Raw genomic sequence first — 1,153,433 nt, 5'->3', positions numbered from 1 at the left:
GGAACATGGGTGTTCTCGGAGATTCTTATAACGAATCACTGTACCACATGCCACCCCTCAATTTTAAAGAGTTATGATTTTCAGTAAAACAGAAGGGGGAAATATATTGTCATTAGCTAATAAATAGTGTGATCCTAGGAAGAAGCTATTTCAAGTCTCCTAATGTGGAAGCACTGCATTGCCACGTGTTGCGCGGGCTATTTCTTCCACTTCCTGACTGCAAACACAGGCGCAAGGCTATTCCATGGGAGACGGGATCTGTTCCAAACCTAATTCTCAACATAGTCCATCACCAATGTTTTGTAACTGTTTCCGGACTCAATCCCAGAAAAGGTTTTCAGTAGTGTTAAGCCGGTGATTCTACTGCAGAGTGTTAGAGATGACATTGGAAAACAAGTGTAGGATGTTAACAGGAATCTTTATGGACCAACCTGATGATAATTGCTCTCACTACACTCTAGAAGTCACTGTGTTGGGCCGGTGAAGTCAGGGGTTTTTAAGCTGTCGTCCTCCAATCAGATTGAGGGCCATACAGGACAACGTTTCCATACATTCAATTAACTAAGTTGCAGGAGGCAGGAAGGGAGTTTCCAGAGCCCAAAGTTTCCCTGTGGTTAATTAGTCTAAGTAGCACAGTAGGAGATAAGAGGTCTGGGTACATGGTTCACACTATTAACTTCAATGTAGTAGGGAGAAGAGATAAGAGGGTCAGTGTAGCGGAACCTGTTTCTGAGGTGTCAGTGTTACCAATTAACCCAGCCAGCAGGTGTTAGCTAATCAACCAGCTGCACCTCATGTCAGTTCTCAGCCTTGGCTGGACAGTGGAATCACCTGAGCAAGAAATCCCTTACCCCGAGAATGTGCCCCCTGTAATGTCCAATCATGGTGGAGACCTGTGGCTCTACATAATACATTTCCAGACATGAAGTAACAATGTTCAGAGTTTCCTGCTGGGAAGATTAGTATGCTGTACAAGTTGCCAATTTCATTACCAACCTCAGACACTTTTCCTTTTTTTCATGTTTAATGGCAGCCGGACTGTGGAAAGCTTCAGGCAGGCTTTTGGCCCGGGATTGTTTAAGTTGGCAGTAGGCACACTGGAGTTCTCTGGGGGCACACAGAACAGAGGCCAGAACAGGGGCCATCTTCCCTCAGGTGGAGAGCACAAAGCCAGTCAGAGCAGGGTCAACGCCTTGCTTTCACAGAGCCCTAAATAACCAGGAATTCTACTCTAGCTGGAGTTGGCATCAGATAACAACAACTACTTTCAACTTGAATTACCTATATGGCAAAACAAAACAAACAAACAAAAAACAACTACTTAGTGCCTCAGGTTTTCACAGGGAAGCAAAGGGCAGCAATGGGTGGTTAAGCAATTTTCCCAGGATCATGGCGTGCCCATTGAGCAAAGGCTGGATTTAAACCCAGTCTGACTCCAGTGTCCCATGGTTGTTTGTGTGCCCAGTTCGGCTAGCTAGTCTTTGCTTGTTGAATTTTCTATTGCCTTAACATACTGTTTTTCAAATATGGATTGTGGATAAGCCCTTGAGTACACAAATAATGCAAGAAATTTCCCAATTCATTCCCTAAACATTAAATGAAAGTGTAGAAAAACTCCCATAAAATAGCCTTAAGGCTTTAGATACCTGGTACCCATCGTAAAAAACAAAACAACAACAACAAAAACATCCTACAACACTTGGAACAAGAGAAAAAAGAATGGAGGCAAAAAGAAACAGCAAGCCAGTGCAAGGTGAATAAGGCACACCACTTCCAATGAGTGCAGAGGGCTGGGACTGCTCCCCAGCAGGTGCAGCTGCCAAACTCATGGGACGGCTTCCCAGATCCATACCACAGCTACATTGCTGGAACATCCCATTACAGGGAGAAAAGTGGCTTTCCACAGTGAGCAAAACATACCCCACAGGTATGAAGCAAGTCAGTTTCAGAAAAGGAAGAACGCAGATTCTGATTCCGGGATAGGAGCACATGCACTCTGCGCTATGACAGTAGCACCAACATCAGAGAGCCAATGGGAGCGGCGTGCAGCAACTCAGGTCTCTTCCCTCAGCAAGTGAAACGAGATCACGGCTCTCAAAGGAAACTCTGAATCAGTGCTCACCAGTGCAGTTTTTTGAATGGGGGGGTGTGGTGGGGGGAGAAAGAGAGAGAGAGAGTAACACACTGGGGAGCAACAGAGGGAGACGACTTCCCAGAGCACCAGTCACAGAGAGTGCTCCCATTCACTTCTTTATTCACAAAATGCTGACAAACAGGCAAGACGTGGCCAAGCCAAAGTGGCTGGGAGGCAGTACACTCACTAGGTTTTGCATGTGACTGACAGGGTTCCAACTACTTGAGCCTGCTTCCTTCTGGCAAGCACATTAGCACAAAGTGGGAATCAACAGCCAGAGTGGGGAATTCCAATCCAGGTGCTTTGATGGGAGATGAAAGCCTCTTAACCAGCTGTTTACCACCGGACCATACCACTTGAGCAATACTTTGGCAAGCACATAAAAATAACTTATTAGAAAAAAAGTTATCTTTGAAAAAAATATAAAAAGACAAATATACCATCTTGTTATTTAATGTGCTATATATAAAATGAGTCTGTCAAACTGCTGTCAGGTTCTCTCTAAATTCTAATTTTCAGTGTCTATTGTCAGACTGACAGGAGGGGATTTGTGGAACCACACTGGCCCATGGACAAGACTTTGAGTGACACTTTCTTGAGAAGTGAGTTTGACTTTACCATTCTGGAAAGGTTGAACTTCATTAGCAGATGTAAGGATATTGTTCCTAGCAACATCCACCACTCAGCAGTATCTGGCTGCAACACTCCTTCATTTGTCAAAAATGTTTACTTACAATGTCTCATGTGAGTAAAATGCAAACCACAGCTTTTGAACTTGATTTTCCTTGCTTTAACTTTGATATTTTTTTGAAAATGCCAGGACTGGCTAGCTCCAGAGCCCTCAACCTTCAGTGAAGGCTGAATATCTGAAACAGGAGTAGATACTGAACTATTCTCCCATTTTCTTGCTCAGACCTTTCACTGAGACACTTTTCAATCAGAATCAGACAGACAAGGGGGAGACAAGGGACTCCTCATTCGGGCCATGTGTCTGATCAGACAGCACCCAAGGATTGCGTGTGATTGTGCTGAGTCAGTATAAGGGGAAAGCAATACGAGATGTTGAGATGAAGGAATGCAGATGCAAAGATTGAGAAAGAATACAGAAGTTACTATTTCTCAAAATAGAAGTGTTACTGGAAATTTCAAATAGCATATAATGTGTGTGTTGAGATGGGATACAGTTGATTGATTAGTTAGTACCCGCTTGCCAGGTTAATTGACAGCATGGACAGTGCCAGAAATGGAGATTCCATGCCCTTCCTACCTCTTCTTGCGCCATTCAAGTTAATTGCACAAAACCAATTCTGGAAGCTCCACATGTATGTCCTGCCTCTCCTGCCTCCCCTGCCATTCAGCTTCATTGACAGCTTGAAAATAGCTCCAGAGGTTCATGCACCTGACCCCATTTGCCTGCTACTTTAGATTAATAAACTATAGGGAAACTTTGGGCTTTGGCAGCTCCTTTCCTGCCTCCTGCCAATTAATTAATTAAGTGCATGGAAAGTTTGTTTGTCCTGTTTGGCTCTCAATGTGATTGGAGGATGAGAGCTTAAAAACCCCTGACTTCTGGGCCCAGAATGATAACCTAGTGGCTAAATCCTGGCCTTGATTCTGCCCAGGATTCCATATCAGTGCCAGTTTGTATCCCGGCTGCTCCACTTTCCATCCAGCTCCCTCTTTGTGGCCTGGGAAAGCAATCAAGGATGGCACAAAGCCTTGGCACCCTGCTCGCAGGTGGGAGACCTGGTAGAAGCTCCTGGCTTCTGGCTTCAGGTTGGCCCAGCTCTAACTGTTAAGGCCTTTTGGGTGGTAAACCAGTGGGCCAAGGGCCTCCTCAAGGTCCCCTATGTGAGTTCAAGGGCCCAAGGACTTGGGCCAGTCTCTGTTGCTTTCTCAGACCATAAGCAGGGAGTCAGATTGGAAATGGAGCAGCTGGACACAATCTAGTACCCACTTGGGATGCCTGTACAGTAGGCTGAGGCTTAGTGCACTGTACGACAAAACCAGCCCCAAACCTATAGTTTCAAAACTTGGAACCTCATTCACTGGATATAGAAAAAAATCTAAACATCTTTTATGACATCTGGATTTTATTTCTAAACTTTGTCCTTTATGGAATTTTTCTTCCATTTTTCTTTGTTATCTATCTGTTGTGAGAGTTCTGCATTATTTTATAACCAGAGTCACCATTATGCAAAGCTGACTTTTATGAGGTTCCTTGAAGGATATTTCTATCCTGATGGATGAGGAAACCCATATAATCTCTTAACACTGTTGCTTGATTAAGATATAATTTATTTCACTTTTGTGGGCATCACATTCTCATTTCAAAGTTAGATTTTAAATTATGCCTGCATTACAGGGAAATTCTATTGATTCAGTGAATTAGTATTTCTTCAGTGCTTAGAACAATGCTTGGGACCTAATAAATACTTAATAAACGTTTACTATTGTTTTTAAAATCCTGAATTGATGATTTTGGGGACTATTCTTGTAAGTCTCTTCTTGCTTTGTTCAACCGAGGAACATTAGGGTCCTTCTAGTTACTACTCATCACCCTTTTCTTCTCATATTCCCAATTCTTTATCAGTTCAGTCTTTCAAACACTTACTTATTGAAAGGCATGGTGAAAGCAAGAGATTGAGATTTACTTCTTAACTGCCTGCAACGGTCAGGACTGGACCAACACAAAGCCAGGAGCCAAGAACGCAATTCAGCCATATGGGAGGTAGCTTTCAGTGTTGTTTCCAGGGTTCTATTAGCAGAATGTTGTATCGAGAGTACAGAAATAGTTATCGAATGCCTGTTCTCTGATGGGGATTTGAGTATTCTAGATAACATCCTAGGAATTAGGGCAAAAACCCACTCCCACCATCTTATTCTGTATCTTGCTATTTACCCTCATAACTATAGGTGAATCCATTTGCTTCAGAACACATTGATGAACTCATCGGTTGATCTCTTAAAATTCTTTATTCTAAGCCTATTGTTTCAAGGGCAGTTTGGAACTGATTAGTGTAAACCTGGCTTTCGAACCAGTAACTTAAAAAGAAGATAGATTACTATTGGAGGGGCTTTAAAAAGTCCATGGAGGGGGTAGATTGAGTTCCAGCTTGTGTTTTTCACCCCTGTTGCTGTATGCTGGCAGTGGAGTTGGGGGTCATCACAGGCACGCAGGGGAATAAATACAAAGATGGGAGTGGTTTCTCTCTTTCTCTGGCGCTGTTTTTCTTTGTTCCTCAAACAGACAGTGTATGTGTATGAAAATGGAATTTAAAGATAAAAAAATACAAGCTTTGTTTTTTAATATAAGCTCCGCTGATGCACTTTCATTAGGGATCAAACCAGTCATTTAGTCTTTCCTGGAAGAACTGAGAGTCTTGAGAATTCAATCATGCCAATGCAATCTGTTTTTTTTTCTTTTACATCATTAACTAAAGAAAAAGGAGCATCCTTCAAAGATATTATTAAGGTTAGAGGGAGCAAAAAGAAATTAGTTCTGTAAATAAGGTGTATGCCTAATGATATTCCATTCAGATACTAAGAAATGGCCCTTGTTTCTTGAGCGGGATGAGCAGCAGCATTGCTGTAGTGGAGTTGAATTCCCTGGTGATAACTTTGCTGGTTGTGCTTCTGCTAACACTTTAAATATCTTCCTCATCACACTCTTGTAATATGTAGAAATTATTGCTCCTTTCAGCCTAGAAAGGGAACAAGTAGAATGCCTTAAGCATCCCCTGACCCATACACAATATTACCAAGACCTTTTGTCCTGACCAGCCTGCTTTGGTTCACACTGGGCCACGTCCACCTCCTGTTGGCCATTGCTTCGGTTGTGGTTTTACTTCTGGATGATCCTTGTAAAGCTGTGTTCATCTCCTGTGACAATTCTCAGAAGAAACAAGGCAGGATCTTGCTCTTGCTTGTTCAAACATTCCAACGAAAGCTCTGCTTTTGTTTTCAGCTGCCTTGAGCATAATAGTTTTGGAGGCCATGGAGCTGCAAGTTTGCCCTACTTTAATTTTCAGTTAGAGTTGTTTCAGCTGAGCCATTTGAAATGTTTATGATGTTGGCTGTTGTTTCTGCTGTGAAGCATCAGTCCTCTTTAATTAGGTCATGGGCAAGAGTAATGGTTTTTACCCTTGCAAATCTATGTGGATGGTCTGCTGCTGTAGATTTCATCTTTAACATCATCTTGTCCCTTCTACAATGAGCTATCCATGTGTAAACTGCTAGTCTCCTTGGTGCACTATTCCTATAAACTGTTGGTAAAGTATCAATGACTTTGCCATTCTTCCACGTAGGCCTCACCATAAATTCAGTGTTTGTCCTTGCTTCAATTTTAGCAGAATTCATGTTTCTCTGATAGGGGTTCTTTTCAAACTGATGCCTTAATGATTCCTATGCCTCAAACTACACCCTGATCAGACAAGCTACTTATAATAAGTAAAATACAAATTTATGCTGATATGAAGAAAATTGAAACCAATGTTTTTTAATAATAGACATTTACAGGAATATGCTATTTCTTATGATTCAAAGTAATTGTCAGTGTTACCTTCTGGGTTAAATAATAGGGGTCAGTCTTGACATCAGTTACAACGGAGAATCCTAAACAGGAAGGCATCTTACTCATGTTGACGTCCTCAAAGCCTGGCACAGTTTGTAGCATATAAAAATACACAATAGATGGATGATGAATGGGCAACTCGTTCTTGCTTTGGTGCCACATTTCCATTTGGCAACATAACTAAAGGAAGGAACTTCAGGTGTAATTATTCTTTCAAATGGAACTTTTATTTTCTGGAAATAAGAACTTCCTATCAACCCCAACATCAGGAAGTATTTTTTTTATGACTTAGTTCCCACTTCTGATTCATTTTGTGTCATTTTGTTGTGCTCACTGCTTGGTAGTATCAAATCACTCGAAGGTCTCTGATGCCAGTATACATGTTCACGCATGTTTGTTGCTGACTATCCTCTATGTAATAAAGTGCTTAGCCATTCTCTTCTTTTAAAGGTTCATTTACTTATTTGAAAGAGTCAATAAAGAAAGAGAGAGAACGAGAGAGAGAGAGAGATCTTCCAAGTGCTAGTTCATTTCCCAAATGGTCACAATGGTTGGTGATGATCTGATCTGAAGCTGGAAGCCTGGAGTGTCTTCCAGTTTTCCCATGTGGTCGCAGGTGTCCAAGCACTTGGGCCATCTTCTGCATCTTGTGCCAGGTGTCTGTATCACAGGCAGTGGCTTTATTCACCAAGCCACAAAACTGGCTCTAATACTTGGCCTTTGGCTATGGACCCCGGTCTCTACCTCTTTGTGGGGCTATTTTGTCGGTACTGACTCCATCAAGCAGACCCTGAAGACCACCCCCTCATGTTCAATACACTCCTATATTTCACTGGATCCCCAGACACTGCTTTTTATTACTTTGATGCCAAGCCAGTGTGTGCCACAAAGTAAGCCCAGGTTCTCCAACCAGACAGAAATGGGTCAGTTCCTGGCTCAGCCAAGTTTTACCTGTGTAATGAAGTGCTGTTACTTTTGCTGAAGGATGGGTATGTTTTCAAATAAGAGTAGTATGGTCAACTTCACATGTTGCTGTGAGGACCAAAATAAGTAACACATTTGAAGGTCAAATATATAAAACTGCCCATGAATGAAAAGTGGGTACACCCTCATTAAAATGCGTTCACAGATTGTTTCTGGCAAAAGGGATGATGACATAATAGACTTATGCACATAGGTTTTGCCTTTTCTTTCTTTTATTAAACCAACATGAATTTTGTTTTAAGGCATTAGAGTTCTTAGAATTTAATTTGCTTGGGGATTATAAACATGAAAAGGGAAAAACTTCTAATTTGTTTTGGAATACCACATAGTATTGTTTTTTTAGATTTATTTTATTTACTGAAACAGCATAGTGCCACAGAATGAGAGAGATTTATCCTTCACCCCTTCAGCATATCACTGCCCACTGACCGCAGTAGCCAGGATTGGGCCTGGTTGAGTTGAGCCTCTCACACGGATGCCTGGAGCCTAACCTCCCTAAACTCTTGGGTGGCCGCAGAAGCCAGGACTGGGCCTGGTTGAGTTGAGCCTCTCACACGGATGCCTGGGGCCTAACCTCCCTAAACTCTTGGGTGACCGCAGAAGCCAGGACTGGGCCTGGCTGAGTTGAGCCGGGGCATAGTCTCTTGGGTCATTGTCTGGGCTTTCCCAGGTGCACAAGCAGGAAGCTGCATCAGAAGCAGAGCAAGGCTTCTGATATCGATGCCGATGTCACATGCTTAGTCCTCTGTGCCACAACACTGACCTCACATACTGATGATTTGAATGATCAGCAAGTTATTTGCTTCCTTTCTTCCTAAGCATCTGTCAGGGTCAGATTTCAGAACTATCAGTAGGATAATACAGAGTGCTCCCAAACCTCACAAAAGCAAAGGCTTCCCGAGAAGGCTATTCTTGAAAGACTTAATTTAAGCTTTTCCACTTAGCATTTAATGTGACTTATTTTGTGCAATGACAAAGCTGCAGGTGTTAACAAAATCTAAGAGTTTAAAAATGTGCCTGTGGTATATTTAAAGTGACCAAAATAACTTTTTTTTAAGGTTCAAAAATAAACTGTTGACATAAATCACAGGAGAAAAAACACACTGCTTAAGAAATAAGACTTGTAGCCTTTCATCATTTTGTTCATAATTAAAGATCTCCCACATCTAGTCCCTGATTGCCTTCCAGACTTTTCCAGGGCTCATCCCTCCTCCCAGAACCTCTACACAGACTTTAGCTTAAAGAGAGATTTTTTTCCATTTCTACCTTTAATTTCTCCTTAACTCCTGACATATTTCAGCACATAGACAACATGCCAAGTTCTAGGTTGCTTTTTTTTTTAATTGCAGCCACAGCTGCAGCTCAGGACTGGCAGGTGAATAGATCCTTGGCAAGCACTGGAGAACGCACAGTGGGCAATACAAGGAAAAACCCACGTGGGGCACAGAGAGAGAGCGAGAGAGTGAGCTCATCTCATCCTTGGTGAAATGGACTGAGAGCCCTGTGAGTTGGTGGAGTGGCTAACTGGTCCCTATAGGCTGGATTTCAAAGCATTTGGGCCATCTCCACTGTTTTCCCAGACTAGAAGCAGGGAGCTGGATCAGAATTAGAGAAGCCGAGACTCAAACTGGTGCCCATATGGAATCCTGGATTGCAGATGGAGGTTTGACCGACAATGCCATGATGCCAGCCCCAGCTGTTCCATTTCTGAACCAACCCCCTGTTAATGTACCTAGGAAGGCAGCAGAAGATAGCACCTACCACCACATGGGAGACCATTTTGGAGTTCCTGGCTCCTGGCTTTGGGCTGTTCCAGTCCTGGATTTTATGGTCATTCGGTGAGTAAAGCAGAAGATAAAAGATCTTTTCTCTCATCTCTCTGCTTTTTGATTTTATTTAAAAGGCAGAGTGAACACACACACACATACACACACACGGGGAGAGGGGAGAGAAAGAGAGAGAAAGAGAAAGAGAGAGAGAGAGAGAGAGAAATGAGAAAGTCTTGTGATTCTCCGGTTCACTCCCCCAAATGGCTACAAAAGCCAGGTTTGGGCCAGGCCAAAGCCAGAAGCCAAAAGCCAGGAACTGTATCTGGGTCTCCTACGTGGATGCAGGGGTCTATGTACTTAAGTTACCTTTGCTGCTTTCACAGGCCACTAGCAGGGAGCTGGATCAGATGCAGAGCAGTGGGGACACAAACTGATTCCCATCTCAATATGTTGGCAGCATAGGCTGTAAGGCCACAAGGCCAGCCCCTCCACATCTTTTTTTAAAAATGGTACCTGCTCCCTACCCCACCACTATCACTTTCAGAAAGATGTAGCATCTATCTGAATCATGGCTATAGAAGACTCTATGAAACCAACAATTAAAAAAAATTGTGTCCTAGGGCTGGCACCAAGGCATAGTAAGGCTAAGCTTCCACCTGTAATTCTGGCTTCCCATATAGGCACCAGCTGGAGTGCTGGCTGCTCCACTACTAATCCAGCTCCTTGCTACAAATCTGAGAATGCAGCAGAGGATAGCTCAAGTCCTTGAGACCCTACACCCTCATGGGAGAACGACCTAGAAGCTCCTAGCTCTTGGCTTAGCTCTGACTGTGGCAGCCATTTGGAGTGAACCAGCAAATGTCTCTCTGTGTCTTTCTTTCCGTAAATCTACCTTTCAAATAAAAACAAGTAAACCTTAAAATAATGGTCTTTCTCTGGTCCTTACTTAGTTCCAACTTTGGATCCCCACCCTCTCTTGCAATGACAATCAGGGTTGCTCCAAAGCCCCCCACACCAAACACACACACACACACACACACACACACACACACACACACACACACACACACACACATTAGAATAGATAGGCAGAGAACAAGAACCAGACAGGAAATGGTCAGTGGGACTCACACATACCTCACTAGGTAGGAGTAATTAATACTCCCCACTAAGGTATTGAAGATTTCTCTGCACACCCCTCCTAAAACTGTTCTGCACCTCAACTGTTGACATATGCCTTGTTAGAGTTATAAGCCAGTTTAGACTATCCTAAAATCTGCCAAGTTCAGCAAAATTATGCTTCAACACTATAAACTGCTAAATACTAAAATGAAAATAGACATGAGACAGCTGAATAGTACCCTATAGCCATTTTAAGGTGTATAGCAGCTGGTTCTGTGTATAAACTAAAACTGAAATGTCAATGAAGTAGTCACAGGATGTGGTTAAGAATTTGCATTTTTTTTTAACATATTGGTTACTCAATACCATGTCAATTAATTCCACAATGTTGTCAATTGTTGTTGATGTTATGTTATGGCTTTTTTTTTAAAGATTTATTTTTATTATTTTTTTATTGGAAAGGTGGATATACAGAGAGGAGAGACAGAGAGGGAGATCTTCCGTCCGATGATTCACTCCCCAAGTGAGCGCAACGGGCCGATACTATGCCGATCCGAAGCCAGGAGCCTCTTCCGGGTCTCCCACGCGGGTGCAGGGTCCCAAAGCTTTGGGCCGTCCTCGACTGCTTTCCCAGGCCACAGGCAGGGAGCTGGAAGGGAAGCGGGGCTGCCGGCGCCCATATGGGATCCCGGGCGTGCAAGGCGAGGACCTTAACCACTGTGCCACCGCGTCGGGCCCATGTTGTGGCTTTAAATTGATCGGGATGATATTCTGCCAGCTCTGCCTTCAGACCAGAGATGGTGTCCCCAAGAAACTGTTGAATCTACTTGGACAATAAGATGCTGGACTCTATGCTTTGTATACTCTTGCAATGAAAGAATCTTGACTGAATTTGAAATGTAATACAGCAACAAAGTGGAGGAATGCACCATGGGGGGAGGGTACGGGGAGAGGTTGGGGGATCCCCAGGGCCTATGACACTGTCACATAATGCAATGTAATTAAATTATATATATATATATATATTTAAAAAAATAATGGTCTTCCTAACAGCCCTGTGACCACCAACTGCCTGCAAAGTGGGGCCCACAATATATTATAAGATACAGAAAATGAGTCTGTGTTAATTATGACTACATGAAATACTGTCCCCACTGTCATTAAATACCTCCCATTTATGTCCCATCCTTCCCTGCTCCAGTTTATTAAGCTTTGGTCAGTCCTGTAGCATCACCTTTTATTTTTTAAATTATTTTATGATACAATTCCATAGGCTCTGGAATTTCCTACCCATCTCCTCAAATCCCTTCCCCGCTGCTCTACCCCACAAGTGGTTTTCCCTCTAGTATTTTGATGGGTAGTACTTCATGAATAGTCACAAGTCCATCATTCCACTATTGAAGTGTTTCCGGACAGTGTCAGAGAGTCCAGCATCCTATTGTCAAGAAATATTCGGCAGTTTCCCTGGGAGTCCATCTTTGGTCTGGATGCAGAGAGATATACTGCACTATGTCTCCACATCTGGACATGTCAGTCTCGATTACACTTCTATTATACATACCCTTAAATACAAAGCCAGAAAACACACTCCGTAACAGAGAGACACAAAATTTACATCAACATGAGGTTAAGCAACATGCTACAGAATGACCAATGCATTGCTGAAGTGATGAAAAAAAAATCAAAACCTTTTTGTAGAAAATGCTACTGCATGACCCATGTGGCAGTGAAGAAATGGCAATAAAAACAAGAATCATGTGATGTAGGGTAGCAAAAACCAGTGTTGGAAAGGACATTGATAACAACAGGTGCTTACAATTAAAGTGTCTTATATGAATGATCTATCAATGAGTCACATACCTAAAAAGTTACAAATGAGTAGGAAGTCCAAAAAGGTACAATTTACAGCAAAAAATAACTGGATTTGAAACCAAAAAAACTACACATTGAAGCAAGAAAGAACCATTCCCTAGGATGATGAGCAAACAACCTTTCAGCCTTATTAACAAAAAGCATCACAAGAGAACAACCACTTAAAATTCAAGATGAAAAAGAAGTGGTTCCAACTTTCTGCGCTTCACGTGGGTCATGACACTGTTGGCATAGGCAATAGTAGAAATTCTTTTTGTTGTGTAGGCATGTTTAGAAGCTTCATTGGGAGGTTACCTTTATTCCTTGGTAGAGAAGCATTCTGCTGATTTTCTTTGATTCCTGGTCTCCATTATCTCCTTCCTTTGTAGGGTTACACTTGTGTGTTTATTCACCTTTACTTTTTTGTTTTATATTTTCAATGGAAGTTGTTTTACATTACAGTGAACATATGACATTCATGCTTTTGGAGTTGCCTCATTTCACTCAGCATAATGGTCTCCAATGGAACCTATTTGGATGCAAACACTACAATTTCATTCATTTCAATAGCTGAGTAGTATTTCATACAGTAGATGTGACACAATTTCTTTATCCAGTCCTCTTTCAATTGGTATCTGGGTTGTTTCCATGTTTTTTTTTTAAATTTTTATTTTTATTGCAAAGTCAGATATACAGAGAGGAGGAGAGACAGGGAGGAAGAACTTCCATCCAATGATTTGCTGCCCAAATCACCGCAACAGCTGGAGCTGAGCCAATTCGAAGCCAGGAGCTGGGAGCTCTTCTGGGTCTCCCACACAGGTGCAGGGTCCCAAGGCTTTCGGCCATCCTCAACTGTTTTCCCAGGCCACAAGCAGGGAGCTGGATGGGAAGCGGGGCTGTCAGGATTAGAACCAGCATCCATATGTTTAAGGTGAGGACTTTAGCCGCTAGGCCACCAGGCCAAGCTCTGTTTCCATGTTTTGTGATTGCTGATTGTGCTGCAATGAATACAGGGATGCAAGTTCCTTTCTCATGTGCATGTATCAGATCTTTTGCATTCCCAGGAATGGAATTGCTGGGTCATACGGCAGGTGAATTTTCTGTCTCCCATAGTAGCTGCACCAGCCTGCAATCCTATCCGGAGTGGAGTAGGTTTCCCTTTCCCCCCCACATATTTGCCAGTATATGTTGTTGGTAGTTTTCTGTATGTAGGCCATTTTCGCTGGAGTTAAGTGGAACCTCAGTGTTGTTTTTATTTTAATTTCCCTTATTGCTAAGGAACTTGAGCATTTTTTTTTCACATGTCTGTTAGCCATTTGGATTTGTTCTTTTGAAAAGAGTCTCCTCATTTCCTTTGCCCATTTTTTAACTGGTTTGTTTGTTTTGTTGTTATGTTTTTCTGGAGTTCTTTGCGTATTCTGGATATTAGCCCCCTGTCTGTTGTGTATTGTGCAAAGATTTTCTCCAACTCTGTTGGTTACTTTTTTACTGTGTTTTTTATTTCCTCTGCTGTGCAGAAGCCTCTTAGTTTGATGTAGTCCCATTTGTTTATTTTGGCCTTGGCTGCCTGTGCTTTTGATGATTTTTCTAGGAAGTCTATACCTGTGCCTGTATCTTGTAGATTTTTTCCTATGTTTTCTTCTAATAGTTTGATGGTTTATGGGTATAAGTTTAGGTCATTTATTCATTCATAATTATCTTTGTATATGGTAAAAGGTGGGGGTCTTGTTCCTTACTTTTGCAGGCTACTATCCAATTGTCCAAACAGCATAATTAAAAAAAAAATTTAGTTTCACTGCCAGTGTGCTTACTAAATAACAGTGTAATTTTGCCTACTTAGATCATCTCTAACCTCTGAATTTAGAATAATGTGATCTCAATTTCTATCACATTGTGACAAAGACACATCATGTGAGGAGTTAGTTTTGCATTAAAGACTTAGCCACAAATCTGTTCAGATCTGAGTTGGTCAGTCTTACAGCCACCTTAGAAGCTGGACCCCTGGGAGCTTAGGCCTAGGCAGAAGTTCCCAAGGTCACTTTCAAAAATAAATTTGTGAATACCTGGAAGGAAGTACCCACCACCAACACCATGTGATATCCTGCATCACAGAATAGTATAACGTATGTAGCTGAACAGTATTCAGTGACAAGTGTTAGCTCATAATACTTTTACATGGAGCTCCACACTTTCTGTGAAACTTAGTTTGTCTATTTCTTATTTTAAAATTATTAAATATTCATTGTTGAAATGTTCAAAACCACAAAGATGTCCAAATGAGCAGGAAACAGTCGCTCAAGAATCCTACCACTAAACTGCCATATTCCCTGTTTTTTCCTTTTTGCATACTAAAGACTTTATGATGCATACAATTTTATATTCTGATTTTAAGTTTAATCAAAGTACAAGAGATCTCCCTAGTCATTTAAAACATATAGTCAGTGTAAACTTTAAACTCAAAATGAATATGTCTTTGTTTCTTATTCTCATGATATGAATAATTCATTCTGGTTACAGAAATTCCAAATAATACGTAAATGTATGTAGCAACAGTTATCCACCACACAGAAACAACTCCAGTCAAGTTTAGCATCTATCCTTCCAAATTTTTGCCCATGCATTTAAACATAAACTTGTATGCATATACAGAGATAAATATACACATAAACCAGCAACATTGGGATTGCACATTGTATGCAATTTGCCCATCTGCATTCTCCACTTGATACATCTCGAATATCTTAACAGCCTTTTATTTCTATATTTACTTATTCTTTATTTTTTAAACAGCTGCATGATATTGTATCCTAAAAGGATCTTAATGGTTACATTAAAATTGCATTGAAAGAATGCACTGTAGTGTGGTCAACATTCCCTCTCTGCCCACTGTCACTCCTTCACTGTTGCAGATTTTGTTCATTTCGTAACTCTCAAAATTAAGACCAATTTTAGACTGAAAATAAAACTGTAATAATCAACTCTATCCAAAAACTCCACACGTAAAAATCAACTCCTTGAGTTAAAGCCCTACTGCTTCAATCATTGATTCAAGACGTGAAAAAGCTTAAGACTTTTGATAACTGTTTTTGGTAACTCCTTGTTCTAGTTTTAACATCTCTTCTCTATTCCGTCTTTCACATAAGATTCTTACATCTTCCTTCTCACTACTTTTCAATACAAAAGTATCTTAAAAGTCTTATAAAATTTAAATTTGCAGAGCTCTGATTAATCATGAAGACAGTAGACTTGCTTTCATAAAATTTAGTTTGAGTTTAAGAGAGTTGGGTACACAGCTGGTGCGCTTATAAAGTATAGAGTTGATAGTGATTTCTAATCCAATCATTTTGTCATTTGTCAGGTTCTTTGGGAAAGGTTAGGACACAAAATGGGAGGTAGTATATCCAGACAGAGGAAATTGGTCTCCAGGAATGACATACACTGCTTGCGTTCTTTAGCAATGCCTGATGTTTGTTGAAGTTTTCCATAGGAACCTGTCCGTGTCTGAAGTCTCTTGGAATCTTCCCCAAAATGTGTGCATTTGAAGTTGAAATTTCCTGAGATCTTTGTTCAAGGAATCACTTTCTACCTCAGTTCAGTGTTAATTTAATTTACTTGTAAGCAAACAGAATGTAGCAACACTATTTCTATCCTCAGAACATATGCACGTTGTTCCATTAGTAGTAATATTTTCACCAGAACATTGTTGAACAGTAGTAAGTGATAACATTTGTAGGCAGTGATCAGAGACTTGACAGCTTCCTTCCCTACTAACATTTTTCCTTCTAAGAATCAAGAGACATCGATTGAATAGAAGCTTAGGAAAATGATGCTCACTCCCATACCAAGTTGGAGTTGGGTTATTGGTTTAAAACAAGACAAAGCGATCTTCGGATACTGCTGTATCCTTGGTGGCTCCAGCCTACAAGTGATAGCCATAACAGAGAAGAAAATCAAGTAGAACTATGCAAATTCTCTCATCACAGAGAAAGTAAGAATTTTCATGTGTGAATGTTTTCAGTGCCCTGCTACACTTCTAACACAAGTGCATCCCTTCCATTTTCTTCTTTTTTTTTCTGTGTTGAAAGGAGAATCTTTTTTTGCTGTTTCAAGCTAAGCCCAATGTTCCTATCACAAAGACATGGTAAATGTCTGAGGTGATGGCTATGCTCATTTATCCTGATCTGATCACTACTTATTGTATGCATGTGTTGAAATGTCAATGTACCCTACAAACATGTACAGTTACTGTGAGCAAGGGTTAGCACAGAGGATTGAGCTGATGTTTGAGATGTTCATGTGCCATATCTGAGGGCCAGTTTGAGTCTTGGCTGCTCCACTTCTGTTGCAGCTTCCTGCTAGTGAGCCAGAAAAGCACCAGATGATGCAACAAGCCCTTGAGCCCCTGTCACCCAACAGGAAGATGCAGTTGGAGTTCCCACTCCCTGTCACTGGCCATACCTAACCCTTTGCAGTTCACAGCTATGCCTAATTCCTGCCTCTCTGTATTCATCTGCCAACAGCAGTCCTAAGAAACTGATGGAATGCTCACTCTTTGCCTTCCCATGCCACAGCAACAGATGTACCCTGGGCCCATGCCCTCATTCCCTGGTGTAGTCATATGGTAATTCTATCTAAATCAGTCTTCTGTATTAGCACAATTATTTCTTATGCATTCTCTCCCTCTCATTTAGTCAAACGATAAGAAGTCTCTCGTTTGCTTGATGACTATTTCTGTGAACTAATTACTATTTCAATCCTAATCACCTTTCCAGTCATCCAAATCTCCTTTTAAGGTGATACACAGCCACTTTTATCTCTTTAGTTTTAAAAATATTCATTTTTAATATAGTTGAAAGGCAGAGAAAGGGAGACAGAAAGAGACCTTCCATCCACTGGTTCACTTCTCAAATGCCTGCCATAAGCAGGGTTGCACCAGGCCAAAGCCAGGAGCCTAGAACTCTACCTGGGTTTCCCATCATGGGTGGCAGAAGGCTCAAGCACTGAGTGATGGCCTGCTGGCTCCTAGGTGCATTACCACGAAGGTATGGAGTAGCAGGGACTCTAGCTATCATCTCTTAGATATAGGATGAAGGTGTCTCAAGCAACGCCTTAATCCAATGTACTACCACAACATCCTCTTCAAGTTTCATGTACTTAAATCAGGATCTCCTGGTCATGGCTCATCTGGCCTGATGCCAGATGCCATCCTGGATTCTCTATTTATGGCATCTGGGGATTTTCTTTGAACTGCCCCTGCATTGTCTGCTGTTTCCTATATGCCCTGGAATCCTCTTTCTTGATGTCACCTTGTATTTGAATGTCTGAAAATAATTTGTTCTATTTTTCATTTGTTTGATAGCTTGGCTGCGCATGGAACCCTAAGTTGGTAATAATTTTGTGTCCTAGTTTTTAAGACTTCCGATTTGCATTATTGGATTGAGAAGTGCAAGTCATTCTTGCTCCAGAATCCTTTGTATATGATGACCCCTTGATCCATCCAGGTAACATCTGTTTTTGGCACCTAGTTTTGTATTATTTACTCATTATGCTGGGCATTCAGTGGCCCCTTTAAAATATGGAACTTACTGATTATTTTCCTCTTTCTTTTTCTGTCTCTTCCTGAATATGCTACTCCCCACAGCCAGGTCACTCAAGGGGTTCTCTGATCTTTGCATCTTTTTCATCTGCTAGTTCCATCTTGTTAGCCTGGGAGTCTTTTGGGAAATTTCCTCAATTGTATTTCTCAGGTTTATTATTGAGGTTTTTTTTTCTTAATAGTTATTTTTATTTGAAAGGCACTGTGAGTGGGGATGTGTGGAGGAATTAGAGATAGATCTTTTGCAATACTTCATTCCCTTAATGCTCAAATAACCACAATGTCTAGGACTGGGCCAGTCTGAAGTCAGGCTTCCAGAATTCCAACTGGGTGTCCTCCATGGTTGGCAGAGGCCTGAGCAGTTGTGCCATTTTATGATGCCTTGCCTGGAGCACTGGAAGGGAACTAACTAGATTGGAATTGACTGTTCATGTGGAATGCCAGCATTGTAGGTGATGGCTACACCTGTTGTGCTACAATGCTGGCCCCTATCACTGATTTTTTTTATTTCTGCTAGTGTATTTTTTTAATATCTGAGACATCTTCTTATTTTTAAAATAAACAGCATCTTGTTTTTATTCATGGTTATTCTGCTCACATTCCCCTGCAAATATTAATGAGGCATTTATAAACTTTGTTTTCCTGGAATCATTTTCTATATCACATTTTTTGTTTTATCTTGTGTTATTATTATTTTATTATTATTATATTAGAAAGGACTGGTCTGAGGTGTCTTTTAATCCTGGGTAATCTCACATTCCTAGTAGGTATATAAAGATGCGACTGGAAATTCGAAGGAGATTCATCAACTGCATGGCTTCTTGAGAGGAGTTCAACTCCATAAAAGCCTGCAGATGCAGAATTAGGGTTTTCATCTTTCACTGGTGAAATACATTTAAGAATATTTTCCCAATCACCTTTCCAAGAGCGAAGAACTGACTGCTGGCCTCTAGGACTGCAAGCAACATGAGAGAAGAAAGCTAGGACTCTCAGTATTCACTCCACATTAGTTATTATTGTTATTATAGTTATTATTATTGTTGTTGTTGTTGTTATTGTTAATATTTTCAGAGTGAGGCACTCTCAGCTGAGCTCCCACATCTATGTGTTTTTGTCTGAAAAAACAAATCCTTTCCATGCCATTCTGGTGGGGCTTAAAGAGAAAACAGAAAGAGAGGCTGTGTCTAATCTGTTCTCACAACCCCACAAGTCTGTTCAGTCCTTCATGCCACTAAAATTGCTTTCATCGAAGTTATTGAATCTTTCCTATCGGATACATTGAACCCTGTTGGCCTGTGCAACAACGCATAGATGTGTCCCCATTCAAGTGATCACAGCCCTGCTGTCTGGCTGCCTTCATGTTGCCCATGGCATCATCCTTGGTTCCTCCTCTGGCTTCATTTGAGTCATCCAGTCAATCAGGTTCTGTCATGTCTGTTGTCTAAGTAGTTCATGGATCACTCTTCATCTCTTCCCTCTGATTGCTCTATGATCCGATTTTCCTACATTCTAATATGATTTCACAATTTAGCCAGAAGGATAATATTATATAAATCTGATCATGCCGCTTCTATGTGTAAAACATTTCAGAGTTATTTATCAACATTAAGCCACTGACTAAGAGCCTTCAGCACTTTCTAAGAGGCCCTTTGTTGTCTGGCCTCTATTTTTGTCTCTGGCTTCACTCTTTGGGTTGGCAAACTATGTTCTATTGCCACCGAGCTAAATAATAGTTCTCAGCATATGCCAAATTCTCCTGATCTTTGCCCTTGCTTCCATTGTCTGGAATTCTTCTAATTTCCCATTTCCCCTGACCAACCTCACTGAGCAAGTGTGTTTGTTGGTGATTTTCTGCATTTCTTTACCCAGAAGCTCTTCTCCATGCTGTCTGAATCAGATCAGGAGTCCTCCCAAGCGCTCCAGGACTTCCTGTACTCACTTAGCCAGGCTGTCTTGTTTCTGTGTCCCCAAATTAGCGAGTCTGAGATGTGAATCACACTTGCTTTATTTACGTCTTCTCGAGTTGTCTGTTCGTTCTCTGAGGGCAGTATTGCAATCTGTATGCAATTCATGTTATTCATTGCAACTACAATGCTTGAAACCTAGTAAGAGATGTGCCAGTTACCGTGGTTGTTGCCTTACAGCCATCCCTCTCTCCCTTCAAATTCATCACCCACCTTTTCTGCTTGGTTATGTGCCCAGGAAAATGACTCCACAGATCTCTTGGCTCTGGGCCTTGTGTCTCTTGTGAGTTTGGCCAATTAGAACACAGGAAAGTGGAAAAGTCTGGGTTATTAGTCTCTACCTTCTACTTTCAATCTTTTCCTCCTCCATCCACTGTACAGAACATGCTCTATAACAACCACATCTTTGTGCTTCCTTCACTTTTTGCTTCCAGATAAGCCCAACTAACAGCAATCTCTCTGGTCTTAGAGAGGACTGAGCCTGTTATGCCTATTTCCTTGACCACCTTCCTGGAGCATCACCTTGGGGGAAACAGCTTCTGTTGGTCTTGGCAAATGCTTTCAGTTATGTATTCACCAACACAATCATGACTGTCCTCGCTGTTTCCCAGTTCTCTCATGCTCTCTCTTCATGGTGAATTCTTCTCTTCCACTTAAATTCCTGGTGACTGCTCAGCTGGTTTTACTGCTTAGAATTTGGCATTTTTCAACAAATATTACTTATTATTATTAAATATGTAGCCTTTGAGATCTAACCTGTTTCACATGTCGCATTGCATGAATGTTTATCATTTTATTGGTTTAAGGATATTTGGATTGTTTTCTGTTTAAACTGATTATGAATAAGGCTACCACACACAAGTGTGTACAAGATTTTGTGTCAACTAAGGCATTCATTTCTCTTGAATAAATATTAATATTTTAAGATTATCAATGTACCTGACTTGAGCCTCAAGGTTTTCTGAGTTCTGAATGTGTAATGTTTGCAGTCTGCCTAATGGGGCTCCTGACTGTTAACTACAAATTTATCAAATTGATAAACAGGTTAGCCTAGCTGGGAGACTAGCATAGCTAGGGATCTGAGGCTAAGAGAGAATGCTTCATGCACCAGGAGTAAAAAATGAGACTGAAGAAGGACAAGTAAAATCCAAGAGGCAGGAAGGAATGATAAGAGAGGTGTGTAAGAAGCGACATGATAGGCTCCCATCCTCCTGGCTATTTTTCTCTTTTAACCAGCAGCTTTAAAATAAATCCCAACTCAGGGAATCACACAGCAGTGCCAATATAAACACTCAATAACCTTAGGATTCATTCCCCTCCCGAATGAGAACTTCTTCCTCACTTGTAACTCATGCCCTATGGTCAGCTGCTCTATGGCTCTGCTCTGGCCGGAGCTATCTCCTTTTAGTTTCCAGGGCAACAATGCACTGCTCTGTTTCTGTAATCCCTTGGCAGCTTCTCCTGGACCCAGTCTGCCTTCAGGAGCACTGGTTGCATTGCTGGTTGCGTTGCAGGGCATGTGAGCGGTAGGGCAGTCATCTTGACTTTGAGTACCTGTGGAAACAGCCTGGGGAGTTTGAAGGAGAAACACATGTGTGTATCATAGCCTTGATAACAGCATTCACAGTGCTGATGTTCACTGAACATTTGCTTCCTGTCAGGATCTGTACGAGTACTCTATAGGCAGCAATCCGAGTACTCTATAGGCAGCAATCATTTAATCCCTTCAGTAACTATGACATAAGCACAATTATTGCAGCCTTTTAAAAACATTTTTCATTTTTGTTTTAACATTGTTTACATTGGTGAGAGGGATGCATTACCTGTGTGGGGCTCTGATAAGGGTGAGAAGGTTCAGGCACTGAGAAAGGTAGGTGGAATAGATGTTACAGTTATTTTTTTTCTCCTGTGGTCTTTACTGTCAAGCATCAACATCTGGGGATGGGGGACAGTCATTTGATGACACCTTAAAGACCCTGATGGGGAGGCAAAATGGCAGTATAGGGTGCCAACAGATTTGGGATGATGGACAATCTTTAGGCTTTTTGGAAAAAAAGCTTTGAAACACAAGGAGCAGATTTCAAGAAAAGATAGAGGTCAGGCAGTTGGCAGGGGCATACCTGAAGACTCCCTAGACACAAGGAAGTGGCAGCGATGGCAGAGCAGTGTTGCAGTGGACAGAAAACCCACCAGTAGCTGGTGAGCGGCAATTTGGACACCAGCGATTAGGGCTCCAGTTGCTGTCAGGGATCCAGTAGCAGCCATGGTTCATGTGGCAGCCAGATGGGAGCATGGGTTCATGTAGGGAGCTTGGGAGGTGAATGTAGACAGAGACCAGACCATCCCTCTGAATAGTTTGGCCAAGCAATGAGTGGAGAAAGAGCAGTGAACTCCAGGGGGTGGACCAGTGATAAGGCAAATCTTACAGCATGGAGATTGGGTGCTGTCTTGTGTGAAAGAGAGTGTGGATCTGAGGGCATGACCTAGAATGGGCTCATTTCTGGCTAATTGCACTGAGCTGACCCCATGGGATGGCAGTACCAGCTTCATGTCCTACAGGATCTGCGAGGTCCCCAGATCTGAAAGCAAGCAGCCCTGATTCTCCATCAGTGCCATCTTGTGTAGTGGGGCAGAGAGTGCGAATTTGAAGGGATGCCTTAAAGGGGCTCGTTTCCACCTGACTTCACTGAGCTGAACCCACAGGGAGAGCAGTGCCAGCTTTGCATTCTGTAGGGTCTGTGGCCCCCGGATCTGACGGCCAGCAGTTCCTGATCTCTGTGAGTGCCCCTTTGCGCACTATCTTGCTCAGAGGGCGGGAAGAATAGTGGTAAGCTGCACATGTGCTAAAACAGAAGGATTCAGGTGCCATTTTCACAGGAACAGGCACTGCTAGAATGAAGGGAGTATAGTTGAGCTGCACAAGAGCTAAGCTGGGAACAAAACTGCTTCCAGCTTAGAGCATTGCACAAGACCTTCAGAGAAAACAGTTCTGTCATGGCACTCTACAGACTCCACCTGAAATAACTCCAGGTGGCACTCAGACTTAATGGTCAGCATGTGTTGACAAAATCAGCACTGCCAACAACCCAGGTATTCAAGACAGCTGGCATGCTGGGACACAGAATGAACATAAAAATTGACTTGTAGGCCTGTAGGTAACACACCTTAGAAACCTGCCCTAAGGAGAAGAAGCCACCAAACAGAATTGCAATGACAAAAAGTAAAAGAAGAGAAAGAGGCACTATGAATGTTACTGAAGACTCTACAGCAAAGAAACGAAATTATCTACCACTCTCAGAATTAACTAAGGAAGACATTGAGAAAATGAGAGGCACAGAGTTCAGAAAACTCATTATAAAGCTTCTGATAAAAAATGAGAAGCACATAATACAGCAGTTCAAGGAATTTAAGAACCATGTCAAACAGGAAATGAATCAAATGAAAGCTGATATATCAGAAGTTACGGATATAGTGGAGCAAATTAAAAGTACAATGGAGAGTCTCCAAAACAGAATGAATGAAGCAGAAGAAAGAATCTCAGAATTGGAAGATATTTTTTGTCACCAGGGGGAAGCAAACAAAAAGCTGGAAGCAGAGCTGGGTCAAGCTAAAAAAAGTATCCAAGAATCAAAAGATACAATTGAAAGGCCCAACATGAGTTATTGGAGTTCCAGAAAGTACAGAATGTATTGTGATGGCATAGTAAAGACTACTATATCCAGATGTAAAGATACAATGTAATATGAATTCCTAATTATAAATCAAAGAAGAACTCCCAATGAAACTGTTGGACATCTCTAGACTATGGGAAGCTGGACGGTCTGACATTGTCTGTACCAGCAGTGTTAGAGCATACTTGAACAGAAGACTAATGGAATAATGACTTCTTATGAAGGACTATACTATAGTAATAATATGGGGGAAGTCAGAGAATGGGAACATGGGGGATGGGTGGAATCCCGGACCCTATGGAATTGTACCATAAAATTCAAAATAAAAACAAAACAAAACAAAAAGACCCTTATGTGGGGAAGAGTGGTCTGAGGATGTTACTAAAGTGGTTTTCATAGTTCTGAGAAGTTGTTCACTTCATTGATCCAGAGTTGAGAAACTCTTCCCAAGGTCTTGTCAAAGTCCACCTTAGTGTATCCTTAGACCCAGGAAGATGTTGTAAGGCTTGGTCAGGAGAATTATCCAAACTGTTCTGTTTTCCATCCTTTGATAAGGCAGTTGATGTCCCCTACTGGCCTAGAAGAGCTGGCCATCATGTCCCCCATGGGCATCTGAAAATGGTGTCAACTGCACAGGCATCAGCAACTGAGGAGTCCCAGTCAAATGCATACACCCCAAATATGGATCACGTAGCCTGTGAATTTCCCTGTGGCCAGTGTGTGAGTCCAGTACTTTGAAAGTCCCCCCAAAACTTCCATCTGCAGCAACCTCTGACTTGACTCTTGTGTGTACTAACCAGTACAGGGTTAGGTGGAGTTTCTTACCTGCACCAGTCCATGCATATACCCATGGCTGCAGCTGCCTGGTCCGTTCCACCCCAGCCCAGCCAGCCTCATGCATATTAGAGTCCCTTCACATGTGAGGAAACTCAGGCACAAAGCAGTCGTATAACTTGCTTATTGAATTATAAGGGCTGGAGCCCACATTTGAATCCTGGGAAGGGCACACCTTACTGCACTGCTGCTCAAAGGGAAGAATGGAAGGATTGGTTACAAGTAACACTTTGGACTCCTGCTCTGCTACTGTTAGTAGGCGATAACCCACAGCCAGTGGGTTGTCCAGGTCTATATTCTAACTGTGAACACAAAATATGTAAATTGCTTGGTTCTCATATAAGGAGAATTTACCAGGTAGAAAGAAATGCATAAAATATTTTTTATGAAGGATGAATGAGGATGGGATTAATCCACAGAGGCCTTTGATGGTCCAGCGGAATAATCAGTAGTTGTAACATACTTGCTTTCTGTTACCTCAAATATAGTGTTAAAGCATAAGGAACACAATAAAACCCTTGATAGAAAATATAACAGCATTTCTTCTCTGTCCCTCTGTCTTTCCTTATAAATACAACACTTGTATGTATTTATATATAGTTTTAGACAGTTATAAGAGTGCTTTAAAAATTGTAATTATGGGCTGACTCAACTGGCTCATTCTCCACCTCCAAGTGCCTGAATCCCATATAGGAGTCAGTTCATGTCCTGGCTGCTCTATTTGTGATCTAGCTCCCTGCTCATGGACTGTGACAGCAACGGAGGATGGCCCAGTGCCTTGGAATCCTACACCCATGTGGGAGACCTGAAAAAGGCTGCTGGCTTTGGATCGGAGTTCAGCTCTAACCATTGCAGCTTATTCAAAAGTGAACCAGTGGATGGAAGATCTTTCTGTCTCTCCTTGTCTCTGTGAGTCTGCCTTTCCAATACAATAACTCTTTAAAAAAAATGTTGTAACTAAAGAAAAAGTGATACCTATTTAATATAAAAAGCCCCAGCTAAATAAATGTTTGATCTGAATAAGATACGCTAATGGTAATGAAGTACTTTTTCCTCTTTGAAATTGCAACAGAACCAGGTCTGATACGTGGGCTTAAGGGTCCTGTGTTGAGTCTATAATAAAGAGACCAAGTTGTTTCTACATTGCTTGACAATTAGCTATGTGGAAAAGAGCATTCTTCACTCCCTGAATGCCCTTGAAAATACTGACCTAAAAGAGTTTCAACAGTTTTCACAAAGTTGTGTGACAACGTTCCCATCCCTAACACTTTCTATATAGATGGTGTAAAATGTATCTGGACTTCCTTTGAATCATGACAAAGTCAGCTGCTGGGAGGCACGGATTACAGCGGGTTTATCACCCTCCCACCCTGGCCATTGCTCCTTATTCTAGTCAGAGATGAGAAGGAGAGGAAGGAAACCATTGTGCAATTCTTTTTAGCTGATCACAGTGTGTGGTATCACCAGTGGACACTCACTGCTGATGGGGGAGCAATGATAGGTGTGTGCTGGGAGTGCAGTTCCCAACTCAATTGTTCTGATTGGGGTGATTAAATCGCAAGCCGCGAATGCCACTTCCACAGCAAAGTGCGAAACAACGATTTGGTTTGTAACATTATATATTTTTGATTGTTTTAGAATTTCCATTTTTAGATGAATTTCTCACTTATGTGAATTTATGAAAGGCAAATTATAACTTCCAGTGTTCTTCTCTCAAGCTACTTAGTTTTCCATTCTACCGTCCCTAAATTATTTCGTTCTATTTAGAAATGTTATGTGCAACTCTGGGTTTAGGGAAGGTTTGGGGTTTGGGTTCTATTTCACAAGCATCTCTTCAATTGCCCTTTAAATCATTGTAAAATTATGCTCAGTGGGTTACCTGCCTTATCAGTAAACCCGAGCAAATCAGATGCAAAAAATACTAGAAGTTGAACTGGTCACATGAACTCTTTTATTTGCAGAGGTTTAATTAGAAGGTATGCAGATGGGACATGATAACATCCTCAGAGATCAACATGACATTAATGTTCTCAAATATTTGTGGTGCAAAATTGACTTATTAAATGCATTCATTTAATCAATGCCATCACGTGTCTGTGTGCCAGGTGTGATTTTAAATCAGCACTTAGGGACATGACACCAAACGAAACAAACGTAAAACCTCACGAAGTTCGTTTCTTATGGGGCTAGGGGAAGACATCATATTCTAATCGATTAGCTTAAAAATGGTAAATAAAATGGAAATATGTAAGCACTTACTTCACTGTCACTGAAGTAAGCAGGGAGGGGGATAATGAGTGTCAGATGAGTGGCTTGTTTGCTGTTTTAAATAGGGGACTTGTAAATCAATACTAAACTGTCAGACGAGGTGAGCTGTGCATATTGGGGAGCAGTACATCCTGACAGTGGACTTGGGTAGCAAGCACACGGGGGAACAAAGGTTGCAATCTGAGATGGCATACACACATGGCAGTCCTCCTATGCCATGTGGGAATTAAAGTGACAAGACCGGATGTGTTCACCAGGTCACATTCCCAGTTCCAGAGAACCTGTCTTTTCTCATGGTGATGGCGCAGACAGCTTGATTATAGGAGTCCAGACACGCTAGAAGGGTGTCCGATGACAAGGCTAAGTGTAAGCCATTTTCTTTATTGTTACTCTCCATTCTCATTGTCATCTCGGTATGGCTGGCCAGGACTCTCAGGTGTACCAAGAGAGTGCTCAAATGCCTTTTTTTGTAATTCAAACCAAGGTAGAGCAGAAAACATCCAATTCCAGAATAGACTGATGAATGATGAAGAACTTATTAAAGTCATTATGATTTTACAGATAGGAGCAATCGCAACTCACATTGATAAAATGTATTTCTTGGATCTTTTCCCCAAAGTTCCTTTTGGACTACCAACTGAACACTTCAATTTCTTTCTTCTATACCCTTTATTAACTCTCAGAATCCACTATAGAAAAAAAAAAAACCCAGCTCATTTCTGAATGTAGGCTTTCTTAGCCTCAAACACTCCATAAACAAAACCTCTCCTGACATCGAACCAAATCCATTATTCTCACAAAACAGTTGAGCAAGCTTCTACTGTAACTCACTTGTCCTCTAAGTGACCAGTCACTGACACCAAAGCACTTTTCCAAGTGTCTAACCAGTAGCACAGGTTCCTTCTGACAGGCTATTTGTCACAGCAAGAGTAAAAAAGAGACCGACATGATGAGGGCACTTCCAAATTCACACACACTTGTTCCCGATTCTGCATAAGGACTACATGTGGGCTGAAAAACGTATTATTTTTATTTGGCCATAATTTACATAAAGAGAAATGTAAAATGCCAAGAACATTTTGATATATTTTCATAAGCCTTCTACTCATCTTTACCATCCAATTACTTATTCATGTTAATATAATTATTTTGAACTCTCTTTCCCTACCATATAAAATCGGCATCATTGGATAACTGGCTGTAACTTGTGTCTTTTTTATCTTAACATCTTTCCCTATTCCAGTATCTTCCACTCTTGTGCATACTGTCCTGTGCTGAGCAGATCTGCCCTGGACACAGGGACGTGGCCCTCAGCTGATGGGCAGCATTGTGTTCTGTTGAACACAGCCTCCTTGTCCAACTCCATGCCTACTTCTTTGGGCAGCGTGCACCCCCTTGGTAGAACTCGGGGTAAGAATGGCTGAAACGCCTGCCTGGAGCTTACAGAGCACCTGGAAAGAGCCAGGCCAGCTCCAGAGCTCCAGCGCTCCTGTTCCTTGCTGTCCCTGCACTGCAGCCCAGCTTCTCCACTGACCACTCTGGCAGCTCTCCTCTTGCCTTTTTGGTCCTTGAAATCAGCTTGATAAGGTTTCTGTTGACTAATCTTCACCTCAGAGTGCTCTCTGGTGAGAACGACTATAAAATATGCCAGTGCCACCTCCTCCTAGAAAACTCTAGAATATTCGCAGTTCCTGAGCGGGTCCAACCATCAACTGCTTCTCACATCTTCCACCTCCCTCTGCTGGATAGCATTTCCTGGAATTTTGCAATACCATTTTCTTCCAGCAGGCGCCTCTCTAGAGCACTACGTGTGGGGCAAGTGGCTCCTGTTCCAGTCTATTCCACTGAGTATCACACACCCCAGGCTTCATTCAGCAGGTGTCAGAATTACCAAAGTGGTGCAGATTACTGAAGCTATTACATGCAACCAATGAAGACTGAATTCATAGTACAGGCAGAGAAGCACAAAACATTAAACCTCTCTTTGGAGGCCCTTCATTGATACTATCTGGGTCTGTCTTTAGTCCATGTTTTTTTTTCTAAATTTTTGAATACCCCCCTACCCCATAAAATGATTTGGTTTATTTTCCAAGCATGTACCGTGTACGTCTTTCTATCATAGGACAACCACACCCTCAACACACGTTTTCTTGAATCGTGCCCCTTAGTCTGTCTCAGAATGTATTATGCTAGTTGCTAAAGTCTGGGCATCATTTGGACAATGGAGTATGGCACTTCAAATCAGGCCCTCATGCGATATGATTATCACTGAAATGGGAAGAGCTGTCTCTGCAGTTTCCCCGCTCATTAGTACTGCCTTGTTAAATTGTCTATAAAGATAAATGAAGATTCTCAAATCCAGGATGGCCCAGCCACACCTTTTAAACTAGGAGAGGTCCCTGGGGACCTGAATCGTGTAAGCTCATCCTGGGAGATCCTGCATATTGCACTGTTGCTTCTCCCCTTCCCTGCACTTTATCTTTTTATTGGAAAGGCAGATCCACAGAGAGAAGGAGAGACAGAAAGTTCTTCCATTTACTGGTTCACTCCCCAAGTGGTCACAATGGCTGGAGCTGAGCCACTCCAAAGCCAGGAGCCAGGAACTTCTGGGTCTCCACGTGTGGGTGCAGAATCCGAAGGCCTTGGGCCATCTTCTACTGCTTTTCCAGGCCACAAGCAGGGAGCTGGATGGGAACTGGAGCAGCCGGGACACGAACTGGTGCCCGTTTTGGATCCAAGCACATGCAGTCTGAGGATTTAGCCACTGAGCCATCGAGCCAGCCCCACACCCTCTTCACTTTTAAAAAGCACATTTTCCTCACAATTACTGAGTTATGAGTTGCTGTATCTTCTGTTACAATACATTTTATTCTCCAGCCTCTGAAGCTGGGATGTTTTCTTTTCTTTTATTCTTTTTCTTCTCAAGGGTTTATGCTTTCTGAAAAACTGCCCTTGTTATTTTAATGGGGCTTTATTCGAAACCAAGATAAATACATGTAAAATCCATGGCATTTAACTCAAGGTTCCCAATAAATATTCTCAAACAGTGGGTGTTTTTCTTTATAGATTCTAAGTTTATATTGAACTGTAGAAAAATCATAAATATGAAACACAAGAATTCTCTTCCAAAAGAATTTTGCTGTGGCATCAATATTTTGTTTGCAAAATTGGGGCTAAATCAATTTGAATTAGGAGAAAAGACTATTTCTTATAATTCCATACGAAATGTATTAAAGTAGCATGTTCATGTGAGGATTCATGAAGATGGTCTAACAATCACCCTGTAATTCTCTAGTTCTCTCTGAGGGAGCCAGCTGTTCCATCCTCTAAGTGACACAATCATACAGGAAAGAAATTTTCCCCAGGAAGCTTTTTCTTAGATTGAATTTATGCCTCTGATGTCCTGTTTTTTTTTTTATTCCAGTCTTTGTGAGGCTATAAAGTAACGTATTTTTCTAACTGTGGATGCATTTACTGTTTAAAGATACGCTTTTCTTACTAGCAAGCCAGACAGTTAGGGATGTAGCACTTCCTTCTTGAGTCTTCAATGGGTAGATTTGAGGAATGCACCCAAAGGGAGGTCCATAAACGTGTGCAGGAGCTCTGTTCCAAACGACAAGGCCTTTTGGAAGCACTGGAGCAAGCAACTGGTGTAAGGTAACGTCCCAGAAAGCAGAGCTGCTGAATTCTGTGCAACCTGTCTTTTCAACTGACACTGGAAAGTTGTCCAAGCGAAAGATCAAAGGCTCTTCCTGAGGAGTGTGGAGATGCTGTTGATGGCACCAGAGATTTACAGTTCTCTGGTTTCATCCGGAGAATACTGCTGTAAGGGAAAAGGATTACCAGACGCTCCAGAGGCGCAGTGCTGACACTGCCTTTAGGAAGGAAGCATAAACATCAACAGTGGAGGGAACATACTCAGTTCTGAGCCAACGGAATTAATTCAAACTTTCCCTTACTGCACTCAGAGACTAATTTTCATGTACTGACTCCTGTGTCTTGCCGATTTTGCAGTCATCACAGCCTACTTTTATTTGCTGTATATATATATATTTTTTTTTGCTAGAAAAGCACATTTTCTGTTCCAGTGTCTTATTGTTCTATTTTGAAAGACCATCCTAATGAAATGACTCAATAAGAGATGAACTCAATAGGAGATGACTCAAAAGGAGATAAAAAATCTTACTTAATTTCTTTTGCTTTTTTAAAAAAATATATCCAGTAGTTAGCCTCAGATCTGAGATTTCCTGTCCTTCCATTTCTCCTAACCCTTCATTTTTGTCTTAGATCATCTATCATATTCCGAATTTGCACTTGTGGGAGTACCGAACATCCTCTTCTGAAGACTAACAGGAATATTACAGCTTGAATATGAGGATACATAATAATGCAAAGAATGCCACTCAGTGAAAAATACTTAAAAATGAGTAACACTTTGTCCATAATTCGCATGCTTTATTCGGAGGGTCCACGTGTGTGTCACCTGCTCTCTGTAATGTCATTAACCTCACCCAATGCAGTTATGCACATCCATCCGAAGTGAAAGCAGTCATCCTTTCTCACCTGTGAGGCTGGGGCTTAGGGAGCACAAGAATGTCCAGCTACCTTGGATTAAACTGAAGGGGACAATTCAGTGTTCCTAGGAAACCTTGTCATTCTGGGCTCTGAGGTGCTTCCTCAAGGCAGTTATCCAATCCCACTCTGTTGATGCTAGACGGACAGGGCTGCTCAAGTCAGAGAACCCTGTGTGGATGAGTGATTGAAATCTCCCTCTGATTCCAGGTGAGATTAGGCTGCATTACATCCTGGCAGGAGCACAGATGGCAGACAAAGAGATAAAAGGGTTTGAGCAACTACTTGGAGAAGTGTGGACCGGGCTAAAGGTGTCAGCAAGTAACTTGAGAAGAACCTGTGACTCTGGCTTTGACCACAAGCCCCTCCCAAGCAAGGAGAGGTAGCTCTCAAAGGCCAGGAATCCAATATGAGTTCATTTCCTTGGTCCCCTTGGTCTTGATCCTTGGTCTGTTTCAGTAATTATAATCTGTTTCACATCATCTTTATTGGTCTTCTTGGCCTCAGTCCCTAGGAATGTGTCTCTCTCTCTCTCTATACTATTATGGATATTGCAAGGGATATATAGATTGCTTTTGCAAGTCATCAAGTTTATTGAATATGTGTATTACTAGAACTTGCTGACTTGGTGCTAGTGTCTTATGAGCTTCCTTTGTTTCTCTCATATTTCTCAACATTGCATCTTTTGTCTTCTGCATTCAGTAAACTACAGGATTGTTTTGTGTGTGTGTTGCAACTTCAGCACACTGGTTAGCAACTGAGCCCTGGAGTCAAACTGCCTGTATCTGAATTAGGCTGCATTATTCATTCATTAGCTGTGGGATTTTTAGTGGTAATTAACTTTTCTCTGTCTCAGTTTCCTTTTCTTCAATGACGACAATTATTAGTCCCTAAATTGTAGAGTTATGGTAAAAGTTAAATGGAATAATTTATGTACCAGCATCTAGCTTGGCATCTGGTATCAAAAAATTTTTAATAAATATTATTGTAATATTATCAGCATTTCCTGAGATTTTTTTTCCCATAGGAGGACTATACTTTTCACCTCATTAGGTTAGCGTGGCCAGATGACTTGCTTTGGCCAGTCAAACTGAAGGGGAATTCATGGATGCACCTTTTCAGTGGAACTTTCGGAGCCGGAATACCTGTTCCAATGCAGCTTTGTTCTCTATGCTAGGGGGAAGTCCCTTTAGCACACCTGTGCAAGTATCTGTCAAGGTTCTGGAACAGCAACGTAGAGGTGACGTGCAGAGCCAGTTTCATGGGCATGAAGCATGCAAAATAAAATTTGAATGGGGGGTGCTGAGCAGATATTTGTACATGTTAAAGGAAGCAAATGATCTCTGATCTCTTTGCCATCCAAATTCATTCTCAGGCAGCTACTTGCTTTTTGTCAGTGAATCTACAGACCTTTGTTTATGATTACATTTCAAAGAGAGAAATGTCTCTGGATAAATGCATTTACTTTCATAGTAGAGTTGGCCATTTGTTCAAAGACTTGACCCCCATGCAGTGTAACCCTAAGACAAATCCATGTTACTCTACTGATACCCTGTTCAGAGCAGCATAAAAATTTGTGTTTGTTTTACAATCTCTGTGTTTTACTTTAAAATATTTTCTACCAGGGCCCGGCATGATAGCATAGTGGCTAAAGTCCTCACCTTGCACGCCCCGGGATCCCATATGGGTGCCAGTTCTAATCCTGGCATCCTACTTCCCATCCAGCTCCCTGCTTGTGGCCTGGGAAAGCAGTTGAGTGCTGCCCAAAGCTTTGGGACCCTGTACCCACTAGGGAGAGACCTGGAAGAGCTCCTGGCTCCTGGCTTCAGATTGGCTCAGCTCCGGCCATGGCGGCTGCTTGGGGAGTGACCCTTCGGATGGAAGTTCTTCCTCTCTGTCTCTCCTCCTCTCTGTATATCCTCTTTTCCAATAAAAATAAATCTTTAAAAAAAAATTAAAAATAAACATTTCTACCAATGACACAGATGATTTGAAAGTTGTTCATTGCATTCTTTTGCACAGAATACATAGTACTTACATATTTTATGTTTTAAAAATGATCTATTTGGAAGATAGAGAAGGAAGTGAAAGAGGGAAGAAAAGATGAAAAGAGAGAGAGGGAGAGACAGAGAGAGCTGTCTACTGGTTCGTTCCTCAACTGATGGCAGCAACCAATTGGGCCAAGCTGAAGTAATGAAGTCTAAGCTGCATCCACATGAGTGGCAGGGACCCAAGAATTTGGTCGAGCTCCTGGTGCTGTTCCCAGCCTGTCAACAGAGAGCTGAGCCAGGAGCACAGCAGGCTGCTGGCATTCCAAGGGGGATGTAACCTGCTGTACCACAATGGCAACCCAATCCATCCACTTTACCAGGATTCTGTTGTTTTGTTTTGTGTGCCTGGGTTTGAGTCCTGGCTTCACTTCCAATTCCAGCTTCCTGTTAATGTGCAGAAAGCAGGTGACAACTGAACTATCTGGATTTATACCACCTGTGTTGGAACTCCAATGGTGTCCCTGATGCCTGGCTTCAACCTGGTCCAGGCCTGGCATGTGGGGAGGGAATCAAAGTATGGATGACATCTCTCTCTTTCCTTCTGCTTTTGAAATACAAATATGTGGGGTTCAAGAGTGAATAGGTCATTAAGTCAACAAGACAGCAGCTAATGGTCACTGGGTTACAGGTGGCAAACAAGATGGAGGCCAACTGAAGGGCCCTGGCCATGAACCAGAGAGGGGGTTAAGTTGTTTTAAAGAAAGACTGATTGGCCAGGGCCATTTCACTCACCTGCCCCTGGCCTATGGGAGATGGCTTCCACAGTCATGCTGATGACAATTGGCTCCTAGATCGCCCTTCCTGGAACTGGAATTCCTGGCCTGAGGTCATTCACTGCTCCATATGAGAGTGTGTATTCCCCAAATAACCCAGAACTGCTTAGAAGGAACCCCTGCCGTGTCTGTCTCTTGAGCTCTGGGAGGCTGGGTGGCCGGCAACAAGCCGACTCACCCCTTTCGACAATGGGGTACTAGAGGAATTTGTGAGGGAGACCCCGCATTAATAAATAAATAAAAACTTAAAAAATGATTTTTGTTAATCACTCCAAATTTGAGTTTTAGGATTATCCTCTGGATGTATGCTGTCTCCTGAGGCAGTCACAGAACTACAGAAAAGACCGCGTTTTGTCACAGGCAATTATAATCTTCTTTGGGGAAGGAAGGTACATCTCAGTGTCTCAATGTTCAGAAATAACAACTCCAAAATTAACAGCAGCAGGATTAGAATGGGGACAGCAGCAACGGAGGGTTATAATGTAACCCTTTTTACATCCTAATCAAAACAATACCACATAGAATAGAAAAATCTCTAGCGTGTATTTGGGATTATGGCATCAGAAGACAGATCAAGTTGAAGGAGGATGGAAGGCATACTTCTTTTAAAAATACTTATTCAGTAAACATACAGCGCATGGGGATGGTATTGGGAGACGGGTGCTTGGTTAGATCAGAGTGCACTCCTAGTTCTGAAAGAACTAAGGTTTGGCTATTGTGTTGGGAAGCTTACTAAAAGCTTGGGAAATCTCAGCTTCCACACCTGTAAAAGCAGAGTTGGAGAAAACGCTGCAAAGTGGGAGCAGGTGTTTGGCCTGGGAGCTGAAACACTTGTTCAGACATTCACATTCAGTGTAACAGTGCCTAGGTTTGCTCTCTGGCTCAGGCTCCTACCTCCAGGCTCCTGCTATTGCAGTCCCTAGGAGCCCGTGGGACAGTTCAGGTGGTTGTTCCTGCCAGCCACAGGCGTTTCTGGCTTTAGTCTCAGCCTAGCCTAGCTACTGTGGATATTTGAGTAGTGAACCATATATCTCTGATAAATATATCTATAAAAATTTTAACTAAAACCAAGAAAATGAACTTATGAAACAATAGAATTCTCTCAAAAAAAACCACCAGATTTTTTGAAAAATATTGGATACCACAATATTTTCAGTAGATTCAACTCAATATTTTGAGGGGGATCATCCAGAATAAATACATTTTTGGGGGGAAAGATTTATTTTATTTTTCTTGGAAAGTCAGATATATGGAGAGGAGGAGATACAGAAGAAGATCTTCTGTCTGCTGATTCACTCCCCAAGTGGCTGCAACTGCCAGAGCTGAGATGATCTGAAGGCAGGAGCAAGGCCAGGAACTTCCTCCAGGTCTCCCACGCAGGTGCACCGTCCCAAGGCTTTGGGCATACTCTACTGCTTTCCTAGGCCACAAGCAGGGAGCTAGATGGGAAATGGGGCTGATGGGACATAAACTGGCACCCATATGGGTTCATGGTTCATACAAGGTGGGAATTTAGCCACTAGGCAACCATGCCAGGCCCCTGATAGGGAGTTTAATTCACCACTTACTATTACATGTGTGAGTACAGACATACATATACCCAAATATAAGCTCCAATTTTCAAGTATTATCTTGCAGTGTGAGCTGACCAGCTGTAGAAACGAGAGACACAGATTTCCTAAACTGGAAATATTTAAATAATGGATACAAGCAGCTGTTGTGCTGCGGCAAGCACAGTCGCCGATTGTGAGGCTGCCATTGGTGAAGCTGTCAGTGCTGGTGGGAGTACTGTTGCTTGGTTTCCAACCCAGCTTCCTGCGAAAGTGTCTGGAAAAAATCAGATGAAGACAGTCCAAATATGTGGGTCTTGGCCGCCTGTATGGAGTTCTGGGCTCCTGGAGTCTGCTTCAACCACCCATGGCCACTGTGGCCATTTGGGGAATGCAGCCGCGAGGGCAAGATCCTTCTGTCTTTGTATATGTATCTCTACTTCCCTCGCTCTGCCTATCAGGCAAGTAAGCACATCTTTTTAAAAGTGGATAAGAGATCTTCTTTCACAAGAAGCTCACCTTGAAAGCAGCTATGTATATGCAAAGGCTTTCTAAAAAACTGTTTCATAATTCAAAAAACTGGGTTGATGAGAACAGCTCTCCATATTCAGATGTGACGCACTGGAGTTCAGCGCCTTTCACAAATGAGCAATGAGTTGTGATTAAACCTTACCATAGCCCACACATTTCTGCATATGAAAAGAGTTATTAAAACAGAGGCAGCATATTCATTCTAGTTTCCATTCAAAATTTTAGCAAGGGAGAGAAATCCTTAATGGGCCCTGTTACAACCTCTATTACTGCACGGATCATTTTCTTCAGTGGGAGTTACTGAACAGCACAATATCTGCTGATGCAGACCCAGAAACAGACAAAATTAATTGGAAAAAAAAAAAAGAGAGAGAGCTACTAAACCTCCAGAGGAAGTATCAACAACCACGAGAAAGATCATTTCAAGGAAAGACTTCGAGGACATCATAGTCTCAGTGGAAACGGGAGCATTTCTGGAGAGCGTCTCCATCACATTCGCAGATGTCTCTGCGTATCAGGCAGCTAGTGGGCTGTGGACATGCAGACAGCACCAGTGCACATGGGGCAGTCTGCAGGGCCTGAGCCTCATGCTGCACGCTCTCTGCTCCCTCCAATTACAGACTCACAAGCTCACTCACTGTTGAACCTCCCCGGGGTCCCGGACTTGAGCATACTCCTTGGGAGCTCGGAGGTACTGATCCTCTGCACGTGTTCCTGTGTGACAGTGTTGTCCTTTGGCTTCCTCTTGTCAAACTCTGCTGTTCTGGAAGACCCAGGAAAGAGTCAGATTCGTTGACTCCTGAAGCAGGGATGTATCTAGGACTCCTTTTAAGTAAAAGAATACTGACTTAGGAATACCAAAACTTGGAATGCATCCGTGCAGACAAGGGTCCCCAAAGACTTAGCTACTTTAGCTTCATGGTAGATTGCACTTTAGTAGTTTACAGTGGGAGGAGCATGTCTTCTAGCTTTGCATGAAAAAGCATATTATGAAGGAGCTATATATGGGTTTCAAAACTTTTTGTGCAAATACTGCATTTAAATTATACTTCCTTCTTTAAAAACATGTATTCAACATAAAAGAATTATAGAGAAAGAGAGGGAGGTAGGGAAATAAAGAGAGAGAGTGAGAGAGACAGACAGGTCTTCTATCTAGTGGTTCACTCTCCAAATGGCCACAGTGGAGCTGTGAGCCTGGAGCTTCTTCTGGGTCTCCCACATGGGTGGAGGAGCTCAAGGCCTTGGACCATCCTCTGTTGCTTTCACAGGCTATTAGCACAGAGCTGGATCAGAAATGGAGAAGGTGGCACATTAATCAGCACCCATATGCAATGCCAGCACAGCAGGCAGAGGATAACTATACTATGCCGCCACACCGGCCCCTAAATTTCATTTTCTATGCATGCTGCATGTTTTGAATTACTTTTGCATAATTCCATCTGCATTTATTCATTTGTTTGAAAGGCAGAGAAGAGAGAAGAGGAGAAAAGAGTGTGCTTGCTTTGGCAGCACATATACTAAAAAATTGGAATGATACAGAGAAGATTAGCATGGCCCCTGCGCAAGGATGACAAGGAGAGAAGAGAGAGAGAAAGGGAGAGACAGAGAATAAGATTTTCTTTGGTTTACTCCCCAAATGGCCTCCAAAGACTAGGGCCAGGCTAGGTTGGAGGCAGGTCTATCAGGACTTCTGACAAGGATGATGGGCCCAAGTATTTGTGTCAGCGTTATCTTCCACTGCCATTCCCAGTCACGTTATCCAAACACCAGACTAGGAGCACAGGAACCAGGACCAAATCAGCACCTTAGCAAGTGCAGTTTTACTCATGGCACCGCACCACACCATCAGCCCCTTATTGCTAACTGTTCTACCTTTATTTTTCCAATGGCATCAGCCTAAAGTTCATGTTCAGAGAGCTGGTTTACAGTGTTAGCCACAGTATTCTTCACACAGTGGGTGCCCAATTAATGTGAGTCATAATAAAAGATAGTTCGTTTTTTTTAAAAAAAATTCATACAGAACAATGTTTATTTTTGTACACAAGGGCAAAACATTCTAAAACACAAACAGCTCCTGAAAGACTGCACCCCAAAGGCGCTGGCTGATGAGCATGGAGTCAGGCACAGCAGTTGGTGGTCCAATTTTAGGAACTCGGGAAGGATTTTGTAATCAGACTGGAGAGGTTAAGTGATGTTGTGTTAATAACAATTGCTCAGACCCCGGGTGATTTTTTGCTTGTTTTAATGTCCTTAGTGGCGTGGGGGCGGTTCTGCTCCAGGGTGTCTCTGTCCCTCCAGAAGTGAAGAGTTTTCTCTCATCTGGAAAACTGCTGATTTAGTAGCTGGGGGCAAAGAGGAATGGAGGAACGGGGCGGGGGTGGGCTGGTTGCTGAAGCCTCAGAGAGGCACACAGCATGCTCACTAACATTTTCCGTGGCCTGGGTCAGTCATAACGCTGTGCCAGGTACCAGAGCAATGAGATACATGGCCCCTTCGGGGGTGCCCAGAATTATTTCAGATGATAGCATTCGCATAGTAAGTTCTCCTTAAAGCGAGCCATGAATTTCAAAAAGTTCATGGAAAATGCATCTGATGACAAAGCTACTAAAATGTGTTTTTTTGGTTTTACTTTTCCCTGAACTTTTTGAAATACCTTTGCCTAAAACAATTACCATCACCTATCTGCCTGCCACAGACAAACAGAAAGGAAATGTAGAATGCAGCATGCTTTCTCTGCTACAATACAAAGACTATCATCAGCTTTATTTTTTACAATTAATTGATTTAATTGGCAAAATTAAATATACATATTTCTTGGGTACAATATATTTTCAAATATGCATGTATTATGGAATGGCTATATTGAACTAATTAATATTTAGTATCTAATAGTATTACCATTTTTTGGTGGTGTGAACATTTAAAATTCACTCAGAGATTTTTAATAAATTTACAAACAATAAATCATAATGTTGTAAACTAGACTTCTTGAATTTTATTTTGCTATGTAAAAGAAATACCATATCCTGTGGTCAGCATCTTCCCACTTCCTACTCCATGCCACCCATGGGAAACATCAATCCATTTTCTGCTTCTAGGAGTTCAATTTCGAAAAATTCCTTCTATCTGTGATATTAAGCCAGTAGATGGTATAGTTTTGTAAACTTCCTTTTATACCTTTATCAAACCAATGGATAAAGATGTTGTACTTCTGTCCCCAGCGCCATAGCCTATTGGCTAAAGTCCTCCCCTTGCATGCGCCAGGATCCCATATGGGCACTGGTTCTAATCCTGGTGGTCCCACCTCCCATCCATGCTCCCTGCCTGTGGCCTAGGAAAGCAGCTGAGGACAGCCCAAAGCCTTGGGACCCTATGCCCGCATGAAAGACCCAGAAGAAGCACCTAGCTCCTGGCTTCAGATTGGCTCAGCTCCAACCATTATGGCCACTTGGGGAGTGAATCAACAGACAGAAGATCTTCCTCTCTGTCTCTCCTCCTATCTGTATATTTGACTTTCCAATAAAAATAAATAAATATATTTTTTAAATATTATACTTCTGATCCCAGTGCAATGGCTCAGTAGCTAAATCCTCACTTTACAAGTGCTAGAATCCCATATAGATGCCACTTCATGTCCCAGATGCCGCACTTCTCATCCAGCTCCCTGTTTGTGGCCTGCGATAGCAGTAGAGGACAGCCCAAAGCCTTGGGACCCTGCACTCAAGCAGGAGAACCAGAAGAGGTTCCTGTCTCCTGGCTTCAGATTTGCTCAATTCCAGCAGTTGCAGGCATTTGGAGAGTAAACCAGCAGATGGGAGATCTTTGTCTTTTTCTGTAAATCTGCCTTTGCAATAAAAATGAATAAATCTTGTTTTCACAAAAGAATCTTATACTCCTATAGTTTTAGTGATCTGTGACTAAATTAAAAATGTACTGCATGTGGGTGAAATGGTTGATACCTGGGCCAGTCCCCACAATCCCAGGCTCCAGGGTACCCCATGCCAGTCCTACAGGCCCAGGACCCAGGTTCACCCCCTGTTCCAGGTCAACACAGAATCCATCCTCCAGCAGATTCAAGACTCATGGTACTGAGTGATCGCACAGATAAGACTGCAAACCACTCCCATGACCTTGTAGCTCCAGGTTTTAGACTAGCCCCTGTGGCTCTGGTAACCAGGCCAGCACCTGTGGTTCTAGAATCCAGATGGACCCCAATGGAATCAAGTTTATACCCCAATTCCCATTTGATTCCTTAGGTTCCAAGCTCCATTTTCCTCAGGGCCCATTCTGAATCCAGTAGAACTTGAGGCCAGGCCAACCCTCAAGGAGTAAGGCTCTAGAACGACCTCTGCACACTCAGAATCCAAGTCTAGCTTCCTACTCAGGCTCCAGGCCTCCCTAGATCTGAGTCAATTCCCATGGATTCAGACACCACCCAGGATACAGACACATCTCGGCATCAAACCAGCCACTGCAGCTTCAGGCTTAAGGCCCACCCCCGTGCTGGGTCAGCCCCTGTAGAAGCAAACTTCAGGTGGCAGCCATGAATATAACATTCAGCCATTCACTCACAGGCCCAGGATCCAGGCTAACAATTATATCCGCTGGCATACCCAAGGGCTCAAGGCTCCAAGCCCAGCCACACAAGCTTAGGAACCAAGCCAGCTTACCTGAGAACTCCAGCAATGCACTGGCCTTTGTATCACATCAGTTGGCCTACCAGACCCTCTATTTTAGCTGATTAGTGAAAGGAAAGACTATCCTGAAAAGACTGCAGTAAGACCTTATTTATTCACATGCGTACAAATCAATTCATACACATAAGGCTCAAAAGTAATCCAGGAAATGCATCACTAAAGAAACAAAACAGCAGCAACCTACCCTAATGAATGGAGGAAACCTGAGAGCTGCATGACAAAGAATTCCCAATGATTGCTTTAAGGAAACGTATTAAAACATCAGGAACGATTTAGCGAAATCAGAAAGCCGATAAATCACCACAAATGAGAACTGAAGAGAGATTGAATTTGTTCTCTAAAATCTCATAAATTCTAGAGCTGGAAAACACTATGAATACAAAGAAAAGTGCAACAGAGAGCATCAAAAGCAGAACTGCTGTATACATAGGACAAAGAATCCCAAAACTGGTAGACAGACTATTTCAAAATCAATACAATGTTACCCCTACTGAGAATCTGCATGGAGTATACTCCAAAAACCCAGATTTCTGAAGTTGCAGATAACACTGAACCATACATGTACTATGCATTTTCTATGCATACATACATACCTATTTAAAACTTTAATTTATAAATTTAGTGCAGCATAAGATTAATAATAACAAAATGAAAAAAAATGCAATCCTACAAATGTGAAACACCACACAAATAAAATGAAGGGCAAAATCCGTACAATCATCACAATAGATGAGGAAAAGCATTTCCCAGAATTCAACATTCTTTCATAGTAATAAATCCCCAAAAAAATTGGTATAGACAATTTCATCCACATAGAGTAAATTTTAAAGTTAATTACAGATCATTGAAACTACAAAAGTATACAATTCTTAACCATTGGTTTGAGAAAGGTATAAAACAAAATTTACAAATCTTTATCTACAGTGATACAAATACACACATTTTTCCTTTTTTTGTATGTGTGTTTCTTAAATTTTAGCACCTGTGTATAAGGGAGAACATGCAGTATTTGTGTTTCTGAATCCAACTTATTTCACTCAACATATCTACCAGTTGTGTCCATTTCTTCACATCTCAAACAAAAATCTATTCAGACTAGTTCAATTACTAAAACACAAGACATGAAACTGCAAAACTACAAGAAGGAAGCAAAGGGCCCGGCACAATAGCTCAATGGCTAAATCCTCACCTTGCACACCTGGGTCCCATTGGGTGCTGATTCATATCTCTGTTGCCCAACTTCCCATCCAGCTCCCTGCTTGTGCCCTAGGAAGGCAATAGAGGATGGCCCAGACCCTTGGGACTCTCCCTGCACCACATGAGAGACCGGTACAGGCTCCTGGCTTCAGATTGGCTCAGCCCTTGCCATTGCAGCCATTTGGGGAGGGAAACAGTGGACAAAAGATCTTTTTTTTTCTGTATATCCTTCTTTCTGTAAATCTACCTTTCTAATAAAAATAAATTATTAAAAAAAAAAAGGAAATAGAAGAAAATGTCCTTGCTGTTGATCTGGGTAATCATTCCTTGAATAGAGCCCAAGAACTAGAAGACATAAGCACTCCCTCTAAAAATGGATAACATTAAATCAATCTATAAAGCTACTTCTGTACAGCCAAATAGTAGAAAGCAGATAACCTGTATACTTGGAGAAAATATTTGCAATACATTGATAAGGGCTAATATCCAAAATACAGGAACAATTCAAACAAAGCAGATAACCCAATTAAAAATGGGCAATGGACCTGAACAGAAATTTCTCAAAAAGAAAAATTGGTCAAAGATACATTTTTAAAGTGTTCAAAATTTCTGACTTTTAGAAAAAAATTAAAACCTATTTTTAATATTTATATATGTATTTGAAAGCATCGGGGAGAGAGAGAGAGAGAGAGATGGAGAGACAGAGAGACTAAGAGACATCATCCATTTTCTGGTTTGCTCCCTGGAATGACCACAGAAGCCAGGACTGAGCCAGGCTCAAGCCAAGAGCCAGCAACTTCATCCGGGACTCCTATAGGGGCAGGGGACCAAATACTTAGGCTGTCTTCCACTGCTGTTCTCAGGCCACTCACATAGATGGGGATGAAGAGCAGAGCAACCAGGATACAAACAAGTACTCTTATTGCATACTGACGGCATAAGTGGTGGTTTTACATGCTATGCCACAATGCTGGTCCTGCACATCAAAACCTCAGTAAAGTAACAACCTTACTTAGAATTGCTGTTCTCAAAAACATAGAAGAGTATTATAAACAACAGACAGAAACACTAACAGTGTTGGCAGTAGTTTAAGACAGTCACCTCGGAAATAGCATAAGATGCTCATAAAACTAAAAATAGAGTTACCTTATGATCCACCAATTCCATTACCAGGTGTATACCTAGAGAAAGTGCATTCTGTATTTTGAAGCTGTATAAGCATTCAACAGTCAAGGGATAGAATCAACTCAAGTGTCCATCAGTGGGTGAGTGCATAAGAAAAATGTAATAGCCATACCACTGGAATATGCTTCAACCTTTTCCAAGAAGGATATGCTCTTTGTGTCTTTATGTGCCTGGCTCATCTCATTTAGCCTGAGCTTACCTCTATGAGGGCTTATCTAGACATTCAGCCCAAGAATGCCTGGGTCCCAAGGGCCTGTCCCACACTGAGACCTACTGGGTAACCTGGTGTTGACTTTCTTAGGGAGAGGATTTCTTTAGTCCCATTCTTGCATTCACAAGTGTAAACAGCCTATGAAGTTGAAGGCACTATCCCATCTCAAAAATAACCAACGCACCGCAGTAATGAAAGATGTTAACTACCAGAGAAAATGTGTGTGCAGCAGAGACTATTGGAATTCTTTACTCTATCATCTTGCTTTCTCTGTAAATCTGAAATCGTTCCAATAAAAAAATCCATCTAAAATCTGTTTTAAAAAAACTACAAAAAAAAATGAATGAGTTATCTCTATTTAGAACTCAGTGAAAGAGAGAAAAAAAAACAGAAAAAAGTGATGTCATAAATGCTATGATATTGCTTTGAACTGAAAGTATAGGAACCCCATCAGGACTTTCTAAAATGACATTATAATATTTTCTAGTAAATCACAACTTAAAGCAAAGTCAGCCTTGATACATCTCAGGAGAAAGACAAGGAGGATAGCTGCTTGAGGTGCAGCCTCCTTGGTGTAGGTAAGTATAAATGAAAGCTAACTATTTCCTGTCCCACCTCGCTACAAAGTGGAAGCATGTCTCAGTTCAAATTCTGTCACACACCTCTCCATTATACTAACATCTGTTTTGGATGGTTTGTCCAAACACTTGTGCTTTTGTGGTTTTCACCCACACTCACATGAAAGGTTTACAAGCGAAAGCATTTGCCTATTGAGATTCACTGAGGGCAAGGAAAATCACAAAGAAAAAAACGTAAAGGGTGGACTCTTGACAATTTCAGGACACCGTATGAAAAGGCAAAAGGTGAAAGGTCACTAGATATTTACACATCCGTATACAGGTATAAAATGCTTGCTGTTGGTTCCCGCTTCAGAGCCAGCTGCCGGAGAACACAGAGGCAGAACTTGAAGCATTGACATCCTGACCACTGAAAGGAGGGTGCCTTCCAGATGAGGCCAAAGTCAAGTCCAAGTTCAGGCATCACATTGTTTCAACACACTGTGAATTCCAAAATATTTGAACTGAAGTGACAACCACCCTGCTGCCCTTCCATTCTGGAGTTACATGGCATTAATAATTGGTCTCCACCTGCCTTTTAATCTGATTGGCTGTCACTGTGAGACCTCAGATCAATCCATGATTCCTCTGGGTCCCATTCTTTCTCCAGGCAACCAGAGAACTGGGGTAGATGTCTCCGGTCCTTTCTCCGGGTCATCAGTGAAAGAGGTGTGTCTTAGCTGACCTAGAGGAAGAGCCTAAATATATAGGTGGACATACTAGCATTAATTCCTTTGAGGATCTGAGTATATAGCATGTTCAGGATTATACTAATTTTCATTTCTATATCTTTTGTTACACTTTAAAAAAAGACATTTGAAAGAGTGACACATGTACACAGACCTGCTGGTGGGTCAGAGCCCAGATGGCCACCAGCTGGCCAGAGGCTGTAAGACTCCATCCAGTGGCACAGATCCAAGCACCTGCGCCATCAGGTTCTGCCTCCCAAGCTCATTAGCGGGAGCAGCAGTTGGAGACGGAGCTAGCCCTCAGACAGAAGCTGTTGACCATGTGGGGCCTTAACCTGCTGCTTTTTTACAAAGTACTCAGGATTAGCAATACTGGTATGGGTCTCAGCATGCACTGATACAAACTTTCAAGGAGCACTGAAGGGGCTCATTTCACTAATTCATTTCTCTCCTTCCTCAGAATTATTTCTCAACTTAAGATAGGGAGAGAGAGAGGAGAGAGAGAGAGAGAGAGGACAGTGAGAAAGAATTGTCTTTGCTTTGCTGCCCAAACAGAGGACACAAACAGGGGTCTGGCCTCAAGGAGGACTCCCGTTGTGGTGGCATGGCTTGGCTGGTCACCTGCTCCCTTGAAGGGTGTGTGCACATTAGCAGGAATGTTTTAGTCAGGAGACAGTGCCGGGACTGGGAGCCGGCACTGCGCCCCGGGACGCACACACGCCAGGCAGCAGCTCTACCTGAGGTGCTAAATGGGCGTCCCAGCTTCCTGCTCCGCTGGGCTGTTTGGGCTCGGAGAACGCTCCCCGCCCAGCCTGAGGAAACAGCAACCCCCAGTCACCACATCCCCTCAGGTTTTCCTCAGGTTCCTGAACAAGCCAAACGGAGCATTTTCTTTCCCCAAAGCTCAAGCCCCAAGGCCAAGCGGACACGTTCCGGGGTCCGCCTCACCTGGCGTACCATTCCCCTTCTCCGTCCCTCCCCCGCCGCGCCCCCCAACACCTCAGCTTCACCCCAAGTCCGGGCGCGCGCCACGGGAGCGGCCTGGCGCTGAGGCGCGCACCTGAGCCGCCCAGGACTCCGGGGACCCGGCGGGCGAGGCGGCGGCCACGGGGCTCCGCCTTCGCACCGGCCGCGGCCGCAGCCACCGGCCCAGCGGCCCGCCCATCACCGCGGCCTCGGTGCGCTCCTGCACCCACGGCCCTTCCCCCGGGGAGGCATCGCCATCCCGGCCTCTCTGCCGCGGCCGCGCGCCCAGGTGTCCCCCCTTCACCCTCCTCAGCCTCGAATCCCCACGGCCTGCGCGGCTTCTCCCCCGCTCCGCCGGGGCCTGCCCGCCTTTCCCCACGCGGCCCCGCCCAGCCTCCGCCGCGCAGGGGCTCCGGGCCGGGCCTCTCCGTCTCCCTCCCACCTTCAGTCCCTCACTCCCCTCCCCAAGAAGTGCTATTTTTAGCCAGTGCTCGGCGCGCGCCGCCCCCCGCTCGGCTCGCCGCCGCCCGCGGCCGCCCTCCGAGCTCCCCCCTCCGCGCGGCGGCGGCGGCGGCGGAGGCGCGTCCCGCACCTCGCTCAGCGCGCACCTCGGCCCGCCCCGCCGCGCCCGCCGCGCTCTCCCGCTCCCGCGCCCGGCGCGCCCGGTAAGTCCCTGCTGGACGAGCAGCCGCGGGTCCCTGAGTCAACTTTCATTCTCCCCGTCAGCACCCGCTCCCCCCCCCCCCAACAACCTCTCTTGGCTTCCTACCTCGCCATTCGCCGAGTGTCTTCGTCGGAAGATGGCTGTTTGGAGAAGGGGGAGAAGTTAGGGGTTCGCGGGCGCGGGGCGGCGGCGGCGGCCGAGGTGAGTGGCCCCCGAAGCCCGACCCCGGCGTGCGCATGCCGAAGCCGGTGGCGGGCTGCGGGAAGCTGCGGGGGCCGCGCTGCTGCTGTCCTGCGGATGCGCGGGGCTGCGCGCCGCCCGTCTCGCCAGGTGACAGCATCCCGGGTCGGACCCCGTCGCCGCGCGCCTCTCAGCCCTCCGAGGCCAGGAGCGCGGGGTGCAGGGTGCGGGTGGGCAGTGCGGAGGGAGCCCTGGGTGCAAAGCTGGGGAGGGGGGCTGGGGTGGTTTTGGGGGGGGTGCTTAGGAAGCCAGGAAGAGACCCTGGCGTGGAGGCTGAGCGAGGGGGCGCGGGGCTTGATTGCTTCGCCGGCAGACCCAACGCCCGCGAATCGCGTCGCCCCCGCCGAGCCTGACAGGAAAAGTTTGTTCTGCCAACGTGTTGCTTAAGGGAGGACGGCTTCGTGGGGGAGACCCCGGAGGTTCCTTGGTAGTGGCTCTTGGGGACTTAAGTATCGAGTCTGAATAGTAGGGGACCGGGATTTAGAGAAAAGTTCTGCACGCTACTTCGGGGTGGTGGTGAGTTTTAGCCAGTGCTTTGCCCTGGCCGCGGGACAGAGAGCTGGCGAGGGGTCCCCGGCCCACCGGACGTCCCCCGAAGACGTGTGGCAGCGGGGACGCGGGAACGCTGTGACCCGGGGACGTTCCCGAGCGCCCCGCTGCCAGCGCCCTGGTGGCCCCGCAGCCCATGCTCACTGGCGCGCAAGGAGAGAATCGGGTGGTCAGGGCCGAGTGTGGCCTGCGGGGAGCGCGCAGCCCCGGGTGCAGTTGCTGCGATGTGGACTTAGGAAGCGCTTTGGGCAGTTTCGGGAGATTTGTCGCGTTTGGCTTCCCGGCAGGTGTGTGTCCTCCTGTAAAGGACTTTTCCCCCCCACCCCTCGGACCTACTCCCCGAGTCTGTGGGAAATGGGACAGCTACAGGTATACATTCCACAGGACTGCTCTGTGTGTGTAAAATATTGGGGGGGGGCAGTAAGGAGAGCTTAAAAGTTAAACTTGTACCTGAGGAAAGGTTAATTTTGTTGTCTCCTCCTGCCTCCACTGGAGTCACATGTTTATCCGAATATAAAACCGTGAGATTTCTTATCAAGAGTTAAGATTTGTGAATTGCAAATATAGAGTGTGCAATCGTGTTTTCAAATCTTGCTGGTGTTTTTGAAATCGAGAAAAAGGGCGTAAGCACACCGAAAATCTATATCAAAGAAAAAAAAACCTCAAATCTTTGGAAAGGAAGCCTTTGGACGTTTGGAAAGGTCTGGATGTTGTTTTCTGATGCCCCAGAAATCTTTTGAATCCTGTAATTAGCAACAGTGCAGAATAGGTTGCCGTGAATAAATAGGGACAACTTTTACAAGTCGTGTTTGAAAACCCTGTCGTTTGGTACTTGGAATGTTTATTATGGAAATTATTGTGACTGAAAATTGGTTGATGAATGCATTTGCTTTTGACCACAGATAATTAGTCCTGCTTATTCTCTTCAACAACTGTTTCAGTTTGGACCAATTTAATTGCCCAAACACAAGATCACTGATGGAAGCCATTTGTATTTACAATGCTTAATACGAATATTGTATTTCTGAAAGAGCAGATTATTTTGGCAGTTGTAAAAACCAATCTGTAATTTACCCTCATCTGTTTTGTCTGAGTGGGCAGATCTCCAGATGAACCGCCATTTCTGGGAAGATGTCATTTTCTATGGGGTTGGGGGAGATGCTCATGTGTTTACCTGTGTTAGCTATGAGCAGGTGCCTGTGCCGGGTGGTACTCCCGAATGGGACCTCTGGTGCTTGCCAGCAGGAGGGAGAGAGATGCTTTCCCAGCTGTGCTCTGGGGTTGATGATTTTCACTGACCATGGATGTGATTACAGAAACCAAAACCTGTGCAGAGGCAAGTTATGGGTTTTAAGCTAGATACTGCTTGATGGATTGGAGACAGAGTTTTTTGTTGTTTTGTTCTGTTTTTGTTTCATCCCTTCCTCAATGATGTCTTCCTGATTCGCTTTCTACCTATCCAGCCAGACTTTATTGGGAAGTCTGACCATTCTCTGGCTAGAGATTGCTTGGCATATGAAACTGCAGTTTTCTGTAAAAAATCATGTTGGCTCTTCCGAAATTAATTCTGTATGTGTTATACATGGGTACAGATTTTTATGATTGTTCTGTGGTCACATTAGCCATGGCTTTTATTAGAGTAGAAAGAGTTGTTTGATGACGTTACTGTCACCATATGTACATCGTCACCTTGTGTGTCAGTGATACAGATGAACTTTTATTTGAAGTTTTAAAGAGTTTCCAATCTTAAGGCCAGTTGCTAGATAAAAACCTGTTTAATTAACTACTTTAAGCAATACCTGTATTTCATTTTTTTTTTTTTTTTTAGTTCTATCTGTATCCGGGGACTTGTAGGTTTATGTTTTCATTTCTTTTTATTAGAGTAACTTTTTTGAACTTGATTGTTACAGCATATGAAAATTTACAACTGCTCAGTGGGGAAGGTGTGGTTTAATTTTAAGTAAGAGATGGAGAAAGAGATGGAGAAATAGCTAACAAGGAGAGTCATTTGGTAAACATATGGACATCAGAAAATCCTTCTGTCCATAGCATCTGCACCTTCTCATTAGTGAAATATTGTAGTTATAGACTTTTTTTGTTATCCAAATGTGATTTTTATTTTTGCTTCAGTGGACGTTTTGTTTGTGTGAAAATGTGATTTATATTAATGTTTAAGTTGATGGGGGCTTTGCTTGCCTGCAGCCTCGGTAAAGGCATCATGCCTGGTTTTCCTTGCACACCTCTGCAGATAGGCACATTTGCTTTCTAGCTTGCTGCACGGTAACTCTTTGGATTCCTGAAAACCAGAGGCAGGTAGGCTGACATGATGTTCTCATTTGAGGATAAGGAAGTAGATACACTGATAAACCCAAGATTCCACGTGAGCGGTCAGCGTGAACTGAGGGTAGCTGTCATGTATGCTGCCTCCCAGGCCTAGTGCCAGCTCACTGTGGACAGCTTCATAGTGTGTGTGTACAGAAAGCAAGCTAGCTCTTAATGTTCTTGTTTGTTTGAAAGGTAGAGTGATAGGCATTAGAGAAAGAGGAGGGGAGAGAGAGAGAAATGCTTCCATCATGTAGTTGACTCCTCAAGTGTCTTCAGTCGTCAGGATTGGGCCAGGCTGACACCAGGAGCTTAGACTTGTGGCAGGGTCTCCCCTGGGAGAGGTAGGGATCCACAGCCCCAAGCCATCATTACTGCCTCTCAGCATGTTCATTAAGAAGCTGGAATGAAAGGGGAGCAGGATGGACTTCATGCAGGCACTCTCGGCATGAGCTGTGGCTCAGCTCAGTTTCTGTACATATTTATAGGTGTGAAGTTCAGGTTTTTTTTTTTTTTAAGATTTATTTATATACAGTTAGAGTTACAAAGAAAGGAGAGGCAGAGATCTTATTGGCTCACTCCCCAGGTTGACCAGGCATATGCCAAGCTGAAGCCAGGAGCAGGAGCTTCATCCAGTTTCCCAGGTGAGTAGCAGGGGTCCAAAGTCTCGGGCCATCCTCTCTGCCTCTCGTAGGTCGTAAGCCGGGAGCTGGATTGGAAGTGGAGCAACATGGAGTCAGACAGATGACCATGCAGGAGAGTGTTGCTAGAGGGTGGTGTTGGCATGACAAGTGGCTGGTTTACTCGCTTTGCTACAACACTGGCCATTAAAATCTTTTAAATGAAAAAAGATTATATTTATTTGGAGACAGAGAGAGTGCATGGATGCCAGCCCTGCTGTCATCTACTGGGTTTTTCTCCCAACTTTTGACAGTGATCAGGAGTGGACTGGTCAGAAGCCATGGGCCCAGGAACTCAATAGAGGTCTCCTGGTTGGGTTTCAGGAATGCAGCATTATTTGAGCCATCACCCCTGAGTGCCAGGCATTGGTGAGCTGCTGGAGTCAGGAGTTGTACACAGATATTGAACCAGGTACACTGATCTGGGCTACAGGCTTCCTTACCACTGGGCTAATGACCTTAGATCACATTGTAACTTTCTTTATTTCCACGTGTTCGCTCCCCACATGCCAACAGTGACTTCACCTGAAGCTGGAAGCTGGGAACCCTGTCCAGGTTTCCCACATGAGTGGCAAGGACTCAAAGTCTTGAGCCACCACTTCTTGCCTCGTAGGGTGCACATTAGCAGAAAGCCAGAATTGGGAGTGGAGCTGGGACTTGAACCCAAGCCCCCTGAGGTGGGACACCATCATCATAACTGGTGTTTTACCTGCAAGACCACGTCAGATTTTCAAGCAGGCAGTACAATAGTAGGGGGTGGACCCTACTGCCTGTTGGTGGGAAAGAGCTGCAACTCCCGTATGTAGTGTTCCACATGCACACGCACATACCTCCCCTGCCCCACACCCTCACATCACAGAGTCACCATTCTTGCAGGTAGTCAGTAACCCATGCATTGTTCTGTGCCCTGCCCTCCCCTCACCTTAGCCACCCAGCGTAGTCCTTTTATTGATTTCAGCTGTCCACAAGCTCCCGAGCTTGGTACTCCAGAGACGGAAGGAAGAGCATAGTTTGAGGAAGAGAGTGTTGTTACAGGACAGTGGTGGGGAGTCCACCCCAGAGGCAGCCTGTCCCAGTCGGGGGTCGTGTTCTGGATGCCAGGACCCTCTCTTTGTATTGCTTCCTTTGATCTTTAAGATACCGAAGTAAGCAGAGGCTCTATGGGATCTATGGCCGTTTCTGCCCCCGTGGGGCTCAAAGTGCAGCTATTCTTTTGTCTTTTTTTTCATCACCCCCCTAAATCCCTGCTCTTTCACGTCTCAGCAGAGTGTGACAGGACAAAGTCCCCACAGTCTGGAACAGCCGAGGTGATAGAGTTGCGCTGTTGCAGTGTGAGATTCGGAAGTGGAGTGGAAAGTAGTCTCTGGGATGTGGAAGAAGCCTTGTGCTTTCACGGAAAATGCTGACGTGATCTTAGCGAAGCTCACGTGTAGTTGAGGAAAAGATTTTTAGCATTTCTGAGTGAGCAGACAGCACTAGGAGCTTTTTATTAAGTCAATGCGTGTGCATGTATGGATATATTGTGTTAATATCACTCTCCTTCAATGTCTGGTTTATAGGGACTCCCCCAAATCGCTTTCAGTGCAAAATGCTGATTAAAAATAGGTGTCCCTTCAAGTGTGGTGTGCTGTTGACTACAGTTGAATGCTGTACAGAGTTTTAAAGAGAGGAAGCCTCTTCTTTGTTCTTTGCCGAAGCAGAAGCTGGCATGCTGCTGGTCAGGTGGAGGACAGGTGGGTTTGCTGGAGAGGGGGCCTTCTCCTGTCTACAGAAATCAGGGGAAGGGTGCGCATTGGCCTAGTTCAGTTGCAGGTGTGGTAAGTTCAGTCTGCAACGGCAGCTGAAAGAAGGGTGGGGCTTGCACTGGCTATGGGTCGCTCAGGTGTTTGGAAACCAGTCATGGAGACCAGTCTGTTAACTGAAGCATTCTGGGAAGTTACTAGAGGCTATTGATGACACTGCTGAGGAATGCGCTGCAACAAATGGAGCAACTTGATTGCTATGTTTTTTTTAATGACTTATTATTGTTATTTTTTATTGGAAAGTCAGATTTACAGAGAGAAGGAGATCCAGAGAAAAAGATCTTCCTTCCACTGGTTTCCTTCCCAAGTGGCCGCAACCGCTGGAGCTGAGCTGATCCGAAGCCAGGAACTTCTTCCAGGTCTCCCACATGGGTGCAGGGTCCCAAGGACAGGTTTGGGTCATCTGCAGTTGCTTTCCCAGGCCATGAGCAGGGGCATGGATGGGAAGTGGAGCAGCTGGGACAGAACTGGCAACCGTATGGGATACCCAATGGATGCAAGACAAGGACTTTAGCCTTTAGGCTACCACTGCAGGCCCAAGACTGCTGTGGTTTTATTTGCTTCTGCTCGAGAGACCACACCCGGCTCCCTTGAGTCCTTCAGCCTGTTGGTAAGGTCTCCTCCTTGGCTCAGCTGTGGGAAGTGCTTCCAGGCCCCTGTGATGTCAGCAGAGCATCTCTCCGTGGGATTGTAGGACCAAGGAGACCTATAGAGCCAGAGAACACTCTGAGCTCCTGGAGGCTGTATGTGCTGTGCCTGACAATGGGACAACATGGTGGCTGAGGACGAGTCCCTCTTGCTCTGCTGTGGCAAGACGGAATTGTATATTGCGTAACTGAATCATGGGAGTGACATTGCATTTTGCAGTGACATCATACTATACACCTAGGGAGTGACAGACCATCATTTCACCACATCCTGTGGGTTAGAAACAAGTCATATGTTCTACCTCAGCTTAAATGGGATGGGCCTGAAAAAGGACACAAGTCACTGAACGTCCCTGTAGGATGTGTCCACCTCATTGAGTTGCTTGTAGGATCTCTGGTGGGATGAGTAGACCTGGTTATGAAACCATTTATTTTGGAGCCACTGTTGTAGCATAGTAGATTAAGCCTTCACCTGCAGAGCTGGCATCCCATGTGGACGTTGGTTCAAGTGGCCCTCTCTATTTCTGAACCAGCTCCCTGCTAAGGTACCTGGGAAAGCAGTGCTTGGGCCATTGCACCCATGTGTGAGACCCAACTGAAGCTTCTGGCTGCTGGTTTCAGGTCAGCTCAGCTCTGGCTGTTGAGGCCAGTTGAGGAATGAAACGGTGGATGGGAGCTCTCTGTAAATCTGCCTCCGGAATAATAATAATAATAATAATAATAATAATAATAAGCAAAACATTTTCTAATAGGGCTCAAAGTCATTCTTCTGAACCAATTCTGTGAGATCCTGTTGCTGCTGACATGTCAGCCTCCATAGTGGAACCTGAAAGGGACAATTGTAAACACACATATGAACACATAAACATGCACACACACAAACACACAAACACACACACACATGAACACACAGGATTCATTTACTCATTGTGAAAAGTGAATGGTGATTACCCCTGGAGTGTGGGCATATTTAACCAGTAGAGATCAGAAGGAACTGGAAAGTATCTGGAGACAGGCAGGGCTTGTGGGATTCGGGAGAGTTGCAGGAGTGAGCCCCCAAGTAGAAATGGTGGTGGTGAAAGAGGGGCCAGCACCATGGCATATTAAGCCAATCCTCTGCCTGTGGTGGATGCTGGTTGGAGTTCCAGCTGCTCCTCTTCTGATCCAACACACTGCTAATGTTCCCGGCATACCAGCAGAGGATGTCTCAAGTGCCTGGGCCCCTGCACCCACATGGGATGCCAGTAAGAAGTTCCTGGATCCTGGCTTTGGATTGGCTCAGCTGTGGCCATTGCGGCCATCTGGGGAGAAAACCAGCAGGTAGAATTCTCTGTCTCTCTCCTCTAGCACTAATTCTGACTTTTGAGTAAAAATAAATAATGAAAATAGAAAGGAGTGGAGGTGAAGATGAGTGAGGGCTGTGTGTTAGTTTAGAACATGACAAAGTCTCTGTTTAATTCCATGTGTGAGAAGCTTTCAGTGGCCTGCTCCCACCAACCCTAGCTGGGACCCAGCGCTGAGATTGGGACCCACAAGAGCCTGTTTCCTGGTCTAGGGTGGGAACAGAAGCAAGGCCAACTGCACACCCACTGACCTCTTACTGTGGCCCCAAAGACTGTGGGTGCTGGGGAGAAGTGTGGGAGCCCAGGGACCAGACATTTCATAGGAACTGTTTTATCTAACCTCTGTGCCACCACTGGCAGCCTGGCACCTGTTGACCTCTTTCTCCATTCTTTCCCAGTACTCCCCGGTAAATGAGTCCTTGGATCCTATACCATCATCAGGGGTGACATCAGGGCTGTCCAGATGCTGAAGCCCACGATCCTGTAGCAGACACCCTGTATCATCAGTAAGGTTTGGAGTTTCCAAGGTTGAAGCCTGTTCATCCTTTAAAGTGTGTGCCAGTGCCGTACTGGCTTCTTAGGCTCCATTATCCTTCACCCAGAGAGAACTAGCTACTGGCAGGTGAGGGTTACAGGAGGAATGCGAGTGTGCTGTATCATGCTGCCTTTTATTCCCCCCCCACAGGAAGTACATATGATAGATCTCTCTTAGATCTAAAAGTAAGAATAGGGAGTGGTGGCTAGGCGTTTTTATTTCTACTTATCATTTTGGTTGAAATAAAAAAAAAGCCCACCTCTGCCTCTCCTTTCTCTCCTGTATGTAGATTTCTGCTGCTGAATTGAAGCAGGGAGCCTCTTTGGTCAGAGCGTTCTTTTTGGAGCTTTTTCAGTAGATGCCACTGTTCTGATCCACTTGAAAGATCTATTGAGACATTCTTCCTTTGTTCTATTACTCCATCCCTCTTTCTACTCTGTGGCGCGTCTGCATTCTATTCATAGATATTCTACTTTTTTCCCCTTCTGTTTTATGTACTTAAATCTCTCCTTAAAATGGCTTTGGCTCCATTGATCAGAATCATTGGCCCAGATACCCTTGCCGCTCTCCTGTGAAAGTTCGGGGTGGGACCCAGGCAGTCTCCTAGCGTTTTTGTTAATTTTACTGAGCTGTGGACTCTGCATCTCAGCACAGTGTCTATGGGAGCACCTCTGAAGATTTCCCTGGGTATTTGATTCCCAAGGTATGCGTTTTAAGGTGGATTCCTTAAGGAAGCACTGCGACCAGCCTGCGCGAGCTCAGGTACATACCAGCAGACCCCTTCCTGTTCACAGGTGGACTGTCCTTTCTGGGCCCCATGTCAGCCTCTTCCAAACAGTACCTTTCAAACAGGAAGAAGGAGCCGCCCCCACCCCGTGGGGCTTGAGCACAGCCCAGAACATCCTGGGAAAATATTTTTCTTTATCCAGGCTGTGGATTTGCTGTCCTAGCTTAGGTCACATTTGACTCTAAAAACCCAAACCCCTTCATATGGCACCAGTTCTTTCGCTCTGCACGCAGCGCACCATTATTGCTGTAACCATTGGCCGCTCCTGGGTTTGTACTTAGGAAATCTTCAAGAATGTAAGTGCTAGGCTTAGAGCTTGCAGGTGGCTTATGTTCTAGAGAAATGGCAGGAGCCTGCCGACAGAACAGATCACCATGGAAAGAAAGTCAAGATGGGAGAGAGAGAAAAGAAGTACTGTGTTTCAGTTCCTGAATCCAACCTGTCTTGGGAGCCCAGTTCCATCTCTGATTTGTCTGAGGTTCTGAGATGCAAACAATGAACTATGCATCAATGGTTTCTGCTTCTTGCGATGTTAAGGGTCCCGAATAGCATAGGTGTCTCCCGTCCTGCCCTTCAGGTGCTTCTTCTAAATCTCTGGCCTCCAAGACTGGTTCTGTCAGAGTCAAAATGAGATGTTCCTGCTTCTGGGGTTTTGTTTGGTGAGAGTGCCCATCATGCAGCTGTAACTTCTTTGCTCTGCTTTCCTCCTAGGTCCAGCTTCTGCCCCCTTTGATTCGCGATGCCTCCTCTGGTGACCGCAGCTCCCTGCAATCTTTCTCTTTCGCAGAGTAGTTAGGATGATCACTGCAGTTCCCCCAGGCTAAATCCATGAAGAGATAAAAATTTATAAAACCCAAACCAAATGTAGAAGAAACAGCAGAAGTAATAAAATCAGACCACATTAAGTTGCGTGACAAGTGATTTTGTCTTGTCAAAATTACATGTTGCATGCGTTGGGTTTGAGAGTATAAAGATTTAGTCTCCGATTCTGTTTAATCTTTCCCTCTTTTTAAAATAATACGAATGCAGAAGAATATTTATTAATTTTTTATTGCAAAACAATATATATATATATATATATATATGTATATATATACACACACACATGCAGGAAGAGAGACAGAGAGGAAGATCTTCCGTACGATGACTCACTCCCTAAGTGAACGCAATGGCTGGAGCTGTGCCGATCCGATGTCAGGAGCCAGGAGGTCTTCTGGGTCTCCCACATGGTTGCAGGGTTCCAAGGCTTTGGGCTGTCCTCGACTGCTTTCCCAGGCCACAGGCAGGGAGGGAGCTGGATGGAAGGTGGGGCACCAGGATAAGAGCTGGCATCCATATGGGATCTCAGTGTGTTCAAATTGAAGACTTTAGCCGCTAGGCCACTGTGCTGGGCCCAGAAAAATACTCTTTTAAAATACGTTAGCAGCAAACAAATTGTATTAACTGCAAGGCTTATTCTGCTGGTTCAGAGTAGAAGGACTTCATACATGACCAAATTTCTCCCAGTAGATACACACTCAGATGTCAGCATTTATAAACTATCAATGAGAACTCTAACATGTGTTTCTTTTTCTTTTGAAAATGTGATTAGTGTTGTGAAATTACTGAATTCTCAACCAAATGTGTAAGCTGTATGTAGCAATTGCTGGAATGAAGACAAGGCTATAAAAATGACAAGGAGACAGGTGAGTGCGTGCTGGTGTCAGCCACTGGTGCAGGTGCTTGCGAAGGCTTCCGCTACCGTGTGTGTTGTGCCAGAACCCACTAACTCTATTTGCTTAGCTGACTGTATTATTTGGTCTTCATCTAACACTTGTCTGATCAAACCCCCACCAACAACTGACGGAATTATGACTCCTTATGAAGGACTGTACTATTGTAGCAACGTGGGGAAAACCTGTTTGGGGGTGGGAGGCTTCGGGCGGGGCGGGGGGGGATCCCAAATTAAAAAAAAAAAAACCACCAACAAATTGTGGAGCCGCAATTCAGTGGCAGTATGTGATTCTAAGCTACTGATTCAGAAATTAACTGGAAAGGAGAGCAGTTCCACATCAGACTCCTGCATCTCAAGCATCTCAAGTGTCAGACACACAGGCCCAGCCTTCCAACTAGGGCATTAATAGTAGCACTTTGTGTCTCGCACTGAGTCGTTGGCCAGTTGGGAGGCCCCTCGAGGTCAGAGAGAGCGTGCTTGCTATTCTCTGTTTTCTTAAGGGCATTTTGTACAGTTGGTTCCCAATAACAGCTTGTTAATTGGCCCAATACTTGTATCTTGTTCATTCCTATTGTATTGAGCTCCTTTGACGCAGGGACTGAGAACTGTTTAATTAATGATCTGAGTGAAAGGACAGATGACTGTCTGCTCTGAAATCTCATCGCGCATGTCCAAGGGCCTTCTCATAGTTGCTTAAGTCACTGCTCTCCGAGAGAATTTTCTGGGGTAAGGGAAATATTCCATGTCTGGCTTTGCAGTACCAAAGCCACTAGGCTCATACAGCTTCTGGGCCTTTAAAATGTAGCTGTTGGCACACAGGCCTCAATTTATTCCTTGATTTAGTCTGAATTGTTCAATAGCTTCACATTGCTAACTGACTGAGCACAGGGTCCTACTGCCTCTCTTTGCAGACTCATTTGCTCACCTGTCCAACATGGTGAGTGTGTGTGTGTGTGTGTGTGTGTGTGTGTGTGTGTGTGTGTGTGTGAGGGAGAGAGAGGGAAAGAGAGAGAGAGAGAGGGAGAGAGAAGTGGATGCTGCTATTGGACTTTGTTATGATTGGTTGGTTGAAGACAAGGGCGAAGGGTATTCTATCAAATTTCTTTTGCTCATTTCCCAAAAGAGTAACAGCATAGCTCCGAGATCTCTTCCCGTAACCCAACATCTGAAATGAGGGGTTTTGTTATTTTACAAAGTAAGTTTTACTTTCACTTCAAGAGCCACAGTTTCCTCGTATTCCAGAAAGTATCTCTGTTTTAACCCTAAGATTCTTACTAGAATCGTCATCTTTAGCATCATCACTATGTATGCTATTCTGTTCTGTTGAAACTCGGAACAGATTTGTAATTTATTGTTTTCTTCCGAGCGTCTGCAATGATTCCTTCTGTCCTGGTGATTTATTTGCATGTGTTGCTCTTTTACCCTGTCTGGTATGGAAGAAAAACAGAGGAGCTTCCCGTGCATGTAAGTGTATCCAAACTCAATTCTTACAAGAGGTAGAATCCCATTGTAAGTTTCATAGCTGTTGCCATACTGCCCGAAATTCCCATCACTGGATTAGTTGTATTTTATGCACCATGTGCCTCAATGAGGGCAAGAATTGGATGCTAATTCATCTCCATGTAATGGGCCTTGGTATTGGATGTGTTTGCATGTGTTCTCATTGGAAACTTAGAACACTGAACCTAGTGACAGCACAGGTGTTATAGAGCCCACCATGTATACCCATAGAAATAAACACTGCTGATAATCAGACACTTTATGGAAGCCCCCAGTCATTTCCTGCTTCATGCTTGCGACTTAATAGTAGTCAAAAACGGCAAGCAGATGTTGAATTCTTCTGTTCATTTGATAGGTGAGTAAGAACACTCCTGCTCAGGGTGGTCTACACAGAGAGCGTAGAGCGTGGATGACTTACCCCCTTTCAAAGCGCCTTTGTTTGTACTGGATTTTCATCCTGGAACCTGCCCTTTTCCCACTAAACAAAACTTGGCATCGCCTCCATATTTCTCCCTTTTCATGTTTACCCTCTCGTGACTTCTTGAATGTAACTTGTGATGTGCTTTATTTATTAATTTATTATTATAATTTCATTTTTTGATGCAGTTCCATAGGCTCTGGGATTCTCCCAACCCCTCCCAAAGCCTTGCCCCTTTATTGATTTCCTCCATATTGTTAAGAGTAGTACAGGTCATTAACCAGTCATGATTCCATCATTGCGGGCATGGACCATGCAGAGAGTCTTATTGACCAGATAAATTCAATGGTTTTATTGGGAGACCTTCCTTGATCTGAAAGTAAAGCTGGCAGAATATCATCCCCTGCAATGAAAAGCCACAACACAAACTCAACAACAGGAAGAAACTTGTAAATTTATAATGTCATGAAGTTAATTGGCATGCTACTGAGTGACCATTGTTCTTTTTTCTTTTTTTTAGATTTATTTATTTTTATTACAAAGTCAGATATACAGAGAGGAGGAGAGATAGAAAGGAAGATCTTCCCTCCGATGATTCACTCCCCAAGTGAGCACAACAGCCGGTACTGCGCCGATCCAAAGCCGGGAACCAGGAACCTCTTCTAGGTCTCCCACACGGGTGCAGGGTACCAAAGCTATGGGCCGTCCTCGACTGCTTTCCCAGGGCACAGGCAGGGAGCTGGATGGGAAGTGGAGCTGCCGGCATTAGAACAGGTGCCCATATGGGATCCCGGGGCATTCAAGGTGAGGACTTTAGCCGCTAGGCCACGCCGATGGGCCCGAAAATGCAAATTCTTAACCACATCCTGTAACTACTTCATTGACATCTCAATTTTAGTTTATGCGTAACTGACTGCTATAAACCTTAAAATGGTAATAGGGTACTATTCAGCTGTCACGTGTCTTTTTTTTCATATTTATATTTAGCAGCTTATAGTGTTCAAGCATGATTTTTATTGAACTTGAACAGTTTCACCTAGTAGGGGGAAAACTCAGAAATAATCTATAGAATTTTATACTCAGGACACCCCATTTGTTCTTTGATTTGTTACTGCATTCACCTGTCTCATAAAGGTGAGGTGCCAGAAGTGCTTTGTGCTTTTTTCCCTCTAGCCTTTCTCGATAGTCTTTCTCCTGACATGCCCCAGTGATGCATAGTAAGCTTGGAGCTCTATTTTGGCAAGTTCAGGAAGCAACGAAGGGAACTCTAATATGTGACATGTGCTGTAAATAAACAAATAAATACATTTTTAGTTTCCTTAGCTTTTGGAACAATTTTTTAGAAATCTTGCATTAAAATAACTATGAGTGGTTTCACAGTATTTACTCTTGATTTCAAAGTTTAAACAAAGTTATTTACATTTGAGTTAAGTTGCTGATGTTCAAGAACATCTTTTTGAAGTTACTTATTATTCTTCTCTTTGGAAACCAGTATTACAAATTCAATTTAAATTATGTTTCTGTAAATGAAATGGTAAGAAGTACTTAACCCAAGTGGACAAATCTAGGTTGTATGGAATGGAGTTTCAGGATAATGGCTACAAATTTAACTTTCTAAAATAACAGATGTGAAATATCTCTTTGTAAATTTGTAATTTTTGAAAAATTCTTAAAAACCCATTAAGATTTACTTTGGACCTGGTGCCATATTGCCTATTGCATGCTCAGGATCCCATTTGGGTGCCAGTTCGTGTTCTTGCTGCTCTACTTCCCATCCAGCTCCCTGCCTGTGGCCTAGGAAAGCAGTAGATGATGATCCTGCACCCACGTGGGGGACCTGGAAGAAGCTCCTGGTTTTACACCGACTTAGCTCCAGCTGTACGGCCACTTGGGAAGTGAACCAGTGGATGGAAAATCCCTCTGTCTCTCCCTTCTGTCTGTGGATCTGCCATTCCAAGAAAAATAAGTACTCTATTTCTCGTAATCTACAGTGTTATTTTTGCCAAAGCAATAAGTAGAGGTGGGCTTTTGACGCAGTAAGCATGACATCGCTTGGGGCAGTGGGTTGTATTCCATCATAGTCTTGGGTTCATGTCCCTGTTGTCCTTCTAATTTCTTCTTTCTGTTTCTGAACATCCTAAGAAGTAGCAGATGCTTATGTGTCTCAGTTCTTGGTACCCGTGTGGGTAGCCAGAGACTGTGACTGTGATCCTCCAGGCTGCTGCGGAGTGAACCGATTGATGGGAGACCTCTTTCTGCCATTCTGATAGATTTACAAAATTTTAAAAAGGAACAAATGAACATTTAAAGAGGTTTACATAATTAAAAATACGTAGCTAACTTTGCTGTAGTCCATTCTTTCGTACATACACCTGGAGTTCTGTCATACCATTTTCTGTTTTGGAGGACTCTATTTTTTAAAAAAATATGTATTTATTTATTTTATTTTTTATTGTAAAGTCAGATATATAGAGAGAAGGAGAGACAGAAAGGAAGATCTTCCGTTCGATTTGTTGTGCAAGTGGCTGCTAAAGCTGGAACTGCACCGAACTGAAGCCAGGAGACTGGAGCTTCATCCGGGTCTCCCACGTGGGTGCAGGGTCCCAAGGCTTTGGGCCATCCTAGACTAGTTTCCAAGGCCACAAGCCGGGAGCTGGATGGGAAGCGGGGCTGCCAGGATTAGAACTGGCGCCCATATGGGAATCCGGCATTATCAAAGCGAGGACTTTAGTCACTAGGCCACCGTGCTGGGCCCATGGACTGTATCTTGACATTCTTGTAACACAGGTCTGCTGGTGGTGAATCCTTTCTGATTTTTTATTTCTGCGATTATTTTTTAATATTCTTTTTTGGTGAGATATTTATTGTATATAGAAGTGTAGCTTCACATTGTTTTGCTTTAATGCTTTTCAATTTTTTACTCCGCTGAAATATCTGCTCTCATCTTTATCTTTCTTTGTTCTACGTAATGTGTCCTGTGGCGTTTTCTCTTATGCTTGGTTTTGATCATGTACTTGTAGATTTGTTTAGGTTTCTTGTGTTTCGGGTTCGTTGAGCGTCTCAAGAGCTATATTGAGTATGTAATGCCCCTCAGATTTGAAGACTTTTGGTCATTTCTCCAGGTTTTGGGGGATTCTTTCTCTTCCCTTCAGGGTTTCCATTTGCATGTGTAGTAGGATTGCTGATGCTTTGTTTATTTTTCATTCTCTTTTGTTCTGTGTTTTTGATAGTTCCTGTGTCTAAGATCACCACCAGTAATCACATTTTCTCCTAATCACATTTTATCTCCTAATTTGTATTTTTTTTTCTTTTTTGGCGCTGAAAAGGATAATGTAAGAGAAATTCCCTGTTCCTATTACTTTTTAACATATTGAATAAATGTATAACCCTTAGTAATGGCCTTGTATTAGCTCTACTGATTGTAGCCTTGTTCTCAGTTCGTGGTCTATTATTTTGGTTGACTTTTGTCTTTGCTTTGATTTATACTCTCCTACTGCTTTGCATGCCTGGTAATTTCTGATTGATTGCAAACGTTGTGGATTTTAACCTGTAGGGTGGTAGGTATTTTTATGTCTCAATAAATCTTCTCAATCACTTTTTCTTTTTTCTGGAATGGAGTTAGCTACTTGGAAATACTTTGACCCTTCCTGATTTTTAAGATTCATTTGTGAGTACTTTGTGCAACACTTGTAGACTTTGAGGCTTCTTTTCTCAGCCTCTGTGAATGCTGGCTTAGATCCCCTGCAGCTCTCAGGTGGCTCTGGTCCCCGGCGCTGTCCTCACACACCTGTGCGCATCTGTACCCTGCTGGATAGAGCCTGTGTGTTGTCGGTAGGTCTGTGTAGCTCCCCCTTTCCCCCAGTACTCCATCCTGTGATTTCTGGCTCCCTTGGCATATCTGTTTTCAGACATTCATCTTCTCAGTTCAGTGGTGCTGGGCTCTGCCTGTGTCTTTCCCGGGCGGTGACAAGGCTCATGTAATTGGTTGCCCTTCTCTCACAGATCATTATGTGCTATCTAGTGTCTTGAAAACGTACTGCTGCTCATGTATTTTGTATTTTTCTGTGTATTTTTATCGAGATGGGAGGGCAGTTTTATTTCCTCGTACTCCGTTTTGGTTAAAAATGGGTGTCTCCCATTCTTTGTCTCGTCTGTGTCAAATCTTGGTGGTGGTCAAGGTCATTTTGGTGATTACTCAAGTTGTCTAATACTCAATTTTATATGGGTTATTATGATATTTTAATTTCTAAGTTGCCTGTAGTGAATACTTTGTACAGTAAGCATATTTTTCAGTAAGTCGTTTATTGGAAAGACACAGGAGGGAGATTGATTGGTTGATTTATTGATGGAGGGATCGATAGAGAGGTATTTCATCCACTGGTTCTTTCCCCAAATGCTTGCAGCATTTGGGGCTGCTGTAGTTTGTAGCCAGGGGCAGAAGCTGTATTGTTATGCTTGATGATTTTACTACTGATCTAGCCATTCACCACCATTCTTAAGGACAAGGTAGTCATAAGTAAAGTTAAATTTGTTGAACACGATAATTTACATGCTTTTAAGTGGATAGGAGATGCTACTATAGGGAAGTGTCATGTTTTTTTCAAAAAGGAATGGAAGCCAAGGAGCTTTGAAATGAAATACTCTTGAATCTAGTAGATATGAATGACTGTGAAACAGCTCATAAATTATTGTATTTTAAATTGGAGCATTTTCTCTGGTCTCTTCCTCTTTTATGTTGATTTAGCAGATTCTAAGTTCATGGGTGGGTCTTTAGAATGTTCATATACCAAGCAGTCTTGAACTGTGTGCTCTTAAATTATATTTTTAATCCACTGTTGTGTTTGAATGCTAAAATACAGTACTGAAAAGTAGCATGAGAATATAAAGTGTCAAATTTCAGGAGCACATCTTGCTGTAGTGGGTACATCCTGTGACTTCAAGAGTCTCCTGGCAGTAAGGGCACAACTGACTGCAATAATTTAAAAGAATCTCTGAGGTAGTATAGTTCCATATGCTGTGAGAATGTCAACGAGTTTTTAATTTCGTAATTTGAGTTTTTAATGTAGTCTTTTGAAAGCTGGTTGTTAAGCATGGCAAGAAGACTCGCGTTGCTTTAGAATTCTTAGGAAAATAATTTTGTCAGAACAAATTGAAATTAACTTTAACTCTCTTCTGCACTGTTGTGAATATCAGCCCTGCGAATCCAAAATTGTGGCAGTGTTACACTGCTGTGTTTCCAATATTTAAGTAGAAAGGTTAGGCTCGATTTATATTCTCTTGGAATATTGAACTGAAATGCAAATAATTCATAGACTTTTTAGGAATGAAATTTTAAAAAGATGAACGAGCTGGAAACTGTCAGGTATCTTTCAGTGTCTCTTTCCCTGTCGTGTTCAGACAAAGACGCCCTGCATTTTAGCAGAGGATGAGCCGCGGGAGCATAAAGAGAATGTTTGCTAGCCTCTCTTGCAGCTAGGAATCATACCAGGTGACAAAACGCTGGCTGTAGAATGTGAGCTGGAGGGTTTTACTGGGCTTTGGATGGGTAGCTGGGATGTGGGGCTGTGCTGAGTCCTTGCCCTTCTCACTTGAAGGATGTGGAGTTGAATGGGGGAAGGGGTGGGGAGCATTGCCTGAGACCCTGGAGGCCAGCAGCATAAGCATGGCAGAACAGCAAGATTTTTCAAAGGCTGGGACCATGATATGCTGAATATTCCTAGCAACAGAATCACCAAAACCACTTAGCTATACACACTCTTCTCCCAGTTTTCTGTTGTTGTTGGCTGTAAGATGTATGAATAGCCACCTTTTAAAACCATAAGCCCAAGGGAACCAAGTGGTCATGCTTTGCAGAGACCTAAACTTTGAGGATCTTGTTTTTGTTTATTTTTTTTTTTAAAGACAGTACCATCATCTTAGGAAGACGGTACTGTTCAACCTGCCTGGGTCTTCATTGAGAAATTGTTAATAAACTTGTGCATGCAGTTCCTTCAGGCAACTTTGAACAGATGTGGGGTTTGGGAAGAAATGAAAGGTAAATTACTCAGCTTCTGCTTTGTTCACGTTCCATTTTCCTGCATTTGGAATGTCTTAGTTGTTAGACTGAGAGTCCCCTGTATTGGTTGGCTTACACGGCTGCTCTGGCTGTGGGTGGGATTGTCCCTGGACCCTGAAGCCATGCGCCCTTGGAATCTCCTCTTCTGCTCTTTCTCTATTCTTGTCTCCCAGGTCCCCACTGATCTCCCCCTTGCTGGTGTCACATTCCCATCTTGACTTGCTGTTTCCTGTTTATGGTGGAGGTCACAGGCTGGCAGCTTGTGGACATATTTTTGTTGATAGCACACAGAATTTAAAGAAAGATCAAATTATTGAATTCCTTGGCAATGTTTGAAAATCAGGATATGTAACAAAGTCTAGAATTTGCCTTTTTCTAAAATATTTTTAAACTTACTTTTATTGGAAAGTTTGAGTTACAGAGAGAAGGAGCGACACAGAGAGCAATCTTCTATTTGCTGGTTCACTCCCCAAGTGACTGCAGTGGCTGGGTGGATCCAGAGCCAGGAGCTTCCTCTAGGTAACCGATGTGGGGGCAGGGCCCCAAGGCTTAGGGTCATCCTTGACCACTTTTCCCGTGCTACAGACAGAGAGCTGGATGGGACGTAGGGCTGCTGGGATTAGAACTGGCGCCTGGGGCCTGGCGCGGTGGCGCAAGTGGTTAAGTCCTCGCCTTGCACGCCCGAGATCCCATATGGACGCCGGTTCTAATCCCAGCAGCCCCGCTTCCCTTCCAGCTCCCTGCCTGTGGCCCGGGAAAGCAGTTGAGGATGGCCCATAGCTTTGGGACCCTGCACCCGACCCGGAAGAGACTCCTGGCTTCGGATGGCATAGCATCGGCCGTTGCGCTCACTTGGGGAGTGAATCATTGGACGGAAGATCTTCCTCTCTGTCTCTCCTCTCTGTATATCTACCTTTCCAATTAAAAAAAAAAAAAAGAACTAGCGCCTGTATGGGATCGAGGCACATGCAAAGTGAGGACTTTAACCATTAGGCTCCCACACTGGACCCACATTTTGGCTTTTGTGAAACAAAGCCGCATTCCGACTGCACTGCACATTTAACCTGTAGCATTCGGTGGCTCGAGTTGCGTTGAGCTCTTTTCTGCAGGCAAGTCATGTTGTTTCTTCTTCATCCTTGTACCCACTGCTCCCGTTGCTGATGACTTTCATGTTTTGCATGTTTCTGTTTTTGCCCAATATCTTAGTCATTCAAATGTATGGTAGTTATCATCCTGTATAATTTCAATTTTTACTTGATATTTTCTTAGAGCTGTTTCCTTTTCTTGTTCTCTCCTTCTGAATTCCAACTCATCCTGTCCATCCCCACTACTGCTCTCATAATCGGGCAATCAGGTTGCCTTACCTGAATTCTTTTAAATATTTATTTATTTATTGAAAATTAGAGAGAATAAGAGACAGAGCGAGATCTTCCATCTACTGGTTTTGCTCCCTGAGTGGCTATAATGGCTGGAGCTGTGCTGATCCAAGGCTGGGAGCTAGGAACTTCTTCTGGGTCTTCCACATGGGTGTTGGGACTCAACACCTTGGGCGATTCTTCGCTGCTTTCCTAGGCCATGAGCAGGGAGCAGATCAGAAGTGGAGCAACTGGGACTCAAAGCAGTGCCTACTTGGGATGACAGTGCCAGACGCAAAAGCTGACCCTGCTCTGCCCCATTACCTGGATTTCTTACATTGGGATTCTAATATGTCTCTTTTCTTAAATAGCTTCTCTAGCTTCCACACTGTGTCTAGAATGAGGTTTCTATCTTCTAAAACAAGAAAGGGTAGAGAATGAGAGGGATACACAGAGAGAGGACAGACAGAGAGAAAGGGAAACTGCTGGTTCATCCCTCAGATGCCTTGTGCGAGGCCAGGACTCAGCTCAATCCAGGTGTCCCTTGTGGGTGGTGTGAACCCAGCTGACAGCTGCCTCCCATGCTGTACGTTCGAGGAAGCTGCAGTGAGGAATCAGAGCCTGGAATGGAACCCAGGCTCAGGGGTGTGGGATGCCGGTATTCTAACTGCTTGGCCATGTGTCCATCCTGGAGTGGACTTTCTAAAATGATAAGTTTTAGTATGTTTCTAAGTCAGTGACAAGGTTTGCACAGCTTCTCTGCCTTCTAGATGGTTTCAAACTCTTCAACATTGGTGCGAATGCAAAAACATAGCCGCCTTGAAAAACAGTTTTACCTCAAAAAGTTAATCAGTGTTACTATATACCCAGCAGTTGTAGTTTCACACTAATGTCCAGTGAAGTTCAAAATATGTTTGCAAACACCAATATATTCTGACTTTCACAAGCATTTATAATATTCGCCAAGTAGAAACAACTCAAATTTCTAGCACTCAATCAACAGTCATATATGTGGTATAGCTGCATAGTGGGATATTACCGGCTCCTCAAAAGGAATAAACTGCAGGCCCATGATATGCATCAATGAGCCTTACAGACATCATGTTGAGAGAAAGATCACGCATCTTGTGGTTCCATGCATTTACAAATATCCAGAGTCATGGGGTGGGCTACAGACTGGGCTTGATTCCTGGCACTGCTTTGCTTCTCATTCCAGCTTTCTGCTAATGGATACCCTAGGGACACAGTAAATGATGGCCTAAGTGCTTGGCTCCCTGCCATGCATATGGGAGACCTAGATGGGATTCCTGGTCCATGGCCTTGGCTTGGGTTATTCCTCACAGCTTCAGTCTTTCAGGGGTGACCCATTGGTTGGAAGATTTCTCCCTGTCTCTCTCTGCCTTTCTGACAGATATGACTAAATAGAATAGTTATACAAAGACGGGAAGTACAATAGTGGAGAAGAAATGGGATGTGATAAGTTCTGCATATGGGATTTCTTTTTGGGGTCATAAAAGCTTCCTGGAACCGTGTGGAGCTGATAGCTGTGTGGAAACTGTGGCTGCTTTAGGAATTATTGATCTGCATGGGTTAACAGGGTGAATGTTTAGACATATAAAGTAATACTTGAAGAAAAAATCAGAACAAAGCAGAAGACAAGAGAAAAGCCCCTTCACACCGAAGATCCTTAAGGATCTGGATTTTCTGGTCCCATGGTCTTTGGTTTGCAGTTCAGTCTTCCAATTCCCTCTCCCCAACACTCCCCCACCATCCCTTTGCTAAGATGCTGTTGTCACCTTCCAGCTGTTCCAGGAGTTGACTGTAGCCTATCACTTTTACCTTTCACACAATTCTGCTATAAAAATCCTCCCCATGCTTCCTTCCTGAGACCTGTTTCTTGAATCCCCGAGTTCTTTTTGAGTTCTGCTTGGAGCCCCACCTGTCCTGGAGTGCCCTCTTCCACCCAGGTGTTGGTTTCTTGGGAGGGGATCAGCTCAGTTCTGCAGGGCCAGGTAGGCACACCCTGCAGGATGAGAAGAGATGAATGTAGATGAGCTTATGTGTAAGAGGAAAATCTAGAAAGTGGCTTTCTCATTGTCAGGGTTTATGCAAGTGTCATGAGTTATAGTTTTTCATTTTTTTTATTGTAAATAAACCTTGGCCCGCCAGGTGTGGACAAATATGATATTTTAGAAAAAAAACATGTCAGTGTCTTTGAAGAGTGTTTATGTTTTGTTTATCTGAGAGGCAGTAAAGGGGACAATGAGATAGAGATGTTTTATTTACTGGTTCACTGCACAAATGTGTGCAGCAGCCAGGGAACCAGAAATTAATCCAGATCTCCTTGGACAGTAGGGTTCAGAGTATTTGAGCTGTCATCCACTGCCTGTCAGGGTGCGCCTTAGCAGGAAGCAGTATCTGGAGCAGAAATGGGATGTGAACCCAGGTCTTCCTGTGTGGGATGAGTGTATTTCAAGCCCTGTCTGGACTTCTGTGCTGAACTGTCCCCCACTCTTGCCACATGGGGGTCTTCATTCAGCTCTACAGCCCCCGCCTCTTGCCCTGAGTACAGGAGTTGTGCAACCTAGGGTGTTTGTATTTCCTGAAATCTTCTGGGGAACCTTGTGGTCCTAAATGTTGACCATCTGCTTTTTTTTTTTCTGTCTCCATCCAGAGTGGAGTGTCTTTGAGGGGAGCTCTTGTGCTTTTCATTCTTAAGCATCTGTTGAACTCAGTCCCATTAGTCTTCTGTAGAAAATGTCAGGGATGTTTTGAGTAGTGGAATGGTCCCCCTCAGTGACGTGCTGTGTAGGCGTGTGGGGGACAGACCTTTCTCCCTGTGTGTGTGTCTGTGGATGTGTGTTTCTCTCTCTCTATCCCTCTGTCTTCTTTTCTCTTTTTCTTCTGCCTCTTCCCGCTTTATAAAGGTATTTCAGAAAGAAGAACAAAAGTAGCGTTTTTCACTTTTATCTGTCTAAGCACCTGAGGAAGGTGTTAGAGTGAAGACCCAAAAATGAGTATTACATGACACTTTCTTTGAGAGATTTTTAAAATATTTTCTGGATCTTTAAAGACAGTCTTTTTCTTTCATATGAAGCAATGCCATAAAAATTCATATTCTAACGTTGACTGGCATTTGGGATTTACTCACAATATGGTGGCTGATCAATGTTTTTCATTTGAAAAATGCAATTTTAATTATTTATAAATGATTTCACCATTGGTTTTTGCAACTAGACATTCATTTCTATCCTTTAAAATTAGTTTTATTTCTTTTTAGTTTAGAGAAAGGCACAGAGAGAGCTTGATCTTCCTTCTGCTGTTTCGCTCCCCAGATGTGTGTAAATGCTGGAGGAAGGCTGGACTAAGGCCAGCAGCCAGGAACTGCTGGGTCTCTCACATGGGTGCGGGGGCCCTAGGACTTGGGTCATACTCTGCTGAGCTCCCAGGCTGTAAGCAGGAGCTGTATTGGAAACGGAGCACCCGGGACACAAACTGGCACCCTCGAGGGCTGCTGGCATAACAGGTGACTGGTTCATCCTATCACCCTGTAACCTACGGGGTGTCATAATGCCACCTCCCATTTCTTTTACCTTGCTTTTTTTTGCATTTCCTGTGTTGGTTTCTGAGTATATGTAGGTGATTTAGAAGGCAGAGTCAACATAAGAAAGAGTAGGACAGACAGTAAGTAAAGGACTTGTGTTAAGTCAGTTCCCTCTCTCTTTTTAAAATTTATTTTAGGGGTCGGCATTTTCAATAGTAAATTAAACCTCCATCTGAGTAGCTGGCATCCCATATGAGGACCAGTTTGAGTTCTGGCTGCTCCTCTTCCCAGCTTCCTGCTAATGCACCAGGGAAAGCAGCTGAAAGTGGTCCAAGTGCTTGAGCTCCTGCCAGCCACGTGGGAGACTTGGGAAAAGCTCATGGCTCCTGGGTTCATTGTGATTCGGCATTGGCTGTTGTGGCCATTTGGGGAGTGCACCGGCTAATGGAAAATCCTGCTCTTTACCCTCTACCCTATTCACTCTGTCTTTCAAATAAATAATCCTTAAGAGAAGGAGAGATAGAGAAAGAGACTTTTTATCTGCTGGCTTATTCCCAAATGGATGTGCCAGAACCAAGAGCACCATCCTGGTCTCCCCTGCAGGAGGCAGGTGTCCAAACACTTGGGGAATCTGTTGCTTTTTTTTTTTTTTTAGAATTTCTTTTTAAAGATTTATTTATTTTTATTGAAAAGGCAGATCCAGATCCATAGAGAGAAGGAGAGACAGAGAGAAAGATATTCTGTCCACTGGTTCATTCCCCAAGTGGACACAATGACCGGAGCTGAGCTGATCCAAAACCAGGAGACAGGAGCTTCTTCTGGGCATCGCATGTGGGTACAGGTTCTGAAGGCTTTGGGTCATCCTCTACTGCTTTCCCAGACCATAGGTGAAGAGCTGGATGGGAAGTGGAACAATCGGGCTTTGAAGCAGCGCCCATATGGGATCCCAGCACTTGCAAGGTGAAGATACAGCCATTGAGCTATCACACCAGGCCCTGGTATCTGTAATTTCAAACTACAAGTCCTACAGCCTCAGGATGCACCCAGATTCAAGCAAAGCAAACGTTCTCAATGTATGTGGGACATCGTTTGCATGGTATGTGCATGAAAAATGATAAGGTGTGAACAGAATTTGAGAAACTATCACAGGTGGGCTTTAGGACAAGTCATATTTAGATTTAACAGCTTTGAGGATCTGGGAGTAAATAACCTTTGTTTTCACACATTGTTTAATACTTTTTGTTCGTTTTTTTCTGGTCATTGATTTCTTCTCCCCCCTTAATGCATTACATCTGTTTGCATTGAACACTTTTTGTGAAGTGCTAATTTGAAGAATTTCATGCAATTGACCAAGTATATGACTGGTATATATCAAAGTAATCATATTAAGGACTTAGGAATGTCTTTAAATAATATGAGCATTTTTCACATTGTTTTCAGAGATTCATATTTTAGTCAGAAAGCTGAGTTTTAAGAGTATTCATTAGTCAGCTTACCATATAAATCATTCAATGACCTTTTATGTATACCTTTCCTTATTTTCTAAGGAGAAGTATGTCATTTAAAAATACTTATTTGTTTGAAATGCAGAGTGATACAGGGAGGGAGAGACAAAGTTAGAGGAGCCAGCCAGCCAGACAGACAGATGGACCAACTGACTGACTACCTAGCTTCTTTGATCCACTGACTCACTACCCAAATTGCTGCAAGAACTAAGTCCAGGTCAGATTCAAACCAGAAGTGAGGAACTCCCTCCTGGTCTCCCATAAGGCTGGTGGAAGCTCAAGGTCTTGGGCCTTCGCGTGTGCATTAGTAGAAAGGTAGATTAGACGCAAAGCAGCCAGAATTGGAACTGATGCAGACATGGGGTGCTGATATTCCAAGTGGTGGCTTACTTTGCTGCACTGCAGTGCTGGCCTCAGATCTGTTCAGAATGGTGTATTTTTGGCCTTGCTTCAGGTAATGGAAAGAACATTCCTGAGACAATTTTCAAAGTCAACTTCCAAAAATACTTGGAGTAATGCCACTGTCATTACACTAAGCAGATCCCTTTCAAGGTGAGTCATTTACAGAGGGACAGAGACTCTGCTTAGGCATGGACTTCCTCTGCTGAGTGCTTAGTTTGCTGTTTCGAATACAGGATTCTGAGTTCCTGCTATGTGCTTGTCCCTGTGGCAGTTGTAATTTCCGTGGGCAGACATTGAGAGTCTAGCTCAAAAGGAATCAGCGGTTCTCATCAACCATGACAGCAGGGCCTCCATCAGCTGGGGGAGCTAGCTGAGTGTTGGGACAGTGCAGAGCACACGTCTGCCTCAGTGTCAACAAGAGCTCTGCAGGGTAGAGATGCCTACAAGAACAAGAAAAAGAGTATTCCGTGTTAGAGGTGAAGAGGCATGGGAACAGGAGTGGAAATGGAGACTGGGAACAGGATAGCATACTGACTGTCATGGGCTTTGTTAAGTCTCAGGGCAGAGTCTGGAACTTAGCTTTGAGGTGCTTGGCCTGATAGAGATAATTAAACAGAGAAGTCCACTGTGGTTGTCATGGTTTGAAGAAGTTGGGTTTGTTGCACTGTGCGGTTGGGCTGCGGTAGGAGGAGACATGAGACAAGGTGCTCGGGATATGATTGGCTGTTCCGGACCAGGCTGAGCCTGAGCAGATGTGGTGGGCGTGGTGATGGAAGAACTGATGGATCAGAAAGTTACTGGGGAGATGAGGAACGAGGGGGCTAGAGGGCATCGAGTGCATAGGGGAACTGGGAGGGGAGGGGGTTGTGAGAGCTTGGGATTCTCCTGCAGGAGCAGGGCTGTCTGTTGGTTCCATTCTGAAAGATTAGGAGCTGCAGAACAACAGGCTGTAGAGGCGGTGTCCTGAGTTGGTTTTCCTACATCCAGTGTTCAAAGTGCTTCTTGTTCATCATACCTTTAATTCCTAGAGTAACCACTCTTTGGTATATAGAATATTTGATTCCAAGGTTACAGTGAACAGGATGTTCTGCAAACATGTGGAGCTTACAGTCCAGGGAGAGAGGCAGACATAAATACTTTCTCAACTAATTCCTTAACCCCTAAGTAAGTAAGAGGAATTCTGGCTCCTAAGGGAGCATACTACCCGTAGCACTGGGGGAGGCAAGCGGCTGTTAACTAACCCAAGATTTGGAGTTGGGTCCAGAGCTGCTGATTGAAGGCATGTATGAGACGACCTGGGCTGGTTTTACAAAATGAGCAGGGAAAGAGGATTGAGTTTAGAGTATCATGGACATTTGAGGCAAATGCTAGGTAAATAAGGTCCTAAAAGGAAACTTGAAAAGAATGGCAGAGAAGTTGAAAGACATAGGGAGAAGGTTGGGAATGTTGTCAAGAGATCAAATAAAATAAACATAGAAGGTTCCATGGTTTTGGAAGCACAAGACTGTAGAAAGCGCAGGTGTGGAAGAGGAGTAGGCATAGTGCCGTATTTCATTAGTACACTAGATCTGGCTTACACTGCTTTGTATGAGCTGGATTAAGTTGTGTAAACTGATTGTTGAACAATGTCATTGAAACTGAATTATTCTCCTTAGATACATTATACTAAAACAAATGTAACACACATTAAGAACTCATCCTCCCTGATTATTTTTATTGTGATTTTGTGTGATCTATATGTTTAGGGTTGTTTATGTGTATTTTAATTAGTGATGGATATATCATCATGTTGCACATTGTCAGAATCTTGAGATTAGCCATGATGAGAGTACTTACACCACAGAAATGGTTAAATATTTGCTATGGACAGTTTGGCTGATTGATCTTCCAGGCTTGAGAAATTGTTTAGGAGACAGAAAATGCCTAGGATTATGTTTACAGTAGTTACCTTGCGCATGGCACTGAAGAAGTGTTCTTTTAGTATTTGTAACCTATTACGCAGTTAAGAAAGAAGTTGCTCCTGTTACTGGTGGACGAGGGAACTTCTGATACAGTCATTGTGTTATTTTTGTCTTGCTAATGCAAAAGAGAATCTCAGCCAACATTCAGAATGTATCAGATTTAGTACGATGAGAGCAGTTTGTGAGAAACAGTTGGTTCTATGGAATTTATGGTAAAGAACAGTATCTATTTTATGATTTATAAATTATGTGCTAGTTTATATCACTTTAATTTATAATGAACATATACTCATCAGTTATCATACACACATGTTTCTGCTTTTATGAGGGCCAATTGCTGAAAATTTACCAGCATGTAAAGGCTTTATACAGGAGTACTTTCAACATTTGTGAAAAAATGGAACCAAAAGCTGAGTTTATTTTGGTGCAAAAGAACTTTAAAAATCCATGTGTACTTTTTTCATAATATATATTTTTCATTATCTTTTCGAAGACTCTTTGTGTGAATGGATTTCAGTGTGTTTTGAACCCAAATAATATTACTTCTTCATTACAGTTTCCATGAACTTTTCAGTGTCCTTGCTTGGGAAACACAAGGAAGCAGGTCACATCTGGAGTATCGTAGCGAAGGGACATTTCCTAGATACTTGGTAGGTTGTCAGAAAGCGTTTGTGGATTTGGGGGTGATTGTGTTATAACTTAAAAGGGTTTTTATCCCTTAAGTGAAGAGCCAGTAGAGACTGAGCTGGTCCAGGACAGGGCGAAAGTAAACGGCGGAGGAAGGTGACCAAAGACATCTGAGGTCACTGTTGCAGGAAAGGCAGTGTGAGCACAGGAGGAACCCCATTCCCGTGCAGGTGAGGTGTGTTCACTGAGGTGTGGCGAGGCCAAATTCTTACATAGTGCTGTCACTTAGCTCAGTGAATTACATTGCGGGACTTAGGCCAGATGAGCACAAGGAACTCAGGCGGGTATCGCGATGATTCACCAGTGACTGTTGCAGAGTAAGAGGTGAGCCTTGTGATGGGCCCAGGGCGAGTTTTCGTGGTGATTTCATCTCTGAAATCGTATGTTATATTTTTAGTCTGTTTTTCTAGGTTGAAATATTTCAATAAAAATGACAGTTTAAAGGCGCCTCATGCATTTAAATGCCAAGTATTATTTCTTAAGCTCTGCGATGTAATGCTGCATTTCCATGGACACGGATTGAGTTTCTGTGAGATGATCAGAAATGGTGTATAATTTGAGGTTGACTAAACTGCCTTCATGGTACGGGTGGATAGTTTGAACACAAGGTAAAATGTTATCCAGACTGCTGAAGAAAACAAGTCTTATTTTGGGAACATGACTTTCTTCAGCTTTATAATTTATGACTTTTTCCCTTGGATTCTTGCTTTTTAACACACTCTTTATATATATATAAATAAAAAATATATTATAATATATATATTATAAATTATATATAAATTATAAATTATATATATATGCTTCAGTCAAAAGAACACATAACATTTTGCTTATTCTGCCTCAGCTCAGTCAGTTTTTCACTGTCAAAGTTTATCGCTCTTGTTTTCCTCAACTGAAGGCGTGACTAAGGTACAGAATTTTAGGATATTTGCACAGTCCTTCAATGCTTCAGATCTTTTTAGATCTTTTGTCCCAAATATGTGTTGATATTTTGGTGTTGATGCTTAAATCTATGTGATACTGAATACGCATGTGTCTGTGAGCCTGTCCTTGGTGAACTGGAAGTGTTTCTCTCCCATCCCCTGCAATCATTTAGGTAAAGATCTCAAGACTTTAGAATAATCTTCCGCTCTGTGTGTCTGTTTTTAGGGGCTAGAACACATTCATTATCCCGTGCAGGCAGTTAGTTTGTGTTTGTTGATACTACTACTGGTCCAAACATCATGTTCAAGGCAGAAACAAGCGGGTACAGGGCTGGCCACGTGTGGATCCTGTTTAATCCCGAAAGCAGAAGCTTTAGAGAGAGACTTCCTATTCTTTCTGGCTCCCACTGGCCAGCCTAGCTGTAAGAGACTTTGGGATCTCCAGTAGAAGACAGTCAAGGAACAAATACAGGGAAAAGCTTTCATCAACCAGTTAGTAGGATTTGCCAAAGGAGGTCATTCCAGGTCCTGTCTAGCCCCAGCCTTTGCTGGACACCTATATTTCTGTGGCCAGTCTGAAGGCCTTGTGATGAGTGAAGACTTGACACAATTTCTGCTGGAGAAGAGGATGCGTTGGTGTCTGTGGAGCGGCCTAGCAAGTAAAGCACAGCTTTAGCTTACGTCCGTAATCTGCACCAAGTGTAGCCACTAAGAGCCCCACCAAGAGAAGACAGTCATCCGAGAATGTAACTGCTCACACCCTTCCTATCTGGATGATGTCTTCACGCAGAGCCGCATCCTTTCCTGAGTTGCTTTCTGCTTTGAGTGGGACTAGGAATCAAGCCTTTTTATTTGAAATATGTTAGTCTTTTTGTAGCTAAGAACTAGTAGAGAAGAATGAAGCTGAAGGTAATTGTGAGTACGCGTAACCTTCAGAATAGATCTGACATGAAGAAAGCTAGAAAAATCCATGGGTGGCTTAATCTTTCATTATTCATACTTGCAGAGATATAATACATTGGACCCTCTGGGGCACAGAATAGTTCTTTGTTTTAGGTTTATGAGAATAATTATTACATGACAGAATTTGTAAGTACATGTAAATGAAAAGCCAGTCATTAAACTATTTGCAAAACTAAATTCTACCATGAAGATCTAATGAGATACACATTTTTTCTGAGATCTTAGCAAACCTTAGTGTTGGGCTAAGCAGTTCATATATGTTAGGTTATTGCTAGGTGCTTCAGTAGATATGGCTCTCACATACAGAAAAATACAGAATCCACAAAGTTGTAAGTGAATCTTATTTAGAGGATGGAAACCCAATTCATTTGTATTATTAAGGGTGAGTCATGGGGCCAGTGCTGTGGCTCAGTAGGTTACTTTTCCACCACCAAGCACTGTGCTGGTTTGGGTCCCAACTGATCCACCTCTGATCCAGTGCTTTGCTTGTGGCCTGGGAAAGCAGCAGAGGATGACCCAAGTCCCTAGGATCCTGCATTTGTGTGGGAGACCTCAAAGAAGCTCCTGGGTCCTGGCTTCAGATTGGTTCAGCTCTGGCCAGTATAGCCATTTGCGGAATGAAAAATCTCTGTCAGTCCTTTTCTCTGTAGATCTGCATAATAAAAAATAAATATTTTTTAAAAAAAAAGAGACAGAGAAAAGAAAAAATGAGCCAGGAGAGGTGTTATAGGGCCTTGGTGGCATGCTTTTGCAAGGTAGTTCTTGCAAAAAGGTTGCTTAGAAAGTTGTTTATAAAGTTGGGCCCCACTGCACCTGACACACCTCAGGGTGCTTCCCCTGCTTTCCCTCTGTCAGTGCAATTCCCATGCCCCACCAGCTGCCAAACCAATGACTTTCTAGGGCATTTACCTTTTCTGCCCCTGAGGAGTTCCTATTATTTCTCCTTTGGGGGAATTTCATGCTGAGAGAGATTAAGTTGCTTGTCCCAAGGTTCAATGTCAGGAATCTATGGCAGCTGTCATTTGAAACCAGGCAGTTTGCCAACAGTGGCAGGTGTAAACTTGTGCCCTGAAAAACAGGTAAGCATTATGCCAAAGATTTTATGGTCATTTAATCTACTGCTTACTAAAATCCTAGAAATTGATATCATTATCACATCCTAGTTGTATAGCTGAGAATTGTTAGAGACCAGTTTCTGCCTCAACTTCTTGAAGGCTCCCTGGCCAATCCCTGGCTCAGACCAGGTTATGTGAATCCATACAACAGCCTCATCACCTTGTTGACCTGCAAGGGTGTAGTCAGTCACAAGTCTGACTTGTGTATCAGCAGTTCTTTATAAAATGCAAAGTTGGTTTCTAAGAAGAGTGTATCCTTCACCTTATGAATTCCCAAAAAATCCTCCATGTTTCTCAGTGGTTTTATGCTGAGGCAATTCCCCTCTGGTGGATCTAATTTGGAAGTTACTTTTCTGGTATATGTTAAAAGATTCGATACAAGTTGTTTTATTTCTAGCAGATAATATGGCTGGAGCTTAGATTATTTCCATTTTCAGGTGATTGAATTGAGGTTTCTAGCATTAAAAGTAGCAAAATTTCTGTGGAAAAAATACTGAGATGGGAGAATGTGACAGCAAATTTCATCAACAATGAAAGATTATGCCTCCCTTGGAAAGTTATGATATGTGTTATTTGCTCATGTTTCACATGAGCATAAGAGTATCACATAAGAGTAAAATGAACAGTTGTATTCCTCAACTATCATTTTGCTTAAGGAATATTAATTGGAAGTACCATGTGCCTCCTTTGTAGTGCCACTGTGAATTATGATTAGAAGGGAAATGGGATTGCTGTTCATTCTCAGAACTAATCTACCTCATTTCAGGAAAATTCATGTGAAGTTATAGTTCAATCATGATCAATAGTGCTTTGATTTTGCCTCATACATATCAAACATGATAATAAAAAGCTGTTACATGAAAAAGAGAAAAAGCGCCTCTTTTATTCTAAGCACGTTTTCTGGCCTCTCTTTTACCAAATTCAGTGCTCTATTTTGTAGTGGTTAACTTACAGGGAAAAAAAAAATCTGCGACTTCTATCTTGCTTCATGACCTTGGGGAAAATTGGCTTAAATGTATGAAAGGATATTCCAGGCATTGACTCAGACTAAATAAATGTGCTAAATTTGATACAGTGAGTGGGAAATTTTTCTCGCCACATGGAACCGCTATTGAGCTTGGGAAGTAAACATGGTTAAGTAGGCATAGTTGCCGTTTTGTTGTAATAATTCTGAATGGGCCCATTAGTGTGAACAACATTTCCATGAGCTTCACACTTGTACCTTTAAGCCTGGCAGAAAAAACCAGACCTAACACAGCGAAGTGTATTGTTTCTAGGTTGAAGCGTGTTCTTCCCTGAGATGTATACATGTCCTTCCTAAATGCTACCCCTGCAGGCGTGACCTCATCTGGGAAAAGGGTGTCTGCAGAGGTAATGAAGTTAAGCTGAGGTTATTACTGAAGTGAGGGTGGGCCATTAGTCCAATATCACTAATACGGGGAGGAGAGAGAGAGACGTGAGGGGAGCTGGCCACATGATAGTAGAGACAGAGACTAGAGTGCCAGTTGCCTTCTAAAGCGAGGCTGGGGTAAGAAAGGATTCTACCCAAAATCTCAGAGGGAGCATGGCCCTGCTAATGCCTCAGTCTCTGACCTGCAGCCTCCAGCGCCGGCAAAGAATAAATATCTGTGTTATGAGGTCCCAGTGCAGAAAGGTCAGAGCGGGGAGGCGACAGTTAGCAGCTGAGGTTGTGTTGAGCAGATTTGCTCTTGCTGCTCTACAGTCGGGTCTTACTTACTCCCTCTATATTACTGTCATGGACATTTGGAAGCTGGGTTCTGCTTTCCCTTTCACCCATCACCTTTGCCTCATGGCTTTCTTTCTCTGTGTCTCATTTGTCTCATCCGTGATGTATCTCAAACTCTTTTGTTACAGGAAAAAAAAGGTACTCAGAATTCTCAATGGAGCGGGACTCTGTTTAGATGGTCCCAGTGTGGTTGGCAACATCAGCGGCCACTTGTACACCACGCCTTCTCCCCACCAGTTTTGTTGAGGGTGTTCACATTGGCTACATCACTTTCACCGAATTCTTCACAGCTGGTTTGATCTAGTGCTCATTGGCCTTGACATCCTCAGTAGGCTCCATGGATTGCTGTATTCTGTCTTTTTTGCGGCCCACCTAGTGGAGGAGGAGGTTGACAATGGTCTGGCAGTTGACAGTGGCCTGGAGGGGCATCCTTTTCTGAGGGTTATCTGGGTTGTTCCTCTGAGTGCTGACATGTCTGGGACCACTGAAAATCAGATGACATGCAGAGGCCTCTCCTCCTCATCCATTTGAGGAGAGAACCAGCACATGGAAGACCTCTCTCTATCTCTTCACTCTGTGAAATCTACCTTTAAAATAGGAGCCCAAGGACTTGGTCTATCCTCTGCTGCTTTCCCAGGTGTATTAGGGAACTGGGTTGACAGTGGCACAGCCAGGACTCAAACTGGTGACCATATGAGATGCCAGTGCAGCAGGCAGTGGCTTATCCCACTACACCAAAGCACTGGCTCCCCCACATTTTCTATCTAAAAACTCTCATTAGACTTAAAATTTGCTTTAAAAATTCCTTTAATTCTGATTTTTGAAAGATTTGGTTTTTATTTGAAAGGCAGAGTTATACAAAGAAAGACAGGGATACAGTATATTCTAGGCAAGACATTGTAAACAACAATTGGTGAGATGGGTGGTATTACTATTTTTCATTTTACCATCCAAAGCTTCAGGAAATGGCATGACAAAATTACTAGTCCTCAAATCCAGGGTCTGTTTTCCCTGCAAAGCCATTTTTTGGGTACATTTTTATTAGGCAAAGCCCCACTGCAGTTAGGTGGACTAATTTATGAGATTAATGATCAGTTTGGAAGCTAGGCATTTAGGATCTAAGTAGATACTGGCCAGCACTTGGAGGCTGGTAAATCAGGAGACACCTGAAAAATGATGTGCTGTGTGGAAATAGCCTTGGCTGGAGATGAGGCACAGTCTGTTGACCCTGGGGTGTCAGCATGGCAGGGTCAGACATGGAGCCTGTTTATGGCAATGCGTTTTTTTGTTTTTACTTTAAGTGCTTCTGTAGTTCAATTAATTTTTTTTTTCATCCCCATAATTAAGGCCAAGTTTTTTTGGTTGCCTCTATTTGGTTTCAGAACAGGATAAAATCTTTACTCCGTTACAACACTCAACAGTATACTCTAGGCTGAATAATACATTGAAGAACAAGTTCATCTACCTCACGGTTCTGAAAACTGGAAGTTCAGAATTGGATGGCTCCATCTGTTCAGGCCCTAGTGAGGGCCTTGTGGAGAGTGTCATTACAGGCCGGGAGCATGTGTGGAAGAGATGTGGTGAGCCAGAATGGAAGAGAGAATCAGAAGCCAGACTTGATAACAGCCTACTTGTGTAAGAACTCCCTTAGGTCCTATGTGAACTACATTAACCCCTGCTAGGGTAGAGTCCCTAGTGACATAAAGACCCACAGTTAGAGTCTACCTTTTCACAGGCCTACCACTGCTTATATCTCTACAATGTGGACCACACGTTCAGCATGTGTGCTTTTGGGGAAGCTATTTCAAACAGCATCTGAACCAGAGCACTGTCTACCCCTAACATTGACCTTTCAGTAGATTGTAGATTATAGATATTAAACGAATATGCTCCCTCAACTTGAAATGCATGATATGGCCATTCCATGGTGTTTCCTTGGAAGGCAGAAGATACTCTTACATGACCCTGGCACTGAAAACGCCTCGAAATTATAGCAAGCAGAAGTGTTTGAGTAGGTCTCAGAAGCAGATCTGATTTGACCAAGCAGTGTATGTTGGTTAGGTGAAATATGAAAGGCTGTCTGTTCTCTGTCAGCTGTGATGTTTGCCATAGAAAATGTTTGTTATGGCACCATGGAGAGACTGAAGGTACCGGTTTCTCTCTGGTTAAATCTGTCTTGGTTAAATTTGTCTTCTAGACCCTTGGGAACTGTCAGTCTTCTGAAGACTGGGCAGTAGAGTGAGGGAAACAGGAAGAGAGTTGGAGGAGCTTAGCTAGTTGACCAGAGGGATTAAATGGAAAAACACACTTGGACAATGAACAGACACTGGAAAGTCTTACTGTCTAGTTTGGGTTTTCCCAGTAGACCAGTCATGGTGAAGTGAAATGTCTGTTGGACTCAGAGTAAGCGTGTCAGTGTTTGGGTCACACCCTTTTGACAAGTAAATGTTATGACTGGGAAGTGATGCTTTGTGGCTCCAGCTGTCTTCCTATGTCACGTCTGTTGGTCTTCACCTTCCTTCTAACCCTTCCCAAACTCCTTTTCTATGTACGAGGCCGCAGGTATCCTACTGAGAAGGAATTTCTTCAGCAGCTGATCATTCCTAGGGGGCGTTTGTCATGACATTGTCTTGCTTGTGGCTCATTGAATTTGCTCCTGGAGAACCTTTTCAGCAGGATCTATCTATCTATCTATCTATGTATGTATCTATGTATGTATCTATCTATGTATCTATCTATGTATCTATCTATGTATCTATCTGCAATGCAGGTTGCACATGGCTTTGATCTGGAAGTGGATGTATAGCAGGTGATGGTAGCGAGACTGCCATCTTTTCAGCACGTATTACTGGCCACATGGCTCATTCACTGCAATGCAAGGGTAAGTTTTGCCTCTTTGTACAAGTGGTGGCAATGTGTATAGATATGAAGGCTTATTACCCCAGTGAGGAGATGTGCTGTTCACATCAAGTTAATGAAAGCCAGGGATGTTGCTTTGTGCCCTGAAATTGACCAGCTCCCTATCACACAGAAGCACTGCAGGAGTGTCGGGGTTGAAAAGTTCTGCGTTACAGCTGTCTGCTTGTGGAGCTAATGGATGTGCTGGCCAGAGAAGCAGTTATGTCCATCTTGTAACTAATGCCCAAAGATGAAGGCAGTAATTCAGCAATGACAAATGCCAGCATTCCATCTCCGTCTCTCCATCCCAGCCTTCTTCACTTGAGGGGTAGTCTCCACCACAACTCCTCTTGCATTGAGCTACCCTGGGAGGGCTCCTTCTCCTTAGTTTCATTTTTAACACGGAAGAGTTCCTGTCCTCTACCACAAAATTTAGTAGTATATTTGGGTGGGGGTTAGTCAGTGGGGAGAAAAGATAAGGGGTATGGAGATTTTCAAAAAGTTGAGGTATTATGCTTAAATGTAATATTTTTGGCAAAAATATGTAGTCATAAGCAGTGTGGGTGAAATACAAAATGTATATTTAGACTTCAGTGTTGCTCATACATATGCATTGTTTTTAGATTAAGAATGAGAGCTCTTCATTTTTTTTTTTTTTTACATCTCTTTGTATCTTTCAAAAGCAATTTGATTTGCTCTTCTGCTAGGCATGGTGGTAATTTGTAGAGCTTGCTGGTTGTGGAGAAATTGAGGCCTCTGTGGGTGCTTAGACTGGGAGCTGTTTCCTGGATGATAGTAAGGTGCGCCCGGGAGTTTGGGACTTCAAGCATTAGCACAAGATACAGCGATGTGAGAACGGCCAAACTGCACTTTAGGGAGATATATGTGAGAGCTCTGCTTTATTTACATCTCTGATCACTGATAAATTCTAAATTTGAGATAAAGTCTGACAGAATAAATGCGATTACTGAGGTTTAAAAGGTGGGGAAAATGATTTAAATTATTTCATTTGAAAGCTTGCTTTTTTATGAGTGGAACATGTGGCTTAGGGGAGCTGACAAGACTTCTACCCGTATAATATTTTTTTCTGGAGCTGACTTTTGAATAGTCCATACTGTGACTTGTGTATTGAAGAATTCAGACGGATGCCCTGTATCGGGTTTTAATTGTCGCTACAATTATACTCTTTTTCTTGCACAATTATTATTTATATTTGTTTGTAAGGCAGCGATGCAGGGAAATGGAGATCGCTTGTCTACTGCTTCCGCTCCCAAGATGCCCCAAAACTTTGAAGCCAGGAGCCAGGAAGTCAGTGCCAGTCCCTCCGGATTGGTGAAGCCCTAGGTGCTGTCACCTTGTGTCTTCCGAGGTGCACATCTGTGGTGAGTCAGAAGTCGGGAGTAGACCTGGGACCTGTGGATGTGAGCCACCCTAAGTGAAATCTTCACCCCTAATGTCCCTCTTGTACAGGGAGTCAGGTTTTGTCCTGTTGACTTGTAATCGTGGCTTTGGCTGCTTTGGCATCTTTTTGTTTTCTCCATATTCATTCTGTCGATAGGAGCGCACCAGATGTGTAACTAACAGGGTCGGGTACGGCGAGTAATAAGAATGTGCAGGGAAGGTATGAAGATGTTCTGTAAAGGAGCTGAGAAGCGCTTGAGTCAGCATCTGAAACTCAAGCACTCGGAGGGAGCAGTACACAGGATGCGCTCAGTGTGGCAGTGAAGTCAATGGGAAGAATGAACTGCAGCTATTCAATGATATTTGCAGAGAGTTGAGACCACGGAGTGCCAGCCTTTACCGTTTGATATAAATGACAGTCACCATGATTTTTACTGGCATTTTCTGACCATTGCAATTTATATTTAAGAAGAAAAATATATTGTGTTATTATGAGTGGTCTTGGAATCATACTTAATTAAAAAAAACTGATGAGCCCACTTTGAAGGAAAGAGGAGATCCTCTGTGTCAGATCATGCCTTTGGTTTGAATCGTGATACCTAGCTTACGTTGCTTTTCCTCCCTTTGAGGAGATGAGACTATCTCTGTATTTCTTCAGCATGCAATTCTCCAAAGGCCAGCTTCCAAGTCCATGGTGTCAGAAGAATTTATATATAATTTACAGTAATTACAGTAGGAAAATAGCCCCCATGGCTTTCAGTCAAAATATTTAAGGTAGCGAGAGATAAGTTAATTTATTGTTTTTTTAAGCAGTTGAAACATTATGCTGGAATAGACTTTGTTTAGAGACCATATGCACATCCACTAATGGAATAACTGGTTGTCAGTCCTGCGTGTAGGTGGGTGAATGTAGGCTGGCTATGCTATGGGAGGGCAGTATCCTTGTAGGGGCAGAAGGGAAGGGAAGACAGTGAGGCTTCTGGGCTTCCGGCAGAGTGCTGAGGAATGCTCGGCAGACAAGGGTCACGAGGTCCCTTGGACCGTATGCATCATTTTCACTTGGCCATGATGCAGGACATTAAGACAATCACACTGACGTGGCAGAATAGTTAGTCATCTTCTGCCATACCTTCATGGGACTCTAGTGTCTCTAGAGAGAATAAAAAAAAGGACAGTTTTAGTTGTTGATTCATTGAACCCAGAATTCCAAGGATTTTTATCCATCATTAAATATAAATACTTCTGTAATTTTTTTTGCTAGATTAGATTTTTTTTTTCCTGTGGGAGGAAATTTTTCATGTCTGCAAAACGTTGCTTTGAATCGTTTTCCATGACCTCAAGACCCCATTGACTGCACTGATAAGTTTTTATACAGTTGGTGATTATTTACTCATAAAGAGCCCGATTATGATTTAATTTGTAAGGCGATTCCTCTGACTGCTGGCGCTTTCACATGGAATGCAGCCCGTGATCTCAGTTTTGATTCCACATTGTTGTCTGGGACTGCGAGCGGTCACAGCTCCTTTTATTCCAAGTGTCTTAGCTGAAGTGGTAAAGGTACATCTGTCGATTCAGAGGTACAAGTCCAAGTGTGATTTTTGCAGCTGATAACTCAGTTTCATTTCTTCGTATTTTCATTATAAATAAGTGTACAACCCCTCCATTTAAAATAGGTTGCATTCAAAAGTTCATTTGGAACAGAGTTGTTTGGAGTTTGAAACACTTTTCCATAGAAACAATGTTAGGTTTCCAGGCCAACCCAGAAAAGCCAATTTAAACCATATTGCACTGTTTGCTCTGAAATCATGATGGGGCCCACACAATCTATATAACAATATTTCTACTGGGAAGTGGGAAGACAAATTTGGGCGTTAGTGTGGAGTAGTCCACAACTTAATGGGGTAGGGAGGGGAAAGAATTTGGCATTTTAAAGCCACCTTATCATTTTGGCAATGACCCACCTTCCGCCCACCAATTATATCTATGGTTCCTGTTACCTGGACTGACTGCAACACGCTGAGGACTAAGGTAGGAAATGTCTGCCAGGAGTCGTTGTGCCATTCAGGCTGCAGGCCGGACATGACACTATCCATCTTGGATAAGAAAGTTCATTCTTTCACATCAGTTTTCATCAGGTGTCTCTAGCAGAGAGAGAGAGCTCAGTTAAGTCAGCATTCTGGGCTGTAACGTCATGGTTATGCGATGTGCATGCTAATCACAACTACAGCCTCCTCCAGAAGGTGGGAGAATGAGGAGTAGACTCCCAGAAGACCACCTTCCTAGCAAATTTCCAACAGTGGCCAGAAGTCTGAATCCGAGGCTTACTCTAAACTGATCCCTCCACACAGCATTAGCTTCTCGGCCATACCTTACCCTTTAAGATTCAGGCAAATTCTGGTTCCTCTTCCAGGATGGACAGTTGGTCCATTTCTGCATATGTTTCTTGGCGAATTTGTGGGGTGTCTTGATGAAGAGTTTTCTGTAAGTCAATGTCATCCACATCGTCCACGTTGACTGTCCCCCTGGGTCCTTAGTGGCCTGGGGGAGAAAGGGCAACATCATAAAACCTACATTTTTTATTTTAGATTTTTGAACAAACTTTGTGATCTTGGGAAAAATAATCATGTGAATCCCCTCCTCAGACTTGAGTTTCTGTGCAATAAGGAGTGGGATGGATTTGTTTATTCTTCACTTTCCTCATTTAACAAGTGTTTGTGGAGTGCTTGCCTTGTTGCAAGCAGTGTGTTAGACACGGAGGATGGAGCAGCAAGCCAGCAGTACTCGCAGCTTTCTTGTGCGTCTGCATGATTCCCCGGGGCGGGGGGGGGGTTCCGGTCCTGACATTTCCTGGGGCCTCGAGGAGGGATGTTGTATGTGCCAGGTGTTGGGGGAGTTTCTGCTTGTGGCCAGTTCCTGCCACTTCTTTTCTTCTGAGAATCCAAGATACTGGCATTGATCCTGCCTTATGTCCTGTCTCAAGCGGATGCTTCTGTCAGGGTGTCTATATTTTCTGGAACATTCGACAATCTCACTGCCCTTGCCTCCCCCCAAAATCAGTTGACCTTGATCTTTCCTCAGGTTTCTACAGTCCTGCAGAAAAAAAGAAGTTTCGTTAGCAACAGAGGCAACGGATGGTGATGGCTGGAGATGTGGAAGTGGGGGAGAGCTCTTCTCTTCACCTTGCTTTTTGTCTTTTGTACCTTCAGAGAAAGATTGTGGCACATAGAGGTTGGAGTACCCTTTCCTCTAGTCTGAGGTCTGCCTGTGTTTTTGATAAGCCGACAGCGTGGAGGAAGGAGAACTAGGTTGGAGGAGAATGGGTTCCTGGAACAGGAAGTCACTGTGTCTTCTGCACTTTGTCTCAGACGCATTCATCTCGTAGGGACGTGGCTCTGGACCGGCTGTGGGATGGGTAAGAGCACAGAGCTGGAGTAGAGAAGGACCTGGGAATGCAGCGTCATGGGTGAGGAGTAGCGGAGATGGCACAGAGCTTCTCATCTGGGAGGAGTTTCTGAGCCTTTCCTGAGTGTTTGGTTTTCAAGAGGAAGTATATGCTTATTTTAGATACTGCTATAAGCATAGAAAAAAATATATATGAAATGTTGCAGTGAATGAGTACTGGTTTGTTTCTTAAATGATGACTGTACTTTGGAAGCAGACAGTATAGGATTATAGCTGTGTAATTTTCTGTTCATCTGTCTGTCTGGGGTCAATGTACCATTCATGCTTACTCTGCAAAACGTTGGATACTGTGGGTCTGATGGATGGTTTGTGGCACTTTGGCACTTTGTCTGTTCTTGTAGCAGAAGCATGGCCATGGATAGTGACTAAGCTGTGTGGTTCTGTTCCACTCAGACTTTATCCCTTCGTGGTTCCTAAAGTTTCACGTCATTTGTGTTATGGGATGCAGCCAGTGTTACCCAGCACCCATTGACAGTGGGCAAATGAAATTTGGCTGTGTCCCCTACCCTCTGTCCTGAAGATGGATCCTAACAGCAATGGAATTCCGCCCACAACCACTCGCCCCATGTCCTAATTTAGCCAGGATGTTGAATGCAGATAAGTACAATTAGTCTAGGTGTTTTTTACCTACAGGCCCAGTTCCTGTTCCTGCCCATCTGAAGGAGCACTAATCAACTCCTTAGCCCACAACACTTAGGTATTCGCTCCTGCCCACCTGTGACTCACCTATCAACTGAGAGGGGATGGTATTGCCTGGTTGTGTAACCACTCCCCTCACAAGCCCCTTTACAAGGCCTGTGAAGAGGAGGCTCTCTCTCTCTTTCTGGTCAGGTGCTTCTGTTACTCTGGCACCTCGACTCTTGGCTGACCCAGGACAGGTACTGTGTACTGCTTAGATGGGACAATGGATATAGTAATGTTGTTTCTGATTTGTGTGCTGTCAGGAGTTCCAGGAGAGGTGAAGCCTGGCAGTGATAGAATGTGGGCAGAGAAGCCAGGGAAAGGTGAATGTCTGCAGCTTTGGAAGTGTGTCCAGGTTATTCGTTGCATATCTCTTAGGATAACTTATATTGTTGGGGAAGCTGAGACATAAATCTTCAGCTTAATGGATGGACTGAAAGATAATGACCATTTGTTCCTCTTTGGATTATGTTTGGTTGGGTTATGATTAGTTGGATTGCCATATGGACTTGTGATCAACAAGTTTGGTTAATAAAGACTCCTTTAATAAAACCTTAGATATGTCTGGTGTGATCTCGCTCCCATCCTGCAACAATTTGCATGTGTTGGGTCATAATTTTTTCCCATTTTTTCCAACCATTGAAAAGTGGGGTAGCCTCTGTTTCCATGTGTGGCTGTGTGCAGCCAGAACCATGGGCTGCAGATTATCAGGCCTGAGTCAGTCTGACCAGCCTGTGTCTGTACACATTAGTTTTCCTCCTTGCCTGTTTCATTCTTGAGAAGGGATTTCATTCTATTATGTTCCTTCCAATGGCTGCTTTTTTGATCCATTTAGTTAACTGTTCTAAGCTCTTATGAAAGACATAGAGAAAATAGCTGATTTGTTGGATTTTTATTAGATTCCTGTTTGGTTTCTGTGGTTGAAGTTAAATAAGCTTTAGATATTGTCATTATTTTAAAATATCACATTTGGCATTCTGCTAATTGATACGGAATAATTTCTTTGTGAAATATTGCATCTCATTGTAAATTACCTTGGATCTTGTTGAGACATGAAAGCATCAGGTGGGTGTTAGTCTTGGACCAGACTTTCCCTCCACAGTGAGGCACTTGCTGTTTGCATGTCAGACGGGCGGGACTGGGATGGCTGTGTACTGCCATTTATGAGCCTTATCCTTTACTGCAAATCAAGTGTTTATTCTCCTCCTGAACTTAATTAGCAGCTAAGAGCTCTGCGCTTTGTATTTTAAGGAAGCATGTGATTTGTTCATTAATTCAAAAGCAAATTAATTATTACATCTTTAGTCACCATCTGTAAACACACGTATATTGGGGAGCTCTCTCCTGCTGAGTTACCTTGAAATGCCCTGTGGTGTTTTATTAGCTTTCAATTCTGTGTTTATTACAGTTGGCTGGAGATTTTTCAATTTACTTTATTGGACACAGAAAGTCCAATCTTTATGTGGAAATTACCAATTTCTGAGTGAGTGCGAGCGTGTGTATGTGTGTGTGCGTGTGTAGTGCAGGTTATTAGTTTGCCCTAAATGTTCCCCGGCTGTAAGACTGTGTTTTCTATTGAAATGAAAGATGCTTGCAGTTTGATTGTAAACTAAAGGTTTCAAGTACCCTATGAATTGTTTTGGTTTAAAGGAGGAATAATTGGGATTCAAATGAATAATCCCATAAAAAGTATTGTCCTAGTCCAAATCATGACCAGAAAAAATTCAGTGTAGTTGTGTTAAGAGGATCAAGAGTCGCTATGGAGGTGCATTTTAGTATTCTCTATGTGGAGCCTTGCAGCAGCCCCTTTGGGCTCCCAGTGACTGGGGAATTGGAGAGGTCTGCGTGAAGCCAGCGGTGGAGCTGGGGTGGCGGTCAAAGCCAGTGGACACTCAGGGCCCATGCCGTGTCTCACTGCTGTTGAAATGACCGGCTAGAGGACAGCCAGTCACAGTGCATCATCAAATAACGGTTCAGAGAAGCATGCTCCAAATATTGCATGGGATATATTTACAGTAAAAGCTTTGCAGTTTTTCCGAAGGTTGCATGTATCTGGGCTTTGTATATTATGATGATGAGTATTGTTAGGACTTGCCGTCTTGTCATGTTCCTTCTCTCTTCTCCTTCCTGCCAGACACTTCCATGGCCTGTGTTTATTAGCCCCATTTGCCTCCCTCAACCATGTTTTTAAAAAGATCTACTTTTTTTTATTTGCAAAAGGCGCAGAAAGAGAAGATGAGACAGAGAGAGAAAGAGGGAGAGAGAAATCTATCATTTGCTGATTCACTGCTTAAGTGGCTGAAACAGCCAGAGCAGGCTGTTCTAAAGACAGGAGCTAGGAAGCTTCTTCTGGGTCTCCTGTGTGGGTGCAGGGCTCAGGGACTTGGGCTGTCTTCAGCTGCTTTCTATGGCACATGAACAGGGAGCTGGATGGGAAATGGAGCAGTCAGCACATGAGCCCATAAAGAATGCTGGCACCTCAGACAGAGGCTTAACATGATTTGCTGGGTTTCATGCAAATCAGATTTTATGAATCAACTGTCCATTTAAGAAAAAAAAAATTATAGCCCAATTTGTTTTACAAAATTACCAAAACTATCTTCAAATTTTATGAAGTACATAGAATCAATAAACAAAACACACCTTATGATTAAGATAATCCATTTAAAAATAATAAATTTTAAATGTAGAATGGCTGGAGAGCCAAAATTTCACACCCCATTCGAAGAGAATGAAATTTTTTTTTTTAAAGATTTATTTTTATTATTTTTTTATTGGAAAGGCGGATATACAGAGAGGAGAGACAGAGAGAAGATCTTCCGTCCGATGATTCACTCCCCAAGTGAGCACAACGGCCAATACTATGCCGGTCCGAAGCCAGAAGCCTCTTCCGGGTCTCCCACGCGGGTGCAGGTTCCCAAAGCTTTGGGCCGTCCTCGACTGCTTTCCCGGGCCACAGGCAGGGAGCTGGAAGGGAAGCGGGGCTGCTGGGATTAGAACCGGCGCCCATATGGGATCCCGGGTGTGCAAGGTGAGGACCTTAACCACTTGCGCCACGGTGCCGGGCCCGAGAATGAAATTTTAAAAGTTTTCTTTTGGTTATTCTGTTGATGTGTTTTTCCTTACATGACTGCAGTGTGTGACTGTATCTTTTTAATTTTATTTAAAATTGATTATTTTAATCAAAAGCTTTGTTTATTGATTCTATGTACTTCATAAAATCTGAAGATAGTTTTAGTAATTTTGTAAAATAGATTGGGCTATAAAGTGGCTTTTTTTTAATGGGCAGTTGATTCCTTCCTTCCCCCAAATATAGGAAGGAAAAAAGAGAATGTGCAAATAATCATCTTATCTACTTTCCTCTAGCCCTTGACGCTTCACACCCTAATCAACTACATAAAAATCATAAAAAAAAATCAAATAAAACAAACCAAAATGGGTAGTTGATTGAGATCTCTGAATCCTAAAACTGTGTTTCCACTTTTGGTAAGAGGTTATGCCTTTATGACATTTTTTTAAAATATTGATTTATTTTTATTACAAACTTAGATATACAGAGAGGAGGAGAGACAGAGAGGAAGATCTTCCGTCCAATGATTGACTCCCCAAGAGAGCGCAACGGCCGGTGCTGCGCCGATTCAAAGCCAGGAGCCAGGAACTTCCTCTAGGTCTCCCACACGGGTGTAGGGTCCCAAGGCTTTGGGCCGTCCTCGACTGCTTTCCCAGGCCACAAGCAGGGAGCTGGATGGGAAGTGGAGCTGCTGGGATTAGAACCGGTACCCATATGGGATCCTGGCGCGTTCAGGGCGAGGACTTTAGACACCAGGCCACCACGCAGGACCCATTTATGACTTTTTTAAGAAGCATTCTTTGAGTTCCCACTAGGGTGCTTCAACAGTCGGGGTTGCTGTTGTGGTATATCAGGTGCAGCTGCTTTGGGACCCTTCTTACCCGTATGGGAGACCAGGATGAGCTTCTATGCTGTTGACCTCTGCCTGGCCCAGACTTGGCTGTTGTAGCCCTAGGGAGAGTGAACCAGCAGATGGGAGATGTCTCTCTCTTTTTTTTCTCTCTCCCTTTTTCTTCCCACTCCTCTGTCTTAGTTCTGCTGCTCAAATAAATAACTATATCTTTGAAAAGTATTTGTAGAAAAATTGAATTACATGATGAATTTATTTCAGTACACACATATTTTGAAATCCTTGCACAGTTTTTAAAAAATAATTTCCATTTTCCATGGACTTTGTAAATGCCACTGTGTAGTGGAAGAGATTATTCTTTTCAGCATCCTGTAGTTTAACCGTATACCAAGATGGTAGCAGACCCAAGGCTTACCAGTGAAGTCAATCTAAACCAGAGCCTTCTATCCTCTGCCAAAACTCTAGCAAATTTGTGTCTTTACCAAAAATGTCTCAAAGACTAGACTGGAAAAAGCACTGGTTGTACGTGGAGGTTTATTGTCTAGTTTCCGTGAGGATTTTAACTGGGACCCTAAACTCTGAGCAGGGTTGTTGTGCTATCAGCTATGCTAGGGACCAGCTTATTTCATGTCTGAACTTTGGCTTTCTCCTCTGTAGAACCAAGCAGAATTCGGTTGAATTATCATTTATGATTTTGTTATTGGTTCCAGTTGAGTTGGGAAGCCCTAAGATGTAAGAAGATTTTCCAGAAGTACTTGTCAGGACTCCTGGTAGTTGAGTGGTTCCAAGCACCATTGCAGTGACATTGTAGACCCTTTGGAATAGAAGCAGTAGATCTGGATCGGCTGCCATCCAGTCTCTGCAGTCAGAAGTGCACTTGAGTCTATAGCCACACCACCCTGAATGTGCCCCAGTCTCTTATAATCTTGAAGCTAAGCAGGGTTGGGCCTGTTTAGTTCTTGGCTGGGAGAAATGTACTTAGGTGTGACTGTACGTCAGATGGGACAGTTTGCAAGATGGAATAACTTGTTTTAGCTAAACAATGGGTTTAGGTCTTTACTTGGGCTACTTTCCATCTTCCTTATGATTATTACATCTGAATCATGATTTCCTCATTTGGTTTTCTAGGCAGTTTTCACAAGAGAGAAATCAGCACGAGTCACCGGTTCTTACAAATGTATTGGGGGAGCATTAAGATTGAACACCTATAGCCTCTTCCTGTTTATGATTTTTATGGTTTTCAGAGAAGTCACTGTATACATTTATTTACATAAAATGTTATTTTAATCTCACTAAACTGTTTAACCATGGAAACATTATGGGGAAGCACTTCTTAATCTGGTACCTACTGTATAAATGATCCCTTACGTTCCTCAGTAGATTTTTTTCCCTGTAATTCCAGAGAGCTTATATCATTCTGCTATGTTAGATTTCATCTCGTTGGGAGAAGGGTTTTCTTTATTCATCTTCTTAACCTCATGCGTTAGGCCTATAGAACCCATAAATGAGCAAGCATTTAGCATGTTCCTGTTGTACGAATGTGTCTGAAGGAATACACCTGTAGGCTTGACTGGTTTTTATTTAAATTATGACTATCCACTTTTTAATATTAAAATGTGAGGAAAACACATTATTCAGTTTTCAAATAATCTTCAAAAATTTGAGATGCAGAGAGAAGGGGCATGGGAGACAGGCAGGTAGACACACACAGATCTTCATCCACCGGTTCAGTATCCAAAAGTCTGCACTGTTTGGGCATGAGCTGGCTGAAGCCAGGAGCTGGGAACTGCACCCCGCTATCCAGGCTGGGTGGCAGGGACTCAGCTGCTTGAGCCTTTGTCTTCTGCTTTCTAGGGTACATGGGAGCAGTAATGGGGACCTAGACTTGAAGCTAGGCACTCTGATACAGGATATGGGTGTCTCAATTGGCAGCTTAACAACTAGGCCATATGCTTTCCCTGGAATGTTAACTTTTATTATATTTGATTAAATGTCTTCCTTTTTGTTTTTGCATAACAAAGTTGCTTGTAATTTTTGAAGTCTTGCAAGGCATTGGTTGTAGTGTCTGTTTGTTTATCCAATAAATATTTACTTTCTTCATAAATTACTACATGAATTGTGCTAGACACAAAACAGACATGGCCCCTACCATTGTTAAGTTTATAGTATGTGGAAGAGAAGGAACTAAGAAATTAAACAAAATTGATGTAGACTTAAACATTCAGACAAGTGTTAGAAAGGAAAACATCAGATTTTGAATGAGAATAATGGTGTCACTCATGCTAGGTTGGATGTGTTTAAGACAAACAGACATTCAAACAAACAGAGCTAAACTCTTGGTAACAAATAGTTCTTGCTGACACCAAAGCAAAGAGTGAATAAGTGTAATACATGGTATGAATGTATGTATATACATGTGTGTATATATGTATTTGTGTATATGTATTTGTGTCTGTATGGTATAAGTGGAAATCAGCCATATGAACTCAAGGAACTGAAAACAAACATGAGAACCTGTGTCATGAGAGGATGTGTTATCCTTTGTCCCCAGTTTCCCAAATGTCCTATTCACTTATAAATCAATTTCTTTGCCGTGGGAGGGGTTTGGCACAGTGGTTAATTTATTGGTTGGGACACTCATATTCCATTATGGGGGCTGTAGGTTGGAGTCCTGTCTCTCTTTTAAGATTGATATATTATTACAGAGACCAGAGAGGTGGAAAGAGAAAGGTTCACCTGTTGGAACATTCTTAATCTGTATCAGAGTTGCTGATTCAAGTCCTGACTCTTCTATTTCCAATACAGCTTCTTGCTGATGTCTATGCTGGGAGGTAGCAAGTGATGGGTCCAAAACTTGGATCCCTGTTATTCATGTGGGAGGCTTTAATGGAGTTCCTGGGTCCTGGTTTACCTGGTCTGTTCCTGGCTGTGGTGGGCTTCTGGGGGTGAACCAACAAAGAAAACCTGCACCTCTCTCTCTCTCTGTCTCTGTGTGCTTGTGTCTCCCTGTCACTCCCCCCCCCCCATTTTGCCATTCAGCTAAAATGAAAAGAGATAGATAAGAAGAATAGTAACAGTTTGGTGCTCAGTAGTTCTTAGTATGAAATTAGAGGTATTGACTTTCTGATGGATAGTTAATAACACTATTTGATTGTTGTTTGCATATCCCTAGTTGGCTGAAAATTAGACTGCTGTGATTTGAAAACTAGTGGCACTAATCAGAATCCTTAGTTTTTATGAAATTGGAAGATTGCTTCTTTCCTAATTAGGAAAGGAAATTGAATATTAATCTTCATTTATGTTTGACTAGATAGTTTGCGGGGTGGAATTGGGGATAGAAATCACCTTTGGGAGGCAGAAGGGAAAAGTGAATATCTTTCCTGGGCCGTACTGGTGGCCGTTGTTACTGTGCCAGTTCCCCCCCCTCCCCTGCCACCCCCAAAGGAAAGAAACTCTGGTCCTCCCCCAATAGGGAAAGAAGGTGTGATGTTGGGAGCTAGTGAGGGGTGAGCGCCCGCTTGGCTGCTGCAGGGCTGTGAATAGGCTGTTTTTTTTTTGTCCTCAGAGGTAACATGTACCCCTGCTGTCACATTCGCTTGTCTTTGGTCACTCATCCTTGGTCTTTGGACAAATGAAAGCTAGATGATAGTTGCAATGAAGAATGGTTGGAGTCATGATTGAAGACACTGCTTTCCCACTTTGTTGCAGGCCAGGGGGATGTTGCCATCAAGACTTTAGGAGCTGTTAGTTAAGGCAGAGGAAAGAGAATGGAGAGTCATTGCCTGTTCTCCTGGCCAGGTGGTAATTACCCACATAGCTGAGAGTTGAACACGTTCCATTCTCTAACACCTCACTGCCTCTATTTAGCATTCTCCATTGCCTGTTCATTTGCTTCCCTCCCCTTTGCTCTTAAGTCACAGCAATTAAGGGCTTTATCTTGCCTTCAGCGTGCCAGTGTGTCTCAGTGATGTTCCTTCTCTTTTCTTCCAGCAATTAGTAGCTTCCAAAAGCTGCACCAGTTTCCAAATTACTAACTATAGAAGTGCAGTGGAACTGTATTCAAGGTGTTTAGAAACTCTCACAAAAGATTCTAGTAGTATGAAGAGCAATCGGCAAAATATTTTGTCACACCTAAAGCTATTTAGAACTTGGATTGAAGTTTTCAACATTTTGTGGGGATCAGGAATCTTAATATTTCTGAATTAAGTGGAAGCAGTGAACAGTATTCCAAAATGGCTACATGTTCATTCAAGTAAGGAGAAAATTACATAAAGTCATTAAATGACTTTGGCTGAGTGCCTTGAACCAATGAGTCGTTAGTTTTCTTTTCCTTTCTTTTTTCCTTTTTTAAAAATCTTACTTATTTTTATTTGGAAGGCAGATTTATGGAGGGAAAATGAGGCAGGATTGCTGCCACAGCTAGAGCTGAGCTGATCTGAAGCTGGGAGCCAGAAGTTTTTTCCAGGTCTCCCACATGGGTATTGGGTCCCAAAGACTTGGGCCATCCTCTGTTCCTTTCCTTGGCCATAAGCAGAAACCTGGATTGAAAGTAGAGCATCCAAGACCAAACTGGTGCCCATTTGGGATCCATACCAGCACCACAGCATGGAGGATTAGCTTGCTTGGCCTCAAGGCTTTAGTTCTCTTATCCAAAAAAACGAAACAAAAAAATTAAGAGCTTGGTCTGATTGAGTCATTAGTAACATAAGGCTTGCAATGCTCACAGTGAAAAATGACTTTTCCAGATGATATTATTATCATTATTATTATTAATATCATTTGGTATCACGTTCCCAGTATACGTTCCTTTTGCCTCCAAATACCATAATTTTCTTCTTTACAAGGAGAAAATACATATATTATAAAAAGTGATCGTGCATGGAATTTAAATCTGTTGGTGGGGGGAACCAAAAATAAACTTTAAATTCTGGTTTTGCATGAATTTTTGGAAATACCCTTGTATTTTTGGTTCATTTTTTTTTTTTTTTTGTATAGCTCCATAAGGCCAGTTGTCTTCAGAGCAAGCCTCAGAATTCATTCACGTCTATTCAAGTGGACTTGGCTGTGAATGTTGAGTTGTCTGGATGCTTCTGGGAATGAAGCTGCTCAGCACAGCTCTGATCAGTTCATCCTGAACAGTAGCTATGGGCACATTGACACCTTTCCCTCAACTCTCCATTCTTAACTTTGTCTACACACTGCATTGGGAAATGAAGAACACCGAAGCATAAAGAAATGATTTCAAGTTCAAAACAGATTCCATCAAAATAGCCCATAGCGTGACACAATCTTTGGACATTATCACAACCTCACAGCATATTTAGAGCTATTTCTTCTTCATATCACCCTCTCAAGGAAAAAAAAAATCCGCTGAGCTTCCTGCTAAGTACTGGTGATATTCCACATGACATTTGAGAAGTCTTGTCAAGTAGCCGTGATTTGAAACTAGAAGCAGCAGCTTGACTTCTTGTCACGTTAGGGAGACTTCGGAGCTAAGTCTGGCAGCTTTGGCATCAGCTTATTTTTAGCAGTGTGTGATATCTGTTTTCTTGGTTATTATCTCCGGGCTCAATTTTGCAATTCAAGGCTGCATCATGCAGCGGATCCGGCTGTCCGTGAATACCTTCCCGATGGGCTTGGGTTTTCTTCTACATTTTGCATTGGCACTGGTACTTGAGACAGATGACCAAGAGCATAAAATTACGGAAAAAAAATGATTGTAGGACAAAACAAAAAGGGAAGGCAACATGTCTTTGTAAATGCTTGCGTGTTGGTTACTCAGAAAGAGCTTGTTGTGGGAGAGATGATATGTTTCTGGGGTGACATATCCTACATTCTTGTTTTCTTGCTGGAAGTTACTCATTTACAGAGTATCTATATGTATCTCACCATATCTGTGTTTATGTACTTATATACTTGTGGACATATATGCTTCTTTATACATTCATCCATCTGGGTTATTTTTTTTTTTAATATCCGAGTGCCACTTCTTCAGCAGGCCCAACAGACTAAAACTTTGCGTTAATTATAACATTCCCCCTCCTGGAATTGTTCCATTACAATCATTGTGTGAATAACCTTGTGGAAGTTTCCTGTAAATGTGCTGATCCCTTGGCACTGTCATGTTCTCTGTGTTCATGCTGTGGGACTGCCTTAAAGTTCAAGTCTCCTTAGCAGAAGGCTTGGTATTTTAAAGACTAAATTCTCTGTGGCTGAGTAATACCAACCAGACCTGTTTCGTTCGTAGGTCGGCTGTGTAGGGTATTACTTTTCATTAATGTCACGGTGTATATTAATTAAGAAGTGTTAGGAAAGGACTACAAGGAAAAACCATGAACCTTTGGCTCACTGTATGAATTTATTTTTAATTCTGATAGCTCAAGATCAGGGGAGCTCGTACTTAATTTCCAACATTAGCTGTGTTTGTATTTGGTCATTATCAAAATTCATGGATTGGATGTGGCTTAAAGATGCTCATGCACGACCTTCTCTGAATTAATAGAAATTGCATGTGAATCTCCCGCGGTGTAAATTAGTGACAAGGTCTGTGTACAGCAGGAAAGAGAAGAGGATGCACGGCAGTTGTGAGTGCAGGGACGCTTGCTGCCCATTCCGAAGCAGTGAGAGAGAGTGTGAGTCACATTCAGGTTTCCAGCGCCTACTTCACCAGCCCATCCCTTCCCTCACCTAAAAAATATTAGATTGAAACCAGAGATATTCCTCTCTTTATTTTCTAGGGACTTCAGAGGGAATTCTTTTCATCCAGGGAGAATCTGGCCAGTTTCGAGAAGCTAAAAATACAGCTATGCAAAATTGTTTTCAGAGTGGAATTCATTGGCATTTGTTTTTATGCATGACAAGCCCTGAGAATATAGTATTGAATCAAACTGTGATTCTGTCTTCAACGATTTTTGCCATCAGTTAAGAAGATCGACTGTAGATTCTCTTAGGTGGCTTGTAACTTCAAATCCCGGCCACGTAATGGTACTAGTAATAAAGAAAATGATGGCCATTCACCATATTGAGTTTATGATGTGTGCCAGACTCTGCTGAATTATTTCTCATCATTTTTCTCTTTAGATGCTTATTATTACCTTTCTAAGGGCATACTATGAGCCTCATTTAAAATATAACAAGGTAGAAAACATCTTAGTGGTTTGACAAACATGATAAAAAAAAATCTTAGGAAAAGAATTATGTCTGTCTGATTGTTTTGCTAAGGGTTCTGGGGAGCTCTGAACCCTGATCTGCCTGCATGCCTCCCTCTCTCCTTTCAAGGACCTTCTCTTGTCGCTACAACTGAGAGTTCAGAGTGAGAACTGGATTGAGAACTGATGGTGGAAGGGAAACATTTGAGTTCCTAGGTTTGTCTGACACGGAGAGGGGTAGGCTGGAGATGAAAGCATGGTAAAGATGGGAAGGCAGAGAGCAAGGGGGCACAAAGGCTTTGGGAAAGAGGAGAAAGATGCAGACAGACACTGCATGCTTGGGCTCTTGACCTAAGAGATAAGGTGCTAAAGAGAACCCACTAAGCAGAGGATGGCAGATGCACCCCCTCCAGAAACGGGGAGCAGAAGAGATGAGATTATTCTGGACTTTGCACCAGCATCCGAAGAATGAGGGGCTCCAGTTCATTTCGTTACGAATGCCAGTTAACAAGGAAGCACCAGCGGTTTCTTTTACATCTCACACTAAGAAAATGAGACTTTTGGCTTGACTGAAGTTGCTCACTTGCCTGGGCAAGTACACAGAGTGCTTGATTCTTCACACCTTCCTGGGACCCCACAGTAGTGATTTCTGTCCCGAAACGTAGTTGAGTCCCAACAGAGACCAATTGTGAGCACAGTAATCTTCCACTGGTAGAATTTATGGTCCTGTGTGTTGAAAGTTATTATTTTTTTTTTTGTTAATGATATGCTTCACAGAGTAAAATGTATGTTCAAGAATATTATTTAAGGGGCCGCACAACTGCCTGGATTCCATATGGGAAACTATTCTAATCCTTCACTTCCCATCCCACTCCCTGCTTGTGGCCTGGGAAAGCAGGTGAGGACAGCCCAAAGCTTTGGGATCTTACACTCACGTGGGAGACCTGGAAAGAGACTCCTGACTCCTGGCTTTGGATCAGCTCAGCTCTGGCCATTGTGGCCACTTGGGGAGTGGATCAACGGACGGAAGATATTTATCTGTGTCTCTTCCTTCTCTGTAAATCTACCTTTCCTATAAAAATAAGATAAATCTTAGAAAAAGTGTATTATTTGTGTTATTTTCACCATACCAATACGATCTAGAATTTGCATAACATTTTACTTTCCTCTGACTTGGAGCAAGTATGGAGCGTTTGATGCTTTACTTACAATTTATGCAAATTACATTTTGCTGTTTCTTTGTGTTCTCAGAGTCAGGAAGAACTAAATTGGCAGGAATGGGTTGTATAAGACATCTGGAATAGGCTAAATCATGGCACCTTGTAGAACAACCATATTCTAATCTTCTGAAGCCCGTTGCCTTTTATATCTGAGGAGGGATTTTTTTTTTTAAGATTTATCTGTTTGAAATACAGAATGACAGAGAGACAGGTGCACATATCTGTCATACCTATTATGATTTGTTGCGTTCTCTGGTTAACTCGTCAAAGCGCTGCCATGGCTTGGGGTGGACCAGATTGAAGCTGGCAGTCTGGAATTCCTTCTGGGTCACCCAAATGAAAGCCATTGGAGCCTGGAATTCCTGGATTGCCGTGTGAGAGGCAGGAACCCGAGTTCGTGGACTGTTTCCCAGGCACGTTAGCTGGGAGCTGGGTTACAGGCAGAGAGGTCAGAACTGGTACTAGCACTATGTTTTGGAATGTTACACTGTGATCGTAACTCAAGAGGATTTTTTGCAACTGTGAAATTAAGCACTTCAGATGGGGTGATGGTTCTGCTGACTGGGTGTTTTCTGAAGGGCCCCCGAACAGGATCATGTACGTCCTTAGGAGTGGGAGCGGGGAGGTTGACATACCCACAGAAGACCCTATGACCAAGAGGTGAAGACTGGAGCCACCCTGTCTCTGGAAGCTGGCAGTTGTAGGGAACAGGTTCCCCTTTGGGGTCTCCAGAGGGAGCTTGGCTTTGCTGATGCTTTGATTTGGGGGCCGTTAGGACAGTGACCTGATGTCTGGCCTGCAGAATAGCGGAGATATACATCAGTCCTGTTGCTTGAGTTTACCGAGGTGGCTGTGGAATGGCAGCCACGGGAGCAGAAGCCAACATCTTGTGCACCTGATGTCTGACAGCCAGCCCCTCTTCCCCCTGGAGAAGGAGCCCCTGAGGGTGACACTGGGGCAAGCAGGTCAGGCCCCTCTGTTGGGGATGCTGACAGCAGAATGATGTCTTCTGTTTTCCAGGTAAAGGCAGATTGGGTCTAAAAAAGACATTAAAACATTGATGATTCTATTGAGTTTTTGAAAGCTGTCATACCTGTGGTCTGTGTTATTTTAGAGGGGCTTCCTGTTGAGCCTACCACAATAAGAAAAATAATAAAATTTGTCACCTTCCCCAGAACTTAAAAAAATAATTACTCTTTGATTGAATCTAGATAGCATCCCATTTCTTACTGCTCATTTTATTTCCAACAAACAAATTAGGAAATTGTATCAATGCCTTGTATTATGTAGGAGAAATTGCTAGTAATTATGTTTAGACAGTAGATTGTTCAAGATTCTCTTTTTTATATAGCTGTGCAAGTAATTACATCTATCTAATTATAATAACTCAGATTAGTTTTTTAATTTGAAAGACAGAGAGAGAGAGAGAGGGCAAGCACTGACTGAGTGTGAGCCATGTAAGCCTGTGAGAGTGAGCTGTCTGCTGGTTCATTCCCCCTCGTGCCTGCAGTGTCTCTGGGATGAAGTGCTACAGCCCTGAGCTAGGAGCTCCATCTAGATCTCTCCCATGGGTGGCAGGGACCCAACTCCCTTAGCCATCACCAGTGTCTCTCATGGTTGCTTTAGCAGGAACATGGAATTGCAAGTAGAGCTGAGCATCAAGCCCAGTTACTCTGAAGTGAGCCATGAGCATTTAATTGGATATCGTAGCTACTTCTTAGCCAAATGCCCACTTCCTAGCTTTTCTAAAATGCTATTAGTTGGCATTGAATACCTTGGAAGATGTTCTTTTCTTTTTGATATTAAGGATTGTAACCTATCAAATCTTTGCCATTGAACAGACATACCTTTTTCTTTCTTAAAAGGATTAATAATGAAATGTCATTTTAACATCCAGGCAGTACCAGGAACACAGGATGTAATTTGGAGTTTGCTCATGTTTTGCATGGGAAGTCAGATGGCGAGGTTCTTTGTGACTAGCTACAAATGCATTCGACTTCCTGTCCCCTCCTAAAGCTGAAGTTCTGAATGAGCAGAGTTTTTCTTTGGACCAGGCCAGCCGCTGTGAAAAAGCAGCCTCAGCTGGTGAGTGGTGTGTGCCCTGATTAGCAAGGAGGCCACCCCAGGCTCCCAGCATGGTAAGGCTGAGCTCAGGGCCTTGCTGCCTCACAGTTTGTTTTGTTCCTGATGAGGACTTTGCAGAGTCCTTTCAAAAGTAAACGGCATTGAACCCTTGCTGGCTCCACTTCATCCGAGCGAGGTGATTACAGCTTCTTAGAATGTACTTTCAGAACTGCTGAAAAATGATCTATTTGAAAAAAGATCTCTTCCCCCCCCCCCCCCCAACACACGCTATGTGTGGTGATAAATTTTAAAGCCTTGAATGTTTCTAGAGTGCCCTGGCATGGGAGTTCAGAATGATCTGAGAATCCTCCTGCCTTTAATGCCAGGTACACAGAATCTGAGAGCCCTCTGAGCTGAGCCCCTGTGGGGACAGCAAGACATTTTGCATAGTAAATATTCTAAAACCGTGGTACTCAGAAAGGAATGTCAAATCCAGGGGAGGGCCAACAGCTCTGCATCCATAGGGCAGATTTTCACAAGGCCAAGGTATTTATTGACTGAGGCAGCCTGGTTCATCATGTAAACTGCTGGGGTATTTGGGCTCTCCGAGGGGTGGGAGCAGGGGGTGGGATTGGAATTCATTTGCTGCCTCCTGCCCTGTTCACAGAACCCTTCATGTAGCATTTTATTATTAAGTGGAAAGGACAGTGATGTTGGTTCTAAGATATATTTTATTGGAATATTTGCTCTATGCACGTATCTTAAGGAAATGAGTGCTGCTTTCCTTTGACGTATTTATTTGGCGGTTAGTATGGTAGTACGGAATGCTTCCCCAGAGACTGTAGTGCTATGTGGCAGAAAACCTTATCAGAGATGAGAAAGAGAGCCCAGCAGGAAGTTTCAGTCCTCTGCATGGCTGGCTGTATTTATGCCAAAAAAATGTCTGAAGCTTTGTCTATCTAATACGTTGCACCTGGGTTTGACTTTATTCATGTTGAGGCTCCTAGGTGGGATGTTAATAAACAATAGTAAAGACAGGGTATTGGGAAATTTTGGAAAGAACACTTTCTGAATCTGAATAATATGTGTGCATTTTAGAGAATTTGAGAATCAAAGAAAGTCATCCTGAATATCGGCCCTCAGAGGGAAGCCTGGACATGTTAATGCATTCTGATTCCTTGGTTCCTGGAAAGGGAAGACTTCCCTACTACTAGCTGTTTCTCATTTGTTCATGCACTTATTCGGCATGGAGAAAGGTTGACAACCAGGGAGAGAGAGAAAGAGACATGGAGAGAGTTCTTCCATCCTCTTGTTCATCCGACCCCTTCAGACCTATCCAGTGCCCAGGTCAGGCTGGAACTGAGAGCTGGGAACTCAGTTCAGGTCTCCCGTGTGTTTGGCTGCAACCTTGAGTCATGCCTGCTGCTACCCAGAGCATGCATTAGCAGAATGCTGGAGCCAGGGATGCCACTCAGGATTGCTGCTGGAGTGTCAGAGTCTACTCATTGGCATCTTGTCTGTTAGCTTAAACACCTGCCCTGTTGTTTTTATTCTTACTGGTTTCTGCATTTTGGATCTCTTTCTGACCCACCAAGTCAGGAAGCTTGAGGCCATCATGGACCTTGTATGGTATTATTTATTAGAATATTGACTTGATTAGCTTAGGATAACTGATGTTTTTGATCCAGGGACCACATGATGAGTAGAACATGGGATGTCCTCATTCATTCATGGAGTCATAATTTTTCTATGCAAGTATTTGAGTTCCTAATTCATGGGTTGACCCTAGTTCTTTATTGTCTCAGAACCTTTTGCATTAACCCTCATTGTCTTTGGAGACTGTTGCTTCTACTTTGAATGTCCCTCTGCCCCGTCCCCTATGACCTCAACCCTGTACATAATTCAGTCTCCAGTTGTCTCTTATCTGGGGACCTGTGGCAGTTTCCTATCCAGTCTGCGTTCCTAGGCATATCCCACTCTACTGTATGCACCATCTGGGACCAGCCTTTTCTTTGTTTTCTGAGTGGTATCCCAGTTATGCCACAGTCTTGTTGAAATCCATTCTACATCTCTAACCACCTTTGTTTTCATGGTGTGCCCTGACAGCTTCTCAGCCCCACTCCCACTGGTCCTTTCCCTTCCTCTCCCCAGTCTTCATTTCAGCCACTGGGCCGGCAATTCCTAGACCATCCTCGTATGTCCACAGTGGTTACACATGCTGAACCTTGCAGCTGCAGTACTTCTCAGGCTGTGTCCTGGAATTCTCAAAACTCCCCAGTGCCTACCAGAACAGAGGGCCTCTGTGGCATTGCATTCCTATTAGTACCATGTGTTTCCAGAGGTGGCACCTTTCTTTTCTTCCTCTGGGACTCAGCTCGTTGTCACCAACTCTGGGAATACTTGTTATCCATCAAGACCGAGTTTCACGTGTTTTATCCTTCCACACTAAATGGACAATACTGATGAATTAGGTCAGTACATGATTCTGAATGTTTGTGCTGAGAAGCAATATTTTAGGTGGATTCTCTTTGAAAAGTCAGCAGTATTTTTGGACAGGCTTGTCAGTCCTGTATCAGGCAATGGTCTCTGCTTCCTGTGAGTTAGATATGGAGTTTAGTCTGGTTATAGGAGATGATCAACAGAAAGCAGTGCATAAATATGGTCATTTCACATGGATGGAGCTGAGTAATTTGAGATGCAGAGTGATGTGATAGGATTGGGTGCATTCAGTACGCTTTAGATTAATAGCTGGTAGGGCCAATGTGGTGTGTTGTACATGCCAATGTATTGTCCAGGTATATACTAATCATGTTCTAAGTTAGTGCTGGTTAACATTTTGGGGCTAAGGGTAGTGGGATTCAAGCCTTATTTGAAGAATGGAAGGTGTAAGTATTTGAAGGAGACTAGTACCCAAACAATTGGATGACAGTGTAGCATAATGAGATTCTGAACCAGACTGAAATGGCCGATCAGTAGAAGTTACAGAGACTTTTGAATTCAGTACTGGAGACGATCTTCCAAATGCTTATAATTTAGTCAGCCGTAGAATGGATGTGGTGAATCGTTGAGGGATCTGTGTTCAGGTCCAGGTGGTCTGTCACAGGTGGGTGGGAGTTTCCTCTATAGGAGGGAAAGAGAGCTGTTTCTTTGGAGAAGGGCCACAAGGCAGATAATACAGTCACATGGTTTACCAGTAGAAGATTCCTCCTGCTGATCCTCGGAAGGAAAGAAATGGAAAGGGACAGGTTCTTACTGAGGCGTCTGATCTCTGTCAGGTGACTGTGGAATCATTAAGGCTCTATGTAGACACAGCCGCTCTCCTACAGCACTGTTTCTCATGTGATAGTTCTTAATCATTCACACCTTTGATGCTGTTGCATAATGGGAGAGGCAGCGGATCACGCCTGTAACGACGTGGCAGATTGTCATTGCAATACTCAGAGGTGGTGACTGAGGCCTGGATGGTCAGGAAGACAACATGTTTTCCTCGGAGCGGCTGTTACTGCCTTTCTCCTCCTGGCTGGCATTTTGGTTGAACACGCGTTACATTGTGCGCCACCCAGGACCAAACATAATTAACTTAGTTTTCTTAGGCTGAAAAGAAACCTAGATTTTCTAAGAAATTAAGTAAGCTTTGTTAGACTAGCAATGGATTGTATTAGAGCACTTTGGCTTTGGTTTGTATCCCTGTCAAATGTGTTTATGCTACGCATTATTCTAAGAACATTCTTGTGTTTATTTTTCCTTCTAGAAAAAAAACAAAAGCTTGGTTCCAGTATTTTTAAGTTATTAATGCTTGCTAGAGAAAGAGTTATAAAATTTTCTGGCTCAGAAAGGAAAGTAATCAAAGTGGAAAACCCCTTTATTTTTAACATTTTCCCAAGAAGCAGAACAGTCATTTCCTAATCTTTACAGAATGCCCTGCAGGCAACAGAGATTGCCAGAAAAAAACAAACAAAAAAAAAAGGGAATTTCAGTGCATTTGATGAAATGATAAGTTAAAAAGGGGAAAATGCCCAACTGCAAAAAGCATGTAAGTTTCTCTAAATGTTTGCATATTTTAAATAAATTGTAAAATAAATGAGTTTATTAATTCTTATTTGTACAGAAGTAGACAAGGACACTTAGAATTGTGTTTTGTTTAGATAAAATTTATTTTTACTGTAAAGTATTTATTTAATTTTATTGAAAAGGCAGACATAAAGAGGAGGAGAGACAGAGAGGAAGATCTTCCGTCCCCTGATTCACTCCCCAAGTGAGCACGATGGCCAGTGCTGTGCCGATTGGAAGCCAAGAGCCAGGAACTTCCTCCAGGTCTCCCACGTGGGTGCAGGGTCCCAAGGCTTTGGGCCGTCCTCAACTGCTTTCCCAGGCCACAAGCAGGAAGCTGGATGGGAAGTGGAGCTGCTGGGATTAGAACCAGGATTAGATTCCAGTGTGTTCAAAGCAAGGACTTTAGCCTCTAGGCCACCACGCAGGGCCCCATAAAGCTTATTGAAACACTTGTTTTTCTAGCTGAATCATCTCCATTGTTGTTGTTGCTGTCGTTGGGAAGATGATGATGTATTTGCTGTGGTCCCTCTCAGGAATACTCACTGGCAGACAGGCCTTTTCGCACTCAGGTGTGCATCTTTGAAGAATGCGAAAGAAATCCTCCCGATATGAATTAATTCTTGACTTTTAGACCTTAGGTGAAATTGCTTAGCAGGAAAAATAAAAACCTGTTGGTTTCGGTGTATATTTGGAAGGTTACGAAAATTGAATTAAATATTGATGTTTGCTTTTTGGTATTTTGGTCTTTTTACTGGCAAGTTATCAGGGGCTACTTCTTGGATGAGATCATTTTCTGTGAACCAGTTTACCAGTGGACACATGGAAAATACATCATGTGAGTATATATTGTTTATTTTTAAATATTTGAGTAATACAGAAAAATGTGATTAAAGCTAATGCTCCCTTGGGGGCCCGGTGGCGTGGCCTAGCAGCTAAAGTCCTTGCCTTGAACACACCAGGATCCCATATAGGCGTTGGTTCTAATCCCTGCAGCTCCACGTCCCATCCAGCTCCCTGCTTGTGGCCTGGGAAAGCAGTCGAGGACAGCCCCAAGTTTTGGGACCCTGCACCCGTGTGGGATACCCAGAAAAAGTTCCTGGCTCCTGGCTCCGGATCAGCGCAGTATTGGCCGTTGCGCTCACTTGGGGAGTGAATCATCGGACAGAAGATCTTCCTCTCTATCTCTCCTCCTCTCTGTATATCTGACTTTCCAATGAATAAATAAATCTTAAAAAAAAAAAACAAAAAACTAATGCTCCCCTGTGTGTCATGTGCTGGTGAGAAATCCTTACATTTTATGTTCTTTACCTCATGATTTTTTTTTTTTTGAAATGACAGAAACTATTTAATGTGGAATTCTGGCCTGATAGTTATGATGCCCATGTTCCCACTGGCCTTTCTGGTTTGTATTCCTGGCTCTGGCTCCTGATCTCAGCAGTGTGCTAATGCAGACCCCGAGAAGGTCATTGTTCGCCATATAGGACAACTGGATTGAATTCCTTGTTCCTGGCCGAGGTTGGCTAGGGTTGTCCATTTTATGCACTTGGGAAGTGAACTCTCTGATGGAAATTCTTCTTGTTTGTGTGTTTTTGTTTCTCAGTGACAACAAGAACAATAGCAACAGAAATATATACAAACTTGTGCATACTTGTTTGTAGAAACACACACACACACACTTGATATACTCTTTATAATTCACTTGGTCTGCAGAATTTGCCAGTATTCTGATTGTGTTGTTTCCCATTCCTATTTATTTATTGTTTTAACTATTAATATTTATTCAGTATGTTTTTGAACATATCATAAAGTTCATTATTATTTGATCAATGGACTGTAAGTGTGAGGGATAATTTGTGTTGTTGCATACATTTTTGGGAGCTTTATGTTAGTATTATGTAGTATTCTGTTAATTTCTACAATCTTCACATCCCCATATTCATTTTCCTGTTGGACACTAAATTAGCTTTCAAGGTTTCAGTTCTTTAGAGTCTTGCTGTGACTATTTTTGTGACTTTACTCAGGATGTGTAGGATATTTCCCTAGGGAAGAACTGCTGAGTCACCAATTAATCTGATAAAACAAATCACCCCAGAAGACTTAAAAATGGGACCTGTTTTATTATCTGACAGTTCTACAGATCAGAAGTCTGACACAGTCTTACTGGACCAAAGTTGAGGTGTGGGCCAGTCTTTGTCCTGGAGCCGGCACTGGTGAATCCACTTGCAAGATCCTTGGGTGGAGGTCTTTCTCCTGCAACTTTCAAGTATGTTACTCTATTGTCAGATTCCTCCTAGAGGCTCTTCTGTCTCCTTCTAACTGGATCAGAGTCCTGGGGAATGAATTAAGCAGTCCTGAATGGTCCAGGACAGTCTCCCAGTTTAAAAGTCATCTATAACCTCAGTTCCACTGGCAGCCCTAGTTCCCTTTTGTGGATAAGGGGGCCATTGTTCTGCTTACTCTAGGTCATAGACTACTGTGTATTGTCCATGCATGTCTTGACCAAAAAGTCTTTAATTGCTGTTGTAAATGGTGTGTACGTGTGTACACACACTCCCCTCTCGTAAAGTGATTTTGAGAATTTCCGTTTTCCCATTTGCTTGCTAATAGGATTGTAAACTTTAAAGTGTGATTCGACCTGAAAGGTGCGATTTGATTTCTTATTAATTCTTGGCTACCTGCCTATTGCATTTGTTTTCTTATTTTTAAATTATTTTTGTTTCATTTTCTTGTTTATGGATCTTCAGCTAGTCTTATTACCAATTATTTAGATTGTATCTTTTTTTCTTGGATGGGATTTATCTTTGTCCTTTATAAGGATTTCTTTTGAACACAGATTTTAATTTTGAACTCGTCAAAATCTGTTATTTTTTTTAAAAAATATTTACTTGAAAGTTTGGGTTACAGAGAGAAAGGGAAAGAGAAGGATGATCTTTCATCCACTTGTCTACTCTCCAATTGGCCACAACAGCCAGGGCTGAGCCAGGCTGAAGCCAGGATCCAGGGTCTCATGTGGGTGCAGGGCCTGAGGCCTTGAGCCATGTGCCACTGCTTTTGCCAGTCACATTAGCAGGGAATTGTACCAGAAGTAGAGCAACCAGAACATGAAGTTGTGCCCATTACCTACTGTGCTACAATGCCTGCCACACAATCTGCGGTTTGTAACTTGGTCATAATGATGCCTTTCTTGATTCTTTAAATGTTTGTTTAACAGAACAGATTGTGCATTTTAACAGTTTTCTTTGTCTCTAATATGTTTCCATTTATCTTTTTGAGATGTAGCAGCAGAAAGTTTAATTGTCTCAATTATATGGAGTCTTAGAATTTAAAAATTGTGCGCTCATGAAATACTGTAGCTAGGGATAACTTTATAGCTGGTCGGAAGCTGATACCCAGACTGACAGAAATCCTTGCTCCGGAGGACTGGCTAGAGCCACACTTCATCCTGCTGTCTCTGTGAGCTTTGGAACCTGCCTTGCCTCGGGAAGAGGTTTTATGCTGCTGGCACGTGAGGTAACTCTTGGTAGAAGCAGAATCATGGATACTGTTTGTATCCAAGACGGCAAAACAACATTTCCATGCCAAAAGTTCTCATGAGGAGGCAAAGAATCAGGTTAACTAAGCAGAGGGGAAGGGAGTTTCTACAGCAAGGAGTAGTTTACTGTGCCTGTGATGACAGCTTAACCTTCAGTGTTGAAAGGGCATTTATAAGAATTCAATAAGAATTCATAAGAATTCAATATCAACTTTGTTCATATATTTTGTGTGAAGTGCCTCTGAAGGTCTTTGAAAGTTCCATGCAAAAGTGGGATAAAAATATGTGCTTATTTTACTACATTTAAAAAAACATTGGCATATGAGAGGGTCTGTAAAAGGTTTGTGGAAAAATGCATGCCATGAGAAAACTGTGTGTGGAGGTCTGTTTTTCTGTTTGTTTGTTTGTTTTGTTTTGTTTTTTAAACCACAAAGTAATCTTACCTTTGAATTCCACTGTTTCCTCCTCATTCCTGAAGTAACCTCATATGGACCAAAGCCTTTCTGTGGGTTAGGTCTGTGCAGGAAAAGTCTTTAGAAAGAATTCACATCTTTTCTGTCCCGGTTCCTGTCTAAGCTGCTTCCTGTACTGCACACTGCCTCTTCTCTAACTGCCCCAAACATTTGATTTTCTCAATTTAGTCGATTATCAGACATGGAAACGCAGTGATAAAATTAAGTACATTATTTATGCCCGAAAGAATTGTCTAAAGGTTTTGGTTTGCTATTTTTTTTTTCCCTTAACAGAGTATTGCAGAGGAACTTAAGAGAGAGTGACAGTTGACAGAAGATGTTGTTGCCTGGCAACTGGCAATTTAAGTATCTGGGAGCTGATATGATTTATCAACCTGATAAACAGCAGGGACTTTAATATGATCTAATGGACTGCTGCAGATGTTGCATTGAGCTATTTATAACTGCTGATCTCTCAGTCTATTTTAATACATTCATACACACACACACACACATTTTTTTTCTTTTGCAAACCTAGTATACAGAAAGCAAAGGCTGTGTTGCTTTCTCTATGTGGCATTAATAGAAGTCACCTGAAATAAAATGACTTATTTTAGCTGTTTGTTTTTCTGTAGTTTCTAAGTTTCAAAGGAGGGAAAGAATGTCCTATGGATGCAGTACTGGTTGCACTTTGAATTCAGACATTCTTTGTGTTCTCATTATTACCCTTTAACGGGTTATATTATGTGAAGTTCTGAGAGAGAGAGAGAGAGAGAGAGAGAGAGAGAGAGAGAGAGAGAGAATGAATGTGTGTGTTCCCACCCATCAGTTCACTCTCCATTCATTGCCTGTGGTAATGACAACTGCTAGGCCAAAGTCAGGAATCCAGTCGAGTTTCTGACATGAGGTAGCAGGGCTCAATTACTTGACCCACGGCTGCTGCTCCCAAAGATTTGTGCTGGTGGGAAACTGCAGTCAGTAGCCAGAGCCTGGAGTTGAACCCAGGTACTCCAGTATCAGATTTGTGTGTTTTAACCATTAGGCCAAATGCCCATCACCGTGCTAACTATTTTAACTCTATTGTCATTAATCCCTAGTGACCCTACAAGCAGCTGTTAGATCCAGCAATTTACTGGTAAGGAAACTGCAGGTCAGGATGGTAAAGCAATTTGCCAGTGAAAATATTGCAGGAAAATCAGAGAGGTGGAATTCGTATTGAGGCCAGACTTTTAAATCAGAGCACTTTTCATTGGTACTGCCTCTCTGTGTTTTGCTGTATTGTTTCTTTATTGTTCAGACATTTATGCTGGTTCTGTAGGGGTTTTTCTTGCTTTAGCTCAGTTAAAGTCACCTTGGAACCTTGTTAAAAACTGCTATTTCTTGACCCCTCTTTCAAAGATTCTGACTTAGGAGTTTCTGAGCTTAGCTTTTAGTGTCTGAGTCTGCGTTTTCCTTGGACCACATTCTTGAGAAATCATTGTTATGTTTTTGAAGCAGGAACTTCAGCTCTCTACTGAGCATTGATAGCGAGTACACTAGGAGTGCGTGTTAGAGTCACATGTGGGTGAAGCTGTCACTCTAGTGCTGAATATAGCCTTACAGACTTCCCTGTGAGAACCTGCTTTGGTCTTCATTTGCCGGCAAGTATGTGCAGGTTAGAAAAGTCCATCGCAATTGGTAGGGTCAAGTTCTGATGTATTGACTGTTTTTCAAACATGTCAATATATTGTGGAAACTCTGATGTATTCGTTTCCAAGAAAGTCTGCAAAAAGGAAGGAAGAGTGGGGTCTACAGAAGAACCAGGGGATGGCAATTAATAAAAATCTTAGGCACACAGGGGCTGAGGAGAGGATTAGGCTGAGAGAGGTGAGTGGTGGGTCCTGGAGAAGCCTGTAGCAAACGTAGGTCCAGATGGGAGGATGGGGAGTTGGTGGATTTGTTACTATATTGGGTTATTATTGGGTTATTCTGTTATTCTGTCTTCTTAGTCAGCAGGGGTTATCACACAAAGGAGACTGCTGGGGGTCATTTCCAAAGCTGTGACTTTTTACAATTTGTTTGTTGTTTTGTTTTTGTTATGATTTTTTGTCTTTTAATTTAATTTAATGTTTGATGATGTTTACATAGTTGATTAGGGTGGAAGGGTCAAGGATTAAGGGAAAGTGAGTGAGACTATTGTTTCCAAATTTTATTTTTCTTCTCCCTGTATCTGTGGGAAGGAAAGGGATAAGGGCAGAAGCCGCATCCAGTCTCCCATCCACCTTAGCATCCAGGGTTGGGGAACAACCACCCGATGTCATCCCTGGTTTCCCAGTGTGGAGGATGCTTCGACGGTTCTGCTCAGGTGGTTTAGATAATTCTGAAATGCTGTCAATCTCACCAGGCCAAGGATAAGAAAATCCTTCCAAGGTCCATTGGTTGACATAGTCCATCTTAGAGTCTCCATTCACCCATGTTTGCCGTCATCCCTTGGTTGAAGTAGTTGACCAATTTTTCTGCCCTCCTTCCTTTTACATGGTACCAGATATTCTCTGCAGGCCCCAATGGACTGCCATGTTCTCCTTCTGCTCCTAGGCATGCTTTCCACTGCTCTTTCTAGGCACCGAGTAGACCCAGTTCTCACACATGCATTCCATAGCCAGGTCATAGACGCTACAGTTCTGCCCATGGTTGGAGTGATTCAGTTGGGGGCATCTCCAAAAAAACTTCATCTGAGGTGTTCTCAGACCTGACTCTTGTGTGTGCTTGAGTAAATGGGGTCCATGTTAGACTGTCACCCACATGAGCCTATGTACACATTTGTAGTGTTGCAATTGCTGTGTCTTTTCTTTCTCCAGCCCTGTCCTTTATGTAAACCATTGGGTGCAATGACCTGGTCCAATCCTGCTCACCACACATTCAGTCCTTGTATACAACAGCAGAAACTGCGGCCTAGTTGGAGAGACCCCCAGTAGTCCTTCACCAGGCCTGCCCCCAAGCCTGGTTCCCGTGCTTGCCAGTTTGTACAGCAGACTGTTCCAGTCTGTCCCACATCCCACTCAGCTCTCATTGGCATCAATGGGTGTTAGAGCCTAGTTCAGTCCAACCGTACTAGCTATCCCACATTCATGCTGACCGGTGCCACTGCTTGTTTAGCCAGGCCTGCCCTCAGCCCTGGCTTCCATGCTCACTAGTGGAAGCTGCCACCCATCAGAGAGGTGCCCACAGTTTCCCTACTGGGCCCACTTGCTATCTCAGATCTTGTACTGGTAAGGTGGTTCTCAATCTAGCTTGACAGGATTTACCCCTCAATTGCAGCACTTGCCAACTGATGCTGTGGCAGAACCCAGCCAACCTGCACTTACTCTATCTTATGAATGCAGCAGTGGCAGAACCCAGCCAACCTGCACTTACTCTATCTTATGAATGCAGCAGTGGATACAGTTGGTTAGCCCAGCCTGGCTCTCCCCCCAAGCCAGTTCACATGCAAGCCAACAGGTGTTCTAGCCCTGCCTAGCCTGGTCTGCTCCTAGTTCCAGTTCTCACGCTCACCAATGGGAACAGTGGCCCAGCAGGAGAGCTCCCAAAGCTGTGGCTTCTGAGCAAGAAGAAAGGAATGTCTTTTGTGTAAAGGAAAAATGAATGTGTAGGCAAGGTAACTGTCATTGCAGTTCATAACTCTTGTAGGTACAGGTTAGAGATGCCTTCACACACAATGTACGGTTTGGTAATGAGTCTTCGGTTCCTATGGGGTGCTGTGCTTCATTTAAAAGTGATGCTTTGGGCACTATTTGGCGTATCAATGAAGCACCTTTGAATGCTTTAGAAGGTTTTAGGCTTCTGAAGTGGAGGTGAATCACAGGAAAGACTTTTGGGTTGCTTGGGGATTTAGTAGGGTGACATCTAGGTTAGGGAAGAGTCCCTGGTCGATCACATTTATGGAGTAGCTTCAGTGGCTTGGAGGTCCAGTTCATTTTTCTTCTTGGTTGTTTAGGTAGTCTAATGCTGTTCTTTCTTCCCTTAAGGGTATTGTCTATCCATGCCTGGAGGTTTATCTTGATATGGGATTGAATACACTTGTTGCCAGCGGTGAGGGCAGTGAGTCAAGGATTAGTGAAGTCCTGCCTCTACATAGAAGGAGGATCTTAGAGTTTCCCCGTGTTCCCAAGGTGGTCTGTTCACATGATACAGGAGTTCGTTAGAGCAGCAGCTATGCGATTCTGTAGGAATAGACTTCATGCTTCTTTTCAAATTCCTACAAAATGAAGAATTGCTGCAGACTGTTTCTGGTATTTTAGTGTTTTGCTTTCCAACAACACCCAACTGATTTTTTTTTTAATATGAAAGATTAAAGTAAGTATAGAATATTCAAAAGCACAGCATATTTCTTTCAAGTACACACTTGTCTTTTTAAAAAGATTTATTTTATTTTTATATGACAGGCAAAGACAAAGAGAAAGAGTGCTCTTCTGTCCTCTGGTTCACTCCCTAGATGGTCACAATGGCTAAAGCAGGGTCCATCCAAAGTAAGGCACAAGGAACCAAGGACCCCCTCCCAGTAACCTACCCAGGGTCCAGCGGCCCAAGGACTCGAGCCATCCTCTGCTACTCTCTCAGGCCGTAAGCAGAGGGCTGGATCAGAAGTGAAACAGTTGAGACATGCATTGGTACCCGCATGGGATGCTGGTGCCTCGGGCAGAGGTGTAACTTATTCCGCCATGGCACCAGCCCCCATGCTTACCTTTTAAAAATAGGAAGGGAAATTTTCTAGTAATCAAATCCCGGTTGCATCCATGTCAGGATGGGAAAGGAAGCTGCTGACTCCAAGACTCCGGTCCACAGTATACCTTGGGTCACTATTCTCTAGTGATGGAGTTTGGCCTGAAAAAAAAAAAGAAGTTTCTGCTATAATAATAAAGATATTGCAGCCAGTATTTTTGAGAGCCTTTTCCTTGGGGATTGTCCTTATCTTAGATTCTCCATACCTTGCAAGAACCTGGGGAGTTAAATGATTCCTGTTTAAGCAACTGAGGTCCCAAGAGGTTAATTGACTTCCAGCCCACCCCGTTAGGGAGACATTTTTCAGAAGGCCACTTTGCTGCAAGGTGGTATTATCTCCACCTTTAAGAGGTAGGTTATTGCATTAAAGAAATCACATATATATGTTTTTAATGTATATGTTATTGAAGCTTGAAGAAGGGAGCCCTGCCACTCTAAATTACACTGATGGATAACGGCCTTTTGTGTTTGGCCAGCTGATCAAAAGCCGCACCTGCTCGCTGGGGAGCCCGTAGACAGGAGAGAGCAGGTTTCTTTTAAGCCTGCTTGGCCGGGTACTTTTGTGCAGGGAAGGTTAGAGTGTGAGAGCCACAAAGCCCTCCTGCTGTACAGGTATCAGAGGTTGTCTGTTACAAGTTCCTTCACTTCCACTGTGACTTCCTTTGCGCTATTCTATTTTGGACTTCTGTCCCGTGCGTATTTACTGTAGACAAAGCTTTTTTTTTTCCCCCTCTCTTTTTTAACAGCCCCTTTGGCACCAGTTGAAAAGGAGCCTGCTACTTCCTGCAGTGTCTGGGCATTGTGAGTTTTCTCTTTAAGCTCAAAATTGGCGATAATGGGGACTGTGACTTCCTATTGTCCAAAGAGAGAAGTTGCAGATAGGAGCCTTCCAAGATGATTCACTAAAAATCAATGGAGCAGGGGCTTTTTGATAAATGGTCTTTATTATAGGGAGGTTGTTTGGGATAGGACTTGGGTTACTGGATACCCTGGGCTAAATCCAGTGTTTCAGAAATCAATGCTTACTGCAAAAAGGCCTATTTTTTTTTTTATTACCCAGGTACTATAGTTGGCAGAATTTCTTCTTACAAAATGAAATATCCAGCAGACTATTCCTGATTATGTTATGTATTTTTAGATGTTACCACTGAACTATATTTATAGTATAGACGACTGAATCCTATCTTAAATATGCAAAATAGATGCATAACTAACCTCCCAAGCTACGTTCCCTGCTCCATATTACACCCTACGGGTATAGCCTGTGCTTAAATAAGTTCTTGCTCTTTAGTATCCATGCAGAGAGTGTCTACAAGGTGCATGGCCTACCGAATGACAATGTTCTGCTCCCAGCTCCATGCTGGGGTCTCAGCCGGCCGACCGCTGGTGCTGCAGCCGGGGAGTGAAGGCAAAAGTTTTGCGTAAAGAAATCACCTGACTCAGATGAGCTGAAAGCAGGTGATGTCCCAGCCTTAGCCGGTGTGCTTGGTGTCTGTCGTAGCATGAGGGAAAGTTAGGTCACCATGGGTGTGGCGTTGGCGTGTACCTGGCAATTTCCTGGTCTGTGAGGTCCCAGGATCCTTAACATCCTGCTTCTTAGGGTAACCTAAGTGTGATTAGGAACATAATGAGCACAGTCCTGCTTCTGTCACAGAAGTGAAAGATCAGCAAGGGCTCCTGTGATCTCTGCCTTCAGTTCCCCCATGTCTGGATGCGTAGGGGTTCTGTGAAACTCATAGGGGTTGAGAGAAACTTGAGTTTGCAGAGCTCATCTGCTACCAATACTGATTTCCCTGGGGGGAATTATGAAGCTAGGGACACTGAAAAGGTGAGAAGCAGAACCTTTCGAACTGTTTGAGGCATCATGTCATTTGAAGAGCTTAGGAAGCGACCATTGGACAGTTGTCTGAAGGAGGTGGATGCCTTGAGTTACCTACAATTCTCGAAGGTACCACTCTCTTTCCTGATGTTGGGCCAAACTTGGAAATATTTTTCTTTCTCTCACCCCAGTCAAATATCTGTTTTCCAGTCCTTCAAAATTATCCACTAATAGTTTAGATATAAAGATTCTTGGGCCTTGCACAGTGGCCTAGCGGCTAAAATCCATACCTTGAATGTGTAAAAAATGCTCTTAGTTTGTGTCAAACTAAGTAACAGTTTTGTCCCTAACAGATGTGAATCACCTGCTAACCTGTTGATTTTGTGGCAGAGGGTGGCGATAATATATATTATTATTATATACAATATATATGTAGTGATGCATCCATGAACATCATGTGTACGTGTGTACAGTGGATGGGTTAACACTCACTAAAACATTTAGGAGCACTCCGACAATGTTCTGGTTGTGGTGATAACTTTGGTTTTATATGATTTATTGGAAGTAAAAGTGCAAAAGTGGAAATGAACATTTGGCAGCACAGAAATGCCTGTTACATGTCCTTATAATGTGTTCAGATAACAAAGCTTTCATAAGGTTGGAATGTGTCCTGATTAGGCAGTTACTGAAAGGGTTGAATTGCACGAGAGAGTTGTTTAAATTTTGAAAAAGAGTTGACATTGGGAAGCCAAATTGATATTTCCATCCCAGATATATTTTGTGTCTCATGTTTGGAGCTATGAAGTTAAAACTCAACAATTATATACCTAGCTACAAATCAGCATGCCAGATGGTTGTTATAAATATTGTTTGTAGAAATAAGTGGCAGAGGTTACCACTGTTAAACTGTTAGAAATTATTGGTTACATTGAGTTGTATTTAGAAATAAGCATCAGTTGTATGAAATGACAGAATAGATTAAAAACTTTTTTTTTTTAATAAAAGAAAACCCTAACAAACTGTGCCCTGGGATGGAAGGTACCTTTCGAGCTGTTTCCCTTGCACTCTGTTCCTCTCCCTTGCTGTTTGTGTTTATTTTTTATTGATTATTTTTTATTTATTAGAAAGGGGGAGAGAGAAAGAAAGATCTTCTTTGAGATTTGCTTCTGTAAGTTATTCCGCAGCCAGGGCTGAACTGGGCTGGAGCCAGGTGTTGGAACCCCTTGTGGGTCTTCGTTGTGGCTGGAGAAGCACTTGAGTGACCACCTGCTGGCTCCAGGATGTGCCTTCGTGGGAAGCAGGAATGGAGAGTAGAGCTTGGACTTGAACCCGGGTACTCTGACAGGGGATGTGGGTGTCCTGAGCGGAGGTTTAACTGCCAAACACCCGCCCTTTTTGTTCTTAATTTAAGATGTGACTGTGTCACTGAGAAGCAGGAATGTATCAAGAGCATTTATGACATGTTTCTGGCTACAATGTAAAAAAGTAAAAATGACAAACATCTCAAAGCCCACATTTGTTAATTTAAGAAGTCTATAAATTCAAATCCCAGTGAATTTAATTTCGTATTGAAGCAGATGACATCTTGATTATCTATGTATCAGGTTGGGGGTGGAGGAACCAAGAGTTGCAATTAACTATGCATGGTTCCTGTGAAGGTAATACATAGCATGGTGATATGTCTAAAGTGCTTTGTAACTATAGGGAACTGTGTGAATGGTGTTATTATGATAAATATGACACTGACATTTTCTCACTTAGAGACTCATGTCAGGCTGTCCTTTCCTGATACAAAAATAAACAGTAATAAGCAGTTTTTGCTTTTCATTGTTCTTGTTCTATATGTGGAGTTGTTTTGCTCTCATTGACCTGGAAATTAAGATTCTTTAGGTAATGCTAATAAAACAGACATTTTGCTCTCATTGACCTGGAAATTAAGATTCTTTAGGTAATGCTAATAAAACAGACATTTTGAATGAAAAAGATAGAAAAATTATTGAGCATTTCATATATCCTGAGAAGTAGCCTGCTAAGTCTGGTAATTCTACATAGTTGTTTTAATACTAAGTAGCATATTTCCATTTAGAGACCATTTAAAGTATTATCAGTATTCTTGGTGGGATTATATAGTTCTTCAAAGAAAATATATATTTGTATCTGGCTTTGTGCATTTGAGCAAAAATAGTAATAACACTTCCCAAATAATGATGGGAAAACGAGTCACAATAAATATGTTGGATTCCCAGGATAAAGAGATGTACCATTCTAAGAGCTACAGCATCTGTCTGTAAAGATAGTGCAATTTAGATATACCATTTTGGGGAAAAGCTCACTAAGTATAACTATCAAAGCTGCTTTTCTTCTTCTTTTTTTTTTTTTTAAGTTTGACATTCCAGTAAACTATTAGGAAAATGTCCTTCCAATTCCCTTTCCTCTTGAGTGTCTAGAAGTGGGTGTGCATTCACATTAAAAGCAGAAAGTCCCTTAACATTCCTTTCAAGAAGTCCATCCTGTGGGTGTCACTGCTTAAGAGGGACTGTGCCTATGATTGCTCTTGCTGGAATTAGATTGCAAAAGACTTTAAGAAAACATGGGAATTGCAGGGGGGAGTTTTCCATCACAGAGTTCATGGCCGATTTGTCCCTTTTTTGTAGTCTGAATTTTTCTCATCAACAGGTCCTGTCTCCAGAAGGAAATGTTTAAAACTGATCCTAAAAATGCTATGTAGTCAGATAAGTAGAAAATGATGAAAATTTCTACAATAATCATAAGGACAGGCAAATGATACCCATGATGTGAGGTATTTCTCCCATGTTTTCATTCACTGTTCACAATATCCCTGTGCGTTAAGCCCTTTTTGTGGATGAAGATCTGGAGTCGAGCTCTGCTGTTTGCGTTTCTAGGGTGGCTTGCCCTAGCCTCTGTCTTACACCATGAATTGTGCTTATGTTCTAGGTATCTCGGTGCCAGCCTCCTGTGCCTCCACTGCTGCCTGAACGAAGGCCGTGCGTCTGCAGCCGAGCCCACCGGTCCTTGCAGTTCCCGTCATGAGCTCGCCAGTGCAGCCCGGTCAGTCTGTTTGTTTTTGCTTAACATTGACAGATTCTGTGAGAAAGATAAAGCTTCATGTTGGCTTCCAACCGAGCAGCCTAAATTGCAAAGGCACATTTTTTTTTTCCCTGATGAAGATTGGCTGATGTAATAATAAATACTGAATGTTATTTTCTACAGCTAACACTCGATTATTATCAACCCAGTTTGCTTTCTGGGCAGCTCATTTTATTTGTATTGTTGTATGAACCCTGAGATACAATTCTTGGTTTCTACTGTTAACATTCAGATTGCATTTTATGAAGTGATGAATACTGAATAGGCTTGAGTAGTCTTAATTCACACCCATAGTCCGAGCAGTTCCATGTCTGTGTGCTTTTAAATGATGCTGTGGGATTTGCACGTCAGCTTGTGGATTTACCCCTGCCTCTTTGACCACAGGAAGGATATTTTCCCTCCCCACCCTTCTTTGCTGCCACTCCTGTTTCCTATACACATATTTAGCCATAATCTCAGCACCTGCTTCCTCTACGTCCAGGGTGGCTCACACAGTGCTGGGATCAGCATAGCCAACACCCGTTCCTCTAGAAACAGGGTGTCACCTTTGGAACAAATACAAGTTTTGAGAGCGATAGAGGAGAGCCAGATACTGTGTGCTGATTACAGATTTTAAGAACATTTTCTGCTTGGATTATCACAGGAGATTCTGTACCCTCGGCATCTCCATATCCTTGGTTTTGGAACCTTTCTGGATTGAAGTTCATGTAATAATGCCTTCAAGGCCCAGAAGAGGAGAATGTGTGCCAACACTGTCACTCCCTGGCAGCCTGTGCTCGGATCAGCTGCTCTGGAGTGTCGTGGTCCCGTCAGCTTCCCTGCACGTTTCCAGCAGGTTGCCAACTTGTCTGCTACATTTGGAAGTAGACACTGCTGGAAAGGATCACTGTGTTTATCTGTCCTTAATGATGCAGTGAATGTAGTGCAGACCCCGGTCACAACCGTGATTTGTCATCGATACCACTTCGTCTGACTGAGCAGACGAAGAGTCCCCTAAGCCTCTTATCCATGACACAGGCCAGTGGTCTTCACACTGCTGGATGCAGTAGAGTGACCCGGAGGGTTTATTCAAACATGCCCCTTGCCTACAGTTTTTGAGTTCTGTCTTTTGATGAGTTCCTCTGAAGTGCTGCTGTTACAACTCAGGAACCAGACTTTGGGAAACACAGGTCTGGTCATCTCTGCCCATTCCTTTCCATTTCCCCTCTGTCTCCTGCGGAGAGCCTTGTTAAAAAGGGTGTTCCATGAGCTGAGTTGCATATTACTAGGAAGGCATCATTATTCTTTCAGTTGCAATAAAGTTAAAATAATATCTATGTTATATGTAGATATGTGTGTGATATGTTAATATAGACTCCATGCATTTATTTGTACCTAAATTTAATGTAGCCTTACCATGGTCTAATGTTTGCTAGATGTGGAAATGTTTGGCACTGGAAGTGGGCGTACTGTGTTTCCCCAGGAATATTAGATTTATAGCATGAAAATATCATTTGAAACTGCTATTTTGATGAGGAAGCAATGGTCACAATAGTTTTTCAGATAGGAGAAGTCAAAATGGAGCATATATAGGAACACCATTGAGTGAAGTTCATATAGCATTAGGACTATTATTAACATTTCAGTCTATATTTTCCTTTTTCATATGACCATAGAATTCTCAAACCACTTTGTCAAGTTTGTGTGGATTAAAATGTGAACTTGAGAAATATCCTATTAAAGCAGATGCATAGGAAAATCAGTTTTATTAATCATAAATTGTAAACTGAGATCAAAGACTTGAAATGCACTCTGCATGTATAAAGATAAGTTTGTTTTATTTTTTTTCCAGAAACACAACAACGTTCTGCTTCTGGTAGCTTGTATCTGCTAGTGCCATATAGATACCACATGGGAGGGAAATTGCCTGATTGTTTGACTAAGAAGAAGTGTGTGTGTGTGTTTTTTTTTTCTCTCACAGGTCTTCTTTTCTATTTCTTTGCTATCTGAAAAGAGAATTGACTTGATCTAATACAGTCACTCTCCATTTATTTTGCCTTTGTTCCACAAATGGCTCTAAAGAGTTATTGTGCTCTGGGAAGCAGAATAGTCTCACTTCAGTAGTTCTGGAAATTCTTTCATAGTCAGGGTTTCAGACCGAGCATTTATGTTCATCTTGAAAATTGGTTCTGGGATAGTGTGAGTTCTTATTTTTCCCATGCATCAACCCCATTCTTGGAAAACTTTTCGTTATCCTTATTCAAATAGAGTGGATATTAAGTCTGAAATGTTACCGTGTTGATCATGTTCCCAGTCATACAGTCAGTGCTGATTTTTATCTATAGAGTTCATTCGTGTTTGTTTTCATCTTGCTACCCCAGTTCTGAGTCACAGCATGAGATCTCGTTTAGAATGCTGAGGAGCCTGAATGGAGGGATGGCTTCCTACATGTGGTTGGTGTGGAATGCTGCAACTGAATCATTCTTTCATTCTTTTATGCAAAAATGTACTAAACATCTATTTTGTACCAGCCAGTCTGGTACCTCACAAAGGCACAAAAAATATTAACATGTTATTTCAACCCATATTCAGAGCATCCTTTCATGGGAGAGACAGGAAGGTCAGTAGTTTTGATCTATTCAGTGTAATAAGTAGATTCATGCCTGTGGGACCAGACATTAAGTTCTTGTGTGCAAGTTTGGATGTTATTTCTAATAATTTAGTTTGTGTGGAAGTTGCCAAATCTTACAAGGAAGGATATTCATGCTCATCTGATCTTTTGTTTTCCCAAGCATATCAAATATTAAGATCCACCCAGGGTTATTTTTAAAATTATGAACTCCTGGACTTTGCCCATGAAGAGTCTTATGCTGTAGACCTGGACAAATCTGAAGGAGTTGAGTACCAGATAACGTTAGACACCGTGTTCTTCACTGTGATCTGGCAAAGTACGGAAGTGCTTTGAATCTGCTTAACAGGACTAGTATTTCTCATTCTGAGATGGTAAGAAGCAATTAAAAAAAAAAAAGACATCATTGAGTCCTATCTCAGCGTTAGGATTTGGCTTGTGAGCTAAGGTGATGGTTCAGTTATTTTTCTTTCTGGTACAAAACAAGAAGTAATTTAAAAGAGGTAATAATCTGTGGAGAAAATCCTAGTGGTTTCCAAGTGTTCTCTGTAGTTTAGATCTTTTCATTTTTTAAGGAAGGGCATCAACGAGAGGTTTGTGAACATTCTTTTTCCCTCAAAATATGTTTAAGCCTGTTTTAATCCAGTGCTGATCTTCAGTGTACCTCCATGATTGTAGAAAATATGATTTAATCCTGAATATTGCAAGAGGCAAATAAACTGGGCTGTGTTTCTAAGATAGTTCTAGTATTACTCTTGGCATGGATTCATTGAATTTTTTGTTGTCCTTCTGATGTGGATGATCTGAAGAAATGCTCCAAGGATCGAACACAGGTTTTGGGCTTCTAGGTAAGTTTGCATGAGAGAAGGACCATAATTGTGTTGAAAAGCCGTTTGACGTTAATTCTTTAAAAAGCCTGTTGTATGAAAGTAGTTCTCTTCCCTACTTATTTATCATTGTGTGAATGTCTCCAAAGACTGTTCCTGCATATGAAGTGAAAGCATCAGGCTATTCCTACAAGCCGAATGTCTGAAGAAAAGTTCATGTTCTATTCATTTGCTCATTTGCTGTTCATTTGCTCATTGGCAAATCTTGGGCAAAAATTAGTTAGGAGGTTTCCCTTCATGTCTTCCTTTTGCCTCACAGCTGAATTCTCTTATAGAAATATAGAGTAGATTTAACTAATGATCAAACGGTTCTTTGAAATATAAATTGTTATGGAAATGCTAAATAGTATAAACAATTTGAGGGCAGGCATTAATAAAAGCTTCACTGCAAGCATTTTTGAAGAGAACTAATAAAAGCTTCATGGTTCAATTAATACAGCAGAACATCGGGTGTTCTGGAAGCATATGGGACCCAGAAGGCTTGCCCCTGTTTTTAAAATTTACAAACTCTTTAATGATTCACCACTTTTCCTCCAGTGCATTACCCACTGTGGTGCCATTTAGTCATTAAGTAGAAAACGAAAACCAGGACAAAGCTACAAACAAATATCATGATGTCCAAGTGGGTATTTTTTTGGTTCAGTTTGTTCACAGTATGTTAACATCAAAAATGAACATTACGTGAACAGGATCACAGGACATAATGAGTAGGCTGCCTTCCCCAGATGAGCTGAGTGGGATTAGTTGGCTTTTTAATGAAATACAGGTCAGATCCCATCATAAGATGTACTGTATAACCAAAATGTATTCAGGCTCTTGGCCAATTATCTATTTTAAGGCATATTTGAAAATATATTCCAAGATAAGATAAATTAGTCCCTTGAAGTTAGTTGTAACATAATTTAATCTCAGAGTACGGTTTTAATGAGAAGCACTACATATTACATTTATTAAATATTGTTTTAGATTTTTCCCATTAGTTTAATTTCACAGTTAAGGGATTCATTCTTTTTCTGTTATTTTCTAAACTTTCATTTGTTTACGTTTTTTTGTTTGTTTGCCGAGCAAGAGCCGCAGAAAGGAAGACAAATACAGAGATCTGGTATCCATTGGTTTATTCCCCAGTTCCCACAACAGCTGGGGCTGGCTGGCTCTGCCTTTGGCAAGGTCTCAGGCTCCTCCTGGATTTTGCACATAAGTAGTAGGGACCCGGTCGCTTGAACCATCGTCAGCTGCATCTTGGGGTACTTGTTAGCAGGAAGCTGGATTAAAAGTGAAATATCCAAAACTCGAACTCAAGCCTTCTAATGTGGAATGCAGGCATCCCAGATGGCATCTGGATCACTTTACTGATTATCCACTGTCTTCTTCAGCCGTTTCTAAGTCCAGGTTTCTTAACATGATAGGTTTGGAAGATAAACTAGAAGATGCCTTTTTCTTATTCTTCAGTTCCTAAAGGACAGTGCTTTCATAGCAAGACACCCTTCTTTTCCCAATATATCCAATTTAGGGTTAGTTTTGCATATTCTCAAATGTTCTTTTCCTAGTTAGTTTTGCAGGATAATTCAATTTGTATGCTTCTCCATTGTTTTCATTATTGAAATGGTACATACAAACCCTATAATGTACTTCAAACAGGAAAGAAACTTGTCACTCCTACAAAGACCAAATTAGGGTTTTCCCAAGTGCTGGGTGCTTCTTGCCCGAGTGGCTTCAGAGAGCTTCTAACATTGGCCACACACCACTTCTTCACCTTGTGGCTTCTATGGTCAAGATGCAACTTCACTTGGAGCTGTAGGAAAGAAAATAGAAGAAGAGGATTGCGTGTAGTAAGTCTACATGGACATATCACTTCTGTTTTCATCTCATTGGGTAGCACTTAGTCCTCGGTCCTCTCTACTAGGAAGGAGGCTGGGAAGTAGGTTCCAGGAGTTGGCTGGAAAGAAGAGGAAGCGTATCAGATGCACGTCTGCTCAGTTTCTTCCTTGTTGATTCCTGGGAGTGCAAGGATGACATTACTTACAAGAGGATAAGTGTTTAATAAGGTGCTGTTGACTAAGCCGGTTATTAAGGAGTTAAGTAAGTTTCCTTTAAAGCAAGAAAAAGACTTTAAAATTCGGACAAATCAGTTTGCTCACATTTTCTAGGAGTTACCTGTCTATATCAATGATACTGAATAGATGAGCATTGCCTAGTGGAGCTATTAGAAAACTCCAAGTTCTTCTTAGTAGAAAGACTTCAGAAAATAGGAATAATACATATGGTGTGGAGTATTCTGCATCCTTTGTTAGTGTGTAACAGGCCAGTTTGTATGAAGTCATTGCATATGTACCAAGAAAAAGTCTACTTTAAAGAATATTTGCAATTCTTACATATTAGGGTGCTGTTTTGGAGCACCTTCATAGTCAGATATTATGACAGACATGCAAGCCAGTATTTGATAAATTCTCATTTTACAGTGACCTTTCAGGAAGACAATTATAAAACAGTGCCAGACTACCTTTTGAAGCTCCAAAGCAAGGTCTTTCTCTGCTAAAGGAGTGTGGGCAGTCTTCTGTTGATAGCATTATACAGGGCCTGCAAGAAAGTTAATCCCTGTGGAGCTGGGGATGTGCTGGTGAGAGGACCAAAACGTTTTTTGTGTGTTGCATGTGGTGTGCTTGTCTTGTGTTTTTGTTGCAGCGCTGCGACTACTCTAAGATATTATAGAGGCCAATAGAGTTATGTAATTTGCACTCACATTAAAGAATCCCTCAGTACTTTATTTTCTGTGATATGGGGCAATATTTCTTATTTTTTACCCATCTTCTATTGAGAAGGTTGTTGAACGTAATATTCTCCATTTATAATTTGTTGCCTCCCATTTGTAGTAAGGTCAGAAAGCTAAGAATGATATCAAGTATAATTTAAGATAAGTTCTGCAGAAGCACAGAATCCTCTTTTATGAACAGAGTACATGTGTTCACTTTTCTTCCCCATTGTGATTACATTTTTAACTATATATCTTCTGTTACTTTCTTGGATTTTTTGCTGTTTTGATGAACAGGCTTCTGAGTTTCCAGTGGGTGAAGCATTGGTGCAATTTTGATTTTGATGTACTTGTCCTTGAGAATGATGACTGGTATACTTCATAACGGGTGTCCGTGTGACTTCTGTTGCTTTGGAATTCCACTGTAGTTTGATCTTATTTAATTATTTATTTATTTTTGAAAAGCAAAGAGAGCAAGACAGGAGCTAGAGCACACACACAGTGAGGGGCGAGAGATTCCATTTGCAAGTTCACTTCCCAGATGACTGCACTAAACAACGCTGCTCCAGGGTTGACTGCATCTCACATCAGGTTTGTGCTCACTCTAATATAAGGCAACCTCCTTACACTATACAAGATCAGTAGATATGTAGGTAAGCATGCATGTACCTAGAGGAACTGTATATCCAGATGTGAAGAGACAATGTAGTATGCATCTCTACTTCCAAGTTAAAGATGAACTTTTAATGCCGGAGAGTCCAGCATCCTATTGTCAAGATATATTTAATAGTTTCATTAGGTGTCCATCGATGAGCAGTTAGGAAAACACCTGAGCAAAAGCAAGTGTATCATCATCATATCTGTTGCCTTTGTTTCATCTTATTCACTCACTTGTTGGCTTTCTGTTTTTTTGCCTGTGCTTAATGACAATGTTGGCATATTATTTTACTTCTCCATTTAATGATACTCACAGAATTGTTTTTCTGTTCCTGAGATAGTTGGTTTATTCTGTGAATTGTAGACATCTGTGTCGGGTGGTCACTGTTTCTAAGACCTGGGGCCTACTGAGTTCCTGGAATGTGAAGCTGCCTTCACAGGGCAGTGCAAGGGCAGGCCCACCACCCTTTCTGCTTTCTGCACCTTGGGCTTCTGCTGTTGAAAAGCTTTGGAAGCCATCTCCCTCCCTGTAACAGGCACGCGGTAGTTAGTCAGAACTGTCGAAGAATATTGAATTATGGTTACACAGGAAATTACTTTACATTAGCTGAGAATCCGTCAGTCTGACATTCTTTAAACTTAAAAAAAATTCATGTTCTTTGTGCACACTGTGTTTAGCACTAATTTATACGTTTATGTTGGGTTTTTGAGGCTCTCAGAAAAGCAACTACATTAAAATTTGAGGCTTGAATCTATGTATTTTCAATTCTGCTTATTTAAAATGATGAAGCTATAATCACATTAATATAACAGTTGAAATTTTTATAGAGGTTAAATTAAGTCTTAAACTGCCCGTGAGTCTTCATCAAAGATGTCTTTTGGGCTTCATTGTTTGACAGAGTTATTAGGCAGCTCAAGGTAAGGTGATCCGCTTCTCTGGTCTCTGATGGTCAAATGGATTCCTTTACCATTTGCCTAGGAAACTCATTTTCCAAAAGACAAGGGAAAAAACAGTTGCAGAATAGGCCAGCAATGTGTGCTCTCCCTCACAGCTCTCAGGGGACCCTCCTTGGGTTGGCTTTTGTTTGTCATACACGCACAAGTGCGTCTTCACCCTGAATGATGCAACCGTCCAACCTCCTGTGGGGTGATAGCATCCACTGACAATAACCCCATGCCCATTAGTTGATAGCAGACTCTCTCAATCTGCAGGGACTTGCCCCAGTCCAAATGAATGACTAATTCTTCAACTCAACATAAAGCTCAGGTCCTGCGGGAATTGGGACATGCTCAAGTTAGATTGTTTATTTTGCTTTCAATAACTGCAGGATCATTAAGGAAATGTTTGTATCCTGTTGTGGTTATAGGTTCTCAATATAGGTGAAGAGGTTGTAATCCTTTTGCTTCTGCTACTCATACAAGAACATTTTAACAATTTCATGGAAAAATGGAACTTACAGTTAAGTTTCTTCTGGTAAAAAATTGGAAAGTTTACATAGTTTTTTTCACAGTATGTGTGTTTCTTAAACTTTCGAAGCTCTCTTATAATAATATAAGCTCTTATAATAATAAGCTCTCTTATTCTTGTGAATAAACTTATCTCTTTATTCCATTTTCCATGATTTTTTTTGAAATATTTTCATCTTCCTTACCATTCTCTTCTCCCACTCTAATGACAAAACACACATTCATTGAGTCTAAATAATCCCATATCTCCTTGCTTCGAGCATTTTAGTTATCTACATATTTATTAACAAGGAAGTATGCAGATGCATATCTGAAAGTATAAATAAATTGCCAAGTACTTAAACGCAAGCTTTGGACACATCTGTCCTTTTATTTGATAGTCCCCAAATCTCTCTTTGTCCCAGTTTCCTCATTTGGAAAATATGTCCTGAATTTGTTACATTGGTACATAGGAGGCATTGTAATGAAGTATTCACTTAGAGTTATCACAGATTAGCAGGGCTCTTCCTCTCAGCTAAGACTTGTGATTTCTATGGGGGCTATCACTGTGAACCTGATGTCTTCATCTTGCCCTATGATGATGCAATTGATGCTTCTAGCCGCCATTTTGCAGCTCCGTCACAATTTTCAGTTTTCTCCTTCTATTAAGATCTGCTTACCTTTGAACAAATAGAATTATTCAGTCTTTTTTTCCTGCCAGCCAGTTCCCTGTACTGTCCCGTGTCACAACAGTGAGTGACCTGGTGGTTTCATTTGTCTGTTGGGCTCTTCGACTGTTATTCATGCCAGCATTTCTTATATGTTTCCCTCCACCCAGTACGTGTCTCTGCAGTGTACAACATAGTGAAACAAGAACAACACAGGTAGCAAAGGCCCGGAAATCCCTGTCAGCAACCCAGCTCTGCCCTAACCAGCTTTGGCACCCTGGGCAAATTGCTTTGCCTTTCTGGAGGTTAGTCTTGCCTCTTGCTGCTGTAACATACTTCCCTGAGAAATTTAGTATCTCAGTCTTCAAAGTCAGAAATCCAGAGTTTGGACTGAATCAAAGTGTCAGTAGGGCCATGCTCCCTCCACGTGCCTGGGGGAAGATCTGTGTTCATTGCCTGGGCTGCTTACCCTGTGACTTCACACTTTTGTGGTCATATGGCCCTCTCTTCTGTGTGTTTCTAGTCTCCCTCTGCCTCCATCTTCTCAGGATGCATATGACTGCCTTTAGAGTCCATCTAGATAACCATGATAACTTCCCCATTTCAGAGTCTTGAACATAACCACCAAATCTACAAAGTTCTTTTTTTGTCAGATGAGGGAATACTCACAGGTCACTGGGATAGCAGTGTGACTATCTTTGTGAAAAGTCATTGTTTACCTACCAGGCACCTGACATAATTAATGTGCTCATGGTAATTGTTGTTTCTATTCATGCATTGGCCATTTGTTTTTCACTTACTTGTCAAACTTCCGTTTCATGCCTACCATACTGGGCATGAATTAGGCACTATATTAAGAATAATCTGCTGTGGCTGAATTTTTTTTTATTTGAGATGTAGAGATAGTGAGTGAGGTTGAGATAGGGGATAGAGAGTGCTCCTATGTGCTGGTTTGTGTGCTTGGAGTGGCTGAGTCTAGGGCAGGCTGATGCTGGAAGTCGGGAACTCAGTCCAGGTTTCCATGTGCTGGCAGGAACACACTGACTTGCGTCCTCACTGTTGCCTGCCAGAGGGCACAGTATCAGGAAGCTGGAGTCAGGAGCCAGAGCCAGGACTTGAACCCACACACTGATATGGCATGTTAGTGTCTCGCCTGATATCTTAGCCATTGAATCAGATGCCTAAGTCTGACCATGCCTTTAAGAAAGTTTGTCATGTTCCGGGGAGACTGTCACCCAGAGTAAGGTCTGAGATAAAAGAAAGGGAGTTGACCTGATTGCATTCATTCTTTGTGTGTCTCCTTTCAGTAAATCTTAGAACATAAGATACCACCATGCTTCAGTGCTTGTAACTCATTTAAGTAACTCTAGGGGTTATATGTAGCTGGCAGATCAGAAAGTGTTTTGCAGGAGGAAAGTATAAACAATTTCAATTTGAATGAATATATTGAGCACAAAAGAAGTGTATCGTTTGACTACTCCCCACCCCTACCCCTACTCCCTCAGGTAATTTTAAACAGTGCAACCTTGGATTTGTGTCTTTGTCAACAGCAGAGCTACAAAGATGTCCTTGCCAGTTTCTGTTCTGTATCTTGTACTTGGCTCTGGGTGGAGCCCAAGGGGCTTTCTTTGAGAAGCTCATCGGGAATTCCTTACATGCTGATTGTGACACAGGCAACCTTGGGAAACAACTTCTCGGGTTCTGATAACTGTGGAAGATGGATTGCTCTAAGTACCATTAAGATTCATAGAAACAAAGTACCGTGGACATGCAAGAGGAGGATGAGGTCATACCTGGACCAAGGGAAACTTGGAAAAAGGAGTTTTAGAATGCCATTGATGGATTTCTGATCTGTCAGCAGGTGTTAGCTTGGGGAGAATAGTAGGAAGATGATCAATAGAGGTTTGGCGTTGGGGCAGTGTGCACGGCCAGAGTGTAGACACCAGCTGAGAATTCTTCATTGAAATCCAGCCTTCTGTGTCTTAGGAAGGAATACTGTTTGAAGGTAGGAGGGGAGAACATATTTCAGTTGATGGCTGATAGTTTAATGTACACATTTAAAATTGAGAAGCATGGAGGCCGGTCTTCCATTTGTACTATTGCCGTATGACCTGTGAGATTAGCATCCGGTTTCCATGAGAAAAGTAAAAACAGGGAGGAAGATTTTAGCTAAATGAGGGATAGATGTTGTATAGGGAAGAAGATGCTGCCCAGGACATCCACATCCCTCTAAGGGAGTTCTGGGGTTTCAGTCCTGACTTAATCTTCCTGCTAGTTGCACCCTGGGATTCAGCCCTGTGCGCTTAAGCACTTGGGTCCCAGTAACCCATGTGGGATAGAGTCTGGGTTGAATTCTTTTTCATAAGCCAAGGCTTTTCTACTTTTTCTTCATGCTATTGAATTCTTGTCCTATGCTTTGTGATAGGTAACCATTCTCATGCCTATTTTGCAGGCAGGGAAATGGAGACTTTGGAAGTGTAATTATCTCCCTGAGTCAGGGCTTCACGGTAAGTGGAGCAAAACCTCTGGCACTCTGATTCAGTTGGCCTTATTCTAGAGTGTCTTGTTAACCATGCTCTGCCAGCTACCAGGAGAACAGCTTAGGGGGTGAAGTAGAGGAAGAGAAGTTTGAGAAGAATCAGGAGGTGAAGAGAGGGCAAGGTTGAGAACCAAGATCAGACAGGAAAGAAAGGGGGAAAAGCAGTGGGACAAGGACCAAACCTCATTGAAACACTCAGGACCAATGTGTTACCCTGCTGTACGGCTGCTGTCACTTAATGGGGGATTCATTGACTTGAATATTGAAGATGATGAACTTCTCTCACAGTCCTGATTTTTGCTAGCTTGTGGAAGGGTCTGCATGCTTAATTACAGTTGTCTGAAGGAGACACATTTAAATTTAAATGCTGTTTTCGTTTGGGGTGTGTGTGTGTGTGTGTGTGTGTCTGAGTCTGATTCAGTTTCGCATCCCTTGGACTTCTCGTGCATTCTGTTTTCCAACTTTCTCAAACTCTCGATCCAAGCTCAGCAGGGATGATTTTTGGAAAGGTTATGCTAGCCTAGAGAAGATTGAGAGAACAGATCTCCGTTCTTTTTATTTATACAGTTTGCAAACTAAGATACGAAGGAATGCTTATCTTACCCTCTGCCGTCTGTCGGAGTGTCCTGAAACCAGCTTCAGTCTCTCTGCTGTACCCTGTTCTTCCAAGAACTGTAATTTAATTCCTGTGTATAATGTGGGCTTCCTGCATAATGTTTCCCACCTAACTTTATTAAGAAAATTAACGGAACGGGAATCTCACAAAAGTGTTTGATTACAACCAGACGCAAATAAACTTTCCATAAAGGTCAAGATTAGCTTTTAAAGTACGCAATGTGATGGCCAGAAGTAAAGCTAATTTTACTGGCTGTTTGAAAAATACCTGGAAAGCCTGGATTGAAACTGCTATATCAGTTTACCAAAGAATAATTCAAAATCAGTGGTGTGAGTGAAGTACTTGCCGTGAATGGAAATAGAGTGATTATCGCGGGGATGTTTTCGGCATCTGGGAAGCCTGGTCCCTGTTACATCATGATGTTCGGTCACTTGGTGGGAAGCATTTTTGATCCTAAAGGATCTAATTGCTTTCTGTGTGTGCTTGGGAGCCAGATCTTGCTGATTGGCAGTTCCCAGTTTCTGGATGCTCATTAGTTTCACGTTTAAGTATGCCGAGTGCTTTCATCTGCTATGTCATTTAATCATAGAAAAAAAACCTAGATGGAATAAATGCTGTGTTTAATTGTTGGAGATGAGCCCTGGGTGTGAATCCAGTACCATGTGCAGTCCTCACAAAGCAACCCAACAAGAAGACGGTTTTGCTCTTTAACTGACTGGTCAGTGTTCAAAATGAAAGGTGGTACCTTTTTTCCAGGCAAGCTTTCCAGAGAACAGTTCTGACTTTTCTCAGTGCTACCATGGATCCCTTCAAGGACCAGATGAGCTGCAGTTGTTAGCACTGCAGGTGTCTGCCCTGGACTAGGAAGAGGATGAATAGTCCCTCTACTTTTTGATTCTGATGAGGGACCATGGCTCTTAGAGCTTCCTAAAAACTCTAAAACTGTCTCCCATTCTTCACTTCTAAGCCTTAGGGAAAATTTGGGATGGGGAAGGGAGAGCACCCATCTACATTAACATGGATGGGCTTAGTGAAGCTCAACCAACTTGAAGTACAAAAAACAAAAAAAAACCCAAAAAGACAAACTTCTGTTATATTCCCGATCCTGTCACTCATACCTGAAAAGTCACTCACTTTTTCTAATTCATCATTTGCTCATCTTTAGAATGGATGTGATGGAGGCTGGTGTTGTGTAGCAGGTTAAATTGCTGCATCCTGTGTCGGAGATATGGTGGAGTCCTGGCTGATGTGTCCAGACATCATGGCTATTTGGGGAGTGAACCAACAGATGGAATATCTCCCATTCCCCCCCCCTCTCTCTCTCTCTGTCTCCCCCTCTCTCTGTAGCTCTTTCAAATAAATCTTTTAAAAAAATTATAAGTAAAATAATGGCCCGTAATTGTTCCTGAAAAAAAAAATGCCTGGACTTTTGACTACGACACAAAGCTTTATGCATGCATACAAGTACTTATAGAGCATTGTATAACTGGATGGTGAGAAACTTCTTTTTAAAAAAAAACCTTGATTTACTCACTTAATGTAAGTTACTCAGTAAGATATTTCCAGTGTGACCACCTAAGTGGAATACCAATTCCTTTTTTGCTTTATTCTTCCCTCTTTTCATCCGTCCATGTACCATACATTCATTTATTTCCTACTGAGTAGAATTCTAAGAAACAGGTGCACACTCTGAAGTTTTTGCTGTCACCTTGATATTCACTGGACAACACTGACTTTCTCAAGACTGAAGGAAGTGAAATGAGATCCGTGTCGCTATCTGAGATTGATTTACTTCAACATTAGAATGCCAGTTTCTTTCATATGGATTGGATAATTCATGTACATGTCTAATCTGTTTCTCAGTGTTAGGACAGTTGTCCATTATCGTCATGCTAAGTTGGGCCATGACAGCAGAGTCTCTGTGGCCTCGGGTGGGTGGAAAGCTGTCTTTCTCTGTGTGAGACAGGCAGGGTCAGGATATGACCTCTGAAGTAGTCCTCTGCCCTGCTCCAATGGACCTCATGTAGGCCTTTGTGACCCCCTTACACAAAGAGGGGTTGTCCTGTCTCAGTGCATCACATCTGATGTTGGGATAACTTTCTTTCTTGGTGGCAAGGATAGCAAGAGAGAGGCTGTTGTTGTCCTGGGTGTTGATGATCATTTTCTGTGAGAATGAATCAGTGGAATTGCTTTCCTCACTTCTTCACTGCCAGCTTTTGGGACAAATTGTTGTGAAAAGTTTAGTTTGCCTTCATCACCAGCTAATATTTGCTGAATGCAACTAAGTGATGATATTTTTAGAATTAGTTATGGAAATACTTGACCTTAATTCTTTACCTGTTGGGTTCTGTCCATAAACCTTGCCTTAATGCGAGATTCATCACTTCTGTCTTTGTTTAAGATTCCCAGGACTTTGTGTACTGCTTAATCCACAAGTTCAATGAGGAGCTGTTGAATTTAGTATGCAAACTGATAAATCTGTCTTCGTTTCTTATCATCTCTTGCAGTATCCACTTATCACTCTGTCTACTACCCATACGTGACCCCTGTGGCTTAGAAAAGTAAGCTGAAACAAAAACCTATGACTTGATCAAAAATCCAAAGGAAAGACAATCTTATTTCCACCATGATACTGAGTATGAAAAAGAAGGAGTTCGATGCTAATTTTGCCTCGTATTAGATGTGAAAGAAGAAAAGTTGAACAAGTTGGCCACGTTCAGTTTACCCATCAGATAATCTGTATGCACTTGGTAAGCATGTGGTGGAGCCATGTGATAAAACCAACATGGGGAGGCTTTCTGTGACAAAAACCTAGCAGCTCCGTTTGAATTTGTTGACAGTATTCCTCAATGTCTGAAAGAATGACGTGAAGCCCATCCAGAGAACTCCCTCTGAATATCATTCTTGGTTTCAAATGTATTTCCTTGTGGTAGGAAGAGATAAAAGCACACAACACAGACAGCCGGTGACTGAAGAGGAAGTACGTGGCGTTTGTTTTTCCTCCAGAATTAGTAGTTGAAGAAATAAAAAAAGGATTATCTTGCCAAGTTTGTAAAATTCATAGAATGCCTGGAGTATAGGATTAAAGTGGACCCGTTGTTTAATCTTTGGATCTTTTTGCTGTTTGAGTTGAAGTTCTTTTAAAATTTACAACTTTATGTTTTATACATTGTGATGGTTAAAAATCCTAATGTCAATAACTACATGTAGAATTTATTTCTTTTTTACCCTGAGGACTTAGAACCCTAAGGAAGGTTTAGAGGAAAACATTTGAAGTCATTGACCAGCATGGATGATTCTGTCAGGGTTTCATGTCAGGACTGTGTTGCTTTGGGGCAAACACTGTGGTTTTTAAACTGTGATGGGAAAAAGTAAACAAGGATTTTCCTCAGCTGTGCTAAAAAACATCAAGTGCGATTCTAACGTCTTGTTTGACTCAGACGCCTGCTTAGTGTTCCCCAAGATTCCTGCTTAGCCCTGAAGAAGAGGTGAAATGGTGTGTGTGTGTGTGTGTGTGTGTGTGTGTAGGACAGAGAGATATTCTACTAAAAGACAGTAAATTAAGAGGATTTCCAATAATAATAATAGATGCTATTCTAGAAGGTTGGACTATTTTTATTTGTAAGCACAAACGCTGTAGTTTGGAAGTGACTTCTTCGAAATTACTTTCATTAAAATCTAGAACCATGTGGTTTGCTGCTGCTTGCTGGCGTTGGAGTTGGCTTAGCCATTGCTTGGTGATTTATTAAGATTCAAAGGTACCTTGTTGATAAATGGGCGTTCCTTTGGTGAATGTGTAACTTTTTATTGTGAAACCCTTGTGCCGTCTTCTGTCGGCTTTGGCAGTAGTCCTGTTCCCGGGGAAAATCTCTTTCAAAAGTCTGTAGTGTGTAAAGGATCAGGGTATTTACAGTGGGAAAGAAGGAAAGGGAAGATATTACAAGGTTTTTATCATTTCACTCAGAGATTGCTTTTGCAAAGGGCGTTTGCTAGAGGGGGCTATTTTAAAATAGCCGTTAAGGAAAATCTTGATTCTGTTTGGGGGAGCAGTTTCTTTATTTGAAGGTTAAATTGCAAAGACAGACAGGTCTCCCAGCTGCTGGTTTGTTCTCTGAATGCCTGGAGCAGTCGGGGCTGGGCCAAGCTGAAGCCAGGAACAAGGAACTCCGGCTAGGTCTATCGTGTTATGTTGGCGCTCATTTGCTCCCTCCCAGGATGTGCACTGCCAAGAAGCTAGATCACCAGGGTATCTAGGACTGCAGGTGGCACTCAGTGTGAGATGTGGATGTCCCAGGTAGTGGTTTAACACAGTATGCCACAGTGCCCACCCTATTATTTTTCTCTTCATGAATTGGGAAGAACGAATGTAGTCTAGTGTCTTTTAGAGCGTGTATTGTGAGCTGTTACTGGGTTATGTCGATTAAATAGGTTGAAATAAAAAAAATGCAACAAGGGTATGGAAAAAAATGCAATTGAAAGATAAGATTGTGTTGGAGTAAAAAAAAAAACTTTTGAAATCTAGGCATAGTTTCTTCATGGCATGTGCTTTCCAGTAACTGAAGAACTCTTATATCAAAGTGTTATACATGGCACCATTCTGTACCAGAGTGTGTACATGCACACGCACACACAATGCAAGGCAAGGTGTGTGGCGCCCATGTGTTAGTGTTGTATAGTTAAACCTGCCTCCGTGTAACAGGAAAATTGTTTCCCAGTGCAAGGAGTAGTACTCAGGACTTAAGAGTTACTCACTGAATCTCCCTCCATTTTTTTTTTTAACCCTGAAGACACTGAAAGATCCACTCATTTTGAGTCTCTCTCTTTTTTGGATCTTTGGTCACTCATGCATCTGCTCCAGCTTTTCTCCCCTGTTTATATGATCTGACATTTTTGTGATCAGGAATCAGATCAATCCTCGATTATGGGAGATGAATATCCCTAGTGCTGAGCCCTGTGTTGGCCGGGCAGTTGGTCCCTGCAATACCCGGTAGAAAGGGCAAGAACGCAGTGCTCTTTCATGCCCGCTTTCCTTCTCTCTCTCTCTGTCTCTCTTTCTCTCTCTCTCTTTCTCTCTCTCTCTGTCTCTCTCTCTCTCTCTCTCTCTCCATAAGGTCAGTTATTTCCCAGAGGCAGTAGCAGGTGGGAAATTGGTATAATCTGTATTTCAACAGTAGATACAAGTCATCTTTATTTGCTCCAACCCTTGGTTGCAGCACAGCTCAGCACATGTTCATTGGATCCTCCAAGTCAAGTGCTTTGTCCATCCTTTATGTGAGGAATGAAGAATTTGGATAATACATTAATCCCCCTCTTTGCTTGTGGTATTTGTGGAGGGTTTACTGGAGTGTTGGGCTTGCCAAAGTTTAAAGGAGATGCTGCTGCCTGCTCTCTATTACGTTGCACCTGCTTGGAGTTGTGTTAACATTTTATCTACAGCTGCTCCTGACACCTTGGCTTGAACTCACCCTTGCGCTTGTTAGGAAGTTGTGCAACAATAAAGCTCACCTCAAATGTTTTTGTCTTATCTACTGTCCTAACACATTGATTCATTTTGAACTTTCTCCCCGTTGCTATTTACACAGTGTCGCTGTGCAGCGGGCTGGTGATTTTTTCCTTCCCTTTCTGACAACCTGAGAATCAAGGCAGCAGGAGCAAAGGGGGCCCGTGTCTGGATGCCATCTGGGGCTTTGTCATTCCCACACGGATCCTGCCTCTTGTCTGCCTTTCTGTGTGGCACTTCCTGACGAGGCTGGCCCATTTTTTGCTCTCTCCCTTTTGTTTTTCAAGTACGGGGAGAGCCTGTTAATTCTCTTTTTGGTGTGCTTACAGGCTGAGCCCGGGCTGCCATGCCTAAAGCAGTGACAGACCCCAGGTGGCATCAGGAGCCTGCTCTTTCTGGATGGCTGTCGGGGCAGAACACACCTCTAGGTCCACGCCAGAGGAGGGAGTTGGAGAAACAGAGTCCATTTGTGTCAGTGGGTTTTCTAATTTTTAACTACCAGTCCTTTAAAGCTCTGCTGCTTTGTAGTCAGTTTTACTTGTATTCCTCGTTACTAATGGTTTTGAATATCATTCCATGTCTTAATTGAATTTTCTTCATGCTCTGAATTTCTGTTTGTTTCCTAGGTTCATGTTTCCACCCTTTTGACTGCCCCCATTTTGTTCTTTATTTACAAGATGCTTTTGTGTAGTATTAAAATCAGTTGTTAAAATTGTGGATAGATATTGCCATTTAAACTCTTTTTGAAATGTAGACTTTGTTCCCAGCTGGGGACCCTTTTCTTTCTGCCAAGGGCCATTTAGATAATTATAACATCATCTGTGGGACATATAAAATGGTCAGCTTAAAAATTAGGCTGCCATAGATTTACTGAGTTTCAAGCCCTGCCTGAGGTCACCTTGTAGGGCCAGACTGTATACTTTAGGGGGCCTCATGCAGCACATGGGCCAGAGGCTTCCCATCTCTCCGGTCGTGTGCAGTACATTCATGGTGTTAGGCCAGCAGTACCACGATGGCCTAAAGTCTCCAAACTTTCGCATCACTCCAAGCTAGCAGAGCATGGTCAGGATGCCAAAAAGTGGGAGACAGTCCTTGAGTGCATTTATGTAATGCAGACTCAGTCTTGGGGTGGGGAGGCAGGACCCTCTCTTTCTCACAGAGGTGAGTGCTGGCCTGCCTTCTTTTCATGTAGCAAGTATAAAAGTAGACCCTGTGTACTGCATCCCTCCTGTTGATTCTGTGTGTTCAGAGCTGCCCTGAGGGTATTGCTGCTTCATTTTGAGACATACACTCCTACCTTACAGAAATAGGCAAGCAGCTGCTCCTGTGTAGCCGTCTCACAGAGCCAGTGCTGTGTGGTGGGGTGTTTGCTGTCCCTCCATGTTGTGTTGAATCTCTGACTGTTTGATGTTGTCTTTGCTGGCCAATGTGGTATTTCCAGCTGTGGGTGGAAATTAATTTTCTCTTTGAAAAGGAAACTCCTTACTAGGAGTAATAGACAAGCAGAATATGGCTTTACCTATGGGTGCAAGGTGGGTGTGTGTGTCGAGGGGAGGTCCATCCCTGGTGTTCTGTTTGAAGAGAACGTGATTGACAGTTTTTGTTTTTTACCTAATATTTTTTAAGTAAAATAAACCCTGCCATGGATCAGAACATTGATCAGAAACGGAAAGTCTGTGGCTTCGGAAACGTATCCTCCTCTCATTGATGAAATAATTCCAGCTGGATTTTGCATGGATCCTAAAGCTTGTCTTGAGTAACAGCCTTCTTCGTGTATCTGAGTGTTTCTTTGGAGCCTTGAAATTTAAAGCACACGGAGTCTTATGCAAGGCCTTAAGGTAGATGTGTGATGTGTGTTCTGGCATTGTAAACTTAGGAGATTTTTTAAAAGGTATATATATGGCTTTTTAGGGCCTGGTACGATGGCTCTGTGGCTAAGTCCTTGCTTGAATGCACTGGAATCCCCTATGGGCACCTGTTCATGTCCCTCAGCTACTCTACTTTCCATCCAGTTCCTGCTTCTGGCCAGGGAAAGTAGTAGAGGATGACACAAAGCCTTGGGACCCTGCTCCCACGTAGGAGACCTGGAAGAAGCTCCTGGCTTCCATTTGGCTCAGCTCTGGCCACTAAAGCTGTTTGGAGGGTGAACAAGTGGATCAAAGATCTTTGTCTCTCTCTCTAAATCTGCCTTTGCAATAAAACTAAATAAATTTTAAAAAATAGTATATGTATTGGGCCTTTTTAAAAAGGTGCTTACCCTGCATTACTTGTCAGTATTTGCAAATATGTCTCCTGGGAATTCACAGAGACTAATCCTCAGTGAGAGAAAACTTTGTGTCTGCTTTGGTGAGGTTTTGCTGCTGGAGGTGTTTGATGTGTCATGTCGTGAGTTCTGAACTAGCTTTCGTCCAGTAGGATTTTGACGAAAGGACAAACACCATTTCCCTTCTGCTTTAGAGACAGGTGGGTGAGAGGTGGTGCGCCACCTTGTGTGCCAGTCCTGCCTACTTCTGCTCAACCCTGTTTAGGTGGTACAAGCAATTTCTCATTGTCAGAGACATTTTTGGTTCTTGATTCTCTACGTGTTACCCATCTATTCTCCTGTTGAGTTTGATGCCTTATTTCTGGGCGGCCTTCTGCCTTGGCTCTAATTCTTTGCATCACAGGTTTGTCTCTGTGTGTAAACAGTTTGCCAGACCTTACTCTGTGCTCCATTGTCTCTGGATCCTTGCAGTGATTACTCCCAGCACTTGAAAGCTCTTTTGCTTTTTACGTCCTCTTGCTGAGTTCATCACCTACATTGCCATTCTTCATGCCTTCATATAATGCGTCACTGTTCGTAACCCAGGTCCACGTGGCTTTCTCTCCTTTTGGCCCTCATCAGTCTCCTGGATCAGAATGTCCTGTGTTAGCTGTTGGTTCTCTCCCGTGTTCCCTGTTCCATTCTCTGCACTCCCTTGCAGAATTGTATAGCATACACTGTGTCGCTCTGTGATTATTTGAATATTTATCCATCTCTGCTGTCAAATCATGTCTCGGGAGTAGCACTTCTGTATATCTGTTGCCTTGTGCAAAGTAAATTATAAGTTAGGAGAGTGGTGGAAGGAAAGGGCGAGTACATGTGGGTCGGCTTATGTAGAACAATGCATTTTAAGCAAAAGTATCAGATCTCTTTGAAGTACAATACCATTGCAAAGTTAAGGGAGAGAACAGAAATGATCTGATTGGAAACATGCTCACAACATACTCAGTGATGCCTGACCTAAAGAGTGTTCAGGGGATGGAGGGAGTAGGGGCTGCAGCTGGCTCATGGCTCTTGCAGAAAGCCAGTAGGAAATCCCAGGTGTCTAGACTAACGTTATAGACACAGGAAAAAAGGTGAGGAAGTTCCCATTTATTTACTTTATTATTATAATTCTTAAAATTTAAGACAGAGAGGCTTCCCAGATCTGACAATTGTTATCTTAAGTGCCTTTAATAGCTGGGATTGGACCAACATGAAGCCAAGAATCTGGAAATCAGCCTAGATCTTCCAAGGTATGGCAGGGACCCAAGTATCTGAGCCATCACCTGCTGACCCCCAAGGATGTGCTTTAGCAGGAAGCTGGAATGGGAAGTGGAGTTAGGAGAACTCAGGCACTGTAGCATGGGATGTGGGTGTCCCAAGGAGGTGTCTGTTCTGAATGTGAGAACCTTCTAAGAAGCAAAGACATTATGTAATGGATAATTTTCTCTGTCAAGTTACTGGGTTGTGAATATCCATCAGACTCAATGTTTCTGTTTCTCTGGACTAAAATGTATCTGCTGTTCATTCTGTTTCTGTTGAGAACCCTGGCCAGTGTACAAGAGGTATGGAAATGGATTAGATGTGGGAGCCACAAATGGTGAGGGAGAAAGTAACAGATGAAATTTACATTGGGAGTTCTAGAAGGGCCAATGTTTGCAATGAGATCTGTGAAGGAGAAATACTGTAGCTGTAGGAAAGAGGGAGTTGCAAGGAGGTGGTGATTTTGAAGAAGGATGTATTTAGTTTCTGTTGTATTGACTCAGTGAGGTGGGAGATTGCAGTGATGGTGTTTCCAACTATTGCAGTAAGGTAGGTAGTGGACGTGGTGTCCTGGCATCCTGTGCAGCAGGAAAGGAAGTTGGACCTAGACAGACCCAAGTCCACAAGAGTGAGGGAGTCAAGAAGAACTCAGGATGTGATTGAGGTTCTCCCGTGGGAGTTGTGGTTCTGGAGGACAAAGATGGATCAGTGCTTTCTAAAAATGCTTTGGTGAGTAGACTTCCCCTTAGTACTTGTGGACGGTCAGCCTCCTGGCACTGGAATGTGAGCTCCACGAGGCCACTCGCTCCTTTCTCTTGAATTTCAAGGTTTGACTTCGATAGTAGATGCCTGTAGATATTTTCCTTTATTTTCACTCAGTCAAACCTCTCTTAATGGCTTTCCCAAAAACAAACAAACAAACAAATAATAAAAAGAAAGAAAAAAGAGGGTTCTAGATTAAGAGGTTTTAGGATTGCTTACCACTCAAGAATTTTGAAGACTCTGTTATACTATACTGTAAAAAGCAGCCTTGTATAACTAAATTCAGAAAAAAATTTTGTGCTGAGTCTCCCTTACCTCTTTCTCAAGTCATTATTAATATTACCCAAAATATTTAGGTTAAATAAATCAAAGCTTTTTTGGAAGCAGTTTTGGACTAGTTTCTTTAGTAAATTATTGGAGGTGTGATTTAAAGAAAAACCCTTTACATAGGCCCTGACTTTAGTTTATATAACCTTAAATTAGTATAGCTGTAAAACAGAAATAAAAGTGTTTTTCTTTAAACTTCAACACCATGAACAATTTTAGTTTTTTATGGATGTTATATTTTATTCTAGAGCTTGTATCTATAAAAATCTTCTCAAAGATTCCACAGTGACCAAGTAGCTAAAGTCCTCACCTTGAATGCGCTGGGATCCCAAATGGGCACCGGTTTTAATCCTGGCAGCCCCACTTCCCATCCAGCTCCTTCTTGTGGACTGGGAAAGCAGTTAAGGGCAGCCCAAAGTCTTGGGACCCTGCACCCATGTGGGAGACCTGGAGGAAGTTCCTGGCTCCTGGCTTCGGATTGGCACAGCACCAGCCATTGCAGCTCACTTGGGGAGTGAATCATCGGGCGGAAGATCTTCCTCTATCTGACTTTGTACTAAAAATAAATCGTAAAAAAAAGATTCAACATGTATTTAAAATGAAGAACAAAAGCCCTGGTTAACAAGCCCTACCTGTTTACCATCCTTCACTCGAACTATCTTATCTGCTTAAAAGATTCTGGGTCTCTGTTGCTATCACACAGTCTCATGTGCTTCTAGAAGTCTGAAAGGCAGAGAGACAAAGAGATGGAGATCCAATCCACTGTTTCACTCTCCAAATGTCTACAATGGCTGGTACTGGGCCAGACCAAAGTCGGGAGTCATAAATATGGAAGTGAACCCATGTCACCCAGGAGCAAAGTGGCAACTCCAGGACTTGGGCCAGTCTTACTAAGAGGGTCGCTGTTTGCAGAAAGCCAGAGACAGAAATTGAAACAGAGCACTTGCTTGGAAGTGCTTCCATGGAATGCTGCATGCCTTTCTGACGTATGGAAGAGACTTTGTTCTGAGCAGTGCATCCTCTGGCTATAGCCAGTGTAAATTGGGATTGCTTGACTAGCATGTGATGTTTAAAGGTGGGTGGATGTCTGCAAGCAACAGCTGTTAGATGACTGCTTCCGCTGCTGCCTCCTTTGTCAGAGTCACCGGTTTCAAGTCCTGGCTGTGTCTCTGATCCAGTTACCTGCTTGTGTGCATCAGGACACGGCAGTCGTGGTCTGATGGGACACCCGAATGGAGCTCCCCACCCCTGACTTAAGCCTGTATCATCCCTAGCTGCTGTAGGCATTTGGGATGTGAACCAGGAAATGAAAGAGATTTCTCTCACACTCTGTCTGTGTTTTTCAAATAAGTAAATAAAATGTAATACGTAGTCTCAGTGCTGGTGAAGGATTAACACTCTGGCCTCCAATCTTTCTCATTTTAAACTGAACGTGTCTCCATGTGGCGCGCTTTACACAGGAGCTGTTGGTAGTTGAGGAGTGGATACCGTCAACCTCAGCTCAAAGGCATTAAACCACTAACATCAGAAACCAGCGTTTTCATTCTGGAAGAATGCAGGCACTCTCAGACTCTGCCTACTGCATGGTAGGTGTTGGCATCACAACCATCGGCTTCTAACTTGCAGAGAGGCTAGCATCCTCTCCAGGCCTCCCCTTGCTCAGGGCCCTCTGCACAGTGCACAGCTTCATCCTGAAGTGATGTGCGTGGAACTGCCAAAGTGCTGAGGTTGCTGGTTGTCATTTAATGTCTCTTTTATTTGCTTTGAAGTGCCTTAATTGAGGACAATTAACAGCTAAAAATTCTCTCAGGGAATAGACAGTCACAGCAGCAGTCAGCTTTGTACTTTCTGGATGTAATTCCACCACGCATAAAGTGAAATCTGGAATTTATTTCCAGTAGAGATATTTGAAAAGTATTTACTTTTATTATCTGCAGATCCCCAAATTCTTGTGAAACGGAGTAATTTATCCTTAGATTCACTTTGTTTTTGTGCATATCTGGCTGAAAGGCATGTAACCATTCCTGTTGTTGGTCTGTGGAGGTCGTAGTCCAGGTATTGTGTAGATTTTTATAGATGTGGCGGTCTGCTTTTGCTGTCAACTTTGTCATCCGAGACGTGGGAAAGTTTTTTAAAATTAGGACCTAAGCATTCCAGATCATAAAGCAGTAGTGTAACTTTTGTGACACACTCGTTCCACTTATAAGTCACACTAATGAATGCTTTCCTTCTCAGTAATTCTCCATTTGTAACGTTTTATACCTGGATACACAAATGTAATGCAATTGAACAAGAAAACAATTATCTGTCTGGTGGAAATAATGTACTTATCTCATTGAAACAATTGACTTGTTTAAAAATCCACAGAAGTTTTGGTTCTGCTCACAGTGCAATTATCCGTAATTTGTAATGAATTTCCAGGAAGGATTATCATTCTCTGATGTCCTTTGATCAGCAGCTGAACCCACTCGGCGTGAATGATAAACTGCTGGGCATAATTTCCCTCCGCTACCAACTTCTGTTTGGTGATGTTTTGCAGTGGAGAAGTGGAGAAATTGCTTTCTTTTTATCTTTTTTTTTCTGTAATCTCTGAGTTTTGGGTGGATCTCTGGAAAACTACACTCAAAGGCTCTGTCTTCCAGAGAAAGCTTCATGTTACCTTGTGGGTTCTGTGTTTGGATGAGTGCTCGAATCCGCTGGCCCTGTTGCAGTGCGTCTTGGCATTTTGGCTTGGGGTAGGCCCATCTGTAGAATCACCCTTTGTTCTGTATGAACCATACAAAGCTATTTGGAAGCCAGTTTGGGACTTTGTTGGGGTTTTGTGGTGGACTCACTGACATCCCTGGACTGGCTAACATCCCTTCTAAATTAACATTGCAGGAGAGAGGTGGGCAGGTACTATTCATCATGCTTCTATGACTGTTTGAAAATGCAAAGGATAAGGGTCCAGAAGTTGCATTTTAGCATGTGACCTTTTCAACAGGTTTCGATGTCCTGTTTTAATACTTTATTACAGTTTTCTCCCTTTTTAAGCAGTTTCTGAAGCTTTCTAGAGCAACAGTTTTTTTCCCCCTTCCTTCTTAAAGTGAAGTTGCTCTGCCTCTTGGCTGATTTCCATTTTAGAATGTGGAGCTGGTGTGGGCTTTTATTTTTTTTTTTCACTTTATAGGAGCTACCAAAGCTGGCTACCTTTAGTACAAGCAGTCTAGCATGCTGGAGCCCACAGGTGCCCTGGAAGTTGTTTGGTTCTAGCTACTCCTGGCTTTATTTCCATAGGGAATTTGGTCCTGCTCAGTAGCTCTAAGAATTATGGTACTATTGAGTGGGGACTCAGGTCCACCTTAGCAGGCTGCGTGCCTGCCCCCATTCTGGGTCTCAGGCCTTGTGTCTCTAGGTAGCTTTCCTCTTATGATTTTAATAGAAAGATCCTGATACTCCCTATTAATTAGAGAAATGGCCTGAAAACTTGTTTTATATTTAGGATTTCATTTGACTATATGCCACTCTACTTTCCTCATATTCTAGGGTAAGTGGTTTTAACAGTCATTTAGAAGTACATAAGGATTAGGACCATTGTGGTGGTGCAGTGAGTCAAGCTGCAGTCCACGACCGTCAGCATCCCATATTTCTGGTTTGAGGCTTGGCTATTTCACTTCCAAATCCAGCTCATTGCTAATGTGTCTGGGAAAGCAGCAGGAATGACACAAATGCCTTTGTCCCGTTCACATATGGGAGACCCCAGGTAGAGTTACTGGTTCCTGGCTTCAACCTGCCCCAGCCCTGTCTATTACAGCCATTTGGGGAGGGACCTTGGAGATGGAAGACTTCTCTTGGTCGCTTTCTGTCCTTCCACTGCCAATTCTGCCTTTCAAATAATCTTTTCTTTCTTTTTCTTTCCTAAAGGATGGAGAAAGGGATCAAACTAGCTCCTTCACTGTAAATAATGCCAGATTTTAGAACACACATGGACCCAAGGCTGAAAATGGTGCTGTGTGTCTCCCCCAGCGTCCCGTTGGCTTTAGCTTGCTGGGGAGAGTAGAGCAGTTGCAAGTCCCTGGTCAAACCCCAAGTGTGGGCAGCTTCAGGGAACCGTCAGACTGCCATGTCCGAGCCTGTAGCCTCTGTGACACTCAGGCTGGGAGGCGGCCACCTTTAGCAGCTCACTGTCTGCTTCTCCCTTTTCATTGGTGTGTCGTTCCTGCTTCCCATGAGCCTTCCGAAACCATCCTCCTCTGTGTTTGGCTTCTCTGTGATATGAGTTGTGTTCCTGTGATCCCTGCACAGAATGGGAAAGGCAAAGGCGATGCAAGCAGCCTGGGCAATGGAGTGTTTTCAGTGGAGGAAAATAATGGAGGCCAGGTGGCTGTACCAAGAGAATAGTTGGAATGCACTTGGAATAGTTCACAGACGGGAGACAGAGACCCTTTTTTGGTTACTCCTAACCGGGTGGTTCTCCTAGCACCTTTAAGAAAAGGAGGCTTTAGGTCCCGGCATGGTAGGCTAGTGGCAAAGCCCTTGCTTTGCATGCATTGGGATCTCATATGGGCACCAGCTCATGTCTCGGCCGTTCCACTTTCATTCTGGCTCCCTGCTTGTGGCTTGGGAGAGCAGAAAGGACAGCCCAAAGCATTGGGACCCTGCGCCCGTGTGAAAGTCCCAGAAGAAGCTCCTGGCCCCTGGCTTTGGATCAGCTCAGCTTTAGCTGTTGCCGCCACTTGGGGAGTAAACCAGCAGATGCAGAAAGATCTTTCTCTGTCTCTGCTTCTCTATACAATGTAACTTTCCAATGGAAATAAATAAATCTTTTTTAAAAAGAGGAAGGTGGCAAAGATCTTTTTATTGACTGTCTTTGTTTAAGCTCTCACCTGCTGCTAGCTCCTTACCTTTTATGAACTGCATCCCCAACCTTCTCTAGGCCAATTCAAACAAGCTCAAATGCAAAAGCTTTGCGTTTGTTCTGAGGATGTGGGTTACATAAAGTTTCAGGTCACACGAATGTTCAGAATTTTTTAGTAGACTTTTGTAGATAGATTTCTACTACATATTGTTGTTTCATTTTTTTCTAGATGCTTTGTAATGATTGTCCTGTTTGTTTTCTATTTTCGCTTTCTTCAAGATAGTCTGAGGATTGGTTTTCTTTTTTTAAAATTTTATTTATTTTTATTGGGAAGTCAGATATACAGAGAGGAAGACAGACACAGAGGAAGATCTTCCGTCTGCTGATTCACTCCCCAAATGGCTGCAATGGCTGGAGCTGAGCAGATCTGAAGCCAGAAGCCAGGAGCTTCTTCAGAGTCTCCCACACGGGCACAGGCTCCCAAGGCTTTGGGCTGTCCTTGACTGATTTCCCACGCCACAGGCAGGGAGCTGGATGGGAAGTGCGGGACCACTGGGATTAGAACCGGTGACCATATGGGATCCCGGTGCTTGCAAGTTGAGGACTTTAGCTGCTAGTCTAGGGATTTTCTCCCTCATAGGGATTCTTACCTGTGGGGCATCTGTGGGCAGGCCCTTGTACTTCATCCAGAGGTAAACTGAAAGTAGTTTAAGACTCCACTGCTCTGAATATTGGAAAGGGAGAAAGTTGTTATATTTTTCGTCCCCCGTGGGGGGGAGATGAAAGGGCTCAAGGTTGACACTCTTATGTCAAAATGCAAATTAGTAATAGAAAAATGTGAACGTTTGTTTGACACAAGTTTGATGTGACAGGAGCCTTTGGAAATGAAAAGTTAGGCAATTTGGATGCCTCAGTTCAAGGAAGACTGGGTGGCTGGCATTGTGCCATAGCGGGTTAAACTACCACCTGTAAAATGCCAGCTGTTTTGGGTCTGTTCCACTGGCTGTTCCACTTCAATCCAGCTTCCTGCTAATGACTTGGAAACAAACAAACAAACAAACAAACCATCCCCCCAAAACAGCAGATGATGGCCCACGTCCCTTGGTCCTATACCCATGTGGGTCACCTGCATGGGGTTCCTGGCTTCCGGCTTCTGACTCTTGGTTTTGGCTTAGCCCAGTGCTAGCTGTTGCAGCCATCTGGAGGAGTAAACCAGTGGATGGAAGGTCTCTGTCTCTATTCCCTCTGTAACTCTGACTTTTAAAACGTGTAACTATTTTGCAAAACATGCTTTGAAAGCAAAGTGTGAACTAACAGCAATGGACTGAGATGAAACTCAGAGAGTTCTGTCCCTTTCTTCCTGGTGGATTTCTTTCCTGTCTTGTGTTCTGCATCCTTCTCCTTGGAGAATTTCTTGATGGTAATGGAGCAGGAGAGCAGGAAAGGGTGGGAGGGAGCCCTTCTGCGGACTTCCAAGTCCTTCAGTTCCAAGTCCCCTTGCTTTGCGGGATGGTTTTCTGAGCCCCACGACCCCCACTCTACCTTCACTGTTCTTACACTTATGAAGCTTTGCTGTGCTCAGTAGCCCTGTAGTTGGAGGCCAGTGGGATGAAAAGAGACTGAGTTATTGGTTAGTAAATTTGGATACATATATATATTTAAAAAACAATATTAAATCTGTTCAGATCTAAGATATTCCAGTGTCTTTCTTAGAATTGGAATTATCATTAAGATGAAATGTTTGTGAAGGAGTGGTTTACATACTTGTTGATTTTAAAGAGAATGATGTTGCATTTGCTAGTTCACTCTTCAAATGACTGCAGCAGCCAAGGCTAATGTTGGGAGGACGGCAGGAACTGGAACCTCCACGTAGGTCTCCCTTCTGGGTGGCAGGGCTCCAAACACTTGTGCCTTCGTCTGTTGCCTTTTTGGATTTGCATTAATGGGAAGCTGAAACTGGAAGAGGAGCAAGAACTTGAGCTCTGGGATGCAGGTAGGGGTTGCAAGCATCCCAGGAGGCCCCCTAAGCACTGTTGTCAGAGGCTTGCTTGTGAAGAAGTGATCATGGCTGATTTCTCTTGAGTCACCGTCACTTAGTTTCTTGGGCTTCCCAAGCGTCTGTCACACATGGGAAAGAGCACAGAAATGGCTGCAGGATGCATGGATCGTGTCCTGGTGGGAGAAGAGACCAGTGGAGAGCATGGGCTCCAAAGCTGTGAGGGTGGGTTGAACTCACGTCTGGCCTGGACTGCTTCTGTGTCTGAATAATGGGTACACTCATCAGTAATGGCTGCTTCAGATATTGTTGTGACCAGTAAATGACATATTGTGTGTGAAGCACTTTAAAAGCATTTACGACTATTATGTATACTTTATAAACGTTAGCTATCAAATAGTATAATCGAGGTTTCTCTATTTTTCAAGTCTTTTTCTCAGAATGCTGTTATTGAAGAAACTAGACTAAGGAGGTTTTTTTTGAGGTGTTCCTCACTTGGTACTTTTGAAGTATAACTGTATCAGAAGATTTTAGGTCTGTGTCTGGTGTGATAGCCTAGTGGTTAAATCCTTGCCAGGAATGCTCTGATATCCTGTATGGGCGTTGGTTCATGTCCCAGCTGCTCCACTTCCCATCTAGCTCCCTGCTAATGGCCTGGGAAAGCAGCTGAAGATGGCCCCAAAACTTTGGGACCCTGTGCTTGCATTAAAGACCCAGAAGAGGCTCCTGGCTGCAAGTAGGCTTGGCTCCAGCTGGTGTGGCCACTTGGGCAGTGAACCAGTGGATGGAGAATCTTTCTGTTTTTCCTCACTGAAAATCTGCTTTTCCAATAAAAATAAATAATTAAAAAAAAGATTTTGAGTCTTATTTCTGTATCATCTGATGTTATTTATTTACTCCTTGGTAGGCCATATGAAATAGTGTGAAGATTTCAGATGTGTTGCTTTCACTGTAGGTCTGGATGCAGCGTCTTCATTGTTGGCACAGGCTTTGGCAATGAAAGCATTTGCAGTGTTCAGTTAGAATAGAAATATCAAGAAAGCAGGCTTCTCAGCAAGCACAAATCCTTCATGTTTTTGGAGTGATGCGTAGTAGTCCGTTAGCCAGGGGCATAGCAGCCCACATAGAAAATTCCATGATATAATGTGTCACTGTGTGGTCTTCAGGGATATGAAAGGAAAATTGAAGGAAAAAATTTTAGGAGAACTCGAAAGTTTCACTTTTGTTTGTTTAATAACTAACTTAGCTCCAGAAATACCAGGACAATCATTAGAAAAACAGATTACGTTGAATGCCTGAAGAAATATGTTTGGCAACCCTTCATTTTCTTTTTCTTTTAACATTTATTTTGATTTGAAAGGCAGAGTAAAAGAGAGAAAGAGAAACAAAAAGAGAAAGAGAGATCTTTCTCTCTGCTGATTTATTCCTCAAATGGCTACAGCAGTTGGAGCTGAGCCAATCTAAAGGCAGGAGTCAGGAACTTCGTTTGGCTCTCCCACAGGTGTGCGGAATCCCCATGTTTTGGGCTGTTCTCCAGTGTTTAACCAGGCCATACGTAGGGAGCTGGATCAGAAGTGGAGCAGTCAAAACACCAATGAGCAGATGTAGGCTTAGCTTATTATTCCATAGTGCCAGCTGCAACTTTTAACCCCCCACCACTTTTACAGCCACCCACTACTTCCTGTTTAATCCCGGATATGCCAAATGTGTCTCCACACAGGGTCATGGGAGGAGAGCTGAGAGGACACCTGGGCTCATAGCCTGGCAGAGTTTCTGACTTGGGTTGCGTTTCATAGAAGTGAGAGTAGAAGGAGGAGTGTTGTGTTTTGCAGATGTGGCAGGGGTAGCCTGCCTCCTCTCAGAAACTCCTCATCAGGGTGGTTCTCCCTAAGCTGTGCCCAGAGAATGAATTCAAAGAGAGGATCCAAAGTTCATGCTAGTCCTGTGCTGTTCCCAGATACCAGCAGCTTCCACTCAGCGGACCAGTGGCGAGCAGTGGTTGAAGGGGAAGTGGGAAGAGAGTAATGGGGAAAAGCTGGGCATGCTGATTTTCTGTTTTTCAGCCTTTTTGACAGTGCCATTCATTTGCTGGGTGTTGTCACTTATAAGCAGTCTTTCTTATTGCTCCTTGTGGAGAAAGCATTGTTCTCGGGTTTTTTTGTTTAATGCTTGGACGTGTTTACCTTGCGAAGTTTCCTCATTGATTCTGAGCTTGTAATCTCTTTCCATGGAAGCCCAAATACTACATCCAGAAATGGTAGTTCCTGTTAAGAAGTTTTATCTTGTTTTGTTTTGTTTTCTAGTCATCTGTCATCTTCCCTCATCTGTCATCTTCCCTTGGGTCTGGAATTTTAATAATTACCACTGATAATTTATATAATAAAAGCTAACATAAATTTTCTCAGTCTTTTACTATAGAATAGGCAGTGGAACCACCAAAAAGGAACTGTGTGTCAACATCTCACATTGTGGAACTGGTTTATATTCAGTCTGTACTTGGGTGTTCTAAAACAATTGTTTGACTCCTTAGTGATACTGTAATGGTCCTTTGGAAGTAACTGACAACCCAGTTGAGTAATCATCATTCCTTTGATATTAAAGGTTAAGATTCAAGTTTTACTATCAAATTATTTTGCTAACAACACCTCTACTCTTCTTTCTCTCAGGGATGTTTACTCAGTTTAAACACTTAGCCAGATGCTTTAAAGTGAATGTTGTAACATATCAAAGAGTGTGATTTAAAACAAAAAAATTAGGAATTTTCTTGAAAGGCAGAATTACTGGATAGAGAGGGAAAGACAGAGAAAGAGAGAGATTTTACATCTACTGATGTGCTGCACCAAGTGGCCACCATTTTCAGAGCTGAATCAGCCCAAAGCCAACGGCCACAAGCTTCATCCGGGTCTCCCACTTGAGTGCGGGAGCCACACAGGGGTCATCTGGTGTTGCTCTCTCAGGCGTTTTAGCAGGGTGTTAGACAAGAAGTGGAGCAGTTAGGACTTGAACCTGTGCCCTGATGGGGTGCCTGTGCTATAGGCCACATGTTTACCTGCAATACCTCAATATTATTGAAGTGATATTTGAAGTGCTGTCTTGATTTCCTTTCTAATGTAACTGGCAGCAGGAATGTATGTAATGAAAGTATGTAACACTTTTCAAAAATCTGGTCTGTCTTGAGCAATTTTTTAAAAAAAATTTTTTGGCATTGATGTAATAAACATACTTTAGTGTTTTTAATTTCGTTGATTTAATAAGAAATTATTCATTCTCTTGAGTGCATAATAATTTAACTTCTTTTGAATGCCACTGTTACTGGTTTCTTTTTCCAACTAGTGTTTATGTCTTTATTGTGATATCATTTTTTGTATTTTGTAAATATTGATAAGCATATTCCTGCAGTTTTCCTTACGACATAGGGTGTGTTTTGTTTTCAAGATTGAATTTAGACAAGATTGACATATTTTTGTTTCTTTTTTAAGATCAAGTTGTCATTCCATTGAAAGGCACGTAATTCTCACATTAATTTTTATAAACAGAATTGAAAAACTGTAAATTGTTTTTTATTTATTTCATAGGCATGTCAGAGACAGATTGCTATCTACTGAGTCATTCCCCCAGTGGCTGGGCCTGGTCTGCCCAGTGCAGTGCCCGAGATCTCCCAGGATGTGCGTCAGGATTGGCAGTGGAAGAGCCAGCACTCACATAACGCACTCTATGCTTGGTCATCTCTTTGTCCAGTGGTGGCTTTACTACTTCACCCAACACCTACCTGTAAGCTAATGCTTCAGGAAATGAGCAAGCACACACACAAAGAAGAGATCATTAAAATCACAATATCCGTCTCCCACATAAATTACTAGTGAGTCGTGGTAATGTTGCTCACTAAATAGCTTTCTTTCTCATATTTTGGATTTTTAAATTATATGGCATTCTCATACTTAGATATCTTAATGGCCTTTCTAGTCTTTTCACTTCATCCCTTTCAAATGAGGATTAATGGTATTATTGATATGACTTGAAATCGAATTATCCAGATGCTTTATGATGTGGTTTAAAATCCACTCCTCTTCTATCTAGGAAACTGTGCTTCTACATGTGGTGTAGAAGCAAAATGTACATATAGTAATTAAAATGATCAAGTTTTCCCATTCCTGGTAAATAGAATTTTCCTTGGTAAATGCAAGTATGAAGATGTAATTATACTGTAACATGATAAAAACCGTGAGGTGGGGGTGAACAAAGAACTGTGATGTCACGAAACAAGCAATCTGTTTTCACCTTCTTTCATGTTATATTTTTTAGTTCTCCCAAAAGTTATATGCTCTCTTATTATGTCTGCAAAACATTGAGCAAACATTTTTCTTTCTTTCATATAATTTCCTCGTCGGCATATTGCCTTAGATATCTTTATTTCACAATGAAGTCATAGTTTCCTATAACATGAAATACTTGTTAAAATATTTTCAAGTCAAGTATGTACATGTTAGGAATAGTATTTGAAATTGCAAGTAATTCTAAGTTTACTTTTTTTAAGTTCCCTATTTTGAGGTTTAACGTTCAGAGGGAAGATTGGTGTACAGACTCCGTTAATATTTTTAAATTGAGTATGATGTCTCAAGGTGTTTGTAGATAATATATCTTTGGGAGGTTTGATAAGGTTTCATACACACATACAGAAAACATGAGCAAGTGTCATGAAGTTTATTTTCTGATTGGTATTTTCTAACAACTGAACATTTAACTAGTTAACATTTGAAATCTGTAATAGGCCAATGAAACACATAATGCCAAGAAGAAGGTACACATAAATTGTAATTTATGGGAAACAGCTTTTGTCTTATAGAAACTGCAAGTGATCATTTTTGGTCTGTGGATTTTGTAGTTTTAATCATTGCAGCTGTTTATTGGCAACAAGGAGGGGATAAAATAGATTAAGAAGGAACCCCAGTGCAATGGTTAAGTGGCTAAACCCTAGCCTTGCATACATCTGGATCCCATATGGGCACAAGTTGGTGTCCCAGCTGCTCCACTTCCCATCCAGCTCCCAGCTTGTGGCCTGGGAGGACAGCAGAGGATGGCCCAAAAGCCTTGGGACCCCCTGAACCATCATGGGAGACTTGGAAGCAGATTCTGATTCCTAGCTTTGGATCTGCTCATATCCATTTATGGAGTGAATCAGTGGATGGAAGATTGAAAGATCTTTCTCTCTGTCTCTCCTTCTCTCTGTAAATCTGCCTGTCCAATAAATATAAAATAAAATAAAATAAAATATGTTTTAAAAATGTGTTAAGAAATTTTGGGAAATAAACTGCAATGTCAAGTTAACAGTCATCTTTGGAATTCTTATATTGATATAACACATTTGCAATGCAGAATTAAGTTTGTTCCATTCTTTTAAGTTTCTCTGCTTTTCTATTTAAAAACATTTTTATATTTGCAAATTATGTCAGGAGTAAGTACAACCCCAGGGACATAAATTAAAAAAATCCCAGTGAAAGATTGCCTTTGGACTTTCTCTTTGGTCTAATTCTTTTTATATCCAGAAACATGTCTCTTGGCCAGGAGCCCAATATCACAAAGAAAGGGTGGGGTGGGCAGGGTGTATTCCCTAAGAGGGTCCTTGAATTTCAATCTTTCAGTTACTTGATTATTATTGTGGTTACAGGAGATGAAGGAATAATGAGGAGTTTGTTTCCTATGTGAATCATAAAAAAGTAATAAAAATATGTGCAGGACCATTGGCTGGAATACATGGATGACCTTTGAAAATTTTTTTCTGCTGAGGCTCTCAGTGTTTTCTGAGGATACAAGAAAGTCTTTTAAGTGATCTATTTCCATGTTTTCAGAAGAAGGTCAAGTGCAGGAAGGGCGTGGCGGCAACTTGATCAGAAGTTCAGTTCCAGCATTTATCTTGTTAAGTTCATGTGCTGCCTTGTTCAAAAAAATGCTTTAATAAATCTTCCATAAATGTATTCAAATTGATGAGAACATGCGTGCAGAAGGAGAGATATGTAAAAATTTCATTCAATAGAAAGTCTTAACTAGAAAGGAATAATTTAGCATCTTCCTGGTTTTTGTTGTCGCTGTTGTTATTGTTTTGATTCATGATTTATTTTGATTTTTGTAGCAAGTGTGACATAGATAGGCATAGGTGCCATTTGTCCGTGCTACACACACACACACAGACACACACACAGACACACACACACACACACACAATACTCACCCACACCTCCACACAGACACACACTCACACACAGAGACACACACACACACACACACACACATAAATTTGGTAACATTTTTTAAAATTTATTTTTAGATGTTTGTTATTTTTCTTAAAAAGCAAATTTCATTCTTGTTTCTTAGGAGTAATATGGCCTGTGAACCTCTTAATTTCTGAACTAATTTCCTCATATAGGCAAGACATACCATAAAGTCAGAGCTTGTCCTGTGTCTGTACAATTGTACCGCTAGGTGTTTCAAAGAGCTGCCTTGGGCTGGGTATTGTGGCCCAATGTGATGCTTTCCTTAGGCAGCTTGCCTTACAGATTTGAGTGACTGGTTTGGGTTATGGCTGTTCTGCTTCTGAGCCAGCTTTCTGCTACTGTGTAGCTTACAAAGTAATAGGTGATGGTTCTAGAACTTGAGTCTGTGCCATCCACATGAAGACTGAAACTGAGTTTTTGGCTCCTGACTTTCGTTTGGCTCAAGCCTGGCTGGTGGATGGTTAATTAGTAGGTGAACCTGTGGATGGAAGATCTCTCTGTTTCTTTATCTCTTGTTTCTGGGGCGTGCAAGGTGAGGACCTTAACCACTTGTGCCACCGCGCCGGGCCCAGAAATCGCAAATTTTTAAAAATTTAGATTGATTACAGTTTCTTATGAGAGTGACCAGCTTTGAATATGTGTCAGTTTTGTCCTGGAGAGTGAAATCTCCACACAGATGAGTCTAGGGAGCTGACATCAGCTTGTCCCACACTTTAAACCACTTTTCGAATGTAGTGTGCATTTCACCTTCAGATCCAACAGATGTTGACAGGAGTTCACTGTCATGTAAAGGTCACTTCCCAGGCCTGTTTTAAGGCAGGTGCCTTCTCTTTCTCTGTACTCTGTGGCATGGACGTTTTCAGAATCGGGGAAGTGTTGGTTTTGCTTCTAGGGAGTTGCTGTGCTACGTGAAACCAAAACCAAGCAGATAAGACCAGTGTTTTTCAATTCAAGGTAGTCAAATTGAAATGCTCATCGTTCTCCTTCTAAATATGGTAGCAGACTACTTTCTTGTGTTCTAAAGTGACAACTTTGTTTATAAGGAAGTCATCCTTTCTATTCATAGCCAAGATAATCATTTTAACACTTACTCCTCCATGACAGCCTGGAAGAAAGTAAAACTACTCATTACCATCTGTATTTACCACGGGCAGGTGTTTATTTGTGAGGGGAGTGTCGAAATGATGTCAAGGGTAGGGATGGGATACTCCCTGACGCGTTTATACAGGGTGGCCTCTCCGTTGGTGTCAGGAGGTAAATGTGACCGTAATTACTTAAACCACGTGCATATCGTTACCAGTCAAGATAGGCAGAGTCCCCTGGAGACAGGAAAGCGTGTAATTACAGCTGTGGAAGAGAATGTCTAATAATAAAGGAGGAAGCATCCCTCTTGGCGTTAGGGACCCACTCTTGATGCAGTAGCATTTCATCTGTGCTTCACAGCCATTTCATCAACTACACTTCAGCACCTTCATGTTTATGTAAAGATCACGTCAGAGAATCTCCTTGTTCATCATCTGAGCATGACTCTAAGTTGTTGTAGTGAGCTTCTGATACTGTTTGTTTTGAGACCCAATGACATGGACACTTGAAGTGATGTAGATTTTTGTTCTTGCATGTGAGCTCGTTGAACTCCTATGCAAACACCAGTATCATCACCATTTCCTTGTGCAGTGGCTCTAGTGTGCGATTCTTCTTGAGTAACTTGGCCCTCTGACAGAATGACACAGACATCCGCTGGTGTCTACTTGCTGGGCGGCCCACATGTGTCCTTGTTAAGGTCCTGTTGGTCTTTGTGCAATGCTCAGATTCTGCAGAAGTGTACGAGTAAGATGTAGCCTCTATCCCAACAAGGGATGACCGTGTGGCTGGAGAGATGTAAACAGGTAGCATTGAAGTAGTAGGCACAGAATGGATCTGTGAATGTGAAGGCTGGCCGTGGTGGTCATTTCTGTTGGGTGTGTACACAGCACATTGTGTGAGTTAACAGTGGGAGCGAGGGGGAACCACCCCTGCGAGGAGTGTGGAGACTGTGTCTGAACATGTTGGGTAGGAATGGGGCTAGGAAGGTGTTTTTGGAGGGGAGTGAGAACAGCAGGACATTGAAAGAAGCATAAAGGATGATTGTCATAGGCTGAGAGGGAACAGTACCATGAGGTCTAGGACAAGGTTCAAGGACTCTTTCAGGAGAGGGTTCTGTAGTTCTGGAAAGACTACAGTGTTCACTGGGCTGAGGGACTCATGGACAAAAACTTGAAAAACTAGAAAGCTCGTGCTCATCATAGTCTGAAGGTTCTCTTGGTGGTTTTTAATCCAGCGTCCAAGTTTGCATCCTAATTCAATGATTAAGGTAATGATGAATAAGATGCTGAGGACTAGCATGATAAAGATTTAAACTATGAATATTTCTTTATTATTCCTGATTTTTATTCTTACAAGATATATTGCCAGCGTGCTCTCATATGTTTCTTCCACCAAAATTTGTGGTTACCTCTTTTCTGATTTCATTACATTTTCTAGTAATAACATGAGTTTAAACAACTCTGAATAGTTATAGGGAGTAGAATTCGTCCAGCTGATCAAGATGCTTGCATTCCCATGTCAGAGTACCTGGGTTTGATACCTGCTCCAGCTCCCAACTTTAGCTTCCTTTGATGGAGACCCTGTGAGACAGCAGATGAGAATGAAACAGCTGGATCCCATCCACCCATGGACCAAATCATTGGCTTTTTCCTTGGGCTCCAACCAGCATCTCTTGGAGGCATTTGGGGAGTGAACCAACAGTTAGAAAGTTTCTCTCTGTCATGTCTCTCTCTCTCTCTCTCTCTCTCTCTCTTCCTGTCTGTGTCTTTATCTTTCTTTTGAATAAAAGTTTACTATTAACTTGGTCAGTGGTGAGAGATCCTGGTCTTGTGATTCACAGCTTAAGCTCAGGTGTCAGAAGGCAAGAAGTGTGAGTTCCTGTTGCATTTCTCACTGATTAACATTTAAGATGTTATTTAGCCAAATTAAGTCTTTAGGATAGTTATTGCACCTATTATTCTAGCGTGGGCAAGATGATGTGGTTGAGTTTCTTATTAAGGTATCTTTCTTGGATTATTTCCTAAGAAGAGGCATCTTTCTCTGTGGCCTTCCCTTGGAATATGGAAAGAGATCAGAAGAGGCAAGTTCTACAAATTAGATTTCAGACTGTCCTGTTCCAATTGCAGTCCCTCCTGTCCAACTGGATGCCACCCCAGAGTGTGTCACTTAAACCTCTTCCTAATTGGAGGTGGTCATTCATTTATTAATGTAAATGCCTTGTGCCTTGGATGTGTGAGTCCTAAAAATACATTTGCAGGGATAAAAATAGACCCCTGGGAGTTCTGAGATGCAGCTTAATCAGAACCAGCTGCAAGCTGTCTAGAAAATGCAAGTTATAAGAGCCAGATGGCTTTTGCCCTTTTTGCTTGAGACAGCATGTAATTTGGATAACTACAGCTACAGCAATACATTTTTGCCAGTCACACTGTTTGATAAACATATTTGTTGAGAACAGCCACTTCCAATTAGAGACCCAGTAAAATGTTAATTTATTTTAATAATTTTCTCTCTAGAGTAAGAGGGAAAAAATATTTCTAACAGGTTACAGAAACACTGTTTACGGAAGATGTGCCAGTGGCTAATTTTCTCTTTTTCCTTTTTTTTTAAAGAGTTATTTTTATTTGAAAGGCAGTTTTTCAAAGAGAAGAAGAGAGAGGCAGCAGAGACAGAGAGACAGAGATCTTCCAGTTACTGCCTCACTGCCCAAATGGCCACAATGACTAGAGCTGAAGCAGTCAGAAGCCAGGTGAGAGGAACTAGGCGCTTCTTCTCGGTCTCCCACATACATGAAGGAGTCCCAGGGCTTGAGCCATCCTCAGCTGCTTTGCCAGGCCACCAGCAGGGAACTGGATCGGAAGTGGAGCATATGGAAAACTAACTGGCACCTAAACGGGATGCCAGCTCTGCAGGCAGGAGGATTAGCCTGCTATGGGAGGGACCATGCCAGCCCTGGCATTGGTTAACTTTCTGTTTGGGCACTTAAACAATGAGGGGGAGTATTGAAGACCCCATTCCTTCATTCCTCCTCTTTAAATCTGGTGTATTTATGGGAGCTGTTGTTTTCTGTCGTTATGATTATGTTTGTTTCACTTAAAAAAGGATGGGTCAGTTTTGACTTTCTTCTGCACAGATTTCTTTGCTATAAAAACTGATGATAGTTCCTGAATTATCTTCTACACAAGACCATCATTAGCGGGCTATTTCTGGGGACTTAACTAAACTGACCGTAATGAGAAGGAATTTTTCTTGGCCTGATTGAGGTCATCAGACTGATTTACATTGTCCGAGGACTTGTAAACTTGATTCTTGCTGTTGGCTAAATTCTGGTTTCACCCAAGGCTTTCTCTGTTCTGTTAAAATAGTCGAATGAGATGTTCAAGGTGCACTGTAGGGCCTGACCTCAGTACAGCCTGCTTTTAAGAGACGCAAAGCTGGCAATTCTGTTTTCTCTGGTGGCAGCACTTCTGGGAAAAGTACTTTTCAGGCATGGTCACCCCTAGCCTGTAAAGACATTTTTTTCTTGTGCTTTAGTTCCTGAGACATCTCCGAGGCAGCATGCAGCCGGTTGTGATGGTTCTGAAGGATCTCCTGGGCAGTCATTTTCTGTGGTTCCAAGGTCTTTACCACTTTAGGCTCAGTAACCTACCAGAAGTTGCTTTTTCTGTTTTCCAGTTTTAAAAGGAGATGGCATTTTGCCTGAAGGATGAGTTATGCTAGAACATAAACATCACACGATAGTAGCCACAGGTTTGTTTACTCTTGCTGTGTAATAGACACCGTGATAGTCTGTGCATGTTTTAGTCTGTGCCTCCTCACAACATTACCGAGTGTATGTTTTTCTGTTTTTTTTTTTTTTTTAAGATTTATTTGTTTTTATTGGAAAGGCGGATATACAGAGAGGAGAGACAGAGAGGAAGATCATCCCTCCGATGGTTCACTCCCAAGCGGCTCCCACGGCTGGAGCTGAGCCAATCCGAAGCCAGGAGCCAGGAGCACTTCCACCTCTCCCACATGGGTGCTGGGTCCCAAGGCTTTTTTGGGCTGTCCTTAACTGCTTTCCCAGGCCACAAGCAGAGATGGGAAGCAGGGCTGCCGGAATTAGAACTGGCGCCCATATAGGATCTTCGCGCGTGCAAGGTGAAGGCTTTAACCACTATGCTATCGTGCCGGGCCCTTTTTTACTGTTTTACAGATGAGAATGCCATGTCTCTGAGGTACAATTACTCAACACCACATGGACAGTACCAGAGGCAGACTTTGAAGCTAACATTGCCTCAATGTACCCACTCATGATCTTTTTCTTTTTTTAAAAAAAAAAACCAATTTATTTGAAAGGCCGAGTTACAGAGAGGCAGAAACAGGGAAAGACATCTTTACTCCCCAGAGGCCTTGCTGAAGCAAGGTGCCTGGAACTCCATCAGGATCTCCCATGTGGGTGGCCTGTCCTGCTTCTTTCTCAGACACCTTAGCAGGAAACTAGATCAGAAGTGGAATAGCTGGGACTCTAAGCAGTACCCATCTGGAGTGCCACTGTTGCAGGTGGCAAAGCTTTGTTTGCTATACCACAACACCAGCCACTCACTCATGATCTTCAGTTCTACCTACTAAGCTGAGAAAATTGACAGTGGATTTACTCAGAGCTGATTATCCAGAGGCGAACATGTGGTTTCATTCAACTTTGTGTGCCTCAGGGATATATGCCTTAGATGGATATGGTAAAGGCGCTGATTGGCTCATCCCACCCCATTAGATATATCGTAACTGATATTCTTTAAGAGTAATCCATATCCCTGGTAAAAATCTTGTTCTAGTGTCTTTTCAGTACATGACTAAGAATGACACTGGAAACGGTGGGTTTGATGAGCGGTTGAGACACTTGTTGGAATCCCACAGTGGAGTATCTGTCTGGTTCCTGGCGTGTTCCTGATTCTAGCTTCCTGTGAGTGCAGACACTGGGAGGCAGTGGCGAGGACTCAGCTTGGGCCCCTGCCATGCACATGGCTAATTCAGATGGAGTTCCAGACTCTCAGTGTAGGCCTGGGCCAATCTTGGCTATTTTGGGCTTTTGAGGAGTGAGCTTTTCTATTTGTCTCTGTTTCTATCAAATATACACAAAAGTTAAAAAAAAAAATCAGAAGGCATTACTGCCGATGGATGGTGTTTACAGAATTATATGACATGAAACAGCATAGGAAACTAGTGTATAGAGTTACCAAAGCTAAATCCAATTTTTATGCTGTCAACACTGCAGGTAATAAGCTAGCTAACTTTGTTTATGAATGCCGCAGGTCATCTTTGGATATTGCACCAGAAGTGTCAGGAGATAAAGCAGAGCAGAGTTTATGAATACACATGAGTGAAGATCCTGTCCGTTGATAGGCTTTGGAAAGGCTGTGATTGTTTCTGACTCTTGGAACTGTTGGCATCCTTTTGGTAGGGGAGTATGAAATGCTATGTCTTCAGTACAATGTGAGATAGAAGTGAGTGTCAGCATCACCTATGAGTGTTGGTTCAAGATCCAGCTGCTGCAATTCCCATCCAGCTCCTTACTGTCACCTAGGAAAACAACGGAAGATGACCCAAATGCTGGGTCACCCACTTGGGAGACCAAGATGCAATTTGGGGCTCCAGATTTTGGCCTAGCCAGCCATGGCTGTTGAAGGCATTTGGGGAGTGAACCAGCAAAAGGGAGATCTCTTTCAGTGTCTCTCCCTATATCGATAACTCTTGGGATTCAAATAAATAGATCAGTCATTAAAAAGAAGAAGGCACATTGTAATATCTTTAGCTGAAACATTGTTCATGGCTGGCAGCATCAAGGTCCTAAATGTGGAATTGTTTTGTTTGCAGCATCAAACACACAGTGTACACAAACATACACATGTTTGCATGAAAGGTCTTCAGAATGTTCATGGAAAATACAGATTATGAAAACTACAGGGACTTCATTTTTTCACATTAAAATAAATTTTTTAATTCTTTTTTTTTTTTCACGGCTTTCTTGTCCCCTTGTGTGTTAGGTTTGTTGTTGATGATAACATGTAGGTTTCTGTGGTTTGTTCTAGTCTGAAAAGAAACAACACATGGTAAGTGGTTTTCTCCAGGATTCTCCATGTTTATCCTGATGTGGACGTTGTAGAAAGGAAGAGCTGAGCATCTGAAGAGACCACTGTGTCCGTGTTCTCCAAGAACTTATGGCACCAAACGGAGTGTTGTTCTTGTGTGACTTAAACATGATTCCAGTAGTGTGTGGGAGAGTTAGAGGAGAGTGGCTTCTGAGGAGACAGAGTGGATTGGGGCAGAACCCACTCTATCCATTTCACTAAGGCTTTTCTTGAATGGTCTTGCTGATAAAAAGACAAGTATTGGGTGGGAACTGTTTGTTACATACCTATGGCTCCATTGGCGCATTCCAAGCTGCCATTGTCATTCATGGAAATACGTATTGAAAGAGTTTCTAAAAACACTCTCATTTCTAAACAAGGGGTAAATCACTCATTTGGGTGCAGTGTGTCATTATGCGATGAGTTTATATGGAATTGTGTCATTTCTTTTTATTTTTGTTGGAAAGCCAGTTACAGAGAGAAGGAGAGAGAGAGAATCGAAAGATCTTCCATCCACTGGTTCACTTCCCAAATGGCCATAATAGCCAGAGCTGAGCTGATCTGAAGTCAGGATCCAGGAGTTTCCTTTGGAATGTGTCTCCTTTTTTGAGGGTACATCAGAGAAAGTAGGATTGACAACCTCAGTAGGCCACATCGCACATCCTAGTGGACAAGGGCTTTGAAAGCTGACTCAGACACAGGTAGAAGGGTCTTAGTCCTATTTCCTTCTGTGGCTCAGAGTTTGATGTGTAGAGTGGGATGACCATCTTGTTACACCATTGAATCGCTTCCAACATGGTGACATCTGTTGAAAGTTCATATTGTTCTGCCTTCCCCTTTATCTCCCATCACTTGACAGGTAGGTTCCTTGCCAGAAAAATCAGTGACATGTGTAAAAATGATGTAGGCGACGCTAAGCATATTCTCTGCTCCCAGATTGAAGGCCAATGACCTGCTCTTCCTTTGCTTTGCCAGGTACCATGTCTTTGCCTCTTCTCCAAACTCTACCAGTGGAAACAAAGTTGTTTAATGTTTTGTGACACTTTTTGCTTTGAATATTGAGTTCTTTGTAAAGGGCCCATGCAGGTACTTTGTTGCTTTGTCCTCCACATCAGACCTGTTTTGGGTAAAGAGAAGAGAACTCTCTTTGCCTCTCTGTGCCTGCTTCTCAGATTTTACAAAATCTGTATCCAGGGATACCTTGACAAACAATGTGTGAAGTCATTTTCTTTTCCTAAGAAAGACTTGCTTTATTGGAAAAGCAGAGACAGAGAGAGAAAGGGGAGAGACAGACAAAGATACAGAGAAAGAAACAGATCTTTCTTTCACTCACTGTATGGCCACAATAGCTAGGAATTTGCCAGACTGAATCTACCATTTGAGTGCAGGGACCCAAGTACTTGAACCATTCTCCCCTGCTCTCTCTCTCAGGCACATGAGAAGGGAGCTGGATCGGAAATGAAACAGCTGGGATTCAAATTGGTGGCCCCGTGGAAAACCAGAGTTACAGGTAGTAGTTTAACCCACTGTGTCGCAGCACCAGCTCCAGTGTCATTTCCTGATTTTGAATACAGTATGTGTTATCCACAGACATGTGGGTATATAGAGGAGCATGCTTAGCTGTGTAAGAGTTACCCTAAAATTTAACGAGGTAAAAGGAAAAGCATTTTCTCATGTCGGTTTTGAGAGGTAGGAAACTGGGCGTGGCTTCCTTCTGTTTCCTGATGCAAGAGGCAGGCCGCCCCTGGAGCAGCTTTCATGTGCAGGCTTGAGAGAGGCTTGGGGCACCCCCTCCGGAGATGGCTGTTGCCAGGGTTGTGGCTCAGAGGTCTCCACTATCTGTTGACAGAAGGTCTTGGTTTTTTTCCATGTGTGATTCATCTCTCCCCTAGGCTGCCCGCCTCCTCCAGAGGGTCTGATGCCACTCACCTTTATGAGCTACCTTGAGAAATGTCTTAGGTTGTGTGCTGAGGCACCATGGTAGGCTGCCACCTGCAAAGCTTTCATGCAGTGTGAGCACTGCAAGTCCTGCTGCTCTACTTCCAGTGCATCTCCCTGCCAATATGCCTGGGAAAACAATAATGGGTGGCCCAAGTGTTATGGCCTCTGCTGCCCTAGTGGAAGACCTGGATGGACATCCAGGCTGCTGGCTTCTGCTTGGTTCAGCACTGACCATTGTGGCCATATGGAAATGAACTTGCAGAAGGCTGATTTCTCTTTCTGTCTCTCTCCCCATCTCTCTCTGCAATTCTGTCTTTCATATGTCACTTTTAAGAAGTGACATATTACCCCATCTATTGTGTTCTGTTGACACCCCTTGCAGCATTAATATAGCATGGCAAATAACAACACAGGGGAGAGATTGTGGGATCATTTCAGTGCTGCCTGCCACACATAGGGATGGATAGGAACCCTAGCCGGTTATTGCTGATCTGCCTGGATTTTTTTCTTGGCCATTAGCACATCACAAACATTTTTTGTATTATGCAACGGTGTTCAAAACTCTGGTTTTCGTGTGTTCTTTTAGCCTGCATTGTGTAGGTAGGATAACTTATTTAATCTGTTAGCGTTAACTTATCATTAGGTTGTTTTGAGTGCTTGACTACCATAAATTATTTGCTGTATTTTCTTGCACGTAAACCCTTGAACACATCTTGCCCCATTTACCTAAAATGAGCTTCTAGAGATCTTATTCCTGGAACAAGGCATATAAATATTTTAGGGCTTGAAACACATACTGCTAAAATAGTCCACAGATATTTGTTCCAAATTTGTCTTGCCATTGACGTAAAAGAAGCGTATCCAGGTTCTTATGTGCTTACCAATGCTGTGTGCAATATTTAAAAAGCAGTAATAAAAAACCCAAAAGGAAACATGCTGTCTTATTATAGATTTTTCTTTTGAATACTAATAAAATAGAGAAATGATTTTTCCTGAGTCTATTGTATTTTTCCTTAAAGTCATGTATATTTGCCACAAATACTAGAAAATGTATTTGAAGTCCTCTTAAATATGTTGTTTATTTTTCTTTAAAATGCCTTTCAGTGAACCTTCTCCAGTAAGGCTGTACAGTGGGAATGTTCTGTATTGAACAATAATGGAATGTATGACTTAAGCACTTTGAGATACAAATTAGTGTGATGGTTCCTAAATTTCCCTAACTTGCATTTTATTGATTCAACATTTGCTAGAATAATAGGTTAAAAAGTGAAAAGATGCTTACTTCTAGTTTTGTTGTCAGCCATCTGCCAAAATGTGGTGAGTGTGGGAGAACAGTTGTCGAGGCTAACAGCATAATTCAAAGATATCTAGTCCAAAATAAAAAAAAAAACAAAAAAAAATGAACCAAGAGCACCCTCCGTGGGCCCAGGCAACAGAATGCCTGTTACCACTTGAAAGCTTTTGATGCCCACCCCTCTGCATTCCTGTTTGTTCTCCGTGGTATGTCAAGTAGTTCTCTTGCAGAGTGCTGTTCTAGATCTCAGAAAAATTTCCTTGATTTTGTATGTGTCTGTAGTCTGTAGCAGTTCATGTTAAACGTGAAGTGCCTGTCAGAAGTGTCGAAGTCAGGTGTGGGTAAGAACATGGAGATGCATCCTTGGTGAGGCTGGAGAGGAGGGAGAAAGGAGGTCTGTGATCTCTTGGATTGCAGGTGGTCCTCTTAAAAAGGCAGGTGGCTCAGGGTCCAGCACGGTTGCCTAGTGGCTCAAGTCCTCACCTTGCATTGCTGGGATCCTATTTGGGCACTGGTTTGTGTCCTAGCTGCTCAACTTTCCTTCCAGTTCCCTGCTTGTGGTCTGGGAAGGCAGTCAAGGACAGTCCAAAGCCTTGATCTCCTGAATCACATGGGAGACCTGGAAGAAGCTCCTGGCCCCTGGCTTCGGATCAGCTCAGCTTCAGCCACTGTGGCCAGTTGGGGACAGAACCAGTGGGTGGAAGATCTTTCTCTTTCTGTCTCTCCTTCTGTCTATAAAAATCTGACTTTCCAATAAAAATAAATAAATAATTTGTTTTAAGGGCAGACAGCTCTTTTGGGGAGACTATGTGCCAGTGTCCGCATCTACAATGTCAGAATTCTCCTACTTGAGTAGCAGAATGATGGACTTATGGCTGATTGTGAAGGGGAATTTAGAAAGGGGTGGGAATTTGGGGATGGGGAGAAAGGCATTCCCAGAGCCTATAGAACTGTAACATGGAATAAAAAAGAAATATGTATTTTTAAAAGTGAGTGAAATTCAAATGGGAGTTGACTGTTGCTTACCTTTGACTGACTTCATCTTTTGTGTTTCCAAGGAGGCTAGGAAACACCATGGAAATCAAATGCATAGACTCATACTTTTATCATCACTACGCAGTTTACAGTTTTTCTCTCTTTTTTTTTTTCTGCGTTTGCTGCGAATTATCTTGGCTGTTGACAACCTGGGAAGGAGTTGGTACCCCTGTCGTATGTGAGCGAGTCTCAGCAGCTCATGTCGTCTTCCCACCATCCTAATAATCCATCAGCCGCGTTACACCTGTTGTACAGATGTGCACACTGAGCTTTTGCACAGTTTACACACCAACAGACTGTGCATGTGATGCCACATGTCTTATGGGAGCCTGGGACTCACAGACAGGCGACTCTGGGCAACAGAAATAAGAACAGAGAATATTGAGGTCATTTTTGTTTGTTTGTTGAGCAGCTTGAAGATAGGGAAATCAGTTTCTGTGGAAGGAGTCTAACTCGATCCCTTCCGAGGGAAATGACTTCTAGTTGGGAGGGTGTTCTATGATGGCTGAGGAAGTGAAATTCTTCCCTGGTTTGGGTGGCAACCTTCCATGTTTAAACGCAATCAGAGCTTGTTATAGTAAAAGATACTGAAGACCAGGAATGGTGTAGCATATTTGATCTGAGTAAGATCCCAAGACCCTTCACTGATGCAAAAGAATCCCTTGCTTTGCTTCCACAGTAGTGGTCATAGATTTTTTTTCCCCATGCTTGTAGTTTCTCAAAGAAATGGAGAACCTTGCCACGAATGAAGAGAATGACCTTGATGAAAGGTGTGGGATTTATAAGATGTGGACAATTCTTGGTTTCTAAAATACAAATCCAGCTTGAAAGCCACATTAAATGGGCCTGTTTCCTGTTGTTAATTTTTTTTTTAAATGCCCTGCCTGATATGGCTTGTAATTCTTGTAATAATGGAGATGATACTGTGATTTACAACCTGGCCTGGGAGGTATGCTTGTGAATTCCTTTCTGAGTCGCTCTTTAATTATAGTTCTTTGAGAGAGGGAGCTGATATTTAAGTATGTATTAGTTCTTGACAAGGACCTTATTAAACCTGAGTAGCAACAAAAAAAAAAAGTGTTTAAAAAGGCAGGTAACTGTGAACATTATGTGAGGATCTGAAACTGGGGCGTGAATTATTGTGAGCTTTGAACTCTTTTGTCTAAAATGGAAATGCCTGTATTTTCACATTATGAAAACAGTCGTTTAATGTGAAAAAGTGTTCAAACAATCGCGGACAGTGCGCGTTGAAAAGCGGAAGCCTTGCCTGAGCTCACCCCACCCAGGTGATTGTTGAGAAGAGCTGAGTGTGTCATGCTGAAAAGATCAGAGCGGATACTGTAAACCTGCATTGCAGTCTGCCCATGTTTCTGGTGAGACTGGCTGTACTGCATGTGCTGCTCTTCCATTTGCCTTTCTGAATTGAAAACGGTTTCTGATTTCTTTCCCCATTGGTAATGACTGATCCACTGGGTAGGGTCCTGACTTGTTTTGCTGTTTTAACAGCCAAATTAGGAAAGACCTCTTTTGTATGTTTTTTTGGACACCTCTCTGTTTCCTTAGACTGAATCTATACAAACAGGACCATCAGGGGAAGGTAATGCACATTTAAATTTGTATCTGTCTTCCCGGGATGCTCTTGCAAGGTTTTCCCAATTTATTGTCTCATCAATATTGCCAGGGAGAAAGTCTTATATGCTGTATTATTTTTATTGTTCTTACAGTGGTGTAAATAACAGATTTTACTAGTCAGCAAGAGGAAAGAACAACATTGCTTTGATTATTGAAGTTGAAAACAATGTCATGTGTCTGGCGGAACTTTATGTTACCCCTGGGAAATAGCTTGATAATGACATTTGCTCTATTTCCCTGACTGCTTTTTTTTTTTATATTAAAGAACTTTAGTGTATCCTTTGATGGATATGTTGTAAATATTTACACATTTTCTTTACCTCTATTGTGAGGATGGTTTCATAAAATACCTAATATTTGATATGTGCACATGTGCCATTGTTTTCCTTATGGTTTCTGGCTTTTGTTTGCATGCTAGGAGTAAAAACTCCGGCTTGCCTTTTCTGGTTCTAGAGGCGACTTATGTATATGCTTTTCTTGAATTCTCACAACAGCACTATGAGTAGGACTTGATCATGAACTCGACTTTAGGAGATGAGTGGGTGAGTAAGGTTTCAGTGTTTAATGACAGTGTCACAGTACAAGAACAGGCAGTCAGTCACTCTAAAATTACTAATGCAAATAAACCATGCCACCACTTTTAAAGGTGCTACCACTTTTTGAGTTTACCTTTGTCAATCTGTGCAGTTCGGTTGTTTTGTAATTGACTTAAATGCTCATTTTCGTTTCCCCTTATGCTAAGTGTGTGTGTGTGTTTTCCTCTGTGCATTTTGTTAGACTAACAAATTGCTGGTCTCACATTGTTTACCTTAATCTGGTGTTACAGTAATTTTTTGGAAGAATTTATTTATTTGTTTGAAAGACAGAGTTACACAGAGGGGGGAGAGAGAGACAGAGAGAGAGAGAAAGAGAGAAAGAGAGAGAGAGAGAATCTTCTTTCGGTTGGCTTTCTGCCCAAATGACTACAATGGCTTAGGCTAAACCCAGTAGCCAAGAACTTCATCTAACTCTCTGATGTTTGTGAAGGGCCTAAGTACTTGGGCCATCTTTTGCTGCTTTCTCAGGTGCGTCAGCAAGGATCTGGGTAAGATAAAAATAGCTAGGACTCACGCTGGTGTCCATATGGGATATTGCTGGCTGAAGTGATGGCTGAACCCACTGTGCCACAATGCCAGGTACTAGGGTAATTTTGATTTCAGAGGGAGACTCTTCCTTGTCCTCCTTTGCTGCTTTTCTCCTGCCCTGCTAGCTTCCACAACTAATGGATCAACATTCAGCCTGCAAATTCTCCCCTCAGAATAGTTCGCAACTGCATTAATTGTAATTGCACAATTAGCATCATTAAATATTGGTTTGCAGTTCACTAAGATGACATCTTTTTAAATGAGCATTTTTAGTAAAGTGGTACAGTTGGTCTCCATTTAGGTTTCAGAAATTTGATTCGAACAATACCCATGTCGAGTTCTGATTGTGCCAAATGTTGTCCAAATTTATGACAGTGGACCTCTCTAACAATGAGTTCTCTGTCATGAATATTTATGAGGCTCAATTCTGTTCTTTGCCAATTTTGCCAATTTGTGTCCTGGTCAAAAGTGGCAGTCATTTTGATGTCTTAATGGTCTAAAGTCCTTCTGAACCATGTGTCAGTATCAAAAGTCCTATTCTTTAGATTTCATGCTTCATAATTATTGCTTGTTTGATTCCAAGATTACCATGTGACATTGTATTTGCAACCAGTATGACCAACTAGGAACTGAAATTCTTCAAAATTCAGCTGCAAGTGACAGTGTGCCAGTGACAGAAGAGCAGAATGTCACATTTAAGTTATTCCCACAAACTCACCAACATTAGTGGGTTGGGTGTTTCCTTGTTGGTCGAGTCTTTCGCTGCACAGGTAGGTTATAGAAGGGGCTTGGACTTCCCTTGGGTTGATGCTCACAGTGATGTCATACGCTCACTGTGCACAGAAGTTCTATACTGCACCTGCATTGTGTCTCAGCCAGCCAGGGAAAGGAGCCCTGTCTTCACACGGCTCAACCGCGTGCTACAGCAGTGAGAGTGAGTGAAAGTGAGTCAGAGGGAGCCCTTTGCTTACAAACTATATCATGGAAAATAATAACAAGAAGAGCATGTCAGAAAAAAAGAAAGGGAATCAGAAATGACTTATAAAAGAAGTAGAAGCCTGGGAACTCTTCACTGTCATAGAAAGAAGGTGAGAGAAAGCAGGAGAAAGGAAACAGGAAAGGATGGACATTGAAAAGCAAAAACAAAACCAAACCCCAAACCAGAGAGGCAACTAGCCATTGCAGGAGAAGGGGGGGCGGGGCAGGGCAGTAGGAAATGACAGAGCAAAGTGAGATGATCAGAACTGAGTCAAAGTGACTCATAATTACAGATGTAGTTGGCTTCCTAAAGAAAAGAAACCCAGAACGCCTCACTGACTTGCTCCCTCCAGCTGCTCAGTATCTCCATGAATTGTTGACTCCTCCTCCCCAGTGTTTCAGTAGTGCGTTTTGAAGATTATTTTCACAGAACCTTAGGATATTTTACTACCTGACTGAAAGTGAATAAACAGAAGTGGTGCGTGGCTGCTGTGCACCGCTGTGAAGCTCTTACCCTCTCCTTATATAGGTAAAGAGAGAAGTTAGATGGAGCGTGCCAAAATGGCCACAGGCTTCACACTTGCAGTACCGCTTTTCATGAAGCTAAATTTGGAGTTTTCAAAACCTCCTGTTTAAAAATACATCCCCTAAGACTTCTGCTTATCGCACGTTTTGTTCCTTTCCTGTGTAGCTTAGACTCACATTTATAACTCGATTAGGAATGCTTTTTGCTTTTATTATAAATGCAGAAGAAAACTGTTAACAATCTTTCCCTGTGCTTTATGCAATAGTAGTAAAATTCACAAATTTTGAGAAAGTATGTGTTCTTTCTATAAGTCTAGAAACAGTTTTCACAAGAATCTTGTCATGCTCATGTTTATACATATACTCTTAAATGTAAGTAATGAATGAAAAATAAGATGACATAATTTATATAGATATGCTTCATTTTAAATAACTTATGCTTCAGGTGGAAAAATTACCTGACTTTTTTTCCTATCATTTGGTTTGTTTCTGTTGGACTCACTGGGTTGTTTATTTTACCCAGGGAAACAGTGTTCCTTGACTTCATACTTTTAGAAATTCTCCTTGGTTATCTGAAAGGCTTGGAGGGAAGGAAGAGATGGGGAGAAGGAAGGAAAGAGGGCAAGCCAACAGAGAGAGGAAAAGATGGGGCAGGGAGGGAGAGAGGAGAGAGAGCGAATGCTCCAGCCTGCTGATTCACTTCCCTGATTTGTTCAGTTCCCTAACTTGTAAGAGCTCAAGCTTGGGTCCAGGCTGCACTGGACGCTGCAGTCGCATCTGGGTCTCCCATGTCTGTTGAACCTTCACCTCCTGCCTCCCAGGGTACACAACAGCTGGAATTGAGAACTGAAACTGCAACTTGAACCAGGTAGTCTGATACTGCATGAGGGTTTCCCAAGAGATGTCTTAACCATCCCCCTTAATGCCGAGATTTTGAATACTCATTCGGAATATATCACTCCTTTAAAAATGGATATTTAAACACAAAATAGTAATCTTTTAAAATATGTTATCAGATGTATTATGCTTAAAAATTTTTTTTTGAGAGACCTGGAACAATGGCCTAGTGCTAAATCCTTGCCTTGCACACACTGGGATCCCATATCAGTGCTGGTTTATGTCCCAGCCACTTCCCATCCTGCTCCCTGCGCGTGGCCTTGGAAAGCAGTCGAGGACGGCCCAAAGCCTTGGGACCCTGTACCCACGTGGGAAATGTGGAACAAGCTCTTGGTTTCTGGTTTTGGATCAGCTCCGGCTGTTGTGGTCACTTGGGGAGTGATCTAGCAGGTAGAAGATCCTTGTCTTTCCTCTTTGCAAATCTGCCTTTCAATAAAATAAATAATAAATCTTTTTTTTAAAAGAAGCTTTAGAGATGAGAATATCAGAAACTGTAATATAGTAATTCATTTCTCCTTTTTCTAAATCTGATTAATTAGCCAATTCAGTAATCTACTTTTTGAAATGCTAACTTCTGTCTATCCAGTTACCTATAATCATGTTTCATCATAATGGTGCTACACTTTATGTTTCTGGATAAGATAAAATTAGAATATGTGAAGTTGGTCTTTGAACTGTTTCCAAGTGTGTAATTTTTCTGCAGTGAGCTAATGGAGGAAAATGATCTACAAATTAGTGAATTCCTAATGTGCTACCTCATCTGTTTCCAATTTAGGACTTATTTAAACAACTCATAGTGCCATTAATGAGCGTTTAAATAGCATATCAGATTGATATCCAAAGTCTAAAATATATTGAAATAGAAAATGTTTGATGGCTGACTGTGTTAATTAGCTACAACTGAGCTGATATTAAGAGTGAGAACACCATATATGTTAGAAATATGTAATCTAATTATTTTATACAATCAGTGATGTTTATGAAGTTGTTCCTACTATTGTCTGGGCACTTGGTAGTACAGAGACTATAATATTAAATTAGATGATATACATCTCTCTGCTTTTCAGAGAGCTTATAGGCTATCCCCCAAAGACAGTGAAGAGCTATTATTGGAGACGTTTGAGGTTGACCATTAAAAATTACTCACCGTCCTTAGATGATTTCTGAGCCATCTATGAAATAAGAGACCATAATGTATCAGATGGGAAACACAGTCTTCTCATTTAGAGTTACAGAGCTGCGGTAACATTGTGCTTCCTTATAGAGTTTGTCCCCTGTGCTCCTGGGTCCTCATCCTCAGATGGAAACTGTAGTGGCACTGACATGTGGTGACTTTTTTTTTTGGTAATTATTATTCCCTGCTGTGTGACAACTCCATGCACAGCATATGCATGGTAGTAATTATTACTAAGACATCTAGAACTGGTGTATGTGGGTGTGGCAAGATGGCTTAATTGCCTAATCCTCTCCTTGCAAGTGCTGGGATCCCATATGGCTGCTGGTTCATGTTCCAACTGTTTGCCTTCTGTCCAGCTCCCTGCTTGTAGCCTGGAAAAGCAGTAGCAAATGAACCAAAGCCTTGGGACCCTGCACCCCCGTGGAGACTTGGAAGAAGCTTCTGGCTTTGGATCAGCTCAGCTCTTGGCCGTTCACTCTGGTGGAGTGAACCGAGGGTGGAAGTTCTTTCTCTCTGTCTCTCTTCTTTGTAAATCACGTTTCAATAAAAATACATAATTTTTTTTAAGATACTAGAGTTGGTGTGTGGTATTTGAAGGCTGAGTGTAGGTGAGACTTGGATGCAATGCTGTCGTATGCCAGGGTCTTGAGCATCATGTAAGTAAGTTATGCATAACAGGGGTTTCTGGAACCAATCCATGTATCCCCTGGATATGGAGGGATGACTGCCCTGGATTTCAGCAATAGAGGAATTTACTCATCTCGTTCCAAGAGTGGTGAACAGCCACAGACATCTCAGTGGCTGGTTGTGGGTGGGTGGAGACAGGAACCTGGCTCTAGTGAGATGTATGATAGGACAGGAAGGGCATGTACCCATGTGGAGAAAGAATTGGAGGGAGAGCAACTACGATGTGCATCACACTCTGTAAGTTCATCTAAACACTCACTCCTCATCCGTGAAGGAAACAGCACTGGGTAAGACCAATCTCCCAACGCCAGCTGTACTGGCTCCATCAAGTCTAGACTCTGAAGTGTAAAAAAGAATATACAGAAAGCTATTCAAGCAATGACCTGATACCAAAGAGGATTTTGATTGGGGAGACCAAGAGGTGAGCAGGAGGCTTACAACCAGGGCAATGATAGATGGTGTTTAGGTTGCTTGAGGATGTATTAGCTCATTATTTTTTGCATTATAATGAACTACCTGAGGCAAACTTTATAAAGAAAAGAGGAAAGAGGTTTATCCAATGCACACGGTTTTGGAGATTCCAAGATATGGCATTGCCATCAGCTGTAGTGAGTGCCTTCTTGGCTGCATGACACCATGCAGGATCACATGATTGTCGGAGTCACCAGCCAAGCAGGAAGCCAGAAGAGACTGGTTACCTGCTGAGTGGCTTAGGAACTTTCTGCTAAATTCTACATCTGAAAGGTTTCATGATCTCCCAGCACCACCATCTTAGCAACCAGACTTCGAGCACATGAAACTTTTGGGAACACACTCAAACCAGAGCATAGCAGGAAGGCTATCCTACCTGTTGCCTTGAGGGAAGCCAAACCAAGGAGGAAAGACCTGTGAGTGGCATTTCAGGAAAGATTGACCATGAAGATGTTCGGGAGACAAGTAAGATGTTCGGCTGAAGGTATATAGGAGGATGGTTGGATATACATGCATAGACTTTATTGCATACCTTTTATTTGAAATACTGATCAGTGGATTTCTATTAATCCAGAAGGAAGTTTTGCAGTACTTCTAGTATTTAATTTTCTGATTAATGCAATTCCATTAAATTTATTTTAGTGAAAAATGCTTTTTTGGGTTAGTTTCTGTCTTGCATTAGCTCCTTACATACCATGAATAATCTCCTGGTTTGTTGAGGCAGTCAGTGGACTGGACAGCATTTGTATAATCATGCCTGTCGAAGTGACTGACCATGAACACTGAAGCACCACGCTCGTCCTAAAGAGTGACTTATTTTGCATTCTCATCTACCTAGTAGCATCTCAGGACAGCCAGCATCACCTGCTTTATGTTTGTTCTTCCTCAGCACCACCTTGAAGCCTTGATGTAAGAGTGGACTCCAATTGAATGTTGTAGTTAAAGAAAGTCAATCCATGTGCCAGTTGCTTGCTCGCCAACATCAGTTGGTCAGGAGAAATTCCTCCCTTATTCTTGATCTTAGTCGTTGCATTTCTACTCTGTGTGAAGCTTCAGCTTTCAGTGTGAAGGATTTTAGGAAAACCTGTTGTCTTAGTGGCAATCCTACCACAGATAGCACCAGCCCCTGCTTTAAAAATTTTGAGAAGTGGATGTTCAGCTTTTTGATCAATTGCCCACCTCTCTCTCTGGAATGTCTGGCTCCTGATTTGAGCTTTCTGCCAGTGCAGACCCTGAGAAGCAGTGGTGATTGCTTGAGTAACTGGGTGTCTGCCACATCTGTGGGACACCGAGATTGCTCTACTGAATCCCAGAGGTGGTTCAAGCCTGGCTGGCCATGTATAGGAATGAACCAGCAAATGAGAGCACTCTTTCAGTCTCTCCTGCTCCCCTTGCGCTGATTCCCCAAAAAGCTGTTTTTAAAAGATATTTTTATTTGAAAGCTAGACTTTAGAGAGGAGAAAAGATAGAGGTGGTCTTCCATCCGTTGGTTCACTCCTCAAATGGGCACAATTGCCAGAGGCTGAGCTAATCTGAATCTAGATACTAGGAGCTCTTTTTGGGACCCCATTGGGGTTCAGGCTCCCAAGGACTTGGGTCATCCTCCACTGCTCTCCCAGGCCTTATGCAGGGAGTTGGTTTGGAAGCGGACGAAGTGAACTGGCACTCACATGGGATTCTGGCACCATAGGACTGAGTGCTGTGGTGCCACCATGTCAGCAACATTTTTAAATTTATGAAAGCATATTAAAAACTCATTGCTTACTACCATGATTTATAAGATACTGTTGATAGCTGGTGTTTTGGTTTCTGGGTAAGAACAAAAGAAAATTTCAATTGATTTTTAAAGACATTTCTATTGAAAATAAACTTTTACAATTGCATCAACCCAAAATCATTGTACAGCAAATTCTTCTAAGCTGCTACCCATATGCAACTATTTTAAGACTGTATTAATTTAAAATACAACAAATTTTAAGTCAACATTCTTAGGAACAAATAAGGAGCCTGGAACTATATCTGAAGAGACTCTCCTACATTTGCATGAAAAAATCTTTTGCAAAGATACTCTTGAATTCCTTAGCTAAAAGTCCTTCACTATCACCTAACAACAGAGCTTGCCGCCTGCTGTCATCTTTCCTCTGTTAGAAGTATTATCATATTATTATATTTATGCCTTTTGTGTATTGTTAAAATAGCTTCTAAAGAATTTCTACTAATATTTTGAGAGCCTTTGTTTGCACTCTTAGTTTGAAACAGTGTGATCTGTTAGTCCTTACCAGGTGAGCTATTATGCTTTGAATCTCTCTTTTAAGTGGCTGTGCCAATACATTTTTTATTATTCATTTTCCCTTGTGCTATAATGATTATGTTCAAGTCTCATGGCAACCTTCTTTAGTCTATATCTGCTCAAAAAGATGTATTTGCATTTCTATCCAGAATAAATCAAAATAAATTTTGCTGAAAGTGGCATCATGTGTATTGAGGTTCTTTTTTGCAATCCCTAATCATTGTGTTTTATTTGAGGGAAATGTTAATGTTTGGTAGAAAAAAGAATTGGAAGCAACACAAAACATTACCTTTGGTTATAGGTATTTTCATAGAATAAAGGTGATTGCCTGATAATTTGAGTTTTCAATACATATCCCTATTGGGGTTTTGTTATTTGTATTGTTGCTAAGTGACTTTTTGAAGGGAAAATCTCAGAAATAGTTCCGTTAAGCTAGTGGATTTATTGAAGAGGAGAGTCAAATCTCAAGTTTTGACTTCATATATGCTGCTGTGATTAAAATAATCTTAAACATCTCTATTAGCATGCAACTTCACATATTGTGCAATCTTGTTATTCTGTGCCACTGTTGTAAAGGAAATCGTTCATGAAAGGTAACCTTTGGCATAAACATGATTAAATTATGTTTTTTTTCCTGACTGTCTCTGCCTACCCCCACCATGAAGTTTTCCAGACAGTTTCTGCCAGCTGTGCAGTGGGGCCAACTAGTGAAAGCTTCTGGCCTGAGCAAGTTGCTGTAGTTGAGCGTTTTTTCCTTCCCAGAACACCTTTTCTTCTCTTTGTCTTTCCATTCTCTTTGACTGTAGAGTCAATGCTGCTATCTGTGTGCAGGAGGAAGACTGGTATGAGTAATAGGACTTTGAGCTCAGGAAGAATGTTTAGTTTAAGCAAATGACACCGGACAGGATAAAGGTTGCAACCATGTCAACTGGTCCTACTCTGAACAGGTAGGGGACAATAGAACTCGCATTTCTACAGCATCTGGCAATACATGCGGTCATTCTGGAAGACAGTCAGTTTATCAAGGCTAGTATGGGTGCCCACAAAGGGGAGGGTCCAGGTGCTATGAGTCCTAGACTAAGAAAAAGGAATAAAGTTAGTGAAGATGCTCAGAAGTGGCCATTGGAAGAGCAGGTGCCTGAATGTGAGCTTCAGTAATTCCCTGTAAATTCACCTATAAGCTGGTTTATAAGCCTGCGTTGTCCAATTAAATCTGAATGGATAGCAAAAATAAGTATTTTTAAGGCTTTTTAAAAAAACTTTTTTAAAAAACAGCTTTACAGAGAAAAGAGAGGAGGGAAAGGGAGAAATCTTCCGTTGGCTGCTTCGCGCCCCAAATGGTCACAATGACCAGAGCTGGGTTGCTCCAAAGCCAGGAGCCAGGCGTTTCTTTTAGATCTCCTATGTGGGTACAAGAGTCCAAGTACTTTGGCCATTTGCCACTGCTTTTCCAGGTATGTTAGCAAAGAGTTCGATTGGAAGTGAAACAACCGGGACTCAAAATGGTGCCCACATAGTATGGAGTGGCTTTATCTGCTACACTACAGCATTGGCCCTAAAAATGAGTATTATAAATAATGAATAGGATGTCCCTGAGCCTATCATTGTACTTGGGAAGTCATTGCCATTCCAAATGAAATGGGGGGAGGGTTCACTCTAGTCATGGCTGTTCCAAACATGTTCCAGCAGCATCCCTGTTTCCCTATGTGACGTGCTAGTAGAAGCCTCAAGTGTTATTCCATGCTGGGGCAGTGTTTTTCAGTCACGTGGGCAGCAGCTGCCAAGTTGTGTTTTGGTTGCAGAGCTGCCTCTGGGAAAGATTTTTTTTTTTTACTGTGGACTGGCATTTGTGAAGAATAGGCTTGGCATCCATCCTGCTTGGAGGCAGTGGTCATTAACTGGCCTGAAGGTTAAATAAGCTTCAAAGTATTCTCGGATAATATTTTTTCTTTGTCTTACTTCTTAGAACAAGTCAAGGAGAAAAATCATAAAAAGCATACTTTAAGGATTATATTTCCTTCACTTGGATGAAATCAGTCTCAAAGAAATAAGTGGCTAATAGGTTTTGAGCTGGAGCTCTGTTGACAGATTGTACAACCTTGATGTGTAATGTTACCTAAAAACTGTTGTAATCTCATGTATTATTTTTGGTGAAAGAGGTCTTGAGCTTAAACATAGAAGTAAGGGAAATAATGGTGTTTCATGTCTGTCCAGAATAATTCTGCTATTACTTACAGTTACTCTTTATAAGATTTCAGGTTGCTGGGTGTGGGGCTGAGATTCTGTGTTCCATGGTAGATGTAAAATCTTCGTACAACTCTTGGATAAATTCTTCAAATTGTATACCTGAAAATGCCAGAGGAAGAACACCCTAAAACAAGAAATTTAAGGGCTGAACTAATGATGTGCATCAAGATTGGCTATGTAATTTACAATGTACAGTGTAAAATGAAAGTCTGAATCCTTGTTAAAAATTGTGAATGCTTTAAGATATCAACAACAGAGAATTAAACAAAACATGGGGCTCTGGGGAGGTTGCTGTGCTGTGTGGCTGCCCAGAACAAGTGCTCACTGGCTCTGATAAATGCCTGTGCATGGTGTATGAAGCAGTTTCTTAGGATTATCTTACCTGCTGGACTGCAAAGAAATATTCATGTGATTAATTATTCTTTGATCTCAGCACCAGAATGGTGTTTATCCTAGTAGGTTTCCTTGATTGTGCACTGTGGTGTGAACAACGTTTGGCTCCTAGTTTCATGAAGACATTAGACCCTAAATTCATAAGTTCACAGTACCAAGAGGGTGAAAATAATCCAATGAAGATGATTGGAGCTGGGTCCTTGTGGAAAGTCCTGACTTCCTGGGGACATGCCAACAAAAGGCAGTTATCTTGAGAGGTTTAGTTATGAAAGCCTGCGCCATCAAATCCTTTCTTAGGAATAAGTAAGGACAATGAATACAGAAAACTAACTTCTGAGTGGCTTTTAAAAGTTGATTTTCAAAAACTATCATGAATATAGTAGTAAGAGCTTTATTAATGAAATTAGTATTCTGATGGCACAATTATTTCTTAGAAGTTTTATAGATGCAACAGAAATGATCTGGGAAGCCGAAATATTCCAGATAGGCACAAGTATACAACAAACTTTTAAATAGCTAGACAAATATCTTTGCTTAAAGGTTAAGCAATCAAGATGGTAGGATACCAAGGCTGGGGCTTGGCTTTTATGTGGGAAAGGAAATTCCACTGGGACAAACAAGAGCGGGGACAGACATGCTGACAGCTCTTCACTGGGATGATGTAGGAGGTAGAACTTCAGGAGGCAGAACTTCACATCCCCCTAAAGTCTCCAGCAATCTTAGTGTTCCGGAAGAGTCAGAGAGCTGATCTGGCTTGTAGAGGCCCAGCATTGCATTTACATCCCCAGGTCATCCCAGGAGAACTGCATTGCAAGTCCTTCGAGCAAAGCTGCCATGTTCTGTGGTGCAGAGGCTCTCCCTGCACAGGATCCCTGAAGGATGATGGCAGGCATTGGGATTCTTTCCCACCTGGTGACCACTGGGCCACATATGCCTTCTCATTGGGTTGTGATATTTCTACTTCAAGGGGCACCATCTGGGCAAGCATTGAGGACCACTTAACAGCCTAATTAGTCTTACGGACAGCTAAATTTTCAGAGCTCTCTTCAAAGTAAGAAATGCCTTTCCTTATTGGGAATAGAGGCATTTCCCAGTAGAGAGTGCTAAAAAATCCTTTGAGTGAATTCTTAGGATGAATGAGTGTTAATTAAAGTGGAGCGGTGAGAATAGTCATTCTACATCAGTTTATAGGCCTGTGGGATGTGACGCATCAGAGCCTGCATATGGGAGCTGAGGGCTAGGGACAGGTGACAGGGAAGCAGTGCTTTTTACTACATGGGCATTGATTTAACGTAACTGTTACTTGTGTATGTTTGAGTCTTATGCTTCTGTTTCAGATAAAAGTATCACATTGTTCAGTTCAAAGAAAGCATAAAATCATACATGAACGCATGAAGGGATACACACTGATGAGTTAGATAACATGTTTTTGTGATCACAGCTTGAGGACAGCTCATTCCCACTGAAAGTGAAATGCTAAGAAATGCTGTGTGCATCTGTGGTTTTTGTGTTGTCTGTTCATCAGAGTTGTGAGAGTAGATATCCGATTCTATTTGAAAGACTCAGACTGCACTTTTACCTTGAGAGTGCTGGGGTCTTCTAGGTAGAATTTCACACTTAGGTGTTCTGTGAGGAGTGGTCTTCCTCCAAGGTTCCATTGGGCCAATGTGTTATCAGTGGTGCCAAGCCAAAAAAAAATCTCTAGGGTTGCAGTCTTATTAGTATAGAGCATGATTGAAGCCCCACTCTGTGGACTTTTGGTGGTTGGTTGGTTGGTTGGTTAGGGGAAATTTACATTTCATTCTTAAAAAAAACCCTAGAAAATAATAGGTGTATAGGACACACAATAGATGTGAAAGGTGATGCAGAAAGTTCAAAGGGCATTTATACACAGACAAAATATTTTCATGGTGAGATACATTCTTTCTGCTTTACCTACAGAAGACAGCAGAGATATTTGTAATTTTAAACATGATGAAAATATTAAAAGATGTCAGAATACCGAGAGACACTAAAGCAATTCAGAGCTAGTTTTGTGATGTTATGTACAAACTGTATCCATGCAGTTGTCTGCAGAGTGCAGTATCAGAGAAATCCCAGTGTTTTGTCTCTTTTACACAGTTCAGGACTGAGGAGAGTCAACAGTGTATAGAAGGGGAAACTAAGAATCAGTTGCTGCCTCTGTGAAATGGACATAACTAAAATAAATAAAATAGTTCTTGTGAAGCGTAAGTGAAATTGTAAGGCCCAGCTGGGTCAGGGAGAGGCAGACTGGGAGATAGGCAGATGGGAGGGAGGTATGACTGATGCAATCAGGCCAAGGGACTACTATACCCAGAAGCCCCTACCTGGGTCAGAAGTGATGTATGGGCCCAACCAGGCTCAAGCGAACCTATCAGCACTCGCATTACCATATAAGCAAAAGTTCTGTTCCTTGCTAGGCCCCACCCCACTCCACCTCCTGATTGGGCTTTAGTATGAAAGTATCCATTAGGATCCCTGGGTGCAACTTCCCTGGCCCTCTGCTGTGTGCTGGACCAATGAACCTCACTCAGGAGTTCTCCCAATAAAGCTTGCTTTGAGCCAAATCTTAGTTTCATGTGGATTCTTTTAACCTGGACTTGGATTAGACATTATAGAAATAAATACAGAAAACAAGGCAATGGAACTAGACACATCTGTGGATGGATATAGAGATAAATTACTTTTATTACTTGCTGAAAAGTGAATATTTTAGGAGGAAATTTTGATTACTCTTTGAAATACCAGAATACAAAAGCAGGAAGCCACTTCTCTTGATATATGGGGATTATTTAAAGCTTTTCCTTTTTCCAACTTCTTATTTCCACAGATACTTGCTGGAAATCAATCTAGAACTGTTCCTAAACAAGGTAGTACAGCATAATTGGTCTGAAAGTATTTTAACAAATTTGGTAGAGAAAAGTTGTAAAAAAACTCAAAATATTATTATATAAGGGCTAAGAAGGATAATTTCAAAAAGTTGAAGGAAGTGGACTTAAGCTAAACTTTGGTACAGAATCATAAAGTTCATGTACAGAAAGGGGTGTTTAAAAGGTCATGGAAAATAGAAGATGGGCTTTTGACACAGCAGTGAAACTGCAGCTTAGGATGTCTGCATTCCGTGTTGGAGTGGCTCATTCCCAGGCGTGCTCATTCTGCGTCTGCTATGGCTAGTGACTGTTGCGCACTGTGGGAGGCCAGTGGTGATGGCTCAAGTACTTCGGTTTGCACCAGCTACGTGGCAAACTTGGACTGAGTTCTGACATCCTGGTTCAGCTTGCTCTGCTGTAGACTTGTTTCCCCAGTGTTGACTTAGACCCAAGTACTTCTTTAGACCCAACTTCTAACCATGATCCTAAGCTTCCACATTTTAGGAAATGCTGGACTTTTCTGTGTTGCCATCTTTTCTGTGAGGTAGTCACTAGCTGGAGTTAATCACTTCCTCCTTAATGTTCCCTTCAAGTCTTTTTTTTAGCCTAGTTATCTCTGTTCATGTCTTTATTCTCCACTAGACTTCACAATCCCTGGAGGCAGAGATTTGACCTAATCTCTGTATTTCTATTCCTCATGATATTCACAACATGTATAATTCATCACATTATTTTGGGTTGAAGTAATGGCTTTACAAGATCTGTTGTATTTTTTTTTTCCTGACATTCATTTATTCAAAAGTCAGAGTTGAAGAAGGGGGGGAGGGACAGGTAGAGAAAGAGACTGTTTGAGAGGATCTTCCATCTGCTGATTCAGTCCCCAAATGCCCACAACAGCTGTGGCTGGGAACAGCTCAGCCAAGGAGCTAGAACTCCACTTGATTCTACCACATGAAAGTCAGCGGTTCAAGTTCTTGGGCCATTTTCCACTCACAGCAGAAAGCTAGATTGGAAGCAGAGTAGCAAGGACTTGAACTGGGGATTCATTATTGGTATGCCAGTGTTGTAGGTGGTAGCTTAAATTGTGGCACAACACCAGGTCGCATGGGAAACAGGTTGTTGATTCTATTCTGTGGATCATTCTGCATTCACATCTGTACAGTGAGAAATCCAATACACGTTATCTGATCCCTGAATAAATCCACTATGATTTTCATTTCTGTTACCTTTTTTCCAGTTGGCTCTACATGCAAACCCGTTTCCACGAATCTGTGAGTGTAGATTCATCCTCAAGAGTTTTGTGCTCGGCCTCTCCCAGATACATTGGACATTCCACTACAGTGAAGGAGCAAACGGTTATATTGCTACATACAGCTTTTAAAAGATTGCCACCCCAACAGAGGCTTTTAATTCTGATAGCAATGTGTCTGGAGGTTTCTTATCAGGCTTCCAGACAGCTCTGCAGGCAGTGCCAGCAGTGGGTCTGCGGACCTCAGGGGCTCACCTCTGCCAGGTTTGTCCTCCAGTGTAACAGCAGTGCCTTCTGATTTGAGATGGGCTTTAATTATTTTAATGGGATTATTCTGCTGGTTGGCATATCAAGAAATTGATTTTACACCTTTACTCCTTATTTTCCACTTTTAAGGACTCACATAGAAGCAGCACGGCCCAACCAGAGTCCTGTTTTATCTCTTGCACCATTAATTATGCCGTGGCGGTTCCAGGACTGATGAGACCCTGAGAGAAATGAGTCTTGTCGGGTCGTATGTTGTGTAACGGATTTCACTCTCGATCCTTCAAATAAGTTTCCTTAGAAAGTCATTAATCACTAAACTATGGATTGGTTGGTGGCAATAATGGAAATATAACCAACAACAAATTGTTCATGGTTGGCTTCTCTAAAGGTTTGACAACTAATTTATAAAACAAGTTATTTTTATACAACAGGACTTCTGTGACTAAAGTACAATCGCTTTGGCAAAGCATTCAGTGGTACTCCGTGGCCTGTGATGGAATGGTACAGACACCAGCCTTCATCCTTCTCTCTTGACTCTCTTCCTTTGCTCTACTGCAAGATTTCAGTTTGTTTACCTGTCCAAACTCATTACCAAGACATACCCTGAAATAATCACATTTATGAGGGTAGTGATGGTGAAACCTATTTTATTTTGTCAACCCAGGGTCCCTGTTGGAACACTGTCATGTCATATTTTAAGAAAATTGGCAAGCAGGGAAAATAAAGTTCAGTTTTTTTTCCCCTAGAGTTTGGTTTTGATTTTCTGTAAACATTAGACTTAGAGGTAACAGAGCTCCTGTCTGTTCAATCATTCCCTGAATATCCCCAAGGTCAGGTCTAGGAACAAGTTGCATGTACAGATCTCCTTTAGGGGAGGAAAGAAACCCAGTGAGTTGAGCCATCATGTGCTACCAGCTGGAGATTGCATGGGCAGGAGGCTGGAGTTGGGAGCTGGAGCAGAGAATCCATTCCTATAATTCTGATTGGAACACAAAAGTCTTCTTTGCTCAGCCCGATATGTACCACCTGGTGTTCAGTTTAGAGGATGATCTGCATTAGTTATATTCATCATTCCATATCCCGAATGTTGGCATGGAGTACAACAGAATTCTGTGATCTGGAAGTTTGTTTCTTTGCTGGCCCCTTGGCTTGCCCAAGTGGATGGGAGAATCAAAACTGCGAACACAGTGAGGGTGTTTTCCTCTAGAGTCTTGAGTGCAGTTGGGGAACACACAACTGGAATATTTGAAAGTGTGACTAAGAGCAAAACCTGGATGAATTGTGGAACTGTAGAAGGGAGAATAAATGTTATGAAAATGCAGAAGATAGACTGGTTAAGCAAGTTTTCCCACTTAGAATTTTTTTTTCATTCATTATTCTCCTTCCATTCACTTAACAACTTAAAAAAAAAGGAGCTGGCATTTATTTGGCTGCTCACGCACTGCACATTGGAGGTATCAGTTCCCTTAAGTTGCTGCTGCTATTTTGCAGATTAGAAAATCAAGGAATAGAATTAAATAACTCAGTCTATCAGAAGCTTGATTTTATTAGTAGGATTATTTTGATGGTGTTTACAGGGTGGGAAGGATCAAGGGTCAAGGGAAAGTGGGTGAGACCATTGTTTCCAAGATTTATTTTTCTGCCTATTGCATTTGGCAGAAGCAGGGAAACAAATGGAGAAGCCATGCCCACCCTCCCAACTGCCTTCCTGATGTCAATCCAGGGTTCCCGGTGTGGAGCATGCACCAAAGGATCTGCTTCATTGGTTTTGATGGTTCTGAGATGCTGTCAATCTCGCAAATCCAGTGATAAGGAAATTCTTCCAAGGGCTATTGGTTGACATAGTTCGCCTTAGAGTCACCAGATATTTGCTGTCATCACTTGGATGGTGTGGTTGTCCAATTTGTTCTGCCCTTCTTCCTCTGCTATGACTCCAGCTGTACCCTGCAGATCCCAGTGGGCTGTCATATCCTCCATGTGCATCTGGGCGTGCTGTGCACTGCTCCGTCTTTTCCACTGAGAGGCCCAGGTCTGACATGCACCCCTGCGTTTTTCCTCATGGTTGGAGTTCTGAGTTTAGCGATTCAGTTGGTGGGGAGGTGGGCGGGAAGGATTTTCACAGGGACCTCATCTGAGGTGATCTAAGACCTGACTCTGTGTGTTCTTGCCAGTACGGGGTCTGGCTCAGTCTGTCACCCACATCAGCCCATGCACATACTGATAATTGTAATTGCTGGGTCAGTTCTGTCTCCAGCCTCATCTCACACAAGCCAGTGGAAGCTGCAGCTCAGATCAAACCAGCCCACTACACACTCGGCTCTCACGTATACCAGTGGGGACTGCTTTTTAGAAAGACCCCCAGTAACCCATATTAGTCCTGCCTCCAGCCCTTGTTCCTGTGCTTGCCAGTATGTGTAGAAGATTGCTCCAATCTGTCCCACATCCCATGTAACTCTCATACACATCAGTGGACATTTGAGCCTAGTTTAATCCAACGGACTCCACTGTCCAGCACACACTCATTCTGGCAGATGCCACCACCTATCTAACCAGGCCGTTCCTCAGCCCTGTTTCTCATGTTCTCCAGTGGGAGTTTCAACCCATCAGAGAGGTGCCCACAGTTTCCCTTCTGGGACCACTCCCAGTCCTGGATCTTAATCTCTCCAGGAAACGCAAGCTTAATTATAAGAATGTGCTAAAAAAAAAAAAAAGATAATGTGTGGCTGTACAGCCTGACTCTTAACCAGCATGTGCTTTTTTGGCCTAGAGTTGTTGACTGCTTGCTTGTAAGGCAGGAGATTCTCAAAGAGAGTAAAGCCTGATTGTGCTAGGAATCTCCCACCTTCCAGAGACTGGGCCGTTTGGGAGGCAGAAGCAAGGTGGAAGATGGAGGATTCTGTTTGCTGGAGGATCTGATTTCGAGTCAGGGAATAGTTGAGCTTGTAATCAGGTGGAGGAGGGCTTTGAAAGGCTCACCGTGGAGTTGATAGCTTGATATCTTGATAGCTCCTCATGGTGTGTAGGGCCACTTGTGTTGCAGCACCCCCTTGCCCGTAACGCCCTTTGTGGATCCTTCACTCAGACCTTTTGTCTAGATTCTCAGGGTCCTGCGATTTTTCCTCTTTGGCTTATGCCCCTGTTGATTCTCATCCCATTTTAGGTGGAAAATCACTGCTGTGAAGGAATGCCGTATTTGTTTGTACTTTCACTGATTTTGACTAAATGATAACATTACTGTATGGTCTGAAAAAGTATGTTTACCATTTTATCAAAAACTGACAGTTAGTTGAACTATACCCATGAGAGGCTCAGAGTGTCCGTTAAGCAGTGTTTCACTGATAAAGAAAACAAAGAAGAGCATACAAGGTTTGGTTTGTAGCACCTGTGGATGTTAGGCTGCCAGCCTGACATTACTGTATGTGCGATTGGGAATAAATCAGTTCCCACTGATGATGAGTTTGACCAATGAAGTATGAAAGAGCTGCAGAAAGTTCATAGGTAAAGTACATTGTGAAAGCTGCATGGGGCCTGGCATGATGGTTCAGCGGCTAAATCATCCCCTCGAAAGCACCGGGATCCCATATGGACACTGGTTCGTGTCCCAGCTGCTCCACTTCCCATCCAGCTCTCTGCCTATGTCCTGAGAGGGCAGCAGAGGACAGCCCAAAGCCTTGGAACCCTTCATCCATGTGGGAGAGCTGGAAGAAACTCCTGGCTCCTTGGCTTCAGATCGGCACAGTTCCAGCCTTTACAGCCACTTGGGATTGGAAGATTTTTCTTTCTATCTCTCCTTCTGTCTGTAAATCTGGCTTTCCAATAAAAATAAATCAATCTTTTTAAAAAGAAAAAAGCTACATGGGTTTCAAAGCTTTTTTATTTTTTACACCAAAATAAACTTATCTTCAAAGTTCCATGGGCTTTCTGAAGTATCCTCATATTGCTAATGGTTAGAAGAAAAAATATATATCTCCACATTTTATGATCTTTTAACTACTTAGGCTGATGGGAAATTATATATTTCATGACAGAAATTTTGCCTTAAATTTTCATATCATGTTATTGTACTTTACCTTCAAGTGCTGCAAATATTCTGTAAGACTGCCATGGCAAATATTCTGGAAGTTGCTGTCACATTTATTTTATAGACAGAGCAAGCTGGGAGATGCTCAATCAAGAACTTGTCCAAAGTCAAGTGGCTGTTAAGGGACAAAGTCTACTTGTCTGTGGAACTGGACAAGCCATTTGTCTTGCTGCTATACTGAGTAATTACTACTTGATGAACTGTAAACTGCACGCACAGAGAGCTGTGTCCACGATGCCAAGGCAATGGCACTATGGAGAGACCAGAATACTTTTCATGATATATTTGCTGAGGGGCTCTGCAACTACACTTCTCCTGTGTTTCACTGTGTGACCCATTCCTCAGGTGACACAGGTGGAACACAGACTCACATTACACCATCCCTGGTGCTTGTGTTCTTGCCGCAAACTCAAAGGAAATTCCTAGAACTGAAGTTAATGAGTTCAGGTGACTCAGGAGAGATGTGTAAGCATTGGTCAGTGGCTCTCAAAATCGTGGCCCTTGCGATCAGATTATCTGTGTCATCCAGGAACTTGCTTAAATTGCAGAGTCCATGCAGTGATCCTGTGAGGCTGCTGTGCGTGGTCTATCTGCAAGTCCTACAGGAAATCCTTTTACTTGTCGAAGACTGAGAGGAGTCTTGGGTCTTCTCCTCACATCCAGAAACACTGAGGAGGTTTTTGTGGAATCCACAGAAAGAGACAATCTAGGGGGCTTGTTCCAAGCTGACAGAATTTCAATCAGAAGTAACTAAGTGATCACTAATTTGATTGCTTGTAACTTGAACCGACTCAATTCAGTTGTGTACTGTGTCATTGCAACTGGGAGTGTAAGGCAGAAATTAAGTTCAGTTTAAGGAAATTAAGATAGTTGTACTCCATGGACACCTAGGATTATGGCTTATAAGGGAGAATTTCTCACGTACATGTTTCAGGTATTTGGAAGATTGCCTTGAAATGAATCAAACATACGCGATGAACAGACTGTGAAAGCTCCTTCATGTGGCATTCCTGCACTGAAGAGTGGAGATTCATGAGGTGTGACTGGGGACACAACAGAGGTGAAGAGTTGAAGATGGCAAGCTGCCACAGAAGATGGCCCCTGTACATTTTCCTTGACCTCTGACACAATGGATTGTAGCCTCCTGGTCCTTGGTGTCCAAGTCCTTGGCCCCATTCTGCTTCAGGCTTTTGCTCTTCAATTAAGTGATCTCAACAGGGTAGCCCACACCATCCCAGCTTACTTGGGATTTTTCCAGGCTTACAATTCAGATCCTATCACCCCAGAAATTTTGTCACTCTGTTGCCAACCATTTATTTGAGTGGGAGTTCAGCACACACATGCGCGCGCGCGCACACACACACACACAGATAGAGAGAGAGAGAGAGAGAGAGAGAGAGAGAGAGAGAGAGAACTTCCATCTGCTAGTTTACTCCTAAAACATCCTCAAAGCCCTGAACTGCACTGGGTTAACTAGGATCTTAATCTGGGTCTTGCACATGGATGGCAGCAAGCCTGTTCTGAGCCATCATTGCCACCACCCAGGGTCTGTGTTGGCAGGAAGCTCAAGTCAACAGCCAGAGTTAGGACTCGAACTGGCTGCTCATCTGCTGAGCCAGACGCCTGTCTCAGTCACTTGTTGTTAATCCTCTTGAGACTATTGTTGGCTGTTGCCTTTGCCTCCTCTCTTTGTAAGCCCTGGAGTACTATAGGGCAGCTGGAGAGTTGCCAAGAAACAGTCACTTTGAATTTTTGAAGACAAAAGTAATGTTCATGAAAAGCAAAATTCAAAGCTATTTTAAGACTCTGTCAAGTGTTTCCTACTGATTTGGCAATATCTAGTCATATTTCTGGCACAGCCACATTACTAACTACGGTTAATTAAATCTTGGAAATACCTAACTGTGGAGTGACCGTATGTAATTCAGGATACTCACTTCAGATGGGATTTGAAACCTTGGTGTAGCACTTAATGTGTGAAAGTGGCATCTTAAGAAAATCAGTCCCATTGTATATGGAGTAGAATAGAGGGATGAAGAAGTATGGGGCTCATGACGAAACATATGATAGTCTAGGATTGAGATGATAAAGGCTTCCTAGATAGCTCATGGCCAGAATAAAAAGAAATAATGGTTGTTAGATACAAAAAAGAATAAATGAAGTACAATGCTATGTGTGACTGATGATGCATGTTGATTAAAAAATAGGGAAATCTTAATTTTGAAAAGTTATTATTTGTTCGATAGAGTTAGAGATAATTTCCCACTTGTTGGTTCATTTCCCATGGCTGTAATTGGGCCTGGACCAGGCAAGATCTAAGAGGCTGAACCTCTATCCAGGGCCCAAGAACTTGGGCTATCTTCTGTTGCTTTCCAATGCACATTAGCAGGAGGCTGAATCAGAAGTGAAGGAGCTGAAGACTTGAAATGCTGCTCAAATGGGATATTGACATTATAGGTGGTGGGTTAACCCACTGTGTCAAAAATGCCAGCAGATGAGTCTATGCTTAGAGACCAAAATGACATTGATTTCAGAATGGTGCTAGGAACTGAGATGACTCTGTGCATTAAAATTAAAGCTTGAGTGAAAGCCCAGGAGATGGGTGTGGGGTGTGCATGTCCAACTACATTCTCCTGTCAAAGATACCGTGTCATTGAGTCAGTGTGGAAGGTGACCGTCTGGGCAGGCAACTGAGTTGAATAGTGTCCATGGTCATAAGTCCAATGGCTATTCTTCAGTACATTTAAAGAAAATAGTATGTATGTATTTCTTATGTGTTTTGAGATATTTTCCCATTTATTGATTTGTTCCCCAAATGCTTGTGACAGCCAGATCTGTGCCATGCTGAACCAGCAGGTGCTGCCTCCCAGGTTGCACATTAATAGAAAGCTGGATTGGAAGCAGAGGGACAGGGACTAGGACTAGGCATTTTGAGAGATGGGATTCAGGTGCCCAAAGCTGAAAAGCAAGATACTGTGCCAGATGCACACCCCACTCTGTACATTCTGATGAAATTTAATTACTATGAGGTTATTGCTGTAGTTCCTTCTATTTTACTTTAGCAGTGCAGTTTCAGTAAATCAATTAGAACAATGAACTTGATTGCCCATGTTAATGAAGGAGTTTTTAATTAACTTCTTCATATTAAAAAAAAAACCCAAAAACTTCTGCCTTCTCAAGGGTCGGTTTACTCCCACAATGAAAAAGGAGATTAGAGTTTGAGAATACCGGTGATAGCCAAATCCTTTGATTTCTAAAGCATTTCTGAGTTACAAAGCACCCTTCACTGTCTGAAGCCCTTTGAAATGGGGACTTTCATCCCCAACTTTTGCAGAAGTAGACAGGCTCAACTTGATGGGACTGCTTGAAAAGACATTGGGTAAACAAAGGAAATCAGCTTTTTGGAGTTCTTGACCAGTGCTTGTTGTATGCAACAGGTGGTAGCTGCAGCATTTCTGTACCACTGTGTCAGCTTAAGAACTGTGCCATAGTATGCCTGCATCAGTCTCAGAAGAGACTCTTTGAATGTGGAAGTTACAGAGGGAGAGATGTTTCTGATACCGTTCTACAACTTTAACACCCTAAGATTCAGCTTGAGAATCTTTGAAAAACTCAAGAACGAAATCAGGTTCATGGAGGGCAGCAGAAGGCTGAGACAATTCAAGAAGAACCCTAGGAAGCCTGGATTAAGTTACAGAGATGTAAATGACTGAGCTGATGAAGTCACACCCCACACTGCAAAGCAGCACACTTGGGGTACGGCCAGAGGGTGTCTGTGCACCTGTAGCAGTGGGAGTTAGGCACCGTGGTAATGAAGTGCCTGTAGCTCTCGGGCCTGTTTGGGAGGAGCACATCACGGGCTTGTGACAAGAGCATAGTTACAGGTAGCCACTTCACATTGACAATGCTTACATGTGGTTTCTCCTGGAGTTGCCTGTCCCTAAGCACCATCCCTGTCCAGCCTAATGGGTTTGGAAGTCTATCTTCAAGATTTCCCCCCACCACCACCACGGGCCCCCAACTGGCATTGGGAAGTGCCTAGTTGATGATAACCCATCCAGGTGTCAGATTTGGCACTTGCTTTTGTTTTTTCTGAAAGGTAAAATATGAGGTGAAACAAAAATCTGCCTGCTGAGGAAGACCAAGGTCATGAAAGGCCAGAAGGAAGCTCTAGCTGCCATTAAAAGTAGAAGAAAACCCATTTATCTAGTGGTAGTGAACATGCCTGACTCACAGAAGACGGATGCTAACATGCCACACCTTGTCATCATATGTCCCTATGAGAATATGAGGAGCCTCTTGGCTGCAGGTGCTGGGGAGAGAGCATGGGAAGAGGCTGCTGAGAATGAAAGCTGTCAGTCAATGGGGGACAGATGGTGTGTGTGTGTGTGTGTTTCTTTTTGATGTGCATAAAAGGATAACCAAGGACTTTGTTACAATTTGGAGATGTCTGCCTTGGTTTCTTTCCTTTACCCAGAGATCTGCGTCATTGACAACTCTGTTCTTTTCAAGTGGTAAAAAAGGAGTTAAAAATAAAATTCTATTTTGGGGTACCTTTAATGTCCTTCAAAGCCATCTTGGATGAGAGGAAATAGAGACATGGTGATATATTTCAACTGAGCTCGGGCAGTTTTTCCATAATTTCACCCCGAATTGTGCTCAGCTTAAATTGTCCTAAGAGCATGAGGATGCCTTCTGGGAAGGCAGATTCCCAGAATTTGAACTCCTTTTTTCCTGGTGAAGGGTAATTGCGTAAACTAAGGCAAATAACATTTAAAGGAATGTCACGTGAAAGGCAAGAAGAGGTCTATGGCTAGGTTCCCTAGCCATCTTTGCACGGCCACCTTTCCTGCTAGCCATGCAGCTGATCGCTGGCTCATTTGAACCTTATCCAAGATGCAGATTTCAAGTGCTTCTGAAGTTTGTGGTCACCCTGATATCCTTAGCAATATCAGAATGCTCTCCTAACATGAAAAAAGTAATTGCTAATGTTATTTAAGACGTAAACAGTTGTGTTTGACTCTAAGTGCAAGCATGTTACATTTTTTAAGAAATGTGTTATATAGGTTTAAAACTGTCAGTACTTATTAAAGCTACCAGGTTATTCTTCATGATTCAAGGTCTTTTTTAAAAAAGATTTATTTGTTTTTATTATGAAGTTGGATATACAGAGAGGAGGAAAGACAGAGAGGAAGATCTTCCATCCCATGATTCACTCCCCAAGTGACCGCAATGGCCGGCACTGCACCGATCCAAAACCAGGAGCCAGGAACTTCTTTCAGGTCTCCCACACGGATACAGGGTTCCAAGGCTTTGGTCCATCCTTGACTGTTTTCCCAGGCCAGAAGCAGGGAGCTGGATTGGAAGTGGAGCTGCTGGGATTAGAACCAGCACCCACATGGGATCACAGTGCATTCTAGGTGAGGTCTTTAGCCTCTAGGCCATGCCACCGGGCCCCAATGAGTCAAGGTCTTAAAGGGCATGAGACCTTGGCTATAGTATAATACAGACAATTTCCTTTTTCCTCTCATTTATTTTGTTTTTAAAAATGCTTTTTTAAAGATCTATTTATTTTTATGTTAAAGGCTGATTTACCAAGAGAAGGATAAACAGAGAAAGATCTGTCTGCTGGTTCACTCCCCAAGTGCCCACATTGGCCAGAAGTGAGCCTACCTAGATGTGAGCTTTACTCAGGTCTCCCACATGCATGCAGGGCCCTAAGGCATTGAGCCATCCTCTGCTGCTTTCCAAAACCATAAACAGGGAGCTGGATAAGAAGGGGAGCAGCTGAGATGTGAACCGGTACCCATAGGGGATTCCTGGTGTTTGAAGGTGGAGGATTAGCCAAGACAACCCTTAGATACTCATTTGTAAGGCAGAGTTACAAAAATCTTCGACTTGCTAGTTCATTTTCCAAGGGCCCCCAATAATTGAGCCAGTGTTGAAACCAAGAGCCCATGGTCCCAGCTAAGTCTCCCACATGGGTGTCAGGGACCTAGGCTATCCTTGCTTGCTTTTCAGACATACTAGCAATGAGCTAGATTGTAAGTGGAGCAGGCTGGACTGGAACTGACACTCGTATGGGATCCTGGCATCACAGGCAACAGATTTACCTGTTACGCCCCCATGCTGGGCCTGAATATGGGAACTTCAAAGGAGAGATACTTTGTGCTGGACTTCCACTGTCAGCTATGTTGCTTTGGTGAATGAGTTGGTCAGTTGCTACTTTATAAAACTAAGTACATACTGAAAATATGGAGAGCACATTTATTCTCAAATGAAAATGTGACCAAGCAGTATTCACTCTGGCGACTCCTTTTGGCTAACTGCCAGGCTTCCCATGGAAAGTTTATAGCCTGCTGCTCTGACACTGAACAGAGAAAAAGATGTTTCCCCCTTTCATTATTCGGAGCTCTCTTCTCTGTATTGTGTGTGTTTTATGGCTGTTTCTGAGAACTAAACTGGCCTTTCCTCATGGCTGCCTGTTGGTTGTTTTCAGTCCGTGTAAACCAGAGCACCGTTATAAAACAAGAAAACAAAGAAGTGGTTTCTTTTCTTCTCTTATATTAATGGTTTCAGAGCGCCACATCAGCATTTTAGTATATAATGCAGTTAGGGAGTTTCCATTTACTTGGCTTGTCTGTAGCTTAAAAAAAAAGTAGAACCGTGTCTTTAGAAAAGCATTTTGCTAATTGCACCACATTCATTTACTGAGATAGACTTGCATGCTGCTGTGTTACGTGGACACCATATAGAAAACAATAGCCGATATATGATATGATGTGTTGAAAACAAGTTTTTGTTTTAGCTATTTGCGTAAGAAGAAATGTGAGTGTGTAGTCACCAAAACATTAGTTGATCATTTAAAGAGTTAGTGATGGGGCCTGACGCGGTGGCCTAACAGCTGAAGTCCCCGCCTTGAACATACTGGGTTCCCATGTGGGTGCTGGTTCTAATCCCGTCAGCCCCACTTCCCATCCAGCTCCCTGCTTGTGGCCTGGGAAAGCCGTTGAGGATGGACCAAAGCCTTGGGACCCTGCACCTAAGTAGGAGACCTGGAAGAGGCTCTAGATTCCTGGCTTTGTATCAGCGCAACTACGGCTATTGGGTGTCTAGGGGAGTAAATCAACGGATGGAAGGTATTCCTCTCTGTCTCTCCTCCTCTCTGTATATCTGAATGTAGGTTTCTTAACCCAGCTCCTTCTGTTTCATTCATTCATCTTTTGATGTATATGATCTAAGGGTAACTTTCTGTTGTAGTAGCATTCAGATACCAAGTGGGGAAATAATGATGAAAAAAAAAATTGATGTGGGCCAAAATGCATAATTGTGAACTGTTTGATTTTCCTGTGGATTCTTCCAGAATTTCTTTCCTTTGCTTATGATGATAAAGTCTGCTGCTCATTTTTTAAAATAATCTTTGGAAGGCCTAGATTATTACCCCTCGAGAATGGTCAGTGTTTCATCATTTTGGTTAAGGAGGGAGCCCCGCTTTGACCGTGACCTCGTTATGAGAAGCCCAGTGAAAGGACAGTGACCTTAACCTCTGAGTGAGTTTCCACAGGATGGCTGTGCTTCTTCTCCGCTCCACTCAGTGTGGGGACAACTGCACTGCTGCCTAAGCAGTCCTTGCTCATTAGCATCACATTGAATCCTCATGAAGAAACGACCCACGATAAGATGGGGGAGGAAAACATCGACCGAGGCTGGGATCCACCCCTCCCCACCCGTGCTGCCACCCATACACTGGTTTTGTTTCCTTGAATGAACCATGGCACTATTTTAGATGTCCCATTCTAACACAGTGGTATCAATAAAACACAGCTTAGTTAAAAAATACATATATTTTATCTTTCTATTTGTGATCACATTAAGCTTCTGTGAAAATGGAACACACCGGTTTCACAGCAGGAGAGGATAGATATAGCAAGATTAGAGCGGCAAGATGTTCAGGATTAGAGGGATCTCGTGGCTGAAAGGGAGGTAATGATAATGATTATGCGATAATAGTACTGTTGTGTTGTTTTATGAGGCAGTAATCCAGCTCCCAGGGCAGATAAACCATGGGGGTGATGTCTGAGTTTATCCCATGGAGGGAAATAGATTGTGTTGAATAGCCCAGCACGACAGGAAGGCTCTTCTTTCTTTGAGGCAGGAGCTGAGAAGTACGCTTTTCAAATAAAAATGAGTAACTTCCCAAATATGAGCAAGCAAACAGCTGAGAACGGGTAAAAGACAAGCACATCGTCCTGGAGAGAGGTGGAGATGGACGTTGCTTTTTCAGTGCTGTGGAAACTGGTGTTGTAGTATTGGGTGGGAAAATTTTCAGGACCAAAAGTAAAAGCAAAACCCGGGTAGATTGGCAGCTGAAATGAAGCAAGTATTTCTTTTTTTTTTTTTCCAAAAAAGTATTAAGCTGTTGTGAAATGCAAACATTTCCATTCTTCTCATTTTAATTGACTGTTCATTTGTCTCTTGAAGAGTTGCTGTGTGGGAAGGACGACATTAGCTATAAGAGCAGCTACAAACGATGCATCATTCTGGGCTTCAGCTGAGCCTGTAGATGTGTTGCTTAACAACATGCTGAAAGACCTGAACCTTTGGCTTGTCACATACGCTTGGGAACTCCTCATTCCTCTTTACATCTGTTCGACTGTCCTGAGACCTTGTTGGTTTTAGAAAATGGAGGTTGGATGGATGTTTGGCTCGGTGCTTAGAATGCAGTGTGCTGTGGACATCCCCCATGCTATGCCTATGTGCCAGGGTTTGAGTCCCAGCTCTGCTGCTCACTCCTACTTCCTGCCAATGCAGATCTTGCAAGGCTACACATGATGGCTCCAAAACTAATATCCCTACCTATGTACGCGGGAGACCCAGTTTGAATCCCTGGTCCCTAGCTCCTCCCTGGCCGATATTGGCTGTGGTGGAATGAGTCAGTAGATGACAGATTGGTCTCTCTGCTTTCACAGAAATCAAATTTAAAAAGAAATAGGGAAAATGAAGATGTTGTGTATTGCTTTCTTGAGGCCATACTGACCCCTTCTGCTGGGACCCTCTCTTAGGTGTGTGGGGCCATTGTGATTTGGCTGTCCTCACTGGTAGCTCGTTTCCCTGTGGAGCAGCTGGGGACAATTTTGCTTTATCTCCTAAAACTTTGGTGCTCGGTACTAATTCTTTCTCACAGGCATCCCTTGTGGTACTGTCACCTCACAGGCTGGGCTGGCAAGGGGGCCCTCAGATCCCACTATTGTGGACCCCTGTCTTTTCTGTGCATTTGGAGACTATTACCGCCTCCCTCCCCCGACACAAGGCCACTTTTCACACCGAGACTTTCTCTGCTTCTGCATTTCACACAGAAAAGTTTAAGCAAAGGCTCATTTAGAATTTGTCCTTGGGGGATCCCATGGAGCCACTGCAGACTTCTTTAAATCTCAAAAAGACTGACTTGAAGACCGCTGTTGCTTTCTGTGGCGGGGGCACTCTCAGGGGCTTGTTCTTGTGCACTGCGTTCCCCTTAAACCTGCCGGAGAAGAGTAAGTGTGATGCTGCTTACCATTTGAGGCCCTTGGCACATTGTAGAGACAATATATAGTTGTGAATGCTGTGTGAATGAATCAGGCTTTTAAATGATTACTGGGAGTTACTTACCATGATTCAGTCATTCATCAAAGAACATTTATTCCCAGACAGTGATGGTATGTGCACATGTAGGAGAGAGAGAGAGAAAATCTTCCATTCTCTGGTCCATTGCCAAAGACAGCAGGCAGGAACTTCTTCCAGGTCTCCCACTTAAGAGCAGGAGCCATACACTTGGGCCATCTTCTTCTGCTTTCCCAGCACATGAAGAGGGAATTTAGATCTGAAGTAGAACACTTGGGACTTGAACCTACACCCGTGTGGGATGCTGGCATTGCAGGCAGCAACTTCATCTACTACATCGTATCAACCTCTGCATTCAAGGATTTTAAAGAGTTTAAATGCAGAGAGTGAGAGAGCCAGGGCAAGCCCCAGTTTTAGACATTGGTAGGCCAAGAGGCTCATATGCTGCAAAGCACAGTGAGTAAAGGTGCTTTGTGGTGGGAGCATCAGGGCAGTCATGACGAGCTGAGGTAGAAGCCTTGCAAGTCATGGTAAAGACCAGGTTGACATGGGGAACATTCCAGAGTTTAGAATAGTCTGGGAGAGTGTAGTGATGTGGTTTTGAGATTAGGTGGAAGGTAGGTTGATGGGATGTTAACAATATCATCCAGCCAAGAGGGAATGATGGCTTAGAACAGATTGGTAGAAGTGACAGTGTTTAGAAGGGTTAGATTCTAGAATAGATTGGAATCCAGAACCAACAACATGGTTTGAAGCTGGTTTGAAGATTCGAAGATGCCAGTCAAGAGCTGGAAGTGTGTCTCTTGTTCTAGAAGGAAGACCAGGATCGAGAGAGAAATTGGAAAGTAATTAGCACAAATGTGCCTTGTTAATGGAGAGACCATCAAGGAATTGAGAATAGACCATTAGCTGAGACTGGAGCGTATCCACCCAGTTCTGTGCATGTTCTCATAGGACAATCTCTGTTTTCCTATAAAAAAATTAAATAGATTTGGAAAACTGAAAATTTTAAAGTTGGGGAGCCTATCTAAATAGCTTTTGCTCCTGGTGCTTTGGCAAAACAAGAAGTGATGTGCAGTGCTTATTTTAAGATCTTTACAATGCCTAATTTATTTAGATACATTAAAATGTATTATGTATAACTTAGCTAATAAAGTTGTGTCTGGGATAATTAAATTTTAAAAGTATGGTAGATTAAGAAAGCAATTGCAGATTTACTAATTGAGTTTGCTGTTTGATGTTTTTAATTTTTTAAATCGCAAATGGGTTTTTCAATCTGCTGGAGTAAAATGAGTTTCACGTTTCTTATGTGCTACAGTACTTGAGAAGCAAGCAAACACATACCAACCATCTATACCAGCTTTGTTGATCAGTAGATCAGCCTTAACTGGTTGAATGCTTTTATGACATTAAAAATCTGGGGAGTTTTCTGAAAAGTAGCCTTGTAATAAAGGAGAGAGAATCTTTGCATAAGTTGGAAGTCGTATTTTGACATGGAGATTGCTGAAACAGTTTTCGATATACCTTAAAGGTATTGGCTGTAAAAGGAGATACAGAAGGAGAAATTTAGACCCACAGAGAGAATTCCTTCTCTGGTTCAATCCCCAAATACCATGAAGAGCTGGAATTGGACTGGCCTGCAGTCAGGGGCTGGTAATTCAGTCCAGGTCTCGCAGGTGGGTGCAGGAACTCAGTTCTTTAGCTGTCGCTACTGCCGCTAAGAGTCTGTGTTAGTAGATGGCTGGAGTTAGACCAGAGCCAGGGCTTCGACTCTGGTACCCGATGTGGGACGTGAACATTGAATGGGTGCATTAATGGTTAGACTGATTACCTGCGCTTCATTGCAGTTTTTTGAGCTGTTACCCTCTGTATCTTAAGGAACATTGCTCCATATCCAGTTCCCTCTGGTATGTTACCTTCCTGTTACAATCTCAGTGCTTCCAGATGCAGGTCCACTTTTTCCAAACATTGCGTGAGATGCGTGAGTCTTGGAGGATTGGTTCTGTAGGCATCTTCGCATCAAGATGCTGTAGGGTACATTTCATGTGACATCTGTGCAGCACCTGCTGTGTGCTGAGCTTCGTGTGAGATGCTGTGATGCAGAGAGCTGGGTTCATTCACTGATTTAACCATTCATTGTCACATATACAAAATTCTTTATGTTATTTAAATATCAAACAGTCAGTACTCTGCAGCAGTTGCAGGTGGATGTCAAACGTAGTCTTTATTCACAATTTAGTCAAATATCCTATCATTCTGCTTGCTTGGTTTTTAGTCCTAGACCCAGAGTGTGCGCATCTAGAATCTTACAGATTCAATTGAGGAAAGAGCTGCAATGTTAGCTACCCTCAAGATCACAAGAAACTTCTTTTTTGCTTTTTTTTTTTTTAAATTGGGGGGTTACTTTTTTCATGACGTGATTTTTTAGTACAGGGATTTCTCACCCCCCCACACACACACTTCTTCTTTCTTCCTCCCCATTCTCCCCACAAAATTTTTTTCCTGTATTATTACAATAGTATAGTGCTTCAACAGCAGTCACAGTCCAACATTCTGCTGTTTACATGTATCATGGCATTGTAGGTATGGGCAGTGGTAGAAAGTTCTAGTATAGGATTGTCAAGATATATTTAAAAATTACATTTGGAGTCCTCCCTTTATTCAGAAGAAGAGAAGAAATGATTAGCTAGTTTCCACAATGCAGCTCATCTATGAGACTGTATGTATATACATACTAACCTATGTAGTTATTTTGTACTTTGCATGAATATTGCTGTATATCAGAGAGAAATCCAATTTTTATCATTTGGGGATTGGCTTATTTCACTAAGCATAATGATTTCCACATGGGACCATTTTGTTGCAAATGGTAGAATTTCGTTCTTTTTAATATCTGAGTAGTATTCCATGGAGTAGATGTACCAGTTTCTTTATCCATTCCTGTAAGAAAAACACTTATTTTGTTTTCAGTATTTCATATTCTTTGCATTTCTCTTTTGTATTAGTTCGCTAAGTATCAATGTAAGAAATACAGAGAGGAGCTAGCAACCTAGGAGGAAGGTGGCTTATCTTGTCTCACAGTTGTGGAGGTTCACTGTTTATGGCGAGGTGGCTCCTTGGGTCTTGAATCTGGTAAGGCACTGCTTGGTGGGATGTGTGCAAATGAGAAGCTGATGTGAACCAGGATGCAGAGAGAGAGAAAGAGAGAAACAGGGGTCATACTCTCCCATGTGGCCTCCTCTTGTCCAGCCACCATGATCTGAGAGTTGCGTCCTGGAGTTTTAATCTTATCTAATCATTTTTCAAACGTTTCGTCTTCACGAGGCCTCAACATTATCCGTTAACCATAAGCTAGGACTTTGGTGGCAAAGTTGCCTGCACATTGACCTTGGGGGTGCACTCAGACTCATGGGTAAACTATACCACCTATTTTAGGATACATTTTTTTTATACTGGGAAAAACTTTAATTTTTAGATAGAAGGTAGAATTTTCTCCAAAAAAAAAAACCTTTTAAAAATAATCAAGGGGTAATTTTATTAGGTAAGAGGTTATTTCTAAAATTTCTGCAAGTGGGAAAATCTGTCAGTGATTACTTCTGCTACAGTTACCCACCCTGTCTTCCCTAATTAAATCTTTAAATTAATGAATGAACTTTGCATTTTTCCTGGGAAAACACTAATTAAGTGATTAGGCACCTACTTTCTTGTTCATATCTGCCCTTATTTCTTCTTCTTCCAATGAATAGGTTACAGCCCTTCTGCAGGTAGAAAACAAAGATGTGATGATGTAAGTATTTTTAGAATATGAGTTCAATTCATTATTAATAAGGCTGCTAATTTTAGACAAGATTCTGTCCTAGGGATGAAAGAATTCCAAAGAAAGCGAATGTGTTTTCCCAGCTATGAAGTGAGTAATAATCTAGTGGAACAAAAGAAGGAGCTGCATGTTGTTCAGGGGGAACTGTATTAAAAAGCCCTGCTGGTCCCAGTGAGGCAGAAAGAATGCCAGACTATTGAAGTTGGAACAAAAACCATGCTGTACCAGTAGACTTATGGTTAGTCTAACAAAATATTTGAAACAGGCTATTTGTGAGGGATAGAAGGGTCCCGTAGCTTAGGGTTCTAGAGGTTGAAGTCTAACAGCAGTCTGGGTCTACTGTATTGGTCTCTAGCTCAGATTAAGTGGTACTCAGCAGCACTTGTCAAGAGACAGGGAGTGTAAGTGCCTGTGTTCATATGGCATCTCTTTATCTTCTGGGAGATTTGCATTTATTTAAAAGAGAGAGAGAGAGAGAGAGAGAGTGATTGACCTTCCCCATCAGCTTTTGCTTCCCAGGTGTATTAGCTTTGAGTTGGATCACAGAGCATTCAGGACTGGAAATAACACTTTTATGGAATGATGGCACCCTTGAGGGCAACTTAACCTGCCTCATTGCAAAGAAGGCCCCGATTCAGTTTCTTATAAAGTCATCAGGATCAATTATGGGGGACTCCAGCCTAATGCTCCAGTCTGGCCACCTCCTGAAAGCCACATCATGAAGCACCATAATAGGATGAAGTATGTAGCCACTTAGTATCATTAATATAAGACTCACCCCTGAGTTTGAGGTGAAAATAGTCAAATCACAGCCCATGCCGTGTTTCGGTGTGATCATTTTGTAGACATTGCTTAGACACTTTTGTTTCTCTGTATGACCATGGTATTAAAGTTGGGAGTGTGCCCACGTACATGAGGAACAAAGGAGCTGATGACTAGAAGGAAGTGATGATTTTCCCTGGTATAGAGACTGATACTTTAGTAAGAATATAGTTAATAGGCCACCAGAATTGGACCTTGTGGGTTCTTGCACAACAGTGTGAATCCTCAGTAAAAGGCAGACAGTATTTTCCCCTGAGTAGCCGCCCAGCCTGGAGGTTCTGAATATTCAGCTGCTGTGGCCAGTTAATGACGCTCTTTAGCCATCACCCCCATTGTCTCATCGTAGCTACAGACTGCCCATGGAGCTGTGGGCTTCCTTATTGACCTCATGTTACCAAGAGGTCAAGATAGCAGATGACCTTGAATCCTTAGCACAGAGGCCTGACATGGAGTCGGTGTTCCATAAACATTGTTTTTCGTAAATAAATTTTCACCCAAATACCAAACTCTTTACCATGTAGAAGCTCTAGAGTAGACTTTGGACTAGATTAAGGGCATGGATGTTCAGAGAACACCTTCTTTTAACGTTGTTGAAGCAGATATAGCAACTCTGGAACCCAATTCTTTGACCTTTTTCAAGTAGAGTTTTTAATCTGCAATTTACAGAAAGGATAATGACCTTTTAACTGCTTTGATACTGTCCCCTCCATTCTTAACATTTTCTTTTAATGTATGCTGTTACACTGAGTGGTAGTAGTTGAACGATTGCTCTGTGTGCAAGTGAGGCATCAAAGTTTAACTCTGAGGGCACCTTGCAAAGTCTTTCCTAAGTGAAATGAAAAGGAAGGTTGACTTTGGTGTAAACAGCTTGAACCCATCTATAATTTTTCATAACATGCACTTCCCTTTGATTGTTTGAATATTCCTCCTATTCCCCGGTTCTGCAGCCTATCATGAGTTTAGTATGTTGTCATGGGCTGGGGTATGAATTGAAGGAAGGGAATGAGATGCATCATCCATACTTCTGTTCTTTGAGGCTGCACTTTCCAAAGGATGCATTGCAACTTTTTATTTCCCTGTCGTTGGTCACATTCTCCTACATCAGTTGTTTCACGTGCTGACAGGTTAGTCTTGAAAGCACTCGGAACCCCCAGTCACAGAGCAGCATGAAATAGGTGACAATGAAAATTGCTGTCTGGAGTTGCATTTCAGTAGAGAATTTGGCAGAATATGGACTGTTGAAGGCCAGCAACAGATGAAATGTGTAGTGTTTTTGAAGTCCTGTGAGCTGGCTGGCGTCAGTGTGGTTGCTGATTTTGAGAATGGGCAGAACTGTTGACCGACTATACAGTAGTAGACAGTGTGTCAACCTGGCTCTCACTTTGTGAGTGACATACAGTATTTGATGTCGTTAATGCATTGTTAGCATGAGAGCACATCTTTTTTTAAAAAAAGATTTATTTTTTTATTGTAAAGTCAGATATATAGAGAAGAGGAGAAACAGAAAGTACCTCTGTCAGATGATTCAACTCCCCTCCTCCCCCAAGTGACCACAATGGCCGTAGCTGAGCTGATCCAAAGCCAGGAGCCAGGAGCTCTTCCGGGTCTCCCACATAGGTGCAGGGTCCTCAACTGTCTTCCTGGGCCACAAACAGGGAGCTGGATGGGAAGTGGAGCCGCCAGGATTAGAACTGGCTTCCATATGGGATCCCTGCGAATTCAAGGTGAGGACTTGAGCTGCTAGGCCACGCCGCTGGGCCCAATACATCTTTTTCTTAAGCAGTTAGTGAAGTAGGCAGAGCAATCCTATCTGGGAGAGTTGTCATCCAGCATGCTGTCTTTTTTCGCTGAGTGGCATCACAGTCTCAGAAGGCCCTGGGGTCTCCAGTGAATCCTCTGAGTGTGACTTGGAAACAAGGAAGAGAGACCAGGTGGGCAGGGTTTACTTCAGTCCCCACCTGGAGATGCTGGCAGCCACTCCTTCCCTTGGTCTTAATTTAATCACACAATTCCACTTAATTTCAGGGAGCCTGGGAAATGTAATGTAATCCTTTGCCTGGGAGGAACAGGATTTGGAAGCATGAAACACGGTTTAAAAATGGTGCATTGATTTTAAAATTTCTGGATTCTCCATATCCTTCAGCGTTGTCTAATTTAACAGTGTCAGTGGATCAGATGAAAAAGGAAAGACCAAAACAGAATAAGACATATGAAATGATTTGGCCAATTTGGAAGCATCTATATTTAAAGAAATAGCTGTCCACAGGCAGTTCAAATGGAAATGAAAGAGAATTAATTCAGTGCCTAAAATCTTATGATCCTAAATGGAAGAATACAGAGTTAGATATCTGGGTACTGCCTTTAACTAGCTATGTACCTTTGAGTCATTTACTCAACTTCCCTAGGACTTTATTGCATCCAATGCAGAGTGAAAATGACTCTCATTTTTTTATCCTTGCTGTGAAACCAAATCTGGTGTCTGGAGAGGTTATGAAATATTAATTGCTAAACAGATTTTATTTCAGGCTGGGTTGTATTAAGGAAAAATTACTTCCAAGACTACTTCTGTCATTCACCTATGACTCATGGGTTTTCAGTTGGCATAGAGTAGCACAGAAAGTCTTCCAAATATTGTAAAATTGGGGTTTATCTGAGGTAACCTTTGCTGCTTGTTGAAAGTATGCAGCTGAGTAATAGTTCAAAAATAGCAAGTTATTTTGAGGGAGAGCATATGTTCTTTAACAAATAAAATAAGTGTTCTGAAGAGAAATTTTATAGCATATTTAATCATACATTTAAAATAATTTGAATCATGCAATTTTGAGCACTCCATACTTGGATATGAATTTCAGTGCTTTGCTAAGCGTAGTAGCACCAAGGAAAGTACTGGTATGTGAAGCAGCATTTTATGAGTAACTCTTATCAACCTATGAAAAGCTTGCTGTGAATAACCACAGACAACCATCCCAAACTAAATATTTTGCACATAATTAACATGTTTTGCAAAATTATAAATGCATAATATAAACACACACACATACATGAGCTACTTCAAAAACTTATTGGAAGATGAATTTAAAGTATTATTTTAAAATTCATGTATAGTTTTTTCATGCCATGAGTTTTCTGTGAACTTGTTGATGACCCCTTGTATTTCGATGGAGGGATGAAGTGTGATCCAAGGTTGTCTTGTTTCATAAATAAAGCAAGCCAGAAACTCTCTGTATGCTTTATAATGATCTGCTGAGGCATGGTCCAGGATGTGTTCATTCAGAAGCTTTTGCAAGACCAAGTTGTTGTAGAGAGTAGGTACTCGTGTAGGTGGTTTAGGTGTTAATAAAAAGTGGCCATAATATTCGTTGCAGAACTAGCCAGTTGACATTCTATAAGACAAGTGAAAACTAGTATTTTGTGGGAACTCAGAAAACAGATGGAGCAGTTGTCACAGAATAAGATTCCTGGTATATTGGAGAAGATCAAAATACCAGTATTATGAAGAAGACAATGTTCCTTGATTTTCAAAGGATATATAGAATTTATTGGCATGACATGCATGAATTACACTTCAAGCAGATAGCAAGACAAGTGAATGACAGAGATGACATTTGATATGCCTGGAGAATTAGATACCTTGGAGGTGCTTGGAAAGTTACTCCACTTGGAGATGGCTTGGCAACCACACCTTGGATAACCTTGAAAGCTAGACAGCTCATGGGTGATTCCACTGAGACACTGATGGGTTCTTCACTATGAAATCACAAGAGAACTTAGCAAGTGCAACTGAAACATCTTAATGTCAAAGACGGCTTCATGATTGTCAGCGGCTCTTTCAGAATCCTGAATCCAAGCCCAACTATGTCTTCTCTTCTATAGTGGCTTGAAGGACTAATTTTATGTGCCCAGATTTTAGATTCTTACTTCTCATATCTGTATTGAGTGTCCAAGATGACTGTACCCTGTCACCTGTTGAAGTGCCCGACACAGAGGCAGTCATGCTGCTTTTCAAGAAGTAAAAAGTAATGTTGATTCTGACTGCAAAGAAAGCAAGGGTGCTGGGTGAGTTGTGGGGGCACACATGCACATATAAAAACATGGTGTTAGAGTAGCAAAACATGCGTAGTATTTGAAAGGCAGTCAATAAATCATATACAAAAGAAGTTCTGCAGGAATTCAGGATCATGGTTGCATTTCAGAGGAGCTCAATGGAATTGAAAGGGCTTTTCCTCCTGAATGACATGAGTTCTGAGAAGATCATGCAGTCAAAAGGAACCCTTCTAGCTACTCCAGAAAGCATTTCTTTGGCGTTACTGTAGATTAGTTCATCATCAGCAGCAAGTGTAATGATAGGGTCTTTGGAACCCAAACTCTCTTTACAAATTACCGGTGCCACAAAGCGTACTATACAGGAATGAAGTTGACATACGCTGATTGTGGTTTGTAGCTGTTGTTCTTGTACTTTTGAAGAGCAGTGGTCTTTTCTCTTTATAATTTGTTGAATTTTGTACTTAGTGGAGGACCGACTTGGAAAACTAGCTTGTCTTAAGCCATACAGATAATATTTAACAAATTAAAAACTGAACTCAAGGTTGATGTGATATTAAATGCAGTTTGTATTTTTTTTAAAAAGTACTTTCTTAAAAGATAAAAATAATGAAATTAAGAAAGTGAAAGTATGTCTTAGAAAGATCTGTAGACTTTTCCTTCAACCCTAGTTCATTTGATAGAATAAAAATTTTGAAACATTTCTTACAGCAAGGGCTGTTTTTAGTTAATACAAGCTGAGGTGAATCCTGCTGTTTTCCTCAGGAGGTAATTAAGAGAAATTCAGATTTTGCCAAAACAAAGAGAACATCATGATTGCAATTTCCTCCTTAAATTAAAAAACAAGTTTCTGTTGGTGTATGAGGACAGACTGTTTTTATCCTTGAGTGTAGTGTGAGGTTTGGTAAAATGAAGTATATTCCACCCACTATGCTTTCAGTACATACTTATTAAGATAATTATATGATAATTTCTTTTTATTCTTTCTATTTTATTTGATTAACTGTTTAGTTTGGGAGAGAAGATAAGTAAATATATATGTATGTGTATGTCTCTATATAAAGAAAGTTGGAAATAAAGAGATTCCATCTACTCTTTTCAAACCCAAGTGCCTGGGAAACACAAATTCAGTCTTAGCTTCCCACATGGTTGGTGGAGGCTCAGTTAGCAGGAAGCTACAGTCAGAGCTGCAGCTGGGACTCCAGCTTGGGGAGTCCTCCGGAGAATGCCAGCAAAGTGACATCTCAACCACTGCACCGGATGCCTACCCTAAGCAAATGGACTCAGTATTTGTTCTTGAGATCCCTCTGGGTGCTCCGTTCCGTTGAGTAATGGAAACGTGCTGTTGAAAGAGTGGATTCAGCATAAGAAAACGTTACTGCTGCCTTGAGAACATCTCGCTGATAGAAGCTCTCCATCTCTGAAGTTCTTTTCTGTCAGTGGGACTTGACAACAATTTTCTTCCTATCATACTGATGTATATTTTTATAGTACTCACAGAGTTGAGTTAGGCATGTTTCCTCTGGAGATGGTAAATATCTGAAAGGGGATTGAATTCTGATCACTAGAATAATTATGTTAGACCTGTCTAACCTTTAAATAATTTCCAATAGGCTAACTTTTTAAGGGAATGAAAGAGAGAGAGTGTGCGCACGAGAGATGCATGCATGGTCATACCTGCTGATTTATTCTACACAAATGCCTGTGACAAGTGGGGCAAAACCAGACTGACGTGGGAAACTAGAAATGTAGGTCTTCCAGGGCCCCCAAATATTTGAGCCATCACCTGCGCCCCTCAGGGTCTACACTAGCAGGAAGCTGGAATTGGAAGCGGAGTAGTCATGAAACTCTGACACTCCTGTGTTGAATGTTCACTTAGCCTTTGGCTTGTCTGCTAGGTCTTGGGCTTAGGGCTTGCTTTTAAGTCTGGTCCAAGCCTTGCTAGTTAGGGTTCTCTGCTGCTGCTCTTGATGCTGCTGCTGGTGGTGCTTGTGGTGGTAGTGGTGCTGCTGCTGCTTTATTCTCTGCATAGTCCTCACAGTCCTGCCTTTGAGCAGCTGAGCACGTAGCGCCTGCTGATTCAGTGCCAGGCACAGGTTTTAGAGTTAGAAAAAAATTCACTTGACACAATATTCTTAGCAACTCTGTCTCCACTTAGGACACAGACTCAGGATTTTAAGAGGTTAATAATTGGAGCAAAATGTGGGCATTCATAGGCAGTGAAGCTGGAATTTAGCACCACTTACTGAGCTCAAGAGTAAGTGTCAATGAATAGCTAGAAGTCAGAAATAACCAGGCCCTTTATCCTCAAAAGGTGGCAAAATGTAAAGAAAGCTGACTGCGCCTATTATGCTGCCCCTGGAAATTGACTTGGGTGGAGTATCCAGACTGATACTTGGGAAATCATGAAAAGCTAGTGCAACAGACCAGAACCAAGAATGTTAAGTCATATGTGTTAAGCCAGTGTTAGCACGGGGCTTTATGAATCTTAAAGTACAGGTAGACACATTGGATAACTTTTTAGCTATTTCATGAAGTGTACTAAGTAGAGAACCCAGTTCAGCGTCACTAAAGCCAGCTCTGCAAATCTTTCCTACCCAAGACATACAGGGCAACCATGCCCACTGGGGCAGTGTGTCCTAGTGTTGCACCCATGTTTGGAAGCTCTGGACTAGAGTTCCATGAGAATCCATCTCTGAAACAGGGCTTACCTTCTGGATGGGATGTTAACAGAACACCAACATGAAAGGGTCTTGGTTTATGAAGAAAGTGGGCATGCCTTGACTAGCCAGGGCTATGTGGGCCATCCTCTTACCATGAAAGAGAGAGAGAGATAGTCTTTGTCTGCTAATATTAAGATTTTGCCAGATGTGGAGTAAAACAAAGGCAATCTCCTTAAATGTTTGCTGTGATTGATGAAATAAATGAATGAGGTGACTTAAAGGATTTCAGGTATGCATTGTGGCTATCTGTCCTCAAAATAAAATAGACCACCTATTGAGTAACTTCTTGTGTAATGCATTTAACCTTAGAGATTTACTGTTTATTAAAAGTGTCTGTCAAAAAAAATTAGATCTAGTCAAACAGGTCGACCTATTAAAGATAAAAGTACATCCATCAGTATATTATTTTACTAAGGTGTTATTTTAAGACCAATAGGGTCATTTAAAAATGAGTGTACTAAATACTGTCAGTGACTTTATTCGTTTCCTTTTTAGATGAAACCAGAAACAAAGCAATTAACTTCCAAGGGTAAATTAACCCAACACAAAGGTTACGTATTTAAATATAGACAATAAGGGAAGGTAAAAATAAAATCTCAAAGAAACATTAAACCTTCTGAGTTTCACCTGTGGCATGTTAAACTATACATCCAATAACTTAATCCGGTACATACAAAACTCTGTATAAATTCAAATCTTATTAATCCGAGGACCATAATTTTGTCTTTCTTGGCTTATTTTACTTAAATTTGTTCTTCAATTTGGCTAATGATATCTGCATTTATGGTATTATTTTATTCTGCAAAGAGTTAAAAAAAACGTTGCTATAATGACTTCTGATCATAATTGTGTATCACGTGCTAAGCCAGTTTTTATTCAGAATTAAATCTGCCAGATTTAATAATTAAAAAACAACAAACAAACAAACAAAACATTGTTTTCAGCCATGGTCATCAATCAGCTGGTTTTAAGCAAGATGTTCTTTATTAACTCAGAACATCCACAGCAAAATGACAACATATTAATTTTCATTCAAATAACATGAAATTGAATAACTCACCTCCAAATGCATCCTCATCCTGCAGACAGTTTAATTGGGACACACTTTTACAGTTATATGTGAATTGATTTTGACATGCCAGATTCCACCATTGCCTTCATATGTGATAAGCCATGCCTTATCTAACTATAACTAGGGAAAAATTGAAGATGACAAATTGATGGCAGAAATGCCCTGGCACCCAGTCCTTTCAAAGGATTAGGTGTGTTTGGTGTAGTACTGTATCCCTTCTCTCATCCTCAAAGATAGAGCCCACAAGACGCTCTCCAAGGAAAACACCGCAGGAAATGTGTAATTATTATTTCATGGTAAGACTCAACAAGCCTGTGAAATCAAAGCCTTTGGTTGCAAAAACCCTTCTCTAAATGAATTCTCCTGTGCTGAGATTATGTGAAAACCACAAAGGAAGATGGTCCAGAGGGAGTTGCTGATCTCCACAGCTTTTCATTCAACCATTTAGGTTTCTAATTTGAAGAGACAAGCAGTTAGGCATTTTCTGGACACTGTCCTATCCAATAAATCATTTTATTGAAGTAGGTAACCTTTGCAACATGTTGACTTTTAGTGCTCGGATGGCTGGCTGTGTTTTTAAGTCATCTATAAATTCTGCAGGAAGAACTTTGTTCCGATGAGCATGGACTGTGATGCATCCAAGATGGAGAAATACTAGTTAATGGAAATACACAAGTCCATAATAATTAGATTTTGTGTGATTTAGCAAAAATTCATGTAGAGTGCTTTAGTATTTTGTTTATATAAAGATGGGACTGCCTAGCAGTTAAGATGCCAGATTAGGTCTTGATCCATATTGAAGTACCTGGGCTTGCCAGCTGGGTCCAGCTCCTGAGACAGCTTCCTGCTAACATCGACTCTTGGAGGCAGCGGTCATTACTCAGGTATTGGATTGTTTCCACCCATGTTGGGGTCCTGGATTGAGTTTCTAGTTTGTGTCTTGGCCTGGTTCAGTACTGAAGGCTTTTTGGACATTTGATATGTGAATCAGCAGATGGAATTTACTTATATCTGCCCTTCCTCCTCTGATTCTCAGGTAAAGAAGTTTGACAGAATTTGTAAGTGAATGACAAAGCTGAGCTATGAGATGCTTGCTAGAGTTGAATCTGTGACATCACATGTGCACAGAGCCCCTCTGCAAAAGCGAGGTGGGCTGTTGTTCCCAAACTATTCAAGCAACTTGTCATTGATTATATTATTCACAGGTCTATCTGGGCAGTACCTTCAGTGATTGCACATGACAAATACATACACTAGAAAATTAGTTCATATTTGAAAAAACAAGTTTGAAGACACCCGTGCTTTATTACTTAGAGCCACTCCTTTCAAAAAAAGAAAATTAGTTTAAGGCCTGGTGTTGTGGCATAGTAGCTTAAGTCCTTGCCTTGAATGTGCCAGAATCCCATATGGGCACCAGTTCTAATCCCAGCAGCTCCACTTCCCATCCAGCTTAATGGTTGTGTTCTGGGAAAACAGTCAAGGATGGCTCAAAGCATTAGGACCTTGCACCCCTGTGGGAGACCTGGAGGAAGTTCCTGGCTCCTGGTTTTGGAGCGGTGCAGCATTGGCCGTTGCGGTCACTTGGAGGATGAATCATTGGACATAAGATCTTCCTCTCTGTCTCTGCTCCTCTCTGTATATCTGACTTTGCAATAAAAATAAAACAAATCTTAAAAACAGAAAATTAGTTCAGAAAAGTCCCTAAGCAAGCAGTAGTAGCAGTGGCAAGAATACCAATAGCAAACAGCGCAATTGGAAAATATGGTTCATCTGCATGGGGGAAAAATACAAATAAAAGCTATCCCTGGAGAAACCCAAACATTGGAAATACTAGACCAAGAATTAAGTCAGCTACTATAAATTTACTCAAGAAATTAAAGCAGCCCGTAGTTTAAAAACTAAAGGAAGGTAGGAGGACACACTATCATCCAGTATACAATATTGCTTAATATTCTACACTATAAAAAATAAAACTAAGTAGAAATTTTGAGAGTTGAAAACTGTTTTGGTCAAAATGAAAAATAAAATGATTACATAGACTTAACAAGAGATTTGAGTTCACAAAAGAAAAGCAAGTAGTGAACTTGAAGAAAGTTCAAATGGGTTTGATTAGCCTGAAGAACAGAAAAGTAAAATAATGAGCAGAAACATACAGAGCTGTAAGTACCTGTGGAATATGTTTAAGTGTGTGCAATGTGGGCAAGATGGGATTTCCAGAGAGCAGGAGAGAGAAAGAGGCAGTACTTCAGTATTCTCAGTTTTGATGACAGATAGTAGTTCATCCGGGATGTTCAGAAAGTTCCAGAGATAGTACTAACTCAAATTGATGGAGAAACGCTTCCCCTCCCTCCCAACACACACACACACACACACACACACACACACACACACACACACACACACACACCCAACACACACACTCAACACACACACGCACACACACACACACACACACTTGAAGTAACAAGGAGAGGTTTTCTCTGTAAGACATATTACTAATTTTTCTTCGTAAACCAATGGAAGCCAAGCAAATCTAGCATGCCATCTTCAAAACACTAATTGAAACATTGTCCACCAAAATTTTTATGCCTAGCAGAATTGCTTTAATAATGGAGACACTAAGCACATTCTCAGATAAAATAAAAACGGACAGAAACTTTCACCAAGAAGCCCGTTAGACAAGAAACACTGAAGTCGTATAGACTGAATTAAAAGGATATTAGATCTCAGTTCAAATCCACATGAAAACATAAAGAACTCTGATGTAGGTCAAGATACAGGTAAATATAAAAATATGTTTTGACCCCCTATTTTAAAATACAGCTACATAAACAGTAGCTATGTTGAAGATTACTAGTGCGAAATAATTTGAATGGCAGTATTTTTACTAAGGGCAGGGGAGAAGAGCCATATGGGGGTGAACTATATATACTAATGAGTTTAAGTTGATAATATTACTAAAAATTGAGAAGAAAATTTTAATCAGCAAAATTAAAATAACTGAATATATTAAAATAATGACCGAGATATTAAAACAATATATCATAAAGTAACTAACACAAGAGAAGACAGTACTGGATGAACAGGGGCAAAATGCCGTGACATACGGAAAACAGCTGAATGGAAGACCAAAGCCCTACTTCATCAATAACTGTTTAAATAGACACTCTGATACAAGTAAAAATCCCGGAAGAATGCATCATGAAGCATGATCTTGCTGCATTCAGTGTGTCAGAGACAGTGGTTTCACAGGCGTGATTTAGTGCAAACTAAAAGGATGACCAAAGATTGTTTCCTAAGATAAATCATACATGCCTGTTTTCACAAAACAGATTTAAATCATCATTACGGTCATGGAAAATATATTCTCCAATAGAAGTGAAATGAAAGTATAAATGAAAGCCAGAAAGAAGCTTACATAATCATTTTAAGAATATTTGGGAATGAAACACACTTCTGAATAGTCACTGAGTCGAAGAACAAGTCTGTATAGCGATTTATGTGTAGAAGTGAATGGATTAAACATGTTGTGAGTTCACATAATGATTTCTTAAGTGGTTTTTTTTTCCCCCTTTGGACTGTTGGCTAAGCAAAGTACTGCTTCCACGAAGCTTGCAGAACTTGCCTGTACATAATACTCATTATAGAAAAGGGGGCTAGATGCAGAGGCCATGAGCCATTCTGAAGCATGTGTTTTAGAAAGGGCGATTCCTGCTAACATACTCTCCCTGCTATGTGGATTCAAGCTTTACGGAGATGATGTGATTAACTATCTTACAGCTATCTGTAAGCTTTTGCTTTGATTTTATGCTCCACTTAGACAAAAATGTAAGTTGTAAGAAAAAGCTGCTTATGTAAGTGAAATTAGAAAAAAACCACATTTTTTTTTTGAGAATAATATTGACAATACATTTCAGTGACAGGAAATCATCTTCATTTTATTCCCTTTAGGTTCTCTTGTGGTTTAGTGCCATGAAAAGGAGAACATTTATTTATCCCAAGGATTTTATAACCTAGTGGCCAGGAGTGTCTGTGTTATATCTGCCATGGTAAATTAGGTCCAGAGCACACATACGTTTAGGAATCTTGACACTGGTTGGCAAACAGCAAGGAGTTTTGTTACATGTGGTAGATCTGATTTAGTTTTCATCTTTCAGGTGGTTAAAAATCTTGGTGCTGATAAGTACTAGAGGTATCATGTTTTTTAGAGCAAGGAGGAATCACTGTTAAGGTTTTTTTTTTTTTAAAGCTACTTATTTCTTTGCAAGTCAGAATTTTAGAAAAAAAGGAGAGTTGGTACATACTGATTTGCATCCACTGGTTCATTCAGATAACCACAGTGACTGGGGATGGCCTAGTTAAAAGCCAGCAGCCAGCACTTAGGAGCTTCATCCAGGTCTCCTGGGTGATTCAGGGGCTCCAGCACCGTCTTCTGCTGCTCTCCTAAGCACATCAGCAAGGAGCTGGAAGAGAAATGGAGCAGCCCGTACTTAAACCAGTGCCTCTATAGGATGCCAGCATCACAGGTAGGTGCTGAAGCAACTACGCCACAACTCTGGTCCCCAGTACTGGATGCCTCAATGAAATGATTGCACTTTCATTTGAATGTACATTCATTCATGTACATGAATGTATATCTTAGAGTAATTTCTGCGAATACTGAACTGACATCCAAAGCAAAATGAGAACACATACAATGAAGATGCTGGGAGTAGGGTCCTGTTAGGTTAATTGCTATTTTTCTTTCACAGAACTTCAAGGTTAGAGCTCACACAACTATCGAAAACCAAACAATCATAAAGCACCTAAATACCCACAAAGGAATTATATTGTATTAGTTCACAAGTAATTTTCTTTTCTGGAAGTCCAATTCATAGTAAAACACAGAGATCAGAGTAATATTCAGAGTATGTGCACGGTTTTTTAGTCTGAGAATTTATATTCTTCCTTGACATTTAATTTATTCCTATAAATAGTATTTTGTTGTATGTTTTCTCAAGTAGAAATCATACAGATATTTACTTATTTAAATTAACAGTCTCATTATATGTCAGCATAAAAGATTTTGGTGAAAATAATGTTTTTAAAAATGTACTGAGAGGAATAGGATTGTTTACATTGTTGTAAATTGCTGTAATATTAATGCAATATAAACCAGGTGGGATTTAATATCTGTTTCTCCATTCGGGCTGTAGCAGTATTTGTTTTGGATGGAATATATGCTTTTCATACCAGTATTTTTTTAAAAGATTTATTTATTTATTGGAAAGTCAGATATACAGAGAGGAGCAGAGACAGAGAGGAAAATCTTCCATTCGATGATTCACTCCCTAAGTGACACAATGGCTGATGCTATGCTGATCCGAAGCCAGGATCCAGGAACCTCTTCCGGGTATCCCACACGGGTGCAGGGTCCCAAAGCCTTGGGCCGTCCTTGACTGCTTTCCCAGGCCACAAGCAGGGAGCTGGATGGGAAGTGGAGCTGCTGGGATTAGAACCGGCGCCCATATGGGATCCCAGGGTGTTCAAGGTGAGAACTTTAGCCGCTAGGCAATGCCGCCGGGCCCCCGATATTTTTATTTAAAGGAACAAGTATTTCAAGTACATTTCAAGGTAATTATCTGTATTCCTGACACTACGCCAAAACATGAGCCATTGTGATCTTGTTAGTTGTAAAGTAGAATTTGACGCTCTGTGATATTTTCCCATACCCTGTTAAATTAAAATCTGTTGATCTGTCTTATACTTTCAGTGAGTTTTTTTATCTGTCATGATATTTTAAAATAATGCATTGTTGGGACATATGTTGTGGCATAGCAGTTTAAGCCACTAATTGGGGCACTGACATCGTTTGTCAGAGTGTCCAAGATTGAGTCGTCGCTGCTTTGCTTCCAGTCCAGCTTCCTGTGAATGTGCCTGAGAGGCAGCAAATGCTGACTCAAGAACTGGAGTTCCTGTCACTGCTAGAGGAGACCCAGGTGGAGTTCCTCTCCTTGACGTTAGCCTGGCTTCGGTCAAGCTGCTTGGAGAGTGAGCAGGAGGATGCAAGATTCTGCTTACTCTCATTCTCAATAGACACACACACACACGCACGCACGCATGCACGTGTATGTAAAGATAAATCCACCAGTTGGAGAAAAAAATCACTTTATTACATATCCTCAAGTGCTGAGACACTTCATTGCATGATAGCTACTGATCACTTTCATTAATTACACCATATACCTCATCCGAAAAGTCCTAAGTAATGAGAAGGCAGGAAAGCTAATCCAAATGATCAGAAATGAGAACTTTTGCTGGAATGCTCTGCTTGATGAGCTGTAACAAATAGTCTCACTTCTTTTCCTCACAATGATAGATTCAATTTGGATAAAATATCTATGGAGTAATAAAGTCGGAATACTCTGTCTCAGTTAATTTGATCTTTCACGTAAACGCAGATTTTTTTAAGAGATCTAGCGGCTCATCACTTACTTCCACAAGTACTTGTATAAAAATCTCCATCTCAACAGCAGAATTATTAAAAACGTGTACTCAAAATCTGAGATTTAATAAAATTAGCATCGCTCGAGTCGTCATTTACATGTGGGATTATTGTGTTGGGGAATACAGTCATTGTGAACAGTGTAGTCCTGCTTGATTCTTGAAAAAGCATCATCGCTCATTCATCATTTCTTCCCTTTCATGCAAGAAATGCTCATGTTAATGCAGTGGAAAACCTGAAGATTACATCTTAATCTCAGTGGGAAAGTAGTTGGACTCCCAGCAGTTCACACGTCATGCCTTCTTGAGAAATGGTGCTTTATTTAGAAATACTAATGGTGGACCTATCCAAATGTGGAGAGAATAATTATTGGTTACAAAAATTTTAACAAGAGTTTCCAAATTGAAAATAAGATGATCAGAATTATATCTGGTTTTTTGACTTGTGTTCTGTGCTGCTGAATTATGAAGAAAAAATTCACTAGTGCCAATTCTGAGGATACCAATCTATAGCTTACCTATTGTGCACGTTTAAGTATGATTCATGACTGAAGGACCTGACTTTATCTTGATACGATAGTGTAAAAACTTTGAAAATTTTTGTTAGTTTTAATTTACCAAAATTAGATGCATTCATGTGTACAATTTATTTTTGAAATATATGTATACTGTGTAGCACCTAATTGGAACCAATTAGCTTATGAACGACCTCGTGTGTGAGTGTGTGTGTGTGAGTGTGTGTGTGTGTGTGTGTGTGTGTCTTAAGTCTCCCCTCTCCTGACCTCTACCTCTATTAACTATTGATCTATACACTGTTTCTATGAATTCAGATATTCCAGAGTCTTCCTATAAGTGAAATTGCATGACATTTGCCTCTTTGTGCCTGTTTCATTGCACTTTATGTAATGTTTCTGGGCCCATCCATGCTGATACAAATACAGATTTTTGTTTTAAAGGCTGAATAGTGTTACATTTCTCTCTCCATGGGACCATTGCTGGACAATATGACTGATTCCCTTTCTGGAACATTGTAAATTATGCTGCAATGAACGTGGGCAGGCAGTTGCTCTTTGGATACAGATATTTCATTTCCTTTAGGTGTGTATCAGTGGAGTATTCTGGTTCTGTCTTTTACATAGCTGTGTAATTAGTAGACCATGACTATTAGGAGGACACCTGTATGCTATCCACATTACAATGATAACCTGTGCAGCTGTTCTTCCTGTATGTTTCCAACTTTAACCTCAGTTTGTGTAGTGCTTGGTAGACTACTGGGGACCAAGAATGAACATCAACAATATTCATGGATGTTGATTACACTCATAATTAGAGTAACTTAAAATGTGCATTTCCTGATCAATTACTATTTTTTCTTTTTCCTTGATGCAGTTTTGTAAGTGTAGGGAGTCCCCCCACCCCTCCCTTTTTTCTGTGCCTTTCTTCCCCTCCTGCCATTTGCCTTATATTATTGTAGTACTATAATCCTTTAGTAACAGTTTTAACCTTCTGCTATTTAAGTGCATCATGGTGTTGTAGGTATAGACAAAGGCAGAAAGTGTAGTATACTTTCAAGGTATATTTAACTGTTTCGTTGAAAGTTCTCCTTTTATTTGGGAGTAGAAATGCCTACTGCAGCATTATCCTCAAGTTAGCTTCACTTCCTGTCATGCTGGTCTCCTATTTCCATGGAAACTTGATTATTAGAACTAATAAAAGCATAAAAGAATCAGACCATATATTAAGGAAAAGAGAAAAAAATTAGAAGAATAGTTTTCGAATTCTGAAAGCTGATATAGAGAAAGACAAGAATGAAAGAGAGGGAAGGAGGGACGAGAGAGAGAGAGATCTTCCACGTGTTAGTTCGCTCCCTAAATCACCACAGTGGTCGGCGCTGGAACAGCCACAGCCATGAGCTGGGGCCTGCTGAGCTTTCCACTCAGCTCTTTTCCCAGGTGTATTACCAACGAGCTGGATCAGAAGTGGAGGAGCTGAGGTTTGGGTGATGTCCATATGAGACGTCAGCGTTATGGGTGTTGGCCTATCCTATGAGACCATGATATTGGTTCTGGAATGGAAAGTATTTCATGAAATTCTTTTGAAATCTCAATTTTGTTCTGTATTTCATGGCTATTAAAAAACGTGTTGGCAGTGTCAAGGTTTAATTGATCATACATGCAATTGAAATATAAATTGAGGTCATCTTTTTTATAGCTGTATTATTTTTGTGTACTCATAATGTTTGGCACATAGAATTTGCTTGACAGGAGCACGTTGAATAGGTTGAATTTTATTTTTTTGCTTTGTGAGTATTTCAATTTATGAATTGCATTTTCAACTGAGTTAGATTATTATCAAGTATCTGAGAGGTAGTCAGAACCAGAGTTTAAAAATTAAAAAAAAAAAAAAGAAAAAGCTCAAAATCACATATTAGACTTAAGCTCTCAATTTTCAAATGTAGTTGACTTTAATTAAAGTCTAGAAGGTAAAGATAAGCCATTGGAAAGATACTGAAACTAAATAACCTACTTCTGGTGAATAGCGAGCTTGTGGTTTACATTAATGGTGTTCATTACATTACACTGATTAAAAGCAGTGAGCCATTTTGCCTGTGTTTATTTTCCAAACTGGTGTTTTCAGTAACGGGGAGGCGGCTAGTATTTGATGTTTTCTGTGATGAGGTATTTACTGATGAGTTGTTTTGACTTTTCCACTTAAGTTGATAATCACTTAAACAGAATTGATCAAACAGGAGAATGGTCCCTAGAGCTGGACCATTTATTCGAAATTCAGACAGTAAGAGAACCATCGGATAGCTTTTTATCAGCACCAGCTGTGCTATGGTACTGAACAAATGGAAGACTGAAATAATTGTACAATCTCATTATGTACAGCGTTGCACAAGATCAGGATTGTTTGTTTAATGCCTGCTGCATGTGGCATTGAAGAACTTGCCATTGTCGGAGTTGCTGTTAACCGTGATTGTTCACGGCTTGTTGATGTCCCCCGTGGCTCCATCAGAATCATCTTCTAGAACTTCAGTGTGTTCTGTGGCAAGCTCATGATTATTTTTCTTGCGGGTTTATGTTTGTGTATGTGCCTGTACTTATCTGGGTGTGTGTACGATGATCCGTACATGCCTAGAATCTACCAATACGATCAACTGTCTGAACTGTTAAAGTTTACATTTCCTCATCTAGGCATTCCAGTGATTTATATCAGTTGGCTACTCTGGAGCTTTTGGGGGAAAAAAAATGTTTAAATGTTTTAAGAGGTAATTTTCCAAGCAATTGAGCAGGTAGTTAAAAATATCTTGTTTTCCTTTTCCTTCCTGTGAACATCCTAACATCTGAAGGTTTGAAACAAAGTAGAAGAAATGACATTCAATAGAGCTTGATGAATGCTCTCTGGAAAATCAAACTTCCACGCTCGCAATTTTCTGAGGTTTACTAATTAGCGCAGGAGCCGTTGTGTGTGAAACATGAGCACAGAAACTTGGATGACCTCTTTCTCTGGAGGCCGTTCTGTTGACCTTAATGTGTAGTCGCATGTCTGCTTGCTGGTACACCTGTTGACTCTTACATCTTATTTAATGTTATAATTCAGATGAAAAGATGTCTGGATATTTGTCAGAGGTAGACCAGCCGCAGCCAAGGGCTAGCCGGTGGTTTACAGAATATGTGATGAATGGATACATGCCTGAGGGAAGAATGACTTGTGGCCCCAGTCTGTCGAGGGGGTACAGCGTGAGCGGCATTAGCATCAGTTCTCAAATAGTATTGACTAGCACAACTTGTGTGTACATTAGGCAGTCTGCAGAAAATATAACTGACAGGCAAGTTTACTTTGGCACCAAAAAAATTTAGAATCCATGCATAGATTTTTTTTCTCACTATGTACTTTCTGTGGATTTTTGAAAATTCCTGTTTTGCCTACGTTCACAATTTTTTTTTGTACCGAAAAAAATTTGATTCGTTTTTCCAAAAACTGTTTGAATTATCTTCCTGTTTATGGGAGATGACATAATATCAAATGCTCAGCTTTTCTTTCACCACCATTTCAGATATCCTCAACTGTTGAATTTTGCAAATGTAAATTTTCATGCCTTAATAAATTCATGAAGAAAAGTAGTATTCTGAGTATTTTTTTCAATTTCATTTCTTTTCCCTTTTCATTTTGCTTTTTCATTTTCCTCTTCCTTCTGCAGGATGTGTCCTAAACAGCTGTAGTATTTGTATTTACCACGGGCATTTTCCATGTAAAAGAAAATGGCAAGTAGTAAACTGGGCAGTCTTTTGACTTTTAACCCTGCACAGAGAATTCTGCATTGTTAGGGATACAGTTAAACCTCTTTTTAAAGTAAGATATTGTAGCAAAAAGAGGCTGGGTAGCAAGAAGGAGGCTGTGGTGTGCAGTGATTTGTTTTATTATAATAAATGTTTCCAGTGTTTATTATTAATCTTATTTTTAAACATGTTTTGAGAATTGTATTTATTTTTAGCTTTCTCTTCTTATTTTTGCCTGTGGAACTGCCTTCTGAAGATACAGCCTCTCTTTTTCACGCTGCTTCCTTTGAAATGGAACTCTAGATTGTGTGAATTCTTCTTGCCTGTATTTTCCTTATGTTGTCATCTTATCTCAATTGACAATAAGATAATACCAACTAGGATGTTTGTAGTTCACCATCATTATTTAATTTTATTTCCTATTTACATGTCACAACATTTCATGGAGAAAGGAATTAGTCAGTTTGCCGTTCATTTATTCATCATCAGTATGTATATAAGGAGCACAGAATGTATAATGAGATGTGTATAAAAGGAATCAAGAAGATATATTTCTATAGCGAGCAAAAGAGGATCTCTCTAACACTAAGCCCCAAAATAACAGGAACCTAGGAATAAGTCTAATAAAAGACACAGAAAGTCTTCATGTACAAAAAGGATCCTTATGGGAGTCATCTGAGAAGATTAAAAATAAATGGAGACAGATAACATTTTCATGAATTGGAGTAGTTCATGCTATAAATTTATCATTTCACTTCAGATTGAGCTGTGGATTCACCAAAATCCTAACCAAGAATCTAGCATACTTTATGGAATGTGACGTGTCAGTTCTCAGGTTGATGTGGGCAAATAAAGGGATTCAGGGAGAAAAGATAAATTTGAAGGAAAGGTCAAGTGTGAGGTGTGGGTGTATATTCTTAGTGGTCCCATGCCAGTTGAGTTGCTTGCATCTCAGTGGATGCACATCACATCACATCACATCACATCACAGCACATCACAGTGCTTTGTTCCAATTCTAGCTACTCTGCTTTTAGCCGACCTTCTCGCTAGTGTGTACACAGGCAGGTGGCAAAAGGTGATGATATTCTAGGCAGTTGGCTGCAGCCTGACCCAGTCCTGCTTGCTGTAGGCCTCCGAAGACCTGTGAGGGATGAGGTAGCAGAAGAATAAAAGTTTTAAATCAAGAAAGATAAGGTGGGAAGAATGACTTACGAAGCCATAGTGCTGTGTGTTGTGGATATCAAGGTAGGCCAGGCTGGAAAGTCTAGCAGAGGGCAATTTTTGCTTGGAGACCAGACACGGCACAAGTGACATTGTTTATCAGTTGGAAGGGATGAGTTATTTCCATGGGTGGTACTGGGACAAAATGTTGCAATTGAATTTTTTTTGTCATTAAAGAATTACTTTAGAGAATTACTTTAGAGTAATTCCAGATGAATTAAGGATTAAAATTGGAAACACAAAGTGGAAAATATATTATGATAGAGAGGAGGGTATTTTTAAAACAAGATTTTTCAAAGTACTAATCCCAAAAAAAGGAATTGATAATTATGGATGAAGGTTATATGCTTTAATTATAGCATAAAATTAGCATTCTGGGTAACACACAAGATTGGAAATAATGGGCCTGGCATGGTAGCCTAGCAGCTGAAGTCCTCGCCTTGAATGCGCCAGGATCCCATGAACCGGTTCTAATCCCAGCAGCCCCACTTCCCATCCAGCTCACTGCTTTGTGGCCTGGGAAAGCAGTCGAGGACGGCCCAAAACCTTGGGACCCTGCACCTGTGTAGGAGACCTGGAAGAGGCTCTAGGTTCCTGGCTTTGGATCAGCGCAGCTATGGCCATTGCGCTCACTTGGGAGTAGATTAATGGATGGAAGACCTTCCTCTGTCTCTCCTCTTCTCTGTATATCTGAGTTTACAATTACAAAAAAGAAAAGATTGGAAATAACCCAATGGAAAGGAGGACAGATAAGAAAAGTCAATTTTGGGTCCAGTGCAATTGCTCAGTGGCTTAATCCTTACCTTGAAGAGACTGGGTTTCCATAACTGGGTTGCCAGTTTGTGTCCTGGCTTCTCCACTTCCTGTCTAGCTCACTATTTGTGGCCTAAGAAAGCTGTACACGTACATGGCTTTAAAAAATCTTTTGTACCCAAATAAGGTTATCTTTCAGTTAGATTTCCCATACATTCTTAAAGTGTTTTCACGCTTTTAAACTTGAATTTTCCTCATCATTCATCATGGCTGACAGTCAAGTGTTTGTATTCTTCCATGGTAGACTAGAAGCTCTGTGTTAGGGATTCATGTTTACCTTATTCACAGGTGTGTCCTCAGCACCCTGGAGATTATTATAAATATCTATGGATTATATGACTGAATGAACACATGATTATCATGCAGTACTGTCAGTCTGCAATGTAATAATTTATAGAAAGATATCTAGTTGGGAAAGAAATATGCTTAATTGATAGACACTGAAAATAACTTCAGAGTGGATAGTTATGTAAGTTTCGTATATATATTTTAGTACAAAAGAATGACTCCATTTAAAAAATATATGAGAAAGAGAGAGAAGTTGGGACTTCAGTTCAGGCGTTGTCCTTGCATGGGAGAAAGCCATTAGCTTTATCCATCAATGCAATAGCAAGAAGCCAGCATCAGAACCAGAGCTGGGGTTCTGGGGCATTCTCACATGGACTGCAGTGTTTTCATCAGTGCCTTTGCTGGTAGACTAAATGCTCACCCCTTGATTTCATTTATTCTAAAAGGAGAGAACTACCTTAACCTGTTAGTTCTTTATCCAAATACTGCCAATGATCAGGAGTGACCCAGGGCAAAGGGAGGAGCCCAAAACTCTCTGGGTCTCCAAGCACTTGACCCATCCTTTGTTACCTTTTCCAGGCACAGGAAGCTGTATTGGGAGGAGAGTATCCAGGACATAAACTGGGGCACTGATAAAACACTCACATGGAAATTCTTGTTTTCTACTAAGGCACTTTTGAATTCTTTTACTAGAGCAGTCAGCTTATGTCAGGTTCTTGGTATTGTTTTAATACATCTTTCTGTGGTTGTTCTTGAAGTGTGACACTTGAGTTTTCAGGAATATTCTGAGCTGCGATTGATTACCCTTCATGCAGTTTGAATTGGGACATCTGTCTCTGTTGTGACTTACAGATATGCTGTGTATCTGCTTGACAGAGCACTTCTGGAGGGCATAGATTTAAATAAGAGACTGATTTTTTTTCCTTCCATAGCAAATGAGGGGTGTTACATTTTCTAATGGAATAATGAATAGTTAGAAGGGCAGCATATCCAATTTGCTTTTCCTGAAATAATGCTCACTCACTTTAGCCTTCCTGATATCCAAGTAACATCTTAGTAGATTATTTACTAAAGAAGCTTGCTTATAGTCACAGATGACAGTAACAAACTGACTTGCTTTTTCCCTCCTACATTTTTCTTCTGTGTCCTCAACTGTTTATATCCTTAACTCATCTAGCATACTGTTCTTTGAGTAAGTTTGCCTCCTGTTTAAAAACTTTCTTTAAAAAATTAAAGATCTTTTTTTCTTGGAAAACCACATGTACAGGGGGAGAGAGAGAGAGAGAGAGAGAGAGAGAGAGAGAGAGAATCTGTCTGCTGGTTCACTCCCCAAGTGGCCACAATAGCCAGAGCTGAGCCAATCCAAAGCCATGAGCTTCTTCTGGGTCTCCCACGTGGGTACAGAGTCCCAAAGCTTTGGGCCATCCTCAACTGCTTTCCCAGACCACAAACAGGATGGGAAGTGGAGCAGCCAGGACATGAACCAGAGCCCATATGGGATGCCTGCGTGTGAAAGGTGAGGCATTAGCCACTGGTCCCAAGCATGTAGTTTTTTTCAGTATTAATAATTTCCGACTTATTTTGATGTTTCCAGTTGTTTGGTAGTCACACTAACATGCTAAAAATAAAAATGGTGATTCAAAGATGAATGAATTGTTTTTATGTGGAATGTGGCCTGCTAAGAAGCCCCAGGAGGGGTGGGAAGGGGGCCAAAGGTCCCCTTGCTAATGACCCACGAGTGGACTTAGACAGAAGCAGGAATGGGGGCCTGTGGTGCTGAAGGAGCAAGTCTTGGAAGAAGACACAGGGTAACCAACTGAGTTGGCACCAAGGATGACTCACCCAAGTGAGAAGGGGTGTGTGAGCTCATCAGCAAAGAAGAAAGGGCCATGGGGCAGAGAGGTGGAGCGTGAAGTGCACCTGTGTGCCAGAATGAAGCATCTGGTCCTGCTGGGGAGAGATGAGGAATTACATCTGGAGTATTAGGCATGTAGCAAATGATGAATGTGAAAAAGCTGTGTTTTTATTTATCCCATAACATTGATATCCATTCTGTTACTTTTTATTATTTTTACCTGGCCATCTTCCACATCTTGGTTTGTACACTGTTCCCCACCCAGACATTCCTAGTCATCGAAAAAAAGACTTGTTGGTAATCCTTTTTCCTAACTCATTTGTTTCATGTTTCCTAACAGATTTTCTTTTTAAAAAATGTATCTTGATTAATTAATTTCCAAATACAGGAGTTAATTTCAGTGACAAGGTTGTGAAGATTTTATGAAAAAGTCTCGTTGGTCCAAGCAAGTGGCTAGCTGGGTAACTGACATGTAGGAAATTTAAGTCAAATTGATGAACTCCTTCCTAGACTTGATTGATCTGTCATGGAGAAGTACTAAAGAAATTTTTCAATTCAGGACTTCAGACAGCTAGTAAGCTAGTCCCTCTGCATGTCCCTGTCATTGCACTTGGTTCTGTAAGGTGACATCGAAACTTTGACCTGGCTTGCAGTGTTGCATGACTAACAAGGGGACACCATTTTTGAACTTTGCTAGAAATCTCTTCCTCTTCGAAGAGTTTTGCATGTTACTTAACTGTTTCCCACTGCTGGATATCTTGGTCCATTTTCTGGACACTTAGCGATCCTATACCACTCTGTTCAGCTGCGGGAAATTGTCCTTTCGCTTTCAAATCAAAACCCATTATGTAAAATGGGTATTTCGTTAAGTAACTTTTGAGTAACCTTTACGAGGTTAGCCTCTTGTCTGGTATCTGCCTAAACAGTTGAATGTAATTTTTTTTTTTCACATTTAGCAATGATTTAAAAAAAAACCCTTTGAATGGACTGCTTTATTGAAATAATGGAAAGACATGGTAGAGGAAGAACTCCCTGGAAAGAGGTTAAATAATATAAATAGCTCTGCTGAGAGTGCAACAAAGTTCTTTATTGTGCTGTTGCCACAGCAGCACCAATAATTCAAAACAAGGAAATGGAGTTTCATGTTTAATATAATACAGACTTTTCCCTAGAACGTCTGTGGTCTAGGGTTTTTGGGGGATCGGCATGTTTATCTACATATGTCTAAATTTAGACATGCCTTTTATGTAACATGGTAAAAGAGAAGTACTTAAAATTCTATAAGATGTAGTTATTTCTTAAGCAATTTTTTTTTCAGTTTTAAATTGACTTTTAAAACATCAGGAATTTTCCATGCTGAAATGAATGCCCCCAGGACATTGTGAATATGTGCCTGAGAGGGGAGGCATAATCTTTTATGAAATTCACATTTGATTTTAAAAGGTCACTTTGAAAGGTATGAAGAGGTGTTTAGTCATTCAAAAGGAAAAATGATTTTTTTCCCCCACCAATTGAATATTTAACCCCATAGCAAGAGGTGTATGTGCTATGGGAGTCATGAAACTCAGATTCTGGAAACTCAGAAACATGTATGTGGAAGTTTGGGGGCTGTAAAGTGTTCTGCATGACATTCAAATAGGGAGTCTGAAAGGCATTGAACTGCAGTCCCAGGCACGCATGAGATTCAGTTCCTTATTCTGTAATGCACAGCTAAACTTCCCCCCAACCCCAGCAATCCAATGAGCAATAGAAGCTTATTTACAGAGATGGGGTTGATTGTAGCCTGCTAGTGTTTGTTAAGGATACTTGATACTGCGCAGTCCAGATACAGATCTCATTACCTGCCTAGATTTTACACCACTAATCCACCCATGATCTTACTAAAGAGTAAATATGTGATTGGATAAGAATTTTCCTATTCTAATTTCTTTCCGCCCAGTGAAAATGAAGTGGATGTTCAAGAGGATGGTGAAGGGAAAGCAAAAAGCTTATCAAACAGGTCCTCAGGATCTCGAGTCTGTACTTTTGATAAGGACAGATGTTGCCTGGAAACTAATTTTACAAAGGCCTGATTTATGCACTATGTGTAAATTGGCCAAATATTATTTCTTGCATGAAAATTTTATTAAGGTATTATGAGATCATTTTTCACTTATCTCCTCTCTAGTGTTGAAAGGGGAATTCTGAGTGTTGAAAGGGGAATTCTTAGAGCTTTAAGAAAATAGCTCTGAGTTAGCCTTAAAAATAACAGAAAACCTTAAAGGAAAATGAAAACATATTTGTTAAGGAGCTACCTTTGTCAGGTTTCTTGGCACTGAGATTAAGAATTGAAAAGGACAGGATAAACACTTGAAACTTTTTTATAGTGAGTATTTAAAGAGAGTATGTGGCTCTCGTGAACAATCTCGTGAAATCTTATCCTTCCTTTAGTTGTTTATAAAAGATCATTTAATTAGGAGCACACCGACGTTTTTATCAAGGGCTGTTATCTACCTGTCTTCACTCAGTATTTTTCCCCATCTCGTAGAAGGAATAATGTAAAACTTCAAGGAGCCTCAGAGACTCTTTGAAGAGTGTCAAGATTACACAATCCGAACCTTTGTGTTATTCCGTCTTCTTGATGCTTGGCACCTGGTGGGCACGGAGTGAGAGCTCTAAAGAGGCACAGGGTCTAGTGTGTGTCTTTTGAAAAGTAGGGTCAGGCAGTGCGGTTTGCTTCCTGGAGGATCATAAGCACTTGGTTTGGCTTTGTTGTATTTGCTGCTGCCGAGACTCAAGACTCCTCTTTGGGCTCACATTCATAGTCTTTTTGCAAGGTAAGAAAAATATCGCTAGGGCTTTATCGTCAGCCAGCCTGTTCAGGCTTCTGTGCTTCTTGCAGCAGGATTTAAGGGTACTCGGCCATTGAAATTGAGAGCAGTTGCAGAAGGATTGCATATCTTGTCTTCAGCTGATCAAAATTGGGAAACTGGCAAAGGGTTTGCAGCATCCATATTCTTAATTGATTTTTTTTTCCCAAGTAAAAGGTGATTCAGAGAAGAATAGCCTTAAATTGGGCTCCAGAGCTTCAGCATGAGGAATTCTTCTACCTAAAGTCTGTGGCTAAAGCTCAGTTACCTTCGTTTCTCTTGAGCCACCTTCCATACACCTTCCATTGTAACCATTACCTTGTGCGGAAGGCTGTATTTTTAGCCTTTAAGCAGAGCTCAAGCACTGTATTTAGACATCTGACTTGAAGACTAAAATTTGCTCAGTGAGCAGAACAAATGTTCAGAAAATAACATTTCAAGGTTAGCGTTAGTGTCCTGAATAAAGTCCCCTTTCTTCCTCTTTTCCCTATTGAATGTAACATAAATAATGTACCTTGACTGGCTTTCAAGATTAAAAATCAGAGAATAACCGTGAGCTGCAGAAGAAAGAAGGAGTAATTAAACATTGAGGGGCTTCTGTAGAACAATGGTTTGCCTGGAACTAAGTGTGCATTTTATTCCTGATTCAATAGAATTCGGGATCTTAAAAGGATTTTTGAAAGCTACATAGAAAAAGCTTTGAGGGAAAGGAACAAAAATGAGTATATAGCTACCGTTGAAGATACTACAAGAAACACACAGTCATCGTACATTGTACTCCTAGAGTTAAGAGGAGAAAATAGTTTGAATATTGTTTATCATGTATTACAGCATTTGCACATACCCTTGCTTATTTACAGTGTCCTGGACACCAAGCAAAGGCTGTTTGTACTGGCAGCCTTACTGATTCAACGTTCAGAGCGAGTCTGTGGAATAGGAATTATAAACCTCACTTGATCAATGGTGAAATTGTGAGCATAAATTTCTCCTGTTCCTACATCTATGTAGTTAGTGAACGTGTATGATGGGTATTTCTCAAGGAAGTACCCAAATGGTGCTGAACTCAGTTTTTGCCAATTTTTTTATTGTTTAATTTTAACATTGTATTATTTCCATAATAATTTAAACCTTTCCCTTTCAAGTCATTAAAATGGGGCTATTGTTGGGGCATGCCACATTCAATAGCTGTGGCATCCTGTAGGAATTGCAGACCTCTGTCATCCATGTGAGAGATCAGCATTGACTTCCAGGCTCCTGGTTTTCATCTTATTTGGCCCATGCCCAGCCATTGTGGCCATATGGGAATGGGGATAGAAGTTCTGCCTATATCCATCTCTCCTTACGACTCTGCATTTCAAATAAATGCACTTTCAATAACATTAATGAAGGTAACTAATAATCTTTTTGTTATAGAAGATGCCTATGGTGCATGTTTAAACACATACAGATGTGGAAGGGTACTCCAAAGATTTGTGGAAGGCAGGTGTGGGACCTTCTTGTCCCACTTCAGAATACCTATGTTCTCTGGATTTTGGCTGCAGCTCCTCACTTCAGCTCCCTGCCAATGCAAACCCGGGGAAGCAGCAATGGCTCATGTTAGTGTGTCCCTGCCATCTGTGTAGCATTTGAATTCCCTTTTTCTGGCCTCGGTCCTGGCCAGTGGCCGCTTTGTGGGCCATTTGGTGAATGAACCAGTGGTTAGATTTCTTGTCCGCCCCGCCCCCCTTTTTCTCCCTGTGCCTCTCAAGCAAATAAATATCCTAAAACATTCCAAGAGGGGGCCAATAGTGGTGGCACCATCTGTGAAACTGCTGCCTACAGTGCTGGCCTTTCATATGGGTACCAGTTAATGTCCTGGCATCTCTGCTTCCTGTCAGTCTCCCTGCTGATGTTCTTAGGAAAGCAGTAGAGGGTGCCCCAAGTTCTGCCCCCACCTTCCATCTACATGGGAGTCTTATTAGTTCCTGGCTCCTGGTTCTTGGCTCCTGGCTTCCACCTGGACCAGTCCCTGCTGTTGCTACCATTTGGGGAGTGAACCAACAGATGGAAAAATCCCCTTTTTGTCTCTCCCTCTTTCTCTGTAATTAGAAAATAACAATAATAGTAATAATAATAAAATGTTCCTTGAAAAATCTTTGCAGTTTTTTTATGGTATGGGTTTTTTTTTCTGTACTTTTTGAAGATATGTACATGACTTTTAAAGCTTCTTGACCAAAATAAACTGATCACTTTTAAGGCTGTTTAAAAAGTTCCCTGCACACTCTGTCTCTCCTTCTCTTATTCTCACTCTCTCATTTTGCACACAACCTGTTTCTTCCCCCATTAAACACTGGACATATGGTGATGCCATGAAATCCGAGGCTTCTTTCCTTTGTTATGTTCAGATCTTATGTCCTAATTTTTGTTTCAGAACACATGGGCTTTGTTGTGTATTTGTCTTGTTTTCATCTTTCATCACTATAACTACAGAAACAAATTATACTGTAATTCTTAATGTCATTTATTTCACGATCCTTGAAGATTTTAAACTTTCACTGATTTGAAGACCACCAGAGGTGAACTCTCTTGATTCCAAAAACAATGTCTTTGTGTGGTGTTAAATACTGATTTTGTCATTAGCATCAAGTGCAACAAGTGCAACTAATTCCAGGTTTTAATTTGGCAAGTATGACACATTGGATCATCTATCTGATCTTTGGGTAAGTTAATCTCCAGCACTGAAAATATATGTAAGAAAGCTTAACCTAGTGATAATAAATTGAGTTCAACTTTGTCAAGTATCTGATGTTATGGGGACTATATAAAAGTAAATTTATTTTTCCCTTATTCCTTAGCTTGGTAAGGAGCTCATTGTTACTATTGCTTTAGGCCAATAATTTTTCTTACTCGTTTTGCAATATACTGGAAAGAGTTTTTAATTCTTGGTTTTGAACTTGATCAAATTTTTAGCTGAATGACTAAAATGATGACCAGTTGATAGTTGTTTTCATATTAGCATGAGGTTGACTTCAACTTAAATCTGGCTTGCCAGGGAGGGTTCATTTTATGAACGAGTAGAAATCCTGATCCAGCACAATGGCTCCATTGGCTAATCCTCCGGTCTCTAAGAGTCGGAATTCTGTATGGGTGCTGGTTTGTATCCCAGCTGCTCCACTTCCCATCCAGCTCTCTGCTTATGGCCTGGGAAAGCAACAGAGGCTGGCCCAAAAAATCTTGGGATGCTGTACCTGTGTGGGAGAGCCAGAAGTAGTCCTTGGTGTCTGGCTTTGGATCGCTCCACTCTGGCTATTGTGGCTGCTTGGGGAATAAGCCAGAGAATGGAAGGTCTTGCCCCGTCTCCCTCTCTGTCACTTTGATCTGCCTTAAAATCTTAAAAGAAAGAAAGAATAAAAATGCAGAATGCGAAATTGAAAAATAAAATGAAATTCTGCACCAAAGGACAGCAGAGAACATGTTTTTGCATACTGGCTGTTTCTTTTGATACATTCTCAATGGAATGTGTGGGAAAATTCAGTGTGTAAAGTATGTGAGGGTGTGAATGGCATGTGCAAATTTTCCCAAATTTCCATCAAAATATATTGGACATTGTGGTACGTTGTTTTCCTTAATGTTGCCTCATGAGCATTTTTTTTCCAGTATTGTGATTTATAGAACTGTATGTTATAGCCCTTCATAGGTCATCATTTACTTGGGCAAAACAGACTATTCCCAGTTGTTCAGTGGCATTTTGAAGTAATTATGTGATGGACCTTCATTTGCATAAATCATCATGCTCATTTTCAATTTCTTTTTCCTTCCTAAATGATTCCTGGAAACACACCCTGAGAGTGTGAACTCTTTAGAGGATTGTTGATTTTCTCTGACCACTCCCCTGCTTCCCCAGGAAAATTGTTCCAAGTTGCACTCCTACCACAAGTGCTTTTCTCATCAGATGCTTGTCATTCTGTGCTGCTAGCATCAACTGATAGGTACAAATGTTAATATAGCATCATTTGCATTTATGTAACTAGCAGAGAAGTTGAAGATTATGCATTATATTTTACTATGGAACATTGTACTCATATACAGGAATGTTCTTTCAGTAATTGGAAATTTCATGTTGCAGTGGGAAGTTTTCCGGTTTATGTGAATATCTGTCAATAATAATAATAGTAATAATAATAACATTCTGATCTTAAAATCACCTTAGCTGTAAGTTTGGTGAAACAACTGAAAACATTACGTTTGGGATGCTTTCCTCTGGAAGATGTGCTACCATGATACTAAGGCTTCTGCGATTCTCATATCCCCTTTTATGCTGGGAAACTGATCATTAGGTTACCTCAGGTTCCCCAGCAAGGTCGAAGGGACACATTTCCAAAGGGCCAACATCTGCTTTTGTAATCACAATTCAGACACAACTGCAAGGAAGGAAGGATTGGGCTCACAAACTAATTAGTTTGTACAGAATTGAAATGAATAAACATGAAAGAGTATTTAGAACTCGGGCTTCAATTATCCTATAATTTGAGACAGGAAAAGAGTGAATTTCCTCTCGACTAAGCACCAGGCATGTCTGCATTTCTTATAAAGACAGGAAAAAAAAATAAGAAAGCAGTGGTTTCTCACTTCCATGCGCATTGTCATGACTCTAAAAAGTTCTTTTCCATACATTCTGGTGGCACATTGCGGTGAATCAGTTGTCGTCGCTGAATTCTTGGTGTGTTGTAGTTATACTGTGAGTATCCTTCCTGTGTATATTTGTGTGATTCTGCAAAATGAAAGCTTGTTTTTCAGGACATCATTTTTGGCACTGAGGACAGCCAGCTTTGAAACATTTCTAATTAAATCTTTCTATTTGGGTGGGGGGTGGTGAGAATCATTTACAGGAATAAAATATGATTTAAGTCTTCATTAGCATTCAGGATAAAGCTGGGATTATAAGAAGAGAGGTTTTATGAAGTGTTTTTAAGCTGTGGAGGAAGTTAATAAAGTTATTTTATGGAATTCAAACATGACTCAGCTTCTAATATTAATTTGGTAAATAGGAAAAGGGTAATTACTTAAGCACCTTAATTTTAAAGGTTAACTTTATTACTATTATTATTTAGCTCATAGGGAATTTTTGACCATTATTCTTTGGAAGCCCTGGTCTTTTTCATTGATGCACAATTTTTTGAGTGTTTACTGTGACTTGCGCTCAGCTTTTGTTCCTGGCCCAAGGAAGTGAATCCTGTTACTTGGACACATCCCTCTTCTGATTTTTAACTATTTTAAGATTTATTTTGTCTTTATTTGAAAGAGTTACAAAGTGAAGGAGAGACAGAGAGGTTTTACATCAGCTGATTCACTCCCCAAATGGCTGAAATGACCAGACAGGAAACTGAGGAAGCCAGGAGCCAGGAGCTTCTTCCAGGTCCCCCACAGCGGCCCAAGGACTTTCTTTATCCTCCACTGCTCTCTCAGACCATAAACAGGGCGTGGGATCAGAAGTAGAACTGTTGCAATCAATAATCGCTAAAACATGGATGCAACCTAAATGCCCGTGGTTCATCTACTCTGTGAAATACTATTCAGCTATGCTAAAAAATGAAGTATAGCTGTTTGTGGTCAGATGGGCTAAACTGGAGACCATTATGTTAAGGGAAATGAGTTAATTCCAAAAGGTCAGATATCATATCTTTGCTGTAATATAAGATAATATGATGTTGAATCTATGGATTTTACCTTATTATAGCTCCTAGTTATTTGTATCTTTCGTAATAAAGTCCTGTGACGTAATCCATTCATCAGTCATCCATAAGAGACTGATTACTTGCCATCACCTGAGATGCCAATGTCCCCTTTATCAGTGTTATTGCTCCTGCCCATACGTGACGATGATCTGGTCCTTGCTGTACCTGCGTTAGTGCCATACGGGACACACGCTGGCATGTACTTCCACATGGAGATATCGGACACTCTTTTTCACAATGATATCTTTGTTACATGTTCGTTAACTTCATGGGGTGAAGGTTGACTATTTTTCCTCCCCATGGTAGACTGCACCCAAGTGGCTACATAATGGAAGTGTAGCGGTATTAATATGTTCACAGGTGGAAACAGAGAAGTATGTCCCCATGCATGTAGTACAAGGATGGACTCACAGCGATACGGCTAATAATCTCCTACATTGTTGGGAGACACCCCAGTGGCAGCATGATGGACTTGTGAAAATTCACCAAAGACGCCCATTGTGAGACTGGAGGGGAGAACAGTGAGGAGAGGAGGGAACTTGAGGAAGGAAAAGGGGAGACCCCCATGCCTATTAAAGTGAGTCAGTAAAAAAAAAAATGGAACTGCTGGGACATGAACCTGTGCCCAAATGGGATGTCAGCACTACAGAAAGCAGCTTAGCTTACTACCCTATGGTGCTGCACCTCCTCAACTTTAACTTTTACTTCTGGTATTTAGTGCTCGAGATAGAGCAGAAATGAAAATTTGGAATGAATTTAATATGCCTGTCCATTTTAACTGTTGCCCAAACCTGAATGGGTCCCAAGAGTGTTCCTAAGTTAATGTGCGTAATCTAAAACTTGCCACCACGAATTTCTAGCTGTATAATATGGTAAAAATCATTTTAGAAAACTTAAACTATGTCAGAAATAAAAAGAAATGCAAAGAAAATGACATTTTCAAAGAAAGTTCCTGAAAATGCATGAGTAGGTCCTTTAGAGATGATTGTATAGAATTTATAAGTAGTTGTTTAAAAAAAATGGGATCAGCATGCTTGGTGTTTTTGCTTTTTACTCTAAATACTACATATTTGAAACTGCGTATTTTGCTAATCGCATTACAAAGTGTTTCATTGAGCAATTAGTATCCGGAGCAGAAGATTTTCAACCCAAAGGTTTTGTATTTCTGAAGGATGTTTGGCAGTCTTTTAAAACTGTTGATTTTAGGGGCCTGTATGATGAAAAAGCAGCTGAAGCTGCTACTGGCAACATCCCACATCTGAGTGCCAGTTCAAGTACTGGCTGCTCCGCTTGTGATCTAGTGTCCTACCAGTGCACGTAGAAAAACAGCAGATGATGGTCCAAGTATTTGGGTCCCTGCAACTCATGTGAAAGACCCAGATCTAATGCTTGGCTTCTGGTATCACCCTGGTCTGCTGGTCAACCCTCCAGTCTTTTCATTTTTCCACTTTCAGCATAGAACCGAACTCTTTGCAGATTCATTCACAAGTGGCAGGGTGAATCTCGAAGGCCTGGTCTGTGCTCATGTCTGGAAGCACTTGCTTGGTTTATAGATGTGTGCAGTATCGAGTTGATGAATCTGTGAGTTTCATTTTAGACTGATGAAGCAGGTGTTACATACAAAAACTTGTTTCAAAAGCAAGTCTTTGCAGGAAAGGCATTAAGATGCTCACACTGCGTATCTGAATGCTTGGGTTCAGTTCTGGCCCTGCTCCCCCTGTGATTCTAGTTTCCTTTTCAAACGAATCTTCTAAGGTAGCTCAAGTACTCGTGTTCCTGAACCCATGTGGGAGACCTGAATTGAGTTCCTGGCTTCAGCTGAGCCAGCCATGTTGCTGCTGATTGAGGAGTTAATCAATGGAAGGTGTCTGTGTATCTTTTTGCTTATATACCTGTCAAAAAACAAACAAATAGGCTGTAAACTCAGTCTCAATGCAAACAGCCTTTGCTTGGTTTCTGCCATTGCAGATGACCAAATGGTTGGAAAGAGAAGAAATATCTAAAGGGCAGATTACAAGGATGATGAAATGTGCTCTATTGTTGCAGGAAGGGACGAAAGGATCGATTTGAATAGGGGAGTGAGGCTTCTGGAAGGAGAGGAGCAGGTGCCTCTGACCTTAGAGGCCCAAAGTTCTTGAAAAGTTCTTTCAGGGATGGGAGCACAGAAGGCATCTGTCTTGCTCATTTTTCGCTTCCTTTTTGTTTTACTAGAATTCTGTCTTTTCCTCTTCTTTCACAAAAGCTGCAGAAGTGAGGGGGCCTACAGGCACAGGGCTGTGCTTGTAAAATGTTGATGTATTTTTTCTCTTTGTAAACTCAGATCAGTGTAGAGAATCATGCACCTGTTGCTCTTCAGGAGCTTGTGTTTCAGTTCAGTAGTGTGTACCTCGAGAGCTAGTGGGACAGCTGACTTCTGGATGCGGAGAAGAAATGCAGTGACTCTCCAAAGTGTTTTCTTTCTGTATGTTATTACGTAAGTAGTCTTGAACTGAGGAGCGGGGTTACTAAGCAGGGTAACTAACACAGGATTAGTAGTCACCTCAGGTTTGCAAAGTGATTTTGTGAAACCATCCCCTCCTGTGAATGAAGACTAACTCTTCAGACATTTTTGTTTTTATTGCCAGTCTTTAGGTATGGTAGGATATGTACATCTGAGTGGATATTTCAGATTTAATTCAAATGCTTAGAAGATTGCATGATCTGAGGAGACAGGGTTTTATATGTGGTAATATTTAGAGTTCGATAGCAACCCCAGAAGCATGTGTTCCATTGAAATCTATCTACATTTTCTTCTCATTCATCAGAATGCTTTACACCCAAGAAACAGGTCACAGCTTCCTCAGAGGATGTTGATTTTTTTTTTTCTCTCATCCAGAGGCACACATATTTTCTGCTTTGTCTTGTGTTTTAATCACTAAGTTCCAGGGAAACAGAGTCATGCAAGCCAGGGCCCCACGTCGTGGAAATTTCTATATCCAGTAACCTGGCTCCATTCCAGGGCAGAATAATTTATCAACAGATGAAGTGCCAGCCACTTCCCACTCATCCTCTGATTGCATTAAAACACTCCCCTTCCCACCCAAAACTGAGCTGCGTGGAGCTGACAGACACTGCCTGTCTCCCTCCCCCTCATTTCGTTGAAACACTGATTTCTGTAGGCTCTTCCGCTTCTTATTAATAGTCATAAAGCTCTTCATTCCTTAAGTGTCTCCTGCTACAAACTAGGCACTATGGCTCTCCTCTCTGAGTTATGCTGTTGTTATACCCTCGTGCAATAGCAGGGAAATGAGCTGGAAAAGTGATTTTGCCTCTGTAGCATCAGGTACTATTTAACCAGTGGGAGGGACTGATAAAATTAGCAAGTTGACTAACCACTTCCCTTCCTTGTGGCTCTTTAATATTATAACGGATACAGAAAAGTTCAGAAGAACTGGGCTAGTTTTCGAAACCACAGCACGCTTTGGCCAAGGGGGAATGCATAACAGAACGGGTAAGTTTCTTTCTTTTACTCTTTTAAGAAAAGGATCTTGGGGTGAAAGTTTTGCTGTCGGCCTCTGCAGATGGTCCTAAGGAGTTTGTAGGCTGTGGAACACTAGACTTGTTACCAGGAGGAGAGCGAAAAGCTTCCCAACCGTAACAGCAGAGGCAGAAAATGCAACTCCAGGAATGCCTTTCTTGTGCCAGACACAGAAGATGAAGATACGAGGGGGGAAGGCGGGGGTGAGGAGGTTCTAGAATGAGTAAGCATTTTGAGAAGCACATTCCTGGATCTTCTGATCTGAATATTCAGACTGGAACTGCTTGCTCACAGAGGTGTATCCCTCTGCATTCGGGGGCAGCTTGAGGTCTTCAGCTGTCTTCCTTAGAATTGAGTGTTTTCTCACTTGTAAATGGGATGTGAAAAATATCAAACACAAGCACAAGCAGAGTGAGGGGTACGGGGGTTCCCGACCCAGCAGGGACACAGCTTCACGTGAGCTCTGCGCCCTGCCTGGATGTTATTTACACCTCTGTGCCATGTGCTGTTCTTCACTCACACTGAATTGCAGTAGTTTGAAATGTGCCCATTGTGAGCCTTAATTGGAAGAGGTCGGAGATTGCCTAAAGGTTCATACCAGCTCAGTAATTTAAGTTTCAGAGAAATATTATTGCAGAAAATTGAATTATGAGCTATAGAAAGCAAGGCTGTGTTTCCAGTAATACTTGTACCAGTGGGAACAAGGATAGGGGACAGCGGTAAATATCGTGGGCTCCAAAACTAGGCTGTCCGGTGCCATTTATTGGTTCTGTTGCAATGCAGTCTCTCTGGGGGAAGTTCTTTATGCGTTTCATACCTCACATGAGCATGTGTGTGAGAATTGTGGAAACTCAGGGAACATAGTGAGCACTTGCGGGCATGACCCCCACCGCCATGGAATGGTAGTAAGGTTGGGACTTGAGAACCATGTCTGGTGTCTGAATGCACTTGATTGTCTTCTAACACTGCCTCCCTCCTGATGATTCGGTGGCACAAGACCAGAGAGAATCTCCGTGGAGATCTCTTGAAAAAGAGGTCTGAAAAACACCCGTGTCAGACCCTGTCCTGGGGTCTGCCTCAGGATGAGGGAGTAGAGATTGGGCTGTGTGCTCTGAACGTGTGTAAGGGAAGAGTCTCGTGTTTGGTTTCCTAATCCTTGCGAGGAGCTTGTGGTTTCATGTCGGCAGCTCTTCTAGACCTGGAGGGCTCCAACCATGCCCCCCTGAGAGGTCTCGAGGCATGCCTACACTTTTCTTCCAGAACTTGAAACTTCCAGATACTCTTTTTGTTACTTGTGAGAATGGTGAAATCCCAAGGTTTCCAACAAAAGAAGAAGAGAGGCTCTCTCTTATTCCTTCTCTATGTTATTACTCAAGTAGTTTTAACTGCCACTGACCGGGGCATTTAGTGTGTGCCTGGCACTGTGCTAGGTGGTTTTCCCATTTTATCTCCCCAAGTGTCCGTACGGGACACTTATTAATATCTTCACTTTACAGAAAAGGAAACTGAGGAGGCATAAAGAGGCTTGCCTTTGATTTCCACAGCTAACGAGACAACCCAGGTTTTGTTCTAAGTCTGTTTGCGTTAGCCACCACTTAGAGCATTTGTATTTGAGACAGGTTTTATGCAAACCTATTTATGCAGTCAAAAACACATCCTTGGTTTTGCTCTTGGCCTTCCTAAAGGAGAAAGCCATTACTGTTTCTTTAAAGCACATCAAATGGGGAAGCTTTTGTCTAGTGATAGTTTTCCCACAGTGAATTTTCATAATGCCTAATTACAAGCTGGAAATTTGTCATAAATCTTGACAAATCCAGAGGCGGGTGGGGGTGGAGTTACCACTGTAATCAAGTAAATATTGAGCTGAGAGGGTAAAAAAAGAAATGCTGTTTTAGTAAATTAACCATGCCTCGGTGGTGGATTTTGTTTTTAAGGCCATTTGTCTCTCTTGAGCTTTTGTAGAGGATGGGTGAAATTTGTCTACGTCAATTTTCGAGAACATGCAGTGCTGTTGTAAAACAAATGATAAACACTGATGTGCTGCAGAAATAAAAATTGGCTGAATCGTCTGGGAGGTACTGAAGAGAACTGGGACATGCACAGTCAGACGTTTTAGAAACCTGCAGTTGGTTTTCAGTGCTTTTTTCCTTTAGATTCTGCTGCAGCTACAAAGATAGAACCAAATGTGTGAATGAAGAGAAAGGTTAATCGCACAACTTAGCAGATTTTTCCCTCTGTCCAATAGAACAATGGTGCTCTAAAATTTTTCCTTTTATTGAAGGGAACACTCTGCAATTTGGAGCTAAAAATGCAAACAGTCCTGAAATGACTGTGTTGTATTTTATCAGGCAATCTGATGCACACACAATCTGCAGTCTTCATTTTTGCTTTATTTTCCATTCATTGGCTACAGTATTTCCATTATCTTGACAGTCAACCAAGTTTTACCTGGAGCAACATCGGAAGGGATTTGCAAGTGTGTATTCGGTTTGTAGAGAAGGAAAGGGGCTAATGGAGTTTGAAGTCTTATAGGTGATGGAGAGCTTTTGATAGGGTCATTGCTAGAGTGTCCTTGGAGCCTAATGCCTTGGGGAAAGCCAAGAGACACTGTGGTACTGCCAACAGTTTCCCCAAACGATTCCATCATCGTCCCATGCACCTCCCAACATATTTATCCACAAAAGAATGTTATCATTCATGACTCAGAAACTAAGGATTCCATGTGTTACCTTTGTACCTTTGTCTGTGGTTACCAACAAGTTCAAAAAAGCCCTGTAGCTTATTGATGTCCATTCTTTGGGCAGTTATGTAATATTTGATGGACTTGGTCAACCTCTAGAGTACTGAGCACCACCATTTTCGTATTATCACATCTTCTAGCCTAATTCTTTGTTAATGTCTTCTTGACACTGTTGTTGGAAAATATTATTACGGATAATATTTACTAAACTAAAAATACACAATGGCCTCTTTGAGTTAAGAGGTTGAAACTTGTAAGTGGGTGGAGGGCTACTCAGAAGTACTGGCATGATTCAGATAGCACAGAGCTAGCAGGTCATGGGAGGGTGCTGTGCTCTGTTCAAGTACAATTGAAAGTGGTCTAAAGGCTTATGCAGCAGGTTGTATGACCCAAATAGTGTTAAGTTTTTGGAATTCCCATAGGTCATAGTGGAATGAAACCCCATATGAGCCATTTGCTCGCTTTTGTTTTAAAATTCAATACCTGTTTATTTCTGTTCTTGCACTTTCTTTGCCTGAGATTATTGATGGAACTTGGAACAAGGTTTTAGTCCTGATGCAAAAGAGCTCAATTCTCTAAAGAGCTTCAAGTGGCATCATTGCCTGTACAAGTGGGACGTGAGCCAACATCTTTTCTAGGGCCGCCACTCTGTCATCTACCCCTCCCATTCTGTATGCCCTCATCCGCAAATCAAGAAGGTGGTCCAGGAAATGTGGAAAATCATGGAGGGGAGTCCCAGAACTCCCTTACCTGCTTGTGAAAGCCAGCACCTGAGAGGCTTCACTCTGCTTTTTCTTCTTCACATTCAGATTTACAATGTTACCAAGCTGGTTATGTTTTTCAGGGTTCTGCTAGGTGCTCATGCTAATGTCTGAAGTTTGCATAATTAGCAGCACTTACAATATGTTGTTATTGGCCTAATGTGTTCTTTTTGAGATGATGTTTTTGCTGCCTAAAGGGCTACCATGGCAAGTGTAAGGCAGATGTAAAGGAACAGGATGATCTGAATATTGTCCTTTTCTGAACCATGTTTTTCTAATGCTTATCAACAGAATCTTAGAAATGTTAAAATCTGTAGTTCTACATTTTTCTTATTCGAGATGATTTTCACAAGAAGTTTTTACTTCAAAGCAATTTGATGATGTCTTAAGGTTTATGTGTCATTTTGGACACTCTGGTCAAATGCTACAGCTGCCACTTATTTTAACACTTCCACAGGAAATATTATAAAAATAAACACTAAACCCATTATACATTTAAAATTAAAAATTGAAAGTTATCTTTTTATATGTCTATTAGTCATTTGAATCTGTTCTTTTGAAAAATATCTTCATTTTTTTTTTGCCCATTTCTTCACAGGGTTTTTTTTTTAATTTCTAATTTTTAATTTCAATGGTCCAATTTCATATAGTCTGGGAAGAGTTTCTCTTAGTTAAAACTTTTTCAGTTTCAGCTTTTCTAGAGTTGGTTACCAAATGAATAAAGATATTTGTATAATAAAAATTCAGTTATTGCAAATTAAGTTAAGGTGACAGTGAGAGAACGCCTTAGGAGTGTGACACTGCGTTTTTAAAGTAGTGTGTTTAATGTTTATGCAAAATAGCATGATTTTTAAAAATGATGAAAAAATGATTAGCACCTTAGATATGTAGCTCCTGTGACTGTCTTTTGGTCACACTGCATAAAATATGAAGCCGTTTTTGCTTCAGGAGTTGACCTACCCAGAGAAGTTCTGACAATTTCAGTGTGACATATTTTCTCCGTTTTGTGAGCAACTTTGGGGAATGTGTTGCAAAGTCAGGTAACCTCCTCAAGCATCATCATGGAACCTGTCACATTTCAAAACGCATGGATTTTTTTCCCCCACTACTCCTGCTTCAGATTTAGTCCTGTGTTTAACAGCACCCCACTCTACTGGTAAGGGCATTTTTCCAGCAGCATAACTCTTCTTTAGATTGTGTACTTGTTCTGGTTGTCATTGCACCTCTTTTCCTTGAAATGTGGTGATGTGATTTGATTTTTATAGTCAGACAGAAAAGTTCATGTACATCTAGAACAGTTTGAGAAAGAAAAGTCATCAACTTGCATGGCTTGATAGCCTTACAGGACAGATTGGTGCTACCTGAGGTGTGTTTGCTCTGGTGATTGGAACTTCTCCAGGCCAGTGGGTTTGGGGCTCTAACAGATTGTATTAAGAATGACAAGGTTTATCTTGTTTGTGCTTTCTGGAAATTGCATGATATGTGGGAGATGAAGGTGGTTTTATATATACTTCAAAATATTCTTAACAGCAATGAAATTCTTTTCTAAGTGATTAGAAAACAGCAACTAAAAACAATAATACAATAAGTACAATGAAGAAGACCTCTTACCATCTTTGATAAACTACTCTAATCATTTCAATAGATGCAGAGAAGGCAGGCATTTGATAAAATGCAACACCACTTCATGCTAAAAACCCTTAGCAAGATAGGCATAGAAGGAACATTCTACAGCACAATCAAATCAATATACCAAAGAACCTAATAATGGAACATCATATTAAATGGGGAAAGACTGGAAGCTTTTCCACTAAGATCTGAAACTAGACAGGGATGTCCACTCTCCCCACTGCCCTTCAATACAGTATTAGAAGTCTTTGCCAGAGCTTTTAGGCAAGAAAAAGAAAATAAAGGAATTTAAATTGGAAACGAGAAATTAAAATTATTCCTGTTTGTAGAAAACATGGTTCTCTACGTAGGAGAGCCAAAAGATTCCATCAAAAGACTGTTGGAATCTGTAAGAGAATTTGGCAGGGTAGCAGGATACAAAATTAATGACCATAAATCGATGGCACTAATATACACAAATAACTCCATGACTGAGAAGGAAATTGTAAATATAATCCCTTTTAAAATAGCAGAGAAGTATGTTAAAAACTTTGGAATTAACCTAATCAAAGATGTGGAAGACCTCTATGATGAAACTATAAAACATTAAAAAAAAGTAGAAGAAGATATAAAAAGGTGGAGAAACTACCATGTTCCTGAATCAGCAAGATCAAGATGACCAAAACGTCCACAGTATCAAAAGTAATATACAGATTCAGTACAATCCCAGTCAAAATCAGGGGAAACAGATTTTTAAGGGAATCTCAAAATATATAGACAGTCTAGATGAAAACACCTTTTTTTTCCAATGAAGTTTTCTAAATAAAATGATTATTCATGTGCATTTTGATAACCTGCTCAGACTCATTTTACGTGAAATAACCTAAAAGAATATTCTCAAGTTAACTTATTCAATTGGAACTTCCCTGCTTTTCAATGGAAACACAGGATTCTATTTTAAGGTTGTAGTATGTTGAGCTGTTGTAGAAGTTATTTGAGGGCCTGGTGCAGTGGCGCAAGTGGTTGAGGTCCTCACCTTGCACACCTGGGATCCCATATGGGCGCCGGTTCTAATCCCAGCAGCCCTGCTTCCCTTCCAGCTCCCTGCCTGTGGCCCGGGAGAGCAGTCGAGGACGGCCCAAAGCTTTGGGACCCTGCACCCGCGTGGGAGACCCGGAAGAGGCTCCTGGCTTCGGATCAGCATAGCATTGGCTGTTGTGCTCACTTGGGGAGTGAGTCATCGGACGGAAGATCTTCCTCTCTGTCTCTCCTCTCTGTATATCTGCCTTTCCAATAAAAAAAATAATAAAAATAAATCTTTAAAAAAAGAAGTTATTTGAAGATAGAATATATTCTCAGATGGAATGAATTAATTTACAAATGGTAGTTGAAGTTGTATTTTACAGTAGAGCATGAAGTTGCTGTCTTTTTGCTAACCTTTCACTGAAAGTCATTATAGCAAAAAGCAGTGTGGCCACTGTATAGATTACTTTTTTTCTTGCATAAAATGATTTAATCCTTTATTTCCTACTAGAGTTATTTACATTTCACTTAGTATCCCACTGGGATAATAACTTAAAACTTTCTTTCCTATTTGTAGCTCCGTCTTTAAGTGGAGAAATGGAGATTGAAACTTTGAATCCTATTGTATTAGAATTTCTATGAATTTATATAGAGAGAAATGCATGACAATTAACACAGTTATGAGAAAAATGATCCTTTTTGTAATTCATGCTACGGAGAATAAAGGATCCCAATATGGTGTGTCTTTAAGTGAAAAAGGCAACTCTCTTCTCCATGAGCCAGACACTTAGGCTTAATAATGAGAGTAAATGAAGGGTGCAGTGTCTTTGTTAAATAACAAAGTCTCATCACCCATGTGTTCTGGTCCTTCTCATTCATCAAGGAGTTCAGCATTTCAGGAACGGGATTCTTGTGTGCATCTTTGAACTTGGTCTTTACTGTGCATGTCCATTTGACTGTCATTCATTTAAATATTTAAGGAGTGTCCAGCTTTCAAAGCCACATGATCAGTTCTCTAAAATCTAAAATGCTTAAGATACTAAGAATCACGTGAGTAGGTGATTGTGAATCGCGACATTTGAAGTTAAGAGTGTAAGTTACTTAGCAATTAAGCAGAAAAGTTACAGGAGATTAATAATACTCCCCAGTCTGCTTGTTTGCTTGCGTTTGTGGTTCAGTGTTGCTGATTTCATGTAGTTAATTGGCACTTGTGACGCATGCCCATATGCATGGTTTTCTAATTGCGGTTCCAATGGGAACTCTCTTGGCAAATGTATTTTTGATGCGTCACTTCAGCTACAAAATGAGAGGAAAATATCATGAATATGTGAGGTGTGGTTATATCTCAAGGTGGGGACTTAACAGAAAGAGTATTGGCCTTGCAACCAGCATGATTGGGCTTTATGTAAAAGCAGCCTTGCAATGTTTACAAACTGACTTTACTTTTATATCTAAGTGTCTTCATCTCTGATGTCTACTTTGTAAGATAATAGTGGGAAGTTATGGAGTGTTTATACCTACCTTCCTAGCAAACAAGTTCACTTTACTTTCATGAGTCTCAGCGTCTTCATCTCTCCTGTCTGACATAATGCAAGGAGCTATCTTTCTAGGAAGTATAGAGTATCCACTCTCCCTTGCACTTGGAGGAGGAATGAGCGCTTACTCGTAATTTATTTGGACTAGTAAAAGCACTGGAAGTATTGGTGGTATACACCTTTGGTTCCATGTTCCTCTTTTTCTGTGGTTCTCTATCTAGTTGACTTAGCAGCTACCAGGATTTAAAACTTCAGTTAAAAAACCTTGTTTTCTAGTTCCTAATTTGCCACATAGATAATGTCAAGAGTGATTTTGTCAATTGCCCTTTTCATACCCTTTCCAGAAAGCACAGTTTTGACTGGATAAAGTAACATAAAGAAGCCATTAAGAGATCGATAGCTTTTCATAGAAAAGCCAGTATACAGATTATTGTAATTATCAAGCTTGTGATAAATGAATCCCCAGAATAAAATGGAAATATAGCTGGAGTTGAACATAGGGCTGACCAGTTTGGGGTGTTGTAAATTCCAGCTTCCATTCAAGAGAGGTGTGGCTAAATGACTTTGCTCTTTTCGGTAGCATGTAAGCTATACAGTGTCAGCAGTGTGGCTCAGCAGTTGAGCAATGGCATCCCATGCTATAGCACTGGTTCAAGTTCTTCCTGCTGTTTTTAGTCTGTCTCCCTGCTAATGTGTCTGGAGAGGCAGTGGAATGTGGTCCAAGTACTTGGACACCTTCCATCCGTGTGGAAGATGTGGATCAAGTTCCAGTCCCCTGGTTCACCTGACTCCAGCCCTGGCTGTTGCAGCTATATCGGAAGTGAATGAGTAGATGGAGGATCAGTCTCTCTCTCTCTCTCTCTCTCTCTGTGTATCTGTCTGTCTCTGTGTGTGTGTGTGTGTGTGTGTGTGTGTGTGTGTGTGTGTGTCCCCATCTCCCTCTTTCCCTTGTCTGTGTGTCTCTCTCCATCTCCCTCCTTCCCTGCTTCCCTTTCTCTCTCTGGTTACCCTGTTACCCCACATTTGAAGCAAAATAAATACATCTTACAAGATGTAATTTGAGCAATGAGTGTCGCTTCTGTATCTGTAGTTTAAGAGGTCTCTTTAGCCTACTAGCTTGAGCCTCATGTGGTTTTGACCTTGCTCCAACCATATGTTGATAAGTGTCTTCTGGGAAATATTAGAGCAGCAGGGTGAAAGGGACCTTGGTTACTAATGAACTTTCCAACCTAGAAGCTGGTGAAAGAAGAAATGCCTTCATTGGTTAAAGTACTGCATTTCTTGGCATTTTTGTTGCTGGAGCTGAACATAAACCATGCTTTGTATGGAAACTTGTTGGGCTTGGCTCATCTGGGCTGTGCCATCATTAGCAAATAAAAGATTCAGTTTGAATCCTCTAGCCTCAATATCCTTATGTTTCACATGGTACTACTGTGGAATGATGTAAGAGTTTGAAAGCCTAGCAGGTGTTGTATGTTTCATGCACTGTCATTGTATTCCTGTGTCCAGGTTGTGAGTTAGGAGTGAGCATTTGTGCTTCATGAAGGGAAACTTTGTGGAATCATGTCTACAAATCTCCTTTCGAAGGTCCACAGCTAGTTGATAGAGCTAGGTCTTCAGCCCAGACCATCTAACTCGGAGGTTCAAACTCTTTAGCAATACCAACTGCACTTGTTAGCACAATACTTGGGAAATATTAACCATTCCATAAATGCTGCTAGCGTCATTAATTCTTGAACGAATTTTAAAGACGTATCTGTTACAAGTATGATACGTCTTGGGAACGTGAGGATGCCGAGGCTGTCTATAAGAGGACAGAGATAAAAAAAAAAATCAAAAGAGTATAAATATTGCTTGGAAATAAAGTTGCTTCGGTATGACCAAAGAGGAACAGGGACATATGAATCCTAGAAATTGTCTCCTCCCATCTACCACTTTCTTCCTGTTTGCATTAAGTCAAGGCACACGCACAGTATCACAGAGGGCAGGGTAGGAAAGCTATTTTTGTCTTTCTGAGAGGGAGCCATGCGGTTTCTCTGTGAGAAATTCTCCGACAATATGGGGCTAGGACCCTGAGTTGGAGAGAGGTAGGAGGCTGAGGCGTGATATCCTGGAAACCCATATTTAGCCCTGCTCTGTGCTGTGAAACCTTGCTAACAGGGCAGGTTGCCCCAGCTCTCACTTTGATCGGAGCAAGGTAATAGCATAAGAAATCGGTGTGCTGCTTAAGTGGTCATCCTTTGCTGGTGGAGAGAAGACTGTCCATAACCAGCCTCCTCTGGGAAGCCCCTTCCTTCCTGGTGATCTTCATTTCCAAAAGTCTCGGATTTTCCTTCACAGCCCAGTTTTCTTGTAGTTTGAATGTTGCTTATTTCCGTGCACCTGTCTTCTTTGGAAACTACACCTGGCCATAAACGTTGCATCAGAACAAACTTCTACCTTTCCTAACCCTGGACAATGCATTTAGATCTGCTAGACCAGTGCCTGATGCCCAATAGGTGCTCCATGAATGGCTGCTGAATAAGAAAACATATGAATAATGTGAGTTTTGAGTTAGACAGTGGTAAATTTTATTAATGCCTTCTGTGTTTTCAAGTAATATTGACCAAAAAAAAATAGAGAATGGGGTCCTTTGCCAACCCCTAGATTTCCAAAGAGCCCCCATTGAAGCACTGAACTGACTGAGATGTGACTCTATACCCTTTCTTGTATGCTGTAGGAGATGGGAATTAATGGCTATTTGACACAGATTTCTTCTCTGTCCTCGTGGAAGATATAGGGAAGCCAAGTTTCTGAACCTCATTTTGGGAATCACTACTTTCCGAACTTTAAAATTCTTATCTTTCAAAAAAGTAGAAGAAAAATATTTCTGAGACCCACAAATATATATGTATGTGGAAATGATACAGTGCAAAAGTATGCATTGTTTATGTGAAGTACAGGGTTTTGCATTTTGCCTCGGTTTTTGTGAAATCCCCCAATTAAACATTCTAATGGTGTCAGTAACTGACATTGAATGTTGGGAACTTTTTTATCTGATTAATGAACTTGGTTCTAGCCATCTAGCTGAACATGATTGCTCTGGAAATGTGCTAAACCAACCCTACAGAGGATGTTTTTAAACATCAAAGGAGAAATGTTTCTCATTATTTTGATGTTTTGTTTTGTAGTTATATTTCCATACATTTATTTAACCATGTGCAAGAAAATAATTTTTTCTGTGAGGAAACAGTGAAACCTAATCACTGATCCATGAATATTTCAGCTTTGGGACATTCATTGCCTGATCATCACTTATTCTAAACATATCATTTTAGGGCCAATACTGTGACTTAGCAGATGAAACTGCTGCCTAAAGTGCAGGCATACAATAAGGGTACCGGGTTGTATCCCAGCTGCTCTACTATTAATAGTCTGGGAAAAGCAGTGGAAGATAATCCAAGTATTGGTCAGCTAGTATTAGGGGCATACCATGTAAAAGACCACCGAAGCCAATTTAGAATTTGCGGAGTCTTTATTGGCTAGCTGGTGACTGCCCCCACTCAGAACACGTCTGAAGGAAATAACCCTGAGCTGTTGGGCCAGTGAATTTTTAAAGGAAAACAAAACCCACATCCTGGTGGCTTTGATGCTGGCAAGCAAGCAAGGGCATAGAAGCTACATAAGTAGGTTAGAACTAAGACGAACTATTCCACAGTTAGACTTACAGTTTAGCTTCTTGGAAATTGGTTCCACTTTTCATGGAGCCCAGTTCCCAGGACCTGGCTCCTCCTTGGGGGAGTGAGGTTAATCTAACCCGACTGGTTACTCTTGGATGCATCCACTCTAATTTTCACCCTGTCACACTACCTCCCATGTGGAAGAAGCTCTTGGCTCCTGACTCCCACCTGGCCCAGCCCCCAATCGTTTGAGGCATCTGAGCCGTCTGGTGGACTGAGTCAGTGAATGGAAGATCTCTCTCACTCTCCCCATCTCTCTGTAACTATGACTTTAAAAAAAATCTTTACAGCATGCACATACACACACATACATATCATTTTGTCTCCTAAAGTGACAGTTAATTTGCCTTTAATACACTTGGTTTAAAATATTTTAAAGACGTATAAATTTTGGCATCCTTTGTAGATGATTGGAGATGTACTACTTTGCTGAGAAAATGTTAGATGGGTCTGAGCAGTTAATCCTTTACTTCTGTCAGACTTGCAACACATAAAAGTGAAACGTCTTCACCCTTTGTTTTTCATTTATTACTGCATCCTGATCTAAACTTGAAGATGAATTTTTGTGAATGAATAAGAAGGCAAGAGAACATGGCCCACTCAGAGTCTTCTCCCCCATCTTCAGGTACGCATTCTAAGCAGGCTCACCTGCCTGTGTAGGTGTAGAGACTGATGTCCAGCGACACCAGGAAGTGTACACAGAGTAACATGGCTGCTGAGGGGTAAGTTAGCTTCACCCCTGAATCTCGAGTTCCCCCATGGACTGATGGAGGTCCATGCATCGTTATCACCCACGTTTCACTGAACAGTTCCAGCGATTGAAGCTAAGCTTGTTTTATGGCATTAGAACAGAAATGAAATATGTCATTTCAAGGACAAGGAAATATTTCGCCTTTTATGTGGTACTCATTTTCTTTCCCTTGATGTACAGTGATCCTCTGGTTGGAAAACCTGTTCGTTTCAAGGTCTCTCTAATGAGACCTTGCTGATCCCCCACTCTGCCCGCCCCCTCCCCCCAAATACCCGGGGTCAGTGACAGCTTATTCACCTTACTTATATAGTTCGAGGAACTGCTTGCTTAAATTTAGATACTGTCTCTAATGAAATGTTTTGACAAAGTAATACCAGCTTGATACTATTTAAAATATTTTGACAGATGGGAAAATTGTTTCAGACTGAGTTGAGCAATTCTTTATTGCATTATTTTGCGAGTTAGGGAAAAAATGGTAAAGGTAGCCTCACAGTTTCCAACAATAGCACCCTTCCATTCTTCCCAAGAAGAGCAAGGCATGCATTCCGTCATAGATTACAATATGTGTGCTGTGTATGTTAAGAACTCATGCAACTTAAACAAGAGTGAACATTTGGAGATTATTTCCAAACAGGGAACATTGATTATGCTGTAAGCAAACATAACCTCAAGAACTTTCTGGAGCATTTGTTGGAATAGCATGCTGTCTTAGCCCTCTTCGTTAACAAAGGATGTCATTGGGAAAGCAGTTCTCCAATATCATTACTTCAATATCTAGGTTTTTTCAAGTATATTTTTGTAGTAAGAATAATAAAAATAGTAATAATAATAAAGTTTAAAACTTTGTCATCATTTGCAAAGGGAGGAAATGATGCTAGCCAGGTGGATTAAAGAAATGTGTAGTTCCCAGACCAGTTTTATCAGCTCCTGGAAGATGATTCAAGTACTGGAGCACTTTCAGCCATATGGGAGACCCAGCTGGGGTTCCTGGCTCCTGGCTTCATCCTGGCATGGCCTGGACATTATGGCCCTTTAGAACAAACCAATGGATAGAAGATTCTCCAGCTCTGCTTTTTAAATAAATAAATCATCTTTTAAAAATTAATGAAATAGGGCCCAGCAAAATGGCTCAGTGGCTAAATCCTTACCTTGCATGCCCAGGATCCCTTATGGGCACCCGTTCATGTCCTGGCTGTTCCACTTCCAGCCCAGCTCCTTGCTTGGGGCCTGGAAAAGCAGTAGAGGGGAGAGCCCAAGGTTCAGCTCCAGCTGTTGTGGCCGCTTTGACAGTGAACCAGCAAATGGAAGACCTTTCTCTCTGTCTCTCCTTTCCGTACATCTGATCTGCCTTTCCAATAAAATAAATAAATCTTTAAAACATAATTAATAGAATAAATTCTCATCAAGCTTTCTGAAGCTGGCTGTGTTGGAGCCTGGCCAGCTGTGTCTTAGCAAGTGTCCATATCATGATTCTGGCACATACTACTGGCACTTTGCAACCACCCCACAGCGCTCCTTCAAAGTTGGCCCTGGAAGGAGGGGAACAGTGCAGGAAAATTGATGAGAGTGGTCGCTAGGTTACCCCATGGCTGTTTCTGTTTCTTTGAATTATAAGTTTGGCATTAGTTTTGAGACCAAAGTTAGTTTTGAGAATTACTGGAAAATATCTTTCATTGTGGGAGGATGTATGATGGTCCAGAACATCTTTAGGCAACCACAGCATCGCTTACTGAGTATCCAGGCATGACCTACAGCTGGGTGTAGTCAGTTAGTCATTGCTCTATATGTCAGAGACATTCTTGCTTTACACATATACAGATTAGAAAGGCCAGCTCTGTATTTCTAATTACAATGACCGCAAAGATTATGCATATCCTTAGATTTAATTCCTGATCTTTTCCTTGCATAAAAGGTGACAGTTAAGACTTGGAGGAATCCACTATGGGGGGAGAGGCATGGGAGGGGTGGGGAGAATCCCCAGTGCCTATAAAACTGTATCACACAATACAATGTTAATAACAATAAAAAAACAAAATTAAAAAAAAAAAGACTTGGAGATATTTGAACAGTCTTTGCCCAGTCACCATTTCGGGCACCATCTTCAGCATTTGACTGCAAGTAAGATTAAGAATGTATATACAATGATTACTTGACAAATGTTTCTCTAGGTTTTTATAATCTTTAAATCGCCCCCCAGTGAGGTGCACCCATGCATTCTCATTTACCAGATGGCTGAGCACCTGCACATTCAATGTTTTCCTGACTTCTTTCTTGTTGCTTAAGTTTTCTATAAGGTCTATTTCTAATTCATACTTTTAAGAAATGCTCCAAGCAAATCACTCATAGTTGGAACATATTTTAATAATTTTCCTGAAATTTCAGCAAGATCAGTATTTAGTATAAAAATAATTTACTTACTTGAAAGTCAGAGAGAGAACGCACTTCCATATGGTGGCTCACTCAACAGTGTCCCCGGCTCAGGCACTGGTCCGGAACAAAGCCAGGAGCCAGGAACTGCATCCTTGACTCCCATGTGGAGAGTCCCAAGTGCTTGGGCCATCCCGTCTGCTTCGCAAGCACATTAGCAGGAAGCTGGACTGAAAGTGGAACAGCCAGGATTAGAACCTGTGAATGTATGTCATTGTGCCACCATGCTATCCCTTTATCACTTCTTGCTGTTACCTGTTCATATTGATTTATGTTTAGTTCTCACTTCTGCAGAGATGATGATGACAAAATAGATCATTATTACTGTAATAAGGATTGTGTAGTTAACATGTACAGGACCGCCTTGGTTCCAGGCCTTTCTGGACATGAGGATTTAAAAAAAAATAGGAAAGAGTAGAGTGGAAATGTAGTCTGCATTTTCTGTGAAATTTTTGAAGCTCTCTTGTCTAGATGCCCTGCATCTCAGGAGACAGTGATATTCTGATAAACTCATTGGAGGTTGAAAAACACCAGGATAAGTCCAAAACACATCATGGGCAATCCCTGATCAACACACTGTGCAAAACTGATTGTGTCCTTGAAGACCCTGGGGCTAACTGAGGGCTGTGGCCACTGCCACTGCCCAGCCTCCCCAGCACAGGAGGCTAAGAAAAGATGAGCAGATCAGACCCAAATGAAGGTTTCTGCTGAACCCGTATCACCTTTCCACCACTGTCAAATGGAAGAATCACAGGGCAGACCGTTGGAGTCGGGGATCATCTGCACTTCATGCTTGCTCGTAGTTTTTATCTCCACAGTCTATAATGTAGGCTTTTGTTCTTTTAAATGAGACCTTTGACAAAAACTTGAAATTAAGTACATGTGCTTCCACTGTGTACATGTTACAGTGGAACAAAAAATGATGAGTCAACCTTTTTAGGAATTATTTTATTTGTAAGGAGGAAGGGGAGAGAGAAAGAGTGCTTGCATCCACTTGTTCACTCTCCAAATGCCAGGACTGGGCCAGGCTGAAACCAAGAGTTTGGAACTCTGGATCCCCCACACTGGATCCCCCACATGGGTATCAGAGACTCACATACTTGAGTTATCATTTACCACCTTCCAGCAAGTTTGTTTGGAAGCTGAATCTTTCATGAAAAGTAAGACTGCACCCAGCACTCTCACTGACATAGGGTCCCTGTGTCCTAGGCAGCCTGTTAACTGTCTCACCCATTGTGCACTTCATACATCAAACAATACGTAATATTCTCCTAGGGGAACCTATTAGCTTCTATCATGTTTCACTCCATTAAAGAACACCAGTTGACATTCAGCAGGCAGATTTCATTGTTAACACCAGTGGGATAGCTGATAATGTTGTTTAACCACATTTACAGGTGAGGAAATAGATGATGTGAATTGTGCAGATTTGTCATGGGTCTGACTCAGCCTTGCTTTCTCCGAAACCCTCACTCCTCCCACTGTGAACTGTCTTGCCTCCATAGTCCCTTTGGACTACGGTACTGTGAGGTCAGCATAGAGGCAGGCCAAGTTTCTCACGGGTGGAACAGGGAGGTGAGTGGCTGTGAGGAAGGCTGTCCATTGCAGGCATTTTTTTTTTTCCTGAAAGAGAAAGTGTTTGGGGATCCTTTTGTAGAAATGCTGATAGAACTTCATAAGGAGAAGAAATGGCTTTTACTACCAAGCCCCACTCTGGGCACCAACACAGGAAATTTGTTTTAAACATTGCCAGGTGGGAACCCCTGGTTGCCCTTGGGGAGTGTCCCGGTGAGGAGAGCGTGATGTGATTCAGTAGGATGTGTCCTGATTCCTGGTACATCCAGAGATGTGAGCCGCTGAATTGGCTGTGTGGTTTTGAACACAAGCATGACTCATTCCCAAGTGCTTTTGGTTTAAAATGGGCATTAGGTGAGCTGGTACAGGAACCGAAGATCAGAGAACTGTGGAGCAAGCTTTTCGTGTTTATCCTATTTTTCCTTCATTTTCTCTGCATGCTGAAATAGTCCCTCTGGCCTTTTTGTCGGGTGGCCTTCTAGCATGTTGGTTCCAGGGTGTGTATGTGCAGTTGATAGAAACATTTTGTCACACAGTTCCTGTGCCTGGTTTCAATTCCTATTGCAGTATTTCTCAGGATTTGTCCCACATGTGGAAATGCTTCCTCCTTCTTTCCTTCTCACAGCCACCTAGCATTTCATCTTAACGATTTTTTTTTTTCAACAATGAATCATGTGTTTTATTTGAGAGAGACACTTAGTCTTGAGCCTAGTGGTTTTCTCTCCAAATGTCTGGGAACCAGGATCTCAATCCAGGTTTCCTGTATGGGTGGAAGGGACCCAACTTATCTCATAAGGTGCACATAAGCAGGCAGCTGGGACTGGAAGCAGGACTAGAACTTGAACCCAAGCACTCTGAGAGGAGTTGTGGGCGTCACTAGCAATGTCTTAATGCTGCCAGTGCCGTCTGCTAGCCCCTGAATTTTCTGAAATTAAGTTAGCGGGTCCTCTGTCAGTTGACGTTGGATCCATTCTCAGATGTTTTAAAGTCTGATGGAGTGTCAGTTGCCCCAAGGGTTCTGAGTCCTCTGTGTGGCCTGTTTTCCTGGCAGCAGGTTCCTAACCGTCCAGCCTTCAGCAGGGAAGGATATGTTAATGACCAGATTGCTGAATTAGGTCAGGTGCTTGTCAGGAAGTGGCCTCATCTCAATTTTCTCAGATGGCTATTTTTAGCTTCTGTACAATCATGGTAAGTAATCTTTCTATCGTATCCTAGAAAAATCTCCTCTTGGAAGATGAAAAGGGAACTCTTTTTAAAGGGTTCAAGGGATTCAGTTTGCTAACAGTTATATGGGTGAATTAGAAACATTAAGAGTTTATTTCTAGAAAGAGAAAAATTTTGTGCTCTGGAAGTTGTGTCTACTCAGTTGTTAAAAACTTCTCCAAGTTGCTTCCCTGTAATTCCTGGAGCTATACCAGGCCTGTATTTCTTTAAATGCTTAGTTCCCTGTCTGCTCTGTTCTTTGAAGACAATCCTGGGTGGTTCCATTTACTTTTACCAAACCCCCCCCCCCCAAAAAAAAACATGGCATCACCATGTAAGTTCTCTGTCATCCATGCGATTTGAGATGCTTGTAGCCCATTTTAGGAAAAAGCATAGTCAACATTGGTGAGTGATAATTGCATAAGAAACAAACCAGAAAGGGTGGTAGAAGTATGTGGCAGATCTTTCACTATGTGTGTTTCTTACTGGATTGTAGCCACACAGTGTCAAATATAAGAAACGTGATGCTGTGTCACCTGTCTTGCTCTACCTCCTCCTACCCCCCAAAAAACCTTGAAAGGCAACAAGAAATAATGCAGATTCTTTGAGAAATGCAGTGTTGTTCCTGTCAGGAGATTTATGACCTGACGCTGAGAATTATTAAGGCACAGATCCAAATGCTCTGCCTGTTTCCTCTTGCTCAGCAGAGGAGACACGGTGGCTAGCCGAATATCAGCTAGTCAGGCTCAGGATGCAACACTTGATATCCCTGTCACCATGGGCAAACTTTAGAATGTTTGGATTGTAATATATGCAAATGCTTTTATAATGTGCAATGTGTTAGGTGAAAACTGATTACACATGCCAACAATTTAATTTAAAATGCGACTCTTGAATATTTTATAAACCACTGGAATAATAACATACCCTCAATGAATATTAGGATGTTGCTCCTTGCTTTGTGTGCTAAATCGTGCAGCCCACCTTGTACTTAACACACTGCCTCAATTTATCCTTTTCTACTTGGAGCTTTATGTTTAGATAGAAAATAAATAAAGAGTCAGGCTGAACTGTGATCACATTCACTTGGGAAATTTCACTTAGAGACATTTCCTACAGTCTTGGAGGGATGTCAGGGATCTGCATTGGCTAATTTGAATCTGTGATTTGGTTATATTTAAAATTAAAGTTAATCTAAGTGGACAGAATCAATCCTGTTCTGAATTTAATTAGATGGCCGGCATCCAAGTGGGAGATTATTCTTTTTACTCCCCTTCTATCCTCTTTCCTTACAGGGTGAAATTAATTCCTTTGCCAAAGCATGTTGGACAGTTCCCTAGTGACAAGTTCTATAGAAGCTCATAGCTGCACTGTTAGAAGTAAGAGACAGAGGGGAGAGAATGTGGGTGAGGAGGGCATTGTGTTCTAGAGATAACACAAACGCCATATCTCCATATCACAGCCCAACCTAGGGGACTGCGTCTCATTGGTAGTGGATCTGTCATGACTGTTTCTGAATGAAACTCATAAAACAGAGCAGTTCTTCTTTCAGGCTGGAAAGTTCCAGCACAGAAAGACAGGAAAAGTAGGGAGATAAATTATAAATTGAACTGGACCTGCAGCTGGAGGATCCTGCTATTTATAGTCAGGTTTGATATGATATGCTTGGAAATGTGGTAATAAATTGAAGCTGAGGGTTTATTTCAAGCAATAACTCTCTTTTTGACTCTGTGGGAACATGAATAAGACAACATAAAGGAGGAATTTTAGAAGGGTTGTCTTTTTGTTGGGGACCTGAACAGGGCATGAGTTAGGAGTGACCTGTTCCTGCATTTAAGATGGTGACCTGACAGTCGGTCTGCAAGACAGCTGGGCTGACTTATTATCATTGATACTGCAGGGTGGAAGCGATTTGAAGAGAAATCCATGTTTTTTAAACGGGAAACCTAAATATTGTACTATTTCTGGAGCTGTCCTTTCAGATGAATGAAGTCTTAAATGTGTGTTTTGTACTTCAGATTCTTATTCTTTCCCTTGTGTTCTCAAAGACAAATAATGTGCAAGGCAGTTAGTCAGAGGGAGCACCAGTGGAAGAAGGGCTGCCGGGAAACCCAAGAAAAATTCTGTTTTCCATGGTTCTCGGGGTTATGTTTGATAGAACCTAATGAAAGCACTGGAATAGTTAATAACAACTACAAAGACAAAAAGAGCCTTCATCTGCTGACTCACTTCCCCAAACCTGTACCAGTGCCAAGCTGGGGGGCAGGGGATGCCATCACCATATACCCCAAAATCTGCATGGGCAGGATGCTGGACATGCTAGTCAGATCCGAGAATCAAAGCCAGATGTGGGGTGTAGCCATCCTAACAGGTGCTGCTAGGTCAAATACCCACCTGGGGGATTTTTTTTAATATACATATATAAGACCAATGAAAACAAAGAAGTTCATGGTTCGTGTTCTGTTCCAATACCTGTTGAAAAATTAAGAGTCAGACACTCTTCTACGTGATCAACACCTGTGTATTCCATCTTTAATGTCTTGTGAAGTGTGTTTTTCTTAGACTTCTCCACTTGAAACAAGCAGGGTCTGAGGCACAGCGCCATTCCTGCGTTGCCAGGGGTCCCAGAGCCCCTCAGTGCTGAATCTCAGCTGGGAATGTGGGCAGCAGGACTTCTTTAACACGCAAGTTTATTTTCCTTCTCTTGTTTCTTAATAGTTAACACTTCTCTGCTGTAAACTAAATACACTTTCAGGTTGCCTGGGTAAAATGAAGGCGTTAAGCTAAGATCACTGACTTGAAATTTATTTCTGCTGAAAATGCTGAGACATTATTTTGATGCATATATGCACCGCACTACATAATTTAGGTGATTAAATCGGTCCCCTTTGCGGGTGGTTTCCAGGGGGATGACGCCCTACTTTTGGAAGCTGAAAGCTGTGTGCTCATAATGTGTGCTTCCTCTGCCTTCTTGCTCCAGCGTTAGCTCTATTACGATGGCACCTGTCACAGATCAGCAGACATTCAGTCTCAGCCTTGGGTGTCCACACTGCAGAGCTCTAGGCATGCCAGGGAAGGTGTGCTTTTTTTAAAAGATGTTTTTATTGGAAAGCCAGATATATAGAGAGGAGGAGAGACAGAGAGGAAGATCTTCTGTCTGTTGATTCACTCCCCAAGTGACTGCAATTGCTGGAGCTGACCTGATCTGAAGCCAGGAGCCCCTTCCAGGTCTCCCACATGGGTAGAAGGTCCCAAGGCTCTGGACCATCCTTGACTGCTTTCCCAGATCAGAATCAAGGGGCTGGATGGGAAGTGGGGTCCCTGGGATTAGAACCTCTGCCTATATAGGATCCTGGTATGTTCAAGGCGAGGACTTTAGCCACTAGGCTACCGTGCCAGCCCCTTAGGTTCATCAGATTTCAGGGCTGGTTCTTACTTCATGTCATTAGCTCCCACAGGTTCCATGCATCGCAGTCAGCTGGAGGGCTTGGAAGATCACGTGGGCTTCCAGTGCCAACTCCAGAGGTAATGGACAGCAAGTTTGGGAGGAGGGGGTCTTGTGTGCTGGCTTTTCTGAACAGTTTCCACCGAAGTGGATGCTGCTGGTCTGGGGCTCTCAATTTGAGAGCCACTAGTTCCCTGTGTAACATGTAACTAGAAGGAAATTAGATCCCCTCTGCTTTCTTTGTGATCTAGCAACTTAATTCTTTAAATGCCCATTCTTTGATTCATGAAACTTGTGAAATCTGATGAATAGATTTCTGGGACACTGGAAGAATTCCAGTAAGACTTACTATAATGTATAAAGATTAGAAATGTAAATTGATTTCATTTTATTTTTGAATTTATTTAAATGAGAAAGAGAAAGATCTGTCTGTCTAATCTGTCTTCTGGGTTACTCTCAAACACCTGCAATAGTAAGAACTGGAGCAGGTTGAAGCCTGGAGCCAGGAACTCCACCGCTACCGTCCATGTGTGTGGCAGGGGATTGAGGACGTGGATCATCACTGCTGCCCCCTATGGGACACATTAACAGGAAAATGGAATTGTGAACGAAGCCAGAATTCATCCCTGGGTGCTAGGGTCTGGTCTGTGGGCATCTCAAGGGGAGTTTAACCATTGGGTCAAATGTCCAGCTTAGTTGACTCCAAGTATTGATCTACTGCTTATACAAGAACTTTTCAGAAAAGGGAAAAATGTGAATTTTGCAAAGAAAATTGCATGTTTTTTCAAAATTATTTGACGTGAAACTAAATTTGTCCATTTTTACAGACATTGTGAACTGCCACATGCCATCTCAGTAAAACAATGAATATAGAGATCCTGTCTAATTTTTTCTTAAATAGCTTTCTCCAGATCGCTGATAATGGTGAGAGCTAGTATTAACACTCAACTGTAGATGGTGGTTAGACTCTAGCAGTTTTGCTCTTGATGTCCATGTTTTAAGACCTATTGAGATGAGCTCAATTTCGGTTAGCACTGGGATGTCATTGTAATGTCCTTCTTGTGTAATTCTTTTGTGAAGGCTGGCAAACTTGTGAAGGTCCTTAGGGAAGAGAAATTACATGACCACAGATTTTAAAAGGGAATAAGTAAATATCAGTTGATGATTAGCGTGTGACTTTCATTTGTAGAGATCTTCCTCAAGTTTCAGGGTTAAAAATATTAATGCCGAGAAAAATTTTGTAGGGGGTGTTGTTGGGGAGCGTCAAAGTTAAACCATTGCTTACAATGCCAGTATCCTATATCTGCATGCCAACTTGAGTCCTGACTGTTCTGTTTCCATCTCCTTGCTAATATACCTGTGAAAACAAAGGAAGGTGGCCCAAGTACTTGGGGACCCTGTTACCCACATGGAGATCTAAGTAGAGTTTCCGGCTCTTAGCTTTGGACTAGGCTAAACCTAGTCATTTTGGTCATTTGGGTAGTGAAGCAGTAAATGGAGGAGCAATCTCTCTCTCTCTCTTTCTCTTCTGCCCTCTCCCTCCAACCCCTTTTCAAATAGATTAAAAAAAGCACCCAGTACTTGTGGATATGAAAGCATTCAAAATGATTATCAATGAATGAAGTAACCAGATGTATTTATCTTGGTGTAGAATATCTTGAAACTCATATCTTTTTTTAAAAAAATATATTAATTTTCTAAGAACTTTTTGAAGATGCCTTATACAAGAGGATTATGGTAGAGGCCAAAGAATTAACTGAAAGAAATGTGTGTGTGTGTGTGTGTGTGTGTTTCAGTTCATTAAAAAATGGTAAGTAAATGTATGTATTTTTTGAAAGATGAGATCTTGTCTGTCAAACCCACATGCTTGCTCAGCCAGCGTCACATTTGGCTGTTTTCAGTAACATCTGGAATGCAGGGAGTGTTTATTGCAGTAAATTTGTCTACTTAGACAGCCTAACAAATGAGTCACCTGTGAATCAACCTGTGGTGATTTTGAAAATATTTAGAATTCTCAACTCCTGTCACATTCCTGGGGAAAGAAATATACCGAGATGGAGTCCTAAATGTTCAGAGTTTAAACCACTGTCTTGTTGATTTGAATCAGTTCATCCTGAGCTAGGAGGTTGCTATTTGGTCACAGTAACTACTAATAAGGACAGATTCTTCTCTTGCAAGATGATTAAATTGAAATGAACCACTTTTGTCTTTTTTGGTTCTCTGTTTACTCGTTGTAGGAAACTTCTTTTCTTGTGTTGCCTTGTGTGATTGGTGGACATAATACCGCCTATATTTTGGGATGTAAAAAAGGTTGTGCTTTTTAGAGATGGAGAGAGATTTTGTATGTGCTGATTCATTTCCCAGACACCTGTCAGTAGACAAAATGAAGGCAGGACCCTGGAATCTAATCCAGTTCTCCCAGTGTTGTGGGTAGGAATGCAGTTTTTCAAGCCACGTGGCTGCTTCCCAAAGTGTACCTTAGGAGGAAGCCATATGGACAAAGGAGCAGCCGGGACTGGAACCAAGCACCTGTGAAGATGTGCTGGGATCCTAAGTACCCATCATCAGAAGAATGGGTAATGAAAATGTGATACAAAAAGACAACGGACTGTTATTCAGCTAAAAAAAAAAGGTGAAATTCTACCTTTTGCAATAAAATGGACTGTCTATGTGTATCAGTAATTATGTAGACATGGTTATGTAAAACTTCGTTTTATCCCCTTGTCATAGCCAGTGATTAAGAATGATCTGCTGCTGTAGTTTTAATGATCTGTGACTACTTTAAAACTTTCTGAATGTGGGTGGAATGGCTATTTTCATTGTCTGTATTCCCAAAGAGCTAAGGTATTTTTGCCCTTTTTGTTGTTGTTGAATTTCTTATTTAGTGAGGCATTAAGCCTTTGGACTGTAATGTAAGTTTTAAATATGTTATCTCCAAAACTAAAAGTAAATAAAAAGAAGAAGGAAGGAGAAAAGAAGATGGGGAAGGGAATAAGGAAATATTATTGTGTATATAATAAGAATTATTGTGTTCTTAGAATTATTATATACACATTACGTTGAATCTGTTTAAACCTGAACATTAAAATTTTTAAAAAATTAGAAGACTTGATAATTGAAACAAAAGCATTCTATGGTGCTTACTTTTTAGAAGTTTCTTTCTCTAGTCCTTACTGTTCCCTGCTGGTAAAGATCAGTTTGCACTTGGTAAAAGTTTCAAAGTAGCATCTCAGACTTTAGTATCTGCTCTGTCTTTTTATGTTTGTGCATGTAAATGTCAACTAGAAAGCCAAAGAAGCAGTGAGAGTAGCATAATGTATCTACAAATAAAGGCTCATCAAGCAACCAGTGAAGTGGAAACTTGTGAATGTTTTAAGCAAATTTCCAGCCAGATTAAAAAAACATCAGATCAAATGAAATATTTGGAAACCATGCTGTTTGTTGATGCCTATAAATTTAAAAATAAGTCAAACAAATCTGCTATTCTTGCACGGCCTAAATTGTATGATTTCCCTCTCATTATTAGAATGAGAGATTGCTATGAATGTCATATTTAATTTTTTTTTTGTAAAACAAATGTCATTTAGTTTTGCAAAAAAAAAAAAATGGAAAAGGTTTAATTCAAGAGACTTCTCTTAAGTTACTCCAAAGGGGTTTTAGCCATGCAACTTTGAGTGGAAAATAAAGATGTGTTTCTCATCTAAAGCTGGTGCAGTTACAGCAGCCGATTATAACATGCACCCAACATTTTGATTTTTTTTTTCCTTTGGAACACAAACTGAGAAGAGCAATTTTATTTTCACAAACAGAATCTATTTTAGTTAGCGGGACAGGTTGTTGTTGTTGACCAGTTTTCAGTTCCACAATTTAACCTTAGCAACTCGTGATAGCAGTAACAAAAGATTTTTCTCTCACTTTGGTTGCCCAAGTTTTCTCAGCTCAAGCTTACAGAGGCAGCCTGGCTTTTCACAGGCTCATCAGCAAGTCCTCAGAATAGGCGTCTTGAGGAAATTCTACTGCAGCCCAGTGACCATCAGAGAAAGTTCTAGGAACAGCCCATTCAGCTGCTTTTATGAGATTGACCTGGGTGAATCACACACCTCACTGTATCTTTATCTTCTTCCTTCTGAATGCTCCATGGTTGGTGGCTCAGTCTGCTAAAGACACATATGCAAGGTATCAAACCTTTCCAGCTTTACCGTGAATGACAGGGGTCTCTTCTCTCTAGAACTGTAATATGACTAGAGGCGAGTGCCCATGGGCCGATGACCCTGTCCCACCTGGCCAGAGGGAGTACTGTAGGACCTGTGGCTTTTGTAAGGATCCCTGCTGTCCATCACTCTGACTGATCACTGGCAGAGACCTCTTGAACTTGGCGAACTTGGGATTAAAAAAAATGCCATTAACTTGTGGAACTTGAAGGAACTGTCATTCTTTCTGCTGACTCCTATTTGTTTGTTTGTTTGTGAATCTGTCATTGCTCATGATGAGGAAGGGAACTCTTTGTAGATGCAATTTCAGCCTTTTCGCTGAAATTCTCAGTGTCCAGATCACTGAAGTCGGCTCTTTCTCCCACTTGGTTTCTCTCCCTGAACTCTTCTTCTCCCTACCAGCTCAGGTCAGCTGCCACAGTGGTGCTGTGGAGGAAGCACTTTGCCTGGGAAGAACCTTAACCGCCCGTCCCTGTTCCATCCGTGGCTGGCTGTATGATCTCAAGCCATCCTGTGAGCTCTCAGGGGAATTTGTCAGCATACGTAGCTCACCAATCTCTGGAAGGAGGAGAGGGGGGAGATAGTTAAGGGGTCCACCAGTCCAGACTATAAAGGTTGCAAGCACAACTTTTGTAGGTCAATCCAGTTTGTATACATTCTATGCACACGTAGGAACCTAAAGACCCTAGTAGATCTATAGCAAGTTCTGTGGGTAACAGAGGTTTTCCTACTCACATCCCAGGTGGCTTGGATCCCAACAGTGGAGCAGATGGAAATTGTTCTTAGTCTTTCTAACACTTCTTGTCCTAACCCTTCACTTTGATTTTAGTTTTTCTCTGCCTTGGTTAAAAGCTCCAGACCTTCAGAACCCCCCTGTTCTTCATTGTCAGTTCATCTACCTCATCTGTTCCCATACCAATCTGTCGAATGTTTTCTAACCCTGACCCTAACTCTTATTCCCTGGGAGAAGTTACATGTGGAGATGGAAAATGGTGGTAAACTCTAGAACAAGGCATTGTAAGTAGTGACATTCGGCCTTCCTGTTGCTAGAGGCATTCCACTCTGGGGCTTTCACTGCGGTGTGGAGGTCACACTGCCCCCTGCGGCTCCAAAATCATTTGCTGCTTCTAGTTTCAGTTGCTCTGCGTCTGCCCTAGCTTCCTGCTCATGTGACTGGGAAGGCAGTGGAGGATGGTCCAAGAAATTCGGGCCCTACCACTGACGTCAAAGACCTGGGTGGAATTCCTCGTGCTTGGCTTTGTCATGGCTTAGACCCAGCTGTTGTGGCCATTGGGAAATCAACCAACAGATGGAAGGTCTCTCTTTCTCCATCTGTCTTCAACACTCTTCCTTTCAAATGAAAAAATATTTACATCAAATTTGTCAAATTTGGTATTTACAAAAATATTTTAGCCACAAAACATTTTGTAAACGTTAAGAACAATTATGTGATTGTGTGATTCCAGGAATCAGAAAATTAAATAGGAAAGTGGTTGCTTGATTTATTTCAGCAATGCTATATAGTGCTAACTCCTAGAAAGATTATTTCTTTGAGCCCTGTGCCTTTTCAAAGGCTTGGATTCCTATCTGATTGCAGGTAGCACATGAATAATTGCCTTATTAACTTTACTTCACTTTCCTGAGCAAGCCAAGTTCCAGTCACACTGTGTAGTGAAACATGGATAAAATGTGCACTGGTGTACAATAGACCCAGGTTAATGTTGATTTCTGTTTCTTTTATGTTGGAGAGCTGTGACTTTTTTTTGTAGTTTTAATATTTCAAGTAAAGTTTCTATTAAAAGTAGGGCAGAAATGGGAATGTTTAAGTATTAATTTCATTTTCTTTTTTTTAATTTAGGTTTATTTTATTTCTTGAATGTCAAAGCTTCAGAGAGAGGGAGAAACAGAGAGAAATCTTCCATCTGCTGGTTCACTCTGCAAATGGCCTCAATGGTTGGTGCTGGGCTGTTCCGAGCCTGGTCCTCTTCTGGGAATTCCATATGGTGCAGCGGCCCAGGCATTTGGGCCATTTTCTGCCGCTTTCCAGGCATATTAGCAGGGAACTGTATCAGAAGTAGCACAGCCAGGACTCAAACCAGAACCCCTGATAAATGCTAACACTGCTGGCAGTAGCTTTATGTGTTATGTTGCAGTGCTGGCTTTCAGCCTCATTTTCAAAGTGGTATTTAACATTGCAGGTTAAATTTATTTGACTCTTCTTTGATATTATAGTTCCTTTAGGACTTCTGGAGTGAGAAATGCACAGCTTCTATAGTATTCAATCTCCCAAAATTCTTCCTGTCTTGTCTGAATAAACTCTGACAGTAACATGCAGAAGCAATCGGAAAGCTGATATTCGCATCATTTTTTTTTATTTTCAGATTTTGTACCATTGAATGGTGTGTACCTGAAAGGTTGAGGGGTAATTAGAAATTTATTTTCTCTGATTCATTACTTCAGGATTTGAATATGAGCATCATGATTTGGATTACTCAGCTGGTATTTTTCATAATCACAGATTGCATGGAGGAGAAAGGTGGTTTCAGATATTGAAGATGGGATATTAAATGCAAGCTTCCTGGTCATCAGCTCTCACAGGATAACTGATGTGGGGGGCTCACTAGGATTACTACGTTAGTTATCACAGTTTAGTGAGATGCATCTTTGGCTTGTTTGTGAAAATGAGTTTTAGCAGTTAGCTAATGGAAATGGATTATTTGGGGCATAATCCAGCTCTCACCTCCTACCTGGCAAGAAATTGCTTTGATATTGAAATGGCGTAACAGACAGAGGTAGATTTCCTTGTCCGTTGTTCTCATGGATTGTGTGTTGGGAGTGGGTTTTGCTGATTGCTGTTTTCCTGGTGCGTTCAGGGTGTTGGTTTAGTCTGGAGTACACAAAGAAAAACCACATAGCATAGTTATTAGTGAGCAGGGTTTTAAATAACAGAGCATATCTGAAAGACAGAGAGAGAGAAAGAGAGAGAGATCCTTCTGTCTACTGGTCCACTTGCCAGATGTCTGCAATAACCAAGGCTTGCCATGTTAAATCCAAGAACCAGGAATTCTGTGTAGGGTTCCGGTGTGGTAGGGACCCATATGCTCTGACCATCATCTGCTTGTCCCAGGATAAACATTTGTAAGAATGCTGGTTGGAAGCAGAGCTGGGACTTCAACCAGGCATTCTGATACACATGCCAAGTAGTGGCTTAACAGGCTGAGACACAAAACCCACACAAGCAAATGGGTATTTGAAAATAGGACTGCAGGGGCCCGGCGCGGTGGCGCAAGTGGTTGAGTCCTCGCCTTGCAACCCCGGGATCCCATACGGGCGCCGGTTCTAATCCCGGCGGCCCCGCTTCCCTTCCAGCTCCCTGCTTGTGGCCTGGGAAAGCAGTCGAGGACGGCCCAAAGCTTTGGGAACCTGCACCCGTGCGGGAGGCCCGGAGGAGGCTCCTGGCTTCGGATCGGCATAGTATCGGCCCGTTGCGCTCACTTGGGGAGTGAATCATCGGACGGAAGATCTTCCTCTCTCTCTCTCCTCTCTCTGTATATCCGCCTTTCCAATGAAAAAATAATAAAAATAAATCTTTAAAAAAAAAAAAAAAAAAAAAAAAAAGAAAATAGGACTGCAGGCAAAGTCTGAGGCTAGCACAAGAAACAGCATGGGAGCCTTCTTGAGAGAAGGGGAGATCCTATAAACGTAGAGAAGGACTTTGGGAAGAGCCGAGAAGTTGGATTAGGGAAGAGGATGTACAAGGAAGGGGAGAAGATGGCTGGGAAGGAACTGTATAACCAAAGGCAGGGACTGCATTTTAAAACACTCTGACAGTGTGCACGAATGGTGCTCTGTTGGAATGAGTGATGCCACACATTTTCCTGTGTTTTAACCCTTCTGTGGTCTTCTTCCTCCTAGAAAGAAGCAAGCAAGCATTCTAGTCATAGGGTCCCAAAGCTGGATGGGATCTTTGATCCTTTCTGGTCTCCAAGGCCTGATATCTGATCCAAGTCATTTGTTCCTGGCTCTCGTTTGAAAGCTATACCAAGACCTTGACCATTGCTTCAAACCTCCACATCTGTAGCCCTTAGCCATCAAAACCGTTGTTCTCTCTTAGCCAGATTATGATGGTGCTTCTGACTTGCTTGGTCCTTGTCACTGTGAACTATAACGAGCCAGAATTAGGGGGATCAAATTAGGAACCAGAATTAGGGATCCTGTGGAAGCCCCTTTCATCTGATGAAAGCTCAAACAGTCATGATATGCTTGGATGTTCGATGTCAGGAAATCTCACCCCTGGTAGCTCACCAAGAGTCTTCTGGAAAGATTTGAAACCATGTTGGTGCTTGGGCTGCAAACCAAACCAGGCAGGTGTGAATCCTTGGTGGTTGAGCCTTAGCAAAGCGTTCTTTAAACTTTTTCCCTTCCCTTCCCTTCCCTTCCCTCCTTCCCTTCCCTTCCCTTCCCTTCCCTTCCCTTCCCTTCCCTTCCCTTCCCTTCCCTTCCCTTCCCTTCCCTTCCCTTCCCTTCCCTTCCCTTCCCTTCTCTCTTGATTGCCCATCCACAAATATCTCATAGCCTGGGTCAGACAGAAGCCAGGAGCCAGGAACTCAACCTCTGGTATGATCCTGTTTCTTTGCAGAGTATATATCAGCAGGGGGGCTGAAATGGGGAGCCGAGCTATGACTCAAATTCCCGCACTCCAAAATGGTGGATGGATGGGCGTCTTAACTTTCAGGCCACACATTCACCCAGGTTTAGCTTTCAAAGCCCGCAGGTTTTGCATATTAGCTATCATCAATGTATATGTTTCAGTTCCAATTCTTGATTTTTTGCCCCTTGGTCACAAAGAACAGGGAATGCACTCACAGATAAGTGCAATGCTCTGTAGCAAATGCCGTGCTAACTGGATGAGTGGATTGCTACGGGAAGCTCAAAGGAAAGCAGGTGTCTGTCTGCCTGGTGTCCCATAACAGAAGTCTTATTGCCTGGGTGGATTCCGCAAGGAACCCTCCTTTCTCCTGATTCTGGATTTTGGGAGGTCCGAGGTTCAGTCCTTTGTGACAGCGGCTATCTGGCTCATAGATGCTATCTTTTCTCCAATATCCTCCCACAAGGAAAGAGTGCAGGAAACTCTCTGAGTCTTCCATAAGAGCCCTGATCCCATTTTCATGGTCTCACCTTTTTGACCTGCCACTTACCAAAGGCCCACTGTCACATGGAATGAGCCCTCATCAAAGAAGCTTTTGGGGTACATGGATACTAAGCTTCCCACACCAAGAAATTACAGGGTCATCCAAGTGCAGGGTCATCCAAGAAGGGGTTTCCTGTTGGGACTTACAGGTTGAGGAAAGTTTTCCCAGAGACTGAAGTGGAGAACGTGCCTTCAAAATGTCTTCATCCATTGACCATGGCAGTGGAAAGGAAATGTGATGGTGTGATTATGAGCTGAGCCTTTGGGACCAGGCAAGCTTGGGTTCCCTTACCTAGGAAAATGACTTCACCTTGAAGGGCCCCTGAGGCCATGACTGTGACAGGGTGACAGTGCTAACACTGTATTCATTGAGAGAGGAGAGTTGCTTGCTGGGCTTGCATGCTTTCTGAAATCCATATAAAGGTAGCTTTTGATGACAGCTGATGAGGGCTTTTTCGAAAGACAGCTGAAATAGCATTGCATGCCCATGGCTTTTGTTGGGCGCTGGGTACCCTTTGCTACACATGGTGCATCTCGGACAGGAAGCTCCACCTAACTTGCATTGGTGAGGATTTCAGTGCTCCTCACCCCACTGCAGAGCTACTGAGTCAAACTTGCATTTCTCACCGGATGTCCAGAGATTAATGGTGCATGAAGTTAGAAGAGTGGGGAATGCAGGAAGAGCTGTTGCCTGAGTGTGGCTTGGAGGTCCTTCAAAACAATGTTTCTCTTTTCTAGAAGTAATTACAACACAGGATTTAATGTGATAAGTGACATGACACGTCCTCACCAAATGCTAAAATACAGCAGATTGTTTGAAGCTCAAATTGAAAATAGTAGAAAGTTCTTTTTCTGACTGATAAAGTCTGAATGTTCTTACAATGCACACTTTCCCTTTTCTGCCAGCCTTCCAAATGCTGTCGATGGCAGAGCTTATCATAGATCTAAGTGTGGAGCTAAGTTTGTTCATGCACATTAGGAACAACTGACCCCACAAGAAGGAGTTGAATCCAAGATCTGAAAGAAAAAAAGAACAGAAAGTACCAGAAAGTTCTACAAGTGACCTGCTTATTATCGGTCTGTGAGATAAAACCGACTGTCCAGGGAAAGGTCATGGTTATGACAAGCATGTGAATGAAAATAAGGCAATTATCTGAAAAAGATTAATTTTTTTTAATTTCAAAAAAGTGTTTCTTTGAGAGTTCCCTGTAGCGAGAGACAGAAAGCCCATCTTCCTGTTTGTTCCGTATACATGCCATGGCCAGGGGCTGGAGCTTGGAGCCAGGAAAACAACCGAGATCTTCCACCTGTGCAGTGTAACGCAGCGGCTTGAGCTGTCACTGTGTCCCACACTCTGTGTCAGCAGGCACTTGGAGTCAGGAGCTAGCGGTCCAACGAAGGCCACTCCGCTGTGGTGCAATGGCGTCCTTGCCAGCATCTTAACTGCGAGGCCAGGCACCCTCCCCAGAAAACCAAAAAGAACCTTCAGTTTCTCTGCCAACATTCTAAACAAAACATGGGTTCATTCATTATTCTCCTTTTAATGGTGCTAGCTTCATCTTGTCAGGTTTCCTGCCTCAACGTATCCTAAGAGCTTAAAGTGATTTTAGGAGAAAATAATTTCCGCCTGATCATTGCAGTGGACTTTATAGTTTTTGAAATTCATTTTGCTTGCAAAAACAACAACAACAAAATGAGCCTACCAGATTTGGGGATTTGGGGATATTTTGCTTCAATTTTTGGTTAAAAACCAAATTACCTAGTGTAGTAAAATCATATACAATAATTAGACGCGGATATTTGCGTTTTTCACTTGCTGTGATCAATAATGTTTAACCACACTGAGTAAGTTCACTTGGGATTCTATTTTTGACTCACTGCTGTAAATACGAGAGAATTTTTCAGATCATGCGTTGCACCGATATGATTTTGATAGAAAATTTTGGAAATGATTCGTTGTTAATTGTTGTTGATTTTTTTAAAGATTTATTTTTATTTTCATTACAAAGTCAGATATACAGAGAGGAGGAGAGATACAGAGGAAGATCTTCTGTCCCATTGATTCACTCCTCAAGTGAGCACAACGGCAGGTGCTGCGCCGATGTGAAGCCAGGAGCCAGGAGCTCTTTTAGGTCTCCCACGCGGGTGAGGGTCCCAAGGCTTTGGGCTGTCCTCGACTGCTTTCCCAGGCCACAAGCAGGGAGCTGGATGGGAACTGGAGCTGCTGTGATTAGAACCGGCGCCCATAAGGGATCCCGGGACGTTCAAGGCGAGGGCTTTAGCCGCTAGGCCATGGTGCCAGGCCGTGTTGATTTTTTAAATTGTTGTTGATGAATGTAAAGACCTGTTATTATTTTATTTCAAGTTACCTTTTTGCCAGCTAAGATTTTGGTTTTTATTTCTCACAATTTTCTTCAAATTGAAATCTCCTAATTCCTTTTTTTATCCCCCAAATATTGTATAATTGCCTAAACGAACACATTTACCTCAGAAAGGGGCATGTTAGGAGTTTAACAAATTGAGAGAAGGGAAACCTGAGAGATGTGTACACTGTATAACAGATAGTGTAAAGTATTAGTATTGTGTTTTGGTTAGTGTGTGATGATGTAGTGAATGACTCACTTTCATTTTAGCAGTGAGCAGTTTTCAGTTCTTCTTCGCCATGACCATGTTGCCGATTTTGTTCGAATGGCAGGATTTACTGGCATGTTTTCGGTGTCTGGTGCAAAGAATTTGATTAGAAAGAGGAGGCGAGTTAGTATATGATGTGCTCTGTGTATCAGCAGAGCTTGTGAGTAATTTGGATTAGTCATCATATTTCTGTTGTTTTTAGAGTTGCAGAAACTCTAAGAAAAGGGCTTAAGTGGCTGCCTTCTTTGTGATGTTTGTTCATTTCTCTTTCTAGTTATTCCTTTTTGCATTCGGCAGAAAACCTTGCAGAAATCTTCATGGGAGAGCTGATGTGTGATAGCCAATTGAAATCAAGCCATGCAGGTCATTCTTCAAGGACCTTTCCCTTTGGCACCCCATTTTTCAGCATTGTTCTATGTTCTTATAATGTGGGATGTTTCAAGCCATCTACATGACAGGGATGGAGTAGGAAGACTTAGTTTCTCAGTTCCCAACTGATGATGACTGGACAGCATAATAGAGATTATTGTATCCAGATGTGAAGATACAATGCAGCATACTTCTCTACTTCCGAATCAAAGATGGACTCCCAGTGAAACTGTTGGATGTGTCTAGACAATAGGATGCTGGACTGCCTGACATTGCCTGTACCAGCAATGTCAGGGCACACTTAAATAACAGACTGATGGACATATGACTGCTTACGAAGAACTATACTGTCATAATAAGATGGGGAAATCAGTCAGGGGGTGGGAATTTAGGAAGGGAAATTCCAGACTATAAAATTCAAGATTAAAAAATAATAATAAAAATAAAAATAAATTACAGGTACATGATATCTATAAATGAATTCTTATGTTGAATTTTATGTGATCTGGTTTTACATTTGACTTGTCATTTTAAAGTTTCATTTGATAGACATCATTTCCATTTTTAACTAGTACGCTAAGGGTTTATATGATTACCGATAGTTGATATAGGAGAATCATTTCCTCTGACATACAGAGTTACTTACCATTCTTACCATAGAACAAAAATGTTATTATTTTAGTTTACGTGAGAAGCTAGGTAGTAATGGTCAGAACATATAATGCTGTAGCATAAATGATGTGTTTTGTTTTTTTTTTTTCATTAAGCTTGAACTGTAAGAAATTGCTATTTAACCATTTCTTACCTATAGATGTGACATGTGAGTATGGATCTACCACATACTTAAAGCCAAAATATGGAATGTTACACTCATTAAAACATAAAACAGGGCCTGGCACAGTAGCCTAGCAGCTAAAGTCCTCGCCTTGAACGGTATCCCACATGGGTGCCGGTTTGTGTCCCAGGGGCTGCTCTTGCCATCCAGCTCCCAGCCCGTGGCCTGGGAAAGCAGCCAAGGACAGTCCAAGGAGTGTGAGAGACCCAGAGGAGACTCCTGGCTCCTGTCCTTGGATCCACTCAGCCCTGGCCGTTGGAGCCTCTTGGGGAGTGAATCAGTGGACAAAAGATCTTCCTGTCTGTCTCTCCTCTGCTCTGTATGTCTGACATTCTAATCAAAATAAAATAAAACAAAAATCTTTTTAAAAAGCATAAAACACAGAGTGGGTAACACCTTCTCTTGGGTGCAAATTTTTATGCTTAAAAAAGAACAGGAAAAAGCAAAGGAAAAAACGCATACTCCTGAGGAAATTGTTGTTTTTGTCCCATCGCATAAATGTGAAAAAGCTAATTAAAACTATTAATAACCAGAAAATTTGAGATAAAATTGAGGAACTTCTACACCTAGAATTGGATACAACACAGAAAACGGGGGGTCTTTCAAAAGAAGTTTTCTGTTTTGCAGCAATTATGAAACCATCCAACTTCCTGATTTTAATTAGTGGAGGACAACTTCTGGGCTATTGTAATCTGCTTTTGGTACTTATTGCCTTTTTTATTTTTATAGAACTAAATAAAATAGTAACAGCAGTTTTTTTGCAAAGAGGGGGAAAAAAGGAGGTTGCATGAAAAGTGTTCTGAGGGACCCGCCAATAAATAGGAGAAACCTAACATGGCTGAAGCAATATTTATTTAATAAATGGTCATGACTGGAGACATCAGAATGGAAATGAAGTACGGTTTAAAACTCTCCTCGCTTCAGCTCGTTTTTTGGTGAGTTCATTGAAATAAAATGGGATTGTAAAAACGTAAACTAGGACTCTTTTTCTCTTGCAATTCTCATTCCTGTTGGAAGAGGAAAACTACACAGCAACTTCATGTGGGGAACAGTGGAGGAGAATGAGTGTCCTGAGGGCTGTCTCTGGTTGCCTTGGCCTTGGCAGCATCCTGGATACAAGTGTGCCTGTTCTGTGCTGGGGCTGCACCCACAGCTTCCAGAGATGGATTTCATAAGCCCAGATCCTGAGACGTCGTTGTCAGAGACGTCCTTGGTGAATATGTTGAAACCAGAGCTAGGTTCCCAGACATGCGTGAATAATGTCAAGGCAGATGTCTTGGTTTGCAATGAGGATTCTTTGCTCCAGATTGTTGAGAGTACACATGTAAAGGGACCAGGGCTGACTCCATGAAGGTTCCTCTCTCAGAAAGCCATCTACAATGACAAGTTTGCTGGACAAGTGTAGGCCACAGTGAATGGAGTAAATTGTGTCAGTGTTTGATGATCTTCCCTGCTATTCTGATGCCTCTGTTTCCACAAAAGTCATGCACCTGCCAGTGAGATCAGTTTATGTAGATCTGTGGGCCTGCACATGTTTCCTGTGGACAGTGCTTGCTTTCCCTGCAGCTTAGGGTTTTTTTGTTTTTTTAAGATTTGTCTATTTATTTGAAAGACAGACACACAGAGAAGAGATGCAAAGATATTTTTAGCCGCTGGTTCACTCTCCAGATGGTTGCAATGGTCAAGGCCAGGCTGTCAAGAGTTATGAAGAACATTGAGATCTCTTCATGGGTGGCAGGGACAGAAATACAATGGGCCATCTCCTGCTACATTTCCAGGAATGTAAGCAGAAATTTGAATGGGAAGCTCTGATAGAAGATGCCAGTGTGGCAGGCAGCAGCCTGGCCTACTGTGCCATAGTGCCAGCTCCTGCCTTGTTGATTTAGCTAAGATTCTTAGTCCAGCTCAGTCTAGCTCAGTGCTTGGTCCCAGAAGCACTCAAGAATTGTTTCATGAGTTAACACGGCCATTTACCTGCTTTTAACTTATGTTACCATTTTGCAAAACGGGTTTGATTGTTTTATTGTGGTACGAGAACATTTTCAGAGCATGTTTCTTTGAGACATCTTTAAAAGGCTCATGAAGATGTGCCTTATGAAAACACTGGGGACAGTTCTCAGAACTCTGTCGAAGTCACTGTACCACTGAGTTCTGTTCTTTCATTGATAGGTAGAGGTATCTGTTTGCTATTATCCTTACTTTTCTCATCAGACGTAGGGAGATGCTTTGGATTGTTTAATGATTTCCTTTCTGAGACTGTATATGCTTGTGTGTTCTCACTTTTGTGAGTATACTGATTCCTTTTCCCTTGATTGGGAAGATAAAAAGCTTTCTGATTGTTATATTAGTGAAAGTTGGGCATTTGCTTATCCATGCTTTCCAGTTGTCAGATAAAGATTTAGATTTGGGGGGACCAGTACAATGACTCAATTGATTACTCCTCTGCCTGCAGGTACTGCATCCCTTTGGGCTGCAGGTTTGTGTCCTGACTGCTCTATTTCCAACTCAGATCCTTGCCTGTGGCCTGGGAAAGCAGTGGCTGATGGCTCAAGGCGTTGGGCCCCTGCATCCTTATGAGTGCTCCTGCATCCTTGTGGGTGCTCCTGCATGCTTGAGTTCAGGTGGGCTCAGTTCAGCTTCAGCTATTGTGACTGGGGAAGCAAATGGAAGATATTTCTCTGCATCTCCGTCTTTCCATAAATCTGCCTTTCCAGTAAAAAGAAACTTGTAAAATAAAGAAGGTATAGATTTGGAAGGTTCTTTTCAAAGATCAACCTTCAAAATGAAATGAAGCTCAGAGTGTCCCTAATTCTCAGTGCTTTTCGATGCCCACAAGCACGTGTTCAGCACCTGCAGCCTGCCCCTTCAGCGTGTGGTGGTCCTGTTTCAGATGCCTCTGCCTTTACGAGGAATCTCAAACTTGCTGTTTCTGGTCTGATTTTCACTAAGAGCATTATTTTTTTCCTGCTGAAACTTCTGTTCAACTATGAAAAATAGCCAATACACAAAATACCCTGTCTGCAAATAGAATAGATGATTTTAATATTTGCCACAATACCCTATGGCATTAGTCTGGAATGTGGACTAATGGCCTGAAAAAGATATTAACTTCAGAAACTCTAGGAAAGACTAATCTCTCCAAATACTTCTGCAACCACCAACTTCTGTTTTTTATTTTATATTTCTATACCTCCAGAAAACAAAATAACACACACAGCCAAAAATTATTTCCCCTCCGTCCTCTTCTCCTTTCCTAAAAATAAATTCACTTTTGGTTTGTTACCCTAAAACACATGCCAAAATTCAGCCCAGAGTGAATTTTTGTTACCGATTTAGAACCCCAGAATAGAAACTGCTGACAGTTCCTTAAATGCAGTAACACTGGCAGGTGCCCTGGTAATAAATTCACAGGCTCTGAATCCACAGAACAATGAAGTCATGCAAATTGGAGCATGGAGGAAGGATAATCAGAAACAAATGGCAGAGCAGTAGGTTGTGCACCGTGGTTTTAAGAACATGAAGCAAGTAACGCCAAGAGATGCTGGAAAGTTGGAGATTTAAAAGGGCTGCACAGGCTTAACTCCTGATAGCAGTGTGAGCTGACCAATGGGTTGATTTCTCATTTCCACAACCATCACGTTGCAGTGGAAACTGAGTATAGATCTTACATGTTGTGTGTAGCTCCTAAGAGGTCAATGGAAAATGGAGACTTGAACTGCCTGAGCTTTCAGAGTTGCTTTAGCACCGTTCCCATCAGTCATCCTTGGGTTTGTTGTTAGATCTGAGTCAGTCTATAAGGCCATACGTTAATGGGTTCTCTGATTTTTAAATACACCTACTGATTGTCTTTTACTTTTGTTGCTAATCTCAGATATCATTGATATAATGTATTTTTTTTAAGATTTATTTATTTATTGAAAAGTCAGATATACAGAGAGGAGGAGAGACAGAGAGGAAGATCTTCCATCCAATGATTCACTCCCCAAGTGAACACAACGGCTGATGCTATGCCGATTCAAAGCCAGGATCCAGGAACCTCTTCCGGGTCTCCCACGCGGGTGCGGGGTCCCAAAGCTTTGGGTCATCCTCGACTGCTTTCCCAGGCCACAAGCAGGGAGGTGGGTGGGAAGTGGAGCTGCTGGGATTAGAACCGGTGCCCATATGGGATCCTGGCGCCTTCAAGGCGAGGACTTTAGCTGCTAGGCCACGCAGAAATTTCACTCAGCTGTGTGTGTATTGCCCAAACTCACAGAAGGTCCCGAGAATCCTCTGATGAGAAATGCGTTGAGCCAGATTCTTGTCTTTTGTTAAATTTGGTAGCCTTTCCGTAGCCTCACGTGCCATGCATTGAACCTATAAACTTGTTTTAAAGCGGTGCTATTGATTTTTCTTTGGCATTCTAATTAACGTCTTTCTCAGTTCGAGTTCATATAGATCTTGGTAATTTTCATGGAGTCATTTCCTATTTACACATTTCGAAGTCACAACCACAATAAGATGGGTCAGTAAACATAAAATGGTCTGTGTGGCCAAATCCTCCTGAGAATTCTCATTCTACCTCGCTTTTCTTAATGTCTTTGAATTCTGGCTGAGCTTACGCACGTGTGTGTGTGTGTGTGTGTGTGTGTGTGTGTGTGTGTGTGTGTGTGTGTAATATTCTAAACAAATGAACAGCAATTTCCAGTTACATTTCTTCTGAGATAAAGCTTTTCTAATGCAATCAATAGAAGATAGTTATAGATAATGAATGACATGATTGAAACAACAACAGGAGGGACCACATTGAAAGCAGACAATAGTGTCAATATCCAAACTTAGTAAAGAAAAAAGTGAAAAGCATGCCTTTAGCTTTGCTGTACTAGACATAGGATTGAAAATAAGAAATTGAGATTCTGCGGCTTTCACGTGATGTATCAACAGTAAGAGAATTACAAAAGTCAAGATTGTGCTGATTTACAGGGTTAGACACTTTAATCCGACCTTTTTTGCTAAAGCTAAAGGAAGTTACTCATTTTTATGTTTATTTGATTGTGCAATAATTACTTTTGGTAAAATCTGAGAATGTGCCTTACAACGTTCAGATGATAGAGACCTGCTATAATATCAGAAGCAGGTGCAAAAACTGACTCCTAAAAAACAATTATTAAAAACGTCAGGTGTTGTCACTTTTAGAAATACCAATAAATGGAAATTGTTTAGAAGAGTTAGAAGGCAGACTATGAGCCTTGAGCTGCAAACACTGGGTAGGATGGCAATGTTCTGTGTTTGAAAACCTGCCAGTGATTTCCAGCCTGCCCTAACTCCAGCAGACTGGGAGGCAGTGGTAATAGTCCTGTGACTGCGTTCTTGCATCCCATGCGAAAGACCTGGAGGTTTGGCCATGAGGGCGTTGGAGGGGTGAGCCGCAAACAAGAGCTGTAGCTCTGTCTTTCTCCATTTGTCTAGCAAATAGATCGAAGTTTAAAAATGAGTACAGAAGCTGAAATGAGGTATAATGTTAATTAAAAATTAGATACACGTTTAAACATGGTTGGAATTAAAAATGTCAATGAGTATAATTTGAAACCAGAAAATTATATTTGAAATGAAAGAAACTGAAAAAAATTATTTAAATCTTACTACTCAAAGTGTTTTTTTAACCAGTAAGCTTTCCAAATTTTCAATAAACCCATATTTTCATGAATAGAAATCAGTAGAAATTATTTCCATTAATGTTTTTGAAAGTAAGATAATTCTGACTCTAAAGCCTGCCCATATCTTTTTATAAGATATACCTATAGGCCAATCTCTTTTTAAATATGTAGGCAGAATTCTAATTATAAATTTAGCAAATTAAATTTCTTAGTAACTGAAAATAATTCACCTAAACCAGGGATGGCTTAGAGAAAGGAATTCATTAGTGATTAATCAAAGGAATAGATCAAAGGAAAAATACTGCATCAGAGATGGATAAAATGTATGAAATTTAAATTACCACCAATTCCTTGGGGGAATATTAATAAACTAGAAAGATATAGCTCTCTCCTATACTTGTTCATGTAAATGTAACCCATTCAATATCCCAATTAGGTGTGCAATGCCACAGGCATTGCTGCTGGATGCAAAATATGTTTCACATTTAAGAGCTTAGTAAAGATGCTTGGGGATGTTTGTGTCTTAAAAATATCAGAGGATTAGGGCACGGCGGCGTGGTGGTCTAGTGGCTAAAATCCTCTCCTTGAACATGCCAGGATCCCATATGGGCGCCGGTTCTAGCCCCAGCAGCCCTGCTTCCCATCCAGCTCCCTGCTTGTGGCCTGAGAAAGCAGCAGAGGATGGCCCAAAGGCTAGGGACCCTCACCCGAGCTTCTGGCTCCTGGCTTCAGATCGAATCAGCTCTGGCCATTGCGGTCAGTGGGGAGTGAATCATCGGATGGAAGATCTTCCTCTCTGTCTCTCTTCCTCTCTGTATATCTGACTTTCCAATTAAAATTAAGTAAATCTTAAAAAAAATTCAAAGGATTATACTTGCTAGACACTGCACAGTGAGAGTAGAGATTTAAAGTAATCCCACAAAAGATGACAAATGAGAGGTAAATGGGCCTGGCGCAGTAGCCTAATGGCTGGAGTCCTCACCTTGCACGCTGGGATCCCATGTGGGCACCAGTTTGTGTCCCAGCAGCCCTGCTTCCCATCCAGCTCCCTGCTTGTGGCCTGGGAGGGCAGTTGAGTATGGCCTGAGGCTTTGGGACCCTGTACCCTTGTGGGGGACCTGTGAGAAGCTCCTGGTTACTGGCTTCAGATCGACTCAGCTTAGGCTGTTGCAGCCACTTGGGGCATGGGCTGGCGAATGGAAGACCTTCCTCTCTGTCTCTTCTCCTCTGTATATATCTGAGTTTCCAATGAAAACAAATAAATACATCTTTTTAAAAAAATGATAAAAAAAATAGGTCTAGAGAAGCCATCTCAACAAATTTTGGACGATGTGAGTAAGGTTGGTTTCAGTAGCAGAAATTCAAACTCAATATTTGTAGGTGAGTGAATCTCGTTGCCCTTACCTGCAACGGGTGCAGGAGTTACAGGTGTGGGCGAACATATAACCGATTGAAAGTTCTGTTCTAATTACTACTCAGCCACTCCGTTGCTTCTCTTTTCCCTTTGCTTAACCACCCCGCTCACTAGGAGACCACTCTTCTGAGCAGTAGGGTTCCAGAATCTGATTATTTCCAGAAATTAAGCCACCAAATTATGAGAATTGGAGAAAATGGGCTGACAGGGAGCTGGGAATAAGTTGATAAACAGGAGATTAAAGTGTACAAACTAAGTATGAGAAATGTCTCTGTGTTTTTATTGCCTGACAGCCATCTTTTAGAACTTCCGAACTTGCAACCCTAAAGAGAGAAAAGAATACGTTGAAAACAGGAAGAACATAAAAAGGAGGAACTCAGGAAATGCATTTAATGTGGGAAATGAAAGAGTTTGTTACACAATCCGACAGTAGCTTTAATTGGACAAGAGATGCCACTTTGGTTTGGAGGTGTCTTTCCTCGGTTACATTTGTCCCTTTTGCTTCCATTCTTCTGCTGGCTGTTTTATCCATTTCTGGTCCTGTATATTAAGAAGAGTGTTTCAAAAGTTCACGAAACAGGGACACATTGGGAAACCTATGCATGACTTCATACTTTTTTTTTTTCTCAGCACCAAACTTACCTTTTAATTCCATTTTTCTAAGGTATTGTCGAAGTCCCTTCCTGTGCCACCAATAATCCTATGTTCCAGTTCCCTGGTTTATACAGCAGGCAGGTTGGTAGTGAAGCTCTCCCGTCCTCCCTCGTGGATTACTCAGAATCACATTCCAGGATTAGACTAAGCCAGCATAGTCTTGATATTGATGGATATGTCACTAACCGTGGTGCAACAACAACAGGAAGGTTATATTGTTGTTTGTTGTTTTTTCATTGCCTTAAAATTTCAAGCTTCTGTTGGGGCCAGGGAGAAGGAGATGGGTTAGAATGAGGTATCTCTAATATTAAAAAAAGAAGACAGGAAGAGAACTGTAGACAAGACTAACAAAGGAAAGGTAGATTCATTAAATAATGAGTGGGCATAACGGCTAAAAACTACTCTTTATCTATCTAAGAAAGCTTCCATTTCTCTATCACAGAAGGAAGTAGAAGGAACTGTGACCCGTGCTGTACACAGGATGGTACCCAAGGGTCGCTTTCCATCTCTGTCTGATGAATGGGCGAGGGAGGATGGCAGGTGCAATGGCGAAAGAAAAGATTTTTGCACTTTAGACACTAATGCCATCTGCATTTGGTAGCTAGCAGCATGTTTTACTTGTTTATCTTACTGTTGATAAATCTGTATTGAAAGCATAGATTATACAGCAAAGGAATCTTTAATGCAAAACAGTGTACAGTTTTTTGATGAAGATAGTTAGAAATTCAGCCTCTGCAATCAGAATGGAAGGGATCAAACTTTCCCTCAACTGCTTGCTGTGGAGAGGGCCCTGGGAAATTAGTACAGCTTCATGGATTTTAGTTGTGCCATCTCTAAATGAGAAACAGCAATAGCACATAGAACTTCTGTATAAGGTCAAATAGCTGTGATTGTTACCACTGTTATTGTAAGCATTTGGTCTAGCCTCATTTCAACTACCCTGTGCGATGCTGCCAAGCTCTGATCATTCTTGTTTATTTCTATGTTTTCATATTTTCACAAACACGGATCCAATTTTAGTCTGTGTATAAACCACAGATAAGCAAACAAAGCACTGTGCCGAGGATTCTGTAGAGAGACCTGTGGATACACTCCCCTGTGTATTGTGAATCATGTATTTACTGCAAGTAGGTATTTCTCAATTGAGTACATGCAGATCTTTGTGTTAAAGGCTATATAGGGCTGGTAGATGGGACAAGGTGGAGCCAGCGGTGCAGACACCTACAAATGCCACGGTGCAGTGCCTGATGCAGCTTCCAGCTCTTGCGGTTTCAGCGGTGGCAGGTGAGGGCCCAGGCAGGTGGTTCTTGCTCCCAGCATCCCGTTGCTTGGATGGGAATCCTGGCTCCTTGGCTTCTGGCATTGGCCCTGAGCAGTGAGTGTTGCAGGTGTTTGATGGGATCTCCCTCTACACTCTCTCACACACAAATAAGTAAAAATGTTCAAAAAAAAAATAATCCAGTGTGAATTTGGCTTCAGTTCTAGTTGTGATTCAGTTATTATTGATAATTCAGTCTCATGTTTGACATCTCTGGAAATTTGCTCTCCAAGAATCTTTTATTCTTTTAATTCTCTGTTTTGTAAAATGGCAAACTATTGACATTGCTTGTTCTTCTATTTTCTTTTGAGGAAGCCAACTGAACATTAAGTTCTCTGTGAAAAGCGATGGTACCACATACCACATACTGCCAGTATCTAAAAACTGCCATTCTGATGGAGTGTCCGAAAAAGGGTGGCTGCGTGAGACTCACATGCTGAAGTTTATAACTGAGACAGATTTGGTCATGGACTATTTCATAATTACCAAATTAAAGAACTGAATAAGGCAAACTGAGCTGTACCTGTGTCTAGAAACATAATCTGTTGGTATTTTTGTTAGTTTCTCCCCAGGGACGTTAATCTGTTATATAGGTAAATAATTTATTTCAGCAATAATGACAAAGTAAGGCTGTTCCCTAAAGATTGGTTATCATTTGGAGAAATTCACGAACTGCTTGCTATCTGAGATATTTTTAAACTAATTTAGTGACTTTTAAAAGAGGAACAGCAAGTCAGCCAGCTTTCAAATGCTCTCCCGCCTCATACTTCTCTATTTTATTTATAGTAGAGGAAAACCTTTCTTCATTCCTTCCTGTCAGCTGTGCAGAGGCAGTTCTACTAAAATTGGGTAGAAGCGGCTCCAAAATACACTGCAGCACTCCAAGTTAGCCTCTGTTAAATAATTTGAGGATGAGGATTATTTTTCTAGCTAAACTGACTTCACGGTTCTCTGATATAGGTCTTTATTTTAAAAAGCAGCTCATTTTTAAACTCTCCTGTGTAAGGCTTGAATTATTCAACCAGGAGAATTTCACTTTGAAGAGCAGTTTGGAACAAAAAGTATAATGAATATTTCTTAGGCTTTGGAGTCTTCTGTTAAAATAATGTGAATTGTTAAGTTCCATATGGAAGATTCCTCCCTAAGGATCTTTCTGGTCCTTTAACAAGGTGAGATTTGCTGGGTGTGTATGTTATCCAGCGGGCTTCACTACCCTTGAGCCCAAAGCCTTGTGGTCAGGTTACAAGGCTCTCATGATCAAATGCTCTTGGAGGGGCATGTCTGGCAAATAGCTGTGCACATACCACCAGTTCAAGAAAGATGATTCATGTTGACGAAGCTGTCTTTGAAACGTGAAGGAGATGGTAAGCTTCTGTGTCTGAGTGGACATTCAACAGCTGTAGATGAGGACTAAATCACTTCACTTGCCTTGATCTCAGTTTCTCATCTGTAAAGATACCGTCACAGTGAGCTTAAAGACATGGGATCCTAAGACAGCATGAAAATACTGTGAAAAATATGAAGTATGATGTAAAGATAAGCCATTCTGACTTTTCACTTTTGTTTTCTTACCTACAACACAGCAGAAATAAGTTTGTTTGGTTTTTTTTTCCTGATAAACAAGAAGGAAAGTTTAAAATTCTGGTGTTTAAGGTAATTCACATTCAAGAAGTAGAAATACAGTGTGCACTGGCCTGTGATGACACGAAGGTCGGTTGAATATAATTAACTGAATATGCAATAAAACCTTGTAAGTTAGTAAATTAAAAGTAAGTGGTGAGGGCTAGGGGTTTGAGGAGGTGTGGGAAATCCCAGGGTCTATAGAACTATATCATTAAAAAAAAATAAAAATGTGCCATTGTTATTCAATGGAAGATGGGAATGGAGGAAGCTAAACGAAGATGATGTTGATATGATAATGACTGTTAAACACACACTGAGTCTCCTTGGAATTCAAGTTTCTGGCTTTCTTTTCACAAGTTAACTTATATAACATTTGTACTTGTTTCCAACAAGAGTATCAAGAATCCATTTGGCATTTTTCTGCTTCTGTTAAAATGTCCTGTGATTTTTCTTATCTATTCTATTAATATAATGACTTTTATTAGCTGACTTTCAGAGGATAAGCCATTCTGACATTACTGGAATAAATCCTGCTTGGTCGAAGTATGTCATTCTTTTCATATAATTCTGGATTCTGTTTGAAGAGTATTGTTGTAGAGTTTTTGCTTCTTATAATATGAATCACAGTAATGCCATTTTTCTTTAATGAATTTGGAAATATCCAGCTTCTGTTTTCTGGAAATTTACAAATAACTGGTATAATTCTTTTTCCTCTTTAGTTCTTGAAAAAAAAAGTGAATAGTTTATATCTTGTGGGACTGAAGATATTTTTATGGAGAAATTTTAAATTGCAAATCTGTACACTTTGAGATAGTGTTGTTTATGGTGACTGGTTCTTCTTTAATTTGGTAGTTTGCCTTTTTTGAGAAATTTTTGCATTTTTTCTAAGGAATATACAGGCATAAAGTTGTCAATGATGTTTTCCTAAGTCTCTGGTATCTGTAGTGAGACCATGGCTTCCATTGCTAGTGTTGGTAATTAGTGTCGTCTTTGATCGGTTTGGTAAGCCATTGCTATTATTGTTATTAAGACAGAATGAGAGGGAGAAATGAGAGGGAAGAGTGAGAAAGTGAGGATGTGCTGGTCTACCCCACACACCACGGGGACTGAGGTCCAAAGCGAGAAGCCAGAAACTCCATTCTGGGCTTCCAGGAGTATGGCCAGGACCCCACTGCTGGAGCCATCCTTCCTGCCTCCCACGGTACACAGAAGCAGGAAAGTGGAATCAGCTGGAGTCAGAATGTGGCCCCAGGCGCTCCTGTGTGGGATGCAGGCTTCCGAGCTGATTTCCCAACCCCTCTGTGCAAAGCCTGCTGCTCCATCAGTCTCACGGATTCCTTCAGTGCTCGATTGTGTTTCTGCTTTTCTTTTTCTGTTCTGTGGATTATTCTGAGCTTACTTACTGCCTTATTCAGTTTGTCCTTGACTTTATTTTTTTCCCTAAGGTGGAAGCAGAAGTAATTGACTTGAAAACCTTCTCCTTTTACAATAAAGGCAGGCATTTGATGTTACAAAATTTCACCTGAGTACAACGCTTGCGGTGTTTTACAGATATTGCTACGTCATTTTCTCATTTTCATTCAGTTAAAAGTATTTTTGAATGAAAAAGCAGCTGTTTGAGGTGATATGTTAATTTGCTTAATAGCAGTGGTCACTCTGAGGTGTACATTCAGAATTTTGTCTGGTTCACCTTAAATTTCTATAATAAAAAACAAAGATTAAAAAATGAAAGCTATCTTCACCTTTGGTTTTTTGATCTATTATTGATTAATCCCCAATTATTGTATAAGTTTGGGTTTTTTTAGTTTTGTTCTTTGTTTTTAGTTTTTTGGAGGGGCAGATTTACAGAGAGGAGGCGAGAGAGAATGAGAGATCTTCCATCCTCTGGTTCACTCAACAAATGGCTGTCATGTCCTGAGCTGAGCTAATCTGAAGCCAGCAGCTAGGAACTTCCTCTTGGTCTCCTGTGTGAGTGCAGGGATGTGAGGACTTGAGCCATCCTCTGTGGCCTCCCCAGGCTGTAGGCAGGGAGCTGGATCAGACATGAAGCCCCCAGGACTAGAACTGTGCCCATATGGTTTGCCACCACCCCTGGTGGTATGAGCCACCACATCAGTTCCAGCCGATTTTATTTCTTCAAGCATCTCCCACCCTTCAAGGATTTCAAATACACATGTTTTGGGCCACTTGATATGATCCCACATATTGACAATGTTCTGTTCTTTAAAATGAACTATTTGTTTTTCTAGTCTTTTTTTTTTTTTACCAATAACTTCTGTTACTGTGCCCTTAAGTCCACTTATTTATTTTTTTGTAATGTTTGGTTGTTAGAGCTACACAGGTCATTTTTGTTTTGTTTTGTGTTTTATGTCAAACACTGCCGTTTCCATCTTTGGAGCACCGATTTTTCCCCTACTGTTTTCTATGTCCCTCCTTCAGGTTTTGAATATGTGGGATGCAGTTCCCTAAGTGTTCCAATGTACGTTTTTTTCCCCATTATGTCTAGTATCTCTGTCAGTTTGGAACTTATTTTGATTGTTTTTATACTGTTCATTATGTGCCATCACTCTACTTGTCTGAATGCCTGGTCATTTTTGTTATATGCCAAATACTGCACATTTTACCTTTTTTGGTGTGTGTGCACTGATTTTATGTATGTGTGCTCCAATACTGCTCAACCTTATTCATGAAGATACTATTATTTGAAAATTGTTTTAACACTTTTGCTTCAAATTAGGCATCCTTAACATCTTGGGTAATTATTGGTGGGAAACTCCTTCACTTTGCCATTCCTAATGTCCCTGATTCCTGGGGTTTTCCTTTCCCGTTGGTGGAAACACGTGCTGTTTCTGACTTCTTGTGCCCGTCAGGCTCTTTGATCTCTGTGAGTGTTGTGTGCCTGATTTCAGTTAGCTCCCTGCTCTCTGGGTGCTGCTGCTGATGTACTCCAAGCATTATGCCAGGGAAGGTTTTCTCTACAGGTCCCTGCTGCTTTTGGTCTTGCCAGTGGTGCCCTCTCTGGTGGACACGTGGTTTGGTCTTGCTAGTGGTGCCCTCTCTCGTGGACACGTGGGTGTGCTGACACTTTGACCTTCATGATGTGCCCACGTGCTTGCTGGGTTTCTTTTTGCTCTACCAACAGAGACATCTTCCCCAGACCTGCAAATGAAACCGTCTTTGGGTTCATGCTGGGGGGTATGATCAGCTCTGACAGGACTCACCTTGTTGCTTGATGTGCAGGCTTCTTAAAAGTTGTAATTCGAGTGCTTTGTCATTGTCTTGAAAGTCCAAGATCCTGACTCCTTATCATCTTTTAAATGTTGAGTTTCCTCCTTTTTACCATCAGGGGAACCCGTTTCAAGTCAGTACTTCAAGTGCCTTATCTAGTTAGACGTGTTCTCGTACTTCCTTTTTTTTTTTTTAAAGATTTATTTATATTTATTGCCAAGTCAGATGTACAGAGAGAAAGAGAGACAGAGGGAAACATTTCTGTCCATTGATTCACTCTCCAAGCAGCCACAATGGCCGGAGCTGTGCTGATCCAAAGCTAGGAGCCAGGAGCTTCTTCCGGATCTCCTACGTGGGATCCTCTGCTGCTTTCTCAGGCCACAAGCAGGGAGCTAGATGAGAAGCGGGGCTGCCAGGGTGAGAAGCGGGGCTGCCAGGGTGAGAACCGGTGCTCGTGAGGACTTTAGCCACTAGTCCACCACTCCGGGCCCAGTGGTGCCTGCTTTAAGGCTCGTTGAGGGATTTAAGCAAGATGCCATGCTGAAGCATTTGAATAAGCACATGCAAGACTCCTATCAGTTACTAGTTTTGTTATTTGAGTCATGTGACCCTTCTCCCTCTTACACGCATGTATATTTAGATTAAAATTCAATTTCCACTTTTGTGAAATAGTTTCAATATGGGAAAGTTTAAATTTGCAAGTGAAGGGTTAAGTGGATCTACTGAGTGCGAGGAAAGAATCCTGTGGCTTCCAAGGCAGTCAGGTGGTAATCATTAACTTTCAGTTTGGAAGTTTCTTGGGAGAAATTTTGCTAAGAACCCTTGATGCTCAGGATGTTCTCGCGAGAATGGATGTCCCTGTTCAGACAAAATCCCAGCAGCAGTTTCCCCAACTCATTTATTTGTCATTTGGATCCTCTTTGTGCCCACTGGCATAAAATTTCCCCCAGTAAAGGAAAATGCACATTTAGTCCCATCTCTCTAATAGAAACTGGGCTGTTTAACCAAACAAACTTGGCAGCATGGGACTTTAACATATCTCTACGGTATCTTACTCATCAGTTTTTAAATGCTTAGGTCACCAAAGTACACCACGAGAACGGTTTCAGCATTCCCTAAGGTGAAATAAAGAAGCTACTTACAAATAAATACTTCATGTCTTAAGAACTTTTGGCAAGGGAGGTAATTAGTAACTTGCTATTTAAAACCTCCAAGGGAATTCATGGTATATAAATTCTCAGCATACAGTTGCAATGCATTAGCCATGATTTCATGGCAACAGTATCAGACAAACCTGAAGTGACCAGAGTACTCAGATATCTACTGAAAATTTGTCTCTTTGTGTCATTATGTAATGTTGACAGTGAGAAGGAAACATCGCTTACATTGATATTAAAACTAGAATTCACATTCAAATCTGGGAAGGCACAGACTGAGATTCAAATATATCCCTTTATGGAAGAGCAAAGTATAAAACATGGGAATTAATTTCTACCTTGATCTTCAATGCAAAGCTCTTCTGCCCCTCCTACTTTTATGGATTGCAATAAAAAAAAAATGCCTCCCTTCCCATTTTACCATAGACTTGGTCTATAGCTACACACAGTTTTGCACCAAGAAAAAAGCCATTTCCTTAGTAAATTCACCTTTGCTTATGTATTTATTTCTACCACAAAGACTCATAGTACACCCCCCCCCCCGCAAAAAGATAATAACAGATGATATTTGCTATAGGGCATATATCAAATGGAGTGATATAATTCAGAAAAATTTGGGACATTTTTTTCAATAATTCCACTGTGCTGAGTCATGACCAAGTTATACCTGTCTTCCAAAGTGAAGAGAAGTTAAAATATTTTGGTAAGACATATGAGAAATTATTCCAAGAAATGGTATATTAGAAAACAGCTAGTTAAAAGTGAGTAGAGTTCTCATTATAAATAATGTCCCAAACCAGGACATTCAGGTTAAAAATAAAATGGAATAAAAAGGAAATTTCCTCTGAAAATCTTTTTTTTTTTTTCCTTTGGCAAATGCCACACTTAGCATCTTGAATCAAATATGTCCAAGTAGTGTTCCGTGATGAGGATGTCACTCATTGAGTACTTAACTGTGTAGTAGGGGTTAGGTTAAGTAGGGGAGAGACGCAACTTGAGTGACTTTTCCCAGCAAGTCTGTGAGGCATTAGTATTTGTGTCTAATGCACTTTGAGAAGTTAAGGATATTTATTGGTACGGTAGCCAGAAAAGAACTGAGATCAAATTGCCCAATTGCTGAGACAGACTGATAATATTTCCGAGCATTGTGTTGATTTTTTTAGCCTCCAGAAATAGTTCAGATAGTGTTAAAATAGCAAAGCAAATCACTCTGTTGATCTTAAAAACATTTTTCTTTGCATCCAGAATTATCATTGCAAAGTTGTCAGGGAAGATAGGAACCACATATTTTGAGCCTTTGTTTTGGCATAAAAAAATAGAAGTTAAAAATCTACAGTTTGTTCCAAGTGCATCTATGCGGTGGCATTTGGGCATGATTCCAGGGGCACAGATTTAACTTGGAGTTTTTGTGGCTGTTACTGGGAATGTACTGTTTATCAGATTCAGTGTGAACTGCACAGTTGAAGATTTTCTAGCAAAACTTTCTCTTTTTAGCACTTGAAAAAATTTCTTTCACCAACTTTTAACAGTTGATAAGTGAAATGCATCTCTGATGAGCAAATCTATTAAAGCGTTATGAGTGAGGTCATTCCACAGGCTTGGGAAAATCTGACCTAACTGCTGAAATCTCCTGGCCTGCTGTCTTAAGAAATAGAAGCGGAAGATGTGTGCAGTCTTTCATTGCCACGAAATCCACAGCCTATGGATATCCTGCTAGATGGATACATGCGTTCCTGTGAGCTGTACCAGGTAGTGTGCGAGACAGGTGCATTGGACAGCTGCACATCCTGAAAAGGGTTACTGCATTTCCAACGGCCAGAAGTTCCTTTCTCCGGATACCTCTGTGTCTTTCTATATAAATACTTTCAAATGAAACATGAACAGGGGGTGTATTTTAGCATATAGTTGAAAATATTTCCCGTCTGGCTTCTCCCTTGCTTTCAGAAATTTCTCTTTTCTTTATGCTTCACAGTTGTTAATTCGTGCAGATCATGTTCAAAGCATCATTCCTTCTCCCGCTGCAAACGTCAGATGAAGAGCTCATTGACTACAGAAATCATGACTCCTAGCCTACCGCAGCAGAGTCCCAGAATGCGTTGATGTAATGCTTTTTTATTTGGTGGAAGGGTGTGACGTCTTGCAATCAGGTTTTTTTTTTTAATCCATCAACAGAAAATGAAAAGAAAATGATGGCTCTTTGTGTAATGTACTCAGGACTAAAGAGGGGGTGCTCAATTAGCTTATTTCCCCCTCCCCCGGACCTTGTGTGCCTTTGTTTTCCACAGTGGATGATTATCCGTTCGGCATCTCCCTGGGACCTCTGATGATTGCCTGTGCTTCTCTTGGGTGACTGGTTCTCTTTTCTTCCCAGTTGGTGCCCGCTATTTTCTTCATTCAGCAATTTATTTTTTCTTTTATCTGTATTTTGGGGATTTTACTCCCCCTGCTGGCCCCTGGCATGTATCAAAGTTGAGTCTTTTCCAAGAGTTCTCGATGGTTTCTGTTTGGTTTTGAAAAGGCTCATGTATGTTTCATTCCAAGTACAGCAGGCAGTTGCATGTGTTTAAAGGTGGATATGTTAAGTGCTCAGGAATTAATTTTTCTCGCTTTTTGTTCCCTCCCGAAAGAGACTGGAGTAGGTCAGTGTTATATTAGAACACAGACACACACACACACACACACAAAAGATAGCTAAGTTTTTGAATGCTAAATGTATTTGTTTTAATTACAAATCATTTGCTAAAGAGAAGTTGTATTGTGGACCATCATAAAGAAAGTTTCCCTGTTCTGATTTAGCAGTAATTGTGCTACAAAATGAATTCGTTTCTCTGGAGTTCATAAACTCTTGATTTCTTAGGGAGGCTTGATGTTGCAAATAACCAAGTGAGAACTTTTCGAAGTACATTTCATTCGCCGTGCTGTGAGTAGAGGCGTATCCATTGTCATAACATTTTTCATGCCTACTTCTTAAGGAGGGAACTTGCTAGTTTAAATCTCAAAAATTGTCACATACCATTTTGGCTTTTGCAGTTTGGCATTCATTTGCTGCTTCCGCACACCCATGACACAGCTGCCTCATTTTCCTTTTGTTTCCCTTGAGCTACAAGATCAATGTGAAGATTTCTCAAAAAACCACTTGTTCTAGCCCAGAGGCTTGCAGTTTTCATATCATTTAAAGCTAAAGATCATATGACTTGGAAATAAACCTGTTAGTAAAAATTTGGTCCAAAACATACTTAGTCTGTGAACATTTTTTAGGCTTTTGTTTTTTTGGACAGCAGTGGAACTGAAGGGTGCTTTTCCTTCCATGTCTGTGGTACACGATGCTGTATTTTTTTTTGTCAACTCTTGTAGGTTAATATTATCTGATATTTCAAAGCAGCCTTGGGACTTGGGCATGAACCATCAGAACATTATCTGAGGAGAGTGGAATGGGCTCTCTGTCCCCTAGTCTGGGTGTGTCAAGTTCTTCACCATGTTTTCTCATTCAAGGCAGGAGCCATCCTGGAGTGTCTGCAGCCCCAGGCTAATGTGAAACCTGACTGGTCTGTCTCTTCTCATGACATCATGAGTTCAGAGTTAAAAAAATAATAATAAAGTGCTGTCCTCTCTACACTGAACCGACGCTTTCTAGGATTCCTCTGTGGGACACAGAGCTGTGTGGGAAGTTTGTTACTTGACTGTGTTCATATGACTGTGTGCTCAGTTCCAGCCACCAGCACTGCAAAGTGTATACCACTCAGTAACCAGCACAGGAAACTGCCGTGTTGTTTTTAAAGCATGTGAAGAATTTTCCCGAAGGTCCGGGACATAAGTGCTTTGTCGGCAAGCTCATGCTACCAAGAAATAAAATCGGAAGTTTCTAGATATTATAAGAATTTGATCACTCCCGGAGGATAGTTAGGAAGAAGTGCTTTAGATTAAGTCTACATAGAGACTTCCAGTACTGGTACATCCTTCTTTGGACATTTGCTTGGATTCATAGCCAGGAAGAGAAAAACAAAAACTAAAAAAAATACTCACATGCAAATTGTGTTTATTCTCATTCACTTGGATTAAATGAAAGAATCTTGGGCTAAGTGGGCACCAGACAATATTTTTTAAATCTTCCTTTTGGCCCTTTTTCTCTTTGTAAAATGGGGCAGAAAGTGTTGATGCAAGGTTCAAAGAGTCATGCTTTCTTTTTTTTTTTTTAGATTTATTTTTATTATTATTATTTTTTTTAATTGGAAAGGCAGATATACAGAGAGGAGAGACAGAGAGGAAGATCTTCCGTCCGATGATTCACTCCCCAAGTGAGTGCAACGTGCCGATGCTATGCCGATCCGAAGCCAGGAACCTCTTCCGGGTCTCCCACGCGGGTGCAGGGTCCCAAAGCTTTGGGCTGTCCTCGACTGCTTTCCCAGGCCACAGGCAGGGAGCTGGAAGGGAAGCGGGGCTGCCGGGATTAGAACCGGTGCCCATATGGGATCCCGGGCGTTCAAGGCGAGGACCTTTAACCACTTGCACCACCGCGCCGGGCCCGAGTCATGCTTTCTTGCTGGATCTTCCTGAAGGAAAGAAGCGCTCGGTAGCAGGTATAGAGCCGAGAGGGTCATTGATGCCCTAACCGTTGAGTGTTTCTCAACATTCTCTCATCGGAGCTGTCTCCAGGATCTCTGGTTCAAAGCATCAGTTTCTAGGTTGCTGCCCTAGAGGTAGTTTTGTCCTGTGGTGGAACATGGACAAGCATAAGCACCTCAGATACCTGTGGTCAGGAGAGTTTGGGAAGGCTTCATCTGATTTAAAGAGTGTGTGTGTGTGGGGCGGTGGTAATTAAGACGTGAGAATCTGGACAGATGGCTGTTGTCATTCAGGAGCTGCTGTTTTACTACACTCGCTCAGCAGTGCCTCTGAACCAGAGTTGGGCACCTTTGCCAGATGTGTGATTTTCAGATGTGTCTTCCACCCTCTCTGACGCTGAGTTTCTCATTTTAAAAACGACTTGAATACCTCATCCATAGTTTTCCTGGAGGATTCAGTAACTTATACCTTCGTCTCCTCCCCAGAATGGTTGACTTTTGCTAAGCCATACCTGTTTTTCACTCATTGGTCACAGAGTGGCAGTGGTCATCTGAGTATTCGTGTTGTAAACCAAGTTCTCATGATGAAATCACACATGTATAGATAAGCCCTGCAGCTGCCCCCTCACCCTGCTGCTTAATGCTGACACCTCAGCAGGTGGCCTGATGTACAAGAGCATCTCCTTAGGTACCCACAGCCTCTGCCCCTTGTCCCTATGCTTTATTTTATACTGTTGTAATGATAACAGCTAGCCTCCTGTGTGGTTTTTCCCTAGGATAATGAAAGTGCTTAAGAAGAGTGACTTTGTTCATGGTCACTGCTATAATGTCACAGTCTAGCACATAGCAGGAGCTCAGTAAATATTTGAGCAGTGAACACTGAATTGGGAGGTCAAGCCTGGTGTTCTTTATGCTAATACAGAGTAGATTGATATTTATTAACATTAATATTGAACAAAATATTACTATCAAATGAATTGCTTTTATAGTAGTATAATATGTCATCTAATGCTATATACTTTATGTGCCTATACATTTACAAGCATGCATTATATGTTGCATACAATGTTATATACTTACATATTATACTTAATATACTTGTGTACTTACACATTATACATAAATGTAATGTCATATAATACATATAATACCAACATATTATAGTAATAACATTGTAATAGTATGGAAAATTCACATGTGACATCTTGGTAATTACCCTAATACTTTCTGTGTACTTCTCATAACAAAATATCTATCTTGAATTTCAGTTTGTGTATTAATAGGAGTATCACTGTGCAGAAGTTAAATATCTTTCTACAGAAAAGGTTTATAATTTTTAAAGATCTTTTTATTTGAAAGGCAGCATTGTGGAGAGAGATGAAGAGACAGAGAGATCGATCTTCCATAGATAGGTCTACTTTGTAAATGACTATTGGCTGGGTCAGACGGAAGACAGGGAGTCTGGAACATCTTGCTCTCCCATGTGGATGCAGGGGTCCAAGTATGGGGCCATGTCTTTCTGCTTGTACAGGCACATCATCAAGGAGATGGATCAGAATAAGTAGGATCCATTACTCAGAGTTGTCCATTCAGTATGAACACTCAGGAGCTGCTTTGTACCATTTTTGTGGTGGTCGTTGTTAAGGTAGCCTGAGCCATGGTAGACAGGTGAGTCAGCTGCCTTAGTTAATTCAGTGTTAGGAGGATCTGTCCTTGCTGATAGAGCGTGATCTATGTGCCAGCTCTGATTCTCATTCATCATTACTGTTATGAGTGTTATCACGTAAGTTTATGAATGCTAATCCAACAGTTTTCCAAGTTATTCTTCTGTTATTATATGTTAATATGCAGTTTCCTGTAATGGAAAGTTGGACTTATAAGTATCTAGAATTATTGCATGTTTATAACTCAATAATTTTAGAACTTGGCCACTTTGTTTTTTATCTTAGAAAATTTAAATTCTGACAACGTCATTTCATTGATTTCAAGTCATGTTAATGCTCAGTATTGAAAAGCAAAAGTTTTTGGTGGCAAGCTTAAGTATTTAGATTTCATGAAAAAAAATCAGTATAAAAGCCATCCTGCACCAGCTTTCCTGGGATGCTTTTCCTGGATGCAAAACAGCTCTTAGAGACTGTCAGGGACAAAGTCCAACCTATTTCTCTTTGTCACCTGGTGTCAGTGATAACTTCATCAGTGCCAACATTCTAATTCCCTCCTTGAGGCATCTTTCTTTCTGTGCCCGCCCTGGGCACTCACTCTTTGTCGTAGTTGGGAGAGCTGTATGCAACAGCAGTAAACCAGGGATGCTTACGATGCTCAGGCCTTTGGAAATGAGGAGGTGGGTGTTTACACATGTGTTCCGTGGTGGGGTTTGCTAAGGCTGTCCCACTGGGGGAAGGTTACTGCATTCCACCACTCTAAGAGAAAAATCCAAATTTCCCAGAAATAAAGGTCAGGAGACACAGAACAACTTTTTTTTTTATTATTTGCTTTCCAAACAGAGGGGGTATGATTTATGTCGGATATAAGCTTATGTCATAGCTGTGCAGGTGCAGCCGTGAAGTGTGACCCCGGTCTAATCCCCATGGCGATGCTGGCCATTGAGCACATTTGCTTTGTACTCACCGAGCCGCTTTCCCAGGGCCAGCTGGTGTCTGAGCCGAGCCGCTGGGTGGGTCACTGGCTGGGCCTGCGGAGAGAATGCTGTTTTCCGAGGGCAACCTGAAGTACATTCTGTAATCACTGAGTTAATTGTAGGTTGCCAGTGGTGCCTCTGCAAATGAATCTAGAAGTCTCCAGTAATTCCATTCTTTCTCTTTACTAGCTATGTTTCAATAATAGCTTTTCGCATTGCTTTCTCTCTCTTTCTCTTTTATTGCAGGAATCATAATCCACATTTTTTCCAAATAATAGACAGCTGCATGATATTTAAAAGACAAAAGGTAGGTTTTCAATATAGACTGATAAGGCAACTGGTGATTCATTTTTGTTAATGGAGGGAAATGACTAACATTGTCTTCCAGATGATTTCAAGGTTTTTTGTTTATTTTTCCCCAGAGATGAATGACTTAGGAATTGTCTTCATGTCATTCCCCAAATAGTATTTTACGATTTGATTCTTTCTTGTAGTGTTTCAATCAAGCAGGATTTACATGTTTAAAGCTTTCTATGTGCTATGGATTGTGGGGCAAAAACTACCTTAGAAGTAGTAACGTTGTCTTCTTCTTAATGCTTTTAATGTAGGGGGAATGTCTGTATTTCCTGGAATTCAGGATTCTGAAGCTCAACTCTTTGCTTTGAACCATTACTCCCTTTCAGCCTAGCTCTGTAGTTTTGGTTTAACTTTTCTTCATCTGATCTGTAAGAAGGGTGGAATTAAACACTTTGTGTGGCTGGTTCTTCAGCCATTCACACAGGTACATAGGTTCTGACCCGTGTGTCAGTTACTAGTCTTCAACATTTCAAACCGACAGTGAAGAAACCAAAAGTGACAGTCCCTGAAACTCAGCCACTTCAAGTGGCATTTGGGAGCGAAGAAGTAGATGACAAGTCGTGGAGGACAACAGCTCAAGATGAAAAAGGGTTCAAAAAAAGTCCGTAGTTTTTTTTTTTTCAAACTAGCTGTGGGCACCCTTCAAGCTGGGTTCAGTGATGACAGCATAATTAGACAGCAAACCATTCCCTCTCTGAGCTGCTCCTTTGTGTGGCCTTAAGTCATCTTGCAAGATTCTCAGTTTTTGGAAGCTTTCCTTAGGCTAGCTAGTTAGTTGGGCTTCTCTAAAAAATGTACATGAATAAATAGGCCCTCCAAGCAACAGCACATTAATATTTATCATTTAGCAAAAGCTGCAGCAAGTATTGCTTTTGAAATGAAGAGACATACATTGTAATATGCGGCGGGGGTGGATGGGGGAAGCTGTAAGTTGGCTGTGACTTTGAGGTGCACGTTTGAGTGGACGATTTGAGATGCAAACGGCTGTACAAGCAGGCACGTGTAGAGCAGCTGCGTTTCTGGTCCTGCTGTCAGGAATGGATTGGAAGTCAAGCCAGGGAGTCCCCTCTGGAGGGCAGTACAGTCCCACGTTTGTTGTGGGAATTTCCCAGATACTTTTTAACTTTGCAGTTGTTGTTGAGGCTTTCTGGCCTTGTAACAAGCTGAATCCTTCCCTGATTTAAATACTCAGAAGAGAGGTCAACACGAAATCTTTTTTTTTTTTTTTTTGTTAAGATGGCCGCCTCATCTTCATCTCTTTTCCCTCTTGGGTTTTGGAATGTGCATCCCTTAGCTTTAGGACCTTTGTTTTGGTCTTAGCCTTGTTCTGAAATGCCAGGCTGCATCCCTCAAGAATACCTGTTGACAGCTGCTCTCTATAGGGTCTTGCCCGGGTCAGTCCTGCAGCCTCCTCGTACCTTAACAAATCAGCTAACTATTTTAAGAAACGCTGTGCTTTCATGAACAAGAACCTTGATAGTTATTGGATTTGTCATAGCATCTAAGGTTTCTCTCATATCCATACAGACCTTCACGTGCTATTATATTACAAAACCAACTCTTTGTGTCATCAGACCGAAGGAGGAACGCTCAGTTAGCTATCCATGACCCTGCTTGCTGATACCGCCGTACAAATGTTCTTCCTTCGACGTGAACTGTTGTGCAATAAAACTTCTATTTACAGTAAAACGTGGAATATGTGATGTCTCCAGAAACAAGGTGAGGTTGGGAGGTTTCTCTCTCTCTCTCTCTCTCTCTCTCTCTCTCTCTCTCTCTCTCTCATGATTGAAGACTTTGAGCAAAGGGCTGGGCATTCTAATAGCTTGTAATTCAGAGTGTCCCAAAAATGTTTTCAGAGACTTTTTTCATGAGCCAAGCAGCTACACACTTCAATCACACAATCTTACAGTGCCACACACACACACACACACACACACACACACACACACACACACACACAATTAAAGAGCGTGAAGTAAATGGCATTGCCTCTCCTCCCTCCATGCCCCTGCGGTTAGTTATAAATGCCGATGCCTGCTGCTTAGCAATCCGAAAGCTACTGTCACAACCTTTTTAATCACTGAGTGCAAATGAATCACTTATGAGGTTGTAGGAAGTAATTGATTCCATCATGTACTGTATTTTGTCCATCAACAGCAGAGCAATGAAAACAGCACGTAAGGGCCGACCTGTGCAATCACACGGCCCAACTCGGTGCAATTAGAAGACTTGCAGTTCTGTCGCTGTCTGTTTAGATCCTGCCCTTTTTGTTTCACGGTGAGGTAGCAGGTATACCAATTTTTCAAAACTGACAAATTCTTCACATTAACCTTCCAGCATCTGGCTCAAGGGTTCCATTTCGTAGAAGCGCAGAGGGCTCGGACTCTCGTGTTTCTCCTTTGTATTTCAATGTTATCTTCACAATCTGAACCCTGATCGGATTATGCACATTATTTTATTGTTAATACTAGGATGTGCACATTCATTTTCTGTTTCTGTCATGTGTTTTAAGGGCGAGGGGAAGTACCAGAAAAAGTTTTTGCTGTAATACAAGGTAGAGATGAATAGTTTAAAGGAAAACCTATTTATAATCATCTCTACTGCATGAACTATAGCAAAAGAGACTTAATTTACTTAGCTGGGGAAAAGTCATCTTAACCATGGCCATTCGTTGCGTTTCTCCCCTTTTGGTACATTTGTCACTTTGTTGTGACCTTCCTGTGACCTTGTCGTTTATGGGGTAAAGGTAACCATTATGCAATCATGAAAATATGCAGACCCTACTCACCACCTAGAAAGAACTGGTTTCTTATATTTTGTTTAAATTAACACTCTTTGCTGTTTATAAAACTCTGCTGCATGGCACTTAAAGAGGAGAGAAGCATAATTGTTATTAATGTGCAGGTTTGGGCTTTTCAAGCCTGTGTTTTGGGGAGGCGAGTCAGCAGGCTGGATTAATTACAGTGATTTGATTCTCCACCGGTTTTGAATCACAGAGATACACTCTGTTCCTGAGGTAATAATGCTTTAAAGCCTAAATTGCTTAGAGAAACAAAAAAGAGAAACCTAAACATCAGACTATTACTGTTCACCTTGGTTGTCTTGTGTGGTTTTGTCTTAATTTTCCTTCTCCAGGTCTGAATTTATTCAGTGTCCCCTTGCCAGGATCTCATGATCTGTTCTTACCATTTGGACACGGTGAGGGAATTTTCTCTTTAAAAAAATTATTGTAAGATTTATCTTATTTTTATTGGAAAGGCAGATGTTGCAGAGATAAGGAGAGACGAGGAGAAGATCTTCCATTGGTTGGTTCACTCCCCAAGTTGCCACAAGAGTCAGTGCTGAGCTGATCAGAAGACAGGAACCCTTTTCTGGGTTTTCCATGTGGGTGCAGGATCACAAGTTTTTGGGCCATTCTCTGCTGCTTTCCCAGGCCATAAGCAGGGAGCTGGATATGAAGTGGGACAGCCAGGATGCAAACTGGTGCCTACGTGGGATCCCAGTGCTTGCAAGGGGAAGATTAGCCAGTTGAGCCATTGTGCTCGCGTGAGAAAATTGTCTTTAGAAGGCTACAAACTGGGTCATGAAATATAGCACCAGCAGGCAGTACAGCTGTCCCTGTTGTCTCAGAGGCCAGTGTTTCAATTCCTCCTGGCTTGGTCCGTGGGCTTGGAAATGAAACTGTAGCTGGCAGTGAAGAAGGATTTGCATGACTGGCCCTTCCACACACGTGTTCACAGTGCTTATAAACGATGGATTAGAAATCCTATCCTTTATTTCCACTCAGTTTTCTGCTACCAGGCACAGATCCACCCTTTATTCTCAAGCCGTGTATTCTTTTCTGGAGAAATACCTTGCAGATCATGTTAACGGCAGCCATTTTAGGACCTGTCTCCAAAGCCTGTTTCTTAGCACTTTTACACCTGAAATACAGACTCTTATTAACTCCATTGCACGGCAGCAGGGACGCATTCTGTCCAGAGGAGCCCAGAGCATTCCAGAGCCAATTCCCACCTTAAAGGAATAGCTTACGTCCTGTGCTCTTAGCTTCCCGAAGACCCAGGTTCTCCAGGGAGTCTTCACTTTCAGCACAGGTTCATTGTCACTCTGCTGGGAATAAACTATTCCTGACATGTCCCAAATCCAGGTATTTAAAGGCTCGTTTTTTAAGAAGTAAGTAATTAAAAGTATTAAAAATGTTAGTTAGGAATGAGTTGCTTATGAACAATGAAGGCCAATGTGAAGACCGCAAATCGTGTATGAAACATTTGCATGTGAACCTGTGTTTTGAAAGAGAGCATTGACCCGTATGTCGTCTGTCCCCAGTGAAGGCCGACTTACCATCACCCTCCAGTCTGTATGAGGTTTCCATAGGCCGGTGTGAGGCGTTGGGAATCAGGCATTCCATGGATTTCCTCTGAAAGTTTGATTGGGTCATGGATGTAGCTCGTATTTCATGATCGTGGCCATTGGTCGTGGCAGGACACTTGCATGCAAAGCAGGGCAAAAAGGGGCAGTTGTTTTGTTAGTTACAGAGTGTTGATTTCCAGACTCCCATATTTCAGAAATGAAGTAACAGATGAATTTACAGCGATTCTGAAATTAGTCCATGGCTTCTAGGGGTTGGGGCCTGGAAATGGGAATTGGTTGTAAAGTGGAAGGAAGGATTTTACTGGAGTGATTGGAATGTTCTGGAACTGGATTATGGTGATGGTCTTGCAGCCTGGTTGAAACGAAGCTTAAAAACAAATTTCTAAGAATGGCTTGAACTGTATCCTTGCAGTGGCTAATTTTATTTGCTTCATAGACACTAGTGAAGTTGTTGAAAAAGTACGTGTAAGAAGATAAACATGATAAAAATGAGACCCAGAATTGTATTTTCAGACAGAATTATTATTGGCAACCAATTGAGGATTTCCTCCCTGCAGTGATTAATTTGAAGTCTTGCACCAGAAGTAATAGAAAACAGCACAAGCTGAGTCTGGAGTCATTATTTCCTTTTGCCTCTAGGGGGCAGCATGTATGTTTTCATTCAAAAAATCAAAAACACTTTCTCAAGGAACTTTTCCCAGAGCAGCAAACTTTGGGATGACCGGGAATGCCAACTGAAGTCAGCTGAACCTTGTGAATTCAGGGGTCCCTCAGAGGAGCTGAGCAGCTGAGGGCTGCCCTCTGGCAGCTCCTACGAAGAAATCCTCCATTCTTCCCTGTCAGCTGCTCCATGCCACCTCTGGGTAATCAGTGGTGTTCTGGGAATATCTTTGACTCCACTCCTCTGGGGATGATGTGTCAAGACTTTCACATTCTTTTCCCTTTAGAAAGCTAGGATTTTCAGTAAAAGCAACAATTGGCACTTGCACAGGGGAACAGGTGAGAGCCAGCAGAGTATAATGAAAGTCCGAGTCCTCTGAGTTTGTGTGATTACATTGGGAGTGAATAACTGAATAATCAAGAGTTCAGGACTTTGAAATCTATAAGAAAATTCTTAATGCCAAAACACCCTTACTTAGCTGTTTATATATCATCTTATACACAGTTCAAGTCAGTAAGTCATGGTTAGACGGCATTAACTTGCATTAAATTATGTCACTGGAGGTCAATTTAAGAAATGGCTGCCTGTTCACCTCCCCACAATGAATTTTCATTATGATCGCTTGATCTCTCAAGCTAACACTGTTCTGAGATCTCCTGGGACCTTGCAGACTCTAGAGAAGTTGGCTTTGGTGTTGGGATCTGAAGCAGTTTCAGACCTCCTCCTTCTGATTTCACTTGTATATCCAGTTCAGTGGATAGCATCTGAAGAATAAGTGAATAATGAGTGAATGAACAGATGTGAAATCATCCTAGCAGCCTTCACGGCCCAGATACACATCGTGCAGGGCGGCCCTCAGCGTTGCCTTTTTCCTTCCTGCTTGTTTTCCCTCTCCTCTCGTGTTTCCCCTCTGTGTCTGCGACGTGGGTATATTGCGCTTGACCTGTTGCAGTGGGATGAAGGCGAGCAGAGCATCAGTCCTGGGGAATCATAACCAGTGTAGGACGCAAAGGGAAAAAAATGCCAACAAGAAGGCATAGGTCAGTGTGGATCAAAAGCAACTTGAAAACAAAGAAAGGGACAGGGCTGATAATTCTTGGGCTGGTGTAGAGGGGCAGTGAAGACAAGTTGTGATGACTTTAGGTGGCCCCAGTACTAAAGGATTGAGCAACGGGGTCTCTCAATGGGGAGACAGAGTAGAAGAGGGCTGCAGGTTTGGAGGGAGTTGGCCTTCTGTAGGAACAGAGCAGGTGTCTGGGGTCTCATGGTGGACCAGGAGGCAGGCCCAGCTGTCCCTGCAGAGTTGGGGGTCAGGACCCACATGTCTTTGTGGAGAGTTTGGGTCTCCTGTGTGTGGTGATAACTCTCTAAGGAAAAGGAAAAGTGTGACTTCTTTATCTGATTCTGCAATTTTAATAAATTACTTTTCGTTTTGTTTGAAAGGGAGAGAGAGAAAAGAGAGAGGTTCTAGCTCCAGGGCATTCCCCAGCAGCCTACAAGAGGCAAGCCAAAGCCAGTAACTCCTCCCAGGTCTCCTGCAGGGGTGGCAGGGACAGGTACCTGGCTGACCATCTGCTGAGCTTCCTTGGAGAGCACACTCGCAGGAATCTGCGATAGGGTGTGGAGGTGGACCTCAGCCCAGACCCAGCAGTGTGAGGTAGTGACATCCGCAGTAGCATCTCAGCTACTGTGCCAAATGCCCGCCCTGACTGAGTTTTTGAAAAACATCTTTTTGGTTGAAGAATGGTGTGAAGAAAGTTGAAGGGAATGGAGGAGGGAAGCCGTTAGGAGCTGTTTGCAATCTAGACAAAAATGTTCGGCACTAAATTTCACCTGTGTTTCAACAGTGGGGAATAGCATTTGCAGAGACATGGATACAGTCAGCAGAAGAAAAAGCTCTTTAAAAAAAGAAAGATATAAATAGCTTCCTGCTTATTAAATGCAGTTGATGATTGGCAGGATGTTTAGAGTTTGGGGGAACCATCGCTGTCACGTGTTTCTTGTTTTGTGCCAACTGACATTGCCTGTGAGAGCTACAGCAATCCAGACTGCCCTGAATGAGTTTCCCTCTTTGACGGCTGGAATTTGCAAACATTCTGATGAAACAGAGCAAGGAGAACTTGATAACTGTATTTACATATCTCCTAAAACCACTTTATCAGGAACTTCTCTATGAATCACATACAGGAATTGATTGCTGAGACTTAAAATGTCAAAAAAAAAAAAAAAACTACTGTGAATAACATTAAAATGTCCAAGAAAACTTTGTAAGCATTTAATGACAAACACACTCTCATTAGGATTCATGAATGACTACAACATTTCAGCAAAGAACAAATAGAATTTGTGTGCTGTTACATTGTGAATATGCATTGTTCTTTTTAAAAATGTATTTATTTGGACAGAGAAAAGGATCTTTTTTTTTTAAAAAAAAAAGATTGATTTGAATTGGGAAGGCAAATTTGGAGAGGGGAGAGAGAGAGAGAATCTTCTATCTGTTGGTTCACTCCCCAAATGGCCGCAGTGGTCGGAGCTGAGCTGATCCAGTGCCTGGAGCCAGGAGCCTCCTCTGCATCTCCCACATGGGTGCACGGTTTCAATGCTTTATGCCATCCTCCGCTGCTTTCCTAAGCCACAAGCAGGGAGCTGAATGGGAAGTGGAACTGGTGCCCATATGGAATGTGGCTCTAGGAGGTGGAAAATTAGCCAGTTGTGCCAGTGTGCCGGCCCCAGAGAGAAAAGGGTCTTCCATCTGTTTGTTTTCCCTACATGACCAAAGTGGCCAGAGCTGGGCCAGCCTGAAGCCAGGAGCCTGGAACTTGATCATGGTCTCTCAAGTGGGTGACAGGGGCACAGGTTCTGAACCTTCATTTGCTGCTTTCTCAGGCATGTTAACAGGGTGCTGGATCATAAGTGGAGCAGCCAGAACTCGGACCAGCACCCATATGAGATCCCCTGACTGCACACTATTGTTCTTGGTAGAAGCAAAAGGGATAGAGAAATAACCTTTGGGATATCTCATAACGTTCCCCTAAGATTCCTTCTTGCCAAGGTAATTACCTGGCAAAGCTCACATAAAAGGATAGCAAATCCTGCCACATCAACAACCCCTCCTGCTGTCCCTGTCATTCAGTACCGTGGCACCTGAAGGACTCAGATGTTCCGCCCTGCAGGTGAGCTCTGTGGATCCAGATGGCTCTGTGGCCAATTAGCCTTATGACTTTATGACCTTCTCTGTCTCAATTTTCCCTTCTGTTCAATGGGGTTCATAAAAGTGACTACTCTCAACAGCTCTCAGAATGATTAATAGAGTCATTAGATGGAAAGCACTTAGATTAGCAACTGGCCCTTTTCCAGGCCAGTGTTGGTTGCGTGCCGAGTAACATCAGTCACTCAGTGCTATTTGTGAAGCCAGATACAGTGCAACATATCCCTCAGGAGGTGCATGGCAACTTCTTGGGGAACTCAGAATTTACTGTTTTAAGCACCACCATTTTCTATTGCCAAAAATGAAATTAATAGCATGCCTCTCATTATCTTTCCACTAGGTTAGAAGGTGGTACAGAGGCTATTGCCCAGTCTAAAGGGCTGGCATCTTTTGTGTGCCTTTTATTACAGTTTTTTCCCCACTCTTGGAAAATTGAATATCTATGCACATAGACCCACCATTTGAATGGCAGCTACTGACCCATGTTGTACAGTAGCTAGGAGCTGTTCTTGTAGCCCATCTCATAGCTGGGATGGCTTGCCAGCTACCTAAATTCACAGATCCTCTATGGGATCTTGCAGGCAGTGGCCTCCAAGTCTGAGACTGCTGTTAAGTAAGAGGCGCAGAAGCAGAGATCTGGCAGGCATGCATGTGTGTGTGGTCCTTGGCTCATGGAGCCAGCACAGTTTGGTGAAGCATGTTGTACAATCAGGTTTTCCTCTGCTGTGTCAGCCAGCAGCTGAGAACACAGTGTTTACGTCAACAGATCCAGGTTTGATTCCCGGCTTTATGTTTAATATCCATGTTCCTGCCACGATCTCCCTGAACTAGCAGACGGCAATAAAACAATGCTGTGTTGCTAAAATTAAATGAAATAATGCATGGCAAGCCCTTGTCACACAGTCAGAATCCAAGGAATTCCAGATTAAGTGAATTTTCCAGGAATAAGAGCGAGTGCGTGGCGGGACCCATGCTTGAATCTACAAGATCTTGTGCTGAAACCTGTGCTGTTGAGTTGGTTCCCTGTACTGCTTCATACTGCGGTGATGTGAAGGTGGAGGGCAAGATCTCTGCCTGCTGTTATGCTGGACGATCTCTTCTCCCACACACTCGAGTTTCCTCAGCTCCCCTTCACATCTGTGGCTTCATTGGGCAGTCCTGCTCCTCAGCCCTTGCTGGTCAGGCGTAAGCCTGTTCTGCTATCCTTGCTGAATCTCATGCCTGGCCTCGGTACTGCCTTCATCCATGCGCTTCAGTGGCTCCCTTCTCTGTCCTCCAGTCTCCTCTTCCTTCTTGGTCATCCACTCTCCGCCTTCCAGGTTGTTTTATGAAAAGTTCTCAGACGTTCTTGGATTCAGACATGATTTCTATTTAGAGAATCGCCAATGCTAACTTCTGAACATCTATGCAGTCTTCTATTTTCAGTCCTTTGAGAACATCTCTGGAGACTCTCATCTTGTCTCTTGGGAAGCCAGTTTCCTTCCTGCCATCATTTTCATGTTCACCCAAATGGTGCTTGACAATTTAGTCTACTTCTGTATTCAGCTGTTTACTCTCAGCTTTCCTTGATGTTATTAAGCATTTCCCCTTTATTTTCTCTGCTCTAAGAGCACTTGTCTATGTCATGACTTAACCCTTTAAAGCTTTCTCCTACAACTCCCAAGATAACTCTTGAACCCAAGGTTTCCAGAGTCTCCCTGTTTGCCTTGGAGACAAAGAAAATGTAAAAAAATCATCCTTTGTCCTTCTTTGGAACCTGTCATGTCATTGTCGTTTTAACCTGATCAACTCTTGACCTCTTCCAAGAACCATTTCACCTTCATCTCCTTTCTGGAGGTTTGCATGCTCTTCCCTCAAAGGATAATTTCTTCTTTCTCTGTAATTACTGCAGCGGTCTTGCTTTTAATCATTTCAAAGTTACTGTATTGCTGACAATTTTTTTATTCATCTTGCTATACCCAAAGAAGTGTTTACTTTTATTCCACATTAATGCTTTATACAGATACATTTATACTCCGTGCTACATGTTTTCTTTGCCTCTGATTCTTGGTGGATAATTAACTCTCTTTCTAGAAAAGTGGCACAAGAATGATTCTTGTCCATTAGTGGTATTTTGTTGCTTACCCCAGGAGGATGCCCGGTTCCCACGGTTGGATGCTGGTTCTCTTCTACCAGCAGCTAAGAGAGTGTTGTAGTTCTAAGTTTGGGTTGACTTATCTTCTAGCTGGTTCTTTTTCCCTCTTTCTTCTCACTGCTATCAATAGTATATGTTTTAGAAAATACTAATACTTCTCAAAACAAGGGTGGGGGTGGGCATTCATTCTTTTTCTGGCCAAGTGCCCCCAAGGGAATCAGCTTTTCCAACTGTATCCACATAGATTCGATAGAAGGGACGAGAGCACACAGCCTTTCTCCTGAAGTTACCCAAACTGGGGCTACTCTTTAAAAGAATTGAATCGATTATATATGATTTCTTGTTTGGGTAGAATTTTTTTTTTTTTGCCTCAGGAAGAACTTGAAACCTTTAAATCAAATTTCAATTCAAACATTCTCATTCTGTGTATTTTGTAAATAATTACATTCCTTTATATTACACTAGGGAAACCAAAAAAAAAAAAAAACCCATTCATTTCTCTTATTTTAGAAACATTTTAACGGACATAATAGGCATAAAATTTTACTGAGGGTTAGATTTCTGTTGGATATATGGTTAATACTACTTCTGTTTAAGGAAGAAAGACCTTAGCTTTAATTCAAACAGTGATGCTCTTACAAATGTGTAATTTTCCAAATTGTCCATAGTCCACAAAACACTTTAATGTACTGTTTCCTTTATTGTAGAGAGAGAGGAGAAAGGAAAACCATTTGGGCAGAAAGCCAGTTTATTACTGAGATGCTCGAGGGACCCACTGCCCGCCCAGGAGCCACTGTTTTGCTCCAAGTCCTCCTACCTCTTGCCTTCTCTTGCCAGCTCCCCACCCTTGTGGAATTCCTTGGTTCAAGGGCAAGTGCTGACTCGGCATGGACCACTGTCTTGGGCTAAGTCAGTGCTTCCACTGCTTGAGGGGAGCAAATGGAGAACCAGCACATTCCCGAATCCTCTTAGGAGCTGTTAGCTCTCCTCCCTGATTATGGATTGTTTCTGGGAGAACAGAATGAGCTGTGAGGCTGCAAATGACCTCATGTTTGTACCTGACCATGTAGACTTTCTGCATTCATCACCTTCCTGTTCTACTTTCGACGTTTGACTACAGCATTGGAGACACTGAAAGCTCCTGTGGATCACAGAATACAAATCCATGCTGCTTTCGTGTTGCCCACCTGTTTTTCTCCATGTACCTGTGAGATGTGTTTTTATTAAGCATGAGAGGAACTTTGGCTTCTAACAAAAACGTCATGGTTGGGAACTTGGATGACCATGTCAGCAAATCCAGTGTAGAAGTTGAAAAACTGGAGAATTTGGAGATTTATGGTCAATAAAGGCAAGAAAAAACATTAAATAAATACAGAATATGCAGATATTTTGGCATTACATGGAAAACAACAAGTGTGTAAGCAGTAATTTTTCTTTCAGCAAGAGTAAAAATTGGACTACAACGGATGAGATTTTTGTCTTCATAGACCCTCTTTTTTCCATTGTAAGTGAACATAGCACACTGCTGACTTTTAAATTTCACATCCTGGCTTTCATATGGCATTTGTGTTCATAAGAGTTGCTGCTGAATAGTGAGAGGTCTAGCTTTTAATAAGCAGTCAGGAAATATGCTTTGTTACATTTAACTTGTATCTTATTTTCTTTTGAAAATCCTCAGTAATTATCAAAGTGTTACATTTATGAAGACAAAAGGAAATTGATCCCAAATTAATTCAAGTGCATACTTAAGGTGCCAGTTTTAGACATGTGTTGATACAGCATATTAAAATAATATGCTCGCTAATAAGCATTTTCCATTTTGGATTGATTAAAGAATGTTTATGTCAAGAAAAGCACATTATGACAGTAATTACCACCATTAATTATAATTAATTCTATTTATCTCTTTTAAGGAAGGATAGGATTTAATAAAGTGGTTTTTCATAAAGCTTTAATCTGTTGCTTTTATTTTAGCCACAGTAGATATTTATATCATTTCCTTTTTCACTTTTTCTTAATGTCAGATGAGGTATATATCTTTTGTAACTTCCTGATCTCTGATCTCAGATACTTCTAAAGTTCATTGTGAGGATTAATGGACAAAACTAGTATTAATTTTGTGTTTTAGAAGAAACAGACATGCATTCATCCTACAGGAAAAAAATGGCATTTTTTTGTTCATTTTGCAGAATTTTTGAACAGATTACTTTAAAAAGCATTTTGGGAGCTTCAGGTGGTTCATTCTCCTAATGAGGCAAACATTTTGGAGTTTATGTCTGGTGCTGTGCTGTGTAGATAAATCAGATCTAAGAGCGGCTTGATTTTGAAGTTCACTTACTGATTGTCTGAGGGCCACTCAGGCACTCCATCTGTTTTCTATTTACAAAATGCGATGTTTTCTGCTTCTAATTTGCTCCCTCAGACGTGCAGTGGTATAAGGATTAATTAGAGAAGGCCAATGGACTGCGTATTGTGGAGGACATGAAAAAAGACGAAAAGGGACTTTACCCGATTTGTCTCCCTTTTTTGTGTGCACATGATCTCCCTTCTGAGATTCTGTCTTTGGTAATTTAAACAGGGGCTTAAGGGTCTTCCCTTTCATTCAGTGACTTGCATTGTAAGGATTTGAACTCTCCCAGAGAGTATTTGATGTTCTGATGAAATGCCTTACTGCAAACATTTGCTTCAAAGTGCAGCTTTGCCTAAAGATCTTTAGATTCAAGAATTTGACTCTCAATGAATTTTGGGGTTCCAGTTCTTGTGCAATCGCGATCCATGTGGTCGTCCATGCTGTGTACCACATTTATTACAAGAGTGCACAGTTCTCTCCGTAACTCCTGTCCTTACCCTGTCTTTGTCACACCTTTGTCTACTCTGTACGTTTGCAAGGTTGACATCACCAGCTCACCCGTGGCTGCTTGGACCAGCACTGAGGTAAGGCAGGATTGTCAGGGTCGAAATCCAAGCTTTCCAGTCTTTGGAGGCTGAATTCCTGCTGCCAAGTGGCTGTGCGGTGTGAGGAGTGACTGAGACATTCACCCCCAAGATTGATAAGACTCATGCAGTTTTAGACCTGCCCCATTTTAGATACCTAAACCTTGTAGCTCTTGTCTCCAGCAATCCGCTGTGACCTTGCTGCCCCATACCCTACAGCCCTATCCACCAATCCCTCGTGGTCTCATACTCCTGATAGTTGCCTTCTTGCTGTACAAACACACTCCCTCCTACCTCCCCCCTCTATGTTCTCTCACTCTCTTTGTCATTTCTTCTTGCGGGAATCAAGGCCTTCCAGTGGGACTCTGAATCCGGTAAGTGGTGATAATTCCTGAATGCAGTGTTGGTGATGATACTGTGATTTTGCCATCTCCAAAATTAGAATCAGTCTGAAACCTGCAGCATAGTAACATAAATGTTCAAAGTAATGCTATGCTGTGTATTAATATTGGGAAAATTTTGAAAGTTTAAGGCATAAGGATGAAGAACTGAGTCAACTAGGAAATTTGGAAACAGCAATCTGAAAATGGGGCAAACTATATTAAAATTTTGGTTATATACAATAAAATAATAAAGGACAAGACAGTGATTTCTTTTTTTTTAATTAATTAATTTATTTATTTTTGTTACAAAGTCAGATATACAGAGAGGAGGAGAGACAGAGAAGAAGATCTTCCGTCCGATGATTCACTCCCCAAGTGACCGCCACAGCCGGTGCTGCGCCGAACCGAACCCAGGACCTCTTCTGGGTCTCCCATGCGGGTGCAGGGTCCTAACGCTTTGAGCTGTCCTCGACTGCTTTCCCAGGCCACAAGCAGTGAGCTAGGTGGGAAGTGGAGCTGCTGTGATTAGAACTGGCGCCCATATGGGATCCCGGTGTATTCAAGGCAAGGACATTAGCCACTAGACCATGCATCGGGCCCAAGACAGTGATTTTGAAAGACTGATATATTTTTAAAGATTTATTTTGCATATTTTTATATATAACATATATTATATATTTATGTATTTTACATAGTATATGTGTTTTATATATTTGAAAGGCAAAAAAGAGAGACAGAGAGAGTGATCTTCCGTTTCTGATTCCTTCCAGCTGGCTACCATGTTCACCTAGACTGAAGCTAGAGTCAGGGGTTTGGTCAGGCTCTCTCCTGAGGGAGGCAGGTGGACCTCCTCTGCTGTTTTCCCAGGTCCACTATCAGGTGGTTCGATTAAAATGGAGTATCTGGTACTTGAACTAATGCTCATATGTGATTCTGGCATTGTAGGTTCTGGCTTTACTGACAACATCACAGTGCCAACCCCATCATATGTAATTTTCCTATTCAGGATGTGGGCCCTGAACCAACAGCATGGGCATTCCCTGGAAGCTTGCTAGAAATTCAAATTCTGAGATCTCAAAAAGCTCCTGGGACTCTGAAACTATACTTTAAACAATACCTCCATGGAATTCACTTTAAACTTTGAGACAGCCTGGTCTGCGCTGTCAGATGCAACTGAGTTCATAAAAATAAAAGTAAGGGACCGGTGCAGTGGCGCAAGTGGTTAAGTCCTCGCCTTGCATGCCCGGGATCCCATATGGGCGCCGGTTCTATCCCGGCAGCCCCGCTTCCCTTCCAGCTCCCTGCCTGTGGCCCAGGAAAGCAGTCAAGGACGGTCCAAGGCTTTGGGACCCTGCACCCGCGTGGGAGACCTGGAAGAGGCTCCTGGCTCAGGATCGGCATAGCACCTGCCGTTGTGCTCACTTGGGGAGTGAATCATCGGACGGAAGATCTTCCTCTCTGTCTGTCCTCTCTGTATATCCGCCTTTCCAAAAAAAAAAATAATAATAATAATAAAATAAATCTTTAAAAAAAAATAAAAGTAAGACCAAACTAACCATTGAAATTTTGCCTGTTAGACTTTAAGCAAGAAATCAGAAGTCATGCAGAGAAAGAGAAACACATTGGTAGTTATGAAATTTGTTGTTAACTGAATTTTTGATAGGTTTGAAACTAATATGATGAGTGAGATAGGACTTGAGTCGTAAATAGTGGTTGTTGTGTGGCATCTAATTGGTGTTGGAGTAGTATATTCAGAAGGGTTCTGAGGCTAACATAATATAACCATAAAAGAAAGCTATGCTTGATGAGCAGTTTCTGACATTAGTAACGAGGGAAATCAGGGTGTGTACTCCTTGTGTTCTTCTCCCTGTGTATAAAGGGTTCCCTGGGCACTACATGAAATCATGGAGAGTAAAGAAGTCACTGCACTGGGAATTCGTGTTAAATCATCTTTGTGCAGAATTATTTGATCTTTGTCCAGCATTACTCAGCCTGGGCATAGGAGATATAGTCAAAGGAATGGCCAGCATTAAGTTTATTTTTGAAATGCCTGGCTGGGAGGTCTGCTTTCCAGGCAGAAGCTAATGTAGCCTGAATGTGATTAATCCCATATTCTTCCAAGTGTGGCTAATGGGAAGGACACAGAGTATGGGAGTTCGAACACCAGATCTGCCATCTCTAAGTCACTGGGCAAATCTAAGAGTGAAAAACTCTAATTTCTCATTTCTGGTATAGGGATAATATTAATAGATTCCAAACAGCATTAAAGAATAAAAGAATGTAACTTAAAAGCTGGTATAGTGATTCCTTTCCCCTGTATTACTGTTTTCAGCCTTTTACTTTTATTTCTCTTCCATTTTTGAGAATGTTTGTTCTCTGCAGCCAAAGCAATCAGAAATCATGGATTTAGGGTTGAGAAATGAAAATAGACTTGTGTTATAGCCCTGATTTTCCACTACTGTAATTTAATTCTTATTCCTAATCTCCTTAAATTGCTATTTTCTCTGTGTGTTCTATATGGAGATGAGCTTGAGGGAAATCAATCATGGGGTGTTGTTGCTTTGCAGAGTCATTTTTAGCAAGGCCTATTTAGAAACTGACACATCCTTTACCAAGTGACTCATGGAAGTGGAAGTCTTTCATAAACAGGAGCAGTTATTAGCTGGCAGGACCCTGTGTGTGTGAGAAAATAACAGGCTGACATAGCTCAAGCCCTTGGGAATAAGGGATCCTGGAGCACAGAGACTGGTCTCAGACGCAAGAGCTAGAATTTGCACCAGTTCAGCTCTTTGCCACAACATAATTTGCCGCCATGCTAATCAAGACTTGTGCCTGCTGTTCCGTGGATTTTGGCCTTCTGGTCGCTCTTGATGTAGAACCTTCTTGGCCAACGACTTTTCCCTGAATACACTCTGAGCAACAAAGGTGCAGTGTACATTTGCGTACCTACCCTTTTCCTCTTTTCTTCCAGGAAATTTAAGAATATATGATACTGACAGATGATGACTTTTTTTGTGGTGGGGCAGGGTTTCTTAGGGTCTCACTATAAAGCAGCTTTCCATCTTTGTAGTTTTCTTGGTTTCCAGAAGCAATGGTTCCATGGATTGACTTTCCTGTTTTATGTGTGTGTGTGTGTGTATCAATTAATGGATTCATTTAAATGGCCACACCATCTGTATCTTATGTATTTTAGCCTAATAAAGCACGAACACTGAAAACATTTTGGGGTGATTATGTTTATTAAATTCTCCCTAAATTTGGATAGTTTAATTAATATGCGATTTCTAACATGGAACATGTGTTACCATGCTGAATAACTTGCTTCTCCTTATCTTTTCATCTGTAGGATGTGTCTTCATTTTCTTTTGGGACATCCATCAGAATACTGCTTTTGGTTAGTTTTCATAAGCAATAGGTATTCATTGCAAAAGAATGGAAAGCAAAGATAAGGCAATAGAAGAAATAGTCTTATTTAATTCTATTATTCTAACAGACATTCTTTTTATTTGAGTTTACTTTTTTTTATTTGAAAGACAGATTTACAGAAAGGAGACACAAAAAGAGAGGAATTTTTCATCTGCTGGTTCACTCTCACCAAATGGCTAAAATGGCCAGAGATGAATCATTCTGAAATCAGGAACTCCTTCTGGGTCTTCCTTGCGGGTTCAGAGGTCCAAGGGCTTGAGGCATCCTCCACTGCTTCCCGAGGTCATTAGCATGGAGCTGGATTGGAAGGTAAACAGGTGGGCCATGAACCCACATGCATATGGGATATCAGCACTGAAGTTGCCATAATCCCTCACTCCAAGAGCCATGGTTAATTCCAGTGATTTCTAAGGGGTGACACACTCAGATCCTTAAAAAGACTAAGGTGAGCTACAATGAATGGTTTCAGTAGGGCATGAGACCAAAGAGAGAACAGCTTTTACTTAGCTCTGCCAATTTGGACCCTGTGTAAAAATGTAGACTTAAAGACACCAGGTGTTCCTATTTTCCAAGAGAATAAAGGTACAAGGTATTTTTTTTTAATAATGTATTCAAAAGTGAAATTTGAGTGGTAAAAGTTAGTGAAGACCCCATAGAAACAAAAATAAAACAAGTTTTAGAAAAATGCGGACATTTTTCTTGCTTTTATGTATGTGAAATGCTTCATTAGAAATTGTAATTTTGTAGTTTTTGATGTCTGGTTATAATACAAGTTTCCTTTGTCATGGAATTTTTTTCACTGAACTGGTTCGAATCTCTATATTACTTCACATTTAGTGCTTTTATCTGTTGTTTGAACATCCTTTCCCATGAAAGATCATCAAGATACCCCTCTCATGTTGTAGTCTGACGTTAATGTGCCTGTCATATTTTAGCTCTTAGTTGAGATTCCTTTCCATGGGGCATGCGGTAGGGATCCAGCTTCGGGTTGTTTCCCTCATGGTTACTGCAATGCTCTCCCTTCAGCAGGCATGTACACTGCTACGATCGCCACAGGCATTTGTCCTGTGTCGAATACACTGGCGTTGATGGAGTGCATTGGGCCCTGCTAGTCAGAGTCTGACTTCTCACGTGTGCACTTTGTTATAAAAGCATATTTTTTTTAATTCAACCGTGCTTTCGATTTTGCAGACAAAAATGCTTCCTTGTGTAATTAAAAAAAAAAAGGTGTTAGTTTGACTCTCACCTTTGCTCTCCCGTCCCCTCTGTGTTGATTGTGAGAATTCCCTGGTTCACTGAGCTTCGTGGGTCCACTGCAGCTACCTTGGCGAAGAAAGGACATCTGCAGGTTTCAGACACACACTCAGGCTAGAAAAAAATTCAAATTCCGAAATTCTTGTGTAACAAGTGGCCGTGACAAAGAGGCAGCTGTGTCTCTGTGATGGATGAATTCACTGTAGTGATGGAAAGTGTTGCTACTTAACATGTTTAGAAGTAGTTGGACACAGTGGTCATCTGTTATCCCTTGTTATGTTTGTAGGGGTTGTTTTATTTATTTACTTGTACTTGGAAGGCAGAGGGAGAGAGACCAATGCGAGGACAGAAATAGAAGGGTAGATGAGAGTTACATGCATACACACGTACACAGGTGGGGATCTTCCATCTGCTGGGTCAATTCCCAAATGCCCTGAACAATCAGGCCTGGACCAAGCTAAAACCAGAAGCCCAGAAATCATCTGGGATCCCAATCTGTGTTCTAGTTACCCAGACACTTGAGCCATCATCCACTGCCTCGCAGTGCACTTGCTGGCAGCCTTATTGAAAGCGATGAATCTAGGACTTGAACCAGGACGCCGATACGGATTGTGGTTGTCCCAAGTAGCAGCTTAACCCAGTGTGTCACACCTGTTAATTATCCTTTTAGCCCCTGTGCTATTAGTTTAAAATTTCTTCAACCTATTTTTTCTACCACATGGTTGAGTGTTTTCGCACTGCTTGTACAAAGAGAACTTAGAACTTTTTAAAAAGTCTTCTCTTCTTCGTCTACTTTGATATTCTTTCTGTGCCTAACATAGTCCCACATTTCCCTTATCTCGGACATCTTAAAAAACATCAGCTGGCTCATGGTGTGTCTCCTATTTTTCTGAATCAGAATTGAAATACAGTCCCGGTTTTTGCAAATGAACTGTTTCCGTTCTGCATGATCCCAGGATAATAGCAGATCAGGAAAGTGCTTGTGTACACAACTTTTCATACTTCAATAATTTTTAGTGGCATCAACGTCAAGAAAAACAGTGACTGCTTTTGTTTTCTGTAACACTATGCAGAGTATTGTCTTAATATACTTAACGTGCTTTTTCAAAGTGGGCTAGGAAGTTCACATTAAAGGAGGTTTAATTCTTGTGTAACAAGAATTGATAAACTGTGTTTGCAATTACCTACCCACTCCTTTCCCTTCCATTCTCCCTCCCTCCCACCACCATTTTCCTTCTCTCTTTAGGTTAGTGTCTTTATGTGAGATCTTAAGACTATTTTGAGGTCCACATCTGATTTTAAGTCATTTAGTTACACCATCAGTGAGATTTCTGTATGTGAAACCAGTTTTTCCCAAATGCTGCGGACCCAGCAGTAAAGGTGTATGCAAGGCTGTCAGCAGGGTTGTCTGGAACAAGCCTCTTAGAACGGAGCTAAGGAAGTCAGGAAAAGTGTTTCGTGGTTGATCAAAGAGAGGCAGTGTGCAGCTCTATGCGTCTCTTCGTGTCAGAGTTCCCAAATGGGATTCTTTGCATCAGTGTAACTGCCACTCTCAAGGGGGGAAAACGAGTTTACTGAGAATCTTTAAATCATTGTAGGGTAGAAAGGAATTATAAGGTCAGCTTTCCTGCCACCTGCCAATGCAGCAGTTTTTTTTTTTTAAGTCAGTTCAAAGCATGTTCAAGAAGAGGTTTTTTTTTTTTTTTCTAAGAATGTTGAGCCTTGCTTTTGTTTTCATCCCGTTACCCTCCCCCTTTTTTCTTGGTGGGGGGAGTGGGTAGGTAATTGCAAACACAGTTTATCAATGAAGAGTATGATCATACAAAGAAAAAAGGGGTATGGATTTTCATATTCTGGAGCACAGGTTATTAAGACACTAAATTTATTCTTGTAAAACATTCTGCTTGTATTTCTACAGGTTCCCCACCCCCAAGTGGTTACCTTCTTCCTGTATTCAATGACAAGCTAGCCAGTGTGGTTCTAGTTAGAGTCCCATAAATCTGTAATGTAATTAATTGCATTTCCTTTCAAGCCAGCAGTGAAAGGAGTAACATTGGCCAGGATTTTGATGTTTTGCTATATTCTAAAATCAACATGATGGTATATGACACTGCTGAAAACATTAATTTAGAGGGTGGTTGCAAATTGCTGAAAATATTGAAATCCATCTAGTGAACCCAAACAGTCTCATTTTTTTTCCTCCTGTATCAGAGAAATCCATGTAGTTAAAACTTCAGCCCTAATCTAATTCTGTTTCAAATACATGTATGCATGCAGCCATATATATATGTATATATATATATTTATATATTTATATATACTTTTTGGTTTAGCAAGCTGAACACTGCTTCTTGTAATGTAAGTCTGTAAATCATAAGGGGAGAGCAATTGGATCATTGTATTCTGTAAGAAGTGAAGTCCACCAGAGCCAGTTTATTTTCTGACTTTTATCTAGCCCTTGATGGCAATAGGCTGGGTCTTGGTGGCTGCCTTCTGCATGATGGTTCTGTTTGGTCCATAATGGTTTGCCTAATGAGCTATTTCTCCTCTTGTAGTTGGTGTGCAGTTTCTTCTAACCTGTAATGAGATGTTAGGTGAATTGCCCCGATTGCCATTGATGCATAGACTTGTTGAAATATTGCATAGTTTCCTGTGGGGGCCTGGATGAGAATGGCTGTGTCGAGGTTTGGGGCTCCTACGCGTTGAAACTGTAATGACATAAACAGAACCACTTCTGCAGGTCTGAGGTGTCATTGTGAGTTTTCTGGCTAATCCATCCATTCATCTCTGGGGTGCAGAGCTCGCGCTTCGTGCCACTCTTTGCCTTTGTTCTGCACTTTGATCTTTCAAAATATCTGTCAGGTGAAAAGTGTTTTTATTGAATTATGTGTGGAAAGGGGTAGGGTGCTTACTTCAGAAGGCTGGCATGAAATTTGCTAAACAAACCTTGCCAGTTGTACTGCTGCAGTCGTTAAGGTATAGATTTCAGCTTAACAGCGCGTCGGTGCGCGTGTCTCCCCCTGGAAAGCGACTTTCATGTGGAAGTTTAGGTGTGAGAGATTTTATTTTCCTCCTTAGATTGTGCCCTCAACCTTTATGATTCACTTTTATAATTGATGCTAAAAAGGAAACAACCTAATTCAATTTCTTTTGCTAAAAAGCATTAATGAAAGGCAACTAAAAGAGTGCTATGATAAAGTATCTTGCTAGGCCTGTTTGTCCTACCTCACTGACTCAAGGATTCTAGGAGACAGAAAGTCTGTTTTGGGTACTATAATATCTACTGAAGTACATGTGTTAAAAACCATTAGGGATTCCAAAGCAAAACTTTAAAACAGAGGACCAAGCACACAGAAAGTCCTAAACGGACACAATAGGAAAAAAAAAAAAAAACAACTAGTGAATACTTAATTTCTGCCTGTTCTCCCACTGGTCCATTCTGTTATTTCTCTTTTCTTTTTAATATTACTAAAACCAGTTTTTGCTTATTTTCTCCACTGAGTTCATCAAATTAAGTAAGAATGCTGACTCAGTTCCCACAGGCATTGATGCTGTGGGCAAGAAGAAATATGACTTCTTTCTGTTTTTCAGATAAGCTGGTAACAGGCAAAATTCAGTGGGTTTTGACTTTATGCTCCTATGACTTTCCTTTATTTGGAGGTTGAGGTATTGGTGCTGTGTGTTGCTGTGCCCTGAGAGCTAAGTGCAGCTTCCAAGCGCTTGTGGACCCTCGGAATTGAAATCGAATTGAGTCCTGTGGTGACACCAATGATCTTCATTAGTCTGACATGCTCATGAAAATAAGGCATTCTGGAAATCCGGTGAAGTCAGCTCACCCTGTCAGGAAACTCACACCGAACCTACTCTGGTCTTCCCTGAGACACAGAGGTGAGGATTAAAGTTTTTGAGCTGATTTCCGGGATCCAAGTGAAGCCGAAAGCTGCCTGGCTACCGAGGTTGAACATAGCGCTGGCACCAATTGAAGCATATCTTACTTGCAAGACGGAATGCGTTGTGTGGATCTCAGGGAGTCATTGCAGGTCCATTCATCCTCATTCATTTACCCTGCTGGTCTCTGAGGATCCTCCATTCTGGAACGAGGACAGCATGACAAGTCTGTGGTTGAGGAGCTTGGGATGCAGACGTAGCCTCCTTTCCAGATGCATATTCCTTCTTAGGTCAGGATTCCTCAGATGGCAACTAGAGATTTTTATTCCTTTAAAAGTTTTGACTCGCTTAATATGGGGTCTCTTCAAAAAGTACACGGAACAATGACATGTAAAATGTATTTTGCTGCAAAAAGCTTTTTTTGACGTCCGTGTAAATATCCATGCATCCAAGTTTTTGCACCAAAATAAATTTTTATGATTGTATCTTTCATGAACTTTTTGGCATGCCTTGTGCTTCTCTCCCCGCCCCCCATTCTGAGTTATTTTTGAACAGTTGGAAACATTTTATTTCCTGTAAAATTCTAAACACAAGACTAACCTGAGTCCAGACCAAAGCTAGTTTTACACTAGCCTACCAGAGAGGTCAGGAAATTGCTTTCTTGGCCAGCTGAAGCACTCTGGCAGGCCTGGGTCCGTGGTGATGCTGTGACAGTGGCTAGCAGTAAGATGCACAAGGCATTTTGTAGAGGCACGTAGGTGTAAGCCACATAGCTAATCTCTCTGTCATAGCAGTGGGTTTTAATAAGCTGGAAGCTGCATGTTTTCATACTCATTGGTTCAAAACAAAGGAGTTGGAGTCAAATGACTTTTGTATCTGTAGTCATGGTTCTCTCTGGCTGAGCTCTGGCAGGCATATTGACTTTGCATAACAAAATGAGAGAAAGGTAATGTTTATATGAGCTGGATTTAATTTCATAAAATGTTTAATGAAGATACGTGGTGTATTTTACCTGCAAAAAAAAAAGATTATTTAAAATGTCCTCTTTGAATTAGTTTACCAACTTGCAAAGTGGAGAATAATCGCAGTGCTTATCTTCTGCAGTTATTATGATGAAAAATCAATCTATTTGGAGGGTTTAAACAAGAATCTCAAACATCTTCTCGTGTTTGGAACTTGCTGTGCAACTATTTCAGAAATGATGAAGAGCTTGTTTTGTTTAAATAATGAATGACTTTTATTCTTTAATAGGATTTCCTAGTAGGTTAGCAGTTCCATTCCAGGAAATGAGCTGTAAATGCCACATTTGCAAGGCTACTTTGCTTGATATCAGGTGAAACTGAAAGAGCTTTGAACAGATCACATTCAAAAGTTGGACTTTTTCGTGACCCCCTGTTTACCAATCACTGGCATTTTCAGTTTACCCTAAAATTGTATTTGTTTTGGGGAGAAATTCGTAAGGTATTTTTTCTGGCCTTGCAGAAATCCTAACTTTTAAAGAGAACTGGTAGATTCTTACTTGTGATTCTTTTTTTTTTTTTTGTGGTTGACATTTGATATTTTTAGAACTATGACACATACTCTATAATCAGATATTTAACCTGAACAATTCTAAAAATAATGTTGCTGATATTAATTTGCTGATACTATTTTTTAGAATGTAGTGAATATGAAACTGAGTTGTTAAAATCACACAATGAAATTAAAATACTGGTAATTTCCTCTCAAATATGCTTCTGTTACTTTTAATTAGTGTTTATTCACTGAACCACACCACACATACACGTGTGTGTGTTTAATTATATTCTATTATATGTATATAATACATATAGACATACAGACACACACATGTACATATAGGGATACTTCAGAAATATTACCAAAATAAAATGAAATGCTAAGCATTCTGGTGCAGAAAGTTTTTCAAATCCTTGCAAACAACTTCATAAAATGCATATGATGGAAACACTATGCATAAATTTCAATTTTTGCATGAAAATACACTTTAAATTTTATTTTTCCATGAATATTTTGAAGTAGTGTGATTTAGATGTAGATAGATATATGGTATGGTTTAGTGAATGCCTTTTATATTCCCTGTCCCGTCCTAACTTGTAGCAAACATAGGAGGAAGCAGTAGTGTGCCAAATAGACAATAAGGATCAAAATCAGAAAGGAATGGGGCTGGCGCTGTGGCATAGCAGATTGAGCTGGGTTGCTGGCTGCCCCACTTCCGGTTCAGCTCCCTGATTATGCACCTGAGAAGGAAGATTAGATTGTCCAAGAACTTGGGACCCTAGCCGCCCATGGGAGATCCAGGCTAAGCTCCTGGCTTTGGCCTGACCCATCCCTGGCTGATGCAAGCATTTGGAGACTAAACCAGCAGGTGGAAAAATTCTTTCCTCTCTATCTTTATCTCTCCCTCTCTGTAACTCCTTGTTTCAAATAAATTAATTAATCTTTTTTGAGATTTTTAAACGCTGTTTATTAGCTATATATCCTTGAATAAGGTCACTTAAATTCCCCTTTCTCTATTAATGACATGACCTGGTTGGTAAAGGGTTTTTTTTTTTTTTTTTTTTTAAGATTGATTTATTTTCATTGCAAAGTCAGATATACAGAGAAGAGGAGAGACAGAGAGGAAGATCGTGGCCACAGTGGCCGGTGCTGTGCCGATCCAAAGCCAGGAGCCAGGAACTTCTTCCAGGTCTCCCACGTGGGTGCAGGGTCCAAGGCTTTGGGCCATCCTCGACTGCTTTCCCAGGCCACAAGCGGGGAGCTGGATGGGAAGTAGAGCTACTAGGATTAGAACCAGTGCCCATATGGGATCCCGGCACGTTCCAGGTGAGGATTTTAGCCATTAGGCCACCACGCCGGGCCCGGTAAAATTGTTTTAAAGAATAAATGGAAAGATGTGTGGATGATGGCTGCTATACAGAAGACATAGAGTCAAAGTTGGCCTGTTTCTTTTCCCTGGGTGGGCCACAGCCAGGCAGTACAGATGGCACTGTACACATTGGCACCTGGCTGAGTTTGGGTGGTTGCTTGGCATCTGCCTGCCCTCCTGTCGATCATTGTCCAGCCAGGTGTAGCACTGGGTTCTCGCTAGCCCAGAATGCTGACAGTCGTTCCCCTTTCCAGCCCGAAGATGAAAATCTGAAGCCTGAGTCCTGGCTGAGCCTACCTAGCCACGTAGCCCTAATCATGTTCATGAATACCTTGGCACCCATTCTCTCCAATCCTCGAAAGGCCTGCCGTGTGTCCTCTGCAGCTGATCCTGATGTTATTTAAGGGAAATTAGATGAAGCACTGACTGCGAAAGAATTATAAAGGTGAAGTGCTTGCTAAGTTCTGGCGTCATGGTTTCTTTTTTTTAAGTGCATTATAGGCAAGATCGTAAAATGTTTGGTTATCCTATTGAGAGTTAGTGTTTAGCTGGTGGCTGATCGTGAAGAAGAGCTCAGAAGATCTTTGTGATTCTACTGAAGCAGATCTGTGCGTAAAGGGAGAATGACTGGGAATGATCCCAAGGAGACAGTGACCGAAGAAATAAGGCCCTGGATGGAGAGAGCTAGGAGAGGCCGCTGGGCAGAGCTGTGAGGCTGCTGTGGGCAAGAGAGACTCAAGGGAGGGAATAGGTACTCTGATCAGTTATGAAACTTATCAAAATCAATGCAAAGTAGAAATAGAAGTATCTTTCCTTGGGCCCAGTGCGATAGCATAGCGGCCTTGAACACACTGGGATTCCATATAGTCACTGGTTCTAATCCTGGCTGACCTGGTTCCCATCCAGCTCCCTGACTGTGGCCTGGGAAAGCAGTCAAGGACAGCCCAAAGCCTTGGGACCCTGCACCCACGTGGGAGACCCAGAAGAAGCTCCTGGCTCCTGACTTCGGATTGGGTCAGCAGCTGTTGTGGCCGCTTGGGGAGTGAACCAGCAGATGGAACATCTTCCTCTCTGTCTCTCCTCCTCTCTGTATATCTGCCTTTCCAATAAAAAATAAGTAAATCTTTAAAAAAAAAAAAGTACCTTTCCTTCTAAGATTTGAAATGTGTACCTTTATAATAGATATGTGTCCAAGAAATAACTATTATTAAACATTGCTAAATTTACCCATGATTTTGAACATATACTGTCTCATGTATCCCATGCAGAATGCTTTGATTCATTCTCTTTGATGATTTGGGATTATTGACACCTTCCACTGATGTGTATTTCCATTTTTCATATTGAATTAATTATTGTTAATTTCCCTTGCCTTGAGAGGCTGGCGTTCATGAAGCAATTCTAGCGTCATGTTGACTTTGGCACCCTACGTCTCCTATGATGCTCCCATCCTCTTGCTTGAATTAAGGAGTTATGAGAGATGCTGTGACTCAGCCAAAGCAGCTGCTGGTAGCTTAGGGTGAAGAGTCCCGAATCCCTTGGCTTGATTCTCGCCCTCTGTCGGGCTGCTCAGTCAAGTTGCTGCTGATATGCACCCTTGGAGGTTTGGGTGATGCCTTTGATACCTGGAGATGGTGCCCTAAATAATTAAACCATCTTCATGGAATCTCCGAATGGTTTCCTGGCCCCCGGCTTTGATCCTAGCCAGTCCCACCCTTTGTGAGTGTTTGGAGAGTGAACTCATTGATGGGAGATATCTTTCTGCTTTTCTCCCTTTTTGCCTAACAAATAGGCAGATAAAAGTTGAACATAGAAAGCCTGGAATATTTGGGTCTATAGTTTTCCTTTAGGCTAGAGTTTTTTAGTTTATGGTCCTTATTCTATCAGTATTTGTAGAATCTTTACTTTTTTTTTAAGGTTTATTTATTTATTTATTTACTTTTGAAAAGTCAGATATACAGACAGGAAGATCTTCCATCTGCTGTTTCACTCTCCAGGTGGCCACAATGGCTGGAGCTGGACCGATCCTGAGCCAGGAGTCAGGAATTTCCTCCAGGTCTCTCACACAGGCGCAGGGTCCCAAAGCTTTGGGCCGTCCTGGACTACCTTCCCAGGCCACAAACAGGGAGCAGGATGGGAACCGGGGCTGCGCTGATTAGAACTGGCGCACATATGGGATCCCAGTGCATTCAAGACAAGGACTTTAGCTGCTAGGCTACCATGCTGGGCCCAGGGCCTTTACATGTAAGTAAAATGTAGCCACAACTTAGTTCAAGTAGCCATAATAAAATACCACCAGCCAGTTCATTCACAAACAACAGAAGCCTTTCACAGTTCTGGAAGCTGGAAGTCAAAGATGGTTGGATTCTGGTAGGGACCTGCTTCCATGTTCATCAAAGGCTGCCTTTTTAACTGTGTTCTCACGTGGCATACAAGTCCACTTACCTGCCAAGGGCCCCATTTCCTAATCATGTCACTTCGGGAGTTGGGTTTCAACATATCAGTTCAGAAGGGATGCAAACATTCAATTTCTAGTGATTGGAAATTTACTTTTCTACAGGCTTCCTTTTAAGATGAACATAATTTTTTTTTTACAAATATTATAGATATTTTGCCAGCTAGCATTCATTACCATATTATATTAACTATTTATATATTTAGAAAACTTCAATTTATTTTCTCCTTTAAGAATGGGAAATGTACTTCGTGTCTATCAATGTGTATGGCATTCAATTTTTGAATCTAAGGTAAAAATAATAATTTCACTGCAGCTCTACAGTTCTCCTTAACATAGTGGATGTGGCACTATGTTGAGTGTGATTTGAAATTTAAATATCAATCTCAAGAATTCAAACATATTTACTTTTCCAAAGATCTGGCATACTACAAACCTATAGTGAGCAGCTCTTCTGATTTCTATCCTGTGTTTTGTCCTCCCAAGATAATTATCCCATAATGATTTATTACAAATGTGAATCCATGTATACCTTTGAAAAATGTATTTGTGCATATGAAAAGGATTTTTTTTAATATTTCCTTTAATTCTTCAAATTAAAGGTAGGAACTTAATCTTTTAAACAAACAGGGAAGCACATACATGGTTCAGTTTAATGCCTTGAAAAATACTATAGGAGATTTCAGATTCCATAGCGGGTGTAACACGTCTGGTAAATCTGGAGACACATGTTCTTGAGAATCATTTGTCACAAAAATGCAATACTTGGGGCTGCAATGGGGCCGAGTGGGTACAGCCACAGCGCCAGAGGGCCTCTCATTTAGGCGTGGGTTGCAGTCCTGGCAGTCCCACACCCACTTCTCTGCTATTGGCTTGGAAAAAACAGTGGAAGATGGTCCAGGTGCTTGGGTCCCTGTTACCCACCAGGGGGACGGGAAGAAACACCCAGCTGGCTTTGCCCTGACTCAGGCTCACTCATAGTAGCCATCTGGGGAATAAATTAGTGGGTGGAGGATCTCTCCAACTCTCCCATTCTGTCTATGCCTTTTACTTTCAAATAAACGAGTGTTTTTAAAAGTAGAGTCCTTGAATTTTTAAAAATCATTTTAGAAGGAAGACTGATGATATGAGAGAAAGAGGGAGAAAGAAAGTAATTGTGAGGTTACAGATCAAAATAGTTTTAAAAGCAGATACTTTTTTTTAGCATAAACTAATGCCACAGCCAAATTTCTGAGAGGGCAAATGACTGGTATATATTTAGACATATGTTTATAATTTGTTTATATATATTTAAGAAACTGCTTATGTTAATATTTAGAAAATCTTTGGTTTTATTTAATTACTGATCATATTAAAACAGTTTATTCATGTCATGCCAGTCAAAAATATCTCAGAATGTGTCAAATTCTCAGTAAGAATAGTTCAAGGGAAAAACAGTCCATCACAGAAAGTCATAGTGTAGTAATCTAATTTCTTACTGTACATATTTATCAGAAGTAAACGAAAGTATACACATACAAATATAACTATAGGCCTATATTTATGTATAAGTTATATTTACATGAAATAAATGTGTTTATTTTTAGGCATAACATCTATTTTAGAGCAAGCGCAATTTCATGAAAACATAGCTTATGTTAAAACAAAACCAGGTATTTTCTCTTCAATGGGTGAGTGTGATTACAGTGATAATGTGGATTGTAAAGGGAACTCATTTTTATTCAGTGACATTCCTGTTGTTTTCAGCAGAATTGAATGTGCAAAATCTTTCATTTTTTTCCCCGAGGCTATTCATTAGTTTGTTTGCTGAATAGACACGTGAGTTTTATTCAGATAGCTCAAACACTTGCAAAGTAAGACTAAAGGCTGGGTTGTTTATTTTTTTTAAGATTTATTTATTTTTATTGGAAAGTCAGATATGCACAGATATACAGATAGGAGGACAGACAGAGAGAAAGACGATTTACTCCCCAAGTAACTGCAATGGCCGGTGCTGAGCAAATCCAAAGCCAGGAGTCAGGAGCCTCTTCCAGGTCTCCCACGTGGGTGCAGGGTTCCAAGGCTTTGGCCCATCCTTCACTGCTTTCCCAGGCCATGAGCAGAGAGCTGGATGGGAAGTGGAGCAGCCAGGACAAGACTCCATATGGGATCCTGGAGTTTGCAAGAGGACGATTAGCCAATTAATCCATTGTACCTGGCTCATAATTCATTTTTATGGTTGAATTCTATTTTGTTGTCCATATATGCCACATTTTCTTTTTCCATTCATTCATTGATGGGCAGCTTTGCCTGTTTGAACAGTTGCACTAATAAACAGTGCTACAGGTATCTTTCAATCATGGTGTTCAAGAGTGTCACGTAAGAAGATTGCTGGACGCCGTGATGAACATATTTTAGTTTTGTAAGAAATCGCTACATGGACATGGATTTGCACACTCACCAGCAGTGTGTGCAGTGTTGCTTTGCTAGCACATCCTCCCCAGCATTTGTTACTCTCCCGTGTTTCGGATTTTAGCCATCCCGACAGGGTAAGATGCTACTGTGCGTTTGGTGTTCATTTCTGTCATGGATAGTGATGTTGAACATTTGTTGAAGTCATTTACCTGTTTCTCAGCTGGATTGTTTTTTGTTATTGAAGGGTTTTTTTTTGAGTGTAGATTAAGTTTCTTCTAAATTTTCTAATGAAATGCAAAGCAACAGAATATGAAAAATAAGAGTGAAAGTTTAAGCTGGTTCTTCAAGGAGAGTACATCCCACGAGTATGACTGAAAACTGTTAGCACCACTTCTTATTAAGAAAAATATTGATTCATATATACACATATATGAATTACATACATATAAAGATTTGATTTTTCCCTTGATACGGATTTGCATGCATAGGAGGCCATCCCACCTGCATTCCCTCCCTGCCTGTAGACCTTTCTTACTGCTTGTCTCCTGGGGAGGGCCTCTGTTCTCACTTGGCCATCTCCCCCTGGGTGTGTCTGTGCCTCAAACGCACATCTGTTTTTCTCTCCTAAGCACGTTTGATGTTGGATTTAGGACCAGCCTCCCTAAATGTCCAGGAGGAGCTTGACATCTTTCACTTTACCATAGGAAATAAAAACAGGGGCCAGCATGGGGGTTCAATGTGCTAATCCTTCGTCCGCAGTGCCAGCATCCCATGTGGGCACCATCTCAAGTCTCACAGCTCCACTTCCGATCCAGCTCCCAGCTTGTCCCCTGGGGAAGCAGCAGAGGGTGGCTCAGGTCCTTACAAGGCCTAGAAGCTCCTGACTCCTGGCTTCAAATCAGCTAAGCTGTACTCATTGTGGACGTTTGGGGAGTAAACCAGTATATATAGATCTTTCTGTCTTTCCTTCTCTCTTTGAATCTGTCTTTGAGAGAAAATTAAATAAAATCATTTTTAAAAAGTTAAATAAACGGGCCCGGCGCGGTGGCACAGTGGTTAAGGTCCTTGCCTAGCACGCCTGGGATCCCATATGGGCGCCGGTTCTAATTCTGGCAGCCCCGCTTCCCATCCAGCTCCCTGCCTGTGGCCCAGGAAGGACAGCCCAAGGCTTTGGGACCCTGCACCCGCGTGGGAGACCCGGAAGAGGCTCCTGGCTCAGGATTGGCACAGCACCGGCCGTTGTGCTCACTTGGGGAGTGAATCATCGGAGGGAAGATCTTCCCCTCTGTCTCTCCTCTCTGTATATCTGCCTTTCCAATAAAAATAAAATAAATCTTTAAAAAAAAAGTTAAACAAACAAAAAAGTAAATAAATGATTAGAGAAACTACTTCCTTAACAGTAGCAAGCTATTCCTAAACATCTAGGCATCTATCATATGCGATAAAGAGCTATTCTTAACATTGTCAGAGTAAAACAAAGAGGCTAGGAAAAATGTCCATCTGTGACAGTATTCCTGGGGTTCTAGTGAATATACTAGTCATGTAATAATGTTTTGAACTGTAATTTAGCAATCAGGGAGAGGGGGCAGTGTTGTGGCATGTGGGTGAAACTCCCAGTTGTGACTCCAGCTGATTTTAGCCCAACTGCTCCTGGAACAGCCCTGGCTTATGAGCCAGCAGAAGGCCGATCTCTCTGAATGACTCTCTTTCTCTCTCTCTCTCTCTCTCTCTCTCTCTCTGATTCTACCTTTCAAATATCAGTAATGTGAAAAATATATGACATTGCCACTAATTTTTTTAAGTATTTTTTTTTCCAGCAAGAGAATTATTCACCAAATATTTGGGCAAGCATGTACCATGTGGCCAGTGCTGTTGTGTACATGTGGGACCAACTGTGCACAGCACGAATGAGGCCCTCCTGCCTGAGTGGAGGAAGACCAAGAACAGACAAACAAGTGAGCATGAAGGTTTCAGACAGTGACCTGGTCACACACAGAGTGACGCTGTCTCCCTAGAAGACTCAACTTCACCAGCAGGAAAATTGTTAGGAATGATTCGAAGCAATAATAGGCTAAGAGGATGTGAAATACCCTTGGGAGTAGTACTTTATTAAAATCTTGTACAAAATATAGTAGAGAAATAAAGCAACAAATAAAATCTATTGAGGCAGACACAACAAGGAAGTGTTTAACATTTAATGGAAACTGTGTGGATATATACATATCAATATATACACATACACAATTCTTTTTTTTAAATGGAGAGAATGTATGACTAAATGGAGCAACCTATGTTTATGGCTAGAAAGACTGATTGTTGCAAAAGGTGTGAAATAATAAGCATTAGAGAAGGGCCGTGAATAATTTAAGAAGAGAAATAAAAGGGCACCTGGCCTATAAAATATATCCTGGATGGCTCTAATGGAATGAGCTGGAAAACCCAGGCACCAGCTAACTGGTATAGGCATGTGGGTGTCCATCATCATCATCTCCCTTCTTGTCCCCATGCAGACATTCATTGGTAACTGGTGTTGGCCCATGTCCCCACTGGGCCTGGACGTTCTGGCAGAATGCTCCAACCAGCACTCATAGGCGCTCAGCATTGGCTCGTGAGTTAGAACATTTTGGAGCCTTTAGCAGGTATATGATGAAAGTGGCATTTACATTAGGAAAGAAAGAAAGGATTATTTCAGAAATGATTCTGGAAAAAAAAACTGGCTAAGTCTTTGGAAAAAATGGAGTTAGTCCTATACTTCATATTATAAACTAAAATAAATTCCAGATGGATCAAAGGATTGAGTGTAAAAATGGAAAGCAGGAAAGAGAGTGAAGATAATATAGATATTTATCTAATATCAAAGTCAAGTCAGCCTTTCTAACATGAAGCCAAAGGAAGAAATCAATAAAAAAGGATTGATGTAGGAAATTATTGTAGTATCTTAAATGTCTTCAAGTCTTGAAAGTAAAAGCTATGAATTTTTAGGCATGTCTTACATGCACATGCGTACTAAATAGTTGGATAACACACTAAAATGTTTTCAGTCACTCAGAAAAGAGATTATGGAAAGTTTTGGTTTTTATTTTCTGCGATAAATATGGTACTCTAATGTATCCGGGTTATGAACGGAAAGGTGAGAAACTAATATTCTTCAGTATCTAACATTCAGCATTTTAATTATCATTTTTAAATCTCCTCAAAGTTTGTTGAAATATATAATCATCTCCTGCTTTTAGGTAATGAGGCAATGAGATTAAATAAATGCCTGGACGTCCCTCAGGTTGAAGGAGGTGGTGGAGCTCATTTGGAAGCTGGCAGCTGTGTGAGCTAGCAGATCCTTAGCCAGGGACAGAGTTGTGGGTCTCTGTCCTGCTTGATGGCAAAATTAATTTAAAACCAGGTTTGGCAAATCAGCAGCAAAAGGAGGCTGGTTTTATCCTTTCTGTCCAGTCCACTTTCTTCCACGTACCACCCATGCTGGACCTCGAGGGGGTGATGAGACCAGTTCTGTGTCTTGGGTAAATGGTGCCAGGCTTTTGAGAAGAGCCCTAAGTCTGGTAAAAGCTGAATTCCTGCTATTTCTGTTTGCTTTTGAAAACCCAAACTTGTGCTTGGAGACAACCCTTTGATCCTTCCTCTCCTGGCTCACAACTTGTGCAAGTTCTTGTGGTTGGTGAGAGTGAGTGCTTTGTTCCCTATTGCAGACTTTCTGGAGCCCTTCATACTATGGTGTTGTAGGCATCTTGCTGCAAAAGAGACAGAGGGATGGCATCAAATGGGTGCATTTCAGCCCCAGGTCAGAAATAAGTACAAGGGCAGATGTGTGTTGAGACCGAATTCCATCAGCTAATTGTATATTCAATAGCTCCTTCTCTTAGGGAGTGTACTTGCTTCCCAGAGCCCATCGTTCACTTTTGAATCATGGCATCGTATGTGAAACGAATGCATTTCTATTAGCTCGCAGTACCAGTAACTAGTTTTCAGTTTGGGTCTGGGCTCCTTGGTTTTTATCCTCTGAAAGAAAATTTGGGTATGTTTGGAAAGATGTATTGCTACTAATGAGTTGTGCTGTTTCCAGGACCTTCCCTGCTTCATCTGTGTGCAGGAGAATGCTGTTTGGGAACTTCTAACTAGATGTAAGAGAGTTCACATCACTTATTGTAAGGGCTACAGTTTGCTTTTATCAATTAGTTTTAGAAAACATCTCTAGAAGCTGTGAGAGCCAACACTTTGTTGCACAAACACAAACAAAATCCACTGAAGACTCTGATACTTCAAAAAGCTTAATCTATTTTAAGGATTTTTAGTATTTACTTAAGAAAGAAAAGAGAGGGTTGGAGGGCAGAGTGTGTGAGGAGAAGCCTCATCTGCTGTTCCACTCCCTAAATAGCCCACAAAGGCAGCTGGGGTGGGCCAAGGCCAGGGACGGGGCACACAGCATCCGATTCTGCCTCTTGAATGGTAGGGACGCAGGTACTTAGGCAATTGTGACTGCCTCTGAGGTCTGCATCTTCATAAGAAGATGGAGGCCTGGACAGGGCACTCTCATGTGGGATAGGGGTGTCTTTACCACGAGGCCAGATGCCCCTTAACTTTTCTGGCTTTGTTTGTTTGCTTTGTTTTGTTTTGAAATGCAAAGTTACAGAAGGACACACACACACACACACACACACACACGGAGCTTTCATCTGCTGGCTTACTCCCCAAATGCCCATGAAGGCTGCAGCTGAGCCAATCCAAAAGGAGGAATCAGGAGCTTCTGATCTCCCTTGTCGATGCAGGGGGCCCCCGAGGACTTGAGCCATTCTGTGCTTCTTTCCCAGGCCATAAGCAGGGAGCTGGATCGAAAGTGGAGCAACAGGGCCTAGAACCAGCTCTTATATGAAGCTTAGCCTAGATGCCGGAGCCAGCTGGATAAGGTGTAGCGTGCTTAGCCTCAGGAACACTTTTTCCTTCTGTCAGTTCTTCTGCAGCTTCCCCATTGTTGTCCCATTAAAAAAAAAATCTCACAGCCCTTGTGGTACAAGTGTGCCTTTCAAGCCCTTTGATTATTTGCCTGTATTGTTGGTCTGAGTAAATCATAGCATGTGCTATTCCGAGGAGGACACCTAGCCGTTTTCTGCCTCCTTTAATCATCTTGTTTTTTTGTTTCCTGATATATCTTTCTCCTCCATCCCTCCCAGGTGAAATCCGCCTGGCTGCGTGGCCTGCTTTGCTCACCAATGAGATCTTGCCTCCTCTCTGACTCTGGCTTTCAGAGCCTGCCTGTTTCTCCTGCACCTTGCTGCAATCCTCTTAGGATGTCTCATGTGTGCCATGCCAGGCACCTGGCCCCCTACATCATAGACTATACTCTTCTCATTTCTCGATGTCATGAACTTAGACCCTGCTCCCGCCACCCCACCTCACTTGGCTTTTGTTTTGCTTGACCTCTGGTTCTATGCCTTGAAATCACTCTCATCTGGCATGGTTTGATTTGCAGTAACCTCTCCAGACCAAGTCTTTTGACTCTGTGCGTGTCAGTTCGAGCCTTCTGCTGCCAAACCCCAAGCGAGGGATTCAGGTTGCTGTTGTTGAACCTGCACACCTGCCAGAGAAGAATGACAACACACAGAGAAGTGACATCTGCCATCGCCTTGTGTGCAGTGCTTTCCCTCAGTACCTTTTGTGCTTCAGGCAGTCCGTTCCTGCTCCTGTCTGCCTTTAGGGTGAAGACCAAGTCTGTGGGCTCGGCCTTCCCACTTGTGTTTCCCAGTCCCACTCATGGAATGTTGCCCTGGGGTCTTCAGGCCACACAGCCGGTGTGCTGTTGGCAGGGGCTCCCTCATGGTTCTCCCCTCCACCAGTAAAGCAGCTCCCAGGCCTTTTTTATATCCCTGGGTGCTGCTGGTCATTGTTGGTCTCAGCCTTTCACTCGAAAGGATGAGCTCCGACTTCTGATCATGAAAGACCCCAAACACCATTTCTAAATCATTTCCCCTGAGCGAGTTGCCGGTTTGCTTTAACCAGAGCTTCTCTGGAAAAGTGGATTATGGTGTCGGCCCACACAAGATCTGCTGTGAATATTCGCTTGTTCCAACTTCTGAACATGGAAGACCCCAAAGGTTGGGGTCCCGTGCTCAAAAGAGCACTCGGCTGTGTATTAGCTTTCAAAAGCTCCCTTTCAGGAGTAGGCATTTGACTTTGGAGTTAAGATGCCCCCATCTTCCACTGGAGTGCTTTTTTGGTTTGGTATCTGGCTCTTGAATCTATTCCCAGCTTCTTACTAATGTATACCCTGGGAGTTCGAGGCGTTGGCACCCTGCCATCCACTCAGGACACCTGGGTTGAGTTTCTGGCTTCAGGCCTTGGCCCCAGCTCAGCTCTTAGCCCAGCTGCTGCTGTGGTAGATGTTTGTGGAGTGAGTTAGCAGGTGGGAGCTCGCCATCAATCTGCCCCTCAAGTAAATAATGAAAAATTTAAGTGAAACTCCGTTAACAATAACCTGAACCTTTTCTGTGTTGCAGAATGGACTGAGTCAAATCGGGGAGCGGGTGGGGGAAGCTACTCTCCCATCTTTTCAGTTCATAATTAGTCTTGCTGTATTCATGTCGGTGTTGTCAGCCAGTGTAACATATTGGCACTCAGGGCGGAGTTTTGCATATAGAAGGTGCTCCATTAAATGTGGTATTTATAATTCTACCCCACCCACTTTTCCATTCCCAGATCTTATTCTTTTCTGCTGTTATAGAATCTGAGTACAATTAGCGCTTTTTCCAAATTGCCTGGGTTGTAGTTCTCAGTCGGAAGCTCGCACAGAATATTTTAAACAGGTGTCGTGTGGGCTTCTCCCGAAATGCCATGTCACTCCCAAAGTGATACTCTGCTATTTTGACTACTCATAGAAAATGAGGAAGGAGGTAGGCTGAGCAGAGAGAAATTCCAACTGAAATAGTATCTGCAGCCAAACCAGTGGTAGAGAAACATGGCTTATCTTTAGAATTTTAGAAATAACTAAAGCAGTGTGAACTTTTAAAACTCCTTCCTCTCAGTGGCAAAATAAATGATTAAACAATAACTGTAGTTGGCGTAGGAATCAACTGTTGAATAAAACATCTCCTTTGTCGACACGATTATCTGCCTTGTCCTTGTTGGGCACTATGGATATGGGAGTACAGCCACAAATTACATTATCTAACATTTGAAAGGACCCCTGGCTTTTTTTTTTTGCATGTCTTAGAGTAGATTACTGAGGACAAAATATCCTATGGACAAAGAAACAAAACTTACATTAAATTAGAATAATTTAATGACCTACGCTTTAAAGGGTTCCTGAAATTTTAGTTTGAAATTCTAATAGTAATATTTTACATTATACTTAGGATGTATGGGTTCATCTTGGGCAGAGGATTCTATCTGACTTAGTCCTATGGGCATAATTTATACAAGCAGTGTAAGTATTTGCAAAAGCTCAGCATGCTTGAGCCCTCTGGGAAGGTTTCTGCTCACCCTGGTCCTTTGTGAAGGCATCTGCAGTGGGCAGAGGAGCATGTGTCTGATTGGAGAGTTGGTAGTGGTCAGAGGCCCTTCCTCTTGAGATAGACCTGGAGCCCAGGCCTGGTTCATTCAGTCTCTGGGGATGGAAGAGGAATGAAGGAAGACGAGTGTCTGAGGACTGACTTGAGATTGCCTCTGGGGGCTTCTGACAGGAGGCTGCTCCCCCTACTGTCACCAAGTTAGTTTCAAGTCCCTCAGAAACGCAGAGGGTTCTAGGGCTGCCATGGGGCATGGTAAGCTAAGCCAGTATTAGTGATGCTGGATTCTCATATTGGAGTGTTGGCTTAAGTCTGGCTGTTCTGCTTTCCATCTAGCTCCCTGCTGACGTGTCTTCGAAGGCAGCAGAAGATGGCCCAAGGACTTAGGCCCCAGTCTCTTTGGGAGTTTCTGCATGGAGACCATGGCTTCTGGCTTCAGCCTGGCCTACTCCTGGATATTGAAGTCATTTAGGAAGTGAACCAGTGGATAAAAATCTCTTTCTGTTTTTCTCTCTCTCTGCCTTGTTTTATCTCCCTCTCTCTGTCACTTCGACTTTTAAGTGAATAAAAAAAGAAATAAATAACTATTTTTAAAATGATATTCAATTCCTGGAACTTGCATCTTTTATAAAAAATGATTTAGTAGTAACATGCCAGGAAACACACCCAAAATTTTGCTTAACATAGTTCTTAACCTTACTCTTTTTCTGTCCTTTTTCTCGTGTTTTTTTTTTTCCCCCTCATTTAGCATAGCTGCCTGGAGTCCATCTGAAAAAAATCCACCAGGAGAAGTGATTAGGGAGGCATAGGCCACATATCCCTTCGGGGACACAGCTAAGCCTTTTTTGGGAAAATGGAAAATGCAAATGGATAGTTGTTGTTCAGAGCCCTTTGCTGCTGTACTTGTTTACTCTTTGGGATCAGACACGGTTTGTTTTTTCAGTCTGAGAAATCCCCAAATGTCAGGACTTTGATGTCTTTTGCTTGTACCTACAAACCAACTTTTGTCTGAACTACTCTTTTTCTCATCTCCCTGTAAGCAATGCAGGAGCAAAAAGACACAAGGATGTCAGGGTCTTGAGAATCTTCCTCTGGCGCTCAGCTTTCGTAGGTGCTGGGACTGCCTTCTGAGTGATTACAGGCTACAGTTTCTGGAAATGTTTTTTGGTGAGGAGTTGTCAGCAGTCCACCGTGTTATGTCTGTTTTCTTGCTATCTGATTCACTCAGCCCATGTTCAAGTTTCGGGCCTTTAGTTCCTTGGTCCCATTCCAGTTGAAACTGTCAATTCAGTTTCTCTGTTAAGCTATGTTAGTGTGGTAACATGGAGACCATGAAATAACCAAGTGGGTTCCACAACAGAATTGTGTTTCTCATGTATAAAAGAGAGAACCTTTTCTTGGCTAGTCAGTGGTTTCTACCGCAAGATGGCGAGAAGCAATTTATGGTGGGGAAGGATGTGTGGGACGAAATGAGCACCTTAAATGCAACTGGAGCTGGTGCAGAAATGGTAAGGGACCAGAAGCTGAGGCGGGGATTGGGAATTGATCGTTAATATTACAGGATAGTCTGGAAGATTTAACTTTTTTTTTTAATGTAGCAGAGGGACACGGGGTTAAAAGTTGACCTCTGTGGTTATGTTCTTTAAAGAGTGTGTGACTTCCTGAGAATAGGGCTTTTTAAAAATTTATTTTGGCATTTTGTGAAGATGACGAACATGTCCTCTGTACACATCAATTAGCACAGTTGTTTTGAAAAAATGAGGTATTTTTAGATTTCGTTTGTGCTTGCCTCTAAAGAAAAGACAAAACATTCTCTCTCACACACACATATATACACACTCTCTCTCTCTGTCTCTCTCTCTCTCACTCCACAAGTAGATAAAAAATTTTTGGTTTTTGCTGAGAAAAGAGACAGTGGGGATGAAGGAGGAGTTGAGAACTGAGATTTGTTTAGCTGTTCTAGTGTAATTTCCTTTTGTTGGGAAAAATCTGCTACAGTTGTGATGCTCAGGTCATGAGGAACCCAATTCAGTGGTGCTGTCTGCATCTTGACTACCAAGTCCTCGCTGGAAGAAGCTGGCTGAGCTGTAGGGAAGCTTCCAGGCCAGCTCTCAGGCCCCTGCCGAGTTAGGATCGTGGTTCTCATGGGTCAGCACACTTTGTCTCTCCCAGAACCTTATCAGCACTCATGGCCTGCTTTTGTCTTCGGTGTTTAATTTTATTCTTGCTTCTTGCCGTCTTCTCACCCAGGCCACTTGGTTTAAAAATGGCAGATTTGGCCCTGGTACAGTAGCCTAGCAGCAAAAATCCTTGAAAATGCCAGGAACCCATGTGAGTGACTGTTCTAATCCTAGCGCCCCCTACTTCCATCCAGCTCTCTGCTTGTGGCCCAGGAAAGCCATTGAGGATGGCCCAAAGTTTTGGGACCCTGCACCTGCATGGGAGACCCGCAAGACGCTCCTGGTTCTTGTCTTAAAATATAAATAAAATAAATGTTAAAGAAAAGGAAATGGCAGAATTTCTGCAGTACCATGTTGCTAAGGTCTTGCCCTGCTCACTCCTACTTGTCCTGGGCATTGTGCATACGATACATTACTGGAATGTTGACCATCTGTACCTTGACCAAGCCAGACATCTTCAGTTCTGGCCAGAGATAGAGAAGTTCCTTAAAATCTGTGAGAGCCAATAAGTGTTCACCGGACAAAGACAAGTAGAGAACATTGTGCCCAAGATCCTTGTCTCAGGGATATAATATCATGTGATGATGTATTTTACAGATTGAAAAGTGCTGCCACATGGTGTCCTGTTCACCTGGGGCTGGCTCTGCATGTTCTCCACTGCTGGCTGTCATGTCCTTTTATGAACACAGCAGATTCACATTCCAAGCAAATAGTGTTCCCCCCGAGGAGAGACGGAGAACCAAAATGGACGTTTTAAGGCTCTTTGCCTTGTGTCTCCACTTTTTGCTCGTGATCACTGAGAATGTCAGCTGTGGCATAAGACGTGTGTTACACCAACAGCCTCGTGAAAAAAACTGCCACCAGTTTCTCAGGTTTGTCTTCATTCAAGGTGCAGCAGGATTTTTGACCTTTTTGTTTTCACGGTTGCAATCACACAGGGTTAGTGTTCAGCGCATCATCTGGCGTGAGGTGAACCCTACATCAATGTGGCCCGTGACCAGTGGTCCCCACCCCTCTTTGAGTCCTTTTCTGTCCCCCATACTTTACCCATATTCATCTCCCTTCTACAGAAAATGACTCCCATTCTCATAGCACAGCTAACATCTTTTTGAATGAGGCAAGCAAGGTAACAATGGGAAAAGTGGGTCTTGTGGATCACATGCGTGTATGCCTTCTCAGCCCCAAACGCCGTTTACAAATCATGTCACCTGAGCGAGTCACCGGTTTGCTTTAACCAGAGGTTCTCTGGAAAACTGGGTTATGGTGTCAGCCCACACAAGATCTGCTGTGAATATTCACTTGTGTCTTTCTTCCTTTTAAGCAAGAGATTGTGGGAAAATGAGGTAAAAGATCATCAGTTTATCTAAACATTTCTGAAGTCTCTATGCATCTTCCGTGGTTTTTTTAAATGCCTCTCATATTGTCCCATGTGGGTGCTGTTGATCTCAGTTACTAGCATGCCAAGGTATTTGATAAATGGAAAGTGTTACTATGATTATAATTATACTGTTCTCTTAAATCCTATTCTCATATTGTCACTTTCTCTGACAGCAGAAGACCAAATCATGTAATTTTCCCAGAAGTGTAAGTGCTTGATCTCTACATGTTAATCATCACATCACTTTATTATTGACTCTCTGCATAGTTTGCCTGATTATCAAGCAGGTCTTTGGCATTGCTTTGTTATGTTCATAGAGGGTATGGTCCTTTGCTTTTCACCTGAGCCATGCTCAGTTGGATACAGTTTGGTCTAAAGCAAGCTGGAGGAGAGCCAAGACGTGTCCTTGGAAGCTGCTGCTGCTCATTTGCTGAGTTGGACATTTCCGATTTCCCAGTTGACCACAAAGTTTCAAAGACATGAAGGGTGGGAAGTTCTGAATATAGACTTGGACATGATTGAGAGACTAGAATTGAAAAGAGTAATAAAATGGTCAAACACTCATCAAAGTTTCTATAGTAAGCCTGGAGGTACATATTAACATTATTGCAAATGAATTTGGACATAACATGCTTTAATAGGGATATGAAAAATTGTGGTATGATGATTCTAAACCTCAGAGTGAAAGAACTTTTTTTTAAAATTTAAAAACACAAATCTACTCAAGACAAAAATAGGAAATCTGAGAGCGCAAAAGAAAAGCTGCTTGGGCTGTGCAGCCAAGTGAATTGGGCCAAAAAAGGTCATCAGAGCCATTCTGGACGGCTCCTTGTGTACAAGTAGAAGGAGAAAGATAAATTTGAGAGGCAAGAGGACCCTGGCTCAGCAGAATTGTAGAGTTTTGTCCAAATGGTTAAGTCCTAGATGGTGAAGGAGAAGCAGGGACAAAGGAAAACCAAGAAACATACCAGAACATTAATCTGTGGGAGATCAGAGATGTACCCCTTTATTTTTGCTACCTGTGCTAATACTGTTTTTAAGAGAATGGATGAAGACAGGTGGGGCTGGGACAGATGGAGTGGAGGGCCAAATTCCTCACCTGGAACTGGCTTCGTCTTGGAAGGGGGTGGTGGCACACACTGTGAGTCCCAGTGCCCCAGTGTGCCCCAGAACTTCCCATTTCCCATTCCTCCCACTCTGACAAACCTACATTGACCTCCCTGGGTGAGGGAAGCTTAGGCAGTTTTGGATTTAGTTTCATGTTTTCAGTGAAACTGCTTTGGCCTTCGTTTTCTTGGCTGTGGGAAATTGTTTCAGAGAAAATTTCCTGCAGGCCGCTTTAACAGCGACGCCTGAACAATGGGCCTTGTGGCAAGTGACATGCATGTGGGGAAGTACTTAGAGTAATTGTGAGTTATTTTTATTTCCATTCATAGATATGTCTTGGTGAAGTTCAAATTATCCATTGGACAGTAGAAGGCAGTTTGTTAATTTAAAGCTTGCCTTTTTTTCCCCCCATAAAGCCACATTTAGGATTGATTCCAGAAGCAAAATAAACAACAGTCTGCCTTCCCATTAAAAATGAGTGTGTCAGATTTCTGTGTATGTAAGTGTTTAAATAATCTCCACTTAGCCTTTCCACAAGTGACCCTGCATATTTAGGAAGAGGTTGTCCTTTTGAGTTTTGTGTGGCCTTTGTGAAAGCGGCACTTATGGACAGGGCTGTTTTAATCTTCTTATTGCAATTCTTATTGGTTTTCACCAACTAAAAAGTGGTGCTCACTGGGAGTGGTGGGGCTGTGCAGTAGTGAGAGTGAGCCATGGCCGTGACACTTAGAGATATTGCTCATCAGACTCCCTCTGTCATACCATCAAGTGACATTGAGTCATTGTTAGGGGACACAGATGCCATACATTACGGTAGCCATTCTGAATCCTAACTGTTCATCAAAATCCCCTATGGGTCTCATGAAGCAGAAATGTAAGGTCTTGTTTTGAAAACTCTGGGTCTCAGCTATCTAGTGCCCATAGGACCTGAATCTGTAGGGTTGTGTGTATGTGTGTGTGTGTGTGTTGATGTGTGTAACTGTGTGTGGAAAACTTCACAGATTATCCTAAATCAGATCCAAAGATTGAGGATGGCCACACTGAAATTCTTTATAGAGGTCTGTGCTGGGAGAACCACATTCTTCAAATGTCCTGCATCTCCAGCGATAGCGGGGTAAAGTTTCAGTAGGCCTGTTCTATGTGTGTGTGTGTGTATGTGTGCACACGCGCACATGTATGTTTATGTCAAAGGGCTCTTTGTAAACCAGTTAATATATAGCAAAATATTTAGTTTTTCGACTTTTATTTTACATACGTTAACAAGATCAAGTACAATTTCCTCTACCTTAGATTCACAAATGATAGGACATAGTGTGCTGTTTAGCATGGTGACTAATATGATTTGCAGAAAAATGTTGGTCCAAATAATAGTCCTTTTCCAGTGTGAATTTAGAATTACACTATGCTTGCCATCCTACTGCAAGATGAGTAGTTTTTCTGTTTATCAGACACTGGTATAGGGAGGCATTTATGGTAAAGCTGGCCAGAATGTGAAGATTAGCACTGAGTTTAAGCTTAGGATCCTGGTTCTACCACTTGCTGTGTGACCTGGCGGGTAGCTTGACCTTCAATAAGATTGGTCTTATGAACAAAGTTGTTTCAAAAATTTGAAGAGATAATGTGTGAAAATGCCTCACAAACATGGAGCAGTCCATGTTGACAATGGAGGCATGTTGTGCTTTCTGTTAGAAATGGTGCTCCTGGTGGTAGCTGCCTGTAGACCTTAGGAGTGCAGAGGACTTGAATTGTGACAGATGTTGCACATTTATATCTTTAGCAACCTCAGCCTCCGAAAGGAAACGACCAAGAATCTTGGTACTTTGGTGGGGCGGGGTGGGTAAGGAGAGCATTGTTTATTAGAACATTTTTCAGGTGTGATTATTTCCCTTCAAAACCAGATTTCCTCATTATTAATTATAAATGTATCAAAGGTGTGATTAGTTGGCTGTTGGAATCTGGACATTTGCTAGCATTCTGGATTAGGGGTTGGAGCCTGGACTGGTTGGGTTCATCTCTCAGCTAGGTTTTAGCCACCCGTCCAAGCATAAACCCCCTGAAATCTATTCTATGTTAGATTCTGTCTTCTTGCATAACACATTATATTTTCAAATTTTTATTTGAAAATTTTTATTTTATTTTATTAGGAAGAATGTAGGGACAAGACAGTCTTTGTAGGGGAGCCAGCATTGTGGTATATAATGGGTTAAGCTAACTGCTTGAAGTACAGGCATCTGATGTGTGTTCCAGTTCCTGTCCTGGCTGCTACACCTCCGAACCAACTTTCTACTGATGTGGTCCGGGAAGGTGATGGGAGATGGCCTGGTGTTTGGGTCCTGCGTCCATTTTGGATATCTGGATGAACTTGTGGCTCTTGGCTTTGGCCTGGTCCAGGCCTAGCCATTATGGGTATTTAGGGAGTGAGCCAGTGAATGAAAGATCTCTCTCTCTGGCTCTCCTTTTCTTTCTCTGTAACTCTGCCTTTCAAGATTGTCTTGCTTGTGGCTCTCAAATGGTCATCTTCCACATTCTTCTCCCTTCTCTTCTGTTGAGAGAGACAATGAGCAGGTTAAAAATATGTATAAAATGGCTGTATAAATGCTGGGAGCTTTAGAAATCAGCAGATGCTATTGTAGTGGAAACAAGTGGTATTATAGTTGGACTCATCACATACCATCAAGGATGTACACATGGGTTATTGATTATATGGTTAGTTTTTTGACTTTACAGTTAGGTTTTTGATTTTTACGGTGTGCTATTGATTATGCAGTTGCGTGATGAATTGTATAGTTGAGTCAATAACTGTGTAGTCAGGTTATTGGTATCTCCACAACTTGGAAACCATCAAAGCTGCTTGCCACCCAGGCCTGCACATCCTCCTTTGATCCTTGGTGGGAGAGCCCTTGGAGAACTGGAGCTACTCCATTTGAGCCTGATTCTGTTGCCACTGTAAATTGTTTTAAAAGAGAAAAGTTAAGCCATTCTTATTTACCTATGAATAACATCTGTAAGAGATGGTTCTCCTAGGTTTCAACTTTGTTTATGGAGATCAGCGTAAACAAGCAAACATTAAATCAAACAAACAAAAAATATCCAGGTGTGTGATTAGTGGTAATCATTGTATTTTGCCAATTTTTGAAAGATTGCTAAATCCTGGAAATTTTACTTGAGAAGTGTGCTTTAGTTGGCATGGTCACAGTGCTTTATTCATACATTTTGCCTACTTGGGTGGGTGAGCTTCCTTGGACCACTGATTATAATCTTACTCTAAAACAAATGTCTTCATTTCTTTGTCAGTTATTTTTTGTCTTATTTCAGCTTTCCCTCTTACACCTAGATGCCCCTAACCCCTTGAGTCAGTGTTCAGAGTCAGAAAAAAATCAATCCTTTGTTGAAACTGTTTCCTGTCTTTAAGCAGAATGAGCAGGGAGTTGAGACTAGATTTAGGAGGCATGAGAGCAGATAAGAACAGGACATGATGGGTGTGGAAGCAGACACGTTTTAAATGGGTGAGCATGTGTGAGAAAGAACAGGGGGTAGAGGAAAGTGCTGTGAGTCAGTGTTAATAGAATTTGTGTTTTCCACAAAAAGAAAAAGGATACTGACATTGCAACACTAAATTAATTAAGAAATGTGTTTATCAGAATGCCAGTGCATTTTCAGTTTGGACTGCACAAGGAGCCAGTGACGCCTGTTTGCCGCAGAAACGGGTGACAGAGTCTGCAAGTGGTGATCTGAAGTCAATCAGGCCCTTCATCACAGGGATCACAGGGTGACTTCCTAGGCAGACTTTCAGCAGGTAGAGTATGTACTTGAGTCGTTCTTTTGGAAAATCTGAAGCAGGACCAGCCTCTCCTGCGGAGACGTATGGTTCTTCCCTCCTCCCGTGGTAGTGGGAGTCTTTCTCATAAGGCAGAATTCTGTTCCTGGTAGCCTAAGGCACGCATCATTCAGAAATGCAATCTGTTTTGCTATCTGGCACACTTGAAATGTAAGTGGTCTTTAAACATTACGTCCATATGGAGACACATTTTCCATGGCATCCTTCTTCTATGAGCCGCTAACAAGAAGCCGGTTGTCATGAGATATATATCGGAGTTCAAAAGGCAAGTGCCCATGTGCACAACTACTAACTCCTCCTGGAGTGCTGAACCAAGAGGGCCAGAGAAGGAACTTTCTTGAGTATGATTTTCATAACGCCATGAAGTAGAAGCCTCCTCCTTGTCCCATGCCCTGGATTTTCTGTGCATCTTGTTAGTTAGACGAATCCCTGCAGAGGATCTGGGCTGTCAGGAAGTCAGCACCATTGATTGCCAGGTGAGGAATCCAGAAGCCTCTGGGGTCAGGTGATTTTTTTTTCAAGGTTGCCATAAGCAATATTAAATTCCAACCTTATTCCAAAGTGAATTTCTATTCCAGGATGACGTAAGTTATTTCTTAGCCCTAATCCTAGAAGATATCCCAATAATTTCAACGTTGTATAGCTGCTCAGCGGAGCTGTTCTTCAACATGTAGTTTTTGGAGAAAGTGAAACCAACCAAAAGTAATCCTCCAAAAAGAGACTGTCACCCATTAGGATGGTTTAATAGAGAGTGCCATTGGTTTGTTGTATTAATTCAGTGTTACTTTCAATCTTGTCTCTGATGTTTCCTTAAGAAAAACAAGACACTTTCCATATCAGCTTTGGTGAAACAAGGATTTTGTTCCTGGAAAGCTTTTTGACTTTAAAGCTAAGCTTCTTTTGTTTTCAGATTTTCTTTCTTGTTACCTTGTTTGACCGTTCCTTCCACCTTTGCCAGGTTTTCTGCCTGGGCGTGTTATAGAGGACTTGGTAGGTCCTCAGACTGGACGAGTGGAAACATGGAGGATTATAGCTTTGAGTCTCGGCTTAACCTAGTGGTTGAACTGCGTTAGCCAATTGAGCTCTTTAGGACACATTTCCATCATAATTTTATCATTTAAATATGACTAAACTGAGTTTAGGCAATCCTGATATATATAAAATATATATATATATGTATATATATATGTATATATATATATTAAAGAATGCGGTGCTGAGCTAAGAGTCTCTACGCCGTATTTCAGCCCAAGCAGATTTTTATGACAAAGTAATAAACCCCTGGAAACAGGTTTATAATGGAAAATGCAACTTGACCTTAGCAAGAGGGGCCCAAATGCACCTTAGAGAAAGGCTCATTTTTGAAACCTACAACGAAATCCCTTTCTCCCAGGAGTGGTGTCACAGGAGAAAGGTGTATAATAATAGTTGTATTTACCATAAATACCTGACATATTTTATGATGATTTGATTGTATTAAAAAATTTCACCTTATAGATTTTAATAAAGCTGCCTATGGGTAGGGTTATTGCAGATGGATTTCTTTTCCTTTGCCCTACTAGCCTCGGTGGAAAGAAGCAAGCAACCCTTATAAAAGGCTTTAGTTTTTAGTGCCTGGTTAATAAAAAATAATTTCCTCTCCTTTGGACTTGTTCATGAAGCTGAAAAATGACTCCACGGGTCAGTGGTGTGTGGCAAAGCTAATTTCAGTAAGCTTTTTATCAGGTGGGACTGAGTCAAACAATATGGGGAAACTGAACATGCCTGCCTTCTGCACTAGATTTCAACAGTCCCAGTGTCACAAAAAGGGGAGAAAAATGACACCTGCTTTGCTTCCAGACTTCTAGCATCACACCAAAAATTTCCGAATTATGAAAGCAACAGGGGAGAAAGTAAAGCATGGGGGAAATTTTATGCTAAATTGAGATGGCAAAATCTGACAGCAGTGATGCTCATTGCTGCAAAGAGAAACTCCCAGTGTCACTGGTTCTGTGGACAAGGGGACCTCGCAGCGTTGGCATGCGTGAAGTGATGCAGGTCAGAGTGCCCTGGAAAGGTTTTGCCACCGAGACAGATTACACTGCTCTGCAAGACGCTGCTTCCCCGAGCACCAGGACTTGTCAGAGGGACATGCTGACCAGAAAAAGGCTGACCTCCCCAGTGGGTTTTCCTTGTGCCCTGCAGAGCCTGGCAGAGGAGTATGGATACCTCCAGCCCTCCAGGAAGAGGAACGGGCACCTTACAAAGTTGACAGGGAGCTGGGAGCAGGTTTGGAGTCCTCTCAAGCCTTTGCTCCCAGGAAGCTGAAGGTCCCATTTTCTTTTCTCTTGCTCCAGACTGGGCTGCTGCAATGAAGCCTAGCAATGTGTATTTCCCATTACATTCTTATACTGGTCTGTTCTTCTTAGAACACAAGGAAGAAAACAGAAATCACAGGAATTTGGAAGGGTGGCCACTGAATCTGTCTTTGATTAGCTTTGTGTCAGCATCTCGCAAGGAAACAGTTTGCAGGCCACATAAGAGAGCAAATGTGGTGTGCTCCTTGTAGCTGTGGCAAATGTAGGACCTTTGGAGGATATCACCAAAGGACTGTTCCTTTGTAAATTCAGTTCAACAGGACAGATAAATATGAAGTGTATAGATGTGTGAGAGAGTGTTGCATCATCAGGGTACATAAAAAGTTGAATACAACACTGGCCACTGGCTGCCATTGATTGGGATTTTGACTGCCAGGAAGAAAGAATGTAGGGAAACTAACAATAAAGATGGGTGTGGCTTTAGACAAGGGTGCTGTAGGAACTGGCAATGACAGCATTCTCTGCCATCAAATGACTTTTCAAATTCCTGGGACATTAAAGCTGTATTATTTCACTGGGAGTTTCTGGGAGATTTGAACTTAAGAAAGAGATAGAAAGGAGTTGTGTAGGCAGTTCCAAGCGTGGGAAGGATGCTGACAGTGGCATGTAAGGAAGTTCAGAGCTCTGATTCTTATTGTGCCTGAACCTGTATATACGTGGAGGAAGGTGAAGATGGGTCAGGGCTCTGCTTGGTAGGTGAGGCAGGAGAATGGGAGGGGTGACTGGGGAAAATGATCCTGAGCCTGGAAAAGGAATGGGATCCTTCAGGGACTGAATCCAGGAGACCAGAGCTCCGTTCACACGGGTGACAGCAACGCAAGCCCTTACGTGTCTTCCTACTTCTTGTCCACTTTTGTATCCTCTGCATTTACCACATCAAAGATTTACTATCTTTGTGGGATGTTATTAATAGGTAATGCGATACAGCTTTGAAATCGAAGGTTTCCTTGGTTACGGAGGTGGATGGAGTTTGCATCCGACAGACATATCACTCGGACAGGATCTGAAACAGCCGGAATAGATCCAGCAGGTCACCAGGGCAGCAGAGGCTTGAGAGACCAATGATTACCCAGATGGGCACTTCTTTTCCTCGTAAGGACCATGGCGGCACCTGCGCCGGCTTCCACATCAGAAGGGACATAAAAACCTCCCGCACGTCTTTTTTAAAGCGCCTTTGTGGTCCAGACTCTTCGTGTCTGCAACTCCCTGCTTTCTCTCTGCCTCTCCCTTGCACGGAGAAAAGGTCCGAAAACGGACTTCCCTCCAATAATGGCTTCTTGTCAACAGTCGGGCAGAAGCTTTTTACTTGTCTTGGTGGTCGGCGAACCTAACAGAAATTCCAGGCTGATAGGGAAACAAAGCATGGGTCTTTGCCAGGACTCCGTGAAATGAGGGTATGCTCAAGGAACCCCTAATTTTGTTACGCCCAGATCCTGATGCCCCGCCATTGCATAGACGTTCACTGTTCTCCCCCTTTCCACCTTGGAACTGCTGCAGTTGTCCTGTCTTGAAGTTGGCATTAGGGAGAAGAAGAATCAGGTTGGGAGGAGGTTGTGTGAACTTGGGAAATTACAGATCTTCAAATTTAGCGCTTAAACAGATCACTAAAATTTTGTTGGACTTTGGCTCTACAAAAGTAGGATCTAGGTTAAATTCAGTACCATGTTCCTAGTGTCCGTTGCCAGAGCAGCTTATAATGCAATTTGTTAACCTGGAGGCTGTCGGGTGATGGTTCCTCATGGGAACCCACAGGAGTTTCTGACTGCTGGCTTCAACCCCACTGGACCAAGATGGGCGTTCGGAAAATGAACCAGCAGAAGGAATTTCAGTTTCTGCCTCACTCTCTCTTGCTCTTTCTTCCCTCCAAGTAATAATAAACAAATAAACCTTATGCATAAATGCATATTATTTAAAATTATTCACTTGACATAAGTTTCCAAAAATAATAATCTCTGAGTCTTCTCAGATGATAAAAAAGAAACACCTTGATTATCTGGAAAATGATCGTATGCTATATAATAACTGTGCTCATATCTGTAAGCAGTTAAGGATGTATCATCAAATATAGGACTCAGCTGGGCTGGTCTTTTTTACTGAAATCTTCATCTCCATTTATAGGGCTTGTTTGTTGTAACAAACATCAAATGCAAAATTTGGTTCTTTTTTCCTTTATTTTACTTGCCTCTCCGTCTTTCCCAATCTTTGGATTGGGTTCCTCACTCACTTTCTAGAAGACAAACCTCTAAGTTTTATTTGATCACATCTTTTCTCAGCCCAACAGCCACTTCTCTGCCAAAGGAACGTGTGCTTTACTCATACTGTGTAGTAGAAATCACTTGTTCCCCAGGAAGGAAGCAAGCTGTGCGTTGAAGTTTTGCCTCCTTGAGAGAGACTATTCTGTGATCTCAAGCAACAAATCCAAAATAGTGCGAATGGTCAAGAGGAAAAGACGTGCCCAGGCAGTGAACCAGTCCCACAGGTGGTTCACACCCTTCACAGCCCTGTAATGTCAGTGTTACATCCTGTGGAGCATCAGGAAACCTGCACTGCTGTTCTTCGATCACAGTTGTGCCCTGGAGACTGGTAAGGTAAAAGATGCTCTTCTCCCCACGTGTCCAAGCACACCTGCTGGAAAGGCCTGCCCGCAGGTGTAAGATCTCTAAGACTGGATTCCAAAGGGTGATTGTTTTCAGAGAAAAAGCATGACATTATCAGAAGTGTTTTAAAATTGAATATGGTGGATTTGAGTTCCATCCACGTTCAGTTACTTGTTGATGGGCAAATTTATTCAGCCAACTGTCAGGAGGAGTAACGGGTGTGATGTGTGCAAGATGTTTTGAAAGCATAGTTGATGCAAAATTTCTACTCGACAAATTAAATATTATTATTGTGCAAATTTGTTCCATAAGAGAATGAGTTTTTTAAAAATCAGCAAATAGTGTCGGACAAGCCCAGTTGCTTTTCTCCACAAGATGGTCAGATACAGGATGGCGAGAATGTGTTATCTGTGGTATCGTTGTGTCGACAGTTCCTGTTCTATAGAGTGTAGTCACTAAAATGGTACAGAATAACAGCTGACTATGAGTGCACAATAATAAATTTTACAAGGGGGAGTGAATGAACGAATGAACTCCTAGCTTGTATCTTTTGGCCCTTGAAGATGTGGATATTCTCTCAGCTGCAGAGACATCTGTCATCACACAGCACACCTGCCTGCTTTCTGCTATAAATCTTTTTATTTTCCTCCCGGGACGCTCGTTTGCATAAACAAAACTCTAGAAAAGGAAAACAGCTCTGCCTGGCACTATAAGTTCAGAAAAATAACCAATTTTTGAATATAGGAATAATTCTTGGTGTGAAAGCTGGGCTGGGAATGGGACCCAGGACCTTGACAAATGGCTCATTTTGAGATCCAGGCAGCCTGAAGTCACCCCTGCAGAATGACCTGAGCAGCCTTTTCCATCATGGCAGATGAGAAGCAGGGGGAATTTTCCTTTTTTGCTATAATGACTTTAGATTTCCATATATCATGGCTCTCACCTATGGGGTCAGGACTTGGGTGCCAATAGCAAATAATCCTGATAATCATGTAGCAATTTCTAATGTAGACTTGTTAGAAAGAACAAAACAAGGCATGCATGTTTATTACAGCACACCAGCCCCGGAGAAGGCGCAGGTTGAATTGGAAACAGAGCTACTGAATCCAAATAAAATTCTTCAGGTAGCAACTTGTTGGAGATAAATGCCTCTTTAGACTAGCACAATTTCACTGACTTTATGTCCTCTATAGGATATGAATTTTTCATTTGCATTTGTCTGCTTTACTTCTTGGTGATGTTGGTTTAGGAAAAAAAATAGCCCTGGATTATGGTGGCCTTGCAAAAAAAAAATCAAGGAAACATTTTCTAGCTTTTGCTGACTTTGCCTTGGAAGCGAATGAGTTACAGCTCAGGGCTGGAACTCTACCCACTTGTTAATTGGCAGGTTAAACTTTTATGAGTTTCTGGTACCCTGGCGATACATGACTATTAAAATTTGCAGGTGGTTCAAGGGGAGAGAGATGTGAGTTTCTGTGCTAGTAATATATCATAAAAGTGTGCATTTCATGTGCCTGTTGTGAAAATGGAGACTTTAATGCGCTTTCACAATATAAGCTGATTAAGGAATCTTTATGGATCTCATTACCTATGGGCCCTTTTTTCATAGGAACGAGGAAAGCGTAATGCTTACAGGCAGAAGCAGAGGAGAAAATAATTAGCCCAGTGGTACCTCTTTGAGACCACAAGTTTAGCGTCACGCTTGCACGTTCACCCTCCAGCCCTGGAAACTACCCTTGTGGAAGTGGCTTCCACCACATGAAATGCTATAAATCTGACAGTTTTCTCTTTCCCTTTAGAAGACAGCGTTTGCTTAATTATGCCTATATATTACATTTTAATGTCGGCACCGTTCCTTTCTGGAGCCTACATTTTGATTAGCAAATGACAAGGCATGTATTGTGGCTGAGTGATGTGATTCTACAAAACTTACTGAATCGGAAAATGTATTATATGATTACACTTCGTGGGAAGCTGTATTTTCTCATGTGGATTTATATGTGGATGTAGGGTGCAAATTAATCATTTCCTTCCCAAATCTAGAAGCAGCTCTGTATAATTAGGAATATGATTTGTTTTAATATAGAGAAAAAGTAAAATGAGTCAGTTTTAGTTAAGCAAAGGGTGAAAAGAGAACAATAAAAAGTGCTTTACTTTGAATTTTCTGTTTAATATTTTCCTTGGCCAATATTGTTTGAGGATGGGATTTCTGTTCATCCTAGTGATAAACCATCATTTAAAAAAATCATTTGAAATAGTTGTCTTAGGAAGTTAGATTATAGCTTAGTTTTTCACTCTTTCGGTAAATGTTTTTATTTAAAGGGGCTATATGTCTTTCCACTTGTTGCTGTGAAAGAAAAATAGAATCTTTCTTTTAAGTCATATAAATATCTATATATATAGACTATATAGATATTATATAGATATAGATATAGATATAGATATAGATATAGATATAGATATAGATATATAATTGTTTTTGAAATGGGTTTGCCTGTGGTCATGGTATAGCCAGACAGGGACAGAAGTCACGGTCAGAAGCTGAGACCCATGAGAGCAGTGGGCCCTGGTTACCATGGACTACGGATAAATGGCCTTGTGATGGAAGCAGTAGCCTCGGGCTTGTGGTTCTGGCTTCAGTTACAAGAACTTGCTGTCTAAAAGTCTGCCTGCCAAGACTAATTTATTTTGACAAAGAATGGTTTCTGATCGTGACATTATATATCTATATGTATATAGATATAGATACACATATATAATCACATGTGATGTACATACAAACACTATATACTATATATATATACCATATACATATACATACTATACACATACGCTCCAACAAGTGTGTGGCAAATAGTATGAAAAATGTCCACTTTGGTGCCAAACCTTCTGAAATCATGCATTGTTTTCATAGATAATTCTCCCATTTGTCTTGTGAAGACCTCTGTATGCATGCATTTCAAAGGTTTTTGTGTGAACATATTACTTATCTTTTAATCCCATTTTTCTATGGACTAGTAAAGTACCCCTGTACATAGTGTTGTTCATGAATACTCTAAAATACTATATTCTTGTAAGAGCCCATGAATCAATTTTATGACTTTCTTTAAATTGGGTTAGTTTTCAGAATCTCATTATTAAATGTGAAACAGTAGGCCATATAATAAAGTTGACAGGAATATGGCCCTTTAAATATTTGTTTCTCTTGCCATACTTTTTTGCAGGTTTTTTTGTTGTTTTGTTTTTAAAGAAGACAAAGGAAGTACTTTGCTTTAGGAACAATGAATGACATCTTGTCCTTTAGCTTCATGAACTACAAAAGAGTAGGAATCGAAGTAGTCACCCAGCATTTATGCCAAAATATATACTGTTTACATTGTAGAAGTACTATAAATGATATTTTCACTGAGCAAATAGTCCTAGAAAAAGCTGGCGCATTTCATGTTTTACAAAAACAAAAACAAAAACTCCTCTGTTTGTGTGATGTCTTTGGGAAGCTTAATTTTGTAGGAAATATCACCCCCACCATTGCCACCAAAGAGGGAAAAGGGTAGTTTCAAGAGAATATAGTCCCCCGGGGCGATCTGTGTGAACCAAAGCCTGGGTTTGGAAAATCCATGTCTTGCCAAGTGAGAAGGTGCAAAGCCTCCCAGCAGGGGGTCGTTGGCGGCAGTGCCTTGTCTGTCAGTGCTTGGGAGGTGCTAAGAAGCCAATAAGCAGGGAGTCCCAGCTTGAGGATGTGGTGGATCCCCGCAGTGCTGGTGCACAGCTCACCCTGGCAAAGGATGCACAAGGGTCCCGGAATTCACTGGGGCCCCTCTTTCTGTCTGTATGTCTTTTACGAAGTTCCTTGCTGGAAGAAGCAGATAACCGAGGTATGTCCTCTCCGAGCAACTAGGAAACATCAAATCTGGAATAAAGATGGAGTTTATCAGAGTGGAAGGCAGAGGTAAGGGTTGAAGAGAGGCAGGCTCACCACAGCACTGCAAACTGCCTTGCTGACTGGCTGTGTGCCAAGTGCCGACAGTTAGCCTGGTAAGAACCCTGTGATGGAGACCCCTCTCCTGGTAGAAGAGGATTCTGTGGTTCAGAGCAGTGAAAATAACTTGCAGAGGCCCACCACCACTGGGGTCGATCAACAACTGAAGCCTGAGCTCTAGACAGTGGAAATAAAGTGACCATTCTTGAGAGTAGAATGTGTGTACCCCATGCAGTGGGGACTCACATCTTTAACTTTAGACAGAAATCATTACATGCAAATTAGAATGAAAGTGGTAGCCATGTGGTCTACGGGATCAGATGTCTGCAGCTGACATCAGCATGTCTGGGTTGCATCCAGTGTTCCACCTCTTGACTCCAGCTTCCTGCTATTGCAAGTCCTGGGAAGCATGCAAGCGAAGGCTGGAGTGCTTCAGTTCTCGCCTCTTCTGTGAGAGACCTGGATTGAACTTCAAGTCCCAGCCCGAGCCATCAGTCATTTTGGAGAGAGAACTAATGATGAGAGCTCCCTCCCTCACTACCCTGTGTATCTCTAATGCTTAAATTAAGAAAAAAAATTCTTAAAAAATTGAAAGATGTTATGACTCACAAAGACTCTCCATCTGGTAGAACCTTGAAAAACTTTAAAGGAAAAAAAACAAATTTTCCATTTTATAACAATATTATTTTTAACTTTTTCAAATTCTCATTAGATGGGGAATCAATAATAATATTGAAATAATATTGAATTTAAATACTTAGGGAAATAATATTGAATTTAAATACTTAGTTTGAGAGTGTTTTGTAAAAGAACTTTAGAAATAAACATGAAACAGATCAGTGGCCAATGTCAATTCGAAGTTTTAACATGTCTGCCTTTCGATTAACTGACTTAAAATCTGATTTAGATTGGGAAGCAAATTGTAACAATTTTCAGTCAATAATATCTGTTGAGTATGTCTCCTTTTGAATGCATTTACTGGTTTTTAATGACAAACTAACTAGGAAACGTATCACTAGAATTGGATATACTTGTCAAAGAATAGCCATTAGTTTCCTTAGAAATATTTTGCTTACGATTTGGTGTTTGATGCAACGGCATCACAGAAAGAAGACAGACCAAGAAAAATGTCTTAACATGGTAAATGCAATATTATACTGATTTCCTAATTTCAATTAAAACGTTATAAGGATATAGAGCAAAATCTTTGGAACTTGATTCTGACTTGGAAGTCTGTCTCTTGATACATGATCTACCAGAAAACTATGCCTTCTTTTACATTTTAAATTCCTAATGTTAATACATTTACTCCCAGTAAACCTATACTGGGCATAAAGTAGTTGAGCAGTTTCACTTTTTGATTACATTAGTAGCATGCTAACATAAGCTCATGTTAGTATCAGCATTGCTGATTGGTTAACACCTTGTATTCAGTTATTTTAATCAGTCTGGTAAGGTATCTGAAGTCCTATTACTGCTTACTTGATATAATTGGGGAGGTAGACAGAAATCTTTGAAAATAAAAAGGTGAAATAAAGTGCTAGGTGGTATAAAGAAAAGGCTGAAAAATTATTGCTTTGTATGTTTCAACCTCTAAGTCAGTACAACATTATGAAATACCTCAGTACAAAGCTAAAGCTAAAGTTTATGCTGCATCCAAGTCAAATATTTGACATTTGAATTATTAGTTAATAAGATTGACTCTGTGGTGGGTACCGTGTCTTTTCGCTGGGCTAAAAATACTTTCATATTCAGTACTTCCCTTTAAATATTTGTATAAACTAATTATGATAAGAGATTTCAGTGAAAGTGCCGATAAACTTACCATAGACCAAGACCACACAGGTAAAATTTCAATTCCAAAGGAAATTAGCAGGCCAGAGGGAAGAAATTACAAGTAAATGAACAATGTTTAAAGCTGACGTGCTCTACATAAAATGCTGCTACTAAGATAATTAAAGTACTTAAGACTTTTTCAAGGTATAGCTGTTAGGCATCTAACTTTTCAAATCCATAAAGCGAAAATTACTTGAACTAAGCATAACTTCCAGATCGATTTTATTAAATATCACATTTTGTAAAAGATAACTGTGATGATATTAGCCGCCACATCAGTGATGTCCATTAAGAGACAAAAGCAGGAAAAAAGAGCAACTTTCTTAGGAAAGAATGGAGGCTGTGTGTCTTTTTGTCTTCAGACTTGACATTTTTCCTTGGCCTAGAGAATCCTAAATTGGGTGTTAAGCTCATGTAAACATTGTATCAGTCTGGGTCTAAAGGCATCCTTTTCACTACATATTTTATTTGTATTTTAAATAACTCAGTAATGTATGTGGTTATACATAGTTCCTTAAATCCTTCTTACATAGTTATAATAAATTATGATCGAGGAAGTGGCTCCTGATATGCAAATTTTCACATCTTTCTGTTTCTAGGCCATTTTCAGCAAATTAACAGTCATGTTGATAAAATATTAGAATATCACCATCTGCACTTTTATGTACAGAGAAACATTAGAACGATAGGTATGTACGTGTTTCTTTTCAGAAACCAAGAAAAATATAACTTCTATCAGTAAGAGAAACTATTCGTTGTTTTTGGAGATTATCCTGGTGGAGTTTATGGAGAATGGGAAAATAGCAGCTGACACCGACATTTTGGTTTCCAAGGTTTTATTCCCTCCCCACTCTCAACCCAAAGAATCCTTGCCAGGGTTTGTGTTCGGCCCTCACCTCATTCCACACTCTCCTGCTTTCTTCCTTGCCACTTGATTCTCTTGACCCGTCTGCCTTACCATCCTTTCATGGGCTAGATTCTCATCCTTCTTCTCTTTGGATCAGAGATCCTTCCTTTAACTCTGCAGCTGACAAAGTGAATTCTGGGAGGCAGTTTGTGCAGGACTGACCAGTGAGAACCTGGCCTTTCCCAAGCTTCTGATGCAGTTAGTTCGTAGAAGGTGCTGCCAACAGGCCATGGGGGTAGTTCTCAGTGGCTTCATATGTGTAAACTGAAATGAACAAATGATTGATTCCTTTAGTTTATACTGATGTGATGGGGCCAGCTTTAAAAGTTGACAGTATTTCCAGCCTGGCCATCAAGTAGGCCCTTGTTTCTTGTTGTGCCTCCTTCTACAGTCAGTACATCACTTGGGATCCCCTTCTACCCACTGTCAGTCAGAGTGGGCATTAAACTACCAACAGTTGGACTGAAATGATTAGTGAAATGTTCAGGTTTTGATACAGACATGCTCTCTAAGACATGCATCTTTTTTTGTTTGATCCATCACCATAATAATGGTGAAAGACCTGTGATGATGAAGTGAACTGAAAATGTCACTGTAAAAATGCAAAACAATTAATAATAAGGAATGAGGCAGGATGAGAGCATGGGTATGATCTGAAATATTGCTATATTCATAACTGTTATCAAACATATTCTTCATGTAAATAATAAAAAGGAAAAAATAATGAGTCAAGAAAAAATATTCCCTGAAAGAATGCAGCTTGAAAGTTTTGGGTATAAGTACTGTCTGAGAACAATATTCAGGTTATTAGACAGTATCTGATATCAACATGATAGTTTTTCAAAGGTTTTTTTTTTTTTTTTAGAGACCACAAAAAATATTAGTTATAAAATAACTTGGGCTTTCTGTATCTACTTGAAAATTTTGAGTGTGGAAATATTGTTTTTATAAATCTAGTGTGTCCTTACTTTGTTTTTAAATGGACTGATTTGAAGAATTACAGTGTTGATTTTCAAATGTTAAGTCATCCATAATATTTGACATTATGTCCTACTTATCATGATATATTAGCTTTTTTATTTATTATTGTATCTGTGTTGCTGACTTTTTATTTAGCATTCTTTGGACTGCGCTTTTGAAAGATGGATTTTGGCTTTCTTGTAACATCATTGTTGTTATTTGTTATCAAAATAGCATGTTTCAGTGGACTTGAAGACCATTGCCTTGTCTTCATTTTATTTTGCTGTTGGCTGTGTAGAATTGATGTTATTTTCACCAACTAGTTGACAAAATTTTCAAAGTGGAGTTATCTGGGTCTGGAGTTTTAATCAGCTATTCAGTGTCTAAAATTGAGAGTGGAGGTGATCAACTTATTTATATCTTCTTCAATGAATTTGTCCATTTCTTTTTTAACTTGCCAATTTATATGAAAAGATTATACTTGGAGTATTTTCTTCCTGTGTTTGTGATAGTTGCAGAATCTGTAATGCTGCCACCTTTGTATCTTTCCAATATTTAGAATTAAAGTCGGTCTTTATGTATCTTCCATGTATCTTTCTACTATCTGTGCATATTGTTTATTTGCAAATACCTGCTGTTATTCTTATTTTATTCTTCTGAAAAGTATGTATGTTTTAACTCTGAATTTGTTAATAAGAAGCCCTCCTCTTTTTACTTACTTTGGAAATTTTATCATATTTTTATGTAACTTTCTTTATATTCCTTGCGCTTGCTGTTCACCAGTCTTGGATTTGTAGATTTATAGAGATCATTGTTTTTAGATTATTTCATTAGTCTTTCTTTTCCCCACTCCTACATCCTTTGAGGGCTCCATTACAACAAATCTTTAAGTTTTTCTGGTGGTATTATTCCTTTTCGCACTGTGTTTTGGGCAATTTTTACTGGTATGTTTCCTAATTTACCAATTTTCTCTTCTACATTGTCAGTGTATTTCTTACCTCACCTTGTACTTTAAATTTGCCAATGTGGAGTTCCCTTTTTTAAAAATAAAATTATTCATTTTTATTGCAATGTCAGAGTTTTACAGAGAGTAACATCTTCCATCCGATGATTAAGTGACTGCAACGGCCGGTGCTGTGCTGATCCAAAGCTAGGAGCAAGGAGCTTCTTCCAGGTCTCCCAAGTGGGTGCAGGGTCCTAAGGCTTTGGGCTGTGTCCTCGACTGCTTTCCCAGGCCACAGGCAAGGATCTGGATGGGAAGTGGAGCTGCCAGGATTAGAACCGGCGACTATATGGGATCCTGGAGTGTGCAAAGCGAGGACTATAGCCGCTGGGCTACCGTACTGGGCTCCACTATGGTGTTTCTATTGTTTTGGAATTTTCCTTATTTCATCTTGGCTTTTAAAATAAATGCTACAGTCTCATTCTTAGCATTCTTAACTGTCACGTCTGTCTCATTGCTGGATCATTTTCTATTTGACTGTTTTTTTTCTATTTCCCATGAGCTTTAGTTTTCTGCTTCCTTGAGTGCCTGATAATTTTGGATTGGAAGTCAGTCACTGTGAATTGTCGTTTGTTGGGTCCTAGGTACTTTTGTACTCCCATGCATCTCAGTTTGTTGCAAGGTGCCATTTAGTGACTGATCAACAATTTCGAGTTTTATTCTCTAGAGTGTTGCTGCTATGACTTGTTTGTAAGAGCCAAAGCAGCATTTAGCTCTGGACAACACTGTTTTGACTACTCCAACCAATGCTGTAGAAGTCAGAACTCATCTTGGTTTGTGTGAGTACTGGTGACTGTTACGAGTCTTTGGGTGATTCTTTTGTCTCTTCATTAGTTCCTTCACATCTATGCATTTCCAATCTGCTGAATAATTAGTAGAGTACCTTTATAGATTTGGGAATTCTTTCTCTGTTTAATGCTCCTCTTTATCTACTCTCTATCCAGAAAACTCTAACTGCTGTATTCTCCTTTGGAACTTGAGCTCTGTAAGCTCAAGTCTGAGAGTCCAACAGGCTCCTCTTGGCCTTTCCTCCGCAGCGCCATCACTGGAGCTCTTCTCAGGGCTGCAAACCTGGCTAGTCATAGGGCTGACCTGCTTTGTCTTTGATCTGTCACGATTATCACCCTTTCTTGCCTCAAATCCAGGAATTTGAAAACCATTGTTTTGGGCTCCAGTTCCTACTTCTTCATGTAGGTTGAAAACAGGTATTTCTTGACATTTGTGGAACTTTGATACCAGATTCCGATAAGTAGCTGAGCCTCATAGAATAAGCTCAGCGGAATAAATGTACTATTTTGGCACTAAATACAGCTTTATGCTTAATTCTTTTTTCTAATGGTACAAGCCAAAAAATTACAGCCACACAAGATTGTGAAATATTCTTCAATAAATTAATAAAATACTTGTACGCAAGATTGTGTAGCTGATCCTCGCTGTCATGTCCCTTTATGAATGCTTATCTGTAAGGGAGACTCTGCCAGCCCCAGAACATTAAAAAGAATATATGGAGCTTTTAGCAGAACCAAACTATTTCTATTTAAAATAATTTGTTTACTTTTGATTATGTTTTCCTACAACCTTAGTGAGATGATTTTATGGTTTGTTGAGTTCATTTTGATAGATGTTAGGCGATCTGGGCTATTGTCATCAATATTTTCTAAGTCATACCTGACAAAAGGTACCAGGCTATCCTGGGTTAATTCAACGTAAAATATTTGGCTTGACCCTATGTACTGTAATAGTCAGGGAACAGCTGTTTAACTATGATCAAATACTCATTTTTAATTCACAGATTGATTACTGGAAGACTTTATGTAAGTAAGTAAATATTGTTTCCTTCCTTGGAGAATCCTTGTTTTAGGGATTGTGTGTTGTACCCTGTACAACTCAGAGAATCTGTGGATCATAGATACATCTGTATGGTCAGCTTCATTCATCCTTATGTTTCCACCCTCTTTTTACTCCCTAAGACATATAGTTGGGAGAACGAGTTTTGATTTTTGTGTTCTCCCAATGTTGTTTCTCTCAGTTGTCTTACCAGAAAGCAGGCATTGGTCCCCTCCCTCTTTGTCTTGGGCATATAGCAGAACACTTCCTTCTCAAACACTTGCGTCACTTACTGGTGTTCTCAGAAATATTCATTGACTGATCATTGTCCTGGGGAGTGACCAGCATTATTCCTGTTTCAAGCTTGAAGAAGTAGAGTCTTCAGAGTTAAGCTCAGGAGTTCTGTAGGACACCCATTTTCTCCGTGCTTGGCTGCCTTCATGTGAAAGGTGAATCTTAGCATCCTGCAAATGGTAGCCATGTTCCTCTCAAGACACTGTTCCCATTCTGCAGGGAGGACTCCATTCTACATACTATTTATTGCTGTTGTATGATTTAAAAAAAAGAGAGAGAGAGAGAAGAGAAAGATAAATTATACTCTTGTTGAAATAAGCCTTTTAGGCCTGTGAAAAGGATTAGAAACCAAAGAAAGCAGACATTCCAAAAGAAGCATGATCTTTTTTTCTTTAATAAATCTTTTTTTAAAATACATTTTTTGTTTGATTTTTGGATTATGTGGTACAATTTTGTATAGGTTGGGATTCCCCCCTAAACTCCCACCTCCTGTTAGATTTTTTCCCATTTTGTTACAATAGTGTAGTCCTTCATAAGGAATCATAATTCCATCAGTCTCTTATTTAAGTGTACCCTGACATTGTGGTACAGACAATGTCAGACAGTCCAGCATCCCGTTGTTTGCACATGTCCAACAGTCTTTTCTTTCGTGGAGATATCCTAAAAATATTTCCATTTTTATAAAAGCCTTCTGGGTTTCTTTGTGAAAATAGCTGTGAGGATATGTCATTGGATAGATTCATTAAAAAATTACAAGTGCACACCGTTACTGGGGAAAGTTTCTGTACTTCAGGGGGGTCCAGCCCTCCAGTGATGGCTGCCTAGGAATCCGGGAGGCTGCACCTGCATGTTGTAGCCTCAGGCACTGGCACAGTGAAAATAGCCTCCCGTTGTGTCCAAACCAAAAGCTTTGCTGTTCTACAGAAATGTTTGGTGTGGAGAGATGGACCTCAGTGAGATAAACAAAACTCCCAAACCACCGAGATTAGATAAATGGCTAGCGTTGTTTGGAAGGCCGGGAAGGAACAAACATTCTCTTCCTAAATGTAGTTTTCCCCCTGCACTTGGGACAAGCACACTATCTGATTACTCAGGAGGATTTATTTATCTTTCTAGACTGTTGACATGAAGTCTGAATTTCAGGCCCAGGAATAGGTGGACTTCCTGAAGTTGCTGTGTTTGCAGAAACCGTTGACTTCTCTCCTACGACTTTTTGTGATTGCTGGAGTTAGCCAGCTCAGAGTTACTGTAAAATCTCAGTAAATCACTGTGGGTTTGAAATCTCAGTCCTGGCATCATCATGTAAAAGTCAACAGAGCACCTGTACTTTTCAGGGTTCTAGCTACAGCCTTCCATCAGCAATGATTCAGTTTGTCTTAATCATGACTTTTCATATTAACCACACATAAATTTTATGCTTCAGCACAGCTAAACTCATCTGATGACATTAATTCATCTGTTTATTGACGGAATCCACAAGTGTGTATTGAATATCTCTTATCTCCTAGACATTCTTCTTGGATCAGTGACTAACTGATGCAAACAGAATTCCAATCCCTGTTCTTAGACAGTTCATATTTTAGTTGGGGGCTTGCCTGAAAGGAGAAACAGACAAACTTAACATTTTAAGTAGTGACAGGGCTCAGAGAAAAGTCAAAAACAACATAGGAAACAGCGTGCTGGCATTGATGCCTTCAGGCACATGGCCTACAATGTGGGCATCCCGTATGGGCTCCTGTTCCAGTCTCAGCTGCTTCACTTCTGATGCAGCTCCTTGCTAATGTGCTTGGGAAAAGCAGTGGAAGAAAGAACAAGTGCTTGGGCCCTTGCCCCTTATGTGGGAGAACCAGATGAAGCTCTTAATTCTTGGCTTTGGTGTGGCCCAGCCCCAGGCATGGGTGACAATCTGGGCAGTGGACAAGCTGTTGGAAGATCTCTGTCTCTCTCTCTCTCCTTATGTATATACATATATATATAACTGCCTTTCCAGTAAATAAGTAGAAAAAAATTGAACAGTGTGGAGTTGTCTGTGTGTCTTGAATGCCGCTCCCTGTTAGATGGTACAGGACAGCAAGTGCAGGATGGTGGCCTGTGTGTTGATTGTCAAGGCAGAAATTGGCTGCACTCACAGATGGGATGGAAGAGCCTGTGCGTGGCAACTCATGGCCAGAAGCGGCATTGATGAATACCTGTCTGGATGCGTGGCCATCACCTTCAGTAAGACTTGGTTTTGATCCTGTTACTGTCCAGAAATGTTCTCAACTCTAGACTTGACTTCTTTCCCCCTTCAGATCTTTTTGTTCTCAATAAGAAACTATATTGTCATTTGGCTGCTGAATATTATTATTTTAGACCATCGAATCTTTAGTTTTGGGAAAGTTATTTCATATTTTGAATATTCTTAAAAAATAATTTGGCATGAAGGCCATTATTTATGAAACAGGTGAATTTAAAAACCCACTGCAGGTTTTCATGTAAAACCTGCATTAAAATGAGAAAATACAGCATCTTTTAAAAAATAAAGAGACAAGAAGAAAGCAGTGTAAAAAGAAAGAAAAAAAAGGAAAGAAAATAAATTTTATTTATGTCTGGCAAGATATAGGGAGCGTTTTCCCCAGTGAGGTAACTGTGGAGTTGGGAGAGAGATTCCCATGTTCATAAAGTGAAACTCGTAGGGCGTCATTTCCCAAATTGTTTCTTTCACTGCCCTCTTGGCAGCCCGGTGTCACGGATGAGTGCGTTTACCTCACAAGTAAGCATTTAGCTCCCTGAGAACAGACACTTGGACTTGGCTTGCCACGTGATTAGAGTCAGGGTGAGTGCACAAGATTAATGAGGGCCCTAAATAAAAACAGTGTGCTTTAAGGACAGCACTAAATCTTGAAAGGGTGCCTGTTATTGTTTGTGCAGGCCGAGCCCTGGGCCAGTCCTGGATCAGGCGACTGCCAAGGCGTACGGCCTTGGTTCCGTTGCGCTCTACGGCATTAGGCTGCTCTGAGCTGGAATCCATTTTCGGGAATCAGTGCCTATCTTTGTGTTTTCTCACCCCTTCTGGTTGCAGATCTTACTGTACTCCTTTCATTCCACTTGGTTCCCCAGATAGTGGACAGAAGACATGTTCTCACATCTGGAAGTTAATGTTTTGACTCTGCTGGATTCTCCCTTCAGGTCCACAAACGATTTTTCCTTATCTTGGTGGTGAACATCTTATGGACACTACGATGATAGGGGAAAAAAAAAAAGGCCCTTGAATGCTTCGCACTCTCTTGACTTTATTCTACTAAGTTCTTTTTCTTTTCCTTTTTGTGTTTTCCCAGTCCTGTCCTGAAAAAAAACATCACATAGGATGACGATCTTTACAAAGAAGTGAAGCTCAGCCATACACTAGCAATTGAGATTTAATATCACAGGCGAGCTAGGCCAGTTAGAGAATGCATATACAAATCATAAACAAATAAAGCTAAACACACACATGAATCTACTGAATCTGAATCTACTCCTTTCTGCCCAGTTTCCATCAGTGGAGCACTCGTGGTGGTCTCCCAAGAGTACTGTGTAGTAGGCCAGCATGAGACACTGATTTTATAAAACAGCACCTTCAAAGCACAGAGAAGCTGGGCCTGCAGGGAAGGAAAGCAGAAGTCTGGCAATAGGTCATGGGAAAGGAAGGAATCACTGTGGGGATTGGACTTGGAGAGAGAAGGAAGTAGCAGCAGGCTGCAGCCCAACCTGTCATTAGCTTAGCACACACACACACACACACACACACACACACACACACACACACACACACACACACACACACACACAGAGGAGAGACAGAGAGAGGGTGAGAGAATATTTTTCACCTCTCCAGGCTCATTTCCTAGTTTAAGTATATATTAATAATTTCACTGCTTCTTGACATTCTTGCATTTGGGGATACAGTGGTTAGGTCTTAAAACTTTCCGTCTAATAGTCCTGCGTTGCCCCTGAAGTGTTAAGGGTTCTGTGGTACTAATAGCTACAAATACGACATTTTTTTTCTATCAAAACTCATTTTATAGCTGACTGGTATTGGGTAATTGAGATGCACTTTACTAAAAGTATAACAGGTTTAATCTAGTGGATTTTACTAACATTTATTTTTGGTTTTACAGTCCAGTTACTTGGCACACTACACTTCATTCAGAATAGTTACTTTTGTTTTTTATTTCAAAAAGCACATTGATTATATTTCCAGATATTTAAAAATTAACAGCTTAGAATGCTTTTGCAGAGTGAGAATTTCAACACATCTTGATTTTTTAAATTTCTTTTTTGGGTGTATATATGTTGTACCATAGATATATTTTATTGGGGGCATCTCCCAAGAGTTTTAGAACATAAATAATCCTGATTTATTTGTCTTAGACATACATAAGAGATTTGGGTTTCCAATTAATAGATTTTCCAGTAAGAGAGAAGGTTTTATTCATAAAATATCACAAGGTGCTTAAAGCAGTGACGTAACAAAACCGTTTTCATTAGCCACGCATTTTACATTTCCGTGACTTTGTAAAATATGAATAGTTGGCCAATTATTTGCTTGTGACTTTGTGTTGTGGACAGTGCTGGGCAGAATGGTTGTGTCTGCTCCTGTCCATGACATGAGCTGAGCCCAGGGATGGCAAGTGCCTGCTCCTTATTCCCAGCCTTTCTCTGCATGACCCCTTCTTACACAGGCACGGAGCCTCGTGGAATTCAAATACACGGTGTCAAGCCTCTTGGAGCCCGGATCTGTTTCCCTGCTTACCAAGGACAAGGCACCACTTACACACTGCTGTTAGCCAAGATACCTAGGTCAGCACAGAATCCAAAAGAGCGAGAATGCGCTCTGCATCATCCCCCTTCCTGTAACAGGGAGAAGGGCAGTGTTTGTCTCCACTGTAGCAGACCAGAGCACACCCTCTACACAGAATAGGAAAACTCATCAATTGCACAACCGTGTAACCTATAAACAGCATTCGGGAACCTTGTCGTCAGTCTTGGTCACACCGTTGGAGCCTGCGTGCCCTTGGTCTGCAGTGGACTTATCACATTCCTGATCACTGACCAGAAGGATCTGCATTTCTCATGCAAACCAGAGAGTTGCCTAGTGTGGTTTGCACTTGTTCCAGAGGGTGCAGACAATCAACAGATTATTTTCAAAGACCCTCCGTTCTCCGTGGTCTAGCGAAAGGAATCTGAAGACAGGCGGATCGAGGTTCATGCACAGGCTGAGTCTTTTCTTAGCTGTGGATATTTGAGTGAGTTAATTTACAGCTTATGTTTCATTTTCCTCGTTTCTATAATAAGAATAGTTGTAATCACTTCATCAGGTTAGTGTGAAGATTAAGTAGAATAAAGGTGTGTCACTTAATAAAATTCTGGATACTAACCTGAGAAGCCAGAGCTGTCCCCTGATAGAATACAAAATGCTGGGGGTATGTAGCCCTCCTCAGTTTGGGTTTAGTTTTTTTTAATAATGAAAGTAATAATGATTACTTGTTATCACAAGTAACATATTTGAAATACTTATAATAATATAATGATGAAATACTTGTAATCAAATAAAAATAAAGTGCTTGTAGTAAAATAATAATATTTGGCAATAGCAAAAGTAATTATGGTACTCTGCCCTTACCTAAACAAGAAAATACTACTAAGATTGATAAGATCGGGTTATAGTTTTTCTGAGAATTCTTTATTGTTTGTTTATTTGTTTATTTATACATGAAAGATGGGATTTTCAAGAGAGGCTTTCCATATGCTAATCAACTCCTCAGATGACTGCAGCAGCCAGGCCAGCTTGGGCTGAAGCCAGGCGCCAAGGTAGCAGAGACCCATTTTAGTTTTTAAGGTTTATTTATTTTTATAGGAAAGGCAGATTTACAGAGAGAAGGAAACACAGGGAGAAACATCTTCCATCCACTGGTTCACTCCCCAAGTGGCTATAACAGTGGACCTGAACTGATCTGAAGCCAGGACCTAGGAGCCTCTTCTGGATCGCCCACATGGGTGCAAAGTCCCAACGCTTTGTTTACTGCTTTCCAAGGTCGCAAGCAGGGAGCTGAAAGACAAGTGGTAAAGCTGGGATTTGAACCAGTGCCCATATGGGATTCCGGAGCTTGGGGGTGGAGGATTAGCTGGTTGACCTCAAGACCCAAGTGGTTGAGCCGCTAGTACTGTCTTGCAGGGTGTGCACCAGCAGAAAAACTCAACCAGGCATGGCTGTGGGACTCATCAGACCCTGGGAGATTGGATCTGGGTGTTCTGTGGCAACGTAGCCCTCTGCGTGACAATTCTTACCATTCAACTGAATTGTTATGTTCATTAACACATTGTTTATATGGAGGCCTCACTTTCAGAATTCTTTTTCTTCCTGCTCTAGAAAGGATAATTTTCCACTAAAGTTGAAGTTAAATCATATTATTTTTATTTTTTCTTTATAGTTATCACCGGATCGTGTGACTCTTATGACAAGCTCATCAAAAAAGTCTAATGATCTTCCCCCAACTAGTGTTTAATAGTTAAGAAAAGTAATATAAATGATAATACATTTCATGATTAATTCAGACTGTCTTGTTATTGCTTATTCGGATTACATAGTCCTTTGACGTTTGTGACAAGAATATTTGTGCATCATCTAGGAGAGATTTATGAAATATTTCAACTATGAATTTAACCTGTGGTATGAATGATTTATTCCTTGTCATAAAATAGCCTTCAGAAACTGTGAGCTTGCCTTTCAATGAAATTGCTTATATAGGAATTTTAGACTTTTGCAGAATCTTATCACAATTGAAAAATATGAAATCTTTATTTAACAAAATTTCTATAGCAATTTTCTTCAAATCAATGCAAAATGTGGTAGCCAAAGGCAAGTTTATATTTCCAAAAGTGTATAGCAAGGCTCTAGTTTGAAACTATGATAAAGGAGCAAGTATTGGTGTATAGTAGATTCAGCTACCCTTAGGTCCCTGGCATGATGGCTCAGTGGTGAAATACTTGCCTTGCAGCCACCAGTATTCCATATGGACACCAGTTCATATCCCAGGTGCTCCATTTCCCATCCAGCTCCCTGCTATTTGCCCGAGAAAGCAGAAGAGGATGGCCCAAAGCCTTGGGACCCTGCACCTGTGTAGGAGACCCAGAAGAAGCTCCGGTCTCCTGGCTTTGGATTGGCTGAGCTTCGGCCATTGCAGCCTCTGGGGAATGAACCAGCAGATGAAGGATCTTTCTGTCTGTCTCTCCTCCTCCTCTGTATATCTGCCTTTCCAGTAAAAATAAATAAATCTTTAAAAACATAAAAATAAGTTACCCTTGGGCCTCCTACATCCGTATGTGAGCACCTAGTTAAAGTTCCAGCTACTCCACCTCTGATATAGCTCTCTGTGAGTGCATCCTGGGAAGCAACAGTTGATGGCTCCTGTGCTTGGGCTCCTGACACCTGCATAGGAGGCCCAGCCGGAGTTCCTGGCTCCTGGCCTTACCAGGCCAAACCACAACTCTAACAGGCATCTTAGGAGTGAGCCAGCATATGGAAGTGGGTCTTTCCCTTTTTTGTTATGCCTTTCAAGTAAACCGCTCTGCCCCAGTCATTTGTCATTCTTTCTTTCTAAGTGCCCGTTTCCCACGTGACTTTTCATACAAGTGGCAGCGTAGACACATAAAGCTACCACAATCTTGGACTCTTATGAGAGGCAGAGAACCTGAACACCTTCCTGGAGTACACTGAGAATGGCACTGAGTATAACTAAGTGCAACTTTTATCAGCGAATACCAGTGCAATCTATAATTGAATGGGCACAGGTTATTGACAGACATCAAAGGCATATTAAATTGTGCTTTTATCTAACATATGAACACATGGAAAGAAAATGCGAAATTTTCATTCAACTCTTTTCAAAGACCAGAAAATGACTGCCTCAGGAATGCACTAGCCACACTCTTAGTCACATCCATATCCATAACCTTGCACTTCTTGTTTACCACTCTCTTCCTTACTTCAAGTCTAGTTGTATACTTTATGAATCCACAAATGATCGCCTTTATTGAAAGGTTTGTGTTATTCAAGATGACTTGTAAAGTTTACTCAATCATCCCTAGCAAGGGAAACAGGAAATTCCAGAGAACGCTAGACTCAGCAAACCTATAAAATCTGAGAAAGCAGACCATTATTTCTGGAGACATTTCACATAACACTTTGGAAAGCAATGACTAATTAGTTTTTGGTCTTAACAATAGCACTTTCAGAAGCTGTATTTCTCGCTTTTATGGCTTTCATATTAGGGAAAGAAGGAAAGTCGCTCTGATGATGAAATATTGGCAATGCATGCACTTGCTTCTCGGTAGGAGCCCAGCTCTTTGATCCTCGGTACAATTACCGTCATTGCCTGGCTTGTATTTACCAGCTGGAGAGTAACAACCAATTGTTGCAGCCATGACAGCGTCCTAGCCTGCTTTACCTCTAGTGGCAGGCTGAATATTTCCAATATTTTCCCTGTTTTCCTGATGCCTAAGTTCCAGTGGTAGTAAGTTAAGGTCCTTCCAGAAGTGTATGTGTTTGCTCACACCTACAGCCACATCTTTTCCATGGAAGCACCTTTCCTTCATTCCGGTCTCCCCAGACCTTCACTGCTTAGTCATTAGCAAAGGTAGGAATCCTTAAGTTCTCTAAAACTAGCATTTGCAAGCTAGGTCTCCTTGTGTATATTTACTACTTTCTTACTCATTTATTTTTGAATTTCACATTATAGGCATGTCTTAACCCAGACAGCCTTCCAAAAGTCGTGCTTCCTCTTCTATGCTACAACCAACCTATTATCAGATTCTGTCTGGTCCACCTCTGCTGTGATCCTCCTGATCCTGACCTGTATGTGGCTCCTGCATTAGTACAGTAGCCTTATGATCGTTCTCCTAGCATTTGTCCTAGGTCCGTATTCCCTTTGCCCTATCCCATGCTTACAGTTTCTTTTTAAAATTTCCTTAGTTGTGATGACAGCATTTAGCATGGTATCTTCTGCTCAGCATTTTTTTTTTTCAACCTAAGACACACTCAATTCCAATTTTAAAAAATCGTTGGAGGATTTGTTTATTTTTATTTGAAAGGTAGAGTTAAAGAGAGGAGAGACCCACCAAAAGAGAGAGATCTTCCATCCTCTGGTTCCCTCCCCAAATGGCTGTAGCAGCCAGAGCTGGGTCAGTCTGAGGCCAAGATTAAGGAACTTCTTTCAAGTCTCCCACATGGGTTACAGGTTCCCAAACTTTGATTCTTTTTTTTTTTTCTGCCTACCAGGCCATTGGAAGGGAGCTGGCGCTGAAGTGGTGCAGGTGGGGCTCAAACTGCCATCCACATGGATGCCAGCACTGGAGATGGAAGCTTCACTTTCTGTGACACAATGCTGGCCCCAAGGTTTTATGTTGAAAATAACTAGCATTAACATAAATCCAGATGCCCTTGCAATAGTTTATTGAGTTTTATGAAGGAGAAAACTGCACTCCACTACCACCCAGAACCATTGAAGAATCACCACTGCTTCTGAGGGCGTGATTGCAGCATGTGGCTTGTGTCTCTGAAACACAGGGCAAGAAAGAAGGCAATTTAAGGGTAAATGGTAAATGGGCTGTGTTGCAAGTCCCTCTTCTCCCTCCAAGTGCTCTTAGTTTGCCTTTGAGAATTAATAGAATCAGCAGGTTATTTTGCAAAGAATTTAAATATCAAAGGCCACATTCAAATGTCTGAAATAGATTGGAGTTCAGGGCTAAAGGGAGGTCAGTGAGGATACAATAGTTTGTGTCCCCGGAAGCCAGCTCTTATTTGATTGCAGTCACTGAATCTATCTATAGACTGTATAGTCTATGAAAACTAGAGTTAAATACACAATATTTTTCTATACAAATAGGAATAAAAATACTGTGGTATTTTCTTGTAGATGATATATGAGAAAAGTAGTTTTATAAAATCTGTTACTAGTGAAGTCACAAGTGGTACCGCTCAATTAGAATTTGAATGACAGTTTTGACATTTCTACTTTGCAAAACATTGCACAGAGACCATTCTTTGGTCTCTTGTCTCAAAGATTTAGTCAGTATTCTTAGTGGAAAAAAACCTTGCAGACATTGAAAGTGGATATAATCCCATTCAAGATTCTTGTGAGCAATGGTAAGATAAATGGGAAGCAATTCTTCAATTTCATTTATCATAAAAGGAAAATCCATATGTGGTTGTTTTGTCTTCACACTGATTTCTGATAGACTCATCTTTGGCGAGGCCATCTGTCTTAATGATTTCCAATTGTAGAATTGTCACAAGAGCCTTTGCTACATATACACAATAAACATTTAACTTTATTGCAAAGGAAAGGCTGTAAAATGTTTAGCATCTGCTTTGATGGTTACACCTTGTGAATTGTAAATTCAGTAGATTATGTTTTCATAAAACTTTGTCTAAAGGAATCTTGATTTTAATACACAATTTATAGTCCAGTCATCCGTGTCTGGAAGACTGAAATGCAGAATGAAATGTATGCAGTGGTTGGCATTGTTTATTTAGCGAGAGAAGAAGTGATGGATAAGGGAAAGATTTGATATGATAGATATGTAGGATTGGCTGGTCCTGTAATTCAAGCCTGATTGTATGCCATATACTGATGAATACATCTTACTGTACTAATATTGATCACAAACATTAAGGAAAGATGCTCTTTGGGGTAAATGAGAAGTGGGAGAAGGATTTCAAGGACTGGAGCTTTCATATATGACTTAAAACTATAAATATCATAGCACTGGCCATTCAGTATCAGGTTTTCTGAGCTGATTTTAATTAAGCTTGATTTTTGAGCTCAATTTCACTTCACTCTAAGCTAAAATGGTCTGTGGAAAAAAAGTCTCTTACATATATTAGGGTAAAAGGAGAAATTTTAAAGAGTGAATGTATATGTGTGCATGTGGCATGTGTGTGTATGTGTTTATATATGTGTAATATATTCAAGAACACTAACGTAAAGCCAGCCAGCCAAAAATATCATATGGCCTTTTTGTTATTGAGGTTTGCTTGAGCTCTTGCCAAGGAACTGGAGCCAACTCAGCTTAGACCGCTGGATCACTTATGTCTGCCTCTGTGTGACCCTGGAAAGCCCATATTGAGCCTCTGCGTCCCAGCGCTCCTCTGCCATCTGTTTGTTAAAAAGTGCTACCATCAAAATACATACTTGAGAATCCACAAAGAAGAAGAATGCAAATTTGACATGTTGAAGATGTAACATATGTATTAGATGTTGGTGACTATGTAAATATATGTTATAACCGTATAAATAATATATGAGGAGTTCCCAGAAATCACAAAACTCAATATAAACATGGAAAAAGGATATATAAACACAGTCACTGAAAGAAGAAATTCAAGTGGCCCATAAACAAGTGATAAATGCTTGTGTTAGTTAGTTATCGAGAATGCGGTGGTGTTTGGTATAGTAGTTAAGCGGCTGCTTGCTTTGCCTGCATCCCGTATTAAAGTGCCTAGGTTCCAATCCTGGCTCCACCCCTGATTGGAGCTTCTTGGTGTGGGATGTATCAGGTGATGATTCAATTACTTGAGTCTTTGCCACCCTCGGAGGAACTTAGACTGAGCTGCATACTCTTAAACTCTGCCCAACTATCTAGCTGGTTGAAGCAGGCATTTGGGGAGTGGAACAGTGAATGCAAAATAACTTCATGTCTGCCACTCTTCCTTTCAAATAAATAAGTAGTTTTGAACAAATACAGAATATGTTTATTCATGAAGACTGGTAAGCATTTTTAAAGGTGCTATTTAGTGTTGGTGATAGCATGGGGAGCTGGAGATTCTAATAAGCTACTAGAATTATTCTGGTGGCAAAACTTTTTGTGTAAAATGTTTTCAGTATACTTTGCCAGTAATGTGACTTTTGAGAGTCTATGTATACCAGAGAATTATTTATGTGTCTCATGCGAGCTCATGCATATTGGCTTTTATTTGCCATCACAGAGTGGTTCGAGAAAGGGTGAATCGTGATAGTACTATGTAGTAGAATGGAATAAACGTGATGTTTAGGCACCAAAGATGTCCAGGAGTGAGAAGATAAAATCTTGTGCTGTACTACCATGTGTAATATGATGGATTAGTGTTTGTGTGCTGAATGTGTATAAATACCTTGAGGAAGGGGTCTGGGGGAAGATTCCACAGCAAACTTGCATGCTTGTCAATCCTAGGAACGACGGTCTCTCCTTTTTATTTTCTAAGCTTATACATTGCTATAATTTTACAGAATTAAATGTTTAGGAATGTTTTAAAGCACAGTAAAAGTTCAAATTTATCTTCGTCTGTGTCAGAATGATCATAGTAGATCATAACAGCATCATTCAAGTGGATGATTTTTGAACACCGACTATACAGAGATGTAAGTGCACATCCTAGTCTGATGTGGCCCTTGGTGTGTGAACTTACTGAGAGTGTACATCTCAGGTAGGCCTGCATGTGTTTGGATAGCCACCAGTTAAGGACAGCTAGTGTATCCTGCATAACTCATTGTTCATCGGATTTGGCAAGTGATGCTAAATATTTCCCTACTGGGCATGGCAGAGAATCAGACCAGGAAGGTTTTCGAATGTAGGAGTTTTGAATGAGTTTTTCATTCTCTCTGTTTCTCTAAGGCACAGTTTGTTTCTTTCTGCCTTTTTCTCATTCCCTCATATTCTAAGAATAATTTCATCTAAGTCCTAGAAGCAAAGTGTACTTTGACTTGTTAATAGCAGTGTTAAGTTTAGGAGTGGTAAAGCCAGGGCAGACGAGGCTTTGTCTGGCTGGCAGTCTTACTGTGGTCTCTATCCATCGCACACACATTCTAGCTCTTTTCCCCGTCTCATTTCCACTGTATCAGGACATTAGAGGCCTCTGCATCAGTGATACTAATGTGTCCCCCTTGCCTTTACCCTCGTGACCCCAAAGAGCCCTGGAGACTTGTGCAACAATGTCAGAGGTCCTAACACTTGTGACTGCTGTCTTTTCACTGACAGAAGGACTCAGTTATAGTTTGGTAAACCAGTATAGTGGATTACTGTATGATTTAAGAATCATTGGAGAATTTAATTGGAAGGAACTGCTTTGAAGAGATGAAACTTACAAAAACAAAAACGTCAACATCCATGAGATAGAGTTTCCACTGATTTTTTTTTTCTGAAATGGTCTCCTGTAGGCAACAAATAGATGGGTTTTGATTTTTAATTCGGTCTACTAATCTGTGAAGTTTGATTGAGCTTAAGCCATTTACATTCAGGGTTAATACATATGGGTGGTAATTTGGTCCTGTCATTTTAGGATTGGGTTGCTCATTGGTTTCGTCTTCTGTTGTCATTTTACTGGGATGTTCTTCCCATTTGCCTTTGGTTTTGTTGGATGCTATTCCTCTTCTCTCTCAAGAGAACATCTTTAAATATTGTTTGTAGGGCAGGTTTGAAAGAGGCATATTCTTTTAACTTTTCTTTACTGTGCAAGAATTTTATTTCATTTTCAAAGGCAAAAGAAAGCTTTGCTGGATATGTTATCCTGGGCCGACAGTTTTTTTTTTTTTCTTTTGGGATCTGGAATATGTCACTCCATTCTCTTTTTGCCTGTAGAGTTTCCTGTGAGAGGTCTCCTGTGAGTTTAATTGGCATTCCTTAATATGTCAATTGGTTTTTTTCACATGCATATTGAGGGATCTTTTCCCTGTGTTCAATTGAAGAGAGCTTGATGATCATGTGTGTTGGTTAAGATTGCTTTTGATCAAGGCTGTTGGGAGTTCTGTGCCCCTCCTGGATCTTGTTTCCCAATTCATTCTCTAGGTTAGGGAAAATTTCCCTTATTATGTCATTAAATATATTTGTAAAAGCAGTTTCTCTTTCTGCACCTTCTAGGACGCCCATAACTCTTATATTTGGCCTCTTAATAGTGTCTTTCCATTCTTGAATACTTTTATTGGCCTGATCCAGCTCTGCTTCCAGCTTTTTGTTTGCTTCCCCCTGGTGACAGGAAATATCTTCCAATCCTGAGATTCCTTCTTCTGCTTGCTTCATTCTACTTTGGAGACTCTCCACTGTAATTTTAATTTGCTCTACTGTGTTCTTAATTTCCGATATATCAGCCTTGATTTGCTTTGTTGCTGCTACTTTCTGTTTAACATATTCCTTAAATTTGTTGAACTCTTGTATGTGCTTCTCATTGTTGGTCAGAAGCTTTATAATGAGTTTTCTGAATTCTGTGTCCCCCGTTTTCTCGATGTCTTCCTCAGTGAACTCTGAGGTTGGCATAGCGTTTTGCTCCTTTACCGGGTAGTCTTCAGTCATATTCATTGTGCTTGTGTGTTTTCTTTTGCTGTTGATAATTGTACTTCTGGTTATCAGAATCTTCTCGTTGGGGCAGATTTTGTAGGAGAAAACACCTCTTCTTGCTTTCCAATGTAAATTTCCACAGTCTTAAGATGTTGCGTGCTAGTATCAATTTTGTGATTATGGCAGAATGATCAAGGAAAATTATGTTATGGATTAATATTGAACCGCAGAAGATGAACCAGTCAAAACCTTTCTTGTTATAAATGTCAGATTGGAAATGATTGTTTGCAAGAGGGAACCTCGCATGTACACTTAGTAGAAGGAGCTAACACTAAGTAAATAGAAAGTAAGCACCGGTTAGACCATTGAACAGGCAATTTGTTTTTAAAGTTGGTTTTTCAGGTGTTAGGGTCTATTCTTTTTATTTTTTATTTTTAGATTTATTTATTTTTACTGGAAATTCAGATTTACAGAGAGGAGGAGAGACAGAAAGCTCTTCCATCCATTGGTTCACTCCCCAAGTGACTGCAACAGTCGGGGCTGAGCTGATTTGAAGCCAGGAGCTAGGAGTCAGGAGCTTCTTCCGGGTCTCCCACATGGATGTAGGGTCCCAGGATGGTAGGCCATCCTCTACTGCTTTCCCAGGCCAAAGTAGGGAGCTGGAAGAAAAGTGTATCTGCTGGGATACGAACCGGTGCCCATATGAGATCCTGGGCATGCAAGGCAAGAACTTTAGTCACTAGACCACCATGCCTGGCCCTAGGGTCTGTTCTGAAAACATGTTTTGCTCTTATAATTATAGTATTGAAGGTGAATATCAATGAAATTTTCAAGACAGCTTATATTTATATATTTGACTTAAAACCAAATGTTGAGCTCCGGGTGATAACTACCAAAGGAAGCAACACCTTTCTTTCAGAAAACAGGGGTCAAGAGATCATGGACAGGTGTAAGGTGTAGAAATGAAGACAGTGTTGGGACACTGGCATTCCACATTAGAAAGCTTGGGTTCAAGTCATGGCTCTGTTTAGGATCCCAGTTTCCTATTAATGTGCACCGTGGGAGACAGTTCGTGATGAACCAAGCACTGAATGTGTCACCCACGTGGGAGACTAAGGATTACTTCCGGCTCCTGGTTCAGCTGTAGCTGTAGTGAGTATTATGGAATGAACCTGTGGATGAAAGATCTCTATTTCTCTCTCTGCCTTTCTAATAAAAGAAGTGTAAATAAATATGAAGTATAAAATAAGAGGTTAAATATATTTTGAGTGTCAGGAGAGCCTTGTTTGACTTTGTATGCATATACACACATTCAAGTATTACGCTTTGTGTGTGCTTTTGTATTTTATAGATCTAGAAAAATAAACATGGTTATAGATGCCTCTAGGCATATTTCTGCATAGTCACTACTAATTAAGATGATGATTGACTATCAGCAGTGGTAATGAACTTTGAGTAGAATTCTTAGTGTGTATTTTTGAAATACTCAGAAGTATATCTTATAGATAGAAGGGAAGGGTAGCTACTGTATGTTATTCTTCAAACATTGTATATCCCATGCTAATCTTAGTATTTAAATTGTTATCTCCAAATATATTCACTTTTAAACATATGGGAGGAGATGATGGTATCCTAGATACACAGAAATCTGTTAATTTCACGTTGTTAGAACTTTTTCCCCCTTGTGGGTTTATAGCTCTTTATACCATGCCGTGCCCAGGAGGAACTAATATGCAAATAAAATAATGGCAATTGTGGTGTCAGATACATTCTTGGTATCAAGATAAAAATGTTTGTAATTGTTCTCAGAGTAGGGTTGTGCTAACTGCTCTTCTTGCTCATTATCATCAAATCCTATTTATAATTTTTGTCACAATGTGACTTCCATCCATTTAATTTGTGTATACTAAGAATAGAAATAGTATGTTTCTCTCTTTTTTTCTTCAATGACTAAACTCTCATAGTATATGCATACATCTGATAAAAGACTCAAGACTGGGAGCATTAGCTGTATGTTGATATTCCCTAATTTCTTGAAGGTCTTAATAATCATTTTGTGGCGAGAGACTGTCCCACTAGTAGCATGTGTATACACTGTAGAAATACAAGAGGTTACCTTCACTCTATTACACAAGAAGTCACAGCTTCAGAAAAATGAATTATACATAGTCTTAAAACAGTAATCACAGAGCAACAAATTAATCAGTTGTAATCAGTTTTCACTAATCATGAAAGTAAAATTAGTTCTATTAGCTCAATTTACAGCCGTCTTTAAGTAGAAATGTAAATCCAATTACACTGTTATTTTAACTTCTTTTAATGAGTATCTCTTTGTTTTCCACCATAGGCTGTTTTTAAAGGAGCTGTACAATTTGTTTATATGTTTTTGTTTTTTTTCTATATGATGGTGTTAACCACCTTCAAATACGGAGAGGTTGGTCATTTTCTGCTCAGTAAATTATGTCTCTGCGTTGTCATAGTGCAGGGGGTAATGCTGAAGTACTTGTGTTGTGGCTCTATCTCTGAGTCTTGAGAGGAGAAAGTACCTGTGAGAATATGTTACTGTTCCAGAACTTTCAGAGCCACTTTGCAGAAAATTTCAATGCAGTACCGTTTATCAGTACCATACCTTATTTCCTGTGCATGATAACCAAGAGTAACTGGTTATTGCACATGCGCAGAGGCAGAGCTGTTGTCAGGTAGCAAGGAAGGCACAATGTTGAGTCTTCAATTTGCCTGAATCAAATGCCTTGTGTGCCTGGTCAGTTACATTGATTAAAGATTGAGTTGACAGCAGTAGTTGCAGAAATCCTGAAAATGGTTTGACCTTTTCATTAGGTGTTGGGAATAAAGGCACTTTAACCTTTCAAAACAAAAACCTACCTGTAAGTCAAACACCTTGTGTCTGTTGATGACTAGGATAGCGCACTCCTTAAAGAACTGAATTTGAGCACAAAGAAGAAAAAAACGCTCCCCTGGAACAAGGAAGCTGATTTTAAGACCTGTGAGTCTCTCTGTATGGGGGTGGAGGGTTGGTGAAGCCTCTGTCCTCTGGCCAGCCAAGAGGAAAAGACGCAGTCATTTAAATGCAGTGGGGGCACATGCTGTCCTTTGCTGGGTGACACACTCATGGACTCACACACAGAGCTTGCACTAACGTTGTAGAATTGCTTGGAACGCAGAAGATGGCCCCCAATCATTGAGTGTCACAGAATCTGCTCACAGTGTAAAGATTGGTGTGTGACTTTGCTGCATTTGACAAATTACCCCTTCTCCCCCCAAAAAGGATTGGATGTGTTTGAAATCACATCTTCTCCCCTTTACACTGTCCTTACTTATGATGCAAAGTACATTGAACTCTTGCCGATTTTTAATCGTAAAAATAGGTATTATTTAAAATATGATGAGCAGGTTATATAAAATAGTTTAATACCTATGTCTTTCTTTTTTTTTATTTCTCTTGGGAAAGCCTTTTTTGTTTTTTTCCAAACATTTTGCTATATATTCACAAAGTTCACATTTCTATGTATGCATTTGCACATATCAGTGAAAAGAATCTTCGTAAAGTTCATGCCAAATGTGTATTTTCGAAAAAAATCATTCGTAGCCATCAGATTTTTTCTGCACTTAAGTAAACTTGTGATTTAATTTGCTATGAACTTTTACAGACACTTCTGTATGTGTGTATATGCTGAAATACTTCAGTTTTAAAAATTCAGTGAAACATCAAAGGAGCCCTGAAGGTTAGCAGCTATAAATGTTCTCAGAGTGTTTTATCACTTGAATATTATCTACAATGTGGCTGTAATATGATTAGCCTTCTTCCTAATGTTGAATATTTCATTCTGTCTGCACCTTTGCTCCATTAAAAAAAGTTGCAGAGAATAATTGTGCATTTATTAATCAGCAAGTTCTCCTAACTATGTGAACATTGCATTCAAAGGGATCTGAGTATTTGGGTAAATGCTAAATTCTAATGTTCAAATATTCTTACTTTTAACCCTACAAGAGAATATAGGATTACTGGTGTCTTTGAAATCATTGAAATATGTATCAGTCCTAGTCTGTGATATCTTTGAAATAACTCAAATTTAGATGTTAGTCAGTGCGATGAAAATAAAAATAAGAGTGAATTTAAAATGATTTATGGTGAAATAAATTGACACCTAAAATAAACTGGATGTGAAGAAATGCTTCACACTGTTAATTTGAATAACATTCCTATATTTCACAGAAGCATTTTAAATGTCCCCTGCCAAAAATGAGGTCTCTCTCTCTCTCTTTTTTTTTTATTTCAGACAAAAAAAAATAAGTACTGATAATGTTGTGCTACTTATAAAACAGAAGAGATTAGGATTTATGTGATTCAACCATCATTGTAGAAGCATTTATCATATGCATTTAAGAAATGCAGCTAAGTCCCTCACTTTTTAATTCTTGTGTAGGCTAGATTTTGAAACACATGGGAATAAACATCAAAGTAATGATCTTAGTTGTGCCCATTTATGTGCTACACTTAATATTATTGTCATGAATATTGGGAAAAAGGACATTTGCACCTCTGACCGACTCTTCTTTAATTTCTATATGGAATAGTGTTGCCAGAACTTAAAAATTAGCTGTCAGATACATCTCAACATGGTGGCCTCAATGCCAGGAAATGCACATATCTGGTTGTATAAAAATTGCACTGGCTCCTGTGGTGTGCATGTTCCTATTTGGTTATGTGTTGGGAAAGATACAACCAGAAATGAGTGTAGAAGAGCAGCCAAACTCTGACAGTTCTGATGTCACAGGAAGAGAGGGTGGAGGAGAGCTTGGCATTTGGCACAGGGACCCACGGCTTGGGACTGTCATATCCGATATCAATGCCTGCGCTTGGGTTCTGGCTTTGCCTCAGATTCTGGCTTCCTGTAAATGCACACTCTAAGAGGCAACAGGGGGTGGCTCAAGTAATTGGGTACCTGCCATCTGCATAGGGAACCCAGACTGAGTTCTGGTTCTTGGTTTCAGCCTGGTTTAACCCTGGCTACTGCAGGCCTGTTGGGTAGAAGATTATCTGCTTTTCAAATGAGATGAAAATAAATAATATTTAAGGGAATATTGTATGAGGATTTGGGGGTTATTTATCCTACAGAGACAATACCACCATCACTTACAAAATCTTTCAAGAACTCTAGGAAACAAGTCAAATTTAGGCTATATAGCTATACAATGAAAAACTAAGACCAAAATTTATATATTTCAAGGGAAGCAGTTTGCTTTTAACTAAGTCCTTATTCTGCTTATACAAATAATGAATATATGTGGTACAAATTTAAGTATGAAAGTAAGAAAAATCACCTTTGATCCTACCACCAAGACTAAAGTAGTTTGGGATGTCTTTTTGCTGTGTTTAATATGTATGCAAATGTATTCCAGGAGGTTCAATATGCAGTTTTAGATCCATAATTGAGTTAGGCTGCATAAGAAAAGAGTGATCATACTGAACACTATTTATTTTAAAAATGTATTTATTTTTTAAAATTTTGATGCTGATTATATGGCTGATCAGGGTGAGAATGATTGAGAGTTAGGGAAAAGTGGGTGAAATCATTGTTTCCAAACTCTCCATTTCTTCTTGTCTCTGGGAGAAGGGCAGAGAAAAAGAGGAAAGCCACACCTAGCATCCCAAATGTACCCAGAGATGGGGAACTGGCACCCAGTATTAACCCGGGGCCCCGATGTGGTGCATGTTCCCAGGGTTCTGACCAAGTGGTTTGGATAGTTCTGAAATGCTTTTGATTTCACTGATCAAGGGTGAGGCACCCTCCCAATGTCTATTGGTTTATGTAGTTGACCTCAAGTCTCCATTCTCCCAGATTTTTGCTGTCATCGTTTGCTGGGGTAGTTATCCAACTTGCTCTGTTCTCCTTCCTCTGCTATAGTACCAAATGGGCTGCCATAGTCTCCATGCGCATCAAGATCTGTGTACACTGCTCTGCAGTTTTGACTTCCAGGCAGGTCCAAGGACCAGGGCCATGCAACCCAAGCCCCACCGGATCCCCACCCCTGGGACTCACAAAACTGGTACACCCCTTATCAGAGGGCTCCAGGACCTGGGCCAGCCAACCCGAGCCTCGCCAGATCCCCTGTTCCCAGTGCTCATGAACCTGGTAACCACCTCACATGTGGGCCTATTGACCAATGACAGGTGACACAAGTCCCATTGGATCCCCATCTCTGGGGCTCACAAATCCAGCACCCACCTTGCAGGTGGGCCCCAGGACCTGGGCCAGGTGATCTGAGCCCCACTGGATCCCCCACTGCTTACAAACCCAGCACCTATCATACAAGTGGATCCCTGGGCCCTTGCCAGGTGACCCGAGCCCTGCCAAATCCCCCATCCCTGGGGCTCCTGAAGCACCCACTGCACAGGCAGGACCTAGGACTCAAGTCTGGCAACAGAGCCTTGCCAGATCTTCTCACACACCTCCCCATCCCAGGGTTCATGATCCTGGTACCCACTGACCGCATGTTGGCATGGCTCACCTCACCTCAGAATCCATAATCCATTGTGCAGCCTGACTCAGTCCGGTTCCAGCTCCTGCTGCTGTGTGCTGCAGCCTAACCCAGTATAGCCCCAGCATGAACTGGCTGGTTGTTGCAGGCTGACTTGGCTCTTCCTGAACCTCATGCTGCTTCTCAGATCTGCCAGTGGATTTCTGAACTGGCCAAGTCTGGTCTGTTCCTAGACCTGTTTTACATGTTCCACATACTGGCAGGTACTGTCACTAGGCGTGGTCTGGGTTGCTTCCTGCCTTGGTTCTTGTGCTCACCTGCAGGGACTGCATCCCTATGAAGGATTTTTCCAAAACTCTGCTGTCAGGTTTCTTCCCAGTTTGCAAGTCTCACGCACAACAGTGGATCTTTGGCCCAGGTTGGCTTTGTCCACCTCTTGTCCTGGCAGGAACAGTGACCTTCCTCAACCAGCCGCATCTTATCTGGTACCTGCTATTGGGTGTTATAGCCCAGCCAGACCTGGTCTGTGCCAAGACACAGTTTTCCTGTGGTTCAGCAGGAGTCAAGACCTACCCCAGCTTGTTCTGCACCCACCCTGGTGCTCATGAGTACCAGTGGGTGCTGGCATGTAGCCCCATCTATCGTTCCCCAGATCCAGTCCACACCTGCTCTAAAGGAGGCTGCGGCCATGTCCAACCCAGCCTGCTGTTCTCAGTCTCGTTCTCATGCTCACCAGTGGGAATCCCAGCCCAGCTGGGGTGTCTCCTTACCTCCCCAGCCAGGCTCTTCCCATCTACAATTCATGGGCGTGCCAACAGCAATTGCAGTTCTGCAATGTTAACCCCAAATATCTCCCACAGATTCTGCAACCAGACCCAATTCTCTCACATGCTAGTTATTATCATGGCCCATCCTAAATTCACCCTTTCCCTGTTCTGGCTCTCACTGGTGGGTAGTGTAATCCTGCTCTTTCTGCTAAGTCCCAGCCTTGGCTTTAGTGTGTGCCAGTGAGTCATGGTCGGTGATGGTCAGTGTTAACCACCACAGCTCAGGTAACCTGTGTGTGCTGGTACTTCACATTGAATCGTCTTCGCATTGTCCCCTCCAAACTACTCGGACTCAGCATCCTTGCTTACCTGAAAGCACAGTGGCCTTGTCCATTGATGTCCCTCAGTAGTCTTTCCTCTCCTGGACATGAACCCTGAGGTCCCCAATCAGCCTAACTTGGGCCATAGCCCATACCCCATGTAAGCCCACATGCCCAAGTCCCTGGAGCATGTTGCCTCAGGGTGGCCCGAGGGCTTCATCCAGTGCCATTAGAGCCCAGGACACCCAATCTGGAGTCACCTCTGCCACCGCCAGCTGGGCAGGGATAAGAGGACCCCAATAGGCCCCTGAAGTCGCCTGCTGCTCCAGTGGAGTAAGCAGGATCAAGGTGACTGCTGACAGGCTCAATTTGGAGTCACCTGTGCCACCGCCAGCTGGGCAGGAGCTTAACTATCTCATAATAAATAGAATATATACAATTTGCTTCAATTAGAATTTTTCCGCCTTCCTAATACAACTGTTTTTAACTGACCTCTCACTTTTTCATCTTGGTCAACCTGTACTGATTTCTAGATAGAATCAAAAGAGAAAATTCTCTCTTTCTTTTTTTTTTAAGATTTATTTACTTATTTACTTATTTGAAAGGCAGATGTACAGGGAGAAGGAGGTACAGAGAGATTTTCTATCTGCTGATTCACTCCCCAAGTGGCTACAGTGGCCAGAGATGAGCCCATTGAAGCCAGGAGCCAGGAGCTTCCTCTAGGTCTCCCACTTGAGGACAGGCTCCGAAGGCTTTGCGCCATCCTTGGATGCTTTCCCAGGCCACAGGCAGGGAGCTGGATGGGAAGTGGAGCAGCTGGGATTAGAATCAGTGCTTATAGGGTTTCCTCGCATGTGCAAGGCAAGGGCTTTAGCTACTAGGCTACCGTGCCTGACGCCAAAAGAGATCATTCTACAAAACGTATTGCACATATGGTATGAACTAATTTGTAACATCAAATTTCTCTTTTGAGGGAGGAGGAGAGAACAGAATTTTTGTCAACTTGTTGAAAGGACATTGGAAAACAATTTGAATGTAAATTACTGTCTGTAATTCTAATTGAAATTATATTGTTGATAGTTCAGTAAGAAAGACCTACAAGATTGGTAGCATGGAAGAGCCTTTAAAAATTGATAGGAAAAAACAGCTAAAGCAGATCCTTTGCATGTCAAAGGAGTAAGAAAATTGGGAAAATTGATAAAACCCTAGCATATATTTGGCAATACCGAAGTCTGTGTTATGAGGACTTGCCTTATTTCTTTAGTTTTTCCTGGTAAGATTCTGAAGTATGCTTATTCTAAGATTCATCATATACCTTTATACACATACTCACTGGAAATGTCAACACAGAATGTGTTTAGCAAAACTACATTCACAGCTCCTAAAGAGGAAACAACCCTCGAAGTTAGAATGGAGAAACACAGGATTATGTATTTCTGAGTGGAACGTCATATAGCATTGCAAAGGAACAAGCTACCATTACTTAGAAAAAATACTGATTAAACTTACAAAGGGATGAAAGATGGCATAGCCAGGAGTGGACCAGTGTATGGTGTCATTTCTGGAAACAGGCCACACAGGTGTGGGCAAGTTTTTCAGTTGCTTTGAGGAAGTTGTTGACCGAGCGAGTCTGAGAGCAGCTGCTGTTGGGCTAAGAGCATTCTTCACCGGTGATTACGGGTTCAATTCCAACACTTCCTTATGGACCTGCCAATCTTGCCATTGTTTCACAGACAAGAAGTGCAATCTTATTAAGATTGATGGGAGCCTTTGGTTTTTGGCAATTAGTACAAAAAGCTTTTGCCAAGCCTGTCTTTAGGTCAGTGATATAAAATTCCTCCAATCTTTTCCACTTGCCCGAGGTTCTCTAGTATCTCTTCACTTAATAGCTACTGTCATCTTTCGTGGGTGACACTCGTGTTCGGGAAGTCATCAGTGATCCCATCCTTATTGATAGTGTACTGCTTTTAAGCATGAGTGGATGCATTTGGTGAAAGTTTTTTTTTTTAAGATTTATTTTTTGCTATTTTTTTTATTGGAAAGGCGGATATACAGAGAGGAGAGACAGAGAGGAAGATCTTCCCTCCGATGATTCACTCCCCAAGTGAGCACAACGTGCCGATGCTATGCTAATCCGAAGCCAGGAGCCTCTTCCGGGTCTCCCACGCGGGTGCAGGGTCCCAAAGCTTTGGGCGGTCCTCGACTGCCTCCCCAGGCCACAGGCAGGGAGCTGGAAGGGAAGCGGAGCTGCCGGGATAGAACCGGCGCCCATATGGGATCCCGGGTGTGCAAGGAGAGGACTTTAACCACTTGCGCCACCGCGCCGGGCCCTGATGAAAGTTTTAAGATACAAATGCTTCCCTATTTCAGGAGGGCTGCTCTTCTGTATTACTTACACCCTGTTCTTTGTTTCCTCACATTTACCTCATCACTGATATTTTAATAGCACATTTTTAAATTTGAAAGTTTATGTTTTTCAGAGGGAAATAAGCTCTAGGTACTATGTTCAGATTGGTTAGTTTTTTTAGTCAGATGGAAAGCAGATGGATTAATCAGATGGATTTGGGGTGGAAACAGCTCACATCTACTTTCGGAGTACAACAAGACAAAAAAGAACAGAGGAAGGGTAGTCAGCATTCAGCATGCTAGGCGTTATTGTATGGTGATCTGAGAAATCTACAAGAAGTGTATGGAAAATGCATATTATGAGAAAATTGCTTAATGGTTTGTTTTGGACAGCAAAAATATTTTTTCTTTAATTCCGTTCCCATGAACATTTTCAATTTTTTGTATATTTTAATTTTTCTTGGAAAGTCAGATTCACAGAGAGAAGGAGAGACAGAGGATCTTGTATCTGCTGGTTTACTCCTCGGGTAGCCACAATAGCCAGAGCTGAGCAGGTCTGAAGCCAAAGCCAGGAGCCTCTTCCAGGTCTCCCACATGGGTGCAGGGTCTCAAGGCTTTGAACCATCCTCGACTGTTTTCCCAGGCAACAAGCAGGGAGCTGGAGAAATCAGTACAAGAATTGGCCCCGTATGGGATCCTGGCGTATGCCAGGCAAGGACATTAACCACCAGGCTAGCGTGCTGGCCCCCTCAATCCTCATCCTATGAACTGTTGAAGTGCCTCATTGGGGCACAGTTAGTTGACTGATCCATGGTGTCAGTGTATTGACATGAGCTTACATATATAATACTGTATTAACTGCGAAGCCCTCAGGAGACTCATGAGTGTGTTATCCTTGCTTTTCAATGCAAATAGGCTCTACTTCACTTTTTCCCTTTTCTGTGATGCAAAATAAGTTAGCAAGTACTCATGGAATTAATTGATATCTTCTAAGTAGAATTTTCTTTAGGGAATTCCCTGAATCCTACAGTCAGGGTAAAAATTGCATTTTGCACGTTTGTGGATGAAGAAGATTGACATGTGCCCTGTAGCTTTTAACTTTGCGGGTTGCCACCTGCATCTTCAGCTTGTTACACTGGGTTTTTTCTGGTAATAGTTACCCATTTCTAGGTTTAATGATCAATACACAAAAACCAGCATGATTAAAAAAGGGAGTGTGTTCCGTCTAGAGTTAGTAGGAAGAGTATGTACCGAAAGAGCACTGCGTGCTTGCGATGGTCTCACACAGAAGCAGAGAAATATTTCTCTGTTTGGATGTTCCATGCACAGTATCGGCAGTGGCTGCCTGGAGTACTAGCTTCAGCAAGAAGCTGAGGTTTGGCAAAAGGGAATCGGCCATGCTGTTCTTGGAGGACTGAACCAGTGGCGACGAAGTTGCGGTTGGATATGTGCCACCTGTTTGCCAGTGCTAGTCTAAAAAGTTTTTCTTCGCTGTTGAAGTTAACTGGTTCACAGTCGTTCTAACTCCTGATTGGTTTTGTGTTTTACAGTCTATAATTTGTATATATTACAGTTTATTTCAGATAAGAAAATGTCAATTAGCGTGTGTGGATCTCTGGGATTAAATTTTAGTATTTGTGTGCAAGGTATAGTTCAAACAATATGGTTGCTCAATCTACAGATGGAGGCCGGAGTCCCATTTAAAATTGCCTGCGAGAAAAGGGAGGGGATTCATACATTTTGAATAAATTGGAAAATTGTTCCTGTTCAGTTGCAGAAATATTTGTTTCATGTGTGATATTCTCAGAATTAGATTATGTACTGAAAGTCTCGTGAGCCAATATGAAAATAGACAGATTATTCAGAAAGTATAATTCTCTAAATTAGTACTTATAGGATTGCTAACAATTTTCTGAAGTGTTAATTATGGAATTATTAAAAGCCACTTTAGACATCATAAAAAACCTATGATGAATACATTTATTACAGAAATGCTGAAGATTTATAAAATTAGTTACTTTTACTTTTGAGGCTGAAACATCTTTGAATTAATAATTTCATGAGTTGCTATTTTTGTTCAGCAGTGTTATTAACCTCATTTTAAATAGGCCTCTCCAATTTGGGGATTAAAACTATAGAAAATTTTATAATAGCAGTTTTCTAATTGAACAACAGTTTGGAATATGTAATGTTTTCCAGTACTTTGGATCCATTTTCCATGTCAGGGTACTGTAAATCAGAAATTTTAGTCAGTTATTAAAGTTTGCAAAGCCAGTGGAGTTGGATTATTGCTTCCAAATCCTTTCTTTAAGTTACATTAAGTCCCACTGACTACATTCTTGAAAACAGCTTAAAATGTAAATCATTATAAATAAAAATACCATCTTGGTTACTTTCCTAAAGTAAATGCGCACTGAAGTAAAACTTGGAATATAGCAGGAAACTTGCTTTATTAAAAAAGTAAATTAAGCAAAAGTGTCTTCTATCTTATTAAGCAGCTGTTATTTTCAACTAGTAACCTGGAAAAGGCAGGATTTGCTAATTAAATAATTATGCAAGTTGTATTGAAGAGTTCTATATGCCCATTATCTGTTTTCTGTCACTGGGTAGACTATCATAAATTAATTTTTCTTATGGAGATTGTTTCTTATTGAAAATAAGTAATCCAAATGAAATTCTCTTCTGCGTTAAAGAATTTACTTGTTCTCCGCTCATGTCTAATTCCTTGCCCATGAGCACAGATCATATATAATTTGCAGCTGTTTGCTGTCTGCGATTTTTTCTTTCCTGGTTCTTTATTTTTTTTTTCTGCCTCCAACAAATAAACAAACACAAACAAAAACCCTTGCATGCTTGTTTGCTTCAGAGTTCAAAAGTTTTAGATAATCAAACAGAGCCAGGGATATAGAAGTTAGATGGGATCAGAAAGTCTAGCTCTGTCCTGGTTTGTTCTAAGAAACTGGATATCCTGTAGCTTAAGTATAATCAGAATTTTTAAAAGATAAAAATTATTCTTTCTTTAACTTTGAGGCAATATTTAAAATAACTGTAAAATGTCTGTGTCATTTTTTTTAAGACTTGAGCTAGTCACAAAATTATATAGACTATGTTGGACTTATTTTTCCATTTTAAATAGATTTTAGCTATGACACTGATAAAAAACATCTAAAGGAAGTACAAAAGCAAGGATTTAATATTGGTCTTTATCTCTTCTCTTCCAAACTCAGCAGGAAATACCCTCTTTGCGAGAATGTTGCATGCAGATCTGTTTGTGTAATAATCAGAAATTTAAAATATGTCATAAACAAGTGCTTCTCTTTACTCTTTTTCCCAAAACATGGATCAAGCACAAAATCTATCACACATCCCTAAGAGAATGCAAGGGGAATGGGCTGGGTTGGGGGGCAGCCAACCATCTGATTACACAAATAGATTCACAGCACAGTTGGGTCACAAATTATGTTTCTAAACTTAGAAAATGTAGCTCCATCATAAATTATTGAAAAGCACTGTATGGTACTCCTCCCTACATTTCCTGCAAATTAGATTACCAAGAGCTGTAAACCATCTTTTGAAAGTGTTTTCCTTGCTGTTTTAAAATTTTCTTTTATCACCAATTAGTGCCAAATTTAAAAGCATAGCTGTAATTGGAAAACGTTGAAAGAGTGAAATAAAGAAACAAGGGAATTATTTCTACAAGAATGTAGAAGCAGACTTTTTAACCTGTTGTGACTACTTAATTTATCAGTAATATGTTCGTTGGATTTTATGTCCCAGCTCTCCTTGGTATGTAAATGTGATAACATGCCACATAAATATTGTCCCCACACAAGTCATGTTGATATCAGTTGTTTGTGAGATAGTGATGGTTGAACTTGAGTAAGGTTTGAGAAGATAATTTTATTTTACCATGATTTATCCACTTGCATTACTGGTCCACATTTGGATTTTGAGTATATGAATATGTCATATATATGCACATGTATGTGTTTAGATATATATACATTTCACTTTTACTCATAAAACTCATGAAGTTGATAAACAGTTGATGGGACAAGTTGTTATGAATAAAGACTGCGCTGACTTAAAAAGTTTGGCTCCCTCACTTAGCTTGGGATGTCCTCTGTATCATCTTTCATTGACTCTGTAAAATGGGCAAACCACTCCTCTTGTTTGCCTGTCATTTGTATAATCTATTTGTGTAAGTAGACAGCTACATCCATTCGCCTGTCTTCTGGGGATTCACTAGATTCTTGTTCTCAGATCCATCTTCCTGAAAATTAGGAGATAAAATAATCAAATAAGCTTTTGATCAGCAAGGGATATTTGAAAATTGCTGCATAGGTCCTAAAGCAGATACAGAACAGCATGCCATTGAGAACTCCATGGTTCCGAGTTAAAAAGTGTCCAACTCAACCTGATTAAAGTCGAAAGGACACACAAATGAAGGTCCTGTGGGGCTGACATAGCTGCATTCAGTTGCTAACTGTTGTGTCCCTCTTGGGTTTTAGCTGCTTACTCCTTTGACTTCCAACTCAAGTTTTATGCTACATGATGTCAGTGCAGCTGAAGTACTTGCAAGTTCTGAAATCTTACCCTAGTAGGAAATGAAAAGTACCTTTTCCCGGGATTTTCTCTGAGCACCTGCTGTATATCAGAGGCTCTGATGAGTTCAGAAATCCTTTGCTTGACTTTGCCTGTAGTGCTGAACCAGAAGTGATTACCCTCTTTACAGGTCCCCCAAAATATGTGAGGAACTTCCTTCCGTTTTTCACACAGCATTTTGAATGAACTCCGGGTCCATTTTATCCATTTGTGCTGACCTTCTCTTTAAGTTTAGAATTGTATGGGAAGATTTATCAACTAAAAGGGGGAGTGCTTATAGTGAAAATATGAGTGAGGAAATAAAACTTATGACACCTTATGGAGGTATTTGCTTTGGGTTCTCATTTAACATTTAAAAATCACAAAATATGATTTTTCAAAGGAATGAACACATTATCTTGGAAATTTTGTTTCTGATGAGTTACTACCCATCTCTGTGCGGATGACCTGTCCTATTTACAACTTATTTGATTTCTACATAGGAGCTTTGGTAGTGTTATAATTATATATTATAAAAACCTGCTTTAGCTTTCATTCATATAAACTTAACTTTACATTTATATTCAGGGAGTGGTGAGTTTTTTTTTTCTTTTTAGGTAGTTAAGTTCAAATAGGGTTTCATTTGTTGACTGATCAAAAGTATTGTCAAATGGGCTTGGTTGTATTTCATCCAACATTGTTTGTGATTGTGCTCATTTTTACACTGATTCTTCTCTGCCCCTGCCAGGTACAAATTAGATTCCTGCCACTGGAAGAGATCATGCAGGTGTAGTTTAATTTAGGATGCATGTTCATGCAAAGATGCATACTGACAGTGAGGAACATGAGCGCTGTGTTTTTTCCATGTCCATGTTCAGGTTGTGAATGAATATGGCTGAATCAACTGGGGTCAGTTTCTGTGAAGATATGAGTGCTGACTTGCATTTGTTGTATAACATTTGCTGTCTCACCATCAAAGATAAGGTGTTATGGTGCACCCCACACTTTGATATTTTAAACCATGGAAGTACTGTGTTATACAAAAACAAAATATTGTGTTCTGTGTTATTCTGTTAGTGCCAGTATGCTGGAAATTAGAATGTGGGCAAGGAGCACAATTCATAGAAGAAAATGATCGAAGAAATGTATTGAAAAAGAAAAACCTCAGTGAGGCAGAATTATCTCAAGTAAGCAGGACATTGTTTCCTTGGTCTTGGTAACTTAGATGAGTAAATAAGAAATATGGCTAATGTTTCTGAATTAAAAAAAATTACTAGGAAACTTTGAAATGTCTGCTAATTATGTGGTCTTCAAGGTATACCAGATACAGAATTCAGATTACTTTGTGCTAAAACCAGTATCAAATAACCTATTAATGTTTTTCGTGTCTTTGTGGTTTGAAGTTTGGGTGCCCATTCACCAAGACTGGATTTACTGAAAAGCTCATGACCATTGCAGCTCAGATTTAGTAGTTGAATGTTTTCCATTGCTGTCTTTGATTTCATGAATGAAATTTACGCAAGAGTATATCTATTGGAAACCTTTTTGCTGTTTGACCCAAGATTGTAAGCTTATAAATGTCCCTCAGCTCCACCCAGAACAGTAGCAGGGAAGCTGGCGGTGTGGTGTTGTGGTCCCTAATTGTCACTCCTACCTCCCAGGGAGAGTCTTTCCCTGCACCTTACTGTTGTACCATAACACACCTTATGTGGACCCTTGCCCTGGAGAGATAGAGTCCTGATCTTATTTCTTTGCTTTTGCATTGCATGTGGATGCATGACTTGGTTTCCTAGGCTGTTGGTCAACACAAGCATTGTCCAAGACGTGCTTGACCAGTACTGCCGTGGGCTACTGGCCCGGATTCAGAGAGATACAGGTGGCAGGTGGCAGGAGTCTGGGAAGCAGAAAGGACAGCCGGTCAAATTCGAAGTAAATGTATCTCTCAGGTTTTGTTTGTTTGTTAATTTGATTGCTCTCTATTCTTTTATTTTTTAAGATTTATTTAATTTTTATTGGAAAGTTAGATTTACAGGAAGAGACAGAGAGAAAGATTTCCCTTCCACTGGTTCACTCCCCAAGTAGTTGCAATGGTCGGCGCTGAGCTGATCTGAAGCCAGGAGCTTCTTCCCACATGGGTGTAGGATCCTAAGGGATTGGGCCGTCATTACTGCTTTCCCAGGCAACAAGCAGGGAGCTGTATGGAAAGAGGGGCAGCGGGAACATGAACTAGTGTTCATATGGGATCCCAGGCATGCAAGGAGAGGACTTTAGCTGCTAGGCTACTGCACCTGGCCCTATCTCTTCCTATTGTTTATTAACCTCTTATCTTGGGCCCCTCAATCCCTTATTCTCCTTAGCCCCAAGAGCATGAAATATGTTACTCCTTCATCAATTTCAGCAGGTAAATCAGATATGGGTTAGCATATTAAGAACTCTTCTACTCTTTCCAGAAAATTTGGTTTATCAAAAATACTATAGTGGGAAAATAATTGGACAGGGAAGCATAAAATTACATTAAGTAAAGGGGGAAAAAAAACTTTATGAAAATGATGAGTAAATAAATCAGACAGCATTTTGGTAATGTACTTGTTCAGTGGGGTTATTTTTCCGGTCTGTCTTAAGGGAAGGCATTTTTTTTTTAAGCAGATTAGATAAGCTTCATTTTTCTGACTATATTTGACTAAGGGCACCATAGAAAATAGCCCTTAGCTTCTAATTTTCGCTTGATTGCCAGTGAATTGGCCTGGCTAGGGTGAGGTTGTGATTTTCATGGTATTCAAATTACAAATTAGTGTTTGCGGGTGTTGGTTTGGGGCATTTTGCTGAAGCCAGCTAGAATCCTCTGAGGATGCTGTGTCTCCCTGCGCTACATCATGTCACTTCCTTATTAAGTGAAAGGAAATTGCATTTTGATTTCTGCACAGCACTTCTGCCAGCCTTTATATTCGCCTCTCCTGTGGAATCTTCAAACTCCTAGATTTATCTGTGTCAAAATATTGCAGACATTCCCTTTTTCACACTGTTTATGGATGATGTTGAAGTGATTGGGAAAGTCGATGGAATGTTTGGGTCTAATAATTGCAGTTTATGACTATAATGTATAATTCTAGCTCACAACCATATGGATGAGAAATTAGTGTATAGCTTGTGTTTGTCATTTAGCCATTATGGAATTATAGGGAGGAAACAAAGCTTTTGACGGGGATATACTTGGTCTCAGGGAAGGATAAACAGTAGTTTTTCAGTAACAGAATTTGTGGAGTTGTGATATATACAGCTACATTTCGGGAGGGGCAGAGTTCCCATTTCTTTATTTCATGATTTTCCGAGTTCATTTTGTGATAAAAAGAGTATATTTTCCTGAATCCATACAGAAAACTATTTGGAGGGAAAGACTACAGTGTTTTCCTGTAACATATATTGAAGAGGGAAATGATGAGAAACAACCTAATGTTCTACTGTGTCTAACATTTGCAATTCAGCCTGTTTTAATGGAGTCTGCAAAATAAACAGCGATTCCTAGGTAAGAGTGAACAAGCAAGAAAGAGAAAATTAAATTAGTGCCACTGTTTCTGTGGGGAAATCTATGAACCATGGAAAAGAATAACAAGCTCAAACAAATGAAGTCTACCCCAAAAGTCACGTGTGTGTGCATGTGTACATGCATGTGCATGTAAATATTCCCCCCAACATACTTTGGAATTAGAAGGTGACTGGGAGTCCTAAGTATTTTGTAAAGATCTGGAAACTGGTAGCAAATTGGGAGGTAGAATGGGCTTTTTTTTTCAAAACATAGATTGATTATTGTAAAATTATGGAATTCATTAGTATCCTATAGCCATTTTAAGGTAGATAGAAGCCAGTTGTATACAAACTATAATTGAAATGTTGATGAAGTAGTCACAGGATGTAGTTAAGAATCCACATTTTCTAACATATCAGTCACTTAATACATTGTCAACTAACCTCATAATGTTGGAAACTGTTGTTGATGTTAAGTTATGGCTTTTAATTGGTCGGAACGATATTCTGCCAGCTATGCCTTCAGACCAGAACTGGTCTCCCCAGGAAACTGTTGAATGGAGCTGAACAATAAGATGCTGGACTCTATGCATGGCACATGCTTGCAATGAAAGAAACAAGACTGAATTTGATCTGTAATACTGCAATAAGGTAGAGCAAACCATCATGGGGGGAGGGCATGGGGAAGGGATGGGGGAATATCAGAGCCTATGAAACGATGTTATAAAATGAAATGCAATAAAAATTATGGAATTCATGGAATTTAAAATAAGATATGTTGTACAATACTAAGGCAGAAATTTGGTCTTTTTGTGTGTGCGGGGCGGAAAGCATTTTTATTAAAGACAAAGATGGACATAGAGAACAAATGAGGTTCCTTTCTTCTGCTGGTTCATTCACCAAATGCTGGGTCATTCCAAAACTCGGAGCCTGGAATTGAATCCACATGCCCATTGTAGATGGTAGAGGACCCAAACACTCGAGCCACTGTTGATGCGTCCTACTGTGTACATCAGGCTGAATTTGAGCTGAGGGGTGAGCCTTAAGTGACCACCTGTGATACTGTCATCCCCCATGAGTACCAAATTAAAATCCTGAGTTATGGATGCTTCACTTTTAATCCAGGCTCCTGCTAATATGCATGAGAAGGCAACAGAAGATGGCCCAAGTGCATGGGCCCCTGCTAATCACATGAAGTGACCTGGACAGAGTTCCAGGCTCCTTGACTTCAACCTGATCCAGGCCTAGCCATTGAGTCCATTTGGGGAGAAAACCAATAGGGGGAATCTCTCTCTCTCTTTTTCTGTTTTTCAAATGAAAACATTTTTTTTAACAGATTTATTTATTTTTATTGGAAAGGCAGGTTTTGCGGAGAGCAGAGACAAAGACCCTCTGACCCTTGGTTTAATACTAAACAGCCAGAGTTGAGCTGATCAAAAGCCAGGAGCCAGGAGCTTTGTCTGGTTTTCCCACCCAAGTACAGGGTCCCAAGGCTTTGGGCCATCCTCTGTTGCTTTCCTAGGCCACAAGCAGCGAGCTGGATGGCAACTGGAGCAACCAGGATATGCACTGCCACCAATATGGGATCCTGGCACTTGCCACTAGGTTACCACACTGGGACCAGAAAGAAATCTCTGGTTTCTTTTTTAAAGACTTAATTATTTTTATTGGAAAGTCATATATACAAAGAGGAGAAGACACGGAGAGGAAGATCTTCCATCCACTGATTCACGCCCTAAGTGGCTGCAATGGCCACAGCTGAGCTGATCCAAACTAGGAGCCCAGAGTTTCTTCCAGGTTTACTGCGCGGGTGCAAGGTCCCAAGGCTTTGGGCCATCCTTGGCTGCTTTTTCAGGCCACAATCAGGAAGCTGGATGGGAAGTGAGGTCACCAGGATTAGAACTGGCACCCATATGGGATCCTGGCACACGCTACTGCCCCTGGCCCAGAAATCTCTTTAAAAAAATAAAATAAGAGCTGACCTGGGCCTCAAACCCAGGCACTTTGACATAGACCAAGGGCTTTCTAAAAGGCACCTTAACCCTAAATTAAATGCCTCTTTTGCCAGATTCAGATAAATTTAGGTTCAAACTGAAGTGATTTTAAAAAGTGGGGGTGGGGAGGAATTTTGGGCCTGGCTGATGGCTCAGGGGATAAATCTTCGCCATACAATCTCCAGGATCCCATATGGGTGCCAGTTTGTTTCCTGTCTGCTCCACTTTCCTATTGAGCTCCCTTTCAGTGGCCTGGAAAAGCAGCCAAGGATGGCCCAGAACTTGGGACCCTTCACTCATATAGACGAACTGGAAGAAGCTCCTGGCTCCTGGCTTCAGATCGGCTCAACACCAGTTGTTGTGGCCACTTGGGGAGTGAACTAGCAAATGAAAGATCTTTGTTTCTCTCCGTGAATCTGATCTGCCTTCCAATAAAAATAAATAACTTTAAATAAAAAGGGGATTTTTAACTAAATTGGGTCTCTTTAATATTTAAGTAATTTTAAATGTGTTTCTTGCCATTTTTAAAAGGCCAAAGTTTCAGAAAGGTTTCAGTAATTATAATATTTCTTAAAGTGTTAATAGAATTATAATCTAGTTGGATGATTTACTATAATATGTTATCTGCTGATCATGAATTATTATTAAATTATAACTAGGCAATTTATCTTATTGCTTGTATTTGGCCTAGTGCTTAAGACTTAGTTAAGACGCTTCTGCTCCAGGCACACAATGGCATATGCTGGCACAAGTAGTTGAGCGACTGAATCCTGTGTGGGCAACCTGGATTGCCTTCTTGACTCACATCAGCCTCTGGTTCAAACCAGCCAACAGAAGCCCTTCTCTCTTTCCGACTTCTCAAGGAGATGCTAAATTAACATTTTGTGGTTGGACTGCAAATGTCATTCTGTTAAGAGTTGCATAATCTACTTATAACATCAGGGGAACATTACATCAGGAATTCAGCTGATTATTTTAAGAATAGTTTCATTGCTTAATTATTACAAATTTTTTTACCTGCTTTTATAGGAAATATGTTTTCTTGTTTGATTTTTAAAATAAATACTAAGATGAACTTCTGTGTAATTTTTGTTTATTTTATTGTGGGTAACTTATTACTATTTCAAACATGGAGTAGAATTTAAAGAATCCTAGCAGGAGTAGTCTTGTAGTAGTGGTTTTCTTCCCCATTCATCATTTATAAAGTGCAAGTCTGGGCTGGTACCAGGTTTATACAACTGTGGTTTGGATGTAGGGAACTATTTTCTCTTGTTTAGCCAGAAGTAATGCTTGTTGCATAATATCACTCAAGTATGTTTGTAGTAATATGATGTAAGTTAGATTTTGATGATGATATAAGATTACATGTAAGGAATGTGCCCATGCAGTAGGTCATGTGTTAAATGTGTTGACACAGCAGATCTCATTTAGTCCTCCTTAGTATCAAGTTAGGGAAACTGAACACAGTAAAGTTACTGGTCTGTGGTCACTGCACTTGTAAATGGTTGTTTGACTAAGTACTTCTTATTGTTTAATTCTATATAATTCCTGTAATTAATAATACACCACAGAGTTGAAAGCTTCTGGTTCTTCCCAGTCTAATAGGGGTTGGGAAGTACAGGTGAACGAAGTGATTGGGCTAGAATCAATGTCAATTGAATCTCTAGAGACCTCGGTTTCTTCCTGTTGTGTGTGTTGGAAAGCCCAAGTTGGAGGATTCTCACACAGCAGTGCAGAGCCACAGAATATGCCTGGAGAATTTCCATTTGGATCCAACTCCTACCATCTGAATTTGAGGTTTTTGTGATGGTGCCCAGCAGCTTTGAAGGTGAAGACAGGTGGTGGGTCAGGGGGAAGTAAAGTGGAGGACTGAAGCCTGGTGGGAAAAGGGGACCAAATGCGAAGGTGAGAAGTGGGAGAGGAGGGTAGTTCTGCCTCTGGGTATGGAAGACCCTAGGCAAAAATTTTTGAAGACTCGTTTTCTATATAAACACTTTGATTAAAAATACACAGCAAATATAAATCAGGTATAGTGATTACTATTTGCGTTTAAACAATATAGATTTTTTGTGCCATTTCTTTACTTCAAAATAAAAAAAAAAAACAGCTTTGGACTTGTGTCTAATATGAGTAACATCCGCAGCCAACATCACTGAGTCGTTTTAGAGGTCTAATTTCTGGTGATGCCAAGAAAATCCTGTCTTAGCCAAATGAATCTACCAGGTTGGCTGCTATCTTGAAACCAGATCCACAGAAACCCAGGACAACCAGTTTATGACTTTTTTTCTTCTAACATGCCGTAACGATTACCATGGTTTTAGTCAACATACAAATTCTATAGTTCCCTTAGGAGAGAACTGGCATTTGAGGCAGTGTTCCCAAGATGGATATTTCAAGAAAATGCAACTAACTAAGCTATCTAACTGGATCCGTGGCCCTCTGCTCTGAGATCCTCTCATGCAGAAAAGGAAAAATAAAACACAGAAAACCAAAAAGTAAGCATTCCTCAATGTCAATTTACTGATCTTTACCATGGAAAGATTTATTTACTCAGGTTCATTTCACTAGAGATCTGTACATTTTAAAAATAAGAATGAAATCATAACCGCTTTCAGAATTATATTTTTAAAATACCATTTTCCCATTTCCTCTCCTGCCTATGCAGAACGTAGTGGCTCTTGATTTGTAGGCTTTTCGCTGAGTTTCATGTTGGGGTCTTCAGGAAGGTCCTGTGGAAACTGACTGCCAGGCTGAAATTCCAGTATTAGATTTTTTCCCCCCTCTTTTTGAGAAGGAAGGAGGCTAATCCTCGTTGCCTTCTCAAAGGCAGCACTTAGCTGTGCAATATCCTTCACTGGGAGCTAAGCAGACTTTTCTGTGTGATGCCAAGGTGTTCCCCACAGGGCGAATATTTCTTTTTTCTTTTTTTTTTTAAGGTTTATTTATTTTTACTGGAAAGACGGATATACAGAGGATGAGAGATAGAGAGGAAGATCTTCTTTTGGATGGTTCACTTCCTAAGCGACGCAATGGGTGGAGCTGAGCCAATCCAAAGCCAGGAACCAGGAGCCAGGAACTTCTTCCAGGCCTCCTCTCGGGGTCCCTTGACCAGCAAGTCAAACGCAGACACTCGTTGTCTTTGTAGAACCTTTATTGTAGAGATGACACAGCAAAACCTGCACACGGCGAGGCGCACAGCAGCTACATCATGGCGAGGCGCTCTCTCCTTCTCTCCCCCTCTCCCATTTCTCTGGCTCCCTTATATTGGGTAACTCGGCCAACCAGCATAAAGGTCACCTCTGCACGCAGCGGGCAGGCCAATCCTCACACAGATCACGCGTTGTCCAGGAGCCATCCATGCATCCCTGGGCCAATCACGGCCGACTTCCTGAAACTTGTTTTTCTACACAGCAGGAAGCAGCAGTTTGGTGCCCATCCATCTAGGGTGTGGCCTGCAGGCTCCCTACAGCTCCCCACAGCCTCCCATATGGGTGCACGGTCCCAAAGCCTTGGGCCAACCTCAGCTGCACTCCCAGGCCACAGGCAGGGAGCTGGATGGCAAGTGGAGCTGCTGGGATTAGAACGAGTGCCCATATGGGATCCTAGCACGTTCAAAGCGAGGACTTTAACCACTAGGCTATGCTATCACGCCAGGGTCGGGTATCTCTTAAGGGAGAAGAGCTTACATGCTTTGTTATCCAGTCGCAAAGGGGCTTGCTCCCCTGACAGTATCGGGGTTTGATAGCTACATTTCCCTGGTGATAATCTCTCTCCTCCCACCCTAGATGGCATTTCCTTCCAATGAAATCTGCAGGTTCATGGTGATGCAGGGCACTTCTGAATTTTATAAGAACTTGATTTTCTAACAGTGACTTCTGTAACCTGTGTGGAGGTGGACTTCACTGCTGGGCAGAGTCAGAGTTCTCTGATTCAAGGAAGAAGCAGAACAGTAAGGAAGTAAAGGTTTAAAACTCAAACTGCTCATAAACCATTTACTTAGGGACCAAGTAGCCACTGTGTGAAATGCCTTGCTTGTGTTTTGTTTGTTTGTTTGTTTGTTTGTTTGTTTTTTGCCCCTTGCATCAGTTGATGGAGAAAGCATGTTAAGTAGCATGGCCCTGGGCTGTTTCAAAGTGTTAGAGTAGAATCATGTCCAACTCTTGTGACATGATGCACTTAAGTTAACACTGATGGGTCACTAGAGTAATAATCTTACACTATCAGATAAGGGAAGGACAGAACCTTGAAGAGGATTTTAACCTTTCTGTTGTATTCCTTCTTAGCTTCTCTGGCTCAAAAGTAAGTAAAAATAAATTAAAAAAATAAATAATGTATTTAGAAATTTAAGTAAAACGACCTAGTATGGTAGTCTCATGGCTAAAGTCCTTGCCTTGCGTGTGCCAGGATCCCATATGGGCACCGGTTCTCATCCAAGCAACACTGTTTCCCATCCAGCTCCCTACTGGTGGCCTGGGAAAGCAGTGGAGGATGGCCCAAAGCCTTGGGACCTTGCACCTGCATAGGAGACCCAGAAGAAAAAGCTCCTGGCTTCAGATTAGCTCAGCTGCGGCTGGCAGCTTGGGGAGTGAATCAATGAATGGAAGATCTTCCTCTCTGTCTCTCCTCCTCTTTGTATATCTGACTTTCTTAAAATTTTTTCTTTTTTCTTTTTGTTTTTTTTTTTTTAGAAAAATCCCTTGTGATCCTTAAGATTTTAAAGAGACCCCAACTGTAGACACCTGTGTAGGTTGCCTTCCCCCTAGGCAAAGGTCACACTGCTGGGAGGAAATGCAACCCTTAGCTGGCAGGTGTTCTGGACCTGGTTAATGCCAAACTTGTGTTAGCTGTACCAGTCTGCAAGCACAGTTACTGCTGCCTTTCATTGTTATTATTATTTTTAAGCTATGTGGGGAAAATGGAGAGTGGCAGGCTGGGATCTGCCACCCAGGCCCACAGGTTGGGGAGTTGCAGATTGCTGGAGAAGAGGGTCTGTGGAAATGTTGGAGAGTGGAAGCATCTGAAGGCATGTATAACGAAGAGGAATGTTTTCTAGGGCTTTCCAGGGTCACTGCACTTGGCAGGCAGGCGAGGAAACTGAGAAAGTTTGGCTGGGGAAACTTTAGTTTGTCTGGGTCAAGCCAATGCACCAGCCCAAGTGGGAGACCTGGGCTGGGTTTTAAAAGCATTGCCTTCTACCTGCCGATGCACACAAAAGCTAGGGCTTGGTGCAGCACGCTTGGCTAGGCTAGATTGAAGTAGTCAGAGCAGGTAGGTAGGCTAAGTAGTGTTGGGCTGCAACACTGTCCAGAAAAAGAGATAAAAAGCTATAGAGGCAAATTCTGTAGGGGAATTTGGGGCTCTTTTCTGTGTTCCTGCAGCACCTGCTGGCTTACACGAAGAAATGGGATAATGATGGGCCACTCCAGGCTGGATCAGAGAAGTGAGCTGAAAGGAACCCACTTGACGCTTGTGGGTGCTGGAGCTGGGAGAAGGCTTGGTGATGCCAGGCTGCAGTATCTACCAGCACCTGCCAGCACTGCAAAGGCCGGGATTGAGGGCTGATCATGCCAAGCAAGGCCGTAGCACCTATTGGCTTGCTGAGATATAGGGTTGGGGTGGAATTGACCAGGCAGCTGCATCTACAGGTCCACAGGTATGTGCACAGAACAAATCTGACCCTGCACTGGCTAGTACACGTACGAGTCAAGTCTGGGGTTATCCTACATGAGGTTTTTTGGGAGATCCCCAACTAAACTGCTGGACTCAGACACCGGCCACAGGATGTGTGGTCTGGTCTAAGTACACATGCATTGGGGCTGGGCCTTCTCAGTTAGTGATGCCTGTGCAGTAGACAGCATGCCCAGATGCACACGAAGGATGTGTCAGCTCTTCCAGGCCAGCAGGTGTTGACCACTGCCTGGGTGCTGATGTAGTTTACAGCAGGGAGTGCCCCCCACCCCTTCTCCCCTGGGGACACAGGAGAAAATAAAAAGAAACAATTGTCCCAAAAGCCTTCCTCCATCCCTGACTCTCCCCATCCTAATTTCAGGTCCACATGTGCATGTAGCCTTCTCAAATATGTAAACAATATTAAAAAGAATATTAAAACTTAAAAAAAAGATTTTAAAAGAGATGGGTTGGAAGTTACAAATCTGTCCTATGAAAGTGTGTCAGTCTTTTAAATACAGATGTGATAGCAAGTTTTTGGTGCCTACCAGTGTTTAATCTTTGATGAATGGATCGTTGTTTGTTAAACCTCCTATTTTTCTTTCTTGTGTGTAGGCTTCTTGTTCTCATTTACTTTTTAAAAAATTTTTGTAAAATCTATTTTTTGAGATAGGCAGAGAGAAGGAAGGAAAGTGGTAGAGGGAAAAGGGAGAGAGAGTGAGTTTTCAAGTTCCAGTCTGCAAGTTCAGAGCTCGAATGCCCATGGAGGGAGGAGTCGGGACTCAACCCCGGTATCCCAGGCAGGTGGCAGGGACCCGATGAATTGAATTACTGCCTCACGCGGTCTGCATTAGCAAGAAGCCAAATTTAGAATCTGAACTGGTGCTTGGTATAGAACCAGGCACTCTCTTATGGTTCACAGGTGTCTTAGCCAGAGCTCTAACTGCTAGGCTGTACACCTCCTCTTTATCTGTGATTTATAAAACTGTGTTGTAGTATCATATTATCATTCTCTTACATTAAAAAAAAATCAGTTAAAGAGGACTGGCACCATAGCATAGTAAGTTAAACCTCTGCCTGCAGCATCGGAATCCCATGTGAACACCTGTTCAGGTCCTGGCTGCTCCACTTCTGATCCAGCTCCCTGCTTATGGCCTGGCAAAGCAGCAGAGGATGGCCTCGGTCTGTGGGCCTGAGCACCCATGTGGGAGTTCAGAGTATCATGTCTGGCTTGTGGGACAGGCTTTCAGAGCAGCAGTTCAACTATCCTGTAATTGTGGTCCTGGGTGTGGTTCTCACCTGCAGCTCCTGACAGTAGCTTTCTGTCAAGGCATACCCTGGAAAACAGCATTGTTGGTTCAAGTAATTGGCTTCCTGACACCTGTGTGGGAAACCTGAACTGCGTTTCCATGTTTTAATTTTGGTGTCTTATCTGAAGAGTGAACAAGCAGATGAGAGCTGTATCTATGTATGTATCTATCTATCTATCATCTAGTCTTTTTCTTTATTTCTCTGCCACATAAATAAATAAGGGTGGGCATTGTGGCACTGTGAGTTAAGCTTGGAATACCCACACACTAATTCTGAGTTCTTGGTTTGAATCTCAGCTCTGCTCTACATTTCTTGCTAAAGCTCCTTGGAGAGAGCAGATGAGGGCCCCTGGATTTGGGTTCCTGCCACCCTCGTAGGAAATCTGGCTCCTGGCGTGGGCCTGGTCCAGCAATGGCATTTGAAGCGTGAACCCAGAGATGGAAGTTTTCTCTCAACCTGTCTTTCCCTTTCTGTAATTCTGCTTATCAAACATGCAGTCATTCAGGAGTTGTCTTCAATTTCTTGACACCTGGTTAGTTTTCACTTGCTCTGATCCTACACAGTATCTTAGATGAAGATTAGAAGGTTCAGAATTAAGCCTAAAAAGACTAGTGTTTGTATGGCCAAACTTATGTGGCAGAGCATGAATTTTTTTTTTCTTTTAAAAAATAATATATGTATTTTGATAAAAAGAGAACAAACTTCATAGAGCTCATAGTTTTAGTTCTACCTGGTTTGTACTTCTTAGCTGTCTGGTACTTCCAGCGAGTCTGTGATCACATCCATAGATTCAGTCAGACTTCAGCATGATTAATGTGATTTTTGTGATTGTCAATCAAAAGCCAGCAGGTGTCTGACATTCCACCAGTGGCCTCTTCGGCTGATGTGACAATCCAAACACAAGGGGGAGGGTGAGAAGTTGTGGAGTGTGTGTGCATCTATGTAACATATATGGGATTCTTTTTTTTGGCTTTGTGCTGAATGAGGAATTGTGTGAGTTTATGCATAATATTCTGCCACTGCCTCTTTGAGGACCAGTAGTACATGTTCATGTTCATATGTGAGAACTTCTCACTATTATTCACCACCGTGATAGTACAGATCTCAGGAATCAAAGAGCAGTATTAAGTGTCATATTGGTATATGCCATTTCTGGGAAACACTGAATTTAGTGTTATTTGGGGAAATGGTATGAGTTGACCTTTCAAAGTTTACATTAATTATTAATAATAATAATAATAAGCATATATTAGATGATGACACCTACAATAGAGAGCTTCTAAGAGCAAGGCAAAATGTGTAGGTGTTTATTCAGCAGTAAATATTCCAGTTTCTAAAACAGCTGTATATGTCTTTAAAAGTAAGAAGTAGCAACCACGAACCAAAATGGCATCTTGTCTTAAACTACTCCAATTTGCAAGAATAGCTTCCCTGTTTTCTGGTATTTGATGTGCTTCAGCCAGTTGTCAGATTCCCTTTTTCTTACTATTAAATTGTTACTCTTTTAAATCCGTCAACACCAAAGATGAAAACAGCTTTTACTGTGCCTTTAGACAAGCTGTGTGTGACTTGCTTCCGGCAGGGTAAGTGGCCACAGAGGGAATATTTCTCTTCATCTGGGGCTATCTGATCTCTATCACTGTGACTCACCTCTTTTGTTTAGCAGAAATACTTTGCATGATACGTAAATGAATGGGTGTGGCTATTTTCCAATAGTGTTTTATTTGAAAAAAAAAACAGCTTGGGAATTGAATTGGCCATAAGTTTGCTCAAACTATGACTTAAGGCTTTTATTAAAAATGCAAAGACCAAGTTCTTACACTTCCCTAAGCCAGATTTCAGTAAGATAAGCCCTTTTAATCTTTATAGTTTAATTGGGTTTTTATTAATATTAGAGTACTATGTTAATATTAATATTATGACTTTCATTTGAGTTTGAGGACTTTCATCTCATTTACTTATTGGGATAGCTGCCTGCTATAGACTTTTTAGTGAGATTTATTTATTTATTTGTTTACTTGAAATACAGATCAAAAAAGAAGGAAAGGCAGAGAGAGACAGACAGGAGAGAGAGAGAGCACCTCTAGCCACTGATTTATTCCCAGTATGGCATAACAGCCACATTTGGATCATACTGAAGCCAAGAGCTATGAACTCCAAGTTGCCAGGGATCAAGCACTTGGACCGTCTTCTGCTGCTCTTCCAGGTGCGTTAGTGTGGCGCTGGAAGGCACGTGAAACAGCCAGGACTGCAACTGGCACGTTGATACATGATGCTGCTGTCGTGAGTTGTGGCACCTGAGGGATTTGCATTTTGCTTGAACACTTACAGAGAAGTTTGTGGTTTACCACCTTGTTAGATGGAACCTCTATTTCGAATAACTGGCCAAGAAAATTTGGAGAACATTTCTGATGAGTAAAAACCCCCAAATCAAAACTCAGAATGCAAGGACCATTCTGTCTCCATTTGTTATGAATGCCTGAAAGTGTGCCAGACTCAGGGAGGGGAGAGGCTTTGAGAAGTGCAGTGTCATGAGCATCCTTGTACGTTTCCTTACCATCAACATACAAGGATGCCCTAAATCCAAGTGCCCTGATATATCCCAGTAACCCAGGCATAGTGCAATTGTTGAGAATAATTTTTATACACTCTGCCATCTCTTTTGAGTCCCCTTGAAATAGTGAATCTGTACTTCCATGTGTGGTTCCAGCATTCACAATTCTGAAATGACCTCTGTACTCTTTATGACTGTATTCACTAAGGATCCATTTATTAGATCGGTAGAGATCAATACTCCCAACCTTAACACGGTAGATACCTGTTAGTAAAATCCACTGGGTGAGACTCATTTGTCTGCTGTCTGCAATACCACCCGTCGTCACTGTGCCTCTCACTGTTTCATGCCTCCAGGCTTTTGTGTTGTGTTGTGCACAGCTTTAATTCCTGGAGAGAGACTGAGATGGCCCCAGCTGAGGTTCCATCCTGTTGTTTGGCTTAATTACTTGGCCAGTGGGTTAGGGGTACCATTATATAACCGGCCTTGTGGGGAGAAAATGAGAGACTATTTACTAGAAGGATGTGGGAGAAAAATGCTGGGAAGACTCGGCTAGTTTAGACATGTTGATCTTTGGTGCCCCTTTTGTTTGTTTTCAGCCTGGAAATGGCTGTTTACACTCTGGTTTTCCAAACTCCATTCCCACATTTTAAATTCTGCTGTTAATGCAAACCAGGCTTGAGGCATCGAAGAGTCCCCTGCAGATAACTTCAGCCCTTACTGTGAGCAGGACTGGGCTGTAATTGTCACAGACTTCCTCTGAACCTGAAAATTTGATTTGGAGCCTCGTGTTAGCTGCTTTTAGCTGGAATATTTGATTCTGAATTTCTGCTTTTGCTTTTAGATTATATTGATTTATAATATCAACTCCTGTCTACTTCTAAGAAACAATGGCTGCTGGCAGGCTTCAAATTAAATTCCACAGAAAGACATGGCACAGGTACCATCCAGACTCTGCTCACCTCCTGTTCTCTGCTTAACTGCCACCGAGATAAGCAATGCCCTAGCTTGATCCTGAACTCAGTTTACGGGCTCCTTAGAATAAAGTTCTTTCCCAATGATGGCCTCATCAACAGAATTCTGAGCCAATCCTTCTTGAGACCTCCAGCTCGTATGTTACACATATGTATGTATGATTGTATGGATGTCTGTATGCGTTTAAGGGGTAGAGACACAACGATAGTCTCTGCTGATTCACGCCCCCACATCTGTGTAGCAGCTGGACCCAGCCAGTTCTAAGTCAGAAGCCTGGAACCCAATCCAGATCTTTCTTGTGGGTGACCTGGACCCAAGTACGTGGTTCATCATCTGTTGCCTCCCAGGGTGCACATATGCAGGAAGCTGGGATGGGAAGGGGAGCTGGAACTGGATCCAGACTGTAGCATATAATGCAGCCATTCAAGTAAAGACTATACTGCTGTGCCAAACACCTGACATTCTGTATTCTACTTATAGTCAAGAGCTGGCTAGTTCGGATTGCTTGTCCTCGAAAAATAACTGCTGTGTTTCCCCTGACTCAATCTGTGGTGCAGTCTCACCAGCTTGCTTGCTGTTGCAGATGGAAAGAGCACTGTTTTCTCTGCCTGCAGTGGCTCTTCCCCATGTGTCTACAAGGCTGGTCTCTGATTCAGATATCAGCTCATATGTTGCTGATCCTTTCTAAGTAGGTCATGCCTTACACTTAACTCTGTGCATGATTACCCTGTTGGGTATTACTGTTGCATTATTCACCACCTAGAACCTCACTGGTTTGTATGCTTGTTGGCTTCCCCCAGTGGAATGGAAGCCTCAGAGCAGCGTGGCTTTTGTTTGTGATTTTCCCACAGAATGTAGAACAATGCCTGGTAGACTAGGTACTCAACTGTAGAGTGAATGAATGAAGTTCACTTGGGAGTTTCTAAATTGTCTTTGATGCACAGTTGTCCATCTGTGTAGGGATTCGCATAGAACTAACTCACTGCAGTAGGTCAGAGCAAGGGAGAGCATTCCCACCAATCAGGACTTCTGACTGTGGACAGATGAAATCACTGGGCTCTGAATCTCTAGGCCCAGAATAAATGAGACAGGGATTGCCTGCGTTACTTAACACCCATTTGAGGAAAGGTGTTGGGCATCTGCAGCAACATTTATACCCATGCTCTTGGGTTGCCCTTCTCAGGAGCTGTGCCAGCATGTTTATAGGGCTCAGCAGAGAACTTTGCCAGGCTGGGAAGCAATACCATGTGGAAGGTGTGATGGAACCTTCGTACATGGCATGCCTTGACCTTGAACTCAGGGCGCTTATTTCTGCTTTGTTCTTGTATAAGACCCAGCATTTTTGTCTTCTGTTAAATCAAGTGTACCTAAACACACAATAGCCTCCCGGGTCTTTGAGACTTTTTTTTGCCGCTTATCTGTGGAAATCCATGTAATATGGTCGATCTGTGACCAAAATTCCCTTGTTCATGCATATGTTGACCAAAATTTGCATTTGTAAGTTGTGCTGGCAGAAGCCAAGCTGCAGCATGAGTCACTAAAATGATTTATGACAACGTAAGAAATAATTAGTTGTTGAAAATTTGAAGGCAATGTAGAAGACAATTGATATATTGAGTTAGTCTTTTTTAAGAATTTTATTTATTCATTTATTTAAAAGGTTGAAGGACAGAGAAGAAGAGACAGAGAATGATTTTCTATCTGCTGATTCATTCTCTTGAATGCTTGCAGCAACGAGGCTGGGCAAAGCTGAAGTGCAGAATCAGGAACATTCCATGTGGATGGCAGAAAGTGAAGCAGGTGGCGCATAGCCGCCTCCCAGATGCATTGGCAAGAAACTGTTTTGGAAGCAGAGGCACGACTCCATCCTAGGCAGTCTGATACTGGATACGGTCCCAAGTAGAAGTTTTACTCTATGTAACAGCACCTATCTTGGAGTTGTCTTTTTTCAGATTTAGTTATTTTTATTGGAAAGACAGATATATAGAGAAAAGGAATGACAGAGAGAAAGATCTTCCATCCTGTAGTTGACTCCCCAAATGGCCACAATGGCCAGAGTAGAGCTGATCCAAAGCCAGGAGCCCCAAGCATCTTCCAGGTCTCCCATGCAGCTGCAAAGTTCCAAGGGTTTGGACCATATTCTGTTGCTTTCCCAGGCCACAGAAAGGATGCTGGATGTGAAATGGAGCAACCAGGACACGAACTGGCACGCATATAGAACCCTGGCATGCGCAAGGTGAAGACTTTAGCCACCTTGCTACTGCGCTGAGCCCACATCTCCCTCACTAACTTGTGTTTTTTAGCAGTGATCTAAAGCGAGATGGAGGGGGAGATGGTGTTTCTTGGGCTAATACTCAGCCCAAGGCTGGTTTCAAACCCCAGAAACCTCATGCAGTTTTTCTGTGTATCTAACCATGTATGCATTGGAGGAAAGTTTCATTAACTCAGACTTAGAAACAGCAATATTTATAGGGCACAATGTTAAAAAAAAAAAGGCTTGCAATAGTGTATAGGGCAAATGAGCGCCTCTGTGCTATTCTTATACCTCTTTTGCAAATCCTATATCCTTGAAACATGTGTTACAAAAAAGCAGTAACACTGAACGGCATCAGACTTGGGCTTTTGAGGCTTGGGTATCTGGGCTGGTTCCCTCCAGATGAGTTTTGTGACAGGCGGGGATACTCACCACTATACTAACGAGGAGAACAACTACCAGATGAGTTTTGTACCAACTATTTCAAAAATTGGCTTGCTGAGCTGATGAAATGAGAGATGTAGTGACATAAGGTTTCATGAAATAACGCTTGCATCCATTTTTTAAAATGAATTGAAGGAAGCACCATTTTAAAACCAACGATTTCTAATACATCCCTTTATTTGAATGCCTTTCATTATTTTTGAACTACATGTTTTTCCCTTTGCATGGTAAGGCATATTCATTACCAAATTTTAACACTCTTTACATTCTCAGCTAGTTTAAATGTGTGTGCTTGAAAGAGATAATGATTATTTTATACATTTGTCTTGAGCCAAAATTCGTATGCTCTGGTTTCAGATTATTAGAGGATTACTTCTGAATAAGTAACTTCTAGCACTGCTAGAAATCTGACATTCACAGACACAAATATGGGACCTCAAAATATTCTAGCAAGAACATGGACTTCCTAGAGGGATAAAAGTGAGTGAAAAAGCCACTGTGACAAGAAGGGAGGGAGGGGAAGATATGAGAGGGGAAGGAAAAGCAAAGGAGAAGAGAGAGAGAGGAAGGGAGAGAATTGGAGGGAAAGGAGGACAGAAAAGGTGGGCCAAAGGAAGAAAAGAAGGAAAGAAGAAAGGAAGGAAGGGAATTAGAGAGGGCAGAGGAGGAGAGAGGGGACAATGGGAAAGGAGACTATCTCAACACACTGAGTTGATCTTGCTGTCTTTACTTCCTTTGAAGTGTATAATGGAATTGAAATGCAATCCTGTGACACTGAGATCGCAGTATCCCTTGGGGTTGCAGAGGTTCCAGTTGCAGAAGGCCTGGTGTGGTGCTGGGATCTGGTCCATTTCTGTGCCCAGCAAGGCTAGATGGCCAGATCTGATCCACCCAGGCAAGCAAACTGTGGCATTAGTAGCTAGCAGCTCTCTGAGAATGGAGTGGAAACTGTTGGTTCTTCTTGCCATCACCTTGAACTTGTATAAACTGCCACGCACAAACCTTCTTGTCCTTAAACTAGTGTCCAGTTGTTTTATCTATAGGAATGGATGAACTGCATTTTACTTTTTTTCTAGGAGTGGAGGAGTTAGTTTTACAGATGGTATCAAGTTTCTGAGAGGCAAGATCTACATGCTATTCTTCATTACTGTTCCCCTCTGTCACCTTAAGATATTTCACTATCATGATCATAAATGCATTTGATTATTGTGGTAAAAGGGTTTGTTCTGTCACCCCTCTGATGGCCAAAGGAATGGCTGGACAACAACTCACTGCTGTAACTGTTACTAACACTCCAGCCAGTCACGATGCCTCCCCAGTCCTTGCAGCTGCATAATTACACATTGGAGCTCCAAAATGAATTAGTTTATTTTTAAAACAGCTAATTGCCTTAGTGGAGTCATGTTTTACCAGAAGCACAAAAGGGTTTTGTTCATTGTGGGAAATTTTCTTCTAAAATGACTGTGCTGGTTACAGCTTCCATGAGTGTTATGCAAAAACAGCTAAATAACAGCGCAGCCCGCTCAGATGCCTGCTGCTGCACAGCATCCTTCTGTAGCTTGTGCATTCCATGCCAGCCTTAGATGAGGGCTATGTACGCAGGGATGGCTCCATGCTTAGGGGCAAGGATCCAGTCCACAGTCTCCTCCTGTAGTCTACGTTAGATCCTGTCTCTTACAATACAGCTGTATGCATCTGTAAGCCAGAATTCTCATTGCATGTTTAATCTCCTTGATGAATAATAATGCATTCTGGGAAGGAAGGACTTCCTTTGTTAATCCAAAACCTGAACTTTTAAATTTGTTCCTTGGATGCCATTTGTCTGAGTCTGTTCTTTGCTGGGGCAATTGGGAATTCTACGGAATGGCTAATGTGTGAACAAGACATGCCTGTTTCGTTTGTGGTTCTGAGGTTGGGAAGTTCAAGAGCATGCCACTGCCTTCTCCAGTGGGAGGGCAACCCAGGAAGCTACATCTGTGATAACAACGTTAATCCACTTAGAAGGGCAAAACTATTGATTCCTAATGGTCTCTTCAAGGCCCTGTCTCTTCTATAACTACAATGACAGTTTCTACCTGAATCTGGGAGGGGATTTAAATAGAAGTAGCAGGTGCAATGTTTATTGTGTCACCTGATTTAAGGATGATTGCAGTAAGTCTCCACAAGGTGGTGTGACCTTGGCCAGTTTACACCAGCCATGTCCACAAAGGCTAATGGATTCAGCCCTGCGATCAAGTGGGTACTCACACCAAAGAGGCTTACTCCAAGGGCTGGTGGTGTCCTTATGGCCTCTGACTAGCACATTCTGTGAAGTGTGCCTCTAGGGTGACGTAATGTGGTGAGACCATCCCAAATAGCCTCCGATCTGGCCTCACACCTAACGTGAAGAAGTTTCTGGATTTGCTTGCATTCCTCAAGACAAACTTTAACTCCTTAAACTTTAAAGCTTCAAGTATCAGAGGTTGTTGATGTTTTACTTGGGGACAAGGGTGAGAGGGAGGGAGGGAGAGAGAAAGAGAGCGAAAAAAGCAAGCAGTTTGCCAAATGTTGGCTCACTCCCCAAGTGCCCACAACAGCTGGGGAACCTCAGAGATCAGGGAGCCAGGAACTCGTCCAGGTCTCCCGATGGGTGGCAGAAACAAGACGGCTTGAACCATCACTTGCTGCTCCCAGAATGAGCTCAAGCTGAAAGCTGGAATTGAGAGTGGAGCCAGGACTCAAAGTGAGGAATTTTGACTGGTGTTGTGGATGCTGAGCATCCTTGCCTCCAGGCTAAACACTTGGCCCTTCCTAATGATGTGAACCTACTGTCATGGATGAAATAGCTGAATGATTACTTCATTGTAAAACTGATTTTAAAATACTCCTAAAATGCCTTGTTCCTGCCCCTAAAATCCATTCCTGGCATTTAATGACTTTGCCACTCTCGTTCTCTCTCTCTTTCATTTTCTGCTCACAATGCTCCTTACAAAATATATTGTGCAAAATATATTGTCTTGAACAATTAAGCCATGGCCCCACTTTTGTATTGCCACCCAGGAAAACAAAGCCCGCAGTTAGCACAGCACGTTCTATTGTTTTTTGATTTTTGCTTTTGAAATTTGTCCTCTGAGAGTTCACCTTTCATGCCAAGTGGGTTTCCAGAGAATTCACCTAACAATTGTTAGGAAATCATTCTCCTGCTGAGAAAAATCATACTTTTCTCCTCATAATGATAGGTGCTCACCTGCTCTGGGACTGAATACCTCTCCCCAGACCAGCACTAAGGTGGGCATTGAGTTTTTCAGCTTGTGCCACATTTGCCCTGCTTCCGAAGCCAGCTCACATCCCTTCTGGTGGCTCAGGCCATTCCTGGAGTGAATTACCTTGCTTTTGATTGTAATATGAAGTCTATTGAGTCTTTTCTAATTCTTGCTTGCTCCCCAAGAGCTTGAATACAGGGAGGTAATGATAGCTCTGAGGCCTGACTTGACCCTTCTGAGCTGACAGTTTAATAATTGATAGGAGATATAAATAAAGTCATGGGGAGACCTCTTGAGAAAAAAATAATAATTGATAAGAGATGACAAGTAGGAGACCAAGACTGACAGAGAAGGTGGCCAGTTTACATACTTGGGGATTCCAAAATGCTCCTAATATGCTGGGGGTTTGGTGTATTCATGAAGAAGTTGGGTGGGAGTGCATGGGTTTGAATTCTGGCTCTGTTTCTTTTCTCAGCTTCCTGTTAGGAGACAACAAGTAATAACTCAAGCATTTGGGTTCCTACCCTCTGTGTGGGGCACCCAGATGGAATTTAGGGCTACTAATGAAATCCTGGCCCTCAATTATGGGAATTTAGGAAGTGGCGCATCACATGGAAAATGGATCCCTCTGACTGTGCCTTTCAAGAGATTGTAAAATGGGGGAAAGAAAATGTGTGGAGAATGAAATTAAGAGACAGTGTCTTTCAATGATTAGTTTTTCTAAGCTACATGTTTTCATGATCTCCCATATGTATGGATTTCAGAATTTTTTGCATGAAAAATCATCTTTTCATTTTCCTTGAGTTATTTAAGGTACTCTTGTATACATAAAATTGAAAACAAATATACACATATGTGTTTATTTCAGGAACTGTGCTTACAAAATGCAGTTGAGATGGGAACTATTTATTAAATTAAGGCCAGAATGTGTTCATTTGGAGAAAATGCTTTGGTACTAATGAAATATATGTATTTAAGAGTTCTAAGATGATCTCAAAATTCTTTATTTTTATTCTCATTCCTTTCTATTGAAACGTAAAATTTGTGAGGAGCAAAATATCCAGTACTTAATGTTATGTTTATTGTTAAAATCTGCCATCAGTCACAAATTATATTTATCACAGTGTTTATGAAAACCAAGAAAACCTTAGAGGACTTATAAATGGTATTTGATCTAATAATATTCTTTCTCAGGTTGTAACTACCTCCTGCCCTTTCTGTCTATGGTATTAGTTTATTGAGATATTTTAATCGTGTGTGTGGTGGTTTACATTTTTAGTTTAAAAATGCACCAGCTTGTCATAACTGTATCTGCATTTTTAGAAGTCTTCCACTTGATATGCTAAAACAAAGATCTGTCAATACTTTAATTACCAAAGGGTTACCAACAGACTTGAAGCATTAAGAGCAGTATTCATTTTTAGAAAAGAAAGTGTCCTTTTAAGTGCAATTTGTGCATTTACTAATTCTGTGCTTCACTTTCAGGATGACGGGCTGCTCATTAGCTCTTTCCTTTTATGTTGCGTTACTTAATTTGAAAATCAACTTTTATTTCAGGTGCCAGAGTCATTTCTCATTGTTGATAGCAGAATTTTAATGAGAAAATCTTGAAAAGAATACATTTAGCTTAAATTAAGCTGAAAAAAAAAAGAGAGAAAGATAGAATTAACTAAGATCCCATTTAGGATTTTTTTTTTCCCAGAAAATTTAGTTTACCTTGCAAAATACAAACTGTTGCTACTTCAAGTGGACATTTCTTGAGAAAAATCTGACCTTGGTGAAATAAGATGTTTGTAACAAAGTCAGCTTTCATTCTCAGTGCATGAAAGCTCTTATTACTCAATATTCTTACCTAAACTCATTACTGGTACACTCAGTTTTCCCCTGTCCACCGAGTTTAAAATGCATCTCCTTGTCACTTACATTTTCATTAGCTGAAGACTGGTGTGCTTGAACCTGTTTTCTGCATGAGCTGGATGCTAGAGTTGTTGTTTTTTTTCTCTTTTCTGTGAATTATCTGTGTATTTTGCTTTCATTATTATTTGGTTGTATATTTTCTAGTACTTGTCAGTATTGCTGCTATGATCTGTGTAGTAATCAGTAGATGAAATATACTACAAATATTTTTCTTCTTTTTTCAAAAGATGTATTTATTGGGATCAATACCTTAGCGATTAAGTTAAGCCTTGGCCTTCAGTACCAGCATCCCATGACACAGGTTTGAGTCCCAGCTGCTTCATTTCTGAAGCAATCTTTTCTAATACATCTGGAAAAGCAGTGAAAACACAGTGCAAGTCCATGGGACCCTGCAGCTACATGTGAAACCCGGAAGAAGCTCCAACCTCTTGGCTACAGACCAGCAATTATTTGACTATAGCAGCCCATTTGGAGAGTAAACCAGTAGATGAAGATATTTTGGCCCAGCTCTGGCTGTAGCGGCCATTTGGGGAGTGAGCCAGCAGATGAAGCGTTCTCTCTCTCTCTCTCTCTCTCTCTCTCTCTCTTTCTGTCTTTGACTTTGTGTATGTATGTGTATGTGCATGCGTGTGTGTGTGTTCCCTTTTCTCTATATAAATCTGCCTTTCAAATAAAAATAAAAATGTCAAAAATACATGTATTTATTTGCTTGAAAGGCAGAATGAAAGAGAGTTAGTTACAAAGAGAGAGAAAGAGAGAGAGACTAAGCAAGCATCCATCCCTGGTTTTCTTCCCATTTAGCCTCAACAATTAGGGCTGCACCAAGCCCGTGCCAGGAGGCTGGAACTCTGTTGTGTTTCCTGTATGGATGGGAACACACGCATGTGGGCCATCTTCTGCTGCCTTTACCGACCATTATTAGCAGGAGGCTGGATCAGAAGTGGAACAGCCAGGACACAAACTGACGCCCACAAGGGATGGTGGGAACTCGGGTGGCAGCTTGCTCAGATATGCCACATCGCCAGTCTCCATCAGTGACTTCTTAAATGAAAAGTGCTTGGTTTAAGCTTCTCTGAGGATTATCTTCATGGACATTATTTAATATATAAAAACACAATGGTGGTTTATTAGTATGTGATATTAAGGTGTGGAAGTAGACTTGTGTGTGCCAATTTTCGATTATTTCAGATTGTGAGTCTTGGGGAGATCTGAAATTCACTAATTTTAGCTCGTCTTCCTTTTTCTTTATTTTGTGAACTCATGTATGATTTTTTCCCCCCATTGTAATATTGCGTCTTTCTGGACGTACCCTTTTCTCCTTCCTGTTTGTTTAAGTACTAATCTATTGCCGACAGATTCTTTAGAATTCTGTCAGTGATGTTAGTTAATTGATTTAGGATTTAGTTTTAAAACACAGGCGTTAATTAGCTACTTAGAGCCTGACTTACAATGGCTTGATTGAAGGATTTTCCCACTGTATGACGATGTCAAAGCCGTAAGCCTTCAATAGGAACCCGTATTGTAATTTGGGACATGGGCGGAGTGTCACGTGGTCTAGTTCTCTTTCCTGCTGTTGAACAGTGGCAGCAAATGCAGTTCCCAGCCAGCCCTATGGTCGTGAGGTGGGTATTGAAACTGTGCCCTGCTCTGTGTTGCTGAGCCAGAAGCCTTGATGAGTTAAAAGTACTCAGTGCTTCTTTGAGTTAAGATACTTGTGAATGTGCTGAGTTTATTGGGCTCTAACCCCACTGTAGATCAAGGAGCGTCTGTGCTTACTATTCAGACACCATGTATAGGCATTTGTGTTCAGCATTCCATGTCTTCACAGCAACACCAGTGCTAGGATGTCTGGTCATAGCTAATGTATGGATAAAACTTAGGATGAGCCGCCCGAGGTCATGAAGGTGGGTATCTCTGAGGTGGGTATCAGCTGATGTCTCGGCTTTGTTTCTGACCTGGTCCTGCTGCTGGGACATCACAAGATGTGCACGTGGACGCCTAGGCAGAGTCATAGTGATGCTGACGAGGCAGCAGTGTCTTCTTCTGTCATCTGGTCGCAGAACTCGATTTGAGAGGCTTCCCGGGAGGATGAGTGGAGAGGCAGGACAGCTAGAAGCACCTGGAGCTGGAGGGAATCCTCAGAGGGAGCACCGGTGTCTCACAGCAGTGTGCTTGAGGACAGGGGGTCAAGGCAGTTTCAGGAGATTCAGTCTTTTCTGCTACAACATGAATTAACTCGAAGGCAGCTGACGAACAGGAGAGACAAGGCTAGGGAGTGATGCTGATTCACTGTGTGTGTGTGTGTGTGTGTGTGTGTGTGTGTGTGTGTGTGTGTGTAGACCTGAGGAAACAGAAGAGTTGAGATGCAATCGTAGCTTTCGCTATGAAGCAGTGGGGAAAAGCCATCAACGGGCCTGCTGTGCTGCCTGCAGGAGCCTAGTTGGGCATTTAAGAAATGAACAATCAGTATGAGCTGCCAGCAAGTGCTGCTGCACCGATGCCCGTGCCCAGCTCTGGTGACTGTAAGCTAGTGGCAGCGGGCACTTTGTGCCAGCCCACCTGACTACTGTCCCCTGCCATGGATCTCCACTTCTTGATCCCCACAGCTGCTCTGAAGGGGACCCAGTTTCTGGCCAAGAGGAGCTGCTGAGTTTGGGGCAGGACAGGGAGATTCAACTTATTTTTCATAATAATTAAATTAACAACAAGAAGTTATGACAATGGTGACAGATATAGCAGTACAGACACAAAATAACTTAGGTTTTGGATGGCTTGCTGATAATCCCATCACATCAACTACATGTAATTTAGGATATAAATTTTCTCTTGAATGAACTCACTGTGTTATAGCTACATAATGTAGCACAGGCCTGCTTCCTTCACAGTGTTTAGGAATTATACATGAAGGAGTTGACTTATAGACGTTACTTTGGGGTTTCTCAAACAAGTATCAGTTAACTTCAGCACTGCCGAATGTCAACTGCCGAATGTCGTGGGATTGTTTTATAGAAGTTGTGCTTGTTTCTGTTTACCAAGAGCACTGGTGTTACTGCCTTCCATCATCAAATTGTGTCACCCCAATGTCATTACAAAGCCTAAAAAGTTTGGGGTCTGGTGCAGTAGCATAGTGGTTAAAGTCCTCTCCTTGAACATGCTGGGATACCATATGCTCGCCAGTTCTAATCCCGGCGGTCCTGCTTCCCATTCAGCTCCCTGCTTGTGACCTGGGAAAGCAGTTGAGGATGGCCCAAGGCTTTGGGACCCTGTAACCACATGGGAGACCCAAAAGAGCTCCTGGCTCCTGGCTTCGGATTGGCTCAGCTTCAGCCGTTGTGGTCACTTGGGGAGTAAACCATCGGACGGAAGATCTTTCTCTTTGGCTCTCCTCCTCTCTGTATATCTGCCTTTCCTCCTCTCTGTTTATCTGCCTTTCCAATAAAAATAAATAAATCTTTTTTTTAAAAAAAAAAACAAGGCCTAAAAAGTTTGAACTGATAGCACTGGAAAGATGAAAAGGAAATTTAATATGGGTTGATAAGCTGTGCAGTTGCTCATTGTCCTGCCTAGGTAAAGTAAACTGAATTATATTTGACAAGTGATGAGCCTGATATGAAATTTGCCCGTCTGGGTTGACTCACACTGTGGCATGATGCTTCTTAGCTGGTCATTATTTCATTGTGTCCAGATCCTTGTTATCTGCAAATGCCAGCGTCTCGTTCCACATGCTAGCCCACCATCAGTAGCGTTTGCCAAAGGTTTTTGTTTTTTTTCCCCTCAATACGATCATTAGCTGCTTGTTGGAAGCCACGTATCCTGAGACGTGATCTCTCAGCCAGGAGCTGGGATAACTCCGAGTGAGCTTTGTATTTTCTTGACGATGCTGTGGCCACAGGAAAGATCAGATTCAACTCTTTTGGTCCAGAGAAGAGATTCGGGCTGAACTTGAGGAGAGCTGGGTATCCCCAACTTGCAACTTGTCCAGATGCATTCTCAAAACATCTCCCTGGCTGCCTCACCTCCGGGATTTCTTTTTAATTCTTTTCCCCTATGTGGATATTGTCTGCATTTGCATCTGAATCTCAGCTATCTTTCATAATAAATGCTTGCAATGTTTTTGCATTAATCAAATGGGAATTGAATACAACATAAGGCTGAAAATATTCTGAAAGGATTAAAGACCTGGATTATGAAGGACACGTCACTAAGCTGTGCTTCTGTTGATTTCCTTTTCTGGACCAAGATGGCTCATTCTCAAAAGCACAGCTTTAGGGACCGACAAGCATGATGTCTTCGTGCCCACAGCGTTAGGCATGCCTGGCAGATCGTGGGCACCCTGTGTGCGTCCAGTGACACACAACCCCCATGGTCCTGCTTGCTTGGTTGCTGTGAACACCTGAGTCCTTTCTTCCCAGCAGCCTTTGAAACAACTACCATTTGTCACTGCAAATAGTATTTTCTGTCTAAAATATAGTAACCCTTTACACAAGAATGGACCAGCAGCTCAGGGATCGTTCCAGGAGCCAGATTTTCCTAGGTACTGGTCAGAAGCATTACTTTTGCCACAGCTGCAATTTTTCCAGTAAGAAAATTAGACACCGAATGATGTGTTTGATCTACTCTGCAAAGAAAGATGAAAGGAGAAAGCAGCCTGTGTCTAAGAGTTTAGAAATATGTGGTTAGATTTACAGCAGGAAGAAAGTCGACTTCTGATGTCTGTGTGAGAAAACAAAGGTGTCAGGTGGTAGCATGTGAGTGAATGATGTTGAGAAGCAGACGATTGTTGCTGGAATAAGAGAGATCATTTTAAGTCATGAGGCATGGTATCTTCAGGGCTTAGACGTGAAAATGCTGCTTGAGGTGCCTGCATCCCATCTCTGGTGCCCAGGCTTCAGTTTTCACTCTGCTCCCTGACCCATCTTCCTGCTAGTATGGCAGGAAGGTAACACTCAGGTAGCTTTGTTCTTGCTGCCTCCTTGAGATCCCTGGATTGAATGCTCAGCTCCAGGCCCCACACCCTCCCTGACTCCAGGGCCATGGTCAGAAGCAGTAGAGGAGAGCTCATGTGCTCTCAAATAAATAAATGACTATGTTAAAGTCTTTTAAAGTCTATTTTTTAAAAAAACAGATGGAATACAGAGATTGAGACATGATAAAAATGAGGGCTAGGTTAAAAAATAACAGCAATAATGAAGGAACAAGCATTGTCTAAGTTCCAGTGGTAATCATGTCTTCGGTAGAGCACGTATTCTGACAATTTCTAGTTGAACTTGTCAGCAGACGTCACTGTTGTCAGAATCATCGAAGATTTGGGGAAGTGTGTGCAGAAACCAGGAGCAGGTCCGTGTGGTACAATGTGTCTTTCTATTCAGCTCACCCCAGAAATTGAATTCTGGGATATATTTGGATGCACATGGCAAAATCAGGGGAAATTTATTTTCCTCTAGAGAATGGTCATCATTAGAAATAAATTTGTTCTTTTTGATGTCAAATTTCTAAAATCAATGCTATGTTGGTGATTCTGTTAAAAGTTAGCACATTATCAGAGAAGGTGATCAGGCAGCAGTGGCAGCCTACATATGTTGTCTTCATGGCATAGCTTAAAAATTCGGAGTCTCGTCTTAATCTGTTTTCAGTGAATTGTTTTGAATCCCATAGATTTGAAATCCTGAATGTTATAGTGGATGATTCAGCCATTCTTGGGATGTCTGGCAATCCATGATTCCGTGGGAAAGAGAGGAGGGAGGACTTAGGTTTAACCTAGTCTGGATATTGAAAAATAAACCTTGAAACCTTGAAATACAAAGAAAAAACTCCTACAATCAGAACTCATATCTGATCCTCATGTTGTTTTAATTTTTCATTTTTGTGCATAACCTATATGGTTGAGTTAAATGCATTTTTAAGGGAAAGAAATATTTTAACAATGTATTTCTTAGCAGTGTTTTCTGTCTAGTTTATGAAGAGAGTAGCATTAACTCATATTTGTGCTAGATTCCTGTCAAGTAGTCTTCAGACCACTAGGGTTCAGTTTCTTCAAATCAATACATATTTCCTTTTTTCTTTTCTTTTCTTTTTTTTTGCAATTCAAATGATGAAAATGTAGTAAAGTTTCACTCGTGTAGCAACTAGAATTTAAAAATAACAGGATTTGGCTTGCAAGGCATCCATTCTGCTAGTAGCAAGGCCCATTCAGAATTCCCTGCAGATGGAGCGAACACAAGATGACAGCAACAGCCTTACTTCATTGCAGAAAATAGGTTGTCACAACCTCAGGTGAAATAACTCATGTGAGTGTATAGGTTTTCATCGTCGACTGGCCCTCTATTTTGAAAGATAACATTAGCTGGGAGTCAGCCTGGTGTTTTGAAGATCTTTCTGGGCTGTGACTCCATCACAAATGCAGCCACCGCCGTGTGCCCAGTGAAGGTCCCTGTTCCCTGTGGATGTTGATACCACTCTCTCGTCCTCCTCCTGAAACATCCGATATCTTACAGAGACTATAGCAGAGTCCATCACACACCAGCCCCCTTTGGTTCTTTCCTAGCCTTCCTTATTTTACAGTTATTTGGTAGCTGGGAGAGGGATACTTATGTGATGAGAACTGCATTCTAATTTTTCTGATCTAACACACATGCACACTTTTAAGAAACAGGGGAAACTGATGAGCTTCCTGTTCCCTTTTACGATATTTATATAGTGATTGTGAGAAATAGCAGTTGCCTTAGTTCACAAGATGGCAGATGTTCATGTTCCCATTTGTAAGGGGGGTGAACAGTGTGACTGAGGAAAGTATTGGGGCAGAACTTGTGGTACAGTATGTTAAGCTGTAGCTTGGGTCGCTGGCATCCTGTGTTGGAATACCTGTTCAGGTTCCAGCTGCTCTGTTTCTTCTCTGTTTCCCTGCTTACACACCGGGGCATCCAGTGGAATATGACCCTAGTGCCTGGGTTCTTGCCACTTATGTGGGAGTCTCAAGTGGAGTTATGATGGCCTGGCAGTTATGGTCATTTGAGAAATAAACAGCAAATGGAAGATCTCATGCATGTACTTCTCTCTCTCATTCTGCCTTTCAAAAAATTACATACAGGTAAATCTATCTAAAGAAATAGTGAGGTTCGATAATTTACCCATGTCATACAGTTCATAACTGGCCAGTACGTATCAGAGGCAGGGTTCACATAAATCTTGTCTCCTCCTTCTATAGCCTCCTCTCCACTAATGAACCACATTCTTGTGAATGTTGTGTCATTGTCCTCCATCTAAGAGAGATTCCATGATTCACATGAAGCAAGTCTAGGTTGATACTGAAAGTTGAAGCTTTCCTTTCCCGAGTATCTCCCTTGTATCTCAGACATACTGGCATCCCATGTGGGAACACCTGCTCAAGAAGCAACTGCTCTGCTTCTGATCCAGTTCCCTGTGAAGGTACTAGGACAACCAGTGGAGGCTGGCCCACGTACTTGCATCCTTCAGTGAAGACCATAGGTGGAGTGTCCTTATGTAGGAACTTCAGTGTTATCTGCAGAGTACTATTAGTGTATGTCATCAGGAAACTGCCAGAACGAGCCAGTGTGCCAAGGAATGAGCAGGGAGAGATTGCTGACAAAAGAACACAGAATCAGTTATTAAATTTCCCCAAATCCTTTCTTTTAAGCATCATTTCTAATAGAAGAGATTTAAGTAATACTGACATATTGAATTTCTATTTTCTTTAATTTGTGTATTTCTATTTTCTTTATTTTGTGTTTATTGTGTATATATAATACATTATAACAATAATTATGTTATATATATGTTTTTTTTTCAATGCCAAAGGCAGAGGAGGAAAATATTTTATTTTCTGGTTCACTCCTCTAATGCTTCATAGTGGCCTGGCTGGCGCAAGCAGAAGTTAGGAGTCTGGGACTCTACCTGGTACACCCACATGGTGGTAAGGTCCTTCCTAAGTATTTGAGCTGTTAATGGGTGCCTGTCAGGCTACCTCTTAAAGGATATCAGAAGTAGAGCCAGGATTTGAACCCAGGACCTATTAGCATTCCATTGGACTTCTTGACTACTGTACCAAGCATCCAGCCCATTGTAAACTACTTTGAAAAGCAAAAAGAACCACACACATTGAAATGCACAGAGATAGACAGACATCTCTCGTTTGCTAGGCCATGTCAAAGCTAAGAGGTGGGAATTCAATTCAGTTCTTCCATTACCCACTACCTCTCTGGGCACTCATTAGTAGAAGCTGAAATAAGGAGTGGAGCTGGGACTCAAGCCCAGGCATGCTGATAAGGAGTATCATTGTCCCAGTCAACTTCTTAACCATGGCTCCAAAGCTGTCATTTCTTGTATTTTGGCCTATGAATGTAAAGCAAATCTAATGTATAATTCCCCAGTTTTGTACTGAGGGCACACGATTAAGTATCATTACGATGTCTTAGAAATTAATGTCTAAAATATATGTTATACCTCTGACCACTGTGATGGTGATGTAGAGTGGAAGGTGAGTATTTCTGAAAAAGGAAAATTAGTCTAAAGACAAGATTTGTGGGACGCTGGTAGATGGGAAAGGGAGAGATGAAGAAGATGGTAGAAACCACGTGCTTGGCACTGATCTATTTAAAAAGTGCAATGGAAGCATACCAATGTCATATGAGTCATTTACGTTAATGTAGATTTTAAATAGTCCTATAGCTATTCAGCCAGCACATGTCGAGTGCTTTTCTTCCCCATGTAGTGTGGAGAAGGAATGTAGGTGAGGGGCAGTTTTCTATTCCTTACTTGCTGAGGTCTAGTGCAGAAAACAAATGTGTCACAAAATTGTTCAAATGCCAAGTGAATTATGTTTTCGTAGAAGAATGGATTGGGTCTTCTCTTTCATGATTACCTTTCATACGTGGCTTTAACATCTATTTGTGTTTGCTTTCAAAGGAAGCATCCAGATATAGAAATGATTGTGTACCCGTGAGATATATAATAAACTCGAGGATATGGCCAATCGCAAATGTTTGTATTGGAGTTATCTGCCATTGCTATAAATATTTCTAATCTGTCAAAAATAATTATGTTTTAGGGGCTTGCTGCTTCTTAAATTTGTTAGTTGGCATCCAACTCGATTGGATTATGAAGTCAGAATTTAATTGCAACATCAAAACATGGTGTTGCTGTTTTCAGAAGCAAGCATTCTAGAATTATTTTGATGGAACTCGGTGATAGATAATGGTGTGGTTTGGTGACTTTCAACTTGAAGTTACAGCAAGAAATGATGTGAACACTTGTGTAGATTTTTGATATATGCTACACTTATGTCAGCATGCAAAAAATTAGTCTTATCACAGCTTTCAAATGTGATATTTATTCACATGCTACACATGACTGAATTAATTTTTGGTGTTCAGAATCTCATTTATTTCCAAGTTAGTAAATATTAATGGCACAGTTACCTAAAAAGGAGACTTATTCTGCAGAATTCTATAAAATTAAACATTTGATTCATACCAAGCAGCAAAGATCCGAATATTAATACTACGTAACTTGCTGGGTAGAATTTATATTTTCACATCCCTGTCGTCAAATATTGTGCATTATCTGGAAACAGAGATCTCTTCAGAGCTTGTGAACTCATGAACAGCTTGTACATGTATAAGTTCCATCAACACAGGATAAGGTGGTCTAGTTCAATTGCTTTTTCATAGTAGATGCTGTTAAATAAGGAAAGCAATGCTTCATTTTTCCATGGGAACCATTATATGCTATTTATAGCACAAGCAAGAATTCTTGGTTGATATGTGCTGACACATTTAGGCATATGTAGTACATGCTCGAGAGCAAAATGGTGTTAACTTGCTTAGTTTTCATATGTGAAATACTGGGTTTAGAGTTACACATATAGTATCTGTTAAAATGGAAAAAAAAATTGTGTTATAAGTTTATCAGGTGATCTGTGGAAGCAGAGACGTGTGTCTCAGTTGTCTCTGTACCACTCAGAATTTTCAAAGTATCTGTTCATTTATTTACCTTAGCAGCAGAGAGAGATAAAGAACTACCATCTATTAGTTCACTCACCAAACGCCCATAGCAGCCGGGGCTGGGCTAGGCTGAAGCCAGGAGCCTGATACTGAGTTTGGATTTCCTACATGCATAAGAGTGACCCAAGCCCTTGAGCCATCAGCACTGCCTCCCAGGGTGTGTTTTAGCAACAAGTTGGAATGGGGAGTAGAGCTGAGTACTCCTCTATCAGGTGCTGGCCTCCCCACGTAGCAGCTTAACCACAAGGTCAAATGTCTGCCCCTCTTCCCTGTTTTTGAGTGTAATTTGCCAGTTGAAGATACTATGTGGACGTTAGTTAAGTACGGCCTGTGTCCTGACCTATATAGGAAATCTGACATTGCTATAGTTACTTAGATCCGTGGTAAAGTGAAGCTACAGATGTTCTTAAGTCTTAATTTTGCTAACTTTTAAATACCTCAAAAGAATTATATCCAGAAATATTGAACAAATATATTGTTCACTCACATTGTGCTAATGATGATGATCATATGAAGAGGCCCAAGTAAGATCATTTCTGCTGCTATGGCCTGCACTTTTTTTTAAGTTATTGCTATGTTGTGGGATAACAACAAGGTGAGAGAAATGCAGAAAAGTGAAGCTGTAATTAAACTAAACTTGGCTTCAATGCAACATATTTCTTCAGTTATGTAGTTACTTCTTTTAATTTTTTTTTTTCGGAGATAGATGTACGACAAAGATTGGGAGTTCCCATCCAATGTCAGACTTCCTGGCCAACAGCTGGGAGGCCAAAGTTGGCAGTCAGTAACCCAGTACAGGGACCCACTTTTGGTGGCAGTAACCCAGACCGGTGCTTCTCCAGGTCTGTGTTAGCAGGAAGCTAGAGTCAGTAGCTAGAGCTGGGAATTTTGCTTGGCTGTTCCAATGTGGGTCATAAGTGTTACAACGGTCAACTAAACTGGGAGACTGGACACCTGCCTTGTGTTTAACTTTTTACTTATTCTTAAAGTAATGTTTTAGCAAGGGTATTTTTAAACAATAGGCGATTGTGATAATAACAAAAAACCAGAAATATTAGAGTGAATCATGTATTAATGATTTACTCCAGATCAACAGGTGCCTATTAGAATCTACTGGAGAGGAAATAATTTATTCCTTGTGGAAGTCTTTATTGAGGGACATATGGTGTACCAAAGATTATGCTTCTGTCTAGTGATACAATAGGGAACAAAATAAAATAGACTACCCATTCAGATTGCTAGCTGAAGCCCTTGTATGTGTGAGGAATTCAATATTTAATTCAATATTTATGGCTTTCTTTATAATGTATCCAGCTCTTTAAGAAAACAGATTGGTACCAGAATTTCAGATATTTAATCAGCCTGGATGAAAGGTTTTTCAAAGGAATTTCTGTTGTTAGCAATTAGTGTAATAATAACTACCATTCAGTGGACTCATTTTTTTCCAGGTGTGATATGATTGTCTGTATTTCTCATGACCAGGCTGTAAGGTTTATTGTTTTCAATGAATGGTTATATGTTAAAATATAAATAAATAAACAAATAAATATAAATATATAATGAATATAAATACATAAAATACAAAATAATAAAAATAAGGAAGATGTAAATAAAATTCAAAGTTACAGAGATCCCGATCAAACCATAAACTAGCAAGCATCTCAGCAGTGCTTCTTCTAAAATTGAAAATTCCATGGGAATAGAGACCCACACCCTGGTATTATTTGTAAGTTCAGGGCTTGCACTGTGACTGAGAAATGGTCAGTCTACAAATGACTGATTTTCAAAGAAAAAGAAAAATCCCTTGGTGCTTGAAAAAGACCGTTAAATTTTGTCCCTCTAATTATAGAAATGTGCGTGACCAGAGTGATTGGGCCTCCGGCACTGGCTTGTTTGAGCTCTGCATAGACAGGCTCATAAGCAACGGGCAAGCTCTCGAGATGGTGACATTCAGAGCAGAGTATCCCAGAAGGAGACACTGGTGCTTCCATGTCCATCACCTTGCCTACACCGGGCTGGGTGGGTTTGCAAGCTACAGAATCTCTTTCCTTCCTTAAGCTTTGCATTTCTTGAGTATTAATGATTTTGTTCTTCTGTCTCTTACCTAGTTTAATTATTTTCATTAAAAAAATGTTCTTTAATAATACTGGCTAATTTCAAATTGCACTAAAAAATACTTTATCCATTTATATTTTTAGCTGACTAATTACTGCCTTGCAAAGAATGAGCTAATTGTGTCACTTTCAAACTTCATTGTGCCTCAGAATCACTGGGAGGGCTCTTTAAAATGCAGATTCCTTCTGGAGGCTCCAATGTAGTATTGCTGAGTAGGGCCGGAGGAATCAGAATTGTCCAGGTGCCTTCGATCCTCTGTGATTCCCTAAAAAGAGAAGAAATCGTAAGCCAAAAAAGGGAAAGGGTGAAGTTTTGGGCAGTGACTGTTTTTTGTTTGTTTGTTTGTTTGTTTGTTTTTGTTTTTTCCATCAAAGTAGAGCCGAGTGATTCTACAGGTTTTGTTGCTGTTGTTGATTGGTTTTGTTTTCATATATACTCTTCCTGGAATTTCATCAAAGATCTATTTTCTCAAACACTTTACCTGCTGATGGAGTCATGCAAGGTTTTCTTGTTTAAAGAGGAACAGAAAAGGTATAGAAAGTCACAGAGGGCTCTCATCTGAGAGGGCCCACTCCCTCAAATGCTTGCAATAGCTGGAGCCTGGAGCCAGGAACTCAATCCAGGTTTCCAACATAACTGGCTTGAGCTGTCACAATGGCCTCCCAGGATCTGCATTAGCAAGAAGCTGGTTTCCAGAGTCAGAGTCCAGCAATGGAGTCCAGGCTCTAATATGGGGCAATTGAAATAGCCTGGCCAAATGCCTGTTCCTGCTTGGATTTATTTCGATAGGGAGAAATCATTTGCAAATCGGGTATCTTGGAGTTGGTCAGAATGGATGTTCTTGCTCTGAGACAGTGTTCAAATAAATGAGCTACTGAAAGCTAGAAGTTGCACACTACACATTACCCCTCCGTCTTCGTGCCCATCTGAGGGAACCTGGCCTCTTGCCTGCGAACCTGTGCGCTTTTCTTGCTGTGACAGTGGGAAGTGTGGGGTTGGAGGAGAGTACTCATGAGTGAGTAGGGGAGCGCTATTTACCTGTTTTTTTTATTTTTTTAAGATCTATTTATTTTCATTGGAAAGACAGATACACAGAGAGGAGGACAGCCAGAGAGGAAGGTCTTCAGTCTGATGGTTCACACCCCAACAGGCCCCGACAGCCAGAGCTGAGCTAATCCAAAGCCAGAAGCCTCTTCTAGGTCTCCCATGCAGGTGCAGGGTCCCAAGGCTTTGGGCTGTCCTCCACTGCTTTCCCAGGCCATAAGCCGGGAGCTGGATGGGAAGCAGAGTCGACTTGATTATAACTAGTGCCCCTATGGGATCCTGGCATGTTCAAGGCAAGGACTTTAACCTCAAGGCTATTGTGCTGGGCCAGAGCATTATTTACTTGTTACTAAGTGGTTTGTAGCATGCTTCTGAGGCACCATTCAATATATCAGGGAAACAAGTTGTATATTTCACATGATGGAATCATAGCATTTAGTACTTCAGGAAGAGTGTCTGTGTGATTGCAGCTGAGTACAAGAAGCATTTTGTGATAGAATAAACTGGGTTTCACCATCCGCCTTGCTCCTTTCCATGGGGCTTCAGCTATCAACTGTGAGGCTACTTCAAAAAGATGAAAAGGTTTATTGTGGCTCAAGGGCTCTTTAAAATTCACATTTCCCCCCATAATATGCATTTCCCTGAACTTTTTGAATACAGATTTGAGAAGTGGTCATTGTGGGCTGGAGGTCTGAAAATGCTTCTGGAGAAGGCCTTTTATACATTTCTTGTTTTGTTTTATGAGAGTACTTCAGAACGTTTGTGGGAAAAACTAGTTGAAAGATATGTTTGTTTTGAAGAAACAAAATTGGAAATGTATGCATAGTGTCTTATAATATGAATTTTCCCACTAACTTTTTGAAGTCTGTATATTTACTTGCATAAAAAGGATTAATAATGATTATCATAAATTTGAATGAGATATTCATAATGTTGTTTCCTCTATCATTTTCTTTTAAGTTAGCTGCTCTTTTTTGCCCTTACTTTTTCACTTTAGGTGTGTGAATGAAAGATATGATAATTAAAACAATTTTGAAAATGCTTATTCAATTGCATTAGAATTTATTATATTGAGGGCCTGCACAGTAGCCTAGTGACTAAAGCCCTTGTCTTACACGATCCAGGATCTCATATGGGCACTGCTTCATCTCCTGGTGGCCCCAATTCCCATCCAGCTCTCTGCCTGTGGCCTGGGAAAGCAGTCCAGGACGGCCCAAAGTCTTGGGACCCTGCACTTGTGTGGGAGACCCAGAAGAAGCTCCTCGCTCCTGGCTTATGATCAGCTAAGCTGCGGTCATTGTAGCCATTTAGGGAGTTAATCAGAGGATGGATGTCTATTTTTTAAAGCTTATTTATTTATTTGGGAGGCAGAGTTACATAGAGAAGGAGAGTCATCTTCCATCTTCTGTCAAAGTCGGGAGCCAGGAAATTGTTATCTCTCATTTGAGGGGCAGGGGCCCAAGAACTTAACCCATCTCTATTTCCACTGCTTTTCTTGACTCCTCAGAAGGGAAGTAGAGACCCTGAGTCTCATAGCAAGTGTCATCTTAACCTGCTATATCATATTGCTATCCTGTTTAAAAAAAAAGTTCTGTTTATTTACCTGGAAGAGAAATAAAGGGCAGGAGGGAGAAAGAGAAAGAAAAAGGAGAGTAGATCTGTCTAGAGAAATCTTCCATGTACTGGTTTTCTCCTCAAATGACTGCAACAGCCAGGGCTGGTCTCCCACATGGGTACCAGGGACTGAACACTTAGGCCATCCTAAGCTGCTTTCCCACGCACGTTAGAAAGGAGCTGGATCCAAAGTGGAGTACCTGGGACTAGAGCAGGCCCTAGAACCAGCATCACGGGATGCTGGGGCCACAAGCAGCAACTTAACCTCCTGCACCAACATGCTGGTCCCAAGATACATTCTGTTCACTGTTTTATGTAGAATTCCCTTTCTTGGAAACTCAGAAAACAGATGATAACTGACACTGTTTTCTGGATTTTTATTTATTTATTTTTACTGCTTTTTATTATGGAAGCATAGAGACCCTTTTTGTCAATTGTGGTTTGAATGTGCTATTTGAACTTAAAGATATATATGCATGTCGCTTTTAGTCTAGTTACCCTGTTTGTCATCATTTTTGTATATTCTGTTAAGACTATGCTAAAAATAAGGATAGCAGTTCATACTAAAATTTATTCCAAATACTTCACAGAATTTTCTGGATGATTTTAAAACAGTACATGAAAACAGGACTGGGGAACATGAATGGCAAATCTGCATGTTAATTAAACAAATCTCTTAGGCCTGCCTCCTTAGTGAGAGCTTTTGTCATCTTCATAACCTGAATTTTTCTCATTTATAAAGTAAAGAGCTGGTTCGGATTATATGAGTGGATTTCCTTTACATTTTTCTTAATAGAATAGATCAGATGGCTTAACGTGTTTCTTCCTTTCCACATGAGTCCTGCGTTCCCTTCTTCCTGAACCACACTGTCTAGTGGAGCAGAATCTTTGCCTCAGCTCTAGAATCCTTGCAACAAGTGCCTTGTCCTTTGCCTTCTCTGTTGCCACGATGCCCTAAGAATTAGATTGTTCTTGCTGATCCAGCTTAGAAAAAGGAGATTCTGTGACCCTTCGGGGATCATTCTTGGTAGTGCAAAAATGCTAGATCCTCTCTGAGGGTGCATGACTTGTTTTTCACACAGGCATCAACTTATAAATGCACAGCAAAGACCCATGGAACTTTAATGCTGTCTACCATAGTTTGTTTATTGGTGAATGTCCCATTGTGCACGGGGCTAGGAACCTCTTAACTAATAGAAAAACCATCTGAGTGGAAACATGAAGTGTATATTTTAGGCAGCTGGTACAGATGGACACGGGACATGGAGAGCTGGATACGGGTCTTATTTTTTCATTGGTCGATGGGGTGCATAGTATTCAGTAATTCTGCATCTGTAGGAAAGACAGTCCTGCAAGAAGAGACTGGCATGATCTTTTGTTTTTTCTTTAAATATTATTTTGTCTTGCAGGTAAATTGTATTCAGCCTGAGAGGCTGAAAGTGGGGAAGGAGGTTTAGGTGTAACCCCCTCACCCTTTTTGAGTCAGAGGAGCCACTGACTGCTATGCAATTTCTAGCTGGTGCAGAGGGCACACTAGGATTTGCGAAATGGACAGTTGGCTTGCTGAAATGGCCAGTGAGAAATCAAGCCAGTCCTTCCTACAGATTTTTATCCCAGGGTGTGCTTGTTTTCTGAAACTACCTCTGCTCAATCTCCTGTCAGTGCTGAAACTAGAAGGCAGAAAAGCTGCTCGAGCCCCAGCCAACTGCAGTGTAGCCAGAGAAACAGGCAACAAAAATAGAACACCAGGATTGCTGTGCGTGGGTGAGGCAGAACCCACATCATGAGCAAAAGCTTCCAGTATTATTTTAGAACCAATACAGAGCTCTGCACTTCTCTCCTCTTCCAAAAACACACACTACAAAAATAAAATGAAATGAAATCTATGTGCATTTGCCCTCTTAGAATTATGATTCTTAATTTTTTTTTTCCTTTTCCTCCCTTGCTTCAGGAGTGGGTTGCCGGGAATGGAAATACAGTGTGCAGAGCCAGCCTGGGGGGGGGGAGGCAGGAAAGAGTTAATAGCTGTTAAGGCCTTGCAATAGAGAATTATGGTTTGAAAGATAGAGGCTGGACAGCTGGGTTTGCTGGGGTATTTTTAAATGCATTAATGCAGGCTCCAATCACTCGGCCATGCTTGACCTATTTTTGGCTCAGGCCGACCATTGTTCTATTTCTGTGCCTGTGGGCCATGCTGTTGTTGATTCATATGCAAATGGATTATCACTAGCTTTCGCCAACTTGAGCTGAGCCAGACTGAGAACAGGGGAAGAGAGCGAGCCACCAGCGGCTAGGAGAAGGGCAAGGCTGGAGCCCCTTGCAGGGCTGCCGACTCCTGCTTGAGGAACTCCAAGCCAGGTTTAATCGGTTTCTTTTTCTTGTGGGGAGAGTTCATATATATATATATTTTTGTGTGTGTGTGCCTCTTCTGACAAAGAAATCACTCTGAAGCACATTCCTACTTCCCACCTGCTTTTCGTTTCCGGGATAACCTTAAGGTCCCGAAAGCTATCACACCCACCCCGTCCTTTCTGCTTTGCACACAAGTTGGTAAGGCAGGCGGGGGTGGGGAGAGCACGGGGGGGGGGGTGAGGGAAGTGTCCAGATCTTTGTCAAAGTGTGTGTCCATTTCAGCAGAAAAGAAATCGTAGTCCAAGTTGAACCTCTTGCTGCTCTGCCTCGCTCAGGAGAGGAGGGAGGACCAGCCAGGGGAGCTCCCGGGGCCGGTGCGCAGAGCTGTGATGAATCTTGCATGCAGCTCAAGTGAGAGTGTTGGAATATGCTGCAGACAATTTACGAGCGTGACTCTTGTTTTTCCTCAGATGGGGTGGCTGGACGAGAGCAGCTCTTGGCTCAGCAGAGAATGCACAGCATGATCAGCTCAGGTAAGATCCCTCTTTCCTCACCGACAAGGTTTATGTTGCAAGGTTTAGGCTTGCCTTTCCCGAGGCAGCTAAACAGAGCACCTCTTTTAGTACCTCTTTTAAGGAATTGCTTTTTTTTTTCTTTCTTTCTTTTTTTTTTCTGCCCGTATTGATGTTGCTGTTTTCTTGGTGCGTCCATGGGATTTAGCTTAGAGCCCCACCATGGCTTATTGCTGTGCATATTCAGAGTCTGTTTCTGAATGAAGCTGCTAACTATTACTTCTGATGAAAGATGAGACTGGGAGAAGTAAAGATGTAGTTGGGGGTGTTGTTGCCTTGCTCTGCAACTGGGGAAGGGAGGTCTCGGCTGACTGTGAGTGCGCTGACGGTGGAACTTACTCCACCAGGACTTTAACCCTCAGGTAAGTTTACGTGGGGGCTTGGGTTTTAATTGCAGCCTGGTGGTTTTATATTTACAGTTTGCATACAGACACACATCTATTTATAGAACTGTCTTCTGCAATGGGTGTTTGCGGCAGAGTTGTAAAGGTAGTTTTACTCTCGCCACCATGTGCCTTTGGCTCGGGAGCCCAAAACGAAACTGTTGGGACTGCAGTGAAATGTATTATTAGCAGATGCTTCTTTTCCTTTTTTTTTTTCAACACCACTTGGGAAGCCTTGCATTGTCAGGCAGATGCGATGGCATCACACAGAGAAATGTGTTAAAAGCAGGTGCAGCCTCTTAAGGGATAATGGGAAGAAATTCCAGTTCCCACTTTCTCTGTGTGTGTACCTGCAGAGAGATGGGCTGTGGATGGAAGAGGGGACTTGTCAGCCTTATCGATTTGTTTGTTCACTGAGCTTCCTTTTCAGGCAGTGTCACGGCCAGCAGTGACTGCTTTTCATATTTATTTTCTATACAGCCAGTCCTCAATGCTTTGGGGACTCTTTATTCCTGTCCGCTTTTATGAATGCTTCCACCTAAATTGGCTTCAGGTTCTCACTCAGATCCTCCGAATTCCCATGTGGGCTGACTTGTCGTTTTAGAGGACTGTGCATATTTCCATGTGAGGAATGCTCAGGAGAGCTTACTGAGAGAAATATTCCACAGGTTGGCTGGCTCTGTTGGTGCCTATGCACCTTCCCATCTGTGGGTCTGTGCTTGAGGCCAGCTGGCTTTACACCTGTCATCTTCACGGTGATCTTGAGGTACTTTTGTTCCATCAGGATCAACAATAATTTTCTATAGGTTAGGGCTTATTAATTAATGAGCAGTGTGGGACTCACTGAAGTGAACTTAGTGGAACTTCAGTGTGTCCTCAGGGAAGGACTGGCAGGGACATCTCTGAAGGGACCGGTGACTGCACTTAGCAATTTTTCCCTTATAAATAAGGATGAAGGCATTGACAATAGCAGTGGCCCTTCCAGCCTGTGCCTGTGAACTACAGGTTGGTTCTTTCTTGTCACTGTGGAAGCACACACATGGCCTCCCTGAGGCTAGCATCTGCTGACCCAGGACCTGGCCACAGGTGTTTCCAGGTCTGGCCCTTCCCCATGGCTTGGATCATCACACACAACTTTCTTCTTGTTTCAGTGGAAATGGACATTTCATTGATTTTTGGTTTATCTTTAATGATCTGTATGCAAAGGAATACAGTTTTCAAAATGAGAGGTTCTTCAGTCTGCGTTGCTGTTTCTGACACTTAAGGCCTGGCTATTCAATGAGACGCTGTGTAGGTTCACACCAGCTCTCTAACCTGCCTGCTATGAAGGAAATTCAAAGTTCTGTTTATTTACAAAATCAGACACATTTTTTTAAGTGCATTTTTCTATCATATATGTAGTAACTGATTTTGTTTCCTATAATATGCCCTCAAATTATTTTAAAAAGATTTATTTATTTGAAAATCAGAGTTGAAACGATAGGGGGAAAGATAGCTAGACAAGAGCTAGTTGTAGAGAGAGTGACTGAGAAAGGGTGAGAGAACTTCCGTCCTCTGGTTCACTCCCCAGTGGGTGTCACAGCCAGCACTGAGCCAGGCTTAAGCCAGCAGCCAGGTCTCTTATGTGAGTGAGGGGCCCAGACACTTGGGCCGTCCTCCACTGCTTCCAGGGCCATTAGCAGGGAGTCAGCCTTTGAGTGTATTAGTTGGTACATGAAGAGGCACCTAAACAAGATGCTGGCAACACAGGCTGAGGCTTTACCCTGATATTCCACATTGTTAACTCCTCAAATTATTTTTAAGAAATAGTTATTTATGAGAGCGCAAGAGAACACGAGAGTGCTCCCGCATCTGCTGGTTTCCATGTGGGAAGCCTTCCACGTGGGTGGGATAAAGTCAGAGCCTACGCATCACCACATCCTAGGGTCCACATTCTAAGGAAGCTGGAGTCAGGTGCTACAGTGGGATGTGAAATACAGGTACTCGCAGGCGGGATGGATGCTAGCATCTGAACCTCCATCCTAATTGTTGGGCCCAAATCTGCCCCAGTGTGTCCTTAAGTTTACTTCACCCAGTTTATATTTTGTGCTGCTCAATTCTCAAGCCTGAAATCTTGAGGGATGTTTTACAAAATACATTACTTGGCTATTGCCCTGAGAGTTTGTGTTTCAACTGATAGGCAGACATCATGGATATGGGGGTTTTTAAATCTCCCCATCAGCTGTAACCTTCGATCAACCGAGGAACACTTTTGTACGGTATGGAGTGGAGGGTGTGCTGGGGAAGCGTCAGCAGGATGAGCTGTGTTGAGGGTGTGTTTGCCTTCATTTAGCCACGGATCTTGTTCAGCTCATCTTCTTGGCCTTCATGAGACTGCTAGGGTGAACAGCTGGTGAGATCTTGGGGTCTCCAAAGGGGAAAAGAAGTGTGGCAGCTGCCGTGGAGTGCTGGGAGAAATGCCTGAGCCCTGGGTTCCAGGAGCCCTGCTGTTGACTGCTGAGCACTTGTTTTGCTCAAGCCAGGGGGTGATTGTGCCCGACATTGTGCTTCGAGGATATCCACGTGTCTTGCTCTTCTGCATGACTGTTGTTGCTGTCATTTTCGGTGAGCCCACAGCTCTACTCCACAGTGCCCGATGACTCGGAGTGTAGGTCCCCTGGGGAAATGATTTTTGTTGTTGTTGTTTTGATAATGTTTTTTTCTTTTGTTATCTTATATACCGGCTATGTGTTTGGCTATCTTGATCTGGTAAGAAGTCAGTCCTTAGGACAGCTATTGGACCTAGCCGTGAAGACATTGGCTAAGATATCTACCTCTTGTATTGGAGTGCCTGCGTTCCAGTTCTGGCTGTGTTCCTGTTTTTTGCTTCATGCTAAGGTGTGTCTGGCAGTCAGTAGTGATGCCTCAGCTGACTGGATTTCTGCCTCCTACAAAGAGTTATGTGGGTCCTGGCTTTATGCTATGCCATTCCTCGCTATTGTGGGTTCTGGGAAGTAAAGCAATAGATGAGGGTTCCGGGGCCCAGTGTGGTGGCCTAATGGCTAAAGTCCTCACCTTGAATGTGCCAGGATCCCATAGGAGTGCTGGTTCTAATCCTGGTAGCTCCACTTCCCATCCAGCTCCCTGCTTGTGGCCTGGGAAAGCAGTCGAGGATGGTCCAAAGCCTTGGGACCCTGCACCCACATGGGAGACCTGGAGGAAGTTTCTGGCTCTTGGCTTTGGATCGGCACAGCACCGGTCATTGCAGTCACTTGGGGAGTGATTCATTGGATGGAAGGTCTTCCTCTCTGTCTCTCCTCCTCTCTGTATATCTTTTCAATGAAATTGAATAAATCTTTAAAAAAAAAATAGATGAGGGTTCTCATGCTCAGACTCTCATTCTCTGTATCTCTCTGGCTCTCAAATCAGTCTATTGATAATTCAATGAAATATTTAGTCCTCCGTGAATCTTAAAACAAACTCCTTTCCTTACACAAACTGCAGTACTTCAAGGTATGTGTGTATTTATGTACAATGAAACATCTGATTGTAGAATAGATGCATAGATGTTACAGAGTATATGGTTGTGGCAAAACCCACCAGGACATTTCTTGAGGTAGGCTGGTCTGAAGCCAGGAGCCGGGAGCTTCTTCCAGGTCTCCCATGTGAGAACAGGGACCCAAACAGTTGAACCATCTTCCACTGCATTTCCAGGGCTTTAGCAGGGAACTGGATGGGAAATGAAGCAGCCGGAACTCAAACCAATACCGCAGGTGGAAGTTTAACTAGGTAGCACTGGCACCAAGATGAATTATATTTTTAAAATTTGACTTTTGTTTTATATTATATGTTAATGATTAGTAATTTTTTAAGCATGTGTTGTAGTGATATTGAATATTGGGCTGTTGTTCAGAGCACATTAGGTACTAATGGATTATAAGTGTTTATTAGACAATTCTATGTTTCCTTCATATTGACCTATCCAGATAGACATTTTTGGTCGATGTAGATTCTAGAATGTTGTCTGCTATTATCTTTTTAGTTTATAAAATTCCGTAATTTTAGCTGTTGGAATTCAGTGTGAGTGACGTATTTTGCCAAGTTCATCCTCACTTTTGTGGTTTGTGTGGGCCAGAGTAAGCGATAAGTGTAGCAGAAAGCAAAGCATATCCAAATATTGACTCTGGTCACACAGCAGGAGCTGGCAGAAGTAGGAGGGCCCTCTGGTTGCCAGGCACACAGCTCAACATGTTGGCCAGCAGAGCTCTTCCAGGCAGCATTGGGACAATTATTATGAGGGAATTTCCTGGAGTTTGTACAGAACTAATGTACAGCGCATTTATAACAAGGGAACCATAAAAAAAAATCTAAATCTAAATTCTGAATTGCTCTTATGTAAAACTATCTCCACCCTTTCTGAGTCTTTTTGTTCCTTTCGGGGCGATGTTGAGAGAGAGAGAGCGGGTGCATTTCCTTTCAGCCTTCACTTATGTCTACTTGAAAAGCAGGATCTAATTATGAAAATATACATCTCACAGATGTTCCTGTCACGTTGAGACTCACTTCTAGTATTTCGCCATAATTACTGTTTTGCCATTTTCTAAGTCAGGTTATCTTCACTTGCAAGTCTTTTACCCATCAGGATCGTTGATAGGTATCAATCAAAAAGCTGCTGATGAGTGGGTTCATTGAGAACAGAAATGCAGATGAGCATGCCCTAGTCCTGAGGGCGACACGGATGACGTTATTACTTGTTTTGTCCTTTGAGTTACAAGATTCGGTGAACCTCCTCAGATGACTGAAGGCAACTGGAATTCTGAATGGAAAAAATGGCTTTCAGTGGTGGTTTTGAGTTTGGAGGTTAGAAATTTGAAAATGGGCCACATCGTGTCTTAGATAATCAGATGAGCTCCAAAGAGCCAGCAAATGAAACCCCTGCCTGCTCCCACAGCTCCAATATCCCACAGTGACGGGGTGGAAGCAGAGTGATGCAGCCCAGTGCCAATGGCCTCGGAAGCAAAGTTAAGCAAGGAAAGGACATAAAAGCAAGAGAGTTGTTTAATCAGAGTGGGGTACATCCTCCTGTTCCGCCTGGGAATTTTATTGGCCAGTAGACTACTTCCTGAGAGTCAGGACACTCCTGAATGCAAGGATGAGCCAGCCAGTTGGATGTCCTCAGCATTTCGGTCTGTTCATCTTTTCCTTGATGACTGAAGAAGCTTGTAGAAAGACCAGGCTAGAAAACAGTGAGAGGGAGGAAACAACAGGTTCTGCCCTTGGGCAAATGGCCTGGAGCTTCTTTGAGTGAAATGCCCAACCACAGCTGGTCTTAAAGACTTAAAGAAGAAAAACCTCAATTACTGGAGCCCTGGGTGTGTAACTGCCTCCGGCAAAGGGAGTAACTTAAGAAGAACAAAAGGTGAGATGACAAAACAATGGGGTGATAATTGTAGAGCCCAAGCTATCCATTAGAAACAGCAGGGTTGGGCTCAGCACAGTGGCCTAACTCTAAAGTCCTCACCTTGAACACACCAGGATCCTGTATGGGCACCAGTTCTAATCCCCTGCAGCCCAGCTTCCCATCCAGCTCCCTATTGGTGGCTTGGGAAAGCATTTGAGGACGGCTCAAAGCCTTGGGCTCCTGGCTATGGATCAGCATATCACTGGCCATTACAGTCACTTGGGGAGTGAATCATCAGATGGAAGATCTTCCTCTCTGTCTCACCTCCTCTGTGTATGTCTGACTTTTCAACAAAAATAAAATAAATCTTAAAAAAATCAAAGGGGCCCGGTGGCGTGGCCTAGTGGCTAAAGTCCTCACCTTGAACACCAGGGATCCCATATGGGTGCTGGTTCTAATCCCGACAGCTCCACTTCCCATCCAGCTCCCTGCTTATGGCCTGGGAAAGCAGTTGAGGATGGCCCAATGCTTTGGGACCCTGCACCAGTGTGGCAGACCCTGAAGAGGTTCCTGGTTCCTGGCTTCAGACCGGCACAGCACCGGCCATTGCGGTCACTTGGGGAGTGAATCATCGGACGGAAGATCTTTCTCTCTATCTCTCCTCCTCTCTGTGTATCCGACTTTGTAATAAAAATAAATAAATCTTTAAAAAGAAAGAAAGAATTAGCAGGACTCAGAGTCCAGCATTGTGGCACAGTAAGTTATGCCTTTGTGAGATGCTGGCAACCCATATGAGTGCCAGTTTGTGTCCCAGCTGCTCCACTTCCCAACCAGATCCTTACTAATGATCCTGTGACAGAGGAGGAAAATGGCTCCAGTAGGGGGATCCCTGCCACTCACATGGGAAACCCAGAGCAAGCTCTGGCTCCTGGATTTGGCCTCGCCTGGCCCAACCATTGTGGTCATTTGAAAAGTAAACTGTGGAATGGAACATCTCTCTCTCTCTCTCCCTGCCCCCCTTTCTCTGTCTCTGTAACTCTTTGAAAGGAGTATATCTTTAAAGAAATAGCAGGATTCAGAATAGACTCTGGTGAAAAGCTTTATCAACCAAGGTCGAAGACTTTAAATAATTGGTGTGAATGAAAACAGAAAATGGGTTAATGAAATTTCAAGGAAGCTAGCCTTGAAAGGCAAAGGGAAATGAACAAACCCCAAAAAAGTAAGACAAATTAATTATTGTGAAACTGAAGAATGATAATTTCACTGAAAAACAAAAATCTGAGACTCAAAGAGCTCCCCCATGTTTTAGAAGACTTTGATACAAATTCCCTGCTTGGTCATGTGCTTAGAAGGTCTCCAGAGAAGCAAAGTTATTCAGGGCCTCAGGCAGGTATGGAGGACCCCAGGAGGGCAGGGTTGGCATGGAAGCCATGAAATGGGACTCAGGCGGGCTCCTGGGATTCACCCAAGTATTAAGGCCAGAAGACAGTGAAGAAGGACTTGCTTTACCATGATGATTGTAAAACCCAGAGTAAAGAATTAGACAAGCTACAAGTTCTCAATCATGAAAGTGAATGGTGGACAATGAATGACACTAAATTACAAGGGAGAAAAAACAGTAAAGTTAATAGAAAGGGCATTGAATCCACAGACTATGGAGTTGTGGCTATTAGGCAGAAAGAAAATGCTAGAGTGGGGTAATAAAATATTAAGTAATATAAATCTATGAAAGTAGAAACGGGGGCAGGAACAATGTTGACAGTGTGAGCCAGTCTTAGGTATTGAAGGAAGGTGACATGAAGAATGCGAGAAAGTGCCACCATCCTTCCCTTTCTAAGCAGGGACAGACTTCCTGCTGCTTAAAATAGAAGCACATAGCTTTAAAAAAACAAATTCCAAACAGATTATTTTTAAAGCAATAGTTTATTTAACCTTTAACCTTTGATCTTTGTGGCTATAGCATCGCTTATGGTGGGGAAAACACTTAGTACTTTGAGAGTCCCATTGCAGTTTTAAATCTGCTTGATTTGGTTGAATTTAAATTTGGTTTCCTAAAATAAAAAAAGAACATCGATGATATGATCTTATTTTTGTAAAAGTATTTTTAAAAGCTTTGCTTCCATATCTCCCCAAAATTTGTATCTTAGCTTCAAGAAGTTCATGGAAAAATACAAATTATGGAAAAAATATGCATGGATTTCTAAATGTTTTGCACTAAAATCAACTTATCATTTGATTCTGGTTTTCCATGAGCTTCTGGAAAAATCCTCCAGGGTAAATAGAAATTGCTCATATGTTGGCGCTTGTGTTTGTATGTAGCAAAGTGAAAAGGGCTTTTGCTTTTATCATTATGCCTTCCAGCATGGTAAGAAATTTTATAATAGGCATATATGTGTTCTAGCTTATTCTTTTTTGTTTTTATACATTTACACACAAAGTTGTTATTCTAGAATACTAACAACAACAAATTGAAAATAGTAGATGTGAAAGTATGCTGGTCCCCATGGCAGGCAAAAGAAAACTTCAGTGAGAATGACTAATGAGAGAGTTATCTATCATTCAGTGAAAGAGCTGGATGGTCAGGTGCTCGTGATGTCATCAGCATGCAGATTATTCTTGGGACCCCACTCTGCCATCCTGAGCCTTGGGTTGTATAATAGTAGCTTGGTCCCTACAGTGGTCACAAGTTGACTGTTGCATTTCCAGACATTATAGCTATTCATGCATGACAAATTCCAGACAGAGAAGGGAAATTTTGCTTCGTTGCTTTTTAAAGAAAAAAAAAGTGTTACCAGAACTTCCTGGTCAAATCATCCTTCACCTGCCTGTGCTTCAGCCAGTTGCTGTAAGGAGTAGAGACCCTTGGCTCAGCCAGGGAAGGCAGACACGTGAGCCTAACAAGTTTTTGTTGGGAAGTATAAAGAGAAAAAGGGAATCATTGTTAGCTAGACACCAACGATGTTTTCTGCTGTATGAATGTTTGCAGTTTTCTTTAGTTTTTGTTTTTGGAAACTATATAGTTAAGTCAAATAAAATTATGCCATTGTATTCATGAAAATAGTATGAAACATCTTCAAAAACTTCACAGAAAATCTGTGTGATGAAAAAAATGTGGATTTCAAGTAAGCGTCTTTTATGGTTTTTTCTGAAGTTCCTCTTGTTTCTGCTTAAATACTGTCATAACTTTTTACTAATATTGCCTTTCTAAATGTTGGTTGTTAGAAGTGCCCCTTCCCCGCTCCTCCTCTCCCCCTCTGCAGTGAAAAAGACTCAAGTAATTGTGGAGGAAAACTGGTTGTCAAGGTTATAAGTCTTTTTTGTTGTTGTTTTTAGAGAAGAGGAAAGTAAACTCTGAGTAACTGTGTTGCATGGTAAGTCTTTATTGTGAGCTTGCGTAGACTATTCCTTCAATGTTGGCTTTGAGGGATACAGAAAACTTTTAGAGAAATTTAATACTGTGTGAATTGTTTTCCATAGATGAGAAGAGGGTTGTCTTTAAAATATTCAGAGCACGATGTTTTCTCCAGTAGGTTGTCATAGTTATTGCATTTTAAGAATAGGGAACCATTTTTGCAATATGGAATGATAACTCTATTTTAACTTTTTTTTTTCTGAATTGGAATACTTTGCAAACAGTTTAATTGAAATAAAAGCTTGTGAAAATGTCTTTAAAATGCATTTTCAGGATAAAATTCAAAGAGATGTTGGCATGTGCTTCTGATCATAGTGGCTTTGAATCAGCCCAGTTTAGGCTTGAGAGGAAGTTGGATGCCAGTGGTCAGCTTGGGATGCCTGCTGTCCTTGCTGTTGGCAGTTTTCCCCCTTCTTAGTCCCAGGAGGCTGGCAACGAGGAGGTGGAAGGATGAGAAAATACTTTGTGCTCCTAGTTCCCTTCTTAACTAAGCCAGCTGCACAAAACACATTTAATTTAAACAACATTTGTACAATAAGAAATGACCTACATGTAAGTGGTATCAGAGAGCATCAGAGAGCATTATGCTCAAGATTACTGTAACCTGCTATGGTTCATGAAAACTAAGTCATTCTTATGTTTTTGTAAGAATATTTTTCCACTCATTATCATAATGTTAACTTTCCCAGTATAATAAGTGATGTGCCTTTTATGCGTAGTGCTTTTAAAATACCCAGTAATTAAATCCAATGAAAACCACTTTTAAGGAAGAAAGAAATCTACCAAACCACAAAGTGTAACTAGTCATTTACTTATGATTGAACTCTTTGCATGCTGATAAGATTGGAAATACCCACAACTTTATTTTCCTATTTCTCCTCATAGCCTACCACTTACATTAGAAACTTAAAATTCATAATTTATGTTCATTGCTAAACCAATTGCCAGCATGTGGATGTTATTTCCAGTTAGATGAAGGTAGAATTTTGGTGAGTGTTTAAGGCGTGACTTATCCAGACCATGTTCAAATAAGAGAATGTCATGAAATCGCTCCAAAATTTGAAGTTCAAAATAAAAAGCAAATAGGGAAAGTACATTTGTTAGCCACCACTAACAAAAAAAATCACAATAAAGTTTTACATTTTGTATGCTTCCTTTAAATGACTTTGTAGCTTGAGACTTAGTACAATAGTAAAAATTTGCTTACCCAGAAATTTTCAGGAAAGCCTATGGGGGAAGAACCAGGAGACATTCTTGATGTGTTGAATGTTGTGTTAACTTTATTCCTCTTTAAAACAAACAAATACACACACACACACACACACACACACACACACACTCCCTGTTTGTGGCCTGGGGAAGCAGTGGAGGATGGCCCAAGCCTGCACCTTTGTGGGAGATCCAGAAGAAGCTTGTGGCTTTGAATTGGCTCAGCTCACACTGATGTGATCACTTTGGAAGTGAACCAGCTGATGGAAAATCTTTCTGTCTCTTTTTCTCCCCATAAATCTGGTTTGCCTTTCCAATGAAAAGAAATACTAAAAAAAAAAAAATATGACATTGGATAAATAGCATTTTCTGTAGGTGACTTAAGCGTACCATTCACTAATTAATAATAATATAGTTCTGCAAGAACTAATCCTTTGATTTAAATTTAAAAAGTTTTCTAATCTTACTTGCTATGGATCATCTTAGGCCATCCTTTTAAATCAATACATTTAATGCATTATTGGTTATCATACTAATAGCCCACATGATTTATTGTCTGACCAGGAGAGTCCATGAAATGAATTTAACCTGTAAATGGTCACGTTTGCACCTCTCCAGCAGGCTGACTGCTTCGGCTCAGTTCTTTGTCTTGGTATTTCTATCTTATGGCATTGCAGGTCTAAGATTAGTTTGCTAGGCGTTATCATGCCATCTGAGTTACCTCCTAATATAACTCTACTCTGGAATGATTATTTATAGAAAGAGCATTCTGTCATTTTTGGGTTATTTCTAGTAGTTTAAATAAAGAAGAATAACATTCAAGTGAAACCACAGATTCCTTCCTGCTGCCAAAACAACATGATAACTGTCTGCTTAGGGGGCAAGAACGTTGTTTAAAGGAATGTGAGCTGTGCTTACAGGATCTCTTTCTCCTTGCCACCTGGAGAGAAAAGGGAGGCTTTTGGGTGGTGCTTGTGGGAAGGCAGAGAGGCTGCCTTGATGCTTTCTGTCTTGGAGCACACAGGACTTGGGTTGACGATGACAACAAGAGACACACAGCGTTTATTTTTAGAAACAGCCATTGCTAAGCTTTCTCTTTGGTGCTTCAGCAGGAGCCCTCCTGCTCTTGAGGGTGGTATAACACAATATAGTTTTCCATTTGATTATATTTGATTATATATTTGATTATATTTGATTATATTATTGTAAGATCTATTTTGCTTTTAAATTAAGAAATCTGGATTTTACTGAGTTCCTCTGATAGATTTTCTTTAATTTCATGAAGATTAGGTTCAACTGAAGTTTCATAAAAAGCAAGTGCCTACTACTTTGTCACTATAATGAATATATCTGTTGACCCCAAGAGGTAGAATCAAAATGAATGTATGCCATAAATGACTTTCAGTAGTAAATTCTGTATCTGATAAAAATGATATCAAATATGCTTCCATTTTTACTGTTACAACATTTAAAATATAGCTATAAAATGTCATGATTACAGTGCATTACTGTAAGCTGTTGGTTTAAATAGATTAGATTAAAAAAAAAGCTAGAATTGCCTCTGTTGGCTGATAGCTCATTCCTGCTGGACCCAGCAATTCCCAAACATGATAAGCTGCTCAGTCTTACACTGGGTGAACGTTTCTTTTGTTTTCCTCAACTGTGTGCTTTATTCAGACTTTAATTATGAGCAGTTTTCTCTAAAATCAGAATTGTGATTTTTTTGGGGGGTACCCAATATTTTTTTTATTTAATTAATTACATATTGCATTATGTGACATAGTTTTATAGGCACTGGGTTTCCCCCCACCCCTCCCCTAACCCTCCTCCCATGGTGGATTCCTCCACCTTGTTGCATAACCACAGTGCAAGTTCAGTTGAAATTCCTTCATTGTAAGCATCTACCAATGCTGGATTCTATACTTGGCAGAACTGTGATTTTTTTTTAAACCGTTAAATTTGCATTTTTAATTTGTTGATTATTAACTCATTTTTGCTGAAAATGTTAAAGCAGTATATTAATATCTTTCATTGTGCATATGGGCCATGGTGTCTGAGAGCTGGTCATTTATAGATATCTTTAGGAATATTCATAATTTTATCATTAATTTCATACTAAATCATATTACTTACTAAAATGCCAGGTTCTTTTTTTTTTAAGAGAAAGGTTTTTGTATTTCTCATAGGTGTAAGGAACGTATTGACCATTAGGGATTTGCAAAATGAGAGATAACAAGAGAAAACACACAGTAATGGAAAGGAATCTTAAAAAGAAGTCTGTTTTTGCAAATATTCAAAGGTGGAAGTGGAGGCCATTGTAGGATAGTGTAGCAGGCTGTAGCCTGACCATTCTTGTAATAGCAGGTTGAACACATGTTAGAAGTATCTGAACTTCATTGCAGTGTTGGGATCTTTGGTGAAATGGTCATTCATTTGCTTTTTTTTTTTTTTTTTTTTTTTGCTTACACGTATTTGAGAGCCAGTATATCGCTGTAGACATGGAGGTTACAACTGTGAAACACGACGGGAAGCACATGACTAAGTTGCTAATTGAATGATGAGTGGGTAAGGCTACCTCAGAGAGTCACTAACACTGGGAAAAAATAAAATACAACAGTGGTTTGAAAGTGACTAATGGGTGCATGGACTAGGACTGCATGTCTCAAGAGGCTGAGCCATGAGGGGAACACATTTCCAGAAAAATTACATTGTCCCTCAACAGCGCACCAGATCTAGGCCGTGTAGGTTGAAAGCACAATTGAAATGAAACTAGAGGTGCCATGTGCAGTTGTACCTGCTTTATGATACAGGTGGGACTCTCCATCACAGGCAGGTAGGCCAAGGAGCCAGAGAAAGGCTGTTGGCCACACTTGTCTCTGCAACCTGGTGGCTGCCCTTTAATATTCATCTTTGTGATGGAGGTAAAGGCCTCCATGACAAAGGTTAGAACTTTCTAACCTTCATTCTTCCCACATGCTCATTATTGTTTTCATTTCAACTTCAATCACATGTATGCCATAACTTTTTTTTTAAGATTTTTTTTTTTAATTGGAAAGGCAGATTTACAGAGAGAAGCAGCAACAGAGAGAAAGATCTCCGGTCTGTTTACCCACTCCCCAGGTGGGCCCAATAGAGGAACCAAGCAGAAACCACGATCTCCTTCAGGTTTTCCATGTGTGTGCAAGGTCCCATTCTCCACTGCTTTCCCAGGCCACAAGTGGGGAGCTGTATGGGAAGGACAGCCCACGTGGGATCCCAGCAGTTGCGTGGCAAGGGTTTAGCCATTGAGCTGTTGCACTGGGCCAACTGTAACTTTTCCTTTTTTTTTTTAAACACAAATGCGTTGAGCCATTGTGAGATGTTCGATGAAGCAAGCAGTCCCTCTTTCCTAGGGTGCCACAGAGCAGAAGGGCCGTGGAAATCAGAAGAAAAGTCGAGCATTTGCTCAGGAAAACAATGATGACACCCTTTAAAAAATGTGTAATGCACAATTATGTATTACACAAGTATTTATTGCATACCGACAGTGAGCCTTGCATTTAACTGTGGTAACTCATGGGTCTTACAGCACCTGTGTTAGTTGGCTGGAGGACTGCTTTTTTAAAGCAGATATTCAGAGTACAGTCCTTGCTGTGTTGGCCAGTGGCTAGTTTTGTGACAAATTAGTACAATAATTAAGGAAGTTTATCATGAAGGTGACAAATCTATTTTTGAAAAAGGAGAAATAGCAGTGTGTGCTAAGAGCTGCTTTCCCCTGCACAGGTTAGGCTCTCGCGTGGATAGGCTATCGTGATGGACACGCCCCAAGATTGGTCTGACATCTCACACGCTTGGCACCTTATGGGGAATTCCCCTCAACATTCCAGTTCATCTGGGTCAAATGGCGTGGAAGTATAGAAGAGAGCAGGAACTGTGTCGGAGCTGTTTCCATCTCCCCCGACTTGTACCCTGTGGGGAGGTTAGGGAAGCCGTGAGCAGCAAGTCACTGTTGCTTCCTGCAGCTTTCAGAAGCCTGGGCCTGTCCCAGCTCCTGGCAGGTGTGCTGTGTGGCTTCAGAGTAGCTTGAGGAAAATAGAGCATCTTAATCTTCCCCACCAACACTGAGCTCATTTAATCCATCTGTCCTGAGTACTGGACAGCTGTGTTTTAAGTTTGGCTTCTATTACTTTGTTATTGTTGTCTCTCTCAATGTGTGTGTTTGTGAACCAATAATCAGGTGTTTCTTCCTTTTTTTAAAAAAAATTCTTTTCTACTCTCTGCTTAGTGTTCTGCCCTGGGATAATCCTTGATTCTTGCACCTCTGTGTGCACTGTTCCCCAAAGCCATTATCCTCATTGGTTTTTACTTATTTCTGTAACATTCGCCCAGCAATATGTATTCTTTCTCTCTCCTCTCAATCCTGTAGTCCTTTAGACTCTGAGACCATTTCCATCTTCTGTCTTCCACTGCAGTTATTTATGTACATGCGAGTCCCCTCCCCCACCCATTAGGTATATTATGAGTTCCAAGAGGAAGAGGATCATGTTTTTCTTCTATTTTTATTCCCTACAGTGCCTAACACGTAATGGGTCCCTGAGACAATTTTTAGATGAGTGAATGAGTGATTAAAGAGTACAGTGTTTTTGCACAAAGTCTGTTTTTATAAATTGTGTGTTTATATATATATGAATGTATATATTTAGAAATGATGTATTAATCTTTGTGTAAAATAGCTCCCTAGTTCCTCTGTAGATTTGAAGAATGGAGTCATTTGGGGGATGTTAGTGTCTTTTATTCAACAACCACAACTCTTTGTGGAATGAAGTCAGGAAGCACCCTCAGTGGTTGGCCTTTGGATGTGACCCTTAAAATGTTCAACTATTCTTAACAAAGGGAATTTGGGAGTGTTCATATTTGGTGTGATTTTTTTCAATGAATAATGCCAGTAGAAATTTCATAAGATACGTGACTGATTTCACAATGTGAAGTGTGAAATGGCTAATTTAAGACTGCCTGAATATAAATGCATACTTTTTTTAATCCAAGAAGCAGAATAAGTTTAGTTGTGAAAATGACTACAGGTATACATACTTTTATGTTATTCAAATACCACTTCATATTTAACACTGTGTTTCTCTTCTGTGATTGTTTTGCACAGAAACAGCTTTCTTAGATAAAGGAAAAAAAATGGATTTTTTTTCTGTTAGCAATTATATAGTTTTAGAAATAATTCTGCCCTGGGATTGTTATTTAAAACTCATCTGCACCTATTCAGGTGACATTTACTTGGCCATATTTTAAAAAAAGAGGCAAGAAGAGATTTTTTTTGATAAATAATTTTGTAAGCGAATTTTGAATGCCAATGATACCACTAATTTTCAAAATTTATCTAAAGTAAAATGTCATACCCGGGAATTCACATAGTGAGATATTAAGGAGCGGCAGATGGAAGGGGTGAATCAGTCTTCATAACAGCTATTCAAAGAAAATAGTGAAATAAATAGATTGATGTCTAAGTGACAGAGACATGGTGAAGGGAATAAATGGAATTAGAGTAAGGAAAGACACAGGTTTTTCAGTGCAGTCTTTTTGCTCTGTCTTAGCTGTAAAACTCAGTGTACACTAGAATAAGGCCGTTAAAATTCATGAAATTGAGTTAGTTGACAATATAAGCAGAATTCAAGAAAGGAATTGTATAATGAAAACAAATTTTATAACGCAGATGTTGAACCCAGCTTGGTCCAGGATGCTGGCTGACTGAGTGCCAGTGCTCCATCAGCAGCTTGGTTAGCGTTACAGCTGTGCTTTCTCATTGTGTTAGGGCCAAGGTGAGTTCCCAACAGGCATAACAGTTGTGTGGAGATAGAATCGAGTGTGATTTGCCCTGGGATGCAGAAGTGTTCCAGGGCCTTCTCACCTCTGGACTTAGAAGCCGGATTCATGGGAAGAACTCATTTGTTTTCTTTTCTGAAAGGTGAATGTAAAAGCATTAGAAAAATATTATCTGATATCAATTTTAATTTTTATATGATCAGAAGGAGCATAAACCTCAAACAGCTGATGAGTCAGTGTAATAAGAAACATCACTTTTAACCTAATATGTGTTTATTAAGTGGAAATTCTCCCATGTCATTGACCTTAAAAAAAAACTCAACAGTCTTGTTCCTTTTCACCAAATCACTCAAAACTTGAGTCCAAAAATCATTCTGCAAACTGTGCTGTCAGTTCCTTTCTGGGGGATTAGAAAATCTCTTTAACTTTTTGGAAGATGTGGGAGATAGCGTTTTTATATTTCTTTATCTTCTGTCCAGTCAACTTCCTTGGGCACAGAACCAACATGGGATAGAGATTATCTTTATACTTCACTAGTCGTAGGTGCGAGATTCATTTTCTCCTCATCTCTGCCAACATTGGAGATTATCAGGCTTTAAAAACTTTGGCCAAAGTAAGAGATGAAAAATTGTAAAGCAGTACATTTTTTTTATGAATTCCCTTGACTTGTGCTGGGATTATTAGCCATTTGAGTTTTCTTTTATGGAGAGAAAATTCCAAGAATGTGACTGCGGCTAAAGGGAAAAGGCTGTCAATGGGTGTCATTCTGGTGTTCAACTAAGGGACAAAAAAATACGTTGATGAACTCATTAGAAAAACATTTTATAAAATTCAATACCCTTTGAGGGTAGAAACCCTTATAAAGCCAACATTAGGAAAAGAGAAAGTAACTGTTGGTGACCAGAAAACTACCTGAATCTTTAAATTAGTAACAATTTTAAAATATGTTGTCTTGGGAATGGTGCCATGGGGTAGCTGGCTAAGCCTCTACCAGTGGCGTCTGTATCCCATGTGTGTTCCAGTTTGAATTCTGACTATTCCAGTTCTGATCCAGCTCTTCACGTATGGCCTGAAAACCAGCAGAGGTTGGTCGGAATGCTTGGGCTCCTGCACCTGTTTTGGAAGCACGAAGGAAGCTCTTGGCTCCCAGATTCAGGCTAGCTCAGCTCTGGCCATTGTAACCAGGATGGAAGACTTCACTCTGTCTCTCCTTCTCTCTCTGTATCATTCTTTCAAGTGAAAAAACAAATAAAAAAAAAATTCTCTTTGAGGTAGAAACTTTTGAATATTTTTTGTCAGTGATGTAAGATACATTACATAGTCAAAAAGGCATTCATAGTCTTCTAAAAAGTTCATGGAAAATGGGTATTTTTGGAGAAAGTATGCATGGATTTCAAAACAGTTTTGCGGTAAACATTATGTTCTATGTTTAATCGTGAAATTTTTAAAGATAGGAATTTCAAAGGGAAACAAACTATTTGAACTAATAAAAATTTCAGTTATTCAAGACCAGGTAAGTATATTTAGAAATTGAAAAGATTGCTTCATGTCAGAAGTTGCTAAATATAAAATGTAATTTAAACAGATGCTATTTATAATAGTGACTAATGTTTCTGAAGAATTTATGAAATTACTGAAATATGTATGTGTAAATTTGATCAGACTTGAGATACTCTGAATTCAATGAATAGGAAGATTCACTTTAAAATCCCCACACTAAGTTATTCATGTCTTCACTCTTACAAAATTTTCATTTAAAATATGCATACCCGGTGCATTATAATGTAGCAATCGAACACGTTTAATGCTATAGTATAAAGTAAATTTCATTTGTACTTCCATTCTAGTAGCTGTCAATTTCCTACCTCACAGATAGCCTAACAGCAGATTTTTCTGTACTTTACTCATGCATCATGTGTCAGAATAGTATCGCTTAAAATTGTGATGGTGGGGCCTAGCACAGTATCCTGGTGTCTAAATCCTCACCTTGCACACACCTGGATCCCATATGGGCACCAGTTCCTGTCCCGGCTGTTCCAGTTTCATTCAGCTCTCTGCTTGTGGCCTGTTAAAGCAGTGGAGGACAGCTCAAACTTTGGAACTCTGCACCTGTGTGGAAGACCCGGAAGAAGCTCTTGGTTCTTGCCTTCGAATTGGCTTGGGTTCAGCTGTTGCAGCCACTTGGGGAGTGAGCCAGTGGACGGGATATCTTTCTGTTTCTCCCTCTCTCTGTAAATCTGTCTTTCCAATAAATATAAAAACGAATAAATCTTTAGAAATAAGATGGTCGAGGAGAGAGGGTCTTTTTTTTAATTGTTATTAACATTGTATTATGTTATACAGTTTTATAGGCACTGGGGATTCCCCCCACCCCTCCCACACCCATCTCCCCATAGTGGATTCCTCCACCTTGCTGCATAACCACAGTTCAAGTTCAGTTGAGATTCCTTCATTGCAAGCATCTACCTAGCATAAAGTCCAGCATCTTATTGTCCAGAGGAGAGAGGGTTTTTAGCTTTGTGGTTGAAATGCCTGTTGGCATGCCTTTGCCCCATGTCTGAGTGTTTGGGTTTTAGACTCAACTCTGGCTTTGTGCTGCAGCAGCTAGCGCAGGCCATGGGAGGATGCAAATGATAGGTCAAGTAATTGGATTTCTTGAACCCGCCTTGGAGACCTGCATTGAGTTCCAAGCCCTCGACTTCAGCCCGCTCCAATCCTGCCCATTGTGGGCATTTGGGGACTGAGTCAATGGATGACAGCTTTCTGTCATTGTTCCCCTTAAATAAAAATGCCCAAATTTGTATATCTCAGCAGGACCTGTCAGAAAACAAGGCATACTCTTTTCTAAAATTCAAATGGAAGATTAGGTGTGCACAAATAATGATTGTGTGCAAGAATAAGAAGGGATGACTAGAAATCTTGTCATATAAATCTGTATTATTGATGATTGGCTTGAGCAAAGACATGGTGAAACAGATCACAAGAAACAGGATATGTATGTGTATTTTTTGATAGCCTTTGCGAGTTTGTATCAGAAATCAACGGAAAGAGGATAAACGGTGTTTTGATAACAATATATCCAGTTTATAAAATCACAGCCAAATAATGTACTCATATGTTTCCTTTTTCTTCTGTTCCTTCTCCTCGTCCTTCTTTCTCTTCCTCCTCCCCCCGTTCTTCTCTCCTCCTCCTTCTCTAGGAGAGAGAGACAGACATGTAGAGGAAGAGATGGAGAGTGAGAGAGTGAAAGAAAAGGAGCTTCTGTCTACTTGCTCATATCCTGGATGGATCTGGTTGGGAATGGTGGGGAGCCTGAAGCCAGGAACTGGAAACAATGCCAGGCCTCCTACACTGGTGGAGGAAACAGGTCACCCGGCCATCACTGCTGCCTCCCACGATCCACATTAGCAGGAAGCTACTGTCAGGAACTGAGCTGGATCTGAACCCAGTGTTCCTAGGTGGGGTGACAGCAGTATAACTGGTATCTGACCTGCTAGGTCAAATATGCTCCCCAAATATCCATTGCTGTTACCAGTTGGGTGGGTTAGTATTTAAGCTGCAAAGCTAGTATATTTTGGCTCTTACAATTTTGCAGTACTGGAAGGAAATTTCCAGTTAAGTGGACCTAAGCTAAGAAACATGCAATAATTTTTTTAACTGCCTGAGTGATAATTTGAACATAAGTAAAATGTAAGAGTATCATTGAGTGGAATGGAAAAGTGTTAATGCAGTCAAGGATGAATGGGAAATTGGTTCCTCAAATAAATATTAACAGGCGAATAGTACCTGCAAATATCATTGAGGAAGTGGCTTTTTGCTGAGACCTAGAAGACTATCTGTGCAAGATGTAAGGAAAAATAGACTTAGGCAGAGGAAAAAGCCATTGGCTGGACCACCCAGTTCAATCAATATTTGCCTTTAAAAAAAAAGATTTATTTATTTTTATTGGAAAGTTAGATATACAGAGAGGAAGAGAGACACAGAGGAAGATCTTTCATCCAATGATTCAATCCCCAAGTGGGTCTAATGGCTGGAATTGGTCTCCCACCTGAGTGCAGGTTTCTAGGGCTTTAGGTGGTCCTCAGCTGCTTTCCCAGCCACAAGCAGGAAGCTGGATGGGAAGCATAGCTGCCCGGATTAGAACCTGTGCCCATATGGGATCCCAGCTCATTCAGGGTGAGGACTTTAGAGTCTACTAGGCTACTGTGCTGGGCCCAATATTTGTCTTTATTTTCAGAATGAAAGCCAAGATGGCCACCAGATTATGAACCAATCAGACAGAGCTTTCAGAAAAGGTTTAGCCTGGAATTTTCCACTGAATATAAAGCATAGTTGCCTTTTCCTGGCATTTGTAGATGATGATTACCCAGATCACCCTTAGGGTCATAGACATGTGGTTGCAAGGCTGTCTCTTCATCACACACTGGAAGTAATTTGGGCCAACAGGCAAACAAGTCTAATAATACAATAATACATATGATATTATACATTTTAGACATAGAAACTCGTTCATCTCTAGCCTGCTTGAACTATGTTCCTTGTTCTGAGGTCTGAGTGCTGTGCCTAACTTTGATTTTGACATTTCATCTTTTCTTAAAATTGCGGTCCGAGCTCTTTACAAGGGATTGTTCAGGTGGCCTGAGTTGTGGTACTGCAGGTTAAGCTGCTGCCTGTATTCAACTCCTCACTGCTCTGCTTCTGATCTAGCCCTTTGCCAAGGCACCTGGAAAAGCAGAGAGAGATGGTCCAAGGGCTTTTTCTTCTACCAGCCACTGGGAGACCTGGGTGGAGTACCAGGATCTTGGCTTTGGCCAGTTGGAGCGTATAAAACAGCCAATGGAGAATCTCTGTCTCTCTTTTTCTGCTAACTCTGCTTTTCAAATAAATGAATAAATAAATATATAATTTTTAAAGCACTATAACAGAAATTACTAATAAAGAAGCAGAAATTTCAGTCACATGCCTAAGTGAATATTGAGGTGTTCATTGAGTCATAAAATAACTCAGTTTCTTTAATATAATGTTTCAGGCCAGTTGCTTAATAGATAAGAAATTATCTTAAGCTTTTTTTTTTCTTCCAATGTATTTTAATCATAATTTGCTGAATAGAAGCAGTGTTTTGGAATAAGTTCTACACAATCCCTAGGAAAATTTTTATTCATAAGTTTTTGTAACATTTATAGTTTATCTGGTTAAAATTTAAAAAGAGAGAAGGAGATTATATTGGTGGCTGGTTGTAAAGTCATATTTTATTGGGTTTTACACCTACTGTGGGTGATATTTAAATGATGCCAAAGCTACATGTTGCAATCCAGATAACAAGAGTATTTTTTCCCTCTTTCTTCTTCCAATCTTTTGAAATGTGATGCATGGAAATTTTTCTTTCATATGTTAAGTGTATCTCATTGCTGAATTTAGTGTGCTTCACTGAAGTGCTCACTTCTTTGCCAAAAACACATCAGTCATTCACAAATATTCAGTATTCTGAGAATGAAAATTTTTTTTTTTTTTTTAGCTACTGGGTAGATGGTGAAAGCCAGTTTGCAAAGATTTCTAACTCTCCTAGTGATGCATGGATTATGTGGAATAGAAGGCTAAGAATTAGCTCCAGGCGTGTTGGGTGGAGGCCTAGATGCAGAACTGGGCATGCTATGATACGGCTACAAGTCTTAGAGCCGGGTAACAGACTTTTGGTCACTTCCTTCCCTTTTGTCAGCAAAGCCAAAAAAACATTACAAGCTTGGAAAATAAAATTCATTTCATCCCTGAACACTTTCATTAACATTTAAAGGAAATGGTTATAAAAACAACATCCCAGTAGTTGTGATTTTAAACGCTTTATCATGCTTGCTTCTTCCTGGTGGTCCACTTTCTGTAACCTGAATATTCAACATGTAGTATAGGTACAAAATAAGAAATCAAATGATCCAGTTTTTCACTTTAGCTTCAAATTTATTACTTTGGCTTCTAAACTATGAGGCCTGTCGGAAGTATTTCTTTTAGGAAAGATATAATTTCCTTCCCTGTGAATAAAGACACATCTGGAAAGGACATCAAATGCTTAAGGGCACTGGAGCCTTCTCATTGGTTCCCTCTGCATGGTGGCACCATCGTACTGCTTATCACCTGTTTATGCAAGTGGCAGAAGTTCATGGAAGGTATAATGCAAGGGCCCGGCACAGTAGCCTGGTGCCTAAAGTCCTCACCTTGTACACCCCAGGTTCCCATATGGGTGCCAGTTCATATTCTGGCTGCTCTACTTCCCATCCAGCTCCCTGCTTGTGGCCTGGGAAAACAGTAGAGGATGGCCCAAAACCTTGGATCCCTGCACCTGCATGGGAGACCCAGAAGGAAGAAGCTCTTGGCTTCATAATGGCTTAGCTTTGGCCCTCTGGATTGCTTGGGGAGTGAACCAGTGGATGGATCTTTCTCTCTGTCGCTCCTTCTCACTGTATATCTGACTTTCCAATAAAAATAAAATACATCTTTTTTTAAGACGGTATGATGGCTGATGAAAATGTGTCCCGAGGACATATCCTTCACCTGCTGCTTCCAGGTTCCAATGGGGTGTGTGGTCCCTTGAATGTGGTTAGACTCCTGTATGTTGGTTAGGAATGGACAAGCCGAAGAATCAGCTAGTGAGTTCCCTGGGTTGAGTTGAGTCCCTTCCTCCCTTGCTTGCTTCCCTCTGGCATGTTCACACGATAGCGTAGCCACTGGCATCACTGTACAGATTGGAAGTAAAGAATGAGATGTTTGCTGTTCCACATGCTGGACCACTTGTGCTGTTCTGTTTTCAGCCAGGCTGATGAGACCATTTGTTTTCGGATGAGACCTTGTAGAGGAAGACAAGGAAAGCCAGGCCACCTGAATTCCAGAAGTGGGACGTTTTACTTCTTTGCTTCTATTGTCACTGCTCCGTTTTTGGCAGGATTGTGATAGTAGGAATGAAAATGGGCTTAACTGCAGATAAGAAACAGGAATCTGAATACAAGAATCTGCTGGGAGCGTTTTTAGTTTTGAATGATAGAGTGACAGAAAGAGGGGAGGGGGATATCTCCTGTTTGCTCATTCACTCCCCAGGTGACAGATGTGCTCCGGCTTGCAGCCAGGAGCCTGGTCCTCCATCTGCATTTTCCCTGTTGGCGGCAAGGGCCCAAGCACTTGGCTCTGCTGATTTCCTAAGTGTATGAGCCGGAAGCTGGAACAGAAATGGAGCATCTGGGTCTACCACCAGTGCCTCGATATGGGATGTTGGTGTCACAAGTGGTGGCTTAATTCACAACACTGACCCTGTTAAGGATACTTGGCTGTATTTATCTAGTAGTGAGTAGAATGACAGCTGTTTGTGAATTTTAAGATTTGTTGAATTTTTTTTTAAAAAAATTAAAAATACCAATTTTCTTTTTCATTTAAAAAATATTTCTGTATGAACAGATTTCTTTGTTTATTTGAAAGGTAGAGTTACACAGAGAGAGGGAGACATACACACATACACACACAGAGAAAGAGTCTTCCATCCGCTGAGTCACTCCCCTAATGACTGCAGCATCAAGGACCAGGCCAGACCAAGCAATGCAATACAATCTGTGTCTCTCTCCATCATGGGTGGCAGCCTTCATCTGCCATTTCCCTGTCAGTGGAGCCCAGATTCAAACTCAGGTACTCAACTGTGGGATACAAGTGAGATTCTAAGTGGTGTCCTTAGCACTGTGCCATATGCCTGCCTTGCCCTTTCATTTTTTTTCCCCCATTCCTGAACTCACATCCTCATACTTGCAACATTATATTATGCTTATATATCGATTTGTCATTATTTTCCCATTTGCAATGACATTTCATGAAAGTTTTCATTACAGAAACACAATGGGGTATTCCATGTATTATAATTGAGCACTTCTTAGCTAGAGTGGCATTCACTGATTTACTAGCTCCCAGAGAGTTTGATTGATATATGCTGTTTTTTTCTCTAACTACACTAACTTCTACTAATGACCCAGTCATCTAGAAACTCTTCCAGGAGCAGAACCACCAGTTTGAAGGAAGCCAGAAGGACACTTGGAAAGTTCTAGAATCCGATGAAATTATACCCTAATAATATATGCATGGACTTTTTCCTTGGAATGTCCCTAACATGTCTGATTCTCAAAGAAAAATTTAAGTCAAGTAAATGTAAGTGTTCATTTTTAGAGTGATGATAAATCTCACCAGTTGAGCTCTCAAATCCGGGATTAGAGAGTGCAGATGAAAATTAGAGGAGGACGCTGCTAGAGTGCCCAATAGCAAGCAAGGAGCCCCTGCCAGAAATTGAAAAAAGCTGAGATACAACTAAAAGAAGCAAAGAAGGTCTACCTAATTCTGTAAGAACTCTCCCTTGTGATTAAATGAGTTGAAGGATTAAATGAGTTGTAGCATTGTGTTGCAGCCAATAGGTCTAGAAATGGTTCTAGCTCTACCACGTTGGTGAACATCTTTAAAAGCAAGAAATGTGTTTCGTATGTTTTGGAAGGGTTCCTTAAAAATAGTAAAATGAAATTTTTTTTTGGAGTCTGGCACAGTGGTTCAGTGGCTAAATCCTTGCTTGCATGTGCTGGGATCCTGTATGGTTGCCAATTTGTGCACTGGCTGCTGCACTTCTAATCCAGCTCCCTGCTATGGCCTGGGAAAGCTGTAGAGGATAACCCAAAGCCTTGGCAGCTCACACCTGCTAGGGAGAGCCAGCAGAAGCTCCTGGCTTCTGGATTCAGATTGGTTCAGCTCCGGTCGTTGTGGCCACTTTGAGGAGTGAGCCAGTGGAGAGAAGATTTTTCTTTTTCTCTCCTTCTTTTTTAAATATTCCTTTTCAATAAAAAAATTTTGAAAACTATTTTGATATTTTAAGAGAGAAGCTTCAGATATTTGAAATCCTTATATTGTACAGTCATACCTCTTGAAATTAAACATGAATCCAAGATGGGAAGTGTTACATGTAAATTTGCATTGTGACAAAAAGTTGAACTTTTATATCCCAAAGTCCTGTGCATGTGCCATTAGTTTTGCAAGCATCTTTAGAGTTTTAATTAGTGTAGAATTATCCGAAAGCTTGGTTTCAAAGCCATATTTCACATACCAATGTGAAAAAAGATGCTAGCAGAAAATATAGATTACATACTATGCTTTGGGAAAAATTTATTTATATTAATGAGCTTAAGAGTGAGAGCATCCCAATTCATTCTAGGGAAGATTTAGGTCACTGTAATCCTAGTCAGAGAAAGTTTAAAAGGAAGGATACTAACTTGGCATTCTACGTCTGAAACAAATGACAGCTTGAGCCACTGTTTTTCATTACATGGCAAACAGTGGTTAACACAGGTTGAATTCACTAGAATAATATCTGTAAAACATAATACATTGTACAACCCAATAATAAATACCCATAATTCAGTTAAAAAAATTAGTGAAAGTCAACTGAGAACACATTGAAAGAAAAAAAAAAAAAAGAAAGAAAAACCAAAAAAGGTTAATACATCTATGAGAACAGAATCACCTTTTCGTGCTGAAAGTCAGTGAGGTGGTATTTTTGTTTTTATTGTAGTAATAAAATGTGAGACAAAGCAATACTTCAGTGTTGTTGAAACTAGGGAAGGAATGGTTATCCTCAGGCACTGGGGAAGGGCACACTGAGGGAGCATAAACTGGGAGTTCTAACAACATTAAAACTTGTACACCCTGCAATCCAGGAATTCCATGGAATTGCTGACCACGATAAAATAAGATTTTTTAAATCCACTCACAAAATGTATTTGCATAGACATTTGAGTACCAGGACATTTCTCTTAAGAAAGTGATGCTTTTTGAACAGACTTACTTATTTATTTTTTTGAAAGAGAATTGCAGAGACAGAGGAAAAGGCTGAGATCTTGTATTTACTAGTACCTTCCCCAGATGACTGCGGGAACCAGGGAGTTGTCACAGACAGGAACCTGGAGCTCCTTCCTGCTCCCCTTTATTGGTAAAAGGGGTCCAAGCATTTGGACTATCCTCTGCTGCTTTCCCAGGCACATTAGTAGGGAACTGGATGGAAGTGGAATAGCTGGCACTTACATGGAATGGCATCTTACTGGCAGTAGTTTAATTTAGTGAACCACAGTGATAGCTCCTAGGATAGTTCTGTACAACTACTAATACTAAGTTGAAGGCAGTTTAGTTACCCATCAACAAACACAAATAAGTTGTCATAATCCTTTTATTTGAAATGTCATATAGACACTACCATTAATAAGCAGTGTCTGAATCTACTAACATAGAAAAAGGGGCAAGATATCTTACAGGGTGAAAAACGTGGGACTATGTAGTCATTCCAACGAACAGATTAGTGCTTATTGTGGTAGAAATAGTAAAAAAAGTAAGTAAATAAAATTATGTTAACCCAAAGAAAAATGATAGAATGAGAAGACAGTTGAAGAGAATGTTTCAAAAATGATGATGTACAAATTTGAAGCAGAAAAGTGTTTCTATAGCAGTTTTTTTTTAAAAAAGTATTGGTATATTTACCTTAGTCATAGATCTCACATATCTATTCACGTTTTACATACAGATTGAAATTCTTTCCTTTTGAAGGTCACCTCTTGCCTTCATAAACTTTTATGTACTTTGTTCTAATGTTTTATTCTCTTGTTTTACTTTCCATATAGTTCACAGTTATAGAAGAAGTGGGTCACCTGTTAACTTACAGAAATGTCACTCACTATTAATATCACTTTGCAGCACAGAAAATTTTTCAGCATAATTAGAGGCAACCAGCCTGCTTAGAGTTAGTTAATTGAGTTATAAAATTCTAAAGGAGTATGGTGAACTAAGTAGACATATGTATTCAGAGCTTTCTGTTCTGCTTTTTCATCAAATGCTTCTGGCACCTGGGTTTTCTCAACTGTCCTTCTGTTTAAGATGGTTTCTGAATTGATGTCAAGAGGAGTCGCATGCTGTGGACCAGTGAGCACTTCATTTATAGAATAGGATATGCTAGCCTATGTTGACCAAATACACAGGCCCAGCACCTTCGGCGTCTTGGAAGGAGTGATCTGACATCCAGCATGCAGAGTCCAAGTGCTCTGGGTCTTGGTCTGACACCGCGCAGGAGACTTTGTGAAAGCAGATAGCCCAGGAAGCTAGAGCCCCGCTCTGCTGTGTCGACACGTCTAGAGCTCAGAATAAAACTGAGCTTCCTGCTTTAGCCATAGCTGGGTCTTAAAATAACCTGAAGAAATTATAGTTCTGATTACATAGAAAGTGAAGGACTTAGAACATTCTCCTAATAAAGCCATGGGGGTGACACAAAGCTTAGTCATCGGCAGTCCTTCTCTAACGGGAATTTTAGAGAGAAAAATAGAGCTTTGAAATTGGATAATTTGTGAAATCTTGCCTAATTATTTTAAGAATGCAGAAAAATCTTTCTTTTTGGCCAAAAAGAAATGATCTGGAATTCAGTTATGAAAGAACAGGCTTTTAAAATGTTTGATATCTCCAGTAATGAAGAAAAATCGTGTCTTAAATTTCATTCTGCTGGAAGTCTCATTCTTGGATGTCTTGCTTCTTGCATTTTGAATGGACGAATTTAATGTGATTTCCTTTTGGAAAAGTTATGAGATGTTTAATTCTGTGTTGGATTCTATCTACCAGGCTACAGATTTTAAGAACAAAAACACTTCTTGATTCATTTTAATTCCCCAAGAGAGATATGGGACTTAACCAGATGCCTCGAGATTGTCACAATACAGATCATTTACACGGAATCAGTGCCCGGTCATCTTTCTTCAATCTGCTTAGCACACCGTAAATAAAATAAGCAAAGGAATAGAGTCTCTAATAACCTCAATTTAAAATATTGTTATGCTCTATTGCATCTCACCCATTCTATGCTATCACAGACATATTTTATTGTCCCACCAATTGTCATGCGTATTTGTTTGTAACTACCCCAGATGGTGTTAGTTCATGTCATATTTGCATTGCAGCCATGTTAGGGATATGACCAGTCATAAATGATAAACTAGAGTTTCCAATTCTTAGGAAAAAATCATAACACAGCAAGTTAAAATGAGTCTTTCCTAATGTATTTACCTTTCACTTCTATATTTTTTAAAAAGATTTATTTATTTTTATTGTAAAGTCAGAGATACAGAGGAGGAGAGACTCCCCAAGTGGGCGCAATGGCCGCAGCTGAGCAAGTCGATCTGAAGCCAGGAGCTTCTTCCAGGTGTCCCACACAGGTGCAGGGTCCCAAGGCTTTCCCAGGCCACAAGCAGGGAGCTGGATGGAACATGAACTGGTGTCCATATGAGATCCATGCACGTGCAAGGCAAGGACTTTAGCCACTAGGCTACCGTGCCGGGTTCTACTTCAATTTTTGAAAAAACATTCAATTAATAAAATTTCCATAGATAGCTTGAAATGATTTCAGTTATTGTTACTGTTAAGTCAGTTGGAGCTTCACAATTTTTTTTTTCTGATATTTCTGCCTGAGATTTAGCACAGTGCCTTGCAGCAGGAGGTTGAATGAACATTTGTTGAAAGGAAAAAATCAGTTATTGAAATATTTTGTCTTCTGTTATCATCCTTGAGAAATGGTGGTGAGACAACTTGTAGAAGTGACTAACAACTACATGCACACAGAAGACAGGATGCAAGTCTCCAAGGTAATCAAGACCATCAGGAGGATGTTAGACCAAAATTAACACCGCGAAAAATGTGTTATGCATATATTACAGCCCACGTGTGGAAATCTGTTCATTTATAGAGATTGCCTCTCTGTGAATGGCTAAGTTGGCTCTGCCAAGTACAAAAAAAAAATATTACTTAGGGCCATTCAGAAGTAGCGACCACACACTGCAAGAGATTTTTAAATCAATAGACACTTGATTAATACATACCTATTTAAATATGAGGATGGAAGTTTTTAACAAAGAAAGAATACAGATGTAGAGGGCCTCAGGGTTGAAACTCTAGCCATGCATATCCTAACGAGGCAGAATCCTCTAGAAATATATTCATGTTTCACCTCCAGCTCTCTCTGGCCACATTTTTACTTCTCTGGATCCTGAGGATTAATCCTCAAGTCCTTCAGGTTTCTTCCTAAACCTATAGCTGGGCAAGGCTTAGTGTTTTAGCTTCTATTCAGCTGTATCACAAAGTCCACTTACTAATGCTGAAAAGAAAATAGGAATGTTTTATATACATATATATATATAACATTCCTTTTTTCTTACATATAAGATTATATATATATAGTTGTGTGTATATATATATTTATATAAAAATCAACAAATGAACAAAACCTGCCTCCATTATTTCTCATTCCCCCTAAAACGTTTAGTTATCTAGGTCATCAGGCAATTGAAATGGGTAAAGGGTATGTCTCAGAAAGGAATCTATAATGTCTTGAACATCTTTTAAGTGTCCTGAGCTTCCATTGCATGTTTATTTCATTCATCTGCCCCCAAAGTCCTCCTTGTTGTGCCAAGGTGATTTACCAGTTGAGGAACCTGAGCTCTGAGAGACGGAAAAACTTCTAATTAGCAAGGATTCATGGATATCCACTATGTTTAGACCAAAGTGAATGATGTAGTGTCTTGCTTCCAGAAACACACTGTCTAGAGTGGAGGAAAAAAGGTGGAGCAGACGTCCACAACTAGAAGAGGCAAGAGTGAGCACAACTGGGACACTTTCCAAAGGAGAGAAATGAGGGCAGTTATTCAGTGTGCTTGAAGGTGCTTGCAGGACACAGCCAGGGATGTTGCCATGGCGGAAGCTGTAAAGAAGGCAAAGGCAGAGGAAGAATGACCCTTTGTTTCTGTGCAAACACGTGACTGTGAACCTCTAAAGCATTTGAAGCAGGCCACCTATGTGGTCAGAAATACTCTATGGATATATGACTTTGGCTATTGAGTAGAGCAGGGGACACTCCTTAATTTTAAGTTTATATCCTTGTCGTTTAACCATTAACTGTTACCTGTCAGTGCCCAGGCAGAAACAGTGAGAGGCTAGTTAAGAGCAAGTGAAAAGAGAGAGATGGAGAAAACAGGAATGAATGCTGAAGGAAATGAGGTACATCCAGAGTGGCTCTGTGGCCATATTTTTTCATTCAACATGTCTTTTTAAAGAAATGTTTTGTTTAAATTGAGAGGCAAAGAGACAGAAAGAGCTCTCATCTAGTGGTTTATTCCCTGAAAGCCCACAAGGACTAAAGATGGGCTAGGCTGCCAGGAATTCAGCCAGGTCTCCTATGTCAAGGGCAGGCAGTTAAGCACTTGGCCACTCTCCTGCTGCCCCCCGGGGTGTGCATTAGCAGGGAACTGGAATCAAGCGTGGAGCCAGGACTCCAGTAGAGGCAATTCAGTGTAGGATGTGAATGTCCCGTTTGGCATTGTAACTGGCAAACCAAATGCCCACTTTTCCACAGGTGTATTTTAAGTGTCTCTGTGTCAGATATAGTCTAGTTGTTTACATAGATAAGGGAACAAAATAAACAATTTTGTGTAAGTGACTTTATGGTATTGAACTCTATGCGCTAACTGGGAGAGGCATATATAATACATGAGTATTTCAGAAAGTTTTTGGAAAGTTGAATTAAAAGATAGGATTATTTTGGTGCAAGCAATTTGAAATCCATGGATGTAAGGGTCTCCTCAAACCTCATGGAAAATACCCATTGTGATTTTACATAGGTTTCGAAAGTTTCTCTTGGAGAAAAACTTATCTTTGAATCTTCTTTTCCATGTTCTTTTAAAAGTGCTCTTGAATATATGTGTTAGGACACAGATGATAAAGGAAAGGTTTTAATAAATTCTATTGTTGTCCAGAAAGTCGTAAGTTCTTTTAAGTAAGGAATAATAAGTAGGCCAGTGAAAGCCAGTTCATAGTGTAAGAGTTAGGCGTGTGTGACGGTGTGACTTTGAGTGATGAACAAAGGTGTGTGTGTGTGTGTGTGTGTGTGTGTGTGTGTGTGTGTGTGTGTGAAGTTCAGGCTTTCTCTAAAGGCTTCAAGGAGGAGTTTCTAGATGAGGAAATACAGAAGAAATAGAATGAGTGCTTTCCACATTCTAAGTATTTTTCTTCATATTGCCTGCACTGGCAGGGGTGCATATGGAGCTTGGAGGATACCGCTGAGTAATTGTTACAAAATGATGAGAGTAGCAAACAATACAAAAGTTTTGAAATTTATTTATTTATTTGAATGTCAGAGTCACACACACAGAGAAAGAGAGAGAGAAAGGGATTTTCCATCCACTGGATAGCTCCTCAGGTTGTCGCAATGACTGGTGCTGCGCCAGTTGAAAGCCAGGAGCCAGCAGCTTCATCTGGGTGTCCCACGTGGGTCCCAAGCATTTGAACCTTCATCCACTGTTTTCCCCAGGCCATTAGTAGGTAGCTGGATCAGAAGTGGGGCAGCTGGGACTTAAACCAACACCCACATGGAATGCTAGGCTGGCAGGCCATGACTTGAACCACTATGCCACAGTGCCAACCACAAATGTAGAAATATATTCAGCAATGAAAAATAGAGGGAAAAAAGCCCTTGGCTTTCTCATGGCCTAGTTAGTTGCAGGATAGATGCCCAAGTACATCGGTCCTTGGTGTACTTGCAGGTACTTCTCTACGCATATACCAGTGTTGTTGCAGCTGATGAAGATGAGCATGATCAAATGCTGAGCATTTCTGAAGGCTGAAAGGTGTGCCTGACAACTCCAACCACGATGTCAAACAAGAATAGGATTTTAAACTCAGAATTATTAGTGAGTTGGCAACCTGAGATACCGTTGGTGTTTTTCTCATGTAGGAGCCTGAGATCCTTCAGCCATCCATGTTCCCAAAAAGCCTGCTCACCAAACCAGGGTTGAGAGGGCCTTGTCCTGATGTTGTTAGTCTCCAGGTAAAGGCAGGCAAGAAACATGGGCAACCCTGTGGTGAGGTGCGGTGGCTTCATGCGTGTAAACCTCAGATGAGTTGTTCAACGTGTTTTGAATAAGTCAATGAAAACTGAAGTCCACTCTTGGGGAAGAAAGAAGATTAGGAGTTTGTGGATATATATTTGTCTCTTTTGGTGACCGAAACAAATTAAGAGTGAATCAGAGGAAATGGATTTGAATTCTAACAATGTTTAATAGAATATCGTTATCCCAAGACTAGAGTGTGGAGAGGTTGATGTAAAATATTGGGTAGAAGGAGAACTAGATGGTAATAAAACATAATAACTGAGGTAAATAAGAACTAAATATGTGTATATAAAGGGAAAAGAGATCAAGGGCGTTTTAAAATGGTTCATGGGAAATTGAATTAGAAGATGGGTTTATTTTGGTGTAAGCCGTTTTGAAACCCATGCTTATGAAGGATCTTCAGAAACTTCATGGAACTGTGTACGACAACCCTGTGCATTAGATTTTAACATGATTTTGTTCCAGAATGAACTTAGTCTTCAGTTCCATTGCCCCCTAAAGTTTTGGAAGAAATAGTGTGTGTACACAGAAGAAAGTTGCTTTTCTAGAAATAATGGCTTCAGTGCGCTACCAAAAAAAAAGATAAAGACTCTAAAGTTACGTCTCAATTTAATGGTATCAAGACCTGCAATTCTTGCAAGCTCCTTGCAAACTGAAAAAAGCTTAATGCAGAGTGACATTTAGCTTAGTGGCCGATATGGCTCCATCCCACGTTGGAATTCCTGGACTCGTTTCCTGGCTTCAGCAGTTGACTTCAGCTTTCTGCTAATGCTTCCCTGGAGGGAGTGACACTGCATCTTTGTCACCCTCCTTAGAGAACTGGATTATGATCCAGTTTCCAGGCTCACCCCTGATCAACTGTTCCCTCCAGGAATACCATTGCCACATTTGGAGGGTGATCAGTGGGTGAGAGCCGATTCCTTCCATCTACTTGTACTTCTCTCTGCCAATAAAAAAGACCAATAAATTGACTGGAATCAGTAAACTCTCCTGGAGTTGCATGTTATCCTGTGCTGCTTCTACTGTTTCTACAATGGTAAAAAAAAAAAAATCTGCTAATTACTTGATAAATTTAATTTCAGAGCAAATGTGCTGACAGCTGAAAAAGAAATGTAATGATTTGGATGGAGGCCAGATTCAACACTAGAACAAATAATGTTGGTAGCTTCTAAAAAAAAAAAAAAAAGCAACTAATGAAAAAGATCTCATAGCATTCAATATTTTAAAGTGACTAAAAATACCAAATGTTGTTTCTTGATTCCATTTCCTACTCAACATTTCTTAATAGCTTTGATGATCATACAGGACTAATTTTTAAAATTGCTGAGAGAATTCCAAAAATAAACCTTAATTCTCCCCGTTAATCTATATTCCTTTAATTTATCTATAAACATTGGTAAGATATTTCTGCATATATTAAATAATGTTTGATCTAAATTATTTCTGCTTAATTTTTAGTTTTGTAAGCAGAGTTGCCTTACTTTTCAGGTATATATTTGGTTATTATTTGAAAGGCAGAGAGAATGAAAGCTGCTGCCCAATTTACCCCTAGATGTCTATGGGCCAAGATGGGACAGGAGCTATAGCAGCTGGGAACTCAGCCCAGGTATCCCACCATGACAAAGTATTCAGGCCAACTCTGCTGCCTCCAAGAGTCTCTGTTAACAGGAAGCTGAAGTTGGGAGCTGAAACAAGGAATGACTGTAATGAGTGGTATGGGCAACTCGACTGCTAGGTCCTTCCATCTGTTCTGAACTACAGATGTTATATATGCCCCATTTTTTTCAATGTAGAATGGAAGGTATCATTTAAAATTTTAAAATTCTGTGGAATCATAGAATATAGTAATGGCTTGTTGAAAGTAGGGCCACTGTTTGAGGACAGGACCGCTGTTTGCTGTAAAATAAGACTGGTTTTACTTACAGCATAATATACACAGTCCACTCTGTTTTCCAGAAGTTGGGAGCCTTTGTGTCCCATTTCATGTGAAGAAATGATGCCTTCTGTTTTTCCAGTGTATTTCTTGTACTTTCCATGTGTGATTTCTTGCTCAGCGAACTCAAGTCCTGTGCTCAGCCCTGATTTCTGGGATAGTCTCAGCTCTATGGTCGTGCCCTGAGACACCATGCTCTGTAAGTCAGCAGTTACTAGTGACAGAAAGGCTTTGCTTTTGTGTTCTGTTGCTCTAGTGCTTGGAGAATCAATTCCCCTAAGAACCCCACCTGTGAAAGAGTCACCTAACAGTGCTGATGTAATTTAATAAGGTTATGGAGTAGACTGTCGCCTAAACTTGGTCACATGTAGTGTTTTGCTGAAATGGTGTTGCAGTATTGTTAAGTCACAACTATTTGCAGATTTTTGTTCTCAATCTCTTTTCTCCTAGATTCATGTATAAATCCTGCCATTAACCACCCCAGCATCATGTTGTAGATCATTGCATGGTAGGTAATTAGAACTTAGTGGCCATTGAATATGAAGGTTTTTAAAACATTGAAGGGAAGGTACTATGTAAATGGTAGAAAAATCTGAGTTAGACAATTCACTTGCTACCAAAGAATGAAATGCTGGAAATGATAAAATCCACTTCTCGCCAGTGTGTCCGCTAACACCTTATCAAAGTCAATCTCCTCAGAGGAAATTAAGGCTGTTCTTGGCTGCCTGCTGCAAGAGCTGACCGAACTACTTCAGGAGCTGACTCTGTACAGCAGCAGGAAGTCTTCCGTTGGTGGCACCTGTTCTATTTGTAGTACAAAGGATCTGTGGGTTAGCATAGCTCTGAGGACTTAAAAAGAAACAAACTCCACTGAATCTTAGCAGTATCCTGAAGTCCAGCCCAAGAGGAAAGGATATACAGGATCAGCAGACAACATGGGGGATGGGAACAGATTCAAAACTGAAGGGGTTTGAGGTGGAATGTTAAAGAATGCTCTGTGGTGTCAATGTGAAGTTCAGGTCAAGCTCCTTTTGAAAGAAGAGGCACACCAGAAGCTTGAAGGATGATGTTCAACCTTTGAGAGTTTCTGTCAATGAAAGTTAGCAATGTAGAATGCTTTGGAAGAGAAAAAGATGAATGTTTAAAAGAATAAGGAATAGAAAAGAGTTCTTGAGGTTATTAAGTGAGAATAGTTTTAATAGTGAAAGGTGATTTTTATGTGATCCTGGGCTGGTCCTGTTTGGGGGCTGTAATTAAGGGTGAGAAAATGGAGGGACTTCAAGACAAGGAATTAGGGAACTTCAGTGACTTTTTTGTATCCATTGAAACTATACCTTATACTGTTTTCTGAGAAAACTTTGTTATAGAGTGAAACTGGCATGTCTTTTGCATGGCTTTAGTTAAATGATCTAAATTTCACTCTTTTTTATTCATCCCACTTGCCTTATTCTCCTCCTGCTGCACCTAATTAGACTTATCAATGTTGCTGAGAAAATTTTAAGCATTGAAAAAATTTTGGGGACTCTCTGGGGAATCTCATGAGGTTTGAAAGCCACTGAGAGAAATACTGTGGCTCAATGAGGAAGCTGTTAGATTTGTAAAGATGTTACAAAAAAAAAATCCCTCCAGATTTTTCCCTAATTTAACATTTACAATACAAAAATCATTGTAAGAAATTTAATTGGGATAAAACACTGGGTATTTTGTATAGAATTTAGTACATTTTATTGAGTAAATTTACAGAAAATGGCCAGATTAAACTTTTCAGTAATCAGCCAGTGAATTTCCCTCATGAATGTGTTTATGTGGGATTTAAAAGATGAACATGTTTAATGTGTTACTCTTTGGAATTCTAAATCACTTAAAATGTTTATCCTGCATATGAGGGTACATTTTGGGAAAAAGAATTAAAAGCTAGATTTATTCTGGTGTATATAATGTTGAAATCCATGCCTACAAAAGGCCTGCAAAAGACTCATGGAACATTGATTTCATGAAAAAGCCATGTGTACATTTCAACATTTTTCACACCAGCTACATTTATCCTTTAATTCATTTTTTTCCATGAACATTTTCAAGTGCCTCATTTGTCTCTATGGATATGTTCATAAAAATGATTTTAACTTGAAAAATATTCTTAACTTCTTGGAAAGTGTTTTCTCTAAAGGGTATAGTTTAAGTGTCTTCTAAAATGCTTTAGAAGTCAAAATTAACTTATTTTTCAGGAAGTGCATTTTGAAGCTCATTAAAAGAATGATAAGTGCTGATGTAGCATTTAAGGAGAAGTAGTATGTTTATGTAAGTGGAAGCGGAGGAAGTGATTAAGATAAACCCATATATTCATAGGCCCAGTTAAGGATATGGAGTCGTCAGTCCAGACAAACCTTCTTATCCTTTACTTAAAAAAAATGTGAAGTATCACATATTTGCCTTTTTACTTATTTTGACAGTTTTTAATACAGCACCAGAAATTATTTAACAAATTCCTAACCATATACTAGGAATGTTAACCTTAGTAAAAATTTTATTCTAGGAAGTTATTTCTGCATGTGGTAAAATTTTACCAGTTAGTGCTATTTTCATTATTAACTATAATCAAAAATAATATATTCATCAGTAATGATGCTATTATCCATGGTAGTTGTGCATTGCCTAGCAGTGAAGGATACACAAGAAGGTAGAATCAAGCACAAGACTGAGGTAGCATCCCGATGACTGTTTCAGTATGCTCCTTGCTCTGCTCTGTTCACTTCAGCAATTTCCTGCCCTCTCTAGAGGGTGGATGTTTGCAATCCTACCTGTTTACAGAAGAGTCACATAAGTAAAAATCCAGGCTAACGTAGCTAGCACAGTCATTAGGTTTTCCTAGGGTGCTTGGATTGCACTTCTGTTTCCTTCCTTCCTCTCTTTGCTTTTCCCTGTGAATCTTTGGATTCCCAAACAATTGACCGAGTGTGAAACCTTTCTCCTACTATGAGTCAACAGAAGACGGCTTCAGACAGCTAAGCAAAAGACTGGAATGGGGAATCTCTGGGGCCAAGAAGAAACTTAGACAGCAAATAACTAGAGAGACAGAGGTTGCTGGGTTTTTTTTTTTCACCTAATATAAAATCTTTTTTAAAAGGGGGAAAAAAAACAAATGAACTTTTGATGAGAAGTTTCTGAAAGAGTATGAAGTTGCATATCTGATACTCATTACCTTTTTATTTTATTCAAAGTTCAGAGATAGGTTATATGTCATGCCTTGTGAACTCACGATCTGGCTCCATGCAGCGTCCTGAGGGATTTCCCCTAGTGTTACCCACTTCTGATTTATTTCATGCTTTTGAAAGTGTAGGTTGCTTCATTGGTACATAAAACATATGTGCTTCATTTTATATGAAATATATTTTGTGTGTAGATATGCAGATGTAATACTATGAAAAGCATTGAACCTTAAAAATAGACAACTAGTTTTAAAAATCCAAGTGTTTAGAAAGACCCATGATGAAAAGAGATGATCTTCCATCTCGCTTATACTTACTCCCAAACCTTGCTTCCTAGACTAGCCTCATTGTAACAATTTCTTGCTTTTTTAAAAACGATTTATTTATTTTTATTGGAAAGTCCGATTTACAGAATGAAGGGGAGACAGAGAGAAAGATTTCCACTCACTGTTCTACTGCCCAGGTAGCCTCAGCAGCCAGAACCAAGCCGATCCAAAGCCAGGAGCCTAGAGCTTCTTCCAGGTCTCCCATGAGGGTGCAGGGTTCCAAGGCTTTTAGCCATCCTCGACTGCTTTCCCAGGCCACCAGCAGGGAGCTGGATGGGAGGTGGAGCAGCTGGAATATGAACTGGTATCCTTCTGGGATCCTGGCGTGTGCAAGGTGAGGACTTTAGCCAATGGCTACTGTGCTGGGCCCCCATTTCTTGCTCCTATACCTCTGTCAAATTCAGTATCTCTGTCATATTCTGTATTTACTCACTCTTGCTCCTCTCCCATGTCATAAGATAGTTATGTTTAATATTGGTAGTTTAATGAATATTTTTCATTTTTATTGTTGTTCGGTCAACCCAGCAATAACTGTAAATTTATATAAATGTTTCTGATTAAGTAGAGAGGCGATACTTTAATTACTGCTTGAGTTAAGAAAATATAAATGTAAACCTTTTGACATAATCTGCAAGAAAATGTTGAGTGATTTTCAGCCTTTTACTTTTTTCAGAACCTTTCCTCTGTTGTGCTAACACGTGTGTGATTAAGAACCGAATAAGAAAGGACTCTTGAAGAACACTTTAAACTGTACAAGTGGCCTTTTTCTCAGACTGAAAAATAAAAATATCAAGCAATCCCAGAGCAAATGTTTGACCTACAGGTTGTCTTTTGTCAGTCCTTGATAGACAAAATGATGGATTTCCTATAAACAAGAAAACGGGAGGAAATAAAGCTGTCTGTTCCCTTTCCACGAGTCTTCCTGATTCATCAACTATACAAACGTAATTTAACCTTTATGTGTCTGTGTCAGCAAAGCTCAATACTGCTAGTCTCCCAGAACCATACTCCTGCTGTCTGAATTATATAGAACTCAATTTCCATACAAATAAGTAAAGAGAATGTGTAAAGAGTCGACGTGCAATGAAAAAGGAACTCTGTTTTTCAAAAATTTTGATGATTCTGGAAAAAAAAATCATAAATTGGATTGAAATACTAGCTCTCCAGAGACACTATTTGTTACAGTGTGATCACAGACTCTCGAAATGTAGACATTTCGAATGCTAGATTGAAATATTTGATTATTTCCCACTTCAGGAATGGGAGGAGAATTCCGAAATTCATTTGTACTTCCTTAGTCTTTATAAACCTCATAAACATTCTTATTATACAAAGCCCTTGTTTCTCATTTCCATATTGATAGTTCGAGCATTCAGTGCCGATTGCACAAGTTTGAATTCTCTGTAAAGTGGTAAATGAAAGTGTCAGAGAGTCATGTATTAGTCCGCATTTGTTCTTTGTGAGACTAAAGCACGCGTTCAGTCAGATACTCGCAGAGGAAGTGACAGCCGTCGTGTTCCCTTTGTCCCTCTGCAAGCCCAGCTCCCTGTGCCAGCCTTTGCTTTCTTACCGATTTTCTCTGTCTTGAGGTTTTCCATACTGGTGCTCATACAGAAAATTCTTAGTTTATACATTTGGAATATTCTGATTTGTTTCCCATGCCCTAGGTGTGAAGAGGCTGCTCTCAATACGCATAGGAAGTGGAATTAAAAGGTGTAAACATTTTTGGAGTCCATGTATAATTTATCCTAATTTGCAGTTACTGTGACTGTGGGGGAAGAGTCCTGGTTATATGTCTATTGTGTATGTACATGCACAGGGTGGTATACTGAAGTATCTGCACACACACCTACTCCTATATTTTCCCTCTACCTGCAAGCCACTAATTAGATCAGATCAGCTTTAACTTTACCATCAATGTTAACTTCACCATTGTTTTCTATTTTAACTTTTATTTATTTGAAAGGCAAAGAGGTAGAGCTCTTCGATCCACTGCTTCATTTCCTGGTTGCCCACCAAAGCCAGGACTGGGCTCAATCTCCTGCATGGGTGGCAAGACCTGATTATTTGGGTCATGTCTGCTGCCTCCTAGAGCATGCAGGACACTGGGCTTTAAAGGGAAGGCAGGGCTGAGACCTCTGCAGTCCACTAGAAGATGCATGCATTAACTGTTGTGCCAGATGCCTGTTTGTGATTTTCTTTGCTTTGCAATCTCTACTACGTGCTTGTAGAGTAGTTTTCATACATGCAACATTTCCACTCTGTTTTCCCCTGAAATTTTCTTGTTTTTTTTCTTTCTTCTTTTTTTTAATTACTCACTTACTTGAAAGGCAGAATGAGAGGGGAAGATAGAAAGAAAGAAAGAGAGAGAGAGAGAAATGGAGAGACAGGTCTTTGTTTTGCTGGCTCACTCTACAAATGGCCATAACTGTTATAGCTGGACTGATCCAAAGCCTGGAATGTGTGTGGATGTAGGGGCCCAAGCTGCTGGGCCATGCCTCACTGCACTCCTAGGCCATTAGCGGATAGCTTAATCAGAAGTGGAACAGCTGGGACTCAAACTGGTGCTCATAAGGGATATTGGCACCACAGGCAGAGGTTTAACTTGCTATGTCACAGCACAAGCCATGGTAGTGTATTGTTTCTCAGATATTTCCTAAAACAGACTATCGAAGGAGCCATTATTGCCGTAGACCTGATATTTTTATATCTCTGATATTTTTGAGGCTCTTGTTGGATTCATGGCACTGATGCATGTTGTATTGATAGTCACATGATGCATTCTAGAAAAACAACAAAAAAACCCTCTTCTACTGAGAACTCAGCTATGCAGCAGTATCATATTATTTGCAACAAATACCAGAACAAAAACAACATCAGAACTGGTTTTGGAACATATTTGTCTTGCATCTACAAATGTTTCTCTAGGGATAGTCTGTAAGGACACAGAGCAAAAAAAGCACTTAACTTCTCTTTCCTAACCAATTACACTGGCTTTTGGAATTTACATTCCAAACTGTCAAAAGTTAAAAAAAAATACAACAGAGAAAAATACAAGAAGCCTCCCAGCAAGCAAGTGATCATCACCGAGACACCCGGCATGGAAGAGGAAGAGAGGGCAGCTGGAAATAAACAACGGGACGCAAGTTCCAATGAGGAGCTTGTGGCAGAAACTCTAGGTGAAGTCCACATGTCTACCAAGATTCTTTCAGTGTTATGTCCCCGGCCTGGCTCTTGCCATCAGTTATTTCATTTTGCGTAGAAGTTAAGTCCATGTTGAAGGCCTAGTCCAGGTGCATGACAGGTGTGAACGAGCCCTAGAAATACTACCACCCAGAGTTAGGCTGCAGCCGAAGACTGTCAGGAAGTGTTGTATAAATATCGCTACTTCCTTGCCCCTTGGTTAAGTCTAAACTACGTGTTGTGCACTGGAGACCACAGGTCCTTGGTGGTAGGAAGCTCCAAGTCTCCACCTAGGCTATTGGTTTGCTAAGTTTGTGGTTGCCTATCTCCACTATTCCATGCCTTTATCCTGCCCCTGGTGCTCTTGCAAACCAACCACATGCACTGACATTCTTGCTGTAGTTTAGGAGAATAGAACATTTGCCTAGTTGTTGAGATGCCTGAGTTGCACGTTGGGGTACCCAAATTGATTGCTGGAGGATCTGGTTGGCGCTATTTTGCAGAAATCTGCTCAGCTGATAAATTAGAGAGTACGTGTGTATCCAAGAAGGTAAGGCACCTGCGTTGCCTTTCCTCGGACTGCTGAGTGCAAATCCCTGCCGAGACAGACCTGGGGATTAGACAGTGATGGATCAAATAATTGGATTCCTCCCTGTTGCCTGGGAGATCTGGAAGTTCCCAGACCTGCTCCCAGCATAGTGGAGGACTTTGGGAAGTCAACCGGGAGATGGAAGTGCCCTTTCCATCTTAAATAAAACAAATAAATAAAACGAGTAGGTAGTAGCTGGGCTTTCTATATTCTAGATTCTGCCCCTGAGGATTCAACCTAGGGTTCCAACAACTACTAATTGCAGGTACTTTTTCAGAATCTGCATCTGCACTGAGCAAGTACAGATTTCTTCCTGTCATCTATTAAGTAATGTGTTGTAATGTCTATTTTTATAACATTGACATCTTATTAGGTATTATAAGCAATAGAAAGATGATTTGAAGCAGGAGGGCTGATGTGAGAAGGTTCTGTGCAAATGCTACACCATTTTATGGAAGGTACCTGACTGAGTATCCTTAGGGTCTTCAATTCCTTTGGATTTAGCTGGGAAGACCTGAAGTCCATTCCTGTAGAAAGATACTAAGAAACAACTCTATTCAGAATTGGTGGGTAGTTTTATGTTCCTCAAGAGGGTGTTAGTATATGTATAGCATGGAAAATATTCAATTTTCAGGAAGATCCAATGGGTGGAAATATTCAGTTACATGCAAAACATTTTTTCAGGGCATGAGCATTGTGTATATGTTTAAGGAGGGTTTTTTTCGCTTAAAATAGCTAATAGAATACAGTTCCAGTGTTTGACCTGCACTTATATGGAAATTTAAAACACGCTAAAAATGAGTCATCCAACTAAAATTCTTCATAAGAAGATAATGTTGTGGAGATGAAGGGAAAAAGAGGTTTTATTAAAGAAGTAAGATGTTGTTAACTCAAAAGTGCTCAATGGAAATCTTCCCAAGCCCCTGTAGATTCATGGAGATGAACTAGAGCAGGAAGTAATGAAGTTAGCTTCCATTGTAGGGCATTATGGCTCTTCAAAGGTTTAACGCTTGACACATGTATGAACTAGGTATTTACATGTGTGTGCAAGCTTTTCTCAGCTTCTGGAAGTTGGTTCCCCAAGATCCTGTTATTTCTGACATACTTCCACGATTTCCTAACTCTTTTGGGATTACCTGAAATATGGGACAAAGTTGCTTTCACTTTAAAATAGCCATTTAGTTAACAGGAGTGATTGTGGGGCACATATTTTAACTGTAACCTGAATAAAAAATTCATGCTTCTCCTTCCTGCTTTCTCACATTCTGATGAAAAGGAGAGGAAAAGAGTAAGGGATGAATTTGGGACAAGTGTGGGAGAGAGTCAAGTTCCTCTGCCAGCAGAACAGAGGACATTGGTTTGTTATAGTTGTACCTGGAGGAATGGAACGGGATAGAAGAATTGGAAAAATAGTAAGAGGAGGAACCAGTAGGCTTAAAAATAGATTCATCTTGTTGCTATTTTAGAGTGTTTTGTGCTGTATTCTTCACCCTTAATTGCACAAAACAATCAATACCCAAAAAAGGTCTGTGTGAGTGGGTTTACTTAGAGGGCTCACAGAAACTAGCTTCCTCCCTTCCTTCTTTCCTTCCTCCCTTCTTCTTCCCTCCCTCCCTTCCTTCTTCCCTTCCTTCCTCCCTTCCTTCCGCCCTCCCTTCCTCCCTCCATCCCTTCATCCTTCTTTCCTTCTATCCTTCTTCCCTCCCTGTCTCCTTCTGCCCCTCCCTCCTTCTCTCCCTTACTCCCCATCCCTCTCTTCCCTTTCCCTTCCATTTTGTTTCATTCTCTCCCTCTTTCCCTCTCTTCCTCCTTCTTCCTTACCTTTGCTTCCCTCCCACAATAGGGTAATTTCTGTTAGCAGCAGGTTCAGTGCCAAGGCCTGGATGGTGGTGGAAATGCAGTGCATGAGTTCAGTGGAGAGGAGCGACTATAAGGCTGTAAAGCCCTGGGAATTCCCATACACATGATGAAAACCATTAGATTTCACGTGTTCAGGGGAGTTCAATCTGACTTGAAAGTTCCAGGGAAAGTAGCTAACAGCAGAGTAGATGAGCATTGTATGTGTGGGTGCCTGTGGACATTTGTAGCTCATGAAAATGCCCAAATTATGATATTGAGAGCCTGAGTTCTGGCCCAAGGACAGAGATGTGGCCCAGCTTCTTCCTGTGACCCCCACTGCCAAGCCCTCTGGCAATAACTCCTGTTGGGGGGTGCTGTTTCTGCACTTGACACTGCCACTGCTCTGGGTTGTCAAGGCCTTGCTTTGCAGTGGGCCACCCGGGCCTCCGTGGCATTGATTTTGTTCTTAGAGAATAACTACATTCATTGTTTTCCCTCACAATCATCGCTGTGTATTGTTCACTTCCCTGGTGTTACCCTCTGAATTGCTCTTCTGGTCATGCTTTCACTTTTATTCTGCCACAGCTTCCCACTTTGCAGTCCCCTTCCCTGACTCAGCAATGTGCATTTGTGTTGTCTCCTGTCCCCACCAAAGAAAGAACCTGCTGATTAGCAACTCGGTGTAGCCGCAGCCTTGGAAGGGAGGCAATCTTGTTGAGTGTATTGGTGTGTTAAGGAGTAAAGGCAAAATACAGGAGAAGCAGTTATAAGAATGTATTGCTTTGCTTTCTTGACATTTATTTGGAGGGAGGTGGAAGGATAGTCTGGCAGGAAGAAAGCATATATTTGAAAACCACAAATTCATGGGCAAGAATTCCCCTTCTGTTTGTTAATAGCTAACAGCCTTTCAGCTCCCCTGAGCCCCAACTCCTTTGGAAGTCCATGGTGGTATTATTAGTCTTTTGTGCAACAATAAGTGCATGGAAATCACCTCTGGCACAGTGACTTTAATATGCTAGTGATGTGCATCAGTTATGATTACCTTAGTGTGGTCGATAATGCTGCTTTAATGTTAGTTACTCCTTTTCCCTGCGTGGAGTACAAGGAGGGAAGAAGCATGGAGGAACCTGGCAGTGGTCTCCACCACACAGCGATGGAAGGGACCGTCCCCAGGGATCCCACATGTGCGTCTGCTGTGATGAGATGATCCTTTCATCTCCTGACTTCCGTCCCCCAGATCCACATTCTCAGTTTAAAACAACAGAAAAACCTCCAATTCAGAAATCTTTTGTTCTACTGATTTCAAAATAGTTATTTATATTCATTTGAAAGGCACAGAGAGAACTCAATAACAACAACAACAACAACAATGAAAAGATAAAGGGTGATCTTCCGCTGTGCTGGTTCACACACACTCCAGCCACCGGAAGCTATCAAAAGCCAGAGCTGGGCAAGGTGGAAGCCCAGAGCCCAAAGGCAAACCAGGCCTCCCAGGTGGGTGGCAGCAGTGGCTGGCATGTAGCTGCTGGACCATCACCTGCTACCTGTCTGAATGCACATGGGGAAGAAGTAGTAGCAGAGCCATGATTCAAACCCAGACCTTCCTATGTAGGCATAGTGGCAGTGGAGACTTCATCCTGTGCCAAAAGCTTGCCCCAGGGAAGGCTTTAGCAAACACATGAGTAGTAATATCCAAGAAGTCACAGTTCAGAGGAGACATGCCAAATGCATGCAGCCTGGGACACTGGATTGGGTCTTGGAACAGTGGAAAGGCTGTTAGTGGAAACTGGTGACTTCTAAATAAAATCTGCATTTCGTAAATAGTATTGTACTCATGGTAATTTCTTAGTTTTGACAAATGTCTTATGATTATGTATGATGGTATTTCAAAAAGTTCATCGAAAAATAGAATTAAAAGATACGTTTATTTTGGTACAAAAAAGTTTTTGAAATCCTTGCATTTTTTTTTCAGTGTATGCATGTCCATGAACATTTTGAATTACCCCTTTCAGATGTTAAGATTAGGTGAAAGCAGGTGAAATGTATGTAGGAATTTAATTTACTGTCTTGGCAATTTTTCTCTAAATCTGAAACTAGTCTAAAGCAGAAAAAGAAAAACTTTCTTTTAAACTGAGAATGTGTGTTTGTGTGAATGTATGAAAGAAAGAGAACGAGACATATTCCATATATACATCTTTCACGTATGTTTATATACACACATACACACAATCTTCCATGTACATACACATACAACATACATGCATGTGTATTTACTTATACACATATATGTGCACATACGTAAAGACACATGCATACGTATGCTCAGTATCTGGCCTGGTTCATGGAGCCGATAAACATTCATCTGGACTACTACTGAATGATGATCAATAGCTAAAATTGATTATCAGCATCAGACTTTTTAGGACTGTGTGTCACATCGACACAATGGAGGAGGGTTTGAGGCATTTACATCTCAACAGCAACTGGGAGTTGACTTGAGACCATGGGAGTTCCTGCACCACCACTTGTGATCCGTGATCTAAACCTGAGGATGAGGGAGTTCGTGGTTTGTGCATTTCCGTGTCAAACCAAGACTGCAAACAGCCATGGCTCCACACTGGTAAGGCATCCCAGTGTCCCCTTTTAATCAGTTATCTTCCTATAGATTTAATCAGTTGTCCTTCTGCACACATGCAGTGGTAGAGAACAGATCAGTGATTGATTGTTAGTGTTGGGGCTGGTTCTTGTCTGCTTTTGAGTATGATTTTAGTTACATGACTTTATGTATTAAGTGCATACACCTACATAGCAAAAAAAAAAGATCCAGTTTTATTGTATGTTAATTTAAAACTAAAGCAACAATATAAAGAAAAAAATGTGAACAGGAGGAGTAAAATAGCGTTGTAACCAATGTAGCGAAAAGAAAAAGGTGACACCTTCCGACTTGTAGCACTGTCACCATCAAACTGACAAAACCTTGTCAAGTGTGTTTCATCCTTTTAGTTAAGAAAGGTCTATGGCTTGGAGATAGTTTGTGCATCTCCCCAAGGCTTCATTTGTTCCGATCGAATCCTGTTGTGAGATTATAAGGGAATGGAAACAATCTGACTGTGGTGTTTCTAGCCATGCTTCTGGGAGTTAGGCGGATAGAGTTAGATGGTTAGATGAGGTCATTAAGGTGGATCCCCTCCCCCAGTTGATTCCTGTTGGCTTTATAAGCAGACAGAGAGAAAGAGTGAGACAGAGAGAGAGAGAGAGAGAGAGAGACAGAGAGAAAGAGAAAGAGAGGAGAGAGAGAGAGAGGTTGAAAACATATAGAGTTGCATTAATCCTTTCTCTTGCCTTGTGCTGCCCTGGGATTCTGCCAGCATAAAGGCCTTCACCAGATGAGGCCCTTGGACCTCCAAAACCATGAATCAAAATAAACATCTTTATCCCCCATAAAGTAACCTACCAAAGGTATTTCATTGTAGAAACAAAAAATGGGCTAAAACACAGCTATTCATTGATTCCCCATGTCCAACACCTGGCGGTGGACAAGACGTTGCTATGTCCTGGATGTTGAAGGAAACTGCTTCAAGACAGGCCACACATTGACCATAGAGAGAGTCCTTGTGAGAAGTCAGGCCATGGACATGAACATTAAACAGTAGTGAAAGATTTACAGACTTTCCAGGTACAGTCAGTATGGCATTGAGCTGAGTGAACGAGAATGGCTTAAACTTTGAAGATGTAAGACCTCCAAAGATGAACTGGAGATTTCCCTAAAGAGGGTGCAGAGAACCTGAGAAATCTTCTTTCTTTGTGATGCCAAACTCTTTTATTTCAGAAACAAAGGGTCTATATAAACAGTTTGGTGTTTTTATTTCAAAATTGAGATATTATTATAAGGATATTATGTGAGATTCTTGCAAGAGCTCCAGAGATACACACTAGATGGAAACTTCACTTTCACATCTTCTCAAGAAGAAGAAAGGCATCAGCATGTAATGTTGCTATAATTTCATGTGATTAGCAGTTGAAGAGCACCAGCTAGGAATCCAGGTATCAAACTCGACCCAGCTCACTACATGATTTCTAAACTAATGATTACTGAACTGTCCCAACTGGAACTAAACATAGAATGTTTCAAATACCCAAGAAACTCTATTTTTTCCCCTGAAAAAGTCTTAAAATACAAATGTTTATAACACTCCACTTCTTTTTTTTTCTGCCAGGAAATAGCCTTGTCCATGCCTGCCAGTTGGCACCCTGCCCCTTGCTAATGTGCAGAGATGGTGTCTTTTACTTTGCTGCCTGCCAGCTGAACGTGACCTTGGCAGCCTTATGTGCCAACCAAAATTCCAGAAGAGCAAAAGTAGCACTTGACTTCCTGAAGCAACCCTTTGAACCACCAAGAATGCCTTGCCATGTCTCGCCACGTGGCAATAGTCCTTTTACCAGGTGGCTCATAATCTAACTACAAGAGGAGCTTAATTATTTGTGAGTGTGCTTCAAACTCTAGAATCCTGATATAGTTACTTAATTTTGTGCTTTTCTCTGTTGTTGGACTGGCCTGACTTGTCTAAAATTCTCTGTTCTGGCCTACTTTTAAGACTTCATTTGCTTGCAAGTCTCTTTGTAACAAACATGATAATTAATTGTATGGGGTTTTGTTTTGAAATATTTTTGTTGGAAGAAGAACAGGAATTCTAATTTTTTCCAAATAATTACTAAGAAACAACGGTCCTCTATAAATGAATTATATGTCTGAATTTTCCGATTTTGTAGTCTATTTAATTCTGACAAGCTTAATAATATATTTAATAGCAAGCTGCCAGTGAGTGGAGTTAGATAACAACATATGTTCACTGTGTTCAAAATGTTAATAGCATCATGTCTGCGAAAATTTGATCTAAATGGATATATCTATATGGAGCTTGGAACTCAGAAAAGTAGTATAGGCCAGAGAGAAAAATTTGGTGTAAACAAGATGAAGTTATATCATAAAGGATTGTATTTTCTGGGACTGTCCGATTTCTTGTTGCGAGAGCTGTGTACTGTACAGTAGGCTCTTCAGCATCAGCCCTGACTTTTCCTGGTGGGACAGAGGATGCAATACCAGCCCCTCTGGAGGAGTGCCCATTATCCCTTGCAGCTTTTGTGCCTGGCTGCAGCTCATACCTCCAGCTTCCTGCCAGTATAGACCCTGGGAGCAGCAGGTGATGGCTCAAGGAGTTGGGTTTGTGCCACCTGGATGGAGTTTGCAACTTCAGCCTGACCCAACCCCTGTTTCTGCCCACCTTTGGGAATAAGTCGTGGGTGTGAATGCTCTCTTTGTGTCTCTCAGATAACTACTTAAGCTTTTAAAGAGAGAGATGTCTCTGGAAATGGTCTGTAGATCAAACATTGCAAGCTGAAAACTACTGGTTAACTTGTTCTGTAGGATTATGAAAAACATTTACAAAATTAAATCCATTTTCCTCCAGCCCTTCTCATTCAAGGAGGTCAAGAGAAGGTGTGAAGCAACGTCTGTCACTTTTTTTTCTTGGAAGATGTGGAATTTGGATAGATGACTAACTTTTTCCATTCCCCATTTTCCTCATCCATATAATAAATAGGTTAATAATCAAACCTCTTTAACAGATGTGTTGTTTTGAATGAACTAATATAATGGAAAACATTGAAAACAGTTCCTGGCTTATAGTCTGCTTCAGTTAATAAATGTTTATAATAATTAACCAGTAAAACTAACTGTCAGCAATACTCACACCATATTGGAAAACGTGCAGACTGGTTTTTTCCAAAGCCTGTGTGTAGACAATTTGAAAGGGGCGGGGGGATGAAGAAGTAACAATGCATACCTTAAAAGGGTTTCAGCATCACCAGAAGCCAAAAAAATCTAACAACAAATGAGGTACTATTTAAATCTATGAAATTTGAAATGACTTTAAAATTTTCAGCATCTGCGAGAATGTGGCAAAAGGTCTCAATATACTGCTGATGGGAGAATACATGGGTGTACTTTTTCTGTCTGGGGTTTCATTGAGCAGTGTACATCACAACTATAAACCTTATCTGTTCATAGAGGAAATCTAGTTACACAAATGTAGCCTAAGGGAGTAATATGCTCAAAAATTCATGAATAGATTTTAATGATAGCTCTCCATTATTTCTAATGGGAATGTCAGAAGCATCCTGGGATTTCCGTAATCATTTGTGGACCACTTGGCTCTACCATACAGAGGTATCACATTTTCAAGAAATATTTAACCCTAGGGCAGATACTCTCGTAGTATCTGCCTTTGGTTCAAGATGTCCCTGTCCCTTCTCATATGAAAAAAAACTTCAGGTGTTCAGGAACATGTGTACCCACCCACACACTTTAAAAGGTTATTTTTTGACAAACACTGTCCATGTGTCATCAGTGTTTCCTTTCTAGGTTCCTTTTTAACTTGGCCTAATTGATATCCTAGGAGATTCTGATACACTTCCAATCGAGGGATGATCGTTGGTACTTGATGAGCTCATGGTAGTGCCTCTGAGGTGTATGTCAATGGTGAACTTGCATGGCATAGAGGCTAAGAGGCTGAGGACTGCTGCCCAGTGACTCATTTCTGCTCACGTGCTTAGAATTTCTGGAACAAATCTTGTCTCCTTGGAGGCAAGACAGAGGGTGGAGGGGAAGAGAATCCTTCAAGATAAATCCTGAGGTTTGAGGCCTAAATAGTTGAGTGGATTTTGGATTTGTTCATGGAGAACTCTGTGAGTGATGGGCATGTTTGAGAATGGAAATATTCATGCATTTTGGCTTTGTTAGGTGAAACACGGCATTGGATTCAACAGGGAGATGTTGAGGGGTAGTGATAAAGAGAAAGGCCAGCCCAGAGACATATGGGTTTACGTAGTCAGTTAATTATCTTCTATTAAACTGAATTTCCCATATTGTGCATAAGGGTAGCACTGTGATTATACTCTGCAGGAATATTTGTGAAGGGACAATTTGAATATCTCCTGCATTTTTGGCTCCTGCTCATTGCCCCTTTTGCCAAGCAATGCATGCCCTTGCCTAATGATTGCATAGCTCTTGGAAAGAGGCTTTCTCCTTAGATTTAGTCACTGTACTTTGTTTTAAGTATAGAAAGAACTCTTTCAGTATAAAAATTTGGTTTCACAGGATAAACTCAAAGAAACATTCTAGGCACAACAGGACAAAGGTAGCTTTGGAGAAGGGTTGAGGCAGCCGCGATGCAACACTGTGGGCAAGATGTTCTTTGGCTGTTCAAGTTGTCACCTATAAATACGGAATAAAAACTCTCAGCGTTGTCGTGCAGATTAGTCCAATGAGCTGATATCAGGTGTAATATCTGGTCTGGTACCAATCACCAAAGGAGGGATATTGTAACATGTGACTTTTCTACTTCAACGTGATTCAACCTGATGTCTTCCTTCTCCTGTGTCTCCTTCTCATAGTCTTTCAGCTGACTTTAACAGATGAGCTGAATGAAGCCTGCAAAGCATGCTTCTGCTTTTGAATGGCCTGGGCTTCAGTTTTGTTCCTTTAGGTGGTGGTATAGTGGTATTTCTTTTTTTCTTTAAGATGTACAGCAACAGTTCACTGAGAGATGTAAACCAAGCTGTGGACAGATTCCCAGCAGAGACAGAACTGGAGAGGGAACCCAGTGAGTCACAGACCATATTTCAGTCTTTCCCACCAGGCAGTACTTGCAGTGCGACATCTGCCCCTTGTGTATTCCACCACCTTTCTCAGTTGTTACTCTCGATCCTGAAGAATTTGAGATCCTTGTGGATAATCACATTCCAACATAATCAGTAGAACTGAATACCTGTATATTCCTGACTTGTCCTGTTTCAGTGCGGTTCCTTGGAGGGTTGCAGTCCTCCTGGGCATGCTGGTTGATGGCCTTCTCAGTTCCATTTCTGTGGTCTAGACCTGATCATAATTGTTGAGCACTTTGAGCTTGACCTGTTCTGCCCTTTTTTTCGCAGGGGCTGATACCAGCAGAACTCAGTTTCTTGGTTTCTTTGCCAACTGTTTCTGTCTCCATGGGTGGTGCAGGGTGGAGGCTGAGACTTATATGGCTTTATAAATAGGCTCCATCACCCTCCTCATAGCTGCATTTTTGTTGTTTGAATGAACAGAACTCATCTGTTGGTTTTCTGCCCCAGATGACTGCAATAGGAATAACAGGGCTGGGCTGAATTCAATAGTTCAGAATGCAATCCTGATCTCTCTTGTAGGTGAACCAGCTGCTTGACCTGCTACTTCTGGTCTGTATTAGCTAGCTGGAATTGTGAATGGGAGTTGGAAATCGAATTCAGGTACTCCCATGTTGGATGAGAGCAAAAAGCTCTATGTTGATGTTTTCATTATAAGCTTTTTCTGAGGAAGCATAGAAACTTCTGAGGGATAACATGAGGACTGATAAAAATGTCATTCATTTCAGGTAGTTGTGTGTGTTGGATAATGGGCTGTTGGGAACTCTCTGTCTCTCTCTTCTGTTTCTCCTCTCCTTCCCTCCCTCCACTCATTCCTCCCTCCCTCCACTCATCCCTCCCTCCCTCCACTCATCCCTCCCTCCGTCATTCCTTTTCCCCCTCCCTCCCTTCCTACCATTCTCTCTCTTTCCCTTTCTATCTCGCAATGTGATATAGAAATAGCAATCAGTACTCATCAGCAAAAGAACAGAACAGGATGATAAGAAAATTCACAGAAACTTTAGGAAACATTTTATTGAGAAGGAGATATGAGTAGCACATGAGCACTTAAAAAATCATCAGGGGCCCAGCATGATGGCTCAGTGGCTAAATCCTTGTCTTGAAATGTGCCAGGATCCTATATGGGCACCAGTTCATGTCCTGGATGCTCCACTTTGCAAACCACCTCCCTGCTGGTAGCCTGAGAATGTAGCCCAGGAAAGCCCAAATACTTGGGATCCTGCATTCATGTGCAAGACCTGATAAAAGCACCTGATCAGCTCAGATCTGGACGTCATTTGGGGAGTAAACCCAGTGGATGGAAGATCTTTCTCTCTGTCTCTCCTTCTCTCTGTAAATCTGAGTTTCCAATAAAAATAAAATGAATCTTGTTTTTGAATCATCCATATGGTAAATGATATTAAAATCATGGAGGGGTATCAATATATACCTATTAGGACAGCTAGAGTAAAAACCAAATGCTGAGAAAGACACAGCAAAATAGGATTACTCATACATTGCTATTGGGAGTGTAAAATGATCCTGTCATTTTGAAATACAGTTCAAATATGTCTTAAGAATATAAAAACATACTTGCCATGTAACCACTGAGTACACTGCTGGAAATTCAGCCTACAGAAGTGGAAACCATTATCTTTATAAAAAGTTGTACAGTTTGTTCTTTTTAGCTTTCTTTTCTGTAGTGCCAAACAGCAAATATCCACAACATTCTTGACAGGTGAATTGCTGAATTCTGTGGACCACCCCTCCTCTGGAATGCTACACAACAAAAAATGAATGAACCATCTATACAGACAACAGCTGGGATGCCTACGAAGGTCATTATATGGTGTGGGGAATCCCACTTGACAAGTTCACATACTTTATAGTTCCATTTTTATTTTATACTGTATAAATGATAATTTCTGGGGTCAGTATGGCACAGTAAGTTAAACTACTTTCCTTGAAGCTGGCCTTACATATGGGAGTACTAGTTGGAGGCTCTGCTGTACCACGTGAATCCAGCTCCATGTTCCTAGGGAGGCAGCAGAAGACGGCATAGGTGCTTGGGCCCTACCACTCATGTGGGAAACCTTTAAGGAGTTCCTGGCTATTGATTTCAGCCTGCTGTTGTGCTTTCATGCACGCACTCTGTCTCTCTCTCTCACACACATATACACACAGATTTTTTTCCAATAAATAAATAAATAGATACATCTTCCTGGTATTCATATTGTACTATCATCGTTGTGTAAGATACAACAATTGGGGAAACTAGGTGAAGAATGCACAAGGATCTTGTCTCTTAACTTTTCCAGCTGTATAAATCTGTAATTGCTTCAAAATAAAAAAGGAGTTCTAAAGAAGGAACACTTTATTTATACACACACACACACACACACACACAGAGTGAGCTATTTTCCGTTTTTGGAAAAGGCTGTTTTGGATTAAATTGAGAATGTAGCCAGTCCAGTGATTCTTGATAATAATAATCTTTGTCTCTTTTGGTGCAGTTCGACCCCCGCCCCCTCACACACATACTGGAAAGGGCAGTGCATAAGACTTTGAGATCGCTTACCCTTGTCCTTTAAGAATATGCTGCTTTGTTTTTTGAAAGACAGTATTCTTGCTCCATTACCAAGTCTATGGTGGCTGATTAATTTTCTGTGATTGTAGTTTGATATAAACATCTTTGAAAAATGCAAAGCAGAGCTTTCCACAGCTATCTCATTGCTCTGTAGCTGAACCTCCTTTCATTTGTACCCATTCCTTTTCCTGTTTTATATTAGTTAGGATCACTGCCGGAGTCTCTCCTCTGTATTATTCCTTTCTTTTCATTCCACTCTGTGATTTTCCCAAACCATGTCTGTCCCATTCATTATGTTCTATTCCGTTGTACTCAATAAATCTTGCTGTGGGTTTGGTACATGCCAGGTATTTTTCTGTATGGCTTGGCACATTCCAGTGAACACAAGAGACAAAAATGGATATCTGTATTTTTTTAAAGATTACATTCCAAGAGTGGGAGGCAGAATTAAATATAGTACATAAGTAAATTGTATAATGCGTTAGAAGTTAGTAGGTGCTATTGAAAAAAAGGAAAAAGTTAAGCAGATGGGATGTAATGAGTAGGGATGGAACCATGTGGGAAAGTATGAGAAACTGTAAGGAATTTCATGATGAGTTATCAGAGATTATCCATGCCACAGGCACCAGGATGTGCCATACTGGGATGACAGGAGACAAGCGGAGCTGGAGCTGAGCCTGGGAGGGGAGTGGCTGGAGGTGAGGTCAGCCAGGGGAAAGGCATGTGATATAGGACTGTGAGGGTCTAGGCTTTCACTCTGAGCCAGCTTGTCAGCTGTGGCAAGGTCTCCAGCAGAGGATCACACCGTCTGCCTTACACTTTAGGACATCAGTAGTCACGTGGAGAAAGAAATTGGCCAACACTGTAATGTTCATAGTACGGGTCAAAAGAAGTGGTTGTATTACGAACAGCAACAATATTCAGGCTATTTTGAAATTGGAGCCGAAGAGATTTCCTCATGAATTTAATGTAGATTGTGCAGTAATAGAAGGGATAAAAGATGATTGTAAAGGGTTAGCCCAGAACGGCTGGAAGGGCAGAGCTGCCAAAAACCAGGAGGGAGAAAGACTCCATATGGAGCAGTTTGGGGATGGGAAAGTTGTGCGTGTGATAGCATTGACGTCGACATTTAGACCCACACGTGGGCATTGCTTATGGGAAGATGGAAGTCTGACTATGGAGTTCAGGAGAGAGGTCTAGATTAGAGACATGTATGAGAGTTGCCAGGACGGAGTGACATTTATGAGATTAGATGAGATCACCAAGGCAGTGACTATTAATGGAGAATAGCACTAAACAGGAAAACTCCAGAGTTACAAGGTCAGGGAGGGGAGAGAGGAATCCAGAAAATGGACAAAACAACAACAACAACAAACAAGTGCAAAACAAACAAACAAAAAACCTAGCAGTTCCTCCGAGGACCCCCTAGGAGTCTAGCTTCCTCTGAAACCAGTGAAGAACCATTATTAAAAGTGATCCAGTTACTAAAATGTGTCTCTTGCCATCAGTACAGGTGGGTGTGATATGATTCACTGTTTTGCTGCACCCTTGATCTTATTTTTATTCTATTTTTGCTAAGAAACAAGGTTACCTTTTATTTGGAATCTAGGCTGTAAGAGAAAAAAAAATAGTTTCTTTGGTTGCTCATTTTCATCAGAAAACTTGACATTGTTTTAAGAATCAGGTTTGGGCTCAATGTTGTTCCTGCGATTCTTTACCTGACCTGTTGCTTACAGTAGATGGTGGTGTGATGTTACACCAATTACAAGGAGCTAAATTGGAATGTATTTATGTTGACATCGGAAAAACAAAGTTTCTTTATTATCATTATCCTTGTGATTAGCAGCTTTTATAAATAATATTTAAAATTTTTCAAAGATCTATTTTATTTTCATAAAAGCTTTATTTACTTTTTATTGGATAGGCAGATTTACAGAGTGCAGAGACAGAGAGAAAGATCTTCCATGCTCTGATTAGTTCACCCCAGAACGGCTGCAGTGGCCAGAGCTGAGCAGATCCGAAGCCGGGAGCTTCAGCTCTTCCACACGGGTGCAGGGTCCCAATGCTTTGGGGCCATCCTCCTTTCTTTTCTTCTTCTTCTTTTTTAAAATTATTTATTTTCATTGGAAAGTCAGATTATAGAGACAAGGAAAGTTAGAGAGATAGATCTGCCATCTGCTGGTTGACTCCCCAATGGCCACCACAGCCAGAACAGAGCCCGGATGGAGCCAGGAGCCAGGAGCCAGGAGCTTCCTCTGGGTCTGCCACACAGGTGCAGGGGCCCAATGCTTTGGTTTCCTGGACCACAAGCAGGGAGATGGAAGGAAAGTGGAACATCCAGGACACAAACTGGTGACCAGATGGGATACTGGGAATGCAAGGCGATGACTTTAGCTAATAGGCTACCGTGTCAGGCCCTATCCTCCTTTTCTTTCTCAGGTCATAAACGGGAAGTTGGCTGGGAAGTGGCACAACTGGGACAGGATGCAGATGCTTCTAGGTAGACGGTTAGCCAACTAAACTATTGCACTCGCCTCAAGATTTATTTTTACGTGAAGCTCACAGTTACAAAGAGAAAGGGAGAGACATGGAGAGGGAGGGATGGAATAAGAGAGAGAGAGAGAGAGAGAGAGAGAGAGAGAATTTTATCTGCTGGTTTACTCCCCCAAATGGTCACAGTGGTCAGAGCTTGTCGGAATCCAGGGAGCCAGACCTTCTTCCAGGTCTGCCATGTGCATGCAGGAACCCAAGACCTTATGCCATTTGCTGCTGCTCTCCCAGGCCACAAATAGGGGGCTAGATTGGAAGCAGTACTGTGGGGACTTGAACCAGTACCCCATGGTTGAGGGTTAATGTGCTAAACCTCTGTGCTGGCCACCAAAATAACATTTTTTGACTATGTTCTCTAGATTGTAGATTTTCAAAGATTAAGCATTCAATATGGAATTTTCAAGTAATCCTTTTTGCAATAACTATGATTAAATGTACACAGAAATTGATTTGGGGCTGTGATTGGTTTCAGAAAGTTGCTACTGAAGAACTCCTTACAGAAGTCTATTTTTGAAAAGATGTCAAGGATTTATATTCCTAGTTCAAGTTGTTTGGTAGACAATCATATTGGTTTTTTTAAAATGTAAGCTTCTGAGTCCACAGACCATTTGGGAACCTATACGCAAGCGTGTGTATGTCCTTTGCCCATATTTTTAAGTGCAGGTTTGCAAGCTTCCACTAATTGATCCAGTTTTGCAGAACACACAGATCACTCCCACAAACAAACTAAATAAACACAAATAAATGAACAGAATAATATCAGCACAAAGCTAATGGGCTGAACTGCTGAGAACAGTGGAGAACAGAGCTAAATAAACACAGGCTTCTTTTTCTGCATGAAGTTCCAAAGTAAGCCAGAGCTGCTATTTTATTCCAGGCAAGAAAAAAAATAATGGCCCGGTTTGCTTTATTTTTCTGGGAGCAGTTTAACTGTTGCCTGTATTTGGCATCGTCTTCCACATCTTTTGTTGGAAGGGAATGTGGCTGTATGTGTAGGTGTGGCGTCCTCAAGCACCACGTCTGTTTTCCTGCGAGATGTTGCTTAGAAAACCATTGTCTGGATAGAAATCGGACAGAAACACTGCAACACGTTGCACACATTTTGGAGTGTGTCTGTGTGTCAGTAGCAAGCTGATGGAAGGGAGGCGACTTTTTTTCTTTCGTATGGCGATACCTTACCAGAAACTGCTCATGAACACATGCTTGAAAACCCTGTCTGATCCAGGAGTACTGGCTGGGAATTGTTCCCAAAAGTGGTTGCCTTTTAATTCTTTGAAGCTTTTTTTATTTCCTATTTCTGAAGTGGGCTTGTTGAAAGAGAAATAGCCATCGCGGACAGGTCTTCGTGGTCGTGCCAGTGTTATGCGTGTGTCCCTCTGCGTGTGTTTGGGATCTGTGGGAGCCATTGTGTGTTTTGGCACAGCCCGCAGCAGCAGGAAGGCTCTGCAATCCAGGCTGCTTTCATCCTCCATTCCACCCTCACAACCTTCCTGTTTTACGATAATCCTGAAACTTAATGCTCTTGCTACTTTTAACTCAGAGCTATGTTTATTTCCCCATGGCCTGTTTTATTGTAAAATAATAATAATAATAATAATAATAATAATAATAAAAATCTTAAGATCCTTGCGTTCTTAGGGTGCTTCTTCCTAGCCCAAGAAGAGCACGGCTGTCTTAAAGCCACAATGACTGTGTTTTAATCATGTGTAAAAATATAGTATTAAAAAATAATCATGGAACTTTGTTTTGAAAAGAAATGTTTAAAGGTAATGCATGGTGCAGACTTCCAAGATGCCATCCAGGCAATTGCTTACAAACTGCGGGAGATGGCCTTGGCATTTCAGTCTGCACTTCTGGTGACATGATGAAGCTCAAGCTGTGACCAATGGGGCTTGATGTCCAGGTGACCCTTGGCGGGGGATTTGGACCAAGATTTTCGAAAACTCAATTTTATCAATCTTGGGTGACTCCGGGCATGTTTTGCCTCCATGGCAAGTGGTTGAGGAACTCTTAGCTGACCGGATTCCTCCACTATTCCTCATCGTGAATCATTAGATACGTGGCCACCGTTGAATTTATTTCACTTACTGGCAGCACCCATCTTTCTTATTTTCATGTAAGACCCTTCAGGTTGATGGTCCATGATGAGTGCTGGAATAAAAGCCAGGAGAGCTGGTGATGTGCTCTCAATATTGTACTGACTTTGAAATGTTACTGATTTCAATTTTAATTCTATCAGGAGGTATTCAGTGTACATCTAGTTCACATGAATTCGTTGGGATAAGGATAACAGATTTGTAAAATATCATCTTTTTCTAGGGAACCTCACAGCTTGGCTCATTGCTTCTCGAAAGACGAGAGACTGTCGGCATTGTAGCTGGGGATTTTTTTAAACTTTGCTAATTTTTAAAATTTTTGAAAATGTTAAATGCTTTATTTTGTCAGGTTAGTATGACCTCAACACAAAGACTACAGATTCAATGCAGTCCTTACATGCAATTCTAAAAATATCATAAAACTCTGTTTTTCCCTCCCTCCCCTCCTCTCTCTCTCACTCTTTATTTGTTTGTTTTAGAAGTTTTGACAAATTTATTTTACATTTTTGCCTAACCAATGATTAAAAGTGTTGCACTGCTATGATTATTTAAGATTTACCATGTGTGAGTGAAATGGTCATCTTTTCTTTAGATTATTATGATGGCCTTTGCCTACCTCCCCACTGAACTAGGCAGGGTGTTGGCTTGCTTTGTTTTTTGCATTCACATTTTACTTGTTGAACTCCTTATGTGCTGGGGCAATTAGCTTTTGATTAGAGGTAAATTAAAAATAAGTATCATCTCAGAGATGACTTTTAAATTTTATTGTTTTTAATTTTGAAAGAGTCACAGAGAAAAGGAGAGTGAGAGATCTCCCTGCTGATCTACTCCCCTGATGGCGGCAGTGGCTAGTGCAGGACCAGGACAAAGCCAGGAGCCAGAAGTTTCAGCCAGAAGCTTCCCTTTGACAGTGTAGGGGTGCAAGCATACCGGCTGTCTTCCACTCCTTTCTCATATTCATTAGCAGTAAGCTGGATCGCAAGTAGAGCATCCTGGACTTGAACAAGTGTCTTTATGGGATGCTGCTTTTACCTTCGACACCACGATACTGGCTCTGGGTCTATTCCAGGAAGTAAGGTTTCCCTGTTCCCGTGACTGTTTTGTAGCATCATTTATTATATATGTGTGCTTTTTCAAGTTCCTCCGACATGGCTTTTGCCACAATCCTTCCTTCACAGCAGAGTTGGAAGTTCTGAAGTGTCTACTCCGTGGATCAATGTGACTTAGGACTAAATGTTGGAAAGTACATTGAACAAATGATACACAGCAACAGCCCCAGGAGAGACAGGGAACTGAAAAGCTTGGCAGCTGCCCGGCGTGCTGTGCTGTAGCCAGATCACTTTGAAAGCTCTTGCTCATCTTTCCTGCTGTCACTTTCTTCTTCTGTTTTCCTCTTATTTTTTTTTCTTTCCTGGATAAAAAAAAAATGCTGCTTAATTATCCCACCAGAAGCTCTTTGGAATGCTCTCTCTTCTCAGATGGGGTTGGATGACTCTGACCTAGTTCATTTAAATGCTTGGGTGTAACTCCCTCATTGTCACCCAGGATTGTGTATTGTGTGTTTTATTGTGGACAGGAACTTTGCTATACATCTTTCCTACCTAGTTATAATCAGTGTTTTTACTGCATGTGCATTGAACTGATCCAGATGGCACAGGTAGATATGGAACGTGCATAACATTGTGTGGTTTGGCTGTTTCTTGAAAACGCATTAAAGTGGCCTTCAGAAGTTTCCTTTAATGCGACTTTGCTTGTGTGTGTGTGTGTGAGAGAGAGAGAGAGAGACCTTGCTTTTTCTAAAACCATTCTCATGCTGTAGTATTGGAAATAGGATTTGGTGCAATGCTTTTGGGAAGACATTTGGCCATAGGTATCAAGAGCTTTACAAGTTGGTAGCATTTGATTCATTAATTCTGTTTCTGGGAACCTCTCCTACGGAAACTATTCTAATCATGCAAAAGGCTTTATACACAGAAGTCACATTTCAGCACTTTGCTAATAGCAGATAATTGGGAAATATTAAACGAATTGAGGAAATAAAAATGGGAGATTTCCTAATCATTGACAAGCCAAATTTATAAATTATTTCCACTCTGTTTTAGGCATTGTGTAGTAGTACGATCTTTTAGATCAAATTATCTTGAAATGGGAAGATAAAGAATGTTGACCCCTAATATAGTTAGCAGATGATGTTTTGTCCCATTTAGTATACATACAGACACAAACATACCCATAAAGATGTATGTATACAGAATGATTTGAAAAGGAAAAATGGGAATAAATAATTAACAGCTGCAACCTCTGTGTGTTGCGATTGATGTTTGTTTTTTTCTGGTTTTTATTCATATTTCCTAATTTTTCACTGAACTCACCACACTTGTAATCACAAAGAATATGTTAAAACATAAGGAAGCAAAAATAATCTAAATATCTCTCATATACAAATTAATTAAAATGAGTCTTTTTTCTGGCTTTTTACATATAAAGATAGCATTTATGACAATGTTTCCTATCATAAGGAAACATTGTAACATCTCTTGTAACATCTAATGCAAACAACAAGATAAAAGCATGTTTTAAAATAAAGATGCATTTATTTTTATTGGGAAGGAAGAACTACAGAGAAAAGCAGATGCAGAGAGAAGGATCTTCCATTCACTGGTTCACTCCCCAATGCTGCAGTAACCTGAGCTAAGCTGATCCGAAGCCAGGCGCTTCTTCCAGATCTCCCATTTATCAGGGGGTTCTACCGTCTCAGCACACACATACTGATAAATGGGTCCTCATGAAAGTGGATTGGGTCATGAGGTACTACGTATTCAAGGCATGAAGGCCTTTTTGGGAGCTGGACAGGTTCCCATGAGGATGAGGTTCGATACAGTGAAGCCATCCTCCATGTCAAGCTGCTCCCTGCTGACATCCAAAGTCAGGCCATGTGGTTCCACCTGCTCTGTTAAAGACACATCATGGGACCTGCACCAGATGTGGCTGCCAGAGCTTGAACTTTTCAGACTTCAAGAGCAAGCTCCTGATATAAACTTCCTTGCTTTGCAAATTAACTGGCTTTGGATATTTTGTTATAGCAGCACAAGATGGATGAAGATGGGTGGGTTCATGACTTTTCATGAAATCATGCGCTTTGTGCTTGTGTTTGTCTGCCCTTCATTGCTTCCACTGCGATATCAGAGAGGAGGGAGGGAGGTTTGCTCCAGCCTCCATTTTGGAGGTCCCCATTTTGCAATAAGACACCTCTGCTGGTTCATGCGACTGACTGGTGAGGCCATAGACGCCAGGGACCAAGACTTAAATACATGGGACTTTGGGAGGACATGCAACTTATTTTCCGAATCACAGCACCCATGGATTCCACAGTTATCTATTGAGCATGGTCTTCTGTGCTAGACATTTAGAATGAGAAATATAAGAACAAATAGCCCTAAAGGCCTTTCTCTTACCTAGTGGGCCTAGTTGAAAGTCTCTTACGATGCAATGTTATATGTGATATCAGGTCCAAAGCATATTTTCTATCTAGGTATTTACTGAATACTGAATTTCCAGATGTTTTCTCACCTGATTTCTGTGTCATTTCCAGTGCTGAAATAAGCAACCAAATGTTACATATGGAAAAATGTTCCTCTGGAAGTAAATTAAATATTTTAAAAATTTACTGCCGTTGATCGTAATACTTAACTCCACAAAGCTTCTGTTGCTCAGTGCTTCTCCACACATTTTATGTGTGCGTTAAATTGCTGTTAATGCTGTATAATTCCACAGAAAATGAAATGGATTCTTCATCAATCAGAATGGTCTTAGGGATAATATGACAAATCATTTCTTGGAATAATCAAGCAAATCCAGGAACAACTGTTTGGTATGTTACTGGTTTTACAACAATTTTTATTTTCTCCCAGGGTATCTGACTATCTGTCAGCAAGAAAATATCCCTGCTTCAAAGTTCACTAGGAAGTCTGTGATGTTTGGGAAGAATTTAAAAAGGATTTCAGTAACATTTTAATCTTTGAGCAAGATGGCTCTTCAGTGAAATTCACAGCTACTTTAAAAAATGTATGATTGTGGTTATTTTTCATGCCAAAAGAAGCTATTTTGGAGTCCTGTTATTTCAACAGTTTAGATCCATTTGCCCTGTGATATTGACTTAAAATTCTAAAAGCAGATGTAGGTCAAAAGAGATTTTGTAAACAGTTTTGGTGTTTTATCCTGGGACTCTGACAACTTGGAAGCGATAACACGTTTTTCATTGCATTTGTTCTAAGCTCCTCTGGTATACCCAATTTTCTTTATGACACCTGTAAATTAAAATGTAACGCATATGCCTGTTTTTAATTTTGATATTGAAATCTCTTTGTCCATAATACACAGGGATAAATGTAGGAAAATACAGAAGCCTATCATAGGAGTGGCAGTGGAAGGAGAGGAGTGAGAATGGGCATGTGGGCCTTCCACTTGATCTCTTGCAACACTGAACTGCTTTGAGCATACTCTGACTTTAAATTGAAAAACAAAATAAATATATTTTTACTTATTTCCATACAAAGTACAGGTTCTATTTGGCCTATTACACACTAACAAATAATAAATACTTACTTGATTTTTGCATTTATTTCTATTTACAAGTAAGCCTACCAACTGTTCAACATCTAGCAGTTAGATGCTTTTAACAGTATTTGAGACTTGTAATGTTAAGGAAATTAAATGTCTTAAAAATATGTTTAAAGACTGTTTTGATGTTTGTTCAGGACTTTAGCCCCTTTGCTTCATTTACAAAAGGGCCTCCAAACAGGAAAAAAAAGTAATTAAAAATTTATTGGATAAAACTTTTTTCACAGTTTCATGTAATGCCTCTTCTAGCCACATTTGATGTATTTCATTTTCAGAATCCTCAGAAAACAGCCATGACTTTGCCTACTAAAAATAAAAAGTATACTTTATTCCTAAATGTAGCATCTTTGCAGTTACTGACATCATAACTAAAAAGACAAGGAATTGCAAAAACCAACCAAACAAACAAACAAAAAAACGAAAACAAAAAAATAGGGGGTAAGACATCATTCTGTCCTTGAGGCCTGGGTCATGAGGAAGCCGTATAAACGATGTCCCGGGCTCTGTAGAAGCCATGTAGCTGATACCCTGACTCTGTGTTGTATGTGGCCTGTAGCAGAATTCATTACAATACCACATTCAGGACCAATCCTTGCATCTGCACACTGCCTTCCGCAGGTAAGGAATGAAGGCTGTGCTGTTGTTAAACTAGTGTTCTCACATTGCCAAGATGATACATGGACTGAGTCCCTCTGTGCTAACTCATGCCTCACAACTACTGTAATTTCTGTGTTAAATATTTGGGTTTTAGAGCATGTCAATAGCAAACCGACTTTTGTCTTTGTCTTCCGTCCGTTCAAACTAGCACTGCAGGAGAAGGCTGCACTTACCCCCAGGGATGAGCTGTAGCCCCTATGACTTTCAAAGTCAGGTTTAGATGATTCAAAGTCCTCAGAGTCCTTTGGTCTTCACTGATTTCAGTTCAATAATAGGCCATCAGTCAAACTTCAATGTTTTTGCTGTATTGCAGTTTAGAGCCATTGCATGGAGGAGATTGCAATAGGATATGAAGGTGTTTTGTTGCTTTCTCTCCTAGCTTGGTAAAGTGATAAGTGGGGAAGCTGGAAAGGACAGATCAGAAGGCAGAGAAGGGCCTTGTGAGCTGACATCTTCACCGTGGGAGTGCATGTGGTTGTCTTCAGGGTTCACTCACCCACAGATCCCTGATCAAGTGAAATACCCATGATGGGCCAATTGTAGCTCCCTTCTTCCCACATTGGCATTAGCCTATAGATTTTTAGAATATTCTTACTGAGGTTTCTTCCCCCAACCAGGGGTTTCTTTGTGAGCAGGTTCTAACAAACTCCTAGGTCACGGATGTTTTTCTGTCCTAGATATGGTCAACACAAAACACGAACACACCTAAGATGCACTGAGTAGGTGGGAGATGATTTCTTAGTGTGTAAGGTGACTTCTCTTCCTTAGAAACTGCTTCAGCCACACCCCCGCCCCCCAAACTGCAGTAAGTCAGAACTTCTCTATCTTCTTGGAAGTCCTCACTAATCTCGCAGTAAGGAACAAGCAAGTCTCACTTTACACAAACGGGGGTAGCAATGGAACAGACTGAAGGCTCTTGCATAGATTTCTCACTCTCTTTTCTCTGCTTCTTGGCAGTTTTACCATAGCTCTTTCATCCAGTTGAGCAGTGAAGCTCAGGGTCTCCATAATGGATTCCAGTTCCTCCTTTTTGATCCTGTATTGGTGGCCTGGGATATGGGAAGTTACTGACACCAACTTACTCAGGGTCTCAGCCAAAATGAGAAACAACTATTTAGTCACAATTTTGGAAATACAACTTTTCTTCCCTTAATGTAGTCTAGGAGATTTTTTTTTTACACTCAAATATCACTTTATAAATTCTGTTTTTTCCTTATATTTGTGTGTCAGAAGCAGTAATGCTGGCTACACAACCTAAAGATAAGTTTAGATTCGAAAGAGGAGCCAAGTTGACCCAAATCTTCAAGTTTCCCTGTGTTTGTTTTGATTGATTATTCATTCATTTGAATGGATAATACATAATATGGTATGAAATCTAAAATATGCCCAAGAATATATAATGACAAGCATGTCTTCCTTCTGCTCTGGTATCAGGCACTCTGTTCCCTTTCCAAGGGGGAAAATGTTTCATTTGTTATTTTTAGGATTCTTTTTTTTTTTTTGAAACATTTCTAGAAATCTCAGCATTCACGTGGATAAGTGGTAAAAACTGATTTCCTAATGGATTCAGGCAGACCTGACTTCCCTGGACGTATGTGTTATCTATTAGCCCAAAATTGGCAAGAGTGGCAAGAGCCTCTGCTTACCTTTGTGGAGATCCCATCTGCAAAGTTGACGTGTAATACAAATCAAGACATGGGACGTGGGGAAAGCCACTGGACATGTTTACCTGGAGTCAGAGAGGGATGCTTCGTTGGAGTGAGGAGAAAGCCAGAGACCCAAGTCCAAGAAGCCAATGCAGAAGGCAGTGGCACTCAGATTATACATCTGGTTGATAACGCTTGAGCCTCTCCCACAGGCATTGGAGGGCAGCTGTTTGGTTAATACACTAGAGCCCTTGAACCCAGCATGCAGTGTCTGTTAACCTCATGAAACTTAAGTGTCAAGCCATGAAAGAAATGAGAAAGTGAATCTTTTCTCACTTAAAAGATCTGTTGCCTTGGTTAAAGGGTAAGAGTCAGTTACTTGTGGCATTTTAAGTCGAGTGAGTTTGTGTATGCTTTTAACAAGTTTAGAATAGGTATCTGACTAAATATATGACCATGGTGTTTGGTCTGGAGCTGGGCACTGCTTAGGGCACCTTTATCCACCAAAGGGTCTGTGTTCTATCTTCTCTCCAGCTGCTGAACTGCCCCTACATGGCAGTGAGCATGGCTCAGGCGTGGGTTCCTGACCCATGGGGCTCTGGGTTCCCAGCTTCAGGTTTGGGCCTTCTGGGAGCCTTCAGGGAATTGCCCAACAGATGAGAGCCTACACTGTCTTTCTCTGTGTGTCTCTGTTTCTCAAATAGTAAATTTTTTTAAAAAATGAAATTAAAAGTATGACCTGCTCAGCTGTAATGAGAACACGAATAAGTCAGTAACAACTTTCAGTGAACATACTCTAAAATTTCTTGGGAAAAATCTAATAGTTTCCAAGTTATTATCCTTAATATTTCTGAAATGAAGCATTTTGTTTTACATATTATGAAGCCTCTTGCTACTCCTAGATCTCAATTCATTTAAGCAATTCAAATTATTTTAATTTTAATATGTTTTAGTATATACACATGGTTGTACAACCATCAGCCCAGTCTAATGATAGAATAAATTTGTTCCCACTGCAAGAAAGCTCATCTCATTAGCACCTAATTCTTGTTCTCCCTTTTCTTTTTGGTTTATAAGCAGTCACGAATGTACTTATCTGTATCTACGTACATTTTCCTTTTTTAAACATTCTAAAATAAATGAACTCACGAGGTCTGTGACCCCTTGAAACTATTTTCCAGCAGTAGGCACTATTTTCTTGGTTAATCCATATGTGTCAGTATTTTGCTTACTTTTAGTATTGTCAAATGATGTTCTATTGTTAGATACACCACATGGCATCTATTCAGTCATCAATTGTTAGCTCTTTGAATAGTTTTTTTTTATGCTGCTGTCATTTTTTAAGCTTTAGTTTTTCTTTATAGAAAATACCAAGTTAGAGAAAGAGATGCTCCCACTGGCTGATTGTCTCTGCAAATGGTCACAGCATCTGTGGCTGGGCTAGGCCAAGGGCAAGAGCGAGAACTTCATCCCCATCTCCCTCGGAGGTATAGAGGTGCAAGGACTTGGGCCATCTTCCACTGCTATCCTAAGCACATTAGCACGTAGCTAGGTTTGAAGTGGAGCAGCTGGGGTTCGTCTTCATGTCCTGCCATCTGCTTGTACTTCATGACTCTCTCACAGTGGTCCTGTGTCTGTCTGCTCAGGTGTTCACTGTTTGTCTTCTTGTTGTTTTCCTTCGTTTGTGCTGTTCTTAGCTTATCCACGATGTTTCTGTGTCATCCAGCCTCTACTGTCTTGTGTACTTCAGAGCTTCTTTCATAATCTGTATTTTTGTGATTTCTATATGTGTTGTGTGTAAGATGCCTTGCACAGTATCCTTTATGGACAAGAGTTCGAAAAGAAAAATGTTGTTTATGCATTTTAAATTGTTGGTGGAGCTTTGTCATATCCTGGGTCTTGGTTATCTTGCAACCAGATTGTAAATGTTCTGTGAGCAATTAGTGTCTGTTCTTGTCTTTGCGATTTCTGAGCCTACGAATTGCAGAAGCAAGGAAACTGAAGTGACTTACAACACTCCAATTAAAAAAAAATGCTGGGCATGATTAGAAATTAACCTGTCTAATTTTACATCTGTCAGTTAATGACGAATACCAAATGGTGACAATTTCATTGAAAAGTAAATCAGAAATTGGAATTTTTTTCAAGTTTGAAGTAGTCCTGTCATTAGTCTGCTTCTGTTAAGCTCCTGAAATCTTTTTTAAGGAATATTGTGTTTCCAGCTTTATTTTAAATTTTGATTTCATCTGTTCCATCTACTTGCATACAGAGTGGAAGCTGGCATATTATAATCCAAGTTAAGCGAAGAATAAGTGTGTGTTCTAATATACAATGCAGGATAGAAAATGTCAAATATTTTTCATGCTGTACAAAATTATATTTAGGTTTTTCCCCAATATTTTTTGACACATGCTTATTATAATGATCATTGCAACTCTGTTCTAATTTCTTTTGGTGAAAAAAAACTTATCCAATATTATACTGATATGACTTAGTGAAATATTATTCAGAGTAATTATTATTCAATTTTTAAAAATTGACTTATTTTATATTAGAAATGCAGATTGTCAGAGAGAAGGAGAGACAGAGAGAAAGATCTTCCACCTGCTGCTTTACTCCTCAAGTGGCTGCAACAGCCAGAGCTGAGCCAACCCTGGTGCAGGGTCCCATAGTTTTGGGCCATCTTCCACTGCTTTCTCAGGCCCCAAGCAGGGAGCTATATGGGAAGTGGAGCAGCTGGGACATGAACTAGTGCCTGCATGGGATCCCAGTGCTTACAAGGTGAGGATTTAGCCATTGAGCTATTGCATTGGGCCTTGTTGTTCAGTTTTATCTCCCCTACCCCCCTTTTTTTTCCTGCAAGACTAAGCAAGTATCCTTCTGCAGAAGATTAAGTTCACCCTTGGGCTCCTTTTCTCTCTAATTCTAATCATTCCTCAATATAAAATCTGAGTGTAACTACCGTGTCACAGTTTTCAATGTATCTGAAAGGTTTGAGCCTGCATTTATTACATTTCATTTTAAAAGCTTCCCATGGCTTGTTTTTCATATCGTTTAAAGTCAAGATTCTGAATCCTTTTTTTCAATGTTAGGGACATTTCTGAGAGTCGTATGTTCTGAGTTCCTTAATAACGCAACTCCACTTGCACACAAGATGACTTAATCAGCACCATATCAGAAGACAGCTTGCTGTGTTTACCATTGTGAGTTGGGCCAGCATATGTCCAAAACAGTTGGGATGAAAAAAACTGCCTTGACTTGAAGCCAAATTCGAGGAGGAAGGAGGAAGGGTTCTCTGGCTGTGTAGCAGGAATAAGTGCTTTGGACAGCAAAGAGAATGTCTGCAGAAAAAGAAGATGGTTGGTAGAGATCCTTCCAGCCTCAAGGAAATAGAAGGAATGGTCAGAAGTGTTTCACTACCTCGTCAGCATGGCTGGTCTTGTTGCTTTCGCTTGTGTATGTAAGCCTTTGTAACAGATGCAGTGTTTCTGTGTTAATCAAAAAGGGGGTTCTAAGTTATTTATTGTGTAGATTCTTTTCCTTCTTCCCAACTTCAGCTTCCTGATAGCTGTTTAGTTGTTAAGCATCGTGGCATACTTTTCCTATACATAAGATTTCGTAGAATCAGAGGACTAGTCTGATTTCTCTCAAACTGAATATTTTATTGTTTAACAGCACGGGTGGGCAGTGTCCAGCCCCCTGGCCGTGGAAAGCCTGTGAGGTCATTGGGTCTGGCACTGCCAAGGCAACTGCAGCTTGGTCTCAAAATTAGTAACTATAGCTGGCACATTTTTTTAAGTTGATAATCATGTATGTCCAATGATTGTTGTAAGTATTGAGAAAAACATAAATGAAGACAGTACCTTTTATTTTCACAAAAAATGATTTTTTTTTGAGGAGCAACTTTTGTAGTAAAAGTTGTTTTTGTAAAAACTGAACATGAAAAGTATTGTTTGCCATTTAAAGTGACATGTTCAAGAAGTCTTGAAGCACCACAATCGAGAAGCAAAGCAATTCTAAACCTAAATGAGGTTTATATCTAAGGCAGTCCTGCCCTAGTGTTAATTTTAATCAGGTCAAGATTTGTCTTCCATGGCTCCTACTCTTTTCTTGGTGGGGACTCCTCTCTTCCCTCTCAGCACTCTCCCTTTATCTATAATCATCACTTTTTTTTTTTAACTTGGCTTGAATTTCCCTAAAAAAGGTCCGTGGAGATCAAGGATTACCTTTCTCTCCTTCCTGATGGAGACTGAAACAATTAAATTAAGCTTACACACACACACACACACACACACACACACACACACACACACTCACGCACACACACACACGCATTGTATAATTATTTTGCAACTGGCAGGCAATGGTTCTGGCACCAGGGAGGGCGTAGAAATCTCAGCTTTTTTTCACCTTTGTTTTAAAATAATCCATGAAGTTTTAAGAAACTATGACCTATGGAATGGTGTGGTCAGGATTAACCCTAGGACCTCAGAATTCTTTCTGCCACACTTCGCTTCTAACCTTTGGCCAAGCCATTTGGGTTTGTGTGAGCCATCTTGAGAAGACTGGTGACAGGTTCACAGATTCATCAGTGCTCTAAGATAGCTGTATCTTGTGCTTGTGGGTGCCAAGCAGGATGGAGATCTGTTGAAAGCAATGTGGATATATTTGGTGAAAGCATTTGCAGAGAAGCCTCCCAGGTGAGAAGTAGGTTTGTAGCCAGAGCTGAAGTAAGCATGCCGAGAGCCTGAATGCATGAAGCGTGGAGTCAGACCTGAGTCTGGGCTCTCAGCTCACTGGCACCAAGCATGGAGTCAGACCTCAGTCTGGGCTCTCAGCTCACTGGCACCAAGCATGGAGTCAGACCTGAGTCTGGGCTCTCGGCTCACTGGATCAGGCTTGGCTTCCTCTTGGCTGAAGGTGAATGTTTCTGAGAAAGGGTTGTCATTTGTACCAATGGACATGTTCTGGGCCAGGCCCACCTGCTCTCCAGACATATCCAGAAACTTCTGACATTGATTTGGCCTGTGCCCTGGGTTGGCCTGTGCCAGAATGACCGTTTGGATAATAAACCCAGGGGAACTGCCTAGATAAGGTTAAGGGAAATGGTGCCAATGTTTGAATTTCCTTGCTGGATTAAGGAATCACATGGAGTTCAACTGTCATTCCTCTGCTCTAGCTCGGTGCTTGAACCTGAATATTCCTCACACCGGTGTATTTCTCATAGAAGCAAGAAAAACTGCATCAGATTTTTAAAAATGTATTTTAATGAACCCTACTAAAATGTATTTCCTTGTATTTTCATGGATTGCAAATTTTAAGCTATTTGTTTCAAGGATTATAAAAAGATTAAAACAAATTTTTATGGAATAGCGCATTTTCAAGCTGTTGAATGTTCTACTGGTCTGATCTAAATCATATTAAGTTAACATGATGAACTCTGGAAAATAAATAAAGTCATTGGCTTCAGAATGGCTTTGGTAAGCTCTATGGTTAGCAATGTATTTCTTATGATCTTGGGTTACATTAATTTAAAATTATATTAATATCTGGGAGAACATTTGGGTAACTGTTCCTCTCCATATGCTTTTTCCTTTCAATACTCAACAACCAGGATTATTTTGTTGGAGGCACCACTTTTTTTTAAGTGGTTTGGCTACAGATCTATCATTGGAGTGTAATAGCCAACCTTGTATTTTTATTATTCAGCTTGGAGGTACATATGATGGTTCCTTAAAACCTCAGCGTTTTAAGATATTCGGTATAAACAAAATCAGCCCACACGTTATTAATAAAATTTAAACGTCAAATAAACTCAATGTCCTTTAATATCCAAGCATTCCTCTGGTAAATTCATTCAAATGTTGTTTTCTCTAAGATATAGGGTAATGGATCACATATTTATTTGTAAGCTTGGGAGTTACATAGCAATTCTACATAGATTTGAACAGTCTGTCTTTTGCTGTGTTTTGCTAACACCTTTCAGTTGGACAGTAGTTGTTGTACACCTTGCTTTTTATAGGTGTGTTATCTCTGCCTCATGCCGAAAAGATCATTTAGGAGGGGGAATGCACCTGAAATTTTTTAAACGGAGTATTACACGACGTCTTTCAATGAACTTCTTTTTAATTGTAGCTTAACATTTTACCTTTAAGATAACATTTTTCATTTACATGGTAGTCAAAGGTTAGTTCTACTAACAACAGTATTCGATCAATAGAAAAGCAAAAGACCGTAGTCCACGAGGCAGTTACGCAGGGGCTTTAAACAGTCATCAAATGAAAAGATGTTCAGCTTTACTCTTACAGATTTAACGGTGTTCAAAAAGCACTGAAACTATAGACATGTCTCATTCCTGGAAATTTGTTGGACAAAGATGTTAAGCAAGTGAACACTTTCCAAGTGTTTAAGCAATATGCGGAAGAGACACTTAAACAATGTTATATGCCAGACCTTGGCAAAGTTATGAAGGCTTGTCCAGCTCTCATTACCCTCATCGGCTCCCTGCCATGAGAAATCCATGCAAAAATCAGAGCTAGTGCAGCACACCCTGCTCATTAAAGAAGGGCATTGTTCTTTCCGTGTTTGTCATCTCATTGACTGCCTCGAGTGAAGGCCAGAGTGCCAAGGCCCTCCGTGCTGCTTCCCTATGGGTAGTTCGTTGTCAGCGATTTCTGTTTTGTACTTATTTTTGATGAAATCAGCTTTCATAAATGTTCCCATTTTCACATTAAACCAGTAATATAGAGAGGAAGGCTGAAAATTAGATCATCACAGGGCTGTGGTGAGAGTAGAAGTTGGACGCGCATCTGGGCAGCTGTGTGGGCCAGCATTTCTGCTGGGGCAGATGGGAAAGGTTTTTGACTTCCAGGCCTTGCTTTCAGGATGGCACTGAGCTCTGTCTTGGAGGGCAAGACCAGCTGCAGGAGGATAACACAAAGAGGAATCCGAGTGGCTGTGTCCCAGTCGCACTCCCCTCGTGAGCAGGGACATTGGGATTCCTGGACCTTTCATGTGCCGTGGCATATTTTTCTATTACAAATTTTCCCCCATCCACTTGAATGGCCCTCAGGTTGCAGGCAACAGCCATATACTTCATTCTAGCCATAGATTGCTGACATTATCCTACAGAATTCTGGTCATTCTTATTCCTTTTGCTAGTTTCTATAGTTTATTGCTTTGGTAATTTTTGCTTTTGCTGAGCGGGCCACTTGAAATTGCAGACTGATTCTGTCCAAGTCGTGCTCAAAAAAGTGAAACCTGTTTTATAATGCTGACAGTTCTCTCAATGCAAGCTGGTTCTGTAAACAGATGCTATGTGTTCAGCCAGAAATAAAAATTTAATGAGTCTAATTAAAAAGAAACTGCAGAGAAAAAATTATTGCGTTTTCTTATAAGAAATTATGGGTGTCTAATTAATGCACATTTATTTATTTATGCAAAATTAGACTTTGTTCTGACATGTTCAGGCACTTCTTTGAGAAGACTCTTATATATCTAGTGAGTTATTTCTGAATAGCCAGAGATTTTTTTTTTCTCTCAGAATGTGCAGTGAATCATGGTGTAAATAAAGCAGTGAATTAAGAAAAAAAAAATAAACCACAAAATTCGATCATCCTGTCAAATCTTTTCTCACACTGTCAAAAAACAGCTGCCTCTTATTTTTGTTACTACTTCCTTCAATTAAAAGACAATCTACAAATTTATGAACAGCCCACTCAAACCTCATTAACATTGTTTACATGTAATTATGATCCAGTATGCCTACTTCTGATCTACTCACATGCGATTATTGAGCCTAATCAGCTGCAATGACAATTTCATTAGTAGGACACTTTCTTGTGAATCAGCCCATCTCAGGTAAGAGAGTCAGGACAGGGTGAATTGAAGGGAACAGAAGCAAAGGAAAAGCAAAGTGTGTAGATGCAACACGGTTCGATTGTATCGCTAAGAGAAAATGAGGAAACACCAAATTGGATTTTCTACCTATGAAATTGTGTAAAGACCATTTGAATACATGTGCAGGGGAAGGTGCTTATACTCACCTGAAAATATGTGGGCATGTATTCAGTTCCATATCTCTCTATGCAATAAATAGCCAATTAACGCATACATGGGTTTCTTCACCATGAAAAGGAAAACTCTGTAACGTTATGTTATCAAAAACTTTTACAGGCTCAGTTCTACCAAGTCGTATTCAGCAGGGAATTATGTGTGCTGGTTTGTGGAACTTCCACGGGGACAGAATGGAAACCGTGGTTCAGATCCTGGACTCGGCTGTGCTCTCCTCGTTGCTGCATCAGTCGGTGGCTGTGGGATGCTGACCCAGGGCCCCGTGGCCTTCGTTTTCCTCATCCTCACATGAGACTTGCTTTGTTCTTCCATAGGTGGCAGGCAGTGCACACTCCCAGTGGTTTACACAGAACAAACGAATTCTCATTTACGTTATAAAGCATTCCGCGTGTGGATGCTTAAGGTCTGAAAACTCACTGTTTTAGGATTCTCATAACCGAAGTGCCTCCTGGCAAAGGGTAGTTGGTACTTGTAAGAGCAAACAGGGTGCCACCATGTGGCAGTAACTGAAACGTATCTGCCAGTCCACTGGATGTGTCTTAAAACGATGCGACGTTAGATGAATTTCTGTTTGAACATTTGCTTTTAGCCCAAGTTATATACGGAGTGGAACTTAGTTTTCTCGAGCTGAGAGTCCTTAAATTCTCACAGTTCCAATGTTTGTAAAATTAGAAAGCTCTCTCTTTTTTTCACTGGAAGAGCAGTAAGGAGGTTTGCACCTGTTGAATCTATCAGAATAAATGAAAAAAATTATCGCCTTAGAATAGAGATTTTCAAACCAAATTCCATGGAGCCTAGATTCGAGTGTATGCTTTTTTTGGGGGCGGGGGTGGGATTAGTTCCTCTTCTCGCCTCCCCTCCTCACAAACACATTTTTTCCTGGTTTTATATGTGAGAACTGTTCAAAGATTTTATTTGGAGAAAGTGTCTAGCAAGCCATTTAAAGAAAAAAAAAATTAAAATACAAGCTAGTGCAATCCTACATAGAGGTTTTGAATAAGATGATGATATTATTATTATTATTATTATTATTATTATTATTGGTAATAGAGTTCCTGAGAACATGCAAGGCAGCTGAGTTCTGTTTTCATCCTGAAGGAGTGAAAGCTAAGAGAGGTGAAGGGTAAAAGGTGTTAGAATCCAAGGGCCCAGCGCTGTAGCCTAGGGGCTTAAGTCCTCGCCTTGAATGCACCAGGATTCCATATGGACACCAGTTCTAATCCCGGCGGCCCCGCTTCCCATCCAGCTCTCTGCCTGTGGCCTGGGAAAGCAGTTGAGGACGGCCCAAAGCCTTGGAAACCAAAGCCTTGGGAATCTGCACCTGCATGGGAGAACTGGAAGTTGTTCCGGGCTCCTGGCTTCAGATCAGCACAGCTCTGACTGTTGCAGCCGCTTGGGGAGTGAATCGGTGCATGGAAGATCTTCCTCTTTGTGGTTCCTCTTCTTTGTATATCTGCCTTTCAAATAAAAATAAATAAATCTTTTAAAAAGATGTTTGAATCCAAGTGTAAAAGGAGGCATCACACGTGTCTTTTCTGCTCTTTCTCTATTTGTCGTGCATATTATAGTGTATGAAGGCACTTTTTTTTTTTTCCATTGGAAAGGCAGATATACGGAGAGGAGAGACAGAGAGGAAGATCTTCCGTCCGATGATTCACTCCCCAAGTGAGCGCAACGGGCCGATACTATGCCGGTCCGAAGCCAGGAGCCTCTTCCAGGTCTCCCACGCGGGTGCAGGTTCCCAAAGCTTTGGGCCATCCTTGACTGCTTTCCCGGGCCACAGGCAGGGAGCTGGAAGGGAAGCGGGGCTTCAGGGATTAGAACCGGCGCCCATATGGGATCCCGGGCGTGCAAGGCGAGGACCTTTAACCACTTGCGCCACCGCGCCGGGCCCTATGAAGGCACTTTTAACAGTTTTTTGGGAAACAGCATTAAAAGATAAATTTATGTGGTGCAAAAAATTTTGAGTAGTTTTTTTCATAATATACATTATACACACACATTTACTTATTTATTTATTCCTAAATTTTGGATTCCCCAAATTGTAGAAATTTTAGAAGGACCTCTTTTTTTTTTTTTTTAAAGTTTTTATTTGAGATGTAGGTGCCACTCTGGCATTGGGGCATAGCTGAAGTTAGAAGCTGCAACCCAACCCAGGTCTCCCATGCTGGTGATAGGCCTGAGAGCCGGGTGGTACCCCAAGAGCCCCCACCGTGCTTGCCTGTGCTCTCCTGCACTGCTAGGCAGTAGAGCTGGGAGCTGCAGGTGGGGGTCAAGCTTAAGCCTTGAAAGGTGCTCCCCTAGTGTCTTCAGCAGCTCCCTTAACCCTTTAATTCCATCTTTCGAAAACTGTTTCAAGCGCTCTTGTATATTGTCAATGATACGAAGCAGTAAGGCTTTCAGAAGATCTTGAGGTGTTTTTTTTGCAGTTGGTTGAGGATGAATTGTTTCTTGTTGACAGCAGGTAAGGATGATACACAAAACAAAATAAAACTTCTTTTTCTCGCGGAGAAGCACACAGTTCTGTGATTTCTGGCAAAAGTGTTGGACGACACTGTGAAAAAGGCTTAATCTGCTGAGGAAAGAGGTGGCATGTGTTCACAAAGAGGGTTTGTCCGGGAGAACTGTCTCCTGGTGAGCAAAAAGTCAACTGGGATTTATTGAGCTCACATGACCTGCTAGGTTACCCTGTCCCCCAAGGGTCCCACTGGTGTAGACACTAGATCTTCAGGAGAGGGAAGCTTTGCCAGCCATCCTCACGTGGTAATAATGGAGTTAGTTTTGACTATCGGTTTAGAAAAAAAAACATGGAAAGGGGCAGTAGGTCTGTCCATCTTCACTGCAGGTTCTTTGAAAGTCAGTTGACTTGAGGTGCCAGTGAGCAGAGTTTATGTGGCTAAACTGATGACTCTCTGAAGTTATACCTGTACTTCCTATTTTAAGACACTAAAGTTTCTCATCTGTTCAAGGTTTTAGTTTCAGATACCTTTCTATCAGATGAAATTTTTTATCTTAAATTACAAAACTAAGTAAATTAGTCATTTAACTCCTATTCCCTCCAAGTTCCACGACTTGATTTTACTTCCATAATGCCCAGAGTTCAATAACGCTTTCGGTCGATGCTCAAAGGAGCGAGAGCTAGCAAACATGGCAGTGTGTATTACAAATCGGTTGGCAATTCATGTTTGTGTTATGGTTTGTTATGACTGCTTAATTCAAAAGCATATTTGCAGAGAGAGAGTTTGAATTAAGTAAATCAAAATAGTAAAGACTTTGATTAAAAGTTAGCTCGCTTTAACTTAAATGTTGATATTTCAAGGCCTGCTGATATGTTAGTCATTTGTGGTTATTTTTGTTTCCTATTCAGACCCCTGGGAAATAAGAGAATGGAAATTCAAAGACCAGATCGCTTTCTGCATTTATTTTCTTTTCATTTATGCCGTGTATCAGTGCACTTTAAGCCACTACAGACATGTAACTTGAACAGAATTACTTCGAGGGTGAATTATATATTTGAACTAATCACATTAAAAGTTCTTGCTCTTGCAATTATTCTTTCCATATTTGACTATGTACTCCTTTTTTTTCCATGATGATTCTATCATAGACAGTAACAGGAAAATCAGTTAAGAATATTTCTGCTACTAACATGAAATTTCGGCAGGATTATTATTAAACTGAGACCATAGTCTCTGTTTTGCCATTTTTGATGTTAGGCATATTCCAGTTTTGAATTATTGTCCAGAAAAAAAGTGTGACTTCTACAACATCATAGTTTAATGAAATTCCTTTACTAGGAAGGATTGTAGGGTTTTACAGCTGTTGGTTTTTGTTGACAAAATGTCAAATAACTTTGATTGAATAACTTTAGGAGGATTTGTCGTTTATGATTACGTTTATTAGTTTAATTCTTCGTCTTTCAAATTGGAGATGTGAAGAATGAGTTTTCACCAGCGGACATGAGGTGCTTATTTATGTACTAAGCGCTATTGTTTAGATAATCCAAGAGGTGACCGCAGTGACGCCTAATGAGGCATGCAGCCCAGACTTGTTAGACTGATTTTCCTCTCTGGCTTCGTCTCCAGCTGAGATGGTTGTCATCTCAGCACTTTGAGTTTTAAGAGATACGGTAGAGCCTAGCAAAAATGACACTTGAGTGGAAAAACTTGTGGGATTTTTCACATACACTTCACTATTGTGAGAAACTTAAGTCATGTGTCAAATTTAGTTTAAGGCATTAATGTTGCAGTATATGTGTCTGCATTCCACGTGGTCAAAAATCCCAATCAAAGTTGCTTTAGATTTTTAACCGGAGATAGGTATACTTGTATAGAACTTTGTACTTCAAAAATGTGCATGGGTTCTTTGGATTTTGTTCCCATCGTGTTCTTGTGGCTATTAGCCGTCTACGTGGTCACTCAGTCATTCATCCCAGGCTCCCACTATGTTGTGGTGTTACGGTAGGCACTGAAGTCGCAGTCTCTACCCCAATGGAATTCAGAATAGAAACAAAGGTGGGCAATCAAAAATGGTAAATTTATGGGAAATTAATGGGCCAACTCAATGGACTCAGGAAGGCATCAAGTCATGCTTTAGCTAAAATATGAATGATAAGTAAAAATCAGCCTAGAAAAACAGGCTGGTGACAGGTTGAGAAAATACTGAGAGAATACCCCAAATTTGAAGAGTATGGCATGTTTACAGAGCCAGACATTGGTCAGTGTGGCTTTAGTGAGGGGAGGAGATGTTGTGGTGATGCTAGAAGCAGACATTAGAAAGGAAGCAGGAGCAAGCCAGACACGTGGAAGATGAGCCTCTGCTGACCTTCTGTGAGCCAGGAATTTCAGAAAACCAAGTTTGTAAAGCGGGCAGTGCTGATGTGGAGACTTGATGTCCTCCAAAAACAGTTTAATGTAGAAAAGTTTACTTCTGTCATCTGGGTCTAGATAATAAAAGGGAGAAAGTGAAGAGTGCAATGTCACCGGTTGGAAACAAGTGGTGATGGGATGAGAGCTGCATGTGCCAGGCAAAGGAGGATGACAACTGTTGTCTTACACGTGGGTCACATGGTTAGCAGTAGTCATGTCGAGTGTCTAGAATTAAGACAGATTTAGAGCAAATGCTATAGTGGAAATGGACTACCATCGGAGTTCTAGAGAAGATGAAGCAGGCCAGGTGGGCTTCCAGAATTACCAGAGGCAGTGTCATCATCCATGCATGCTTCTTTTCTGTATTATTTTATTTATTTGTTTGTTTTTTATTGGAAAGTCAGATTTGCAGACAGAAGGAGAGACAAAGATCTCCCATCCATTGGTTCACTCCTCAAGTGGCCGCAACGGCTAGAGCTGAACTGTTGCAAAGCCAGAAGCCAGGAGCTTCCTCCAGGTCTCCCACATGGGTGCAGTGTCCTGTCCTCGACTGCTGTCTCAGGCCTCAAGCAGGGAGCTGGATGGGAAGTGGAGCAGCTGAGACATAAACAGGTTCCTATATGGGATCCCGGCACCTGCAAGGCAAGGACTAGCCATTGGGCTACTGCTCTGGGCCTCTAGGTGCTTTGCTTTGACTTCTTGGCCAAACACCTTATCAGTATTTAATTGGGCTTTATACATATTTGCTGAATTCAAGAATGGGTGAAAAATGTTGAGTGTAGCTCCAGTCAAGTATGAAATAGCGCCTTCAGTGTTGTTTTAGATGCACAGCTCCCTGTACACTGTCTGGTGTATGCTTTAGATAGGGGAATAGAATGCCCAGGATTTGAGACTGCAGTGCCACAAAGGACCAGAGGGGCAGGATATACTCAGGTCCCAAGCATGGGCCCCTCTGCAGTCAGCCTACGTGACAGTACAGCCACAGAATGTGAAGGAGAAAATATGTATCAAAATAACACGATTGTATTTGATTTTGAAACTGTTGTTACAAAGGACAGGACCGGGAAGTTGTCACAGGATTTCAAGGTGGTCTCAATGGATTTTAGTTAAAGAGAATGAGAAGGTGCTAAAAGCAAGAGATACTTCCCTCTTCTGGCCACTTTGGTTTAAAGTTATTAGTCTTAACGGAACAGTTGGAAACACAGAGAGACTGGGAGCAGGAAAGGAGAGGGAAGGGCAGAGAGGGGATGGGTGATGGGGTTTAGGGAGGGCAAAGGAGGAGAGGGAGAGGTTTCAAGACAGTTAGTCCATTTCTCTCTTTAGCTTCTCTGTCCTGTCACACTTCCCACCCCCACCAGACAGAAGCCTTCCTTCATACTTTGCCTCTACCTTAACATATCTGGTGTTAGATGGTGCTCACAAAACAAGATCATGGAATCTTATTTTAATGTTTTAGTCTCCTTGAACTCCTAAGAAGAGTTGGCTAGTTTTTTTTTTTAAGAGTAAATTTGGCTCTCCATGGCTCCCCTCAGAGGTTCCACCATACTTCATGCTTTGTAGAGTAGTGAATTATTCTGCCTACCTTTCTGACTTTTTATACCACCCATCCAAACAGGATCTCATCTTGTCAAGCCAGTTGCAGTATTATTTTTTTCCTTTTCCAAAAAGGATTTACTTTGTGTGTATTAAAAGCAGATTGATATTGATATGGAGAAAAAGGGATAGGGTTAGAAAGAGAGAGAGCGAGAGAGCGCTAGAGAGCATCTGTCTACCCTCTGCTGGTTTGTCTGTGAATGACTGCAGAGGTCCTAACTGGACCAAGCTGAAGCTAGGGGCCAGGTCTCCCGTGTGGGTGGCAGTAGACCAGGTACTTGCATCCTCATTCATTGCCTGCTTGGACATAATATCTGGAAACTGAATCAGAAGCAGAGCAGCTGGGACAAGAACTTGTATTCACTCTGGGATCCCAGCATCATAGGATCATAGGTGGTAGTTAACTCCCTGAGGCACATCTACTGCTCCTGGTTTTTTTTGTTTGTTTGTTTGTTTTGTATTTGTTTTTCACATACTGTTCTTTCATCCTGAGTTCACCTTTTTTTGCCTTTTATTGACATAGGGAACATCAAGCATGTGTATTAAACCTATAAAGTCTTTCCTGACTCTTCCTGAAATAATATATGCCCCCTCTCTTTGAAATTCTTCTTGTAAAAAAAAATAGCGTGGTAGGTTATTTTGCAGTAAGTGCCTCTAATCCTCAGCACTTGATCACCTGCTCACTAACTGTGGTGGATGCTGAACTGTGTGAGCGCTTGGCGAGCAGGTATCAGACCATGCTGCTCACCTTTATGTCCATGAAAGCTAGCATAGTGTTAGCTTACATTTTAAAAGGTTTCTTCAGTTATATAGATGAGGAATGAAGACATGGACGAGAGAATTAGTGTAAATTGTGTCTTAGAAATTGGTTTCGAGAAGAAGCGGATGATATGCCTGGATGGTGTGGTGACTGTGATGCATTTTGTTGGACAAATAGTATTTTAGGAAATTTAGTGTATAGTACTTAATGTAGATTGAAAGATGGAGAATGTAGAGGGACTTAGATAATTTGGGTAGACTTTTGGCACAGCAGTAGATGTCAGAATGTGTGGGTTTGTGTCCTGGCTTCATTTCTTATTCCAGCAGCCCCTGGGAGGCTCAAGTAGTGGTCTGCAAGCTAGATTGAGTTCCTGCTTTGTTCTGATGCAGACAAGCCCCTGGCTGTTGTAAGCATTTAAGAAGTGAGTCAGTTCAGGGGAGATCTCTGTTTGCCTGTGTATCTCTCGCTGTGTGTGTCTCTTACATTCAGGTGTGCCAGCAGCAAGCTGCAATTGGGAGCAGAATCAGGACCTGGACCCAGGGTCTTCGGTATGAGATGAGGAAGTCACAGCGACAACTTAAGCACTAGGCCAAATTCTTCCCCAGTCAGAACCAAAATTATTTGCTTGTACTTCATTGGAACGATAGAAAGAGAGAGAAAGTGATTATGCTCAAATGGACTCAAGCTCCAAATATCCATGACACTTGAGGCTGAAGCCAGCAGCCTGGATCACAGTCTTGGTAGTCCATGGCAGTTAGGAAGCCAGGCATTGTTTGGGTGCTCCCAGGCACTGCATTAGAGAAAGGTGGAATTGGAAGCAGAGCTGGCGCCAGACCCAAGCACCCTAACATGGGATGCCAGCATCCCGAACGCCATCTTCATGCGGCACTAATTGCCCAGCCCCAAATCACTTTGATCATGCTTGCAGATAGCCTACTGAACTTCATCTTCACCTCGCTTGCTTGTTCTCATACACTGATCTTTGCAGTGAGAACCCGTCAAACTCCCCTCCCAGAACTCTGTGTGGGGAAGGAGGGGCTCCCAGGGCTGTGGCATCCTAAAGAACGAGATAGCAACTTCTGAAACATGAGAGCGCAATGACAGGCTCTTCTTGACAATGTCACAGCCCATGTCCACCACTGTCCCTCTTGGCCAAGAGCCTTGACCAGGTGTCTGACCCCTTCCCATGTGGCAGCCCCCTGTGATCTGTCTTAGCACAAAGAACAAATTGGCTCCCAGGCCAAAATCATCGTTGGAAGGAAGGAGAAGTCATGAAGGTGAAGCCCGGGTCCAACAGGGACTTCACCAAGCCATGAATGAAAGCAATAGCAATGAAAGCTGAATGGAAGAATCCTGCAAACAGGGGCATTTTGGCTTGAGCACTCTGGAAGAGCCTTCCAGAGGGTGATGAATCTAAAACAGGTGGGATGGTTACACAAAGGCAACACTGTGCTACCCACAGGTTAGCCTTCAGCCAGTCCTCCAGAAAGTAACGGTGTCCGTTGCAGAAGGCCTATGGAGATGAACACCTTCGGATATTCTGGCTAGAGGAGAAACAGTTGCATGTGTGCCTGTAAAGAGTTTGATTTATGAAAACTTGAAACTGTATAACTTCCTCATCGGGACCAGATGCCACTGTCAGTTCTTACAAATATTGGTTTGGTCAAAAAAGTACTGAAACAGCAGGACCAGCAACTCAAGCTGCAGAAGAGGAAGCTTTCTTGCTGGCACTACCTGGTGAGCTAACATCAGTGCCTATCCTGGTACTGATCAGAGTTTCAGAGATGACATGAGAGCAGCAAGACACATGTTGTTGTGTTTCATAGGACCAGCCTGCCAAGTTAAAGAGCAAATCCTGCAGCTAAGCAACATAAATATGAGCCAATTAGTAACAGAGAAGATGTCTACGCCTTCTGTGGAATTTGCCATGTGCTTATACCACCCTTGTGTGTCATCCTCTGAGGATGTTCTGAGTTCACCTATTCCATCGTCAGTTCTGGACCCAGAGCTACCAGTGGTAGCTGTGTTTTGATTGGATGATACTGAAGCAGGCGGCCTTTTCAGTGTGCACAGTCAGCAGGCCCACACTCTCACAGGTCTCCACCTATGATAGGAGTGGCAGAAGAAGCACAGTAGATGAAGAGCAACGTATATGTCTCCCCCTATCTACACATTTTACTGCCTCTGTTACTTTACTGATACACATGCTAGTATAGCCATGCCGTTGGTGTGAAGAACTCAAGCATAATTTGGCTCTGGGCAGCAGAATGACATGTATTAAGAATAGTTACAGAATTATAATTGTATTTGCGATCTCAGATATATAGGGTGAGTCCAAATGAAACTAACTGTATCCAGTTCTGTTCTCAGGTGTGCTGTGAGGTTTTGAGACAAGCAACCATGATTACCACTAACTGTAGCACTCTTACTTGTTGCTGTCAACTTCCTTCTAACTCATGTGTCACTGGCCACCTGTTCTAAGTAATTTGTGAGGAATTTGCATGTTCCCAGATAAGAGATGTTGTGAGCAGAGATTCATCACTGTTCATCCAGGAAGCTATTTTTTTTTTTGTAAGTGGGTTATTTCTGATTATAATAGAGCAACTATGGACAGTACGTTTCTTTCACAATCTGTGATAGCAGAGGGACTGTAACTTGTGGAATCCCAACCCTGGCATTATGTTACTATTATTGCTTTGGAAACGCTTATTAGCCTGTCACCAAAGATGTAAGAAAAATCCACCATTCCTTTTGGAAAATGATGAGCCTTTGTCACCCACTGTGTAATTAATGTTAAAGATGGAAAGAATGGCTATGATACAGTTATGATTAGGCAGAAATGAGCTATTGTCCAAGCAACAGGGACCAGATCCAGCAGGCCATAGATGACCTGCACAGACCAGCAGCTTGCTGATTGCCGTTGCTCTGTGAGTTTGATGAAATATTCATGCCCGTGCTCCCCTCCCTGGGAGCACTATTGATTTCTTGTATAAACGCTGCTATATTTAGTCTAGACAAATGGAATGTGGATTGCTGCTGAATAAATTGGATGAAAGACTGGGATCTTGCCTGCCGCTTTCTCTCAGTCTTGGGCAATTATTTATAATCAGGAGCAGTTTTTGTAAGTTGAGGGTGATTTTTCACAATTTAGTGATTAGTGCCTGAACAAAGGCAACAGTTAGACACAATCATTTCTGTTGGGATAGCAGGTTAAGAAGTCAAATTACCCTCTGAGGTTTGCAAGAACTGTTTCAGAGGCTGGTTGGGGCACCACCCCCAGAACCTCCAAAAAAACTTTGAGATTATGCTTCCCCAACACACACACACACACACACACACACACACACACACACACACACTTATCTTTTTTTGAACATTTTTTAGTGGTTTCATGCTAGTAGTTTATGAATAATGCGAGAGCTGGCGAGAACAAACCCCAGGGACTTTTGATTTTCTATATTTTGTCTTCATGCGGTTAAAGTCTGACCTTTGTTTATGAAGATTTCCCTGTAAAGATTGAAGGCTCTCATTTGCCTTTGTAATGTAAAAAGAAATAAATCATTAAGAAGCGCTGCTTTTACTTGGAGTTATGCCAGCCCTTTCAGGTGACATGTTCTGAGTCTCATGTTACTCTGCTGCTTTGGCTCCAAGTTCTGTCCTGGGCCCTGTACTCTACAAGTCCTGTGGATCTTCATTACTTCAAAATATGTCACAATTACTTTATTTCACAATCATCACTCACCAGAAGGCATTGGTCACCACAATCTGGTTTATTAATAAATCGTTTCCCATTTTCATTAAAGTGACATAAGTGAACCACAGTAAACTTTTGATCAATACTTTGAAAAATAGCCAGGGTTAAGCCACCCAAGATTGATACCAATCTATATACATGAACATATGCACACATTGTGCGATTCAGATAGCAAGCAAGGGCATATCATGCTTTACTATTTAAAGCTGTAACATCTAGGCTAGCATTGTAGTGCAGTAGGTAAGCCTGTTACCTGATTCTGCCTGACCGGCCCTCACCATTGCAGACGGTAGGGGGCGTAAATCGCTGGATGGAAGATCTTTTTCTCTGTTTTTGACTTTCTAACTCTTCCTTTTAGTAAATAAATCGCTCTTTTTAAGTCTCTTTTAAAGGTTTATTTATATTTATTGGAAAGGCTTATTTATAGAGAAAAAGAGAGACAAACTCACCAAATGGCTGCAACTGCTGGCGGTGACCCAATCCAGAGCCAGGAGACAGGAGCCCCTGCTGGGTCTCCCACACAGGTGCAGGGTCCCGAGGCATTGAGCTGTCCTCAACTGCCTTCCCAGGCTACAAGCAGGGAGCTGGATGGGAAGAGGAGCAGCTGGGATTAGAACTGGCATAAATATAGGATGTCAGCACTTGGAGGATTAGCCAGTAGAGCCATAATATATAGAAAAAATTGAAGTCAGGATTCCTTAATTCATAGACAGTAGACTTATAATCCATCTGAATACTATCTTTGGAGTTCCCCAACCTGTAGTCTTGAAAGTCTAAGTTACTTACCTAATTTTTAAACAAGATTTATGTATATATGTATGCATGCAAGTATGTATTTGAAAGGCCAAGTGACATACAGAAAGGGAGACAGAGAAAAGATGTTTCATTCACTTGTTTATTCCCTGATTGGCTGCAACAATGAGCCCCAGGCCAGGCCAAAGCCACGAGCCTGGTTCACCAATCCAATCTCCCATGGAGGAGGCAGGGACACAGGCACTTAGGTTATCTTCTGCTGCTTTCCCAAGCGAATAAACAGGAAACTGGGTTATAAGTAGAAAAACTGAGACTGGAATGGGTATTCCTATGGGATGTCACAGTCACAGATGGCAGCTTTATCCTCCATGACACAGTGGCAACCCCTGAGTTAGTTACTGGAACTAGATGTCATTTGGAAAAATAGAAGAGAGAGTGTTTTGTATTCCCATCCAAAGTGCAACCACTTTACAGTTCTGTGACACAGCTTTTATTATAAGAACTTGATGACCAACACAATTAAAAATTTCAATATAGGCTCATGGGGTGGGGGCAGAATGGGCAGAGGTGTTGGAATTCCTATCATTTCAAAAACATTTTAAATATTTTGAAGCCAAGCAACTAGAATGAAACCTGGACCTTTAAAGAGGTCCATAAATATATATAGCCTCAAAAATTTTTATGGATTTTTAAAAATCTTTTTGAGGAATTTATTAATATGCTAAATTCTTGAGGTCACTGTAAATGCAGGATAATTACTACATGCATGCAGATGCATGGTAATTACTATAACACAATGATCAATTTTCATGTTAATATGATGTTAATGCAAACAACGCAGATTCAGTACAGTTCATAGATAGAATCCTGATAATACAATGATACCTTCCCCTGCCAACTCTCTTCCTCCCAAGGCAGAGAGGCAGAGTTGTCTCATCCACTGATTGGCTCCCCCCAAACCCATGACATCTGGGGCTGGGCCAAGCAAGCTGAAGCCAGGAGCTAAAGCTTCATCCAGGTCTTCCCAAGTTGTGCCAGGGACCCAACTACCTAAGCTATCACTGCAGCCTCCTGGGATGCACCTTAGTAGGAAGCTAGAATTGGGAATGAAGTTCAGACATTCCAATATGGGATGCAAGCATTCCAAGCAGTGTTTTAACTACAGTGACAAATATTTAAATACAGTGCCCCTTATTTAGGCAGTTTAATTAGTTATCATGGTCTCTATGTTAAGCTTATTCCTGTTTCTTAATGTAGCAGCATTTTCAATGTATTATTTATTTAACTTATTGTAGTGATTTGTGTATTTTTCTAACAAATGGATGGAATTGGTTTTATTGGTTTTTTTTTTTGCTATTTTGATTATAAGACTACTCCAGTAATCAATATGATATTAAATGTTTTTTCTTTGTCAGCATTATTCCCTTGCTGTAAATGTCTGGGATTGGCACGCTGGAATCAACGGTAGAAATACTCAGGGGCTGGTGTTATGATGCTCTGGGCTCATTAACGGTGCTCCATTTTTATGGCTAACTTACATTTGTTTTTGTTTGCAAAGGTGATTTTTGGTTGCATTCTTTTTTGTTGCCCATTCTATGAAGATGTTAGTGCTTCTATTTTCTAATATTTACTAGAAATTGTAAACCATCTTATTTTCATATTCGTCCCTAGTTTCTTTTGTCTTATTAATCACTCCCTATTGAAGATTTACATCATTACGAAGTTTCCATTTTTGGGTCATTTCAGCAAAAGAAAAGCAGTTGTTGATGGCTGTGCTGTATGCCATTTAAATGCTTTGGGTATGTGACCTCATTCATTCCATGCTGTAATTATCCCCAATGAACACAAGAGGGAACTGAGACCTTGGGAAGTTTACAGCTTCCTCAGACACACAGGCCAACAGGAGGATGGGGACAGCCACGCAAATGTTCAGGCAGAGATGGAAAACTGGCAAACCCGGATGTCAAACTCCATTTACAGGAGTCTGAATTGCTACTGTGGTTTCCAGAGCTGGAATCTTCCAAGTAACTTTATTTTTTTCTCAGTTACAACTTGGGTTACTTCTTTGTTGTCTGTTTTCTTTCCTTTTCATATCCCACTTACACTTTTGGGTGACTCTCAGGAGTGGGTGTTCTCTTCCAAGAAACCAGGCAGTCCCACTTGCTGTGGACTCTCCTTCCACGTCCCGATTCTCTTGAGCCCACCCTTCTCTTCCTTAGCTACACAACATTGCTCATCCCTATTGAGGAAGGGTCAGCCTAAAAACACTCAGCGACCATTTTGGCATAGACAATCTTCAGTCACAGCAGACGCCACTCATAAAGAAAGGGTCATCTGGATTCTCCCCTATCTGAGGTTTTCCCGATCAAACAACTTCATTCGGAACCATCCATTTTTATTTGCTAGGATAGCGCTAGGAATATTAGGCACACAGTATCTGGCTTAATGTTTGCAAATGTTAAAGTTTACCTTCAGTTGTGATTCTCAGAATGGCCCATCTTGTTGACATACTTGGCTTAGTGTTTTTTTTTTTTTTCACTAAATCCTTAAGTTCCCTGACATCCTTCCTCTGTTTATTTTAGGAATGAGGTAAAGGAGAGACACACGAATTGAAACCCAGCACTTAGACACTTGGCTACTTTCGCGCCTTCCCTTTGGTCTGGTGCCCTTACTGCGGTTTATTCTCCTCTACTACATTAAAATGCAGATTCTATTCCTCCTTTGCTGGTCCAATAACCCTGTAGCTGTTGTGCAAGCTTTACTGTTCAAAGCAGATCACATCTTCCAACTGCAATTTAAGTGGCTCAAATTCAGTTGTGATGAAATTTTTTTTCTTCAAATATGGCAGCATTCAATAACAGTTACCCTATTTTGGTTTTTATAAGAAGACCGGTAAAAGATATTGTTCCGAATGTCTTTGATACCACTGAGAAATGGCAGTTGTCTCTTCGGGAAATGGAAATGCAAAGATTCCACGGGTGAGCACTGCTATGTGAACTTTCACATCTGGCTCCTTCACCATAACCGGTGCACGGAAGACCTTTCAGGATCATTGTCAGGAAATGTCCAGAGTTGTGCACGTGAAGGTGGTTGTATGGGGTGCATGGCCTTCTAGGTTGTTCTGGAACTACTGTGCTCCGGTCCTAACCCTGCCCCCCTCCCTTTCTCTTTTTCTTGGCTCTGCAGTGGATGTGAAGTCAGAGGTTCCTGTGGGGCTGGAGCCCATCTCGCCCTTGGACCTGAGGACGGACCTCAGGATGATGATGCCTGTGGTGGACCCTGTGGTCCGGGAGAAGCAGCTGCAGCAGGAGCTGCTGCTCATCCAGCAGCAGCAGCAGATCCAGAAGCAGCTCCTGATTGCTGAGTTTCAGAAGCAGCATGAGAACCTGACGCGGCAGCACCAGGCTCAGCTTCAGGAGCACATCAAGGTAGCAGATGTTTCTTTGTCTGTGTCCTTCCCACTCAGGTGTCTGCACCATGACACTGGCAGAAAGTGCCCCTGCACAGGCAACGGGGTTGGGGAGAGGTTTAAGATCCTGAAGTACACTGCTAATGAGGAAATGTTGATTGTATTAGTGAAAACTTCCGGTAAGTATCTGCTAAGCACCTGCTTGCCTGTTTAGCAGGGCTGCCGTTATTTGTTTTAAGATGACAACAAAATGCCATAGGTTGGATTGCTTATAAAGTGACCTGCCTGGTCCATGATTCTGGGCCTGGAGAGATCAAGCAGGATGACATCAATGTTCTGGTCAAGGACCTCCCTTCTCTTGGAAGTATCACAACTTGGGTGAGAATCTGAGAGGACAAGGCCAGGTGATGAAGGGAGAGATGGCAGGATGAGAAGTTGAGGCTTTGAGCAGCACTCCTGTTCTCTCTTGGTCTCTCGGGGGAACCAATCTCCTCCCACCAGACGAGACCCGATGCCCCATGTACAATGTAAATGCATTTCCGAGAATGGGGTCCCCAGGACCTACTGACCTTTCAGGAGACTTAGCGGCTTGACACCTCAACACTACCCAAGTGCCTGGGCATGTGCGTCTAGAAGACACCCTCAGGCCACGTGGCAGCCACGGCAGGACCTCTGCTGCTCCTTTGTCCAAAGGAGAGAGAGTAACTCCTGCCTTCATTTGGAATCCTGCCCTCCACGATTCTGCTTTGTGTCTCATGTTTTCTCCAAAAGGCACATACATTTGTTTAAAGAATGCGCATATACCATTGACTGAGAAGGATGAATTAGTGCCTTTTGTGAATATAGAATTTTTTTTTTCCTTTCAACTTGGTCTATATGTTGACATTCTAAACATGACCTTATTTTCCCAGAAGAAAAAAATTGTAATATATATAGTCAAGGTAATAACATAATAAAAAGAGCTCAAGGAATTACTGTGTAGGAAAACTGCCACAAATATTTCCAATATTTTTATAGGCTATAGAAAGGAATTTATTGGAAGAATTTCGGGAGGATTTGGCAATTTTAGACTTAAGTTCTTTAAACCGTTCCTGATAAAATATATCCATATCCAAACTTTTTTATGATGACCTGTGTTATTATCAGATTATTTTAGACGTTTCTAGTTATATTTGTCTATTTATTTGTTATCTTTGGAGATAGATATTCCTTGGCTTTAAATGTATGATGTCTTTCAACCTTTTAAAAATGTCATCTGAAAAGAAGACTTCTAATATGTTTAAATATATTTAACTGGGTACTCTGATAGTGATTTGGAAGTAGTAAATATTTAAAAGCTTTCATTTTTCTTTGCAGCTCCTTCAAAATTGTATTCAGCGTAAGCTAACTTACTAGTGCAAGCTGTTACATTTCTATCGTTTGGCAAGGGTTTCACTGTTTCATGCATATTAAGCACGTTGACACTAATGTGGGGACACACCGTTGACTAGTCTAGGTGAACAGTATGTCATTTAGCTGCTTTAATACCGTAATGTTTGAGAAGGTAAAGATGCTGTCTTCTCCCCTATGTTCATTCCCAGCTCTACAAGATATTTCCTCAACCTAGCATATCTGTATTATTTTCCAAAATACATGATGCAAATAGGTAAATTTCTCTTTCACTAGTGAACTTAAGAACCCTTAAATGTTAATCATCTAAACTATATCTTGGAAATAAGAGTGAAAGTTTTCTTTTGGGTCCTCTGTGGGATGTGTAGTGTATAGCTCTGTTTTGAAGTATTGGGTACCCTTCCTTGAGTTTATAGACTTGTTTTTGAATGAATGCTGAAATGCTATTGCAGCTTGACCTTTGAAACGATCATGGGAATATTGATGTCTAGATCTCTTTCTTCAGTCTGTCCTGGTACAGTGGGATGGCAGTGATGAATGAGTCAAATTACATTGCTCCCCATACATTAAGATCTAAGGATCTCTGGAGTTTATTTTGCTGCTGTGTGTGAGTCATATCGCTCTGGGTATAGGGCAGTGCTCCTAAGGTACTCCTTCCTTTATGTTGGGTGCATTCTGGAGTTAATTTTTTTTTGAGATTGTATTAGTTTTTACTCAAAAGTTAATTGTGATAAATACACACTTATCATACCTTTGGCCCAAGCACAATTATTCATTAGGTGTATTGATACCTGGAAAATATTGGGAAAGAGGAATAAATGATTTTGAGATAGCTTAAAGGAAATGTTAGCTTTTGATATAGTTTCCTAAAGTAATAGATGGTTTATGCAGAAGCTAAAAACATACTTAATTTTTCTTTTAAGATGCTTAAGTTTTTGTTTCAATTCATTAAGGTTCTGTTTGTTAGTTGCTTAGGGATAAGGCTTGATGCTGAAAAGAATGTTTATCATTCTTCAACACTTTATTTGTACAAGATACATAAAAGTGAATTAGCTTTTTGAATCTTTGGCTTCTGGAATAATCAACCTCTGTTGCATTACATTTAAGCATCTCATTTTTCTACCTGGCAAACTTTTCTTCAAGGTAGACAACCAGTAAGGGTTGCCTCCAAGATTTACCCCACGTGTTGCCCTGTCTGTCCTCAAACTTCCGAAGTCACCCTGCCACTCCCAAGATCAGAACATTTGGAAATGGAGGAGTAAACTTTTTCCTATTGTTAAAATGTCATTTCTTCATTTTTTGGTAATGCATAGTAAACATGATCCTTGTAAGCATTTTAGACCCCTTAAGGCATGAAATTTCAGTTCCATGGAGCTCTGGGTGAAGGACAAATCGGTTTGATAAGGTAGAGTTTAATAGGTTAGGTGTTGTCTGCTACGGTGTAACACCTAGTCATTCACTAAGGAACTGCAGTACCAAGGCCCAAACTGCAAACTCTGTGGTCACAGGAGCAGTCAGAAATGCTTCTAATCGTGTCCTCCCGGGAGCGATGGGGCTTTCCTGGTTGATAGAGTGTCGATTTTCTGTTAGTAGAGAGCGACTCTGATGCTGTTCCTTAGAAAGTGTTTATATTGTTCTGTTATTTTTCAGTGGAAAACTCAGAGTTTTATGTACCCTACCAAAGCCAAAACCAATTTCTTCATGAATGTTGCTAGAATCTGTTGTTAAAGTTGGTAAGAATAATTAGTGTGCTACACGCTTAAATATCATGTATCGTAGGACGTGGATGTGCGCGGCAGACTTTCCTCTAAACGGAGGAGGTGCAAGTCCAGTTCTGAACAGGTTAGCACGTTAGCAGGCCTGTAGGTGTTAGTGACATTAGAGCCCCATAGGCATCAGAATCTTCAGTTAGCCTCCCATGGGCACAGCTATGTCATAGGAAACCGACAGCTCCAGACGGCTGCTAAGAATGCTCCGTTGTTCATCTTATTTGTTGCTTGGCAGGGAATTCAACCATTTCGGAGAATCAAACAATAGGATATTAAAGTGCTATTTGATGAAAGCAATACTTCCCTGACTGCGGAAGCTTCTTCTGTCCTGGTGAAAAGAATAACTATTTTTTGCTAGAGAAGAACCCGCTATAGATATATTGATATATAGAGATATATAGATATATTGATTCCATTAGTGTCTTGAGAACTTGCATGTTTTTAAAACATCTTTAACAATTGTTCTATTTGTTTCATGCCATGTTCTTTTAAAGATGCATTTAACAGAAATTTAGCAAAAATGTTTATTATTTGTATATTGAGCAACTCATATGAGGACAGGAGTTAGACTTCCTTCAGATGAACTCATATTGGACCATTTTTGTTCACTTCGATGACTTCCATGCCATTTCTCAACGGAAGGTTTCCATTCTTTGTTCATCATGAAGGAACTTTGTAAAAATTGAGTTTTGGGCGTTGTCTTTCAGGTCATTTTTGTGCACAAAGCAAAACAAGTAAAGTTTCTAAATAGTCGATAGAAATAAAATGACCTTGGTGAATTGAATGGTTAATTTTAATGTGGGAGTGCAGGTGAATGGAGAAAACTTGCTTGTTGTCGTGTTAAAAGACCATTGTGGCCCTAGTTGCTTGTGTACTGTTGGCTAATTTGTAGAAAAGCGTGTAAGAATGTGAACGGAAGCACAGAGGTTCCACTGGCTCGTCATTTTGAGTCACTACTAACAATGAAACCTAAAGAAATTGCACACTCTCATGTCTTTCTCTTCTCGTAAGTTGCAACAGGAACTCCTAGCCATAAAACAACAGCAAGAACTCCTAGAAAAAGAGCAGAAACTGGAGCAGCAGAGGCAAGAACAGGAAGTAGAGAGGCATCGCAGAGAACAGCAACTTCCTCCTCTCAGAAGCAAAGACAGAGGACGAGAAAGTAAGAGGCGCCAGGGTAACAGGTGGACTCTCCCCTCATCTCTAGCCGCTCGTCGTTCGGAAGGAATCTGATAGAGTGCAATCCAAAGGGCCCAGTTTCTGTCTGTAATTCAGAGAAGGAGTCGTACACCCGTGGCCCCCTTTATTTAATCTGCAAGAGCATCTCATAAAGTCAACATAGCGTTGTGTTGGCAGAGGTGCTGGTTTCTGTCCAGGAAAAGCTGCTGGGCTTAAGAATCATCCTTAGGTCCACATCTGCTCATCATGCTTTCCTTCCCCATGCCTAAGCAGTAACTGCTCTGGAAGGCAAGGCTTGGCTGCCCGGAGTGTCTGCTTGCTCAGACGCTTTGCGGAAAGAATTCTCCACCAGAGGGAGACATAACCAAATAAGTCCTGTGTAGGAGGTCAGTTCAAAATCAGGTCGAGGAGAGCCTTAAAATGTGATGACTTGGCCTGGAATTGTCAGCAATATTTATTTGGTTAACTCTCAGAGGGGTTTAAAGAAAAGTTAATTTTTTTTTCAAACCAGCCTCTCGGATCATTTTAATGTATTTAAGGGACATGGTACATTCCCCCAAATTCTTGATTCGAGAACCATTTTGGACGTCAGCAGTATTTTGAAAAACACATTAATTCTGGGAATTCCCTTTCTGCAAAAGCAATTAAATAAGTCATTGATGGTCTCTTGAAAACTGGCAGTTGAAACAGTGGTTACAAAGCATCCCTGTGCCGTTTGTTCCAGCCTGGCGAGGCACTGCTTTCTTCCCTCGGTAGGAAACTTTCTGTGCTGTGAGCAGCGATACTGCTCTTTGGTTCTTGTGAAATGTGTCCAAGCCTGCGAGGCCCCGACTCACGATGGCCCTCTGTTTCCGTGTCCCTATGTGTGTTGCAGGGGCAGTGGCGAGCACAGAAGTGAAACAGAAGCTTCAAGAATTCCTGTTGAGTAAATCAGCAACAAAAGACACTCCAGCTAATGGCAAAAATCATTCCGTGAGCCGCCATCCCAAGCTCTGGTACACGTACGTGCGGTGTTGGGTAGTTTTCACGTGTGGGAGCGGGGGGGTGGGGAACCTGTCGGGGAGGTGTTGAGAACTTGGACAGCGTGTTCACAGACATTGGGGTGGCCATCGCCCCGTGGTCCTGAGGCAGTTTCTTGAGTTCTCTAAGGATGAGTCACCTTGTCTGTCAAATGAGACTATCAGAATTGCCCTCCAGAGGCAGTGTTGTCAAGGCTGTCACAGACAGTATGTATGCTAGGGATTCCAGAAAGTTCGTAGAAAATATTATAGAAAAGCTGTGCATGAGTTCTGCTTTTTTTTTTTTTCATCAAAATAAGCTTCACTTTTCATCATTTTTCTTGAGACTTTTCTAGAGTCTTTCGCTAGGTTCTTTTCTGAGTATCTGACATGCGGGATCAGGCATAGAGATTCATTGTTCTTCTGTCCTCAGATGTGATATGCATAAAATAATTGTCAAAGATTCAGCAGACTCTGATTCTATTTCACTTAGATAGAAAATGGAGGTCAGAGCTATTTTATACTCGTTGTTTGTTTCTCTTTTTGGAAAAGCAGAGCAACAGTAGGTGGTGCTGGGGGTAGTGAGCTGTGAAAGCCCATGTGCTGGTTCACTCCTCCAAATGCCCACAGGTGTGCTAGCTTGGGCTGGCTGGAGCCAACAGCTGGGACCACATCCACGTGTCTCACATGGCACTGCAGACAGCAGCCGGTGTCTGCTGCCTCCAGGAGTGCATCTCAACAAGAAGCTAGATGGGCAGCAGGGGCAGAACTTAATTCCTAGCTCTGAGTTGGGGTGCAGGCCTCCCATGTGCAGAGCTTACCCACTGTACCACACTGTCTGTCCTGGTAGAAGCTATATATATATATGTTTTTTTTTTAATCCACAAGATTTTTGACTCAATTTGAAAAGGCAGAAAGGAAGAAAGATGAAGGATGATAGGAAGGAAGGAGAGCAGGTAGCTAAATAATATACCTGTGTCTGAAACAGCTGGTTTACCTGTACCCTCACCAGCTCATTTCTTCCCATGCAGTAACATAGTCACTCAAAGACTCATGCGGATACACTGTGGTATTACAGTAAGTGTGGCACCCGATTTCTTCAAGTTTTGTGGCAAGATAATGTGTGGTACTCTTTAAGAGTATTAAAAAAAAAAGTGTGACAGGGGCCTGTTTTTTTTTTTATGTTATTTGGGTAATAGACTACTTGATAACATTTCAATTTCTCTCATAAATGAATTTGTTACCGAAGAATTGGATTTTATAATTACACACTTTTAAAATCCACTGGTGACATAACCTACTCTAGCAAGTAGATAACTAATTTGGTTGTGTTGAAATTGTCAGCGTCATGGGAGTTCTAGTGCAAGAGTTACTATACTTACAAGCCTGTTTTGGACATGTCTTTCCTTCTTTCCATTCAAAGCTTTATAACAGAACAGTCCTGGGTGTTTTATAAGTACTTAATAACTTACCTACTTGATTTCTACTATGTAGTTTGGTTCATTTGAGACACCAGTCTTCAAGGGAAATGTTGAAACATTCAATTAGCATCGCAAAATATTTTGACAGGAATACCATTTTGTTATCTCACATTTATAGCTCATAACTGATTCATAATTCCTTCAAAAGTAAAGTCTGTTTTAAGAAAGATGATGCCATTTTATAATGGGAAGCATCTCCTTGCAGTTTGCTAGCTGAAAACTCTTTAGCTCTTTTGCTGAATATATGAAAATACTTTTAGAAAGTTCATTAACAATGGAATTGATGGATACATTTATTTTGTGAAAAAAATTCTGAAATTGATGTGCAATTGGGTTTTTTTTAAAAAGTTTCTTAAAGTGCTTATTATGAAAAAAGTATGTATGAATTTCAAAAATATTTAGCACCAAAATAAATTTGTGTTTTGATTCAGTTTTTTTTCACAAATTTCTGAATTAGCTTTCTATCACAAATGACCTTAGCCTAGGGCCCCGAAGCGATTATCTCCCTATCACAGATGGTTCTCGCATGTTGACTGCAGTCCTTGGATTAAACTTGAGAAATTGGGATACTCCAGAAAAGCATGAACCACTGATTATGGAATCTGAGTTGGATACAATGTTTGCTAGTCATAGTTAGATAAGCTATAACCAGTTAAAGATTGAGAAGGCTTGACTCTGGTGAGTAATACTGCTGCAGTAACCATTGCCGTGCTGACACCATGCTGTGTTCATTGTTTTTGTCTTATAAATTAGTTGTAGGTGTTTACTGACCCTGAATAGTCTAAATTCACACCTATAACATATGCTGTGGTAACACTACTACAGCATTTACTGTATTCATCCAAGAAAGAGAGAAAATGGTTGTGAATCCCACCTTGATATTGGAGAACAATGATGTGATGTGTGTGTCTTCAGAACAGCTGTCCGAGGCAGGGGATTTGAGGATTTCTTGGCACAGTACTGCCTCCTCAGTGAGAAAGCCACCCTCATGTTCTTGTATGTGCTTCCTAGCAGCTCTTCAAAAGCCAAGTCCTGGGATGTCTATACTTGGACCTTGTTAGTTCTACATTGTTGGTTAAAGGTCACGATGACAACTTTTCACTAGTGTGACTTAAGGAAACTTAATCCAATAGTCTCAGATTATCGAAAGCTCAGAGTGTGGGTAAGTTCTGTTAGTGAGCAAACACATGTGCCTATGGGAGTGCATGGCCAGTCCAGGATGGGCATTCCTTGGAATCTTGTGTCATTCCGTCATATCCTGCACTGCAGCAAACGTGGTTGCGTGAGGCTGTGGTTTGTGTACACTGAGAAGAAAGAACATAAACACAGCTGAGACGCGTGTCCAGCATGTGCAAGTGATTACTGCTGACCAACTTGCCATCAAACTCCACAATCAACGGGGGCCCTTCTTTGTCTCTTGCAGGGCTGCTCACCACACCTCATTGGATCAAAGCTCTCCACCCCTTAGCGGGACATCTCCATCCTACAAATACACGTTACCAGGGGCGCAGGGGAGCAAGGACGATTTCCCTCTTCGCAAAACTGGTAAGAGGCTTTCAACAAGAACCCTGCTTGCTCTTGTGTGTCATACATCTAGTTTCATGTTACGGCTTTATTAGAAAATCAGAGGGTTCAAATCATGCATGTTTTACCTCCCCTGGCTCCTACATAAACGTTCCCTAGAGCATGTAGCCTGCGCGTGCACACACACGTACACACACATCCCCACTTAGATTTCTGTATCAGTTGACTTACAGTATAATCAAAGTCTCCTTTTCAAGGAATTTAAGTTTATCTTATTTGGAGTTGAGACAAATTGCTTTCTCATTAGCAATACAGAGTAGAATAAAGAAGATCAGAATTTTGATTTAAAAAAATTACTCATTTCTGTTAGTGAGGCCCTCTATAATCTCATCCTCCAGTTTTTTCTTTTTTTTGCTGAGTCATAAACCATTACTATAAAATTGGAAATAATAACTTTTTCTTTCCTGATAAGTTTCTGAAAGCCCTATATTGTAATTGGGGACAACAGGTAAGACCCAGCCTACCTCTGAGGAAGTGACTTGCCTAACGTCTCATAGGTTCTGCAGAACTCAGAGTGAAGATTGCTACTAAGACCCATGCAGTTTTGTTAAGACGTGATGAGTAGAACTGGTCCAGCTTAGTCAACAGTGCTGGGCCGGATCAGCTTTGGTCTTGTTTTCCCATCAGAGCTGTCTGATATATACGTGTCTGATGTTAGATGCGCCATTGCAGCAGACAGAGAGAAACGTAGATATGCTGTAGTTATTCAATATCCTTTGTGGACATTCTGTTCTAAATGTTACAGTGTTTGCCAAATATGGTTAGAGACAGTTGTAAATTAGAGAGCATTTGTAATCCCTGCTGATCTGAAGAAAATATTTGTGCAAGATGGATCCATGTGTTTAACTCAGATCTTCTTGAAAATTTGGTCTATATAATTTATATATGAAAGGTACAGAGCAAAATTATTTCAATAATTATGCTTCTTTTCCCAAGCAATTTGAAGTAATTAAAATTGTAAAAACACATATTGAAGGGATTTCCTGTCATATAATTAACCTTGCAGCACCATAAAAGTTTAAATATAAAATCAATCATGAGTAAAAATATCTCACCTACCAGCTAGCTAATATTACATCAGGCACTGAGAAAGGATACTTTAATATTGCTAAATAACCTGTGCCATTTTTTTGTATAGTAGCCTAAGGGTTTTTTTTTGCATTTCTATTCTAAAATGATAGTTGTAATAAAATACTTCAAGGGTAACCTTTGCAAAGGTAAGGATTGAGTTTTATGGATTGCATCGGAATGTCACACTCTGATCTACATGTCAGATTGCCTTTCTTATAAATAAACTTCTCTGGGATAAAAGGAAGAAAGCAGAGTGGGTCTCTTTCCATTTTCTAAAACATGGAATAAAGTTTATGAAAACTGAGCTCCAAAGGACATGCATTTTAGAAAGTGGGACTTTGATCTGTCATCCTGACACTGGCTTGTACCCGTGGCATGTGCAGGAGCTGCTGCAGGGAGTCTGTGAGTGTTGCCCCAGGCCTCAGGGCAGTGGCTGGCATGCAAGAACCCGAGGCATCATTGAAAGGAAAGAATATCCTGGGTCTCCTTCTGGCAGGAGGTTGCTGATGAGCGATTCAGTGACATGCACAGAGCAGACTTCCACCCTGCCGAGCACGAAAAAATATATCCTTGCCACTGGGAGATGGAAAGCTGACTACAGAGCTGATGCTCGCTTTCAAAAGGAGTGGCATTTGGGAGCAGTTAACTTCCAGAAAGCAAATCTCATCTTTCCCAGTACTTAAGGACAAATACTAAAGCCCCCCCACATGTGTGTCCTGTTGTTTCTGTGAGAATAGCTGAGTTTTTCCTTGACTGGAAGGGGATAACAAGCTGCTAAAGGGGATGCTCAGGCTGCAACCCGATTCAAAGAGAAAATCCTGCCCTTGTTACAAGTTTCAAGCCTTTATTCCAATTATACAAACATCAGATATTTTCTGTGTTTATGTAATATCTGTCTCTATGTAGTGAACTATGATGAAACATAAATATATATGCATATATGTTGCAAAAAGCCTTCGTCTTTGCCAGTAGAATACTTTCCATATTTGTCCATTATTTCAAGTATCTTTCTTTTTATGCTAAAAACCTGATATTTAGAAAGTGTCAGGCTGCTGATCTGTAAAACCAAACATTTTCAAGCATTGTAGTGATAAAGTTCATGAACAGCCGTTAATACTTTAATATCTCTACAGGGGTTTCAAAATATTCCTTAATTCAATTCCCATTGTCTGTTTAACAAAAGTCTAATATAATTAAATGCAGATGTTTTCTACACACGATCTGAAATATTTCGAAATCCTCTTCATTAATTTCAAGTAGGTGAAAGTCTTCCAATTTAGGGAAATACAATCTGGTGGATTTTCAGTAACATTGTGACAAAATTTAGACATGTATTTACCTCATTAAATAGAAGAATATTGATAGGTTATCCAATAATAAGTTTTGCTCCTGTTTTTTTTCTAACTCAACAAATCAAAAGTTATTACAAGCAAAGAAAACAAAACAAAAAAATCACCACTATAAAAATATGCGATGGTTGTGTTCACTGTTTAAGATGGCTATTGTCTAAGGCTGCATCATATTAAATAAAATCTACAGTATCATTGATCAAGTACCACATTAAATAAAACCTAAAGTAGTGTCGTTGATCACAGAGCAGAAATACTAGGACAGCTGTGAGAGTCATCCTTTTTTGATTGAAGCCAGATTTTCAAACCTCTGTTTTTAACTTGCATTTCATAGAACTCAATCACAGATTTAAATGAGTGGATTATATCTTTTGATCTGCCTGTAATACTAAACACATTTAATTTCTTTTATATATGGATCCATACTGAATTGCTAATATGTATGCAGCCAGATTGAAGAAAGGAAAACTGGAACCAGGGTAAGAACCGGTCCTAAGGATCTTAAATTGATTAAGGTAGCCCCAGGGGCACCCCTTAAGCAGGGAGCCCAATTTGGAACCTGTGTTGACCTTTCAAGACCTGGCAAGACAGTGCCTGCCTAGGAGCAGTCAACCACTGAAGACCCCTTTGCCTGCAGAGCGCTGACCTTTGTCTGCAGGGTGGACCTTTATTTCCCGTCCCTTGGGAGACCTCAGTTGCTCTCAGAATGTGGGCATTTTAGAAACATGAGAATAATACTTCCATTGGCTCCATCATGAGTATTTTTAATACATTGTCCTTTTAGAAGCATACGTTGAGGGTCTTTTTGCCCCTTCTCGAAAAGTCTTCGTGTCATGGTTCTTGAAGTTGAGAATAACCTAATTGTGTGTAAGTTTTCTATCATGATCCACGCTGAAATTACCACTTCCTTCACAAGGATATGTTGATGTGGAAATTTGGAATATTTTACTTAATTTCATGCTTTGGTTGAAAAGACTATCCTGCCTAGAGTAGGTGATTTTTTCCCCCCTTGTATAGTGCAGCGTGGCCTGATAATAAACTATAGAGAGAGAGGAAGCTGCTGGGTCAAGCACCTTTGAAATAACACACATTTCTCACAGAGCTATTGCTCATGCGGTGACTTTGAACTGACCTTAAAAATTGTTTGAGTTGGATTCTGTTCAAGTGAGTGTGTGTATGTGTTTCATAAAACGGTGTGACAGAATTTTCTAGAGGTTTTATGCTTCTTTATATTGTTGAGGTCTTACCCAGTGAACTTGGCCTTTCTTTCAATGTTACAATCTTTTCCACTTAAATACTCCTGAACATTGCGAGTTGGCGGGCTAGATGAACCTCCTAAAATGCACAAACTACATAAAGCATGGCTGGGCTGATGAGGCTGCTCCAGCCCCACTGAATCGTTCATTTTAATGGTCAAGCAACACTGGAATAAGACATGGAAAGGGTCCAGAATTCAGTTAAGGGTTTGGACGGCCAATGCCATTTTCCACATTGAGTCCATCGGAAAGAAGGCAGAGCTGAGCGGGATAGTCCTGTCTCTCCCCGGGGAATTGCAGTTTTGTTGTGGTGTCTTGGTGACCTGTTAAGCTTACTAAAATCCAAAATCAGTACAAGGAGGTTTAAAAAATAACGAAGTCTCCCTCCTTTTTCCTGTCTCGCCTTTTCCAGCTTCTCTGGGTCTTTGGTATGTTACTCATGTGCACACACGAGTGTGCATACATTTCTGTAAAGACAGAAGGAAGATAACACTCAGGTTTATATAAATGCTTGCTAGAAGTCTTATTCCACGGGTAAGGGCTTGGCTCCGGGATTTAGTTGCTACCTTGAGGCACCCACATCCCATATCTGACCGCCTAGGTTTGAGTCTCATCTGTAATCCCTATTCCACCTTCCTCCATATGTGTACCCCAGGAAACAGCATGGAATGTCTTATGTAGCTAGGTCTTTGCCATTTACATGGGCTATCCAAACTGAGTTCTTGGCTCCTGGCTATGGTCTGTCCCAGCCCCACTCAAGTGCTGTGGGCATTTGGGAAAGTGAACCAGTGAATCAAAGAACTTTATCTCTTGCTCTGTGTCTGCTATTTAAACAGAATAGCACTAAATGAAAAAAAATTAACTAATAAAGCTTACTCCAAATTGGTAAGCACTAGAGCATTCTAAGATATGTTTGAATTCTATCTTAACCACACAGTCATGACTGATCTTGCTTGGAATAGTAGATTTATTTGCCTCACCATAAATTTGACACAAATAAATTTAACAGTCTCCCAAGTGCTCTCTCAGAGCTCAGAGGTAGTGTGGCACTGTCATATAGGCTTTTGATTCACACACATTCATGTGAAACCCAGGCCTTCCATCTTGGGTAATTAATTTAACTTCTTCAGAGCACAATCCCGCATCTGTATAAACGAGCATGAGAGCTGTGCTTGATGCACATTTATGTGGAGGATTCAGTTGAGTAAAGCCTTCAGAGCATGGACGAGGGGTACATCTTTAACCATAAAGTCCTTAATATTTTTTTTTGAAAAGCAGACTTACAAAGAGAAGGAGAAAAATAGAAATTTTCATTCACTTGTTCATGCCTCAAGATGGCTGAAATTAGCAGCCCCATGTCCTATCTGGGTCTTCCGCCTGGTTCAGGAGCCCGGGCACTTGGGGTTGTCTTCTACTGCTATCCAATGCCATCAGGAGGGAGCTGGATCAGCAGTGGAGTAGGTGGGACGTGAACCAGTGCTGTCATCATATGCCAGTGTCACTCACAGGCAGCCCGACCCACTGTGCCATGACTTTGTTGTAGTTGCTTATCAGCGAAGTCTCATTCATTTTCCTAAGGTTCAGTCCAAATCCCTTTGCTTGTGCGAACTCTTTTCAAGATCTTGCAGTCCCCTGCCTTTACTGACAGCATTAAACTGAGGAGAAGGCAACATTTTCTTTTTAAGTCATGTGCAACTCCCAAGGCTGACGTCAGAATAAGAATGAGGGTGTCAGTTCACTTTGGGCCTTCTCCGGCATTGCAAAGCCCATTGTGGTGCCCAGATGTAATGCAGACTGCTCTGCCCTTTAGCATGGGGTGAGCTCTATTTGGTGCTCTGCTGCAACTAGGCCCAAGCTAAGTTCTACTATGGATTTTAGTTGTGAAGGAGCAGAAGTAACTTTTACAACAGTGTAAGATTTATTTTTTATTAAAAAAAAAAAAAGGCAGGCAGTACCATATTGACACTCCCACCACCCCTCAGTTTTTTACTTTTAAACTTTTGTTTACTTTTATTGAATTGAAAGGCCAAGTGACAAAGAAAACACCCAATGACCAGTTCACTACCCCCCAAATCCCAGAACAGCTGGGGCCTGTGGGTGGTGGAGAGCGTCACCTGGTGCCTCGTCCGGTGTGTGTAAACAGGAAGGTGAATCCAAATTAGGGCACCAGCTGCCCAGGTGTAAGATGCTGAGTCTGATGCCCATGACAGGTGTTTGTAGTTAGTCTTGCCTCACTCTGTTGCAGTTGTTGGAGTTTCTATACTGCTGTTGATGCACTGTTGTCAACACAGCCCGTGGCTTACTTCATGGTTTAATAAGTACGTAATGTCAAGTCTTGCTTGTACCATTGGCTCCTACCGCAGCCTTGTTTCACTGTTTTCAGAAGTCCCTGTGTTTCTGCTTTCCATCCCTTGTCCCACCCAATCTCTGATAGCCATCAGCTTGTCCCTGGGTCTTACCTTCTGCAGAATGTCATGTAACCGGGATCATACAGCATGCCACCTTTCCATACTGATATGTTTCACTCAGCAGTATGCATTATATATTTCATCGTGTCTTTTTGTAATTTCAAGCTCAGTTTTATTGTTGAATGGTGCTCTTTTCATGGATTGTTTAAAAAATCAGTTCTCCTATTAATGCATATTTTGGTTGTTTTCAACTTCTGGTGCTTATGAATAAAGCTGCTGTAGATACCCAGGTATACGTAGTCAGGTGAATAAGTACCTGTGGATTCTGGAGCTTAAAGAGTGTGCTTAGCTTTGTAGGAAGTGGCCAAACTGTCTTTCCAAGCACCTGTACACTTTGCATGCCCACCAGTCACAGATCAGTTCTTTTTGCTCCACATACAAGCCAGCATTTGCAATTTCAGTTTTAATTTTTTTCAAGCCACATATTAAATAATTAGTTGCTTCTCATAATAGACTAAATTTATAATTTCTTAATAACGTGTGGTGCTGAGCATCTTTTCATATAACCATTTGTTTTCTATATATTTTCTTTGGTGAGGTGTTTATGTATTTTACACATTTTCATTGTGCTATTTGTTTAGTTACTGCTGAATTTTAGCAGTTCTTTGTTTATTTTGGGTACAAGTTATTTACTAAATATAGAGTTTGCAAACATTTCCCACCCAGGATGGATGATTTGTCCTTCATTTATCTGTGTGTTTTTAAGTTAATTAATTTATTTGAACGGCAGCGTTATATATAGAGAGATTTTCCAATGACTGGAGCTGGGCCAAGCTGAAGCTAGGAGCTGCTCCGCTGTGTTTCATATGGCTCACAGTCACTCAGGTACTTGAGCCATCTTCCAGTGCTTTCTCTGGCACATCACAGGGAGCTGATTTGGAATGGAGCTGCCAGGACTGGAACCAGTGCCATCTGGGATTCCAGTGTCATAAGTGGCTGGCCCCTTATCAGTGTTTTTAAAAAAGCATCCAGATTTAAATTTAATAAAATTCAGCTTATCATTATTGTTCCTATGAATCATGCATTCCTAACTTCATCTCCAAGGGTGCATTGCATAATATATGATCATGTTAATGTTATTCTATTATTTTCTAGAAATTTTATAGTTTTAGGTTTTACATGTAGTTCTGTTCTCCACTTTGACTTAATTCTAGTGAAATAAGCTTTTCATCTAGATTCATTACTTTGTATTGGGATGCCTGTGAATTTTGACAAGATTGTCATCATCTTCCAGGGCCTAACTCTTTTCTTGTGTTGAAGGTCAGCTCCCTGTATTTGTATGTCTGTTCTGGGGTCCATTTTCTGTTCTTTTGTTACTTCCATGCTATGTAGTAATGTTCAAGTCAGGTAGTATCTGTCTTCCAACTCTTCTTCAGTAACTTGCTGGCTGATATGAATATTTTGCCTTTTCATATCAGTTGGACATAGGCCTTGATATCTAGCAAAGAAATTATGGGGGATTTGACTTAAACTATGTTGCATCTGTGTTTTGAAACAAATGATTTTTTAATTTATTTAAAAAGCAAAATTATATATAGAGAGAGACCAGCACAAATCTTTCATTTGCTGTTTCACGTTTCTGGATGGTTGCAGTGGCCAAGGCTGGGCCAGATGGAAGCCAGCAGGAACCAGCAGCATCCAGGGCTGGGCCAAGTGGAAGCTCGCAGTTTTTTCCAGGCTTCTCATGTGGTTTCAGGGGTCACGGAGCCTGACCTGTCTTCCACTGCTTTCCCATTAGCAGAGAGCTGGATTGGATGTGGAGCAGCTGGGATTCAAACCTGTGCCCATATGGGGGGCTGGCCCTGACAGGTGGCACCTTACCCCACTATATTAGAACCCTTGACCCTCTTCCATGTGTTGATCAAATTTAGGAGAATTTTTTTTTATCTAAGCTCTGTTATTCTGTCCATGAACATGACATGAATAATTAATATTTTAAAATTTAGATCTTTTATTTTGTTCACAGAGTTTTACGGGTTACCTTCAATAGATTCTGTCTAGAATCCTTGAAGTTAATACTTGATTTATTTTTTGGTGTTAATTTTAATATTGTCTTTATGGTTTCACATTGCAGCACTTCGTTGCTGATAATAAAGAAACAGTTGGCTCCCCTATATTAATCCTAGGTCTTGTAAATTTTCAGTTGAACAAGAGAACATTTTTCTCTGATCCTCACTTAGAGAACCTGCTTGGGTTCCTGGAAGTAAAAGCCATGCAAGTGTACGGTCCCCTTGAAATCTGTCCCTAGAGATGTCAATGTTTAAGCTAATCCATCCTCAGCCTCCAGCAACTTGTGACACCAAAACTCAACCACAATAATGGTTGCAGTGTTCTTGCCTGTTCCTGACTCTGTGGCTTTTTATCTTAGCGGTGGCTTTTGATGGGATTTTCCTAGATCTCCAGTTTCACCGTGTGCTGAGTTTGTAATTCTCTAAGAGATTTAAGAAACTCCATTTGATTTTTAGCTAGCTCAACTTTTTACTTACGCTGAGGCTGGAAGTGCAGATTATTATGCTGTCTTTATATAAATTAGAGGTGAAAAAAAGAAATATGATGCTGACTTTTAAACAAGAAGCACAATGAAATAGATGTTTAAAAACCTGACTCTTCAGGTCTTTTACATGATATCTTTATATTTTGAGATATACATGGTGATAATTTTACAAAGAGTGAACTTCCATGATCCAGATTGTCTCTACTCACCGTAAACATGATTAATAAGTCCCTGGATTCAGAATGGACGTGCAGGGAACCGTGTCGGGGTGCAGCAGGTTGAGCCTCTGTTTGGAATACACATACCCAAAATGGGAGCACTGATTCAAGTCCTGGCTCCTCTACTTCTGATCCAGCTTCCTCCCTGTGCGTCCTTGGAGCCAGTGGATGATGACTCCAACACTGGCTGGGGTCTCTGCCGGCGTGTAGAAGACGAGGATGGAGATGTGGCTTCAGCCTTTCCCACAACTGTGTGTTGGGGCTATTTCAGGAGCAAGCTAAATGGTAGAAGATTCCTGGTCTCTCTTCCTGTTCATGCTATCCCCAACTTACTTCTCTCCATCATGGTCTGCCTTTCAAATATATAAATAAATAATTTTTAAAAAATAACTAAGGAGACTGAAATAATATTGTTTCATGTTTTGGAAGAAATGCCACATTTTATGCTAAAATATAATGCAGAATGCTTGAGCCCATGATTTTCTTTTTTTAAATTCTGTCTTCTTTTTTTTTCTTTAAGATTTATTTATTTTTATTGGAAAGGCAGATATACAGAGAAGAGGAGAGAGAGGAAGACTTTCCATCTGATGGTTCACTCCCCAAGCCGCTGCAATGGCTGGAGCTGAGCCAATTTGAAGCCAGGAGCCTCTTCCAGGTCTCGCAGGCCGGTGCAGGGTCCCAAAGCTTTGGGCCGTCCTCGACTGCTTTCCCAGGGCACAAGCAGGGAGCTAGATGGGAAGCAGGGCCGCTGGGATTAGAACTGATGTCCATATGGGATCCTGGCATGTTCAAGGGGGTGAGGGGAATTTAACCGCTAGGCTATCGTGCCTAGCCCGCTTGTCTTCTTTTATCTGTGATGTTATTATTCAGTACAGTGATCTCTGTTATTTTGAAGATAGTTTGATAAGATTTGGAGTCAGAAGAATAAACAATACCAGTAACAAGACTTTGGAATTGTAAAGGCTTTTTGTTTATATTTTCTTATTTTTCTTGTAATATCAAACCAGAGATTTGATAAGTACAGCAAAAACAAATCAGTCTTTGACCATCTGAAATTAGATACGTCGCCTTCTTTAAAATTGGATGTAGGAGGCATGAATTGGGTAAGTGGTTAAGGTACTATTGGGCGTGTGTGCATCCCGTAGCACGATGCCTGGCTTCTAGCACAGCTTGCCAATTCTACCTTCCTGCTAAGGCACATGCAGGAGGTGGTAGAAATTAGCTCAAGTAGCTCGGGTCTTGAGACCTGCCCAGGAGGTCTGGAATGAGCTCCTGACTTCCGGTGTCAGCATGGCTCAGCCTCACGTCTGGAGGGCATTTGGTGGATGGAGCTCTGATGGAAATAGATCAATATCTCCTCCCTTCCTCCTCTTCCTCTCAAATCCAAGCCGCATCAATGTAGATAGGAGTTCTTTATTTAAAATAGGTGATTTACTTCCTAAACAGACTTTTTCGAGTGGGGCATTCAGGTTATGAACACCGAGCAATTTAAAATCCCTTTCATTTTAAGATGCTCGCTTTTTGAACAAAGTTTCAATAGGCCTAATGGTTCATATATATAGTTTAATAATCCTTTTTGGTTTTGTTTTGCTTGTAATGGTGTGCACGATAATTCTGCAAGTCCCAGTTGGTTTAATTCCATTTCTGATTTAACTCCTTTTCTTGTATTATCTTTAATTCCTTTTCTGACTTAATTCCTATTCTGCATAATGAGATTTGTTATGACAGTAAAACTTATAATGTTTATTTGTCATATTAAAATCTTCAAAAACATATTAGGAATTAGAGTTCATGGGAATTTTTTGACTCAGACATTAAATATGATGTGGTTAGAATAAATAAAACATTTAAGTACCACAGTTGAAGAGTGAGAAGCTGGGTGCTTGGATTGCATGTACAACTTGCATGAAAAGTCATTGGAGCTAAGACCTAGTGTAAGCGGAGAAAGATGTGATAATCCCCTTTCTTGTAGTCACTTGAGGGTCTAATTCAAATCCTTTGTTTAGGGGGGGAAACTAGTGTAGAAAACGTTGTGTGATCTGGAAAGACAATGTGTAGAAATTGGTCTGCTGGCTAGGTCTTGGATGGTAAGTGAGAATTTCCGCTGGACACAGTCACTTGGAGCTGGGTGGCCTTTACACAACGCAGGACTTCTCTGAGCCTTGGGTTTCCCAAGCATCAGGCGTGGAAAATATTCGTCTTCAATGTTTCTAGGCACTCAAGAAAATCCTCCAGCACAGAGCAGGGCATAGGGCAGTCTCAGTACCCATCAGCAGGATGCATTATTGGTGTCAGTGGTTTAGATTGTTAGTCGTGACCACATAAATAAGTTATTAAAGAACTGAAGTGGCAAAAAGAGGCTTGAGTTCTTAATCCCGTCTGTCATCCTTTGCTAACTGATAAGCTCCAGCTCATGATGCTTTCTGATGTCAGATTTCCCAAGTCAGTGGAAATTGACCATATTTAACTTCTGATTGTATATAACTAAGAAATATGTCATCCATCCACTTCCATAAAATATGTAATGAAATATTAATGATTTTAAGCCTACAAAGGAAGGTCTATGCTTTTGCATATTACATCTCAGGTCATCGTAACTGTTAACTAGCACCTTCTGAAGAACAGAGGTTTTGCTCCCCATCAAATGCCCAATTAGAAACAGGCAGGGCAGCTTAGATAAGATGGGACTGAGAATTTGGCAAAAAGTAATAGTTAAGACTTCAAAAGAATTTAGCTATCTGTTGTATAGCTGTGAGGACAATTGGAGAATGAGTTTTCATTTGTAACGTTCACACTGACTGAAATTGAAGCAGTGGGGACATAGTCCGTGTAAACATGTTCACTTAAATGTCTGCAGTCATAAATGGTGGAGGAGAAGTCGAGGTAACTGATTAATCATTTGCAATTCGATTTTTGTCCACTCAGTAGGAAATGAAAGTGTCCTGTATGGCACAGAGATGGGGTGTGTGTGTGTGTGTGTGTGTGCACGCGCGCTCGTGTGTGTTGGGCCTGCTAACTGCCATCTGCTTCCTCACATTCTCACTTAAGGCAGCATATAATAACAGGTTAGTGCACATGTAAGTTTGATCATCAAGTGCCCTTATCTTTGTCTGTGTCACCAAGCTCCTCTTTCATGAAGCTGCTTTAGTTTTATTTCAGCATTCATATTGGCTCTTGCATTCTTTGCCACCTGTTTAGGTCGAAGAAGCGTTCAGAACTCACCTTTAATAAAGCTATTTTTAATCTTTCCCTATTTGGGTCATTGTGACTGTTACCATTAAATCAGATGTCCGTGGTCAGGTACTAAACTTCTTAGTGTTATTCTCTGTCATCCCAGTCAGAGATGGTGAAATGTCTATGAAAAGAATGCCTTTAAGGTCTTTTTCAAAAAGTTTTTATTTATTTATTGGAAAGTTAGATATACAGAATGGAAGAGAGGCAGGAAGATCTTCCATCTGCTGATACACTCCCTAAATTGCCGCAACAGCTGGAGCTGAACTGATCTGAAACCAGGAACCAGGAGTTTCTTCCAGGTCTCCCACATGGGTGCAGGGTCCCAAGACCCCGAGCCATCCTCAACTGGTTTCCCAGGCCACAAGCAGGGAGCTGAACATGAAGCAGTGCCCATATGAGGTTCTGGTGCATGCAAGGCGAGGACTTTAGCCACTAGGCTACCGTGCCAGACCCAAGGTCTTAATTCCGTATTTTGAGAACCACATGTCGTGTAGGGCCTCTTACTGAATGTTAAATACATTGATGTAAGTAAAAGAAGTTTTTCAACTTTAAAGAGTTCACAGTTTTGTAGTGAGACAAACATAGTACGTTCCTGACAGGTTATTTGAAAATTAGTTTAAGGTAACATTTGAACCACCCTATTTCTTAATATCCTCCTGTTTCACATTTCCAGGTTATATATTATATTGAATAAAAACAAAGGCTCTAACCACTTGAAGAACATAGCTAACAAAAAGAAAATGATTAAAACATTTTACAGTTTGAGTTTTCAGTTCCTTATTCTGAAATACCTATCTTAATCTTACTTGTATTTTATATAGTGATTTTTTTTGTGTGCCATCGGAGACAAAAAGGCAGAGAGAAACAAATGGACCTCCCACCTGTTGATTCATTCCTCAAATTCTTAGAAGCCAGAAACTCAACCCAAGTCTCTCACGAGGGGTGGCAGACACCCGGTGTTAGTGGAGAGTATCTGGAGCCATCCTCTGCCTCCTTCAAAGGTCTGCCTTCGCAGAAAGCCGGAACTGTGCCTGGACACTCTGATACCGGAGGAGGGCATCCGTTAACTGCTGTGCTGAGTGCCAAGCCCGCCCCACATGTGACAGAATCACGATACAGTCTCAGAGTGCATTCATCTGCCAGAGCTGTGTGTCACTGATCATTGTGCGCACACTGGAACTTCCCAGTAGGATTTTCCATGGTGTAGGAGAAATTCCCAACTCAGCAGCCCTTTGTTTCGTGGGATCCCTTGCAACTGAACTCCCGAAATGTGGCTAGTGTGACTTGGAGACTAAATAGTTCTGGGGTAACTTGGATTGGTTTGAATCTAGAAACGGGTGGGTGCATGTGACTTGAATGTCCTGTGGCGTTGCACAGATCCAAGGCAGTGTGAGCCTTGTTGCCAAAACCTTGCCGAGTCGAGGACTGGCTTCCCTTGGCCCGTGACGTGGCCCTGGACGTGGTCTTAGAATGCGGTAGGTGATTGCTGTCAGACACCCCACGCTGAGAGGGAGACCCTGAACCACCTTCTTTTCGAAGGGCTGCTCTGGTTCAGCTCCTTATCCTGTCGAGGAGCTTGCAGCGGCTTTCCCCTTTGCCTGGGCCTCCCCTCCTTGGGCCCTTCACCTCTGAACCTCCTGTGCACCTGCGCAAGCAGCCTAAGCCCTGCATCAGGAAGGGAGCTTTCCCGGCCTGGAGCCTCCCTTGCTCTGGAGTGGAGAACTTGTGTGCAGTCTTTCACAGCTCAGCCACAGTTGCGTGGTATTGCTGCCTGTGCTTCCCAGCCTGGGGACACTGTTGCTCCATACCCGTGACACTCCCTCAGAGGCAGGGTGAGTGGCCTCAGCACTGGGGACCACATTATGTTTTTATTTGCTATATCCGTGTCTTTTTCTTTTTTCTTTTTTTTTTTTTTTGACCATGGCCGATGATTATACAACACAGAATAGATAAGCATGTCTAAGAAACAAAACACAAAACTCTTACTGTGGATGCTATTTTTCCTGTTGTAGTCTCACATTTAATTTTTTAAGGACTTTATTTATTTTTATTGGAAAGTCAGATTTACAGAGTAAAGGGAAGATAGAGAGAAAGAGCTTCCATCCGCTCGTTCATTCCCCAAGTGGCCGCAACAGCCACATCTGAAGAGATCCAAAACCAGGAGCCAGGAGCTTCTTCTGGGTCTCCATGCGGGTGCAGGATCCCAAGGACCTGGGCCATCCTCAACTGCTTTCCCAAGCAACAAGCAGGGAGCAGGATGGGAACCGCAGCCCATATGGGATCCTGATGCATATGAAAGGCGAGGATTTAACCACCAGGCTACCATGCTGGAGCTCTTAGTTATTTTGGCTGAGTTGCTGTGGTGGGACTGACTAGCCAGCGTTGTTTACTCGTGTAACTGACATCATTCTGCCTTCTTCTTGGCTGTGCTGAAATCCTGGCACTCCATCTCATTGTGTTGCCAGTTTTACAGAGAAGCTTAACAGCTCTCCTCGGTGCCATTTGGTTGTCCCACTACTATAGATGCTGTACGTACACGTTATGGATAATGGCAGGTTGTTGAAGCTAAACGTTTTGTGTCAGAACCTGGCCTTATATGCTCTGTGCGGAAACTAGTGGTGCTTAGTATCATTGAGACAGTTTCCCTAGGTGAAAGCCCACATTGTAGCCGTGCTAATAAAAGTATTGAGTTATAACCATGTAGTCGTAGATTTGCAAGTCAGCTTCAGTCCGTTGATGAATGGGCTTCAAACTTGCTAAGAAAAAACACATGCATTTAGGCTGTTCTTTCCAAGGCCAACTCTGACCGATCTTTTCCCTTGAAAGCGAATTATTTTAAGCCACAAATTGATATATTCTTCCTACATCTAAATATTTAATCTTTGCTCTGAAAATAAAATATCCTCATGTTGAGTTTCCCAATTATATTTGCCACAAGCAAATAGAAGGGCTAATTTGTTCGCTAGTGACACAAGTATGAAAAACCGTCCATGTAAAACTGTGCCAAAATATGCCGTTTCACAGTTTCTATCCACAACAAAATGCTGTTTTATAAATCGGCTAGATTTCTTTAGGGGAATAAGTAAATTATGGAATATAGCTACTAGGTATTAATCTTATGTGTAATTAATTAACTAATAGCATAAGAAAGCCATTTTTATGTATTTCATTTTTGCTTATAGTGTACATGAAGAATTTTTCCCAGTTTTATTTTTTATTTTATTTTTTTAAGACACATTCATTATGTTTCCAATTGTCTCTACGCAAATAACTTGTCTTGAGATTTGCCACTAAGGTGATATTTGTCTTGTTTCTTATTTGTTGCACTTGCTATCAGAAGAGACGGGGAAGAGAGAAAAGCCACGGAAGCATGGGGCAAGAGGGGGATGTGCGTATGAGATCGGGAACACTCTAGGCTCCCCACAGAAGGCGAGGAGAGACAGGATTCCATGGAGAGGGAGTCGGCTGCAGACGACAGAAACAGACAGTAGTATTGGCTATATTTTTTAATGTAGATTTAATGGTCTATTGGAGAGGCATAAGGAAGGCGTGAGAGCAGGGCAGACATTATTTTTGAGCTGCTGGTTTGCTTCCCAAATGGCCCAGAGAGGTCTTGGGCCAGGTAGAAGCCAGGAGCCAGGAACCATATACTCTTCTATGACAATACACTTGCACCATTTTCCAGTACTTTCCCATCTGGGTCATCAGGGACCTGGGTCAGAAGTGGAGCAGTTGGGGATGTTGGTGTGGCTGATTGCAGCTTAATGCACTGGGTCGCAAGCCTCATCCCAGGGATGCAGATTCTGAGGAACATAAACAAAAACAAGGACATTTGTACCTCCAGTAAAATTCTGATGGTAATTTCAGGATGTTAAAAGACTGATCCTTTAGGCTGATTAGAAGGAGATGTTTGAGTCTGACCAGTAGAGATCATAGTATCCAATCTAAGATACAGCGTACTTTATTCAGATGGAAATCCAAGGTGACACGGGCCAAGGATGACAGGTCCTCATTGCAGCATCTTCCCCTGACACCAGGTGAAGTCTGCCTGGCTGCTTCTGCACAGAATGAAGGTCCAATGGGGCTGAAAACACTGCTCAACCCACCCTAGCCTTTGTCGCTCCCACCACAGAGCTGTCTGTCTTCTAAAATTGGTTGTTCCTAAGAGAGGTCTGCTGAATGAAATGGGGGGTGGGGGAAGGAAAGGAGAGAAGCAGTGGTCCCAGTGAGGCTATGGGGCTGAGGATCAGATGGTCTGTGCTTTTCGGGAAACTCAGAGCCTGAGGCTCAGGTGTGTTGCTCGCTTACCACACTGAGGCAGCACTGCCTGTCTTCCAAGTGGCATGCTCTTTCTATCACTTGCAGAAAGGTGAAATCCATCCTTCTTGTGAAAAAGCAAAAATGCTTAAAAAGAGAGAGAGAGCTATATGTTATGGTGAGTTTTTCTTCAACTTTTCATTGTCCAACTGTGCCTGTTCTGCCCTCCCACATGTGATTGAGTTCAGAATGGTATTTGCTGAGCAACTAGTGCAAAATAGGTATTACGCTGGGTGATGATGTTACAGAAATGTGTCACCTTTGTTCTTTTTTGACTTTTTAATTATTTATTTTATGATACAGTTCCATAGGCTCTGGGATTTCCCATCCCCAAACCCTCTCACCTCATGGATTTTCCCTATGTTATTGCAATATTATAGCCCTTCAAGAACAATCATAAGCCCTTCGTTCTGCTATTTAAGTGTATCCTGGCATTTAGGAATGGACAGTGGAAGAGAGTCCAGTATCCCATTGTCAAGATATATTTAAGGATTTCATTGGGAGTCCATCTTTGATTTGGAAGTAGAGATGCACACCTCAATATGATAGTCTCTATTATACAGTTCCTCTAGAAGGCTATATGTACACACATGTCTGCCTGCAGATCTATTGATCTTGTATTTTACATGAAGGTTGCTTTATATGAGAGAGAACATATGATATGATACCAAGTAGAAACCATTATGCTCAGTGAAAGAAGCTAATCCCAAAAGGACAAATATCATGTGACTTTGTTCTTTTCTCTCTTCTAAGTATTGTCAAAGGACACCAGTGACTCCCAAATGTCAAAGTCATTTGGTTTTCTCAGGCTTTTTTTTTTTTCTGTATTGCTGTGGCTTTGACCGCTGTGACAGACTGACAACTGAATATAAACCATGTAATTTTTGCTACTATGTTTCAATTGACTGACTCATCCCCAATAATTTTGGCTAATGATTTCTTCATATCTGAAGTAAGTGAAATATGAGATGTCCAAAATGCCTTTGTCAGAGCACACACACTGCAGTGCAGGGAACTAAGCACCTGCTTGGACCAGATCCCATCCCATCCCATCCATCCTGGTAGGCAGATATGATGACTCCTGTGCTGGGACATCTTCCACTGACATGATAGACTTGGGTGGATTTCTCGGCTTCTGGATTCGTCCTGGCCCATCCCTTGGTTGTGGTGAGCCTTTGAGGAATGAATCAGCTGAAGGAAGAGCTCTCTCAGTATGTGTGTTTGTGTCTCTGTTCCTGTGCCTTTCAAGTAGATGAAAAACACACCACCGAGGAGGTGTAAGCAACTCAGTGTCCTCTTCTTCCATGGTCTCAACTTCCACGTGCTGTGGCTGTTGTCACCACGTCAAAGTCTTCAATGCTCCTTCTCCTTTTTTTAAAAATATTTATTTATTTTTATTGGAAAGTCAGATATACAGAGAGAAGGAGAGACAAGGAGAAGGATTTTCCATCCACTGGCCCACTCCTCAAGTGGCTGCAACAGCCAGAACTGAGCCAATCCGAAGCCAGGAGCCAGGGTCCCAAGGCCTTGGGCTGTCCTCTACTGGTTTTCCAGGCCACAAACAGGAAGCTGGATGGGAAGTGAGGCATGTGGGACATGAACTGGCACCCATATGGGATCCTGGTGCATTGTAGACAAGGGCTATAGTCATTAGGCTATCTTGCCGGGTTCATTCGATGCTCCTTATTACTGTGTCTTTTTCAGCCTGTGACAGTAGGGTTTGACCAAGCATTCTCATAGAAAAATATGAAGACTGATCGAGGACATTTCATTTTCCCTTCTCCAGTTCTGTTGTTCAAAGTCTAATTCCACGTCTGTGAATCTCAACCCTGCTTCTTGCTCCTTCTGATTCCTCATTCTGCCAGTGCCATCCTCTCCTCCTCTCTCTCCCAGGCGTGCAAACTGGAGTCATGGGTTCTATTCTGGCTCCATCATCTTTGCTTTTGTCTAATGTAACATCAAGATAACACCTTATACTCTGTCCATTTTCTTTTAAGTAGGAATCATCATTTGATTTATATTATTTTGCTTCTATAAAACCTAGTCTAAGGTTACATAGAATGAGTGCTCGGTAAATATTTGTTGGAAGGAATATCTCATTTTTCTTTTTTTGCCTGATGCTTAGTACTCGTTAAGAAATGGTAAATCATAATTAAAGCCAACACAATAAGAATCAGAACAGCATTTTCTTTTCTGCACTCATAGCTCAAGTACAGCATTTAAACCACCTGAAATAGAATCAACTGGTTAGAAAATGTTGTTCTCTGAGCCCCTACAGAACATAAATTCAGTGAAAATCTGTTCAAACCACAACTCTAATTAAAGGTTTTAGCTGCCAAATAATATGTTCTGGTTAAAGCCAAGTTAGTATTATGGAGTGTTTCATGAATAACAGCACAAGCTTTGTACTTTGCTGTTGATTTTCTCATGGGAAACTCATGGGAAGGAGACTGATACCTCCCTGTTGACTTTAACTCTGAGAAAGGCAATGCATGCTGAAATTGTGCATAATTCTCTTCTAAAGAAAAGGAAATCACATTTCAATGGTTTTCCTCAGTGTCTTATTGAGTTATGGTGGGTCACAATTATGTCTGTTAAATTGATTTACCAGATGGAAGGGTACATTTTATATTTAGCTGATTAAGTTGTAGGAGGCTGGAATTATATTTTGTACCATAAAGATCATGTATAAAAGCAAAAATATTTTAATTAGCTGAATTTCAAAACTAATTAGAGGTTTGAACTTGCTCTCCAACCTCTTTTAGATACCCTGAACTGAAAAGAGAATTTTTTCTAGAAATAGAACTTATCATAGAATATTTGAATTTAATGACTGAATATATAAAATTGAATTTCTAAAAAATGATTAAAAAATCGCTTAAGTTTTGAAATTGCTTGTTTATCATGGTTCTGTGTTATATAGAGTGTCCTTAGCATTTTGGAGTTAAAGTAAAGGCTAATTAACACACATACCCTTATAGAAATTCTCAACTGGAAGATTTAAATGCACAGTTTCAATTTTTGCTTTTTTTCTCTTTTAACTCTTCTTACAAATCAGCACTTGTAAATAAGTTAATAACTTATGTAAAATTAAATCTGATAAAATGATAAACAGTAATCTTAAGTAAATTATTTTTCTGGTAATTTGGGTAAGAGATAGACATATATTTAATAGTTCTCTCTAATATTCTTCCATCATGCACAAAACCAGTGCCATGGGGGGTACAGCAGGGCTTAATCTAATTGCAGTCAACACATCATGGTACTAGACGTCCAGTAAGCTACCAAACTCACAGTCCCTTAGGTTGCTGTGTTGTCTTCCTGCGGCTAGTTGCAAACTGTCATCAACTTGGTAGTTTTAAAGAACACCTGTGTGCTGTCACACAGTCCTAGAAATTGAGGATGGAGCTCCCTGGGATAACATCAGGGTGTCTGCTGAGCTGTCTTCCTATCTGGAGATGCTAGTGGTGACCACATTTCCCTTCCATTTTCTGCTTCTGCTTGCACCTGTGTTCTCTGACTGTCGGTGCCTCTCTACTCCCGAGCCAGCAATGATCGGGCTAGGCTTTCTCCCACTGCCTCATCATCGGGCACCAGTGGCCTTTCCCCTCCTCTGTGCAAAGGACTTGAGATCATATTCCATGTGTGCTCATGTGCATGATCTCCCTATCTTTGTAGTGGCGTATCAACAATCTGTACCTCTACCTGTAACTGTAATAGCTCTTAATCGTGGGCAGCAGCACACAGTCCACCCTCCAGGACCATGGATTCCACCACTTTCTGAGATTCAACAGGTGCAGGGACAGATGCTTTTTAAAAGAGTGCCTCTGGGACCCGGTGTGGTAGCCTAGCGATGAAAAGTCCTCACCTCGTACACACCAGGATCCCATATGGGCACCGGTTCTAATCCCGGCAGCCACGTTTCCCATCCAGCTCCCTGCTTGTGGCCTGGGAAGCAGTTGAGGACAGCCCAGAGTCTTGGGACCCTGCACCCGCGGGAGACCTGCAAGAAGCTCCTGGCTGTTGGCTTCGGATCATCTCAGCTCTGGCCGTTGCGGCTGTTTGGGGAGTGAATCAGTGGACGGAAACTCTTCCTCTCTGTCTCTCCTGCTCTCTCTCTCTCTATATATATATCTGACTTTATAACAAAAATAAGTAAATTAAAAAAAAAGATTGCCTGTGTGGATCATGCGATCATGTGGAGACTTTTTCCTTTCTCATTATCCTCTAAATGATATAGGGTAAGAACTATTTGTATGAAGTGTGCACTGTGTGTGGCCTCACAGATAAGTGAGAGCTGGTCACATACAGTACTGTGCTGTTGTATTCATGGATAAGATACTTGAGTCCTTGCAACTTGGTGTACCTACCCGAAGAGGGTGCAGGGCTCCTAGAACCAATCACTTAACAAGTTCTGAGGATGGAACGTGGACACTTCTCAAGGGTGGGAGGGGATTTTTTCTGCCTAATATGCTTGCTGAAGAGTTTTCCTTAGGGTGATACTTTTCTGTAGTTCCCTTTAATTCCCCATCTCCCCAAAATTTTCCTTGACTTTTTGTTTAGGGTTTTTTTGGGAGCGGGGGTTGTTTGTTTCTTTGTTGTTAATCCAGTCATCTGGGGAAAGTAGAATAAATACAGGATATTAAACTTAAGGTCTGGCAGAGAATCTCTGGGGAGTTGGAATTTTTGCCTTTATATACCACTGAATTGGCTAATAGGTGATTCCATATAAATTTCTACTGTAAGGAAAATTTATGATAGAAATAATACAGCTTTGCAACAGATGAGACTGGGAAAGGATTGAAGGAACAAGAATATTCTAAAACTGCAAAATTTACATAATGATTGCAAGATCAAAACCGGCAAAGGAAAGCATGTGGTAATTGTAGTCCAAATGGCTTGGCAGGCTTCGAATCAGGATAAGAAGTGGCATTTGAACTGGGTGAAGAACTAGGTGCTCTTTGACATGGGTGTGCTCAGCCATGGTATTTGTCTCTGAGGAGCTTTTGAACCTAGTTGGTTGTACCTGGCAGCTGAAAGTTGTGAGAAAAAACAGTTCTAAGCAGCTGTAACTGGACCTTTGGAAATGTATGTACACTGTAAGATTGGATAGAAACCACTTAAAATGAGCAAAATAATGGGATTCGTGGAAAAAAATCATCTTCTATATAGTGAGCCCATCCAGAAATCTGAGAGTCACACTGACTCCCAGCTCTCCTTCAATATTAATTAAAAAAAATGTTTATTTTTATTGAAAGTCACATTTACAAAGAGGAGGAGAGACAGAAAGATCTTCCATCTGCTCGTTTGCTTCCCAAGTGGCCGCAATAGCAGGAGCTGAGCTGTTCTGTAGCCCGGGGTTCTACACCCAGGCAGGTGTAGAGTCCCAAGGCTTTGGGCTGTCTTCAGATGCTTTCCTTGGCCATAAACAAGGAGCTGGAAGGCAAGTGGAGCATCGGGGTTACAAACCAGTGCCCATATGGGATCCCAGGCGCATGCCACTAAGCTACCGTGCTGGGCCCCAATATTTACCCTTAGTATCTTTTGCTCTGAAGCTTGCTGTCAATATTATGATGCCTGTTGTTCCAGCTGTTCCAACTAGTGATCAAGTTGTTGATACAGTGAGTCAAGTTGTTGCCATCAGCATCTCGCAGCAAAGTGCAGGTCTAAATCCTGGCTGTACCACTTCTAACTCAGCTGCTTGCTGGTGTTCCTGGGGAGGCAGCAGACAATCGCATGAGTCCTTGGCCTCTGCAGCTCGCAGGAGAGAACAGGAGGAAGTTCTTGGCTGCTGGCTTCGTCCTGGCCCAGACCTTTTGGTTGTAGTCCTGTGTGAGAGAACCACAGGTTGGAATCTTTCTCTCTCTTGTCTTTCTGCTGCTGTTTCAAATAAATAAATGTTTAATTTAAAAAAATCCGTACCAATAGAGGACTTTGATTTGACCTGGAAGCATTTGAGCCTGTAGAGATGCTGAGACGGGAGTTGTAAGGTACAGATTGAATAACCTCTGCAAGGGTTTTGTAACTACTCTGCATTTTGCTTCATATTCATTTTTATTCTATAGCTATTTAATACATTTAACTGAGAATGGAACCAACTAAATATGTTAAAATGTAAACTAGCAATGAAAAAGACTAAATATTTCATTACTTTAAAAAATGCGTATTTATTTGAAAGACAGAGTGACAGATTCTCCATCTGGTGGACCGCAGCAGCCAGTGCTGAGCTAGACCAGAGCCAGGAGCCAGAACCTCCATCCTGGGCTTCCATGTGGGTGGCAGGTGCTCCACCACTTGGACTGTCTTCCACTGCCTTATGAGGTGCGTTTGCAGGGAGCTGGATTAGAGCAACTGCTGAGACTCGGACTGACATGCAGCAGTGGGATGATGGCATCACAGGCAGTGTGAGAGCTGATTTCACAAATTGTAATTTTTCTCTATCAGGATCACATTGTTTGAAGTGTCTTTCTCTTGGAAGTAGCATTTTGCACCTAAAAATAAGAAAATTGTTTTTTCTGTTTGTTTTAGTGCCAGAAAAGAAGTATGTAATAATTTGTGCATTCATTTATTCACTCAGCAAACTTACTGAAGCACCTGTTAAACTCTAGAAGGAAATACTCGTAGATACAGAAACAGACTTACAGGCATTGATGCATGTCACACTGCAACATCAAGGTTATCATGTGTTTCAATGAAGTCAGTTTACGTGTAAATGTGGGTGTAGAGTAGAAGGTAGAGCCCAACAGAATGTTTTTAAAAGAACATATAATTGCTTGGGAAAAGATGAATGATAAATTTCTAAATGAAAAATCAGTGAAATTATTTTATAGATTATTACATATAATTACCTAAAAAGGACTCATAATGAATTATTAAGTGAACGGATGGTATGCAGTCATATTTACTAATCCTCAATACCAAATAATTTTATGTATAAACACAAAAAATATTTTAGCACGATGTACACAATTGCCCTATTCTTAAATTTCTCAAATATATGTACCTTACATAATCGAAAGAAAGCAATTAATGTATCATTACAGTGTAAATAAGTTTCACTTGAGTGATAATTATTACAGCTTTTTTGAGAAAGTAATTTCTCCAGCAAATAGACATAGCTGGCATATTTGCAACAGCACAGAGCTATTTTCAATAAATGCCTTTCAAAGAAAAATAATACAGTGTTTTCATGAAATTGCATTGATCTGTTACATAGCTTGTTATTAGAAGCTAATATTCTTCCCAGAATAATTTTTATGAAATGTTTGTTTGTAACTTATATACTATCAGTTATAATTAGAGATAAGCAATTTTGCTACTTTGCATCAAAATACATGAAATCTGGCTTACAGTGTTGAATTGTGATATCATCCAAGCCAATAAAATATGGCGGAACTTTTAATAGTAATTTGTCTTTGAATAAACCAGATTTAGAGAATATACTGTGTCCCCAACATGTTTCTCATGATAGCAAAGGTGCTTTGAGCAGCTCACCCACCATATAAATTTCTGCTGTGTCAGCCTTAGCGAGAAAAGTAAGGAGCAGATGGCACCTAAGCAAGGCTCATCTTCCTGAAGGACTTAAGGAACAGGGTGGGTCTGGTTTTAAGGTTCAGTTCCAAGTGACCGAGCACTGGAATATGGAGCTCCTAACAGAGACCCTGTGAGTGACAGAAAGCAGGAGAAACCCGAAAGAGTGTGGAGAATTCAACAAGTCACCCCATGGGTCAGGGAGCAATAGGCAAATGAGGTTGGTGATGAAGGCTTAACTTTTACCTGTCAACGGAAAGCTCAACAGGCACTGCAGGAGGAATTCTTCCAAGTATTCACTAGAGTAAAGAAGCATTTATTAATCTAGTGCTGCCAGGAAGGGTTGGCGTTGACATTCTGGTCTGGTGAACCCATGCTTCTACAAAAGGTGACTTGTCTGTATGTTTCCATACATGTACAACAGGGACATCCCATAGGCACACCAACGTTTTAGCTGGATGACAACTCTAAGCCTTCCTGTGGCTCCGAATCCTAACTTGAAAATCTCTGCATCGCTTTTCAACATTAATATTCTTTCCCCAGTTTTTGTGCTTCTTGTTGTTGTTTTCATCCTCTATTACCCTGTTTAGTCTACATCAGGGAAATCATGTGAGAATAGAGCTTTGAAATACTTTTAGCTCGTGAAGTAGTTTCCAAATGTGTTCTATTTTCTTTTGTTCCATATTATTTTGAGTAAAAAGATTAAAAAAGTTTTTGATCTGTCCTGTTTATCTTAATATGGGTATTTTTCATTTCAATGATGACAGTCAATTTTTATGCAGAGTTTTCATCTCAGCAGACAAATGCATTCAGATGGGTGCACACATTGAAAAGCTCACCTTCTGTTTCTGTGATTAATTGAGATGTAGAGAGTGATGGGTGTGGAGTAAAAATAGAAAGGCAATTAGTGCAACTAGGCATGAAATACATTCACATACAAGCAGCAATTCTCCCCAGCTAGTGGTGTTTTTCTAGGCTCTGAGGATTCGCATCCCATTAGCAAGTCACTGGCATGGAAATCTTCAGCCTTTGGGGAGATCAGAGCATTAAAAATGGAATTAACTTTAACTGCAAACTGAGCCAACAACACGAGGTCATTAGTTCTACTGTATGGATACGTATCATGCTGGGCTTTGGTGTTTGGCTTCTGAAGTTAGCGGTGAATTTATAGAGCATTACAAAGACTGAATGTGATGGGAACTTATCCTCCCATCCCTAACTCTCATGATACTCATTTCTCATATTAATTACGCTAAACAAGCATTGAAGTATAAACACAAGCTTTTACTAGATCCATAGGAAAGGGGCCTTTCCTCAGAGAAGATACACGTTGTGTGTTTTATAAAGATAAAGAGATACTGTGCCAGGATCCCTGAGTTTTTAAGAACCTATGTCCTTAGCTGAGGAAGCTAAGATCACAATGCCTCCAGTGTTATCTTTCCTGAAACTGAAAATTTTGTTTTTATGGATATCTCCAAAACAGCCAATAATCAGAAAGTTTTTAGGAATTTTAGTGGTCAATAATTTTCAGGTACAAAATTAATGGAAGTGTCTAATGTGTTCCAATTGCATAATGCATTGTCTAATTTCAGATAATCTCCCTACTTTCCTATTTTTCCTTCCTCTCTCATAGCCTCTTTGAGACTGATGGGTTTTATTTCTAATGATTCCAAAGTAGCATAGTTATGAATAGCTTCTGTTTACTTTTGCTTACTCATGGGTTTCTCACGCTTGTTACTATTAACATGTAGATTAAGAACATTCCTTGTTGAGAAGGTGGTCCTGTGCATTGAAAGATGTTTGGTAACATCTCTTGCCTCCACTCATTCGATGTCCGTAACAGCTAACTATGCTGACTGCTAAAAATGGCTCCAGATATCGCCACCATGTCTCCTGGGTCCAACCTCTTCATGGTTGAGAACTGATGACACAGTTTTGTTTGATTCTAAAAGAACTGCAAGGGAAGTTGGACCATAATCACTCAGGGTTCTGGTCGGCGGCATTCCTAAGTTGCCAGAATCGTGGGCTTATACGAAAGAATTATGCTTAAAGAAACTACTTAGGCAGGCAGTAACACCAAGAAAAAAGCAACAGTGCACAGCCATTCCCGCTCCCTAGAAGAGGGTGTTCTTGGGTTAGAGGAGCCAGAGCAAGGGACCGAAGACAGGAGACATTGCCATGATGCAGCTCTGTTTGCCCAAAAGTGAGACAGCTCGAAGTGTGGAGCATTTAGATGCACACTTGCTTGATGGCAAGCACTACAGGGTGTTGTGTCAGTTGATTGGCATGAATGAACTGATGGTCAGCTTACTGCCAGGGGTTAAAGGTCACTAACTTTAGGAGGTGGTAGGTCTAAGTCTAGAACCCATTTCTCATTCCTGACCTATTCTTTGTTTTCCTGTGTTGACCAACCCAGAAGATTTAAGAGTTGTCTATCCAACCCATTCTGCGATAGACAAACACAGGAGTGAAAATCTTTTTTTCTGAATAGCTTGTGAAATTTTAGGATTTCGGGCAGCGTATTTCAATGGCATATGCTGTTTTTCCAAGCTGCCGGCATATTTCCATCTTGAATGCAGATCCTCAGCCCATAGCTAGGACTGTATGTCAAGAGTGGGCAGGGAAAAGAGGATCAGGAGAGATGAGTCCCCATCCTAGCAGACCATTCCTGGCTGTGAAAGCATCAGCAATAATACCAGCAGCAGCAGCACAAGCACTGCAAACTTTTCCTTCTTTCATGTTGACCCAAAACATCTCAGTACTTCTTTGGGCTGTAATAGGATAACTGCAACTTGTGGTATTGAGGCACTGGCAGACCTTTGGTTTTACAATAAAGAACTAACTTTCTTTTTTTTTTTTTTATTGTTGCTTACATTGTATTATGTAGTACAGTTTTATAGGCGCTGGGGATTCCCCCCACCCCTCCCATACCCCTCCCCCCATGGTGGATTCCTCCACCTTGTTGCATAACCATAGTTCAAGTTCAGTTGAGATTCATTGCTTGCAAACACATGCCTAGCATAAAGTTCAGCGTCTTATTGTCCAGATAAGTTCAGTGGCCTCTTGGGGAGACCTTCTATGGTCTGAAGATAGGTCTAACAGAGTAAAGATCCGGTCAGTTAAAAGCCCCAACAAGGCCTCAGTATCAATATACAACATTATGGAATTAATTGACATAGTATTGGGTAAACAATATGTTAAAAATAATGCAAGTTCCATTCTTCGAAACATCTGGGTTGAGACAGTATCAATGACAGGTTCAAAAAATAACAAACAACCATAAGCCTTTCATCACCAAGTTGTGGTGCCTCAGAGAATCAGCTCCATGTCCTCTCATTGAAAATACACTGCTCATTCTACTACATCCACTGCTATTTTGGGGGGAAAGTTATTTATGTATTTGAAAGGCAGAAAGACGGAGAGGGTGGAAGATGTGCTGTTGGTTCTCATCTGCTGGTTGACACCTTAAATGTTTGCAGCAGCCAGGGATGGGCCAGACCAAAACTAGAAGCTGGAAAGTCAATCTAAGATCCATCAAGGTTCACAGGCACTCAGTTGCCTGAGGTGTGACTGCTATGTCAGGGTCTGCCCTCAAAGGAAGCTGGTGTCCGGGGCTGGAGCAGGAGCCTCATGCTCTCTCTGGGCCTGTGGCATTTACTCCCTCAGGCAGGACTTCATGGCAAGACCTGTCTCCCATCTAACTCTACATCTGGGAAAGGTACAGAAGATGCAAATATACCTTGCACCTTGAGAGTCCTAATGCCTTTTTTTGATTTAGATTATTAGATGAATGTTTTTATTACTTACAACATTCAGGGACACGACTGAATTTGTAATGGAATCTTGAAGTAAATATAGATAGGGAATCATTAATGCAATCTCCTTTTGTCCCTTTACTACTGAGTAATTTTGGTGCTATTGAGAGCCAGGTTTCTCCAATAAGGCAAATTGGATGCATACCTGGAAGGTTTGCCAAGTACCTTGGGATTTTACCAAACTGCCCACCCCTTCTTTGCTGCAAGGCAAGAGGCCGAGCAAGGCCTACATTTCAAGTCTCTCATCATTTTGAAGTTTCTCCTCTCATCTTTGATGTGTCTTTAAGCACTGGATTTTTGAAAAACTTTTTTTTCTGTATGTTGAAGAATAGAATTAGACACATAACACAAAGAAATAATTGGTGATTTTTTAGTTTTTGTATTTGAACTTAATCTTTGTCTTAAGCTCCAGTTTCACCTAATCATTCTAAGGGACACATGTACTGATGTTGAAGTCTGAAACCAAAAAGGAAATATCTTGAGTTCCCCTTTTTGATAACGTTTGTACTCCAACAAAAAATTCAGATCCCTTGAACGAAACCATCCCTGCTGGTCAAAAGATCTCGCTAGCATTCTGCCTGTGTGGATATCCCCTAGTGCTTTTGGAGCCATGATTTCATAGTCTTTATTGTAAGAATATATAAAGAAAGATGGAGCAGTGCTATTTTCAGTACTTGGACAGGTCTGAGTCAGATCACCTGGGGACAAATGCTGGCTTGATCCGTTTTTAGTTCTGTAGCCTTGGGCAAGTCACTTTCTCTTCTGTATTTAGTGTCCTCACCAACACAAGACAATTTTAAATAGTGTCCATGCCACATAGATGTTTTCATACTTACACAAAATAATAATGACAAAATTCTTAGACCATCCCCGGAAGGCACAAGACATTATAGAAATGTTAGTTGTTGTCAGAAATATGCCTTATTCTGTCCTTATCATCATCATCACTATCATAACTGTTATTCTGTTTTACAGAACCCAATGTAGTTTTTCTCTTCCCACAAATTGTGATTATTTGAGAACTTAATACATAATGATGGAGCCTCGCTATTTAACATAATGTAAACCAAGACACAGTAGCATCAGCATGACTAATTTGCCTTTATGTTTTGGACCACATGCCTTAATTCAGGCTCTCTGTTCTAGAACCTCGCTGCCCTTGCTTTCTGGCTGACAGTGTGTGAAATGTCCAGAAAAGGTTTTCACAGTGAATCTGTGTGCTTGGTGTGATTACGCTGTGTTTTCCCAGGGTCTTAGGTTAGACTCTACTGAGCAGGAAGGATCCCAGGAGTCCGAATTAGACATAAATTATATGCTACTAGGTATCTTCACATTACCAGACGTCAGGTCAGGGACTCTTACAGCCACACTAAGTTACTGCTTTGCTGGTTATTGAGTTTCTCCCTGGAGAGAATTATGAGAACTGACAGTGAACTGTAATAAATCTTACTCTGACCCAGAGGTAATTACCGATCACACTTCCCGCTAACAATCCCAGTTCTGATAGAGAAGATGAATTGAAAGTTGATTTTTGTTCCTTTTTCACATTTCATATTTAGGGAAGTAGAAACATCATTTCACGCATTTCATAAAAAGAATTACTCTATTTGTGTGTCTCATGAATTTAGTCTATGCCTTATGTACATGTTTGAATTTTGAATTTAAGGGTAAGAAGAAACAAGAAAAGGGTGCAACTTTTTTTTTTTTTTTTAGTGAACACAGGAGCAGCTGGCTCTCTATTTTTTAATTTTTATCTATTTTCTTTGTCTCGCTCCCCAGCCTCTGAGCCCAACTTGAAGGTGCGGTCCAGGTTAAAACAGAAAGTGGCAGAGAGGAGAAGCAGCCCCTTACTCAGGCGGAAGGATGGAAATGTTGTCACTTCATTCAAGAAGCGAATGTTTGAGGTGACAGGTAATTGAGGACTGGGCAGTTCTAACGCTGACAAATGTGGGTCGTAGGGATGGAAAAACAAAACTAGTTCAGAGTTAACATACGTGTGGGCATAAAAATGGATTTTCAGGAGGACGATATCTTGAAAGGAAATCATATTAAAACACACAAATAGTTCATTATACCTGGCTGTGCCTCCACCTACCGGGGTTAAACAGGAAAGGAAAGAAAAATCAAAGTTCCATGTCACTCAAGGCTAAGGAACACCAACACTGCCCGTACCCTCAGGAACTGGCAGTCCGTCCTGGGTTTGCCAGCCAGTATAACTGTGAATGAAATTTGATCAGAAATGAGCAGGGGCAGGTCGGAGAAGAGCACTTCTCACACTCAAACACAAATGTACAAAATACATTGGGGAAAATTAAACTACATGCACCAGCAAAACCTTGACTTTTCAACAAATTTGCAGGACTCATAAATGACTGTGTGTGTTTACTAGTGAGCTGGGACTTACAGCAGGAGGGGGAATAGATTGCTTTGTATGAAGGGGAAGAAACTGTCATTTGCACTAGTCTCAAATGGTCGAGTTCTTTTTTTTTTTTAGCTGCCTGGTTAGTAGTGGGGTGAACAGGTTAGGAAATTCAACCTGATGTCTTACAACACCCCTCAGTCCCAGTTGAGCCTGGTTTGAAATTAGAGCAGACCTAATGATAGACAAACCAAAAAGACCAGCCAACATGGTAGACCACTGTTTATTGAAGACCTCTTTAAGGCCATGTCAGGCACCTGATCATTCCCTTGGGCTACATGAAGAGATGAAAATTTGCAACCGTGTTTCTCTCTTCTCAAAGACAATTTCCTTATACTGGTGTCACTAGTTGATCTTTAGTGCTCTATGCTTGTATATTATCCTTTGTAGTTTCTTTTCAAAAAAATTGCTTTCTCTGTTTTGGTCATCACAATTCCTGGTGAAGAAAGGAGATAAAGAGAAGGCTTTGGAAGTGGAGATGGACATTTTGTGCATGATTTAGTGGGAAATGCATAATTTCCTATGCCATCTTATAGGCTGATAGGGTCATATAAACATATTAGTATAATATGTGATTTTTTTTCCTTGAGGATTAAGAAATATTAAAGAAAATAAAGGTCTTTCATTAGAGTGTATCTGTTTTTCAATGACAGTGATATCACTAATTTGATCCATTGAATTCTGAGTCGTAGACTTTTTTTTTCAAGAAATGTTTTGTGAAAGAAAGTAAAGATCTCATTTTCCCAAGAGGTTCTTCAAAGGAAATAGAGGGCTTGGAAGGACTCTGTCTTGAAAAATGTGAGATAATTAAATGTATTAATTATCTTGTGTAAATAGGATAGGTTTTCTTTCCTCAAAGTGGAAAAAGTAGGCTCCCTTTAACTGCAGCTTGAAGAATACCGTGTAGATATCAGTAACATTTTACTACTTGATAATCTTAAATCAAGGGTCATATTTATTTATATTGATGAGTGTTTTATTTTCCTGTCTCTCTTTTTGGTCATGGTTTTTACAAGTCTTTCTTTAAATATTTACCGAACTGCAGTGGGATGCAACCCATTTGCGATCTGTTGTCATTTGTAAGGATCTTGATTTGCTCAAGTTTTGCTTGCATTTCTTTCCATTTAAAATACGCTTGCCTTAATGTTGTGAGATATGGACTCCCAAGTTTTGTCTTAGGAAATGATGTGTATGCATATGGAGATTTATGGTTCATCAGATATTGATTTCTGGGCCGTGGGCTGGGACTGTCAGCTGCCTTGGTGGATAGTGGTTGGATCCGGTGTGCTGCAGTCATTTCTCAGTGCCTTCCTAGACCCTGAACCACCTGCACTCAGTTGTCTTCACCTGTGCTTTCTCTTCTTTCTGCCAACTTTCATTTCCCCTGGATGAGCTCTTTGCAGATCATTACACTAAGGATGCCTTTCTGGATTTATAGCATGTAGCTAGAGACTCTCAAGTGTCAAAGCAGTTATGTGGCTTTGCTGTTACCCTCCTCCCTGCCTTTTCTCTGTTTTGCATTTCATAAGTTCAAGTGTACACTCTTTTTCAACCCAGGCCATCCGCTCTTACCAATGGTTGCCTTGGGAACAGTTTGCCACCTACCTCTTTTTCAAAGTCAAATATTTCCTGCCCCTTTCTCCTCTGAAAACCTGACATTGACCCATGTCTGTGCCTGTGAAGTCTTCTTCCTACCCTCCCCTTCTCCATTGCCCTCATTTCATGAACTACTTTTTATCAAACCACAGTTCCATGATCATTTCTCCTCTGAGCATCTCACTGTTCCATGAAGACCCTTACTGTCTCCTTCCAGATCCTGTCCAGCCTGACACCTCCTGGTTCTGTCACAGTGGCTTCTGCCTTGAATCTTGTGTGATATTGTGGTGACTCCTACTTCAGTATGAATATGACATAAAGTAATATAATGTAAAATGGGTAAGACAGAATGCTTGAGAAAATGTTTTTTTTTTTAAGTGTGGAAATGGAAATGATATGGAAATGAGACATTAACAAGAAATCGGTACTAAATCATACTGAAAAAAACAAGAATTAGAAATATGGATAAAGAGATTCTAGAAGAACAGAAGAGAGATGTGTTTTCTTTGTTGAAGAGAGGCACAAAATATTAAAAAAACAAAGCAGTTAAAAGTAAGCATTGAATGAACAAGTAAGTGACACGGGCAAGAAAGGTGGACAGAAAGGCAGTAGAGACTTGTTTCAACCCCACAGGGAGTAAGTGCTGCAGTCAGAGTCCTATGGCAGTCTCACCTTTTCTATGGTGTCGCTACACAGCTGAGTAGAGAAATCTTTCTTGAACAAATTATGGATGTTGTAAAAGAAGGGGAAGAAAAGACTATTGAAAGTGGAAGTTCCTGTATCCAGGAGTCAGAGCCTTGGTGAGGCAGGTGTTGAGGCTACAAGTGGCATTGTATCTGCAGCGAGGTAGGAAAAAAAAGGAGGGGAGAAAGCATGATTGTTACTGGTGAGAGTCAGTGAGTTGAGGGTGAGTGTCAAAAAGGCAATGGGAGGAAATGATGCTGGCTTCATTGTGGAGCAGAGGGACAAGCCAAAGTGGCCAACTCTGTGGAGGAATTGTGGAAGAGCATCTGGAGATACTAGGTCTGTGAGCGACTAATGGGTGTGTCAACTGAAGTGATTGTAGTCAAAGATGAGAGAGAACGTCAGAACAAAGGTAAGGGTGGACTTTATGCTGCAGCGGTTAAACTGCCACTGGGGATGCCCATAGCCCATCTTGGAGTCCTGGTTCAAGTTCTGGCTACTCCACCCTTCTAATCAAGCTTCACTAGTTCACCTGAGTAGGCAGCAGATGATATGGCCAAAGTACTTGGGTTCCTGCTATTCATGTGTGAGACCTGGATAGAATTCCTGGCACCTGATGTCTGCCTGGCCCAGCCCTGGTAGTTGTGAACCAATAGATAGAAAATTTTTCTCTTTCTCTTTCTCTTCGCTCTCCCTCCTGATCTCTGTCACTCTGCCATTCAAATAAATTTTTAAAATATTTTTTTAAAAAAATTGGAATGTTTGTTAACTTATTAAAGTGAGAGTGAACAAAATACCAAGGATGATGACAAAAAAGAGAAATCAGCAGGAAACTGGTATTATTAGAAGGTGTTGTGTTTGGCACATGAGTGAGGGGAGATTAACAGTGTTCAACTGTTCAGAGGAACTTTGAGACTGATGAGTGCTAAAAACAAAAATTTAATTTTAAGAGAATATCTTTCCTAAAAGTGACATTTGAATTCAGAATACTGCGTGACTTTGACAAAGGGAAGAAAATGGTCCAAGGAGACACACTTAGGGAACTGTTGTATGTAGCAGCTGGCAAAAGGAGGAAATGTGAGAGATGTGGCGGTTAGTGTCAAAGGGATCGTTTTGCCAAAAATCTTTGGGTTGGGTGGCTTCTAAGAGTAGAGTTTTGGGTGACAGACAGCGAGTGAGCCTTTCTTTGAGGGCTTGAAGGGCTCAATAGGTGCTGGGAGGGATACTGCTTCTCAGGAAATGCTACCACAGTGTCAGGCTCCAGAGGCAATGCCTTCTTCAAGAAGAGAGGGCCTGAAGAGTCCAGGCAGCCAATGAGAGGACGTCCTGAAATAGTGTGCAGGATGGGGTAGAGGGAGGAGTAACTGTGCGCTCAATGCAACAGGACACAACAAGCAATGCAGTGTCTTTGAAATGAGGAAGAAGAGGGAGAATGAAACAATGCTGGCAGAAATTCTAGCAGAAGCCTTTGATTCTTGAAAACTCTGAAGCCAGATAGTTTCTGCAGAGTTAGTCTAACAAGATGTACAAATGAGGCAACTAGGAAAAATTTGAAATAACTGAGCAAGAGGCGGTTGGAATTAGAATTCCATTACTAAATGCCATACTAAATGTCTTCTCCAGCTATATTTTTATGAATTAGAAATTTGGATATTTAATTTGGTTACTTCATCAGTATCTTCATTTCTTTATAAGCTGAAGTGTATAAACCATGTAGGTTTTATATGTGAAGAGAAAATATGTGAATTAAGTAACCAGCATCATGCCCATCTAATTTTTGTTCAAAGGAAATTTCTTCTTGTGTTAGAGCATAAATGTTATATAGCACATATGCTGTTTCTCACTGATGGAAAAAATATTGAGTAATATCAAGATCAGATGACATTGTACAAGACTGTACATCAATGCTGAGATTTTACATTCAATTTACTTTGTACAACTATGGTGGCCAAAAACTATGCTCTTAGTATATCCAATAAAAAGCAGTTTATAGAGCAGCATTTAAGCAGTGTTTTTTTTCAGATACAACAGGAGTAATGCTGTAGACCTCATGTGTGGGTGACATGTTTTTAATGCAGGTACAGGTTTATTGTTTCTGTCAGTGGTTACAATAGAACAAGAACAGGTGAGAAAAGATTCCTTTCTTTGATTGATTCCTCATCCAAAGCTCCCAGGACCCTCATAACCTTGTGGCTTTACTTCACTAAAAACCAATTGATAATGTCTTGTCGATTCTGCCATGGAAGCAAAGTGGGCACAAGTTATAGGAAAATTCAGACATGAGCAAAATATTTTTTTAGCTCATCATTCATATGCGGCAACAAAAAAAAATGTCGGTGTTGCGTGTGACTTTGCAGTAACTGAAGTTCATCTGGGTATGTTTTTCACAAACATTTTATATTTCACAATATTTTTCAGAATCTTCCATCAGTAGCAGCTCTCCCGGATCCGGTCCCAGTTCGCCAAACAATGGGCCAACTGGAACTGTTACTGAAAATGAGACATCAGCTCTGCCACCGACTACTCATGCTGAGGTAGGGCCCTTCTCATTTGGATTCTTCTAGGAGCTAAATTGGGTGTCTTGAGTTTTTGCTACCTAACGTATATTTCTGAATTGAAATGCGGCATCCAAGTGGTATTTCTGAATTTAAAAAATATTTAGTCCTACACATTATAGCTGTATGCAAAAATAACTGGTATTTACCAACTAATGTACATGCTATCCACTTCAAAGTGAAATAACTGATGATAAATAAATTGTTCATGTAGAATATGTATTTATTTCATAGGATTAAGTGAATTCAGTCTTGTGTTAAGGTCACCAGAGAAGTTTGCATAGCAGTCTGGGTTGGAACATATGGAAATACAATCCTTGAAGATGTTCTTGGTAATCCTGGGAGAATATTGCCCAAAAGTTGTGGAACTTACTGGCCACTCTGCTGGATATTCTAAAAGGAATAGAGCCACTGCTAAGGGGAACAACTTATGAGCACTTGACAGAACAACTGAGGCAGGCAAATTTGATCCATGTTCCCTGAGGAGTAATAACCAAGTATGGTAAAAGAAGGACTTAGAGCCCTCCCTGAGCAAACCTTTGTGGAAAATCTGTCAAGTGACAGCCATTTTGCCTGGCAAGGGGGCTCTAAAGACTGTTACAGTTAGAGGAAATTAATGTACCACATGATGTCTTGTAACCAAGAATAACAGACCAAGAAGATGAGAAGTGGGGAACTCTGTGTTGTTTCTGGGTTAGGATAAGCAAAGCAGCACTCTGCACAGAGATGCTCGTGAAATCAGCTATTTTGACACCAGTGTCGATTGATTGTCTTACCTCTTCTTTTCTGTCACATTAATAGCTGCTGCACTATGCTTTGCCCTACACTGGGGCAGGTGACGTGGTCACTGCTCTTGTACAACTCATGTCCCCAGCTTCTTCCTTTATGTTTGATGGAGTTGCAGATGTTTGTTCCCTGCTCTGATTCTAGGGTTTCCTCTGTAGCTTTCCTGCCATGCAAGTAGCCTCCCCTGGAACATTCTTGCCTACAGGGGTTCCCTTGGCTGTCCCCTGTGGATGCCCAGTTTACTCTCAATAGTGATCTTGGCCCACCAAAATATTTCTTCTATGCATGGTGTCAAAATACCTGTTGCTTTGAGAGAAACTGAGAGGAAGAGATCAGAAGGGGGGGGGGAGAGAGAGAGAGAGAGAGAGAGAGAGAGAGAGAGAGAGACCTATACCCACACATTCACTCTCCAAATAGCTGAAAGAGCCAGGGCTCAGTGAGGCTGAAGCCAAGAACAAGTAACTCCCAACTGAGTCTTCCATCAGTGACCTGGGCTGTCATCTGCTAGTTTCCCTGGTGTATAAACAAGGAGCTGGATCAGAAGCAGAGAAGGCAAAACTTGGTCCCTTATGCTAAGATGGGATGTTTGCATCTTATATAACAGTTTCACTGGCTGCGACGCAGCGTCAGCCCATAAATGGCCGTTTCATTGTGCTGCTGGGTTGCATTTGATAGGACTTTTGTACCTAAATTCATCAGGATTATTGACCTCAAGTTTTCATTTCTTCTTGTTTCTAAATCAAGAAATTGGAAACTTAATCTTCTGTTGTGGGACATCACTTAAGAATTGATACTAACTCTGAATGTTCCGTTGAATTCAGCACTGGAGCTGGGCTCATTGTTGGGAGACTTTTCGCACTGATTTCAGTCTTTCTGCTTGTTATTGATCTATAAGTTTGCTATTTGTTCGCAATTCAGTTTTGCTAAGGTGACCTAGAATTTGTCCATACCTTCCCGATTGTCCATTCTCTTGCTGTACAAATGATCATTATCCCAACATTTTGCATTGATGTCACATCAATTGTACAACTTCCCTGATTTTTAAAAAATCTTTTCTCTTATTAGTGCAACCTTGACTTATTCAACTTTGTTTGTCTTTCAAGGTACCCACTCTTCACTGGTCTTTTTGTGTAAATCTTTAGCCTCCATTTCTTTTCTTTCTCTGGGTTTTATGTTTTCCATTTTCTTCTTCTAGTTTTGATTTGAATTGTTCTAAATCATTAAAGTTGTAGTGATAATTTCATTTTTTAAAAAATTTGAAAGTCTCTCCTTTTTTATGTAAACTTCCTCTCTTAAGGCTGTTTTTGCTGTGTCCTACAGATTTTATTGTGTCCTGTTTCTATTTTCATTCAATGTAAGAAGTGTTTAAGTTTCCATCCTAAATTCTTGATCCACTGGTATGTTTGAAATAGAAGTCATATCAAGTACCTTTTCTGACCATAAGGCAAAGCTAGGATTCAGTGATGAGAACAAACTTTGGAAACTACAGAAACACATAGGAAATAAGCAGATGACTGGCAAGCATCCAATTGGTTAAATAAGAGTATATTTTTCAAAGACAAAAACACTGAGAGTAACAGAACTAAAACAATGTTACGTTTTCAGGAGGGAAGAAGGGGTGAAATACTATTCAATTCTCATTAATGGAGACAAAATATTATTAAATTATAAATGTATACACATACTGATGGGTCTGTCATATTTAATGCAACGTGAAGAACAACTAATGACATCCTGGTGAGATTAGAAATAAATGGAACATGTCATAGTTGCTCTTTACCACAAGGCTTTTGTGACCTGTCCTATTAAATGAAATGGAATGGAGTGTCCCAGATTGTGTGGCTCTGCTTTTAAATTTTCTAAAACCATGTATTTGTGTGTATGTATGTGTAAAATTTAAGGGGTTTGCTTATACTACCTTAACCTTATTTGTATTTCTAAAATTATTACTGGCACAAAAGATCTGTTTAGATACCCTAGCTGGTGAGCTAACTGTAGAGCCTATTTCTCTCCCTACAAAGCTTTCCTTCCACCCCCACTATTTGAAAAAGAAAAACAAAACAAAACAGAAGGAAATGTGATTTAATGGAGTTTAAAAGGGTAGAGGTATTTCTTCAGGTCAGTGACAGGACATTCACCTCCAAAGCTGGAAAGGCGAGTTCAAAAGCAGGCAGCGACATAGCCCATAATGAATTAATTGTGTGCCTGAACCATGATCCACAAGGCCAGGTGGACAGACCTTTCTGCACTCATGGGCAGCCTCTCTGTGGCCCGGAACAAAAAATGCAACCCTGATGGCTACCATGTGGTTTTCTGCCGCCTTGCATTTGCACAGCCCGGTAGCGTAATTCATGCTGGGTAGCTGAAGGGACAGCAGAATTCGGCCCACAAGTGAAAGCAAATGAATATCCTGGGTTTGTCGCGCTGTGTGCTTCTTCTCCCTAAACCGGAGAAAAGAGTGGAAAAGTATTCTCAGTCATACTTGATTAAATCACATTTAGAATTCAGAATGATTTTTACAGATGCCTTTTAAGATTAATAATAGTGTTGGTGAGACAAATCTTTGGGGCTTAATAATCATTTGCATCATTATTCTCAAAAACTGAGCCATGTATTTCATCATTCTACTGCCTTCGCCTAAGGAACATGAGTGAGCTTCCATCATAAAGCAATACAATAATGAATTCGCTTCTTTTTTGTATGCCCAGTAAGTAGAAAAGCTGGTTGCCTAATTCAGAGTTCTTGTCAATGAATGCGATTCCATGCATCAAGATCGTAGGCTTTAGACAAAGCAAACTAAAACTGTGTCAGGTGACCATGATCAGCACATAAGAAGAAAATGTGTATCTTAGCATCCTATTGTCTGGACAACTTTAGAGAAAGGAGAGAAGTAGGAGGAGGACTGAATCCTAAGGCAGGGTGCTGGAAGCCGCCGTGTATATGGGTGCCCCCTCAGAAGACTCAGTGCAAACCGACCGCAAACCTCTCTGTGATGGCCAAGCTGCCAAACACTCCCTAACCCTCGGGCTCATAACTTAATAAAAGGTGGTGAGATGCACCACCACCAATTTGTTGTCAGGAATCCACATTTGGAAGGCAGGTGGTAAATGGTGAAATTTGAAACAAGTTTGTTCTGTGTTATGATCAATGCCGACTCCTGCTAGGGAAAAGGCATTAACTTGTTTGTCTCCAAGCCAGCAGCTCTCATGTGAGCATGAGTCTCCATCTGCTCTGACCACTGCTGTTCCACTTCTATTTCTTATACATGCTCCGTCCCAGAACTCAGAGTGCTTGAGCTCCTTGCTTTCCTCATTTGTAAACTTGGTTGGGGAGCCGAAACCTCAGGGGTTTCTATTTCCAACTCCAGTCAGAAACATCTTTACCTATCTAGTTACTTTATTGCTAATATCGTGAGTCTGTGGGTTCAGATATGTTTCCATGGATATTAGCTCCGTTACTTTAAAGTCAGTAAATTTATTTGATAGCTATTTCAACAGTGGCCAAGCTGCTGGTTTATTTCTAGTTGAACATTAGTGGCTGTCTTTACTCTGCCATTTCTAAAATAATTTTTTTTCCCCCCAGAAGATACAAATGATTTTCTAAAAGGATTCTAATAATAAGGTTAAGGACTCTACCGTCATCTGAAATGTCACTTGTTTTGCCATTGTCTCACATGACTCATCTGCCTTTTGTTTCATTATACTTGTTGTGACTTTTGCTGGAAATGTCATGCTCCCTTGTGCGTGGGTGCAGAGCTATGGTTTTCGATGGCAACAAGTAAAACATGTCCTTCCCCTCCACGTTAGAGAGGCGAGGTTGTTATGACAAAAGAATAATTTACTAGGAATTAAAATGAATCAAGATTGTAAAGCCAAAGGAATCCAATAAACTTAACGATAAATACAAGGTTTTGCAAAAAAAAAAAAAGGTTAAATGCACAGAAATATCTATTTTCTGCCCTAATAATCATTTTATATTAGTATATTGTAAATATCCAATAAATATGAAAGTTAGAGATTCTTACCAATTAAACAATTTTCCATTTATTTATATAAAGAATTAATTTTTACTAGCTTTCCAAAAGAGACAATAATTATGATATTGAGAAAGACTGTAAAACTCGTAGGCAAACATGAAATGGTTAAGAGACTTATTTTTTTTAATGGGACTGTCTTCTAACGGTCTAGATTTGGGGACGTGTGAGCTTTTTGTTGTTGTTGTTGTTAAAGATTTTTTTATTATTATTATTGGAAAGACAAATTTACAGAGAGGAGATACAGAAAGAAAGATCTTCAATTTGCTGGTTCACTCCCCAAGTGGCCACAAATGGCCAGGAACCAGGAGCTTCTTTCAGGCCCCCCATGAGGATGCAGGGTTCCAACATTTTGGGCCATTCTCTACTGCTTTCCAGGTCGCAAGCATGGGAAATGGAGCAACCGGGACATGAACCTAGGCTACCACGCCAGGCCCCTGACATGAGCTTTTATAGTCAAGGGTGATTCAGACTTAAGAGCATGTCTTCTTATGTCCCATTCAATTAGACATGAATATTCCTGATATGAAGCCAACTGAAGCCCAGGGAAGGGCCGTGGGAGCTGGTGTCCACAGCATGTCATTGCAGACCTCAGGATAATGTACTTGAGAACAAATCTCTGTTCATCCCTGTAGACCACTTCTCACAAAACTCCGTGTATCTGCCTTTGCCGTGAAATTCTGGCAAAGTAGTTGACGTGCTTAGTATGCCAGCAAGCGTCATCAGCTGATGCCTTTGTCGCCTCAAGAATGAGAAAGGCGTTTCTTGATCTCCCTGCGACCTTCTGTTTCTCCGGATTTCTTCATCCGCCACTTGCGTTTTCCTTACCTGCAAGAGCAGAGAGTACCTCTGCGTTTCCGTCTCCGTTGGCGCTTATACTCCATGCGCTTCCAGCTTTGTTCTGATGCACGATAGTGGTTGTATGAGTAATGATGCCCCCTTGTCTCCCTCATTCCGTTTCTTACTTTTCCACAAAGCATGTCTAGTCGTAAAAATGGTTAGTTTCCCAACCCCTTAAAACTCCATGGTGTGCTCTATTTTACCTACTCTATGTATTTATTGTGTATTGGTACTTGCTCTGCAGGTCTCTCCCCCACAAGGATCAGTTTGTGCCCTAGACGCCATGCCTGTGGCTTATTGACAAGTTTCCTTGAAATGACCATTCCAAGCACAAGGATCATTGGAATGTGTAGTATTACTACGTCGGTTTTTAGTGCTGAATCAGTCACTGACAATTCTGTACCCATCTACTGTCACACCAAGGTGTGGGGCGTGTCGATTTTCCAGGTCTTCATAACATTTGATGATGTCTATTTCTATAGTTTCTTCATTTTAAAAGAGATTCTGGGTCTTATTTCAAACTGGTAGCTTCTGAGTTTCAATAAATAATAGATGTATAATATACAATCTGCAATCTCTATTGATCTCAAGTGCAGATGTTATCTGTAAGAAATGTTTTTAATTGAAATGGTAATAAGCAACAAAAAGAAATAAAAATTGGAAGGACTTTACTAAAATATAACTAGGCCTCCCCTGAAACTAGCTCCACTCATACTGCTCTTCCTAACCGAATACTCTACCTCATGAAGTGCCAGTTACCTATGCGACTCCTGGTCTAAAATTGGTACCCTGTTCTGTGCACCTGAGCAGCCTGCATTTTGTGGGATTTGGGACATCTTTGTACACCCAGCACCTGACAGCATTAATCTAAACAGAGGAGTCACCAATTCATTGCTTCGTATAGGCTGAACAATAGCCACTCCTATGCCTAATGCTCTCATTTTAATCTAACTCTTTAATCAAAGTTTCTGGTTCTGAAAAGATTTCCGATTAAAACCATCTTGTGCATGTTGCCAGCTGTGAAATGTTGGCATCTTAGCAACATAGCACTGTTTTAAGTAAGGGCTGGATGACTTTCAAAACTCTTTCCTGGAAAAACCCTGGCTATGTCTTCAAGTCTGTGTGAGCTCAGCACACTGCTGAGGTGGCATGGTCTTCCAGCCTCTCAGAATACCACCTTCGCTGTCTCTGTGGAGTGATCCCCCACCAGCGGCTGGCTTGGCTGTGGTTAATGTCTGCACTTGACAGTGTACGGCCATGGTGCCAGGCTTGATTTAGTAGCATATGTAAGCCTGGTACGTATGGATTGCCCGTGTCAGTAAGCCAAGGTGAGGAAATATATCCTTAAGGAAGACAGTTCAGGAAAAGTTGGGTTTGAGGTCTGGAAAGTCTTTTTCTAGTGGTGAGCGTGGAAGTTGGCTTCCACTCAGTGCTGGTTCCCTGCTCGGTATAGAATCTCTGAAGGTCTGTTACATCCATTGGTCTCTGGGGAAAACCAGAGGCCTCTCTTGGACATGGGGGAGTGCAGAACTGGCCTGGCTGTTGAGGAACTGTCTCCATGATATGGACATCTAGGACACAGGCATGGCTCTCTTCCCAGAGCTGGTCAGCTGGTTCCCAGTTGTACTCCTCACTGCCTTCCCATAAACACCTGGGTCTGCATTTACCTCCTCTTCTTGACAGCTGTTTTATTCTCCCTTCTCCCCCGATTCTTGGGTTCCAATCCTCTAGTTATCATATATGCCAGCTGTGGCAGCAGCAGCACTGGCACGCATCCCGTGACCTCAATCACTTGTACAAGCTTCCTGGATCGCCTCCCTGGGCAACAGAATTGGGCAAAACACTGCTCATCTGCAACATACACATAGTGATAGCTTCACCGTGCCTGTGAGGAGTCAATAGACTTTCAGACAATTTCTGGCACAAGCTTTGGCACCCAGCACATGCAGAAAATCAGTGTGCCCTCACGGGAGATGAAGCTGACCACGTTTTCTCTGAAGCTGTAGGACTGTGCTGTAGCTCCAGTCCCCAACATTCACCACCATTGTTACGTGGAGAGAAAGCAGTCTTAATTCTCACTCCCTGCAAATCTGCTGCCCGTGATGAGAGGTGTCACAGAGATTCGCCAGGAAACAAAGAAACGTCTTGTGGGAGGTGTCTGGTTCTTCTTGGAGGTGTTCCCACCTTCCACCCCACATCCTAGTACTGTGCGAGGCAGATTCAACCTCGAATAGACATTATTGGAACAGCTTCTATTTCCTTATTTCTCTTCTGTGAATACAGAGAAGTCAATAGAATAGCCTTTCATTTTCAATGACTGTCGGTCACCACTAAGATCATTAAAATATTTTTCTTCATAAATTCCCTTGGATCTTATTCAGGCATACATGTGTATTCCAAACTCGAAATTTACACTAAAAATGTATTTGTATAATCACAGTAACGTCTGATGGATAGCTCCTGAAATAAAATTAGTCTCATAGCTTGTAATTTTGTGATCTTTTCCAACAAGCTTTGTGTTGTGGGGCTACTTGAATCTTGGGAAGGAGTGAGTGCATCTATAGCTAACATTGTGAATTTCCATGCACAATATTCTGATTATTTTTTTTTTTTTGAGGAAAAAATCCAAGTTAGCTTGTAATTCAAAGCTGCAGTGAGAGAACTCTCTATTTAGCCTTCAGCTCTTATTATGTTAAGGCTGGGACTCATCTGCAAACAAATGTATGATTGAGATGATGTTTTGCAATAACATCCTGTGTTTTGGTGGTGCATCACTCTTTGGTGACATTCTGAGGTTGCATTGTATGAGCACATGATATTTTTTTTTCCCAGTTAATTGATATCCCAGGTTTGTCCAGAGGAAAATCTACGGCTCCCCCAAACATGCTTGACAAGTTATTATATTTACTTTAGTCAAAACCCGTGTGTGCAATATCCCTCTTGGAGGTGGTCTATTATTGGAGTCCCATATGCTTTTTGTTTGGGAAGAAAGCAGTCACTGTGTCATTCTGTTACATGGAGTATTCTTTTTCAGGGATGTTGTTCCCTTGGGGACCATATCAGGCCAGAGTTCCTTGGTCTAATAAGACCTTTGTAACTCTTCGTTGTATAAAGGTTCTGGGAGGGAAGCAAGAGTTAAACAGAAAATGTAATTCAAGCAACCGTATTAGGCCACATGTGGGAAAACATGACTCTTAATATTGGATTAAAAAAAAGAGGTATTTGTTGTAAAAAAGACTATGATGCCAGAATGTTCGAGGTCTTTCAGCTGAAATGAAGGCGATTTTTGGTGCTGGGAACTCAAAACACTTACTTTAGTTTCTGAATATGAGTGATCCAAAGACTGCTACATAAGGTATTCATAAAATTTTGCATTGAAAAAGAAGTGATTCCTGTGGAAGCCCAATATGCTGGCCTGTATGTTGTGTCACCTTCCTCATTAGCAAAATGGCATCCTGACTGAGATGGTTAATGACCAGCACAGCACTGAGTACATATGTTTTCCCATTTAGTAATACAGAAGAGGAATGTACACAGTCATCAGAATTACCAAATTCAATTATTGTACTGCACCAGTGGATGTAACTGGAACTTTTGAAGAAGAGTTTTGCAATGTGAACAAAAAAGTTTTTCAAACTTTCTAGCTGTGTCTGAGGGGAGAGAGATGCTTATTTCATCTTGACATGGCAACTGTTGGATATAAACAGTATAAAATAAGTGCTTGATATATTTGTTGTTTGGAATAATAAATCCTCTTTTTGAAGTACGAACATTTTACAATGTTTTTGGCATTTTGAGACTCTTCCTGAATTTTTTTTTTAACAGCAGATTGTTTCACAGCAACGCATCTTAATTCATGAAGATTCCATGAACCTGCTAAGTCTTTATACCTCTCCTTCTCTGCCCAACATCACCCTCGGGCTTCCGGCAGTGTCGTCCCAGCTCAATGTAAGTCAGTGGACAGCTTCAGCTTCAGCCACCGCTCTAACCCACTCTCTGTATCCAACGAGGAAGTCCCTGCTGGAAGACGCATGTTATACAACATTTGTGTGTGGATTTCCACTTTTTTTTCTTCTTTTGGTTTTTGCACCCAAATATATTTTGAAATTTCATTTTGTCCCAGATTGTTGAAGCTCCCTCAAATTCAGAGTTCGGAGTAAAACTTTGGCCCTATCAGTCTCTCTTTTACTATTTGCTACATGGTGTAAGGGTGTTTGGTTTAGACTGAAGTCCTAGATTCTGCTTGTTCACAAAGTACTGTATGAAAACCATAGCTAAGATTTTTTTTATAAAAAGGTTTGTAGCTTTTTTTTTCTTTGAAAAAATCCTTCATACAGATGAATAGTAGTGCCACCATCCTGTGCATTAAGATTCCAGTTCCCGTTTTCACAGAGGCAGCTGGATTTTGCAGAGGTTGAAAGCCCCCCAGCTCAGAGCTGATCTGGTGCAGACCTTCGGTCCAACCCATGCTGAGTGGTGTTGCTTCCAAGCAGTGGCACATGCTGATGCGAATCCTTTTGTGAATGAGTTTGTTTTGGGAATGTAAGTCACTGACTCTGTCACTGCAGAAAAGCACTCTAAGAACAATATTAAACCGCTCCCGGGAGATTCAGCAGGAAATAGTCAGTATACAAGTTCTGGCAACTGAACTAGGTAGGATCTTTTGGAGATAATTGTCCTGCTAATAGAAGATTGCAAAAATTATTGTGTGCCTGTTTCTTAAAATAACATCAGTGTGACTTATTCTGAAGACTTGTGAAGCTTCTTCAGAATAATTAATCACTGATTTGTTAGTAAACTAAATTATACACACAGAGGCCATAGCACAAAGTTACTTGAAAGAATTGTCTCCAACCCTTACCACCAATTTGATCAATCCTTGAGAGCAAGTCCAGTCAAATTAGCAAGTGTGTTCAACACATAAAGTAAAATTATTCTAACACTGTGTTATCATATCTGGGACTTTTAAAGGATTGCCTTGTTTTTTTTTTTTTTTTATATGAACCCGGGATCTCACCCTGGTGAGGAGAAAGCAAAACCTAAACACTGCTTTGTATCGATGTGTTAAAGAATAATAATGTAAATCCATCAGTTCAGTTAAGCCCCTCTAATTACACATGAAGTATTTGCTAATAATTGGCTACAGTGAAGACAAAAAAAAAGGATTAACAATGAAACTAAACATGTACATTCATGATTATAAAACTGCATTTTCCTATTGTCCTCTTTTTCCCATCATTTCTAATGAAAAGCAAATACTAACTCAAACACTTCAAGATACGTGATAGGCATTTTAATTCCAGCACTCTGGCATGTTTGAAGTCCGTTTTCCCTGGTAATGCACACACGCATCACTTTTCATGTGGTCAGAGAACATTTTTTCCCAAGGGCCAAGCACTAAAGCTAGACCATTTAATGTTTCATTGGTAATACAATTTGGTGCCATTGGATGAATAAACCAGTGTGGTTTGGATTAGAGTTGCATTTTTCTTTGCTTCCATTTTGGTGTGGATAAGGCCATCACAATTAATTTTTCAAGCTCAGCATTGCTTTGGCAGAGGGATCTCTAATATTCCGTCTCCTCCTGAATAGTGGGCTCATAAAAAAAAGGTCAGGACAAGGAATCATTGTAAAATTAAACATTGCATTGACTTGCTCTGTGAGTCAGACAAACCATTTACCTCTTTGTCCTTCAATTTCTCCATCACTGAAAATTGCTTTGCTTCCCTGGTGTGCAGCAATTTTGAAAGATGAAACACAAGTTTTGAAAAGAAACATGCCTCATAATTTTGGGGTATTAGACTTCTGCTTTTGTAATACCAAAATGACCACCATTCATTAAATTCTTTGAATAGGATAATTCATTATTGCTATTGATGATATAATTATTATTGCCTTATTACTGTGTTATCATACATTTCAAGTTCTTAATAGCATTTTGATTTGATATCTAATTTCACTCATACTTTATTATACAATAGTATGCAGTGTCATTTTCAATATTTAGAGATTTGGAGATCTGTTATGAGTTAATATAAAATGCACATTTAAGTCAAATTCCTGCATGTTTTGGCCTCTTTTTATTGAGTCATTCTAAGAATTTCATTTTAAAAATTGTATATTGGAAACCTACAGTTCAGTGAACCTCCTAGACAATGTGTTACGGAGGGGGACTTGTTCCTTTTTATGGAAACTCCAGTTACTCACTATTTATCTGCAGTTTCTTGAGACCTTGAGATAGTCTATTGCCCAGTTATTTGACTAAATTTCCTTTTACTTAGGCAACATAGTTTTAAATCTTTTAGAAGGAAGCATCCCACTGCTTACAACTGAATGAGATTTAGGAAGTTGATACACAGAAATGAAATATATTAATGGCTTATAGCATGATGTGCTGATATATGCATTGGAAAATGGCTTAATCAAGCATATATATATATATATATATATATATATATATATATATCTTATTTTGTGGCAGGAATACTTAAAATCAACTCTCGTGAGCAATTTTTTTAAACTGATCATTATATTTTTTTAATGACAGTCAACACATTCCTCAAGAGATCTTTCCAAATTATTCTGCCTTGTGAGACAGAATGTAGCATCCTTTTTAATATTTTTAAGAAGCCATTTAAGTTGCTTCAACCCTATATTCATGTGCCCTTGTTAATTTAGTTAGCTTAAAAGATATGCCATAATCCCAGTTCAGCCGGTAGAGAAGATGGGTTGGTTTTGTTTTGAGAAATTATGGCATTTGAAACTGGTCTAATGAGGTGGAGCCCTTATGACCCAACACGGATGGAAAAGGATTAACATCTGTATTATTTCTTTGCACAGGCTTCAAATTCACTCAAAGAGAAACAGAAGTGTGAGACCCAGACGCTCAGGCAAGGCGTGGCGCTACCAGGACAGTACGGGGGCAGCCTGGCGGCGGCATCCAACCATCCCCACACTGCATTGGAGGGAAAACCAAACAGCAGCCACCAAGCTCTCCTGCAGCATTTGTTACTGAAAGAACAAATGCGACAGCAAAAGCTCCTTGTGACCGGTAATTACCATAGGCAGACGCTCTGATGGCTTTTCTTTTATTGGAGATCTAGCGGAGGACCTCTCTAGCTTCTGGCCCTGCCTGAGATGGATGGTGCCATGCAGAGATCTGACACCTGAAGCTGTGGGAATGCTCGCTAACCTTCTCTGTCCCTCCAGCTCCGCAGCATGTGCAGGCAAGAGATGCTCAACACAGACATACTTGACTGCACCAAGTGATGATGGATCCCATGGTCAGGCAGACCTGCCCTGTGCATGCAGCCTAGCCTTCTTTGCATGCTTGCCTAGTAGTGTCATCGCTTCCCACTTAATGTATACCATGCATCTGCTCTTAGGGCCTTCATGTTCTGGTCTTAAAATTAGATACACACAGAGAGAGAGAGAGAGAGAGAGAGAGAGAGAGAGCAAAACAAATGTATTTGTCTTTCAGGTGGCGTCGCCTTACACCCTCAGTCACCCCTGGCCACAAAGGAGAGAATCTCACCTGGCATCAGAGGTTCCCACAAGCTGCCCCGGCACAGACCCCTGAACCGAACCCAGTCGGCTCCTTTGCCGCAGAGCACGCTGGCTCAGTTGGTCATTCAGCAGCAACACCAGCAGTTCCTGGAGAAGCAGAAGCAGTATCAGCAGCAGATCCACATGAACAAAGTAAGCTTCCCCACCGGGTTGGAGTGCTGGTAACACAAGGGTGGTCATGGGGGAGCTCTGCACTGAGAGGGGGGCCAGGTACCAAGCAGGGGGGCATCGGGGCTCTTGTCATTCCCATCTCTGCTCTCTGGGCTCTAAGACACATTTATAACAGCAGCGGTTTCACCATGATTGCGTTCTTGGGACCTTTGTAACAACCTTGAGATTATGGATGAACAAATTCATTTTAGACCAAAGATTGATAGATTGATATTGCCTCGTTGTGAAAGGCAAGGATGGGAAAGATGAAGATAGCTTACAAACATTGATCACTCCTGAATTGCCAGCACTGGCCTAGACTGTTGGGGCCAGAGTAAGGAGCTAGTAATCCAGTTTGGTCTCTAAGAGACCCAACTACTTGGAATATTATACCTGCTACTTCCCCAGATCTGTCCTGATGGGAAACCCAAGCAGGTGTCTTAATGGATGGGTCAGACATCCAACATCTGAGAATTCAGGGAAATCTATCAGCTCCCATAAACACAGTGCGTTTGGACCCTCGTTCTTTTGGATTATGGAAAGGTTCCAGGTAAAGTTGAATGTGTATGTATCAACGTTCGTGCGCAAGGTGACAGGACAAAGTTAGCTTATAAGGTGTTACTCACAAGCAGAGAAGTTTTGATTATTTCTCAGCATACCCTCTCCCCAGCTTCATTTCTAAAAGTATTTACAACAGTTTCTCAGAAACGTGTGACCATTTTTGGCAGCCGAATTGTGGCTGCCATGCGTGGGGAATGTCTGTATCATACCATGTTCTTGGGAGACCTCTCCTGCTGGGGCAACCACAGGCAGTGACTACCATGCAATGCTATCAGCCAAGCCAGGCCAGGAAAACATTTTCTGCAGATGTGTGAGCAAGATGACATTCAGGAGCTGGGGGTGGGCAGCTTTTTCACTATTCTCTCTTGTGATTGGCTCATGCTAGTGGATCTTCCCACCCTGTTCCTAGGAAATATTAAAAGCAAGAATCTGTCCCCTGTCCTTGTTACCATACCTCTTACTGGTGTGTTCCAGAGGTTCAGGAGGCCTGCTACTGAGAATCTTTGCCCAGTGTGCTAATGAATAGCCAAAATGTTGGCTTACTATGAAATATTCTATTGCATCGCTGTATTAAAAGCAAACAAAATAAACCCACATAAGCAAAGATCTAACCCTCTTTGTCATGTGCTGAGCTTATCACAAATATCACTGGAGTTTTTATCTCTTTGAACTCTGTCATTATGAGAATGGAGCCTTCAGGGATCATAGAGGGAAGACCACACCACTCATCCAAAATGTTTCTGACCCAGCCCTTTGCTGTTCCCTGAGTGTGTGCCTGTAGTGTTAGGTTAGGGGTGCTGGCAGTGCCAAGTGTCCCTCCCAACCCGTTTTACAAGGATCACAGGTTCTGTTGGATTGCAGGTTACGCCAGTGTAAATGCTTCAGCATTTCTCTTAACATTGTCTGTCTTAACATTGAACGTTCGCTTAACATTGTATTGTCCGTCAAGTCCATCTCATTTGAATAAAACCAACTTCCCGCTCTGCTAGTTGACATGAATGTGAGTGCAAGTTTTGGCTGTGTTGGTGTTGAACTGGATTTGTTGGTTATGTTTTTGTTTGTGATCACTCCGAACATGTTAAATTAGTAGGAATTCTTGAAAAGTTATCCAGTTTCCAGTATTAGAAATGTATATGAACGGAATGAGAGTTTGGGAATTTTATTAAGGATTTGATCTGGAATTAGGTTTGTTTGTAAATATCCAGTTGTAAATATGTTTTCCTGCCACTCTTGATACTTTTTCCTAGAAACAGGTAGGTTTGTGTAGTCTATGAATAAATTAGATAAACTGGCCCTTTACATTCATAGCCTATGAACAGTTTTTACAAACGCTTTTAAGAATATTTTCAAATACAGCTCTTTCACAATCCATTGTTGCCACTGTTTCAAACCCAGATGGCTTCCTAACATCAGGATCTTTCTTTCTAGCATCACCCTCTGGATTTTGACAGGCGGATACTAACCTCAGTCTCATGGGTAAAAATAAGATGAAAAGCAGGTATTTGCATTTTAGCGATGAAAAAAGCAAATCTTATCAGAAACCTTTCTTCCCATGTGGAGCTGATTCCTTGGAATCTGTTCAGAATTCTTTCCAAAATTAGAAACAAACCTACACTTTTAGGTACATGTTTGTACAGTGGTTTGATTATTAAATCTTGTCTTAATTAGGCAAAATGAAGACCAGAAAACTTCAAAGTCCAAAGTTGATCTCTCTATGTTAACCCCTCTCAGCTTGGGTGTTTAGATCACTCACACAGGTCATCAGTTGGCTTTTCCCCAAGTATGTATTCCATATGTTTAATCAAATGGGCATAGGCACATTGGCTATTCTCCAGACTTTGTAAATATTTTTTACCTGCCCTCAATTGTCTACGGGAATAATTGTCTACAGGAACAAAGACGAATCTTATTAAAGAAAACATGGAACATAAGTCTTGCTCTGCACAATTCACATCCAGAAGTGAATTTGCTACTATGCGCCCTGTGTTGGAGGTGATGAGGACGTTTATCCCCCACTGGATCAGGGCCATAGCTTAGATGCCAAAAGCGAACACGTTTCTGTGTAATATGTGTGTGCCCCTGTCTCTAACCAGTTAGGATAGCCATTAGATATGTCCACAGAACCTCTGTGTCATTATCTCCCACTGCCACTCATGACACTTTATTAAAATCCATTCAAACTGCTGACAAACAGTTGACATCATACAAACATGCCCCTTTCTCCAGGGACACATGCTTAGAAAGCAGAAGAGCATACGAAGATGTAGACATGTAAACAGCACATTTAGAATGTCTTTTCAATCCATCTCCTCGAGTTCCTAAAGGACTTGTTTTTTAAAAGGAGTTTAAGGAAGCAAAACATGAGGTGGAAAGAAAAAGATAAGTCGGCTTAGTAGGTTTATGTCTAAACCTACATGAGATTAATTTCCTGGCTGCCATTAGAGTGACATGTTTGAACTGCTAATTATCTTTTGAACAAATGGAAATGAACTTATGCTTGCAGGAATACAACTGATATGATGATTGACTTATTAAATTTTGACATAAGCTCATAGCTCGCTGAAGTTTTAAAATATTTATAAAAGCACCCATTTCTCTCCACTGTAAGTATACAATGGCGATGATGTTACCAAATACCAAATAACTTGTAGAGAAGTTAGTGCATCCTCAGATTTTTCGCCTTTATCATTATGGTGAAGGGCCTCGAGGGCATAGCAGAGGTATCTCTGGGTTGTTTATACAGTTTTGTTTTGTTTTTATTTTTCTTGTTACATCTTCCGGAAAATAGTGGGGAAAGTACAAGGAAATACTAAGTTGCAGATGAAACTGCCAGAAATGATTTATCTCTGATGAGGAGTCTGAATATTCATAGGAAAGCCATGGCATACAACATTCTTTTTTTTTTTTTTGCATGTGGGTTTTTTTTTGAGACTCTCCTAAATTTATAAAATCAGAAATAAGTCCTATTCTCAATCTATGATTTGTTTGTGCTATTGCTTTTTGTAGGCGTCTTAGAAAACCATCAGTTTCCTTATACCAGTGTCCACAGACGGCTGTTGCTTTCGCCAGCACGTTTTGTTTTTCCTCTTAGAAGAAAAGAGTTTCTGAAACACAATTTTTCCCAAAATACAAAATCGCAGACAAAAAGTAATAAGGTATTGGTAATTTTCTCCTGAGTTGATTTCAAGTTTAAATAATAATCTTATTTTTTTTCTCACAAAATTAAAACAAAAGACACAACAGTTACTTAAACAAATTGATGGTTTTAAGCCACTGCACAAGCAATAAAACAGCAACCCCCTGTCCTGTGAATTTGGGGCTTTTTCTAATGATACATAACAATTTTCTGAAATCTCTTCAGCCATTTTTCTTAGAGAAGCTTTCACAAAGCTGTCAGCCACATGCATCCCCTGCCAACATTATTCTTTCAATCATTTCTATGGTATAGAATGAATAAAGTAGCACTGATTTGTGCTTAAGAGATTCTGTTTACTGTGAGGTCTCATCTTTTCTAATGCTCCATGTCTTGCATATTTATTCTACCAAGTTCTTCTGAGTACAAATTCTAAGAAAATCCTTCCTTTGTGTATGATTGATTTGTCTGAAATAGTGATCCTTGTCACAAATCACTGGTTGCACCCTTGCTGTGTGCAGACTCAGTGTTAGGAAGTAGGCAAACGATGTGCTCCGTACCCCCATAGAGGTTTTAGCGGGGGCTGCAGCTGCGGGAGAAGTCGACTATTAAATAGTGAACTATTGACAAATGATACAAGAAAGGACATTGATTTCTATGAGGAAATTGCAGTTGATTCTTACTTTTGTATTTCTCTGGGTTGACTTTCCCATATTGCATCTTTGCATATTTTTATTCTCTCAGCATCTCTCTCTCTCTCTCTCCCTCCCTCCATCCTTCCTTCTTTTTTTCTCTCCCTCCACTGCTTTTTTTTTTTAATACATTTTGTGATAAATATCTTACGCATTCCTATGACTGGATGTCAGCCAACACTTCTTTAAAAACGCATGTAAATCATGAGATGATATCATATATATGTCATGGTGTGGTCAAGATATAAGTATTTATTATATATTTATTGCTGTGAAACTTAGGTATTTTGACACGAGTGCTATTTCATCATAATAAAAATGTATCTATGACAAGATGAGTAAATGGAAGGTCAAGCAGATGTCCTGTGTGGCTGTTGTTAAAACAGGTAGTTGCCTGGCCTGGTCAGAGAGACCTGAGTGAAATTACACTGAAGAGCTGGGTCCGAGTAACTAAGGAGCTTTCATTTGGTTTTTTGGAGGATTTTTTTTCTGCTTCATTTTAGAAGCCTCTTTTATATTCCTTTCTTCTGCTGGAATAATTTTCTAACATTAGCTTCATGTTTGTCCTTTCTCATGGGTCAGGATCATCACCTATGCCTCCTACAGACACAGTTCTGTATACGTGTGCTTATGCTTTGTAAAGTGTCTCTGAAGCCAGTTGTATTATAGAACTATTTCATGTGCCAAGACAAAAAGCCAGTATTTTTGTCTAGGGTGGACTAAATTCAAGAGCAATTCTATATGTATGTATATCCTAAACAACTTACATTTTTTAACTCTGTAAACAGCAGGCGTACATCCATACACACAGCTGTATCCATGGCTTTCATAGGAGCCGTTTACAATTGTAAGCATAATTAGATAAGGACCATGTACTAAGCACTGCTCCTTTGTGGCACCTAGTTCTTGTCTACCTCCACTCACCTTCTTTGTTGCTCTCTGTATCTCCCCAGAATATTCTCTGAAAAGGAACCTTGAGCATGCCTGCCTTGGCATTGAAATAACAGCAACTCCCTTTTAGAAGCAGACTTTTGGGTTGAAGTCTATACATGTATTCTACAGTATTTTAATATTAGCAACTCAGATTTTTTTTTTTTGCCTCCAGAGCTGGAATTCTCTTAGAGATCATGTGATGCAAGCATCTGCGCTAAACTCCTTTTTACTTGTCGTGTCAGGTTTGCTTTTACCATCAAGCAGAAGACAAGCTTTTCCTTGTGCTTGCTTTTATTCCCAAGTACAGAAGTCAGTTTTCAAAGCAAGGGAAACAAATGCATTGAAAGGAGAGTTGTCTCGTTGTATGTACATACATACATGCACACACGGGCCAATGTGTTGGCTTGAATTCTCAAGAATAAAGAAACCCCACGTCCAGTCATGCTTTCCAACTTTCCATGCAATGCTCCGTCTAGCTACTTACCTGGCAGTCTTTACGTGTGGACCTGCGGCTGGGACATTCTGCTACCCTGTTGGATTATGAGGTTTTCCCGATGGTGCGATGTGAAGGCAGCCCAGAGCCAACAGCAGCCAGGCCACATTTCATTCTTTCCCCTCATGTCGTCACGTTGCTGTATTTTTTAGTTGGGGCAACTGGCTTCTCAGGAGCACTGAACAAGCTGAAGCTGGAAGTCAACTGATTTCATCAGTTTCAACCCAAAGGCAGATGTTGGCATCTCGTCTCATGGGTGGTTGGAAAATGCCTTGTGTTACATTTTGAAAAATGGATGAGTAGCAACTTGAACTAGGCATTCATTTAGGAAAAAAGGCATTACTGTTGTCAGTTTTAATTTCTCTCCATCCACTTGACAGCTTGTTTCCATGCTGAGTCTTTTAATCACCAATTTAGGATTACATTTTACCCATTAGATGGGTAACATATTCAAAAAACCTTAGCAAGCGCTGAAAGGCAGCCTTAATTTTACAACCTTAAAAAATCTCCTAGATTATTTATCTATCTAGAGGTTTCCAGAAGAAACCTTGCCTTTGCCTTGAGGTAGATGCCATCCTTCAGTGTATATAGATTGTTAATGGCATAGAATGAGCCTCCAACACTCCCTGGTGCTACAGGACCTGCCTGCCTCATCAGGGAAAATGGGTATAGAAGCATGTATTTCACTATGTGACTGTAATTACAAGTTGGCGGTTTATGATATGCAGAAAATGCCTTGTTGCATTATTATTAGCAGTGATGAAATCATGTTTTTGAGAAGAAATTGACTATTTCAGTGAAGTAATGTGGAGGAGCCTTGATCAATAACCCCAGTGCTGCTTTCTTAATGTGAGGTGCACTCTGCACCGTGCACATAGTTGGAGGTGCTTTTACCAAGTGAGAAAAACAATGGCTAGTCAGGGCTGTGAGGTCAGAAAATAGAAGAAAGAAAAATACCTGGGAAATTAAACCCTGTGAGTAGTTTGATGGATCTTGATTCCAGGCAGTTCAAAGGTAGATGGAAGTGGAACAATTTAATTGTTTCCAAACCTTGACAAATAGTGTCATTTGACCAAATGAAATAACCAAATCTTGCTAGGGAATATTTAACACAGCTGAGTGATTTGTGAACATAGATGTCAGTGTATATTTAGCAGTCTGTGATGATTTGTAGTAACTTGTAAGTTTCTGAGTTTTAATGCCTCTTTTTTTCTGTATCTTTTGGGTCCTTCTCCAGATGCTTAATGAAATCCGAGCAGCCCCAGTGACCCTGAAATAACTGGTCGAGAGTATTCCCATTGCTCTAGGTGAATGCCATGCCTCAACTGCACAGTGATTGTGTAACAGTGAACTCAGTTCTATCCACCAGCAAGGAGAGTTTGCACAAAATCGATTTCTGGCATGGAGTAACTGAGGATATTCCATGGAGATTTATCTGTTGGCAAAAAACTTGGTGAAAAAGCAAAAGGAGCTCTTTTCTCCCTTGAACTGCTAATTCTCATCAAATACACTTATGCAATATATAATTACTATGACTGACAAAATTGGGAATGCTCAATAGCCTTTTCCAAGAGACATTGCTGATCTATTAACACAAACTGTTTTTTAAAATTTTGCAGTTTTGGCTAAGGTATTCAACTTTGTAATCCAGTAAACAGTCTTTCATTGGCAAATGTTTAAACCATGGGCTCCCTGACAGGATGTCGCGAGGAGTGCCTTGTAAGCCTGGGGAAACACATACATAATCCAACACAGTATAGTTATCCTTGTGTACTGGGAAGGGTTTGTTCTTCTTATTTTGCTCATAAATGAACGTCTGGAACCTCCTGAATATTTCCAAGACACGCACTTCTCACTTGTTGCAATAGTGCATCAAGCTGTCTTGTTGGAAACCAAACCACCCATATTTTTCCAGGTTCTTCTGCATGTCTGAATCCACCGTGAAGCACACTTTGTTTTGTCTTTGGAACTGTGCGGCAGCTATGATTGCATTTTGTTTTGGAGTTTAAATTACACAGATCAGCATGGGGTTTTGTGTGTATGTGTAGTTTAAAATGCGTTTGATAGATGCATGCAGTCCTATGATTGCACAGTCAAGACACTTCCAAGCCCCCCTGGTGCTGCTCCTTGGACACACACCTCAACTGCTGACCAACGAGGAAGCAGAAATCACACATCCTTATGATAGTATACTAAGGACACATGGACATCAGACCTAAATTATCTAAAGCACAGAACATTCAAACCAGAGCAACATAAGGGATTACTGGTACAGGTCATATCCCATAGTCTAGGAATGAACTCACTCTGTAAGACCGTTGTCTCTGGCCTGAGATCTTGGAAAGTGGTTGAATTCTTGGTATTATATAGAAATATTTCTGTTGAAACTCTACTTTCTAACATTCTTTAAAAGATGGAAAGTCTGGACACTTCTGGGTCCACATTTCTTTGTGATGACTATGAGCTGGGATTGGTTCATGGTCACTCACTTGCTTTATAAGTAGTGTGTGTTGAGAAAGACAACTACATAGGGAGAGCTATTTCACTTCCTTCTCTTCCAGCCAAATGACCTTGGTGACCGGGACTGAGCCAGTCAATCCTGGAAGCTGAGAACTCAGTCCAGGTCACTTTCATGGCCAAGGAGGACCCAAGGACTTGAGTTATCGTCTGACACCTCCTGGGGTGTGCTTCATTCAAAAATCAGAACCAGGAGCGCACCTGGCTTTTAAACCAAAATGGATCATGGGGGACTTAATTGGCATTTTAACTGCTTAGGCTGAACACCTGCCCTTGCTCCTTCCTTTTAAGTGGTGTTTGCCTTGCTCTGAGTTTACTGAAGGAAAGGTTGGTTCAACAGAGATACTTGTGATTCCAAGATCGTTGTTTCTGCAAGCTTTTTCAGTCTGTGACCCACACTAACACCATGAATGGTTAGCAAATAAAAAAAAATACATATATATATAAGGGCATAATTGCTTATTTTGCCTCTTTTTTCCTCCACTAAAAAAGTGAATGGGGAAGAATATATGCATATTATATATATATTATATGTACATACATACATAATATTTTTTCTCTATAATATAAAGTAATAGTTTTATTTTAAAAAAGAAAGAAAGAACCAGTTCTTGCTCTAGCAGTAGACGAAGAATTCTTGCTAGACTCTCTTGTTGAGGATTTTATGTCCTGAAAGGACCGGTCTTCCTATTTCTACTTTTGCCTGCCTGAATCCAATCTTGTAATAACAGCCAGAAGGATCATTTAGAAATGCAAATCAAAGCATGTATCAGTATCACTTAAAACGCTCCAGTCGCTCTTAACGTTTGTCGTTTAAAAACCCAGACACCTGCACACAGCCTGCAAGGCTGTCAGGGTTGTGTCCTGGCCCCTGTCCTCCGCTCCTTTGCCCCCAGCTCCTACTCCTCACCCCTCCTCTCTGAGCTCCAGCCTGCTCTCCCACCGGTGTGGATTGCCAGGCCTTCTCATGACTCAGTCACATCCTTGAGGTTCACCTTCACCTCTTCATGGAGTCTGTGTTACTCATGCATACCTAAGTGGACAGAGACACCCACTTCTTCCCCTGCCATTGCATGACACTAAGTTAAATATCTCTAACTGTCTCTCTCTCCCCCTCTCTCTTTCTCTGTAACTCCTTCAAGTAAATTAATACATCTTTCAAAAAATTGTTAAAAGAAATATGCAGGAGAAGAAACATTGTGTTTTCCTCTACAGAGGGCAATAGTTTCCTAAGCTCCTGAAATACGAGAAAATTTTGGACATCAGAAAAGGGATATTTAAATTGCAGGCCTTGTTTCAAGTAATCATTTAGAGTAAAAAAAAAATAAAGGAGTATTTATTAAGCATTTTGTTAGTCCTCTTTAAAACTGGTAAGAGAGGATGCTTCTGTTTTGATGTTTCATTATGTCAGTCCTGAACCTGTGTTTAGGAAAGCATTTCTGCTACTCAGTATTGAGTTTTTTGAGTGTTTCTCTAAGATGCACAGAAGTGAACTGACATAGAATTTTGGCTCAAAGCTGGACTGCCAAAGTAGACCTCTGCATTTGAAAGCTCTCCAAGCTTGGCTTGTTGTTTATGGAACAGTTGGTACATACCTATCTGTGAGTTGAGACAGAATTTTATCATTATTTTTAAATCTAGTTTCCTTGGAGCTGAGGAGAGAGAGGTTTTATTTTCTAACAGAGGAATATTGCATTCAAAAAAAAAGAAAAAGAAGAACCAATGCTATGCCCGGTGTCAGATGTGTTTTAAGTCTCAGGCAGAAATCAGCAAGTGATGAGTTGTTTTGGAATTTATTTTGCATAGTTTAATTATCTCGTTCCAACATGTATGGTTCATGGTTATTCAGTGTTAGAAGTCAAATTTACTTCTGTGCTGATTGCCATTGCATGTTTCAAATCTGAAGATATTTTTCAGGGACATGAAAGATTTCTGAGAGAAAATTAAAACGATAGAATTAATATTCACTTGTCAGTGTATATCAAATGATGTAACTTAAAGTGCAGTGCCCTGCATGTACTGATGCACAGATCAACAACGTGATATTGAAACATTATTTAAGGGATTTATATCACATTTCTAGAGCTTAAATCTCGTCTCACAAGCACTAAAATCACTGAAATTGTGTGTCTCTGGAAGGATCACGACCGCAGCAGGAATCAACAACCAGGAAAAGGCTCGGCCATGCTACCTGAAGGCAGGCGGAATTGGGCCCAACTCCCAAGCTGTCTGCCCTGTTGTGTGTCTGTGTGAGTGTGTGGCAGTGCATGTGTGTGACAGACGCCCAGCATCCATGGGCTGCCTGTAGCCTGGCCTAACACCCTGTCCAGTGGCCGTCCAGGAGTGTGTAGAAAGCAGAGCTGCTCTGACACTTGAACAAGAGGACAGATGAGAGCGGAGGGACAGGCTCGCAGCAGCTGCCTGCTTCATCTCAGCTGGGTCCCGGCTGGAGGAGCTCACCTGGTGCCGGACAAGCGGCATGCGGAGTGCATTACAGATGGGGCCTCCAGCGAGATTGACACAGGCCTGCCCACTGATCTGTCACACAGATGTTTTGCCTTCTGGTTTCTGGCCAGTGAGGCAACTGCTCTGCCTTGCAGGGGGATCACCTCCAGATGTTCAGCTCAAGAGAGAGCGCCCGATACCCCACTGAGAACAGACAGACATAGTGCTGCAGCCTGGGCCACTCCGCAGCAGTACGGACTGGTACAGGGTTTGCCCTGTCATCTTGCTTGTTGACGGTCAGATCTGTGGTTCAAAAAGATAGGGATGACAGCATAATCCAGATGCTGACAAAGAGCACCTAGTAACCCTTTCTTTTCAGAACTTTGAAATAAGCTGAGCCTGGGAGGCAGGATTTCTCTCTGACATTTGCTTGTTGAATTTCCTCACTGATGTTAACTGGCCATTTCCACTCTGGCAAACTGGACTATTTCAACAAAAACAGCTTGAGTCAAATGCCTTGAATAAATATAAGAAGTGTCGGTTAACTGCACCCCTCCTCTTTGCTTTTTTTTGGCAAAACCAAAACTAGGACAGTCCCGTTCATTTCATTTGTATTTTGTGAATTGTCATGAGAGCACATTTTATTCCAGAGTAGACGTAGAAGTGGGAGCTTTTGATTTTGCTAATGTTGATGTGGCTTCAAAATGGAGGAAGAGACGTTTCAAGGCGCTGTTGCTAAACATATCCTAGATTTTCAGACACTGTAAGTTCCACCTTGGCAGCAGATGATGCATTAGATACCATGAATAGGATAATGGAAGGGCCTGGCCTTCCATGCTCCAGGATTCCATTTGGGTGCTGGTTCTAATCCCAGTGGCCCCACTTCCCATCCAGCTCCCTGCTTGTGGCCTGGGAAAGCAGTGGAGGGCGGCCCGAAGCCTTGGAATCCTGCACCCACATGTGGGAGACCTGGAGGAAGCTCCTGGCTCCCGGCTTTGGATCAGCTCAGCCCTGGCCATTGTGGCCACTTGGGGAATGAATCATTGGACAGAAGATCTTTCTCTCTGTCTTTCCTCCTCCCTGTATACCCAATAAAAATTAATAAATCTTTAAAAAATAATGGAAACGCAAAGCCCACGCCCTCAAGGACTCTCTATAGTATTGATGGAGATCAACAACAGTAGCAACAATGCCAGGCAGTCTATAGAGAAAACATTCATGAGATAGTAGCAGAGGTAAAAACCATGAAGGGTACTCGTCAGGCATGTGAGGGTTTCAGGAAATGGCTGCACTTGGTTGAATAGATTGAATAGAAAAATTGAGTGAGAGAGAAGACAGGATAAATTCTAGATCTGGGGCTCATATGATTGGATAATGTGTTTGACCCAATGAGAAAGACTGGGTGATGAATATATTAAAGTGTGATGAGCTGAAGATTATCCTTGAGCTGCTTAAGCTTGTCGCATTTCTTACCTGTTCTGAGTGCTGCACAGATTCAACAGCACCTGAGCGTGCAAGTGCAGAGCTCCCAGGACAGGTTAGAATTCTCTGTAGTCATCCAGTTATTTGCAGGTGATTCCTGTTTCAAGGAGGAATGCCCCCATGGAAGAACTTTCTCAGTTTCTACCCTTTCTGAAAAAATCACAAGTTCATATTTTGTGATCTCAGAAATCACTTCTTTTGGGCATGGGATTCCGTCTTTCTAAATTCATGGTTTTGAAATAATTATTAGATATTTTTCAGCCGTCCACCATTCTGTAACTATATGGTTTCCACTTGCAAATGTTTGTCTTACGAACCATGAGGAAATCCTATTCTTGGAAAAAGGGCATTTTGCCATTGCTTATCCAGTCTGGCTTTTCTCTCACACCTTTAGTATTTTTCAGAAGGTGGAGGGGAGGCCGGGAAGCTGATGGGAGCAGCTGGCCCGGGTTCTGGACACTGAAGGTCATCAGGCTTGACGTCCCGTATGCATTTGTGTCAGCACGGTTGATTTACAGGCTAAATGAGGTGATCTCTGGATACGTCCATAATCTCAGAAAAACATTAACATGTCAGGTTTCTATTCAAGTGTATGTGTACACACACACACACACACACACACACACACACACACACACACAGAGTGAGCTTGGAAGGGTCTCCCAGTATTGGAGATTTTGTTTGACTTGCTTCCTATCTCTGAGAGATCATGCGCTAGTAAACTAATCCTCATTTTTTTCTTTCTGTTTGGTTTTTTTGGGTCGCACTAGCAAAAAAACTACTTTCTGGCTTTCCAAGGTGCTCTAATGTTTGGGCTTATTTCCCTTTCTTAAATAACATGGCATCAGGCCCAGCACAGCAGTCTGGCAGATAAAGTCTTTACCTTGCATGTGCTGGGATCCAATATGGGTGTTGGTTCATGTCCTGGTGGCCCCACTTCCCATCCAGCCCCATGCTTCTGGCCTGGAAAAGCTGTCTAGGATGGCCCTAAACTTTGGGATCCTGCACCCACGTTGGAGACGCAGAAGAAGCCCCTGGCTCCTGGCTTCTGATTGGCTCAGCTCTGGCTACTATGGCTACTTGGGAGGTGAACCAGTGGATGGAAGATCTTTTTCTCTGTCTTTCCTTCTCTCTGTATATCTGACTTTCCAGTAAAAATAAATATTTAAAACAAAAAGTAACATGACCCCATTGACACCTATTATTATCTTGTTTTTCAAAAACATTTATATTTTATTTGAAACACAGATTTACGGAGAGAGACGGGGGGGGGGGAGAGAAAGAGAGAGGATCCATTTGCTATCGCAAATGTTTGCAATGACTGAAGCCAGGAGCCAAGAATTTCATTCTAGTTTTCCATGTGGATGCAGGGCCCCAAAGTCTTGGGCCATCTTTTGCTGCTTTCCTAAGCCCATTAACAGGAAGTTGGATTTGAGGTGGAGTAGCTGGAACTCAAACCTGCACCCATATGGAATGCCAGCTGTGGCTAGAGGCATAACCTACTACACCATGGCACTGGTCCAGTATGTTCTTTAAATGACCATTCATTTGGCAAGTGTGCCACCATTGCTAACTTGAACACAGGGAGTCCAATGGTGTGGACAGTGGCCTATTTGACATGGATTCCAGAGAGGATAGGGAAAGAGGAGTGACAGTGAGGGGAAAGAACTCCAGGTGTTATACGTGGGAGGGGCATACTCACATGGTGGAAGGGAGAAGGAGGCTTTGGTGAAGAAGGATGATTCTAAGCAAACATAGACCAGTTAGATACTCCAACAGCGAGGGAAAATACGTGATGGGTATAGCGTGGACCATTGCACGATGGGTGGGATCCAGGGCATAAGATAAGTGTCTGAATGAGAACTGCAGGTGTTTGCTCATTGTTACAGTGGAGAGAGTGAATAGGACAGGATGGTCAATAGGGTGATGACCTGTTGCCGTGTCTCTTTTCTGATACACCTGTTTTCCCAATGAGAGAAGAAGCAGTGTGTCATCGGGGGAAAAAGTAAAGGCAACAGGTGTTAGAGGCTTGGGAAGAAGTAAGAAGTTGGTGGTTATCATAGAAACAGCCAGAGTAAACTGACTAAACAAAACAGGTAGAATTCCTACAAGCACTGAAGACCCACTGGAGGCTTATTGCTGTGAGTTTTAAGAGAGACACTCAGCTCAAATGTTAATTGCCTAAATTGTATTGTAGTGCACTTGGCTGCTTGAGTGTGGCAGAGGTGTAGTGTTAACCACACTGGAAAGTCTTTCTTCCCCAGGAATATTCATAGTGAAGCTGACGAAGGGATCGAAGATGATACAGGTGCAGCCCATTCTAACCAGAAGGGACAGGGATGGCGTGGAGGACCCAGGGGAAGCGAGGGATGGTTGGGCACAGAGAACCCTGCAAAGACAAAAATGACACCAGAGGAGGAGAGCTGGGGATGTGTCCAGTTGCTGATAAAGACCAGGCATAAGGTGATGTCATAATGCCAGGAGCTGAGGAAGGAGTGGAGTGAATGACAAGACAGGCAGTCAGGCTGCATGGCAGCCGGGACCAGGCTGCAGGGGAGAAAAACCACGGAAAAGTTCTTCTTTGAGTGTGGGGTTTATAACTTCTTCATGATTATTGTCAAACTCCCAAAAGCTCAGTCTTGGAGTCAATCCCTGCCCCAAGTAACACCAAGTAACAGGGACTACTTTATATTATTTTAAAATTTTATATGAGAGTCACAGAACCACAGGCAGTCAGGGATCACACACACTATTTCACTCGCCCAAATCCTACATACGCCAGGACTGGGCCAAGTCCAAGCCAGGAGCCAGGGTGTCAATTCAGGTCTTTCCTGTCGATGTCAAAGACTCTGTCACTTGAGCCATCACCACCGCCTACTCTGCAGAGTAAGCAGAGACTCTGGACACAGCCCTTTGTGGGCACAGACTGTACATTTCCTGGCTGACCTTCCATGTGGCGCCCTCAGTTCCTGCCCTGTGACTGCATATTTTGTTATGGTCAAATAGTCATACTGGAGGATCTTGGGAACATCCCTCTGAGGCACCTGCTTGGCCCACAGTTGTCCTTGGGATCCCGTTATTGGGTAATTGAAATTTGGGCCTTTTTCTCCAATCTCTAAGCAGTTGGCCACATATTAGATATTTAAGATTAGAAGAGCTGTTCAGTGTCAAGAATTAGGATGAAAGTCCTGTATATGGCTTTGTAAGAAGTACTTATGGGCATGTAAAGCGAGGCAAGATAAATATTCCCTTTATGCTAAACACTCAAGACATTTCAGACATAAAGCTTGTAAACACAAAGGAAATTCATAATTAAGTTGACTTTCTTCATTTTGATGTTGTTTTTATTTACTTGAAAGATGGAATTAGAGAGGGGAGGAGAGAAAGAAATCTTTCATCTGCTGGCCTCGATGACCAGGCTGGCCAGGCAGAAGCCAGGAGCCAGGAGCCAGGAGCCAGGAGCATCTTCCAGGTCTTCCATGTGGGTAACAGGGACCAGATCTTCCTGCTATTCCCAGGCCATTAATAGGGAGCTGGATCATAAATTAAGTGTCTGGAACATGAACCAGTGTACACATGGGATGCCAGCATTGCAAGCAGTGGCCTTGCCTGATATTCCACACCAGCATCCTTGATATAGGTTTTGATGGTTATGAGTTCTTGTAGCTTGATCATGTCTGACTTCGTATTGGGTGATTTTTAGCATCACATGCAATTTATAGATTCTGACTCCCCATCCCACAAGATCATACATTCTATGATTCTCTCTGGCTTCATTCTTTGGCATTTTCCGCTGGTCCTCAAACTCCATCAGCCTTTCAGTTCTACAGATATATTTGGCTCTTGGTCCATTGCAGGATGTCAGTCACTTTACTTTCTGCCATTCATGCTACCCTCCCCCAACACCAGTTTCCACCCTAACATCCACCTGGCCTTTGCATCTGGCATCCTTCTTCCCTCACCTCGAACTTGAGCCTTCCCCACGGATCCTTCCCTGCCATTTCCCATTTCCCTTCTCTTGGGTTGACAAATATGTACTGCCATTGCGCTCTGTGGTTCTTTCCTTAAAGCCTTTATGATATCTGAAAATAAGAGTGCATCTATCGGTTTAATGAGTTTCAATACACTAAACTAGGAGGGCAGCAAAGTAGTTATTTATTGTATGCTTAGTGTAGTGTCTTCTACATAGTAGATGCATTTGCTGAATGAGTGAATGAAAACTTGAATAAACCTACCCACAGTGAGATAAACAGGCGATTTGAGGTTCAGGAGATTGGCGTATACAGAACTCTAAAGGAACTGCTGTTCAAAGTCTGAGTGCATGTGTAACAAAATGTTGAAACCCGGGCTTAGTGTTTTTTTTTAAAAAACCTAGCTATGTGTGAGTGGGAGGTAAACTTGCATTTTTATGTGAAAAAGTCTCATTCATGGTTTTCATGTTGGTCTTGTGAGTGTGCTGCTAATTGTGATAATAGGCATGTTGCTTACACAGGCCTTGACTTAGCAGAGCTCTCTAACCGTGCTTGAAGACATAGTTCATGATGTGCAGCTGACCACTCAATAGGGCCATTGTGAAGGGAAACCAAAGGCCTGTGTGGGCTGAAATCTTCTTGAGACAGTTTCCCTATTTCTAAGCTGCGATGCTATAGTGTTTTATAAGTTAGGTATGTTAACAAATTATCCTTTCAAAAACCATCACACAGTGAGGGAATAAGCTTAACACTTAAGGACTAGCATATTACATAGATTTTCTTAAAAAATGTTTCTATGAAAATTTTTAAATTTCGCATTATTTGCCTTCAGTTTGACTGTAAAATAGTTTTGTATTTGCAAAACATTTTTAATTCTACAGATTTTAAAGTTCAGAATTTTAAAATAGATATCTCTTTGTTTTAGAAATACATGTAGGAAAGTGTTTCATCATTTTGACTGTAATTTGACCTTACCTGGGAAAGAAAGAGAGGTAGAAAGGAAGTTTTGCGTTTGTGTTACTGGCTTTAATAGTTCTTAGTGTTTATTGAAAACGTTAATTGGGGAACTTCTTTATTTTTTTTTTCTTTTTTTTTTTTTATTGTTGCTTACATTGTATTATGTAGTACAGTTTTATAGGCGCTGGGGATTCCCCCCACCCCTCCCATACCCCTCCCCCCATGGTGGATTCCTCCACCTTGTTGCATAACCATAGTTCAAGTTCAGTTGAGATTCATTGCTTGCAAACACATGCCTAGCATAAAGTTCAGCGTCTTATTGTCCAGATAAGTTCAGTGGCCTCTTGGGGAGACCTTCTATGGTCTGAAGATAGGTCTAACAGAGTAAAGATCCGGTCAGTTAAAAGCCCCAACAAGGCCTCAGTATCAATATACAACATTATGGAATTAATTGACATAAGCAATAGCAGTTGAGAACAGAATAAACAAATGGGACCTCATCAAACTAAGAAGCTTCTGTACAGCAAGGGAAACAATCAACAAAGTAAAAAAGCAACCCACAGAGTGGGAGAAGATCTTTGCACACGATATAGGCGATAGGGGGCTAATTTCCAGGATATACAAAGAACTTCAAAACAACCAAAAAACCAAAACGAACAAGCCACTCAAGAAATGGGCACGGGAAATGGGCAAACATTTCACAAAGGAACAAGTCCAAATGGCAAACAAACATATGAAAAAATGTTCCAGCTCCCTAGCAATAAGGGAAATCCAAATTAAAACATCGATGAGGTACCACCTAACACCAGCAAGATTGGCCCACATAAACAAGAACACCAACGACGCTTGCTGGCGAGGATGCGGGGAAAAGGGAACCCTACTCCACTGCTGGTGGAGCTGCAAATTGGTACAGCCTCTATGGGGAACTTCTTTATTACACCCTTTCCACTTTTGAGAAAAGAATCCTTCCAAATTTTATTTTGGATTACATTGATTCAGCAAAACCTTTCTTGTGGACATTTCACAGTTTCCACAGACAAAATTTCTTGACTTTTCCCCCATTGTCTTTCTGTGTGCATTTGAGAGTAACCCGTGCACAAAGCAAGCCCTGGCTGGCCTCATGCCCTGCCTACCCTGTCTGCCTTGCCAACATGCAGGGGATGAGGCCAACCGGGACCCTCGGTGCCTGCAGCTGCATTCTGAAACCGCCAATCAGGGCTGGGAGACCAAGGTGTTCTGCAATGGAGTGGTTAGGAACCAAAAGTGTAATTTGCTTTGCTGTTGCCATCCAGACCTATTGAATTTTGAACCCCTGAACACTCTCTTCTAGCTGCTTTCGAAATCTATTGAACAACTGAAGGCACCAGGTGGCAGTCACCTTGAAGAAGCCGAGGAAGAGCTTCAGGGGGACCAGGCGATGCAGGAAGACAGAGCACCCTCTAGTGGCAACAGCGCTAGGAGCGACAGCAGTGCTTGTGTGGATGACACACTGGGACAAGTTGGGGCTGTGAAGGTCAAGGAGGAACCAGTGGACAGTGACGAAGATGCTCAGATCCAGGAAATGGAATCTGGGGAGCAGGCTGCTTTTATGCAACAGGTAATAGGCAAAGATTTAGCTCCAGGATTTGTCATTAAAGTCATTATCTGAACGTGAAATGCACTGTAACATTTTGGTCAATGGATATCATTTCTTCTCAGTTTCTGTCTCTGGGTGATTCTCTTTTCTAACTCACGCAGGTAAATGTGTATCTCTCTAGAGATCTCTTCATAGACTGACCTCTGTGTAGACAGCAAGGGTTCTCTGAAACTCCTCTGATAAAGAATTACCTGTTACATTCAAATTGTGCTACGCCATCGCCAGACCACAAATAGGCTTTCCGTTCATCTCCAAGCGATCTCTATCAGTGAGCGCTAAGCTGTCATTACCTTCACTGCTGTCTTGAGTTCATCTGTTGAGGTCGATGACTACTGGAGAGTGTCTCCCAGGCTCACTGGTGAAGCATTCTGTGGGGTTTTGCGTTTTTCCAAACATGTAGATTTCAGCATTCACATCACTGTACAGAATGCATCATAGTGCAGTCCAAAACGCTGTCCAAGGCAGTCTGCACCTTTCTCCCCAACCCCACCTCACCTCCACCTGTCTCTCTTTTTTTTTTTTCTGTTGTTGTTAGAAATGTTCTGCTCACCGTGCCAGCCGTCCGCGGTTATTGTGTAGATTGCAGCTGAAAACATTAGGAATACAGCTGGTTTGATCTATGTAGATGCATACTGCAGCACTATTTTAAATAGTTCATGCTGTCTCACGTGGCACCGCTCATTTGACTTAGCATTGTGTATTTTCGTTCCCTGTCTACTGAGAGAAAACGATCAGACGAAGCGGCTGCAAGCTTAGGGTCCAATGAGCTGCTGCGTCACAGCCACCATTGCAGAAAACAGAGCGATGGTTTGATTATTATCTGACGTCAAGTTCCATTGGGAAAGAAGGTGTGTAACAGTTTGATAGTCATTATGGCTAGACTCTATGACATATGATTCCATAATGATCTGATATGAACATCCCCTGCTGACAACGAATGAGGCACGGGGGGTTTCCCTAAAGCGTTTGCTTGTACAGCACGCACCTTCCGGAGGATAATGTGCTCCGAGGCCACTGCCTCCGCACACCTTTAAAGGCCGCACAAGACAGAGTTGACTTTCGTCAGGGCTTGGTCAGCTTCCTGCTGGTCTCCCACAGAAAACCGGGTCTGTGAGGCTGCACCGGAAATGCCTTGTGGAAACAGGAAGTTCAAGTGATTCATGTACTGAGGAATGTAGGGGAGGGGGGGGAAGCCAAGGATAGTGTTTTCCTCTTTCTGTTTTTAAAGGGCAGTCTATGAATTGATTTATTGTCTAAGAAAATAACACCCCAAGTAGGGAAATTGTTGCGGAAGCTTTTCACTGGAATGTTTCCTTCATATTCCCTTTTGATATGTTTACCTTGTTTTATACGTTTACTTTTGTTAAGCTAGTTAAAGGTTCCTTGTATTAAGAGCCCCTTAATATGGATAATCCAAATCGACCTAGAATCTTTGTGAGGTTTTTTTTTCTATTAAAATATTTATATTTCTAAATCTGAGGTATTTAAAGGTATAGTATCCTGTTTCAAAGGAGATATAGCAGTTTTGCCAAATGTAGACCTTGTTCCACTGTATGTTATCGGCTCGTGTTGTTTACATTTTGCTGTGATATTTAAAAGTATCTCTTTAAAAATGTGACTGCGGAAGATACATTATCCTTTTTTAAAAAAAAGTCTCCATTCAAATTAAAATAACTAGAATTTAGAAAGTTTAAAACTTTTCCACACAATGAAAGTCCTTCTGATAATTTGCCAAGTAGCTGGAACAGCCAACTTGCCCAATCACCATTAATATTTTAATATTTTCCTTCCTATTAAAATGTCTTCTTGTCAGTGGTTTTGCATTAAAAACATGGCATGCCTGAGATAAAATTGTATATTTTCTCCATCTCATAAATATTCATTTTCTCTGAAGTCTTTTTTTCAATCTCATAAAAAAGGGATAGTGCATCTTTTAAAATACATTTTATTTGGGGAGGAACATGTTGCTGAGCAGACTTTTGTATCATATTACTTCAAAGATATGTAATCACAAACAAGAACAACCTATTTTTTATAATGTCATTTGAGAGAGCTTCATCAGTTGAATTGGTGGACGTTAATTGTTTGAATTTGACAGACTTTGAATTTAATCAAGAAACTGCCTGGAGCCAGTGTAAAGGAAAGCTGGGCTTGACGAATCTTAGAACTAATTGATTAATGTATCTTTTCAGATCTACTGTATTTATTATAATTTACACCCTCGATGGTGATCTCTTGTTCTGTGTTGTAAATATATTGTTTGTATGTTTCCCTTCTTGACTTCTGTTATAAGTCTCTTCCTTTCTCAAATAAAGTTTTTTTTAAAAGATCCCCTTTCATATATTTGGCTTTGTGTAAATAAACGTGAAACATTTAATCGAATTTTAAGCATGTGCAATAGGTCTCACACACAAAAGGGTATTGCCATTCTTTGTTGAAATGAGAAAATAAAGTTCTTTTGAGAAGTTCCTTCTAATAACATTAAAATAATAAGTCCTACAAGCTAAACTGTTTATGTCAGCCATTAGCAAATAGCAAGCACACGTAAAATTTGATTTTCCTTTTATCTAGTGTGACCTTTTCCATGACATGTTATCATCCTTGGTATTATTAAAAATGTTAAATTCTAAAAATAAAACTTGATATAAATAGTTTCAGTCCCTAGTTTTGCTCAGTTATTTTTTCTAAAAATAATTAGACCAATCCCTTAAATATAACAAGCACTCAATATGTGTTAAAATGAATAATTTTCCAAGAGTCGTAATAATTATGTCTATGACGATGTAATCTGGAGCAACATGGAGAAAGTGGCAGTGTATAAATTAAAAGAGCAAGTAGCAGTTAAATGCTTGCCCCTCTATGGTAATGTTTTGTAATACTAGTCAGAAGAATAAGGAGGCTAAGTCGGGCACAGATAGGGCCCCATTCTTGTCACATGAGCCCTTAATACTTGGTTCCTCTCCTCATCTCTTGCTACCAAAATGTACCAGTCAGAATTTCATAATGGGTTACTTGATATTCAGTTCAGGAGGTTAATGCAATTTTTAAAAAACTATAATTAGTTTGGCATAATCACTAATAATATCATAAAAGTTGATTATTCTAAGGCATGAAAGTATTGCATTGCATCATTATTGACCATGCCAAATGAGCTTTCTTTCCATGGTGCCATAAATGTGGTAAATTCGACCAGAATTCTGGTAATTGCTTTCATTCTAGTAAGAATTCCAAAGTTTGGGCTGTAACAACTACAAGATTAACTCACTACTAGATCCTAAAGTAAAAAATTAAAGGCAGCAGTTGAATAAAGGTTTTATAGTATATATCTAACGTCTGAATTGTTAATATTAATAATAATAACAACCTTCAGTTAAGGTTAGAAACCCTTTTTTGGAAAAGTAGCTTCTGCCAGGGCTTAGAATAGGTAGCTATTGGATTTCTGAAACTGTAGCCAGGAATTGAACTCAGGCACTCTGAAGTGGGATGTGGACTATTTTAACATGGTGTTTCTTTGTGGACTATGTAGTAACTGACACGTTTTATAGTAAATACTACAGCAGCTATGAGTCTGTGGGGATACAATTGAGTACTTGCAATAGTGATTTAATTGAATTCTAAGTCATAACCAGTCAAAATCAAGGTTGGAGGTGAAAGAGAAGGAGTTAGAACTATCATTCACTTAATTTTTTAAAAATATGATTACTCTATGTCGGTTTCGTGGGGAGCATATAAGGGGACAAAGAATCTAGGCAAATATAAAGGATATTGGGATGTGACTTTTCAGTCCAGGTAAGAATGAGTGAATTTAGTCTTCAAAAGGTTTGTATGCTCATCACTACATCTTTTCTAGTAGCTTCTTTGAAGTTTACACACTTTTAAACAATGCAGATCATTTTAATTTGCAGAAAGGTGTTCAAGTAGGACAAATGTTCAGTGCACCAGGTTGGGTTGCAAGCACTCCTTATCCGTGAACTCATTTAGTCCCCACAGCAAACATATGGGATTCAGTATATTGCTATTTTGTTGTAGACATGACTGCATTGGAGCAACAAGGGGTTCATGTCAAGGCCCCCCAGTTGGTATTAGTCTAACTGTAGCAGAACCCAGACATGCTGGCCCCAGACCCCTGGTTCTCAGTCCTTACCAACCAAACCTTACTGGGTGTGGACAAAGATTGTGTCTACATGCAGATAGATTTCCTTCTGTGCAGTTCATCCACTTCTGCCACTGCTTGCTCCCATTTCCTCCACCTTCCCATCATTTTCACTCTCTCCCACAACATGTGGGAGATTGCTAATTTCTTTTGATAAATCTCAAGATGTAGGATCTTTTTTTCCCTGATCCGTAGATAAGGGTTCAAATTCTTGAATACACTATACTCAAACGTTTTTAATCATGAGTATGTATGAGTTTCTTATTTCTGTTTGCAGCAAGTCTTAGGATGGAGATGAACATTCCCCCTGTGGGGAATGATTTTGGGGGGGAGGAATGTGGCTGGATTTAAAGAGATAGCAGCTACTCCTTGCCTTTTTTCTTATCTTATTCCTCCATCAAGGCAGAACATCCAGTTTCTAAACATGCAGGATTCTATCTGTTCAGAATTTTTTCAACCCAGGATAATCTGCTCGATAGTCATTCTGAAATCAGTCTATTCAAAATGTTGCAACAGGAAACACAGTGACAGGCCTTGAGTTCAAGACTTCCTGGATGGTTTTGCAAGGTTCATGAACATCCTCCTGAGGAAAAGTCTAGATAGTCGCAAAGATTCTGGGTTGGTGGTTCTCCCAGAACCTCAGGAATCTACATGCTCTCAAGTGCTTTGGGCGGCTCTGGTTCAGAAATAGGGCTTTGTATCATATTTCCTATTTCTGAGAAGAATGTTCTTGGGGATCACATTGAATCTGTGTATTACTTTTGGTATATGGAGATCTTGATGCTGTTGATTCTGCTGATCCAGGAACATGGTAAGTTTCTCTTCTTCTTCTAATCCTTTTTTTTTTTTTTTGTGACTTTCATCATAGAGATCTTCCACGATTATGTTTAGGTTAGTTCCAAGTTAGTTTCTTCTCTGCTATTTTAAAGGGGATTGTACTTATGATTCCTTTCTCAACCATGGAGTCATTTGTGTGTAGTAGGGCCATTGGTTCATGTTCATTAGATTTTTATCCTGCTACTCTGCCAAATTCTCTTATGAGTTCCAAAAGTCTTTTGATTGGATCTTTTGGTTCTGTGTAGTAATTGCATCATCTGCAAACAGGTATAATTTTAATTACTCAGTTCCTGTTTGAATTCTTGTAATTTGTTTTTCTTGTCTTCAATAACTCTGGCAAGAACTCCAAACACTATATTGAATATCAGTGGTGAAAGCAGACATCCTTGTCTAGTTCCGAATCTTAGTGGAAAAGCTTCCAGTCTTTCCCCATTTAATATGATGCTGGTGTTGGTGTTTTTCATATATTGCTTTGATTGTGTTACAGAATGTTCTTTTTATGCTTATTTTACTCAAGGCTTTTTGCAAGAAATGGTGTTGGATTTTATCAAAAGCCTGCTCTACATCTATTGAGATGATCATATGGTTTTCATTTTTCAATTTGTTGATGTAGTGAATCACATATATTGTGTTGCAAATGTTATACTGTCTCTGCATTCCAGGGGTGAATCCCACCTGGACTGAGGATCTTTGAGTTGAGGATCTTTGCATGTTTGTTCATTAAGGATATCATTCTGTAGTTCTCTTTTTCTGCTGTGTCTCTATCTGTCTTTGGTGTGAAGATGATATTGGCTTCTTAGAAGAGTTTGGAAGGATTTCTTCCTTGTCTATGGTTTGAAATAGCTCCTGGAGGATTGGGATAAGTTCTTGAAATATTAGGTAGAATTCTGCAGTGAAGCCATCTGGTCCAGGGCTTTTCTTGGTTGGGAGGCCTTGATTACCAGTTTGATCTTAGTCCTTGTTATAGGTCTGTTTAGAATATTAACTGCCTCATGATTCAACTTTGGTAGATTGTATGTGCCCAAAAATCTATTCATCTCTTCTAGGTCTTCTGATTTGTTGGCATGTAGTTAAATGTAATAGTTCCTAATACTTATATTTGTGTCTGAGTATCTGTTGTTACATTTCCTTTCTCATCTCTGATGCTATTGATTCATATTCTCTCCCTCCTTTTTTGATTAGTTGGGCAAGTGGGGAATATATTATGTTGTATTTTATGTTGATTTTCTCAAAGAACCAGCTCTTTGATTCATTGATCTTAAGTATTGTTCTTTTGGTCTCTATGTGGTTTATTTCCTCACTTATTTTGGTTATTTCTTTTTTCCTACTAATCTTGGGATTGCTTTGCTGTTGTTTTTCCAACTCCTTCAAATGAACAGTTAGCTTGCTTGCTTATTTATTTATTTGTTTGTTTATTTATTTTCATTTTTTCAGTGACACATTGGTCATTCAGTAACATGTCATTTAACCTCATGTTGTAAATACTCTGTTTTTATTCCTGTTGTTGATTTTGTTTTATGGCTTTTCATTTAAGGGGATATTTAGTAACTGTAATAGACAATATCATGTCCAGATGTGAAGATAAAATGCAGTATGAATCTCTACTTCCAAGTCAAAGGTGGACACCTAATGATGCTGTTAAATATATCTTCACAATAGGATACTGGATTCTTTGCCATTGTCCATACCTATAATGTCAGGATACACTTAAATAGCAGAATGATGGACTTATGACTACTTATGAAGAGCTATACTATTGAAATAATAATATACAGGAAATCAGTAGGGAGAGGAGACTTGGGGAGGAGGTAAGGGAAATCCCATATCCTGTGGAACTTTATCATAAAATAATAAAACAAAGGAGAGAGAGAGAGAGAGAGAAGAGGAAAAAAAAAAAAAAGAAAAGAAACAGGGCCGTGGAGATGCACTGAGGTCCTGAACCACTTTTTGAAATCCTAACGTTTAACCACTTTTCGCTAAGATCCTCAGCTCTCTGATTTGTAGCATTTGACGTAGACTGCCTTGTGTCTTGTATATTTTCAGTTTCTCCTGCATTTGCACTTTGTGCTATTCACTTATACCTTCTGTTGTTATTCACATTGATGTTCGTCACTTTTGCTTATGTTTTTCTTCTAATGTGAATCATTTTTACCTTTTCGTCATAGCATTAATGGAGAAAGACTTGTATTTTTTTTTTCATAGATTCTGTGGTGTTTATTCGATTTCTTTAAATGAAATAAAATCCAGAAATACTGCATCAGTGAAACTTGGACTCATCATTTCTTATTTCTTTTAACCACTAGTAAACACTGGTCTACGTTATGTCACCAGATCTGCCTTTTTGTAGTCATTTCATGTAAATGGCATTACATATCATGTGGACTTTTGTCTCTAAATTCTGTCCTTTTTGTAATGTTTTCATTACATCATAGTGTAGCTTGTATCGATGCTTCGTTCTTTAAAGAATCCCATCATGATAATGTGCTACATTTTGTTTATCATGTAAATGTGCTACGTTTTGTGTGTTTGTTGGTTGGTGGAAATGCGGTGTGTTGACTGCGAGTTTTGACCATTATGACTGATGCTAGTTTGAGCAACTTGTAGTGTCAATGCATGTCTTTATTTCTCTTGAGTATATCTAAGAGCATGAGGGCTGAGACATAGGGCTCCCCTAATTTATGGAGAAACTACCTGTTTTCTCTGTGTCTGAGTTCTTTAGCTTTCACATTAGCACTGTTTAGAGCATCGCAGTTCCCCTGTGTGCTCTCAGCACTCTGCCTTCCCTTTCCTTTAGTAGCCATCCTAGCAGGTGCAATGTACCATTGTTGTTGCTTTGATTTCTTTCACTAATGACAAATGATGTTGAGCATCTTTGCAATTGCTTTTTGCCCATTTTTTCTATCTTTGAAAAAATATCTATTCAGGCCTTTGTTATTTAGCTGGCTTATCTGTTCTTTTGCCACTGAACATAAATACTAAGTCATTTATCAGATAAACACATTAGGAATGTTTCTTCCACTCCATGGTTTGTCTTTTCATGTTCTATTTAGTGTTTTCTTTAATGAACCAATATTTTTAAACTTTGCTGATATCCAATTTATGGATTTTTTTTCTTTTGTTACTTGTACTTTTGGTGTCATATTTTGAAACCATTCCCTAAAACAAGGACTCAAGAGGTTTTTTTTGTGTGTGTGTGATTTAGCCCTTACCTAAAATTAGATTTGTAATCAATTTAATGTTTGCTCTTTAAATAATATTGTGCTGTGAATGTTAGCTTTTTTTTTTAAAAGAGATAAGAACTTTGTTGCTTGGGTTTTTCCTATTACTAGCTCCTTGATTTCTCTCTCCAAAGAAACATTTGTTACAATTTTGATGTTATAGCTTACATAGGCTAACTGAAAAAAAAATTAAGTCTGTTTTCTTTTCTTCTGTTTTTCTTTCAAATTGTGATTTTTTTTCATGTTTGTGCTTTCAAAATTCTACCCTGGTTACTTGTGTCTCCTTTGTAGTTAGAATTTATGTTGAACAAATGTTCATTTCTTTTCATGAACTTGGTGCTTCTGTTGATGGAACTTCTGGGAAGACCCCTAGATTTGCACTAGCAACACTGGAAATAATGTGTAGCCACTGAATGTTTAAAGTATGTCTGGTAAAAATTCAGATATGTCCTAAGTGCTAATTATACGCCCAATTTTAAAAACATGGCAGAGAAAATATTTTAATATCTGTTAAAGAATCATGTCTGTAATTTATATACTAAAATGATAATTGATCAAATATATTCAATCATATAGCATTACTAGAGTTAAAATTACCTTTTTCCTTTTATTGTTTTTAATGTGTATATCAGAAAGCTTAAGATTATATGTGTGGCTTTCTTTTGAACCACAGTGAATTTTTTGTCTATGCATTAATATTTATGCTTTCAATCATCTTCCGCTAGTTTGCTGTTTCGTTAATTGACAAATCTCATCACATCATTGAAAAACCTGAACAAAAGAGGATCAGCTCTTGTCAGTAACTTCCTATTGCTTTTCCCAGGTTTGAAATTCATCTATGAATTAAATTCATCTATTCATTAAATTCATCTAATGTTGGTGTGAAGAGAGATTTGAGGCATCTTAAGGATTCAAAGTTTCTTTTCCTTTATCTTAACATCTCAAAGCCTATAAAATGTTAACATTAATTAAAAGGTCAGGTCGCTAAGTTTTCTGCCCACATCTCAAAGATATTAGGTTCATCATTTGTAGAATGTGTTAATTCCTACCCTTCCATTTCTGACAATGGAACCAACATTTAGACATAGAGACAGATTATCATGAAGTCACCATTGGTTGTCTTTCTAACTTGTCTCATATAAGCAATTTTTAAATCATTTTCCATGTTACAGTTTTGTAGGTATATGGCTTCCTGCCTCCACTTCCCCATTCTCCTTTCCGCTCTTCCCTTCTGCCATTCCCCCCATATTATCACCATAGTTTAGTCCGTTAGTAATAGTTGCAACGTTAAGTTTCTGCTATTTAAGTATACCATGCACTTTGGGTATACATAAAGGTAGAAAATCTAAGCTATCAATTCTCTATCTCTTTGAAAAGTAATCCACTTAAAAGGAAGAGAGAAAATGTGAGAGAGAGACAACTTCCATCTTCTGATTCATTCTCTAATTGCCTGCAACAGTCTGGGCTGCATTAGGACTGGTCCACATGGGTAGAAGGAACCCATGTGCTTCAACCATCTTCTGCTGGTTCCCAGGCTACTTTTACCAGAAGCTGGATGGAAGCATGCGACCTGCAACTATAATCAAGCACTCCCCTAAGGGGTAAGGGTGTATTAAAAAGTTGCTTAGCCCACTCCACTGCTGGCCTATACACCATGTATTCTGTGTCTCTTCATTTTCCTCTTTAGTTCTACTTTCCTTATTCTCCACCTGAAAGTAGTACTAATACAAATACAGACTTTGTTCATTGCGGTACTCTGCTCCCATGTTCCCATGATGCTTAAACCAACCCAGTTACCTTGGTGTAAATACCATTTTCCCAATCACTTTAAAGGTTTCCTGGGAGTGATATCCTCACAGTACAAACTTTATACTCTTACCAGGCACATACCCTTCTCAACTGAATTTATGCACTTAAGCTGCAAGGCAAATTTCCAATATGGAACTCCAGTTGGCAGACACGTCATTAAGCGTTCATCCCTATCCTGAAAAAGACTTTTTTTTTTTTGGTGAGGCTATTCAGTTGTTTATTCAAGTGTAGTTTGCTGATCTAAAGGAATAGTGCAGGAGGTAACAACCCCGTGTGTGTGCCGTCAAGTGCCTGAAAAAGACTAAGTTTTTCGAGAACCTACTCTGCTTTCCCTCTCGGCTGTCTGATTTTTGCAGCTCATCAGAGATCTCACTTTCCCCTGGAATGAGTTCCATGCAACTTACCAGGAAGTCCTTCTATACTCATCACTTGGGTAGCACCAACTTTGTTGTTCCAGAAACCAGACAGATGGACTGTCCTGTGTCCATCAGCTTCCGGAGCAGAACCCAGGGAACCTGAGGAGAGCTCAGTAAACTCCACTCCAAAAATATTTGCTTTTCATTTCTCTTTATTGGACATGAATGTGACGGACTTTATGTGATGACATAAAGTGTGTGTAAAGATCTTGCTGGGATATTTCTCGTGCTGAATGTTCTCATTCGTAATATTGTTCAACTGACTTTAGTAAAATTAGTTAATATTTAATTTCTATTCTTGGCTGGTGGTCATCGAAGGAGTTTTTTCCTCTTGGTGGCTTCATTGTTTGTATTACTCAAACCAAATTGTTCAGTCATGATTTATAATCACATATGAACATTTGGTTATTACTACTATTTCATATCTGGCACATAATTTTGGATAGAAAATAGTATCTCCAGTAACATTCATAATCTTCATACTATTAATTTTTCTGTTTTCATGCAGACCGTTGATCATTTTTGGAAATTAGAGCTTGCAAGGAAGACGAAGTCATTCATATAAATATTCCTCTAGGAATAAATCAACCTTATCCTTACTCATGTTTAAATGAAAACACTGTTGGATGTGTAAATGGATGTGCTGTTTTGACAAGGAACACATCAAACCTTGAAGTGTGGAGTTCAAGTTCCACCTTTGTACTGCCCACTGAGTATAGTCTTTGCTTGCTTATGATCTGGTTCTAAAGGTGCCTGTGGAGTTCCGACTCAACTTTTGTTGCTTCTTCGCAACTCTGGTGTAACATTCCACCAAGTTTGTTAAGCATCATCAACATTTTAAAGTTTTCATTAGGGTGTTGTGAGACTAAAATGGGTTAACCTGCGCAAGCGCCAGCCTAATGGCTGTGTGGTGAAAACGAGCAACTGCTAACAATTTTGTTAATAACATTTGTAAGATTGTCTTGAAAGTTTAGTTTTATGTCCTGGATAGGAACCTACCTTGAACTTGTTTTTGCTTTTTAGTCAAAGCTTTTCTTTTACAGTAAATAAAAACTCCAAAAATGGGTTTCTCAGTCTTTTTTCTTGTCCTAGCACATAGACACAGTGGCTGAGATGAAAATTGGAGGGGGCTTGCATCGTTCCTCGCTACTCCGAGATTCAGAGTAGCAGTGGGCCTCTGGCAAGCGGTGCTCACATCCCATCGGAGTACCTGAGTTGGAGCCTTGGCCCAGCCAGGTCCCTTTGATCTACGTGGATCCAGATCAAGCTCCAAGCTACTGGCTTCAGACTGGCTCAGAAATGAATCAGTGAATGCAAGAATCTCCTTCCATTCCCATCTCTCATTCAGCCCCTTTCTCTCAGTTTTTTTTTTCTTCTCTCTCAGTCTTTTTCTCTTCATTCTGCCTCACCACTCTATACATTTAAAATAAGAGATATAATGTATGCATATATTATATATACATATGTATGTATTCTATTCTATACACACACACAGTTTAGAATTGATTCATCCTCCCCCCTTTCTGGACTCAAGGGGAGATGCTCTAATTGGAAAGTGCTTGAGGAGACCTGAGAATATGAAGTGCTTGTTTTGCAACTCCCCTGCCTTGCCTTTCCTTTCACTTCCCATAAAAAGAACTCTGTGTTGCATGAGACTTAAATTGAAGCCAAGTCTGAGCACAGCGATCACTGGGATCATTTCCATTGATCAAGGAAGCTCTTTGTGTGGGCTCGGTCTATCCCCAGGTCTTCTCTTTCATCCTGGCTTCATTATCAGAAACCTAACCATCAACAAACAAGTGAAACCTAGGAAATCAGTCTTGCCTAGTAGCTTACATGAGATTCCTGTCGTGTTTGCCTTTGGTCCCAGCCTTTCTTAGTGATCAGCTTGGCATTGATGATGCTGATGTTACTTATACTTTTTGAACAGCTATTCCTGTTCATGTATGTGACACGGAAACCTAATAGAAATGCCTTTGTTATCTCTCTTACTCTTCCAATGGCCACACCAACCATGGGTTTGGAGAGTTGGAACTACAACTGGACAAGAACTCAACTAGAGGAGCTCCTGTGGCTGTTTTCCAGCATCTGCATGAGCAGGCAGCTGGAGTCAGGACTGAGAACCTGAAATCCAACCCAAGGACTCTAAAATGGGACTTGGACGGCTTAAGTCTTAACCACTAGGGCACACCCCCCTGTGTCTGCTTGACAGCAAGTGCTCTTAGGATCTGCTTTCTTTTGCTTTTCTTCTTTTTTCTTTTTTCTCTTTTTCTGTCTCCTGTTTGATGAATGCTAACACAGCTTAGAATGGAGAATACTGCAGTGATGTCTTGATCTTAAAAAACTGGAGTCTCTGCTTTTTGAATAAACATTGAGTCAGTATTTATGATCTTCATTTAGCATGATTAAGAATAAATGTACTTTCCAGTATTTTTTTTTAGCATCTGAGCTGTGTTCTGATTATGATGGTTATTTTCTCAATCCATCTTTTCCAATTTATACTTTGCAATTCAATCACATGTAATTGTTTTCTCAAGAGACATATGAGTCGTTTGATTTTTGCTTTATTATCTGAATTGTCAACCCTAACTTACGTGAAAATATGTGAGCTGACTCTTTAGTTTTATTCTGTCTGTGCTCTCTGAGTCTTCACTATCTCCACATAGTTAGACCTTCATACAGACATAATGGTTAGTTATATCTCAATAGAACAGCCTTCTGGATAAAGAAGCAGATAACCTTGTTCTCCTAGCGAGTCTTGCAGGAATACACAAATATCCAATTTTTAATGCCCTAGGTTTTGTTCCATAACATTTTGGGTTAAATTTTTAAAGATTTTTTTTAAAAAAAAACTTTTTGGAAAGTCAGATTTACAGAGAGAAGAGGAGACACGGAGAAAGATTTTTCGTCCGTGCACTCACTCCCCAGGCGGTTGTAAGGGTGTATTCCTGGCTCATGCAAAGCAAGGACATTAACCACTAGGCTACCATGCAAGGCCCTGGGTTAAATTTTTAAAAAGAGAATATGGAACTTACCGAATTTTTGTAAAGTATACTTATATTAAGACATGTTAAGTCTTACATATTTTCTCAATCTGCTTTTTTGAAGTGTGCTTTAAATACAACATCTATTGATAGATGTAGAAATTGATGGATTGTGACAAATTGTGTACACCACAGTCTAAATACAGACTTTTTATCTCACTTCAAAAAGTAACCCTGACACCACATCACAGCCAGTCTCAGACTACTCACCTCCTTTCTTCCATTATACATTAGTTTTGATTTCTCCATCATTACATCCAAAAAATCTTATAGAAAAGAATCTGTGATACATCCAGCATGTGTTTTTATCAAGAGATGCTTTATGAGCCATCCTTGTATGCATCGGCGATACAGTCATTTCTATTGCTGAATAATTTTCTGGTGTGTGCGTTCAGCTATGGGTTTAGGTTACTTCCAGGTGTGCATAAATATGGCTGAAACGTCTGTACTCACTATCGACAGATTATTGCAGGCGTTCGCTTTTGTTTTGAGTGATCACCCAGTAGTGCAATTATTGACTTATATCTTCTGCGTATGTTCAACATTGTAAGAAGCCATGATGCCAGTTTTCACTAGCTGTCGTTTTACATCCCTATCAATACTGTATGAGACTTTCTACTTCTCAGGATCTTCATCAGTGCATGGTACGAATAGATTTTTTTTAACGTTATACATGCTAAAGAATATTAGTGCGATCTCACTGTGCGTTAAGTTTGACGTTCTCAGATGTCCCCTGACGTTGAGCATCTACTCGGGGGTTCAGTGGCCATGTGTGTATCTTCTGCAATAATGCCGATTACACCTGTTCAATTGGAGTGTTGTTGAGGTTAGGTTTAGCATATACGTGGGGTGTTTCCCATTTCTACATATACATGGTGTGAATATTTTCACCAGACCCATAGCTTGCCTTATGTTTTGAAGAGAAAATATTTCAATTTTGATGTGTCTCATTTTGTAATTTTTTTTCTTCATTGGTTATTTCTTTAGTGTTCTCCCAAATAATACCTGATTTTTTATGATTTGTTTTTCTTAGTTATGACATTGACGATTAATATCTCCTTGAGTTGATTTTACAAATGATAAGAAACCAAGGTCCTCACCCCTGAGGATATCAGATTTTTTCAGGATTCCTACACTTGCTCTTTTGAATTCTTTTCATGCCTTTGCTAGACTCAGTTGAGCAAATATGAATGCAGGTTGTTGATCTCCTTATTGTGTTACTTTGATTTCTGTGCCTAACTTTATACCAAAGCTGAAGAATTAAGATTTTTGGTACTCTCTCGTACGTCTGTTCTTGAAAGAGTCTCTTGTTTTCAGCAACACACAGTTGTGATATGCCTAAATAAAGTTTTCTTGGTGCAATAGTCTTCCTTGTTTCACTGGCATTCTCAAATCTATGGGCTTGTACTTTTGGAAATGTTGGGAAGTTTCAGGCTTATTTCTAGCATTTTCTTGCTCTGACTGCCTGCCCTCGCCACCCCTCTTTGGGGCTGCTGAGCACACACAGGGTAGACTTGCTGATTCTGCCTCACTAGTATCTTTTTTCTGATTCTTTTTCTTTTTTATATGCTTTCTCTTATGACACACGTCTTTTCTTCTTAGTAGATCAATTTCTGTCAGTTTCATGCATTTTTAAGTTAATAGCTTGTAGTTTTCATATGTAGGCATCTCTTTTGACTGTTTTGTAAGAGTACGCATTTTAATAGTTTTTTAAAAAACCCTTGAACATATTTAATATTTAAAGTTCATTTTGTGTTAATTCTGTCTCTGCTTTGCAAATCTGCAACTAGTGCTTAATTTCCCTCTTGAACATGGTTATTCTTCTTTAAACATTTAGAAAACTTAGCTGTCAGACAATTTAAATTTGTTGCATCTTTTTTTTCAAGAAAACACCTCCTCTCTGAAATTTTCAAGACTTAAAAAAAAAAAAAAGAGCTTTCCGGAGGCATGTCTTTTCTGTCTATTCTGAGCAGCATCGACTGGGTGTCCCGGATGTTGACAGGGTTGAAAGCTCAGGGAAGTAGCCATCTCTGCTTGGCCTTCGGGAGCATCTGCAGGTCCAAGGGAGGGGAGGGGAGGGGAGAGGAAGAAAGAGAAAAGGAGAGGAAGGGAGGGGAAAGGGCGGAGGGAGGGGTTCTCACCAGTTTAGAAGCTGGTTATGTGCTATATCCTACCAGTTTAATCCTTGGCTGTATCTTGGCAGTTTTCTCCTAGTCAGTGAACTCAGATGTTTCATCATTTGTACATTTGCATTCCATTTACCAAGGAACACATGGGAGAATATGCATCAATATGTGTATACAGAAAAACCAGCAGATTGCCTGGGCATTAACTCGTGTTTCAAATGAACTTTTACCATCCTACAATTATGTGTATAAACCAAATGAAAACAATATTACCACTAGTTTTCAAAAACCTTTGAATTTCAATTTAACAAATTAAACTGACTTTTTTTTTGTTCTTCATTCTTTTCTTCCCTTCCCTTGCCTTTAAAACATTGAACTTTCATGAACTGAATGTATTTTTTAGTTTTGAGATGATGAGCTGTGAATTCAGCCAGCTGTTTATGACAGTAACAAATAGCCTCATGAAGATGTTTAAGACCAGTGTGAAAGCATAAAGAAGGAAATATTTATAATATCTGACTATTGCCTATCATAAAAATGATTTTACCTAAAATTTGAGTGATATTTACATTCCATAGATAGCAGTGTAATTTCAGTATTTCAGATATCTTTATTGAGGCAGAATTTACACCACAGAATCAAAATATTTAAAGTGAAATCCAGCAGTTTCTAGTATTATCACTGAGCTGTACAACCACTGTAACCAGTTTTGCAACACCTACTATCACATCAAAAGAAAAAACCCTCCATCTTCCTTGGCTTTCCTTGCTCATTTCCCTGTGGCCCTTGGCAGCCACTGGACTTTCCATTTTTGCCTTTTCTTAACATAGCTCATCTTATATATTCTTCCTGCCTGGCTGCTCTTATATCCCTTCCCATCACTGTCTGCCCTTCCCCTTCTGCCTCAACCACTCAGGCCTCTGGTATCCACCATGAAGCTTTGTAATACTGTGAGATTAACGTTTATAGAAGGCACATATGGAAGCTATAGTCAGCAAAACAACATAATAGTACATAAAAATAGGCAAACCGATCAATGGAGCAGAACAGAGAGCCCAGAAGTAAATCCACCCATTTAGTTCCATCTGCTTTTCCAGAAGGGTTCAAATAACACACACGGGGGAAAGCAGAGTCTTCTCAATAAATGATGTTGAGAAACAGGGTATTCACATGAGAATGAAATGGTACTCATATCTCCCATTATACACGAAGACCAATTCAGAATGTATTGAAGAGTTAAATGGAAAGGCTTAACGCTGTAAAACCTCTAGAATGAGACAGAGAGAGAGGTTCACAGCATAACTCTTAGCAATGATCTTCATTTTGTTTCTTTCGGGGCGGGAGATATGACTTCATAAACAAAAGTAGGCAGATGGGATTGCACGGGGTGGCGGGGCAAAGAACTAATATACAACATGAGAGAAAACTATATCCAATAAGGGGTTAGTCTATACATTTGTTGAAAGAAATCACACAACTAGAAAACAAAGAACACTATATAAAAATCAATGACATACCTCAGTGGGCGTTTCTCAGGAGGCATGCAGATGGCTGATATGTACATGAGGGGAAAAAAAAAACACTTAACATTGCTAACCATGGAAACATACATTAAAATTGCAGTGAAGTGTCATTTCATGCCTTTCAGAATGATTATTACCAAAAAAAAAGACCCACAAAAGATAACAAATGTTGATGATAATGTGGAGAAAATGGAAAAACTATACACTGCAGAATAGTGGTGCTGGGATTGTAAGTAATACAGGTGTCATGGAAAACAGAATGGAGCTTTATCAAAAAATTCAAAATGCAGCCTGCATCCAACAGCTACTTGTTCATTGTACAGCTTCAGCTCTAGGAGTATTTCCATGGAGAATGAGACAGGACATTCCGAGCTAGCGGAATTCTCATGTTTCCTATTCAGGATAGGCAAGGCTTGGAGTCAGCCTAAGTGGACACATACATGCTCGAGAACTATTCGGTCATGAAGAGGAGTGAAAGCTTGCCATCTGAGTCAACAGGAGCAACTGTATGTGACTGTCCTCATTTGTGCCAATGAACAAAGAGAGTCTTATCTGTCATGTGTCAAATAGACAAGCTGTGGTTGGACATGACTGTTACATTCTCTAGGTTAAAGTGACTTGGCAATCCTTTAATTGAGAGTCTCAAAGCTGGCTCATTCCCTTTTTTATATTTTAAAGATTAATTTTTTTTTATTAGAAAGCCAGATTTATGGAGAAAAGGAGACATTCCCACCACATGTTCAGGCACTAATGCCTTCCTCTGGTATTCCAATTACTACTTCATCATTCCCGTTCTTTAAATTGGAAAGTAATACCAAGAAAACCATGATCGATAAGAGTGAGTGGCACCCACCAACTTAGGGATCTCTTCCAGAAACATGAAATTACAGATACATTTAAAATAATACCATCTTTGAAAAAAACCGAGTCTCTTAATGGCAAACAGAAAATTATTCTGTTGAGTGAGAAATTGTGGGAATTTTGTGGAGGAGCATTTTCTCAAAAGCCTCTAAAGTCATTTGTTTCCTTAAAACAAAAGATTTCCTAACTTCAGTTGGATAACAGAGAAGGGAGTATATGTGAGCACTGGAAAATAAACAATGGAATTTATTCAATGTTTGATTCATCAGTATTGAGGTTCTGATTTTCTTTGATGTAGAAGTATGCTCTTCAGCAGTCAGGATGTTGGCTTCTGTTACAATGTTGAGGAACCTTCAGGAAATTCGCTTTTTCAATCTCCTGAGTTCTGCTGGCCTTTTGCATGGCTCTTGGAAGTGAACTAGGAGTTTGGAGACATTTGGCATTCTAACCTAGGCCCAGGGACATGCTCTGAGATATACAAATTCTGACTCTTAGCCGGTGGGTTGATACTGTAGATTGTTTTTAATGCTTATACTCTTCTTAGCCTGGTATAAAAGATTTACTGTTACAGTTTGTGTGTGGCCAGGTTTGGCATATGGAAAAGCTGTTTCCTGCTATTTAATTTAATTAGCCCAATCACGTGCCAGCCTTCGGGCATGTCACTCCGGACCTCTGAGGGTCTTTGTCTGTCAAAGAGATGGACAATATCTTGGCTTTGTTTAGTTGCTCAGGATGCTGCCGATAAAAAAACCACTGAGATTCTGACTGTTTGTGTAACCAAATCTGCATTTTTAGCATTTGGCTTTGATTTTGTTTTACAAAAAAAGATGACATTTTGGCCTTGGGGAAGCGGATCAGAAATACTGAGGGTATGAAGACGAGCTGTTGCTCTCTGTGGCATAATAGAATGTTGAGAATACCTCATTTCATCAGAAATTCCTAGGAAGTTTGCTATTGCGTTATGTTTAGAAACTTGAGACCATTATTATTGCTTCATTTTAAGCTTAACTTAGATGATGGTCATTTTAGTTCAAACTCCCTTTTTGGTTCATAGATATATCTTAGTGATTTTCTTCAGCTTGGCACAATAACAAAATCTTTCAGTGACCACATAGTTGAAGAAGAATTCATTTTTTAAAAAATTTTTCCAGACGAGAATACTCATGTGCCCTTTTGTATGTAATACATTGATGAACCCAGTTGGTCATGTAACCTAAAAGGTCAAGGGTATTTTGAATTTCATTTGTTTATAATCACTATACTCATAATTTAAAAATTGTGCTTAGTTATATTTAGCTTATTTTCTGCTAGTTCTTAAGTTTTAAGATTTGTCAAGAACATCAGAAAGGAAGCGGATTAAAACTTGATACTTCAGTGTAGGAATGCGAATCTCATTGAAGGCCTTGATTTAAATTTCCAGCCAAATTAACAGCAGCTTCTTGGAGGTAATGATAAAAATTGTTTGAATATTCAGATTGTCCAACTATGTCTACTGGATTAGAACTCTTAAAAAGAGACACATACATGTGTTAGCATTTCAAGAGTAATTGCCCAGGTTCTTAATTGTGCACCAGGGAAGTTAAGTTTCATCAAATGACACCTAGCCAGAGGGTGAACCATCGTGCTGGGGACCAGCACCCAGAGTTGTTGTCGTCACCTTCCCCTTAGAACAACCAGTGGGACCTAAGTAAATAGATGACAGCCAATGTACAGCTAATCTTCATTATTTATAGCAGATTAAGATTCTTTCTGAGTGAATTACTGAAGGATTTCATTTTGGTAAAACAAGTGCGACCCTCGCTTCTGATTGCTTTTTCTAATTTAGAACGGAGGGTATATAGTTACAGCAAACACATTACAACCTAAAGTTGTAAAGTTAAATTCATTATACATTTTCTAGTGATCTTGTCACTGAACTGTCCTATGTAACATGTGTTATTAACAGTCCTGAAGTCTGCCTTGGGTTTTCCACTTGAATAATTGCAATTATATATTCAACAACCATGTTCACATTGCATTCTTTTTAATATTTTATCATGGGTTCTTCAGTGCAGCACACTTAAAACTACAATTATTATATCTATTCTGAGATTTGCTGCACTTAATGGTTCTTTAAATATGATTAAATTAGCCTTTTTTATTTTTCCTTGTATATACAATTTGAGTTTGGTATTTTCCAAGGGTGTCACACACACTACCACCGTGTTTCAGTTTTATAATAAAGCAGATTGCATTTAAGAAAATTCATTTTGCTGCTGACATTTTAAGTATCAATAGGCATTTGACCTTCAGGAATGCCTATCTCCTCTGAAGTAAGTGCTTTATGATTCAAACACAGTCCTTTCTGCTGCAGGTTTAGCTTTCAGTCTTAAAATATTGAGTTGAGAATGTTATACAATATGGCCTGATTGCCATTGAAATGAAACTGATAACAAAGTAGTAATTTAAGGAAATTATTCCACATAGTTAACTTAAATCGGGATTTTAGAATTTAACAAAATGGTGCAACCTGTTTCTTCTATAAAATGTAGCGCTTAGTGACAGTAATTATATAATTCCACAAAAATATCTAGAACTGACAAGCTATGCCTAAGAGTCAATGCGATGAGTCTTAAGAATTAATTTGATTTGCGAAAAACTGAAAACCCGATTTTCTCAGCATTTCATCCTAAACTCTTATTTTCATTTGTGAGTAGAAGACTTGTGCCCAAGTGGACCAGCTGCTGTTCAATGTTAGGTCAGGCCAAATTCACAGGTAACACTGAACCTGGGTCTTGTACCAGGGACTACCATGTAGAACCACACACAAATAATGAGGGAGCCACATGGGCATCCAAATTAACTGCATCTCCCAGACAGCCTAGTAAATAAATGATGTATATGCCGTGTCTCTGGTGTCACCATGTTCAAAATGTTTCCACTCTTGATGCAGATTCTGCAGCTTGTGAGTTGCTGGATGGTGATGCAAATCCACGGCAGGTGTCTGCTCTTCATGAGAAGCACCACTCACTCTGATGCGAACCCAGATCTCTGTGTGTGTGTATGTACAGGTGAAGATACTTTACAAAGCTCATGGATACAGGATGAAGAGTTCATTTTGATTCAAAACAGCTTCGAAAGTCCACACATCACTTCTTTGTAGCACACAGTTCCTGCAAACTTTCTGAACATCTTCCCGGTAGGATCCCAGAGAAGCCCATCTTCTCCCCTGCCATCTTTCTCTTCAGTTTGGATAGAAATGAGGTCCTGTGTTCATAAGAACACTCTATTCAGTTTAGTGTGGTTTTCTTTTCCTAGTTGCTTCTCGTTCTCAAAACACTCCCCCCCCCTTTTTTTTTTCTGTCAGATGAAATACGATTGACTCTCCCTTCAAAGATAGTTCATGCAGAAAAGGCTGTCCTCCGCTTTCACTGTGACTCCCCACAGCCTCCAGCAAGGTGGATTGGAATACGTGAAACAAAAAGATACCAGTGCAAAGCTGTTCCCCAGCTCACAAACCTTACTGGTGTTTGTCTGGAAAGCTCATTACATGAAATGTCAGAATGCTGTGCTGTGCCCTCAATATGTCTTGCCATGGCTTTCACCCCCATACCCAAAGGAAGCCGTCTCTGCCATCAGACTGACTCCTGCGATGGAAAAGCTAGGACTCAGTGAGCCAGCCTTAATCTTTATCCCTTAGAGGCTCAGTGGGTGATGTGTGAACTGGCTGCTGACCTTCTTCAGAAGGCCACGCTTTGCTCACCTACTGTGACAGGAAAAGAGGTGACAGTCCACAGCTTCTTGACATCTATCAGGTAGAAACCCCAAAAGCCAATGACCTCTTTAGTTTGAAAATTTCTCTCTTCTTTTCCATTTATGCTCATATGGTTTCTTTCAGGGTTCTAGCCGAATTTTTAGAAGCCTGTTGAATGTTTTTTAAAATGTCGAGTGAATGCTAACTTACTATTTTGGAACGAGAATTGGCAAAGTGATTTCCTCCTAAAGGGTGGGGATGGGAGAAATACAGTCTATGCTGACAGAGTTTTTGATGTTGCTCAGGAGTGAAAATAGCTCAACTAAACTGGTCATAAAATGTATGCAGAAATGGGCAGTGTTTGCCTGTGTTTAATGTTTCAGCCCTGGGGTGGACACTTGTCATAGAAATTAGAACACCTGCATCCCTTATCAGGGTAATTGAGTTTAGTACCTGGTTCTGGCTCCTGACTCAAGCTTCTTGCTAATGTTTACCCTGGGAGCCAGTGACAAGGATGCAGTGAGGGGTTCCTGCCATCCACATGGGAAACTAGACTGAGAACCCAGCCCCTGGCTGCAGACCTGGCCCAGATTCACCCACTGTGGGCATAAGCAGAATGAACAAGCTGATTGAAGAGCTCTTTCTCTCTGTCTCTGAAATGAAATAATTTAGTGTTTATCACCAGAGAGGTGTTAAATAATAACAGCAATAACAATAACAGGTGGTACATATTGAGAGCTAAACAACTGGCGAACATCAACTTTACTGATCATCTCTTATTTACAAGTAAAGAAATGTAGGTCTTGAAATGGCAAAACAGTTGCCTGAAACAAACACATGAAAAATCAGATTCTAATGCCTTTTAGCTTTACATTATATTTTAAACTGTTATTTGAAAGGAAGAGTTACAAAGAGAAGGAGGAACAGAATTAAGCCGAGCTGATCCAAAGCAAAGGGAAGGGATTTCTTCTGGGTCTCCTGTGGGAGTGCAGGGGCCCAGGGACTTGAAACATCCTCTGCTACTTTCCACAAGCAAGGAGCTGCATTAGAAATGGAGCATCTGGGAAAGGAACCGGTGCCTTTATGAGATGCCAGCATCACAGGTGGAAGTTAAGCATACTATGCTATGGCACCCACCCCCTAACTCCCCATCTTAATACAGGAGGTTGAGAGATTGGCGTAACATCTCCTAGCCACATCCTAGAGATGCTGTAACAGAGACTCTGGTCTAACTCACAAATTGTGACTCAATCAAAATCCAGTTCTTTCGACTTCAAACTCAAACTCCATTCACAACAGCGCACCCCATTTGCCTCACTCTCCCTGGTTATTCCAGTGAGAATGTGCTAGAACATGTAGAAAGCAAAGGCAAAAGCGAGCAACAAAACTCAGGACAGACAGAAAGTCAGTCTATGGGTGATTGCCCAGTTGCATTGCTGCTATTCATGCCAAATACCTTCGTAAATATTTGCAGCTATTCTGCTGAACATACATCTTGCACTACAGTCATGGCTTAGAGGACTGAAGCTATCATTTATGGAATCCCTAATGTCTCAAAGCTCCCTTTCCATATTTGCTGTGGCATTTACTTTATGTATTGAATTTTAAAAATGTAAATATATGTTAATTCCCTTAGCCTCTTCATATATATATATATATATATATATATATAACACCGTTTTAAGTACGTCACTTGGCATACATTCTTCACAGTTGACTGACGTCTCCTGAACCTTCCCAGAGGATTTGGCGGTTTTAACTCTGTATATCAACATTTACACAAAAGCTTCTCCTCTTTCTGTCCATACTTACAATAAAAACACCACGTGGGAAAGAATGGTGGAATCCTCTCTCCTTTGCTTGTGCATATCCTCATAAAATAATTCAACTAAGCCAAGGGAAATCACTTCTTCACGCGATGGCATAGCCGCTGTGAATCGCAAGAATTTTGAATGTTGGAACACAATCTCACGTGGCATGAATAAACTCACTAACTAGTAGGAGGAAGTTGACATAGATGCAGAAGTTAATGCTAGAGAAAACGAACTCAGTGCCACACAGCTGTGTGGCACAACTGTGGTAATACTTTGAGATTTCATAATTTTCATAACTCTGAAACGTTGAATTTTCCGAATGCCATATGATTCAATATGAATATAGCTGGTTAAGAAATGTTAATGCTTTGCCACACTATCAAAATTTTTAATGTGCCTTGTTGCTGTTATTTCAATATCACCCCATTTCCTTGGGCAATATCATTTCTAATGTAAGAAATAGGCTATTGAGTGGATAAAGTAGTAAGTCACAAAACTGATTCAAGGAGATAACTTGCAAACAAACTTTCAGTTCAGCTCATTCATTCTTTGCACCTGCACTACTCAAAATGACTGTAGTGAATTTTGCACTCTTCCATTTTTTCACAACCCCAGACATTACAGTAAATAAAATACAGAATGATTTTGGCAATACAGTACATGTCAGGTATCTTTGCTATTTACTATGGAATAAATCTTTGCGGTGTGCAGTGAGCAAATCCAAGGAGGTGACCCCAGGGACCTGAGGGTTAATGAATAGCCTAGGAAAGCCTGACTCAAAATGAGCAGGAATTTAGGAAGAGTTTGGGACTGCTTGGACGGATGTGTTTTATTGTGTTTGCTCACCAGGGAGTCATTTTCTTTCATTGTTTGTTGAGTTACGGCTCTGTCTAATAAAGATCATTTTAGCCTTTACCCAATAAATTTTCCTCTTTATTTAGTATCAAGTCTGGCTGGACCCCTTCGTACTTTATAGAGCTTTTCCATAATGTAATGTGAGCAGCACTGAGGTAGCATCAGCCTTGCCCTCAGAAACCAAGCAAACACACTGAAATCCCACTGGCAGTGTGTGTTACTGGAAAGCACAATGAAAAGGACAATGTCTCTGGATGCTTTTGTGGAGGGCACAGGTTTTTTTTTTCTGATTTTGATATTAATTCTTTTCGTGCTCAACGAGGGGATAACAAATACCATTTGAAAGCAGCAGCATAAAGTTTCAGTCTCAGAAGGCTAAATAGGTCAAAGCTGTGTATAAAGCTATGATTTCGTTCAGTCTCGTCTCAGCTTGACAAGTGACCCAAGGATGCCTTGTTTCCAATATGTTTATATTCAGATTTATTGAATAATATGGAAATGCACAAAAGATGACAGCCTTACCTCCAATTATACTTACACTTAAAATGTTTGGCTTCAGCAGGATTCATGAAAGATTTCCTGTTAACAAGAGCCGTAACTTGGGGCTTACATAGAGTTTGTACAACATACTGTCTCCCTCTTGTTTATTTATTTCTAATCTTCCCTCTTCTAATTCACGGCTGTCGCTCCACATGTCCTTTAAGAGGGCAGAAAGTGCAAATGATTAGACAGCTCTATTCCACTGCTTCCATCCAAAAACCTGAAAACACATCCTACCAGCACACACTCAGGCAAACGCCTTTGGTTTTTCTTTAAATAGGAGCGGGGCAGAGGTCACTAGCTGAAAGGAAGTTGACATGACAAGGACTCTAATGATTGTTAGGAAAGGTTAGGACAAGACAACCTCTTTGAGACACTAGTACTGTTGATAGCTTCATCAGAAAAGCCATTTCCCACTGCAATAAGCTAAAATATCACAGACTTTGACAAAGTCAAGACATGGTAGTATACCTTCATGAAATTTCCAATGACATTTTACTCTAAAAATGTTTTTATTGCATTGCTTTTAAACTTCTTTCTCCCATCTACATGAAACCCAGTCATTAAAAACAGCTCAGTTATGCACACTTCCATACATGGAAAACTTACCTTCTAAAATAACTTAATAGCAAGAACAGCTATAGTACACAATAGTTGCTTGCTAAGTGGCTGGTCTGAGGGAACTAGTCTTTAGTCTGCATGTTTGAGAAGTTTATTTTCCAAGCATTTTAGCAAGGTCCAAATGGATGCGTGCACTCCTCTCATCAGGGGCTAAATCATGAGTCTAAAGGTGTGAGAGCTGGAGACTTCAGGTGCCTTGAGTGCCCTCACAGTTGCCAATGCTCCACGAGGTCCATGGGCTCTTTCAGTAGGGTGTGTCCTAGAAGCTGTTATGAGAACCAGTGGTAACTGCTGCAGAAGTTTTATTTTTTAATTTTTTTAAGATTTATTATTTTCTATTACAAAGTCAGATATACAGAGAGGAGGAGAGATAGAGAGGAAGATTTTCCTTCAATGAATCTACTCCCCAAGTGAGCGCAACAGCCAGTGCTTTGCTGATCCAGAGCCAGGAGCCAGGAGCTTCCTCCCGGTCTCCCACACGGGTGCAGGATCCCAAAGCACTAAGTCATCCTCGACTGCTTTCCCAGACCACAAGAAGAGAGCTGGATGGGAAGTAGAGATGCCGGGATTCGAACCGGCGCCCATATGGGATCCCAGTGCATTCAAGGCGAGGACTTTAGCCACTAGGCTACACCGCTGGGCCCTGTTGCAGAAGTTTTAAATGATCCAAGTGGAGCAACTCAAAAGCAGAAGAAAATGAATGATCATAAAGTGATTTGATCAGGATCATTAAAAACGCTATTGAAAGTTCTCTTAATTAGAAAAGTCTTTTAACAAAAACCTGCCTGCTGTTCTGGGAGATTTCCACACTCAGAGAAAAGGTTCTGTTGGTTGAAGTCTCAGCAGCATTGTGGATTCTAGCCAGTGTTGTGCAGCCAAAGTAAGAACAAGAACTAGTGGTCAGCATGAGACGATTTATGGTCCTTGTACTTGTGGTCATCAGGGTCATGGGCAGCCTAGTTTTGTTTTGATTTACAGAAGATGTCATTGATTTGTGGGGGCTGTCATACTCTTTTCTTGTAGCTATTGTTGGCTGCATGAAGCATTTTTTAGAGTGATTGTAATGCCACTTAAGAGTTCACTGGTCAGAGTGCCTAGGTCTGTGTCTTGTTTGCTCCCAGTACATCATCTTGCTAAAGCACATCCTGGGAGCAGATGAGTCTTCAAGTCCTTGGTACCCTGTCACCCACATGGGAGACTTGGCTTGAGTTCTGGACCCCTGGCTTTGCCTGGGCCAAGCCTAACTATTGCATGCATTTAGGTAGTAAAGCAGCTGATAAAATATTTGTGTGTGTGTGTGTGTGTGTCTTTCAAATCAATAGTTATTTTAAAAAGAATAAGCATTTTTGAGGTAGTAGCCAATAGCTACCCAGGGCGAGGGAATAACCCCAATTGCCCAAATTTTATTGAAGACTCACATTCTTGTACAGACTATCTAAAATATGATACAAGTCCCATTGCATTGTTACAAGCATGCTTATATGGGTAGCTGTAGACCTGAAGTTAAGATTTATTGACATCAAAGAGTAGTATTTCATCCAATAGGCTGAACCCCCTGGACCTGGAGACAGTGAGTATGCAACGAATGAGACTGCATGTCCAGGGAGCAGTCTTGCAGGTTCTGTTCCAGACAGCACATCATGCCTGCTTCTCATCCTTGTCTCCAACAGCCCATTAATCTCATGCTAACCAAGGAGATTGTCATCCATACTTCATCTTCCTGAATGCTAGCTGGGAGCTGAAGTGCATTCTGGCCTTTGAGTAGACACGGTGAAGAGGCATTGCTGGTATTCATATCCTGAAATACATAACAATTTGCATTTCTAAAACCCAAACATTTGAAAATGTTTACTTATTTTTAATTATTTTGAGGGAGAGAGAGATTGATTTTCCATTTATTATTTCAGTCACCAAATTCCTGCCACAGCCAGAGCTGAACTAGTGTGGAACAGGAATTCCAACTGAGTCTCCCATATGGGTGGAGGGACACGAGTATTTGAGCCATTAAGTCTTGAGCCTCCTAGGGTGCACATTCACGTGAAGATGGATTTGAAATGGAGGCAGGACTGGATCTCAGACATTATGTCTTGGGGTGTGAGCATCCCAAGTGGTGACTTAACTTGCTGCAGCACAAGGTGGAACCTATCCCACAACTATTTGTAGAATGTGTACGCAGACAGGACCAAGGTGCTTGGTGTTTGTTTGAGGCAGGATCCAGCTTTGCTTTGCAGAGTGATTCCGGAAAAGTGTACATCACAATTCCTTTCAGATATTTGCATGATGTTTGGAGGGGAATGTGTCCAAGTTCCTGTTTGAACTTACAACGTGTGTGTGTGTTTGTGTGTATGCATGCACGCTTCTAAGGCTTAGTTTATATATTTGAAAAGCAGAGAGGGAGAAACAAAAAAGAGGGAAATCTCCCATCCCCTGGTTTATTTCCCAATGGCCACAACAACCAGAGCTGGGCCACAACAAAACCTGACACCAGGAGCAGCTACAGGGGTCTCAGCATCGGTGCAGAGGCACAAGCGCGTAGGCCATAGTTGATGCTTTCCCAGGAGCACTAGCAGGTTCTGGATCAGAAATGGAGCAGCCTCCTCATATTGGCAGCCACGTGGGATGCCAGCATTGCAGGCAGCAGCTTTACTCGCTAGGACTCAATATGATCCCAATGGGTATTCTTTGTATATCTCAACTCCTTTCTGAAAAAGAGAGGGAACTCCCTTTGTATTTACCTTGGCCAAATCTGAAAAAAAAAATCATTCCTTTAAAAGTCATATGGCTGTGCTACTGTACCTTCCTGTCTTCCTAGCGAAGAGATTATTATAATTACTTAGGAAGAAGCTTCTCTCTAATGTTGATTGAAGATTGAGTGAAATAACTAATTTTGAAAAGAAAACATGTAATTTATAGCTGATTTGTTTCAGCAGTCTGCCTTTTTTTTTTCTGACGAAAGATACACTGTTAAGGATAATAGAGATATTTATTATCCTTTAGGGGTTAACCTGAAACACTATCTTTTTCTAGGTGTTTTTACTCCATGTGATTATAATTTTTTATGAAAGAAGTATAGGCAATCCAGAAAGATCAGTGCTATTACGAGGTTCGATTAATGCACGCTTATTTCTGAATGAACTGTTGTCCTGCAGAACTTTTATCAAAATGCTGACTTTGTTTGATCTGCAATGCTTCCATATGCATAGTAGGCCTCCTCTTAACTTTGAAATGGACTTGTAGAACTATAGTCTCAGGAGATACAGTGTGTCTAAAATATCTGGGCTGGGTCTGTGCATTCAAACTTGTTTCTGCCTGAAAAGGGTTTACTTCCCGACAGAAAGAAACTTATCTGTAGGTTAATATGTCTCAACTAATGTTAACAAAGATGATCCAGAAGAGGAACATTCGATTTGCCAAAATTTTCTAATACGTTTGTGAGTCATTTCTCATTGCTGGTTTTGATCCAACATTCATTTTGGTACTTTGAGAAGAGCCATTTTGGTGAGCCGGGTAAAACTAAATGATATGTTGACTTTTCCATGGGCTTATTAGTATCTTGTTACTGTGAGACTGTAAAGGTTGCTTTGCAGATTCGGGTGTGGTAGCATTCAGTATGCAGGTTAAGTGGAAGAAAACAGAGACCACCTAAAACTTGAATGTTGACCTCCAACTGTTCCTGAAGATCTATTCCTTTTGGCTATTCTGTTTTATCTCTGTTTAAATTTTTATCTTAAAAGCAGAATTACAGATAAATAGAGACACACAGGTAGAAAGAGGGAGAGAAGGGAGAGAGAGAGATTTTCTATCCACCCATTCACTCTGTAAAAAGCTGTAAGAGCCCGGTTGATGTCAAGAATCAGGAATTCCATCTCCGTCTTCCACATGGTGGGCAGGATCTCAAGCATCCAAGTTAGCTTCTGCTGCTTTTCCCAAGCTGTTGGCAGGGAGCTGGATCCGAATTAGAGCAATCAGGACACAAAACAGTGCTCGCATCACATGCCTGAGCCATAGACAGAAGCTTCACTCGCTGTGTCACAACACTGGGTCCCAGTCATGTAACTTTTCTGGACCAGATATGATCTGAGCTAGTTTAGTTGCAACAGGCAGAGGTCCAAAGCATCAGAACTATACATGTGTGGCAAGAAATGTTGATCCCAGGTAGATGAGATGATCTAGACGTATGCAGGAAACCACTACCAGGTCTTCCTGAGAGCCGTTTGTATGTCACAGTGCGGGGTCAAGAGGTGGTGTAGCTCGTGGTTGGGTCCTAGCTTTGCCCTGTGTAGTTATCCTGAGGCCTCATAAGCTCTGAGAATGTCAGCTGTGTCATCTTCGCATACTGGATTAAAAACTGCTGTTTCCCAGGGTCGTTGGGAAGGGAGCTACAGAGAAGACAGCATACTTACGTCCACGCACAGACACAGTGCTCCATGTGGCAATTCAGCCTGGAGAGGAATGAAATATCACTTTCCTTCAGAGCACCTGGAAGGAGAAAGCAAGATGATGGAAGAGAATTTTCCAAACTCTGTGTTTTGGAATATTACTCCAGAGAAATATTCTCTGGAAACAGCATACTTTGTAAGCCTCGCTTAGACCTCCGAGGTACTGTAGCAAATTAATAGCTCTCAGAATCTGCATCAACACTACTGATGTGCATCATTTAACTTGACTTAAAAAGAATGACTCTGGTGTTTTTGAAATGTTACCATTCTGTAGACCAAGCTTTTTGAAATAGGATAGCTTTCATAAGCAATTAACTCCTCACATCTTAGTCTGTAGGGAACTACAATGAGGTATAAGCTCTAACCAACCCTCTCATGTAACTTTGGGCGAAGCACCAATATGGGAGGAGGAAGACGTTGGGCCTTAGTCTGTTTATCTTCCATCAAGTTTGACATTGCTCCTTAATCCCTCCCTTAAAGGACAACACACTGGTGGATATTTGGCTCCTGTCTAACACTTTCTCGGCACGCTGTGACTCAGTGTGGCTGTCTGCCGTTCTCATCTTGTATGACTAAGGGCACTCAGAGCACCTGGAGCTTAAAATCTAGTGTCTTCCTCCAGCATTTTGTGAACGTGTTTACTTGTACTTTATATTAAATACTGATAAAGGATGATTTTTTTTCCCCATCATTTTTTGGATGGGGAAAAAATCCTACTTTATAGTCCTACTTTATACGTATTGCCTTTCAGTCACAGTCGTGGCTTGCTGGTAGATGTGTTTGCCATTTGATATTCTATGTTCTGTAATATTTTGTAGATCAGGCCTCTTTTACTGCTGTTATTTTTTTTATTGTGATACTAATTACATAACACAAAATCTAATATATTATTAAATAGTAGATAAGAAAGCCAACTCAGACTGCTTAGGTAGGTAATATTACAGCACTGAGCCCAAAAGGAATAATCCATCAAGGTGAAGTTTTATCTGACACTAATTTGTGAAAAGGTGAAATGATCAAACTCAGCCAAAACAAACAAACAAAAAAATCTGTTTTTCTTCAGTGTAATCTACTATAACTTTATGTCAAATATTATTATTAAATTCCTAGCTAATACCAAACATATTCTTTAATTATCACATCCTGGAATGAGAGAAGAGATGATATTTAAGACTTTTAATTGAATTATGGAATATTTTAGTTTTTTGCTATTTTATGAAAGCTGCGGGTTGCAAGTGGTAAGAATCTGTCAAATAACTATTTGGTATTAGGGGAAAGTGGCCATTTATTTGTGGGTTTTTTTTTTAAAGATTTGTTTGTTTTATTGGAAAGGCAGATACACAGAGAGGAGGAGAGACAGAGAGGAAAATCTTCACTCCGATGATTCACCCCCACAAGTGATCGATCTGAAGCCAGGAGCCAGGAACTTCATTCAGGGTCTCCCACATGGGTGCAGGGTCCCAAGGCCCCGGGCCATTCTCGACTGCTTTCCCAGGTCACAAGCAGGGAGCTGGATGGGAAGTGAAGCTGCCAGGATTAGAACCGGCACCTATATGGGATCCTGGTGTGTTCAAGGCAAAGCCCTCACTGCAACCTGGAGGTGAGAGGAGAACGCATGGATGCTGCTGATCTCACAGCACAGGTTGAGCAACAGTCCGGTAGGGGCTGCTCATACAGCAGGGAGCCTGACAGTCCTTGCTACATTTCAGGACTCCAAGGAGGCTGGGATTTCAAGGCCATTCAAGTGTCTTTCATTGAAATTACCTCTTCATGGACTCCAGAAGTGGCCCAGGATCTGCTATCAGGTCTAATAACATAGTGTGTGTAAAATTAAAACGGAATTCCAGAAGCCACTTACCACGTGTCATCTGCCTCAATGTGAATTTTGCAAGCAAGATTTAATAGGTTGCTGTGCATTGGCGAGAGGGGCCATGTGACTGCTTTTCCAAACAGAGTGAAAGTGTAGCTAAATTGTTTTTAAACACCGATTTAGAGAATGAAATTGAGGGTGGTAAACTAGTTGCCAACTAAAGCAAAGCAGGCTGGAATGTTGCTAACCGTTGGTACATGCAGAATCCAAGCAAAACATCTTGGATTGCTAGTACCGTAATAAATTATAGTTTTCACATTTGTATTTTCCAAGTGCAAACAGCAGTAAGTCAAGCTTGTGAAATAAAGACCAAACGATGACATTTTTAATTCACCCGTACCTATTCTGACCCGGCACACTGACTGTGTCATGAAACAAATTGGAGAACCAAGGCTAAGAAAGCAGTGGTTCCTGCACAGGTGTTACATGACCAAAACTACAAGCGCAGATGGGCGAGAAAGGCTGAGGGAACCAAGGGGTTAATGGCCACAGAGGATCTGGGGACTGTAACAATTTCTCTTCCTTAGTCCCTTTGTCTTCACACGAAGACCCATGGCACATTCGGCTGACACCCAAGGGGTTAGCTCATGTTCTTCAGGGTTAATTTTCTCTCTCGAACATAATGAGATAAATGACTGTGTGGCGATGGTGTCCCGGGAACGTTCAGAGGGCAAGAAATGTCAAGAACTGGTTTATCTCCAGACTGCATTCGTCTGACGCAGGTCACCCGAGTTATCTTAAAGGATGAGGGACTTGTGAGGGATGGAGGCAGCCCTTACACGCATGGAGCTGGCCCCTCTGCTTCTAGAGGGAGTTCTCCCAGGCCACTCCGCCGCGGCAGGACTCCCCTGGGTGGAGGGGATGGGCTAATTTATTTCTCCATGGTGTCCTGGAGTGTATCTGCCCTGATGGACTCTCTTGATCTTGACATCAGTCACTTTGGAGTCCAGATAATGAAAACTACATGAAAGAGGCCCCTCCAGTGTATGCAGATGGAACTTTATCTTCAAAGGGGCAATACCCTTCGGAGAGTGTCTTTGCTGTTTAAAAGTATTAGTAAAAGAAAATGTGTGTGACATTTCCTCCCTTCCTCTCCTTGTTTCCTCTGGCTCACCTAGGCATCAGGGTGATGTTTTGCCACTCTATTTTATTAAAAATCTAAGTTTTCCTTGATGTTTCATTGGAGAAAGTCAGATTGAATTTAACTCTGAGGTCACTACTGCCTGGAATGTGAAGGGACTTAAGTGCTACTCAAGTGGTATTCTAAACAAGTGAAGTCATACACTTTAGGACTCCTTGGCACCGGGGTCTCTTAAACCAACATGAGCAGAGGAAACTCAGTCTCATAAATGTTGCTTAGGATGATGGTACAGAAACAGCGGCCCGAGTAACCATCGTATCTGGGAAGTACTTCTGGCTACCACTCGAATTGGAAAAAAGGATTGTGATATTGACATGGACTCTTTGGGGACGAAACAAGAAGGGGTGTCCACTTAGGAAATCCTGGAATGTAAATGTTCTGCTGTCTCTTCTGCTATGCCATTGATTTAAAAATGACATCATAAAATTATCAACAAGAGGTGGTGAAGATTGCGTGTAGTTGGCACAGTGCATGATGACTCCACTTTTTGCTGGATGGATTGGACAAAGTGGAAAGAATCTTCTAATGTTGCCTACCACAGCAACACTTGGCACCAGTGACGTCGATGGGGCTGATGAGATTCATGAGAGAAGGAGCAGACAGCTTGCGCTTGATTATGCTGCCAACATCAGAGATACAGGAATGATTTTGACCTTGGTCTCAGGTTTGCATTCCTTGCTAGTCCAGAGTCACAATGAATAGCTAGTTTATGCCTGTCAACAGGAACTTAGCCTCACCTGAACTTTTGTTAACAACAAATCAAGGGTAAAAAAAAAAAAAAGCATAACTTCAGGGACTGTTCCTTTTTTTTTTTTTTCCTATACATAAGGAATGTCTGCCTTTTTTATAGTTTTCTCTCACATTTCTTATTTGTGTGCTGGCATTTTGAATATTGTGGGCCTAGACGGGAAGCTGCTAACTGAAAATATTCCACGTACCAGTGTGCATGCCTGTGATTGTATTTGCAACTTAAGTTTTGCAATGGCTTTTGTCATAATGACACATTGCATCTGAGAAAGCGTTCAAGTGGGAAGGAACCTTTTGCTTTTATTACTATTTTTTCTTTCCCTTAATATTTTAGTAATGCTATTTAGAAATGTTATTTCTTTAGTATTTTCTCTTCCCTAGTATTTTCCCATCAAATAGTGACTCTTCAGTACATATGTTTACACTGGGGTTCAAAATGATGACTTCTTAGAACCGGAGTTTTACTGTAAGTTAATCGCTGAAACAAGTTGGCTGAGAAATCTGATAATGTTTCCAAATGTGAAGCTGTATCATTGTACAATTATACAGCTATATATTGTGACGTTTTGCATAGTTATATAACTATGTATGTCATAGATATATTTCAGTGTCATAGAAAACATTATGCATTACATAGTAATAGTTATGTCAAGATAAAAATGATTCGTATGAGGTCGTTTTTTAAATTTAAGATTGATTGATTTACTTGTTTGAAAGTCAGAATGACAAGTGAGAGAGACTTCCACCCACTAGTTAACCCTTAAATGGCTGCAACTGCTAGGCGTAGGCCAGGCCACAGACAGGAGCCAGGAACTCCTTGCTGGTCATGCACGAGGGGTGGCAGGAATGCCCACACTGCGCGTGTCATCCCCTGCGATTGTAGCTGCCCTGGGTTGAGCAGCTGAAATTTGATCTGGCCCTGTGCTGGGCCCCAACGTTAATACCGGAGTGGTTCTTCTTGATCCCCAAATGAGAAATGTCATGACAGTTCAGTTTCAGGTGGCCTCTGGCAGAGATCCAATAGAGTAGAACTAGGGGCTCAGCTGTGGGCAGGAGAGACGACCCCAATGATGCCTGCTGGGGCACAAACAAGCTTAGGGAACGTTTGAGGAGAGATGAGCAGAAGTATCCAAAGGGCTTCCTTGAGAGAAGTCTGCAGAAGCTTCCCTTCAGCAGAGAGGCAGTCCCCTGGCAGCTCCTCAGGGATTATGTCTAGCAGAGGTGCCAGACAAGGCCTGGCCTGTGGGGTGCAAGTTCAAATCTTCACACTTCTCAAAGGCCTTGCCCTCCTTTGTGCTCTTGCAGTCAGAGATAGTGCATAATCATTCAGAAGATTTGGCAAAGACAGACAGCCTAGAGACAGGGAAAAATCACCCATAATACTCAAACAGTGTGAACACTATTCCGGAATCTTCCTTCCCGCTCCCCCTTTCTCTTTCTTTCTTCTAAAAATTATCTTGCTATTTTGCAAAAAAAAAAAAAAAAAAAAAAAGAATAGTGTTTCTTCTCTTGGATAACTTCTGAAACTTTCCAGGTAATGTTGTCTTGCTTGATCACCTTTCACCTGTAATGCCACCTGCACTGGGACTATAGGATGGTTTTTCTTTGAGCAGTGGAATTCCTGATGGGATCAGATGACTAGGATCTGTCCCTGGAGTACCCGTAGGAGACCTCAGTCTTTGTAGAACCGGTGAGGGAAGCCCTGTTGGCAGTCTCGTTCCGAGCCGAGCTCAGAGTTGAAGCCCCTTTTTCTCCAGCTCCTGATCTCTCCCCAGCAGAAGTAAACAGAATCTTGTTCCGCTCACAGGAGCCAGCGTTTCCATTTTAGGGTTTGGATATCACATGGCACGGATGGCCAACCTTAAAGTCATGTCACGAAGGGAGCGATTTTGAGAGGACTTATGGCACTCTCGGGTGAATGCTAAACTTACCTCCTTGTGAAACTGTATGGTAAAATCAAAACTCGCCCCTGAACCAAGAATGGCATAAACAGTCCTGAGCAGACCCGTTAGGAAAGGAAGACACGTGCGATTTTGAAGGCCTAGGAGCAAGCAGGAATCTTGATAGTTTTCTAATTTTTTTTTCTGGATTTAATATTTAATGCTTAACATTATGCTACACTTATTTCCTAGGAGACTTATACATATATTATTATATTATTATAATATATATTATTTTATCTTGAAATCTCAAGCACAAAATTCACGACAATGTTCATAACATGAGAGGGAAAAAAAAGGTACACTGTCACCTATATTTCACCAAACACATTAAACATACTTTTTGATCGCCCTAAACTCCATCAGTCGCTGCTGTGAGCCTGTGCTGCTACTCCCCCGTCTGCCCAATACCTAAATAAACTTTATCTTGCAGGTTGAAAGAACCTTTCTAAAATTCCTCATTCTTAATGCTTTAAAACGCCCGGGCTCAGAAAATTAAATTACGCCATTTTTTATCTGTTGCGATCTGTTTCCTCCTAGGCTTTGTGTTTGCTTTCCTGCAGTAGCTGACATCAAAATGTTTTCTGGAATGCTGGGACTAAATAAGTTATGCTTAACTCAATATCTAATGCAAATAGCCCTTGGGCATCTTTAGCGACACAATCATAAAGGCTATAGTTTCTTTTAATAGCTTGCCACACTTTGCTGATATAGTATTTCTCTAATCACCAATCTTTACGTGCCTTCCTGACCTTGGAGCTCTCTGCCCAAATGGCTTTGTGCTATCAAAGGCCCAAGTCACTGCAAGAGTGAATGGCTTTCATTTTTCCCCCTGGAAACTTCCGGTTCCTGGCATCTGTAAAGAATTACCGTGGGGGGTGTTTTGCTGCCTAGCGGCCACTGCTCTGTCCAATGGAAGTGACTTTTCCCAGAAAGGTCATGGTGGTCAGCCATAGGTGGATCCTGCTTGCAGGGAAGGGGCAGCTCTGACTTTTGTATCCTTAAAAATCTCAGTTGCCACATTAATTCATCTTGTTAAAAAGCCGAGTCACATTTTGCCTGTGACAGATTTCAGCCAGTCGTGGCATACTGTGTCATGTCATAAGGCCGAAAGGTTAGCAGGGAGCTCCGTGAAGTCCTCGTATTTGCTAGGGAAAAAGCAAGTCTCCATTTACAACTTCTGCAGGGGGTTGCTTTTTGGCAGTGCACACAAATCCATCTTCAGAACCAGTTACAACACCTCCTAAACATACCCAGGAGTGTTGCTGGGCTCTGGTGGCCGGCTATGCACGTGGGCTTCCCATTCAGGCCTTATTCCCTGGCGTGGCCAGATGTCTTGGCAACAGGTAGCATTTCCAAGCATGCCCGTGATTCAATGAGTTGTTACTTCTTAGCTTCTCTGTGCTTTTGGCTCTTAAAAGGCAGAGACGAGCAGGGATGTGTATTTGTACAGAAATAACATTGAAAATCAGCCAGACTCATGAGGCAGGAGAGTGTTGCTAATGAGAAATTCTTGCTGAACGTAAGTTGGCATTTAAAAAAAAAAAAACTAGTGCAGAGGAATAAAATTCAGAAACACTTGTATGTCACATAACTTCATCCATGGATCTATTTATAGGAATTCTGATAATCTTTTACTGGAGTGATGAATACCCACATCCTTGTAACAACAGTCACCATCTATAACTTATAGATCAAATTGATCTAAATGTCTTAAGTTTTTAAAAGGAGAATATAATTTTATATATTAAGCTATCTCCTATTAAATCACGTACTGTTGATGTATTTTGTATAGTTTTTAATTCTACTGAGAATTACATCTATTAAGATAGAAGTCTCCTGTAATTTTATAAAATCTATGATTTTGTTAACTGTCCTTTATAATCTTTACTTCTTTCTCTTATTTCACATATAAAACATATAAAATCTTTACAGCATCGAGTTCCAATTATATATGCATTCTTGTGAATAATTTTTTTCTCTATACGTTTTAGCAATTTTCTTCATCATGATATATGAATATGATTTATAGCCATGTGTTAAGTATGTGTGTGTGTGTGTATATAGCCCAGTATAATTTAAGGAAATCTGTATGTAGGAAAATAAATCTTGGGTGATGTCCTGATACTGGAAGGTACATGAAGAAGAAAAAAACCCTTTGCTATGGAGATGTATAATTTTGAAAATTCTGAGGTCTGAGAACAGTTAGTGTATTTGGATAATTTCTCCATGTATGATTGTGTGTGTGAGAGAGAGAGAGAGAGACTGAGAGAGAGAAAGGAGAAAGGCTGGGTGTTTCTGAAGGTTTTGGATTCCTGGGAAACACACTGGCATCCGGTGAATGGGCTCCCTTGTTTTGAATGCCCTAATGTGACAACCCCTCACCGCCTGCCCCGACCCCTGCAGCCTCTCCCTTCAGGACTGGTGCCAGGTTGGTGACCACTCCGGAATTAAGTTTCCTGAAAGAATTATGGCAACTCATTTGCTCATCAAGACAGTCTGGGAGTGGGGTGCCTGCTGCCCTGTGCGTTAAGAACAGGCATCGTCCTACATCTCTGCTGAATTTAGACTGAGTTTGGGAAGATCAGTGTGTGGAGTTTTGTCCACTAACCAACAGCCTGAGAATCAGTGGCTGGAGACCATGGACACCCACTGTGTCTCAGGAATGTGCAGACAACCAGCAGGTCTTCTAGGACAAGCCAGAGTAGAATAGGTGGCTTTCCAGAAGCCTTCAAGGAGGGGTTAGGCTTGGGATTGCTGGGGTCTCAGCCTACACAGTAACTCATCCTGCAGGAGGCTGCCCGGTTGGGCTCACAGGGCATACATACCCCATAGGATTCCAGACCCCAGCAGGAGCACTCTGCATTGGCAAGCACTTTCTGAGCATCTGTTGCCTTCTCTCTTGGTCTTATTTTCTTGGTTCAGAGCACATCCCATGGTCCACCGGAGAGTCATGAGGGGTAGGTCTCATGTAAGGACAGGTTCCCTGAGGATGGCACTGTCTCACACTGCCTGCCACCTTGCCCCTGACTTCTGAGATCCATGGCAAACACATAGAAGGAAGCGCTTTAATGTCCATTACTCTGATATTTCTGCAAAATTCCCGTGTCACTGCTAGAATGAATAAACCTAAATATCTGGACACTTCCTCATGACAAGAGTCATGCCAGAGAGATTTAATTTTCATCTTTAAGCAAAAGCAAAACAAAACAAAACAACCAGGAGAACGTTCTGTCAATTAAATTTTCTCCCAGTTCTGTTGGCACATCATTCTAATCATTTGAGATATTTAAGAGAATAATGAATGCATGTGTTTCCCGAAGCTGTGATGGGGTGTGCCAAAAAGACACTGTAAGATTCTTGCACTGATCACACACATTTATCCTGTTATGTCATCTGTTTAAAACAAAAACAACTCCCCTACGCCTAGCACATAAGAACTGGTCGATCAGGGTTTACATGTGTGTGTTGATGACGGCAGTATCTTATGGGTTGGTCATGTTTGTCAGGATATTTGTCATCATGTCTTACACACACTTGTGCCTTGTGCTCATACAAGCTCTATGCTTTCTCCATTAGAAGAGGTACTAGGTTCCAAAACTCTAATTTTTAATTTCACTCAACATTGATTACAAGTGGTCATTTCATTGTGGGAAGACAGAACTCTGGGTAATTTGTGGCCAAAGATACCCGTCAGTACCTCCCCTGCCACTCCATATGGGAACCCTTCCTCGTTACTTCATATATGGAACAGTCAATCCCCAATATTAACCCCTAAATATGACCTTTGTGTGCTATTCTGCACAGATAAACAGACCTGAATCCAGCAGCGCAATGGAGAGGAAATGGCATGAGCTGAAATGCTGGTTGTTAATTACTGCCTCTGTAGGAGCAAAATCCTCCAGGTTTCTGGGATTCCCTGGGATGATGTGTTCTGCATGAGGCTGTAGACAGCCTCGAAGCATGCCAGTTCTTCGCCCTCTCACTGTCTGCCACTGAGTGACAATGGAGAACAGGCAGGCATCATTTGGGAACAGGGAACCCGAGGATTTGGACTGAGCTGACAGTTGGGGACCATGACCAGGACAAGCACGCTGCACCAGGAACGCAGTTTCCTCCTCTCACCCATTCTCCCACATCTGCTTTTTCTGGGGCCTCTGCATTTTGTCGCCTCCTGACAACCAGGGTGCCCTGCCTCTTGGCGTGTGTTCTTCCTTCCAGCAAGGGGCACTCTGGGGCCGGGATGAATTCTTTAATCACACCCTCAGAACTGTGGGTGGATTTACTGAGACAACGGTGCTTGCAGCCCCTCCAGAAAGTGGACATAGGGTGCAGAATGAAAAGGGGCAGGAATAGCAACTGCCTAGGCCGGCTGATTCTGGGATGCGGCCGGTCGTTTGCCTTCATCATTGGATGGCTTAAATTGTCCAAGGGTCGGCATCTCAAAAGCTTCAGGATGAGCATAAGGTTCTCCCTGAGAGAACCCAGGGCCAAGCTAATTAGGAATAAAGAGGTGACAGGGAGAGGGGAGAGTGGGTCTGGGTAACTTCACAGGGTGAGAAGCTGGCATGGCAGGGAGATGTGGGGGTATCTGGGAAGTAACAAAAATGTCACAGGGCAGTTAGAATGAGCATTCCCCTCTGCCCACCTTGGACACTTTGCAATCCAAACTGAGGCTTTGTGCTGCGGGACCTTGGGGACTGGCCACAATCATCCCAGTGTGGAGTGCCACTGCCTGCTGCAGGAGAAAAGTTCTTTCTTCTGAATTTGCACATCCCTTCGGGCGCTTAGATTTTCCCCCTGAATGTTAGTGACCATTTTGAACGCAGACACACACACACACACTGTAAGAATCTTAAAGCTACTCTGTGCTGATGACAGAACACACGGAGTCAACGAAATTTTAAATGTTTTGTGGTAACTAGCATTTTGAATCGACTCTTCTTCGAAATCTGCTTGATTATATCTTTCTTAAAGCTCTCAAAGACAATTCAAAACTTAGATATTCTGAGTATGATATTTGTTTTCTGAAAAGAAACGTAATTCTAATTTTTGTGAAAAAGGAAGTGTTTCTTATCTGAAACAGAATGAAAGCTTGAAATTGAACAAAATGAATCAAAAAAGCAATATTAGTGCTGTGCTGATCGTGTATGCTAGCAGGCCTTTAAGAAGACATAGATTAGAGTCAGTTTTGTTTGCAATTTCTCTTCCTGACTGTTCCACACAGTCCAGTAGGTGTGCAGTTGCACGTTCCACTGTTGAATACTCCCCATTCCTCCTGCAATGCCAGTGTGAGTCAGGTTTGCCCCTCCACGCACAACACAAACACACAGTCAGTCTCTGGCTAATTTTAGCCACTTCCTTTTGCATGTCCCCACCATCAGGTCCTAGGCCAAGCCCTGACCTTGTGCTGCCTTGACTAATGTGGCATCTCCCACCACTTCTGGAATGAGGAGGAAGAGGGAGGCTTGGAGAAAAAGAGAAACAAAACAAAACAAACACCCTCTTCCAGATGAAGAACATACTGGGATTCCCAGAACAGACCTAACATCTGTTAGGTCTCCTGGAGGGAACTCAGTGGCCTTGGCACTGTCATTTGCAGGTAGGCACCCTGCGTGGGCACTGAGCTTTGGCAGGTTCTGCTGGTCTCCCACAGAAGAGTCTTTCACAGTCACTGCTCGTGTCTGACCCCTGTTTTGTTCATGGACTTCTACCATGCTTTGTTGACTTTGGAGAATTCTGGACTTCGATTCAAATTACTAGAAATACTGTGAGTGTTGTTGTCGTTGTTGCTACTTTGGTGAACTTCAAATTTCAACATTCCTCCCTGTACTACACAAAGTGTTTTTAACTGCAACTCATTTTTCTTCCAAAACTTTTTGGAAGTAATTCTAACTATTCAACTGAATTTATACATCTGGGACTTTCTGAGGTGGACACAGGTCCATGGAGAGCCCCATCCTGGGGTAGTAAGTGAGCATCCTTATTTACTTTGACCCTGGGATTCTCTTCCTGTTGGTACTTCAAAATGAAGTTGGTACTTCGAAATACACACACACACACACACACACACACACACACACAATTTGGAGCAAGAGAAAGGAAAAAACAACTAATTTATAGTCAGGATTCATGATACGGCATCATCCAGTAATTAAAGATGTTAGATTATTATTAATCTTATTATTCTAGACTTTCTTTTTAATTTTTAAAGGTTTTTTGGCACCATTTTTTTTATTTTGAATTTTTTGAATTATGTGGTGCAATTTTGTATAGACTGGGATTCCCCCACAAAGTCCCACTCCCACCCCAACAAATTTCCCCCACTTTACTACAATGGTGTAGTCCTTCATAAGGAATCGCAATTCCATCAGTCTCTTATTTAAGTGTATCCCGACAGTGCTGTTACAGACAATGTCAGACAGTCCAGCATACATCAAAAATGTTTTTACGTTTCTTTTTTATTGGAAAAGCAGATTTACAGAGAGAAGGAGAGACAGTGAGAAAGAGCTTATAAGTACTGATTCACTTCCCCAAGTGGCTGCAGTGGCTGGAGCTGAGCTGAGCTGAGCTGAAGCCTGGAGCCAGGAGCTTCTTCCATGTCTCCTACATAGGTGTAGTGTTCCGAGATTTTGGGCCATCCTCCGCTACTTTACCAGGCCTCAAGGAGGGAATTGGAGAGGAACTGGAGCCATCAGGACAGCAACTGAACTGGCACCCATATGGGATCCTGGTGCGTGCTAGGCAAGAATGTAACCACTAGGCTACTAAGCCAGGCCCGCTTTTTAAAATTTTTAAGATTAATTTTTGAAAGGCAAGGAGAAAGAGAGAGAGAGAGAGAAAGAGAGAGAGATTTCATTCCCAAAATGCTCACAACAGCCAGGCACCAAAAACTTCACCTGGATCTTCCTGTTGGTGGCAGGTTCTCAAGTACTGGGCCAAACTCTGCTGCGTCTCTAGTGCACTAGCAGGAAGCTGGCCTGGAGACCAGAGCAGGAATCCATCCCAGGTCGCCTGTCTGATGTGAGATATGGGTTTCCCAGGCTGTGGCGGAATCCATTATGCCCCTGTGCCCTCTCCTCAGGACCAACCCGCGCTAGTGTTGAAACAAACATGTGTGTCCCTCAAGACCAGATGCTGATCTGTGTACTTGAACCTTTTCTGCAGTCTTTCCCACATGACCGCAAAAATGTTCCAAACTGCTTGCATTTGTGCTAAGTCTATTGTTCATAAATGACAAAATATCTATCTCTTTTGAAAGTGTTTCCCCTTTATTTTTTTCTTATTTTTTTTGTTTTTGCTCTCTCTGAGCAGCAATACAATTTTCAGATTCCCGCTGCAAATCCAAACATTTCAGTTGTGTAATTAAGTCTGCATGTGCTTGCCATTGGCTCAGGGTAGATTGCCTAGAGAGGTGTTGGGAAGGGACCTAGAAGGGTAGGAAAACAGGGAATGGACTAGAAGGCCAGAGAGGAAGCTGGATGCAATTGGGAGCATCTCCAAGTGTGTCAAGCATGCAGGAACACTGAGATAAACGCAGGAAAGTAGCTTTGACCTTGGGAAAGAAGTCACTGTTCACTTTAACGACAAAAAAATCTACATTGACGGGAGTCTTAAAATGGAAGGAAGAGGGTGTTTTTCCAAGGAGAAAAATAGTATGGTTGTGTCTTCAGGGAGAGAACTGATAATTGCAGAAGAGAACCTGAGGGCAGCGCATGAGTCATGGACAGAAGACAGGAAGGAATTTCAGAATGTTCATGGGAACATGAAATGAATGCCTGTTTGAATGCAGCATGGTTTCTCTTAATACATTATCCGCGTCCATTTTTATGAAGACCCCCATCCCTTAGGCAAGGATTTTAACACTTGGCTGCCCCAAATTAAATTTGTCTTTTCATTCTATTTCCTATGAATGTTTTGAAATACTGTTGTGTGATGAAACAGTATACAGCCCATAAAATCTATGTATTTATAGACTTGTTAAGGCTGAGGAAAGTGCTACAAATGAATAAAAACAAAACAAAAACAAGACGTCAAGCATCATACAGTGCGTGTTGATGTACAGGCTTTCCAGAGGCAGACGGAAATATTTAAATAATCCAAAATACGAAATAATAATTGTCAACCCTACAATGTGGAGGTTAGAGGTAATTGTATTGCTCTTTGAAACACGATGTCTTAATGTTTTGAATACATATGTCTTCCAAACATATAGGAATACTGTTTTTCCAAAACCCACTGCTTGACTGAGACAGAACAGAGAAAATTGTGGGCAGAACTTGAGGAGAACATGAGGTTGGGGGGAGAGGTAAGTGTGTGTGTGTGTGTGTGTGTGTGTGTGTGTGTGTGTGTGTGTGTGTGTGTGTGTCTGGTTACCTGTGTGTGTTTGAGTTGGAAGCTATCAGAACTTTTTTTGTGTGTGCCTGGAGAGGAGGCAGCCAGTGCACTGGGGAAGGCTAAAGATACAGGAGCATGGATGATTGATGGAGCCCATCTTGGAAGCAGCAGGAAGGGATGGAATCCAGATCACAGGTGCTGGGATTAGCTTTAGCTAAGAGGAGCGACTTCTCTTGAGCTGAGAGATGGGGAAAAGAGGGAAGGATGGATGTGGGTGCTGATAAGAGCGTAGAGGACGGGGGAGGAAGCTGAGGGAGTTGCTGTCTGCTGGCTAGTGTTTCCTGTGTGATGGAGAAGGTGAGGTCATTTGCTGAGTGGGGTCAAGGGTTTACGGAGAATGATGGGGAATTGGAAGAGTTGACAGGGAAGAAAGGGAGGGAAGGGACTGGGGACATGTAGATAGGCAGGCCAGCTGCAGTAGGGGAATGAGTGAACGAACGGGTACCAACCTGTGTATCTACATGACTTTCTCTAACAGCCCACTGCAACCACGGGTTTAAATGTAGACAAAGCACGTGGTGAGGCTGGTCGTAGGCTGCAGACTTGGCAGAGACAGACAAGCAGGGCCGTAAAGGCCTTGTGCATACAGCACAGAAACAAAGCCAGCAAAGGGCTGAAACAATGGGAGCCATAGGAAGTGTACAGGTGGGAGTTTTGGGGTTCAGGGAACGGGAGAAGATTAATCATGTGGAAGGATTAGGTTCCAGTGGGGACGTTGGAAGGTAATATTTTGAGGAATGAAGGAATGCTAGACAGAGATTGGAGCTGTGGGTCAGCGGCTTTCAACATGGACTGTGGCCACTGGACGTGCATAATCCATATGAACAGGAAAATAAGCAGAAGGTCTATCGGCATGGATCAAATCACTCTCTTCATCAGTTTATACACACATTCAGAAACACACACATGCCTGTGTATGCACCCTATGTATATACAGGCAGCCCTCCTTGTACACACTTCATCTACGAATTCAATACACCATGGATCAAAAATATTCCACAACAGCAAAAGCAAAATGTGATTGTAAAATATAAGTTGCCTATTCTATCCACTAATGCCTAACCAATGTAGTGTAGCATTTATTTACACAGCACTTAGAACACACCAGAAAATGTGTGAGGTTATACAAGGAGTCTTCCAGAAGTTAACGGAAAATGGGCGTTAACCTTTAATTCCACAACCCTTTTGAGGCTCTCTCACATGCAAATATAATTTTATTTTAATAAAGAATTGAGCATCTGCAGACGGTTTTAGCCATGGTGGTCCTGGAACTAACTCCTCAAGCTTATCAAGGGATTACTATAAACTAATATATACGATGGGAAATATTGTTCCAAAAATAGTATTCATATCAAATAAACTCTGCATGAAGTAAAAAGAACATTGGATCTTGTTTCAACTCCAGATACTTAATTGCTCTAGATATCTACAAGTAATTTTTTTGGTAGAAAGTGGGTGAGGTTTTATTTATTTAGCAAGAGCATGCTAAAAACTAGATTAAAGTTTAAAAAAAGTTCAAGGTACTTTGAAAACCTCAGATTTAAACGTAATCCACTCATTCAACATATATTGGTTGTTCACAATATGCTAGTAATGTGGCTGGGAATAAGATTATGAATACACACACTCCTCTCTCTTGTGGGTTTAGAAAGAAATGGGGGAATTGTGAGATGATGCATTGGGTCCTCTTCTGTCCCTTGGTTCTATTCTTTTCCCATTCCAAAACTTAAGTAAGAACAGAGTTCTCCTTGGCCCAACCTAAATAAGTTAATGTCTCCTGAGAAATGTTGGGGAATGACTTATTCATTTTTATTGGAAAGGCTGATTTACAGAGAGGCGAGACAGAAAGATCATCAACTGCTGGTTCCTCTTCATGTGGCATCAACGGCTGGAGCTGAGCCAATCCAAAGCCAGGTGCTTCTTCCAGGTCTCCCACGTGGGTGCAGGCTCCCAAGGCTTTGGGCCATCCTCGACTGCTTTCCCAGGCCACAAGCAGGGAGCTGGATGGGAAGCAGAGCAGCCGGGACACAAACAATGACCATATGGGATCTTAGTGCATGCAAGGGGAGAATTTAGCCAGTGAGCCATTGCATCAGGTCCTGGGGAAAGATTTTGAATGCTCTGAATATAATTTGTTAATATCTAATCTTATGTAGCTTTCATATCTGTTTAGTTGTTTGAAATCTTGAATGCCTATTTATACTTTTATTTCCAAAATGCTGTTTTGCATACGTACACCATATGCATAATAGATATATGTCCCCTCCCTGTGCATACATATGTAATACACCCATACAGACATATTCTTATAAAAATATAATGATACAAAAAATATTCACACCTAATAAAAGCCAAAGTAGCTAGATTATGTTAGAATTAAAAAAAAAATCAACAGCAACAAGAAGAAATGGGTGAGAATATGACTAGATGTCCAAAGAAGACTAACAAATGGCCAAAAAATATATATGAAAAAAAAAGAGAGAAAAAGCTCAATTAAGCTGTCTTTTGGAATGCCTGCCTGCATAGGAGAGGACCTGACTCAGGTGTCAGCTACTCCACTTCTGATCCTACTTTCTGCTAATGTCAGCCTTGCAGCCAGAAGACAATATCGCAAGTGCATAGATAATATTTACTCCGTGGGACACCAGGATTAAGATTCTCAGCGAGGAAGGTGATCTTTCCCGTTTGGTGTGAAGTACCAGGCTGCTGTTGACATGTAGAGTGAAAAAGTAGTGTGTGTTTTCTCTCTCTCAGTCACAATTTCAAATAAAATGGAAATAAATAAAAGTTCTTTTGAAATGCTCAACATGACTAGCCATCAGGAAAGTGCAAATCAGGGCCGCCATGAAATATCAGCTCACTCCTATGAAAATGCATTTGAGCAAAACTAACAAATCCTGCAAAATATGTGGAAAAAATAGAACAGTTAGCTTCTCCTGGTGAGTACGTGAATTAGTATAGCCACTACAAAAGCAGTATAGAAAAAAAAAACTAACTAAAGCTAAAATTTCCATATAAGATACCAATTCCACCAGTAAGTAAATATTAGAGACATAAAATTATCTTACCAGAGGTGTATCAAGTCAAAATGATTATTTTAGTACCATTCATAATAGCCTATTTATGAAATCAATCAAGGTGTCCATTTGCAGATAAATAATAAAGAAACTTCGAGATAAAAAATTATATGTGTGTATATATGCAGTAACAATGGAATATTATTCAGCAATAAAAAAATTTCCTGTTACTGGCAACAAAACGGAAGACTAAAGGTTATAACATTAACTAAAACAAGGCAGTCACAGAAAACCAACTATCCTATACCATCCCGTATATTTTGAAAATTAAAAAAACCTCAATTTGTGTGGAAAATGTCAACTACTTGAGACTGGAGATTACTAGTTTCTGATGCAGATGCAGAGACAGAGACTTGGAATAGCTTGTCTCTCACCAATGTCTGCTCTGGGAGAAAGTGTAAAACGAGATCAAGTCCAACTTTTTTTTGAAATTTGAATGTTTGGTAATTTGTACACAAATACTTGCCTGGGACAGCAGTGATTCTCCTTATACTGGGCTAGACTCTCCTACAATGCACATGGGTGGTTCTCCTTATACTGGGCTAGGCTCTCCCACTATGCACATGGGCGGTTCTCCTTATACTGGGCTAGGCTCTCCCACTATGCACATGGGTGGTAGGTTTAGTGCAATGAGATGTTTTCTTACATGGAGAGAGTGCAAAATCTCTACAACAGTTCTTCAACATCAGTTCTGATCCTATTCTCCTGACTTAATGTGTAATATATTATGGATTTAAACAATTTATTCATGACATGGTATCGAAGTCAAAATCAGTATACTAACAAAGAACCTAAAAATTCTAATCGATGTGATTTTTTTCTTATGGCCACTTACTCCATATTTTTTTTTCTTAATTTTGTGCTTCATAATGTTAAGTTTTAGATTAATGGCCTGCCTGGGAAAGCTATTGCAATGTGTCTTCAGAAAAATTCACAGATGCGCATTCTTTGTGTGATCTTGCATAAAGTTTCAGGAGTTTTAAATCCACTGGAGTTCTCCCACAGATCCTTGACTGAGACCATCTATTCAAAACAAACCCATCTTATTCCTGTGTCTTACACACCCATGATTTATAAGGTCTGTCATCTCTCTCATTGTGATTTATTTTATATCTGGACTCTAATTATCAGAGGGGAGGAATAAAGGGAAAGCTCAAGAGATTCATCATATTCAAACGAAACCTCTTCCTCCTTTTTATCTTCAGGCTATTTTTCCTAGACTGGAGTGCCATTGTTCTGCCTGTAATGTCACTGGCTACCAACCAGATGGAGGATGGTAGTCCAGGCCATGGTACAATTTCAACTACCTCTGGGCTGTTATGTAGTTAAAAATAATTGTAATCTGCTGTCTTGATTGCTTCTTTTTTTCTACGGGCAATTGTAAAATCATAAAAGCTAACAAGCAAATGAAGGAACAAACTATAACTTCTTAAAGAAGTCACTATTGTGCAATAAATTACTCATTGTAGACCAGTTATTTATTTCATTTCACATTTTGAATGTGGTTTCTTTTGTCTTCACAAACAGGGCAAATTTTTCATTGGATTAAAAAGGTTATTTTCTACGAGCACTGCAAAGTAGCTGGACGTAGGCATTCCTAAAGTAGCCACGCTTTCATGGCAATAAATGTGCGATGCACCAAATGATGATTTTCGGCAGCGCTTCTCTCTGAGGATATATATACCTACAACAGTAACAGAAACCTGCTTGCCTTCTCTCTGTACGTGTAGTTCACTTTGATCAATATTCTAATCAGCTGAAGAAAAATGCTTTCTAACAGGTTCAACTTCCAAGCTGATCAAAGGTAGCATTGCACTCAAGTCCTAAAGAAATTGCTGGATCGTACAGTAACAATATGCTAAATCTCTTGAAAAGTCACCAGTTATTTTCCAAAGCAGCTGCATTGGACCACTGGACCAGCGATGTGTGAAACCTGCAGCTTCTGATATTCTCTTGCTTTTTTTTCTAAGAAACCACTCTTAGTATGAGTTAGATCTCATTATACGACACTCTAGTGTTGATTTACCTATTTTTGGTTGCCTTTATGTTTTTCTTATTTGGTTGCCTTTGTATCGATTATTGAATTATACAAATTCTTAGTATATTCCTTATGTACATTTCTTATGTAGTATATGATTCACAAGCATTTTCTCTGATTTGTGGGCTATCTTTTACTTTTTGATGGTATCTTTTGAAGCAAAAGCTTTTGAACTTCAGTGAAATTGAATCTTTTTGTCACCTGTCCCTTTGTTCTTACCTCTGCATTCCTTCTGAGAGTTTTATAGCTTTTATCTTATATTTAGTTCCAAAACCCATTTGGAATGAATTTGGGGAACTGTTAGAATGAAAGGATTCAGTTTTATTCTTTTGAGAAAAGAAACAGTGATTTCTTAGTTGTACCAGTTCCAGGTGTTGAAAAAACTTTAATGGGAGAGAAATGTTTAAAATACTGCATTCTCTTGGCATGTTTGTTGGAAATCAACTTATCGTGAGAATAAAGGCTTATTACTTGAATCTCAACTTAATTCCATTGATGTGCATGCCTGTCTGAATTTATGCAAAGACCACACTCTTGATTACTGTATTAATGCAGTAAGTTTTGAAATTATTGTTCTATCCCTGCCTTAAGTTATTTTCATGTAGCACATATTGTTTGTGTCATATTTCCTTTGATTCAGGAACTAAGTGTAAGTGGCTATGTCTCTCCATTTGCCAAATACTGGTAAGTTTATTTGCTTGCTTCTACTTTTACCTAAGAATTAAATGCAAGTATAAGTTCTTGCGTATTTTTAGGACCTCAGCACATTGTTGTGTACCATTTTGTAGTATTTGTATTATTTTCTTAAGTTTCCACATTTTCAATTGCTGTTTTTTTCTTCTGATCTAAATCCACGTTTTAGGTAACCAGTTTATATCATTCCACTCTAATTTCTTAAGATTTACTTTTTCATTTAGTTGGAAAGGCAGGGTGATGAACAGAGGAGGGGAGTAAGGGAGAGGAAGAGAATCCTCCAGTTGCTGGTCCACCCCCAAATGACCATAACATACACAGTGGGGTCAGGGAGAAGTCAGGAACCAGGAGCTTCTGTCTGGTTTCCTAAGAGTTGACAGGACTCATTTTTGGGCCATCTCTTGCTGCTTGCCCAAGCACATTAGCAGGGAGCCAGAATAGAAATAGAGAAGCTGGGATCGAACCGGTGTCCACGTGGAGTTCTGGCCTCACAGGCAGAGACGTAACGTGTTTTGTCACACTGCTGGAACTCTGCCTTGATTTCCTCTCTTCAGTGTCATCAATTGTTTCTTCAGTGACATGAATCCAGTGATAATACTGAAACCCTGAGGATAAAACATATTGCATTGCACATGTATTGTAATCCTTGGTCTATCACTGAAGTCATTGTACACACAATTGATATAAATTAATGGGTATGTTATGAATATGAAGACATGCAATGGGTTAGCATACCTCAACTTAATAAAAAAAAGAGCATTTGCCTCATTATTTCCTTTTTCCCTTCTTGTTTGTTTTACATTTTCTCCACTTAATACTTCATTTCTCATTTCTTTTTGCTTTTCCCAACACAATTGTTTAATGTGGTCTTACTGATAAAACTAATTTTTGTATAGTCAATTTCATTTGAAAGATAGAGACAAAGAAAAGTTTTATTTGCTAGTTCACTCCCCAAATGACCACAACACCTGGAACTGGGTCAGGTCAAGGTCAACAGCCCAGAAAGATGACAACATTGAACCTATAACATCCAGCTTAAGAAATAAAGCTTGTGACTGCAAGGAGAATTTTCTGGATATTTTGCTCTTTTTGTATGTCTCTCAAATCCATTCTGTTCTGAATCTACTGTCTTTTTCACATATTTCATGATATCTTATTCATATTTTTCTCACATGTTTATTTTACTTTACTTCAAAGCCAGAGCAACAGAAAAGAGAGAGAGAAAGAGAGAGAGAGAGAGAGAGAGAGAGAGAGAGAGAGAGAGAGAGAACCTTCCATCCATTCCTAAATTCCTACAACAGCCAATGCTGTAACACACTAAAATCAGGATCCTAGAACTCGATCTGGTTCTCTTGCATGACTGGCAGGGGCCCACATATTTGAACTAGCATGGCTCAGAGGACACATTAGCAGGAATCCACATTGTAAGTGGTGAGGTTTGGACTTAAACTCGCTCTGGAGTATGGTACTCAGGCACCCTGAGGAGCTGTTTAACCATCTCAGTCATAGTACTTGCTCATTATTTGTATTTTATTATATTTGTTCACTTACATAATTAATATGTAATATTAGTTTGCTTAATTAACAAGGACTGTCATATATGTATAACTTTTGCTTTACCCTTACCAACTTGTACTATGATTTACGGTTCATTTTCATTTTAATTAAATGTTGGTGAAATGTTCTTCCAAATGGTTAAAATAATTTACTTTCCCATAAACAATTTATGTCCCTTTCTCATTGTTTTTCAGTCATGATCAGTATTAAGCAATTTGTAAATATCTTATCACTGTGATAAGACTAAGATGGTATTTCAGGGTAGTTTTAATTTGTATTTCCCTAATTACCAGCACAATTTTGCAATCTGTACTTATTTGTTGGTTTATTGTGATATGATTGTCTAGGACATCACAAGTATTTGTCCATTTTTCTGTTCCAATTTACTTTTAGGATCTATGCTTTTATTACGGACAATAAATACTACTTTTTGTCATGTTGTGCATTTATTCATCTCCAGCCTCTGGCTTTAGTGTTGCCAACTTTTAATAATTAAGAGTCTAACTTTTTTTTTTCTTTGCTAAGTATAGAATGCTAATTTTTATTGGAAAGTCAGATATACAGAGAGGAGGAGAGACAGAAGAAAGATCTTCCGTCTGATTCATTTCCCAAGCGGTTGCAATGGCCAGAGTTGCGCCAATTCAAAGCCAGGAGCCAGGAGCCTCTTCCAGGTCTCCCACGTAGGTGCAGAGTCCCGAGGGTTTGGGCTGGCCTTGATTGCCCTCTCAGACCACAAGTAGGGAGCTGGATGGGAAGCAGGGCTGCCGGGATTAGAACCGGTGCCCAGCATGTGCAAGGTGAGGACTTGAGCCGCTAGGCTACTGAACTGGGCCATGTTTCTTCTATTTTATATGGCAGCATAAAATTATTGCTTTTTTAAATTGTGTTAATATTTCACAGGTTTTATTAATAAACATTTTAACTTGCTCTGCCAAGGAATATAGCCTTTAACACCTTCAGTTCACCTTGACTGCCTGCATCATTTACTTGATACATTGGATAATTGCTATTAACTGTGCTTAGACATGAAAGGACTTTTGCCTCCTGTATTTTATTCTTGTTCAGTTCTTTCAATGCTTTAGGTTTTTCTTCATTTATTTTTAGATGGACTGTTGTTTGGTTTTCTTCTTTTTAGCAGTTTCTGTCACTTTAGAGTTATGCATATTATTTCTAATTATTTAATAGCTATTCTTAAATTATTAACATGCATGTTTAGTTTCTCAAAGTCTAAAATTAACCAATATTTCTACATCCTTCTTGAGTACTGCAAGGACTTTAAATATGTTAATCCCCATCAGCCTCTGGCATCTTGCAAGATAACCTCTAGGGATATATATAGAATTCCTTTTCTTTTTCTTTTTTTTTTTTTGTTTGTTTTTTGCTTTTTATTGGCAGGATGCTGTGAACCAAAAAGAAAATTTAATTTACTCAAACAAGGAGACATATATTCTTTAAGGAAATGGCTGTGGAATAGAATTTGCAAAGTAAATTTAGGATTAAATTTTAAAACTGTTTTGCTTTTAGTTTTGGTTTTTATCTTTCATTAAACCAGTTTAAATAATTCTAATTATTTCCCAGAATAACTATGATGTTTGCTCTTTGCTAAAGCTGCCTGATGCTCTTGATTATAGCTGATGAGGTTCCACCCACATGTCTGGGAACAAATGGAATCTTCTAGAACAAAATGGAAACCCAGATGCCATGAAATAGAAGCATTTAGTCTTGTCAAAGTGTCTGAGTTTGGTGTCTGGCTGTACTCCTGACTGAGACTTCTTGCTGTTACGCCCTGGGAGGCAATAAGCAATGGTTCTAGTGGTTAAGTCCCTGCCACCCACTTGGGGGATATGAATAACATTCAGGTCCATGTATCTGCCAGCACGGTTTCTGCCACTGAGGGCACTGGAGGAAAAGCCAGCTGCTAAGACCTCTCGCTCTCTCGCTCTTTCTCTACTCAAATAAACCAATAAAACAAAAGGCAGAAATCATGATTATTAAAAAATGCAGAACTTAATGTTTCCTTCACCCCATGGTTTATCATGCTGCAAGGCCCGTTTGGCATACTGTCATCAAGTCATGACTCCATTCTAAGCGAGACTACCTTAGCTTACCCCTACCTCTACTGACCCTTTTCCAACAAATGATAGTATCTACATCCCACGACCTAGAAAGGCACAGACCATGATGGCATTGATGTCATCTGGGCGCTATTGGAAATTCATAAAACAGGTGCCTGGTAACTCGTCTGTTAAAGTAATTTAGCAGTTTTCGCCTGTGGGAGGTGACAGGTGGTGTGCAGCCACAGCAGCCTTGGAACACACCGCAGGAGGAAAATTCAGCTACACACTGTGGAGAATTTCCGTGAATGGCACTCTGGAGATGTAACTTGTCAAATCAAAGTCCCTGGCGAGGTCACGGGAGAAAAGAAAGGCTCATGAGTTCATAAGAAATAGAGTGTATTCGAAAGATGTTTTCATTAGAAATGTTTGGGGACAAGCGTGTTTCTATGTCACCCAACAGGCAGGCCGCGTTTTCCAGTAGTACAAACCGTATGTTGATTTGGGTTTTCTTATTATTTTTAATAACAGTAGGTTCTAAAGTGTTTAACCGTTAAATTTTATGACAATTCAGGAAAGGAACTTTCATACTTAAACAACTATCAGGCATTTATCGCTTATTAAATTTACTGACAGAAAAATAAAGATAATATTAAACCTTTTGATCAATTTCAGCTAAAACAGATGAATATATCTCAATTTTCAATAACAAAAAGATGCTTTGAATTCCACTATTTTTTCTTAAAAGTTGTTTGTTGAGGGCAGCCCTTTTACCCTAACAGTTGTGCTTTTTGAAGGACAGCTCTTTCACCCTAAGGTGCTCGCAAGAGCTGGGCCACGCTGAAGCTGGGAGTCAGCACTTCAGGCTCAGTATGCCCTGTGGCTGAGAGTCTCCACCACCCGAGGCATCACCTTGTGCCTCCCATGGTGCACATAATAGGAATCAGGGATTGGCTGTAGAGCTGCCACTTTGCTAAGAATGCTGGTGTAACAAGGGTGAATTTTATGGGTAAAGGATACACTCCTGAAACGAAAGGACCCTAACCTTTGCTGATGGCTTGATGTCTGGCCCCAATCACGTGTGGTTTACTGCTCGCTACATCTCTCTCTGTGCATACACATTGCTTCCAGTCCACTCCTTTTTGAAAGTGAACATGCATTTTTGCTTGCTTGTTTGTCTTACCTTTCACAACCCCATAATGGAAGAAGGCTCGGAAATACTTGATTCGTGTTGGCTGTGAGGCCCAGTGGTTATGAAGCTACTGTTAACACTGTTGGACAATTTGACTATTTTAAGTGACATTTGCCATTTTTCTTAATGTTTTAATGTAGGAGATACATGGAAAACTTGAAAACATAAAGGTATAAAAAAAATTCCCCAATGTGCTGGAACTTTCCCCTATGTAGTTCTTGACTCCAGTATTAGCTCATTTCAGGTTATTGTGCTTTAGAAGTTCTTCTGAGTGATCTTTATTAATGATTTCCTGCTAAGAGTATTGATAAAATACTTCTTTGTTTTATCTTATGCTTTTTTGTGAAATCATAAGGATGAATCTATGTCTCATGTTTAACACTGCACGGGAACACACAAGGGTAACAGGTAAAGCTCAGATCCTCATGGACCTTAAAAACTAGGAATCAGTTGGTGCGTAAACTCTGGAGTTACTCAGGACGGTCAGGTGCTCATTTCATTCACTTTTCTGTCTGTGCAGCCCAGCACCATTGCCTTCGCTTAGGTGGCAGACCACAGGTGAATGTTTGTGTATAATGAACATAGGATTACTATTAGACATAATAGTACTATTAGACGTAAGTGCTTGTCCCTGAGCTATATAGTCATATCTGTAATGACAGATGCTGGCTAAGGAGGATATACGTTGGAAGATTATGACGTTAAGTTTTAATGCAATGTTCATATCCTGCATATAATTTAATCAATTCACTTCATTATCTTACAGGGTTTCTGTAAAATCTCAGGAAAGGAAGAAATATGCCATATATTTTTTTAAAGATGACAGTGTGATACATGTAGAGTCCTTAGAGTATTGATCAATTTGTTAAGACATAAAACTTTGAGTAACCCAGTTATCTACAGCATGCTTATATTGTTGAAAAGGATACCATACCTTTTAACTTTTATATAGCTCTTATTTGTTGTTGCCTAGCTGGTTATTTACCTTCTGGAAAGTATATGAAAATATAATTAAAATAAAGCAAAGAGTAAATTCACAGATGAATTATGTCTAGTTTCTGGTTCACAGAATTTTCAATGTTCTATGGAAAGAGATCATCAGACACATAGACACGCATGCGCACCTCTACACACGAGTGTATAGTTTGCTTGAACTCTTCCATTGGCTGAAGTTCAGTTTATCTTTCATGTTTCAAACTATCACTTTGTTGGCTGGAATTCTGTGCTTCCATCTCAAACAAGAGTTGTTGCATGTACTAATACTGATATATTAAAAACAATCAGGCACAGCAGTCAAGCACCACTTGGGGCACCGACATTGCCTCTGGGCATGCCGCAGTCAACTTCCAGAACTGTTCCTTCCAGTCCAGTGTTCTGAGAATGTACACCCTTTGAGACTGCTGGTGATGCCTTAATGGACTTTGGTTCCTGACACCCACTGGGGTGATAAGGCCATGATTACTTTCTGTTCTCCTAGCTGGGACCTGACCCAACCCTGGCTCTTGGAGGCATTTTGGGGTGAGAAGCAGTGTATGGAAACTGTTTCTGTATCTCTCTTTGCTTTTCAACTGAAGTAAACATGAATTTCAACAAGGGTTGCAAGACTAAGGCAGGGAAAAGGAGAGAGGAACGAGAATGGCAGGAATCCTGCAGGAGGGGGACCACACGTGATGTGGTTGCTCACCTAGGCTCTCTGTGGATCTGGAAGAACACCTCAGAGGGCACGTATGAATGATGGATGTGAAGCTGTGCGGGTACCCGTAGAGGAGAGACATTCACATGTTGATAAGGAGGAGCAGGGACAATTAGGGTCAACATAAGTTAGGTAAAGTAGATGGAGTGGCTGGAGCCCATGGCACTATTAGAGACTCACACCTTTAAACTTTGGTTTCTTCATGACAAGAAAGGAAAAATGTATCACCATTAATATACAATGATAAATCCAATAAATGAAAATGTAGGCGTAAGATGTAATTTTAACCTTTCTTTCCAGGAGGGGACACCTTCAGGTCAAAGTGCCCGTGGCTCGTAGACATTCTCATGGAGCACTGGAATTGATGTTTGTTGTGTATAATACACAGGGTTTCCGCTTGAGTCCAGGAAATGACATGAAGACTTGAGGCTGAAGATGAAGGGTGACTGCATTCCAGAGAAAGTTGCCTTGATGGCTTGAGGAGACCTGTCTATCACCATGGTCATCATAAAACCCATTTGTCTCAACTTCTTTTATATGGCAGAGTTTAGGGAGAGAACTCTTGCAGACAGTAACAGGATGGTTGATGCCAGTAACTGATCATTTGAGGAACATCTGCACTGGTTTAAGTACGGGTTAAGGAGACCACAAAAGAGAGAAAGATGGATGGTAATCAGAAACAATGAGGTAGATATTTGTTCATGTATTTTTGATCATGTACAGAGATACTTCATTTTGCTAGTGGAAGACCTCCCCAAGTCTTCATGACAAACTCGTGTTCCCATAATCTTTACAAACCCTATGGAAGGAAGGACCATGCCCATCTAAAGTGCAGTATCCTCAGGGAGTTGAACATGGAGATAGAAGCATAAACAGGAGAGGTGTGTAGACTCTGTTAAACTCACTTCAACTAGAGCTAGATCCCAATAAGTCATCCTGATCCTCAGACCGTATGCACAAAGCCTCAAGGATGTGACAAATGCTCTCCAATCCATAGAGCTGGATTATTATTATTAGGCACAACAAAATGGAAGAGCACCAGAAATGTTCATTACAATTTATTTCAAAGTTTTAAATGATTCCTACTTGGTTTTCAAATTGGGAACTCTCTGCCCATAGTCTATGACGAAGTTAATTTGCATGTTCAAAATGTATGTATTTTCATGGAGCATTAACTTACATCATAAACAGAAACTTACAACAACATGAAGTTGCTTATAGCTTCTTGAGAAGAGCTATGCTGCATATAGACCTGTTAACATTGTCACTACAGGAGCCAATTATACAGTACCAGTAAGGGATGTACCAACCCTTAAACATGAAAAAAGTGTGGCAAACAGTGAACATACATTTGTTGCTAGGAGAGCTGGTAATCCAACATGAACTTGGACTTCACAAACGAGTGGTGATGTTTGCATTAAGTATTGAAAGAGTAAATGCTAGTCAGGTATATCAAAGCAGAAGAATATGTTTATTATTAAAATTATCGGTGTTAGGGGGTCAAATTAGAAGACTAACCCCATTTATAGCACCTATGGATATGTGATAAACATATTTTGTGATATTGGTCAACTGTTTCCCACATGGGCTAGGCAAGACACAAGAATATTTTGTGGAAAAAGGTATTTAAAAGATGTTTGTTTTGCAACCAAAATTTCCCAGATACTGAATGAGTTTTTCATACTATGTATTTCCACAAACCTATTGTCATGCACAAAATCAGGATAAATGTTGTGAAGAACTTGATGTTGAAGAAAGGAAATATTTGCCATGCAGTTTTGATGATTAAATTAATTGTGTTTTTGGAGATGGAGATCACCTTTTTAGAGAGTAGAATAGGTCCATCAAGAAAATCTTGCAAATTTTCAAACACTGATTCTTTGATTCAATAACTTGAGAAGTATGAAGGATAATAATCTGTAAAAATCACTGAGGAGATATTTAATTCTCTGTGAAAGAAGCAACATGATTTTAAAATATTGAGATGAGACTGTACAAACTCTGAGAAATCACAGTCCTATGGCGACTGTCAGCACATCCCGTTTGATTGACAAGGCTTAGAGGCAGCCACAATGTCATGACAATGTTACACATTCAGGTTAGCATCTTGAGACCTGAGCCCCTTGGCAGTTGGAAAGCAACAGGAGTGCGCTCCTGTCTTGTCTGGCAGCTTTGGTGGGCGGGCGAGGTTAGGGGGAGCAGGTGCGTATCCAGAACCTTGGGGTGAAGGTAGAAATGGGCCCAAGATGATGTTACTCTCCAGGTGAAAGGTTTGTTCCTTTCACTCAGTTCCAACTGACAGGCTTCCTGCCACCACCTCCTCCTTCGCCTACCCGTCAGTGTGAAAACATCTGTTGAATGGATTTATTGACTGGATCTTGTTTTTCTTTTCTCCCCCCTTACTCTATTTTTTTCCCCTTTCTGCTTCACACCGTTTATTATGTCCCTGACCTGATGAACTTAATTTGCTGACATGTCGCTCTCAGTGTCTCCCTTCATCCTGGTCTCATGTTTCTTTCCACTGTGCTCTTTTCTTGGCAACAGCCCTTCCTGGAGGCCCAGCACACACGTGCACTCTCGATGCGCCAAGCTCAGCTGGCTGTGGTTGGCATGGATGGATTAGAGAAACACCGTCTCGTCTCCAGGGCACATTCCTCCCCAGCCGCCTCCAATGTGCCTCACCCAGCAATGGACCGCCCTCTCCGGCCTGGCTCTGCAACTGGTAGGAATCCCTAAAGACCTTCTAATAGGCAGACAAAATGCACCATTCTTGTAGGATTAACCGATTTAAATGCTCTGAATAACTCTGATAGGAGAATGCTTCATTTTAACCCAGCACAGCCCCCAATTTTATGAGGTTATATTGGCCATAAGACAAACAGCACATCTGATAAATCTTGGGCTTAGTATTAATAGCCTCATAAATTGTTATCATTCAAGGGCCTGGAAAATGCATCAACAGGTGCATGGGTCCCTACTGGAAATAAAAATCCCCACAGCATTCTTTAACAGTGTTTCTCCAATCTGTGGCCTGGCCACTAGCAAATTTATGGGGCTTGGCTTCCTCGTTGCACTCTCAAGACGCCCTCTATCCCAGTTTGTTTTTGTGTGGTTTTATTTCACTGTTGTCTTCTGACTCCCCACGCAAATGACAGGAAAGTCAAACAGTGCCAAAGCTACCCTGGCTTGATTCTACACATAAGGGATCTTCAACAAGTTGTTAGAAATGTGTGTCATGAAAATGTTGTGCCTTGATTTGAGTAAAGAAAATGTGTGCGTCCAAATAGACCTACCTGGATTCCATTTTTCCACGGACTTTGTGAAGTACCCTTGTGTTTGATGCTCATTTCCATTTACGCTGGGACCTCTGGGTGGGCTGTATGACTGACCTCTCCCTTTTCCTGCAGCTGCGTTTGATATTTCAGAACCTGGCCACAGAACAAAACGAGCTCGGGGAGGGTCAAGTCAGGAATGAGTACAAGAAGGGAAGGATGCCGTAGCCTCAGCAAAGCACTGTCAACTTATGTGTGAGCCATTAGTCCCATTTGTCTACTGTACCCTCTCCCTGTTGGGCAACCGTGGTTGATGAAATGAAAAATATCCTAGCCCCCAAAATAACAGAACTTGGAGGCAATGTGGGAGAGTTTGTCTGTACCTGCCCAGAGGGCTATCTGATTTATTTTTGAATCAATTTTCATGATTCAGGGAGTATGCTTTTGTGGCTTCCGTGACCTCATGCCAACTTTTGTTGGTTAGAAAAGTTAAAATACCTCTGTGGAAATCCTGTTCCCATGCCCCGCGATAATTTCTTTTAATCAATGCACTCAATAGCCAAGTTCTTTACGAAGAATGCATAGGACCTGTTCCTTTCCAAGGCGTTGCCCTGCAAGGTGGCATTCCACACTGGCACTGCAACCTGGTGGGTTGTTTTCACTGCGTTAGCACTGCCTTTGATATGTTTACTGCCTAGAGCTAACCAGATCCGCCTGGGCAAACTCATACTGCTGCCTGGCATCCTTAGAAGCCGTTTGTCGTGGCCAGGTCTACCTCTCTGTGTTCAAAGAGGTTTTCCAGAACAAGAGACATAAGCAGGAATCTAGAACAATCCTAACTTAAGTTTTTGAATCCTTTGTTTCTCCATTCTTTTGTTTTAAGAACTGTTTTATTCAGCCTTAACATTTTATAAAACACGAAATAGCAGCTATCCTATTGTTATGCATTTCCTGTGACTAAAGCAGTCATTCCTAATTAAAAAGTGAACTTAATTATAGAGTTTTGTGTTACTGTTACCATGCAGGCTGTAGTCTGTTGTTAGGAACCTGCGGAAGACATAACATAGTTCCCTCGTTGACAAGGGATAGCTTGTTTCTGATACTGGGTTCCTCTACTTTTCACACCTTCCTTCCACATGAAGGAGGTAAGGTCTCAGAAATTTTGATAACACATTGTCAAGTCCAAGTACAGTGGAGTGCCATGGCATCATGGTATTTATCCCCAAACCTTCGAGTCCTCTCATACTTAATGTATCTGATGAGGAAATTATCCAAATGAGAGATTACACACATATATATTTGAACATACACAAGTGTGTCCACACACAAACACATACACTCCCTATGGGATTTTTATCAACTTGTAGTTACAATCAATAAATAATAATTGTATTCTTTCACTAGCTAGCAATAAATAATAATTTATTAGTTAAGATTTGAACTCTCTGGATTTGAATAACATTCTAATTATAGTCCTATTAGAGAAAGGCTAGATCACTTGCTTCTTTTAAAGATCTGTTTATTTGAAAGATAGAGAGACTGAAGCAAAGAGCCAGGAATTCTTTTGGATCTTCCACACAGGTGCAGGGCTCCAAGTGATTGCACCATCCTTTGCTGTTTACCCAGGCCATTAGCCCGAAGCTGGTTGGGAAGTGGAGCAAGTGAAATTGAACCTGTGTCCAAGCAGGGGCTAATGTTGCAGGCATCATCTACCCAGAAACCATGACGTGGGCCCCAGTGATATAGTTCTTTATGAAGCTATTTTAAAAAGTTTGTGGAAAATAAAATTATGATTAACTTTTTTTAGTGTCACACAAGTTTGAAATTCATGAAGTTTTTTCATGAATCTGCTTATTACTTTATTTGAACTTGAAATCTGCTACAACTTTACGCTTAAAAACAGAAGAAAAAGATACAGGGAATTTTTTGAAATTGCACAAAGTATGTAATTTATGATAATGACCTCTCAACTGACATTGGGATTAGAATATGTATTGATTTGTAAATTACATTTAGTTCTATTCCAAATCCAAAGGATATCAATTGCACTATTTTCTGTATATTCTTCTAGATATTGGTCTGGCTTTGATCCAAACTTAAATTTCTCCCATAACCTGCATACTCTTAGAAATCTCGTGGTATCAAAAAACACTTCGTGTTTCTAATATAATCATGCTGTCTACTATGAGTGCCTACAGCTTCCATTAGCATGGTAGACAATGACTTGTTTGTGAACGTCAAACCCCTTTATTTTAAAGCCATGCCATTCAAATCTTCATTCTCCTGATAGACACTTCGCAACCTAGAGGATGCAACACACGACTCTTGTAAAGGACAAAACAGTCGTCTGCAGGAGGGTGTGTTATCTTAGTTGTGGATAGTCTCCACTCCATTTCCTGGAGGATACAAATGGACCCCAAGCAAGAACTTGACAGATCCGGCGCCTGGCAGACCTAGGGAGAGCCTTGATGAAACTCTCTAGGCAGATCAGTGGAGCCTGATTCTTCCTGCTGCTTTGCTGCTCATGAGGATGTGTTGTGTTTATCTTCCCTGGCAGTCATCTCTGATACTCAGCTATTCCCAACAGAGATGTGGTTGGCCAGGTGCACAAGAAAGCATCCCACTGATGATAAAACCAAGCTAGTTGATACCAAATATTATTTACTGAAACACTAATGCAATTGACAGGAGATTTGATATGCTTTATTTTCCCTATCACCAATCATAACTTATGATCTTTTCCTAACACTGGATTACATTCCATAAGCTGTGTGAGAAAATTATGCCCTTGAAAACAAAATCACCTTAGTGAAATCTAATGTAGAATAGTTATACTGCTGAAACTCAACCAATACTTATAAAACTTATTAAAATAAATGTAATGAAAATGATTTTTAACTTTGTGTGCTGTGAGGGGAAGGTATATCATGACAAAGTGAAAAATACTCGGATAGTTCACGGTGGAAACAACAATATTGATCCTTTAAAAAAAAAGATACTTTTCCAATTCAGGGTTATCGACAGCTTATCCAAGTTTTTCTAAATTTCAATTTTGTATTTATTTCCTTCAGAAAGTCTTGCTTGGTTGTTTGAACCCAGGTTAAATCCACTATGGTCTTTAGATCTTTCTGTCAGAAATCATGATTATTTGTTAGGGGAATTGAGTTCCCGTGAATTTTCCATGGTTGAAGAGACCATCACCCTGATCTTTGGGGCCATGGGGGTTAAAGGCAAGATGTTCACTGTATATATTTATGGTATTGTGAACAAATGAACCAGCCAACATGCTAATGGATGATAGTGACTAGATATGAATTGGGTAAAATTGTCCAAAAAGGATCATTAATATAGTGTGTGAATTTTGGGTAGTATTTTTGTTATTTGTACAAAAATTGATACAAAAACTATGAAAGATAATCACTCATTTTTCTACCATTCAGAGATTAGCACAATTAAATTCTTACGTTTTCTAGAGCTTTGTGGTACTCTTTTGAATCCCTTTTTGACAGAATAACAGTGTTTTGTGCAGACAGCTATGTGTGTGTGTTAGTGTGCCTGTATTTGTGAGTATGTGTGTATAAGTCTGCAATAAGCTTTTGTGTATTTGTAATTGTCTTTATGTAAATGTATCTACTTGTGCTTCTATTTGTACTACTTGTATCTACTACATATATGTGTGTATCTGTCAGTGTGTCAGTATTTGTGAGAATATATGTATAAATGATGTGTGCCTATATATTTATGTATTTATGTGTGTATATATAGTGTATAGGTCAGTGTGTGTACCTGTGCACTTATTTGAGTATATTTATGTGGATCTATGAATATTTGTGCATGTGTTTGTACGTGTGCATATGATCTTACAAGCAACTACTGTTACTACCCACATCAGAATGGAGACATTCATTTTCAGATGTTATTATTTATTATTATTTATTCAGTTTTCTGACAAGTCTTATGTTCAGCTTTCTTTTTACTAATTCCATTGTGTTCTTAGTTAAGTTTAATCTGTTTAGCTTTGGGCTCCATTTTTCCATTGCTTCTTAATATTTGAGGATGCTAAAACATTTTCTAAAATCTTATGTTAGTTTCTGTGGTAACTCATGTTCACCATCCTAAGTAGTATACACGCTATTTCCTTTGTAGTTTCTTGTAGTATACTCTCACAGCCCCTCCCTTTTCCCACTGCTTGCTCATTCTTGAATGTGGAAAAATCCAGAGATTTCCCCAGGAAAAGTGCAGTGGATCTTTGGCTATACATTTTGCCGACGTATGTGCTGGTTGGCTCTCTCTCCTGGCACTACGACTGTGATATCTACCCCAGTTCCTAGGCTTTCATAGAGTGGTAGTAAGTCCACGCTGGGAACTTCTGTTGCACCTTGCCTGTTTTTTGACAGCTTCATGAAGTGATTTACATGACAAGCAAAACAAAAGCCTGTAAGTCTTGGGAATTGTTCCTTATCTAGTGAGAAGCATATGTTGCCATTTTAAAAAGAATCATTTGCAGTATACACTGCAATTCACACAATATGCAAAATTGTCTCCTTTGGTACCTTTATTTCTGTGAAAAAATGTTTCTAACATTATAGGTAGTAGAATGGAAAGGGTGTGATAAGAAAAGGGTAAACAAGGTCATGACAGACTTGACAAGAAGCAGTAACAACAACAGCCATGGACACGATCAGTGGTGTTAAGTGACTGTAGTTCTTTCTATCCGTTGTGGTAATTCTGTAAGTCCTAAGTCCATTTGTTGATTAAGGGATTTTTTAAAACACATCTCTGGACTCCTATGATTCCCATGATTTCCTATCCCCTTTATTAAACAGATTTTTTGAAAGTGAATATATGCACTACATTGGCACATCATACTTTTACTGCTGGGTCATTAATCTAACATGATCGTGTGAGGCTGCTGGCATTGGGAACAGGGTGAGCATCAGGTAAATGAGTCTTGTGGAAAAAGTGCCATGGCATGCACAAGGTCTAAGCCTGGACTCTAGGAACATTTTAATAGGTGATATTTCACAAATATCTTTGGAAGTTGTGAAACTTCACACAGTTAGCAGAAAGGTAGCATGAAGGTGAATGTCAGAAAGTAGGAGGAAGGATCAGGAGTTTTGAAGCTCAAGATTCTAGGTTCAAGTTTCCTGGTAGACTGAGTCGGGCTTACTGGAGTGAGTATAAATCTGAAGACGTAAATGAGTTCTATGATTAACACTTGGCTTAATTCTATGAAATGAATAAACAAAGACACTGCACTACAAACTTCATCTGCATTATCTCATTTAATAACATAGAAACAGTAAGAAATCCAAGTTTATCTAAAAAAATTATTGAGGTTTTTTTTTTTTAAAAAAAAAAACAAATTACTAAGGTTTAAAATGTGGTAAAGATTTTAAGACTTTGTTGTGCATTGGAAAAGTCCTGTTTTTAAACTTCTGCCCTACTGGTCAAGAGAAACATTACTCCGTTGACTTGGGTTTTAAGTGGAAACCAGTGGGACAGAGAAAGACAAGGTCAAACAAAAGTAAAATTCCATATGAATACCAGAGAGAACAGAAGGGTTATTAATACTTGTTTCTTAGAAATAATAGGACAGGAGAGAGAGGGAAAGAGAGAGATGGTAGGGGAAGGGATGAGGAAGAGAGAGAGAGAGATGGAGTGATGGAGAGAGGAGATGAAATTTGAGGTTGAAGTTTCACCATGCAGTCTACCTGTTAACACTTCATTGATATGTCATTAATGTGAGTCAGGAGAGGCCTGGGGTTCCAAGTTTTATTTATTTCCCTTTAAATTCAAATATGTTTCCAAAAGTTGCTGGACTTTGTATTATAATCTCCACATAACCGGTAATAAATTCTAGCTACCTTATCTTGTTTCACAATTTTCGTTTTCTTGGCAATGGATTGTGGGGAAAATGTTACTACAAGGGGGGGAATTATTCTGCAGGTGAGTTTGGATCTGTCATGACGTGGAATAGAGAAGGTTAAGCAGCGTAGTGAATAAAATCACTGCTCTTAAGCAATGTATTTCAACAAGATAATATTCTATTTGTTTTCATATCGCCAGTAATTTCTTTCATTTTATGTGGTAGTGAAACCGTATTTGAAAACAGATAAAGCCATTCCTGATACGTAATGTCGACTCAAGGGATGATCCTCAATTGTGAGGACACACACACACACATCTGTGTATTTTGAGTGACATTCTTCCTCCCATCAGCCTGCTTTGTTCTCTGCCTTCCTGCATTACTTAAAAAATTATTCATGTTGCACCTGTCCATAAGGAAAAAAGAAGACTGTGCAAAATGCCATGCAGAAATAGAAGGTAGAGTAAAATAAATTCTTGTATTATTGTGGGAAATAAGGCATAAAGTCAAATGAGAATACTAAAGAGGTAACACCATGAGATTACTGGAGTTGAAGGGGATCCACCAACTGATTCATCAAGAAAGGCTCTATCATGGAGACATCTGGCGTAATCTAGAATTTATTCATTTACTTTTCTTTCTTTTCATTAAGACATACTTCTTTTTTTTTAAGTTTTTTCCTTCTATTTTAGTTTTAATTTTATGGTACAATTCCATAGGTTCTGGGATTTCCCTTACCCCTCCCCATTTTCTCTCCCCACAACTGATTTCCCTTTTATTATTATAATAGAATAGTCTTTCATAAGTAATCTAGATAGTCCCGCACCTTATTGTCAAGATATATTCAACAGTTTCATTGGAAGTCCATCTTTGATTTGGAAGTAGAGATGTATATTGCATTGTATCTTCATATCTGGATATGATAGTCTCTATTACACAGTTACTATACATTCCCTTAAATGAGAAGCCATAAAACAACCTCAATGACAGGAATAAAGTTGAAAAAAATTACAGCACAGTGGAATTAAATAACATGCTATGAATAACCAATGGGTTGATGAAGAAATGACAAAGAAAACAGAAAAGCCTTGTTGGAGAAAATTATGCTACTGTGTGATCTAGTAGTTAGTGAAGAATTCAATAAGAGAAAAACTATTTTGAAGAAATGAAAATAAAAACAATCAAACCCATGGGTTTCAGCAAAAAACAATATTAAAGGGGTTATGATCTTACGATTTCATGAAGGTAGCCTTATATCAGATAAAACATATGGTGTTGTTCTTTCGGGGATTGACTTGTTTCACTGAGCACAATAGTCTCTAGTTGGGACATACTTTTAATGAGCCCCTTTCTTCCAAACATTCTTTTTTTTTTGAGATTGAGAGTTCAAAAGCAAATAATACAACTAATAAACTTCTATTTCATAGGTCTTCCCATCTAGTGAGGGAAATGTGCAATTGACAAATTACCCAACAGCTACGTAATGCTGATAAATGTTCCAGAGAAAGCCTAGGGGTTGTTGTGAGGGCGTGCGGGGAATTGACATTGCTGGTGAGCCTGAAGGAGTTGGAGACACGCACGGATGAGGATTGCAACGTGAGAGTCAGGGAAAAGCAATGGATGCAGGAAGCACATACAAGCGCACATACAGAGTCAAAGACTGGTAAAACGTTGGTCTTTTTAAGGCATGGAAGGGAGCGCTTTGAAGGAACAGTAGAGATAAGAGAAAGGAGGGTTAAGAAATGAAGCTGGAGTGATGGTGAAGGGAGACGTTTCAATCCTTTCAGTGCAATTACTAACCAGTTTAAGCGAGACTTACTGTGTTGTGTAGCAGGTGGAACACAGTGTAGCCCATTACGAGGCTGTCTCCGGGGACCAGACACCTTGGGTTGGGTATGGTTTTGGTAGTGGAGTAAACACGAGTGATTCAAGATCGGATTTGGTAGGAAAATTGGTGCCCGCACCTCAAGGTTCATGGAGAGGAGTTGTTCCGCGGGCACTCGGATTACTCACAGAAGCAAAGGGCGAAGTTTAGAGTCTTTGGGAAAAAATGAACAGCACTGTGTTTGATTGGAACGCGTGAATTTAAATTCAGGAGCATTGGCACACCAAGAAAACCGAGAGACATCCGAAGGGAGGTTTGCGGTGGGCGGTGGCATAGGCAGGTGCATGTGTGTGCTGCTCACAGCGGAGGTCAGGGCTGGGGATGAAAGAACAGAAGACATGGACCAAGGGGTGGGGCTTTTGAAGCCGTTTGAGTCTTAAGAATGGATATTATTTGGCCCAGTAAATGGTATTTTTTTTCTGAGAGATAATTTTTACCATATGGTTTTCAAATACATATGTCATTCTTCTGCATGATTTTAGTACACTCAAGGGAAAATATTCTCCCTCTCTTGGGTAACATTCCTCTAACACAATAATGTAAGTCAAAGGGAGAATGAAGTGTATTTAATTAAATGCACTTTGCAATGTAAAATACTGGTACTTATCTGTTCTTTGAAAAGATTTGGGCAGTTTTCTCATTTCTTATCTTGGAAACTCTTTCCCCCCACCTGACAGAAAATGCCTGTAGATGGTCATTTATTGGCAGGGATCTGATGGGTTAAATGATTTCTTATGGCAGGAAATTTTGTAAGTAACATGTTTTCCCCCGAGGAATCAGGGTTAAGGGTGGAAATCTTTTTTTAAAGGAGCCAGAGTTATAATTAGCATCTAATTTGTTGCTTTAAAAAGTCCTATTTTATATGCCCCTAATAATTCATTTCATCAAAATTTTATAAGATCTTTCCCATCATACTGTTTAACTGAAACATGAACTGTCTTGACTCCCAGCAATTGAGAAGCATTCTATTCATTGTGTATCTATGTAGTTTCTACCAAACGTATTATAACTGACAGTCATTTTTAAAAGCAAAGACTTCAATGGTCCCTAAGATTTACAGTATCTATGCTGTCTAGCCAAAGACATAGATTATGAGAAAAACGCAGGTAAACAAAGAAGAAAGTCTGTGCAACACGGAAAAAAGTGCTAAACCAAATAGATGAGATACAAATGACAAAGATACAGTCCTAATCTGCAGTAAGGCTGAATACTAACTCATGACGGGAATTCAGATGTAAAGGGCAGCTCATCTTATGGCTCTGGAGAAGAGTAAAAGCTTAACTGAATGATTCAACAAAGCTAGGTAAAAATATGTTGGTGATATTACAGTATTTTTGTTTTAACTGGAGGGTTTTCGTTGTTGATGTTTTGATTTTGTTTCTGAGATGCCACCATCTTCATCACATAACAGGTGCACTAAACTAGGATGTGAATCCTGGTTGGTCCAAGGACTGATGCTTGTATGTTCCTTTGCAAAAGCCTGAGACGACAAGGTCTGAGTTGCTCCTGAGAATGAGTCGATGCGTTAATTCTTTCCTTGTAAACGTCTACTTTTAATAGAAGAATAGCTTGTTTGAAGCGGCTTGTTCAATGTGCATCACCCCCCTGTGCTCTTCCTTACCCTTGTGCTGTGTTTTCTTTGTCCTGAAGGAATTGCCTATGACCCCCTGATGCTGAAACACCAGTGCGTTTGTGGCAATTCAACCACCCACCCTGAGCACGCTGGGCGGATCCAGAGCATCTGGTCACGGCTGCAAGAAACTGGGCTGCTTAACAAATGTGAGGTAATCCCGAATTGGCCACACTCTCTCACTTAAATAAATCATGCAAAGAGGCCCATCTTCATTTGGCCAGGACTAGAAAAATGTTAACCATGTAACACAAACACTGTGATGGATGAGCCATAGTAGACGCAAATAGCGTGGAACCTGCCACCTGCCACTGGGCTGGGCACATAGTAGGGACTCAGTCAGTGCTGATGGACAGAGCAGCTGCCTGATGTGTGTTCTGTTGAGGAGGCATTGTGTACACACGGCAGTATCTACTGAGTTAATCTGAGAGACTCCCAAGTGCTAAGTAATTTTTTTCTTGTTGTTTTGATTTTCGTTATAAGCTGCACCTTGAACTCAGATAAATGCCACTTTGACCTCATGGAAGTAAATGGAATTTAATGATCAATTGTTTTTTAACCTGGAAAAACTACTGTTAATTATGGAGGTGTCTGATATTTCTATAATTTTAGGTAGATTTTGAAATAGTCTCCAATTTATCATGTTTCTGCAGTCACTTTTCTAGATATTCCTGACAAGCTCCAATCTCCTTAGGGAAAATCTATTCCTTTAGTGTTTCCAAAAGTTGAAACTGAAAGTAGCAGCAAGTTAGGAAGGCTCATTTTCAAATTTATTGAAAGTGGAATGGCTGAGGGGTTTGATTCAGCTGCCGTTAACTGCCCCTTGTCTCCCCATTTCAGCAAATGTGTGCATTTGACTCTAAAACATTTCTCATATATTGCCTCCTATTGTTTCGAATCTTTTTAATGACCATTTTTGAAGGAGGCTATTTTAAATTCAAGATACTTTCCAGACATTGGAATTTCAAAACGTCACCTAACAGATGTGGTCTCTGTTCTCATGAATCCACATTTCAGCATGTTGCTCTTTGAGCCTACTGTCCCTTTTCACAGAACACAGAGCTTTTAGATGCTCAGAAAAAAATTCAATGGATAATACTTTGACTGTAACTATGCCGTAAGAAATCCAATACATCGAGATCATATTAATTTCACTATCCTTCAACAAAATAAGAAAAACCTTTTGTCAGTGCTTTTCAGTGCTGTTTGCAAACTACTCATGATTATTTGCATATATACATTCTAAGGTCAGGCTTTTAAAAATGACCATTGAATAATTGTTTATGCAGTGGGTCTGAATTGACAACTTGTCTTTTTAAAATTTGTAAGAGTACATTATTTTTAGCAACCCCAAGTGTAGTCAATAAAACTCACATTCAAATTCCATTCAGTGCAAAATAAACTGGTAAAATGTATTGGCTGAAATAGAAATGCCGAAGCAGACAGAACCCTCAAGTTTGAATGCATTGCCTATTTTAGGTGGAAATACAGCAAGCTGGTCTCTTATCTTTGCAAGTTAGTAAATACAATTGATCCGAGAAGATGAAAATTTTCTAAGGATAATTTCCTCTATGCTTTTTCTCGTTAAAAGGTAAATGTTGTATTCCATTGTTCGGTGGACCAAACTTGGCTATTTATTTTTATATAAAATCACTGGTGATATGGTTGTTGAATCTTTTCACAATGGAGATAGGGAAGGAATATGGAGAGAGAGGGGTGTGGATTTGGACTCAGGGTTTGTTCTATGCGTATGATAAAATTATCAAGCGTGTTTTATACTTAAAGCTCTGCTTTTCATTAAATGTGCTCTTTGCTAAAAATCCACAAAGCAAAGCAAAATGAGCTAGATTTATTTCTCTGTGTTTTTTTTTTCCTGAGAGAAAGTCTATTATTCATCTTTTTGCCAATGGCATCCATATTCTATGGCAGAAGGTTTTCATATACTTTGGTTAATTTTAGAGTTATCTTCCAGGCTTTCATGTTTTTGATAATGCAATTTGGAGGCCAAATCATTCTGTTTTATACACAGCCCCATATGGAGCACATGGAGTAGACCAGCAAGGAGAATTATTTGTCAAAGGCGGATCTTCATGGGCGCTTATTCATGTGAACATTCTTGTCTCACCTGTGTCTCTGATGTAGATGCTCTCCTGGTGGCCACTTGCTCTAGGCTCTTTTCACCCTTCTACTTGCATTTTTCCACATGAAGCTTTTTCTAGCAAATGGCCTGGTCTCAACTGTTAGAACTAACAATAACAGATCAGAGCCTTTAAAACCATTGTTGGACAGTGGTATCCTTATGGTCTATGCTGTGAAGAACTCATTGTGACAGCAGCAGAGTGTAGAAATAAATGGAATATGGTAGGGTTTCACACTGTTTATAAACCTCTAAGGTCTTTCATCTTCCTTTTCTACTCAACCTTCTTTTTTTTTTTAAGATTTATTTATTCTTATTACAAAGTCAGATATACAGAGAGGAGGAGAGAGAGAGGAAGGTCTTTTGTCCGATGATTCACTCCCCAAGGGACCACGACGGCCGGTGCTGCGCCGATCTGAAGCCGGGTACCAGAAACTTCTTCCAGGGTCTCCCACCCAGGTGCAGGGTCCCAAAGCTTTGGGCCATCCTCCACTGCTTTCCCAGGCCACAAGCAGGGAGCTGGATGGGAAGTGGAGCTGCCGGGATTAGAACCGGCGCCCATATGGAATCCTGGTGCGTTCAAGGCGAGGACTTTAGCCGCTAGACCGCCGGGCCCATCAACCTCCTTTTTCAAACCCTTATACATGACATCATTTTGTCCCTGTGTTATTGGAAAACACACAGTTTATTTATCTAACACATTTAATTGATAGTGAACACACGATGAAATGTTAGCGACAGCATGGAACTAAAGCAAATGAGGGAGGGTAGACCCAACTCAGTATTATAGAGTCTTCCGGTAACATTGCTGCACGATATTAGAAAATAATACACTTGAGGTCCAGACTGGCAGATTTGCATGATAGCATAACAGAACCCAATTCTGTGTTGTAGCTGGCAGCTGACCAGGTGGTTGCTTAAGTGAAGAGCTTGTTGTCAGGTGCAATGGTTTACTTCTGCATTTTCAAAGCTTCTGCATCATGAAAGATATTGCACTGCTCTTACAGATTCCTCTCACTTTTTGAGGTGTTAACATGAACCAAAACCAGAGATGGGATTTCTAAAACCTTAAAAAATCTGTGCTCAACAAGGCATCTATGAATTGATTGTCCTTCTGGCTTCTGTGTGTAAATGCGCAAAATTAAATTTTAGAAATCAAGAACTAATCACAATCCAAAGTGAAAGAATGCTTTCCTGACTTTTTTTGTGTGTGTATATATTAGGTTTTTCCAGAAGAGGGAAGAGGAAATAAAAAGGTAACAGTGAGATCAGTTTATGTCAGCCTCACCCACTCGGAAGCAGTAGAAAGGATATTACTATTTGCTGTCATCTTAACCCCATCCCATTACTTAACACAACTGAGGCGATGGATACATGTTCTTTGTGAATAAACTTTGAAAATTTTAATTTGAGATGAGAAGTTTGTAGACAAAGCTCGAATATATTATTAAACGCTGTTGTCAGGGTGAGCATCCTTATGTCTCATGCCAAATTATCTTGAGAATTTCGATGTTGTAAACAAAAATCTCATGAAAATCAGTGTTGTTAAGCATCACGAGACACACCCTGAGATGTGTGATCTAGTGGGGCTACTCGTTGGTTTAGGTGGTCGGCACTTTGGTGAGTTGAAAGGGCAAGACCGGTCCTACCCCCAAACACTTCCTGATTAGAGATGCTGAGACTTCTAAAGACATCAAGGCCTATGACACTTTGCACCTATGGGGAATTCACTGACTCACTCCAAGAGAGGAAACTGAATGCTCGCATGGGTGTGAATGCTTTATTTACTAATATACCCCAAGCTCTTAAATCACCAGGATCGCTCTTTCTAAATTGGTAGGAGAAGTGTTAGGAGTTGAGTTGAAACTCCCTTGCCTCACGGTGGTTAATGCATGTAAACACGAGGAAGGCTCCACCTACCAGCTGGGGTATCAGCAACTTGAATACCAGGCCTGTTGTCTAGGCTCAGCTGCAGGGACTATTTTTGTTTGTTTTCTCAGTGGAGAGAAATAAAGACTCTATGCAATTGCTTCCGATGCAAGACATTTTCACAGTTTCACAGAAAAGGCAGTACTCCACTCATTTTGGACACCAATTTCCCCCTGGTCGGGGTAGCCATCCATGATTACAGGTCTCGTTGTGCTTCCAGAGATAAACCTTTCCAAAGTTAGTGCACATCCTGACTGGATGCACAATCAGAGAGTACTGAGATCCAACCCTACAGTCTCTAATTAGATAAATCTAAACCGAGATTCAAAATCTTGTATTGCTAGCATGTGTACAGGTGATGTGATAGGCTGTAGGTGTGGATACCGCACCTTGTGAGCCCGCATCTATCAGTTCAGTGGTATGGATCAGTAATGTCAACTTCCCAGGCACCTCTGCTAAGACATACGGAACCAAGCAGAATGTTGCAAGGGGGCTACTTGAGTGGTCTTAGTTGTTCTGGGAGGTTGTCATCTTTGCTTTACCAGAGATATGAAATTCTTTCTAAAGCCTATTGGCTGTCCTTGTCAACCTCAATGTACCAGTAGATTTAGGTGCTTGTTGTAGAGCCTGGCCTGGGAGGTTATTCAAACTGTCCATTCTTTCTTCTGATGAGGTTCTTGAAATCCTCTGTTGGGCCAAATGAGTTGGCTGTCACATCTTTTGTGCTCATCTGGGCATGTTCTACACTCTTGCTCGAGGGTTTGTGACCGAGGTGGCCCAGTCCCACAATACCTGCTCTGTGATTTGACCTGAGTCTGTGGGATTTTCCTTCAGGTCAGGCATTAAGCACACTGAGCTGGTAGGGAAGCTCCCAAGAAGCCTTACCTGCAAGGTAAAACGTAAACATTCTCAGCCTCACCCTTCTAATCAGAATTGAGATCTGTAACTCCCACACCTTTGTATTTAGAATGAAATAGTAAAAGAAAGAAATAAAAAAGACAGGAAAATGTGTACTAAGTAGAAAAGATGCATCCCCTGTTTTCAAGGCATTAAATACTTTCGGCATTAGCAGATATTAGTTGCATAATCAATCAAATAAGTATGTGATTACAGTCCCAAGGGGGTTTGAGTCCCTAATTATACATTGCTTTGATTTTGAAGACCTTTCATAATTGGGCTTAGGGAAGACATACAATGAGAAAATGAGAAAGACCCTCAGCACGCACCTTTAGATCCTGCGTGTGGTGGAGGAGCGCTGTGAGATCCAGGGGAGCTAATGCTACACGTCAGAGGGCAGAGGGGCAGGTGTCTCAGATGTCACATCCGTGACTTGCTTCCCCTTGTCTTCACCTATGTCCTTTGATGCAGTGACATTATGATTCTTTGGGACACAGGATAAGGAATCTCCTCTTCGCTAGAAAACAGAAAAGACGGCCTTCCTCCTTCAACAGAGCAGCTGGTTTTACAACAAATGACGTAGATTGAAATCATAGAAAAGATGGCACTAAAAAATGTTTAAACTGACAGAAAAAGCAAACTTGGCATTGTATGTGTTTCTCCAGCACCACAGCAAATGCATGTAAAATGGATTTCTTCAGAGATGGGTTCTTCTACTTTAGCTTCTTGCTCATCTTGCTATTCATTATCTGTGTCCTTTTGTCAAGCCATTTGACACTGCTGCTCTTTGGGTTCCCCAGGTCTAGATAAAGGGCTGGTGAAGAGTATTTTCCAGGGGTTTTCCAGCTCTAGCACTGTAGCAAAGAAGAATGGCTATGGAGTTCATTTGAAACATAGTGTTCTCTTGGGTTAAGTATGAACTAAATGTTTAGGATGCTTTAATAAATGCCTTGCGTTTAGTCTGTAAAATATACAAAAGAAATAGTCACCTTCACATATCATAAGAGTAAATTCACTGTGCTTTTGTGTCCTGATGAGCAGCCAGAACAAACATCTCTCCTTGGTCTGTTAGATTACAGCGGCTATGTGGGTAGACTTCTTTTGGCATGGTGTGGCATCATTGTTAAAAGCTGAGGCGCTTAAGCAGTCCTTCATGCCAGTGCCACTCTATTTCTCCCCCGTATTGAAATGTTCCTGCTTAGTTTAACGATTCTGCTGAGAGGAAGAAAGCAAAACTAGCAACTTTCTTGTCACCATGAGAAATGGATCTAACGAGGGCACCGGGTACTCTGACAGGAGCCCTGAGAACAGGTTGTCGCAGGGTCTGTGAAGTGTGTCTGCCCGTGGGCACTCTGAGGGTTAACAGAGATTGACCCATCATCTGTTGTTTTTCCAGAAGTGCTCCTACTCCCAGCCCCACCAAGCCACCCACAGACATTTGTTTGCTCTCACATTTGTTTTGAGAATAATAGCATTTTCTAATGCTTTTGTTGGATTGCACATTATGTGGAATTTGCATTGCCTCTTTGTGACTAATTTTGAATAACTTTGCTTCGCTCAATTCATGAGTAAAAACACTAAGCAACACACTGTGCTGAAATGTTTAACTCTTTTATTCACGTGCCAACATAAAGTAATTGCAAAACAATCCTGGGACAGGAGACCAAGCTACTGTGGCTCCTTCTGGGGTTTCACATCAATCCCACCGAGAAAAGTGGAGAGCAAGTTCAAGTGTGAGACCCGCAGATTCCCAGGAATTCTGGGACGGCTTTTCCTGCATACTTTCCTGCACATGCAGGTGACTTAAAATATCTTTCGAGAAAACTAATTCAGGAAGGGCATCACTTTGCAGAGGAACACTGAGAACACTCAGGTTTTCTCACATCAAGACTGCAAAGCACTGAGCACTGCAAGTTAATGGCAATTCCATTGAACATTTGCTTTAGGGAGTAGCCTAACTAGATGGCAGCACATAACAGCTCACTGTTATGTTTAAAAAATGAAATTTATGGGTTTGTGTCTGAGATTCTAAGTACAAAATAGTTAGGAAACTCAAAACACGGAGCCCTGGGAATTGTCCCTAAAGGTTATATTAGAATGCAGTGCTAATGATGCAGACATGATGGTCTAGGTGGGTGGGGAACATTGCCATGATAAGCACTTGCATGCTGCAGTGGACTGGACCCAGGCAAGTGCGTACCTCCAAAAGCTAAGTCTGTAGTTTATAAAGGGAATTAAAATGATTTGGAATTATATATCTCCCAAAGGGGAAAACTGAATGGGGAAACAGACAGCAGAAGAAAAGAAAGTAAGATTGCCAAAATGGGAAAAAGAAGTTTTGAAACAGCAGCATGAACATTGGCTAATAAAGATGAGTTGCTATGTATTTTCTCAGCCCTGTGAGAATGGCATTGCCTGAGTGATATAAACTATTTATTAAGAGAAACTTGTTTCCTGCTGATTGCTATCAAAAGGGATTTCTTGGTAACATACCCTTTCCGCTGCCTACAATCTTGAAAATTACACTGCAAGAGGTTCACTTGCATAAAAATAAATGGCCCAGGTGTTTGGCCCTCTGCACTCATGTGGGAGACCCAGATGAAAATCATGACTCCCAGCTTTGGTTTGAGCCAATCTTGGTCATTGCAGTCATTTGAGGAGTGAACCAGCAGATGAAAGATTCTCTCTCTCACACACACACACACCCTTCTCTGTAACTTTGCCTTTAAAGTCAATAAATAAATCTTCGTAAAAAGATTTCTTACACATGTATTCTACCATCCCAGAGATTTAGTACTGAATAAGACTTGTATAAAGTGTATAAGAAATTGCTTTATGTCCTGAAATATTTAAAAACCACAGTAAGAGCTGAATCATACAGCATCCAGATAAAATGAAAGGCATTGGATATTTGAAGAGAAAACAGACTTTTTAATTTATCAATGCGTTTTAACTATTGTATAGACCCAAAATATTTGTCAATACAGTGTCATTATCTATATTATTATTATTATTACAGAGAGGAAGCATGGGCAGCCCCTCTAATACGTGATTCTTGGCCTATGTTGTCCATTAGAAACCACTGTGTGGTTCTAAGGTATCTGGGTGCCCAGGCTGCTCCCAGAACAAGTAAGTCAGTGGCTCTGGAACTAGCCCCATGACATCAACACCTCTTGTAAACCTGCTGGCTAATTCCAAGCTGCAGCTGAGGTTAAGGACTTTTGTCACTAGCCCTGAACTTCTCAACATGAAGTTCAAGAGGTAGAGACCAATGGGCAAACAGATAAAATAATTGGAGATGCGAGAGTAACAGAAGCATGCATTGGCCTAAGAAAAAAAAGCAGCATGAAGTCAGATGGACCACATGTGAAAAAAAAAATTAAGAGCTGGGGAGAAGTGTTCATCATAGGATGGAATGTGAGCTCTGAAAAGAACTCTTATTTTTCAGTTATAATTCAATTTCTAAGAAAGGGACTTTAAGGGATAGTTCTGCAGCTTGTGATAAATTTCATGGTTAGGTTTTTTCTTTGCCTCAGCCATGGTCATTTATCATTAAAATTATTTTATTTCCTTGCCTAAGAAGACCCACCAAATGAAAGCATACTTTGTTGAATTTTTATTGTGTGTTAGATTGCTTTGCCTAGAATCTTATCATTTTAGAATGAAAGAGGACATCAAAATACTGCAAGCCATCTTCATTAGTTTTATCCAAGGAAGGAAGGTCTGGCTGGCTCTGATCAGCTAAGGATACCTCAGTTCAATAGGCCAGGCATCAGGACCCCCACGTTGCAATTTACTGTCTTTGTTTGGGCCACGTGAGGCCTGCTAGTCTGCCTGCTTGCCTGCCTCTTAAAATTCCCCTTTGTTTGCGAGAAAATATCTGAACAGAACAGGAGGGCTATCTAGAAAATAATTGTACAGTTGTGTGGGGCAAGGCTGTTAAAAACCATCTTTTATGTGACATTCAGGGAAGCCATTGGTTACAACATTTGAGACTGTAGGATATATGTTTGGCTAGGAGACCACTATGAAACCACATTTTTATTTTTGTTTTTAAGAGCTTTAAGTATGTCAAACATTATCTACAGACTGACTCATTAAATTATATTTGTGGGAGAGAATAATTTTAACGCTGAATATCTCATTTATGATTTAGTTCAGAAACTCTGAAAGTTTGCAACCCTGTGAGTCTTTGAGGGAAAAAAAAAAAAACTATTCTTATATTTAGGGACAATGGATAAAACATTTCCAGAAAACGAGCTATTTCAGTAGACATTCTTGCCTAGTATGTCACCACTTTGAACATGATTAAAGAAAATAGAGTCTCTCCCAGCACAGCCAGGTACTTTGACTTGTCAAATTGAAGTTGGACATTTTCTCTTGGTCTGGAACTGCCACAGAACGCGCCCTTTCATGTCCTCAGTAATACCCAACCAATGCACTGCATCTGTTCTGCTAAATTATTTCTAGTTCCCTAACCAAAGGCACTGCTTTTTCATGCATTTTATCATGATTTTATGCCCTTTATTATATTTTACAAAAGGTTTTGATTCCTCCAGGGCCAATGAGAACTGATTAGGACGCTGGCTTCGATCCAGGCTTTGAACATAGGAGGGCGGGAATAAAACTGTTTCCTTTTTTCCTTGCTCTTTGGCAAGGAAAAAAAAAATATATATATATATATATATATGAATCTATACCGTGTGTGTGCTCTGTGTGTGGGTGGGTGTGGGTAGACTACATTTTATCCTGTCACAGTATGACTTTATAGATTGTGTTCAGGACATTCCTTCAGTAATTGAGTTGAAGTAATGGCCTTTCTTTCGAAAAGACTCAGAAAGAATTGTTGTGCATTGTAGGACTCAATGAGGCCATCGTTTTCAGTGAGCCAAGCTTTCTACCCAAGTGTGGAGCGTTGAGGGCTCTGATCTACCGAGGTTCAGACCAGAAACATCCCCAAGGAGCAGAAGCTCTTCTGGAAAGATCGCGATTGGCTGCATGTCACAATGAATGCAGCTCTACAACCCAGTGTTTTCTTTGAGATTATGAAAGCGTAATGACAGGCTGGCTTTCCTATGGCCTACATTAGGTAGTTATGACCTGTTTGAGTTCCAACCAAGAAACCCTCCAAGTCTGCACCATCCCTCGTGTGTGAAGTGGGTTGTCCCCGTATCTCAAAAATCCTAGGTCGAATATCCTAGACAGTTTTATACCGACATCCTGCAAGCCAGTTATCCCTGAGAACAGAAATCTGTGTCTCCCTGATCATGAGTGTCAGAGCTGTATATGCAATTCTGTGACTCAGTACAATCGTGACCTTTCTGGCATGAGAGTATCTTGTGAGATAAATTAAGTGATAGAGGGCACACAGAAAGCTGAACATATGGGACAGGGTTACATGAGAGTATCTCATCTGAAGCATAAACAAACAGAATCCAAATGACCAATGGGAACAGTTGGAGATGCTGCTGTAAAAGAGAAGGTTACATGTAACAAATGTAAGGCATCCTCTGAACAGAACTGCCAGAGACCTTCTAGGTTGAAAAAAACTGAGAAGATCATTGCTGTTTCGGCATTTTCCCTTTGCCAATCACTAGGTCCCCAGAGCAGGCTCTGTGTGGTATGTGCATCTCATGCTGTGGCAAGCAGTGTCCCCCAGGGAGAGACCTTGCCCTCACTGCATTGGTTTCAGGTGCAATTCTCTGCTGAATGGGCACTGGGGCACTGTGATAGCGGGATTTTCTGGCAGGTGGATGTGTGTGCCTCCTTGTATTTAGTGCAATTATCTCTTAACAGAATAATATTTATTACAGTAATAAAAAAAGCTAATTTAAAGTACTTGTTGAAAGTCAAAAGGAAGTAGAAAGAGGAGGAGGAGGGAAAAATCAAAGTGAACATTTGCACCATCAGTAATAGTTTTAATAGCAAGAATGAGAACTGGATTATGAATTTGAAGGCAACACCCAGAGTGAGTAAATGCCAGATGGACAGGGCCAGATGCTCTGGCCTTACTGTCAGTGGAATGATGTCTCGTCAGGGGATGACTGAAACTCAGGAGGAGTCACCAGCACTTGAGCCACTGTCAACTATAGTGACACTAGTTAAACATTATTCTTCAAATGTGCTATGGAGTATTGAGTTGGAGGGCTGGTGAGACTGGAGATTGAGAAAAGGGAGTTGTGACAGGCATAAAGGGCAGGCAACGTAAATTTATCTGACTAGTGTAAAAATTACAGACTATTTTCTCCCCTTAATGGTATTGAATGTTATAGCAGGGGAAAAAATTCAATTTAGAGCTTAAAAAAAAAAAAACAACAACTTGAGAGAGAAAGAAGACAAAATTGATGGAGATCTGTGGTGATCATCAGAATGTGGGTCTGCTGGTTGGCAGCAGTCCTGACATTGTCTGTAACTTTGACGTCTGAGTGCCTCTGCAGCTCTGATGTCAGTGGCAATGGACTTCAGAGCTCTAGAGAGAGGCGAGCTGTGAGGCCTGCTATTTCATGGTCTTTGTTCTTGCTTCAGACTGGGACCGCTTGTCAGAATCTATTTTCCAGGGCTGAGCTCGTTCTTGTTTTCGATGCTTCAAACCATGGAGTTACCACCACTTAACAGGGGGTGTTTCCACCCGCTCAAATCTCACCAACTGTTTCCCTTTAGTATTGACTTTGAATTTTTCTCTTGCTCATTTTTGCTCTTTGTCATTGCACCTCTTCTGTTGGTCTGATTTCCATAAATGTTCCAAGGGTTGGAATGTATTGATAAGTCACCTATTTCAGTAAGATGCTTACTGCTTGAAATGATAGCAGATCAGGGGCTGTCATGGTTTGCCTTAGTCTTTAACATTAGAATTCTCATCTTACTTATCCAGGAATAAACTTGCCAAAGTATATTTTAATTGTTCTAGACATGTAAACTGTGCTATATGATGCTGAACAATTGGTTGAAAACGAGTAACTGCAGTGCTATGGTGCTGAAGATAATGCCAGAGGAGTATTTTGGCTTACAAGGCTAGATTTGCCTTCTGTCATTTCCTTCCTGTTACCCCAGAAGCTCTCCAGCAATCTTCTCTCACCGCAAACTGTTTACTTTCAGTGACAAGCCCAGCTCTGTCTTCTGGGTCCATAAGTCCCATGTCCCCAGCCTGCACTGTCATGACCCTCACATCAGCATTTCAGAGCTTGGAAGTGTTTGCAGCCCCTGACATGAGGGAGGTTGACTGTGGGATAGTCCTGGTCCAGAGAGAGCAGCTGGCGTCACCTGCCATTTCTGAGTCAGCTGATGCTTCTTTGGTGTGCAAGATGGGAGAACACATTCTCTGTTCAGATTCTCTGTAATTCCATTGCATGTCTGCCTTACCACTGTTTCTCCGGTAGTGTTTAAGTGGCGTGTGAATGCTGTCTATAATTTTAGGGAGCACAGCAATTACTGATGGTGAAAGTGATTGAACTTTGTTCCCTAGCCTGATGTTTATCAGGCCAGCTGAGAAGACTAGCCAGTAGCCAACTCTACCTATTTGGCTAATTGAGGTTTAACTGAATACGCATTGGCTAAAGGACCATGCTGTGTCAGGTGAAGCAAGTCCCTACTCAGCCTGAGTGTGAACCATTCTCTGAGTGTGAACCACTGAGTGCGAACCATTCCCAGTAAGACATCCACAGCAGTTTGGTGTCTGTGTCATTTCCAACCTCGCCTTGATGGATGCTTTCACAAACCTGTTAATAGGAAACACTGAAGAACAGTGAACACCTACAAGACTGCATTAGATTCAGAAGATATGAAAACACTCTTCAGTTGTCACAAACATTTCTAAATACTTATTTTTTTCTGTGCTTACCCTCATCACGAGCCATTGGCCATGAACAGTTACCCATCCCGTGGTATAATCTCAGAGCAATGTTGGTCTACATTAATATTACAGTGAGGTATACACAGATTAAAAGATTAACTCACATGTCTGTTTAATAATCAAATATGTTAAAGATAATAGCATTTCCTTACATTCTTTGAGATATTCCAAGAACTTCAGGCGGATGTAATAGAAGATGGGAACAAATGAACTTCTTATCTGGATGGTAGCCTTTTTTTCATTTTTAATTTTTAAGTGGACACTTTTGCAAATAGACAAACAAAAACCAAAGCTCTCTGTATTTGTGACAGATTTCCCTTTGGTTCCCAAGCAGCGTATGCTTGAGGTCAAGTGTCTGTTCAGGTTCCAGAATCTACTGGGATCTTGCATATGGTCCTTTTTCAATCCATACGTTGGTCCAGTACTCAGCAGATCAGTGTCCTGTTTATGTCTGGCGAAGCTCAGCCCCCGACCCATCGATCATGTGAAATGTCATGTGAAATGTTTCCTTCTGACTGTTGTTCATGGAGTGCTGCTAGCTTCTGTTGTTCTCTTTCAGCGCATTCAAGGTCGGAAAGCCAGCTTGGAGGAAATACAGCTTGTGCATTCGGAGCACCACTCACTGTTGTATGGCACCAACCCCCTGGATGGCCAGAAGCTGGACCCCAGGATCCTGCTAGGTCTGTACACTCCAGCACTGTCATGATTCCAGGGCTGGTGTCAGCTCAGCAGAGTGGCAGAGGGTCGCTCTGGACCATGAGCCTTGCTGTGGAAGTCAATGCAGAGGAGACACCTGCATGGGAAAAGGACAATGCCTATCTCCTCATAAGTCCTTCCTCATTTGAATGCCCTTTAAGTAATGTGTTTTTACCTATAGGAAATATACACTGTGTGATCTCTTACTTAGGATTTGATGTGAAAAGCAAAAGAAGCTTTAACATTCTTTATTTTTTCATCACGTTTTCTGTTTGTTTTGTGTGTTTTAATTCTTTTGTTTTATGTCCTTTGTTTATGTCCTATATTCTTTGTTTTATGTAACAACTTACTTTGTATGAAAACCCTTAAAGCTGTGCCTACTAGCACACTGCATTTATTAAAAGATGGCATTTAAATTCTGAATGCAATTTTGTTGATTCCCTACCTGTGGAATTAAACTGGACAGTAAAAAAGTAGCAAAGTAATGAAGATAATTTGTGTAATGAAAAAAGTAGTGAATATACTACAAATGAATATTATATTTAATGTTTTTGGAACTTAGCTTCAGATTTTTAAATGAAATTTTATGTTGCAGAGCTTTAAATAAGCTTTAGATGCACCAGATTTGTGGAGAAAAATAGTAGCTAAGCCTCATTTCAGTTGCAGCAATTATCTTATTGATAACTTTTTATAATTAAATAACTATAGATCACATGGCAGTATCTGCTGAATTGATCCTGTTTGAAACTAAAAAGGCACATTAGGACTTTGTAGAAAGTCCCCTGTTTTCAAGTAAACCTTGAGTCAGTTCCAAATTATTTGACTCTTTCCCCTAGTTCACATTTCAAAATATCAGCTGGTCCTAAAGAATTCAGAAGCTAGTATGTGACATAAAGGAGATAACAATCATGGAAAGGAATTGGAAGAAGAAAGGAGCAAATATTGTTTATTACCCTTATGATCTTACAATGAGTGGTTAACATCCAAAAGTTTTTGAAATGAAGACATTTGGATATTTGTGTACGCTTTGTGCTTTTGCGTGAATAACATAGAGAGGGGCCAACACCGTGGCCCAGCTGTGTGGTCATCTACCTGCAGCAACAGCATTCCAGGAGGGTGCCATTTGTGTCCCACCTGCTGCACCTCCCTCCAGCTCCCTTCTCGTGGCCTGGAAAAGTTGCAGCAGAGGTCAGCTCAGCTCCTTGGGCCCCTGCACCCACGGGGAGGACGCGGGGAGGCTCCTAGCTCCTGGCTTCAGATCAACTCAGATATTGCTCTGTCTCTCTTGCCTCTTCCTCTTTGTGGAAATCTACCTCTCATATAAAAATAAATTTTAAAAAATTAGAATAGACAATGGCAACTTGTGAAGAAGTAGGTAGAAATGGGAATGCATATGCTAAAATCCAGAAGAGATACTGTTAAAATTTAGTGATGGAAAAATAATATTTACTATTATATAATATAGATGTGTAATATATAATAGAATTAAAGCTATATGTCCATAGAATTACAAATGAGTCAATCTGAACAGGTGTGCTATGAATGCGTTTTCTAGTTCCACGGGAGGAACCAGTCTCCATACATATAGATACTTTATATGAAGTCTTTTTGCTGTGGATACTGGAAAATAAATCTTACTTTAATATAAATTCATCATCTTACACAAACAACCACAAGGATGAAGCAAACCAGACATTGTAATTTTCATGGTGTTATGAGTTCAAAATAATCCCATGGACACAGTTTAATTATTTTTAGATTTACTTAAGAGAAATCAAGTAGAAACAGTACCCCCACACATTTCTTTTTGCATTTTATTAAGACCCCAAAGCATAAATCAACTTAGTTGTAGCACAAGTACTCATGGACTTCATGAGAACTGCGTAAATTTGCTCATATGTAGAATATCAACCATGCAATTTGTTGGAGAGGTGTTTGTAAACAATTCTGACTCTACATTTTTAAAGACATATTTGTGAAAGAAATGAGGTCTAAAATTTGGCAACATCACTCTTTTATTTCTGAAATGTGTCAATATCATTGTTGATTTGTTTTTATTGAAAAGTCAGATATACAGAGAGGAGGAGAGACAGAAAGGAAGATCTTCTGTCCACTGATTCATTCCCCAAGTGGCAGCAAAGGCTTGAACTGAGCCAATCTGAAGCTAAGAGCCTGAAGCTTCTTCCAGGTCTGCCACACAGATGCAGGGTCCCAACGCCTCAAGCTGCCTTCTACTGCTACCCCAGGCCACAAGCAAGGAGCTGGATGGGAAGTGGGGCTGCCGGTGCCCTAATGGGATCCCAGCATATGCAAGGCAAGGACTTTAGCTGCTAGTCTACTGCACTGGGCCCAATATCATTGTTGATTTTTTAACCTCACAGTTTTTCTTTAAGCTTGACAACCCACTGTCTTCCACAGACTGATACACATGGGTATCCCTGTTCTTTTTGGTTTTGCTTTTTCTGTTCTCTTTGTGTTCAAAGTTCTATTACCCAAATGTAAAAAAGAACTCATGGTATTTGTCTTTATGTTTCCAGCTTATTTCATTCAACATATTGTCCTTCAGTTGCTTTTGAAAACACCCCTTTTTTTTTCTCAAAACACTCAAAACGTATTTCATCTTAAACATCAATGATTTAGAAATTATCTTAATATACAGCTCAGAACAAGGACAAAGAACCTTCTCATATAGGTACATGATGAAAGTACCTGTGTCAGTAATTAACTTGGCAATGTTTCAAAAATGTTGAAATTTTTTTTTTATGTGAGAGAGTACCTGCCCAGTGGTTCACTCCCCCAGACAGCTGCAATGGAGACCCAAGCTGGGAGCTGGAAACACAGTTCCTTTTCCCGTGTTGGTGGCAAAAATCTAGTTATTTGAGCCGTCTTAGTTGCCTGCCAGGGTCTGCATTAGCAGAGAGCCAGTATCAGCAACTGCAATCAAATATCCAACCGAGGACTCTGGACTAGGGTGCAGGTGTCTCAACTACCAGGCTAACTACTCGCTTCCAGTTTGAAGATTAGTTGAAAGGAGTCACCCATTGACCTCACCGACTTTGAATGTTTGGTGGGAATTCATGTCCCTCGTGAGCGCAGTAGCTTTAGCATCGTGTGTGAGCATGGATACTTGGATGATGTGCAGTCAGGCTCCGGTGTCCAGCACACAATTCAACTTTGATAACATTTCTGAGCTGTTTCATTCGCTCGATAAATACAGAAAGTTAGCTGATTTCCACCAATATTGATTCTAAGTGAACAATTCCTTTCTTTTTCAAAGCTTAATTTTTCATCTATTTTGTCATTGTCCTTTGTACAGTTTGTATCTTTGTGGCTTTTTTTTTTTTAACACACTTTGAAGACCAGGTTTAAGCTGCTAGGTATGAATGTATAGAAATACAAAGTTATCATGATATTTCCTTCCATTCACGCTCTTACATCCTACTGCTTCCCCAAACACCACAAACCACAGATGGAGTATTTTTTTTTTTCCTAACTTAAATGGACAGTTGCTCTTGATGGCTGCATAGTGAATCTTCAGTGTGACCATCTGTCTGCCTTTGTATCTTCAAAGACACTGCAGATTATAAAATCATTACATCTGAAAGTCTGCCGTAGCATTAATACTCCTGTTTTTCTTGATTTGAAAGGCAGAATAATGGAAAGAAGAGAGAGAGAGAGATCTTTCATGTACTGATTCACTCCTCAAATGAGACAAAAGTGTATACTGGGATGGCCAAAGTCAGGAGTCAGGAACTCCTTCTGTATCTCCCAACTGAACAACAGGGACTCAAAGTGGTTGCAAGTTCATCCACTATTTCCCAGGCACAGGAACAGGAATCTTGCTAGGTGGTAGCTGGCACTCCAACCAGTACAGGATGTGATGTCACAAGTCATGCCACAAGGGCTGCATTTCCGGTTCTCATCATTTTATACTTGGAATTCAGTCCATTAAAAAGGCAACATAATGGAATGCAAAAATAAATCCAGTTAATTCAGTGAATTAAAAATTTCTTATACACCTCTAAACTTAAATTAGCCATTGTTTTCCCATTTTGTATTATATAAACATTAGTAACAAGCATCTTAAATGATATTTTGCTGGTTTCTTCAATTGGGATTTAATAGTTTTTGAATTTTTCGTTGCCACATAACATTTTTTTTCCTTTCTCTGTAAACAATGAGTTCACACATTGAGGATATGCATACACATTTTAATTTTAATATGAATGCAATCTTTAAAAATATTCAACAATGCAGACATATCCATATCAGAAGCAACAAAGAAAATATAGCTTTCTCCATGCTTTCCAGATATCATTTTTTAAGATTTTATTTTATTCTTATTGGAAAGTCAGATATACAGAGAGGGAGAGAGACAGAGAGGAGATATTCTGTCCATTCATTCAATCCCCAAGTGGCTGCAGCTGGAGCTGAGCTGATCTGAAGCCAGGAGCCAGGAGCCTCTTCCAGGTCTTCCATGCAGCTCAAGCATCCCAAGTCTTTGGGCCATCCTCATCTGCTTTCCCAGGCCACAAGCAAGGAACTGGACGGGAAGTGGGGCTGCTGGGGACATAAATCAGTGCCCATATGGGATCCCGGAGCTTGCAAAGCAAGGAATTTAACTGCTAGGCTACTGTACTGGGCCCTCCAACAATTTTAATGTATTTATTTATCTGTGTTTCAGTATCCCAGTTTAATAATGTGTTTTTTTCTATTGACTCCTCTTTCTAAATGAAGATGCCTCTCACTAGATATCATTTTGTTGGTGCACTCATATTTCTTTATCATTTTCCATCTATTAGTAAGTGCATTTGAAGAATTATCATATACTCTTATTTCTTACAAAATAAATTTGATCCAGTGACAGTAAAGCCTATTTAGACATAACTGACATTTGAATTCTACCGCAACCCTGTTCTCCATCTTAATTGTTTACTTCACTGGTGTTCAGGGGAGCCAATGGATGGGACAGATACATTGGAGGCCCTGCAGCTGGTCTACCCAGTGACCCGCAGGACTCACTTCAGAGTCACCTGTGTGAGAGGCAGAGATGCTCATAACGGTCCAAGAGGCAATCATATTGGAGGTTTTTTGAAATACATTTTTAAAGAAGAGATTTTATATTGATATTGATGCATCTCCACGTGGGGATTGTATTTGATTTTTTTTTTAAAGGTATGAATGTTGGAGAGGTCTTTTGGGCTACTTGACTTAGCGATATCTTAACTAGGCATGCTCAGCTATGTCTGAAGTATAAAGTAAAAATAGGCCTGTCTATTTGAGAAGATAGCTTAATTGTGTCCAACATGACAGGCTGTGCTTTCAGGAATTTTGTGTTTCAAAACGTATCAAAGGAGGAATTACTTTCAGCAAACAGCTGAGTTAGCATAAATTATATATAAATGTCATAATCCATTGTATGAGCGTATAAACCAACAAAAATTTTATGACCGATATTATAACCGTGCAGGCTCTCTATATAATAATATTTGTATTTATTTGATTTGGAATTCTGTGGGTTTTTTTTTTTTAAGATATATTCATTTATATTGGAAAGGCAGAATCTCAGAGAGAGGAGATAAAGAGAAAGATCTTTCATTTGCTGATTCGCTCCCCAAGTGGCTGCATTGCCTGAGCTGAGCTGATCTAAAGCCAGGAACCAGGAGCTTCTTCCAGGTCTCTCATGCAGGCACAGGTTGCCAAGGACTTGGGCTACGCTGTGCTGCTTTTCCAGGCCACAAGCAGGGAGCTGGATGGGAAGTAGAGCAACTGGGATATCAACTGGTGTCCCTATGGGATGCTGGTGCTTGCAAAGGGAAGATTAGCTAGTTGAGTGATCACGACAGACCCTTAATTTGAGGAATTAACTGTTTGTAAATACATAACACATTGGCACTCAGAAAATTGATTTTATGGAATAATTGTTTTGAAACTTCATTAATTTCCTTGTGTGGCACATGATAAATACCCTGTGAATAATATTATATATTAGCAAACATTAAAAATTTTAATGTATTTATATTCCCAACTTACATTTCTTTTTCATGTCTTTTTTTACTGTGTAGGTGACGACTCTCAGAAGTTTTTTTCTTCCTTACCTTGCGGTGGTCTTGGAGTAAGTATAAATGGGCTTGCTATTCTCAACTAACACACAGTTACTCACAAAATCTGTGTTTGTGTGTTGGTTCGGTTGTGTTGAAGGCTTCGGTAAAGACTGTGTCAGATTGAGTCCTGGCCCCGTTGTGGGTAGAGCTGGGGGCCAAGGCAAAACATGGGACCCTGTGTTGGCAGAAGATATGGGATGTTGAGCCAAGAATGGGGTGCTTCTCTTTGTGAGTTACTGTGTGTTACGACACAGGCCTCTAGACCGCTGTGTTACTGTGGAAAGACAAGTGGAGTTGATTCAGAATTCAATTTGTGACAGAATCAGATGGGCTGGACACATTTCATTCCTGGGGAAAGTGACATAAAGGGCACGCAACGCTTTGCATTACGGGGCATTTTGCTTTTGTATCCGTAGGGGCTGTTTTTACCTTCCATAATTAAAGAAAGTCGTTGACCCAAGATATTTACACCACATTTCAAGAACAAATTTGTTTAAATCCAAAGAAGAAAGTGGGCTACATTTCTGTGGGTAATTAGAACGCACTGTCTAACCTGCAACTGATTTAAAGTTAACCCTTGCCAGGAACAAGCCGTATCCTGCGGCCTAAGTGCTGAGTCATGTTAGGACAAGGTACTTTGGCATCAGGCTCCTAAGCACGAAAGTATCTAAATCAATTGGATTTCTTGGATATTGAAGGGGAAGGAGGAAAAAAAAAACAAGCTGGACTGTATCGCATGCTTGATACTGTGTGTGTGTGAGAGAGAGAGAGAAAGAGAGGGAGAGAATACATAGAATACTGCTTGTTAATACTCAAGGCAGTCTTATTTCTCAGGAAACATTGTGCTTTTAGCCACCCTTAGGTCTTTGATTTCGATGCAAATCCTAGGAGTCACTCTCGGTCTTTTGGCTATCATTTAATTTTCACCTTTGTGACAATCATGATATATTCACATAGAGAACAAGGCCTGGGAATGAGCTTGGGGTGATTGTACTTGGCAACATGGGGGCACCGGGAAAGCCGGGGACCCGCTGACCTTGCTTTTGTCTTCAAGTGCATTTTTGGTTCGAATGATCTAAGATGGACCTATTAGTTTCGCTTCCCACAAAGTTCACCAAGCCTAACTATGTAACTATAACTCGCTGTTGCTTGAGATTTTTAAGTTTCTTCCAGTTGGGTTTAACATCCACCTCTTTGCATGGACCTTTAGGGACACTACGTGTGGCAGTAGAAGGCCAGAAAACCGCTGGATGTTAATAAAGAAACCCCGACATGTGTATGTGGTCATGAGAGTGCTGGCCAAGCAGTGTCATGGGCAAACGGTATCTAAGGTGCTTGTAATTACCTTCTCCCGAGTGCCCTGCGTGCCTCGATCCCTACGTGTGTGCATGCCTTTGTGTTTGCTCTGGTTACTGCACTGTGCCTCATTTGGGATCCCCTGTGATCGCACTACAGGAAAATGCTCCAGTTGCAAAAAGGATGTTTGACCCACTCCTAGGCCTTGATTGCTGTGTAGAGAAGTAGATCATTCTGGAACTCTGGAAACCAAAGCCAGGGCAAGGCTGCTTTTTGTTCTCACTCCTCAGGGTACCTCCCTGTGCACACTGATCGTTTTCTTGGCCAGCTGACCTGCTGCTGTGTGAAGAAATCTTGAAGTCATTTCTGCCTTCCTTCCCCCCCACCCCCCCATTCACTTGATAGGCCACAAGAAAACCCACAAAGGCAGGGACGAGCAGGCTTTTATGATAATGTCGTCATCAGCTCCCAGCTTCAAACGCTTCTGCGGCTTTTGAGTTGTCATTTATAACTTGGAACTGCATCGACCCAGAATTCCCCCGATACACTTAGAGAAATTGATAACAGGCCCCGAGCTGCTTTTATGGTGCGGGGGAGGCGACTGCGATCACATCACTATTGGCAGGCAATATTATTCTTTGACATGGTTGTAAAAGTATAAAGGGGCTTATGGCATTTGTTTAGATGAGGAACGGGCTCTCAAGCTGTGCTGGGGTTTACGGGACCAGATTAGTAAGAAGCAAAGGGAATATGATGTTTGCAAACAGGATATGATTTTATATAAGTTTGGGTTTCATGCCCATACCCTGGGGAAATCCCTGCAGACAGCAGAGAATTCCACTTTTATCCTACAACAGATGAGCTCCCGGTGCCAAAAGGCAGAAGGAAAAAAAAAAAAAAAACAGAAGAAGAAAAGAAAAAAGAAAAAAAAAACCTGGGGGGATCAGTGGGCACTGGGAGACTGCAGGAATGGAGTCAGCACGAGGGTGTGTGCATGGCAGAGCAGTTCGCCCCCAGGAATGTGGAAGCCTGGAGTCGGGGTGCAGCTGGGACCTGCTGCACTGGCCCAAGCTGTCCCCACCACGAAGCTCTGTGTGGTTTCCCAAGGCCCCATGTGCTACAGCCACCCTGGGAATCTCTGGACACGAAGCCACCTTCTGATGACCAACTTGACACTGTTTTGTCCCTGCTCCATTTAATCCCACTTAGATTTAACTCATTCACAAGGGTTATAGTTGTCCTTCTGTGGTTGGGGGAGGGCAAAGAGGAGGAGGAGTAGGGGGGAGAGAGAGAGTGTGTAGGTGGTTAATCTAAAGTTCCTTTCCGTTACTCTGAGGTTTCCTCGTGACGTCATACTTATCATCCTCACTTACTCCACAGACAGCTGATGGGCATGAAATGTTTGAAGTTCTCTCTCATCCTGTCAAAATGCAAATGTGAGCTCCCACTTTGATAAAAGTGTGCACGCATGTGTGTCCGCACACAGTAAACGCGCATATGTTGCCATGCACGTGTTGTTACATATAGACCAGTGCAGAAGGAAACTGTGATAGTTGGTCCACATTTATATCTCTGTCTTGCTTTTCTATGTATTGTAGAATGTTCATTCATCTAGAAAAGTAAACAGCTTCTAAGGGAAGGCTTCGCAAAAAGGTGCTTTGGTTTTTTTTCCTGTTATTTGTGATGTCAGGAAACTGGCATTTACCTTATGACCCACTCCACGGACACAGGGTTAAATTCAAATTCTTAAGCCATCACCTGCCCCTTCCAATTCTGCCTTTGTAGGAAGCCAGAATCAGGGCGGAGATGGATATTAAGCACAGGCACTTTTCTGGCCAATATTTTAGAAGGTGTAGGTCATGTCATCTGATGATGAACCAAGAGCAGAAGCTGTGTTGCCAGTGATCAAGGAAGCTGCGGGAATGCGAAGGTAATGAGAGGAGACCACTCTTTTTGGTTGCTCAGGGCCTACCCGTTGCACTGGTTTGGATGAAAATTGCACTATGGGATCCCAGAGGAAGTGCTTCCAGTTGAGTAAAGAAAGAAGAGGGACTCACTTGAGTCCTCAGGAAGAATCAAGAATGGATGTGCTTGTGTGAGTTGTGTGTTAAGGGCTGGGAGAGGCTACTGAGAGTGCAGGGTCAGGGAAGTAAGGGGAGCATGAACTGTTTAGGCCTGAGTGAAACACTGCGTTTTGGACAATGGTACCATGCTGTTGCCAATCAGTAGATGCACTTTTTCCTTTTTAGAAAAGAACAGGTGGAGATGTTTGTGCCAAAGCCTTGCATGCTCTTGAGGTCTGAACGTGGACTCTGGAGCTTCTTTTATCCTCTGTGTATTTCATCCTGGGTTATTGCCATCCGGTTACCCTGAGCGGGCACAGTGCCTTTGGTGACATCAGCAGAAGGAGGCAGGGGGGCATCTGCTGTTCACATGCAATAATCAGGACAACGCTGATTTCCTCGTATTAGTGCTCGGGCAGTCCTGGCTTGCAATCAGTGCTTCATTTCCTCCCTTTGCTATCACCAAGAGATCCCAGTCCTCTTCCCTCCAGCACTGCACGAGGATCCTCCCTGATTGGGCATCTCTTCTTCCCCACCTCCCCATCCTAATTGTATTTGGATTTTCATTAGCTTTCAACTTGATGCAAATGATACCAGCAGGAATCCCCTAGGGCACCTGGAAAAAAAGTAAAACTGATAAGCTGCCTTTAATGAAATTGTTTGAGAATTTTCATTTCATGTTGCGGATTCCACAAAAAGATCATATTGCCCCAGATTTGGAAAACACTCCACAATATTATTCAAGCAAGAGCATGCCTTCCAAATAACAAAGGCAGTTCCAGTACTGCCTAGATTATGTTAATTGTGTATACTCCTTAATGGTCTCAGGGAGGCAGTCAATCTGCCTGCAGAGATAAACACGCACACATTACTCTGTGTTTACTACACGATGTGAACTTTTATAGAATCAATGAGCATCTTATGTCCACTGCAGGAAAGAGGGAAATTAGAAAGGAAACCCTAACTTCCTCCTTTAATTCACTTAGTTGTAGCATCCCATCTGCAATCCAGTTCTTTCAATTGCTTTGACGTTATGGTTAAACACAACAGGATGCATTTTGAAATAAGAATACTCCATTTTCTTCCTCAACGTAAATACGACTATCACAAAGCTATTAAAATTCTTCCTGTTGTGTTATCAGCATGAGAGTCCTAAAAACACTGCCATCAAAAGTTTACACATGTGTCTTTGGCATTCCAGGGGCCATGATGCTTATTGGGGGCAGACACACACAGTTTCACAAAGTTTGCTGAAAACTGAGATGAAAAGAGAAAAGTAAGGCTGAAGGGTGAGCACTGGCCCTGGCAGTTAGGATGCCCACTAAGATGCCCAGGTTTCACATCAACTACCGGGGGTAACCCAGGCTCCTGACTACAGCATCCTGGCATTGCATACCCTAGAAAGGGCAGTGATACCTCCCTGGTTGGGTTGCGGACCCCCATATGGGAGCCCTGGATCGAATTCCCAGCTGCTGGCTTTGGCTCCAGCCCAGCCTCAACCATGGTGGGTCTTGCACAGCTAGCACACATACACACATGCACAGTCTCCACTGGTCTCAAGAAATTAAGGATCAAAGTAAAAACAAATAAAAAAAAATTGTTAAAATTTTGCTTTTTTTCACTTCATCTTCAACATTCTCTCACTCCTTTAAACGAGTTATGTGTTTGTAAACTGTGGCTTTCTTTGGTGCTTTGTCCCCATAAACTTCTCATAAGGCATTAGTGATATTGATATTTTCCCACCCAAGGTCACCATTTTTTGATGTTTGTTGTTACTTCAATTTGAGCAGAATTAAAGTTGCTCTAATAGGGTTTTTCATACTGTTGTCTTACCTCAGTGTCTCAAAGCCAGTGCCTTGATCTTTTTCAGGCATATTATTTCAAAGTAGTTCTAGGTTATTTTAGTCCAATGAAATTTGAGATCCAGGCATAGAGTTTTCATAAGGTGCAGTGCGCGTGCACTCATTGAAGATGCTTCTTCTAGTTGTTGTTATCTAAATGCAGCTTAGTTCATCGAAGTCATGTCAAATGTAAGGAGGAAGAAACAACCTTCCTGGGATTTCTTTCTGTATGATTTTCTCTATAATAATTTTGTCTACTTGCCCTATTTGCCTTGATTAAAACATTGGCATAAGAGGAGAACTAAATCTGGAGACTTTGTGGTTGCTGAGCTTGATGAACATTAAGCTTTTATCTGAGGTAGAGGTTCCGTTGATCTACAAAATGGAAACTAAGCAATTAAAACAAGACAGAATAATTTGGACAGGCAGTCTTCTTTTATCAGTCACTAGTGATTGCTAATAAAAATATAAGGCTTTTGCTCAGTGAAAATTTATTTATTTTTTAAAAATATTTATTTTTTATTACCAAGTCAGATATACAGAGAGGAGAAGAGATAGAGAGGAAGATCTTCCATCCAATGATTCACTTCCCAAGTGAGTGAAGTGCTGTGCCTATCCGAAGCCAGGAACCAGGAACTTCTTCCGGGTCTCCCACGTGGGTGCAGGGTCCCAAGGCTTTGGGCCATCCTCAACTGCTTTCCCAGGCCACAAGCAGGGAGCTGGATGGAAAGTGGAGCTGCTGGGATTAGAACCGGCACCCATATGGGATCCGGGTGCGTTCAAGGTGAGGACTTTAGTCTGTAGGCCATGCTGCCGGGTCCTCAGTGAAAATTTAGAGTGATCAAATGAGATTGCTTATAATTATGTGACTTCTTGAAATGTACATAAATATAAGCCCGAATTTTTGATGCCCAAAATACGGATTTTTTTTCCTTTCTTGTATTCCTACCTGAGTATTTTCAGATCCAGATAGCCACCCTGATCATAAAGTAGAAGTCAATAAATAACACTGACATGGCATCATTAGCTTGTATTCTACCTAAAGCTTAGTAAAGCATAGCTATGAAATTTCTTTGGCTATAAACAATATGCCGATTTTCTTTTCAAATCTAAAACTGAAATAAATTAACTCACTGTTTGGGCTCTGTGCATGTATTCAGAACAGATTTCCCAGAATTTAATATCATAGCTCAAAGCAAATTATAGCCCTGACTCCTAAATCAGAATGTCACTATTATTGCATAAGGCCTTATTTTAACATAAAAATAATATGTAAATTAATGGAGTTGAATGACCAAATGATGATTCAGTTATCAACAAAGCATGCATTAAATTCTTGTTTTTATGAAGACTTAACAACATTGTTAATGTTTCAGAAGTTTATGCATCAACATACTTTGATAAATTTATCCTCTTATAGTCTAAAAATGTGATTTACATGGCGTGTACCTGGTTTTTACTGTAGCTAACTTATGTATTAGTTATTAATATGGCCAAGTAAGGACTTCTTAAAATGCTGCCTACTGTTTTCAAATGTGACCTTCCAAAGAAATTTAAAAATCACAAATACCTATAAGTAGCAAATTTTTTGTGCAGCTCAGTATTCTTCCACTTAGCCATTTTAAAGACAATTTTCCATCCCTTCATTCATTATTAAGTAAACACATGTTGAGGGTCCTCTATGTGTGATGCATGGAGCAGCATTTAAGCTCATGTTTTCCCTTTCATTTTTTCACTTTTTATTCCCTGCTTAATACCCACACGTCTCCTTTCAAGTACTTGACACTTGGTGCCAATGTTGATCTTCTGTTTTCACTCAATGAGTTTGATTGGAGTGATATGGAAGCTCACGAAGATGTGGATAGAAGGTAATAAGCATGTGTAAACAAAGCTCAAAGTAGTTTGCTAAAGACATGTCAACAGAATAGTTTTTCTATTCCATCTTTCTGGTGGTGATGTCAAACCCGCATCCTCAGAGCTGTGAAGTATGCACACAGTGTTAGTTCCTGATTCCATTAACAGCAGACATGAAAGAAGTCAGAGTCCTGTAGTAACTGCTGTACAGTTCTTTGTGCTTTTGGTGGTTGAATTAGAATCAGCAGGATCCATTCACTTGCTTATTTTTCACACACACAAACACACTCCGAATACTTACTCAGTACTAATGTGTGAGGAGATGCGGGTATAGATAGCGCTGAACAAAACAGGAAGAAACAATATCTCTATGGATATTTACATCCAAATTGGGGAGACAGATCAGTAAGAGTGCATGGGAGAGAATTATACACACGTGTGTGTGAACACGTATGATAAATGTTAAAGAACAATGGAGGCAAGGTAGTGGTTGTAGAATCTACACTGTTAAGGCCTGGAACGGGTGGTTAATGCTGGAATATAGGATGGATCAGTGAGGGGTGGAAAAGAAGTTCTCGTATTTTACATTATTTGATTTAAGAGGAATTCGGAGACTAAAGAAATCCTTGCCAAGGGTCTAAAGCTGAGGTGTATGGGGAAGCAAAAGAAGTTAAGGTTGTGGAGTGAGGCTCAACAAGAAAGCTCAGAGATTTGGGATCCTGTCAATTGCTCTCACCTGTGGAGAACTGCCCCCCACCCCCCGCCGGTTTGTTCTACAGATTCCACAATGCACCTGGCTTCCCTTTTGACCCCTGGGACTGAGGGTTGAGGAGACAAATTAGATTTACAGACACAATCCAAAATGCTGAATCTTCTCTGTACATCTGATTATTTAGCAAGTTGGGGGTCAATCAAACTTACCAGTGCACTAACAGATCTGGGCCTTAACAGTAGGTGCAGGGCTATGAGGTAACAGTCCAAATGGCTCCAGTTCTAACCAGCATTATAAGCTTAGGAGTTCTCAGCCCCTGGGGTGTTGCATGTCCATATTTTCCTATTTAAATTACGCTGCCTCATGTTAGGCACCATACTTCAGTACCTACCAATTTTCAAATCTAATGAAAACATTCTGACATTTGCATGACCTTTTCCAGTCCCTTTTGCAAAACATTTCGAGGCTCCTTGGATGACACTGTTATCTGTGGCCTTAGTTGCCTTGGGCTGTTTTCTTCCTGACTTATATCTGAACTGTAAGATCTAGCATAGCGTATTTGTTGATCCTAGTTATTTGATGCACGTGCCAGAGGATGATGATTCTAAGTTTCCATGTGCCCAGTTTTGGGTTGCATGTGCATTGTGCAGAAACAGACTTTGTGGTTCAAGTCCTGGCTGCTCCATTTTCTATCCACCTTCCTGTTGATAGCTTGGGGAAGCATCAGCAGATGGTTCAAGTCCTTAAAGTTCAAGTTACAGGGATTCCTTTGACTAATACCCATTTGTTTTGATCCTCAGGAAACTCGATGACAAATGGGATTAGTTGGCAAAACAAGGTTGGCTCTTCTACAAGACTGTGCTCACGTGATTTTGAACCTCTTAGATCCCTAGAATTGACTTAACGGCTGGATTGCCCATTGGATAAAGGGTTGAGTAAGATACCATGGAGTAGGCTGGGCCATAGAGAATCCTTAAAAAATATCTTGTTGGAGAACTAGGCTGATTCGTGAATAGCCATGCTCTACACAAAGCTGCTAATCACTGCCCTGTTCAAGGTTTTAAATCCTCACAATAATCACAGGGGTCTTAATACTCAAAATGTAACTGAGATGTTTCTGTTTCACAGAAAGGGAACATTAGCTCAAAGAGGTGTGGAACTTGCTCAAATCACGCAATTAGCAGTGTGTGATAGGGGAGAGACGGCATGATTCCAATTCTTTTAACCACAATACCATGCATGCAGAACTCACCGTAATTTCCATCTCATAGGATTGTCAACACTCCTTTCCCAAATGACACCAGCCCTCATCATAGGAAAGCACACCTACTTCTCTTGCCAAAAGCATTCTCTTTTTTATTGAAATTCTTATGAAGTATTAAATCCATGCACTCAAATATCATCAGTCTGAAATAGAAAAAAAACTACACAGCTGTACAGAATATCTTAGCCCTAGCTGGAATATTAAAATACTTTCTGCCCTAGGATAACACCATTGAGGCATGAATGAGAGGAATCTCATGTTATACAACTCCTGAGTTACAGTTCATTTTGTTAAACTACTCTTCCTCAGAAAAGGACTCTACTGTGCACTATTTACTGAATGAAGGCATTGGCGTGTTATGAAGTCCTGTTAACAGGGAGTGCACATTAAATTAAATGAAGAAGCAGTGAAACTGTGAAAATGGTATCCCTTGGCTCTAACTCTATTTGGTAGATCTGACCAGCTATTCCCTGAAACTGAATAGCAATGACAGAGAACATTAAATCCATGACTGGCCATGGAACCCACAAGAATCCACATATTACTTGACAATTCTGGGAGCCCACTAGTATCTTCCATGAGGGTCTTGAGAGTCCCTAGATGTAGCGTTTTTGCCAGAACAAACATACCCTCTACCCTTTCTTGTTCTGAGTAAGCTATTAGCAAAGGAATTTTTTTTTTATCTGTAGATGAAGAGTAGCGAGAAATTGCGCACACAAGGTCAGTGGAGCTGCCAGCATGCAGTCAATCATACTTGGAGATGGTTTGTGGCACAGTTGTAATGCACACGGCATGGCCCTGGACTCTCCAGCTGCCGCACTAATAGTTCACGCCTTCTTTCCATATGGAATATCAGTCACAGTATTCATTCATCATATCCATGGCCTTGCTTGGAATCCAAAGGTCTTCCCTGAGCTTCTCTGTTTCTGTTTCATCTCACCATGACTAAAGAACCTAAGGTGTGTGCATTATAACCTACAAGTGGTCCCAAGGGAAGGAACTGTCATTCATGTCTCCCTCTTGGTGCTGAACAAAGGAGAAAAAGCATGCGAATTCACCCACCCATTGTCATCACAAATCCATCCCAGCTCCATTTCAAGGGTCTCAGTGTTTCAGCAGAACATCCAACGTGAAATGAATAAATACGTTCAAGTTGCTGGCATGTTGCAGCGCTCCGGGATGTGAGACTGCCATTGCTGCAGACTGCAGAGATGAATGAAAAATACGCTTGAGAACATCAAAGTGAAGATGCTCAGGACCAGAACTATGACTCAGAGTATTATCATGCAGCAAGAAAACAATAAACTATCACCCCACATTATAAAGGGCCTTTGAGAAGTTTTGAAGCTGCTGATGCTGAAGTAACCATAGACCTAAACCATGAATAGTTTTATAGTTTTAGAGGGTAATGTCTTTCCATCTAATGCCAGCCTGAGAAACCAGCAATTATTTAGCTCTATTAATTATTATTTAATTTCTCAAGGTCTCCATCTCAACTATGAATAGAACGAAATACATTTTCATCTTTACAATATTATGGAGATACAGTGTAGTGATATAGGGTGTAAATTGTGGAAATGGCTACTGATCTGTAACTTAACAAGTTAGCCCTGAGTAGCCTGTGTTCTGTACAGAGTCTGCCACAGACTGCATGATCTCTAACTCCTTGCAACCCTGAGTTCTTAATCGATTTGCCTACTCAACATCTGGTCTACCATTTCAGTTACAACAGGATCAAAGTCATGCCAGGTGGGCTGATGTGGTGTGTGAATGTTCTAGGATTGAAGCATTTGGGCACAAAATCACGGTTTAGGGATTCCAAATTCTGGATTCAAATCTTCACATTTCAGTACTTCCAAAATGCTCTTCCAGCTCCAAAGTGCAGGGTCCACTGCAAGAGACCTGAGTGGGACCTGGTATTCTCTGTTTCTCACAAGAACATCAGGTGATGTCGAGGTTGCATTTTCATGCTCTGCACTTGAGAGTCAAGATTCTGTAAGACCACGATAGGGCCAATTGGTTAATGGAGCTCTGGGTCTTTGCCTAAGCAGTAAAGTGATAAATGAAATGTGATTGATCACCCTCTCTGGAGATGAAACATGGCACAGCTGGGTAGTAATACTTTGTCCAAATCTGAAACAGCTTCTTAAAAATTGTATTTTTTGAAACATCAGATAGCCAGCCCCGATTAGCTTGTCAGTGGGAATCTGATTGACCAAGTCTTAGGCAGGCTGTCTTTCTGTGGTTAATAAACATATTACTGAGCAGAGAAGTTTCGAGGGAAGGCATGGAGGATCCATGACCACAGCGAAGGCTGCAGTTGGTGGTGAAGAATGATCACCGCAGGGTGATATACAAAGCAGGCCAAGAAGGCTGGCTAGAGGTGGAGATCTGCACATAGCACTAACCAAAGAATTTGGATAGGCACTGACTCCTATTGTAGTACTAGATGGGGAAGGGATTCTGGTACCGTACTTTACATGTTCACAGCCCTAGAGTATATGAGAGAGAGAGAGAGAGAGAGAGAGAGAGAGAGAGAGCATGTTTATTTGCAAGGTAGAAGGACAGATCCTCAGAAAGCTCCCATCCACTGACTCACATCACAGTTGACCAGCAATGCTGTGATTGCACCAAGCTCAGGCCAGGATCCAGAAACGCCAGGTTTCTCACATGGATGGCAGTAGCACAATTTCTTGAATCATCACTGTTGTTCTGTAGGGTATGAATAGAGACTAGAGTCTGAGTTGGAACCAGGCATTGAACGTAGATACTCCAGGAGGAGGCCTGGGCATTCTAACTGGCATCGTAACTTGTGCGATAAATGCCTGAGCCCTCTTATCCATATTTATTAAACATCTGTTATTTGTCTAACCCTGAAGGCAGAGTGATAAAAACATCCAAATCCCTGCACTTCTGGTACTTACATTAGTTCTCATGGTATGCCTTTGGGAAGAGAGCTGTATAACCAACAATACGGATGATCTTTTTTAAAAATCCAAACCAGTCTGCCTAGGGATGCCATGACAAAATAGCAAGTATGAACCAGATTAAACCACAGAAATTCACTTTCTCCTAGTCTTCGTGACTAGAAGTTCAAGAGCAAGGTGTTAGAAGATTTGGTTTTTCCTAAAATTATTTTGCTGGATTTCTAGATGGATGTTTTATGACGTCACATAATCATTTCTTTGTGCATGTTCAGCCCTAGTAGCTCTGTCTTGTCTTGTAAGAAACATAGGCAATATTTAGGACCCACCCTTATGATTTCATTTAATCAGAATGAGATCTTCAAAGGCCCTAGCTCTAACAAGAGTCCCAGTAGGGGTTTAAGACTTTCACATAAGATTTTGGGAAATCCAAAATCTTTATCCACTATTTAATTCTGATCAAGTTACTGAACTTCTTTGCCAGTTCCTTCTGTTATAAAAAGTGACTAGTAACACCTTTACTAGTCTAGCAGGAGGACTACAATAAGTAAGATCTGTAAGATGCTTAATGGCATCCAATATCTAGTAGGATTCCCAACCTCATTCCTCACATTGTTCTTTAGATGCTGAATCATGGTAGTTATCTTTTGCCATTTGTGAGTAACAAGTTTGGCTGTATTACCAATAAATAACATTTTCCTGTCTCCTAAATTCACTGCTCCCACCAGTTTAATCATCATGACCAAAAGTTTAATATGTACTGTACATTTTAGTTTTAAGAATAGAGAATTTAGAATAGCACAATTTTAAACTTTAAAGATTTCTTACACATGAGAAAAAGTAGATATTCTATTTCCCAAAACATGGAAATCAGAAAGTTGGCCTGAAATTTTCATTTTATATATGTAAAATAGTATAATCTACTGAAATAAAACTAAAATGTCTTAAAAATTAAATGAAGCCACAATATTAATTTTAATTATTTTAGATCATTTTAAGTTATCAAGATGCTGTTTGCTGATGTTTCTTTTTTAAAAAAATCATTTTAAATGATAGAATGCACAAGTTTAAGAAGTTACTTGCTTTTCTTTCACAGTTTAGCTTTTACGCAGCATGCCTCAAATGGCACAAGCATTCTATTATGATAGAAAATCTCTTGATTAAGTCTGGTGGTTTCTAGTGTCAGTAGGTTTCTAAGATCATTTGATTATTATTTAAACTTAAACTCGATTATTCAGATATTCCTTGGGTTTCTAGCAGCATCTTTGGGTAGCAGCACAAGCAAACTAAACTCTGCAGGATTGGATGGGGCACATTTACTTTCCCAACATTTACGGTGAAATGTTCAAGGCATTTGAGGAAGAATCATGTAGCATATCCACTATGCACAGTGCATATGAAACACATTTTGTTAATGGGCACGTTAGTTTTATATTTAACTCTGGGAATGTTTCCGAAAGGAATCAACAAGCTGTTTTTAGATTCTACAAAGGAGACTGCCTAAATTCCTTTTCTTCTAAGTCATTGCCTTTCCATTTGAAATACCTCCACAACCTCTTGCAGGACAGGTAGCTTAATCTCTCTCATGTGCGGCTTCTCGGAGTATTAGCTTTGTTTCCAGTGCCAGTGATTGAACTATGCTGAATGTGCTTGGAAAAGCCTGCAAAGGCCGGCATTCATTCAGGAAACTCCAGTTGAACTAGATCCATATGTCGCTCAAAAAAAAAAGTGTAGTTTTCTGATTGGAGATCGTTTCTGACTCCCAGCATTATCACAGATGATTTTTGTTCTTTGATGTGCTACTAAATAAAAAGTAATGCTAAGTACTAAAACTGAGGGGTTTTTTTCTCAGTTAATTTTTCTTTCTTTTTTTTTGAGAATATACTATTTCTAGCATTGCACTGCACTTAAGCACTTTACACATATGGAAAAATTTAATGCTAATACGGGAGGGTGGTGTTATCTCCATTTTCTTAGGGTTTGGGTCGGTTAATGAACTATTCTGTTTCATTAGTTTGCAACTAGAAGTACAAGTTTTCAAGGTCTCTAATGCTCCAGTCAGCAAGATAAATGCATAATTAACCTTCTCATCACCAAATGTCCTTGGCAATGATGCCACCCAAAAGAATGGGGAAAGGTAGAGGAAAATTTTCTCCAAACATTCTTTCTCATATCTATTAGCATGCACTTTAGAAGCCCAGTAATGTCTCCAAAATCTGAAGTTATGGAAGTTTGAATGTGAAAACTGTTGGTGAATTCCTAGAAGGGTTATCAGCAGATAACTTGGTGGACTCCAAGAAAAGTTATCAGAACACATCACATCGATAAGACCAGCACATTTCCAATCTCATTTCCAGATGCACCTTTTTTAAACTTCTTTTACTCAAAGTTTTTTTATATTTTTTTGGAAGGGAAATCTTTCTCTATGAAATCAATGCTTCTCCACTTATCGTGTGCTAAAGGACAGACTTCTGCTTGTTATTATTTCATGTCACAGGGCCATAATTTAAAAAATACAAACCATAAAAATCAGATACAAGCGACTTTCAAGATAAAAACTCCAGTTACGTTTCACTAGCATCACCACCCCATGTTCTAACACTGTCTTTGGGCATGGTCTGGAATCCTCTCTACACACACTTCCTTGTGTTGCAGTGGTTGCCGTCCTCAGACTCCCTGCCCTGAGAAGTCTCAGGTTAAACATCAATGAGTGCCATAAAGGAAGCAGCCCAACTACTTCCTTTGAGAGGCTTTGGCTTTTTCTGCCTTCAAGTTTTCAAACTTTGTGTAAAAATAAATCACCCAGGACAGCAGAAGTCATGCACTGGCAGACCAGGCACTGTATTTATTTTTTTAAAAAACCATGACTAGGGATATTTTTCAGATGAATTCTTGTCAGTAGTTATAGTTGTAAAATTGCACCTAAGAATCCAATATCTAGCACTGCCAGCGAAATTTCATGCCATCATTCCCTTATGACAAAATGGGTTAGAACTCTGTAACTTTTACTCTTTTAGACAAAAACGCAGGCACTCCCGGTGAGCCACAGTCCCACCCAGGATACTCCTCCCCCACTAACAGGCTGCGACATGCGTCTGAACTCAGGACTCATGTGAACGTGTGGGCTGCAACTTCACTCCATCTTCATGACTTCTACATGCAACCATCCCCAGACTCCTTTTTCTGCTTTTGCCTTATCCTTGACTATGGACTCCGGTTGACTCCAATAGGTAGATATTGACCGACCAATCTCTCTAACACAAAGAAAAGTTATGAAATTCTAATTAACATATAATTTCTTCTTGTTCCAGATATAAGGAAATACTATAGGGGGAATGTTATTTTTATAATTGTTCTCTGGAAAGTCTAAAATACTTGACTATGTATAACACCTATGTATTTATGGCTGATTAACTTACTTAAATTCCAATTGTTTTGTGCAGCGCCAATAACTTTTTTCTTATTCTGATGATTACTTTTATGTGATCAATCTCAGAGTGAACAAGAAAAGAACAACAACAACAACAAAAGGAAAGACGTTAGGTGCTTGCTCAACAAAGGCTGACAGAACTACAAAGACCACTGAATCAAGGGGAAACTCAGGAAGCAGCTTCACAATTAAAAGATCCTAAATTAAAATGGTAAAACTCAAGATCCGATGGCAGTAAATCAAAGGAGAAAAAGAGATGCTGCCTAAAAACCAAGTGCTTTGCCGGGGTCTTGCTCCCAAACAACAGCTGGCGCCACAGACAGCAGTGCAGAACGGGAGCCCCCGGGAAGTGGAGATTCAGGGGAGGCTGGCTTGGTGCCGGCAAAAGAAGCAAATGGGAAATGTCCTCAGATTGCGATTGCTTTTAATGAACAGAGACTAACTCTGCATTCTTGTCCGGAAGATGAAGCTAAGTAGTTGTCTGTGTATATATATATATATATATATATCATATATACACACGTATATATAAAATCTGAGTCTTGCATTTTGATTTACTAGCATGAAGAAATAACTACATTCTAAGGAAAATAAAGTTCGATATGTTGTTTTGAAAATAATATTGAGGGAGTTGTGATTTTTCTTTTTTTTTTTTTTGCATCAGTAGCACTGGTTACTTCTAACAACTTTTTAAAAAAGCTTTCTGCCATTGCTTCCTTTATCTGCAAACAGCTGCTGCCTTTTTCTAAACATTGTTCTCAGTGTCAGAAGCTGATTCTCATGCCCAAAGACCATTTTGGGTGGTTGTGTGTGTGTGCAGCATAATTTTATAACTGATTTTTCTTTCTTTTTAAATTTCATCAAAAGACAAACCATTGAAAGACTCTGTTGTTGAAATGTCATCCTGAGCAATCTAAGATATAAATCCCTTCAAATTAAACTATAAAAATTGTCATGAAGCCAGAGCTGTTGGAATAATGTAAGTCACTCGGACAGATTAGATAGTTGAGGAGAAGCCATATCAGAATCTCTCTGGATCGACAGTTGTAAAAGCCATGGCTCATACAATCTTTATTGTTACTGATTAGTCTCCCTATTCAGGTGAGAAAGGGAGACCCCCTGCTGTCCTGTAAAGGATGAAGATAAATGAATATCGGACAATTTCTTTTGGCAAGCCATTACTTTGAGAAAGTCAAAATCTATGTGCTATTTTTGACTAAAATGAATTTCTAAGACTTGATTTAGAGACTCTGCCAATTTAGGATCTGCTGTCGCACTGGATGATTGGGCTATCACAATCTAAATCACCGACCTGCATGCTTTGTGTTTGTCTCGTTTCTTACATGGAGGCTCAACCTGCACTGCTTGGGTTACTAGTTCAACAGATGCTAGGAAAAAAAACAGTAATTGTTGTATCAGAATGTTGTCCAACTCTATTGTTCACTTTGTTGTAAATACTGGTGACCAGTTGTCAATAAATAGTTTTATTTATAGTGGCATTAATGGGTTAAACAGACACCTGCAATACACACATTCCATACAGGCATCCAAGTCCATTGTAACCTGCAGCCACAAGAATGATCTTGAATAAGCTCCTGGCTCATGGTTTTAGCCTGGCACAGTCCCATGGATGTAACCATTTGGGGAGTGAACCAATAGATGCAAGATCATTCTCTCTCTCTCTCTTTCTCTCTCTCTCCCTCTCTCGCAACTCTGCCTTGCAAATAAATAGAAATAAATTATAATAATAAAATCTGTTGCAGCATAATTCTGTTACATAGAATTATTGGGATAGAGTCAGGAAAAGGACAATTTTGATAAAAGTTATTCTAAATAAAAGCAAGAACTGACGCACAACTTTGGGAACATAATGAGGAGAGTACCGAGTGTTTTCTCCCTCGTTGCCTCGGTCTCCTCTCTCTCACCATCTCTAGCCCTCTTGGGTACATTCTCTGTCTCTCTTTCCTTATTTTGCTTTTTTTTTTCTACCCAATTTAGTAAAAGAGTTAAGATGGTTTTCAAAGCAAACAGCCGTAAGCAGGGTGTCGGGTTTTCTCTCAAGTAGGTGCGGTGATGGCCTCCAAAGTGAAAATGCAGGGGTGATGAGATTTATGTGCTGTGGTCACTGGGACTTTTAGTCAAACAGGACCGCAAATTTGCCTTTGAAATTTCTGGCAACATCTTCAGGAAGGAAGTGGTGCTATTGGTATGTTTCTCACTATTTCAAGGGCAGAATTTCTCAACCTAGGCATAACTGACATTGGAACCAAAAAGTTCTCACTTCCCATCCACTTCCCAAGGCTGGGCTTGGGAAGATTGGGCTGTGGAACCCACGTGATTCTGGGTGCAGGCATTGTGTAGTGTTCAGTGAAGTGGGTATGGGGATGTGTGGGAGGGAGGGCCACTGAATGCCTGGATCATAACAAGCATTCCACAATAGTAGGATGAAGACGGTTATTACTACTTTTATTTTCTTCTAAACAGTAGAGAATTTTGTAGAGTAAGGGGATGCATAGTAAGAGTGAAAAAGTGTGAATTAGTAGATCTTAGTTTTTATCCCTTTCTTTGAAGGCCCCTACACGGGCTTCTGCTGTACAGTGGAGTGAGTGTAGTCTCCTTACATTCACATCAGTGTTTACTTCCATGCTGCTCCTTGCTACTGTCTCTACTTCTGTGTGAGATTGCAGCAGGTTCTTGCACACGTGGCTAGTACTTGGCAGGACTAAGGGTTGGTAACTTGATGTATCCCTGTTAGCTTTCCAGCCCTTTACTCTTTCTGCATTAACAGTTCTTCCATAGAGAATGCATCCTTCTAATTATTTCGGTAACTTTGGGTTGTAACTAATAGGAATACTGCCATATACATCTGACCATAAAATGTTTGACCATCTCCTGTTTGATTTCTCTCTTCTCTCCCTCCTTTATACCTTTCTTTGCTTTCCCCACTTCCTCCTTTACTGTTGCTTTCCCTTCTTCCTAAGAGCCCTGCTGGCCTCTTGTAATGTAGGCTATCGTCATCTGAGATCTTCACATTGCAACTCTCCTGGATTCCATAGTCACTGCATTCACTTCCTGTTTTACGGTGATTATTTTCAGATTGATACAAAAGTGTTCATTTGCATTTAAAAACGTGTTTCTCTACTTATTCATTTAAGATAAAGTAAGATAGGGCGGGGTAAACCGGAGGTTGAGACAGGTTGACATACAGAGAGTGTGCTCCCATCCACTGGTTTACTTTCCAAATGCCCACGATAGCTGGGATTAGGCCAGAGGGAAGCCAAGAGCAATGAACTCAGTGACTGGCAAGGATCCAGCTATTTGAGCCAACATCTCAGCTTCTCAGGGTTGACTTTAGTGGAAAGTGAGAGTCAGGAGCCAGACCTGGGAACCAAACCCAGGAACTAGAGTGTGGAATGTGGCATCCTCATGGGTCAAGCTCTTCTGACACTGACCCTAAATCACCCTAAAGTCACTCACCCTAAACCGCTGTTCCACCCCGCTGTCTCACCCAATATTTTCTAATGGAATTCTCTTACTCATTCACTCGCCAAGTGGTTGCAGTAGCCAGGGCTGTGTCAGGCTGAAGTCAGAAACATAAAATTCCATACAGATCTTCCTCCTAGGTGACAGGGATCCAGGAATTTGGGCCGTTTTCCATTGTTTTCTCAGGAACATTGCTAGGGAGCTAGTTCCTGATTAGAGCAGAGAGGGCTCAAACTGAAGTTCTGATACATTCAATTGTGCTGGAATTGCAAGATGTGGCTTAACATGCTGTGTCACAGTGCTGGCCTCAGATTTTGTGTTTGTTTAGAAGTCAATGAGGTAATGATGAATCCTACACATTGCTAAAGACGAAAACTTGTTGAATATGGGTCAAAGCCTCAAGTATCTTTGAGAGAAATAACCTTATATTTATTATAAAAATAGCTCCTAAGTAGGACTCACATATACACTCAATGAATATTAGCTGAATTGAAACAAAACTTTTTTGACCAGTAGACGATTATACATCAAGTGCATGGCACAGACAAAGTATTCCTGCAAGAATGCTTTAGGAAGAGGGACAAGCAGGTGGGTTTCAACAAAGATTTTTCTGTCTATCTAATGCACCTTGAGATGTTTTTCTTGGCTTCTGGGATATTTTTGTAATAAAATAGAGCGTTTTTAACTTTTGGAAGGAAATTTGCCACAGGTTTAAGACATGAAGAAGGAATTAAAGCATACAGTGTATTCCAATGTCAAAGAAAAAAGGGTTAGGAATTCTATGGTTTTGAATCATCAACTCAGTGTCCGGGGCTTCCATGATTTGTTCTATCTTTATTTGCCTTGCTGATAATTTAGAATCTGATCAATGTAGAGTTTTCCTTGGCACTAATGGCTATGTAATAGTGAAAACTGATTAGAAACCACACGATTTAATGAAAACATTGGCTTTTTTGCTTTTCAGTGTACAACCTGAAGCTCAAATGACTACTTCTATTGACTCACCAAAAATAAAAGAGAAAAACACAACAGTTTCAATGCAGAGGTCATATGATTAGTTTGCAGGGTGCACGCCAGTGCTTCCTCCTCTCTTCAGAAGATGTGTTTGTTGACTAGGATGGTGTTTGCTCTGGTACAACTGAGGGCCCTGCAAAAGCATGGGATCTTCAGAAGTGGCGGAAAGGCAGCATGGTGGGCTTAAAGGTCAGGTGAGGTTCTATGAAGTGGTAGAAAGGCAGTAGAGGACTTGCAAGCGTTCTATGACCAGCTGAATAGCCTGACATTGTGCTCACTGACTTCTTAGCTCTTTCTTATGTGCCAGATATCACAAAGTGGGTGTAATAGTAACCAAAACAGATGTAGCCATTTGATTGTCACTTGCTGATCTCACATTGAAAAAAGAATGGTCTATGGTTGTTATTGTTCACAGGTAAGGAAACCAAGGCTCAAAAAGAGTCCATGAAACTGTCCAGTGTCATTCAAGTTTTAGTGATTAAAGCTGAGGTTTCACCCCAACAACAACCATGGTATTGTCTAGAGAATCTTAATTTGTATTATGCATTCATTGTCATCTATTATTCATTAGTTATCATAATTCTCAGTCATTTATTCATTGTTCTTGATAGCATATGAATTGGAGCTCAGAAAATGGGGCATGTATGCATTAGTATTATTTACTGTTTGTTTCTTGGGATTAGGCACTTGCATTTAGTTTTTTCTTTATAAAAAATGCTTCTGTGCAGTATTCTTTTCTTTGATTCATTTGGGAAATTGTGACATTTATCCAATCACAATCTTTTGATTTTAATTCCTTTTGATTGAAACAATGCATGTGTCCTAAGATGACAAGTTTCTGATATAGTCAGTTTTGATATGGCAAAATATTTAAATTGTGCACCATAGATGATAATTATAACTCACTATTGTGTATTTTCTCTCATTATAACTATATACATGAATTTTAAATACTCCAAAGCAAAATATTTGTATTCCAAATTCCACATTTGGAAACACCCTAGCATATGTTCTCTTAATACACATGAACGCAAGAAGCATTTTATTAATAGAAAGAAGTCCAGCATATTGGTACACATTTTGTTTTGATGATAATGTCTGTAGTTGAGCACCAATCATATGCTTTACCAGCCCATCCAGATTTAACAATGCTGGCACCAGCTGCGAGACTTCACTAGGTGTTAGAAATTCTAAGTTTGCACCTTGAAAGCCCAGGTACTCTCTACACTTTGCTGTTGCTCACCATGTTTGGAGACCATGCACTCCTTTCATTCCACCGGAGAGGCCGTCCTGCGGCTGCTTCAACTCCCCACTCCCGGCTACTGCTACCTGCCCCATAATTGTCTTTGGCTCCCTGGAAGCCTGCAGTCAGAAAAGTATTTGCATTCCCCCCTCGCCCCCACTCCCTCTAGCAATTGCAAATCCAACTTTTATGTATAACTAAGTGCTCTTGGTTTTTACTCTATCTACTGCTGGGGCCTGGTTTCTAACAGGCCTGTACCGGAGCCAGATCCAGTCTATGTAATGCTGTTTGTAATGAGAAATCTAAACAGGGAATGGCAGTGAGGCATGGCAGGAATGTGTTTCCATTGGAGGAGAAGCTGCAGAGAAAATGTATAAGCAAAGCCATGTCCAGAAGGCCTTTTCTGCGGGCCAAAACGGAAGACTGATGTTATTCTGCATAGGCGGTTCCCCTGCCAGCCCTTCCTCACAGATTTGCTTTCTCTCCCCGCTCTCCTCCCCTTGACACCCCTGCCCCTTCCGTCTTTCCCTCTCTCTTTCTCTCTGTCTCTCGCTCGTTCGCTTTCTTCTCCTCCCTGCCGACTGTTTGCTCAGGTGGACAGTGACACCGTTTGGAATGAACTTCACTCGTCCGGCGCGGCGCGCATGGCTGTTGGCTGTGTCATGGAGCTGGCTTCCAAAGTGGCCTCAGGAGAGCTGAAGGTGAGGTCTGGATTGCGTGAAGTGTGGGAAAGCCAGGGAAGAGGTCGAAACTGAGATGTTGTTGGTTGGGAATTTCAGAGAGGGCGGGATGGTCATCTACGGAGGAGGAGGAAAGAGAGGTGCTGGGTGGACGCGGAGGTGTGAGCATCACTCCTCTGCAGGTAGGGACCAGCTCTGAGAGTCTCCTTCTTCCCAAAGAATATCTTGCGGTCAGGGCTCACTGTGTGTTTAAGACCATGGAAGTGGGGAGCCCAGCCATGGTCCGAGCTAAAAATACTCTTAGTATATACAGACCTGTCATGCCATGCTGGCATCTCCTTTGAAGCGATTTTTAAAATATGATGACTGAATAGAATATATAAGCTCTGAATACCACCCAGGGAGAAGGGAGTGGGTGGGGGAGAAAGGTAAATACCAGAAGGGAAGCCTTGGGAGGAAGGAGGAAATTGTTGATTAGGAGGGTAATGAGCCAAAGTATGTTTTTCCATGAAAGAGCTTCAAAAATGAGCGATGCTTTATTGTTCTTGTTCCTTTTTATGGTCTCTTCTTTTCTACATCGCAAGAGAAGAACAATGTCCAGCCCCCAACCTTGCCTAGTCTAAACAATTTATAAAAGCCAGAGGCCTGACAGACGTTGACACTTTATTTGGTATTTTAACGGTGCAATTTAAAGGTATGCCATGTGAGTCTTGAAGGCAGTTACCCCCAATAAAGGTTGTTGGTGCTAACACACCTTTTAATGCACTGCTTCGCACACTTCATAATGCAATCTGGGTGGTGATGGATTTGGTATTTTTAGCAACTTGTGGGTCTAATGGGAAATACATTAGCGGCAATGTAGGCACTGTGAGTTTTGTTAATCTAAAATAAATCTGATTAGGGTTATTTTTCTTTAAAACTAATGAATTTTTATTCAATTACACCTGACTGTTCCACTGTGATTAAAATGTAGAGAGGAATATGCCCCTCATAGTGCATTATGTGTCATGGGAAGTTTGGTTCTGGCTTTTCATCTCTCAACCTACAGGCAAAAATTTTGATACGTTCACCATCAGGACCTTCATTGCTTGTTTGGGGGAGTGCGGAGGTCATTAGAGTGGTGCCTCATCTTACTTTTGGTAAGGAACAATTTTTTAAAAATGGAAAGGAAGCAGCCCCATGGAGAGATGTTGGCCATCTGTCAGTAGTGTTTTATGAATAATTCTTCCTGTTGGAGTAGCTTCCTTTGTAGTGTTGCAATGGACTGGCATTTATAAAAGAATCCTTTAGGAGTGTGTGACACCGAGGGCTGCGCTGCTGTTTGGGCCACCTGCAGCCTGTATCCCAGTGTGTGATTCCACTTCGCATCAGGTTCCTGCTAATGCACACCCTGGAAAAGAGCGGGTGTTGGCGCACGCACTGGGGACTTGCTACTCTTAGAAGAAGCAGCAATCTGGTTCCTGGGTCCTGCCTATCCTTGACTCGACTCTGGCTGTTGTGAACGTTAGGGAAGTGAACTAGTGGGTGAATGGGATTCTCTTTGACACACATACTCTCCTCTCTCTATTCCTCATTCTGCCTTTCAAATACATTTTTTAAAAAAATTAATGAATATTCATTTTCAAAAGGAGAGTATTTGGTGGTGGTGAGGTCTCTAGCTTTCAGAAGAATTCAAGTGAAAGACATCATCCATGCCACATATTATAACTTTTAAGATGATTCATATGGCTCCAGAGAACAAAGAAAATGAACTATACAAGTATTCACAAATCCTCATTGTTTTAAAGTCTGTGGAGTTACAATCCCTCATTCAGAAGATGCCCCAGTAGCATGCTCACGCATGACTTATGCACATCACAATCATCATCTTCATTAGTCTCCCTGTGGGTAGAGTTGATAAACATGTACAAAGAGAGTTGAAGCAAAGCCTAATTCCATTTTCAGAAGCTGGCTATTTCAGGTAGCCAATTACGGGCAAAATGTCAACAAAATATGGCACGGCCATGAGGCCCCAGCTGTGCTAACATTGGCTGTTGATGCTGAGAGCAAGAATTCAGGCAAACGTTTTCTCTCTTCCTGGTAAAGCAAGCAGCAGACAGAGTTAAAGAAGAATGGAGGAAAAAAAAGTGCCAGGCAGCCTAACACCAAGAGAACTTGGTGCTGAGACTGCTGTTCATGTCCTGTGATGTTAGTCGCAGCTTCTCGGCGACGCCACACTTTCCTGATCTGATCATGTGCTAGTTTGTCCACAGACCTGACATCTCATTGCTCTACAGACACGAAGTGCAGCTGAGCCTCAGTGCTGCATGCTGTAATACACCCAGTAGCAGGCATTCCATCATAATTTCAACTCAACTGGGTGAATGTTCCAGATTTGGGAGATGGTTTACCTTTCTGACTGTCAAGTCCCAAGGAAAAGAGTTTGACAGGTAGAACCAGAGATGTACTGGTGCCGTGTCGGCAAGTATAAGTTGGCAGGTGAGTCCTTTGGCTTGTAAAAATTGAAGCAGGACTGCAGGAATGCCTCATGGGAAAGGTAGGGATGACAGCGAAAGGCCAACAGCTGTGTTAGACAGCTGGTTAGGGACACTTCCTCAGCTTAGACCTTGAAAGCACAGGAATGTGGAAGCTACTGACAGGATGGTTAGTACTCCTGTCTGCTGCATTCACTCGGAGAAAGAAAAAAAAAAGCAAATTCTGTGAGAATGCTGCTTAGTAACTCTTATAAGAAATTCAAATGCAAATATGAAGAAAAGCAGCCCTGGGCGTTGCTCATTTTCTGAACTTTTACTGAGTTCTCACATGTTCTGTCCCATTCTCCCAACGATCAGTCAGTACTTATGAAACAACAGTAGCACAGCGGAGGGCCCGTGGTGTAGCAGTCGGGATGCCTGTATCACAGAGCAAAGTACTTGACCTAGAATCCTAAGTTCTTCTCATTCCAGTTACCTGCTAATGTGGTTCTTGGGAGTACTTTGATCTCCTCTATGCACATTGTGTTCTAGGCTCCTGACTTTGGTCTAGCTAGCCCTAGCTCTTTTGGGCACCTGTGGACTGAACTAACAGATAGAAGATCGCTTTCTTTCTAAAATAATGTATTTTTAAAAACTGAAACATTATAGTATTTTATTTTGTGAGACTATACTAATTGCTCTTGGGAAATAGAAAACAATTAAGAATTTGGTTTATTTCTTTGAAAGGGAGAGAGAGAGAGAGATGTTTCATCTATGGTTCACATCCCAAAGGCCCTGACAGCTAGGGCTGGGCCAAGCCAAAGGCAGGAACCAGAAACTCCAACTGGTTTCCCATGTGGCTGTCAAGATGGAAGTGGCTTGAGACATCATATGCTGCCACCCATGCGCATGAACAGGAAGCTGGATCAGAAGTTGGAAGTAGCCAGCACTCCAGCAAGGCATGGAATGCAGTCATCCCATACAGTAGCATAACCCAGCCGCAAGATACTCATTTCAGATAAGGTGGGATAGACACAGTGCTGAACTGGGAAATGAGAAGTGACTGGAAGGAGTTCATTGAGCTCATAAGGGACTGGATCCTGGCAGATGATAAAAATATACAAGACAGAAAATGTTGAAGTCAAGATTAGCTATTCTACAGCTTTCAAGTATACACTGGGTCTTACTACAGCCACCTTAATAATTCGGAAAAGGTTTGTCCTTTCTTTATTCATCTGACTGAGGGGCTGAAAGGATCAGAATGGTCCATTCAGAGAGTGTGAGTTTTATATAATGACTGAATACAACATGTGCAGCCATGTATAATAATGCTTTTAGTGCATGGTGACACCATCAATGGAGCTCAGGGGAAAATAGAGGGACTTGCAAATTTTCCAAGTTTCAGACAAGCTGTGCATGTGCACACACACAAACGGGAATTTCTCAAAACTACACATGCCAAAATTGCTTAGTTCTGAAGATGCTGATGTGTTTGGCATATTGGAAAACATACTCAGAAGAAGGGTGATTTCAAAAGCATATGTAATCTTACAGCACGTTTTAGAAAGTGTGTCTGGGTTGTAGAGATATCTTTGGGATTGTTTCAGCTTGTAGATGAAAAAGATGGTCCAACACTTGCAATTCATTGTAATGACTCAATTTGACAATACTCTGGTGTCTCCATTAAAAAAAAAAAAGCTTACGTTTTAAAACACACCATTGCGTTATCTGAGTATTGGGTGGAATTCTGTATGTTTCGGTGGCTATTATAATGTCATGCTGCTTTTCTACCATTCACACAGCACCTGCTGTCAACCAGGCAGTTCAAATGTCACCCGCCATTGTTCTCATAATGTCGCCTTGTGGTGGTTGCCCACAGGGTGTTATGTAACCTCCATGCACAGGTTAACACATCGCAACGTCTACAAATCTCACAGGGATTCCGTCCCGCTCAATTGTTCCATCAAAATTACTTCTACAGGTAGTACAAGTTTATGAAAGAAAAAAAAAAGGTTGGAACCATTGAACTTCAGTATTCTCTACCCTCTCTTTTACAATGTCATAAAATATTTGCTAGATCTCAGAAGATTAAAATGTGCATCCTTATCTCAGTAAAATAAGTATTCTTGGACCCTGGATCCAACTTCAGAACTGAGCTTTTTTCGTTGTTACTGTTCCCTCCCTTCCCATCTTTCAGAACCAGGGACACACATTACACTGCTCTATGGTAAAATCATCCATTTCCATTTCTTCAATAGCTCTAAATGTGTTTTATCTTGTATAAAAATTGAATGTTATTCAATGTACTCTTTTTCAGCTTTGGCTTATGTTCAAATGACCTGCGATTCATTGCAATTCATTCATAATCATCTCTTGTGTGCAACATTTTGTTTATTATTTCAGCTACTGGGCATTTTTGTTGTGTCCAGGACTTTGCTCCCTTGAGCTATGCTGGATGAACCCTCTGACTCATGTCTCCTCTCTCATTAGAGCAAAACTAAGACTTAAATAACCACTGCTAAGTCAGCCACTTAACAAACTTCAGTTGAGGATTCCAAATGGGATTCCAGGTCATTTTGCCACAATTATATTAGCAAAAACTATGAGCTTTAACTTCCAAACATTCTTTCTGCCATAAAAACATAGCAAAATGGCAGTATTATCAAAATAATTTTTTTTTCAATATTCTGAAATTAACTGATGGCTTATAACAACTCAAGATCCATGTTAAAAGGACAAGCTGCCTGAGACCTCATAAGAACTGTGAGCTTTGTGCCCTTGCTCGCTCTGGGCGGTGGGAGGGTAGCCTTAATCAGTACTAGCCTGTGCACTTCATGAAAGCCGGCAGCTTGGCAGTCCGCAATATGGGCATTAATGCATATTGGGACTATAATTTCTTTTTAAGACTCACTCCCAGAAAAATTGTTATTATTTGGCTGGCATTGTGCTTTTAGGTAAAACCCGTGCTGTAAGGCTGTCTTTATGTAGTCATATTCACACAATGTGGAGGCCATTTTCCCTGAAGCTTTCATTGAAAAATAAAGGCAATTGATGGACTTTACAGCTGCCTGAGATGGTGGATCGTGGTGGAGGAATACAACAGGCTAAGAAAAAGCGTCAGAGAAGAAACTGGGCAGTGTGATGTGCGTAAGAGCAAGGGAGAGACCCTCAGAGTCCTAAAAATCTAGAAGGCTGCAGGCACAATGGGAATGTGTAGACAGGGCTATTCACATGCTGGGGAAAGATGGGAGAAGGCCCTAATCCCTCAGCTCAAGTTGAAGTTGATGTTCTGCTCCAATAAGAAGTAAAGGCAAAGGTGGAATATGAGCTGACTGTATATCCAAATAGTCTCTAATGCAGATATAGGCCTTAACCAAAGCCAGGGGATGAAACACTGACACACACGGAAACTTAGCAAATGCTGGGTCACGATTGCTCTGTTGATTAGACCCCTAATAGAGTCCAATGCGAAAGAGAGACAGAGATCTGTGCTACACAGCATCCTCAAGCCAGAAGAATTCCCAAATAAATAAATTCTGAAATGTATCAAATTACTTATAAGGGAATCTTGATTAGACTAACTCAAAGAAATTTTACAGTCTACGAGTGAACTGGATGATATAATTAAAGCACTAGGAAACCTTGACAAAAATATCCCACCAAAGTTATCCTTCAGAAATGAAGGAGAAATAACGCTCTCAAACAGAAACTTACAGAATTCATCGCCACCAGACTGGCCTTATAAGAAAAGCCCAAGGGACACCAAAGGACAGCCATCATGGAAACACAGACAGTACAACATTCATTAATATTGCTAATAGATTAAAAATAAAGGAAATAAACCTTATTACAGAAATTGAAAATCACACAGACTCATGAAAGGGAAAAAAAGAAAAGAATGACAAACAAACAGTCAGGAAATACCTCACTAAATACAACTGTGCCTTGATTTACCAAATAATACCTTGAATGTTAATGTAATATTAACTACTATAAAAATGAAAATATTTAGAATAGCTGAGTAAATAGGAACGTAAGACCTAATGATATGCCGCCAACAAAAATTAACATTAACCCTGTAGAAATGCATAGAGCAAAAATGGAGCGCAGAAAAAGATATACTACACAAAGACCAGAAACAAACACTGGCTGCATTTATATAGTAAAATAATATATGTATGAAAGGAGACAGTGACCCAATATGATAATGCTGAGCTGCTCACGCAATTTTATCACTCAGTAAGCAATCAACAGAGAACCATCACAATTAAATTATGAATTAGACTAAGGGACCCTAAGTGACACTGACAGAACTATGTCCTTAATATTACAGAAGTTTACTGATGTAGCCTCTTCATTCTCACTTTGTTTCTTCTCTTTGCTCAGTTTTGTCAGAAATTTGTCAGTCCAAATTCTCATATGACAAATTTTTAGCCCTTTTAGATGTAACTTATATTTATAAATTTCCATGCTTTCTTTCTTTTACCTGAGAGGGCTTCTTGAACATTTCTTTAAATTACCAAATGCATCTAGTAATTTATTTCAAAATTATTAATTTTATTTAGTAAATATTTACTCAACTCATTATGTTTCACGCTTCAGCTTTTTGTAATTCGATCAGGTAGTATCTAACAAAAAGGATACATTCTGAGGAATTCATCAGTAGGCAATTCCTTTGTCATATGGATGCCAACGAATGTACATACGTAGATTTAGATGAGATGGGTCAATCTCCTGCGCAGGCGTGGACAAGAGGCTATGGCAGCCTGTGACAGTACACTGTTTTATAGTTAACTTTTTATGTGACTAGGAATGCAGTCTAAGCCAGTGATAATGATATGGTGCATTATAATAGATAGATGAACCAACAAGTCATTTTTACCATTATCAAATGTTTTTACCTTATATGCAGTATTTTTTTGTGAGCAGCAGCACGTTAGATTTGCATGCCCACAAATAGATGCATAAAGCTTTTAAGTACAATGTCATGGCGGCTACGACATCACTAGGTGATGGGGATTTTCCAGCTGCATTAAAGTTATGTGGGACTGGGATTGATGCACTGAAACGGACAGGTTGTCATGACTGAACACTGGTATGTGGTATATGAATGGGTATGCATTAAAGCAATGTTTCCTTTAAGTAATGTGCTATATATATATATTTTTTTTAACTTGATAGTTTGTTTTGAAAGGTCTTATTTTTATTATTTTCTGTACCACATATATGTTGCAATATGTTTGTTATAAAAATGTTTGAGGGCCCAGCACAATAGGTTAATTAATGACTACATCCTTTGCATGATCTGGGCTCACAGTTGGACGCCAGTTCATTTCCGGGCTGCTCCATTTCCTTACCAGCTCCTTGCTTCTTGGCCTGGCAAAGCAATAGAGGACAGCCCAAAGCCTCGAGATGCTGCACCTGCGTGGGAGACCCCCAGGATGTTCTTGGCTCCTGGCTCCTTTTAGATCAGCTCAGCTCCAGCATCTGTAGCCACTTGGAGTGAACCAGTGGACAGAAGGTCTTTCTCTCTGTATCTCCTTCTCTCTGTATATCTGTCTTTCTAGTAAAAATAAATAAATCTTAAAAAAAAAAAAACCCTGTTTTTGAGAAAGAGATACTGAGAGACATACAGAGAGATTGACAGAAAGTACTCATCTGTTGGCTCGTGTCTACAAAGTCTGGGAGTGGGCTAGGAGCCCCTGGGAGGAAGGAACTCTGTAGGTCTGTCCTGTGAATGGTAAGATACCAACTACTTACACCATGACCTGGTACTTATAGGAGCCTGCATTGGCAGGAATCTGTAAACACCACTTGAGCTACGGCCTAAATGCAAACACTCTGATATGCTTGACAATCTCCAAATTTATGCGTGGGTTTAAATTTTTGATTTTACTTTATGTATTCGAGAGAGGAGAGAGAGAGAGAAACAGGGAGAAAAATCTCCCATCTGCCAGTTCACTGCTCAGAAGTTACCACAGCCAAGGCTGAGCTAGCCCAGAGCCAGGAGCTGAGAATTTAATCTATGTCATTGGTGTGGGTAGCAGCAAGCCAGGTGCTTGACACTTTACCTGCTGTCTCCAGGGTGCAGTGCAGCAGGAAGCCTAAATCGGAAGCAGAGCCTAGGCTTACATTCATGCTCTCCAATATGAAATGGAGGTGATCCAGGAGGAGCTGTAACTGCTGCACCAAACATGTGTCCCTCAAGCAAATTTTGCTAAGGTTTTTTTCTACTCTTGTGTAAAATGACATTGGTGTTTTGGCAGGAATTGTATTGAATGTATAAGCTGTTTTGGTTGTATGGATGTTTCAAATTTTTTATAAAGAACAGATTTGTATTTATTGCAAAGATAAAAATTCTAAGATGAAAACCCTACTTCTTTCGTTCTCCCCTTCTCTCTCTCAATCTTCTTCCTTATTTTCTCTTTTCTCCTTTATTTTTTTTTTTGCAGAAGCATAATTTCAGTCCACATGATTGTCAGAGGCTTAATGCACCACTCATTATAATATTCAACAAGTAAAATGTACACAGTGCATGGGAGTATAAGCAAGGGCTCAAAATATCACTTAAGTTAGAAGATGTCCATTTAGTTCTTATGCATTTTTGTGTGCTCTCTATGAAGTAATACATGTCAGGGAAAACATATGACTTCTGTATTTTGGGGACTAGTTTACTTCACTAACCATAGATTTAGGTCATTGATCCACTGGGAGCTGAATTTTGTATAACATGTAAGGCAGGGATCTTCCTTTGTATTCTCGCATGAGTAAATCCAATCTTCCCAACACCAAATTTGAAGAGACTGACCTTTCTCCAGGCACTCATTTCAGCTCATTTGTTAAAGATTTGTTGGTTGTAGCTGCATGGATTAATTTCTAATGTTTCTATTTTGTTTCCTTGGTCGACATGTCTATTTTTATGCCAGTACCAGGTTGTTTTGATTATAACTGCCCTGTAGTACGTCTTGGAATCTGGTGTTGTGATGCCTCTGGCTTTGTTTTTGTTTAAGATTGCTTTAACTATTTGAGGCTTCTCATGTTTCCATATGAATTTTAGCTTTTATTTTTTTAGATCTGAGAAATGTTCTTGTTATTTTGATTTGGATTGTATGGAATCTGTACATTGCTTTGGGTAGTATGTGTACTTTGATATTAATTCATCCAATCCTTGAACATGAGTCTTCCACGTTTTTTGTCTTCTCTTTTGAATGTTTAGTAATTTTTACTGCAGACATTATTCACACCCTTGATTAAACTGATTCTAACTTATTTATGATTTTGTAGCTATTGGATGATATTGATCTTAGAATTTCTTTATCAGCCACAATGTTTTCATGTATACAAATACTAACCAGCTTTGCCTGTTGATTTTATATCGGAATACTTTGGCCAAACTGTCCTCTGAGATCCAATGACTCCTACTGCAGTCGTGTGGTTCCTCTCTTTCTATAGGATTGTGCCATCTGCAAATAAAGATAATTTTGCTTCCTCCTTTCTGATTTGTTTCACTTTAATTTCTTTTTCTTTCCCAATGGCTCTGGTGAAATTTCCAGAGCTCTGTTTACTAACAATACTGGAAGTTGGCATCTTCATCTAATTCCATATCTTAGTGGAATGCTTCCAACATTTTTCTTCATTCAGTATGGTGTTGTGCACTGCCTCTTGCCTGTGGCTTTGTCATATATTGCCTTGATCATGCTCAGGACTGTTTCTTGTGGTACACAATTTGCTTAAGGTTTTTCATTATTATTACCGTTGAGGCTGTAATTTATCAACTGCTTTCTCTGCACCTGTTGAGGCAGTAATATGGCTTTTATTTTTCAGTTTGTGATGTGATGTTTCACCGTTACTGATTTGCAAATGTTGAGCCATCCCTGCATACCTGGGGTAAATCCCATTTGGTCTAGGTGGATAATGTATGCATCTTTTAATGAGCTTGACTCTGCCAATGTATGAACATGGGAGGACTTCTACTTCTTTGTTTTCTCATCAGTAATTTACAGTTTTATTTGCAGATATCTTCTTCTTAGATTAAGTTTGTTTCTAGGTATTTTTTAAGGTTATGGGAATAGATTACTTTTATGGATCTTTTTTAAGAGAACTCACTCTTGGCGTTTTGCAATGCTACTGGTTTTCTCGCATTGCTTTCTTGTCCTGTAGCTTTGGAGGGTGCTTAGGCAGAACAGCTCTTTCTTGCAGTTGTGATGTCACCATACGCAAATCATGTCAGCTTGACAACTGACTTCCTGCATCCAACGTGGATTCCCTTCATAATTTTTCTTGCCTAAAATCTTTGCCTAGAACTCCTCAGTATTAATAATATCATTAATAGTAATAATAATAATATGAATGCAGGCATCCTCATCTTGTTCCAGATCTTAGAGGGAAAACAGAGCTTTATGGTTTCTGCATTCAATTTTATGTCTCTTGTCGGCTTGTTTTATATGACCTTGGTTGTGTTGAGTTACATTCTTTCATACTTTATCTGCTCGTAGTATTTGCCATGACAAATGTCTTTGAAGAAAAGACAAGCATATAAACTTATCATTGTTTTCATTCTTTGATAAGGTGTGTAAAATTTATTGATTTGCACATCATTGAACTTTCCTTGCAATATGGAGATGAATTTCACTTGATTATGGTGAGTGGTCTTTCCAATATGCTATTGGATTTTATTTTGAAAACATATGCATGCATTTTCATCAAGGATATTGGCTAGTAGTTTCTATTTTTTGTAGAATGCTAACTTTAGTATTAAGTCAATGCATGTCTCATAGAATGAATTTGGAAAAGCTTCTTTTTTGGAAGATAATTAAAAATGATTGGTATTTATCCTTTTTTAATGGTTTGTTAGAACTCAGCATTAAAGACGTCTGGTCCTGAACATTTCTATTATGGTAGAATTTTAATTACCGATTTAATTTCACTATTCTTTACTGAGCTGTTTAGATGCTGTGTTCCATCATAACTCAATCTAGGTAAAATGTATGAGTCCAGAAATTTTCTCACTTCATCTAAGTTACCAAATATGTTGTCAGATCATTGCCTGCTTTAGTAGTTTCTTGCAATTTTTTGGATTCCTGCTGTGTTATTGTAATACCTCTCCTTTCAACCACTATTCTGTGCATTTGGATCTGCTCACTTTTTCCTTAATGTACTCAAAAGTTTATCAATTGTTTCAAAGAACCAAGTGTTAATTTAATTAATCTTGTACATTAATGAATCAGTCTCCATATCTTTTATTTGTTCTCAGAGCTTTTCTTGTTCCTTTCCCTTTGCTAGCTCTAGGTTGAATTGATCTTTCCAGTTCTTGGAGGCGCAATGATAAGCTTTTCACGTGGGATCTTTCTGCTTTTCCTTATACATGAAGATTGTTATGCTATTCTCTATTAGCATTTCTTTAAGTCCTATAGTTTTGCTGATGTTGCATTAATATTTTGATTCATTTTATGAAATTGAAAAATTTATTTATTTCTTCCTTGATTTGTTGTTTATTCAGGAGTATTTTTAAATTTGTTGTTGAAAAGAGTGTGTATTATTGCAGCTGTTAGATGAAATATTCTCTACCTGTCTGGTCCAATGTATGGACATTTTATTTCTGCTATTTCTTTGTTGATTTTCTATCTGGGTGTTCTGTCATCATTGACTGTGAGATGCTAAAATCTCCTACTATTATTGTGTTGGAGTCTCTGTCTTTATGGTTAGTAATATTTATTTTGTGTGCTTGCGTGTTTTTATATTGGATATATATGGATATATATATATTGGATATATATGAATGAAATATACTGTATATATATAGCTATTTCCTCTTGATGGATAATCTCTTTATCATTACATAATGATAGTCCTTGCCTCTTACCAGTTTTGGATCTAGTTGTGGACATTTAGCCTGTGCATGGTGGTGTAATTCCTGTGCCTCCTATCAGAAAGTATGAGTTTGGTATTTGTCTGTGAATCCTGACTCCTACTTTCTGTTCATGTAGACCCTGGGGGGCAACAGTCATGACCCCTGCAACGAGTCCCTGCAACCTGTGCTGGAGCCCTGGATTGAGTTCTTGGCTTCTGACCTTGATTAAATCCTGGCCTTTGTAGGAAGTTGTAAGAATTTAGGGATTCTCTCTCTCTCTCTCTCTCTCTCTCTCTTTCTCAAAAAAAATATATATAATCTATTTCATCTGATTTAACAATGACTATTCTTATTTTCTTCTGGGTTTTATTTGTGTTGAATTATTCCATCCTTTATTTTAGTCTATTCTTACAGATACAATGAGCTGCTTGTCAGAAATAAGAGTTGTGTCTCTTTCAACCCACCACTCTACATTTTTAAATTGGGTGATCTAATCTTTTTACATTTATGGTGATTATGGATAGGTTAAGTCTGATTGCAGCATTTAAATACCTGTTTCTTACTTCTACCTTATATTGTTATACAGCAAGAGGCTTATATTCTAGCTTCTTACTTTCCCTGCTACTACGTCAACATGTGACTAGGTGATTTTTTTTTTTTAATGACTGCATTTTGATTCCTTGTTTACTTTTAGTATGGCTATTATGATTTTGTTTTGTAAAATTACAATAACATACACAAAATGATCATTTGATCCTAATAAGCTGTTTTTGGATAATAACAATTTAACATGAGTATATGGATAGGAAAAGGGGTAAAATGATAAACAAAATAATTAAAAATGTTAATAAAGAGCTCTGATGTCTGCTCATGTGTTAACGTAGTTACTATGTTCAATATGACTTAGTTTTTTAAAGATACTCTACCCCAGCAAGAATAAATATTCACCTGATTTTTTTATTTAAAACCTATTGTTTTTCCTGGCTTAGTGTTTCATATTTATGGCAGGTACAGTGCCTGGTGCTTTTTGCCTTAAGAAAATATCTAAGTGATTCATCCATGTCATTGACTATATCAGTATTTTGTTAACATTTATTGCTCAGTCTAATTTGTATAATGACTGTGCAGTGTGTTGCTTCATTTAGGTTTTGGACGATTATGAATACTGATGATATAAAAGCATATTTCCAATCTGGTTTTGGATATATGCAGATATTTATACTCCATTTGAGCAAATGCCTATGAACAAAATGACTGCATATTACATTAACTGTGTGTCTGTCTCTATAAGAAAAATAAACTATTTCTAAAGTAATTGCCATGTCATCCATAGAATTTGCAGTAATGTCAATTCTAATTTCTGATAGAGTTAACTTATATGCTCCATTTATGATTATTTTGGCTAAAGGTTTTAAAATTTTTTGTGTGTGATTAGCAAATTTAATACAGTTCATAGATAGAGTTCTGAGAACATTTTCCCTTTCTCCATCTTTTTCTCCAAAGCTTTATCAGTGTTTTGACACAATTAGGTATGATCTTGTGAATAATCTTTTTTTTTCTATTTCACGGATTTGAAATTTGTCCTTTTCTTGCTTATGTTGAGATCCATTTGTTATCTTTTAGACTCATGTCTTTTTAATATCTTTCAATACCAGTATCTTCATGCTATAAGGTTTTTTTTAATGCTACTTTAAATGAATCTACGTATTTGCAAATGTTGTATTTTAGTTTTCATTAAATTCAGAGTACTTTCAAATTTCTTCTTCGATTCCTATGTAACACAGGAATTATTTTAACATATATTGTGCTGTGTGTCTGCATTCTTTCCAGACATTATTCTGTATCAATTAATTCCTCTAGAATATGTAATTTATTTTGGACGGTTCGAAACTTTTTTGTACTACTTTAAACTTTTATCTACTACTAATATACCATCATGAGAATTCTTACCTCCTTATACCCTTTCTGGTTTTTATCATATATTTTATTTTTGTATATTTTAGAGATCTTCACACTAAATTAGCATTCTTTTAAACAGGAGAAAAGTTTTAAACAGATTCAAGGTGTGTCTGTTGATAGGTGTTTGTGTGTAAGTATAACGGAGCATGTACAAGTACAACATAAAAATAACATACATTTTATGCTATCCCACGTAAGGAATATACCCGGTACTCTGCAATCTTCCGGACAGATTTCCATCTGGTATCATTTCCGTTCAATCTGAAGAATTTCCTTCAACATTCCTTTTATTGCCGTTCTCCTGTCCACAAATTTTCTTATCTTTTGTTTCTACAAAAATGTGTTTCTAGTCACTCAATCTTTGAGTAGAATTAGCATTTTATTTATAATTCTGTGGTGATAATTAATTCACACTCCAAAGATATCTTTCCAGCATACGTGTTTTTCCCCTTTTCTTGATGATGAGAAAGTATGATAAAACCATCATTTTGTCTTGTAATATTTATTATGAGCTAAGCAATGTGTTTAAAGAAAGGACAGGTTAGCAATGGCTGGTTTCTTTGGAGCTTAATTCTAAAAATGATTCTTTTTTTTTTATCACAGGTTCTTCAAAGGCTTTACAAAGCCTACATTTTTGCTGACTTATTGATTGTTGTTACTTTGGCAAGAATGTAGATTTTGTACATCCTTAGTCCTCTTTTTTTTTTTTAAAGATTTATTTTTATTATTTTTTAATCGGATATACAGAGAGGAGAGACAGAGAGGAAGATCTTCTGTCCGATGATTCACTCCCCAAGTGAGCACAACGGGCCACCTCTTCCGGGTCTCCCACGTGGGTGCAGGTTCCCAAAGCTTTGGGCCGTCCTCGACTGCTTTCCCAGGCCACAGGCAGGGAGCTGGAAGGGAAGCGGGGCTGCCGGGATTAGAACCGGAGCCCATATGGGATCCTGGGCGTGCAAGGCGAGGACCTTTAACCACTTGCGCCACCGCGCCGGGCCCCATCCTTAGTCCTCTTAATCAATTGTAGAGTTTGAAATCCAAGTTTAAAAGAATGGCAAAGTTCTCTTTCAAAATTTATCTCACACAGGAAAAAGACAAATGTCAGTGATTAGGACTGTGGCATCTGATAGTTATTCTACTTAATTCTTCAACTTCACTGAGGAACAGATGTATATATTGATAATACAAGTATATTCACTGCTATCTAACATCTGGGAAAGGGAACAACCTCGACAATTATCTGTTTATTCTTGCAGAAAGCTTTCTTCACTTACAGTATCTGACTTCTTATTGTACAGGTGTCCTAACTCTTTTTTGAAAACTCTTAAGTCAATCAGTTGTGATGTTACAGTTCTGAAAATTGAGAAGTCAGAAAACACCAGCTCTTGTGTGATTAAAAGCTGAGTCTATTCGGGGTCTGGCGTGGTGGTCTAGCGGCTAAAGTCTTCACCTTACATGCTCTGAGATCCCATATGGGCGCCAGTTCTGATCCCGGTGGCCCCGCTTCCCATCCAGTTCCTTGCTGGTATCCTGGGAAAGAAGTAGAGGATGGCCCAAAGCCTTGGGACCTTGCACCTGCATGGGAGACCCGGAAGAAGACCCTGGCTCCTGGTTTTGGATCAGCACAGCTCTAGCTGCTGTGGCTGATTGAGGAGAGAGTCAATGTACAGGAGATCTTCCTTTCTGTCCCCCTCTCTGTGTATGTATATATATATATATGTATATGTATATATATATGACTTCCCAATAAAAATAAAATAAATCTTTTTTAAAAAGCTGAGTCTATTCAGTATTCAGAATCCTGATGGAAGACCTGACACCCACTTGACCTGCCTGTGGTGCTCCTATGGGAGTCTTGATTTTTTTTTTTTTAATCTGTCCATCTGCTGCCTTGGTGTCTATTATTTAAACTTGTAGTTTTCTGTGAACTGCCTAGTCCATGGTAGCTGAGTAGATCCATTTCTGGCTTCTTCATTTGTGACTGGTCTTGAACTCTTAGGATTTCTTAACGTGTGTGTGTTTAGCTCATCCTGACTAACCCGTTCTGTGTCTTACTTAACACTCTAACTAGCTATGTTGCGAATCCTCCCAAATCTTGCTGTATCTTCCTTAGCTACAGTTACTTACTTTTCACTTTGAATCAAAGTCTTACTAATGTAAGTTGGTAAAAACTCTTTCTGGAATAAACATTTGTCTCAAATTTAGCACTGACGTTTTTTTCTATTGCTTTTGAAACTCAGTATTTCAAATACGCACCAAACAATGTAAGATGAAAATATCTTCCAAGAATTTTTATATTTGTATTTGGTGGTACTAAATTTGATATCCACAAGTCCATATCTATAGAACTTCATATATATTTCTTTTTTTTGTTTGTTTGTTTCAATCTTTGCAAAGCTCACTATTTTATCTTTTTTGATGGTATTTTCCAAATGCAATTATTATACATACTTGGAGAATGAAAAGGCTTTAGACCTTCTAATATTATATGGAAATAAATTTCATACATATAGTCACAGACATACATAAATGTTGTAAAGTCAAAAACTGGTCAATTGAATTGATATACTTTTAACATGATGCTATAATACTACCTCTTCTAATTTCTTTGTTTGAAATTTTTATTTTATTGCTTTGTTTTGACTCAGTTGATCAAATTTATTTCTTGGCATTTATCCTTTTTTTAAAAGTGCATGGTCATGGACAATTAAAATTTGGTGTGAGAGGAACATTCATATTCAGAATAAGAAAAAATGATCAAGGTTAATATTAGGTATTTAAAGAATCTGAAAATAACAGTTATATAAAATACTTGAAGAATCCATTCTAAATAATTTTGAATTTTCCAAATCTAATTCAAAATATCTGATTCTAGAAAATTTATTATCATACTTTCTTTTTGCTGTAGTTTATTTTTTCTGAAACTTTTCATACTGAGGATCCATTTATGTGATTTTTAAAAAACCTGATTTTTTTTTTAATCAATATGGTCCAAAAACTAGTTATATATCCAAACATTCAGCCAATGGAGTTGTTGGACCTTGTCTATGATGAAACCACTAGCTGTAAACTGAATAGATTTCTGAGTAGCTCTTTTCTTACCAGTATCCACATCCTGACGATTTCCCCCCTTGGACAAGGCTGTTTCCCAGTGAATCCATTGTTGTTCTTTTCACCATTGGCTCCACTGAAATGACCTACAATGTAAGCAGCATCACGTGCTCTGTCTCTCCAACAAGGAGCCTGATTTGTCGTGAATGCCTTTAGTCCAGTCTGTAGCCACAGGTTTGCCAGGGTATAGACATTGTGGGCCACAAATGCCAGGTTTCCTAAACACTGTTTTCCAGTCCTGTCATCACGCTCCTTCTTTCTGGACTCCTCAGGGAGCCGAGCCGGCAGCTGTGCACACACTTTGAGGTCTACCCTTCGGTTAACTGCTGATGCTGGGCTCCTGTTTTCTTGGCTCCCTTGAGCTTTCTCAAAGAGGCAGAATTGTATTCCCATATGTCCCGTATTGTTTTCTTGGCAGATCTCCCTCCTTCCCCTAACTTCTCAGATTCTAGCATTCTTGGGACAAACTTTGTGAGACATTTTCCCCTTGGAGACTATAGATTAATAGCACTGATTTTAAAGCAACCTTGTTTTTATAGAAAGTTCTTTCAAAGGCTGAAGTTAGCTGATTTTAGGGGTTATATTAGTATGTTCCAAAATATCATGTATATTGGTGAACTACAGCCAGAGGCAACACAGAAGACTGACCTTAATTTACCAGATTGAATGTCAAATTTTACAAATTATTCAGATATCCTAAGGACATTTCTGTTAACCGAGTGGTCCTTTTTCTCATAAAAACTTAAATGTTAAAATAAGCCCACGAAGTACAATCTTCTAAGTAAGGCTTGATTCTGACATTGAAGCTGGGAAAGGAAGCATTCTGCTTTCGCATTACTGTTGCTGCAATATCAATCATATGCAGTTATTTTTCATCACAGAGACTTGTGTAGCTCTGGAGGAAGAATTTAGGATATTTCAGGGATCTGCACTTGCGCTTGCATGGGAGATGGAATGAGAGCTGGTATCAGGTAGGTGAAATAAAGAACTGTATCTTATTCATGATGGTGAACCTGAGATCGCAGGTTGTTTATTAATTAACAAGGCTGCCACTCCTGAGCTATTCTGGTAAAATAGAATCAGTCACAACTATTGCACCAGTTCTTACAAGGGGCATAGAAGTGGGGAAGGGGAGACAGCAGAGGGATGGTTTAACCTTTTTACTCCTGAGTTGCTTGATATTATTCATCCACCTTACTATTTAGTGTTGTCAACCAGGTTACTGTGTTTGGTATCCGTTGAGCAATCTTAAGTTTCTTTCAGCAAAATAATGGAAGCTTGTATCATTGTGTTGAGCTTAACAGCCTCCCTTTGGGTGGAAAGGTAGAATTGAACCAAGTTCAGATGTGTTACTGTGTTTTTGCCTTATCCACTTTACCTGAGTGGAAAGGGAAAATATCCTTGTAAATGAAATATTTATGTTAGCAAGATTAACAGTGTTTTTATAGTTCTATTAGCACCAAGTATTTTAATACCTATCAACCCCAAAAGCAACAACAACAACAAAAAGCCCCGGTAGGATCAAATAGCAGCAATAAATAAATAAATAAATAAATGGAATTTTAGCCTTTGGAACCCAAGGCTTAGGAATACCCAGTTCAGTATTTCAAAATTACTGTGTCATTGTCCTGTTATGGATTTCTTGACCTCTATGCAGAATTTTCTAGAGAATCAGTTTATTTCTATGAGTTTGGAATTTCAAAGTGTTCAAAGACAACTACTGCCTCTTGTTTTTATTAATTTCTTTGTTCTGTCACCAGGAAGGAGAGTTTCTACATGGATGGCCAGTAAGTTTGTTGCGAGGTCAGAGAAGCGACCTATGAACAGACCTTGTTTTGATGAAAACAATAAACCAAAGTGTGCTATTCTTGCCCCGTCACACAAGTGGCTGGTTGCGGCTGCTCTCAGCACAGAAATAGCCTATGCTCAGATATATTTGATCCTTGTAGTTATTGAATAACCAGAAGGTTAAAATGTCCTCACCTATTCTTCTTTAAAGAATACAAGCCTTGACCTCAGAGTAGGTAAAAATGATTTTTTAAAAAACTTTAGTAACACATAAGTATGAATCTTTTTGGCATAATCTTGCTTTGGGTTTCAAGTTAAATTGTTCGAGCACGTAAAGTATTATCTGTGAATTTCAAATTTAGCAAAATGTTTTGGAAATAAAATTAGTATTGAAAGTAAAAATTCAGCCGTTACATCTTTACTTGCAGATTCATGCTCTAGAATTTTCCATGTTCTGCTGGATTTTGATACATACCACATCACTGAGCATTGATACTTCAGTACATTTAGAAAAATGTTAAGGGTGATGCTTTCATAAAGGGAGGTAGTTACTGAACTCTAAATTAGTGGTACACTTACGGGGGAATTTTAAAACACAAATTCAGCGAGCTGATCTGACATGCTCAATTGGTCTTTGTTTAGGAGACATTTATTGTAGAGAAAACATTGTTTTCACAAGATGGACTTCTTCCAATTTATTCTAATACTTTCCTAAAATAGTTATATTTTAAAATTATGCTAAAATAAAAAAGTTTATAAACTACTTATAAAAGAGAAGCACAACAGTCTAATTTTTATTATTTATGAATATCAGACTTGTGGTTATTCAATTATTCAGAACAAATAAATTAATATTGGTAAGTGATTAATCATACTACTCGATATTATGAATAGGTGTTGTTATTGGTATAACACAGTGCTTAGTATTGCTTAATATCTGTGTAAATGATCTGTGCTATGCTGGTTCAGACCATGCAGTTAATGGGTGATTCCAGACCATGATGCATTCGTGGTATATCATTGCTGTCAGAGATGGTTGATCCTTGTATTCTGTGAGTTTCAAATCCACATTACTCTTGCTAAAAGAAAAACTGAGACTAGTAGAAAAAAAGTTTCTGGGACAGGGCAATCCTTCAGACCAAGGATGGGGCAGTAAGAGAGTGTACCATGGCTTTACTTGTGTTGGCTGTATTTATAACACTTCTCAAGAAGTGATGGGAATGACCTGGCTGGCAACAGATGGCCTTAACCTCCTGCGGGCATGTTCTCATCAACTGGAAATCCGTGATGGGCTGACGTTCAGCTGCTGGGATTGGTTGAGATTGTTTCCTGGTAACAGGGTTTATGGTCATGTTGGGTTACAGTTTGTTTCCACACACACCTAAGGTATAACTTACTACGAGACTTGCTTGAGTTAAACTATTTCACCTAAGATTTCTGCCAAACTTATTTCAGTTGAGGCTTCTGTGTATATTAGAACAAATAGTGGTTGTTAATCATCCACGGGTCACCTCTTGGCCACGGGTTGTTCGAAACATGAAAACACAGATTTCCGCTGTCTCTGTAACAGTATTATTGAGTACAAAAAGAGTAATGATCAAATTATTCCGTACTTTCTGTATTTTTGGTATCCATCATCGCCATAGCAGGAGACTTGGTTTATGTGGAATCAAAAGAAAAGTTTAAATTGGCGGTAGTGATCTTTTTCTGCCTGCCTTTTATTTGCCAAGGAAAAGTTTCACTCTGTATGTAAGTAATAGAAAAATAAAACGTTTTATATGTTCATTCAAAAATGTGAACATCATCTGTTATAAAAATCAATCAATTTAAACATTTTAAGTGGTTTTTTTTCTCTAGTATGTTTTATACTTGTAGACAATGGCAAAGATATTTCTGGATGCAGCAGAACTATCTATGTCAAGCAAATATTCTGTCCTCATCTGATGACATCAAATTAGTTTGTCTCCTGGAGAACCAGAGAGAAACATGTATTACCCTAATTTAAACAACTTAAAAATGCAGGCATATCCACTCATTCAGTACTTGACTTATTTTTATTCAGGTGATACTGCAATATTTCCAAACTTCTATAATTAATCATGCTTACGACTGGAAAGAATTATTTAAAACCAAATCACTCGTGATAGGCAGTGTAGTACAGTGGGGTCTGCCTCTGTTTGAGACATCCGTATCCTTCCTCTGTTGCTGATCCAAATGCCTGCATTAGCACTAGCTAATAACAACTGCATTAGCATTAGCACTCCGTGGGAAACTGCAGATGATGGGTCAAGTACTTGGGCTCCTGCCATCCATGTTGGAGATATGGCATCACTCTGGCCTAGCCCCAGCTTTCGCACTGGTCTGGGGTGTGAACGTGCAGATGGAAGCTATCTCTCTCTGTCTCTGTGTCTCCCCTCCCACTTGTGTGATGCTCAAAGGAAGGTTTATCTCAGAACCAGAAATCTGTCAATTGCCTGTTGACAGCTGATGGCTGAGTGCATAAGAGCAGTAGCAGCATTGCCTAGGAAGTGTGAAAAGGAGGGCGGGGAAGCCCAGGCCTTGGCTCTGAGAAGCTTCAACATTTGATGATCAAGATTCTGGTTAGGAAGTTAAAAGAGAGATAACAAAGTCAGAGTTTGAAGCCACACAGTAGCCTAAGAGAGCATCTTGTGTAATGGAGTAGAAGCAGAGGGTAGAGGACTAGGCCATTACTTGAGGGGCTCATATTTCTAATCCAAGTACTGGTTTGCATTTTGACTGCTCTCTCTCTCCTCCCTCCCTCCCTCCCTCCCTCCCTCCCTCCCTTCCTCCCTTCCTTCCTTCCTTCCTTCCTTCTTTCCTTCCTTCTTTCCTTCCTTCCTTCCTTGGTTTTCTTTGCTCTCTCTCTCTCCCTTTCTTTTGCTTTCTTTCTCTCTCTCTCTTTCTTTTTTTGAGACTTATTTGTTTTTTTTTTTTTTTTTTTACTGGAAAGGCAGAGTAACTGAGAGAGAGGAAAAGACAGAGAGAGATCACCCGTCCACTGGTTCACTCTGCAACTGGCAACAATAGCTGAAACCAGGCTGGTCTGAAGTCAGAAATCAGGAGCTTCTTCTGGGTCTCCCACAGGGTTATAGGGTCCCAAAGACTTGGGTCATCTCCCATTTTTTTTTCCCTTGGCCATTGAGGGGGAGTTGGGTGAGAAGTGGAACAGACAAGACTACAACCGATGCCCTTAGGGAATGTCGGTGCTGCACATGGCGGGTTAGTGCACCAAAGGACTACACCAGCCTGGGCTGCTCTGATTCTAACCCAGCTCTGCTAACGCAACTGGAAAATGGCAGATGATGAGTCAAGTACTTGGGTCCCTGCCCAAGGAAGACTCGGTTGGAATTCCTTGCTCCTGGATTTGATCTGGCCCAGCTCACTCTTCAGCAGCCATCTGAGGAGCAAATAAGCAGTTGGAAGGTTTGTTTCTATCTCTTAGTCACTCTACCTTTCAAATACATGAATATTTCAACAAAATGAAGATGTGGGCAAGGGTGTGGGATATTCATGAGGAGTCAGTAGGCGAGGGAATAAACATATCGTTGGATTCAGTGGCCTTTCACTGGTGACCTTCATAAGAGAGTGTCGAGTGGATCAAGAGAGTTTCAAGAGAAATCAGAGGTTGATGTGCAAGGACGAGGTGAGGAAATGGAGAAAGCGGGTTAGACTGCCTTCTCAAAAAGCTTGGCTTTTGAAAGGGAAGCCAAGTGTGGCAGGCGGAGGGATTGAGCATAGATTATTTTGTGTGAGATGTCTTCAAAAAGTTCTTGGAACATGTTTATGGTGAAAAGTGTAGGGCCAGTGCACTGGTGTAACATGCTAATCCTCTGCCTGCCAGTGCTGGTATCCTATTTTGGCATTGCTTTGATTCTGACTACTCTTGCTCCCAATCCAGCTCCCTGCTTGTGGCCTGGGAAAGCAGCAGATGATGGTCCAGGCAAATCCTTTGGTCTCTGCACCCACATGGGAGACCCACATGGGGTTCCTGAGTTCGCAATCAGCTCAACTCTGGTCATTGCAGCCATTTGGAAAGATCATTCTGTCTCTCCCTCCCTCTATAACTCTGATTTTCCAAGTAAAAAAAAAAAATAAATCTTTTTTAAAAAGAAATATGTACTTACTTACATCAAATTTATTTACACCAATGTCTAGCTCATTTTTTTTTCCAAGTTAATAAATATGTACTTTAGAGGCAGAGAAACAGAGAAACAAAGAGAGCTCTCTTCCTTGACCTGCAATGGTGCAGCTGGGCCAGGACCAAAACTGGCAGCTGGAAAGTCAACCTAGGTTTCCCTGTGGGTGGCATGGTCCGGTGATTCAAGCCATGGCAACTGCCTCCCAGCATCAGCTCTTATCAGGAGACTGGAGTCAAGGGGCCAGAGCCCACAGTCACTCCCAGGTGCTGCATTTAGGAAGTTGGCTGTCCACTGAGGAGCTCTCTGACCTTTGGCAAACTTGTAGGAACGAATATGCAGAATTACCTCCCCACCTGCTTCCATTAATTCACTCATGGGAGCAATGCTAGTATGATTTAATTGTCTGTTAAGTTCCTAACTGTTGAGATGAAATTTTATTGGAGATGAAATTTTCAGTAAGCGCAATTAATTTAGAGGGACAAATTCAAACTACCAAAACTTCTGCTACGCTTTTTTTAAGATTTTCATTTTATATAGTAACTAAAATATATAGCAAATTAACATATCCAGCGTTAACTACTGTGATGTTTTGGGAAAGAAAAATCTATGTGTGTTTAAAGACCAAGGAAATAGATCTGTTTTTATCAATGCCATTATGTTTACATTGAAAGATTTGGAGGAGAAACAAACAGATCCAAAAATGCGTGGGCTGCATTGCAAAGATTTCAGAAGCTTCAGCATTAAAGAAACATTCTCTTTGGAACATGTTATTTGAATCATAGTTAAGTGAAAGTTGGTGTGGACCACGTGACAAGTGATCATTTCTCACATCAGACAATTCAACGTTGCTGAGCGTGCTGGTTTTGCAAGGATTTATAGCACTCGACCTTGGTGCTGGAGTTACTTCAGCTTTCCATGATGCATTCCAAGGAACCGGGAGGTTAAGGCATGCCTTGATCATGGATAGATCCGTTGTTACTCAGCCCTGGAATTCCTTCTAGAATTCCAGGATGAGGACTAAAAATTGACTTAGAGAATCCAATAAAGTTACAGGTCTTGGCAGGCATTCAAGACTGGAAGACATATGCTCTGCATTGTTCGCTTTTTCACCTTTGTGACTTTCTTTTTGGGTCCGTGTGAGCGTGTGTGTGTAAATTTATCATTGTGCTGACACTAGAGTGGAAATCACTGTTGAGGAGATCCAGCTAAGGAATTTTCACTTTGGATCTTTGCTAGGCTTTCTGAACTTTGACCAGAACCTGCACTAAGAGCGAATTTTTCCTCTCTTTGTAGGATGCTGATGTCATAAATTGAGACGTTGTTCTTGAAAATGAATCATGCTAGTTATAACAGCTCATGTGCCTGTTTGCCAGCTAGGTACAATTCCCCAGTCTCCGTTCATCCCCTGGCTCTGTGGGGCTTTCCTTTTTGAGACAGGATCTGAGAAAATGGGAAGATATTTATTGTGTTTGTTCCATCTATGGCATGCTATTGAGGGCAGGCAGACAAACTCAGAAGTGTCTAGAAGACTTGGGTATTGTTTGTGTACATCTGATGCCCTGTGGAGCGTAAGAAGGCAAGCAGTCCCCCTGAATCTGACCAGGGAACCCTTGTATTGTTGTTACAGAATGGCTTTGCTGTTGTGAGGCCCCCAGGCCATCATGCTGAAGAATCCACGGCCATGTAAGTACCAGGGACTATTGCCCATCCACGGTTCCTGGCGGTCACCTGCCCTGTGCTTGTTTGCGAAGTCTCTCTAATTGTTAGCAGATGGACTGAAAAATCTTGCGAGGTAATCCCAGAAGCAGATTTATGGCTTCAGAGATCATATAGCATTTTTTTTTAAAAATGCTCTGAACATTATTTATAATGGTTTTCCTGGATGATTTGCTTTTTTATTTCTCTGTTCTTCTCTATTCCACAGGGGATTCTGCTTTTTTAATTCGGTTGCAATTACTGCCAAATACTTGAGAGACCAACTCAATCTAAACAAGATATTGATTGTAGATCTGGTATGTATTGCTGACCAGAGCTGCCTTTTCAGTGACTTCAGATAAAAGGGAGTGAATGGATTTGCATTTCTCTGTTAGGTTGTGTTGCATTTTAGCACTTGCAAACAACTCCAGGATGTGTTTCCTTTGAATGTGGAAACTCATTAAATTCAAGATTGTAGTTCTGAAACCATAAACATTCACGTTTCACTTTCATGGTGTTAACTGCAATTTAATGAGAAGAAGGTGCAGATCAGGGCAACTTTTATGATCCTTAAATGAATTGATACTTCCACAGTTAAAATAACCCAACAGAACCTGAGTTTACTTTTCCCTGCAGAATATAGACTTTAACTAGTCAGATGTGCTGGAAAGAATGCTGTTGCTTTGGTAACCAATTGGCCACTTCCCCTGGTTAGCAGTCACGCTGCTTGTTGTGCAACAGTGGTGTTATTAAAGCAAGTTGGCGTGTCACTCTTTCTGAACACACCTCAGCTCTCAGATGCCAATTCGGGATGACTCCCTGCAGGAACTCCGGGTGATTAAAAGTCTGGGGCATCAGATTAGCCTTGTGTTTTCACATGATGCATTCTTACACAGTGGACTTATAATTTGTTTAACAAATGGCCTGTTTAAATACAGATGACACTTGGCATGTTGTCTGTGTACATTCATGAATAATGAACTGGAGATCTGCCCTGGACAAAAAGGACCAACCCAAGAAAAGACAAAAGAGAGCTGAATGGTGATTTATGAGGTCCGTTTGCAGTTTGCCTCCAGTTCAGGAGGAGGTGTAATAGGTTGTCTGACAAAGCATAGACAGGAAATGAACCCTGGCATCCAAGCCGAACCTGCTACATCTGCACTTAATTAATTTTTGCAGGTGATAAAAGATTTAAAGGCGAAATACGTTAAAGGTTTTTTTTTTGAAGTGCAAGGCTTAATAGTCTAAATCTTACACATATCTGCACTCATAATTAAATCTTATTGGAAGTCGTGGCCTCACCCTCCAGCCCTCTGATTGGGCTAGGCAGGCACACCAATGGGTACAACAAAGACATGTGAAGAAACAGTTAAGTTTAAGTGAAGAAGAAAAGAATGGATAACCATTTCTGGTGTCTGGAATGAATGTTTTTTTGCATACTGTCTTGTAACCTTCCTACAAGCTTTTGGTGCAAGCAATACTGCAATTGAAATGTGCATTCATTTTTCAAGCATGATAAGCTTCAGGGAAGTCATAGTTCACCATTAGAGAACTGTGTTGAAGGCCTGCATCTGCTACAGCAGCAAAATCTCAGAATTTTACAAAAATGAGACCAAATGCTTAATCAATGATATTTTCAGTAATTAATAATTATGGGTTTGTGTGGTTTAAAAGACATACATTTTAAGAAAGAATTTAGTAGGCTCCTACTTCTATAAATTTTGTGTCTGAAAGATAAACCCCAAACTGGAATTAGCAGATGGTGAGGAAAATTTTCTTGAATCTTTTTGAATATGACAGTATTGGAAACTGATTGGTAATCTGTTTGTCCTATTCTGTTTGAAAGAGTACCTATTCATTCCTTTATCTACTCATTGATTTGAAAGTCAGTATAACAGAGAGACAGGGCTAGACAGAAAGAGAGGGAGAATTTTCATCCAACAGTTCATTCTGGAGACATCCATAATATCCAGGACTGGGTCACACCAAAGGTAGGAGCCAGGAGCTCTGTTCTGATCGCCCACGTGGGTGGCAGTAACGAAGTACAAGGGTCATCTTCCAATGCCTCCCAGGGGCGTTAGCCATAAACTGGAGTGGAAATGAGGTAGCCAGGACTTCAATTCACACTCTGATATAGGATGCTGCTGTCTTGAGTGGCAGCTTGACTTGCTGGACCACACAATGCCTGCCTCTGTGCCTCCTGTTTATAATCATCTTATGGAAGAAACTCCTTTGTTACTTTATGATAGTTCTTTAAGGATAATCAATAGCCGTGAAAAAGCCCCCTTTGAAGTCACATTTGTATATTCAAATACAGATTGAATGGTTGAATCAATCTGAAAGTTAAACTGTCCAGTTCATAATAGATGCATAATTGTTGCTTCACAAAATTCACATGGAACACTCTGCTTTTGTGCACTTACAGTCAGGAGAAAAAAAAAAAAAACCCCGCTGGAGACAATCTTATACAGTTTATAAAATGAGTGGCTTGGTAGCTCCAGGAGTTTCCTGTGAGATTACTGGCCTTTGATTATGCATTTGCTCTATTATCCAATCACAAAGGGTACTGATTTCCCAACAGGCCATGGCAGATGAATAGTTTTTGTTTCAAATTCTCCTAATGTATGAAGTTCTGTCCAGAGGGTTGCCTCTGAGATCACCACCAGCCCACAGATTCTTACTTCCAAGTCTTCCAAAGTCTGCAGCTGCAGGACTACTTGGAGGAAATACACATCTCTTCCAGCTGCTGAGCAGGAAGTTTGAAAGTGCCGCGTGGTGCTGAGGTATGCCTCCTCCCTGGTTGACAAGTCAGTTCGGCAGGTTTCCTAAAGAGAAGAGCACAAAGCAAAGGCCCTTCCTTCCCACACGTCCGACGTCCTACACACTCGGAGCTGCCAGACATTAGAGAATGCCCCGATTTCTAGAATCAGCAGAAGGCAAACCTCCTTCATTGTATCACAGTCGGTCTTGGCCCTTTTATATGCCTGGTAAACGCAGAGGCAGAATTGCAGTTCATCTCGTCCCTGCGGCCGTAGCCCCATGTAGAGGCACTGGGTGACTCGGGCAGAAGCGATTCGGGTTGCTGTGGGGGCAGCTCATTCCTTCACAATCAGATTGGTGTGGAGAAGAAACAAACCGGCAGTTGTGTTCAGGACAGGACGCTTGGACGATCTGTCTGCTTGGCAGGTAGCTCTTAGGTGCTGTGACTTGTAGGAGACAATAGTATTAATTTATTTTCATTCAAAAGGCAGAAAGACAGAGGGAAATCTTCTATGGAGCAGCAATGGGGGCATATATTCCGAGAGCCCTGTAGAGCCCACAAAATCCCTGGCTCTGATCTTGCCAAGAGAACTTCAGGCAGGATTTCAAGGTCAATAAATTTAACGCAAGCTCATTCTCTAAGCTGATAATTTCAGATGGCCTATGAATGATGTTATGAACATCCAAGTGGTTTTGGCCAGCGGAAGAGTTCCTCACTCCTGGACAGATCCATCCCCTGGATCCCCACAAAATCTGGGTTGGACCAGGCCAAAGGAAACCAAACAAAACCTTTAGAACTCCATCCAGGGCTCTCCCAAGGGCAACAGTGACACAAGTACCTAAGCCGACACCTGCTACGTCTCAGGGTGTGCGTTAGCAGGGAGACGGACCTGCTCGTGCGGCACAGGCTTAATCCAGGCGCTCTAACAGGGCATCTCAGTGTCAAACACTCAGCAAATTGACCTTGAGATTTTCTTTGTATACAAGAAGATACTTTAAATGTGTTTAGATTTGGAGAAATTCTTTCGTTTCTCAAGTCCATTTAGGTCTTCGTAACCAATCTCTACACTGAATAATGATATAATCACGAAATCTGGTGGACAATAGGAATATGATTTATTCAAACTGTTATGTCATGATAATGAAAATATTGGATGTAAGGCCTTGTATTGAACCAATTTTTAATATACACATGTTAACCAGTAACATTTCAAAATGATTTTATTAGGATCTCTAAGCATTTCTTAAATGCGATGCGTATTCACAGCTTCTAATTATCCAGTTGAGCTCATTCCCATAACTTCTCAAAATAACCAATAATTCTCTTATCTTATTCTATGTGTTTGCTGTCTGAAGAAAGAATATATAGATCACTATGAATCATGAATAACTTTGATGTATTACAGCAAGTGAGACAGAAAAATATATTCTGACGGCTGTACAGTAAAGTATTGCTTCAAAGAAAAGGCACACGTGGCTTGAAGCCTAATCTCTAAATACTTGATGAATGGGAGTAGACACGAACTCAGGATTCCCCAAGCATTACAATGGAACTATTTGTTTTAGTGAATAATGTCTGAGGGAAAGAAAATCTACAATCAATAGGCAAAACTCAATTTTTTTTGTTTGGGGATTTATGAACTAACAAGGATCCAACACATTATGGAAGAACAAGTGCATGATTTTATATGTGAGACATACTGTTATCTTTCCTTTGACCTTCTGAACTAAATATGTATAATGCCCCTAGAGAAGCAAAGGCAACAAGGCAATACTTTTCTACGTTTCAAATTTTGACAGCATTTATGCTTAGAGCAAACTTTTTCTCCCACTCCTAACTAAAATTATTCATACACAGGGAAAATGGCATCAGGCTTCACTGTTGCTTGTCATGGTATTTTGTTTGTCCATTTTCTAGGTATCTCATACACAAAAGACATTTTAGCTTTGATTGTTTCATTTTCGTTTATATGGAGAAAAGTAGCTTTATTATCTACTCCTTCCTTTCCTTGAATATTCAAAAAAATGCAGGAATTTATATTTTCAATTGGATTTTTTCCTGTGTGTATGTCTTTAGAACAAATTTCTAGTATCTGCTGAGATGTCATAATTCTCCTATTCATTGTGTGTGTGTGTGTGTGTGTGTGTGTGTGTGTGTGTTTACTATAAAAATTGAAACAGAGTTACTGCCGTGGCACTGTGCAGGGCCTGCATAGGGCAGTATGCCAGAACTCACTGAGAGAAGGCACCATCCCGGGGTAGTGTCCACTGAAGGACTCCTGGGCTGGTGCCTGGAGTGGAATCCGCTTACAGAAACCTCAGCCAGCACGGTCATGGCCAACTCAACTTTTGGGTTTACCAAAAGAATCAGAGAGTTCACAAGTGTAGGTTTAAGTTAACAGAGTAAGAACTAAGAGCTTAGCTCTTAGAGTAAGAAATAAACTCAGGACCTTTCAACTTATTCCCTAGATGATCTCTGAAACTTAATTAATTTGTTTTATAAATTAGGAAAAAGATCACACACTCCCTACAAGCTTATGAACAAATGAAATTAAAAAAAAAACCTTTTTCTGATACAAATATGCTGAAATGCTTGAAGATTTTCAGAATATATATTTTCCACAAAGTTTTTGAAAACAGTTCATATAGTTATTAAATAAGCCATACGACGTATTTAGTGGACTGCCTAACTAAAATTGGATGAATCATTATGGAAAATTGTATAATCCTTACTGATATGAAATAGAAGACACTGGAAGTATGTAGTTAAAAGTTATAAAAACTTGTTTGTATGATATTTTTGTCTGACTATTTTAAAATTTGTTATTGATTGGACAGAGAGTTAGAACTTGAGACAGACACAGTGGCATGCCTTCCACTGCTTGTTTCTCTTTCCAAATGCCTACAACAGGTGGGGCTAGGGCAGGCTGGTGCTAGAAGCCTTCAGCTCAGTCTGGACCTCCCCCAACGGTTACAAGACCCAACTACTTGGATGATCACCTGCTACCTGCCAGGATGTCCATCAGTAGGGAACTGGAGGCAGAGCTGGTTACCTGAACCCAGGTACTCTGGCCTGGAATGCAAGCATCCCAAGCAGCATATGAACAACTGCCAAATGCTCACACCTTAAATCTTTTCTAAAAGAGACCAGAAATTATACAATGACAGGTGTATCAGTCACACCCGACTGAGTAAAAACATGCTTGTCATTAATATCTAGCTCGTTTTATTTTGTTCCGTAGATATTAGCAAGCATACTCATTGAGATCCTTACCATCTGATTTCTTTCCATGAACATATTTTTTTAAAAACAATCATTTTTCTCTTTTTCCCATTTCTTAGAACAATTCCACTATGTCTGTATCCGAAAACAGTAAAAATCAATTAAAATTTAAATGATCATATACAGATGCCCTAGGAATATATTATTTAAATGTTTAATGGTAGACACTTAATTTTTTTTTTCTAAGTGGGAAGGAAGATAGGTAAAAGGAAGGGAAAAAAAAAATAGTAAACAAGGATCCTGGGAGGCAAGCCATGATGTAATATTAAATTTAGGAAAGTTGGACAAGATTGTATAACGCCCACTGCTGTCTTTCTGCTTTTGCCCGAATGATTTAGGAGCTCATGAACTCGAGCTCCTATCTCTTCTACTCCTACTGTCATGAGTTTACCAAAATGAAGTATGAAGCCCTTTTTTCATCTGGCATCCTTTTGAAGTGATTCCTCACTGCTGAGGGATTGCTAACGAACTGAAAGTTTCAAGAAAGCCAATTTATTCAGCTGGTTGCAAAACCTTTGACCTTCACGGTGGAACTTGGCAATCCAACACACACACGTATGCTTAGCGTTCTGTCATGAATTCTAAAAATGCTGTGTAAGCCATGGGCCTTTTGCAAAATGCTAGTTTGTAGTTTAAACATTAGTCTATTCGCCGAGGCCAATGAGGCTAGTTAATTAAGCCTGAGGGGTTATGAACTGTTGGCAGTTAATAAGTCATAAAATTTCCTCATAAAGCAGGATGCGAGATTCCATCACTGAAGCTAAGAGTACACAGAGCCGGTGTATAAATATCTAATTGTGCCGAAGCACTGGGCTTTCTCAACAACTGCTCATCTGGAGTCTCCAGGGCATGCTCGCTGTGGTTTCCTGATTTTTAGAAGCCAGTTTTAAAAATGAGTGCATTAAAGGGTAATTTGCCTGAAAGTTCAGGAAGTGCGGGGGGTGGGGAGGAGGTGTGGGGGTGTGGAAGCAGGCTGAATGGGAGAAAGAAAGGGAAGACAGTTGAGAAGACAGAAATGCAGGAGAGTGGCTGCGCTGGAAAGACAAGAACCCAGAAATCAGAGGAGATGCCTCCACGAAGAGTTAGGCATGGCTGTGTTGGTCATCTGTGTGTTTTTCCCTGTAGGATGTGCACCATGGAAACGGGACCCAGCAAGCCTTTTATGCTGACCCCAGCATCCTGTACATCTCACTCCATCGCTATGATGAAGGCAACTTCTTTCCTGGCAGCGGAGCCCCAGATGAGGTTCAGTTTATTTCTTTAGAGCCCCACTTTTATTTGTATCTCTCAGGTAATTGCATTGCATGATTACCCCTCATTTTCTTGTCCTTGGCTGGTGTTTTAAATTACACCAGATTACCACATTGTCCCATAGGACCGGGAACCCGCACAGAACAAGTGCCTGACCCAGAGCACCGGCTGTCAAGAGAGGCTGAACTGATCTGACACAGTGTTTGATGTTGATTTCAAGAGCTCCCATGTGTTTGTTTTCTTCTGCTTGAGCATGCTTCCCTTCGCCCTGCTCTCCACCCACAGTGGGCTATCTTTCTCTTCTCAGGTTGGAACCGGCCTTGGAGAAGGGTACACTATAAACATTGCCTGGACAGGTGGTCTGGATCCCCCCATGGGAGATGTTGAGTACCTCGAAGCATTCAGGTTAGAACCACTTTCTCTCAGGATGGGGAAGATGAAACAATGAGTCTGTATAGAAACAACATCCGATGTGAAAGATCAATGCGAATTTTATAAGGTAAAACAGAAGTCCTGCCCCACCCACCTGCTCAACCTGGCGCAGCAGGCATTTCTCAAGCTTCATTGCAGCATAGAATCCTTGCCCTTTTTCATTTTTAAGATTTATTTTATTTGTGTGAAATGCAGCATGGCAGAGACAGAGAGAGAGAGAAAGAGAAAGAGAGAGAGTTTGGTATATTGGTTCACTCCCCAAATGGATGCCATGGCCAGAGCTGGGCCAGACCAAAGCCAGGAGCCTACAGTTCCATCAGGGGGGTCTCCCAAGCGGATGCAGGGGCCCAGGTACTTAAGCCTTCTTCTGCTGCTTTCCTCAGGCACATTAGCAGGGACCTGGATCAGAAGTAGAGCAGCCAGGACTTGAACCAATGCTCCCACACAAGATGCTAGTATTCATAGGCATTGACTTAACTTGCTATGCCACATGCCGTGATACCATTTAGTATTTCCATTCTGAGATGTCTGTTCATTCTAAGAACATTGTCACGAGCTGCCTTATTTAAGAATAAAGTAAATGGTGCCCGGCACAGTGGCGCAGTGGTTAAGGTCCTCGCCTTGCACGCCCAGGATCCCATATGGGTGCCGGTTCTATCCCGGCAGCCCCGCTTCCCATCCAGCTCCCTGCCTGTGGCCTGGGAAAGCAGTCGAGGACAGTCCAAAGCTTTGGGACCCTGCACCCGCGTGGGAGACCCAGAAGAGGCTCCTGGCTTCGGATCGGCATAGCATCGACCGTTGCGCTCACTTGGGGAGTGAATCATCGGACGGAAGATCTTCCTCTCTGTCTCTCCTCTCTGTATATCCGCCTTTCCAACAAAAAAATAATAAAAATAAATCTTAAAAAAAAGAATAGAGTAAATGACTTATAGCTGCTGACTCTCACATCCAAATATCACCTAATTAATACATGGTTTACACTCTGATATATTTTTTTTTCTAAAGAGAAACTTAGCAAATAATTTTGGGTGTGGTGTTTGGCTTAGTGGTTTAATTGCCAGTTGGGATATATTCATGTTTCTTATCAGAGCTGCCTATCTGGCTTCCCATCCACATACACTCTGGGAGGCAGCCTGTGATTGCTCATGGTCATGGATCCTTCACTCATTTGGCACTTCTGGACTGAATTTCATTCTCTGAACTTCAGCCTGACCACGGCCTGGATGTTGTGATCATTTGGTTTGGTTCGGTTTGGTTTTAAACAATTTAGTTATTTTTATTGGGAAGGCAAATTTCCAGAGCAAAGGAGAGACAGAGAGAAGCATCTTCCATCCACTTCCGTTCACTCCCCAAGTAGCCACAATAGTCAGACTTGAGCAATCTGAAGTCAGGAGCCAGGAGCTTCTCCTGGGTCTCCCATACCAGTTCTGGGTCCCAGAGCTTTAGGGCTTCCTCTACTGCTTTTCCAGGGTCACAAGCAGGGAGCCTGAAGAGGAGTGGAGCAGCTGGGACATGAACCCGTGCCCATATGGGATCTCGGTGCTTGAAGTGAGAGCATTAGCCAATTGAGCCATTGTACTGGGCTCCGTAATGAGCATTTGGGAAGTGAACCTGTGAATGAAGTGTTGCTCTCTGTCTTTCTGCCTCTCAGATAAAACAAAAACAGAAATGAATTAACGGCTCTTTTGAAGATGGAATTTATTTTTTGTTTTATTATTATTATTATTTTTAAAATTTTGTTCACTTTCTTTGAAGTGTGATCTTATTTGAGAAAGAGATGAAGCTTCCATCTGCTGGTTTGTGCCTTAAATGGTTACAATAGTCAGTGTTGGGTCAGGACAAAGCCAGAAGCCTGGAACTCCACTCAGGTCTTCCACGAGTGTGGCGGGGGCCCAACCTCCTGGGCTGTTTCAGGCTGTTTTCCCGAATGCATTAGCAGGGAATTGAATGGGTTCTGGAACAGTCGGGAATCAAACTATTGCCAATGGTGGCTTTACCCACTTACTATACTGGCCACATGGAGATGGAATTTTAAAATTGGATTTTTTTTTTTTGTATTTTAAGAAACACTTTTAGAAAGCTCTCTTAATGAAGGAGAATGATCAGATTTTATCAATATTTGCTTCAATTGCAAGATGCTACATGAACATGTTGCTTGTTATTGTAAAATTTCTCGGACACTTATCTTAGTTAAAAGCCAAAGAAAACAACTGTATGAAAAGAATCATAGAGGTAGTCAGAGTTTTGGATTTGAGTCTTTATAAGAAACATTATTTTCAGATACTTTCAAATATTTCGAAGAAAAATATTTTCAAAAATGTAAACAAATAATGAAGTTTTTCAATATGTGAAATTTTGGTGAATTTCTGCTTTACAAACAGAGTCCAGGAAAAATAATAAAGAAGAATACTAATTTTTCTGGAACTGGCATGGTGGCAACCAGACTAATCCTCTGGTTGCAATAACTGGCATGGCATATGGGTGTAGGTTCTTGTCCTGGCTGCTCCACTTCTGATCCAGCTTCCTGCAAATGACCTGGGAAAGCAACAAAAGTTGATCCAAGGCCTTGGGCCCCGGCACGCGTGTGAGAAAGCTGGAAGAAGCTCCTGGTTCCCAGCTTTGGACTGGTACAGCTCTAGTCATTGCAGCCAGTTGAGGTCTGAGCCATCTCCCTCTCCATCTGCCCCTCAACCCTGTGTAACTGACTTTCAAGCAAAATAAATGATTTTAAAATAATAATTATTATTCAAAAACTGCATGTTAAATCAGGAAATAGCCTGACTTGGGATTCAAGATATGAAGGAAATTTTTACCCAAGTTTCAGCTGTGTATCCTGGGGAAAACTCACATGGACATACTTACAATATTTATAGAAAGATACTGAAATTTATTTATTATAAAATCGAGTCACATATAAAAATATTTTACCTTTATTATTTTTTTGAATTGTCTGAAGAGACTACAGAAGTTTCAGGGTTTCAAATTTTCTTTGCCTACATTTGCAACTTCACAAACATTGTTAGCATTATAAGTAACCGTAATGAGATAATAATTTTCGTATTTTATCACAGTGAACAGACTGCTTAGAAAGCTAACCTGGTGCATGAAATTCTCAACATTACTACTGCGTGTTGTCATAGCCATGGTTTATCATACAGAGTTTTTAGATGTGTAACTATGCTAATACTTCCTATGATACAATAGCCTTGCATAGAAATGAGTCAGGTGCATCTAGGATGGTTTCTGTTCTATCATCACAAGGTGAGTAGAAGATAAGCTAGTCTTTCAAAGAACTGCCTCGAAGACAGCCATTCTAAATAATGTGGAAACATGTGAAGGGGATGATACTGTTGTGTGATAGAAGTGGGGCTATAGTGGGTGACTGTCATGAATGGCACTTTCCTTGTCTGAAGAGTGAATGCTGTATTAGCAAATCCTGGTAAATTGTTATGGGCACCCTTAAATCGAGAAGTGCCACTATTCGCTTATACAACAATAGTTTAGTTTTGTGGCTTTTAATGTTCTTAGTTATTTAAGAACCAAGCTCAAACTATAATACCCCTGTTAATTTTGAACTAGACCCTTGTTTGCTATTCAACGCTTCTTCCTAGAAACAGTTTTCCATGTTAAGGATGAGTCAAGAAGGTAATCCTTTATGCAAAAAAAATACTTGTTGGAGATATAACCTGTGCCAGGCACTGTGGCAATCACTTAGGATGTCTTGGCTCTCAGAATCTACATAGAAGTGATACTGCATTAGAGAATGGAGGCGGACACGGAGAGAGTGGAGAGATGAGTTCTTCCTGAGGTTTCAGAAAAGACCTCTTCAAGTGCTGTTCAAACTGTAATTTCAGAATGCTAATCATTTTCACAGTGAAAGTGTGTGTGCTGAGGGGTGGTTCATAGTAGGAAAAGCAACTAGACGGAAAGTAGAGAGAATAGAAGGGTATTTCTTGGCTCAGGGGCCTGAGAGTGGTGTTAGTGGAAGGAAATGGACAAAGCTGATAAAGCACTTGCAAGCAAGGAATTGTCCATCTTTATCTACCATCTATCATTGTGACTGCTTATGTATCTATTTACATACATATCCATCATCATCTTATATATATATATAATTTATATTCCATCTATCCTAATCTGTCATCATAAATCATCTTTATCATCTATTTATATCTAATCTGTTCCTCTGATTTTTCCCTCTCATTTGGTGGGAGAATGGATCAATCTTAAAGCCTTTAAAGACTAAATTTATCCACCTTGTGTGTATATGTATCTTTGTGTGTGCATATGTGTACATGGGCATATGTGTGGGTGTATGTAGGTACGTGTGTGTATGTATGCATACGTGTGTATTTGGTGTGAATATTTGTGTAGGTGTGAATGTGTGTATGTGTGTATCTACTTATCATGTTTCCATCATCTGTCTAACCCCTCTCTGTGTATTTGTCATTTTTTGTATATTAGTCCATGGATACCCAAGTAATTTTTTAATGTAGTATTATTTTCATCCACTTATCCTTCTCCATGCAACCCTTGAGGTGAGGGTCTTCCTGCATGAGCTTGTGGGAAGCCCCTCTCTGTGGTGTTTCAATTGGAGTGGGTCTAAGATGCCTGCTTCTTTTCTAGCCAAAATATGCCTGCTCGTGTGGCTCCTGTTGTGTGCTTTCTCTATCCCAGGAAGGAAGTGTAATAAATCTGTGCATCCCCACGCTTGCTACCAGCTTTCATGATCATTAAAAGGCGTGCTAGGATAGTTCAGGAGTGATTTCTTCTAAGTAGTTCTCATTCATCCTTGAAATAACTGAAGAGCACACTTACGATATTTCATAAATTTTGAAAGTAATCAGTGATATCAGTATCTTTTATGTCCAATGAAAGCATATCTCCAAGATTGTCATGTTATAAAACAATTAATGCTCTTTTATTGAATGCTTGGGTACCAGAGCCTAGATTAGAAATGTTATAGACATTATAGTTAACAGCAAATGCTTTGTGTAAATTACAGAACTACTGACAGGACAGGCCATGGTGTGAACTTGGTTTAGTATGCTAAAAATCTGTACTCCTTTTGCCCACCAAAATTCTACTATCTTTTAATGTTGATTACTAAATGAGTGATGAAACACAGTGAACTTCTAGCAGTAGGTAAGAGCTCATGCCCCCACTATTTCTCACAGTTCACAAAGGCCTTAGTGCGCAGCGTGGTTGGGAGCTGCTCAATAATGTTGGAAGACTAAGGGATTGATCAAAAGCATGAGTCTGAGATGAAGTGGACGTAGTGGCTTTGGAAAGCTCTGATACTCAATATACCTAACAACAGAGTTGATATCTCAAGGAGTGATATCTTTTTTTTTTTTTAAGACTCGTTTGTTTTTTATTTGAAAGTCAGATATACAGAGAGGAGGAGAGACAGAGAGAAAAATTTTCCTGTCCATTGATTCACTCCCCCAAATGGCCAAAGTGGCCAGAACTGCACCAATCCAAAGCCAGGTGTCAGGAGCCTCTTCTGGGTCTCCTACGCAGGTGCGAGGTCCAAAGGTCTTGGGCCGTCCTCTACTGCTTTCCCAGACCACAAACAGGGAGCTGGATGGGAAGGGAGCAGGCAGGATTAGAACCAGCACCCATATGGGATCCCGGCACATGCAAGGTGAGGATTTTAGTCACTAGGCTATGACACTGGGCTCAACAAGTGGTGTCTTATAAGGAACTGTGAGCATCCGCTCATTCGATTTTAAGGTGGTTGAATATCTTCTAATGCAACAAATGCTTTGCCGAATGCCTACTAAGTGATTTCTTTTCCAATTATTACAGAGACTTTCTAATGTTTCTCTGTTCTTAGTATGCCTTGGTTTTTCTAAAGAATTTCTATGAGCCGTGGAATCTTACAATGATTCTTTATTAATGTAAGATCATTGACATGGTTTGTTTACAGTGGACAGGAGGCAGTGGGTATCTCGTGCTTGTAGTTAAATCTAATGAAGAAAACAGCTGCAAGTGTTTGAAACATAAGCAGCATTTTCCAGCGTGAGAGATATTAGTAGTCCATTAATTTTGCCTTTTTCTTTGAACAAATGAATAAGCAAGTGAGCCAGTAACAGTCTCTGCGTAGCCTTTTCATTTCCAAAGAGAAGTGCAGGCAGCTTTCTGTGTCTAAGGAGTCTCGCTCTGTGGATTCAACCAGTTTGAAACCTAAAATAACTTAGCAAAAAAAGAAAAATCTGTGCTAATAATGTGGATTTTTGTCTTGCAATTTTTTTAAACAATACAGTATAATGGCTATTTATATAGCATTTACATTTTGGTAGGTATTATTAATGATCTACAGGAAGATACGCATAGATTGCATGTAAACATTACCTTGTCATATACATGTACATACATACAAGAACATAAAGCACAGCACTGAAAACACTTCACTGCAAGAGTTATAGTGTAGACAGCAAAGTTATTTAGACTAGCTGTGGGAAATCCCTGAGCCCAAATGTTGGCTTTAGTGAGGTTCTCAGTATGCCAACTGAAATTGGTTTGGAGAGTGCTGTCTAGTGGAGGAAATATTTCATCAACCTTTGTGCTGTTATGATAGACAATCTACTTTTTCTCTCATGGACTTAAGGCATCTCTCCTTTTTCAAAATAGGATGTGGTAGTCATTGAAGGCTTTGCTAAAATTCTTTGATCGTGTAACCAAATAGAAGCTTAGAATGTTATACGTTTTTTGCTGTGGAGCTGAGATTGTTGAACCTTTTGAGCATTCACAACCACCTGCCACTCCTCCTTCCCCTGCTGTGTATTTGATACATACCTGTTTATTTGTAAAACATAAGGGGAGCTATAAGCCATCAATACGGAAAATGTGATTTGAACAGGACTGGATATCTTGTCTAACTTAATCAGCAAAGCTAAATCCCTGCCTGACCCAGGGCCTTTCAGCTAGGCCCGCAGCTTTCCATGCCTTCACCCCTGCCTGCAGCAAAAACAGAAAAGGTATGTTTGTGAATAGGATAGAACAGAGATTTTTGCTGTCATAGTTACACAATAGGTTCTTCTCAAACATCTGATCAGTTACCGGTGGCCTACAATTCCCTTATGGAGTTGTTGTGTTTTCCATGGAGTGATGGTTGATCATTTAGAGCATGAGGTATAAATAAACATTACGTCTCATTTTCTCTCATGTTATTTTATCAAATGGTTAATTTTAGAATATTCTATTCGTGTGCCTGAACTGAAAAGGAAGTTACTATATTCTGACTCAGAAAGAAAATAAGACTGTAAGTATTTGTGTCCTTTCCTTTAGTAATGACAAATAAGTAAAAATATGCTTATCTTCATTATATTTTAATATAATTTCAAGCCACTGGAGTGAAAAGTCATTGTAGAAAGAGTAACATATTAGTGCATATAAATGAAACTTACTTGAACAACAGGAACAATAATGTTGATATAGGCAACTTGCTAATAGGGGATATTCATTGAAGACTTAAATCTTAACGTGTTGTTGAGTCAAGTGCTATCACTTTGCAGATCACATGCCTTTGAGTCTCAGGAGGTTTTCTGGTGTCACTGAAATGATCATCATTTCCAGGGATTTGGTGGCAATAAGTGTGGCTAGAAACACTCTCCTTGGACTCCACTGACACTGTCAAGAGGAGCGAGTGACAAAACCAGAGTAGCGTGGACACTCCTTACAAAGGCAGTGTGTTCTACACTGCATTTCTGTTGGAAATCTAAAGACTAATCCAATGATTTTTTGCTACCTGCATAGTTTGTCTAAAACATTTATCTTTTACTCACCTTGACATAGAGACTCTATTGAAGTTTTGCAACTCTTCTTTTAAAGTTTTTTATGTATTTGTTTCAAAATCAGACCTGTAGATAGGGAGGTTTGAAGGAGAGAAAGAAAATCTTCCATCCACTTGTTCATTCCCCAGATGACTGTAAGAGCTGCGTGAGGAATCTGGAGTCAGAGCTTCTTCCAAGGTCTCCCATGTGCCTAACAGGAGCCCACACAATTGGGCCATCTTCCACTGCTTTTCCTGGGATGTTAGCAGGGAGTGGATTGGAAGTGGAGCAGCCAAGACATGACCTCACTCTTACATAGGATTTTAGGCATTGCAGGCTCTAGCTCTATTTGCTGTGTCACAATGCCAGACCCTCCCCCCGCTTTTTTTTTCCCATTTAAATAGCCAGTTTCGTTTTCCTTTAATCTTAAAAGATAGATGTTTTTTGTATTACTATTTGTTAAGGATTTTTATTTCATCTTCACCTTTGCTTATATGTAAAGGGTTGGTTTCTTTAAGATTTATTTATTTTACTTAAAAGTCAGAGTTAAGGGGTAGGAGGTGGATCGTCCATCCAATGATTCCCTCTCCAAATGGCTACAATATCCAGAGTCAAATCGATCTGAAGTTGGACCTGGAAGCCAAGAGCTTCTTTGGGTCTCCTGCATAAATGTAGGATTTGGGCCATTCTTCACTGCTCTCCCAGGCCATAAGCAAGAAGCTGAGTTGGAATTAAAGCAGCCTGCTATATAGAACTGCTGCCCATAAGGGATGCCTACACTGCAAGCAGAGGATTAGCTTGATAGACTACCATGCCAGCCGCATGTATACTTGGTGTTAAAATGGGATATAATTGAACTTGAATAATACCAGTTTAAATTTTAATGGGACATAGAGTGATAAATATTTAGATGCAGTTTTGAAAATTAAAATGAGGTGTTGTCATCAAAAAATCATCTTTGATATTATGAAATGATTTGGTGTCTTATTTGTCTATGAGAGCTGTGGTTGATGCTTCCCAGTCTTGCAATGAATTCTCAATTGCTAGTGACAAGCAAATAAATTATTCTCGTGATAGTATGTATTTTCCCAAGGATGCCGAGGACATTTTGGGGAAAAGGGTAGAATTTCTTGAAACAATTTGCCAATATGAAATACTGTACATATCAAATTGGCCCTACTACCATCCTTCCCACAGCATTTATCATAGCTCACAAATCAAGCCCACATTTTCGCTTTCTGAAAGATTTGGTTAATAAATAAGATGTGGGCTTCAGATCCAAACATGTCAATCAATCCTGGAAACAAAGTAGTAATGATTTTCATCTATTAATATTTTATTTCCACAAGGAGCAAGGCACATGGATCTGCAGTTCGTGTGAGCTACAAGTTCCCTCATTGTTCAGCTTGTATTTCTCTGTGTTCAGCTAGTTGAGCTGTTTCAAGAAGTTTTTTAAAAAGCAGGCGACAAGAAAAAGATCCACGGGGAGAAATGTTAGATGGCGGTTGGCTTTATCTTCTCTGTAGTTTCAGAAATGAACCTAGTTTAAGAACACTTCCCTCCCCCCTCATCTGTACAACATATTGTACCAATTTTCATCAAAAAATTACAATTTCTCTAGGTGAGTGTCTCTAGATACCCTTAGAATTCCTGCTCTTTGACCCTGGGAGTAAAGTGATCTTAAACACACCTGTCTTTCTCGAGAAACTTGCAAAGTTGATTTTTGAGCTGAGCATCAAAGAGATATGACGTTATTAGACAGTACAGAGCTCAGGTAAAAAGTCCAGGAAGTGCCTGGAAGTGCTTGAAGTTTTAAAAGGCGAATGATGTCGTCCGCGAAGAACCCTGTCGAATGCTGCAACTAATTTACTATTACTGTTATTATTATTACTATTTTAATAAGTCAAATCAACTTTTAAATTCCAGACAATACTATTGGCCCTGCCTCACAGCATACTAAACTAAAAAAATGTCTAGGAGTCCATGTAAAAATTTAGCAGTCTTCCAGATCATAAAGTCTAATTACAGAAAGTGACTGACTTTTGTCCTGAGTAGAGCTCTGTTAGAAAGTAATTGGTTTCTAAAAATGATGCTTTTATTTTCACTATTTAAATTGAGATCTAAAATCTTTGGCTTGCAAAAATCTGCTGCGTGTGTGTAATACTGTGCAATATCAGGAAATAATTTTGAACCAGAAGCAAAGGACCCTTGTGTTATCTAGCAGCTCAAATCACTTCATGAACTTAAATAGCATCATCTAAAAATGCAATTGTTTTGTACCTAATAGCAAGAAAGATGATACAATGAACCGATTATGCAGCTGCATAGTTTTCAGATTTCCAGTTGATGTTTAAACATTCTGCTTCATTTACTAGTAAAGTAGACTCCTGGCTCATTTATTTTCTACCTTTTATACCGAACAATTGGGCAGCTGCTTAGTAACTACATTTGAACGTGTTTGACTTGCAGAGTGGATGTTTTCTTGAAATTCAAACTTGCCCCCTCTTTCCATGATTTTACATTTGAAGATTATGGTAACTAGGTTTGTTAGATGACCAAAATTTTAAAAAGAAATTGTTTTTGTTTAGAGATGCTTTAACTTCAAACTTCTAATTCCTTTTTTCTTGAGAGCTAGAAAAATATAATGGTTTACTAATATGAAATTATATCTATGAATAAATAGATAAAGAAATGATTCTCATTCAAACCCAAATCTTTACGAAAGTACACTGGAGGTGCAGGATTGAAGCCTGCAGTTCACACCGTTTTCTGCTGGGCAGGACCAGTCGATCAAATCTTTGCATGACAACGAACATCTGGCTGATAGACTCAGTTTTCCATATTTCATCCCAATGATTTGATGTCATGTCAATGGAACTTCTAAATCAACATCTGTTCTCGTTTATGCAGACATTCAAACTGCTTTGGCACTCATCTGAAAGGGTGATTGCTTCTCCTTGTATCTGCTAAGAATATACCCATCTTTCTTGTGGGTACTGCGATACTGGGTACTTGTTGTCTAAACATCTTCTGTGCCAAAGGGCAGCTCTGATAGCATGAAGCCATATGGGGGACAGTGAGCTGTGTAACTTCTGGTGGGAAAGACGTAGCAAAAGAACGTTCCAGCTATGATAGTTCATATTTCACAGTTTTGAAAGTGGGTGGGAAGGAGGAGGGGGAAATGAGGGAGTTACACTTCCAGCTCAGATTTTAAAATCTATCCACATATCACTATGAGTATATTCTGAAATAATGTTTACGTATCCCCTTTCCCATTATAGAAACAGTGTACTGCAATGCAAAGCGAAACAGTGATTCCAACAGAATGTGTATCTTCATTGGTTCATAACTTCTGGAAATTAAGGCAGTATTGAAGTTCATGAAGTGAATTAAATTTGAGAATCCAATAAGCATACACACACACACACACACACACACACACACACACACACACACACACACACACACTGGAATGGTAGCCAAAGGTGAAGAGATGAAAAGCAATTTATTCCAAAGAGCAAAAAAAAACCGTGAGTGTAGAATCGTTATTTAAAAGTTTTATAGCCGGACGAGGGCTCGCGCTCTCTTTCCTTTGTGCATTTCACTTCGAGAAAATTCTCTCAGCTGTTAGAGTTGTCTCACTGGCTTTGGTTTTGCTCTGTGTGTATACTAAGTTGTTGCTCTTGTACAAGTTTTGACATAGTTCTTTCCTTCTGTGTCCCGAGAGTTCAAAAGGAAAAGACGATGCAGAAGGGCTGCAGAGATCCCTCGCACCCTGAGGCATGTAATCACACCACTAGCAAGTGCCATCGCAGGTGGAAAATGCAGAAACAGAACAGCAATATGTGCTGTGTGCCCTAGTTCATTGACTTGGTGTAACTCGATTGATGAAGTTATAAATTACTCAGAGACCAGGAGCCAGCCGAAAGTTCAAGCTATTCCACTTACAGTGTGAATATGCAACAGTTGGTGAAAGTCAAATGACTCCCTCTAAAATTCAGACGCAGGTTTTTAATTAGCACAAAGGCAGGCTAATTTGTTAATTTGGTAGCAATGATATTAAAAAAAATTAATAGATATGTTCTCTATTTTTACCAATGAGGCAGACAACAGATCTTTGAAAATGTACAATAAAAAAAACTGGGTGCTTCCTTTTTGCTGATACCAGAGATATGTTTATGTTTTAGTTTTACTTTTGCAGAAACTTGCTGAAATACACTCAAGCAAGATTTGGTACAATACTCTAAATAGGCTTTAGAAGAAGAACTGAAACCGTAAAGATGCTGTCCCACTGTCAGGTTTGAGCATAAAATCCCACACCCAGTTTGAAACTCTTACATGACCCAATTTAAAATTTTCTTGTTTCATAATGACATGGGAGAAGTGTATTGCTCCTTGTAAAATACCCACAAGCTCTCCTTTGGATTGGCTCCGCGCCGTAAATGAGCCACACAGCTGCCTCCTTGTGTTTTATGTATTGTTTAATTGTCTGCCTAAGGTGGATGTTCTTAGTAAAAGCCTGGTAGTTAGGATAAGACCCAAGTGTCGTTCTAAGAACAACAGAAGCAGACTTGTTCAGTATCATAGTTCATTTTCATAGGTGTGTTCATGAACATTTGGATCTAGCTAATGACCTTGCTGCAAATGTTTCTTGTCATACTGAAAAAAAGAGCATCAACAACAGCAAGCAAAATGCTAGATTTTTCTTTTTCTCCAATAAAGCAAGGTGAGATAAGCCAGAGGAGCCGTGAGGCCATATGACTGTGTGCGGGGCAGGCAGAAGCATCTGGCTGTGTGTCCACTCCGGGCTGTTTTGTTTCGAGGAGGAGGTTGGTATGAAGCCGGAGGAAGCTGAGAGGCTGGAGTTCTCTGGCCTTCCGGGTCCTTGAACAGCCCGTGCAAATGGTAGTGTAAATCAGAATTATGAAGAAAGGTCTTCATGCCTCCCCTCTCTCCACAATCCAATCGCAAGGTAGCTATTGTAGCTTAAATCAGCCTGAAAACAAATTAGATCTGGCCAAAGCCTGCAGTTCAGTTTTATTGGCGTTCCGTGTCTTTTTTCTCATTGGATGTTTTCTGCAGTGGCATCACCAAATCAATGATTTCTCAGAATCCGGCAAAAAAAAAATCACCATGTTTTCTCACACAAGTCTTCAATACAAACAGCAGGCCAGGGTTCCATAACTCCTCCTCTTCCCAAGCTGTTCTTGGGGATGGTGACACAATCTCATACAATTTTTAGGACGTAACAGATCTCATTAAATTTGGACTCTCGTTATCATGTCGATGTTTGAGGAAATATGATTATTGACAAAAAATGTATGCCTGTTATACACTATTTCACTTCAAAAGGAGAAAGACCATTAGGACATAATTGCATCAGAAACAGTATACACATTTGGCTAGTTTATAAACTGTCACTTTCCAAAGCACTAAGACGTATAAAAGTTTCCAAAGGTTCCATTATGACCCTATTTCCAACAGTATTCTCTGACAAACTAAATAAATTACTGCATGTATTGGACCTTTGAGGCTTGGGGCAAAGAATGGAAAAATTATTTACAAAAGCTTGAAAATATTTAATCACTAGAGGTGGGGAGGTGGGGGCAACTGTGTTTTAATTAGCAGGTCCTCAGGCCATTGGCCGAGTGCAGGCTTTCTCAAACAACCACACAAATGCACTGAGTCCTGTTTGCCAGCCTTAGGGTCAGGCCTGAGATGAAACAGATAAGATAATTGGCTCTAATGAAATCCAGAAGGCCTTGGCTTTCTTGTTTGAGCTTGGATTTGAAAAGTGCGTGTGGAAGTGAGGCTTAATTCAAACCAGAACTGAGCTAGGACCGTTTCTCAGTGACTTTGATATTGTTTGAAGTTCTGAAAGTGTTCGCCACACCACTAGCCTGCTGGGCTGAACCTCCTGGTACCCTTAATTACTAAGCTTTATTGCTGACTTTACTACACAGGAAAGGGGCCATTATATGTTCCATCAACATCAGCTCTTCTCAGATTGGAGGAAAGGGCAGGGTTAAAGGCCACTGTAGGAAGGCAAAAACTTCACTTTGAGGTAGTCAGATCATTTACCAGTGTTGAATTTCACCGTTGTGCACATACATTCCTTACAAAACAGAAGCCCAATTTCCATTTTTTAAACAAGTGATTACTTTTCCAAACATTTTTGTTTGTGCCTCTCTTTCGCAGAGAGAACATTTGTTTTTACGGCCTGAAAGGATTGCATATGATGCACTGAATTTAAAAAAACAACAACAAAAACACAGCACTATGACACCTCCCAATTAATCATCGCACCAGCAGAGTCTGGTTGGGTTCTGTAATAATGAGGATTATTATGAATGCCCCTTTGAAGTGGAAACAAGTTGAGGAACCCTCCTGTGGAGTGAGAGCTGTCCTGACACCCTGAGGAATGAGGAACCTTAGGCAGGCCCTGTGCAGTTAGATCTGAGCCTCTGGAGTTGCTTACAAAGACACTGCACCGGAGTGCTCCCCACACAGTTCCCAGCTAAGCACAGACGTGAGGAAGTCTCCCTCTGAGCTCGGCAGTGCTGTCTCCCGGGATGCCCTCCTTTTCCACCTTGCTGCTGCTCTGCTTTAGGACCAGCTGCTAAAGATGGATGTTGCATCGGAGTCAATTAATAGTTACTCAACCTCTCACCCTCTCAGAGGAGATCTGCTCATGCTAGGAAAGCCGAGGGACATGGAGTCTGGGCCCATTTCCTGTCCTATATATCACCTTAGGGTAGGAAAGTCATGAGTGATACCATCACATTTGGCGTCTCATGAAAGAAAGGAGTAAAACATTTCTGCATTCTTTAAGTCCACTTAACATGAATGTGCTCTGATTTCATGCATAAACCTACTGCTCATTCATGCTATTTTCTGAGTATTCTACTGCACAGGATGACTTGGGTGCTAGTTCCCTAGTAGACTGATACAGTCTTGGGTTTAAGTAATCATATCCAGAACCCAAAGAATTGGAAAATATTGAAAATACAGAAACTATGTCGCCATCCCCATTGGCCAATGGCTGCTAAGAGGAATTAAGGAAGCTATTGACAGACCCGTGTCCATGATGGATGAACATATTAGCAGCCTCAGGATATTCACTGTGAATCTTTTTGTTTTTCCATTAGGCACAATTATGGACTGGATGCTTGGTTTCTTCCAAAATTACATGTTGACATTCAATGTGGTATTCAGTATTCAACACTGATATTCAAGGTGATAATTGGAGATGGGGCTTTGGGTGGTAATTAGAATGAAATGTGTTCTTGTGGCTGGGCTTTGCACTGATGGGAGTAGTGTTCCTGTGTGAATTTACATTAGAGCGACCAGGCACATGTACTAAGGAAAGGTCATGTGAGAACAAGGCAAGATGGTGACCGCCTGGCAGCCAGGAGGGGCCTCACCAGAATCTGACCCTCTCAGGAGGCTGGCTGCAGACTGGCTGTGGGCTGGTTCCAGAAGTGACAGCATAGATTTCTGTTGTTTAAACCCTCAGTCAATACTGTCTAGAGATCAAACAGCCCATGAATGGCAGTAAAGCATTTTAAAGTTGTATCGTGCTAAACTCTAGATATCAAGAATGAGAATAAGGTTTTTTCAATGATAAAGATATTCCATGGTGAAAATCCTCCCCTTAGAAATGTATTAAATATAAAAGTATGTTCAACTAAGGATTCCAAGAGTGATTATACATTAGATGATGTCTGATCTCCTTATATTGTATGAAGATGGGACATCCAACTCCCTTGATGCTTGGAAATATCACAGAAACTAACATTCTACAGAGCACAAATAGAAAGGATAAAAGTAAGTAGCACACATCTTCCCCGAGGCATCTCGTGGTCAGTATAAGAAAGACATAAGAACATGATGTCACATGGTAGACTACTCCGAGCACTTGAGTTGTCTGTTTGCCGTTGGTTTCAGCTCAGTGGTCCTTAGGTAACACGAACTCATAAAGCCAAAAAAAGGGGAGAAGGAGAAACAGAACCAACAGTGGGAAAAGGCAAGGAGTGTTGTTTCCTCTGATGTCACAGCTAAATCATCCAGTGAGTTTTCCTAGTGTAGTTACTGCCATTCACAATTATAGCCCATTAGTGATATTTTACAGCCACTGGGTATATTTTGATTCAGTTTAAATATGGACACATATCATCCGCATTTATTTTATATCAGATGTGACACATTAAAAACATAGATTTTAAAAACCTGAAATAATTAGCAGCTATTGCAGTGTGAACATAAAACTGGTTTTATGCATAAATCCATTTGCGGGCTGGCTATTTTTTTTTAATGATTTCATTTTGCTTAGGGAAATAAAGGAGGAAATGATTTGGGTATCTCCACATCAGTAAGAGTAGAGTATCTATGATATGAATACTCTCCAATGAGTAAGCACTCTGCAAAACAACGCAGTCAAAATTAATGTTATAACTTTTCCTGGCTGAAAAAGAGTTTGAGTTTGGGAGAAGATCCTTCAAGTATTGGGGTATGGCGATGGCATTTTGCTTCCGAAGCTAACATTTCTAGCTATTCCTGTGTTTTGAATATTATTAAACCACAATTAAGGTGATCACATACTATTCAGAAGATATGACAACCTTTAAAACTGTAAGTCAAATCTTTAGTCATTTGCTTAAATACTTTGTGACCCTACTGCATATGCAAGCATTCCACCCATGTCTTTAAAGTGTCTATACTGATTGAATTCTGAAAGTCCAGGTACAAACATGCATCAGTAAGCAAACTCAAAGCATTATTCAGCATTCCAAGTGGTTCTTTATGATATTTATAAACTCTTGAGGATGAGTGCAGCTTTGCTCTTCTATATGGGCTCTGCTACCCCCAGCCCACCTGTGGGGTCTCCTTGGGAACTTATGACACAGACTCTTGTCCTTGTTCAGGGGAAAGCAGGGCTGGGCTGGGACAGTCCTCTTCCTAACAGGACAGATTCCTCCCTGGAATCGTCTTGCAGATCATTCATGGGTTCTCCGTCTCCCCACTTCCTGGGCAAGTATCTCTCCAAATCTCAAAGCTCTGAGGCCATGTTGATGTTGTGATCATGTGATATTATGTCTTTGAACGTTTTTCTGGACTAGACAACATGCTTTCAGGACAGTCCAGCAAACTAATGGCATGGTCCCCAACTCTCTCACCATGGATCCAGAGTGGGAAGCTGAGTGACTTCCCACCCTGGATCAACAGGGACACTACATCAAACAGACCAGAATGACCAACCAGCAACAGAAATTTATGACTTATCGCATGGAAGCTTAGGAGTCCAACATCAAGTTGTTGGTAGATGGCTTTCTGGCCATCCAGCTGAGTCCTCCATGCTCAGGAAGACAAAGAAACAACACCCTAGTGTGGCTTTTTGAAGAAGATGAATCCCAATCTGGGGTGCTTTGTTCAAATGACCTAGCCACTCCCTCAGCATCTCACCTACTGATACTACTCCCGTAGGGTTAGAATTTCAAGTCATGCCTTTGGGGGACAGTCTGTCAGACCAAAGCAAACTCCAGGGCAAACATGGATGGACCAGGGAGTATTGGAGATGGACTTCCCTGGGTCAGCTTTTCCCCATCAGCTTCTGACGTTCAGTGTCTGCCTGCTTGGCTTTTAAGGCCACTTGGCTTTACAATAACCTCTTTTTAATGATCATCCAACCTTTGCCTTCCCACGAAAGCGTATTTTTAATTTTCAAGGAATATACTCGAAAGGTCAAAACCTAAATTTACATGATGTCATTCTTCCAAAATGTTCCTTGGTGTGGTGATTTATGTGACATCATTTAGGCGGCCTGCTCAAATTCTGCTCATATCAAATGTCTGTAATTTCTTGCTCGACTAAAAATAAGCTTTTTAAAGTAAACCACTTTGTATTTTCCTTTATTTTATGGCAGCATCCGTTCACAGTTGGCTTCCTGAACATATATATGTGTGGGGGTGTGTGCAAACACCAGACTTCCTTTTACAAGGCCTAAGACTAGTCACTCAGCAAAGCTATCAACCTTGTCCCCTGCACATCTGTGCCTGTGCAGTTTATTGTTGACCTTCACCTGCAGAGGGCGCTCTCCTGACGTGTCTGCTGAGGGCTGTTGCACCAGCTCTGCTCTGTTCTGGCTGCTTGGCCCGTGTCTCCCTGTAGCTTTTGGTGCCTTCTGAGAGCATTTATGAATATGAATGTGCATCGAGGTGCCTTAGAAACAGCCGACCTTCTTTCTTCTTTGTGCTTTACTATGAGCTAGTTACTGTGTAGGGAACTGAGGAAGTTCCCTGGTTGGGACTGGAAGTTACTAAGGGGCCACATACCTGGGATGTGTGTAGGAGCACACACACACAGGAAGAGGAAGAGATACTGATCCAAGCCTTATGAAAGCAGCCGTTCTTCCGCAGGCATACACAGGAGCCTGGGACATGAACGGTCAGGCAAGAACGATGGCAAATAGTACAGCTGTGTTATTCTGCCTTCTTGGGCAGACACTGGTTTGGGAGTCTCCATCTTGCACAATTCTAGGAACTCTCAAAGACAGAACACAAAGGCAAGTGTTTAAGAATAGATCGATGGAGTCCACGGCGTAAGTGAGGGAATCTGAAAACTGAGCGGCATTTACTCCATGGTCAGCATACTTTGGTTTGTGTAAACAACGATGCTTTAGAGGACTGTTGGCTGGGATGGGAACAATGCACACGACACTGGTAATGAGTCACAGGAAAACAGTACCTCTGCTAAGTAGGGAAGGAACACAGAGACTCCATCAGTGCGGGCACTGAGAAGGCACGATGTTGACATACAGCTTTCACTGAGATACATTTTTCATGTAAGGGAACATGCTGAGAACATCAAAATAAATGAGTTCTCCGGCAGTGTACGGCAATAGAGATCAAACAAACAAGCAGGAACCGTGGACTGAAAATGATGAATTCAATCACAGTAATGCAACAGATCAAAATAGGCAGAGAAATCAATGTTTAGGTGGGGAGCACACACTTCCTGCTGTTGGGTGTGAAGAGCCTTCACCTGTGTATGAAACTGCTCAAATCTGGACTGAGGCTGCCCTCCAAGTTGGCCAGGTTAGCTTTCCTCCTAAGGGGCAGAGTCACTCTAATGCAGTTCACATGCAGGATGTTTCATCTTAACCAGGGTGATTTATGTTAATGAAATGAAACAGAGAAAATACCCTTGACATCCTAGCCTCCTTTTAAAAAATATGAAAGAAATATGCCCAGGACTTTTGTATGGTTATATTTATTAAAACAAATGGAAGATGTCAATACAAACCAGAATAGATTTGTAGGTGACCCCATGAAAGGTTAAAGCCATTAGGAAAAAAATGGGCTTTGAGGTTTTTCTTACCAATTTTGAGAACTCTAAACAGCCAGTAAGAACAGGACTAGATGGCTCTGATATGGAGCATCAATTCTGGAGTAATCTCTTTTGTGATTTAGAGTATTCCTAACTGGCCACTAAGAATAGGATCCTCAAATAGAGATTCACAATCTACATTCAGAACAACTTTATAGAACTAATACTGGTCCTCCTTACTGACTTTTTCAGGATTAAGCTTTTGCCTTCTTTGCCTTTATGATATTCCTTTGCAATAATTTAAGAGTCTGAGTTCTAGTATTTGATTGTTTTCTCCCTTCTAACAGAACAAAAGTGGGCATGTTCATAGAAGTTACAAACATCAGAAAGCCTCTGTTCAACTCGCAGATTTTATTAGTGCTCATTTGCCCATGCCTACACAACATGATTATGTAATTAGATTTCATGGAAATTCAATTAGTCAAATGAATACACTTTTCAAAAGTAAGTTGATTGGCATTTTTTTTCTCAGAAGCTACCTCCTGGATGGAAAACATTAGATAAAAGAATAATTCACATGTCTGGTTATCTTAACTGCTGATTCAATTGCAATTTATTCAACTGATTGTGACATTTAGTCAAACCAGAATTAGCCCAGAAAGGAAAAAAAAAAAAGAAAAAGAAGTTTGGGAACATATTGACATAATCTTAATTCTTCTAGTATGAGTAAATAGTAATCTATTTTTGGAAGACTTTTGAAGTCAAGATTAAGGAAGTAAAACAATAATGCTTGCATTATATTAGAGATTTTTTTTCCCATTGCTTTGTGGGCATATTTCATCAGAAATTTACTGAATGTGATGTAGCTGTAATTGATAGGCATGCCAGTATGCATGACAATTGCATACCTGCCAACGTGCATGACAAAAATTAAGAGGAAAAGGAACACTTGCAACATATTTCCAAGAAATGCTTAAGTCCATGTGTGGGTAGACCTATTTCTCATTACCATTGTACATTGGAAGCAGGAATTTAAACATTCTTTTGATCACTTGGATTTTCCTATGAAGCAAATGAGTTTTTGATAGACTCATGATAGTGACTGCAGTTGTGGTGATGTGGTTTGATCATTTCTTAAGTACCAAGGCTGTGTCACTATGTTCTGGAATGCAGAAACCAAATCTGTGATTATGCAATAACATTATCAATCAGAGGAAGGGCTAGTGCAAAGGAAAAGAAGATACAAACATGGCTGTAAGAGAAAGAGACAAAGAGAGATGAGGGCAGAGTACAAAGACTTGCGTATGGAACCCTAAAAGAAAAAAAAAATCAATAGAGAGCAGCATAGAGGGGAACAGAAGAGTAAATAACCAAATTACGAGTAATATTTTTGTGTTCTTTTCCTATCATCTACCTGTCATCTCTTTTATGAAGCAGAGAAAGATCGCATCTACTGGTCTTACTCTTTTAATGTTTGCATTGGTTGAACCCAGGCTGGAAACCAGGTCTACTGTGAGTGTGGCCAGGGCCCAGTTAGTTAAGCCATTGCTGCTGCATCCCTGAAGTTGCATGGGCAGGATGTCGGAGACAGGAATCAGTGTAAAGGAGTGAACCTGGGCATTTGCTTATAGGATGCAGGTGACCCCACAGGCATCTTACTCAGTAGACTAAACATCAGGACCCTGTGGGGCTACTTAATTAAAAATGGATCAGAGTCATGACAGCAGCAACGTCATAATAGAAAATCATTAATGTCACCATTTTCAGTTACTGGTATTGTATCATAGTTATTGACATGGTAGCTCTTTTGATCCAAATATTTTGATGACTTACTTAAGCTCTCAAGAGAGGCAGTGTGATTGGTGCTTCTAAAAATTGGTGAAGTCTTGGGCTGTTATTGTTAAGCCTTTGGAATATCACCAAGGTTGAAAAGGGACTTTTACTTAATGGGAAAACAGGTGAAATTCGTTGCCATATGATTCATGTCAAATTTCGGAGGTAGAAGAAATTAGTGAGAAGGGATTCTTCAATCCCTAACTTCTACTCTCCAAAGCCAAGATCGGAAGCCAACACAGTCAAAGGACGTTGCTAAGTCAGTACATGGCAGAGCGTGATTTTAAGCTCAGGATTTACTCTAAACTAGCTTACATGCAGAGAATTTTCTAAATACATATCCCCTCAATTCTGTCTCACCCTAGGGTTGTGCTGTTATTTTGGATTTTTAGAGATGTGTTTTACTTTTACTTGAAAGGCAGAATCACAGAGAGAAGGAGAGACAGAGAAAGAAGGTCTTGCATGCATTGATTCACTCTCCAACTGGCTCTAACGGCTGTAGCTGGAGCAATCAGAGTAAATCCAAGAGCCAGGAGCTTCTTCTGGGTCTCCCATGTGAGTACAGGGCCCTAAGGACTTGAGCCATACTCTGTTGCTTTCTCATGTATGTGGGGTGAGTGGAAAGACAGGCTGAAGACAGGTACTAGCATCGGACTCTGGGTTTCCAACATGCATGACAGGAACCCAACTACTTGAGCCATCACCTGCTGCCTCCCAGGGAGCTTTCCCAGTTCAAAGCTCAAATTGGGAGTGGTACTTGAAAGCAAACCCAGCCACTCTGATGTAGGATTTGGGTCATTGGAAGCAGTGTCTTCAGCACTGCCCCAAATGCCTCTTCCACATTGTATCATTATAGGTAAGGGAGGTGGAAGCTTGACCGATTAGTGGCCATTCTTTGTGAACCTAAGTGCATGTTTTCTCTGTTTGGGGAAGATAGTTTTACTTACTGTTTTCTACCTGCACTCCTGTCAGTAGCTCAGTTCCCCTTCTTGTTGTTGCAAGATGTCCTTGCCTTTTACATCTTCAGCAGGAACTCTGCTTTCCTGCTCACCTTCTGCAGTCATTGTTCATGATTCACGGCACCCACTGTGTTTAAATGCAAGAACATTCTGAACTGGATCCCTTCTTGCAGCTGCCTGTGGTCTCACCACTTCAGAATAGGTTACATGTAATTTGATTGTGGTTGCTAGCCCTTAACCTTTGTGCTTACAACTCTGTCGGTTAATGTTTCCCCTGGCATAGGTCAGACAGTAGAGAGGGAAGAAGAGAGGACTCCTTAGCTGACTAACCAAATGGTAGCAGATTCTTCGATTCACTTGGCCCCTGTTTGCCGCTCCTTGGGACCAAGAGACTTTTGTAGGAATGGAAACATTTCTTCTTTTGATTCATGTGCACCTTCGTCTTCCTCGATATTGTGCAGAGAATCCAGAGTAGGCAGAAAAATGGTAAGCATTACAGCCCTTCATGCCAATGACCTTGATTCTGTGCTGCGAAGAATGTCTAATTACAAAGAATTCTGCACAGACCACATGAGTAAGGCTGATATTTGCTTTGCACACAGACGCAACATCTGTTGTATCTCTGGAGTCAGGTTTTGGTTGTGGGAGCTAAACCCTGCTGTTCTCTTAAAATGCATGTTTTGAAAAGAAGAAGGTTCTTACAAGATTTTAGCCCTGAGAGAGATCACACACAGGTTTACACTAATGCTTCTCAGCCCTCACGAGAAACTAGGAGTAGCAGGCTAGATTTTGGATTGTGGCTCAAATCCCTCAAATGGCTTTGGAAGTCAGAATCTATTTTGCTGTTTTGGTCATTATGATGAGCAGAGGAACGTGGGCCATGTGGCCATCTCTGCATCCCTCATGCTACTGCAGAGAAATGGTCCCCAAGGGTGTCCATGTGACTGATGTCTGAAACTCTACACGTACAACCTCTAGTTTCCTGATTTTGAACTTAAATTACACAAAAAAGAAGACTACTTTCTATAAATACATTTATGTCTTCTCTAATTTGAGTGTATTGGTTTCTGACATAAATAACAGGAAAGAAAGAATTTCATATGCACTAATCTTTTGGAAATAACACTGAGATTTAATCCATGTATTCTATTAACCTTTTCAGAGGGGGCAAGTAGTGATGGTGAACAATACCATCACATGCAATATTTATTCGGATAGAAACTATATCTGCTTGGGACACGTGTTTTCTCGTTTGCCACAGGATAATGCAATAGTCATGACCTACATTGAAAGGAGTCTGACTTCAGGAATTTGTGATCTTAAACATCAGTTTAAGATCAGGAAGATTCCACTTGCTGCCCACTTGACTTTGGGCAAGTTGCTTAACACTTCGGAGACTCAATTTTTCACACCTGCAACATGGGAGAGATGATCAAATATATTTTTCCAATATATTATGTGGAATCATTGATTTTATCCATGTCAAGTACAAACAATAGGGGCTGGCAGGTGGTAAATGTCATATTCTTGGCATTGTTATTATCACAATTTTCATAGAGACTTGCTAAGTGGTAAAGCTCTTCCAGGGACAGTATGTAGCTAGGGAACAATTTAGATTGTCTTTCTAGTTTGTACTGTGCTTCCATAGCACTTCTCATTTTTAATACTAAAGAGTATTCGTAGCCATGATGTCACCAACTAAATGCTTTTCTTCCAGAGAGGAACTGCTTTTGGCTTTTAATCATCACACTCACCAAGTAGAGATTGTATGTTCCCTTCGCAACTTTTAAATGTTTTATTCCTAACGCAAAGACTATGCTAATTGATTGAGGATTTTATAATTAATCTCAGTAGAAATAACCATAAATGCTATCATGAAAGTTACATTTGTATATTAAATTACATAAATGAGGGGGCCTTCCAAACATTTGTGAAAATTCACATTATGACTGTGCTTGGATTTTTAAATCCTTTTGTGCCAAAGTAAACACCTTGCATTCCATCTTCCATAAACTTTTTGAAATACCTTGTATATGCTAAAGCTTACACAACTAAGGCAACACAGTTCTCAGCAACACAAAAGGTAAATATTTGTGGGAATAAGGGAACAAAGAACAGTATGCTAATCTGAGTCTTCCAAAAAGACAGAGATAGTGGGCCTGGTCATCAAGACATCACGTGGGGATGGCTCCATCCCATTACCAGAGAGGGCTGGAGTTGTTGATCTGCTCCCTACCTCAGCTTCTGCCCATGTGTGTCCTAGAAGGCAGCAGCTGGACCCTCACATGTTTGGGTTTCTCCCACCGACGTGAGAGATCTAGGTTGAGTTCTAAGCTCCTGACTTCAACCTGGGCCAGTTATGTCTTCTATTGACATTTGGGGAGTCAGCTCATGGAAGAGTGTGTTCCCTGTGTGCGTCTGTGCTCACGTGCACGCGAGCATGCCTGTCCCTCTGCCTTTCAAATAAATATAAACGTAAAGAACGGACTGCCTCAAATCCTCACTGCTAAGGCGTTTGCATTCTATACATAGTGCTTAAGCAGGTGCTTACGCAGTTCCAGTGTCCTGCTCATGTGCCCTCCAGGATGTATCAGATGATGGATCAGGTCGTTGAGTTCCTACCACCCATTTGAAAGACACGGATCAAGTTTCTGATCCCTGGCCCAAATCGGTGAAGTATGGAGAAGTGAACTGGCAGACAGAAGCTGTCTGTCTCTCTTGAATGATACCTGCACCCACATATGCACATTTACACGCACACATATATGATACAGACATAAGTTCATTAAGAAATTGCCTACATGAGGCTGTACCCAAAAGTTTCTCTTTTTCAGGACATGTACCTGTTCTGATACTGGCGCTATGGAGCTGGAGATGTGCTTCCGTGGCTTTATTGGAAGCCACTGGTATGCAAACAAACAAGTGGAATAATTGCAGTCTGTGTATAGGTGTCTTACCTATTGCCCATGTATCCATATTTCCACCGCAAAAGCTTCCATTTCTTTAATAAGCTATTCATTGGATCAGCACCTATCCATCAAATCCAAACCCCAAAGGTCTCACTGGAGCCTGCCATGGCCTTCTTCAGTTGCATTGTCACTTGAGACTTTATCTATGTCTTTGAATTTTGCTCCTTCCTGACCTGGCCAGTACTAAGGGCTCCTGGATCTCTCCTGGGAATGTGAAGGGCCCGTTCTCTTGTGGTTTTTTTCTTACAGGAGCTCCTCTGGCGGGGGTGCACTTGTGGGACGCACTGGTTCTAGTCCGAAGGTACCGGTTCGGTTAGAAATCTGATGCACATTTAAAACAGAAAGGCTTCCATTGGTAATCTGGGCTTTAAAAGATTATGTCAGGAAATAGTTGGAAAATACAAATACAAAAAAGTGTATCACACAGAATGCTGTTGGTGAAAGACAATATAATGACTTCATTATTAGTATAATCCTTTCTTGGTATGTAACAGTGTAATCCTAATATTAGTAAATAGTATAACTTAATTTAAATTATGTTTCCATTAGAAAATTAGCTTGTAGAAATCTTGTAAGCTGCTTCTAATTTTGACAGCTGATTCAGGTTGCAGATGCTAAGTAGAGACTTCTTGTTGTCACAAAACTCAAAACTATTTGACTATATCAATTCAATGAAATAATTGCAGAATGTAGGTGTCATTTTCTGAGAAATACACAGTTTTAAGAATATAATTTTTTTAAAAAGAAAATAAAACAAACAAACAAAAAGAATATAATTTTTTAACCTCATTTAATCCTTGAACTCTAGGAAGTATTTCTGCATATCCACTCAGTGGCTGTGAAACAAAACTTCAGAAATACTGTGCTGATTAATAAATGCTGATTATAATTTTATCTATAAGTACTACTGGTATTTTTATTATATCTTATCATGAAATGGTGTTTTAATTACCAAAAACATGAAAAATAAAACATAAAAGGTAATTACTTATAATTATAAATCTTGATATAGCCTTGAATAATTTTGCATATTAATTTATATGTACTTTGACTCCCAACTATTATTTTATGTGTTTTTGGATAGTATATGACACTCATGCATTTGTACTTCTGACCTCCTTGTACACTGTATTCACAGTTCTATTCAAAGTGGTAGTTTTTCTGTGTTACCTACTTGATATTACTCTACTCTATTTTATTTTCTCTCTTTCTCTGGTTAACTTACCTGCCACTCCTTATTAAATATGTTCTGAAATATGTCTGAGGTTACCAATTATTAAGTTATGGTTGCATATGTGTTTTGACCTACCAGAATTGGGATCTAAATACTAATTCTAAAGACCTGACTTTGTTGTTTGTAAAATCAGCAGTAGGTTCATTTCCTCATGTCCTTATTTAAGTTTTAAAACACTCTTAAACCCAACATATTATTTTAGTCAAATTACAATGTATTTTCTAATGGCTTCTCAATATTTAATCAGTCCCATAATGGTGAACTTTGAAGGTATTCCTGTTATTTTAAATATTGAGTAGACTTAAGTTCTACTCAATTTTATCTTCTTCTTTGAATGATTAATTCTCGTAGTTGAATTAGTTGTCAACAGATGTGTTAATACTTTAAGTTTCTTGTTACAAACTGCCCAACCTGATTTCCAGAATGGTCACAGAAATTTACAGTTCCATTGATAACATAAATGGGCATTAGTTTCAATTCACTTTTGAAAGGGAAAATTGTTAACGTTTTGGGAAAAAAAAAATCTTTGTAATTTGATAAGTGAAGATGGCACACTCATTTTGGTTAATATATATTTTGGGAAAATCTTTTAAACATTTATATATTTAAATATTTATATGTTTAAATATTTATATATTTTATATATTTAATTATATATTATATATTTAAATATATATTTAAATATTTAACTAAAATATTTAATGGAGGTCCATATCAATGTATTATATGTTCACTTGTAATGATAGTTTAAAGAATTGGGTTTTTGAGACTCTTCAGTTGTGTTTGTGCTTTGTGAATGGCTGCAATTTTGCAAAAGGAAACAACTGATATTTTTACTGGCTTTGCACTTCATCATCTTGTGTGATTCTAGTTCTAATGACTCGTGTGCTGCAATGGCCACTGTTTGAACTTGTCTCCCTTCTGAGGAACATGTCTTGAAAAGCACCTTACTCTCTCCACTACTGTAGCCTGCTTGGCTGAGGTCTTCATATAGCCTCTACCCATGTTTCCATGGGTTCCTGTCTTCCTCTGCATTTGCTTCTCTCCCTGGAGACAGGGAAGCCTGGCCTTTCCTACCTGCGTGGTCTCTGCTGGCCACTGGTGCCATAGCATTAAGTTTCTCTGAAGGAAACCATAGTTCATAAATGCACAGCTGCTCCTCCGTCTGTGTACTCCTCAGCCTGATCTTTCCTTTTCCCTCTGTGTTCCTTGAATCTCTTGAGCAGCTCCAGTCCAGTTTTCAAATCTTCATGCTCCTGGATATAAGGGGTCATACGCCACCCACTAGTTTTTATTTTTTTCAATATGTCATAGCATTGGTGATTCCTTTACCTGGAAATTTTTTCCTAATAGTTTTTTTCTTTTTTTAAAGTAGTCGTTTTTTCAAATGTGAGCTGTTTCTCCTTAGAAGATATAAAGTCAGTTAATGGATCAAGACTTGCATTTATAGTAGAATGTGTTAGAAAATATGAGAGTGTAATTATTATGCATACAATACATTTTAGTTGTTTGCATATGTATTGTGTATGCGTATGTATACTGGTTCATGAGGTGAAATGTATTTTTGGTGTTAATTATACTTTGAGAATTTTGCAACCCATTAAACTATCATTTAATACTCTGATATTGTTCCATCTATAAAATTTTTTCTTCATGTTTTAGAACACTGAGTTATTTCTATATCTACATGAGCCACTATTTTTAGGAGAAATGTCATTTGGAACTGGAAGAAAAATGTGCACCTGGATTAGACAATGTAGCCCTTTGAAAGGGGCAGATTTGTTCACAGATTTATTTCACACATGAATCAATCCTGACAGTATGAAATCTGACATGTGACATCTTGGCATTGAGTTTCTGTGTAGACACTCAGTAAATGAAAGGGAGAGGGACGAAGGGATGAACAAATGAACACATCTTAGAATAAGACAAGCTTGGCAAGATCACCTGCAGCTATTTTGTTTCCAAATTAGAATATGGCAAATGCAAGCCAAGTTGAGTATAGAATCTGCCATATCTGCTTCTTGGAAAGGTTTTTAATAGCTGCTAAAACCTTGTCCATGTGAGATTGTGACATTATTGTGCCCATAACTGCAGACTGAGTGCAAAGCACCTATAGATGCCCAGGAGAAAATCCTCTTGAAATCTCAGATTCTACACGTGTGCACATCTCTTTGGCATGCCCCGGTACCGCAATAGCGATGTCAATGGTGTTGCCCCACCAAATACTGGCCTGGCTTTGGCATTGAGCTCCACTCTGCACTCTGGAACTCCATTTAGGGCCAAGCTCTTTCTTCTTAGCTCCTTTCTGGCAATGCCTCAGGGAACAAGGATTTGGGTTACTAAATGAGTTTGCCTTGTCTTGTTCATCTCACGTTGTTATTCAATTAAAAAAAAATCTTGGTTCTGCCGCCTCCCTCAGAAAGGCCACATCAAAAGGTAGAGTTCACCAAAAATAATACACACTTTTTCCAAAGACACAAACAGTTCCTTGAAAAGGATGTCATGCTGTAATTTGTTTTGTGAATTGTATAAACCACAGAACATTTACTTACAGTAAAGTTGGACTTTTCTTTTTCCTTCTTTTTATGCTTACAAAACTCCATCTTCTTTTCTTTTTGAAAAAAAAAGGTAACACACACACACACACATATATATATATATAATTTTATTGTAATATTGAGTTTAATTGTTCACCAGAGTCTATTGGCCTTCATGCAATAATATTTGATGGAATGCAATCACTTGTGCAAAGACCAAAGAGAGGCCCATTTGAAACGTTACAAAAAGAGTGTTCTGTGCTGCTCCAAGCATGATGGGAAATGCAATATGTGTACTAAGCTCTCCATTGCACCATACCGAAAGCAGAGAAAGCCCTATGACTGATTTGATGGTAGTAACATCTCTTTAGGGATTTTTTTGGATCAAGAAAGTAATAACAACAAATGGGCACATAATTAAGTTTCCAAAGTGCACGTGTCACAAGCATCTTATTGTCCCTCCAGAGGGGGAATTTCTTATTGACTTGGGCAGAGCTTTCTCCTACTACAAGCCCATTAAAAAACTCAGCCTTCTCAAGTTCACCAAACCATTCTCTGCTATTTGCTTTGCAAGAACATTTCACTGCCATTTATGCTCCATTTTCTACTCATTACAGCAATGTTTTACTACCATCAGGTTGCTGTGGAGATGAAAATAAACAAAGATCTGGAAAAGTACATGTTACAGGAGTTTGCTCTGCCTTTCTTGCGATTACAGCTATTATGTCCTTTTTTGATTTGACTTTCTTTTCTCCCTTGGTTATTCAGTTGGTCTTCACTGTAAAGCACCAAGATTAAAGCATTTTCATTTGTGTAAAGCCTGTGCCAAACTTTTCATAAATTCTTTTCATGTTCTTTATGAATAAAATAAGCTGAAATGATTAAAAAGAAAGAGGAAATAATGGAACATTGAAGAAGGAACAAAGGAGGAAAAGAAGGAGTGATGTACGCAGGCATGAGCAGACATGGAAGCAGAAAATTACCAATGGAGCTAGCATCTCTTCATCCATGGGAACCCAAAGGGGAATTGTTTCTACCTGGGTGACTGTGACTTTCTTAGCAAGGAGTTAAGAAAGAATCCACAGTTCCTATGGATTATACTGAAGCCCTGAGTGCTGGTTTTCTAGCATTCATTCTTTGGTTAATTGGATGGCAATAGAGGGGTGGGCTACTGTTCTTTCCAGCTCTAGGCTTAGAGTTTTGGAAGACCTAACAGTAATACTTATGCAACTAAAGACGTAAGATCTTGTGTAAGTTACTGGATCCACATTTGGAATCATAATAAAATATTTCTGGAGAACTGACATTGCAAAATTATGACCACATTTTGGCATATTAAAATCTATGATATTTATATACTTCCACACAGTAATGACTGGGAAGCAACATATGTAAACATGTCCAGAGTGCTTTGTGTATTCCTCAGAAAAACAATGTTTATTTCAACAAAACTTTAATAGTAATTCCTAAATGATTTTAAATAACACCAAACTTAACACCTTTCAGAATTCCCTCATTCGAGACAAGATTTCAGTACAGAATTCAGCCAAAGCAAAATCTGTTAATTCTATTTCCATGGTGTTTATATATGGTAACTAGATAAGAATTACTTTATCCATTGTGGTAGACCAGCAATCCTACAATTCTGCCCAGTTTGCTATGCTTTATTGTAGAGTTTTTGCCTAGGGAGGCAGGCAGTATCACTGCACGTTCAAGGAACAGCAAATATAAACACTTTATTGTCTTGAACTCACCCACTAAATCGACATGTCAGGAGGAGATACTGTAGAGAAATTCTTATCTCCCTGCTTTTAGCTCATAGACACATTGAGTAATAATATCCCTAAATTAGTCAAAATATTACTGGCTACATGACACATGTTACGCACAAAAAAACACCTTACTTTTCCAAGAATTCATTCGTTTTTATTTAAAAAAAAAATTCTGTTTCTGAATCTTTGTGGTTGAATTATGAAGCTTATTCGTTTTATGTAAATGGAAAAATAATTATTGTTGAAAAATGGGACTTTTAAAAGTACCAGTGGCAGTTTAAGTTATGAAAGCAGTATAAATGTTCATATTTAAACTTTAGTTAAGGGGCATGGTGGGTAAAGCCATCACCTAAAATACTGGCAGCCCATATGGGAACCAGCTCATTTCTCAGTTGTTCCCTTCCAGTCCAGCTCTCTGCTGCTGCTGGTTTGGGAGAAGAATTGAAGATGATCCAAGTGCTTTGGCCTGATAACCACATGGGAAAATTCAAAGAAGCTCCTGACTGCTGGATTCTATCTGGCCCGGGCCTGTTTGCTAAAGCCAACTGGAGAGTAATCCAGCCAATGAAAGATTTCTGTCTTTCTCTCTCTCTCTCTCCCTCTATAACTCTGACTTTATAAATAGTGTGTGTGTGTGTGTGTGTGTGTGTAGTCTTCCTTGGTTGTTCAGTTGATCTTCACTTAAAATAACAAGATTAAAACGTTCTCGTTTGTGTGAAATTCATTCCACTCTGTCTCTCCCGTGGCTGAACTGTTTCCTATCCATAATCTGAATGCTGCATTCTGGGTGAAGCAGCTCAAGTGCTCAAGTCCCTGCCATATGGGAGACCTATCCAGATTCCTGGGATACCCCGGCTCCTGACTTTCGCCTAGTCTAACCTCAACCATTGTTGACATTTGGGGACAGCAAATGAAAGGTGTGTGTGTGTGTGTCCCACTGCTGTTGGAGTAGATAAAAACAAATAAATAACACTTATTTATACAAAGTATTATAATTTACACTTGTACTGTATTATAGTAACTAATATAAAATTCACTGAATGTAATTAAGGCTCTAATCATGTTAGAAATGCTAATTTTCATAGAATGCAGCTCTTATAAATGTGATCGTCGGTGTGAAGTGGCGTACTCCATGCTTTCGCATTAAAGTCATCAAAGATCCATCAGAATATTTGAAAGGGAAGCAGGCCTTTGGCAATGTGGAAAAGTTGGCTCTTGAGACACCAGTATCCCTTACAGAATTGTCTGTGCCCGACTCCAAGCTACTTTGCCTCTGGTCCAGCTTCTGGATGAAGAACCAAGGTCATGGGTCCCTACCACCATTTGGGAGATGCAAACAGAATTCTAGGTGTCTGTATTTGATCTGATCCAACAACCATGTCTATTGCAGGTGCTTGGGAGAGAAGCAGCAGATGGGAGATTTCTCCCTCTCTCTCCCCATACTTTTAAGCAGTGAGAAAAAGAATGGAAGGAAGGAAGGAAACGTGAAGGAAGGAAGGAAGGAAAGAAAGAAGGAAGGAAGGAAGGAAGGATGAAGGAAGGAAGAAAGAAATCTGCTGGAAAGGATTACAGTAAATCAAGAGAGCTTTCAATGTAAAAGGATGTTCAAATTTAGCAATAGTTTTTTATTCTATTATAAAATATTTTAAAATAGGACCTGGCATGGTGGCCTAGCGGCTAAAGGCCTTGTCTTGAACGAGCCGGAACCCCATATGGGTGCTGGTCCTAATCCTGGCGTCTCTGGATCCAATCCAGCTCCCTGCTTATAGGACACCACTCCTTGAGTATGGTACTATATATAGCCTAGTGACTAAAATCCTTACCTTGCATGCACCAGGATGCCATATGGGTGCTGGTTCTAATCCTGGCTGCTTCCTTCCCATCCAACTCCCTTCTTGTGACATGGGAAAGCAGTTGAGGATGGCCCAAAGCTTTAGGACCCTGTACCTGCGTGGAAGACCTGGAGGAAGTTCTGGCTCCTGGCTCCTGGCTTTGGATAGGCATAGTGCCGGCCGTTGAAACCACTTGGGGAGTGAATCAGTGGACAGAAGATCTTCCTGTCTTTTCTCCTCTCTCTACATCTGACTTTGCAATAAAAACAAATAAATCTTTAAAAAATTTTTAAATAGGGCCCGGCAGCGTGGCCTAGCGGCTAAAGTCCTCACCTTGAACGCCCCGGGATCGCATATGGGTGCTGGATCTAATCCCGGCAGCTCCACTTCCCATCCAACTCCCTGCTTGTGGCCTGGGAAAGCAGTCGAGGACGGCCCAAAGCCGTGGACCCTGCACCCGTGCGGGATACCCGGAAGAAGTTCCTGGATGTTGGCTTCGGATCGGCATAGCATCGGCCATTGCACTCTCTTGGAGAGTGAATCAACGGATGGAAGATCTTCCTCTCTGTCTCTCCTCTCTGTATATCTGATTTTCCAATAAATAAATAAATCTTTAAAAAAATTATAAATAAATTTTGGCTTTGATACATAATATTGGAACTCATTTATGGATGACAGAGTTATTCAGTGCGTGCATACAAGTATTATTTTAAAGATTTATTTATTTTTGTCACAAAGTCAGATATACAGAGAGAAGGAGAGACAGAGAGAAAGATCTTTCTGTTCGTTGAATCATTTCCTATGTAGCCACAATAGCCAGAGCTGAGCTGATCCAAAGCCAGGAGCTTGGAGCCTCTTCTTGGTCTCCCATGTGGGTGCAGTGCCCCAAGTCTTTTGGTCATCCTCTACTGCTTTCCCAGGCCACAAGCAGGGAGCTGCATAGGAAGCAGGACCACCAGCATTAGAACCAGTCCCCACATGGGATCATGGACCTTGCAAGCTGAGGATCTTAGCTGCTAGGCTACCAAGCTGGGCCCAGTATTCTTTTTTCTTTTTTTTTTTTTTTTTAAGATTTTATTTTGATTTGAAAGGCAGAGTTACCAAGAGAACGAAAGACAGAGGGTGAGAATCTTCTAGTTCATTTCCCAAATGGCTGCAATGGCCAGAACTGGGCTCTTCTGGGTTTCCACTTGAGGGCAGGGTCCCAAGGATTTGAGTCATCTTCTGCTGTGGTCCAAGGCCATAAACAGGGAGCTGGATTGGAAATGGAGCAGCAGGGACTTGAACAGGGCCCACATGGAATTATGGCACCACAGGGAGAGGCTTCTTAGCTGTAACAGTTCTCTTCATCCTTTTGTTTCCCCTTGGTTTCCCTCATTATATTATTAGAATGGTATCTATGAACTACATCAGGTCACATCCACAGGAAACAATAAAATAAAAAATGAGTTAGGCATTTGCGATACATCTGTGACAGGTGCAAAGGCTGTGGAGGAGTGAGTGACCACAAAACATAAGCTGAGGACGTGAAAACCCAGAAGGTATCATTTGAGCTTCCGTTCATCAACTGGTGCTTGAGTGTTCCCCATGGGCCAGGCACTCTTCTAGATCTCCAAGTCAGTTACCATAGGAAGCAGGAGAATTCCAGAGAAGCGGGGAAATACGCTCACAATGACGGTAATAGATTAATCCTATGACACTTTGGAAGAATCTGAGTGTAGTGCGGTGAGGGGGAAAGAATCAGAACCAAAGAATTAGGAGTCTTCTTGGTGAGGGGAGATATGGAGAAGGTTACTGGTGACAGGTCTTAAACTGAGAATAGAATCTAAGAGTGTCAGTTTGCATGAGACCAGGAATGGAGTTTGTTGTCTGGGGAAAATGGCCAGCGTCCATCCCCACATCACTTGGCATGATGCTGAAATAAAGGCAGGAATGCCAAGATCTCTCAGACCTTCCAAGTTACCCTCTTTTGGATAATTATGCTTGGATGGTGTCTTCTGGTACTTCCAAGTTTGTTGCAATGCAGTGTGCATCCCTACTTCTAGATCAAAGATGAACTCTCAAAGAAACACTTAACTATATTTTGATAATAGGATGTTGGACTCTCTGCTATTGTCCAGGCATGCAATGATAGACATATGATTGTGTGTGGAGAACTATACTATAGTAACAATATAGTGGAACTCAGTAGGAGGGGAGGGAATTTGGGGAGGGGTAAGGGAAATAACCAGGGCCTGTGGGACTATGTCTTAAAATGATAACAATAATATAAAAGAAGTAAGAAAAAAAAAAGAAATAAGCTACATGACTGTGAATTGATGCAAGAACAAAGTCAGAGACACACAATGGAATGTTATTCAGCTTAAACAAAGAAAAAACCCTTGCTGCATATGATAACATAGAAGAATCTGGAGAACTCTGGGCTGTATGAAGGTATACAGTCACAAAAGGGTGAATACACCATGGTTTCTCTTATGTAAAGCATTTGCAATGGGCAATGGAACAAAAGTAGAGTACAATGGCAATTTCCAGGGTCTGGGGCAGGGGGAGGGAAATGAACCTTTGTTCAGTCTGCGAAGTTTAAAGCTAGGTAAGATAGTAAATTGCAGATGACTGCTTCCCCACATCCTGCTTAAGAACAGCAATACTATGTTGTATGTACACTTACTTCCTTAAGAGTGTCCTAAGAATGGAACTGGAAGCTCAGAGGACTATTGCTAATTAAGTGACAAGTTGTCATGCTTACTTTCTCCCTGATTCAACCGTTGTATTCATAGAGGCAGAAGTTGGCACTTCAGTTTAGGAAGTTGAGTAAGTTCTGGAGCGGGATGGTGGTGATGGTTGCACAATGGTGAGTGTACTTAATGCCACGAAGTTTCACACTTGAAAAATGGCTAAAATGTTTACCACAATTCAAACATTTTAACGGTAAAATAAGTCCCTTTGGCAGGAGTGAGTCAGGCACAGCTCTGAGTAGAGACCAGAAAGTGGGTGGCAAGATATGAAGCGAGTAAGGTGCTGGGCAGCTGCCCTGACCAGTGACACGAGGGTCATTGAGAATGAAACTTGGCTTTCATGTTACAAGGTGCGGTGGGGGTCTGATCCACAGATCCACCTGACTGGCTGCTGGATTGCAAACAGGGTAGACAGTAAAGGTAAGAGTATGGGTACCAGCACACAGAACTGCTGGCGCAAGCCAAGGTGATAGCAGTGCAAATGTTGAGATGTAGTGGGTTTCTGGATCTAATTTGAAAGTGTAGACAACAGGATGTCTTGATGGATTGGTTATGGGTGAATGAGAGAGAAAAGGGAGAGGAAAGAGATGAGAAATTGAGGCAATAAATGAAAAGAGGAGTGGGGGATGAGACCGTGTGTGTGAATGTGTGTATGCGTAGGCTTCAAAGCAGTCTTCTTCGCAAGCTCACATCCTAATGTGTGCCACTTGCAGGACTGCCTGTGTCACATACTTTTCCCATGCTTACTGCATGGCTTCCTGGTTTTGTTGTGAAAAGTGAAGGTTAGGGAAGAACAGGCTTTCCTCAGGCTTGAGCCAGGGGAGCAGCTGACTCACCTACCCTTGGTGGGCTTGAAGCTACCAGTCCTGACCTCCATGCCCTAGTGTCCAGGGCAATGCTCATGCGTGCAAGGTTTCTGCCCAGGCCTCAGCCCCATCCAGTGGCGCAGCAGGACATCAGGAAGCAGCCGGAGCCCAGCAGCTGCCCGGAATGTGTTGAGTTGCTGCCTTTGTCAGCGATCCAGGCGTGGACTGTCACGGAGAGTTTTCCCTGGGAGTATCTTTCCCTTGTCCTTTAGGCACAAACATAAGCCAATGGATGGAAAAATGTGCGTACTGTAATTTGTGCTTTTGTTTTTGGAAAGGGAAGCCTAAAAAGAACAAGAGTCCTTCTACCAGTTGGAAATGTGTAATTTTATAATCTGATGCTTTTAGGCCGTGACCTGCAATTAGACTATAAAGAAAAATGTTGGCTTGGCTGTTCACCTCTAATTCACATGTGCATGATTATAATATACCGTTATAAATTACGCAGGGAGTCTGAATGTGCTGTCTCAGAGGTGACATAAATCAGAGCATGACACTGTCTACCCCAGGGTCTTAGCTTTCCCTTCTTGTTCAGAATGAAATCCCAAGGCCTTAAGGTGACTTCCAAGGCTTGACATGAGCTGGCCTTGGGCCACGCTTCTGACTCCATTTCCAGTCATCTCTGCTTTCATTCACTCAGGTCAGGCACAGGGGATGCCCTGAATACTTTCCCACCTCAAGGCCTCTTTGAACCCTCGGACAGCTGCTCTTGTTCCTAATTCCTCCTGAGCTGCCTCACTGGGTGCAGTGCAGTTCTGGGTTCCACTATCACCTTCTTGGAACAGCTAGATGCACTCATCTCTATGCTTCTACCACCCATGGCTCTGCACAGCTTGCTTCCTCACATCATGTTTGCTTGTCTGTCTATGCATGCTCTCCAAGACCAGAAACTCAGGACCCTTGTTGCTTTCAAACTTGGTTTGGTATGGTGCTTGGTGTATGATAGGTGGTTGGTATAATGATTGTTGAGTGGAGAAATGGAATGAATTGAACTTTACGCAGTTGTGCAATTGCATTTAGTCAGTATGTACTCTCCTGTTCTTATAACACTCACCACCACCCCTAATCTCTTCTTCCACCCTTCCTGATACTAAGCTGTGCTGGTTCTATGTGGGGAATGGAATTTGGCCACCTCTGCAATTGCTGGCCCACATGCATCACTTGCTTCTTGTAGAAAACTGTTTGTCACCTCCCCCATGCTCTTTCAGATCGCCTTGACTTTGCCCTCACAACCCATCTGCCTGAACAACCTTCCCTCCTTGTCTTCTGACAACCTTCTACTCTAACTCCAAAGTCACTTTTCATGTATCCACTTGTATTCCTGGTGGGTGCTCTCTCTCTCCCATTTGTTCTTTGGCATGTGTGTGTGCCTGGCATTGCACTATGTCATTCTTCAAAGTCAGGTTGTTTCTTGTCTTTCCTCCTAGTCTGTGGTCTACTTGAGGGAAAAGCTACAAGTTATTTTTTTTTATTTTTGAAGCTATTGTTCTATCTCACTTCTTTCCCCAGAGCAAGGTCTGCGTAACAACTGCTGATACTGTTGACAAACTATACAGGATGAAAGATGTTGGTATGTTTTAATGCTTGAGTTTACAATTGGTCTCCCTTAAATCCAGAGTCGTTTTTCTAGTCTGCTCTCTTACAAGTGAACAAGTCAAGTGACTGGGTAGCGTCTTGTGCTGCTCACTCAGCACATGCTCGAGTGAGTCATGGGAAATTACTGGTGTGGTTCAGCTTGAGGACAGTATTTCACTCAACATCAGTGCATCCCATGGTTTGGCCATTGACTTGAGGTGAAATAGTTCCAGGGATCTGATTCTAACTCAGGACATTTGAAATATGAAAAAAGAGCTCCAAAAGTCATGTGAAAACTGCAGAATTGGATTCTTTCCTTCTTACTCTATTTAAAACTTGGTCACACAAGCTATGCCTACTGTAATAGTCTTGGTATTATATAGTTATGTGTTTTTTTTTTTTTAATTTTTAAGAGGTCACTGTACTCTCCCAGAATGAGTCCAGCCAGGGTGAGCAAGACATGCTGGTAAGAAGGAAAAAGTTGTCCTTCAAGTGCAGCATACCCTAATCACCAGTGATAGGGAAAGTAAAAATAATGGAAGCTATGACTGCAGTCACTTAATTTCTAGTGATGAAATATGTGTACCTATCATCATTGAACTCTATGCACTCTATTATTGGCATACCAACTAATCCAATCTTGTACTCCTCAATTGCTTTGGTTTGCTGATTTGTTGTCTTGGCTTGAAGCAATATGTCATCAAGTCAATGTTTCAGAAATAGTGCATTGGAAATACATTTCTGTACTGTTACATTTCTTAAAGTTGCATACTTGAGTAAGAGCATGGAATGTCTGAAAGCAAACTTTCCTGTGATAGTAAGGATTTGCATTTGCATGTTACAAAACAGGACTTTATGGTCAGATCAGCTTGTTCTTTTGAGATTACTCTTTCTTAAGGATGTCTGTGTGCCTGAGGATTCATCTAAGTGCGTCCTTTTTTCTTTTTTTTAATGCATAGAACTTCACAGGACTTAGAAATTTGCAACTGAATGCTTACCAGTTTCTGAAATTTGTCTTCTGTTGTTGATAGCTTTGTCTGCTCTCTTTTCTGGACCCTCTCAGGAGCACATTCTGTCCAGAACCCGGACTAACAATAATGATTTATGCTCCATGTTTTTTTTTTCATTAATTTTATGTTTTATTTGCTTACTCTTCCGAGGAATTATTTCAATTTTGTATTTTCAGAACTTATGTTATTCAAATATTACAGTTGACATTTTAAAAGTTCATTTTTATCTGAAAGTTTTGTTAACATGATCTTTATAAATATTCATGGCATTAGAGTATAATATCTTGAAACAAACACATAGCATAAGTCAGTGAAATCAGAAAAAAAATGAACTTTCATTTTCTTATCTTTATTTTGTGTTGGAACCTACCAGCTGCTGTCTTCTAGTTCTTGGTAATGTATTCAATATTTTAGGTGAGTGATATACTTCATTGTGCCATGGGACACTGAAAGTTACTATTTTCTGCTATCTGTTCTGCAAATCCCCTCCCCTAGTTCCCCCACAGTCTCTTCATCTATCATGAACGGACATTGAGGTAGACTCCATATCTTTACAATACGGAAGAGTGCGACAATGAACATGGAAGTGCATTTATCTCCTTCACAGGCCTGTTCATTTCCTTCACAACACACTGAAAAGTAAAGAGCTGGATCAAACGGTGAACTATGTTCAGTGTTTGCAAGAGAACTGTGATGCGCTCACATTAATTCCCTCTGGCAGAGTAGAAGTGTTCACTGTACTTCGTAACTTTCCCCAAATTTATTATTTGTAATTTTGAGCATAGATATTCTAGCTAGAACGTAGCAGTATATCAGTGTCATTTGGGTTTGTACTTCATTGGTGGATAGTAGTATTGCATATTTTTTTCATTTATTTATGGGTCATCTGTAATTCTTTTCAAAAATGTCTGTTCAGGTTTTTTGCGCATTTCTCAGCTGAAAATTTTTCTTGCTGTGCTTGGGTTCCTTACATATCATTCATTAGTCCTTTGTTGAATGAATGGCTTGCAAATAATTTTTCTTCACTATGCTTCCTTGTTATGAAGATTTGGGGTAATCCCATCTGCCAACATGTGACTTTTTGCTTTTATTGTCTGGACTTCCAGAATCTTAACCGCCCCCCCCAAAAAAAATCTTGAGGGTGTCAGTGTTTTGAATTATTTTTCCCTATATGCCTTTCTAGTATCTTGACATGTGGCAGTCTTACCATGCACATTTTGATCAATAAGAGTTGATTTTTACAAAGGGTTGAGAGATGAGATGGAGGTGTATTGCAAACTTGCAAGCTTCAGCTCTCTCTCTCCATATATGTTGTTGCTGTTGTACTTCTTTTCAAAAACGTCTGTTCAGGTTTTTTTGTTGTTCAATTTTTTTTACTAGTATTGGATTAAGTTTAATAATGTCCATTTTGTGAAATTGGATGGTCTGGCACTAGAGGCATATCCATTTAGCATCTCTCTGTTGACTTGATCCCTTGATTATAACATAGTGATTTTTCATCTCTTCCTTAAATATCTCGTGTACCTTAAATGTACACGAGAGGTGAGTATAGCCACTCCTGCTCACTTTTGGCTTCTGTTTGCATGGAAAACATTTGCCCATAATTTCCCTTTCAGTCTGTGTTTGTCTTTACTAGTTACTGAAGTTGGTTGCAGGTGCTATATCATTGACTTTTTAGAAAACTATGCAGTAATTCTATGTAGGGAGTTTAGTTTATTTACATAAAGCATGATTAATACGTAATGGGTTAATCTTGTCCCTGAAAATTGCTTCTATTTGTTTTGAATATACAAAATTACTTTTCTAATCAGCGTCATTCTTTAACATTTTCCTTTTCTGTCTGTAGGCTACCTCAAAAAACTTTCTGTTAGGTCATGCTGATGGTAATGGATTACTTTAATGTTTGTCATGAAAAGTTGCTGTTATTTATTCCTTTTGGAAAGATCCTTCTTCTGGGTGAAGTATTCTTGGCTGGAATTTTTCTTTTCTTCTAGGACTTGGAATATGTGATTATCTTGTGTCCTGCTATGTTAGGTTTCTGTTGAAAAGTCTGCTGTTATTCTAGTGGGGGTTTCTGTAACAGTCAGGCTGTGCTCTTCCTCTGTGGATTTTAGGATTTTTGCATTATACTTTCTGGAGCTGAACTAGAATGTGTTGAGGTAAGTATTTTGGCTTGACATGTGTATTTTTGGGTGGTGGAGGCCTTCTATATCTCAGTATTTGTGCTATTCTAAAATTTTCAGCTATTACTTCATTGAATATGTTTCTGTGCCTTCACTCTGGTTTTCTCCATCACAAACTTTCATCATTCAAGTATTAATCATTTAAAACTCTCTCAAAGTCATGGAAGCTGTTTCATTTTTGCTTCCTTTCTTCCTTTCCATTATTATTGTTGTTGTTACTATTATTATAACGATAATGATGATGATCTAGGCATCCAAAAGATCTCCCTTCATTTTCAGATATTCATTTTTCCATTTGACATCATGTTTCCTTGAGGGTTTCAATTCTTACTTGACTTACTGAGCTCTTCATGTCTAAGACTCTCATTTGATTCTTTTTTCAAGATCTCTTTGCTATACCTTGTTTGTAACAAACCTTACTGTTCTAATTTCTTTTAACTACATGTGGCATTCTCTTTTATCTCTTTGGGTATCCTATCATTATTCTACTGCGTCAGCAGTCATTTTGTTAGTCTGGTTTTTTGGTGCTTGATATCAAAGAACAATTCTATTCCTTTATGAGCATGATATTGACTTGATTCTTCATACCTCCTGCATCCTTGTGTCTTTTACTAGTGAGTGGATCAGCTGTCTCTCTTGCACTGAAGAAGTGGTTTTGTGTATTGAGTGCCTTTTCCTGGAGGTTTGTCATCAAGTGTTGTTTTGGCAGCTTACATTTGGCTTTGGTTCCAGGAGGGTGAAAAAATGGAGTCCCCTGTCTTCCACCATTACTGACAGTAATGATGTGACAGCTCCTGTTACTTCCACCTTGGGGGTGTGTGGGTGGATTTGGAGGTGAATGGAGTCAGGGTGATGCTAGACCTACTTTCTGGGTGTGTGTACAGAGCTACCTTTGCCCGTTGAGCCAGGGAAGATCTGTGAAGGGAATTCTGCAAGTCCTGGTCTGGGTCCTGGGCATGGTTTTGGACTGCCTGTATTTTCCAAGATGGGGTGGGCTCTGGAAGGAAGTCATGGTGGAACCAGCATTCGGAATATTCACCAAAGCTGTGTTGGACAAGGACACAGGCGCAGGAAGGACTGGGGCTGGCCCATGTCCATGGCAAGTATGTGTTGCCCTAGGGCACAGGGCCGAAGAGAGTCAATGGCTCTGGGTCTCAAGAGGCCTGACCTTCCAACTCCCTGATGTGACAACCACCCTGCAGCACTGGACACTGCTAGGGCTGAGCTAGGGGGATCACTGTGGCTGCTGGGAGTGGTTGCCTTGGTGCAGCTGTGGTCATGTGTGCTAGTGTGATGGGATGTCTGTGGAGTCTTGGTGATGGTGATGTTCGGGGAATTCTGTCCTCAGGAGCAGTGTAGATTCTCACAGTGAGCTCCTGACCAGGCATCACCCTGCTGCACTCTGTGCTGGGGGAAGATGTGAGTTCCTTCTCTGAAGCCAAGTTACTTTGTGTGTCCTGGGTAGCTCACCTCACTGGCTCCACTGGCACTGTAACAGCTCTGCATTTCCAGTGTGGCTAAGACTGCCCACATCCAGCATTCCTGGGTATGAGCTCTGCTGGGCTCTCTTTTACACTTTGTCCCCAGGGTGTGGTGCTAGCGACATGTTGCTGGTTCGCTTTGTTCCACTCTTCATGCTGCCATCCCAGGTGTCTGTCCTGTGGGAATCCCCTGGCTTCTTGCTGAGTTCTGGAGTTCTCCCTTAGCTACCGATCTAAAATCATTTTCATAATATACCTTTTGGTTTTCCTCTATAGAGGAGAAAATGAATATTAGGTTTCTCTCCTCAAGCCTTTTTGTGTATAGTACTACAATCAAAGTTGTTATTCTTTCAATTAAAATCCCTTGTTCTTTTATTATCCCTTTTCTTATAACAGTGTGCCATTGTGCTAAAGCCAAAATATTTTCTTCTATCATTTCAAAAGTACTGTTTCTGCTGCTCAAACTGCCTCTGCTTTCTTCAGAGTCACATATTTATGTTTTAATCTGTTACTGTTTTTCATACCATTGGATTGCCTCATATGCCAGGAACCCCCTGCTCTTCTACTGCTGTTTCAGAAAGTACAGCTGCACAACTGCTGTTAGTTTTCCCTGAGGCTATGTCAATGGACATTGAGCATCCTATTGGCTGGTATGAAGGAAAGTGCATGGATCACCAAACCTATTTTAAGGTTTAACATTCCTGAAGATGGCTCATGGTCTCTGAATTTTCTTAAGTTAAAAGAAGTAAGGATCATACTTCGGTATATGAATACTCATATTCAAACACTTACCTTTGCCACACATGTCTTTGCTTTAACAAAGAGGCATTCTGGGTCCAGCACCGGGTATAGGTCAGAGATCTTAAAGTTTGTCAGCAGCTCTGCTTCGCTGTGTTTGCAGCTTCGTCTCCCTTTCCCTTCATTCTCTACCTTGCCATCTTTCATCAGCAACCACCATTTTTCAAAGAAAACTTTAAAGGAGCTTTTCTAAGGATTTGTTCTCAGAGAAATATTGTCAGTTTTTCCCAAACAGTACTGTTAAATATTGTTCCTGTTTGTTCATACACCACCTTAGTTCATTTTGGGTTGCACGAACAGAATACTGAACTTGGGAAATTTATAAAGAAGAGAAATTGTTTTGGCTCACAGCTTTGGTGTCTAGATTGTGGTGCTGGAATTGGGTTTTGTTTTGCATAATAATTTAGTAGGAGGGCATATGAACATGAGCTAAACAGAGGGAAAAATTACGCCAAACCTATGTCCTGCTTCAGCCACCAATTTCTGTGATAACGGCATTGGCCCATTTCTCAAAGACTCTGCCTCTGACCACTGTCACAAGGGCAGTTCAGTTCTCACATGAGGGAAAGTATGAACCACAGTTGAAGCTGTAGATCTTTTGAATAAAACCAGTCTACCCTGGCATAAATAGAAGAGTGCATTGCTTCTGAGGGTATTTCTAAAATAGTGGCTAAAATAATTATTTTAGAAGTCTGAGGAACCTGAGCCTCACAAGCTTGCATCAGAGGTAAACAATGGAGCATTCAGTGTCAACAATCTGAAAATATTCAAAAATGATCACACCATTAGACCAAAACAGTGTCCAAAACACAGCAGACACTCAATACACCCTTGTTGAAGTGAACGAAGCAACCAGACCAGTATCTCAGCGTTACCATGTGTGCCATGTGGTTCTTCAGTTTGATAGGAGATACACAAGGTATATTACAGCAATATATCCCACATCTGTGTTCTGCCACACATCACAAATTGGTCCAGCAAACACCATTCTGACACAATTTCAGGCATGTGTATTTCTCAGTCGAAGGAGTCTATCAGGTGATATAAGATTCTTTTCCACCTTTTTGTGTTTTTGGAATTAATTAAAATCTATAAAATTGGTTTTGTGAGACAGAGTGTTTTTAAACTTGCTTGAAATTATGAAAACCTGTATGTTTGTGAATTCAGGAATCATTCCTATAACCAATGTGCTGTGTCTTGAGAAATCAGCGGATTCCGTGTATTTGGAGATAACTGATAAACGTATTTCTCTGGAAAGAGGGAAAGATATGCTTATGAACAGATTATTTGCAATGGCATGAAAACCTGCTCCGTTTCACGACCAATTTCCAGTAAACGGGCAAATTGCCACTATCTGTTCTGAAGTTAGGAAACATTATTTTAAATCTTATGAAATAATAGAACTTTTCGAAAACCACATGCAATAAATGACTGGTTCTCTTAAGTGAAACATAAGGAAATAAGGGAATTAAATCTATGTGCTATTTTTTTTAGAAAAACTGCAACATAAGAGTTGGTTTCATTGAGAAAGGGAAAAAAAGTGTATTTCTGCCTTATTCCCCAAAATATAGCTGTTGTAAAGATTCTTAACTGATTGAAAACACAATGAAAAATACATAACAAATGAAAGTGAGTATCATGCAGCTTCAATGGTGGGACATTTCTGCATATGTAGCTTCCCCGTTCTTGAGAGGATGACTCTGGATGGTGCTTGCCTGAACTTGAAGGTCGAAACTTGAAAGACACCAGCAGAGTTACAACAGAAATTTGACACATTTTATGAGTTTAGTAACTCCTTGTACATGACATACAGTTGATATTTTAAAATGAAGTTAGCAGGTGACCATTGCAGAAAATCTGAAAGACTTATACACCAATAAAATAAAAGAAAATAAACTAATGATACTGACACTCAAGAATCGCTGTTTTGATATTTAGGTATAGCCCCCAAGCACAATGCTGATTTGCTAGTTTTTAGGTTCACTGTGGTGTGCAGTTTCCATCTTTCATTCAGTAACTGTTGACATTTGAATTTTTATCATGAGATTCTAGTCTGGAAGCTGACACCCCACTAGAAAGGGGTGAAGGAGTCCTGAGAAGGCTGAAGAGCGAAAGTGCCGACGTGTGGGCGTGAGGCCAGCCGGGCTGCTTTGTGGATGAGGCTGCCACATTCCTGGTGTTTCTGACCTTGGACTCGCTGAACATGATAGTCTGGGTTCTATTAAGGGGAATTTCGTGATTTTTCCTTTGCAAGAGTCACCCCCTACCACAGCAAATATTTAAAAATGTTGAAACAAAAAAAAGTCAAGTTGGGAAAGCAAACTTTTTTCTTAAAGAAATTTATAGTTCAAATTTACACTGAGTTCTCCCCAACTGGAGCAAGCCAGGTTTTCATAAAGTTTTGACTTACCTCTGTAAAAGATTAGTCACTCCCTTGGAAATTTTTTTTTCTTTTTTATATAGGTAGGGGAATAAAACATGCACAGATGTGCATGTAATATGATGGCCTCTAGGATGTACCTGCAAAGTATGTGTTGTTGTTTTTTTTTCGATCTGGAGAAAAAAAGGTGAAAGAAAAAAGTCCTGAGTTTGGATGCTAAAATAACAGGAAGTCGGAATAAAGAAAATGATCCATGCTTTGATCCTGTTAAGCAGTTTTCTCTTTCCTTCTTCTTCTTTTTTCTAAATTCCTGGGAAGTTCTTAATGTTGTGCAAACCCATTTTGAATGAACAATTTTTAAAGATATCTGTTCCTCTGTGTTTGATGCATTGCCTTTTTGACTGTACAGGACTGTTGTGATGCCGGTGGCCAAAGAATTCCATCCTGATATGGTCCTCGTTTCTGCTGGATTTGATGCATTAGAAGGCCATACTCCTCCTCTGGGTGGCTACAAAGTAACGGCAAAATGTAAGTGCTCTTCTAGATGATGTGACACGCATGGCATCCTGACGCTGCCCAGGTCTATCAGATGGACCTGACCTGGCATGCAGGTCTATGAAATTTTTATTAAGTCATGTGAAGATGATTGGATGGTGTTTACTGTACTGTCAGACTGACGTCTGCTTAGAAATGGACTTTTTGAAAGGGTCAGGTTAAAGAACTGGAGTCCATGGGGCACACCAGAACATTTATAGTTTTCAGGTTTTCCAAAGGTTGCTTTGAAAAGGAGGAATAACTGAGAATCGTGTGTGCAACATACAGCTCATTGGCATGAGAAACCAGGAGCCAAGCAAACTCACTGGTCTGCTGGCAAGGAGTGGAAGTCACTACCTTGATTTCCTTGTATACTTGGAGTGAAAACTATGAGGGCACCGTGAATAGGTTGTGGGGGCCGTGGCAAGCTTCATTTGTTGCAGAAAAAAATTTAAACCCACGAAAGACTTTTTCATAAAACGGTATTTTCATTCACATTCTGACCATCTCTCATAGCTGTTTCAGTAATGTTCTATTGTTCCAGCTTTGAATACACAAGTGTTTTCCTTGCTTGGAAACCCTACATGTCTGTGAATATACCTCATTTTCTCCTGGTCTTCTATGAGCTTTTGGACTGGTCTCCTTAGTAGTCTGTCATCAAATGAAGAAAAGAGTTCTGTCTTGTAGTATATTTGAATAACATGAGTTAATACATTGGGGTTAGAAAGAAGTATTCTTGAATAACTTCATTGCTTTCTGAGAGTGAAAGTAAGACATGTCCAGGATCCATGCGTGCAGATGTGAGCTGGCTTTGTGAATATCTGCCAGAAAAAAAAAAGACGAAAAACTAAGATTACACCAAGACTAGGATCCACTATTGCATATTTTAGGTGCAGTCAAAAAGTAAACACTAGACAAACTGTCCCAACGGTTTTCAGTGGGAGGGATGAGTCTGGAACAAGTGTGCTGCATAAATTAATTTGGAAAGAACCAAAGAAACAGCATCATGCCAAACTCCGTTTTTAGTTGGCTTCTCATGTGAGACTTTTCTTAACTCTAATTATTTCAGTAACATTATTAGGTAGTGGCTATTTTTAGCATCTATAATTTCCCCAGGATTCTTGGTGCCTTGTTGTCTATTGAAAACATATTAAAACGGGCAACTCTACAAAGACAAACAAAGCATAATCATTCACATTTTGGAAGAGAATGGGAGAGAGAGGAGTTTGCATGTATCAAATGTCTTTATGATTATTTTTGTTTGTGTGTTTGTTTCTTCACGAAACTATTTTCAGTGGAAGTCACTGTTTCCACTGCAGGTAAGACTGGTGAATAATTTAGTTTAACTAAAGAAAAATAAGTTTGTACCCAAAGTTGACATAAGCCCAAATAATACAAAACGCATGGAGAGCAAAGACACAAATCCAGAAAAAAAAAAATATTTCTTGCCATTACATCGAAAAATTTTCTTCAGGAGAGGGGAATGCCTCTCCTTAGATCTTTCTCATTGCCTAAGAGGTACATTGTGACATGTTCTTTCCTCAAAATAATGTGGGTGAGACTAACCTTTTTCTTCTTTAGGTTGTTGGTTTTGGGTCAACCCAAGTTCAAATGTCGTCTTGGAATGTAGACTAGACAGACTTTTTACTCAAAAGTATATAAACTTTCTTGCAAGGTAACTGCTTCCTAAGCAAAGTGACCTAAGGTTTAAATGATACAAGAATTGACCTTTGGAAAAGATATACAATGAAAGGAGAACATCTTGGCTTCCATACTGTATTCAAAGTTGCCTGAATTAGTTTACTCATCTCACAGAGGAGGAAGACAATTTCTTTTATCCTCTGAAATAACTAGGCTCAAAACCTGATGTGCTTGTCCTGAATGTGCACTGGGGTAAAGTTGTGTGAGGCCTTTACTGTGTGTTTTTCCCTTAAAAAGAAAATCGTAAGATGTATGAATAATAGAGAATGCATATGCATCCTCTGGAGAAGCAGTCTGGTGCCCCACAGCCCTTGGATACACAGGCACTGTGTGAATTGGACAAGGAGTAGTCCCAGAACACTGGTATGAGAACCAACAGCACCTGTCCCCACATCAGCTCACCTTGGCTCCTTCTCTGGAGGTGCTGCCATGGTAACTGGGGTAGAAGCTGGGATCACCAGGCAGCTGTGATGCCATTCTCAGTGGCTCTACTCGTGATCAGCACTTGGTACTTTTTGCTTTCTACTTCCGGACAGGTGCATTTCTACCATTTTGATATAAATGGTCCAGATGGGTATTTAACATGGGCTCGTACTGTCCCCTGCCAGCAGACATCCTCTCTCTGGGGAAAGATCCTAAACAAAGACAGAAATGAACTGTTTAAAGAAAAGCTTTGTAGGATATATTAAAACAAATTCTACTCCTAATGGTTTGCAAAATTCTGCCAAAATACAGCTTACTGCAAGTAGAACATTGGATTATTTTAAGTTTTGGTTTGCAAGATGCTCTCCTGTCAGAGTTGCTAAGATTGGGTATCTCAAATGCCATTGAATCAACCTTTTAACATAGATGCTCTATCTGATATCTCTAAAAGGAAAAGAGGAATCAAGCCAAAACATTTGGGGCTTTTGTTTGTTTTTATATATCTTACTGATTGGTTTTTAAAAAATGGTTGGTACTATAATTAAAGTCTTAAATGTTGAACGATTTAAAGTTAATTCTAGCCATTACTATTTTTCTTCCTTGTTTCTTTAAATACTGTGTTCTCTGCTATGGAGCTATAACAAAAATATTGAATTGGTCTTTGTGAAACTTTTATTTACATTTAAGAATATTTATGTATGCATCCAAATAGCAGAGTCACAGAGGGGGAGGGAGAGAAGGAGTGAGAGAAAAAGAGAGAAAAGAGATCTGTTCTTTCATAATCCTTATGTGACCCCAGTGGCCAGGTCAGTCCCAGGAGCCTTAGCCATGTCTCTCATGTGGGTGCGGGGACCTGGGCACTTGGACGGTCGTCTGCTGCCTTTCCAAACCATTAGCAGCGGAAGAAATTGCAAGTGGAGCTGCTGGGACACAAACAGATGCCAGTGTGAATACTGTTGCTGCCAACAGTGGCTTAGCTTGGTATGTTAAATAAGTTATCTGATTTATTTATTTAGATCCCATGTGATTCTCTCAGTTAAGTACTAGAGTTAAATGTCATTCCTGAAAGACATTAAATAGTTCTGTGTCCTGCCCCAAATCAACAGAAAAGTTGACCTTGGAGTTGTCAGTTTATCTTTTGTAATTCTCATATTCAGACACCATTGTCTATAGGTTACAGCTTAAGAAGACTGTTGTGACTAAGTAGTATGATAGAGCCATAGCACAGCATCCCATAGGTGTGTGTAGTATTGCCAATAGTAGGAAAGTTTGTTTAGTAAATTCATTTTACTCAGAATTTATCTTTTTTTTCCCCTGCTCAACACCCATACTCTTCTGTATTTTCACTGATGCCATATAATGAATTCATTTCTACCAGCTACGTTTAACATGTGAAAAAAAAAAAACTATGTCTTTGGACTAATCTAAAATTCCTGCGAAAAGCTAGCTCCACTTGATAAAAACTCTGGATTCATATATTCACTTCAGAAACATATAAAATATGTTCCTTAAGTCAACATTTTTATGGTCCTTGAGGTCCAAATCATGTCCCTCACCAAATATCTGTGTGACTTTTGACAAGTCATCGTTGCTGGAAAAACTCCAGCAACACTCAGCATCTTCACAGACTCTCTCCTCCTTGGTGGAAAATTTTACTCTCCTTTGGCAATCTTCTCATTCCTTTCTTTCCCCCTGTGAATGTCTACAGGACAGGGAAGAGCATTCTTTGGGGTCAGATACTTGTAAAAATGTATTTCTATGTAATTGTGAGTTATCCTTGGGGCAGTACAAAGATTCCTTGATTAGTCAATCCTGCAAAACCAGGACTTCACTCATCTGCTAGCCTAACCAATAATAAGTGGCAAGAAGTAAACTGTATTATTCGGGGAAGTCTTACACGCTGATACTGTATTATCATTATGCTTCATCCTCTTTGTCAACACAACAATATTTTTAAAAGTTCATGAAAGTCATAGTGTGAAAAATTACGTGTGGGTTTCAAAATGGCTTGTGCCAAAATAAACCAACCTTTTAATTCCATATCCCAGAAACTTTTTGAAAGACCCTAAGACAGTTAGCAATGCCATCCAACTGTTGATTAGATTTCTCTATATTGTTGAATATAGACTGGATCAAAACTTCATTGTTATCCCCTCACCATTGTCACTTAGTTCTGTGTAGATCACACTTCTATATTTCATGTATTTTAAGTACCATAAATTTATGATTCTAAAATGTGTTTCTAACAATGGTCTTTGCCTTAATATTTTCATTTAATAAGTGAAAGAATATTAAAAATAGTTTTAAAAATATATGTGGAGGTTATGACTTCTTCATGATGGTAGCCTTTGAGCAAAATGCTGAGACCCAACTGTTAACATCTATTAGAATATAACTAATGAGGTAAAAATCATTTAGTTTCTACTCAGAAAAGCAGTCAGTGGAGGCTGGTGACATTATTTGAATAATCCAAGCTCAATCCTCAAAATGTGTGCCTCACTAACTTTGCAATTGAGTATGTTTCCTAGCGAGAAACAGAACAATGCAAGGGGAAGCATTTCAATATTCAATATAAGGAATATTAACAGATTAATTCAATGCAAGGGATACGTTAATACATTTCTTCAGTGAAAGAAATAAATGACTAATTATTGTGATTTGATAATCTCTGGATTTACATTGTTGATTTTACTTCAAAAATCTAGTCAATTAAAAGCATGTAAGTAGAAAATTATTTGACTGCTTTGAAAAAACGATAGTGTATTGAAACATATAGTAACAGCACAAAACTAGCAACATGAGACTAATTCTGCTCTCGGAGCTGGACTGGGCTGTGAAATCCACTCTGTTCCCACACCACCTGTGTGGGATCTGCCACTCTGTCTCTGTGCCTGGTCGAATCAAACAGACCAGCAGGACAAGCAGGATGGGCAGTTCTTTGCCTGGGTTCACCTCTGGAGCTCCTGGCAAACGTCCCTTCTCACCTTGTTGCTGGTGCCGTTTTGCCTGCAGGTGGAGTTTAGATCACTGCTCACTGAATGCTGCTGGGGTATCAGTCACTGCAGTACCTCATCACTGTTTCCACTGCTCTCCTGCTCTGTCAGTCTCTGGGTAGCCCTCTGCTGTTGTTCTGTCCTCTGCTATTTCCTGGAATGTGCCCTCTCTGCTTCACACAGGCTAATAATTCTCCATCTGTTTAAATGTGTCCTTACTCTATTCTGCCATCTTGATTCTCCCATTACGTGTGGGTTTCAAAATGGACTCTGAAAATAAGGCAAGAACACTATCTCATTTATATTACTCAAAAGAACAAATCTTTCATTACAAATTTAAGCAAGAAGGTGAAAGATCTGAATCCTGAAAAGCTCAAAGTAATGTGAAAAATTGATACAGATACAAGGAAATGAAGCCATATACCATGATCATGGATTGGGGAACACATGACATTGTTTTTTAAAAAAAAAACTTACTAACCAAAGCAATGTTTATAAAGCAATCTCTACCAAATTTTTGCATGCCTTTTGCACCCAAGCAGCAAAAGCCGTGCTAAAATGTGTGTAGAACTATAAAAGACCCTAGGTAGTCACAGCTTTCTTGAACAAAAACCACACTATCTGCTTTAAGAAAATACTGCGAAACAGTAGTATCCACACAACATGGGATTCACACAAGAACAAACACAGCCTCAGGGAAGAAAGAAACAAATGGAGATCCTGAAATAAATGCAAATGCTCTGAGATTAAAAGGTTACAGGTAAGACCTAAAATTGTAAAACTACAAGGAAACCTAGCCTGTGCCTAGGTTTGTATATAGGCATTGTAAAAGACCATGCGACAAAAATAAAACTGGAGATTTCATCTGTAGTGCAATCTGGGGATTCACAATACACATCATATAGTAACATTTTAATGAACTTAGTTCCAATTTACTATCAATGTTAAAGAAAAGAGAATTGAAGTATTGTTCTAGAACTGCAGTTCATGAAAGCTGATTTTTTTTTGCTTTAATATCTTGGCTTTAATATGTGCCCATGAATAATTATATATTCTTTGAATTCCTATACAGTGGTCCATTAGACACATCTGTACTGGAATAGTATATGTGCTCTCCCATTAATAGGGTGTTAAGTTGGATGCAGATTTTCACTGGAATTATGAACATTGACATGTCCTTTTTTTTCCTATCAAATTTAGTGCCACCATTACTATTTTAGTTGCTTTAATAACTCTTTCCTTTCAGCTTTTGGTACATAAAACCATGGAGACGGGTCTTACGGTAGATCTTATTTCAGACATCTGAGAATTCTCCTACTGTCTCCCCAAATGGTTTTAAACTAGCCCACATTCCCACCAATAATTGGGAATCTTTTTCCTCACATCCTGTTGGTCATAGGGAAATAAAAGTCTTGTCTTTTGCATTTAAATGGACCCAACTGGAAACCAATTTGCTTAGTGAAAGGAGACGATCCAAAATGACACCTATCATATACTTTACCTTATCTGTGGTTTTGGTTAATACACCGAGTACTGAGTGTTTCCTGCTGCTTTCCTGGGCGTACATTGACAGGAAGCTGAAATCAAAAATGAAGCTTAGATTCAAACCCTGGTACTTCAATATGGGAAGCGGGCATCCCAAGCAGCATTTTATCTGTTGTGCCAGATACTTGTCTCGGGTTATTTATTGCAATCATGAAAATGAAAGAGATTTTGGTCCTGGCACAATTACTAGTGGGTAAGTCTTCACCTTGCATGTGCTGGCATCCCATATGGATGCCAATTCATGTCCTGGCTACTCCACTTCCTATCCACTTCTCTGCTAATGACCTGGGAAAGCAGTGGAGGGTGCCCCAAAGCCTTGGTACCCTGCATCCATGTGAGAGACCCATGTGAGAATTTTTTTGCTCCTAGCTTTAATCTTTAAAATCTTTAATCTTTAAAATCTTTAAAAAAACCACAAACAACAGAGATCTCTAGAATTAAGAATGTGAAGTTGCTAAATCTGCTTTAATTGCTGTGTGTGGTTTTTTAATGGTGGAACTTTTTCTGTGAATGGCCTGAGATCAAGGTTATGTACAATATTGCCATTTTTCCTTCATCTTTTGCTCCTTTTTCTACTGTGGTAACACTCTTACCACCTGGAAAACAATTATTTCAGAAATTACCTTACCACACCATTGAGCATCTATGCCATCACTGTTTTCTGCCACGTATAAAGCACTCTTCTTACCTTATAAACCGTCTCTCTACACTCCACCCTCTGTTCCCCCTGCCCTCCCCTGCTCATCCAAGCAAACCATCCCATTGTGTCAGCAGACGTGATTATGTCAGGATCTCTCTACATGGGGAGATGCTTGGGTTTGGAACCCTCTCTCCCTCAGGGAATTAACTGTTTTCTCAATTCTTTTATTGTCTTCCCAGCCCATCTTTCATGACCAATGCACTCTCTGTCCTTACTCCTGTCATGGTGCATAATGTCATTATTAAAGCTGTAGCACTCTGTGTTGGTAACTACCGAGTATATGCCCGGGACCAGCACATCACCTAGCTGTTTGACCAGGTTCCAAGTTTACCAGCTTTCTTTGATTGAATCATTGCTCCATTGGGGGGTAGGGAGATGGAAACTGGGGCAAACATGAGACTTCATACCTACGATGCTTGTGTTCAACACCGTAATATCTGGGTTTGAGTTCTGATTTGGGCTCTCGACTTAAGCTTCCTGCTAATGGAGACTTTGGGAAGCAGACATTAGCTGAGTCCCTGGCACCTGCAGAGGAGATTTGTACTGTGTTCTTGGCTTCTGCTTTCCAGTTTGGACCTGATCCTGCCACAGCCAGTGTTGACATTTGGGAAGTGAATTAAGAAATGGATGATCTCTTAGTACTTCTCTCTCTGTGTTTCTCTGCCTCTTCAATAAGTAAAAATGATTTAAAAAAAAAAAAGAAATCATATCCTTCATTCAAAATGAGGACATTTACTTCAGAGTTTTGGTGTACACATATGTATTTTCAAAATCTTTTCATAACAAGCATCCATGGTGCACCTAGCCTTTGTTATTAGAAAAAAAGAAGAGTTTGTGAGCTTGCCAAAATGTGATATATAATGGTTCAGAGCAGTGGACTCTGCAATTCAGCTTCTAAGACCCACAGGTGATTTTGCAACTTTTCTAATTGTGAGACTTTGGGCAACTGATTTAACCTTTTAGTGGGCCTGAATGCAAGCGAGACTGCCTCTTTTATACATTTGGGAGGATTCAGTAAGCGCCTATTTTAAATGTTTCAGCCTAAAGACTGGTGCCTAGAACACACTCTCCCAGTGGGAGAGGGTCCCGGATTATTCTCACGTTTTAGAAGTATTCTGGCTTTCAAAAAGTTTAACATATGCATGGCATGTTACTGTCCCATACTGGAGTTCTTCTAAATCTGTGTTTTTATAACAGCACAAAGAGCTACAAAACTTTCACCTGTCTCATCTATTTTTAAACTTTTATGAACTGCTTTAGATTAAAATGCACCGTCTAGGACTTTTTGTTCAAAATGTATTTTTTGTTCATTTGTTTCTGAGACAGAGGCAGACAGTAAGACAGGGAAGGACAGAGAAGGAAGGATGGAGAGGAGAGAGAGAGAAGAAGAGAGAGAGCATGCATCTTCACTGAGTCACTACCCAAGCACCACAATGACTCCAGACTGGCCTGGGCTGAAGGTTTGGCAACATGGCACCTCAATCCAGTTCACCCATATAGGAGGGAGGATCCTAACTAACTGACCAGTTGCATTGTTTACTTTGCCAGGAGGCTGGACTAAGGATGCAGAGCTGGTGTTGAGCCCAGGTGTTCTGATGTGGCACCTAGATCTCCTAACCAGCATTGTAAAGGTTAAGCCAAAAGCCCTTCTTAACTGTCTGGCTTTTAAGTGCATGAAGTTGACATTCAGATAAACACTGGAATCATGAACAACTGCTGGAAGCTTGGAAGATCGTGTCTGTCTGCAGGATGTATACCTCATACCTCTATGAGACGCGTCAGCCTAGCTGGCCAAGCTCATAATGCTATGTGGGACCCAAGGCAACTTCATTCGCTCAACGGTTCCATAAACATATCAAAGACTTCCCTCTCTCTACGTAGAAAACCACTTGCTCAAGATAGAAACAAGAGATAAAACCAAGGGAATGTTTCAACTGGAGATCAGGATTAAAACTCATACATTGCCACTGCTTGCTGTTTTCTGAAACAGATCTTTTTTTAGACTATAAAATCGGGAAATATTCTGCATTATACACTTGTGAGCCTTAACATAGGAATTTATCTTGGATAGAATAATGATATAAGCTTCAAATAAAGATAGGAAAATAGACCGATAAAAGACGAGGTGGAGCTTGTGATGAAAAGGCAGAGGAAAGCCCCAAGATACCAGCTTTCAGGCTGAGGTAGTGTGCTCGGGATTTAATAGAGTTGGCCGACCCTTCCTTCACTCTAGTCATGTAGGTTATTTTGGCGAGTCTCTCTGAGCAGGGTTTTGTAGCACATATTTGTGAGCTCTATAAAATCCAGCCATCTCATTTAGAATCACTTATCTCAGATTCAAAATGAGTTGCCAGCTCTGTTCATTTATTTGCAGTTTTCTGGATCTGCTATAAACAGTTTTCTAGGATGTTGTTATTTTTAGTCAAAGGTTTCTTCCCCACAGCACTGTCCTTATCCATCATATTTCCTTCCTCTTTGAGGGTAATCATCTACATAATGCACAACGGAGTCCCTCCAATCACTCTATTACCCGAGTAGCCAGCAGAGGGAATCATTCATTAAATGGAGTTAATTTCAGTAACTGACAGGCGTATGAAGTGACTACAGAGAGCAGCAGTGTCAGGCTCCTTGGGATAGTTCCAGGAAGGTTGTCTACTTTAAGAGCTGCATTTTATTAAAGCTCCTGATGGTTCTTGGAACTTTTCCTGTTTTCCTCAGTGGTCTCCAGGGGACTATTTGGCACTAGGGTGCAAAATGAGATCAGCAATTAGGGAACGACACCACTGCAGGCACTTGAAGAGTAAATCATGGAGTGCCAGACTTCATAGCTAATAGGTACCAGGCCAGAGCTACAGCCTAAGGAGGCTGGTGAATCTGGCTATTCTTTCCAATCTGCCTGGGGTCCTGCCTCCTTGTGTGACTGCCCACAGAGGTGGTGTTTGGGTATTCTGCAGGAGGAAGGATGATTGTAATTATAAACCTCTGCATTGTCCATAGCCATCTATCTTGGGGCAGCCCCGGAGCCACTTTCCACAGCGACAGTGACCCTGCTGTCTCAACTGCCTCCAAGTTCTCCAGGGGAATGAAACAACCCCCTCTGAGGTTAGTAGAGTACTTGCTGCTGAAAACTCTTGACAAACAGAAAAAGAACTTCTTATTTGAAAGGCCAGATTTCCTTTTCTTTCTGTCATTTCTATTTTTTTTTTAAAGATTGAAAATAAATCTAGCACTTCAGGCTGTGCTAAAGAGATGGACACACATACACATACAGAGGGAGAGAGATATTTTCCATTCACTGGTTCACCCCCAAATGGCTGTAGTGGTAGAGCTGGGTCAGATCTAAGCCAGGGGCTTAGAACTGCATTAGGGTATCATACAGGGATGGCAGCAGACCAAAAGCTTGGACCATCTTCTGTTGCTTTCCCAGATGCAATAGCCGGGAGGTAGTTCCGAGCCGACACTTGAACCAGCATTCACATTGGGTGCCACTGTGCTACAATGTCAGCACCCAAAGCCACACCTTGTACCTCCAGTTCTCCACGTTCTGAGTACTTCTCTTACTTCGAGGTAACAATCAAAACAAGAATGGAGCGGAGTCAGGGGAAACAGTGAGCGTTTAAGTTAGTGGAAGAAACATTAAGTAGGAAGTAGAAGACCTGTGTTCTAGTCCTCATTCAGAGACTAAGGATCTTTAGAAGGAATAGCTACATGTAGTTATCACTTAGAAAATGGTATATTTTGAACAAATAAAAACAGGGGTTTGAGATTCTCTAGAATAGATGAAGGGCTGCAAACATCTAATAAGTGATTCTAATAAACAGTAATCATTTATACTTTCTCTAACAATGTTGTAAGGTAAGTCTAACCTCTATGATTCTCATTTTCCAAATATTGAAAATAAAGCATTAAAAGCTAAACAAAAACAGCCACATTTATGAAAATGTTGGAACCAGGAATCCCAGGAGGCCTGGCTTAAGAGCTAGTAGCATGTATTTTTAACCTAGGTTTATAAGAGAAATTGACCTTAAAAACAGGCATATAATACTGCCTTTGCCTAGCTCTGCCATTTCCGCTGTTTTCTCTTCTTTTCAGTGAGGTTGTGTGAATGGAGACCACGCCTCTGCCATGAAGGATTTGGGCCCTTGCCTTGTAACACAGAAATATGTAAACTTAAGCACTTAATCAAGGGACAGTACAAATTTTAAACAGAATGATTATACAAAAATAAATTCAGAAGGGTCAGGGAGATGTACTTGATTTTGTCCCAACACCGTTAAATCTTCCCTCTGTTAAACTGATAAAACTTTTCTTTCTTACTAGAAAATTAAAATATATATTCCGAGGATAATTATCATGGAGTTTCAGCAATCATGTCAAATCTTTTTTTTTTTAATCTCAGACATTTACTTGTTGCTTCTCATCTCTTTCTTCTGAAAGCCTACACAGATTCGAATTGAAGTTCAAATCAAATATACAAACATATATTTGATGGGAAGTTGATATCCTATCCATAAGATGGAAGTAGGAAGAGATTTCAATTTTATGATAAGACAACTGAGATTTTCAAGTTTTAAAAGGTTGATCATCATTGATGTTACTTTCAAATGACATTTGCAAGAAGATCCAAAGGTGCTGAAGGAGGCAGCAGTGAGACCACCAAAGGGAAGAGCATTCCAGGCGAAGGCAAGAGCCAGAGCAGCATGTAATTTAGGACTGCACCAGGAGATCTTAAGGAACAAAGCAACCAGCACTAGGAAAAGTGGGGGCTGTAATTGGTAAGAAGTATCTATATTTATAAAGATGGGTGAAATGGATCCACTGACAAACTGGATCTGGACTGAGAGAGCTTGGTGGGGAGTGATGGAATAAAGGATGTCTCTGGGCTTTGGGATCTGGACACTAGAGAGGAAAAAGCTGCTGTTTCTGAGATGGTGGTGTAGAAGGAGGTTCTTGTTGACCTTCAGGTACTCAGCGATGTACTTGTTAGATTTAAAATCTTTCCCAGGTATCGAAGTGGAGCCACCAAGAAGGTAATTAGAAACACACACTTGGAGTTCAGGATTGAAGTCAGAACTACAAATATCAACGCAGTTGTGAGCTACCTGTAGCTGGTATTTCTAGCCTTAAGCCCAGGTCGGATTATGAAGGGAACCAGTGCAGGTAGAGAATTCTGCAGAAGGAGATTTGCGACATGCCAGCAGTAGCAGAAAGGAGTCATGAGGAGGACCCACAGGAAGCATGGCTCTCTTCAGCAGCGTGGGCTGACCTAGGACCCACCTGAGCTAAGTGGTCCAAATAGAAGCATAGTTGGAATGTGTCAAAACTTGTCAACAGGTCAAGTAAAACAGGGTAGGCACTGATTATTGCATGCAGTAGCGTGGAAGCCAGTGATGACACTGGCAATGAAGCGAATGCAAAGCCTTGTTAGAAGAGGAATGGTACACTGCACATACTGTCTCCATCCACATACACATGCCAGGCATATGCCTGATGACATTGTAGGTGCTGGAGTTACATCAATGTGAAACCCGGAATAGGTAACCTCACCATTAAGGAAACAAATAAATGGATCATGTAGTAGAAGGAAGAGCTCAATTAATCTTTAAAAGCTAATACTAGAATTACAACATATTTCTGTGAAGATGATAGTGAACTACAAAAAAATTGACACTGCTACAGACAGAGGAGAGGATTGCTGTAGACATGCCCTAGAGTGTGAGAAGGGAATGAGCATTAACATGCAATTAAAGGTATGAGGTTTGATCTTAGGTGTAGTAAGTTATCCCTAGTGAAGGTATGGATCTGGTTGCGAAAGAGCACCAGGTTGCAAAGCAGCCGTGTGAGATACATGAAGGGTGTATCTGATCAACTTCTTTTGTCAAATTGGAATCGAGGTGATTGCTGAGAATTAGAATGGGGAGAAAACTTCGGAGGTTCCAAAGCAGGAGAGATGATAGGACATGATACTTTTGCATGGTGGCAAAGGGAATCTACAGAATGAAATGGCTTGAAATAAGCCAAAGGGCCCACGGAAGCTGCACCTTAAAGGGAGACCTGTCAACATAGCCTGTCACACTCATCAGCCAGATTCAGCATAGTTGAATGTTTACACGAGTTTAATTAAGGTAAAAGAGGCAAGGAAGTGATTGGGGGTAGATAGCTGGCTTACTTGTTAAGATCTCCAAGTCCCATGTCAGAGTGCTTGGGTTTGATGTCTGGATCAGGCTCCACGCACCGGCTTCCTCCTTCCGCAGAAGCTGGGAGCCAAGGATGATGGATCAGGTAGTTATGTTTCTGTCACTCTCATGAGATATGTGGAGTGAGACCCCAGCTCCTGGATTCGGCTTGACCCAGATCCACCTTTTGTGGTCGTTAGGGGAATGAATGAGTAAATGGAAGATCTCGGACACTCTCTCTCCCTCAAACCCACGTAAAATATAGATTCTGAAAAAAGAATGACGGGAACGATGACTGTATTTCAGATTTATTGCAGTTGTAGCAGAAAAGGGAGTATACTGAAAAGCTAATAAGGAGCAGTAAGAGGAGGATGGTTGGACTAGATGTTAGCGAGGGATTTAAGCAACTAATGATGAAACACATGAACAGATCTTCAGAAGGAGTCACTAGTCTCATTCTCAATGTCACTACATGAAGGCAGTAATTTAGCATATCTGTTTGGACTTCTATGGTGAGACCAGATAGTTCCCATTTGACCTGAGGCTTAGTCTTACTCTTCTTTCTCTCTTTTCTTTCTCTCTTTCTCTCTCTCTCTTTCTTTCTTCTTTTCTTTCTTCCTTCCCTCCTTCCCTCCTTCCTTTCTTCCTGCCTTCCTTCCTTCCCTCTTCCCTCCTTCCTTCCTTTCTTTCTTTCTTCCTTCCTTTCTTCCTTTCTTCCTTTCTTTCTTTCTTTCCCAAGTACTATGAGTTGTCTGTTCTTAGAAACTTCAGATATAACCGTGGTATCAATAGTGTACTCTATTTAATTTTGCTTAAACATCTGCATACATACTCCAATGGAAGAATGACAGTGTGATTATAGATTCTATAACCACAACAAAACAATCTGTTTATTTTAGAATAGTGGAAGCTTCAAAAGGGAAAAAATTTAGGTTTCCATGATGCAAAAGCAAACAAATGAGTGAATACTTTTCCAGACATATAGGAAATTCTAGCTCTTATCTGTGAAAGAACATGTTTGATAAAATACAGCTGATGCTGAAACTTATGTGTTATACCCTGTAGAGTCTTAGGTTTCCAGAATAGATAGACAAGAAATGTTGCTATTTGTTCTTGAGACACAAAGGAGGGAAAATTTTCTGCTTATTGATTTGAGGATTCATTGACATTTAACCATTAAAAATAAGAAAGGGAAAATGGCTTCTTTTGAAGAAATTTTGTATCTATTTCCCTAGCTCTAAAATGACTTTGCTAAAAATGCTCAATTTGGTCAGGCAGGACTCATTCACCATTATCTTTAAAAGCCCAAAGTAGAAACTTATCTTCATTAAGTGCCACTGAATGTCTGGCACCACATAACTAACCAGAGAATTCAGTAGCTTAGGGTCCAAGGGATGCCTCAAGTTCAAAGGAACAGAGACATCCTGTTTGGTGTTGTATTTCACTCATGCTGTTCAAAGTGCCCAGACGCTCTTAAGTGTTTTCTTTCTCGTTTTGAGCATGATCTTCTTTGTCTTGAATAACACAGGGCATAATAAAACCCAATGTCAGACCAAGTCATTTTCACAATGTGTCATGAGATTTTATTTTTAGGTATAAAGGTCTTCCTTTGTGTAGAAAAGTCAGTTAATGATGGCGAAAGCAGGTCATAAGCCATCCCCAAGGACCTGTGGCTTGTTAGAGAAGTAAAGAACATTGCTTCAGACCAAATTCCTTCCAAGTGCAAATTCTGTTTGTGAAAATTTTACTACAAAGGATGTCTATAGAAAAACAATGAAGATAGAAAATGAGCTCTAACTTGCCCAATGAGGAAAATGCATTTCGAGTTCTCAAGCCTATAAACATGGACCGAGTTCAACTAAGTGTTTTAAAATACCTCTCCATGGGGGACATCTCAAAAACTGAGCTGCATGTAATGGGTCATTCAGGTCACAAGATGCACAGACTTATTCTTTTTCTCAGGTTTGAAGCCATGCCCTAAGACTTTGCTGAATTTCCAAAAGCTAGTTTCTACTACTATTGATTTTCCTTATGGGGAAAAAAATGGGGCCCAGCATGGTAATCTAGTGGCAAAGCCCTTGCCTTGTGCACCAGGATCCCATATGTGCACCGGTTCATGTCCTGGCAACCCTGCTTTCCATCCTGCTCCCTGCTTGTGGCCTGGGAAAGCAGTTGTGGACGGCCTAAAGCCTTGGGACCCTGCACCCACATGGGAGACCTACAAGAAATTCCTGGCTCCTGGCTTCAGGTTGGCTCAGCTCCAGCCATTGCAACCACCTTGGGAGTGGATCAGCAGGCAGAAGATCTTCCTCTCTGTTTCTACTCCTCTCTGTATATCTGGCTTTGAGATAAAAATAAATAAATCTCTTTAAAATTGAATTTATGGAAACACATCTGCAGACCAACCTATGGCCTAACTGAATTATTTTTCAGAAATGGCTTTAATGCTAATTTTAATGCTAATTCATCTCTAATAATTTTCATTAGTATATTTGAATAATATAAGTCCTGTATAATCTTATGTAAGGAGAAATCTGAGTATCATTAAGGAAAAGATAGTGATTCCACCAAATGATCATTTTCTGAGTAATCTCTGTGCATTGAAGCAATCTTTAAATTAGGGGGATACTCCATGTTTTTTGAAATACCTTTTCCTTTATTCAGTTAGAATTGAGCTGCAAGATAATAAATGCAACGAGAACTCCTATAAACCACTGGTGGAATTTAGTACAAATTGCTTAAAGGATGCTGTGGGCACTCCCACTTCTTACTGTTTAGCTTGCTACCTTTATTACAAATTGTCAAATAAATCTTACAGGTCGCCTACAATTCGACCATGTTCTACTGGGTGGGGTCTGGTTGACTTGCTTGGTTTGGCAACTCAAAATGAGGAAAGAGGGGATCTAATTTGCCATATAATATTTTTAGAAATAGTCTCCTTTTAAAACTTTTATTTGCTGCTCATTACATGTGTTAAATGGGTATAATCAAATTTTAGAAGTGGGTTATAAAACAAATGTTATGTTTCTCCATCCCAATGCTCTTTTAAAATTTGGTAATTTTTCACATTGGTCATTCACTCCAGTGAATTTTCTTTGCCATGAAGGAACCATGCACAAACCTCATGCCTTTTAAGACAGTCCGTGTGTGATCCTTTTAGTCAGGTTTTAAAAAACTAGCATTTACAGTGTAATTTATGAATCCATTCATCTATGAAATAAGGAACAAGGAATAGTAACATACATGTTTTGGGTAGGTATATAAAGTATTTAAGCACATTCTATGCGTTCCTTAAATTGTTTCTTCTAGATTCATGCCTCCTTTTCTCTCCCTTTCTGTTCCTCTCTCTCTCTTTTTTTCTTGAGAGAAATTCCATCTGCCGGCTCACCCTCTTGACAGCTGCCACATCTGGGACTGCGCCAATGCAAATCCAGGAACCAAGAGCTTCATCAGGGTCGTTCACATGCGTGCAGAAAACCAAACACTTAGGCCATCTGGCTGCTTTTCCAAGCTCATCAGCAGGGAGCTGGACCATAAGTGGAACAGCCTGCACAAATGGGATGTGGAAACAGTGCACAAATGGGATGCCAGCATTGCAAGTGGTGGCCTCAGTAGCTACAATGCTGGTCCTACCCTGGTGCTCTTACAGAGTAGTCTTTTAAACAGTTGTCAGCAGAACTGGTCCTTAGGTATTGAATCATCTATTCATTCATCTATTCCATTTAAAACATGTGTTGAGTCACATGACAAATATGTGAACATTCATGGCAAGATAGATGAAAACTTCCTGTAATAACCTGCGGAAACATACATGAAGAAGTAGATCTGGCTGAGGAAGGGTATAACCAGCAATGTCATCCTTGGCCAATTTGAACAGACAGTTTAGGAGATTTCACAGAAGTGAAAAGAATCAAAAGTACATAGCATTTTCAAAGAAACTAGTGAGTGGGCCCTTGTGAACAGTGTTTGGGCTCATGAAGAATGATTATGAACAAGTATCCTTTTCTCAGGGGGTTTCTGAGCACAAAACAAAGTGAATTTTAGTTTAAAAAAAATGGAAGGATGCAAATCCCTCTTTTATCTAAGTTATAGACTCTCAGGAGGATTGGACAGCCCAGGTCTGCGTATGTGTGTGAGTGGGTGTTTATTTAGTTCTACCTATGGCACCTGTCACCTATCTTACCTGTGTCTCTCTCTGTCCATCCACCTGTTATCAATCTACTCACATTGGAATTCACATTGACAGCCTCTGAATGGAACAGATCACTAAGACATTTTCCTTGTAGAAACGTAAGTCTAGTTAGATGTTTAGTGTGACCAAGAGGACAGGTATCACCAATTTCATTTTATGGTGAGCAGTGGAATTGATTCTGTGAAACTGAGGATATTTTTTTCATTATACAAAGTGGTTAAAAGGACATCTTAAAGATATTCACTGACAGAAGCATGCAGTATCCCTATAAAATATTAACAGATATAACAGAAGGCACAGGGCTTTTTTTTTCTAGTGCTGTTAGGTTTATGCTACCAAACCCTGTGAAGATTGCTGAGTTAGGAAGTTATTGCATAGGGAAAGTTTCCAAGGAATGGCTTAAGTTTTGGAGTCTCCACGAAGCAAACTGTTATTAATGAAAAAGCATGTTTTAATCTTAGGATAGATTTGCTATGGTTTCACTGATTGAAAGCATAACTTTTGGATGAGGCAGAGATTGCTCTCTCCAAATCCAAATGTTAATTGGCTGTTGCATCTACAGAGGGTGCTGAGCAGTGCTCGTGCTGCGCTGAGCTCATGGTGGTGAATAACAGCCAGTTTGCCTCAAGTCATTACCTGGTGCACTACGGTGGACACCAATTTCTCTGCAAGTTGCTCACACTCTCCTCATACATGACCATGAGCTTGGTTTCTTGGATTTTAATTTTTTTTTATGTCTTAGGCACAGAGATTCTCCCTTCCACCTTCCCATCTTTCTTTCTTTCCCCATATTATTATAATAGTATAGTCTTTAAGCAAGTCACAGGTCCATAATTCTAATTAAGTATATCATGGAATCTTAGGTATAGACAATGATAGAAAATGAAGTATCCTATTGTCAAGGTATACTTAACAGCTTCATTGGGAATGCTCCTTTTATGCCGGAGATAGTGTTTTTTGTTTTTTGGTTTTTTTAATCTTTAGTGAGATTCATGAAGAATCCAATAGCCTTGGCTAGAGTATGTTAAAAATAGTGATGGACATTGTCAATTAGCATCAAGTTTTAACTAAACTTAAATAAACTAAATAAATGAACCCTTTAAAAATAAGGACTCCACGGGCCTGGCGCAGTGGCGCAATGCTTAAGGTCCTCACCTTGCACGCCCAGGATCCCATATGGGCGCCGGTTCTATCCCGGCAGCCCTGCTTCCCTTCCAGCTCCCTGCCTGTGGCCCGAGAAAGCAGTCGAGGACAGCCCAAAGCTTTAGGACCCTGCACCCGAGTGGCAGACCCGGAAGAGGCTCCTGGCTTCGGATCAGCACAGCATTGGCCGTTGTGCTCACTTGGGGAGTGAGTCATCGGAGGGAAGATCTTCCTCTCTGTCTCTCCTCTCTGTATATCCGCCTTTCCAATAAAAAAATAATAAAAATAAATCTTTAAAAAAATAAGGACTCCACAAGAAAAAAGTTTGAGTCCATTGGTTTGGTTGAATTAAAATTAATCTGATTTTAATTATTTCTTTTGAAATCATAATGACTAGGCTAAAGAAATAATATCACTACCATGGATCGATGTTCTTTATAATTGATGTCTGGTTTTCGAGTTCTTCAATGTAATTTGTCAAATAATGAGAGGTGTGGATGAGGAAAGGTGAAAAGATGCTTTATCATAGCTGACATTTAATGAACCACACATGCTTCATGACCTGCAGACAGAACTGATTTCATTCAGCACACAAAACTGATATTAGCAAGAAAACTTAACGTTTCTGGTCCACATTTCCAGATCTCAAAAACTGGCAATGTATTGTTTTTTGAGATGTAGAAATCTTTGAGAAAGTTGTTACTGCATGCTTTACTATTTAAGGGGTGACCAAAAGGAGTTTCTCTAAGTTTTACAATTTGAATTAAAATATACCAAAGAATCCAACTAGTCCAGGACCCCAGAGGGTTCTCTCACTTCCAAGGATGTGTGGATGTATCCTGAGCTTTGCTTTAGCTGGAACAGTCTTATTTCAAGTCTAAAAAAAAAAAAGCTTCCATCCCCCCAACACACACAGACACTCCATATTACAATGCATGCTTGTCTTTGCCTGATCACACACTATCATCATTTTAGAGATCAAAGGTAACTATGTTTGAAACCTATATCCTGAAGGTTGGGGAAGTTCTACATTGCTGACATTGGTAAGAAAGCTGCTGGGATGGTGTGAAAATGATGAGTTAGCAGACTCGGGGACAGATGACCCCTAATTACCCCATGGGGCTAAACACACAAATGCCCACCTCAGAGACGCCATACCTCTGCCTTGTCTCTCCCCGCCAGGCTGGCTCTGTTATATTAAGGGTTATTGCCTTTTTCGCCCTCCCTGCCATCTGCTTTTGAAGTCCATGGCCAAGAAGGCAGTGAGAGAATACCGTTACGAGAGAGGTGTTTGCTTAAAGACATGGTCGGGACAAGATCCCTGGGACGCCTTGATGATCCAGCAGGGAACCACAAATTCCAGCCAGAATCTTCTAATCTTGGAGCATTCAAAACTGCCCATCATAAAAACCTAATGGGCTGTCCATCTGAGAAGCCTGGAGATAACATCGGAGAGTTACAGTCTGGGTGGAAGACTGGTGACATGAAGCAGTAGCCCTGGAAAAACCCACGTGGACCGCCCACCATATAGATATCCCTGGGTGTTGCTCTTTCATGCTAACAAGAGCCACAATTTTCCCAACCTTTTTTCTATTAACTAAATGAAATAGACTTGGGAAGAAATGGGTGAAACCCATCCTTTCCTCTGCTCGCATGCATGGGACTGTTTTTGAAGTTTGGGACCATGTTAGGAAATATTCCCACTGGCACAATCAAGTGAATTTTTGTGGCACATTTTGACTTCTTTTCAAAGATTGCTAAAGTTCTGTGACATTAATCACAATTGTCTAATAAAACGGTGCAGAAATTCTCAACAAGATGCTCTATTCCCAGGGCTCTAATACTGTGGGAGATCTAAGCCTCTGTGTGTGTGTGTGTGTGTGTGTGTGTGTGTGTGTGTGTGTGTGTGAAATGTGTATGTAAAAATATGTTTCATCCTGTGATTCTTTTTGACTCTGCTTGGACAGAATTAAAAGGGGGGGAGAAAAATCCTTCATTTCCAAATGTGTGCTACTTTGTCTGCACTTCTAACATTAGAGAAAGAAAAACTCAGTTTGATATTTCAGCTGCCGGTTGAATACATAATATAGTAGATGCTTACCGCTGTTTGTTTCCAGTGAGCCTATGCGCCATCATCAGTGAACTGGGAAAATCAAATGCCTAGAGGGGACTCTTTTCCCCTCTCTCCCCTGCAACACAGCTCCCAAATAATGGGCCTCTGGAAGTAGGGATAGTGGTCAAATTAACCACCTAATTGCTTGACTTCATTGGACAGCATGGACATTTTAGCATGTGTAAGTATGGCCATGAACCAACTCTGTTTAACTACCTTGGTTCATTTTATCCATTTCCTGAACGTTCCATAGGACTGTTTATATAACCAATCCTATTTAATCACAAAAGTAGATTCCATATGCCAGTCCAATATTTTTCATTCAATCTTTTTCTAAATTTTCAGATATGCATAGATGTGCTTCTAATCCACTGTATTTAACAAGAAGCCTTCTTTTTCATTTCTCCCAGGGGTTGGTCATATGATTCAATGCCAGATTCAATGGAGTCATGAGATTTGCCTGGGCTTACCGACTTTATTTTCTACCCTTTCAATAACCCTGTAAAGTGGCAGGGGAAATATTACCTGCAAAATGGCTCTGAAACGGAAGAAACAGCCCCCATCACAGCCCTGCTGAGCCGTGCAATCAAGCTGCCCCAAGGGCCACTTGCTGCTGTGGGCCGAGGCTCCTGGACCCCCACCCCCCGCAACCCCCACCGCCCAAACCCTGACAGAGCTGGCCCTGTGTGGGAGCCAGCCTGACATGCAAACTTGCTCCTCTCCTTCCTAACTTGAACACGTTTTTATGGGCTTTCAGAATTTGTTTAATCAGGTCTGAGGGCTGGCCCTTCTGACTGCTGGGGCTGTTCAGTAAAAGCCCGGCCACGTGTCCTTCGGAGAGTGACCGTGTTGAGACACACTGAGACATGGATTTCTTCAGCCAAAACGAGGGAGAAATGCGAGGCTTTGGCAGGGAAAACTCCCTGCGTTTGAAACAAATGCATGTCAGGAAAAGAGATTTCCCCAAAGATTCGTTTGGAATAGAATCTTCAGGATAATGAAGATAAAGCACTTTTTTAGAACTCCTCCTAACAATATTTCATTCCTCAGAGACGTGCCTGTGAGCAACTGAAGCCATCGACAAGGGCAGGGAGGGTAATGGAACGCACTGAGTTGCTGAAAATCAAAATACGCTTGCCCCACCTAGATAGCTTCTTGGATTTTTAAAATATAAACACTATGCTAAGTTATCACGTTCCCCCATGAACAAATGAATCACGCTTTTTTGACTTGAGGATTTGAGGCAGATGAGTGCTGAGAAAAAGAGACGTGTCTTTTCTCCAAACGTAGAAACTTCCAATTCCAGGACCCTCACCAGTCTTGTTCCTTCGAGAATTTTCTAGCAAGCATAGTCAACTACACCAGGGTCAGGAGATTTATTTACATATGGTGTTACACAAACGGGTGAAATGGAATACATTTTTTAGGAGAGGTCAGGCTGATATAATAAAACATGATACAGGCAAATATAAACAGCCATAACCAGCAATTTTCTGGCATGAGCTATTTGTGCATAATTTGCATGTTCAGGCCAGAGAATCAATGTGATCATCGGAGTGGGGCAAAAGGGAATGCACCAATAGCTAATGGGATTTTAGCTTAGGCAACAGGACCAAGCAGCCCTGCATTTGGTTCCCGGTTGGGCTTCATAGGGAGGATGTGATTTGCCACAATTTGTGATTTGTCCTTAAATTCGGTTTTCTCATTTGTGAAACAGCGCTAACACCGGCACACAATACAAGCTTATGCTTGTAAACTTCCCTAAGCAGTGTAAGATCAAAAGTAGTTCATCAGTAATAATTCTTTCAAGTTCTAATCCATTTTCATCTTCCCTCACCTTTTTATGACATCCTTCCTCCTTCCAGTCTTTCCAATAGACGCCAGTGGAATTTCCTTTCATCTGCTTTCTGAGAATGTCCTGAGCATTTCTGTTGTTAGTGTCTTTGATTCTCTTTTTTACCATTATCTCGTTGGCAGGCAGCATTTGACCATGAATGCGGTGAGGTTTCCTGAAGGAGATGTTAGCAGCGTGCATGTGCTTTTTTTTCTTGCCTGTTATTTTCTCTCATGTTATTCAGTTATCTTTCTGCCAGACACCAATTTTTCTTTTCACTAACATCCCAAAATAAGCCCAGATAAAATGAAGCATCTCTTCCATTCCTAAAATCCTTTCTCTTTTTGTTGTCAGTCACCATGAGCCGAGAGCGCACCGTTTGGCTCACTCTGGCTCAGCATCTTTGTAGTCAAGAATGCTGTTTCTCCCCCACCCCCCAACTCTATTTTATCAATCTGGACTCGCTTTAATGTTCCAAAAGGAATTGGAGCCAGATACCTCATATGTTTTTTACCTCCATGTGACCTTTATACAACTGGCAAAGGATGGAGATTCCGAATAATGCTGGCTCCGACTGGGAGCAAAGGTTCTGCTGAGTGTAGTTTCAAGAGTCATCATCGCAATAGGCACAACTCCTGCCTTTCTCAAGGCACTCAACAATGGGAACATGCTGCAGGTTTGAAAATATTACAGATAAAAATAGTTATTTCTCTACTTTTTTCAGTAGATGAAGTTTACTTTCTACTTTCTTGAAAGGTAGGAACATTGCTGGCGTGTCCTGGTTTTCTACGTCGCACTCTTATACAAATGGGAAGACATACTCTTCTTTGCACCGCTGATACAGCTTCAAAAGAATGAAGGGCCACAGGAGTTAGCAAGTGAAGGAACACGTGGAGGAAAGGGCAGGTGTCTGGAGCCATGGTTAAGATGCTCCTTGGGATCCAAACATTCCATGTCCCCAGATCCCTTCCTGATTCCGCCCTCCTGTTAAGGCACAACCGTAGAGCATCACGTGATGGCTTATGCTCTTGAGACCCTGACACCCACATGGAAGATTTGAATTGAGTTTTGTGGTCCTAGATTTGGCTTATCCCAGTCCTGGCTGTTACAGACATGTGGGGAGTAAGCCACTAGGTGGAAGATCCCTTTCTGTGTATCTCTTGCTGTCCAAATAAAATAAATATTAAAACCAGATGAATCAAGTAACATGCAGAGTGAGATATTATGTTAAGGCTGTTAAAAACAATGTTTTAACAGCAATTCAATGTAGTTGTGATGGTCAGACCACTGTGTTTTCAATGTGGTGAGAAAGAGTAAGTCCTCTAAGGCATGATCTTAGCACTCAGGGAGGTTAAAACCCATTAGGAAGAATAAGCAATATGTAGAAGGACTGGATTCACTCCACAACTCTGTTTGTTCTCTGCAAGGTTAGGAACATGTCTAGGGTCAAGACGGTGGAGACAGTGTGACTGTTATGATTTGACTTTAGTGTTGTGCATCTATTTCTTACTAGTAAGCTTATGTTAAGGGCAATTGTCTCATCTAGCTATTGTCAATGTTGCCGTGTGTAGTACTACACTTAGCGTGTAGCTAAACCCCTTTCCAAAATGTTCACAAACAGGTAAATCTGAAAGTTGCTATGTGGATAAGCTTTCCTCATAGGCAAAGAAGTTGAAATGATTTCCACTGCACAGCAGATAAAATGGTGATGTGGTAATTTCCTGGAGTATTTCAGCCACCTTTTCACTTAAAGATGCCATCTTTTGAAATGTATCTAACCCAGAGGTCCCACTCATTTCTCGTCTTTTTCTTTCCCCGTTTATAACTAGAGTTGTTTTCCTGTGTGGAATTATTGAGCCATTTCCTCTTCTTCCTCCTGCATCTGCTCTGCTCCATCACCTTGTAGTCTCTGGAGCCAATTCTTGCCTCTCCAAGAACTTGCGCACCATATGTTTGTAAACTACACAGCTCTTTGGTAATGAACACTTGGAGTCATTAGGAGAGTACAGTTTTCTACACAGCTACACATGTGTGAAATACGAAGCAGAGGCTTAGAGCATCTTGAAGATTACATAGCATTTACTTCTAGTTGGAAAGGGGGGGGGTGGGGAGAGCAGGCAGGATGGGAGTGACCGAGGAAGTCTCTCTCTTTGCTCCTTCACAGCACCCAAACACGTGCAAGGATGATCCTAAAGGTGTTGCCAAAGGGCCTCCTCCTGAACTACTGGGCTTAGATTGGAATAACTAGAGCAATCTTGCATAAAACTCAAATTTGCCATCTTGGCAACCAGAAAATTGCAATCTGCCAGCTTTTTGCTCAACATTAACCATAAACTGTGAAGGCCACTAAGAGAGGAATGCTATGATAATAGTCAATAAGACCACAACCACACTACACTTTTCTTAAAAATTGTAGTCCCTTGAGGGACTTAATGTGGATCAGAAACTCATGGCCTAGAGATAAGACAACTTCAGTGTAATTTCAGAAAAAGAAAGAATGCAAGATAAGAAGAAAAGCTTTTTTTCCTTTCACAACATTGAGGCACCTAGTAAGAAACCAGCTGTGTGTGTGCAAGTGCTGAGAAACCACCAGGAGGCGCTATGCAAGAAATTGTCATTAAAACTTACCCAGAAGCTGGGGCAAGAGGGGAAATCTATCCTACGGGATATTAAGGGTCAGGGTTCTTTGTTGTTGTGGCTCTAATTTTTGTTTGATCATGAAAAAACAAAACAAAAAAAAGCTGATTTTGAGGTAGAGGTGGAGGAAGAGTCTCAAAAAAAAATCACTAGAACACTGTGATGTGGCCAAAGATTTTTCACGCAAAAGAAAATAATTCCCAGAATAACTCTTCAACACACTTATTATTCAGTGAGCTACAATAAATGTTTCAGCAACTTAAAAATTAAAAGTTTTCTAAAGATGGGGGTACAAGAGCTCTTTAAATTTAAAGACACCAAAAATGAAAATTGAGTCGTTTTTACACAGATACTTCCCTTCCTAAGGAATTTCAATGATATGGATTTAAGTAAATGTGAAATGTTGTGTCTTCATGGGGACTCAATAATTACTATCACTATAGCAGATTCACTCATCAAACTGACTTGAAAAACAAACAAACAAACAAACAAGAAGGATTATTTACTTAGCCTGGCTGAGATCTGTAAGCATAATGTCCTAGCGACAAACAGCAATGTACAACTAAAGAGATTTCAGAGGATGTTGCTGTGCAGGTAAGCAGAAGTGAATATTGTCCCTTGAGTATGAGGGGAATCTAGCATTCTTCAGGACTAGACCAAAGGCTGGATAAGTGAATATAAATAATGCAATCTTTTCAACACGTGGCTAATTTCCATAATCAGACTTTCTCCAGTTCTTATCCAAATCTCTTCCACATCCCTTCTGGAGCCAGAGATCTTTATTTTTTATGTCTGAAATCTGTTTGTATTCAACACAGTCACTCATGTCAGAGTAATATAATTTAAGTTACTTGACATAGAAATGTTTTCCGTTTGCAGATAGAGGTTGTCAAAGTAGGGTGAGATGAAGTTTGGCCACGCATTTGATGATTATTTCATACTTAAGGGATTAGGCTACTTGATATACTGGACACCTCCCATCCAGACCCTGACAGATCCAAATTCTAAGAGAATGACACTACAGTATAGTTTACCACCATGCCTTTTTGAAAAAGTACATATAGTTTTATTCCTGTTCAGTTTGGACCACATGTACTTGATTCTGTCCCAGAAAATCAAAGAACTCCCACCCCCAGGTTCTTAACTTACAGTATGTGCGTGTTTGTCAAAGATGTGACAGGTGACTCGGTGGTTGTGAAGGTTCCACTTGGCTCCTGGTAAAAGAGAAAGCAAAAAATCCTGAAGATGGAAATAGAAAAGGAAGATCAATGCACTAGTACTCAAGGAAGGAATTGACCATATCATGAATTTAAGGAAATCAAAGTACTTTCAACTGTCAGGAAAATAATTGTAATTCCATATATCTTAGTTTTTTAAATTATTATTATTGCAAAGTCAGATATACAGAGAAGAGGATTGATGGAGAGGAAGATCTTCCATCCACTGGTTCATTACCCAAATGGCCGCAATGGCCAGTCCCAAGGCTTCAGGCTGTCCTCGACTGCTTTCCCAGGCCACAAGCAGGGAGCTGGATGGGAAGCAGGCTACCAGGAGTAGAGCCAGTGCCCATATTGTATTCTGGCATGTGCAAGGTGAGGACTTTAGCCACTAGGCTATTGTGCTGGGCCTGGTTCCATATATCTTAATTCTAGTTTCCAATTTTTACTTGAAACTCCCAAGACAAAATAGAGTTAAAATGACCGCCAGAAATAGTGAATTAATTCTTTTGACTAATCAGGAAGAGAACAATTGGTAAATTCAGTACCCTGCAGGTGAATGTTTAGAAAGTAGCACTAGTAGCAACAGAAAACATAAAAAAAAATTTCCCTGTTCCATAATCTGAATGTTTGTACTCCCAAATTAGTATGTTGAAACCAGTTACCAATGATAAAATAAGGGTTGCAGGACACGTAAGAATGAGAGGAGTGTGGGCCCGGCGCGGTGGTGCAATGCTTAAGGTCCTCACCTTGCACGCCCAGGATCCCATATGGGCGCCGGTTCTATCCCGGCAGCCCCGCTTCCCTTCCAGCAACCTGCCTGTGGCCCGGGAAAGCAGTCTAGGACGGCCCAAAGCCTTGGGACCCTGCACCCGCGTGGGAGACCCGGAAGAGGCTCCTGGCTTCGGATTGGCATAGCATCAGCTGGCCGTTGCGCTCACTTGGGGAGTGAATCATCGGACGGAAGATCTTCCTCCCTGTCTCTCCTCTCTGTATATCTGCCTTTCCAATAAAAAAATAATAAAAATAAATCTTTAATAAAAAGAATGAGAGGAGTGCCCTCCTAAGAGGGTTGCCCTCTCAGAGACCAGCTTTGCTCTCTGCCCATGTAAGTGCACAGCGAGAAACCAGATGGAATCAGCCACATGGAAATCAGAAACTGAACCCTCACCAGACACAGAATCCATTGCCTCTTGATCATCCACGTGTCAACTACCAGAACTGTGGGAAACAAATCCTTATGTCTCTAGGTTGCTCAGTTTGTAACATTTGGCATAATAGTCCAGAAACGATAGCAGCCATTTTGCCTATCTCAGATCTGTGTGGAAGTCATTAGGACTGTTCCAGAAGAGAGGGGTAGTCAGACAATGTTTTCTACCGCATGGACACAAAAATTAAAGCAAGCTCTAAATCCTCCTAAGTAGCAGTCCTGTGGGAAATGGATTTATTAATTCAGGCTTTTGTCTTTCATGGATAAGAATACCAGGTGGAGACTGGTATTATGTGAAAATAAGAAATTAAAAGTGACAATGAGGAGATAAATCCCTTCATGTGTGAGCATGAGTTACCCCACACAGAGAAACGTGCCCCGAGAATAGGTCAAAGAATTGCCCATAAACTCAAAGAAGGGAAATCAGAAGCCATAGCTGTGAATGGGGAGGTCTCGGAGTCAGAATAGGGGAGAGTGGAAGCATGCCATCCCAGCAGCAAGGACGGAGTCAACGCCATAGCTACACGTGAGGTCCAGGACAGAGGGAGGATGCTCTTTGACTCCCACTCTTTTTTTCTCCTCTGTGATGTGGGTCCTGGGTGTAACAGTTCCATCATGGGAAGGTAGATACTTTCGGTTGCCCAGTAGGGGGTATGGAGGTTGGTAACCTATGACCTCTGGCTCCACGCAGGGCTAGTTGTAGGCCAGTTCCTGGTTCAGCAGACCCGTTTAGTTGTCTGCCTACCTATCCCATATCAGCAGCAGATTAGGTAAAATAAATAGGAAGTCTTAAGCTTGACGTATCTGATGCCTTTGTTTTTCTGCATAATTTTAAGTTGTGAATGTATGTAGTCTAGCATTTACTAATGGTATACCAACCTGACAACGCCCTTCTTTGTTGTCATCAGCTGCCATGAGTCAGCGTGAGCTCTCCACAGCACCCACTGACTGAGGCACTTACTTCCTATTTCTTGACATAATAAGGAGTCACTATGGGCAAATGGAAGGTCAAGATCTAGGATGGGGCCCAGCACGGTGGCGCAAGTGGTTGAAGGTCCTCGCCTTGCACGCCCGGGATCCCATATGGGCGCCGGTTCTAATCCCAGCAGCCCCACTTTCCTTCCAGCTCCCTGCCTGTGGCCTGGGAAAGCAGTCGAGGACGGCCCAAAGCTTTGGGAACCTGCACCCGCGTGGGAGACCCGGAAGAGGCTCCTGGCTTCGGATGGGCAGAGTATCGGCCCGTTGTGCTCACTTGGGGAGTGAATCATCGGAGGGAAGATCTTCCTCTCTGTCTCTCCTCTCTGTATATCCGCCTTTCCAATGAAAAAATAATAAAAATAAATCTTAAAAAAAAAAAGATCTAGGATGAAAAGTATGATTAAAATGTTTCTGATCATTAGTGATATAGCAGAGAAGAAACTATGGAAAAGAAATTTTACTTCTGAAGATGGAAACAGAATAAATTGTACCAGTCCCTTCAAAAAATTTTTACTATTGGACTACTCGCTGTGATAAGACCAAGTAGAGATGATAGGAATTTGTAGATTGTGCAAGATGGTTTGGGCTAAGAGCTTTTAAAAAAAGGTTGTTGGGTTACAAAGTTCCCGTGTGCCTGCTTCAAAGAAATCCTCGTATCTGTTGACTGACAACATTAAACCCATTTGTTTATGTACGTGTTGGTGTGTTTGAGGAAGGGTGTATGCATTTTCAAATATGGCAACTGTCAGGACAAATTTGAAAATCAGTTTTATTAAGAATTCTTCAAATCTTTTGTAAAGATCTTTTGTAAAGCGAGCATGGAAGCCAAGTAGATTTTTTTTTTTGGACTGCCTGAAAATTTAAGGTGTCTTTTTTTTTTTTTTGTCTTCTTGCCAAGAGACTTGGGTAGTTTAAGAGCTCAACCCTATATAACTAGGGCTTTTATCAAAAAAGATGCCATTTAGTATATTGTGTTGGATTTCCCCATTCCTTTCTTGTCTTCAGAAAACCACACTAAACTATTTCTTAGTTGAATAAAATAAAAGTAGAATGCCTTCCTTTGGAGAAGAAATGAATAGCTGAAGATTGGGCTGAAAGGGGGAAACATTACAAAAAGTTGTGTGCTACAATGAAGCATTGAAAATGAAGCCTAAAAAAGAAATGAAAGAATGACAATTTGTAAATCAGGGGTCCAGAACTTCTGTTCTATGATTATGCTGTAGTTTAATTTCTTTATATCTGTCTGCCATTATTAAAAAAAAAAAAGAAAGAAAGAAAGAAAGAAAAAGGAAAAAAAAAAACTTCAAAGGGCCCCGCATGTGTTCCAAATCAGGGCTTCAGCGCTGATGTCTGACAGCCCAGAAATTAAAACGAAATAAATGTGCTGTTTAACCTCACCCCCCCTTTCTTCCCCAATAGCAACAACAGCAACAAAATCACTTTTGTATTTAGCAGATTATTATTTTTTTGTTTGTTTTGTTTTGGTTTGTCTTTGTTACGTTAAAACTCCTGTCTCCTGAGATACTTTTTCATTTGCCAATTATGGGTTTAGACCTGCAAAGTGGAGGTCTCCCAGAGACTTCTGAGCGCATTTCAGACCCCGAGAGTAGATGCCAAGTCTTCAGAATGCCCGCTTCTGGGACATTTCCTGTACATTAAAACAGATTTCAGCCTCCCCCAGAGGAAGCAGGGAAAAGAAGTGGGGCTCGGTCAGGAGTGGAGGAGAAAGAAAGGAAGACAAAGAACCCTCGTTGCTAGGCTGGACCCAAACACCTGCGTTAGACTGTGCTTGCATTTTCTTTGGGGGATGGAGAAAGACACCTTGGAAGAACAAAGACAGACGTGGGGATGGTTTGTGTTTGAAAGTGCACGAGCGTGAATATGAAACGTCAGTCACTGGCCAGAAATTTGGCAGCCATTTGTTGGTGCGTCCAAGAGAATAATTAGACGGTGACCCATGAGTTCTGTTGGGGTAGAGGGTGGGAGAAGGGGAGGGGTGTGGGTGAAGATGGGTGCTGGACTGGAGAGAATGTCTGCAGGCTGAGGGACTTGGATGCCATCTGCCCTGATTTCTTGGTCTGATAAACAAGGAAGAGAAGATATGGCATCTCTGCGGGACCACAGCACAATACCAGGGGTTGGGAAGTGTTGCTGACTCCTCTGCTGCAGCGGATGAGGTGAACTGACCTCCAGGCCCAGAGTGACAGACACGCAAATGCTTTGGGGTCCAGGCAACTTTCTCCCTGCCTCTCGGGGCCATTCCTTTCTATCTTACCCCTCTGCCCTTCTCTGTTAGTGGAGATGAAGAAAGAAGCAAAACATGTGGACAAGTAGCAACCGGGAGAAAAGGACTTCTTGTCTTTATGAAAGCAGAGTGGAGAAAAGCAAACCGCTCTGGGAATATGCTACGTTTACTGGGCTTGAGTTCACTCTCTTCTCTCTTACGATGCCACCTCTCACAGGCTGCACATCTGGCCCGCAGAGCACCCCCAAAGGCTTGTTCCTGGACCCAGAGAGAGACTGTCCTGAGGCTGGCTGGGCTAGAGTCCATGCTTTGTTCATATGAGCTTACATTCTGAGTAGACCATGCCCAGATGGTCAGGATACATATGGGTTAGTTTTTTGTTTTCTCCTGGAGTTCTCTGATGGTATGTGTTGGATGGAACTAGCGAGCTGTGTGAGCTGCGATGCTTCCTTAAATGTGAAATCTTGACCCAGTCCTTCAGAAAGAGCCAAGGGAATGCAAACCCTGATCTCCACGCTCCCACACCAGCACCACAGACACAATCAGGCATGGGTAAAACTCAGGTCCAAGTACGTATACTGTATCATCTCTGTGTCCATCGGGTGTGTTGGGAGGAAAACTGGCTGTGGCATTTTTCAGTAAATGTGACTGGATTGGTTTCCTGACTCATGCACCAAAAAGTGGGGAGGTTGGGCTACCTTTTAAGTGTATCTCAATTAAACTGAAAAACAAGGAAAGTTGTATTTGTGAGAAAAGATGGTCTCTGATTACCCGAATTTGTTAAGCCACCTGTGTAGCAATCAGAGAGTTTTCTCTGAGTGTAGTGGTCACAGCAGAACCAGTTGTTGTGTGATGCTATGCATGGATGGGAGAAGAAGGGACGCCGGATACAAAGAATGATGCAAACAGATGCCTCTCGTTTGGCAAACCATTTGCTGGCCCTCTCTGAGCTCTTCCATGGTCCCCAGTAAATAGGTATATTTCTCCATGTATTCAACCTTAGGTGTTGATATTCCCAATTTACAGAAGAAAAGATAAGGACTTGGGGATATGAAAAAGCATATCTGAGATGACACTAGCAAGAGTGAGAGAGAGCATGATACAAACTCCAAAATCTATAGCATGTGCCAGCAGAAAAAAACTATTCAGAAATATCAACTGGATAGTACCAGCCTTGGCTACCATGACAAATGATTTGGGTCCTTTTCTGCTTGTTCGTCATTTTCACTGGTACATGCTAAGGTTCCAGAACCTAGATGCTCTAAGTGGTTCAAAATCCGAACATCAGAAGGATGGAGTGAGGAAAGGCTGGTAATGTCTGTATATTGGACAGATTTAATTAGCATTAGTGGATGTGCCCAGAAAAACCACCGTTGGCAATCTCTGATTGAAGATTAGAGTTAGAAAAAGAAGTAAGGGTTGCTGAAAATATCTGCAGGTGGGCAGTCCTTGAATCAGGAGAGTGAAGGGCTGAGGACAGAACCCTGTGGGTAGCCATGTTGCTCGCTGTGGTGCATGTAGAGGAGCCAGCATCCAGGCACGGAAGGGAAGGAGAGAGGAGGAAACCTAAGAATGTGATAACCTAAGCCCAGTGGAGAAAATTAGTTATAAAACAAGAGAGACAAAAACGTTGAGAGTCAAGAGAATTAAGAAGTATGCTAGGTCTTAAAATATCTGTTGTAGTATTCCTTGTCTCCGTTCAAATGAAGCCTTACCCTTTTAAGTAGCATATAGCAATGAAATGAATGGAGCACAGAAACCCTTCTTCCAAGAGCAGTCCTGATTGAAAAAAAGGCCTACTGTGAAGAAACCACAATATGCTTAGAGGAGAACTCATGATTTTTAGTAATGTAAAAAGCAGAGGACAATTTACATGACATTTTACAAATTATTGTTTTCCAGGGAACCTTTCTGATACACTAATCTATTTATTTATCGATGGACATCATGTTAACATCTTATTTAAAACTCATCAAAAGACTAACCCAACATTGATAACCAGGGCTGGTCTTAATGGAAGCCAACAGTTCCCTTTAAGTCTTTACGTTCTGAGAAGCAGGATGTGGTTTCATTCGAGAATTCTTCCAAATAGGAGCAAAAGCCTTTTATTATTCCAGAAGGAACACAGATCCATAATTATTAAGATGCTTCAGCCAGTTTCCTCTGAGTTTAACAAACCCTACCATTCAAATGCTGAGATGAAATCCTACAATCTAAGGCTACCTTGGAAAGACAGCAATTGGTGTAAGTGCACTGTGTCCGAGCCCTTCTGGAATCACGAACTCGTGGGCCTCGGCAGGAAGAGAAAGACAGGGAGGTTCATGTTGTAATACCACCTCCACATACCAGGGAGTACATCCTATTATTTTTATTTCTATGTCTATTTAACTCGTTAGGAAACAAAAGAGAATCTTAATTTCTTGGTTTTTATTCCTTGGCACACTAAAATTTTCACCTGCTATCAACCCGAGTGGCAAGTTTGGAGGATTATTTTGAGATTTTGTAATTAGTTGGTTCTGAGTCATCGATGCAGTTAGATGGACCTCGATAGACTCAAACCTCAGTGGGAGAGACATCCATTTATTTCAAAGGTAGAGGCTAGATTCACTCAGTCACTTAAATTGAAAATGGGCTGGGATGAGGCTCAGAAATCTGTGCTATGAGAAATACCAGTGAGCATCAGATTAGCCAGGGGTTAGTTTCACTGCTGTAGTCCAACAACTGTATTTGGCCCTCAGTGAAACAAAATCCTAGAGACGGGAATTGGTTGACTCAATTATCCAGTAGAACACAAAACTGGACTAGAATTTGGATAATAAGACACCTGTAACTGCTGGATGATGTTCTGCAAAATTGGAATCAGTAGTGCTACCTTGCTGTGACCGTGGATGCATTGTGAAGGCAGACTGGATCGTCTTTGCTAACATGTTTTAAGCATTGAGAACTGACGAATGCTTTAGAAGAATTTAAGCAGCTGGAGGAGAACATCTGGGTGTCTTTTATGAGAAGTCATTTCTCTCTAATGAATTTGTCTGAGGATGAAAACGATGATGATGAGTTACACAACTCTTCTGAGACACAGCGGTTATGATAAAAGCCATACTCCTTGCACAGTCACTTTGAATTTCTTGTGTCATCTATGATTAATTAGATGATTCTGAGTACTCCGCTAAAATGTTTTGTGAAGCTGTTGGGGCGATAAAAATGTGGATGGTCATATCTTAGTCAGATTGTCAAGCTTTTTCATTTCTCAGGTCTATCCATCGATATCCAAAATTCGAGATTATAGCCAGTTTTAGAAAAATCTGAACTGACACTCCAAAGAGGAAGCCACGGACTGGACAGCTGCGGGTCCCTCGTGAATTCCAGTTTGACTCACCGCCTAGGGCATCTGCGAGCACATCTTTACTCTGAGAATCAGTTGCCTAATCTCATCACAGAGCCTTGTTGAAAGATGTGCATGACCTCTTAGTTCTAACGACTCTAGATGGGCCAGCAGAGTGTGCCTCCCCATTTGGTCTAGAACATACCCAGCCAGCCCTAACAGTCCTGATAATCACGTTCTTCTTTGAGCTACTCACTCTGACTCTACACCCTGCTGGCTTCTCTATGTTCAATCCCAGTCTTATCATCTTCCATATCTTCCAAGTTATTGAAGTATCTGCCCTCAAATGTCCTTACCCTCCATGAAATTCCCTGTTCCCACCGGTAGGAAGTTGGGCTGGTATTTTATGTAAAGGAAGGATTGGTTGGCACTATGGTCTTATTCACAAAAAGGAAAGACTGACTCCCTTTTCATAACAAATAACTCCAATTTATGGGAAAAAAAATAAATAAGCCAAATAAAAGATACCTGCCAGATAAAAATCATGGTGCAATGTACTCTGACATATTTAATCTTATTTCCTATAGGATGAGATTTCTAATGAATATATTAGGGATCTCTACTTGAGTCTGCCTTAATGTGTATTCACATTAGTTTTAATGGCAGGTACAAATAATCTTAAACAGAACAAAACCACATCAATAATTATAATGTGAAGAGTAACCTCTACCTCATCTATATTGATAGATTGGGTGGACATTGTGTTGGATCCTGACCCTGTTGCCCTGTTGGTTTTCTGCCAAGATATTAGAGATTGGATTGCCTTTTTATTTTCACAACTACTCTGCTTTGCATATAGATTCTCATGAGGTTTGCTAAATGTGGTGATTTCCTTCGCAAATGTTCTTTAAGGATTTCCATTAAAGAGTGATTTATTTTAAAAATCAGAAATAACAAATTGGTAATGGAAGCCTATGTATTACAGAATTCTTAATCGTTACCAAATACATTTAGAGCCATTTTGTATTTATTTAACATACAATTGCTGTCTAATTTAATCTAAATTAAATGGTTGTTTGAAACCTACAATTTGGAGGGTTCCTGAACCTCTTTTTATGGCAGGAAAAATAAGAATTCATCAGTTTTACCCAGAGGGTAGATACTTATCTTTTAAAATCAGGTATTTGAGTCTTGAAATCAAAAACCTAGGTCACTTGTGTAAGCAATTCCAAGGAATGTTGTTGGCAATGAGGCATATGTCCCCATTTTTCTTACACGGGAATAATTTGTTTTTCTACCACTCAACAAACCTTTATAATTTGGCTGATACTTACCCAGAATGCATCAGATACTGTACTAGCAGAAAATATAAATTTTTTAAAAAAAATAAATAGGCATTGCTTCTCTCCCTTTTGGCTAAGATTAAGTGTAGTGTCTGTTCTCATCAGCTTATTAGAAATTAGGAATGGCTGTTAGGTAACTATGAAAATGAAAGGAACACACTACTGGTAAGCTTTTTAGGCAGTGATCAGTTCTATCTGTTGCCTTGATCATTATCATCTGTGCCGAATTTGGACAGCGTTGCCCTGAATTAAATCCCTGCTGATGTTGAAATCCAAGCTTAGATCCAAGGATTAGGTTGGAAGGGAATTGAGTGGCTTTTTGTGAGAGAAAAGGGAGCAGTGTGCTTTCTTGTCACATTGGAAAATATTGGAAGAATCAAAGTGAGTTATCTCTGTAAAAATCATTTTTTGTTCATATAAGTTAGTGCTATAGTAAGAAGACTGGGTTTTAGTCATTAACAATGGAGTATTATAATTCAGATGAAATTGACACAGAGATGTTCACACTAACACCATGTCAGTAAAACTGCTGTGGAGGTTTCATTTGAAATCAACCTGCCCGTAGCTGTGCCATTAACTGACTTTATTGCTTGGGCAAGTTCATTTCCTTAATACGCCTTTTCCCAGTTGGGTAGTTGGCTAAGATTGTGATAAGGTGGCTAAGGTGATAATGCATGCCAAACACTTTACATGGTGCCTGGTTATAATAACACTCATTGGCCTTTCTCTAGAAATGGCATGAAGGTAGAAGACACCTTTGCTTTGCTCTCAACTACATCTTCATTGGGCAATATTATTCTTTGGTCACCTTAGGACTCTCTCAATAAATGTTTTTTAGATGTATGAACTTGCTGCTGTAATGTTTTTTGGGCCCATTTGAAGATGTTTCTCTTTCTTACACAGAAACCAGCAGAACTCCCCATAATTTCTGCACGGCTGCAAAGGGAGGAATCTGTGACTAATAGGACGTAACTTTTCTCTGTATTTATCTGGAGTTGATCCTTTTTCCCAGACATTCCTCTCCTGCTCCAGCCTGACATTGAGTCTTTGAAAAGAATTTTATCTTTCAGTTGGCCACTGACCCTTTTGTTTCTTAAAAAAAAAAAAAAGAAAGAAAGAAAAATGAACAGTATAACAGCATACCCTTGTAAGTATGATTTTCTCCTCAAATTGCTCTTTTACAACTATGGGCCCTGAATTTTAAAAGGTGAGCATTGTGGTTAAGAACATTGGCTTCAGAAGGAGAGATTTAAAATGCCATCTTTGCTGATTTACTTCGGGCAATGTACTTTACTTCTTTGCGATTGTTGTTTCATCTTTAGGGAGAGAATTGTAGTGAAACCTTGTTCCTACCATTTGAGAGTTAAGTAAGTTGTACAATGCTTAGAACAGAACTTACTGTATAGTAAGCTCCATGTATAAAACTAAACTCTTTTCACATAGCCAGCCAGGTCCACATGATCTACACCCCCCTTCTCAACAGCTTATACATCAGTAATTCAATTCATGTATGTTGAGAATACTAGCCCTGTGTGTTACTTGGCATAAAAAGTCAGGTAAGATGAAGTCCCTATTCTGTAGCATGCTACAGCCTACTAGAGTGAATGGACATATGAAGAACTGTAGAGTACAGAGTGGGGGTGATTGGGGTACATCAGAAAACACCTGCATTGTGTAGGACATCATGAATGCTGCTTCCACTGAATTTAGAGGAAGAGTAAGGCATAAGCAGTTGGGACAGTAGTTGAGGTTTGAGTTAAGATGCACATATTCCTATTTCAGTCGGCCTTAGTTTGATTCCAGGCTCTGGTTTCCATAATCACTTTCCTGCTATACAAACCCTAGTTGGATGATGACTTAATGGATTTCAGCATTTCCATGAGAGATTTGAGTTATTTTCTGACTCTTGGCTTTCCTGGACCAGCCCAAGCCATGGCAAACATCCTGGGAGTGAATCAGTAGATGGTAGTACTCTCTCTCTCTCAACAGAAGTTTAATCCCAAAAGGTATGAGAAACAATGGAGCTTCTTGCCAGCTTTTTTCTTACAAAATATACAGGTTTAAAAGGTCTTGGAGTGTCCACACTGCTGTGGCAAGTGCTGTCCTTTTAACAGAGCCCTGGAACTCTGGCAGAGCTCACAGCTCCGTGAGTCTTACACTTAAAGAAAGTCGTTCTGTCTACATGAGCCTTTGAATCTCATGACCCACAAATTTTCCCTCCTGGGTCATGGAGAAACTAAAAGCACTGACTATATTCCTAGTCTTTTATCACAACTAGAAACTCATCATAATCTTGATTTCTTCCCTAGATCTAACAGACGCTCTGGCTTTGCCAATGTGCCTGTCTTGCATTTAATAATATTTATTTATTTATTTATTTATTTGGGGAGAGAGAGAGATTTCCTCATTCTGTTGGTTCACTGTCCAAGTGTCTGCAAGGCTGAAGCTGAGAGCTGGAAAATCATCCGAGTCTTTCACATGGGTGCAAGGTGGCAGGGTCCCAACTGCCTGAGCCCTCACCTGCTGCCCCCCAGGGTGTACATCCTCAAGGTGCTGGAGTCATGACTAGACACCTGCTGCCTCCTGGGCTGTACATCCTTAGGGTGCTGGAGTCATGACTGGACACCTGCTGCCTCCCAGGCTGTACATCCTCAGGGTGCTGGAGTCATGACTGGAGCTGTCTTAAATTCAGGTATTTTGATATGGGCTGTAAGGATCCTAAGTGGTAGCTTAACCACAACGTCGTGATCCCTCATGATCTTAATTTGTTGCATGAAATGAAACAAAGCTACTAATGTTTCTTAGGCCCATAATACAAGGTAGTTTTGAAACGCTTGTATCTAATCGGGATTAGAATATAATGTATATTTGCCAATAAGATTTTGAGGTACCTTGTTAGATTTAGAAGCTTACAACTTCATTAATTTATTACCTGGTGGTTCTCTGGATCACAAGTCTATTTGCACTCTCAACTTCAGGCTGAATGTTTTGTCTGATGGCTCTGGGGACACATTCTCTTCCAGCCCATTCAGGTTGTTGACGGAAATTCAGATCTTGTGCTTGTCAAAATGAGGTTCTCAGATAAGTCTTTTTTTGTTTTCAAACCAAGATGGTAGCATCAGAAGCCACAAGCTAAAGCTTGAAATTTCTATTGCTTCTTCTTTTCTAACTGGCTGGAATAAGCTTTATCTTTATCTATTTATTTTTAAAGATTTATTTATTTATATTGGAAAGGCAGATTTACAGAGAGAAGGACAAACCATTCACTCTTCAAATGGCCGCAAATCCCGGATCTTAGCTGATCCAAAGCCAGGAGCTTTACCTGTAAAGCACTTGCGTGATTGGAGTTCCCCCTCTCCAAACTCATCACTGCCCCAATTGCCCTTGTGATTTACTCATTGAAAATCATATCCAAATATTTTGGCCACAGCTCAAAATAGAGGTGATGAGGGGACAGTTGGTTCATTCTATAGCTAAGACACTCACATCCCACTCCATATTCTGGCTCCACTTCTGGTCCCCTTTTCCTGCTGTGGTGCACCCCGGATGTAACAGGTGGTAGCTGAGGTCCTTCAGTACCTGCCACCCACCTGGAAAACACAGGTTGAACTTCCAGCTCCTAGCTTTAGCCTGCTCCACTCCTGACTGTTTTGACTATTTGGGGAGGGACCAGCAGGTGGGAACACTCTCTGTCATTCTGCCTTTCAAACAAATAAAATTAATAACAAAAAAACACACAAGGTGGACCGTTGCAATACACCCTGGGTCACTGGGAGTCCTTCTGAGAGTACTGCTTCCCACAATATATAATTGAAATGGAATCAAGTGAACTTGACTTAAATAAGCTAACTTGAAATTTGCTAATTATTTCAATGAACATGTGTAAGCATTTACTGTACCCAGTCCTATATTTGAAAGTAATAAGTCTTGCAATTTTTCCTTGTGAAAATGAAGTTTAAAAAGTAGAACTAAGCTGTCTATAAACATAGCTTCCTATTCACCAATCTTTTTTATTCTATACTTTGTTCATTTTCGAAATCCAAATTCTGTGATCTTATGCCGACATAATCAAACAATCCTAGAGTGGTTTACTAATAGAAAAGCTAAGTAAATGAAAACAATGATACTTACTCACTTGTGCTTTGAAATGAAGAATAGGGCCGATGGGCTGGGATGAATGCAGTGGAGATATCCTATTGCATGTGAACTAACTAGCAGTATTCTTCCTGTGTCAGAATTGGAAAGCCAAGGCCACAGTCTGCAAATGGATAACCCTGCAAGTATTTAAACGTATGTCTTTGATTCTCTTCAGGGTCTCCTCTAATCAGATGGAAGTCCTCCACCTGCTAAGCTTATACCACTTCACATAAAACAACTTTCTCTTTGTTAAATCACACTTACCCAAGTACATGCCCCTTTCATTTTAGCTCCCTGGAAGTCAGAGTCATGAGTAAATTATTCTTGCATGTAGCTACCATTGGAGTATGTGCTCAGTAAATGCTGGATGGATCTGAGCAGGAGAAACCACTGCAAGGAGACCCTCATTGCTTAGTCTGAGCCCGACCTGCTCATTCCATCATCCGTGCCCAATTATGCAGGATCATCCATGAGAGAATAGATCCCATGTGTCCGACGCATTATTGAAAACAGCAGTCAAAACCAATGATTCACAAACCAAGCTGCAGTTGGGGTTTGGCATAAAATGATTTTTGTGGAGGGGTGGGAAGGGATAGCCCTGGGAGTCTAAAGCATTTTCTAGGGATTTTTCTTTTTCCTCATTGGTTTTATACTTGTGTATTTTAAGGGAAATTTAATTCATAGGCTGATGGCTTGTTTACACGTAGCGCATTAAAGCAATGATTTGGAAAAATCATTCGGTGTCTAGGAACTCTTTTGTAAAGTAATTCTTTTTGAATTGGAGATCCTATCTGAAAATATAGCCAGTGTTGGTATCTGGGTTGGCAGTGGTAAACTGTGGGAAATGTACTCAGAATAATTTTGCTTCTTGCTTTAGTCTCGTTGTGTATTTGCCTCTGTAACTCAACTCTCTTGATCCAAGCTTCCTCATCCTTTAAAATCCTTAATTGATTTATAAAGTCATTCTTGAAACTCAGTTCTAGATGTAAGGTTCCAGGAGTGAAGACTTTATTAAAAATACAAATGCCCAGCACCTGCTCTGTGTTAGGCCATGTCCAATAAATGAGATATTAGCTTTAAATGTGTGAGGCAGAGTAAATATTGTTCATATTTATAGGTTTGAGAACCAAGGTTCAAATAGAATGAGCTTACCACGTATCTATCTGAAGTAACATATTTACGTAGTACCTGTGTAGTAAGTAATGATTAGCGGTTGCATTACAGATGGGTAGGCTGATGGATGGTCATGATAGCAATCAGCTTTTCTTGCCATTTTTATTCTCTGGAATTCCTAAGGATAAGCTCTCTTTTACTGGATTAAAGGCACCGAGCGTGTCCATTGTCTCAGATTTTGTTTAGAATATTTATTTGCTTTCCAAAGGTGCTGAGAATATAAAGCCACTTCCTGAAGTGTTACTGACTGGAAAAGGGCTTTTTATTGCAGTTGAAAGTACCGTCTTTAAAACATATGCAGTATTGATGGGGCCTGCTTGGAGCACGCCAGCTGAAAGATTTAATTATAATAATCTCCATATTTCTTCCAAAATTGATTTCCGGTTTCAATGAATTTGGAAAGCGTCCTGGGACATCAAATAAGTAAAGAACTTAACATGGAATGGATCTTCAGAATATGTTCATAAATTTACATTCTAAACATGACCAGAAAATCTAGATCTTTGCCCATTATTAAGGTGATACTTTAATGAAAAATTTTCATTTGCATGAAATAAACCTTTTGGCTACAGATGAAAGGATTTTATGGTAGCGACAATGGTTTTGTGAGTGCAATGATCCCACCATCATCAGGAACGAATCACAAGTGCCTACCATATGAATTACAGCTCTCTGAGTCTTACAGAGGTATTTTTGTGGAAAGCATTTCGCCCATCTGCAACAATCAGGTTCAGCTTTGAAGTCCCGGCTGGAGAGGCTCAGGATCCGGAGAGCGCCACATGCTGCCACCTCAACGGCTCCCCCTGCTTGATTTTGACTGCCTTTATTCTAAGCAGTAATAACATGGTGACTTAACGACAAGGGGTTTCGGGAGGGAAGACTAAGGTTTTTGTCATTAGACCTCACTGTACCTGCATTCTTCAGTAATCCCTTCTGGATGTAGTGATTGTGGATGTGCACAATTAAAGTTAACGTTAAAAAGGACAAAGAGGCATGACTCCTTTGATCTCGACTCTATTGGATCAATGGAGTCTTCATGAACCATTGAGGCCTAAGTGAAACTAACCTGTCAATAAGTAAGGGCATTGATACTGAGACTTTCCAATCAGAGAAGAAAGGATTAGAAAAGCAGTACACATCATCTTATGATATTAGATACTTCGTGAGATGTCACTGCTACTGCTCTTCAGCAAACAGCAGCAGAAGATGGTGATTTTACAATATTATTTTTTTTATTTTTTAAGGCTTCCTTTACAAGATGCAAGAACAATAGGGGAAGGCCTGCAGGGAAAGGAAGTGTGACGTCAGTAAAGCCGGGAAATTCATGACAGTCACGATGCATCAAGACCCAGCCACCTTCCCCTGACAGCTGGCACCTGGCGCTGGAGTCTGATCCAGTCTGTTGCAGGTCACTGTGTTGTAGGGTGGAGAAAGCTTCCTTCTCCAACTGCAGCGGAGTGCCTTGTGTCTGGTTTCCACGGCAACTGTCAATACTGTGACAATGTCACGAGAAACACCTTGTCAGTCTGTAGACCTACACTTCAAAGATCCAGCTAAACTCATGTGGTTTATGAGGGAAGTGTAGAAAGCGCCGACTGTCCTTCGTCCCTCTTTCTTTTTTACATGCTTTCTATTGATGTTCTAGTCGTACTTTGCTTACTAAGAAAGAGAATTGAACACCGAAAAGAACTTCTCACTCTTAAATAACATATAATAACACAAGACTCAGGTAAATACTTGCATCATTTTGATCACACGCACAGAGATATTGTTTGCCACCTTACATATAAAACTGAAAACCTGAGAGCATTTAGAGTTCTAAAAACAGAGTGTTGCTTCATACATTAATGTGTTTATAATGATAGTGGAAGTGAAAAATGTTCCCATCAAGTTGCCATTTTTAAATGTAAGGTAAAAATTTACATGGATATTTTTCACTGGTAAGAAACATGTATGCCCTACACAAAAGGAGGAATTGGCTGTTTCCAATTGATAAATTTTGAATTAATCATTATAAATAATTATATGATTATGTGCTTATAGAAGAATTAATATACATGTTATTCAAGTGCTTTCAAAAGGGTCCATGGAAAACATATACTGTGAAGAAAAATCTATGCATGTACCAAAATAAGCATATCTTCCGGTTCCAATTTTCTACAAAGATTAAAAATAACCCTTGTATGTTGTATTTACTTTTATTCAGTTTTCTCTAGCATACATTTTCCAACTTTCTGGGACAAATGTGCAAATTTTGATTTCTAATGCTTTTTAAGGAAAATTAAAATGAAGTTGATTAGGGCATGTTTTCTCTTTGACTCTGCTAGTTCATTTAGTTCTCTGGGAACTCAGAACTATGAACCAGAAGCATCTCAAACTCCATGGAAAAGGATGAGTTTAGTATCTGAAGAGGTAGTTGCTCAACGCATAACTAAAATTTAACCTTAGAGTTTTAGCACAGCATTTGGGTCTCAGGTAATGTTTCTGAAATAGTAAAAATGCTGACATAATCATAACTTTTTAGGCAGAAGCAAACCCCACGGAGCATCAGGAAATCAACTTAAAATTCATAACCTGAAATTGCTCCCATACTCACAGCTTATTTTGTACTCCCTTTCAGAAGCACCAAAATTGAATTTGTTTCTAATAAATTAATGAAACCAGCAGATTGCAAGCTAAAAATATGTTGCCAGGCCCTTCCCTCAACAGTATCTTGGTGTTGGTAGACACCAGTTCAGCTGTGTTTAGTTATGGAGAGAAATGATGTGATAAAGTAGCTTCCTTCTCATGCTTACGACTTAATGCTGAGCAGACTCTTTTTTAAAACAACCAGTCTGCGGGTAGGATTCTTTCTCAGTGGGAGAAAACCTGGTAATGACTGGATTTTATTCATGTCTACTTCTAGAAATATCCAGAAGAAAAAAAAAAAACTAAAGGCACTATATCTTTATGAACAAAAGTATTTTTGAAGATTTACTTGTTTAATTGAAAGGCAGAGTTTTAGAAAGAGAGAAAGAGATCGATCTTCCATCCATTGGTTTACTCCCCAAATGGCTACAACACCCCAGGGTGGGCTAGACTGAAATCTGGAGCAAGCAATTTCATTAGGGTCTCCTGAGTGGATGGCAGGGCCCTCAGAACTTGAGCCATCATCCTGAAAATTGGAGCACTGACATTGGGAGCTGACTTTACAGATGTTTCTGATATGTACAATGGCAATGGGCACAACAGAACTTGGTGTAATAAAACTAATAATTGTTCCGAAATCCCTTATTTGGAATGGAAAGAGGACATATGCCCTGTATAATTTCATTTTTTTTGTGTGTGTGTGTCCCGTGAATGTTTCGTGCATGCGATGACTACACTGAGATTGAATTCAGCGTCCCAGTCTCTGACTCCAGAGATCACATGGGAAACATGTGAATGGAAATAAACCCTGTAGGTAAAAGAAAAAGGAATTTGGACGGAGATCAAAGATAAGCTTCATTCTGCTCTTTCCTTCCACTTTTTACTATCCCATCTAAATTTGGTATTTTATGAGACCGTTCTTTTCATTCCCAGAGGAAGGAGTGAATTTAAATCAGATTTGGGGCTTTCTCTTTCTCTCTTCTTTTTGTAATCCATGTGATTTGATTTGCTCAGTAGTAACTTTAGATTATTGAATTCTCTATTTCTAGGACTTTTCAGTATTAAATTTATAGTGTACTGAACTTGATTTAATTTTATGTCTTTAAAAATTGTCACTGTAGTCCTGGCTTAACTTACAGAAAATGCTGTCCAAAATATTTAAGTGTAATAAGCAGAGATGGGTACCTGCTTATGAGTATTTTTTTTAAAAAAATAAAGTGAAACTAATTGCTGTGTGCTATTAATTCTGACTTAGACAAAGAACATCTCTAAGCATTGAAGTTCCAAATATTGATCACATATTTTCTGAATGCTCATACTTCTTTTTATGGTCGTCTGATAAATAAGACAGAGTTTAGTGTTGTCAGCCTCATTCCTAGGTTGTCTGGGTAAAAGATTCTTATTGGCATCATTACAAGGCACTTAGGAAGTGAAAGATAAGAACTTCTTGAAAGCAGTTTTTAGCATAATGTTAAAATTCGTTTTAGGAAGTACTTTCTCAATTACTTAAGACCATAGGATAATTATAAAGTGATTGCTTTTGTTTCCACTCAAACAATAGCTAAGTGGTTCAAATCAACATTTTACTGTGCTTAAAGATATGGGGAACTTGATTCATCCTGTTCATGACTCATTTTGAATGGCGGATTAGAATCGGACATCTGGGCCATTGTTGCTCCTGGGTGAATATCCGAATGTGTTCCAAGGATTAAGATAATAATATTTCATTGATCCAAAATGGAATCAACTCTGCTGAATTTGGAACTCTTCTTGTTGGACAATTTTATAGGCTTGCATTTAGTTATGCCAACTATGTTCCAAGGATTTCTTTCCTGAGCAAACAAGATACTGTGACTCTTTGAGAGAAGAACAGAGGCAGGCTTCAAAGCAGTCTAGTGAAGTCATGATATTTCTAAGCTGTGGGCTCTTGAGTTTTGACTCTCATTTGTCAAGTACAAGATAGTAACAGGACTCACTCATTAAAATTACCATGAGCATTAAATGAGTTATAGCATGTCACAGTTCAGAGAAACCTCTTGTGTAGAAGAAATGCTCAGTCACTATTGCATTCTCACAATACCCTTGAGTTAATAAATTGAAATCTTTTGCTTGTGTTATGATAGGCTTTGGCCATCTGACCAAACAGCTGATGACACTGGCTGATGGACGCGTAGTGTTGGCTCTGGAAGGAGGACACGACCTCACAGCAATCTGTGATGCATCGGAAGCCTGTGTCAACGCCCTTCTAGGAAATGAGGTAAAAAAGCAAAAACACAAAAGACCAGGAGTAAAGGGGCAAGGATGCATGCATGCAAATTATCACCATCTGTTTTTTTTAATGTCATGGCTTCAGCAAGTTCTCGGTTGCTCCCTAAGAAAGCAGACAGCCATGAAGTTTACAGGTTCATTCACATGATCTGCTAGAATGTTGCCCCAGGAATAGACTCCACATGGCATTGCCTTCTTCAGGTCATTCACACAACTCAAAAGTGAGGAAAAGTAACCAGGAAGAGAATGCTTGGTCTGCAGACCTAACTAATGAATACTGAAACCTTTCATAAGGAGTAAAACTGAAAATAATTATCTTTTGAAATTACCTATTGGATGACTTGGTTTGGGTTGGGAGGGGAGAGATGCAGAACTGTTTGGTGGTTTTTGTAAGTAAAGTTTTCCACTGTTTAAAGCCTCTCAATGGTAAACGTTAGATATTGTTTACATTTTATAAGTAGTGAAAGTGAGTCCCCAAAAGAGTGAGACATCCTACGAAGACACGGAGCCCCAAGGCCACAGATCTTGAGTCAAATGGCCAGTGGCCATGCTTGTACTACGGTGTCACATAGCCAAATTTCAGCATATTTTTTTCTGACCACTTTGCACACTTGAGGTTCAACTGCTCTTGAGATCAAATTCCAGGTCATTGCAAATCTGGGGGAAAATTAATTGTAATTCAGTGAGTATTTGCAAAACTGTATGTATTCATTAATATTATCAACTCACTGATTTTTTGCTTAATACATGGTATTACATGACTATTATATATATAACATATATATATTCCTAAAATATCACTTTGCTTATAAAATAAGTATGTATCAAGTATTTTTTTAAATTTATCTTTCATTTCTACTGTAACAGTAACAGATATTATTGCCTGTAGTATTTAAGGGGGAAAAAGCCTTTCCTTCTTTACATTGAACATATCTGTATAACTCTTACTGTTACCATTATTTTGCAGACCAAAAGTACTTCAACATGTTTGTTTTGTCATATTTATTGAAAAAAATGGAACATTTTTAATTTCAAGGAAAAACTTGTAAGAGAAAACTTAAGGACTGCTTAAGTCCTGTGCTCCCCTGTGTAATTTTACACAACACAATAACCCAAAGGATGCAATTTAACTTATAGTTTGTATCAACCATAGACTGCTGTTTCATATCATGCGTGATTCAAGGTCACTATGATTTTCTAAGATATTAGAGTCTTTCTGACATTCTTGCGAGCCAATAAGGTCAAACTACACGCTGTGTGTGTGTGTGTGTGTGTGTGTGTGTGTGTGAGTGTGTGTGTGTGTGGTGTGTGACAACCTAGGGGTGAAAAAACAAATGTTATTTCTATTCTTCTTCAGTAACTGTGGAACTACACGGTTTGCCTCCAGATGTTTTCAGTCACCTACGCTTTCAGATTGTACTTTTGATTTTATAAATATGATTTATTTGTTTTTATTAGTTAGAAAGGGGAGAGTGAATCAATAGAGAGAAGGTGATCTTTCATCTGCTGGTTTATTCCTGAACAGCCAGAGCTCCACCAGGCCAGTGCCAGGAACCCAGTACTCAATCCGGGTGCTGCATGTAGGTGACAGTAAGCCACCTGCTGGCTCCTAGGACGACCATGAGCAGGACATGAGAATCAGAGTCAAGCCAGAACTTTTGCCCAAGCGCTCATGTCTGAGATGTGAGCGTCCCCCAAAGGCGTCTTCGGCACTTCGGTCAACACCTGCTCTATCTTACTTGATTAGAAGCATAGAAACCTTTTTGCAAAGGCAGAATGGTTTTCATATTTGCACTAAAAAGGTCCACACCAGATGTGCAGGGAGTCGGAGTAGATTCTGATTGACCTGTGTGGAGAGGAATGTTAGCTGACTGCAAAAGCCAGCGATTTTTTTTTTTTTTACTCTGTAGAAGAAAATGGCTGATTTGCGCACCGTACAGGTGATATTCTGTGTTTGTGCTCTTGTCATCTAAATTGGGAACCAGCTCCCCCAGCAGAGCTTTTCTGATGAGGAGGGAGTCCTGTACCTCACTGTCGTTTTCTTTGAGACAAGACACAGTCGTGGTTCAGATAGTATTGACTTGTTCAAGGTTCCATGGTTTCATCATTTATCTCAAAGTCACTAAAAAGGCAGATGGGTGTGTTTTGCATCCTCCTTTCCCTAGATGTCCAGATGTCCCTTGAACTGGGAAATCTATGATCATTTTAGCACATGTGCCTTTCCTGTAAATAAAATACACTATGGCCATTAGAGAAACTACAGACACTAACCGGATGCCACTCGATTTAAAGTTTGAGAACTCTGCTTTTTCTCTGTGTTTTTAGAAAGCTCAGCCCCGAGATGGAAAAGGAAATGAACGTTCAGTTCTACCAGTAGTGCTCAAAAATGAGCTACACACAGAGACAGAGAATGATGGTCGTCAGTATGAAAGAATGTGAAGGCTGAGTGTCTCCTCGTAACAGTACTCGGGAAATCTAGGGCAGACAATGGGAACATGACAGGACCCAATCGTCTCTTCTCATTAATAGCTTCCAAAGTGAATGCTCTAAACTCTGCAACCGCAAGACATAAATTGGCAACATCAATTAAGAAACAGGATCCATCTATTTATTGCTTTCAAAAAACACACCTTACCAACAAAGAAACACGCAGGAAGTCAAGGATGTAAAAATGTGTTCCACAAAAAGAGCAGAATGATCATCCTGGCATCAGACAAAACAGACTTTTTTTGTGAAAAGTTTAATTATTATCATTACTTTGACTCACCAGTGACCTTCCATATGTTGACCCAAATGCTCAGTGACATGCAAGAGCCTGGAATTCCATCCAGGTCTCCTATGTGGGCGACAGGACCCCAATTACCTGAGCCACAACAGCTGACTCCCGAAGTGCAAACTAGCTTGAAGTTGGAGCCAGAGGCTGCAGATGGGTTTTGAGCCCAGAAACTGATTTAGTTGTAGGACTTTTAATCACTGGCTAAAACACCTGAATAAGCTTTGATTGAACTTAAATCTTCCCACATGAGAGTAGAGTATGCGAAAAAGCATTGAAACGAGTGGTTTTTTAATACATTTTTAATGAACTGATGTTAACTGAATCCCTTATGATTATTTTTGCTGAACAACTTAAATAGCATTTGTCCCACTTCCATGGCTATCTTCAACAGCATAAGCACAATCTAAACTTTATTTATCACCAATTAAAGGAAAGGAAACCTGAATAGTCTGTGTTTTTCTGTTTTTTTTTTCCCAAGCAAGATTGCTTAGGATCTCAAACGCAAATACAGTTTTTGCTCAAGATAATTCAAAGATGTAATAGATGAACTTGGCATACTACTCATAGTAAAGTAACGTTTGTAATATGAGGTATTAAAGCACATAGCAAAACAAAGCTAAAGGAAAGAATGGTTTTCAAAGTGAAAAATGCAAGGAAAACACTGGCGTGCTGTACATTATAACTCATTTGGAAAAAGGAAATGAAAAGGGAATTCTTGAAACAACCCAAGAAACAAAGAGTTCTTCTCACTTTCATTGACAATATAATTTATAATCCAGGGCCTGGCTTTCTATAATTTTTTCTAGGTCAAAGGTCATTGTGTCCACATTGAAGTTTTAAATTTCATTCCTTTTGAAAAAAATAACATAGAAGGCATACCGCATTTACCTCCACCATTTAAAAAAAAAAAGTGCCTATGTGCACTTTTCACAGGAATTTTGTGCGGTGAGTTCTAGGTAAGAAAAGTCAAAAGGGATGTCTTTCAGATACCAATTATTGAAATTTCAAAACCCAATTTCCCCCAGCCCTCTTTTCATGTGATTAATAGAGCAATTATAACTCATTATCTGGGATTTCACTTTGCAAATAACAAAATGCTGTAAAACTTGAGCGAGAAACACTGGCAGCACCGACTTTGGCTTCTCAACACTGAACATGCAATTGAACTCCAATTAGAAAGGTCAAGAAGGGCCTTTTGGGGGGACTCTGCACTTTGTCAGATGTATTTATCCATGTGTAGAGGATTAGAATTCATAAACATTTTGCCGGTTTTTTGAATGCTATTTCGTTTCCATGTTGTTCTTGGCCAAGCCATGTCAATACAGCAGAATGCCGCTGCTTATGGCTTATTATCAGTAAAATAATATGCATTACACAACCCAAAGGAATTGTAAAATCAGCAGGAACCACTGGCCCTGTGTCTCGGTGTAGACACGTCAAGGATACCGGAAACCTTGCTTCTTAAAAAATTTTTTTAAAAAAATAAGTTATTGGAGCATTGCACTGTAAACCAGCATTTTCTGCTTTTCAAGATACTTTTTGTTTTATCATGAATGTTATCTATTTAGCAAAACATCCCTTAAATATTCTTTTAGAAATATGTACAAGAACAGTCAAAACAATATACTCTTGAATTAAAACTAATTTAAGCATGGTACAGGAAATTCCTAGAGGCAACTGATTTTGAAGATGTACCAGAAGTCCATTTTTAAAATTTTTCTTGGCAAAGTTTAGAACTTATCAGTTCAATCAGTGTCTGATGAATATTTTTGAACTTCACTGAAGCAGTTAGACATAGCAACTTGGGGCTTGAAAGTCATTCACATGAATGACTTTGAATCATGGAGTTGCTTGGGAAGGCAGCTGAGCTTCCTCTGTGAACAGCCACATCATTTGTGGAACCAGTAATAGAGACCTCGGTAGGATACCCAAGGAAATCTAATTTTTGGTAATCTGTATTTGAGCCAGTTGGCAAACAGTTTCACAGTTGCTTTAGCACCAAATTTGCCTACTATTATGCAAAGCCAATTAGTGGCACCCTAGGTTGCCTCCTCTGAAAGGATTTCTCCCAAGAGGTGAGAAAAGCTTTAAGCCCTTGCCATTCCTGCAGAATCCAAATGAAAACATTGAAAACCTTCAAGTAAACCAAGGAGAGGACAGACATGAGTTGAGAACATGGCCATTACAGACCACCTGTCAAAACAGAATGCATAGCATAATAGCAATTCCGATTGGATCTGTATACATTGTATGCATTTGTTGAGATATCATTGTGTACCCCATTGAGAAACATAAAGTCTGAAACTTAAAAAAAAAAAAAGCTTCAGATCTGGAAATGTTAGTCAACTTGATTTACTCATGGTCCGGTAGGCCATACATGTGTACCATTAAAATAATAATAAACACAATAAATAGCAATATTAAGCTTGTTGGAGAAAAGCATGTTGCTCAAGACACTATAGCCAAACAAGTTTTCCTAGACCACAGTACTGAAAATTCAATGCTTGGAATGCGTAGCAAACTTTTCCTCACTGTCTTTCATTTGGTTTTTGATTTCTTTTTCCTTTCTTTCCTTTCTCCATCTCAGTATGTCTCTCCCTGTGTCTCTATCCCTCTTTCTCTCTTTTCCTCTCTCTCCCACTTTGCTTTTTACTAGCTGCTGCTGTCTCCCATTCGAGATGGCTCCCTGCTTTCATTTGACTTGGATTTCACAAACAGTGGCCAAACTTGGTGACTGTGTTTGTGGATAATCTTTTTAAGATGACTTCTTGCTCCAACGCTGTGGAAAAACTCTCCTGAACTGATTCGAGTAAGTGTTGACAACCACCCCTGAGGTGAACTTTCCAGATTGTGCTCTCCCAGTTGCTCATCGGGGGTTTGTTTGCCTTGGACTTGGACTTAGGAAGGTTGTTTTGCCATCTTTTTCATTCTCTAGATTATGTATGCTGAGGTTGGGTCCTTTGGGAAATGGGTGTGAATCTGGGAAAGCTTACAAGCTGCTAAGTAATTGCAATTCATGAAGAGAAGAAGGGACAACTGAAGATTGGTGCTTTTCCAGGGTCTTCGCTTCAGCCTTGCCATACTAAAAGGGAATGTGTGGACAATCTAAAGAGAGAAAAAAAAAGCGTCCTCACAAAATTTTGTTTGGAGATGCATCCAGGTGCAGATAGGGCCTAGCATGTTGCATTTCTTATAGTCAGCAAGTCTTAAGAGAAATGAGTCTCCAAAATGATTGTGGATGCTGAAAATTTTGTTTTCAGTAAGTGCATCATGATGTGGAAGTTATCCAGATCATGTGAAACTGCTGACACACATCTTCTGTGAGGTTTCTCACTACATTCATTTTTCAGGGAATTGTACAAGGAATGTGGGTTGGGACTCTGGGTAACTAATAGGCTATTGATTTCTTCCACCACCAAGGAGCAAATGTGTTACAACTCTAGTTTGTCCACCCCTTAAATAACTTTTCACTGGGCATTGATTCTGCTTCCTAAAGCAGTAATACAGTAAAATAAAAGTGCCATGCTTTAGAAATGCATCATAGGACTGTATTTTGTGGAAGTCGGGAGCTGAATCTTGAACCCAGGTCTCTCACATGGGTGGCAGGAACCCAGCCACCTGCCTAATCAACGTTGCCTCCCAGGGGACTCTATCAGGAAGCTGGAATCAGAGTCGGAGCGTGGCATTGAACCATATGAGATTCAGGCATCGTAAGTGATGCCTTCATTTGTGGGTTAGTTGTCTGTATCAGGATGACTCGCTTCTAATTATTGGGCTGGAGAAAAATTGAATAGGAGAAGTGACATTTGAATTATGTCTTAAGAAAATGAGACTGATCAGTTAGGTTCTAGGCAAAGATTTGTAACATTGTAGAAACATCAAGACATGAGATCTTGGGAATTATAGATGACTATCTATGAGTTTGCCTTGTCATGAGTAGAAGAGAAACTATTTGGTGGGATAAAAGTAGATAGTAATACTGGATCCATGCAGAGTAATTTCATAAGGATTCAGAATGCCAGTTTTAAAAAATGTCAGCTTAAAAAATGGCTTCTTCATTTGACTAAAACAGCAAGCAGGACATCATGAAAAAAAAAAAACAGAACAGTGCATAATTTCATGTTAAGTTCAAGTGAGAACTTAATATCACTAGAAACCACTTTCTCCATTGATTAATAAATGAAATTGTAATCTATTGATGATATAATGGAGCTGGCTGTTTATGGCTTGTGAAACTGGATTTTGTATATCCCTTCGAACCTGACTTCAGCACGTCACAATGGGAGCTTTAAAGGAACTATGATGGAAGAATTAATACTATGAACATCACCATGGCCTATAAATCAGGATTTTTTTTGACAGTTAGCTGTTGAACACTTACCAGTGCTCCACTGCTATGCAATGTGACAAAAGGTCCTATACCGGGAGACTCAAAATTTGGAAAAAATTGTGATTCAAAATAGATTTATTTAAAACATAAGGAAAAGGTTTGAAAACATAAAATAAGCATATGAAAGAGAGAAATAAGTACAACAAGGAACAGAACATCATGAATCAAAGTAAATGAAACAGGAAGCTTTAGCAAGTATAACTGTCAAATTTAAACTTACTTGCAAAAGCAAGAGGAGACAACACTTTCTGTACAGAGCAATTAATGTCCAAATTAGGGGTGAAACAAAACATCATAAAAACTTACATTCAGGGTTATTGAAACTTTAAGTTTATATATATTTATGTATCTATCTACATATAATTTTATCTATCTATCTATCTACCTATTTATCTATCTATCTATAGTTTTCAACATACATAGTGTTTCTGCAACTCCAAGGTGTAATGTAAACTTTTCTCAGTATTTTCAACAAGCATATCTCAAAAAATTAGTAAAATATGGATTGAAATGATGATTGTTTTGGGCCCCCCCAATCCACATAGAGGTTCTTTTTTTATTTCAAAATTTGTATTCTTAATGATGCTTTGAGAACCTCTTGAGTGTGCATAATCTTATTTAATAACTAAACTCGTACATGACAGTTATGCAATGAGTTGCCTTCATGGGCAGATGTTCTCATTCAACAGGTTCAGCCACCACTTAAGTTGCCCTCATCCCATATCTGAGTGCTGGTTCAAGTCCCAACTTGCTACTAATGGACACCTTGGGAGGTCCTAAGTGATGGCCCAAGTTGTTACCCGTGTGATAGACCTTGATGGAGTTCTTGGCTCCTGGCTTCAGTGTGGCCTCAGCTGCAGTGAGTGTACTAGCAGGGTGATGAGCTTTGTATAGGCTCTTTCTATTCCTCTACCCTCTGTCACTTTGTCTTAGATAAATAAAGGAATCTCTCAAATAAAACAAATTGCATTCATTATCCTCTCTTGATAGACACTTGATTTTATTTATTTTCAGTCGTAAACAAACATCTTGATGTCATGGATAATTCAGTGCAACCACATAAAATAAAACATTACAATTTCTATTTCTGATTTGATTTCTTTTTTCCTTAGCTGATTTTTATCATCGTTGTTTGAATATGCCCTGCCGTGCAAGCTCTTCATAGTTGCTTGTCTTAGAAACTATTTGGAATTGCTAAGGAACAGGCATCGCCTTGTAGTCTTCCTATTTCAAATCATCAGTCTATATATTGAGTAAGCGACACTTCTCCAAGCCATTAATGCTCTTGATATCAAATGATAAGCATAGCAATAGTGCTATTCCCTGTCTCTCATTTATGGGCTGCTTTCATCGTCATTTGCCTCTTGATCCTCTTGTTACTCTTGCAGACGTTCGAGCTTTGTCTGACTCATGCTCATTAGAGTCATTTCACTCATACCATGATGTCACCCTCCATCATCCACGTGCAGCCAGGATGCAGGAAGATCCAACCTGAATTATCACAACTGTCTGTCCTGATAGTGACTCACACACTCTGATTTTCCTTGTCTTGCTCTAGGCGCCATGGTCAGGGATTTTTGTGACTTCAAACAAAGAAAACAGGGTACTTTGAGAATGACTCATGAATCACAATATGGATAAAATTGTAACCAGATTTGCTTATGAACTCAAATTGAACATATACAACTAATTGCAGACATCTTGGAGATAATTATTTAAATGAGAACTGAATTTTAACCACCAATCCCTCCTCACTGGGGAATTGATCATCGTCCCTCCCTGTGCAGGCTCAGATCTTCATCACCATCTTGTCTGCTTGGTCTCCATCATCACAATTTTCCAAAGATGTACAACATCTTTGATCTTTTTGAGTGAGTTCGTTGCATGTTCTGGAACTTCCTTTGAAGTGAATTTGTGGCCTGTGTCTAAGAATGTTGTTCTTGTTTCAAACATGAAACTTCATCTCGTTTCTCAGATGCAACATGGGATGGAAAGAACATGGACTGAAGACCAGACCTTATTTCCTGTTCTCTTACATCATTTTGTTACTTTGAAATTGTCTGTGTTCCCAGCCTGGGAGGCAGCAGGTGATGGCTTAAGTAGCTGTGTGGCTGTCATCCCGTGTTAGTACCAGAATAGGTTTCAGATCCCTGGGTTGGTCTGGTCTAGCTCTGGTTGTTGTGGGCATTTGAGCATTGTATCAAAAGAGTGAAGATTTGCTTCTCTGTCTCTGCTTTTCAAGCAAAAATGTAAATAGCATTTTATAATGTTTAGGGGAAATGGAATTTTAAAGAATTAGTGCAAAAAATTTGAGTCACTTTCAAGAAGTTGAAACACATTGCAGCTTATTCAAAAAATGGCATGGGTTTCAAAACTGTTTGCACCAAAGAAAAATAAGTCATTCCATGCCCATTTCAAAAAAGAAAATTTGAAGTTTTATTTCCTTTCGTATGTGATACAGAAAAAAATGCACAAAACATGAATGACTAACTCAATGAAAAGTCACAGTGAAATCTGAGTCACCATCTGGATCAAGGAAAATATTAATCATTTCCCTTTCTCCATTTTCAGTCAATATTCCCTTTTATTCCTTAAAACAACCAATTTTATAACTTAGAACTCTGAAATTGCTAATTATTAAAGCTTATATATATATATCTGTCAGGTGTGATGAATCAATAGCTAGATGTTCACCTTGCTGGCACACGAACCCCATATGAGTGCCAATGTGTGTCCTGGTTGCTCTGTATCCCATTCAGCTCCCTGCTTGTGGTTTGGCAAAGAGGTAGAGCATGGTCCCAAGCCTTGGGACTCTTCACCCATGGGATATGTGGAAAAAGTTCCACAGGTTCTTGGCTTTGATTTGGCTCAGCCATTGAGGAATGAAACAGCTGATGGAAGACCTTTCTGTCTGTCTCTCCTCTCCATAAGATCTGCCTTTCCAATAAAAATAAATGTCTTTAAAAAGTTAGAGATGTGAAATTATAGAGCACGCATCCCTTTGCTCAGGATTGTTTGAGAGATTCCTACTTACTCCATTAGCTGTATTTTGTTTATGTCCATTGATATATCAGATTTCACTCGATAGAAAAGGGTCTAAAAAAAATACTACCTTTTATTTAGCCATTCCACTTTTCATTAGCATGGGAAGATTTTTTCCAGTTTGGGATATTAAATGTACAATACTGGGATGAGCGGTATACACATTTCTTAGTATATTTATACCTGCATTTCTATTGAGTAAGTGTCTGGAAGTGGCATGCATGTATTCAATCTATCAGGATCAACAGACTTTTATGATTGCTACAGTTTATTTTTCTTCCAGCATCATATGACTGCTGTCATTAATTCATATACTTCCCACGCTGAGGAATGTCAGATTTTTAAAATTTCCACCATTTTCTTGGATGTGAGATGGTATTTCATCACAATTTTTGTGATAATGTTAATAACGTGAAGAAGTTCAGCAGGTCATTTTGATAGACATTTGTGTGGTGCCTGTTTATTCTTTTCTCCACTTCTAAACTGTTATTTTCTTTTCTGCTTTCTGATTTGAGCAGTTCGGTGTAGGTTGTTGAGGAACCATTCGTGGTTTTAGATGTTGGAATACTAATTCTTTTCAGACTTATACTGGTGATATTTGGTAAATAAAATAACTTTTTAATGAAGTATAATAGTTTCTGATAGTTTTGTTTTCCTCTGAATTCCTAATGTCATGAAGCAATCTTCTTAAATCTTTTTTAATCTTTTAAAACATTTTACTTTTGATTTTAGATGCCTGATTCACTCAGAGTGTGCCATTCTATGTAGGATATGAGGTGGAGTTCAGCTTTGTCTTGCCATCAATCTGGAGACATAGTTATCCAGTATCACTTACTGAAGAGATCATCCATTTATTGAATGATCACCCATTATTTTCCATCAATACTCTACTCCCATTTCTCTGTTGTGTGGATCTTGTTTCCTGCTCTTGTGACATTAGTGAACTATCATGCAGGACAGTTCAGTATCTTGCAGAATGTCTTCTAATTTATTTTTCTTCTTCTAGGCAGGCTTGATTGTATTTAGTCTCTGCATGTAAAATTTTAGAATCAACTTGGAATATACTTATAAAGAAAGCATGCTTGTAAAAACTGAAAAAAAATTATCTGTCTCAAGTAAATTTAGATTAATATCAAATAAATTTGCATTTAAGTAAAAAAAAGGAATAAGATAGCAAGAGAAATACTTGGTAATGAAAAGATAGTTCATTTACTCAGAAAGTACAACATTCACAAATTGTGGATCCAGTGCAATTGCATGATTGGCTAATCTTCTGCCTTACAAGTGCCAGTATCCCATGCAGTGCATGTTTGTGACCTGGCTTCCCCACTACCCATCCAGCTCCCTGCTTACGGCCTGGGAAGACAGTGGAGGATGGCCCAAAACCTTGGGAACCCTACATGCATTTAAAATACCCAGAAGCAGTTCCTGGCTTTTGGCTTCAAATTGATTCAGCTCCGACCATTGCAGCCATTTGAGGAAATCATTCTGTCTCCTTCTCTCTGGAAGTCTGATCTGCCTTTCCAATAACAATAAACTTTTTTTTTCAAAAAAAAATCACAAATCATGTATGCAACCTTACTTCAAAACTGTATCAAGAAATAATTGGAAAATGCAAATGGAAAAAATAAGCGAAGCTATGACAGTTAACATATTTTAACATGCTTTTCTCAGGAGCTGATATTTTTTAAGAAAATGTTGCTTAATAAATGGATGAAATGTTTTACAAGTGATATGGGATACTAATTGGCTATGAGGGAGACTGAAGCCCTGTTTGTTACAGCATTTGTAGTCCTTGAGTACATTCTATTAAGTGAAAATTATCTGTGCACAAATTTCACCCTATGTGGAATTTTAAAACAGTTGATCTCATATTAGTAAAAAAAAAAAAAAGTGTTTTCCAAATGCTTGAATGTGTACGAACACATGGGGACATGTTAGCCAAAGGTTATATAACTGCTAGGAGGAATATTTCTTAAAATGTATAGAAAAGACAAATATAGAAAGTAGACAAGCGATTGCCAGTGATTTGGAGATGGGGAAGGGTAATGATCAGTGGACATAATGTTTCTTGTTCTTTTTTTTTTTTCAGTAATGATACTGTCCTAAAATTGTAATAGCTGTATAACTTTGAACAAACTAAAATTACTGGACTGTATACTTTTTTTTTTTAAGTTAAGCAAAGGAATTTATTTCTTTCAATTTATAAATGGTTTTACTTTGTAGACACAATTTCAAAATATATTTTCTATTTTGAATATACAGTATAAATTAAAATAAGATGGAAAAAGACAGTATTTGCAACAATGTCTTGTGACATCACTATAGCTCTGCTACTCCTTTCTGTAATTCTCAAACGCAAGAATTCTGAGTCCTGAACACTTCTGCCATTCTTTCAATGGGAATTAATTGGGTCGCAATATCTTCCTGAAATGATGAATTGTTATTTCAGTTAATGTGAGTATTCATGTTTTGCTTGATTAGTTTGAGGGTGTTACCGCAGACCATGATGAAAATATTATATGCACTTTTTTGGCATTTAAATTATTTCCATGCTTTTTATTTTGCCATTAACAACATGTTACACCTTGTTTTTTTTCTATTTTTTTGAAGTTTCTTTTTTTAATGTAGACATTTTTAATTAATTACATTGTATTATGTGACACAGTTTCATAGGCTCTGGGGATCCCCCAACCCCTCCCCATACCCTCCCCCCATGGTGGATTCCTCCACCTTGTTGCTGTATTACATTTCAAATTCAGTCAAGATTCTTTCATTGCAAGAGTATACCAAGCATAGAGTCCAGCATCTTATTGTCCACGTAATAGCTCTGCCTTCAGACCAGAGATGGTCTCCCCAAGAAACTGTTGAATTTACCTGGACTGTATACTTTAAATGGGTGAATTATGTCATACCTGAGTTACATGGCAATAAAGTTGACTTAAAGATAGATGGGTCATAAAGATTTAAACACTTTAATAAACTTTCCTTAATTCAAACATAAAAGAGACCATACATTAATATTGAGTAATATTCTTTTCAAGGACATTTCTAATATTTTGGAAAGTAGACTATTATTGGGGACAAAATAAGATTCAATAAATTTCAATTAATGGAAACCATACAGTACTTAAACTCTTACCATGGTCAAATTAACCTAAAATCAATAGTAATAAATAACTATAAGGTCTCATATATTTTAAGATACCTACTACACTGTAATTATTGCATCAAAGAAAAAGTCACAGTGCAAATTTACAATGTTTTGAATTAAATGACTATGAAAATATAAAAACACTGATATACAGAGTTGAATTTATGTAAACAGTTTTAAATATATATGTGAGGAGAAAGATTGAAGATAAAAGCTGTATTTCAACAAATTGGGGAACCGAAGATGCAAAGGAAATTTAAAAAGAAGAAAATAATAGAATAGAAACCAAACATGCAACATCTAAGATGTAAGCAGTTGAAGGTTAACCCTTTGAAATGGGCAATGACATTGGTAAAACTCTAGCGAGAATGAAAATAAAATGATGAAAAGAAATCAAGGAGATTTCACTATAAATTTGAAAGGCATTATAAGAATTCTAAGAGGATATTGAAAAGCTTTAAGTAAGTCTTTATAAAAATACAACATGACAAAACTGAATAAAGACAGAGCAATTGAATGAGCCTATCAACATTAACAGCACTGAATAGAGTTTTTAAGAAGCAGAGAGATAGAAAGGAAGAAAAGGGAAAAGACCCATAAGAACAGTACCTGTGTGCTGACCAACCCCACAGGTGTGTACCGCCCCAAGCCTGGGCCGGCTTGCAGTCCACAGACAGAGGCTTAACCCTTAAGGATAACACTGACTTGAGTTGTCGCTAGCGGCTTGCAGGATCTGTGTTGGAAGGAAGCAAGAGCCAAGCTCTGGAGAACTTGAACTCAGGCACCCCGATGCAAGGCATTGCATGCTAACTGGAATCCTAATCTAAGTACTTGTCCTCATATTGAGTCTTTAATACTAACACAAGAGACCCATGTAGTTTCCCATGTGAATTATACTAGTAAGAAAAAAATATTAACGGGTAAGAGGAGAGGGAAGTACATTTACCAGTGAATATTTTCAAGCCTTTATAAAACTCATAGCAGAATTTCCAAATAGTATAAGAAAGGAATATTAAAGGAAATATCATTCATTAATATAAGAGCCAAAGTCCAAAATAATAGTTATCTAATACCTTAAGTACCTATTGCTAAATTGATTTTATCCTACTAATGTAACATATGAGCATCCCAAAATGTCATTGTGATTTACCACATTAGGAGAATAATAAAGAAATGAGATATATAATCATTTCAATGAGTATTTTTAAAGAATCTGATAAACAATCATAATGAAAACATTTCTTCAGGTAAAAGGAAAATCAATTTTCTAAAGTGTATCTACCATATATTCTATAGGAAAGATGGTATTTAAAGATAAAATATGGAGGTCCTGGCACAATGGCTTAATTGGCTACATCCTCACCTTGTAAGCACCGGGATCTCATACTGGCATTGTCCGCTCCACTTCCCATCTAGCTTCCTGTTTATGGCCTGGGGAAGTGGTAGAAGATAGTTCAAAGCCTTGGCACATCCATGTGGGAGACTCAGAAGAATTCCTGGCTCCTAGCTTCAGATAGGCTCAGCTCTGGCCTTTGCATCCATTTGGAGAGTGAACCAGCAGATGGAAGATCCTTCTCTCTTTCTCTCCTTCTCTGCCTTCCCAATAAAAGTAAATATATTTTAAAATTTTAAAACATAAAATATGGAAAGTTTTCTTTGAAATAAATAAAATTAAGAGATAGTTATTACTTCAACATATCACTGCAAATTCTAGACCATGTAGAGGAGATAAGAAAGTAAATGAAAAGTGTCTAGATTGGCAAGGAATAGACGGTATGTAATTATATACATGGAGAATTCTACAAAAATATTTTCATTTTGAAACTGGCATTATGGCATAGTAGATAAAGCTGTGGCTGCCACATGGGCATCCCATACAGTAGCCTTACTTCCTGTCCAACTCCTTGCTAATGCACCTGTAAAAGCAGAAAATGGTGATCTCCATTGCTTAGTCTCCTGCTATCCATGTGGGAGTCCTGGAAGACGCTCCTGGTTCCTGGCACCTGACTTCTACCTGGCCATTTAAGACATTTGGGTGATAAACCAGTGGATGGAACATCACTTTCTTTCTCTCCTTCACTCTGTAACTCTGACTTTTGAAATGAAAGACTAGATATTATAAAGGTCTCTGTTCTCTTATTGGACAAGATTCATTTCAATCGTTTTTGAAATCTCATTCTACTTTATCTTCGTGTTAATGTTTTTTCCTTGTGTTCTATTGGGAGTGGGTTTTCTCTCTCCAGTTCTTTCTTGCGGTTCTTTCCCATGTATTGGCATTTCTGACTTATGGAAAGACCTGCCTATATGCCAGTCAACTCATCAGTGTGTATAAAAGAGTAACTGGCTGGGAGCTTCTCAGAGGTATTTCAGGTACAAGCAAGTTGCTCTATCAGAGAATTGGATAGGCAGGCAGTGTTTGTGTCAGTGCTTGAAAGAATGATGTGGTTTCACCCAAAGAAGGGTAGAGAGAAGTCAGAAGGAAGGTGTAGATATAGCTACAAATGGAAACACTTGCATAAACAGGGAAACGTTGAAACTTACATGAAGGCTAACAAGAGTATGAAGTAGATGGGGTGCATGCTCTTTTTCATGTTCCACCTTTATTGTCCTGTACCTGCTTGCTCTGTTTAGCTTCTTTTGTGTTCTGTTCTGAATCAGGAAAAGAACAGCTAGCTGATTTTTTGTGTCTCATGAATACGGAATGAGTTCTGAAACTCTTAATCAAGGGTTTCTCCAAGGATTTCCCTTGACTGTTTGCGTTGATGGATCTTGGCCAACTGAACTGATTTTTGATGATGCAAATAATCTGATTCCAAACAACCTGGAGATTACCCCTTCTTAAGATAATAAGGACCACAATTTTTTGTGGCGTTTTAAAATGGTGATAATGCCTATAAACTCCATGTTATATTCAGTTTAACCGACATCTGAATTGTGTCAATACGATAAGGTAACTTCTTGTCAAAGATTTCAAACAATACATTTCCCTGTTGCTGAGCCTGAAAACTGGTATGAAGCGTGACTGCAAGCAATGCTTGCGATTAAGCCATAGATAGGACAAAACTTCATGTGCCTGAAGACTGTGAAAATTATGTAATATATCTTCTAACTCTATGATAATCAGTACTTATGTAGTGTATCTTATAACTCCTTGATAATGAAGGATATTTAAAATTTCTCCTAACATTCCTTATATCCTCAGCTGCCTTATCTCTTGTAATGTTTTGCAGGCAAAGAGGTTTTGCAAAGATTATTTCCTTATTTATTGTTTAATAACTCTAACTAAAGTGATTAATCTCAGTAGTCAGTGTTTTTGCTCCATCATATCATTCACACTAAACCTAACTTATTTAATATGATATCATGACTCAGTTATTAGATTATAAATAATGACCAATACTCATAAATATTTATCAAGTGGATTCTTCAATCAGCTGATTTCTAGTGCTTATAATGGTGAATGATTAAGTCAACAAGCCTCTCTCCCTCCCCCAAAACACAACTTAATCTGTGGTCCCTACATACAAAATTTTCATTTTAGGAAAATTGACTCTCTGGGCTGTCTGCTTCCCAACTGGGAGAGCGTTAGCCACCGCCATCTGTGCAGAGCTCCCAAAGGACAGATCAGTCTGAATCCAGCTCTGTCTGAGTGGACACACTCAGAATGAAACAAATTGGGGCAATTTACTGAAGGCTAAATCCTCTAAATGACACTCACCTAAAACACTCTGGGAAATGGTTTGGGAGGCTTAAATGGTCAACTTCATTGCCTTAATTCTCTGGGTACCTTTTACAAGTAGACACATGAAGATTCCAAATTGAAGATACAAGTTTGCTTGTGCTTTTTCTCCCAACACCATGAATCATTTAACCTAGTTCCTAAAACAGTTCAGACACCTTAATATGGGAGGGTTCCAAAAGTTATGCTTTTACATCCCTGATCTGCCTGTAGATTTCTTCTTTAGAAAAATGCATCTTTCAGGGGAACTTTTGGGAGCATTAAATATACTGACGTCACTCGCGTGCTTTTGTTCTCAACATTTGAACATACTGTGACATTTCAAAACATATTATCAGTAAAGTTTACTGGATTTCTGTTGAAAATGATTTTCTCAAAGCTCTGGGAAGGGAATGAGAAGCAAGTTCTGGAGGAAAGCGTCTCCCCGGACCCTGTCTATTCCTTGACTACAGGGTTTCCAAGGAATCTTTATTTTGTGATTCAGTGGCCCTTCTAGTTAAGAGAGTATTACTAAGTTAAGAGACTCTTCAAGGTAGGATCCGACATATCAGATTTTAAAAAGAAATCATTTCAGCAAATTTAAGAGTTTGAGATTTCAGGAATGTTCACTGACCCCAAGAGGTGGTAGTGTTTTTTTTTTTTTCCTCTCATCCATCTGTATTGCAAATAAACCTTTTGATGTTTTAAAGGTTTTTCTTTGGCAGCTAAGAAAAACACTCTGGAAAGTTCTATTTAGTGAATTTGCCGGTGTATAAATATCCCAGAGCTAGTCTGTTATCCCCTGGCATCTGGAAGAAAGGTGCTATTGTTTTAGATTCCGTGATTGAAGTACAGAATAATCAACTCAGAGAGAGCCTGGGGGGAAGATCCACTCGCACGTGCCCTGGACACCAGCAATCCAGGGGTTTCCGCAGTCTTGCCTACAGATGGAGAGACATAGAAGAGTCCAAGTTTTGTTACATCTAGGGACGTGTCCATGCCACAACACAAAGGTTTTCAAACACTCATGAGAAAATGTAAAATTACAAGTTGAGCTTGTTTTAGTGCAAAAAATATATATATTTGAAATGCATACATAGTGTTTCTTGTTTGTTTCACAATACACATTTCCCATGAATGCTTTGAAGATTCCACATATGTCTGGATTTCCAAATGTTTTGCACCAAAATAAACTTAACCTTTAGATTTCATGTTCCACAAATCTTTTGAACAGTCCTCCCGTAACCTGACTGCCAATTTTAATTGAAATCTTTAAACATTGTGAAGCAATGACGTTTGATGGATCCTTTTGTTTCTGCTAGTTTCTTTGCTTGCTAGATAACAATAGCAGGACTCTGCAAGACCTGAGCCATATAGTTTAGGCTGCAAATCGCCAAGTTTATCATCAAGGCCTTCCAGGGTTGCATCCTCAGACTTAATTCTGACAAATATGTGTCTTACATTATTTGAAGTTCCTCTCCTTTCCAGGCAAAGCAAGGTTTGCAATCTTATCCATGAAAAATCAGTGTAATTCCAGAAGACCATGATGGGTTTGCCAGAAAGGAATTTATCCTTGCTTGCACGCAGTCTGTATCCTAGTTATGAGTAGCGTTGAAGTCAAATGAAATAATTGCTTTACCTTTGATTTTACGTGGATGTTTTCTCTACTTTGGTGGCAGTTGAACAATAGCAACTGTCTTGAGGCTTTCCCCTACGAAGTGTTTGAATGGACATGCGCTCAAATGTAAAAGCACCACAAAAGGGGTCAGGTGCTGCCTGTTCTGTCTAGAGCAGCATGCTAAGGTTTCATTTGTAGAATGCAGCTGCATTGAAAGACAGGATAGAATTTGCTTTTTGGTGAACCTACAAAAATGACACGAATAACTCAGATATTTAATGAATAATATGCAGACATGCACCTGCTTCAGGGTTCATAGATTAATCTTGTGACAAATAGTCAAATCCCTTGGAATTTAATTACATGGATGCCAAACAGGCAATAAAACTGGCTACACTTTCGAAACGGGTATCTGTAGAATGCTAACTAGTTCTTGGAGCAAGCTTCCCATGAGGACTGGGTTGGTTCCCTTTGCTTTGCCCTTGTGAGATTCAGTGCCAAGTCGCAATGTTCCGCTCATGTTCTTGTCTGTTGTTCCTGCAGCTGGGGCCCCTTGCCGAAGATGTGCTTCATCAAACACCGAACATGAATGCTGTTGTTTCTTTACAGAAGATCATTGAAATTCAAAGTATGTCTGCCAAATTTTTTAAATAAATTTTCTACTCAGGTAAAACTGAAGTTTTGTTTTGAACTGGAGCACAAAGAATCATGCTCAAGATAATGCTAATTGGCGCATATGCTCTTACCTAAATGTCTTATTGCATTGTTCTTTTGTCTAGTGTTATCATACTCAGAGATTCAATTTTTTACAATCTATTTTTCTCATATTTTACAAGTACTGGGATTTTTTCCATAACTGTACTAAGCATTTATGCAAAGCAATGGAGTAAACATAAAAATCATGATTATGTAGATCGGTCTTAACTCGAGGCAATTTATTTTCTAAGGATGTTGGTGTTCAGGAATCAGTTACTGGTTTTAGGTTGTCCAAGAAGAGAAAAAGTAATGAGAAAGTCCAACAACCAAAACAATATAAATCAGATATTTAAACTATTTAATTTAGTTTCTTTCCTTTTATTTATTCAAAAGGCGACAGAGAGAAAAATAGAGATACAAAGAGTGTGAAGAGAGGGAGTTCTTCCCTCCATTATCTCACTGTCCGTAACAGCCAGGGCTAAGCCCGGCTGACACCAGGAGCCTGCTGCTCTGTCCAGGACTTTCACATGGGTGTCAGGGACCCTTGAGCCATCATCTGCTTCCTTCCAGGTTGTACATTACCAGAAAGCAGCATCAGCAGCCCAGTAGCCAGGACTGGAACCAGGCTCTCCAATATAGGATGAAGGCTTTACTGTTATACCGTAACATCTATCCCAAATGTGATACTGTTATCCTTTTTACTATGCATTTCCATCACACATAAACACAGAGAGAGAGAGGAAACCAAGTACACATTAACTGGGAAGTTAGCATTAAGATAAAAGTCAGTGTTCTGCAGCAATGCTTGGGGCTGACTGAAGAAGCCCCAGCCAACTGCTCTGTCACCGTGAGACTGCAGTTATAGGTTGACACATTTTTTTTTCAAAATCCATGCAGTTTTTTTAAATAATATATGCTTTCCATGAACTTTGTGAGTAACCCTTTAGATGTACCCGATAACAGTTTAGCGTCATAACAGACACAAACTATCCATTTTCAGATAACATAGAAACAAATGTTTAAATGCTTGAGCAACATTTCTGAGATAATATCCCAGGTGAAAGGACTGACAGAGATGAGGGAACACCTGGAGGTGATTTCAAAAAGAGTGGCAAAATGTACTGTCCTAACCTGGTTTTCCGCTCCGGATAGATTGAGCAGGTTCATGACCTGTCACTCCAGATCTCAAGCCCAGAGCCCAGAAGCGATCCTTGGCAGCCTTCTCTTCCTCTTCATCCCTATGTCTCCTTTCAGATCACTGACATATAAAATGAGCTTGCTCAATCATCGTCTTGCCTTTTATTCTGAGCTCCTTTTGCTATTACAGAGTGTGTGAAAGTATTTTTCCTGTGTATTCTAGAACATCACTGTAGCAAATACTTTTGAATTTACTCCTTGAATATTGATGGTTCAAGGAGTCTACAGCCTATGAGATATGAGACAACAAAGTTGATGGTTCCGATAGTACCAACATATAGAGCCCTAATCATAAGAAGGGAAAATCTCCTCCATCAGTCCCTCTCAACTAGGCACAAAAAGTGCTGAAAAAGAGAAAACTTCTGGAAAGTCTTCATGGCAATGATAGCACCTCTGCTCGCTCTTACAGCCTGGACTGAAATTGGGGACACTGAATAACGAGCAAGCTCAGCCTCCACCTGTGGCACTGACATCCCGTGTGGGTGCTTGTTCTCATCCTGGCTGCTCCACTTCTGAACCAGCTCCCTGTTGGATCTGGGAAAGCAGCGGTGCATGTCTCAGGTGTTGGGGCTCTGTCCCCACATGAGAGACCCAGAGGAAGTTCCTGACGCCTGGCTTCAGCCTGGTCAGCTTCTGGCTGTTGTTGCAGCCATTTGGGAAGGGAATTTGTGGATGGAATCTCTCTCTCTCTCTCTCTCTCTCTCTCTCTCTCTCTCTCTCTCTCTCTCTGTCTGTCTTTCTCTCTGTAACTCCACCTTTCAAAAAAATAATAAAAATGAATATTTTAAAAATAAACCTTTCAAACTTCATAAAGCATGGGAAAGTTAAACCAAGAGCTCTTGGCTTAGCAAGCAATGCCTGATTTCCTTACAAAATATCAAATTGGGCTTGCTTCTTCTTTGAGCTAATTTATACCCCGCTCTTCCATTGCAAGTGCCTGGACTAGACCCTGGACTAGTATTGCCAGTTCCACATGGCGAAGAATGTAGTCAATCTGGCCACCTCATTTGAAGGATCTAAGGGAGAAGGAGCACGTGTGCATGTGTGATCCCTTCCTTGTTAAAAATCTCATGAGTGATGTTGAGAAGCTGAGAGCAAAGCAGAGTAGCACAGGCAGCCTTTGCGACCGCAGGGTCCTCGGCACCTGTGCAGGGCACCTCTTTGAAGCCGGCCCTGAAGGCAGTCTTTGTTGCACAGAAGCGTGTGTGTGGCACAGTCACCCAGGTACCTGCTTTTGAACTGGGGAAGTGTTCAGGTCATCTTCCACTCCAGGTTCTGATGAATTCTTTTGTGCTGCCCTGGGGATTACAATCTCGGGGAAAACGTGTCCATGTGGGAGAGGGAGCCTTGCAGCATGTGGAAAACATTCAGGAAAGTTCCTAGATAGTCTCATCCCCAGGCACATGGCAAGGTGCTGACAGGCTTCGGTGCATGTCTCTTTGAGGGCTGAACCCCCCAGCTGAGGCAATGCAGGTGCTGGAGCCAGTGATTAGCATTGGCCTCTTGCCTGGCCACATGGAGGGGAGGATTTTGCAGCAGGATCATCCCTGTTGTCCTGGGATTTTGTATGCTTCAGCCTGTGCTGAGGAGAGTACAGCAAAGTAGGCTTTCCCCTGGTGGATGAAGACCCTCCCACGCCCCCATTGTTGCCCCTCCATAAGTCAAGGACTGGCTGTATCTCAAGATGATGAATGATAACTGAAGGTCAACTGTCATGGTGAGGGGGTGGCAAAAGGGATGAAGAGTTAAAAAATATAAAGTTTGAACTGCCACAAGATTTAGATTCCATTTCTGGGTCTCAGTCTCAAAGAATTAAAAGCAGCATTGGTTCTTGAAGCAGTCCCCTGTTCACAGCAACACCGGTCACATTAGTCACAGGATGGGAGCAGTGTGCATGTTCATCAGTTCACGAACAGAGAAAGAAAATGTGGTCTCAGTATATGCACAATGGAATGTGGATTGTTTTTTCTCAAAGACGAGAGACCTAGGGCCAGCATTGGTAAAGCTGCCATCTGCAAAGCTGGCAGCAGAAATGGATACCAGTTCAGGTCTTGGTTGCTCTATTTCCCATTCAACTCCCTGCTCATGTTCCTGGGAAAGCAAGCAGTAGAAAATGATGCAGGTGTTTGGGCCCCTAAAAATGTTCTTGGCTGACCCAGCCCTGGCCACTGAAGCCATTTAGAGAGTGAGCCAATGGATATCAGATCGCTCCTCCCTTTGTCTTTCTCCTTCCCTCTGTAACAATGCCTTTGTATAAATAAGCACGATTGCATTAAAAAGTTCATGAAGACTATGTAGTATGAGAAAAAGTGCATGAATTTAAGATTTATTTTCATTGGAAAGGCGTATTTACAGAAAGCAAGAGAGACAGAAATGAAGAGCTTCCATCTGCTGACCTTTGCCTACATGGCTGCAACAGCTGGAGCTGAGCCCATCCAAAGCCAGGAACAAGTACCTTCTTCTGGTCTCCCACACAGGTTCAAGGCCCCATGGCTTTGAACCATCCTCTGCTTTCTTAGAATGTAAGCAGGGAGCTGGATAGGAAGGAATTAGAGCAGCCGGGATAGGAACTGGCACCCATATGGTATGCCGGCATTTGGAGGTGGAGGATTAGCCAGTTGAGCCATTATCCAAATCCCTGAATTTCTTCCAAAGAGCTGGGACCTGCAATATTGACGACTTAGCATAATAGTCATTGATGCTCCAGTTTGTTTGTACCAATGTTCCTGTTTATTTGCTTGCTTGATTCTAAAGCATGAGAAGTGAAGTTGCTATTCTCTGAATATATCCTCCTTTTTGAGTAAAATTGGAAAAGAGATACCATTTGGGGGTTGCTGGAGAATGTTACAAAACACTATTGAACTGACTAAAGGGTCCGTTATCCTCAGGGTGCCAAGTGTCCACAATACTCAGCGTACTCTTGAACTCTCTACAAAAGTAAGCAGCAAATCAGATTTGCCCTGGAAGAACTGTTTGCCACCTGCTGCTAGTCAGGGCTGTGCCACATTGATGCGTTCTGTATGCACTCCTGGCTGAATGGTTTCTCTCCTCTTCCTTATCATGGCTATTTTTCATTCCTATTCTTCCTGTTTCCTCTACTTCCTTTTATTCCCCCCGCCCCGCTTCCTTTTTTTCTTCTTGTACTTGCAGCTCAACAAACGAGCCATAAAAATAACATTAGATGTTAGGGAAGAAGGCAGGATGCTAACTGTAATCATTTTACTCTTAAGCTTTTTCCAACAGGGAAAAAAAAAACTAGTTTGTGGAAATAAATGTCCAATAAAAACTCTTAATGTACTAGCATGGATAGTTTAAGTATGTGCTGCTGAATTCTCTTGGCGATTAAGAGATCTGGATACTAATTAATGAAAAAAAAAAGTGAGTAAGATAAGGCTTGCTCCTAAGGTAATAGTCACGTCCTCCTTTATCTGAAATGCCATTTCCCAGCATTCCTCCTGTGGTTTCAATGCAGCCCACCTACCCATCCTCCAGGGAGAAAGGGCATTTACATCAGACAATCCAGGAGAAAATCCAGATTGTTTCTAAGCTGAAAGGAATTTGTATACATCTCATGTTGTGGGGGAAGTTGTCCAATATTTGAGCCTCACGGGGCCGTGCACACATTTGAAAGGGTTGTCTCCCTAGATTGCAACATGTGCCGCATAAATCATCTCAGTGCCTTTGCTAGCTTCTTGACTCCACACCCAAAGGCTAACCCTAACTCAAAATCCCCTCCCTCTGCTTGTCCCTTCCTGTTTCGTGGGGATTTTTCCATCTTTTTTTTTTTTTTTTGGTAATCCCTCATCTCTTCTCTCTCGTTTCTCTCTCCTAGAGATCCAACGGAGATGGGCATGAAATTATTCACCATATTTAAACTTAGAGGGATTTGAGGTTTTTGTCACAGACAGGGAGGGAGCAATTCGGATCGCTATGTCTGTTCTAAAAATAGGAACCTTCTCAGGGATTATCGTCAGAATCGAGAGGTTTGATTCAGAGGTAGAATTGCCATAAGACAGGAATTCACTGGCATGGATCAGATGAGTACTTGGTAAATTTCCCGGCTTGAAAAACTCAGAAGGTGGTGATCATTAATTCCTACAACTGGAAATCTTTGGGGAAGAAAGAGTTGGAAGCAGAGAAGAATTTGAGTTAGGATCAAGAAACTTTGCTGATGGAGAGTCTTAAAATCCAGGGGAAAGGTCACAGCATCTGAAGGAACATCAGTTTTTTGCTACCCCGAGGTAGTGATGTGGCACTGGCTAAAGACTTGTGCCAACCGTGCAAACTGTTATCAGTGAACCAATCGATGACTCTTATGTACTTATATGCATGCTGGGCACTGTTCTAAACACTTCCATTGCCATACGTTAGCTCATTATTGAATCTTCTCGACAAGTTGAAGGCATAGGTATTCTTTTCATTTGCATTTTTACAAGCCGAGCAGAATGAGGTACACCAAGATTAATTGACTTACTTGAGGAGAAGCACAACTGCTAAAATATTCTCCTTCCAGAGCATTCCCTCTTAGGCTTCTATATTACACCATATCAATCATTCATCCTTCTTGAAATGTTCATTTTTTTTCCTATTTGCTGCAACAGTAACATTTTCATCCAAAAAAAAAAAATAGCTTAAAATTCAGTATTTGAAAATTTCTGTTGGATTTAGGTTTAGTCATAGTCAGTTCTGGAAGTTTAGTGCCAAATGACAAGAAATCAAGAAGCTATGAATCCACTTTGGAGCCACTTGTAAACTTGCAAAGTACATCTAATCAGAAAAAAAAATGCAGGGATTGGCAGGATTTCAAATCCCTGCCCTGTTGAGTTTAAAGCTCTGACTGCTGTCAGGTGTGAGCTGCTATTTGTCATATATTCTTTGACTTTCGACAGAGGCCTTGATGTTGGAGCCCAGGGCCAGGCAGTGCTTCATTGAAGAAAAGCAGCATTAAGCATTTTCCCACTATTAACCCTGCTGACCCTCGCTTGCATCAGAGCCAGGTCAAACTTGTGCACATGGCTTTTGGAAGGTAGAGTGTGGACTTGTAATTAACTGTTCTCTTGAAATGTTGAAACTCTGGTTATTGTGCAGTAGAGGCCTAATACCAGAATAGAAATGGAAACATGTGTCATCTGGTTAGAGACTCAACTTTCTTGGTCATTTCTCTTTATTCCAATTGCATCTGCAATATAAGGGATTTTTGTTTTGTTTTGTTTGCTGTTGTTCTTTTGTTTTTCAGTCACATTTCTACTAAGGCAAAACTAATCAAACCAAGAGAATAAATGAAATGAGGAATGATTCTGTGTCTGCACAGACTCTTTAAGAAAGGCAGTGCACCGCGATTATGTTGTCAGCTCTTGGCAGTGCTGCATACACACACACACACACACACACACACACACACACTACTACTGCTCATGGAAGCAAGGTGCCTAGAAAATCAAGTTTAAGAGAAGATCTTTCTACGAGTATTTGCTAAGATGCTATCTAGTCCTTACACAAGCCTGCATTGCATAATTAATTTCCTCATGAGTAAACTGTGAGTTAACATGGTGAAGTAGCTCATTGAAGCGCTTCTCACCGGTACCCAATAAAATCAAGATGTTTCTCCTTTTCTGGCTGTAATGTAAGAACACTTTCTTCTAATAAATCATCCATGTGGTGCTGGATGCTCTGGTGCAGCAGGCGAAGTTGCCAGTTGGTGTGTTTGTACCCCATTTCACAGTGTCCCTTTGAGTCCTCACCACACTGATTCAGCTCCCTGCTGGCATGCCGGGAAAGGCAATAGAAGATGACCCAAGTGCTTGACCCATGACACCCCTGTGGGAGACCTAGGTGGTATTCTTGGTTCCTAGGTTTTTCCTGGAGAAGTTTCCTACCACTGTAGTCATTTAAGGAGCAAACCAGCAGATGGAACTCTCTGTGTGCCTTTCAAATAAAGAAATAAAACTTCAATAAATAACACACCAAAAACCAACATAGCTAACAAAGCATCTGTGTAACTTCCCTATTCCTAACCCTATTGGAAAAAAACAAAATGTGCTCTTCTAAGCTCCCTTGTCTCTAGTACAGTAGCACAGAAGCAATCATGCCTTTTCTGAGAGTCGGTGTGCTCATCAGGATACTGGGTACACCTGCGGTTGTTGAGGAAGAAACTACTGCCTCATTACACAATCCTGATTTTCCCCCCTAATTTATGAACCCTGCCCGCTTTCCTCTTATTTCTAATGTGCAACACTAAGAGTCACCTGACTCTTTTCACTGCTGACTCTGTTTTAGTGGCTAGCTGTACGGGCTTGGAAGAAACGTGTGGAATCATGTGTCTATCCTAAACTTTGAACTAGCTCGTTGATCCCCCGAAGTCCCCTGTGCTACTGCTGCAGTCATTCCAAACTCAGTGGTAACCACTGAGTCATTTTTCGCTTCCTCCTTTTTTTTAATATCATACACTTCAACTCCATCCATATATTTTTTGAATATATCAATACTCATTTCTTTTAACTGAAGGGCAGTGCCTTATGCATGAACATGCCATTGTTTGCTTTTTTACTGATCTATTGAAAGGCCTAGTAGTTAGAATTACCTTTGGATAACAGTGATTTAAAAAGAAGCTGCTATAAATATTCACACACATTTTAGTGTAATGATGAAATATCATTTACCTCGAGTAAACACTCAGGAGTTAAGATTGCTGGGTCATATGAAATATTTGTTATAAACTTAAGAAACTATACCTCCCACCCACAGGAGAAATCTGAACTGCCTTCCCAGCTTCTCTGTTACCAGACTGGGCAGGGACAGAGACAAAGACAGAAAAATTCCCTATCGGCAGATGCCTCCAAAGACCCCTCGCTGCCACTTGAATTAATTTTTAAAGTATGTATTACAAAGAGGTTATGGAGCATCCATAACCCCAGATTCCACTCAGAATCTACCAGGCTTGGTGGTTTTGCAAATGCCAGGTATACTACTGAGTGTGAAAAGAATAGAATGAGACTCTGTTAAGGCCAATGTCTTTTCTTATGAGATCATCTTGTGTAATGATAAAAACGTGGCATCATTCAAATAGCTACAACATAGGGGAAAAAATCTGAAAGGGAGTGGTTCTAAGCCTCCCAAAATGATGGAGGCAAAGGTTTCTGGGGTCGGTAGGTTTTCAAAGTGATGTAAGTCTTTGACCTGAAAATCCTGGCATAGAGGAGCTGTTTCGAAGCCAGGCCTACATAGCTCACCAACCACAGTTCATCCTACCTGTAAGATACTTCTCGTGGCTCCAATGGCTCTCCCCTCCACTTCTTGACTGCTTACATTCCACGATCTGCTTTTGACCTTGTTTTGTACATTTGTCCTGTGTCTCACCTTTGCCAGATAAAACAAAAATGCAGAATCATGAAGGCTGAATGGTCCTAAAAATAAAGAGTGTTGAAAAGTGAGATGATTCACAATCCAAGAAAAGGGGGAAAAAAATGACTTTAAGGGTGTGTGCACCTCCAGTTTCAGTGGAAAATTCTCTGTTGCCAGCTTTATTGCCAGAGAAGGGAGATTCTGCTGTGACTGGCTACTAATATTTTACATTATGAATAGAAGCTCCTGAAACTCTGTAAGAAGACTTTGGGTCATTTTTCGTATGTGCTAGTGGAGGTTTTATTCCCACACCAAGGGATATGATTTTGTTGCACATCTGTTTCTGAAAGCAAAAAAGACAAGCCCTGCTTATCACATGGAAATACAACCTACACACCGTGGGGTTTGCAGCACATGGTAGAGTCTGTGCCATGCTTACTTCCACTTTAATTATTCTCCTTTATAAATAGAGACAGTGGTCTACAGTGCATTATTAATGTACGATTTGCACTTGTTTTTACACACTTTGCCAGGGGCCATATTGCATTTGAAGTTCTGAGTCGTGTCTGAGCCAGGAGCCTCCTACATTTGTATAGAAGCCAAACTTTTCGTATTTAATCTTTACTTTGCAGGATATTTTATTCACATCATGTTTCATCCAAAAAGGTCTCAACTGTTTAAATTATTTCCAATAACTCACATGTACATAGGTCAGATTTAAAGAGCCATTGTCACTTGTGCCGCTTAAGGCTTGTTATTAATGACTCATACTTCCTGCCCTGACTGTGTTTGGGGAATAAAGATATTTGTTTTGTTTGTGGCCAAGATCTCTCTTCTCTTGGAAAAAAAGGAAATGATCCTTGGTTGCTCTAGAAGTGATTTATTATCTTGAAGTAAATGTTTTTTGGTCCATCCAAGGATTCGTAGGTTCATAGAAAATCAGCCATTCTGCCGCATCAAATTTTATTGTCATATCCAAGAGTGACACGCAGCATGAGAACCGAAGTTCCAAAATCATCGGGTTTAAAGTGGAAATAAGCTTCATCATCAACATGCCACTACTACGCTTTTTTATATGTTTGGATTATGTCCCGAATGATCTGGTATGTGGTGTGCCACCGGCACGCATCTCCAATCTGGAAATCTTGACTTTTAGGCCAGAGCAGGCATCTTTCCATACACTTCAATGAATACTTGCCTCCATCTTTTGACACTTTTGAAAATGACTTGTCTAGTAAACGGACACTTGCAATAGTATAAGATTGTGTAAAAATGAACATTGGACGTAACTAGTTTCAATGCAGTTGTCTCACTTTGTGCAATAAACCCACACCATAAAATCAATAAAACATGGGTCAATGGAGTCAGAAACCTGAGCAACAAGTACTTTGTTATTATCAAATATTATTTCATTGACTATTTTTGTATTTGAGGGAGCAGGGATGGAGGAGGCTAAGTAAAGGAGGACTGCAGGATACAGGTGAAGAGAAATTTTGAAACTGGGAGGTTCGGAAAAAGATTTCAGCTCCTTTGCTTACTAGACATATGAATTCAAAAACCAGTCCCTAAAAGGGCTTACACAGTGGTGTTGTTTAGATGAAATGACAAAGAAGTGTGACAACACCTAGAATGTTCTAGGTACTCAATAATGCCATAATTTGCCCCATAGTGTACAAGCCACACGTAATATGCTTACCAAAGCTCCTAGGTTGTGGCGTTATGGGCTAAGCTGCTCCTGCCTGCATCTCATAGGAGCTTGGGTTCAGATTCCTGCTGCTTCGCTTGTTATTCAGCTCCCTGCTAATGCACTAAGAAAGCTGTTGAGCACTGCCCAGTATTTGGATCTCTACACACTTGTGCGAGACTGGAAAGAAGTTCCTGGCTTCACCCTGGCCCAACCCTGAACGTTACAGTCATTGGGAGAGTGAAGAGTGAATGAAAGACCTCTCTCTCTTCCTCCTCCCACCCCTTAACTCTGCTTTCTAGTAAACAAACTAAACACTTTTTTTAAAAAAAAATTGGCCCATTATTGGTCACTCTGGGGAACAAAGGGAGGATGCTCATGTGTTTCAATCATTTTGTGACCACGGGATCCCATGAAGCTTATCACAGCTGTATTCAAGCATAGGCGGATAATGGCAATTCCAACTATGTTAAGGTTATAATGACATTCTGATTTAAGGAAATCAGGGACTTAAAATGGATCTGTCAATTCAGGAACAATCTAAAAGGTTAGATATGTGTAGAACACTGAAAAAAAATAGGGTTACATTTCTGATGTCTGTTTCTTAAACCTCTCTTAGTACATCCTCACTCCTACTCTATTGCTTCCTTTAAGCACAGGTATCGTTGTTTCAACCTGGGTGTGAATTTGCTCTTCCTGTCACTGCTCTCCTCACTGCCTAATAATCATCAGAGGGACCTTTCCTAAGCCTAACCTGGAGCTTAGAGTGCCTGTATCCCGTACTGAAGTCCATGGGTATGACAGCCATCTCCTGTTTCCTGTTGCTGCAGGCTCTGGGAGACAGCACATGAAGGCTCAAGTATTGGTGTTCCTGCCATCAGGTGGGAACATGGATGCTTTTCTTGGCTCTCAGTTTTGACCCAGGCCCAGTCCACTGTGGGCATTTAATAAATAAAACAATACATGGAACCTTGCTCACTTGCTCACTCTCTCTCTCCCTCTGCCTTCCCCCTTCTCTCTCTCTCTGTCTCTCAAAAACAAAGATTGCATTTTAATTAGATCTTGCCTGCCGTAGTAGCCATACCCATCATCCTTCAGACCTCTCCTGATCTCCAGGTGCACCTAGCTGTTGCCCTTCCTACAGTAAACTGCAGACTCTAATCGCTGTAGCTGTATACGTACTATTTCCTCATCATCACCACCATGTTCCTCTAGTTTCATTACACTGACTTCTGCAGGTCTTTCCTGTACTTGCACAGTTGTGAAATTTTCCTGCAAATCTTTCCTTGCTTTTATAACATGTAAGTGTACATTCTGCTTATTCCTTCCCAAGAATCACATGGGTCCTTAACATACAAATTGTCCCTACCAACTAATAGGCCTATCTCGCTATTTGTTGCTGTAGGGAAAGCATCTTCAGCTCTAAACACCAGGAACAGCCTTAGCTTTCAAAAAAAAAAATTAGGCTTCTGACTCACTGACAGAATTGCTATGATATTGTTAAAAATTAAAAGTGTTGTGATTCTCAGAAACAGGTCAAAATAGGCGGTCATAGCATGGGTAGCAGGGGAGGGAAGTTTGGCCGAAATGTCTTAATGGCATGAACGGAGAGATGGGAAGTCTGAGTCTCCATGGTAACATGACATCCATTCTTAGTGAAGCCCTGAGATATAAAGAAAGGCCAATCTGGAAATGTTGAATCTGGAAAGGATCTCAATCAATGCTTCTGTTTCAAGCAGCAAAAATAAAGACCTGGGAAGCATTGCTTCATGAAGGCAATGACCACCCGCAGAACTGGGTCCAACTCCACGTTCATCTGTCTACCTTTGGCACTTGTATTATTTTTCCCCGTTGCAAAATCTGTGAGCCAAGTTGACACGTAATTGGTCATGCTTCAAAGATAGCTCTAACCCAGGGACACATCAGCACGTAGGGCAGTTTCTCCTGTTGTGATTGGAGGATGGTCCACACCTCGAAAAAGCTTAGCGGTTGCAGGAAGATCGATGTCTGCTCTACCTGATTCATTCCACTGGCAGGTTCTCATGACTTGATCTTCTGTCTTCCTCTCTTCGCCCTCTGGCTCAACAAAAGGAATGTCAATACGACCTATGGCTGGGTTCCAACACCAGCAAGTGCATATATTAAAGTTTTAAATCAATTATTGTTCTAGTACACACCCTGAGGTTGAGAGAGAAAGAACATCCAGGACTAACAAACTTGATTGTTCTGGCAAAGTTGTTATTCAATTCATGTTGGCATGGTGGGGCTTTTCTAATTTTTTTTCTCTTAGATTCGAAGTTCATTTAAAAAAAAAAAAAGCTAACGGTTAAAGAACCATTTCTAACATTACTATTCCATTCATTTTCTCCTTGCAACTTCTAACTCCCAGCTCTCTGTGGATTTCCCAGAGGGTCAATAAGCCCAGAACCTGCTCACATCTTTGCAGAGATACCTGGCAGTCTGGCATGGAATACATGAGACTATGACCTGGTTATCCTATCTCTTATTACTCTCTAAGCAAGGGAGAGTTTGGGCAAAGGCGAAAAAAAACAACCCCCCACGACTTGGCATTCTTAGATCAAGAAAAAGACTTAACTGTAACAGTTAGGAAACCAAATTACCACTGTGTATAACACGAAGAATTTTAACTTAATGACTGCCCTGCCTTGGGCTTATAGGAGTGTGGTGGTGACTGCTGCCGTTACTGAAATTCCTATAAAATACGATGGTGTTTTTTCTAGGCAAGTACTGGAAGTCTGTAAGGATGTCGGCCGTGCCAAGGGGCTGTACTCTGGCTGGCGCTCAGCTGCAGGAGGAGACAGACACGGTCTCGGCCTTGGCCTCCTTGACGGTGGATGTGGAACAGCCCTTTGCTCAGGAAGAAAGCAGGTATGAATGTGGGGGAAATCATTCCATGCTAAGACTTTGGGGTTCGTCCCTGTCAATTTCTAGCTTACCCCTGGCCTTCCTTCACCTGTCTATTCCACTTACAGACTCTGTGTCTGTCTGCTGCACTGCCAAACACTGTCTTCCCTAAAGCAGCAGGTGCCCCAGCACTTGCTCTCTACTCCATCAGATGATCAACTCTTGAGAAATGTGTTTGCCTTCCACAAGGAAGTAGAGGGAATGAGAGAGAGGATGAGAAAAAGCACTCCTTGTAGGATGTGTTACTGTAGATCATCTTGAAAAGAGCTGCTGTGGACTTCTAGTGACCACTGTTTTTTTTTTAGATGTTCTTTTTTTAAATTTTTAAAATTTTTATGGGAAAGTCAGATATACAGAGAGGAGGAGAGACAGAGAGGAAGACCTTCCGTCCATTGATTCACTCTCCAAGCAACAGCAACGGCCAGAGCCGAGCTGATCCAAAACCAGGAGCCCAGAACTCATTCCAGGTCTCTCACTTGGGTACAGCGTCTCAAGGCTTTGGGTCATCCTCTACTGCTTTCCCAGGCCACAGGCAGGCAGCTGGATGGGAAGCGGGGCTGCCGGGATTAGAACCAGCATCAGTATGGGATCCCAGTGTGTGCAAGGTGAGGATTTTAGCCACTAAACTACCACGCTGGGCCCTTAGATGTTCTCTTTTCATTCCTTTCATCATTTTGAAATCCTAGATTGGCTAAAAATAAAAGAGGAGAGCAGAAGCTAGAAGTGGTTGTGCTAGTCGGGGTGGCAGCCACAGTGCATACAAACTCTTTACAGGGTGGGACTCCAAAGCCAACAGCAGGATAGGGATGGGAAGTGTTTACAAATGGGACAAGACTGTGTATAAGGGACTACGTGTATGTGGGTCTAATTTCATATTATCTTTTGTAAATTTCATCTGAATGTAGCTTTTGGGGGGAAAACAGACTGGGGGTGCTGGTTCTCTTTGGAAGCACTAGTGAGTTGGCCCATCTTAAAGCTTCTTCTCATCCTATTCTATGGACAGTGATACATTCCGGATGTCTTTCAAGTCCACATCACAGTTCTGCATTCACATTGCTGTGTTCTCTAGTCGATTCCAAGGTCCTACTTCCTCTGATGAAAAAGCAATCAGGTGAGACTTGGCTGAAGCTCAGCCAGCTCACCCTTTTAAATTGCTTCTGAGGGGGAAATCGGACTCCCTCTGTCAATAACATCACCATTAATTACACAGATCCCGCTACTAGTGCATAGGTTGGCAATTTTCCCAAGAATGCACGAATTTGAACAGTTCTTGCTCTTGTGCTTTTACAGGATACTTCGAGCTTAATGGATTTAACATCTTGTTTTGGCCAAGAGCAGCAGATAAACTGAATAAGAGATTTCATATTTAAGTCATTATTTTCTGCTGCTCTAAATGCCGAAAGGGCAGATTACCAGTAGTCGGAACAGTTAAATATGACTTAACCAAAAGAGTATCTTTCTATTGAGATCCGGAACATAAGGGAAAACTTATTTTACATCTTTGATAATATGAACTAGCTCCCTGCTGTTCCCAGCTAAGAAGCGGACCAAGTTCATAATCCAAAGGTGTTGCACTTATTCCCAAGGCCAAAAACAGTTAGTTGTCTGTCATTGGAGGGCTATAAAAGTGAGGCAAGTAACATCTGTTCGCGTTGGCTATAAAAGGAACAGAACTATTCTTTAGAATTCATTTAATAAAGAAAAACAAAGTGACATTCCAACCTGGGTGAACTGAAACGCAGGCAGTTTTACTCATTAACTTGCAAAGCTTAAAATAATTAACAATAATAAGTGATGGTATGAGCTCCAAGAAATATAAAAAGCTCAGCACTTTGGCAGGACATTGGCTCTATATACTCACATGGTTATCCTGAGAATCTACACAGTTTAGCCTCAGCTTCAGTTCACTATGATCTCTAAGCTTCAGCCGATGAGAAAGAAAGCCTGTAGCTTGGGTTCATGCGTCTTGATCAGTTTTAGACCAACTCTATCTACTGTGATTAATTTTTCTCGTTGGAAGGAAAATGACATTGCTTAAAATATGTCCTGTGACTTTGAATTCTTTTTTCAATAAAAGAAAAAAAAATCTTTGAGAATTAGAGTTTGCATTTCGGTGTCACACGCAGGAGTTTCTGCTGAGAGTGAGAGACCCTTGGAAGTCCTAGAGAACACTCGGGGGAGATTGCCTCACAATTGTCCCCAATTCACTACAGGAAAGATGACTGTCAGAACAAGCCAATCAGAGCTATCCTTGTGCCTTTGTTGTGAATGCGAAGTTATAGGCACACAGGAAATTGAAAAAATTAGAAAAATCAGAGAGCTAAAAGGATGGAAAAGAGTGAAGGCAAGATTCTTTTTATAGGAAATTCTTGCCAATGATTTTGGAGGGTATATTGGTGTTTGGACTAAGATGACTCACTTCATACTAAGATTTTGGGTAAAGCAGCTCTTTTCCTGGCCAACTCCTATCTGACTCATCTAGCACTGGTGGATAAGGGATAAAATGCTCCTGGCTAGGAACCATTGTAAGTATTTTTTGTTCATTTTTCTTGGATGGGGGTTGGTGACAACACAGTGAAAATAGTCATTTCATTTTTATAACTGAATTGATGGATCTTAAAAGGGGAAAAAAATGTGTTAGGCAAAAACCTAACATGTGAGGATTCATTTGGAGGGTAGTTGGCTGATGTACCATGCTCAAGCATAATTTTCAGGTGACAAAGCACCTGAGCAAGAAAGAAATGATTGATGGCTTGCCAAAACACAAAAATCTTGATTGTCTCAAGGTGCATATTTAAAGATGACATAGATAGAGCTGGGCGCATGTAACGCATCACTCAGAGGAAAAATGGTGACGTTCAAGTTTTTTTTTCTGGTTGCTAGGCAAATGCCATTTCAAATTGGTGCTTTGCCCTTGAAAATACATTTTCAGTGCTTTTACTTTGGACAGGTACAAGAAGTACTAAAATTTATTCTTGTACACCAGCTCAGGCCTTGCTGCAGATTAAGCAGACGTATTCTCCGAAAATCAAGATTTCAGGATGACCAATTCTTAAGTTAAAAAAAAAAAATTTTTTTTTAAGTTTTATTATTTTGAAAAGCAGAGACAAAAAGAGAACTTCCATGTGATGAAAGCTGCAACAAACGGGGCTACATTTGGCCAAAGCTAAGAGCCAGAAACTCAGTTCCAATCTCCTGTGGGTGGCAGAGATCCGGTACATCAGCCATCACTTGCTGCCTTCAGGAAACTGGAATCGGGTCTCCAATCGCAGCTCAAACCCAGCCATTCCAACGTTGGACCAGGGCACCCCTGAGTGGTGTCTTCACCGCTAAGCCAAACATCACTCAGAACTCTGAAGTCTTTAAGAGCAGATTACACTCTAGATTTCCTGATTTTCTTTTAAAATGCTTGAACTCAAAACCAAAAAGTAAAAACAGAAAGATTTTTCAAATGTCATTTTGAGCTGTTGAGAATGCGACTCATGTTTGATTTTTAAAATAGGATGTGGTGTGATTGTTATTTAATCATTCAATTTTTGACTTTGGCAATCTTTCTCATAAAATAGACAGTTTAATGTTATTACATAATACAGAGAGACATGAGTAAACCTATGATTCTGAGTCTATTTTTGATTTTTTTTTAAAGATTTATTTTTATTATTTTTTCATTGGAAAGGCGGATATACAGAGAGGAGAGACAGAGAGGAAGATCTTCCATCCGATGATTCACTCCCCAAGTGAGCGCAACAGGCTGATACTATGCCCATCCGAAGCCAGGAGCCTCTTCCGGGTCTCCCACGCGGGTGCAGGGTCCCAAAGCTTTGGGCCGTCCTCGACTGCTTTCCCAGGCCACAGGCAGGGAGCTGGAAGGGAAGCGGGGCTGCCGGGATTAGAACCGGTGCCCATATGGGATCCCGGGCGTGCAAGGCGAGGACTCAACCACTTGCGCCACCGCGCCGGGCCCTATTTTTGATTTTTGAATAACTATCTTGTGGGTGAGTATAAAAGCATAGGAATCTGACAACTTCTTTCTAAAGCATCTAGTAAAACAGCTAAAGATAGCCCAAGAGCTTGGGCCCCTGTCATCCACAGGGGAGATCAAGTTGGAGACCCAAGCTGCTAGCTTTGACTCAGTCCCAGCCATTTTGGGGAGTAAATTAAAGGGTGAAGCATCTCTCTCTTGCTCTCTGTGTCTCTTGTTCACTCTCTGTTACTCTACCTTAAAAATTAATGAATAAATATTTTAAAAACAAAAGAGATATGGATCACTGCTTTTAAGGGATTATTTGATTGATTGATTCGAAAAGTGGAGCAACGAAAGAAAAAAAGAAAATATAAAAGAAGAAAAAAACAGAAAGAAAAGAAAAGCAGATGTTCAGAGAGGGAGGCAGCTCTTCCATCCACTGGTTAATTACCAAAATGGATACTATGGTTAGGGCAAGTGGGTCTCCCACATGGTACAGCGGCCCAAGAATTTGGACCATTTTCTGCTGCTTTCCCAGGCATATTGGCAGGGAGCTGGATAGAAGCAGGGCGTCTGGGACATGGATCAGCATCCAGATGGGATGCTAGTATGTCAGGTAGTGGCTTTACACATTGCATTACAATGCCAGTCCCTGGGTCACAGTTAAGCACATCTTCATGTATACTATACTGAGGAGTATGTGTTTATTCAACAATAGCATCCATTGGGATTGTGTCTCCTAGAAGCTAAATATTGCACACATTATACATATATTTTTATTTTTCCATTTAATAGCATTATTTTGATCACTTGTTTATCAAAGCAAACATTTCAATATAAATTCAATTTTTAATTTTCATTCAGTTTCAACAAAGTCTTACCTGGAAAAAATGGGCTGAGATAGAAAAGTTCATGGTGACAATATGGACAGCTGGTCCTCTCCTGTCTCCACTTTCTTCCTCTGGTGGAAGCCAGCATTACAGTCCTATTTCCAGTGCCTAGTAAGGCAGGGGGCACATACAAAGCCTAGCTTTGTATGCAAGGAAGGTCTGTTTATATATTCTAGGTTTCATTTCTGTTCTGTGTTCTTTATAAGATAGCACTTAATTGGAAAGTAAAAGAAGCAAAACGGAGTAGAAGCCTAAGTAAAAGGACATGCATGAATGGGTTTAGCTCCTGTTCCTACACTCATCTCCACTCCCTCTAACTACACAGAAAGAGTGTTACCTCACTCCTCAGTTAGCTTGCCCGGTTCTCCAAGCCTAGCTGAGAACCCAGTCTCCTTGAATTTTAATTTTATTATCTTAACAATAAATAGATAGATAGATAACAGAAGAAAGTTTGTGAGAATGAAATGTGAGACTACATCCCAGAAATGTAACACAAGTTAAACACAGTAAATACCAATAAGTGTTGGTTTTGAATTGCATCCATCATTGTTCTCTGTAGAATTACCATTTGCTCATAATCCAGTGATATATGACCTAATACTACAGAGGCTATACATGGGAATACATATGTTTAACTGCTCTTACTAACTACTTGGTCATTGAAAACAATAAATTGGTCCATTTAACTATGCTGATCAAACTCAAAAGTATTCATCATGTGAAATACATTGTGGGTACTAAACAACTATGCATCTAGAACTAAAATTCACTGAAAGGTAAACCTTTGCTAAAATGTTAGCAACATTTTATAATAGTATCCCAGTTCTACTTGTCTATTTACTGCATCTTTTGAAGGAATGTGTGTTCCTGTATTTTGATAAGATTCTTCAAAATGCATATAACATTAATTGACAGTGTTCCTGTTCAGAATGTGTAGGCTAACTATAATCCATGACACCCTTACATCATAAGTATGGGATGGCTGAGGACACAGAAGGGGACGAGGTGCTCAAAATATTTGTTAGAATGAAGAACAGCATTGAATTTCACCATGGAGAGAGTATGACCATGGCTGGTGTTAGATTACAGGCCTGCATTCTGAACAGTATAAAAAAAAGGCACTTGTGAGTGTATTGAGTTCACCTGCGCCTTAAGCATATTTGGTTATTTCTATCTGCCAAAGTGCTTGGAGCCAGAGTCACAGAGTGATCTTGAGTCCTGAACAAAACGTACAGGGGACTATCATGGCTTTCTATTGCGGACACAGACCTTGATGGGGAAGCTCATGTCTTCAAACAACACAAAGTCTCCGTGGGTCGGCAATCCGGCTCAGGTTTCACCAAGTTGAGAGCAGAGTGTTGGCAAGATTATACTCTCTCCTGGAGACCCTAAGGGAAGAGCTAGCTTTCTGGCCTTCCCCAGCGTCTGAGTCTGCCTGCTTTCTGGGGCCCAGGGCTCCCTCCCTCCATTGGCAAAAGCAGCAATGTTATATCCCTCTTGTCTTGTGTCAGGGCAGCCAAGAGGTTTCTGGATTTGGACTTGAAGAATTCATATACTGAGATTGCATTTACCAGGATAATTTAGAAAATTTCCCTACTGCAAGGTCCATTTTTAGTTTTATCTGCAGAGTCAGATTTGCATTATAGGATAAGACTCCCAAGTCCCAGTACTAGGAAGTGAACATCTTTGGGGGAAGGAGTGTTTTCTTTCTATCACAGGATCTAACATGGACAAGCAATTACATTCAGCATTTTTTCTTTTCATAAGATTGAAGTAAGACCATCCAGAATGAAGGAGGAGTCAACATATAGCAAGAATTGGGGAATAAATCATATGAAGGGTCAAATTAGCAATATTGGGAGAAGTTAGTTGAGAATAAAGGCATTCAAGATCAAGACAGTAACTGGAACGCACTGTCTACCTTTTATGGCTTTTACTGCTGGTGGTCAATCCAAACTTCGGGTCTCTCCAAACTCTTATTGTGCATTATTTATAGTTCCATTTTCACCTTAACCTTCTCTCTACTCCATTTTCCGCACGGGAGGATATAAATCAAAACAGGTGGAAAGCAAATTTTGTGATCCCTCTTGCTTGAAACCCTTCCTGCCTTTTGATTTGCACTGACAAAAACCCTAACAGAACCCTTAAGCACTTCCAGATTGGTCCCATGCCCATTTTACACCTTATTTCTCACAAGTCTCTTTTTTGAATTCATAGGACTTTCAGATAATAATGTACACAAATCCTTAGATTTTTGCCCATATCAGATCTTAGGACCCAGGCAGATCAAACACATCTTCATCTCCCCAAAATTTTACTTATGCCTCTTTCCAGTCAGTTCCACTCCTTCCAAAAGCAACTGTTGGAAAATTATTTTAACACCACAGAGTAGTTTTGTCATTCTTTAATTTCACTTAAACGCAATCAAGCATTTCTATCCTGCTTCTTAAAAAAAAAACAAAAAACAAGAGTTTATATTGAACATCAAAATTACAGAGATAGAGAGATACCAAAGAGAGAAAAAGAGAGAGAGAGAGAGAGAGAGAGAGAGAGAGAGAGAGATCCTTTCATCTTTCATGTGCTGGTTTCCTTCATAGAGAGCTGGAGTGGTCTGGGCTGGATTAGAACAAAGCCAGGAACTAGAAATTTCCTTCAGGTCACCCAGTGGGAGGCATGGCCTGAAGCACTTGGGTTGCCTTCTGCTGCTTTTCACAAGGCTTGTTCATTGGAAATGGAACATCGAGGAGAGACGTGAACTGGCACTCATGGTTTGCCAGCATTGATTGCAGGGGACTGCTTAACCCACCATGCTGCAAAACAGGCCATTTTTCGCTCCTCTAACTATGAAGTTTTTGAGAACTACCAGCACCATGGACATTCAATAATCATTTATTTATTGCTGTTCATTTTACCAGTGTCTTAACATATCATAATCTGCTTGTCCGTGCACTCATGGATGGGTGTTTGCCTTGTGTCTTGATTTGGGGAAATTATAGTTTTCTGTTTCTGAAAGCATGATGACTTTAAATACTTCATGGAAGTAAAAAATGTACCATGCTTATTGTTTTGTTACTGACATACATCACTAAACACTATCTCCTATAAGACTATCTATGTTATAGCATGTGACAAAATTCTCTCCTTTTCAAAGTTGAATGCTATACTATTGTGCACATACCATGTTTTCTGTACTATTCAGCCAACCATGGGCAATTTTACATTGGTTTTACTCCTTGACCATTGTGAGCATTGCTGCAGTGCACAGAGATGTGCAAATGTCCGCTCAAGATTGTACTTCACATTCTTTAGGATATAAATAGCCAGAAGTGGGGTTTCTAGTTCATACAACAATTTTTTAAAAATTTTTTGAGGAACTCAAACCTCTATGAAATTTTCATTAAAAATTGTTTTGTTAGAGGGCACAATCACTCATTTGCTTGGATATACTGCTAAGAGTGGAATTACTGAATTTCAGAGAAGGTGTCTGCTTTGCTTCCTAAACAATTGTCAGATGGTTTTTCCAAATGATTTTTTTAATTTTTCCCCTCACTGCCTGAGAACCAGTGACAGCTCTTACTGCTATAGATTATGCTGTATCCATACCTATACTTTGCATAATCCATCTTTATCATTTGAGCTTTTCTAATGTGCATAGAATAACCTCTCAGTGTGGGTTCAATTTTGTTTCATTGAAAAAAATCGCGTTCACTGAGTGATTTATCTGCAGCCTCTTTCCTTCTTCTACGTTTGTTCTCCCACTGTTCGTTGGCTCTGTGACCGTAATTCACACAGTCATTCCTGGACTGCTTTGAAGCAGTATCCTATTGACAATCCCATCAGGGTTTCTTTGGAACATGCCCTCCTCACCATCTGAAACATTCTTTTGGTCCTCTTCCTCCTCCCATTGACTTGTATGTCTGTCCCACCATGGTTCATTTTTCCTTTAGCTCTCACATCAGCAGATGAGCACCCCCCAATCAATATTGTTCCTACTGCATACCTTCTCATGTCTCACCAGTTTTACTGTTACAATTCTGTATGGCATACATAATAGAAAATGTATCAGTGAGTTTAGTTGATCAGCTTATGTTTCCTCTTATGTGCTCTTTGGAACAGAAGCTATTCATTCAGTGGCTTATTATTTCTGCAGCACAAGAATAGTGTCTGATACCTACTAGATCCTCAAATATTGGTCTGTTAGTAGCAGAGGACCAAAGCTCAGAGACACCAATGAGTACCTGACTACAATCTCTTGAGAGTCCCCAGGCAACAGGGTAGAAAGGGATGAGTGTGGTGATTTGGAGAAGGAGTTTAAATATTATTGTAGAAATTTGGGTGGCACCCTGTTCTTAGCAATGAGCTATTCAAGCAAGAGAACCTAGGTTTGTGTTTTTTAAATGATGGAGAAGGGGCCAATATACTACTAAAGAGAAATCCAAAAAATCTTGTGTGGGTTATGGTCATAAATCCAACTAACAGCAATAAAAGAAATGTAGGAAAAAGGAGCGGACTATGAAAAACTTGCTGTGGAATCATTCATACGTGCTTGGCACTGAAACGTGGATGTGAGAGTGAAGACCTCAGCGTCTGTGTGATGAGACTGATCACTGAAAGGGGTGAAGAGAAATGGAGCTAAAACGATTCCTTAATTGTAGCCACAAGTGATAAAAATGGGAAGGAGTTAAGTAATAAGACAAGCTGGAATTGGCAATGGGCACTCTTGGAAAATCTATCAGGGGGTGGATGTTTTGGCATAGTAAGCCACCTCTAGGGAGACTTACATCCATATCAGAGTACTGCTTGAGTCCCAGCTACTCTGTGTCCCTGACCTAGCTTCTTGTTAATGCATCTGGGAACGCAGCAGAATTCGGCATCAGTGCTGGGGTCCCTGCTGTCCACGTAGAAGACCCGGATCGAATTCCTCGCTCTTGCTTATACCTGACCTAGCTCTGGGTGTCCTGTGCATCTCGCGTTTTCTCTCCCTCTCACGTTCTCTAGGCCTGCATTTTAAATCAACTATGTGTTTAAAAACAAACAAAAAAGGCAAGTCTATGAGAGCTTCCCCTAAAAGCATACAATCAGTTGTGTGTTCCAGCAGGCTTTTGTGTGTGTTTGCTTTTGTTTGCTTTTTTCCCTACACAACCATCTGATATAAGTGAAAACATTTTTGATCATACATGAGGTGTGGAACTACAGCACCAGTAGTTTAGTCTGAGAGTATTTATGGACGTTTTTACTCTATTATTACACATTCTTGCTTTCTTCTTCATTTAGATTACTTCTAAACAGTATGAAATCATCCAAACATATTTCTTAAAGCATTTCAGAAATCATGCATGAAATCTACTCTTTAAAAAGCAAAATGCTATGAAATTGAGGCAGGAGGACAACAAAAGAAAAGTGAATGAAGACATGAGGGAAAGATCATCAAATAAAATTAATAAAACACATGAAGACAAAGCAACACAGTATCAAGTGAGTTCATGAATACTGGAAAGGACATGGCAAACAAAAGCAGTGAACTAAGCAGGCTTGGTAAGGAAGCACTCTTATGAAAGTCCTTGGATTTTCTCTGTGTGTGGTTCAAAGAAACAAAGCCTTCAAGATTTGCATAAACTCATTTATCATCAAAGAAATGCAAATCTAAACAAGACATTGATATATAAAATGATTGCAACCTGTCAGTTAAAATGCAAGGTCAATGCAGTATGTGAATTCCATGTGGTCAGAGATTTGGGGTTGCTTTGTTCATAGCTTTGCTCCCAGTGGCTAGGACAGAAACAAAGCACAGAGCAGATACTTGGTAACTAATACAGGAATCAAAGACTAAACCAGAAACTCGAGTGGTGCCCACCAGGACAGAGACTTGAGGCCTTGGAAGCCTCACAGCTTTGGGCAGGTTAAACTATGGCAATCCTTGTAAGAATGCAACCTCAGTAGGCACAAGACACATGCCCTCCTAATCCCACCTCTGGGGATAGCTGACGAAGACATTGTCACTTAGGTTCAGTAGAATGCAAGTGGTAGACACCTCCCTGCATTGTGGGAAGAGAGTTAGTGTCCACGGTTGGTGTCCCTTCTTAAGAATGAATAGTGAAATCGTGGTGAATGCAAAGCCTGCGGCTGTTACCTAGATGCAGTAAACACAATCACATGAGTAGGTCTAACAAATGCATTACTGAGTGAGAAAATTAAGAATTAGGAATGGCATATAAAGATATTTATGTGTGTGGAAAAATTAAATCTATATAAACTTAAAATACCTGCTTACAGTAATAAATAGCTTTACAGAATCCCTTACAGACAAAATAATGTCCACAACAAGTATTTGATTTCTTACCTCTGGGAAAGAATAGGGATGGCAGGAATTTATAAGGCTTAAATTAGATCATTAGCACAGCAGAAATTAGATCTATATTACAGAAGAGAATGTGTCTCCTTAAATAGTGATCTTACCTCTAAGTTAACAAGTATCATGTAAAATATAGTAAGAAAAAAAATATCACTCTGAAGGAAAATAAGCATTCGATTCTGTATCTTAACTCCAGTGAAATTCTTTTCTTTCTGGTTTCCATTTTGTAAAACTATCTTACACTCTGATTCCTGGAATGAGTTGATCCTTTATATATGGAATGTTTGCTTTTCGTTAGGGGACTGTGAGGTTTCTATTATCATAGAAATGTATGTCTTTCAAAAAAATGTGGAAGTATACTAACAGTCACCTTTGGTGGGTTCATTTTCTCCTTACTTCTTAAGGACTGTCTCTACCTCCCTGCCTGCAAGTAGAATTAAATTTACACAAGCAAATGCTGCATGTCTCTCCTTTTTTTTCCCCACAACTATGGGATTGTGACTCAAAGTGCGTTAGGTGTGCGCTAGAGATAGATGAATCCTCAGAACACTGCTTCTCACTCCTTCCCCTCCAGCCATTAAATGGTTATTACCTGTTCACTTCCTGAGTGAGCCGTAATGGTGACATCCTTATGATGTTGTCTTGATACAAATGTATACACGCAAAATAGTCATTTAGGACAGGATTGAAAGCTAGGACCACCTTCACTGGGTGGTGTGAGGAGCAAGACTGTACAGATAAACCCAGATCAACTGCAAATCACTCAATCAGTTAACGCTTTACACTTCGTACAACGCATAGTCTTACACTAACTTATTCAATTCTCACAAACCCAGGGCTGGTCAAGAACAGGAGACTCCACAGTTATTGACTTGCTCAAAGTGAAATTTTAGAAAGTTTCAGAAAATCAGGATATTTCTAACTTGCTGATTTCTCTGATGCAGACAGAGAGAATTTCAGTGTGTTGGGGGCGGGGTGGCGTGGGGAAGAGAAAGAGAAAAAGAGAGAGAGGGGGAGAGAGAAGAAGAGATTCAGGAAAAGATGGGCAACAGGTGACGGACTATTTCCAGAATAGGGGCTATTAGTATGAAATAAGAAGGAAAAAAGCATGTGATAAACAACTTTATATAGTATCCTCACGGCTCTTTGTTGCAAGAGAAGAGACCCAGTTTTTGGCCAATGACTGTGTTTTGGTATAGTCTATCCTCACAAGGCCAAGGTTGAAAGGTATAGAATGCATAGACCCTCCACCAAAGGGCAAGCTGTGTGCTTCGTATCTGTGGTCCATCACTGTGGTCAGCATCCCAGGAGCTCCTGGTGTTGCAGGGAGAACATCCGCTGGTGGTTTCAGATTAGAGATAGAAATCATTGGTCCTCAGTAGAAGTCACAGCATGAATTTTCTGTAACTGTGTTCTCTGCTTGTGCTTAGATAGATAAGTTTTGATGCAAACATGTTATTTGACCAATTTGAATGTTTAAAATTTTTTTCTTCTTGCAATACTGAGAGATTTGCAGAGACGAGATTTTAATTAGCAACTTCTCTCTTATAAATGCTGATTATTTATCCATATCCTCCTTATCCTGCAAATTCCTGGATGGGCTACAGCTGCCTATGAAATTGTTGTTTTTGTTTTTTATTATTCCACGTGGACCCTTTTAGAACATTCTTTTTTCGGTAACATACAATAATAAACGTCAATGCTTATTCTGCATTTTTTTAAAGGCAAAATGAGTTTTAGACCTTTGTGATTAGCATCCTGTGGATAAAATCTTTCAAATGTTTTGCATTTATTATAAGAATGTTAAGCTCACACGCTGACTGCTTTGATTAAAGATCGCACTGAGCTTTTGACTCTTTGTCCTTGTAAATCTGAACAATACCATGGCAAAAGCATCGTCTTCAGAAACAGCTGAGTTTTAAACAAAGCATCGTTTTCCTCTAATGTGAAAGCAGTTCATTACGGAATTCTGGGAAAGAGATAAATAGCAGGAAGAAGGATATGAAAACTACCTAGCTCTGATTCCACTGTCAGGAGGAACCCACACGGCAGATGCTTCGGTTCTGAACAGGAGCACAGTTTACTGTTCTACACAGTATTACAGCGTTGGTGGATGACCAAGAGACAAAATGGAGGCAATAAGTAACTGGGGTGTCGTCGCATTCGTTATGGGGCCCTTCTCTTTTTCTTACCGTTCTGTGAGAAACACGCTTATTTCTCTCTCATGGTTTACACCTGGAACGGCTAGCTTCCCAGTAGTGCAGTCACAACACGGGCAGAACCGAAGCCCTCTAAGTGTGTAAGCCGGCAGCTCTGATCCCAATCATGTTTCCACGACAATTTGTCTCATCTATCTGCATTCCTGCTACAGTCGGTGTTTCTGACTAAATTTAAAATCCTCCTAGAAGTTTGCCTTGAAAAAGCCTCAGAGTGCTACCGAATTAAGGTGAAATCGCTAGTATAGATTTTCCAGCAATGAGTTTTGGTTTTCCCGGAGCAGAGCACTCCGTGGGAGATGCTGGAGGAATCTATTTAAACACAGCCATAGTACACTTCTTGTAACAGGGGGTTGGGGGGTGGGGGGGCAGAGAAAGAACTTGAGCTCGTAGCAGCGATTTGCTAATCAATTTCAGAATCTGATTTGAAATACCCCCGGCAGGCAGCCAACCCCACTAGGAAAGGACAAGCGAAAACCGGAGTCCTGGAAAGTCTCCTTGCAGAAGCTGTTGGGGTTCCTTGCTCTCCTTAGTCAACTGGTTCCATAGGAAATCATTACAAATGCTCCGCACATGAAATATCATAGCTAATTATTTCAATAAATGATTGGACTTCGTGCTAGACACAAAACATGTACGTTTTGGGAATCTAGAGTTATAAAATATTCTGACATGTTTTAATATAAACAGGAACATTTCCAATCATTGCTTGGATCTAAACTGTTTTTCCACTTGACATTTGTTTATACTTCCTAGGAAAGAAACTCTATTTATGGATAACTGAATAACACAAATAAACATCAGAGAGAGCTGAAAAATCAGCTTTGATTATGCATGAAAATCTACAATGTCATTGTGTACTCTTATGCCGTTTTCTGATTGCCTGTTTATTTTTACAGAGCTGCTGGTGAGCCCATGGAACAGGAACCAGCCTTGTGAAGTGCCAAGTCTTCCCCCACCCCAACTCCCATATTTCCTGTGTGTGACATCACTTGCCCCCACCCCCATCCCTGCACCCTCAGACAAGTCTGGTCTGCTGCCTGGGTGGCACCGATTCCATGCAACATAAACACCGGGCACAAAATCCCGAACAGCAGCTTCACTTGTTCTCTGGATGGACTTGAAAGGACATTAAAGATTCCTTAAACGTAACCGCTGTGATTCTAAAGTTACAGTAAACCACGATGGGAAGAAACTGCTTCCAGCGTGCGTTCATTAGTCGGAGTGACCCTCTCCCAGACACAGAGCAGGAGCTAGAGGCATCCAGTGCAGCACTTAGCTGTCGTTCCGTTCAGAAGCTGCGACAGCCAGGGAGATTTAGAGCAAAACCTGAAACTTCGTTCTTGACATGCTGGTCGGCTTTTATTGGGTTTGTTCTTCCTTGGTCAGTCTTTGATTGTTTACAGGATTTGCTTTCAACTATGAGCGGATAGCAATCCCACGCAGATTGCAATGGGCTTTTCTGGCTTTGTTTTTCTGCTGTTGTTGCAACACGGAATTCAACTCTTCCTGGTAAGAGTTCAAAATGTAGGGACAAGGATGGGGTTTTTTCAGTGGAGTTAAAACACGCTGGATCTCCAAGGTGAATGCCAAAGGACCCTCCCACATGGACGCAGGGGTGTAATCATGTTTTGTTTTGTTTGTTTTTTCTTGAGAAAACTCATTCTGCTTCCCTGGTATCCTTCTCATGTTCTCCTCACACATGGGCGGAACAGCGAGGTTGGAGGATGGTGCATCCTTTCCCCACAGAACAGCCCTCATCTGGATGACACAAGTTCTGAGTACATGTTCCACCAACGACTTTCAGTGTCTTTAAGAACTTTTCAAAGATGGTCTCAGTGTGTTCCAAAACTATCAAAAACTTACTCTCTCACTTATTGTTATTGTTATTACCCCTCCATTACTTCCTTTCTCCTTTCATTTTTTTCTTCCTGTTGAAAAACTGAAATTTATCTATAATCTCCCCTATTACTTTGGGGCTTTGAGTATTTCTTTGTTTACTTTCTGAGTTAAAGTGTTGATTCGTCAGATTGCATTCTATTACCTGTGAAATCATTGAGGCAAATACAGCTTAAGCATTGTGGCTGAATTTTTTAGATCTTGGAAATGTGTCTATGAAGGTGCTGCCTGCTTGAAGTCAGTCTGAATTAACCTAGACATTGTGCCTTCATGTGAAAACAAACAAAACTTAACCTTTACACATGTTGCCTTAATGTCAGAGGTTTAAAATAAAGGCCATTCATACTGGTTTTTTTTTTTTAATTCCACCTACTAAATCTAAGTAGGCTATCCCCTACCTCTAAAAATTCTATTTCGATCTTAACTCCAACAGCTGAAGACATTGAGGTACCATACCTCACAGTATTTAATATCTGACAATGCTTTTGAAAGAGTCGATTTTTTCCCCCTAGCTCAAAGGATATATTAAAGCCATAAGTGAAGATTGTCATGCTTTTATTCAGAAATCTGAAAGGAACCTTAATTAAAACAAGGTTTTAGGGCAGGCATGATATGAAAGATAGGAAACAATATGGTTTTAGTTAGCGAGGACTCAAACCTGTAAATCAAAGATGAAAGATTTCACTCAAGTAGAATTATAGAACTCCCTTTTGTTAGACAGTCAAACCATATTTTTCATGCACTTGATTTTTTTTTTAGGATTACCATTTTAATTTTAAAGACTTTTATTACATATACAAAAATGGCTCAATACTTGGTTTAACATCTTGGAAATCTGAGACACCCTTTGAAATAGGACATTTGAAATGGAATGTAACTGAGTATTAGGTAAAAATTGCTTTCATTGCGTAAGGGTTAGGTCACTTTTTATTTATAATCATAATGAATTGTTTGTAAATTTTAGTTTCTTGATATTTTCAAAGGAATATGTGCCAATCATAAATGCATGAGGAAATCAAATACTTAAGCAAATCATATAGTGCATACAAAATAAAAAAAAATTTTTTTAAAGAAGTTCCCCTCTTCTTAAAAAGGAAAGTTATATTTATTTAAAAACATGATTGTAACATTTTTAAACCACTTCATCATCTTATCTGTTACTACCCATCAATCTTCGCTAATAATTTTAAGATGTTGAATAAGAAAATAAAGAGGTATTGTGCAGATGAACTTAATGGAGTTTTCGGCAACAATTTAGCTACATGTTTACGTTGTGCACCACTCTGATAAAGCCAGATCACCAGGATGTCCTCATGGTGCTTATTTTATGGTTACTTGAACAATTTAACTCCACCCCCTTCCCTATGACGCTGGCCCTAGTGGGTTGCAGGGAAGAGCCACCAGGGTACCTGGCAAAGCAGACGAAGCGTAGAGAAGATGCAGCAGAAGATACAGCACAGCTGAGTGCAGTGGTAACAACGGATTGCTGGTGTTTTCCACTGTTCTGTTACAGGATGGAGCAGAAGCCTGAGGACAGAGTAGGGGCTTTGGAGAATATCAGCACTGCTTTTGAAACAGATCAGTCCTTTTTGAACCTGAAGTTAGTTTTCCTCACAGAAACATTTTTTATTTTATTTCTCAAAGTAATTGCCTATGGGAAACTGGCAGTACCCTCAAGAATGAATCTTTTTCTGACCTTTAAGTTGAAGGAAAATCACAGGTTGTCTGTCTTAAGACAGCCCACACATGGTGAATAAGAGTCATGAAATGTGCAAGCAAACATGCTAGGAATCTAATAAGATTTCAAAATAGGTTTTAAAAACACATAAAATTAATGTGCCTAACTCTACAGTAAAATTTGAGAGTTAAATATTAAATTTTAAAAATATATACTTTCATTTGACAAGTAAGCAAAATGTACCTTAAATGAAAACACAGGCTATATTATTATTACTTAGTAAATGGGAGGATATTTAGAGACAAAATATTTTTAAAAATTTTAACAAATTTATAGTATCAGCAGTAGAAATGCAAGCCAACTTTTGGAGAAAAGAGGTATTTGCGAACAACTACTCAAAGTCACATTTCCACTTCCACGGATGAAATCCCCCCTTCAGTTTTGACTGCACATGACACTCTTGCACCTGTTTCAGTAAAACTTGGTTACCTTGAAAACGGGTCGTCCTCTCATAGCTAATGCAGAAATCACGAGACGGGTCTTCTCACTGATCAGTAGTACTTCATTGCCCGAGATCAATCATAAAACCATGCAGGATTATTGGGTTTCTTTTTACAGACCCTGTGTGGAAATGAAATACAATGATCCAAGATAAAGTCTCCCTGGAGAGAAGTTCTCTTAAATAGGTCTCTTCATGCTGATTTTTTACTTTAGTATTTTGTACAAGTTATTTAAACCTTTCTTGCTACCTACCCAAGGAAAGTTTGCTCTCAATTCATCACCATCAAAGGTGTATTAAAATGCTAACAGACACCTAAGAAGTACAGCAAACTTGTTCACTCCATGAATCTCCCTCCGTCATCACTCGTAGTAACATCCACCTTAACACCCTTCTCCTGCGTTAGCAAAGGAGCCAAGGGTCCTGCTGAGACTAATTAAACACAAGGAAAATGCATCCTTTCACCTTTTTTTCCCCACAAGAAGACATTTTTCACAGTCACATGAAGTGACAGTCAGGTGAAAACACTTCTCTGTTGTCTTCAGAACTGGCCTTCAACATGGTCATGATCAAGTTTTTTTGTGTTCCCAAAGGTCGCCCTTCCACCTGGCCTCTGGCAGTAGGTTGTGATGTTCACTGCCTTTTGAACACAAGACTCCAAAATATCACTATCATCAACACCATCACTAGAAGATGCAAGGACATGTGGGTGGCAACCATGCTGGGGCATATGTACAGTGGAAGTCACTACCTGTACATCTTACTAGAATGCTTGGTCTCCAGAAGACACATCACAAAGTGAACCAGGAAGATCAGGTTCCTGAGCATTTAACAGTCAAGAATGGGATGAACCCACACAGCGCTTTACAATTAGCTTCCTCCAGGTCAATCACAATTTGTTTCACCCACAGTATTCCTTGTTGGTTTTATGGGTACATTAGGCAGTGGGAGTTTTTTATTTGTAGACAGTTAAACCTTAAAGTATTGATCTGGGTCTGTTAGAACTCAGTCTAAAAGGTAGTAGATGTGCAACAATTTCTCAGATCATTGTAACTCATAGACTGGCGCATTTAGCAAATGTATGGTGAATTCACTGCTTAGTGCTATCTTTCTAATTAATACTTTTAATACAGTGTTCCCTACCTTCCCTGCTTGTTAGCCAATGACAAATTCCTAGAGCTAAACAATCCAGAATAATCTGGAACCTTTGTTTCCCACGGAGAAATAACCTTGACAACTTACTTGCTAGAACACAGTTGGGCATATGTCCTTTAGTCTGCTTTATATAAAGTTCTCCTGGATACACTTAATCTTCATATTTAATCTCTCCCTTATAAGAATCATTCTTATTCTTTTTTTGTGTGTGTGTGCTATTCTCATTTTAAAGGAGCAAGTAGAATATTGTGGGTTTTTTTTTTTTTGCTCTAGATCTCTTGATTTGGCACATTGTTATTATTAATATGGAAATTTTTCTTTGTGTTTCTAATGGTTTTCTACCCTTCTTTCCACTACCTAATTCAGCTGTGCTAGTTGTTGCCTAGAAAAGATTGGCACTTTGAAAATGTCTTCTGGAGATAAACCTCCATGCATAGTCAACCACCTGAGGAGGAAAAAAAAGGCAAATGATATAGTTTAACTCAATATATTTTTTAAAGTAAGATATTTCAGAATAAATCAAAGCACATTGGAGCTCTTTCATTTTCTTGTTTTGGTTTCAGGCACATTAGCAGCAAGTTGCAACATCAGATATAAAAGAGAAGGTCACATATTTTCTGGGATGCTGTGTACTCTACCCTTTAGCCTCCGTTTTAGTTCTCTTGCATGGGAGTTGGCATTCTGTAACAGTTGATGGAGTTATTGAGAGCTAACTGGCTATTAAATCTGTTGCAGTCAAATTGAGCAGAAAGTAGGCAATAAAAATCTGAACATTTGAAAAAATTTTGCCATCTAAGCAGAGATGATTGCTCCTTCTTGAATATGCAAAGCTTATTTTCATATTTAGAAAGTCTTCATTTGTTCTTAAGTTACAAGATTCTCAAACACTTTTTGGCTATACAGGGTTTGTGTCTAGCTCGGGAATATTCAGGTTTGGAGCCATTTTTCTTTCAGTGGCTGCTGGACATGGCAACTTAATGTTAAAATGAGCAGCCATTTTGTGGCTTAGAGTGGTGGAGTTTCTGTCATTTGCAAGCGAACATCCTGCTATTTTAAATAGGTGGGCATGGCAGACAGGAAACAGCGTTTCTTACTGTTCTGATTAAACACTTTAGACCGGTCTTGATGATGTGGATGCCAATAACCCAAAGTTTCTGGCTCCACGTAAAGCTAACATGTCTTTTCTACTGTGATCTGATAGTTGTTGCTGTAATAAGATCAGCTTGTTGCTCTCTGTGCATCAGTGGTTTTGCCCTGGATTTTCTTGGCCGGCATTCACCAAATCTGTCATCCAGAGCCGCTCAGAGAAACACACGTTGCCAAATGTCTTTTAAAACTGTGCCAGAAGTGAAGAATAATTACTTAATAAAGGATTGACACCTAGTGACAATACCGTTGTTGAATGTGCTCATGAAATGCTCACCTTCTTTCAAATTCCTGTTCCGTGTTTGGTAGCATAACGTTGTGTTCCAGATGACTGTTGATGTTGATGCTGTCATGACTCTCCTTCAAAGAGATTAAAAGTTTCCCTTTGGTCTTTGTGCTTTCTACTGAATTAGGTTCTTTTCCAGGCCTAGGTGAATAGAAGCTATCGGAAATAAAAGTGTTCTTACTTTTCCACATCCTGGATTTACCATCCGGCTTTGTTTATCTGATATCTGACAAATCTGTGTTACAGAAATAAAATATTCTTATTTATGAATCACTGTGACATACACTGTTCTAGTTTTTAAAAAGTGAGATTTACTTATTACGATGAATGAAGAATTCACCAGAATGAAATGGGGTTGGTTGGGATAAAGAATAACAATAATCATATCAATTAAGCATGTGCTGGTCTCTCTCTAGAGAGCATTGTACCATAACTGTATGTCTTCATGTGTGTGACAACTCTTGATTAGAGATGAGAGCATCAAACATGGACAAAAGTAACCTTCCTCATGTTAGCAGTAGTAGACAGTGTTTATGTCTGTCTATCTAGTTGTATCATCTCTCCTCTTTCCAAATGGCAAAAATGATGTGTCAAAGAAAGCAAATTAAAGGTATGCACTAGCTGAAATCTGTGCTTAATCATCACAATACTCTATAATCAATCACCGGTAACCTTAAGAGTTTATTAAATTAAATAGAGCTTGTGATTGTATCTTTTTCTAAAATGATTAAGGATTTATGAGTATTTGTTCTTAAGATGAAAGGCACTATATTCATATATAATGAGATCATGTCTCTTAACAAGCATAATTTGGGGCTGGTGTTTTGGGATAGCAGGCTAAGCCACAGCTGGCAAGTCTGGCATCGTGTGTGAATTTGCTGCTAATATAGCTGGGAAAGCCAGAGAAGATGGCCCAAGTCCTTGGGTCCGGTCACCCATGCAAGAGACAGGATGGAGTTCCTAGCTCCAGGCTGGAACTGGCCCAGTTGGACTATCCAGTTAACCAGCAAGTGGAAGATCTTTGTCTTTTCATCTTTCTGCTCCTCTTTCTGTACTTCTGCCTTTTAAATATATAAGTGAATCTTTCAAACACTCTGTAATTCCTGTCCCAATCCCTGATCATCAGATCCTGCAATGACCATTCATATTGCTCTTTAATAACACATATTTCCCAATCTTTTAATCCTTTGGGGGAAAATATTAATACTAGTGACATTTAACACTTTTTTCCCAGTGCTTTTGTATAAATCTCACTAAAGTTCTGAGCAGTGACTCAATAGATGAGCCCATGAGAGCTTAAAGGCCAAGAGAAAGCTGACCATTAATGTATTCAATAAAATTTCAGGCACTGAGTGCCTAAAATATGTAACAAGTGGGACTGGCATCATTGTGTAGCTGGTAGAGTCTCGGCCTGCAGCATCAGCATTTTACATGGGTGCCAATTTGAAGCCCAGCTGCTTCACTTTGCATCCTGCTTTCTGCTAATGATCTGGGGGAAATCAGCGGAAGATGGCCCAACTGCTTGAGTCCCTTCCATCCATGTGGAAGACCCAGATGAAGCTCCTGAATCCTGGTTGTGGGCCTGGCCCATCCCCAGGCCCAGTGGTTGAACTGGTAGATGTAAGACAACTCTCTGCCCCATCCCTCTCTCCACCTTTCTCTGTAAAACTCTCATTTTAAAATAAATAAACAAAGTATATACATATCACATGTATCTAGCACTTGTTCTCAGGATGGAAAATGGCAAGAACATTGGTGGAATGAGTTTGTACAATTGATACAAGTTTCATTAGTACGCTTCTGATTTAACAAGAAAACAAATAATGCACAATAGCATCTGTTTGGGAACTGTGTGAGGCTAAGCCTTTAAAGAAAGTGTGCTTTGGGTTCATTCTCCCAGGAGGCCAAGATACAAGACATTCAAGGAGTGCAGTTTTTGTCTTAATGACATGTCATCATATTTTCAACTGAAATGAGCAGACCTCACCAAGAGAGTAAATACAACTTGGTGAGTCTATAAATGTCTGTCCCTGTCTAAGTCTACCAGAATCACATTCAGCTAAAAGCATCTGATATTAAGAGGAAGGAAGTTGATCTGGTTGACAATCTGAAACACCTCTTTAGACTTTACGTCCTTAGTTCTAGACTTGTGTGTGTCTCCCACTATTTCTCTGTGAAGAAATCAGCTTTCTGTAATTTCATCTGTGATGATCAAATCCCGTAACAATCAATTGTGCCTCATTCATATTACCGATACAAAGCCAGGAGCCAGGAGCTTCTTCTGAGTCTCAAGGCTTTGGGCCATCCTCGACTGCTTTCCCAGGCCACAAGCAGGGAGCTGGATGGGCACCCGTGTGGGATCCTGGCATGTTCAAGGTGAGGACTTTGGCCACTGGGTTACCATACTGGGCCCCTTAATAGTTATTTTTAATAAACATAAACAGATAAGGCTCACTCTGCACTTCTTATCTATAATAGTTTTTTTTATTTCCTCTTGCCTTTATGCTGTTTTGACTAATTTCTTCTAATTTTTCAGATTTTATTTTACTAATCTGTATCCTATAAATCTTAACTTTCACAGGCTACACTATTCATTCTTAGGAGATGTAACATTTCTCTATTAATATTCCAATGTTTTCATGTCCCTTTCAATTTCCTTCCTTTATGTTTCTTTTATATAATATTCATTGTATATATTCAGTTTATGGTGTGTATCTGAGTATCCTACAAACTCAAATACTCCAGTATTTGCTAGTACTGCTGTTCACCCCACTGAGAGTGCTTCACGGACAGCTCAGGTTTTGTGTCATGTTTATGTGCAGGTTTTCTTTGTTCTCTAAATTGGAGACAAACCCCTCGTTGGCGGTTTTGCCCATCCTTCCAGTGTGTGTTCCCTTTTACAAAATTACCAAATCTTTAACCATGTAGCTCATACAAATTTAAGATGAAAATGTATGCCCATGATCAACCTTTCTCAGGAGAATGTTCTCTGCTCAGCATTCACAAATAGTTCCCTCCTTATAAATTTTGTTTCTTTTGTGTTTACCACTTCGGAGCTAGCCTTTATCTGAATACACTGTGAACATACTTGATGAGATGTCTCTGTTCCGGTTCTCAAGAAATCCCAACGTTTGTCTCTACATGGAAAGGGACATGAGCCCTTTGGCTACCTCCATCAAGAATAACCCTCAACCCAATTCCAAGCTACTGGAAACATCAGTTCTTCCTCTTACTACTCCAATTTCCAGCGTATTTTCCCTACCTCATAAGCTTTCTTCAATAGAACCACAACCCATTTGGGTACCAGTTCAAGTTCTGGCTGTTCTACTTCTGATCCAACTCCCTGATAAAGCAGCAGAGGATGGCCCCAGTTCCTGGGTACTGGACCTATGGTTGAGATTTGGAAAAAGTTCCTTGTTCCTGGCTTTGAAATAAGCCGGCTCCAGCCATTGTGGCATTGGGGAGTGAACCAGCAGACAGAAGATCTCTCTCTCTCTCTCTCTCTCTCTCTCTCTCTCTCTCTCTCTCTCTTTCTCTGTCTCCGCTTACCTCTCTGTAACTCCGCCTTTCAAATAAAAAAAAATAAATCTAAAAAAAAAAAAAAGCAAACCCAGAATTGTTACGTTTTACCTGGCCCTTCATTTACATAACATTGGGCCCCAGGGTCTTTCTATGAAATGAGAGGATTAAAAACTTGATTGCAGAGCTGGCTTTGCGGCTTTGTGGGTTAAGCCTCTAAATGCAATGCAATGCAATGCTCATATCTCATATTAGAACACCAGTACAAGTTCTAACTGCTCTACCTCTGTTCCAGCTCCCTGTTAACGGGTTTTGGAAGACAATGGGTGATGGCCCAAGTGCTTGGTTCCCTGACACTCATGTGGGAGTGGCCATTTGAGGAGTGAATCAGTAGATGGAAGATCTCTCTCTATTCCTGCATCTTTCTCTCTGTCACTCTGCCTTTCAAATAAAGAAACAAGCTTATTTAAAAAAAAAACCTGATATCCTTGGGTTCCCTTAGCTCTGATAGTCTGAATTCTTCATATACATGGAATTTAAACTTTTATTTGATGCTTATTTCACCTCTGTGACAGTAGGGCGCTGGTAGCAGTTCCTTCTCCCTGTGTGTGTATGTGTGAGTATGTGTACTTGCTGAATCATATGGCTGACAACAAATGAAAAAGAGAAAGGACTAAGAATGAGGGCTTCTTGTCTTAACCTTGAAAATGAAGAGGGGATTGCACAGGGAGAATTTTGTTCCTCCCAGAACATGGCAGGAAAACACACAGCCGTTCCATGCTGCAGAGTGAGAGATGTGGGCTAAGCGTTGGCAGGGACAGACTTAGCTAACATCTGATTTCTTCAGTTTTGCAGTACACTCTGTGGCCATGTTAAAGTTCAGGCTCTGCATTCCTTTCTGGTGAAAAAGAGATTTAGTGAATTTGCTGCATGCTCTTTTAGCTGTGAAATGTTACACATCTTCCTCTTCTTTTGGCTAACCTTTACAGAATACCTTGAATTTGTGGTACAGATTTATCTTTCAGCCTAACAAGCATTCATTGAGAAAGAAGAGGAGCCATCATCGTGGGATGAACTCAGTTTCCCTCAAAAAAGAATGAGCAAGCACATACACACACACACACAAAGATGTGGGATTTTTATGAATCATATCCTGTAATTTTTCATTTTTTCCAGCTACCTCCTCTCAGAACAGAATCCAAGAAAACCAAAGAAAACTATTTGTGCTGTGTGCAAAAATTTTGCCAAATTGAATTATACAATTCATCCAGCCGATTTGATGAGTTGCTGGATGCAATTTGCAAATTTGTATATGGGCAAAAGGAAATAATGTATTTGTTATATATGAGAAGCATAGCATTTATCACAAAAGCATGTTCTGCAAGCGTTCAGGGATACCACTGTATACGAGGGCTCCTCAAACGTTTGATGGAAATCTGCATCATGAAATTGCTATGCATACATTTCAAGTTATTTTTATATCGAAATAAACATTGCTAATTGTTTTTTCTTCATGAGACTTTTGAAGTATCTCAACTATGTGTCATGTCCATGCAGACATGAAACTTGGCTACTTACGGTATACAATGCAGAATTTTGGAGAGCAAACATAGTGAACTGTAGAATGATATTCACAAACAGTATAAACTGAATAGTTTTGCAAAATTATATTAAAATGTTAGGAGCAGGCATTGTGGCTCAGCAGGTTGAGCTTGCCATATTTGATGCCTGCATCTCATAGAGGAATGCTGGTTCAAGTCCTGCCTACTTGATTTCAGACCAAGTTCCTTGTTACTAGAGCTGGAAGGCAGTAGTAGTTCCTGTTACCCACGTGAGTGAGCCAGATAAAATGCTTCGCCCAACTCCAACTGTTTTTGCCATTTGTAGAAAGAACCAGCAGATGGAAAATCTCTCTCTCTCTCTCTCACACAAACACACACATACACACTACCTTTCAAATATATAAGTAGATTTATTCTTTAAAAAATAAAAGATTATAGGGCTTGTCTTGTGCAGGAGATTGAGTCCCCACCTGTGATGCCAGCATCCCATTTGAGCACTGGTTCCAGGTCAGATCCCCGCTAAGGCACCTGGGAAAGCAGCAGAAGAGGGTACAAGTGCTTGCTGAGAGATCCGGATGGAGATCAGGGTTCCTGCTTTCATCCTGGCACAGACCTGGCTGTTTCACCCATTTGGGTGGTGAACCCATGGAGAGAAGAGTCTGTTTCCCCGTGTCTGTAAATCTGCCTTTCAAATGAGTAAATATTTTTCAAAAATAAAATATTAGGTATGGATATTGACTGCTTGATGAACTTTCAAAATTTCTTTGTGGAATTATACTCACACAAACATTCCACACTTGGATTCTGTATAACTATCCTTTATTTTTCAACATCAACATTCAAAGTGTAGGAGGAAATCACATCAGCAAGATAGCGAAAGAGGATAACCCAGGACCTTGTTCATTCACAGAAATGATTTCTAAAAAGTGCTCAAAGTAACTTTCAAGAGCTCTAGAAACCCAGTGAATCAATATAGAGGCCAAGTTTGGAGAGATAATGTTGCAAAGTGAAGTGCTAATTACCTCTGTGGACACAGTGAATGCTGTTAAAGAAATGGGTTCTAAAGTGAGAACTACCGTCCAAAATGATGGAATCAAATGGAAAGTTTTCACAAAAGGGTCAGAGACATAATACAAATATCTAGTCACTGTTTGTGAAGGTGACATCTCTATTGTAATGTCACTCAGGCTTGAGTTTCCTCTGTTCTAGTTCCTATCTAGCCTCTTGGTTGCTAATATACCTGGGGAAGCAATAAAAGACTGTTCAAGTTCTTGGGTCCCTGTAACCCAGGTGGGAGATCATGCATGATGTCCAGCTTCAGTGTTGCCAAACCCTAGCTGCTGTGGCCACTTGGGGGAAACAGAAGACAGAAACGGACTCTCTCTCTCTCCTCTTTTCAAATAAACACATCTCTTAACAATCTTATATCAAAATGACATATATTTTAAATCTAAGCACAAATACAGGTTAAGAGTGTAAAAATGGAAAAGTTGAAAATAGTAAAGAAAAGAGAACAGGATAGTAAAGGTTTTATCTAAAAAAAGATAGCTTTTCAGTAGAAAACAGCCAAAGGAGACCAAGAAATATGCAGTGACATGAAGGTCAGTTCAACACAAACACACAATAATCATAAATATGTACCCAACCAACTGACAACATTAAAGAGAGAAACAGAAGTCATAGCAGGAGTGTTTGGCATTCTGCCTCTGCATTAGGTATAACAGCCGGATAGAAAACTAACACAGAAATTTTGGTCTTACATAAAATTATGTATCAAATGAATCTTACAGACATAAAATTTCACCAATAGCAGCAGGTTACACATTCAACTCAAGTACGCATGGGAAATTCTATAGGACGGATCACGTTTTAGGTCATAAAGTAAATCTTAACAAATACAAAAAAAGTTGAACCATATCAAACATGTTTCCTATCTATAATGGAATGGATGTATAAATTAATAACACAAGGAACGCTGGGAATTTCACAAATGTATGCAAATCAAATCAAATACTCTTAGCCACCAACTCAAAGAAGAATTTGCAAACTGATAAAAAATATACCTTGAGATCGATTAAAGTGAAAACAGAACAAAACTCATGGGTTGTGATGAAGGTAGTGCAAGGAGGGAAATTTATTACTAAACTTTTTTAACAAGGAATAAAAAATGATCCCAAGTCATCAACTTAATTTTATAAGTCTAATTATGAATATACCTATATTACAAAATAGTGAACTCTATTGTTGAGTTATACCTACAAAGTCATGTCACATATAAAAAGCAGAACGCTGGAGTCAAGACTACACTAAAGCACTATAGCATTGTAAAACACTGGGACAATACGGAGGGGAGAAGAGGGAAAAAAGGAAAGAGAGGGAGGGGGGAAGGCCTATACCTACAAAATTCTAAAATTAAAAAAAAAAAACCAAGGAATTAAAAAAAAACTAATTAAAAAGCCAGAAATAGAACAAAGCAGGTTTGGGCGCTTAGCGATTTTAAGACACCTGTTACAATAACTGCAAGTCATATTGGAATACATGAGTTCAGTTCCTGCTCCCACCATTTCTTGCTAATGTAGACACTAGGAAGCAGTGGTAATCACTCATGTTATTGGGCTCCTGCCACCCATGAGGAACACCCAGACTGCATGATCTCTGCTCCTGTTTGATGTGACCCAATTCTGACCATTGTGGGCCTTCCAACTGAATGACTACTATATAAAGATAAAGCTGAAAATACATGTTAAAACTGGTGGGGAAGTGTTGCAAGTCTTGGGCCAGGATTGATGGAAATGAAAAATGGTGCAGACTCTGCGAGTATTCCTGAAAAATATGGAATTTCACATGAACTAGCAATTCCATCGTTGGGTGGGTGAGCCCAAAGGATGAAAAGAATGATTGCCAAGTGATACTTACACACAAATGTTCAGAGCAGCATTACTGAAAACAGCTAAAATGTGGAAGTGGCCCAAGTGTCCATCTGCATCTGGATAAACAGAATGTTACACTTGTATATGTGATGGACTCTAATTTGGCCTTAAAAGGAGATTCAATTTTGATAAAACTACACATGGGTAAACCTTAAAGACATGAGATGTTGAATGAAATAAGCCAATCACAGGATGCCAAATATATATGGAAAAAAAGTTTCCTTGTTGTAGCCAGATTCATAGAGACAGAAAGAAATGTTGTCAGAGGCTAGAACAAGAAGGGAGTAATTGTTCAATGAATGTGTGTAGCATTTCAGTTGGTGCAAATAAGTTCTCTAGATTGAAGGAATATGTGAATTATTTAATGCTATTGAACTATATATGTAAATTACCATAATGCAACACATTATGTTATTCATACTTTACAATTCAAGTGTAACTTTTGGTTTAAAGGAAGTGGGAAAAATTCAAATTTGAAAAAACTCTTAAAGTAAAGGAGGAACTTTGGATGGACACACTTGAAAAATAATACAGGTGTCAATATTTTCTCCTTCACTTTCAAGTGAGTTGAATGTTCTGTTGAAAGATGCTAAACTGGGCTCAGAAGATGGTAATGCACATATATGACTTCCAGTATTCATGAGTTCTTTCAGTGTAGTTGTGTGTTGTTTTACGCCTTGTAGGTGACTTCTATAGATAAAAGCATAAGAATAAGTGAGTCATAATTTCTTATCAAAGTGGCTGTCATGTCTGGTGGCAGATAGCATAAGAAATATGATTCCTGTTTTCCTTACAGTATCGTATTTTAAATGATTTTTGTTTTGCCATAGTTTTTCTCTGTGGGCAATTTCCACAGTGGAAGTGAGAGATGTTTCAGCACTCTCCTGCTTCCTGTCCATGTAGGAAAGAAAAAAATCTACATGTGACTGGCTTACTCCATTCAAAACCTGCCACACTGAACGCATTAATGTTGTTTCCCAAGGCTGTGAGAGGTGGTGGAAGGTGTGCAGATGAATATACAGCAGACATCCCACCCCAGTGCGTATTATCTTTGAGTTTGTCAAGAAAGAGCTTCTGCCCTTGGCAGTTGTTACAGTAGGCTTTTCCTGTCATTCGAAGGAAATGCTGTCTGGAATGTTAACTTGATAACTGCAATTGCTGCCAGCCAAATCTTAGCGAGGGGCAATTTACCAGAGCTGCTGCCTTGGAAGCCAACTGTAAAAGGTACTAGAATATCACTAGGAAAAAATGGCCCCTGCTAACTCAGGTGTTCCTGTGGGATTTCTTATAGAACCATTAGCTGGTCCTGAATTCTCTGAAACAGATCACAGCCCAGAGTGGAGACGCAGGCTCCCCAGTTCCGCACCAGCCAGGCTTTATGGGACAAGTCTGTTCTGGACACCTGTAGGTGCCTGGTGCCTCTGCCTGTCAGGATCCGTGGAATCAGAGGGGCCAAAGCCACTTGCAGTCAGCAGTCATGGATCAGAGGGACAGAATGTGTGTCGTCTGCTTCTATCTACAATTGGAAACTGCTTTCCTGGTCTTCAGAGAAGTTCCTAGGCTCATAAATATTACCAAAGAAAACCGGACAGCAAAACAATAGGAAATAGGGTTGTCTATCTGAAATCCAGGGATGGAACGAGGCATGAGTGATATGAGACAGAATTTCACACATTCAGTTCATAGTGAGCCTGAGGGGTGGGTGCTGGAATGAGTAAGGTCAAATCCAGGAAGCAAAACCAATTCTGCACCATTTGAAATGTATCCCATTGACGTAGCACATTCCAAACGATGCAGCCAAAAATCATTAAAAGAAAATTAGCTTACTTTAAAATTTGCTGAAAATATTTTAAGTCAGAATAACAAATAAACCAATGGTACTAAACAAAATTTAAAATTTAACTATTTAGAATGAATTTGAAGCGACTCTCTACACTCTGTTTAGAATTCTTACAGTGTCAAGCTAGTTCTGGTTTTGAGAATGAATGCTACAAAACATCTCCAGTGAATGTATGCTGTATTAATGCAGGACTAGGATAGGAGCTGAGAGGAGTTAAAATTTGACTAGGCAACAGAGAAGTCAAGTACTTAGGTATACCGACCTTCCTAATTTTCTTTAGAGATTTTCCAGGTGGGATTGTAACTTTTGCCCATCAACCAATTTCTTATCCTACTGTTGTTTCAATACTAAATGATTTCCAAAACATCCAGCACATTGTTAATTTGTGCTCAGGCTATGACAAATAAAAGGCATATAAAATATCACTTGGTAGGGACCATTCATTTGCCTTGTTGGCTGATGGAAAAAAGAAAATCAATGTTAATATGAAAAGCATTTCCAACCTCTGCCCCTTAGGCCCACAAATACTCAAACATATCAGCTGTTATTAACCCTTACCAGAAATAAATGCAGTGTTGCAGGGCATTAAGAGATGGATTGAGAGAAACCATAGTGATCGCAGGCAAAGCCACCAGAGTGGTTTACCTCCTCAGGGCTCTATGGGATTCAGGAAATTACTGCTGGCTATAGAAGAGATTAGAAAACCAACTCTGGACTACAGTCAGCTCAAGTAGTCGGCACTCTGCCCTAAAAGGATTTACAAACTTTGGATTTATACAGGACAAGTTTGGAGAGATGATGTCACAGAGTGAAGTGGTAATTACCTCTGTGGACACAACGAATGCTGTTAAAGAACTGGGTTCTGAGAATGGAAGACAGACAGGAAGAGAAGAGAAGGAAGGGAAGACGTACAGGGATATTGTACAACTCTCAATGCTTGAAATAAGACACAAGATAGCAGAACTGGAATCTAAACTCAGTGATGATAATGAAGATGAGAAGTTGTGGCACAAAAAAGGAATCTTTAAATACATTACTTAAGCAGCTAGAAAAACAAAAAAGGAGTCTTGAAAATCAAGTCAAAGTCTATGCGTTTAGACTGGAGCAAGAATCAAAGGCTTACCACAGGACTAACAATGAACGCCGTACCTATCTTGCTGAGATGTCTCAGGCTTCAGGTTCCCATCAGATTCCAAAAAGGCAACAACACATGGAACAACTGCCAAAAATGAAGGAGAATCTAGTGAAAATGGGAAGATTTAATCTAGTCCACCAGAAGACAGCAAATGCCAAGAAAGTACCAGTCAAAAGAGTTACAAGATCAAACCATCTTCCTAAACTCAATCCATGATTCCAGAATCTGGAAGATTTCCATTTCTTCTCCCCCTACTTGTTTTTTCTTTACCATCTAGCATACTCAACTTGAGAAGCTAAGGTTCAGCACATTTTTTTTTTCCCCATGGAATGAAATAAGACAGAACTGTTATGCTTCTCTTTAGCTTTCCATTCAGAAATGTTGTTCCTTTGTTTGCATGAAATTGCTTCTGTGACCTTAAAATAGCCAAAATACTTGGGATGTAAGAAGTATCCTAGGAAGTGTGCAGGTTAACCTCATCTCACTTGCTTTTCATAACAAATCTGTTGTCTGCTGTGATATTAACATTGTTATTCTCTTTGGCCACTAGCTAAAATGTGAGTTTAAGAAACGTTATGCTACTATAAACTATCATGCTTGGTATTCAAATCCTGGATTTTAAACAATCTGCAAATGCATTTAGAAATTTCATTCAGAATATCATGATATTATAGTAATAACTTTTATATTGCAATACTATGTTTTCTACCTTTGCCTCTACTTAACCATATCATCCTATATTTAAATTTGTTTGTTTTCTTTTTTTATTTTTGACAACCTTTACATATTTTAAATACCCACATATATTTAAATTTTATTAGAAATTAAACTTGTAACTTATACTGAGGGACTATGCTACTGTGATAGCATGGAGGAAGGGGACAATGGGGAAGGAAGAAAGGGAGGGAGGGAGAGTGGGGAACCATTTACCTAAAGAACTGTATTGTGGAGAGGCTCCTTTAGACTAACTCCACTGTTTAAGTAAGCAACTGCTTTAGACCAGTTTATTCCTATTAAGCACAGATTTTTCTCCCTGTTACTTCTTCAAGACCAAAAGCAAAAGGATCATTCTTTTTAAACTATTGGCACCAGTGTAATGACTCAACTGGCTAATCCTCAGCCTGGATGTGCTGGCATCCTATGTAGGCACTGATTTGTGTCTCAGCTTTCCTACTTCCTACTCAGCCTCCTGCTTGTGGCTTAGGAAAGTAGCAGAGGATAACTCAAAGCTTTGGAATCCTGCACCCACATGGAACTCCTGGAAGAGTCTCTTGGCTCCTGGTTTCTGGCTTTAGGTTGGCTCAGCTCCAACCATTGCAACCATTTGGGGAGTAAACCAGCAGATGGAAGAACTGTCTTTCTTTCTCTCTGTAAATCTACCTTTCCAATAAAAATAAATACATCTTTAAAGCAAAAAAAAAAAAAAAAAAAAAAAAAAAGAACTGGGTTCTAAGGTGAGAACTCCCTCCAGAATGATTGAATCAAATGGAAAGTTTTCACAAAAGGGTCAGAGACATAATACAAATATTGCAACAAGCAAGAAGAGGAACATAGCTTATATACCTGCATATATTCTTGTGAGTAATGAACATAATAAGCCCTGTCATACTAGAAAGTTCCAATAAGCTGTCTTCGACCCTTGGGATGGTTCTGGGCTCCCCCTTCAGGCTCCTTTGATGGAATTGAATGGAATTCCCCACGGTAGTAAAATATGCATAGCTGGGAGGATCCTCTTGTCATATTTGCAGAATGGGCTGAGAGACCCCAGAAAAGTCGACACAGGTCATCCAATTTACATCAGCATGAGGCTCGTTGGTTCTCTGTACTTCAAATGCAATTCTACGTGTTGTTAAAAACACTCACTTATCTCACATCCCTGGTGAGTTCACACCGTCTGCATATATGATGGGATCAACAGTGTTAATTTCTGCAAAATAAAGTTTGAGGTGATGTTACTTGGTGGCTTATTTTTTTTAGTGTATGGGTGTACATACGATTAATAGAGTAACCTTAAACATGTAAGTTATAAGAGCGCACAGCATAAACTGCCACTTCTATCAGCAGAATCCCATATAGAACTGCCAAAAATTTGTGAACTAGCATCCTCTATTTGAGTGCCTGGATCAGAGTCCTGCATCAACTTCTGATTCCAGCTCATTGCTAGGTGATGGCTCAAGTGTTTGATCCTAGGTTGAAGGCTCCTGACATTGGTTTGGGCTACTTTGGGCTGCTGTAACCATTTGAAAGGTGAATTCGAAGACAGAAAACTCTGTTCCTCTGTTTCTCTCTCCATCTCCCTCTCTCTCTCCTCCATCTCTTTCTCTTTCTCTCTCTCAAATGTAAATAATAACAAATAATATTTAAAATATTACAACTCTGTGTTTAAAGGTGATAATTCATAGTCTGAGCTACATGAACTTGCTTATTTCTTTGTAGGAGTTTGGTTTCACATTCAATTTTTTCACAATAAAATATCAGTGTAGTTACATTACAATTGCCTTGATGACATATCCAAGAAGAATCCACTCCCCCCTAGTCTTCCAAAAGTTTCTGAATGAATCCTCAGTTTGGGGGAAAGATTTAAGCTTTCATGCCAAGGCTTTCAATTATGTGATAGATACATGAGAAGAAATTGTATATAATTTTAAAGGCTCAGATCTTATACCCGCTAAGGCCAAGAGTTTTTCACTTGACCTACTCTCCCTTCTGCTTCCACCTTATACACTACACAGAGGACCATAATTCAAAGTCATTGTAGTTCTTCAGTGAGTCCTGTGCATGGCATAATAATAATAATGAACAATCCCAATTGCAAACATTTATTGGACACTTATAAAATGTCAAACTCTGCGCTCAGCTCTTAAAGCTTGTGATCTCCAAGAAATAGGAGCGGGGAAAGACCTCTTAGAAAAGATGCCAAAGCACAGGCAGTCAAAGACAAAATGAACTAATAGAATTACATCAAACTAAAAAGCTTCTGTACAGCAAAGGAAACAATTAACAAAATGAAGAAGCAACCAACGGAATGGGAGAAAATTTTTGCACATTACACAAGTGATAAAGGAATAATTTTCAGGATTTACAAAGAGCTTCAGAAACCCAGGGACAGTAAACAAAAACCAAAACGAAACAATCCTGTGAAAAAATGGGCAGAAGAATTGAACAGAGATTTTTCAAAAGAAAAAGAACAGATTCAAATGACTAGCTAATATATGGAAAGATGTTCAGGCTCGCTAATGGTAGGGAGGTACACATGGAAACCACGTTGAGCTACTACCTAACTCCAGTGACACAGGCCTACACTCAGAACTCTACTAACAACACCTGGTGGTGTGACTGTGGGGAGAAAGTTACTCTCCTTCACTACTGATGAGAGTGTATGCCAGTACAACCACTATGGAAACCAGTACGGAGAGTGCTTAGAAAATTGCAAATAAACCTGCCATATGACCTAGCTATCCTGCTCCTAGGAATACACCCAAAAGAAATAAAAACTGCATATGAAAGTGGATCTGTAATCCTATAGTAACAGCACCACAATCTACAATAACAAAGACATGAAAGCAGTCCAGATGCCCATCCAAATGGGAGTGGTTAAAGAAATGGTGGTACGTCTAATCCATGGAATATTACTCAGCCATTTAAAAGAATGAAATTATACGATTTGCAACTAGAAGGTTCCAGCTAGATGCCATTATGCTCAGTGAACTAAATCAATCCCAAAAGAAACAATAGCATATGCTCTAATATAAAAAAATTACGCAAATTAGGCTTTTGTTTTTCCCTTTTGTTACCCATGGATCGGTTATTTGGTGGCACATTTTTTCAATTCCATGGTGCTGTAATTGTTGTTGCTGTTGTTGTTTTAACTTCATACCTGTTGTTGACCTTATTTCATAGCTTTTCAGTTAGGAGAATATATAGTGATAGAGTGATAGAGATTACCATATCCAGATGTGAAGATACAATGCAACATACATCCTTACTTCCAAAGGCTCCCAATGAAACTGTTGAACATATCTGGACAATGGGATCCTGGACTGTCTGATAGTGTCTGTACCAGCAATGTCGGGGCACACTTAAATAACTGATGGAATTATAACTCCTTATGAAGGACTACAGTATTGTAACAATATGAGGAAAATCAGTCGGGGGTGGGAATTTGGAGGTGGTGGAAATCCCAGACTCTATGGAATTGTACCATAAAATTAAAAATTCAAAACAAGAAGCACACTATGGTATATGCAGCCTCGATAAATGACAGAATTTCTAATTTACACAGCGAACTTTCACTCACATGCCTCAGAGTCCCACAGCTAGTGAATGCCAGAACTGAGAACGAGCGCCAAGGTCTTGGCTTATTCTGAAGACTGAAGGACTGAGGCTTAAGCAAGCTATTTTTAAGTCTGTGCTTTTCATGCCTAACATCTGGGCTGCAAATGAAGGGCAAATTCAAAATATTTTCTCAGCTAACCATCACTGTCCTTTCTACTTTGGCTCTAGATGCTATTTCCTGACGCTAATGATTTAATCTGAAGACTATTGAAGCGAAATCGTGGATATGAAAGAGCAGTCCACAGCCTGTACGACAGCCATCCGCCTTTCTCTGTTGTTGCGAATTCCCCAGGGGATACATGCAACCCCATGAGCTCAGGCACTGACCCATCAGACTGACCTGCTTTGCTGTGATCAGTTAGGGGTCTGCATGTAGCCGTGGAGTTTACTTTAGTCCAAGAGGATGAAAAAGAAATTCTGCTGGACTCAGCGTCCAGTAAAACTTTTCTTTCTCAATAAAAACCGAAGATATGTGAGGGTAATTCAGAAAGTCTGTGGGATAATATGATTAAAAGGTTAGCTTATTCCGGTGCAAAAATTTTAAAATTCATTTTTTCCATCCTGTGAATTTTTCAAGCACTTCTAAAAAGTAATTGTTTAAATTTGGAAGACAGACAAACACATAGGGTTTCCATCTGCTGGTAGGTGGCAGAAACTCAACTACTTGAAACCTCACCCGATGTCTGGCATGGTGTGCGTTAACAGGAAGCTGGAACGAGGAGTCAGAGCCAGGATTCAAATCCAGGGACTCTGAGGCCATATTCTGGTTATCTCAAATGCCAGGCCAAATGCAAACCTGCCTTTAACTTTCTAAAGATGCCTCGTGAGCATGAATGTCAGTGTAACTCTTATTTTCATTTTCTGCGATCTTTTTGAATTGCCATAATCGTGTTTTGCCGCTATCCTTTTCTTCTTTTCTAGAATGTGCCCACAACATCTGTTGGAACAAAAAACACACTGTGACCAAGACATGGCAGGAAAGGAGAAGGCATCAGGTGAAGCATCTTAAGACAGAAAGAGCTTGAATAGCTAATAGCATGTCAGAACATCTGCCGTGGGCAACCTACCACAGACATTCCTGATACAAGTGGAAAACACAAAACTCCTTAACTGTGGAAGCTATTCAATATAGGTTTTCACTTACCTATAGCAAAATGGACTGTTAACTGACATAATTGAAAACTATGAGCCACAGCACATTTCTTGCAAAATAGCTCATCACACTGAAAACCACCAACTCCCACAGCACCTCTCTCTCTTGACCCTACCACTGGGGACGAGCAAGCCCTTTCCCATCCAAATGGAGGCTCACATTGGACTCAGTGGATTTAGAGGATAGAAAGGCCACAGCAGTGACTAACAACTCAGGAGTATCTGTTTAGGTCATGAAACATTTTGTAGACTTCAGGATAGCTGATGGATTTAACATTTTATGGGACACTTTAGAGCAATAAAGACCCAGAATGTTGAAATAAGTCCCGGGTAACATTGGCAGAAAGGACTGTGAGTAATTAAAAAAAAAATAGATACTGAACTGATAGAATTCTGTAAATATAGGACTTATTGAAGTGAGGTCTCATGCCGATTCTAAATTATTCACGTTAGATTAACAGCTAACATTAGTGGGGGCATTCACAACTTCAATGTCCTCAGCACAAAATGTTTTCTTTTTTTTTTAAAGATTTATTTTTATTATTTTTTTTTATTGGAAAGGAGGATATACAGAGAGGAGAGACAGAGAGGAAGATCTTCTGTCCAATGATTCACTCCCCAAGTGAGCGCAACGGGCCGATGCTATGCCGATCCGAAGCCAGGAGCCTCTTCCGGGTCTCCCACGCGGGTACAGGGTCCCAAAGCTTTGGGCTGTCCTCGACTGCTTTCCCGGGCCACGGGCAGGGAGCTGGAAGGGAAGAGGGGCTGCCGGGATGGAACCGGCGCCCATATGGGATCCCGGGCGTGCAAGGTGAGGACCTTAACCACTTGCGCCACCGCGCCGGGCCCAGCACAAAATGTTTTCAAATTTTGTCCCGATGTGCAGCCTGATTGGATGAACTCCTCTGATGAACAGCCAGATTAGATGAATCCTTCTATACTTCAGAATTTATTTATTTGAAATATTTCCCCACTGTGGATATAATAAACCAAGGAAATAGTAATTTGGGGTTCCTCTGTATTTAGATAAGTTCATAAAGTACAATTCTGAGAACATATTTAAGATTCCTAGGAAGCCTTTGATATTTGATTCAATTTCTAATGAGGAAATAAGGATAAAGCACATTTTCAGAGATTTATCTTTTTAAAAATACTAATTTATTGATTTATCTGAAAGACGAAGTTAAAAAGAGAGTGAGAGAGAGAGAATCTTCCATCCACTGGCTGACTCCCCTGAGGTTTGAAGCTTGCATGAGTCAGAAGTTTCATCTAGGTCTCCCTTGTGGGCAGCTATGAACTCAAACACTTAGACGTCCTTCTTTCCACTTTTCCCATGCTGCCAGTAAGGCGCTGGATTAACAGCTGGAATTTGGACAAACACCCATTTGAGATGCCAGGGTCACAGGGCGTAGCTTTATGTGCTATGCCACAAAGATAGCCCTAAGATTTATCTCTTTAAAAGAGCTTTTCTCTCAAGGTTAGAGCTGTGCAGCTTGTGGTGCCAGGGTCTCATATGGGTGCCAGTTTGAGTCCCAGCTGCTCCACTTCTGATCCAGCTTCCTGACAATGACCTGGGAGAGCAGTGGGGTGGAGTGGGGTTGGTGTCCTAATGGTTGGGGCCCTGCACCTGCATGGAAGACACAAGAAGTTCTTGACTCCTAAGTCTTGGCTTTGGGCCAGCCTACCTCTGGCTGTTGCAGCCATTTCAGAAGTGAACCAACGTATGGAAGATCTCTGTCTCTTCTCTGTACTTTGGCCTTTCAAATAAAAACAAAACAAAACAAAAAGACCTTTTACTCATTTTCTCTGATATACTTTTGTGTAAAGGTTGTGGTTGCTAAAAAAAAATCTTACTGTTTCACCATAAAAATTATTATTAAAATGCTTAAAAATTTCAAAGTTTTATTGGCTTTCTCAGCAAGAGAAAAGACAATGGTGTGATGACACAAGCAAAGTTTAGGCAGTGAACTTGACTTCTTTATCTGACCATTTGTAGCAAGACACATGTAATTATTTAAGTGGATGTGATTCAATGTTTGGGCATCCCTCAAATTACAATGTGAAAATGATTTTAATCTATACTTTTGTTAGGGAGTTCAGGAGAGGCCAGTTAGGGGTAATTTGAAGCACATTGCAAAGAAAAGTCATTTCTGTGGTACAGACTATCTTACTGCTATCTGATTAAAAAACAGTTATGCAAATACATTATTTCCTTGATGATATTTTTTAGTGTGTGTGAAATTTGCTAATTCTTTCTGTTTCAAATGACAGGCTTTCCATCAGGTCATACTATGGAGACATTTGAAGGCTGAGGATAAAAATTCCATGAGGTATTCGGAGGGCCCCAAAACTAAGCAAATTAAAGTAATTGCTTTAGACCATCCGAAGAGATTGTTAAAATAGATTGTTTTCAGGAAAGATATTGTTAAAATAGAGCATGCTTCTTCGGTGTGTGTGAATGTACGTATGTAAATATTCACACACACACACACACGCTTCCTTGTAGCAGCTAGTAAGCTAACTTATCTACAAAATTAGCTTCCTAGTTCACACAAGCGTAGCTCATGGCAAAGTCACCAATGAAGTAACAGAAAATAACTAAAAAATTTCTAATCCTAACGTTCTCATTTATGAAGCAGTCTCGAACACTTCTCAGCTGCTTTCCTAGATCCTCAACTAGCGAACATTTTTTGTTTACGGAAGCTTATTTTTTCTTTCCAAATAGAGTCTTATGAACTGAGAATTGTTGCCCTCACTTTGCCATTGACTTTTCAGTTAATTCAAAGAGTAAATCCCTGTAATGGGGTAAGTGTGCCAAGTTATTTCTACTTCTGATGATGCCTGGCTCATAGTAAGATAAAATACTCCGTCTTTTCTTTCGTTTATTCAATTAACATGTGGTCATTGAGCTTTTGTATTTGCCAGATACTTGTACCTTAGAATATATCAGCAAACTAAAAAATATCATTGCTCTAGTAAATTTTATGCTCTAGCGTGTAGAGGTAGCCAATAAATAAGGAAGACAATCAATAAATACATTTAAACAGTAAGGTATTGATGGTGGAAAGGGAAGGGAGAAAAAGCAAAGTAGGGTGAAGCTCACTGAAAGGTATAGTGCTAGAATATGAAAATGGCACTTTTGGGGGAGTAGTTAGGGTATTCTTTATTTCCTGTGCTGCTAAATGCCGCCATTATTATTCATTCCAAAGCACCAAAGTGTTCAAAAATAATAGCAAACTATCTTTTTGTAGAAATTTTTGAATGTATTTTATCACTCCACAATGCGGTTCCATAGGCTCCAAGATTTCCCTGTCCCCCTCCCCAACTCCTCCCAGACTAATTTCTCCCATGTCATTACAATAGTGTAGTTCTTCATAATCAGTCATAAGCCCCTCATTCTGCTATGTAAGTGTGTCCTGACATTGTAGGCATGAACATGGGCAAAGAGCCCAGCATCCTATTGTCAAGACACATTCATCAGTTTCATTGGGAGTCCATCTTTGATTTGGAAGTAGAGACGCACACTGCATTGTATCTTTACATCTGTATGCGAGTCCCTACTACACAGTTAGTATACATCCGATTCAATGAAAAGCCATGAAATAAGATCAACAACAGAGAGAAAAATAGTCAATTTCCAACAATGTAAAGTTAAATAGCATGCTATTAAATGACCAATGTGTTGCCGAAGAAATGAAAAAGAAAATCAAAGACCTTCCTAAAGCAAATGATGATATTATGTGATCTGTGAATCAGTGAGGAAATTCATATGAGAAACAAAAACTGTTTTTGAAAGAATGAAAACAACAAAAATATGAAACCCCAGAAACAACATCGAAAGGGTTATTGATTTTGTGTGTTGCATGAAGTTTGCCTTGTATCGAGTCAACATACGGCATTTTGGGAAGGAGGAGACTGACTTCTTCCCCTAGTTTGGAATGTTTGGTTGTAAATGGTAGAATTTCATTCTTTTCAATGGCTAAGTAGTGTTCCACGGTGTAGATATACCACAGCTTCTTTATCCAGCTAACCCACTTCTGGGAATATATCTAAAGGAAATGAAATATGCATATTATAAAGGTATCTGCAATCCTAGATTCACAGCAGTGAAATCTACAATAGCAAAGACATGGAAACAACCCACAAAGCCATCCAAAGAGGAGTGAGTAGCAATATTTCTGAATACTTTACCAGTGTCTCTCATGGTCAAAGTGGGCTGAAGTACAAAATTTGAGCAAGGACTTGAAGAGGTGTCATTTGTGAAAATGTATTTTATGCATTGTTTAAGGATGCTAATTTGGGGTGGTTTTTTTTTGTAATTTCCGTTACTAATTTTTTGTTTTTATTATTTCTAAAATCTAATCTGACTTTTCTAGTATCTTAATCTTTTTGTGAGGTACTTTGTTTCCTTTTGTATATTTTTGTCTTGTTTTTACGATTCTTCTCTTCTCTGCAATGAGCTCCTATTCATGGGTATACATCCGTGAAAATGTGTTGAAACCTGGTGGCGGGTTTTTCCTGAAAGTGTATATGTCTGCTCTTGACATATGAGGCTTTGCAATCAGGAAACAATTAAAATTAAACACTATATCAGAGATTATCAAAACCCTGTTGATAAATACAATTAAACAATGTTAGTTTTGGTATAAACCATTTTAAAAGCTTATGCATAGCTTTCTTTCATCAGGTGCTTTTTCAGCAATTGATAGACCCCTCATAAGTACAGATTTTCAACTCGTTCAAGGAATACAAATTCATTTTGCAAGCTTGGTGAGAGTTAGGTTCAGTTGCAAATCCTTGGAGGAATTTTTTTCTTTGCCACAAACCAAGGCAGAGATTAACCATGTATTTTGCCACCTTCTTAACATCAGTGTGAATCAAGGATTAGATTCACAATCAGCCTAAATTTTCATTATTTATATAAGGTGAATAAATTTCACGTGTCCCATGATACATATTAAGGAGACACCTATCACTCCTTCCTATCTTATCTCCCCCTTTTTTCCACCTAATTTTACAATGGCAATTTTTTTTTCATTTCTCTATCACCAGGCTTAAATGCCAATAGGTAAGGATATCAACACATGGCAAGTAGCAGTGGGAAAAAAATACTGTTCTTCACCAGGACAAGAGGTGCAAATAATCATTAAATAGTAGGATGTTAATCTCACTCTAAATGATTTTTTTATACTCTAAGTATGAGTTATCACAGATCAGGGAACCATACAATTTCTGTCTTTTTGGAACTGGCATATTTCACTAAGCATAATGGTTTCCAGTTGGATTCATTTTATTGCAAAAAAGATTTCATGACCTTTTTCCTGGCTGAATAGTACTTTATGTGGTACAAATATACAACATTTTTTTTCTCAATGACTATCAGGGTTGATTCCATATCGTGGCTATTTTTAATTAAGCTGCTATAAACACAGGAGTACAGATAACTCTCTTGTGCTGATTTCATTTTGTTTGGGTAAGTTCCCAAGAGTGGAATGCCTGACTCATATGGTGGATCTATTTTCAGACATCTGACAACTTGATTTTTTTCTAAGGTATAGCCTTGGGGTTTCTAAATGTATCTTCTTACCTTACAATCTTACCATATATATCAAAAATCAGTGAAGGGAGGATATTTGGGAAGGAAGAAGGGGAAATCACAGAGCCTATGGAATAATATCATTGAAAAAATAAAGATGCCTTAAATGGGACCTTTTATCCACCAGGTAAAAAGTGAGAGCAACACACAAAATGAACAAACATGGGGGTTTATTTCTAGATTTTTACTCTACATTTTCCCCAGATTCATAGAGAGGCTGGAGTGGATTTATTAACATTAATAATATCAAGATTTGGAAGAGAAGATATGGTTTAGTGCAAGCAATTTATTTCTAGGACTTTAAAATATTGAATGTAAGCCTGCTCAGTTTCATTCCTCAATGTGCAGCTAAATAATTCTCTCTTTAAGACAAGAGTGGCAGTGTGGGTAATATCGCATACACAGCTGCAAAAGTCTTACATAATGCACAGTTGATAATAGCATCCCAGACTCCAAAAAAAGGTCTGATCGTAAAGCACGTGACTCAGAAGGAAGAGCTAATGTTGTCAGTTACTTAGAAGTACTAACAGAGTCCATGAGTGGGAAGATCTGCAAGCCCACCTGTGCTATACTTGTAGAAAGGTTCCCTGGGTTCTCTGGAAGCAGGATTAACAGATACACAAAGGTAGAGAAGGAAGCAAAAATAACTTGTATGGGTACGATCCCTACCAAGTATCAGCCAAGTCCACTGTGAGTCTACAATTAGAACAGTTCTCAGATGGACAAGCATTTGTGATCCTATCTGGACCAATCGTTGGATGTTGGCCCCTGGGAAAGTGAGATGTCAGACCAGATGTTCCTTAGTAGCTGAAACGAGTGCTTAAGGGTCTGAGAGCATCAGGGCCTTTTGAGCATCAGAGGGAGTGTGTTGCACCAGGGTCTAGCAAACAAACTCCATCGCCCTAACGTCTGGAGACAGTTTGGATCTAAATACTCTGATTTCTCTAAAAACAGATTCTTCATTATGGAACCAAATGACACATCAAATGATAGTTCTCAAATGAAAATGATAATCAATGAACAAAAATTATAGACAAAAGATAGGTTTTAAAAACTCTAGCACAGAATGGGAGTAATGAGCAAACTACTGTGTATCCATCAAAAATGGTACAAATGGTCTAGGTTACTCTCTGCAGTTGAATGGGTCTAGACTTACTGTGAAGCTATCAGCAAAGAAATGAAGGACCTTTTCTGTTCCAGCATAGATCCCAATGGTCGCTACCTTTTTGGACCAAATTTGAGTAAGATCACAGCGAAACATTTCTCAAAATCAGTTCAAAAGGCACTGGTTATCTCTTACAAGTATACCAGCTCAGCTTCCAGACATCAAGCACGTGAGGAAATGAGTCCACTATCAAATTTACATCTCCACAGAGTGATTCATGAAGCCAACAATCAGCTACTTACAAGGTGACTATGACCCGCCACTCAGCTCAATCACACCCTGTGTTACAGAAACACAATGGGATTCATCCTGTCGCTGTGTGCTCATGTTTAACTAAAACACCTGTCTATTTAGTTGCGTGAGTATGCTTACAAGGCAAACACACAACCCACACATCATTCATGCACTCACATCACCAATGCACACAAATGAACATGAATCATACATGCACACGAGTGCATGCCACAATCATCACTATTAAACCACCAGTTTGTTTAGACACACAAGGATCCTAACAGGGCAATCACACTCTCCCAGGAACTGAGGTCTGCACAGCACGTTTCCCTGCCCTCCACAGGGCCTCTGTGTGATTCTTGACACCACGTGAGGTTCTGTGAGGGGTGCATGAGTCCTACTGTTGGGAGCCCAGCCTAAGTCAGAGGGTGGATATTTTATTGTTGCTTCAATCTTTCACATCCTTGAGGCTTCCTAGTAAGCCACCCATGAAGACATCATGGGTGCCAAGATTCAGCTTAATCCAGATGATAGACACCCCAGTTTCTCAAAAAAGCTGTGCAGTGCAGTGTGTTCCAGAAACCCTTGCAATGCTATTGTTTATTCAGGATTTCCTTATCAAACGTGTGCATGTGTGTATGCTAATAAGGAAACAATGCACCAATAATCTTCATCGCTTAGTTACTTGAAAAAATAACTATTTCTCTGAAAATTTGCATGCAATTTTTGAGAAAAGAATCTGATAGATTATACGAAGTATTGCCTAAAGCCTGTTATGGGTATGCCCAACCATATTGTGGAAATGAAGCAAAGAAGAGGAGTGAACTTGAAGGGGTGAGGAGTAGATTCATAATAAATGAATGGTTACTTTTTTTAAAAGTGTCAGTGACATCTTTCATTCCTGGTTGTATGCTCATATTTTAATGATGCCAACATCTTGTGATTTGCCAGAATATTTGGCAAGATTACATTCATACTGTTCTCAGAAAAAGTTCTTGTACTTTCTTGTGTGTACCCTGAAGAAACTCAACTATTACTAAGAGAGAAGCAAAAATAGCAAGTTTCATTTTCTAAAGACTTTTCTTTCAAACCTTGTTCTCCAAAATGCTCTAATCTTTTAGCCAAAAAAAAAAAAAAAAAGTTGAGCATAGCACAGGTTGCAAAGAGCAAGATATGGGTTGATTTCTGTGGCATCATCCCAGACAATCAGCATTAAAGGAAGTCTGGTGCAAAGCCAATGCTGGGTCTTTTTGTATGTCCAAAATTTTTATTTCCAGTGTTTGCAACCTAGAAATTTTGTGCACCTTGTCTTAGGTTTCCAGTGACTGAAGAGTCAATTCTTACAGACATATGTGGCAGTGTTAGCTATCAAGGACTGTTCAGGAGCATATACTGCACAGCCAAAGAGGATGCTCCAATGTCTTCATATTTACTACTTCAATGAAATGTCTTTGTACTGTAGATAATGTGTCTATTTAAAACTCCTCATTCTTCTAGGGAGTGCCATTTCTTGCCTCAGGAATTTATTATTGCAACCTTTGCTTTCCCTACATCTTTTCTAATTTGTTGATTTTACAACTTAGTTGAGAAAGGGAACTACATTTGGTCATATTAAATATGGAAGGTTAACCACTGTTAGATTTTGACTCTTTCAATGGCATTATTTGCTCTATTTATACATAGTTTTGCTTCAAAGAGTACAGCACACTTTGACTCAGAATACAGTATCTTGGCTCCTTTGCAGCCAGGATGACAAAACCCATGGCAGTCACTGCATACTTGCCCAATTTGACTTAATGGAGTGTCAACTGAGATGTGCAATTTCAACCTTGTAGTGATTGGACACTCCTCTAGGGGGGGAGGAAGTGATACCCATTAACCTGTGGGACACACTTAATTGGGAGAACTGTCTAATGGAGACATCTTCCAGATACTCCGTGTTTAAACATAATGACGCATAATGGTGGTAACTACCTCTGAATTAGGAGAGCAATTCTACTACATCACAAAATAATCAAGCAGCGAAAGGTGTCGCTTTCTCACAACTTCAGAACCTTCTTTCTACTTCTCTAAAGTCTTACTTTCTCGGATGCTGAGGCTTTCTCAGTGCTTTAGCCCCAGTGCCATCCTGAAATTCTGTTTCATAGCACTTGGTTAATTCAATTAGGGATATTTTTACCTAGAATTTTTTAGAAAATGAGTGAGAAAAAAGTGAACATTATTGTCAAAGGTCCCTCTGTGTCAGGAGCCCATGTCTGAAGCATGGGTTTAAGCATGTGCAACCTCCTATGAGCCTCACAATCTATTACTGCTCTGATTTTGTATGTGGAGAAAGGGGAACTCAAACATTCTACGTAAAATCCTCGAGTTGCACTTCAAACAAGCAAAGCAAATTAATCCCACTACTTACTCATAAATCGTAAGATCAATCTGTTACTTCCTAAACATCAGGAATTATCACTTATCAATTTGCAGTTTTAAAAATAATAACATAAGAAATAGAACATTGAAAACAAATCCAACTGCACTTCAAGTCTTCATCTATTTGATTCTTTTCTTGTAGCTCCAGATTCCTTGAGCTTTAACACACATTAATGGGCTGTTGACGTTCAGCTGCATTTCAAAATGATCCGCACTGAATCAGAGGCATTGCTACTTCTGCATCTTCTCACTCACTAGCACGAGTTCCTTTGATAAGTCATTTACCTGCTGAAACAATGCATAGTTTCCCACAAGCCATTGAAATCCAAGAGCTCAAAACTAAATCACAGGAAAATGACAAGTCAGAAATTATCTTACCAACAACACTGAGAATATACTCTAACAGAGAAAAAGATTTAGGTTTTGCTGGACTCAACCTCCTTTCTTTCGGCCTAACTCTCTGGACCAGTCATCATATTCTATCTTATATCTGCAAACCCTCCCAGAAAATGCTGCCTTTTGCCAGCATTGAGGGAAACACCCCCGTCTCCATACCCACTCTACACTCAGTTATCTCAAAGAAGTAACGGTGACAAAACATTGGTGCATCATCAGAATTAAGAACAGCGAGTGGAGACAATTTCCCAAATTAAACATCAAAAGATTTGTTCAGGAAAACAGAATCAACCGATCTGTGCACATTGCTCGAATTCTCCCAGACGCGCTGGGTCCTGAGCGTTGAGAACAAGGCCAAGAAAAAAAAAGCATACTTCCCAGACTGACTGCACATTTTCGGAAGCTGAGTCAACATGCTTTTCTGTGAAATTACATAGAAGAAATGACACAAATTGGCCCAAATTATTAATTATCAATGATTCCAAATCACAGGTAACTATTTCAGTTAGTTTCTTATTGGTCGGGTGATCATTGCTTCACATTTCTGTTTGGTTAAATACAGAAAGCAGTGCCCGTGAGTGTGCAGAGTTTATGAAACCCAAGGCTGAGCACGGAGGGAGACAGGTGTGTGTACATACGGAGGACCACGACTGTTAGTGCGTATCTGAGGGTAACACAGTAACTAACTACATTCACACATTCGAGATCAATCGGCTTACTGCATGGAAACACATACAAGACAGTTTTTTCTGTTCCAGTCTCTGGATGAGATAATTTTATTATTATTATTACATTATTTTTACTGCAAAGTCAGATATACAGAGAGGAGGAGACACAGAGAGGAAGATCTTCCATCCGATGATTCACTCCCCAAGTGACCGCAACGGCTGGAGCTGCGCTGATCCAAAGCCAGGATTCCTACAGGTCTCCCATGCAGGTGCGGGGTCCAAAAGCATTGGGCCGTCCTCGACTGCTTTCCCAGGGCACAAGCAGGGAGCTGGATGGGAAGTGGAGCTGCATGAGATACACAATAGATCTCAAAGAAACATTTGGAAAAGTTAATTGATATGGTTTCAAATTCCAAATTCAAAATAAGATTTTTTTAAGCTTAAACAATTGAGCTTTGGTGTCGTATCAGAGAAGACATTGACAATTGTCTTAATAGGTTTGTAAAATAGTCCTTCTTTATCCAATTTCATATTTAATGAAGCCAGAATTTTTCAGTAAATAACAATTAAAAAAAAGTTGAATGCAAAAGCATGGTCTAGCTGTGTTTCTCTCTCTCTCTCTCTCTCTCTCTCTCTCTCTCTCTTTATTATTTATTTGACAGGCAGAAAAAGGCCCTCATTTGCGGGTTCATTCCTCAAATTCCTGTCTTTGGGCTAGACCAAAGACTTCAGTCAGAAACTCCTTTGGTTTCTAACTTTGGTTTCTGGATGAGATAATTTTTATTATTATTATTATTATTATTACTGCAAAGTAAAGGAGAAGAGGAGACTCAGAGAGGAAGGTCATGGTTGGCAAAAGCTCCCGGTACTTGCCCCATCATATGCACCTGCCAGGTGACTAGGAGAACGCTAGGATGAAGAGGAGGTAGGATGCATTGTCACGCGCTGCTGTATAACTTGTGAGAGTCCCAAGCATTGGCTTCCCCCATTGAACCACATCACCCACCCCCACTTTTATTTTCTCAAATCGGATGTTTAAGAGATTTTCAAAATCATACCCCAGTATCACATTTTCAATCAAATTTCTTAGTCTTCTAATGGCTGGGTAGTCTTTGCAAGACTCCTGGTATCAAAAAACTTTATTAATGCCATTACAACACAGCTTTGCACTTTTATGTTATGTTCAAGATTCTAACTTGGAAGTCTCAAGCTAGGAACTCTGTGATTACAACACTGGATATTGTGAATCCCCAGAAAACATCGATTTCAAACAATGTATTTCACAAACGAAGAAAAAAAAAGCATTATTTAATCATCTGAAAGAGTGACTGAGAGAGAGGTAGAGACAGAAAGATCTTTCAGATTCCGAGTCACTCTCCCAAAAGTTCACAATATCAAGAGTTAAGTGCTAGTGCCGTCATCTCTTGCATCCCAGATATAACACCAAGAAGCTGGATGAGGACCATGGACTAGGGGAGACTCGCACGAAGCACTTACAGAGTGCTTTGTCCCAAGCAGTGACTTCACTCACTGAGCCGTAATCCCAACCCCAAAACCAAACTCCTGAGTGACAAAGTGATTTGCCCATCCTAGCACTGCTACCCTGGTCACTTGCCTTAAATAAACAGTTTCTATGAATATAAACAACCTGGAAATCTTAAAGATGTTATCCCAGAGAGATCAAGAGACTCATTTCATTCTAAAGGCTCACACAGCTCTGACCAATGTGAATGTCCTATAATCTGGGTGAATTCACAGGGTGATTCAAAGCTAGATGATCCAAAACAGACTGGCTCTCCCGTAAGACCCATCTTAAAGAGGCATGTCAAATATTTGCAATGTACAGCATAAATCCTATTTTGTTCATTCCATCTGGCACTATCCTCACTTCTTCCTACGTAGTACGTCACATGTTCTCCCTTAAGTTTACTGCATCCTGGGTTTATGATGTGGATAACTCCTTTGAATCTTACCGCCTGGGTCCATTTCTGTGCTGCAATGAACAAGTGGGTCAAGATAATGATACGATATCCAATCCAGAAAACTCTTCATGTTCCACATTAAAGCAAGGAATAGGGTGTGGATGACTCAAAATTATGACTAATTCAGAAGACATTTACATTTGTAATGTGTTTTGTGCTAACACTAAACGTGGACATAACTACGTTTCAAATGTTCTCTTCAAACAGATGAACTCACCCTCCAAAGGCCTCCTGTCTCCTTGTTTCTGTTACTAAATTATCCATTCCTTACTGCACACCCTCGCTTTGATACACTGCAGAGTATTGTCCAGAGGAACGCTTCTGCCAGAATTCTAAAACTGACAAATAATATATCTGACAATAGCAAATACTTACTTCGTATGTGGCTTATTTTTAGGAAAAAATTCTCATTGTTCCTGGCTGTCTCAATTCTTCATCAACATCCTTCTCTCATAGCAATGTTGAGCTGAAACAAAATTCAAACCTATTTGACACAATCCTATCCAACTTTCCCTACAATTCTCATTCCTTTTCTGAAAAAGCAAAACTGTTTACCTACGCAGCTGAGTCTGGAATGCAAAACTCCTCATTTTAAATTTGCTAGGATTTGTAGAATCCTAGTGTCTCGCTTTATGAAGATGTATTGCCGTATGCATCTCAGCTCCCGAATTAAAAAAAAAAAAAAACTTACAGTGAAACAACTAAACATACCTTGACAATTTGCACCAGATTTTCTACCCTGTCTGTATCTATAAGCCATGATGCAGTTAAATAGCAGAAGGATAACCTTTCAACTGTCACTGAAGGACTACTGTGATAATATAGGGAAAATGTTGGGAAGGGAGAAAGGGAAGGGGGAAGGGATTCCAAATATCTACAAAAATTACCATGAATAACTCCTAAAATCTCACTGTAGATTTAGTGTGAGTTAACTGAGTAAATTCATTTAATATGACTTTTTAGAGTATGTGTAATGTAATTGTTGGATGTTGAATTTATAGAAACATTTGATTCTTTAAACTTACAGAGCCAATGATCTGTTATCCTTTGTTATCATTCATCTTAAGCAATGACTAATGTTTCCATCAATTCATATTTTCAAAGAATATTACAGTCTAATTTCTTCTTCTAAGTTTTTGTTCACACAACATATTTTAATAATGACAAACTCAGTCATCACTCCAATATATCCAGGACGGTTCTCCCTGTGGCCTGGCATGGCTGTAGTTCTTCTTGGGTGGTTTTCAAGAATACAGCCAGAATGTACTGGGAAGACAACATCCTGAGATGGGTCTGTTGCAGTTTCAGCATCCCCAGACCAGTCTTCAATGCTGTCAGCTGGCAAAGTATGTCACTTTGGGCTACAAAACCCAGGGAAGTCTGGGTTTTTAGGTTCCTCAACTGTGTCTCCCACCAGCTTCCCCGGGCCTTAGGGTGGGGCTGACTGTGATCCTAGTCTTTGATTGTCTGGTGCTGCTTTCTGTAAGTAATAACTTAGGCATAGAAGTTTTCTGGAGACTGTCATTGTGGCATAGCAAGTAAAGTCACTGCCTGGAATGCCTGCATCCCAAATGAGTGCTGGTGGGTGTCCTGACTGCCCCACTTTTGGTCCACTTAGCTGTTAAGTAGCCTGGGAAAGCAGCAGAAGAGGCCCAAGAAAGATCCTGTTGAGGCTCCTGACTCCTAGCCTGGCCCAGTGCTAGACATCACCATGTGGGGGATGAATCAGTGCATGGAACATCTTTCTCACTCTTTATATCCCCCTGTCTCTGTAACTCTGTTTTACAAAGAAAGAAAAAGAAGAGAAAGAAGAAAATAAAGAAGGAAAGAAGGAAGGGAGAGAGGGAGGGATGGAAGAAAGAGAAAGAGATACCAAGCATCAAGATTTCTGTCTTACAGACCTGGGACAAGTTGGTAAGCTGTGGACACATCTGCTTTAGGGTATACATCTAACAGATTTATAGCTGGGTGTAGTAGAAAATGTCTAAATGTTCCTCCATGTCTGTTTGTTCTTTCTCCTGGGCACACAGTCAGTCTCATACCACCTACTGTGTCAGTCCACTAATGGAAGCTTGGTGCAAAATGTAGATCCGCAAACTGCTTCTTTCATCCATAGAGCTCCTTTGGAAGTCCGCTGTGGCCTAAGTGACACTGCTGATTTAAACCCAGGGCAAGTCCTTTATCTGTTTAATAATCAGCAACACATAGTTATAGACAGGCAGACAGCTGGGGGACCACAATCTGAGTGCCATTAACCCTGTAGACTCCCTTGCAGTGATTCTAACCAAGGAAATACCGGAGGAAATGGGCCTTGCCACTTCGAGAGCTGTTCAGGAACTGCCCCCCATGACAGGTTTCATACTACCCTCCATTATGCAGTGACTTCAGCTTTCATATGGCCAAAGACAGCAGGGTGCTAAATCCCATATTTGTCCTGCAGACACGCCTGTAATTGGCTTTACATGCACAAATATAAGCTTTCTATAGCATGTACTCTGTTGCAACAACCTGGTGTCATGCTAACTATTGGATCGCATAATCCCTCTTCAAATCAGGCTCATCTATTTCACACGTCACTTGGCTCTCTTTTCCAATGATTATCTAATTTCAGAAAAAGAAAATGGACAGGCTTTCAGGAAGTTAAAAATGTAACCATTTTTTTAACACATGAAGAATGTATTTTTTCCTTAACATTTTCAAAACCCAAGGTGAACTTCTCACTTCTCTCAAGCAGGACTGGATTGTCAGCAGGCAGCTGGGACAAGCCAGTGACAAGTGCATGTAAGTCCCTTGGACATTCTGAGGACACTTTGACCTGGAAGTAGTCTGTCTTTATGATCTAGGATCGATGAGGCTCTGCAAAACGGGCTATTGAATTAATGGGGACACGAAAGCTGTCCTTCTTCACACCCTTCCACGCTGAGAAAGTGCGGCTCAAGATACTTATCATTGCTTTTCATGTGGAGAGCTGCATTTGTATTTATGTCTCTTTATTTTACGTAATGCACATCTTGTCTTAATATTAGCAGTCCCCACAGAGGCAAGGAAGGCCTTACTCATTCTGTAAATCGTGTCAGTGACTCCTATAGAGGCAATAATGACAGTCAGAATTTACTGTGTGTCACATGCTGAGCTGGATGCTTCCAGCCTAATGTCACTAATCCTTATAAATCCTCTACAGGAGCGTGAGGAGGCTCAACAGGAGGGAACTAAAGGTGGCTGCGGTCACTCCTACACATTTACCATATAAACAAAGAAAAGCTGTGATTTGTATCCTACAACCCTTGATTTTTCTACCACCTCTTGCTTTTGGACAATGTAACTTGTTTGCTTCTGTATCTTTCCAGTACCGTGGTTGCTAACTTACATTATATCTGATGGTCTCATTATTTATGATAGTAGAATTCTACTATCAAATAACTAAAAGGTTATTTTTTGGTATCTTTGCCCTAAATTAAATGTTTCCCAATGATCCTTGCATGCAATTGTGATAAATATTTCTTGTTCGCCATGAGAATTCAATCTCTTGTAAAAATTCAATATACAGATCCTATTTGTGGACCAGGTTACCATACTAACATGACAGAAAGAACCAATAATTCTATGTTAGGTCCAACATCTGGTACAACATACAGTGCAGCAATTTTAGCTTACTTCCCAATCTCTTCATTCAGAATCATGTTTAGCCAAGCAGTCTCTGAAGTAAGACAGACTTGAATGTAAGACAGACTCAGATGTTCCATTTACTGCTCACATGACCTTGAGTTATGTCCATAATTGTCATGGGCATCAATTTCCTCATGGTCTCTATTAAGGAAATAAATATATGTAAACCAGTGAACCCTGTGACAGAAAAATGGCAAGTGAACATCAGTGAAAAGCTCCATGTTGACTTTGAAAAACAATAGTGGCAGATGGTGTCATAAAACTTTCAAATGTTGGGGCCGGCATGATTGTTGCACCTGCAAGCACCGGTATCCCTTATGCATACCAGGTCATGTACCAGTGGCTCCACTTCCCATACAACTCCCTATTATAAACTGGGAAAGCAGAATAGGAGCCCCAGGTCCTTGGGACCCTACACCCATGTAGGAGACCTGAAGAAGCTCCTGGTTCCTGTCTTTGTGTCAGCTCAACTCCAGCTATTGCAATCATTTGGGAAGTGAACAAGCAGATGGAAGATCTTTCTCCCTGTTTCTCCTTCTTTCTGTTAAGTCTGCCTATCCAATAAATAATAAATAAAAACTCTTAAAGAAAACTTTCACATGCTGTACATTCTCTATTCCAAATGTTTTTTGTAAATTACAAATTTAATCTTACATCATTCTTGCTAATGACATATTATAAAACATTTTCCAAATGCCTCAAATCCGTGCAATGGCATAAAATCTAAAATTGCTTTCCAAACTGACTTTGCAATGACAAATTTCAAACACAACGAGGGACAATGCAATGTTATAAATTGACATTTGATGATGTCTGGTGTGTTTAAACAGTATCCACCCAGTGAAATATTTTGCAAAAAAAAAAAAAACATACTTAGAACAATGAATTTTGTCATCTTGAAAAGATAATTCCAAAGAGTTTCCTGTGTCCTCCACACTGTAGGACTTTGTGTTCTGAAGTGTAGGAGGAGGAGTAAAACAGAAATTTTAATAAGCTTGTCTAAATACAAACCAATTTTTTAAAGTAACAAGAAAAATAATTGAAATTCTTCAGCTAACCAGATATTTAACACATTCATGAAGTTCATCTTTTTGCAAACCCCAAACAAAGCGATTTCTCTATGTAAAACATTTAAAATATTTTTATAGTTTGCTAATTCTAAATTTGATGGCCAAACAAAAAGTTTTAAATAGAACATGGTTTACATAGCTCTAACAAAATTGTTATAAAAATAAGATACTGGAATGCAAAAGAATACCTTGAGAGCAACACTAAAAGATGAAGAAATTAGTCCTCACTTTCACATTTATATGCATTTCCACTCATCTCTCTTTGTATACTTTAATTGCTCACAGTTAAAATTACGTAACTACATAATTTTGCATCTCATTTTTGACACATTGCAACTATTTTTAGTATCGATAACTACTACCTAGTCGTTACTAGTCATATTAGACAGTCTCTTCCCTCTCTGGACTCTGTTACCACCATTTTACTCTTACTTTAAGTGAGATCGACAAAAAATAAAAAAATAAAAATAACAAACAACTTCACATGTAGCTGAGATGACTTGGTATTTGTCTTTCTGCACATGTCTGATTTCCCCCAGCACAGTGGCCAGTGCTTCCATTCATGCTATTGTGTTTGATGAGACTCCATCCTTTTTCTGGCTGCACAGTATTTCACAACGCAAGGGCTGTTTTCTTTTTTTTTTTTAAGATTTATTTTTTTTATTATTTTTTTTATTGGAAAGGTGGATATACAGAGAGGAGAGACAGAGAGGAAGATCTTCTGTCTGATGATTCACTCCCCAAGTGAGCGCAACGGCCGATGCTATGCCAATCCGAAGCCAGGAGCCTCTTCCGGGTCTCCCACGCGGGTGCAGGGTCCCAAAGCTTTGGGCCATCCTCTGCTGCTTTCCCGGGCCACAGGCAGGGAGCTGGAAGGGAAGTGGAGCTGCCGGGATTAGAACCGGCGCCCATATGGGATCCCGGGTGTGCAAGGTGAGGACCTTAACCACTTGCGCCACCGGGCTGGGACCAAGGGCTGTTTTCTTTATGCATTCATTAGTGGATGGATGACTGGGTTGTTTCCATGTCTTCGCTACTGTGAATAGCAAGGCAATAGACCAAGGAGTGTGGCTATCCTATGCACCAAGTATCTCCCTTGGAACTCCACGTAGTACGATTGTTGTTATAGGTTTGGGGTTTTTGTGGAGCTTCCTTGCTGTTTTCCATGAAGGTTGAATTGACATTCCTGCCAATAGCATCCAAGGACTCCTGTGCTCCAGTTCCTCGTGGCACTTGTTATCTGCCCAGGAAAGAAAAAGAGAAAGAAAAAATTGGGGAATTTTACCAAGATAAAGAACTTCTGCTCCCCATCAATGGGTGCTAGTGGTAACATGTAAGACTGAAGCAAAGTAGTAACGAAAACAATCACCCTGAAAATAATTATTCTTAAAAAGGGGCAGCAAGTTGTAACAGACTTTTATGAAAGGACGACATATAGATGGCCAACAAATAATATCATTAATAACCATGGAATTGCACCCAGTCCAATTATATTACCTATTAGCAAAGAGATGAAAATGTTTTAAAGAAAAACAATAGTCAGATATTTACAGTATAGACTCAGGTGCACATTTTTGGTATGCATTTCTCACTGCTTGTATTTCTTAAAGGTTTATGTTATTTTTATCACAAAGTCAGATATACAGAGAGGAGGAGAGACAGAGAGGAAGATCTTCTGTCCAATGATTCACTCCCCAGGTGGCCGCCAGGGAGCAGTAACTTCTTCCAGGTCTTCCACACGGGTGCAGGATCCCAAGGCTTTGGGCCATCCTTGATTGCCTTCCCAGGCCAGGAGCAGGGCTGCCGGGATTAGAACCAGGACCCATATGGAATCCCGGCGCTTTCAAGGAGAGGACATTAGCACCGCTAGGCCAACGTGCCGAGCCTCATGTCTTATATTTTACTGTCACTCATGGTTTTTAAATTTCAGATATGGACATTTTTATGGACTGATGTTTGTTGGTGTAACCCCAAGTGGTTATTTCCATGTATTTAAGCTGCATTCTCACAGTTCTGAGAAATATATGAGCTCTTTTTCTTTCCTCCTTTTAAGCAGTTATTTATTTCCTTAATCTGAAATGCATTCTTATTAGGATTCTAGGTAGGCTAATTTTGTTCAGTACCTTTCCATTTCCCAGATATTATATGTTGAGGAGCCACTTTATTGTTGTTGTTTTCACTAAATCAGAAATCCAAATTTAAATCTAAATCAGCATAGGGGATTTAAATATAGTTATAAAGATATATACTTGTATTTTAATTGTCTATTCCAGTAATGCAACTTACTACGGTTCTCTGTCTGCCCTTACTATTTAAGCAACTGCCTCAATCTTTCCATAACTCCGTACTTCTATTTGTCTCAATTTTCCAAGTTGTGAACCTCACCAAAACTAAGTATAACATGTGAAAATGGTTAATATTTTCATCTCATTCCTCTTGACTTCAGTTATTACTCATTTTTTTCAGATATTGTTATTTAATGATACATTTTATAATGGAGAAAATAATGTGAATAACTAAACTAGCCATGTGATGAGAATTTTGCCCCCACCCTTCAAGAAAATGCACTCGTTCAATCCTTTGGGACAGAAGCTTTAGCAGGTCCTGGGCCAGAAAGAGATCATAGTGTCACAGAGCCAACTGAATGCAGCAGTGACAGTAACCTCAGCAACTTCATCCAGGTGGCACTTAGTAGCATATGGAATAGGTGTCCCAGTGCCGCAGGTGTGAATCTAGGATTTTATGTCAGGGTTCTTGCCTCTGCAATTTCAAAAATCTCTGTGTATACCCTCTTTTCCACCAAGGCCATGCACAACAGGCATGGATGGGGGCCAACATAAGTGGGATTCATTCCCCAATCCCACCCGCACTCTCTTCCTGAGTCTGTCCTAGCTCTGGGAGCCTGATTGCCCAAGCACACCCACACGGGCTGTGTAGCTCCCTTGTCCAGCAGCTTTCAGGTTTAATGTGAGCACCAGAACCCAGCATTGCTGCAACCCCAGTTACCTCAGCTTTGGCAGGTGTATCTGGTCATGCTCACCTTCGTGGCTGCCAAATGGAAACTTAATTTCCATCAGTGCTTCTGACTTTAGCACCAGTTCAGCTTAGTAAGTAAGCATTGACTTTCATGAGTGTGTTTATTCACACTTTACGGAACACAGGTGACGGATCGCACTTGCTGCATTTGGACGTGGGACTTTCACGACCCTCAACATCACCACATGGCTATTATCCAAAAGACAAAAAATAATAAATACCGGAAAGGATGTGGAGCAAAAGGGAATACTTACACTCTTTGATGCGAATGTAAGTTAATACAGCCACTATGGAGAACAATAGTTCCTCCCTAAGTTAAAATTCTATTTAATCATGGATCCAGGCTATCAGCCATGTAGGTATATAGCATAACATAACAAAGTGAGCACTTGGACAGTGCACCTGTGGTCCCCTATTCAATTCTACAGTGGTCAAGATATGGAATCAAAGTAGGAATCCATCAGTGAATGCGTGGACGAATAAGTGTGCTATAGGATATTAGTGTACATTCAAAACAAGGAAATCTTGATATTTGAAGCAATGTGGATGAGACTGGCACTCATTAAGTTAATGAGTCAGACACAGTAAGACAGATGCCATATGTTTCCTCACACATGTGGAAGTTAAAATAATAGCAGTGTGTGTGGCAGAGGATGTGTATTCAATCCAAATTTGAAATCATGGTTACTAGAAGATGAAAACGGGAGATGGGGCTGGAGGAAAGTTTAATAATGGATACCAAAAGACACATTCAGGCGGACATGACAAATCCTAGTGTTTCAGAGGAAGAGTGGGCTCACGCCAATGTGTAACATATCATATAAAGAACTGGAGAAAAGAATATGGTTGGCTGCATACACAAAGGAAAGATGAGGAAATAGAAAGGCTGGTCTTTTGGTATAATTGGTTTAAGCTATGAATCAGTATTGCAAAGTTGCATTGTACTACTTAAAACTGTGAAACATGCTCACCTACAATTTAAAAGTAAATTTTTGAAAAAGCAAGCAAAAAGTCTAAACATTTGAGATGAATACAAATGAAGATGTAATGTATCAAAATTTAAGAGACAAAGCTAATTCAGCGCTTCCATGGAAGTCTATATTTGCAAATGACCATATTATAGAAGGAAAGAGGACATCGAATTAGAACAAAAGAAGGAGAAAGGGGGTGGTAAACATTGTCATGGAAGCACAATGGGCAGAGAAGAGAGACACGATGGAAAAGAGTTCGTGAAACAAAAGTTAATTCAAGTGATCAACAAAATTGACAAACCTTTAGCTAGACTGACAAGGAAAATTTGATGACGCAAATTAATGGAATCAGAAATTAAAGAGGGAATATCTGCTGACCTTTCAGAAAGCAAAATAACTGCAAAGAAATGTTACAAATAATTATATACTGATATACTATTAACACACAAAAATGGGCAAACTGCTGAAAGATACGAACTATGGACTGTCTGTGGTATGTCTAGTTCTATTGCACTGTAGCAAGTGAGGATTAGAAATGCTGATGGAAAACTTAACTATAATGTAAAACGAGAGCCAAGATGATTTCGTTCTTCAAACACTAAAAGTACCAATTTTTTTCTCAAACTTTTTTTAAATAAGGGAAAAACAGAATATTTATCGACTCAGTATAAAGTTGATATAGTTCCAACCTCAAAACTGAAGACTGTGCAAAAAAATCTGTGAATAGGAGGCAAAATTCTTCAAGAAAACACAAAACATCTGAATGTAACAATGTATTATATATACTATATATGAATACATACATATATATGTAATTTTAAACATGAAAGTATATATAGTCATAATAAAGAGAGATTTATCCCAGGAATGCAAGGTTGGTTAGGTAACTGAAAACTAATCACTATAATTTATCATAGAGATGGAGTATAAAACAAAGGTACAATTTTGTCCTAATAGACTCAGAGAAATATTTGACGTAATCTGCTATTTCAAGATAAAAGCATTCAGTCCACTAGGAATGGAAAAGAATCTTCTTGACCTGATAAAGAGCATCTGCACAAATCCCCACCGTTCACATCAATACTTCACAGTGTAGCACTGGCTTCTTTCTTACAACTGAAAGATCTAGCCATGGCAATTCATTAACATTCAGAAACAGCAGGAGCGAGGGCTCACATATTGTAAATTCCAAACTAAATTCCCTTTCAAAATACAACAGAAGCGCAACTGAGCTCAGTACGTTTGTAGTACCAATACGCAATAATCAGTAACATACAATAATTGACATGCCATTTGGAATATGCACAGCCCATATACGGGTGACTGGGTTGGCTATGGCTCTGATTCTGACTTCAGGTTTCTGCAACACACCTTCTAAGAGGCAGCAGGTGGTAGCTGAGATGCTTTGATTTTCTGCCACTATGTGGAAGACCCAGATTGAGTTACAGAAGGCTCAGACTGAGTTTGGGAAGGCCCAGATTGAGTTCTAGATTCCTTGGTGTGGTTCATCTCCAGTTGCTGTGGGTACTTGGGGAATGAAGCAAGGAGATAGAATATTTCTCTCATTTTGTCCATCTTGTTCTCTTCATCTCTTTGCCTCTCAAATACATGATTTTTAAATACATTATCTTTTTAAAACACCAGTATTTCTGCATAGTTGCAATGAAAAATTTAAAATGAAATTAAGAAAAATTCAATTTACATTAATACTAAAAATAATAGCTTCATGCTCTGAAAACTGCAACATTGTCAGAGGAAATGAAGGATTATTCATATTAATTGAAAACAAACTCATGCTTAAAGATTTGAAAACTTAATATTTTAAGATGACAATACTACACAATTAACATAGACATTTCATTGCGTTTTGTATTAGAATCTCAACTGACTTCTTGGTAGAAATTGAAAAGCTGATTTTAAAGTATATGCGGAAATTCAAGAGACCAGAATAGATGAGGAAAAAAAAAATCTTGGAGAAGGATCAAAGTAAGAGGAATCCCATTTCTCAGTTCAAAACTTACTACAAAGCAACATTAATCAAGACAGTATGGTGTTGGCATAAGAATAGACATATGGATTAAAAATAGAATTGAGAGCCCATAAATAAACTCATGTGTTCAAAGTGAACCAACTTTCCATAATGGGTCTTAGATCATTCAGTGGGAAAGTAATAATTGCTTTGATAATCCATGCTGGCACAACTTGATAGCCAGACGTTAAAGAAGGATATTGGGTCCTTACCTCACACCATATACATATAAAAATTAACTCAGAACCGATTAAATATCTCATGTAGGTGTTAAAACTATAACTCCTTAAAGAAACTTAAAGACAATTCCTATGACCTTGGATGTGATGGTACGTTTTTAGATATGACAGCAAAATCATGTACAACAACAGAAAAAGTAAATTGAGTGTCCTTAAAATTAAAAAAAAAAAAGGACTGTTTGCTTCAAGTAATGTTATCAGGAAAGAAAAAAAAATCCACAAAATGGATGGAAATATATGCAACATATACAAAAAAATCTCTAAAACATATAAAAAACACATCATCCAAGTCGATAACAGAAAAACAAATAGCCCCCTTTGACAAGGGGCAAAGATTTTGAACATACAGCTTTCCAAAGAAGATATATAAATGACCTATTAACATATTAAAGTGTAACATTATTAACCACTAGAAAAATGCTAACAAACTATATGAATCGACATTATACACACTAAATGGCTGGACTCAAAGAGCCAGCTACCAATTGTAAGTGTGAGAAACTGATATCCTCATACAAATATAAAATGGTCCAGTGACTTTGGAAAAAACTAAGGCAGTTCCTGAAATTTTAAACATATATGACTTCTATTCCCAGCTATATACGAAAGAGAAAGGGAAATATATCCAAATGAAAAATATGTACATAATTGCATGATTAGAGTCCTTATTCACATAATGACATATGTTTACAAATAGTAAAGTAACAGCATATTTAAAAAACATAAAAATATGTATTTATAAATGATACCTGGTATTATTTATAACAGAAAGGTAGAGTCTATTCTATCAACTGATTAATATTTGAAAAATACATATCATGATTATGACAAATGAACTGTTGATTGATACTACGGTATTGACTAACTTTAAAGACACCATGCTAAGTGAAAGACACCAGTCACTAAAAGACCACAGGTTATCTGATCCCATTCATATTGTTACGAAATATCTAACATAGGCAAAGTGATTAAAACAAGAAGTACATCAATAATTGCTGGGATTAGAGGCGGGTTAGGGGCAAAAAGCAGCTGCATTGGTCAGGGTTCTCCCAATAGAATCCACAGGCTACACGAGGAGTCTTTAGGAAGAACCTGGAATGTGTACCACATTGTAATCCTTTTTTTCTATGAACTACTTTGAAGTTCTCTTAATTAGAGACAGATACTGGGAAGGGGGTTGTTTGCCACGTGACTAAGGAAGACTAGCCCGGCAAGAGGGGCTGTCTTCATCCCGGAGAACCAGAAAGGCTGGCAGCACGCCTCTGCCCGGGTCTGAAGTTCTCCGAATCATCGAAGCCAGGCAAGTAACCCTCAGCCCAAGGGGGAAGGCCTGAGAAAGCAAGTCCCAGGCTCCAAAGACAGAGAGCTAGGGCTGTGGTGTGGACGCACAGGAGAAGCGTGGAGTCCCGGCTCCAGCAGGGCCTGGGTGCGCCCTCTTCTGCCTTGTTGCTGTGTCAGGGCCTTCAGCGGAGTAATGGTGCCCACCCACACCAAGCGCAGGCTGTGAGCCCACCGTCGGCAAGCCGACCTCAAACCCCTCCGCTGGACGCCCTGTTGCATGCACACCGAAGGGGAAGTCTCCTGGGAGATTACAGTCAGGGACTTCTTTCTAGGGTGATGAGAAGGTTCGCAAGATGAGAACGGTCCTCTTGGTCGTAATGTAGTGAAAACGGCTGACTTGTCCAATGTAGATAGGCAAACTCGATGGTATGTAAACCATGATTCAAAAAAGCTGGAAAGATCTACTTTTCAACATATCAGTCGTAGAGTTGAACGATTTGTAGAAATCCAAAAATGCAGGGACCTGTTTTTTTTGTTTTTTCCTTTGAAGGCTGGTGTTAATTATGCCTGCGTTTCTGATTCATTTACATGCAGTTCATCAGCGTGGTTTCTAAGCAGGCATGTGATGACTAAGGGGGCTGATAAACTTTTTATTGGGTGAACCTTGGCTGGCTGTCTGCCTTTGTTCCCCTGAACCGTGATGCTGCGCTTGACAGCATGCGTTTTAACTCAGTTCTGGGAAGGTTCATTTCCAGTTCCAAGCGCAGAGCTCAGGAATTGCCAGGGACTCCTACATTTTGTTAAAAAAAAAAAAAAAATGCAGAACGCATGATTTCCTTATAACTGAGTGATGAAAGCGATTATATGTGACACTGATGAGCCAGATAGCAAGTTCAAATGCCAGGCGTTTTTAACCGGATGGAAAGGAATACACAGTCCCCCTAACAGGCCTGGCCCCAGTCCTCCTTCCCACGGCTGGAGCAAGGGGGAGAGGGTGACCACAGGGAAAGTGGCCAAGGAACTGGCCCCAGGAGGGCTTCTACTGACACTCTTTTGTGGTGACACCAACTAACCCCCTTAGACAAGTCACGTGGGGATGTCGTGGAGAATAATGAAACAACATAGGCTGTGGAGGAGGCTAGTGGAAAAAAGAAAGATGAGTATGGTGGAATTCAAGTGCTGTTTCCGTTTCCCAAGACTGGCAACACTGAAGGTGTCATGTGAGACAATTCCACGTACCTTGCTCTCCTAGCCACCTCTTGGAGTAGCAAAGCCTGGTGTTCACGGAGTGTGAAGAAAGCTTAAAAGTGATGACTTCCCTCAATCTTTAAGGTCTGTCATGTTTTCTCTGTTTCTCTGCTTTACTGAAACACCAAAAGAAGTAGCAGTATCACTTGCAAAGAGTCACATGCAAGGGATCATTCATTCTTAATGGCACTAATTCCAAAATTCTTTGAAAAGAAATCTACCAATATGGTTCTTTTTTTTATTTTGAAAGATTTGTTTATTTTTTATTTGAAAGGCAGGTATACAGAGAGGAGGAGAGACGGAGAGGAAGATCTTCCATCTGACGATTCACCCGCCAAGTGACCTCAAGAGCCTGAGCTGAGCCAACCTGAAGCCAGAAGCCGGAAGCTTATTCTGGGTCTCACACATGGTTGCAGGGTCCCAAGGCTTTGGGCTGTCCTCAAGTGCTTTCCCTGGCCACAAGCAGGAAGCAGGATGGGAAGTGGAACCACTGGGATTAGAATCAGTGCCCATATGGAATCCCAACGCATTCAAAGCAAGGACTTGAGCTGCTAGGTCACCGCACCAGGCCTTATGGTTCTTTCTTAAAGCAGATCATACATTAACTTGATATGTAGAGTCAGTATCTGAAAAAGTAGAAGTTTCCATTTTTGGAAGCCTGATTAATATCAAGAAAAAAAGATTAAGAAGAAAATTGAAAATAATATATTGTGCACACCCACACATGCACACACGCACACAAGCTAAGGCTTGGCCCTTGATTTCAAGGAGGTGGTCGAGCTCAGCTCCTCCTCTGACCTAATAGACATCTTCCTGCTATTATAATTCCAGAAACAGCTTGACAACCCTTCCCACAGCTGGGAAAGAGCCACCCTGACTCCAGCTTTACTTACAGTAAAGCCAGCAAGAAATCCAGATTCACGAAGGGACAGAAGGAGGTGAAGGGGGAATGCACTGATCTCAGAGAACTGATATTACTTGGAAGTCCAGCCTACTCCCCCACATCACCATACACACACACACACACACACACACCCTGGCACAGTACGAATGGGAGAGGATCTCAAGTGTGGGGCAGGCTCATAAGAAATTCCAGCACTGGTATACTGGCTGCACTGTCACCACGCAAGCCTGAAACAGGAAGTTGAGGAATTCTCAGTTCCCAATACACATAGCACTGGAAAAGAGGTGAAAAGTCCACAGATATAGTTATTCTTTTCCACAAAAATTCCTGCGCTGTTTTGGGGATGATGATAATAGCTACAGTATTAACAAGGGTGAGTAGCAGTTAGAGACTAGGATGTGCCAGATCCTGGTCTGGAGCCCTCACATTGATAACCCCATTTGACCTGCTCCTACTCCAGGAAATATTATCATAATGATCTCACTTGGCAAGCACGCAGCACTGTAGGAAGACTGGGCCCCTTGTGCAACATTGCATTCTGAGATGGCATGAGGGAGGTCTGAATCAGAGACAGGCCTTGGAGGCCAAGGGTGTCACTCCTACGTGGCAGTGAAAGGCAGGTCAGAGGCAGATGGATAAGACTTGGGGCCTGACCACTAGTTCAGTGGTCCAGTAAACTCAGCGACAACTCTCTGTATACAGTGAAAATGATGAGCTCCAAATATCTTTTTTCCTCCCCTTCATTAAAAGCTAATCACTATGGGCCAAGCGCGGTGGCGCAAGTGGTTAAGGTCCTCGCCTTGCACGCCCAGGATCCCATATGGGCGCCGGTTCTAGTCCCGGCAGCCCCGCTTCCCTTCCAGCTCCCTGCCTGTGGCCCGGGAAAGCAGTCGAGGACGGCCCAAAGCTTTGGGACCCTGCACCGGTGTGGGAGACCTAGAAGAGGCTCCTGGCTTCGGATCGGCATAGTATCAGCCGTTGTGCTCACTTGGGGGGTGAATCATCGGACGGAAGATCTTCCTCTCTGTCTCTCCTCTCTGTATATCCGCCTTTCCAATGAAAACATAATAAAAATAAATCTTTAAAAAAAAAAAGCTAATCACTAGCATTAAATATGGAGGGACAAGAAAATTTGCTGAACTTAGAACATACTATACTTGTGGCTGGATCTAAAGAAGTCTTTCAGCCATCTAGACAATATTCAATTCCTATTTTTAAAAATCCGGTGGGAGGCGGATTGAGCATCAGGAGAAACTATACGAATACAACTAAAGGGACCTATATAAAGTACTGTAAAGTTAAAAGAAAACATGTCTCCCGGCTTAAAGAGTTATAGCTGAGTTTCTCCCTAAAAATAGATCAATCACATAATTTAAAGAATTCCTCTGGAGGGAAAGGGAGGGGACATGAAGAAACAGGAATATTTAAAATATTAAAAATCCTCCTAGAGTCTTGAGAACAAACACGGCCTTTAACAATGCGGGCAGTGAGCCCAAACTGCCAAGTTGCCTTTGGGGATAGAGACATTTCACTGCGTTCCTGAATGTCTGTCCAGCAACACAGCCTGCTGCTCCCCGCCTCTCCCACCTCCCCTGCAGTAAGCCATCCAAGTCGCCCCATGTGAAAAAAAGTGAGTTGGGGCTCTGAGGCCACATGCTGACACTGAACATCTGAAACGGGCTGACTCACGGGCCTCGTGAATCTTCTCTTCATTGTCCTGATGAATAAGGTTAGTTCAAGTCAAGTTCTGAGAAAAACCAGTTGAGAAAGAATAGATGAAGTTTTTTTTTTTTTTCTTTTCCGTCTTCCTTCTCAGAAAATACCACCCAGCTTTCTTCACTGCACATGCTGCTCTGACAACAATACTTGCCAGCGAGTAGAATAGCATCTTAATGGATTGTTCTGGTGGGGGTTAGTCAGATATTTTTAGGTTTCCCTCCTCATCTATGGTCCCAGTGGCCATTTTGACTGAAAGCAAGCTGAGGCTACAAGGGAAGTCATGCAGTGTTTTAGATGTGACAGGCTTGAAGGGGGCACTTTGACTCTGTCAGCTAATGTCAATGGAATGCTAGATGAGTCACAGGAACCTTCTTTATTTGTAAACCAGGGGATACGTGCATGACTAGTTTGAGTCCCTCTAGCTTGGAGATAATGTAGGTAAACTAGTTCCCAGTTCATTATAAGGATGCAGAATTACACATATCTGCAAAAGAACCCCAACAACACCCTGTGACCAAATGTGCGTCATTTCTATCCTAACCTCCTGAAATGGGTTGTCTTTTCCTCTGGGCAAAGGTATCAGCCTAGGAGTTGACCTCTACATTTCTTCTTGATGAAATAGCATGATTGTTTCTACTGTGAAATACCCAAGATACAGGCAGAGTCATCTAAAAAAGGAGGAAGAAAGAAAGAAAGAAAAAGAAAGAAAGAAAGCCAACCGCACTGCACTGAGCTTAGTAGAGTTTGAACAAAGGTCTACTTTTCAGTGACTTTTGCACTCGGCCATCTTTGCCTCTCCCCTGCCTCCTCTTTGCTGCACCATCCCACAAAAGGGAGGTGAACTGGGTAGCAGGTTACTAAAGGATGCCTGCCAGCAGGAAATGATCTGGGATGGTATCAGTTAGTTCTTTCTCATTCAGAATTTGTAGTTAGCAGAAAGTCAGAATGCTGGACCAGCGCATCAGGAAATTCTTTACACTGCCCACCCCCCTCTTTCCACATCTGTTGCCTCTTTCAGAATCCATCTGCTGAAGTTCAACAGAGTCCCCAAGTTTCCTCCATTAATTTGTCAGTTGGCTATTCTTTGTTAGTAACCCTCTATTTGGGGGAGATAAAAGCCCCCCCCAAAGACTTTTTAGAATGATTAAAAAATGTTTGCATAGGTAAGAAAAAAAATGTTAGCAGAGACAGGGACAGTATGCACAGACTTTTTACCACCTGCAAATCCAGGCAGTTACTAACATAGCCCGTTTTGGTTTCCAAGCTTTATTTCTGTTTCAGAAAGAAGGCGGGTTTCTTTTTCCAGGTTAGGCTATGGTGAAAGAGGGGAGGACCAGGGCCAGAGTTGTTAACTGAGTCATCCAACATATAGGTTCAGTCTTCAGCCTCCTATTTAGTGCCTTCCCTTCCTTGCAAGTGTACAAAACCTGAGCTTAGGTGTGCACATTTGTCCTTCTTTGAGAATTTTATTATATCAGCTATTTTTAACAATGGTAACAGTTGGGTTGCAATTAGTGATCCATCCAGGGCAAAGAGTTACTTGTGTTGTACATGTAACCCGTTGCCTTAGGGGCTGTGGTATATGGGACACAGGTGTGCTCTGTTAAGTCAGTGGGATTCAGGGCAATTAATGTTCTTTTCTCCTGTCGCCTATTTAGCACACAGCAAGGCTGGCCTGCTCAGAAATCCTCATGTGATTCTTGATTGCATTACAAAATATGATCAAAAGACTCTACCTCAATGGGCATGATTGTGCTGCTTGCTGAAACTCAATGGCAATTTATTTAAATATGATACTCCGCAGGAGGACTCCTTCAAAGAAAAGGCACAACAGGCAGTTTATCATTTCCATGCCAGGCATTTGCAGTCACTGCCTCCTGAAAGCACTGGGGGGAAGCCGGGATGACAAGAGTTAAAATGTGATGGGTGCACAGTCTCACTTTCTAGGCACAATGAGAGTTATGTCCTGGAGTTCATAACTTGGTGGTCCCTCCTTAACACAAATCAGCCTTCCCACCAGGGGAAAGGGATGGGCGTGGGTGGTAAGGAAATTAGTAGCGTGGATTCTAGACAACAATGTATCTGAGACAGTCGGGTGATGCAAGCGCATCAGTATTCAGTGTGTGGCAGAGTGCCGCTAATTCACTAAAAAGCTAACTCAGGCAAATATAAATTAAAGCATGTGCAGGATTGAATTGCCAAATAAATAAATAAATAAATAAATAAAGAGCAATTAGCACTGCAGTATGTGCACATGTGCAATGATCCTGTTTGATGCATCTTCTACTCATTTACTTTGTTGGAAGGGAAAAAGAAAAATCAGGTCCACACAAGGAAATGCACAGCTTCTGGCCACTACAAAAGCATTTCCAAACACTGACTACGCTTGCTATGTACATGTGTCGTCAAGGGTTCTTCAAGCTCACGGCCTCTGACTTGCAAAGCTGTGAGTTTTTAACTCTCAAAGTTTAAGTTTTAGCAATGTGTTATTGATGACTTGTATTCATGTGTCCCTAATTCTCCCTGGTAACCAGACTGCCCTATTTTGATGGGGAAACTGAAGATAAAAAGTAGGTTTAATGATTTCGATTATTTACTCACAAAAACATAACCCAAGGAAAATCATGATGTCGGATATGTTATGTGGGAAATTATGATTTTGCTCTTGAATCTGGAAATGTTGCATCACGTAATATTTACTCAATCACATTTTAAGCTTAACTTTTATGGTGTTACACAGAAAGCAATGTGCTCTAAATTAATATAGGAAGATTACACGAGGGCCAAAAGTATTTGTAGCATGCCATGATTAATCCTTTCTAAACTATAAAAATCATTCAATTCCCAGTTTAAGAGATGCTTACAAATTTCTCATTAAACACTTAGTAATTTATTAGTAGTCTTCTGAAATCGTTAGTACAGACAGGAAAACTACCAACTTTCAATACATTGAGTTGTATGCTAAGCAGCAGATGTTTCTTAAATATATCATCCATTATGTCTAATTTTCACAAATTGTGTTAAAAAGAGATATGAGTACTTCCAACACAAGCAAGGAAACAGAAACACAATAATGTCTATGGGGAGGCAGAGTCTGTCTCAAAATAAAACTCATTTTTTTCCTCTTAATTTGCAAGCTCTCTATGCTTTACAATTCATGTAAATGTATCATTATCTTTCTCATTCCAAACATGACTACATGAAAAACTGATACATTTGGATATTACTACCTCTTTTTCTCATTTACAAATAGAAGAAATAATGTCATTATATTTAAAACAATGCATCGTTAATCAGTTAATTTTCATTGATTAATTTCTTTAACAAAAGTCTAACTCAACAGAAATATCCACTATTTATTATTTATCATTTTATTATTACAACATATTGTTTTCAACCAAAAAAAACCAAAATGCCATTATTCTTTTTAAAATGTGCACTTTGAATAACATAATCTGGTTTTATAGACTTAAAGCATGCAAGAATTGTACTCAATCCAGGGAGATATTTTGATATCCATTATACTTAATCACTAGAGTGAATTTTAAATCGGTTTCTTCTAAAATAAAACCCTTTAAATAAAAACTTTCTCATTAAAAATTCAAGAAACACTTTGCATATTGAATAATAGCAAAAATATTAAAGCAGAAACTGCAGATCTTCAGGACAAATTTTCTGTGATTTACATAATTGCAGCATCCAACAGCAAATCAGAACGAGGATTTGCATCTACAGAAATGTGTTTCCTTGAATGATGTGTGGATTTCAATTTTTCTATATGAGCGTTGGTAAGGAAATGCTTGACACATAATACTGAATTTTTGCCTCATGTGTTATGTACATAAAGAGACCTAATCTTGGTGAGCAGCCCAAAGCTGTGGTTCTTTCAGCAACATCACAAGTTTACAAGCCCTGTAATATCCCTCACACACTGCATGCCCAGAGAGTGCAACTAGAGACTGCTTCAAAAAACTCCTTCGAGAATAGCATTGTGACAAAACCTGGACTGTTCAGTACAGATCAAAGTCTACAGGAGTGTGTGATGAGTTTTCAGTTTGTCATTTCCATCCACGTCAAGCCAAGATTAGACAAGGACTGGTGTTGATGACGAGTATTGTTTTATATTAAAGCAAAAGTGAATATTATGGTCTCAGATAAACTGCACTGACCACGGCTGATTCCTACCATGTCCAACATCATCCTTGTCCCTGTTCTTGTTGTCACGTGTATGTCTGTGTGCGCTGGGTACGACCTGTCTCATTCTCAAGTCCTAAGGTCCCCAGGACTCAGAAGGAGATCACAGCTTCTGTGTTAACTCTTCACTTCCTGGCCTTTGGAGGACTTCGGCAAACCCATACCATTTTTTCAATACTGGTTTTTTTTTTAAAATTTATTTCTTTTTTCTTTTTTGGTGTGTGGTTTAATATTTCTAAAAGCAGTAAATTATTTCCAGAGAATGTAAGAAAGACAAATTTCTCTGTGGTTAGTGACCACAAAACAAAACAAGAAACAGAAATACTCCAGCGCATGATTCTAAGAAACGTTGCAAATTTTAAACTCTGACTTTGATATCCTATGTGAGATAGGAAATTTGGATGAGAAACTGGGAGCGGGTGTTTTAAAGGAGACTCCGGACCAACACGCATTCCTGTATCTATCATTTTCACGATTGCTGAGTGTGCAGTTGTTCTGGAAGCAAGTTCACTCACTCTATCTCATACGCATCTAACAGCCAGGGCCTGTTCATTAACATTGATACTGGCTGATCAAGATATTTTATGAATGATTTGAGACTGACTTGAACCTTCAATCCAAGGGTTTCACAGCAACAGCTTATACGGAATATAAACAACATAAAGAATAGCAAAGTGAAACCATGGACATATGAGATTTCCTAACTAGAGGTAGAGTTATGTCCCTGTTTTCCAAACTCAAGTCTTTTTTTTTTTAAGTATATCACTGTAACAAGGCTCAGCAAGAATTTTGCAATTTTTAAAATGATGCTTCATTTTGTAACCTTCCAGTTCCAATCTCAGGAAACAGCATTTTGATTAATCCAAGAGATTCACAATTTGGTCTCCTACAAATAAAACAAAACAAGCAAAAAAAAAAAAAAACACCTTGAAGATTCCATTAGAAACAGTAATTCTGAATTTTATTATATTGGGGTATCATCATCGACGTTAGATCATGGGATAATAGACTGATAATGGGAGTAATTGCACAAGCCGTACCCCGCCCCCTCTACAGGAGCACTGGTCAGCTAATTGAGTAACACAGCTAATATCACAGTGGAGGTGAAATGCCTCTTTTTACCTAAAAATGCCCAAATTGTCTCACTTACATGTCAGGAGTGGTATTTTCATTTAGAACCAAATGAATAATGCATAAAGGTCTTATAACCACAAAAGGGAGACATAGGAGCCAGTATATAGGGAGACACTAACGGTTGGGTGATGCAGGGAGAAGCAGCGCCAACACTGTACGTAGGCCATTCAACAAAGTCAGAAACACTGTCAAGCATCTTTAATTATGTCCTCCTGCCTAATCTTTTATTTTAATCCAGTTTGACCTCATCTAGAGAGCTGGCTCTATGCACATGTGAGTTTGCACACAAGAGAAACCAGTAAGGACAAAACTCAGTACAGATTCCAGACCCTCAGATTCAGGCACAGTAAGATAATCAAGCTTTCAAACTATTTTTTTTAATCATTACTTTCTTGTTTATGCATATTTCTTGTGTAGCAGATCAAAACTAAGCCAGGAACCCAGATGGCATGCACAGATAAAGAACCTGGGCATATCAAGTCAAGATTTTTATCCCCAACAGGGCAAAACCAATGTCCTAAACAGGACAGAATGTCTAAATTCTCTTGCATCTGAGACTCAAAGCTTTATTCAGAAAATGCATATTCAAGATGATTCTTTAAATAAATAATTATAATTAGGACAAAGTAATGACAACCTCTGTATGTGCAACATTAGAATCACCCAGAACATTATTTTTTTTCCTGGTGTTATATGAGGGAAAACAAACAGAAATAACATTTTGTTTCATAGACAGTTTTTGTTTCAAATGTGTAATGATTTTCAGATGAAAACTAGTCCCCTTTATTACGAAATTCTATTATATACATTTCCCTTCAATTAGTTCCTCTCACTGGGATAAAACCCTACATTTGTGTCCATCCAAAAACTAGGCGGGAGTCCCTGCCCCAAACTTGACAATGAGTCTTAAAGTGAAAGATAGATGGTGTTAGTGTGTCTCACAAGGACCTGGAAACACAGACATGAAGAGGAATAGCACAGACCTGCCCACCATGGTTTACTATTCAAACAGCTGGTAGTGAATCCTATGACAGTACCATGGGGAAAATCAGCTAGGATTCAGAGCTTTTCAATCTAACAAATATGATTTCAAACAAGTGATTAAGTCTAGAGAGAGGAGGCAAAATAAAATTCCAAAAAGAAAATGAAGACTATTTGATTAAAGTTTTGTCAAGCTTGAAATAATGAGGATAACTTGAAGAATATGTTTTTCAATGAGTGTGTGTGTGTGTATACATATGAATTTGTGAGTGTCTATGCCACATTACCATTCAAGATAGCCCAAGGCCTTTGCTCCCTGGCTGAAATCATCTGGTGCTTTCTGAAAAAGGGAATGGAACTTTTTTTAAAATGCCCTTCTGCTGTCAATGGGCAAGTGTATTCTTTCTCTAGTCCCATTGAGACACTTATCTTGGTCTTCTGCATTGCCAACGCGGTTGCTCTTTTCTGCTTTGCTATGGCACCTCTGACTGATGTGCACAAGCGTGCCTTTTCATAGAGACCTTTGTTCTGAACGGAGGAGGAGCAGATAGGTGGAAGGTCCAGGAAGCAGCCACACGAATGGCCTGGTCCGTGGGCTTCCATTTCCAGCAGCAACAAAGACTCCTCTGTGCACCCTCAGGTGCTTCGCTTAACCTTGCTGTTGTCACAACCACTCCACCTGCAGGTTCCATAATCACCTCTGCCACCCATCTTCCTCTCTGAGTTGTTTTGAGAGTGTCACAACTGCTCACATCCCTGCTCCATTCAAGAAGCCAGCAATGCCCTTGGCCCTCCGAATGTGCATACCCAAGTGCAAACCCAGTTATGCAACCATGTCCAACCAAGAGCAGCATTTCCTTACTCAAAGAGACAAACGGCAGCCCATTGAAGAATGCCGGACTCAAACAGCATCCTGAAGGCCTTGGAGATTCCCAGATGAAAGGCTTGCTATAAACACAGAGTTTTGCTATTACCTAGGCAAGGAAGAATGCACGCATTTTCTGTCAGCAATCGAGAGCCAAGTATGGTGGTGTCCTCTGCTACCCTTTGATATTTCGTTTGCATTGAGTTTGATGACAGTAGAGATAAATCCTCTATTTGGTGCTGTTGGATCAGGGCTTACATTTCAGTTGTGTGGAAAATGACGAAATGAAAGAGAAAAGCCTTTGAAAGAAAGTGAAAATAAATGTGATAGCCAAAAGCCAGATAATAGAGTATACTTAAAGGCTATTAAGGAGCTGCAGTCAGGATATCAAATGCACACTCTCTCATCCTCTGTGGTCAGCTTACTATGTGGACCACCTGCCTTAAATTACACAAGTTCACCACATCCCTGGAGTGAGGGGTGGGGAGATGAAGAAGGAGAAATGTGGGGGTGGAGAAGCAGCTTTCCCCATTCATACTAATCATACCATGTTAGAATCTGTTCCGAATGCCTCTTTTCAATTCGCAGCTATATGTCAGTCTGATGCGGTCACTGTGTGCCTGTAATAACGTGTGCCTATAAGCGCCCTGCAGTTCCAGTTTTTCAGCAGATGTGGGTGGACAGATACCCTTCAGTTCTCAGCCGTTGTGCTGTGACAGGTGACAGAACAAGGTGGGGCTGTTTACAGCATAGCAGCATCAGACAATGGAGCTCTCACTGGCCGGATGGGGAAAAGAGATAGATAGTCCAGGATAAGCTGCCCCAGTTCGCTCAAGAAGACCAGAGTCCACCTGGAACTTCTGGAGACATCAAGTGGAACCAGTTTCACACACAGTAAGATGCACTGGTAAGAGTGAGTAACATTTCCCATTCAACTTACTACCTCTTGCTAATGGAGTACCAAGACTATCACACACTCTTAGAGGGATGTTCAGTGACTAAATCCAGAAATAGCCCCTACTATGCAAGGTAATCCATAATCCCTAATATAAGGGAGTCCCATCTTCAAATTAATAGTCCCATAGGCAGCTGCAACTATGAGCTTTAGAGCTATCTGCATTCTAAAAAGCTTAGTGAAATTAAATATTGGATTCATGTTTTAATCAGTGTCTCCCTTTCTGCATTTCATTCCACATACCGACTTTACAGATAAGAATATGAGCCGTCCCACCATGACAGAATGGGGCTGTCAATACTTCCATTTTCCAGCTCTGTTGGTTGGAGCGCCTGCCCTCTCTGCCTCAGTTTTACCTGTAATGGTGCCGTTAGTTCAAGTGAACCAAAACACCACATGGCACATGTTTAAGCAAGATGCTGAGATTATATTAGAGACTTGGAGAGACACCTGTATATAAAAAGCAGACAGGTGAATACCTGATTATTAACCTCCAAGATGCTGCTATAAGTTGATGCGGAGTGAGGGGGAAGGAAGGAGTGCAAATACAAAAACACAATGCTCTCAGATTCGCTTCTATTCAGTGCACTCTCAGAGCACTGAATGTAGAAAAATTTTCTTTTATTGTCTGTTCCTATTCTTGCACAGCTAATGCTCCCTAATTTGCAGAATATCAAGAAAAAATGGAATCAAGCAACCATTGCAGGGTCTCCAGGGCACAGGAAGCCAAATATTCACAGCTGAGAGCAAGGGTCTGTGAGAAGAGGTGACTTCCTTCACGGTCATGGGCACAACATGGCCCCTGACACCTGTTGCAGCACGTTCCAAAAATGATTCAAAAAACAAAAAAACAAAAACAAACAAAAACGCTGGTAAGACATCCTACCACATGTGATCATCCCAATTGTGTGTGCACAGTTGAAGAACTGAGTAGTTCTTGTGCTGGAATAACTACTGTGGCTGTTCAAACAAGCCCAGCCGCCTCTTTACTTGAGCTATTTTTTCTGAATTCAGCTACTTACAGCCTGATGACAAATTATTGTCTGCATTAGAGATGCATGCAAATCCAGCAGGAGAGCGTGTCAGGTGTCATAGTGGTGTCTCGGGACACAGGTGAAATAGGCCTCTGGGGTCACTTGCAGAGTAAGAAAAATCACTTAGGCTCTCCCTTTCTTGGTTCTGCCTCTTTCTAGAATCACCCCATGGGGGTCAAGCATTGCTGCTGGATTGGCTGTCCAATGAAGCGTTTCTGCACATGCTACTTGAATTGGTCTTCTTTCTCCATCACCCTTAAATTCATAAAAGTATTCTAAGCAGTAATCATCTTTATGAAAAGTCAAAAGTTGGGCCCAGTGTGGTACCTAGTACCTAGTACCTTAAGTTCTTGCCTTGCATGCACCAGGATCCCATATGGGCATTGGTTCATATCCCGGCTGATCTACTTCTCATTCAGTTCCTTGCTTGTGGCCTGGGAAAGCAGTTGAGGATGGCCCAGGGTCTTGAGATCCTGTATGCATGTGGGAAATCCGAAAGAAGCTCATGGCTCCTGGATTTGGATCAGCTCAGCTCTAGCTGTATGCGCCATTTGAGGAGTGAACCAATGGAGAAAAGGTCTTTCTCTAACATTCTCTTTCTGTAAATCTGTCTTTCCAATAAAAGATGAATAAATATTTAAAAACAAAAGGCAAAATCATGGTCTTGTGGCCTTTTTCCGCAAACAAGAGTTTGTCAGAAATGGTGAAACATAAAATAAGATAAAAAAAAAAAAGTGGGGAGAGTACACTGAAAATTCCTTGTGCTCAAAGTGTTTTAATTTCAGTAAACATACTTATCTTCATCCTTGTTTGAATATCCTAGCCTTCCCACTGTGCCAGGTATTACATCTATCTCTTCTTAGTCCTAGTCTTAGCTGATTATTGGGAAGCAGCTGGTCTACCACAAGGGACTGGCTAGATCGGGTACTCAGTCGATTTCTGGATCCTGCTTAAAATCAAAAAGCACGTCTTCAAGGAGAAAAAAAGAATGCTGGGCAAGCCTAGATTAGTCTTGGGCAAATGTCTCAATCATGTTGAAAACCCAGTTCTTAACGTAAATAAAAGTCCTGAATCAGGTGAATCCAAACACTGAGAGAAATGTAGAAGGCCAATTGATCAACAAGGAAGGTATGTCAACCACTGTGAAAGCAATGCTGACACTGGGGGCTGCTTCTTCTTGGAGACAGCCAGCCACCCAAGACAGCGGCTGAAGCTGTCAGGAAGAAAAGCTCAGGGCAATTGGAAATAAAGAGAATGAACCCAGCCATGTGTCAGGGCTTATGAAAGCTGTCAACCAGAGGGCTAACTTGCAACTTACATATTGGTTCTTTGAGTCTTGAGAAAGCTACAAGACAAGAGAAAGTGGAAGAAGCAACAACCAGCACATACATATTTTGGATATTGTTCCAATTCACACACGAGTCTTGCTCATCAAGGCCAACTATAGGCTCAATGCCACCAGGTCACTTTCCCATATCTCTACATCTCTTAGCCTGGCAAAATTAAAGACCAGGAAGAAGGTTTGGATGAGCTATGTTGGAAGGCAATTTTTGGTTGTTAACAACAAAATGGCCACATGAAAGTACACTACTCCCTCATTCCACACTGAAAGAAACTATGTGCTATCATTGATGGAACAGCTTTCCACAGAAAACAAGCCAGACACAGGAGAGTTGAGCACCAGCCCCATCTTGCACACAAGGCTTCTTTGATCACCAACCTGTGTTTCATGCCAGTTGCAGAACAGAAATTTCTGTGATTTGTGCCACCTTCAGAGGGCTATAAAGCTTTGATCAGCAAATACGAATGTATATTGTAAGATTTCCTCTGGGTATCAGTACACACTATCCCATTTTGGTTTTGAAGAGTGCTCTGACATGTTTCAGAATTAATTAAAAATTTTTTTAAAAAAATTGACATTTGCACCTGCTACCTAAGGAGGTATATAGCCTTCAGGTAGTGAACCTCGGATAGGTTTGAAATTGGGAGAGTTTTGCAATGTCATATCCATAGGCGCTTGAATAGATGGAGTGACCAAACTGTATGACGGAGGTGACTTCACTGGAGAGACAGGAGGGAACAGGACATGACAAGATGCACCCTATCAGATTAGGACGCTTTCCCTATGAACCGATCCACTTGGATCTGCCTCCTCCATCTGTAACTTTAGCAAGGAGGGGGGCATTGCAAGGGAAAACAAGTTTGTTTAAACACCCTTTCACCCAGGAAATCGGGGTGACTTTTTAGCAGGGGAAGACAAGCCGCTGAGCGCCAAGAGATTAACCTCCAAGCGACTTGCAGGAAAGGATGCTCACCTACCCCCTGAGTCAGATAAGGTTCCCCCAAACAACCACAGAATCTCCTGCCTTTGTAAGGCTGAAAGCTCCGTCTTCCGCTGCCAGGACAAACTAACTGCTCCCCTTCACTGCAGAGCTCCGAGAGCCTGCGCCGCTAATCCGACGAAAACAAATCCTCCCCCGCCCACCCCGTCCTCACCCCCACCACCCCCGCCCTTATCCACCCTCCCCCCACCAGTGCCCAATCCGTTACATTTCGCAGCAGAAGAAATAGCCGAAGAGTCTGGGCGCCTTCGGAAACAGCGTCCGCGGGCAGCGACTGTAGGCAAGGGCCCAAGCCTGGCCACCCACCACCGGCGGACCAATGCTCCAAGGCGCGCTCTCGCTCCGTCCGCTCTAGGGGGTCCCCTGGGCTCGCGTCCCAGGCCGCCGCCTACGACCTGCGTCCCAGCCGAGGCGCGCAGTTCAGCTTTTCAGCTTCACCGAGCTGGAGCTCGCGGTAATTGAGTCGGGAGGGTTTTATTTTCTTTGCCTCACCCGGCTGTCCCGAACCTGCAGGGAACTTTCGGGGCGGGGGATATATATGTATTTACATCCCTTCCTACGCCCATCTCCACCCTCATCTTCTGATCGTCGCCTGCGCTTCGGCTCCCGCAAGATCCAGCAAGGCGATCCACTGAGCCGGGGTCCCAACGGAGGGGTTATCGCCGTCCCGCTCCACATTTGGGGGGTCAAATCTCATTAGCGCCAAACCACCAACTGGGCAGCAGAGCAGGTGGCTAATTGTATAAACCCGAGTCGCTGGGACAGTCTTAACCCAGCAGGCGGGTGACTTGGTTTCCGCTCCCGCAACTTTGCCATCCCGAAAAGCTGGGCCGTGGTGGGTTCGCGCCTGCTCTGGGGGTGGGGGAGCGACTAGTGCTTACTGCCCTGCGTGTGCTCGGCTCTTCCCATCCCTCCCTGGAGGAGAAGAGCTCTGGCATGTGGACGTGTCAGAAATTAGCTTTTTGCAGTAAATCGCCCTAAGAAGCATTCAAATCAAACCAGCGTCTAGAGAACCCTTACAGAGTCCACCTCCAGAATCCCAAATCAAAGTGCAGCTCCTGGAACCATAAACACCTATTCTAGGCGAAATCCCACTTCCCTGGCGTTCGCTAAGACTGCAAGGAAAGGAAAGAGTTGGGGGCCATAGTGGCTGCAAAGTTCCCGCATGGGTTCAGGAACTGAGTCCTAATGTGGTCAGCTGCATACTCGGAGACAGCGCACTGTGCGCTTCCGCGCCAATCAGGGCGCCTTTTCTGAGGGTCTTTTTAGCCTACAGGACCCGGGGTCGTCGCGGCCCCTGGATTTCTCCACCGCAAGAAGCAGGTGCCAGAGCGCCCGGGGCGTGGCACGGGGTTGCAGTGCCAAGAACTGAAGGTGTTCAACTCAAGTTATACCCAAGGACACGCTAGGCGCAGTTCCCCCAGCAACGCAGAGCTCGGCTGTTGGGACAGAACACTTCCAGTTGTCCCTAACCTCTCTCCGCTCCCAGGCTCCCTCCACGGGGGACTGGAAGTCCTTGGTGGGAAGCTCAGCATCCCAGGAGGCTATATGTACCCAGCTGTCTGCTTGGTCAACCCAGAGTGTAATGATTGTACGGAAACTCCTCAAAAATCCGCAAGAAACTGGGATGGCCAGGCCGGGATCTGAGCCTAAGGCCAGGGCAAGGGGACAGCAAAGGCTAGCAAGGGCACCCCCTTCCCCGCCGCCCTAGGCTGTAGAGGGGCTCCTAGCCTGGAGAGGGGCTTTGGCTTTGAGCCCTCAGAGGGAGGGCGTGCTCGAGAAGGCGAGGGCGGCATGGGGGCTTGGGGATGGGGTGGGGGTAGATTACTCGCCACGTGTCCTTGACTCCTCAAATCCATTCCTTAAGGGGTGATTTATGATCAAGGCTCTTTGATCAAGGACGGTTAATCTGTCCCACCTCTCAGAGGGCAGATGGGGCTGCCTAAAAATGGCCTGACTGCTCAAGGCCTCAAAGGATGTCTCTCCCCTGACCCCAAACTACGTCTTTTTCGGGGAGATCTTTCTGCCCCACCCCATAACCCCCAGCTGCCCATCCCCCCCCCCCATTTCTTAGCTTTCCCCCTCCACCCCGATTCCGTTTGCTGGGTAAGCTGCAGCCACCTCGGGCTGATGAAGTCAATAGTGCAGCTCTGAGCAGGGGCAGCAAGCAGGGAGTCCAGTGGGGGACTCCAGCGTGGCATGTGCCTGATCTTCAGAAAACCTCCAGCCTGGGGCCGAGAGAGCTGGCTTCCCAAGGCGCGGGTTTTAGGATTGGATAGGCAACCCACCCCCCTCCACCCCATCCTTCTCAGCTTCTGGTTTGGTCAAAGGAAGGCAAGTGTTGGGGCTGAGTTCAGGCTCCAAGGGCTGCCAGGGTTCCTCTGAACAACCTGAACTGGAGAGGGAAGGAGGCAGCAGGAACTCAGAGCATGAGGGGATCAAGTTACCGATCTCCTGGTCCCCAATAGGTAAAGGAAAAGCGGAATCTCAGAAGCCGTTATTACTAGTAGGCATTGTGTGTGTGTGTGTGTGTGTGTGTGTGTGTGTGTTTGTAGTGTTTCATTAAAACCATATCCTGAAACAAAGACTGGTTCTTTCATGTTTCTTTGCTTTGTTATTGCTCTATCCGGAGTTTTTAAAAAAAAAAAAAACACAAAAAGACAAACAAAAAAATTTAAAAGGGACGTTTTTCAAAATCAAAGGGTCCCTGGAGTTGTCTGCCCCCACCCCCTTTTCTCCAGCCCTCTGACCCTGGTATCATGATCGCCTTGTGGATTCTCTCTGATACTCCTGCTTCAGCTGGATGATATTTAATAGTCGACTGGATTAAATATTGCAGGCTCCAGCCTAGACCATGTGAACAGTCCGGGTCGTGGACTGTAGCCTCCACATCAGAGGGGGAAAGCTGATCTATGAGATGTGTTTTAAGTTTCAGTGGATGGGGGCCCGGGGGCGGGGAGGGGAGGAAAAGGGAGAAAGATTCTCCAGCTTTCTTTTATATGTGACCCAGACCGACGTTTTAAAAGGTGTGTATTGATGGGGTAGCGGGAGCAGCCTGGGTGGGATGAGAGGAGTGGTGACCTGCACCAGGGGGATACCAGAAAGGTCCTGGTGTCCTCTCGTGAAAACGGGATTTGCACAGGAACTGTTTTACAGAATAGAGTCCTGGAAGGTAGGCTCTGCCTTGGGGACCCCCCGGGGAACAAGGCACTGAGTCCATGAGGGGGTGCTTTGCACAGAACTGAGGACACATTCCCAGGACAGCTGCAAGCTCACAGTTAGGAACAGCCACAATGCCCTGATTGTTGCTAAGTTTCGGCAACAAAGGGAGAGAAGACATGCAAACTGTTGCCCAGTACTGTGCGTGCTTAGTGGACTGTCTGAAAGTCCCAGGAGAAAGCTGAAGGCAGCTGAGCCTGAAGTGCTAGAGCTGAGCTGGGTTGGGCAAACCCCCAAGGAGATGCATCTGAGGACTTCTCAAAGTCCAGCATGCTGAGGGGAAGGGGGGGGGGAGGCGCATCAGCAGGTACTGTGAAATTCACTCCAAGGCCATACAGCAAGCTTGGGGATGGCTACACCCTGTCTGGGTTATCTAGTCTTGAGCATAGAAAAAAAAAAGTTGTCAACCCTTAGGGGTGATGTGATTATTTTGAATCGCTTCCAATCCTGACCACACTTGTAGGAAACCCAAGAGAAGAAGATGCACTGTGACAGTTAAATTGGATTGAATATTGGGGAAGCCTATACCCTTGCCTTTTAAAGTTTGTTTAGAGAGCTGTATGGGTGGCTATGCAGTACCATACACCAGGCACGGATGTCAATGACTGGGGTTGGGGGGTGGGGAGTGGCCATGGTGTTACAGTTAAAACAAGAGCCACGGCACACAGCTCATTTCCAAGGAAGTCTTCATCTACATGCAGCATGTCTTTGAATCCATTCTACGTACAGGGACTCAGGCCCCTCCAGTGCCACATGTCCCCACAGGGGAAGTGCTCAGACTGCTCATTTATTTCAGTTCTGATGAAAAGCTGAACGTGCCTCTCCCTGAGAAAGCAAAGTCTCCTATGTAGAGAATTCTTGTTGTAGAAGAGGGAAAGAAGGAAGGAAGGAAGGAAGGAAGGAAGGAAGGAAGGAAGGAAGGAAGGAAAGAAAGAAAAAGAAAGAAAGAAAGAAAGAAAGAAAGAAAGAAAGAAAGAAAGAAAGAAAGAAAGAAAGAGAACGAAAGAGAGAGAGAAGAAACAAGGAAAGAATTTAAAAACCTTTTCCTTTAAGCTGGTCCCTGAGCTGCAGCAGAAAACCCACCCTACCCTGGGTTCAGAGATGCAGCGGGAGGGAGGCAGCCGCGCTCATCTGTCAGCTCATCCCAGCATCTTGCCAATTCAGGGTCTGTCAGGCCTGGCATTCCTCTGCTCTTATCACTCTCTACCCCTTCAAAAAAAAAGGCAATTGATTAGTTTCAGCTTTTCCCAGCCGAGATCGGATCCGTTTCCCAGGATCAAACGTCTGGGGAAGCCGACAGAGAAATGCAGGGGGGGGTGGGGAAGGCAAAGAAGCAAAACAGGAGGGCGGGTTATGCGCCCTCCCTCCCCCTCCTTCTGTTCTGGGGCCTGGAGAGAAGGGGGCATCTCTTCCCTTTAAGGTAAACATTGAAGGGCAGAAAAAAAATAGATATTTAGGAAAGGAGGTGGATGATTTACGCCTGGATTTTCCTGGGAGCATTGGCCTGTCTTTACAGGCGTGGCCCCACTTGCGACCTGCGCATCTGTTCTCTTCCATGTGACGGTTCATGAAAGCCCTCACATCTGGGCGAGATCAACTGCCTTCAGGTACCTGCCTCACTTTGCACTTGTCACGCTCTTGCCACCACCGCCCTCCCCCCGCCCCCAACCCTCATTCCCAAGCCCTGGAGTCCTGCGCCCCTGGCTCCTTCCTGCCCGTCTCAGTGGTCCTGAAGGCCAGCCCATCTGGTCCCTCATGCTTCTGCAGGCAAGGGGAAGTCTCTCGCCGACCCCATACTTCCTCCTCCTGCCCATGGCCTTGGGCTTTGATTTGCAGACAGGCTAGCAGGAGCAGCCCTGCGCCAAGCCCAGAAAGAAAGTCTCATTTCGATCTGGGTTACCAGACCTCCCAGTTCCAACCCAAGGCAACCCAACCGACCACCTCCTGCCTTGTTCGCCAGAGTCCTATAGGCCCTCTCCCCTCCCCCCGCCCAGGGGGAGTAGGGCAGGATGCCGTCTTACACACCTATCCCTTCCCCCAGTGCTGGCGGGCACCCGGTCTGGTTGAACCTAATCTCTGGGAGCTGCTGAAACTACAGAAACTTCAGCTTCACTTGGGCGCCGTCTGCCCTCCTACAAGACGGCTTGCCTACTGCAGTGATTGCAGTAAACATCGCGTTACTGTTTCCTAAACTACGTTTTTTTTCCCCCCTTTTGGAAATTTCTGCCGGCCGGCAGCACACTTGTAGGCCTGCCTTTAGCTTACACCAAGGACAACTGAGACCTCAGAGGTTTTGGAAAGCAAAGGAAAAGACGGGGTAAAACCATCCACGTAAATAAACATGGAGCAGGGCCCTCCAGGCGCTTCCCGGCGGCCGCAGCATGCGCCCCGCAGGGCGCACCAGAAATCCCGGCTTCCCTGTGCCTGAGGTTTGCGGCCCCAGCTCCGGCTGCGCACACCCGAGACGCTGAGAATCAGGCGTGATCTCGACCCAACTTCCCCACCAGGCAGTCTGAGGACCCTGGGGTCTTGTCTCCGAATCCGGAGAATCTGGAGAAGGGAAGGTGCGTACCAGCGGTTTTCATCCGTTCCACCTTCCCGTGACCTGCCACACTGCGTCGGCCCACTTTATAGCCATCTGGGAATTCCACACATGCCTTAAACGCCAATTACACACCTTCTTCAAAGGATACGTGCTTTGATTCGCTAAGAACATTAAGTGGGCCCGCGTCCTGGGGGCCTTTCCTTTCCGCAGCCTCAAGACTGACGCGAATGGGAAATGGATTCCAAGCGCCCCACCCGCACCCCATGCCACCTCTGGGTTCCATTTCGACTCTATCCCTGTTCTCTGCCAGTGCTGTCAGGACAGATCGATAATCCTCCTGCTGGAGTTTCTTAAGATTTAGGCAGCTATAGAACAAATAACCAAGTGAGACTTCTGCGGGATAAACTCGAGGGGGTGGCCATTAGGAAGGGACCCATTTCTGACTTGAGCTTTGCGCGCGCACTGTATTTCCACTTTTCACCGGTGTTTGGGCCACACGCTGGTTGACAATAGGGCAGAAAAACTCTGGAAACCTGTTCCCTCCGCCTCCCCACCCCCACCGCACCTGCGGGAGGATGAGAGGGGTTACTCCAGTCCCTCGAGTTCTGCGTGTCGCGTAGGGGGAGCCTGTATCTGCAACTGGCGTCCCGGAGCCTCGCTCTGCCTGACTCCGCAGCAGCGGCTCCTCTTGCTACCCTAGCTACTGCTGACACTTGGCACCGCGGACTCCAGAGCAGCAGCCAGATCTGGGTCTCCCACGCCTTCCAAGGTGTCCGAGGACGTCCCGGGACTTTAGCCCTGTCCTTGTGCCCGCCAGCCTAACCCGGCCCAGCTCACCACCCACGCAGCGAGGTCTGGCCCGCGCCCAACACAGGTGAAACCCTGGTTCTCCGTGGACTGGTATGTGGGTTTCTATGGCGTTTGTTCTGTTCCCCACCCCTGCCCCACTACACCCCCCCCCCCAAGCAGGTTTGTTTGTTTTTCTTCAAATTACAGATGCAGGGAAAACCGCCTGACATCATGAGAGCGGGATGGGGCCCTCACTCTGAAGGATTCCTGGGCAGGACTTCAAGTGAAATCATATGCCTGCGAACTTGATACCGGTCTACAGAAAATAACCAGCTCTGACTTGGCCAAACCGTGGAATGTGCAAAATGCTCCACTTACAAAAAAAAAAAAAATTTTCATGCAAGAATCTGACTGTCCCTTAAAAACCTGCCTTTCGACCAGGGGCCTGAAGACTGAAGGGACAGGCAACGCTTGGACCTTTGTAGACCTCGGCGACAAATCGCTTAGCAAACTCTATTTTGCATTAATTACCCGCGCCACCTGGTATACCTGTCCTTGCGTCAGCAGCGCGCGTGTTTGCCTCTGTTCATACAAACAGGGGAATGTGGACACACCAGAGCCGAATGAATCGCCTTCCCCTCACTATTCAGTAGAAGACAAAGTGACTGCACCATCCGGGAAGCCAAGTGTTTTAGTAAAATAGGTTCCTTTAGTCCAGGCGCCCTGGCTGAGGGGTTGTGAGCGCGCCCAGCCACGGGACAGATGGAAAGCTGCAACTTGCCGCTTCTGAATCCTGATCCCGGTAACCTCACTCTGTGTGCTGGTTCTGTAAGGGCAGGAGGTGAAATCAAAGAACTGTAGGGAAAGGACAGACACCTCCTTGCTAGCTGAAAGAAGTGCTACCTGTTAGCCGTCCGGGTGAAACCTTGGGGTTGTATTCTGGCAGTTTCTGTTTTGCCGGGAACTCTTGCCATTTAAAGTACAACTCTTTCCCTCACCTTGTAATGATTCATTTGTGTATTTCTCTGTAATTGTCGGGAAAAATATTGCCCTTGATTTAGTACTTCATATCACGTGATTTGCCTTTTTTCTTCCCCGCTTTCTTCCTAAGTGTTCCCTCTTACAAAAAATAAGAGGTGCTTGTGGGGTAACAGGGTAAAACACCAAAAAAAAAAAAAAAAAAAAAAAAAAAGAGGCAAATAGACTTTGAAACGTCTAGTTGCTGCTGTTATTAATATTAAATGCAGAGTTAAGATAGCATTTACCTTCTCTGTAATGATGGTCATCTCCATCCTGGTGTTCCTGCAGAAATCTGAAATATCAAATAGTTAGACCAAACTGGTGAACAGGGACCTGCCCCAGGAGCGATTCGGAAATTGAAGGCGGATGATATTCTTACAGGAGAATTAACATCCTGGTCCTCTCATCTGCCCAGGACACTCTTCAAACATGTCTACCCTATACACACATGTACGCCATAAACCCACCCACAGATCCCGGAAATACGCTCACCCATAATCACCCTCCGTTTTCTTATTTGGTAAAGGATTATTTTAAAAATCCCACCAAGATCCCAGTAATCTTTGAGCGTAAGTAAATGTTACCGACTCCTTGCTGAAACATATGGTCTAAAGTATGCTTCATAATAAATTCACAACATTGGAATGTCAGCATTCTATGGGGCCCTGTACAATGGAAATAAAAAACCTTCTAGTAAGAAAACAACCTCTATTTGAGGCATGCAAACAGCATCTGTTTAGACTCATGCATTTGTCAAAGTCATCATCCTGTGAGTTGAGACACCAACATGATTGTCCAGTATGGAACTCCCCTAACTGCACCTGTGTACAGTAAGCTGGATGTGAAAGTAAGGAAACTGGTGATGAAAATCCCTGTTGGTAGTGACCTTAACCATAAAAGCCAGTATGTTTTTGGCCCAGAATAATCAGAAGGAAATAAAAATCAAGCACCGTTTGCCCGTTGTATTTATTTGGTTTCATCTCTGTGTTTAAAGAGGGAAAGTTCTGTGTAACTTTTGGGCATAGATACATTTGTTCATGACCTAACTAGAAACAATAAGTTGCAATTTTAAAATTGTAAATTACTTCAACAGTTACCAAGAAAGTTCAGGTTCACTGTTTGTTTTTTTTTTTTGTTTTTGTTTTTTTTTTTTTTGTCTTTTCCTAAAATCTTTACAGGGAGCGCTGAAAATAGATAACATACTAAGTGCTATTTCTTTTTAGTGGATAGAACACTCCAAAATGTGATATTTATCCGTACAGTCAGAGGTAAGTAAACAGCGTTCCTCCCGCCTAATTAATCAAAAGGAACGTTATTCTTTTGCATGCACTTGCTATTCGCGTATGTGTATACAGACCATTACTGTCAACATTTTCCACTTTCAGGAAAACGAACCTACTATTAACGAACCCTCGAATCCTCGCAATGGAGTGGCCAAGACGAAACTACACAGCAACAATAGAAAAGAATTCCGCTTCCATCCCGCGTGTCTGACAGTGTTATATGGCGGCTACCACCTCCAAATGTTAGTGAGCAAATCTGTGAAAATATGGCTATCTGGGCCTTGACAAGGGCTCGAAGAGATGCTGGTGAGCCCACTAAACGGCAAGCTGGAATAATAAGAAAGCTATCTTTTGAAATAGCACGCCTGTGCCTGTCAGTAGCTGGTTTATTTGAGTTTTCCACTGCTTTGTTTATATTAGTGCTCAATCCCTCCTGGGTGCCTCTTACAGTTCAACAAGCAGGTATTCACCACCCAACTGACTCCTGTGCTAAAAAAAATATAGACCAAACTCTAAAGTTCTTAAAATTTTCAATCATATTTATTTATTGCAGAAAAATAATATACAAAGATTATTTACAAAAACAATCATAAAAATATGAATGCATTTAGACATCGGATCTATCTGCATTTTTTTTACCATGGGTCCTCAATAAATAAATAGAATGTTGTTTTTTGTATTTTAAGGTTTTTTTTTTTCCCTCAGAGGAAGAACAAAAAAAAAAAAAAGTGGAATTCACTGACTATGATCTCCGCAGGCCAGTTTGATCCCAGTATATATTTATAGATATTTAAATTCCTAACGATGCTCTGAGAATTCCTCTGACGGTGACCTTTTTAAAATGGAGGAAAGTCCGTGGTGAACCCCTTTCTTCCAGTGGCTGATGGGCACGACCTCTCGATAATGCATGCATGAAAAAAAAAAATAAAAAACATTCTTCGTCAAAAAATAAAAAAAAATTAAAAAAAAATCCAAAACACACAAAGGAACACAAATAACGGTTCAGACTTCTATCAGAATGTGGAGGATGGTGCCGCGGCCCTTGTGGCCATCGCTGTCCACCGGCCTGTCTCAAGCTTTCTTTTTTAAGAGTGCGCCCCACGCCCTGCTGCTTTGATTTTGGGATCTCGGCTCTTCTAATGTCCAAGAGAATCTTTGGCCTGACACAGTTAAGTGTTAGTTATCCAGCTCCAGAGTCTCTAGACTGTCCATCCTGTCCTCCTCTGGAAGCAAGGACATCTGCAAAAACCCAGAGAGGAGATGGGTAAGGGGGTGGGGGGAGTCCATTATCGCCGAGTTCTCTGCGGCCGCAGCCTCAGTCCGGCGCGCACCGCCACCGAGCACTGCGCCGCGCAACCTGGAAGGATTTCAGCCCCGGGGCAAGAGGAAGTGGGTGGGCGGAAAGGAGGGAGGAGGTGGAATTTGGAAACGTTTGTTTTCGGGAGAAGAACGAAATTTGCAAGGCGAAAACTTAAGACAGGCGCTGGCACCGCAGGGGCTGTCCCGCGACTCTCCCGGCCTTTTCGCGGTCTCTCCGCTCGCGCACACCCACGCACGTGTACATCCCCTGGGGGTACCCTCTCCCCCTCCCCCACAATAACGCATTTCCCCAGCTCTCCAGCCGGGGTCCAAAGGCTCCCTCCAAGGGTGGACAAGGGGAGGGGAGGCTGCGAGGAGAGCAGGAGTCCGGCGCTCGGCGAGACGGACAGGGGACAGCGGCCAGCCGCGAGGCGCAGAGGCGCAGGTCCTTACCTAGGTCTCCGGCCCTGCCGCGGGGGTGGGGAGCTCCGCCTGCTAGTGGGACGCGGACATGGACCAGGCCCCCTCCATCCTCCAGACAGAGAAGGCGTAGCTGAGTCGCTCGTGGGCCACGTAGCTGCAGCTTGCCATCTTGGAGTCCAGCTCGTCGCTCTGCAGGACCTGGTAGAGGAAGTCGATGTACCTGGCGGCCAGCTTGAGGGTTTGGATCTTGCTCAGCTTGTCCGAGGGCAGCGTGGGGATGATCTTGCGCAGCGCTGCGAACGCCTCGTTCAGCGACTGCGTGCGCTGGCGCTCCCGCACGTTGGCCATGACCCGCTGCGTTTGCAGCTCTTCGTAAGACTGCGGGCTCCCGCCGCCGCTGCTGCTGCCGCCGCCGCCTCCCGAGCCGCCGCCGCCGCCACCGCAACCCGCAGACTTCTTGCCTCGCTTGCCCTGGGCCGGGCTGCCGGGCTCATCGCCGCCTCCGACGCCCCCGCCCGCGGCCCCGCCGGGCCCCGCGCCGCCGCCCGCGCTGCGCCGGCTGCTGCGCCGCTTGCGCCCCCCGCGCTTGCCGCTCGGCGGCTGCTGCCGGTCCGGCTCCTCCTCGCTGTTGCTCAGGCTGTCGTCGGCCGGCGAGACGGGCGAGCTGGACACGTCCTGCATCATCTCTCGGGCGGCGACGCGCGGCCTCGCGCGCCCGGGGCACACAGGGTGGGAGGCGGTCCGGAGGAGAGGAGCAGAGCGGGGCGCTTCAGCCCGCCAGCTTCCCCAGCGCGCGGCGCCGGCCCCGGGCGGTGCGGCCCGGCGAGAAGCGAGCGGGAGGAGCGAGCGGGAGGACCTCCGCGGGGAGGACGCGCGCGCGCGCGGGGGCGGGCGGGCGGGGGAGGAGGCGGGCAAGAGGCGGGCGAAGGTGGGGGGGAGGGGACGGTGTGGATGGCCCCGAGGTCCAAAAAAGACGGCGCCCCAGCGGCCGCCCGCACAGCCGGCTTGGCCTCCTGGAAACCCGGCCGGTGCTGGCGAACCCGCGAGGTGTCTGAGAAGTTGGGCGAAAGCTGCAAACTTGGCGGCTCTTATACCTCCGCACAGGCGGAAAGTTTGGGGGCAGCAGTGTCATTGGCCTGACGTTGGGGAGGAGGGACTTTTCCAAGTTTTATAGGAAAGTTTCCGCTTTCCAGCCCCCTCCTCCAGCCCTGCCCCCTACCCACCCCCCACCCCCCCATTCCTTCGGGTCTAACAATTCGTCCTCCCGAACCATTCAAAAACGCCCCGGCCCCCGACCGCCGGCCGCTGCGCCCGCCTCCTCGCCGCCCGCCCCCTTCCCTCTCTGCCGGCCGCGGGGCGGTTTCCTTCCGCGCGGAGACGCGTGGGTGGCGCGCCCCGCAAACCCCGATCGCCGCACTGGGAAGCGGCCGAGGGGGCTCGGTCCCGTCTGCCAACGGACGGTTGGCTGTGACAGCGATGGTGGCAGCGGCTTCCACTCAGTGGGTGATACCTCATCTGGCCTCGTAGCCCGTTAGGTCCTCGGGGACCCGAGGCGGATTGTCGCGGCGGTGGGTGGGGGTGGGGAGTGACCCGAGAGACTGTCACCCGCTTAGCCCCCCCCCCGTGTAGTTAGGTACACGGACCCTCCAGCTCTGGACATACACGCCCCTCGAACCGGGTCCTAGGGCCAAGCCTTGGCGGGCGCGTCGCAGGAATCGTGGGCGTTTTCTTTGGAGACGTGGCCGAGCCGCCGAGGCTGCGGACGGCAGCGCCCCGGCCTGCATCGCCACCCCACCCCTACCCCAGCAGCGTTCTTTTCAGGTCCCCAACCTGAACGCTGCCCCGGTCTCAAAGGACTGCGCCCCGGAAGCGGACAGAAATTGTTCCTCCCACGCCGAGGGACGCCCTCCCCGTGGGGACGGGAACGGGGCCGGTGCAGTGCCTTGGCCGCGCGCGAGGCCTTGATCGCCGCCAGCCCAAGGTGGAGCGTGATCCTGTAGCCACTGCTTCACCACCACCCTGCCCTCGAGTTTGATTCCGCACGGTGAAGGATCGTGAGGTGGGGGTGGGAGCGAGGGGAGGCGGGATTCGCCAGCGCCTGGGCACCCGGCCCTGCGCGCCCCCAGGGCCTCGCTGCCCAGCCCCCTTCCTTGGAGGTTCTGCGGGCAGTGTTGGGTCCCACGGCCCACATGCACGGCCGAAACTTGGGACAACTTTGCGTTCAAAGTTTGCCCCAACTCTAAGAAGTTAGAATAGGAGCTCCCCCTCCCCCCGAGAGATGTTAAGGCAGACCCGGGGACCTCGGAAGCCCCAAGAGTTTGTGGGCGGGAAGAGAAACGGTGGTGGGGGGTGAAGCCCACCCTGGTCTCACTGTGCGGGTCTCTTTTCTTTTGGAGCGAATCAGGAGCAATAACCGTTTGGTGTCCTTAGAACCACAAGTCAACCACAGGTCATCTGGTAGTCAGGGTTCGGGGGCGTATTGTTTTAAGGAGTGGGGTTGTGGGTGTGTGCCCGGAGCCCAGAGCGGGGGCGGGAGAAAACCCCTTCCCTGGGGCTGAGGTCGGCGCTCGGAGCTCCCCTCACCAGACGGCTCTCTGGCTGCAGGCGAGCCCTGGGCACGCACCCCTTTCCCGGCTGCAGCGAGGGTCGCGGCCGCGGATGTCCAGGCGGAGGAGGCGGGAGTCGCGGCGACGCGCGGGCGGGCCACGTGGCTGTGCCCCGCTGCGGCGGCGCTGCGCCTGCGAGTCCGAAACTTAGGGGTCTGCAGCGGCGGCTTGAACCCCAGCTTTTTGTGTTTTTCTTTAGTGGGGAAGCATGGGGGAAAGGAAGTGGAGAGTCGGAGCTGTGTGTCTCCTGCCTGGGGTAGGCGCTCCCTGTTCTAGAGGAGGGAGACCTGCATTACCAACACCCTGAAGAACAATGCCCTGTGCGTCGGACCGGCCTGCAGCCTGAGCCCCCACCCACTCCCGCCCCCGATGCCAGATTTTTTTTTTTTTTAACCTAGTGATGCTTTCCCTGGCGCTTGAGAGCAGATTTCACTTGACCTGCACTTGATTTCCACGCGGCTTCCCACGGTTCTCCCAACGGAGTCACCCTTGGGCGGTTGCCCTGCCGCCTTGCGAGCCTCCTCGGTGGGGGAAGCGGTTCCAGAATCTGGCCCAGATCCTGCTTCCCTTGGTAGCAAGCGTGGTTCTTTTTTTTTTTTTTTTTTTTTGTCTGCGAATTGGCGGAACATCCTTCGGTGCTTCATCAGGTGACTGAGCAAGCCGAAAAGCATCCACGTTGGCGACCTGGATGCTGTGGTTGTTGTTTAAAGATCAACCCTTAAGGCTTATTTTGTTTGTTTCGTTTTGCTATTCTTGTTTTTATATCACCCCACACTCCTCTTTTAGCTGTTTTCTCAAAACTAAAGAGCTCCAGACTGTGCTCGGTGGCAGCGGGTGTACTACCAGAGAACCGTGGGCACCGAGTAAGGGGAGGCTACCTGAGTGGGGCGAACTGGAGAAGCGGAGGAGGTGGGAGAAGCAGAGGGGAAACCCAGGCCACAGGCGCGCGGCAGCCGCAACCGGGGGTCATTAGCCAGCCCGACTTGCAAAGTCATCAATCTCCAAGACTAGTTCTTAAACAAGTCGGCCTGGCCCTTCTCCAGCCCTAACCTTCTGTGGGGATCAAGAGCTCCTGGCCACTGGGTACAGGACCTTTCCCCGGCTGAGAGAGTTCTTAGAAGAGAGTTTGAAAATGAGTGCCCTAAAACCGGAACCATCCTGGCCACTGAGTCTCCCGGGGGTCAAGACTAACGATCTGAGTTTGTAGGAGAAATTCCCTTTGGATACTTTGGAGGCGTGCAAGAGAAGACTCCTTTTAGAAGTGGGGATTGGATATCTTTGATTAGCAGGAGGCAGCTTGCGCGATGAATGAGGGCTTGGGAAGGTGTGAGGGTTTACACACCCCCAGCGTTTAAACAGCAGCTCCAGGACTCACCCTGGCCCAGGGTCTGCTCTGCTCACGTTCAGCTGCCTCCCACCTTGCATCTTAATGAACAGCTTTCCCTTGCATTGTGTGCTGGGGAAAGATGGAGATTTCATACTGTTCGGATTAAGATAAGAAAGCACACTTCATTCTAAAAAACAAAACCAAACAACCCCCCCCATCCCAATTTCAAAAGTCTCAGAAAGTCTTTTTGAACTCAGCCTACATAGGAAACTGTCAATGGAGGGCCTACCTTCTATGGGAATGCTAGATTAATTGGGATACCACCCTTTTTGTTGTTGTTGTTGTTGACTTCTAAAATAAAATACCTGGAAAAAGTTTTAGTTTAAACTTTTATTTTTCCTCTGGACTTGAATCATTATCCAAGACAAACTTTGTTTACAAACTATGAACTTGGCGTGTTTACAGTGTTTCCTGGGGAGATGTGTGTTCTGCTATTTAAAAAAAAAAAAACAACAGGGGGGAAATATTGTTGGAAGTGGCAGAAATCGCTAGCACATTCAGGGTGAGTATGACTGGAATCAGACACTGGCATTCTGCTTGCGGCCACCAGTTACACATGGCGTAGTCATAGTCAGGAAGCCGCTAGTTTGGGGAGTTGAAGTTTGCGCAGGAAGAAGGTGGTAGTGTGTGTGCCTGTCTCAGCCGTGCACGGAGCTACCTGCCGCGTATGTTTTAGTGCTGTGAAACCAGCTCTCCGAACCGCGCCGATGAAGCAGGGGCCTCTTCGCCCAGAAGAGGGCGCAGTTTGGAGCCTGCCGCTGAATGGGTCTCAGAGATTGAAATCACTGCATCTTGCTCCGGACACTCCCCCAGAAACTGCCCGGTTTGCTAAAGACAAGAGAGGAGGTACTTGCTGTGGAATATGAAGCCTGTGTCAGCGCGGGGGACTTCCACAACCTTGGAAAAGCAGATTCGACTGTGATCCAGCTCACCTCCGAGATGTCTGTGAAACACTGGGCTCTGAAATAAGACTTCACTTTCTTCTCTGAATAATGCTTTAACTCAGGAGTTTTAACTGATGCTGCTTTCTCTTTCTGGATTTCTTTAAGAATAAAAGATATGAAATGCGAAGATTTTAACCCAGAAGAAAACGGGAAACAACAACAACAGCAACAACAACAACAACAAAAAAAAAAAAACCAAAAAAACCCAGAAATTGGAGCACTTCAAGTGAGCCAAAACAGATCAGAAACAGGAGAAGTTCAAGTGAGCAGATAACATTTTCAAGTAAATACTGATTTTTAAAATATCTCACATTCAGGATTCAAAATGAGGATGGGATAAGGAAAGAATGGTCTAGCCTAAGGAAAGGCTGCCTCAGGATCTCGGACAACATAGGATCTTGAACCTTCTTACGCAAATGGCAGTGCAACCTAGGGAGCTGCTGGGTAAGCTTGTAGAAAGACTTGTGGGCCCAGCACTGTAGCCTACTGGCTAAGGTCCTCGCCTTCCTTGCCCTGGATCCCATGCAGGCTTCAGTTCATGTCCCAGTTCTTCACTTCCCATCCAGCTCCTTGCAGCCACTTGGGGAGTGAACCAGTTGAGGGAAGATCTTTCTTTCTGACGTTCTTTGTCTCTGTATCGGCCTTTCCAATAAAAATAAGTCTTGAAAAAAAATAGACTCACTTATTTCAGAGCCTTGCTGAAGTAACGATGAAATAAAGCGAGAAATACACAGTTACTCTTAAGGTTCTATCATGCGCATAATCATACTGCGAGGTAACTCTACTTTTTTGTAATCATCTGGTGGTAGACAACTCAAATGTGAATTGAACAAGTTTAGATTCTCTGTTATTTCAATTACATTTGGCTTTCTAATTACTCATAACTTTCACCTTTCTTCACTTTGTGGGGTTTTTTTTCTATTTTTTTTTTTTTTTCTTCACAAATGACTTTTCCTGAAGCCCTGAACTCCTGTTTCCATTGTTTGGTTTGCTTTTTTCTGCAGCAAACATGTTGTTTTTGCCAGTGACCACAAGAGGACACAATTTCCCAGAGAACTTTGCTTAAAAAGACGTTGATGGAAGAAGAAAACTAACAAAACAGAAAATGCAAAGCAATTAAGGAAAGCCACTTTGAGAGATGTGCATTTGATTTTGACCATTTAAAAAAATTTTTAAAACAGGAACAGGAGCTGAATCTCAAGCTTTCTATCTTTTGAAATTTTACTTCTTATTATAGGAACTGAAAAGTCTGCATTTATGGAAACACACCAAAGCCCCATTAATGTAGTTGAGAAAAATTTATTGTACACAAGCAGAACTTTGTAAAAAAAAATCTTGATGCCTTGATATTATATTTACTTAGAATTTTACATTTTTAAAATTAGTTGACAATTAAAAACATTTAAAAATATGTATGAGAATTTCAAAATGACTTTTTAGTTTGGCAGTTGGGGTGTATTTACATGGAAAATAATCTGGAAACTGTTTTATACTTTGCTAATTACATTGAAGTGCAAATTACACACTTGTAGCTGAAATACCTTAAGGTCTTCTTTCTCAGTACTTCTCTTGAATTACTAAACACAATCATGGATTTCATTGACTGTGTCCTTCCTTGATAACTTTCAGAAAGTTTTCAGAACATTTGACTCCTTGACAAAGTGAATTATGACTTGATGCTTTTCTGGAAGCAGTGTGTCAGTCTGGTGCGTTTCTATGACAACCAGGATGGGAAATGCTCCCTCTGTTGGAACTCACACCTTTGCTATAGATTTGGGTCTTCAGGGAGCTATGGGCACATCACCAGTCACATCCTTTGGGAGCCTGGCTGCGGGGACTAAGGAATGGACCACAGATGCATGAGGGCATAAAGTCAAAAAGCCAAAAGGAAAGGAAGTAAGAGAAAGGAGAGATGGAGAAGGATTTGGAGAGCGATTGAGAATGTTGAGGAAGGAGGCAAAAAGCCCTGAGCGAGAGGAAGAAGTCAGAGTTTCAGTCCTCAGGGTGCAGACAGCCTCTTACCCTGTCTGGTGGCTCGTGTTTGTTCCTGCTCAGAAGAGTACCTGCAAGTAGTTTAGTAGTTTCTTGTCTCTGAGTGTGGACATTTAGCTGTAAAAATCTTCGTCATTTTTGCTGACTCCACAAGAGAAAGGAAAGATGGCCAATCTCTGCTAATATTGTGGCAGGTCGTTCTCCACAGAAGAAAATTGGATTCTGAGCAAGGCCGGTACTTCCCACCCCTGAGAATGGTGGAGGGGATTGAACCAGCAAACCTGTGCCCAGTGTCTGCAAGTCCAGCAGTGCACTGTTTTTAATTACCTGTCAAGTACTGCTGCGTCTACCTTTTTTTCTTTTCTTGCTTCTTTCCTCCCTCCCTCCCTTCCTTCTTTCCTTCCTTCCTTTCTTCCTCTTGTATTTTTTTAAAAAAATATTTATTTATTTATTTTAAGGAGTTGCAGAGAGGCAGGGAGAGAGAGAATGGGAGAGCGAGTCTTCATCTGCTGCTTCACTCCCCAGATGGCTTCAAAAATCCAGGCTCGGTCATCCTGTCTCTCATGTGGAAGGCAGGGACCCAAACATTTGGACTATCTCCTCTGCTTTTCCCGTGTCATCAATGAGGAGCTAGATCAGAGGTGTCCATACAATCCCAGGTGTGGTAGGTCGTGGCTTCTGCAGGCCTGAAACTTTTAGCTAAGCTGATGCTTATCTGTCTAATGGAGGCGTCGTCTGCTGCTAAGGATGATGATGAGCATATTGCTGATGCTGGATCTCAGGGTGGACCTCACTTGAGGTGTAATATTAATATTCATGAGAAATGATATGTACGGAGAATATCAAAAATCCTATATAGCTGCTTCTACTCCTGGCTCGTTAGGGATTTTCCACTGGACCTGTATGAGGCAGGTCATGCTGTGTTTTTCCTCCGGGGATCAGTAAGGAGCACTGTTTCTGCACGCTTTAGCTCAGACGCCTTACAAGAAGGCTACGTTGTAAATTCTGTCTTTTTCCCACTCACCCCTCTCAAGACTTTGGTTCTGGTTTCCTTAATGATACATTCAGGAGACCTGGTTTCAAATAGTAGTACTACACATCGATGTGTTTATCCTTCTGCATTTTTGTATGTATTTGTTCAATTTTGTTTGAAGAGAGAGAGATTGAGTTCCATCTGCTGGTTCATTCCTGCCAAAGCGGGAAGCCTGAAGCTCAGTGACAGAGATCCAAGCACATGGTCCGTCACCTGCTGCTTTTGATAGCACGCATTAGTAGAAATAGCAGAAGGGTGAAATCACAGGGAAAGCTGGAACTGAAAGCCAGGTATGCTGTACCACGTGCGGCTGAAGTGACTGGTCATGCCAAACGCTGTCCCGATTCTCTTGTGCTTTTCAAAGATTTGTTTATTTTCACTTGCAAGTTGGAGTTTCAGAGAGATGAGAGAGACAGAGAGACAGAAAGAGGAGGAAACACAGATTTGGCCATCTTCTGGTTCACTCTTCAAATGGCTGCAGTGGCCAGAGCTGAGCCAAGTGGAAGCCAGGAGACAGGAGCTTTTCCTGGATTTCCCAGGTGGGTGCAGAGCTCAAGGTTTTGGACCATCTTTTGGTGTTTTCTTGAGCTACAAGCAGAAAGCTGGATCAGAAGAGGCGCTGCCAGAAACAGAAGGAGCACCCACATGGGAAGCCGGCAGCACAGGCAGGGGATTGATCTAGTAGATTGTCACACCGGCTCCTGATTCTTTCGTATAACAAAATATATGTGAATACCTCTGGATGCTCAGATTTAGTTCCCAAGACCAAGGATTCATAGGAATCAAAATAACTTATACCCTAGAGATTTAAATGATGTGACATATGTTTACCAAGAAAGGACACTAACCTTCGCCTAAGTTGATAAGGCTTGGGAAGTCACCTTGGTGTAATGGTGGCCTCCAAACATACTTCTGGGAAGGCTGTCCCAGATGCAAAGGCAAAGATTCACAGACCAAGGTAAACTGCCTGGGGTATAACTAAGACGCACTTGCTTGTCTGGTTCCTTGAAAACACACAACGGGAAAGCGAATCTGTGTCTTAGCTGACTCTAATCAGATTTATTTGATCAAGCAGGAAAGATCATCCTGCCCAGACCCTGTGAGGATGTTACTGTGTCCTGGGTTTTTTCTTCTATCTCTGTATCAACCTTTCCTGCTAGCACAATGCTTATCAGGCTCACTTAGCTAGACTCCCTAGCAAAGTAGGTTAAGCCCCTACTTGGATATGCACATCCCATATCAGAATGCTGATGAGAAGCCTGACTGTTTTGCTCCTGATTTATCTTCAGTGCATGAGGGCATAAAATGGTGGCCCTGTCACCCACATGGGAGTCCCTAATAGAGTTCCTCCCTGGTTGCTGTGGACATTCGGAGAGTGAATCAGCCAATGGAAGCAAGCTTCTCTCTCTCCCTACTCTCACTCTGCCTTCTATATAGATAAAAATAAGCAAACAAAAAGTTTCTAAGTTAAGAATAAGCAATAGTGGAGGAGGGTGCACGGGGATAACACACACTGGCTCTGTTAGGGAGTTCCAGTGCAGATTCTCACATCCACTGCAAGGGCTGCACGCTATGTGTGTGAGCTTATCTTTTGTGTAGACCAGAGGATGAATGAGTCAGATCTTATGTCGAAAACAGAAAGCCAGGTCAGCGCAGTAACCTAGCAGCTAAAATCCTCACCTTGCACACCCGGAATCCCATATGAGCGCCAATTCGTGTCCCTGCAGCCTGGCTTCCCATCCAGCTCTCTGCTTGTGGCCTGGGAAAGTTGTAGAGGATGGTTAAAAGCCTTGGGACCCCGTACCTGTGTGGGAGACCTGGAAGAAGTTCCTGGCTCCTGGCTTTGGGTCAGATCAGCTTCAGTCATTGTGGCCACTTGGGGAATGAATCAGTGGATGAAAGATCTTCCTTTTTGTCTCTCCCCTCTGTATATCTGACTTTTCAATTAAAAAAAAATCTTTAAAAAAATCCAGAATGCTGATTTAAGACACAGTGGCTCTGGATTTCCTACGAGTTTCTTGACTCTGATTCTTCTGTACCCTCCCATTTCATCTTTTTACCATGATGTCTGTCTAGCTACTTGTTTCTGTATTTAATTTCATTCAGCCCTTTTCTGATTTCCGTTATTTCCTTCATCAGAAATGGATATTTACAAATAATATGACATGCAAATATTGCTGTTTTCTTTTTTAAAAAAGATTCATTTAAAGAGAGCCAAGTGTTAGGTACTGGCAACAGCTGGGGCGAGAGCAAGGAGGCACGTGGAGGTGTGGCTCTGCCTCGGACACGTTTGCTACAGAGGTGGAAGGAGTGCAGGAGCAGCTGGAAATGGTAGAAAGCCTCAGTCGTCTTTGCTGTAAGGTGAATTGTATATGCCATTTGAAAAATTAAAAGGCACACTTACTTAGAAATTATTGCAGCGTAATTTAATCCTGTGAAGTTTTTCTGTACAACCTGCTTATAACTCTATGATGCAGTGAGTCCTGGAATCTGAAAGCAGTTTCCCAACAGAAGAGAATGAATTTTCTCCTTGTCGTGGAAACTGCATATGACCAGTGGTGGGACTTTAACCTTAGTGACAGAATTGAGGGAAACAGACAATCAGGTGGTTTGAATGGGGACAGAAGGGATGGCCTCCCAAAGCTAACTCATACTGTCCATGGCCATGCTTTAAATCCCTCAGAAGTCATTCACGGTGACATAGTGGCATTGTGTTTTGCAGGCTCCTCTTTTAAATGGCCAAGTCAGCAAGGGGTGGTGTACCTTGTGTCACCTCATCCTCATTAGATTGTATTGTGTTTTTCTCAAGACAGGTACAACTCAGGAAGCCTAAAGAAGGTGAGAAGTTTCAGCACAGTGAGATGCTGGGAAGAAAGACAGGACACATCTGGAGGAAAGCACAGGGTGTGATACTCGGACCTTTAGAACTTCTTCCAGCCTGAGTCTTGGTTGAACACCCTGCCTGTCATTTAGTGTGGCTGATACTGTCCAGTTCTCATTTTGTATTCAATTCCAAGCAGATAGGGTACAAGGAGGTAGTGAGGAAGTCAGAATCTACTAATTGTCTCTACCCCTGCAGATGCATGTATTAGGACCTCAACATGTGTCTTTGACACGAGATCAGTCAGATATAAGCCAAGAGCATTTAGATATCACCGTGATCAATAGTAGAAATGTTTTCAGGGGAGATGAAGTGTAGCCAATGTTGATCATAAAATTGAAAATATTTAGTAATGGTCGTCGGCATCCTTCATGGTGATTTCAACTTCACAGCCAAGTCTTTTGGACTGGAAAGAAATATTTCCCATTAAATAGATCTTCAAGGAAAGAATAAAGATGTTACTTTCAAAGCTCACGAACAGACCAGGAATCTCTAAGGGGGCAGATACATAGATGATGTATACACTTCTTTTTTTTTACAGAATTAGACTGGTTTCCCTTGAACATCACAAAAAGGGAAGAAGCCTGGATATTGAAAGAGAACTAGCAGATTGTTTATAAGTAGTGAATCAGACAGGCCTGATTCCTGACTCCAACCTGGTTCTGAGGTTGAAATTTCCTTCTTGTGAGCTAGTCACAGACTGCCTGTTGAGTAGATGATCTCTCCACTGCCGTTTCTTCCCAACAGCCTTGATGTCAAACATCTAAATATCAAATAACATAGAATATATATATATATACATATATTGCTTTTATTCCATCCGATAGCTCACGTGATTGATGGGCTGACATATTCCCATCTAGCATCTGTAGAAGTTGTCTAAGTAAAGTCCTGCCTTTTACTTCAAGCTCTTTTTAGTGAAGATTCTTAACCAATCTAGAAAACTCTGTTGTGAGCAGAGCCAAATGCATAGCATACATGCAATAACTATTTGATAGATTTTTGTTAAATTGGTAATGAAAGTGAACACAAGAATTGGATGCACAACAGAGCAAGAAAACTCAATCTGATCCAACCCAATTTAAATGTAAACGGAGCCCACATCCTTGCTCCTTTCCACTGTCTGCTCAAAATGACATTTATGTGCTTGTTTAGTTTAGAGCTGTAGGGAAGAATGACCGTGAACATCTGACTTGGGAAAGGGGAGTCAGGAAATTGTTCACCTTCTTGATCATTTTGTCAACTCCTCCTTCCCAGAGGAGGCATTTATACAGTCCAATAACTTGCTTAAACTGAAATAAAATATAAGCTTCATGGCTCCTTTTCGTATACTTTGGGTAGAAAACATGTAATTTGCATGCATTGTTACAGAAAGATGTCCTGAGGAGAAACTTGAGTTTTATACGCTAGCGGAAGAAATATGATTGATGAATCCAAAGGCTGTGTCAAAAGCCATAAAGGCTGTGAGTGTGAGAAGGTGCGGGAAGGAAGATGGGAGGATGGAAATGAAGGACAAAGAAGAGAGTAAGCACAATAGCTCTATGGTTTCTACATTTTCGTTATACGTGATCACTTACCTCAGTGCCGTAAATCACAAGGGAAAAACAAGTAGGATGGTAATACAGCTCAATATATTTAAAGCCAATCAGTAGGTGTTCTAGGAGCACGAAAAAAAACAACTGCAGTAAGACTTCACCAGGTCCCCAGCGTACAAAGGGGAAAGCTGTTGATGAAAGAGCCAAGTTCTCCCGGACCTTCACAAAGCAGAGATGTAATCACAGCGTTATACCTTGATGAAGAAAATGGCATAAATCACATTTTCTGACTTGGAAATTCTCCAAAATGTATAGAATTTTGTTTCAAGAGAACCTCTATTCCTGAATTAAATGTCATAAATCTGAGAAATGTATTCACTTTTGTCACATGGTCCATTTGGTAGTAAATTTCTTGAGCGCCCCAGTGAAAAGTGTCCAGGGTTCCTCAGACTTGGGCTTCCTCTCCTGTTAAGAGAGCCCTTCGGTTTGCCCACACCACCCTCTTGATCACTGCTCTTTGAATGTCTCGCTTCAGTCTTGCTGTTGTTGATCTGGGTTCCTTCATCATGACAGAGCAATGAAGCAAATTATTTCATAGATTACCTTTGCGTAAGGACATTGTATAAGGACCCATGGTATTTAACCAAGAAGTTGCATTTCTTCGTTGTGGTTGTGGTTAAATAAACATGGTTATGATTTCAAATGTTCAAATCTTGCATTTACAAGTTCATTCGAGATGTGCATTGTGGCACCGCATCTGAAGTTGCTGCTTGGAGGGCCCAGCACAGTGGCTCAACTGGTTAATCCTCCCCCTTCAAGCGTCTCCATCCCATATGGATGCTGGTTCTTGTCCTGGTTGCTGCGCTTCCCATCCACCTCTCTGTTTATGGCCTGGGAAGGCAGCAGTGGCAGGCCTAAAGCCTTAGCACCCTACATTCACACAGGAAACCTGGGACAAACTCTGGCTTCGGATGGACCCACCTCTAGCCATTGTGGCTACTTAGGGATTGAATTAGTGAATGGAAGATCTTTTCTCTGTCTTTCCTTCTTTCTGTAAATTTGCCTTTCCAATAAAAAGAAATAAACATTTTTAAAAGTTGTTGCTCAGATAGATTACCACCTCCGCTTCCAACTAATCCTTCTCATGTACTCAGGAAGTAGTGGTTTGCATATGTGGTTCCTGACACCCTTGTAGGAGACCTGGATGGAGTTTTGGCTTCCTGGTTTTGGCTTTACTAAGATCCTGCTAGGGAAGGTTTTTAGGGGATTGAAACAGCAGAAATGTCTCTTTATCCCTCTGCTTTTTAAATGAATATTTATTCATTAGAATAATGAATCTTTAAAAAAAATTTGTTATCAGTTTAACCTTGTTTTAAAGGACAGGACAAAACAATAGGGAAAAAAGAGAGAGAGAACATCTGCAGCACAAAAATTTTTGTATCAGTTTTGACAAAAGTCAGTGAGCCCTGTGGCAAATCACAGAATAGGTTTATCTAAAGGTCATGTATTCCTCACCCCTCTTCTCCCTTCTAAGCATCGTTGATGTGATGAATATCCTATAAAGCTGCCTTTAGTTGAGAGCATACTTTATGGTTAATTGTGAAGCAGAGAAGCTAATGAAACATAGCACCTGAAGGAAATACCGAGGGTTATGTGATCTTGCAGTAGTGGCCTTGGTACCAAACAGCAGGATACCACCTACGTATAACACATGCACACAGGCACACACACACACACGTATGCACAGACAGGGAGGGCAGGAGATCATGGGAAAATATCAAACAAGAGTAGAACAACATCAAACAAAGGACGTAAAGTAGAAATGATCCCGTAACACTATTTGAAAGATATTAGCTGAAATCATAGGAACTGAGAGAGCTTAGGGCCTGGGGTGACAGCTAAGTGCCTAAATCCTCACCTCCATGTACCAGCATCCCATATAAGTGCCCTTTCCTGTCCTGGCTGCTCTGCTGCTTATGCAACTCCCTGCTTGTGGCCTGAGAAGGCAGTGCAGGATGGCTCAAAGCCTTGGGACTCTGCACCTGTGTAGGAGACCTGGAAAAAGCTCCTGGCTCCAGACTTTGGGGCTCAGCTCCAGCTGTTGCAGCAATTCTCGGTTCTGGCCATTGTACCCATTTAGGGAGTGAAATAGCAGCAGTAACAGTATTATCTTTGTCTCACTTTATCTCCCTAAATCTGATCTGCCTTTCCAACAAAAATAAATGAATCTTAAAAAAAAAAAAAGAAGTGTTCAGTTCATGTTTGTGCCACATCACCCTGTACATTCAAATAATGCCAGCCCTGCTTTGAAAGCATGATATGCAAATGTAGGCCTCATTAGTATTAGCAGGGACCTACCATAAAGCAGCATGAGTCAAGACTACTGGTAGGGTTGGAGATCTTGGGCTAAAACACCCAGTTCTACCAACGAGAGAAAGATCCTCCATCTACTGGCTCACTCCACAAGCGGCCCCAAGCAGCTCTAACGCCTGGAGCTGAGCTGTTCCAAAGCCAGGAGCCAAGAGCCTCCTCTGGGTCTCCCATGCAGGCGGAGGGCCCCAATGCCTTGGACTATCCGTTACAGCCTGCTTATGGATGTAGAGGAGCCGGGACATGAATTGGCATCCATATGGGATCCTGGTGTGCAAGATGAAGATTTTAACCCCTAGGCTACTGTGCTGGCCTGCTAGAGAGGCTTTAAATACTGAGCTGAACCTGTTTCCTGATCTGTAATGTGGGTACATTACTCTTCATCCTAGGAAATCTTTAGAGAGGTCTGAATGGTACAACCCAGAAAGACCAGTGTAACCTAGTGCTTCAGTAAATCATCTGCTAAGACCATGGGGCTTTGAGGGTCTCATCTCTGTATTGGTTGTTGTTGGTGGTGGGGGGTTGTCAAATTCAGAAAAAGAATCTGCGGAACGGGCCCGGTGCGGTGGCGCAAGTGGTTAAAGGTCCTCGCCTTGCACGCCCGGGATCCCATATGGGCGCCGGTTCTAATCCCGGCAGCCCCGCTTCCCTTCCAGCTCCCTGCCTGTGGCCTGGGAAAGCAGTTGAGGACAGCCCAAAGCTTTGGGAACCTGCACCCGCGTGGGAGACCCAGAAGAGGCTCCTGGCTTCGGATCGGCATAGTATCGGCCCGTTGCGCTCACTTGGGGAGTGAATCATCGGACGGAAGATCTTCCTCTCTGTCTCTCCTCTCTGTATATCCGCCTTTCCAATAAAAAAAAAAAAAATCTTTAAAAAAGAATCTGCGGAAGAAAGGGTGCCTATAAAAGAAGCCCTCCCCCCCCAAAAAAAATTTAAAAAGTAGGTTACTGAGGCCCGGTGTGATAACCCATGAGCTTAAGTCCTCGCCTTGCATGTGCCAGGATCCTTTATGGCTGCCGGTTCTAATCCCAGCAGCCCCACTTCCCCTCCAGCTCTCTGCTTGTGGTCTGGGAAAGCAGTGAAGGACGGCCCAAAGCTTTGGGACCCTGCACTCCCGTGGGAGACCCCAAAGAGGCTCCAGGTTCCTGGCTTCGGATTGGCTCAGCTCGGTCTATTGTGGTCTCTTGGGCAGTGAATCAGTGGACAGAAGATCTTCCTCTCTGTCTCTCCTCTGTATATCTGATTGTCCAATAAAAATAAATCTTTTAAAGAAATTTAAAGATTAGGCTTACGACTTATACATTTTGGATTTACCTTTTATTTCCTTAATCAGCAATGAAGGCAATAGTTGGAAAATAGTGAGTGGGTGTCAGTGTCTCCGTTTACCTTTTCTTTCTAGAGTCCACTCACATTTTCATAATCTCAAGAATTGATTAGCTTTTGGCAATCAAACATAAAAAAGAAGAACTAAAAACCTGGTGTGAGCTGCATAAATCAATGGGCAGGGTTTTGTTTGGTTTGAATTAGTTCTCTCTGGAGCCAAAAGTGCCATATTTTATGTATTAATTTAGCCTAAGTGGCTCCCACTTAGCTGTTTGGGTTTCTATGGCGACTTATGCTCTGGTTTACTGGCATATCACTGTTTCCTCACCTTTTCATTTCCTGAAATAGCACCAAGTACAGTATCTACATTTCGACTAATATAAATCAAAGCACATGGTTCCTTTCAGTAGAGTCCTCTATTTCAACACGTGTGCAAGAATTTTCCTTTTAAATGCATTAGACATCTGTTATTGCTAATGGGTATGCAATGTCACATGTTAAAAACAATAAAAGTTATTACAAGCAGCACAAGTTTTAAAGATTTTGAAATTATATTAGAAAAAGTGGCTGTTTTTTCTTTGGTACTATGGTAAAGTTTCTAAAGCATGAATATGGACAATATGTGAAACTGAATTTGTATTTGAACATGAAACATTAATATGTAAAGCTTTTTCAGGTCATAATTACTGGCCCTAATGAATATATTTTTTTTATAAAGTAAATGTTACATGTTTCACAGTGACTGTGTAACTATACACACAGACACACACACCACACACCACTTTATACATTATAATTCCCTTGGGGCTAAGTCGGAAACAAAACTGTAGCACTTATTAATTGCCAAAAATTCTGGAATTTCATTAGAAATGTTACATTTATCCTGGATGGTTAATAAATGCCTTAAAATTAGTGTAGATCACGGTTGGCTAGCTTTAACAGGAGTGTGTGTGTGTGTGTGTGTGTGTGTGTGTGTGTGTGTGTGTACATCAATTATGGTTGAATTCAGCTGCATTTGAAAATGTGCAGTTTCACCAAATTTTCCATTTCAGTTTCAGTGGAATTAAAATGTATACTTTCCAAGTGCTTTTGCTTGAATGGTTTAAATACTGTTTGTTTTGTGATCAATTTAATCCTTTCTCAGTTCCACTTTGTCTTTTAAGGGAGGACTGTGAACTATGTGCTTATTTGAGGACAGACTGATACACGGAAATCAATCTTTCTGTACAACCCAATGTTTCATGTGAAACAATAGAAAACCCTGGAAGCCATGCCAGGCCGTCAGGAGGTGCACTGCTGGCGTTCCCTTGGTAGGCACACAGAGGCGGCCTTCAGGGAGTCCCTAGGGTGCCCACAAGCTTTAGCTCTTTCGTATTCAATGAAAAAAGTTAGAGAACATCACCTCTAACCCGGTTAAAGACCCAGTCTCAATGTTGTGGATTTAGAAAGGCAAGAGTTCTCAACCAAGTCGCAGGGTCAAGCCCTTCAGCCTAGAGGGGAGCACTGCACTGTATTGTTATTCTTGGTTTAAAAATTGTGTTATTTTTCTTTAAAAAAAATTAAGCAAACCCAGGAAACAGCAGCAAACAGAATACCAGTTCTAAACAAAAAATGAACATGTATACCCAGAAAAATACATACGCATTTACTAGACCATATAAAATTGCAAATAAAACCATGCCTTCCATATTGTTTTAAAACATACTTTTTTTTCTTCTCAGTTATTGGAATAATCTTTTGGAAACCCCAACTATTCCTGTCTGTTTGATTCTTAACTGTTGCATCGTTCCAAATAAGGGGTCGCATTTTTACACAGCTAAGCTCTGTTCCATATTTTGCTCTGATAAGCCTTACCAAGCTGCATAGTCTTGATGGCTTTCTTAGACAAAGCTCCTACAGGTGAATTTATATAGGCAAGTTAAAGGAAAGCACAGGATGTTATATAAGAAATGGTTTAGATCTTCACACTCAGCCAAGATTTGAAGAGTGTTCCTGAGTCCTTGGAACGCCTTTCTTGATATGGTCAATTACCTGGACTTCAAACACTCTTGAGTCTCCCCAAGAGGAAGCAGCTCTGCTCCCAGGGAAAATTCTGTTTTTCTCATTAAACTGGTGACCCTCATCTAATCAATGAGTGTTCTGTAGGCCTCCCGAATGGCAATTCCAGACACTTTTTTCCACCCCTGTCTGGCTGTTGGTCGCAGTAACTGTGCTTAGGCCTGGTACACTTACATAGGAACAGTACTCGGGGAGACACCAGAGCCATTTCTGGAATTGTTTTCAGTGTCTATTAGACACTATTACTCATTTCAATACCTATGGAGGTTTTATTTATTTATTTTTTTTTAGTGTTTTTCCTTAGGTTTGTTAAGCTGTAATTGACCAATAAAAATTACATGTGGTATCTTGATATTTGTCCTTAATGCATCTCTTATTCCACATACTTTGGTAATGGGACGTTGGGATTCTGATTAGTGATTTTCCAGGATATGCTGTGTATTGGATCTCCAGCACTCACACATTCTGCCTGGAAGTCTATGCCAGTCCTTTGACATCTTCTCACGCCAAAGCTCTTAATGATGTTATAAGTGATTATTTTCATTCAATTGCATTTCTAAGTATCACTGCTATCTCCGTATAGCCTAAATACTGAACTTAGGATAATTTCTGTGTTTTAACACTTCTAGTTTATACTTTACATGGACATGTAATTCTCACTAATTTTGAAGAGGTACGATGCAAATTTTCAATGCATAATCATAGCTTACAGCAACTTTTCTGGGTAACCAGGCTATCATTTTTCTTTGTGTTTGATCTTCTGGTCTCTTTTTCTGATTCTTTTTTCAGGATATTATGATTCATCTTAATGAATCATAGTCACTGTTATACACCACATTCTGTTACAGCCACCCAATTCAGCTTTATTTAGTCCTCCCTATTCAGTCTCCCTCCATTGTATTTTCCTCTACCTGTCTCAACTTCCAGTGATCACTAGTAAATATATCTTTGGTGACAGAGAGGGAGACTTTCAAAAGTCATTATTATTATGACATAAGAAGCATATAAGAAAAAATATTCATATGAGTGTATAAAAGTGAAAAAACCAAAAGGGGAAATGATACACAATTCCTTTCTGAGGTTTGAAGTAGGAGTAAAAATAAAATTACATATGCAACAATCCATCCTAAAACACATGTGAAGGTATTCTGATGGAAATGACTGTGTGTGTGCATGCTTGCATGCACATGAGTCATGCAGTAAGGGGAAGGGGTTGAATTGAAGTTCTGAGCGTGTATAGCACAAGACCCTGAGGCTTGGCCAGAGCTATGGTACATATTTTCATGTGGATGTAATTTGGGAATGTTGTGTTGTGTTTTGTTGTGTAATGCTTTGAGTTTGGGGCATTTTCAACCTGTTTCATGTTAACTTTAGAAGCAGTTGATTGCATTTGATGAAATGTAGTATACTAATAAGGGGTATGAAGTTTAATTTGTGGTTCTGTCATCTTGAAGTGAAGTGGCATGCAATATATATATTTTCTAACTGAGCTCATCTGCTCTATTTTAATGGGCTTTGGCGAGATTGGGCCAATGGATGGTGATGAAAGAAATGGTATGGCATGTTCAATAAGATATGCAATTAACAAGACCACCACTTGTCAAATGCATGTTAACTATAGTCACTTTGTATTTTTGGCTGAAAACAAGAACCCTTGGTTAGAAGACTTCAAATTGGGTATGTTTTCCAAGTTGGAAAAAATTTAGTAAATTTCAGGAAGCCCTTTACCAACAACCCTCAAATGAGATACTTGATGTTTAATCAAAGCTTTGAAGGGGAACAGGATAGTTAGAAATTCTCTCAACTTACTAGACAGTGGGAAAAATTATGCATAAAATACTACACAAAAAAATGTTACTCTTTTTAAATGCTGAGAGATTGTGTGCAAGTTAAAGCTAATCTTTTCAAATATTGTTTTGTAGTTTGCACATAGGCCTAGGTCAGAGGCCACAAAGCTATGCCGCTAACAGGGCATAAATCTATCAGAATCAGGGTGTGAAACAACCTACATAATGAAGAGACTATAGTCAGGAATCAAAGTTGTGAAGACTCAGTATAAATAGCAGATGTAACCCAGGACATGCAACGGCACGCTCTGGATGTCTTCTGTGGCTCTCGGGAGAGAGAGCCCTTTCTCGTTTCCTTCCAAATCCCAATCCTCTGTGGGTGGCAGATTGTGCCTACCACCAATGGGGGAGACCTGGATGGAGTTCCTGTTTCCTGCCTTTGGCCTGCCCCAGCCTGGCAGTTGTAGTTGTTTCAAGAGTGAACTAACATTCTCTTTATCTCTTTCTCCTGCTCTGTTCTTTTCAGATGAATAATGTAAATCTTTAAGAACAGACTCTGATTTTATTTGTAAGAAGCAGGGCATGCTGTTGAATATTGCTTTTGTATGTGTTTGCAAGAGCCCCTCTAAAAGACTGAATCATTCTTTTGTTCTGCATACACACCCATCATTGGAATACCAGGAGCAACCATAGCATCACTGGCTAATGTTTGCTGTGTGAGGTACTGTACTAAACCCTTTGTAGTACCTCTTTCTTATGTAACCGTATATTGATGATTTGTACATTACAGAGGAGAGCTGAAGCAGGAAGTGGGTTACTAAGTGGGTTACTAAGTCTCAGCAACAGGATAAACATATGCTGTAACTCTGTATAGGAGAATATATCCAGCCAAGAATATTGGTGTAGTCCAAGAGACCCATAATCAGACCCTCAACCCTTTTGGGTCAAGGTCGGAGTTGAAAGGTGAAGCTGGATTTTAATTTTAGGATTCATGTAATTGTATGCACAGAATGTTGGTTTCACTTTCATGAAAATATTTGAGGAAGACCTGTGCAAGTCATGCATCAAGTGATTATCAATGGCTTCTTAAAAATAATAATTGGGTCAGGTGCGGTAGCCTAGTGGCTAAAGTTCTCGCCCTGCAAGTGCCAGGATCCCATATGGGTGCCAGTTCAAATCCCAGCGGCTCTACTTCCCATCCAGCTCCCTGCTTGTGGCCTGGGAAAACAGTCGAGGATGGCCCAAGGCCTTGGGACGCTGCACCCACATGGGAGACCTGGAAGAGGCTCCAGGCTCCTGGCTTCAGATTGGCTCAGCTCTGGCCATTGTGGCTTCTTGGGGGAGTGAATCAACATATGGAAGATCTACCTCTCTGTCTCTCCTCCTTTCTGCATATCTAACTTTGCAATAAAAATAAATCTTTAAAAATAATGATAATTTACACTTGTACAGGCCTTGTAGGTTCAAATGGCTGTCATAATATTTATCTACATTTTTCATTTTAAAATTTTGAAGTTGCTATAGATTCACAAGATAATGGCAAGATGAAGAATAGCTATTAGTTTTTTACAACACTGCTTCTAATGAATTATCTCAGAATCATTTAAATATAGCCTTAGTGTCTCAGAGTTTTGTCCTTGGAACCTTTGATTCAGTAAAAAAAAAAATAAAAATTTTTTTCTTCATTGTTTTGTGGATCATTGAACTCTGGAAAAATAACATTTTTCTATTCCCTTGTGTCCTTGTCAGCACAGAAATCGCAGTATGTTCTGTGTCCTGAAATTGTGATTTGAAAAGATTTTGCATTTGCATTGTGTCATATGCGAACAATGCAATACATACATTTATAGAGGTCTGACTTATCATGTACATTATCCTATCATCTAGACCTGACAACACAAGGGTTTATTGGCTTTTCTTGAGGCCATTTTTAGTTTCTGCAACACTGTGTTACAGAGGAGATTCAATACTCGGTTAAAAATCTGACCAGCAGCAAATATAGATTGGTATTTTACTCTATTTTTAAGAAATCACGAAGTTATCTTTAGGAAAAGAATAATGAAATCATACACCCAACCATATTTACACGACTGGGTTGCCTCCTCTCCTACACCAACTGCTTCATCTGTTTCCATATTCTCACAGACATGTTCTTTCCTTTTGAAGAATGGAAATCATAAACACTGTCTCTACCGGCTGCTTTGAGGTCATCTACATTGGCTGGCTGCAGGTGCAAATCTCCTTCACAGAGCCCTAAATAGAAAGTTGTAAAAAATTTGGCCTTCGAGGGAGCCATACCAAACCAGACTTTTGTAAATTTATCATCCGCAAAATGTGTTAAGGTGCTTTTGATCTCTGAAGGCAGCATCTTTTCAAGGATGTGGTGCTTTATGTGATCATCTGTCCCTGTTAGGAACCTCGGGATCATGCTGGTCTCCATGAGGAATGAGGGAAGTTTTTAGGATGTGCACTGATAATTTAGTTCACAGTGTTCTTCCTTGTTGAAATCCGATTATGAAGATCAAATGAAAGAAGACAGGTGAGTAGTGTCTGGAAAGCAATAAAGTACCAAGCAAACATAAAGCATTCTTATTAAAGTGGTTTCTTTTTGTCCCATCTGCCAAATTCTTAATGTGGCCGAATTAAGTGTGGTGTTCTCATCAAATGCTAGCCGCTGCATGGGTGTCTCAAAGTGCAGTCACATTTTCTGTGCATTTCCTTGTGCTTTTTTAAGGGATAGGCTTTAGGAACAGAGCTACATAGTTGGTGTAATAAAGAAAGCTGTGGATTTTTATAGCTGTTGGTTTTCAGAGGCTTGGAGAAGTTTTTTTTCCATCTTTCTGGTATTTCATTTCTGTCAGTTTGCATTGCCGCTTGTCTTTCCTTCTCCTCCTCCATGAGGTTTGGTTTTGAGCTTTGGATTCAAAGAAACCCCAAAGTCAAAACAAAATGGTCGGAACTGCTGACTCTTGTTTTGTAACCTTTTTTTTTTTTTTTAATTCCACACTCACAGGAAGAGAGAGGGTGTTGGCCAGAAATGGGGTCCAGAATCACCCAAAATATTGGCAAAGTTCAGTAACCTTTGAGTGTACTTGGGCCAAGTTGTAGATATATAGCAAAACTACATCATTTAATTTAATTGTGTAAAATTAAGTGATTATAAAATCATTTAACATACAATACCACCTAAAAAAAGAGTGCAGTTAGTCCTAACTTCTCTTTTTTTGACGTAAAATAATAACAGAGTTTATATTTTGCCTTAAATGGGTGCTTGGGAAAATGTTAATTTTAAAAAGATTATTTATTTTGAAAGACAAAGTGATAGAAAGGAAAAGACAGATCTTTCATCTGTTGATTCACTCCCCAGTGTGTGCAGCAACCAGGAATGATTGAGACTGAAGCCAACAGCCAGAAACTCTGCCAAGGCCTCCGACACGGCTGGCAGGGGCTCCAGCACTTACTCTCTTCTGCTTTCCTGGCCCATTAGCTGGGGGATGCCTTGGATACAGAACAGCCAAGACTTGAACCAGCATGGAATATGGCATACTGGAGTACTAAGACGTGGCTTAACCCATTACTCAACAGTACTGACCCCACTAAATGAATTCTTCCTTTTATAAAAATTACAGGAAGTACACATGTAGACGGTTTGTGTGGCTTTATTACTCCTGGAGATTTATAATTAAGAAAAAATATATATAGCTTAGCATGCTCGAGATCAAGTTTCATTTCAGAATTAGGATAGCTATATGTGCTGACAAGCAATTCAAGTACCTCAATCATATGTGAATTCAGGCAACATCATGCCAGCTGGATTTTTGTTTTTGCCATAATCTCCTTCTGCACTGGACAACAGACCAGTGATAATTGTCCTGAACAGTTCCTGCGCACTGGGAAAAGTTTTCCATTATTTTTATTTTCTTTGGAAAGATCTTTTTATTTTACCTATCTGAATAGGAACAATAGTCTGATCATTATGGGCAACTTAGTTTGTGCCCAAAAGATAGTTCTCATTGTGGAAGAACATACAAATAAACTTGTCTTTATGCAACGTCTAAAATGGCATGTTTCTTCTGAATTCCTAAATAACTTTAAGATTGCCAGAACTAGTTGGTACAGTTTTCCATGAATACCATTAGATATTTTAAAAATTAAAAGTTATTGAAAAGCCCATGTTTGCTGATTTTTAAAGTCAGTTTTAGTCTTTAAGAGAAAGAGTTAAGGCAATTTTAACATATTGTATATTGTATTTTTTAAGAGCCTGTATTAAAAAGTACAGTGATTCTTGTGGACCTGCTCTGGGAAAATCCTATACTAAAGCGTATTGCTTAGAAAAGTTGAGTTTCCAGATATGGACCTGCTCTGAATTTAAGTTTGGGACATGAGTTTGTTGTTGTTTTTTTTTTTTTTTTTTTTTCTTATCCCTGTTGGATGATTTGGTGAATGAAACAAGTCAATTACTTTCTTTGCATTTCCTATTTGTTTCTAAATTGTTCTATGGTATAATGCTTATGAGAATGCTTTAAGGGGCCACATTGCAGAATACTTTCTAAATGTGTAAAAACTTCAAAGACTGAAGCATCTCTAACCTGTAATGGTTTTAAGAATGCTGTTATACACCTAGTAATGATGGGAAAATAGCATTGTTTTTCACAATTCTTGAGGTATTATTTACAGTGCTAAAGGTTGTTCATCACAAAAGCATCACGAGCTTAAGGATGTAACGGCATTGGACAGGGTATGAGTGACGGGACTAAGAATAACGGATAGCAAACATTCGCTGTTGAAGACGTGATGTGGAGGGCACCTAGCTTACGCAGCCACATATTACTTCAGGTTTCCAAAGTTAGTTCTTATAATAAAACACTAAGGACCCTGAGATTCGCAACACCTTTTTTCTCTGACTTAGTCAACACTTGCTGACATTGTTTTTGAACTCAAATGGTTGACTTCTAGGTGATGTGGAAAAAGGGAGATTCCACAAAGTCTGAACTTGGAACTCACCAGGATCTGGTGTTGCTAAACAGGAGGGACTGACTGAATTGCTTAACACCTCCTAAGAAGATTGGGAATGCAATAGTATTTTTTAAATTGCATTTCGTTTTATAACATAGTTTCACAGGCTCTGATGTTCCCCCAACCCCTCCCCGTGTTCTCACCCCGAATGCAATAGTATTTTATGATGAACTAAGAGATAGCTTTTTCTGTCTACATATTAAAATGGATAAGTTAAAATTTATCATCAAAACAGACATGCTATTCTAAATCAACAAACCATTCTCTAGGAAAAGAAGAAAAAGGAGATAATGTGCAGTTTTACTTAACAAAACTGATGCGCATTTCTGTGCTCAAATCTCAGTTTATTTTAGCAAAAATGTTAGGAAAAATGGCATGCACTGGTCTTACAGTTCTTTGGTCTTCATCCACAATTTTTCTGCCCCTTACCTGTTTTGAAAGGCAGAAACAAGCAAAAAATCCCACAGAGATGGGAAGGGTCAATTCAGAACTGACTCAGTTCCTATGGAATGGAGAACTGGGTACAGTTTCAATTGTCAGAAGCATAGATGAAAGCCTTGGGAGGCAAGTCCCTGTAAGGACAATGGGAAGAAATGTGACCTGGCAGAACCCACAGGAAAGAAATCTGGTTGCTGGTTACTGTAAACTATCCAGAAATCTCATCTCCAGGGATCTACAATTAGGCAATCATAGCAGACAGAAAAAACTCTTAGGGAAATATTATTTGCACCATCATTTATTTATTTATGAAAGTTAACAGCTATCCACCTGTAAAGGATTGAGACTATTTCCATGCAAACCCTGGAGTACTTAACCGAAATAACATCTGAACAGAGCTCTTTCTGTAATGTGGAGTGCAAGCAATATCAACTGTCAAACGTATCATGGATGTGTTGAATGCATTGACTTGGTAACTGCATGGAGGAAAAAAAAAAGGCTAGAAGGAAATTGATGAAAACGGTGTTGGTATGATAATGGACAAGACCTACTTTTTGTTGTCTGAAGTGTTTCGGTATTTCCAGGATGAGCAAATGTTGCTTTTTAAGACAATGAAAATTCTAACAGTGTGTAAGTGGGATGGGTAGTGCGGCATGCATGAGCCGGCATAATAAAGACTGGGAACACTCCTGTGGGAGGGCTTCCTTCTTAGGACTTGTACATTAGGTGGGTTGTATCCACTCTCTCCTTCTGACAGTCCCCATTCTGCTGTTCCTTAAATTGCCGCTTGGTGGAATGGCACAAGAGCCGAGTTGCACCAACCTGCTGGAAGGTTATCACCGCCTGGTGCAGGCTTTTGGCAAAAGCGTCGGAGTGCATTTCCATCTTGGACTTTTTCCAACTTCCGTTGTCCCTAAGGGAATTTAGGAAGCAAGCTACCTTTGTCTACCTACAGCAAATAATGCAGAAACACGCGCCAGGAAAGACCTGGGCCCTTTTTGTTGGTGAACAGCATAGACTCAGGGGCGCCTGAGGTCCCTAACATGATCTGTACTAAGGGCCCCGCGGGCTAGGGCTGCCTCTAGCTCCTCTCGGCGGCTCCAGGCGTGGAAGGCCCAGTAGAGCACTGTGAACTGAAGGAGTCCAGCCCTGTGACTCGGGCCAGGCGGCACCGTCCCTCTGAGACAGCTTGGTGTCGTGCTCTCCAGTCCCCAGGTTCCTGTTCTGGAAACCAGCTGGAAACAGTGGTGGCGGGTGCGCGGAGGGGAGAGGGAGAAGATGGAAGGACAGATAGAAAGCGAGGGAGAGAGAGAGAGCGCGCAAAAACGCTAGCGAGAGACTTATCACCCTCTATCCAAGGTGACCTTTTGGTTAACTGGTCCCCTGGAGTGCTCTCTTTCCCCTCCCTGCATCTTCTCTTTGTTCCTGTACAAGCCTGGGGGCACTGGCTGAGTGGGGGTGGGGCGCCCTTTCGCCTATCCGAAAAGCTAGCTCCTGATTTCAGCTTTGCAGGCTCCCTCTCTCTCTAGGCGTGGATGCAAGGGTTGCGCAGGATGGAATTATTGAGGCTTAAAACAAAGTAGGTTCTCTCTCTCTCTCTCTCTCTCTCCCTCCCTTCCTCCCTTCCTTCCTCCCTCCCTCCCTCTCTCCTCTCTGGTTTATCACTCCTAATAATAAAAAAGGCAACAGGGAGAGAGTTGCAAAGTCAGCCATTGGCAGGAGGGCCGGGGTTGCAAGCCTGTAAGTACGAGGCGCAAGGACCCTTCCCCAGGCTCTCTAAGCTCCGCCGGGCATGCGGAGGGGACCACTCTGGCAACAGCTTTTCCCAAGAAGACCGAGCTAAGCTCCAGAGGGAGCCCCCCCACCCCCACGTCCAGCCTCGGGGCTCCTTCCTCGCCTTCCCATTGCACCCACCCGGGAGGCCCCTGAAATGTGCAGCGGCGTGCAAGCGCCCTGCAGTGTACCCTGCATGGGGAACTGGCACCCCAGCCCCAGGCCGGCTCAGCTGGTGGGATGCTGATCACAGCGCTCCAAGAGCTCAGTCATGAAGGAGATGTAGACGATGGCCAGGCGCAGTGTTTCGATGCGGGACAGCCTTTTTTCGTATGCGAAGGTGGGCACCTTTCTCCGCAGCTGGTCGAAGGCCTCGTTGAGGTTGAACATTCGCTTTCTCTCTCGGATGTTGGCAGCCTGACGCTGGGCGTAGGTGATCACCCTTTTCCTCCGGGGGCGGCCCAGCAGCGAGGCACCTCTTCCGCGCTCTTCTTCTTCTTCCTCCTCCTCTTCTTCCTCTTCCCCCTCGTCTACATCCCCTTCCTCAAACCGCACCAGTGCCCTCGGCCTTCCGTCTGTAAGTACGAGGGCTGGATCCCCGAAGTGCGCTCCGGGCGAGAAGTCGCGGAAGCCAGGGCGTCTCGGGGACGCCAAGGACAGGTCTGCGACGAAGTCCAACACAGCGGCGTCCACGCAGCTCACCCGAGAGGCCGCCATGGCTGCGGCGCGACCCTGCGGCTCTTGGAGGTCTCTCCTGGAGGATGAGGATGTGGTTACCTACCAGGCCCGAGTCTGAGCCCGCATCCGCGCGCGCAAGTGGCCAGCGGACATCCCTTTTTTTAAGGAAGCTGGTTAAAGGATTAGTCGCACTCCCGCGACGATTCTGGCCAAACCCCTATCCTTGGAGTTGGTGGAGGCAGGCAAGCTTGCGGGCCCTTGGATAAATGCAAGGTGCAGGCCTAAGGACCTGGGCAGGTCTGCGCAGCGACCCCGAAACGCTTTATTCTTGACCATAAATCCTCAGGTCTTACCTGCCAGGCCTTTTGCGACTGTCTTCACTCCTAGGGCCAAAGAATGCGTCCCACACTACAAGTCTCCCGCGGTTCTCTAATTCCCTCCTGGGTTTTCAAAGCCAGGATGTTTTCCACCGTGGTGGCTTCTCCTAGACTTCAGGGTAGGAGACCTGAATCTTGCCACCTTCTCTCCAATGGAGTAGAGCAAGTGCACGCGTATTTAATGATGTCCTGAACAGGGGCCCAACCCGGTCAGGGGCTCTAGGAAAGTATTTGTTCCGTATCCCAGCGCAGCGGCAGCTGAAAGGCAAGCTCTTCCATTAGCTTAAGTAAGCAAAGCTGGGGGGCAGGCACGCATTCCCCAGGGTCGCTCTTGGAACCCGCAAGACTCTTTATTCCCTCCAGCACAAGTTAAACACCCCCTGCCTTGCCACTGAGCCTGGATTCTCAAGTCTGTTTGGATGTCATCAGCCTAACAATGGGGATACTTAACTTGCCGTACCCTCCTCAGTTACTCCTGTAAAGTGGAGAATTTTATTCCCAGGGGAAAAAGTTACGGAGGCAATTAAGTGGGAGAGGGAAAGTCAGCGCCCTGTCGCCTCGAGGTACTTTTACTGTAACACGGCCAGGTTACCAGACAAAAAGCAAACCCTCTTCCAAGCCGAAGAACTCCAGTCTGCTTTCAAACACGCCACCGATTCTTGATGAAATAGCCGACCAAGTGTGTGTTTGCACAGAAACATCCTGAGACTTCCGTCTGTCCTAGTTTCCTCCCTGGCTCATATCTTCCAACAAAATTTAAGAGCCGATGCCACAAGTCATCGACTAGTACTGCCAGGAGATAGTTTTGGTGTTGTTAGATCGTTTTGGAAGCAGAATAGATTCTAAAGTTTATGTCATGAAAATGAAATTGTCCTGATTTTATGTTAAGATATTTCTGCATTTATTTGTTGAGAGGAGAGAGAGCGAGCAAGGGAGCTCCCATCCATGCTTTGCTTCCTGGGAGCCAAGAAGGGAATCCTATTTGAGTGACAAAGATCTACCCACTTAAACTCATCTCCTGCTGACTCCCCAAAACTGCGTGGGAAGCCAAGGTGAAACCTGTATCCAGGCAATCTGATAAGAGGACAAAGTTGTCTTAGGATGGTTCTTACCTGCCAACGCACACACCTACCTCCTTCCCTAATATGTTTACAAAAAAAAAAAAAAAGAAAGAAAAAGAAAGTTCTTTTTTCCTTTTTGTTAATAGCTACTTGTATATTACTCTAAGTGTTGGGACAAAGTGAGTTGATAGAAAATAAATGTAATTGTGATTAGAAGACAGAGCCTGACAATGGGAATTCGGATGCATTGGGTGTAGTGAGAAAGGCTAGGGACCTCCATCCCAGCGAAGTGGTGTTTGAGCTGTGCGGGTTCCCTCAGCACATTGGACAGCTCCCAGAACCACTAATTTATAACAGGTAAGCATCCTTCCCCACCTTCTCCCTAAGTCTCTGATTAGATTCTATGCAATACAATCTTACACGATCAATATTAACCCGTTTATAGCTGAGCTCTCCCTTGAACTTTTGGTGCCTTCATTGATTTCTCTCTTCTTTTGCTTCTGTTTACACTTTACTCTCCAAATGGTATTGATAACGCAGGCCAAGAACGTTTGAAATTAGTAATTTATGTACCCAAAAGATGTCAGTCAGGGCAAGAAATATGTTAAATGCTTCTCAGCAACTTTATTTTCTACAACCTGTAAATCTAGATGCAGGTGGATTAAGTACCTTTTTTTTTTTAAAAGAGAGAATTAAGTTTCATGATGAAATGTGTTGACAAAGAAGGGAGATAGATACAAGTGAGTTATAAAAGAATAATTATGTAAGATCATGCTGTTTTGATATTCAAATTACAAATAAAGAGTCAGAAAAACTCATGAGACATAATTATGACATATACTGTAGAACAAGAAAACTGAAGATCCAAGGCTCGAAACCTTTTCCATCTGTTTGATTATAAATAAAATTTATCATAATTATTAATGATTAAAAATAATTATAATTATTAATTTCTAGAATTCATTACAGGGCTAACTGGGAATTATTTTTCCCTGCTAATTGTGAAGCATCAGTATTATTCTAAAAAGACAATGTGGAGGGCCTGTACAGTTGTGTAGCAAGTTATTCCTCTGCCTGTAGTGCCTGACTCTATATGGGCACTGGTGTGTGTTCAGGCTACTTCATTTCTGATTCAACTCCCTGCTTATGGCCTGGGATAGTGTCCGTGTGGGAGACCCAGAAGAAGCTCCTGGCCCCTGGCTTCGGTCAGGTTTAGCTCAGGCTGTTGGAACCATTTGGGGAGTGAACTCAGGCAATGGAAGATCTTTTTCTGTCTCTCCTTCTTTCTGTAAATTTGCCTTTCTAATAAAAACAAATAAGTCTTTAGAAAGTCTTTGTCGGCATTTGATTCCACAACATTTATATATGTATATTTATATATATACACACACATACACACATATATATACATTTACATATATATAAATATAGGCAACCAGTAAATTTATCAAGTATTTTAAAACATTCATCCTATCAGAAGGAACCATAAGTTTCCTTTCTAGATTTGAAAGCTAGATCATGAACATTGTGATAAAACTCATTTAAAGTATGAAGAAGTTAAACCCAATCTTGTTCCTCTGGGTTCTAGACCTATAGTTTGTAGTTATTCAGTCACTTACGTGGAGGATCACTTTTTTTCCTTCATTTTAAAAGATGTTTATATGTGTGTATGAGAGAGAGGAGAGAGAGTGACAGCAAGGGAGGTAAGGAGGAGAAGAGAGGAGAAGAGAAGAGAAGAGACGAGGATAACAGCAACATCAACAACTCTGGTTTACTTCCCAGGAACTAGGAACTCAATCAAGATCTCCCACATGGGTGGCCAGAACTGAATACTTCATCCATCACTGCTGTTTCCTGGGGTGCAGATTGCCAGACAACTGGAGTCAGTGGCCAAAGCCCGGGATAGAACCCAGGTACTCCTGATGTGAGGCCCTGGACTTCTAACTGGTGTCTTTATCTTAAAGCCAGACCTGGAAGTATTCTTAGTTGGTTCAATTTTTCATGAATTTTGCTGAAAACATGTTAGCAAATTACTGTGAAATGATAGTTTTGCATACCTGGATATATACCTTGTCACCAGCATTAAGCACTTCCCATATACTTTACACCAGAATAAAATGCGAAAGGGCTTTCAATTTTCTTTTTTTTAAAAAAAGATTTATTTATTTATTGGAAAGCCAGATATACAGAGAGGAGGAGAGACAGAGAGGAAGATCTTCCGTCCGCTGATTTACTCCCCAAGTGGCCGCAGGCTGACCCGCAGCTGAACCTCTTGTGCCACAATGGAACCCAGATACACTGTTTTTCTATTACTTAGTGACCTTATGTCATATTTAAGAACTCTTAGCCTATTCTGATGTTATGGGGGTTTTCTTTCATGCTTTCATCTAAAAGCTTTACCCTAGCCCCCCAGATTTAGAAATGTGAGCAACATAGAAATACCCTTTGTATGATTTGACTGAAGGGGGAGTGGTCAAAATTATTTTGTTTTCAGTTAATAATCAAATTGACATGTCAATTTTTGTTGGAAATATCATCTTTCCTTATTAACCTTAATCATTTTTTATTAGAATATTTCTAAACTGAATGAATGCTGGAGACCAGCTCCAGCTAAAGGGGGGTGTGTGAATCAGCGGGAAAGAAGAAGAGAAGAGATGTGGACCAAAATGGCATGATTTCACAATGGACAACTCAAAAAAACTGCCTCATTATTTATGCAGAAATCACACAAGATTTTGCACAATATCCAATTGTTTCATTTTTACTTCATGGTTAAAAGAATGATTACAAAACAATCCTAAAATACATTATTAATATTTTACTTCAAAGTAAAAATTTTCAGCAAACCATTACCCATTCAAACCTGTAGTCACCTGGCCAAAGCCAGGAACTCACAGTTGGCAGTACATGTAGTTACAGTGACAGGTGTTTTCCTTATATCCAAAATCAAGTTTCAGTAAACCTATTACTTAAAATATCAAGAGTATAGAATTAAAAAGAAAACTCACAAGCAAAAGGAACTTATGAAGGCATATATCATAGATTCTTTATTAAATCTTACAATCAGTCATACACTAATTAGCACTTTCACCTAGTACTGATTCAATTGTTTTTTGTTCTTTTGTTAAAGGGCAGTGAAAGGGATCAGGGCAACTCAGCCTTTGTATGTACAGAGGGCCTTTATGAAAACTTCTTTTTATCTTTTAAACTGTTTTCTTTCCCTAAATATAAGTGCCAATATAAGGAAGAAGTTTTAAACCATTTTGGGGGGGAGTAATTCACATTTGTCTCCCTTTACAAGATGCTTTCTGCTTTCTGTGGTAAGAAACCAAAATGCATTATTTCATTGTTCTAACAGTTCAAGGCTGTACAATAAACAAACTCTTTGTACCTCATTGATTGCCATTTGTTCCAAGATATTATCAAGCCATTTCTTAAGGAAAACATTGCTTATATTAAGGCAAGCTCCAGGACAAAGGTGGGCACTTAACAGGATGTTTGGGGACAATGTGGGCTCAATTGTACTATTGAATGCTTTAGCTGTGTGTCATTGCCTTACGTTGCTGAAGATGCTTTTACCATAACACGATTGATCAGTTTGAAGTGTTATACCAGATACAGGAATTATTTCACATTTGCAGAGAAACACCACCCTCAGGAGAATTCTATGAAGTATCAGAGAGGTGATCAGGTGTCCATACAATGGGGTGAGACAACTGAGGTGATTAGAGACATTCTGCCGGACCTTGCCACACAGCTAAACGCCTCGTAGCCTTGCTAACTGAGGAGCTGTGCTCATCACACCCTCACTACTTCTGCCCCAACTGCATGGCTTCCTGCAAATGAGCATTTTATTCAGCCCTTAGAAGGTCTAATGAAAAGTTTGGTAATTGTAAAAAGAAATCAGTTCTACGTTTGACTTTACTTATAAGTGTAATTGAGCAATTCTTGCTTGTATGGAACTTAATTGCTTGTACTCACATTCATATTCTAATTATGAATTTAAATGAAGCCAAGTGCTCCTTAGGATGCTGCAGTTCTGAGATTAGAAAACTCTTTAGTGGTTGAAACAGTAACTTACAAGGTCCTGGAGCTCAGTCTGTTTTGCTACCTGTCAGCTCTGCTTTGCACAGGCAGTGTGCACAACGAGCAGCGTGAGTGTTCTCCTGGGTTGAGCTGACCTCTGCCCTATTTAATAAGCCTTTCTCCATATTCCTTAGCATACTGGACATAGACACTTATGAAAAGTACACAAAAATAGAAATGAATTTGGAATGTTTGAATATGCTTCCTTATCTGGAAATGGCAGAGGTGGCAGGGAGTGAATAGAGAGTGTACAAATACTCCTGAGGTAATTCACTTTGAAGCTTCTGCCTTTGGAGTTACATGCAAAGGTGACAGAGATGATCAGAAAGCAGTTCTGCCCAGGAGATGTGCAAGTATAAATGTGCTGATTTACTCTTCCAAATGTTAGTTTGCCAGGTGCGTTACTAGAAACTAGGTGTAAGGAAGGAAGAGGCAAAGTACCAGAGGGAGCTGTCTTTTGCTTTGTGAAGTGGTGCTCATGATCCAAAAGCTCCCAGTCTAATTGGCTGCATTCAGTGGGGTAGAAGCCGCTTCACAAGACTCATGCTTTACACCTCCGCTGGTTTCTCAATCCTGTAAGAGACACTCCTTGTTCTCCCGTGTCTACTTCCTCTGTCTTCCTTTCAGTAGGAGACACACATTGAAAACGTAAACACCTGTCTATCTTCATGTCAATGGGAGAACAAGCACAAGCAACCTGTGCAACCTTAGTTGGTCTTTTGGCAAGGACATTGCTTGCCCTATGCTGTCTTGGTTTTTGACCTCTTCCTCTTTTTTTTTTTTTAGATTTATTTATTTTTATTGGAAAGTCACATATGCAGAGAGGATGAGAGACAGAGAGGAACATTTTCCATTCGTTGATTCACTCCCCAAGCGGCTGCAATGGCCAAAGCTACACCAATCCAAAGCCAGGAGTCTTTTCTGGATCTCCCATGCAGGTACAGGGTCCCTTGGCATTGGGCTGTCCATCACTGCTTTCCCAGGGTATAAGCAGAGAGCTTGGAAGGGAAGTGGGGCCGTCAACATTAGCACCAGAACCCGATGTGGAATCCAGTGCGTGCAAGGTGAGGACTTTAGCTGCGAGGCTACCATAATGGACCCCTTTTGATCTCTTTTATTGCATGGATTGTTGTTGGTGGTGAGCTAAAATTAGCTATGTGACAAGCCATCACTCCATGGCAGTGTTTGGAAAACTTCTTTTGTAAGGGACAAAGAGTATATGTGAGGTTTTGAAGGCTTTGTGGTCTCTGTCACAGCTCCTCAAAGTATGCTATTGTAGTGTGGGAACAGTCACAAAGAGTCCATACACAGGCAGATTGGGGACCAGGCTTGTTGCCTGACACCTGCTCGAGGGGTGAACAGTGAGAAACAGGCGCTTGAGATGATTTTACAAAAGAAGCTGCACCTCTCAAATACGTGTTAGCAGGTGGAAATCATTGTGCTTCCAGGGTATCTCATACAGTGACTGAAATAGTGTGTTTTCTGCTAGCACCTGGTCAACCGCAAGACGATTTGAAAAATTAAACAGATAGTTAAGAACTTAAAATACCACTCAAAATATCATTTATAAAATTCTCTTAAAATCAGTGATGACATTTTTGGCCTCAGGTTTTTCTTTCTTATATGAAAGAATTTTGTTTCAGTTAGCCTTCAGGATAAACCCATTTTCCAAATTTTCTATTCCTATTAGTTCTTAACGCTAGTTGTTGTTTGAACCCTCTCCAAATTCTTCACTTCTTTCTGAAAACATGTGGAAAATTGGAGAAGTGCATAGGAAAAAAAATATCCCTCAGGATACTATAAACTAAGAGCCACCAATAAGCTTTTCTTTCTCATTTCCTATACTATGTACTTGTACGTTATGCTTAACAGTGCTTTATTTTTTAATAAATGTTATGGGTCTTACATTAATTCTTATAATCCATAAATTTTTTTGTATATTTGGGGATTAAATGCTACATGTGTGATTTTACAGTTTAGTCATTGTTGAAAGCTTTTGCTGCTATTCTGATTATTATTTGTGCAGGGGGAAACTATTATATTAAATTGAAACACACAAAATTGAGTCCGTTGCATGAAAAAGACATACAAAACTGAGAAAATCAAGCCACCTTAATCACAAAATGCACATTTTAAATATACTACTTGTATTAATACATAGCAGATTGAGGTAATAAGTCTTACTATTGTACATTAGATCTATTTCACAGCAAATATATACATATATATATATTTCAAAAGACTCTCATTAATTACAATGCACTTGCTTCCAATGAGATTGCTGTAGGAGTTTGATAGAAAGCAGCAGACAAGCACGATTTAAAAAAATGTGTTGGGGTGGATAGGTGTCACGAAGCAAATTATTCAGTTCTAAGTGTGGCAATTCACTACTTTCAGTGAGGTCATCATGCAAACGTATGATTTTTGAGTAAACACTTCGAAGCAGGAGAACTTTAGTTAAGTTTCCATGGAGACAGAACTGATATTTCAAAGATGATAGCATTAAACGATGGCTGGAATGTTGGAGAGACATCTAGGAGGTTTCCATGACAGAATAAAGTGAGAGAGCTAAGGAGTTTTGCTGGGCAAGATATGCTCCTTTGGAACTTTGTGAAGGTTTACTTTGAAAGAATTAATCAAGCTCACATGTTGAGAATAAACATGATGGGAGACAAAGAAGAGACAGGAAAGCCTGTTGGGTATATGCATATGCAGCTACTAAGTTGGCAGTGGTCCCTTCGGTGTAGAGTGGTGTGTTCTGGATATATTTTGAAGACGATTCAATAGTATTTACTGGTGAATTGTTTGCAGTGTGAAAGGGAAAGAAAGGGGTCCAGGATGGTAGCAAGGTTTTCACCTGGGGAGAAAGAATTGAGATCAACTTACACAAGAAAGATGTAGGGAGAGAAGATTAGAGGCAAGGTGAAGATCTGGAGGTCAGCCTCAAATGTCATACTTGATACATTTATTTAACAGTTGGGTGGAGACCCCCAGGTGACCTTTCGTCTCTCTCAGGTCAAAGCCATGGTCATGTCTTACAAAGGGCTACATGATACATAATCAAGAATTCTCTTCACTATTGATTCTCTTTCATTACTCCTTAGTCATGCTTTTTAAAAAAAGTTACTCAGACATTGTCTCCCTCAGTGTGCTTGAATTTATTCTGTCTTGAACTGTTTCTCAGATATTAATGAACTCCGTTTCTTGGGAAATTATATCAGAGATGCATTCTGTAGTATGCAGCATGGCTGTTCCTTATCATCCTGTGCAGATTTCTCTCCGCTCTTAGATTCCTTAAAACGACTACTTTGGCTTCATCTTCTCCATAGCACAGTTATCTTCCTCCCTGCTCCAGCACATAATGTACTCACCATTTGTTTATTTTCAGTTTCCTTGCCGACAATAGGAGTTATTGCTAGCCATGCAGATACACTGCTTTACTTGGCTTCAATGAGTCAGGTTGTTATGCCATGCTTTACCGAACTAATGCAGCGTTCCGGCCTAGAGCTTGCCCTTTTTGAACAGTGCAGCAGAAAGCAAATGTTCAATTGGACATTTCCACTCGTGGTGGACTTCTATCTGATGATATTATTTCATGGCTGTCCATTGCCTCTGCTGAGATTTTCTCCTTTAGTTTGTGCCATAATCTGAAGTGTTTCCTCCTCCAGGTCTTGATTCTTCTCATCCTTTCTTAGCTATAACATCGTTATCAAAGCCTCAAACTTTTTCCAATTTACTGCTGTTTCTTTCCCTTTTGTGTTACACAGGAGTTGCTATCTCCTCTGCTCCCCCTTCAGTTTCTCTAGCATTCTTAACTTGGCCTTATGTCCTGGTACTTTTCCTTTTTTATGGAGAATCCGAAGGAACGTGGTGATTTCTGGTAGTCTTCCGAGTGGTGAAACAGGATTTGGGGAGTAAGTGACCATTTACGTGGTTAACAATGAGGATCTCGTCCTGGGTGGCAGGTGGGAGATAGACAGTCCCTGACATGCAGTGATGGTTCATTTGTTAAACATTTCATTGGGGATGAGTGGAGAGTATGTTCCAGTGGAAGGGATTATTCTGACTTGTGTAATAATCAGAGTTTGAAAAACCATGGGGGATACAAAGGACAATGGAACTGATGAGCCGTTAATAAATTACAGTGATGTTCTTTTGAGGAATAATGAAAGTTGCAATCATAATGATTTGAAAAGAAATGCCAAGTCAGGAATTCTTACCTCCTGTGATGAGGGAGTGTGAGAAGCTGAAAATTAAACTCAGAACTTGATATTTGAGTTTCAAAGATATGGAAATGCTTTTCCAAGACAGCAAAGTTATTGTTGAATTACTGAACAAAGGGTGCTATGTGGACACTCTGGTCTTTTTTTCCTCAGGAGCCAGTTGCTGGGAACAGATGATAAAGAATAAGGGCAGAGGTTTTTTTTTTTTTTTAAGACTCATTTATTTTTATTGGAAAGTCAGATATACAGAGAGGAGGAGAGACAGAGAGTAAGATCTTCTGTCTGCTGATTCACTCCCCAAGTAGCCACAATGGCTGGAGCTATGCCAAGAGCCAGGAACTTCCTCCATGTCTCCCACGTAGGTGCAGGGTTCCAAGGCTCTGGGCCGACCTCTACTGCTTTCCCAGGCCACAAGCATGGATCTGGATGGGAAGTGGGGCTGCCAGGATTAGAACAGGCGTCCATGTGGGATCCTGGTGTTTGCAAGGCGAGGACTTTAGTCGCTAGGCCACCATGCTGGGACCAGGGCAGATATTACCTGGAACTTCTAACTGCGTGGAAGTCCAGTAAGCCACTGTGGTCCTTCCTTGGTCCTAATGCCTGGGAGGAGTGTTACTCTAGACTCAAACTTCTCAGGAAACAGAATACAAACTATATTGCAAGTTCAGTTTTCAAGACTAGAAGAGATAATTATAAAGTAGTTGTCTTCTAAGACCAGCAGTAATGATTCTGAAATTTAGAATGAAGAGAGTGAGTGGAAGACTAGGTATTCCAGTTGCAACTTAAAAAACAAAACAAAACAAAACAAAAATCAAAAACCAAAACTACAACCAATGGCAGTATAGTTGGTTCCACTAACTTCTGTTTTCTACTTTTTCTCAGCAAGAAAGACCAACAGACTCTTAAAGGAATGCTTTGTGTGTGTGTGCGCGTGTGCTGAGATAAGTCACATGGCACAAAAATGAATTCAGGCACCGTTACAAGAGCATCATTCACAGCCCCCTTGTAGAAAGAACTCATTGAACACTGAGGAGTACAATTGGCCGGCCGCCTTAGATCAACAGAATCCACTGTATCTTTCGCAACATAATTTTACTGAGCAGTCTTCACCCAATGACGGAGGATAGTAAAGGTAATAAAACCTAGCCATGCTTTGTCCAATGTGGGACTCCTCTAAATAGAAAACCATGTGCTGTTTGCTAGCACGCAGTGACTTTTGCAGCAGTCTAATGTATTCTTCTCTCTACTGCCTTGTCTCTGTCCATTCACAAGATCTAGAGTTCGTATCACAGAAAATTTCCTTGCTCGAGTCTGTTTCCTCCTTGTGTATTTCACAGCCATTGTCCTTCCCACAAGACACGGTAACCGCTGCCTCTTCAAACTAGGCTCAGCAAGAAGGCTGCATTTCATTTGACTCGTGCTTAGTTCAATTCCCAGTACCATGAGCAGCATCCTTCAAGAGGTACACATTAAATCGATTTTAGGGGTTCATAGTGCGAAACACGCTTGTTAATGATCTCCTGTCCTTTTAGTCATTTGACCATGGACTCTTCCTAGGACCAGTATTATCATAACAATAATCAAAAATGATATAATTATCATTTAAGTGATATGATCAGAAATGCTGGCCATGTTGGAAGTAACAACTTGAAAAATTTTCCATAACTCTTTTCCTGCTGTTTGACTCAACAACCCTTGCACTGGGTTTTACAGCTCTCTTGCCACTGTCTTTAGCCTCTTTGTGGCTTTTCCTAACTATCATTTGAGGATTACAAATGGAAGAGGAAAATCATTACTGTGGTGGAAACCATTTTTGCCTTTATCTTTGTGGGTCCAGGAAGAGTGTGATCTTAAGGAGAACTGTCATATATCCTGTCCTAGTCTGAGGGAAAACTTTAACTTTCAAAACAAATTTCCTCTTAGTCCAGCCAGGCTCACTAGTGCACCATTCATTTTATTTGATATAAAATATTTGATATAAAAATAAAATATAACATAAAATAAATAAAAATATTTGCTATAATCGTATTTCTTCCTAGAGGGAGATTCTTTTAATGTATAAGGTCTAAGATCCAATGTTGACGTTAGTTATTTCTTTTAGAACCCACTGACTTGGCACCTCGTTAGCCCAAAGGCTCTTCATTTGCTTTAAAACTTTTAAGATTTATCTATTTATTTTTTTGGAAAGGCAGATTTACCTAGAGAAGGAGATCTTCCATCCACTGCTTCACTCCCCAAATGGCTGCAATCGATAGAGCTGAGCTGATTGGAAGCCAGGTGCCAGGAACTTCCTCCAGGTTTCCCACATGGGCACAGGGACCCAAGGCTTTGGGTCATCCTCTACTGCTTTCCCAGGCAATAAGCACGGAGCTGGGTTGGTAGTGGAGAATCCAGGACAAAACCTGTACGTATATGGTATGTTGGTGCTGGCAAGCAGAAGATTAGCCTGTTGAGCCAATGTGCTGTTCTCCCAAAAAATCTTTCTAAAGCAAGGTGCTCTTAGCCAACATTGACTGGATTCATACTGCTCTTTTGGAGCCTTCTGCTTACTCCTGTTCTTTTAAGTTTGTTTGTTCAAGCCTATTTAAGAAAGAGAGAAATTGTGCTTGATTTTGCTGGTTTGCTTATTGCATGCCTGCAATACTTGGGTCTAGCCTGGAATAAAAATTAGGAGTTGGGAACTTCATGCACTTTTCCAGGTGTGACAGGAATCTGATGACCTATGCTATCCCTGCTGCTTTTCAGAGTTCGCCTTAGTAGGAAGCTGGAGTCACCAGCAGAGCTGGTGTTGATAAGGGGCACAGGTTTTTAACCATTAAGGTATTTGTCTTATCTCTGCTTCCTTTTTTTTTCTCCCATGTAGGAATGGAGTCTTAATCCCTCTTTCTGTTTTCCAAGGCTTCAGACATTGTGAAGTGGTGGAGTTAATCTGTTTCTCTCCGTAACAAACCAACTTTGAAGTAGCCATTGAGACCATTATCATGAGATGGATTATCTTCAGACGATATTTCCACTTGAAGTCCTACTTTACAAAATTCTACCTTGGAGGGAGAGAAGACCTTCTCTCTTAATGCATTAGGTTTTATACAGTCAAGTTATTTCAGTTTCTTACAAGGTATAGTGATAATATATGGTAGCTACATGGGGAAGGATGAGGACCATTAGTCACTATACTGGAATGTCTAAGTTTCTAGAGAAACAGATGGTCAAATTGTTTTAAAGCTCAAAAAATTAGGTGCATTTTAAAAAAGACTTATTTATTATTATTTTCTATTGGAAAGGTGGACTTATGGAGAGGAGAGACAAAGATCTTCCATCTACTGATTCACTCCCTAAGTGGCCGCAATGGTGGGAGCTGAGTTGATTCGAAGCGGGGAACCAGGAGCTTCTTCTGGGTCTACCATGTGGATGCAGGGTCCCAAGGCTTTGGGCTGTCCTTGGCTGCTTTCCCAGACTACAAGTAGGGAGCTGGTTAGGAAGTGGAGCAGCTGGGATACAAACTGGCACCCAAATGGGATCCCAGCACATGCAAGACGAGAACTTTAGCAACTGGGCTACTGTGTCAGGCCATGTATGTATGTTATAGGTAAAACAAGGCCTGGAAGATTTGTTTTGTTTGAATTAAGCTTCACAGTCTAGTGACTTTGATCTTGCTTGAATACCATGTGTTATAGAAAGCAAAAACTGTAATACAACTGTGAGTTGGTTTTGGTGTTGCCTTAGGAATGGGTAAACTAACAACACCGAAAATAATACCGTAAGAATTGACAAGCTAAAAACATTGGAAGTAGCACAATAATTTTTAACCTTTTTCAATTTGTTTTCCTGTCTGAGAATATACATCTCAAACACATGATATTAGCAGGGAATAGGCCCCTGGGACTGTAGAATTTCCAAAGTTTCTATGTTATAGCTTTCTGATTACTCATTTTTGTCATCCTCTTATATTTTTTTAAAAAGATTAAATATTTTTATTGCAGATATACAGAGAGAGGAGAGACAGAGAGGAAGATCTTCTGTCTGTTGATTCATTCCGCAAGAGCCTGTAATGGCTGGAGCTGAGCGAATCTGAAGCCAGGAGCCTCTTCCAGGTTTCCCATGTAGATGCAAGGTCCTAAAGCTTTGGGCCGTCCTCAACTGCTTTCCCAGGGCACAAGCATGGAGCTGGATGAGAAGTGAGGCCACCAGCCGGGATTTGAACTGATGCCTCCATGGGATCTTGGTGCATGTAAGGCGAGGACTACTGCACAGGGCCCCCAGAATTGACCTTTTGAAAAAAACAACAGATAGGAGTTTCCATTTGGGGGCCAGTTGAATTTACCCTGCAACCTGAAACAAACAGAAAATAGACAAAATATTCCAAGAGAAAAAAAAATTCTCAGATGATAATATTTTCTATTGCCCTGCTCTGCTTGTAACATCTAATTGGCAGGTGTATATTCTATTACAATACAATACAATATTATGTAACCATAATATTATGTAAATAGAGAGCAAATAAAATTTTCCTCAACATGGATCACAGTCCTTGTAGTTCTAAATCACACATTTTTAAAAAATTATAGAAAATATTGTGTTATATAAGTATCCAACAACACCTGCTAAAATTAAAAACTGATAATTGGGATTTCATTGAAATTAAAGCTTTTGCTATTCAACCAGAAAAGGTATACCATAGATTAGGGGAAATGATTCCAAGTTATATGTCTGCATTTTTAGGAAGTGTATTTAAAGTATATTTTAAAATACTTTGAAACTTAATTGAAACCCAAAATAATGCTGGAAAATTCCTTTTATGAACACATGCAAAAAGAAAATATATTTGTGATAATAAACATATTAAAAGTGGTACAGTAACATTGATCAGTAGAGCCAGATAATTAAGCTTCAATGGCATGCCATATCACACCTATAAGAATGAATATATTAAAAAGCACCGGCCATATTAAAAATTTCTTCCCAATGACTCTGTAGCTGCCTTTAATTAATAAGGTGCAATTGCTCAGTATATATAGAATGCATCCAAGATTCACTATTGTAGCATAAAGGCTTGGAGATTGGGGCTTCTGGTGACTTGAGGATGAATCCGCATTTCTGATTCTGCCTAATTTTAAAGTTTTTATCAATTTAAAATTTTGGTTCCAGTCCTGGACGCTCCATTCCCTATCCAGTTTCCAGCTAAAGTGCCTAGAAAAGAAGCTCCAGGTGACACAGGTGCCTGGGTTGCCACCATCTGTGAAAGACGCAGAGGGACTTCTGGACTCCTGACTTTGTCCTGGCCAAGTTCTGGTTCTTGTGACCAACTGGTCAGTGAAACAGTAAATGGAAGGTCTCTTTGTCTCCTTCTCTTTGCCATGCCACCTTTCACATGATTATGTAACAAAATAAAACTCTAGTCCATTACTTAATTATCCATTTCGTTAATCAGTTTCCTGTTTTGGCATCATCTGAAGTTTACTGATGCTGTTGTCTGCATTATGCACATGAGAATTTACGTAAGCACAATTTGGTGGCATCCAGTGTATCATTGCTTTGGTTGATTTTTGGTGACTACGGAAAAAGCTTTCATGTAATAAATCTGCTTTAGTGGATCTCACATAATGAGCACACTTTTAAAAATGTTTTGATTACATTTGTCATCACTGTGTAATCTATTGTAATTCTCATCCTGAACTTCAATGGAATTGAATATAATTCTATTATGTCAAAGCTTGGAAAAGTCTCTCTTTGTGGTGAACAAGTAAAGTGTAGGACCAATGGTTTTAGTAAATAGACTAAAAAATATGAAAACCACATAACCGAAGTAGTTATGTAATACTAAACAAACTTTTCTGAAACATATTTTTGAGGCTATATTCAGTCCAGAATCCTTGGAATCAGCAGTTTCCCATGGATTATTTTTTTTGATGGCTAAATATTCTGGCCCTCTCATGACTGAAATTATAGTTGAAATGGACTGGAATTTGTGTGGCAATAAATTTCTCTGATTTGCGTCTTCATTGAGTATTGTGGTTGACATTGAGTATTGTGTGTTTTTTTTTAATCTTCGTAATATTAGAAAGAAGATTTAGTTCTAAAGTTAAAAAAGTAAACAAATAATTGCATTCTTTAGTCTCATGTAGAAAAGTTATTTAGGATTATGTAGAATATGAAAAAATTATAGACATGTTTCACTTCAAACATGAAACGAATATTTTTGCAACCATACTCAAACAGACATTATTAGGTGTTACCTTCTTAAGATTCAATAATGAGATTCTATGTAATTCTTTAAAACAAGATTTATTGATTGGTTGATTAATTGATTGGATGATTGATAGGAAAGGCGGATACAGACAGGAGGAGAGACAGAGAGGAATAATTTCTGTTCCTTGATTCACTCCCCCAAGAGGCCAAAATGGCCAGAACTGAGCTGAATCGAATCCAGGAGCCAGGAGCCTCTTCTGGTTCTCCCATGGGGGTGCAGGGTCCCAAGGCTTTGGGCCATCCTCAACTGCTTTCCCAGGACACAAGCAAGGAGCTGGATGGGAACTGGGGTTGATACTGCACCAAGCCCAAGTCTATGTAACTCTTAACTTGGTGGAGACCACACATGACAGTTAATAATGATGAACATTTTTTTTGGAGCATGAAGATCTGTAAGTAGCCATTTAGGTGTACTTGAATAACATTGTTTACCTAAATTCAAACTGCAGCGTTAAAATATGGTTTTATTTTGGAGGTTAGTTTGTGCTCATTTATTTGATTTGCAGTCAGGACTAGTAGTTTGTCAGCAGTAAACACGTGGATCGTCTTTTCAAATATTATTCTGACATTTATTTAATCGTACAAATCAGTGTTCCCTTAATTGCACTTCACCAAATATATCTATGTTGTCAGAAAAGTGATATTTGTGATATTGTGTCCATTTTTTTGATCATACCTTTTTGTTCCTTCCTGTTCTTTTCTACAGATGTTAGTTGAGACTTAAAATTACCATTCTTGCAGTAAAAGTTTGGACATCTCAGGACTTGTAGACTTTCTCTAATGATATTTTGTGGTATCAGGAAAAGTCATATCTTAGCATCTTTTCGCGGTGCCAAATCAAAGAGTTCATCTGTTTCTTACGATTTGAATTGATAACCCATACTTAATTTTCCTGCCATTAGGAAGGAGCAGTGTTGGCTCATGTAACTGGTCCCTGCTGTATTTGTGGGAGACTTGGATATCAGAGGCTGGGTCCTTGGCATAGAGCTTACATGGTAGTGTGGGAGCTAGGACCTAGCACAGTTTGTTCTACACATACCCTGGCTCTCATGAGTGCCAGTGGGTACTGGAGTCTAGTCCAGTCTGGTGCTTCCCTTACCCATTCTACTCCCATGCCAAGGGAGACTACACCATGTCCAGCCCAGATTGCTGCCTGTATTCTGGCTCTCGTGTTTACCAGTAGGAACCCCAGGCCAGCCTGGGTGTCTCCTTAGCTCCCCAACCAGGCCTGTTTCCAGCCATAGCTCTTGTGCATGCCAGTGGATATTGCATCTTCATAGGGATGAACCCACATATAACCTCCTTCCCCCAAATTCTGCTCCCAGATGTGATTCTCTCATGTGCTGGTTAGTGTCATGGTTTAGCCTAACGTTAGTGGGTCCTGTGATCTAACCCCACCAGGTAAGCCCCCTGCCCTATTTTTAGTGTGTGCCAGTGGGTGGTATTCGATGATGACAGATGCTAACGACCCAGCCCAGTTCTCCCATGTGTCCTGGGGCTTTGGTCTGACCATTAAAGGTCCTGCTGGTTGCCTCTTCAAACTGCTTAGTCTCAGCCCCCTTGCTTACCTGCAAATGCAGTGCCATGTCTGTGGAAGTTCCTCAGTAGTAATTCCTCATCACCTGGACATAAACCTTGAGATCCCAGCTTGGGCCAACCTGTACTACCTGGGACTCCTCTCCCCTGGGGAGTTACATTGCCTGGCTGCCCACACTCATGCTGAAGCAAAAGGCACCTCGGCCAGGGAGGTAGAATCTCGTTGGGCCTCCTCTCCCCCAGGGAGTTACATGCACATTATATAGTTTTAAAAGCTACAAGGGAGGGTTTCGAATGCATTTAACTCTGAGGAAATCACAAAGGATTAATCTTGAGCCTGATTTGAACATTATACAACTTATAAATGTACTGAATGGTATCTTTTCCATCTGTGCAGGATTTATATCCTCTAAAGAAAAGAGCATCCAGTCTATTAACATAGAACAGACACTGAAGGGTAGCATTGGAGCTCAGCGCAAAAAAGAGACACATTATAAAAAAGTAAAGTGATTCAGGTAAGAATTTTTAATAAAGATTTATTTTTTTATTGGAAATTCAGATACATAGACAGGAGGAGAGAAGCAGAGAAAGAGCTTCCTGATTTACTCACCAAGTGGCCACAACAGCCAGAACTGAGCTGATTCATCTTTTTTAGTGGAATTGATAGGGCTTTAATGTAAAAACATCTGAGTTTCAAAATTGTGTCTGTCCTAGTTAAGGTAAATTCATAAACTCTTATGCTGATTACTTATTAGTGACTTTGAATACAAATGTGGATTGAAAAGTTGAAAAACAATGCTATGGGCCTGGTGCAATGGCCTAGTTCCTAAATCCTCACCTTGCACATGCCAGATCCCATGTGGCTGTTGGTTCGTGCTCCACTTCCCATCCTACTCCCTGTTTGTGTCCTGGGAAAGTAGAGAATGGGTCAAAGCCTTGGGACCCTCAGCAGTGTGAAAGACCCACAAGAAGCTCATAGTTCCTGGTTTTGGATTGGCTTGGTTCTAACTGTTGTGGCTACCTAGGAAGTGAGCCAGTGAGTGGAAGATCTTTCTCTCTGTCTCTCCTTCTCTCTGTAAATTTGCTGTATAGTAAAAATTTTTTTAAAAAATCTTAAAAAAAAGAGAATCAATGCTATGAGGAATTCCATGGTGTCACATAGAATGTTCTACAAAGAGGATATTTGAGGTCCTGCTATGTTTCCACCAGATGATTGGAATTATTTGTTAGGTGAATGAGCCTGGTAGATGCCTGAACCCTGGCTAAGCAATCCCAGCTTAATGTCTGTGAAACAGAGAACAAGTTGTCTTGTCTGGGACCTCCTCCAAATGTTAGCTCTGTAGCTTCACCTACTAAATATTGAAGAAGTTGGCTAAACTATCCAACCCCGATGCAATATTGTGTACATTTTTTTCTGGTTGTATGTCTCCCATGCAAAGCTACATGTGCTCTCTGTGTGTAACTTCAGCTCTTGTCTCAGGAGGTGCCTCCCAAACGCCTCTTTGAGGATCCTTTGCAGCTCACCTACAAGGAAAGTAGAGAGCCTCCAAATGTTGACTCCAGAGGGTTCCTTAGAGTGCACACACACATTTCACTCGAGGTTATGCTATTCCTCAAGTAGCCCTCATTTGGTGGTAGAGTGAGGAGGGCCTGCTTGCCTGATCTAGTGATGGGTAGTCCAACGACTAGCGAGGGATCACTAAAATTCACTAATATTACTACAGAACTTCCAGCCTGGGTGGCCAAGGCTTGGCTGGACCTCTGTCTCCATGACTTCTTCCTTCATCCAACCTTGCTTTCTCTTTCTTCTCTTGACAATTGTTGGGCCTCAAAAACTATTTTCAACCCTTGACTCTACCCCTACACCTACTTTCATAAAACTCAAACTACAAGAATTCTTATGTGTCTTCTAAACTATTTGAGGGCACTGGATGCACACCAAGTTTAAGACTGATCCTTAGCTTTTTGAGGAGAAGAAGGAGAGATGGGAGTAGGAGAGGAACATGTGGAGTTTTACCTTCAACTTGGTTCTCATACATGTGAAGCAAAGATGACATGTCTAATATTTTCCAGGTATATGGATTTTGATTTCACTGTTATTTGCACTTTGTAAAAATTTCACCGACAGTTACTTTGATATAAGTTTACTTAGTTTTTAGACTTGGTTACCGTCAATGATGTTTTTAAAGACCTAGGTGTGTTGCTGTTTTATATTCATTTAATATTTCCCTGTGGCTTTCTGGTACTTTGCATTGGCATGCACATATTTTTGTCTGTATTCAGAGATCTGCGGTAGAATTACACATCTCCGGCATCTCATCATTGCAAACTATCGGTATACAAATTCACTCATCAGGACCACGTACTTTATTGAACATGAAACGAGCCTGTTAATGCTATATTTGGAGTAGTTCTATTTTCATACCTCTGAGTTTAAAAACTCATCCTTTTTTCCCTCTCCGTGGGAATTTAAATTGAAGTCCATAGGAAGAAACTTTTTAATCTCAAATTAAGGGGCCACTGATTTTCCCATAGACTTACTAATGAAGTGAATCAAGCCATTCTGGTGTAGTTGAAGTTTTGTGTGAATATCAAGCACTGTTTAACTATCCATTAAAAAATACTTAGGAAAGAAAAATTCTCTTGTGGAAATGTAAGAAAATTGTTGCTATCATTATAAAGTCATTTGAAAATAGCATGTTATTTGCTATGCACTCTGTCATGACTTTTACTTCAAAAAATAATGTAAGTACTGTGAAAGAATTGCCATTTTGTCTGCCCTGTAATCATGAATCTTGGCATCTGTGAAAATTCATCTGGGCTGAGTTGAAGTTATGATCCATAAATAACACCATCCATCAAATTTTCAGTATAGTGGCTATCAGGAACAACAAGCAAATCTGGACGCTGGTCAACATTATGTACTACTCATGCAGTCATTGAAATGTACATTTCTAACAGCTTATAAATCACGTTCCTAACAATTAATGATTATGGCTATTCAATTATATTACTTTTTTCTTTAATCTTTCAGAAATCTGGAATGTAAAACATTGTGTTTTCAGGATAGAAAATAACTTATTTAAGTGCTAAGCGTGGTAGATTGAAGATGTCCACAGAAAACTGGACATTCTTCCTATGGTTACGCAGTCTTCTAGAGCTTGAGTGAGTTTCTGACTTCTTTGACCAATGGGATATAATGGTGTAAACATTTTGTTTGTTCCCCATGCTCATCCTCCAAGAATTCAGCTGTTTGCTATGCTATGCTCTTAGAATGTTCCTTCTGGGGTCAGCCAGTTTCTGTACAAGAAGTTTGATCCTGCGTTGAGGGCCATGCTGGGTTCCATCCGAGGCAGTGACATGAGAGCCACTTGGAGAAAGATGTCTGGTTAGCCCTTGTTGTTTGTCGATTTCAGCAGAATCACTGGACATGTGAATGGAGAAACGTTTAGATGACCCCAGTCCCAGCACTATGTGACTGTGATCAAATGAAATTCCAAACATGAAGCAGTCAAGTGAGCTCACACAACCCAAAGAACCATGTGCAATAATAATAGTCATTTTTGCTATTACGTTTTGTGGTGAATGACATGCAATATGAGGATAGGAACACTAGATCTCCAAGTTGTTGTTAGAATTATAGGGTGTGATGGTAATTACTTTAAACTAAAATGCATCTTTGACACCATGAACAAGCTGTTTACTAGCACTGTATGTTTTAGTCTGTGATAACCGGAACGAAAGACTTGAGAAAGCAGAAGGGGTTTTGGGTTTCATCGGAAACTTGCTATTCTCATGAAGTATTGACAAAAGATGACCAGAAGGAAGAGGTCACATATGTGGTTGCAACATTCACAAACTGTGAATGTGAAAGTTATTCAGTTTTTATAAGTGTTTGAAGTCTATTTCTGCAGAATTCTTTCACCGTTTCTGAAAAACAATTTAACATTTCTTTGATTTCTTTGAGGAAGAGACCAGATCTAGGACATTTTTTATTTATTGTGAACTAAATCTTTGTGTATTTTTTTTGGTGCTCTGCTTATGCTGTCAGAGTATGAGTGTGTGACAGATTATTGATTTATTTATTTTTATTGGGAAAGCAGATCAGGTTTACAGAGAGAAGGACAGACAGAAAGCTCTTCCATCTGCTGGCTCACTCCCAAAAAGACGACAATGGCAGGAGCTGAACAGAGCCAAAGCCAGGAGCTAGGAGATTCTTCTGGGCCTCTCACACAGGTGCAGTTTCCCAAGGCTTTGGGCCATACTTTATTGCCTTACCAGGCCACCAGCAGAGGCTGGAAGGGAAATGGAGCAGCCTGGACATGACTGTTGCTCATATGGATCCTGGTGCTTGCAAGGTGAGGGCTTAGCCCTTGGGGGATCAGGTCAGACCTGAAATCACTCTTTTTTCTGCCATCATTACTCATCTCCTTCTTCTTCTCTGAAGCTTCAGGTGCACTTGTCTAGTTTCAAAGTTGAGATCATTTGAGGGAATTGGCTTGTATCCAGCATGTTCCACCTTCGCAAGGTTTCTGTGGCCATTTCAATTCTGTTCAGTCTAAAGCCATTCAGTATAATGAACAAAAATAGCATACCTGCTTGTCTCTTCTAATAGATTGTGTTTCATTTTCATTAATATCTACTTTGCTGTACAGAAGAGACTCAATAAGTATTTGTTGAAATAAAGAGTTAAGAGCGTCTGACACTGGAGAATCAACTCCACCAAACTTCCTGGAGGAGAAAGAGCAGCTGCCTTGGGCATTGACCAGTTCTCCCGTTTAATTTTCTTTGAAACCTGTGGAACTTTATAGTGATTTGTTTCTTCTTTATTATTATTTGAGGTTTTTTGTGTGTTTTCATGTGACTTTGGATTGGATATCAGAATAGATGTTGAATGCCCTGGTGATCCAAGGGTTAAAGTGTGGTTGCCAGGATGGTAATGTTGGAAGAAAAGGAACTTTCAGGAGACGAGGAATGAGCCACTGGGGGCTTATACTAGAGGGTAGAACTTGCAAGAGTATTATTGTGACAGCCGCGCTCTGTGTTTCCTGGATTGGCATGTCATGCTCCCATTGCTTGGATTCTGTGAGGCTGCATCAAAGCTTCTATCACACGCACTGTTATGAGCTAACGTAGCCTCTTTTTCCATCGCAGGTAGCTTGTCTCAAGCATTGCGCTGTAGTAAAATAGCAACAATAGAACTATTTCCCCTATCTGTCTGCACTATCACATGTCATTCAAAGGCGTGGGTCGCATTGTTGTGCTGTAAAATACTGACCTGTTTTCAATTATTATTATTAATTATTATTATTGTCGTTTAGAAAATTGACTTTGTGTTTGCAGGAATAGCCATGCTAATTTTTGTTACAAATGTGGATATTTCCTTAAGACAAATTACTGCCATGTCATATTCTTACGCTACTCCCAAAAGGACGGTGAATTGTTTTCAAAGACGGGGAATAGCTTTAACAACAAAGGATGTGAACACTTCGTGAAAAACAAATTCTCAAGTCATGTGACTGACTTGTGGCTAAACATTTCAGCAGGATCAACCTTTGTTCCTTTGATCTTCAGGTTTTTGCTTTTGAATGTCCACACCTGGCATCTGTAGTAAAATACAGAGCATCTGGATTACAGAATACAAATAACATCCACTCGGGCAAATCTTTAAGGATAATTGCTTGGAAGTGAATAGATTTAGACTGCAGGAGGAACTTGCTATGATTTGGGGGAACAGAGGTCAACCTTAATATTATTTGAGGGGTTGCCAAAGAATACTTCCCTTTCTGGCAAATAGAATCTTACTAGTCAATCTATCTCAACACTAAGCATTATTAACCTATTACATTTAGTAAGACTCATTTGCCTCTTGAAATATCTGGTGATGTTTCTCTTCATACAGACTTATAAATCTCTTCTGAGGGTAAATCATTAGTGGGATAAATATTTCCCCTATGCTTTCCGTTGTGTGCAAGCTTTACGTACCTTGGAGAAATATAAACATTCAGTAAAAGACAAACTTCTTTTTCCCCAAAACCTTTATGGAAATCTGATTAGCAAATGTATAGGAATATTGTGTGTGTGTGTGAGAGAGAGAGAAAGAGAGAGAGAGAGAGAATCTTTGTTTCTAGAGGGCAACACTTCTGTCTCAACAGGTTTTAGGTTAAACAAAGAAACGTGTGGCAGGGCTGATGCAGGACAATTTGTACATTTGTCTCTATTTAAATGGATTGTACTTTTAGTTGCAAAAGTGATTCTAAATTACTCAAGCAATTTATAACATATTGATAATTTCACTTACTCTTTCTGAGATCTATTTGATTTTCACGTATTTTTGAATAACAATGAAGCTATTAATTTCTATTTCTACTAAAACTTGGTTAGTGCTTAAAGAAGCCTACTGAAATGTATTCAGAGTGGGTACAATTATTTACAATTAAACATCTTTTCATTCAGAAAATGTTGAGTCCCTGTTGATTTTCCCCTACCTTTATTCATCTAAATATCCAGATGTTTGATGTTACATGCGATTGTATAAAAGCTCTGATCTGAAATCCTATGGCTTACTGGATTGCCCTTTACCCACATGGTTTAAATTAATAATAATAAAAAAAAATGAACCAGGGCAATCCTGCAACAAAAGAACAAGACTTTATTGTGTAACAGCATGGCAGATGTGGAAAGGTGCTCCTAATGCAGACAGAATATTTCTGTTTCATAGAGCATCTGGAATGCCACAGGATCACTGAGTTATCAGGAGCTAATGTTAGACAGCCATGGCTTGGGATTAATTTAATATTCAGAGAAACTTTTTTTTAAAAAAAGCCTTGTGCCATTCATCATCATAATGTCATTTTGCAATCCCAAAATGATTTACAAAGTCAACTTTCCCTCCCAGATTTCTAAAACAATATTAAGACATCAAAAAGTTTCGGCTACACACTTCAAAGGGCAGCCAAATCAGAGATTTCTGGACTAAGACAGTTTAGATCGCTTAATATCCTCTGGTTTTCCAAGGACTAAATGACAGCCTATAGAATTCTTGGAATCTGGCTCAGGAAGTATTATATAATGTAGCCTAGTAATTTGGAGGAGATGGCAAGGGCTACATGAGCAAGGAGGTGCCTGCCGTCTTTTCAATTGATCAACCTTTCAGTGGGTGCCTGCGAAACATTAGAGGAATGAGACTAGCCGCATGTCCCAAGTTGACACATCCAGAGGGCTCTGAGTGTAATCTTCCATTGACACTCATTTGGAGACTCTTTCTTACTTTTTCTTTGTTTCTTTTCCCCCCTCACATTGCTGTGGAGAATGGATTCCTGGCGTGAAATGAGAGTTGGGGTGAGAAAGAACCAGGAGTTCTTTTCTGGCACACACACACACAGACAACGCTTCCAGCCATTGTGGTTTTCTAGGGACAGTGATGACTTCTACTTTGCTTTCCCAGCGCCATGATGTGGCATCTGAGAATCTCAACCACACATCATTCTAGCTGGATGAGCAACCTGTGTGTTATCACCAAGATGCTCTCAGGGAATTTAGCATTCTCTGAAAGAACCACATTCAGCAGAGAAGGTCTGGGAAACAAATGTTAGCATTCTGACTCATCCAAGGTATAAGTGATTACAGGAAATGACCTGTTACAGAGGTCTTTCCACCCAGAGCACACACATCCTGTCTAAAAGTTGAGCATGTTATGGATAGTGATGTGCATAAAAGCAGCCAGTATCAATCTCAGTCATATGTGTGTGCGTATAATGTATACATATATATATACATAACACATAGGATGTTGGTGATGCAAATTTACACTATTGATCTGACAATGAAGTTTGTTTTTACACAAAGCCTTAAATTGGCAGCAATTCACACAAGCAAAATCCACAAGCAAAAATATCGTGATCTATAGATATAACAAGAAGATTATTAAAAACAACTTTAGGTAAACATTTAAACATTAGCGTCTTCTGTCTGTGAGTAAAGGCATCAGTTAACTTAAGCCGAAAGATGATGATTTAAAGTGATTAGCATATTAAATTTGCTGAAATATCCAATACATCTAATCTGTAATGTTAGGCATCCAGAGTTAACTTATAGATGCATTTCAATTTGGTGTGATAAATTGATCTTAGCCTTCATTATTTCAAACTGATTTTTATACTGTTTCTAAATAAATTGATTTTCCTAGTTTGTTTTCACTTCATACTTAAATTCAGATACAGTATTCCATCAGATTGTAGCTACCCTTCATTGATTTTTAAAAATTGTGATCTTAACTTCCTTTTGTTTTAGAATAAATTCTCGCATAAATGATCTCCATCATATTTTAAAATTTATTTTCTTTCCTGGATGCATCCACAGCTAGAATTTCTCTGTATACGAAATTTCTGAAAGAAAAGAAAGCAAAAGAACACATACAATGTTGCAATAGGTTTCACTGCTATGTCAAAATACCCTTTTAGACCTGTGTGTGCAGTGTTTTTGTCTGTCTTCCTTTTAAAAACAGATGAATGTGACCAAACAATGAAAAGTCCAAACAAGATAGAATTAGGGAGAACAATATTTTCAAAATGGACTTTAAATCACTTTTAGGGCAACTTCAGCTAGAGTTGGAAGTAGACTGAATACTTTGTGTGAAACTATTCAAATAGTGATGAAGCAACACTCAAGGATAGAGAAGAATGGAAATCAAGTCAAGCATGACTCCAGAGAGCTTGGTAACTCATTATCCCTTTCTGTATATCTGCCAGCATCCAGAGTACATTATTTTCTGTAAAAAATTATTTTATCTCTCCCTTAGGTCACATACTCTATTAACCCTCTTTTTCATTATTTTAATTAAAATTCCCAAGAGGAGCTTCTTGGAAAAAAGGTTTATTTCAGCTTACGAGTCACAGGTTTCCAGTTCAGGATCAGGTGCAGTGAGTGCTAAAGTACCACTGTGTGGAACGCCAGGAAGGAGCAAGGTAAGAACCAGGGCTGAATTTGAACTCAGGTGATGCATCCTCTTTTGATAACCACCTTCCCATGACATGTCCCCATGACCTAAGCACCTGCTAGCCTTGTGTCTTAACCACCACAGTCGGGTCATCTCCATCCTTCTTCCATCGGTCATTAACATGACAATATTACAGTAGAAAATGCTTCATGAGTTACATGGGTAGAAGGAATCCCAGGATAGATCTTACTCAACCATTAACACCTACTAATGCTTGCCGAGGTCTGAGCAGGTAGTACAAAAGGTAATGCTGACACACAGGGAATTAGGATCAAATGGGAATATACGTTCTTTACCAACGATGCAACTGGTCACTCCAACTCTATCCCCTTGGTGCTATGAGGAAGCTGAGCTCTGTGTGACTACAGCTGACTCCTTCACATATCAGCAATAAACTCAGACTCTTATCTACCACTATCTAAATGATATAGTAGAGAATGTCAAAAGTAAACATAAAACCAAAGTAATTCATTCCAGATATCTTTCGAGTTAAGGGAAAAGCCCACTTAAACACATGGAAATCATACTTGTATGCATGTGTATAACAGAGACTATATCGCAGGATACACATTCCTTTTTCTGCAAGTCAAAAACCAGGGGAGGATGTGGAATAATATAAAGACTGAGTTTCCGGAGAAAGTTGTAATTTTATGATTTTACCAATTCTAACTTTGTGCATTCTCTCTCTTCATATTTGCTGCATGTACACCTGAAGGGCATTAGAATATAATTTACACACAAAATGTTATGCCTTTCATAATCTTCTGACTCCTTCAGAAAAGTCTTGTCTGTATTACTAACGTCAAAGAGTGTCAACTCCAGACAATGTCAAGGTGGGGTTTATGGGTCCTCTGAATTCACACAGGCTTTCCCTCAGAAATGTCATTAATCTCCTGGATTCCGTCCAGACTGTGCATCCCATAACTAAGTGTTCACTGACAGGAGCATGCATGCTCTATGCTAATATTTGATTATTACGATTTTCAAAGATTTTCTGTGTCTATTACAGATTATTACAGACTCACTACTTGTGAGATAGCTGGGGGGCAGATCTTTTGAACGTTAGATAGGTGGCTCTTGGGTATTTATGTGGAGTCATTCAAACTGCAAATCCAATGGCCTCTAATGTAGAAAATTTTTACTTTGTTTTAAGTTAGAATGCTTTTGTAGACGAGGAAAAGATGATGACATTAAATGTGGAAAGAACACAGAATTGTCTTTCAAACCATATATATCACACCTTATCTAAAAAACATCTATGAAGAAATACATGTTATCACATATTAATGCATAAAATAATGTGGTATATAACATTTTAAAAAGCAGAATGACAAGGAAAGAGTGTGACAGAAAGAGGGGGGAATAGAGACATATAGGTAGAGAATTTTCCATCTGTTGCTTCACTCTGTAAATATCTTAAATAGCCAATATTGGTTTAGGCAAAAGCCAGAAGCCAGGAGCTTTATTTGGGTCTGCAGTGCAGGTGATAGGGACTCAAATACCTGTTTTGCTATTCCCTAGTAAACAGCTAATTAAAAAAATATATATATTGATTTTATTTTTGTTGGAAAGGCAGATATACAGAGAAGAAGAGAAGACTTAGGACCCTGAACACATGTGGGAGACCTAGAAGGAGCTCCTGGCTCCTGGCTTTAGATTGAATCAGTTCCAGGCATTGTAGAAATTTGGGGATTAAACCAGCAAATGGAAGGTCTCTGTCTCTGTCTCTCCTCTCCACAAATCTTATCTGCATTTCCAGTAAAAATAAATAATCTTAAAAAGTTTAACCATCACATTCCTAGTATATGAATTTTAAAGATCAATTTTCTGATTTGGTAAATCCTTGCTATGAAAAATTAGAATTTACTATTTTTTGTGTATATATGTTTAGAATTATCTAGAGTAGAGATGATGCTTCTGTGGCATTAAACATTAAGTGATATTATAATCAATAGTTTATCCATCATCTTCATGGCTTTCTTGCGTGTGTGTGTGGAATTTTTGTTTGTGTATGGGTATGTTTGCATATGGAGTCCTACATATACACCTGAATAAATATAAATATAAATATAGATATAGATATAAATACAAATGTATATACAGTAAATACATGTGAATGTTTTGTGGTCTAGTTACATTTTCAATGGATAATTTTGGACAGTCTGTAATATGGCAATACTCAATCACACTTTAGGCTTCCAATAGAGTTGAAAAAAGTATTGACTAGAATACAGTTGGACAAAGACAATAGGGCTGAACTGCTTCATCAGTGTATCTACTAAAGGGGTGATTGAGTGTGGAATCTTCTAGAACAAAGCAGTATGACAGATAAATGTTGAACAGATGAGACCTGGTTGCTAAGGAAGAATTACGAATCGCTATGGAGAGTTACAAGAAGGCAGGCAAGAATTCATGTTTGCCTTGGACTGTTTGCCACACTGGACCCCTTTCCCCCATTTATTAGAAAATATGTACAAAGATGCTGGTTAGCATGCCTATGAAGGAGTGCCTGGGGTTAGGTGCCAACTCCATGCTGTGTCCCAGCTTTGTGCTATGCAATGACAATGCAGGCAATTGGGTTCCTGCCACCTGTGTGGGAGACCTGAATGGAATTTGGGGTCCTGCTTTTGGCCTGGCCCAGCCCTAGTTGTTGCAGGCATTTGGGAAATGAATAGGTGCATGGGAAATCTCTTTGAATCTCTGTTGGTCTGTTGCTGTATCTGCCTTTCAGATAAATTAAAAAACATCTATTGAAACCTATATTTTAGACATGAAGTTGTTTCATCAGCAATAGTTGCTTTCATTTCTTCCTTTAAAACTTACCTAATTTGTACCTAAGTTGTTTTTGCAGACTCCTAGTGCGTTCCCCTTATTCTCACTGTGTTAGCATTGATAAAATGGTCTTGTTGGATAACCGTATGGTCTACGGCCATAGCACCCTGAACGCGCCTGATCTCTTGGATCACCATATGAACTCCCTACTGGTCATTCAGATGTTACATGGTGGGAAGAAAAGGTATATAAATATCTTCGCAGGTACTTTGGAAGTGGCAATGGCACCTAGGTCATACACCTAAGGAATACTGTGATGCTGTGACAGAGTTGTAGAGTTTCATATCAGTTATCAGGGTGAGTGGCAAAGGCATTCACTTAAAAGTTAGAATTATTGAGCTGCAGAAAGGGATGTGTTATCAATATGTGGAACTTACAAATCTGTAGTATTTTCCAGCCTTACTTAAGTTTCTACAGAATAAAAAGGGTTAGAAGATAATAGGGTTCCTTCCATTGTAAAATTGTTTCTATAATGTAAGAGTGAGTCCTGAGTCATGGAGTTAAGCCTCTGTTGCCCATTCATTTGGCGGGTCAGAAAATTTAGTTAAGTTCATTTATAATTGTGAAATAATGGGATCAGATAAAACTTTCTGAGGTTATCTACTGAATTCATTTTTAAGAATCCTGGAGTCACAGGAAGTATGACTAGTAAAATTGACAAGATTCACTAATAGACTGTGTGAATATATTTAAATATTAAGAAAATTATGTAAATATTCTGATTACTATAGTCAATATTAATATTCAATGTCAATGAGTATAATAAAACATTTTCCCGCAATCACTCTAATTAGCTTTCTTGTTTCATATCTCTCAGAAGATATGAAGAGCTGCTTGTCGATTTCTTTTGTATAATGATTATTTACTATTATCAATAATTTCCTTCATTTCTTATGAAGTCACACCTCTTGCCATCTTATCTAGAAAAAACTTTTATTGTATTTGTAAATGTAAAGGATTGTCAGTAAAAGTAAATGATTTAAAATGGATGTTTGGGGTAACTGTTATTTAGTGAACTTCAGCGCATCACAAGGCATAAAGGAGAAATATGATCTCCTTAATTTTGATTAGATTTTCTACATGTTCCATAACGTCCTCCATCAATATTGGCAGAGCAGTTGAACGTTGAAAAACTGTGGGACTTGTCTCCAAATCCCTTTGCACTTGGGCAGTGGGTGTGAAAGCAGAAATGCAGGAAACAGAACATGTGTGATATATGAATCGAAGTGTAAAGGCTGTTCGGTGTGAAACAATGCAATCCTTGTAACTCCCGCTAATGCATCATCCGATGAATGTCTGAAGAGAACAGAGTTTTCAATGGCAAAAACAGTCTCCTGGAAATAGACCTTTCATTCAATCCCTTGTAAGAAATTTTACTGAATGAAAACAAAGAAATATCTTTACTTTTCTGAGCTTAAAAAAGGTGTCAGTAATTGGATATATAACAAATACAAAATATACGCACGTCGTTACCTGTTTTTCTCCTAAACTGGCTTTTGTCCACTCCAACTAGAATTCTTAGCTAGCTAAGGTGTTGCATGTCACACATGGAAACAGTGATCACGGTGACTAAGGCATATTTTTTAAAGGTCATAACCTTTAGGAAAAAAAAGAGCATAGTTTTAAAAGTTGTAATGTATTTTCGTTGATGTGAGGCCTGAAAATGTGATTATAGTAATTGGCGATTAAGTAAATGTATGCAGCTTAGACATCTGAATATAAACACCTTGGGAAAATTATGTCCAAGTGACCTTAATATTATCACATGAACACTGACAGAGTAACTACGGAAGATCTCAAGCCATTTTATGCAAAAGCCGCTGACAAAGGAAATGCATTAAAGGAACTCTGTTGAGTTTGCGCCTTGTGCGTGTTGTAGGTCTGCGTGTTCTTCATTGTTCTTGTTTTATATGTGTACCTTTCGCTGCTTTGGTTTGGGGGCCTTGGTTTTATTTGTAGAAAATAGGATATACTTTATTGTACAGGGGCCAAGACAACAACAAAAAGAAGCTAGTTTCACAATGGAATGTTGTGCTTTCTTGGGGTCCCTAATCACAAAGGAGCCTTGGTGACCCTGTTCCTTGTATTGGGTTTGTTCCTTGTTTCCGGGCATTCTGAATCTCCTTCTTATGACTGCTTTCTAATACCATATTACTGTCTAGTGAATTTCTCCTTATTCTCTCTTTCAAAAAATGAGTATATTTACATAGAAAAGGTTATAAACATATAATGCATAGTATATATTCAAATTTTATCTGTGTATTTATATATTATGTATACATAATTCTTTGTCTCTACTGTGATCCCTAAATATTGATTCAACCATTCCTGTGCCAATTTCCTGAGAAATCAAGAAAAGCTGCCAAACACCATCAGTCACGCGTGACTCCAGCCCGATTCCACTCTTACGGTCAGTGCTTTGGGTTAACTTTCCAGCCAGAGCTCGGTGGCATCTGCTTGGTAGTGATGCTGGGACAGATCCAGGGGTCAGGGTGCTGTGCTCCTCATGAACTGTTCCAGAGTTGAAGGTGCATTCTCCTTTGGATGGTCCACATGACAAACACATCAAGTTCAGTTAAACAAGCCCTAACTCTTTGTCCACAGCCAGAACCCCCACCCAAAGAACTTCACAAATGTTTTAACGTTTGGGCCACAACACTTGTTGCTGGTCTCCCACACTTCTGCCCTTTTCCCCCATTACCAGACCCCAGGCTCCCACACTAGCATGCCCAGATCCATTTTTTCAAAACTTTTTTTTTTTTTAATTGGAAAGTTAGATATACAAAAAGGAGGAGAGACAGAAAGGAAGATCTTCCATCTGTTGATTCACAGTGGCAAAAGTTAAGCCCAGCTGAAGGCAGGAGCCAGAAGCTTCTTCTGGGTTTCCCACATGGGTGCGGGGGTCCCAAGTCTTTGGGCCATCCTTGACTGCTTTTCCAGGCCAGAAGCATCGAGCTGGATGGGAACTGGTGTAATTATGGAATCCTGGATTGTGCAAGTGGTTCACTTTCATTTTATTGGACTGTCTTGCTTTATATCCAGCCCCTGCCCTTTCATGGAGTTGCTTCAGTAGTTCCTGCCTCAGTGGTTGTACACACACATGCAGGTGGGCTGCATGCTGGACAGTAGAAGCCGTAGTGTCTTTTTCATTTTTCAGCCTACAGCTGATTTGCACTTAGGCTGTAGGCAAAATAGCGCTGAGGTCAGTCTTCCGTGGATTCATTCTTATTGCTCCTGATTTTATTGTTTTGGAGGGTGAGAGAATTTGTAAATGGAAAACATTGCTTCACAAATCCCTGAGGTTTGCATTTTTAATAAAGGTTTATACCAACTTGTGTTTATTTTGGGGGAATTATGTGCTGTAGCATGTATATAAAAGTTCAAGTCCTATACATAGAATATATTTGCTCCCTAGGTGAAAATATTTTCCTCTATCTGGTGGCAAGTTTCTCTTTAAACATTGAATTGAAAGGCAGGATTACAGAAAAGGAAAAAGAGAAGGAGATCTTCTGTCTGCTAGTTAACTCCTCCAAATGGCAGCAGTGGTTGGAGGTGGGCAAGTCTGAAGCCAGGAGCTTCTTCCTGGTTTGCCACATGGGTACATGGACACAAACTGGGGTCATCTTTCAGTGCTTTTCTAGTTGTGTAAGCAGAGAGCTGGTCAGAAGTGGAGCAGGTAGCACTTGGACTGGTGCTCATATGGGAGCCAATGTGGCAGGGAGAAGCTTACCATGATACACCACATTGCTAGCTGATGGGGTGCTTTTCAAGACTCATTGAGTGAATACACGAGGTATGCTTTGCAGAGTGTTGAATTTCTAGCTTGTGATTACTACTGCACTCAATAATTGGTTTCCTACTTTTTAATTTTTTTGTTTTAATTTTTGAAATTTTCGATGATGTTTACACAATTGATCAGGGTGGGAAGGATCAAGGATCTGGGAAAAGTGGGTGTCATAATTGTTTGCAAATTTTCTATTTCTACTTCCTGATCATGGGGGAAGGAGGGAGATAAGTGGAGAAGCCACACTCAGTCTCCTAACCACCCAAGGGCCCAGGGATGGGAAACTGCCACCCAATAACAACCCAGGGTCTTGATGTGGCACATGCTCAGAGGGTTCTGCCCAGGTGGTATAGATAGTACTTAAATGCTGTCAATCTCACCAATCCAAGGATGAGGAAACCCTTCCAATGTCCACTGGCTGATTCAATTGATCTTACAGTCTCCATTCATACAAATTTTTGATGTCATCATTTGTAAGGGGTAGTTGTACAATTTGTTCTCTTGCTCTGCTGTGGTATCAGAATGTCCTCTGCAGGCCACAATGGACTGCCGTATCCTCCATGTGCATCATGGCCTGCTGTGCATTGCTCTTTCTTTTCCACTGAGGAGGAAGGAGCAGTTCTCACAGGTGGATTCAAGGACCTGGGTCAGGCCACGTTGCCTTGTTGGCTCCCAACTCCCCTGGGACTCATGAACCTGCTGTCACTGTCCCAAACTGAGATGGCTTGCCTCACCTTGGCATCCACCAGCACATGCTGAAGTCTGGTTCAGTCCAACCTACCAGCTCTACCTGGTGGGTGCTACAGTCTGGTCTGGCCAAACCAGTCCTCAGTCTTGGCCCTAATGTGAACTGGCTGGTGTTGTGCTCTGGCCTGGTCCCTCCTGCACTGTGTCCTGTTCTCAGATCTGCTGGTGGATGTTCTAAACTGCCTCATATGTGTGCTGGTAGGTACTATAACCTGTCCTGGTCTGGGCTGGTCCCTGCCTTGGTTTCTGTGCTCACCTGCCGGGACTGCATCCTGCCTAAGGAGTTTCCCCAGCTCCTCTATCAGGTCTCCTCCTAGTGGCAGATCTTCAGCACAGGGTGGGTCCTTGGCCCAGGTTGACATTGTCCACCTCTTGTCCTGGCAGGAACAGTGTCCTTTCCCTGCTGGACCACACACATTCCAGTTATAATATTATAACAATACAACTGAAATGTTTAGAGATTTACTTATTTGCTTATTTGAAAGTAGAGTTACAGAAACAAAGAGAGAGAGATCTTCCTTTTGATAATTCACTTCTCAGATGGCTTCAATGACCAGGGCTGGATAAGGGCAAAGCTGGGACCAAGGAGTCCCACCCACAGGAATAGCAGTGACCTAAACACTTGGGCCAACCTCTGCTGCTTCTCCCGGGCCACCAGCAGGGGGCTGGATGAGAAGTGGAGCAGCAGGTGTTAAAATATTGCCAAAATACATATCAAATGTGCATCCTATTAAGTAATCCCAAAGTTAAAGTATTTATAAAAGACCACCTCATTAAAATATAATGTTATTAATATGTTATGCCATTAATGATGGCAAAATACATGAAATATATAAATATCTTACTTATTTATGATAACCACATACTTTTAAAAATAAGATTTTGCTTCTGTGAAAGATTCATTCCACAAATGGTTTCAAGAACAGCAAGAACTGCACTGAACACAAGTCAGGAATCAGTAACCTGTCTCCCACATGAGTGGCAGAGATCCAAGTGGTTGTGCTGTCTTCCAATGCTTTCCCAAGCACAGCTAGCAGGGAACTTGATTGGAAGTAGAGTAGCTGGGACTGAAGCTGATATCTCCAAACTTCTGCATTGCTACACCAGCCTCAAGTGTAACTCTTTCTTTGTGGTCTCCTCTTCACTGCAATGAGGAATGTATATATCAACACTCCCACTGTGCTTTGAGTTCATTGAAGATACAAATTGTGTCTCTGTTTTCCTATTCAGTATCCTCCACACAATGGATCTTTCTGACATTTTGGGTCCACAAAATATATTCCCTTTTGGACAGATTTATCAAGTATGAATGCTTTTCTTCCCCTAAAAGAAGAGTATTAATAGGTACATTACAATTACTACCACAAAGGTCAACACCAAGTACTCGTGGGATTCTCACATGCTAAATAAATGAACTAGAGTTTGCTAAGTAAAATGGCAGATCAAACATTCCAATCCTATTTCCTCTGACATCACTTTCATCTGAATTTTGTTATTTATTACTTGCCATTTGTTTCTACGAGGCCCATTTGCATGTGGGTTTGTTTCCTTGGATGTGTGTTTTCTTTCCGTGTTCCAGTCACTGCAGGATTTACAGGAATGTTAGAAAACTGAAGGTTGATGATTCTGGTGCCTGGTCATCTTAACGAGTATTTTTGTTTTCCAAAACCAAGTTTGGCCTAGAGTGGAGGCAAATTGCCTGGCTTATTTGATATCTTGGAAGTTCCCACAAAGAGGCTGTTGGAGAATGATGTAGACTGGGAAGTGGAAGCGCTGCACCAAAATGCTGCTTCATCTGCTGCGACAGAAACCGACTCCAAACAGTGGTGGTCCACGGAGGGTTGTTGGTGACCCCTGGGTCAAAGTTCTCATTCTCGCTCTTCATGTTCAGGGAGCTGGCACGCATCATAGCAGGGTCAGGAAATGTGTTTCACCATTTGAGAGATGTGAAGAGAGCCACAATGGAGACTCTGGGACCTTTTAAATGATTACAATAGCAAAGCCAAATACTTATCCCATAGTAATGGTCACATTGAGTTATAAGTACGAAAATCTGACTCTACTGGTTTCTATTCTCCAAAGAGCTTAGTCTTTCATTGTGTTTTATCCAACAATCATAACACACTTCACTTGCATAAAGTATTATGAAATGCATGCTTCACAGAATGAAGTAACCAAGGCTTTTGGCTCTGAGATAATGTTTAACGGCAACAGAAAGTCTCATGATTACTGTCGTATAATTACTTTGATTTTTTTTAAATCAGAAACATTGGACCAATCAAATAGACAAACTCTGCCTTTATCTCTTCCTTTCCAGAGCTGACAAAGTATTGTGGAATAAAAGTAATCATTGAGTTGTGATACTGTTGAGGTAGGATGCTACTTCTGCAACTACTGTTTTTGAGTATGTTAAAAGTCACAGCTCCTTCAGAATTAGGGTAGGTTATCATGCACTTGAGTTTTTGGCAATAATCTCTGCTTCTTTTTCAGGAAAAGTTGTGAGGTTATGATATACAATCCTTCCCACTCTCTCTTTATGCACTGTTCAGGGTATCGACACATACAGCATTTTGACAGAAGGCTTGCCATGTATTAAGCCCTGGAAATGGCAGACTCTGGAGACAGCATCCAAAGTTTGTGTTGTTGGCAACAGACTGTTCTGGGCACCACGGGAAGATAACACCTGACAGATTTTTTAAAGTTCAACAAGACTGCTTAATATGAATAGATAGGCAAGAATGCATTGTATCTTGTGAAATAGCTGGGACAAAGGATTTGTAATGCTGTCACTACAAAGAAATGAGAAACATTTGAGGTGATGGATATGTTAATTACCTCAAATGGTTCATTACACGATGTCTACATGTACTGAGCCATCCTTTGGTATCCCATAAAGTTATACAATGATATGTCAGTCAACACTAAAATTTAGAAGCGATGTTGTGGTGCAGCCAGTTAAGTTGCTGTTCGTAATGCCAGCATCCCATAATGAAATGCTGGCATTAGTCCCGGATTCTCCACTTCTGATCCATGACCCTACTGATATACCTGGGAATGCAGCAGAAATGCTTGGTTCAAGTGCTTGGGCTCCTGCCACCTTGGGGGAGACCCACATGGAGTTCCTGGCTGCTCTTGGCTTCCGCCTTGCCCTGGTTTGCCTATTGTGCCTTCTGGTGAGTGAACAAGTAGAAGAAGGAAAATCCCAATCTGTGTGTGTGTGTCTCTCTTACTGTCTGCCTTTCAAAGAAACAAAGCAAACAAAACAAAAACAAAACAAAAATACGACAAATTCCTGATATTACCAATTGCTACCTCACTTTAAGCACTGAGATTCACAAAATAATAATAAAATGGGAAGATGAACTTCATGTAGTCTCCTTTTAAGAACAGGTTTTTTTTTTTTTAAAAGATGTATTTATTTTTATTTGAAAGGCAGATTTACAGAGAGAGAGAAAAAGAGAGAGATCTTCCATCTGGTGATTAACTCCTCAAATGGCAGCAACAGCTGGAACTGGGCCAATGCAAAGCCCGAACCTTCTTCCAGGTCTGCTTTATGCATTCAGATAGGAGCCAAGGACTTGAATTGTGCTCTGATACTTTCCCAGGCCCATTAGTGTGGAGCTGGATCAGATATGGAGTAGCCAGGACTCAAAGCAGGGCCCACATGGGTTTCTGATACTGCAGGGATGTCATGACTCTGACACACCGTACAGATCTATTTTTAATGCATTTGAAAGGCAGAATGGCATAGAGAGGGGCAAAAGTAGCCATGTTCCAAGTGTAGGTTCATTCCTCAAATGGCCGTAACAGGCAGGTCAGGAATAAACAGAAGCCAGGAGTCCACAACTCTATCTGGGCCTACCATGATGTGGGGGGCAGGGGCCCAAACCTTTGGGCCAACATTCTTTATCTTCTCAGGTATGTTAACAGTGAGACAGGTCCTTCCTGAAGTGGATCAGCCAGAACTTGAACTGATATGTCCGCCTTGCAGACAGCTGCTTAACCTGCTGTTCTTCACCACAGCCACACAAACGGTCAAACTCAGGTTTAACGTTAAGAATCTGACAAACCCTATCACCAAGAAGCCAGGTGTTTGCTGCCTGCTCATCTGCAGGCAAAGGTCAGGGTCACACGCTTTCTAGTCTCTGCCCTGTTGGAATCTTCCTCTGACCACTTGTCTCACAGACCTGCACCCTGCTGATCTCTTCCTCCGCCACATGCCCTCACTCTCGCTGTAGAGGCGTTGGGTTTACGTCTGCAGTTGCTCAAATACCATCTGCGAAGCATTGTGCTGTTTGCCTGTGTTTCTTCTGGCTCCAGTTATTTCTCTTTCTATTTTCTATGGCACAGAGAAGTGCAATTTTTGGAAAACAGATGTTTTCACAGTGTGAATGACTCCGCTAACAGTAAAAATCTTTCTGCTACAGAGGCATTCTGAGTGACCTTCCTGAGTGCAAGCAGAGAAAAGCTGTAAGAGAAAGGCAATTTTTTTATGTTACCTGGAAGACTGTTTTTCTCAGACTACTCACACATAAACTTTGATTTTTCTGAACATCTTCTGCCTCATGCTCCCAAATCCAGGAACCTACAGGGAAGACCACAAAGCTCTCAAGGCTTCCTCCACTTTAAGGTGCTTGTTACAAAGGGTTGCAGAACATCCTACATAATTGTGCATTAACTGAATAATAGCACTGACATCAAATACAACCTGCCCTGGGAGATAATGTTGGTGATGTGTTGGAATAATGAGTTATTAAAGTGCCAATGATGGAAAAATACCCAGAGTGAATGCTATATATGTTTCAGATACTATCGTGGTTATTGTTGTTGCTTTTTAAAATTTTCTTTGGGATGACAAATTAAATTTTCATGTAATCATCAGAGAAAAAAAGTGTTTTCTCCTGTAATGGTAATGGTCTTATCATAGCAGAACTAGGGACAATCTTAGTGTTACCCCTTCCAAACTTCCATGTAAGTTTATATTCAATAATAACAATAAAAACCTTTCTACTCATATTTTTCCTGTAGGTAATAAGTCTAAGTGAGGCCTTTTGGTTATCGCTTGCAGCACTCCTGATTCCGTGGTAGCCGGAGGAGCACACTCTTGCTTTAGGTCACTCGCGTTAGCCATTTAGTAAAGAAGGTAATATTTTAAGTGGATACAGCAGATAGAGGCACACTGGCCAAAGGGGGATGATGTGAAGGTTCTGTCTGAGTTCATGGTAATTTCAAAGGTTGATAGGTGACATGGAAAATACAGACCCAGTTCTCAGGGTCTGAAGCTGTAAGGGAGGATGGCCATAAAATTGAACTTTGCGTCTTCTCACTTCAGAGGGTAAAATTATTAACCCAAAGAAAGAGGAGGAGGGATTATGAGTTATCAAAGCTCTCAGAACATGCATTCTCTAAAGACTGTATTTTCCCGATAGGATTTGAAAAATGTTAATCTTTTCCTTGTTCTCCCAAGTTCTGGGTTGTGTTCTATTGAAGCCCATCAATTATGGGTGTATGCCTTCAAACTAATGTCTCAAAACCAATATTATGAGGTGACAAGGTAATGAAAGCAGATAAAGTCTGCTTCTGGCCAAGAATTTTTTTTTTTTTAAACCTAGCTCAGCTTTGGTTTTGATTAGAGTTTAATAATTTCCTCCACAGATGATGCACAGAGTAATAAATAATGAGCATTTATGTGGCATGGGATTGTTTAGTAAGTGTTGGCACGTGTTATCTCAGTTAAACACCGCAAGAACTTCAGGGCAAGTTGCCTGGTGACGTTGGGTTTTACAGCCATGAGGTTCTCCTGGGTTGCACCTGCTGAAGAGATGGAACTAAACAAAGACCTTCTGGACATAAGTGCAGGGGTAATTTCCAATATCCATCTCAGCCTTGTCAAAGACAAAAGATATTTTCCTTTGGATTTGATTCTGCTAAACATTACTCTCAGGATGTATGGCACTGATTTGATAAAATCTTGAACTGAAATCAATGATAAAATTAATGGCTTGATAGTTCAAGCAATATACCGATCCCCCCCATGTGCAACTCCCCAAATCCCAAACTATACTCTTTGTCTTCAGTAAGCAAACATTCATTTAACTTTACTTGAGCACTTTTTGGATAATATGTCCTCACACATTATAAAAAACGAATTTCTGTGTTTTCCTAAGCTCAGCCTAGAATGGGCCCTTTTTACAGAATGTTCTCATATATCACAAAACAAATTCTCAAACATTTTTGGCAAAGAAGCGGAGGAGTGCTTTGGATTACAATGCAGTTGGAAGAATTGTAGGCATCGTCGATAATTAAGTTCAATTTGACATGTTTATCATTTAGTGCAAACAAGATTACGTGATCCAGCCTCCCAGTTCTTGCTGTTTCATTATGTGTCACCTACTCAGTCTGTTGATTATTAAGTACTTAGCTGTTGAAATTTGGGATAATTCTAAATGGCTGTGTTGTACACTTAGAACACTCGCTTGTGCGTGCATCACCCACATTGTTCTAAGAACTCTATTAGTAGAAGGGAATGAGGTGGCTGCTGTCAAGTCACGTCTGCTCTATTTAACAAATCTTTTGCCATATCAGCCTGTACAGCCTTTTAACGTATAAAAGTGCTAGTCGATCATTGAGGTGCAGAGTGAGGCTGTCACACATGATGCCAGATCCTGTATGGGACTCCCAGTTCGAGTCCCAGAGCTTGGGAGAACAGCGGAAGATGACTCAAGTACTTGGATTCCTGAAACCCGCATCGGAAACCTGACCCAACCCTGACTCTGCTGGGCATTTGGGGAATGAGCCAGAGGACGGAGGAATCTTTCCCTCTCATTCTCTCTCCTGCTTCTTGCTGTCTGTTACCTTGCCTTGCAAATAAATAACACCCCCTCCTCCCTTTAAAAAAAAAAAAACTGCCTTTATTTTTGGTTGAATATGTAAATGCTAAGATAACAACGTTAAATAACCTGCAAAGAAATACACACTGTCCAGTCATACATTTGACAGATGGTCACTGCTGAATTGACCGGTGTCTCTATTGTCCTTCCTGTCCTGCCTTTGTATGAATAGGCACACCTGGTGTAACCCCTGTCTTACCTCCCAGCCCAATGGGTTATGTCCATGCCTGGAAGCATTTGCCAGACTTATGGTCAACACTGAGTTTTCTCGAGTTTTCCTGGAAGAAACACAGAAGGATCTGCATCACACACCTCCTGCTATCGTTCCAACCTCCAGTCTCACTTCAAGATTACCTAGACATCTTTCTGGGCCATGAAAGGCACTCAGACAATCCTCAGATATGATGTCCTCTTTCATACCTCAGTGCCTTTGCATGTGCTTTCTGACTTGCCTAAGTCTGGTGTATATTTATCCCTAACAACTCACTTTACTGTTGGACTCTTCCCTGAAGAACATCATTTTTATTGGGTGTGCATTTCCTGTTATTTGAGCATTCACATTGCATATAAATACATCTACATGTTACGCAAATAACCTGTAATTATTGTTGGCGTGCGTTTTTCTTGAATAGGTTTTGAGCTCATGTGTAGTGACTGAAATGTAATTGTAGTATTCTCTGAGTCTAATGGAATATTCTGTAATCTCTTCATAAATGTCTCTAGAATGAATTACTACACAACTTGTGTGCTTAAATTTTATTGGCAATAGCATATCCTACCATAGTCTTCTACTAACTTCACCATGCTTTTATTGTGGAAATTTTGGAGATTCCTAATAATTCCATATTTAGATTCTTACTCCCCTTTATTTTTTCTCTTAGTACAAGCCACAGTGAAAAGCAAATACTCCAAATAAAATGTCTGATAAATAATGCCCTACAGATAAGAAAGAATGCAGAGAGTGCCTTTGTAAGCCTGCTTGCAGGCAGGTGCTCTGACACGCACTCAGTTAAATCTTCAGTTTTCCATGTAAAACTTGGTGTGTGTATGTGTGACTCGGGTGTACAGGTAAATTGAACTTATTTAAGGAGTATATAAAACAGGAGGCTAAACAACACAAATAGGCATTTCACAAAAGCGGAACTGCAAATGACTTAGAAGTGAATGACAACAATGCTGACACTCTCTAATCAGGCAAGAGCAGTGAATTAAAACAGTAAGAAAACATTACATACTTCAATCGAAATGGTGAAAATTAAATATAATGATTAATACCAAATGCTAGCAAAAATGCCATATCTATATGGATATATATGTATGCATTGCTAGTGGAAGTACAGTTGTATAGTCATTTTGGAAATCAATCTTACAGTAGTCAGTGAAATTAATCTGTTTGATACAGTGTTTGGTGGCAGCAAGGGACTAAGACAGCCTAGATATCGAATGTAGTGAAATGCATAAGAAATGTGGTGAATCCATTACATTTGGTGGGAATTTGATGGTGGGGCCATCATTGTGGCCTAGTGAGTTAAAACTGTGAGAAAAGAGAGTTTTATCTGAATATTGATTTTCTGCTCTTGGTATTTGAAACTAAATTTGTTGTATTGTTTTGTTTAGACCAGCAAGTATCTTACATGTACCCTTCTTGATATCATTCTCTTCTTAAAAATATTTATTTATTTTTATTGGAAAGATAGATTTACACAGAGAAGGAGAGACGGAGAGACGGAGAGCAAGGGCTTCCATCTGCTGATTCACTCTCCAAGGAGCTGCAATGGCTAGAGTTGAGCCAAGCAGAAGTCAGGAGACAGAAACTTCTTCCAGGTGTGCTATGTAGATGCAGGGTCCCAAGTCTTTGGCCCATCCTTCACTCCTTTCCCAGGCCACAGGCAGAGAGCTGAATGGGAAGTGGAGCAGCCAGGACAAGAACCAGTGCCCATATGGGATCTTGGTGCCTGCAAGGTAAGGACTTTAGTCACTAGACTACTGTGAAGGGCCCTCTTTATCTCTTTATTAATCTAAATTTTATTTTTGGATGGCTTCATACTTCTTCATGTATTTCTGTAGAGAAGACTGAGGTCAAAAGAAGGAGAAATAATTAGAATGAAACATCAGAAAAATCTTGGTGTAGTCAAGAAATTATCAGACCATTACTTTGCTTTTGCCTAATATTTTTGCATGGATTACTTCATTGGGTGTTTCCTATTTTCTGTTAATATTTGGAGACACTTAGCAGAGATGTTAAGTGAACTCACTCTTTGCAATTATAATGGGAATCTTGGTGGCAAGAAAAAGCATGGAAAATAAGGGCTATTTCTGTGATGGGGCCTGCCTGGAGTGCTTGCATTCCACAAGAGACTACCTGAGTTCAGACTCTGGCTGCACTTCAGAACCAGTTTCCTGCTCATGTGTGTCCTGTATTTCAGCACATGATGCTTCATGTGCCTGAGTCCTTGTCATCTGCATGAGAGAACCACCTGAAGGTCCGGATCCCTGCTTTTAGTCTGATCGAGTCATGGCTGTTGAACATATTTTGGGAATAAGCTAGCAAATGAGAGCTCTTGGTCTCTTTTTCTGTCTTCCAAATAACTAAATACTTACAAATGAAAAGATAAGGATACAGATTTAGGCCTGAATGAATGTCCTAGCGATTATTTTACTTTGAAGTGATAAACAACAAAATTTGGATTCAAATAATCAATGTCTTCATATTTTGCTATGCTCCCAACTCTCTCTGGGTGCAAACAAGACTATGCTTTATGCAACTGGGTGAGTTCTCTTTAATTTTAACAGGGGAGATTTTTTTTCTCTCATTTTCTTAGGCAAGAAGACAAAAGTGGTAAATCTTGGATTTCTTTGCCGAAAGTCTCTGTAAATGAAACCAATGAATCTTGATTCAATAAGCTCAAATGGATATGTATTTTGTCATAGTTGAATGGACTAAGTATTCTGAAGTCAGATGTGCTTTCAAAATGCTCCCATCAATGTAAATTCTTAATTATGATGATTTTTAGGATATTTATCTGTCTTCTGGTGGTTGTTTCTACTCTGGACCTTTTTATATGTTTTGGACAGAAAACGAAATACAATGCTTGCATTCCTGTGGTTGCTATAGTAATGGGAAAAAACTGCAGCTGTGGTTGCAAACTTGAAGAAAAAGACTGAGGTCATTTCAACCCTGGAGACTTAGTAAATATTAATTGTGAAGAAGAAAGCTCTTGTTCTTGTTCTTTAATAGTTTTTTCTATAAGAGCCAGAAGTCATTATATTTAGACAAATTGTGACTCAGTGTTATTGCTCCTTAATTGCATTCCAAAGGCAGGTTGAGAAGTTAGCTAAAATCCTAAGCAGTCAGATTTTGCATTTAATTAATGAATTCTCTGATCAGAGCTGAAATTTTTAGAAGCATAGGAAAAATATATCTACAGTTTGATTAAAAATGTTTGTTGATTTTCTTATAGAGCAAAGACCTAGTTTTCTGGCAGATGTTTCTTGAATAGATATTTACTGAAATCACATACCACTGTAGATTGCTTGTCAGGACAACTGCATGATATAGGCAAGACCCATCTTAGAATCTTTTCTGCATTGCACAGAGATGAGGCACCATGACAGCCTGGGTGAAAAAGGACCAAAGCATACATAATGCTTCATGGGCATTAACTCCTGTCCTTGATTACAATCAGCTTTGTTGATTCTGTCATAATTCACATTGCATTGTTAAAATACACCTATTGTTCTAGATGTTGCAATCTGAAGCGTTTGAGGATTGGGGTTTAGAAGTTGAAGGTGAAAGCGAGCTGTGGGAAGCTCAGAACCTGTGGCATGAGAGCAGGCCTGAGTTTTGTTGTAGCAGTGAGCAGCCAGGGCATACATGCAGGGGGATGCCCTTCAATGCACATTTCTCAAGCGCTTACCATGTACTGGGTGACCACGTTAAGGACTGTGGATGTGAAGATAGGGGTTAGTCAGTCTTACTTGTTGTTCAGGATGGACTCACAAAGGACTCTGGTCATATTACAATATTTCTATTGCTATGTACATTACTCTCTAACATAGGGTACATTACCTTAGCATGCAGTCTTATACTTCACTACATTTCTTTTTGCTTTTAAATTTTTTATTAGAAAGGTAGGTCTATAGAGAGAAGGAGAGACCAAGATTGATCTTCTGTCTGCCTGGTTCACTCTCCAAGTGGTTGCTATGGCCTGACCTAAGGTGATCTGAAGCCAGGAGCCTCCCCTGGGTTTTCCATGCAGGTGCAGGGTCCCAAGGCTTTGGGCCATCCTCTGCTGCTTTCCCAGGCCACAAGCAGGGAGCGGGATGGTATGTGGGTCAGCTGGGACATGAACGAGTGCCCATACAGGATCCCAACTTTAAGGGGAGGATTAGCCAATGGAGCCATTGTGCCAGGCCCCACTTCACTACATTTTGATCAATGATCATGTGATATATATAAGACTGTAATGGAGCTAAAAATTTGCCATTTCTTAAATATGGAAACACCCTTGCAAACTGGGGCACTGCCAGTTGTTTGAAATCATAACAATGCAGACTCACTTAGTGTATACTACTTGATAATAAATGGTTGTGTTGCTGGTTAGTGTACTTACTGTTTTCTAGTTATTTTAGGTTGTATTCCTTTAGTCCATATTAGAAAGAATGCTAACATTCCCAAAGCCTCAGACAGGTCCTCTTGGCAATGCCAAGAAAAATGTGTTATAACTTGCAAAGAATTCCAAAGTGCATTATTGTTCCAGAAGACTTTCCACTGGGACAAGATGTGGAACTGAAAGACTGTGACATGGAAGATGTGACCCTGAGTAGGCCTCGCTGGTTGTGATCATCTCTCTCTTTATTTATCTACTTATTAATAATAAAATATTTATGATGAAAAGGAAAGGGTGGGGAGGTGAGTAGGAGGGTGTGCCATGTGGGACAGTGGGTTAAATTGCAGCTTTCAATGTTAGCATCCAATACAGGAGTACTGTTTCAAGTCCTGGCAGCTCCACTTTCAACTCAGTTCCTTGGTCTTGCGTCTGGGAAGGTAGCACTTGATGGTTCAGACACTTTAGACCAGCCTCACTCCCATCTTTGTGACAATTTGCTGAGTGAACCACCTCTCTCTCCATCTTTCCCTGGCTCTCTGCTACACTGCCTTTAAAATAAACAAATATATGTTTATGAAAAAAAATGATTCGTCTCTATAAGGTACTTCCTGTGAACAGAGCTGATGGAACTGAAATTTGCTCTGGGTGAGCCAGTGAGTGCCTAGTGGTTGATTTCCCACACATGGCTGTGAATTTTTATGTACACCATCTACTTCAGGTACAATACATTTATAAAACACGTCTTCCTCCTCTAATCAATTAAATAAAACTTAGCTTAGATTTTGGTTAAGAAATGTTTTGTTTCTGAATTTTTAACTTTTATAATGTGGCATATCTGTACAAAGTTATTCCAGGGGCAGTTGCTAGCCTTAGTAATTAAGACATGCATGTCCCCACACCAAAACAGCTGGGTTTGATTCCTGTCACTGGCTTCCAATTCTAACATCTTGTCAGTACAGATCCTGGGGAGCAATTGTAAAGCCTCAGTGGCTGGGGTCCTCCACATGGCGGATCTGAACTGAGCTCCTGCTTCCCGGCTTTGGCCATAGCCCTGGCTGATGTAGGCATTGGGGGAGTGAGCCAGAAGTTGAACAAATTTTCTGGTAACCCCATCCTGCCTAAAATACATTTTATAAGAAAAAAAAACACAAGATTTCACTTATTTTAATTTTTAAAAAATTGTACTTGTTTGAAACACAAGTGATAGAGATTTTTCCATCGACTAGTTCATTTCTTACACAGCCACCCTTAAGAACCCAGACTGAGTCAAGCCTAAGTCAGGAACCAGGGACTCCATTCAAGGCTACAACCTGCATCAGGGGCCCACACATTTGTGCCACTTTCTGCTTTCCCTGGTGCACTGGCAGGGAGCTGGATGGAAAGTGGAACAGTAGGGACTTGAACTGGTACCCATATGGGATGCAGGCATTGATGATGATGGTTTTATCTTTTCTCTATGCCACAATGCCAGCCCCCACCATTGTTTTCTATAGTGTATTTTTGTTCCTTTCCTTTGTTTAGGCGTGTTTAGGCACACAAATATTTACCATTTTGTTACAGTTGCCTACACTACTCAGCAAAATAACAGTTTGTATATGTTTATAGCTTAGGAGCAACAGGCTGTACCATATGCTTCGGTGTGTAGTAGGTAATACCGCGCAGTTTTGTGTAAATAACTCTTATGTTCACACAATCAGAAAATCACTTTAACAACTTTCTGAAAGCATATTCTCATAGTTAGGCAAGATACAGCTGTACACATCTATGCCTGTTTGTACATATATATAGTAACATACATATGCATATGCTACATATGGTTATACATATATCCTATATGTATAATAAGTATTGGAGATAAAAAGAAAGCTTTTTCTCTCCACTATTTTTATCTATCGCTATCATTATCATTATTGATCATCTATGTTGGAATAGTACCTGGTGTACAGTCAGTTCGTACACTCGTGATCTCTTGCTGTGATGAGTGTTGGGTGGGTGATGCACCTGTTGCCAGAAGGGTTATTTCATGCCACAGTCCTGGGCTTTCTGGTCTGTTGGCTTCCATAGGCAATGCTTCCAAGACACAGAGGAAATCGGATGTCTTACATTGAGTATCCCCTCGGAACAAGAGTGTTGAATACACGTGGGCACTAATCTCACTGAAAATGCTTAGGAGACCCATGAAACGCTGTTAATAAGAAATCCTGCTCTCACAGTTTTGGATCAGACTATGTGAGAGTTATACAGGGAAGAAGTCATGCAATTAAGTATAATGTTTGCAATGAACAGTGCTTACAGTCAAAACTTTCAGTTTGAAATATGAGCTCACATTTATTTATGTCCAGAATATCTTTAAAAATATGGCATGTTCTTTCCAGTTGCAGATATATAAACATCTTATTATACTGTGGTAACTCTCTAAGACTTTCCTAAAGAAAATTTATGTGAGGTATAAACTTACATTTTAATTGAGATTACTGCAAATACGCCCTCTACATATGAGAAATGATATCTATCCTTTTAGTGCATAATTAAAAAAAAAACACAAGTAGATGTGGTCGTCCATGTCTCCTCAGGCAATTGCAATGTTACTGCTATTTTATTACCCTTTTTAGTAGGAACAATACATGGGACCTGATAGTAACTTTTAACGTGGGGTATGAGCACCTTTCTAATCTGGTTTCATTCATGCCAGGGATTGGTGTACATTTACTATTTACAAAATACTCTTGGGCACCACAAATGAAAACAAGTAAGTAATGCAGAGTGAACCAGAGAATGTTTCACCCACGATTCCAAGGTTCATCAAAACTACGGAGAATTAGTACCATTCAAAGTTTGGTAGCTTGTCATTCAAGTCTTACAACACTGTTTAGTTTTAGGTTACACTGAATTGATTCCATAAATTCAATGTATATGAGTCTAATTTAAAAGTTAAGATGCAAATTTACTTCCCTTTGCAAAGAACTTCAGTGGTACCTAATTATTGGGTAAATTTCAGATCTATCAAAATTCTTTGCTCTATGATCTGACCCAGGTTACTTTTCAATCTCATTATTACATTTCTTTTAAATTCATGACCTTCAACTAGAAGAGAAAAAAAATTTCATTTATGCCCTCAAGTCTTCCAGTTTTCTCAGGAAGTGTTTTACAGTTACTGGAAATGAATCCTCCATTTGTATGGTGTTAAATGCTCCTGTGTGAGTTGTGTGTCTCTAACAGTTGATAGCAGTTCCTAGATTTGATAACTAATGGTGACTTCCATTTATATATCACAAACTTTTATTTATATGATTGAAGAATATAACATACCTTCTGTAGTGGCTTTTATGGCTTTTATGCTGTCTTTGTGTTGGTTAGCAAGTGCTTATCAACTGCTAACATAAACCTCTCCTTTTTAGGGTTGTTAATCATCTTCAGAGTTTTTAGGGATTGGCACCCTTTTAAGCTACCTTTGAAGATTGAGGTGTCAAAGAATCTACTGTAACCCCTGTGGAAACAGTCTCACGTGTGTTCCATCACTTCAGTAATCCAGTGTACCACATTTGCAATTTTCTAGTGTATGTCAAATTATTGACTTCATCGTGTCAATCAAAGCTTGAGAGTGGCTGTGAACTATTTGAATAAGCATCCGTTTATTAATCCAATCACTATACATTGATTCATGGATTTAGACATTCATTGAACTTTTCTATATGATAGACAGTGTGATAAATTGTACTGATAGTAACGGAAAGTCATTTGATCATCCTTAAAAGACCATGAACATACAGAACTATCACATAAGCAAATACAATAGTATATCCTTTTTTTCTTTTTAAAAATGATTTATTTATTATAATTGGAAAGACAGATTTACAGAAAGAAGGAGAGACATATCAGAAGATCTTCCATTGGCTGGTTCACTCTTGAAGCGGCCCGAACAACTGGAGCTGAGCTGATTCAACGCCAGGAGCCAGGAGCCAGGAGCCAGGAGCCAGGAGCCAGGGGCTTCTTTCTGGTCTCCAATATGGATGCAGGGTCCCAAGGCTTGGAGCTATCCTCTGCTGCTTTCCCTGAACCATAGGCAGGGAGCAGGATGGGAGGTAGAGCATCTGGAACACAAATTGGCACTCATATGAGAGCCTGGCGTGTGCAAGGTGATGATTTTAGCCACTGAGCCATTGTGCCAGGCCCCTAATAACATTTTCATAAATACTATTAAATCATTTTAAGGAATTCTTTGTTGTCTTGGGTATTAAAAAGAGCTTCCTGACCCTTGTGAAATAATTCTTCAGAAAAATAGAAATACTGTTTTTAGTGGTGAAAGCAGGGTGGAACTGCAAATGTTGGGAAAAGCACATTGAAAGACAAGGCAGTATAGTGGTGCTCTGGCCTGTTTGTGACCTCTGAAATATTGGTTATGTCTGGAGATTATGAAATAGAAGTATGCTATGAAATGAGATCGGAGCCATAAAGCAAAGTGTCTGCAAAGCCGTGTATTCATGTGAAGGACGTTAAGCTTCATTTGAAGGCATCTGGTTTTAAAGTGTTTCAGTGTGGGAACTGATGAAACTCTTATAGAATGAGAAGTCTTTCTGGATCCAGGAAGACAAATTAGAGGGAATTGCAAAGGTCTCCATTATGACAGTTTTTTAAAAAAAAGATTTATTTATTTATGCATTGGAAAGTCAGATATACAGAGAGGAGGAGGAGGAGAGAGAAGAAGATCCTCTGTCTGCAGACTCACTCCCCAAGTGGCTGCAACAGCCAGAGCTGAGCCAATGTGAGGCTAGGAGCCAGGAGCTTGTTTCGAGTCTCCCGTGCGGGTGCAGGGTCCCAAAGCTTTGGGCCATTCTCAAATGTTTTCCCAGGCTACAAGCCAGGAGCTGGATGAGAAGTGGGGCCACTGGGATATGAACTGGTGCCCATATGGGTTCCCGAAAGATGCAAGGAGAAGACTTCAGCTGCTAGGTTACCGTGCCAGGCCCCATTAGGATAATTTTGAATACAGCAGAGACTGAGTGATATGAAAGAGTCAGAAACATATATATATAAAACATTGATTTGATAAATATGAATCAGTTATTGGCTGTTGGGTAAGAAGGAGGCAGGAAGTGTGTATATTTGGCACAGTAATAATAATTTCTAGGGATGCCACATCACATATTGTAGTGCCTGGTTCAAGTCTTGGCTCTGCGCTGGGCTCTGACATCCCAACCATAAGGATGCTAGGATGCAGCAGGGATGAAGCAAGTACCTGGGTCCAATCACTCACACGAGAGATCTGGATTGAGCCTCTGGCTTTGAACTAAACCAACCCTGGCCTTGTAGCTGTGGACATTCGGGGAGTGCACGAAAGTCTGGGACAGCTCTGCCTGTGCAAAAGAAAAAGGGCAAGTGTCTGACTCTTAGAAAATGTGAAGTTTATAGTTTGAGGTCTGAATGGAGGGTATATGTTAAAAGAGTAACTCCTCATTTGAGTGTATTTTCTTTAAAACATTTTAGATCAGTATTTAAATGTTAAAATCACTTATTATAACACTGGTAGAAACAGAACTTCTGAATGAAGTTGTTAAATTGCTTACTTTTTTATTTCTTCGTTTGCTTATTTTTCAATTTCTAATGAAATATGCATAGTCTAGAATTTGCCACCTTAATCATTTTTTAATTATACAATGCCTTGATGTGCATTCAACCTTCTAAATTCTTCATCTTGCAAAGCTAACATCTGGGTGTAAAGCCACACCCTTCCCTCACCACTTCCCCTCGTCTTGGCAACCACCACCCCACTTATGAATTTATCATTTCATTTATTCATTCGCTTATCATCTGACAGAGAAAGTGGCAAACATCCACATAGAGAGAATGCCTCTGAGAGAGTGCTCATCCACTGGTTACCCCCAAATTTCTCCAAAGGCTCCCAGCTGAGGCTGACGCTGAGACCTGGACACTCAATCCGTGTCTCCCAATGGTGACATTGGGACATGTTTGGCTGCAGCTGGGATGTGACAGCTAGTCAGGAACTGGTTTTAAGCATCAGATTCAAGCACTTTGATACCAGACATGGGCATCCTACCTGGCAACATAACTGCTAACTCAAACCTCTACCCTTTTCTTCCTGTCTCTATAAATTTGAGGATTTTAGTTACTTCATATAATGGCGTTGTGTATGTCAGACTACCTTGTTATTTCACTTAGCATAAAGCTTTAAAGTTCGTTCATGCAGTACATATCAGAATTTTCTTTTCCTTTTAAAAGTCAAATAATACTTCATTTCCTATATGTGATCCATTTTGCATATTGTGATTCCATTCAGACACTCGGTAGATGTTTGAATTTTCCTGATTTTTGGCAAGTGAATAGCACTGTTAAACATGATGCACTCAGTTTTATCTGTCTTTGAATTGGGGGTAATAATAGCATTTACCTCAAGGAAATTTTGTGAAAATTACATTAGTTGGGCCCGGCGCGGTGGCGCAAGTGGTTAAAGGTCCTCGCCTTGCACGCCCGGGATCCCATATGGGCGCCGGTTCTAATCCCGGCAGCCCCGCTTCCCTTCCAGCTCCCTGCCTGTGGCCCAGGAAAGCAGTCGAGGACGGCCCAAAGCTTTGGGAACCTGCACCTGCGTGGGAGACCCGGAAGAGGCTCCTGGCTTTGGACCGGCATAGTATTGGCCTGTTGCGCTCACTTGGGGAGTGAATCATCGGACGGAAGATCTTCCTCTCTGTCTCTCCTCTCTGTATATCTGCCTTTCCAATGAAAAAAAAAAAAAGAAAAATAAATCTTAAAAAAAAAAAAGAAAATTACATTAGTTAATAACCATCCCACACAATGATTAGCACAAAATAACAGCCTATTGAAATTGGGAGTTTCATGGCAACTGGGTGAGAGAGCTTAGAAATACAGCTAAAGAACAGGGATGTGAGGGACACTTTTGCAGGTCTATTGCACTGAAGGAAAGGACAAATAAAGTTTAATGTAGGTAACAGGATTGATGTCGCCTAGCTGGGCTATGTCTTTTCCCTTACTTTGTTCCGATCCATTGCTGAGCTCATCATAAGTCAATTCGTTACTCAAGCTACGTCTGATGTCAACCAACATTTGATTTTTAAACAGAGAAAAGGATCACATTGGCAAGTATTTTGAATGTTGAGGGAAGGTATCTTACGTGAAGTTTCAGGCATTTTCAATTTTTGACTTAAGCACTTTAGTGGTTGCAAATCCTGAAGTGGAGGTCTTTTAAAGGAAATGTACCTCCCATGCTAGTTCTGTTCTGGCAGATGAAGGAATTTAGCTCACATTTAAATATGAGCATTATTTGTTTTTATCAGATTACCAACTCTGAATATTGGATTAATGTGTAATTTTAGGCAAGCCAAGTGTATGACTTCATAGAATGGCTTCCTATTTCTAGCAACTCTATCCTGTTGAATTATTTTTATGTTTTACTATGTGTGGCAATGACAGTTTTACTCTCAAGTAGGAACTGGGGTACAAAATGAGGGTGTTTCTCTTTCGAGATCATCTGGTGATCACATCTGCCTAATATTTTGTCTCCAATCAGAGCAGAAGCCCAACTGTGTTGCCAAAAGTTCGTGAAAATGAACAGGATTCTGTGTTTCCCCATTCCAAGGCCCACATGACTTTAGTCTTGAAGCTAACCAGTGTCATAGTTGGATCTCACTGCTACACCCAGCTAATGCCTCCCAGGCTTCTGCCTTCAGTCCGTATTTTGGAGAAGGGAATAGACATTTGGATTCTATATGATCCCTTCTCCTAATTTCATGTGTCTGCATATGACGTTCTAGTTCTTTTTGCCAGATATTCAGATACCAAAGGCAGAGTTTTACTACCTTGGGGTAGAGATCTTTAATGAATGATGTGTAAAAATGGAGAGCTAAGTCCATGTTGTACCTGCTGTCCATCTCAAAGAACAGAGAAATTTTTGGAGGAGAGAGAGAGAGAAAGAGAGAGAGTGAGAGAGAGAGAGCATGAAAAGACAATTTGATAGAGTGAAGAAAACACATCAGAATATAGCAGGAAACCTTTCCATGAGACAGACACTGTGATTTTACCTTATATTCTAATGTGGAAAAAAGCAACACATCATGAGCATAGTAGAAAATTAGCATACATTTCATAGTGCATCTCAATACTTCCCCCCCTGCTCTAGGCTCTATCATATTCCCTTGGGATGTTTTATCAGATTGCAACCATAGATTCACTTTCAGAAGAGGACTGATAAGAGGAGTGGGGTATTTCCTTGTTCTCCAAAAGCTCTATCTTTAGAGGAGTTAAAATTTTAAATTTTGCCTTTCTTTTCTTTACTTATAGCTTGAAAGGTCTTAAGGACATGTTCTATTAGGTCAATCCTAGTCCAAATAACTAAAGTGGTTTTCTGGACAACCTCAGTCCATGACATTCAATGATCTGTATGGTCCATGCTAACCCCAAGAACCCACTGTATAGTTCTCTGTTAACAGTCTCTGTTAACTTGGAAAAATATAAATTGTTCCTATCAAGCCTGCTTGATGCTGGAATCCTGGTAGATGTGAAGACAACTTGCTATTATAATTGCCTTAGTGATTCATCATACAAACTAAATAAAGAGGCTTATTTAGCTCCCATTTTAGAGAGTGAAAATCTGAACAACATAATTCCATTTCTGGTGAATGTTCCATGTCAGCCAGTGGGTACATGTAGGGGAATTTAGAGACCAAAAGTAGAGAAGAAACAAGAGTTAAGCTTATCTCTTTTAAAGCAACATTCTCTGGAGAAATACTAATGATTTACATGAGAAAATATGTAAGTCCCATCAGATAGAAAAACCCTCAGTCAACCAAGAACTTCCCATTAGATCCAATCTCTGTGCAGCTTCCAACAACAGCACCCTATGGACCAAGTTTTAATCACAGAGATTCTTGGGCTCACATGGACATTCAAATCCTAAACAGAGCATAACAATGAATAAGGCAGAATAGCCATGTTATTAACAGGGCAGTCACAAAACTATGAGTTATTAAAATGACAAATCCACTGAGTGTAATTCAGTTGTGATTCTGCCAATCAAGAAGTCATTTTCTACGGATAAGTCATATTGCCAAGTGTTTCTGTGAGTTTACGCATTTTATGATTCTAAAACCACTGAATACAACTGATCAAAATATTTCCAAACAATTGAAATCGTGTGCCTCTGGAGATCCTCACTGATATATTGTCTTGTGTTTTTAATGTCCACTTTCTGCGTCTTAAGAGCCCCTCAATGATTTGATTTTATTTAAAAGTTTTTATTTTATTGAAAGGTGTGCACATGTGCCTGCATGGGTACACACACACACACACACACACACACACACACACACACACACACACATATCTTCTATCTTCCAGTTCTCTCCTCAAATACCCGTCTTAGCTGAGTCTGTGCTAGCCCAAAGCTGCAAAGCTGAAATGCCAACCAAGGTTTCCCACATGGTTCGCAGGAGCCCAAGAATTGAACAGTCATCTGTGTCCTTCCGGAGTTGACATCAGCCAGAGCCGGAAGCTGAGTGACTACTCTGGTAGGGCATACGGCATCCCAAGGAATGGCTTAATCACTGTCCCTAACGCTTGTCTTATTTCAGTGATTTCAGAAGACCTTCCTCTCTTTCTTTTTAAAAAATGTTTTGTGAAATAGTTTAGTTGGTGCTAGGGTCTCCTTTCCCTTCCCCCAAGTTCCCGCCCCTCCCCTTTCCTCAGTTCTCCCCTTCAGTCTCACAATGTGTGTCTTTCGTAAAATTTCCCCAGTCCATCATGCTGCTGCTGGAGTGTCTCCCAGCAACGTAGGAGACTGAGACTCAGTCATTCTGTAGTGAGTTCTTTTTTTTTTTTTTTTTGTATCCCAGGTTCCTAGTGAAGGTACAATGAGGACTAGATATTCGTTATTTATGGGCAGTACCAATAACAGTGATAATAGTGACATTGACCATCTCAGGTAATTACAAATAATCAGTCTCTTATGGATGGTTGATTGATGAATTACATCACAAGACCTTATTACACAAGGTACAGGTTATTATGAACTGACATAAGGTTAGATTCAAATTTAATATCTTTGATTTGACATCATGGCAACAACCTAAATGCCCATTAATAAAGGACTGGAGAAAAAAAAACTGTGGTTCATCTACTCTAAGGAATACTACATAGCTATTTAAAAAATAAAGTATAATGCTTTGTGGCCAACTGGGCCAAACTAGAGACCATTAAGCTAAGGGAAATGAGGCGATTGCAAAAGGTCAGATATCATATATTTGCTCTCACATAAGACTTTCTCTCTTAATTGTGGCTGAAAGTAATCCACAAGTGTTTCAAAATAATATATATACGATTAGCAATTTATTTTTAAAAGAGATTTGTTTGTAATTGTTTGAGAAGCACAGTTAGAGAGAAAGGGAGGGATAAGGAGAGAGGTCTTCTGTCCAGTGATTCACTCCCCACATGGCCACCATGCCAAGAACTTCCTTCTGTTCTCCCCACTGGGTGCCCAGGCCCAAGGACTTGGGTCATAGTCTCCTGCTCACATTAGCAAGCTTCTGGATCTCAAGTAGGGCAGCTGAGACTCAAATTGTCACCCACGTGGAGTCCCAGCACTAGCTCTGCAAGTGGTAGCTTAACTCACCACACCACAGCACTGACTCCTAAGTAGTAATTATAATCCTACAAAACACTTAGTGCTTATAACTTTAAAATGTTTTATTAACCACATTTCTTCCTCAGTAAAATTCAATAATTACTTCCTTATCATTGCATAGTAGCAAATTGTATGTTCAGAGATAGCATTCTAGATATGCAGTATGTATTAATGCTTTAGCATTGGCCAAACGTAATATTTCATCAGGTTTACATTGACTTTGACAAAATGCTCTGATGTTTTGAATTAGCAAATATACATGCATATTTGCATAGCATCTCAGAACAGAACAATAAACATGGGTAATATTAAACCTTTTAATAATAATTTAGTCATATTGGAGAATTGATTTTTCCATATTTTGCTTTGATTGCAGAAATTTTATTTATAACATTTATAACTATACATAAGAAGCAATGTGAAATTAAACTACTTATATTTGAGAGATAATATTTGCTTAACATTATGGATATGTCTCCTATATATTCATTTGTAGGATAATCATGCTATATATGCATGCATGTGTATCTGCTGATGTTTTGGTGTGTGTTAAGGAAGTGGTTCAGAATATATTCTCCATAAATACATGCATCTACTGTTTCTATTCACAGGAATCTTAATACAAGCCCCGTTGTAGCTAGAGCATCATAGTTCTCTAGTTTGACTTTTTCCTAGGCCCGCAAACACATTGGAGATAACACCTCCACAAAGTACTGCTTCCTGTGGAGCAACCAGACACACATTTCTGAGGCAGACTGGTTAAAAAACGAGACTCAGAAGTGCTGAGCCATTCATTCTTACTTTTTCTAGAAAAGCCATCCTCCACAGAGTAAAGGAATGGCAGGCTGGCCTGAGGGTACCCTACGTGACTCTCCAGGAAACTCCTTCACTGAGAAGTGGAAGGCCTGGACTGGGGCATGGGAATTCTCCCCGCAGGATTCTTAACAATTACCCACATTGACACTGAGAAGAAAATCTTACTAGGATATGGCTACATGTAACGTATCAGTCTGCAGTGCGCTTTTTATTCTGGAACATTTTGTCTCCTTTTTGTAGATTCCTAGTGCTTTTCTGAAATGTAAGTACCATGTCTACTTTGAAGGTTGATAAAGAATAATATGAAAAAAACCCAGTGCGAATGGCCATATGTTACTCATTATATATGTATTTACCTCAATTGTATAATAGTTTTGGGGATTGGAGGAGGGAGTACAATATATATTGCTCTTATTTTTGTAATTTAGAAATAGACAAAGAAAACTCCACTCAAATGGATGGATATCAAAATTTGAACTTAATGTAGATAAATGATGAATTGCAAGATGTGACAATAGTGACATTCCCAAAAATAAATCTCAGAGTTAGTTTTACCCATCAAGTTGCAGACAGCTTTAACCAGTTGTGGATTTCTTTCTTAGCCGTGTTTGTTTTATGCAACTCATAGCTTGAGGCAGCAGAAGACAATGCATGCTTACTGTAGGCAGTCTCAAAGAAAGAACGCTAGACAGTGTTGATCCACTATCTATGCCTTGTCAGTTGGATCTATTTTTTCATCCATTTCTACTTTGTGGGAATGCTGATTGGAAGTGTTCAGGGGAAATCCTACCTCTGGAGAATTGGAATAGTGAGCATAAGCAAAGGCAAGAGGCAGCTGACTAGCAGGCATGCTCAGAAAAGAGCAAGGAACCCTCAGTAGCACCAAGGTTAAAAGTTTGCAGACTCAGAAGGTGGAATTCTCTGACAAATCCTCCCTCAGCAATTTCCCTCACCTGCTCAAGAAAGTTGTCTCCTCTCTCTGTCACACATGGCTTTGACTCAAAAGGAGACACATGTCATTAGCAAGATGACTTTCTTTTTTGAGTCTAGATCTAATCCATATCCAGTAGGATTTGCCATTTCTTTTGCTTGCACCCTCAATCTCTTCTTCTCTTTGCTCTCCTTTTTGGCTTCCTGTTATTCTTCCTTAAAAAGAACCACATCAGGGCCCAGCCCGGTGGTGCAGTGGTTAAGGTCCTTGCCTTGCACACCCAGGATCCTATATGGGCGCCTGTTCTAATCCCGGCAGCCCCGCTTCCCATCCAGCTCCCTGCTTGTGGCCCGGGAAAGCAGTGAAGGACGGCCCAAAGTGTTGGGACCCTGCACCTGCGGGAGACCTAGAAGAGGCTCCTGGCTTCGGACCGGCATAGTGTTGGCCGTTGCGCTCACTTGGGGAGTGAATCATCGGACGGAAGATCTTCCTTTCTGTCTCTCCTCCTCTCTGTATATCCTCCTTTCCAATAAAAATCTTCCTCTCTGTCTCTCCTGTCTGTATATCCGCCTTTCCAATAAAAATAAAATAAATCTTAAAAAAAATAACCACATCAAATTCTTGACACTGGAATCAAGATGGAGGAAGAGGGTAAGGACATGTTTACACAGACAGAGAAACATTTGATCAGGATGAAGCAGAGAGGACACATTCCAGGAAATAGGAGAGGACAGACCAACAGCAGAGGGATACCTGGAGACTGACAGACACAGGAAAGCAGCAGACACAACGGTGTGGTGTTGCAGTGATGGATACTCCAGCAGCATTCAGCTAACAGTGATCTGAACTCCACCAGCAACCAGATGGGAAGGGACTTTCACTGGAAGCTTGGGAGGTGAACTCAGACAAAGAACTGTCCTGCTGGTCTGTTTGATTTGACGAGAAGCAGAGACAGAACAGCAAATCCCAGAAGGGCAGTGTGAGAACAGGGTGGATTTCACAGCCGAGTCAGTCCCTTATAGCTGAACTGGATGCCATTTTGTGTGAGGAGACAAAAGCAAGGGAAAGGACTGACCATATGCTGAGCTGGGAGTGAACTCATTTCTGACTCAGTGAACTGCATCAACGTGGCATTCTATAGGTTCCACCCAAGACCGGTATGGGTAGCCCTCAGATCTGATGGACAACAGATCAAGAACTCTAGTAGTGGTACATCAGGTGCCATTTTGTGCACCGTGGCAAAAGCTTTAGGACTGCAGGGGCAACAGTGAACTGTGCATGTGCTGAGCTCGCGAGAATTCACTGAGTTCCGTGGATTGCACTGGTTCCCACAGGAAAATAATACCGACTGTGACATCACATGGGTCAAAATAGGTCCGTGTGGCACCCAGACCTAACATCCAACAGGTTCTGGCAAGATCAGCACCACCAACAACCTAGCTATATAGGACACCTGGTGTCTCTCTAATCCTGGGACCTGATCCAACCAAAAGTGGGAGAAAGTTTGTACAGATAACGGTGCAGCCTCAGCACGGTATTACAGGAAATCTAGCTTTCATCACACTCTCCAATGGAGCTTCAATCTTAACAACAAACACTGTATGCAGCAGGCCTCACAGCATTTCCCTATTTCCTATCCACTTAGATTTCCTTGTAGCCACTGTAATCCCTTTATTTTCTATCAGTTGCATTTATCTTTTGTTCTTCTCTAAATCCATCGCGTCTTTTTCTCTTATCTAAAGAAGGCAAGCAGGATGCTAAAGAGACTAAGGAGAGAAGCCGTATGCTCAGTGGGGCTTCGCAAGTTTCTGTAGTGTTATCACCTAGATTCTGCCTAAGAGTTCTTTTTGGCAGGTGTTTTTCCACCCAAAGAATTCTAGAGTTTCAGTAAAAGCTGATGGAACCAAAATCTGAACCAATATCCTATCCTTATTTCATTATGTCAGGTGGTCTGTACACCTCGTCTTTCTCCACAGTGTCCCCATAAGCAACTCCTGGAGTTCTGCCCTCTGCTCTGTTTGTTTCTGGTATTCCTTTTTATGTCTTGGACTTATAAATAAATAGATCCACATATTAATATATACGGATGTGTCTTAATATAGATGAAGTAAAACATGTATTTCAAGTCTATGTGTCCCTCTTAAAGTCGGTGTATGTGCACATGTTTTCTAAAAGGGAAGCCACTATGAAGTCCCTGAGTTCCTTTCCAGCCTTCTGCTGTCCTCTTCTGCACTTCTCCTGATCTTTCTTTCCTTTCCGCCCTCATGTCCTCCTTTTGCATCTCTGGGGTCATCTTTTACTTTAAGCATTTGTTGAACATTCCCTCTAAGCTGGCCACCATGGCGGATACCCCACCCCCAAGCATGGTCACACCCTCACGAAGCACTTACTAATGGCTCAGTTTTAAGCAGGAGGAAGCAGAGGCTTAGAGTAGCTATGTAACTTGCTAAAGGTCAAATGGCTGGTAATACAGAACTAGTTTGGAGTTAGTTTTTCTTTGACAGCTTGCTCAGCTCGTGCCGCTGGAGGGCTACTTGCTGTGTTCTGAGCTTGCACACTGCATTCCTGCTTCATATCCTTTCTTATTTGGCTACTTACTGTCCTCTGGTTAGAATTCTACCAGTTTCTCAAGGTCCTCTTTGCTAGACCATTCTTGAAATTGGATTGAATTGAACTCTAACCCGGTCATGCATAGTTTCATTAAAAAGAAACTCAATTGGAGTAATTACATACTGTAAAAATAGGTTTATCAAAATGGCAGTAAAAGTAATATTAACTTTCCTCATATTTAAGAGATTGATGAAATGCACAATTATGCTCTTCTTTATTTGGTAATTTGTTCCTTTTTTTCCCCATAACAAGAACTGCTAGAAAACCTTCCATTGCTAACATGTACAGTGTATCTGTTAGAAACAATTGCCAAATGGCTGTGACTCTTTAACTTTTCTGGTAATCGCTACGGAATCCATTGAAAGAATTCCAAGTCTGTTATCAAGGCCTCCTCATATAGTTAAACAAGATGATTACAAGAGCCTTATCCAACAAGGTTGTTTTGTATTTCCTAGTTATTTTATCTCTGGATTCTCTAGTTGCCAGTTTCGGAGGTTAAACTGAAACTCTGACAGAGATGCAATTCCCGCAGAAAGCCCTGGGTGACTGGTGTGAGGATTACAGCTGTTTCGCCTTTCTGTTCTTTCTTCTCCAGCTGCTGTTCCTTAAATAAAACTTTAAAAATAACTTTTATAGGGTGGTTAATACATTCCTACCCTGTGGGGACAGAATACATTCTCAGCTGCCTAAGACTTTAGGCAGGCTTGCTGCAATAATTCGGGTAAAGAAACAGGCTCTTGTCTTGCATGTTGAAGCATTGCCCATGGTTAAGGCAAGAGCAAGGAAACTGGCCATTCTGAAATTGCACTCCAGATGCACTGCGGAAGGGGAGGTTGAGTCTAGGTGATGATGAATCAGTAACATCATAGGGGCAATATAAATTTTAAGGGAGAAGAGGGAAGTCAGATACATATTTAGAAGGTCCTGTGCATTTCTCAAAGTCATTTCTTTATATCACCATTGAGCTACTCTTTGTTGAATTCGATTGGGATTCCTGGTATATAACTGGCAGCAAACATTATTGTAAAAGTGTCAGAAGTATCTGTGTTCAACATGCCCATTTTTTTTGTAGGGGAACAAGATCTGGGCAGAGGCATATTGGGATATCTTGAACCTCATTGGATTATTACATTTGAAAGTCGCTGTAATAAAAGAAGTAAATGCTGACTTCTTGCCCAAAATGTGCTAAGCAGAGACAGTACGGAATTTTGTCATGTGTGCTACAGAATCCACTCTTCATTCTTGTGAAACAGATTTACCTTTCAAGCAGAAATCCAACTGGAGGGATACAAAGGGTTCACTTCAGTGTGATGTGCCTGACTTAAGATCTAACAAGCAGGTGTTATCCCCATTTACGAATTTCAAAAACAAAATTCAGAGGAAGACGAATAACTGAGGCTCTAATGAGAAATTATACCCCCCGTGCTTGAATCTTTCACGTGCTGCTGGGGGAGAATGCATAGGACTCATGAGTGTCTTTGTTCAAGATTTATTTGAATGAGTTACAGTGAGAGGGGGAGAGACCAACAGGGATCTCCTATCTGCTGATTCATTTCCAAAATGGCTGCAGCAGAAGGGCTGGGCTAGGCTGCAACCAGCAGCCAGAAGCTTCTTCTGAATCTCTCACATGGGTGGAAGGGCTCATGTGCTTTGGTCATTTTCTGTTTCATTGCAGGTCATCATCCGGGAGCTGGATACAACGTGGAGTAACTGGAACATGGATGGGATGTTGGTGATACAGCTGTAGATGATGGCTTTACCAATGACTATATCTCAGGGTCTTTTTTAAAAACACAGCTTGTTTATTTATTTGAAGAAGAGTGACAAAGAAAAGGCGAGACTAAGAGAGAGAGATATCTTCCATCCACTGGTTCTTTTTCTCAAATAACTGTAATGATTGGGGCTGTGCCAGGCTGGCACAATACCCAGTAACTCCATCTGTGTCTCCTATATGGTTGCAGGGGCCCAAGTGCTTAGGCCATCTTCTGCTTGCTTTCCAGGGAATATGAGCAGGGAGGTGTCTTAGAACCAGAGCAGCCAGGACACAAACTGGCATTCGCATGCGTTGCTGATGTTCCAGGAAGTGTACCACATAGATGCCTCAGTATCTATGTCAAGATGCAAATGCAAATGCTTTGGGTTGGGAAGTCTTTTGATTTTGTAAATTGGGTGTTTGTAGGGTTATTTGACCTACATCTGATATATACCAGGAGCTTCTTCCTGGTCTGCCACCTGGATTCAGGGTCCCAAGGCTTATGGGCCATCTTCCACTGCCTTCCTAGGTCACAAGCAGGGAGTTGAATAGGAAGTGAAGCAGCTGGGACCTGAGCCAGTGTCCATATGGGATCCCAGTGAGTGCAAGGTAAGGATTTAGCCACTACATCATCACATCAGGCCCATAAAATATTTATAATAGTCATTGTAACTATTAAGGAAAATCATTGCTTTTATGCATTTATCCTATGATTTTTTTTTTTTAAAAAGATTGAGGTCATTATTTGAGAGAGACAGACAGAGAGAGAGAGAGAGAATTTTTCTATTTGTTGATTCAATCCCAAGATGGCCTCAACAGCTAGGCTGGTCCAGGCTGTAGTCAGGAGCTGTCAGATGTCCCACAAGATAAGCAGTGAGCCAAGCACTCTTACCGTCTTCTGTTGCTTTCTCAGGCAACCAGCAGAGAGCTGGATCAGAAGTGGGAACAGCAAGAACATGTACAGGCACCATGATGGGATGCTGGTGTCACAGGCAGTGATAACATGCTGTGCTACAATGCCACTACTTTCGAAGTCTACAATATTATTAAGACATTTTTACTTGAATTTCAGGTTCATAAATTTTATACTGGTCTTTTCTTTTATTATCATACATTTGTTTTTCCTTTTTAAGTCTCAGAGAATTGCTCAGAGAATCCAATGAAGTGATGATTACATTAATCCCTGTCTACATTAATCCCTGTCCACATTTTTTCCTGTAACTGGGGTAAAGAGGGAGATACAGGGAGAAGCCCCACCCAGCCTCCCACCCATCCCAGGTCCCTGAGGGTATTGCTCAAGTGATTTTGATAGTTCAAAAGTTATGAATTGCTGCCACCATTCCAAGCATGATGGAGTCGCCGCAGAATCCACTGACTGACACAGTCCACCTTAGAGTCTCTGCCCAGTTTTTCACTGCCAACACATGGCTGGGGTAGTTGATTGATTTGTTCTGTCCTCTGTTGTGGTGCCAGGTCTCCTTTGCAAGTTCCGATAGACTGCCATTTCCTCCCTGTGCACCTGGTTATGCTCTCCACTGCTCCTTCTGAGCCTCTGAGCAGGCTTGGCTCTGGTACTTGCGCTCCATGGCAGACCTTGGAACCTTAAAGCATTCATTTTCACAAAACTCATCCTGTGATCCTCAGTTAGTAAAAAATGTCATTCAAACATATAGAGCACTTTACAAACTGAACAGCAGCAATACAACCTGAAAACTGCACGGGCCCTCCTCAGATGTCTGGTGATTAAAAAAAAAGAATAATTCTATTTATAAATGTTATTGCAGTAAGTACAATCATTTCTGAGAAAACATTGATCATGAAATTACTTGAATATGCAAGTTAGAATGGAAACTCGGGATTGGGAGTTAATTAATAAAGAACTGGAGCATGCAGGCGATGTTTTATTTCTGCATGGGATATTCTTATCTTTAGGAAATAACTATCGATTCTTTTTAAATTAAATAACTTTCATTTATTTGACAGAGAGAGAGATGGAAGGTTAGAGAGAGAGAAAGCGAGAGAAGGAAAGAAGGACCAAGGGAGGGAAGGAGAAAAGGAAGGGAAGGCGAAAGAGAAAGAGCGAGAGAACGAGACAGACAGAGAGAGCAAGGGAGAAAGAGAGCTTCCATTTCCTGGTTAATCCTCTAAACGCCCACAACAGCCAGAGTTGGGCCAAGATTATGAACCTCAGGACTGGTCTTCTGTGTGGGTGACAGTGAGCCAACTACCTGAGTCACTTGCTCTACCCTACAGTGCACATTAACTGGGGCGTCCAGCCAAGCACTCTGATGTGGGGTGATATTATCCCAAAAAGTACCGTGAACTGCCTCACGAATGTGAGTCCTTTAAGGAACCGTCTGCAATGCTTTGAAATTCTAAAATATGAAGTGCCTGTGCCACCTGCAACTTTATAGGGTACTTACATGGGCTTCTGGGTTTTTTCCTGAATTGCATTTCCATTTGGAATTACGTGTGACCCATGTGCAACCTCACACCATAAGTTTTCTTTTAAAGTTTTATCTCAGTTAACGATATTTTGGTAAGGGAGGGAATAGTTGCCAAAGAAATTTTCTTAATTGGATTTAAAAAAAATTTTTTTTGTATGGCAAACTCTTTCATACAAACGTCCCATGTGAATTGCATGTGATGCTTTTTCTATACCTTCTATGCTAAGGCTAAGGAATCATTGTTTTCTTAGATTGCTCCATTTTCTTGTCACTTCTATCAACAAGATTTGTTCTTGGCATAGTTTGGGGTTGAGCGAGTGCTTTATTCCCTTTGCAATATTTATTAAAAACCTCAAGAAAAAGAGACAACAAAACACAAATCAGAGTTGCTTCCCGTTCTGAAGACGAAGAAAAAAGTCTGCACTCTCTAATTTAATACAAAACCTCCCAAACAACTTTTAAATACCTGGTTCTGGGAGAAAAAGGAAAGTATTTTAAGTTTCACACTGCACTGATTATAGGTGCAACTTTGAAATTTCATCTTCTCTGAGATTTGACCAATGTTACCTAGTGTTTTCATGACATAATAGTTTTGTGCCATATTTCATTATGGCATCTTACCCAACCACTGAACATGCTGTTCTTTGCCAGGGAATCTTTTCTTAGTACATGTGTTTCGAAAGCACTTACCCTGTAAATGAAAGATTAAAGCTTAGCTGACCTAGATTGAGCTGTGGGGTTTCAAAATCCAGGGATCGGTCATCTGGGGTCTACCTCAGTTCAATTCTTTTTTGTGTGTGTTTTGTTTTTTCATTTTTTTAGGTTACTCAGTTGATTCATTTTAGTTCTCCCAAAAAGAAAAACCTTTCATACTTGTTCTCAAAATCTCTCTAATGCAAGCAAAGAAAAATAGCAGGAAAAGAAAGTATGGATAATTCTCCTTTGTGTAAGATACCATGAGTTGTTGATATTTTATATTGTGTAGATAAACACGATATGAAATTGGAGATTCTACTGATGTCTCTGAGACCTCACTGGGATAAGTAGCTGAGTCCCAGGAGAAATGCATTAGTTTACTGAGTGATAAACCTATCCTCCCAATAACGTCTCTTAAACCTTGGATGATGTTCTATGGCTTTTACCTTCTTACTTCTAAGTGCCGAGATGAAAGGAATATTGTTTTAACTCTTTATTTATAAAAAAAAAACAGAGACCCAATACAGACAGAGACACAATTCCCTGTTAAGATTCTGTGATCACAATCATGATGGAGATTGTTCAGAAGTCTGAAAATAGGTCTACCACTCGAACCAGCTACTTCAGGGAATGAGATCAACATATGGGAGAGATATCTGTTTCCCTATGGTTTTTGTGGCTCAATTCACAATAGCCAAGTTGCAAAATCAACCCAGATGTTCCTCGAGTGATGGCTAGATAAAGCAAATGTCACACACACACACACACACACACACACACACACACACACACACACACACACGGGCACACACACATTGGAACATTACTCAGCCATAAAAATGAATGAAATCCTATCTATTGTAACAAGATGGGTGAGAGTGGATTATTTGAAATAAGCCAGCCTCAAAAAGACAACTGACATCATTTTCCTTGTTATGTGGCAGTTCATATAGAATTCAAAACACAGGTAGGAATGAAAAGGTCACCTTGTGATATGATTGCTGCTTTAGCCCTTGATTATGCCCCAGTGGATCTGCGATCTTCATACTATTTACTTCTTGAAAACTATGGCTAATAGTGTATTAAGTCTATCATTATAGACTAGATCAAAAATATATCTTTATAAAAATTAAAGAAAAAAGGGGGCAATTGAACTGGAGAGAGGAGTAGGGAAGCATGTGTACTTATATTCTTAGAACCATGCCTATGAAATACACATAACCTTTTTACATTAATATAAGTCAAAACCCCTCAAATTAACTAAATAAATGTGAAGCCTAAGAAAGGGTGCCTAGTAGGCATGAAACTTTGAAACTACAGTCATATCTGGTGAATTTGTTTTAAACAGTCTTGTGACTTCAAATTCTGCTTTCTTTTTTTCTTAATTTATTTTTTTAATTGGGAAAGGCAGATATATGGAGAAGGAGATACAGAGAGAAAAATCTTCCCTTTGCTGGTTAACTCCCAAAGTGGCCACCGTGGCTGGAATTGAGCTGATCAGAAGGCAGGAGCCAGGAGGTTCTTCCAGGTCTTCCACACTGGTGTAGGTTACAAGACCTTGGGCCATCCTCTAATGTTTTGTCAGGCCACAAACATGGAGTTGGTTGGGAAATGGAACAACCAGGAAAAGAATCGGTGCCTATCTGGGATACTGGTGCATGTAAGGTGAGAATTTAGCCACTAGGCCATTTCACCAGGCCCAATTCAGTTTACTTTCCAGAAAAATTATTATTATTATTATTAATTTTTGCAAATACCTTTATAAGTTCCCAAACCTGACTTCTGTAAGAAACAGAGAATAAACTAGAAATTAAGAACACTCTTGGCCCTAAAACAAAGCTGAACTCGTGTAGCTCTGTGATTAAGCTGTAGGATTCCTATATACAAAATTAAGATAAGATGCCAACTATATTTTTCCCCACAGTGTTCATTTGTAAATTCCTTACATATTGACATGAATTCCAAACAAAAATAATTAAATTTTAAGATTATACCTTTTTCCATCCAATCGCCATTGCCCGGCCAGTTTTGCATTGTCGGAAAGCTAGCCTCCAGGCCTGGAATGTGATTTAGGGGATTCAGGTGTCTCAGACATTAGGTAAAATGCTCATTCTTGTTGCCTGTGCTGTTGTTTATTTTATTAGTATTTTCTTTATAACTTTTAGCTCCTACATAGAAAGGGAAATGTGGAATTTGTCTTTCTAAGTCCAGCTTATGATGTCCTGAAGTCACATTTATCTTGGTAGAATTTCATTTTTTTTCTATAGCTGAGTAGTATTTCACATGCATCTTTATCCATTCATCTGATGATCGACATTCTGGTTGATTCCATCTTTTGGTCATTATGAGCAATATGGCCATAAACGTGGCAATATGTTCCTCTTTTACACAATGTATTCTTGTCTTTTGGATATGCACCCAGTAAGGGGATTGTTGGATTATATAACAAGTTTTAGTTCTTTCCTTCTAGGAGTTGCACACTGTTTTACATTCAAGTTTTTAATCAGTTGGTTTTTCTGTATGCTATAAAGAAGGGGTTTCGTTTTATTTATTTTGCATGTATAGATCTCATTTTCCTAACACTGTTTATTGAAATGTCTCTTTTTTTCCCCATTGCACATTTCTGCAGACTTTGTCAAAAAATGAGTTGAGCATGTGTCGGGGCTTATTTCTGATACTGCTATCTGTTCCATTGACCTGTATGTCTGTATTCATGTTAGCATTACATATATATTTTTAAAATCACTGTGTCTTTGTAATAGATTTAGAAGTCAGAAAGCTTGGTGCCTCCAACATTTTCTTGCTGCTCAGAATTGCTACAGTTATAGAGGATCATTTGTGAGCTTGAATGAATTTCTGCAAAAACTTTGTTATTTTGATGGGCACAGAATTAGTTTTGTAGATTTCTTTGGGCAGTGCAGCCCTTTTGATAGTGTTAAGTCTTCCAATCCTGAAATATGGAATAGCTTTTCATTTGTGTGTGATTCTTTGTTAATGATGTGCTTTTGTTACTCTTTCCTTGCATTCAATGGGACATACCCCTTTTATAAGGGTGCATTTTACTATACTTTCGACTTTGATTTGCTAATATTTTGCTAAGGATTTTTGTGTGGATGTTCTTCAAGGTTATTGGCCTGTAGTTTTATGTTCTTGTATCCTTGGCTTTGGCATCCAGACAGTGCTCTCATAAAAGGAGACTGGAAGTATGCCTTCCTCTCCAACTTTCTCAGGAGCTTGGGAGCAATTGGAAGAGATTCTTTAAACGTCTGGTCGAATTCCACCAGTAAGATTTGAGTGCTGAGCTTTTCATTATTGAAAGGTTTTCAATTACTGATTCAATCTCCTCACTTGCTACTCTGCTCAAAATTTCTATTTCCTTTTACTTTGGCCTTGGCAGAGTGTATGCTTTCAGGAATTTATTTCTTCTGGGCTATCTAATTTGTTGGGGAATAATTGTTCACAGAAGTTTCGTTTGACTCTGTTTATATGGCATTGATTTTTATGGCCCTTCTCTCAGTTTTGACAATTAATTTGAAGTCTTCTCTTTAGATTTATTATTGTATCTGAAGGTTTGTGAATTTTTTGTTTTATAAAAACATCTAATTCTAGGTCTGTTTGAATTTTTCTATTGTTTTCCTCATCTTTATTTCATAAATTTCTGCAATTACATTTTTTTCTTTCTTCCTTTCTTTCTTTCTTTCTTTCTTTCTTTCTTTCTTTCTTTCTTTCTTTCTTTCTTTCTGCTGATTTTGACTTCGGTTTATTTTTAATTAGTTATAAAGTTATAGATTGGATATTTGACATCTTTGTTTTTTTAAAGCATAGATACATACAACTATATGATTCCTCTGAGTACTTCTTTTTCCATTCCATAAGTTTTAGTAAGCTATGTCCAAGGTTCTACAAGCTTAAGTTGTTTAATTATTTGTTTGTTTTTTCTTTCCATAAATTTCTCTTACATGATTTAACTTGCACATAGATACAGTTTTCATTGAAAGCTTAGAATTTCAGATGAAAGTAGCTCAGTAACTCCATCACAAATACAAAACTGAATAGTTTGGGGATAACTACTTGTTATTATTTTTTTTGGAAGTTTAGGATAATAAATGTTCATGGAAATTTAACAACATTGTAAATAATTAAATACAACCAAGTGAATACATAGGAAGAAAGGGGAACTTGGCTCAGACATTTTTAATTTTTTGAGTGGCTTATGGGTTAGTGTTGTGGCACAATGTGCTTTAAGGTACTTCTTTTGATGCCGGCACCTCCTGTCAGATAGCCACTTCCAAAGGGATCAACTTCCTGCTAATATGCTAACACGCTCGGGAAGGCAGCAGAAAATGGCCTAGATATTGAGCCCAACGTCCTCTGGGAGACCCAGCTGGATCTCTGGGCTTCTGGTTTTGGTTTGCCCCAGCTGTGGGTTTTGTAACCATATAGGAAGTGAACTAGTGGGTGAAAGCTTCCTGCCCCTAATTCTGCCATTCAGCCTTTCAACTAAATAAATATTCTTTTTTGTTTGTTTTAAGGGTGTTTTGTCTTAAAATCATTGTATTTCAAAGCAAACGCATTATAGATTTTAAGAACTAATAATATTTAAATAGTTCTTTATGTAAAGTTTTAAATGTTTTAAATATATGAGGGAATTATATAAGCAAGACACAGTATATATTATGGCATATTACAGTTGAACAATCTGTAATATGCAGTGGCAGGGTGAATAACTGGCTCAGGTGCACATGACCAACAAATGCTGAAGCTAAGATCTGCATTTGTTATGAGATTCTAGCCAGTTCAAAACAGAAGGAGAACAATCAACTACGTCTATTCTACCTCCTGATTCAATGTTCTGCCTAGGGCAATTGTTTCTTCCAGGTACCAAATAAAATGTTTTGATGTCCATTTATTTCATTTTATTAAATTGAAAAGCAAAAATATTTGCATTTAAAATGTTTTAATTCAATGTTCTACACACTTTTTAAAACAAAATTTGAAGAACAGAGTTATGCAGAGAGGAAGAGACAGAGATCTCTCATCTGCTGGTTCACTGTCAAAATAGTTGCAATGGCTAGGCCTACGTCAGACTGAGGTCAGCAGCCTGGAAGTCCATCCATGTCTCCTATATAGACATAGACAAAAGAAATCGCACTTTTGGAGTCAGTCTGTGCTCAAATGGGATGCTGGCATCTCAGCCCTGGTCGCACTTAAATGTTAGGGACTTGGAAGACAATCCTAGCCACTTCACCTCTAACACATATGGCACGGCAGTTCCAATAGCAATGAGGAGAACTGAACTGTCACTTCATTCCCTGACTCTAACGCTGTAGCAGTTGCTGGGAAGGCAAAGGCTTAGAAGTGATCGTTGTGTTTTTCACTTCTTTATTGTTCACATTATATTCTCCCTGAGTTCTGGTCTGGCTGCTGAAATGCCTAGAGAGATTTGTTCTGTGGCATTTCATGGCCATATTTCATCATGTCTAAATAAGTATCATAAGAAGAAACTGCCATGGAACTCTCCAGGGAGGAGGATACCCTGGATGAGCTTGAGAAATGGGTCGGTGTTTGCACGTGATTCAGCTGCAACTGAAAGAGCCGCAGACTTTACTTTTTGATTGATCAGCATTCTCAGAAAAATATAATTTTTGGATAAAATTCTGAAATTAACACATGATCTCAATTTATCATTCTGCTCTTGGTAAATTCATCGGATACATTTGTGGGCTATTTCTTAATGATCAAGTTGATTTGCTATATGTAATGTAAGAAGAATTAATCCACTCTGAGCATAAAAGACAATTGTCTGGGATAGATAGCAAGTGCACGGTGCCTTATTTTCACAGTTGTAGGGCAATCACACTTCGACTGGCACACTAACAAGAAATGTCTTAGGTAGTTGGGATTCTTGTAGAGTGGGTCCAATTTTGGATATTCTTCCCTTGAATAAACGGGTATTTAGTTTTATGTATGATCCTGAAAATGCATCCTTCCATTCTCAGTTGTAAAGTGGCTACCACAAATGTTATGTTCATAAGATCCTCAGCCATTATGGTAACCAGGATGTACCAAGAACAGCTAGCATAGCCAAATGGCACCACAGATCTATCATCTGTTTAAATGAGGGCTCCTGGCCTTTTTATTTGCTTTCAGAAAACAGTAACTTAGAAGTGATTGATGACCTCGAACTATATTGTTACAAATGTATTCTGACGTAGATGATATAGTAGAATTTTTGATGCTTAGAAAGCATAACATTCCATTCTTTTACTGTGAGATACACTAGAGATTACAATAGGGATTCAAAAAATTGAGTAAGATTCAGAATTGGGTAAAATGCTTGTGATTCTAGTGGTTGACTTCATATTACTAAAACATGGTTGGCTAAGGATCGTGCTTTCTTTATTTTTACATTAACGATGTTTGATTATGTCTTTGTATTACAGGTCCTACTGCCATAGAAACCATAAGTTCCCAAAGCAAAAAGCTTCCCATTTCTTATTCTGTAAACACTCTCAAAGTGGAAATCTATTAGCAAAAAAGTAAAAATCCATACATATGTCCCTTGTCCTGAACATATACTGTGGGATTTACAGAGTGGGAAGTTATTTGTAGCAACATTGAGACAACAGGGATTGAGTAAGTCTGTCTTGCATGTGGGATCAACTTGTATGTATGTAGAAGTTCAATGGCTCAAAGTTCTTCATCATGTTAGGTATGTAGCTAAAACCTTTGAATGAAAACTTTAATTAAAGCAAATGAAAGCGGTTTGGCAGGGTCTAGGTTGCCTGGTCTGGGTTCTTGGACCTGCCTGCACTGCGGGTGCTGGGTCTGGGAGTCCTGGGGGAAGGGGAGTCACGTGGCCCAGGTCCTTGGGCCTGCCTGTGAGAACTGGTCATTCTCAGGGAAAGAGACAGAGCAGTGGACAGCAGGCCCTGATGCACATGGAGGACATGGAAGTGCATTGGGGCCTTCAGAAGACATCTGATAGCATAACAGAGCGATGTGAACAGAACAGCCAAATAATGACAGCAGAATTCTGGTCGAATGGAGACTCTATGGTCAACTATGTCAGCCAGTGGATGTTGGAAGTATTTCTTCATTCTTGGATCAGTGAGATCAGCAGCATTTCAAAACTATTCAAACCTCCTGGGCAGAGCCCTTGGAGCATGCGTCACATTGGGACCCTGGGGTTGGTAGCTTTTCCCCATCTCTGGGCACGGGGGGAGCTGGGAGGCTGAGTATGGCTTCCCCTCCTCATCTCCTCTTCATTTCCTACTGGAACAAGAAGAAGAAACAGAAAATTTGAAAACAATGGTCACACCACTTTCCCCTGAACCTGATTGTTCCTACTCTGATCAACTATGTAAACATCATCAAAAGTAAAAAAAAAAAAAAAATTAAAAAGCCAATGAAAGTTTTCAATGGAACACTTTTTGGGCAGAGGGGTGGCAACGGAGTCCAAAGGCATGAATGGATAGACAGGTTTCCTAGGATTCAGTTTAAGACATTATTCCTGATAATATATTACAGGCCTTACTAGAGTTCAATTTAACTTGCTCATAAAGGGTATGGATTGTTGTAGAATCTGTGTATGTGAAACACCTAAGGAGATTCCTACACAATAAGAATGCAATAGAACCAGAGAGTTACATTTTGGAAAAGCTCCTTTGATCTTTTTCGTGATATAAAGCAATAAAATTAAGAATCAAAGATTCTTAAGATTGGGAAAGAAATGTGGTGCGTGTGTGGGGATGCAGCTCGTTAGGTTTGCAAAACTGAAAATGCAGAGGATTTGTAACAAGAAAGTGCAGATCGGTGTTGCGAGTTAGAAAATCTGTTCATGGAATCTAGTATTTCTTTGTGTCCCGAAGAGGAAATTGTTATTCTCTTTCTATTAGGCTTGACCCCTGTCTCTGGATAAAGGGTGCTTGTGCTGCATAAATGACCGTTTGTTTTAGATTTAACTGGATGGATATTTTCATTTCTTTTTTCTTTATAACCAGGATCACACGTATTATGGAAAATCTCTTTGAAGTTTCATGCTAAGTACTTTCTGCTAACACTCTCCTTTTCCTCTGCTTTACTTACTGCCTGTCCATCAGGAGAAAGCGCTGAAATCTTATACGCTTACTCTTAGGTCTGAACTATCATTCCTCTCTTTCCTTTTTTCTTTTTTTTCTCCCAGTTTTATTTTCCTTCTAGAAAGTTTTGGTGACCGAGACGAGTCAGACCATGCTCAGCAATCCTAAGAACAATGTTATGAACACAGCAGTTTGTCATCTGCAAAACTTGCATTCATATTATAAAATCACATTATAATTGTGAAACAGTATTTTAAATGTTACTAAAATGAAAGTGAAAGGAATTGGGCAGTTTTAAATTCACCGTAGCCTTAATTTCACCTTTGCACTTTGTCACGTTTTTCTTGTTAAAAAACACAATGATGAAACTTCAGACTCAGTTATGCCATTTGTTATACTAGACTCAACTCAATAACACTTCTGATATGCACAGTATCCAGGGCTAAGGTTGCTGTATATACTATCTAGTATACAATGCAAATAGGCTTAATTTATGCTTCCCTATACTTTTGTTCTTTCAGAGTATGTCTATTTTATTCTATTGTTACTTCATAGAACTTTTTGATCAAGTTTTGTTCTGTTTAAAAATTATATTTGAGGGCCCGGCGCGGTGGCGCAAGTGGTTAAGTCCTCGCCTTGCACGCCCGGGATCCCATATGGGCGCCGGTTCTAATCCCGGCAGCCCCACTTCCCTTCCAGCTCCCTGCCTGTGGCCTGGGAAAGCAGTTGAGGACGGCCCAAAGCTTTGGGACACTGCGCCCGCGTGGGAGACCCGGAAGAGGCTCCTGGCTTCGGATCGGCATAGTATCGGCCCGTTGCGGCTCACTTGGGGAGTGAATCATCGGACGGAGGATCTTCCTCTCTGTCTCTCCTCTCTGTATATCCGCCTTTCCAATGAAAAAATAATAAAAATAAATCTTACAAAAAAAATTATATTTGAGAAATAGGTAAACAGACAAAGAAAAAGAGAATGCAACTGGGAGCTTAACAACCAGGGTCAGACTAGACTAGACCTGGAAACTCAACCCACGTCTCCCGTGTGGGTGGCAGGGACCCAAATACTACTTACTTTAATAATCCACATTATCAAGAAGCTGGAATTGTAGCTTGGAGCCAAGTATTGAATCCAAGAATTCTCCAGGAACTACAAACTGCGGTCTCCTCAGGAGAGTCTTACTGTGTACAGTCCCTGGTGCCTTTCGAATTTGAAAATTACTCCAAATCAAAAATGATCTACAGGGCCCAGTGTGATAGCCTAGCAGCTAACGTCCTCACCTTGCGTGAGCCAGGGATCCCACATGGGCAGTGGTTCTAGTCCCAGCAGCCCTGCTTCCCATTCAGGTCTGCTTGTGGCCTGGGAAAGTGGTAGAGGATGGCCCAAAGCCATGGGACCCTGCACCAATGTGTGAGACCTGGAAGAGGCTCCTGGCTCCGGATCAGTGCTTTTCTGGCTTTTGTGGCTACTTTGGAAGTGAATCAACAGATAGAATATCTTTCTCTGTGTCTCGCTTCTCTCTGTATGTTTGACTGTCCAATAAAAATAAATAATAATAAAAAGAAAAAAGTGATCTACAGAACATCAGTTTTTGTAGAGGTGTGATAACTTAGGATTTATTTATTTATTTATTTTTAAAGATGTATTTATTTTTATTACAAAGTCAGATATACAGAGAGGAGGAGAGACAGAGAGGAAGATCTTCTGTCCGATGATTCACTCCCCAAGTGAGCATAACGGCCAGTGCTGCGCTGATCCGAAGCCAGGAACCAGGAACCTCTTCCAGGTCTCCCACATTGGTGCAGGGTCCCAAGGCTTTGGGTCATCCTCGACTGCTTTCCCAGGCCACAAGCAGGGAGCTGGATGGGAAGTGGAGCTGTCGGGATTATAACCGGTGCTCATATGGGATCCCGGCACGTTCAAGGCAAGGACTGTTTTAGCTGTTTTGTTAATGACAAATGAAATAAGCCTGATACTTTGTGGCTTCACAACTCCCTATAAAATTAATCATAAGGCTTGGTTTCTGGTACATTATTCTTGTTAGACTGTGACTGGTCATATGTTTTTTTTTAAAAAAAGCATAAATACTCAATTATAGAAAAAACAATAGTGATGGCTGCCCCAAGCCAAAGAACGAGACTAATAGCAACCAACTTCTTGGCTCTGTCTCCAGAATTATCTGAAAATTTGCATTTGTTAGTCATAATTTTAACTCATATACATACATATATACTTATATGCATATATATATGTATTGTGTGTGAATATGTATTTATTTTTATTGCAAAGGCAGATTTACACAGAGCAAGACCTCCCATCCATTGGCTCACTCCCCAAATAGCTGCAATAACTGGAGCTGAGCGATCCAAAGCAAAAGCCAGGAGTTTCTGCTGGGTCTCCCATGTGGGTGCAGGATCCCAAGGCTTTGGGCTGTCCTCTACTGCTTTCCCAGTACCAGGCAGGGAGCTGGAAGGGAAATGGAGCAGCCAGGACACGAATTGGCACCCATTTGGGATCCACTTTGAAGGTATGAGTTTGGTCACTGGGTCATCACACTGGGTCCTCAAACATTTATGTTTAAATGATCTGTTGCTTAATCCTCTAAACTTTTTAAGTTAAAATGTCAATAGGATAAATAAATGTAGCTTGATATAAAGCATAGTCAAATCAATGAATGTTGATGTTTAGTTCATATAGTTTCAATGTACAAGCAGTATACTCTAGACATTTCATGATGTTCTATGAAATGAACCAAAATTTGGCAAGAGTCAGATTTGATGGAATTTCCCTCAGACTTTTAGTGTAAATCAATGAGTAAACGTAGAGTGACTGTGATGTGACAAAGAGGACACCCGAGTTTCACAAAATTTTCTAGCAAGGGGCTTGAGCTAAATGTTGAAGAATGAATAGCACTTAACTTCAGCAAGGCAGAATGGCACCCAGACTTTTCTGTGCTTGCATAATATTTGTAAACTGATGGTGTAAAATAAGACTGGAGCGTAGGCCAGGCCAGATGGTAAAAAGTGTTGGAAAGCATTCAGAGTGCTTGGGTCATCTGTGGTGGGTTACCAAAGTCCGGGACACGAGAAAGCAGAGGGAATAAACTTTCACTTTTGTTGTTCAGAGTAGCAGCACGCAGAGTGGTGACAAAAGTGACTACCAGATTATGGCTGAGGATTCAGGTGAGAAATAATGAAATACTGATGACTACGTCAGGGGGAGTGGTGATGGGAAAAAGGAAGAGATACAGACGGAATTTAGGAAGGAATATCAAAACCTGTTTATCAGTGTGAATGAATGGTGGGAATTATGCTGAAAGGTGAGAAATTTAAGAAGATTTCCAGATTTCTGGATTGGATTACAGAATAACTGTTGGAGCCATTAACCCAGTCACAGGAATTCTGTGAAAAGAAAAGATTGAATGAGGGGTTCGTTGTGGGTGAGAGGAGGGCGTTCCCTGGAAGAACTTGCTGAGTTTTCTATCACCTACAGGACAATACCTAACTCTACAGTTCAGCATTGACACATAAGGCATTGCTAAAAGTTCTGAAAAATCCAAAATCACACAGTTTTCAGGCCCAGATTTTTTACACTCATAGAAAAGATCATGGAAATACTGAAGTCTTTCTAAGATAAAGCACATTATCCTAGGTGACATCAGCAGAAACGAGCAGCGCTGTGATGTCCATAAGGAAAAGTCTTTCTTGATTTGAGAGATCATGGGGGGTCGGATGGGGGAACCACGGGCGTGACATTTCCCAGGAGATTCACCGTGTTGGATTACGAGCAAAGGCTGTGTTAGGAATCTGCAGCAAAACACAGGGGCAGAAGGCATAGGATGTCAGCAATAGAGCATCTGGTGATCCATTTTGACAGTAACTTAGTCTTCCAAAAGATACGTAGTGAATGATGAGCTTGAAATAAAATTGAGACCAGATTCCAAAGAGCTTTGGATACTACAGTCATTATATCTTATTGCCCTAGCAACTGAATTGGCAGAAGGAACTATGAACTTCAATAGAATTTTAAGGATAAAATGACCGTATCATAGTTTCAGTTGATGGAAATTAACGAGGTATGAATATGAGAAGGATTGAGGAGGACAGGAATTGCCCTTGGAGATCCTTTAAAGGAATCCATTACAGTAATTTTTGAAAGACAATATCAGGAGACTTCAAAAAGTTCATGAATGGGGCTGGCGTTGTGGTACAGCACATCAAACTGCTGTTCCTGAGGCTGACACCGCATGTGGGTGCTGGTTATAACCCTGGCTGTTCCACTTCCAATTCAGCTCCCTGTTAATGAACCTGTGAAAGCAGTGGAAGATGGTCCAAGTACTTGAGCCTCTGTATACATGTGGGAGAACCAAAAGAAACTCCGGGTCCTTTATTTTTGGCAAAGTAACCAAAAGAAGATTCTAGCAACTTGTATCAAGCATTTGGCGGGCAAGATGGTGATTGTCGCATGGATCTGAGGTTATCCAAAAGAGGACCTGGGTCATTGATGGGAAGTAATTTATCTGGGAAGAAAAAAGTACCAAGAATAGCAAAGCCAGAGAAGAGATAAGGAAGAAATTCTTTTATTTACCTTTGAAACTTTTATTTGATTCATTTATTACCTTTGAATGGACAGATTTACTAACATGCTAGGCATTGACGAAGAATTAAAGAAAGGACAGTGGGGTTTTTCTTCATTTACAAAATGAATTATTAACAATGCTTCACACATTTCTTTCCAGCTTAATATTCTGGAGATCCAAGGTTCTATGAATCTTGGAATCTTCTTGAATGTCTATGTAATGGTTTAAACAGGTTTGTGGATAAGGAGAGCTTAATTTCATTTACAAACAAAAGGCACTGTTAGCAGGAGGGGAGACCATGAAGAGGGAAGATCTTGATCATAACGGATAGGACCCCAGCCAGGCTCACTGAGGACCACTGCTGTGCCATGTTAGGGCAGGTGCGTAGTAGTCAATGCCAGATGGAAGATGTGTAGACTTAGAGAAAAGACAAGAAAAGCTTGGAGGATGTGCAGCAAGTTTCTTCTTCCAGGAGTAGAGGATGCTGGAGAGGGTCCTGGAGGAGTTCTGAAGATACTGTGATGACATCTGCTTGTTCTGCTCCCAGGGGTAGGGCGGATGGCCGGGATGCAGTGAGAACTTGCAGCACAGCATCAGCACATCATGAAGGGTGAGAACTCCTTAGCTGAACCTCCAATCCTAATTTTTTTTTCTAAGTCAGTGCTTCCAGAGATGCCAAGTCTTGTTACTTTTTAATTTTTATTTATTTTTAAATAATTTTCATTTGGTTTGATAGGGAGAGGGAGGAAGATCAAGGAAGAGAAGTACATAGATCACATTTAACAAACAAGGAGTCTGCAGGTAGAACAAAAAGTGGCACATTTAAATGTTGCTGGTGTTTTTCAAAGGAACTAAAGAGAGCCTTCAAGTGAGCTCACCCAACAGTCCTCCCTGCTCCCGCTGTTGTCCACAACCCTCCTTTAATTGGAATCATGGCTGGGAACTGGAGCAGGGTCAAGGACTCTTAGTGTTTCTCAGCATCAGAAAAATCTCCAGTAGTTGGACTTCAAAACCATGCTGAAGCCTTGCATCGTGCAAACTAAACTGAGACTTTGTGGAATGTTTAACAACCAAGTCATGTTTTGGGGCCAAAAGTGAAATCTGAAAATGTAGGCAATCTTCTATCTGAACCTGTTTGGACTGTTTTTCCAAGCTACCAAATATTTACTCTCTTCTCATTCTGTCCTGTGTCGTGTTTTCACTCATAACACATATTTTGCACCAAAAATAATTTAGTGGCTTAGTGGGAATCAAGTCATAAACGAGGAGAAGTTGGAGAAACTGCTGGCTGGCCGAGTGGCTCACGATTAATAAATTGTGTAACATGTGACTTGGCAACTCTCTGATTCACCGATAGAGTCCCCTCCCTTGTAAATTCTAGTTGGCTTTCCCATACATTATTATGTGGATTCCTTATAACCACTTCCCTTTCTGATTTTCCAGAGACAGGGTATAAAGTTTCCCTAAACACCAATAAAATGTGAAATCTTATCCCGTTCTTCAGGCTGGCTTTGTGCAGTGATCTTCGAAAATAGGAACAGCCAACATCTTAAGGTTGCTGTTTTCTATTTTTACGTTCATTCAGCAGTTAGAGTTCTCTGCCCTGCCACAGTTCTTATGTCAATAGTAGTTTGCTCAAAATGTTTGGGATAAACATGAGGAAAAATTGTACTCATTTTAAATTTGCCTTTAGAAAGAAAATCAAGTTCCTTGACCGCTGCAAAGAACAATCCACATTTTGATATGACTACCTGTTGTACACTCGTTTCTCCGCTTCATCCAAGTCTGCAGATTCAAGGGCTTGAAAGTGGTATATTAACTTCCATGTCTTAGCATACATCAGTTTGCTGATGTATTCTTGAGGCTCTGGAAACACGTGAGGGTTCAAATGTTGCTTTTGTTTACATAATCAGAGAATATCTGTCTTCTCCAGAAGCCATAATTCCAGTCCTTGTTATTAGTTATGACGGGTATTTTTTAAAAAAGATGCTTACAGTATCTTTATAATACTATGCTGAAGAGTTTGTTGACAAGGTCTTAAGAAGAGGTTTTCATTGTGAAGAGTGGAGGAATGGAGGGTTAGAAAGAGCTTTCATCATGTGCGGTGTCTTCTGAGAATATTTTTTTTCTTTCTTTTTTAAATGAAACTTTGGCAAGGAAAAGCCTAAAATATATACATAGCATGACATCACTTGCATTAAATCATTTTGTTTGGAGGGCCTTCTTGATCCAGAGAGCAGAAATTAGTTAGAATGGAAAGATAAATCGTTCAATATGTCCAAAAGCTTTGGTATCCTTGTTCCCCTGTATCAGACAAAGGTCGTGACATATTTATATCAGAGCAGCAGTGTGTAAGCCTTGGATGTTTAAATGTTGCTCTGGAATGAAAACTAGTGAAACAAGATTTACAAAAGAATTTTAGTACTTTTGGGATGCAGGGAATATAGCTTCATTTAATTTTGATGTTTATAGTTCTCCACAAAACATAAGTAACGCAGCTAATACTTTGAAGTTGCTGATGGGTTTCTTTCCTTTGCATTTCTCAATATTTGACAGACTTGCTTGTTAGATTTGGAGATGTGTCCTTCCCTGTGGGAACTGGACTGGGTTAGAGACAGAGAGAAGTAAGAGTTAGGCTAGGTTTTCACAGCATGTTGGTGAGCTTCAAAAACTGACTCTTCAACTCTCATTGAACTGTACAAGACTCAAACTGAATGTCCTACATGGGCCATGGAACCTCTGTGTATAACATATCCCTTCTGCTCACCCAGTGAGGCTTGGTTATCTACAAGATGCAGCAGGACACATGGAAAGTCGACAGAGCACCGCTGTCTGGCTTCAGGACAACATGGGAAGAACAGGAGATAAAGAGAGATAGAACAAGTACGTGGGAATTTGTCCCTAACTTAGCCACAAACCCAGGAAATGGGCTAGATGAGAGTTCAAGGACAAATGGAAAGAAAAGCTTCCTGTGCAGTAGAATCATTTCTGAATTCACTGTATCATCAAATAGATGTTCATGAACTTCCTAAAGACTCCTTAGTTGCATGCACTTCACAACTTTTTGCACCAAGGTAAACTTCTTCATTCCTGGTTCCACAAACTTCTTGATGTGTCATCTCAGAATGGAGGTGGGTTACTGAGTGCAGGGCATCCTTCACTTCTTCATCTAGGAGACATCTGGCTGGAAAAGTAGACAGGGTACCTAAGATGTGGGGAGGGGACAGAGTGTCTGCCTGGCCTGCAGGAGCCTCCCTCAGCTCCCTAAGCTGTGATTGCTGTGCTGAGATCCAGCTGGGTGGGGAGAGGTGAGCCACCCAAAAGACTGATGTGCACCATCAGGCCTTGGGGCCACCTGGAGACCTAATTAGGGCTCTGATAACTGAGGGGAAAGAGAAACAGCGAAGGTCAAGGTGGCTGATGTTCCCGGGCATGGCCCCCTGTGTCCATTGAATGGAGAAGGAGCTAATCAGCCCTGTAGTCTCCAACTGGAAACCAGCTGGATTCCCCTAAGCCAAGCAGATTGGATGAGTTAGGCAGACAACAAATGTCCACGTGATCAGTTGAGGGAGTGGGTTCAGACGGAATCCTTCTATCAGATGGCAACTACTATCTAAGAGTCATGTGTGCAGAAACTGAGTTTTAAGTTGCAGAAAGCAGAAAGTTTATTTTTTTTTGTTCTGCTCAATAGTAGATGGGAGATCAAGAAGAGAACTGACTTATGTAGAGGCAAGCTAAAGGAGTTACGTACCTTGTTTGTTTACTTGAGGTGGATGGGAAGAGAGAGGGTGAAGGAGAGGGAGGAAAATGGAAAAGGAGAATCTGAGAGAGAGAGAGAGAGAGAGAGAGAGAGAAGAGAGAGAGGTCCTTTTTGCTGATTTACTCCACAGATTCTTGCAATGGTTAGGACCAACAGCCAGGAGACTGCCACTCAATCTCCAATGTGAGCAGCAGGGACCCAGTTACTTGAGCCGTCACCTGCTGCCTCTGAATCTGCATTAACAGGAAGCTGGAATCAGGAGTCAGGATCGGGAATCAAACCTAGTGTTCCTGTGTGGGACAGGGTGACTCAAACATTAGGCTTAGCGTTCTCTCCGGGGGCTGCATTTGGGTTCTGTGAGCTTACCTATACTTGCATTGTGACTATGAACTCTGCTAAAATGACTGACCATCCACTGAGTAGCATCAGTCCTTTAGGATTCTCAAAAGTGTCACGAGATATATTACATCTTTTTCCACATTGATAACGTGGCAGTATGAATGCCAGTCTTAATTTGTTAAAAAAAAAAATCAAAACTCCTCCTTGGCTCTTCTTTGCAAATACTGGAAATCATAGACTGACACTATGTTGGTCAAATCAAGCTTATAGATGTTTTACTTGACAACGCTTTTAGAAGAAATAACAATCAAGTCTTAAAGATTGGAATATTTCATAAAGTAACAAACCCTGGTTATTGTTGACAAGACTTGAAGGCCTGGCAGCACTGTGCCTAGAATCCTAAATCTGACGTATTTCTGGAGCCTTGTTGCTTACTTGTCTGTTTCACGATCAGTTTTTATTTGCTGCTGTCCCTGATGTTGACTCTAGTTGTCAGGCTACATTCAGGACTGTTTAGTTTCCTGCAAGTTTTGACATTGGTTTGTGACTGCTGTGTCCAATGACTAAATCTCTGCTTTAATCCTTTACCCAAACCACTGACAATGACCACTGAACCTCCGTTTTCAGCTTCATTTTAAGTTAGCTCCCCTTCAAACCCAATCATGAACTCTTCATTTGTATTTTCCATATCCATACACATTCTTTGTGATGCTTGAGGTCTCTAGCCCCTGCCATCTTCCCAAGGAAGAGTTGAGTCCAAACCAGACCACAGACATTTCCTAAAGAGTCCTTTTACATGAGGCGTTGGGTTCACGCTGCCATGATCCATTCCCCGAAGGAGATTATTATGTCTAGGAGAGAGTAACATGCAAACACATACAAATTAAATTAAACACATTGTGCATTAATAATAGATGATGCAGGTGATAGGAAAGAAAACATGAGACAGTGCCAGCAGAAGCATAAAAACCTGCAGGATCCTCTTGGGACAGATAGTCAAGATCCTTGTTCACCGAGTGGAAGAGTAGTTTTATTTATTTGAAGAGTGTCACTGCAATCTCAATATTAAAAATACATTAATTTAAACGTAAAACAACCTCTAAGAACTAAGAAAGTTGCATCTGTTTCATACATCTATATATACATAAATGATACACCATGCACATTTATCAGAATTGGGTTAAGACTAAAAAAGTACATATATATATATTTATAGTTTGAATGTATTTCAGTTTTTGGGTTGTTTTTCAAAAACATTGCATTTTGAGTCTTAAGGTTATTAAAAACATCATCAGTGTTTTCTCAGTAGTTTAGTAAGTGAAAAACGTGCATTTCCCCTTCATTTACATAATTTCCCTGGAAGCAGTTATTGCCGTAAGAGAGATGGCAATATTTCCAGGAAAAATAAGAGATTGTATTTTCCTCTTTATGTCATGCTATCAGGAGTTGCCTTTTTAGCCTTGGATCTAGGTAAAAAATTAAAAGGATACCCTATAAGTTAGCAAGTTAATTATTGAGTCAAGCTCTATGTCTAAAGATGATCGGGCATGGCTTCAACAACAACTTTTGATAATAGACATGCACTACTCTTACTAGTATAAGCATAAATACTAATATTGACCACATTTGGTGTGTTTCACGTTTATCATTCCCACGCAACAGAATCATTGGTTCCTTCATATTGGTGGGATGAAGTCAACATCACCATCTCGAAACTGGTTCTCTCTGTTGGCTGTAGTCACACAATGACATTAAAATCTGTAAGAAATAAGGTTTGAAGAAAGTTTTAGCTTAAATAAGCTGAATTTTCCATGAATTGTGTTAATTGGTGGAAATGAAAGTATCTGCTAGTGGATTTTGCTAGAAAATGTGTGCCAATCTATTTATTTCAACAGCTAGTGATTAATTAAAGTGGCTTCACTCATTAACCTAGTTGATTAGCACCATGTGGGGGTTTATGATGTCCATCTATTCAAGCTTCTATGATTGCTGAGCTAATGGGGTAAAGATACTACTGAAAATTAAAAACTTTAAGTCACCCAGAGGTTGGTGGACATACTATACAGAAATTGTGGTTTATATGAGTCCTTGGAAGACCATTGCTCCCTGTTTAAAAGATGTAGAAAAGAAGCTTGTGGGAACCTGGAATACTGCTTTCCCATCACATTCCCAGGATAGGACAAAAACTTGCCTGTCTGTGGTTCAGCAATCCCTGGTCCTTCCCAATCAACCGCTTTCCATGTGAATTCTTCTCCCCTGCCTAACTTGTTCTTCTGATCCTGAAGTCTCAAAGACTGCCAAATTTATTCACACGAGTACATCTAAATCCAGAAGGTCTTCATAGGATTGGGAATATGTCAGGAATGAGAAGATGTGCAGAATTTCATTTAATTTGTAGACATTTTTATTGTTTAAATAACACAAAGAAATGAGAATTTCAAGAACATGTCTCACATACATTTCACACTCATTTCAGTTTCCATCTCATTTTCCAGATGAATTCCTGTTTTCAAATTCCAAGTTTCTCTAAACATTGATTGAGAATGAGGAGAATCTCAATTTTAAATATAATTCCACAAGGATGGCATTCTGTGAGAAAATTTCAAGGGCACAAACACTTCAGTATAGTAAGAAAAAAAAAGGAAAAGGAAAAAAGTCCTGCTGAGAAAGATATAAATTTTTTGTTACTCAAATATTTGTAAACCAATTTTCCAGGACCACCACTACCACCACTACCGACATCACCACCACAAAAGTAAATGCAATAAAGTTTTTAAGTAGGGATCCACAAGACTGTGTGTAAGGCAGATCCGGTCATAGTCACAAATTAAGCAAAATTGTGGTTGGTTTCATGACAAGGTTCAGAAGTGTGCCAGGCCAATGGCAGCCAAGTTGAATCTCAAGACAGACAAGCTTTTCTTGATTACGGTGATTACATCATGGTCATTAGAATTTGAAGTAACTAACCCAAACACAGACACCATATCTTCATTTGATAGCTGTAGTCTAGTAAATAGTGGGAAAGGATGTTATGTATGGATTAAGTGGGATGAAATGAAAACAGACATTCTTTTTGAACCTGTCTGGCAAAGAAAATGAAAACTTCAAAATCAGGCAGTAAAGTTAACTTTTAAAGCTTGGGCTCTTTGATTGGAAGGCGGTCTGGGTAATGTTTTGGGCTAGCCTTTCTTTTATAGGGAAGCCGCTACAAAGGTTAGCTGGATGTGACTCTTTTGCATGCAAGCTCCAGTTAAGAAGGGTTTTTTGGACCAACATTTTGCAACTTCGGCCAATTAGCACTCATATTTTCAAAAAACTAATCAGATGTTAGCAATAGCTTGGTATTTATTTTCTCATCACATGTAATAGAATTAAATACCTTGTGTGAGACTTAACTCCCAAATGTCCATCCTCAGATGGTCTGCAGGGTCTTACCCTGCTCTGTGTGTTGACAATTCACGCTGAGATTATACATGCTTGGCTCCAGGGAAAGGCATGCATTGGGTTACAGTCAGGGCCCCATACATGAAAGCCAAGTGCACAGGTCGCTGACCCTGAACCCCCACTTCATAGCACTACCTGTGGGAACACAGTTCAAAGACCAGAGGACTGAAGCAAAGAAAAACAATACATAGGACAAAAATGAAACTTCTCTGAATTACTTGTCTTATGCCTAGAAGAGTCAGCTTAATCTATGGAAATCCAGTTTTAAAACAGTATTAAGAAGATGATGGCAAAGTAGAATAACATAACTACTATAACTACTATGTGATTACATTGCATAAATTTAAGAAATAAAAGCTAATATATAACGGGTGGCTTGAACATTGGGAAGGGATTCTGCCTAAGTAAAGACAAGAACTCGATTACAACTTCATTGTTATCCTCATCAAAAAATATTTATTGAGTGTCTGAACTCATTGAGCATCACTGAGCTTACTATGTTTAAAGAACATGAGAAAGGAAGCTACATCTTAATGTAAACACAGTCTTAGTAAAACGAATTGATAACAGTTCTTTAAATTGCACCCTAAAGAAACCATTAGGTTGTTTAAAGGAAAACCATATAGATAGTACATGCAAAGCCTGCATGTGTTATCACTCTGGTAAGTAAAGTGGTCTCATTTTCTACTTTACTGACGTTTTAAGATGGTTGGAGCCACTTGCAAAAGTTTCACAGCAATTTCAAGATAAGTTTTATTATTACAAGGAAATAATCATGAATAAAATTAGTCTTCCACCGTACATTTTCTTGAGTTACTTGATCTTGAAATGAAATTTAACTAAACTTATAAACATTTGCAATAACTGTTGCCTTTAGTTTACCATAGACATTGCCAAGGAATTTTCTTCATAGCCTAGAAAACATGCAAATAAAATGATCTTGCCCTGAATTCCTAGATCTGCTGGGATGTCAAGGCGTGGAAACCCCAGTGTGTTCAGGCAGAGGACAGTGGGTGGTCTTGTCAGGAAGCAAGTGTGGAAAACTCGGGTAGCCATTATTTAATGTAATAAAGGGCTCTGGAACTCAGTTGATTCTGATGTGATTGGGGGCTGGGATCAGCAGAAGCATTCTAGAAAACCTGTTTGTGCAATTCTAACACAAGAAGAGGGCTTGGGTTCATTCATCTACATCTAGCTCTTAGGGCAGTACTTCTTACACAAAAGCGGTATTAGTGATCACAATGAATTTAATCACAGAGAGATGAGTTAGGAAGTCAATACATTCTTATTTTGTGTATTAATCATGGCACCTGTTCCAAGAGAGATAGGAGAGGAGAGGAATGCTGCATTGCATTGCACGAGTACTGAACAGGTCACATGTGGCAGCTGAGGCAGTGCTGGTTTTCCGTGAGGATGGACCTGAGATTGTTGTGGAGGATGATGGGGTACTAGCTTTGGGAACATCTGTCCCACATCAAGTGGTAACTTCTTCTAGTCATCACAAGTGGTAGCTTAAGTTGGGTTCTAGGTTCAAGTGATCCGGGGCTAGTTAGCTGCACACAGATGGACTTTCTCACTAAACAAGACACAAACAATAAACATAAATGTAGAATTTGGGAAAGAAGGGGAGTTCAACAGTGAGGATGGAGGAATCCAGGATGTGTGGAAGGAAGCAGTGAGCCAGGCAACCGGCCTGGTTAGCAAGCCTATAAGCACTGGGAGGTGATGGACACTGAGAAATGATACACATGGGCCTGGTGCAATAGCATAGCGATTGCAGTCCTCACATTGAACATGTCAGGATCCCATATGGGCGCCAGTTCTAATCCTGCTGTGCCTCTTTCCATCCAGCTCCCTGCCCATGGCCTGGGAATGCAGTCAAGGACGGCACAAAGCCTTGGGACCCTGCACCCATGTGGGAGACCCAGTAGAAGATCCAGGCTCCTGGCTTCAGATTGGCTCAGCTCCGGCCATTGTGGCTCCTTGGGGAGTGAATCAACAGATGGAAGATCTTGCTCTCTGTCTCACCTCCTTTCTGTATATCTGCCTTTCCTATAAAAATAAATAAAATTTTAAAGAGAAATGATACACATATATCTGATGCTAAACAGTGGGTTAGCTGGATGCATTAAAAGTACCTGGAAGGAAGATGGAGGCACTCGGAGTCAAACCCAGTTCTCAGCCATTGGCTCTCTGCTGGGTGTGGTTAAAGACAAGAAACCCGTCAATGACTCGAGTACCACTGCTTGCTCTTCCAGAGATTTCACATATGCTGCCGCATTGGGTTCTCACAGCTATAAGAGGTAAGAAGTATTTTGTCAATTTTTCAGATAAAGCCATTAGAAATTCAGAGGTGTGAAGTAACCTAAGTTACAGATCTACTGATATTAGGATTGGATTTGGATTATCTCCTAACCTATAGTAGGTCTTTCATCCCTTTATTTAATTACTTTCTGTTTTACTCTGTCAGATATTGTATAACCTGGAATAACAGTCTGGTAATACAGAGCTTTGATATATTTGGGGACTTACATTTTGTGACATCTGTGAGATGACAAGAGATGTTTTACTCATTTGTTTTTCTTTAGTTTCCACGTGCCCATTGCCTTTCTTTGAGCTGTTGCAAACATTGTTCACAGATCTGAAAGGCCAATAGTTTATAATAAGTTTTATATTTTACAATGACATTTTGTAATAACCTTAGTAGAATGAAATATATACATTAATAATGATGACCATACAGTGAATTTTCTTAAAGCAATTACTTTGAAAGGTCACATAGGTTTCTAAGAATTCATGATCCTGCGAAATTTTAATGAACCAATTTCAGGTTTGATTTAAGAAATATCAAACACCAGCTAAATGACTGGGGCTTTGTTGTGTAAAAAATACAGAATTAAAATATACACACACTTACATTTTAAGGAATACACTTTCTGAGTAGGAAATTACCATAATATTTATGAATCTAAAATCTAATTTATAGATTAGGAAATCACACCATATCCAATTCTCGATTTAAAAAAATTTTTCTAGCTAATAGCTGAATTTAGAAAGAAAAACATGAAATCTTTGAAAAGACATATTTTCTTGTTTTAAAATCATTGACTTCTGTAGATAACAGTATTAGTCTTCACCTAGGAGTCATCGGGAGTATTTTGCTCTATTTTTATTGACTAATACTCTTATATAATCAAGAAAAGGCTATATAATATCTGAACTATAACCTCAATAAGTCCTATGCAGAAAACACAAAGTAAAGGAATACTATGACATAAATTAAGTAAACAGTGTTTAAATATGAAGTGGACACTTGCTGTCCAAGGCAAGAAGGGCCCAAGGAAGGGCCAGATTGGCCTGACTGTTCCGACTGGTGCAAGCAAAAACTAGAGTGGGTGAGGGTTGGTTTGACTTTGCCACATTATCAGATGTCAGAGGCTGGCACTGGGGGCTAATTCTGTTAAATTAAATACCAGAACCACCTGGAGAGTGCACAATCCAGAAGTTGAAGTGGCCTAGTAGGGAGATAGTGGGCACCTCCCTCGTGGGTAATCACTGCCAGTAGCAAGCACCAAAACCAGGACAGGATCAGGGGTGGCTAGACAGAAAGGCACCTGCCAGTATGTGTGTGGGCTGGATAGTAGGTTGGTTGAGTTGAACTGGGCTTCAATTCCCATTGACAAGTGGAGCTAAATGGGATGTGGGACAGATTAAACAAGCTTGCGGTACATACTGGCATGCGTGGGAACCAGGGTAGGGAGCCGGCCTGATGGGGGTTATGGGGAGTCGCCCCAACTAGGCTGCAGCTCCCACTGGCTTACGTGAGGACTGAATATGAAGTGGGTAGAATCAAGCTGGACTACAACACCCATTGATTCAAGTGGGTGACAGGGCTAAAAACACAACTGACACAGTAATTGCAACGACCAGCATGTGCACAAACTGATTGGGACGACGGACTGTGCCAGACCCTGTACTGGCAAATTCATACAAGAATCAGGTTTAGGATCATCTCAGATGAAGTTTCTTGGGAGATCCCTCCAACTGAACTGCTGATCTCAGAACCCCAACCATGCAGAGACTATGTCAGCCAGAGGATTCTGAATAGGGTTCATCGCAATTGGAACGGGGAGATTGGCAGCAATTCAGAAATGTTGAACTATCGAAACTGCTTGAGCAGGACCCTCGGAGCGTGCCTCACATCGGGGACCTGGGATGGGTGGGAGGCTGGGTGGGGCTTTTTCTTTGTTTCTCCCCAACCCCAGTTACAGGGGAAAAAAATGATATTAGAGTGAAAACAACGGTATTACCCACTTTCCTGTAGCCCTTGACCCTTTGTACCGTAATCAACTAAGTAAAATCATTAAATAAATAGATAGATAGATAGATAGATAGATAAAAAGAAGGGCACAGGGAGTAAGGTTTGGAGAAGGACTTGTTAAGGAATTAGTTTATTAGCAGCAAACTGAAGCGTAGAGGTACCTTTAAGGAATACCTTGGTAAACCATGTCAAAGAACAGGAGTAGCGTGTGTCAGGGTTCACAGGGGGGATGTGCAGGTTCTGGAGAAGTTGAAACTGGTCAACAAGTAAACCAAGGTTACAGCTTTCATTTCCCCTGAGACTCGGAACAACTTGCTGACACTTTCAAGTAGGAACTATTCTTAGCTTTGTTTAAACAAGATTCAGGAGAGAGTTTGCGAAAAGGGCTTGGAGGGGGAATGAAGTAACTAGCAAACTTGAAGGACAAAACCCTAAGGAAATAGGGGTAACGTAACAGAAGAGGAAATACTAACACATCCTTGATAACTTATACTTTCCATGTTTTTCAAAATAATAAAAAACGAGTAATATATTACTTCTCATGCCTCTTCTGAAATAATTTTCATTTTTGAGTCTGATACCCCTGTTTGCATAGCCACAAGGCTGTTTGAAGACATCATACTCTGAAAGCGGCCGTATCCATATCTTAACTTCAATCTTTTCTAGTAATGTTATGTTTGAAAATCCCATGGTTGAAACCAGGGAAACCCGTTGACAGCCATTTAAGAAAAGAATTTTGAAGGGAGAAAATGGAGGATTGAGCACCTGCGTATGTGATAATACGTGATGTAAACATTAATTATGTGACTACAAGAAGCATTTGAAGCAGTGGTACTGAGAGCAGCGTGGGTGCTGGCTAGCGAGTGCTAATTTTGGACAAACTGGTCATGGACACAGGAGACGAGAGGTCGGGTCTGGAGATGTGGATGAGATAGCAGGGAAACGGTAGGATATGGGAGCTTTCTGGTCCCACAGACTCCGACCTTTCCTGGTTTTATCAGGATGACCTCAGTCACATTATCTAAAGCCTTGGGATCACAGGGCTTTTTTTTTTTTTTTTTCTTTCTTCTTCTTCTTCTTTTTTTTTTTTTTTAAGCCAAGATGTCTCTAGGAAATTTCTTGATGACTTCCTAGAAATAATCGGCATGTTAATTATTCTAAAAAATAAATAACAATTATTGCAACATATTCATTGTTGTAGTTGAACATTTCTCTTGGCCTAACCGTGGGTAGGAAATATCATCATATGCCCATCAAAGATTTACAGGTTATTTTTCTTTATGGTGAGTAGATTTGTCTAGTACATGTAAATGTGACCTATTGTTTCAGTTCAAATATCTTCTAAATTAAGTGATAAAAAAAGATTATTGCACCTATTACATGGCTTTTTTTTCTTATGTCTACTTTTCTTAAACAATACCTAGCATTTATGTCAAAGGACACGGCCCATGTGAAGCTTCTGGACTTGCAGAGCTGTCTGAGAAATGAGTAATGTAAAATGGAGATTTCTGAGTAGCTTAGCTGGAATATGCCTATCCGAAATGATACCCGATGAAATGTGAAAATGCTGATGAATGGGCGAGAGGCTGTGCAGGTCTGGAAATGTGAGATAACTCTGTACTCGGGGCTGTATCTGAAATCAAAGTACAGGGTAGATGTTTTGTTGCTGCCTGTGAATGAAAGAGCTTCAGTTTTGTGTGACGGCCCATCTGGCATTTTTCACCAGCACCAAATTCATTAGGAGTGATTAGTCCTTTTTTCTAACCCCCTCACTTGAAATCAGTAAATAAAAGAAGAGTTGGGGCAGTAAAAGATCAAGGAATGGTATCTCTGTTTTGAGAAGTTCTTAAGGTATCCAGACTGGTTGAAATCTAAAGAAGCATTAAAGAAAGAATGTGTGTTGAAAAGATGAATTCTTCCTAAACATCGCCCATGTTAGGCTCTACGCAGTGGAGCACAAAGAATTATTTGAAGTCGTTCACATATATTGACAACTTGTTGTGTGACTAGTTACACGTGACAGGAAAATATTACAATCTATTTTATTGATATAAGGATCAGCAAAAAATTAGACATAATTAGCTTTAACTTTTTTTTAAATTTATTTGAGAAATAAAGAGAACCCACACCCATTAGTTCTCTCCCCATCTGTTTGAAACAGTTGGGTTAGATCAGCTTGAAGGCAGAGCTGAGAGCTCCATGCAGGTCTCCCACATGAGTCGCAGGGACCCAAGCCTTGGGGCTGTGGCTCGCTGCCTCCTGTAGTGTGTGTCAGCAGGAGGCTGGGATCGAGAGTGGATCCAGAAGTTGAAGCAAGATGTTGTAGCAGTGTCTTCAGGGCAATGCTAAATGCTTGCTCCCATAGCCACCTTGCAACCATGTCACTCTTTTTACATACGATTTTATGTCAAGGAGCTGTGTGTGGAGCCATCCTCTGGATTGGGAAATCCCGCAGTATCTTGTTTGATACAGTAAACTCAAGATGACTTACAAAAGCTCTACTCATCATCTTGAATGTTTACCTATTAGCAGAGTGAACTCCTAATTTTAGGGCTTAATGTGAAGGGAGGCCAAGCAAAGGGGAGCAGTACAGAGAAGAAATGTATAGATATGTTGTGCTCCAAGGAGGGTCTTAATGAGAATTCATTCTTTAAAAGGATTTGTATGTGTGACTCCATAGTTTATATCATGCACTTATACCACAGGACTACTGATAACCCCAACTGCATAAATAACATGATTTTAAGAAGTATGTTATGAGGAACTCCAAAATCTCTTTTCTTGTTAAGTGGTAGGACTGTCATTAAAAAACTTTGATCTCCACAGTCTCCAGAAACACTCCACATTAGAAGCAGTTGTAGAAAATGGACATGATTTTTCTGCAGAGTGGAATTGTGTGAATTTGGAAGCACACTATGATGGCCTACAGTTTTGGTTAATTGTATCATTAACAGAGGCGTTTTGTACCACTGGGAATCATCCGATGCCAATTTTCCTGCTGTCTCCTGACAAATAGGGTGTGGTCAGTACAGGCCAGAGAGAAAGGATTTCACTGTAATGAAGTGCCTTGAAGGACTAATGGACACAGATGCTAATCTCATTCCCTGGGAAGTATTCCATGAAAGCGCCACAAAACAAGCGTTGGTACCAAAAAAATCCTTGCAGCTTGGAATGGTGTTCAGTTTGATGGCTGATTCACCGACTGGAGTACACTGATGTCCATATTTGGGGCAATTCCAACTCCAATGGCTTGGACACTTGGGGACTTTACTTTTTTATTTTTGAAAGAGTATCACTCAGGTATCTAGAATAAGTCACGTGATACAATTTTAACAGCGACTATCTATCAATATTCTCTGATGATTCTGTCAGGTAGTTACTGTGTGCCCGATTATTCAGATATGTGTGACAAGTCTACCCTAACTCCTGTGTTAGCTCCCTGCTTGTGGCCTAGGAAAGCAGTCAAGGATGGCCCAGGGCCTTGGGACCCTGCTCCCAGGGAGACCCACAAAGAAGTTTCTGGCTCCTGACTTCGGATCGGTGCAGCACCAACCGTTGTGGCCACATGGCGAGTGAAGCAACAGATGGAAGATCTTTCTCTCCTCCTCCTCTCTGTATATCTGTCTTTCCAACAAAATAAATAAATCTTTAAAAAGAAAAAAAAAGAATTTGATAACTATTTTTGTGGTATTGGCATTTAAATGTCTCTTTTCAATCATCTGTTTTTCTAAAGCGTGGTAAAATAGAGCAGCAGCATTATAATCATAATCACCAGCTAACATTTCTTGAGTGAGTAACTAACCCACACTGGGCTCTCACCTTAGTTCTGTGTATTTGTTACTCCACTCTGCCACAGTCCTGAGCCTGGTCCTATTACCATTCCCTATATTCAGCTGAGGAAGTCAAGGCACAGAAAGATGAGGGAATTTGCCAGGATTGGTTCTTGCTGCTAAATATTGCAAAATATTGCAGTTGCCATCCCAACCTGAGGTATGGGATGGCAGCATCAAGAGCAAGAGATTGATGGGGAATGTTGAGGCCCATGGTGTTGCCTCTGCCGTAACCTTGCCCTCTCTGCAAATCCTTTTGCTCATGTGTGGTGTGGCCTGCTGGTCCTGGGGCACTGCTTCTCTGGGCTAAACTCCTTTACTTCCTGTCTCCTCAGCTTCAATTCCCTCCTACTTGACCTGAGTACCTGCATTTTCAGTGTGGCAGTTGGTATCGTGGGTTTGTGCAAATCTTGTCTCCCAACATCCACAGGAGAATTTGGAATGGCTTCCTATTGTCTCAAGCCAATACCACACAGACACACGAAGGAGGAAGCTAGGAGTTGAGCTTCTTGGCCTGCAACGACTATTGTGAGTTGTTGTTCCCTGTGAAACAAAATGAGATTCTCACTATCAAACTCAGCACCTCTGCAAATCTAAACAGATTCGAGTTGATCACAGTTGCTAGGAATTCAGTGTTCCAATCACGCCATCACATCCGGTTTGCTCATGCTCCCTATTTCACTGTTGATACTTTAGGACAATTCACCCAAAGGTTTGGAGAAAATGCCTTCAGGTTTGTCTCAGCCCTTACAGCTACTTTGAGCACTGTCCAGGAAATCAAACAGATGACAACTTTTGATAACATAGGAAGAAAATATTATTATCACAGCTTGAAATCTCCAAACAGGAACTTTCTTTAAGGAACAAACATGAAAGCACAACAGAAATTTAATTACAAGAAGATTTTCAGAAATATTTGCATTAGTGTCAGTGATAACTGCGATTAAGAGACGGTTGTCTAGTGCTGTAAGCAAAGGAAAAGATGAAAGGAACACCAGAATTCCTGTTGTAGACACCCAAAGGGCATGTTGATTGTTTAGATTTTCCCTAAAAAACAATATCCAGGAGCGGTATTAAAGCAAGCCTCATTCTTTCACTTTGTGCTGGTTGTCCGGGTATTGCTTAATGAGCAGCGTCATGAACTCTGAGAAGTCTAGACACTAAATGTAGGTAGAGGTGGCGTTATTACCGCAGTGCCAGTGTCAGGGGCAGGAGGATATTCCTGACAGAGCAGACAGTGTCTTTAAATGCCATGATTTAGTTTCTCTTGTAAGAGACAGGAAAGGTTGCTAACCAAATGGAGCCAGGGTGCCTTCATGAATTCATTTTTGAAAGCAAGCAGCACTTGACCGAACTCCCATGAGGGTTGAAACTCTTCACTGTGTGTTTGCATGCTTTTTTATGGCGAGGACGGAATGAATCAGAGGAGTGAGACCACATCTGTTTGGGCCATTCAGCCAGAACACAGGTTGGGTGTGGCTCAAAAGTCACTCTGTGGAGTTCAGATCCTGTGTACTTACACACACTAACTTTCTACATTTCTGTGGGCAATTTGACATGTCCTCTGAGGCAAATTCGAAAACTTTAATCCAGTGCTTTCCAATCAATAGATCATGGAGCGTTGAGAGGCATCTAAGTTACTGTAAAGCATCTCTGAGTCCAAAGGACTTAAAGCCTTATCTTTTGACGATAAAGATGTCACATTTTGCCACTGAGTAAAGGTAAACAAATCTGTAATGTAAACAAGATAGAAACTGAATTATTAGTCACCACTGATTCTTAAGTTCTTGATTAATTACCATTTTCGTATTCAATTAGTATCCAGTCAACTCTAAACGCATGAGAATCAACAGTGCTATTAATTTTTCTGAGAATGTAGATTTGAGACTCGAAAATGCCAATAACTACCATTTAGTAAGGCAGGACTTTCGAAGCTCTTTTTTTTTTTTTTTGTATCATGAAATATTGAGCAGTTCTTAATTCTAAGGACATTTCAGAGTGATGTTTGCTTTGTTATAGTGAATACTTTTGTGGCACAATCAAAAACACTTGCTTAAATAATCTTATTCCTACGTAAAAGTAATCTGCAAATGCATTTTTTTCTTCAGAGTTGACATAGGAAAAACTCCGTTTTGTGTGATTTCCATTCGCAGCAGGTTTGGATTGGATAAGCTGTCAATCAGGATGAGCTATATGTATGGCCGACAGCCCAGCAGGTAACCAACTCGTACCAAAATCACATTGTTGAGAAATCATGTGAAAAGAATGCACTGAATGATGTGTCTCTGAGCGCTTCTCGTCTACCAAACAGCATGCAACGTAGGTATCTCATTGCTGTAGTGGAAGAGCTGAGGCAGGCTGACTTTCTTAAAGATTTATTGATTTTTACTAAAAAGGCAGATTTACAGAGAAACAAAGAGAAAGATCTTCCCTATGCTGGTTGGCTTCCTAAATGGCCACATCAGTCAGAGCTGAGTAGATCCAGAGCAAGGAGCCAGGGCCTCTTCTGGGTCTCAGATATGGATGCAGAGACCCCACGGCCTTGGGGCTGCTACTTTCCCAGGCCATAAACAGGGAACTGCATTGGAAGTGAAGTGGCCCGGACATGTGCCCATGTGGGATGTTGGTGCTTGCCGATGGAGGATTAACATGTGCAGATACCATGCTGGCCCACAGGTTGACTTTATTTTTTAAAAAGTGCATTTTTCCCCACAGATGTGGAGCGTTAAGGTTTTGGCACCTGCGTCAGATTACTCTTGGAACGGATGTCTTGACTTGCGTTACATGTGGCACAAGGCAATGGCAGGAGCTCAAGTGAGAGGAAGCCGTTATTTCTGCATCCAGGAAGCCAGCATGGGACCGAGATCCAGCCTTAATAACAATTCAGTCTGTAGAGCACTACACTTAGTTCCTACCGAGGACATAACCCAAAGCCCAGAAGACCTCCTAGCAGACCCCACCCGTTAAAGAGCCGGTCACCACCTTCAGGTGATGTTCCCAGCACGTGAGCCTTCGCAGGCAGGGTGGGAGGCAAACAGTGTCTCAGGCAAAGCCCTGCCCCTGAGTAGGTAAGCCTAGGCAATCAGAAAGCTTCGTGCTTGAATGATGTGGCTTTGGTACTGCTTTGGAACTGCATATGAAATGACGCCTTGTCACTGAGACTCTAGTGAACATGTTGTGATTGGGGAGTGTGGGCGTAGTAAGAAAGACAGCTCAGTGGGGCTCTCTGTGTGATGTCCCCAAACGACTCACTGTCTCCACCTGAGGAGACAGGGGAAGGGGGTTAATATGAGCATTAGAAACTCTGTGTGTTTCTGGATCGGCAGTTGTGCTGTTTTTTTTTATACATGATGGTATTCTTGTAACAGGCCCCGCTTCTCATGGTAGTTGATCTGAGCAAGGAACCAGCAGTGAGTTTGTGGTGCCTCTTTCACTCTTTTGCAGAAATGCTCATGTTGTTACATCTGAATCCCTAGTCTAGCTTTTTTTTTGCCCTAAGGCATCGGCCTCATTTTCTCTAGTCCACAGTTTCATTAATATATGAAAATTTTATTTTATCTTGTGCACTTTTATTAACAATGGGAAATACTTGGGGATCAAGCAAGCTACAGATTCATTAGTGAAGTGAAGGTAATTTAGAAGAGATGGTCAAGATTGGAAGAATAATGCTGTAACCCTTGGTGCTAAAGAATCAGCACAGGTTCGCTATGTGAACAAGTAAGAATAATGCCCACAAGGTGCCTATCTTTAAAAGCTTTTCTTAACTAGTTTCAGAAAAAAAAACCCTTTTGAAGCACCTTGAAATTTCTGTCATGTCCCTCCTGTCCTGGGCTTGGTATGCTCAGCAACTCCCATCTCTATAGAGCAGTACCAACAAAATACTTCACCTGAAACAAGACTTTAAGTACCAGAAGATGGACTTAAGGTAACATTTTGCAATAACTTATTTGAATTCGACCACATTGTCTTTCAGAACCTCATGTTACAAAATTTTGAGACAATTGTTATTCCAAATAGTTTGGATGGAAAAATATTTTTAAAAGGTTTATTTGGAAGAGTTATAAAGAGGGAAATAGAAAGAGCTGCAGATTCTCCAATGGCTGATTCACTTCCCAAATGGCTACAATGGCCAGGGCTGAGCAAGGCAGGAGCCAGGAGCTCAGTCCAGGGAGTCTCCCACATGGGTGGAAAGAGCCCAAGCACTTGGGCCACCATCTATGTTTTTTTGCAAGTCATAAACAGGGAGCAGGTTCGAAAGTGGAGCAGCCAGGACAGGAACTGGTGCCCTTATGGGATACAGTGCCACAAGAGGCAACTTCACCCACTATGCCATGATACTGGTCTCTGGATAGAATATTTTTTTTACAACTATACCAACATTTGCATTCTATTTTCCCTATTATATTATTCAAAAAACAGTGTAACGTTAATCAACCATGAAAGGAATACACAGAAATAGGAATGCTTACTGATTTGTCCAAACAGGATGTATCTAGGCATTAATGTGGGTTTCAGACCCAGTGATGTTGGAAGATGGATCTGCCTTCCTTCTCTAGGCGTGTTATCTTTATTTTTTTTTTAAATGGGGATGTCAGTCATCTTTTGTCAGTTTTATTGGTTTATTAACTGTAAGTTTCTTAAGTAAGCGATCCTCAAAGGAGGATCCTGTTTGAGTGTGTTGGCCCGGAGCATGGCAGATCTCTTAAGAGAAATTTTGATGAGGAGACATACGACCCTCGAAGGTCATATTAAGCTAGCTTTCCCCACATCTGACTGCAGTTCTTTCCAGAGAGCACAATTCATGCTTCTCCTGGTCCCAGGGAGGCCATACGTGTAAACAGGAATTTTGTCTTGTGGAGTGAAGAGAGGAGTTGAGCAGGATGTGGATCAGGCTAATAAAATGGGAATTTATAGGAGTTGTGCTGCAAAGTCCACTTTGTGCATCTCTCATGGCCGGGCTTGTTTAATCCTCCTTCACTGTAGAGGGATCCTGCTCTTCTCATTTATTTATTTATTTACTAAGATAGTGTTTGCTCGGAGAGAGTAGAGGAATTTGAGAGGGGACAGCCACCTGATGCACATATCCGTGAGTGTTCAGGTGAATGGAGAATTAAGCCCCAATTGAACCATTGACTCAAGGCTTGCGAACCTGACACTTAATATGCCATTCCTCAGAATGAGGAGGCAAAGCTTCCTTAACAAAATGTTTTGCTTGATCAGGAGGCCATCTTTGGTCTTCTTAATGGAATCATTTCCAGAGCTAATAATTGATTGAAAAATCTTCACATAGGAGGATTAAGCAGCAGGAATGATTCCAGAAGGCAATCATTTTAGGAAACTGTTTACTTAGCACACAAATACACTAACAAACCTTCATTGGAAATCAGAATATCATGCACAGAAGTTTCTTTTTAATGCACTCAGAAGTAATCATGCATGTCATCTCCTTAAAACTGTCTTACGCGATTCTCAAACCAAAGAGGCTTTCAAAGTTAAAGTCAGATATTCCTGCGCAGCAATTCTTAGAGCATAAAAGAATGTAAATGACCAAAAATTGAAGCTAACCTCTTTTGACAATTCTATAATATCTACCATTACAGATTCAAAACCAGGGCAATAATTCCGTATGAAAAACTTGGCCAGTTTGGTCTTGAAAACATTTAGGATAAAAAGGCATGCAGGATGCTCCACACAGTGCTTTGTAAAATTATGATTTGATCTGGTCGTCAGAGTCTGGAACACATTTTTCTTGCTATTTGGCTTTTTTCCCTTCACGCCTGAAATAAATTTTCTGGAGCCTATGTCTCTGCTACAGACTGTGGATTCAGAACAAAATATTTTCCTTCTCTGGGGAGTGACTGAGGCGTACGCGGCTTGCACAGGATATTTCACAGCCTACTTTTTTTTTTTTTCAGGTGATTTTTCTTAGAGATGGTGCTCATTTTTACATCTTACAACTTTTTTTTTTTAAAGGAACACACTAAAATCGTCCTCCTTATCCGACTTGTTAGTAACTGTTCCAAGTTGTACCTGCTGCCTGCGTCAGCTTTGGGTCTACCTGAAATGCTGCCATTTCTACAGTTTTTCTTCATTGCTGTGGGGCTCTCCTTCCACTTTTGGTTTTTTAATAGTCAGTCTTCCATTCACTGGAAAGGTGGGATAAAGAAGAATGAGGCAGAATGACAGACAGCACTGATGTGTGAGAGAGACGGGGTAATGGAGAGAGGGTAGAGCAGTGAAAATATGTGATCTTTCATGTCCCGGTTCACTCCCCAAATGCCTGTAACAGTAAGGGCTAGGTCAGATTGAAGCCAGGAGTAAGGAAAATTATCTGGGTCTCTTCACATGGGCAAAAGGGGTCCGCGTATCTCAGCCATCATCCTGCGCTTTCCAAGTTGCCTTCAAAGGGAGTTAAATTGGAAAGCAGGGCCACGGGGACACATGCCAGCACTCCAGCATGGAAAACCAGTGTCTCAAGCAAGTTTAACTCCATGAATCATGACACTATCCTCTCCTTTTACTTTTTGTCACCATTTTTGTATGTAAGCCCCTTGGAGACACTCAACAGACACTTGATGAATGAATTAACAAACAAATAAATATGCATGTTGTAGCACTCATGACACTGTCTTGTGTTTAATTAAATTTTGAACCTAATACGGTATATCTTCCATGGGAGTTGTAATGCTGGAATACCTTCTTTTTGACACAAACATACACATATAATATTTTCTTGGAATATTTTCACAGAATGGTAGATTTCTTTTTTTTAAAGATTTATTTATTTTTATTGGAAAGACAGATTTGCAGACAGGAGGAGAGACAGAGAGAAAGCTCTTCCATACACTGTTGACTCCCTAAGTGGATGCAATGGCTGGAGCTGAGCCCATCCAAAGCTAAACTGATCAGAAGAGAGGATACTCTTCCTAGTCTCCCACACTGTTTTTTTTGGGCCATCCCCTAATTCTTCTCCAGGACATAAGCAGGGGGTGGATGGGAAATGGAGCAGCTGGAAATGAACCACCACCCATATGAGACCCCAGAACTTGGAGGTGAAGGATTAATCAATTCAGCCATTGTACCAGTCTGAGAATGGAAGATTTCAAAACATATACATTGAATCAGTGAAAGGAAGTGGCACATCAAAATATGAAATATGTTCCTGCAAAATCTTAAAGGTGGTATTATTCTTTTTTCATATGTTCATTCAATAAATATCTATTGAGTCCTACAAGATATCATGTGCTGATCTAGGCACCAATAGAAAGGTGGGGGAGCCAATTAGAATTCTTGGTTATTCCCTTTGGAAAGGCTACGATGGTCATCTGTGTTGATTGCTACTCAGAAGCCAACACTGAATGTTGACCAGAGCTCTACAGAGAAGGTTTTCCGCAGAGTTGTGGGGATGAACACCAGCTTGGAGGTGAACCAACAATGATGAGGGTGAGTTCAGGGAGGTAGTTGGCAGAGTTTTGCTAGAAAGGAAAGCAGAGAATCGAAGATGTTGCCATAGACAGCTCTAGAGTGCAGTGGTGGAGAACGTATTTTTCTGCTGAGGGCCATTTGCGTATTTGTAACACGATTCAAGAGCCACATAAAATTGTCAGTTTCAAATTTAGCCTGTGATAAATGAATGGAATTTGAATCCTGCTTGTAATTGCCTTGACAGGGAAAAACCCAACGATTTCAAGGACCTTCTACATCCTATGGGCTGAATGTTCCTCACCCTTCCATATCCTATGGGCTGGAAGTTGTGTGTGACTCGGCCATAGTCACTTTGTGAGCCATAACTTGCACACACACCATGCACACACATGGCATGCTCATACGCATGTTCCAATTTAACACTGGGGAGGAGCGTAGCATTTCCTGCTTTATTTCCATCTTGTCATGGGATGACTTCAACCTCATGCTGTGCCTGTGGACTTCATGTGTTTGTTTTAGAAGTAGGAATACCATACCTGCTCTGCTCCTTAGACATTGTTCCGGTCAAAGAAACACAAATGACAGCTCTGCCTTTTTGGTGTTTGTATTTTCATTAATTCAAACAGAAGTTACCCTATTTTCTCATCCAGTTCTCCTGGTTTGTGTCTGTGGCACAATAATGCAAATAGCACAGCTTGAAATAGTGGATGTTTTAGTGTTTCTAAGGGGGTAATTCAGTTTTCAATTTTGCAAGAACATTAAACTAAGCAAAAAGCTTTCTTATTGCATTTCAAAGACTCCCAATACCTTTGGAACATTAATTTTATTGTGAAAATACTTTTACTTACTTGAAGTGTCTATGTTTGTTGACTCCATTATCAGTAAGTAAAACTTTTCAGATACCTTGGCAAATCTATTTGATATAGGATTGTAAAATAGTCTTCCTAAGAAAGAGTCTGGGACAAAAATACTTCATTTTTATGAACATCCAAATCCAGGACACACAGACACATCTCATATTGAATCTCATATTATCTGCAAGAAATATCTACATTATGGCTATAAATAACCACAAGATTTCCTATGTGACTCCACAGGCAAAAATTATTGACTGTATATCATGTGTTTGATGGGCACTTCTGTTGTCATTTCTGCCTTAACATGGACCAAAAGTTTTTTTTGGAATTCGAGAGCTTCATCACTTGCAATTCTCCAGGGGAGGAGGGAGAGAGAACATTTGACATGATTCTGTTCCAGCATGACACAGGCCCAGCATGGGGTAGGATGTGAAGAAGGGGAAAGGCTGAAGGCATTGTACAACTTTATCAAACCTTCTGGGTAGTGTCTTGACAGCAGGACATTATTATGTACCCCTCAGGCAGGCAGGAAGCACAACAACTCCATTCAGAGCAAAACAGTCCTAGGAAATGCTGTCAGCTCAGATGGTCCATCGTGGGTATCTGCTGTAAACATTAAAAGCCTTCAGATATTCAAACCTGTGCAAATATTACCCCAACTTTCTCCATTAATATTATAGTATAATTTGTTCAATTTCTATGTGCAAAATTTAGTGTAAAGATCCTACTGTATTATTGTTCATATTTTATATTTCCACACCCCACGAATACCATTTAGTGTATTAACACTTACTTACCTACGAATGCTAAGCAGTTTCCGAACAGTATGATAGTCCTGTGGATTTGAGCAAATCAGTTCATTTGTTGATGATCTATCGTGCCAGGAGTTGAGACACAGGGGAGGGACACAATGACACACAACCCAGGAACATCTGGCTTCCTGGATTCACAACGGATTTGAGAAAAGGAGGCCTCAGCATGTAGAACTTACTGAATACAAAAAAGATTCTCTGGAGAGAGTTTTTAGTTTGATAGTCTATGAGTTATGTTTCCACATTGTGCTTTAAAATGCTTGAGTATGTTTTTATATGTTAAATAGTCTAATAAGACATTATTGCAGTAATTTTTCAAGGATCCTTACCTCAGAAGAAGTCATTTTAGCTTGAAAGACCTGAGTTATTTTGACACTGCCAAGTTCAACCTCAACTTCAAAATTAAAGTGCCAACTCTTCTATTGATTGCGTACTTTTCCCCCACAGAATTCAGTTCCAAACGAGTTGATCCTTTTTAAAGAAAGTCATAATGTCATAGAAAAAAATTTCAGATTTTGTTTTGTTTTGTTTACAAAGTTATAAACCAGTGGAATGGAGTTATGATGCAAAATGTGTGACCTAGCCACATAAACGCATTCTTTTATGTGTGGCTGTGTGCATTGTGTGAAATGCAACTTGTGCGATTCTAGCTGCAAGGACAGTTCAACTTCAGCTTGTTAGCACATAGACTGTGGAACTAGAATTCTGACTCCTGGTTCACTGTACTGAACTGTGAAATGCTCTGAAGTGAAATGGAATTTCACTTAACTCTGTTCCTGAGCTCTTATTGGTGCTGCTGTGTAGTTGCAATTTCACAAATCTGCCCTGTGTTCTTGGTGGGAGTTGTCATGTGGCAGGCAATTTTAAGGCAGGGGTATAATAAGAACTCCAAATAGTTGTGGAATAACTTCCACCTTCTCTCGTTTGTGCCCAAGTTGTGCTCAAATTTAGTGAGAGTGAAAACAACAACTACAACAACAACAAACCTCTTAATGACAAGAGTAGTGATTATTTCTCATGGTTTGATGATGGAAAAAATGTGTCAGGCCAAAGGGTGAAATGATTGTGTCAACTTTCAAGAGTAGCAACTTTAAATCCTTTCCTCACAACTTCCCACAAGCTACAAGCACTTCCCTTTTTGGAAGTAGAACGAGGAGAGATAGGAGAGATCAAGAGAAGGGAGAGAGAGCAGAAGAGAAGAAAGGAGGCATGAGGAATACGGGAGAGGATGAGAAAGGAGAGCACGAAGAAAGAAGGAAAGGAGGCAAGCAAGCATAAATGAGTGTCGATCTAACTTTCTTAGTACTGCTTTATCCCCCAGAATGCCCTCTGCGCATCTGCTAGTCTTGGCTCAGCCTAACCTGAATTCCTTGTAGTTAGGCAGGAAGTAAGGCTAGCCAGCCCCTTTCCCTGAAATTGTAAGACTCTGACCCTGGTAGCTTGGCTACCAGTGTCTTGACACACAGTGCTTGGGGAACTCCAGGCTGTCTCCAGTGGCAAATGCTGGTAAAGGCTGAGGCCCACAGGCTGCTGTCTAGCAATAGGCTCCTCTTTCCCGAATGCCTGTGTACTCCAGCATCTTGCAGCAGTGTATCACTTAAAATAGCCTTCCTCACATATCCCATTCTCCCAGTTATGGAGTCCTTCAAAAAGTTTGTGGAAACACAACATTAAATAGATTGGGTGGGCAAAAACTTATGTAAATCCACCCATTTAAAAAATAATATGCATTTTAAATTATTTTGTTGTTGATGAGAAAAAAAAGCCTTTTTAAATGATTTACTTACTTGGTTTGAAAGGCAGAGTTGCAGAGAAACTTAAATTCTAAATAGCCATAATAGCTATGGTGCTAGTCCCAAGCTTGTGGCCTGGAACTTGAAAAGAGTCTCCCACATGGGTGGCAGAGGTCCAGATATTTGAATAATCTTCCACTGCTTGCTTCCTCAGGTGCATTAGCAAGGAGCTGGATCAGAAATGGAACAATGGTACTCAAACCCCTGGAAAAATTATTTTAGTTATGAAAGAGTCACTCTATGTGCAAAGATAACTGGTTGAAAACTTCATTTTGTGTATTAAAGGTTCCTGGCTTTACTGTTTCTAATTTGTGCACACTCTGTGGCATGCAGCACCCCCAGGACAATAGATTCAGCAACCTGAATGCTCTTTTCCCACTACAGAAATGAATCAAGCATAATTCCCTTTGATTTCCAAATCCAGTCTGAGCATGGGTTGCTCACCGAACCTTGACATGAAAATGCAAACCATCACAATCATGTGACACATTGTCATTTCTAACTGGCGCTGTTATATTTGCTGCACCCTAATATGTAGCAGCTTCCCATACTCCTTATAACTGCTGCAAGTGATGGCAAAATATAGTGTGAGCTCTGCCTTGTGCTATGTCTTAACCAAGGCTAATTAGAAGATGACTGCTTCACAATTGTGCAGTTTCAATTGCTATTTACTGGGGATTTCTTCCAGTTTCCATTCTAATGACTACCCAGCTCTGCTAATCTGCCTTCCTCCTCTGGGATGTACCTTCTGCATTTGTGCTTTTCCTTTGTAAAAGATGTATTGATTTCTTTGAAATGCAGAATTACAGAGAAGAGAGACAGAGAGTGCGTCCAGCTCCAGGGTCATTCCCTAAAAAGTTGTAATGACCCAGACTGGCCAGGCCACACCTGGAGGTTAGAACTACTTGAAAGTCCCAAGTGGGTGCAGGAGAACACACACTTGGGCCTTCTGCTGCTGCTTTTCCAAGTGCATTATCAGGGAACTGGCTTGGAAGTGGGACAGTCAGGACTGGAACCACTGCTCACAGGGGATGCTGGCATTGTAGGCCATGGTTTTTGATCCACTGCATCAAAATACTGGCTATATTTTTTTCTTATTCTACACATTGCACTCTGGAAAATTCTTCAGTTTCCAACAATAAAACTCTATCTTGCACCTCATATATCAGTGCATGCTAAATTTTAGCAGTTTTTTATTATGATAAATGCATTCTCTTTTACTTTGCTAAATGGTGAATACTATCATCGAGTGCTCTACATTAAATATCTTGTTCTGGTCTTAATATAAGGTGTTGTATACAACTATGCATGCATTAAGCATTATATATGTATTCTATGTTACAGGAAATTAGAAAAACTCGACTGATTCTTTATAATTTTCATACTATAACAAATGACATTTCAAAACTATGCTTTTCTTTGTATACATTTTTAAAATTTGAAAAATTTAGATAATCTTTTCAGGTGAGCGGATTAGCATTAATTGAACTATTTCCAAACCTATTTTGTATTTCATACTATTAATGCCAACCGTTGCAGTCTACTTGGCTGTTTCACTTGATATTATAAATAAGTATCCATCCATATATAACCGATCAATGAAACTGCCATTCCATTTTGGAGGACTGAAATATCTTAAAACAGAAAATTTACTGAGTATTCTTTGCCTTGTAAATTTCATGTGAGTATTGATTGGGCGTGTGTTCTGAATGTAACATTTCTAGAAAGGGGAATGATGTACGTTAAAGAATTAAGTGTGTCTTGTAGAAATGGACTTAGTTTGATGGTCTTCTTACAAAATGTAAAAGGCCTGTTTGGGGTAAACTTTCATTTCCTACCCCCAAAACTAAAGACAACTGTTACGTCATTGTCTATACCTACGATGTCAAGATACACTTAAATAGCAGAATGATGAACTTGGGTCTGTTTTGGAAGGACTAGACCATTGTGATACTATAGGGAAAATCAGTGGGGAGAGGGAACGGGGAGGGTGAGAGTGAAAGGGGAAATCGCTGAGCCTATAAAACAGGATCACGAAAACAAACAAACAAAAAACAGTAACTTGGATGTAAAAATAGAGAAAGAATGTAGCCCTTGAGTACTTGAAACATTGTTGTTGCTATGTCAACCTAATCTCATCTGATTAGTTAGGTTGGTGCTTTGTCACACAGTGACAAGGGAAGCCAGATAGTGCACTTTGGAGCCAGCATGGTGACACATCAGGCGAAGTCACTGCTTGGAATGCCAACAGACCAAATGAGTGTCTTCCTGGCTGCTACCCTTCCGATCTAGCCCCTTGCTGATGTGTCTGGAAAAGCAGCAGAGGATGGCTCAAGTACTTGAGAGACCCTAACGGAGTATCTCACTTCTGACATGGTTGTTGCGGTCATTTGGGGGAAGTGAACCAGACACAGAAAATTGCTCTTTTTCAGTCCCCACAACCCTGTCACTCTGTCATTCATATATATATTCCATGCTAAAACATCATTTGCTGCCTCTCAAGGCTTGCATTATCAGGAGGTTGGAATGGGAAGTAGAATCAGAACTTGAACTCAGGCATTGTAATATACAACATAAGTATCCCAAGTGGTGTGCTATTTACTGGATCAAATGCCCCATTCTGCCTTCCTCTATTTGTTTTTTTTTAAGCTTCAAATAGGGATTTTGTTCTAAGTTCATCATTGGAACCTAAATTCACGGGTGCTGAATTTAGGTTTAGTACATCACAATCCTTCCATATGCTTTTTTTCTAGATTATTGATGCTGCATAATATAATGGAAATGCTATATAAATAACCATCATACTGTATTATTTTGGGGAACATGACAAGAAAAGTGTACTTACTTAAGAAAGAGGCAAATTTTGTACTATGATTGGTAAACTTTTCAGATAAGTTGTACATAATCATAAACTGAAAATAATGATTAAAACAGTTGAAGTTACAGTTTTAAAATATATTTTTTGTGTCAGATGAGATACATACTGGTTCAGGAATTTTAATGCTATCAACTGTACATACTGTAAAAAGATGGTGATAAACTAGAGAGCATTATCTGCCCAATGGGCAAAAGTACTGTTTCATCCAATGTTTTGGATGCCTACACTGATTCAGTTATTTCCAACAAAAATGATAAGCATTCCAGTTTTTTCTTAGTAAGACATCCAGAGAAAGTCCAACAGAGTAGCAGGAAGGCTTTTCTTCTTCTCAAAAAAGATAGATTGCCACACTCACTTTAAATTTCAAAAAAATTAATTGTTGTACTGTCTGGATCAAACATCACGTCTGATATTTGTATTCCTTGGATTGCATTCACAGTGTCTGTGAAAGAGACATTAAAGATATTAATATATCAGACTCTATGCTTAAACAGAGGCTACTGCACTATCATTTTGAATAAATTACCTGGCAAATCTATTTGAGAACAACTCTATCTTCCCTTAGTGTGAGAACCTTTCAGCTCATTACCAGGCAACAATTTAGAGAGTCATCATTCAAGATGATGATAATGGTTTGAATTATTTTCAGCCCCCAAATAATACAGAATCCCCTTGCAAGTGACCAAAATTTATGGCTGTGGCTTGCATAGTAGCCTAGCAGTTCACATATGGCTTATGTCAATGGCAGAAACATCGTTATTTTCTAAATCACATTGATTTGTTATGTGGTATTGAAAGATCTTAAACAGATCAAGTTCTATAAATTGCAGAATGGAGTCCTCAAAACTTCTTATCTCTGTCTCAGCTCTGTCAAAATGCCCCCAAGAGCCGAGCATTCCAGGTCCACAATGCTACTAGTCAAAGAATAAGAAGGGAGACTATTCAATTTCCTCTTTTTTTGGCAAGGAGCCAGGCTGACATTTTCCTTTCTGTTAGTTTTGGCAAGCAAGAAAGAGAAAGGAAACTTTACTGCTCAGTTACTGATGGTTTTTCTATTTTGTTTTTATTAAAAATGTTGAAACATGGGCCCTTTGTCAAAATTATTTTATTATTGAAGGGTGGGTGGGGTGAACGAACTGGCAACCATTCAGAACCCCATTAACAGCACTGATGGTGCACAATCTTGTTTGCGTACCCCAACACAGAAGTGCTTAATTGCAATAAATCATGCTGCAATCTGGTGATGGATATGCATGTTTAAGGAATTGGTACGGACTTGAAGGTTAATCTGCTGGGAGGTAACAAACTTAGCTCATCTGATATTGCAATAAAAAGTATGATCTTTTTCAGTTACATGATGATATATTTTGGGCACACAACTGAAAGCATGAGTTTTCGTTGGCTGTTGGTTTGTTGGGTCTTCAAGACTGAAAGACTGAAAAACCAACATCCCTCATGGTGACATTCAAATGAAATACAGAACTGAATACATCAAGAGTGGAATGCATCCCACCCAGAAGGAGAGATTGGTGACTGTCAAGTCCCTAACAGAGGATGCAGTGTGTTCTCCAAAAACAATTGATCTTAGGCCAAGCCGTCCTTACCTATGCAATGAATTATATTTTCAGTTCTCTAGTTATTTATGTAATCAGAAAACAAATACTCTTTCTCTACAATCTTGTGACAAATATCCATTAGAGTTTGTAGCAAAATATGATTTTCTTCAGAGGCACAGGGAGCAAATGATTTAATAAGGCTTCATGAGAAGCCAAGTACCAATTAGAAAAACACCGGAAATGAGTCTATTCATGCTGGTAGGTGAGTAGAAGACAAAAAGAGTAAAACCAAACAGCAAAATGCTTCACTATGTGAAAAAGTTTGTGCACAGAAAAACAGGTGAGATAATTTCTTGTCTATTTGGTAAGCAAATATTTAGTACTGTCAATTCACAATGTGATACTGAGACTAAGCAAAAAATGACTTGTTTTGAGCCAAAACATTTTTGCATACTTAAGAGGTAAGTGGTTAATGTTTTTTTTCTTTTTCTTCTTCATGGAGTAAATTTCCTGGTGTAGAAAATATCCAATGAGAACATATGGGAGTCAAATCCCCTTACTATGAAAGTCATTGAAAGCTGAAGTGAATGATTAATTAAAAGACTAATCTGCCTAGAATTCTTGTCTGCAGTGTGTGTGTGTGTGTGTGTGTGTGTGTGGTGTCCTTTGCAAATAATTTAGTGACAAATCACTGACAATTAAGTCCTTGAGAAAAGTTAAAATAGTAAGTACAACGTTTCCAAAAGAAGATAAAGACCAGTCTTCTTGATAAATGAATCAAGGGGCCTGTTCTGATAGCAATTATCTAGGTGACTGCGTAATGGATTTCACAGAACAGCACTGCACAAAGAAGTGTAGCCTAATTGGGGACATTGTGCAGAGCCTTGTAAAGATAGATGTCTTCATTTCTTTGTGCTTGTTACTCCTGGACCCTTTGCTTCTTGTCCTTTACAAAGTCTTACAAAGGATGGCCTACTACAGAAACTCGGTGGTTACTGTATCTCTTTAGAACTAGTGTTATCAACCTTTAAGTCTCCTTGGACTCCTTACCAGCTCTCATAGGAATGACACTGCAGTCAGTTTTGATCATGTGCAGGGATCAAAAAGCCTGCTTACATTTCTTGGAAATTTCATCTGAAAGCTCATTATTTCCCTTTCAGGAAGAGCATTAAGTCCATTTTGTTGAAATCATGATTCCTGTTATGTAATATTACTATGTAAATGTTGAGCCACTGCTTGGAATACCAATGGTGGTTCATGCCAGATGGTTGTTTTGAGTCCCGGTATCACTACTTCCCGGTATCCAGCTTCCTGCAGATGTGTCTAGGAAAGCAGTGGATGATGATTCAAGTACTTGAGCCCCTGCCATCTAACAGGAGGCCTTGATGGACAACTAAGCTTCTCCTGGCTTCCACCTGTAGCAGCCATTTGGAGAGGGAACCCACAAAGAAAACAACTGTGTCTTTTTTCTCTTCTTTCTCTGTCACTCTTCCTTTTAAATAAATATTTTTGAGTGCCAATCTTAACACTACATGTCTTTTTTTGACCTTACATTCTGCAATTCCTTTTTATGTAACAGATTTTTTTCCCCACTCATTTTATGTGGGTAGTAGCAAAATTGAAGAGAATTTCAATATGGAAACATACAAAAATGGCTTGGAAGAGCAGCTGAAGCCACAGGTTTAATATCTTTATGCTTGAAGAAAAACAACTTGTGGGAGGGAGATCTGTGAGTGACAGAGGGCTCTGCTGGATGTGGAAGGCAACTCACGTGTTCTCATAATCGCTCCCTCCACAAACAGCCCCATTTCTCGGGATAGTTACTTTCTGCCTTTGCAACAGATTAGCTCACAAATTAGAAATTTGCCCTCAGAGTTTGAGTGTCTGAAAATAGGTGCTTGACATATCATTAACTAAAAAAAAAATGCTAGATTTGATGAAAAGTTCTATGTAAAAGTTTTAAGGAAAATGAATTTCTCATAGAGGGATTTTTACTTTTATTTTCTAAAGTCAGATTGCAATGTTTGACTCAAGTTAAGAGGCAATACTGTCAAAAAAAAAAATTGAAACAAGATTCTGTCAACAAAAATAGCCCAGATAAAGCCATGTGGTAGAGAAAGCTTGGAAACAGTCAAGATGTATTAGACACACTGCATGGAGCCTTGCATCAGTAAATTTTGAGCGCTCTGTCAAATGGTGCCTTTATCCCTTCCATCCCAATGTTTTCACTAGGAAAGACTTCGTTGACCAGAAACGTCCTGCGCAGACCATCGTTTTATAGCTTCATGTTTCCTTGTGATTAGAGACTGTCACATGCATTGAAAACAGAAGATGAATGACACCCTGACACGGAATCATTCAGTGACATGAGCTGTAACCAAACTTTCCATATTCCACAAGTAAAATGGAACCCCATGGCAATACAAGATGCAAAGGGGAGAAGCTGCATGGAGGCACTTGGTGTTTCCATGTAGGAATTTAATAAGTTATTTTTAAAGGGATAGCTGTTTTTACTTCTGGAAAGAATGTACAATGTAAGGATGGTGATGAAAGGGAAAGAGTGAAATAGTGCTTGGAGACTGTTCATGTGTAGGAGCTCATGTCAGCATGGTGATAGAATGATGGAGTGAGGAGGGCCATCGCTGTGCACAAGAAGACAAGAAAGTAAATAGACTCTCCCCAAATTCCTTCTCTTTCCTCATGCCATCCTAAAGGCAGAAATAAAGAACAAAACAATCCTCTGCAAAAACCATTATGATAAAAATGTTTAATTACAAAGCGTACCCCAAAATTTTTATTTTGAAAAGCAATCTAAATTTACCCAAGTGTAATTATAATCTTTCACCTAAATATAAACTTTGATTATGTAACACTAATATATCCCAGTCTACAATATTTATGGGATTCAAAATAAACTAAAAAATTAGCCCATTCTTACATTATCCTATTGATGTATTTTCTAACACAATGAAAGAATTTGCACAACTGTCATTTTGTAGCAATAAAGTTAAACTTTAAAAAATAACTAAGAGCAAACTTATCTTTTAACTTCCATGAAAATTTTAAGATACTCTTATTTAGCATGTTGTGTAGAATGTTAAAATTATTCTGTGTTGCTAGTGAAGGATTTCATAGCCAGAAATCTCTAAAGCTCCAATGTCAGCAGTTGACTTACCCAGCTAGCAACTATCCTGCATCAGTGATGTCCACATTTCCAACCATCAACTTTTAAATATTATACAAAAATTGATTATAAATCTTATACATTCATCCACAAAGCTACTTGTGGAAGATTTGACATAAATGTTGTTTTGGAGACATCGCACGCAAATCAGAACTTATTTAGGGGATGGGTTTGGGGGACCAAGAAACATGAAGACCAATCCAGTCCCATCATGGATCTTTTAACTTGCGCTGATTTAGTTTCTCTTCATTCAAGATGGGGCTAATCGTAGTATACACACTTCTGCAAGAACACAAATGGAAGAAGATGATAACTTTAAATGATGAACATGGAGAATGCTCAAAGAATCTTCATCATGATTAGCTGTTTTAAGGGGTTAGAACTATCCACTAATTAGCTCATTTCCCTATCATCTCCTAGTGAGGGATAAGCAAAAGAGTTTTGAGTTTTGAAATATTTCAATTTGGGGCCAATATTGTGGCCTGGTGGGAAAGGCCCCTGTACAATGCTGGCATCCCGTATCGGTGAAGGTTGGTGTGTTGACTGCTCCGCTTCCAATCTAGCTCCTTGCTAATGGCCTAGGAAAAGCAACAGAGGATGGTTCAAGTATTTGCATCCCTGCCACCCATACGGGAGCCCTAGAAGAAGCTCCTGGCTTCTGGTTCTGGCCTTTGGCTCATCCTAGGCCATTGTGATCATTTAGGGAGTTATTCGGTGAATGGAAGATATTTTCTTCCCTTTCTCTTTCTCTCTGTAGTTCTGAATTTCAAATCAATAAATTAATCTTTTTAAAACGTTAATCATGGCACCCAGCATGACAGCCTAGTGACTAGACTCCCTGCCTTGCATGTGCTGAGACCCCATACAAGTGCCTGTTTGTATCTGGCAGCCCCGCCTCCCATCCAGCTCCATACTTGTGGACTGCCGAGGATGACTCAAAGCCTTGGGACCTGTACCCATGTGGTAGAACTCAAGGAAGCTCCTGGCCCCTGTCTTCAGACCAGCTCAGCTCTGGCCATTCTGGCCGCTTGGGGAGTGAATCAGTGGACAGAAGATCTTCCTCTCTGTGTCTCTCCTCCTGCCTGTATTTCAAGTTTTCCAATAAAATATTAATAAATCTATTTAAAAAGTTAATCATGATATTTTATTTTATCCCTAATTGTAGTTAAAATACACTTGATATAAAATGTACTATCACAATCATTGTGTACAGTTCAGGAAGTGTTAAGCACATTGAATTTTCATGTAACCAGCATGGCTGTCTAGTTCCAGAGTCCTTTTCATTCTTCCAAACTGAAGCTCTGCACATGGATCAGCGACAATCCATTCTCTCCTCTCCTTGACACTTCACCACCATGACCATATTTTCTAACTATAAATTTTACTGCTCTGGGCACTGCATATAAATGGAATCATGCTATTGTCTTAATTACAGAAAATAATATCCTCAAAATGTATGCACATTATATTGTATGTTGGAATTTTCTGTTTCTATCTATCTATCTATCTATCTATCTATCTATCTATCTATCTATCTCTATCTATCTTCAATAGCTTTACTAATAGTGTGTTAGTAGCTGAAATTCAATTATTTTTAGAATGCAGGGTACTTCATGAATTCTTGAAAAAAATAGAATTGAAGGAAAAGTTTAGTTTGATGCCCCAAAATTGAAATCCAAACAAAATCTTTTCATAATCATTATCTGTTGGGTTAGCACAGCTCCCTCTCATGCGTGGATTGCTAATTTTTGGCTCCAAAATAAGCTTACCTATCAGCTCTATGTTGCACAGCTTTTTAAAGGGCCGTAATGCATTCTGAAGTGAAATTGCTATGCGATAGAACAGATCAGCCCTCACCTTGGAGGGGAAGGCCATACACTTTGCCATGGTGTCTGCAGAGTCCATTCCCATCGGCGGCGCGCCGCGTACTGCACCCTCACCAGCACTCATATTTTCTGTTTTTCTTCACACTACTCAGCCTAGCAGGTGTGAAGCAATGGAAGCATTTGATTTTAAGCCATCTTTGAGGAACTGCCTGATGCTGAGCATAGAATGTCACTGCTCTACCGTATGTCTGAGTCTGTTGTGATGATCAGTTTGCAGAAACAACAGCAAAACATCAGAGAGCAAATGCTAAATTTCTTCGGGGTTTGCGTGACAACCGTTAACTGAAAATTTTATTTACAGTTGTCATGTTTTAATAGGGAATGTTGATTATTCATTATTAGACAACATCTGAAAATTACTACATTGTAATAACTAAAAATCTAGCAATTACAAGACTAGAATGCGGGGGAGTGAGAAGCTTGAGTTTGCGTTACAGATGTTGGTATTAAAAGCATTCTCCACATGTTCACCATTTATTAGCCTTTGACGGCATGTTTGCAAAGCCTCTTCATTCTGACTAGCACTGGCATTCCAGAGTGAAAGACATTTCCTCCTATGGAATTCTAAGACTTGGTATCTGTGTTGAAATGACCAGGCCAGGTATTTTATTCTTTGCTATTGATACTTCCATCTTTCGGCCTATCAAGACTCAACATGGCTTACAAAACTCCAGGCACAATTTGGCCAGTTGGGGCTAGTACCGAGGCATAGTGTGCTAAGCTTTAAATGTGGCACCAGCATTCCATGTGGGGACTGGTTTGAGTTCTAACTGCTTCACTTCTGATACAGCTCTCTGCTTATGGCCTGAGAAAACAGCAGAAAATGGCTCAAACCGTTGGGCCCATGCACTCACATGGGAGACCTCGGAGATGCCCCTGGCTTGGAATCAGCTGAACTCTGCCCATTGCAGCCCTTTGGGAGGTGAATCAGCAGATAGAAGATCTCTCTGTACTTCGCTCAGTAACTCCACCTTTAAAATAGAAATAAAACAATATTTTTACTTTTTTGAAAGAACTATTTAAAAAATTAAATTTTTTTTCTATTTTATTATCCAAATATAATAAAAAATATAAGCAAAGCAGAGCTTAATCATGAAAATTCATTTTCTAATTAATGTTTTATGTTTTAGAGAAAAAAAGATGATTAAATTAAGCTGAGCTTTTCCTGGGCACTATTTCTCCAATCATGAGTAACTGAAGGATTGAAGAATTAGTCTGTTAAGTTTTCAATGTGCCTATGGTATTTCAAATAGTATGTACGGAGGACGAGAACAAAAAATAGTTTAAAAATATAGTTAACCAAATTTTTACTTTGTTTTCCTTCCAATTTTTCTGGTAAGTAGCTTGTGCTTATTCCAAAGGATTTTTAGGTCAAGTAAATACTTTTGTTAGGATTCATTGAACCACAGTACAATTTTATTTTTTTCAAGGATGATTTTAGAGCCTTATATTTGTATTTCACTTGACTGTGAGCAGCGAAATGCTATTCCCTCAGTTTCTTGAGTGTCTGGATCTGTATAGGACAATCAGAGATCGTCTTATGTGTTTTTAAGGTATGTATGATAAAGCGTTCAGGTCCCTTAGAAATATGGATATCCGGAAGAAATGGTTTGATTATGGCTACAAGGATTTACCAAGGCCTGCTTTCCCTTTTTTGTGTGTTTCTAAAGGTGTTCTTTATGCCCAAGTATTTCTGAATTTCACCTTCAAAAGAAGGTCTTTTCTTTGTAAACTGCCAGAAACTTGGTCGTGTTATTTTCTGTGTGAAGACTTAGCTTTTCTAGATTTTTTTTTTCCTCCCTCTTCAGTTACATTAAACAGAGTTGACAACTGCCACAAAAGGAAGTATTGTTTCAAAAGCCACAGCTGGGATTGTTGATGATATCATGAGGCCTCCAGCACACAGGGTGAAAGAGGAGGGGCCAGCCGGTTCTACTGCAGCGGGAAGAGAGGCTCCCTGGGAGAAGGAATTGAGAGCTCTTCAAAAACGTGGATGCGCGGAACGCAGGACGCTATCACATCGGTACTTAAACAGCTTGATGCTGCCACAAAGAGCAGTTCAAAGAAATTGCCACTTTCCCCACGGTTGTTTCTGTCTGCTGATGGATTTTGCTAGATATTCCTGTGACTGGCTAGGAGGGGGCGAACTGGAGATAGACTGAGATTCTCCGGTTAGACTGGAGGACAAGGGCCTGCTATGCCGTGAACATTGGCGCTGCTGCCACACCAGCACAGGTGGAAAGCAAGATTTACTCAGAAATAAACCAGCACACAATTGCCCAGCTCTCCGTTTGCTCACCTAGAGCAGTGCACTTCTGTTTGTGCCACGATCTTGGCCTCCACTTAAATATTTAGAGATTTCTCAATCTTTCTGGATTCAATCACTGGAAATGCATAACAAACATTTTCAAGTGTGTCGTTATCAGAGAAAACCTGACGGCATTTCCTTTGAAATTTTCATGTAAGATGTCATCAGATAGGTTACTTCTTGTTTCCTCTTCCCCATCTTGGTTCAATGGAAAGAGCAATGAGTTGGGAAACAGAACAGTTAGAATCACTAGCTGTGCGCACTTGGGCAAAGAGTGCCAGCAGGACAAGTTGCTGTCCTGTTCATGGAATACTCGTGACCAATCCCCCTTCACGTTTCTCTGTCCTTCGTTGGATTCTTCCTTCCTCTTGTCTCCGTGAAGGTCTCAGTGCACACAGCACCTAGTTAGGCTGATGTTTATTGACAGAGTCCTCCTCTTTGCCATCTTAACTTCTTGTTTCCCTTCCCATCACATCTGCCATTATTCTATTTATTTACTTGCTTGGTGGGTTTCTCCTTGGAATCTCAACTCTGCGACCCAGAGAGTTCCCCAGGCACACCAACTTTGTCACACAGCTTTGACAAAGTTGTGCAGGGAGGTGGCTATTGTGCTTCTCTCAGTTAACTAAGACAGCGACAGTGGTTTAAAGCATCACCTGCTTCTGTGTAAATTTGTTATTCTGCTTATCTGTGTGGTGCTAGAAGTGAGATTTAGCTGTTCCATCGGAAAGGGTGTGCAGTCTACAGAAATGGGTACAGACTGGCACTCAGGGGTATGTTCCCAATATTTACCAACAATGCCAGCAACCTAAATTATGGACTGCTTTCCTAGGATGACATAGGCACATCACCTTCATTTTTCTCTTTGTCTAACACACATGATACCAACGTAATATCCCTTCCGCACACTTCCCGAGACACTGGTATGCTTTCAGCTTGCTCCTTTTCCTTTGCCAGTGACAATACTCTTTTATCTTTGAGTTCCTTCAGGTATTGGTCTGTCAAGGTTTTTCTTACAATCAGTGCATGTGTGCACACACAGAATTGAGTGTTCATGTGACCTGGTTACTTGAATCTTGTTGGCAATAGATTCATAAGCAGGTGTTACACAGTTCTCAGCTACGGTGGACAGTTATGGACACATTATCTCGTCATGAAATGCAATTCTTATAATCTCTAATGCATATTAGTGATATGAAAGCTCCCTGGGTTATGTTTTAGGTGGCTGTTGGTATCACTTGGCAAAAATCTTCAGCCCTGTGTACTAGGCAAAAATACATCTAATTAATTTTCTTGTGTGCTGCGATTTCTAGCCTGCTAGATGTAGGCGTTACAGATTCTCAGCGTTTCACGTGGCTTTGCTCTTTCATGAATATTTTGGTGCAGCAGGCTTCAAATTGTTCTATAAGTGATTTTCAAATCATTCATTAACTATTTCCCAAAAGTTCTCAGGATATTATTTTCTAGCTTATCTGTCAAAAAGGGTCTTTTTGTATTGACCAAGAGTTAACTGTATATTTGGCATAATGAGTTTGATGGCAACTGTTACATGATGGTTACCTTTATTATGCCTTTAAATTATAAAATGTGCAGAAATGAAAGCCACTAACTCAATATAATATTCAAGAGCCCTGCTCTTTTTGTTTCATGGTTATTATGGAACCCAGAAAGACGTAGTGAACTCTCCCAGATTATTCAGGGCCAACTTGAGAATTCTTTGTTCTGGGTCTTTTCAAGAACTTGGTAAACAGAATAGTAATAATATATTATAAAATATACATTATATCATTCCTTTTACGTTTATGTACACATTAGTGACCTAGATTAACTAGAAATTCATTCAATATTATATAAATAGGTGGGAAAAACACTAGTGTTATCAAATTTCAGTTTAGGTCCACAAGTGACCCATCCAGTGTAATAAAGTTCTCACTGTTTTCAGAACATCAGAGAGCTTACCATCCATGCGTCAGTCTTTGATGTCACCATGACACCATTGCCTTCGATAAAAGAGTTTATTTATAACTTGCTCAGCTTATGTCTTTCCCACTGAATCAGCAGGCTCTGGAAGGTTTGGGGATATAATTTCAAGGACTGTTAAACCTCTGTCAAAGTTTGGTGGCCCCCTGAGGGGCCTTGTTTTTCAACATTCTCTCTGCTAAGACAAAACTTCTCAAGAAAGTGCTCAGAATGCTGACAGCCTCAAGTACCCAGGGTTTTGTAATTTGAAGTGGCATTTAATCTGAAAAATAACATTGGCAAATCAGCATATAATTGTCCTTCTGTTTCTTTTCTCCCACCACCCCCTGTGTTCTAGATTTTTTTTCTCTCTCTGCTTAGGCCAAAATGAAAATAAAATTTATATTTGCTATAGTAATTTTTTAATTCCTTCAGAAAGATGTTGTTATCTGCACAATTAACTGTGCCCTACTCTGTGGAAAGTTAAGAAAATATACTTTAACAGGGATTTCTTGTAGCTCTAGCGTGTTTATCACATTGTTTACTTTATTATCACTTATCTGTTGAAGGTTAAGAGGATCCTTTACACATATTTGAAACTTACACACACAAAAAAATGTTATAAGAAACAGACAACTCCAAACAGCATTTTCAGACCTACCTGCTGTGTCCATGGATCCCCTCATCACCTCCTAAGTGGCCTTGCTTCTCACCTCTGCTCTTAAAATCCTCCAAGGGCTATCTTCATGTTACATTTGTCAGACTAATGAGTGGCTCATGTCACAGGGCCGCTTGCTGAGCTGGGTGCTTTCCAAGTATTTTGCAAGATTATCATTCTCTGTGATTCAAGGTACAGTCATTCCTGCTAAAATTCTCTCTTTTTAAGAATCCTTTTCTAATTCATTTTCCCCAGTGTCTATCCTTTAATGAGTTATGTTTTAATTTTAATTTGTTTCAGGTAGCTTTGATTGATATTCACCATGGTCTGAGTGACATAGATACACAATTTTTTTTTCTGTGCTGATATCTGTGTGGAGCTCCATTCTACTGCCACTCTCACTGCTTCAAGGAGGACATTGGCTCTGTAAAGGACATATTGACGATAAGACAGAAACTAGACATCTGGACTCTCATTCTTCCTTATAAGTTCATACTAAGAGTTTCATTGTTGCTTCTTTAAAATTCAAATCTTCATCTATAAAATTTTCTTTATTTCTTTCTGACTTAAAAGACAGTAAGAGAGATAGAAAAAAGGCCAAGAAAGAGAGAGACAGTCTCCTCCCCCGTCTATTATCTGATGGCTCATTATCCATGTGTCTGCAAGAACTGGGGCTGTGCCAGACTCAAGCCAAGGCTCTTGGAACTCAGCCCAGATCTCCTCCGTGGGAGGCAGGGTTTCAAGTACTTGAGCCATTCCCTAGTGCTGCACAAGATGCTCATTCACAGGAGGCTGGGCCAGAAGCGAAGTAGGCAAGACTTCAACCAGGCACTCTGAAATGGTACTGCTATGCCTAATCACCATTTATTTTGCCAATAGTAGCAGCAATGCTGCATTCAATTACATTTTTTGGATCAAGTTCCCAAGGATATATTGACTATTTCCTTGAATACCCAACTAAACCTCAGTTTTGTTACGCAGGGTAACTTTTACTCATGAAGGAACCTTTAGAGTTTAATCCCAGCTGCTGTTTTTAAACAATTGTGATCTTGAGTAAATTCCTCAACCCTTCAAGCCATAGTATTCTTTCTGTTTATCAAGATAATAATGATGTAATCATAAAACTGTTACTAATTTTAACACAACATTTCCCATGAAGTGGCCAGCTGTAATCAACGGTATTCTTGTTAATAACAAGTAGTGGATCTGAATTTTGTTCTTAATAATACTGAATTTTTACTGGAGGATATAGGAACAACATATTGATTATTTGAAATAATTATAGTTATGGATTGTTGCATTGTTTGATGTTAGGATAAGCATTGTTCAGAAAAATCTTATTAATTTACTTCTAATAATAAGCCTGCTACTATCTTATCACTATAAGAAGATAACATTTATTCTACCATTTTTGGATGATAAAATTAACCTTTAAGAGTATCAATGCCTCACTGATGAATAATCAAATACAAGATTCAATTCTGGTCTCTGAGCCCAACACCATTGCTTTCATCACTATCTGATGCAAATGCTTAATATAGGAGGCTCATATTTGCTGAACAAATTTGGAGGAAAATCTTTGCCTTGGAAAGCTCCCCGCAGGGCCTGGTCCTTCAGATGAATGACAAAAACAAATGTTGGGAAGTAGGTGTCCCAGAGTGAGACCCTTCCGTACAGAAGTACACTCTCCTATCCATGATGACATTTAATGTTAAAAATGCTTTAATAAAGAAATACCAACTATAATCAATGATGTATTCTCAGATCTTAAAATAAAATATAATCTACATACATTAGAGATAGTATCAGAGATAAGACATGTGGCCCAGTGTTGACCCTTCTCCCTCCCATTAATTGTGTGTATTACCTAACTCATGCTAGAATCCTGCTTCATTGACCAGCTCTACGCTCTTGTCCTTGAGGGCACACGTATGGCTTGTACATTGTCAAAACTCACCAATAACTTGCAGGGGTTTTGATTATGATAATGATGGATCTGGAGATATAGTTGGGAAGAACCAATTACTTGACCTTAATGAGACTACCCTTGCACATGACATATTTATCCATTAATTTAGTTCCTTTTTAATATAGTTCATCAGAACCTTATAATGTTCTTCAGAACATTCTTCTTCTCATTTTCTAGATGTATTATTAGAGCAGTTTCAAATCCCTATTGTGATCATGCTAAAGATCTCTAGTGTATTTCAAAAGGTTTTCATCTCCACTGATAACCTATGTGGGGATTTTTACCCAATTCGCTGTGAGGCTACAGCTCCTGGCAACATGACTGAAACAAACAAGCGAGGACCCGTGTCCCTGGAGCTCTTAGTTCTCAGCATTGTCCTCACCAGCCTCCAGCCATTCATCCCGGTTCAGGTTCACTGCCCTGACAATGATTTCCCGGGAGTTTTCCATTCCTGGCTGTGGCCCTGGGAAACTGTCCTTCTCCATATCTGTCTGCCTAGTAAGTGTAAGAACTGCTGACTTTCAGGTTACTCAGCTTTTCATCTGTTATTACGATGGAGTGGCATCTTCCAAGGTCTCAGGGAGGTGAACTTGTTATGCTTAACTTCTCTAGTTGTTTCTTAACGGATCCAGTTGAAATAGAGTTTACTTCCAAGCCAGGAGAGAGGACAGGCCTTGTGACACACTGCTGGTAGGCTCTTAGGTTACTCGACTCTGACCTATCAACATTCTCATGCTTTATTATTTCATTTTTTTAGGGTACAATCATGTGTGATTTAATTTATATGAAAATATATAAACTATATGTCCTTTTAAAATTGTTATTATTATTATTTCCCTTGATACTGTTTTGTAAGCATAGGAGATCAGCAGTACAGCACAGGGCACAGTGGGCTAAGCTGCATTCTGTAATGCAAGAATCTCATATCAGAGCGCTTGCTCAAGTCCTAGCCGCTCTACTTGGGAGAACAGCATTATGGAACAGAGCTTGGGTCCCTCTACCCACATGGGTTTCAGGCTCTTGGGTTTGGCCTGGTGAAACTGACCACTGTGGCCATTTGGAGAGTGAACCAATAGATGGAAGATCTCTTTTTCTCTCTGTCTCTTCTTCTGGTCTCTGTTACTCTGCCTTTCAAATAAATGGAGAAATCCTAAAAGACTGTTGTCAATGTGTTATTTGCATTCATTTCTATGCAACAAATCAGCGTCTCTTACACCTGGCACAAGGAAGCAGAAAAGGGTATCTGAAGTCCTTGGGCCCCTGCCCCACATGAAAGACCCAGAAGAAGGTTCTGGCTTTGGATTAGTTCAACTCTGTCTATTGTGGTCACTTCACAAGTGAGGCAATGGGCGGAAGATCTCTTCCCTTCTCTCTGTGTAATTCTGCCTTTCAAGTAAAAAAAATAAACAAATCTTTAAAAGAACACAAAAAAAATTAAAACATATCCAGGAAATAAATAGCATGTTTCAACATTTTCTGCTGTTTTCCCAGTTTCCCATTTTCTTTTGTGGCTCATGTTCTATTTATTGTTCTCATCTACCGACTGACTTAGCCATAGACCACATAATTTTCATTAAATTTGAAGACTGTGACAGCAGCTTTAAAAATGAGTGCTTACTGGAAATAATACTAAAAGCTTCCAAGTTATAACTGTGGTTACAAAGTCCAACCTTCTGTATAGAAATGTTTTCTGCTTTCTAGACTTGAGATTCACCATTGTTATGAGTGACAGTCCCAAGCGTCTAATTGCTGCGATGTGTGCATCAAAATGGTTGAGCATTTTAGTAGTTTTTCTGTACTGTGCTATTTGGTGATGTGCTAACTTGTTTGTTCTGAACGACACTTTCCCAGAGTGCCTATTTCTGAGTGTTTCTGCCCCCGTTTGCCGCAAGAGTGTTAGTGTTTCTTGTACTCTGACTGATAGGATATCAGTCATCCAGTCTTTAGTCAAGCTCTGGAGCGCATCCCTAGAGAACAGCAGAGGCAGCTCAACACAACCCACACCCTTACAGAGTAAATAAATACTTGTATGTCACACAGTATGAGGCAATTTGTTATGCAAGACAGAGAAGAAGAAGGCATAGTATGACAGAGCAGAACGAGCTAGAGGTTGGGGTAATTCTATGGGAAGCTATTTTGGCAGAAGTAGAAAGCCAATCCTTTAGGTCTAGGAGAAAAAAATGCATGTAACGTAGGTCAACACATAGAGTAATCTGAAACTCCCAACTTTCAGGAAAAAAAAATTTGCTCAAGTAAATCAGGTGAAGGATAGGGAGTTTTACAGTTTCCGAACTGGCTTACATTTGATGTACGTAAGAGGCATTATATAATTCAATTATAAAGATCTTTAGATATCATCATCATCATTACTTTTGAATTGCTGTATGCAGCATGTAAATAGACACGATCTATTCACTGACGTGCAAAGCTCTTTTTTCCCATAACTGCCTAAGTTGAAGGCTTTCCTGACATCAGACTCCTTCTAGTTTTGCTATTTTTCCATCTACTATCCTTGTACGTAGACAGAGCTGTGATTTCCACTGTGTTTCCCACTGACCTCATGCATCAGAATCGACTGCAGCACGTGTTAGAAACACAGAGATTTGGTTTCACCGCAGAGTTTCTGAGATAGTCCCCAAAGATGTGGCAGGTTGGCTCCTTCATTAATAAGTTTTTGTGACCACACAGAAGTTTGAGAATCTTCACTAAAACTTGGCCTAGAGTCAGATACTTCAAAAATGTAATGTTTCCAAATGAATGATAAACAGGATTGTCTAGACTTCACTGAATCTCCTGTAATGTGTAAAATTTCTCCATGGAATTGCATGGCTCAGGATTGCATTGTGGCACAGCAGGTTGTGCTGCTGTCTGTGATACCAGCTGACATCTGTTCATGTCCAAGCTGTTGCACTTCTGATCCAACTACCTGTGAGTGTGCCTGGGAAAGCAGTGGATGATGATGCAAGTGCTTCAGCCCCACTCCCTAAATAGTAGACCCAAATGACACTCCTGAGTAGACCCGCAGCTCAGCATTGCCATTGTGGTCATCTGGGTAGTGAAGCAGCAGAAGGAAGATTGCTCTGTTTCTCCCTCTCTTTTCATAACTTTGCCTTTCAAATAATTAAATTTGGACCCGGCGGCGTGGCCTAGCAGCTAAAGTCCTCGCCTTGAACGCACCAGGATCTCCCATATGCGTGCCAGTTCTGATCCTGGCAGCTCTACTTCCCATCCAACTCCCTGTTTGTGGCCTGGGAAAGCAGTTGAGGACTGCCCAAAGCCTTGGGACCCTGCACCTGCATGGGAGACCTGGAGGAAGTTCCTGGCTCCTGGCTCTGGATAGGCACAGCACCTCACTCACTTGGGGAGTGAATCATCAGACAGAAGATCTTCCTCTCTGTCTCTCCTCTTCTCTGTATATCTGACTTGTAATAAAAATAAATAAATCTTTAAAAAATAGTTAAATTTTTCCAAAAAATATGAATTGCATGATAGATACTAATATCCTCCGGTAAAACAATTAATGCTTTTTTTTATTTTGAAAGTGCCCTTTTTTGTCAAAAGTTAAAAATTATGGAGCAACTTTATTTTCATTTTGACAGATAAACTTAACAATTACTGGCTGACTTTCCTTTTAGAATTCAGCATATTATGTATAAACAATGTGAAGTTAAGTAGCCATTTGCTGTTGTAAGACCACGACTTCTTGTCACGCTGACTTTAGTGTAATGTGGGAGTGTCGTTATGTATTCCAGGGTCAGAATGAAAATGAGGAAAGCAGGTCTTGGCCAAAGGAAAATAATTTCGGAAATTGATATTAAAGTTCTTAAATGTGTATCTGTATGGCAGATGTGTGTACAGCCTTGATATAAAACTGAGATTAAACAAGAGTTAAACCTAAATCCTTAGCAATTTTACATAAGTCCACCTGTGTTTCTGAACAAAATGGCGAAATGAGTTCTTGAGGCAGATGTCATCATTATGCTAATACTTTGAGCGGTAATTGGAAACAGTGACAAATAAATGGGGCATAGATGGTAGATTTTTTTTAAATGTAATGGTAGAAATGATCTAAAGCACATCTGAGGAACATGATTAAACTGTACTCTTGTGTGGTCTGGAAGAAATAAAATGCTCAGTAGAGTTCAGTCATTTCTCAAAGGTGAGCCCTTGACTGTGTTCGTATTTCGTTAATTCTCTCCCAACGTGGTAGCTCGCTGAGGATCAGGAATGCAGGGGTTTACCTGTGGTTTAGAGGAATAGCAGTGTCACTTGTCATTGTTTAGATCTCTTCCTTTGCCTGTTAGCATCTTCTATTATCCATTTAGTTTAACGCAATCACAGTATCCTTTAGTTTTATACATTAGATTCAAATTAAAGAATTAAAAATGGAAGAAAAATATCTCTTCGTCTTTATCCAAATTAACTAAGCAAATATTTCCTAACAAAGAAAAGCAGTGACAGTCACAATTTGAGAATAAGTGCATAATGGGAAGGAGGGCTGGCCAAGGTCCCCTTCCTCTTGCTTTGACCACATACAGCCGTGCCAATGAGAATAGACCCATATGGCATCCAAACTAAGCAGATTTTTTTTTCTTTCCTCTTATTTTGATCCAGAATATGTCTCTTAGTCATGCAACTGCCATTGAATGTATGTGTCATACAGAATAGAAACGTGTTTTCCAAGTCTGGTTTGTAGATTTCTCAGAATTCCTTTTGATCCCTTTAATTTTATTAACTGAAGTGGAAACCTATTCTCATCAGACGTTTTGCAGAGTTTATTCCATATCCAGCCCCTGAAAAAGTTTTAAACACCAAGGGATTGGCCCAGATTGTCACCTAATGAATAAGAAAGTCTTCCAAAGTTCCTAGCATTTGAAGCCATTAGTTGCCATAAAATCAGGAATGATTATATTATCCCTATAAAAACAAATTAAAATCTTAGGTTTATTACACCAGTTTTTCCATGATAAATAGGGCTTTCCAACATCACTAAAGAAGTACCCTTGCCAAAAATGTTCAATTTGCCATGACTTTAGACTAGTTCTCAGAAACTACAAGGTCCTGAAGAAGTCAAACAGCAGAATGAACAACCAATCAAAAGAAACCAGAATGTGAGAACACCTATAAGCAGACTCTCCTTGTCTTTACAATAATCAAACATTTAAGTAAATGGTAGAGTGAAAGAAATGAAACCTGTTACAGAATAAAAGAGCTTTTTTAGGCAAAACACCCATTGTCCTTTAAAAAAATAAGATTTATTTTTATTGGAAAGGTGGTTTGACGGAAAGAGGGAGAGACAGAGAGAGAAAGATCATCCAACTGTTGGTTCATTCCCCAAATGGCCTCAACTGCCACAGCTGAGGCAATCTGAAGCCAGGAGCCAGGAGCTTTTTATGAGTCTTCCAGCTTGGTGCAGGGGCCCAAGCATTTGAGTCATCCTCAACTGCTTTCCCAGTCCATAAGCAGGGAGCTACTGGAACATGATTGGCACCCACATGGGATATCGGTGCTTTAAGGTGGAGGAGTCATCTGTTGAGCCATGGTGCTGATCATTCTATTGTTTTTTAACTGAAATAATGCAGCTGTGAAAGAAAGAAGAAAAGCTAAATATCTACCTATGTTATGTAGACTTTATTAGTATTATTTTTTGACATTTCACACAGATATTGTGATAGCTAATTTTATGTTTCATCTTGAGTGGATACGCAGATAGGTGGTGAGGCATGATTTCTTAGTGTGTCTGTGAGAGTATTTCCAGGTTATCATTTGCATGTGTAGACTAGATGAAAAAGATCTCTCCCTGCCCTAACGAGGATGGGCCTCATTCAATGGGTAGGACCAAAACATAGAGAAAAATTAGAATTGCTTTACATACTTTAACTAAAATATCCTTTTCTGGCTTTTGAGCACAGCACTCAAGTTTCTGTCTTGGTAAAAGAAAATGTACTTATTTATTTGAAAGGCAGAGTGAAAAGGGAGAAAGAGATTGTGTTTTTTTTCTTCCTGGTTCACTCCATAAATGCCTGCAACAGTCAGGGCTAGGTTTAGTGATAGCTATGAAGCCAGAACACCATCTGGGCCTCCCAGGCGGAAGGCAGAACCCCATGGACTTGAGCTATCTGCTGCTGTCTCTCCAGGTGCATTAGTAGGAAGGTGGATTGGAAAAAGGGAGCTCGGACCTCAACATGTGCCCTGCTAGAGAATGCCAGGGTTGCAGGTGGTAACTTAACCCACTGTACCATAATGCCTGCCCAATGTCTGGTCAAAGACTCCAATTAAACTTCTTAGTCCTTTGGACTCTAACCATAACCCTCAACCTAACCCTAACCTTGGGACTTAGGTCACTCACACACCTGTCACTCAGGCTGTCAGATTTGCATGAACTGCATTTCTGGCTTTCCTGGACCTGCAGTGTGCATGTGGCAAATTACAGAGCGTGTTAGCTACCGCAAACAAGGGAGCCACATCATAGTCAGTTTTGTCTATATTTCACAGTAGATATATATTCTATTATCACTGCTTCCCTTGAGAATCTAAACTGATACAATTATGTTGACCCTATGGAAAAATACCATACTTTTTGGAATATTATATACCTTAATATTGACTCTGTACTATTCTGATAAATGTAGTTAAATTTTATAAGACATTTATTTTCTGTTTTATTTATTTATATTTGAAAGGCAAATTTACAAACCAGAGAGACGGAGTGAGCGATAGACAGAGATATATCTTCCATTGTCTGATTTGCTCTCTAAATAATTGTGATGGCCAATGCTGGGCCAAAATGAATCAAGGAGCCAGGAGATTCTTCCAGGTTTTCCACATTGGGCACTTGAGGACTTAAGCCATCCTCCACTGCTTTCCCAGGATATAAGCAGGGACCTGGATTGGAAATGGAGAAGCTAGGACTAGAAACAGGACTGTTGCCAGCACAACAGGTTGAACCGTAACGTATAAACACCAAACCAAAAGGAAAAATAGTATCTAATTATATTTAAGAAACAAATTCAGCATAAGATTTGATAATTATTCAAATGCAGTTTTAATTATATGTCATCAGTATGTGATTTCTTATTGGATTTTTAGAGTGCTTATTGTAACATAAAATGGTCATGGGTATTTTTCATAATATATTCAGGGATACTCATGCCATACAAGCACATTTTGGACAACAATGTGCTGTGTCTATGGTGGTGGTCCTATAGGATCATAGGAGAGCTGAAAAATCCCCACACCTGGTGACTCTTTAGCCAAAAATTAAGGCAAGAACAAAGGCTCCTGCAGGCAAATAAATAGAATGTTCTTAGAAAATTCAGTGATGAGTCAGGCAGAAGGTTTTGCAGACTTCCAAAATATTTTAAAGAGTTTGAAAACATGGACCCCAGTGTTAAAAGGTCTTCATCGGCAGGCACATTCATGGTTCATCATCTACATAAAAGCAAATCTGTTAAGGACAAAAACCAAGCAGGCAGGGACACATTTCTGAAAAGAGCAAGTTCTCAGGCAAAGTCTCAGGTAGGTCCTGTGGCCAGGGTCCAGGAGAGGACAGCTCCATATGTCACTGTCCTTGAACCCTCTTGGTTCAGCATGCTACAGGTGATACTGAGGCACCTGAACCTGTAAGTTTAGTAAAAAGCGAAAGATTTATGCAATCTGAAGAGAAACCAGAGTATGAACCTGAAAGTTTAAGGTGAATGGTTGTATTTGAATCCTTTTTGCTTGCAAAATAAAAGCATTAAGATTTTAAAAATAGAAAATGTCTTATAGTATGAGGTATAAGGACAGACATCGTGGGACTGGCGCAATGGCATAACAGGCTAACCCTTCTAGAGTACCAGGATTCCACATGGACATCAGTTTGTGTCCAGGCTGCTCCACTTCTGATCCAGCTTCCTACTTATGCCCTGGGAAACTAGTAGAGGATGGCCCAAGTCCTCCATGAACCCAAAGAAACTCCTGGCTCCTGGCTTTGGATGCTACAACTCGTCTGTTGTAGCCATTTACAGAGTGAATCAGCAAATGGAAGATCTTTCTTCTCTCCCTCTCCGTGTCTTCCTCTTTATGTGTAGCTCTGACTTTCCAAGTAAAATAAAGAAATTGGTCCTGTACAACAGCCCAGTGGCTAAATTGTTGCCTTACATTCGACAGGGGAGAATCGAGTATGGGCAATGTTTCATGTCCTGACGGTTCCACTTCCATCCAGCTCCCTGCCTGTGGCCTGGGAAAACAGTAGAGGACGGCCAAAAGCCTTGGGACTCTGCACCTGAATTGGTAACCCAGAAAGAAGCTCTTGGCTCCTACCTTTTGATTGGCTTAATTTCGGCTATTTCTGCTACTTGGGGAGAGAGCCAATGGACGAAAGATCTTTCTCTCTGTATCTCCTTCCCTCTGTATATCTGACTTTCCAATAAAAGTAATTAAGTCTTCAAAAGAAAAACTAAGCAAATAAAAGAACACTTTTGAACAACTATATAAATATGTTTGTGTTTCAAGCTAAATGTTATTACCAAGGAGTTAAGAATTTAAAATTATTTAGTAAAAATGTGGCAGTACACCCAGGTTAGTTTGTTATTGAAGGAATAAACTTTTAAAATAATTGCGGTGTAGGCTCAATGTGCAGTGGTTATCAGAAACAGAACCACCCTATTCATTCATGTCCACTCACCACTCAGCCACTAGCCCACCCAAAGCAGCACCCAGTTCTGCAAACCCATTCTCGGTGAGAGCTCTACAGAGGTGTACTGCATTGCATCATTCATACTGTATTTTCACTCTATCTTTTCCATATTTGGATTTACAAACTCAGACATCTGCACTCGTGTACTGTGTTTAGTGCCTGAATATTCTGTACAAGACGATCATTTAGGAGCTCCAAGTCACACCTTTTACCTTATACGTGCAGCAGGCTAGACTCCCAAGGCCTGTGAAATTCTACTTGTTGATGTTCATCCAACAACACCACCCAATGATGCACTTTACAGAAAGTACCTTCTGTGAAGCCATGTACCACTGTATTCTGAAATTTTAAATTTAGAATGAACTTGGAATCAAGTCTGGAAAGCACACGATTTTGTAGCTCAGTGTTTAGAGATCCCCATGGAAGTAGAATCACAGATTAAGGGCTGAGTCCAGTCACTTTCTCCCTCACAAACGAGGATTCAGTCAAGACTTTTCAATCCTATTTAAAGCAAGAATAATAATCCTTGTCAACCTTCCTACATCAAGTGGGTGTTACAATGATGAATGAGCTTGAGAAATAGATTTTGCCTGCTGATATATTTGCAACCCATATGCTGCATCACCCTTTGACTTTTGTAAGAGGAATGGAATATAGCTACATTTAGTAGGCCACAAATTAAATTTCTGTCAAGTCCGGCTACAAAAAAGCAGTCTCCTGCCAACACAGGCTCTCATAGGCTGGCTAGGAAACTTCGTAAGGGTTCAATGGGGACTCATTGCTATCACACTAATAGCACGTGATTCTGTGTAAGTTGTAATGAAACTTGGCTGGCATAAAGATGGAGTTTTTCCGTCCCTTAAACAGCTCTGAGTACGATGGACATAAAACACTGTGCATATTCAAGGTATGCAATTTGGACATATTCATATACCTGTGAAATCACAACAACCAAGGCCAATCTGCCTATCCATCAGCTCTAACGCTTTCTTCCTGACCTTTTGGGAAAAAAAAAAGCACCAATATTCTCCTTGATTCAGTTTCAATAAGTGCTCTGTAGGTTCTTCAGTGTTTAGTGGAGGATAGTCAATGAATATGAGTACTAATCATGCTAGTATGTAAGCTAATTAAAATCTTAAAGGATATCACACCTTAATTGTTAATTTTCTTACTATTGTGCCAAAAATTGTTTCTTAAGTACTTAGTCTGTATGACTATAGTGAAGATTAATCCAGCATGTTGGCATTAGAAATGTGGCACAGTCTTATCCAGTTTTGAGTTGTTAATGCAAACATTTATTTTGGAACCTTTTTTGACCCCTGTCAGGTGGTATTGTAATAATAGCTGTTACAGAACATTAGGATGTTTGCTTGCTGGCATTTGCACCTATCTTAGAGAAAACCTTTATACACAGAAAAACAATGTTCTGGCCATCTACTGAGACCTCATTTCACGGCATGGGATTGCGTGGGTTAGTACCTTCACTACTGGGTTTAAGAGTCAGTCAAAGTTAGCAGTAGTGTTCTTATAGAAACTAATTTAGGAGTTGAAGGAAGTGAATCAATACCCAAGCAAAATGAAAGAGAGAGAAAGGGCATTTTATTCTTTAAAAGATGAATAGTTGGCTACTGAGATCAAACCCAGACCAATGATGGAAAGAAATCTTCAAGAGACAAGGTTTTTTGCAGTCAGTTGCAGCTTCAGTCCTAGAGGGATGCTGTTTAGGACTAATCCAATCAGCTGCCAGTGGATTTGGACACTATACCTTAGATGAGCTGAAGCATGATGGAGACATGTCTTTTGGTTAGAACGTTCTGATAGCAACCAGCCCATAAAAGAGGTGTGAGAACATCTTTTCCCATTTCTGTGAGGCACCAGGATTCAAGTTTCAGTCAGGAGACCTACAACTTTGTGCAGAGTGAATCTTGGCGAGTAATCAAGCCTTGAGACAGGATGAGAAAATTTACTGAAGAGTGGAATTCTCAAGTGTTCCATCCCTGGTGCATATAGTCTTATCTGAAAAGCCAAAGAATATTGAAAGGACAAACTCCTTAAATACCGAGTAAATACCAAGGAGTAAATACCAAATGACCTGCAAAAAAGTTAATAATTTCTAAGTCATGTGATCATTGCTTTCACAATTTTGGAAAACTCTTACTATACCATATGTAGAATGTCTAATAATAATAATCACAATAGTAATAATTTTCATTTGGTTTATCTATACATAGGGTAGTAGAAATTCAGCTATTTTCATTATTACATGTAATTGTTTCTATTGTGATGCGTCAATATTGATGAAAGCAATATTTTGAAAGTCTACTAAACATGTTTTTGAATATATATTATTGGATCAGTAAGCATTCATAAGTGATTGTGACACATTTTATGCACAATAATCTTTGTTTTTGTAGGTACAATAAGCAGAAATACCTTCAGAGATAAATCCTGACAGATACTGATTTATTTTTTTAAAAGCATTTTTAAAATTTTTATTTGAAGGACAAATTCATACAGAAAAGGGGAAACAGAGAGAGAGAGAGAAACAAACTTCTAGCTTCTAGTATACTGCCCAAATGGCCACATTGGTAGGAACTAAGTGAATCTGAAGCCAGGAGCCAGTGGCTTCTTGTGGATATCTTGTATGGGTGCAAGGACCCAGGACTTGGACCATTCTCGACTGCTTTCCTGGGTCATAAGCAATGAGCTGGATCAGAAGTGAATCAGCCAGGACATGAACTAGAGCCCCCATGAAATGCTAGCACTGCATTTGTAGTGCTAATCTGATATGCTGGTCACAACCTATGGTGGTTTACATAAAGGAGAGTTGCATTTGGAAACAGAATAGTTTAAAAAAAAAAAGCCTTATTTATTTGAGAGGCAGAATTACAGAATGGGGAGAAGAACAGAGATTTAAAAAAAAAAGATAGAGAGAAATTGTTCATTTGTTGATTCTTCCACAAAACACATCAACTGTGTTCAGGCCAGACTAAACCAGAGCCAGAAACTCCATCTGAGCCTCCCACCTTGGTAACAGAGATTAGTGCTTGAGTCGGCACCTGCTGCTTCCAACCATCTACATCAGATGTGACTAGCTAGGACTGGTGCCAGTACTCTGCTATGGAATGTGGGTGCCCCTGACACAAAGGCCACTCCTAGAAATAGAAGCTTCCATGTTGGTTCCCATATGCAAAAATTGTACGGAAGGAATCACCAATTTTTTGGTTTTTCTTTTATGATGACAAAATAGCTGCTCCAGCTATAAGAATTATGACCACGTTTAAATTATAAAGCAGGAGGGACAAGTTGACCCATTTATACCTATGTTCTACTAAAGAAAGAGATTTATAAGATGCATCACAGACAAACTCCCAACGCCTTATGGAGAACTGGGTATTGGGGCTGTAAAATTTAAAGTGTGGGTCACTGGGCTTGATGGTGAGGATTCCAGCATCTCGTATTTGTGTGCCTAAGTCTGTGTTCTTTGTTATTTTTTTTTTAAGATTTTGTTTTATTTTTCTTGCAAAGCCAGATATATAGAGAGCAGGAGAGACAGAGAGGAAGATCTTCTGTCCGATGGTTCACTCCTCAAGTGACCCCAACTCTTGAAGCCAGGAGCCAGGAACTTCCTCTGGGTCTTCCATGTGAGTGCGGGGTGCCAAGGCTTTGGGCTGTCCTTGACTGCCTTCCCAGGCCACAAGCAGGGAGCTGGATGGGAAGCGGGGCCGCCAAGATTAGAACCGGCGCATATATGGGGTCTCAGCACTTTTAAGGAGAGGACTTCAGTCATTAGGCAACTGTGTTGGGCTCAAGTTTGTGTTCTGATTCTGCTTCTGCTTTTAGGTTTCTGTATGTACAACCTGGAGGGAAATCAGTGATATATTTTGTGTAGATGAGTCCCTGCCTTCTAGGTAAGACACCTGGACCAAGTTTGGTGTGGTCTTTTTTCCAGTACCAGATGAGAAATTCAGATCTCTTACTCTTCCAGCTCTCATATAAAGACATTTAAAATGAACAAAATCAAGTATCTGTCAACAGGAAACAGAATTGGTTTAGATCACTCATGCTTCATTAGGAGGGATACGATCTATTTACTGATCTGAGTACGATCAACTTTCCTGTAGTAGTGAAAGATAGTGTAAAGAGACACTGAGTAGGCAGTCTGCCAGAGTTCACTTCATCCCTTGCATACATACAAAAGTTTATGGGAAAATGCATTTAAAAACTAATGAAAAGGCACATGTAGCATAGATTGTTGTTGAACATTTTCTGTAAGTTACCAACATCAAGCACTCTTTTCTGATGCCAAAAGGAAACTTAAAAATGAGTAAAATATATAGTTGAATAAGAAGGCACATTTAAGGTACAAGGATGAAAAAAACTACATCTGATTTCATGAGTACAATCTTTGTCACTGATTCATTCATTACATGCAAATGTATTTCCTAAAATTTCAAGTTGTGTTGATCAAACTGGCTGTGGAAACAGCCCTTGAGCAAAATGGCATGCGGCCTTTAAAATTAAAGCCTTAAATGTATAGGGGATAACAACTAGCCTTTCTAGTTTTTAAAATACATCAGCAAAGTTAAGAAATATTTGACACCTGGGAATTTTCCTTTTGACATATTAGGGTTACAGGTACAGTTCACACACTCACATCAGGAAGATATTTCAATGAACATTCCATATGTTGGACAAATGTGTCACCTGCTAATCCTCCTTAGACACATGCTACAGGTCCATTGTCTCCAGGCACTTCTCTTTTTAAAAATAAAGTGAGCCTCATCAGATTGTAGACCACTATGATTAAGATAATCAGAATGTAGACCATTCAGATTTTAGACGCAAAAAAAATGTGAATGTGTGACCATTCCGATTGGCAATTTATAAAATAATGTATCCATGGTAACATAGTGCAGTGAACGTCTGTCACTCTTTTGTCTGCCAGGCACTTGCCTTTCAAATATTTTTCACCTTTGAATTTGGTGCGAGGTAATGCTCCCTTGTGATTTAAAAGCAGAAAATGTCTGGTACTTGATTCTCCAGATCCCATGATACAGTATGGTAAAGCCCATTGATATTTTTCTCTACCTGATTAACTGACCCAAGACTTTAAATCAGGAGTTGGTGACATATAGATAACCAGGATCCTTCTCTGTTGGACTCTGCAAAGTGATTCAATTCCTAAAAGGGCAATGCCTGTGTTGCTAGTGGCAGCAAACTGAATTTTGCACTTTCAAAATTGCTAATACAAGTTGCCTTTTCTCCAGCCTTCAGACTATTGTGATTCCCAGAGTTCAGAACCTCGAGGCTCTTTCCTTGGTCCTCTAGTACCAGAGATGACCATGGGAATATGTGTCAGACTTGCAACTTTCTCTCTCTTGAGACAATCTACAGTCACTGCTCCTACTGCAAGGTTCTCTGACTCAGCTTTGTATTAACACACCTAACATATCCATGAAACGAGAGTTTCAAAAACTATCCACATCAAAGATTATAAGTATTTAAAATATTTTTTTATCTACACAAATACTTTGCACATGTTTAGCGAAAACTTCCTGAAAAGAAAAAGAACTACTTGGGTAAGACAGCATGCCACATGAGAGGGAATTCTAAGTAGGTCAATGTCTTCTTTGAGGAAGTACACTGTGGAACAATTAGAAATAAATGGCATGGAAGTGGCATGAAGTGTGTCAGCAGAAAAAGCCAAATAAAACAATAGGATTCAATAAGTTTTCTACATTTTTGTTGAGTTGTGCTTTGCACGTAATAACATGAGCAGATTCAATGTGAAATTTGAAAAGTTTTGACAGATGAATGTGACCAGTTACAAGCTACGAGTTTACATCACACCAGTTAATTTCTAGCTCCAATTTCTAACTTGTTTCCATTTCCCCAGGGCAGCAGGCAATTTAATTTCCATCACTATGGTTTATATGGTCTACAATGTCCATTGACCCAAATTGCCCACCAATAAAGCATGGAGCATGTCTCTCACTTTGTGTTGGGCTGCAGCAGATTAAAATGTCATGGCCAGTGTATTAGTCAACTTTTAGCTACTACAGTGAAACACCCAAGGCAAATTACTTACTAAGGAAGCAGGCTTATTTTGGCTCATGGTTTTGGAGACTCTGAGTCCAAGACTGGAGAGATTCTAGATTCTATGGGTATAGCCATCTGGTAGGGCTGGAGAATGGCAGTGGTGGAATGCATGGAAGGATCGCGTGATGAGCCCAGTGAGACAGGGAATGTGTAGACCTTGCTCAGGCTTATACAATCAACCATCTTGTGAGAAATACCTTCCAAGCCCACTTCCCAAGTGGCCTGCAGACCTCCCACCAGGCTTACCTCCTGAAACCATTATTGGATTAGATTTCCACCCTCTCAGTAATTTTAATTTATGACTTTGGGGATAAAACATCTGCATGAGTTTGGAAACTCTATTCTATTCCAACCATAGCAGTAGACATTCATCCTGCTGCATATTCTAACAATTTGGTCATTTTATTCCTATTAGAATAGTGCCTAATTTAGGGAATGTATCAATTTGCTTACCCACTTTCCTATAGTAGACATTTGGATAGTTTTCAGGTTTTTTGTGTGTAGATTGTTTGTGGTCCTGCAAAACTGCAAACATTCTCACGCAAGCCTTTTGACAATACATTTTTAGTTTTCTAGGATAGTGTCTAAGGCATGTCTTATAACAGATGAGTAGGAGTGGCTGATAAAGGAATGTTCAATTTTCCATTGAAAGTTTCTGCATTATTTGCCAGAGTGATTACATAAGCTTTTATCTGCAGCAGTAATGCATCCCTATTTATCCATATCCATTTTTCCTTCATGTGTTTCCATTTCTGCCTTTTGGAAGTCCCAGGATAGACTCTCAGGAGGGAGTCTTCTCTAGCTTGATATTATTTTCATTACACTTTATAGATGTCAGAAAGCATTGGTACTTACTTATTAGTATGTTCATGGTTTGTAAGATGTGTCTTTGAATGGTTTTATTCAGTTGCTTGCTCAAAACTACAGATGCTGAGGAGTCTCTTCATCTCTGGTACTAAACCTAGTCCTTCACAGAAGACATGGAGAATGAGGAGATAGCATATAGATTGGGCAATAGTTTCCTTCGCTCTCACTGATCCAAATTTTTAATACCCTCACATTTAAAAAATAAACTTCTCTTAAATTTAATAATTTGTGTACGCAAACTTTTTCAAATTTATAGAAATTTTCAGAAGTCACTAGCACAAAAATGTATTGCTATACTCATTTCCTCCTAGTTTCCTTATGCTTTTGTTTCTAGAATTCTTGGTGGTGAGGCTTGCAAAACTATTTTGATTGCAGCTAGAAGATAAAATAAATCCAAAATAAAATAAAATCAGTTCAAAAACAGAGATCTGCCAAAAGCATGTTCTTTTGGTCACATTTCCCACTGATTCAAGACATTGATGTATTAACATACACGAGTACTTCAAAAAATCCATGGAAAATGGAGCTAAAAGAAAAATCTGGCTGCAAAAATTTGAACTACAAGGAGTGTTTAAAATTCATGACATTTGTCTTATACAAAAATTAGATATGAATTATTATTTGGGTCAAGATAAACCTATTTTTGGATTCCATTTTCCAAGGAGTTTTTGAATGTCCTTAGTATGACTGTATATCTGGGATTATCTTTTCTGACTGAAATTTTAACTGATACCATCGATTGCCATTTGCTTTAGATATTATTATTTATTCAGCATTTTATGGTCCTGTCTTATGAAAGTCAAGTGTCCTCTATTAGTAGAATTGACAAAATCAATTAATGCTTAGGACCCTGTATCACTTGTGATGCACTGCCTTTCTGCTGAGGATATAACAGCGAGCTCATGGTCTATTGGTGAAAAGGAGAACAGAACAAATAGAAATGAGCACAGAGGCTTTTGGGGGATACTATTAACACGTGTGAGCAACTTGTTTTCGAACTTGTAGAATTTGTTTATTTGAAAGGCAGGGTGGTAAAGACGAAGGGAGAGACAGAAAAAGAGATACTTTCCATCTACTGGTTCACTCCTCAACTACCCACAGAGATGTGGGTTGGCTCACACCAAAGCCAAGTAGCTAAGATCTTACTTGCTCTATCATCTATTGCCTGCATGCCTCAGCAGGAAGCTGGATCAAAAGTGAGGCACAACTAACCCCAGGTACTCCAATTTATGAAGTAAAATTTCCGAAGCAGTGGCATAACCCGTTTTATCAGCACATCTGCTCCTGTAGGAGAACTCTGTTTAATGAGCCTAGCACATCAGACTTGTCTCATAAATTGAAAAGCCGTTCGATACCAGAACATGTATCAAAGTAAATCAGGATCATAAAACAGCAAAGACTTCCTAGGAACGGGTTATAGTTCCCTAGCCACATCCCTGGAAACAGCCATTCCTTCAAGAATACCTAATTCTGCTAGTTGAGAAACATGAGATTTGGGTATGACGTAATTCATAATGTATAAGGCTCTTTTTGTAGTTAACATTCTTTCTTCAAAAATGACTTTTATAGGTAAGTTTTCAAATTCATTGTAAAAGACTGAGTTTTGAGGATGTAAAAAGTCTTTGTTGTAGCCCCTACTTTTTTTTTTAACAGTCTGGCTAGGCAATTGAGATAATATTCTCAGAAAAGTAGGCCTGGGTTTTAATCAACATCTTTATTATGCAATTCATATATTTAGTTATAACTGAAGCCAAGAGCCAGGGACTCAGGCCAGGTCTCCTGTGTAGGTGGCAGAGACTCAAGGACTCAATGCATTTCTACTGTCTTCCAGGGTGGCTATTAACAAGAAGCTAGAATCTGGAGTGGAATTGGAACTTGAACCCAGGCACTTCAACATGGCATGTGGGCATCAGAAGCTGTAGCTTAGTCGCTGTGCCAAAGGGCTATCACATCAAGTTTTCTTTGATCGGCTTTTGTTTCTGTTTGCTGATTTATGCTGTGTATTTGAATTCCTTTTTAGAAAAGACTTTAAAGTGATTAATTTACTACAGAGAGAGAGAGACAGAGAGAGAGAGAGAGAGAATGCCAGAGAATGCGTCCACCCTCTGGTTCTCACCCCAGTCTGCAATGGCTGGAGCTTTGAAGCTGGGCTGGGGGGTTTGGGGACAAATGCAGGAAGCAGGAACTCAGCCCATGTCTTCTGTGTGGGTGGCAGGAATCCGATTTCTGGTGCCATACTACTGCGTCTCAGCATGTACCTCAGCAGGAAGCTAGAGTCCGAATCTGGAATCAGCAATGAATCCAGATATTTCAATGTCAAAATGCACATTTGGGGTTGATCATAATCATTTTCAAGATCTACGGATTGAGTCCTTAGCATTTATTTTCAAAATTTTAGTAAGTTCATTTTGCTATAAAATAAACTTAGAATAGAGAAAGTATGAATTATTAAATAGCAAATTCATATCTTCTCTGTTGGATTGATAAGTACAAAACTCATTTATTTGTTGCAGCTTCCTAGGGAGTTTTGAAGTTTTCCATGTCCAGTTCATGTCCCATACAGAAAAAAAATAAGATCATTAGGCCTAGTTCCTACGTGTCACAAAGATTTTAAACATTCGATCAGGAGAGTCATTTGTTAGTTTCATCATTTTCCTGTTTTTTTCCTAAGCACAAGATAAAAATAGTGATGTTGTTTGTCTTTTGTAAATGTTGCTTCTATGTATGCTCAAGTCTGCTTTTCCTTAAAAACAGTGTCTGATTATGATATCTTAGAAAATTCAAAAGCTGTACATGGCTCCTGCACTTGTGATCTGTAAAAACACATCCTCTCGAAACAGACTCTCTGTGAGATGAGCGGATCTCAGATTAAATGAATTAATGGTGAGAAAAGGGGAGAAAATAAAAATTCGAAGTTTCTAAGGAGTAAATCAGTAATTATTGCTGCTGGAGGATTTGTTTCGACACAATAGGGATAAAGGACGACTTGCTTTGGCAGGGAGAACAGGAAGAACTCACTCATTTTAAAATCGATCCCAAACACATGAGAATTCACCAGAAAGGCAAATTCATGACAGGGTGATGCCAAGTCCTTTCTCTAGCCTGATCTTTCCACCTTCTGGAATCTTCTGCGCTCTCTCTGAGCTTTTCCCTCCCCCCACTTACTTAATTCGAGTTGCAAATATTTACCATTTGGAACAGTTTTGGGGGGCACACAAAAGTGAGGCGTGTGAGGTGAAAGGCAATGACAGGCTGGCCTGGAATCAATGGATAGAGAGACTTGACAGCGCGTCGTGCCTCCCCCGGTGAGGCCGAGATGCGGCTGCGCGGCAGCAGGCTCAGCAATTCCGGGCCACGTGTGGTAATCAGTTTCAGATGAAGCCAGAGAATGTCTCTTCACACTGTCCTCATGCCACTGCCCGTGGAACTGCAGAGTGAAAAAAGCATATTCAGGGAGAAAGCCACAGGCTCATGGACGGGCCATCACTGACCATCTCCTGCAGTTGGGGTCTTGGCAGTCCCCGCGTGGAGGGAATCCTCACACTGGTTTTCACTGGTTGGTTGTGCTCATCCTACTGTTCTGACTGCAACTCCTCTCTTTCCCTAAGAACCTCTTGTTTTACAAATACTGTGTCTATCATCGTATAGTTAAGGACAACTTTAGCGACCATCCTCCTCACCTGGAAGAAATAGTGGGTGTAGTTTTGCCATCGTTCCCATGTCCGCTTCTTATTTTATTCGTTTGGAAGAGAGCTAGAAAGAAAGAGTTCACACATCTCCTGGCTCACACCCAAAATACCTGCAACACCCAGGGCTGTGCTAAACCGAAGCCGCGAATCAGGATGTTAATCCACGTCTCCCACAAGGGAGGCAGGGACCCAAATACTTGAGCCACCACCAGCCGCCGCTCTGGAAGTGCAGTAGCTGGAAGCTAGAATCGGTGTTGTAGACTGTAGAGGGCCGGATTGGAACGCGAGAACTCCATTAAAGTACACCAGCATCCCATTATTAGCCAATGGACCAAATCTGTTCTCTTCCACCTCTTTGGAAGTTTAAGTTACAAAGAAAATATTTTTCAGTAAATATTCTGCTTTCCTTTGATCAAATGGTGTATAGCAAAGATACCTCATCAAGTTCATGGAAAATGTAATTAAAATCTGTTTACTTAAAAACAAAACTTTTGAAATCTAGCCATAGTACTGTCAGAATGTGTGTTTCCATGAACTCTCTGAAATATTCTTGCAAGTGGGTGTATTATTTAAGAATTTCTGTATTAGAGAAAATTTAATGTTAATTTCTGTATTCAGCACAGTAGTGAAATAATCAGCAGTAATAAGTGTCTAAATGAATGAAGACTTAATAGCCAGCAGGAGTAGAAGTCTGTGGGCAGACGTTTCCAGGGTTGGTGGAGAAGTTGAGGAATGGTACTAAAAACACAAAACAACAACAACAAAAAACCTGTGATCTTGATTACCATTAGCCTGCAACCTTTTCTGCATCTTCAGTGTCAGCACCACTGATGTCCACACTCCCGTGAAAAACTCGTGTTACAAGAGCCCGACAGCCTGCCTTTAGAGGATACTATTAGTGACATGCCAAGTGCATAACAGCCAGTCTTCTGGAAAACAAACAAAAAAATCCAGCAAAAAAAATAAAGATCTTTATTTAATTAATTATTATCATTTAACATCGCGTGCTTTGCTACTTGCAAAAAAAATAAAAACTGTCTGGAGCACCATCTATACAATAGTGCTCTATTTGCTCACTTAAAATAAATCTAAAGTGCAACATTCGCTGATTCTTCCATTGTGTATGTTCCCACCGCAGCTGGCTTTAAGCTCCAACATGCTAGCTCCCAATGCAGAGTTGCATAGAATTCCAAAGGATTGTGACCTGACACAACCTGGCTGTGGGTTCTGTTCGAAGGCAGGAGGAATTCCCTCTTTCATATTTTCATCTAGAGCTGAGAAGCCTCCTCTCAACCTGTCAGTTCCCTTAATTTTTTTTTTTTTTTTTTTTTGCTTTCATCTCGTGCTTGCCCTGAGCCAGCAACTAAAGAGAATGATTGTTTAGGAAGACTAATCAACCATCCCTTCCTGGTGTTGTAATATTCCTTAAGCTTCTAGGAAACTAACTACTTGAGAAAAAAAAAAAAAAAGAAATGAGAAAAGGATGAGAGACCTTGGCAGGTGAATAAAAATTACATCTGCCCAACATGATGTTTTATCCACAAAAACACACAGAGGGAATCGAAGATTCTAAGTACACGTAATTCTTATTCTACTTCCAGCACATGGGACACACAACAACATACACACACACCATTTGATGTCTCATTTTTTAATTGAGGCAACTCCTAGGGCCTAGTCATGGTAAAACATCAAAGTGGAAGGAGATGACAAGCCTCATTGGGTCCGTGGCTATCTCACAGAGCACTTTAAACAACATGACTTCTGGGGAAGGGCCAAGATTCCCCAAGAAAAACAAGGCTAACATGTTGTGGCACATGAGCACTTTATAAGACATTTTCTGTATCACCTTTCATGCCCATCACATGTATCAACTGAGATGCTACGTTTTGCCGGGAAGAATGATATCCTACATAGCTAAGGACAGTAATTAGAGATAGTTAAGAACATTCTTGGGTCTTATAGAAAAAAATAAATGCCATCATCTCACGTCAAGACAAGTGTACTTATTCCTTTTTGAGAAGAGTAGACCATTTCTTCCTGTCACACTGCTCCAGTTTCTTCTGAGTTTTTGCTTTTAAAAAAAGGACATGTCAATTTTCCCTGTTTTTTTGTTTTGTTTTAAGGTTTGTTCTGTCCATTCAGCCTTTTTATTCTTCCTTTCTTATTGACCTACCCTCAAACTCATATATACTGCTTTCCCAAGCCATTACAAGGAGCTGGATTGGCAGTGGAGTGTCTGAGATGTAAACTAGCACTCATTTGTAATGCCAGTGTTACAGGTGGTGGCCTTACCTGCTATGCCACAAAGCTGGTAAATGTTGAGATAGTCTTAGGTCCAGGGTTCCAACTAGGACGCTACATCATGATGAATTGTCATCCTTAATTGGGCTCCTCTTGGGCTGTGACAGTTTTCCTGATTTTCCTTGTTTTTGATAATCTTCCCCTGATTTGAAAAATTTTGAACTGGTGTTTCATTGAATTACCCTTTCTTTGGCTTTCTATGACACTTTCTCATGAGCATGCTGGTATTAGTTATGGATAAGAACAAGTGCATTTTGACATCCAAGGGTTTCATTCCCACTTGGCTTTTTCAAACTGCAGAAATAGTCTATGTTGACAAAAATACAGGTTCAAGAACCCCCAGGAAAAAGTGGTATTAACTGCATATTTACTATAAAGATGTAAGTAGGTCCTATAACAAAGTTAAATTTTCCGAATCAAGGAACTTGATAACTTTAGCACAAGTCAGCTTCCCTCTGAGTAGAGGCAGGTGGCCGTGATGAATTTCCAGTGGAGATTTCCTGGATTTTCTATCATAAACCTACAGGAGTGGGAAAACCAACCACAGGAGCCTGAGCAGCTCTGTAGAGTGAAATGGTAGGTTCCTAACTCTGCTGAGCTGGGAAAAATCTCTGCTCAGCTGAAGTCCTGAAGAGCCACACGAGCACATCGAAGAACACAGCATTGATCTGGGTGGAGGGGGGTGTCAGAGGGATACGCTGAAAGCATGAGGCAACTTGCCAGTTCAGGAAATGGGCAGCACCAACAGAGCAGCAGGATATCACCTCCCAAACTAGGTGAGGCTTCAGTGACGGGCCAGCTGTCTCGTGTTGCAAACTGATGCATGAAGTCAATGAAAAAATGTCAGCGTCCCCCTTTTCAAAAATGTATTTAATAGGCTCATCCTTCCCACACTATTTCAACATATGGAAATGTGTAGGATTAGTCTAAGGAAAATACCTGCAGGTACAACAGTGAGAAAATTAGTTGATACTATTTAATTTTGCATTGTAAAGTCCAGATTGCTACATATATGAATAATTAAATACTAATTTTGTTAGTTGGATTACAACCTAATACAATGACATAAAATACTTTCTAATACATAAAATAGATTATACTGCAAAATGTTTTTAAGACATGAATATTTCTGGCCCAGCACCGTGGCCTACAGGCTAAAGTCCTCACCTGGAAAATGCCAGGATCCCATATGCGCGCCGGTTCTGATCCTGGCGGCCCCGCTTCCTATCAAACTCCCTGCTTGTGGCCTGGGAAAGCAGTCGAGGATGGCCCAAAGCTTTGAGACCCTGCACCTGTGTGGGAGACCTGGAGGAAATTCCTGGATCCTGACTTTGGATTAGTGCAGCACCAGCTGTTGAGGTCACTTGAGGAGTGAATCATTGGACGGAAGATCTTCCTCTCTGTCTCTTCTGATCTCTGTATATATCTAACTTAGTAAAAATAAATAAATCTTTTTTAAAAAGACATGAATATTTCCTTGCTCAGAGGTTTTATGGGCTAATTCTTCATGTGTTATTTTATGTTGCAAATGGGCTCATTGGTGTTATGGATTATCCTTTTAGTTTGGCACTCAAACATCAATCTGTCATCTCTAATAGTTGAAAATATTCAGATTATATCTCATATCATTTGTGTTCTATGAAAACCACAAGTGAGAATGGATTTTTTCCCCCTAGGGCCATCAGAGAAAAATGACTCAAAACAAAATTCTAAAGCCACTAAATCAGAATTTTAACATCATTTTCACTCACATCTAACAAATTTTTTAAAGATTTATTTCACTTTTATATTGAAAGGCAGAATTATAGAGAAAGAGAGATAGAGATCTTCCATCTGCTGGTTCATTCTAGATGTGACTGTGAAGGCTGAAGCCAGGAGCCAGGAGCTTCTTTAGGGTTCCTCCTATAGGTGCTGAGACCCAAGGACTTGAGTCATGTTCCATTGCTTTCCCAGGCCATCAGCAGAGAGCTGGATCAGAAGTAGAGCAGCCAGGACATGCACCAAAGCCCATTTAGTCTGCTGGTATCTTAATAAAAATATTGCAATATGGGGCAGGTAACGGGCCTACCAGTTGAGACACTGGTGAGGATACCCACGTCTCATTTTGGACTTAAGTTTTGGCCCTTGTTTCCAGCTTCCTGTGAGTGCAGAGCATGGTGGGCAGCAGGGGATGTGTTAATACCAGTGTCCCTGCAAACTCTGTGCATGACTGCATGGACCCCAGGATTCCTTTGGTCTGACCTAACACCAGCTCTGTGGACATCTGGGAAGTGAATCAGCAGACGAGAGCACTTTGTTCATCTCCCTCTCCTGTCCTCAAATAAATACATACAATAATTTTTTGTTGTTGTTAAGGCCAATGATAGTGATAAATAGGAAAATATCTTGCAAATTCGTCTTTTGTGATTGACATACATGACAAATCCGAATGGTAGTGCTTCCGAAATTTTTAAAAGTATTACATTTGATAATAGGGGAGAGCTGATATACTTCAATGTGTACTTCATTTCATAATAACATTTTTTTTAATTTTTAATTTTATGGTACAATTCCTTAGGGTCCTCTTCATAATGGCTGTAGTAATTGATACTCCCATCACGTGTGTGTCAGTATTTGTCATTTTTGGCCTTTTTCCATACTGATTGGAATGAGGTGATATCTCCTTGTGGTTTTGCATTGAATTTTCTTGATGAGTAGTGATGGACACTTCGTTTATTTGTGCATTTCTGTGTTTTCTGAGAACAGTTTATTGCTATCCTTTGCCCATTTCATACATGGGTTGTTAATTTGAGTTTTGAATTCCTTATGTAGTCTACTGTTCCGATGCTCGGCCAGATGAACAGTTTTCTGATATTTCTGCCATTCTGTGGGTTGTCTCCTTCGACATTGACCGTTTCCTTCTGATAAAGTCTCATGTTCATATTTCCACTTTATTGCCTGTGCTTTGGAAATTTTTTTTTTTGAAAATTTGTTACCTGTGCCAAGGTCTTGCAGAAATTACCTTATCTTTTCTGTTGCTTTTGTCGTTGTATGTCTTACATTTAGATTGTTAAACCACACTTAGCTGATTTTTATAGAGTGAAAGGTGGGGTGAGGGAATACCTTGTTTCAACTCTTTGCATATGAATATCCGGTATTAATGCAATCCCAGGAAAATACTTTCTTCTTTACTCTTGTTTTAAAAAAATGTATTTTATTTTACTTATTTGGAAGGCAGACAGACAGCAAGACAGGGACAGAAAGACAGACAGAGTAGTCATTTCTAGTCCTATGTGGGTGATTCAGTATTTGAGCCATCACCTGCTAGGGTGCACACAGCAGGGACCGTGAAGTGGAGTGGGGCTTGGACTCAGACACTGGGATGTGGAATGCAGGCATGCCAAGTGGGGTCTCAGCTAATTTTGTCGTTATTTCAAGGAGGTGGAAGTTGTAAACATCTCTCGGGTACATGGTAGACTTTGAGAAAATGACAGTGTTCAGAATATCGACTTCTATATCTGTGCATCTTTAACTTTTGCATATCCATGAGTCTACGTTCTTTCTTTCACGGTGTGATTCTTTGATTCTGGGAGGATGACATGTGTGTTTGTTTTATTTTCTCTTTTTGAGTAAGAGAGCCAGGACAGGGTTTTCCCCTTTTGCCATCCTCAGCCGTGGGCTGGTACTTCTAGTATTGTAGGGAAAAGTTAATTACTGTAGGGAAAAGTTAATTATTAGACTACAACAAAGCGATTTTTCAGAAAAAAAAAGTAACTTCAACTGTATTCAGAGAGATCTGAATATTTCATATTATTTGAATGCTACCAGGATTCTGTAGCTTTCTAAGTCAAGAGTACAAAGTGCACAGACTAAACAGCTCTCTGGCGTGTCATTTGGTGAGTGTCAAACGTGCCTTTTTTTTTTCCCTCCAGGGTTTTGTAAAGTCTATAGTGGTCTCCAAGTATTTAAAACATAACGACGTCTCTAGTTTGCTGAATGTTTGTAAAATCTAGATTCCCCTTAAATTGAGCCCATCTCCCTTGCCAGTGTTCCATGCAGAATTGCCTTGCTCTTTAAAGGGTCTGTACGTATGATGTTTAAGATGTTTGGATGCAGTTTGGAGGCTTCATAAAAAGAGGTCATTCAGAGTTCAAAAATGTTTAGAAAAGAGAGAAAAAAAATTCTTATGGAGTTTCTCCTTGGGTTTAGCAATTTAAAGCCCCTGCCTTGTTTGCCTTCGAAACGCAATGTGCCATGCCAAGTCAATCTGTTGTGAAGTAGGCGAAAAGTGAAAGCGTAGGGCACAATCCCCAGTGTTATGGCCAAGGGATTGTATCAAGGCCCTCTGGCTGGAACTCTGTCGAACTGTGTTTGTGAACGCATGGTGTTCTAAAGTGATGCACTTACTGCAAAAGCAATGTTTCAAAGAGAATAAAAATAGAAAGTTCCATCTCTGTGCCTAGGCTTCCCACACTGTGAAGGCTTGAAGCAGCGGCTTCAGAGTTCTCATTCCGTGTCTCATCCGGCCTAGAGGGAAAGGCAAGTTAAGATGCTTGCCGTGTTTAAACACACCACCTTTCAAGTAGCCAGCCCTTGTCTCCATTGAGGCAAAGAGGAGAGGTGGCAGCGGAAGTGACTGAAGCTGGCTTCTGGCTGAGGAAAACATTTACACATAACTTCTGGCTTCCCCTCCAGAGGAGCTTTGGCGATGGATTTATAGGTCAGATAGCTCAGCAGTTTCAGCTTGTTGCCCACCGTACCTTAACAAAGCTTGTGCGTGTTTGTACAGCTGGGCTGGTAGCTGTGGGAGTCCCAGGAATCCCACAAGCCCTGGTCCCTGTGCCTCCCCTCTGCCGTTGACCAGCACACAAATACACACAGAATGGAACTGAGGGGCAGCGGGAAAGGCCCACAATTCAAGCCCTGTTTATTTTCTTTCCTTGATTTCCTGCTGCTACAGTGAGTAAATGATATTTTCCTCCTCGCTATTTTTTTTTTTTCAACCTGTTTGTCTGTCATTGGTCTGATCAGAATGAAAGAAATACGTACTAACATTTCGACTCAGTGGACGCGGCTCTTTCTTCAGGGTATATTTTGAGCGCCTCTGCACCCCACCCTTGAAATTCTTTCTCTCAAACTTTCTCCACTCATCTTTTCCTCCTATTTGGAAAAGGGAAAGAATTCACCCCAAGGAAGGAAAGAAAAACATCCCCCAACTCTTCCCCGTGTAACTTCACCCCGAGGAAGGGTGTTATTTTAATTACTGCTGGACCCATTCTGTAGGGAGGCCTGTAAATGCTCCTTGCAGCCCAGGAGTGGCAGTTAATACGCCTTTTGAATCAGTGCCACAAACTACAAAGACTGCCATCTGGGGAGGTATTACATTTGTCTGAAAAAAATAGTTGAGACTTTTCTTTAAATGAGCTTGTAAATTCCAGTCAATCTTAGGTTCATTTCAATTTTTTTTTCCCACCAAGAAATGTTTCTCTATGAAATATTGAAAACCATATCAATTAACTAGACCAGGGACACAGATTCTGAATCTCAACAGTAACTACAACACTCGTTGGTTGGATGTTTGCCTTTCAGTTGTTCACTGTCATTCCTAAGAACAATTTCACCCACTCCCTTGAATTGGAAAGAACCAAATTGGTGAAACAGAAGGCATAAAATGTTCAATATTTCTTCTTCATTCCAGAAATTTCTGTTAATAAGAAAACAAAGCATGAACTAACACCCTCAGATATTTTAACTCATTGGTTACGTGGCCTCTCTCTCGTGTGTAACTGTTCTGACATGATGTAAGAAAGGAGGAATATTGGGGTTGGTCGAGACTGGTAAGAATTCAAGTTTCACCATTAGATTACATGGTGTCCAAGCTCGTCAGGATCCAGGTTTGGCCATCACACCAGCACACTGCTCTAGGCAAACCATGGCAAAGTTTCAGATCTCAGCCACTTCAGCTGGGAAAGGGGGGGGGCAAACAGCGCTTGGCCAACCTCCCTGGGTGGTCAGAGACCTAAATGACAGGATGGCTGTCGAAGAGTTTGATGCATGGGGGAATTGTATATAAATCTAAAATAGTCATATTTTTCTTCAAACTTTTACGATTATTTTTTCTAGTTAAGCTTTTCAGTCTCTTCCTGAGAGCATCTTTACACAGCAAAGCCATGGCTGCTGGAAGGGGAACATTCATTTGGAGGAGAATGAAGCTCAGATGTGAGAAACGCCTTTGTGCAGTGGTTGTGTTTGCACCGTGTCTTTAGAAATAGATGTGTTTACTTTTTTTTTAGTTTGAAAAGGACAAGGAGAGAGAGAGAGAGCAGGAGGGAGGGAGGGAGGAAGGGGAGAAACTGAAGAAAGGATATATATATATATATATATATATATTCCCATACACAGAGATACATACATACAAGTATGCACACACACATACTTGTGTATATTTATATGGGATGGAAGAAAACAGAAAATAAAAAAGAAGCTGTCCCATCTGCTGGTTCCCTCTCCAGAAGCATGCAGCCAATGTCTGCAATTTTTAACAGCTATAGTTGGCCCAGGCTGAGGCTTGGAGCTAGGAATTCCATCTGATTTCCCATCTGAGTTGCAGGGACCCAACTCCTTAGGTGGTCAATTGCTGCCTTCCAGGGTCTGCATGAACAGGATGCTGGAATCAGGACCAGAGGCGGGGCTTTAACTCAGGGATTGTTATAGGGGATGCCTGCACTTTTACAAGGTAAAGTTACCTGAAACATTATGGGGAAGAGCATTGATCATTGCTTCAGTTGTTCAGTTGTTGATCGAATTAGGTCTGTGCAGAATGTCATCTGATATCACTCTGGGGTGCTCAACCATGGTTAGTAAGGGAGAGAAGGATGGAGGGTGAGAGAAAAGTAGGTGTGATCATCGCTTCCAAATTCGCTGTTTCTTCCTGTGTCTGAAAGAAGGTAGGAGATAAGCAGAGGAGCCATTGCCAGCCTCCCAGCCATCCTAGTACCCTGTGATGGGGAACGGATACCCAATATCAACCCAGGCTTCTGAAGTGGCATATGCACCAGGGGTTCTGCCCAGGTGTTTCAACTCTTCTGCAACGTTCTTTACTTCACAGATCCAAGGATGAGGAATCTCTTCCAATGTCCATTGGCTGACAAAGTCAACCTGACAGTCTCCATTTAGCCAGAGTTTTGCTGTCATCACTAGGCTGAAGAAGTTGTATGATTTCTTCTGTTCACACAGCTCTGCTATGGCATCAGATGTCCTCTGCAGAACCCAATGCGCTGACATACCCTCCATGTCCATCAGGGCCTGCGGTCCACTCATTAGTCTTTTCTACTGAAGATGAACAATTCATGCAGGCAAACCAAGAACCCTAACCCGGAGATCCAGGCTCCACCAGATCCCCCACCCCTTGGGCTCATGGACCTGGTATCCACTAAGCAGGTGGGTCCAAGGACCCCCACTCCTGAGGCTCATGGACTTGGTACCCATAGTGTCCAGATTGGCATGGCTCATCTCAGCTTGGCATCCAGCAGCAGGTTTTTTTTTTTGAAGTGCCCTATTTCAGAGCCCACAGGGATACATATTTTTGGCAGCATTTCTGGAAAAAAAATATAAACCTGTAGCTTCATGAGGTAGCAGATTCTGAGGAAATTTGTACTTTGCATAATAGTCTTGCAATTAAAAAAAAGTCACTATAAATGATTTTGCTAATCAGCGTGCAGTGCACTGAAAGCAATTCAGAACATTCAAGGAGAAAATGGTTATACACTTCATCCAGAAATGTTTGTTCTTGAATTATTTGCACTTCCATGTGGGAAGCATTTCTCAGGTTTCCCTTCAGTCTTCTGCCTCCTTCCTTCTGCAGATGGTGCCTCCATTTAAGAATGAACCATCTCTATAAAAATAGTTTTCCATGTCTTGAACTCTGTCCATGTATAATGTAGATGTAGAATTCTGTATCTATAACTGTGTCATTTTCAATATGAAGAGAAGGTTCTCTCAAGAATTGAAGTTGTGTCACAGTGGATTAAGACACTGTCTGTCATGTTGGAATCTCAAATGGAATGTCATTCCAATCCAAGTCCCTGCTACTCTGCTGAAGAAAACAAAATGGAAGATGGGGTCCACAATAGACGGGTGGTAAAAGTCCTCTCCTTGCACACTCCAAGATCCTATATGGGCACAGGTTTTTGTCCCAGAAGTCCCACTTCCCATCCAGCTCCCTGCTTGTGGCCTAGGAAAGCAGTAGAGGATGACCCAAAGCCTTGGGCCTCTATACCCATATGGGAGAACTGAAAGAAACACCTGGCTTCGGGTCAGCTCAACTCCAGCCGTTGAGGCCACTTGGGGAGTGAATCAAAGATGGAAGATCTTCCTCTCTGTATATCTGACTTTCAAAAACAAAAACAAAAACAAAAAACAAACAAGCAAATAATGGTCCAAGCACTTAGTATGCTGCTACCCATGTAGGAAACCAAGATAGTTTTGGGCTCCTGATTTAGTCTCACCTATTCAGGGAGTGAACAAGCAAATAGAAGATTGTATCTATCTATCTATCTATCTGTCTATCTATCTATCTATCTATCTATTTATCTATCTATTTATTGTTCTCATCACTCTACCTTTGTGATCAATCAAGCCTCAAAAAAAAAAAAAAAAAGAAATCTTCCCAGAAAACCTATTCTCATCCTTTGGATTATGTTAGAATAATGATATTTTATTGCTTGATATATTTTGAAAAGAAGTAAATAATTTGCTTGAGGATAATTAATATTATTCTCCAAAGAAAGTCTAATATAAATCTAGTATTGCCTTAATTTAAAATTTATCTTAGCCTTCCTTAATTTCTTCTACTTTCATCCTTTTGGATCTTATCTTTCCAATGTTAATAGTGAATTTGGGGATAAGCATTCAGCTGGGATATTAGATGGCCCTTGGGACAGCCAAGTCCCATGTCAGAATGCCTAACTTAAGTTGTGTCTCCACTTCTGACCCAGCCTCCTGCTATTGCACATCCTTAGAGATCATCTCCAAGGTGCTGGGACCTCTAACAACCGAGATCTGGATTGTGTCATTGTTTGTTAGCCCCTATAGTGGCTGGGGCTAAACTTGGCTGAAGCCAGAATTTGGTAGCACAGTCATTCCTCCCAGGTGAGTGGAAACTCAGCCCCTTGAAGCCTCACCTGATGCCTCCCGGAGTGAATATTAGAAAATATCTGGAACAGAGGTGGGAATTCAATCCAGGCATTCTGGTGTGCGATGTTGCACATCTGACCTGGTTTCCTTTTTTTAAAGATTTATTTTTATTATTTTTTTATTGGAAAGGCGGATATACAGAGAGGAGAGACAGAGAGGAAGATCTTCTGTCCAATGATTCACTCCCCAAGTGAGCGCAACGGCCGATACTATGCCGATCCGAAGCCAGGAGACTCTTCCGGGTCTCCCACACGGGTGCAGGGTCCCAAAGCTTTGGGCCATCCTCGACTGCTTCCCGGGCCACAGGCAGGGAGCTGGAAGGGAAGCGGGGCTGCAGGGATAGAACCGGAGCCCATATGTGATCCCGGGCGTGCAAGGCGAGGACCTTAACCACTTGCACCACCACACCAGGCCCCTGACCTGGTATCTTAACTGGCATCTGAACCATCTACCGTCAATCAAGAATTGAGACAGAATTATTGTGAGAAATTTGATAACCCCATGAGATTTTACTGCTTTTGTGAAGATACTTACATGGAGCAGCCAGCAGGAGAGAACAGAAAACTGTTGTTGACATTTCCATGTAGAGAGCTTTAGTAATTTAGTGATGTTGCTTTGCTTATGAGTTGTTCTCATAAAAACCAGCACGAACCTCTCTGCTGTCTTTCTCTTAGAAGCTAACTCTAGATTCCCAGGACGTTCCTGAAAAATCTGCTTGCCAAATAAAAGGATGTTGTTGCAACAATTAGGCTTAATTCAGCAATGAAATACTTTATTGTCTTGGTTAAGGAAACATTAATATGTTAGAAATCATGAATGAGTCTCCTAACGTACACAGTAGACAAAAGATACCATCAGGATGTATTTCCCTTATAGAAAGAGATTGTTGGGTAGCATTAGAAGTTGAACAGCTGGTCACTGTTTATGCAAACAGCCGGATTCTTATCCATAAGACAGGAAGGAGAGGCCCAAGCCAAAATCTTCTTCTTTCAAAATACAGCTGGAAGATTTTCAAAGTCCAAGGAATATTTTAAAGTTTGGGTATGTACACCTTTTTTTTCCTCCCCTTCTTTCAGACCTAAGAAAAAGAAAGGAAGAATTTCAAGAGTAAAAATAAACTGCACCAATTTTATGATTTATTTTCCACCTACACATATATCACTTTGTGGGGGAAAAAAATTGTTTTGCAAACTTTTGTTATAAGTTAGAACTGGTGAATGTCATCACTGTATTTTTTTTAAAGAGGAAATAAATTCATGTAAAATGGAGGAAAAAAGCCCAAGACAAAAATATAGTCAAGATAAATTTGAGCCCCTCTTCTGGCTCATCTCCTTACAGAATAAAAAAAAAATTAATAACATTAGTAAGAGGATTCTTGGGGCTGTGGTGATGCACTGTTCTTAGTTTAGAAGGCAGTTACAATGTGATTACAGGACTGAAAATTATTTTATTGATACAAATTTTTTTGTAAAAAAAAACTTTAAAAAATTATAATTAGCAATTTGCTAAACCAGTTAGTGGCTTTGTAACTTCCCTGTTGTCAAGTAGATTCAGTGCATTTTATAGACAAAGAGATTTGTGCCCAGAAAAAACTCTGCACAGGCAAAATTTAGGACCAAGTGAACTGCATACTTTATTTCTAAATGACCCCGTTAGTAATGCTAATTTCATTCCCTCACAGGAGAAACAGTAGTGTATGCTTTTCCAACAGGAGGAGAAATCAGAGTAAGCGGCTCTTCTGGGTGAGAAAGAACAAGAGCGAAGATTAAATATGACTTTATCTCACAAATAAACTTCTCTCAGCAGTTGTATTCTGGAAGTATCAAATGACTCTATTTTAACAGGTGACATAAGCCTTGCCAAAGCATACCTGCTTCCCTACCAAATAAATGTGATTTTTTTTTTCAGAGCCATCTCCATGCATAACATCTGGAAGCATTCCATATGATGTCTTGCTTTTTTCTTTAGAATGCTACGAAGTTCTGATAAAATAATTGAGCATTGTTTTAGAGACACGGGTGTTTACAATCTCTGCATGGAAAAGTCAATATACATTTGTAGGCTTTATGGTGGAAATTTAATGTAGTTTATTTGCTCAGTAGGTTAAAGTAGAATTTAAATATATATATGCATATATATATATCAAATAGAAACAAAATAAGAGGTGAGTTGATGTTTTTATATTTTCTATATGTTTCTGTATGTAAAAGGCAGAGACAAGAGTGAGAAATTGACTTGCTGATTCACTCTCAGAATATCTGTAGTGCTGGGGGTGAGCCAGGCCAAAACTCAAAACTATGGACTCAAACCATGTTTTGCATTTGGATAATATAGTCCCAACTACTGAAGCCGTCGCCTGCTGCCTCTCTGGCTGTGCGTTAGCAGGAGGCTGGATCTGAAGTGGAGCCAGGACTCAGACACAGGCACTCTGATAAGGGTAATGGGCACGCTCCAGTAGTACCTTAACCACAGTGACAAGCGTCAGTCCCTACAATGATTTCAAACTTGCACACAGTTCATTTTCAAATGAATCGGATTAAGTTAGCTCTTTTTTTAGTGTCATTTTGAAATCGTTATAAGGGAATGTTCTGGTGCAGTAGGGCAAGATGCCGACCATGACACCAGCATTCTATGTAGCAGCACCGTTGTAACATCAGTTGGGGTTCTTGTTTTCCTGTTTCTCATCCAGCTCACTGCTAACGTGCCTGGAAAGGCAGCAGAAGATGTCTGGGAGAGTTGAGTTCCTGCAACCCACAGGGACGACTGGGTGGGGCTACAGGCTCCTGGATTTGGCTTAGTCCAGTCCTGTTGCCATTTGGGAAGTGAACTAGAGAATGGAAAATCAGCCTCTCTCTCTCTCTCTCTCACATTGCCTTTTAAGGAAGTATTTTTTTTTAATTTCTAAAATATGCAGCATGATTCATCATTTGACTTAAAAAAGTAAAAATGAAACTGATGATTTCTGGTTCAGCCTGTTTTCTATTATTGTAAATTTTTTTTTTTGTTTGCTATCCAGGTCTGTTCTCCTTTAAATAAGAACCAGTAAAAAGTGAATCAAAAGGCCTGGCGCTGTGGCCTAGTGCCTAATCTCCTCTCCTGGCAAGTGCCCAGAATCCTATATGGGCACTGGTTCTAATTGGCAGCCCCTCTTCCCATCCAGCACCCTGCTCGTGGCCTGGGAAAGTAGTCAAGGATGGGCCAGGGCCTTGGGACCCTGCACCTGGGTTGGAGACCCTGAAGAGGCTCCTGGCTCCTGGCTTCGGATTGAAACAGATCCAGCCATTGCAGTCACTTGGGGAGTTAATCAGTGGTTAGAAGATCTTCCTCTCTATCTCTCTCCTCTCTGTATATCAGAATTTCAAATAAAAATCAATAAATCTTCCAAAAAAGCGAATCAAGAAAATAATTTGACAACTGGCTCAAAGCACCGCTGATTAAGATAGATAGATATGTGCAGTGACTTTTTACTCTGTATTTCTTTCAAACATTTGTATTCTTCAAATATTGAAAGCATTCACCATCCCCCCCCCCCAGCAAGGTTTGGTTGTTAAGGCCACTTATGATATCGGTTTGAAATGAAATTCTTCTCTCATTGGAATATACCAGTAGGCAGTGTAACCTCCGCTGTCTGCATGGCTGCTAAGGGAATCCCCCATCTCTGAGAGTCTTCACATTGTTACAAAAAATTTATCTGTAAAAGAATATGGAAATGTAAAATATTTGACTTAATTTATTGTTGAAGTACCAGTCCTTTCAGAGCTGCTGCTCAGCACTTTCCTGGATATAAACCCACTCAATACAGAAGCCAAAGTGGATGCTAGGACTCTTAAGACAGTATATGATAGCAAATAAATGCTTGCTTTCTTTCTCTCTCTTTCTTTCTTTTTTCCTTTCTTTCTTTCTCTTTTTTCTCTTTCTTTCATTTTTTTCTTTATTTCCTTCTCTCTTCTCTCTTTTCTCTCTCTTTCTCTTTTCCTTTCTTTCCTTTTCTTTTCTTCTCTTTTTGTTCTATTACTGAAAGGAATCCAAATATCCCTTCATCTACACACTCCACACAATGTCTCTCTCCATCTCTCTCTCTCTCTCTCTCCATCTCTCTTTTTCTTTATCTCTCCAATGTATACACACATCCTTAAAAAAACTATGACTCCCCACATGTATTTCTTTCTGCAACTCAAGTCTTTCTACATTTCTTTTTCTTCTATTTTTAGTAATAATTCCATGGATCATATCATTAAAATGACAGTCTGTTAGAATCAGAAACTTGCTTTAGTTATTTTTTAAGATTTGTTTATTTTTGTTGGAAAGACAGATATACAGAGAGAAGAAGAGACCAACAGAAAGATCCTCCTTCTGTTGGTTCACTCCCCAAGTGGCCTCAATGGCAGGGCTGAGCTGATTGGAAACCAGGAGCCAGAAGTGTCTTCTGGGTCTTCCACACGGGTGCAGGGCCCTAAGGCCTGGCATCATTCTCTAATGCCCTCCCAGACCACAAAAGGAAGCTGAATGGGAAGCAGGGCAGCTGGAATATGAACCAGTACCCATGAGAGATCCTGGCAATGCAACATGAGGACTTTAGCCACTAGGCCAGTGCACAGGCTCAGAAACTTGCTTTTAGTCGAGTGCTGGACATATATAGTTAAAGGAATAATTGGGAAAATCATTTCAAAATAAAAAAGTAGGCAAGCACAAAGGCATATCAACCCCAATTCAAAAGTCGTGGTGGAAGAAGACACTAGCAGAAAAGAAAAACGAGTTTTAAGTGCTTGCCATGTGTATACATAGAAGAGTTCATAGGATGCACAATCTTGAGTGCTAGAAAGGCCACAAGGCTCCAAATGTCATTACCTAGAACATGGGACCATGTTATCTTCCAGGCTGTGATAGAAGCAAAAACAATTATCCACTGGTAGTTGAAAATAGAAAGATTGTGTTTGTGGGCAGGGGCAGAGGGTATGGGGAAGGTGAAAGAGGAAATACCTGGGCCTATGGAAGTGTCATGAAAAGTAAAAATGATAAAATAAAAAAATGCACACTGCTACACAGATGAAGGAGGAGGAGGAACAGGGGGAGGGGGAGAGGAGGAGGGGGGAGGCAGAGGAGGGAGGAGGAGGAGAAAAAGGAGAAAAAGAAGAACAACAGCAACAACTAAAAGTCAGTGTAAAAAAAGCCAAAGTTCTTGGAATAGAAATTTCCAAGTCACAGTGTTAGAAATCTCTTAGGTAATCGGTCAAACTAAAGATTGGCAATTTTCCTCTGAGTCAAATCAAAGCAAACAAAGTATCTCCTGTGTGATCACTGATTCTCATAGAAAAGGGAATATTCATTTTATTCTTACTCTGTGTCATTCTTTGTTACTTTCACAAATGTTTCTGAATTAAGGACAACAGGAAATGAATTTACTTTTCCAACACCCTATGCACTTACATGTATGAAAAAAATGTTTTGACCAGTGCAGTAAAGCATTGTATATCTGGTAGGTGGGCTCTGTCTAGAGACGAAGCATAGGTCATAGAAAGAAAGAAAAGCTAGGGTGTAAAGCACCGCCTGCTTGGCTCCAGCCTTGCAGTCAGTGGCATGGATACTGCACTGCTTGGTCACACATCCAGGAACTCTGCGATTCCATCTGTTTGTTTACCTTGGATCAACACTCCCTGAGCCACCCTCAAAGTAGGTGGGCTTTCTGGTCCCTACTAATCTGGTTTCTGAGTTACTGATGTTGTCAATAGTCATGAAGTAGCAGCACCAACGTGCACTGGAGTTACAGTCTACCACACAAATACAATGCAGACTATTTCTACCACGTGCCTAAATTTTATGGGGTGGGAGTCGAGAGGACTACTTGGTAAAAGCGACTTTAGCAGTGTTTCGTCAAAATCCTCACTAGCATATTTCTTTAGTTTTCATACACGCTATGGAAAACAGAGGAATGCTTCGAGTGACAATCTGAAGGGGGATATTTAATACACCCCTAAATTTACTGAAGTAATGAAGAAGGCAACAACTACTGAGGTGATGCCCAAACAAAAGATAACGAACGGGAGAGGGAGGGCATTATGGAACAGTGAGCTAAGCTGCCTTCTGCAGTGCCCATATGGGCACTCTGCTTCTGATCCAGCCCCATGCCAACACACCTGGAAAAGCCACAGAGTATGTCCCAAGTGCTTGGGTCCCTGCACCCATGTGGGTGACCCAAGTAGAAACCCAGGCTCCTTACTTGAGCTAGGTCTAGCCCCAACTTTTGCAGCCATTTGATGAGCGAATCAGTAGGTGAAAGATCCTTCTCTTTCTCCATCTGCCTGTCTGTTCCTTTTCCAAATAAATCAATACATTTTATAAACACCCCCCAAAAATAATTAGCAAGAGATATATATCTCATTGTCATACGATGATGGAGGAAATGAATATATCAATGTAGTATTAATAAAACTACCATCCCTTTAGAAACCTGTTTATTTGTATAAAGGTTAAAAATTGTAAAATTAATAGTAAAAGTAGACACTTTCATTATAGTGTAAATTATGATTGTTTTTCATCAGATTGGAAATGTATTTGATTTATGTGTGCTTTAGTTAATTTTTTGATTAAAAATAGTTACTTTTCAATGTGTGGACAAATCTGTGCTTTGCTATGGATAATTAAAATAATTCTATCCTGGGACCAGCACCGTGGTGTATCAGGATAATCCTCTGTCTACAACGCCGACATCCCATGTGAGCAACGGTTCATGTCCTGGCTGAACCACTTCTGATCCAGCTCTCTGCTTAGGGGCTGGGAACACAACCAAGGGTTCAAATCTTTGGTTCAAGTTTCTTCACCCACATCAGAGACTTGAAGAAGCACCTGGCTCCTGACTTCAGATTGACTCAGCTCCAACTGTTGTTACCTTGTGAGGAATGAACCAGCGCGTGGAATATCTCGTTCTGTGTCTCTCTTTTCTCTTTGTAAATCTGACTTTCAAATAAAAATGCATAACTTTGTATTTACCCAGCTGAGTACTGAGTATAAAGTCAATGACAATTGATTAATAGTAATAATAATTCCATAATAACAATTCCAACATGGAGTAAATGATCTATCTATAAAGCGTGTGACATTACTTTTTGATAAGCAAGCTAACGAATATATTGATACACTTGATATCTATTCTCACTTGATATTAGCCAAAGGCAGAAAAGTTATCAAAGTGTACTCTTTTTAAAATTTTCCCAGAATTATATTTATTTTTTTAAAAAGATATATTTATTTTTATTGCAAAGTCAGATATCTGGAGAAGTGGAGAGATGGAGAGGAAGATCTTCCATCTGATGATTCACTCCCCAAGTGACCACAATGGCCAGAGCTGCGCCAATCCGAAGCCAGGAGCTCTTCCAGGTCCCCCACGTGGGTACAGGGTCCCAGGGCTTTGGGGTGTCCCCGATTGCTTTCCCAGGCCACAAGCAGGGAGCTGGATGGGAAGCTTGGCTGCTGAGATTAGAACCGCATCCTTATGGTATACTGGTGCTTGTAAGCCCAGGAATTTAGCCGCTAGGCCACTGTGCCAGACCCAAGGTGTATTCTTAACACGTGTTTAAGTAAACAATGCAGTTTGTGAAGGCAGTCGGATAGCTGACCAGCAGAACTTGTTTTATTTAGCTTAACTAAAGCTTTGGCTGCTAGGACCCAAGTGTCTTCATTTCTTCTACCAGCCCTACCCTGGTACCAACCTGTCTGCCACCTGCTTTTATCAGCTAAGCTTAGGTGTGAAGGATGTTTGAGATCTTGAAGCATTTATCTGTATCTGAGTTCATTTGGAATAATGCTTTAAGTTATCTCATAGTTCTATCTCATGAGTCAGAGTTTGAGTAATATTCCATTATATTAATATATTAATTAATATATTAATTTTAAAAAAATATTTATTTTTATTGAAAGGCAGATATACAGAGAGGAGGGGAGACAGAGAAAAAGACCTTTCGTTTGCTGATTCACTCCCCAGGAGGCATCAATGGCCAGAGCTGAGCTGATCTGAAGCCAGGAGGCCGGAGTCTCTTCCGGGTCTCCCACAGAGGTGCGGGAGTCCCAAGGATTTGGACTGTCTTCTATTATTTTCCCAGGCCACAAGCAGGGAGCTGGCTGGGAAATGGGGTCGCCAGGATTAAAACCTGTACTTATATGGAATACTGGTATGTGCAAGGTAAGGACTTTAGCCACTACGCTACCACGCCAGGCACACAATTAACTTTTCAGAAAGCACATCTTTTAACTTTGCATTTTATTGTTTATAATGATTACATGTTTGATGAGGGTGGGAAGGATCAAGGTTTAGGGAAAATTAGGTGAACTTATTATTTCCAAATGTGCTATTTCTTCTTGTTTCTGGGGGAAGGGGAGAGACAGAGGGGGAAGCCACACAGAACTTTTCTAAATGCCTCAGTCCCCAGGGATGAGGAACTGCCACCTCATATCAACCCAGGGTTTCGATACATACATATTCTGAGGGTTCTGCCCAAGTGGTTTGGATAGTTCTGAAATGCTGTCGATTTCACTGATCCTAGGATGAGGTCACCCTCCCAATGTCCATTGGCTGACATAGCAAGCCTCAAGTCTCCATTCACTGAGAGTTTTTGCTGTCATCATTTGGCTGGGGTAGTTGTCCAGTTTGTTCTGTTTTCCTCTGCTCGTTTTTTTTTTGTTTGTTTTTTTTTTTTTTTTTTGCTAGGGGGAACATATTCTTGCCAGTGAGTCCAAGGACCTGAACAAGGCATCCCAAGCCTCACCAGGTTCGCCACACTTGAGGCTCACAACCCTGGCACCCACCTCGCAAGTGGGCCCAAGGATCCAAGCCACGCGACCGGAGCCCCACCGGATCCCCCATCCCTGAGGCTCACGAATCCAACACACACCTAGTAGGCGGGCCCCAGGACCTGAACCAGGTGACCTGAGTCCCTTTACACCCCCTTCCCCACCCCTACTCCAGGGTTCACAAACCCAGCACCCACCTCACAGGCAGGCCCAGGTAGATCTACATGCAGGTAGATCCCAGGACTGGAGCCAAGATACCCTAGCCCTGTCAGAGCCCCTGCGACTCACAAACCTGGCCCCCTCTGGCCTCAGACTGGCATGACTTGCCTCACCTCAGCATCCACAATCTTATTGCACAGCCTGGCCTGTTATAGCCTGCCCACTGTTCCAGCTCCTGCTGGTAGGCGCTATAGGCTATCCCAGCCCAGTCTGATTGCTGTCCTGGCCCTAATGTGAACTGGCTGGCATTGCAGCCTCATCTTGCTCCTCCTGCCCCCATCCTCATTATCTGATCTGCGAGCAGGGGTTATGAATAGGTCTGTCTCCAGATCTGACCCACATGTATGCCAGTGAGTATTGTAACCTGGCATGGTCTGAGCTGCTCCTTGCTTGCTTCCTGTGCTCACCTGCAGGGGCTGCATTCCAATGAAGCGTTTCCCAAGCTCCTCCACTGAGTTTCCTCGCAGTGGCAGTTCTCACATCCACCAGTGGGTCCTTGGTCCAGGTTGACTTTGTCTGACTCCTGTCCTGACAAGAATAGTCACCTTGCTTGACCAGCCCACACCCATTCTGGTTCTTGCTGTTGGATGTTGCATCCCAGCAATACCTGGTCCATGCCCAGACATAGTTTTGATGTTGTCCAGTGTAGTCCTAGCCCAATCCATTCTACATCCAACCTGGCTCTCACGAACACCAGTAGCAGCTGTCTCTCCCCAGACCCAGTGCACACCAGCACTGGTGGAGGCTATACCTATGTCCAGCCCAGCTTGATGCCCCAATCCTGCTCTGCGCTTCATCAGTGGAAATCCTAATCCAGCTGGGGTGTCCCCTTAGCTCCCAGCTAGGCTGTTCCCATCTACAGTCCTTGGGCAAGCCAGCAGAGATTGCAGTCCCATGGGGATGAGTTCACATTTCCCCTGCAGATTCTGCTATCAGACCTGCTTCTCTCACTCTAATTCTCCCCTCCGTACCAATTTGGTGTCAGCCCCCTACTTACATGAACACGTATCTTGCACTTATCTATGGAGGACCCTCAGCTATAATTCCTAACCTGGGCATAAAAATACAGGTCGTCACTCACTACCACCTGTGCAACCCCATCACCCCCCTGTAAATCCAGACCCATCGAACTGCCAGAGCACACTGTTGGGTGACCCAAGGGGTTTTGCCCAGTTCTTTTGGTGCTTGAGCTAGCTGGGCCCTTCTAGAGGGAGTCACATGGTCCAGCTGCATGCACCCGTGCAGGTCAAAAAACTTCCAAGCGGGTTGATTCTGGAAGCCCACTGAACGTCCCTCACCAAGGGAGCCAGTGTGCTCAATTCTACATAGCTACACTGGTTAGCCCACAATTAACTTTTAATAACAGGCTTTTAAAAACCTAATTATTTGAAAAGGACTGAAAGAAAAAGAGGGACATTGAGATCTTCCTCTTGCTGGTTCCAAATGCCTATAATATTTGAGGCTGAGAAGGGATAATGCCAGGTCCCTGGAATTCAATCTGGCTGTCCCACGGGAAGAAGGCCAGGTGATTTTGAATCATTTGCTGCCACCCCCAAAGGGCTTATTAGCAGGAATCTGGAATTAGAAGTCCCGATCTGAACCCAGGCATTTGGCTATCTGCTGGCATCTCAAGTTGCACAGGATGGCATCCCAAAAATCCAATCCCAGGATAGCCTTGTATTTAAAACATTTTCTTTTTCAATTTGGAAGAATTGTAGAGTGAAAGAGAGAAAGAGGAGAGAGAAATAGAGACACGAGATGCTGGGTCTGTTGATTCACTGCCCAAATGGCTGCAACAGCCAGGGTTGGGTCAGGCCAGAGTCAGATCCAATGGTTTCATCTGGGTCTCCCACATGAGTACAAGGGCAAAGTGCTTGGGCCATCTTCTGCTGTTTTCTTTAGCAGATAAACAGGCAGTGGATTGGAAGTGAAGCAGCTAGTATTTGAATTGTTGCCCATATGAGATGCCAATGTTGCAGGTGGCATCTTTAGCCATTACACCACAGTGTTGGCCCTTCCCCAAGATGGTTCTTTGATATAAGCCTTGATAATGGTTATGGGGGGAAATGTCATTGTGGTTAAATTCGTATTTTCAAGATGATTGATGATATGAGCATTTTTCTTCATAAGTATTGTTCATCTGTATGTTTGACCTAAAAGATCACCTATGCATATCCTTTGTCCAGTTGAAAAATAAAGCTTTATTTATCTAGCTAGCAGAAAGTCAGTGACAGAAAAAAGGCAGAGAGAGATCTTTCAGTTGCTGGTTCATTTTTTAAATGGCCTCAACAGCCAGGGCTTGTCCAGGCTGAAGCAAGGAGCCAGAAACTCCATCATGTGGGTAGCAGAAACTCAACATAACTGAGCCCTTGGGTGCTATTTCCCAGGGACACACACTTTCAGGAAGCTGTGTAGGTAGGATGGTAGCCAGGACTGCATTTGGTATTCTTTCATGGGATACACACATCCCGCTTGGCAGATCAATCAAGACTCCCCCTGCCTTTAGCCATCCTTTGAGTTAAGTTACTCATATTACTTTGTTTATTCTGGAATAATAAGAATTTCATATATATTTTTTGAATGATCTCTTCCATTTGGATATATGGTTTTCATATACTTTCTTCCATTTCCTGTCTTATCTGTTGATTATTTCCTTTTCTGTGAAGAATTTTTTCAGGTTGCTGTAGGTCCTCACTTGCTTATTTTTACTTTGATTGCCCGTAAATTTGATAGCATACCTAAGAAAAAGCATTGTCAAGACTAGTTTTATGGCATTTTCCCCCCAAGTATACTTAAAGATGTTTTATGATTTAAGATCTTACATTTAAATCTGTAATGCAGTTGCGTTTCTTGTGTGTGTGTGTGTGTGTGTGTGTGTGTGTGTGTGTGTGTGCCATGTAGGATTAAGGATTCCATTTTTAAAAATTATTTTCTAATAGTCTTAGTTGATTAGGGTACAAAGGTCAAGGGCTACAGGGTGAAAGTGGGTTATGCCATTGTTTCCACACTAATATTATCATTTTTCTCTGTATCTGGGATCGGGGAGAAACAAAGGGAAAAGGATTCCATTTTGTGCAAGTAGAATAACTAGTTTTTTCCAATAATACCATTATAACAATTTATCTTTTTTTCATTGTGTATTCTTGACATCTTTGTCAAATGTTAGTTGACCGGAGTTGACTAGGTTTATTTCTGAATTTTCTCCTCTGCTCCATCGGTTTATGCGTTTTAATTCCAGTACCATACTGTTTTAATTACCATAACTTTTTTACTATAAATTTATATTGGACAGTGTGCTGCCTGTGGGTTTGCTCTTCTTGCTTAACTTTGCTTTGGGGGTTGGAGTCTTCTGTGGTCGCTTATGAATCCTAGGGTTTATGCTTCTAGTTCTATGAAAAATACTGCTAGGATTTCAGCAAAAGTCTCATTAAACACGTGGATCCACTTGGCAATACAGATTATTTTGACACTGTGCATTCTTCTGTTCCATGAATACAAGATATCGGTATTTATTTCTCCTTCAAATACTTTGATCCAAATTTTATAGTTTTTGCTGTATAAATCTTTCATTTCCTAGGTTAAATTAATATGTGAGTATTTTATTCTTTTTGTTGCTTGTTGCATATGGTGTTATTTTTAAAATTTCTTTAATGTATAGCTCATTGGTCAGTAGAAGCACAGCTCATTTCTTTTTGTTGACTTTGTATCTTAATTCTTTGGTGAACTTAGTTATTCATTCCAACAATGTCGACTGATGCAATTCGACAGACACAATCCATTTTACTTTTTTCTTCCTAATTTGGGTTTTCTTTTTAATCTCTTTGTCTTACTCTGGGCAGGATTTCCAAAACTATGCTATTGTTTTTAAAGTTTTACTTGTTGAACTCTGCATTTCATGGGACCTTTAAACTTTTGACTGCGATGTAAGTTAAAATATGTTACATCAAAAATGTTGTTGAAAAAAATAAAATAATATTCAAAAGAAAAAACTTATCTGATATATAGTGACCACTCCATATTTGTTGGCAATGATTGTTGATAGCAGTGCTTGTTCTGTTTGCTGACAAAATGAACAGAGTGATGTGAGTAAACGTTTTTTTCTCATTATGATGTTAAGGAAAAATGGCAAGTTTGTCACTGAGTATGATGCTTAGTCATGAGTTTGTCGTATTTGGTCATAATTTTGCTGGGTTACTTTGCTTCTATAATTAGTTTTTTGGTTTGATATTTTTCATCATAAAATACTGAATTTTGTCAAGTATTTATAGGTTTATTGAAAAGATCATGTGATCTTTTGTTCACGCGTTTTATGATGCCTATCGATTCATGAGAACACTTCAAATGTGGAAAACTTGAATTAAAGGGTAAGCTTATGTTAGCACAATATATTTTGAAATTCATGCAGTTTTTCCAAATACTTACTGTTTCTGGACACTTTGAATATATTTCATGTTAAATTATCCTTGCACCTTGAGGGTGATTCACACTTGATTATTATAGTGGATTCTTTAAATTGCTGTTGAGTTTGATTTGCTAGCGTTCTGCTAAGGACTTTTGCATTTATGTTTGTTAGGAACAGTTGCCCCTTTTTATTTTCTTGTCATGTCTTTGACTTTGGGGTTAGGTTCATATAGGCTTCAAAAGATGAATATTATCTTCCCTTCACTTTTTCCATATGCTTGGAAATTATTAGCATGAATTCACCTTAAATATTTCATCTGCTGGTTCATTCCTCAGTTGGCTACAACAGCCTCAGATAAGCCAGGATCTTGAACCAGAAGCCTTATCTTTGTCTCCCACAGAGTACAGGGGCTCAAGTGGTTGATCCGTGTCCCACTACCGTCCCAAGCTCAATAACAGGGAGCTGCATCAGAAGCGAGCCACCAAGACTTGAATCAGTGCTCACATGGGATGCTGGTGTTACAAGTGCAGCCCGATGAACTGAATCACCAAGCTGGCCTCACCACACACACTGTGTTTTTGAAATAAGCTTCTGTGCCTTCTGTCTCTTTTCCTATTCAAATTCTTAGGATGTATCTGTCAGCTCTCTTTATCATTCCCATGATTTTCAAGGGTTTTTGTTACCTCTTTTCTTTCTTTTTCTCTCTGTCAAAACATAAGTATCTTTAATTTACATGTTCTTACCTATGTTGGTTCATTTATTGTGACATTCTGTGTTAATGTTTTTAGGTTACTTTATCCTTGTGTTCCAGCATTTCTGTCTGGCTCTTTATATATAGAAAATTTCAATCTCTGTGTTGATATTTATTTTCAAGTTTATTTGAAAGACAAAGAAGTAATAGATAAGAATGCCCCATCTGCTGGTTCACTTCCCATTGGTTCGCAACCACTAAAATCAGGCTAAAATCAGATCTGGGTCACCCAGGTGGGTTTCTAGCAGAGGTCTGAGTACTTGGTCTGATTTTTTTGCTCTGGCTTTCCTTCCCATGGGGCAAATGAGACACAGTAGCAGATATCTTTTGATAAGTAGAGAAGCCAGGACTTGAACCAGGTGAGAGAGGGTTGTATTTTAACCAGTATTCTAAATGCCCAAACCCTGTGCATTTTTAAAGATATCTTACGCCATTAAGGAAGATTGTACATCGATGCTGTTGCTTGAAAAAATTACTTTGAATTCTTGGCCAGGATATTCAAGCTGAAGAATCAGTTTTCACCTCACTTGCAAGAATCCCACAGTAAGACAGATTATACTGTTAACCTTTAAGAGAAGCACAAATCTCAACTACATTTTATGTAATTATATCTGTGGGCCCAACATCCAACATTTATTGATTAGTCCTTCCTCTCTGTCTGGAACTCTGTAGCTGACATTAATTATATAGTGCTACATGATTTGGAGTTTCATAGGGTTACAACAGTACTTCTGTTCAACTGTAGCCAAATAATTTCAGATAGCACTCGGAAACAAATTAGGTGAGATTAGTTTCAATCTGACACCGCAGAGGGTTCTAGCCGCCCAGAAGTGTTGTTTCTGGAACAACGATAAATGTCCTTTACGATTTTATCGTCTCTGGCCAGAAACTAATCGTGAAATTTTCACGGCGTCATTTACCAATTACCTTTTGAATCCATCGTTTTCAAGGAAAAATTCTCCATTGAAGGGATCTCTTGCCTGAGATGCTGCATCAGAATGTTTGTGCTGGGCGCCTTCTGCCTGGGGTAAGCTCTCGGGAGTAACTGAGCTGGGTGACTTGGACTTTGTTTAGACTTCTTGGGGCCTGGTCTTGAAAGAAGCTGAAGGGACCTTCAGCAGGGCTCTGAGTGATCCCACAAGATGTGTAAACACAGATGTAGCAGGTGAAGGCATGTGGCCCAGCAAAAAGCCTGGGCCAAAGGCAGAGCAATTAGCACATTGTGAAGCAAAATGCCTCTGCGGCCCTCGGAAAATAAACAAGCAGTTGTGTGTGTGTTTTTAAAAGAAGGCATCAAAGCAGGCTTACAATTTCATAGAAGATCATGAAAAATGGGAAGGATTATGTGTTTTCTATTTACAGCTCTCATGAAAATATGTAGTTATAACTGTGTCAAGATCTCCTTTGTGTATCTCGAACACCCAGGGAAAATATTCATGTAAAAATTCATGACCAACTTCGATGAAGCAGAGCCGAGGCATTCGTATTAATTTTACCAGACGCATACAGTAAGGGGATATTAAAAATGTCCAAAGCACTTACACAGCTATTAACAGAAGCAAACTGAGGGGGTGATATGCAGAGATAATAAATAGGAACGCTGTATATTCTGTTTAGTTTTCCTGCAAATGTAAAACTCTTAAAACAAAGTGCATCAATATTTTAAATGGTGGTAAAAACCAATGCTTTTATTCATTGTGGAATGAAATGATTTCCCTTCACCAGTTTCTGCTTGCAAACGCAAAGATCAGACATGCTTTGTATGTATTCATAATAGAAACAAATTAATATTTGTCTAACTTACAGAAATGTTTCACACACACACAAAAAAAACCCACACAGGACTGAACAACTTTTCGATGCTTCCAGAGAAACTTTGGTGATGAAAAAGGAAGATCTACAGAAGTGTTATTTTCAAGCATTCGTCTTAAGAATCTGGGTAAATGCTAACATATTCAAATTAGACTTCAAGCTTCATGCCATACGAAGGTGTATTTCCTATAATTTGATGAGTTTAGAAATGGAGAGACAGATACAGAAAGGGAGAGAAAGGTGGAGGAGAGAATTGTCCCAGAAGTTCTTACAGGCTGTTTTCCAGGAGGGAGTTATATTTCTAGCCATTTATCTTATGCACTTCCTGTCTTAGAACATGACTTCGGATTCTGCTTTGTCTGAAAACTACCACCAAATGGGCTAGAAGGGCCTGAGGTTTATTCACTCCCAACCCCCCAAAAGTTTAAAGTCTTGACAAAGAAAAATATTCTTTCTAATTCTGTCATGTGATTTCCAGGATCAGAATTTATGGGGCCCTGAAGTTCCTAGTTCTTTCTGACATACCTAGCAGTATTTGATCTTTGTAGCCAGAGCAACTCAATGCTGAAAAGAATCAATCAGGGAGAAATCACATTTAGTTTTTCCTTCAATGAAATTCATTGTATAGTAGCGTATGTTTTCGGGAACGTGTGAGTTTTATTGCAGGTCAGAAAGGCTGCAGTTCTAATCCGTGATTCACAAAGAAAACAGAGCACAGAAAGACTGGGTCATGACGTCTGGGCTGGAGGTTGGCAGGTCTCTGTGTAAACCGTGTTCCAGTCTCCTGGGTGCCCAACAATAGGGTCATAAAAATGAGAGCACTCCATGTGGATAGGAGACAGTCTTTGTTTTAGGATCCTTCGTGTTTTATTGAGCCACTGTGGGTGAAATTCATGCAAAGCCAGAATGATTCTGAGTAACGGTCCTCTGTGAAGTGCATAAAGCATTTGTAAACTCAAGGGGAATATGAAATGCATTTTATTTGCCAAGAAGTTAATCAGTCAGCCACGGATCCTGAGTCAATGCCATTTATGGAACACCTGCTATGGTAGAAATGCCAGAACCAGCCAGGTGCTAAACTGCAGTGGTCACAGTGCCCTCAAGGTACTTACACTCAAGAGAAGATGAAGAGGATGTCCCTGCGAATTGCAGAGGTTTCCCATTTTTACACCTTTCACAGTGGGTGAAGCATGGTGACTGCTGTGCAAGAATAACAAAACTACCTGAGACAAATTGCACAGGTATATGTATCTGTGTGAACATGCCGAAGTTGAGCATTTGTGTCTAATTTGACCGGCTTGAGCCAAGAGCCAGACATGAAGTTGACTTCAAACTGATGCACACTCCAGGAGGCAGAAAAAGATGGCACAGCTGGTTGGGTTCCTGCTAGGACAGGGAGTGGTTTTCCAAATCATGGCATTGGTCTGGAAAGTCCAGTTGCTGTAGTCATCTGGAGAGTGAACCAGTGGATGTGAGATCTTTGAGATTCTGCTTATCTGTCTGTCTGACTCTGTGTATATTTCTCTGCCTTTCCTAGAAATAAAATGAGAAAGCCTTAAAAAAAATCACAGGTTTCTGAAAGTTAGGAAATAAGGGAACAGAACTCTGAAGGTTGAAACTATCCAGAAAATGGAAACTGTACCAAATTACTGCAATCAAGTAGTTAACTGTCATTTTCCCAATTCAAATTATAAACCGATTTTAAAGCATTCTAGATAAGTCCATTAGAAATAATTGAGCAGGGCTGTAATAAAAATAAAAAAAAAGATCTCTGTGTATCTGGTGTGTAGGACAAATGCTGAAGAAGAAGTAGGCTACTGCTGGGAGCTCGGAGCAGACACACTTTACATCACCTAACTATACTAGGTTTGGGAAGGTCCAAGAATTAAAGTTGGCTTATATGCTTAATATAAAGTGCATTGAGGTATAATCATTTAAAATACAGCTTGATAGAGAACTTTTCCTTTGTTTTTGTCCATTTTACTGAGCTGTTTCTGGCAAATGAAATAATATACAAGAAACACACAGTGTTAAGATTTTATCTGAGCCTTCATTGTAAAATAATTACTGTCATCAAGTTCTTTAACACATTAATCACTCCACTTAACCCTTTTAGCTTGCATTGTGTGTGTGTGTTTGTGTAAGAGAGAGAAAGAACTTAATTTCTACTGTCTCAGTGAATTTCTGGGTCACAATACAACTCTAGTTAACCAGGCCTCCTCTAGTTTTTGATCTCATCAAGAAATGTGGAATTAACACGAAATATGCATTGCATTATGCTGATGACATTAGATCAATGTTTCCTCATTTCAAAGGAAACACTTAACAAATTTAGAAGCAACAACTGAATGGAAGAAAATATTTGCAATTTGTTCAACTAATTAAATATTAAGATCCAGATTCTATAGAAAGCTGAAGAAATTCAATAACAATAAAAACAATCTACTTACGAAATGGGCAAAGGACATGAACAGGAAATTTTAAAAGTAAGAAGTACAAATATTCAACAGACACATAAAAAGCTCAGCCTCACTAGCTATCAGGGAAATGCAAATTTAAAAATATCGCATTGAGGTTTTACCCTTCCCCAATTCGAATGACTACTATCCAAAAATCAAAAACTAATAATCGTTGGCAAGAACATGGAGACAAAAAAAGTACACTAACTCACTATAGGTTGGAATGTAAGGTCGTGCAATTATTATAGAAGACAGTATGAAGATTTCTTAGAGATTGATCTACCATATAACCCAGTCAACCTGTTCCTGAAAATTAACTCAAACAAAATGAAACAGGCATGCGGAAGAGTCAATTTTACCCCATATTTATCTCAGCTGTATTCACAATAGCTAAGCTGTGAGATTCAGCTCACTTGCCCATAAACTGATGACTGGATTTTTAAATACGGCATATTAACCCTGTAGAACATCATTCAGTATATATATAAAAATAGTGAAATCTTACCTTTTGAAACAAAATGGATGCGACTAAAACTGAGCTTAGTGAAATAGGCCAGTGTCAAAATGACACGCATCATACATTTTTCTCTGATATATAGCAATTAATATAAACACAAAAAAATGTGTAGGAATGGAATACATTTTCTTTGTGATGGTTATCACTGTTTAGCCTTAATCTATACTCTTGTGGAATTCTTGTCTTCTTATTTTCTACTTCTTGAATATTATAGTTATTGGAAAGTGAAGTCTGCGAATATAGAATGGATTAAAATGATGCAAAAACTGGTGGAGGAGAGAAGGGGCGGTGGTGAATTCAAGGGAGAAAGGAGCAAGGGAACTGTGGTTGTCTTCCTGGAGCTGTAACTACTCTTTTTGTATTAACTTCCTGTTAACATGGGCCACAGCAGGCAGTGTAGATGACATGGCTCCCTGCCATCCACATACATGGATTCAATTCTGGATTTTTGGACAATTTTTTCAAAGATTTATTGATTGATTGATTTTGAGTCAAGAATATTTGTCTTAATTCGAGCACATAAAAATTCGTATTCAGAAGCTAAATGCAAATTTTGTCATTTACAGAAATGATAATTGTCAGGTATACCAGATATTCTTATCTTTCCTTTAGAAAAATCATTGGAAGGTAGCTGAATCAGATGAGAAACAGAACTATCACAGTGAGTTGTTCAACTTGAATTTTTAGTAGTTTTGGACTATTATATATATATATGATAATAAGCTGTTTCAAATAGATATTATACTTTCTACTCTGCCTACCCTTTTACCAGGAAATTCTCTATATTTTTACAGGAAAAGCAGATTTACAAGCAGAAGAAGAAACAGAAAGATCTTCCAATCACTGGTTTACTCCCCTAGTGGCTGAAATGGCCGGAGCTGCACTGTTCCAAAGCCAAGAGCCAGCACTTCTGGGTTTCCCACATGAGTGTAGGGGTCCAAGGTCTTGGGTCATCCTGTACTGTTTTCCCAGGGCACAGGTGGTCATCTGGATGGGAAGTAGAGTAGCCAGGACACGAACTGGTGGCTGTATGGGATCCTATTGCTTGAAGGGGGAAGATTAGCCAGTTGAGCTATTGAACTGGGCCCAAGTTCTGGACTTTTGGCTGTAGATTGGCCCAGCCCTGAGTGTAGCAGGCATTTGGGAAGGCATCAGTGAATGGAAGAGCTTTAGTTGTTTGTCAATTTCTGTACCTGTTCAGTAAAATAAGTAGAAATTAAAAAAACAAATAGATATTGCGTGTTTATAATAAAGTTATTTTAAAAAGTTAAATTCAGCAAAAGACTGAATCTTCTTGCATTCACAAAAATAAAGGTAACCTCCTACCATTCTGTTCCTGTTGATTTATGCTGGATCTATGCTGAATTTGAATGGTTTTCAATGTTGCATGGTCTAACATTATCTGAAAGCTGGGAAATATCCACAAGGCTGTGAAAAGATGTGTTTTGAATAAATTCTTTAATGTTCCTTGTTACCCAGCCAAATGGACATTTAAATGCAATCTCTCTTCTAGTCTGATTTAACGTTCCTTATTAAACACCATATCAAGGAAGAATTAATCTCTACGTCTTTTTCCAGTTGTGCATGTTAAATAACAGAAAATAACAAAAATATCTGAAATCCAAAATGAAAGTTTCAAATACACAGTGTTTTAACCAAATAATCTTATAACTCTGGCCTTGTGCATTTGAATTCTTATAAATATTATGCATATCTCTTTATTTATCTTGATGAACAAATAAATAAGGGAGACTGCTTCTATTGTCTTTGCACTGAAGCACCACCTTAAAAGACAGGCAGTCTATTTTTGAAACTCAATTTCATTTTTTATTGGTATGGGACTCTGGCTGAGTAAACCTACCACTCCAAATTAGTGTTCTGAATGAACTTGTGCACAGAAAGCAGCCTCCATAGACCAAACTGTGAAATTGAACATGCTCTTTTTTACTTTTTTTTTCCTCTTTATTTTTAGTTACAGCTTGAGTCCAATACAAATAAACTCAAGGCCAAAATAACTAACAATAATAAAAATGATCACCTGCATTTACTTAGCCCTCCAGAGCCTGTAAATGCTTCCAGGCTTATTATGTGAGTTGATGTGAACAGAGCAGCTTCACTGTGCGGATGCTGAAGATGAGTCTGAAACTTAACACATTTGGTAAGGTTTCACAGATCAAAGGGTTTGCCAGTGTTACAGTTGGATGGTGCTCCCGCTGTCTGCACAGTAAGAAGCAGGCATTGCCACAGAAGGACATTGTGACCCTGGAAGGTCAGGGAGCACAGGATTACAATGGATTGGATCATATTTGTATGAGAAGAACTGAATGGGTACCTTGTGTATAATTGATTATACAGCATTTGTGTAAGAACAACTGAGTGTGTACCATTCTATAGCTAAATGGACACCATTTGTATGAGAACAGCTGAGTGGACAGCATGTGAATAACACTTGGTGGAACATACGAAACAAAAGAAGTTCCAAACAAAAGTATAGAAACAGTTGATGGATTTTGTTGATAAACTACTCAATACTTCCTCCCTTATCCCATATGACCCTCAGTGTGTAAAGTCTGATGCCACTAATAAACTTCAGCTTTCGACCATCACTCAGAGTCCACGCGTGTTATTATCGGCCCATGCACCAAGTCCATTGCTGCAAGACAGCGACACAGTACCACTCTCCGCTGCTGCTGACCACAGGTAAGGGAGACGCCATCGCGTGATCAATCCTTTATGAAGAGGTAAGGATTGTGTCACAGGACAAGCCATGGCTCATCTTTGTGGTCGAAACATGAGGGATATCTGAGATAGCATTAAGAGCAGTACCACATTAAGAGCAGATAGCTCATATCTGGGGCCTGAGGAAACAGTGAATTTAATTCTGGTTGAAAATAGCAAAATATCCAGCTTTACAACTTCTTTTAAGAGGTAAAACACATCCTTATTCATTATGGCAGAGTTTAAGGAGTTATGCTTTCAGAAACATGTTCAACATTTGTATGGGGCAGTCACATTCCTCTAGTTTTGAAGGGACAGGGGTAGCAAAAAGCTGATCTTCCAGGTCTTTCATTCTGAGTGCACAGTTGTTAGGGTAAAAGAGAGTAAGACTCAACAGGAGATAGGATATATTCATATGAACAGCAATGCACTGTCCAGTGGTTTTTGAAAGAAAAGCATCTAAAGGCTATTTTAGTTTGCGGTTAATATTATAGGGTGCACTTACATAAGCCTAGATAGTATAACCTCCTGCCAACCTAGGCTAAATTATACACACACACACACACACACAAGTATACATATATTAGCCTGTTGCTTTTAGGACTTAGATAAACAAACAGCATGAGACTAAATCAAGCACAAGGGAAAACATGGTAGTCAAATCGATTGAGCAAGCAGGGGATGTTATGGAATGCTACCAACATAACACAGCACACACTGTTTAACAGCAAACTCTTCTGTATTTGCAAAAAGAATACATTCCCCAAAAAGCCATAGCATGTATAGTGAATGAACAAGTCAGTAACAATCACCTATTGTCAATGGGAAGCCTTGTTCATATTGTGCTTTAATGTGACTGGTGAAATACTTTTTTTTTACACTACCATCACCACAAACTCGCAAAGAAGTTTTGTATTAGGAGGTTACTAATCATAGGAATTGTCCGGCTCCAATACAACCTTAGGAATCACCACAACACATGTGGTTCACAATTGATCGAGATGCTATTATGCTGCAGCACACGGCTTTATGTACACAAAGAGGTTACGCCCCCAACTTTTGGATAAGTGGCATTAAAAGTAACTTTATTTGGCATAAACATTTTTTGATACCATGCGTGGTTGGTTCATAAAATCCATTTGAAGTCTTCTTTTAAAGATTTTGGGCAAGTAATTTGATTTTGTTTTTCTATGAAGTAAACTTTAAATTACATTTGCCATGGATTTGTTGAAATACCTTTGGAGTGTGTGTGTGTGTGTGTGTGTGTGTGTGTGTGTGTGCATTTAGTCTCTTTCTCTCATAGCAGTTTCAGAATGAAATCTACAAATCTTGGAGCCTGGGAAGTAGCTGTGTTTTAGATGCAATCTATAGGCACACACACACACACACACACACACACACACACACAGAGTTAGCTGCTATTTCACTTCCAAGTTTGCTGGACAGGGCAGGATTCAGCTTTCTGTACTATTCAGCTCTTTTGCCTAATGAAGCTCAACCTCATTAGGCAGGAAAGTCTACTACCATATACAGCTTATCAATTAAAATGCTGATCTCACCCAAAACACCTTTATTGGAGGGAGGAATGCCAGGAGTCTCAACACTCCACTTGATTCATCAAATCAAGCAACACGAGACCAGAGATTTCTGTGTTGTTCTTTCAATGATTTTCTGACAAGCCCAGCTGAATGAACACTGCATTTTCTGCCTTCTTCTTACTAAATTCTCATCCTCTTTTCTAAAACAAATTGTAAATCCTCCAGACTTGGAAGACTATAGTTTTAAAGGGATGTGAAATTATTGCTTTGCCCTGAGTGTCCGCAGAAGCCGCTCTGGCCTGTTGCTCAGGTCTGTGACTCAGTGGAGTGAGGCGTTGGGAGAGACTGGTTCTCTGTGGGAACCCGGGGTTTGGTTCACATGACCTCACTGAGGAACTTGGCCTTTAAACAGTGGGTAGGGATCTCTGAGGGTACTTAATAACATGGTAGTTTGTGAAGTTCCTCCTTCTGGGTGCGGCATGTAAAAGTTGTGGTGACATTTTTTTGCTGGTTGGGTATGGTAAAGCAGCATGAGAGTCAGGCACTGATTTTTGTAATTCACTTAAGCATTCGCATAAAAATAAGAGAGTCAGAGTGTCAAAAAGGCAGGGTTGAAGAAGCCAAAACCATGCCTCTCGAGTAGCAAAATATCGAAGAAGGGGATTGTTAGTTGAAGTGCTGTCTGAGCAGTATATTAAGGACAAGTTCGGAACTTGAACGTTAGAGCACAACGGGCAAAGGAGCTTTCAGTGCTTGCTCAAAGTAAACTGATTTAAATTTTTGCTGATCACATTGATCAATTGCATCATTTTCATTAAAGAGTAATGTGAGGTATGAGATTCTGCTAGGAGATTCAGAAATGGGGAGAAAAATTCTTGTGCCTGAGGAACGTATACTTGTGTGTGATTAAAGGAAAAAAAGGTGAATGTGTGGGGACTGGATTGAAAAAGATAAGCTCTGGTTGGATCGTTCAGAGTCTTGTGCGTCACACAGGGATGCGAGCCTTCCCCTCTGGTGTTGTGGAACCCAGTGAGCTCACAAAACAAGTGTGTCGCAACTGAAACTTTTCGTTGGTGATAGTAAGAAGGAAGTACCAAGGAAACTTGAAGTTGTAAGCAAGGAAAGTTTTAAGGAAGGCCTGAAACAAATCTTAAAATTATTTCAGGGCCTGGCGTGATGGCTCAGTAGTTAAATCCTCGCTTTGCCCAGGCTGCGGTCCCATAAGGGCTCCAGTTCATGTCCTGAATGCTCCACTTCCCATCCAGCTCCCTGCTTGTGGTCTGGTAAATAAGTAATGGATGGCCCAAAGCTGTGATATTCCGCACCCATGTAGGAGACCCAGAAGAAGTTCCGGGCTCCTGGCATCAGATTGGTCCAGCTCTGGCCATTGCTGCCACTTGCGGAGTGAACCAGCAGATGGAAGATCTTTCTAATTCTCATTCTCTCTTTATAGCTGCCTTTCCAGTAAAAAAGCAAAATAAATCTTTTAAAAATGATTTAAATGTTAAAATATCTGGTGAGTACCCTGGATGCAACACGGAAACATACACAAATGTTCTATTGGGATATGGAACGAAGGCATAGCAGCCTTAACCTCCACCTGAGGTGACAATGTGCCAAATGGGAGCTGGTTTGAATGGACAGTCACTCCACTTCTGACCTAGCCGTTGGTAAGAGTATCAGAAGACAATGGAGGAGCCTCAGATTCCTGTGTCCCTACACTCACATGGCAGACCCAGAAGCTCTAGCTTCCAGCTTCGAACCAGCACAGTTCCAACTGTTGGACCCATTTGGAGAATGAATCAGGGATTCAAGTTTCTCTCACTCTCTCTCTTTCAAAAGCTTTGCTTTGCAAACAAAAATAAATTAAATCTTTAGAAAGGTATTTCAACTGAAATGACATGTAGAAATCGAATCTACATATATGTCAGCTGTTTTCAGAGGTTCTAATTCGAAAATGTTCTAATTGAATGCAAGATTTTGTCATCTTTCATGTTCTATTTGCTTTGCTAACACACTAAAAACAGGACTTACTGCCCATAGGTTAATGGAGAATGATACTCTATGAAGATTTAAATTTTTAAAAAAGATTTATTTATTTTTATCGGAAAGTCAGATGCACAGAGCGGAGGAGAGACAGAGAGGAAGATCTTCTGTCTGATGATTCACTCCCCTAGCTGGAACAGCTGGAATTGAGCCTATTAGAACCCAGGAACCAGCAGCCTCTTCCAGATTTGCCATGTGGATGGAAGGTCCCAAGGCTTTAGGCTGTCCTTGTCTGCTTTCCCAGGCCACAGGCATATAGCTCGATGGAAAGCAGAGCTGTTAGTTTTAGAATAGGTGCCCCATATGGGATCTTGGTGCATGCAAGGCAGAGATTTTAGCCACTAGGCTACTGTGCTGGGCCTGAAGATTTAAATTTAGTATACAGCAGTGAGGGTACATTGGCAGTAGAACATTCTAGAAAGTAGAGTTGAAGGAATATAACACTTGCAAAGTAGAGCATTGGGGATATGAAGCTTTCTGGTTTGAAGATACCAGTATAATCAAATAAAAGCACCTGAGAGAAAGTAAACATTGCAAGCATGTGGCAAATTTAAAATGTTCAATTCTTATTGTTTCATGTGCAAATAGTTTGAAAGTGAGTTTGTTAATTGAAGCACGGTGTTTTCTGAATACGGATCATGGTTATATTTCTGAGAGTAAAAATTTAAACAACTCCAGAACACCAACACAACTTTGAGATTCAGAATCAAAACTTTATCCTTTACCTTGATATTACCTAAAAGTATATATTTTTTCGACACAGATTCTACAGCACTCGGGGGAAATCAAGCATTTATCACTGTGACGTGCGCATTCGAGTTTCAGTGAACCATTCATTATTTGTCCTGCCTAGGAATTATTATTATTTGTTCTCTTAATTCTATTTTGTTCTAGTAATTCTCTTTTTGGCAAAGGCAACTAAAAGTGCGTAATAAGAATAAAAGAGTGAGATAGTTTCAGAGTCCAATGCTACTCACTCTAGTTACAGCATTCTGCCATCGCTATAAATACATGACATAGTCACACAAACTCTGCATGCAGTTAGATCTTTACTGTGATATGTAAAAGCAAATAGCCCATTCTTTATTTATTTATTTGAAAGATTTATTTATTTTTATTGGAAAAGCGGATATACAGAGAGGAGAGACAGAGAGGAAGATCTTCCGGCCGATGATTCACTCCCCAAGTGAGCGCAACGGTCGGTGCTATGCCGATCCGAAGCCAGGAGCCTCTTTCGGGTCTCCCACGCCGGTGCAGGGTCCCAAAGCTTTGGGTCGTCCTAGACTGCTTTCCCAGGCCACAGGCAGGGAGCTGGATGGGAAGCGGGGCTGCCGGGATTAGAACCGGCGCCCATATGGGATCCCGGGCGTGCAAGGCGAGGACCTTTAACCACTTGCGCCACCGCGCAGGGCCCATAGCCCATTCTTTATAGCCTAATGTTTCTTTGTCCTAAAATTGCATTAGAACTTGGTGACATCATATAGAAGTAATGATGAATAAATCATTTTTTTTTTTACCATGCTATACTCTGAAATGTTAATAAAAGCAAATAGAGGGCCCAGCGTGGTGGCCCGGTGGCTAAAGTTCTCGCCTTGCAAGCACAGGGATCCCATATGGGTGCAGGTTCTAATCCTGGCAGCCCTGCTTTCCATCCAGCTCCCTGCTTGTGGCCTGGGAAAGCAGTTGAGGACTGCCCAAAGCATTGGGACCTTGCATCCACAAGGAAGACCCAGAAAAAGCTCCTGGCTCCTGGCTTTAGATCGGCTCAGCTCTGACCGTTGCGGTCGCTTGGAGAATGAATCATCAGAGGGAAGATTTTCCTCTCTGTCTCTCCTCCTTTCTGTATATCTGACTTTGCCATAAAAATGAATCAATCTTTAAAAACATATAATAAAATAAAACCAAATAGAAGTTTTATAGAATTAAAACCAAATAATCAACTCAGAATGATTTAGAATGTGAATTCTGACGTAGCAAAAAGTGGCCTTTTCCCTATCTTCCTTTTCTTCTTTTCCTTTCTCTCCTCTTCATCTTCACCCTTGGGATGTGAAACGCAAAGGCAAACAGGGTTTACATCTCATGCTCTTGTAGACAGCAGTCTGACTGCCTCCTGACATTCTTTTCTTCTTCTTCCTTTTTTGGCTTTGGGAAAACATCCACATGAAGAAAGTGACCCTGTGCACTTGTTTCAGATGAAGGAAAACAGAAGACGATATTACTTGCCTGAATGGAGTAGACTATCCCATGGAGGAGAATAATAGCTGTCTTCTCATTTCTGTTTTTCTAAAAAGGCCAGGGAGGACTTAAAAGGAGAGAGAACTGGAGACCAAAGTGAAAGATGATTACCGTTAGGCTCAGAGCTGTTACCCTGGTGAAGTCTGCAAACACTGTTTCTAAGCGATGCCCTGAGTGTCTCCTGAGTGAAATGAATTACAACGAGGGGATTAACAGTAAATCTTTACAAGAAAATATCTCTCAGTTAGTGATTCATTATGGTAGTATGATTTTGATAAAAATGGATATCATTTTACTCATTGACCACTCTGTCATATAAATATTATTTTAAAAGATCAGTGGAAACACTGTTTTTTTGAAAAAAAAAAAGTTCACATTTCTGAAATCCCCTCATGGATTCAGTTACCTCAAGTAAATGAAAATCATCAAAAATAGATCTTTTCATAATACAGTTCATCTTTCCTGGTCTTCATAAGACTTGAAATATATTAAATGTATTATTTTTATAAAAGCATGGTAGAGATGGGGGGACTCATAGATGCCTCATGTATTAATGCATTCTTATCAGCATTGTAATATAAAAATATGTAATCAAAAACATATTCTGGGCTTGAAGAAGCACAAACGTGTTTCAGGTTGACATAGTAATGGATTTGACCTCTAACCCTGTTGCAACTGTTCTGTCCCAACTGCTCTTGGTGAAAGGACACTAAATACTGAAGAAACTGTAAAGGTTAACAAAGTTAGCGGACAAAATAAACTTGATACTGAGATTGAACTTTCACATGCAGCTAAAAAAAAATAAACACCATTCTCTTAGGCTGGTCATGAAAGGATGTTTAAGGAGGCTATAGGCTTTGCAGCCTTAAATTCATATTCTTTATGTAGGGGAATTGTTTAAAGAAAGGGTTACCAAATTCATAGGGAGTCAGTTATTCACAGGCGTAAGAACTAATGTATGGAATCATTTTGAAAGTGTTGAAATCTCAGCACTACTGAGGGTGGCAATAATATTGCAGAATGTACCATTCCTCAAGTCGTTTTTCATAACATCCAAGTTTAAGAGGCTTTCTTAACCACCCTGTGTAGACCTGAGTGAATTATTTCCCTACATCATTTGCAGGATTTCAGTCAAAAATATAACCGGAGTCCTTGGCTGCTACAAAGTAATATAAAGCCTGATTCCTGTTGCTGACACAGTTGAGAAGGTCACAGCTCCAACTGATTCTGCAATGGGAGTTACAGCTCAGGTTACCATTCTCTCACAGCAATAGAAAGGAGCAGCATTGCAGAACAGATCTCTGTGTGATCACCTAAGCCACAGTGTGGAAAGAATATTAACTATTCTGAAAAACTAGGTGTGTATTTTACCAGTTTCTGCTTGTCATCGAAATTGTTGCATTGGCATTTCCTGAAAACCGCAGGTAGCTCCCAAAGATTTCAGTTATTTTTTCTCTCCTATTCACAACTACTCCCTAAAAAGAAATATTCTAGACCCAAATTCCCCAAAGCATTCATGATTTTTTTTTCTTTTGTATATAAATGAGAAGTACAGGCTAGAACCTCTCCCTCTACTCCATACCAAGAAAATGATGATTATGTGAAAGAAAAAGCAAAAGACGGGCAAGAATGGGCATATCTGGTTTTGCATTTAAAAATCCCGTTTTCTATGATTTGAAAAAAAATCAAACTTCAGGTGGCCTTACTATTTAACTCACCGAAGTTCCAATTGTTGCAAAAGTCATCTGAAGAATTTATTGTTGGGCTTTGAAAAATCTTCTTCATTTTGCCTGTTTCCCAAAGAATGGGTTGATGTGGCTAGCAGAGTTTCGGAAAACACCAGGATAGCCAGAGTATTTGCACACCTGCAAAGCTCATTTAATGACAGAAATTGCAAATACTGCACAAGTAAAACAAAAAGTATGTACATTTTAAGTTATTTAGTAACCACAGCTATATAACTCGATTCAGACAACCAAGAATGTATGTTTATATATCATGGATTTTGAAATACAATTTGATTGATTATTATTCCATGTCAAATATTTTGATTTGCTAGAAGAAATGACAAAAATCCATAAGAAATCTGGGGTAAATTTATGGGAAAATACCTGGGCAGCAAAATCTTTGAGAAAACATGGTAGGGATTTTGGGAGTCTCAAGCTCAAGGAAATAATGGAAATGACGGAAAGAGAAAAATAAATGGAAACAAGGA

General features: G+C 40.8%; 4 protein-coding genes and 1 pseudogene across 14 annotated transcripts; 3 read left to right on the top strand and 2 right to left on the bottom strand.

The window, feature by feature from the left end:
* Window positions 1-37,736: 37,736 nt before the first annotated feature.
* Window positions 37,737-37,864, top strand: LOC121145958 (annotated as a pseudogene).
* Window positions 37,865-277,555: 239,691 nt separating this feature from the next.
* On the top strand, window positions 277,556-857,177 carry HDAC9 (histone deacetylase 9). Of its 11 annotated transcripts, XM_040964718.1 has the most exons (26): window positions 277,556-281,059; window positions 425,370-425,432; window positions 513,555-513,796; window positions 517,947-518,097; window positions 518,989-519,115; window positions 522,017-522,138; window positions 551,709-551,840; window positions 557,047-557,162; window positions 566,668-566,790; window positions 569,683-569,893; window positions 570,323-570,540; window positions 589,073-589,339; window positions 591,508-591,510; window positions 648,311-648,488; window positions 658,443-658,576; window positions 671,794-671,914; window positions 677,996-678,045; window positions 699,752-699,859; window positions 724,787-724,842; window positions 725,084-725,171; window positions 732,023-732,142; window positions 732,456-732,553; window positions 778,260-778,378; window positions 824,221-824,354; window positions 843,607-843,691; window positions 856,723-857,177. In XM_040964718.1, the coding sequence occupies exons 1-26, from the start codon at window positions 281,023-281,025 to the stop codon at window positions 857,016-857,018; spliced, it is 3,399 nt and encodes a 1,132-aa protein (XP_040820652.1). In that variant the 5' UTR covers window positions 277,556-281,022; the 3' UTR covers window positions 857,019-857,177. The 11 variants fall into 11 exon arrangements, with proteins under 11 accessions (XP_040820652.1, XP_040820658.1, XP_040820659.1 ...); XM_040964720.1 differs by lacking the exons at window positions 277,556-281,059; window positions 425,370-425,432; window positions 591,508-591,510 and having other exon boundaries at window positions 513,554-513,796; window positions 517,956-518,097; XM_040964719.1 differs by lacking the exons at window positions 277,556-281,059; window positions 425,370-425,432; window positions 591,508-591,510 and having other exon boundaries at window positions 513,554-513,796.
* Window positions 857,178-887,830: 30,653 nt separating this feature from the next.
* On the top strand, window positions 887,831-888,193 carry LOC121145787 (coiled-coil domain-containing protein 169-like). Its single transcript, XM_040964903.1, has one exon. The coding sequence runs from the start codon at window positions 887,831-887,833 to the stop codon at window positions 888,191-888,193; it is 363 nt and encodes a 120-aa protein (XP_040820837.1).
* Window positions 888,194-943,300: 55,107 nt separating this feature from the next.
* Window positions 943,301-945,033, bottom strand: TWIST1 (twist family bHLH transcription factor 1). The gene is made up of 2 exons (XM_040964945.1): window positions 944,203-945,033; window positions 943,301-943,689 (listed from the first exon to the last, which is right to left on the bottom strand). Exon 1 carries the CDS (start codon window positions 944,854-944,856, stop codon window positions 944,245-944,247), a length of 612 nt encoding a protein of 203 aa, XP_040820879.1. The 5' UTR covers window positions 944,857-945,033; the 3' UTR covers window positions 943,301-943,689; window positions 944,203-944,244.
* Window positions 945,034-971,543: 26,510 nt separating this feature from the next.
* On the bottom strand, window positions 971,544-972,032 carry FERD3L (Fer3 like bHLH transcription factor). Its single transcript, XM_040964901.1, has one exon. The coding sequence runs from the start codon at window positions 972,030-972,032 to the stop codon at window positions 971,544-971,546; it is 489 nt and encodes a 162-aa protein (XP_040820835.1).
* Between the last annotated feature and the right edge of the window lie 181,401 nt (window positions 972,033-1,153,433).

The sequence above is a fragment of the Ochotona curzoniae genome, unplaced genomic scaffold (assembly GCF_017591425.1).
Source record: "Ochotona curzoniae isolate NIBS_2020 unplaced genomic scaffold, NIBS_Ocur_1.0 scaffold_3835, whole genome shotgun sequence".
NCBI lineage: Eukaryota > Metazoa > Chordata > Mammalia > Lagomorpha > Ochotonidae > Ochotona > Ochotona curzoniae.
This window is presented reverse-complemented; position numbering and strand designations above follow the sequence as displayed.

Coding starts and splice junctions, on each gene's coding strand:
- HDAC9 (XM_040964718.1), top strand. CDS start 281,023: ATGTTGACGAAGCTGTCTTTGAAACGTGAAGGAGATG. Junction 513,797..517,946: donor AGCTTCAGGAGCACATCAAG/GTAGCAGATGTT, acceptor TCTTCTCGTAAG/TTGCAACAGGAACTCCTAGC. Junction 566,791..569,682: donor CAGTGTCGTCCCAGCTCAAT/GTAAGTCAGTGG, acceptor TTCTTTGCACAG/GCTTCAAATTCACTCAAAGA.
- LOC121145787 (XM_040964903.1), top strand. CDS start 887,831: ATGAAGATGAGAAGTTGTGGCACAAAAAAGGAATCTTTAAATACATTA.
- TWIST1 (XM_040964945.1), bottom strand. CDS start 944,856: ATGATGCAGGACGTGTCCAGCTCGCCCGTCTCGCCGGCCGACGACAGC.
- FERD3L (XM_040964901.1), bottom strand. CDS start 972,032: ATGGCGGCCTCTCGGGTGAGCTGCGTGGACGCCGCTGTGTTGGACTTC.